Raw genomic sequence first — 900,259 nt, forward strand, 5'->3', positions numbered from 1 at the left:
TGGAAACACCTAGTGCTGTTTGATCTTGGGCATTTGTCCCAGACTCCAGAACTGTGAGAAAGAAGTTTGCTGTTTATAAGCTACCCAGTTTCAGGTATTTTTGTTATAACAGCCTGAACGGACTAAGCCACAGAAGAGTCCAGATTTCAAATATACTGTTCCATTTTCTTCTGAAGTTTTCTTATGCTTCCCAGGCAATGAGTTTTGATTTGGGGCTCTGAAAACACTGTCACTGAAATTGAGACAGAGCTATAAACTAGTACCTTTTAACCCAAATCACCACCAACTCACTTTTATAAACAGAACTTTGGGGTACTACAAGCCATATATTCCTCTCGGCTACCTATAAATACCTAACTGTAGGGTGGGGAAATTATTTATGGTAATTAAAAAATGCAACTCAATAAAACTAACACCTGTACAGAAGACACATACACATTTCCTAGCAGCGGGTTATATTTTTATAGTATAAGCTGGCCCTTGCTATAAAATGAAGGAATTATAGGTGCCACATTAAAATGATATTTTCTCTTAAGGTTTAAAGATATAATGTATATCGGATGAAGGAAATTTCCTTTGTTTCCTAGTTTACAAAGAAGAATTGTTATGAAAGGGTGCTGAATTTTATTGAATGTACTTCCTATGTCTCTTGAGATTTTCATACCATTTTTACTTCTTTTATAAAGAACATAATGTGTCCAGTTATATTAACTGGTTTTCTTTTTTTTTTTTTAAAGGAAGGTTTTCTTTAATGTTTTTTTTTTTTAATTTTTTTTTTAATGTTTATTTTCAAGACAGCATGAATGGGGGAGGGTCAGAGAGAGGGAGACACAGAATCCAAAGCAGGCTCCAGGCTCTGAGCTGTCAGCACAGAGCCCGACGCGGGGCTCAAACTCACAGACCGTGAGATCATAACCTGAGCCAAAGTCGGACACTTAACCGACTGAACCACCCGGGCGCCCCAATGTTTATTTATTTTTGAGAGACAGAGAGACAGAATGCAAATGGGAGAAGGGCAGAGAGAGGGGACACAGAATTCGAAGCAGGCTCCAGGCTCTGAGCTATCCTTCCAGAGCCTAACCTGGGACTCAAACTCACAAACTGCGAGATCATGACCTGAGACAAGATCGGATGCTTAATCAACTGAGCCACCCAGATGCCCCTGTTAATTGGTTTTCTAACATTTTAAACTCTGAATAGCTGGGATAAATATAATACAGATATTACATATTCATTTTGTTATATATTACTGGATGTGGTTTGTTGAATCTGTCTATTGTATCCTCGTTGTTTATTTAATCTGTTGCTCTCTTGCTTTAGAATCTCTTTGATTCTACTTTCTCAGCGCTTATTCTCTTCTAGTAATTATAATTTCTTAAGTACAATGCTTGGCTTAGGGAATGTTAAGCCTTCCCTCTTTTTCTTTTCTTTTTTTTTTTAAATTTTCTTTTAATGTTTATTTTTGAGAGAGAGAGAGCAGGAATGGTGGCAGGGGTTGGAGGGCAGAGAGAGAGGGAGACACAGAATCCAAACCAGGCTCCACACTCTGAGCTGTCAGCACAGAGCCTGATTCAGGGCTTGAACTCACCAACCACAAGATCATGACCTAAGCTGTAGTCAGACGCTTAGCCAACTGAGCCACCCAGGGGCCCCTGTCTTTTTATTTTCTAATATTACCATTTATGGTATAAAATTCCTTCAAATACTGCTTTAGCTGGACATCCCAAGTTTCATTATCTTTTATTTTTTTACATGCAGTTTTATATATTTTCTATTTTCCATAATAAGCTCTCTTTTGATCCATGAGTTATTTACAAATGTTCAAAATCAATAGCAAAAAGATGACTAAAAATGAACTCATCTTCTGTGATGCAATCTATGAAATTTCTTCTAAATCTTCTAAATTTCTTCTAAAATCTCTAAATATCTTTAGCTCTGTCTTAATCTTCTATTCAGCCAATGTATTGAGTTCTCATTTCAATTATTATATTTTTCACTTCTAAAAGTTTTGTTTTCTTTTCCACATCTTTCTGGTCTAACTTTGATACTCTCATTGGTTCTTTAAGCATATTAAGCCTGCTTTTAAAATATCTATTTGTTAATTTTTATATATAAATCTTACTGGGTCTAGGACGCCCAAGTGGCTCAGGCAGTTAAGTGTCCCACTCTTGGTCTCAGCTCAGGTCTTGATCTCAGAGTTGTGAGTTCAAGCCCTGCATTGGGCTCCACACTGGGCATTTTATTTTTTAAAGAGTCATTTAATTTTCTATTTTTTTTTAAATCTCGGGGGACTCAGTCAGTTAAGCTTCCGACTTCGGCTCAGGTCATGATCTCAGTCTGTGAGTTTGAGCCCTGCGTCGGGTTCTGTGCTGACAGCTTGGAGCCTGGAGACTGCTTCTGATTCTGTGTCTCCCTCTCTGTGCTCCTCCCCTGTTGCTCTCTCTCTCTCTCTCAAAAATAAATAAACATTAAAAAAATTAAAAAAAAACTCTTACTGGTTCTAATTCTACCGGTTGTTTCTGTTGCATTTTGCTTCACACGTTTTTGGTTTCTGACTGTGAACTCATGTGACTGAAAATATAATATATATATGTATGTGTATTATTTATATATATATTTTAATTTTTTTATGTTTATTTATTTCTGAGACAGAGAGAGACAGAGCATGAGAGGGGGAGGGGCAGAGAGAGAGGGAGACACAGAATCCGAAGCAGGCTCCAGGCTCTGAGCTGTCAGCACAGAGCCCGACGCGGGGCTAGAACTCACAAACCATGAGATCATGACCTGAGCCAAAGTCTGTCACTCAACCGACTGAGCCACCCAGGTGCCCCTATTTTTTTTTTAAGACTGAATTTAATGTGATCTCCCCTAAAAGAAGATCCACTTATGCTCTGTCAGGTATCTGTCAGACATTACCAACATAGGATTACTTTCAACTAAATTTTAAATCGAGTTTAAATTTTATTTCAAGTTGTCAGGCTTTGTCAAGTTGTCACTTCACAAAGAAGTGTGAGTTTCGTGCCCAAAGTTACGGCGACTGTGGGCCTGTGTTGAGAATTCTCTGGGGAGATTTATTTTCTTTTTACCTTTTCACTCACAGTCAATGCTGAGAAGGCAAGTATTTTCACTGTCTCCCTTTACAGGGTATTTCACCCTCCTCACCTAATCATCCCAGAAGGATATCAGTTTTTAGGCCCCTGCTTGAAAACATGATTCTGGACCACCCTCCCGTTTATTCAACTCCCGGGAATGGTCTTTGTGGCCCAGTTGAAGCATTAATGCCCAAACTCTTGGCCACCAGAATCAAATACTTTCAAGACACTACTACTCCAGAGGTACCTGACCTTGCTGATTTCCCTCTTCCTTATCATTTCTGGGCTGCAGTTTCTAGACCTTATTTTGCTCTGGCGGAATGACACCTATAAAATACTTCCATCACGTGTTTTTTGATGTGATATACCAGAAACTTTTCTCCAGACTGCTTAACAATTTGTCAGAAGTGGAAATCTGGGAATTAGCTTTAATAGGGAGGAAACTCTGGCAAGGACACAAACTACTTCATTTATGCAGGTACCTTTGTGGTGTTAATAAAGAAACCTCAGTGTAATAATTGGCGAAGGAAACAAAGAGTGTTGGTCAGTGAAGTCAACAACTGAGGATAGATTGTCTAGGACAGTCCCTCTTTATACTTCATGGTCCAGGTTTATTATTTCTCCATTTACTTTAATTGAATACGTCTCCATTTCACTGTCAAAAGAGTTCCTGTTTGGATGACAAGCTGTGGTCATCCTTACTAAGGAGAAGTTTTTTTGTGGTCTCTCATGTGAGAGATTTATCTGTTGCATTTTCTTATCATTCAGTGTAAAGAGAGACAAACAGTCTTTTAGTCAAATTTTTCTACAACACAGTCAACCTTTACCATTTGAAATGTAAGCGTCTATATTTTTATGGAAGTTGTCCCTCTGAGAAAAAAATAAAAGTAATTATGGGAAATGATATAGCTAGAGAAGGAGATAATTATTGCTAATAAAGTGACTTGTTTTTTTAATAATTTGGATGTAACAGAAATTACAGTGAAATTGCTGTTTTATTTACTGTATTATAAAGTATTTAAGATAATTAGAAAGTGTAAATTTAAGATATATAAAAGATATAAATCTAGTACAAAAAGCTTAATTTTATTTATTTATTTATTTATTATTACTCAAAGCGTTGGGATGTCTGTGTTACCTATCCACCAAGCCATACTCAGAAATACTGTTCCAAATTTCATCTTGATAATTCTGATTTCTTTAAAAAAAATTTTTTTTTAACCTCACATGTGAGTTACCATTAGCAATCGTTTTCATTTTAATTTGATATCAGGGGCATCTCATTACATTTTTTTTTTGCAACTTAATTTTTTAATCTAATTTTTGTGGCTGTAAGAAGAATCATGTTTACTTGTAGTGCTTTAATTCATTTATTGTCACTAGTAGATAGAATCCACTGTGGTTAAATCATGTAATCATTTTCCTGGAGGTGGATATTTGGGCTTTTTTCAATTATTTACTATTACAAAAAAGTGCTTCTCTGAACATTCTTCTACATGTTTCTGTGTGCCCATTAAAATGCATTCAAGGTATATACAACAAAGAGTTGAAATACTGGATTATGGGGTATGCTTCTTTTCTTCTTCTTCTTTTTTTAACTTTTAAGTTTATGTATTTATTTTGAGAGAGAGAGGGAGAATCCCAGCACAGAGCCTGACGCGGGTTCGATCTCACGAACCGTGAGATCATGACCTGAGCCAAATCAAAAGTCAAATGCCTAACAGACGGAGCCACCCAGGCACCCCGGGGTATGTTTACTTTCAACTTTACCCTAATAACCTCAATTTTAACTTAATTACCCTTTAAAAGCCCTGTTTTCACATACAGTCACAATCTGAGGTACTGGGGGTTAAGACTTCACTACATGAATTCTGAGGAGACATGAGCCTGTAACATCAAATTCCGTGGAAAACCTTTTAGGATTTTATGTTTTATTTCTTCATAGAACAATTTGTATATGTGCTGCTGAAGCGAGCGCTTCATAGAACAATTTGGAGGAGAACTGACATCTTAAAAGTTTTCCAATTCAGGAGCATTTCTTTCTGTCTTTAGAGTCTTTCAATAACATTTTATAATTTTCTGCATAAAAATCTTACATGTATTTGTTAAATTCATGTAGTGTTCTCATATTTTTACTGGCTATTATGAAATATGCCTTTTAAAAATGTTTATTTCCTGTTTTTTTTCTGATCTTCAAATTGTGTGTGTGCGTGTGTGTGTGTGTGTGTGTGTGGTTATATTCTTTCCCTACCTAGATCTAAGCTCCTTCTTCTGTGAAATTATAAAAATCTCACAGTGATTTCTGGTAGTTGATCAAATGATCAAATGATCTAAGTCATGAATAATCTGTGAGTGCTATGGCACTATTTTGATAGTAAATGTTGACATTTAGTGAGTGTTTAATATATTCTAGATATTGTTTTAAGTATTTGCACACATTATTTCTAATACCCGCAAACAGTCCTATGAAAGAGGTACAATTACTATTATCCCCATTTTGCAGATGAAGAAACTGAGGCCTACAAAGATTTTTTTTTATATATAAGATATATATATGTATATCTTAGGAAAACGGTGAAGGTTGCAGTAATAAGTTAATTTGTCCTGAATTGCCTAATATTTCTTCTACTCTCACTTTACCCCATTATATAATGGGTGTGATTTTATAAGAAGGAACTGAAATGTGAAGACTGTGTTATTCTGTGCTGTGAACAGTATGTTCGGTAAAATCTGATTAAAAGAATATTTTTCTTGACTAGGCTTGGGCTGCTGTATTCCTCTTTCTTTGGTGATCAACCAGATTAGTCTTTTGCATATTTTTAATTATTGCAGCATCTTAAAAGGTTATAAACTCTACAAGAGCAAAGGGCTGTTAATGAAGTACCACACAAAGAGCAATGTTTGCTTGCTACAAAGTAGCTACCCCTATAGCTCATAGGCACAGACCCGAATCCAGGCTCTCTTTTCAAGTTTCCTCCTGGGTCGAGGCCTGCTTCCTTCTGGCAGGAGGCACTATCCTCTGCAAACTTCACTGCTACTGGGAAAACCCTAATTATTCTCAACATTTACATGTCTCAGAGTACACACAGTTACCAATCAGAGATAAGATCTCCACCAGAAAGAGAAAGATGTTTTTCAAACAATTTAAAAGGTGACCATTTGAACGCTACTGAAATTGACATCTTTCTAAGATAGTTAACCAGGGGAATAATTATTCCATTTGCGTGAAACTCTACTCTTCTACATAAATGTGGTTCTGTTCAGAATTCTATCTTAATTACTTTTATTCGTGAAAACAGTTCATTGATCACTTCATGTTTCCCTAAAAGAAAAATACTTTAACACTTCAAAAATTTTCTGTAACCATAGATCTTTATTATATTTTTTCTTGATCGAGTTATCATTATAATTGTTAGCATAAGAACAATTTCTTAACCCCTTACCTCAAATCCTGAAATTCAAAAAATAATTTGAAAGTTGGAAAAGTGAAAACACTTTTCTAAATTAGTAACAAACATATTTGGCTAGTAAAACTGTCTAAAATTGATATAGTACAGGTATAGTCTGACAAACATCCAAAAATGTATTATACGTTTTGATAAGCATGAAACATTAGAATTCCATTGGCACTGAATTTCTTAGTAAGAAGGATAGTGACTTTTTAAAAAGTTAGGTTTAAAAATCCATGAGTAAATATTAATTTTTGCTAGAATGAGTCAAGGGTAAGCACCAACTCTATTGCTTTTGTGGTTGTTTTTAAACACTTAGGTTCTAAGTCTTTCATATAAATTTAAGTAGATGGAAGTGGAAGATGTTTTGTTATAGAAATGTTACCAAGTTCATGGAATTTTTTATGTGCCTATGTTAGTAGTCAGCTTACAATTTAAGTTCTCTTTCAATGTCTTCTACTAGCTGTGCAAACAAGGAATAGGGACCCATCGAACTTGCAATAGAGTTTTTCTACCCACTCATGAGAGATATTCACATTCTGCATATCAACACTAATATTTCAAATTGTTCCCTTTTGTGGTACCTTGAAGTTGTTTACAACCTAAGGAATTTCCCATAGCAATTTAGAATGAGTGTGATGTTTGGCTATTTTCTGGAAAGTAGAGAAAGGGATTTTCTAGCCAAAGGTGCTTTTTCAGGGACATCAACTTTAGGAGAGAGTATGAATGGAAGTTAGGTATCTGGAAATGGATTCTCTAAAAACTATGCTTGGCATGTTTTGATTATCCACAGGAGTACATAAACCCTGCAGAACATTGCTACAAGCAACAAGGAACCACCGATTACACTGATCAGAGTAATGTTATGTTCAGGTTTGAGTTTTCGAAAGATCACTCTGGCTTTGGAGAAGAGAGATCAATAGGCAGGTGGTGAAATGCCGTGGCTAAAGGAGTAAAGCTGAGGCCGCTCAGACCATGTCAGCCACAGAAGGAAATGGGAGTTAGGGAACGTGCTGTCAAATTGTACAAGGGGTGGCTCAGAACTACAGACTGGTATTATTGACTCATGATTTCCTTGATGTGTTATATTTACCCACACCCTGGGAACTGTGTAAGAACTCCAGGGAACAATGGAACAAATTTCATATATATGTGAAATTACCTTGAGAGTTTGGTTTTTTTTAGAGTAAAGTTTTCAGTAATCTCAATTTAAAAACAAAATACCAAGAAATGATGAATCATTTCCTGGAGTTGTGTATGTTTAAGAAACTAGTAAACCAGATCAACTACTACTCCTGTAAAGAAATTATTTTGGATAAACTGGCCTGGGCAATATGCTTTGAACTTATTCTACCGAAATACTTTGCATTCTTTAAAGATGATCTCATATCTGATCTGATTTCTGAAAATTTCTCAAATGGAGCCAACTTAAAGCAATTTCCATTTTGTACTGAATTGTTTACAATTAATTTCTAATACCCTATGTTTGCCCATTTTTTCCCCATATTGTCTTGAGACTTCTGTTCGGAGGTTATAATAAATTATTGTTAATTATAGACACTAAGTAGTCAGTTCTACCAAGTTTATATCTTGTACAACCCATGAGATTTTAAGTTAGAAGTAATATGAGCTTCTGGAGATGGGACCTGAGTCTAAAGCTTCTCTGAGCCTTCCAGAGGGTCCAATGCAATGTTATACAGAGCAGGCTCAGTAAATATTTGTCACCTGATGAAATTACTCCTCTTGGGTAGTAGCATCCTTGTCTTCGTGACCATTTAGAGAGGCTATCTTCTTACTCCAAGTTTTTTTTTTTTTAAATCATTAGTTTCCGTGTTTCAGTAAAATAGTTGAGCGATCAAGTAAACAAGAAGAGAAATGAAGGTGACAGCAAGGTCATCTTTACTTATAAGGCTCATTTTTTAGGCACTTCCCTTCAATCCCATTATTACAGGGTTTCTGTACCACGTCAACTTTACTCTTTGGTTTAAGATTGATCTGAGACTTAAATGTCCAGGGATGAAAAGAGATACAGGAAGAGAGTATGTATTTAACTCCTATTATGCAAGAGATGACTTATATGTGCTGTCCTATCACACCAGTAATCTCTTGGGCAAGGTTGGAGGGACAAAAAGCTAAGAATGAGGTATCCACTCTCAGCAATCCTTGAAGGTCCTTCCTACTCCTCAGGAATTTTCAAATCCCAGATACCTTCAAGAAACCCAGGCCATGGACGCTCATCTAAGCTTCCATATGGAGATGTTTTATAAAAACATCCAGAATCAGATCGAGGGAGTGAACAACTTGCTCTGCTTTCCTGTAGATCACTCAAACTATCAAGTTCTTTCCAGTATCAGAGAGAAGGAAACAGCAATAACAGGAGCACTGAAAACATCCAGCTCACGTCTTTGGTTAGTTGAGATCTCAGGCCTGCTTCACAGAAAAAAACTACAGTAACATCCCAGTCTCTGGGGCCAGGGGGAATGGCTTCCCATATAGGTAGACTCCAATAATGAATTGCAAAATAAGTGTGGGCCTGTATCTAGAGAAAGATTGTGTAAGGCCGAGGCAATCTAGCTTTGGGAACTGATGATCTCTGTGCGTCCACTTGAGTCATGGCTTCTTGAAATCTAGGTAAGCATAGTTTTAGACCAAGATCTATACTGGTAGCGAAGCATGAGGAAGGGGGAAGAACACTACTAGACATTTTTGAAAGGTCAAATTTGAATCTTGATTTTGTGACATTGACTTTGAGCTAGGCACTTAAGCTCTCTGGAGCTAAACATCCTTTTCTGCAAAAAAAAAAAAAAAAGGAATAATAATGATACCCACCCTGATTACACCACAGAACCATCATGAGGATCAAATTTATTCCATCAATTTTAAGCAAATATTTACCACATACTTTCTATGTGTCAGGCACTCTGCTACATGCTGGGATAAACTGGTGAGCACAGATGTGTTTCGTGGCCTTGTGTAGCTTCAGTCTAACACAAGGTTCTTCAACCTCAACACCATTGATCTTTTGTACTGAATAATGTTTTGTTTTGGGAGGCTATCCTGCACATATCCTGTAGCAGCATCTGTACCCTCTAGATGCTGGTAATGTCGTGCTCCCTCTCATGACAACCAAAAAATGTTTCCAGACATTGCCAAATCTCCCTGGGGAGGCATAATTATCCTCAGTTGAGGACCACTGATCTGATGGAAAACAGGTGGCTTCTGAGCAAGGGAAAACAGTTTTATTTTCCTTCTCCTACTGGATGTTAATTGGGAAGCATCTCCTGGTGGCAGCCATCTTATGACCAAAAGGAGAACAGACTGATGCTTTAACGGCAGAATGGAAGGATGGGGATAGCTTGGCACCCTGGAAACATAGTATAGACTTAATCCCTGGAGTTGGCCCTAGCTCTGATCCTCTGGACTTGCTGTTAAGTGAGACAGTGCATTTTCAAATCATTTAAGCAATGGTTTCTGTTGCTTATAGCTAAAAGAATCCTAGCTCGTATGACCTTACTTCATCTCTTCTCATGTATCATATATAAAATCAGTATCCTTATTCATTCTTTGTTTTGTAATAAGGATAAAAAATTCATATAATATCTTGCCCATTGTTGGACATACTGAGTGTATTTAATCAAGTCACCAGTATCATTACAATGCTTATCACTGGCCGCCTAAGACACTCAGCGTCCTTTATGTATGTTTCTGTTTCATGCTGATCCTTCATATGTGCTTCAAATGCTAATTTTTATCAGAGATTTCCTTGGGGAGTGTTCCTTTAAACATACTTTGCAACTTGCCAGTCACTATTATATGTTAACCCAATAACCATGTGTCTGTATATTTAAACCTATAGCATTTTTGGTAACCTCGCTATTCTCACCTCTCTCCATGTCTCACTTCTCTTCAGATTGCATGCCTTGCCTATAGCAGAAGGGAGGATTATTGTGCTCGTCTCCCTTTGGTGCAAAGAGTTACATGCTAGGAGAGACATGAGATTGAAACTGGATCTCCAGTTAGGAAGGAACATGAACGTTATGACCCTCCCAGTGATGCAGTGTTAAATGTCCTTCTTACCTACACTGTAGTAGCCAGTCAGGAGGTTTGTGGTCCCTACACAAACGAACTGGTGCCCACCTCATCCAGCTTTCCTTTCCTTCCTGATCACAAAGGAACATACTCTGTGCCCTTGAAGTCAGGGGGAGCCATGTGACTAATCTGGACAGTTGTCTGAACAAAAGTGACATGGGTTGTTCCTGCACAGCAACATCTGAGAGTGGGCATGAGCTCTGCAAGTTCTCTCTTTTGTAACTTTGGAAGCTATTTTTTCCAGATGGTGTAGCCACAAAATGGAAGGAGTCTGGACCCTGTTCGGAAGGGAACAGCCACAGAGAGCTGTCTGATCTGAAGGAGACTTTGTGAGTGACAATAAACTAGTATGTGTAAGACCACTAGGGTCTGGGCTTATTTGTTACCAAAACATAGCCAATCCTATTCAAATACTAGGTATTCCTAATTGTCTGTTTCTTGTCACATGTCCTGTGGTTATACTAAATCACTTTTTATTTCAGATAAAAATCTCTTTTATCTTGAATCATCTGGGAAGGAGGTGTTCCACATTAGTAAATTTTCCAAATACCCAAGTGGAACCAGTATGTTGAACAAACTACTTGTGATCATCCTCCCCCCATGCCTGAATGAAAATTGGGAAGGTCTCACACATATTTTTTGTTCAATCTCAGAAAACACACAGTGTTACAGTTATTTTAAGTTTCAAGCACATTTTCAATTCAGTATTTGGGATACTTTGTGTACGATTTTAATCAAAACTTTAAACCCACATTTTGTTCTCTCCCCCAGTTGGGTCTGCTTTGAACTGGAGCTCACAGCAGGAATGGGACGTTTGGATTTCTCCTTCTCCTGTCCCCTTCCCATCTGGTCTTCACATGCTACCTTCCCATATGGCAAAGGGTGGTGAGGCGAGATAAAGTGATGGGAAAGTTTTTACTTGGCTATAGAGCTTTATGTGCTAATGACCCTGGAAGACGATTAAATTGGTAGCTCTGGATGGGCCTAAAAGATAATTAAGGGTGACTTTCTCTTAAAGTGTCTTTGTGAGCTCTATGAAGGTGCTATGCTAATTCTACTCTTTTCCATTACCTTTGACCTAGGCAGATGCATCATTATTCTCAAAGGCAAGACTTGTGATTACTTTCTCCGTTCCCAGGTATCTTCTTGCTCATCTGGGTCACTCTATTGAATAGGACCCAAGAAGCCTCCACACTGATATGGTCTGTGTGACTCACACATGGTCCACAGGAAACATGCTTATATTGTTTGCCCTGTCAGACTCTGGAATAAAGGCTGATCTCCTGTGACCGCGACCCTGGCTCTGGGTCCCTAAACTAATCAGTCAACCTCTTCCTCGCTTTCTACATAGCCTACAGTCTGCTTCTGCTTTCTTAGACGCCAGTCTTCTCCCTGGTACCTCCCCACTGCAGATGACACACAGAATCTCTCCAAGTGGTCCTCTTGAAGCTCACTTCACTAGGACAGGAGTTGAGAAGATTTTAACTTCACTTCTCCAAAGCGGGTCAAGTAGACACACACAGCAAAGCAAATGCACTCCTCAAAGACATCTTCTTTCCCTTTTTTTTTCTTAATCCAGCCCCACTTTTATTTTTGACCTGACTGAGGAGTTTAAGAGACGTGGACTATTTTCTCAGGGTTATTTTCTTTATAAATCTGATTTGTGAGAATACGAACAAGGGGAGGAGTTACGTCTCCGGCTCATTTTGATATCCCGACAGGTACAGTATGAGCGCCTCAACTGATACTAAGACAACACCTTGTCACATGAAACTTAACTTTTTAAAACAATGGATTCCTTTTTATTCTAATGATTTCTCAGTGGCATATATTTTAAATGTGCTACATACTTTGCCTGTAAGCTTAATTATTTGTAGATAACTGAAGAGTTGTATTATGTATATTAGTTATTATATTCATGCCTAAAAATCCATGCTTTTGGGGTGTACTGCTGTATATAAATGTGCTTATTTCTATGTCAAATGGTCCCAAATGACTATGCTTTAATAGTAATGTCACATGAAGAAGTTAAAGAAATTGGAGTATTTAGATTGAAGAAAATAAGACATATGAGATATATGAAATTATTCTTTAAACATGTGAAGGGCTATCTTGTGAATGAGGGATTTTAATTATTTTATATTGTCAGAGGAAGAACTAGAAACAATTATGTGGAATTTTGGCTCAAGATGAGAATGAACTTTCTGATGAATAAAACTGTGGCTTCCAAGGGCTAGTCATTTACAGAACCCTATTTCTCCTTGTCCTGGGCACAAAGTTAGAGGCATTTCCCAAGCTTGTTTGCAGTTAGTATGTCCATGTGATTGAATTCTGACCAATGGACTGTGACATTTGCTGCTTTCAGGCCTGCTCCATAAATAACTTCCTTGCACAACCCTCGATGCTCTTTCTCCTTCCACTGGTTTTATGTGGATGCTACTGGAAGCCTCAGAAGCTACACGCCAGAGATGAAAGGAGATGGTGCCCTGAATCAGTGCCTGGAGGGAGCCTGCTACCAATCAGGTAACCTGTTTTGGACTTGACTTGGCTAGATTTATTTGACTTGATTATCTGTTACAGATACTAGCCCTGCCCTAACTAGTATAAGAACCATTCTGGAAATGGAAAGGACTCCATTGGGAAGCACCTCATTCTTTGTAACTAAGGTATTTCCTTCTGCAAAGATACCTTAGAAGGAATTAACATTTGCACAACAGTTGAATTACATATTCTCCGAGTTTCTCTCTAATCCTGAGCTTTTCATTATTTTATTCGCTCAAAGATTTTTCTAACTTACTACACTCTCAGACATTCATTTGAGAGTTGAAAGCATATTTTCCTTTAACAGTCCCTGAATGTCTCTTTTAATTTGCTGTTTTGAAAATGCTCTGAATATTTTAGACAACCAAACTTGGTAGCTCTGGGCTTAAAATAATGATCACTATGAAAAAAGCAGGGCATGAATTGTATAGAGAGAATGATTTTCATTTTTCAATATATTCCTATTCATATGCAAGAAAAAAAGATTAGAATGAAATACACAAAATAGCAAAAGTGGTTGTGTGTTGGCATTGCTCTTGGTGTTTAATTTTCTTCTTTAAATTTTTCTGTATTCTATTTTACTTAAGCCATAGAGAGAGAGAGAGAGAGAGAGAAGAAAAAAGAGAAAGAAAGACAAAGAGAACAATTTTCCCTTGAGTAATCTAAAAAAAACCAAGTAACTATTAAGGTTACTTTAAAAATTAAAAATAAGCACATCTTAAACTAGGACCTGTGAGGTTGATGTATGCCATAGGAATGTGACTTTGATTTGCACATTTTGTCATACCCATGATCTCCAGACAATCAGACTCTGTCGTTAGCAGTTCAGGTGACTGACCACATGCCCTCCAGCTAAGTGATGCTGCTTTACTGTGCACATATTTCAATTTTATTTATACCCCTCATCCAGCCTCCATTTCTCATTGCTCTATAAAAAGGAAAAGCAAGAAAGAAACTGCATTTATAGTTAATATTAGAGATGTTCACCTCATTCTTTATGGCTCGTTCCATTAACTGATTATTTATACAGTTTATATACCACTATTGTGACTCCGTGGAAATCTTTGATTGGAGAAATTATTCACAATTGCAGGCCTTAAATGAATGCCTTTTGTGATAAAGAACTGGATAGGGTATTATTTCATATTCCCCATAGAATTATAATTGGATAATTCTCATTATAGCTGTCCCGCGTTTTATTACTCTCTGAGTCCCAGTTTACCTTTCAATTACTCTTCAATTTGTTTTCCCCCTGAAATCTTCAACTATCATTTCGCAAAGTTATAAGAGAAGGATGTTTCTTTGATGTATTTTATTTCTTGCCTTAAGAAATTTTCTCTTGCCTTAAGTAATTTCTTGCCTCACAAACTACCTTGTTTTCTCGTAATTGGAGTTGACCACTATGAGATAATAGAAAATATATATATATTGGTCTCTGCCCCCGGTTCCTGCACAGGGCTCCCAAAACCCTTATAAATTCCTAAGTGATAAGAGCACAAGGAACAACTTTTGTTCTAATGAGGCGGCTCTGGGTGGGCTCCTGGATGGCCCCCAGGTGGGGACTGGTCACCAGAAAGACCAAGCCAGGATTGGAAGCTTAGAACTTTCAGTCCCACATCTTCTCCTCCAGAGAAGGGAGAGGGGTTGGGGATGGAATTAATAATTGATCCTGCTTTGTAATTGAGCCTCCATAAAATCCCCATAGTATGGGGTTTGGAGAGCTTCCAGGCTGGTGAAAATGTCCACACTGGGAGGGTGATGGCCCCCAGTTCCAGGGGACAAACATTCCTGTGCTCAGGACACTCCCAGACTTCATGCCATGTATCTCTTCATCTAGCTGTTCATCTGTGTCCTTTATCATGCCCTTTGATCAACCGGTTAAAGGTAAGTAAGTGTTGCCCTGAGTTCTGTGAGCCACTCTGGCAAATTAATCAAAAATGAGGACGGGGTTGAAGGAACCTCTGATTCATAGCTAGTGGGTGATAATGTGGGCTTGGGACTGGCATCTGAAGTGTATGTGGAGAGAGGGGCAATCTTAGTCTTATGAGATGGAACCCTTAACTTGTGTGATTTGACATTCTCCCCAGAAGATAGTGTCAGAATTAGGTTAAATTGTAAGATACCGAGCTGGTGTCACAGAGAATTGCTTGGTGTGGGGGAAAAGCCTCTACGCATTTCGTGTCAGAAGGGAAGTGTCCTGGGTGAGAAGTAAAGGAGACACAGGGATACAGACCCACAGGAGGATGGGACTGGGTTTTTCCCTCTACAGAAGGTAGAAAAGTGAGGTTTTTCCTTTTCAACCTCTGATCTAGGTGGAGATGATAAGTGACTTGATTGTATGACTCAGATCTTCCAAGCTGCTTTGAGAAATAGTTTTTAAAAATGGCTTTTATGTGAGAGGAAGGGCAGAACTGTACAGCCAGAATCAAGAGGCTAGAAGAGGAACAGAGTAAAACCTAGAAACTGGTTTTGAAGGGTTGATGTAAGAATAAAGCAATAGAGAAGCATAGCAGAAGGAAAAGGGTTTAAAAATGTATTCTGCTCTTGAAGTATAAACTTGAATTTTTTGTCCTTTAATAGAAATTATTTTATTGACATTTGGGTTTTAATGTCAATATTAAAACAGTAATGTGAATTTTACATTCTACCACAGGAAACTATTGATAATCTCTGGAAAAATCTTTAACCTTTCATTTCAGATATTAATTTTGGTCACTTCTTTTACCTCTTATCAGAAGCCATTTATGAAATGCTCTAATTATCTTTGTCCCCTTTCATTTCTTTATTGTTTCCTGTCTGGTTGAATTTTACTTTCTACTCTAACCCTCTGAGTAAGTAACTTAAAAAACCCACATAGTTGTTTCTACTTTAAAATATTTAATTTTTACATAACATTTCTCTTACTTATATTTTTAAAAATTGTAAGTATTTTCTTATTTGGTCCTCATATTTTCTACAAAATGGAATTGCTATTACCATTCTCATTACAAAAAGAAAAGAACTGAGTTCAGAGAAGTTAAGTTAACTTGACCATGGTCACATAGGTAGTAGGTGGCATACTAGGGCTATGACAAGGTCTGTGGGACCCTAGCTCTCATTGAGAGAGGAATCCCAGAAAAGATTGTGTTCAGGGATAGATACTCATGCACGACAGATTTTTTTTCTCATTCTTTCTAAAGACTTGATAAATGTCAGATTGAAGTGGAGAGAACCAGGGAAGTGGAATGTAATGAATCAGCCCTAGCTTCTGCCTTCAAAGGACTACCCATAGTTTAGTTGAAAGACAATCTACTTTAATAGTTGGGTTTTAGGTTGGATGTGTTATGAGGAGGGAGAAGGTAAGAATGCCCATCTTCTTGGAGGAAGTGATGTCTGATCTCTGTCATGAAAAATGAGCAGAAGTGGTAATGGGACAGCTGGGGAGAGGAAGCCACCAGCCCCAAAGGCACAGAGTCATGGGAAGCCTGGATCTAATAGAAGAAGAGCTGTCCAGGGAGAGAAACTGGGATTGTGAAGGCAATAATTTGGAGCCAGTTCAGGAAGGGTCCTGGAGATAAGGGACGGGGAGTTTGGGTTTTACCCTGGGGACAATTAGAAGCCCTCAGAAGTTTTAAAGCTGCTGCCTTCAAGTGACTAACTGAGCTACTGCATATCTAGGAAAGACACAGCTTTATCATAATTGACACACTTTGTTAAGAAACAGTTATGATTGTTGTGTCTTTATTCATGTATTTTTTTGGATTATTCTCTTTTGGTTAGTCTACCAGAAGATAGTTATCAATCCTGGCAGGTGCTTTCAAGTTGATTCATCCATCTGACAGCCAAAGTTGCCCCCAGGGTACCTCCAACTTATCTGAGTTCTGGGTCCTTCTCAGATTTTGGCCCACTTAGAAATTTGGGCATCCTTATCTCTAATCTTGAGCTCTTCTGAGACTGTTGGTCTCTAAACGTGGCAGGGGAATTGGAGAGAAAAGCTGAGCAGCAAGGTCCACAAATGCCACCTGAACCAAAGTCACCAAGTAAGTGAATCCTGGCCTCAGCTCCATTCACGTGGCCATTAGAGTGTCCATGTTTAGAAATCAGAAAAGACTTGAGACATGATGTTTTTTATTGCAATTGTTACCTCATTCTGTCTTCATATTATCTGCAAAATATAATAGTTACTATTCTCACAATAAAAATGAAAAAACTGAGATTCAGAGAAAGCCCCTGGTGACCAGCTCGGCTCATATATGGCCAAGTTGGCTCTGTTAGCTTGTTTCCTTGTTGTGCCTGCTCCAGATTCCTGAGAATCCTGAAGAACAAACATAGTCTGAATGACATTTCACTGCTCTGATCTTTCTCTTCCTCTTCTCACTGTGGTGCAGTAGTTAATGGGATTCAGGCCAAAAGGAAGTGGGAGGAAAGGAAGGAGTCACAATGGGATCCACGCCTAAGCGTTCACTGTGGTATTCTGAGAGCAAAACAGAGGGTATGTTGAAAACCTTAGACTACGAGCCTGATTCTTATGGGAATTTTGATGTCTCCAAATATATTAGTGATTCATCACTGAAATATTACAAAAGAGAACAGAAATGTCCCTTGTGACTACGAAGTTTGAGATGCCCTCATCTCTGCTTCCCTAAAGTCAAGTATTTCATAAACATGATCTAAGTCAATCAGCACAATTTTATTCATTCTACCTTGAGGAGGAAAAAAAAAAATCAAAAACTCAAAAAGGCTGCAAATTCAGGTCAAGTTCATATTAGAGCAAGACTAAGGTGGAGGCAGACATAATTTAGTTAAGTTTCAATTCACCTGGGCATAAACTCTTATACAATAGTATTCCCTGTGTTCTGTTTCCCCCTCCCACCCATCCTTCCTAACTCCCTGCAGCATAAACCTCTATGTCTAAAGAATTTTTAAAAATGCATTTTAGCCAGGTATTCCATGTTTTGCCCCTAATTTAGCTTTTCAACTTTTATTAAATACTCACTTTTATTCCACACTGCACCAGTCAAATTGATTACTTTCTGAGCCCTGGACATCATGGACATCATCTCCACACCTTTCCAAGCAATGTTCCTTCCCCCCTTGAAGCCCTCTCCAGGCTCCTCCAGTTTCCAAAGGCCCTTTGATTCAACAACTCACTTCTATGCTCAGCCATTTGAGAAGCATTCCCCCATCTCTGCTTCTCCCACTCCATAACATTTTTTTTTTCTGTTTTAGGTCCTTTGCTACCATTGTGGAGGCTATCTTTTGTTTTGTCCGTCCAGGATGCCTATCCTGAGACTGGCTGCACCCACTTCTTGGTTCCTTCTCCAACACCTACTCTGTTTCTTTTTCTGTGGCAATTCCTATGTTCCTGGTCATAGTTGGCTGGTTCTAGATGGAGCTCCTATTTCCAGCTGGAAGTTTAAAATTAGAGTCTTACTTAAGAATTTTTCAACTATAATCGAGAAAAAAAGAAAACTAAGCTTTCTCTTTCAGTGGCCAAAATTGTAAGATATCACTGTTGGTGGGCTATGGCTTATGTCCATAGAGAACAGGACTACCTAAGTTGATGAGTGAGAAACACAGGTTTGAGAAGAGAGAGTAGGTCCAGACAGCATCCATGTCCTGGTTCCTGTGGTTTCTGAGTTAAACATTCCTTGCATTCCATGACCAATTTGCCAGTTATTTACCTGTTGTCTCTCAGCTCCATCCTGCCTTTCTGTATTCCGCAAACTGCATTTCCCAATACCCTTTCCCAGCTGGCTTCTTTTACTTACAGACAACAATAGAGGGAGAGAAGGAGACCCGAAGAGAAGGGCAGGGGGTTCCTTTCTGTTTTCTGGCTGTTATTATCAGTGTCTTCCCAGCAGTGCCAGTTGGCTATCCGTTGCTGACTCATCACCACCGCTCAGAGGAACCAATAGTAGCTGGGGTGCAAACAGCTCCTTCCTCAAAAGTCTGAGCATTAAGTTCACAGAGCCACTTCTCCGAGATCCACGGTTCTGGAAGCTTAACCCTTTTATTTTGTGCCCCAGCCAAGGGAGGTCTCCTTCCTGCAGTTACCATCTATGTGTTAGCTCAGGGTTCCTTTTTTGTCCTTTCAGCCTTCCAGCCTCCATGAAACTATTTCCTATAGATGATTCTCTCTGATAACTAATTGGGATTTCTGGTTTTTTTCTGGCCGATACATTAAAAAACTCCTTTTTTGTCTAAGGTAGTTTAACTGTTTATTTATTTTGAGATAGAGAGAGAGAAAGCAGGGGGGTGGCAATAAGAGAGGGGTATGGAGGATCTGAAGCAAAAGATCATGACCTGAGCCAAAGTCATACGCTTGACCGACTGAGCCACCCAGGTGCCCCTCTCTAAGGTAGTTCAACCTGGGGTTCTGTTTCTTGCTATCAGGTTACTCCTGACCAATGCAAGCATGCTTCATGGTTATTAATTAGAAGAGCAGCCACCACGTACTGAATGTTTACTGTATGCAAGGTGCTGTGTCACTACTTTATATGGATACTTTTATTTAATACATTCATCATTATCAAATAAGCATATTGACAAGAAGCATGTTTCAGTGTTCATCTCTTACCCCTAACTACTCCCTGCGCGCGCACACACACACACACACACACACATGCCTACATGCTGTGTCCCCAAGGCCCCCACAAGCGTATAAGCCCTTTTTTCTCTTCCTGTATCAGCACCAGATAGGCAGACTTCATGCCGGTTGTCAAGGAGCTAGTTTATTCCTGATACCAAAGGGAAAAGGGTCTCTGCATGCCTGCCAGAATGAAGTCCATCCGATACATGAGTGATGTTGCCAAAAGTGCAGGACCAGCCATGCAAGTACTCTCTGTGGTCCCTCCAATAGCCTGGGAACTGTGGAAGGCAAATTTGGCACAAGGGGCATTGGGCTTTGAATATATTGAGTTCATTGTTTTTCAGAAACTTATTTTTAAAGCCAAGCCTTACAAAGAAACTTAAGTCAGGGACAGCAGCCTTGACCTCATCTAACACGTTAAAGGCCCAACTCTTTCATCTGGAGAACTTCTTAGAGACAGGAGACAACTAGAGTCCAGGAATGACAACAGAATAGATCCAGTATGGGATCATCCTCTGGGCACCAGAACATTCTGCCTTCATTCCTGATTCTAATAAAGTGAACTCACTGTGTTATTTCCTTATTGTTCAATTAAGTGAAGCTTAGCTAGGGGAAGGGTGTGATTTAACGATAAGTTTGGAGATAATCTGGCAGGGACCAATAATAATATGATGAAGGACCAAGTCAATAGGTTTTGTTGCACATCTGGGGAAATTATAGCAGAGTTAAGATTGGTTAACTTATTTAAGACTACACAATTAAGAACTGAGCTTTGAAATTATTTCACTCAAACCTCATACTTTTAACCATAATATCTTACTCTCTTGTCTCTTTCAGAATATGAACAATACAGAGAGAGAGGGAGAGAGAATTCCAAGCAGCCTCCACACTGTCAGTGTAGAGCCTGATGCAGGGTTCAAACCCATGAACCATGATATGACATGAGCTGAAACCACAAGTTGGACACTTAACTGATTGAGCCACCCAAGTGCCCCTCTATACTCCATTTTTGGCAAGAAACTTTAAAAGAAATTAAATAGATGCATTCAAAGATGGCCCCATTGGAGCACCTGGGTAGCTCAGTAAGTTGAGCATCTGACTCTTGATTTTGGCTTGGGTCATGATCCCAAAGTCATGGGATCAAGCCCTGTGTTGGGGTGCATGCTAAGTGTGGAGCCTGCTTAAGATTCTCTCTCTCTCTCTGTCTCTCTGTCTCTCTCTGTCTGCCTCTCACCCTTGCTCACATGTTTTCTCTCTCTAAAAAATAAATAAAAAATAAAATAAAGAAACAAAGATAGACCCCTTGACAGTTGAGACGCAGTTTGCACCTCTGAATTCCTCAGTTTCCTTGACTTGCTCAACTAGATCTCATGCCACCACTGTTAGGCAAGTTTGCCTAGTTCCTGTCAGTCCTGGTTAGGGCCACAGGTATGTTAACAATTTTTGCTCCCATCCATAAAAATTAATTAAAATAATATATTGACCATTTGTTGACTACATGCCACATATTGAACTATGAACTAAAATAGTATTTCCTGTAATCTTCTTGATAAGGTCCGCGAGTTAGGCATTATCTCATTATACAAGTGGGGAAGCTGAGGTTCAAATAGGTGAATTAATTTATGTCCCAAAGCCCCATAGCTGGGCAGCTGCAAAGCCAGGATTTAGAGACAATGCTTTTAATCTCCAAATCACTGTCCTTACCTAGTGCACCAAAGGTAGATGGACTTTGGTGCCACAGACTCAGCCTTGGTGCACTGAATAAACCCTGAGTGCCTGATATATTCCAAGTATTTCCCTTCAACACTCCCGTGGATGCCCCAGTCCATAGAACTCCAAGGTTCGTTGCCTTGCTTCTCTGCGTAGCCCTCTCGTTATATCCAGGGACAGCTTACTAGCTAGGTCCAATATGCAACTCAGATTGCGCATATTCCCCTATAGCAACTCCCAGGGACATACTCAGTCCCTCTGATGAGAATTCTGATTCTCGTACTTGTCAAAATCACATCCAAACTTGCTCAGTCCGTTAACATTGCGCATGATAACCTTCTCCAGGCTCCATGGATGACCTGGTTTTCCCTCGTCCTGTCCTAGTGACCATGCCTGCCATCTTTTCTACAAAGGTTTTATCATGTGGTGTGATCTAATTCCCTTGAAAATTGATAACATTTTTCCAGAGTTTAGCTCAAAAGCTGCTTTGGCAGAAGTTGCTTCCAGTGTTATGATTGAACTTTTTTGTTAACAACTGTTCATGTAAGAACTTAGCAAAGTAGCCATTTCTGACTGCGGTGCACTTGGAGATACAGCTTTGTCTGATGGTGCAATATCTGATTCCAGGTGGATAATCTAATAGAGGTCAGTTGGCTACCTGAAAGAATTGGAAAGCTTCTAGGCAGACATTCTAGGTAAATAAACTATCTCACTTCCCTTATCTCCATTTCTTCTGTACATTCTCGTGCTCCACTCAGGCAAATGTGCTCAACATTCCCTTTGTATCATCATCTTAATCAGCCTTGAAGACTTCTTCCATCACACGCTTGGCCCAGAACAATTCAATTCATTCATTTCTTATGTGATAATCTCCTGAATGTGATTGTCTCCCGAATTATCCACAAAACTCCATCAGACAAATTGAAAGCGAAGTTGCAATTATCTCTGAACTCTATCATTTTCTAAACCAGCAACTACCTTTTCTCTCTCCTGTCTTACTACCTTACAAACACTTTTATCAGCAAACAGCAGCTATCAAGATTTCTTTTTTTTTTTTTTCAACGTTTTTTTATTTATTTTGGGGACAGAGAGAGACAAAGCATGAACGGGGGAGGGGCAGAGAGAGAGGGAGACACAGAATCGGAAACAGGCTCCAGGCTCCGAGCCATCAGCCCAGAGCCTGACGCGGGGCTCGAACTCACGGACCGCGAGATCGTGACCTGGCTGAAGTCGGACGCTTAACCGACTGCGCCACCCAGGCGCCCCTATCAAGATTTCTTTAATGCATTGGGTTACATCTTCAGTTACAAACTAATAAGAAGTTAAAAAAGATAATGTGCATTTTAACAAAAATATCACAAACAGAATTAATTTGATTTATAATCTATTTTAGATTTCAGTGATTATGGCCCACAGGGACCTTAAGAATTAAGCAGTTGGTAATTAACATTAAGCTGAGTGACCAAAGAACTGGATAGGATATCAAAAGGACTGAGTTTCAGTTCTGTCTCTTCCACTAGTCCTCTATAATGGCTGACAATTCTTTTCATATTTTGGGATTCCCTGAAAATACAGAAATTTGGACCGCATGGTATTCTAGGTTCTGAAATCTTTCATGGTTACAGCATTTACAAACCCACTTTAATATTTTATTAAGAAACAGATGTTAACTTATTCAGGTTAGATGAATCACTGGGACAGATTTGGGCTGATTTACCAGCCACCCTTCACCACTGAAAGATTCTCCTTCTGGTTCCAACCTGGAAGACTATGGGTTTTATTTTTACTAAGAAAGGAAACTTTTCATTTATGTATTTGACCTTCATTCATTTAAATAGAGTACTACATGCTAGGCATCAGGGTAGGAACCAGAGATGCAAGGGGGAGTAGTACAGAGGAGCTCAGAATATAGAAACAAGCATTAGCCAAATAGTCAAACAATAAATACAATTACACAATGCAGTAAGTGCTATTGTAGCTCTCGTGTAACAGGTTCCCTCACCCATGTGCTTTATCTGCTGTGATGCTCCTTACTCTACTATGTGGTAGAGGACAAATGTGTCTGTGCGTGTGTGCGTGTGTGTGTGTGTGTGTGCACGCGAAGGGGCCCCAGTCTTTATCTTAGCTAATATCTTTGCCTGGACATGAAAGGGTTTTCATAGCCCGGGTTTTGATATCTTACATAAAATGGCAAGGTACAAGTTGTCACTCTGTGAGTGAGATGGATTGCATTTTCTGCTTTCAAATTACTCTCTGTATCAATACATTACAAATTACCTAAGAGCAAGCACTCCTCATCAAAGTAAGTATTTTCTTCTAAGATAACTGATATCCTTATGAGTTATGAGAATAACACATTTATCCCATTAACATAACTTTTTACCTTACTCCTTACAAAATAATAATTCTGTCAGGATACTGTCAAAACGTCTGACCTCTTCCTAAACCAATTTATACGATAAGGCCGATTTTATTAGCTTGGAAAGTCTGTGTCTGGACCAGATGGGCCTGATATAAAATATTCTTTTTGATCGTATCATCTCTCCCAAGCTAGAAGAATAAAACCAGATGTGTGGAGAAGTTCAGTTCAGTCATTCATTCAATTAAACTATGAAAGAATATAAAACTGAGGTATCCAACTTTATCCAGAGGCCCTGATTATGGGCATTACTAATAAGGAATGACATCAAAAATCTAAAGGCCATCTCACTGAAAGAGGATCTAAAGGCCCCACCAGGAAACACTCAAACCTAATGATTCAAGTCAATGTCGACCATTAGTTGATTTGATTCTATTGGTTCATTCAGTTATTCGTGCAAATGTACACAGCTTTATTTACCATGTATACAATACGATGCCAAAGACAGAAATGCTCTTTAACTAATTTATAATCTAGTTGAGCCTTTTATCTACCACAAGCATACAAACAATATTTATTAGCTACGATAGCCAAAAGGTATATTTTTCTTCTTATAACCTAATGCTTCTGCACTAACAGTGTAAAAGATTTGTGTTATTCGGTGTTGGTTGAACATTTTTTTGACTACCCCTTTTCGTTCTTGATTATTGAGAACATAGAGAAAAATGATTTTCTAGGTTGTTGCTGTCTCTCTCTTGTGTGGGAGAAAAGGATTCAACAGGTACCCTGGGAACCCATTAAAGTAAAAAGCATTCTTGAAAAGTGCAGTCAGAGGAATAAATTAAATATCTTAGCATGTGATGACCCATTCTGGAATTTGTGGTTCTATTATTCTTATGGCCTGGTTTCAATAACTGGGGTGTTCATGGAAATGGCATCAGATGAAGGCCACTGTACATCTCAGCACAGATGCTGGCAAAATTTCTACCAAGCATAACTCAGCTCTATAACTAATTGAACAAAAGTAACACAGGGTTGAGTAGCTTGTAATTTCCTGTAGAAGTCTGTAATGTTGGGACTTGAGATCTAACTCAGTGGCATTTGACTGCGTGTTAATAGTGTTTCCTTTTAATGGGATAAATCTTAAGTGTTGTTGGCTTAGTTTGTGAGGGTTTCTTGAGTGTTCTCAAGCCTTGCAGAGTGGTGCTCAGAAAATCTGTCCTTAGTGTCCTGGGATCCTGATGAAAAGCTAATAAACTTCGACTACATTCATTGAAACTTAATACCTTCTGTATCAAGTTGGAAACAGACTACAAGTGGAGTATTGTGTCCTGTTCTGAGTGTTGCACTACAACAGTGACACTGGCAACTATAAAATAGAAGGTGCCAGAAGTGCCACCTGGGAAGTAGCCCAGGAGGAAAGTTTTACAAGGACTAGTTAAAAAGAATACTGGATGTTTTCTCGGAAGAAATGAAGACACACGGTTGGGGAAGATAGGGAAAAGTTAAGGAATTAGCTTGTTTAGCTTTGTTCCAAAAGACTCCATAAAGACTCGGTGGAAATTTCTGGTAGGCAAATTGGCATGTCAAAAATTAGGAAGAAAATACAGAGCTACTCACATATAGAAAGAGCTATGTCTCAAAACAGAATCCACCCCAGACGATGGTATTCCAGATGACTATAGGGACCTGACTCCCTGGAGTGTGTAAGGGAGAATCCTGTGATTGAAGGAAGTAAATCTGATTTAGGTACAAAAGGCTAAGGTCTTGGAGTTGGGCACACCTGTGTTTGTAGATCAGCTCCATAATCTCTTGGCTATAAATTTGAGTAAAGAATTACCTTATCTGAACCCAAATCCTGCCATCTTAAAAACAGAGTTTAACACCTTCCTCAACATTATTTGTTTTGTTTTGAATAAATAAGACTCTGTTTGTCAATGGTCTATTGAAATGCTTGACACATAGGAGGCAGTTCTCTGAGTAACTTGTAGGGGTTCCTTCCAGTTTTCAGAATCCCAAATTCTAAGAATGATTCTGGGAGTGTATCACATTTTTTGCTAGGTACCTTGTCCTGTGCTAACTCTATCTTTTCTGACACATATTGTGATCCTGCCTAAATATGTTATTTATTGGCTTGGGGTAAGTACCCTGTGGTCAAACCTGTGACCAGAGGTTCTGAAATGAATGTGAGATTACTCAGGTGATAGTATTTTTATTATAAAATCATGAGTTAGGTGAATTTGAGATGGTATGTTTTGCCCTGCCTTTAGAACTTGGGGAAAAAATTCACCACACTTTACTGTGTATTGGGATATCAATCAGGGTTTGTGCTTTGGCTTTAGTATACAGTAGCACTATGAACTCTGTTGACCTCAGAGTCCTACTCATTGAAACAAGGATATTGATTAGATAATCTTTAAAGAACCTCCTTATCTATAGAAATGACAGGATTTTACTATCTAGGCAGCTCTGTCAATATTTTTCTAGAATGGAAAGTGAGGAAAACACCTTAGAGAATGCAATTTGAATTCCAAACAACTCTATTATGGCAAAGAAATAGGAAGAAAGCAGTGGGAAAATGTTCATTGCAAACTAATATGGAGGAAAGTAAATGGTACTAATTCAAGGTAAGAAAAATACCAAATTTAGATTATACAAGAGGCCTCAAGTATACATGAGTCAGGAAGTTAATAAGATTAATGAAAAGAGATACACAAGGTATCATGGAAGATCCAAATCTTGTAAGAGACAGTCAAGAAAGCTTTTCAAGATCTCTTCTTAATAGAGGAGGAGTTTGTCAGGCTGGGAGAGAAGGAGTTAGGGCTCAGGCCCAAGTGAGTGTGGGGGGACACTTGGTACTTGGGGAGCAGCAAGTGGGTCCAGTATACCAAGAGTTCCAGGCGTGTATTAAAGAGTAGCAAGCTGGGGCGCCTTGGGTGGCTCAGTCGGTTGAGCGTCCGAATTCGGGTCAGGTCATGATCTCGCGGTCCATGAGTTCGAGCCCCACATGGGACTCTGTGCTGACAGCTCAGAGCCTGGAGCCTGTTTCAGATTCCGTGTCTCCCTCTCTCTGCCCCTCCCCCACTCATGCTCTGTCTTTCTCTCTCTCTGTCAAAAATAAATAAACTTAAAAAAAAGAGTAGTAAGATATGAAGACATGAAGTCAAAGAAAGTGAGCATTTCTGAGCTAGTGTTGTGAATAGGAGCTTGGGCATATCACCTTTATCACCCTCATTTTTCTCAAAAAAAAAATGTTCATGGGTGTGTAATTATGTAGGCGGCATACTACGGCACAAGAACTAACCAGCTCCCGTATTTCTTTCCTACCATACTTCCACGAACATTTATTGTGCATTTGCACCAGGGTAGCCCTTCAGGACATGCGGCAGATGTTCAGGTCCTCGCTCTAGACAGCAGAACATCTCTTGTCTATGCAACTCCATGATTTGAGAAACCTAAACTTTGTTCCATTTCCCCATTCTCCCAGGCCTCCCCCTGCTCGGGCTCCCTGATTCAGCAGGCAGCCCAGGTTACGTCCAAAAACCTTTGTTGGTGCCATGCACAGGGATCTCGGGTATCTGCAGGGCAGGCTGCTTCACTCTGGTACCTTTCTCAGCCCTGCTATGTTCCAGTTCTCCATTCCTCTGTGTTCATGGTGATAAAGGGACAGATTCATAAACTGCCAGCCAAGCAGATTTCTAAATGGGGATTAAATTCAGGTCTCCCCTCATTGCAGGCACCCCTAATCTTTAGGAACTAGTTTACCAGAGTCTCCTGAGCTCTGAAGCAACTGGCCACCCCTCCTCCACAGGCGACAGTGAGGAAGGAAACAGGCACTCTTTGAAAACTGTACTTTCCAAAAGGTTCACTCCCTCCTCCCCTTCTTGGTTCTTCTTGTAACAACTAGAGTTTGGGCAGTTTTGGTGCCTCCCACTGAGTCCCTCACATAAACTTCTGAAGGCTCATTGTTTTTAAAATGTGTCATACTTTATAGTGTCTTGTCCTAAAGTTTGGACCTTAAGTGCCCACTACTTACATTGTTTAAAAAATGACCTAGTGCCCAGAACTGTGGTTTACCTTTTAGGCACTGAAGTTTAGAAAATTAGGACACAGGTCAGAGGATTCCTATCTAAAACCTTAATTGTTTAATGAAAGAGCTAAGTACCAAAGACATGAAGGGGTTGGTCCAAGATCACGTATTTGCTGCTAGATACTAAAACTGTATGAGTTAAGATGCTTCTGGTTACAAGAGGGGCGCCTGGTTGAGCGTCCAGCTTTGGCTCAGGTCATGATCTCGCAGTTTGTGGGTTGGAGCCCCGCGTCGAGCTCTGTGCTGACAGCTCAGAGCCTGGAGCCTGCTTCGGATTCTGTGTCTCCTTCTCTCTGTTCCTCTCCTGCTCATGCTCTGTCTGTCCTCTCTCTCTCAAAAATAACGATTTTAAAAAATAATTAAAAAAAAAGAGATGCTTCTGGTTACAAGAAACTCTGACTCTGAGTTGTGTTAAACAATAACAGGATGTGTTATATTATATATTATATAACAAAAAGTCCAGAAGTGGAACAGCCTGAAAGCAGAGCAGAGTCAAGAGCTCTTGACTCTTACTCTGCTCCTCTCTCTGCTTTGCCCTTGTCCCAGGTGTCAGCCTTGGGTTGGGCCTGCATCCCATGTGCTCCCAACATGTAACTGTGGCAAAAAGAATTCTTTGTTCTTGTCTAACCAGCAAAAGAGATTCTTTCCTCCAAATGTAAAATGGAAATTCTTCTCTGTACTCTGACTGAGCCAAATTGATCATATGCTCAATTCTGTACCAATATAGTCACAAAGAAATGCCTGTGCACTGATTTGCTTAAACCTGGGTCCCTGAATAAACCACTGGTTCGGGGTAGAATTACTCTGCTTGGTTTAGTTATTAGGATCCATTTATGGAGTGCGGGTAAGTTAAGCTGTTTCTCTCTCTTTCTCTCTCTCTCTCTTTCTCTCGGGGCTGGATCCCACAACCTTGGAATCATGACCTGAACTGAAATCAAGAGTTGGATGCTCAACCCACTGAGCCACCCAGGTGCCCCAAGTTAAACTATTTTAAAGTCACAAATATGACTGTCAGGGAGTGGTGAGGGGTGGTTATCTAAACAAAATTAGGAAGGAGGAAGGAAGGAATGGATACTGCCTAAGCAGCAAACAGTATAAACTGCAGGAACCTAGGGACCCCCTTATGTTCCAGTCCTGCTTTGATTGACTGACATAGAGGAAGAAAGATAAAGAACTCTAGAACAATCTAATACTTAAAAGAGTACCACATTCAGAATAGACATTGTGTGATCCTTCCTATGAATAATGATGCTGAGATAGTCCAAACAGAAAAAATAGCTAAGGAGAGGGCAGCAATTTTATTCTGCCAAGACAAGGCCATCTGCTATGACATCACAGGTAGACACAGCAGCACATTTTATCCTGTGAGGTTGCCAAGGCAACATAGTCTGACTGTGACAGCAGGTTAAGGTGGCAGCACAGAAACTGACATTTTCTAAGATTTATTTTTTATTGTGAAAAACAATTTAGACTAAAACACAATTTACTGTTGGAGAATATTTTAGATTCTTGGGGGTAGTTTAGCCAGAGAAAAGGTAATTAATTGCTGTTGATCAATATATTTTGGATATTCTTTGATGACCTAAAATGATCAATAAATCCCAATGGTTGGAGTCTGAGAAGGCTCATAGATGATGGGTCTCATTGCTTTGTTTAACTGCTTCTTTTTCTGATTCTTTTTGAATTTTTAAGTATTTTTATCAATAAGGTACGTTTGTGCAGATAAGGCTTTTTCCCCTCTTAATTTATTTCTCAACCAACTTTTGTTCTATTGCAGCTATTTGATGAGACTCTTTTCAATACTTTTTTGCACCTGCATTCCACAGTGTCTATCACAAAGCTAAACAAATAGATGGCATTGAATCATACCTATTGGTGAATTACTCTTTCTTCATGCTTAGTTTCCTTTAAAATTTGTATTCCACCACCAATTTTCTAAGTTAATTTCCCTTATTTGTTTCTTTTTGGTTGAGATTTGTCCAAAATGAATAATGGGTTGAAAATGAAGTTTATAGGGGCGCCTGGGTGGCTCAGTCAGTTAAGCATCCGACTTCGGCTCAGGTTATGATCTCACGGTTCACAGGTTCGAACCCTGCACCGAGCTCTGTGCTGACCGCTCAGAGCCTGGAACCTGCTCTGGATTCTGTGTCACCCTCTCTCTCTGCCCCTCCTCAGCTCGTACTCTGTCTCTCTCTCTCTCTCAAAAATAAATAAGACATTAAAAAAATAAAACGAAGTTTACAAAACAGCATGAATCTCATTAAAGAAACACAACTACATTATCTGTTTACCAGCCTGAGATATAATTCGTATACCTCTTTTATCTTTTCAATTAATGACTGAAACTCTCAAATACTCTTACAAGTGGCAGAGTCCAGTGTCTCCTTGAGGCTTCAAAATTGATGGTGCAAGAAACAAGGGACTTTCTCATTAATTAATTCATTCATTCATTCATAGAAAAAAATGTTATGGAGTGACCATTATATGCCAGGTACAGGTGCTAGAGACACAACAGTGGAAGAATTCTATTTTCAGATACTCTTAGAGAGAACTAGGAAACTTAAGTCCACAAGAATTGATGCTCTGATCATTTCCATATGGTTTACTGCTGAACATTCATTCCATACCATTGGATTGAAACTTGTGCACCATGAAGTGATACTTTCTCATGTCCAGATTCTTACTCAGTGCTGAATTAGCACCTTACCCTAAAGTTCAGAGTTATTATACCTTAGTTCAAATTTATAGCCATTTTCTCCAAAGCTTATAATTGAGGCAGGAGAAAATAAGTCTTGAATGAGTTGTTTTTGTGTGAAATGATTTATTTTTTTTAAGTGGTCAAACTTTTTATACGTTGTTCTTACACCGCACAACAGAAGATTCCAGGAAACCCAACAAAACACTAACTTTTCTTGCCTTTTCTTTTTTTTTTTAAGTTTATTTTTTATTTTGAGAAGAGAGCACAAGTGGGGTAGGGATGGAGAGAGAGAATCCCAAATGGGCTCTGTGCTGTCACCGCAGAGCCTGATGTGGGGCTAGAACCCACAAACCATGAGCTCGTGACCGAAGCTGAGATCAAGAGTTGGACGTTTAACCAACTGAGCCACCCAGGTGCCCCAATCCTAACTTTCCTTGAAAGCCTGAACAGGGGAGAAGGCGCTACTATGGAAAAAAGCACAAAATTCCTTCCTGACCCTTCTCCTTTATCCTTAAAGTATTTAAGCTGTCAGCGGAAGTGCAGCAAACCCTCTTGCCCCTCCCCACCCCAGGGCATAGGTTAAGTTTCATTTCAGCTGGGAAAAAGGAAAAAGAAAAAAGAAAAAGCCATATGACTAGACGAGGGTCAGAAAACTGTGTGAGACCATTTGAGGTCTCCTACTTTGGTGGAAGGGCAAGATCGCCAAGCAAGCTCCAACCGAGACCCTTGGATGTAGGGCCTGCCTAAGAATGAAGCAAAAGAAGGGTAAAAAAGAGTATCCCTATGACCCCACTACCACTACCATGCCAGCAACCAACAAGGAACAAGCTATGGCAGTCTACTGCTGAGTGAAAGGCACGAGTATTAGAGAGACAACTTCTCTGATCTGTAGGTACACAGCAAAGGCCTAAAGCTGAGGGTAGAGCAGCAGCGTTGATAAAACTATCTGGTAAGCCAACTCTTACCATAGGCACAAGGTAATATCAGAAGGATTAAACTGGTGAGGCCCTGAAGCAAGAACAAAATTGAAACCAGCTGGATTTCTGACCTTATTTACTTAAACACCGGCAGAAGATGCAGTATTCCTGTTTGCAGGCATAAAAAATATTGACCTCACTCTCTACTATTCTACATACCACATCGAGCATGCAAAAAAAAAAATACAACTACTGTCAGGAGAGAAAGCAATTGATAGAACCAGACCCAGAGACTGCCCAGTTATTGAAATTATTAGACATCAATTTAACAATTAATCTATGAAAAAAGAAAAGGTGGACAACATACACAAACAGTTGAGGAATATCACCAACCCAGAGAATTGAAACTGAAAAGGGATGCCAAATAGAAATGCTTGAAAAAAAAATGGGTAACAGAGATGAAAAACAGCTTTAGTGGACCCATCAAGAGAATCAGGACAGCTGAGGAAAGAATCAGTAAACAAAAGCCAAGAGAATTCTTTTTTCGCAGACTTGTACCATAAGAAATGCTAAAGACAACTCTTCAGGCAAAAGGAAGATGCTGTCCGGGAGAAACTTTGACGCACACAGGAATGAAGATCTTTGGGAATGGTGAAAATAAACACAAATATAAAAGTTTTCTTTTTATTTCTAATCACTCTAAAAAATAATTGGCTGCCCAAAGTAAAATTAATAGTGATGCCTCACGGCACATGTAAAAGAAAAATGTATGGCAGCAACAATATCAAATATGGGAGGGAAGAATAGAGCATGTGCCATGAGGTTCTTAAATAATATTGAAGTAGTATAATATTCTTTTAGGGAAACATGCCTTATTAATGATAAATATTGTAAATCTTGGAACAGCCACCAAAAATAAAATTGTTTAAAAAGATTTGTGAATAATGGGCCACATGTGGAGATAAGATTTAATATTGAAATATACTCAATCCAAAACAAGTGGGAAAAATAGGAGCAAAGAATGCATGGAACAAGTTGAAATCACTAAATAAAATCGTAGGTTTTAACCAAACACATATCAATAGTCTGAACATATCAGCTAAAAGAGATGATCATATTGGATAAGAGAGCAGCTTGACTGTATGCTATCTATAAAAAACTAATTTTAAATACAGGTTAAAAGTAAAAAAATGAAAAATAGATTTACTATAAAAACACTAATCAAAAGAAAGCTAGAGAAGATAAATAGCAGATAAAGTGAACTTTAGAACAAGAAATATTACCAGGGATGATGACAGACATTATTACATAATGATAAAGAGGTCAATTTATCAAGAAGACATAGCAATCCTAAATGCATACGAACGTAACAATGGGGCTTTCAAAATGCCTGAAGCAACAACTCATAGCAAATGAAGAAATTGACGAATCCACAATTGCAGTTGGTGACTTCAATATTTCTATCCCAGTAATTGATGAAACAAATAGACTTTAAATATCAGTGAGGATAGAGAAGATACAAACAACACTATCAACAAGCCTGACCTAACTGACATTAACAGAACTCTCCTTCCAACAAGAGTAGAATGCACATTATTTTCAAGTGCATTTGGAAGTGTACCACAATAGAGCACTTTCTATAAAATTGTGTATCCTTAAAACAAACTTGAATTTTAATGAATTTAAAATAATTGAAATCATGCAAAACATGTTATCATTCAGAAATTGAACTAGTAATGAACAGAAAAATACCTAGAAAATCTTGAAAAATTTGGAAATTAAACAACACAGTTCTAAGTAACCCATGGCTCAAAGATCAAGACCCAGTGGAAATTAGAAAATATTTTTAGGGGCGCCTGGGTGGCTCAGGTGGTTAAGCATCTGACACATGAGTTGGATCAGGTCATGATCTCAAGGTTCATGAGCTCGAGCCCCACATCAGGCTCTGCGCTGACAGTGTGGAGCCTGCTTGGGATGCTCTCTCTCTTTGCCCTTCCCCTTCTCTCTCTCTCTCTCTCTCTCTCTCTCTCTCTCTCTCTCTCTCAAGATAAATAAATAAGCTTTAAAAAATGTTTTTAAAAAAGAAAATATTTTTAAACAAATGAAAATAAAACACAATGTATACAATGTGTTCAATGTAGCTAAGCAGTAATTGAAAGGAAACTGCTAGAAATAAATGTTTAGTAGACAAGAATTATCTCTAATCAACAAGCTAAGTTCTATCTTAAGAAACTAGAAAAAGAGCATATTAAACCAAAAATGAAAGAAGGAATTAATCATGATCTGTATAAATGGAATATAAAATAGAATAACAGCAGAGAAAAATTAATAAAATCAAAAGCTGTTTGTCTAAAAATCAGTAAAATTGATGCATATCCAGTAAATCTGATCAGAAAGGGAAGTCATAAGTTACCAGTATTGGAAGTGAGAACAGTGATGTCACTACACATCCTACAGATTGTGTAGATATTGAAAATTATCAATTTTAGATACAGATACTGAAAATTATTAAGGGAATATGTGAGTAACTTTATGTCAATAAAGTAGTTGCCATGGGCTGAGTATTTTAGGGGAGAGTTTGCCTGGGTGTTTTCAGGGCCTGACTATGAAATGGTGGGATAAAGAAATTCTTGTGATCGATGGAACCCTTCTATACCTTGGTTGCTGTGGTTGAGCAACTGGATGTGTTTGTCAAAAGTCACAGGGCTGTACATTACAAGAGTTCGATTGTATTCAATGTGAAGTCATTAGTTTCTTCAGTTTAAGTTACTTCATCATCATGAGGCGCCTGGGTGACTCAACTGATTAAGCATCCAACTCTTGATCCCAGTTCAGGTCTTGATCTCAGGGTCGTGAGTTCAAGCCCCGCACTGGACTCTATACTGAGCTCTGTGCTGGACATGAAGTCTACTTAAAAAAAAAAAAAAAAGACAGAGACTTCATCATCATTTTTTCTCAATCATTCTCTACATGTGTAATAGCCATATCTAACTTTTGGGCTTCTTATCCTCTTGTTTTTAATTCGCGTAGATTAGAAAACTTATTAGATGTCGAAACTTTTAGTCATTAAAAATTCTTGCCATGGAGATTGGAGAGGACTACATAGAAATGACAACTATGTGCAGTGTATAACCTTGAATTGGATCTGGAACAGAAAAGGACATTATTGGGAACTGGTAAAAATTACAAAATGGAAAAATAGTCTCAAACATAGGATTTTTCACTTAAATATGTTTCTTAAACTAACAAATATATGTAATCCAAATGAGAACAAGATTAAAAATAAAAAAATAAAAGACTTTGCATCGATACAGCTGAAGAAAATCCCAGCAACACCCACCATTGGCCATCTCCCAAGTGGACTTGTTTATTGAAGCAAAGGACGTAAGACAGGAGCGATGTGCTGCTCATGAGTGTTTGCAGCTGCCCTTGTCTCTCCCAGCTTTTGACTCTGGGGTGTGTGAAATTTACTGTTCAATAAGAGGGGAAGCTCGGATCTACTCCATGCAATGATAGAAGATGACAGGCCCATGCCTCATCTAAACCTTGTCACAGACATCTTTTTTTTAAATGTTTATTGGTTTTGAGAGAGAGAGAGGAAGCATGAGCTGGGCAGAGAGGGGAGAGAGTATCCTAAGCAGGCTCCACGCTGTCATCACAGAGCCCAACAGGGGACTCAATCCCTGAAATATGACCTGAGCTCAAATCGAGAGTCAGACACCTAACCGACAGAGCCACCCAGGCACCCCCAACTTTGTCACAGACATCTTAATGAAGCCTTTTGTGCGCCAATGGCAAAGAATCCAAAATTAAGAAATCCATGATTTATAACATTTTACTTTTAAGTTTTGCTTACGATAACTCTTTATTGTGAATGAAATGTTTTCTCTTTTTTTTATTAATTTACTTATTGTTTAATTTACATCCAAGTTAGTTAGCATATGGTGCAACAATGATTTCAGGTGAAATGTTTTCTCGTGACATAACTGTCAGTGACTTCCTGGGCATGTCCAGACTTGCTCATGAATTTCTAGGATTAACTCCCACATTCCATTTGCAGTCCTCTTGTGTTCATCACACAATTTGGCATTCACCTCCTTTTTTACATACAACATTTGAGACTTTTTTTTGGAGATTATCCCACAAAATTTTCTCGAATCTCTTTGTCTCTGTGTTCTTGGTGTCCCTCAATCTTCTGCTGGAATTTCTATATACTTAGGAGGAGTTCATACTTTTTTGTTGTTGTTGTTTTTAAGGAAAACAAGCTTCCCTGAGTATTTCTTTAGTATGTCAATTAATCCACGGTGGAAAGAAGTAGCTGGCATCCCCTGCCCTCCTAATGAATACAATAAAAAGGACGTGTATCACTGAATTGCAAAAATTTAATCTAGAATTCTTCACTTGGAAACAAAGTGGATGTTCAAAAGAACCTAATATTGTTCTTTTATGATTTTGATAAATTCTTTGTCTATATTCCTGTAAGAAAGTGACTACAAAATAAGGGAAACTCCTTGGTAGTTGAAGAAATTTTTCTTCACATTGTGGGTTTAGAGGACACTACTCCCCACTCATAATTTGTCCAAATTAATGGCTTTTCTAAGGCTTATGCATATATCAGGTAAGAATTTTCAAGTCATATCCTTAGAACTGTCCTTTTTCCCCTTAGAACTAAACATGGTTTCTTTCTTCAGAACAACTACTCCATCAGTAATGAAATACAATGTTGCCAATTCAGAGTAAAATTTGACATCTTAGATGTTCTTAGGGGAAATGCTATCCCTTTAAAATTTTTCCTCAATCTTTTTTACTCTAACATGGCATCTAGGTTTCCAGGGGTCCTCAGAGCCTGTTGACCATACGTAATAGGGGAATTGTCCTGGTCCCCAGGTACTCCGAGCTTGTCTATCTTCCAGTGTCACATCCACAATCCTCTTGGCTATACCAGAAACATCTTTTGATCTCAGTGCTCCATTGGTGAGTGAAGGAGCTGAGTTCACCTCTGGCCCATCAGCCTGGGTGCCTCACACACCATGACCATGGTGTTGTGACAACTCCACATGTGCTCCCTATCTCCCAGGGCAGAGGGGAAACAGAGCACACACTTCCCCTCGTCAAAAACCTTCTGATTTCTCTGAGTGCACTATCATCCCCTACATCCGTCATCTTGAAGTTAAAGGGAGAAGGGCTATCAGTGCTACTTTTCAAATCTCCTCACCGGTTTGTCTCTTGAATTCCTTAGAACACTCTCTTCTCAACTTGGAGGTACTTGGTATCTCCTCAGGCTCTGTGCTTACTTATTTTGTGTATGTGACAGAATATGGGGAACACAATAAGACAGAGAAAAATGACTAGAAAAATATTTGCAGAAATCTGTAGTTTCTTCCAGGACCTCAGCTTTTCTTAAAAAAAAAAAATGTTAATTTTTAGAAGAGTTTTAGGTTCACAGCTGAATTAAGCAAAAGGTACGCAGGTTACCCATAGACAGAATGGATATGCCTCCCCATTATCATCACGCAACAGAGGCCACATTTTTTTCTTTTCTTTTCTTTTTTTTAATTTTTTTTTAATGTTTATTTATTTTTGAGACAGAGAGAGACAGAGCATGAACGGGGGAGGGGCAGAGAGAGAGGGAGACACAGAATCAGAAGCAGGCTCCAGGCTCTGAGCTGTCAGCACAGAGCCCGACGCGGGGCTCGAACTCACAGACTGTGAGATCATGACCTGAGCTGAAGTCAGATGCCTAACCGACTGAGCCACCCAGGCGCCCCAGAGGGCACATTTTTTATGATTGATGAACCTCCATTGACTATAAGTATTCAAATAAATTGAACTAAAGTCCATACCTCACCTTAGGGCTCATTCTTGGTATACTTTCTATGGGTTGACCTAATGCACATGTATCCAGCATTATAGTACCACACAGAGTGGTTTCACTGTCCTAAAGGTCCTTTGTGCTCCTCCTTTTTATCTCTTTTTTTTTTCCCAACCCCTGGCAACCCCTGATCTTTTTACCACCTCCATAGTCTCACCTTGTAGTTGGAATCATACAGCATATAACCTTTTATGACTTTTTTACTTAGTAACAAACACTATTCTAAAAGATTCACCTACGTTTCACTGATGCTAAGATGCTTTGTTTATAAAACACATTATTTTATGAGCCACTATGAAAAAGTATGCTAATTAAATATGAACATGGCTTTCTTTCACTTTGAGTTTTCATTTTATACTTAGCAAAGATGGCACTTATGTTAATGCATTTAAAAAAAAATCAGAGATCACAAACATTCACATATAAAAAGGAAACTATAAGAAAAAGAAGTTATTTAACATATTTCTAAAACTTATTTACAATATTTGGAGACTGTCTATTCTCAATAAGTTTTGAGAGTGCTTCACTTTAGGATTCTAGTTCCAAGCTTTTCTTTCAAGCCCCTGACACCCATTCTCCAGTTTTGATACTGGAGTTTCTTGGAATCTGACTATAAAGTGTCACCTGGAATGTTTTCCAATAGGTAGGATTCAGGTTGCATCCTAAAATGGTCCTTAATGGGGGCGCCTGGGTGGCTCGGGCGGTTAGGCATCCGACTTCAGCTCCGGTCGTGATCCCATCATGGTACGTGAGTTCAAGACCCATGTCAGGCTCTGTGCTGACAGCTCAGAGCCTGAAGCCTGCTTTGGATTCTGTGTCGCCCTCTCTTTCTGCCTTCCCTTGCTCACCCTTTGCTTCTCTCTCGCAAAAATGAACATTAAAAAAAATTTTTTTAAATCGTCTTTAATGACTTGTGTCCTGAAACATGGAGCAATTGCAAGTATCCTGTTGTGTCACCTGGAACAGTGACAGTCCTAACTGGGGAGCAATTGCTTTATCAGGACTGCTGTGTGGACATCGGCAGGGGGAAGCCCCATTCTTCGTAAGAACATCCTGATTCTGAGATGCTAAAATGCGAAAAAGAAGGTCTTGGAGTCAGTGACATACAGGTAAACCACTTAATCCTCGCGACACTCTGAGGCAACTACTGTTAGTATCTCTGTTTCACGGATAAAGGAACCTATCTCAGTCAGCTCAGGATGCTATGACAGATTACTAAAGACTGGGTGGCCAATGAACAAGTTGACTCCTTATAGTTCTGGAGGCTGAAAATCTGAGTTTGGGGGTCAGCAGGGTAAGGTTCTTATGAGAACCCTCCTCCAAGTTGCAGACTGCCAATATCTCCTTGTGTCATCACATGGTGGTAAAACAGCTAGAAAGCTGCCTGTGATCTCCTTTTTTTTTTTTTTTTTCTAATGTTTATTTATTTTTGAGAGAGGGAGAGACAGTATGTGAGCGGGAGAGGGGCAGAGAGAGAGGGAGACACAGAATCCATAGCAGGCTCCAGGCTCTGAGCTGTCAGCACAGAGCCCAATGCGGGTGGAACTCACAAACCCTGAGATCACAACCTGAGCTGAAGTCAAAGCTCAACTGACTGAGCCACCCAGGCACCTCCCTGTGGTCACCCTTTATAAGAACACTAATCCCATGTAGGAGGCCTTCACCCTTATGACCTAATTACCTCTCAAAGCTTTTATCTCCTAATACCATCATACTGATGGTAAGGATTCCAACATAGGAATTTTGGATGGACACAAACATTCAGTCCATATGAAAATCCAAGATACAAAAATTTCCAGAAACGTTTTCAAGGTCACACAGTACCAAGCAGTCTGGCTCTGTTGTACCTCACTACATGGTTCCCCTCCTTACTTCCTCATGGCTGTGATCCAGGGTCTCCGCCCCAGAGAGGTCTTTCCTGACCACCTGAACTAAAGTAGCCTTCCTCATCATCTTGTGTGTTCTCACTCTACTTTCTCCACAGCACATACTGTGACCAGACATTATAGTAGATGGTCCTCAGCTTGTTTATCGTCAACCTTCCTGTCGAGATTGTAAATTCCATCTGAGCAGGGAACCTGATTGTTGTATCCCAAGTATCTTTAACAGTGCCTGGCACATAGTAGCCATTTAGTAATTATGGGTTGAATAAATTGAAAATGTAGATGCAAAGATGTCAACCATGCATCTTTCTTTTCTACGAGACACAGTGGGACCTTTTCAACGTTGAATATGTGTCATTGCAAACAGGACTTTGTTTCATGATCGGTGGTGTCCCCTCTGATGACTCATCATGTAGAGGTAGTGTAAATGAAGTGGCAAAGACTAGAGACTGTAACAGCCTCCTGCCTGGACTTGAATCCTGGCTCTAGTACTTACTAGCTATGTGATCTTGAGCAAGTTCCTGAATGCCTTTATACTTCCATTTCATAGCCTTTAACTTGGCAATAATAACAGTAAGGATTAGATGAGTTAACACATTTAAAATACTTTTAACAAAAAAATAAATAAAAATTAAAACACAAATAAAACGCTTTTAACAGTGTCTAGCACATGTTAAATGTGATGTAGATGTTACCTATTATTACTATTACCACTCAGCCACGCAGTGCTCTTATAAGAGAAAATTAGACTAGGTTTTTAAAGTTCTTTTAAAATGTTTTAGTGTTGGTAATTATTTATTCATGTATTTATTTTGTGAGTGATTTGTCCTCTAAGAGCCAAAGTATCCCATGTCTATTTCTACATATTTTAGAGGAAGGACAGGACTGGTAACAGTGCCCAGGGCAGATATAGACTCAGATGACCAGCACACGGGGATTTACATTATTTGTTGTTATCATTATGCTAATGATTCACTTTGTAAAAACAAAAAGAAAAACAATAGCCTAGCCCTTCTAGGGAAAATCAGGCCATTCAAAATGCACTTCATTTTACAATGGATTTGAGACAGAGTTCTTGGATATGACTCCAAAAGCACAGGCCATAAAAAAGAATAGACAAATTGCTCTCTGTTAAAATTCAAAACTATTGTGTGTCAAAAGATACCATTAACAGTGAAGGCAACATACAGAATTGTGAGAAAACACTTGTAAGTCATATATTTGATAAAGGGTTACTGTCCAGAATACAGAAGGAACTCCTACAGCTCGGTGACAACAAAAACAAACAGCCCAATTAAAAAATGGGCAAAAGACTTGAACAGACATCTCTCCAAAGAAGATATGCAAATAGCCAACAGACACATAAAAAAGATGCCTAGCATCGTTAATCACTAGGGAAATGCAGATTATAACTGCGATGAAACACACTTCATACCCTTTAGGATGGCTATTCTGAAAACAAAACAATAATAAACAAAAGCAGAACATAACCAAGGTTGGAAAGAATGTGGAGAAATTGAATGGAAACCTTCCGCGCATTGGCATTGCTGGTGGGAACGTAAAATGGTGCAGCTGCTGCAGAAGACGGTATGGTGGTTCCTCAAACAAATCAAACCTAGAATCGTGGTATGATCCAGCAATGCCACTTGTAGGTTTATGCTCAAAAGGACTGAAAGCAGGGCCTCAAGCCGATATTTGCACAGTAATATTCAGAGCAACACGATTCACAGTAGCCAAAACATAGAAATAACCTTTAGAGGAAAACTATTTTTCTTCTCTACTTTAAAAACCTCTGACACCAGATGGATGGGAGGATGGGCAGATTCTCCCACATCAAAGATTTCTCCAATACTCAGAAGACACTGACTGGGTGTCCTACAAATGTGATGAGGGAGCATAAGGCAAGCTTAGGGCAAAGCACCAGCTAACAACAGTCCCCCACCCACAGGTGGGGTATGTGTGACCTTCCTTAGACACTCCTGGCTGCCCAAGAACAAAGGAAAGGGAAAAACAAGTGGTTAACTGATAGAGATCACAGCCATGCAGGACCTGAGTCTCCATCAGTTTACAAATGTTTAAGTAAATTACAAGAAAAAGGCAATCTTATCAACAGCTTAATCTCCAGAAACCTATAGACTCAGTTTCCTGGAGCCCCAACATTACCCTCCCCTCCATAGTGATGTGGGAAACAAAGACAAGAAGGAAATTGTAGGTATAGTTAAATTTCTTTATAATCTGCAGCCCATTTATGATAGGAAACGATAGGATTCAGTAGGCAGAGAGGGAAATATTAGGACCTGAGTTCCCTGGGTGGGGAAAAACACATATTTTGGAACAATGCTGGGAGTGTCTGACCACAGCGAACCCCCTCAGTCGTAAGGTCCCTCTTAAGAATGTAATAGACACCACCTACTCCCCTTCAGGTTTCCCTCAGGAATTTGACAAAACATCTAACTAAAAATAAGTAGTAGACCATAAAACGTATGACCCACAAGGATGATATGGCCATAGATCACCCCTCATATGATGGAATCTAGCCTATCAGGAATGGACAACCCAGGACCTAGAGTATCCAGCCAGTAAGGGTAGAGCCTGAGAAGGAAGGAGGGGGAAAGGAAGGGAGGGCTGACCAGAACCTTATAAAACAAGGACCCTTGCCTATTGTTGCATTCATTCACTTTTGAATGCTCCCACTCTGTAAAGAGAGCTTTCCTACTATTCTTCCTTTCTAATCTTTAAAAAAAATTTTTTTTAACATTTATTTATTTTTGAGAGACAGAGAGAGATAGAGCACAAGCAGGGGAGGAGCAGAGAGAGAGGGAGACACAGAAGCCAAAGCAGGCTCCAGACTCTGTGCTGTGAGCACAGAGCTCGACGCGGGGCCCAAACTCACGGACCACGAGATCATGACCTGAGCCGAAGTCAGCCGCTTAAACAACTGCGCCAGCCAGGCACCCCCCCTTCTAATCTTATACTCTAATAAACTTCTGCCTGCTGCTCATTTTGTGCCCACCTCTTCATTCTTCGAAGTGGTGAGATAATGAATCCCGGTTATTGAGGTAAAAAAAAAATCCTGCAACACGTTGACAAATACTCGTGGCAAATACAAAGTATAACAGTTCTCCAGAAACTCCTTCCCTAGAGGGAAGACAACCTTAGCTTGACTACAGCAAGGCCTCCAGTGTCTGATGAGTCCTCTTTAGCATATGAAAGTCCTTCTGGAGGACTCCCTTTTGCCTTTGCCTTCCCCAACTCCAACTCCAACTCCGTGGCATAGAGTCGGTCAGTGCAGCTCTTTCCGCCCACAGGTCCTATCCTCCTGCTTTAATAAAATAACCTTTTTGCACCAAAGACGTCTCAAGGATTCTTTCTTGTCTGTCAGTTCCGTCCCCTACCCCCCCCCCACCACGCCCAAACCCCAACAAATGCAACTTAGCTCTGACACTATCTAACTGAAGACGGCATTAGATCCCACAGTTTAAGGGCTCAGTCCCATAACCCTTACTTCAGACATCAGTCACAAGCCTAGGCTGTCATCTGCATATCTGACCTACCAGCTCTAAATTGGGGTTCCCATCACCCCCTCCTTGGGTTCAATAATTTGGTAGAATGGCTCACGGAACTTAGGGGAACATTTACTTACATTTGCTGACCTACTAAAAAGGCGTACAACCCAGAATCGGCCAGATGGAGGAGATGCACAGGACAAGTATAGAGCGAGGGGTGCAGGGCTTCTATGCCCTCTCTGGGCTCACCCCTCAACCCAGCACCTTGATGTATTCACTAACCTAGCAGCTCTTCAAATCTCAATGTTCAAGAGTTACTATAGGGTTTTAACCTCCACGCCGCTTTACCTGTGGTGGACAGGTGGGGCTGAAAGTTTCAATCTTCTAATCACCTGTTTTTCTGGTCACCGGGCCCATCCTGATGCTCTCTAGGGTCTCCACCTGAAATCATCTTATTAGCATCAACTTGCTGGGACTTTGGAGTGGTGGCGGTTTGGAGCTGACAGCTTGAGACATCTTTGGTGCAAAAAGCTGATTTTATTAAAGCACGGGTTCGGGGGCAGGGACCTGTGGGCTGAAAGAGCTGTAGTGGGGTTGGGAAGACTGATTATATACTATGGAGTTGGGGGATGTAAAGGAAAAAAGGAGGCCTCCAAAAGGACTTTGAGTCTCTGCTAAAGAGAACTCGTAAGATGCCTGGGGCCTTGCTATTGTCAAGCTAGGGTTGTTTTCCTCTAGTAAGGTATTAACATTAAGACAGTGGGGAGTTCCCTGAGAAATGTTATACTTTGTATTTGCCTCAAGTATTTGTCAATGGTCTGCAGGGTATAAAGAAATTTAACTATACCTAACATTTCCTTTTTGTCTTTGTTCCCCACATCACTATGGGTGGGCGGTGATGTTGGAGCTCCAGGTAACTGAATCTGTAGGTTTCTGGAGATTAAGCTGTTGATAAAATTGCCTTTTTCTTGTAATTCACTAAGACATTTGTAACCTGATGGAGACTCAGGTCCTGCATGGCTGTGATCTCTATCAGTTAACCATTTGTTTTCTTTCCTTTCCTTTGTTCTTGGGCAGCCAGGAGTGCCTGAGGAATATTACACATACCCCACCTGGAGGGGGGGGGGGTGGTTGTTAGCTGGTGCTTTGCCCTAAACTTGCCTTATGCTCCCTCATCAGTATCTTCAGTTCTGTTCCACTTAGCCACTGAGATGTGTGTGTGTACTTGAAATCTACAAATTTTATTTAGTTCTTTCTAAAACTTGCCTTATTATTTTTTTATATCCTTGTTTTCTTTTCCTATTTTTATTTCCTCTGTTATTTCCTTTAACCTTTACATGTGACTATCGTACATTTCAATCAGCTCATGCCAACATATGAAGTCTTTGGGGAGGGAGTCTAAGTCTTTCATTATTGTTTCTGCTGTCTGTTGCTTTTTCCTTGTGCGTTTTGTGGACTTTTTAAACTTGTGGACTATATTTCCTTCAATGACATCTGGGAGAATCCCAGATACCTATGATGGGCACGTTGATTGCAACAACGTGAATATTGACTTCCAGGCAACCTCATTTATAGCTCCTTCCTCTGCTCACTTACTTCCTACTCCTTGCTCAGGCTTTAGTTGTTACTATTACTATTTAATTCTTAGACCCTCAGAAAATTCCTCACTCTAGTAAGTGCAATAATGCATTAAAACTGGGTCTACTGTGTTGGTCTGACTCACCATCTAATTATATTTTATACGGAGGGCGCTTTAGAGTAACTAGTGGGCCCTATTGGCAGAAATTAAAATCCAAGTCTTTCTTTGGTTAGTGAATTTTTCAGGTTTTTAAGAGTTTCGGTTGTCTGAAGCTCTAAAATATTTTTCATACATCCTCCAGCAGGATAACACAAATGATTACCCATCTCCAATCATTCCAAACTTTATTTTTCTACTGAAAGAAATGGAGGTCAGAGGAAGCAAATGCCTTGTCCAAGCTACTTCTGCAACTGAGAGACAAACAAACAAAAAGGTTTAATACTGATCACTGGAACCAAAAAACTTTTCAGCTTTACCCAATGGTCTGTGGATGAGACTCAGAAAAAACCGAAACTGGCAAAGTAAGAGCTCAGCTAGCCACAGACTGCTTGGCCTGTATACAAGTAATCCAGGATGTCCAGCAAAGACGCCTTCACTCATTGGAAGTATAAACCATAGTTATTTCCAACTGGGGTCTGATCAGCACTCACAAGGTGGAGTCATGAGAAACCGGAAGGAAGAAAATTTTGCCGATTGATCAGATCCTTTTTGAGTCCTAGTCATGTTATAGTCTGTGGGGAGGAAGTCATGGAGATTTTTCAAGATTTCATGGGAATGATCCAAATCTAAATGCCTTACTCAAGACTCAAGAAAGTATATACATTTGCATTCCCGGATTAACAACAACTGGGTAGTAGTATTCTAGGGGAGACTTTGCAAAAGTCTTGCTTCCCCCAAAATGCCCACATCAGGAGCTTGGGGTTCAAAAGATCTGTGTTTTCTAGGCTCTGAGCCAGCTGACATCACTTTGGACCCTAGACTAAGAAGTAAGGAAGATCTATCCTAAACTCTTGTCCTAGAGGCCTGACTCACCTTTTTGGTGGTGAAGACAGCAAATTAGGGATACCTATAAGAGCAACATGTACAGATCTTTCTGAAATCAGTGTACAGAATTTTGTAAATAACAGTTGCTATGTTCCCAGTGTCTAGTATAAAGCTTGACATATCAGAGGCTCTCAGATTAAAACTTGTTGACTTTTTTTTTTTTTTTTTAAATGATTGGACCCTGTTTTTGAGCTTTAGTGGCAATATTGCTTTGTGCCACTGGATGGTGCTATTAAACCACTCTCACATGCACACTCTCAAACCGATTTTGATGTTTTTCAGCCTTCAAGCAGAAAGTATCTTTCATTTCTCCGCTTTCAAACCATCTCAGTTTGGACATCACGTGGCCTTTTTCCCCCTTGAAAATAGCTGGAAACATTTCTGACTCTTTTTTTTTTTAACGTTTTTATTTATTTTTGAGACAGAGAGAGACAGAGCATGAACAGGGGAGGGTCAGAGAGAGGGAGACACAGAATCTGAAACAGGCTCCAGGTTCTGAGCTGTCAGCACAGAGCCCGACGCGGGGCTCGAACTCACGGACCGCGAGATCATGACCTGAGCGGAAGTGGGCCGCTTAATGGACTGAGCCACCCAGGTGCCCCTCATTCTTTTTTTTAAAGACTTTATTTTTTAGAGCAGCTTTAGCTTCACAGCAAAATTAAGAGGAAGATACAGATTTCCCATATACTGCCTGCTGTCATACATGCACATCCTCCCACCCCATTATCAACATCACCCACCAGAATGGCATGTTTGTTATAATAGATGAATCCGCACATCCTTATCATGCAAAGTCCACAGTTTACACGAGGATTCATTCTTGGTATTGTGCATTCTATGGGTCTGGTCAAATGTACAGTGATATGTATCCATTCTTAAAGTATCATACACAGTATTTTCACTGCCCCCAAATCCTCTGCATTCTGCCTATTCATCTCTCCCTCCGATTCTTTCTTGAAAACAGTGATTGTTCCAGTAGCACTTCTACTAAAATTGGATCCCACAGCTCAGACATCCAGGAGACAGACACATCTGTGAACATTTTGTTGTTTTTGTCAGGAGTGGCATTGTCGACTAGTTAATAGAAAGAAAGGAAACCAGGAATTCAAGTACCCACTGTCCTCTTATTTATCAATGACCTAAGGATTCTTCAGAGATGCCTCCAGCTGCAAAGAAGGTGTGTGTGTGTGTGTGTGTGTGTGTGTGTGTGTGCACCTATGCACTTGTGCACACATTTGGTGGTTGGAGGATGTGCAAAAGAGGTATGAGAGCAGGACTATCTCTTCCCACATTATTGACCAGACTAGCTCCATGTCGGGGATAGAGGTAGGCAATACATGCTTTTGTTTTGTTTTGTTTGTTTGTTTGTTTCTAGGAATATTACTCTCTGTTAAAAGAAGGCTCAATTATCTCAATGGCCCTTCTAGTCCTAACATGCTATGTTCTAAGTTCTTCAGTTTTCTTGGTTGAATATTTCACCTTGTTCTATCCAAGAAGACCAAGAGGATGTGGAGGATTAGCTTGAAGCAGTGCCATGCAGGTCTGAATTTATCCTTAGAGACCTTCTTTCATTGCTACCTCCTTACTGTCACCTGAGCTCTGGCTACCTGGCTCAAACAAGCCACCACTCAGGACGTGTTTGGAAAAGGTGTGGAGAGGCACAGAGCTTTTCCCAACTTCTTATAGTGAGCTTGAGGAAGTACATAGGTAGAAACTGAAGGCCAACGCTCTCAAACAAGAACACATCAACCCATGGCAGACTGAGCAAGAGGTGGGAACAAAGTGTGCAGAAAGAAGAGGGTCACAGAGGTGGGCAGGTGAGATGGCAATGTGAACCAGTTCCACAAGTGAGTTTTGAGTGTCTGCTCTGTTCTGGGCTCTAAAGATACAGAAATGAATGCAAGGAGATGTCAGGAGATTGGAGGCAGATACATAAATGTAGAGCTATCAGGCCATATTTAAGTGCTTTGAGAGTGGATGGAACAGGGGACTAGGGCAATTCAGAGAAAGAGCAAATCTAGAGGAGTTGATGCCCAAACTGAATCTCCATTGCCCCAGGCATCATTGCTACAATTATTCTTGATTAAAAGGTTTTCATTGGAGGTTGTTTTTTTTTAATCAGACTTCTTTATATCTTTGATGGTTGACTTCATACAAGTATATAGTATTAATAGCTACTCTTCATTAAGTTCTAAGCATAGTTCTAAAGCCCTTTACGTATAATTCCACATTTAATCTTCACAGCAATCCTGTAAGATAGGCAGGTATTAAGACCCTTAGGGTGAAAAGTTTTTGTGGAAAATTTCAAGCCCATAGAAAAGTTTTCTGACATCAGGAGTACACTGAAGCAAATTTCAGATATCATGTCATTTCTGAACATAGCTCAGTATGTTAATCTAGAAGATAAGGATACTTCCAAAAACGTAACCACAAGTCTGCTTCTAGTTAAGATGGAGGAACAGGAACTCGATTTACCCTCCTGCCTGACATAACATGAAGGAAGGAAGGAAGGAAGGAAGGAAGGAAGGAAGGAAGGAAGGAAGGGAGAGAGGAAGAGAGAAAAAGACAAAATATACGAAATGATATTTTTCAAGACATGGACATCAGGCAGTGAAGGTCAATCAGATGATTTGCCCCTTCCTCTCCCCTCCTCTCCCCTTCCCTCAGCATATTGCCTCCAGAGAGAGTTCAGGTGAAGCACAGAGAAGGAGGAACACAAAGAAACAGTGAGCAGGCTTTTTGCAGAAGTAATTTGACTGTAAAGTTCAAATGGAAATGCAAATGACTTAGAACACTCAAAACAACTTTGAAAAAGAAGAGCTAGTTTGAAGGAGCAGAACCATGTGATTTCAACACTTATGACAAAGTAACAGTAATGAAAAAAGTATCATATTGGCATCAGGATATGCAAATAGATCATTGGATCAGAATGGAGGGTCCAGAAACAGACCACATATTTATGACAACTGTTTTCTGATGAAGGTACAAATGAAATCAACAGAGATAGGACAATCTTTTCTTTTTTTTTTTTTAATTTTTTTTTCAACATTTTTTATTTATTTTTGGGACAGAGAGAGACAGAGCATGAACGGGGGAGGGGCAGAGAGAGAGGGAGACACAGAATCGGAAACAGGCTCCAGGCTCCGAGCCATCAGCCCAGAGCCTGACGCGGGGCTCGAACTCACGGACCGGACCGCGAGATCGTGACCTGGCTGAAGTCGGACGCTTAACCGACTGCGCCACCCAGGCGCCCCTAGGACAATCTTTTCAACAAATAGCACTGGAACAATTAAATATCTATATGCAAAAAAATGAAGTTGTACAATATACAAAAAATAACTCAAAATGGATCGCAGATCTAAATTTAAAATCTAAAACTACACTACTCCTAAACCTCTAAAATGTAGGAAACTTATAAGACCTTGAATTAGCCAAAAATTTCATAGACGTGACATCAAAAACACAATCCACAAAATTAAAAATGGACAATTTGGACTTCATCACATTTTAAAACATGCACCCTTTAAAAATTTCTGTTAAGAAAGTGAAAAGACAAACTGCAGCCTAACAGAAAATGCTTGCAGATCATATATCTGATAGATGTGAGTTTATTTATACGTAATGATTGATCATACATATACACACACTTATACGTATTTGAGACACTTGATTGTATGTATGTATGTATGTATGTATGGAAGATAATAACCATTAGGTAATGCAAATTAAAACCACAGTGTGTTTGGGCAGCTGGGTGCCTCAGTTGGCTGAGTGGCCGACTCTTGATCTTGACTCAGGTTATGGTCTCCTGCTTTGTGAGTTTGAATCTTGCATGGGACTTTGCACTGATGGTGTGGAGCCTGCTTGGGATTCTCTCCCTCTCTGCCCCTCCTGCATGTATTATCTCTCTCTCTTTCAAAGTAAATAAACAAACTTAAGAAAGAAATAAAACCACAGTGTGATATCACTTCCAATATTTATGTATTTATTTAGAGAGTGAGAGAGAGAATCTTAAGTAGACTCCACACCCAGCACAGAGCCTGACATGGGGCTCCATCACTCGACCTGACTATGAGATCATGACCTGAGCTGAAATCAAGAGTTGGAGGCTTATGCTTAACCGACTGAGCCACCCAGGTGCCCCTACCGCTTCCAATCCATTATACTGGCTAAAAGTAGAAAAACTAGACAACACTAAATGTTGGTGGTGATATAGAGCTTTAACTAGTGTGAAACCAGGAGGCAGTTCTCTGAACACATTTCCAATTGCCTTGCTTTGCCAATACTACCCAAGCATTTTGGCTAAAGACACGTACCTAATTAAGGAAACAAAGTCTGAGGCAAATGCAATAAAATGAGGCCTAAGAATGTAGTCATTTGCCTTCTGAGTTGAGGACATTGAACACTTAGGGACCTTAAAAGATTTGAGAGCCTTGAGGGTCATAATGCACACTGAGGTCCAGTGGTCTCCAAAATACGGACAACGAATTAGGGGTTTACTAATTAAGTCACCTTGAGATGCCTCATGAAAGAAGGTAGAAAGGGAGGTCTCTAAACTGGAATATGCATCAGTAGGACACATTTTCTTTGCTGGACTGACAGTCTCCCATCATGAGTTGAAGTATGTCGTTGCAACTCAACTATCTACTGAGAATAGGAGGGAAATTACAGTAGGAGTGATAGTTGTTGCATTGTGGTGAAATATGTTGTCCATCTAGTGAGCATGACCTAGCAGTGTGAGAAAAAAACTCAAGCAGTTTTTCTAAACAAGCAGGACAATAAGTGAAGTATTAAAAAAATAACAACCAAAAAACACATTAAATTATGCTCCTGCTTTTGATCGATAACATAACACTACAAACTAGGGTGGTAAACAATGAGTATTTTAAGTTGCAATTTTAAGTCAGAGAAACAAACATTCGAGATTCAAATTATGGAACGGAGAATGGGAAATTTTTAATCATTTTGGACCTAGCCCCTGTGCTCTGGTGCCCTTCCGCTTCCTCCTTGGTCAAAACTGTGGGGTTGTCTTTAACAGTCTCTTTAGCCATCTGGTGCCTTAATTTTCTCATCTGCAAAATAAAGACAAATATTATTGTACTCAAAAAGCATAATAGAGGCCTAATATATGTTCCTTAAGTGAATGAAAGGATTGGTTTCTCCAACTCTTAAGTGCTATCATGGGTCACACCAGTGACCTTAATCTTCCAGGGACTCTAAACCCTAGAGAAGGATGTAAACTATTTCCTGACTCCAACTGTAAAAACTAACTTCCTCATTTCAGTAGAAATGACACCCTTAGCAACAAGCCAATACCATAAAGTGTGCATGTCCTAATACCAATATATTTTTCAAAATTTCAGTGCTTTTTCTTTTGTTTTAAGTTGGAAAGAATCTCAGCAGCCTTTGGGCTGCTACCGCTCTTTTACATATAAGCTCAGTGAAGCCCCAGAGAATGGAATGACTTACTTACATTTACCTAGCAGAGAAGTGGGCCTGTTGAGCTTTCTTCCAGCCAAGAGCAAGAATTAATACGATTGTCCACATTCAATTAAATCCCAGTATAAATAAAAGAATCTAATGCTACACTAAATCTACTCTTGGTACCAGGTGGCAGATGTGAATGTGTTGTAAAAATTGACTGAACGGGTGGCAGGGGCCGTTTTGGTCAAGAAGTATGACTGTCCCGACAGTTTTAATCCTTCATCTCTTGAATCACCCTAAAGTGCTAAAAATTCAACAGGGAGGGTGCATCAAAGAGGGAAGATGTGGAAGGTTTTAGTCCTGGAGGTAGGGCATTCGTAATAAAACACAGGATGACTTCAACTTCCAAAGAAATTACAAGTGGGAGCAATGAGGATTGGGATGGCTTAAAAAACTGCTCAGTGCAAACCTCTGCCTATCAGAAGACCCATCCCAACAAAGCCAGTTCCAGGGAGGCCTAGAGTAGGGAGGGGAGAGTTGCTGACAAATAAGATAGGTCATAGTCCAGTGGAACAAAAAAGTTGATTTCAGAATATGGAACTTGAAAACAAGTAAAGAGGGAAAGAAAGGAAGATACTCACCTAGGGGTGCTGATGTTGTCATAGAAGTAATATACCTACTGCTTGGAAATATATACCATCTCAAGCAACTATCCGGAGCTTCACTTCCTGTAAGCATACAGGAAGTCTTGCCCCACGTTTTACCTGCCTACTGGGTCTACCATTATATTAAACTGATAAGAACAGATACTACACTTGATCTTAGCCAAAAGGCCGAGAAGCGATGGGTCTACTATTATAAATGTGCTTAGGAGGTTAGAGCTGGCCATTCCTAGCCATATCCAATATTGCCACATACTATCCTCAAGAACAGTCATAATTCAGACTCACAGAACTTTAGAGTGAGAGGGACCCTAGAATAGGACTTCTATCCTTGGCACTATTGACGTGTTGGGTCCAATAACGCTATGGGGGACTATCCTGTGCCCTAGAGGATGTTTTAGCGGCTTCCTCAGCCGCTATTCACTAGTTGCCGGTAAGCAGCTCCCCAGTGGCGAGAAACAAATATGTTTGCCAGACATTGTCAGATGTTCCCTGGGTGGCAGAATCACCTCAGCTGAGAACTACTACCCTAGACAACTGTATCCAGCTTTCTCACATCTCACTCCCATAGAAAATGAAAACATTTGAGTAGGACAATGAGTAAATGAGATGGGATCTGGAAATAGCTAAATAAACCTTGGTGAAAAAAATGTATTATGCTTTATAAATTTACAGGAAACATAAAATACAAAATAGTTAGGGAATGTTAAATATTAAATGTTTAGAAGATTCTGAATAAAATTCAAAAATGTAAATGAGAAATTTGAACATACTTTTACTGACATAGCTTTTTACCAACAAATTATGCTCAATGTGGCTATATGCAGCTCTGTTCAAGCCATTTTAATGATGACCACTTCAAATCCTTGGCAATCTCTATTGGTAAGAAACTCATTTGTGCAAGTAGATGATAAAAATGTTAAAACCATTGTTTATCGTCACTTGAAGATTTGTAGTTTCTGGAATTAAAGAAACCTACTAGCCTTTTTTCTTTTCTTATGCTGACAAATCAGCATTTAAATCTCTTTATGAGAAAGCAAAAATATTTCAAATTCACACTTCTACATATCTTGTGTTGCAAAATAGTAATGAGAGGCTAATTAAAGGCATTGCACACGTACTGGAAGAGTGGTTGTCCTGCAACTAACACGGAAACCCCTAAATGGGCTTCTTGTCTGTCAGCGACAGAAGGACAAGAGAATCTGATGAATGTAAAGACAGAGATTCTGGGCTATCATTTATTGCTGGGCAGACCAGAAAGCCCCACCGTATACTCCCCACCAATCCATCCCCAACTGGCTGCATCTTGGGCTGGGCGGGCTCCAATCCCTGGGCACTTGGCAATAAACTCCTCAGTGGTCCTCAGATTCTATCTAGGATGGTTAGTGGTTTGCTCTGAAGCTGGCTGCTGAGATGTCCAGTCCATCAAACACTTTTTTGGCTGCACACAGGGCATCATAGAACAACACATGGTAAATTTGGCTCACTGTGTCTCCTCTGGGAACCATGGGGGTGACCTTTGAAATCTTGCTCAGATGACTCCCCCAAGGAACCTGTGATAGACTTCTCTTGGTTAGAGGCACCTGGTCCCAGAACCTCAGTAACTCCAAATCCCACAGAGCATTCCGAGTGTTGAGAGACTCCATAATTTAGAGCATACTTAGAACCCACTGGTGGCACACTGTTGTAATACGGCACATAGGTTGGAAAACTCTGCCTTAGAGAATTCTTCCTTGTCCTAGTTTGAGGACGTGGTGGCCCAGAGAGCGGTATGACTCGTCCCACATCCCACACTAAGTTAATAACAGAGCTGGAAACGGAACTTAATTCTACTGGCTCCTGGCACCACAACCACGCAGATCCTTCATTTCTTTTCCTTATTTTTTCTCCCCCTCTCTTCCTTCCTCCCACTGACTCATTCACCACAAATTCTTCATGTGCCTAGCCTACCAGTCATAAACATTGGCTTGTACCATAGGGAAGGCAGCATTTCTTAAACTTTGGTCTAAGGATTTAAGAGTTTCTTAAACTTTGCTGTGCATAAGAATAAAATTGTAACAATAAGTGTATTTTACTACTGTATCTTTGTGAAGAAAGTTAAAACCAGGAGAGGAAAGGGTGAAGATTTGCAGTAGGAAGCATGAGGCAGTATTTCCACTATACTTCATCTAATTTCTTTGGCTGAGTCTAATGCTGAACACTAGAGCTTGGTGACTTCTAAGAAGACATAGTGACCCAAAGGCTACAAATATTTATGAGTTAAAAATAACAGATTCGTTTATCTGATGCAAGTCCAGATATCTGCTGAGGCTTCCCTTGTTTTGGGCAACCTGATTAGACATACTTGTGTTAGATCCCCTACCCTCTGTCCCCAGAAAAAATGAGGTGGGTAGTGGACGAACAAGACAGAGAGAATGTGGTAATGGCCGCCTTTCTGAATGTAGGGTGTGGAGGGGTTGGAGCACCTCTTAACAGTTATGGCCCTAGGAAGCCTATGAGAGAGTGCATAATGTCAACCCAGAAATGGGCTCATAAACATATTTTCACCCTGAATTAATCCTTTTCTTCTCAAAATCCTTTTACATAATTCTTATGCGTGTATGTTTGTGTCATTTTACATTGTTATACACCTGTTGTATGTATGGTGGATGGGAATGATGGCTACCATTTTACTACATGAAAAGAGTAGATGAAGAATCCCTGGCACCCACAACAAATACTGTGATATAAATATAAATATAAATACTTAATTATTTAATAAATATTTAATTAATTATTTAATTATTTATAATAATTTATATAAATATAAATACATATATACACACATATATATTTGAGCTTCATAAAAGCATTAATAGAAAGGTGCAGTTGATTTTTTTTAATATTTATTTGTTTCTTTGATTTGAGTATAGCTGATACACAATGTTACATTAATTTTAGGTGTACAATGTAGTGATGTAACAAGTTTATGCTGTATGCTATTTTTGCCACAAATGTAGCTGCCGTCTGTCTTCATACATCATTATTACAATATCATTGACCATATTTCCTATGCTATGCGTTTTATTCTGTGACTTATTCAATCCATAACTGGAAACCTGTATCTCCCACTCCTGTTCATCCGTTTTGCCCATCCCTGCAAGCACCCCTCTCTTCTTTGGAAACCATTAGTTTGTTCTCTGTCTTTATAGGTCTAATTCTGCTTTTTGTTTGTTCTTTTTTTTTATATTCCACTTCGGAGTGGAATAATACAGTATTTGTCTTTCTCAGTCTTACTTATTTCACTTAGCATAATATTCTCTAAACCCATCCATGTTGTCTCAAATGGTGGGAGCCCATCCTTTTTTATGGCTGCATAATATTCCTGTGTGTGTGTGTGTGTGTGCACATACATACCACATCTTCCTTATCCATTCATCTTTTGATGGACATTTTGAGGAAATGAATATGCTGTGTAGCTTTGAACAGATTATTTTTCTCTCTGAGTTTCTGGGTTTAACAATTTTTTTAAATGTTTATTTATTTACTTTTGAGAGAGAACCAGTTGGGGAGAGACACAGAGAGAGAGGGAGACACAGAATCTGAGGCAGGCTCCAGGCTCTGAGCTGTCAGCACCAAGCCTGGTACAGGGATTGAACTCATCAACCATGAGATCTAACCTGAGCCGAAGACACATGCCTAACTGACTGAGCCACCCAGGTGACCCTCTGGGTTTTTTTTTTTAACCTATAAAATAGGGGGATTGGCATAGTCAATCTCATGATAACAATATATCATAACTGGCCCAAATTCTACAGCTAGAAAAGGACTTTAACCCAGATCTTCTTTCTCCAAATTCAGTGTAAGTCTTCCAAATCACATGTCTTATCAAAGAAGCTGACACTCAGAACAGCTAAGTAAAGTCCTCCCAGTCTTGCTCTATCTAGGGTAATAAGTCAAGAAACACTCACTGCACTGCTGTCCCTCCGAGAGCCAGGATCAGCTGTGTGGATGAACGTCCCCCATCTGTGTGTTAGGGGTGCTCTGAGGAGGTCATCCGGCCCTGGCTATTCCCATGAACCTGCATGCTCAGAGTCTGAGAGTCAGGCCCTGGTGAGAGCACAGACAGCAGCGGTAGCCTGCCTGCAGGATGGCCCTCTGGGCCACAGCAGGCAGACATCAGCTTGCTGGAACTTTAAGCCAATCACATCTGTATGCATTAGATTTTAGTTCCAGTTTTTTCTGCCTCGCTGCTTTGAAAGTGAGGAAGCAGTGCCTTCCTTGCAACACCCAGCCGTCAGATATCAATCTTGGGTGGCATGGCGGAACAAGTCAAGCCTGTGAGTTAGGAGCCCTCATCCTAGTTCCAGATAGCTATGTAGCCTTAGGGAAGTTATGTGACCTCTTTGAACCCCAGTTTCCCCCTCTTGAAAGCAAATACAGTTGGTCAAATAATCTCTAAGGCAGGTATTCTCAAACTTGTAACAGGCATGAAGAATCACTTGAGAAGCTTATTGAAGTGCATAATGGTAGGGCTCCTGATCCCAGTGATTCTGATTCAGCAAGTTGAAATAGGACCCAGGGATCTGAATTATGTCTTAGAGAGAGAGAGAGAGAGAGAGAGAGAGAGAGCTTGAGTGGGGGAGAGAGGCAGAGGAAGAGAGAGAGAAAGAGAGAGAGAGAGAGAGAGAGAATCTCAAGCAGGCTCCGTGCTCAGGGCAGAGCCCAGTGTAGGGCTCCATCCCACAACCTTGGCATCATGACCTGAGCTGAAATCAAGAGTGGGACACTCAACCAACTGAGCCACCCAAGTGCCCCAGGAATCCAAATTTTTAATAACCTAAGTGATTCTGCTAGAGGTAGTCTGTCAGCACTTTCAGAAATAATGCAGGGCTGAGAGAACTTCCAACTCATGCTGTGTGGATTATCCGTCTCCCACCATAGTTAGCGAATAACTAAGTGCTGGTAATTACTCAGGCAAAATGTCTGCTTCATTCACCTCTTCCTTTCAATCCCACCACAACGCCAATTTTATGTCAGGATGATGGCAATGACTTCTGATTTGAATTCTTGCCTCCATTATTCTACCCTTTATGCTCTCCCATTACAGTCTGCTTATATGCCTAAAATCTCCTCAGAACCCTGCAGTAGCTGCTCGTTGTCTATAGAATGAAAAATCCAAACTCCTTGATCTAGCAATGATCTCCAAATTCTTATCTTCTATGCATCCTTCATAAGAACTTTCTGCAGGCAGAGTTTGGCTGTTTGAGGTCTCCTGAATGAGCATGTGTCTTTACCACCATGCCCTTTGTTCATATCTGGTCTGCTTTATGACACTCTCCCTGTGACATGTCTGTACCCACTGCCTAAATTCTATTCATACTTTGAAGCTGAGTTTTAGTTATTTTTTAACATTTATTTATTATGAGAGACAGAGAGAGACAGAGCATGAGCATGGGAGGGGCAGAGAGAGGGGGAGACACAGAATCCGAAGCAACCTCCAGGTTCTGAGCCGTCAGCACAGGGCTTGACACAGGGCTTGAACCCACAAACCGCAAGATCATGACCTGTGCGGAAATCAGGCACTCAACCGACTGAGCCACCCAGGCGCCCTGAAGCCGAGCTTTAGTTTACCTTCTTTATGATGTCTTTTCTGACCAGCCCTCTTTGACTGTGAGCTCTTCCTTATTCTTGTAACTCTAGCCCAATACCACAAAATGATCACTCTAACTTTTCTGTCTACACTGTGTGTTTACCTCAGTATCTTCACCTCGAGCACAGTGGTGTCTGTTAGTGGTTATGCATTTCTGTGTTCTCCGAAAGCTTTGCACAGAGAAGTATCAGATTTACTGCACAATCTTTTCTCACAGAAAGCCTTAACTAGTTAAGCAACAAAACTAGTATGTACTTGAATGAGGTAATCAGCTCCTGACATTTTTCTCTGTTTGCAAAATAGAAGAACCAAAACAGGATACTCCTCATCCCAGGATGTTACAAGAAACCGTTTTTAAAAATGAAAAATTGTTGACTAAAAAGCTGAATGAATAGGTGCACCTGCCTGCTTAGATTAAGAATACTTCCTCTAAGTAATAAGCCTTTTTCCCTCTGTGAAGGATTTCCTGACATCCCCAGACATGCTTGCTGTTGTTGATAATAATGGCACGTATTGAAGGTTGCAAAGAATCAGGCACTCTTAAATACTTCTTATGTGATTTTATGTGAATTTCACAACCACTCTATTAGTGATTATTGGCTATTTTATAGGCGAGGCAATTGAAGCATAAGAGATTAAATAATTTAGCAAAATTCACCAGCTAATGTCAAACCGGAACTTGCACCTAGGTCAGTCTCATCCCCAACCTTAGGCATGTAGTCATTACATTATCCTGCCAACCTAACATCCTGCTGACCTAACATCACAAAGCCTGTCAGTTGTTGCTTACAGGCTAGTCATCTGGGGAGACTGTAAATTCCTTGAAGGGAGCTGAGTCCTTAATATCTGACACATAATAGGTGCTCAGTGAAAGCTGAATGAATGCAGACTTGAAGAGAATTTAAGAATGAGACAGAGCCTACAATATGTCCCAGGCAAGGTGATCATGGCAAGCATTAATAAGCAGCATTGACAGTGCGAGAGGCAGAAGAGACCCTCTAGCTGCTGTCAGGAAAGGCTGTGTGGAGAGGGTTACCTTTGAGATAATAATGGTCCCTTACCTGAGGGCCCCTTCCTTGATACCTTTGACCCGGACAAGACCTTGATCAATAATCAATATGGTATACACAACATAGGGTCCTAAGCCACTTAATAATTCAGATGATCTGTGTGTCACTTGGGTCCTTCGTTGCAAACCCAGAGCTTACCTTAACCAGTTTAAGCAGAAAAGAAATTTACTAAGGACATTAAGGAACTCAGAGAATCTCCAGGAGAGCCAGAGACTCAGGGTTAGGGGCTATTCAACTAGAAACAGCACCTCAAACCTCTTGTGGACAAAGTGTTCACACCACTGCCACTAATGGAAGCAACTACCTTGGCTTACAGTACCCCAGACTGAGAATATCTGAATCTCAGCCAGTGCTGTAGCCCAGAGCTGGAGGCTCCAGCCACTCTTTTTGTTAATAAGATGGTGTTCATCGGATGCCTGAATCAGCACATTGGTCTCTTCCCAAAGAGAATGAAGTTGCTGGGGAAGCACAGTTCTAAGGACTGACATCTGGGTTTCGCGAAAGGCTGGGAAAGAAGGCTTCGGGCTTCTAACTTGGCACAGCGGAATTCAAAATGTAAGCCATTCTCCCAAATGTAGTAAGCTAGTTCAAAAGATGCTGAGGGGTTCCATGAAGTAGAACAGGTGTTAATATATCATAACAGCAATGGTAGCGGAAACTTACTGAGCATTTACTAGGTGCCAGACATTTTACGTACATCCTGTTTCTTCCCTGCAAAAGTTGCACAACTGATGATACTCAGACTGAGGATACTTTTGCACACAGGTGGCTACTTGGCCCAGGAGAGGTTACCTTTTAAGGCCATACATGAAAGGTGTTGAATTCTATACCAGATTAGATTAGTGGCACCTGCTACTCCTCTGAACTTCCTCTATCATAAAACTCTTTTTGTTTTATTGTTCTTAAATATTCAATGCCTGCCTTTCTGGCTAAGTGCCATGAGCGGAACAGGCCTGCCTGTCTTGTTCACTGTTGTATCCCCAGCACCTGTTATATTTATTCATTCAGTTAGCAGGCATTCAAGGTCCACTGTGTGTCGGGCACATTCAAATGTTCACTCAACAAAAATGTTTTGAAAAAAAGAATTAATGTTTATTGTTTTTGGAGAGACAGAGAGACAGAATGAGAGCAGGGGAGGAGAAGAGACAGAGGGAGATGCAGAATCTGAAGCAGGCTCCAGGCTCTGAGCTGTGAGCACAAAGCCTGAGATGGGGCTTGAACCCATGAACCGTGAGATCATGACCTCAGCCAAAGTTGGACGCTTAACCAACTGAACTACCCAGGCAACCCTCAACAACAATGTTTTGAATTTGTCTAATGTGCCAAGCACTGTTCACTAGGTGCTGGGAGTGTTGTGAGAACAAGGCAGGCAAGACCCTGTCTCAGGGAATTTATATTCTGCCTGAGGGAGATGGACAATCAAAAAATAAACAAGTATATAAAACAATTCAACATAATAAATGCTATGAGGGAAAATAAAGCAAAAGAGGGGATAAAGAGTAATGGGATGGGATGATGAGGAAGGCCTCTTTGAGGAAAAGGCATTTGATACTCCAGAATGAAGGAGAGAATGACCCTCGTGAAGATCTGGAGAACCATGCTCAGGTGGTGGGAATAGAGAGTGCAGAGGCCCTAGGTGGTAATGAACTTGGCCTGTTCTGGGAACAAGGTTCTATATAGTAAGGCTCTACAGAACACAATGAATAAAGGGGAGAGTCAATGATGAGTTCGGATAGTCAGGGCCAGGTCGCATACAGCCTTGCAGGCACTCCCTGATAGGAAATTTTGGTTTTATTCAATACAAGAGCAGCATTGGAGGGTTACGAGCAAGAAAGTACCATGATCTGACTTGGTTTTAACTAGATTACTGCAGAGAATGTGTGGGAATCAGCCTGGGAGTGGGGCTAGATTCAAAACAGGGAGATTGGGAGAAAAACCCAGACTTCATGGTACTTTGGATTTGGACACTGAAAGGCTTATCAGACATCTGAGTGGGAATGGATATTCAGAGGCATTGGATATATAAGTTGGGATTCTGGGGGAGAGGTCAGAAAAAGACGCACAAGCTTGGAAGATGTGAGACTACAGGCGATGTTTCTTTTCTGTTTGTTTTTTTAAATTTTTTTTTAATGTTTATTTATTTTTGAGAGAGAGAGAATGAGTAGGGCAGGGGCAGAGAGAGAGGGAGACACAGAATCCAAAGCAGGCTCCCAGCTCTGAGCTGTCAGCACACAGCCCGACGCGGGGCTCAAACCCGCAAACTCAAAACCCTCATGACCTGAGCCTAAGTTGGAAGCTTAACCCACTGAGTCACCCAGGAGCCCCACAGATGATGTTTCAAGTCTTGAGACTAGATAGGATTACCTAAATTAAAGCTCAAGAAACACTTGCTAAGTATTAAATCGATATTTAGGGATAGAGATCAGGCAGAAACATAGGTCTAACTCAAAGCCCTTGGGCAATGCTTTTTCTGAAATTCAGGACAGGGGAGGGGAAACAACTTTACTGAAGGAGAGAGAGAGAGAGAGAGAGAGAGAGAGAGAGAAGGAGGGAGACGGATAGAGGGATAGAGACACTGAGGGAAAAGGAGTAGAAAGAACAGTGCCAGATGGAGCAAAACACGTAGAAGGGAGAGGCCGGCAGGGGAGTGGGGAAAAGAGGGCAAGAGCCTACAGTTCTGCCTGGGACTCCTTTAATCTTCCATTTCTGCACTTACAATCACCCTCTCTGCTCATTGAATGCTTTCTTTAGTCTTGTTGACTACATTTTCTAAAATTATTCATGGCACTCAGTTTATAAATACTCTTGGGAGCAATTTATTTTTATTTGGTATCAAAAATAGCTATCTTTTCTTGAGAAATTTAAAACAAATCCTGAGAAATCTAGGAACCCCATAACTAACTGGGCTTCTTTTCATGTGTTGATACTGGGAAGCTCAGAGCCTCGTGAGTGGTATTTTTGTATGACCCTCATTCCAGCTCTATTTTGTGCCCCAATCATGTCTGTCTTTTTTATTTATATGTTCTTCTTGTCTAAATTTCTTTGCTGTCTTTAAATATCCCTGACAGCTATACGAACTGCTATATGGAGCAAGGCAAGAAATAACGGACACATTCGGCATCTTAAAGAACCTTCGTTTCAAATCGTCTGTTCCATTGCCATGATAGTGAGTTCACCTGTCAGACATGTGTCTCAACTTCTGGTAGAGAAATTATGTCGCTCAGATCCATCAAGGGACTGTGCCCCAAGTTTCTGCTTTTTCTTCCTTTTTTCAGAGGAGGGAAAAAATGAACTCGTTTTTCCCTCCAAGCACCCTATGAATGAGGAATAGTAACTATTTATACCGGAAACAAAAGAAACCCAGATGTTGCCAACACACTTATCACCTCCTCAGCCAGATCTAGGCTAATTCAACTTTATCTGCAAAAAAGCCAATGCAGTTGCTTGCTTTTAGCTTTGCAACAGGGATCCCAGCTTGATAGTTTAAGCTATACTTGTCCTAGGATACAGTTCCAAACACACATGGAGGGCAGGTGTTTGGGGCCTCCAGTGGTCTGTTCACATGAAGGAACACTGCCTGAGCCAGAGTCAGCTCCAATCTGGAATGGAGAGGTCACCATGCTCCAGAAGCAAAGTGATACCATGGAGTCTTTGGCACTGGTCATGACAGAAGACATCACTGCTACAAGGATGGAAAATAGGACAATGGGGATGCCTGAGTGGCACAGTCGGTTAAGCATAGGACTCTTCATTTCGGCTCAGGTCATGATCTCATGGTTTGTGAGATTGAGCCCTGCTTTGGGCCCTGTGCTGAGTGTGGAGCCTGCTTGGGATTCTCTCTCCCTCTCTCTCTATCTCTCCCCAACTCACTCTCTTTCTCTCGCTCTCAAAATAAGTGTAAAAACATTTTAAAAAATCTTTTTTTTTTTTTTTTTTTAAGGAGGACAATGGTAGCCAAGAGTGCTACATAAGATCTCCACTTCCTGGGGTCTCCCAGAATGAGCAGAGAGGAGTATGAGATGGCCAGAATTACTGCAACAGCAGGTAGGAGAAGAGCCCAAGAAATACTGTTTTGATACAGGATTACTGAGACCCAAGCTGATTTGGCCCAGAGAAATTCTAGTTAAAGGCTATTTTTAGAAAGGGTTGAACTATTAATGGCTTAGAGAATGTTTATCTAAATCTACTTGTGTTAGCTTCCATAAACACTAAAGTAAATTTCCTTATAATGCAAAAGAAGACTTTATGAACTCATTGTTGGGAACGATTAAGTGTATATGGGAGAAGGAAGATGTATTTCCAGTCATTCGTCAATCATCTGTGAACACTTATTAAGAACTGATTACCAACTTCCTCTGTGCTTGGGGTAGAATTACTTACAGAGAAAAAGGCCGTTGTCACAGAAACTGCAGGCAGCTACAATCCCCTTTGAACACAAATGAAGAGTGAAAGCCCTGTGACCAAACTGTTGTCCCTAGACAAGAAGCCTAGAGGCTTCAAGACTATTCTAATACTAGGATTTGGTTTTGTGCATGACTCTCCCACTCTAGTTCTGAAATGTGCTGTGAATCAGGGCCCTTCTGATAAAGGAGAAGATAATGGCTCAGGCAGGTGACACACCCTTCAAGGTCCACTGCCTTTTTGGAGCATACAAATCTGCTCTTGTCTTACATTTGCCTTGGCCTGATGTCTATAATAGAGAGAGCAAAGGCATAAGGGGAGAGGACATCTGATACATCAGAGGGACCAGGGTGAGTTGATTGCATAATACTTCTCTGTTTGGTTTGCACTCTTAATATAAACAGGTCCAGAATCTTAAAGATGGGTGGCAGAGACTAAGGAAAACAGGCTTGCCTTTCCCTTAAAGTACCTGCCCTCTCAAATTCCCGGGCCACTATTTACTGATTCTTTGACATTAGACAAATCCCTCAAGACTTCAGAGCCTCAGACGCCTCCTGTGTTAAATGGGGATATCAGTTATTAGATCACACAGTTATTTGAAGAACAAATGAGAAACTACATGTGAAAAGTTTTTGTTTTTGTTTTTGTTTTTCTTTCAAATATTAGGAATTCATTGTACCTTTATGTAGTTTCATGGCAAGAGGTTAGTGTCCAATTCAGGGATATACTGCATTTATTGAGCTCCGTGGGCTCAGATTCTGGCATAGCGCCTGGTTTACTGTAGGGTTTAGTAAATGTTTGTTGTTGAAGAAATGAGACAAGGTTGCAATTGCTTTGCCTGGAATCTCTTTGATATTTGATTCTAAGAATTGGAAAGGAAGTCTTGAGGTCACCTGGTCTATGCCTCTGTCTCTGGTCATACAAGAGAGGCAGTTTGGTATAGAATGAAAGCTGCTCCAAGGACATGAGTGTCCGTGCACCATACAGATGTTTAATGGGGTTTGTGGTAGAAGCTCCAATAGGATACAAATTTGGCCCACCTATAGGTAAAGCAGGCTTTAAAAATTTTTTTTAATGTTTATTTAGTTTTGAGAGAGAGAGAGAGACAGAGCATGAGTGGGGGAGGGGCAGGGAGCGAGGGAGACACAGAATCCGAAGCAAGTTCCAGGCTCTGAGCGGTCAGCCCACGAACCACGAGATCATGACCTCAATGAAACTGGACGCTTAACCGACTGAGCCACCCAGGCACCCCCAAAGCAGGCTTTTTAAAATTGCGCAAACACCGTAATGTCCATCTTGATGGAGTTTGAAGTCGGGTTTGTGAGCAAACGGTTAAGAAATAATTCTTGGCTGTGGTGCAAAAAAGGTGATTTTATGAAAGCACGGGGACAGGACCCCGGGGGCAGAAAGAGCTACACTGGGGTTGTGTGGAGCAACTGATTATATACTTTTAAGTTTGTGGAGGTATAGATGGTGTAGGTCTCCAAGGAATTTCTGGATGCTGAAAGCAGGGTCTCACAGGACCCTGAAGATTTAGCTATTGTCAAGATAAGGTTGCTTTTAGTTTTTAAGGAAGTGTAAACATTAAGGCATTAAGGCAGCCATAAACGTCTTGGGGAGTGTTATACACTGTAGGTCCCCGACATCTGTCATTGGGCTACAGGCTGTAAGGGAATTGAATTTAAATTACATTTTTCTTGCCTTTGTTTCCCTCACCGCATGTCCTCTAAAATAATTCCACTATCCTTATCTTACTGTTGGTTTATGGGACAATGTTTCTAGAAGACTTCTACTGAAAATACAAATATACTTTCAAAGAATGGTAGCTTACAAAATTATGCATAAATTCTTAAACAGCAGATAGCAGAGACTTTCAGGACAGGAGTCTTTCGGGTGGGAGGGAGTGGGATTGAGGGTGGAGTAGATTTGGGGTTATTTCTCTTGGAGCATGAATCAGCTGGCGTGCTTTGGTGAGTCCCACACAAACTGAGGGCAGTGCAAAAGCACTGGGGAGAGCAGGACTCAGAAAGTGAAGGGTGGGGAAAGGGCAAAACAGATAAAGGGAATTAAGAGATCCAAGTTTCCAGTTATAAAACGAATAAAGTCATGGAGACGAAAAGTACAGCATAAAGAATATGGTCAATGATATTGTAATAACATTGTATGGTGACAGATGGTGACTATACTTATCATAGTGAGCACTGAATAATGCATAGAATTGTCAAAACTAAACATTGTAAACCGAAAACTAATATAATATTGTATGTTAACTGTACTTCAATTAAAAAAAAAAGATCAAAAGGAGGTGTAGGATGGGCACCTGTAAGGCACATGTGGCAAATACCTCCATTCTGACTGATTTTTTTTTTTAATTTTTTTTTTTCAACGTTTTTTATTTATTTTTGGGACAGAGAGAGACAGAGCATGAACGGGGGAGGGGCAGAGAGAGAGGGAGGCACAGAAGCGGAAACAGGCTCCAGGCTCTGAGCCATCAGCCCAGAGCCTGACGCGGGGCTCGAACTCACGGACTGCGAGATCGTGACCTGGCTGAAGTCGGACGCTTAACCGACTGCGCCACCCAGGCGCCCCCTGACTGATTTTTAAGGTAATTAAAAATTTCAAAGCACGGTTACCCTAAATTTCTTATGTAGCTCTCATGACAACTGAAGTGGTCAGAGAGCATCATCACCATCATTTCACAGTTTCAGGTGAGGACAGTGAGGCCCAGGGAGGTCAGCTGGTCCCTTTAACATCACTCAGATACTACGTACAAAGAGCGGTGCTGGAGTTTATTTCCTTTCACTCCTGATTGGGTATTCTTTTTATTAAATTCTGCTGCCTCTGAAATGAAGATAAGACTAGCAGTCCTCTCGCATGACGGTGTCACTGTGTAGTAACAGAATTGTTACTAAATAACGCTGTGGCATCGTGCTAAATAACAGAAATATTTTGTCCTTTATTATTGCTGGTACCTTACAGATGTGGGACCGGGGAGGTGGTGGTGCAGGGCGCAAGTAATGTGCCGGCCCTCCTGCAGCCTCATGGGAGATGGAACATGGACTCCATCAGTCTGGGTGCGCTCAGAACTCTTACACTAAAGACTCTCTGGGTTGGAAGGGTCTTAAAGGTAGTTTGGCATAACCATCCATTTAATCCTTCTCCACTGTCCCCCTAAATGGTTCTCTGTGGGTTTGCCTTACAGAAAAATCAGTCTCCGTATCTCTACAGGCAGTCTCCTCCATATTAGGGCAGTTCTCATGGTTGTAGTACCAAAGGGAGAGATTTTATTCTTTCAGCAGCAGAAGATATAAGAACATTTCATAGGAAAACACTTTGCTAGCCTCAACTGAGGCCACTCTAAGCCTCTCAAGTTGTGGGAGTTGGCTGGTGCCACTTTAGTGAAAAGGACCGGGGGATTGCATAAGAGAGGATGAGTTGTTACTCTCTTCTTGGAGAATGAGAGTGATAATAGGGGGTAGGGGGGAAAGGAGGGAGGAAAATTGAGTAAAATGGTGGCATGCTGTGTGCTTCTTTGAGTATCTCCTCCTTAACTCCCCCCCCCCCCAAAACACACACACACACAAATTCTGCAAAGTCGATAAAACCCTAAAATATGTGTTTGGATTTTTATGGAAATCTTTAAAAAAGGTTGCCCTGGGGATACTCCCAAAGCAATAGAGACAGTTCTCCTATTCAGGGGAGCTGCCCATATGACCCCAATGCCCAGAGAACTGGTAAATGACTCTGGGAGTAAGGCTCTCCTAGATGACCAATGGGAGGTTGTGCAAGCTCTCGTTAGCTCTCAAAATCCAGGAAGGCCTCAGCTGATGCTTGTGTCACAGTTAGAAGGAGACTTTCTCCAAATCCTTGCACCCATGATTTCCCTTTCAGCTGGATTGTTCCAAGTAGAGAAGAGGCAAATTAGTTCAGTTGACTCCTGACATACAAAGGAGATACTTGTTGAGACTTTCTCAAGTCTTCACTTTCACGAATATTACCACAGCTCATGATCTCCTATACAATGATCTGTAAAATGAGCATAATAATATCTCAACAGGGCTCTTTATGAGGATTATGTGAAATCATGTATTAAATGGAGATAAAACTCCATAGAGAATCTGATGTCTTGCTTTTCACAGTGTTATCCAAATTTGTGACCAGTGAAATTTAAATATGGTGGCATAACATGGTCTTTGGAGGGTAGCTTCAAAATAACTGAACCGTCACGTATAAACATCTCCAGTGCCAAGATTCATGTATGGCAAGCAATGTATTCAAAGTATCTTCCATATTTCCTGGGTTTTAAACCCTCAGGTCTTGGCATGTCAGCCATCAGTTTCACACTTAAAAAGATGAATGATCCAGGGGCATCTGCGTGGCTCAGTTGGTTCAGCATCCAACTTCAGCTCAGGTTATGATCTCACGGTTCATGAGTTCCAGCCCCACATTGGGCTATGTGCTGACAGTGTGGAGACTGGAGCCTGCTTCAGATTCTGTGTCTACCTCTCTCTCTGCCCCTCCCCAGTCGTGTTCTGTCTCTGTCTCTGTCTCTCTCTCAAATAAATAAACATTAAAAAAATGTAAAAACAACAGGATGAGTGATTCAGAATAATGGTGCCACTTTTTTTTTCTGCCAGCTTTTTCTTCCAGCTAATAATGACCTCATCTCTGAAGTCTAATTCCCCCTTCCTACTAATTACTATTCAGGAGCAGGTGGTAACCACAATTACATCCCCACACCTTGCGTCTGATGTCATCTGCAGAGCTAAAATGGAATGTCTAACGGTAGCTGCAGTCATGTTGAGGAGCAAGGGAAGGGCTGGGATAAGAGATCAGAGCTTGGCTGGATGCCAGGTGTGTGAGCAAAGATCATCTTGTTTTTGTCCTCTGGGAGATTTGTGAGAGGTAAGAACTTCTTTGATTAGAGAACATGAATTTTAACAGTAGAGAGAATGAGTGAGATTGGGATCACAAATAATTTGGGGACCGACAGGATGGTCACAATCACATTGTAAGCATCCATGGGTGAGCCAGAACTTTGTGTCTGCACGTTTATACCATCTACGTGAGCCCCTGACCTCCCAGCAAGGGATGATTGACTCTCCTTGGAAAGTGACCAGCTTGGGACCCCCAGCCTGTGAAGATAAGACAGGGGAAGTGGTGACAAGAGGGGAGAGGCTGACAAATTGCATTCCCAGGATGATCAGAGAGGATTACGGCTCAGGAATGTTATTTCTTGCAGGAAAGACGTGGCATTATCTCAGAACCATCTGGTGGCAGCGGGAACAAGAAGGGGGAAGGAGGCTATGAGCAGTCGTCACGTAGCCATGTCTTACTGTTTGCAGACGCCCACGATCAAGCTACTTCCTGACAGAAGTGGGTCAACTAACAGCCTTGGCTCAGGAAAGAATAGAGCTTCAAGGAATAAGAGAGCGGCCCTGCAGAGGCTGTGGGATTCCTCCAGCAGAACAACTTAGAGACACTACCCAAAGCTTCCTGTAGTATGGGCAAAGTCTCCAGGCCCAGGGAGAGAGGGCAGGGTGCCCTTGGTCTTCCAGGGTGAGACTGATCTGAACTCAGGTGGGCTGATCCTCTAGGAACCTCAGTGTAAAGTGACATTTGTGGTCACCCAGGTGACCCAGGTTGTGGTCAACCAGGTTTCAGTCCGGCCTGCATATGCCTTTTGTTTGCCCCACATTCGTGATTACAAAGTGGTTGGATTAGTTCCCAACTCTAAAGTAACAAGGTATTTCATATAAAATGCAGGTTTCTGGCTGCTCTTGGAGAATGAGAAATCGGGCAGCCCAGGCCCCAAGTTTTCACATAGCAACATTTGGCTGGAGTTGAGTAGCCGCTGGCCACAGAAGCCAGGGAGTAACTCTCCACTCCCGCATGTTCCCCACCCATTCACTTCATTCCAAACCCCTGTAGGCGTTTGTATTTGTGACTCCTGCTCTAAAATGCAACATCAGTGAAGGCAAGTGATGGGAGCATTCGTCCCTAATAGAGCTTTGTCCCCAGCACGTGTCTGCACAGTGCTGGGCAATGCACAGGTATTTGATGTGTATTTATGTAATAACAGATAGTGAATTAAGACATCCCTGTTAAAATAAAGCAGATCTGCATTTAAATCCAGGCTATGTGGTCTTGGGTGAGAAGCTGAACTTTCTAAGCCTCTGTTTTCCTCATTTATAAATTAGGGACATAAATACCGACCTCCTTGGCCAGTCCAAGAAAAAATGTGAAATGCTTAGCGTGAGGCTATCACATGGTCAGCACCATGTGATAAATATTTGCTAAATGGCTGAAACAATGTTTAGTCACATGACTTGACCCATGGGCCTCTTTCGTTGGATAACGTAGAAATTCGTTTCATTAAGAATGCATGGGAATTGCAATGGGCAAGAATCTCAAATGATGACCAAAATAGCAGTTCCTGTGAGGGTGAGGGATTGCTGGGCAGGAAAGATAACTTGTTCCTCAATTTCATTGTTGATGATTACAGCAGCAACATGATTTGCAGCAATAGGGGGGAAGCTGCTGGGTCAATTATAGGGGTGGGGTGGGGGTTGTGAACACAGGCTTCAAATATCGACAGGTCTGTCATATGTGCCAGGAGCTTTGCTAGGCAACTATATACGTGCAAGACCTTGGTTTCCTCCATTAGAAAACGAAGGCAATAATACCCATTATATAGGGTTTCACCTGATTAGTTCACGTAAGAATCCATGTAACATGCTAAACACATTGGCTGGCACATGGGAGATGCTCAGCAAATGATTTATTTATTGGTACGAAAGAGAGACACTGTGACATTTACAGTCCTGAGCGCTGTATTTATTCCATCACCTTGCTGTGTCATCTACCTCCCTTCCCTTGGACTCTGTTTCCTGTAGTGTGAGAGAGCTTGTGTGGTGGATGCTGTGGAGTGCCACCCAAACCCCCCTTCAGAACAAAGGCACTCAGTAACCCCAGTGGCTGGGAGTATTGGCCACAGACAGCTCATGGCTGACTTCCTTTTGGAGAATTACTCTCAGCCAAAGGTAACTGCCTTATCCAAGGTTACACACTCTTTCCCGGGGGCGGGCAGGGTTGCTCAAAGGTACAAAATACAGAGAGGCTAATTTAGGACATCTCTGAAAGGCCTTCCAGCTTCAGAGTGCCCACGTGGGATCAGCTAAAGCCTCCGTTCCACTGTGAATCCACCTCTCCCTCTGTCCAGTCCTGTTTCCCTCATTCCCTTAAAGAGACTGTTCCCAGAACACTCTCCAAGAAACATTTGGGTACAAATCTGCCTCACAGAGCCTGTTTCCAGGTAACCTGACCAATGGCCGTTTGAGTGATTTCACTTAGTTTCTCTGAGCTCAACATTTTTTGGCTTGCTCTGTCTGAATTAGGTTACAAGAGACTGGGATATGTTGCAGAAGAAGATCAAGGTTATAGCTGCCTATGAAACCCTCAACATAGAGTCTAGAGAATTCCTTATGAGGTTGTTAAGAATAATGTGGGAGTTAGGCAAATATTTCCCGGAAGGGCATGAGGTTTCAAGTAAGTGGCTGACCTCATCTTGTGCAGCCCATGTGGGGTTTTGGAACTGAAGGCACACCTAGTGCATCTCTGTCAGAGAGATCAGATAGACCTCTCAAGGGTCCACAGAGAAACATGAAAGGAAATTCCTGCTTCAAGCCTAGAGGGTTGATCATGGTTTCTTCCACAGAATGCCACGTGTAGGTTCTTCTAGGACTGCACCGTCTTGCTGGCAGGAGGTACAGATTTTGGTGGATGCCGCCTCCCTTCCAGAGAGAGGAGGTTGTGAAAATCAGCTGGGATGGGAGAGCCAGGACAGTCCAGCAGGACTACGCGTCTCTGTCAGTTGTCTCCCTAACGGCAGGCATTTCTATGCCAGGAGTGGTGAAGGGAGCCTGTTATTTTGTCTGCAGAAGAGCAGGCACCTTGGCCAATGCAGGATGACCCCAGCTGTCCTTTCAGTACCCAAAACAGGAGAGTGTGCTCAGCCCCTCCAAGAAAAGTGTATGCAAAAGGAGCCCCAGCTGCATCTGGTGTTTGCACATAGTGTCCCTAGAGACCCAGTGCTCAGCGTCACATGAGTCCTCTGTGTGCTTCGGAAGCAAAGGTGCGGAGCCAGGATGCTAAATTTGTCCTTCGCAAAGTCTCCCACAAGAAGGAAAACTCCCTGAGTCAAGTCCTGGGAGGCCAGGGGATGGGGATGTTTTTAGGGTCAGAGCAAATGGGTGGAGGAGAAGGAGGCCGTTCCTGTAAGGCCGGATACAGAATATTTGCCAGAGACTCCTGGGGTGTCGAAAGGAGTTAAGGACATGTCATTGCATCAGAAAACGGACTCTTCCTTGGGCATGCTCTGTAACTCCTTGGAACGTTTATTTCCCCTTCTGTAAAACAGGGAAGATAGTCAGAGTTTTGGCTTCACGGGTTGCTGTGTAGTCTCAGCAAGGTCACATATCTAGAGGACTTAGCTCGGGCCCTGACCCTCAGCATGCACTCACTCCCTAAGCAACTGCAGTCTTTAAGCCCTATTCTCCAAGGTGGCTAGAGCTCAGGGGGGGCAGGTAGAGGAGTCTGGGCTCTGAGTACTTACATCAAGTGTCCACCAGGAGTCAGCTAAGGAGACCCTGTAACTCAGACGTGGGATTGCTTTGGCATCCTGACTGGGTCATCCTCTTGCATTTAAAATCTGAATTACTATCATCAATAGAAATGTGTTATCTTTCCCTTTCAATATTCCAATTTCTACTGGCTCCTCTTGATTCCTGTGGGCATCTAGTTTAAGTGGGCAGAAGGAACCAGAAGCATTGTTTTTCTCCATTGTTGATACTATTATTACAACTAACTTGATTTGTTGAGTGCCTACTACGTATCATCTCATTTTTTGTGTCTTTTTTTAAAAAAATGTTTTTAGCATTTATCTTTGAGAGAGAGAGAGAGAGACAGAGTGTGAGTGGAGGAGGGGAAGGGAGAGAGGGAGACACACAGTCCAAAGCAGATTCCAGGCTCTGAGCTGTCAGCACAGAGCTCAACGTGGGGCTCGAACACACACACTGTGAGATCATGACCTGAGCCCAAGTCGGATGCTTAACTGACTGAGCCACCCAGGTGCCCCTGCGTGTCTTTTTTTAAAAAGTGAGCTCTATGCCCGATGTGGGGCTTGACTCATGACCCTGAGATCAAGAGTCATGCTCTACTGACCAAGCCAGCCAGATGCTCCTCATCTCACTTTTTAATTACAATCTCGATATATACCTAAAATGCTGTAACATATACTTCTTATCATAATACACTCATTTTATGGGTAAGAAGTGAAGGGGGAAAAGAGAAACAACACCACAAACTCTTAGGTCATTACTGTGTGAGGTGGTGTTTCATCTCATTTGATCCCCAGGCTCACTAGTGAGTGAGGCAACTTCCTCACACGGATTGAAATTCCCATGGAAAGGGGATGCTGGAACAGAAGAAGAAAAATGGGGTACAAACAATGTGGGAGCAAATAAAAGTTGTTCATGAGTACACATGGGACCCTATCTGGGGATTCCCAATCACTGGAGTGCACTCTCCAGGACCTAGAGGTACTTTATTGACAAGTGGAGGCAAGAGCTAGTCATGACATATATTAGAGAGTCCTTCTGAATTGTCTTCTTGTCAAAGGTTTTGTGTTTTGTTATAAAACACCTTCAATGTCCTTCTCCATATCTCTGGGCCAGGATTTTCCTATGCCAATCCAAACAAACTTCCATTCCTATCACTTAACGATCTCCTTGACGTGGGAGCTCACCTCTTTAATTAAATCTTTCAGTCCACGTACAGGGCTGTGAAAGGAAATCTGATCCTTAGTGTGATCTCAGGGATGACAGCAGGTAATCCGGCATTGCCTGTGAGAATCCAGAAGGACCTCTTTGTGAACATTTCTCAGTTGCATCCTTGGGGCTTTCCAGAGCCAGAACTCCCTACTAATGCGTTCCATTTCTGTGGGATAAGCCAGGACCTTCTCAGATTTCTCTTGCTCTGGAGAGGGCCCTACATACAGGAATTACCTGCTTGCCTGTCATTTCCTTTTTTCCTTTCTCCCTCCCTCTCCTCCCCTTCCTCTTCCTCCCCCTCCCCTTCTCCTTCTCCTTCTTATTCCCCTCCTTCTCCCCCTCCCCCCTCCTCCTCCTCTCCTCCTCCTCCTTCTCCTCTTCCTTCTTCTCCTTCTCCTCCTCCTCCTCCTTCTCCTCCTTCTCCTCCTCCTCCTCCTTCTCCTTCTTCTAACAAACTTATCTCCAAGTCCTGCCTTTACCACTTTCTAAGTGCCCTTGGGCAAACTAACCTCTCTTAACCTCAGTTTCTAAAATGCGTGGAGTGATTTCTAGCACCACTTTAAATTTAACACTAATGCCTAGGGTAGTAACTAAGAGCTTGAGCACTGGAGTTAGTAAGACTGGGTTTGAATCTCCTTTGCCACTTACTTCATGGCCTTGAGCTAGAAAGGTGCACTTTCCTTGGGGCTCAGTTTTTCCAACATGGAGATAGTATTGAACTCATAGGGGAAGAGGACTGCATGTGCTAACTGCACTAAGCACACATACCTTGTGCTGATTCTGCTCCAAGCTCTTCATGTCTGTGAACTCACTGAATTCACATAATATCTCTGTAACAAGACTTTTTTTTTTTTTTTGTCTGCTCATTTTTCTGACTTACTGAAGGTTTTGATTTGCTTATTTTAAACTTAATTCTGTCACTTCCTATTTTTGATTTATCAACAACTGCAATGCAGGCAGTTTCTCTATGTTCATTCAATATATGCCTCAAAAATATATTGTAAAGGCTATGATCAAAAACAGAACAGTAAGAAAATAGTGCTAAATCTTTGTACATTAGAACATGAGGAGGCCTCTGAAATATACAAGTGACTGATGTCCACACCAGACAAATGAAATCTGAATCTCTGAGGGTAGGGCCAGATACTCATGTGTTTTAAAAGTTCCCCTGTTTATTCTAACAGTTGGCCAACACTGAGAACCACAGCCCTACGTCATGAGTTTAAGGATACTTGTATAGACTGATAAGCCCTGAATGACTGTGGGTAAGGAGGTTATCAACCACGACTCTGTCTTATCATTGTACCCACCCTTCTGCAATTAACCTAGATGTCAAATTTCCCTCTGAATTTGGAAAACATTTTTAGCATGTTCCTGATCAGGCTGCTCCAGTAACCCTATCAGACAAGTGCTGGTTGCCATTGAGAACTATTTTCATGCCTAAATGTTTAGAAAAAAGTGCTCTGGGGCTTTCCCCAAATTAACAGCATGGGTTTATCTTTTCTGAAATTCAGCTTTTTGAAAATGAGGAAGTTTTGCCTGCTGTCAGTTTCCTCGAACTTTACTCCATCCTTGTCAGAGATTATTTTTAAAAAAGCAGCTCCCTCGTCATACCTGTGAGCTTTCTCAACCCTGTGGGTTATAGTTAATAATGTATTTGGAGACTCGAGGTTCATTAAAAAATCTTTATGCTCCTTTTCTAGTCCTCATCTATTTTAGGTTCTATTCATGTGTCAGAAGTTATTCATCCCATAGATGCTTGTTGAATATCAATTCTGTGCCTGGCACTGTGCCAGAAGCACTACCACATGTACGAACCCCAAGAGGTTCGTGAAGCTCGCACCCGAGAGGTACTAGAAGCTCGCTCAGACCCTCTCTTCATGTTCAACATCCCAACCCTCTGACCCTCTCAGTGTATTTGAGTCACCCCATGAGTTCCATCCTGCCTTTTTGCAGGCCTCCTGGGAGGACAGTCTCAAAATTCACTGCAGTGTCTAATGTCTGGTCCATCTTGGTGCCTCAGCTTACGTCCTCTTACACTACTGAGGTGAACGGGCTGGGAGCCCATGTATCAAACCTGGTGAATGAATGCTGAACACAAACCAGTCCGCTTGGCCATTTCCATAAACGTCTACTGCACAGTTTTCATTCTGGAAGCCATTGTGTCTTCTCCAGAACCTTGTTCTGTGCCCTGGAAGCATGATTCAACATAGCCTGCATCTGGGCCACCACGTAGGGCCCACGTGGGGGCCTCCCTGGGCTAAGTTTTAACATATACAAAAAACAGGTCACAAATCTGTTGTGAAAATGTGAAGGAAATTGGCCTATTTTTTCCTTTGTATTCACTCTAAGGTCATTGCAGTTTTTATTATTCCACGATTATACTTCCAAATTCCCTTTACATACAAAGACAGTTTATTATCATGGAGTCCATACTGTGCTGGATTCTTTACCATTTTAATTTCTAGAATGCTCACAAACCTCTTGAAGGGAGATACTGTTAGGCCTGTTGTACAACCTAGGAAGCTGAGATTCTGAGTTATTAAATAAACTGCCTAAGTTCCAACAGAAAGCAAGTTGTGATCCAAACCCGGGTGAATCTGGTGCCTGAGCCAGTGTGTTTCATGCAGTCTCAGTGAGAACAGCCAGCTCCAGCCCATCCCAGGCCTACATCACTAATGGATAATGGTACTTATTCCCACTGGATCTAGATACACCCACAAAGTCCTCAGCACATTATTCCCATGGCCACTAATTACCCTTCAGAATTGGCAGGCAAGTTGCAGACTATTTGTCATCCCCTCATGATATGATGGATACAGTTGTATTAAGCCATATCTTAATTTTTACAGCATTTATCAAAAATCTTACTTTTTCAACTAAATCCCTTTCTGTTCTCTTAGAACAAAGACAGATTCTCTATACTCACCAGTGTTCTATATACTCTGGTTCCTTTCTATTTTAAAACTTCAATTTGGATCTCGTTCTCCCCTCTTTTTCTGTCCCCTAGACACAGTGGGAACCTTTTTGTTCCTTAGATAGTTGATGCTCTCTTCTCCCTGAGGGCCTTTGCACATGATGTTTCTTCTCTCTGTAATATTTATCCTCTCCTTCCTTACCTGGGTAACTTCTCTTCTTCCTTTATACCTTTGCATGTTGTGTCTTGAGCTCCAGTTAGATCACATCAGACGCCCATCATTACCTTTTGACATTATAGAACTTTCTTTCATGGAACTTATCATGGTTTGTGAATGTGCATTCTTGTGTCAACACTGAATCAATTCTATCAGTTCTCCCTTTATCTTCATAGCCCTAGTGACTGGCACAAAGTGGACAGACAAAAACCAACCAAATAAATACAGACCAATGTCTTGAAATTTCAAACCAGTACAGAAGTCCCCTGAATTGCCAGTTTCCTTTGTGCTTTGTGTATTTAAAATAAGCAATCCTAATAAATGTGCAGAGGACCTATCAGGATATACTGCGTTTGTAAAATGAGGCAACACCAGTCTGGTGGCAACTCCCGTTCCCTGACTGGCCCCAGGTCTCATGCATGCACCCACATGCTCCTCACTGGGTTGCTCTGTCTCCACCCTGAGGCAGTGGGCAGAGTGATCAAGGAGAAAGTGGAAGTGTTGGAGTCAGGCCGGGATTGAGTCCCAGCTCCAATAGTCTGTAGCTGTGCAACATCTGTCATGTGGCTTAACTTCTCTGTTCCTCAATGTTCACATCTGTAAAATCCCTCACTCACAGGATTGCTGTGTAGTTATAAATGGATAAATGAATCGGAAGCACCTACCTAGCAAGGAGACTGGCTTATTGTAGAGGAATTCTTCTTTCCCCCAGGGTACAGTACATACCTGGTAAAAAACAACAGTGTATTTCTTCAATTAAATTATGTGATTAGTGTAGCTGACATTATGTCATGGCACATGGTTCTAAACATCCTGCCCCCTGACTTAACCCATTTAAACTCACAAGAGCCCTTAAAAGCAAGTACTGGTGTTATTAACCTCATTTTTTATATGAGGAAACTGAGGTTCCAAGAGATCAAGTAACTTTCCAAAGTCACACAGCTAATCATTATAAGGCCGGGATTTAAACCCAAACAGTTGGTTCAAGATACCAACTCTTGGCTGGAGAATTAATGAGAAATCATAGGCAGTGGAAAGATCTTTGGCTTTGGAAAGAAAAAATCGCCCAGTTTCACTATTTGCTGGACAAGTCAGTTCTTTCTTTTCTGAAATGGGGATAACTCCCCCTGCCTCCAGGGTGAGAGCCAAAACAGATAACAAATGCAAAACCCCTGTACATTCTGAGCATAAGACAAATGTTGGCTCTTTCCTCTCATGAAAGTCAGGCTGGGCAATTTCTTTCTTTTATAAAAGTGAAACCTTTGAGTTATCTTGCCAATAACCTGGGCACAGTCAAGAGAACTTTGGCACTGGAGTTCTAGAGTTTCTCGGATAAAACTTGGTGACAATGAACCCACACAAAGCTGGAAACTCCCAGAGGGATAACTGCACAGGTTCTGACCAGGCACAGATTTCCCCTGAATTCTACAGCGTTTCAACACAGCTGAGGCTCCTCAAGAGCAAAGCTCAAGGTTCCAGAAAAGCAGAGCCCAGCATGGGGGAGGAGAACTCTTCCTTTGAATGGGAAGGAGTCTTGGTGATTGAGTTAGCAAATTGGGCTCCAGCCACGCTACCCCTGCCTTTCCAAAGAATCATCATGAATGTCTCTCTAGGAACCTCCTCCATACAGCATCAGCCAGAATGGTGGTTTTCAAAAGAAAAAAAAATTTCTGACATTGGTCCTTTGATTGTCAGAGATGCCTTGCTCTGTGAAGGCGAAGGATCTGCCCCAGGTGGCCTCAGGACAGACGCTGAGCACTCTGAGCCCTACTGAAGGGGTTTGAGTATGCAGAGTGCCTCAGTTTCATCCATGAAAGAAAGAAAATAATGGCTTGATCTCCCGTGTAATGTCGCAGTGGAATAATAAATGTTCAGAGCTTAGGACGGGGCCCAGTCCTTTGTAAGCACTTAGTAAATGTGAGTTGTAGTTGTGATATTACAGCAGTTAAAGCATTTCCCCTAGATCATTCAGCCAAATAAGTAAATAAACTGGAATTGGAACTAAAATCTCAGAGAATCAATTGCAAGCCCAGCCCTTTCTATCATATCTGGCTTGTCTGAGCCTCAGTTTCCTACTTTGTATAGTAAAAAGGTTGAGGGGCGCCTGGGTGGCTCAGTCGGTTAAGCATCTGACTTCAGCTCAGGTCATATCTCACGGTTCTGGAGTTCGAGCCCTGCCTCAGGCTCTGTGCTGATAGTTCGGAGTCTGGAGCCTCCTTCAGATTCTGTGTCTCCTTCTTGTTCTGCCCCTCCCCTTCTCATGCTCTCTCTCTCTCTCTCTCTCTCTCTCGCAGAAATAAATAAACATCAAAACAATTTTAATAATAATAAAAAGAGGTTGAGCCATTTCAGAGTGTTGTAGGATTGTAGTCTGAAAAAGACTCCCCCAACTCCACCCCACCACCCACTCCACTCCATGTGATCTGACCTCATTAAAATTGTCCCCAGCCCTTCATCCCCTTAGGCTCTTTGTACCCTGACAAGCTTCCTCCAGCCCCAGAAAATCCCCATGGGATAGACACACACACACACACACACACACGCGCGCGCTTTTTTAAAAATCAGTGTTTTCCCCTGAGTTCCCATGTTTTGCCGGGCAGCGGGCAGTAGACTCTGGGAGAGGTGTCTGTCTAAAGGGTGCCCGTGACCCGCAGCAGCCCTGATTCCAGAGATGGCACATCTGGCTGTGTGTGTCCTGGCTTGGGTCAGCACGGCCAGTCAAATGAGGGCCGTGTTCCAGGTCTGCGTGACTGAGGGGAGAAGAGCCCCGTTTCCATGGCAGCAGGTGTGCAGGGGCGGGCCGCACGAGGCTTGTGCTGATTTGGGTTGGGGAAGACAGCACAGGCTGGTGGGACAGACAGGAATTCTGGAGGTAAACAGAATTCTTTTTCTGCCTCAAGTCAGTTTAGCATCTTACACAAGCGACATAACTTCTCTGAGTTACAGCTTATCTGCCGGTGAGAGATCTTAATGCCCTCCTGGGGGCCCTGGGGAAGACTAAGAGGGTGATTAGAGTAAAGCATGAAGCAGAGACTCAATAAGTAGCTGTTTACTTACCCTTTTCTTCACTCTTTTAATATAAGTGCAAATAATGGATTTGGGTTCCAGGTAGTTGAAAAGAGGAAGAAAAGTTAACAGTGATACTTCAGTGGTATTTATGCTGTATGCAATATATCAGTTTTTCTTATAATCCTGTGAGGTAGGGACTGCTATTATCCCCATTTTACAGGTGAGAAAACAGAGTCTTGGCAAGGCTAAGGACCTTGCTCATCACCACTAGGAAGTGGTGGAGTGGGATGTGGATGAGTGGGCTCATCTCCTAAGCTCAGCTACCGCCACCCACGAACTGAGCTGGTGGTTCTCGGTCCAGCAGCTGGGGACCAGGCCTCCTTTCATCATTTCTGGGAGCTTTTTGGTCACAACTGAAGTCTCATCTCAGCAACGTTCTGCCACTTCCTTTCTGGGGTTAGCTTCAGTTCAGCCTCAGCCTCACCCTTTCTTCTGAAACCGTAGATCTCCTGTCAGCAGTCCACTCTCAGTCACATGAGAGGAAATGTGCAGTGAGGGCAGGAAGTGTGGTCCCGGCGATCCAGATGCTCCTACTGAGGTCTGAGCCTGGGGCTGGGGACATCTGAGGAATCTGGCTATCGTTCCATTGAGGGCACGCTTCCAATTCTCTGCTGGGCCAGTTTGCCCCCATCTTGTCAGTCATTGCTCATCCTCTGTCAGGGTCTGGGCCTTGCTTTGCTCATTTCCTACTCCTTTTCCATGGCCCACCCTGCTCTTGACTTCCCACAACCCTCCTCCACACAGCCTTCAAGGCTTTTCGCAGTCCAGCCACATTGGATGCCATCGTTTCCGGCCCCCAGGCATCCCATGCTGCTGAACTTCTCGTCATGCACGGCAAAGCTTTAGGCCTTCCTCCATGCACTTCTCTGTTTGTTAAGCCTTCCCATTTCTGCCCTCTGTAGGCAAACTCCACGTCCATCAAGACGACAGCCACCACACGGTATGACTCTGCCATGCACATTGTAGTTTACAGAAATGACACCACCACCTCTGCTCACAACATAAACTTTTGTATGAAAGGCATCTATATTAGGGCAGGAGTGGAGGGCCGTAGTATATTTGGATGTGAGATGGGTAGAATTCCCAGGTTCCCTTAGTCCCTTCAATCCTTAAATATGTATGGAGCCTTCCAGGTTCTGGGAAGAGGAATTCAGAATCTGCTCAAGGATCTGGGCAGCTGAGGGTTGCTGACTTGGGCAGCATATCCTCCGTTCTCTGGTCTTAAGCAGAAATGGCCAGAGCTTAAGACGAGTGGGAGAGTTGCCACTGGCTCTCCATGTCCCCAAGAGTACCGCGGGCTGGTAGCTCCTTTTGCATGACAGCAGAGGGATCCTCTGAAATAGTCCGGGGTTTGGAGACACATCTATTGTGTGTCTAATTTACTACTTACAAATTAACACTTGGCCTTTCTAATCAGCTAGCTTTCCGGGTCCTTGGTTTCTTTTTCTGAAACACAAAGGAATTGGCTCAGTTTCTTGCTAGTGCTCTTTCAAATGTTGACATCCTATGAGCTGGGGATCACATCTCTTAAGCATATTCTTTTTTTTTCTTTTTACTGATTAAAAAATCATGGATTCTAATGGTGGAATACATGGGAAAATGTAATACAGAAGCCAGTCAAAAGTGTTTATGCCTCAGAAAAACCTCATATTAATGTTTTGATGTTACTCTTTTTTTTTTATAGTGTGCATTTGTGTGTTTATGTGTTTGTTTGTTTTTAGATATTTATTACATAGTTTTCAATAAATATAAATATACAAAATATAGTAGCATACATGATTAAATATTATTCAAAAACATTATTTTCATGGCATCATAAAATCCCACCATTTGTTTTTATGTTATTGGACGTTGAGACTGTTTTAAGCTTTTTTGCCAATCTAAATAGTATTATAATGAATATCCTATCTATAAATCTGTGCGAATAGTTAAATCATTTCCTTCCTCAATTTCACTTAACTATAAGGTTACTAAATTAAAGAATTATGGGCACCTGGGTGGCTCAGTTGGTTGAGCATCTGACTCTTGATTTCCGCTCAGGTCATGATCTCACAGTCTTGGGATGGAGGGTTGCATCAGGCTCTGCACTGAGTGTAGAGCCTGCTTGGGATTCTCTCTTCCTCTCTCTCTCTCTCTCTCTCTCTGCCCCTCCCCTGATCATGCTCTCTCTTTTTCTCAAAATAAAAAAAATAAAATGAAAAGAATTGGAATTATGGTTAGGCTGTTGCTACATAGTACCCAAATCCCTTTCAGAATCACTGTATTCGCTGGTGCTTCTCCCAGAAGGGAGTATGAGACAATGCGACTATGAATTTCACTGGAGACTCGGTATTAGGTCGGATCATTTATTTATTTATTTATTTATTTTTAAGTTTATTTATTTTGAGAGAGAGAGACAGAGAGAGTGAGCAGGGAGGGCAGAGAAAGAGAGGGAGAGAATCTCAAGGAGGCTCCCCACTGCTAGTGGGAACTCAATCCCATGAACCATGAGACCATGACCTGAGCCAAAATCGAGAGTCAGATGCTTAACCAACTGAGCCACCCAGGCGTCCCTAGGTTTGACCTTTGAAAATAATTTTGTCAACTTAAGAAATGGTGTCTCTATGTTAATTTTATCTGCACATCTTTCATTACTTGTAAGGCTAATATTTTTCACATAATGATTGGCCATTTTGATTTCTTTTCAGAATAAGCTCTCTATTACGAGCTTCACTCATTGTTTTGGAGTATCTGTCTCCTCTTTTTCATACTGATTTTTGAGGATGCTTTATTTATTTGTAGAATCAAAATCAACCCTTATTGATCTTTGGGAAGCCTATCATTATATTATTTGCTTTTCATATATGTGGCATATATTTTCTACATTTATTGTTTCCTTTACCTTGGTTTATGGTGAGCTTTAACACGTGTTTTAATATTTACAAAGAAAAACGGATCAATCTTTTCTTTGAAGTTTTTCTTTGTTTTATGCTTAGAAAACTTATCTCCACCTAGAGATAAGATAGTCTCCCATAATTTTTTATAATTCATTTCTACCTTTAACTCTATAACCAAGTTACATTTAATTCATATATAATAAAAACGGGAATCTATTTTTGTCTAATAACAAATACCTCTAGGTTTGAACAATATAGTTAAGACTGCTTTTTAATAACTATTTGATATGATATATATGATATATACATTAAAGATCTTTATATAGGGAGTTTAGTTTCTAGGCTTTCTGTTATATCTGTCCATCTTCCTAACCTGTAACACTGTCCTGTGTCTTGTTATAGTTTTACAATAATTTTAATTACCTGGAAGTTCACATTATCCATAATTTGTTCTTTAGCTTTGACTGTCTTTAGATGAATTTTACAATCAGTTTGTTAAATTCTCCCACAAAACTACTGTTAATTCATTTTTGAAATTACATTAAGTTCATATGTGAATTCAAGGTTTATATTATTATGATACTGAGTCTTTCCGCCCAGGAATACAGCGTGTATTGCCACCTCATAAAGTTTATCCCTATGCCCTTGACTCTTTTTTTCTTACAGTTCTTGCCTATTTTTGCTTGTTTGTTTCTATGTAATTAAAATATTTTTGCTACGTATTTTAAATTATTTTGCGATGTGATCATATTTCTCATTACACTTTCTCACCAGTTATTATTTCATGCTGACTATTTAGCATTAAATAATCAGTTAATACTATTGATTTAGTGTTTGGTGATAGCATACAAACCAAATGTATGTAGCATTTCTTCCTTTAGTGGTGCTAGCAGGAAGGAAATACGCTTTCATTCTTGTTCCGAAGCTCCATCCACCCACCATGCAGGACATCTTCATTCCTACACTTACTGAGTACCTCCACTCGCTCCGTGCTGTGCTTGGCAGTGGGGCCCAGCAACTTTCACCTCATACTCACCTTCCAGAGTTTGTCCTTCCCAGTCCTCTGCCCCCCTTCAGCCACAGTGAGAGGTTGGTGCGTGTATTAATAACACTTTCTGGCAGCCTCATGATGCTTACTTGGAGGCTTCCCAGAACTGGCAGCATGGGCTTCCATTTTAATTAGCTTCTCAGGAGGTGTTTGCACAATTCATAAGACAAATAAACCTGCTTTGGAAGCGGGAAGCCCAGTGCATAAAGGGCCTGGTCTCCTGAGTAAAGCTCCCTGGAGCAATGTTTCTGGGAAGGGTGATTGAAATTGTGACAGGGAATATGGTGGATTTGGCTCAATTCATCCTTACTATGGATCAGAGGCTAGGGCTATTGCTGGAAATGAGTGGCATGCTAAGTCATATTGGAGACCTAAAAGGAAGCAAAATTAAGAGTACTGATCTTGCTTTTATTTAAAAAGTATTTTTAAAGTATTCGCTTTAAAGTATTTTTAAAGTATTTGCTTCCTGCATTTTGACTTTTTGAAATATTTCATTAGAATATTACTTACTTTTATTATTTATTATCATTAATTCATTATTTATTTACATGACTGGGTTTTTTTTTTTTTTGACATCCCCTTAAACTTTGCACCTGAGCCAATTGCCTAATTCTCCTCACTCTAGTCCTGACCCTGTTGCAAATGCCTCTGTCATGAGTTGAATTGTGGCCCCCAAAAAGATAGGCCTACCTTCTAGCACTCAGAATCTGTGAGTGTGACCTTACATGAATAAAGCGTTCTTGCAGATATAATTAAGGATCTCGAGATGAGAGTTTATCAGGGTGGGCTCGAAATCAACTGACAGATGTCCTTGGAAAAGGAGACAGCACAGACACACAGAAGAGACGGCCGTGTGAAAACGGAGGCAGAGACACAACCAGCAGCCAAGTAATGACCAGAAGCTGGAGGAACCACCAGAAAGCAAGGAGGAGTCTTCCTTAGAGCCTTTGGGAGGAGCACAGCCTTGCCCAACACTTGACTTCAGAACTGACATCCAGAAGGTGAAAGAATCAGTTTCTGTTGTTACAAGCCACCTCGTTTGTGATCTTTGCTCTGGCAGCCCTTGGACACTGGTAAGCCTCAAAGGCACATGTGTTGGTAAGAAGTTTATAAGCCAGACTGAAGACAGACCTCAACCCCCAGGTCCCAGCTGGAGAAGCTGCAGGTGTTCCAAAGTGTGTAGAGAGAAATACAGGCACAACATAAAAAGCTAAAGACAGTTGCTGGTGGGTGAAATGTATACCTGTGTGTGTGTGTGTGTGTGTGTGTAAATTTTTATTGATTTATCAAATATTTGAGTACTTTCTATTTGCCAACCCCAGTGTGTGGTTCGCAAACACACGGGCCCATGCTTGCCAAGCACAGACGTGATGATTTAAATTAAATCTTAAAAGACAGAACTACATTGTGAAGCAACTGTAGAATTCGAATCAGCTTTTCCCAGAATACTTGCCATGTTTCTCCCATCTCTCAAGGAAACCTAGCAAGAGCTCTCTGTGATTTCATAACACTCTCTGTTTTCTGCTAGCGTGGGACTTTCCGCACTGTGTAGTAATGGTGCATTCTTACCTGCCTCCCCCCCCATTAACTGTGGGCTCCATAAAGTCAAAGATTGTCTTTTCAAATCTCTATTTCTCTCTCTCTCTCTCTTTCTATATACCTGCTTTTTAGAATAGACCACGAATGAGATTTTGAGGAAAACAATCAAGGCACACATTATTGGATATGTCCAGTAAGACCACAAACATTTTAACTTAGAAGATTTTTTTAAAAGTTGATACAATATCAACTTAATTTTTTTTTTTATTTTGGCGAGAAGGGGCAGAGAGAGAGAGAGAGAGAGAGAGAATTTCAAGCAGGTTTGCACGCTCAGCACAGAGCCTGACATGGGGCTAGATCCCACGACCCTGGGATCACGACCTGAGCAGAAATCAAGAGTCAGATGTTCAACCAACTGAGCCACCCAGGCACCCCACTTAGAAGACTGTAACAATCAGAAGTACCCAGAAAACAACAACAACAACAAAACCAAATAAACAAAAAAGGGAGGGTAGTGTGTGTAGTGGCTAAGTTTGCAGACACTAGGTTGAACTCCTGGGTGTGTTTCCCATCTCTATTCTGTATTAGCTTGTCCACTAGTTCTTACTTCTAGAATATCAGACTCATAAAAGTATCTGCCTCAATGGGCTATAGTATGGTTTCATGGATTATTTTATGTAAAGCTTCAATACATTTTAGTTATTATTATTATTATTACTATTAATTGAATATAAAACTTTAAGCAGGGTAGTATCTTTATGCATTCTCCAAAATACATTGGTAACAAAATGTACTTCTGAAGAAAGGAAGGAGTTGTTGATATAAAAGGAATTGTTACTTTTAAGCTGAATAAGTGTTAAAGGTTTGCTGCCCAAAATGATGACATTGGTTTTATACTGATTCATCTGAAGATGTTCTTTTTTATACACATGTATGACAAATGGTCTTCTAATAACATGCTTCTATTTCTTCACTTTCAATATTCAACAATTTCCATAGTTGTCATTCATTTCACTTTCACATGTCCTATAAGCTCCATGCTACATTATTTTCATTTTTGCTTAAAGAGTCAGTTATCTTTTAAAGAGATTTTTTAATAAGAAAAAAGTATACATTTAATGGTATAGTTACCATTTCTTGGGTTCTTTATTTCTTGGAATAGATCCAAGTTTCCTTTTGGTTTCCTTTCTCTTTTGCTGGAGGGTTTCCTTTTACATTTCTTGTAATGGGAGGTCATTGGCCATGCATTCTGTCACTTTTTGTATGTTCAGAAAAACCCTTGTTTCTCCATTTTTGAAAGGTATTTTCATTTGGTATACAATTCTTGGTTAACAGTTTTTTCTTTTAGTATTTTAAAGATGTTGTCCCATTGCCTTCTTGCTTCCATTATTTCTGACAAGAAATCTGTTGCCATATTTAATCTTTATTCTTCTGTACATTACCTGATTCCCTGCTTCACCCTCACCACTCCCTTGGCTGCTTTTAAGATTATTTATTTATTTATTTATTTTATTTGAGAGAGAGTGAGGAGGGAGAGGGGCAGAGGGAGAGAGAGAGAATCTCAAGCAGGCTCCATGCTCAGCACACAGCCCAACATGGGGCTCAAAACCACAACCCTGGTATCATGACCTGAGCTAAAATCAAGAGTCAGCCACTCAACTGGCTGAACCACCCAGGAGCCTCTTAAGATTTTTTTTTTTTATCACTGGCTTTAAGCAATTTGATTATGATGTCCTTTGTATAGTTTTCTTCAAGTTTCTTGTTTTTGGACTCCATTGAGCTTCCTAAAATTTAGAAGGTTTTTTGGAGAGTTTACAGCTATCATCAAATTTGAAAATTTCCCAGCATTTATCTTTAAAAATATTTTAATAAACCCCTCTCCCTCCCTCAAGGGCTCTAATTACACATTATTAGCTCCCTTGAGTTTGCTCCAAAAGACAGTGATGAGTGGTTCATTTTTTCTTGTTTTTTTAAATTGTTCGTTTTTTCCTGTTTTTTTTTTATTCTTCTTTCTTTATGTTTCATTTTGAATACTTTCCATCACTATATCTTTAAGTTCACTAATAATTTCTTTTGTAATATCTAATCTGTTATTAATCCCACTTACTGTGTTTTTATATCTTTCTTATTTTTATTTAACAGTTCAAACATTTAGGATACAGCTCCAACTGTATTCCTACCTCCTAATTCCAACATTTCTATCAGTTTGGAGTCAGTTTTATTCGACTGATTTTTCTCTTAATTATGGGTCATATTCTCTTATTTCCATGCCTGGTAAATTAGATGTCATACATTTCGAATCTTGCCTTGTTTGGTGCTAAATGAAATGTACTCCTAGAAATATTCCCAAGATTTATTCTGTGATGTACTTGAGTTCCTTGGAAACAGTTCAATCCTTTTGGCCTTGCTTTTAAGATTTATTAGGTGAGGGTATAGCAGTGCTTAGTCTGGGCTGATGATTCCTTACCTAAGGCAGTGTTTCCTGAGTTCTCTAATGCCCCATGAATCATAAGGTAGATACAGGCACTTTTTTCTAGATCTATAAGAGCACAAGACACTGTTATCTCATCTGTTCTAGTAATTATTACCCTTGTCTTGGGTTGTTTTCTCATAGGTATGGGCTGATCAGTACTCTGCCACATCCCTGAGGGGTGCTTTCTGCACCCTCTGGAGTTTTCTCTCTGTGCTGCTGTCTGTTTTCTGGAGCTCCCTCCTGAGGACTTTGGCCACCTTGTTCCCCTCTGACCCTCAGGTCTTTCTCTTCAACTCAGGGAGTCAGTCGAGCTCTGCCTGGGTCACTGTTCTCTATGCCATAGCTTGGAAATTCTCTCAAGAAAGTATGTTGGGTTCACCTTATTTGTCTCCTGTTTCTCGGAGATCACTTTCCTTTGTTGACTAATGTCTAGTGTCTTGAAAACCATCATATCTTATTTTGTCAGGTTTATTTTTTCTTTTGGTTATTTTAGACAGGATGGTAAACCCAGTTCCTATTACTTCTTATTAACTGGAAGTCTGAGACTGTCTTTTCAATTTTCATATGTCCCAGCCCCTGCTAAAATCTGATTCAGAATCTGTATTTTAGAAAAGCAAGGTATTCTGATGGATACTCCCAGTTATAAATCAGAAGACTACATCTTTGTTACTCAAAGTATAGTCCATATACTAGCAGCATCAACACCAACTGCTTGCTAAAACTGCAGAATTTCAGGTTTCACTTAAGACCTACTAATTCAGAAGCTACATTTTAATAAACTCACCTATTGATTTGCATGTACATTAAAGTTTGAGAAGTGCCCAACTGGCTAATTTTATTTTTTATTTATTTATTTATTTATTTATTTTCATGTTTATTTTTGAGAGAGAGAGAGAAAGGCAGAGAGAGAGGGAGGTAGAGGATTCCAAGTGAATAGAGGATCCTGCTGTGCTGACAACAGTGAGCCCAATGCAGGGCTTGAACTCATGAACCATGAGATCTGATTATTGATTATGATCTCTCTATATGGTTTATATATATATATATATTTTTTTTTTCCAATCTATACTAAGATCCTAGACAGTGCTTGGCATATGTCAAGCACTCAGTAAATAGCTTTTGATTGACTAACAGACTGAAAAGTTAGATGCACTGTCAAAGCAGGTATTTATATGTCTCCGAGAAGGACAATTTAGACACAGAGAGCTAAAAAGGGGAAGAATAATTTGACTCAGATGAGATGGCTCAGACTACCTAAGAAACATTAGTATTCACAAGAATTTGATAAAGGGGGCCGTCTCAGAGAGATGTCTCAAGTGAACATTATGTCTAATTGAGGAAGCCACTAAGGGAACTGCAATTCCATGTAATTACAGCCAAAGAGGAAGAACATGTTGAGGAAACAACAGGTGATTTTTGAGAAAGTGATCATGCCAAACCCAAATTCACAACTGCTGAGGAAACAAGTCTTGGGGCAGAGGCTTTACATATAAAAAGCATTTAACAGGGGTGTGCAGACCTCAGTTTGAGTCTCTGGTTCTCTGCTGTGGAATGACTCAAGGCAATTTTCTAGTCTTCTCCAGACCTCTATATTTAATTTTTTAATGTTTATTTATTTATTTTGAGGAAGAAAGAGACAGGAGAGGGAAGAGAGAGAGGGAGAGAGGGAGAGAGAGAGAGAGAGAGAGAGAGAATCCCAAGCAGGCTCCGTGCTCAGCATGGAGCCTGAAATGGGGCTCAATCTCATGACCACGAGATCACGACCTGAGCTGAAATCAAGAGCTGGATGCTTAACCCACTGAGCCACCCAGGTGCCCCTAGAACTCTATCTTTAACATAGAATTGGTGGAGATGATTATGATGGTGATTATGGGCAGTGGTGTTGCTGTTGGAGCTGGTGGCACCTAATTTGCATCCCAAGGAGTCTTTGTGGTAATCAAATTCAGTGATGCCTTTGAATGGATACATAACATCTATAAAGTCCTACACAAATGACCGTTAGTCCTGGATCTTAGGGAGGAAATGAGAAAAACTTGTGTGGCTGAACAAAGATATGCTCTGAAGAGCTCAGGTTGTAAAATAATAGGTGTAAAAACAGTAGGAAGAGGAATGACTTTCCCAGAAAGAATACAAAAGTTTGTGACCATAAGAAAAGAGTCAGGAAGGCCACTTGATGAATGTGAGTATATGCTTAGTAAAAAAAAAAACAATAAAAATAAGCTAGGTGAAAAATTGCTGAGGACAATAGAGGGAGTATTCAAAGCTCTGATGAAAATCAAGCCAAACAAAACACACACACACGAAGAAAAAAAGAAAAAAAATCAAGGAAGTACAGGAAAGTCTTCTGGCCGATAGTGTAGAGCCAATAGTGTAGAAGTAACAATTTACGGGGAAAGTGTAGCCTGATAATTGTCACTTCCTATAATCTCTTTCTTTCCTATCTTCCCATCTTTCTATCTTCTCAGGGAGAATAAATTTCAGGCCAAGGAGAAGAGAGGGAGGACAAATAGCTTTCACATTATAAAAGGGAGAAAAACAGTCAAATAGAAACTCCCAACATCCAGCCTCCCATCTCATGCTTGAATTTCGCCCTTGACATCAAGCCCCAACAAGTAAAAGTTTTTTTTTTTTTCTTTTTTTTTTTTTTTTTTTTAATTTTTTTTTTTTTTCAACGTTTTTAATTTATTTTTGGGACAGAGAGAGACAGAGCATGAACGGGGGAGGGGCAGAGAGAGAGGGAGACACAGAATCGGAAACAGGCTCCAGGCTCCGAGCCATCAGCCCAGAGCCTGACGCGGGGCTCGAACTCACGGACTGCGAGATCGTGACCTGGCTGAAGTCGGACGCTTAACCGACTGCGCCACCCAGGCGCCCCACAAGTAAAAGTTTTAAGCAACCAACTCTACTATCTGAGGATTTACTGTATCTTTAATCAGATTATTTAATCTTTGCACAAGAACAGTTAGGAAATCTAGTTTGTCTAAATGCTGAATCCAAGCAAATCTTCCCATACCTTCCATTTCCTTGGGCCCCACCCTTAGTTTAATTAAGAACAAACTAATTTTCTTTTCACATAAAAATTATTTACACATTCAAAGATTGCTACCATTTCCCTTCTCCAAGTTGAGTTCTCACTTCTTCAGGCTTAGCACTCTTATTTTCCTATAACAGTTGAATGGTTGAATTTCTTTAGTATCATCTGAAAGTGTTTTAACTTAATTTTAACCAAATGTTCTTTTTGGTTAAAGGAAATGGCGAGCGAGAAAGGGCCAGTGTTGTTTTGTTAAAAGAAAATCAGAGAGATCAGGAGAAATTCTTTGAACTTCCCTTTACTGAACTCACAAATCCACTTAGACCTGTTCCTCTCCTTTTCTGGTATATTGGAGAATGTGACCTTCCTTAACACTAATTCCCCCTGTCTGTTCTGTGGACCACACCACTTCTGCCTTCCCAGGAAGACATTATCAGTGATCCCCCAATCTTGCTTCCCTCAGTTTCTCCCAACTTTCCTCTTCATAACTGAGCTTCTTTTCTGCTCTTACTGCCTCCATTTTTCACCTCCCCTTTACTCTATTCACTGAGAATAGGCTATTGGGCCATCACTTCACTGGAAATGGTCTCAGTTCACCAGTAATATCCATATTTCTAACTAAAATAAATATTTTTCACTTTTAATTTTACTTCTCTCAGCAGGATTCAATGTCATGGAACACTTCTTTCTTAAAACATTTTCCTCCTTTAGCCCTCTGAGACACCAGATTCTCTTGGTACACTCCTAGTTCCTTCAGTTGTCTTTCTCAATCTCCTTTATAGGCCTATCCTTTCTATATTCTTTCATTAGATAACAGAGACCCTCAAGGGTTAATCCTACCCCCAACCCTCTTTTCTCACTACATAGTGTCTGCTTAGGACATCCCTTGGCTTTAAGTACCATGCATATGATCTACGGATACCTCCCAGTCCAGGTTTCTTTGCATTCGAGACTGTCATATTCAACCATCTCCTTCACATCTGCTTGAATGTCACAAAGATATCTAAAAATCAATGTACTCCAAATTGGAATCATGTTCCCTCCCCCCCGACCAGATAGTATTTCCCTGGTGTCCCTTTTTTTTTTCTCCAAAAATTGACTTCACTACTTTCCACTTATCTAAGCCAAGCACTTGGGATTTATTCTTTAGTCTTTTTTCCTTCTCTAAATCATCCATCACCAAGATCTATAAATGTAACACCTAAATAACTCCACGTTCCATGCATTTCTCTCCATCTTCACAGTCCCATCTTAGTTCTTATCATTTTGGCCGGACTACTGCAACCACCTGCTAACCTGTCTTCCACATTTTTATCATCTTCTCAAGATCTGCCCTCCACACCATAATTAGAATCATCTTTCCAAATTCCAAGTCTGAACATACCACTTTCCTGCTTAAAATGTTTTGTGGATTCTCATTGTGTAAGAGCAAAATCCTTAAAATTCCCGGTGAGATATGGCCTGTGCCTGCCTCAGCAGCTTTGTTTCTTATTACTTCACTATATCCAGCCAAACCGGCCTCCTTTCAGAAGCCCCCTAGACTCTCTGCCCCCTCCTGCTGCAGGACTTGGGCATAAGTTGTTTTTGTAGTCATAAAATGCTTCCCTCTCTCTTTCCTCATAAATTGTCAGAGGCAATTTATTCTAATTATTCTCATGTAACTCCATTTACATCCTTTGGAAAACTTCTATCAGTTCCTAAGAAAACATTCGCTTTTTAAAAGTTGAATTAACATCTGTCTCTAGCTGCAATTTTATTTAAAGAGTAGGGCTTTTCTCTGTTTGCCTATCTCTGTATCCCCAATGTCTAGTAGAGTACCTGGCCCACAGTATGTACTCAGTAAATGCTTGTGGAATACATGAATAAATGGATGGGCTTCAACAATGCCCTTTCATAGCTCTATGTGTTCTTTTTGCGTGTTCTTCCTTCCTCCTGGAATATAGCCGTCCCTACTTTTCCTCCCCTGATCCTTTCGGTTGCCCTGATCCTGTTGACTGCTCTTATATCCTTGAAGACTCAACCTTGAATACTCATCCTTGTCTCTCTAAGAGAAATGGCCCCTATTATTCTCCTCCAAAAAAGAGTTGGCTGCTCCCATTTTTTGTGTTTTTCATGTATATCTCTACTTTAGCACTTCTTACAATGTTTGAATATTTTATTGCACATCTGTTTTCCTATATTCTCCAGTACATAAGGAGCAAGAACAGTATCTGAAAAATATTAGGGAATCAATGCATGTTTGCTGAATTAATCAGTGGTGTGTGCTGATGAACCATTATTTGAAATAGTAGATAATTTCCCCTGTCCTCCTTAACTGTTCTATTGACTTCCTTTCTGAAACTGTAAATTTGGTGGAAGAGGACAGTTTTCTTCAGCTAGAATGAGATGAGCCCTTACCCAAGAGTACACAAGTACCATGTTCTTCTGCCAGACTTACCAAACGAAGCAAAGAGGTGTTAGGAGAGCATCTCTGTTCTTTAAGTGGCTTCATGTTTCCAGGTGCATTGTATTGAAAGGACATACCAGTGTGTTTTTGACTCATAATGGGTGATCTTTGGGAAATCAGAGAGAACATAAAATATGTTATAAATCTGGGGGTGTGTGATAGACAAATATTATCCCAATCATTAGAAATAATGATAGAATCCAGTAGTACAGATGGTCAAGCATGACATCAATTGCACAAGAAATTCTAGAACAGATTATTAAGGTATGGTTTATAGGTCATTTGAAAGAGAAATTCTCCAAGATCTAGTCATGCTATATAGTTTCTGTCAGTTAGGGTTAGTAGATCCTACCAAAGAAGCAAGTGCTGTATACATGAAATGTCTCAATTTCAGAAAAGCTTTTGATTACATTTTCTTAATATGTTTGCGCATGTAGGTGAATTTATAGTTGGTGAGCAAAGGTGAATTTTTACTTGACTCACTGCCATTGCCCACGGAAAACTGACAATTGGATTAATGCTGATCTGGAAGGCTGCTGGTGACTGAATGCATTTCTATATCTTGTCCTGTCCTATTTAATATTTTGCTGACAATGTAAATGAAAATATAGAATACATGATAAAGATATTGATCACAAATCCTGAGAGTGTCAAAGCTAATGAATTATCAGAATCGTAATTTAAAATTGTTTTTCGGCTAAAAACAATGTTAGTTTTAGAATTGAAATGAACAGTATAAAGATTTTTTCCCCACACATATATTATCTCATTTTATCATTATATACAGTAGGATGTTAATATTACTCTCTTATTGCATGCCTGAATGTACCAGACTCTTTGCATAAGTTATGCCGCTTAGTCTTTCTAAATAATCAGTTGATATGGGTATCATTCCTCCATTTTGCAGAAGAGAAAACTAAAAACCCGACAAGTATCTTCTCTAAGGTCTTAAAGGTAGTGTTGCAGCTGAGATTTACACACAGATCAGTCTGACACCCAAACTAAAAATGTTCTTCCCTATACTCCACTGTTTTTTCAGATGAAATGTATTAGTAAAGTGTAAATGCTGCACTTAGTTGAAGAAACTCAATTCTATAAGCACAGAATGGGGGAGAAGTGGTTTCACAGTGGCTCGTGTGAAAAGGTGTGAAGGGTTTGTTTGCCTGTAGCACCTTATGAATCATCAGGGTGAGTCACTGACTTCTCCCCAAATGAACACAATCTTGGGCTGTGGAACAGTGCTCAGAACAAAGAAAGGCCAGAGTCATACTGTGCTCTACCATGACTGAAACATGGTTCTTGCTTCTGGAACACTCATCCTAAGAAAACACTGTCAATGTGAGTGAGCTCAGAATAATTTGACAAGAATGATAAATTTTTTTTTCTTTTTTTTCAACGTTTTTTTTAATTTTTTTATTTTTTTTATTTTTGGGACAGAGAGAGACAGAGCATGAACGGGGGAGGGGCAGAGAGAGAGGGAGACACAGAATCGGAAACAGGCTCCAGGCTCTGAGCCATCAGCCCAGAGCCTGACGCGGGGCTCGAACTCACGGACCGCGAGATCGTGACCTGGCTGAAGTCGGACGCTTAACCGACTGCGCCACCCAGGCGCCCCAACAAGAATGATAAATTTAAGTCATATGAAATATGGTTGAAGGGACTACAATGTAGAAAGCATGCTACCTCTAGCTGTATAGAGTTAATATCTGTTCATATGTACTGCAGGCCAGGCACTAATCTGAAAGTTTTCAGCCACAATCCATTTAATCCTCACAAGAAGTGTTGACATAGGTATTGTTATTATCACTTCTGTTTTACAGATAAGGAAATGGAGGCACAGAGGTTAATTATCTTTCCCAGGGTCATGTAGTCACAAACTCTGAGTGTTTGGCTCTTATTTTCAATTGAAACAAGAAATTAGAAGAGGAATTATATACAAAAGTACACCAGAGAGACTGCTCTAGAAGACACAATTGGATACCGTCTCACAAACCTAACAGCTTACAACACCTCAAAAGAATATGCTGAGTTCTCTATCAGTAGAAGCTTTCAGTCACGCATATTTTTGAAGAATCTGCTGCATTGGAGGAGGATGGGCTATTATGACTTAACGTGTTTCCTTCCATTTCCATGAGCACATCAATGTCAGCATTACCCCATATTGGTGGGGTGGAGTGAGAGCCTTTATCCCCTGAAATCTTGAGGTGTATGTAAAAAATCTAGATTAATTGGAACTTAATTTACAGAACCCTAAATTAATCAAAAGGCATTGCTGCATTATGCTTTTCAAAGACAGAAGGTGACTTTTTAAAATATTTATTTATTTATTTATTTATTTTGAGAGAGAGAAAGCTAGGGAGAAAGAGTGTGCATGTGAGTTGGGGAGGGAGAGAGAGAGAGAGAGAGAGAGAGAGAGAGAATCCCAAGCAGGCTTTGTGTTCTCAGCACAGAGCCCAGTATGGGACTGGATCTCAAAAACCATGAGATCATGACCTGAGCCAACATCAAGATTCAGGTGCTTCACTGACTGAGCCACCCAGGCACCCCAGAAGGGACTTTATAAAAGTATTTTAACTTTCAATTATTCTTCCATCCATAAGAATATACATGCTGACAATAAAGATTTACAGTAGCTACTATATGTAATGCTATATCTGATTCCAACTTTAGCTGTCTATTGCTCATTCCATCTAATTATGACAAAATTTAGACTCAAAAAATTTAAGTGACTTGCCCAAATTCCCACAATTAGGCAGGGGCAGAACAAGGTCTATAACACAAAATTATCAAATCTTGCTTTCTCCAGCATATTCTGTTCCTTTCCCAAGAGAATAAAGTAGACAGATACAGTTCACAAGTAATTTCAATAACAAGGTTTTCTTTCTTGTTTCTTAGGTCATTTCATCACTAGACACTTCTTTCACCTAGGGCAAGCACAGTGCTGTTGGTGTTGAGGAACACAAAGATTAAAAAAGAAACAAAATGGGGTGCCTGTGTGCCTCAGTCAGTTAAGCTTCCGACTTAGGCTTAGGTCGCGATCTCACAGCTTGTGAGTTTGAGCCCCGTGTCGGGCTCTGTGCTGACAGCTCAGAGCCTGGAGCCTCCTTCAGATTCTGTGTCTCCCTCTCTCTCTGCTCCTTCCCCACTTACACTCTGTCTGTGTCTCTCTTGAAATAAATAAGCATTAAAAGAAGAAGAAGAAGAAGAAGAAGAAGAAGAAAAGAAAAGAAAAGAAACAAAATGAAAAACATTGTCCTAGCTTGGAGGGGCCAGTGTTGAGTAGGGAGACAGATCTGGAAACAGTGAGAATGGATCTGGAATCCAGTGAGAGAAACTAAGAGTCAGCTTTCCTGGAATATACATTTTTCTCATCTTCTTCTTATTAACTTGGGTCTTGGTGTAATCAATATCTATATTTATTCAACAGATCTTTGAGCGTCAACTCTGTGCCAGGCCTGGTGCTAGGCACTGTGGAAACAGAGAACAAAGCACTGACATGGCCCCTGCCCTCACATCGGTTACAGTTGCTTAGTCTTGGGCACTCTGGCCTGGTTCTTCTTGAGATCTACATGTAAGAAGCTAGAGACATGTGGAACCACATCTTACTTGGGAGTTAGGTTAAAAGTCAATGGAAAAGATAAAAATGGAATATAAACAAAATTACTATTGAAAATAGCTATACCGGACATGACATACTGTATCTCAAAGCATCCAGAAAGGACACTTTTGTTCTTCCCCCTGTGTTGTAATAGACCACTTTTTATTTGTTTTTATTTGTGGTTTCCACTCATACTCATTCCAGAGCCTGCATTCAGGACACTGAACTACAGAGACGTGTGAGAACTGCTTAGGGTAAAGCAGAAGATGCAAAGAGCATTCTGAGGCAACAAAAGGGCCTGGTAGAATTGTCCTACCAAAGACATGAGAGGCGTTCGTAAAGAGATGGGGCAAAATTTGAGGGAAGGAAAGAAAACAGGACTTAAAATCACTACCCAAGAGCCCAAGTCCTAGCCACTCACTTGAGCCAGAGGGCAATGCTCAAGCATCAGTGCAAATCAGGCACAAGGACAAGGTTGGGGCCATAAGGAAACACCTGAGCTTTGCCTTATCCTCACTCTCAGAAAGTTTGTGAGACCTACCATTTTGGGGGGTGAAGAGACATGAGATGGAGAAAGATTCTTACATCTGAATTTCTCTTGGGAGAGCAATGTATATAATGCACAAAGAACATATTGAGAAGCTCTTTGGTTTTGAAGGGAGATTCCTCCAAATCACACCCCATCAACAAAAGATGAATGCTAACAGTGGTGCAACAGCCAGCAAAAATAACTGCTTTTGCTCCTGAGAGGGAGTTTCAGTGGGTTAAAGGACTGAGTCCAGAAAGCAGTGTGTTGTTGAGTGTGCCCTCCCCAGACCCAACTACTGTTTCTATAAAATTCTATAAAATCACAAAATTCTTGGTATGGGCATACTTCTCGAGGAAACTTGTGAAGTGGCCATATTTTGGGTCAGGATTGATTTGGGGTGAAACAGTCCACATGGATAAGTTAAAAAGGGAGCCTATTCACTGATAACTTTAGGACTTTAATGACCTCTTCCCTGAACTTCAGACTCATACACTTAATTGCCTCCACAGCATCTCCACGTGGATAACCAAAAAGCACCTCCAACCCACCAAATCTGTTCCCCTTCTAATGTTCCTCATTGCAGGAAATGTTCCCACCATTAACTGGATTGCCCAGGCTACACCTTTGGGATCTTTCTCACTCCTTTTCCTGGACTTCCATTTTCAAATCCATCAGCAAGTCCTGTTGGCTCTGCCTTGAAAATACATCCCGTCTTCCAAGTCTCAACCACTTCTACCACGGCTAATCTTATCAAGTTCCTGACACTTCAGAGGATGATAGCAGTAGCCCTCTAATGGGTCTCAGTAAGTTTTTAGAAATACAGATCTGATCCTATCAATCCCATGCTCAAAACCTTCCGAGGACTTTGAGAGGTCCTTATAAGAGCCTAACACGTCTCTGTGACCTGGCTGCCAATTTTATTTCCTACTCTTCTCCCTTTCCTGGCCTTCTTGCTGTTCTTTGAAGTTGACAGGCACACTTTGTATTTGCTGTACCCTGGTCTGTGCCATTAACAAGGCGTGAGGCTGGGATTCCAACTTGGGCTGTGGAGCTCCAGAGCCATTGTTCTCAAACCACTGTCACTTACCCACCCTGTGGCAACATACCACACAACCTGATACTGTAGTATTTCTCTTCTTGTTTCTTCGGGTTTTCCTACCTCACTAAAAAATACAAACTTTCTAAGGGCAGGGATTTTGTATATTTTGCTCATCACACAGTATCTGGCACATAATTTGCACTTTATCAATATTTGTGGAAAGAATGAAGCCTTAGCTGATATCTGAGTATAACGGCTGACACTGATGCTTTATGCATCGTTCACTAGTCTTTACAGAAACCTCACAAAAGGGTTATTATTATTTTCCTCATTTTAATGAGGAAGGAACTATGGCTTAAAGAGGTTAAGTGTTTGTCCCAGGTTACACAGCTAGGAAGGGGAAGAGCAGGGATTTGAACTGGGATCTGTTCACCTTCAGAGCCTAAGCTTTTAACCCCTGGGCTACGTTTTTCCTACTACCCCAAGGTCCTGCTTTCTCTTCTCCATGTGGCATCTAGCTACACAAAGGAAATAATTAATAATTAAGTAATTAATACGTTTGAAGAACTCAAAAAGACCTTAAGAAAAAAAAATGCCTTGGTATAAAGCATTAAACAGTTTTTTTAGCATTAAACTTTTTATAGCTAGGTAGTACCTGTTCAGACATGTAGTCTCTTCCTCTGATTTTAGAGAGAAGTTTGAGGTGCAGAGAAGTTGAATGGATGTCTAAGGCTCCCAAACCCCATGATGTTTCCAAAAGACAACTAAGAAATTAGGAAAACTTCTGGTGAGTGACTGTGTGTTATGGGTTGAATTATATCCCCCCCTCAGATTTGCATGTTGGAGTCCTAACCCCCAGTACCTCAGAATGAATTGACCCTGACACCACCATAACCTTGGACTTCTAGCCTGCAGAACTGTGAGACAACAAATTTCCATTGTTTAAGACCCCTGGTTTGCAGTACTTGTTTACTGAGGCTCTACAACATTAATACACTGATCTCAGGTGGGTCACTGGCCATCTCTAAGCCTCAGTTTCTTTATAAAAGTAAAGGGGCAGACCAGATGATCTCTGAGGAAATTATATGGCTTTATCATTCCAGGAGTCAGAGACCAACACCTTATTTTTTGGTTTGAAAAGCATGAGGTTGCATTTTACCCTTGCATAAAACCATTTGATTCAGTACAGTTTGACAAAAGCATATTTGTTTCAGATATTGGATTGGACGCTGGAAATTTAACAGGGAATAAGCTCCAGCTTTTGACTTCATTGAGTTACAGTATTTTGGAAAAGAGAAAAACTTGACTTTAGTAGCGTTAGGTTTTCATAATTATAATATTTCAGATTTTTATGTATATCAACTCATGTAATTCTTGCATAACCCACTATAATCTAGGTATTATTCTTATCTTTATTTTATAGATGATAAAGCTAAGGCATGGGAGGGTTAAGTGACTTGCTCAAGGTTACACAGCTAATTACACAGGTAAAGCACAGGATGTTCTAGGAGCTTCTGCATCCCAAGAGTCCTTATTCCAACCTTAGGGATCAAAGAAGCTTCCTGTAGGAGGGCACCTGATGTGAATCTTGAAGAATGTGGGAGATAACCAGCTTGATGAATCCTTTTTAAGGGGTACAGGATGCATTAATGTTGGGTTTATAAAGGGAATTTGCCAGCCTTCTTGCCTTACCTTGATTTCACGGGTTTTAAGGCTCATGATCATTGATTTGATCAATAACTAAGACATGCACTCAGAGAAGTAGCAATGGAATGGTGGGAAAGTCCTGGAATTATCACCCCCCACCTGACAAATGAATAATCCCCATTTTACTGAAACCCAGAGAGTAGGTGACTTGTCTAAGATTGTGTGGCTAGTAAATGGAGGAGTTAGGATTTAAACCCAGGCCACTTGGCTCCAGAATCCATGAAATAAACCACCCTTTTTCACTTGAACTCCATTAGGCTTCCTTCAGTGGACTGAGAATTTCCATGACTTCCAACACATGTCACAATAAGCCTGTGGGAAAATACCAAGGGAAGGCCACACTGTGGAACTCTGACAGTTCGTGACTCTATAAATTGGCCTACACATTTTGGTAAGTACTAAGGTATCACCCTCAGCCTTGGCAAAGATGCCATAGTAATTTCTGCTTCGCAGTTGCTCCCTGCAATCAGGAACACTGATATGCCATCATAGATAAGAGAATGGTTACGTTTATTATCTATGTTCTAGAACCAGATGATTAACTTTCTTTTAGGTTTATCTTCATTGTGGTTTTCCTGAGAACATAATTATGATTTTGTGTTCCGCACGGCAGATGGTGAGCAACATAGCCGACTGCAAGCTCCTGGAATGTAGAGCTCTGTGTTACTCATCTCTGATGCCTGGTCTCATCTATGTACCTGACCTGGCATCTGGCCATGGTGGATGCACAGTATCTGAAGATAGTTGCAGTCAAAGAAAGTTGCTATGGCCTGGATGTTTGTGTCTGCCCCTCCCCCCAAATTTATCTGTTGAAATCCTAACTCCCAAAGATGATGGTATTAGGAGGTGAGGACTTTGGGAGGTGCTTAAGTCATGAGGGTGGGGCCCATGGATGGGATTAGTGCCCTTATAATAATAAAAGAGAGATCTGTAGCCCTCTCTACCAAGTGAAGACACAGCAAGAAGGTAGCAGCTATGATGCAGGAAGGGGGCCCTTACCAGAACCTAACTATGCTGGCACCTTAATCTCTGACCAGCCTCCAGACTGTGAGAAATAAACTTCTGTTCATTCACCCAGTCTGTGGTGCTTTATTATAGCACCTTGAACAGACTGACAAAAAGCTTTAGCCACAAGCATGGCTCTCTCTTCAGGAGCAGTGGCTCTCTACTTAGATTGCATATTAGGATTACCTGGGAGAATCAGAAAAATCTGGTGCCCAGGCTGTACTCAAGACCAGTTCAAACAGAATCTGGGAGTGTGGGTGAGGCCCAAACATTAATAGTAAAAAAAAAAAAAAAAGTATTCCCCAAGTGATTCTCATTTACAGCAAGGATTAAAACCCATTTCTCTGTAGAAAACATGCCTGTGCATATTTATAAATACTTATAGCTATAAACATTATAAAAGTCACACCTGTGACTATGCTAACCGATTCACTTTGTCACTTAATCTGTAAGAGCTTAGAGATGATGGCGATGGAATCAGAAATCAGGGATGGTAGCTAAGTGCTATGCACATTAGCTCTGCAACCTGGCAGACTGGTTCTGCAATGTTGGCGTGTCCTGTCTTTGTAAAGAAATTCACTAATTTCAGGTTATTGAGTGGAATGTTTCTAGACAGATCCATTTACTTGTTCACAAGCCAGTTCCCTGTGGTTAAAATACTATGCGTTATCCACTGATTCTTATTTGTGGCCTTCCTTACCATACACACACACACACACACACACACATACTTCTTAGGATAAATTTTTTAAATGTTTATTTATTTTTGAAAGACGGGGGGGGGGGGGGGGGGCATGACCAGCGGAGGGGCAGAGAGAGAAGAAGACACAGAATCCGAAGCAGGCTCCAGGCTCTGAGCTGTCAGCACAGAGCTGGACACAGGGCTTGAATCCACAAGCCATGAGATCATGACCTAAGCCGAAGTCAGACGCTTAACCAACTGAGCCACCCAGGCATCCCAGGGTAAAATTTTTTTAAAGCTGATTTAAAAATTTCAACAAAGTGTTTACGTATTTTGCCTATGCTATTTATATAGCTCTTTCCATAAAGAAAAACATAACCATATGATCAATAGGAGACTCCATGAATGGTCGAAAAGACCACTGAGAGTCAACCAGTACTCTGTCAATGGTGCTTGAAGAGGACTATTTGGACCTCAGATTCTTCGTCAAATGAATCAGTGGGACCATCTGAAGACATGAAGCTAATGTTCTCTGGTTCTATGATTCATTTTTCTGGAGGACCCAGCCAAGCTGGAGAGTCCCTTTATTCATCTAGTGGATTAAACTCTTCAGATTCTTAAAGTGGTTTTGTTTGTTTTCTTTACCACCTCCCTTCCCGCATCATTGAGCTGCATGGATATTTGCTAAGAAAACGTGAAACGTTCCAAGCTAGGGGACTTTTTGGACACAGATTCTGAAACTTCAGTTGCGGGGTTGGCCAGGCAAAGTAGTTGGTTTTCTTCGTGGGGTATGGTAGGAGAGAAGAGAAAAAAAGATCTGCTTTTAATAGGTCAGAACTAACCACAAAGTAATTGGGCCTATAGTCTAATCTAATCATGCTTTTGTTTATTCACTTTCATATAAAAGTCTCTTACGAATGCATTTGAGCACAATATATAATAATAATAATAATACTATTATAACATACATTGTGAGAAACTTTTGAAAACAATAAAATGTCCACCTGAAATAATGCAGTGTTCATAGACATACAAACCCATCGGTCATGCACGTTTGTGCCATTTCTTTAACTAGTGAGTTACAATGCTGAACTGAAAGCATGAAATATATTTTACACACGGAGACTAAAGTCAGTATGAGGCCTAACAAGTGTTATCGGAAGCTTCACATTTGCATAATTTACTACATCAGTTCACATTTTATTATAAAATTCACATTGTTTTATTGTGTTTTTTTGTAATTAATGGGAACATGACATTCCTGCTTAATGGCAGGCAAGAGGCTTTCAAAGTCAGTAGTTTGGGAACACTCAGAAGAACCACCTGCGAGCAAATGTAGTGTTACTGCTTAAACCAAAGCCACAATTATAGTAGAACCCAGTTATAACCCAATTCATGCATACACAGATTTGGATAGAACATGGGTGAAAACTACATCCCATTGCCCCCTACCCCTATCAAACTATACAAAAGTAAAAGCTCAGTATAAACCATTTAGTATCTAATGTGAGAATCCTGTTTCCAAAACTGGTTCACAAAGGGGTTGTGCAGTATTAGCAACTCAGATGGGGAAGAGGGCAGACCTTCTGAATAAAAGCCCACGAATGTCCTCACTGGGGAAGGGGTCGTATGTCTCTCTTAAGCGATGTCCAGGTTATATAATACACAATACAAAAACGTGACAAGAAAAGTCGCAACTCTTAGGCAGAGTTTTCTACACAAATGTAACACCACCATTGGCAGGCAATGTTAGATATATAAATTAATAACTTACAAAACATTACATTATATACATTAAGTAATAAATATACTGTTATAAACAGAAATGGAGGTGTTAGCGCAGAAGGCAGTGCAAGAGAAAGACGGCAGCATCCAATTGAAAACAGGGTAACTGGGTGGAGACTGATGGGGGGAGGGGATAGGATGGGGACCGTGCAGCACCCAGCGGCCCAGGGTTCAGGACACAACACGGTGCGCTGCCTAACGGAGCTGAATTTTACACAGACTGTTACTGTGAACAACACAATTACCCTTTCCTACCTCTTAGTTTGCTCACTTTATTCTGTTTGCAGCACAAGAAGTGAAGTTCTAAGAGGAGAAAAAATACTGCTGTAAGCAGGCAAACAGAGATAAGTTATACGGGCAACCATCAAGCTGAATGGGACAATAAGGGAAGGAAGTAGAATGTGGTTAGAAGCGTGTCCTTTCTATTTGCAAAAGTAACTGTAGGAAAGTGAAAGATATTGCCCAAGAAAGAAGGAAGACCATTTGCTTTCCTTTTTTTTTTTTCCCAGAAAGAGTCAAAAAAGTTTATGTCCACTTTGAACGCTTATCTGTGTAGAAGTTGATACTAAACCCTAGGTATTCAACAGGCATTTTAAAGACGTGAAAATGTTTTACAAAAAAGGCACACAGGTTGGCAGACAAGGGGACAGGTGAGCAGATTTATAAATGAAGTTATTAATCAGTCAGTTCAGTCACTAGAGGGGACAGATTCCCAAAACTTAGTGCAGAAAAATCTCTCAGTTTTGTGTCTTCTATTTTCAAGCCATTCACTCAGGATCTGATCTTGGCCTCCAGTACCAGATAAAGCTTCAGCTCTCCACTAAGCTTGCAGGCAAGGCAAGTCAGCCGTGGAATTTTCTGAACTGCTATCTGCTTCATGGTCTCGCATTCTGGCTCCAAACTCAAGTAACTGGAAAGGCCACATGGCCCTTGTCCCGTGCAAGCCCAGGCCCCCGTGATGGGCTGGCCCTACCATACAGCTGGCATGCTTGTCAAAGGTGGAATGTTCATCTCCACACGGAGAAGGCAATTATGTGTCGATAGGGGACTTGTCTTCTGTCACAATGTCTACATCAGTCCCTCCTAGTGAATCCCTATGTTCAGGATCGATCACGCAAAGTGTCTTTGTGCTGCTGAAATAGTCGTGACCCTCTCCCTCTTTTTCAGGGCCTTCGGAATCCTCCTCTTCAAGGGTCAGTTCAAATTGAAACTTCTCCATCAGACCCTGACAGTCTCTGTTCTGCTCGTCCAGTGGTGGGGAGGGACTCTGTGGTATCATGCTCTGATACCAGTTTCTATTATCTTCTAACGTATCCAGAATGTCCTGGGCATCAGGCTGCACCAGATCTGCCCAGGTCTCCCAGAGTGGATGGACAATGTAGTCAATGAAACCAACCTGGAAGAAAACAAAGTTACACCCCAGTTATTGTGATGGACTCTTGAAAACCTAACAAACTATCCTGGTTTCTAGGTAAAGAAAGAGCCACAACAACCCAAGGGGGATCAATAATAATGGATTCTGTATTTCAGTATATACTACATGGTACACCCTCCCCTGGATCTAATATCCAAGTTATCGCTCTTAAGTCCACAGAGGAAGTACTGTTACCCGCAGTTTACAAAGGAGGAAACTAACACTCACTGAGATGAAATATCTTGTCAGAGATCACAGAGCCTGGAGGAGCTGGAACTTAGCTTCAGCAGTGGAGCTGGAACTTAGGCCCAGTTTTGTCTGATCCCAGAGCCTGTGTTTGTCTCACTATAACTGACTACTTTTCCTTTCACGTGTGCCAGATAAGAAGTCTGGATGTAACCCTGACTGGGAATGACTTTGTCACTACTTGGATTCTGTGAGGCATTCCACAAAGAAGGAAGCTCCAGGTCTAATGAGTTCTGACTCGACATTCTTTTCCTGATAAATTTAAAATATGCCGCTATTCCAAAAGGTAGGGGAGACAGCCCCTGACTACTCTGAAATTTCTCAGAGTGGAAGGCTCTTGTTTGTAGACGAGTATGGTAAAACATCTGAAGATACTTCAAGACCCTAAACAAACAAAGATCCCCTCTGTGGACATGTCTGCAATTGTCTTAGATCCCACAGGGTATAGTCACTTCCATCAGGAGAAAGGAGGGAAAATAAAAACAATTAAGCAGTTCCTTTGCTAGTGTTCCTGTGAATAAATATGAGGCTATGGCTGTGTTATGGTTTACACAGGGGCTATGCATCCTGCATGAGCTGGCTCAGTGGCCTTATGCTGACCTCTCCATTGTCGGACAAACAGGAAACACTGGGGGTGGGGGCAGGTTGTGAGAAAGAATAGGCACAAGTTGAATGAGGGAATGGAATTCCCCTGTCCTGGTCTGGGGAACTGGAGAGATGCTGGGTCCAGATTCCGAGGTAAATGAGCAAGAGCAACTTCTACGTGCCCATGGGACACGATATAGCTATCTTTCCACACTACTGGAAACCTTTCCTTTAACAGCATTCTGTTTTTTGGCAAATCATCTCATAGATCAAAGTTCCTATGTGACTCTTTTGTATCTAGATGTACCTATTATTTATATCTATCAACTTTTATCTATCTATCTATCTATCTATCTATCTATCTACCTATCTATCATTATCTATCATCTATCTATCGACCTATCTATCTCCTCCTCCTCCCTGGTGCTTCCCTAATCTTAACATAACTCACACCAAAGTTGGGACATCTCTGATCTGCATTAGTTACGTGAACTTGTGTGCAGATGATTCAGTTATTTCTCTTGCTTCCACTCACTCCCTTTTCCTCACTTTTACTTCATTATGTGTATTTGATGAATTTTAGAGACTATTTTCAAGGTGTTTTCCAGGGACCTGAAAAAATAAGCTCAAGGCAATGGAGAAAATGGAATCAGCTAAATGCAGTGCGGTCATCTCCTTTCTTCATTTGTTTTGCTTCTGCTAAATGATTGGCACTTTTTTTGAAAGCTAGCCTCTAGCCACTTATTTCCTAGGCCCTGGGTCGGAGAGAGCTCTACAAATCCCAAGAGCACCTAGTCAAGGGCTTTATTGCCAGACTACTCAGACAATGCCTGCTAGAGCTCATCTGCGGGAAACACCAGAGTGGGCCTTGATGTCATGGCAACAGGGAGACCTGTCTACAGTGATGGAGAGTAAAGAGTTCTGGGCGGAGGGTAGCTGGGTCACTAAAGAGCTGGTGAAATGAGCCAGGGGACAGCTTCTCCACCTGATACACTGGGAAAATAGCTGCTCTATCTCACAAAGCTGTTTGGAGGTTCAAATAGGACCACGTAGGGGGAAATGTGTAGAAAATCACATAGAACACCATAAAAATATAAAACACCACTGTTGATAATAAACAGGCATTATTCTAGTTAATTAACTCATTATTCTAATTAAGGCTTGAGGGGATTTGAGTTGGCCCTGATAAGTTAATATTATCGTGCATTTTTAGAGTATATTAGCCTTTTAGAGCATGTTAAACTCATTTGACTGGGTTTCTTTAAGAAACAGCAAAATAATAATTACAAGGGAACTCTGCATCGATATTACAAGTATGTGTAAATTGGGGGGTGGCAGATAGTGGGGAAAGAGGATACACACTAACAAAAAGCCCTCCTAATGTTTTTGTGATAAAGACCTTGAATAGCCTATAGACCCATTCTCAAACATGACTACCTTGCTCAGGTCATTTGTTGCTCTGAAAAACACAACATTTCAGCAGGTCCTGAAGCCTTTGTGGGGATATCGATACTTCTGGTGCTATACACTCTGCAGCTAGAGGTATCTGAGGCATTTCTGCATCCTCTAGACTCCAGCATATTGTCCCTAGTCCTCAGCACATAGGGAATCTGTAGCTCTGGACACGATCAGAAGATGTCAACATGTTCTCAGATGTGGAGAAGCAACCTTGGAAGGGGACACAGGACAGGGCGTCGACTGTGAGGTAGAAGAGGTGTGTAGAATGAAATCCACACTTGACAGTGCACTTGATTATGGAGGGGCAGCAGACCCAGGGTGGGGGAAGCAAGGATGAAGGGTAGAGCTCTTGGATAAGGACAGGGGCAAGAGAAATCTGGAGAGATGGGTGTGGGGAGGTAGTAGCTCTGAGTAGCTCTGAGTTCAGGTCATAGACAACTCCCTAAACTGCTTGAGGATACACAGACCACACTTTGACGGGTTTCTGAGGACTGCTTTGTTTCCACCCTGTGAAACTGAGTATAATGGAGAAGGCAAATGAGTCACGAGTAAAATGGAACTAAATGGGTAGTTGCTTCCTTATAGCTTCAGTAATTTGATAGAACCTTCCAGTTCTACAACGTGCAGAGCTCACAGAAACTTCAAAAATTGCATATTAGATACCTGGGATTTTTCCACAGAAGCTGTGTGCTTATCACACATTGGGCTGATCTCCATTCCCCTCTCCCGCTCTTTGTCTCCCTGCTGGAAGAACTCCTCCATGATGCGGTCTGTCCACTGCCGATATAATTCCAAGGACTTGGTGGGGTTGCTTAGGTCTGCACAGTGTACCATGTTGCGAAGGACCTGAAATCATCAAGTTTTAGAAATCCCAGAAAATCAGGTGTAAATACTACCAGAACATCTCGTTCCTCTTGTATGAGTACACTTGGTACCCAACCCAAGAACACTGTAGTTGCCTTATAATTGTGGTGAGTACACCAAAAAAGCAGTCCTACAATGGTGCTGGCCAGACTTGGTTATTTACCATCACAGGAGTCCCGAAAGGGAAAATGTGTGTCTTCTCAGACTGATAGTCATTGAATGTAAAAACTGGAAGGGACGTTAGAGGTCAAATGCTGCCATCATTTCCCTTCCCCAGTTTGGAAAAAATGCGAAGAATTACTCAAAAGTAGATGTCTTCATATTTTCCACTTGTGGAAAGAGACCAGCTGATGGCAGTTTGTATAATCAAAACAGACCTAACAATCTTCAAGTCAATGGGATTTATATCCAAACACGAGCTTTTGGGCCCAGCAGTCACGTATCCCCTATTACAAATGAATTTTGCCATTTATTTTTAGAACTAAGAAATTCAATAAATAGCGTTATGTTTTTCTTCATAAATTAGAGGATACGCTTGAATGTCCATTTTCCTTGTTCTTAAAGTAAGTCCAAGTTGCAATAGCCAGATATGCGACTAACTGAACGGACGTTTGGTTTCATTTTTTAATTGTTCAATTTAGTTTGGTTTGGCTTTGTGTTAAATCAAAGGCTTTCATCAAATACCTGTATACGATCCGTGTAGTTGTCCAGGAGAAGAACACCTGAACTTGTAACTTTCTTTGTTTCCACCATTGTTTTCAGGTCTGCCAGCAGGCTCATATGTTTGGACATATCAGTTGCTAACACCTAGGGTAGAAATAAAATGAAACTCTCAATAAACTCAGTTCATGGAAGAGAATGGAGTTTCTTGTCCTTGGCAGGGAAAAGTAAGTGAGGGATGTAGAAAGGAAGTCTTACCATGTCGATAACCATTTTCCTGAGTGTCTGGCGTTGCTTCTTGGTGAGATTCTGGAAGATGTCACAGTGTTCTTCTTGCAGCAGTTTGAAACCCACGGCAAGGTGATGGTTTTCCAACACAGATTCATCATTATACATCAAAGCAAGTTCTGAATCTAATAAACAAGGAAAAAGGATGACTTAAGAACAAAGGGGTATAATTCCAATGTTGGCATTACTTCAGTGTGAAATCAGATTTAGTTCTCTCCAAGTGTTAGGAACCAAGATTCACATGTCATTTCTCATCAGAGACACAGTTTCCTCCTCCAAAAGGTAGTAGCCTATTCCCAAGCAAATCATGCTTGTCATAGATATTGGTGCATAAGCTTTCTCTTTGACTAAAATTCATGGTATTTTAAAATTATTTTTCTCCTTCTTCACTCCAGATGAAGAATTCAACATTAGGTAAAGGCATATTTTTATCTCAGTTTGTAGTTTCCTTTATGTCTTCACACACTTTTTTGCTTTGGAAAAGAATAAACTGAAAATGCTACTAAACTTTATCAAATGCATTAGGATTTTCAAACTATCTCACTTTCTTGTAGGTTCCCCGGTTGTCAATTGTGAGTTTTTGATTTTCAAAGATGTTAATAGTGTGAGTGTGGAATCTTGTTTTATCCAAATAATTTAGCTTTTTTTGGAACTTTCTACGAACATGGTAACAAAACATTAATAATTTTCAAGAACAATTTTGATGTCAGATTTTCTGTCCTCTGGCCCTATATCTCAGAAATGGCAAGATCTGCATACCTAAACTGTAGCTTCCAGCCTGCCTTTCACGCAGAAGAGTCATAGACATCTTTCATTAGGCAGAGACATGGTCTGCACTGGAGAATATGGTCAACAAATTCTGAAAGGAACATTTTCTCTTAATAAATAATAATAGCCAAGTGATGGCAATAGGTTCCTAATTGCAGATGTGGTCACTCATATACCATTGCTTTAACTGTGTGCTTTGCCTTACAGTCTCAGAATGGACGGTAGGATATACGAGGTCATTTTAGCATTTCTGCCCTGTTCACCCTGTGATCAATCCCAGATCTGCAAACTGGTTTTGTGGGCTCTAGTGTTGTAGGTGGCTGTAACAGAAAGACCACTTTTCTGTGTGAAACTAACTGGCCCGTATATGGTTTGATTTGTGACACCACATTATTGCCAGCTGATACAATCCAGCAGCCAGGTAGTTGCCCAAAGTTTATATTCTTTCAGTAGAAGAACAAGGTTAAATAAAGAATCTACCCTACACCTAGATTATCCAGATATTCTGATAAAGTAGGACAGAGACTCTTACATAGTAAGTAGCTCAAACATTCCTATAAAACCATCAACACTTGATGTTAATTATGACCACAACTAGATAACCAATATTCTCAGAAGAAAAAGTACTTGCATTTTTAGCATTTAGAAACAGTGCGCTAGCTGAGAAAATTCATGGATTTTATTTTTTAGGATTTATTTATTTATTTTGAGAGAGGGTTCAAGCATGAGCAGGGGAGGGGCAGAGAGAGAGGGAGAGAGAATCCCAAGCAGGCACTGCACTGTCAGCACAGAGCCCTACATGGGGCTCGATCTCATGAACCGTGAGATCATGACCTGAGCTGAAATCAAGAGTTGGACACTTAACTGACCAATCCACCCAAGTGCCCCAAATTCATGGATTTTCACTGCCATGGATACTAAGTATTTTCAGCATGACAAAAGCACTGAGTACAGCTTGAGGTCCTAAGGCTGGACCAGCCTTAAATGTCACTGGGGTCATCTTCACTACTACAAACCAAGCATTCCAGTGCTTCCTTTTAGTTTTATTTCTGTTTAGAGGTTCCCATGCTCAGACACAATATTTGGGCCTGCTTCCTCAGTAGAGAGGGACGCTAGTGGGTCACCATATTCTATGTGAGAGCCCTGCATAACACTGAAAATCATTATCACATTATCCCCAAGCCTTTCCTTGTCCTTACTGAATAATTCCACATCTGTTACTCTTTCCTCACATATTATATTTTCCAAATGTTGAGTACTTTTTATGGCTCCCCTCTGACCCTTTCCAAGTTCTCCACGCAGCTCAAATATTGTGTTGCCGGACTGGACACAGTACCCAGGAAAGGTCTGACTGGCTTGAGTGGAATGGAGGATCACCTCATTATTACCCTTATTGTCATCCATAATGAAAACATTAGGGGGAAAAATGAAGCAATGAATCATACAATCATCTCAAGTGACTGTTCTAGTAGTGAACTCACTTGTGTTGATGAGAAACTGGTTGGAGACTCCAGGGTGATCAACATCATGGATAGCAGCTGCAAAAATGGCGGCCAGAATTTCCAAATCTGTGAAGACAGCCTGCAGAGCGAAACGAGCACATTTAACTCCGTATCCCATTGGCCTGTATCCTGCTTATTCAGCTTCATATTAAAGTATGCATTTCACTCTTGCTGGGAGAAGGACTGTCTGCTGATTTATGTAATGTCTCAATACATTAAATAAATGTAGATTCTATCCATCATCATGTGAAAGGAAAAATGGCTGAAGCCCATACCCACATCAAGCCTGTAGGAAGGCCTTAGCACCATGCTTCAGATGGGGTCTGATGTTTGTTTCTTGGATAAGTGGTCGGGCAGAATGGCGCTTATGTAACACAAGCACACAGAAGTCAAAGAAGCAAGTCAGACTGGCTCTGCTCTGACATATAACAACCTTCATATTTTTAGGCTCAGTAACTTACAGAAGAAAGGCTAAATTCTAAGCTCATAAGATTGGCAATAAGTTATTTCCCAAAGCTAAATTTGTAGTGCGATCAGATGCTTTCATATATTCACTCATTCTTCCATCCGTTCCTTCAATTCTTATCCAGTAATTGTTTACTACGGGCAAGATCTGAGAACATTTTAAGAAGTAAAACTGAATGCCCCACTGCTCTACTCCTTCTTGCCATGTTTTGAAGCCTCCTCCGCCCTGACTTGTACACAATAATTTAAACCTACTATTTGTGTAGGTATATATTCCTTCTGACTAAATGGTCTTTCTCTGCCTGAAATATCTTTCCTCATCCTCTGTGATTACTTAAATCTTCTGATCCTACAAATGCCAGCTCAGCTTCCACCTCTTCCATGAAGACTAATTGCTCAAAGACCCACTGAGCTCTTCCTTCTCTAAACATGTGTGGTCCCTGTGGTCAATTTCTGGCTACACAATAGATATCCTATCAATAACAGTGGGTAGTTGATAAAACGTGTTGGCCCACTCTATAATCCTTATACAGAACATAAAAATAATACTGTTTCTCTCCTTTAGGGGATAAAACAATCTTAGCTCTATGTCACTTCCCCAAGTTTTCTTGGATTTCTTTTCTCAGGAAATATGGAACCCAAGCAATAGACTTGTAGTCAGTTTCATCTTTCTTTACCTTCCAAACCGAATCTGTCAAGGTAGGTAGGGTTGGACAGGGGTTGGCAAGTCCCCTCCTGCATTGAGCCTGCACAGTTTAGAGGTATCTGACTACCATTGCTGTTTGTCAAGGAAGATCATGGTCTGCTGGGCACATTGCTGCTAATGTTGGGGGTATGAAAATGCATTAATCTACGAAGAAAGGAGCCACAGCCACTGTCTAGCAAGATGTCTAGCAAAAGGGAACACTGGTACTCTTTGCTTCAGCATTATTAAATCCTTACTTCCAGATATTCAGTTACTTTTTCTTCAAAAAGCTCATAGAATTGCCTTTATGAATTCTTAGGAGGATAAGTCTGTGGATGCTTATACCTAACAGGAACAATGTAGGACATTTTATATTATATTTCTGTGTTATCTCTCACAGTGCTTGGGATGGTGTGGGCAATTCAGATCAGTACATGCATGTTGGGGATATACTACATACTAGATGATGAACTGGACACTTATCAGATACCGGAGATACAATAAAAAATAAAGCACCCTGTTAATTGCTTAACAATTAAATAATTTTTCAGTTGTGAGAGATGTAAAGAGAGGGTTACGCTGATATTGGGAAGCAGAGTAGAAATGCCTTTCGTTGTTATTAGTAACCCAATTAATAGATGTTATACATAATAAAGAACCAGTTCAAGCAGGTGCAATTATTTCTGTAAATATATTACATGTTGGATAGCTTGTATTTTAAAGAGGATGGGCAGTTATGCAAAACAGATCACAACTACTCACATCTAATGCTGGCGTAGAAAGAAGAACATGGGTTGACTGGGCTACATCAGCAGCATGTAGGCTGTTATGATACGCCACATCAGAATGGTAATGGTCTTCTAAAGTCATCATGTAGGTTACAAATGTATCAGATGAGATTTTGAATGTCTTTAGGAGGTCTCTTTCCTATGTAGTAAAATGGATTAGAAAATAAATAAGTGGATGTCCAAAAATGAAGAAAAGTCAAAGTAAACTGGGATGGAAAAAAAAATCATTAAGAGCCATCTAATTGAATAAGCAATACTCTCTCCTTTTTACTCACCTGGAATATGGCATACATGATGCATGTGAGGGGCCTATTGTGTGAATATCCAGCCACATTGAAGATGTTAAGGCCCCATTTGTTCAGATCTTCCAGCTCCTATGATCAAAATTAGAGGAATTTAGGAATAAGTACAGTTTTATCAGCATATGTCATTATTTTTATTTAGTTTTTGGACAATGGTTGGCTAAGTCTTCAGAGTGTCTATTTAGAGTATTCTAGTTGCATGAAGATTTGAAGATGGAATGGCCTAGGAGGTTGGGTGCCCTCTACATTTTAGTTACATGTTTCTGTATATTTTTTCAGAAAAAGGAGAGTGTGTGTCTAATTTACAGATTTAGTTGTTGACCTGTATTTGCCACATCAGTCCTCAACCAAGCTGTATTCAGAGGTAGCTGCAAGTGGCTAGAAGTCCCTCTGGCTCCATTTCCCTGTCTCTCCTCTTCACTGATCACTGGCCCATTAGTAACAGCTAAAAAACGATCTCAGGGGAACTGCTTTGCCCTTTGGTTATTATCACAAAGGGCCAGGTACGGGAGAGTCAGCTGCTAGAATGTGCAGAAGTTAACCCGACTTTAATGTAAAAGGTCATGAAAAACGCCAACCGCGGATTATTCCATCTTAGAGCTCTTGGGCTACACATAGACCTGGGAGAAACATTATTCAGTCCTGTGTTGTGGGATTATTCCAAGATTATGATTAAAGGAGTAATTTATTCCATTCTGAATTCTTGCCCGGAATAAGGGATCCAGGCTCTCCCCAGGGGCTTGCCCCAGTGTGAGATCAACCTTGCTGTAATGGTATCTCTCAGAAAGTCTCACTGAATGTCTGTTTGCTCACAGCAAGGTCATCGCCTAATGTCACAAGGCCAAGATGAGCTTGGGGTCACCTTAGGCGCCCCACTGGGGGACAGGTGAATTCTTTCTGTGCCTTCCTCCACAGTGGGGTTTGGGCTCTGAGTCAGTGCTATCAATCTTTCTCATTTCTTCTCTGGCTCTGCCAATCAGTGCAGATTCTTCAACTAGTCCTTGGCATATAGTCCTGGATCTGTCCTCTGGGACAATTCAATCCTGTCTGCGGCCTCCCTATGGATTCTCCCTGTGTGTCTTCGGTATAGGATTCTCATTCATGAGGAACTTCCATTTACAAATCCAGCTCAGAATTAAAAAAATAAAAGGTCCTTTGTTGTAGAAAAAGGGTCTTGAATTAGGTGCCCAGCAATGGACAAAGAGGCCACACCAGCCTTCTTATCGTCCAATTTAATAACAAAGCCAGCATGATCACTGCTGTTTTCTAGTAGATAGTTTTGGGCAGCCGCCTGCTGGAGAGCAGAGAACTACATACACCCCCAGCTCATGCATACCTTGGCCAGATGATCTTCATTTTCTGTGTTGACTCCAAAGCGTGAGATGCTTGTATTGTTTAAGCTTGAACTGTGCATCAGTTTTTTCACTCCGCTTATCTGCGTCATGAGCTGTTGCTTTTTCTTTTTCTCTCTGTCCTTCTGGGTGGGTGATGGAATCTCCACATCATTTTGCTTGTCTGCAACAAAGGGAGACAGTTTTCAGCCCACGTGTGCCAATGAGAACCCACTACAATATGCAAAATAACTTCTAATGTCCTGTAATGGATTTTACATCTTATAAAGGACCGCCATACATTATCTCACTTGATCTCCAGGACAATCTGTCAGGTGGATGGGGAAAATAGAATTTTTTGCTCCATTTTATTGCTAAGAAAACTGAGGCCTAGAGGAGCTAAATAAATTGAGCAGTGGCGGAGGCAGGACTCAATCCCATACCTTCTATTTGTAGTGTAATTTAGAATTATACTTCTATATTTTCAAGGGAGGTCATCAGTATTTATATGTCAATTTTTTAAGTAAATAACTTACATGTTTGTATAATAGAAAAGGTTCATGCAGCCAAACTCAGGTGCATAAAAACTTTATGTTCTGCTCATTCGATTATATTTGTATTAATTTTTTTAATTTAAAAAACCCACACAACTTTAACTGGATATGACATCATTTCAGCGTAGATGAGCAGTATATAAGTGAGGTAAACAAATGGTTTGTAATCTTCAAATAAATATGTTAAACATTGGCTTATTACACCACCATTTGAGGTTTAGAGGAAAACTATATCAGTTTTACTTCATGCTTTATTTGTATTCATTCTACTAATTAATAATAAACAATGCCTCTCGTTTATAACAGACATTAGATTTATTAAAATATTTATGCTTGTTAAATATTTATGCTGACCTCATTTAATCATTAAAAAAAAAATTCTGCCACAACAAGGTAATAGCAGAGGAAGGATTAGCGACGAAAACATCTACCTTCCTATAGAGGTTCTTTCCTCTATTTCATGCTATTAAAAGTATCAGCAACCGAATATTCCATTTCACTTCACAGGGTCCTTTATCCTGAGTACTTCCAAAAAATGCACAAATTCTTTCAGGCCACAGGGATGCTTGTGTGTGCACTGAGGCAGTAATTTATTAAATTGCTTCAACAGCTACTTCATTGAACTAAATGACACCCTGTGGCTGAAAGAGTTAATGCAGCTTTCCCAAGGTCCTGCATCCATCTCTGCTTGTTACAGTAAAAATGAGGACAAAGACAACTTCTCTATTTGAAAATGACATGGTTCCAGATGGCATGCTGGGACCCAGACTATTTGCTTTCAACTCTTGCAAGATGATGGCATAGTCACATGTTTTCCCCAGAGACCTCTGCCTGCTTCCAGGGCCCCGTGGACAACTCATCAAAGCAAAGCAAGCACAGGGAGACAGAAGCAGTGCCATGGACGCATCAACACCGGGAGCAGAGGTATTCTCTGTCCCTAGTGTCCCCTTATTATCTTCAGATGCCAGAAGCTCCTAGACTCATCTGTCTATGACTTTTGCCTAGGCAAGAATTTTAGTGGTCATTTCAGTTGGTTTAGGGGTTTCCAACCTGGTTCAGCATCAGAAGCACCCAGGGAACTTTAGAAAAATATGAGCCCCACCCAGTCCTACTGAATTAGTATTTTTAAAAAGGCTTCCTAAGTGACACTGACGATCAGAGCCAGGTTTGGGAACCAATAATAATCCCACACCCTCACTTTTCAGATGAAGTCAGCAATCTGCCCAAGCTCAAAGGGCAATTTATTCAACAGATATTTATTTTGCAATTACTCAGTTCCAGACACAGTGACTTAATAGCATACATGGAACCCAGGCCCTGAGGTTCCTGTTACAAATTTCTTTCTGGTCTCACAATCTCTGGCAAAAAACCCACTATATATCATATTATTCTTGACATTACTTTTCTCTCTGTCACTTCACTCCTAATAATTACTACTTCTTGCTAGAACGAAAGGCCACAATAGCCTGTCCCTTTCCCAACGACAGTGCTTTGCCATTCCTCATGTCTGATTAAAGAGACTGTTAGATTCCCCTATGCTGCTGCAGATGTAAAAAGCTCTAGTGGGACCGGCAGCTTTCCCCTGTGTTAACTAAAGATTCCTTGCAGCAGCCAGTAATTGAGCTGAACCACTACTGTGTCTGGAACATTACAATAAAGAAGAAAGTCATTATTCACAGATAGCACCAACTTGACACTAATGGGTGTTTCCCTGTACAGGCACTGGGACAACTGACAGGCTTCCCTATTCCTATTCTGAATTCCTCTGTTAAAAGCTCAGCCGGTGTAATGTAGAAATAACCTGAAACACAGACTTAAAGAATCGCCATAAACACAGTGAATTTACACTTACAGAACAGTTAGAATACAGTGGAGAAATAGTGGATAAGCATAAAACAAATAAAAAAAAACAACAGATGCAAAAAATGGTCATGTCAAAACTCTGCTAATGGCATAACTGGAGGTGTTTTTCTTACTAGAGCACAGCATTTAATCATGCAAAATTTCTAAATTCTTTTCCTTGCATCGTGGAAATTCCATGTTCTACTCTTTGAGACACAGTAGGGGATTTAAAAGAATGACTTTTCTCTGTTTGTAAAAATATTTACTAAATTATAATATCATATCTAGATATCTTGCTTTACCTACGTTTCCTCCCTGTAGTTCCTGTTTCACTTCCTCTCACTTCTCCAAGCAACCTGGAGCTCATGATCCTATAAGCATCAGTAAGTGCCTGGTTGGAAAATGGACTTTTGCTGCCTTCCAACTCCTCCATCTAGACACCGTCCTTTAGATGGAAACAGCACAAGTTTCACAGATCACTGGAGTAAGGGATCCCCTCCTTCCCAGATGATGCATTTTAACGTTCAATGACTCTTACTGTAATAATGCTCTTTAATTTTCACTTAAAGCGCTAAGGTCTTCTCATATTTTGCTAAGATGGTTGCCGTGCTCTGATAAGACCCTCTTATATTACTGGGAACTGTTAATAAACATATTTTATTTTTTAGGTCCAACAATCTTGATTCCTACAGACTGTTCTCCGAAAGAATATACCTATTATGTAAATGCCCTTAAACGTGACGGTCTGAGTTCCTAACAGCCTTCTTTCCTAGTTAAAGAAGTGACAGGGTATTTAGGTCTGGGAGTCAAGAGGGCAAAGCCTTAGCTCTGGCTCAGGAACAGAATAGCCAGGTCATCTTGACTAGGTTCCTTTGCCCTTCTGAGCCTGCTTTCTCTCTAGTAAAATGGGGGAATTGGACGACAAGACCATGAGGGTCCTTTGTGGATCTGACAGTTTACAAAGAAAGATGCATTCATGCTTCTTCTCCAGGGACATTCACCCACAAGACAGGATTCAGAGTTCCATGTCTTGCATTTGCAGTTTGGAAGCAAGTCTGGTTTGTTTGTTTGCTTTTCGCGATTGTCAAATTGCAAGCCTACAGTCTATTACAGAGAATCCAGACTGCCAGGTATGTCTTAACAGAACTGAAAGACTCAGTCTGTAGCACAGTCCTAGAATGGTAGAGTTGGAAGGGATCTGGATGCCATCTATTCCAGTGCTCCCATTGTAAGATGAGGCAAATAATGTATCTTTGTTTATATGACTGATTTTTTTCTCCCTATATTTTCCCAAGAATATTTAAAATTTTAATCTGTCTGGTCTGTTTGATCAGGTCTACTTTGCGCACACACACACACACACACACACACCTTCCTAAGGCTGAGTCTATGAGAATTGAGATTCTAACACCTTCCCCAACAACTTGTTCTTGATAATTTAATTTTTTGGACTAATGAGAAGCAAAAATTGCTTTTCCTCAACAGATGTGCCAAATGGCAAATGAAATATTCAAGAGAGAGTTGACCTTTGCCTGTTCTTGAGACACACAATGTTGATCCTGAGAGCTCATCTTTAATATCTTATCAGCTTTCTCACTTAATAGCCTATGATGATAAGAAAGATTAGTATGCTGAACAATTCTTGCCTTCCTTGGCAAGCTGATGGTGAAAGGGACTACAAGTGTAAGACAGCTGCCTCTGCACAGTCTCGGATGACAAAGGGCTCATGCCACCTTATTCCAGTCCTGAGAGTCTCTTCTGAGAAGACAGATAAGCCCTGGCATTCTATTTTTTTTTTAAGTTTTTTAATGTTTATTTATTTTTGAGAGAGAGGGAGACAGAGACAGAGCGTGAGCGGGGGAGGGACAGAGAGAGAGGGAGACACAGACACAGAATCTGAAGCAGGCTGCAGCCTCTGAGCTGTCAGCACAGAGACAGACCGACACAGGGCTCGAACTCACAAACCATGAGATCATGACTTGAGCCGAAGTCGGATGCTTAACCAACTGAGCCACCCAGGCACCCCAGCTTTGGCATTTTAAAATGCAATGTTTATGAGCACAAAAATGAGTTCTTGCACTAATCAAGATTTTCTTCTTCTCTCCCATAGTCATTAACCTGGAGAATGTATGACTGTAACTGGGTGTTGCACAGAGCAGAGCACATTTGAAATGGACAGTGGAGGATGACTGTCTTCAAAGGAATGAAGGGGGTTAATGCATAAGAAAAGGATCAGTATATAGCACTTTGTGTTCAGTTAGATGCTAGGTCTCCTTGGAGCTGGGATATATGAAAATTCTTCTCCTTTGTTCCTTGACCAAAGTGTTGTAACCGCAGCTGGAGAGAACCAGGTGCCGAAGGCACCCACATACTGGAAACAGTTGGAAAAGCACTTGTTAATCGTGCCTCTGCCCGTCCGCTGCAGAGCACTGCCCTGAGCTCTGCACTGGGCTGATCAGAGATTGATTGGCTGACAGCAGAAACTGCTCTGGCATCAGAGAAACAGGACTGAGTTGTTTGTTTTTTTTTTTTTTTTAAATAAAACCAGAAGAGGTGTGTGTTTCCATAAGGCCCCAAAGCAAATGTTCATGGATTTAATGATGTGTAGCTATGCCAAAAAGAAGGGAGGTGTGATGTTCAGCTGTAAGAATGGTTCATTTCCCTGCATAGTGGAGTTTGGTAAAGGAGCATAATTCAGCAGTATTTGAAAGTCAACAGAATCAGAATCTAGATGCTACCCATTTACCTTGAAGGACAGATTCGCCTATCCCACATATCTTTATTAAAGAAAAAAGTAATCCAAATACGGTCACTATATCACCATACAATAGAATGGCTTTAAACATGAGCTCAGAAATCCCTAGTATCACACAGGATGCCTGACAGTAGTTGAGGATCTTTGATGCAAATCTTTTCTGTCAGTGTCATGAGTTAAATACCAGCAATGTGACAACAGAGCACAATAGATCAAAACATCAGATTGGGAAGATAAGGATGCAGCTTGCAGAAACCCAAATCTTTCAGAGATGTGAACATTCTTTTCTTTCCATTTATCTTTATGAAATAACTCAGCAAAGCAATAGTAAAATTATTTCCAAAGCTTATTCCTCTGGGCCAAATCACCACACAGTTATTCTCCAACCACATCTCTTACAAACCACCTAAGAGGAAATCTTTTTTTTTTTTTTAACGTTTTTTATTTATTTTTGGGACAGAGAGAGAGACAGAGCATGAACGGGGGAGGGGCAGAGAGAGAGGGAGACACAGAAGTGGAAACAGGCTCCAGGCTCTGAGCCATCAGCCCAGAGCCCGACTCGGGGCTCGAACTCACGGACCGCGAGATCGTGACCTGGCTGAAGTCGGACGCTTAACCGACTGCGCCACCCAGGCGCCCCGAGGAAATCTTTTGCTCAAAGCCCACTTATTGGCAGAATTTAAAGAATACCATGTCAAAAGAGCCAATAGGGTGGCCCCTCAGATTTAGATGACTGAACACCCGCCCCCACCCCACCTTTCAGATGTCTTGGCCATGATGGAAGGGGGTGGGTGGATAAGGGGTGACCTGAGGTTCAAAGAAATACAATTAGCCTATAATAACCTTCTGTCTTTGATGGGTATTTTCAGTCTTTTCTTCTGTTTGTAACATCTTTCTGCTAGTTTTTTTTAACCTTAAATGTTGTCCTTAGTTCTTACTGAAAATGGCTTTTTCTGTAACTTCACCCCATTCCAGACTCACACAGGGATGTCACTGATGGGTTGCAGAGATTAATACTGAAAAATCTCAATTACGAAACAGGTTTCCCAGTTAATATCTTACCTAAGAAAGTATTTGAAATGTATTCAGAAACCTGGTTCCCTGATCGGCTCATCTCTGAGAGGTGTGTCAGCTCCCGGTTCAGCATTCTCTTGAACTGTGTGAAGAAGAAAAATGTGTTAACCACCTAAAAAAATAGCAAATGATCACTTCAGATATTTTCAACTTTACTAAGAACCAAGAGATTGGAGGAGCAGGTATCATTAAATAAATGATACTGTTTCTGCAAAGTACAAAGCCTCCTTAATGTGAAATCATTCCAACGTCACCTTAGGGAAAAGAGGTTTTCTTAAGATTTGTTAGAATTAACATCTGATTTCTTTTGAAGACGCAAACGTAGGAAAAGGGATTTTAATAGAAGTCATGATAATTTCACTTGAAAATGTAACAACTTTTAAAATATATTTATTGGAAATTAACTCGAAAATACCATGTGAGAGGATATATATGTAAAAAGTTTAGGAGAAAACTGAGGAAAAAAAGATGCATCCTTTACAAATAGAGCTGCATAAAGAGAATAGAATTAAAATACAGCACAGTCTATTTACATACAATGTAATATAACATGCTGTTATTTTACACTAAGCAGCCTCAGTGGGCTCAGTGACAACACAAATGAAATCATTACAGATGTTTGCTACTTCACAGAAAGCGTACAGATGTAAATGTTTCACATTCTATCAAAGACACATAACAGAATCAAATTAACCCACCTTGATGTAACCCCAAGATACAGATAACAAATAGTTTGCCTCAGGCATTTTGGAAAGCTCTCCTCGCCACAATCCACAAATCCCTTGGAAAGAATTCACTGTTCTGAGAGAGCAGTCCCGAGAAAGGAATGGGGAAAGCCTTGCAGGTTCAGTGGTAAAATAATCAAAGCTTATAAAAGACAAAGTCTCCAAAATTTAGGGCATTTCCTAATCCAAACAAAGCCCATCTTCACACTCCATTCTTACAAGAAGCCTACGCTCCCTGCTTCTTTCCTGGCAGAGAGAGTAATGAAATCAGGAATTGCACGAAGGAGCAAGAGCCTGTCTAAATGTATTCAGCTGGCTGGTTTGCAGCCCTTATGAATTATGAATAGTCCTGGTGGCCGAAGGGGTTTCCACTCTAGATTAGTCCTGCTCAGCTGAACTCTGCAAGGAAGGAGCAATTCTTCTTTCCTGTGGGGTTGCCAGACTGGGAAACACAGCCATCTTTTAAAAAGGAGAAGATTAAAATGGAGGAAGCCCCATGAATATTTAAGTAAATCCGAAGTCCCTACCCTCCCCCATTTCAACTAGGTGTTCTTAACCCTCTCTCCACTGCAGAGACCGCCCTCTCTGCACTCAGCCACTCTAACGTTTTCAAAGTGATGGTGCATTGGATTCATTTACTTTCTAAGCATTTTTTAAAAACTGAGAACAGGTTAGAACTGTGGCTGTCTTCAGACTAGGCTTTCAGAACACAAGTACTTTTTTAAAAGCTAGCTTTTTGGAGGATTTTTTGCACACCAACAGTGTGTGCCGATGCATTCAGCCTTCTTTCACAATCAAACAGGAATAGAATTCACTCACTTCATTTAAAAAATCATTTGCAGAATGCCATTTTCTCCACTGCATCAGCTCACTAATATGCATATTAGATTGCATTCGACAAATGAATTAAACACATTTCACCTTTTCAATCTAGGATCTGGAATGTGTTAGGAAACGTAAGCTATCATTTGCTGCAGGCATGGTGAATTTTTTTGGGTTATGAATGACTATGCTGTTTTGGTATTTTAGTGTTAAACATCTTCTAATTCATGTTAGAAATATCTAGGAGTTAAATTAATTTTCATTTCATTCTAGCAATCTAGGACATGTTGAGAAAGTCATTCCCTTCCTGTAGACTCTCTCAATCTCTCTCTCTCCCTCCCTCCCTCCCTTCCTCCTCCGCCCCCTTTCCCATGTCAGCATTAGACAGCACAGGCTAGAGGAAAGTCTAAGACCAGAGCCCTAATGCAGTGAGCTTCCTAGGCCCATCCCACCCCCCTTCTTCTCCCTCCTCTCTGTTACCCCACCCTTGGACTCCCAGAAGTTCAAGTACAGCATGTTAAAGCAATAGCAAAGCACCATGGCAACAGCCCCCACACGCAATTGGCTCTCTTTCCTGTGAGGCATTCTCCTTTCAAATGAGCATCCTGCACCAACAATGGCTTCACTTCAAGCATCCAAGCCCCTGTCATGCCACTGCCTGTGCCCAGGAGACCCAGCCTTTCTAGCTGAAGGCAACGCAGCTTAGCATTGTTGCCTCCCGGCCCACCGCACTCCGCTTTGTCCTCAAAGAGGTTCTGGGGAGCCCTGCTTGCGTATGTGTGTTTTCCCACGATACAATATATTAGTAACAATAACCAGGGATCCCTGGGTCAATGGTCTCAGCCAGTGTATTTTAGCTACTGAACCTCTATGCAGTTTTGAACGCCAGGTGAATTGTGTAAGTTCTAAGCTATTTATTTTTTTAAGACATACCTACTTGGTCATGATGGCCTCTCATTTTTACTTCTCAGAAGTCAGGCACTTACACTAAAGACTTAGAAGCTGGAAAAGGCAGGATTCTATGCTCTGATTAAGCAGCTAAGTTCTGGCAAAGGAGGAAACTTAACTTGAAGCACTGTAAAAATATCTTGAAAAAAAGCACATAGACAGATGATTCCTTTAACTATATCTCTGCATAAGACTTAGCCAAATGTAACATTCAAACACCCCATCCTCATTTTGGTTCCTTTGGCCTGTGAAATACTTAGGAAGATTTTAGACTCAATCACATTTGTACTAGATCAAACAAAACCATTTTATCATGTATTAGATAAATATTTATTGAACATCTAAAACATACCAAGCAAAGCATTAAAGATAGAGCAGAAAAAAAAAAAAAAAGGAGGGGGAAACCCCTTTTAATGCTTTTAATGAACTTCTATCCTAGTAGAAATAGTCAGATGAAGTAAGGCATGTGAGTTAACCACAACAGTTAACAGTCTGGACAGAGAGGGGCTGGTTCTTTATTAGTCATATTGGCTCCTTAGCTCAGAATATAGAAGCAGGTAGAAATTCAATAATAAAAGTCTCAGAAGGGAAAAACTTTTCTCCTTCCTCTCTTTCTTTGACCTTCCATTGCCACAAAATCCTGTTGGGATATACTGCCATTCAGGCTCAGTGTGGGGGCAGGGAAGTGCCTCTCAGCTACAGGGCTGAGAATAAGCCAAACTCCTCACCTTTCCTGTATTGCTTAGGGAAGGAGTAAGCTACAGAAGAAGCGAGAGATGAATATCACCTCCCTCCTTCTCATGCTTACAGATGGCCAATGCCACCAAAAACAAAGTCGTCCTGAGGTAACCATAAAACACATTAACTCGATGAAGTACGCAAATGGAGGTCACGCCGGGTCAGAAGCTGACCCAGTCCTAAAATGTTGCTTAGCAACAACCTGTGGTTTTCCTCCTCCATAAGGGAGGGCCCAACCACACTGACTAAGGCGATCATCGCTCTCATCAAAAAGCATTTATGACGAGACCACTTATGTTGGGCTCTGTATAAACTAAGAAAGGCAGACCTGGCCTTCAAGGAGCAGACAGGGCTATCTTTTACATTCTAATAAGGTAGAGGACAATTAGAATGGTTTGTGCTGGCCTGTGTGATGAAACACACCGAGGAGTGGAGCGGGATATGAACTGTGCTTGAGATACGCAGGCCGAGGAGACAGTTGGAGAATTTGGCTTAGTTGGATTTTCAGGGTCAGACTCCCATATGAAGGCTATTTCTGTTGAGCCAGAGACAGCCACAATGTAGTACACAAATCCTTTCATTCTTAGCTCTCTTAACAGTCCTGTGAAGTCACTTCACCTCTCATACATAAAATGAAAATGATGCATGGTTTTCGGCCCTCAGCCTTTCAATCCGAACCTGTCATGATTCTACGATAAGTTCTGTGGCAGCCTCCCACAGTCTGGACACGATACTTACCAGCAACTGATATTTCCCAGAAAATAAAACTCTCTCAACACTACTGAGAAAAACAACCCAAATTGGAAATGCTTCAGTCTGTAAGAATAAGTCACCAGCAACAGAAAAGAAGCATTTCTCATGCCTCCAGTTTGATACTCTAAGACTCTTGGAATCTCCCTGTCTACTTAGCGAGTTGTGTGTTCCGCCCAGATAGGAAGGTAAAACAGCTATACTGAGTGAAACTGTGTCCCAAGCAGTTACAGGATTGAAAGGGAATGGACATTATTTACTTTGTCAAATGCAGTAGAGAAATCCACAAACAGGAGTGCACTATGTCAAAGATAAATGTGTCTTTACTACCTAATGTACACAGATCCTATTTTTCTGTTAAGAATCTGCCCTCACAAGAAAACCCTGTTAAAGCCTACCTAGAAATAATGTCCCCAGAGGAAATGGCTAGAGCCCCTTTTGAGCACAGACAAGCAGTTTGTGAATGGACCCTTAGTAACACAAATTCCTCCAAGGCCTCCTAAAGCTTACGCCCAACACTAGATTTGCGAACACCGCTAGAAATTGCAATTATTTTTTGAAAATGGAAAAAGATATTATTCTCTGTAAGTGATTTAATCTTGCTTGCCTAGGATATATCTTCTTTATAAAATCAAAGGTGAATGTTTTCAAATAGGCTACCTTTCAGAGTGGGAAGTTATTTAAAATACATAATAGCAAAGGCTGAAATTCAATTACACTTGATAGGTACATTTTGTTTTATGAGTTTAATTTTTGATTTCACTTCAATGCTACATACGGAGGTTATTTTCTACTGAGCCATTTTTTTTTTTTGTGGAATGATGGAACATTTGATCACTTTTCTATATTTTTCACGAGTGTTCTGGTTTGAGCTTTGTGCAGAGATCCACAGGCAACCTAGGAGCTCTCTTGGTAAAGAGTTTTTAGTTACACTAATTGCACAGGAGGCTTAATGTAGAAGGATCTCAGAGATTCACCCCAGTTCTAAAACTTGGTGGTTTTATGTTTGTAAGACATAAATTCGGAAGAGTAAGAACACCAGGGGCTAGTATCAAGCACATGGAAGAGCTACTTTTGAGACTAATCTGGGCTTGCGAGGGGGGGTGGGGGTGACCTGAGTTTCACTGAGGAGTGAATCTTTAGTGATCCAATCTATCTTCAGCCTATCAAAAACTAGGTAAACAGGCACCTTCCTCTTATTGATAACCTCACGCTGAAGTCTGAAGGTGAAAACTATGTGGATTAAAAAAAAAAAAGAAAAAAAGAAAAAAAAAAGAGCCAAAGAGAGGAAGACTGCTCCAGCAGTTCCCCTGTGGGTGGCCGTCTACGCAGGAGCCCATCTGTGAGACAGGCGCCTTATTGTGTGGGACCTTCCTGTTTTTGCAGTATGAAACAACTACCAAAGTCATTAAAGTCACAATGACTTTATTAGGGACTAAATTTTGACTCACATTTTACACTCTGTTAGTCACAACTTAATCAGAATTCCCGGGCATCAGGAAAGCAAGGGGGCTGAAAATTCCTCCTCAGAATGCTAGCTGTGGTAGAGGAAGTTGCAACCGCAGCACACAGTTCAGTGAAATGTGCAAGTAAGGAGGGCTCCGGTCTCTGTGCAAGATAAACTGAGTTTTGGGGGGGGGGCTCAGGTTGTTTTCAGTGATGGACACAGTTTCTTTAGTTATAAAATGGCTACCTTCTAGGAGCCATTTTATTTCAACATTGCTTTCTTCATACCCCTAATTTTACATGCAAAGAAGACCCAAAGAAGTGAAGAATTCTAATTTCCAAGCACCTATACTTTCCTTTACCAAATCTGATGTAAACAAAAGGCAGGGATAGAGCGTACTTTCTGTGGAACCCTTTATCAAACTCACAATTTCCACAGTTCTTAACATTTCAGATTATCTGACAGTAAGCATCTCATCTCCTGTCTCCTTTTTTATCTTTCCCTCTCTATCATCCGTTTGAAACGTGATGTCACAGTTTCTTTAATGACCTGTCTGTCTTATTTGAGAGGCAAATGGAATTGAACTGAGTGAATAGGTAATAGGGTTCAGGATGGAAGAACATGCCATTCATTGTCCACTAACATCTACTAAAATAGAAACTACAGTTCCATGGTGGGCCATCCCAGAAGACAAGCGCTGCCGTGCCAATATTCTGGAGCAAACCCTCAGTACACCAGGGGATAACGTTAGGTCATTCTAACTGTCCCTGTGCCACATCAGAAAGAAATTCATCTAAACATATTAGAATTGAGTGATTCTCTTCTTCACTGCCCAGGGGTGTAGTGAACCATAGAAATATGTAATGAAAAACAAGCATGAACATCTCTAGGATATTCTGCAACAAAACATTGGCATTTATCATGAAGCTAAAATTGAATAAATTCTACTTGCTGGTTAAAGGACAAGTATCTGCTCCAGTGACATTTAAAATTAAAAAAAATTTTTTTTAAGTTTCTTTATTTTTGACAGAGACAGAGTGTGAGCATGAGTTGGGGAGGGGCAGAGAGAGAGAGAGGGAGACAGAGAATCTAAAGCAGGCTCCAGGCTCCAAGCTGTCAGCACAGAGGCCAACGCGGGGCTCAAACTCACGAACTGTGAGATCATGACCTGGGCCGAAGTCGAACGCTTAACCGACTGAGCCACCCAGGCGCCCCTGCTCCAGTGACATTTTAAAAGAAGGACAAACCATTAGTGCTTTCATACATTGAATTGACAAAAACTCAGTGAGAATTTAAATACAACACTTTACAACTTGACAGCAGGTCTTGAACGGCCCTCAAAATTATTAAGTGTTTCTTCCTACCTATTTATCCTCTTTGCTGCTGTCCGTTTTTCCTGGAATTTCTGAAAACATTTTAAGAGGAGATATGGTATACACTATTGGGACACTAAAAAATGGACCTCTTCTATACCCAAAGTAATTCACATAAGAATGTTTAGAGAAATTTCTCATGACTTAACGTTCTCTTAATTCTTAAAGCTGCTGCAGTGACACAATTAAATAGACAAAAGACACTATTAAAGACATATTTAAATTTTAGGTAAACATTTTTTTTTTTTTTTTAGTATAAGTGTGTTCTAGATATTGCAGGTCCCAAATATCCCATAAAGAGACTGGATTTCAAAATTATATACCCTGTCAGGTGTAGAGGTATTGTATATTTTTAGATAATTTAAAATGTTCAAACTTGTTCTTTTTGACAGAGGTCTTTCCTTCTGGTAAGAAACACAGCAACACTGCATCTGTTATTGGAGCTTCACAACTGCATTTTATATATTTGACCCTTACCTTTTAATCTGGCTAATAATGGAAATAGACCAAAAAAAAAGGTACTTTGGCAAATTTGGGCGTTGGCCTGACAAAAGATAGCAAAGGCCTTTCTTTAACAGATGACAAAAATCCTTGCAGCAACTAAGAAAAATCAAGGAATCAAAGTACACTATTTAGTTACCCTTTTGTTTTTGCATTTAAGCTGTCTACAATTTTTTTTCTCTACATAATGGCTAATATTTAACCTCAAGCTTCTAAAGCAAGTTCTAAGGCCATGGGAGCGTTAATGTGATTCCAAAGCAGATGACTAAGGTTTCTGTTGAACCATTTCACAGCAAGAAGTTCTATAACTTACTATACTTTTAAAATTAGAAAACTTACCATAGGTCACCATCCAGTCTAGTGTCCTCTACTGACTAGCAGAAACAGGACCTTCATATCTGACTTGAAAGCCAGTGACACAGAACAGGAAAATTGCCCCCCAAACATGTGCTTTCTTTTTATAACTCCATAAGTATTGGTCATGATTCTCTTTAAGAATTGATACCCACTTTTACTGGACCATCTCCTGGCTTGTTTAAAATTCTGCACTATGTATAACCTTATTAGAATTCCCAATATTTTTGCAGCCACAAAAATCTACCCTAGCTGGTTTTTGAGATTACTCCTCTAATCCTTTAAATACATCATGTGGCATATATTGTGTTTTAAATTAATTATATTGATTTCAGCTAACTATGGTCACATACCCTTTGAGATAAAAGACAATGTGATGCTTCAAAGCCTGCTGTGGAAATCATTACTTCTGGGTTAACAACTTCCCAGGGCTGGGATAGGCCTCCAGTCTGGAAATTTCCAGGATCACCTCTAGGGACCATCGAATAAATAAAGGAAATCCATGGGCTACACAGACACATCATTTTATTCCCTGAATAAATGATCAGTTTTGGCATTTTGGTAATCCCTACAATAGACTCTGCATTTGCGAACTGAGAAGAATGTGCCACAGGTGGGAGACTTGAACATAGTTTTGAACTATATAAAGGATAAAAACGGTGGTCGTAAACTAATTTTATTCTATAAAAATTTTTATCACACATTTCATTTTCTTATTATTAGCTACCACAATTTAAAAGCGATGGATGAGTGCTTTGCACAACAGTGCACCCCCAAATATATAGTTTGCCACTTCATGGAAGGCTTATAAAAGTCGTCTCAGAGTTGGATGTGTAGGTCATACACACGACGTAGAGGGGGTTCTGATTACAGCTGGCCTTACCAGGGAGGTCTAACAGCATAAACAGACCTCTAACAGCAAACTCAACATCTTACTAGCAGGCCATACAATCAGCTGAGCATCCAGCTGAGTCTGGAAATAAAATCCCAGTCTGAGAAACATGGCAAGTCACTGAGTCAGAGACTAAGTTTTTCCAGCTTAAAAATGGAAGGTTAGAAATTAAACATGTAAAGCGATTGGCAAAGTGTCTGCAGCACTTGTGCTTGATTCCACAGGGTTTATACTTGAAGTTGATGTTTTGTTTCTCAGTTTTGTCTCTGAATTTTAAAAGAATCTGAGCTTATGAGACGTTCTTCACATGGGTTTGGATTTGGGCGGAGCTTTCAGCCAGCTCTGCGGCATCTCAACCCTTCTCTTGTTGTTGACAGAGGCTGGTGTAATTAACTACACAATTCCCACAACACACTACTGCAAGTGTGATGCAGCGCTATGTCATATTGATTACATGACACACGAGTTACTCATAGAAGTTCTGGCTCTCTGGGTGACACTTCGATTATTCACCAGTCTAAGGAGTGTAAACCAGAATTGCCACAAAGATAGATGAAGCCTGTCAAATGAAACTATAACTCAAAATGGCCTTGTGTTAAAACTGCAGCTTTAAAAAATACATATATATTCTGAGATGTCCTGCTGTGGCCAACTCTATCCATTCATGATTCCATGATGTAGCCAATTTCCTCAAATTAAGTTTGGAACTGTTCAAATACTGACAAAAACCATGAATGGCCACAAGTTGCCTCGCGTAATGATAACGGCACCAAATATTCATTTTGCTCGATTGCTACAGTGGAGGTCAGTCTACTAACACATCTGAATTAATTGAATATGTGGCTGGGATAGCAGTGAGAGCAGTATCAGCAATATGTCAGAAAACACAACCAGACGATGACAGAATGACTAAGCTGCTATACTCCAGACACAACAGATATGCGGAGAGGCTGAGTTTCAGACACAACACGTGTTCATAGATATGTTCCGAGCTGCACATGCATTGCCTGTCTCCGAAGGGCTTAGATTCTTGGCCACAGGATGTAGCCTTTTCAAGAGAAAGGTAGACCAAATACCCCAACACCAAGCCAAATAACAGCCAAGGTGTGCGTCATATTTCTGTTCACAAAGAAACAGCATTTGGCCCTGATGACTTTGTTCTCTGTTGTCTGACTTTGAGTTTGGGAGAAGGCTTGGGGGCAAGAGTTTGCTGCATCTGACGGTACTTTGAAGAGTCACTGTAAACCAGATTGGGGGGGGGGGGGTTTGCATTCAGCTGAACAATTAGCAAAATGAATTGGGCATGGCAAGCAACACCGTGTTTGTGCAACAGGAAACAGGATGGCTGGGTTCTAATGGATTTGCCGCTAACAACATACGTGTTTCTGGACAAATTAGATTAAGTTTCTGAGCCTCATGCAAACGATATTTGTTTGAATGCCTACCATGTGCCTAGAGCCATTTTAAATCCTGGAACTACAATAGTGAACAAGGTAGACACAATTCATGTCACCAAAAACCTTGTAGTCTAAGGGAGGAGAGGAGTAAAAGCTAAGTTCCACAACAAAAACTAAAAATCATAAACTGTGGGGGCGCCTGGGTGGCGCAGTCGGTTAAGCGTCCGACTTCAGCCAGGTCACGATCTCGCGGTCCGTGAGTTCGAGCCCCGCGTCAGGCTCTGGGCTGATGGCTCGGAGCCTGGAGCCTGTTTCCGATTCTGTGTCTCCCTCTCTCTCTGCCCCTCCCCCGTTCATGCTCTGTCTCTCTCTGTCCCAAAAATAAAAATAAAAAACGTTGAAAAAAAATTTTTTAAAAAAAAATCATAAACTGTGATAGCAAATTGTAAAACTAAAAAGGTACTGAGTTCAGATAATTAGAGAAGTTCTCTCCAAAGAAATTAAATCTACATCTATGCTGAGGTCTTAAAAAACAAGAAGGGACCTTGACTGAGTTCTAGCTTCAAAAGTCTATGATTACATAGACTTGGTTTTGTTACCAAGCCATATAAGAATATAATAAATTACCCTGTGGATTTCCCTTTAATTTTTATTTTGTAATTTTTTTTTTTAATGTTTATTTATTTTTGAAAAAGAGAGAGACAGAGTGTGAGTATGAGAGGAGCACAGAGAGAGGGAGACACAGAATCTGAAGCAGGCTCCAGGCTCTGAGCTGTCAGCACAGAGCCCGATGCGGGGCTCTAACCCACGATCCATGAGATCATGACCTGACCCGAAGTTGGACGCTTAACTGATGGATCCACCCAGGCGCCCCTCCTTTAATTTGTATTTTTAAATCATCTGGCTTTGGAGCAAAAAGAAAAAGATTTGATTCTAGGCATCATCGGTTAGTAGCTGAAGGGCTTGGACAAATCGGTGACAAATCAGTCTTGCACCCTGCTTTCACACCGAAGTGAGGATATATGAATGCTTTCCTCCTGGTGAGCATCAGAATACAATAACATGGAGAGCTCTGTGTAAGCGGGAAAGCACTCTTCAGGTATGTCTCCTTACCTTGCTACCTTGGATCTGGCAACACAAAAATAACAAAGAGCTATACACTTGGAGAAAGTGGCCGTTTGTTTAATGCTCTATCCTGGTACCATAGGGAACTTTGAGAGCAAATATGCTTTAAAGTGAAGGAATGGACCTAAAAAATCCCCACAAAATGCCCCTTAACTAATGTTTCCTCAGGCAGAATCAGAGTTCTCTGGGCAAGCAGTCCTGGAGCTCAGGGCTAGATCTGAAAAGCAGTGATCAAAACAGAAAAATCTTTCCTGACTTCTTCACTAATATCTCCTCTTCCTTTTTTTTTTTTTCTTTTTTTTATGAGGAAGGTAGTCAGTCCCCAATCCCCATCGGAAAGATGAGGAAAAGAAGGCTGAGGCAGAATGAGCAGTGGCCCAGGTCACACATCTAGCTGAGGTTGGAATGGAGCTCTAAGAGCGGGAGGTATGCAGGCAGTAGGGAGCAGGATGGAGATCTTCCAGAGAGGGGTGGGGGCCTGTGCTGCCCCTTTTTTTCCGGGCACTGGAGATCAAACCATTCCCCCAAACCCTGCCTTTCAACAGTCTGCCAGAGTTCAACATCAGATGACTTTCTTGTTTGCTTGACTTTGGCTAACATTGAAATCAACCTCCAACCTCGTGAGTGGGGTGGGGGGATGGGAGCACTGGGAATATGCCGGGGTGGGGGGCAGGGAGGGAAGAGTTGGCCAGAGAGCCAACAGTGTGCTTGGTACAATCTAGTGCTGTTGAACCTCAAAGGCACCTCCTGCTGTGAGTGTCCCTGAGCAGCCCCTCTTCTCTCCGGCCCTGGTCCTCACCCGCCATCCACAATCTCGTCCGGCACCAGGAAGGCTCTGTCCACGTTCTCCAGCATGTATGAGAAAGAGCTCCTATTTTAATTATTTTAACCCAATATATTGTCTTACTTTAAAGAAAAAGAACCCATTCCTACCCAGGGGCTCATGTTTTTATTTATTTTTGGCAAGACTCTCTTATTTTAGGATTTACTAAAGGCTCTAAAAGCTCTTTCTTGAAAAGCAATATATGGTTTTCTAAGTTTGAAAATTTTTCTATGCCCCACCAACAATGCAGCATTAGACAATGACCTTATTTTAATATATTTTAATACCTTAAATATATAGGAGAGAATTAACAAAACAGTGTTTTTAATTATTGTAATCAAAATTAGATAAAGTTTTGAAGTTAAATCATACTGATTTAGAAATATTTAAAAAGTGTTACAATACAGCAAGGAAAAATTCAACGGCACCTCACCCTGTCACAAACATAAATAGTGTACTGGACCTGTCCAAGAAAAACATACCCATCAGTAAATGCAGATATATTTAAGTCATTCTGACACAATTACAGAAGGTAGCTGGCAGTAGCAGTCAAATGATTAGGGGCTGTGGCAGGAAAGGCACTATGCCCTTTCACCTGGCTACATGGGTAGGTTCTGGCTGATTAAACTGACCTGTCTGGGTGGTGAGTGGGACATCTGGAGTAGGAGCTGGAGGACAATCATTAGTGATCTATCTGCGTCCCTAGCTTCTCACAATCAAATGGGCCTGTAGGAGTATACTGGAAATTCATATAACCAGTAGATAGTCTAAGTATGTTCCATGAATTTAAATTTTTTGAAAATATGAAAAAAAATTTCATTTTGAATATACTGTGCCCACTAGTGACGTCATTACCTGTCCTCGTATTTATTAAAAGTCCTCATGTCAACAAATTTCTTAAATGACCAAATCAAGAAGAATTTGGGGGAGAGCTTTTTAAAACAAGAGAAACCCTAAATCGACTACCACCAATGAACAAAAGTCTTCATTAGTTTTTCCTCTTTTCTCCTAACCATTAAACAGAAACAGAGCTATGTCTCTTTGATATGTTTTAGTCCTACTACCATAAGCATAAATGGAGTCTCAAAAAATTCAAAACATGATTGTAGGCCTCAAGAGCCTGTAATCTGGAGTAAACATAAATAAAGCCTCAGAGAACTAAAATATTAACTACGATATTAACCAATAAGTTAGGTAAGAGAATGATTTAAAAAAATCTAATCAAACCGATTTGGGCCAAGTTTCAAAAAAGAAAGCCACAAAGTGTGGCATGCCAGGAGTAGGCTCTTAGTATAGGCCTGATGATGTATTTGAGCCAAAGGGAAGTCTTCAAAGCAAAAGAATACCAAGAGAAGGATAAAGGTGCATATCTCTTCATTCTCAAGTTCTCATAAAACTCTTATTGGTATTCTTTTTTTAAAAATTTTTTTTTAACGTTTATTTATTTTTGAGACAGAGAGAGACAGAGCATGAACGGGGGAGGGTCAGAGAGAGAAGGAGGCACCGAATCCGAAATAGGCTCCAGGCTCTGAGCGGTCAGCACAGAGCCCGATGTGGGGCTCGAACTCACGGACCGCAAGATCATGGCCTGAGCTGAAGTTGGACGCTTAGCCGACTGAGCCATCCAGGCGCCCCCCCTTTTTTTTTTAATTGTTTTTTTAACGTTTATTTTTATTTGTATTCTTAAGCCAGGTTTTCAATAGATGTTCTGATAACAAGTGTAGAGAGGAAGTTGGAAGTCCAGTTTCGATCAATAGGACCTACTTAAAACTTGAGTATCATTTCAATTATGTGAGGATAAAAATGTTAATCCTGGCTGCCTTTGTAACATGAGATATTTTTCTGATAGTAAATAAATACATACATATACATATACACACATATATACACACAAACATATATAGGTATATACATTGATAATATATACATACATTTTTTAAAGTTTAGTTATTTATTTTGAGACAGAAGGAGAGAGAGAACAAAAGGGGGAGGGGCAGAGAGAAAGGCAGAGAGAGAGAGAGAAAAAAATCCCAAGCAGGTTCTTCATTGTCAGTGCAGAGCCTGATGCGGGGCTCGAACTCACAAACTGAGATCGTGACCAGAGCCGAAGTCGGACACGTAACCTACAGAGCCACCCAGGCACCCCATACATATATATATATATGTTTTAAATTCAGAAATTAAAACAGCAAAAAGTGAAAAAAAAAATGCCAAGGGCACTTAAAGTAACTCATTTCAAATACTTCCTGCTAGACTTTGAGCACACAATTTTCAGGAATACTAATTTAGTTCTCTTTACTTGAAGTGATTAAGACATGTATAGCTTTTACTCAAGAAAGGTAATGAGAAGGGCAATGAGAAGGTTAAAGATCAGTGGAAATGATAGAGGGAATGTCTCCCGTCTTAACTGCAATCAGCCTTTTGCTGCAGATGAACAGCAAACTGGATTTGTAATCAGACCTGTATTTTACTACCTTAGTCTTCCATTACTTAACCTTATGACTCTGGAGAAGTCATGCCATAACGAAATTACCTTTCATTTAGATTGTGTTTTATATTTGCAAAGATCTGGAGTATATTAGATTATTTAGTCCTCATCTCTAAAATGAAGTCTTCAAAATCAATGATACCTTAGGTTCTCTTTTAGGCTTAAAGTTCTGGGATTTTGTTTAATGCAACCATGTGTGACTATAACTGGAAAGAATATATTTCAATCTTTTTTGGCTTGATTTATCAACTTTCACCATCCATACTGACCGAAGTCATTAAATTGTTGCCAAATTACCACATCACCTTGCCCTGTCTAATCAGCTCTAGCACAGCCTATTTGGTTGAGTTGGAAAGATATTTTTATTCGATGATGACTTCTCTTCTTACTGTTTTCTTTCCAAAACAACTCATTAAAATTTACCTCTTCAGATAGCAAATGACAAACTCTTACCCTAAATCTAAATTTTTTAAATTCATTTAATCACTTTTACGACCTGGTATCTGTACTCAAAGTTCATCTTTACAACTGCTGAAGGTTATAGCATTATGCACTATGCTGTTAGCAAAGAGTGAAGGAAACTTGGCCATTTAAAGTTTTAAAGGAATACTTTCAAGGTTGCCATACATTGAACCACTAAAAAATATAAAACGGCAAAACTGAGCCATGAAGATGAAATTTATTTTCAATATGGTCACTAAACTTCAGTCTCTGAAGGCTTTAGGTTTCAGAAGTGGTATATTTTAAAGTTGCAAGTAACTAGCAGAAGGAAACACAGGACTGATGAGCAGAAATGCATGATTTATAGACTTTAAACTCTGCTCCATAAAAAGAAAAAGACTATCGGGTAATTTCTTAAAGAGAAAAAGATTATCAGGCACTTCCCAAAACAGAAACAAAAGAAACAGAAGTTTTACTGTCTTCTTCATTTCTAAATAACTTAACAGTCCTTTCTTTGTGGAAACACTTGGCTACTTTAAAGTAAATCAAACAAAGGAAGTTACAGTAAAATATCCAGGAGACTAAACAGTTTGGCACCAGTTGAGGGAAACATCACGTACAAATGGGCAAGTCAGAGAGGGACTGACAGGTTCCTGAAAAATGCTAAGTGGAGAAATGTGCTGGGATGCACATCCACTATTGGCATAGTGCCTTCAAGAGCGTGAAATCTATTGACTGTGGCACAAGTCTGCCCGAGGATCTTTGGTTTGGCAAGTCCTGGCTTCCAGAATGCTGATGGATCTCCATTTGCTGAGCACACTCTTACTTAGACGTAAAGTGTTTTGGAAAAATAGCACAAGAGTAAGCTCCACCCCTGGCTTTTCTTTCATAGATAATAATGGCACTGATTTTGGAAGTTTTTCAGATTGAAACACATTCTATCTAAAAGAAAAAAAAAAAAGACACGGAAGAAGTATAAAAAGTGTGAAAAAGACATTTATTCCGTTAATATATGTAATTCTATTTTTCAAAACTAGTGTTCTGGATTTATATGTGATACTCTAAATATAGTTATCTGATTTGTTTTTCATATGGAATGAAAGGCTCCCCTAAAATGATGTATTTATCAGATATCGATAATATAATGCTGTCTTATCAGCTAGCCTGAGGTGCAACAGGCAAAGGTAATGTGCCCTCACTTCATTTCTGCTTTATTTTTAAGGATTTGATCATGTGGGGACTTTCAAATGAATTAGCAGAAAGACTGGGGTACATGGATTGGAACTCAATGAAGGAAATGGTTCTGTAAATATCAGTGCAGAAATATTTAAGTTAAGCAAAATAGATTAAAAATCAAACTTATTTCAAAGCACTACACTTTCAAAATCTTTGATTTGTTAAGTTTTCAAAGAGTAAAACTTAGAACACGCAAGACACTCTCAATAATGATATGGTTGATAATGTTGGTGTTTGGAGCTGACAGCCAAGAAAGAATTCTTGAGATGTCTTCAGCGCAGAAAGGTGGTTTTATTAAAGCATGGGGACAGGATCCGTGGGCAGAAAGAGCTGCACTGGGGTTGTGAAGAGTGACGGATTGTATACTTTTAGGCTGGGAGGCGGGTAGCGAAAGTATAAGTCTCTTAAGGTATTTTGGAAGCAATGTTTCCAGGACCTTGAGGGGCTAGCTGCTGTTAGGGAAAGGTCATTTATCACTGTTGAGTAAAAACTCAGTCATGAGACCCTTCAGATGTATATCAATGGGCCATAAGCTTGGAGTATGATTGCCAACATATATTCTGGGGGATAGAGATAAAGGAAGTTTCCAAAGGAATTTTTATATGTTTAAGTAGACTTACAGGATACTGGGGATTGGGCTAAGATTGCCTTTGCCCTTAGCAAAGTGTCATCATTGAGGCAGCTGAACTCCTCCTAGAAGATGCCACTCTGCCTCTCTCAAGGACTTGTCAACGGGCTGTAAGTTGTAAGGAAACTTAATTTTTTTTTCTTCTGCCTTAGTTTCACACATCAAATAATACGGCTTAGAAATGTCCCTATATTAATTATTACTGAAGCAACGCTCTTCTGTTTCATGGTCTTAGGGCATATACTAGAAAAGATGTAATATATGATGAAATTGCCCCAATTAAATTTGAATGATGTTTTTTTAAAAAAAAGAATAGCCTCTCTCCATTTTCTTTTTATGTTGTGGGGTGAATAAAAAGGGAATTTGGGGGTAGGTTGTCTTTTAAACAAAATTTCCCTGTCTTCTCTTAGGCCATGATGAAAAATTTTGGAAACAAATAGATCCTGAATTTAGTAAACTGGTCCACAATAGGCATCAGATTAGTTTAATACCATTATTCACATTTTTGATGAGTGCTTTACAACCATTTTCTATAACTATGGTTATTCTCCTCCCTCTTCTATGTTAAAAGACACTATTTCCCAGCCAGGAAGATTGAGTTTAAGATTATTAAGGGCTGGTCTGGAGGCCTAGAGGATGGAACCTGCAGACTAGGATTTTGACCTAGACCTAAACAAGCAATGATGTCCAGAGTTAGAAGAATAAGACATCCCAGAAATGACAAAATGTCCTTGTGAGGGTTATTAAATACTTCTGTATGTCTATATTTATCTGTTCCATTGGGATCAATGACGGTGAGTCAGATGGCCCTGAGTGTGAATCCTGCTCTCTTCTTTACCCTAGGCAATTTAATTCAACTCTTTAAATCTCACTTTACTGTAAAATCAAGATAATAATATATCTATTCCAAAGGGCTGCTGAGAGTATTAATGACAGAATGTCAGTAAGGAGCTTAGCACATGTCTGCACACATACACTTGTAAAAGGAGTTTGGTTGTCTATTACTGCCCCAACAACAAACACAAGAGCTGCAGGAGACCATGGAAATAGCCTTCTCCAACTGTTTTGTTTTGTAGATAAAGAAAGGCAAGGTTTCAAAATGATTTGACTGTTTAAGATAATGTCCCTCAATGGAGGCATAGCTAGAACTCAAACTCATGGCTTGTACCTGTAGGCTCTTTTCCCTTTGCTGCCTCCAGTTCTATATACATCTGGGAGGAAAGTGAGAAAAGTTGGATGGAAAGTATTCGAGTGCCCCACCTGGCCGTCAGAACTGATTTTCATTCTAGTCTGCCCTCTAATCCGGGTCACCTCTGGCATTCATGAGGCCACATACGTAAGTTTAAATAGATAAAGATACAATTCGAGCTACCTCCAATACTCCCACCTCGACAGACACGCCTTCCTAGCAGCTTGGAAGGCCAGCATGAAATGTGCATTCCTGGTTATAGCAGTGCAGGGGGGACCTAGCTCCTGGCCCACGCCCTGTCCCATTTCTTCTCCGCGGAACCCATGTGCAAGCTTTTGTGCACCCTCTGCCACAGCCTGCATGTTCAAGTTCCTCCCACACACCTCTTCCAAGCCGAACTGCTGCCTCTTGGCTACTCCTTGGGCCTAAGGCTGTGAATTCCTGCAACCTTTCCAGGAAAGAGGCCTGTACAGGCCCTGGAAGTGGGTTCAGAGCCATTGGGTAGAGAACGTACGGGGCCCATTGGATGCAGTGTAGTCTGGAGCAGGAAGCACAGCTGCCCGTTAGCCCGCCTGCCTTCTCACCTCCTGGAGCAGAGTGTAGCGGGAGGAAGACCAGGCTAGGGCCCTCTTAAAGCAAAGCGTCCTGGGAAAGGACCCCTCTTGCCCTAAGCGTGGCAATGCTCTAGTCCTATCATTTAACTTCGGGCAAAAGTGGAATTAATCCCCTTCAGTAATTGGTCACCTGCCTATCACCTTCCTGACCGAGCTCTAAGGTGAACCTGTTGACCAACACAATCTATTTCCTTTATGGTTCTGCTGGATCCAACATGTCTCATATTTATCGATTTTTCAGTTAAATAGAAAAAAAGGACTCACCCAATTACAGGGCAACCAGCCTATCATGATCACATTCCAGTATCATGCAACTTGGATCCCAGGTGGCTCCAAGCTGGTGGAATCATATGAGTTTATTCTCTCCCACCCAAGAGCACAGGCAATTATTTGCCTTTACAAAGGTTCAGTAGTTCAGTACTCTGGTATGGACACACCTGAAGAACCGGAAAAAGAAACCTGCATAGCCAGAAGGACTCACTTCCCCTGTGATGCTATCTGCAGCTGTCTCCATGATGCCTTCAGAGAAAAAAGACCTTCTATCTCCCATTCCTATCTTACAGATTTCCTTAGCAAACACTGACTGAAGTAAGTGCTGGGTCCTGCTCTTTCATTCTAAAGAGACTACTAGTATTAAGGAGGACGGCTCTTTTCAACAATGAAACATCTATTTTCACCTTTGTCCTACACATAAAACAGCCCTGGGGGGCCAAGCTAGCCAAGAAAGAAAAGGATAATGGAGATGTTTGTGGGGAAGTTAGGAGAGCAATAAGTTGCTTGAACATAGCTCCTTGCTAAATACCACAGCATGTTCATCTTTTGAAAAGCAGTCAACATGCTGGGTATAAATGACCCCTCTGAAAATTTTCACCCGAAAAGTCTAGGCGAGAGACTCCACTTCTCAGTCAAAGCTCCCTTTCCTTGTCATTCACAGCTACGCCTGACTGGGATTGTTTTGTGCAGGTCCTTCCTCAGCTACTGTTGTTGCAACTCTGTACTTTTCTGACTGAGTCTGTCAGGAAGGAGACAGGAAATTCTAGTCACCCGCACAGCAGCTGTGCCATTCCTCCTATCCTCCTCCAATGACGTCGGTTGGCTTTGGTGACACGAGGTCAGGAACTGAGCCACAGTGAAGGTCAGGAAGATAGGTCAGTGTTTATGCCGTTGTTGGGCCGGGGATCCTGCTGAGGCTATTTGCTTTCTTCCTTGCTATACTGTTTCTCTTTCCGTTCCTCTTTTTACACGGCACAGCCAAAGCATCCTGTTTTCAAAACATCTGACTGTTTTGCCACTGAGGAACTCATGCTCTGATGCATTTCGCTGAAGTGTATGACAATTCTTCTAATTCAAGAGGTGATAAGAGTTGAAACAAAAATTAATGAACAAGTCTAAGAAGCCAATCTGTTGTTACAGAAGACAGCTCTAACATGTCTAACTGAACCTAGGCTGCTGGCAGAAGGTTCCCTTGACATTCTTTTCATCTTGAAAAACAACGTCACTGCCTCATAAAACTGCTTCATTTATTTCATCTTGTCATTTTTGGGAAAAATAACCTACCGTATTATCCCACCTCGCTGCATCTTTCTCTGTAATTCTGGAATTCCATTTGGCCTGGGGCCAGTATTAAGGGATGAGGGAAATTGGGGCCAAGGAGAAGTCTATGTTTCTGTAAGTCACAGAAACAGTTCCTTGTCTATCTCTCAGGCTCTGAAGCACACTTGGGAAAGCCAGTTATAATCTTTGATGTCACAATTTTCTTCAAAATATAAAAGGGCGAAGAAAAAACAATAAACACACAGCCCTACCCAGATGGGTAAATATGAAAGACTGCTTCCTTTTTCTCTACTAGACACAGTCAATGTTCAACCATTTGCACGTTCCCAAACACCCCCAACATAAGACACTGGTTTTCCCATCACCACTGTTGAGTAGGTAAAAACTCAGTAATCGCTTAGCTGATCAGAACTAAGGACCCATCATTTTTGCAAAGATGTAGTAAATGCTTTCAACAAGTTATCGTTTATTAATTATTACTACACATCAGGTGCCTTGCTGAAGGTTTCAGGTGCATTATCTCATTAAATCTTTACAGTAACCCAGTAAGGTAGGGTGCCACTTTTACACTTTGTACCTGTTTTACAGATGAGAAAATTAAGTCTTAGAACAGTTAAGTAAGTTAGCCAAGGTCAAGTAGCTAGTCAATGATAGAGACAGGACTTGAACTATGATCTTTTGACTCCAAAGCCTATGCTTTTCACATACTTCCCTGTATAGACCATCTTCAGACTCACTTCCAAGTCTATCAACTCAGAGATTTGCCAAGACTGCCAAAAATGACCAGCTACAACTACATAGGCGTGATAATGATAATGATGATGATGACTGTATTTTTAAACAGTGACTTGGATGGAATGTTCAAATAATTTCAACCACATTTAAAAATAAATGTGGAATTTTATTTTTACCACAAATAATTCAATTCCCAGAAAATGGATACAGATCAATTTCTTTTTGGTGGCCACAAAATATTATTATTATATTATATTATATTATATTATATGTGCCACAGATTAAGCCTTACCTGAAACAATTATCTGGCTAATCAAGATTCTGGGGGGGAAAAAGGTCACTGAGTGAATAGAAAGAGAAGGAGATCTTTTTACAAATGAAATTGACTTTGGCTGTCAGCTGAGCATTATTCATCTACTGGATAATTGCTTTGCCCTACAACCTCTCCACTACACATATCAAAAATAGGTGAAACTGCATGCCTTGTCCTTAAGCTAACTGTGTCAGCATTAAGGTTTAGCCCTTTCTTTAGGGTTAGCTCTATTCAGCTTTCATTGCTTCCTGCACAGGATACCATAAAGGAGGAGCGGAAGCCTTAAACGATTGGAATTCTCACCGGGACCTACACAGTCTTTGGTCTTAGAGCCTTATTGACCATTACACTGATTATGAACAATTTGTAAATACATTTGTAAAATAATGTGTCATTTCAGCACCCCAGACACAGACCTGGTTAGAATTTATAAGGCATCAACACTCCAAATGAAAAATAAGGACAATTTGCAGTTTCTCAGTGTGTACTCTTTCTGTTCCCTGGAGTTAGTTGTCTACTTTATCTTAGTAACTCAAGAAGAAAGTTCAGCATGTTTTTTATGGTGAAAGCTGCTAAAAAACTACCCCTAAATATTGGACCTACATCTTGTATGGGCATCAATGCTCACAACATGCAGTGAACAAAGGATCTGTTAATGCTCCGAAGCAGGCTAAAGCATGTGTGAAAATCTTTCTACTTGGAGTCCAGTGTGCTTTAGAGAAGTTACACAGTTAAGCCCTCCTCGTGGGGAAGCAGTTGGTCAAGTTTACAACAGCCTGGAAAATCCCAGAATTTAGTTTTCAGTTGAGAACTTCAGAAAAAAGTCAGTAAATAGTTAAATCTCAAAACTTTTCTTTTGTTTTTCCAACTTGAATCTGAACTACAATTTGAGAAAGAGACTTATTTTATTTTTTGCCCTTTCATTAACCAAGAAACAAGAGTTAAGAAGAGTCTATCCCCACACTCCCAGGCCCCTTCAAGACCTCCTAAGGACACAGGGCTCCCGGCACTCAGATCCCTCGAGCAGGAGTCAGTAAGCCTTGATAGGAAGGTGATACTTTTAACGTCAGAAAGAGGGAGGAGGGACACACATTCACCAGGGAACCTCAGGGCTGGAAAGGGCATGTTGGCAGGTGTGGAGCAAAATCTCTTCCCGGCACCAGAACCGTAAGATAGTAAGACAATTCTTCAGGCTAAGATGATTGGGGATTCTTAAGATATACACTTATAAAGGTGTAGTGTTAAAGCTTTCCACAAAAACCAACAACAATAAATATATACATACATACACACACATCATATATAAAGTTAACATTCTCCAAGGGGGGGAACAAACAAACAAAAAGCAACAACTCTCACTACATAAATTAGCACTCTAAATCCAGGTGTTAATTAAACAAATGATACAATGACAGATAATTAAAACTCTTCAACACTAAGTTTTGTCTAGGAATTGTAAGTAAAACCATTTCTTCGCAGTATGGGTGGAACTTAATCTCAAATAAGTCCACTTTGAAAAGCAGCAAACTTTTAAAAAATAACTTTCTTTTTTGGGAGACAGAGTATATTTATTCTTTCTTTCTTTCTTTCTTTCTTTCTTTCTTTCTTTCTTTCTTTCTTTCTTTCTCTCTTCTTTTTAATCTTAGGTCATGCCAGCATCACAAAAGAAATGTTAGAGAATCCCAGAATGTCCTTCTGAGAAGAGTTTCAGAATTAATAGAACTTCAGGGAGAACCATTCTCTCCATTGATACATGGAGATCACATTATTTTCTTGTTCAAAAAAATATGTCTAACACCTGGCTGCAATGCAGTGTGTTACCATTTTACCCTATGAATTCATTCAGATTTTATCTTCCTGACAGCGGTTTTTCTTTTTTAAAGGATTTTCATTTGTACAGTTAATAAGCACCTCTCCCCTTAAACAAATTTCAAACTACATCACTAACAAAGAAGTTTGGTTTCTGGGCATGAAAGCGGATGGAGGATTTTTAACTTTTGCTGCAGCATCAAGACACCAGCAAAGTGTGGCACTTGGGGACAGAACCCTCCGAGGCAGGCTCAGCAAACCAGTTCTGACGCCGCGTCCTCGGATGCACCCCAGGCTGCAGGCAGAGGCCAGGGGAGCCCAGGGGACGCCGGGGAGCTTGAGTGAATAAACGGTCACCCCTTACCTTGTTAGAAGCCATCTCACTGACAGAGCGGTAGGTCTGGATGGTCTCTAGCTGGTCTAAGCACCAGTCCAATTCCTCCAGCGTTTCCATTGCTAATTTTTGATAAGATTCTTCTGCAAACAAACACACAGGCATGTAGTTAGGCTGGAGCGGCTGCAGGCTGTCCATAGCCGAGTCCCCGCCGCCGCCGCTGATTCCGGAGCTACTGAAGGTGGCCCCGTGCTCCTTCATTATTTGCGCGCTGACTCCTTCCTTCCAGCTCTCTCCACCAGGAGAACAAATCACCGCGGTGCTCTGCCTGGGGTGGCTGGTGCCAAGTTTTCACCACCATCCCCCCCCCTCACCCCCCGCTTGGATGAGGTGTCCCTGATCTACCAAGAAACTTCCTCCGAGGAAGAAGGCGGGGAAACATCTCTTAGAGGCTCATCTGCATACATGTGTCCTAAAACTAAAGGCAGAAGCAGTGAGTTTTCTCAGGCTCTCTCTGCCTTAGTCATCCCGGGGCTCTTCAGGGTGCGTGATGTCATTTCTGAGGGTTTGCAGTCTGGAGCAGAAATGAGGAAAGCATTTTCTCATTTGCTTTTCTTCTAAATGAAACATTTGGGCGCGGGGCTGGGGGAGGGGGTGCTGCTGACAGTGACTTTGGAAGTCTAGGCAGTCATTCATTCAGGGGGATGTGTACATGTTGGAGACTTGTAATTCAGCACGCATTGACCCGCACTAGCGAGAGGTGTAGGCTAGTCTCCCCTCTTCTGAATCTCTCCTTTAAGATGAGGTTTCCCTGATAAGACTTCTGTCTAAGAGAAACTGGAGTTTTACGGGAACACGTTTATTGGCCTGGAGTCTCAGCTCTTGTTATACTAAACAAAGCTAAAACTTCTCTTCTGCCACTGCCAGGGTCACAGGGAAATTCTGAACCGGACTTTCAGGTGGAGCCAGATGTGAACACTGCAGATTTTCACTTTGATTAAAGCCAGGGGCTGTGCTTTATGGTGGTGGGACTCTAGACTTTCTGGAAATATTTCTCAGTAGTCCATTAAAAAATATGTCTTCAAGATCATACTTTTGCTGGATAATAAAGATCTTTCTGAATGTTCAAAACATGTCCTTCCATACCCAAGAGTCTAATATTCAACATTATTGACTTAAGCACTCTATGTTAATAAACACGGAATTGACTTTATAAATGCTAGATGAATTAATGATGCAACACTTATAAAAGTCAGCCAGACTCTCCTGCATACATGACTGGTTTTGAGGGGAACAGCATTCATTAATTCTATCAAGCCTTCTGGAAAGCGGGCACACAACAGGTGCTAATAAAATTTAAAAATCTTGTGTGGACTTCTATTACAGAAAAGATTACACACATTCCTGTCAAATTTAGAATATATTTTTCATATGTTCATACAGAAATCCAAGGGAGACCACATAGCCTCTTATTGTTACTTGAATAATTCTGTGTGTGTGAGACATTCATACTAAGTAGGAAGCAGAAAAGAGAATGAGTAAAAGAGTGATTCCAACGGACTAGAATCGCTTGATCACAGACGCACATTTCAAAGAATAGATCTTTCATTTATCCCTCAAATACGCAGACACTAGGATAACGAGGGGTTAAAATTCAATATCCTGTATGTCATACTTAAAAAGCCACAAAACCATTGGAGGTGACTTCCTCTATTTTTTTCACACTCTGCAAAAATGTGCAGACAAGAACTGAGGCGTTTTTAGTAAAACTCATTTCAAGCTAGACTTACACATCCCTTCCCTCCTTTCCCCTTCAATTTTGTTATGCTGCTTCAACAGGGAGAAGCTCCTCACTTACTGTCTACGGTGTCCAACACACCCCCTTGTCTCCTCTATTTCCTTCCAGAGGATCACTTCTTCCAACGAAGCTTTCCCTGAAGTGCCAGAGCCCCCCCATCCTCTTTCCCAGCCTCTTATCAGAGACAAGGTCCAACCATTTCCCAGCTACTTGGGCCTTACTACCTTCATGTCTTCCATATTGCAACTTGTGGTTCTCAGTAACTAAGATGCTCAGAGCCTTTTGAATTGGCCGATATGCAACATGACCATGAGATGATCTATCACATTTCTCCTTCATGAAGAGGGAAAAAAGGGATCCAATTTCCACTCTGGGCTGACAAAGGCAATACAATAATTGTAACAGCAGAAGGACTAGGAAGAAGGAGGACTCTTCAAAGATCCAGCAGTAAAGGGTTACCTCCACAGCTCATTCACTATTACCCAGAACAAGCACATCTGAGCTCCTAGACTTAGTACAGTCGTGAGATCCCAGTGACTGGCCAATGGATATGATAGGCCCTTACTCTACTGCCCTTTCTTATTCTGGTCAGCTACAATATTTTTAAGTGAGAACTTTTGTGAAGTTAGTGTTGTAGTTAGTGAGAATTTGTTCCTTTCCAGACTGTTAATCTACAGTTAAAACTCGGTTTGTGTCTCATTCTGGACCCTTCTTATCACAGTAACTAACGCAGGCTGCACAGATGTCAGAGTGGGCTAAGTATATGGGCATCAACCCCCTGCTACTTCTGGGGAAAGCCAAAGGAAAGGACCAGTGATGCTCAGGACTGGCTTCCACACTATAACTTCTGATTCTAGCACTGGATCCAGTGCTTGGTACCTACCGGATACTCAGTAAGTACTCAGGAATGCCCAAGCAGCCTGCAACTGTCTAGAGATTTGGATATCTAGAGACTGAATGGTGCATCTGCAGTCCTGTGGGAAGAGCAACAGCTTTGGAGTGAGACTCACACATTTAGAGTTTCTCTTCTGCTTCCTATGTGATCCTGGACCTCAATTTCCTACATCTTAAAATAAAGATGAGAATATTTATCTCTTAGATCTTAGCAGATTATCAATGCATCGGAACACAACTATTAATGGTAATCAAAATAACCCAAAGGCCTGGCATTTGGGAGTAGGGAAGAATAGGAAGGGAGAGAGAGGAATTGTGAACTCTACAAAGGGTTTTACGGTCAGGATCAGCTACATAATTTTCAGGGTCCAGTGGAAAATGAAATCGCAGAGCCCCTTATTCAAACAGCAGGAAAAGTGCTGTTGAAGGTAATAAAAGCATGAAGTTTTTTTTTTCTTTCTTCTGGAGTCTCTCTCTCTGAGCTATCATGGTAGTACTTTGTTTTTTTGTCTTCTGTTTAAAAAAACCTTTTATTTTAAAATAACCCTAGATTTAGGGAAAAGTTGCAAAGCTAATGTAGAGAGTTTCCACATACCACACATTTATATTTCTCTATTGTTAGCATCTTACGTTATTATGGCACATTTATCACAATTAATGAATGGCATGGTGTTTTTTATTTACTCTGTAATATTGTGTTTCCTTGGGCATGAGGATACTATGAGGAGAGTGCAGACCCTCACAGGATTCCAGGCCCTACATCCTGTGACTTAGGGTAAGACAGAGCTCACAAGTCGCTGGGGTACCCCTATCTGCCAGCTGCCAAACTGATGTGCTGATGTGCTGTGCCCCAGACAGGGGCAGGCTCTGGGGAAGTCAGACACTTCCTTTCCCCACAGTACCAATGCCCCACTCCACAGCAGACAGGTGGCCCCTAAGGGCATTACAAGGTCTGCACTGGGCATACTAGATACCCAGGGCAGGGGTGGGCAAGAGGCTCACCCCACCAAGACATGGCATCTGTCTACCATGGTATAGCTATGCCAGCCCAGGCCAGGGATGGCTGCTACCATGTCCCATCTGAGACTTTGCAAGGCACATGTGCCCAACTCAGACCCTCTCTGCACATGCACCTAGGCCCCCTCTGGGAATGGGTGGCAAGGGGAGGGATGCTGGATGAGTCTTGGGGTGCCAGGGATCAGGGAAATAGTGGGCTGAGAATAAGTCTAGGGGAGGCAAACAAGTGACAGAAAGAAGGTGGGACAGCATATGAGGCAAGGCTCTAAGTCACTGGAGTATACTCCATTTCCCCATCAGACTTCATTTACAAAACACAAGATCAAAAATAAAATTATCATGAGTTTCCAGGCAGCAGCTATGGGGCCCTGCTGGATGTGGGGCTCTATGCCTCTTGCCCAGGTTGCATGCCCACGAAGTTGGTCATTTCCTGTCTTGCAAAAATGGCTCGGAGAAGGAACAATGCTTAATACCACAGAAGCAAGTCTCAAGGGGATAAGAGCAGGTGATGGGACCATGTATGATCATGGGGTTGACCCTATTTATCAAAAATTTCCAAAGGGAAGAGGAGCAGGGAGAACCAACCTCCTGTTCTTCCCTTCTTTCCCTCTTTCCTTCTAATAAGAGAGGCAAAGGGAGATTCACTTTCTCTTACAGGTCTGGTAGGTATTACATTCGACCCTGAGAAACAGGAAGAGAGAATGAGTAAATAATTATAGCCAATATTAATCTGGTAATAATATGTGGCATTCATAAAGCCCTCTTCTCAAAAGAGTTCCAAGCACACTACTCATGTATCCTTGCAACATGTCCGTGATAGCCACTGGAGAGGTATGATTATCTCTAAATTACCTTAAGGCACAAGCCAAGAAGTCAGAGGTTAAATTACTAGAGCAAGATTCCTGGCAAGACCATTTCTTGGTCTGTGAAATAGATTCAGCTCCATGCCGAAAATGCATGGGTTCCTGAAAATGCTGATTTAAAGTGGAATCTTACCATTGGATATTTTCTATTTAAAATTGTGTAATTGCCTTTTAAATGTGGTCACTTCTTGAGTCTCCTCTTCCCTTTTCTGATGTACCTAACGCAGTCATTAGCACACAGAGGCTGTGCAATATTTACTCAGGAGAACTGGTATGGTTCTGGTCCTTTATCTTGCTTCAGTGGCTGACATAAGGCAAGTTACGTAAGATTGCTGAGACTAAATTTCTTTATCCGGAGAATGAGGGTAAAGATACTTACCCTATTCTCACAGGGGAGGTAGAATAGGAGGATACAGACAAACCAGACTGTAAACCTTTAAGTATGATGCATATTTGATAAATATCACATTTATTATTACAGATGGGATATAGGTGCATTAGAGAAAATTAGAAAATTACGGAGAAACAAAAATTTGAAATGATAAAAATGTCACATTTTTACTAAGCTCACTATTATTAATCCTTTTGTGCATATATGTTCATGCATGTTTGTGGTGATCACACTATACAAACCGTTAACATTCATTTTTGTCAGTAATGATCTTCCCTTTTCTGTTTTAGTAATTTCCCAATTCAGCTAATATCTAGCCTACACTCTAATTTCCCCAGTTTTTTTTTCACACAAATCTAGTAGAAATGTGTGTGTGTGTGTGTGTGTGTGTGTATGTGTGTGTGTGTGTAGAGAGAGAGAGAGAGAGAGAGAGAGAGAGATGGGTGTTGGAAAAGACAGACCCAGAAGTCTGAGAAATCTCAGCATGGCCACAAAGAGCTGGCTGGCTCCTCATAGCTGGAAAATATGGAAATAGATTTTAACAGTAATGAAGTAATGAAGTCAGTGGCCCAGCTGGTAACAAACCTCAGGTGCGCTAAAGGTTAGCTCCACACTCCGTGCAGTAAAGTGTTATTACCTCACTGGTCTCTGGAAAAAGTAGACAGGGGCCATTTACACAACTATATCATTTAAACTTTGAAACCCTAAGTCCTATCACCCTTAACAGAGATGAGAAGTTGGCAAGTGAAAACATCACATTCCAGCCCAAATATAAATTTTCTATAAACAGCATCTCAATGCAATTTTTTATTGAGGTATGAATGACATACAAAAGAGCTGTGCATATGTAATGTGTACATCTTGATGAGTTTGAAGATCAGCATACACCTGTGAAACTGTCACCATAAACAACATCATTAATTTAACCATCACCTCTCAAAGTTTCCTCCCTCTGTGTGTGCGTGTGACGAGAATAGTTAACAGAAGACCTACCTTCTTAACAAATGTTTAAGTATATGATACATTATTAACTGTACGCACCATGCTATCCAGTCGTCTTTAGGACTTACTTTGCATATCTTAAAGTATGCACCTTTCTACGAACATCTTCCCAATCCCCTTTTCCTCAGTCCATGGTAACTACCATTCTACTCTCAGCTTTTACGTTTTTTACTATGTTAGATTCCTGATATAAAGGATCATTCTAAATCAATTTTTTTTTAATTTTTTTTAAACATTTATTTATTTTTGAGACAGAGGGAGACAGAGCATGAATGGAGGAGGGTCAGAGAGAGGGAGACACAGAATCTGAAACAGGCTCCAGGCTCTGAGCGGTCAGCACAGAACCCGACGCGGGGCTCGAACTCACGGACCGTAAGATCATGACCTGAGCCGAAGTCGGCCGCTTAACCGACTGAGCCACCCAGCTGCCCCTCTAAATCAATTTTAAGATAGCTCCGTATGTATCAGAAACATATCCATCAAGGGGCACCTGGGTGGCACAGTGGGCTAAGTGTCCGACTTCGGCTCAGGTCATGATCTCATGGTTCATGAATCTGAACCCTGCATCGGGCTCTCTGCTATCAGCACAGAGCCCACTTTGGATCCTCTAGGCCCCTCTCTCTCTCTCTCTCTCTCTGCCCCTCCCCCACTCATTCTCTCTCTCTCTCTCTCTCTCTCTCTCTCTACCTCAAAATAAATAAATAAACTTAAAAAATGCAACATATCCATCAAGTCATTCCACTTTCTACTCAAAGAAAGCACATAGAAAAGAAATGTAAATAATCTTTTATTTAGCAGTGTCACACAATCAAACTCTTCCCAGTAGAGAAGGTGGTAGTTATTCATAAGGTTATGTAGTGGTTAAACCAATTAGAACAACTGCCACATGTAACAACAGGGATGGACCTAATAAACATAAATGTCAAGCAAAAGAAACCAGATATTGCAAAACACATAAAAATGGGATTCAATCTAAATAATGTTCAAAAGCGGCAAAAGTGAATCTATGATATTAGAAGTCCAGATATTAGTTACTGTGGAGGGCTAGTGACTGGAAGGGACTTAAGGACAGGCTCCCATAGGGCTGGTAATGGTCCATTTCTTGCTTTGACTACTCATTAGCTGAGTGTGTTCATTTCACGACAATTCACTGACTCCTATTCTTGTTATTTGTACACTGTTCTCCATCTTTCTGATTTTCTTATGCATGCTTTCTACAGATAATCCCCATCTAGGGAAGCCCATTTACAAAAACAAAGAACAGGATTTCTAAAAAAACAAAAGCAAAAACAAAAAACAAAAACCCACCACATTTCCTTTCCTTTTGTTCAACATAACTTGAATATATCTGAAAAACAGCCCCCCAAATAGGTTAGTTTTATATTGCATAGACCAGGATGCTCCTACTACCTCAAAACCCAGTGGAACCCATTGGAGTCTGACTCAGATGTTTGTAAACCTTGACTTTGCCACTCATTCACTAGGCGTGTAACCTTAGACAAGGTGAGCAGCCTGTGCCTCTGTTTCTTTACCTGTGAAACAGGAAGACAGCATAAACTAGCTGTGAGAATGAATGGAAGCGACATATGCCAAGTGTTCGGTATAGTGCTTGGCACATGTCAGGAAATTTCTTTTGCCTCCCCACCCCCTCCCAGAGTGTCGTTCCCACTGTATGACCTCAGACAGCAGTTGCCTCTTGGCTAGGTTAGAGTTTAGTGGTGTTCACTTCTAAATGTAGACCTGGCCTGATATATCATTCTGCTTTCACCAAATCTGACACACCAGGTCAGTGGACTTTCAGAAGTAGAGAATTGTACAAGAAAACTGTTTGTTCCTTTATTCATTCCACAAAATTCCAGTGAGAGTCTAGTACATGCCCAGCATGATGCTAGGTGCTGGGGTTTACAACAATGAACAAGACATGGTCCACTGTATTGAATAACTGTATAAGAAACACCTTTCCCATTCTCCAAAATGGTTAGTCTGTGCAACCGGGTGCCTTAGCAGCTTCCTCCTCTCCCCTGCCCCCACCCCAAATTTATACAGTGCCTTGGTGAAAATTAGAAAAATGTGCCCTCTCTTGGCAGACGTAGCCCTAGGGCAGAAAGCTTGGGAAGTGACGCATGGGATGAATTGATGAGCTCTCCTCATCACCTGGCTGAGTACCTTTGATCAGTACCCAAACTACACAATGACCTTATGCAATGGCCGGGTGGCACATGGATGTGGGGGCAAGCTAGCATGAAGCTTTCCCCCGCATTACTGGGCATGCTCTGTAAAAGCAGAGCACAGAACTGAGTCACAGCAAAAATCCACACTCTTAACCTCAAAACAAAGCAAACCCTTGACATTGAAAGGAAAGTATCCTCAGACCTTCCCTAGCTCTTAATTTGTGAATACCATAATAACTTAAATAGCATTAAACAGGCCTCTACAAAATAACTTAAAATTTTAACTTGATAGACTAATTATTACCTTTAAGTACAGTTTTTGTTTTTGTAGACAAAACTTCTAAAGCAAGGGCTCCACAGGGAAAAAAATATGAAAGAAGTCGTTCATCAGGAAAACTAAGAGACCACTCTTCTGATCCTTGGAAATGAGAAGTGTGTATTAATTGGATTCTCTGTATTCAGCTTATGACTCTAGCTTTATCCACAAGCTTCTAGCCCTGTAGATGTCCTCTCTAGGTTCTTTGTGCCTTGATGTTAGCAGGCTTATTTCATTCCTCTGTTGCTCCTCACAGTGTAATAAGTGTTTGTTAAAATGCAAAATAGTTTCATACATATGGAAATCAGCCTCTCTTTATTTCAAGGTAGCAGGCTGGGGCTATTGGCCTGTTTATTTAGTGGCCTTGGTTATGATTTTTTCCCCCTTACATTAGCAATACTTTTCATTGTATGTTTTTATGTCTGAAGGTATTTATTTTCTTTTGATGAATACTTGTAAATGAAATGTACCTGTTAGAGTGCAAGATTTCAAGAAGGCATGTTGCTTTAACCTGGAGTAAAGCATTCTTAGAACAAATCACCAAAACTGGAGGACATTTCTACGTTCTGTAACAGAGTGCTTCCAAAGGCAGTTTGTAAGCCCTATGTGGCCTTTCTCTAGGCAGGATTTTGCTAATGTGTCTTTATAAATATGGAACTTTGCAATCGCACATGACAGGGATTTCACTGTGGGTGGATTCATGGAAGAAGAGGTTCACTGCCCTCAAGAGAAATAACAGTGAAAAGTAGGTCATTTTGATGCTGATTTCTTTAGCAAACTCCTCTAAGACTGCAAGTTAAAAAAAAAAAAAAACTCCAATCACAACTAGATTTTATACATATACCTTGATAGTTTACCAAGTGCTTTCATCCCTTGCAAATCATAGTTTTCCTTGAAAAATAAATCCCATGAGATAGAAATTATTATTCTGTATTATAATTATTAAACTTTTTCCATTATGCATGTGAGGATATAGAGGCTTGGAGGTGTCCAATGATTTGCTTAAAGCCATCCTATGACAGAGAGAGAGAGAGAGAGAGAGAGAGAGAGAGAGAGATGAGAGATTGAGAGGAAGGAAGGAGGGAGAGGGAAGGGGGGCAGCCAGCAGGGAAGGAGAAAACCTAAGTTCTCTGATTCTAAATTCCATGGTATTTTTTTGCTAAGCTATGGGGCCTGTTATAAACAAATGATCCAACTTTTGCTTTCCCCCAGGTGGGCTTAGACAAAACTATGTTTCTGAGATGCCAGCCTCAAGCTCCATTCCCTTCTGCCCTACCTCTCACTCTTCCAGTGTCCTTCCCCTCACAGAAACGTGTTCTTCAGAAGAACTCTGAGTTTGGCATTTACTTACTAATGAGAATCTGTACTCGTGTAGACAATAACACCTACCATCAATGTGAGAGTGCTCAAGGAACGCCATTATCCACCTGTGTTAGTGTTAAAGAACAGTGACACAAGGCAGTGATTAGAGACGGAGGTAAGTTGCTATCCTAACAGCAACACTATTTAGTTGCTATTTAGTTGCTACACTAAATATATGCAAGAGATATTTATGAAGGATATACAGTCGTGGTTAAAAGCTTGGTATCTGGAACCAGACCACCTGGGTTCATACAGTAAAGTTAAAGTCTCCTAGCTTCTTCATGCCTTAGTTTCCTCACCATGTAATGAGAATAATATGTATGTATATAATGGATTATAGTCTTTAATTAGTAAAATAAAGGTAAAATGCTTAGGATAGTATGTGGTGTATTATAAGTACAGATAAATATTTAATTAGCAGGTTTTAAAAAAATGTCTTATTTGAGTATAGTTGACAAACAGGGTTACATTAGTTTCAGGTGTACAACATAATGATTCTACTTCTCTATAGGCTATGCTACATTCATCACAAGGACAGCTACTGGCTATCACCATACCATGCTTTTATAGTATCATTGACAACATTCCCTATGCTGTGCCTTTTATTCTTGTGACTTATTCATTGTATAACTGGAAGCCTGTATCTCTCACTCCCCTTCACCCATTGTGGCCATTCTCCTCCTGCCCCACCCCACCCCCCACCTCCTACAACCATCAGTTTGTTCTCTGTATTTACAGGTCTGATTCTGCTTTTTGTTTGTTTGTGTATTCATTTGGCCTTTTAGATCCCACATATGAGTGACATCATACGGTATTTATCTTTCTCAGTCTGACTTATTTCATTTAGCACAATACCTTCTAGATCCATTTATGTTGTTGCAAATGGCATGACTGCATCCATTTTTATGGCTACATTTTAAATATATACACACACATACATACACACACACTGATATATATATATATATATACACACCATATTAATATGTACACATACACATATACTATATGCATACATTATCATATATGTATACCTATATACATACAAATATATATATATATATATATACATACATACATACATACATATACACATATACCTATACACACACCATATTAATGAATAGATTTTCTGCATGCCTATTCTTTCATAGACTCAGCTTGAAACTCTAAGGATATAGTGATAAATTTTATAGACACTGCTTTCGCTTATTTGAAGACTATATTCTGGCAGAAATAGACAATTATGCAAGAACTTATTTAATTACAATTGGGAGAGAAGCTAGTAAGAAGTGTAGCGTGTCCTAAGTATTTAGTGCAGGGATAACAGGAGACCAGAAAGTCTGAGAAGCAGAGATGTGATAGAGAGAGTTCAGGGAAGGTGTACCTCAAAAAGTTATGAGATTCAAAGGAAAAAGAATTAGGTACAAAGGAAAGAGAACATTCTAGGCAGGAGGAACATCAGGTTGTGCTCAAAGAACCGAGAGCAGTACATGTGGCAGGCACACACAGAGAGAAAAAGACTAGTATGTAGTTTAGATTAGGTCAAACAGAACCAAGGAAGGCCACGGAGGGGACTTTGGACTTTGTTCTGGAAGCAGTGGGAAATCTTTCTGGAGCCTTATCAAAGGAGTGGCTTTGCCAAATCTGCATTTTAAAAAGATCACCATACCTACAATTTGAAGAATAAACCTAAAGGCAGGAAGGAGGCCAGTTAAATTGTATTTAAAAGCCCAGGATCTGGAGGAAGACAAATACAAGTTTGACTTCTGGCTCTGCCATTTATTTCATTAGCATCGTGAACCCGGACAAGCTACTGCACTTCTCTGTAAGACTTAATTTCCTCATCTTTCCCACAGGGATATATATTTTTCCCACCAGATTGTATGGGGATTAAACACAATATCCATATCAAAGCACTTACCGCAGTACCCAGCACCTAGTAAAGTATTCATGCCAGTTGCCAGTAGCACTTTTATTGATTTTCTTGCAGTAACCTATGCAGGAGGTGGTCGTGGTTAGAATGACACGGCCGTGGAGATGGGGCCAGGTAAATGGGTTTGAGATGCTCATGAGTTGAAATCAGATAGCCTTTAGGAGGGTGGTATTTGGTTGGTGACCAAAACTCCCAGTCACTTTGGCTTTTCAGGTCCAGAATGTGATTTTTTGTCAGTGTGATTTGACTTCATTCTGCTTATACTAGTCCAATGCCCAAGAACACGTTGAGAAGTCAGGGAGCAATCAATTTATAGAGAGTAATAACTTATGGGACGTTTCTCATGCCTTATGGTCATTCCACATTCCTCTACATGGGAGACCAATTTCATAATCATAAGATTCATAATCATAGGCATCATAATCATAAGATTGCTTGGTAAGCATGAAATCAGAGCAGGGGAGTTAGCTGGATGATTAGGCTGCTTCCTCAAGCCTGATATACTCAGCTCCACTACTATGGGAGACCGTAGTTGTTTCTCAAGTATTTCCATTGGTTGGAAGTGCCCTTCTCAACTTTGTTCACCTGCCTAATTTCTACTTATCTTTTAGGATTCAGCCTAGAGTCCTCTCCCCTACAAAGCTTTCTAAATATTTTAACATTGGATTAAGTTCCCTTCCCATTATTTCCAACTGACCATATTTCATTTAAATTATTTCTCTTGGTTTATCTCACCCATCAGATAACCTTCTTGAGAGAAGAGAACCTATCTTCTTGCCTGGTCTCTTATGCAGCACAGCATTTATTATCTAGTAGAAGCCCAAGAAATATTATTTGCACTGCTGACTTGCCCAATATATCAGTAGATGGGATATCAATTAACCAAAAGGAATGGGGCTTTTGCTACTAACAGTATTGGAGAAACTATGTCAGGAATTCTTTTTCTTGCTTCTTTTTTTACTAGTCATCAAACAAATCACCTTCTTTTTGCTGATTTATTCAATGTTACCACAATTAATGGGCTCTCCATTTCTTTTGCATTCATATCTTGATTAGACTTCTAGGCTGGCTACGTTTTTGTTTGTTTTTGTTGTTTGTTTGTTTGTTTGTTTGTTTGTTTTAAGTAGGCCCCAAGCCCAAAATGGTGCTTGAACTCATGACCCTGAGATCAAGAGTCACATGCTGTATGGGCTGAACCAACCAGGTGCCCCTAGATGGCTAGTTTTAATATTGGGGACATGCAGTCTGTCAAGGGGACTTCTGCAAAAAATCACATGTAGAATTTGTTATTCGACTCTCATTGAAGAACTGTATTCAGGCACCTTACTGCAGGCCTCTGTGCACCAAGCAATACTAGAATCCCAAATATTTTGACAACTGTCATAAGAAAGATACAAGTAAAGTTCAGAGACAGTACAGATAGATCTTAAAGACATGGGGGAAAGGGAGATCAAGAGAGATTTGGAGGCCAGGTAAAGAAGAATGGATGGAATTTTGGGAGATGAAGAAAACAAACAAGGTAAGGCAATAAACAGCATGAACAAAGGTATAAAATTAGATGCATGCCACACCATTTAGTTCTATTTGAGGATATCCAATCTACCAGTCCTATTTGGTTAGAATGTTGGGTTTTAGTAAGGGAGTAGAGTGGAATAAATTTGCAAAAGTAGGGTGGTCAGGGCAATCTTGAAGAAGTTTTTATGCTAGACTAAGGTATCTGATTTTACTCGATAGGCAATGAAGAGTTACTGAAAATTGTTCAACAGAAGAATGGCATACACCAAGTGGTTTTTTAAATATCTTAACACTGTTTTACAGTTTTGCAATGCTTTGCAGTTATAAATTTCTTTCATATATATAATAAGTTATGAGAGAGGTATTATTGTCTCTGTCTTATAGAGGAAGAGACTGATGTCCAGGAAGTTTTAGTGTCTCACTCTAGATCCCATAAGTGGTAAATGCAGAACCTACAGACTTGAATCTAGGCTTTCTGACTCCAGGTTCAGTGTTCTTGCCATGAAAATGATGCTTATAAGAAAATTAATTATTGATCTGATAGCAGTAAATCATAAGAATTATAAGATGAGGTAAAGAATAAGTTCTTGATAAATTATTAGTATTGGGATTATTATTTGCAGGAAAAGTTAGGAGTTAAGAAGAAACGGGGCCCCAAATTCGGGTGTTATCGGAGGGAGTAGAAGGGTTATTTATACCTAAACTTTACCTTTACTTGTAGAATGGAAGTTGTCAAAGGAATTTCAAGAGTCAATGGAGAGTAGAAGCAAAGGGTCTTGCCATTAGGAGTAAACATGGTAGGTGGATTAGAAATTTCCCTGCCTCTCAAAACATTATTAGCCCAAATCTCTTTCAACTAACTGTTGGAAAGCCCCGTTCACCTGGTGTTCTCTTGGGTGATGTTTCAGGTCACACAGGACCTTGGGAACTTCACCATGGGAGAATGGCACTGCATTTGACAGTCAAGTTTTACAGAGAGCAGAAAGCTTACTCCATATAGCCTTTTCCAGCTGCCAAAGTACTTTCGAGTTTGCTCATTTTCTACAAACAAAGCCATGAAAGTAATCTCCATATTTACAAATGAAAAAATTGAGGCTCATCAAGGTAAGGGGCCTTGCTTTAGGATCTGGAATTTCTGCATTGTCTAATATGGTAGTTACTAGACATTAAGTTACTGAGCATTAAGATTGTGGCTAGTCTGATGTGATACGTTGTGGCTAGTTAGTGTGTATGTGTAACATACACACTGGATTTTACAGACTTGTCTGGAAAAAAATGATGTAAATAAATTTTCATATTTGGTTACATGTTGAAATTATAATATTTTAGATATTATGTAAAGTACATTATTAAAACTAACTGCATCTTCCTTTTTGTGTGTTTGGTAGAAAATTTAAAACTACCTATGGGGTTTGCATTATATTTCTATTGGACAGCTCTGTTATAGATCATAACCTATAGATAGGACTTGAACACCCCAACATTCATAATTCCACAGATGCTTGTCTTAAAAGAGATAGTAATAATGATAACGATTATAGTTAATATTCATTGAGTACCAGTCACACTTTCTAAGCACTTTACATTCATGAACTAATTTTATCTTCATCAAAATTTCATGACCTGAGAATTATTTTATATATAATAGATCATTTTATTTTACAGATGAGAAACACAGAAATTCAGTAACTTTTCCAGGGTCACAGATTTAGTACAGCCAGAATTCAGACTTAGGCAGTTTACCTCTGGTGCCGTTAGGAATCCCTCAGTGGCTGCCTTTGTTTGCTAAGTCCCAAGGAGACATTTGGATGGTCTTCATTTTATTTTAATCTACCGTAAATCAGGCAGTGTATGAGAGACTTTGTATATTATCTCACTTAATTTTTGCAACAATCCCACTCAGTAGTTATTATTTCTATTTTACAGGTGAGTAAACTGAGGCTCAAGAGGTTACACAGTTTGCCCAAAGTCACACTTGATACATACTAGAAATCAGTTTCTAATCCAGCCTGAATTTAAAGCTGATACTTGATCACTATGCCAGTTTCCCGAAGGCAATTCCCAGGCTAAACCTTAAAATACTGATATAGTCTGTCTCCAGAGCGGGCTTTGGGAAATTGTGTTCTTTTTAGAATTGGTCCAGATGACTGGCATCCTCAGCCAGGTTTGGTGTTAACCACTCTATCCGAGTCTTCCATTTTCAATATTTTTTTTTCCTATAAGTCGTTCCAGCTCAGACTCTCCTGGGATCTGATGGGAAAATTTTTTTTTTAATTTTTTATTGTATTTTTAAAAATGTTTTTAAATATTTATTTTTGAGAGAGAGAGCATGCACGAGAGAGAGCACAAATGGGGGAGGAGCAGAGAGAGAGGGAGACACAGAATCTGAAGCAGGCTCCAGGCTCTGAGCTGTCAGCACAGAGGCTAACGTGGGGCTCAAACTCACAGTGAGATCATGACCTGAGCTGAAGTTGGACGCTTAAAAAGTTTTAAAGAGAAAGAAAGAGAAAAAAGAAAAGAAAAGGGAAGGGAAGGGAAAAGAAAAGAAAAGAAAAAAGAAAAGAAAAGAAAAAAAAGAAAAGAAAAGGAGAGGAAAGGAAAAGGGAGAAAGAAAGGGGAGAGGGGAGGGGAGGACAGGAGAGGGGAGGAGACAAGTGAAAACAGTATTTCCCTAAGGCAACCTTCAGTAGGGCTGACCATTCATTTCAGCAGGTCCCTGCTTCTTTCAAATCTGATTATCATCTACCCCCAAATGCAGGCTGCAATGATTTAATTAAGCGGAGATAATCATAGATTTCAGAGATAAAACAGCTGGTCCTCCCGAAGACATTCTTAGAAATATCTAAGCAGCCCAGGGCTATGTCTGAAATGAGATTAACAGGAATGTGAGGAGTGCAAGGGTGGGGGGAGGGGCGGTGGGAGGAAGGACCACAGCCGGAGAGGAGCTCTCCAGGTGATTTATGGAGTTCTGGATGTGAATGAAGGCACACAACGAATAAAGTCAAGCAGCTCTTTTTGGGGTGGATTTTGTGTGTGTGTGTGTGTGTGTGTGTGTGTGTGGTAGGAAAGGTTAACAGTATGCCTTTTGCAGGTAGACAAGCTGTTGTTTTATGTGACAGATTCAGAACTTCTAACTAGCATGCATCAAAATATAAAATTAGGTCCCAGGTCTCATGGCAACACAAACTGACACAGTAGTGAACTAGAGTTGGATGAGAATATAGAAGAAAGAAGTCAACACTGTATGTCACAGATAGCTTGGCTTCCTTTGGCCAACTTCTCCTGATTTAGCAGTATTTCCGTTCCTCCCCTAATTTCCTCTGGTTTGTGAACTACGTCACTTCACTGAACTCAACTCCAGACTTTAGAAAAACAAAATTTTGTATTTCAGCAATGGTTGTCTTGGCATTTCTACCTCCGAAGAATTTCACTTAATTCTAACTTTTCCTTTCTACCTTTGAAAGATGGTAGCTAAATGCTCTGCTTACTCTTTCTCTGCTTCTCCTTTTCTAATGCAGTATAATGCAGTGTCTGTTTAACTGTGATTAAAGATGTCAGTGTTTGGTTTAAACCAATATTTACTAGTGAAATCCCGCCAACATAAATGTGCAGGCGAGGTAGAAAATATTGGCTTGAACCAATATCCCCCTGAACACACACATACAGACAAGGACTAGAAATGTTTTGTGTGATGCTTCTGACATTCTGGCCTTTTCTCTAGCTTCACACGTATATCAACCTAACACTGGTTCAGAGCGATCTTAACACTAGAATAATCTAGATGATAGATTCCAATTGTGATTTTGTTTAAAGTTGTTTCTTACTAGCCAAGGTCTGTTGTTTGATTTATTTCTTTTTTGTGTGTTTGTATGGTAGTTCTTCTGGCACTTATCACACAATGCCATGACATCTAGCTTAAAAAGTTTCCTTGAATTATGAGAATTTGTATTATTTGAAATAGTAGTAGAGCAGAGAATAATGATCTTTTAAAAAGTAGATTATACAACAAAGCTTATTGTGGCATCATACAGTAGGTGCTTTGAGATTAAGTCAGTCTTGTTGAGTGATGGCTTTAATTTAGCAAATATTTACTGAATTGAATTTATTCACTGACTGAATTTATTGAATGAATGAATTACTGCTACACTTTGAATGAATTTCAAATAGTTGTAGTTTGGATTAGAAATTATTTTTCTGAAACTGAATCACCCAGGCAGCCAGCAGACAGAAGGCCCCCGCTGGCACCTGGCAGCCTCAGGAGAACTGGAGAGGGTGGAGAGTGAGTGAGTTTTACATGGCCCAGGCTCAGGACCAAGCCCTCAGTGAAAACTTTGAATTGCAGTTCCCATACCGCATTTCCTCTTATGAAGGGAGGGCTGGGTCTGAGATGAGGAAGGCGGAATGACTCATTTACAAAAAAGGCCACTGAAATTTGCGAATGGCAAGCCCTGAACACTGCCTGGCAAACAGTGGGGTCTTAATAAATACTTGCCTTATATACAGGCAAAATAAATACAATAGCCTACATAATATATGGGGTTGAGGGTGGAATGTTCCAATTAGGAGCTGGAAGCAAAAGCAATTCTATGTCTAATAGTGACAAAATCTCTTTTACTACTTTCTCTAACTCCAAATGCTCAAGAGCCTGTGCACCAAAAACTGAAGGACCATGGGAAGGACAGACACGAAGGATAATGTTAATTACAGCAACAACGAATTGAGAATTACATGAATAAACTGTCTCTAATCTTCAAAACAACCTTATGAGGTAGATTGCATTATCATTAATGTATAGAAGACAGAACAGGTAGGAAAGGAAATGGGAAATGAGGCTAGAAAGGTGGCCTGGACATCTGGACTTAGTGGTGGGCCTGAGTGGGGAGTACAAAGAAGTAAAAGACACAGTCATTGCCATCCTCAAGGAATGTGTAGTCTGGGCGGGGAGCAGGGAGGCACAGATGAAGAATGAAAACAGCAAGGGGACACTGTGGGCTGTGCTTCGGATCATTGGAAAAGAACTAGGAGCCGTAAAGATGTGCTATGCTATGAACAAAACAGGTGCTTTAATAAACGTTTGTGGAAGTGCACTGAACTTAACTGAATTAAGAGCCAGGTAAAGGTAATCATAGAAGGAAAGACATGGAATCCAGAACGAAATACAAAGCAGGGGGAGGTAAGTTTTACTGAGCAGACGGTGTTGAAGAAAAACGGTTCGTCAGAGTGAGACCAATGATGAAGCGAAGCGGAGAAGTCTGAACTGCTGGAGATGCTTGAACAGGGGAGTGGCATGAGAAAAGATGGGATTTAAGACAGGCAATCAGGAGTATGTCAGATGGTTCTCGATGGAAAGTAGCTAGAGTTAGGGACCCCAGGAAGACCCTAGGGTAGTGATTTAAGTTGAGAACAAAGCAGGCTAGAATAGATGATGACAACAGAATGGAAGAAAAGAGTTAAATTCCAAGTAATTCCTGGAAGAAAAAAAGATGTATCTTCATAAGAGATGGTTTATAGAGGACTAGGGAGAGGAAGGTGTCCAAAATCGTCACCAAGGCTTCTAGCCCTACAGGGGTACATAACATTCAACCACTGACAGATGTGAGGGATTTGGAGGAGGGAGAGGGAGAAGCATGCTAATTTGGGCCACATTGAGTTTGGTGTGATTCCCATACGGTTACAAGGATTTGGGGTAAACCTCCAGTAAATGGTCAGAGCTCTAGGCATGGATTGTTGCAAGGATTATAGGCTAGGGATTGTGAGCACATACTACTTGGACATGACTCTTGAGGGCATGTGTCTGCCTTCTAATTGGTTCCTGGAGGAAGGTCAATGACAAATTCATAATCCCCCCGGATTATCTCACCAACTCCTTATTGTCCTCCACTCCCTCCACCCCCACTTCCTTAGTCCTCAGTTGCCATACAGTCAAAGCAAAGCTATGAGTGATATATGTCTTGGATGATTTCCAGCTCTGCAGGGCACAAACCTAATGCAGGAGATATCTCTATCTGCAGCATAGCCAAGGAACTAGGCCAAATTCTCTACGGTGGAGAGAACCATTAGGGCTGGAGGGGTCTTAGAGAACCAACTGCTTGGTTCCTAAACAATGAGACTGAGACCAGAAGAAGACAAGTGACATCTCCAAGATAATACAGCCTCCATATATAACAGTAGAGACCAATTCTGAAGTTTTATAGAACCTGTTGTTATTGCCACTGTATCTCATCTCTGGCTGGCATAATTAAAAGTACTATTGAATCAGAGTAATATTTATTAGATACATAATACATGTCAGTCCCTATGCTAGGCACAGGGGATACCAAGAAAGGTAGATATTGCAGTTATTGCCACCAAGGCACTTATAATCCAGAAAGACTGTTTTGAGAATAGGAGTAATTACTTCTCCTTGGGTAGGGGTGTTGGGGAAGGCTTCCTGGAGAAAGTTATGCCTTGGGAGGGTTTCAAAGGATGAATAGGAGCTTGCCTGACAGGAGACATAAAAAGAAGGTAAATGTATTCTAAGCAAAAGGACCAGCACGTATCAAAGTAAGAAGATAACACACCATAGTGCTTGGAATTACTACAAGGGTTCAGTAGTTTTATGGCATTGAAGGTAGAGGAGAAGTGGGCAGAGCACTGCTAGGAATTTAAAAAGCATGTGTATGGAGAGTAGGGGAGTAGAAAACATGAAGAAAATATCCAGAAGTTCCCTGAGTGATGTTCTGTAGAAGTATAGGCACAATCAGAGATAGATGGAGTGCTACAGAGAAAGGTCGGTAAACTTTTTTTTTTAATGTTTATTTATTCTGAGAGAGAGAGAGCATGAGTGGGGCGGGGGGGGGGGGGAGATGAGAGAGAGAGAGAGAGAGAGAAAGAGAGAGAGAGAGAGAAAGAGAGAGAGAGAATACCAACAGGCTCCGAGCTGGCAGCATGTGAGCTTGGGGGCGGGGGGGTGTGGTGCTTGATCCCACGAAATGCAAGAACATGACCTGAGCCAAAATCAGGAGTCAGATTCTTAGCCGATTGAGCCCCCAAGGTGTCCCTCAATAAACTTTCTAAAAAGGCCAGACAGTAACACTTTTAGGTTTTTTGGCCATATGGTCTCTGTGACAAATAGTCAACTCTGCCATTTAAGCATGAAAGCAGCCACAGTCAACACATAAACAAATGCACGTGGCTGGATTCCAATAAAACTTTATCTGCCAAAACAAGTGGCTGGCCATGGGCCATATTTGTCAAACATTGCTATAGAGATGTCCTGACATCTTAAGTCACCCTCAATACTTGTGGTAAACAGAGCAATGGCCTCTCAACGATGTGTCCGTGCTAATCCTTGCAACCTATGAATATATTATGTCACATGACAAAGGAGAATTAAGGTAGCAGATGAGAATAAGGTTGCTTATGAGCTAACCTTAAAATAAAGAGTGTTTTGGATTATTTCCATAGACCCAGTGTATAAAGGTCTTTGTGGAAGACATGTGTCCATGTCAGAGTGATGGAATGTAAAAAAGATTCAACCAGCCATTGCTGGCTTTGAGTATGAAATAGGGCCAAGGGCCAAGGAATCCAGGCAGCCTCTAGAAGCTGGAAAAGGCAAGCAAATGGATTTTCCTCTCGAGACTCCAGAAAGGAATTGGCCTTGCCAAAACCTTGATTTGTGTCGTTTTAAGCCACAAAGTTTGTGTCATTTGTTACAACAGCAATAGAAAACTAATACAATACCCACATGAGCTAAACCTTCTAAACGTTGTGGAGACAGTCAAGCCCCCAGAGTTGAGAATGTAGGTTTAATATCCATTTAAACACCTCATTTAGATGAAAAGGGTAGGTTAAGGAAATCTGGGTTTGGATGCGGGGAAATGAGGCAATGCTTTCAGGGAGTGTCTATCATAAGAAGCTGCTTTTATACTGGTTCCCCGATGGAGTATACGAGGCGTTGAAACAACATTTCTCCTTGTGTGTCTCTAGGGGCTCCCAGACCTTCACACGCGGGGATTTATACCAAAGGAAAGAGAACTCTGTGCGTGAGGGTGAAGATGGAAGTCCCGGAGTGGGTCCCCATCTGAGGTGCTCAGAGTGGGGAAGTGGCCTGCCAGACATCAGCCCCTGACTTTCTATTCCGCTGGCATCGAGCCACCCTCTGCCCTGCTGCTGTGCCACTGTACCATTTACGTCATGGGGAATACAGCTTGCTGCTTTAAAATGTGTGTTATGAGGGAAATGAGAACATGACGCTGGTGACATTTCACAAAGGGGGCAGCATTCCACAGGCGAGCTTGGGCAAGCCTGGCATGCATGTGCTGCCAGGGGTCACTTCAGAGACCACAGCCGCTGGGCACTCACTGAGCTAGGTGGATTGAGGTCAAGGGCCCCTGCCCAAAAGCTCTCTCCAAATGCCTGCCATGGTTGGGGGCGGAAGCCACGGGTCTAACCTCCCTTCCATGCTGTAAACATCTTGAAGGCAGAGACCTCCTCACAGCCGCTGACACAGTGCCTTCTACACCACAGACAGGCACCCCTGCACGGTGGCTAGCTAATTACTAAGTGACACCAAGAAGACAGAGAAGGCAGATCTGTCATAACAAGGATGGGATTCTTATAACAAATTCAGAAAGTCCGTTTTAATTTACAAAATATTCTGACATACATTGTCTCCAATTATCCTCCTAAGGATGCTATGAAGTGAGTATTAGGCAACCCATTTTGCTGATAAAGAGAATGTGTTTTACACTCATTAAGTGACTCGTTTAACAGTCCACAGCTAGCAGCCGGGAAAGCTGGGCCTGAACCCAGGTCTTTGGTTTCTTCGGTTGGAGCTCAGCCACATCCCACAAGGGTTCCTCCCTCCTTCCTTCCCTTCTCTTTGTCCCTCCCTTCTGGAAACACTGAGTATCTATCATGTAGCAGACAACATCGTCCAAGGTCCCACAGAAACAAAACTAACCAAGACAAGGTTCTGTACCTGAAGAGGATTGTAGTTTAGCGGCGGGAGGGGGGGGGGGGGCGGGGGATAGACACGTCAATGTGCAAATTGAGATACAATCTAAGACATCTATTGAGGGCTCTATGTGCCAGACACTATCCAAAGGACCTCACACAGCTAATGTTTAACATCCTATGAGGCAGGTATCACCTTCCCCATTTTATGCAGACGGAGAGTCACTGAGTATCTTGTCAAGTTGCAGCCAGGATCTTCACACTCTGTTGATTCCAGATCTCACTCTTAGCCATTATTCTGTGCTATGCCAACAGAAGCACTGGCACAGAGCTCTGCACTGGGGTAGTGAGAGAGCCTAGGAAAGATGGATTGGTTGCCTGGCAGAATTGGAGAAGGAAGCTTTCCACAGGAAGTGGGCATTCACATATACTGTAGCATACAGAAATGAACCAGGTCATTTAAAGATGATCTCTAAGCTGATCCCCAGTTCCAAAACTGAATATGAGAAGTAAGTCCCCCAGAAATGTGATTGTATTTAAAAATATTTTTCAGGGTGACTCTTAGCTGCAAAGCATTGTCCAGGGGATTCCATATGGAATCAGATTCAAGCTCAACTCTTAAAGAGATAATCCTGCATTTGCACTGAAAGGGTGAGGTGAAGCCACCTCCCAAGGGCAGTGTGGGACAGAAGCAAGTGTTCTGAACCGAGAGTGGGAGATCTGAGTTCTTGCTCCAGGTTTATCACCCATTCCACCCCCACCCAAGACAAGCCCCTCAGCCTCTCTGAGCTCCATTTCTTCAACTGTGAAATGCAAGTGTTGGAAGAGGCGATGTCTAGGGGTCTCTTTTAGCTCTGATGTACTATTATTTAAAGACTCATCAAGGAAGTACAGGGAAAGGGCTTATCTGGGAGAGTGGACTGGGAAGGGAAAGAATAGTTCACCACATTGGAAGCCCTCCTGCCCAAGGTGCCTTTGACAACTGAATCCCACGGGTGCCCAGCAGCCACATGATTCGAGCTGCCAGGATCCCAGGCCTGCTCTCTGCTCTCAGCCTGGCAAGGGTTCTCCTAAACAAAGAACCCATGAAATAGGTACCCAAGAGGTCAATGTTTGTCAGATCTCTTGCACGTAAACAGCACTAAGTGGCTGCTTGAATTTTTGGGATACTATTGTTATTGTTGTTGTTACAGAATTATAGTAACAAACACGCTTTACTGGGAGCATTCTATACAGAAGGGGCCAAGAGGAGTGCTTTCTTACAGTGATCTATTCCTCTTGGCAAATGTAAGGTGTGTCCTTATTGCTACTCTACGAATGAATCTGTGGCTCAAGAAGGTTAAATAATTTGCCTGTACTCTCATCCAGGAATGTCTAACTTCAAAGGCACAGTTCTTCATCCTCCTGCTAAATTTTTACAACCTGTGATGCCTCAAATCTGGGTACTCTACTTCACTTTCACCAGCAATGAGCAACTGAAAAGGATATACACCCACTAAGCATCATATCATACTTACCTTACAATCTGCAAAGTACTTTCTCATATGTCACCTCATCTGATTCTCATAGCAGGTGGAGAGTTAGAGCACTATCTCTATTTTATAGAAGAAGAAACTGAGTCTCAAGGGAGACTGAGTAATTTGGAGCTTTCTTAAACCCACTTGCCATACCAATCACATACTTGCCGAAATTTCTGATGACTCTGGTATGTTATTTTTCAGAACATTATGCCTTGTGTTTTCAAGTGTATCTAGTTATTTATATTTGCCTCACTGAGTGGTTAACATAGGGCCTTCCCAGAGAGATATTATTAAATGGCAGTTAGTATTTCCTTAAATCTTCTTCCAGAACTAGGTGTACATAATTTCCAAATAACTAAGAATAGTTCAGGGAATCCTAAAGTTTCAAACCCTCATAATGATATAATTTCATTCTTTCAAAATACCAAAATACATTCATTAAATCTCATCCTCTTCACTGAGTTGACAATGTATACGTAAATTACATAGAACATCTTGAAGTCTCTTTTCTGATTATAAGAATGTATATAGTGGTATAGAGTAGCTCATGGGGAACGCCCTTAACAAATCTTCTATAAACTAGATCTAAATGCAATTTTAACACCGTTTTGTATATATCAGAAACATATCGATCAAGTCTCCCCCGCTTCCTACCCAAGGAAAGCATATTGAAAAGAAATGTAAATAATCTCTTGTTTATGCGCTTCACATAATGAGACTCTCTTCCCACTAGAGAAGGGGGTAGCTATGTATTTGCAAGGTTGAATGCTGGTTAAATCAATCAAAACAATTGCCATGGACAACAACAGGAATGTATCTCATAAATGTAAATATTGAGCAAAAGATACCAGGTATTAAAAAATATATAATAGGATCCAATTTATGTAAAATTCAAAAGAGGCAAAACCAAATCAATATGAGAAATCAAGATAGTGGTTACCTTGGGGGGTGTGGCTGGAAAAGGACTTGAGGGGACCCTCTACCAGTTTGTCAGCGATCTATTTCTTGGTCTCGGTACTGGTTATATGGGTGTGTTCATTTATGAAAACTCACTGACTGCTACACTTAGGATTTGTGCACTTTCATCTCTGCATGTTGTCCTTCAATAAAACTTTCTGGAAAAATATCAATTAGCTCTAACTTTTCGGGCCTCGATATGTATAACTAGCATCATGATTCTTCTGTCCCTTCTGTTTCACTTTGTTGCTTATCATTGGGCAGTGTTCCACCTCTAATTCTGAAATTCCTCAACTAACTTCAACTGTCCTATTTTCTTCATGGCTCCTGGAGGCAATGGCCAGCATGGTTTGAAGAAGAAAATGTTCTGCCATTTACAATTGTGTGTCTTTGAGCAAGTTGCTTGTCCAGCGTGACTTTGAATCTCTTCCTGTAAGACTAAGGTAATAATGGGTACTTCATAAGGTTATGATTACCGCCATGAGAATTTAATGAAATAATGTGTGCAAATGCCAGTGGAAAGCCTGGCATAAAGGTACTCTAGGAAACATGACTTTTGCCCTTAATTCCTCCCCACATTGCCCAGTCTGCTTGGCTCTTTATCTAACATGAATTCCATCAACAGCGATATATAAAACAGGGACTCTCACCACTACCTGGGAACTCCTGGGAAATCCCCATTGTCCATATTTCCTCTTCTGCTGCCATAGATGAAAGCATCAGGTTAAGTTAATTACATCCGCCCTGTACACAGGACTCTAACCCCAGCATGGCCCTACGTGCAGTTTTATCATCACAATACTGATACCCCACAGTTGTTACACTGAAAACATTCCCAATTCTGTCCTCTCACTTTTACCCTGCCTGACCGAGACGATAAAGGCCAATTTGAACTCCATCACCCCTCATGTCTCTGAAGGCCCTTCTGTCTATCTTTCTGTCTACCTGTCTGCCTCTCCTTGTTTTATGCTCCCCCCATTTCCTCTAGTACTTTTCAGGACGATGCTAACCTCCGCTATACCCGCTCTCATTTATACCTTTAACTTCTTGTTCTCCAGGACCTTTACCACTTCTACCTACCTGCATTCATGTTTCACCCAGCCAGCAATGTAAAAGATATTCTGTGGGCCCTGTTTCAGCAATATCCCATTTTTCTCATACTATCACCATCCAGAGAAACAGTTTTACATTGTTTTCACTTTCACCACTCCTGCACTCCTTCAGGGTTTATAATCTTGATTCTGCTCCCTCCATGGCATCTGCTTCTTCTCTCTCTTTCTCTCAAATTCCAAGGGCCTCCTAAATGTAAAATTTAGTGGACACTTCACAGTATCCATTGCCATCTACCACATTTGACTTAGCAACTCTAATTTGGCAACCTTGTTTGTTTTCACATCCTTAAAATCTTTAAATATTAATTTTCATTTTGATGGCTCCCCTATTGTTGGCCCTCATCTCTTACTGAAGTGCCCCATCTATATTTCCAACTGACCACTGTGTCTTATCACATGATTGTTCTGCTTCTATAAACCCAGACTCATCATAAGATAGATCATCTAATGGAAGAAACACTGTTCAGGGAAAATAAGGCATCTGATTTCCGAAGCTAGCTCTTCTACTAACTTGCTGAGTGATCATGGGCAAGTCATTTATTTACTGTCAGTACATTTTATTCTATGTGAAGTAAAGGGATTGGGCATAGTCACGACTTTTGTAGCTATGAAATTCCATAATGCTGTATTTAAAAAGATAAAGCCACTGTCTTCGTCTTTTCACCTACAATCCACCTTTTTCCCTGACCTCCATATTTTTATTGGTGGTACCACCATTCCCCCAGTCATCTAAACTTCAAATCTCAGCTTTATCTTTATGCCTCTATCTTTTCTCCATTTCTACAACCCACCAGTTAGCAGGCTTGGTGGGTTCTTTCTCAGAAATACCTCTAGCATTCAGTCCATCTTTCTGTCACTATACATTATAGTCCAGCCCTCATTTAACCGACCAGGACATTTGCAGTCACTTTCTTATGGATCTCCACGTGTTGTACCACCAAAAGACTGATTTTCTTCACATGTGCCTCTTATTACATTGAGTGCCAACTAAAAAATCTTTAATGAGCCCCATGACTTATCAAATACATCTGAATACTTTGATTTAACGTTCAGGGTTCTACATAGCCCAGGTCTAACATCACATACTCTTCTCCTTTACTTATTCTTTGCTGCAAACACAGAGATGGATTTGCTCCCCAAACAAGTCTTGTTATTATCACCACCTTCTCCTCGTGTGTCTGTTTTCTCTGCCTGGACGATGATCCTTATCCCCCTTATTGAAGTCTTTGCTATCCATCAAAACCCAAGTGAGATGTTAACTTCCACTTGAAGTCTTCCTTGATTCTCCCACTGTAGGCCATCTCTCCCTACTCAAAATACCAGTGCCACTGCATTCCTCTGCAGTGACCCTTTGTATTCTAAGCTGATTTAAAATGACTTAAATATGCTCATTTTCCCTATTATCTGGATGACAGAGGCCATGTCCTCTTTGTACCCAGAATACTACTTCTATTACAGGCTTGCAATAGTAATAGAATACAAGAATGAATTAAGTATTAATGGACTTAGTGTATAATTACATAAATAAATAAATAAATAAATAAACAAACAAAATTCACATAGAACATACCTTTAATGAGTTGTTGAGGAGACAAAGCGCTACCCACCAAGACAATTAAAAAGCAATACAAGATTTTCTAAAATATCAACACCAAATTAAATTGCTTCTGTTTTAGATTCAGACTTTATTCTAGTTCAGCTCCAAGTAACTGGATGACATTAGACACAAATCACTCTGGGTCACTTTTTCCTATGAGTAAAATATAGAGTTGTCAGATTTAGCAAAAAACAAAGAATCCAGTTAAATTTAAATTTCAGATAAATTATATATATAGTTAGTTCTTATACTATAATTAGTCCTTATACTATTTAGTTCTTATGCTATATTTAGTTCTTATACTATATTCTTATTGTATAGTCTTGTACTATAATTAGTCCTTAAAAAAGTTATTTACGGGGGCGCCTGGGTGGCTCAGTCGGTTAAGTGGCCGACTTTGGCTCAGGTCACGATCTCGCGGTCCGTGAGTTCGAGCCCCGCGTCGGGCTCTGGGCTGATGGATCAGAGCCTGGAGCCTGCTTCCAATTCTGTGTCTCCCTCTCTCTCTGCCCCTCCCCCGTTCATGCTCTGTCTCTCTCTGTCTCAAAAATAAATAAAACGTTAAAAAAAATTAAAAAAAAGTTATTTACGTGAAATTCAAATTTAATTGAGTATCCTATATTTTATCTGGCAATCCTGAATGAGGGAACTGTTCTTAATCATCCCCTAGGTTTTCTACTACAACTTTCTATGTTCAGTGGCATTGTCAGAGAAAAGAAAGATGAATGTGCTGTTCCCTTGGCTTATAATTATTTTCCCCTAGATTTCTACAGATTTTAGATCAACTATAGGTTCCCTAAACCCTTCCTGACTCTCTTAAATAAAGTAGCACCTTTTTATCCTTCCATCTGCCTTCTCCAGTCACTCCTTTTCCCATTAGCGTGTTTCGTTTTCATTATTTGAAAACATCTTCTTCACTCTTGTGGGCATGTGTTCATTGTCTGTCTCTCTTGTCACTAGAACAAAATCTTCAGAGGGACGGACCTTTACTGTCTTGTTCATTGCTGTATCCCCAGCACCTACAGCAATGCCTGGCACATGAAACACTTAAATAACCAAAAATACCGTAAGTGTTAAAAATGAATTTTTGACCAATAAGGGCTAAGGGAATCCAAAGAAACAGAGCTGGGTGTGGGAAGGCTTCTTGGAGGAAATGATATGTTAGTAGTGTCATAAAGCAGTGGTTTGGGAGGAGGATGGGAATTGCCTGAATAAGCTTAGGAACGCTTTCAGGTTATACATGTCTCTACTTCCACCTCCCAACCCCCACTACCAGAATTTAGGGTGGGAGATGAATACCATTAATATCAAATTCTTCCCAGATGGTTCTGACATGACCCCTGTATCCACATTTCAGAATATCTGCCATAAAGAATGGGTAGGATTTGGTTAAGCAGAAAGCATTAAGAATGGCGTCATTGGTACAGAAAATGTGAGTTGAGCACAGAGAAGAAAAAGCATCAGGGGGTAGGAAAGCACTGCCCAGATTAGAACAGAATTGAGGAGTCTGTGCTCCAGACTGCAGGCAATAGAGAACAAAGGAGGGATTTTTCAGAAGGAAACGAAATCATAAAAATGAGAATTTGTAGCTATAATGTACACCTGGGTCAGGAAACTATGGTGTGCCAAACACAACCCACTGCCTAGTTTTGTAAATAATGTTTTATTGGAACACAGCCATGCCCATCTGTTTACTATTGCCGATGACCACTTTTGCTAAAAGTTCAGTACAGTACCTGTAATCCTCACCCCTTGTCAAGTTCTGCATGCCCTTTAAGATTTTGCCATTGCAGAAATGGTCTCACTACCAAGATTCGCCTAATTCATTTTTTATGCTGATGGCATTCATTACATTCATTAATTCCTAAATACTTCAGAGGGTTTTGTATATATAGGCACTAGGTTAAGCACTGGGTTTCATATTTAGATGACATGTGAGTCCTAAGCCTTGCTCTTCATCTACCATATTTATCATATTCTACCTATATGCTGTTCTGATAACATATATCAGTGGTATTGTAGGGACTTCTAAGCTGGCACAAAGTAGTAAGATTGTTATAAGTGACCACATAGCAAGCTCAAGTCTCTTTCCAGAAACTGCTATCTGACAGTTAGAGGGCTGGCACGAAGCTTGGTTCCCAGCAATAGTACGGGACACATACGCAGGCTGGGTGTCATGAGTAAATCTTCCAGTAACTCCAAAAATATCAGCTCTTACCTCTTTGCCCATATAGCTACACAAACACTAATCTCCAACCTTATCACACCTCTTGTCCTCTTTCAACTCTAAGTCTTCTGGGAATGACCTAACATTTTAGGCAAATGGCTAGAGTTTCATTTCCTAAGAGCCTCCTTCTGGGAACAGCACTATATCCTAGATGGTTTTAAAAGAGCTTCCAGTCTTCTCCAAATAGCGTTCAGGGTAATGTGGAAGCAAAATTCCCTTTTGGCTACAGTAGATCATGCAACATTTATTCAAGAAATATTTATCCAGACAGTTTATCACGCTAAGAGTTGGGGAAGAAATAGCCAAAACAGCCACTGAATGACTTGTAAATAACTAGTCTCAGTGCCCAGGCAGAATCATATTTCAATATAGGCAATTTAATTACGGTGGTAAGGACTGAGTGGTCATAATTACTGGGAGCCGAGAAAACCTATTGGATGGTCACCTAACAAAGTCTTGGGGACTTCTTGAAGCATGTAGTAAAGCAGTGATAAAAATGGGGGAGGGGAGGCAGAGGCAGAGGCAGAGAAGTTTTAAAGGCCCTGAAGGAGAATAATATTGGAGTCCTGTGTTACCAGTATGTTATAATCCATTGTTGATTATCTGAGTATAGCTAAAACGCTTTAAGGTAGATTCTAATCGCTCTCTGGTGTGTTGCAAAAGGAAGCAAGGGCTTGGATTCTATTCTATTTTTTATATTACCATTAACATTTTTTTGTGAATTCTGGCCATCACTTCACTTTTTAGCATGTCTATTTTCTGGTTTGTCAAATGGGGCTAAAAATACCACCTGCCCTCCTAGGGCTTTGCAGGGATCCAATGACACAATGTGTGGGAAAGTGCTCTGCAATCTCTAAAATGCAAGGGATTATTATTTTAATTCCTGCCACCACCCAGGCCACTCCCTGTTTCCACCTTCCACTGCCCATCCAGATTTGCTCAGCAAGTGGAAGCTCATTTTAATGCCATCTTCCTGACAATAAATCAAATAAGATGATCAAGAGCCAGAAACTAGTTTTTAGATTCTCCTACACTACACAATATGATAGCCCATGTTGTGGTCACAGATCACAGTAGGATGACCATTAGGGAAACTTTCCAAACTGAGCAACCTATAATGCTTTTTGTTTTCCTTGCTCATTTGATAAATGTGGAAACTGGTGCAGGGAAATGTCTCATGCATGCCACCTGACTAGGGAGTGGTACTGAGAAGGTCTGGTTTGTTTGTTTCACCTCCCTTCTGCAAAGCCATTGGGTCCCTTTTTTCCACCTGGGTCAGGCCTTTCTCAAATCCTCCAGAAACCAGTGCAGAAACAACGCAGTACAATCTGCAAATGGTTTAGCTTTCCCCATTTTCATTCAGTGAGGCTGTGTTCTAATCCCTCTCTGCTTCTAGGCTGACTGTAAGTGACTAGTACAATCCTCTGCAGTTTAGGAAGCTAATGGCCACTTTCCAGCAAAGTTAATCAACTGGATGAGCAAGCTTCAGAAAGAGCTTTCTCTACAGTTGTAAAAGCCCAGTGAACATGTTACTTGTATTTCTACCATCACAAAGTCATTCCTTAGGAGAAGTTCAGCAGTAATCCCTGCAAGAAAAAGGTCCTAGGAACTTATATGGATAGAAAAACCAAACCTGTCATTTGGGAAAGGAACTTATGCCAGGGGGAAGAAAGGGTTCTAGAATAGATTTGTGACCTAGTTTCAGGTAGTATTTAAAATGAACTTTAATGTTTTTACTTCATGGTTTTATTCTATCAAGAGGTCACACTTAATGAGTTTGCAAAAATTTCTTTCTCTAATCTCTGCTTTGTTTTTATAAACTATGGGCAGGCAATCTGTTATAGATAAAAATGAAACAAAACAAAACAAAAACCAAAAGAGCACTGTCCTAATAGCAAGAAGAATGGGATTCAGTCCTTGTTTTATCAGTCACTAGTGTGGAGGGTCTTGGCACGTCACTAAACCTCTCTGGGACTGAGGCTCAGCTTCCTCCTCTGTGACACAGAGATAATATTATGAGTTCTTTTACCTCAGGATCAACTGAGGCAAAGAATGACAGCCCCAAGAAGAATGTGAAAGTGACTGACTCAGTCCCCCATAGGCCAAAGGTCTTATGGGGCTGGGAATGCAGCAGGCCCTCAGGAAATACTTGCCAGTCAATAGCAGAAGCTGTAGGATGGGTTCTCAAAACAATGGCAAAAGAGTGTTCTTAAATCATTAAAAATTACCAATTGACAAAACTCTGCTTATTCACTACTGGTATTCTGGAGTGTGGCAGTCATGTGAGGCCTAGAATATATTTGTACCTTCTACTGTGGTCCATTCATGAGCAAACACACACTTTTTTGTGTTTCAGAGAATCACACCCCAAGCACACCTATGCACACATAGACACACAAGCATATGTGTCCATATGGACTTCCTTTCACTGAGGAGAAAATGGAGCCTATTAGTAGTATTACTGGATTGATCTTCAGAGCTCACCCATTAAATACTATTTATCAATAACACCATTTTGGTTGAGGCACCCCTGTCAGAAAGCTAGAAGACCAAAGAATAGGCTATTTATGAAGAATATATTTGGATACTAGAAATGGAGCTGTACATGACCAACTGTGATTGTCCAATCCATCCAGGTAGAGAGATTGTCCTGGCATAAAGTCACCTTCCAGACAGAACTCAGACCTTCTGGGAAATCAAAAACACAAAGCAGGGTAAAGTGCAGGGTCTGTGTCCTAATTCACCTTTGTAGTCACAGCTACTCACACACTGTAGGCATCCAGTAAATGTTTGATGAATGTATTAATAAGTGAGTGAGGAATGGAAGGGGTTCTGGACTCAAGTTGGGGGATGTGAATTCCATTCCAGCTCACACTCTATCATCAGCTCTGTGAGCATAAGGAAGTCATTCCAAATCTGTCCCTCACCTGTGAAATGAGAGGGTGAGATAAATACGGCTCATGATCAATAAAGAGCAGTGAATTAGCTGATTTATTAACTAAGAGATGGTGCTACATACTATAGGCTCCTGCTGGGCAAGGAGAAGTGAGTCCAACTGGAAGTGATGTTCCAGGCTGCAGCCAGGAACGCAATCTGAGTGCTGACTGGGCCCCAGAACTAAATTGATAATATTCCTTTCTATGGTCAGTATTTCAGGAAGTCTCATGAAGAGAAGGACTCAAATTACCAGAACATAAATTTATCTAAGAAAAATATTGGCTTTAATCAGCCACTTTACTTATTGAAGGATAAACCTATCAACTCTGAGAATGAAACAGGACCCTTGAAAGTCTTCTCACGTGGAGATAGAAGCAAGAACACTGGGGAGAAACAATCTTTCTGGATGCCTGAGTTTGTGCAATAGAACAAATGTCTCCAATATGCATTTAGTTTTAATATTCACGCCTTTATGAGTTTATATCATAGCATGTTATTTTTCTTGTAATATTATCATTCTGTAATCAAATTTATTATTATTAAAAATATTATAGGAATGGCTACCATGAACATACTACTTTCTTCTTCACTAAATGTTTTCAGATCCATATAAAAGACACTTCAGGCTTTAGTGATGCCCCCACAGGAACCATTTAGGGTAGAAGATGGAGAAGATGATGTCTCAGATTCCACTGTGTGGAACCTCTCCTCAATTTGTCAGAGGATGCTTGGAAGGTGGAAATCTATATGATATCAAGTGCGACATTCACCTGAACAGCCACATACAGGTTTAACTGGGAGTATTCTTGGATTGTATGGTCAGTGGAGACAGCATGAGTTTTAAAGGCATGGGTTCACATCTAAACTCTGCCTCCTAGAGTTGAGGGACTTTGGACAGGTGACTAAAAAAAAAAAAAAATTTTTTTTATGGGCAGGAGTTTACTTATGTTTAAAATGTATTTAATAATCTTCCCCAAGGTTTCAGTGTGAGGATGTAAAAGATTGTGAAGGACCTAGCACATAGTGGGTGCTCTATAAATATTCATCCTTGTTTCTCCAGAAAGCTCTGCTCTTCTGTGGTCTCCTCTGTCCCTCATCGCTGAATCAACTAACTAAGTGAGACATATTAGTCAGTCAGGCAAGGTTCTCCTTTTAATTCCACTTACCAAAACATCTTCTCTTTCCCCCAAAGTATATTCCTCCTCTTATTTTCCAAACTGTTAGTGAAGAGCCTCACCAGCCTGATATGACTATAGTGACTCAGGGGTAATCCTCAGTTTGAGAACAATAGTCTTTTAATATATTGTTCTGTTGAAGAATTTAATAAGAAATTAAATTAGTATAGGATCATAGGATGTACCATTCTTTTTAATATATGCTCTCTTAGTATATATCTGAGGAATTTATGATAAGGACTACACTTTGAAATGATACCGTAATTCATTCACAAATGAGTAAGAGCTTCTGGCAGACTTTTACATATAAGAGAGTAGGTAATAATAGGACAACACTGTTCCTACCATGTGAAATATAAAGCAAGCAACCATAATGGCTAATAATCTTGATCATTTAATACTACTATCTAAAAGATTCTGCAGCAAATATTACAATAAAGTGGATTTTGAATAAATGCATAAGGAAGTGAAGGCTAGGTGAGTACGTTCTTAATAAGAATTCTCTTTATTTGGACGAATTATAATAAGGAAGCAATGTCATCGTTTTATGTGTCCCGGTTTGTGGAAAAGTTTGAGAATTGCTTTTTTAAATTTGTTTCTTTGTTCTGCTTCCTGGTAGAAACGAGAGAAGTCTGTAAGCTGATGAAATTCGGAAAACCTTAAAACAATACCTTTATTATGTGGCACAAGAAGTTGCTTATAAAAGTACTGAAAATGGGAAAGGCCTACGATGAAACCTTGGAATACAAACATCCATTCATGAAATGGGAAGCAGCGAAGGACATTAGGTAATAATGAATTTTCCATCCTTATGGATCTTACACAAGATCTTTGTAGAGGAAGGGAGAGAAACAACTCTAGGAACACTGAGAAATGCAGTCATTTTCCCCAAGCTCTTGAATCAGAATCTGTGTGAGTCTATCTAATGTGTAGTGAGTGATGATATGGCTCATGGATGTATAACAAGAGAACGAGAAAAGGGAAGAAGCAAGAGTCAAATACCCATATGTGACAACTCAAAAACAGAACTGAGGAACCTCCACAAAATCAACTTTGAAATGGTTAAACTTAATTCTAACCTAACAGCATGAAATACAACATTCTTTAGGAAGAACAATGTTTCAACATGCACTTTGAGTCCTTGAATGTCAGGGTCTGGAAGTATCACCTCACAGTATCACCTAACTTCTGATTAAAGATGTTATAAGAAATTATTATGTAGATCATGCATATTCTAAGAAATCTTATATTAAACTTGATAAGAATTCACATGAAGAAGAGCTGCTATAAATTATTGAGGGCCTATTAGGACAAAATATTCATTGATACAAGTATGTGTCAGCCACTCTTCTAAATCCATGAAAATGAATCAAAGTGACAAATATTCCTGCCCTCCTGGAGCTTATTCCATTATTTAATATCTACACAATCCTAACAACAGCCATAGATGTCAGTACTCCTATTTTACAGTTGAAGAAATTGAGATTTTAAAAAATCAAAGAACTTACCTAAAGTCACAGAGCTAGTAACTCATGTGCCAGCATTCAAATCCAGCTCTGTGAAGCTCCAAAGCCCAATTTTTTAACCTACTTTGCTATATTATCTTCTATAAGCAACAGAAAATGGGTTCTAATGAGGATCAACACAACTACTGCAACCCAGATGGGTATTCTCCGTAAAGATATACTTTCTTTTATTTTTCAGTATATGAAATTTATTGTCAAATTGGTTTCCATACAACACCCAGCGCTCATCCCAAAAGGTGCCCTCCTTAATACCCATCACTCACCCTCCCCTCCCTCCCACCCCTCATCAACCCTCAGTTTGTTCTCAGTTTTTAAGAGTCTCTTATGCTTTGGCTCTCTCCCACTCAAACCTCTTTTTTTTTTCTTCCCCTCCCCCATGGGTTTCTGTTAAGTTTCTCAGGATCCACATAAGAGTGAAAACATATGGTATCTGTCTTTCTCTGTATGGCTTATTTCACTTAGCATCACACTCTCCAGTTCCATCCATGTTGCTACAAAGGGCCATATTTCATTCTTTCTCATTGCCACGTAGTACTCCATTGTGTATATAAACCACAATTTCTTTATCCATTCATCAGTTGATGGACATTTAGGCTCTTTCCATAATTTGGCTATGGTTGAGAGTGCTGCTATAAACATTGGGGTACAAGTAAAGATAAACTTTCTTATTTTCAGTAACCACACTATAACTTACCAAGGAGGCAGCTACTTGGTACCAAGTGCCTACCAATAGGCAGGCTCTCATTCATCCAAAAAGTATTAATCAGATATGTGTCAAACCTTAGAACACTTCCTACGGATATAAATAAGAGAAAACTTTGCTTTCAAAGAGTCCAGAGGGGAAGAAGAATGTATAAATGGATCCTCATAACATAGCATGAAAAGGCAGAGAAAAAGATAAGCCCACCATGCTCAGGAGAGTACAGAAAAACAGGTCAACGTAGACTGAGGGGAAGGAATGTTGACCTCTTCAGCTGAGTCTTGGGCAGCAGGAGTGAACTTGATGAAGAAAGGGGAGGTGGAGTGAGAAAATGGTAAAGTGCTTGGAGTAGAGAGAGAGAATGACATGTGCAGGGATGTGAAAAACAGCATGGTTTTCGAGAAAATGCAAGCATGTCAGCATAAGGTGAAGTGAAAATTGGCTGTACTGTATTTTAGCAATGTATGTGTTTACGGATGGTTGCACACAGGAACATACCTAGATTTCCAATAGTGAGTTATGAAATCTATTTTATGGATCTTGGCCAGTATTTACTTAAAACAACAACAGAATAGAATAGAATAGAAAATATCAGGTATAACATATGTAGTAAGGTGTTGTTTTATAAAACACACACACATGTTGTGGTGTATAATGTATGTCTTACTATGAGTCATGAACCAAAAAGCTTGAAAAGCACTATCTAGTCTGTGCCTTCCAATGGGCAGACTGTCCCCTTTGGACTTTCTCAATAGGGCTCCCTTGGGGGACCTACTATCTATCTATTCCTGTCAGGAGACAAAGAGAGGTCGCTTGGAACAAACCTGTCCCAGTTTCTTAAAGATTTTTCCATATTCCAAAGTCCATGATCTAATTCTAAATCTCAAGTGGCTATACAGATAAACTCCAATGACCAGGGCTATTTCTGAAAAGCAATTAAGATTTCCATTTTGCAGAAGTGAGACAAAATATGCACACAAAATGAAGCTTCAAATGACTCCAGGAAAGTTTGGGACCAGTAAAAAGTTCTCTGACCCAGCTATGTTTTCCACCAAATGAATCATACAGGTACAGAGCCAATGCATGTGAGTCACAAAACACACCCCTGTGTCGTATCTCTGCCTTCTTTTCCTTGACACAGGGATTTTCCCTAAAAATCCTTTTTGAATTTTTTTTTCTAAGTCAGTCTATTTCTTGCCAATTTCTCTGCTCTTTGATTTTTTCCTGTATGGTGTTTAATCTTGGTTCTCTTCTCTTTTGTCTGATCATTCTAAATTCATAAAAAAGTTTATATACAAAGAAAATCCATATAAAACATGACTTTAAAATAAAAGAACTTAAGTTACTGTGTCTTTTAAATTTATTACTCATCTGATTGCAAAGCACAAGAGTCAAAGAGAAAGTTAACAGAAGTAGTTTAATAAATACCTCTTAACTAAATTATCTGGTTAATTTAGGCTATTAAGATGGTGGAGTTGATACAAACAAGTCAAAAATTCACGTGGGCCTAAGTTAATTAGATTATTGGTCAATATCAGGAGACTTAACCAGAAATTGTGTTTTGTGTGTCAGCATACATATTTCTCTATGAATCAACAATCAGAAGTCAATGTTGGATATGACTGATCACCTCTCAAGCCTAATGATTTATCCTTTTTAAAAAATATATCTCTCTTCTCTCAGCTATAAAAACACTAATTTTTATTGGGAGGAGTGGTTGTAGAATCATAGACTTCTTGAACTTGAAAACAAGCTTAGAGATGATCTGGTCCAGAGTTTCTCAATCAATTTTGTAAGTTTGAGAACATAAAAATATCACATGCCTGGTCCTCATGCAGATTCAAATGGCCCCTTGGTTTTTATATCTCTACTGGCTAAAAAGAATTTTTCAAGCTTTATTTTCTGTGGTTCCTGAAGATATTTTTCTTATATTTTTAAGTGAAAAATATAATGTTGAATATGCCTTATTAAACTGTGTATAAGATTTGGGACTTACTGATATAGTCCAACTCTCCATTTTACAGACCAGGAGAATGAACCCCAAAGATGGTAAATAATTTTACTCCAGGCTCAGTCTTCCATAGACCTGGTGCAGTACATGCAAAGCACAAAGCAAGGTCTGGTAAATATCCAATTCAACCATCTTTAAAATGACCATGCAGGAAAAGAGTGAGCAAGGAAGTGAATGACAAGAAATAATTCACTGAGTTATAATCTCATGGCTAACATTTCCTGGGGAGTGTGATTTTCCAGGAGACTTCAGATTTTTGTCCTTAATTTCTGTCACATTCTAGTCACTCTGCCAACAGCCTCATAGCAAATAGCTGCTGCACGTGAGGGGACACTTGTCTAAGCAAGTGGTGTAAAAACAAATGCTGCTTTGTTTAGAGCAACTCAATGCTCTTCCCTCCCTCCCTGCTTAACCTCAAGGACCTCAAAAAAGGTCATTTTGTGAAGTTCTGGTGTGTATATGAGTAAACTTGAATCATCATATGTCACAATCAGAACCACTAAGCGAAATGCCATGAACCAGCTTACCATGTCATCCCCAAATAGGTTATTATGGCAGGCGTGCTGGGTCACCAGGATACTCTGGCTGGGCTTGTTTTTCATCTTACCCCCAGGGAGCTCTGGACCATTGCAAACATTTATAGCTAAAGCCATTGGAAAAATATCTTCAATTCATTAGAAAGGACAAAATGACAACTGAAGCATTTATTTCACTTTTTAAATTATGTAGAATTAAAGTATCTGTGAGAGTCTCAGGCACAGATCAGCTCTAAGAAAGCAGAATGAAGGGGGATGTAGAGTTGGTTAGCTGAGTAATTTAGACACTTAATAAGGAGAGAAAAGAGTATTTTATATAGGGCAGATATTTGAATTATAAATGTTCCCTGATTACAGTGATCAAAATGATGGGATACTTGTTAACTTTCCAGCTCATTCCATTTAGTAACCACAGCTACCATTTAATGAGCATCCAATACCTGGCAGGCATGCACTTGGTGCTTAATGTGCATTTTTCTGTCATTCTTGCAATAACCATACAAAGTCAGGTTTATTAACTTCATCTTTCAAACTGGTAAGGAGGGAGGCTATGATTCGTATCCACTGTTATCTGTCTCCAGATGATGATTTGGCTTTCAAAGCCTCTAGTATCACTCTAAATCCCCATTTTGCCTTTTGGCCGCTATGTGACCTTGGGCTAGTTACTTAACCTCTTTCCATCTCATTTTCTTTACTCAAAATAGGGTTCATGATAGTCTCTGCCTAAGAATTTATTATATGTGAAATAGGCACATAAAGCACTTAGGTGACACAGATTAAGCATTCAACCTGCTTCTGGCTTTCGTCATTATTGTACCGATAGCTTATTATCAGTAGATCCACAAGTAACCTGGACAGTTGAGATGTCCAGATACTGAGACTAAACTTTTCTTACTGACCTCAATGATCTGAGAATTTGTGTGAATTTGTGAATTGAGAAATCTCAATTCATAATTACATGGTGGGAAAAGACCAGGTCATTGCCAGGGCTTAGGTCCAAGAAGCTCAGCTTATGCTGTGTCACATGTGGTTCCACGTTTGACTTCAGGGTAAATTGCTTTAACATAGGTCAATGGGCTTCCAAAAACTAACAGCCTTAAACTCTTCTCTTTAACAGGCTGGTTGCTCTGAAGAGAGGGAAATATGAATAAAATCCATAAATTCTGCGGTTACTCCCAGTGGATTCGTCCTTCATTTTGAGAACGTGGGGGAATAGAAACCAGTCTCAATCTAGCTCAAAATTTGTGTTTTCTGAGTAAAACTTTATAGAATGGTAGCAACATACGATAGCATACTGAGATGCACAACAGTTTGATCTGGCATGGATGCTCACTGATTTGTCACTATAATGTACTTGTAAAAAGAGCCTGGATTCCGTGAGTTAGAAATCTGGAATCAACTTTTGGTTTCTCTACTTGTTAGCTTCCTGATCTTAGAAAAATTATTGAATCTCCTTAAAGTTCAGTTTTCCTCTCTGTAATATGTACCTTATAAGGCTATCTACCTCACTGTGTTGTTTTAAAGGTTAAGGGAGATATTGCATAAGAAAGGCACTTAGCCCAGAGCCTGATCAAAGAATAAGTACTTAATAAATGTTAGCTATTACTACTTGTCAATCTAAATAAATGTTAGCTACTGCTACTTGTCAACCTAAAGCTTTCTGTGTCAAGTAAAGATTTTGCACCCCCTCTCTATTCATGAGATCTTGGCAATGGGGTGAGCATTGGTGATCTCTCAGAGGAGATGCCCTTGTCTTTGACAGAAACCTGGCAAGCTGTGAGGTATTAGCAAGACAAGAGAATTGAGCTTAGACCTCTTTTAGGTATAAAGCTCAAACTTGGCTAGTCAATTTCTATCATCCTTCTTTCATGGAGGCCATGGTTTCTCCTTCTGAGCTGGGGCATGAAGGGTAGCAGGGTAGAAGGAGGGCTCCTTGTGGCCACATCTCCAAAGAAGCTTCAAAAACGTTTACAAAATGCTAGGATGTTAGTAGGAGATGCTAGTATACTTTATTACTCCTAGCATTGGAAATTACTCCTGCTTCCAAACTAAGTATCAAGTCAGGCTACTAAAGCATGATCACGGAATGCTGTAGAAGACCCATTTGGATTTTGCATTAGATTTACTTTTTATTCATGGTTTCAAATCTCAGATAAACTCTCAATACTGCCTGGAAGTTGCACTGAGAACTTTCTGTGACACTATGTTCTACATTCTCTCTTTTCAAATATCCCATTTGCCTCCCCCTCCACAATTTAAACTATCAGATGAGAAAGAACTCTCAGTTCTTTTAAATGTTTATTTTGAGAGAGAGAGAGAGACAGAGAGAGAAAGAGAGAGCAGGGGTGGGGGGTGGGGAGGACAAGTGAGGGAGGGGCAGAGAGAGAGGGAGAGAAAGAATCCCAAGCAGGCTCCACAGGCTCAGCACGGAGCCCAGTGCAGGGGACGATTTCATGACCATGAGATCATGACCTGAGCCAAAATCAAGAGTCAGATTCATGGGGCATCTGGGTGACTTAGTTGGTTAAGCATCTGACTCTTGATTTTGGCTCAGGTCATTATCTCACGGTTCATGAGTTTGAGCCCCACATCAGGTTCTGTGCTGGTGGATTCTCTCTCCTCTCTCTCTCTCTCTCTCTCTCTCTCTCTCTCTCTGTGCCCCTCCCCTGCTCTCCCTCTCTCTATCAAAACAAATAAATTAATTAAAAAATTTTAAAAAGTCAGATGCTTAACCTACTGAGCCACCCAGGTGCCCCAGAACTTTCTCAGTTTTGACTATGTGTACAAACTGATCTCATGAGATTATTATGAAGATGAAATGAGTGAATAAATGAAAATTACTTAGAGCATTACCTGGTACATAGTAAACTCTCAGTAAATATTAGCTGTCTTGATAATTATTATTACCTGTGCCTAAAGTCATCCTCTTGTACCTGAAAAGGTGTCTCTGCTCCTGCCAGAGGCCAAGCCCTCAAACTGATTTCTGAATCCCACTGTCCTCTACTTCCTCTCGGATTATTTCTTTGACTATTTCCCCTCTCCCTCCATCAGTAACTTCTCCTTCTCTCTGGATTTTTTTTTCATCAACATAAAAATATGCTTTACTATCCTTCAGTGTTCATCCCACTCTGAATCTGGCTGTTATCCTTAAAAGTCCTATAAATCTGTTCTCAAGATCATGAATGAATTCTGTTCTCAACTTTTTTTACCCTCAACTTACTTCCACACAGCTGATGGCCATCCTTCTCCAAAACAGTGCCCTCTCCAAGGTTTTGTGAGACCACACTCCAGGGTTTCCTCTTACCTCTCTGGTCATTCCATCTCAGTCTTTTCCCCAATTCCATCCTTCTCTACTCAGTATTTAAATGCTGTCTCTTTCCATGGACATGGTCCTGGACTTTCATTCTCCCTCTACTTGCTCACTCATACCCATAGATTTATTCACAAAGCATATGCTCAAACTCCAAGTTTAGATCCCTAGCCTAACCTGTTTTATGTTCTATATCATATCTTCTCTAGGATTCAGTGCTTAAAACAATGCTAAACATTAATAGCTCAAACCAAATGCTTGATTTCTTTCCCATCCCACCTTCCAAAATTTCCTCTTTTAATCTTATCCATTTTAATCAGTGGCACCAAGATGCATGCAGTGGCTCAAGTCACAAGCCTGGGTTTCATTCTTGACTCTTTTCTTTCTCTGAATGTTTCTACCTTCGCCCCTCCCCATCTAACGCATTAGCAAGTCCTGTCTATTCCATATCTGAAATATATATCCAATGCCCACTTCTCTCCATCCCTGCTTCTCTACCATCTAAAAAAAGCAAGCATCACCTCTTACTTGGTCTGCTTCAATGTTCTCCTCGATTCCACTTTCCAATCCAATTTATCATCTACATTGATGTCTAAGTGAGCCTTAAAATGTTTCATAACATTTTCCCCTCTATTTTCCCATTTTTCAGAGGCTTCCTAATTTGCTTTAATATAGTCCTAACTCTTCACTAGAGCCTACAAGGCCCTGCAGGATCTGGTCCCTGCCCCTTACTAATCCCATTTTGTACTGTTCTCCCCTAGCTCACTTCACTCTATAGCCACACCGCCTTCCTCAACTACACCAAATTCAATACATTCTCCCTTCTTTAAACATTCTGCTTCTCTGTCTGGAATAGCTCCCCTTTTCCTTCTCAGCTTTCTGGCTTCAGGTGAAATGTCACCTCCCTAGAGGGACATTCTCTCATTTTCCCATGTCAACAACTGCCTTTCTCTCCCATTATGCCTTTCCCTCTGTGCCCTCTAAATATCCTTCGAAGCACTTATCAACATTTGATTACTTTGTTTTTGGTTTTTTTCTCCCTCCTGGTCCAAAAGAGAAGAAAGGTCCATTTTTAGTTTATTCACCACTACCTAACAAAATGCCTGATACATAGTGTAATCTATGTAAAACTTCTCAATAAATGGGTGAATAAATAAGAGGTCATTCAAGTATTAATTGAAGCAGCTGAAACCATAGAACTGAAACAGAACTTTGGCCACCTCCGTTAAAGAGCTGGACCATGACAAATTATTCCCTCAGAGAGTGGTGCCAAGTCCTGTTGATAATGGAGCATCTCGTGACTATAACTGGATCTTTCCTTCCCCCAGCTTATGCAAATTATATGCTTCCTCTGTGAACTCCTTGCCCCTATTTAATCCCTAACCAAGACCCAACTTTAACTTTCTATCCTTGATGAAACCCCTCCCTATATATCTAGCCCATAGGTCTTCATGATCTTCAGAAGAACCTATAGTTCTCATTAATATTTATATTCCATGTTGTGCATTTTTTATAAGCCAAGCACTGGTTTAGGAAATGAGGATCAAACATAAAGTTCTTTGAACTGACACGGATTCAGCATCTTTTATAGGGTTATGTTAGGCATTTTATAAGATTAGTTAGCACTCATTATAATTATATAATTATTCTTGGCACTCACTAGTTCTCACTACAAACCCATTTTCTATTTATCCTCTATGTATTTTTATTTAACAAATATTTTTAGAGCACACACTGTGTACCAGGCCTCAGTTTAGGGACTATACAAATAAAAATCCGTTTAATCCTCATAACAAACCAAACCTAAAGGATAGGTAGCATTATTATCCTTAGATGATACTTTGGGAAACTGAGGCAACGACAAGTTATTTGCCTGAAACCACAGAACAAATAAATGGCAGGCCAGAGTTTGGGCCCTGGCAGGAAGCTCCAGGGTCTGCACTCTTCATCATCATTTGAGGCCACCTCTCAACTCCTATCAGTAGGTATGATTACTCCTCTTTCCAGGGAGAACTCTGGACTCTCAGGTTAACTTTGCTAGGGTTACATGGGTAATTCATGTATTCAACATGGAATACTTATAGAGATCCTACTAAGCGTTAGGCACTATGCAAATACACCATGCAATACTAGGTAGTGGTGAATAAACTAAAAATGGACCTTTCTTCTCTTTTGGACCAGGAGGGAGAAAAAAACCAAAAACAAAGTAATCAAATGTTGATAAGTGCTTCGAAGGATATTTAGAGGGCACAGAGGGAAAGGCATAATGGGAGAGAAAGGCAGTTGTTGACATGGGAAAATGTATGCAAATACTATGCAATATACCATGTTTAAATAGACTTGTTCCTCAGGGAGTTTATAATTCAGTTGATAACGCAGCCAACGCGGGATCTAGATTTAAGGGTTTCTGCCTCCAAGACCTGTGACCTTTCCATGATCCTATTCTCCTAGTGTTTGAGCAAATTGTTTGGGTTCTGAGAGGAACTCTCAAAGAACACGTGTTGGACTTGGGGCAGCTCTGAAAGGCTTACGTGAGGAGGAAACCACCACTCATCACTTACTGCTATTTAAATGGTGAAATGTTTCATGTTTAAATATCATCCCCATCCTCACTCACTGCAATCTCCTTGATGATCGGGACTCTGACTTAACATTGCTCACAGTGTTTGGGACAGTGCTACACACGTCATACTCAATCAAGATCTTGAATGAGTTGTGACTGGTTGAGTTCTTACAACAATGAACAAAGCTGGCAGTCTTACTTTTGCTATTTGTAAGATTTCTTCAAGTTTCTTCAAACTTGAACACTTAATTACCATGGCAGACATACACTCGCTTTTCCTGGCTCTCTGGGGACTGTGACTCAAAGAGTGAATGCCATAAAACCAGGAGGTGTTCTGAATATCCTCCTTCCCACATGCCCTAAGTCCTATGCGCTTCCAGATTCAATATTGTCCTCCCCAGGGAACCTCACAGCCCCATCCGCTGCCACCAGGCCCTCTGGAACGGGGAGTCCTGCCTTTGTGACCACAAATTGTCTCATGTTTATGTTGCCAAAATAGGCGAACTGAATTCCCACATTTCTTTCACTACTGCAATGGGAAGTACCAGGGCCCCGGTCCTAGGAAATGATGAAAAACCAACCCAGATGTATACAGAGCAAACACTGCTGTTTGCCACGCTGTCTTGTTTGTTTTGGAGGAAAGTGGATTTATTAATAATAAAATTTCGCCATGTAGCAGGCACGTCTGGGTTACAATGTATCAGTCATTGAAAGTAACTCAGGAAAAACCCCATTAAGTCACCTAGTCCTGCCTCTGCCAAGGCTGTAGGCTATGTTTCTGTTGAGTCTTCCCAGCTTTTCAAAATAAAAGATGAGAGATGTGAAGAGCAATGTCTCACCTGTGATTCTGAATTACCATTAACAATGGTGCTCATGATGGCAAAATGGAAAATAAAACATACAAAAAAATCTCAACTCCTCAAAGTTTCAATTCATAAACCTGAGTAGGCTGTTGCCCCAAATTTACACAGTAAGAGAACGGACTAGTCAACTTTGATTCGCAGGAGCACGTGGCATCTTCTGTGGAGACTCATGGGCAGAGGGGGAGAAAATAAAACCCTACACTTATTTATTTAACACTTATTTATTTAACCTTCTGGCTGGGCTGGGTTGTTGGATTTGGTTTTACATCCTGAATTACAAAATTTATGATGGGAACGTGTGTCAGCTGTTTACTGAAGGAAAGAAAGACTTTTGTTCTTTGTCTTCTCTCATAATAGAGCCAAGCGTCCCACTTGGTTGTTTAGAAAAGCTAAGATATGTGAAAAGTAAGAGGACATCCCTAGCTGGGCTTCCTTTTCTACATCATCTGGTCTTTCCTCCTGAGAGTACCCTGCCTGGACAAGATGCTGGAGCCTCCTGCCTGGACCACTGGAATAGCCTTTACTCTGTCTCTCAGACCATCAGACCAACAGCTGCCAAAATCAGAATCAGTTAAGATTTTCTGAGAGCCAATCACATGCATGCTCTGTTAATGATGTGATCAAATATGTATCCCTTGCTTAATTTATTTGTCACAACCACTTTGTAACATAAGGAAGGGGATGGTATGGACCGTAGCCAATGGCATGGACTCAAAAGCAGGCAGAAAGGGTTTCCAATCCTAGCTCTACTACATCCCCCTACCCACCTTTATTGAGATATAATTGACATATAACATTATGCAAGTTTAAGGTATACAATGTGATGAGTGATACACGTGTATATTGTGAAAGGTTTACCACAGTAAGGTTAGTTAATACATCCATTGCTCTACTACTCTTCCCTGGAGGCTTTGGGAAAGTTTTATCTTTGTCTGAATGTGCTAATAAGAACAGAACCTCCTTTATAGTGTTCTTTCTGTTTTTCAAATAACTTTAGTGAGGCTTATTTTGCATAAATATACTTCACCTTTTCAAGTGTAAAATTCAATGATTTTTGCAGATTTACTAACTCAGGCAACCGTCACCCTAAATCAGCTTAAAAACATTTTCATCACTCCAGTATGATCCTTCATGCACCTTTACTATTAAGCCTGTCTCCAGCCTCTACCCCACTTTTTGTCTTTATATCTCTGCTTTTCCTGGATATTTCATGTCAATAAAATACAACTGATGGTATCATACTCTACACGGTATCTCATGTCTGGCTCCTCTCACTGAGAAGAATAGCTTGCCATTCATCCGTATCATACGTAGCATGTCTTCTTAGTTTGTTCCTTTTCACTGTTGAATAATATTGCATTGCATGGATATAGCATCTTTTGTCTATCCATTCACCAGGCGATGGACAGCTAGGTCGTTTCCACTTCTTGGCCATTGTATGTTGCCAAGAAGACTTCGGTTCAAGACTTGGTGCCAATATACGTCTTCAGTTTTCTTGTGTTGACACCTAAGAGTGGAGGTGGTGGTAGGCCATATGGTAAACTTATGTTTAATGTCTTAAGAACTCACAGAATTGTCTGAGGCTTAAACGTTACACAGAAATGGCCTTGCCCAATGCCCTTGGGAAGGATGATCAATGAAAATTGCTGTTGTGGTTGTTGCTGCTACTCTCCTGGGGAAGCTTCTATTTGCTTACTGTGTGGATGAAGAGGCTAAAATAAAGCTCAGAAAGGGTTACCAACTCACTCAAGACCACACAGCGAATTGACGGGCAAACTGGAGTTCTCTTTCATGTTTTCTGAATGCGAGCCTGGAACTGTCTCCTGCCACCATAGCTGATACTATACCAAGTGTATCTTGAGGAGCACAGCTCTACTGATGCACTCCCCTGCGGAACAAATACCGGTGAGTCCTCACTGCACATGAAATAAAATCTTGATTTGTGTATTAGGTATACACAGCCTCCTATTTTCCCACTGATCTTTCCTGCCTAATTTCCCACTACACACCCACTCTATCCTCCCTTCACGAATCCCCCAGGATGACGTTCAATCCAAAAACTCAGCCCACACGTGTTGGGCCCCTCTACCTTTGTTGGAGCATGATGCAAGTTCCTGAATAGTATTTCTCACTTTTGCCTTATGAACTCTTACCTATCCTTCATGACAGAGCTCAAGCCATCCCTCCTATACCTTCCTACTTCCTCATCCTACTGACTCTGGTTAAAATTAACCTGTATTTTCCTAGTACACTTAGTTATAATAGGTACTCAACGAACACACTGAATTAAGCTGAAATGACTGAAAAAGAGAGGAAACCCCCCCCCCCAAAACCTCAGCTGTGTAATGAATGACCTAGCTATGAGAAGTACTAATTTTTTAAGAATTCAACAAAAGCTCATTTGTAAAATTCCCATGTATAGCAACACAGTGTTAATTTGTTACCTAGGGTGGAATCCTTTTCCTCACCACCTGCCCTCCTCTGTGTATCTAGAGCACTTTATCTGTGCTTTAGCACGGACTTCTTATCACCCTGTAGTGTATATTCACTTATATCTGTCTACCCCAAGACTGTGAGCTCCTCCAGAGAGGAAACTGTGTCTTGTCCATTTCTGTATACCCATTGCCCAGCACAGTGCCTGATTCATGCAATGGTGAGTACGCACTCGGTGCTGAATGAATGAACGAGAGGGTTAGTGAATGAGAGAATAAGCTGCCGTCTCTGTCTGACACAGATAACCCATTAAAAGTAGGTAATACTCTTTTGTCTGACATCAGAGTTTTAAAAGAGGTTTCTTCTTTAAAAAAGATTCTAATCGGCCCATTGGCCTACTATTAATTCCACTTCCTCCAGATGGCTCACCTGAATAAGTCAATTACGTATATATGTAGAACATTTTCTTCCCAGTTCCTTCCTTTAACTCTTTCTAAGCAAAGGCCACCCACAAAAAAAGAGGAATGAAGAGAAATATTTTGTAAATTATCTAAGCTCTAAAACCTGGTGACTTCTCCTAAGTACGTTGTCAGACTCTAACAAGGATCCAAAAGAGGGCTTTGCACATAGTATAGGTACTGTAACTAGTTGAATAATTGGATCCAATAAACATTTATCACATGTCAGTAAACAAGACCCTGTTGGAACCTTCTAAGACTCCTGGCATAAAGGAGCTAATAAACCTATACAGTTGTAACAATAACAACAACTATGTATTCAGTCGTTCCTCTATGACTGGCACTATTTCAAGTGTTCCACATGAAACAACTCGTTTAATTTTCATAATAACTCTAAGAGCAAGGTATTCAAGATGAGACAATGAGGATGAAGAACCTGAGGTTTAGAGAAGGGTTAAGAAATAATTAGCCTAATAAGTAGTAGAACTGGGACCCAGGCAGTCTGGCCGCAGAAAGTCACCATGAGAATGCTTCTAAGCTGAGATGAGGGGTTATGTCCCCTTTATTTCTGTTTCCCCAGCACTCATAACCACTCAATGACTATGTGCTATTGCACCGTGCCAACCACAATGCTGACAGGGATTAGGACAAACATAAAGGTACGCAGTGTTATGCAAGAATAATATGGCCTAATGTCAGGGTAGGGAGAGGTGGAAGAGGCACAGGTTTGGGTGCCAGACCAGAGAACTGGACTTGAACTCCAGATTCCCCAGTAACTAGCATAGGGGTTATTTCTTCTCCGACAAAAAATTATCCACCCCAACACCCACACACTACCATTTCTGGGCCAAGGGCCATTTTAGAAATTTGAAGGGTCTGTAAGATTGGACTCTAGACTCAAAGATTCAAAGTAATTCAAAATAAAGATGACTAAGTCTGAGGTTAAAAGATTTACCCCAGGTCACACATCTGGTTGGTACTGGTACTAAAATTTAGTTTCCTGAGTTCCAGCCCAGTGCTCTTTCGTTTAAGTCACAGAGTTTCATTTGAGGTAAGGAAGTTGAACAAAACACCATCAGAAGCAAATTATTCAAAACGGGACTTTCCAGAGCCAGTCTGGAATTGGACAGCTGCCTCCTTGTGTTCAAGAGAGGCACACCCCAGTTTCACCACAGATCTGAAATCTAACTCTCTCTCCTTGTGACATCAGAGACTAGGGTATCTTTTAAGCAGTGAGTAATGCTCTGGAGATAAGTCTCCCACTGCTCTATGTCCTAAAAATTCTCCCTTGCCTTCTTTCGCTGACCGGATGTCCTACTCAATACCCAAAAGAAATACCTTTGGGTGAAGAGGGCTTATTCCCAGAAGAGAAAATTACACTGTATCACCTCCCTGTCGGCTCAGTTATTTCCCTGAAGGGAAACAAGGGCTTGAATCCCCTTTTCTTCTAAATTCTCTATAGTTCTAGGCTCTGGAGAAAAAGTAGATTAAATGTAGCACAGGAAAAGGAAGGCATCATCCAGAGAACACAGAGTATGATTGGAGAAGCAGGTGTAAACATCATCTCCAGGGGGTATGTACCTTGAAGACAGGTACCTTTGTTGGCCTCCCCTATAGCACTAGGACTCACTTGATCCCACAGAGGACTAGTGCCAAGTCTCTTTGGAGCCAAACAAGCCAGGGTTCAAATTCTAGGTCTTTCACTTACAACCTGGTGTCTTTATATTAGTAGCTACCCTCATTGGGGATGGTTTCATTGGTTTAAAAAGTGAGATAATAATGGCTTCATTAAGGGTTGCTGATGAAGAAAAGATCTCATACTTAGCAGGGGTTTACTATTACATTAACACTTCTCCCCCATGCTTTGGAGATAAAACAAGTGTTTTAGAGTGAATTCTTTGGAAACAAATAAAAGACTTTGGGGACAGTATAGTGTTGCAACTGATTTGTCAAAGCACTGTTCTATTGTATATACTCATAAAGCAGGGGAAAGCTCAGAATTGGCTGAGTCTGCCCTTCTTCTTAATAAGAGACTCCCATGTTAAACTTTCTACACTTATCTAGATGTGCTCTTCCAGAAGGGCACGCAGAATAAACCAATTCCTAGGGAAACACATTCCATTTTCTGCCAATTTTCTATTGGGCTAAATGGTTCGCTGAGGCAAAAACTGTCTCTCCTATAAATTCTACCCACTGTAACCTACCTTTGCCCTTTGCCCTAGCAACACAGAATGGTGAAAAGGGAATGTTTCTCCAACAGTGTTCCCTCTGAAAATTGGAGTGACTCCCCTCCACAGAAACTTGAAGAGTAGGAGGTAATAAGCAATCACACCAACAAAATTAGAAAATGAAATAGGAGAGCACATTCCATCGCTGCAGAGAAAAGAGGAGGGAGAGATAAGTGTTTCTACAACTTGAGTAAACCAGTGACTCAAGACCAGGAGAAAGGCAAGATTTGCGGGAAAAGAACCAGCTGAGGTGCCAGCTCCTTAAATGCCAGAAAGTATCCACAGTCATTGCAGGTTAGTTATTTGCTGAGGGTAATTCTTTATCAAAAGGTAAATGGGAGTGAAGAGGAAACTGCACCCTGAAGGCAGGATCACAGGTCTGAGATGTTCCAGACCAGAGGTGGTTACAGGAGCTATGTGGCTTACGGTTGAAGTACCCGGGGATCCCACCAAGATGCAGAAATACAGAGGTGAGAGCAGAAGCTTGGAACTGTGGCAAACACAGGGCTATGTGGTCTGCACAGGGACTGGAAGCCTCATGCCTGAAGGTGTGCTTTCTCAGTGACAGGGGCACAAGATGCAGAGACAGCAAGGGCAGAAGGAGGTTTTGGAATTCATGTTTGAGAGAGCAGGAGTCTCAAGGGTGACCTGGAGACTGGGGCTGACATTCCAATTTCTTAATTGTGGAAGAGGCTATAAATGTTTCAGGCCCCCTTCTGTGGAAACAAGTAGTCTACACAAAGAGGACTCCCACTTCACTCTGAGATATTTCCGTCCAAATTAACCTCTTTTTGAGATATTTCTCCCAATTGGGTTTACCATAACAGGTTGTGGTCTCCAGACATGGGGCACAGAATGACTGGCATTCTTGTGGAGCTGAAGTCCAAGATTTTCTTTTCTCTCACAGCTGTTCAGTAGAGCGAATGGCGAGACATTATGTGGAGCCTCTGCGGTGGCACCAACATTTAGTAGGTGTGTCGTCACTGCTGGGGGCTGTCAGGGTGTTTAAAGTACAAACACTGTGCACTTGTGGTCTTTCAAACTGTCATATGGTTTTCGAAACAATTCTGTGAACTGGGAGGAATGGTTACCTTACCGTGTTTTGAAGTGAAGTATCAACTAGTCAGAAGGAATATAAAGGTTTTTAGTTTCCTGAATCTTATTTTTTTTTATTTGCATAGAGTTGGGCATGATTCTGGTCTGATACCCAGGATAGGTTTCTTTATTTGCTGGTTGCTCCTTTTTGAGGATTTATGTGTCAACTTGGCTAGCCAGTAGTACCTGGCATTGAAACAATACTGATCTAGGTGTTGTGAAGATATTTGGTAGATGTGGGTCTGATCTACAATCAGTGGATTTTAAGTAAAAGTGGTTACCTTTGGGGCGCCTGGGTGGCTTGGTCGGTTAAGCGTCCGACTTCAGCTCAGGTCATGATCTCACGGTCCGTGAGTTCGAGCCCCGCGTTGGGCTCTGTGCTGACCTCTCAGGGCCTGGAGCCTGTTTCAGATTCTGTGTCTCCCTCTCTCTCTGCCCCTCCCCTGTTCATGCTCTGTCTCTGTCTCAAAAATAAATAAACGTTAAAAAAAAATTTTTAAAAAAAAAGAGAAAAAAAAAGTGGTTACCTTTGATAATGTTGGTGGGACTCACCCAATCAGCTGAAGTTCTAAGAGCAAAACAGGTTTCTCAGAAAAGAACAGATTCTGCCTCAAGACTGCAGAATTAACTCCTGCTTGGGTTTCCATTCTGCTCTATGGAATTCAAATTAGCCAGCCCCCACAACCACAAGGGCCAAATCCTTGTGTGTGTGTGTGTGTGTGTGTGTGTGTGTGTGTATTCTCATACCGGTTCTGTTTCTTTGGAGAATCGTGAGTGATATGGTCAATATCTTTAGGTAGCTTTTTGTCTATAATCTTATTTCCATATGGTGCAAACTCAGGATCAGATTCTGAGTTTTAGTCAAGTTAGTACTTCCCTTCCCCTCCTACTTGGTAGCAGGCCACAACACAAATGTTTTCACTTAAGGAATACAAAAAAGCCTGAACAAATGGATGAACATATACCGATGGCATAAAGAACTATGACGCCTTTAAAAATCAATGCAGGACATGCATATTCCAATACAATACATAGAGAGTGGGCAATTACTACAAAAGGCAAGACTAATTGTAGGAGGCTTTCCATAAGTAAGTTTTTGAGTCAGATTAAGAGGCCTACAGAGAAGGTGGTTTGGAAGTGTGAGGGGCATGGGGCAAACAGCAAATCAGAGGGAAGCCTAGAAATGATCTGCAGGTAAAGAGAGATAGACTGCTTAAATTTGCAATAAGAGATGAAGAAATAATGGAAAACACTACATAATGGAAAATGGCACACTACAGATCTGAAGGATCACTGTTTGTCAGGACAGGTACTCTCATTGGAGATGTAGAGCGGTTTTCGCCACTGAATGTCCAAGACTTCCCAGCTGTACAAACCCACAAGAAGTCTCTCCCAAGGCTATGCATCACACTGAAGGTGTAGGTTTGCTTCAAGGAACTGAGCCTCTGTTAACAGTGCAGGGACGAAAAGGAAGTCACAGGGTTGTGCTCTTGGTCAGAGGGACTGTCCTCCAAAGCCCACAAATGGAGAACTCTGGAGGTTTCACCTTTGCTTTCCAGAGAGATAGTCATGTAGCCTAAGAGAATGCAACCCAATTTTCTTTGTGTGCAGATGGCAATCCAGATAGGCAACTGAGATCTTGAACCATAGTTTTGTCCCAAGGACGTTGATTCAAGTTCCCCAAAGCTGGACAACCGGGCAGCTGCAGTCATTCAGTTTCTCTAACCCATAAGCAAATTCCTCCTTATCAGATCTACCCCTGACTCAAGGAAGTCCATTTTTCCATGATTAGGTCAGCAATATTTCCCTTCTTCTTCTTTTTTTTTTATCCACACATTGCTAATATATATTTTTATTCAGCATTTATTTTGTTTAACAAAGTTATTGAAATGAACATCAACCTGTACATTTCATATACCACAGAGGTGTTTCTTTGGGAAATTGCTATAGATATAGTAGTATGATTACTACATTACTGGAGGTTGAATATTATTTTTTTCTTTTTTTAAGTTTAATTTAATTTTTTATTTTTTTTTAATTTACATCCAAATTAGTTAGCATATAGTGCAACAATGATTTCAGGAGTAGATTCCTTAATGCCCTTTACCCATTTAGCCCATCCCCCCTCCCACAACCCCTCCCGTAACCCTCAGTTTGTTCTCCATATTTATGAGTCTCTTCTGTTTTGTCCCCCTCCCTGTCCCCATATTATTTTTGTTTCCCTTCCCTTATGTTCATCTGTTTTGTCTCTTAAACTATTCATATAAGTCATATGATTTGTGTCTTTCTCTGACTAATTTCACTTAGCATAATACCCTCCAGTTCCATCCACATAGTTGCAAATGGCAACATTTCATTCTTTTGGATTGCCAAGTAATACTCCATTGTAATATATATATATATATATATATATATATATATATATATATATATACCACATCTTCTTTATCCATTCATCCATTGGTGGACATTTGGGCTCTTTCTGTACTTTGGCTATTGTTGATAGTGCTGCTATAAGCATGGGGGTGCATGTGTCCCTTTGAAACAGCACACCTGTATCCCTTGGATAAATGCCTAGTAGTGCAATTTCTGGGTCGTAGGGTAGTTCTATTTCTAGTTTTTTGAGGAACCTCCATACTGTTTTCTAGAGTGGCTGCACCAGCTTGCATTCCATCTCTTCTTTTACTTACAGTTCATTGTACTACCTCTCTTTCATTGTTCACTCTTTTCAATGATGTTTTTCAATAAATATTTTTTCAGCACCTGCCTTGTGCCAGGCACTGAGTACACAATCTAAAGGTATAAGTAATCAAGAAAATAGGCAGTTACAATACATTAAAAATATCAATATTTATTTAATACTTTCTGTGTGCCGCATTGTGCTAAATCCTTTACATATGTTAATTTAGCTCCCACAATAATTTTTGCTGAAGGTCCTATTGTTGTCCTCATTGTACATAGGAGGAAATAAAGGCTCAGAGATGTTGAATTACTTGTCTATACTTGTACAGAAAGAAAGGAACAAAACCACAATTAAACTCAGCCAATCTGGATCCGGAGCTTGCCTGCCTAGCCATGAAGGTAAATGGAAGGGGCAGGTGCTGAGGAAGGCACCAGAGAAAGCACACGTACCAGGGGGGCACACAGGGGGTACCAGCAACCCAGATTTGCAGCTCAGGGAAAAGTGCTGTGTTTGAAATTCAAATCAGATCATGTCAATCTTTTCAAAATTCCTTAACGGCACCCCATGTAATTTAGTATAAGATCTACACGTTTCACCGTGGCCTACAAATGCTCTGCTCGACTGGTCTCTCTCAGCTTCTTTGGTCTTGACCCTCACTGTCACCCTGTTGATCCAGATCTCAGTCTGTAGCACCTTTGAGGTATTAGCTACTTCTCTGCCCACCCAGCTCCTGCTCAATGTGTAGGTCTCAAGTTCAAGATTATTCACAAAGGCCTTCCCTGTTTCCTAATTTACATTAATCCCAATAACTAGTAATAATAATAATTAGAGCAAACATAACTAATACTGGATGCCAGACAGTATTCTAAATGCTTTACACATAATAGCTTATTTAGATACTACAACAATCCTAATGGTAGGTAGTAGTATTATTCCCATTTTTACAGGTGAGACAATATTATAGTATTCTGTACTTTTCTTCACTATAGTGATCAAACATGTAATCATGTGTTTATTTAATTAATATTTCCTGGGCTGTAAGGTCCACAAGGTCACGCTCTAAATTCATTCTCTTCCCCATTACTGTATCTCCAGGGTCTAACACGATGTTTCTTATACGGTAGGCATCTGATAAACATTTACAAAATAAATTAATAAATGAATAATGGACATGTATGAGACATTTCTCTCAAGATTTGCACATTTTTTATTACAATAAAACGGATAGATAACAAAGGAATTAAAGGAGATTATTTCATAGTAATTATTAAAGCTGTAGATAGTTCAGTATATTTGTTTGCTCTCTTGTTGTGAAATCCTCACCAGCCCCCTTTCCGTCAGTTACAACTTCCGAGGTTGACAATGGGGTGGGGGCAGGGACAGCGTGGTCTAGACTAGAGGAAAGAGCATGTGTTTTCAAGAAATACAGATCTAGGTTTCAGTTCCGATTTTGTCACTGACTAACTATGTGGTCTTGAGTAGACCCCATGTATTCCCTGAGCCTCCTTTTCTAAACCTGTAAAATCAGACAATAATCTGCAGAACACTTCACTTCTGAGAATTAGGTAAGATAATGTACGCAGAGGGCCTAGCCCAGTGCCTGGCACATAAGAGGAGTTGAATAACTGCTAGCTCCTTTCCTCTCCTGCCATCAGAGGCAGGCAGGTGGGATTTGCAAATTATACAGTTTGCTAGGCAGGTAGTATTAACCAGACTACACTCTGGAAATTTGAAGTCAAAGCACAGCTGAGGGCATAGGGGCAACACTGCATTATCTGACCTGGCTGCCTCCATGGATAATCGTGATGGCCCCAACTCACACCATGGACACAGCCAAAGAGGAGGTAGGAAAAGTATACAAAACTCCGAGGGGTGACTTTTGGTACTTGTCAACAGCTCCGGTTGGGAGCAAGTCAAGACAATAAACTAAGAAAAAAGATCCAGTGAGTTCTCTCGCCTGTTCTCTGTTTCAGGGGGACAGTCCCTGCTTTGTTTCTCTTCTCTTGGGTGAAAGACTTCCCTGAAATGCTCCTGGATTCCGAGAATAGCGCTAAAGGCAACTCCATAAAGTGCTGGCCAGCGGATGATCAGAAGCAAGCAAGCAGAATTCACCCTGCCCCCAGGATCACGTGGTCTTGAGGATGCAGGCCGGAGAAAACAGAGAAGTTAGAAGATCCTCTTCCTGCCTCCTTTGTTTCCCAACATCCATGTTCATTCTGCTCTAGGCCAACCCTGACCTCCTTCTTACCTACCTCCTCCCACCCCCGGTAAAGAGAAGAGAAAGGGGTATAGGGGGTATGAGGGGGTCTTCCCATTCTCAGAAGTAACTGAGACAGGGCAGAAGAGTCTTTCCAAAAAGAGTCAAAGCCCTCCCCTAGCTGGACTCTGCCAGGAGGTTTAGTTTTCTCGCCAAAGGGAAGCTCCTGTTGGTGTTCTCTGCTGAACGCCCTGGGCTGAAAAGCCTGTGCCTGTCCAGGTGTGCACCAAGCCCTGAATATTGTATTTAAATACAACTGTAATGAGTGTACAGCTGCAATTAATCGATCTTACAAAGTGAAGTCCTCTCCGGCTTCATTTTAGCAAGAGAAAAGTCTCAGCTAAGATCCAGTTTATCAGAATCCCAGCTGACCATTCTGTGCAATCTGTTAAGAGAAAGAGCCACTCTCGTATAGTGGCTACCTTCGGCTCCAAATCTATTTCCATATTAGCAGGTTTTTATGGTTTTAAGGGAAACAAATCTTAAACTTCAAAGAAAGCTTGCTTCTAGACTGTATTCCTATAGGAAGGAAGTAGATCGGAACCTTTGAGACAGATCTGAACAAGGCTTTCTGTTTTGGTTCCCTACTTAGGCCAGCAAACCTGGCCTCTTAGCTATGACATGCTGACAGCCTGCTATGTGCTCGGTGCTATGGGAAACATGTTGCATAACATGTTTAATAAAATGATACTACTATTGACACTTGTCAGGAGCTCTTCTAAGTGCTTTTTGTATGTTTACACGTTTAATCGTTACAACCAACATACAAGGTATGTAAAATTTCCATCCCAATTTTGGAGAGGGGGCGATTGGGACATGGAGAGGTTAAGTAATTGGCCCCAAGGTCACACACTAATGCAGCTGGGATTCGCAAGGGGCAGCTTGGTTCTGGAGTCTTCACTTTTAACCACTACACACATAGCTTTTGTCATTTAGCCCTCATAGCAATCTTACAAGATAGAATATTAATATACCCACTTTCCAGACAAGAATGCTGAGTCTTAGAGAAATAACTTGTCTAAAGTATTGACCCAGGGATTCTCAGCCCAATTCAATTCAATATACTAATTGAATACCTGCTTTGTGCCAGGCACTGTGCTGGGCACCAAGGGTATACAACACAGAGTCACAGGCCAGTCACATTTAGTTGTTTTTTTAAATTGTATTTAACCCTGCCACTTCTTCCTGAAGTAATGGATAATAAAGAGCTTACTTTAAGGGGAGAAAAGTCACACGTAGTCAAGATTAGTCAGGAATGTGAGCATTGTGTAAATGCCCAAGAGCTAGAAGATATTTAGACAAGCCAAATATGAGATTTCTAGTCCTTTCTGATTCAGGCATGAGCATATACTCATTCGTATTTGTTTATTCCATAAATATTTATTGAGCATTTACTATGTTCTGGGTCACATTTTATAAGTTAGGGATATATAAAAAAAAAAGGTTAGTACTTGAACTTGGGACAGTCTTAGTTTAAAAGGGAATCAAATCAAATAAATAAATACAGCAGAATATGACATGAACAGCAAATGAGATTTTGAGATAATAATTAAGATAATAACTGAGAGTAATTTTGGATGAGTTGCAGGGAGCACATACAGAAGATGGTACATATGGTGAATCTTGAAGGAAAGAGGATGTACTTTCCAGATGGAAATGGGTAAAAGAATAAGTATTTACTAAGCATGTACTATACATCAGGGTCTGGTTTGAGACTATGTATTTAGTTTAATCCTGACTCCAGAATCCAAGAATCAGCGAGTGGAAAGAAGTTGTTCACCTGACAATGTAAGAGTATCCCTGAGCTGAATATGTGAGTAATATTTTTGGGAAAAGGCAGCCCAGACAGAAGGAGTGTATGTACAAAGGTAGAAAGGCAAGAAGAGCCTGGCATATTTGAGGGATAGTATGTTCAGGGCACCTCAGCCATCAACTGTGCATGAGGGCAGGGGTTAAAGTAAAAGATGAGGACAGAGAAGGAATTAGGAGCAAATTATGGAGGAATTGGTAAGAAGCGGGGATCCACTTGAAGGCAAAGCATAGCCAACTAAGGAAATAATTTAAGACTGGTTTTAGAAGAATAGTTCTAGTACCAGAATGGAGGGTGGGTTGCAGTGAGGGGAAAGAGTGAGGGGAAGGACTGAGGACAATAAACTAAGTGGGAGGACCGCCATCGTGGTTTAGGTATGGGAGGATGAAGCACTGAACTAAGGAAGAGGGGGGTGGGGAAGAAAGAAGGGGGCATGATTACAGAAAAGGCTGCAAGAAGTGGCTGTCCGAGGTGAAGACAGAGATAAAGGATAGATGGTGAAGCCGCTATTCAAAGCCAGGAATAGAGAATAAGGAGCAATGGTGGAGGGGGGATGGAGCTGGGCCTCCCGATTTACCTCCCAAGTTACCAGGAGTGGTCAGATGTCTGGCATTTAGATGCATACTAACTGTAAGCAAGTAGGGCAGTGCTGGAGTAAGGAAGCATGGGGGGGGGGGGGTTGTGAGGGAGACAGGTGCTAAAGCCAACATGATGGATTCAGAGGACCAGACCTGAAGAAAGCTGTCTGCTCTACGTGGCTCCCTGACTCTGAGCCTATGAGCAGAAGAGTCCAGGTGTGAGGTGAATCTTTGGCTCTGACAACTGGGACTGTCCAGGTAAATAGAGCTGTCAAAAATACCCAGAAGGAGACAGATGTTTCCTGAAGAGCTCTCTCCCACATGCCTGGGAGCTGCATGACCAGGCTTGAGGTAGGCAGCAGCTGGGGTTTGGGAGGACACAGGCACGTGGGCAGCCTCCTGTCTCCTGCGGCGGCTCTGCAGATGAGGCAGCTGAGAGAAGTGAATCTTTCTTCCTAGCCTCCTCCTCCACCCTTTGCTCAGGAGCCCCAGCCCGCAGCACAGTGCAGGCTGCATAAAGGTTGATTCATAAATGGACGGCTGTAGCTAGAAGCCGCAAAGAAGTGGCAGAGAGGACAAAACTGAGCGTGCGTGTATATGTGTGTGTGTTCAGAGGAAACTGTTTATTCAGGGAACTATATATCAGACCCAGCCTTACTGGCGGACAATAGTGGTTTGCCCGGACAATTTATGCCACCAAATAAACACCAAGATGGGCTGTGTACAGCTAAAGGTGAGACATGTTTGCAAAAGTTGCGTGCCACCCTTTATTTACGGTCTCAATTACAGGAGATGCTTTCGCACACAAAACACGGAGGCCACAATATCTGGGCATCGCCTGAGCCTACTGTAACCAAAGAGAAAGAAAGGCCGGAACTAAAATGGAAAAGAAAAAAATAAACTGTGTTTGGAGATAGGTCTGCTACAGTATAAACTTTTCCCTTTCTCTGGCTTACTGCTATAGCAAAACCTGATGGTTGTCTTTGTAAAAAACGTGTCTGTATCTAGGTCCCTGGCAGTGATTTGCCTCTGGGAGGGCCAGCAATCTATTTAATGACTCCATTGACGTCAATAGCATAACTGAAATACTTACTAACATGCATGATTCCAACTTTCAGGGGTGGGTGGGTGGATGGTGTTTCTCAGCAGTACAAAAACATGAAGTGGAGTCATCCCGGAATGAACTCAAGTCTTTAGGCCGCAAGTGAGAGATTAGATGTTGCAGGTTTCATTGGTTCCATTTAATACGAAGAAATGGTCACACTAAATTTAGAAATTAATTTTCAACTGGTGAAATAGCCATTAATGGGCAGGGCTTTATTTTTGGCAATGTTTGCTCAAGGGTAACATTTTAACTCTTCACACTTTAGTTGACTTGTCAATGTTTTTGCAACTACCCACACTTAATTTTAGACATATATGAAATAATTGCAGATCAATATAAATAGCTCAATGTTGATGCTCTGGGGGTAAATGTTCAGAAGAGGACTATTTTAGACAAAAGCAGTTCTTATAAAACAACCATCTGGGGAATTATTCCCAGAATTACTGGGGCTTTTCTAGTGCATTTGCCCTATCACTTTGTATGCAGGCTGCTTAAACACTCCAGGTGAGTCATTAAGGCAATTATCCCAATAATTCAGGCCACAGGAGAATCAGAACACTAATGAAAAAATTATCTGACATTTCTATTTTTTCTCTTTTTCTTTTCCTTTCTTTTTTCCTCTTCTCCTTTTCTCTCTTTCTCTCTCTCTCCCTCTCTCTCTGTCTCTTTTTTGTTGTTGTTGTTATCCGCCCTCCTCCCCCAATCTCTCCTTTATCATGTGTGGCCACAGCCTTTGGTAACACAATTGATTTTATTCGTATTTGTCCCTAAGTGTTGTAATCCTGTTCCAGAGTTCTTGCTTAATGTAGAAACCAAGCAAATGTCATGCTTATGCCAGGCTTCATTTCCAGTCATCTGACACAGGCCGGCTCTCAGGCCACTGCTGTGGTTCTCAGAGAGAGAGCCCTTTACTCGAGCACACACAGTTGGTCTCTCATCCTAAGCCCTGGCAGCCCTGGCAAAGAATGAGAACTCAATCAATGTCATGACTTTTTGAAATTCTTAGAATCCAAGACAACTCTCTGAGCCCCTTGTCCACTCCTCAAGCAGACCCTGCATCTGGCACACCCCCATGAACCTTCCGGGGGATATTTACAATCAAGCACAGATATGGGAGGAACTCATACTGAGAAATAGGCTTCTTAGCAGAAGTACCCTTCTTCTGTTTTATCAACTGGTAAAGACTCATTTCCTCCCCCAGAATGGCCTGGACACATAATAGAAGAAAGGGATTCCCATGAGCACTGAAAAAAATTAATTAAGTCTGTTTTTCACTTAGGCCAACCTATTTCAGACATACCAGAAAGTCCTGTAATGTCACATCTTATTTCTCCACATACAGGCATTTCTTGAAAAACATCTAATTGGCTGGTGTTGAAAACCACCATCAACCAGGGCTATGGAGACCCAGGCTGGGAAAGGCTCTGGGTCTGCAGCAGTCTGGCTTGAAGTCCTCAGGCAATTTTCTAGTCATGCTGTCATTTCCAAAGACCCATGGGTATGGGGGGGGGAGTTGTTCTTCATATCATCCGATCTATTATATTGGCAATGCTCTTGCTCAACATGTTTATTGCTAAATTTTAGAAGATTAATATAGAATATCCCACCTTACACATCAATTTGACTGCTAAAATGTTGTATATATGATATATATTAAAGGTCAAGTCACATTTATATGAATCGGAGGTGCTGGCCATTAAAAGGAATACTTGCCTAATCCTTTTATAAAGCAAAGAGTCATTTGGTAAAGGCAGTGAACACTTGATGATTTATCCTTTCAGGGAATTCTTTCCACGACATATCTGTACTCACTATTGAAATGCATGCAAAGCCAAAGGATAGGATGGTTGGAAAAAGTGAGACAATTATCCTACACACACATGCACACACACAGTCACCCACCCACTCATGCACATGCATACAGACACACACACACACACACACACACACACACACACACACACACACATTGATTTTCCTCAATTATCTGATTTTTTCAGTTGAAATAGTTTTGAGGCCTGAAATCCTGAAAATTACTTCCAGTTTCCATGTTGAATGTGTACAGATGATAGAACCCTGCTTTGTGTTGGAGTGCTCTTTCTTCTATTTTTTTCTCCCTTTCTGTTCCAATCCTCATGCATCATGTAGAAAAGCCTAGAATTCCTGCTTGTGAAAAAGTAAAACATGATAAAAATTAAGATGTTTGCCTGACTTTATAGCATTAGCATTTTCAACACCCCCAGCAGGATTTAGTGCATCTTTCTCCTTAAATTGGGAGTATATCATTTCTATGCTGCTATACTTTCTGGATTTTAAATTCTCAATACTTTACCAAATGCCAACTTTTTGTATTTAACTCTTTTTGTCAAAACCCGTATGACCACACAAATATATATGTACATATATATACTGTTACAAAGTGTGTTTCAAAACCTTTTTAATTCCAGTGGAATAACTGATGTTTTTTAATAGTAAAAAAAAAAAAAACCACAGTTAAATATTTTTCATACTCATAGAGATAAAAATATTGATTCATAACTAAAATTTAATTTATGAACATTTTTTCTTAAAGTAAACCCCACATACTTATGCAATACTGACCACATCAAGATTTACTGTCTTCTTAGTAAGTGAAAATAGCTATGTTAATGAGTTTTGAACAATCAGGGGATGAATAAGGCACAGTGCCTGTCTTTAAAGTGCTCCATTGCAGGAGATCCATAAGCCATGAATTAGAACACAATCTAGAATGGAATTGTTGCCATAGTGCAAAAAAAAAAAAAAAAAAAAAAAAAAAAGGAGCAATTACACTGATTAAAAAAAAAAATATTGGGATGTCTTTGCAGAGGAGGGAAATTCGTGTTGCACCATGAGAACTGAAAAGAATGACCTTGTTTCGACAGTGAAAATAAAGGTACAGAAGACTAAGTGATTTGCTTTTATGTCCCCCATGAATAATTTCAGTCAGTGATCAATTTGTAAGACCCAATGCACCAATTTAGCCACAAGTCCTGACAATTATCTTTTTGAAATGAATTGCATTTCCTTCATTTAGATGCATGGAAAAAAAAACCTCTTAAAAGTATTTGGCTTTTTCTCTTTCTCTCTCTGTCTCTCTCTGTCTCTCTCTCTTATACCTGCTCTTTGTACAAGAATAGCCAGGCTTTCCTAACAAATTAGATTGCTGCTAAATCTGTTTAAATGATCGTGGGTTTCTTGTATCTTTTATCTTAGATCTCAATTGAAATACATGAGCCCAACTTGAGTTGATGATAAATGAAAACCTGATCTTATTATCATGAAAAATCATCTTTGAAAGCACTGCTTCAGCCTTCAATTCAGTTTGCTCGGAGCCACTTACTTTTCATTCCCTTTTAAACTTTCTATTTAAACACACCTCTTTGTCACACGCTGATAAATATTAAAATACCAGGAAAAATCTGCCTGACTTATTTAAGCTGATAATAAGAACAAAACACAGGATGTGTGTATCCTCCTTCCTCTTCTGACTGGGCTTAAGCGTTAAGGAGATTTTGAAACCTATAATTACGTAATAATTGGTATCGCTACATTCTCTTCCTGATGAAAAGCCAGAATTTTTGTAGTTTGCCACAAAGACAGACAAAAACAAATTGCCTAAGTGGTATTGTTATTTCTTTGCTCCATTGTTTTAAAGAATTTAGCCAAAGAATCTCTAGTTGCCGAGCTGTAGTCACTGTGCCAAAAATCACAAAATGATCTTTCCAGCAACATCTCTAGCTAATGAGCTAATTTATAGAGCCATAAATATCACAGATTCTCTGAATGTGTGTCAGTATTTATTACAAAAAAAAGAAAACAGTTTAAATATTCGAATTGCTGTCAAAGGCTTTGGAGCGAATTTGGCGAACAGAAATATGAGCAAAGGTGTCTCACTGGTAGGCTGATATGATGAAATGATAAAGGAGTTTCAAAACCACCTCCTTTGATCACTGACTACGTAACACCAGTTATATGGTAAAACCCTCTATGGAGTTTCCTTTTATCAAACTTCTAAAGGAAACGGTACATCAGCACAGCAGGTTTTTGAAGCCCCTGGACAGAGCACTATTTTCTTCTCTCCATTTCATACCATGGGGCTCTAGAGGCAAATTTACTTTTGCTTAATATCTTCCTTTCACTTTTATTCTTGTTCTCAGTCTTCTTCTAATAAAAATAGGTTTAAAGGTGTGTACTATAAATACTTCAGAAGCCAAGGAGTCAATGGAACCTATGTTTTTGTTCCTTTCTTTAGAAGGTGGGCTTCTGTATTATGTCCGTTATTCACGTGGCTGTGATGCCAGCCAGAGAACACTACATGCAAGGAAGGAAGATGGTTAAGTATAAAGCAAAGGGAATGCCGAAGCTGGAAACAGAGAAGTGTACCAGGCAGTGCTGTTTGGTGTCGGGCAATCTCAATAGAGCTCAACTTATTCGTTTCTCCTGTGGTTTTTACTCAGGCCTACTGCTACGCTAGTGGGGGTAGATTCAAGGGGGAAACTCCATTTTGGACTTGGAAACAATGCCACATAACAGGTTGCATCTTTTGTCACATACAGTTTATGTTCAATCCATCTCCCTGGTGTTCCTTCAGGGTAGCGCCTCCCCTACATAGCTTTCAACTCTGCATGGAAAGCATATGCACAGCACTGAAAGATGAGAGGTTAGGTTTCTTAAACACACACACACACACACACACACACACACACACACACACATCTGAGGAACAAAGTTGGATGACCTCCAAGGGAAATGATTTGTGACCTGGAACAGCCTTTGGTTTCACACCTGGAAAGGATGTAGACTCAAGTGGGACCTATAGTTGACGCTAAGAGGAAAACCACTAATATGCTCTGTGGGGCCAACCAGGGGGCCCCTGACGGTCTTTGAAGTTAGCTCTCCTGAGCACACCGGGGCCAGCAAGCTGAGGTCGCTTTGCAGTGTCAATCCAGCTCTGCCTTCTGTCTCTCTCCTGGGGTGCAGCAATACCACACATCCATCGCACCCTGAAAACCTAGGCCTGCACATGATGGGACAATTGTTTAATACTGCTTTTCATTTGGTTTTACAGGGAAAGAAGTAAAACTCTACTATGTCTTTGAAAAAAGTCACCGAGAGACTTTGGAGGACTGTGATATGCAAGTAAGTGCCATCATTCTAAAACAGCTGCTGAACAAATGACACGTGTTATGATTCTGAAACACAGACTTAGGCCTCATGACGGTGCTTACCTTGCAGGTTTACTCTGGAGACAGGTGGCTGACTAGCAGCAGCTGGGGACCTCCTGTGGGGACAGAAAAGAAGGCCTGAGTCTTTGTATCACTATCACCCCCATGTTCCCCTCCCCCCCACACCCCCACACCTCACCCCAGCCCATGATCACTGAGGAGTTTCCCAGGTCATAATGAGCTATCAAATGACATCATGCTGTCTCCGGAAGGCAGGCTCCTGTAACACTGGTGGATGACTGCAATCCTCTGACATCCAGATGGCCCGGAATTTCCCCACGCACAGCCTCCTGGATGCTCCAACTCTTCGGGAAGGAAGTCGTTTACTCCAGGTCCCTAACCAGCCCCTCTGTTTTAGGTTTCACAGTTCCAAAAGGCCCTCAGACAATAGGCTTGCTCAGGAATAACACCAAATATCAGAGTGGATCCCAATTCCTTTGGTAGTGTGGTAGAAAGTTATGCCAGACAAAGGGGTCCTGAGAGACCAATCAGTCTGGGCCTCCCTTTTGCACTTCAGGAAACTGAGACCCAGAGACGTAAAGTCAGTCGCCAAAAGACACAGAACAGGAATCCAGGTTGCTTAACATAAGGAGTGGTCTTTCACAGAGGAACCGGGCATTATTCTACATTGTAACAAGCCTGCTGCTGTTAAGAGTCCAATGAAAGGAGCAAACAAACTTGTGCTCCAGGAGTACTGGGGCTCCTCCTTTTCTTTTTTGTTTTTCTTCCTTGTTTATTTCTCAACCCTACCGCCCAATTTTGCTGGTCTTACCAACCTTTTCATGCTTTGCAGAACTTCTACCCAGTGCATTACAGAAGAGCCTGCCCAAATAGTATAGAGCAGTAGCCCTCACACTTTAGGGTCATCAGAAATCACCTAGAGGGCTTACCAAGACCCCCACTGAACCCAACCCCCAGGGTCTTTGAGCAAACTGGCCTGGGATGAGCTGGAGAGTGTGCATTTCTAAAAGATCACTCATGGCACTGATGCTGCCAGTCTGGGGGGCCCATTTTCAGAACTGTTAGAATAGAGGGCTGTCTGGCCCACTAAAGAGCAATAGCATATTAGCAACAAGCAAGGGACTGAGACTCTAGGCCAGTCAGTGGTTCTCAAGCATAGATGAGCAATGTTCTCACTTGGGGAGCTATTAAAAATATGATTCCCTTTCCCATCCCTGGAGAGTCTATTTCCGCATATCTGGGATGAGGCCTGAGAATCTGTATTTTTTATATAAATCTATGAATTCTGATCTACAACCAAGTTTGGGGAGGAAGCCAAATTATAAATGACAGAGAATAGCCTGCAAAGATGTTGGTAAGAAAGGGTCTCCCCACCGGTATGGCCACAAGTTTTCTTTCTAGGTTCTTAAGAGCACCAGATCCATCCGTGATCTATTAGGGGTCATTGAGCTTCCAGGTAGCATACGTGACGTGACAGCTGCAGAGTCTAATGGGAAGGATTCATGTCTACCAAACATTTACTAGCTAGGTCATCCTAGGCAAGGTACTTTTAAACCCTCTAGGTCATTGCCATCCAATGATTGCTTTTTTTCTGCTAGACATCATGGTAGGTACTTCTTAGCTTCCACTGAGAATACAATCATCTCATTTTAAGGATAAGAAAACTGAAGCAGAGTAGTTAAGAGGTTAAGAAACATGCTGGAGCATTCATGGTTTGCAAATGACATGGTTGAGATTCAATGCTGTCTTTCTGAATCCAAAGTGCATTCTCTTTCCACTATTTCATCTGCTGATAACACCTGCAGTAATACTGAGGGCTGTTTTTCAGGAAAAGTAAGAGATAAAATTCCAAACTCCTTAGCTGAGCATTCAAAGTCCTCTGCTCTTTGGCCTCAACATACTTTTTCCAGCTTATCTGTCAGAATTCCTCCCTGACATTTCATCTCAAACCATTGACTGGCTGTTGGATCTCACGTATCTTGTACTTCTCCTTAGCAGCACTTTAAAATTGTAATTAAAACAGGCAGTAATTAGTGTTCAGTATAGAGCTCCTTAGTTTAAATATAAAATTTATGGAGGCAGGGAACAACTTGTTTACTACAGGATCTCTGGAACCCAGGACGGCCCTTCATATGCTAAGCCCTCAGCAAATACTTATTGAAACAAAGAATGAAAAAAGGAAGGAAGGAAGGAAGGAAGGAAGGAAGGAAGGAAGGAAGGAAGGAAAGAAGGAAGGAAGGAAGGGAGGGAGGAAAAGAGGCAAGGAGGGAAGGAGGAAGGAAGGGAGGCAGGGGGAGAGGGAGGGAGGGAGGGAGGGAGGGAGGAAGGAAGGAAGGAAGGAAGGAAGGAAGGAAGGAAGGAAGGAAGGAAGGAAAGAAGGAAAGAAGGAAGGAAAGAAGGAAGGAAGGAAAGAAGGAACTTGTACTTTGACAAGGCCAGACTTGATCGCTTATTTTTCTTTGAACAGGTCCTATTCCTTTCTTGATATTGCTCAGGCTATTCCTCTGAAAAGGAAACTCTCCCACACAAATTCACACATGTAAATATCACCTACCTTTCTATGATATTGTAATTTATGATAAGAAATACATATCTATGCTTGCTTATTTATCTATCTATCTATCTATCTATCTATTTATTTATTTTAGAGAGAGAGTGTGCATGCAAGTGGGAGAGGAGCAGAGGGAGAATGAGAATCTTAATCAGGCTCCACACTGAGGAGAGAGAATCTTTTTTTTTTTTTTTGAGGAGAGAGAATCTTAAGCATCTTAAGCAGGCTCCACACTCAGCATGGAGCGTGCCTCAGGGCTCAGTCCCAGAACTGTGAGATCATGCCCTGAGCTGAAATGAAGAGTCGAACACTCAACCAACTGAGCTACCTAGGCGCTGCTGCAAGAAATCTGTATTTGATCTTTGTCTTCATTCCTATTACAAGATCCTAAAACTCTAAGAATTTTGTAAGTGAAGAGAGATATAAAGTGTCCTGTGTTATGTTAATGAGGAGACTTATGGAAAGTCTCTAGGTAACCTAAGGATGGGGGCTAATTGCCAGGGGAACCAACCACATTATTAGAGGGTTGACACTTTCAGCCCTCCTCAGACCTCTGGGGAGATAAGAGGAGCTGGAGACTGAGTTCAGTCACCAGCGGCCAATGATTTAATCAATCGTGGCTATGTAATGAAGCCTCCATAAAAACCCAAAAGGACCAGGTTTGGAGTGTTTCCTTGCATTGCAGGTTGGTGAATGCAAGGAGACTGGGGAAAGGGGCACCCTCCAAGAAATGGAAGACTTGTTGCCCTTTCCCACATACCTTGCCCTATGCCTCTCTTCCATTTGGCTCTTACTGAATTATATCCTTTTATAATAAACCAATATTCTAGTAGGGAAAATATTTCTCTGAGTTCTGTGAGCCAGTCTAGCAAACTGGCTAGAGGGGTCATGGGAACCTCTGATCTGTAGTTGGTGGGTCAGAGGTACAGGTAGCAAACTGGACTTGCAACCAGTGTCTGAAGTGGTGAGTCGTCTTACAGGACTGAGCCCTCAACCTGTGGGATCTGATGCTATCTCCAAGTAGACAGGTCAGAATTGAATTGAACTGCAAGGCACTCAGCTGATGTTAAGGAAAAATTGCTTGGATGTGTGGGGAAAAAAATCCACACATTGGAATCGGTGTCAGAATCAAAGCTTCAAAGGTCAAATGCCATCTTCTGCAAAGGATGTCATCATGTTAGCTAAAATTGACCCCTCTTCTAATATCCCATGGTGCCTTGTTTGTACCTTTAAGGTTATTTCCTCATGTTACAACTCATATGGGCACATATTATTCCCACCACAAATCTGTGACCCATTGAGGGGAGGATTCAGTGCCGACTCCTTTCCATATAGCCTCTGTAGGACCCACCAACCTGCCACACAAATAGTGGGAACTCCATAAATATTGGTGAACTGTCAATTGAATGAACCGTTGATGTAAAAATCATCTGAGGAGCCAAATACCATGAGAATGTTTTATCTGGTTTCCTTTTCCTCTACAGTTTTGGTTCTACATACTACCCACAGTTGCACAAACACAGCATACACTTGTGTCACTGGGCCTTTGCATATGTTTTGCTCAGCTTTATATGCTTTTCCTTCTTTTTCAGTGGCAAACTCCTTCCCCTGTACTAGGAATCCCCTCAGGTATCACTTCCTCAGCTAAGCCCTCCCCAGTGGGAGTAGTCACTGTCTATGCTACCTACGGTTTGCTACATTTGCCCCATCATGACGCTGTTCAGACTGTATCTCACTTCCTATTTTCTTGTCTATCTCACCTGCAAGAGATTTAAGCAAAGACTGAATCTCATTCATCTTTGTCACCTTGGAATTGGCAAAATATTTGCTATGATATAGGTATTCAATATGTATTCATTGGATTAATAACATGTCTTTAATGATTTCACTTTGCCTATCTTCCTGAGTTCCAAGGGTGGCTTTTGTGAAAGAAGACATTGAACTAGGAGACCCTAAATGTTTGGGGACCTCTTTCTTTTTTAGTTTTTCTAATTCTTATTCATTTTTGAGAGACAGAGAGAGATAGAGTGTGAGTGGGGGAGAGGCTGAGAGAGGGGGAGACACAGAATCCGAAGCAGGCTCTAGGCTCTGAGCTGTCAGCACAGAGCCCGACGCAGGGCTCAAACCCACAGACCATGAGATCATGACCTGAGCTGAAGTCAGATGCTCAACTAACTGAGCCACCCAGTCACCCCAGGAATCTTTGCTTTCTTAACAGTTAGGCTACTCACGGCACCCAATTCTCCCAATGTCTTCTTGAAAATGACATAAATTATATAAATTCCCTTGTCCCAAGAGTTCATTTTGAAAATAAAGCTCTTATTTAGAGTTGTTAATCCAGATAAGCATCTGTGTGTGCAAGCTTTGCAAAGGCAAGAACCATGTTTATTTCATTTACCACTTATTCCCAAGATCCGGTATAATGAAGAGGCTCAACACAAACTAAACGAGTGAATGACTTCTGGAAGCTGCATTATTACTTACAGGGCATGAGAGTGCCAATTAGAAAACCGTCATGAGTGCCAGAAGAAAATGCCATTGGTCGCCCAGTTTCCAGTGGTTCCTAACTTATAGAAGAATCCTAAGTTATGTGCCTGGATTAAAGATGGTGATATTAATAGGGAGGACAATTTGGCCATAGCAGTTAATAATATTTTACAGTCCTGAATAGTACAGTGGAGAAAGAACTGGACTATGAATCAGAAGACAGGAATCCTAATCCTGGATCTGGCACCTTCTAAATATATAGCCCTTGGCAACTCACTGAACCTCTCAGTTTCTTCCTCACTTGGGGAAGGCAGGAGGCAAATAACATTTACTGCTAATTTACAGTGTGCCAGCTCCTGTGTGAGGGTTTTACATATATTTCCTCACTTACTCTGAGGAAATTTGGCTGGGTTCTTTCCCCTCTGAATGCTCAAGATTTTATTATTCTCAGCTAATTTAAATCCCATGCCAAAGGACATAAAGCAATGAAAGATATACAATGAAAACAAAATTAAATGGCTATTAATTTTTTCTCAAAGATTACATACATGTTGATTGAATTATGCCTTGGAAGAATGTTGATACAGAGATGTTACATGATTTCCTGATAGCCACTGGTGATTTCTGTGATGTTAGTGACACAGTTGAATGATGGGGAACACCGTTTTGCTTCTAGCTGCTATATTCCCTGGTTATCAGACTGACGAATGGTGGGCGTTCTCATTCATGTGATTTCTCCATCAGCTGAAGCCAGTAAATGCTTTAGGGATGCTTATCTGAATTAACAGCTCTAAATGAAAGCCATATTTGCAAAATTAACTCCTGGGACTAAAGAAATAATAGCTTTTAATTTGAAGCCAAGAAATACAGGCCCAATCAAGCATCTCTCAATGGAACATTTCACGGAAGTGCAAGGAAATCACCTCAACAGAAACTGAGATTTTCACCCTTTGGGTGGTAAAGCTCAGGCAGACAATGAACTATTTTTCAGTAGAGCAAAGAGCCAAAAGATAAAGGAAATCTTGACTTAAGAGAAGTATAGTTCTATGTGGGAGTTCCTTTTTATATAATAAACCACACTATCCAGATGTCTCAAGAAAACCATTCCAAGGACAGAATTCTTGCTTAAATGTTACATTTAAGCCAAGGAGTGGGACCCTGGAACCCAACACAAATGTCCCAGAAAGCCACTTATGAGTTCCATGGATCTTGTGGTTTCAGTTGTTAAGATAAGTGACTATGTGGGGGAAATGCTGTCAGTATGGTGGATCCATTCCTGGCAGGTACTGTTGTCCTCAGTTTTCTTTATTTGAGGGTACTGACTATCTAGGAATACAATGGGTTCATTAAGTGAACCCCCTAAGCAGCTTCATTTGTAGCTAAAACCCATCATTGAGTTCTCAGCCTCCCAGGGAAGCTCTAATAGGACATATGCCCTGCCTTGAACTTCTGTTACGTGGTGTTGGTTTCAAGAAAATGCTTGGGTGGGGGTGCCTGGGTGGCTCAGTCAGTTAAACATCTGACTCTTGATCTCAGCTCAGGTCTTGATCTCCGGGTCGTGAGCTGGAGCCCTGTGTTGGGCTCTGTGCTGGGTGTGGAGCCTACTTAAAAGAGAAAAGGAAAGGAAAGGAAAGGAAAGGAAAGGAAAGGAAAGGAAAGGAAAGGAAAGGAAAGGAAAGGAAAGGAAAGGAAAGGAAAGGAAAGGAGAGGAGAGGAGAGGAGAGGAGAGGAGAGGAGAGGAGAGGAGAGGAGAGGAGAGGAGAGGAGAGGAGACAAGAGGGGAGAGGAGGGGAGGGGAGAGGAGAGGAGAAGAGAGGAGAAGAGAGAAAAGAGGAGAAGAGAGGAGAAGAGAAGGGAAGAGAAGGGAAGAGAAGAGAAGAGAAGAGAAGAGAAGGGAAGGGAAGGGAAGGGAAGGGAAGGGAAGGGAAGGGAAGGGAAGAGAAGAGAAGAGAAGAGAAGAGAAGAGAAGAGAAGAGAAGAGAAGAGAAGAGAAGACAAAAGAAAATGCTTGGAATAAATGAGGATTAACTCTACAAATGTGGGTGGGGATGGATCTGAGAAAGATCATCAGATACAACTATCCTACTGACGGAGATTTATTCTGTTTGGTGAGTGTGGTTTGGTTTGGACCAAAGGTGATACAAAGGGCCATGATTTGGAGAGTGGTCCTCAGCCACAGTGTGAGAATGGACTCTGGGTCAGCTCTGTATATAGCAGTTATGGTCTTAGGGTCCTTTAGTTCTTGAAGGTTTATGTGGCTCAAAACCCTCAAGGCTGTGGAAAGACCTGATTCCCAAGGAAGTAGCTTCAGCTGACATAGCCTATTAATCAGCACAGTTAGGCTGAATGTTCCCATACTTACAGAAAAAGAATATCCAAGTTTCTTGCTAACAAATGGTAACTGAAAACAACCCCCACTCTCACCCTGGAGCTATGCAGTACAGTGACCTTGAGTCCCGCTAAACCACAGAAGCCTTTGAAATGTATCCTTATTAATCTTTCCTCTCCAGTTCCCACTTCCATCATCTCTGTCCAGGGCTTCACTCCTAATATCTTAATTCCTGAAAACACTCCTAGCTCATGTCTCTGCCTTCGGGCTCTCTGACCTTCATCTATTCCCTAAGTTCTGCCTAAATGACTGTTAAAAATATTCAGCGATTTCTTCCCATAACCAAGAAAACGTATTTAGTGTAGTGAATGCAAAAATGTGAGGTAACAGAAATAGAATATATTGATCTCTGCCCCCAATTCCTGGCACAGAGCTGCTAAAACTCTTATAATTTCCTAAGTGATTAGAGCAACAGGAACATCTTGTGTTCCAATGATGCGACTCTAGGTAAGCTCCTGGGAGGGGATGGTCATCAGAAAGACCAAGCAGGGATTAGGGGCTTGAAATTTTCAGCCCTACCTCTCACCCTCCAGAGAGGGGAAAAGGGCTAAAACCAGAGTTATCATTGACCATGTGTATGTGATGAAGACTGCATAAAATGCCAGTAGCACAGGGTTCAGAGAGCTTCCAGGCTGGCAAACATATTTACCCTGAGAGGGTGATGCCCCCCATTTCCACAGGGACAGAAGCTCCTGTGTTTGGGACCCTCTCAGATCTCATGCTATGTTTTTCTTATCTGGCTGTTCATCTGTGTCCTTTATCATGTATCTTAATCAACTGGTAAAGGTAAGTATTTCTCTGAGTTCTGTGAGCCACTCTGGCAAATTCTTTGAACCTGAGGAGGGACTCCTTGGAACCTTTGATCTGTAGGAAGTAAGTCAGAAGCACCTGAGCTGTGACTGACATCTGAAGTGGGAAGCAGCCTTGTGGGACTGAGCCTTTAATCTGGGATCTGATGGGATCTCCAGGTAGATAGTGTCAGAATGGAGTTAAATTGTAGGACACCCAGCTGGTGTTGGAGATTTGCTTGTTGTTGGGGGGGCGGGGGTGGAACCTCCACATATTTGGTGACCAGAGTATCAGAAATAAAGTGATTTCTCAGTAGTAAAGAAGACTCACAGGGAAGAAAAACACAGGAAGAACTGGGTTTTTCCCTACACAGGAAAGACAACAACTGTTTTTCCTTATAAAGAATGCTGCAGTGAGAGTCAGGATGCCAGGTTTCAAGTCTGACTCTGTTCTTCACCAGAACTGGTGTCTTCTTGTGCAAGTCATTTAATCTCCCTAAGCTTTGTCTCCTTGTCTACAGAGTCAGAGGCAACAATACCTGTCATAAACAGCATTTATGATGATTATCACTGAGATAATGGATGTGAAAACTCCGAAGTGTTACACTGCCTGGATTCAGCAAGAGAAATGTAGCTATCAATTATAATAGCTCACATTTATGGAGCACCTATGATGTGCTAGGTGCCATTATAAATGTTCTACACATGTCAACTCATTTAATTCTCAGAGCAACCTTATTTTATAGATTGGGAAACTGAGATATAGAAAATTGTGCCCAAGTCACATAGTTGTCAAGTGGTAGGATTGGGTATGAGGCCAATATGTATGGCCCCAGAGGTGATATTCTGCAAAGAAAAAAAAATGTGGGGAAAAGGGAGGGATCCCTTCTGACAATATAATTTTCCAAATAATCTATGGTCTTTTTCCAATAATTATTTATTTGGAAATTTATACGTGGGATGCATATTTATGGAGCAAATACTATGTGTCAGGCATTTTGCTAAATCTTAGAAATTCAAGGAAAAGTAAGTGTAATTCTGGAAGGACCTCAAGGGACACACAATCTAGTGGTGGGCAGAGACCCATGAACAGTGTGATAAGGTTGGGAGAGTGCTCTGGGACCACTGAGGGCCACTGAACCAGGCTTGGTGGGGTCAGGGGAAGCATACTGGTGACAGTGATAGTACAGATGAGCCATAAAAGACAAGTAGGATTTAGCTAGGCAACCACTGGCCGGTAGAGAGAGACTTTTGAGGAAGAGAGAACAGTAAATCCACAATTAGGATGGAAAATAGAACATGCGGGGAGCAACCAGACCATAGTCGTTGGAATGTGATCCCATGTGGCCAGAGACTTGGTCTGATTGTTCACCACCAGATGCTCTGGCACTTCCTATTCAAATGGCAGCCCTGAAAGGGCAGAAAACTTGTCTGTTTGGGTCACTATTATATCACCAGTTCCTGGTAAAAGGTAGTGCTCAATAAATATTTGTCAAAAACATACATGTATGCATGGAGGAATAGCACGTGCCAATAAATACTTCTTGGGTGAGTTATTTAATAGGTGAACAAACAGGGATACACCTGCAAAAGAGGCTGGGCAAGTCTCTAGCTTTCATGTCTACTCCATCAAATATAAACCCAATCAACTATCAATCAAACTAACTTGAGTTGGATCATGAGGTACCTTGGGTGTCATTCCACAATTGTTGATTCTAAGACCTTCTGAGCCCTGTGATGATCTTTTAAAATGCTGGATAGTGACCTGCATAATACTTAGATTCATAGATTGAAATGGTTTTGGAGGAGAAAGTTATGCAGGAATATCAAGTTCAAACCCTTCATTATAAAGATGAGGAGACCAACGTTCAGCAATAAACTGACCAAGGTTATATAGCTATTTGGGGGCAGAGGAGAAGACAATCCCACTCTTATTCATCAAGTTGCATGAACCTATTTATATATTATCAAAAACAAAAGGCAACTTGGACTTGAATATTTTGGTACCTTTAATCTTGAATCTGAATTTCTGAATTCATTAATAGATATTCCAAAAGAAATTTAATAGAATTTACATCTGTTATGGATAAGTATTCATACTTCCCAAAGCAGTAAGTATAAATGTCAAAAAAATCCTCATCTCCACCTTTCATTTGTTGAACTCTTACTGTCTACTAAGTGTAAAGGGCACAAAGATTAAGAAGATCCAGACTAATTCTCACATCTTACCAGTTCTAAAACACTATGATGTTCCATCCTATTTTCAAATTTCATCATGTATCCTAACTTAGTTTGGAGGGCTAATTTCCATGCAATGTTTTTTTTTTCCTTTTTTTTTTTTTTAGTGCTATTCAATGTTTTTGCCTTTATGGAAGGCATAACTCCACAAAAAGTCCATGCTTACTTGTTGGATGCTCCATGAAGGTTTGTCAGTACAGTAAAATTGTTTCTCACACTTCGCAAGCTGGCAAGGACCTATAAGGACAATGATCAGGATGGTTAGGAACAAAAGGAGATGAATGGGCAGGTTCAGAGGCCACACATAGAAACTACCCAGAGAGACAGGGAGAGCAAGCCAGGGCCAGCAGGATACATACCTGGGCAAAAGGTGTTACAATCAAGTCATCGCCATGTCTGGTGAAAAGAGAGAAAAGAAACATTTAAAAGTGCATTTGAATTATAACACATAAGCTGTAATATTAAACTTGATCAGTGTTAGCAACACAAGTGTTACGTAAGTCCATCTACCTGGGTATAAGGCAGGACTTATCTAGGCATAAATGGGGACCTTCAGGACTTGAAAGAAAAAAAAATACCTAGGTTCATGGCCCCTGGGCTTACAGGGACACATGAAAGCACTTGCAAATAAGCATATATCCTCAGGGTACATTCCCATTTAATAGCAGACCCACAGTACTGTAATTCAAAGCGACTTGGTTGCCAGAGGTAGGAAATTCAAAGGGAAGGCTGCTCACCAGCACACACACAGTTGGAAAAAATGGCACAACAGCCTGGATAAAGGTTAACTTTGGATTTCCTGGCTTTTGCTGATTTGAGCCACAGCCTTAATGCCATTTAAACACAGATTTCTGTCTGGGAATCCCATTACTTTTTGTTTCTAATATAACTTTTTTTCTTAAAGTACCCAAGGAAAATCTTTTAATGGGAGTGTACAGGATGAACCTACCATTACCATATCATTGTTGCTCACTTTGTCCCAAAGATCTGATTAAGCTCTACCTAGTTATGTAAATCTGTACTTAGGAAGAGTCTAAAGCATGTTTTCAGAAATGCACTCTCTCTCTAGCACAAGCTTTGATTAATTTGCTTAAGTCCACATTCAGCAAGTTCTCCATAAAGTCATTAGAAGACACATTGTCATTAGTTGTAGACACAAAATCAGGCCAATCTGTTATCACAGTGTGAATCCTAACAGCTGCGCAGAAGTCGGTTGACAATGAGCTTCCTTCAATGTCTGATCTCTGTCCTCATAATCCTCATACAAACATGGCACCTTATTTGTTAATAACGTGAATGCAACCAATGACTATTAAGCACCAGCCGCGTATCAGGAATTCTATGAGGCCTAAAGATTCAGAGTTGAACAACACATACATCCATGTGGGCCTCTTCTCCAACACGGGCTTTTACTTTGGGTCTTATTTAACATAATACTTTGCTTTCTACTGTTGTCTTTAGCTAGAAGTCCCCCTTCAAGTCATTCTAGTCAAGTTCTTATGCATCTACTTTGTACAGTGACTACAAAAAGAATACTGACAACAGAGAACATTCTTTGCATGGTTACCATATGTTACACCCTGTGCTAAGCACTTTATGTACATAATCTCATTTAATTCTTGTAACAAGGCTTGAGGCAGGTACTCTTTGTTTAATTTAATTTTTAATTTAATTTTTTATTTTAGAGAGAGAGAGCTAGTGCATGAGCAGGAGAGTGGGGTAGGGGAAGAGAGACAGAGAAAGAGATTGAGAATCTTAAGCAGGCTCCATGCTTAGTGCAGAGCTGTCGTGGGACTCAATCCCATGACCTTGGGATCATGATATGAGCCTAAATCAAGGTTCAGATGCTCAACTAACTATGCCACCCAGGTGCCCTGAGGCAGGTACTCTCAATGTTCCCATTTTGAAGATGATATCAAGGCTTGGAGAGGTTAAGCCACTGCTTAACTAACACATAGTAATTGGAGTAGCTAAGAAAGTTTGATTCCAAAAGATCTGTGCTTTTAACTATTATGTTACCTATTTTATGATGATCTTACATAGTTGACAGATTGAATTAAACAGAATCCATGACCTCTTCAAATTAAAACACAGCAGGGGAGACAGAAATAGATAAATACAGAATGAGAACTATAAACATTTAATGGGGAAACTTAATGGGGTGCAAAGGAGAGGTAATAATTACAGTTCAGAGGAAGTAGGACAGGCTTGATCAAATGAGTGGTTTTGAGACACACTTTGAAGGGCAGGCTTTAAAAAGCATGGATGGTAGATGTCACCAAGGAAGGAAATATCAGGAACAATGGTATTAAAATGGGCAAGTACTGAACACATTTACTGAGATTCTTGGTGACTGTTTGAGCAGAGTTGAGCACATTTACTACAGACATATTTGGAGGATAAGGTTAGAAGGTCCCCACCCATCTTATGGATGGTATGGACCACAGTTGTGGAGGCGGTGCTTGACTCAGAAGGAAGAAAGGAGCTAGTGAAGGTTTTTAGTGAGATAGGCAAACAGAAAAGTCCTTTAGAAAGTAAAAATGCTGTAGACACCAAGAGATGGATTGGTGAGAGGACCAAGTCAGGAAGAATAGCTAGGGGGATATTGCAGTCATTCAAATGAGAAGAAATGGGTGAGGCAGAGGAAGAAACAGGGAAAGACAATCTGAAGAGACCCTAAGTGTCTTACCAAGGACTCAGAGTTTAATTGGATAAGGGGTCATAAAGAAATACTATTTTCCATTTAAAAAATGGTACGTGGGAAAATAGTGAAGTCATGAGCAGAAATGGGAAAGTACGGAGAAGCTGGGGGAAGAAATATGTCACTTTCTCACATGCTGAATTGTAAGATCCTCATTGATATCCCAAGGGAGACATCAAGCAGGAGGATTAAAATACGGGAATTAGAGCTATACATTTCAGAGTTACCTACAACCATGGGGAAAGTTACAATGGCAGGGCGGCTTCTGGAGTGGGGAAATATAGAAAGAGGGAGCCCAAGGAAGAACTTCAGGGTTCTTGGAGCGAAGCCAAAGGAAACAGAAGAAAGAGTTAAAAGAGGATCAGTTGTGATAAATGCAGGGTGGTGAACTGTAACAAGAACTGCCCCTTCCCAAGCCATTTTCTTGAGATGAACTTTACGTGGGTGAAATATCTTGCTATTTGTTCAGATTTCTGCTGTGAAGTTCACATTGTTCATAAGGCATTGGGGTGAGTTGGGAATAAAGTAATGGAGTTAAGAGTTAAGTAGGTCATCCAAAGCTCCTGGATTTCTGGAGTCTAAATACCCAATACAAGCTAAATATATAAACAAATCTCATACATATGAAGCACCTAAAGCTGATGAATTATTGTATGAATGGGAAGTTACTACAATGGTACAAAGTAATAATTAAAGGGAGGTAAGCATTATGAAACTTTTGTAGTTCAGGAAAGCAGAAAATTCGGAAGCAAGAGATGGACTTCCAGATCCATAGCACTGGTTCTCTGAAAGGATTTGAACAGTAAAAGCTAATGATATACGTCAGATAATACCTGCTAGAGGAAAGGATCAGACAATTTACAGATCATTTATAGCCAGTATAGGAAAGAAACAAAACAAAATTCCTATCTGAGTACAGCCAGATTATTTATGAGATGATTCCAAAATTTTAAATCATAATCTTACATATTAATAATTAGAATAAGATGGCATGGAGAAAATAAAACACTTGATTAATTTTGAAAACTGATGTACTTAGTTTTCCAAACTGCTAGAGAGGGCAATGCCAGATATTCAGAACCATGGCATGAGCAACATCTAGTGACAAACCCAGCACATTACAGTTTTGTAGAATAATCGGTGATGAGAGCTCCGTGGGTCTTTGAATGAGGGTAGGTCTGCATTGAACAATGAAATGGTTTTCTAAAAAGCAAAAATGCTACTTTCTTCTGCTATACCCTCTGGACTCTATTAATTTTGTCTTTCTCAGTTTCATACCTACATATAGTATTTTACTTATACTTTTCTTGTAACACTGATTTTAGTCTGTCTTATAGACAGACCTATACTATTGTAGTCAAGAGCACAGATTTGGAAGCGAGACAACATTGGTTTGTTTCTGAGTTTCACAATTACTAACTATGAGGCATTAGGCAACCTCTCTAAGCCCCAGTTTCTTTATCTGTAAAGTGGGGTGTTGTAAGAATTAAGTGAGTTATTATTCATGTACAACCCTTACAACAATGCTTGGCACATAAAAGCATTTACTCATTTATAGTTATTCTTATTAGTAGTAGGTATCATTATTATTTTAAGTAAAGAATTGCATGTCTATCCTCCCAGCTGGTGAGAACGTTTCTGGAAGACTCATCTCTAACCCTACTGCAGTCAAGAGAAATAATATCGTGCTTTACAGTTTACAAAGCATTTTCACATACATCATTTCATGTGATAAGAGAATGTTCTTGACCGTAAAAAAAATGGTGCAACCACCTATCTTGGTGGTCAAACCTGAAACCTCCCTCCACAGTCAACCACCAACCCCTGTTGATGCTAACTTACAAATATTTACTATTGCCCACTGGATTCGCTCTAATGTAGATCCTCACCCTCTATTATGTGGATTACCAAAGCAGTCTTCCATTTGGCTCTTGGACACTAGTCTTTAGGTTTGTCTACTGTCCAAACCACTCTTCGCTGTAATCAGAGCTATCTTTCAAAAACATTCGTTGGACTATGTATTTTCTTGCTTAAAAGCCTTTATTAGTAGCTCCCCGCTGATTGTCTTCAGCTTTATAAAGACCAACTCCTTAACACAGGCCGTTCATGATGAGGTTCCTGCTTACTTTTCTAGCCTTGCCTTTCACCACTTCCTCATCTACTCACATTCTCTGCTTCAGCTGTGCTGAGCTGTGCTTCTCCACAATGTTCCTGACAACTAGACAGTAGTTAGTGCACGGACCTTCTTCCTGCATACCCTTCTGCCTGGCTAACTCTTCTAGCTTCTCTGTAACCACTCAAAGTGGGCTACTTGCCTGCCCAGCCAGATCTTTCAAAGTCCTGTGCATACCTTTCTATGATTGCTTTATTCAAAGATATTAAAACTGCTTATACACTTACAAATCTTTCAGTTCCCTTGAAAACATAGAAAATGTTTTATTGGTTAGCAAAGTGCCTAAATTAAAAAGTTTTTGTTAAAAGAAAGATTGAATATGATCCTCGTAACAGCGGGAAAGGTAGGCAGAGTAGAGTTTAATATCATTATTTTAATTTTGCATCCTCATTTTGAGTCTATGTACTAAATATCCATATGGTTTAATCATCTACACTCCCTGTATTTAAACCTTGGTTCCCCATTTATTAGGTAGGTTACTTAACCTCTCTAAGCATCAATGTCTTCATCTTTAAGACAAGAAAATTATAGTTCCCATAAGTTAAGGTTATGGGAATTCAATGAGTTGAAGTATGTAAAGTACTGTAAATAGTGCATAGCACATAGGAAATGCACTTTAATTTCATGTGCACTTTTATTTACAGATAATTTGGACACTGTAAAAGAGATTCAATGCCAAAGCCATGGTACTAGTAGGTGTGATGGCGGTATATCTAACTCAAGTCTCAAAGACCACTTACATTGCAACTTTCTTTGGTAGTTCATCAATAAATTGGTCTTAAATTTAAGAGATCTGTTATTAATGCTTTTCTTCTCCGGTCTTAGGTTTCATTTCCCTTGAGAGCTCTCTCTAGAGAACACTTAGTTCTCGCACAAATGGCGGCTTTAAAAAGCTCTTTGCCAATATAAGGCTTTGCAAATGGGGTAACCAGATGAAGGAAATAAGGATCTTCCTTCCCTTTGAATTTGCAGGTGGATTGTCAAAACTCCGTCCTGTCCAGGGTGGTTCCTGCCATAGTTCTGGATAACATAACTGGCCTCACCAGTTTCCAGTACTTTATGTTCCCATTGGGAAATCAGTACCTTGGCGTACAAAGGCATTGCGTTAGAGATGACTACAACACAGGAGCAAAAGAGAAGCCAGTAGATTATTGCCACATCTAGGGAAACATCTGAAATTTCCTCTCGAGACCCAATGATGGTCTTGTTTTCTTTACTAGAAAGGCTTATTTCAATCTCTCTTTTGTTGCTAAAAGTTAAAGCCACTTGTAATTTTCCACTTACATTTTTACTTTTAATCCTTATCTTCTCACTCACTCTCCCTGCCTATATTTCCTCTTACTCTTCCGAAAGCATTCAGAAGAGAAATTAAAAACAAAACAAAAACAAAAACAGTGTTGCCTCTACTATTACGGTTTAATACAGAGGAATTATGCAAGCTTTCCAACTCTTACATAAATCCATGACTGCTGTGTGCTGAATATGAGGAGCTCCTGAGCAGGGGACATTCCAGAGCCCCCACCTAATGGCCTTCACATTAAGACTCGAGACCTGTCTTTGCCCTTCTTTTCCTCGGCTCTACGGGTAGAAGGCAGGAAAAGCAGCGAGAGGCTTGGGGGTTGCTATTCTCTATTTGTTTCAATTCACTCTGAAGAGTAATAATCAGGTAAAATACCTTTGAAGGCATGACTTCAGTTTATCTCAAGCTACATGTGTGAAACTGGATTTTCCAACATGGTCCCAGTAAACTGAAATCCCAGAAAAACCTGGGCATTATTCAAGCTCCACTTCTTGTAATGAGAAATATAAATTCTTAAACTGACAAATATATAAAAGTGTTACTGTAATGTTGAAATATCTCCAAAAAAAAATTGTGCCATTTTATTCACTCAAGACTTTCCTATATTCTATTATCAGTATCTTCAATAGGGTGATATTATGTTGCCAACAGTGTTTTCTTGGGAAGAGCTGTTCTTTATTATGAAAGTGTGTCCTTCCTCCATTTTTTTCTTTTAATTTTAAGAAGTCCTTCTCTTTAAAAAAATGAGAATGATTTAAAAAAATGAGCCTGGGTGGCTCAGTCAGTTGAGCGACGGACTTCAGCTCAGGTCATGATCTCACGGTTTGTGAGTTGGAGCCCAGCATCCGACTCTGTGCTGACAGCTCAGAGCCTGGAGCCTGCTTCGGATTCTGTGTCTCCCTCTCTCCCTGCCCCTCCCCACTCATGCTCTGTTTCTCTCTGTCTCAGAAATAAATAAACATTAAAAAAATTTTTTAAAAAGGAGGATGATACTAGGTAACTTACACATATAATTCTTATTTTCCTGAATTTAAAGTTGGCAACATTGTGTAGGTTTTGAGTTAGGGGGAAAATTTTGCTGGTTGGTAAAACTCAAAAGAAGGTACACCATGAATATTAGGGACCCTGAATACAGAATCATTCGAAATTAGATCTCTCTTTTTACAGCTGAAGACTGAGTTGGACTGTAATCTTTCAGGTCTCTTCAAGTTCAAAATTTTCATAACCTGTGACTCTTAAAACATCATCAGAGTTTAATCTGAAATTTGGTTGGAACCTTCTGAAAAGCCTCTGAATGACCCTGAGACTCATCATGCTGTTTGGCAAGAGTTTGGGGAACTGTTACCTGCCTTCCAAAGCTAGTCTTTCACCTGTGAAACATCATGTGAATGAAGCTCTATTTAGTTTCAGCTCCCCCCATTTCCTATGTTCTCCACCTAGGAAGTCTAGATAGGTGTTTCTCTTGGTAAAAGAGACAATGCCAGGTATATTCACCGTCAAGCTCCCATGCAAACCTTGGTCAGAAACACCCTCGGTTCTACATGACCTGCAACAAAGTGGTTACCTCTCCTCTGGCCTCAGGCACCTTGACTCTGCACTCCTCTGTTTTCTACCTGATAGTTGAGATTCTGCTTTGCAGTTTGAAGAACATAGGCAAATAAGTCTAAGAGGTTTGAATATGGTCAGTCTTAGCTACATTGCAGGATACAGCATGGCATATGGTTAGTCAAGGGATGGGCACACTTTTCTCAGTCTCTCTGAGTCTCAGTTTCATTATCTATAGAGTGGAGATAATTGTGATACCTACCTGACAGAATTGTTGTGAAGATTAAAAGGAGTCACACATGCCAATGCAGCTGGTCCCATGCTACGTGCTCATTAAATGTTTCCTTCCACTCTGTAGCACAGTTATGTGGGTGTTCCTCTTATCTTTCTTATTAACTGTAACCTCCCTGGGAGCATGCAACCTTTCTGAGAATATCTGTTTTTAATTCATCTGTGATTATTCCACTGTTTTGTTAACCTTGTATCCCCAGAGCCTGGCACACTGCATGGCACATAGGAAAAATTCAGGAAGTATTTGTCAAATGAATGAAGAAATGAATTTTGGCCCACCCACTGATTAAGACATTTTAGGGAAGGGGTGCTTATATTAGAATTTACTGGCAGAAATGCCCTGGGGAATCCGTTCTTACTGGTAGCTTTAAGATGTCCCCTGCCCCTTTCATAAGAGAGTGACCCTTTTTAGTTTCTTTTTCAAAAGCAGAAGAGAGCCCCGTGGAAATTTCCAGGCTGGAGACTTTAGAGAGCTACCAATATTTTTATAACATACAATGTTAAAAACAATTGTACGTGTGCCCAGAAACCTTTTAAAGCATGAATACCAGCATCCAACCTTATTTGGTCTCAGAAATTTAATAAACAAGTAATACAACCCAGTCATTGTTCCTTAAAAATTAGAGATCTACAATTAATAGCAGCAAAACAAAAACATCAGCTGTGTCTAATAGGGTGGTGGAGCGTGTCATGTCTCACCGAGGAGCCAGGCAACAAGTGGGCATTGAGTTAAGGTTCCAGAGAAGAGACAAAGACATGTGGCTGGATGACAGCTCATTAAATGTCACCAAGCAGAGACTACTGAGAGAGGAGGCATGTCACCAACTACCGTTTTTCTTTTTGCCGTAGCCACATGCAAACATGTTGCGGAAAGTTCTAGTATGATTTGCAAAAAAAGTGTTAAGGTTCTCAACTCATAAATGATTCAGCGGTTCAGGAAATGATGCTGAATGACAATTAAAAAAAGTATCAATAACAGATGAAATCTGCACACTGTGTCTGAGATTTTTAATACCCTTGGAGACCCCAGATACATATTTCTCATGCTGTAGAGCACTAATGTCTTTAAGGGTCATTACGGTCACCTCGGCTCACATTCATTTTTCTCCTCCCTCCTTCCCACGGGTTAAAGGGGAACAGTTGTTGTTGCTGCTGTGACAGGTTAGAGATGAGGTAAGTGTGAGATTAGAAGCCACATAGAGCTCGTACTTACTGCTCGCTTGGAAGTGAAGAGTTTCTTGACATCGCCTTCGGTGACAAATCATAGTCGCTATCTGATCGGTAGAGAAAGGACTCTCTCCGCTGGCTGTGCCCGGGAAAGGTGGCATGGAGCACCAACCCAGAGGAAGAGCTGGCCTGGGGGTCCAGTGGGCTCCGACCTGGGGAAGGGCCATTTTCCACATCAAAGCTTAAGAGAAAGCAAAAAACTCTGGTCACATAACCATGGAGGAGGGCATCTGACATACACAGACATGAAGAACTAGTGTGTGCCAGGCACTTGACATAAAATTCCACACTTTATGCACAATTTTAATCTTCCAAACAGCTCCGAGTTGCAGTCATTATTATTCTCATTTTGTATGAGGGAAACAGTCCCACAGAAGCCCAGTCATCAGTAAATAATAAAGGCAGGATTTGAAGCCTAATGCAAAGCCCCATGGCCTTTCAGCGGCAAGAACAACTTTGACAAATTCAGAATAGGAGCCAACCATGAAATAACTTGGTGATAATAAGCAACTCCAGAGACCGCATCTAACACAGCTCTAGGTGTCAGACACGAAACTATCACTTAAATGAGTCTTGGTAGCTGGGAGACTTCTTTGTGCCATAAATAAACATCATGGTCTATTAAGGATACAATATGCATATTTCTCAATGTTTCAGGAACAAAGTGCTATCCTGAAAACATTCACTGGCTGATTAGACGGGAGGCCCAGTCTGAGACTTAATAGTCACATGCAAGTTTAACCACAGAAAATGATTTAATTAATCTGATAATGCCAATTACCCTCCGGGGCTGCAGAGCTTTATGTCTTGGGGAGGATATGGTCAGTGGCTCCAGTATAGGAGAGCCCTTAAGGTTTCTGATCAGTCTGCTCCCCCTAGGAAGGTACCCTGAAGCCCAGAATTAGTTGAACAAGCTCTGATCAATGAACATACAGACGGGAGCAGTAGAGATTACGTCTCTTGTTTTCTCTGCCCCTCTCTTGGTATTACCATAGGTACTGTCTCCTTCCCATGCTCTCCATCATCCCTATTCATTTTCCCTGGAAGCACTACCTCCTTTAGCCTCAAAGTGACAGTAAGGCTCTCGCCTACCATTTCTCTAGACCACTCACTGGTCTCCAGTTAAAGCTCTGGATTGGAGAGGTATTGAAGAAGGTGTGAGGCTGAGAATGTTCTTTCTTCTGAGTTAGACTACAATAGTGGGCTTCCTTTATATTCATCCAGCTGCCATAATTTATTTCTACACTCATGGTCCTTTTTTTTTCTTTTTTACTAGTTCTTACAATCTGCTCTCTTGGGGTGAGGTTTATATTTCTTTAGTTTATAAATTGCTTTCTGATCTATTATCCCACTTACCTCTCATAACAACTCTGGGAAGGATATAGTATGACCCCATCCTACATTTGAGGAAAATGAGGCTTAGAGAGATTTTAAATATTTACTCAAGGTCACATGCTAGTACCTTGTAGAGCAAGTTACCGGAAGACCAAGTCTTCCAACTCTTTCTCTACAACCCCAGACCTCTCTTATCACAGAGTATCAGAATGGCTTGCTGGCTGGCTGAGTGCAATTTTTCTTCGGGATTCAAACAAAATTTGTGTTTGGTATGTAGACAGTCAGATGATGAACGACCTTAGCTGTTATCTTGAATGGAGACAGGAGAGCAGCAAATTACCCTGAAGCTATAGGTTTCCTTGAAACTGGAAAGAAGAAATAACAGAATGCAGGGTTATAATGCTTCCCTGGAGACCATTCTGAGAAGCTGCTTTTAGCCAACCTACAAACTCCAGGTGTCCGATAAGAAGCAGCAGGTGAGAATCTCTGGTTAAAAGGACAAGAAAGGGCCATAACAACCCAATATGTATTTGGACTTTCAAGGCACCTGTGCGTGGATTTTCACAGCAGGATGATGGTCTGGGATGGGGCTGCCTTTCAAAGACTGCAGGCAAGCAGGCAGGTGGGCAATCACTCACACACGCCAGCTTGTTTCTCTGTCTGCCTAGAAGCAGAGCTATGTTGTAAGCCAACTACATCGCAGCGAGTGAAAATCTAATGAAAGCTGACTTGCAAACTTTCCTTGGGTGAGATCTATACTAGTTGTTGGGCAGAACAACAACAACAACAACAACAAACCCCAAAAAAACCAAAACCAAAACCAAACCAAAACAAACAAAAAAACACTCCTTTGTGGATAAGGGCTCCTTTGTGCCACCCAGATCCTGTGGAATGGGCAGGTCCTGATGACTGCTCTGAACTGTTCTTAAGGACAAAGAGGGGAGTTATAGACGGGACTACATAAAGCTTAAGAGTGGGCATGAGCTTTGAAGTTTCATGTATATTCACGTTATTCATTTGGGATGTATCTGTTCAGCCTTGATGCATATGAAAACATTAAAATGCTTTTGAAACACTTGGCAGCCAGCCATTGCCCCAGGCCCTCCAGAATTTGCTGGTCTCCCTGGTGATCCAGTAACTAAAAAGTTGGTGTCTGGAACAGCAGACGTCTCTAGCTTTTAGCACTATGGCCTGCACACATTTAATTGGTCAGTGTCCATGCAGTACCAGTCATTAAACATTATGACTGTGTGTTCCTGTGCTAAAACATTAGACAGGCACCATGTACATGTGACTACCAAACTCTTAGAACTTTTTCCATTGAGGGTTTCTGCCAGGGCTCACTCTGCCCTATTTTCTGCTGGAGGCATTCCTAGTGGGCAGAAAGCTTAAGTCAAGGCATTACCCTTAAAGTGTATGTCACAAGGCATTCTGTCCCCAGTTAGTATCCAAGAAGACTGGTCTTACTAGGTAAGCAGGGACTAGACGCAGATACCCAAACTCTCTCCATGATGCTCTCTTTTGGTTTTGTTTTGTTTCTGTCTTTATTCTTTACCCTGCCCAAACTCTATAAACTCATAGAAGAGCCTGCTGGAATTCAGAAGAAGCCAGGGAAGAATTCTCTGGTGCAAAGAAGCAGTCTCAGGGAGACAAACGGCCTTTCATATTCCCCGAGGCACTGTTTCAAAGCAACCAACACAGATGTACAACTTAGGAACAAACATGAATCACCAACCAGACACCAGTCCCAGTCACAGCAAAATTAGCGGGCAGACATCACAATACATCCCGCAGATCCAGGGTGGGAGGAGGGGTGTGGGCAAGGAGAAGACTGAGGACAGACTTAACAAGCAAAATGAATAGACCACACAAACTGAAACACAATTAGGGAGAAAATGGAATCTAAAATATCAGAAACAAACACATAAATGGAAGAATTAATTTAGGATAAATTATTTAGGATAATTTTTTTTTGTCTTAAGCCCTAAGCAGGACACACATTTCACCTTTAGGCTTCTTAATATTAAAAGATCATTATAGCAGTAGTGTAAACATCTTATATAAAGCATAGACACTAGAGGGAAAAATACCACGTTTATTAGTAGTTTAGTATGTTTCCTTCTGAATATTATTCCTGTAGGCTTGGATGATTTTTTTTTACAAGTATTTTTCATGTACTGCACAGTTTCTGGAATTATCATTTTCCATGCCCTGGCACTTGATGGTTCACCCAGAAGCTGTGCCATACTCTCCTATGCATTTTCCCTACTGTTGGCCATCGTACTTAAGATCTCAAATAACATTGTAGTTGATATCTTTGACCTTATAGCTACTTTAGTATTCACATGAGGTCACTCAGAAGTTTCAAACAGATTAAGTGAGTTTCTGAATATTTCACCGAACCTCCCTTGAAGGGGCTGCCCATATCCAGGACACGGACTGAAAGAGTATTGCCTTTTTTCTAGGACCAGAGACAGTCCCAGAACTGCTCTCTCATGTCCAGGATTCTGTGTGTTTCCTCCCTCCTGACCTGCTTGTTTCTCCCTGACTTGGCTGATCACCCTGGACTGAATCAATAGCTTGTTGTCTAAGTCTGAATATTTTAACAACTTTCTCCTCCTTGGTATATAGACTTCTCGGCTTCTTGATCCGGACTGATGGTAGCAGATGACACTGTGGGTATAAAGTGGTGCTCCCTGAAACTGGGTGGCCCTTCTCACCACTGTCTCCGTTAAGTCGCTATCTCCCAAATGCAGCTCATGGAACCTCCTCCGGCAAGTTTTCTCTGACAGTGAGGCCCCAGTTTGATGTAAACACCTGTTCCTCCTCTGTGCTCTCCTAGACTCCTTTACTGCAGCACTTGATCACAGCACTTGTAGATCTCTACTTAATTCTTTCGTTATTTAGCTGATTCCCAATAGATTCTTATTTCCCAGAAAGAAGGGACCCAATATTACTCACTTTTGTATCCCAGGCTCTGCATCAGAGCCTTGTAAATAATAGATCCTCAAAAGATGTCGGCTGAACCAATTAAAGAACACTGCAATTTACTGTGAAATGTTTCCCCTCTCCCTTCCCACTTCCTGCCTCCTCACTCTCATCTCCATTCCCACCAACATGGGTTTTTGATGTTTCTTTCCAAAGAGTCTATACAGATGTGGCAGTGACTTAATTGATAAGTCTTGTAAGGCAATGATCTAAGAATAAAATTAAATAAAAGGAAGTAATACAATAAAGTAAAATAAAATGAAATAAAATGATATAAAATAAAATAAAATAAAATAAAATAAAATAAAATAAAATAAAACAAAATAAAATAAAATAAAATAAAACAAAACACACATCTATGTTCTCCCGGAACAAAACAATCTTATGTAGAAAAATCCCTGCCTTAGATATTTGAGATGGTGACATCTTCACACAAACCCTATAATAGGAAAAGCTCTCCCATGCCAGTTTCTGTTTGCCATCTTCTCATCTCCTTCTTTTTAATAAAAGCAAGACTCTTTTCTCTGCCCTGCACTTTCTCTGCTGGCGGTTTCATTCCCTGGGAATGCATGCAAAGCCAGGCCTGAGCTGGTGCAGAAAGGGAGCCAGCAGATGGCAGAAGACAGCTGCAGCTTCCTCAGGCTGCACCTCCCAGCCTCCAACAGCAGCAGGTGGGGCTGCTTGCCAGTCTCCAAGGGAGAATGTGACTGAGGCCTTATTCATAAGCCTGGGAGGAAAAATCAGGGATAAAGAACAGAACCGCAAGGTCTACATGAAACCTTTTATTAAACTAAGAGAAGCTCTACTTCCAAGAATTCAAGCTAAGCCAGGTGATTGCAGAATTGCATGCAATTGTTCCCAGGGTGGTTGTTTCCTGCCCCCCCCCCCCAATTACTGCGCATACCCCAATTTCTGTTACAAAAATTCACAAAACAACATCCAACAAATAATTCATTTCGGAATCAGAGGAGACTTTTCTCTTTCCGCTCAGTCCTTCTCGAGTTGAGTCTCTGGCTTATTGTGATAAATAGCCCCACTGTAAAGATGGCGAGCTCCTAAAAAAGGTTTAAATTTATAGGTCAGCACAGTAGCTCACCACCATTTGGGGAGAGTGCCCCACTGTCTCAATTTTGTGTTCCTTCCTTCCTTCTTTCCTTCCTTCCCTCCCACCTTCCTTCCTTTCAAGTTTATTTATTTTGAGAGAGAGAGAGAGAGAGAGAGAGAGAGAGAGAGTATCCCAAGCAGGCTCTGTGCTGTGAGGAGCCCAATGTGGAGCTTGAACTTCCAATACACAAGATCATGACTTGAGCTGAAATCAAGAGCCAGACACTTAACCGATGGAGCCACCCAGGCGACCCTTTGCATTTCTTTCTTAAAAATTTACTCACTGAATATCTCATACATCACTGAATTTTTATAACTCCAGAAGGCGAATTCTCTTCTTCTCATTTCAAAGAGGAGAAAATGGAGGCTCCAAAACGTGAAACTTCATTTGAAAAATTCTAAAATGTGGTCTCCTTTAATTACACTGTACAGTTTGTGCCCAGGGGTCTCTCTTCCCATGTCCCCATGACCCTTCTTGATCCCAGAATCTACCACACTGGATTGTATTCCTCTGTTTACTTATTTCTTCCACATCACCAGACTGTGACCTTGAAGCAGGGACTAAGCCTCATTTCTTTTGTATTCCTGTTCCCTATAACTGAGTTTCACACCAGAAGGCATATAACCAGTGAATGAATGGGAGGATCTCACCGTTTATGTTTCTCCTCTGACAAAAAGCTTGTTCTATCTAGATTAAAACCTCTGGCAGGTGAAGACTTCTGAGAAATCCCTCAGTGGATTAATTGGTTCCTCTTTACCCATACTCGCACCCCCCCCCCGCCCCCACCTCCCGACATGATCCCTGGAACTCCATCCCAGGAGTTTTGCCTTTTGAAAACGTTTGTGTCTAGGTTTGTGTATGCATAGATGGTGGTAGTTTATCTTTGAGAAAATGCCAGAACTTCTTCAAAGTTCTGTTGGAAAATATTTCCATCAACTGTACTCAGAAATTAGCATCTTCAAATGCTTGCTTATAGTTTCAATAAAAATAAACATACTTAGGTTAGCCATCACCTCAGTGTGATATCTGGTCCCTGTAGATGGGCAAGGTGCATGGGGGCATCCATTCTTACCCACAGTGACAGTGACCCACCTTTATACAATTAATAATGGCAGGATGCCAGTCCTAGATTTTTTAAAAAAATTTAAAGTTTATTTATTTATTTTGAGAGAGAGAGGCACATGTAGGGGAGAGACAGAGAGAGAGGGAAAGAGAGAGAATCCCAAACAGGTTTCACACTGTCAGTGCAGAGCCCAATATGGGGCTCAAACTCACGAACCGTGAAATTATGACCTGAGCCAAAATTAAGAGTCAGAGGCATAACCAACTGAGTTACCCAGTTGCTCCTGCCATCCTAATTAAAAAAAATTTTTTTAATGTTATTCATTTTTGGAGAGAGAGAGAGAGAGAGAGAGAGAGAACGCATGCGCAAGTGGGGGAGGGGCAGAGAGAGAGGGAGACACAGAATCTGAAGCAGGTTCTAGGTTCCGAGCTGTCAGCACAGAGCCCGATGTGGGACTCAAACTCACGAACTGTCAGATCATGACCTGAACTGAATTTGGACACTTAACCGACTGAGCCACCCAGGTGCCCCATCCAGTCCTAATTTTTAATGAAGGATTTAACTGTGCAAAATCACAGCCAGTGTGATGCAGAGCCCATGTCCTAGCTGCAGGTAGGCAGAACTCCTCTGGCCATAGTTACAGGAGAATATTGCAGCTCTTCCCCGAGAAGCCAGTGCCAAAGTCTGTGACTTCCCTCCCATAGAGTAGGAAGGAGAACTATGATATTCGGCTCATCTGAATTCTAGAAGCGGCTTCCCACTGCCTTCTTTTCTTCCTAGGGGCTTTGAAAATTACATTCATGGCAATAATCCAAAATTGCTTTCCCCACAGAGAGGTTTAACCAGAGGTAGCAGAGTAATGCTGAAGAGCTCTGGGATTCTGGAGATCTGGCTTCCAGTTCCGGCTCTGTGAGGAAGCAACTGGAATTAAACGGAGACTCCCCATATCCTGACCTCCACACCGTAGTCTTTCTCCCCTGAGGTGAACGAAGACAAGAATGAGAAGAAGATCTCTGACGCACGTCTGAGATTAGACATCTTCCAGACATTTTGGAGATGGAAGAAACACTGGTTCTCAAGTGAGGCTTGATGTGATTTTATATTGTTAATGACCATTCATTCATTCATTCAATGCCCACTATAAAATAAGGTACTGTTCTAGGCCTGAGAATGCTGCAATGTGCAGGACAGACAAGGTCGTTGTGGGGAGGTAGGGACAATAAATAAATCAAGTAAGGTAATATCAGATAGTGATAACTGCTATGATGAAAATAAAACATAACAGTGTAGAAGACACATACGGAGAAGAGGGTTTCTTTAGTTTGGGTGGTCAGCAGACCCACTCTATAAGCCACAAAGGTGGTCTCCTGCTCTACACCAGGGCACGACCCCATCTTTCCCACATGGTGTCACTTGAGTTGAGATCTTATGGAGGTATTGGGAAAGTCTATCCTTGGATTCTTTCTGACCTCCATTTCTGTCCCCTTTTTAGCCAAAGAATTCAGTCAGATGATACTTGTGTTTGAATTTGGTGCCATTTATTAAGCTAGTGAATTAATTTTCTTCATCCCTGTGCCATTTCTGAGCTGAGTTAGTTGCTCCATTATCTCATATGGCTATACTTGTCTTAATATCTATGTATCTTCACCATAGCACTTGTCTGGCCTAATTGTTAGAGTCTGCCTCCAAACTGCTGTGTTCCTCAAGAACACAGAACATATTTTTCCTACTTTTTCACCTCATTGGTAACGGCCATGTCTGTCAGAGTAGGGGTACTTAATACATTTCTGATGGATATGCCAATGAAGGAATGAATGATTTGGGACCAAGGAAATTTTACCAGCTCTCCTTGATACCCATCATAGATAGCACAGATATACTTCTCCAACAAGAAGTGATGTGCGTGGTGTGGGGACACCAAACTGTCTTCTGCTCTCTTCTGACCCCTAAAGCTAGCTAATCTCTAAAAAGTCAGTCTAACTGACCCCTAAAAGCTAGCTCCATAAAGAAGAAACGGGTTTGCTACCAAATGTCACCTGCAGAGAGGGCTGGAATACCTTACATAGGGTACTGAGCCCAAGAAGAAGGCAAAGGGTCCTATTTGGTAGCAGTCACCCCTATCACCTGGTGTTGACAGTGTCAGAAATAGAAGTGCCAAGAATATTCCTCTTAATGTTTTTTTTGTTTGTTTGTTTTTTGTTTTTGTTTTTTTTTGTAGAAAGCTTTAATATTGCTGAGGAAAGTTGCAACTTCTTTCTTTTAGTTGTTGTTTGAGATCCTTTCTTGGGTCATAAATGTTTCGCCAAAGAAATGCATAAACAAAAAAAGTAATACCAATACTTCATTTATCTAATGAGATTATAAGATTGGGTCACTTTAAAAAAAGCCTTTCTTTTCAAAAGCTAGGGAGAGTATTGTAATGTGATCCTTTAATAACTTCACATTGGGTTGTTTCTGTGTTATATGATTTGATGCACAAGGAAAACAAGATCAATCCTATCTCATAATTATAAGGACATGATTTCTAACAAGTTTGCAAAGTGTTCTGTCAATATATTTCCGGGTAAAAAAATGATTTTCAGAAACGTTAATGTTATAAGGTAAGTATGTGTTTCTTTCTGTGTCCTAATCATGGCTGAAATTTCACAAACCTACTCTCAGATTTTCATCCACTTAAATCTCATAAGGGTTAGGACAACTCTTAGCAGTAATGGTCACTTTCTATAGGGCAGTGATTCTCAGGAAAGGTAGGGGTCCCCCAAATGAGAACAATTTTGTGCGGGAATGTATTTTGTATGTGGACTATACAAAGGGGGTTGAGGGGTACCAAGATTGAGAACTTACTACTCTGTATTGCTGCTGCTCTAAGTTGCATTTGGGGTATACAAATTTCCTAATAGCTCAGTATTTTCCAGCCTCCATTTTCCATCTTTTCTAAAAGATTATCATAAAAGATATTCACATAGTCTCTTAACTGGATATAAATACTCCCATTTATACATTTGGTAGCCCTACCCAAAATAAAATCTGTTAGTTAAATTATTTATTTAAAAATATTATGTCAGCTTCCAGTGGCTCGAAGGCAACTGAAATTCCCTTCAAGAGAAATGATCCTGATCTGGAAAAACCAGTTCTTACCCAACCAGTGATGGCTTCCAGAAATTGTTACTTTCTTTAATAAGTTCTCAGATACCATCTGGAAATCAGTTCTAGAATTCTGCTTGATATCTATAGCTAAGATAGTGTAGATAAATGGTCACTTAGCTCATTGATATATACTCCAGTGATGGGGGACATGTTAATCCCATGAAATAGTGAATTTCACTTTTGGATTGATTTAATCATTTACGGCTTAGGCCAGAAAACTTGTATTAATTTTAATCTTTAGCCCAAACCTCCCCCACCCCCATCCACTTACTCAACCAATCTCCCTCACTGTGCTAAATGGACCTGCCATCTACTCAGTTGAATCATCCACAATTATCTCTTTCTTCAAATCCCCTTCATCTTTTTCAGTTGGCCAAGGAGGTCTACCCATCCTATATCAAAACTATACACTTTAGTTTTGCTGCTACCATGGTTTAAGTGCATTAAAATCTCACTTAAACTAGAATAGCCACCCTATGAATCTCCGTGCTTCCACTTTTGCCCAATCCTCCAAATTCTGCTCCATATAACAGGAAGGGCAATCTCTTAACATAAAAATCAAATCATGTCATTGCTTTTAGAATAAAATCCAACCTCCTTACGATGGATTCCAAGTCCCTATATAATCTAGTCCCTGCCACCATGCATGTGTGTGTGTTTTGTTCACTGGCATATTTTCTTTGCTTTGAACACTCTGGCTCACAGAAAGTACTGAATAAATATTTGTTAAATTGATAAATAAATGCTGGTCTCTCTGCTTGTTCTCTCCTCTCTTCTTTGCATGGTTGTCTTCTCATTCTTTAAGCTTTGGATTAACTTAGCTACTAAAAAATATTCCTTCCCCAACCCATTATTTGTTAGGGCCCCTTTTCTTCATAGCACCTATCACAACTTTTTGCTCTATCTATTTGTATGCTCATTATTTTTAAATTGTCTTCCTCTCTCATAAAACTCTAAGGTCTAGGAGGGTTGTCTGTTGTATTTACCAATGCATTAACTAGTACATGGCACTAGGCCTGAGACATACTGCTAGTTCAGAACTAATGTCTGTTTGATAGATTAATGAATGAATAACTGAGTGTATAGTATATTAAACACTAACAATCATCTCAGTGATTCATAGCAGACTCATCATTTTGTTATTTAAAAATATATATTTCTTTATAAGAAGAAGAGCCCATTTGTTGACTTCCTATCATAGGGACAGCTCCCACACTACTCCTAAGGAAGCTCAAATTTTAAATTTCGATAGAGGTAAAAACTTGTTATGGCATTTCTTGCAATTATTACTCTGGGCTTATTTCAGAAAATTAGACTAGTTTTCAGATCAAGTTTCACAAGTCATTGACCTTTCAGGAAGAACTACAAGGAGTTGTTGAGGTCTGCATGGAGGCTGCATGCCTGGTTCTAGGTATGTGAAACGCCATTACTTAATTCTTCAAGAACTGCATATTTTTAAAAATAATTTATATTCTCTTGAGAACAATTAGGCTATATATCTCCTTTTTGGTGGCGGTATGGGGGTGGAAGGAATGGCAGATTGGTTTGCTATAAACTCAAATAATAATCACAAAATTGGAAATCACTGCCTCAGCCTCCAGTCTACTGAGCACTTAATAGCATTTGCATCAGTTAACATCTGGCCTCTAAATGTTATCAGTCTTAAACACTGCACCTGCAGACAGCCTGGCATTTGAATTTTAAAAATGTTCTTTTAGGAAGGAAGGAGGGGTGAGAGAAGGGGGGATAAGAGAAAGGAAAATCAGAAAAATGTGATCCCAGAATGGTTTCTTTTTGACTCAGGCGGTAAAGCTAAGAAAAGTTACACGTTCTTTCCTCATAGGTATTGAGCACTTACAATGTGCCAGGCCGCATATTCAGTGTTGGGTATATACTAACTCATTTCATTACTAGGGTCACTCTGTGGGGAAGTTGTTCCTCTGATTCTACGGATGTGACAACTGAAGTTCAAAGGGTTTAAATAATTTGCTGAGGATCACTGAGCTATTAAATAGTGGATCTTGGATTTAAACTTGGAAACCCGGTTTGATTGTATCCATTAACAGATCAATCGACTCACCCACATCAGTAAACATCTGCTCGGTCTTTCCTCTTGTTAACATAGATAAATTTTTATGATTGTATCTGAAGCCAAACCTTCTGTTGTGAGCCCTATTCACAGACTGTGCTACTGCGTCATCATTTTCCATTTTGCACATCAGCAAACAATGAAAATGTAAAAAATTTCATATAAAACAAACCAATCCACAAACAAAAAATAACAACCAAAAAGACTTCCACCAGACATATGAAAACGGAAAGAATTCATCAACAGCATACCTGAAGGATAAGAAATGTTAAAGGAAATCCTTTGGGCAGAAGGAAAATGATACCAGATAGAAATAAGTATTTCACAAAGGAATAAAGGGTGGTTTTTTTTTGCTCCCTTTAAAAATCTTTTCAAAATACAATTTACTGAAGATAAGAAAAAAGAAATAATAACCATGTATTGTGAGGCTTATAATGTACATAGAAGTAAACCATATGACAATGACAACAAGAGTACAAAGGCAAAGAAGGAAGAATGAAAGTATATTGTGGGAAGGTTCTTATACTATATGTGAAGTGGTATAATATTACTTGAAGGTAGACTGGGATAAACTAAAGATTTACACTAGAAACACTAACGTAGCCATTAAAATTAAAAAAAAAAAACATGAAGAGCTTTACCTAAGGAAATACAAAAGGAAGCATAAAACACTTACTTATCCAAAACAGCAGAAAAAGAGAAAAAAAGCATATAATGAACAGATAGGATAAATAGAAAACAAATAGCAACATGGTAAATATAAACCTAACCATGTTAATAATCTCTTTAAATGTAAATAGTCTAAACATCGCAATTAAAAGGCAGATGACCTAACGGTATGCCGCCTGTAACAAACCACTGTAAATATAAAAACACAAGTTAAAGAACAGGGAGTGGAAATAAGCATACCATATAACACTAATCAAAAGAAATCTAGAATGGCTATATTAATATAAGAACAAGTAGATTTCAGAACAAAGATTATTATTAGGAATAGAGGGTAATTTCATAATGATAAAGGAGACAATTATAAAGAAGACATATAAATTCTAACAATTTATGAAACAGAATTTCAAAATACATGAACAAAAAAACAAAAAGAAAAGCAAAAGAGGACAAATAGAATAATCAAGAAGTATAGTCTTGTTAACTGATTGAACCAATAGAAACCCAATAAGGATATAGAAAACTTGAACAACACTATCAATTTGACATAACTGACATTGATACAACACCACACAGAACAACAGCTGACTACACATTGTTTTCAAGTGTACATAGAACACTTACCAAAACAGACAATATTCTAGGCCATAAAACAAGTATCAGTAAGTTTAAAAAAATCCAAGCCATAAAAAGTATGTTCTCTGATCAGAGTGGAGTTAAATTAGGAATCAATAACAGAGAGATCTCTAGTAAAGCTCTAAGTATTTGAAACTAAACATTCTAAATAAATCATGGTTCAAAGAAAAAATCAAAGGAGAAATTCGAATTTTGACTAATTGAAAATATTACATATCAGAATCTGTGGGATATAAGCTAAAGCAGTACTTAGAGGTAAATCTGTAGCACTAAATGCCTTTATTAGAAAAGAATAAAATAAATAACCTCACTTTCTAGATTCAATTAGAGAAATAAAAGCAAATAAAACCCAAAGTAAGCATAAGGGGAAAAAGGGTAAGAATGGAAATATTATAGAGGAAGAGAGAGAGAATCAATGAAGACAAAACAGGTTCTTTGTGTAAATATGACAAACTTCAAGTCAAATTTACCAGGAAAAAAAAGAGAATATGCAAGTTAAGAATATCAGGCATGAAAGAGGAGACATCAGTACAGATTCTAAAGATGTAATAAAAATAAGGAACTATTATGAGCAACTTTATGCCAATAAATTCTACAACTTAGATGAAATGGATAAATTCCTTGAAAAACAAAAACTACTAAAACTCACTGAAGAAGAAAGAAATAACATGAAGAGGCCTATACCTATTACAGAAGTTGAATGTTTTTAAAATTTAAACCATTTCACACACACACACACACACACACACACACACACACACACACACACACACAAACCCTGCAAGCCCAGATGGCTTTTCTGGTGAATACTGCCAAAAATTTAAAGAAGAAATAACACTAATTCTACATACCCCTTCAGAAAGTTGAAAAGGAAGGAATACTTCCCAACTAATTGTTTCAAGTCAGCATATTTCTGATATCAAAATCAAAGACAACTCAAGAAAAGAAAACATACAGACCACTTCCCCCATAAATACACATGAAAAAGCTCTTAACAGAATTATAGTAAATCTAATCCAATAATATATAAAGTGGTTGACACATGATGATCAAGTGGGGGTTATTCGAGGAATATAAGGCTGTTATAACACTCAAAAGACAATCAAGGTAATTTCCCATATTAATAATAATAATAACCAAGATCATCTCAGTGGGTGCAGAGAAAAACATTTGACAAAATCCAATATCCATTCCTGGTAAAAAGTTCTAGAAAACTAGCAATAGTGGGGACATTTCTCAACCAGGTGAAGGGCATCTATGAAAAAGCTAACATCTAACATCACACTTAAGAGTGAAACACTGAGTTATTTCCCCTTAAAAGTAGGAAAAAAGTAAGAATGTCTGTTCTCACCACTTCAAGTGAACATTTTACTAGAAGTTCTTAGTGCAGTAGGCAATACATATATCTATCTATATCTATATCTATATCTATATCTATATCTATATCTACATCTACACTAAAAAGGAAAAAGTAAAATTATCTCTATTCATAGGTGATATGCCTGTCTACATAGATTCACTGCAGCTTTGTTATCCTAAAAAATGGAAACAACCCAAATGTAACAGGTGAATAGGAACACAAGTTGTAGCCCATTCATGCAATGGAATACCACTTAGCAATAAAAAAGAACAAACTATCAATACCTGCAACAATATGGATTAATCTCAAACTAATTATTCTGGGTAAAAGGAGGTAGATCAAAAGAGTACTTATTGTATGGTTCCATTTATCTAAAATACTAGAAAATAAAACTATAGTGACAGCTCATCAGTGATTTTGCGGGGATGAAGGGCAGTACCAGGAGGGTTGGGAGGAACTGCAAAAAGAAACTTTTGGGTTTGATGGATATGAATTATCTTAGAGGTAGCAATGATTTCATGGGTGTATATGTGTCCAATTTTACACTTTAAAAAGTAAACTTTTTGCATGCTATTTGTACCTAAATAAAGATTTTTTAAAAAATGGACTTGTGATTACTCCATGCTGTCCTCCACTTATTGCTTATTTTTTTTTCTTTTTCTTTTTCTTTTTTTTTTCTTTTGTAGTCTTTTAAAAGCAAAATTCTTCAAGAAGTTGTCTTCACTTGCTGTCTCCACTTCCTTAACATCTATGTTCTTCTCAACACAGTATAATTAGGATTTGGTTTACAGTACTTGATAGGAAATCCCTTTTGTTGAGATCATTAGGATCCTACATCTTGCCCAAACTAACAATCAATTCTTACTCACCATCTTTCTCAAAATGTCATGAGCATTTGACATGTTTATCCTTCTCTTATTTTGACTTTTTAAAAAATTTTTCATTCATTTTATTTTTTGTATCAGTTCCAGCACATAATTATAAAATAACTGAGGTTAACACAGGCCCATGTGCGAACAAGTGAGAATGTGGCCCCACCATGTTTCAGGCACTGAGCATCGCCACGGTTGTCCACTTTGATCAGGGTTTAATATATGTGGGATGTACAGGCATCCAGAAGCTCAGAGTGTAAACATGGTTTCATGTTAGCAATAGCCATAAGATACTCTGGTCCTAAGTGTTTTCTGTAAGTTGTTTCATCCTGAAGGTTAGCCAAACATGCAGTGTCATCACTGAAAAGCAGATCCTTGTTTGAGGATTCAAACAACTGGAACATCTTGTATTCAAACCCATTTCTTCCAAAGAGCTCCTGTTGGTTGAAGAGAATTCTGTGAACAAAATCTGCCTTACGTTTCCTTGAGATCACAGCATGTTTACAGGAGTGCTGATGCATAGGGACACATGTACCCCAATGTTTACAGCAGCACTTTCAACAATAGCCAAATTATGGAAAGAGCCTAAATGTCCATCAACTGATGAATGGATAAAGAAGATGTGGTTTATATATACAACGGAATACTATTTGGTAATGAGAAAGATGAAATCTGGCCATTTGCAGCAACGTGGATGGAACTGGAGGGTATTATGCTACGTGAAATAAGCCAGGCAGAGAAAGACAGACACCATATGTTTTCACTCATATGTGGATCTTGAGAAGCTCAACAGAAGATCATGGGGGAGGGGAAGGGGGAAAAAAAGTTACAGAGAGGGAGGGAGGCAAACCATAAGAGACTCTTGAGGACTGAGAACAAACTAAGGATAGATGGGGGCTGGGGGAGAGGGGAAAGTGGGTGATGGGCAGGGAGGAGGGCATTTGTTGGGATGAGCACTGGGTGTTGTATGGAAACCAATTTGACAATAAATTATATTTTAAAAAAAAGGCTGACTAGATATCTGGATGTGAAAAGACTCCTTCAAAATCATGTCTTCCATGCTGACTATTTTGACTTTCAGGATATTACCTTCTCCTGGTTTTCTTCCTAGTTCATTGGCCTGCCTAGATCCTTCATCTGTCCCCAAATTCTACATGTTGGAGAATCCTGGGACTCAGCTCTCAACCTTGTTTTCTTTATATTATTCAGGTGATTCTAGGTGATTTTATCATTGCATTTATCATGGTATAAAATACTGTCTCTTCACCAATGATTCCCTTGACTCCTTAATGTGTTTAAAATGATGACAACTACAGGAAGAATATGATGAATGGTTAAGAGGCTTATAATCTAGACAAAACTGGAAATCTCAAGAACAGCAAAGGCAGTTTAAAGGGCAAAGGCCTGAAAATGTGGGAGAGATGCCAGGTGCTGCCGGAGAGGCTCTCAGACTGTGTTTTCCAGTACATTCAAAACACTGTCTGCACTGCTTTTGTACATCACTGCCCTCAGCTCTGGTGGTAATTTTATGTAAAATGCATCCAATTTCTATAAAACTACTTAGCATTGATTTTGCATCTGAAGAGTTTCAGAAACGTCACCATTCCAAAAATAAATGGTATCATGATTCTATTAGAGCTCAAGGAAAGTCTCCAGGCTTTACTATTCTTTGCCATTATTTTTAGAAATTAAATCTTCCTGTAATCTAAGCCCAATGTCTCTGAGCAGGTCACAGCTTGCTCTTCATCAGGGTAGACAGCCCTCCTTTGCATTCCCTAAAGGTGGGACCAGTCAATCTTGGGGGATGGCCTCACCATTACAGAATCCTTAGGGAACTATGAGGTTCTTTTACCTCACACTTGGCCTTCACATGGAGGATGAAAACCCTAAGTCACTATGACAGGCTTTAGCTTTAGCTTTTCTTTCCAGAGCAATCTTTACAGAAGAGGTATATATGTATATATATATATATATATATATATATATATATATATATATATATAGTATAAAAGAGGTGTGTATATATATATATATATATATATAGTATAAAACGCCAAATATATATTTGGCGTTTTGAAGTGAACAGAGAAGTCCTTTTTAACCAATGTGAATTCTTTATCTTCTTCAGATATCAATTCTTATTCATGATCTTGTTATTTTGGAAAGAGCATTGTTCCTTTACAAATTCATCTTTTCAATAACAGAAACAATGCCTCCAAATATAAGTAGTCGAGGAAACCCAATTGCAAAGTAGTGTCTTCCTTTCAATTGCTTTTCCTACAACCCTGTCTTTTGACTGACTCACTCACAGTGAAACAAGTCACTTGAAGGGCCGATTTATTTGCTAGAGGTGTCCCGTGAAGATTTCATCTCAGTTCTGTCAATAATCCCATTTCCTCATTTTATCTTTTCACAACCAATTCTTTCAACATGGATTTCCTCTTTAATAATCCAATTATCTTAACTTACTGGTAAATTACCCAGTCTAACCAAAACATCAGATTCAGTAATCAAAAGGACAGAGGGCTCTTCAAACAGTGTTTCTGACTCACATATTTCTGACTCACAGATGGATGTACTATGTTCTGTGCCACCTCAATAATATGGCATTACTTGGACAAATAAAAAACACAACCTTATGCAGCCTGTTCTTATATATTTTCCTCTCAATTTTATAAATGAGTCACTTAACTTCAATATTCTTCAAATATTTTTCTTTATTTTATTTTATTCTGAAATGTGACCATTCTACTCTAAACAAGGAAGCCATAAAACTCATTCCATTTTTCATACAGGTTTTACAATTTTACAAATATACAATTTCCATGCCACTTTGACTATTTTAACGGAAATAACAGATGCTTAAGGTCATTTTTTATTGAATATAAATGGGAGCAACTCTTATTCTATTGGGAAAATTGAGTTTGGGGATAGTTGATATTTTGTTTTGTCTATTTGTCAGGCTAACAGTTCTGATGTACCAACTACAAATCTCATTGCTATTTTGAAAAAATATATATACAGAAAAGGACACAAAACTCTCAAATCTCCCTGAACAACTCCTGCAGTAGGATTATCATGTCTTCTTGGAACTCAAGCACTTTTCAAACTTCTCTCTCTCTCTCTTTTTAATTTGCAGCATAAAACACAAAGTGTAATTTTACTCTCATGTGGCAAAACCTCTAATGCATCACTACTACAGACAGAAAAAAAGTTCATTCTCCTCTGTCTGATAGTCAAGGTCCTAATGGTATGATTTGAGCTTGACTTTCTAAGCATATGTGCTAAGATCTCTGATTTATGCTCTAACCAAGCTAAAATATACACTATCCCAGAGCTATACTTCCTTCACTTTTGTTTATACTTGTCCTATTTCCTATATTATCTTTCCATCTTGAATATCCTTTCTAACATTTCCACCAGTCTAAATCCATGTGTGACCAAGGGATGGGTGGGGGGTGGAAAGCACCAGAATTAGGGAGAACTTGGCAACTCTACTGGGAGAGCGACTGTCCAGACATTGTTAAGCTGCCCTATGTGGTCAGCCCCATTAAGAAATACTTAGAGTGACTCAAGGGTTCCTATAGAGAGAGGGAAAAGATTGCCCTGGAAAACATCTAGTTAGAAGCAGTTTAATGTAATGGATCAGGCAGAGGCTTTGGAATGAGGCAGACCTGGGTCTGAAGAGAAACTCTGTCATTTGCCAACGAAAGGGCCTTGGATTTAACCTCCCGAAGCCTTAGTTTCCTCGTGTGTAAAATAGTGATAGAGGAGAAAGGTAAAAGCTTGCTATGAGGATGAAATTAAATAATATGTGTAAAGATTTAGTGCAGCCCTATAATTCACTAGTCACGTCAGCACAGGACAAGGGCAACAGAACAGAAATGGCCGTATGGTTTATCCAGACAGAGGGCCAGAGATTTTACCTGCCCTCATTCCTTAAATGTAATTCTCCAAGATCTGTAGATCTCATAGCTGACCCAAAAGTTCTTGTGTGGCCTGGGAAGCTGCTCAAGTATGGAGTAGGAATTCCCCTAGGTCTGTGTAGGAGTGGTGGCCAACCTGTAAGAGAGGCTCTGGGCCCTCTCCTAGGCCCAAAGCCAGGAGGCTGAATGGAGTCTTGGAAGAAAAGCAACTCAGGAAGAGCCAAATTGTGTGTGGCAGGCACTGAGCTGGCTGCCCCAGAGGCTCACACAACTTTTGTCTCCTACTCTGTTTTGAAGATAAGAGTGTCCAACTGACACAGTTTGGGCCGGCCAATAACATGTAGATGGAAGTCTCTAGAGAAGGTGTTCCTTCCCAAATCTTAGGTCAGACACATCGAATTTCCATTTTTGTAGGTTAAAAATAGTTGAAAGTCAGGTATTTCAACCCATAGAAGACAAGCCTTACTCTCTAAGAGAACTCTTTATCCTTTGCTCCTTTACTGTTTCCTCTTTATTTTTCCGCCTGGAGCAGGGGACTCAATGCACAATGAGTAGCAATCTTATGGCTTTGAGGATAAGGACCACAGTGACAGAAGAAGAAGATAAAAGGATCCTGAATGTCAGGACACCAGTGAGTGACATGAAGCCCTGGACTACCTGCCCTCGAAATTCTTGTTGTATAAGATAAACACAGCCCTAAGGGTTTAGCCACTGTGGTAGGGTATCTCATTTGCAGCTAGAAAAATGCTAAATGATGCCATGTTGTTGAGTTAGCAAGCAGAGGATGGGTGGACCTTTGCTGAGTGAAAGAACTAACTCCAGAGAAATTGGCTTCAGGCTATATAGCTCCTTTGAGGATGACCAGCACATCTGGAGTAGAAACAAACCTTATGCTGCCTTGGAGGCAACATAGTAGGAAGCCTTTCCAAGAAAAGACAAGAAGGAAAAAGACAGGAAGGGGAGCACAGGGAAGGGAGGGAAAGTTAAAGGGGAAAAGGAACACAGTACTAGGGAAGCTGCAATTTTAAACAGGTGGTCAGGTTAGCAAAGTAACTTTCTGAGGGAATTTCTGAGACATTTGAGTGTCACGCTAAGGAAACAGGAAGCAAAAGTTTCTATAGCAATAGGCTAGTATGACTGGACCAAAGTGAGTGAGGGACAGAGGAGGAGAGATGAGGCAGGGGGCCATTTGGTAGGAGGCTTCTGTAAAGCATGTGTGAGAAAGACCTGAACCAATGAGGGCTGTGAGGCTTTCTACATGTGCAGTTAGGATGCCTAAGAGGCAATCATCTGAGGTGAGGAAGCCAGTGGAAAGATCAGGTTCTGGGTCTGGGGGTGAAGATTAAATCATGCTAAGTTTGAGATGATAGACATCAAAGAAGAGATGTAATGTAGCAGGCTGGATATAAGAATCTGGATTTCCGGAGAGAGAGACACATTTCACTTCATATGAACGCTTCCTAGATTGATAAGAGGTGATCTGTGCAGATTGCACATTTTTAAAAAAGTGAAAAATAAATTTGTTTTCATCCATCTGTTCTCAGTCTTCTTCCTGTACATTGATACTTAGGCGATAGGGTTGATGTGGGGCGTTTGGGGAAGGTTAGGTGAAATAATGTATACAATGGGCATATCTCAGTACAGATACTCAATAAATAATGCCAAATCTATATTGTGTACTTATATTTTTCTAGAGATTTCATTAAGCACTATGCATAAATCAACTTATTTAATTTTTACAATCAATTGATAGAGTATATAATATTGTAACCTCATTTTGTACCCATGATACTATGGTTTAGACAACTTTAGGAATCTTGCTCAAGGTCACAGAGCTGGTAAGCAGAAAAACCTAGCTTCATACAAAGATCTTTTTGCTCTTGAACCACATTCTTAATCTACATACTATAGCAGAGTTGCAAACTCAGAAGGCCTCAGGGGTAATGTAAATTTATGCAGTGACTCCTATATCCAATACCTACTCATAATTTACACATGGAGTCTAATAAACATCTTAGACTCAATGTGACCAAAACAGAATTTTTATTTTTCTATGTTCCTCCTTTAGCCCTTCAGTTTTCCATATCAATTAGTGGCATTGTTCATCTGCCTAGTTGCTTAAGCCAAAAACCCAGAAACTGTCCTTTATTTCTCTCTTCTCCTCATCTGATGCATCCAACGTCAGCAAAGCCTGTTGGCTCTATTTCCAGAATTTATCTCACATTTGTATATTCTGTTTATATTTACAGTTCCCACCATCATTTCAAACTACCATTATCTGTTATCTGTATTTTTTCAGTAGTCACTGGTCTTCTTGTTTCCAATCTCGGCTCCTACAACTATTTTACTCACAGTAACCAGAATAAACTTAAAAAAAAAAAAAAAAACAAAAAAACAACAGATCATGCTTTAAAATCTTCTATAGCTGTTCATCACATTTAGATAAAATCCAACATCCTTCCTACAGCGTATAAGATTCTCCCCAATCTGCTCTCTCCTACCTCATTTTAAACCAATCTCCTTCTTGCTCATTATATTTTATTTTTTTAATGTTTATTTATTTTGAGGGAGACAGTGCATGCATGCCTGCTGGGGAGGGGCAGAGAGAGAGGGGAACAGAGGATCCAAGGCTCGAACTCACAAACTGTGAGATCATGACCTGAGCCAAAGTCAGATGCTTAACTGACTGCGCCACCCAGGTGCCCCTTGCTCATTATATTTTAGTGGCACTGACCTTCTTTTTCCTTGAACGAAGCAACTCTTCCTGCCACAGGGTCTTGCACTTGGTGCTGACTCTGCTTACCATCCTCTGTCCCTGGTCTTCCTGGTCTATTCAACCTATATTATCACCTCCTACCTCAAACACCACATACAACATCATTTTATTCTATTACTTCATTATTTCCTTATCATTATTTGAAATTTCCTTACTAATTTACTTGTTTGCTCATTTTTACGAGTCTCTCTCCACTAGAAGGCAGGCTTCATGAGGTCTGAGCTCTTGCCATTATCTTGTTCCCTGCTGTATCTCCACGGCCTACGACAGTGTCTGACACGCAGACAAATGTCAACAAAGATTTGTTAAATAAAATTGTTTGAATATAAGGTAATGGGGAGTAATTGTTGAGGTCTTGGTGAACTAGATGCATCCTCAATTTAAAGAAATTTAAATTTAAAATCCTTTAAAATACCTTGATGGCCAAACCAAAAGGTCTGTTAGAACTTACAATCCCTGCTCTCTACCACTTTACCTGCTGACCCACCCCCACTAATTCCATAAGGTTGAAGATCTGAAAACCCACAAAGAGAATGACACTGAATTTCAGTATGCAAATGAGCAACTTCTTCCCAGCAAAATATTTTTTCCCTAGATCTGTAGCGATTTCCCCAACAGAAGAAATCATCCAGCCACATAGTTTTTCTTTAAATACGACAATGAATGAGTTACTTTCCCTTAGTGGGGAATTCATTGATGGGAAATGTTACAAATCTATGAAAAAAAATTTGTTTTCAAACAAAAATAAAGGACTGAAACCTCTAATCACTAGGAAAATGAAATAAAACTGGAGACTCTGAGTATGAATTTATGTAAGCTAAACAGAGGGTGATTTTTTAAGAGATTTCCTAGCTAGGCTAAGCATCAAATAGACCTTTTCTGGTCGCCAGACCCAAATATTCAGGTTTATAGTTTTTAAAACCTGTGTCAAGATGAATCCTGTCTGGAGCTGTACATTTCACTCAAGGTCTCCCATTATTAAAAAAAAACTGTTTTTACACTTATTTATTTTTCAGAGACAGAGAGAGACAGAGCATGAACAGGGGAGGGTCAGAGAGAGAGGGAGACACAGAATCCGAAGCAGGATCCAGGCTCTGAGCTGTCAGCACAGAGCCCCACGTGGGGCTCGAACTCACAGACTGTGAGATCATGACCTGAGCTGAGGTCAGACACCCAACTGACTGAGCCACCCAGGCGCCCCTTTAAATTTTTGTTGTTGTTTTTTTAAATCCTTATTTATTTTTGAGAGAGAGACAGAGTGGGAGCAGGGGAGGAGCAGAGAGAGAGGGAGACACAGAATCAGAAGCAGGCTCCAGGCTCCGAGGTGTCAGCACAGAGCCCGATGCGGGGCTCGGACCCACAAACTGCGAGATCATGACCTGAGCCAAAGTCGGACGCTTAACTGACTGAGCCACCCAGGTGCCCCAAGGTCTGCCATTATTAAATGTGAGAGTGGCAAAATATTTAAACTAACGTTAAGAATGCAGTAGTTCTTATGCTATGTACTGAGTAGAGCAAGATGAGGATTGATGATGCACCATAGGTTTGGAAAAAGGGAGAATACCAATGATGTGGTTTCTGTCTGAGGGCAATTGACAAAGCTTGATTGAAGTGGGGTGAGGTAAGAATGAGAAGTGAGAAAATACAGGCAAATTCTAAAGAATTTTGCTGTGAAGGGGAGAGCAGATATGAAACAGTAATTGGAGGGGGCATGTGGAGTCCATTTGGCTTCTTTACTATCATTCTTGAGTGCTTGAGAAAGGGAGAAAATGGTGACCAAGGTGAAGAAGGAGTGATACAGGCACAAAGTCCTGGAGGAAGCAAAACAGGATGGGGCTCAGGGTACAGTGGAGAGGCCAGAGTTTGAGAAGTTAGAGGAATTAGTTCTCCTGTGATTTCTTCCATTTTCTCAGTAAGAGTGAGATACGTGAACATGTGTTTGTAGGTTTCAGGAGAGATGACCTGGCATGAAATAGTTGTTTTAAGAGAACAGGAGAGTGAACCGACCTGAAACATGCAGTAAAATTGTGGAGTAATACTGACAACTCATATGAGATTTGCAGTCATTAACTTAGAATGAGCTCAAGGAGCATGGTTGAGTATTTTTCTCAGATCATGGCCAGCTGCTCTTGTGCTGAGGCTGAGCAGATGAAGAGTTGGTCTAACTGGTTCCAAAATACTGCCAGTGAGTAGGGTGGACACCTAAGTGTATTTACAAGGGAGTGGTTTGAGTGTAAACCCTGAAATCTAAGTTGGGTAAGGAAAGAAATGGGGAACATGTGGGAAAGGGGTCAAGGTAGGGAAAGGACAGTAAAAAGGTGGTAGACTCAGTGAATTGGAAGACATATGGGGTACAAATGTAAGCAGCAAGAAACAGAAAAAAGAGCTCAAAAGATGGGTAGCAAGAGTCTGACAGTAGGATACTTAACATCAAGATTTCAGAAATGATTCATTCCATTATTGGTAACTGAAAGGTCCAGGATAAACATGGGAGAGAAGACGCTTAGTAGTTGGCATGGAATAAAAGATCATTCAAAGTGATAGCAAGTAACCATGAGATGGAGTACTGAATGGATCATCTACATGGATGTGGAAGTGATCCCAAATGATGACACAGTTTTGTAGTGGAGAGAAAGGGTGAGTCAGATGCTGCAGTATTCAGTGAATTAAAGAAAGTGACCCAGAAGTGGGTGGATGACTACACCCAGGGGAGGTAGTGGGTGGTATAGTTTGATTGCACATACTTCAAAGGAGCCAGGTTTTTGCAAGGAAGGATAATCAAAATGGTCCCTAAGCAGCAATGAAAAGTAAGGATGACATCTCCTCTATCTCGAGGTCCTACAGTGCATAGAATATGAGAGGGGAAAAAAAGGTTCTCTCCTGAGGCCAATGCAAGGGTAGCTCAGTGAGCCAAGGGCCAGCTACAGCAATGAAAGGGAACAATCAGTTGAGAGACTGGGAATGCAGGAAATCTTGACGATACCTAGGCCAGGAGTTCCAGCAGCATCATGAAAAGGTTAGGGGAGATTAGTTTATATTAAGGATATATCGGGCCATTTGGATATAAATGTCAGGGTGATTATAGGAGGCTTGGACTTCTAGGGGTAATTGAGGGAAACAGGAATGTAAGAAAGATGACAAAAATGGGGATGGAGGGTGGAACGGTCAGAGAGAGGAAAGGAGAAAATATTTTGGACCTTAAGTTCCTGAAGGATCTTATCTGTTTGAATATCAAATCACAGAATAGGAGAGACAAGGAGGAAAGAACATAATATATATAATAAGGAGACTTGGTCTTGCATTTGATTCTGTCACTTAATTGCCACATGACTTGAGAGAATTTATATAATACATTTAATCCTAAATTATCTAATCTATAAAATAGTTGTATTACTGCATATCTCAGAGTGTTGAGGCAAAGATTAATTGGATAATATGTTTTATATTTTTTAAATCTTTTTTTTAATGTTTATTTATTTTAGAGACGGAGAGATACAGCACAAGCTGGGGAGGGGCAGAGAGAGCAGGAGACAGAATCTGAAGCAGGCTGCAGGCCCTGAGCTGTCAGCACAGGGCCTGACGTGGGGCTCAAATCCATGAACCATGAGATCATGACCTGGGCCGAAGTCGGACACTTAACTGACTGAGCCATCCAGGCGCCCCTACATTTATATATATATCTATATATATCTATATATATATAATATATAGATATATATATCTCCACACAATGGATTTACTTTTGTTTGTTTGCCAAATACGCATTTCCCACTTTTAACAATATGTCAGTATGCCCTAACATGATTTTGTCTTCTCCATTAGATAAAGTCAGGTCACATAACAAGCAATAAGAGGTCCTGCATAACCCAAAGAGGAGCCTCATGCAAACCTGGCTGAGCATGCCCCATCCTTGGTTGGAATTTAAATTTCCCCTAGAGGGACAAAGAAGTTAAGAATGGCTAGAGTTCCTTTTCTTCCTAGTGGAGTGGTCTTAATCAGATGGTTCTGGTTGGGAGGCCTTTCTGGAGGATCCGGCTCCTTCTCCAAGGCTGCCTTGATTCTTGCCTATTCCTGGGGTGAGGCTTCCAACAATTTAGGGGCTCCTGATATCCTTTTCAATAAATTCCCATTTGCTTACATTGGTCAAAATCAATATCTGTTGTAAGCAACCAAAGACTCTTAATTGATATATAAATGCAGGTTATATAAATGTCGTTATTGCTACTGCTACTACTAATAGTGGTGAAAACGATATATCTGTTTTCCACTGCAGACAGAAATAGCCAAGGCTTAACTGGAAAAATAAATGAAGGTACCGACTTCATGTCATTCCCTGGAGCCCTGGCAACATTTTCAACCTATGCTCCTTCAAGGGACTATCAATTCCAATCGATGTTATTACCCACCTCCAGAAAGCTCACAGCAGAAATTTTAAGACACCTTTCTAAAGCTCTAAATTTGCCAAATAAGTCACAGTAAATCCAAGACTATGCCATTAAATAACTGTAGCACAGGGAAAGGCAGTTTAAGAATGTGAGTGGGGAAAAATAAATCACAGATAAAAAGATAAATTAGCAACCTGAAAGAGCAATGACTCAAAAAAAAGAGCATGCATTCTAATTTATAATGTAAAAGGCTGTGCTGTCATCATCCATCGTAGCCTGCACTCAGCGTACAAGGCTATTTTGCAATTTCAATAATCAGTTTTGATAACTAATATCCACATTAAAAGCCCCTCAACTTCATATTGCATTAAGGGGATGCTAATGTGTCAGGCTCCTGAATGTCTCCCACTTTATCCCTTGGAATTTATGAAGAGACAATTTGGAAACTTTAAGCGTTTTTTTCTCTCTAATGGAAGTGAGACGAGGCTAAGAGAAAAGTACCTGAACAAAGATGTACTGAATATTAATCTAGAGCTATAATGCTTTGAAGTAGAAGGGGATCAAAGAACATTCTTATTATCTGCTACTCTGCTCTTTTCTTCCTATGGTAACTAAAACATCTAATCTTGTGAGATTTTTAGCTGCTTAGCCTGAGATCACCTCCAAGTTTCCAGACATTTCCTGATCTACCCACTTTCTTCCTTTTAGTCAAATGGACATATGACCATTAAGGAGAAGAAACAGCAGTAATCATTGAGTGAGAAGTGTGGCTAGTGAGTTAACTCTGCCTCCTTCCTTTGCGCTTTCCAGACACTTGAGAAAGAGATAGAGAGAGACTTCCACAATGGAAGCCCTGGGACAACTCCCAAATTCCATCCATGGAAGCCAGTAAATTCCTGCCCTAATGGCTATGTGGTTGGACTTCATGAGGATACTTTCTCTCTCATTGCAGTTGAGATCTCAGCTGACCCTGACTAGGAGTACCCTAGTCTCCTCCTTGTCTTCCATCTGGTAGTTAGGAGCTACTGGTTTAGGTGCACACCTACACTTCCCATGCACTAGATAGAATATCACTATCTATTTGCACCCAATAGCCTTACAAAGTGTTTGGCAGGTTGTTACCAAGCTAAGGTACTTCCCTTAGTGTTTTCCCTGCCATTAATTTCTCCCCTATCAATCCATCTGATATAATAATGTTGTCAGCTTAATCTTTCTATAATCTATTTCTAAGTCACTCCCTTCCTCAACATCCTTCCCATTGCCGATGTCTTCCCATTGCTGATGTCTTCCCATTGCCTATCGGAATCCTCATTATCCAATAAAAGTTCTCAGTGATCTAGTCTCAAACAACTTTTCCAACAGTAGGTTTTTTTGTGTGTGTTTTTTCTTTTTGAACCTTAACCAGCAACTACACAGAACTTCTCCAATCCCATGTGTACAATTCAGTTTCCTGCCTCTGCATTTTGTCAGTTATTCCATTGCTTGGAAAGCACTTTTTCTACCATCCCTCAATCCCAGTCATTATGCAAGGTTTTTTTCAGGTGCTTCCTCCAGAAAGTTTTCTCATAACACTCAAATATATTGTTATTTATATGCATAATACCCTCTGAATTAGTTTAAGACACATTCAATAAACAACCACTAATGTATACAGTATTATTCATAACACTTAGAGTTTAGATAGTTACCATTAAGAAATCCACTGTATAATTGGAGAAGGGAGTATAAAGAGTTAACAATCTAATTTTACTCAGCAAATATGATTGCTGTTCTTATTTGATTTCAGGCACACACAAAGCTGTATTTTCTAGAAGTTCAAATGCAATTTCTCTCTTAATTTTTTTTCTTATCTGGGTCACAGTAGAAGCAATACAATCCATTTTCTGTCTAGAGTTGGAAACACACTTTCAATTTTATAGCCTCATCATTGGTTGCATTTTGGGAAAAAATGTTCCACTAAAATTTGAGAATGAGAATATAATTTAGAAATAGAAGACCAATAAAATAGAATCATACAGAATAGACTCTCATAAAAAATCCAGTGATTTCACAAATTACCTAAAGCCCAGTAACTTGAGTAATTATAAACATCCTTTTTTTTTGTTATCTTCTAGAAATTATACTTAGTATGTTTCCATTAATTGCTATTGAAAACATGGCCAGAACCCCTCATTCTTTTCTTGTGTTTACATTGTGCAAGGAGATCCAATTGGATTGGATCTTAGAAATCAGGAGTGACACAGTAGTTGTCCACCTGTACGCCTTGGAATCTCTGAGGGTGAACCTAGGTGGGGTTGGGATCCAGAAATATACTTAACAGCACTCCAGGGGTCTTCTCTCGAGGCTTCATCCAGAGAATTGCAATTTTACTAACTTTAAGTTTCTAAGTAGAATCTTACTTTTCTAAGGCTGCTATGGTTAAAAACAATAAGTTTGAAACCACTAAACTAACCCATTTCTTTTATTGTCCAATGAAAAAAACTGAAGCTCAGGTATTTAATGGGTCTTGCTCAAGGTCATGCAAAGAGTGAGTCAGAAATGTACTCAACAACTTAATGTCCATTCCTCATTTCAAAATACTTTGCAAAGATGTCTACAGAAACAATTAATGGATGGATAGGTGGCTGGATGCATGGATACAGGGATGGATGGATAAATGATTGAGTGAACTGTGTAAATGCATGCATATTATGACCATTTGGTCCAGTTGCATCCATGCTGAAGCGCATCTATGGTGCATGGTAAGGAAATAGATTGGTCATCAGAGGCCTTAGGTGCAAATCTCAGCTCTGCCATTTATTGGTTATGAGAACGTGGGAATGTGGGAAAATTTAGCCTCTTTCAGCTGTAGTTTTTTAATCTGCAAAATGGAGTTAATAATATATTTCCATTATGGTTATAGTAAGAAGTCAATGATATAGTGTTCAGAAGATCCCAGGTGCAGTTTCAGTACCAGAAATGTTAGTAGATAATAAGTAATAATTGCATGACAAAACCCAGGCCTTGACAGAGAAACGATTTTTTTTAACTAAATAGTATTTTAATAAGAAATGCAAAACTAATAAAAACAATAAATCAAACCATATAAACACCCCAAATAGCAAATAGATTATTCTCCATTTCCTTCCTCTAGTCCATTTGCTAGCCTGTGATCTCTGAGGCTGACCCCTAGTTTCCTTTTTCTTCTGACTTTGGTTGAATTCAGCCAATAGGAGACACCGAAAGGAGACAGGTAGGCAGGAGGAGAAAGATGTCAGTGCATTTCTTCTCTTGCACCTTCCTGTGTGGTACTGCAGTTCTGCTGGTGGCTGCAGATTACACTGGGCCAACCTTGTTTCTTTCTCTTGCTCCTTCAGGGGTCTTAGGTTACTAGCACCAGCAACCACTTCCTCCTGTTGCCTGTCCTTGGGCATCTCAACATCCTGTATGTTGGTTCCGTTAACTCTGCCTACACTTCTGTAAATAAACTTTTTATCAAATTTCATTCACAGTCCCAGCTGGATGTGCCTTGTATTTCCTACCAAGACCATGACTGCTACACTGTTGGGGCAAGCATTTAATGATGAAATTAAATAGCCTCACAAGGCTGTCAAAAATGAATAAGGTTGAACTGATACAGTGGATTAAATGTGGGCACCAATGACACTCATGGGCAAGCCCCTGGAGAGGGTAAACTGAGATGTTTGCAAACCGTTGCATTCCTCCTGCTCTATGTAATCACCTACCTTATTTTTCATGTGGAAAGCATAAATTTGGAGCAAATAAAGCAGGTGGGATGGTATGGAAAAAAAAACAATTTAATTTCAAGGCCTTATTCAGTCTCAAAAGCAAAGCAATTTGTAGCTGGGGCTGGATCTAAGGCCATGACTTTTCCTCACTTCATCTTTCTGTACCGAGGTAATGAGGCTGAGGTTAAGAACATGCTGTCCAGAGAGTTATACTCAAATTCAGAAAGAACCAGGCAAATTAATGACTTTGCTACCTCTAAGACTTAACTTCTCCTCCACATAGCCTCCTCTTTCCTGTGGCTGAAATGAATTGTTTCAGTATCCCTTTTCCTTTCTTCTCTTGAACACCAAGAACTAACTAATTGGGAAATGAGCATGTCCCAACTACATAGTTAGTAGTTGACTATGCTTTGAGACAATTTCACAGATATCTTAAGAAAGTAGGTTCATAGCCAAATTGCATTGCTCTCCTTAATAATCCAATACATGCTCTTGTTAAAAGTAACATATTGTATTTAAAGACTAATTTGTGAGATGTATGAGAACCGAATCCATGAAATAATGCCGGAGATTCGGCCATTTAGTTGAATATTCACAGACAAATACTGTGGTATGATTTATAGCACCAGTGTAATGAGTTTATTGCAAAATGTCAACTTTATTGGGGATAAACTAAGAATTTTTTTTCTAATTAGTTTCTTCAAATATACTTTTTGAATTTACCTTTGCTGTGACACTTTAATAACATCCTAGGTAAACCCGATAGCTTTGCAGTTTTAGAAGTATAATCCATGCCACTTTAAAACTCTACTCTCATATCAAATGTCATGTTTTCTACTTGCTCATCACTGGCTTAGACATTTGCCATTTGCTCTTTCACCCCTCCTCTCAGCCCACACCTTATGAGATGGGGTGCAGAGCCTGGTTCTGTGTCTTCACCTCTCTTTTCAAGGCCTAGCTTCTCTGGGGTTAAGGGAGATGCCAGAAAGAACAGGAGAAGCAGAGAGATTCTTAGGTAACTGGTCACTTATTGGGTCAGAGGAGCTCTTCCTGGTCTCCCTGTGGCTCATGCTGATAAGCCGGTCCCCATTTGGATGCACTGCCTGGTTTTCCTGGGATATGTTCAGCTGCAATCCAATCCCCTGTCTCTGAAGACTAATGCAGAGAAAAGCCATTATGTTGCTCTTAGGCCTCAAAGGAATCTATGCCGTTGTGCAGCTTTAGGTAGAACATTTTGTCACCAGCAGTAACCTGGCCAGCTTATTGCTCCTACCACTCTTGGAGCTCCCATGTTAGCCTTCTTCATGTGCTGTCACAGAGCTACTGGGGCATTCTTTTTCCTCTTTCTAGTAGAGCTGGATAGAAACAAGGCATTCTAACACTCAGCCCAGGGTTCTTTGCAGTGTGTCATTGCTAGCATTCTCATCTCCTTCTTGGCATTTCCCAGTCTCAGAATTTTGTCCCATGTACCATCCTAGAAAAATCATGTTCGTCACTGACTGTCAAAACTGCTGCCTCTAGAGTGAAACTATTTGCTGCTACTTGCTCAAACTATAACCTTTCCATGGACAAGGTTGCTATGGCTGAAATCTGTTGAGAGAGATCTCTGAGGCCTTTTGTCTGCATCTTTATATACTGACTGTGCTGAGCTTTCTACCTCCTGGGCTCTGTCTGCCTATCAAAACACCCCATCATCTCTTACTAAACTTCCTTCACCTGCCATAGCAGGTTTCTGTTGCCTGTCACTGGAGTCTAGACTTCCTGCTTTTATCCTTATCCAGTACTGTTCACTTTTTAACCTCTACCCCATGACAGTACCGGTTTTATTCTAGTAGGTGTGCCTATTGTCTCCTCCTGACCTTCCCATAGTTGAGATGATTTTGGATCCTGAATTTGTCATAATGAATCTTGGGTATTTATCAAAATTTGAAATAATATCTTCTAATTGGTTAATGGGTTTTGGAACTATCCAGACCTGAGCTAGAATCTTGGTTCTACTTGTGACTTGGAGTGAATAACCTCTCTGATTATAGATTCTGGATCTGCAAAACTTAATGAACATGATGCTCAGATTAAGCAAGGCATATTTCTTTGGATCTAAAACACTGTTGGTTTTAAGACACATTTACGAAATATTAAAATTTAAGAGAAATGAACAAATTAGAATTGATCCAATAACGTATGTTCAATGCATCAGCCCAATACCTGCACAAGAATAAGTGCCTAGTAGATAGGTATTCATTTCCCCTCCCTTGTCTCTGTGACCTCCCTTCACTCTACTGTCCCTTTTCTCTTCGAAAATCACTCAGAGTTACAAAACAACACCAGAAGGGAAAGTAGGGAATGAATAAAAAGATCTCAGGATTATTTTGATTTTTCTTTTTGCCAAAACAGAGGCTTTTTTTTTTCCACTTAAAGTCTAAATATAGCAGTGATCCCAGAAGTACAGTTTTCTGGAGAAAATGGTTATTCTGCTTTTGGAGCTAGGGAACATTTCATAGACCACGAATAAAAGAAAGTTTTTCACTTAAGACAAAAGGGATGTTGCTTAACTTTCATCATATTATGCCCAAGATCATAGTATGTCTCTTGCCACAGGTATTTTTAGGGTGACATTTCGATTCTTAATACAGAAATACTATTTTTGAATAGTAGGCATCTGTATGGCTGGCAGAAAGGCCTATGAAAATAATAAGGACTAGATGACAGGGAAACCTTTGGTCATGATAATTAGTTCAAACTTTTCTCTTGAAAGTGATGGGGGGGCATGGAACAATTTTATGTAGATATGAACGAGATAATCATATTTGCATTTCCAAAGAAATCATTCAAGGCAATGTGATGAAGAACTGAATGAATGAATGAATGAATGAATGAAAGTAGAGGTACTCTAAATCTGCACTGGAGCCAAAACTACAAAGGATCCTGGGTTTCCAAGTCACATGGTGGAGGAGCAATGAAGCAGAAACAAATTAACACAGGGAAGTCCCGCATACATGTTTGCCCCATCAAGCAGGAAGAAGGAAAAAAATTGGTTTTGCTATGTAAAGTTATTTATTGCTTACAAACTCAAGTTCAAAGAATAGACTCTAAAAGGAAAAAAGCATAATCTATGCTAAGTCAGACTGAGATACTCAGTAAACCATATGATCTTGCAATAATAATGTTTACAGTACTTAGTTAAAATTCCTGTTAAAACAGAAATGCCACAGGTATGTAGCAAGGATCTAGGGATTAAGATAGCCCATGGAACACCTGGATTTCAGGCCCAGGTACCAAGAATCTTATTTGCAGACTTAATAGGCATCTTAGGGTAAATATCAAAAGAGATTTTAGGACTAATGATTTCTCTGGAAGAAAATACCTGGGAAGACGTTCCCTGGAAGGGAACTCTCTGAATCACTCTGAATAAGAAAAAAAGTCAGGGTATCTTCATCTTCTCTTGGGTTACTTATGTTTGGTGGATAAGATTGTGTCACTGAATATCATCTAGTTCAGCCTCCAAGAGCTTTCTACAGCTTCCTCAGAAAGGAGATTTCCTTTAGAAAGTTAGTGATGTACACTGAAAGAGTGTCCATTGAATAGAGGCTAATTAATTATGGAGTCTCTAGGGCTGAAATAAAGGGGAAGAGCCAATTAAGAACCTTGCTGATTTAATTAAACATCCATGTCTGGAAACCAAAGCTTGACTGATATATCATTGAGAAAGAAGAACAAAGCTTCAGATCCCTCCATAGACTTTGGAGGCAATATACACCATATTATTGTGTTTGCTCTAGACTCACTGACTAGTTAACTTGAAAGCATCTAGCATTAAGTAGGGTCCAGAACAAGAGAAAGCCTTTCTGCTGTGCTGTGCCACATGCATACCGCTCTGCTAGTTGCTCCTTATTGAGCTTACCCAATCATGCTCTAAGTGTTGGTGTAGGTTGGGAAGCTATATGGAACCTACAGTATCTCTCAGAAAGCATATCATGATGGAGGTCTCCAGGATTTGGGTCAACTCAACAAACACTGGGAGGCGAATATGGGCCAGGAACTGTTTCAGGTGCTTGCAGTACATCAGTGAACACAAAAGGATTGACATCAAAGGGTTTACATTCCAATAGGGAGAGGAGATAATCAAAATAAAAAATAATAAATAAGTAAATTTTATGGTATGTTACAAAGTGGTAAGTGCTAAATAAAGTACTAGCACTAGGAGTAAATCAAGTACTAGTACTAGGAGTAAATAAAATAGAGCAAGATGATGAGGATTAGGAGGTGGGGTGGGGTTTGCTGAGAATTTGAGATTAATGCAAAGGCTTGAGGGAGGTAAGGTAGTTAGCCATGTGGATATGGAGATGGGGAGATTTCAGACAAAGGCAACAGCCAGAAGAGGTTTTGAGACACGAGTGCACATAGATGGTATGTTTGAGAACAGCATGAAAACCTATTTGGCTGAGAGAATAGAGTGAGAAGGAAAGTAGAAATTAGAGAAGAAGAATTCAGAGAAGTAATAGAGGGCCAGATCAAATAGGGCTTTTACTTGGGTTATGAGAGAAAGAAGATTCAGTGATGGCTCCGTACAAAGGTTTGGGACCAACTTTAAGCAGATTCTATGACATTAATATTGAGGGAATCCAAGGAATTTTCTGGAATACTTTCTGATTCCCATGTCTAGTGGTAGAAGGCAAGAAAACTTCTGTCAGCACTATGCATTCAGTACTTCAAGGATTAGATCAATCAAGAGTAAAGGTTTGAGTCCCCCACTTTGGGTAAAAATACCAACTATCTGAGGTAAAGGCTGAAGGCTTATCAGGTAACTCTGTATGACCTGTGGAACAATACTGTCTTTTGCCATGCACTAAGGAACATCATAAAATTGTGATGACATCTTCTGAAGCTGTCTTTTTTTTTTTTAATTTTTAATGTTTATTTATTTTTGAGAGAGAGACAGAGCATGAACTGGGGGGGGGGGGGCAGAGGGAGGGCGGGGGGGCAGGCGGGCGGGCAGAGAGAAAGGGAGACACAGAATCTGAAGCAGGCTCCAGGCCCTGACCTTTAGCAAAGAGCCTAATGTGGGGCTTGAACTCACTAGCTGTGAGATCATCACCTGAGCCAAAGTTGGACGCTCAACCGACTGAGCCACCCAGGTGCCCCTGAAGCTGTCTTTTAAGGATAAACAAACCTGGTCTGCTGCTTTGTACTAGTTGTGAAACCCTGGACAAGTTACTTAGCTCTCCTAAACTGTAGTTTATTTCTTTATAAATCAGGGCTCATTAAAGTACCTACTTGAAAAGGTTGCTGAAAGTATTAACTGAGATGCTGCATGGCATAGCACTTAGTGGAGTCTTATTTTATTATTAATAAACCAGAATCATTTACTCCAAGGTACAGCATTACTATTTCATTGGCCTCAGATAGAAGCATGGATAATTCATCTATGGGCAGGATGGGAGGAGGAATTGAGTACAGATGTTAGTAACAGGGAGTCTTTGGAAGCCTTTTCCTATTGCTTCAGTTCACTCAGTGAATTGAAAGGATCATCAGCTGAGAGCGGGGATGGCTGAAAATGTAATGAGGGTTTGAGGAGAGGTGAAGGTGTGAAATACTCTCCTGCAATTTTTGGAGAGTGAATGGACTTGGAATGTATAGTATGGTTGCCTGGAGAAAAGTTATGCCTTTTATACAAGTAAGAAGTTGCACCTGGCTAGTGTCTGACTATGAGAGGAAACTAAATCTATTAACCATGTAATATCATGTTTACACCACATGGGATTCAGGTGACTATGTGGCCCAGAATGTCCATCATGAATGGTGTATCTAATCTTCCTAGTCTTAACATCAGGGATGTCCTGTCCTGTTGTGCTCTGCCACGAGAAGAAAGTGCTCAAGCAAGTCGTGATGTCTCAATTAGAAGGCAAGAGCTTTTGGCCCAACACTTGTAGGATGCCTGCTCCTACTTTCTACTTCTCTGCAACCCATATCAAGGGCCTCACTGAACATTTCTTAGGAGCAGCCTTCTGATAGCCACCAGGAAATGGAATAACTAAATACAGTCATATATCAGGAATGGAAACAAAGGGTCTAGGTCAGGAGCTGTGACCTATAGACTGGTTTTGTATGTGACCTTGGTTGTGGTCCTGGCAACTGCCTAACTTTCCCTGGTCTACCTATTTGCCAAACTTTATTCTGTAAGTTCCTGGCAATTGCATGAATTGCCTTATATCCGTTCCATAAATTCATCTACCTTTTAAGGGATCTTTTTAAGGGTTTCAGAAGCTTGGAATTAAGAAGCCTGATTAATAGATACAGTGATGAATATTGTGTGAAGTGAAATGATCACTGACCCTAAAAGCAACATAATCAATCAGAAAGACGTACTGCAATACAAATGGGAGTTGGTGTAAATGCATCATCAAATAACTCAGAGAAAAATGCTTACACTAAGCATGAGTTTCAGAAATTGGCTGGAGTCCATGCTATGCTCATGAGATCAGGTTTGTATGAAGAACAATTAGAATACCCTTTAGGACAAATGCAAAGTTCAGGAAACGTTCGGGGATAATGTTGCCCCTGAGCCAAAAAAACAAAAAAAAAAACTGGATGTGAATGTTCTTAGCAGCCTGATTCATAATAGCCTCAAACTAGAAACAACCACATATCCATGAGCAGACAAATGGAAAAACAAACACATATAACAATATAATAGAGTACTATTCAGTAATACAAAAGAATGAACTACTGATATTAGCAACCACGTGTGAATCTCAAAAATCATTATGCCAAGTGAAAAAAGCAGATTCAGAAGAGTATATATACCACACAATTCCTTTTACATGAGGTTTTACTTCTTTATTTTTTTCAATATATGAAATTTATTGTCCAATTGGTTTCCATACAACACCCAGTGCTCATCCCAAAAGGTGCCCTCCTCAATACCCATCACCCACCCTCCCCTCCCTCCCACCCCCCATCAACCCTCAGTTTGTTCTCAGTTTTTAAGAGTCTCTTATGCTTTGGCTCTCTTCCACTCTAACCTTTTTTTTTTTTCTTCCCCTCCCCCATGGGTTTCTGTTAAGTTTCTCAGGATCCACATAAGAGTGAAACATACGGTATCTGTCTTTCTCTGTATGGCTTATTTCACTTAGCATAACACTCTCCAGTTCCATCCATGTTGCTACAAAGGGCCATATTTCATTCTTTCTTGTTGCCACGTGGTATACATGAGGTTTTAGACTTGGCAAAACTAATCTGTACTGACAGCAATCACATCAATGGTAGCCTAGGCAAAGGTGGTGGGGAAGACTACAAAAGGTCACAAAGCAATTTGCTAGATGGAAATGTTGTACAGCTTGAGACTGGTGGTGGTCATTTCCAATACCATCTAAAACGTCACACTTAAGAATGTGCATGTCATTGTATGTAAATTATATCTCAACAAAGTTGATTTTAAAGTTACATGTGGCTAGATACAAATGTATGGTAACATGAGCTCTGACTTAATAATCAGTGTAATTAGGAATCAAACACTTTGGAATCAAACAGCTGAAGCTGAATCTAAGACATCCCATTCATCTATTACCTATGTCATCTTGAATAAATGACTACAGATTTTAGAAAATTTGTACCCTCATGTATTTTATAGTGAGGACTAAAGGAGAAACTGCCTAATGTATAGTCGAAACTCAAGAATAATGGCCTCAATAAGCAACTGATAAGGATTCATGGTGCTTGGAGTAATCTTACACAAAAACTTCTGAGCAGAACAGATGTTAGCAACTCTTTTCATGTAGATTACTATGGGACATCATAGATTGCATTTCCATGCCCATAAAACATACATGAAAAGAAGTCTAAAGCTTATGAGGTGGTCTGACCTAAGACTAAGGATTCATATCTGACATACCTATTGAGTATAATTCGAATAGTAGACTCTGAAGGTATATAGGGTTGGGGCATTTCGTTTGGAATCAATACAGTCCTGGTCTGCTGTTATTTACTAGTTAAGGACTTTGGGCATGCAAGTTCCTTTCCAAAGCTTCAGATTTTCATCTGTAAATGGGAGTATATAAAATACCCCAGGGTCCCTGGGTAGCTCAGTTTGTTAAGCGTCCAACTTTGGCTCAGGTCATGATCTCACGGTCTGTGAGTTTGAGTCCTGCATCAGGCTCTGTGCTCACAGATGAGTCTGGATCCTGCTTCAGATTCTGTGTCTCCCTCTCTCTCTGTTCCTCCCCTAATCATGCTCTGTCTCTCGCTTTCAAAAACAAAATAAACATAAACAATTAAAAAAAATACCTCAAAGCATTGCTATGAGAATTAAATGAAATAATACAAAGAATTTACACAGTATTATTTCTTAATTACTATATCAATATGTTCCCTACATTTATTTAACTGACTCACCCATTATGGTACATTATTTACTTGTAATAGCTTTCCTCTAAACAAAATATAGAGTAAGTCTTGCTTTGTAATGTTTTAATGACTTTGGAGGTACCAGAAAGTATGTTGTAGGAAATTAATAGTTTCATTGTATGGCTCCAGTTATAACAATAAGCTTACTATGTTAAAGCATATTGTAGGTTCACCATACCTACAACCACAAAGAAATGGGAATCCTCTGAAGAGGAAGATTATCAGTTTCTCTTTTTAAAAATCTCCTTTAATGTTTATTTATTTTTGAGATACACACACACAAACACACACACAGAGGACAAGCAGGGGAGGGGCAGAGAGAGAGGGAGACACAGAATCCAAAGCAGGCTCCAGGCTCTGAGCTGTCAGCACAGAGTCCAATGTGGGGCTCAAACTCATGAACTGTGAGATCATGACCTGAGCCAAAGTCAGACACTTACTGACTGAGCCACCCAGGTGCCCCTATCAGAGCTCCTCCTTACAATTATCTTAGGAATCATCCTAGAAGAATCTTTAAGAGGTTAAGCACTTATTAACAACTTGCATAGATACCTCTATCTCTGGAACTGGCAGGTGCTAGCTAGAATAGCTTGCTAGAAGTAGGTGCTAGTTAACCATAAATTCTTTCAGGATTAATTCATCTTTCTATCCCTAGCACCTGGCACATGTATACACCCAACAGTTGTTAGTTGGGTGGGATGGGGAGGGGAGAGTAAAAGCAAGCAGTATCAACAACAGCTTATATAAGAGAACGTGTGCTTGTCCTCAAGGCTCCTTTCAGAGAAAATTATGGGAATGATTAGTAACCATTTATGAACAATGGCCCCAAAATGACAGGAAATATTGAAAAAGGCACACCTAGAGAGCAAGGAACCTTAGCAACATAGGCTACTTCATTTATAGAGGAAGCAGTTATAAACAGTGGAAAAACACACCATGTGATTGTGAAAATAAGAGGTTTCCCTTAGGATTTAGTTAAAATTAGTCTAGGTAATTGAACCATACAAAAGGTAAAGAAGTCACATTTTAACACCCAAGAAGCTACACTACTAATTGGTAAAATCAAATATGAAGAGGATAAATAAACTGAGATCAAACTTTATCGTTCTTTATGCAATTCTGAAGACTTAATTTCAGGATACAAAAGCACTCAAAGAGTATTTTGTAATTACAAACCAATAAGAAAATCCATCCAGGAGGAATAATTATATAATTTCTGCATGGCTTCATTGTGCTAGGCCTAGAGAACGGGAATAAATAGATTCCTCTATCATTATGACTGCTGTAGGCAGTGACTCACCATTACAAGTGGGACCGCGTCCTAGAATAGTTTTTGTCCCTTTGTGTATCATATAAGAAATTAAGCAGACTATCTTTCCCAGTAACTTAAAAAAAATTTAGAAACCCCAAAATCTGATTTAGTTTTGGAGACTTTTGCCAGTTAACAAGATCAGCAATAGAGTTAAGCCATTATTAAAAATATAAGAATTTTCTGTTTTGAAATGCTTTTTGTTTGCCTTAAATTGTTTATCTTCATTGGTGGAAAATTAATTTATATCTTCAGTGACCTGTAGTTTCATAAATATTTATAGTATCAAAATGCCATCTGTGTAAATAATTGGGGTTCAGTTTCTAAATTCTTGAGACTAACACTATTAAATCGCATTAAGAAACATTTCACTTTCTCTAATCCTGCTGAGTTTTAACCAATGAATATTATAACAACCTCATTATCATCTGCATATTATTAGCAATAAGTGATGGCACTCAAAGGCAAAAAATTTAACAGATAACAAGGAAGCAACATGACTATAAACAAGTTACTCTAAAAACAAAAATAGGGGCGCCTGGGTGGCGCAGTCGGTTAAGCGTCCGACTTCAGCCAGGTCACGATCTCGCGGTCCGTGAGTTCGAGCCCCGCGTCAGGCTCTGGGCTGATGGCTCGGAGCCTGGAGCCTGTTTCCGATTCTGTGTCTCCCTCTCTCTCTCTGCCCCTCCCCCGTTCATGCTCTGTCTCTCTCTGTCCCAAAAATAAATTAAAAAAAAAAAGTTGGAAAAAAAAATATTAAAAAAAAATAAAAACAAAAATAAAAATCCTTAATCTTTTAACCCTCCATCTATCTCAGTGTGAATTGAGAATTTGTAAATTTTTGCCTGATAAGTTATATTTATTTACTCAGTTCCATTACATTTTCTGCCCAGGTTTGTAGCTGGAAAAAGAAAAATGTAGGATTTCCTTTCAGTACAAACCTTGGTAACCTTTCACCAAAGAACAGGCTCAGTCTTGAATGTTTTGCCTGAGGAAGACAAATAAGAAAAGAGTGAAGGGCAGCGGGAAAGGGGTGAGTGGCAAAGTCCATCTTAAGATGCAGAATCTTGCTTGTGTTTTTACCCTACAACCCACCTTCAGCTTAACTTACATGTTCTAAACTCATATGCTAGGCATTCAAAGACAAATGTAACCAGACCCTAGGTTGGAGGACCACATTGTCTCTGCAATTCCACACATGATTATATAAGGTCCATACTCTGCCATGTGGGAAAATGATGACCTGGGTAGACTCTACCTATACTTGGGTCTACCTGGGTCAGATCTCACTTCTGTCACTTTATGAGTGTCTTTACCTGCGGCAGACTCCTAACAAGCATATTCCTGAATCAAGAGAACTCCTGGCAAAATTAATGAAGGCCGTTATAATAAGTGATCCACATCTCCTAGTATCATTCATTATTATCCCACCTAAAGGACTTTTTTTTAATAGAAAGGATTATAGAATGCTTGGTACACCTACAATGCCAATGCCTATCTCTTCCTTCCTACTGCTTCCTCCGTCTTCCTTTTCAGGGTTACCAGATCACCTCCATTCTTTCGTTACTGGATTCTATCTGGGATAGGATGCTGGAGGGTGGAGCTGGGCTGCATCGTCTCCAGAGGTTCTGCCTGTGCTGCAGGCCAAACTGCCTCCTGGCGTTGACCACTCAGGGACATGGAAATAGAAGTCCTCTGAGAAATCAATGGAACCTACCCCATACTTGGATTTCACGCCTATAGAGTCTATTACAAGTTTCCTTGAAGGAAACTGGATTGCAAAGAGAAAGAAAAAGAGGCCACTGACAGAACATACCCATGTGTGAGGATGCCTGGTAGTACAGGCCATGGTGAGGAGCAGGAGAGGTTCTAGGGGGAAAATGTGCCTAACCATTTGGAAGCCATACTATTGTCCCCACCCCTGACCCCACTAGTGTCCTGGATGAGTTTACAAACTCCTGATTCCTGCCATGTTGCTTCCACTCTCTTCCTCACCTTCTCCCTTTACCCCTATAATCACTGTAAGTGTCTAGAAGGGCCTGGAGCAGGAGGACAGATATTACTGTGTAAAGGACTGCCTTGATGAACAATTGAACAGAATCTGAATGCAGAAAAATACCAGCAAAGGCAGTGGGGTATGGACTCAAAGGAATATGGTGAGCAATCTGACGAGAAAGGACCATTTACCAGTCTTATGACTTTTCTGTTTCTTTTTTTATATGTAAAATAGGGAAATTCATAATAATACCATGTTTCAAAGCAGCTGTGATGATCAAATGGAATTTCTATCAAAGTACATTGTAACCAGTGGCACTCTGTAAACAGATTACTAAATATTATTCCACAGCAAGAGTGAACAAGATTATATAAAGATCTTAACAATAACATAGCAGGGGCACCTGGGTGGCTTGTCGGCTAAGCATCTGACTCTTGATTTCGGCTCAAGTCACGATCTCAATAGTTTATAAGTTCAAGCCCCGCATGGGGATCTGCGCTGATAGTGTGGAGCCTGCTTGGGATTCTCCCTCTCTCTACCCTTCTCCCTCTTGCACTCTCTCTGTCTCTCTCTAAATAAATAAATTAAACACACACACAAAAGCCCACAATAATATAGAAGTTGATACACGCTACCTATTGTATTTGTTATTTTGTGGTTATTATTGATAAAATCAAACCATGAGTGAGTGCTAATGATGAAATATTAATTGGAAAAACCAAGATTAAAAATCTAATAAACAGAACGATCTTAACGTTAAAACAGTATATAAGCTTAAGGGGGAAACCACAAGAAAGTATATCAAGATGTATTCAGTGATTACCTCTAAGTGGAGGAATTATAGGTTTAAAAGGGAGATTTATTGGAATGTTTGCTCAGTATCCTTTATTTGAGGGCTCGCCCCTGCTGCCCAGTCCATTTAGGTGCAGTGAAAGCAACTATGTTCTGTCATCAGACTACCTAAACCTCACCTGGGCTGTATGTGATTGGGCCAAGGATGGGCTATGTAAGTTGGGCCCATGAGTCTCCTTCTAAAGAGTCTGAGTATGAAAGGGAGAGGGAGTATGATGAGGAAGCTCTCTATGAACTGAAGCATTAAATTCTAAAACTTGGGAGCTTTGTGCCCATGTTTTCTGTCACATGGGCTGGAAAAGACTGGATTACCGAAGACTGTTAAAAACACAGCAGAAGTTCAGAGAGGAGCAGAGAGTGGACACAGTAAATCCCAATGATCTTTGAAATTTTGGAAACACCTACATTCCTATCACAGTTTTTCTAAGATACCTGCCTCATTATGTCTCCAATACATGCCCCTTTTGGCTTTACCTAGCTTGACTATAGTTTCTGAGTGTTTTACCAAATACAAAGAGATTTTTAAAATGCTTTTATTACCAGAAAAAACATATTTAAAAAATAGCTGTGGGTGGGCCTAGGTGGCTCAGTTGGTTAAGCGACTGACTCTTGATTTTGGCTCAGGTCATGATCTCACCGTTTGTGGGTTTGAGCCCCCTGTCAGGCTCTGTGCTGACGGTGAAGGACCTGCTTGGGATTCTCTCTCTCCTTCTCTCTTTGCCTCTAAATAAATAAATAAATAAATAAATAAATATTTAAAAAAATAGCTGTGTACAGGGGGCACCTGGGTGGCTCAGTCAGTTGAGTGTCTGACTTAGGCTCAGGTCATGATTTCATGGCTCGTGAGTTCGAGCCCCACGTTGGGCTCTATGTTGACAGCTCAGAGCCTGAAGTCTGTTTCGGATTCTGTGTGTGTGTCTCTCTCTGCCCCTCCCTTGCTCATGATCTCTCTCTCTCCCTCTCAAGAATAAATAAAATAAAAAAAATTAAAAAAAAATAGCTGTGTACATGATGAATAAACATAAAGGTGAGATGTAGAACTATAACACCAGGTATTTTGCAATCACTCAGAAGAATGGATTTTTATTTGAAAAAAAAATTTTTTTTAATGTTTATTTATTTTTGATAGAGAGAGAGAGAGACAGAGACAGAGCATGAGCAGGGGAGGGGCAGAGAGGGAGGGAAACAGAATCAGAAGTAGGCTCCAGGCTCCAAGCTTCTAGCACAGAGCCCGACGCGGGGCTTGAACTCACAGACCGCAGGATCATGACCTGAGCCGAAGTTGGACGCTCAACCGACTGGGCCACCCAGGGGCCCCAGAAGAATGGATTTTTAAATCAGGCTTAATAAATGATCTCCACATCCAGGACTCAATAGGAAGGGGATGTGGAACTCACTGGAGAGTATTAGTCACTTGGTTTGCTCTTAACTCTCCAGATTCAAATTAACATTAGTAACATTAATAGCGTATTAATACAAAGCCTCAGCCTACTTGGTCTCCACTGGCATTCTTCTTGCAACTGAGCACTTACTTGTAGCAGTCATGAACTCTGTCCAAAAAAGCTCTTTGCAAAGAAAGTACTAAAAGCAGTGTGATTTCTTTGGCCTGATCTCTTTATTCCATTCAGGCATACTAACTTGCCAACTCAACAGAAATCTGTTCCTTCCTATTGCAGTGAAACAGCTGTAAATTTTGAACAGAAATATATAGCAGTAGGGTCTTCCTTTTCTTCCTCAAATTATAACAAATGCACTTTAAATGCTCTCAGAATAAATCTCATGTTGTTAGGGACTCTACATTTTATAATGTATTTCTTGTTCACCTGACCCTTAAGTTTAAAATCAATTTATTTTTTATTTTGATCTTTTGAGAGAAAAAAATGAACTTATACAAAATATAGATTCTGAGTCCCAGATAGGGGATTTTGAAGAAACCCCTGCTCTTTGGGTTTTGTATTTGCCTTCATCAGAAGAGGAAAACATCAGAGGTGGTTCTTTGTTGTAGTTTCAATGGCATATCTGTAGACTACCTCATTTCAGTTTTAACTGAGAAATACCATTCCTGAATATTCTGCTTAATAAAGCAATAACTATGATGTGTGTCTCTGGATGATTTTTTTCTCACTTTCTCTAACAATAGAAAAGACTGCCGCTAGCTATGAGATATTAGCATCTATAAGTTATTTTGGTTTTTTTTTTTTTGGTTGGGAGAGTTACTTGATTTATCATCTGTTATGGCCAAGATTACAGCTCTAGGCCAGGCACACAATCAGACACAGTCCCTTTCCAAGTGCAGAGCATGCAGAAAAAAATAAAAATACAAGCTTCTCTAATATATTTATTCCAAATAAAGAGATCTAATTTAGGCCATAAGTGGGAGAATCACAAATATCTATGCTTTTCCAGCTCCATAATAATTAGATTACTAAGAGTGATATTCCTATTTGGTAAATTCAACAGATGCTGCAGTGCCACAAAGAGGTCCAGATGTCACCCTCTGAAATCTGACTTAGCAAAGTAAATTATGAGTATGATTTCAGATTTCTATGGTTTGTATTCGCTTTTTGTTATTCTCTTTATCTTGAACTCTTACTTAGTGTTCTTTTGGTGTTGTTCTTTCTACTTTTCCATTTAGTGACGAACTTTGTCACCAATCAAGACAACATGATTTTCATCTAAAAAAGGAACGCAGGTGGGGCACCTGGGTGGCTCCGTTGATTAAGTGTCCAACTCTTGATTTTGGCTCAGGTCATGATCTCAGTCTGTGAGTTCAAGCCCTGTGTCAGGCTCTTTGCTGGAAGCATGGAGCCTGCTTGGAATTCTGTCTCCCTCTCTCTCTGTCCCTCCCCTGCTTGCTCTCTACCTGTCTCTCAAAATAAATAAAAATAAACTTTTACAAAATAAAAAAAGAAATGTATAGATAAAAACTTAAGAAAAAATTTAAAAATTAAGCACCTGGGTCGCTCAGGTGGTTAAGCGTCCAACTCTTGGGTTTGGCTCAGGTCATGATCTCATGGTTTGTGAGTTCGAGCCCAAAGTCAGGCTCTGTGCTGACAGTGCAGAGCCTGCTTGGGATTCTTTCTCTCTGTCTCTCTCTTTCTCTCTGTCTCTCTCTCTCTCTCACACACATACATACAAAATAAATAAACATTTAAAGAAAACCATTGCCTGTATTATTTAGAATTAGTCCATGTCATATGTTACAAAATTAATTATTTCTTTAAAATATTCTACAGAGTCAAGGCACCTGGGTGGCTCAGTCGGTTGAGTGTCCAACTCTTGATTTCAGCTCAGGTCATAATCTCACGGTTTATAAATTCAAGCCCCGTGTGGGGCTCTGTGCTGACAGCACAAAGCCTGCTTTGGATTCTCTCTCTCCCTCTCTCTCTGCCATTCCTGCTCTCTCTCTTTCACTCTCTCAAAAACAAATAAATAAACTTAAAAAAAATTAAAAAGGAATATGAGGGGGCAAAGTGCCTCCAGAATCTTCTTGTGTTCATAATGGGGCAGTGGACATTCTCCCTTCAGAGATATGCTGTCCTAAGGTCCATAGCACCATGCAGAAGTCCTTCACATCTGAAGTTCTGAGGGCAAAACAAAACAGGGCCCTCAACTCTTTAAGACTCTAGGCAGTATCTCTTTGAGTAACAATGTAACAATGCCTGAATCTCAATGCTGTAGACTTGTTGATGCAGGAAGGCTTTGGATATCATTCTCTCATTTTAAAGATGGAGCAATTAAGGTCCAGAAAAGAAAGGTAACTTACCTTTGGTCACCTAATTTGTAAAAGAGTTGGCTCCAAACCTAGGACTCCTGATTCTTGTTCCAGATTTTTTCCCCATGCTATTTGGCCTTGGCAGGCTGTCATCAGTTTTCACTTTTAAAGATACAATTTTTTTTAATGTAGTTCCTCAAAGAGAAACACATTCTCAGAGTTTTACAGTTTTGTGTCATTATCAAGTGGTCAATATCACTCTTGGAAAGAAATTCAACAAAATGTTTTATCAAAGAGTTTCGATCACTTCTTGTAAGGGTCTCTTAAGTCCATTGGACATACTAGTTTTGTAAATCATTTTAACTAGCCTATTCTTACTGAAGTTGGAGGAGGTAAGAAGCCAACAGTGCCAGGAGTCTTAGGAGCTGGGTAACATATTTTTCATTTTACAGAAAAGAAAATTAAAGTTAGAGGGGCTGAATGACTTGCCCAAGTATCTACTTGTATGGCAGACCTAAGATCTTTGAATCACTTTGATTTCAAAGCTCATGTTCCTTGAGTCAAATATTTGTAAATCAAGTACAAAGCCAGGGAAGGGTGCTCTTTGGATAGATCAACTATTACTTACAAACACTCCTTTTTACGTCTCTGACATAAAAATTTTCCCTGTACTACTCCTCTGGCCCTTTGACAATGTTCCCCATGGAAGAAGGTCAAGTACTTAAAAAGACTCCTTTTAGTCATGTTGTTAATAAATAAAGCAATGCTATCTAAACCTTTGGGTGCTTTTATCAGTCAAGGTATCACTGATTTTCTCTCCCACACAGGGAAATGCACACAAGGTCATGGAAGCTCCGGAAAAATGTAAATTTTTCAGAGTAGCTCTGCTCTCCTGGTGCCAGGGTGACTTTTGATGGGCTCTGGGAGGTCACCTTAGTCACATTTGAGTTAATTTCTCTTTCTCAGATTGCTCATCAGAAAAGATTAAGCATTAACTCCAAGCAGTTAAGCTCTGTGTTATTGATTATTCATTTTAGGAACCTCAAACTTCCAGAAAAATTTTTTACGATATATGCAACAAAAGGATAACAAAAATGTTGCTGTAAAGATGACTGTAAATCAAAATTTGGTTTATTTTCTTAATCCAGTATTAATACTGACTCTTTAAAAATTAACAGTAGTGACTCATAGTTACATAGAGTTCAGTAGTTGACCAAATATTTTCATATGTATAATATCATTTAATTCTTACAAGTAACCCTTCAGTAAAATTCAAACATTAAGTGACTATTAATCTTTGTTATGAATTGGGCTTGACTCTAGAGATACAAAAATAAACAAAAATGGTTCTTTCTTATCTTCAAGGAATCTGTCATTTTTACTATTATCATACGTAACATAGTAGGTAAGTAAAACTCATATATTAGAATATAGTTGTTCATTGAGTCCAGTTATATCCAGGGTTGAAACTGAAATTGTTTTGATACCAAAATTTATTCTTGTCTTACTACACAGAGCTTCTGTTCAGCCTGAAAGTAGAAATTTAAAGGAAAGTGATCACTTTTTAAAAATTATCTCCCCTAATTTATTAGCTTAGTTTATGATTTTTGTTCATTTACGATTTTAAAGGCAATGTGCACCCTTATAATCACTCATGCTGTTAATATAATGCTTTCTATTTATACTGTTTAAAAGAAAAATTTTCACCACATGTTTCCTTACAGAGAAACAGAATCCAAGTTGTCACGTTCATGTAAGACATTCAACTTTGCGATTCACAAGGTACAATAGCTAACTAACTACGTATGCTATATTTATGAACATGGGACTTATAACTGAGAAGATGAAGACTTGAGGAGAGTTCTGACATGCAAAAGCAAGGTGATTAAAGGGTTAAGCAAAAAGAAATTATGAAGAAAGATTCGAAGAATTTGGCTTTAGGATGTGAGCTGCATCATGTCTTGATAACAATCTTCATGTACATGAGGGGTTATTATACCAGCTGTTTTTTACCTCTGAGGATGGAAGAAAAGGAATTGAAACTGCAGCCCTAGGGATTTAGGATAGGTATGAAAAATGATTTGCCGACAGGTGAGATTGTCAGTTACTAGAATAAGATACCAAGGGAAGTTGTGGAATCTCCCTTAAAAAACAAACAAAAAGTATTTCTAATCTCTAGAGTTCAAATATGACATGGCTCCAGGCAGAAAGATGGACTAGATAACTTCCTAAGGTTCCCTTCAGCTCAACAATTCTATCACTGTGATGATCTCAGCTACCAAAAGTATCTTGTCATGGTGAAAGCCAGATTGATGCTAAAATTCATAGTTGTCTTTTTACTTTGCTAATAGTTCCACATAAGCTTTTAGAAATCATAACCTCAATTTATGGTTTTCCTCCAAATGTCAGCTAGAATCAACTTAAAAGTGACCTGATCAATATCCCTAAAGGTTAAAAGGCCAAATGTAGGACATTGCTAATGTTTCAAAAACTGTTGCCCCTCTTACTCATTAAGTTTCATTTTAAAAGTTTATTTATTTATTTTGAGAGAAAGAGTGAGAGAGAGAGAGAGAGAGAAGGCAGGGGAGGGGCAGAGAGAGGGAAAGACAGAATCACGAACTGTGAGATCATGACCTGAGCTGCGATTAAGAGTCATACATTTAACTGAGCCACTCAGGCACTCCTCATTAAGTTTCGTTTTAATCCCAAACCAAAAGAACCCAGTAAAGATTGTCAATATAAAGCTATGAGATGGTAATATCTCCCTACAATTACCCTGACAAGCTTTCTCTCACCAAATTAAGTTGCTTTAGGATTTCAGAGGTTGATCAGAAGCAAATCAAGATAGCAGAGGGATAGGAAGGTATGTGATACAATGAACTCAAGATATCATTCCATCCAGCTCATTTACTTGACAACCAAGAAATACGTTCATGATACTTAAGGAATTATGCAAGATCATACAGCTTAGTAAAATACAAAGCTGAGATAAAAATTTGGCTCCCTATACAATAGTGACTATTTTTCATGTCAAAGAACCAAACCAAAGGCAATTTAAAAAAATATTTCAAAATATATCCAGATGCTTAAAAGACTAGACAAACAACCTGAAATTCCTTGCTTGTGGCAATATCTGACTCTTCTGTCCATACTATAATAAAATCAAGTATTTTATTACATGGACAGACATGTACAATAGTTATTTCATTAATATGTGGTTACCATATTCTAATGCTGTAAACAAATAAAATGCGTATCTTTTCTAATGGGTTTGTTACATACTAATTGCCAATTTCCTATAATAGTTAAAAGTAGGTTTTAGAGGCAAAAAATTTGTTAACTTGATTTTACCCACTTCTAATATCTATGTGACTTTGGGAAAGTTACTTAACCTTTTCATTTCCCCACCTGCAAAATGAAAGTAATATTATTTACCTAGATTGACTGAGATATTATTATATGTTAAATACTTCACACAGGCCTGCCAAACATAAGTGCTCAGTAAACTATAAATGCTATTATTATTATTATTATTCCCATAAAGTTACCTTAAAAGATGATAAGTAAAGCCTTACTATTGGGCCTAAAGAATAAAAAAACCTCTTTCTTAGGAAAATAAAACTTTCTCTCCAAAGCCATGAAATCCTCATTTCCATTGTCAAAAGAAAGTTCAGCTGAACTGACACTTTCTGCATTTCCTGGGGACCTAATATATGCCAGAAGCTCTACTAAGTGTTGTGGGTACAAAGATGGAAGAAAGATTCATGGCTTCAAGGATTTCAGGGTCCAGAGTTGAAAGAAACATATAAACAAATAAATATAATGTGATGTGACACAAAAAGCAGTAAAGACAGTACAGTGAGAGGAGGGAGGAGAATGAGAAGGGGTGGTAGGTGGAATTTAGAATCTTCGTCAGGAAATCCGATCAGATAAACAGAAGGGGTTTGAAGACGGCAGTGTAGGAAGACAATGAGCTCACCTTCTTCCATGAGCACAACAGATTTACAGCTGTACACAGGACAATTTCCTTCTGAAAAGGCCCTAGAACTAGATAAATTACACAACAAAAGACAAAAGAGATGCAGTGAGAAGGGATAGGAGAAGCGGAGATGTGGCCTTGCCCAGAACCCCACCCCAAATGTAGTGACTGTATAATTGGGAGGGATCCCCCCAAATGTGGAATTCCCCTTAAGAAGTAAAGGCATTGTGTCCCACATCAGGCACCCCAACCCTTCCGGCAGGCACTGGAAAGATGAGCCACCTAAAAGTCTTGTTTTGGAAACCAATGGGGATTAAGAGAAGAACAATCATAGAACTACAAGGAAAGGAGGCCCTACTCTTAAAAAAACTCATGTGTGAACCCAATTACCCTGAGATCCAGTATAGAAGGAACAGACTGAAAGCATCTAGACCTTAAGTGAGGGAGACACACTAATTTTAAAGCAGCTACCAGAAAGACAGGAACTTGAGGAACTTTATCTGAAAACAGAAGTGCTGGCAGACACCATCTTTGCAATCTCATCAAACTTACTTGTAATGAAATTGATGGATACTGTTTTTGGTACCCTCCCTCTATCTTGCTAACACCAGAGGTTGCTCTGCCTACTCCCCTTAGTGACCCCCCAAACTGGGCTAGGCAAGTGTCCTACACCCTGCCTACCCCACATAGCACTCACACTGCGAAGGGCCAGATGAGTGCCCTGAGCCTTGCCCAACCTGTGCAATGACTGAACTGCAACTGGCCAGACATGTGCCTTAAATCCCACCCATGGCACTCAGAGACAAAGCTGCAACTGGGAGGGACACACAGCTTGAACTCTGCTTTCCCTGTGCAAGCCAGCCAGGGGAGTGCCCCAAGCTACCCCTCTCCAGTAGTATGCTCAGCCCTATCACACCCTGCAGGCACATGCAGCCCACACAAGGGATGCCTAGAGAGTGCCTGGCCCTGGTACCAGAGGAGATTGTACTTCTGGGCCACACAAAACAGTTCCTACATAAGACTACTCTTTCAAGACTGAGGGGGGTAGTGTTTTGCGTATTACAATAGACAAAATGAGAAGATAGAGGAACATGTTCCAAGCCATGGACAAGGCAAATCCTCAGAAAAAGGCCTTAATGAAATGGAACTAAGCAACCTACCTGGATAAAGAGTTACAAGTAATGGTCCTAAAGATGCTCACTAATCTTGGAAAAAAATGGATGAACACAGCAAGAACTTCAACAAAGAGACAGAAAATAAAAAGTACCAAACAGAAGTCATAACTGAAGTGAAAAATACAGTAGAGGGGTTCAACAGCAGAATGGATGAAATAGAAGCACAAATCAGTGAGTTGGAAGACAAAGCAATGGAAAATACCCAAACATAAAGCAAAATGAAAAAAAAAAACAATTAAAAGAAGTGAGGATGCCTTGAGTGACCTCTGAGACAGTATCAAGTGGAATACCTTTTCATGATAGGGGTCCCAGAAGGAGGAGAAAGAGAGAGAAAGGGCCAGAAAAATTATTTGAAGAAATAATAGCTGACAACTTCCCTAATCTGGAAAAGGAAACAGGCATCCAGGCCCAGGAAGCACAGTGACAATAAAGTGAACTCAAAGAGAAACACACCTAGACACATTATAATTTAAAGTATAAATATTAAGGTTAAAGAAATAATCTTAAAAGGTACCATGAGAAGAGCCTCATATTATGTACAAGGGAAACCCCAAGAGGCTATAATCAGACTTGTTAGCAGATAGGCCAGAAGGGAGTGGCATGACACACACAAAGTGCTGACGGGGAAAAAGTGCCAACCAAGAATCCTCTACCCAGCAAGGTTATCATTCAGAATTGAAGGAGAGATTAAGAATTTTTCAGGTAAACAGGAACTAAAGGAATTTATCACCACAAACCAGCATTACAAGAAATGTTAAAGGGACTTTTCTAAGCTAAAAAGAAAAGGTACCAATTAATGATAGGAAAATATACATATGTAAATATCTCACCAGAAAAGGTAGATAAATAATAAAGGTAGCAGATAAACCACTTACAAAATAAGTACAAAGAACAAAAGACCAAAGGAGTAAAATCAATTTAAAATACTATAATTAGTTAAGGGATACATAAAGTAAAAAGATGTAAAATGTGTCATAAAAATACAAAATATGTATGGGGGTTGAATATAAAGCTTTGGAATGTGTTCAAAATTAAGTGGCTATCAAATTAGGGAGGCTGTTATATACGTAAGATGTTATATGTGAACCTCATAGTAATCACAAAGTAAAAAACTTATAGCAAATACACAAAACAAAAAGAGAAAGAAATCTAAATATAACAATAAAGAAAACAATCAAACCACAAGAGAAGAGCAAAACAGAATAAAGGAGCAAAGAGGAACTAGAAAAAAAGATAGAAAAGAATAAACAAAATGGCAATGGGTACATATCTATCAAAAATTACTTTAAATGTAAACAGACTACATGCTCCAATCAAAAGATATAGGGTGGCTGAATGGATTAAAAAATAACAAGACCCCTCTATATGCTGCCCACAAACTTCAAACTTAAATACACCCACAGAATGAAAGTAAAAGGATGAAAAAAGACGTACCATACAAATGGAAATGAAAAGACAGCTGGGTTGGCAATACTTAGACAAAATAGACTTTAAAACAAAGACTGAAACAAAAAACAAAGAAAGGCATTATATAATAATAAAGGGGTCAATCCAACAGATGTCACAAATAACATTTGTAAACATCAATACATTCAGCATAGAAGCACCTAAATATAAAAGGAAATATTATCACAAATAAAGGGGAAAATAGACAGCAATACAATGATAGTAGGGAACTTCAATACCCCACTAACTTGAATCTATCTATCTATCGATCTATCTATCTATCTATATTTCTATATCTTAATGGAAATATTCTATTTCTATATTAATAGATATATTCTATCCCAAGACAGCAGAATAAACATTCTTTCCAAGTGCACATAGAACACTCTTCAGGATAGATCACGTGTTAGGCCACAAAACAAGTCTCCATAAATTTAAGAAGCCTGAAATCACATGAAACATCCTTTCTGACCACAATGGTATGAAAGTAGAAATTAATTATAAATGGAAAAAAATAAAAAACACAAACATGTGGAGACTAAACAATATGTCATTAAATAACCAATGAGTTGATAAAGAAATCAAAGAGGAAATAAAGAAATACCTTTAGACAAATGAAAATATAAACACAATGAACCAAAATCTCTGAACACAGCAAAAGCAATTTTAAGAGGGTAGTTCATAGCTATACAGGTTTACTTCAAAAAATAAGAAAAATCTCAAATACAATCTAACTTTACATTTGAAGGACCTAGAAAAGAAGAACAAATTCCAAAGTTAGCAGAAGGAAGGAAATAGAGATCACAGAGGAAATAAATGAAATAAAAACTAAAAAAAAAAAAGAATGTAATCCTCAATGTGAAAAAACAGCAGGGTAAATCATGGATTTTGTTCACATTTGCAAAGACTATATGTAAAATTATATATTATAGATTTATTATACAAATATTATATATGTTATAAGTAATAATTGCCTTGGGACATCTGCTCTAACTGAAGGAGAACTAGAAATAGAAGAATTGTTTCAAGATATTTCAATACATGGATGAAATTACAGTACAAAAGAAAAAAAAACAAAATAAAATAATGAAACTAAAAGCTGGCTCCTTGAAAATATAAACAAAATCAACAAAATCTTTAACTAGACTCATCTGAAAGAAGAGAGAGACCAAATAAATAAAATCAGAAATGAAAGAGGAGAAATTCCAACTGATACCGCAGAAATACAAAGGATCATACAATACATGAACAATTATATGCCATAAAATTAGACAACCTAGAAAAAAAGGATAAACTCCTTGAAACACAATCTTTCAGGATTGAATAAAGAAGACGTAGAAGATGTGAATAGACTGACTACTAATAATTAACATAAATTAAGAAACAAACAAACACTAACAAACAAAAGTCCAGGTCCAGATGGCTTCACAGGTGAATTCTACCTAACATTTAAAAAGAACGGTTATCCTTCTCCAATTATTCTAAAAACTTGAGGAAGAAGAAATATTTCCAAACTCATTTTATGAGGCCAACATTACTCTGATACCAAAACCAGATGACACTACAAAAAATAAAATTATATACCAATATCCCAGATGAACACAGATGCAAAAATCCTCAACAAAATATTAGGAAACCGAGTTCAACAATACATCAAAAGTATCAAATGGACTTGATAGATATACAAAACATAACCAAGTGTGATTCATTCCAGGGATGCAAGGATATTTTATCATCCACAAATCAATCAATGTGATATGCCATTAACAAAATGAAAGATAAAAATCATATGATGATCTCAATATATGCAGAAAAAGCATTTGACAAAATTCAACATATACTAATGATAAAAACTGGGGCACCTGGGTGGCTCGGTTGGTTGGGTGTCCGACTTTGGCTCAGGTCATGATCTACGGCTTGTGAGTTTGAGCCCCGCGTTGGGCTCTGTGCTGACAGCGCAGAGCCCGGAGCCTGCCTCAGATTCTGTGTCTCCCTCTCTGTCTCTGACCCTCCCCTGCTCGTGCTCTGTCTCTCTCTGTCTCAAAAATAAATAAACATTTAAAAAGAAAAAAACTTTAAACAAAAGGGTATGGAGGGAATATACCTCAATACAATAAAAGTCACCTATGACAAATCCACAACTGACATCATACTCAATGGTAAAAAGCTGAAAAATGTTTCTCTAAGATCAGAAACCAGACAAGGATGCCCACTCTCACTACTTTACAAATGAAATAGTATTGGAAGTACTAGCCATATAGCAGTTAGGCAAGAAAGAATAAAAGACATCCAGCTTGGAAAGGAAGAAGTAAAACTGTCACTATTGGGGATGACATAATACTATATATAGAAAAACTCCACCAAAAAACTACTAAGTTAATAAAAAAATTCAGGAAAGTTACAGGATACAAAATTACTATACAAAAATCTGTTGCACTTCTGTACACTAATAATGAACTATCAGAAAGAAAAATTAAGAAAACAATCACATAAAAAAGTATGATATACCTAGGAATAAATTTCACGAAGGGGGTTAAAGATATGTACTCTGTAAACTATACAACATTTATTGAGAAACTGAAGAAGACACAATTGAATGAAAAGATATACAGTGCTCATGGATTGGAAGAATTAATATGTTTTTTTTTTGAGAGAAAGAGGGAGTGAGAGAAACTAAATGAGCACGAGTGGGGGAGGGGCAGAGAGAGAGGGAGAGAGAGAATCCAAAGCAGGCTCTGCACTGTCAGCATAGAGCCTGATGTGGGACTCAATCTCATCATGAACCATGAGATCATGACGTAGGCTGAAACTAAGAGTCAGACACTTAACGAACTGAGCCACCCAGGTGCCGTGGAAGAATTAATATTATTAAAATGCCCATACTACCCAAAGCAACCTACAGATTGAAGGCAACCCCTATCAAAATACCAATGGCATTTTTCACATAAATAAAACAAATAATCCTAAAGTTTGTATGGAAGACAAAAGACTCTGCCCAGCCAAAGCAATTTTGAGAAAGTAGAATAATGCTGAATATATCACTCTCCCTGATTTAAAACTATACTACAAAGCCACAGTAATTAAAACAGTATGGCATTGGCACAAAAATGGACACGTAGATCAATGGAACAGAACAGAGAACCCCAAAATAAACTCACATTTATATGGTCAATTAATCTATGACAAAGAAAGCAAGAACACAAAATGGAGAGAAGATAGTCTCTTCAATAAACGTCTCTGGGACAATTGGACAGCTACATGCAAAAGAATGAAACTGGATCACTTTCTTATACCATACACAAAAATAAGCTCAAAAAAGGACTTAAATTTGATACCTGAAACCATAAAACTCCTAGAAGAAAATAGGCAGTAAGCTCTTTGACATAAATCCTTGCAATACTGTTTTAGATATGTTTCCTCAGGCAAGGACAACAAAAGCAAAATATACAAATGAAGCTGTATAGAACTATAAAACTTTTCTACCATGAAGGAAAGTATCAACAAAACAAAAAGGCAACCCATTGAATGGAAAAAGATACTTGCAAATGACATATCCAATAAGGAGTTGATTTCCAGGATATACAAAAACCTGTACAACTCAATAACGAACAAAATAAAAAACTTTAAACAAATAAACAACCGGAGTAAAAAACAGGCAGAAAACATGAATAGACATTTTTCCAAAGAAGACATACAGATGGCCAACAGACACATGAAAAGATGCTCAACATCACTCATCATTAGGGAAATGCAAATCAAAACCACAATAAGATACCATTTCACAAATGTTAGAATGGCTTATTAAAAAAGGTAAGAAATGACAAGCGTTAGTGACCATGTGGAGCAAAGGGAATCTTCATGCACTGTTGGTGAGAGGGTAAATTGGTGCAGCCACTATGGAAAACAGTATGGAGGTTCCTCAAAAAATTAAAAATAGAACTACTATATGATACAGCAATTCCACTTCTGAATATTTATTCAAAGAAGACAAAAACACTAATTTAAAAAGATGTATGTACCACTATGTTCACTGTAGCATTACTTACAGTAGCCAAGATGTAGGAGCAGCCTAAGTGTCCATCAATAGATGAATGGATAAAGAAGATGAGGGGTGTGTGTGTGTGTGTGTGTGTGTGCGTGTGTGTGTAATATCACTCAGCCATAAAAAAAAATGAAGTCTTGACATTTGTGACAACATAGATGGACCTAGGGGCTATTGGATTAAGTGACATAAGTCAGACAGAGAAAGACAAATAGTGTATGATTTCATTTATATGTAGAATCCAAAAAATAAAACAAATGATCAAACAAAACAAAATAGAAACAGACTCATAGTTCCAGAGAATAAATTGGTTGTTGCCAAAAGGGAGGGGTTTAGAGGGATGGAAAAAATAGGTAAAGGGGATTAAGAGATACAAACTTCCAGTTATAAAATGAATAAGTCACAAGGATGTAATGTACAGCATAGGGAATATAGTCAATAATATTGTAATAACTTCGTATGGTGACAGATAGTAATTAGACCTATTGTGGTGATCATTTTTGTAATGTATAAAAATATTGATCACAAAATAAAAAAAAAAATAAATAAATAAATAAAAAATATCGATCACTATGTTGTATACCTGAAACTAAGATAACATTGTGTTCAAATGTAGTTCAATAAAAATTTAAAAACATAAAATACTTGATAAACTAAATTAATAAAAGAAGGAAAATTTGATTACCTCAGCTGAGTCTAAATTCTAAGAAACTAGATGATGGAGGTTCATGATCACTAAACAGTTTTTTTTAACTGAAATTTTATAGGTAAAAAGAGGTTACTGATCAAATTCGTCACTTAACTATCTAACCCTCATTCAGTTACACAGAAAGGATCACAAAAGAAAAGAAATAGTCTTTGACAGAGAGAGAACCATTTTAGCCACCATACCTGGCACACGCACACACACATCAATAACCGTTTGCTGAATAAGCCTTTTTCAGCAAATCTGTATTTTGTTGTTTGGGTAATTATCAAGGTAAGAAGGAAATTTTAGTACCATCTGATTTTTATTAACACAACTCCTCAAAGGTAAATTATCCAGGTGGAGGTTCTCAGTTCTCCACTTCAGCTTTCACATGGATTCTCATTCTTAACTTGACAAAAGGCAGACCATTAAAGGGTCGCTATCGTTATCAATATCCTCAGGGTTTCTAATGACTTGATAATAATCTATGTGGCTAACACTGTTTGAATGGGTCATAAGATTCTTAACGTCTGCTAATTTTTAAATATACACGGGAACTTATAATGCTCATTAGCATTATAAATAAGGTCTGAGACTTTTGGAGATATAGGAAAACCTACCTATACTTGTGTAATAAATCACATATAAATAACCTCAGAGAAGATGATTCGATGTTTAAACTGTTAAATACTTAAGATGACATATGTTCCAAAATGTATTGATACATAAGCCTGCGTTGAATCCTTCCCCAGGAAGAACTGGCACCCTAGACATTAGTTTTAGTAGCTCCTCACACAATACCTAACATCATTTTTCGTAATGTGTACTACATTTGAATATTGGCAGAAATCACAGAAGCAAGAAGATAAAAAGATTACATGGTAAAGTAAGTTCCAAACAACATTCTTTTGAAGTAACTTTCCTGAGATTATTTGAAAACACATAATGAATGCAAACATATTTTGACTCTTTGCTTTAAAATAAAATAAGGGGCGCCTGGGTGGCTCAGTCGGTTAAGGCGTCCGACTGCGGCTCAGGTCACCATCTCGCGGTTCCTGGGTTTGGGCCCCATGTCGGGCTCTGTGCCGACAGCTCAGAGCCTGGAGCCTGTTTTGGATTCTGTCTGCCCTTCCCCTGCGCGTGTGCGCTCTCTCTCTCTCTCTCTCTCTCTCTCTCAAAAAAAAAAAAAAAAAAAAAAATTAAAAATTAAAAAAATTTTCTTAAGTAAAATAAAAATACACTAAAAAAGCCATTCACAACCACAAATGGTAATACATATGTAGCACTTGATGCTTTGCCAAACATATTTCCATACCTCATTGTATCCGAGCTAGATGGTATCCCTGTGAAGTGTTATTATAATGCCTGAAGAAGTCTAACTTTGTAGACTAAGTGCACTTTTAGCTGTCAAGCGGAGAAATTTCCAAGTCAGCACCAGCTCTTCTTCCATTCATTCAGCACGACCTGTTACTAAGTGCTGTTAGTTCTGACCCCATAGTACTTGGTGAATTTGTCCCCTCCTTTCCGTTTCCTCCTCTACAGAACAAAAGACCAAGGAAGCAGGGAGTTTATCAATCTGCTATTGGTATATTCGAATACCTAGAATAGTGCCTGACAAGGTAGAGTGTGCTCAGCAAATACTTTGAAACAAATGAATGAATTCCCATAGTCCCATATTATCCTATTTCCTCAAATCTCCTTCCCCCTCGATTTTTAGGGAACCTCCTACTTGGCATTATGAGCCAGATTTTCTATTCTCTCGTGTACCCTACACGTGGCTGCTTAACTGATTACACACTAAAGCACAGATTTAAAGGTTTTACTCCCTAGATTAAAGCATTTACACTTCTTTTTATTATTACAAACTCCTCACCCTGGCATATAAAGTCTTCCATGGTGGCCCTCACTGACCTGTCACCAGATCCCAGCCTTCAGTTTCAAAATAAGATTTTTGTATCATTCCTGTCACCCCTCAGACGATTCTTGGCTATTTGGCTCTGTTCGTGCAGGTCCCTTGGCCCACAATGGCCCTAGCCACCATGGTTACCTATTGAAATACCACCTGTCCTTTAGTGTTTATGCGAAATGCTACTTCATTCAAGATGCACTAGTCAGATGCCATCACTTTGTCTGATGCAACTCTCTTACTCTGTTTTGTAATACAGTTACACGGAGACCCACGTCTTCTCAGTATTGCAAGCTCCCTAAGGCCAACAACTATGTTTTACATAGCTTTTACTCTAAAGCACCTACCACATGTAATAAATGGTCAATACAAATCTGCTAAGTTGAAATTATTCCAAAAGGTAAGTCATAGGATCAAAAAGTCCTTGAGCATATGGTGAAGAAAACAGAGGATGGCTGCAGAGTTCTAGAATTGGGGTTCGAATCTGACTGAGCTGGCTTTTGACAAGATGAGTAACTCAGGCAAGATTTTTATTTTTCCTTTCAGCCTGCCTGAAGCTTGGTTTCTTCCTTTATAAAATGATGACACTTGTATTATCTACTGTCCAGGGTTACTGGTCAGTCTTAAATGGAACAATGGAAGCAATGATGTTTGTAAACTTTAAAGTGTTATAAAGATTCCGTTATTTTCTAATTGTATGCCATGGAACTTGCTGGTTAAATAAGAAATGAAAGCCATCTGGTAACCGTGAGTCCTTTCCTGCCATACCTAGTTGGAGAATGAGGAAGGGGTATGATTAAGAAGGGAAAAGGAGGGGCGCCTGGGTGGCTCAGTCGGTTAAGCGGCTGACTTCGGCTCAGGTCATGATCTCACGGTCCATGAGTTCAAGCCCCGCGTCGGGCTCTGTGCTGACAGCTCAGAGCCTGGAGCCTGTTTCAGATTCTGTGTCTCCCTCTCTCTGACCCTCCCCCGTTCATGCTCTGTCTCTGTCTCAAAAATAAATAAACGTTAAAAAAATTTTTTTTTAAAAAAAAAAAAAAAAGAAGGGAAAAGGAGAGCATTCTCCTTCTGCCAGCGGTCCAGTCGCCTAGTACGTGGAAAATCAGCATTTGAACATCTTTTAACATTAATACTCAGCCAAGTCACTAAACTTCTCTGACAGCATTTAGAAAAAAAAATTCCTTATGATAAATTATGTTGAGGTTTACAGTTTATCGTATATTTAATGTATTAAGCTGACAAAGCAGCTTTTAAAAAATCGCAAAGGTTTGGTTTTCCTCCTCTGCTTCCTCCTGGGTATTTTCTCTTTGCTAAATTCATTAAAAAACAAAAAACAGAAAACATGAGAAATTACTTCCTTGGAAAAGACTGTAATTCTACTCTGTGATCATATCATTGTCTATGGATGCCTCTCATTTGAAACTCAACATAAAAGCCTGTCTATGAAGAGAGAAGAGGAGGAAATGGTGTTGGGAACTGGCTGGAGTGGTTAGAGTAGTCCTGCCTCCAGAGAAAGCCATTCCCCACACCACTTTCTGCTTCAGACATCCCTGATCTTAGCGACAAGCTGGATGCAGGTTACGCTATGCGAGAACCCTGGACAAATGTGGTTCATTGTGATATAATCTGATTTTAGAAGGGCTTGCGCAATTCACATTCCTTGTCAGAGGCTTTCCCACATTTCTGGATAGCTGATTCCATTTAAAAAAATTTTTAAGTGCAGGGAAGGAGAAAACATCTGCCCATTATCAGGGAAAATATAACAGCTACCTCTTCGGAGTGAGGGCTGGGTTATGAATCAGTGTTTTTCTGTTTCTTCATTTCATTTATGTGCAGGTTTACTAGACACTCTGGACTGGTTTGAAACCTCCCAATGACGTCAATGGGGCAGAGAAATCCGAGCAGCGGAGACAGCTGCATTGCACCATGTCTACTGAGGTTTTATTCTTTTCTCCCAGGGTGACATCTGAGACAGATATTATCAATCAAGCCCTCCTGGCTCAGCATCAAATCAAAAGCACTTTATCATTCAAAGCAGTAAAAGCTGCAATTAGACGATGTGCTCAGCTTTTTTCCCTAGGAATATCTTGTTCATGGCAATTAATAATGCAATTAAAACTTAACTAAAATACTGCTTACTAAAATATTTAATTTAAATATTGGTGTTATATCCTTTATTGTTGCAATTGCCGAATTATTAAAGTTCACTTTCTATATTTTATATAAAAAATTCAAAACAATCAAATTACTGAAACACTAATAAAAACCAAGTGATAAAATTCAACCAGTTTCCAAGAAATGTCCAAATGTCCAGGAAAAAATATATAGGTACATATGTAGCAAAGCTGTACTATCATTCGGAAAACAACAAACAACAACAACAATAACAAAACTCCTGTGACAACTGACAGGCAGGAAAACAGTTCTCTGTGAATTAACATTTCTTCTAACAACACTGAAAATAAAACCAAAAAGAAGAAAGCAGAGCCAACTGCTTTTTTTTGTTTGTTAAGCACAACATATTATTTACTGACTTTTCAAGCATCTCTTCTTAGGAATAGTCTTACTTGCCTGAGTATATAATAGCATATTGAAATCTGAAAAAAATACAGCACTTAATCTAATTATACAGTTTTAAAGAAAAGGTCTCTGCTCTGTCTCTTTTCTCTCTTTCTCTCTCTCTCTTAAGGGGGAGACTTTAAACTTCTAAGAATTCCCAGGGCTAATCATAACAAATCTAATAAACATCCTTGAAACAGGTTTTGTTTTCAAAGTTACCTAGGAGAGCTAGGCATAGAACAATCTCACCAGAGGAAAGAATATGAAGAATACTATCTTCCCTCTCCTTGCCTTCTAGAGTGTTTGTTGGCAAACAATCCCAGTGATAAAATAAGCGTAAAGTGGCATAGAGAGAAACTGGGGGTAAAAATAAAGGAGAAAATACCAACATTAATCGCAAGGTTATGTAGCCAAACCGGACAGGATCCAAAGCCATTTAGTCTAGAAAATCAAAGTGGCCAAGAACAAGACATGGAGAAAACAATACTCTTTAGCAATTGTCTATTATACATAAAGCATCACCGTCCACTCTGTGTTATTACATCAGGTAATATTATATATGATGCATATTGCTGTAACTTGATAACAGACGCCAAAAATAGGAAAAGCCATGATGCAGGAGACTTACTGTTTCAATGAGGAATAAACAAAAGAACCAGAAGTTTAGGTTAGCTAGAATAACAAACATCTTGCCAGCCATGTTTACCCAAGCTTGGGGATTGAACATGCTCTTTATTATTTGAATTTAAACAATAAGCTTTTCTTTTTCCTACCCTCTTCCATTCATTTAGCTGTGAAACAGACAATAAATCATAGCTAAAGCTACCAAATATCTTATACCATTATATGCAAAGCTGCACTTCCTAACTGATCCAGCCCTAAAGTTTCCCCAACCACTGGATCCTTCTTCCCTTTATCCATTCCCTTTGTTCAGCATAATGGTAATAATATGTTGATTTGTATCCCAGCTCCCAGCAAAAACAGGTACATGTCCTTGCATGACTCCAAATCTGCAAAATGATAATGAAATAAAATGACACATGAACAAACACCTTACAGACTTATAGATACTCTAAATGTGATATGTATTATTTTAGATGCTTGCTTAAAAATACTTTGGTGCCAAGTACTATGCTAGGCAGTGGGAACACGCATACATATGCACACACACATAAATAATATGAAATCCACAGAGTAAACCAAGCCAGCAACTTGAGAATCATTCCTCCCTCCCACATCTAATCATCACTACCAGTACCAGCAAAGTAAGGCCCTTTCAAAGCTGTGGGAAATCTGTCTGACCCTGCCACGCGTCTGCCAAACCTTGCCATAAATGTCATAAGCAAGAAAATAACAGCTCAGATGGTTACCCAGCCCAGAGGATGCTACCTCTTTTACTTTTCTTGAGTTGTTTTCCTCTTTATCTGATCAGAGATGACCTAATTCATGTCATCATCACTTCTTTCCTAGATTATTCCAAAAACCTAACCGGTTCCCTTGCTTTGAGCTTTACCTATAAGATCACACTTTTAAATGATAAGTCTGGCCATGTCATTCTCTACTTAAAAGCCTTCATGGCTTCTCAAAGCTTTTATGAAAAAAGTCTGTTCCTCAGCAATGTCACAACAGATCCTATACGATAGGTGGTTTGACTACCTTTCTAACTTTATCTTCTTGATGTGACCGTAAGTACCCACTCAAATCACTCATTTTCCCAAACTTTCTGTACTGTCTACATTTTCATAGGTTTTCTGCCCTTTCCCCCCACCTTTACCTTACAATTCCCACTAACCCATGCTTTTATTATTATTGGCAATTGTAGTATATGTATCACACTCATGTCTGTCTGCTTCATCCCTACTTGAGTGTGACCTCCTGAAGAGTAATGGCTACGTGTGGTTCACTTCTATTTCAGAATGGCATGCTGTTTTTGAAAATGACAAAGGAATCAGTGAACTGAGTATCTATGATTTCAGTTGATCTACCAAAGAGATTTTAGAATCCTTTCTGTGGGACAAGGATAGATCTTCAGAGGCCCTCTTAGGCAGTTAGGCCCCATTTTCTTCTCCCCTAGACTTGTTTCAATGAGGAAATAGGTGCTGGATTCTGGAGACATGAGAAAGGATACTACAAGTTCCAGAATCGGGGTTAAATAGAGATATTTAAAATCCACCCATTATGAGGGTTCTCAGTTCTTCTAAGGAGTGTACAGCAGACCATTTCAATCCAAAAACTGTAGTGAAGCCAGAGGTAAGAGCCTACATCAACCCATGCGGGAAGTTAATTAATCATTTATTGACAACTACACTTGTCCAAATGACCTGAGCATCCTGGACTGTTTATTCATTCATTCAACAAATATCGATTGACAACTGTGTCATCCTAGACATTGCAAATGTAATGGTGAACAAACAGGTTAGCTTGTACTTAGATTTTTTTTTTTTCTTCTAATACATTTTTGGTAGGTGAGCAGCCTTTTTTGTCAAAGGGTAGATCTCATTCTCCATGCCATACCACTGGATCTTCTCCATGGAATTCCTGTTCCTGTGTGTCATCAATTGTATTCTGTGTTCCAACTCATCTCATGTAGTCCCATTATCTGATGTAACACAGAGGATCAAAGAATCACTGCTCTCTAAGTATACACAGCATCTAGATAGTGTAGCATTGGCCATTCACAATTTGATGGTGCTGTGATGTTAACAAAGAAGTATCTGAGTGAGTTTCCTGGTAACATTGGCAAACACTAATGAATCAGTGGCTCTGAATTAATCAAGGCAGTGAAAGGTGAAGGTGGATTTTTTCTGACAGATGATTGTTATGCAGAGACCAGATATTGAGCATATATGTTTCATTATCCAAATGTGATTTTAAGGTCTTTAGGAGGTCTTTCTCTTATTTACATCAGTTAAAGCACACAGTACACCTTACATGGTGTCTTCTTGTTCACAGTATGAGTGCCATAAACAATTTGTGGACTATTGCTATTGTAAGCAATCAAAATACTTTTAGTCAAGAGCACCAAATATTTCTAAGTAAGCTAAAAAATTAGTATCATTTTTCCATTTATAAGGCCACAAAAGAATTTCAACATATTCATTAAATAAAATTTAAATATCTTAAAACTTTATTAGTCATTAGCAGTCAAGAAATCAGTATTTACACAATTGGCTTTGTCATGTGGTATGAAGAGCAAGAGTCTAGAATCCTAAAGACCCAAATTTGTATGCAGAAATCTGCTCTGTATTTGTTCCATAAAAATGGGGAAAATGATACCACTTAAGCCTCAGTTTCTAGTCCATAATATAGGGATTGTAGTACTTATCTGATAGGTTCTTATGAAGAATAAATTAGTGTGTACAAAGTACTTAAACTGGCACAGAGTAGATATTTAATATTTTTACATGATATATTTTTATCTATTTTGAGTTTTTTTGATGGGAAGAGGAAAATTGTGACATGGTAATTTCAGAATATGTCACCAGTCATGAGCTTTTCCAAGTAATATATAAGGGAATAAGAGGTGTGTTAAGAGGTGTGTATATAATCTCTTCCTTTTCACTGTGTTTTTCTACTATATATATATATATATATATATATATATATATATATATTTAGCAATAGTAGGCATTGTGATGAGACTTCACAGAATTTTTAAGTGTAAACTATAGTTCCAATTCCAGGACTTGTCCTTTTTTTCTTAGAAAGTGATTTTTCACTATGTGACTGTTTTGTATTTGCAGCAACCTATTACCTTACCAAAGCCTGTGATAAATCTTCCAAATCTTTGTTTTTTGAGCCATTATGCACTCCACCTTTAAGAACACCCTTAGGGTATTCCTGTTGCTTACTTGAAACCAACCCCCCCCCCCCACTCCCCCAAGGGTCTATACTAAATGTCCTTGAATGGAGTTTCTTAAAACATCATAACCTAAATATTTATTATCTTGTTTCAACATGCAATGGAACACAAGCCTAACTTTGATTTATTCCTGCCTGCAGCTTATGACATTTATGCCATTTCTCGATGGCAAAAGACCTTTCAAGGCTTTGAAACTTTGCTGCTGTCAGTATAAAGGCTACAGATAGACTCTTAGTTTTAAAATAAAATTTCTCCTTTAGGTCAGGTATTCTCAAGGGGGTAAGAGGATCAAAGGCCAATGCTTGTTCAATGTCATTTTTCCAAAATCACTTGAACTAGTGGAGATGCTTAAGTCCCAAGTTACACAACACAAGATTTCAGGCACGCATGTGTGCTTGCACACACATACACACAGACAAACACACATATTCTTTTAATAAATATTTATTGAACTTTTACTATGTGCCAAACACTCTTCTAACCATTTTGAATTTAACCATTAACCAAACAGACAAAATGTCCAGCCCTCATGAAGTTCACATTCCAGCTTGGGGTAGGGGATGATATGGAAGGAGTGGGGTCAGCAAATAAATAATACACACAAGCCATAGTATAGAGTTTATCTTTCCCTGGACCAGCGATGGCCATTTCTGTCTCTATTCCTTTGCATTTGCTTTTGTCTCTATCTGGAATGTTTCCTTTGTTATCCTGACAGATCAAAGTCAAATGTCACCTTCCTCTGTGAAGCCTATGCCAGCTCTTCTTGGGGACTTAAGGAGTTTTTTGCATAGCTCTTTCATGGTATTTCTCAAATTGTCTTCCAACTGACATGTGTCTGTCTCTCTCACTGGAGGACAAGTTCCTCTTAGGCAGGAACATAGTAAGGACTAATTCTTAGTAAGTATTGTATCACCAGGGCCATCAAATACAGAGCATACTAGAGTAGTACCCTCAATGAATATTCAGTTAAAAATGAAAACAGTTTTTGTCTTTCTCAGTATGACTTATTTCACTTACTGTAATACCCTTGAGATACATTCATGTACCTCAAATGGCACAGTCGTATCCTTTTTATGGCTGTATGATATTCTATTATCTATCTATCTATATATAGATATAGATATAGATAACACTTCTTGTTTATCCATTCATCTGTTGATAGACACATAGGTTGCTTTTATATCTTGGCTAGTATAAATAAATGCTGCAATAAACATAGGAATGTATACATCTTTACAAATTCATGTTTTTGTTTTCTTTGGGTAAATAATCAATAGTGGAATTATTGGATCATATAGTATTTTTACTTTTTTTTTTGAGAAACTTCGATACTATTTTCCACAATGGCTACACCAATTTACATCCCCATTAACAGTGCATGAGGGTTCTTTATTCTCCATATCCCCACCAAAACTTGTTATTTTTTATCATTTTGATTTTAACAGGTATAAGGTGATATCTCACTGTGGTTTTGATTTGCATTTCCCTGATAATGAGTGATGTTAAGCATCTTTTCATGTATCTATTTGGCCACCTGTATGTCTTCTTTGGAAAATATGTCTATTTGGGTGTCCACTATATTCAAAAAGAAGAATGAATGCAGTTTATTTTATCAGAAAGAAAAGAAAGATTAATTGTGAGGTTAGCTATGATTAGGATGTTTCTTTGCATACCATCCATACCAAAGTTTGGAGAATATATACATTTAAGAAAAATATTCCTAGAAATAGAACTATTTTATGTGAAATACAATAATAGCATTGTTTTAGTAAAAGCTAATTTAGTAGGCCTGGTAACTCAAAAGCTAACTTTTAATTAATTGATGCAAATATTCTTAGTAAAAATATTAATTTATGACTTGATTATCTTTTAAAATGCTTAAATTAATCTGTGCTATAATCATTTTGCTAATTTGATGAGTATAGTTAAGATGTTTATTTTCTTCAATCTTCTAATTAATAGAAGAAAATTAAATTGCTGTGTTACTCTAAGAAGGAAGCCTTAGCCATCAGACTAACTTACTGTGATTGGTACAATAAAGCTTATTTACTACAGGGAGCTGACATTTAAAGGAGGTAATATTCCAAGAATGGAAGTTCCTGCAGCTTTTAGACAGTGTCTACACCCCATTGCAGGATGACACCTGTGGTTCTGTGTCTGGGGCACTGTCAGGTCATTATCCATCAGATTAGCTGTCTGCTTCTTTGCCAGTGACCTCCAATCTTCATATTTTTCTTCTGTCTTCAGATTGGTAAACCTTGCCTTTGTTCATTCAGCTATGCAAGGAAAGATAAAGCTGCCTTTTTACAGAGAGGAAAGTCTTAGGAGCAAGCTAACATCCCTCCCTGTGATCAACTCTCGGTAATTTTAGGTCTTCTACTGATCTGATAACTGCACCTGCGTTTAAGAAACTTATACTACTAAGTACTACGTAGCTTTTAATATTGAATAAGAATATGTGTTCCTTCTTGGTCTTTTCTTTCCTGGAAACAAAAAACACAAACAAACAAACTGCCTGATTTTTCAAGAAAATAATTTCATGAGAAAAGTCTTATTTTTCTGCTCTAAATTTGGGGCAAGTGCAATCAGACTTTTTTGCACACCCCAGACACCTAGCTTCATGCTGAGCACCGCAAATACGTGATGATTGATAGATTACTCTGACTTAGAAGTATGTGTTGTGCTTGAACAGGCTGTATGCAGTTTCTTCAAAGAGCATAGGAAGGAAGAAGTAATACAATTTTTCAAATATTACATACAATTTTCTTCATCAAAGTAGGCTCACAGGCATTCACTCATACTGCTTGTTCCACAGCTAAAGTCTCAAGGGAAGGATAATGTTTACACCACAGAAAAAACACAAATGTATTTTTGAAAGTTTGAGAGTTTATATTCCAGCTAAATAAAATAGTCATTAAGCGAAATGAGGGTGTTTTTTGGGTTTTTTTGTTTTGTTTTGTTTTCTGTACCTATCAGTGACTATCAACAAAAGATGATGTATTTGAATTTTTGTGATATTCAAATTTTACTGGTTTTTATCTTCATCACAGGGTCCTGATCTGGGGCATACTTTTTTCTCATGTTGGCTTTGGTAATTAATACAAAAGACCTTCTTTGAGCTAAAAAATTATGCTTTGCAACATAATTATACACAGGATTGGAACTTAATGGTTGTCAAAATTAGCTCTTGAACAGTTTGAACATTAGCTTCTATGCAGTGTTTAACAGTGACAAACACTCTCTACAAGTCTCTATAGATTGTAAATTATTATTTCGAAGAACAAGCAAGTATTTGCTGATTTCTGGAAATATTTACAAATCTGTAACTTAGCTTCTAATATGATTGCCATGGAGGCTAACATGGTTTTAGGTTAAGCCCATAATCCCACCTACTAAACACACTAACTATAGGTATGTCCTGCTTTAGGGAATCGTGTTGCATAAATATATATAAAACAAATACACTGGGAAGTAATTTTAAAAATAATTCTTCTCAGGATGTCTGGGTGGCTCAGTCAGTTAAGCGTCAGACTTCAGCTCAGGCCATGATCTTGCGGTTCGTGAGTTTGAGCCCTGCATCAGGATCTGTGCTGACAGCTCAGAGCCTAGAGCCTGCTTCAGATTGTCTCCCTCTCTCTCTCTGCCCCTTCGCTACTCTTGCTCTGTGTATCTCTCTCTCTTTCTCTCAAAAATAAATAATCATTAAAAAAATTTTTTAAGTAAAAATAACAATTCTTCTTATGGCTAAAGATTTCTCCCAGAGTTCCTTAAAAGTTAGTTTCCCTAGTGCACTTAAGGGATTGTTTACATATAATTAATTGACATTGATGTAATTGAAAATGTAGAGCACAATTTTATTTTCTCACCTGAATTTACTGTTAGCTGTAGTTCAATAAGAAAAAAAGATATAGATAAGGTAATTTAAACAAATGTGTAACTCAGGGGTGCCTCTGTGGCTCAGTTGGTTAAACATTGGACTGCTGATATTGGCTCAGGTCATTATCTCGAAGTTGTGGGATTGAACCCCATGTCTAGCTTGGAGCTCAGTGTGGAACCTGCTTGGGGTTTCTCTCTCTCTCTCTCTGCCCCTTCCCCACTCATTCTCTCTCTGTCTCTCTCTCTCTCTCTCTCAAAATAAATAAATAAATAAATTTAAAGTATGTAAGTCAAGAGGTCAATTGGAAAAAAGAGAAGTTTGCACTTAATTCTTAAGAAGTTATATAAAAAGAGATAAATCTTTATCATGTAGAGGGCTTATAAGGATACTCTAGGCATGTTTCTAAGATTTTAGCCTGTTGAACCTTGAAAACATTTTACCACTTAAAATTCAACAGTCTAGTTATGAAGTTCCATCTTAATCATTGCAAATTCCCAATGAAGAGTTGACTGAGCCACAGGAACACCTCAAAGATTAGAGATAAACACAAATAGACTCTTCTAGGTTTAGTAGCACTTGCCTGAATTTTTCCCTCTAAAAATAGTGTACAACTCTACCTCTTGGGAAGCCCCCAGTTTCTGCCTCCAGGCTGGCACAACCACACAATGGCTTTTATCTTCCCTATTTTTCAGACTCTTAATGGTCTCTCAATAGTTTTCAGGATAAAGTTATTGCTACTATGAAGCCTTATCCAGCCCTGTCTGTCTTCACTGCTGGTCTCAAGCAATCACTTCCCTTATGATTTGAAACAGCCACAGTTTTCCCCAAAGTGAGTCATGTTAAGCTATGTCATGCCTGGAAGGTCTTTCTTCTGATTCTCTATCTAGTTATGGCCTACTAATCCATCAGAATTATAGCTATGGGTCTGCTCATTTATGCCCCAGTCTGGTAAAGATGTATCCAAAGCAGGCTGTGTACACATACATTACTGTTTTAACACAGTGATTTTTATAATCCTTGATTTATTTGTGGGTTTACTCTGATGGTTACACAACTTTGGATCCCAGAAGTCTAGCACAGTACCTAGTACTAGTAAGTGCTGAATAAATGTCTGTTGAATTTCAACAGTTCAGTGGGATTTTTTTAAAGAGTTGATTTGAACAGCATATCATTATTTTAAAAAAAAATCTGGATTTTCAACAAAATAGTAACTGACGTACAAATAACCTAAAGGTGATGAGATGAGGAGTTAAAGAGGCTAATTTTGTTAATTCTTTGGACCAGACATTGTGCTAAGTACTTTTACATCTCATTTAAATATCACCATCAGACACCTCACATCTATTACTTTTCATATTTCATACTTAATATGAACTTAGTATTTATGGAGTGATTCATATGGGCTAGCAACTATGTAGGGTGATTCACATCACATTAATTTTCATAGTATTTCAAGGGAGGCATTATAACTCCATTTACAAACAAGAAAATTAGCACTCAGACCTGATAAGGTCAGACAGTTGGTAAACAATGAAGCTGGGGTTTTCACCCACACTGATCTGGTCCTCTAGGCAGTGTTTGCTTCATTAAAACATCACATCACCCAAACTGTTTTCTAGAGGTCCATGAAGATATTAATAGGTATTTCACTCCCCCAAAGGTTTAATGGTTAGATAAGTTTAAATTACTTTTTCCCTTTTAAAATATATCCTCTTTGTAGAAATTCACAATGACATCAGTTATACATCACAGCTCTGAAACAATCAGGAAATCTGCTAAACTAACCAAGTGTTTTCCAGCTTTAAGAAACCGTCTCCTTTTTATTTCTTCACGAGCCGCTAAAGTTCTACCCCATGACTGCCTTCAATTAAAGTTACATTAAAATGTGATAAAAAGGGGTTCTTTTTTGACCCAATTCTCTCTTGAATTTCATTTTTGATGGAAGAATAAAAATTCTAAGTTCCTTTTCCTTTCATGTCCTTCATATTGTCAACTAATCCTAGAAAAAATGTAATCAGGAAAAACTGTAGTCTGATTATTGAGAAATGATTATGCTCAAAATTAAGAGTACTTTGCTTTTCTGATTTTACTCAACAACACTAGAAGTGTTTGTTGAATGAACTGTCAGAAGCTTGTGTTAGGCAAAAACAATTATGCCAGCTATAATTTCCGCCTTCTAAAAGCGCTGGCATTCAGAGCAATTATAAAGTTAATTAATCCTCAAACAAGTAATGCCTATGTTTAAAATGTATGCTCATATTCTTGTTTTGATGCATATATAAATCTGGGACTATGAGGTGACACAAGGGAAATCAGTGTAAAATCATACAAATCATTGTTTGGCTTTAGTTTATGTCACCCACTGTCTCTCACCCACACATAATTCCATGTTCCTTACTGTCCTAACTCTCAAAATGAAGACACAGTTCTTAGACAATAGAAATATATAAAAAAAGTATTTACATGTCTCTCAGAGATCTGAAAAACAAGATTTGAAAAGATACTCAACTATTCACTAAGCACATAAAATATATATTCAAGGGTGGTTAAAAAAATCTTTACAATTTATAGTAACAGCTCATTACCTTATATTCCGTTTTTGTAAGCGTCTAATAATAGAAAAACTTTTCAAAAATAGTCTTATATGAATTGAAGAAAAACTTCAAATCAAGGAAAATAAATATTATTCATAAATTTTATCCTGGCCTGAGGAAACAATTTATTCTTACAGAAAGCTCCACTCAATTTATTATTTACTCTTATAATTAAAAAAAAAGATAATATAAAGAACTTTTAATATATGGATATATTCAAGTATTTTTCCTAAAATCATATAATTTTACAAAGCATAACATTTTCCCCTAGTCTTTTTACATATTTTTAATTTCTCATTCTTCACTAATTTAAAATATGAAACCATGTCCCAGCCTTATCCCTGAACCATCAGGTAAAGTGTGTTTTTCAAGGTATTAACAAGACCTACCATATCCATGAATGTCGCCGGGGAAGAAGCAAATCACTAACATGCAACATCCTGGAGAGCTGGTGCACTATCAATATCCCACCACTCGGGAACTTAGTTTATTTTCATTAATTTCCCTGTGTTCTTGCTGCCACATAGTTATTGCTTAGCTCTTTGTCCTTTTATTTTTCTTTCCAAAGGCATGCCACTTCCCATTGCAGAGTAGATATCATTTTCAGTACGAATACAAATGACTTAGCAAACAACATGTAAGCATCCAACTGGAACATCATCAGTAGTTTCCTTTAGCTATCAAATGAGAAAATCGATTTGCAGTCAAATCTGAATGATAACTCCCATGAGGTGTGTAGCATTTCTTCCAATTTACCTCAGAAAAGGAAAGATTTGAGTTTCCAAAATTATTGAAAAATCTCCCTTTAAACAGTATCCTCTGTTTTCTCTCTCATTTTGCATTTTCTTCTCCATGCCTGGTGATATGACAACATGTTTTCAGGTTTTCTTGTAACTGAAATACTGATAAGATTAATCAAATAAAATTCTCTCTCTTTCTACCTTTTGCATTGCATTTGGAGCTATCAAGCCTCCGGTCTGACTTGTTCTGCATTGTTTAGTCCATTCAGAGCATGATGAAAGAACACCTAACACTCAGGGTCAGATTTCCTGAATGACATATGTTAGACCACAACAAAGGAGAAAACCCTGGAGAGATTATAAGTCCTTTTCATCGCATGAGATTACAGAGTACAGAAAATGTCTATGTTACACAAAGAAATAACAGTGTGACTGGAATAATGAATTCAACTTTGCCCAGGTTTGGGACCAACACCCTTGTCTGCTCTAAGCTTGCTGGTTGTGTATTAAACTTCTACCTCTGGCCCAGGAAGACTGGCCTCTAAGCAGATACAATAGCCCCTGAAGACCACTGGGATCATCATTAACACAGCACAGCAGTAACAGGTTCAAAGATCCTCAGATCCCTGAAGAACTAAAGGCATCTCCCAGCGTGACAAATTATACTCCAAAGACATTCAACAGCGAGGACAAGGGTCTCAGCGTTCTGAATCTCTGAGTAGAATGTGATCATTGCTACAGCTCTCACTGACAAACACTGGTTTGCATCAAATGAGAAGACATGTCTGAATGGCTTCCCTTTATCTCTTGTTTAAGAACTTAGTCTTATTTATCACCCTTTTATAATGATGTATTTTAATTGAATCTGTGCTCCTAGAAGGGATACCTGGTTTCTTTATTTCAGATTTGCCTTCACATTTCAACCTCCAAAACCTCACCATGTTTCAGAGAAGCTGACCTTAGGACAGGACTCATTTTATGCAATGGTAGCAACAGGTATAAACAAATATACAGGTACATAGACAATCAAAACTTAGATATGAAAACCAGTTTTTTAATTGGAATTCCTCTTGTGTCTTTGTCCTTATACAGTCTATTTTCAAAACAGCAGCCAGAGTAATTCTTTAAAAACCTAACTCAAGCTACATCATTCATTGGGTGAACATCTAATTGGTCCCCATTTCATTCATAGTAAGAGCCAAAGTCCTTACAATACCCTATGAGGCCTTAGATATAATCTCCATCATCTCCCTGACCCCACTGCTCATTAGGCACCCCCTTCCTCACTATTTAAGTTGTACTGGCCCTTTGCTCTTTCTAGAACATTCCAGGCATGCTTTGGCCTCTGGAATTTCTCAGTGGTATTCTCTTTGCTTAAAATGTTCTTTCCTAGTTTGCTCCATGGCTTGCTCCCACATGTAAGTCACTACTCAAATGCCACCTTGTTATTGAGGCCTGCCCGGTTCACCCAGACCCTACCCTAGCACTCACTTTTCCTTGCTTTATTATTTTTCTGTACAGCATTTATCTCCTTTTAGCATATATAATTTATTTATTGTGTATATGAACTATATCCTCCCACTAGCATGTGACTCCAGGAGAAAAAAGATTCCTGTATTTTTCCCACTGCTTTATTATGGCTGTCTACTCTAATGCCAAGCATGAAGTAGGTGTTCAATAAATCTTTATTGAAAATTTAATTAATTAATAAAAACACATGCCAGTCCATATGCTTATAGCTAACAAGAAAGAAGATAGTTGGCCTGGTTTATAATTTGGTAAGAGTACTTTTAATAAGAATAATATTTTGTGCCAGGGGGAATGTTTAAGTAAGTCTCCCATAGGAAAAGGCTTTATTTCCTCTTGTGGTTTATAGAGCAATATAATTATTGAGAAGGACTAAATTTCTCAGAGAAGAGAGAGGCATTAGTGAATGTGGTTCATTTAATCCAAGCAGGCAACATGATGACTTTTGGGAATGCTAATAAAGAATCTAAAAGATTATGAAGGAAATATAAAATGAGCAAAGACTATCTGGGAAGACTCGATAAGGAGAATTTCTAAAGATGGCATGTGAGTAACTCACCCACTATGCTTTTAGTCTTGGAAACTGAAAAGGAGGCAGGCACCTTATGTTATTTTTCAATTCCATAGGATTATCAAAAGGTTTAAGTTTATTTTTTGTTATATAACTGCTTTATTGAGATCTAATTCATATGTCGTAAAATTCAGCTTTACAAAGTATCTAATTCAATAGTTTTCACTATACTCCCACTTGTGCAAACTTCACCACTACTTAATTTTTTTTAACATTTTCATCACCCCCAAAAGAAACTCCATCTTCATTTACCCCTCCACTAGCCCATGAAAACCACAAATATACCTTTGTTTCTGTGGATTTGCCTATTCTGAACATTTCATAGAAATGGAATCATATAATATGTGCCTTCTTTCATCTGACATTAAGTTTTCAAGGTTCATTCATGTTGCAGCATGTATCAGTACTCCATTCCTTTCTATTGCCAAATTATATTCCATTTCATGGATCTGTCACATTTTGTTTATGTTGATTGTCATTTGATTTGTTTCCACTTTTTGGCTATTAATATATGAATAATGTTCCTATACAAGTTTTTGTGTGGATGTATGTTTTCAATACACCTAGGAGTGAACTTTCTGGGTTATATGGTAACCCCATGTGTTACCTTTCGAGCATTTGCCAAACTGTTTCCAAAGGGGTTGCACTATTTTACAAAATTATCAACAATGAATGAGCAGGTTCCAATTTGTCTATATCCTATCCAACATTTGTTATTGTCTGCCTTTTACATTATAGTCATCTTAGTGGGTATGAAGTGGTATCTCATTGTGGTTTTGATTTGCATTTCCCAAATGACTAATGATGGGGAGCATATTTTCATGTGGTTATTGGCCATCTATATGTTTTCTTTGGAGAAACGTCCAGTCAAAATCTTTCCCCATTTTTAATTGGATTCTTTGGCTTTTTATTGTTGTAAGAGTTCTTTACATATACTGAATATAAAGTCCTTTTTCAGATATACGTTTTGCAAATACTTTCTCCCATTCTAATAGCTGCCTTGTCACTTTTTACTGGTGTCTATGGAAGAACAAAATTTTTTGCTCTCAATGAAACCCCAAAATATAGTTAATAAAATATAGTGGTAGTGAAGGGATTCAAATGTAAGTTAAAGAAACTAAGGCTGAGACACAGCTTGCTCAACATCACTAATCTAAAAAATCCCAGAATCAGAGCCCAAACCTATGTCCTCGGACTCTATATTTCATGTGTAGTGTGCCTTACTGCCTATAACAGATACTGTGGGTCTTTTCATGAGAACTGAACTACTGCTAAGAGAAATTCCTCCAGATGGAAAAAAAAGATTATACATACAACATACATTACCTGTAAGACAATGTCTGCGAAATGGTTCTTGTTTGGATTTCTATTAAGGTATGTGTGGCTGATGGAGTGAATCCTGGCTTTCAGCTGAGAAGGCTGGGCAACATCAGGAAATAAACGGAAGGAAAACAATGCCAGGGACTTACATACTTATGGACAAATACATCTCAGGATTTGTGCCTAAAGCTCATGAAGAGGAAAAACAACAGGGAATAAATGATACCTGAGAGCACAAAGACACATAAGCTGTCTATCAACAGCTAACAGCATGAAAGACACCAAACAACTTCCCGTGAGCAGTCTGTTTCATTTAGTAATAAGTCACACACAAGTGCCGAGTAGAAACCTTCCACGGGCTGGTGCTGAAAATCTGGTGTGATGGGCAGCTAGACAGCCTTAAGTACTTAAACAATGCAGCCCTTATTTTATTTCACTACATTTTAACCTCGCTGGTCTTAAATGACATTTTAAAAATTATTTTGCTCAAACACTAATTCAAAAAGATATATGTACCTCTATGTTAATTTCAGCATTATTTACAATTGCCAAATTATGAAAACAGCCCAAGTGTCAGGTGATCTATTCATCGACAGATGAATAGATAAAGAAGATGAGGTATATATATGTACACACACACACACCCACACACATACACACATACACACACACACTGCACTGGAATATTATTCAGCTATAAAAAATGAATTCTTGTCATTTGCAACAACATGGATGGAGCTAGAGAGTCAGTCAGAGAAAGACAAATACTATATGATTTCATTCATATGTGGAATTTAAGAAGCAAAACAAATGATCAAAGGAAAAATAAAAGGAAGAGACAAACCAAGAAACGTACTCTTAATTATGGAGAACAAATTGATGGTTACCAGAGGGGAAGTGGGTGGGGAGATGGGTGAAACAGGTGAAGGGGATTAAGGAGTGACACTTATCAGGATGAGCACTAAGTTAATGTATAGAATTGTTGAAGCAATATATTGTATATGTGAAACCAATATAACACTATATGTTAACTATATTGGAATTAAAATTTTAAAAAACAATACAAAAAATAAAGTAAAAATTATTTTTCTCAAGAAAATTTTTACATGCTAAAATGTGAACTAAGTGGCTAAAGTACTTTATAATACATGTACCTCTGAATAAAATCTTATGGGCTTAAGAATTTGAAAAGTTATTTTCAAATCATCTCCCTACATAAATATTTCTTATATATAAAAAAATCAGAATCTGTACTTTCTGGCTTAGAAATAATAAAAGCAGTAATAATGATTAACAGTAGTAAAAAGCAATAATTACTATTACTTATTACTGTTATTATTGACAATAATGATAATAATAGTAGTATTATTATTAAAATAACAGTGATAAGAGATTAATAATAGTACTAATAATGACCTTTATAGTACTTTGGAGTTTCCAAAGTGCTTTCACATATATCATTGCATTTAATCCCCACCACAATCTTCTGGGAAAAGTATCCCTATACCCATTTTATAAATAAAGGAACTGAAGTCCAGATATAGTCTCAACAATTGATTATATATCAGATACTATGCCAGATATTGCTACCCATGCATTATTATCCAACATTCCCAACGCTATTTGAGGAAGGTATTGTTAATTCCATGCTGCAGATGAGTTTCTAGGAGAATTGCCCAATCCTATAGCTAGTAGGAAGCAGTGAAGGAATTTGAGCATAGTTCTTTGCAGTCTAAGATAATGCTTTTCTAGTAAGAAACCATAGTTCCTCAGATAAAGTTTATAAATAAAACAGTGTTTGACAAAAAGTCTTCATGGTGGTTACACAAGTGGGAAGTTGTATTTTGCTTCTGACCCTCAGAAAGAAAAACAATAATGACAATAGAAATAGTTCTATCAAATACTATTGAATAGTTCTATTGAATACATTCATTGAATACTCACTGTATCTCAAACATTGAGTTAAGTAAGCACTTTTTTTTAATGTTTATTTATTTTTGACAGAGAGAGACAGAGACAGAGACAGAGACAGAGAGACAGAGCATGAGCAGGGGAGGGGCAGAGAGAGAGGGAGACACAGAATCCGAAGCAGGCTCCAGGCTCACAGAGCCTGATGCGGGGCTCGAACTCAGATTGCGAGATCATGACCTGAGCCAAAGTCAGACGCTCAACCGACTGAGCCACCCAGGTGCCCTGAACTAAGTAAGCACTTTGAATGTATTGTCATTTAATCCTATGACAACCCTATATTATTATCTCAATTCAGGATATTGAAAACTAAAACTAAGAGAAGTTCAGTAAACTACCCATGACCATAATATGGCTAATTAAGTTCAAGTCACACTGAATTGGGTCTTCTGTTTTTTGTAGACAGAAACACAATAGACAATCCATTAATCTGTTATCCTAATGACTGATAATCTTTAATTCATTCTTTCAGTTTATCTAAGGTTTGATACCACTTCATCCACACACTTAACCAGAAACCAGCATAGATTGGGCAACAAGCTGAGTCTGCAATCATGGGACAGAGAGAAGCTAGCTGGTTTACCCAAGATCTGATGCTTACTTTAACAAAGTTTACCAGCTCTTTTAGATACTTGTCCCAGATATTAACAGAGTATAAAACAGCCTCTATCCCTTTCCTGGAAACCATAGACCACTAGATTCTATGGGGGATTAAAGGGTCATGAGAATGGCAGAGCAAAATAGGCAAGCCCGTGAACCTTACTGCCAAAGGACCTCGCAAAACCACAGCTTGTCCTGTGTATTAGTTTTCAATTAGGCATTAAGTAAGGAGGCAGAAAATCCCTGGAGCCTCAAGGCACCTCAGAACTGACCCACTGTGTACTATAAAAGTTTGGAACTTCTAAAGACCCCCATACATAAATACTGAATAGAGTACTTTTTTTTTTCAATAGTCAAAAGCTTTTGGGTTAAAACTAGAGCCATTTCTGCACCACAGGCACCCCAAGCCAGCTGGGTGAGCACTCTGCCTAACCCCTACCCTATGCTGCAGCAGCAGCCCTGCCACAACTGGCAGCCACACACAGCCCACACAAGGGACACCCCTTACATGCCTGGATCTGGTAGCCAGTGGGAATTAAACTTCTGGGCCCCATGGGTAATCTCCTACACAAGTCCGCTCCTTCAAGACTGAAAGAGGTAGTAGTTTCATCTTCATAAAAACACAGAGAATCAAGAAGAATGAGGAGAAGAGGAATATGTTCTAAACAAAAGAACAAGATAAAACCTCAGGGGGAAATAAAAAACTTAATGAAATAGTCTACCTGATAGAGTTCAAAGTAATGGTCATAGAGACGCTTACCAAACTTCGGAGAAGTATGGATAAATACAGAGAAAACTTCAACAAAGAGACAAGAAAGTATCAAACAGAAGTCACAGAGCTAAAGAATACAATAAGTAAACAAACAAACAAACAAACAAGATACACTAGAGGGCTTCAACAGAATGGATGCAGTAGGAGAATGGATCAGTGAGCTGGAAGACAAAGCATTGGAGCTCACCTACAGAAAGAAGCAAAACAAAACGAGAATTTTAAAAAATAAATACACCTCAAGGGATATATAGGACAGCATCAAATAGAATAACATCTGCATTATAGGATTTCCAGAAAGAGAAGAGAGAGAGAAATTTATTTGAAGAAATAATGGTTGATAAATGTAGCATAATCTGGTAAAGAAAATGGACATCCAGGTCCAGTAAGGCCAGAAAGTTCTAAAATAGATGAATTCAAAGAGATCCATACCAATAAACATTATAATTAAAACAACAAAAGTTAAAGATAAAGAGAGAATATTAAAAGCAGCAAGAGAAAAGCAATGTGTTGTGTACCGAGAAAATGCCATAAGACCATCAAATTTTAAAGAAATTTGGGGCACCTGGCTTAGTCAGTTAAGCATCCAACTCTTAATTTCCGCTCAGGCCATGATCTCCCAGTTCATGAGATTGAGCCCTGCATCCAGCTCTGAACTGATGGCACAGAGCCTGCTTGGATTTCTCTCTCTTCCTCTCCCTCTGCCCCTCCCCCACTCCCTCTCTGTCTCTCTCATAATAAATAAACCCCAAAAAAGCAGAAACTTTGTAGGCCAGAAGAAAGTGGCATAACATATTCAAAGTCACTCTGAAAGGCAAAAATTTCCAATGAATAATGTTGTACCCAGCCATGTCATCATTCAGAATGGAAGGAGAGAAAAAGAGTTTCCCAGATAAGTAAAAGCTAAAAGAGTTCATCAGTACTAAACCAGCATTATAGCAAATATTAGAGGGAATTCTTTAAGCTGAAAAGAAATGACAAAAATTAAAAACAAACAAAAAAACGTATGACAGTTAAGATCTTACTAGAAAAGATAATATACAGTAAAGGTAGTGGGTTAATCACTTACAAAGCTAACAAAGACTAAAAGACAAAAGCAGTGAAGTTAACTACTTAACTAAAAGTATAATAATTATTTAATGGATACACAAAATTTTTAAAAAATGTAGAATGTGGCATCAAAACATAAAACATAGGAAGGAGATAAAAATTTAGAGTTTGGGAATGGGTTCAAACTAAAGCTGTTACCAACTTATATACATAGGAAAATATATGTGAACATCACAGTAATCACAAAGCAAAAGCTTATAGCAAACGCACAGAAGAAAATGAGAAAAAATTCTAAACATAACATTAAAGAAATTATTAAACCAAAAAGAAAGTGAGAAAAAGATGAAAGAAACAGAGAATAACCACAAAACAGCCAGAAAACAGTAAAAAAAGATGGCAATACATACATACCTATCAATAATTACTTTAAATGTAAATGGACTAAATTCCACAATCAACAGACAGAATGGCTAAAAGGATTTAAAAAACAACAACAGTGACAACAACAACAATAACAAGACTCATCTGTATGCTGCCTACAAGAGAGTCACTTCAGAAATAAGGACACACAGACTGAAAGTGAAGAGGCAGAAAAAAATATTCCATGCAAATGGAAACAAAAAGAAAGCTGGTTAGCTATACTCATATCAAACAAAATAGACCTTAAAACAAAAACTGTAATAAAAGACAAAGAAAGGCATTATATATTGATAAAAGAGTCAAGCCAGCAAAAAGACATAACATTTGTAAATATCTATGTACCCAATACAGAAACACCTAAATATACAAAGCAAATAATTAACATACCGAAAGGGAGAAATCGACAGCAATAGAACAATAGTAGGGGACTGTATTATCTCACTTACTTCAATGGATAGATCATCCAGACAGAAAATCAATAAGGAAATCTTGGCTTTAAATGGCACATTATACCAGATGGACTTCACAGATATATACAGCACCTTCCATCCAAAAGCAGAATATACATTTTTCTCAGGTACACATAGAACATTCTCCAGGATAAATTACACAGTTAGCCATAAAACAAGTCTCAATAAATTCAAGAAGAATGGAATGATATTAAGTATCTTTTCCAACCACAATGGTATGAAATTAGAAATCAATAACAAGAAAACTGGAAAAAACTAAAAATGTGAAATTAAACAACATGCTACTGACAACCAATGGTGATCAATTAAATGAGAAATCACAAAAAAAATCAAATGATAAATTAAAAAGTACCTAGAGACAAATAGAAACAAAAATATGACATACCAAAATCTATGGTATTACAGCAAAAACAGTTTTAAGAGTGAAGTTTATAGCAATACAGGCCTACCCCAAGAAATAAGAAAAATCCCAAATAAACAATCTAACTTTATAACTAGAGGAACTAGAAAAAGAAAGCTAATGTTAGTAGAAGGAAGAGAATAATAAAGATCAGAGCATAAATACATTAAATACAGACTAAAAAGACAATAGAAAAGATCAATGAAACTAAAAGCTGGTTCCTTGAAGATAAAAATTGGAAATGCTTAGCAAGAAAAAAAGAGAGGGCTCAAGTAAATAAAATCAGGAACAAAAGAGAAGTTACAACTGAATACAAAATACAGAAATACAAAGGATTAGAAGAGACTGCTATATATACACCAAAAAATCAGACAACCTAAAGTAAATGGATAAATTCCAAAAACCATACAATCTTTCAAGACAGAATTGTGAAGAAATAGAAAATTTGAATAAATCAATTACTAGTAAAGAGATTGACTCAGTAATCAAATACCACCCAACACATAAAATTCCAGGACCAGACAGATTCACTGGTAAATTCTATCAAAATTCAAAGATTTAATATCTATCCTTTTCAAATTCTACCAAAAATTTGAAGAAGAGGGAATGCTTTCAAACCCCTTTTACAAGGCCAGTATCACACTGATATCAAAACCAGATAAGGATACCATACACACAGAGAAAATTAAAACTAGAGTCATTTGATGAATACCTGCTTTACAGTGGTAAGTACCCACACTGGAAGTGATGAGTGTCAAGGGATTTATATAGCTTCTTATTTAATACTCATACGAAGCTTGTAATTTTGAAACCCTTAACTCTATTGTAAAGATAATGGAACCAAAGATCCAAGAGATTAAGTTACCTGCTCAAGGTCACAAAACTAGTGGGTGAACTTGGATTCTAGCCCAGATATGTTTGGCTCTGAAGCCCTTGCTCTTTGCACTATCCAAAGCCTGAGCAGAATATCAGTCCCACCACTTATTAGTATTTTCATCTTTAAATGCAAACTATAATAGAGCTGCTATAATCATGAAAGATAAATAGGTAAAATATAAACAACAAAACTACTGATTTCATGTGTTGGTTTGGTAGATAACTTACATAGGTCATTTGCATAAAAACACTGGGCAAACAATAAAACACGATTTAATTTTTTTTTAAATAATTGAAGCTTCTGGGGAAAGGAGATTCTAAAAATACGAATTGGAAAAAAATAAAAAGATGAATTGATTATCTTGTTCAAATAATTGAGTGTTAAAACAGAAATGCATTCAAAGTAAGATTATCTTGGTACTTTACACTTGGGCAAGTACCAAAAGGCTTCCATAAGGGACAATTTCCCAGCACTCAGTCTAAGAACACATTCCAAAGGAAACAAAGGCCAGTCTGTGTGTATGTGTGTGCGTGTTTCTGTTCAGGTTTGCATGCCTGTGCCTGTTTGTACATGTCAGTGTTGAAATGAGGTTCGTTGTACTGAGTTTATCTCTCATTGCCATCATCTGTAGAGCTCCAGATGTTCTGTAGGAGTTGTTGAGCACCTAATTTGAATGCCAAAGGAAAGGTGTTTATAGCATATTTCCAAAATAATGTGTTTCCAAAATTTGGAAGTGTACACTATAATTTTCAAGGAGAAAAATAAGATTTTTTTTCATCTCTCAGGAGATTGCTTGTTTCTGGATATTTTTTAATTCCTTCCTGACAATGCACACATGTCCTTCAGGATAGAACCCTGATTTGTAAATAATAACATATTGATGTTCTGACAGAGCCACTCTGGAGTTATTTTCGTGGGGTTGGAAGCCAACTTGGCTCTTGATCATGAAATCTGATGGAGGTGCCTCCTCTTGATGGCTCTTTGTTTTTGTATTTAAATAAATCTTAGAGGCACAGACATATAATTAGATCTTCAGAGGCACTAAGAATCAATTTGACTTCAGAAAAATTTCAATGAAAAAAAATATACCTTGGAGGTCATTGAGTCCAACTTGGTCATTTTACAAAGAAACTTAAGCAGATGCTTGTGTAGAGTCACTTGAGTAGCTAGAATTTTTTTTTTCTATAACTACGTTAGATACTTGTCTCCATTAAAACACAAACAAATACAACAAGAATAACAACAAAAAGCCTGAGCAGGCTGTGTCACATGTTTAACTACTTGCTGAGTGCTAAGTCCTTTAGAGGGGTGGAAGGAAGTGGTAGACAGAGCAGGGGGTGGTAGAAACCCACAGACCTGAATTCAAGTTTCATTTAGCCACCTAACAGGTAACAAGTAATTTAATTTCTCCATACTTTGCAGTTTATATCTATAAAATAGAGATAATAAATATACTGTGCTATTTAAGGTTCCTGTAATTGCAAGGCCCAAATATCCAATTAAAATAGATATAAGTAAAAAAGAGTAAAATACTGGCTCATACAATGAAACCTTTGAAATGACTGAAAAAGTAGAGATAGTGCCAACTTCAAGGAAGCCTAAACAGACTCAAATGCCTCTGTTTCTGGTGTCACTCTATTCTTCTTTGTATGTCAAGTAACTTCTCTAAGTTCAGCTCCTCCTAGTGGAATATGGTCATAGGCCACAACATACAGGCTTATGATTAGAAGGAAGAACACTTTCCTCTTTAGCATTCACTGTAAAAATCCTGGGTACTGTAAAAATCCTGTGTAAGAACTTTAATGGAGTCTTTTTTGGCCACATCATAACACCTCTGGCCAGCAGGTGGGGAACTATATGCAAGGATCTTATTAAAATATCCAGTGTTTGATGAGAAGAGGTATTTTCCAGAAGAAGGAGGCCACTCTAGATAGACAAAACTACAAATGTCTACTAAAAATGCCTACCTCAGGAATGTAAAAATCACATAACAAAACAGACTTAAAATGTTGCGTGCATAGCGAGTGCACAACAAATGGCAGCTGCCCTATCTTACTGTAAATCTTCTTGAACTAATTTTAAAAGTCTGCCTGGCAAGTGTGGGTGAAACAATGAACCCCTGGGTGACAAAGACAGGAAAAGTGAATGTTTTTAAAGTAATCTCTCCAGGAGAAAAGAGAACATAATCCCAGTGTGCCAGGGCCTGAGACAACCAGGAAGGACCTTCAAGACGATTCAAATCTGTTTCCAAGATTATTTTTTATGTTTATTTATTTATTTTTGAGAAAGAGAGAGAGGGAGAAAACAGGGGAGGGCATAGAGAGAGAGAGACAGGGAATTGAAGCAGGCTCCAGGCTCCTACCTGTCAGTGCAGAGCCCGACGTGGGGCTCTAACTCACAAACTGTGAGATCATGACCTGAGCTGAAGTTGAACACCTAACGGATTGAGCCACCCAGGTGCCCCTGAGTCCAAGATTCTATTATCCATGACACTTTATATGGGGAGTAATTGTTTTTCCTCTGCTGCTCTTTTAGTTTCACTGGGTTGAAATGTAAAAATCTATTAGTTCTGATTTTTTAGAGTGGTGTTCCTTTGCCAATCTTGGCTCTGTGCCTAAATCTACACAATGGAGTATTAGTGTGAGATGAGTCTGAGTCAATGGAATGGTGTTCATGTCTGTAGCACAAGCCCATACCCCACCAACCCAAACTGCAATTACCCAACGGCTCTAATATGATGTATCTCCATTTATCTAGAAGAATCTGAAATCAAGATTCTCAAAATGTTTCTTCAGCATATTATGGAGATATCAAAAATATGGAAAGATGATCACTTTTACTTTGCCTTTGGATCATGGAAAAGACCATTCACCCTCTGGTCAAAAGACATATTACATCTCATTCTTTCATTCAACAAATATTTGTTGGGCAATAATAATACAACACTCCTGAACTTATATTCTAGTGAGGAAAAGAGGGACCAAAAAGAAAGAAGCAAATATAATATATGGACAGGTGAAGTGAGTAAAGAAAAAAAAAGTGGGTTAAGGTACAAAAAGATATAGGATGGGTGGGAGAGGTTTTGCCTTTGAGTAGAATCAGAAGGAATTGAGGGAGTGAATCATGGGAAAATGTGGTACAAGAATAACTGAGACAGGACCAGTAAATGCAAATATCCTAAAGTAGAAATAAACTTGGACACATGATCTAGGTCATGTAGACCTTATAGGTTCCAGAAGAGACTTTAAGTTTTAATTAGAATGAGAAAGGAATCCCACTGGACAGTTTTACACTTAAGAGAACTACTTCCGTTGCTCCATGGAAGACAACTACAAAAGGGGAAAGAAAGAAGGGCCCAGATAAAAAGGTATTCCAGAAGTTGAGGCTGGTGATAATGGTGGCTTTGCCTAGATTGGTAAAGGTAAAGGTAGTAATAAGTAGTCATAGTCCAGGTATATTTGGAAGATAGAACTTCCAGATAGAACAGGACTTAATGATGATGAAATGCTGAGCCTGAGGAAAGAGAGGCACTAAGGATGACATCTAGGTTTCTGGTGAGGGCACCTCATTGAGTCTAGCACAATTTCCCAGAAAGGGGAATGCTGGCAATAGAGCAGGATTTCCCAGCGTTCTGCTTTAGGAATGTAAGCCTGAGATGCCTATCTGAAGAGAGTTAAGAAGATTCTTGGATATCCTAGTTTGGAGCTGAAGGGTGAGAATTGGATTGAAGATACAAATGTGGGAGTCACCGATTTGCAGATAATATTGAAAAAAGCAGGGTCTGGTTGGGAATGAATACAGAGAAAGATGAGAGGCAAAAACTGAGCAGTGGGACACTTAGAAGTCTGGAGGAGGAGGAGCCAGACTGGAGTGAAGTAGTTGAAAAACTAGTGGAAAGAACTGTGTCTGAAGCCAAATGAAGAAAAATGTTTCAAGGAGAAGGGACTGAATAAACAAGGTTCCTAATTACATTGATAAAAGCAATTTTCAGTGGAGCTGTGGGGATGAAAACCAGATCTGAGTTAAGTGAGGGAAGGATGTCAGATGAAAAAGTAGAGACAGTGAACATAGTTTTTGGGCTTTGTTGTAAAAGAAAAAAAACAAGGTTTGTTTCTGATGGGGAACATGATGTCTAGCAAGAGAATTTTAAGGATGGAGAATTATAGAATGTTTGCACACTGAAGACAATGGTCCAATGGGGATTGATAATTAAAGTTTAAATAGTATAATGAATGTGTGTTTTATAAATTAGAAAATGCTATACAAGTTTCAGGTGTTTAATAATTTGATCTAAATGAATATTTACAGTCTAACCTTTCATAACCCATATCTCATGAAACATTGCACTATGTCCCTTTTATAAATATTTATGATGACATCATAAACACTCTCCTGACTACTTCTTGTTTGTGTTCAACTCATAAGAGTTGCTTTGTTTGTAACAATAATAGCTATTGAGTTTGAAAAAGGATGAAATTGTTCATGTACCAATGAACTCACCCTTTTAGTTTCCTTTCACTCATTCATTCCTATTGGATCTGAAGCCAGATTAAAACACAAACGCCATGTTTTAATCTACTCTAACAAGAACATATCAAATGCTTACTACAAAGAGGGCCATCATAGGTTTTGTGAGATTCACATTTTAGTAGATTAATATCATTTAGATATTAAATCTTATCAACTTGTCTCTTAAGTTCATCTTCACTTCATCCCATACTTCGCATTTCTACTGATTCTGCCATGTACAAAGACAAGGACACGAAATAGTATAACGTATTTCATGAATGATATTGGCTTTATCAAAGCTTAAAATATAAGAAATTGAGCAGGGGCAGGAAATAAAGCTAAAGTAGGCAATAAATATCCTCATAATAATTTGGAAGATAAATGTTATTAATGATTTTAAGCAGGAAATATCATGGTTTGATTTGTGTCTCAAAAAGATTATTTTTTTGAGTTGGATTAAGATTATTTGTAATTGGTGGATTAAGAGTGAGTAAGAAGTCGGGTGCCTGGGTGGCTCAGTGGGTTAAGTGACCTGACTTTGGCTCAGGTCATGATCTCACAGTTCATGGGTTTGAGCCCTGCATTGGGCTCTGTGCAGGGAGCCTGGAGCCTGCCTCAGATTCTGTGTCTCCCTCTCTCTGCCCTCCCCCATTCATGTTTGCACGCTCTCTTTCTCTCTCTCAAAAAAAAAAAAAAAAAAAAAACATTAAAAAGAAAAGAGTGATAAGAAGTAAAGATATCAGGAGCTTTATTTATCCACTTATTCAACATTTTGAGTCCCTACAGGATGCCAGGAATTGTGCCAGATTCTAGGGATACCATTAGGAGAAGACATAACTTTGCCCTAATGGTGATAACTATATTACATATGCATTATAAGTGTATAAATATAATATGATATGATATAAATGTATATTATAATATAAATAAATAATAAATAACCTAGTGGTAATAACTGACAGATACGTACAATATATGACCAACTCTTGGTTATATTAGGAAAAATTAACCAATCTGTGGATCAACCCTGCTAAAAATTAATTTGAAAAATACATTTGTAGAAAATTTAAAGTACTGTGAACCAGAGGATATATATTTGGAGCCATATATTTTGAATCTGAACAGTTATGAGGTAGTGGGGTCTGGGGCAGCCATGATGGGTCATGTGAAATTGTGACAGAGTAGAAATTACAAGTAAGCAGAAGACATGAGAAAAGAAAAGAGACATGTAGGGCAGGAGAAGCAAGAGGAAAATGGAGCAACTGTACAGAAAGGGACATCATCAGAAAGAGAGAGTTAATGAGAAAGAAACAGGTAGTAGTGGACTCAAAGGGCATCTTGTTTTCAGCTCCATCTGAGTAACTGATTTCAGCTCCATCTAGATGCATCTTGAAAACTCCAGCACTAGACGAATCTAGAAAACTTGTCTCAGTCTGTATTCATGCAGCCACAGGGACCTGGGAAAACCACTTTTTTTTTTTTTAAATTTTTTAATGTCTATTCATCTTTGAGAGACAGAGCATGAGCGGGGAAGGGGCAGAGAGAGACGGAGACATGGTATCCGAAACAGGCTCCAGGCTCCGAGCTGTCACCACAGAGCCCGACACGGGGCTTGAACTCATGGACCACGAGATCATGACCTGAGCCGAAGTCGGACGCTCAACCGACTGAGCCACCCAGGCGCCCTGGGAAAACCACTTTTTTGGCTATCTCTACTAGCTTATTCTTTGAGCAAATGCAAAGGAAGAGTGGATGAGCCAGACATGAGAAAATGTTTGTGTTCTCAGTTCATGCAGAAATAAAAGATAGCGTGAAAGCATTTTTGCTTTTATAAATTAAGCATGTGTAGCCACCTCTATATCACAGATGCTTCCAGAAAAACTCCTTCCAGCTAACAGTACTTCAGGTTATGTATTGTAGAACAAAAGAAAAGAGTGTGTTTAAGGTATTTTATCCATGATTGAAGTCAAAAAGTGGACAAGAACAAAGAGCAGGATCAAGGATGGCTCCAGGGGCGAACTGGTTTCCCAAAGGCCCCTTTTCTTCCACCTCCCCACTCTCTACCCTTCAATTCTCTTTCATCAAGCCTGCCCCCTAGATGTGTGCCAGGCTCATTCTATCAAAGAACCACCTAGTCATTCCAGGAACCCTATAGGGTATCCCACTATTAGTTTGGCATTGTGCTAGATGTTGGGGCCACAGAAATTAAAAAAAAAATCTTTATTCCCTTAAAAGTTCAGTCTAGTAGGAACTCAGGCAAATAAAATAGACAAGTAAACAATAGAGAACAAAAAATTTTATGCTGTAACAGGAACAGAGTGCAGTGGGGACCCAAAGAAAAAACTTCTAACTCCTCTGTGTGGAGCAAGTCTTATAAGGAGGGCAATTTAGTTGTCTTGAGGAGGAGATGATACAGAAGAAGAGAGGGAAAAGCATTGCATATCTCTTTAGCAATTACTTCTAGGTACATTTGCAGATAAGATAATTCTGGACCCAAATGAATGGATTCCCAATGGTGGCATATCAGACATTATGGCATCTTAGTAACAGAGATAATTTTGGATCAGTTGAACTCTCTGATGCCCCTCAAAACTCACCACATACAGCACTCCTTTACAGGTTTTATGAATACAGAGCTTTCTAGCCCACTACAAGCTGGCTGTCCAATGCCTGTAAGTAGAATTATTAAGGTGAGGACATGCAGAGGGGAAAGTTCTACTTCTATGGCAGAAATTAATTTAGTTTAACAAATACTTATGGGAATCAAACGTTTACTTATTTGCCTTCCTCACTAGACTATGAACTCTCAGAGTACAGACACTTGTGTAACTAATCTTTATATGCCTAGGCAGCTAGCATAGGACCTGGCACAGAGTAGGTATAAAGATTGGTGCATGAATGAAAGTTCTACACCCTGTGGAACATAGAAATTAAAACAAAAACAAAACAGAAAACAAAAAAGCATAAAGTTCTTGACTCCCTCAAGCACAGAGAAGGGGAGATGGTCACCATGAATACATTTTAGAATAATGCAAAGCACAGCAAGGTGGCTATGCTGCCAGGAAATCTGCTGGGGGTTCAAGAGAGGAAGAGACAATATCCAAATAGGAAGGCAGCCAAGATTTAGGAAGGCAAATGGCATCTGCATAGGGTTCAAGGGAGAAGACAAGGAATCTGACAGCTGGGAAAAGGAAGGGGAAAGACTCTAGAGTGGGGATAGGGGAACCAGCAAAAGCACAAAAGGCAAGAACGTGCAGGACACTTCCAGAACATGATTAGCAGACTGTGCGGGGCATGAGTAGGTATGGCAAGTTGAAAAGTGGTAGAGAGGGGCAGGTGCTATGTGACAAAGGACCTTGTGATTATTAGTTTTATGTATCAAATTGATTAGGCTATAGTATTTGATATTTAGTCAAATACCAATCTATGTGTCCCCGGGAAGGCATTCTGTTGACTAAAGTCAACAATAAGTTGACTTTAAGTAAGGATTACCCTCAATAATGTGGGTTGGGCCTCATCCATTCAGTTGAAGGCCTTAAGAAACAGGTTTCCCAGAAAAGATGACACCTGCTTGATTTTCCAGTCTGCTGTTTAAGACTTATGACTGCAACATCAATTCCAGCCTTAGTTTCTAGTCTGTCAGCCTGCCCTACAAATTTTAGACTTGCTAACCCCCAAAGTCATGTGAGCCAATTCCTTAAAATCAATATTGTGTGTGTGTGTCTGTGTGTGTGTGCGTGTGTGTGTCTGTGTGTGTGTGTATTGTTTCTCTGGAGAGCCCTGACTGTTGAAAGTCAACATTAAAAAGCACAGATCTTGCTTGGGTGGTGGTGACATATTGCTGTTACAGACAGTGCTGCCACTCTACCTGCTTACCTTTGTCTTGTGACAGAAGGACAGTATAGAAGAACAATATAGAAAATGTGCTCCTCCCTTTGAGGACCCCACAGTGCTACTGACTTTCCCATATGCCAAGGCATTTAAATAAACAGCTCTGGGGATGGCTTCCAGATACAGAAAACAACGTGTCATTGACAAGCTTCTAAAATGGATTTCCCCTCCCTAGTATCAAGCAGTGCTGTTATGATCACCAGAATCCCCAAACACAGCTCTGTTACACCAGAAATCTTCAAGTGTAATTATGTTTCAAAACACAACAGAATTGTTTTGTATTTTCAAAAGAAATGTCATCCAAATAGGTTTTTATCTTTTCTATTTTTTACAGTTACTTTGAGGCTTTTATGGTGCCTTTTACTGAAGGGTTCAAAATGTGCTGCTGATATTATAATATTAATTTGTCATTCAGCTGAGTTAACTTCAATGAGCATTTATCAGTGTCACACCAGGTGTTGTGAGAAGCACAGAGAACTATAAAAACATCTCAACGATACAAAACGCTGGGGGGGGGCGGAACTCATTGAGGATAGCTGGGTTTATCTATTAATTCAACAAATATTTACTGAGTGTCTACTATGTGACAGGTACTTTGCTAGACTTGGGATAAAGAGATGAATCAGGGGCGCCTGGGTGGCTCAGTCGGTTAAGCGGCCGACTTCGGCTCAGGTCATGATCTCACGGTCCGTGAGTTCAAGCCCCGCGTCGGGCTCTGTGCTGACAGCTCAGAGCCTGGAGCCTGTTTCAGATTCTGTGTCTCCCTCTCTCTGACCCTCCCCCGCTCATGCTCTGTCTCTCTCTGTCTCAAAAATAAATAAACGTTAAAAAAAAATAAAAAAAGAAAAAAGAGATGAATCAAATATGGTTTCTGCCATGAAAGCATTTATAGCACACAAGAGAAGCAAATCTTTAAAAAAGTATCCATATTTGTTAGATGTTTTTCACTGATATTTTATTTTGGGACATACAAAAGTCTTTACTGTGAAGGTGACATTGAATTGAGTTTTTAACAAATAGATGTTTGTCAGTTACACAAAACTGAGGCAGGGAAGGAACAGGGATGAATCAAGACATAGTTAATTCTTGGGAATGGGAGCCTCATGAACAGTTATGAAGTGAGATGGGCTTTGTTTCTGGGAAACTGAACATAGTGGTTAATTGAGATTATGGTATACACTTAACATAGCACTTGGGAGAGAATAACTATTATTATCATTAGTTCATCATAAATGAGGCTTATAGTGTGACAGAAGTTATGTCAAGAGATGAATGAAGCTGGAGAGGTTAATCAAGTTCCATACTAGGAAGAGTCATGAACTAAGCTAAGATTATTTATTTACTTATTTTTATTTGAGTATAGTTGACACACAATGTTTCATTAATTTCAGATGTACAACATAGCGATTAGAGAAGTTTGTATATTGTGCTATGTTCACCACAGTGTAGCTTACCATCTATCCCTACACATCACTATTAATACAACATCATTGACTGTATTCCCTATGCTGTGTCTTTTGCTGTGACTTATTGTTTTCTTTAAGTTTTTATTTATTTTGAGAGAGAGGGGGAGACACAGTGAGCGAGTATGGGGAGGAGCAGAGAGAGAGGGAGAGAGAGAATCCCATGTAGGCTCTGTGCTGTCAGCACAAAGCCCAATGTAGGTATCAATTTCACAAACCATGAGATCATGACCCAAGCCAAAACCAAGCATCAGATGCTTAACCAATTGAGCCACCCAGATGCCCCCCCCCCACCTTATTCGATTCATTTCATATTCTATTCATTCATTCCATAACTGGAATCCTGTATCTCCCTCTCCCCTTCACCCATTTTTCCTATTACCCAGCCCTCCTCCTCTCTGGTAACCATCAATTTGTACTCTGTATACATAGTTCTGATTCTGCTCTTTGTTTATTCATTTGTTTTTTGTTTCTTAGATTCTATGTATAAGTATATGGTATTTGTCTTTCTTCATCTGACTTATTTTCCTTAGCATAATACCCTCTAGGTCCACCCATGTTGTCTCAAATGGCACAATATGACCCTTTTTATGGCTGTGTAACATTCCACTGTGTGCATGTTTGTGTGTATATAACATCTTCCTTATCCATCCATCTACTGAAGGATACTTAGGTTGCTCCCATCTGGGCTATTGTAAATAATGCTGCAATAAGCATAGGGATGCATACATCTTTTTAAATTAATGTTACTGTTTTCTTTGGGTAAATACCCAATACTGGAATTATTGGATCATACAGTACTTCTATTTTTTATTTTTTGAGGAAATGTAATACTGTTTTCTACAGTGGCTGTTCCAATTACATTCTCACCAACAGTGGGATTTTCTCTCTCTCTCTCTCTTGCTCTCTGCCCCTCCCCTATGCTTGCTCAGTCTCTCTCTCAAAATAAATAAAAACTTAAAAAAAGGAATAAGTCACCGGAATAAAAGACAGCATAGGGAATATAGTCAATGATGTTATAATAGTGATGTGTGGGGACAGATAGTAGCTACACTTGTGGTGAACATAGCATAATGTATAAACTTCTCTAATCACTATGTTGATACTAATGCAACATTGTGTGTCAACTATACTAAACTAATGTAACATTGTGTGTCAACTATACTCAAATAAAAATAAGTAAATAAATAGTCTTAGCTTAGTTCATGACTCTTCCTAGTGTGCAACTCCACATCCTCATCAACACTTGTTATTTCTTATTATTTTGACTTTAGCCATTCTAACAGGTGTAAGGTAATATCTTATTGTAGTTTTGATTTGCATTTCCCCAATGAGCGATGTTGAGCATGTTTTCAGGCATCTGTTGGCCATCTATATATCTTCTTTGGAAAAAATGTCTATTTAGGTTCTCTGCCCATTTTTAAATTAGAGTATTTGTGGCTTTTTGGTGTTGAGTTGTAGAAGTTCTTTATATATTTTGGATATTAACCCTTTACCAGATACATCATTTGTGAATATCTTTTCCAATTCAGTATGTTGCCTTTTTGTTTTATAAATGTTTTCCTTTGCTTTGCAAAAGGTTTTTATTTTGATGTACTTCCAAAAGTTTATTTTTGCTTTAGTTTTCCTTGCCTTAGAAGACATATATAGAAAAATGTTGCTATGGTCGATGTCAGAGAAATTACTGCCTGTGTGTTCTCTTCTAGGATTTTTATGGTTTCAGGTCTCACATTTAGGTCTTTAATCCATTTTGACCTTATTTTTATGTATGATGTTAAAAAGTGGTCCAGTTTAATTCTTATACATGTAGTCATCCAGTTTCTCCAGCACCATTTATTTAAGGAGATTAAATTTTAACATGAAGGCAATGGGGAGTCACTTCAGCTCCAGCTTGCTTGGTTTTCTAACTGCATTTGAAAAACTAGTCAAATCCCATTACATCTTACACTTCTGTCTGCCTATAAATCCCTTGATCCCCAAAGCAAAGTCCAGGGACAGTTGGCTTCATTGGTGAATTCCACCAGACATTTAAAGAATTAACACAAATCTTTATCAAACCCTTCCAGAGGAAGGAGGAGGAGGAGGAAGGGGAAAAGGAGGAAGAGGAAAAGAAAGGAGAAGGAGGAGAAGGAGAAGGAGAAGAACGAGAAGAAGAAACTGTTTCCAACTCATTCTATGAAGCCAGTACTACCCTGATTCTAAAACCACCCAAAGGCATCACAAGAAAAAAATAATAATAAATGCCAATGTCTCTTATGGATATAGATGTAAAAATCATCAACAAAATACTAGAAAATTGGATCCAGCAACATATAAAAAGCATTAGACATCATGACCAAGTGGAATTTAACCCAGGAATCCAAGATAGGCTTAACATCCCAAAATCCACTAATATGTGTTACTCATAAAACGAAGGTTGAAATCCAAGTGATCACCTCAGTAGACACAGTAAAAGCGTATGACAAATTCTAACACCCTTTCATGATACAAATACTCAGCGAATTAGGAAGAGAAGGAAACTTCATCAATCTTTGAAAAACCCACAGCTACCATCATATTTAACAAATGCTTTCCCATTTATGACCAGGAAAACACAAGGATGTCTACTCTTGCCAATTCTGTTCAACATTATACTGGAGGTTCCAGCCAGTATCCTTACGAAAGAAAAAGAAATAAAAGGCATTTTGATTGGAAAGGAAGAACTATTTCTATTTAGTAATGACATAATCTTGTAAATAGAATATGTTTTTTTTTTAAGTATGACACTATTTTTTTTAATGTTCTTATTATTTGTTTGAGAGAGAGAGACAGAGAGAGAGAGAATGAGTGGGGGAGGAGCAGAGAGAGAGGGAGACAGAGAAATGAAAGCAGGCTCCATGCCCTGAGCTGTCAACATAGAGCCAGACATGGGGCTTGAATCCACGAACTGCAAGATCATGACCTGAGCCACAGATGGACACTAAACTGACTGTGCTACCCAGGTGCCCCTGTAAATAGAAGTTCCTAAGGAATCCACTAGAAAACTATTAGAGCTAATAAATGAATTCAGCAAGATTGCATGATACAAGATCAATATATAAAAATCAATTGTAATTCTATGCCTTAGCAATGAAATTAAGTAAACAATTACATTTACAATAGCATCAAAAAGAATAGAACATTTAGGAATAAATTTGATCAAGTGCTATGGTCTGAATGTTTGTGTCCTCCCCAAAGTCATATGTTGATAACTCTAATCCCCAAATGTAATGCCTTTTAGTAAATAAACCTTTGGGAGATACGTGATTCATGAAGGTAGATTCCTCATGAATGAAATTAGTGCCTTATGAAAGAAGCTGCAGAGACCTGTAGACTTTCCACCACGGGAGGACACAGTGAGCAGGTACATGCTATGAACCAGAAAGTGGGCCTTCACCAGAAGGTGACCATGCTGATGCCTTGAACTTGGACTTCTAAGTCGCCAGAACTGTGAGCAACGGATTCTGTTGTTTATACACTACCCACTACTGGTGGGATTTTGTTATAGCAGGCCAAATTGTCTTAGTTACCAAGGAAGCATAAGATTTCTACACTAAAAATTACAGAATATTGCTGAAATGAAAAATAACTAATTAAATAAATGGAGATACATCTCATGTTTATTGGTTAGAAGAGTTAATATTGTTAAGATAATGATACTCCCTAACGTGCTCTACAGATCCAATGCAATCCCTTTATAAAAACACCAATGTCCTTCCTCCCCCAACCTGCTGAACAGAAATAGAAAAGCTGATCTTAAAATTCATACAGGATTACAAGGGATTCCATGGGGAGAGTGATGTAAATTCTTACATGTGTGTGAATGTATTCATTTAATGATACAGATATGATATCCATCCCCAAAAGAGGAGAAAACATGTTTATTCTCATTTCTATTGTCTTTTTGCAAGACTTGGTAGGGTTATGTTGGTACAATGCAAATTATAGTCTCAAATGATAGAGTAATACCAAATCATCAGACTACAAGTCAGGCTTTCTCATTCTAGCTTCTCTTCCTGAGTGATTTAAAGCATTTCCACATGGAACTTAAGAACCAGAATAAAGTAGGTAAGAAATGCCCTTCTGGAAGCACTCTATTACTGCCACCTATAATTTGCTCATTCATCCTGAAGTCTGACTGAATCCAAACTGACAGAAGATTTACCAGATTTAGAAAACAGTTTTTACTCTGAGCAAGGCATTTGAACCAGAAAATACAATGTTATATGTGTGGGTTGTTTTTCCTTTTCCTTGAAACTATTTGGTTATTGAGAGGAAAGTGCCAAAGTGGGCCTGTGGACAATATCTTGTGTCATGGACGGTGCATAAGTTCCCTCTCCAAATTCTGCCATGGGCTAACAGTGTTATCTTAGGCAAGTCAACACTCAACCTCAGTTCCATCTTCCGCAAAATGGCTGGATTTCCCAACTTACAGGACTGTTGGCAGGGCCAAAAATGATAGTTATGGTTGATTAATAACAAATATTTAATGAAGATCCACTTTGGACTGCGACAATGGGAACATGAAGAATATAAAGATGCTCTAACTCAAAGAGGCTCACAGTCTCATGTGCAAGCAAGCACTTTCTAAAGTATGATATATTGATCAAATATAGATGTTGTTTTTATTTCCCTTCTACATGTATTGTTCCTTCCCACACAAATTGGCTCATTTGTGCTTCTTAGGCTGTCCACCTATTTTGAGGCCATTGGCGAGTTCATTAGTGTAGCCATACACAGACCATAAAAAGCATGGACTCACAAATCAAAACAGGTTGAATTTCCAGGTCCTGAAGTTGCACACAGCTCCTCACCAAAGAAGTCACCTTTTGTGTATATCTATCTATTTTAGTGTATACTGGGTGCAAAAAAGTACAGGATTTTAAACACAGTGAATTTTTCAGGAGTATCAATTTTCTGCTATTGCAAGCATTTTATTTATTGTGGGGTGTGTTTTTTTTGGTATAAAATCATTCATTTTAAAGTGGCTGGTCCAATAAATAAGCTGAATCAACATGGATGTTGTCAGCAATTGAAAACATGATTTCCATATTAGACTTATGCTAGAATAGAGGCAAAATTTACATGAAATTTTAATATATAACCTTGAGTCTCTAGGGAGAGCAAGCAGATTCCCAAAGTGTATAATGCTAAGGTAGGCACATTTCAGGTATGGATTGTGTGTTGGTGGGGGGGCAGGGGTATTGTTTATTGCACAATGTCAGGGCCACCATTCACATAGACTGATTTGAACAGTGTCCTGGGAGTTGCACACAGTGGTAATTCTGTTTAGCTGCTCATCCAAGGAAAAAGTCTTGGTACACTAAGTCCATAAAAATCATGCTGCCCAGGATATGGCCCTTTCCTAAATCTCTTTCAGGCTGAGTAGTTTGGGGTTTTTTGTTTTGTTTTGCTTTTTGTTTTTGTTTGTGTGTGTGTGTGTGGCCTAACATATGACCTATCCTAAAGACTGTCCCAGATGCCCTTGGAAATAATGTGTATTCTGCTATTTTTCGATGGAATGTTCTGTATATATCTCTTAGGTGGATCTGGTCTAAGGAGTCATTCCAAGATATTGTTGATTTTCTGTCTGGATGATCTTTCCACTAATTTAAGTGGAGTCTTACCTTCCCCTATTACTATTGTATTAGTGTCAATTTCTTCCTTTATATCTGCTAATATTTGTTTTGTGTATTTAGGTGTGTCTGTGTTAGATTCCTAGATATTTACAACTGTTATAATCTCTTATTTGACTGAGCCTTTTATCATTATGTAACGCCCTTTATCTCTTGCTATGGTCTTTGTCTTAACATCTATTTTGTCTGAGAGAAGTATTGCTACCCTGGCTTTTTTTTTTTTTTTTTTTTTTTTTGGTGTTTCCATTTGCATGGAATACCTTTTTGCACTCTTTCACCTTTAGTTTGTATGTGTCTGTAGGTCTGAAGCAAGTCTCTACAGACAGCATACAGATAGGTCTTATTTATTTATTTATCTAGTTAGTCACCCCATGTCTTTTGATTGGAACCGTTGGTCCATTTACATTTTTTTATTCTCATTTTTTTAATTTGAGTATAGTTGACAAACAATGTTATGTTAGTTTCATTTGTATAACATAGTGAATCAACAGTTTATACATTATGCTATGTTCACTACAAGTGTAGTTACCATCTGTCACCATACAACACTATTATAATATCACTGACTATATTCCTTATGCTATACCTTTATTCCCATGATGTATTCATTGTATAATTGGAAGCACTGCCCTTTACTCATTTTGCCTATCCCCCTACCTCCTCTCTGACAACCATCAATTTGGTCTCTATATTTAAAAGTCTGATTCTGCTTTTTGTTTAATTTTTTGTTTCTATCTTTTTTTTTTTGCTATTGTTGTTTTTTAGATTCTGCATATGAGTGAAAGCATATGGTATCTGTCTTTCTCCGTCTGACTTATTTCATTTAGCATAGCACCCTCTAGGTCCATCCATGTCGTCATAAATGGCATGATCTCATTCAGAATGAGTAGTTTTAATATATCTGTGTTATTTTGCTGTGAGCAAAAAAGAAGGATAAGAATATCTGATGGCAGGTGTTAGAAGCTACTTCAAGAATTGGGGGTGGGGGTGGGGGGGGGCGCAGACTGGTTGACCTGTCAAATGTTTATCTACCCTTGGTGACTTTTGTGAAACAAAACACATTTTATAGTCACATAGCAGTCACGATTTTCAAAGCATACACATAAAATCTTAATAATAGCAGGGATCATTACTCAACGTCACAGAACTGATACTATCACTCTGTGGAAATAATTAGGAGAAAAACAATTTTCTGTATCTGTCTAGAAAAGCACAACAATCCACTGTGGGAAGCAAAGTAGCAATGAAACGGCTAGAAAGGCACCATCTACATTTTATCTCAGCCCACATTTATTAAAGGGCAAGCAATAATAAGGCATAAAAGCTTTTGTGGAAATCATTTGCCATCATCTGAAGACCACAGGACTGCTACTTAAATAAAAGACTTAGAAACAACTTCCAAAGTTCCCTGAGACTAAAGACCTCAAAATACACTGCATTCATCCTACAAAATGATGATGAGGTGCACTTTTTCCCATGAAAGGCCCAACTTTTAACTTTTGTAGTTTATGAGAGCTAACAGCACCTCAGGGTATGGTTATACACCTGGGCTCTCTTATCCTATTGTACTAGCCTTGCTCATTGTACTCCTCCAGTTATACTCTCTATAAGATTCTCACGGAGTCTGATACTGTCAAAACTATTTGGCTTCCTAGTAATTAACCTTCCATGTACTTTCTACAGCTCTCTTAGGTAGTAGTTCTGGAAACTGCTACCTGCCTATTTTCCTTTTGTATGCACAGGCTCTGAGGACTTTGAGGGCAAGCAATGTGCTACTCTACTTTGTTCCTTATCACCTGCGGTATCTGAAACATAGTAGGTGATCAAAATGTTTGCTGAGTATCTGGAAAGGAATGCATCAATGTTCAAATTAAATGTTTATTTTAGGATCTAGCAGTCAAATTGTAGAGTATTATCAAGGGCTTAAAGAGGTTATATTTCAAATACCGGTCCATTCTACTACCTTAAAAGTTAGATATTTGTTGGAGTGCAGTGGTTTTGAAAAGTAGAGATGGGAGCCTCTGGAACTCCACCAAAGCAGAGTAGCCATCCATAACTATCCTGGAATAACTAGTGGCATTTATATGTTTTCCAAGAAGGTCTATCTTCAGCTTCCTAATTTATTTTCCTTTAGAAAGACACTGTGTGTTACCTTAACTCAAAATCACCAGTGATAAAGCACCATGGCCCCTCTTCTTATATCACCAATATATCGGTAGCCAATTCAAACTCCAAATTGTTGGTGTAACTGAAAGATAGTAATTTATTCTATATTTGAATTTCAGAAATTTTTAAAACAATCACATTTTCGAATTCAGACTATTTATGACTAACTTTGACACCATCATTTTCATTATAAGGTGCTTCCTGAGAGGCCATATCATATGCTTCTTTTTGTATTCCTGGAACCAACACAATGCCAGACTCATAGCAGATACACAATAAGTATTTATTTGATTGAAGTATGGATGGATGTTCTAAGAAAGCACAATGGTTCAACAGAAAAAAAGGGGAGAGACAGAGAGGGAGGGAGGAAGGAGGCGAGAGAAAACCAGAACGCTTTGCAAAGTATTGACTTAAAAAGATCAGAGAAGTTTCATCCTCAGGATTCTTAGGGCTTCTAAGTACAGTCAGAATCACTCTTGCTTATTTGGTCAACTATTTTCGCTTTTCCCCACAAGCCATCTTTGCCAATTAGGACTGAATTTAGCTGCATTAGTAGAAGCCTGGCCGTAGTGGCTTACACAAATAAGTTTCTTTCTCTCCGATAAGGGGAGGCAGCCCAGAGCTACCGTTTGAGAACCAGGCTCTTCTTCCTGCTCTATCATCTTCAGTGCAAGACTTCTGTCATCCTGATGATGAGATGGTTTTGCATCAATATGAGTTGAGTAAAAGAAGGGGACAAAGAAATATGAAAAAGATTTCTGGTGTGTCTATCCCTGTCTAAGGAGCCTTCTAGAATACCATCTGAGCTGCTTATGCTTATATCTCAATGGCCCAAACCAAGTTACATTGATATCCCTGGCTACAAAGGAATTCTGGGAAGGTCATGATTTTATGTAGATATTTTGCCTTCCAAATTAGGATTAGGGCCCTGTTCCTAGGGAGAAAGAGGAGCATGGATACCACTTGGACACCTAGCAGTCTGGTATACTACCACCCATCCTAAAAGTACCCCGGCTAGCAATGTTGAGGGTCTTCTGATTGCACTCCCCCACTCCATTCCACCAGTCCCATTAGTCTCACCTCCCTTCCTTGCTCCTCAATGCCTTGATCATAGACAGATTGTTGCCCTGGATTCCAATCTAATAATGTCTGATCTTAACCTACTATTCCCATTTCCCCCTTCTCTGCCTGTTGATATCTTTCCTATTTGTTGAAGCTCCCCTCAAAAGTTAGCTACTTGGTGAAACCTCTCTAATTCGCCTGATCAAAATAAATCAGCATTTTGGTGTACTAAGAGCTTAAGATATATTAGGATATAGTTAATTATCAATAGATATGTTGCCCTCTTTAGAAGGCAAACTCTTGAGGATAAGGGCTATGTCTTATCTTTTACTGTATCTCAGTGTCTAGCAAAAAGGATAGGACCTCAGTAAATATCTTTTGTACTGATGAGATGTTCTTGATTTTTCAAGCATTCTCTATGCTATTTATTCTAATCCACTATATGATTCCTGTATTCATATTCTCACACTATATCTTCTGCCTGTTATCAATGCCTATTGTAGCACAGACTCAAAGCAGGACGTGAACTGAACTGTTCTCTGCCCAAGCTTATTCTCCGACTAATCCACCCATTCCTTGAGGCTGGGAAGAGAGATTTCTTTAGAGATCCTTCCCAGTGGCCAGTGTATTGAAGGCAGTCTTCAAATGTTCTTTCCTTCTAGCCCCTCTCTGGACTGAAGGCTATATACGTATGTGTGTATGTGTGTGTGTGTGTGTGTGTGTGTGTGTGTGTGTGTGCGTGTGTGTGTGTGTGTACACGCACACACACACACACACACATACACATTACCAGATGTGGACAGATGTCAACAGGGGACTGAAACACAGACATTACAATATCATTAAATCAGAATATGATACTGGCACTTCTGATGGAATATAAAGCTTGGCCTACAATGCAAATATTGTGTATAAAACTAGCAGTAACTACAGTAACTTCATTATATTTCCTATTTGTTTGTGGAGTTTTCCACTCACACATACAAAAATTAGTCCAGAGATTGTTTTCCTCCTAACAGTAGGGTTATTTTTAAAGCAGGTGTTCTTGTAAATGAACTCTATTGTGCTTGCTTTTTAAGGCTATTTCCTGTTAAAAAAAAAAAACTGCGTGCACACACACACACACACACGCACACACACACACACACACACACACTGTCAGCGTGTTGGCATACTGCAGCGAAATTCTAGTTCTCCTATGGTTTTCTTTATTAGAAAACATTTTCATAGTGAACTCTTGGCAAAGGACTGTAGCTTTTCTAATTTTGGAGAGAGCCCAGTGAAGCACCTGTAAACTGGCTGAGGCACCACCCTTTACAGACTTTCTTAGAGGTTACATAGAATTGTTTCCACTCCCCTGCTGTTTTCATGATGCCTCAGGTACAGAATACATGGTGCTGCTTTCCTAGTTCAAGCAAGAACTGACCAGGGAGGAAAGTCCACTGGCCACATGTGGCACTAGTACCTAAGATTGGTTGGGGAAGTGTTGCCCTAAACACAAGTGCTCTAAGAGTTCTTCAAGCCCTGCCTCTCAGAGGCCAGAAAGGATTATACACCCTATCATGACTTCTCCCAGAAGAAGGGAGATGATCCCCACTCCTTGCTCCTAAGAGACCCAGAGCTGGAAAACAGAAACCAGTGGTGAAAAGTTATATATCCCAGGGCAAATCACAGAGACATTCTGAGATACTTCCTCAATCTCTCTTCTTTTTTTTTTTGTTTTTTTTTGTTTTTTTTGTTTTTTGTTTTTTGGGTTTTTTTTTTTTTTTTGCTAACTTACTCTCCTTTCCTTTACAACCCATCCTTCACCAAAGTGGAGGATTCATCTAATCTGAAAAGACACCAAAAATACCAAAACCTGAATAAACAAATTACTTCTAAAGACTCATTCACTAAAATAAAGTCATCTCCAGGAATCCTTGCTCAATTCTTTCTGTCCTAGTTTAGAGTAGGTTTCTTTCCTATGTATTCCCAAAGTTTCTTCACATGCTGGCTGCTAGCGCAGCATTTACCACAATATGCTGTTCCACGTTTCTCTCAACCAGAATTCTGAGAGCTCTTGAGACCAGATCCTGTGTCTTAAGAGCCTTAGCATTCTCAGTGTTCAGGTCACTGCAGGAAACACAGTAGGAGCTCAATAAACATTTAATGAATAAGTGAAGAGTAAATTTCCTAAACTATAGCTCATACATACACACATATATTTACATAGATACACATAAATGCATATGTATATACATACTTACATACATACTTACATATATATTTAGCTCTGATTAGACTGACATACTAGACAACCAAACACTAGTAAAATTCTGCATCTGCCAAAGAACAGCATATGTGAAACCACTGTATCCAGACAGAGACCTAAATCGTTAATACGATGTTTTTAAATATATCTCACAAGCTTCAAAACAGAGCTCTGAAATGTAAGTGGGTGGCAGAAGTGGGGAAACCAACTGCCACCAAGTTAATTTTCAAGAGAGCAAAATGTATGTGGAATTATATTTGAAATAGTAGAGCAAGAGCAATCTGTGATCCGCCTACTCCTCCCAAAGAAAATGTATCCTTCATATATAGCAGACTTAACTACAACTTTAACAAGCACACATATCACAGCTAAGCACTGCCATAAATTAAATACCCTCTTGTACTCAAATATATCCACAGTCCCTGAAAGTCATGAGAACTTTTCAAGACGGATATTTTTAAAGTTGGACAAAATAAACATAAGGATTCCTATAAACACAACAAAAACATGACTGATTTCTGCATTTCTGTATGATAAAACAATGCCATTTTTACTTTCTACTTCTTTGTATAGTACAACTTGAGATGTTTGAAAGTTTTTGCAATTTTTTTCTTATATGATTAAAGAATCTTCAGCTCTTTTGACATTTAAATTATATCTGATGCTGCTTATGCAATGATGTGTCATTCTTTGCATTTAATTTGTAGTTGTAAAAGTTGCATTGAGTCCTGTGTTTCTTAGTTCTCTATTTTTAAATCTGAGAATCTCTGCTGACCTTTCCCCCCCCCCCCCATCTCTGGCCCTCTTTGAGGCAATTTCATCAAGTGGATGGATGGCCTTTCTGGGTTTGCAAGATAGGTACTGCATAGGAGGTGATGCCAGTTGGGGCAAATTACATGTTAACAAACTGCTTTTCACCTTTCACATCATTTTTGTCTGATTGAGGACAGTTTAAAATAAGTATTAAGAACAGATATAAAGAGGAAAAAGAAGTATCTCTTTTCAAGGTGTTTACCACTCCATCTGTTGCATATATTTATCTGTGCACCTATCAATTTTCCTAGGAGAGGCTATGTTTTATTTGCTTTGATCTGCTTCAGTCACTAGCTTGGTGTCTTCTGTCAAATGTAGTAAGATCGCTGCTGTGATCACTATCACGACAGCTATCCTTTACTAAGCACCTTATACCAGCCAAGACTGGTCCTGTGCTTAGTCTATATATACAATGGGATGCCTGATGAAAAGTTTCTTCCACAGATCACGTATACCTCTTCTCTAACTAGAACTGGACAGAAAGCAGCTAGCTAGCCCTGTAGCAGATATGTATTCTTGCAGAAAGAGTCACTTCAGTGACTGTTCTGGATAAAGCCCCATTATCCCGGGAGGGAAAGAATAGTAGGCATAAGGACCTCCAAAGATGTCCACATCCTAATCCTCCAAAACCCATGAATATGTTACATTAAAAGGTAAAAGGGACTTTGTAGATATAGTTAAGATTTTAGGACTTAATATAGGAAGATGATCTTGGATTATCCTAGTGGACCCAATCTAATCATGAGTCATTAAAAGTAGAGAACATTTCTTCTATTGGAGGCAGAAGAGAGATGAAGCAGAAGTCAGGAAGATCTGCAGTGTGAAAAAGATGAGCTTTTTCTGGTTTAAGGATGAAGGGGAACAATGTGACAAACATTTGGGCAGCCTCAAGTGGCTGAGAGGGACTCCTAGCTGGCTTCCAGCAAAAAAACAAGGACCATGGTCCCACAGTCACAAGGAACTGAATTATGTCAAGAATGTGAATGAACTTGGAAACCATTTGATCCCCAGAGCCCTTGGGAAGGAAGACGGCCATGCTGACACATTGACTTTGACTTGTGAAGTTCTGAGTGGCAGACCCACTAGGGCCATGCTGCTCACAGACTTCTGATTTATAGAACTCAGCAATAACAAATAGTTGTTGTTCTAAGCCACTTGCAGTAATCTGTTATGCTAGCAATAAAAAACTAATACAGATGTTGTACTCAGATCTTTGGGATCCAGTACAAGCTGTCCCTCCCAGTACACCTTTCATATTTGGATAAATTAGGGATAAAGCCAGTAAATTTTTATTTTTTTATTTTTTTTCAATATATGAAATTTATTGTCAAATTGGTTTCCATACAACACCCAGTGCTCATCCCAAAAGGTGCCCTCCTCAATACCCATCACCCACCCTCCCCTCCCTCCCACCCCCTATCAACCCTCAGTTTGTTCTCAGTTTTTAAGAGTCCCTTATGCTTTGGCTCTCTCCCACTCTAACCTCTCTCTTTTTTTTTTCCTTCCCCTCCCCCATAGGTTCCTGTTAAGTTTCTCAGGATCCACATAAGAGTGAAAACATACGGTATCTGTCTTTCTCTGTATGGTTTATTTCACTTAGCATCACACTCTCCAGTTCCATCCACATTGCTACAAAGAGCCACATTTCATTCTTTCTCATTGCCACGTAGTACTCCATTGTGTATATAAACCACAATTTCTTTATTCATTCATCAGTTGATGGACATTTAGGCTCTTTCCATAATTTGGCTATTGTTGAGAGTGCTGCTATAAACATTGGGGTACAAGTGCCCCTATGCATCAGTACTCCTGTATCCCTTGGGTAAATTCCTAGCAGTGCTATTGCTGGGTCTCAGGGTAGGTCTATTTTTAATTTTCTGAGGAACCTCCACACTGCTTTCCAGAGTAAAGCCAGTAAATTTTTAAAGAGCTTCCTTAGAAGTAAAAAGAAGCAAGGTCCTCATCCACTTACTTTTTTGCAGTGCAATGCTATTATAATTTATCACAGTGGGTTGAGAAGGTAAGTTAGAACACCTAAGCTAGGTTTATTAATAATAAAGTTCCCAAAGGGAAATTCACCTGAAAGAAGAGAGCCTAGCTTAATGATTTGGGTTTAATATAAGAATCTAAGGGTTTATATAAATGCGCATTAAAAATAGTCTACTTGGATTGACTACTCCTCTTTGATCATTTAAATTCAACAAACACCTGTTAATTCCTAAATTTTAGTAAAATGTGTGCCAATGTAGATATAGAGGTGAGTAAGCTATGGTCTGTGATTCAAGAATTCTGGCAACACCAGCATGGAACATAATGAGCAAAGATACAATGAATATTTGCTGGCTGGCTGGCTGGGTGTGAATCCTCTGCTTTGTCTAAAACCCAGCTCTTGCTTTCTTCATTTCTTTATGAAATATAGTATGGATATAATTTTGATGGAACCTCAGAGAGTTGCTGCCTGTGCTGAAGCTCTGTCTATTCTTCTCTTTTTTTCAAGATTTTATTTTTTAAGTAATCTCTATACCCAGTGTGGGGCTTGAACTCACAACCCTAAGATCAAGAGTTGCTTGTCCTACCAAACTTACTTCTCTCTGATTTGTGAGTCAAACCATTCTAATCCTACCTGCCAGGTAACTGAGTTCATGCTGAGCTCTTAGATTTCTGATTGCCTAGGCCAGTCATTTTGCAAGTCATCATACCTTGTATTGTTGCTTGTTTCATTACATCTTCCTGTTATTGATTGCTTTATTCGCTAAAGCCAACTTTGTTTTCCTTTTTTTTTCCCCAAAAGAAAATAAGTCCCTTAAGAGCAGTATCTATGTACACTGTAATGGATAAAACCGGGTGCTGGATCTAGACTAGTCTGGCTTTGTCACTTAATATCTGTGTGACCCAATGTAAGTTAGTTAACCTCACTGGTTTCATTGGCTATAATATGGAAATAATAAGAGTTCTCCACTTTCACTGGGTTTTTCTGAGGACTATAGTCATTTACACATGTAAAGTACTTAGAATAGTTCCTGGAACATAGTAAGTACTCTTAAATATTAGCTGAATACTTGGTTTCCTAGCATAGCACCTATCACAAGTTATGATAGAAGATATAAGATACTCAGTAAATAATTGTTAAAGTTTAGCCATCAAAAGGAGACAGAAAAGGTGGTAAAAGGTGAAAAAGTTTACCCCTTGTACTTTGGTAAAAATAAAATATACAAATCTCTTAAGACTCTCAAGTGCCTAACAACCTGGAGACTCCTGACAGAGTCCACACTCTGACATTAGCCACCTGGGTGACCTCAAGACAAGTCACTGAAGTGTTCTGAATCACTGTTTCCCCTTCTCTATGTTAGGCATAATAATACCCTCCATTCAACTGAATCTTTCTAATTTCTAAATGAGTGGATTAGAATAAGTGACTCAGATCCTGATTCATCACATTCAGCAAAATAGCCTAACCCCCTACCATCAGTGAGAATACTAAAGCCATCATATATGATTTCCTTCAACTTTCTGCCACCATGAACAAAAAACATCCAAATGTAAGCTTATGTAACTCCCCTCCTTTCTCAGAGAATTAGATACTCCTCCTTCTAATCAGCCTTAACGTCTTAGCTATGATCTTGAGCTCCTTCTTTCCCATACCCCATGAGGTTATGAAAATGCCTACAAGAGGAATAATCAGCTTTAAACATCTGCCATCAGTTATCCTCTCTCTTTCCTGTGTCTTCAAATCATCCCTCACTAATGCCTGCATTCCCTCAGCCTGTGACTGTGTGTATGTTTTTCCCATTCCAAAATCTCTACCTCGACCCTGTATCTAACATCCGCACTGTCCTCTTTCATCTGGACTTCTCAAAGCCTTCAATGTTTGCTTTCTTTAACTGGATTTACTTGCTGAGGTAATGATTGATCTTCTAATTACTAAATCTGATATTTTCCTATGCTAGTCCTTATCTAATTGCATGTATCCAATATGGTGATTGTGCCCTCCTTCTTATAACTCCCTACTCTGTAATTTCTGTGACTCCTACTCTTGTAGTTCTTTTTTGACTTCATACCCTTGCTTTTGTCTCTCTACTTCTCTGACTCTGTTCACTTTCTGAATGATTTTTTCCCTCAGAAATCTGTCCCGATTCCATTTATCTTGTGACCATTCTGGCTTGGGGGAAGAGGTCTCATCATTTCCATTAAAACTTCTAATGAAATGATTCATACATTTTTGAAGCAGGATCTAAAAATGGGGTTCATTCTATCTTGGTTTTCATTGAGACCCCAAGATAACAGATATCAAGTAGTCCATGCACCAGAATAAAGTGCTATAGTACCAGAGCAGATCTGGAAGTGTAAAGCGTATGTTAGATTAGAGTTATACTAATATATTTCCATAAAGAGGTGCTATAGAGGTAAGGGTGGGGAGAGGCCAGAAGCAATCAACCAAAGGAGACACATTATTAACATGGAGGGAGCTGTGGTTAATATAGCTCAGTATATAATTCTTCAATGAGCCCACAAAACTGCCCAAAGGAGAAAGAACCACCTTGAAACATCTGAAACAACCAGAACTCGATACCATATTACATTGGTGCCAGAAGAGAGACCTTTCCTGACCCTTAATTTTCTCCCTCATCCCACGTGTTGCATGCCCAAAGTGTGGGAGGGCAGAAGCTTTAACTTAAAATGGCAATTTGAAATTTCAACTGCTATATTTTAATTACTAAAATGAGACTCTTTGGGGAACTAAAAGAGACCAAAAGGCTCTATTATTGCTGTATTTCAAGTTGTATTTATTAAGTATAATGAATACATCTATATTTCTTGCTCAGATTATGCTTTGAGCTTCATGTTCTTGATCCTAATATCCAACCATACATCTTCACCTGGAAGATGCCTTAAATTATACCTGTTCCAAACTAAACTCATCCTTGCCTAAACTTGCTTCTATCTTTGTATTTTTTCTTAATCATTGGCATCAACTATCATTGATTTCCATATTTAAGTCAATATCCCCCACAGCAAAATCAATCTCCAAGTATTGGTCTTTTCTTTACACTCTATTCTTAATGCCATTGAGTTAATTCAGGTCTTTGTCATTTCTCCCCCTGGACTACTGGACTACCTTGTCTCTCTGTTGTCTTTTTTTTTTTCTTTGAGAGAGAGAGAGAGAGAGAGAGAAGGAGCAGAGGGAAAGGGAGAGAGAATCTTAAGCAGTCTTCACACCAAGTGCAGAGACCAATATGGGGCTTGATCTCATGATTGTGAGATCATGACCTGAGCTAAACCAAGAGTCAGACACTTAACTGATTGAGCCACCCAGGCACCCCGTGACTGCGGTCTTGATATCTCAAATCTACCACTGACCCAGTAAAAACCCTTCATTGGGGTTATTTAAAATTAAAATCTGATGGCAAGAGATCCTTCAATGATTTCCCCCAACCAAAGAATTAAGCCTGAACCCCTTATCAGAGTAATCTGGACTTTAACTCCATCCCCATTTTTATCTCTAGCTATAAGTTGCTTCAAATTGTGTTAATAATTGTAATTGTATTAATACTGTTTCAGCACTATTAATATGTATGGATCCTCTGCTTCCATCACCATACACCAATGTCTGGGTGTTTGCTGCTTTATTGTCAATTATAATTCTATTATTGGTACCTTGGAATGTCTTTCTTACCTCTCTCCTCCTCATACCATCAAATTCTTCTTGATCCTATATGAAGTTCAGTTAAGATATCAACTCATTCATTAGGACAATTCTAGCACTACTCCCCTATGTACACACTATGTAGTTATGCATGAGATGACATAGTTCTATCTCTACAGAGAGTGCTTTCCACTGTGCCTTTATGTCTCTCTTTCTTCTTGATTAGTCTATATTGCTGAATGGAAGTGATTATATTTTACTTATCTATATAGCTCCAAAGCAAAGTTTTTGGCACATGGCAAACATGTAACAAACATTTTTGGAAGAAAGCATGAGCTTGTATAAAGCTGGTATTTTACAAACCTCTTTTCATCATATTATTTCATTTGAACCTCAGAAGAAAATTATGAAATAGCTTTTTTAATTTCTATTTTGCAAATAGGAAAATGGAGCCTTATATGGCATAAGCAACCTGCTGACCACCACCGAGTGAATTATGTGTAGCAAGGGATATGCATCTGTTGTCTCCTGGGTCCAGGATCCATGTTTAGCCTACTGAACCACACAGTCACCTTTAACTGCTGAAACCTAAATGTATATGTGAAACGAGGCATGCGGTTCTGATAATGTTAACAGGAATTTCCTCTAGCCCTGAAGCACCAAACAGAGAAGAATCAAACTGCAGTAAAAACTAAAAAGGGCCAGCGCTGTTTGAGTGTGGAAAGAAGAGGTAAAGGGCCATGGTACCTTTAAGAGCTATGCTATGTTATATACCACTTGCATCTTACTGCATCCTATTATTAAATAGAGAAGTTTTTAAACTACCACATATTTGCATTGGCTTATCCAAACCAGCTCCACCGTGCCAACTCTGTAACTCTCTGCATGACACACAATGTTTCTCAGGCTGAATCAGATTATATTTTCTCAGGAAGCCAGCATGGTTCTGGCAGGACAAGAAAACTGTTCTTTTGGTTTCGACATATTCATTTGGATCTCTATCTCAACTTTGGAAAGACTTCCACTCTCTAGTGCAGATTTAGATTTAGGAGTCTTTTTTCCCCCCAGTTTTGTTTATATGATATTTGAGATAACCTAAGCTTTTCTCTCCCTGCCTTTTCCCATTCCCTTATCTTCCATTAATGTAAGAGGTAGGCTTCGAGCTCATTGCCCCAATGAAGAAATGGGAAAAAGCAGAAAGCTTTTAGTAAAGTAGATAATGGGAACATAGAGACAGGCCTCAATACCAGCTACCAACTTGCTTCAACACTTCCTCCCCCTGAGCCAGGTTCCGGAGAATAGAGAGGTCCTGGGCTCTGATCACCAATAACACCATCAGGAAGGTGCCAAAGCCCCAGAAGAGATAGGGCTCCTCAGAGCTTCTAGGCAGACAGAATCAGAGGAAGCCTTGGTTAAGATTCCTGAGTCCCAAGTATGGCAAGGAAGCACTAGAATGCTGCCATACCTAAGTAAGCTATGAGAATAGGAACAGCAGGCTTCTTCTCATGGTTGTCAGCCTACAGGTCCAATAACCAGCCACAAGGTTGCCCCATAGTAATACCTGGCAGTATGGCCAGGAGTTGTGACTCATCCTTGAGGGTGAGAACCTCAGGAAGACCTGAGCTTGAGCTTTCAACCAGGTAAGTAGAGTAGGTCTCAGAGACAGAAGTTAAGATGTGTAAAAAGTAAAAGTTAAGAGTGAGTAAAAGTGAAGGAAGTAGTATTTATTGCATTTCCAAGCTTATGAACTGAGATTCATAAATAAACAATAATAAGAATATACAGTGGGATTTCTTCAGATACCTGATAGTGAAATCCAAAGCTGCCTCTATTGTATGGGAGGTTGGTAGGATCATCCGGGCCTTACACTGTTGTGGGGCATTGCATTGTGTAGAAAATGTGAACAGCACCACAGGAGAACAGAGGAAACCTCCCCACTTCTGTGTCTGAGTCCTTATTGCCAAGTTTCCTCCTGCTCCCACCAAGTTCTTCTTATTCACATTAAACAAAATCACAAGACTGCAATATCAGACGAGATTGTTGGGACTCCTTGCCTTTAACGCCTACACTCTAAGCAAGTAACTTGGAGGCTAGCTGTATCAACTCTGGTATCCAGCGGCCACCTCAGTGGAACAGATTTTCTGAACAAAGTATTTTCCATGATATGCTGCTGTTGCCTCTGAGCTGTATCTGAATCTCACTAGTCCTCAAAGAGCCTGTTAAATGAATTGGATAACATTGGTCTTCTCCAGTGCTTTGGTCCTGAATCATTGCTAAAGCAAAGAAGAGCATGAAATGCAAATACATACACTCCATAAATATACTGTATCATCCAAGGTGCTCTCTAAGGTTGCCCTATGTGATCTGGAGACAACACAGTCTGCCTGTGGTATGGGATTTCAAGGCAATGGGAAAAATAGGGAAGAAATAAGAATGAAACATTCTAGTCTTACAGACTCAGCAGCTTTTCACTTCCAACTCCCTTTGAAGCTAAATGGACAATAAAACAATTCTTTTTCTTGTTAAGAAAGGTTAGAGTTTATTTCTAGGCCTTTCTAGCACCAAAAAAAGCAACATCAGAGAAACGCCAGTATATTTGCGTCCCTTTTTCATTCAGCCCTATACTCTGCATCTGTCTCTATCACAAATATGGAGCACCCACCCTGTGTCAGGCACTGCACGTGAGCCAACCAATCCTAAATATAGCCGTTCAAACTAAGTCATATCTCTTTTACAAAAGAGGGTAACTGGGACTCAGAGGATAACCTTTGGATAGAAAGAAACAGCTGGAATTTGAACTGAGACCTGTCTGAAATATGGTACCTTTAGCACATGATACTAACACATGGGTGGCTATTGAACATACTCACATTTTTCAGGGACATGCTGAGTCAGAACAATCTTACAAAAATACAGATAAGGTCAGGCCATTCCATTGCTTAAGACCTGCTAATGAATTCTCATCATACTCAGAATAAAATGGAAATTCTTTCATGATTTACACGTGATCTGGCCCTTGGCCAACTTTAAAGCCACTTCTACACTCTCCCCGTCATTTCCTCTACTCCAGCCATCCTGTCCTCTTTTCTTGTTTTTCAAAGTTCTCCTCCTTCCCCCTCATAGGGTTCTGTGTTGGTCTGTTGCCTGAATGTTTTTTTCACAGATTCTGAATGGGCTAATGCCTCACTGTTCAGCTGTCAGCTCACAGAGTGGTGTTTACATACCTGTTTACCTACGCGTTGACTGTTTGCATACCTGTGGTGTAAGGTAAGGGAATGTGACAGGTACCATATCTTTCATTCATTGTTCTAGCTCCATTGCTTAGAACAATGTCTGGTACACAGTAGGTACTTAATAGTTATTTATTAACTGAATTAAATTTGTTATTACTAGAAAAATTAGCAATGTTAAATCACCATCCTTTCACTGCTTATCTATATATATTTGGCATTCACAAAATATCGAAGGTTAACATTGGCATGAAGTGACTTTGTCATTTTCACTGGCAACAAAAACATTGTTTAATATGAACGCTAACTTTCTCTCATATCCACAGCTATTCTAGATTCAGACTCTGTTTTCTATTACTAATAGGCATTTTTCTTTTAACATGATTTCCCATAAATACGTTAGGCTGTTTATATATAGTTCTTTATTTTGATTATTTAATTTTTTATTACATACTGAAAATAATGTTAAATAAGTATCTGCTAAGTGGAATTGACTTCTTAACAAGATCCCAATAAAACAAATGGTGTAAATGTATGTTTCCAGTTGTCAATACTTGTATCAAGTTTCATCCATCCACTAGCTCCTACTTGTTCGTGCTAATGGTGACATTTTGACATATCTATCCTGCCCTTAGAATTAGCTATGTACAACCCTTTTGATCAATTCTGAGAGCATCGGACCACCAATCTGGGGCTGAGAAATTAAAGTGACCTGGCAGGGGCTTATTTCCAACCTTAAGTCCCATTTCTAATTGCTGCCTTTTATGACACCATGACATTTGGACATGGCATCCTGACTCCACCACATATTGGCTGTGTGGCCTTCTGTGATGTAATTAAAAACAACAACAACAACAAAAAAGTTTCCATGGCCCCAGACTCCTTATTTATAAAATGGATATGCAGGAAATAGACTCTGAGTCTTCAAGACTTGGTTCAGGAGGTTTGTCAGCCAATGTTTTTGCAAACATCACATCTCTGAGGGGTGAGGGAAATGGGAACAGCCAGAGCAGGTGAACTGTGATGCTGTCCTAACAGAGGTCTCAGCCAAACCTACTGATGCTCTGGAGCTATGGTGGTCCTTCAGTGATGTCCCCAATCTCCACTGAGCCTTTATAACACATGTATATCAGTTACCGGATGCAAGGGGGTGTAGGACCCTAGGCTAGGTGGCTGTCTTTTGTTGAGAGTGATTCTTGATAGGGAGTTGGGCAAGAGTCTTCCATTGCTAACATTTGCGGGCAGCTTAAGAATGAATGCTCAGTCCTTAAGAGGCGTCTGGGTGGTGCCCCTCAGCATCCATCACATGGACTTAATCATATTTCTTTGCCAAATATCACGTGTTATCAAATGAGATCAAGTGTGTTGAAAGCATCTAGCCTAGTCCCTGGCACTTGGCACTCCATAAAAATTTTCTTCACATGAACGAATGAAAGAAAAAAGAACAAATGTTTTATTGATGCCACATTTTGGTGTTGGTATCTGCTATTTCCTGTATGTCACTGTCTGTCACATGAGTCTCTCTTTCACAAAATATATGACTATACTGACTAAACTTTTTAGAGAGACTCTACTGGGTCTATTGGGTCTACATTTCACAAACTAATCAATTTTCCCATCTTCTTTGATTGACCAGCTATACTTTAGAGTTATGAAAAGGACCAGACTAAATGGGTTGACTTAGAAGTCACATGTTGGACCTCTGAAGACAAATTTTGGGAGATTAGACTGACTGGAATCTGATCTTTCACTGAATTAAAAAAAAATCACTTCCAATTTTTAGACTCTAGGGTTACCCTAGAAAGGTGATATTTTCTAATTATGTCATATTAGCTGGCCTATGCATGAGATTCACTGGAAACAAGGCAAATGTAATACATCTCCTAAATCAAGAGAAAGACATATGATATGGTTACTGCTTTTTACAATGTGAGAATTCATACTCTTTATGGAATAGTTTCATACTTTAAAGAAATTCTTTCAACAAATATACTTTTTGCATATATTAATTAACAACCTTATTACATAAACAGCTCCTTCCCCATTTATAGAGAGGTTTAAGTGACCTGTTCAGTTGCAGATTTAGTAAGGGATAGAGCTACGCCTTCTCATTTTGATTGTTATGCCATCTGCACCCACTGTATTACCACAATGATTTTGTTTTCCACTTCAAAATTTTATCTTCTTACTGTACAATTATTTCATTCCATTATCACAAATTTTATGTTTATTATACACCCGGTCCACACAGTGGACCCAAAGGCAAGCACTCACATGGGTAAAGACCAACTATTAAAAGAGATGCAAGAGATACATCAGAACGAAAAAAGCCTCAGACTTTTGTGAGCTGAGTCTACTTCCTGCAGTTTCCTTATTTGTTAGTTGTTCAATCACTAGAATATGCAAAGCCAGGCTATTTATATGGTTTTCAGATTTCTTAAAAAGAAGCAGTCACTTCCAACTTCAAATAAATGCCAATAAAGAGTGAAGTTCTTTTTCAGCCCTCAGGGTGACAAATATCATCCTTAGAACAGGCTGTTTCTTCTCAAGTGAACATCCTGAATACATGCTACTTAGACTCCAATATAAACATAATCTAATGGCCAGGGGAAAATCACGTTCTCCTGGAATTGTACATTTTATGACCCTAATAAGGTGATGACAATGGTTCTGTTGTTAATTTTTTTAAAAATCCAATCCAATCACAATTAGACTAATGCAGGACAATTTTAGAGGGAACAAAAATAAAATAATGTGCTCCTTTGGAAAAAAATCTCCAATGAGAGCTATCTCATGACACAGTATCTCCCTGGAGACTGGTTATGGAATTTTCTTGCAGAAAACATTTTATATGATGAAAATGGAGTACATTTGTTTCCTTGGAAACAAACCCTTTCACCTTTGTTGCACTGAATTTTGAGCAAAGAAAATTTAGTAATTAGACCCAGAATCTACCCATTTTAAGCTAGTGGAATTTTCAAACACATGATATTATTAGAAATAATGTGCAGTAAAACCCACTTAGCTCAGTTGTGGTCAAACAAATAAACCTTTATATGACTTAGAAGTACAGACATCTGGCATTCTAAACACTGAAGTAGAATTACCTAAGAACTCTTACACTTGAATGGCTGAGAAAATCCCCCAATTAAAATCACCATCTGACTAAAATAATCTCAGTCACAAAAAAGCAAGAAAGGCATAAACTGAGTAATAAAAATATTAGTTATTAGAAAGCTTCATGATGTGAAAGTCAATACTGTGACTATTGGCCAGTAGTTTCAAATCAGTAACATCTGGGATAGAAAATATTTTCTTTTCTCTTCTTTTCTTTTCCTTTTTATTAAACAAGCCAATATTTACTTTTAATGATCGCGTTGAGTGTTTATAGGAGTCAGGGGGTCAGGGGGCAAGGTGAAGTTGGCTCTCTCCTGTACTGTTGATGGACATGTTAAGCCGCACAGCCATTCCAAAAAGTAATGTGGGAAATAAGAAAATATTCTCTATAGGAAAACAAATTCTTTCCTAAAGAGGAGTCTTACAGCCCTATGTTTTTTTACATCCCAGAATCAACCTCTAGAATATTCTTGAGAAGTCACATGCCTTCTTCTTTTGTATTATGCATGGTAGCCCCCTTTTATCCCTGCTTTCTCTTTCCACACTCAGCTTCAGTTACCCAAAATCAACTGTCCTCCAGAAATGATGTCAGAAGGTCAATAGTAGCCTTGAATAGCTATGTCACCATGCCTATGTCATAACCTCATTTAATCTCATCATGTAGGCATTTTATCGTCTCACATCATCACAAGAGAAAGGTCAGTACAGTACAAGATAGTTTGCCATGAGAGAGAGACCACATTCTTATAGCTTTTATTACAGTATATCGTTATAAGTGTCCCATTCTATTATTAGTTATTAATGTTAATTTCTTACTGGGCCTAATCTGTACATTAAACTTCATCATAGGTGTGTGGGTAGAGGAAAAAATACTATATAGGGTTTGGTATTATCTATGGTTTCACGCATCCACTGGGGTTTTTGGTACTATCTTCAATGGATAAAGCGGGGGCTACTGTACTCTTTGCAGAGTAACGATCAAAACATTGGTGAAGCAGGTTAAGACATGTGAGGGCTAATTCTGACATTCTACAGGCTCGAAATTACTTCGGTAAAAACAAGGATATACTTCAATTAAATTCTACAGTTTAACTCCTATACTTCCTTCAAATGCTAGAATAAAAATGTTACAGAAATGCATCCATTTTTTTTCTGTTTCATATTTTTCCTTAATAAATACTGTGGATAAGCTTTGAACATTTCATTCTGTCTTTGAAGTTCAAATCACTTCTAAGTGTCCCTAATGCATACAGATAATTGCCTTTTTAAGCTTTTATTTTGAAATAAGTTTAAACTTAACAGCAAAGTGGAAGAAGTAGTAGTAGAGTATACGCTTCATTCCTCACCGAGTTTCCCTAAAGTTAATGTCTTGCATAGCCATACTACACTTACCTAAACAGGACATGAACATGGGATAATATTATTAATTAAACTGGACTCTTTACTTATGCTTTACCAGTTTTTCCACCGATGCTCATTTTTCTATTCCACAATGCAACCCAGTATTTCACATTACATTTAGTTTTAAAATGTCTTTATGCATCTTCAACCTATGATGGTTCCTCCTTCTTTCTTTATCTTCCACAACCTTGATACATTGAAAGAGTACTAATTAGCTATGTTGTAAAATGTCCCTCAGAAGTGATGTACCCTTTGAGCAAATAAGAGGGTTCATGATTTCCATGTAACTTATTACCAATCATATTCAACTTAGTCATTCGTTGACATTGAATTTGCTGGGTTTCTCCACTATAAAATTACTATTTTTGTCTGTGTAATAAGGATCTTGGCGGTAGGTACTTTAGCCCTATAGAAATACCTGTTCTTTTTCAAACCCAGTAGTTTTAGCAATCAATGGTGGATCTTGCCTGCAATTCTTACTGCTACATTCTAAAGGTAACTTTCTGTTTCTCTCACTGCTTCTACAATGATTAATTGGAACTCCTCTGGAAGAAGGAGTTGTAAGGACATTTTTGTTTTTGTTTCCTCAGTTTGAAAATAATGATCATTTCACTGTTTTGTCCTAGATCTTCTAAAACATTTGTAACTTTTAGAAAATCAAAGCTCTTATATTAATAAGGCAGGGTAGGGATAGAGAATTTCCTCATAGGCCAAGAAAGTTAAAATTTAACCAGAAAAAAAGGAAAGAAGAAAGAAAGAAAGAAAGAAAGAAAGAAAGAAAGAAAGAAAGAAAGAAGAAAAGAGAAGAAAAGAAAAAAGAAAAGAAATTCCATAAAGCAAATACTATCAGGAAAACTACCACTGAAACAATTTATTTGTATTTGTTATTAGTAAGAACACAGGCATATTAGAAATGTACCAAGTCTTGATTATTCAATTATGTATTCAATGAATGGCTGACATTTTGCTAGGTGAGGAAGTGACCTTTATTCATGATCCAACTCAAATATCTCATGTCAAAACACTTTTCTGACTTACTCTCTAGAGTTATTATTCACCCCTTTTTATTGTCTGTTAATGGGTACCTCTGATATTTGCTACTCTGTTACTTTTAGACATCCTCTCCCTCTCCCTCTCCTTCTCCCTCTCCTCTTCCCCCTCCCCTCCAAGATTGCAAGCTCCATGAAATCAGCCATCTCATCCCATTTACCCTTGCATCTCCATCACTTAACACAGTGTTAACACACTACATATGAGTCTTTAAATTAATGTTTAATAAATTATTAACAGAGGAATGGATGGATGATTAGATAGGTGGATAGATGGATGGGTAAGTCAAAGTACCTGCCTTCAGGGAGCACAATCCGGTAAAGATTTGAATTCTTATAGTCAAAATATGGGGGACAAGATACAGAAAGAGTTTGGCTCAGTTATTAAAAAGTCACGCAGCTGTAGCAAAATCATTTGCCTTTCTGGGTTTCAGTTTCTCCATCAAATTATTTCTGAAGTCACTTTCAACAATTATATATTCCATCACTTTAACATCTATTTGGATATTGCTAAATATGAGCACTCCTTTCAAAGTGTCCAACTGAATAAAATTTGATAAGCAAGTACATGTATTCTAACACCAGAACTTTTCTATTTTACCCAAATTGCATCAGTGCAAAATGAGATCCTTTTTCATATTACTGTCAATCTGCTAGCTCTTCAGAACTAACCAAAGAGAATGATCATTTTCCATTTCAAGCTATGGCAAAAGCAAGCACATTTTTTGGTGCCTTCCCAGCACCCCTGGAATTACATTTATGCATTATGCTAGTCTTGCTTCACACATGCTGATGTTGTTAAGTACATCACCTCTCATGGGACAAATCCATAATCTGAAAAATAAAATTAAATGCTTAATGGCACCACACAGATTTCTTTCTGTGTACAACAGTTTTCTTTAAACTTGCTAATGAAAACAATACCTTGCATTTGCTTTGTATTTTATATTTCAAAGGGCTTTCACATTCCTCACCTTGTATAAGGGAACATTTTTAAACTTTCATGAGCTGAATAGAAGTTATATGTTATCATTATTGTGATATCATTGTCATTATTTGCATGTTTTAATGGATGAATAGTCTCAAGAACCCCATCAGGTGAGGTAAACAAGAAGGGCAAGAATCATTCATTATCCAAGTGTACCAGTTACGTAACAAAGCCACAGACAGGACAAAGGATCTCTCATAATCATAAGCACTGTGACTTCTGGGTATTTTAAAAGGTATTTTGCTCTTGGCCTAAAGGCATTCACAATTTAATAGACCGTACATAAAGACAACTAGTTATTTTCATTTGATAAATTAACAGTGAGAGGAGGGCGCAAATGTCTGTGGTGATTTCTTAATTGCAACATTTACCAGTTAAAAGAATGAGAATGACATAAAGACTTTGAAAAAAAGAAGAAGGGGTAGGGAGAGAAGAAAGGAGTAAGAGGTAGGGAGCGAGGAAGGGAGGGAGGGTCCCTTCCCATTCATATCCCATCTCTAGAGACACTTGAAAAGTCAAATTGAGAAATTATAATTCTAATATCCTAAAATGCTGACGAACATAAATGTTACATAGCAAGTTACACAGATATACACAGATATACAAAGGTGCTGTGGAGGAAGAGCCTTCAAAATGGTGTCGAGAATATTACATTTGTACACTTTCCGATCAAACATATTAGGATCTCAGTTATCATACATGTTGAAATCATGGTTATCTGAGGCTTAAATTGTATTATTTTCTCTTGTTAAAGTCACTATCCTAACAAAAATGATCAGAGATCCATTGTTTGACCTATCAAGGAGAATGTGCTTACTTGCATGTGGAAATATATTGACCTTTTCAAATGTCAAGGTATGATAGGCTGGATGTTCCCAGTAAAGGGAAAAAGGAAAAGAAAAATAGGTAAATGGTCAAACCATGGAAAAATCTCTTGATTTAAAAAAATCCCCCCCCAAAAGAAGACCCCTTCAGCTCTTACATATAAAATAAGTCATATCCCAGATAACTTTCTCTATTTCAATAAAAGAATATAAGAATGTATCTATAATATGCCTGCTTTCTTCAAAAAGTGATTTAAGGGCTATATTTGTAAAATTAACCCACTTATCAGTTCGCTTCCAAGTGTCTTCATTATATGGAACGAGGTTGTAGATTCTACATGTTATTTCATAATAGCATTTACTTTTAATGAAAAGAAATCTCTTAGGTCTGAAATGAAACAAGAAACAGTAAGATTTATTTCTCTCCATATTTTTTTTGAGAGAGAGAGAGAGTAGGGGAGGGATAGAGAGGGACAGAAACAGAGAGAGAGAGAGAGAAGAGAGAGAGAGAGAGAGAGAGAGAGAGAGAGAGAGAGAGAGAGAAATATTAAGCAGCCTCCATGCCCAGCACAGAGCCCTATACAGGGTTTCATCTCATGATTGTGAGATCATGACCTGAGCCATAGTTAAGAGTTGTATGCTTAATCAACTGAGCCACTCAGGTGTCCCTTCTCCATATTTTTAAAAGAACCCATCTTCAATGAGGACAATAACAGTAGTGATAATAGCTAATATTTACTGAGTACTTAACATGTGCCAGCCACTGTTCTAAGTGTTTTGCATGTATTACCAAAACCCTATCAAGTGAATATTATTATTACTACCTCATTTTGTAGATGAGAACACTGAGGATCAAAGAAGTTAGATAGATATCTCAAGGTTTCACAACCAGTCAGTAGTACTACTAAGATTATAATACAGGTCATGTGACTCCAAAGGCATTGCTCTTCACCTCTACATTACCTTACAAAGGTAGGAAGAAAGCAGGGAGGGAGAAAGGAGGAAGAAGGGAGGGAAAGAGGAAAGGAGAAAAAAAAGGAGGGCCTGTGAACACGAAAGGGAAATAGAAAAGGAATGTGAAAGGAAATAATTACCTAACTCACGTTTCAAAATGGCAGATTAGCTCTCTCAATGGACAGCTGTGACACCCAGCTTATAGGACACTGAGAATACTTTTGTGAAAGTGAAGAATGCTAACTAATATGCTCATGTTAGAAAGTTGGGGGAGGGGAAGCAGTAGCAGAAATAAGAATGCTGGATTGCTTCTTTAGAACTGCCTACCAAGAACTGGCTTGGACTACTTTCCCTGAAAACTGCTACTAATTAGGGAATGAAAAACATAAATGGGAATTTTCCACTATGAAACTTAATTAGATGCAAACATTAAGTGGACGGTTTTTCCCTTTTGAGCAACAAAAGTTAAGGCACAACCTTCTTGTCTAATTCTTAGTTATAAAGAATCAATGTAGCTCCTTTAAGAGACTCGTAACTCACTGCTGCCTAATCTCCATAGGCCTGCTATTGATGTTACATTACATGGTTTCAAATTCTCCTCTCTAGTTTATTCCTCGTAACTTCCCTTAGTTCCATCAAACTGAGCTACTTGTTATTTCTTAAATGACCAGATGTTTACCTACCCAAATGCCCAGTTTTCTTCATGTTTGACCGAATCCTACATTCTTCCAAGTCCCAGCTAAAATGCCTCCCCTCACTACAAAATTTCCCTCTTGTGGTCCCAGTTAGAAGTGCTCTTTCCTTCCTCTGAATTCTTGTCTAACTTTGCATTTGTCTTTACACTTTTCAGGTTATTTTTTAATGTCTTACAAGCACGATGCAATATCTTACTTCCTCAGGGTAGTTCGTAACTCCCCTGAGGCAGCACCACTATCTGGTCTATCTATTGACCTCATAGTACTTAAAAGACTGATTTTTAGATAATGAACAAAGAGATTATTAAATTAGTATTTGTTTAATTGCCACAATACACATAGCACCATCAGGACATATACAAAATAATTACAGGGCATATACACATGTAGATACATAATGTATAACATATGGGGCATCTACAATAACTTAAACTAAACTGTATACTTCCAGAGAAAATAGTAAGAAAATGGAGTTCTCGTAATAATGTCCACAGAAGCCCCAAACTCAAATACCTGTAGGGGCCATGGAGGCAGCATTTAGGACAGAAGCCAGAACTGGGCCTGGTTTAGGAACAGTAGGAAGGATGGAGAAAGGCAAATGGAAAGTGCATACCCCTTCCCTTGCACTGGAAGTGAGATGGAAATACCTTATTACTGCATGGGAATGCTGGCCTACTGTGCCAGAAATTCTGATTTTGATGTGAAATCCGACAGTGTTTATATCCTTGTAACGAGTCATTATGATTATTTTGTGTTTTTAATTTTAATAAAACATTGTGTAGTCAATAAAACCATTTGTGGGCTGAATCCAGGTTGTGATCACCAGCTTAGGATATTAGACCTGAAATTTTCAGGTAGGTGTGATGGAAATAATGGAGGTCAGAGATCTATGACTTCTTTCTGAGACACACTTTTCTCTAATTCTTGTCATCACTACTAGGGTTAAGGGAAGAAGTACTTAAAGTTAACTTCCCCAAGAGATTGAAGAAGAGTGAGATGCCCCCCAGCCATGGCATTCTGGGTGATTTAAACTGAAAAATTTATTGTCTCAGGTCTGGAGACTAGAAATCCAAAATCAAGGTGGGTTCTTTCTGAGGGCTATGTGAGAGCATCTGTTCTATGCCCTTCTCCTAGCTTCTGGTAGCCTCAGATGTTCCTTGGTTTATAGATGGCATCCTCAATGGGTCTCCATGTTGTCTCCCTTCTATGCATCTGTGTCCGTGCTCAAATTTCTCTTTTTGCAGAGACACAGTTATACGGGATTATGAGCCACTCTAATGACTGTTATATTAACGTAATCATTTGCAAAGACCCTATTTCCAAATTCATAGGTCCTGGGGATTAGAACGTCAACATCTTCTGGGGGAACACAGTTCAACCCGTAACGGCGATACTGTGCACAACCCAGGGCTTCCTGCAGAGCTTTATCCGCTCCTTGGAAATTCCCGCAGAAAATTATGCCAGGAAGAGAGAAATGAGAGTAGTGGCAGTAGCATCAGTTAAAGAGCAGCACCCTGGAACACAGAACAGCTTTTCTATGCTGGTTGATGGAGAATGCCAGAAACAATATTATTTCTCCTGAGAAATAAGTAAATCTATTTCCTTCCTCTCTATAATCTAAGGACACAGTCAGCTACCTTTACATGCTGCCACATGCACAAGCAGTTGTTCTATGTGTCCTGCTCCAGACTAATGGTTTTAAGGGCAAGATCCTCCCTGCTGTTATAGGACTAAATGCACCAATGCCCTTTGTGTACAGTGGCACACTAGCCAAAACCACACTGAGTTTCCGCAAATACATGAGCTACATGGTGAAAAGATCTTGTACAATCATCTCTTACAATGAACTCCTGATCTTTCCACTCCCCTATTTTCTTCTCAAACACCTTTAGAATGAGACCAAAATAGAAATTGTCCAGAACCCAGCTAGGCCGCCCAGCTGAGCACACCGAGACAACATGCATCTTAAATGAGACTCCACTGTTTCTCTGAGGCCCTTAAAGATGTGAACCCTTGAAAAGCCCAATTCATCTCTCTAGATGAACCATGCTACTTGTAAAATATGGAAGTGAAGAAGGTTACGTATATAAAGATGAAGAAGGTGGGGCTTCTGGGTGGCTCAATTGGTTAAGCATCTGAATTTTGATTTCAGCTCAGGTTATGATCCGCTCAGGTCATGATCTCACAGTTCTGGGTCTGAGCCCTGAGTCAGCTCTGGGATATCAGCTTGGGACTCTCTCTCTCTCCCTCTCTCTCTCTGCCCTTCCCAGCTCACATCTCTCTCTGTCTAAAAATAAATAAATAAACATTTTAAAAAAGATGAAGAAGGTTATATGCAAAAACGAAACAGCATTAGCTGTTCTTATGAGAATCCAGGAAGGCTTTACCAAAAAAGGTGACATTTGCACAGGTTTTGAAAAAATTGGTGAGGAATTCGCCAAGAAACAAAGAGAGAATGAACATCCCAGGCACAAAAAAAAAAAGTGTGCAGAAGTAGAAAGAAAAAATATGGCACATTAGAAACAAGTGAGGAATGTATCCACTCAATTCTTAAATGCCACAAACTCTAAGACAATTCATCAATGTAATAGATGTAACAACAGTTTTGTTGCATTTTTGTTAGAGCACTAACACATCATCTACACATATAAATTTTCATACATATCCTCTTTTCAGTGATGATTGTATATGAAGAAGAAAAATGTCCCAGAGTCAAGGAAAAACTAGATGATGTGACAATTCCTTCCCGTTCTGACATTTTATAAACCACTGGGCTGCCAGGGTCCCAGAAACTAACTCAGTTTATCAGATGAAAATGGAACACATACTCACAAATGGATAAAGCTCTATGCTGAGGACTATGGGGGAACAGAGCAATAATTCAGAAGTAGTTGCAGCCTTGGAAACTTTTTTAAAAGCTTGGTAAATTTCACATGCGTTAATATCACATATCTTCAAACATGTATACTTAATCTGCTAATTTTTCTTCATTCAAGTACAATCTTATATCTGCCAGTATTAAATGCTGCCTTGCCAGATATTCCATAATTATAGTCTGTGCAGATCTTCTGTGCTCTTGAGTTTTCTAATGAAATTGCTTTAAATCAGCATTACAATAGAGTCATTATTCATAAACAGTTGTAAAAAGGGTCAGGAGGAATTTCTCATTAACACTCAAGTACTGGGGTCCATGAATTTGATTTCAGAAGTTAAGAAAATCTCTACACTATCATCAGTTTTTGTTTGTTTTTAATTAATAAGAGCTTTCTTGTGAAGACAAAGAGATTGAATGCAGCTATGTGCATAATTACATCTACTTATCTAAGCTGCAGCTTGAATTTAAACAATTTTACTGAATGTTTGGTTTACTTTACCCACAAGTGTTTATCTTCTTTTCCTCCTTATACAGTTTTAAAATAAAAATTGGGGCGCCTGGGTGGCACAGTCGGTTAAGCGTCCGACTTCAGCTCAGGTCACAATCTCACGGTCCGTGAGTTCGAGCCCCGCGTCAGGCTCTGGGCTGATGGCTCAGAGCCTGGAGCCTGCTTCCGATTCTGTGTCTCCCTCTCTCTCTGCCCCTCCCCCGTTCATGCTCTGTCTCTCTCTGTCTCAAAAATAAATAAACGTCAAAAATAAATAAATAAATAAATAAATAAATAAATAAAAATAAAAATAGAATTTTTAAAATTCTGGTAAGTACACAATGATGAAGGGGGGAGGGGTCTGTCATCAGCACCTGAGAAAGACTAAAGCTGGATTAAAAGGGGTAAATGACGAGGTAGGGCAGAGAAAGACAGACTTAGGCTAGTGACATCCTGGAAGCTTCAGCTGAAAAGGGAATCAGAATGAGCCCTCAGTTGGAAAACTGGAAAAATAGTCTAAAGTCTTTATATAGACTTCCAGATATTTACACCCCCATCCCACTCCTCAGGCAAAAAAAAAAAAAAAAAAGAGGAAGAGGAAGAGCTCCTGTAAAGAACCTACTAAATTGCATGGTAAAACTTCCAAGATATACGTGTAGTGGGGGGGGACTGAAAACATGTCCAGCACAAAATGCCCGGTTCAGTGTCCTGTCCACTTACAATGTCTGAATATCCTAAAACTAGACCTACCCTTGCAGACAGAGCTCCAAACCGACTTTTTCGTGGACTCATCGCTGAATCTGAATGGACAATCAGGAATCATTAGACATTTGAGGTAAGCCTAAAATATGAGAAAGATCCAGAAAAAGAAACAAAATAGAGATAATATGACAAAGCTTTCAATATCTGAGTATGCCCATGTAAGTGAACATAAACCTTAATTAATTCCTTCAGTGGAAAAGGAGGTATAAAGGAACTGCTCTTCTAATGTTTGTTCTCTCTCTCTAAATTTCCTATCTTTTGTACAATTGATGAGCATTCTATAGGCTATGCTTCAGGAGCCCTAGAACTCTTGTCTAATGCAAACAAGGAAATGTAACAGACACAGAATGTTGCCAATGCTAGCGACTATAAAGTAAGGCATTATATCTAAAGAAAGGAGAGTTTGGCATAAAATCATAGAAACACAGGAGTCAGAGAAGTAGTTTGGCATCCTTAATTTAGGATATCCAGGGGACATTTTCAAAAAGTGCTAAAATACAACCCTGAATCTGTAAGACCCCACAATTTGAGCAAAAGAGTGTTTTCATTAGTTGTCATGCCTGGGACATTTCAGCAGGATTCTCTACACCTTAAGCAAAATATGCCAACATTCAACTCTGCTCAGATCAGCCTTCTAGAGCAATGATTTGATAAATAAGTCTGCCCAACTAATTAAAAAGGAGGAAGAGATATTCATCTAGTGGATTTGCCCAATGCAAACTCCCCATAGTTCCAGCATGCTATGTTCTATAATCAGAAAATTTTATGTTTGCCTAAGGTGTTATCAATTTCCTAGGGTCTGATTAACTCCTAGGCAGGGTTAGAATCAAATTTTTTACCTCAACGCTTGATGAATTCATAAGAACAATGCCATTCTGCGTTAGTCTAGCTGGGTAGCTCCTTGACTGGCAATAATACTCTATATTTAATATACATTTCTCTAAATCAGTGTTTTCCAATTTTGACTTCACATCATTAGGATTATCTGGGGAGCTATTAAAAAAATTGTGATGTCTGGGCCAATTCCAGATATTCAGATTTGTCTGATCTGTAGTGGGACCTGGGCATTCATATGTTTTAAGCATTTCCCACATGATCCAAAAGTAGGCAAGGGAAGGAAGGGAATTACTGCTCTGAACTAAATTACTATAGGTCAGGAGTTCAAAACAATACTGGGCACCAACAACTCGGTATGAATCACATCATCTTTTCCGAGTGTCAATACTATCTTACTGATGTTTCTATATACCCATTTTTGCTCCATGATCAGATGATTTCAACAAGGGGAGATTATGGGAGAAAGACTGTTACTTAACAGATAAAATACTTTCTCGATGCCTGAAACATCTCAAGAATAAATGCAGCCACAAACTCCCTAACCTTGGAAGGCTTTGAGATTAAACAAGATTCAGTATTTTCTGTGGGCTATTGTATGCAAGGACATTAAAAAATGAGTTAGACGTAGTCTCTGTTGGCAGGGATTTTTTAATCTAAACTTCTCATTCTCTAATCTAAGAATCTAAGCTTCTCATTCTCATCTATACATCATCTATACATCTCATTTATACATCAATTATTTTATTTTTATTGGACTAATAATAAAATTCAGAACCAGGTATTAGTAGTTCTGCCTTTTCCTGGCTTTCATTTTTATTAACAAATCTATCTTATTATCTTATTTTATATCTACATTTTATTGGCTTTAAAACCTTAGGCAACTTAAATACTATAAACCTTAGTTTTCTCATCTTTAAGAAACGTTTTTAAGAGTAGAAGTGCTTACCCTCAAAAGATTCTTGTAAGCATTAAATAAATTTGGCATATGATGCACTTAGCACAGCGCCTGACACAAAGTGCCCAATAAATGTTTATTATGTATCGACTCTCAAAACAATGTATTCAATGCATAATTTACTCTTTTCTTCCCACTATTATTAGAGTTTAAAGAAACTAAGGTATTTATAAGAATTGCTCTAATGCACTGACAAGAATTCTATTGATAGTGCATGAAGTGAATACATTTTTGTATTTTTAAAAAGAGATATGAAGAAGAAACACTTAACAAATGGAATTTAAACTCACTGTTAATTTAGTTACAAGTGCTGCCTAGATAGACATCCAACATACATTTTACAATCAGCTGTTTCATTTTCTTCTTCACATGTGGGCTCTTCATTCTCTTAGAGCAGCTGTGTAATTCAATGATTAGAATTATCTTATTATGGACTAGCACAGTGAATATAAAACACATATATGAAAATAACAGGATCTTGTATTAGGAAATGATTATAACATAGAGCAGCAACAGCAATTTTGTATTCCCTTGTCCTGATGAAACCCATTTTTGTTTTATAAATCATTAGATATTTTCCAACTCTGCAAAATAATGTAAATTGATGTTTTCCCTCACAAAATGCTAGTTAAAGTAAAATTTTGATGGCAATTATAATTGTAAATTGATCACAAGCTTTGAAATATCATATGCAAATAAAGCAGCTCAAAGCATAGGACATCTGGAACACCACGGCAATGCAACTCCAAGGTTTTTTCTCCAGTGCAAAATGTTCTAGTTGGGTAAACAGATTAACCTTTTTGCATGCTATTCGCACATCTGATTCAAATCCATGGGGGAAAGCACCTTTCAGTGCTTGAGAATTCTAAATGAGAATCCCAATTTTGTCTCAAAAACAAACAAAAAAGAAACCTGACCACTTCAGACGCTAACACCAATCACTGAAGACAAACCCCAATACCGTTTGGGGCAGCACCAGATTTGGAAGACCCAGTTTTCAGCTCTGTTCTGCTATGTACTTGCTGTGTTATGTTGGGAAACTACCACATTTCTCTGAGTCTCTGTTTGCTCCTTTCTAAAGTGAGGAGGACACCACCTCCCTCATAGGGGTACTAGGGAGGTACTATTCACCGTCATGAAGCTCTTGGTAAGCTAAAAAAAACCACTTCAGAATGATTGAATATGAAAAAGTATGGATGCATTGATGATAGAAGTATGGGAGGAAAACACACACAACAGCAGAGACAAAGGGAAACTGAATCTGTACAATAATCAGGCAGTATACATGGCAGGGCATTGGCCCAGTTAGGGGTTGTCCTCTCCTCTTCATTTACAACTGTCATCTTGGCCATGGTGATCATGAGACACGTATGAGAATGTATGTAAACCACCTGGCTCATGGTAGACATCCAGTAGGTCTTTGCTTATCCACTTGCAAGTACTAACCCATGACTCATTTTTTTTGCTATCTGTACTTATGTGGTTATTTAATTAGCTCAATATACATTCACCAAATGCTCCATTTTCAGGAAAAGATATAATTCTGCCCTCCTTAAGGTTTGGGGTGAGACAGATAGACACTCAATAAATAATGTCTCCAAATATATCATTATTAATTGTAATAAATGCTCTGAATAAAAAGTACTAAAAGAAAACAACACAAGAACATCCAACTTTGAGAAGTTTGGGATGATTTCTACCTCTTTATTACTACTTTGATTTTTCAATTATGTCTCCCTTTTCTCTACAAGTAAACTTAAGGTCCTAAGTATGTATATGTATATGTGAGTCACACACACACACACACACACACACACACACACACACACACACAGTAAGTATGGATCTTAATGTCCACATGGCTTGTGGATCCACTACTGGTGAGAAAGCTGAAGTCAAGCAGGGGACAGTGCCCTTCGTCTCTAAGCCTCATTCTTCATGCAATCATACCTGCAAACATTTCTGTGACATAAACAAGGCCCCAGACTATAATGAGTGTGACTAATCAACATCTGTCAGACACCAACAATTATACTCACTTGGGACTGAAAAGGCAAAGAAACATGATTTAAGATCATGTTTTGAAAACCCTTCATGGCAATAGAAAAAAAATAGCTATAATTAAAAAGAAAAAAGCAGCTCACTATGATAGATGTTCCAGCAGCTGCTTATATTTGCTGGTTCCAGGGTGCTGGCTCTCCTCTGCTTGCTCCCTCCACAGGCACTCTCCACCTTTCCCCCCGTTCTCCTTCATGATGCAAAAGGCTGCCCTGATGAATTAAGTCACTTGGCTCTGTTGCCCCAACTTCTCTTTGTGTTCAGCCAATGGAGAGTGGAAGCAGGTCAGGAAAGGCATCTATTCCCTAGGCCTCCATCCTGAGAGGTCACCATGGACCAACTGAGAGGTTCATCTCTTTAGGTGGCTGTCTCTGCTCATCCTCACATGTAACCGGCTCCCTCGCCTCTCTCTCAAGGCTTAGGGACATTAAAAGTACCACTGTCTCTAACATGGGCAACTGAACTATCCTTGGTGGCTTCCTTTATATATGTTTATAAATAAATCTTTTTATAAATCCTCTCAAATTATCTTAATTTGAGAGCACTATCTCTTTCCTACATTCCTATATTCCTATGAATATCTATATCTATCTATATACCGATATAGATATAGATATAGATATAGATATAATCTCCATGGAATTTTACATTAGAGAATAATTCACACATATTAATGTACCACTTCAGTTTTTAGATGAGGACAGGGGAAGTTGTTTGCTGAGAGTGAAAAAACTAGTGGCAAAACCAGTATCTGAGGGTGTTTTTATCAACTTAGACTATGCTCTAAGGCAAGTGGTTCTCAGAGTGTGTTCCCTAGACCAGCTGCTACAGCATCATGAGGCACTCAGGCAATGTATTAGAAAGCAAACCTAGGGGCGCCTGGGTGGCTCAGTCGGTTAAGCGTCCGACTTCGGCTCAGGTCATGATCTCACGGTCCGTGAGTTCGAGCCCCGCGTCGGGCTCTGTGCTGACAGCTCGGAGCCTGGAGCCTGTTTCAGATTCTGTGTCTCCCTCTCTCTGACCCTCCCCCGTTCATGCTCTGTCTCTCTCTGTCTCAAAAATAAATAAATGTTAAAAAAAAAAGAAAGCAAACCTACTGAATCAGAAACTCTAGGGTAGGACCCAGCAATCTGTATTTAATAATCCCTCTAGGTAGATGATTCTGATGCATATTAAAGTTTGAAAATCACTGTTTTATGGTGCCACTTTAATATCCAACATATGAGATAAGGAAAATCTCATTAATTTAGACTACTATGGAAGAAATTTCATTTTAATGCAAAGCCTAAGCTAAATAATAGTCTTTTTAAAAAACCAGATACACCAATGTACATAGCAGCATGATTTATAATAGCCAAAAGGGAGAAAGAACTTGAGTGTCCATCAACAAATGGATGGATAAACAATATGTGATATATACATACAACAAAATATTATGCCTTAAAAAAAGAGTAAAATTCTAACACATACTACACTGTGGATGAAACCTGAAGACATTATGCTAAGTGAACTAAACCAGGCACAAAAGGATAAATATTGCATGATTCCATTTTTTTAATTTTTATTTATTTTTTTTAAATATGAAATTTATTGTCAAATTGGTTTCCATACAACACCCAGTGCTCATCCCAAAAGGTGCCCTCCTCAATACCCATCACCCACCCTCGCCTCCCTCCCACCCCCCATCAACCCTCAGTTTGTTCTCAGTTTTTAACAGTCTCTTATGCTTTGGCTCTTTCCCACTCTAACCTCTTTTTTTTTTTTTCCTTCCCCTCCCCCATGGGTTTCTGTCAAGTTTCTCAGGATCCACATAAGAGTGAAAACATATGGTATCTGTCTTTCTCTGTATGACTTATTTCACTTAGCATCATACCCTCCAGTTCCATCCATGTTGCTACAAAAGGCCAGATTTCATTCTTTCTCATTGCCATGTAGTATTCCATTGTGTATATAAACCACAATTTCTTTATCCATTCGTCAGTTGATGGACATTTAGCCTTTTTCCATAATTTGGATATTGTTGAAAGTGCTGCTATAAACATTGGGGTACAACATTGGGAAATGCATTATTCCATTTATAAGACATACCTAGAGTAGTCAAATGCATAGAGACAGAAAGAAGGATGGTGGTTGCCAGGAGATGGAGGGAGGGGAGAAGGTGTGCCGAGTTTCAGTTTGTGAAGATGAAAATGATCTAGAGAATGATGGGGGTGGTTGCACAACAGTGTAAATATACTGAATGCCACTGAATTAACTGTACACTAAAAAATGGTTAAAATGGTAAAAGTTACGTATATTTTGCCATAATAAAAACAGAAACAATTCTTTTAAAACACATAAAATAAGTGCTGGAAAACTATTTTAAACTTTATATCATTACCATACATGGTTTTTCTTAGTGAATATTGGTGCTCTGGTTTTCTCATGTTGATGAGAATGTGAAATGCCTTAAATCTGAGCAAAGGAGTATTATTTCATCATTTATTTATAAATACTTTGCTAAAGTTGATAAAAGCACTTTATCTGGTTAATCCTCATGATAACTTGTGTTTTTTTTTCTCTTGTTCCATAGGTGTTATAAGTTAAGCTTCAGCCCTGCCCAACTTGGTTATATTAACTAGCTCATAACCTATCTAACTCTGCTTATCCCAAACCTCTAAATTTCCCAGCTAGTTACTAACAAGATAGGATAACAGTAGGTGCAAGTGTTAGTGGTAGTAGTCGTTATCATCACAGTGGTAGTTGTAGTAAAAATAGCTGATATTTAAACTTAGTGCTTACTACATATTAGAACATTGTTTTGATTGCTTTGTGTGTATTCACTTACTTATTTTTCCAACAATTAACTATATGAGGTAGATACTATTATATCTTACCTTATAAGCCGCTGAGAGGTTAAGTAATATTCCCACGTTTACCCAACTGGTTATTGTGGAAGCAAGATAAGAATACAGATGGTTTGACTCAGAGTCTACACTTTTAGCCGTTAGGCATTACTACTCACCCAAGCCCCTTATTAATTTCTGCCATATGTTTGGCACTCACTATATGCCATGAAGTATGCTGCGTGTTTAATCAAACTTTATATCAGAAAGTCATACTGAAGAGTTGGAGACACAATTTGTGAAATCTGTTCATGCACTGCCCTTGCTCACTTTTTCTCAGGGTGGGTGCTGCAGTCAGGTATACACACTGGAAGTGTGTTTTAGTTTAGTTAAAGCTGCTTAAGTTAGGGGCACGGAGGCTCCCCAAGGTCCTCCAAACACCTCCCTTCACACTTTTCCATACTTAAAATTTGACAGAAGTTACTCTTTTGACTGTGCCCATTGGTTACTATTATCTCACACTCTCATCAATTTCTGCTCTTTATTGAAAATGTAGGTTTATTATTATTATTTTTTTATTTATTTTTGGGACAGAGAGAGACAGAGCATGAACGGGGGAGGGGCAGAGAGAGAGGGAGACACAGAATTGGAAACAGGCTCCAGGCTCCGAGCCATCAGCCCAGAGCCTGACGCGGGGCTCGAACTCACGGAGTGCGAGATCGTGACCTGGCTGAAGTCGGACGCTTAACCGACTGCGCCACCCAGGCGCCCCTGAAAATGTAGGTTTAAATAACGATTTGAAAAATCAGAATCGTCTTCATCAGCATTGATCTGCATTTATGAACACTTTCAAACGTTTTGCTAGAACAGTCAAGTTTTTAAGTGACCTAGACCCAGCAGTAGTCCTGAAAACTTAGAGGAAGGATAACTTTGCAGTTGAAAGTGTTGACAATGAGTGACTTGATCTTTCTGCCATCAGACAATCAGAAAATCTCTTGTCTAAGAGGACTCCGCAGAAATTAACTAAGTCACTTGTGCATCCTTTTAGAAAGAGTCCCACAGATTTGATCCTTGATATACTAATACAAATACCTATTGCAAAGATCTTAGCAATATCAATATAGCCATCTAACTTCACCTACAGAACTATTGTTATGCCTAAGGAATTATCCCATCATCACCAATTACCTGTGTACTCTTATATACAATTTGCAAAGAAATTATGAAACAAAAAGAATTTCAAGAAGTTGGTCTGTTTTAGATATATCTCCACCAGGATTGTCTAAAACAGAGTTTCACTAACTCTATGTCCTAATTACAATGCATTAATTACCTTATCTGTTAATGCCAGGTACAATGAACTAGTGAGGGATATTGAAATAAGTTGATTATTTTACTCAACACAGATTTCATTTCTCCATCCACCATCTGCACATCGGACAAAACACTGGTGGGAGGGGGGATAACTGATGAGAAGATTAATGGAATGGAACCAATGGTGTGGGAAGAGTCTTTCTATATGACCAATGGTTTGACTTAAATTCGGTCAAATTCAGACAAGCTATGTTCATTGGAAGATGATATGAAACCATTTGTTTGTTTTGTCTATTGAATCAAATAATTTAAAACAACTCCATGAGTAGAACTGAATATTTTGGATACTATGCTCAATAAATACAAACATATATCAACACCATAATATCATTAATAGAAGGCATTAAAATGAATGTGTATTTTTTTAAAAAAATTCAAATGAAAGGTCTGAACTTTATTTTCACCACAAGGGTTGAGATTTGTTGCTGCTGTTGTTGTTTTATTGACATTTATTTCATAGCAACAAGAGCTGCAAAACAGCTTTTATTGTCTTGGGTTGATGCTTTTACAACTGAGATTGATCATATTCACCTGGAAGCTTAGAATGGATTTTGTATTCTACAGTATCCAATTTGTCTTCAGAAAGACTTGCTTTACCTATCTCATTAAAGGTTTAGAATCATGAAAGGTCCTAAAGGGAAAAACACTAGCAAATAACTTGGTGTTCTGCCTGGAAATGAATACATGTGCATGATAGTATACCATCTTCGGAGACAAAGACTATAACAAATAAAAAGTCTTTTTGGTATCACTCTGGACTTACCAGGAAAAGTCTCATGGGAAGGCAGGTATTTTTTGCTGTTTTCTAAATGATTGAAACAGCTGAAAACTTTAAGTGCTATATGTGTGTGTGTGTGTATGAACTTAAATCCAACTTGGTTAACATATAGTGTAATAATGATTTCAGGAGTAGAATTTAGTGAAACATCACTTACATGTAACACCCAGTGCTCATCCCAACAAGTGTCCTCCTTAATGCCCATCACCCATTTAGCCCATCCCCCTACCCAACAGGCCTCCAGCAACCCTCATTTTGTTCTCTGTATTTAACAGTTTCTTATGGTTTGCCTCTCTGTTTTTATCTTATTTTTCCTTCCCTTCCCCTATGTTCATCTGTTTTCTTTCTTAAATTCCACATATGAATGAAATCATATTTGTCTTCCTCTTATTTTCCTTAGCATAATACATTCTAGTTCTATCCACGTTGTTGCAAATGGCAATATTTCATTGCTTTTTGATTGCTGTATCTATATATAAGTATATAGATATACACCACATCTTTTTTATCCATTTATCAGTTGATGGACAGTATTTCCATAATTTGACTATAAATTTGGCTATAGTTGATAATACTGCTATAAACATTGGGGTGCATGTGCCCCTTCAAATTTTAATATCACTGTAAACCATAATCTCAAATAGAGGGAAATGGGTGTTAATAACCCAAGTTTATTACTGTGATGTTCTCATTTCAAGTATACATTAAAAGTAATGAATGACAGCTCTTGGTCTTAATTTAATTTAAGATCAATGTTGGTATGTAATGTGTTGGTATGTTTTTTATGCATTCAGAGTGAGATAGGACTTCCCATTTCCTGGAAAGTAATGGAACATATGCTTTAGTATACGCAGATTTTATAATGAAAAGTGAATTTCACTCAGAGGCCACATGGAAACCTAAAATGTTCTCATAGATTGCACAGGAGAAAAATATCTATATAGCTGATTCATTGTGTTTAATGGCAACAACACCAACTCAATGTTAGGGAATTATATTGTTTATTTATGTGTATTTATAGGCTTGTTTTTCAACTTTAGTTTTAACGTCATAATGAAAACTACAAGTATAGAGTAGAACCTTAACTAGATTTTACCATGATCTTCACTAGAAAAGCCAAGCCTCCTTCCACAGCTTAATTAGCCTAAATTGATGTCTATAGTCTATCACTATCAATATGTATGGAAAAATACTTCACCAACAGAGGAACTTTAAGGACATTTTCCCAGACACATGCTGGCCTCATTTCAGGAGCTTAAGACACAAAATAGGAATCAGGACAAGACCAGGAAATCTAATGAAAGAAGAAAAAAACCAAAATCTTTTATTAAAGCTCCAGCCTTTTGGAGAAATACATCCAGCATCAGCTCTGTCTCGGGTCCTTGAGCTTCCTGAGGGCCTCAAGAAGGAGGAAGTGACACGAAGGAGCCTGCCTAAGGCAGGATCTCTCTTACTCCATGATGCTCAGTGGTATCAACAACTCACTTTAACCTTTCTATGAAGAGTCATGGTGATGCTTTAGCGGCAGGTGCCAATTTTTAACAAAATCAACAACTTGCAAATATGTGTACAATGCACTCCTACAACGAAACTGAATAACCTGAGGGAAGCAAAGTGATTTTAATCTTTTGCTAATAACAAACCTACATGTATCAGCTTTAGAAAATATTTTCATAAAGAACCATAAAGATCCTTCCTTTTATATAATTAATTTCCTGAAAGGTAAACTGTGGTGTATTTTCTGGCAAATATACCTCTAAAAGTATTGAAACAATACTTAAGGCATGATCTCTAAAGAATGTGGATCCAGTAAATTTGGTGTGCTGTCAACTGGACAGAGGTTTCTGATTTCCACTCCTGGCCACATTAACTCTGTGACTTGCAGAAAGTCATTTTCTGACTCAGGAAAGTAAAGGGAAGACGTGATCTAAATGATCTTACAGATCCCTTCTGTTTTTGTTTTGTTTTGACTATAAAAGATATCTGTTTGCTTTATTTTATTGAACCATATTAAATAAATATGCAAGCCAAATCAAATTTTAGAAAAGAGATCTACTTTGCAGGAATTCTAGCAGAAGTCCTTTATAAGGATGTGACAATAACCCCAGGTATTTTTCTCATAAGTTGAAAATGTCTGATTAAAAGGCCCTAATGTAAGCTTCTAAAACATCAAAGACTTAGTACAACGATACTGCTCACTTCACCAGCAATACTCACAGCAAAATTAATCCCATTATTTCCCATGTGATGCTAGGATGATAATTTCTAATATACAGAATTTAGTCTCTTTGGGAGTAGTTACATTTTCATAAAATTCAAAATAAATAACAGTTAGACCATTTATTCTCCCTGAAAGTATGGCATAATTCCATATTCAAAACAGAGTAATAGCACAATGCAGAAAACTTTCTAATAAACAAAAAACCTTGAAAGATCTTATTATGTAACACTACTGGGGTCTATCTCAATTAACTGTTAGAATCAAAGTATTAAAAATTCAAAAGCTTAGAGTTTAGCCACAGAAAGGTGACAGCAAAGGTTTCTGGCATCTTGTTTCAGCAATAATGCCTATTTGGGATGTACAATTAAAACCTATACCTATAATATCCTTTATACAAACAACAGGAAGTTTGGGAACTGTATTCTGAATGAGTTCTAATACAACTGACCAGCAGTGGGAAATTCTAGCTACAAATAGTTCAGGCTAAACTTAAAATAGCCATAATCAGATTAATAGAGAATTCATTTTTTATTCATTTACTGGTTGATTAAACAAATATCTATTTAACAAATTGATTAAGCAAATATTTATTAAACTTGTACTAAGCACAGTTTTAGGACCTATAAATACTGCGGTGAATACACCAAAGTTCTCATAGAACTTACTTTGAAGTGAGGAAGAGAGGGAAATAAACATATAAATACATAACATCAGGTGGTAACAAGAGCAAAGAAGAATCAGAAAGCCAGGTAAGAAAATAAAGAGTAAAGAGGTGGTTCCGTTTTCGAAATATGAGCAGCAAAGACTTCATCTTTGATGAAGTGACATTTAAGCAAGGACTTAAATGAAACAAAGAGCAAGACAGGAGATTATCTGGGTGAGGTGTGTTACAAGCAGAAGGAACACTCCAAGTGCAGAAAGCACTCTGTTCCGATAACATCAACGCAGAACAGAGTTCTAGAGTGACTGTTTCATAAAAACAGAGACCACATCCCTTAATTTATTTTCCATAACCCACCACCTTTTGTGCATTGTAGGTACCAATATGTGCTTGGCACTGAGATAAGTTGACTTTAATAAATCCCTGCCTCCTCGTTTACCTATTCAAGAAAGGAAGAAAATATATGTTTCACTAGCTTCTATCAGCAATGGACTGCTATTTTATCAGGGTTTACTGAATGCTGTGTCCAGCATCATAAAGATAGAAAAATATTTCATTCTTTCATTATTTTAAAATGTATATTATGCTATTAAAACTGTAATAACATAAAGGAACAACAAATTTGAAATGAGTTAAAACTACAAAAGTACATTAAATTACATACTTTAATTTATTCTTTCATCTTGTTCAAGGCTTTCACCAGGCCAAATACAAAAGATCTGAAAATCAGATTTAGTTCAGAGCTTTTGGGCAACCAAGGAGGTAAAAAAGTAACGGAAGGTGTACTACGGTACTTCAAGTTTCACTGTGTGTGTGTGTGTGTGTGTGTGTGTGTGTGTATGTTTCAAATGAAGGTACAATACGTTTTTATACAACCTTAATGAAAACTATAAGCACAATATCAAAATACAGCTGAGTGAAGCCATTTATGGGAGAGTTCAAGGAAAATACTTTTAATGCTCTAACTTGATATAAAAACGGAGCCTTAAAATTTAGAAACAAGCATGTTCATCATAATCTGTAGACTGCCTTTCTTGACTGTTAATACGTTAATATCCATAATTGTGTTTTTCTTGGAACCTAGAGAGCAAAAATTCAAATAACCTCTTGAAGAATCACTAGGAGGGCTGACATTTTGAACTGGTGATGGAAAGGAAGAACTCAGGCTACATATGCAACATGTGCGGTTTAAAAGCTATTTGATTTCAAGGCTAAAGTGTTTGGACTTCTGCTTCTAGCCATGACAGAATAATGAATGAATCCTTCCACCTCAAACCATTAGAAAACTGGACAAAATGTGAAACAATGGACCGTGGTTCTTAGAGAAGATAAAATAAATGGAGTAAGTCCAATGAAAGTGAAGCGTACAGCCTGAGAATAGCTGCCATGCTGCAGTTCAGAGAGGGGAACACAGATAAAAGCCCAAGACTCCCAATGAGTTGAGAAGAAAGAGAACAGAGTTTAGGGAGGCCAAAGGGGTAAAAAATACAAAATAGAGCACCAGAGATAAGTGAGCTGCACAGAGAGAGTACTCCTGGGCTCTGCTGAGGGATCCCCTTGAGTCTGGCTGAATATAAATACACAATTGTATGAGAAGAAACTACCCAAGCCTGAAAAGAAGTCTCAATCTGAACAATTCCCAGAGCTTACAAAGAACTAACCACAGTGCATGTTTCCACCAGCCAGTGTGATTATATGGATAATCAATAAGAGGTATCATACAGTTATCACAATAGCAATGAAGACTGCGAGACTAAGGGCTACTCTGAACTTACCGTAGCAAAGTTTAAAAGCAAGCTTCAAAAAACTCAAACTGATTCCACGAAACCTGTGCCAGAACAAAGTGCATCACTACTTAAGGTATACGAAAATCCAGCAGTAGAGGAGCTTGGGTGGCTCAGTCGGTTGAGCATCTGACTCTTTATTTCAGCTTATATCATGATCCCAAGGTTGTGGGATCAAGCCCCACAGGGCCTTGTGCTAAGCATGGAGGCTGCTTAAGATTCTCTCTCTCTCTCTGTCTCTCTCTCTCTGTCTCTCTCTCTGTCTCTCTCTCTCTCTCTCTCTCTCTCTCTCTCTCTCTCTCTCCCCCTCTGCCTCTCTCCCCTGCTCATGCACTCTCTCTCTCTCTCTCAAAATAAATAGATAAATGTATAAAATTGAAAATAAATAACAATAAAAATAAATAAATAATCAATCCAGCAGTAAACAACATAAAATCCAAAATGTCCAGCATCAATAAAAAAATAAACAAATAAAAGAAAACAAAATCAATAAATGGGAAAAATCAATCAATAAAAACAGACCCAGAAATGACAGGGATAATGGCATTTGCAGAGAAGGATCCTTTTTTAAAAACTACTATAAAAATGTTCCATTTTTTCAAGAATATAAGGAAAACATGAATATAAAGAAGAAAATATGTCAGCTAAATCCAAGAGCCAATTAAAAATTTAAAGATGGAAACTACACTACCTGAAATGAAAGAAATATAATGCATTATATTGTCAGCAGATTAAACACTGCAAAAGAAAAATATAACCGAACTTGAAGGCATAAAAGTAGAAACTACCATATCCAATATATTTATTTTTTTTTAAATTTTTTTTTCAACGTTTTTTATTTATTTTTGGGACAGAGAGAGAGACAGAGCATGAACGGGGGAGGGGCAGAGAGGGAGACACAGAATCGGAAACAGGCTCCAGGCTCCGAGCCGTCGGCCCAGAGCCCGACGCGGGGCTCGAACTCACGGACCGCGAGATCGTGACCTGGCTGAAGTCGGACGCTCAACCGACTGCGCCACCCAGGCGCCCCCCATATCCAATATATTTAAATGACTCTTTACTCTTTCAACCCAATTAGAAGACAGAGAACATTCAAAAATGGGCAAAACAGGCCACCTAAGAGGCTCAGTAAGTTAAGGGTCCTACTTCAGCTCAGGTCATGATCTTGTGGTTCATGAATTCAAGCCCCACATGAGACACTCTGCTGTCAGCACAGAACCAGCTTTGGATCCTCTCTCCTCCTCTCTCTCTGTTCCTACCCTTCTCACATGCTTTCTCTCTCTCTCTCTCTCTCTCTCTCTCTCTCTCTCTCTCTCTCTCTCAAAATAAATAAACTTTTTAAAAATGGTCAAAATATTTAGATGATACATTTCATCAAAGAAGAAATATGAATGGTCAATAAGCACATGAAAAGATCCTCAACATCATTAGTCATAAGGAAAATATAAATTAAAATCACAATGAGATACCACAGACATTTACTTGAATGGCTAAAATTTAAAGAGTGACAATATCAAGTTGATGAAAATGTGGAATATCTGGTACTATCACAGTGCTAGCAGGAATATAAAGTGTTACCACCACTTTGCCAAACAGCTTAGCAGTTTCTTCTAGAGTCGAATGTATACTTATCATACACTATGCAGTAATCTCATCCTACAGTATTTACCCAATAGAAAGAAAAACGTGTATATGTAAAGACTTGTACTCATATGTTCATAGCAGCTTTATTACAATAGTAAAACCACAGAAACAACCAAAATGTCCATCAGCTGAGAAGGAGATAAAAACTTGTGGAATACCCACTCTTAAATACAATCCTACAATTAAAAAGAAAACCACTGATTCATAACCAACATGGATATATTTCAAAAGCATTATGTTAAATAAAAGAAACCAGATACAAAAGACTATCCACTGCATAATTTCATTTATTTGATGTTCTAGAAAAGGCAAAACTACAGTGATAGAAAGAATATGAGTGATTGCCAATCAATGGGGGAAGGAGATTAACTGTAAGGGGCAGGAGGAAAGATTTTAGGGGTGATGGTGATGTTCTGTGTAAGCAATGTCCAACAGAAGTATGGTGCCAGGTACATGTGCAACTTAAATATTTTACTACCCAAATTCAAAAAGTAAAAGGAAATGAGTAAAATTAATTTTAATAATGTGTTCTCTTTAATACGATAAATCTAAACATTTCACAATATGTAATAAACACATATTGTTTTTGAGATACTTAAGTTTTTTTCATACAAAACCTTTGAAATCCAGTGTGTATTTTACTTAAACCATGACTTAATTAGGACTAGTCACATTTCAAGTGATCAGTCACCACAGGTGGCTTGTGGCTACCATTTTGCACAAAGTAGTTCCATATCATGATTGTGGTGATTACACAACTCTGTACACTTGTCAGAACTCATTGAATCATACACTTAAATTTGGTACAGCTTATTGTACGTAAAACAAAAGTTGAAGTAGTTGATTTGTGGGTTTGCTCACATCAGAGATCTTTCTTCCCACACTGGAAGGTGAAGCTCCAAAATACAGAATACAGAAACAACCAACAAGAAACAGATCTCTGCATGAGGATTTTATAATCTAACTGGGAGAGCAAGAGTAATATATATTATATTACACAGATTTCCATGACATTATATGTAATGTACAAGTAGCATGGTTCAAACTTCATGTTCAGTAAATTAGTTTGAGGAAGCAATACCACAGATTCTGAAGTGGAATAACAAGAAATATAAAGGTTATTTTTTATGAATCTTGTCACTACTGATCCTTTGTGTGATTCAGTGCCAGAAATACAGTAATCAGGAAACCTAATTTGTATCTTGGATATTCCATTACTAGTGCTGTAATATAATTTCTCTGACCTTAGTCGCCTCTTTGGAATAATAATAATTGCTCCATTTTTAATTACTTCACACATACTCGGTACTGTGTCAGGCACTTTACATCATTCCTTTCTCTGTACAACATAATTTAGCAAGTATGATTAACCACGTTTTATAGATAAGCAAACTAAGACTTAGGGAAGTTAATTAACTTGCTCAAGATTTCAAGCTAGTAAGTACAAAACTGAATTTAAATAAAGGTTCTTCTACCTAAAAATGACTATGTGCATTCTACTGGACAGCATTCTCTCCCAAGGTGAAGTTTAAATGGAGATAGTCACGCAATATTCTTCAAGGATTGATAATGCTCTGTAACAGAATAATGATTAAGAACTCAAATGCTAGGGTTATAGGTGATAAGGCTGAAATTCTACCTGTGCTTCCTGAGGGTGTGATCTCAGAAAACTTACTAAAACACCAGTCTCCATTTCTTCATACTGTCTAGTATTCAATGGTTAAATGCAGATTCTGGAGTCAGACTGCCTAGGTTGAATGCTTATTAGCTGTGTAATCTTGGTGATATTCCTGAACTCCTATGTTCCCCCGTATTCCCCATCTTAAAACAGAGATGATAATAACTTTGGCAAAAGTTGTGAAGACAAAATATGTTCACATCATTAAAGCATTCAGAACTGTGACTGGCTCTACAAGTATTGTTAGCTATTCTCATTGTGATTTCAGCAGACTTTAGAGATCACTTTCAATCACAACATTCTAGAGTTTTCACAGTTTATGAAATATTGTATGCCTATAGAGAGCCATCTTCCCTCTGAGTCCATTCTTTGCCTTAATAATTCTAAAATGATTCTCAAAGTTTATAAGCTAAGAGGGGTTTTAGTTTTTAGAAGATTAAACCCTAATGCTGAAGATAAATTGCTTTCAATACAATTGTCAAAACTAAAAGAAGCCAGATTTGGATTTAGATGGTTTCTGGGTAGAGACTCCATAGTCACTGGGTAAGTGATAAATCTTTGAAAGTCTCTTCTGTTACATAAGGACTATAAACTCAGTTTATTAGCTTAAAAAGTCATTAACCATTAAGTTCTTATAAAATCTTATTTGCAGCCCTTCTTCCAACCTGTCAAGCATGCTGTTTCTCTCAGAGTCTTTGTGTTTTCTGTTCTCTTTGCCTTGAATTGTCTTCCTCCATAAAGCACTCCTTAGCTTTCCGTGGGTTTCTATCAGAGGTCACTTCCTCAGAAACTCCTTCCTTGACCACCTTTTACTGCTCTCATACATTTGTTTTACTTCATGTCATTTCCTACTCTCTATGAATTATAATTCATTAGATTATGGGTTTCCCATGATGTCAAGGATGTTATTCAATGGAGTATTCATAATACCTGGAACCACACGTAGCATATAGCACAAATTCAATTTAAAAAATCATTGAATGTATGAATGAGGGTCAGGGGTTTAGATGACCTTGGTCCCTTCTAGTTCTGAATGTTTGACTCTATGATATGAAGGGCATAAAGGTAAACTGCGTTGTTACTCTTCCTCTTAGTATCAAACTAAATACAACAAATTACAAATACATCAATTTCAAAATGATTGCTCAACATGCAATTTTAAGGATAATTCAGTAAAGTTGCTTGAAAAATAAATATAGAAATAAATGGTTGTATTAAAAAATAGTTAAAGAAGGAATCGAGTTCTGCTAAATTAGGCTTAGTGTTGCCTGTTTTCTAGAGGCCTCAGTTAAGCAAGATTGGGGTATGTCTTTGCTTCCCTAATCGTTGTCAGCCACTATATACAGGGCATCTTGATATCAAGACTCTGACCCAAACGACAGCACAGAAGAGTGGAAAAATGAATTATTATACTGGAAAAAAAAAAAGCACAGCTTTTAGAACCCAAGAAAGTTCTCAATTCTAATCCCTGCCTCACTATTATCATGTTGTCCAGGGTATGTTATTTACAGTCCCTGCTCCTTGATTTTTTATTAATATAAAAAAGAGGGAAAATAATACCCACTTTGATATGCAGTTATTAGAACTAAACGAAATTATGTACATAAAGCATCTGCTATAAAAATCATCTTCAGTACATGCTGTTTTCTATCCCCTCCTCTATTGCTCTATTCTTTGACTGGCTCTGAGCCTCTGGCCTCCAGTCTTCCTGCCTGGATTATTGAAGCTGCTGTTTTCAATTTTCTCTAAATTGGACCCCTAGTCCACTAGCACAGTCTGTCCAAATGCCATCACACCACTAGCCATATCTGGTAGCTACTCAACTGTCTTATAACCTCAAAATTCACCTTCAAACCAAGGTCTTAAGTGAGTTTTAAAATACATTTATTGGGGCACCTGAGTAGCTGAGTCAGTTGAGTGTCCAACTTTGGCTCAGGTCATGATCTCGCAGTTCAGGGGTTCGAGGCCCGCATTGGGCTCTGCGCTGACAGCTCAGAGCCTGGAGTCTGCTTCAGATTCTGTGTCTCCCTCTCTCTCTTTGCCAGTCCCCTGCTTGTGCTCTCCATCTCTCTCTCAAAAATAAATAAATAAATAAATAAACATTAAAAAATAAAATAAAATACATTTATTAGTATAAATATTAAAGTGCAGCTATGTGCAATGGTTCCAAACTTCTAGATTGCTGCTCCTACCTGCTGAACATGCAAGGGACCCTTCTGAACCCTCTGATACATCTTCTGGTTCTGTGCTCACTTCTGCTTCCTGAAATTCAGTCTCACTGGACTCCCTCGGGCTTCTCTTGTCACAGGTCCTATGCACATGCTCTTTTGTCTATGCTATTCCCCACCCACACTTATCTTTTCTTTTGTCATGCCTACTCCACCCCTACCTCAAGTGTAACTTCCTCTAAGAAACTGTCCCTGATCACCCCATCCCCACATCAGAACAGGTTTCCTTGTTAAACTCAATGGCATTATGCACCTTGTCTTTACAACAGTTACAATTATATTACAGTTATAATTCTACTTTTGTTTGGACTATCAGTTAATTTATAATTCCCAATAATTTTATTTGTCTAGTTCTTTGGGGCAGAAATCATGTTTAATTTTATTCACCATTTTACTCTGAGCATTTAGCACATGGCCTGGGATATAGTAGGTCCATAATGAATATTTGAAGATATAAATGAATAGCATGAAAAGAAATATACTCTGACTCAAATTTTAAAATTCTTACGCACAGAATTCATTATATTTTTCTTTTTTTAAATTTTTTTAAATGTTTATTTATTTTTGAGAGAGAGAGAGAGACAGAATGTCAGTGGGGGAGGGGCAGAGAGAAGGAGACACAGAATCCGAAGCAGGCTCCAGGCTCTGAGCTGTCAGCACAGAGCCCAACGCAGGGCTCAAACCCACGAACTGTGAGATCATGACCTGAGCGAAGTTGGGTGCTAACCAACTGAGCCACCCAGGTGCCCCTTCTTTTTCAATGTTCATTATTCTAGCCTGGTGATCCACACACAAAATCTTGATTTCCACCAGAAAAATGACTCTCCTCACATATCTGCATTGACTCTGGTCATTCATTAATTCAAGTTTTCCTATTTACTACAAGTTGTGTTCTAGAATAGGCATTGAAGATGCACAGATGAATAATCTATGCGACACAAATTCGAATCGTGCATGCTTCTATTTCCTTCTTCTCTTGACATACTATGGATTTTAATTTTTTTAATGGTTATTTATTTTTGAGACAGAGAGTGTGAGCAGAGGAGGGGCAGTGGGAGAGGGACACATGGAATCCAAAGCAGGCTCCAGGCCCTGAACTGTCAGCACAGAGCCCAAGATGGGGCTTGAACTCATGAACCATAAGATCATAACCTGAGCCAAGTCAGATGCTCAACCAACTGAGCCACGCAGGTGCCTCAGCATATTATGGATTTTAGATATATCACCAGAGAATACAGCTACTCAATGGAGTTCTTCTTTGGAAATGAATATAGAAGGGAAAAAACAATTCAATAGGTAAAAGTAGTGAATGCTAATCATGTTGCACTGGAAATTTACTGGTCAGTATAAGTTTCCAGATTTTTAATGGACTCCCACCAGCATCCCTTCATATTGCCATCCATCTAAGCCTCTAAAATACACTGAATTAGTAAAAACAAGATCGTATTTTTGGGTCTTACTCCTGAGCAACCACAACTCTACTGATTCCATAAATGACCGTCTCATGCAATTATAAAAACATGACTAAGTTTCATGTGCTCCATATGTCTACAGACAATAGTCAGAAGAGATATGAAGAGTACCCCAATTTCAAGGAAAAAAATTAGGATCAGGCATAGTACAAAAACAATGAAAAAGAATATGTAACCTAACATGTGATTTTACTTTGCAATCTCCACATAATTATCTATTAGAGTTATTAATGCCCACAGAGAGAGAGTTCTTCATTATAAAGAGAGACATTCAGCAAGCAGTAACCTGAATTTTTTGGAAACTCATTCTTTAGGAGGGTTTTCTTCTGCGCTTTTGAAGTTGCCCACAAGAGTTATGTCGTTGCTTATAACCAAGGAAACCACAGGAAACTTGGTTGCTAGGAAACCACTGAATTGTCTCCATGAAGATCACCACAGTAGGCTTGGCTTGAATAGAACAGATGCTAGGAAAATAAAATTAGGAAGTTACAGTTACTTTTTTTTAAACCTAGGATGCCTCTTTAATTGCCAGTTAAATCCTTCCACCTAAGAGAAACTATTTGTCATTTCTGAAAGGCCATTACACAGGTAGAACAGGGGGCCACGACAGGGTGCTGCCTGAGGCTGCAGGAAAGGGGCACTGGAGAGTATACAAGTCTGAGCCTCCAATGCACACATTCTTCTTTTTCCCAATTAACTTAGCTACCTAGGGAAGGGGTGTGGTGACAGCTACTGAGAGATAGATTATTTTTAAAAACATATACTTGTAATTATTTTCAGGCCTATGACTTCCAACATTCTCTAATATGCTTTATGCTGAATAGAAGTCTGTGCCTCCTTCCTGAATTTTAACTTTTTTTCAATTATTAATTCATCATATCAGTGTATATAAATTTCATAATGTCAGTCAGATTTTGTCCTCAAAGGCATTGGTAAACTTGTGGCAATATGTTCCTTTGGTAATTGAACTGTGATGATGCCGAATACGAGAACAAAGAAATGTCTAAGCTTGGTCTAGCTTCTGAATCATCCAACGTAAGTTCCTTCTTTTAAAATAGGATGATCCAAAGTTCTCTTCAAATATCATCCTTATTTTCTTATGACCTGTCCTGCTCTCCATAGTACATTACGTATTTATGAATCTATCTAAACCTGTTTAGACACTAAGTGCATTTCCAGCCTCTACCATTCCTGGAAGAAAAAGGCTTTATCACACCATCATCGGAAATGATAACTTCCTTTTATAGGTCTCAAATCTAATTCTCAGGGTAATTCTTCTCTCTTTTATTCTAGAACTACATTTCCCTTATTTACATTCTTGTCTTTCTCCAGTTCTGCTATGTCTGTTTGTCAAGGTCACTTTGGCTCAAAGTTCCCATCTCTTCCACAATACCTATTTTTGTTTTCCAAAAGGAAGTTATGAGATAATTCCTATCATCCCTTATTCTATTTTCTAAGAGCTAAATTTATTAGCCACATAAATCAAGGGTGTATTATATGCTTCTCCAAACAGATTTAGAATTTTCAGTTGATACTCAAATGGATAAAAATCGTCTATAAACTTTATCGTGTGAGCAATAGTCTTGTGGGACCAATGGAGAGTTTTAAATAAATGGTACAGTATAAGCTGATAATCAGATCATGATAGATAACTCTATGATGTCAGAGTGATATAAGTTTTGGTGTATGATTACACAGGAAGTAAACAGAATAGTTAAGAAACTATTTGTGTGTTTCAGAACACACACAACAATAATCTTGTCAGAGTTGGGGTGGAATCCTAAATTACCAAATAGTTTACAAATATTCAAGAAACCTAAGTGATTATCGCAGATGCAGTCTTAGCCAGGTGACTGGCATAGTGCAACCCCGTTTATAATGGCACTTGTGAGAAGAGCTCTGTATCTTCATGGACAAGATGAAAAATTGGGGGCTACCGCAAGGTGAATCGTTGGTTCAACACTACCTAAAGACAGTCCATTAATAAATAGCGCATCTGTGAGAAGATCTATTTTGGCATGACTACCTAGTTATGTGCTTGGCCTTATCCTATTTCCCTTTTGTAGCAACTGCTCAGATAAACATATAGATAACATGTTCAAGAAACCCGAGTACAACACAAATCTGAAAGGGTATTATAAAATCAATATACTAAAAATGAGTAACTGTCCACAAATATAATCATAGCTGCAAATTTGTGAACGGCTACTACTTATAAGGTACTCTGTACCCTTTGTCTCTAATCCTCACAGAGCTCTAGCAAACCAGTATCATTATTCCCATTCCAAACAAGAAGAAGTTGGTACTCAGAGATGTTGTGCAACTTGCCTAGAATTAGTTAATTTGTGACAGAGCCCAGGCTTGAGCCCATGTCTGGTTAGCTCTTTGCCAGTCAGACTGGCTGGTTTATGCTTTGAGAATAACAAGCTCAGTGGCTTACTGCAGGAAATTTTATTACTCACTCACACTCCATAAGTGGGTCATATGGGGGACTCGACTTATTACAGTCACTCAGGAACCTTGGCTGATGAGGGCTTCTGTCTCCTATCTGCAGAGGCAGAAGAGGGGTGGGGTGTGGTGATTCGCAAACTCACTCTTAAAGCTTCTGCATAGGAATGATATGGTCTGTCTATCTACTTACATTTCAACAGCTAGAAACTAGTGACGTAGCTAAATCTCCAGGGAGCCAAAGGACACAATTCCACTGCTCCAGGCAGAAGAGGGGACCAGAAGCATCTGTGAAAAGCCCCAAGTGATTACCAGGCCCCCTCAGTCCAAGTTGTTTCCACTTCACCTTGTTGAATACTCAATAGGATGACACTGAAAAATGATAAATGGATGGGCCTCTACTTCATTTGGTAGGAAAGAATGCCAGAATACAAGTACAACATAGAGTAGATCTCGCACAGCAACAGAAAATGTAAAAATAATTAGAGTGGAACCTCTAAAGGATCCATCTATGTAATGAAGCAGCATGAATAGGTTTATTACTAGCATTAAGAGTCATGATTCAGACACACCAATAAGTCCGCACACTTCCAGATCCATGTCTCCTGTCAAAATTTCCTTCCTGGGCTCCAGGCCTCTTCATCTAACTAAACACCAGACATCTCCACTTGGGTATCCAGAGGTACACAGAGCTCCTCATGCCAAAACTGAACTTCTTGTCCTTAAAATATAGCTAAGGAACCTTCTCCTCACATATCTGCATTGACACAGCACCAGCCACAGTACCTCAAGTTAGAAACCTTAGACTTACATTCTCTCCCTCTCCTCTGCTTCAAACAGCCATCTACCAAGTTCATCTGATCTCTGGGCAGCAAAGTCTCTCCATCCCAAGGGCCTCAGCCCAAGTCCTAGATCCCTTCAGCTACCTTCAAACTGTTGCCACAACCTCTTAACTGATCTCCCTGCTTCCAGTCTAGCCCACTCCAGACCCTTCTGCATCTTTTCCTCAGATGAATCTTTCTAAGATGCTGCTTAAAATACACTCTCCCTACTGAAAAGCCATTGACTGCCCTTCCAGTACTAGAAAGGGAAAGTTCAAGCCCAACTGTGTGGAACATAAGACCCTTTGCAATTTGCATTCTACATCTCTGGCTTCATCTCTTGCCCTCTTACTCCCACTGTCATGGGCACAGACCAACCAGCTCTTCCCTTACCACACCAAGCACTGCTCTTCACAGCTCTTTGCCCTTGGACGTGCATGTCAATTTCCCTGGCATGAGCACCTTTCTTCACAGTCTGGTGAATTTCCATTCAAGTTTTTATGATCCAACTCAAATATCACTTTTCCCAATTACACTTCTCTCTTCAAATACCTCTATTATTATCCTTATCACACTGTGTTGAATTTATTTTTTTTACAAGTCTATCTCCTCTATAGACTACATGCTGTGGTAGGAATTAATTGTCCTAGAACTTATCATGGGCCCTCAAGTTTTGGAAGAATTAGGATGGAGATAAACTGGAGAATAAAATGCTAATTGGATGGAACTAACAGTACAGTTTGCAAAAAGCAAACTTGGGTTTAAATGTGCAGAAACTAAGTAAATTTGTGAAAATTCACTGACAAAATAAAAAATTAAGACATAAAAACTAAAGTGTGATTATTAGCAGTATTAATAAGTAGAATGTTATTGGCTTGTTCACTCATTAGAATTCTCTAATGATTAATAATATAATAAAATAAACTTGAGAGTTTGGGATTATCAGGAAGGACAAGAATGGTTCTGAAGGCAGATCAGAATGAACTACTAACCTTGGTTAGGTGACTCCAAAACTGTGGACAGTTTGCTATACTGCACCTACCAAATCCTTTATGAAAATCTCAGCAAAGAGACAAAATATTAACATCACACCTGACTGCATGCTCTTTGAAGAATTTTAAATTAGCACAAAGGAAAGTGTTTCCCTTGAGAGCTATTTTGGCATTTTTTACCTACTCACAGCAACTGGTATATGAGACCAAAGCAACATGCTTTTAATAAAACACTCCATAAATGCGGGAGGGGTGTGTTTCATTACCCTGGTGATAATTCTGTTTCCCCACCCCCATCAGAGAAGAGAGGCATTGAACCCCACTGAGCTGTGAAAATAGGCTCAATGAATCCCTATAGTGAGAATAGCATTAGCTGTGGGATTGCATAGATTCCCTATTGCCAAAGTCTGGGTAGCATTTCATTATGGAAGTTGCCTGATTGCTTTGGTTCAAGTCTTTTCCCAAATTCCTTTCATCCTCTATTTAAAATCACTACAACAAGCAAATGAAACAATAACACAACAAGCAGCAGTGTGGGTTGAGTTCCATTACCAACGACAGCTGCACAAAATTGTAGTCAAAACACCTTTTTTTAGGCTAACACAAACAAAGCTTGTCATGATTCCCCATAACCTATGAAGACTGTGGGGAAATTGCACGGCATGCCCTGAATCTTTGTGCTCATGCCATCCAGAATCCAGGAGAAGTCTCCAGAATCAGAGTGCCCAGCCATTCCGCTAATTATGGCAACCTATCGTTCTATTTTCATCTGCTGCCAAGTTATTATTTCCCTAGCTGCATTTAGAGCCACTCTAGATTTCCCTTCTCCCAAAATAAAACTTCTTAGATGTTCTTAGAGCTGCTTCATATGAAGGTAAATGGCAGGATATGCTGCTAGCTCATATTAAAATTTCCCCATTCATTAAATCTGTACCTTCTCCTGTTATTAACAGGGCTTCTAAATTTCCCTGTCTGTACTTCTCTCATAAAAATCTTTTTAAATTCAGTGACTTGCTCCAAACCAGTTAATCATTCTATGTTTCATAAAAAATTTAATGGTATCTAATCCTCTAAGTCCTACTCAAATTCTTTTGGCTAATGTCACCTCCAAATCAGCCTAAGAGCAGATACTTATACCTGAAACCCATAGGTTCTGACCCACTTTGTCCCTAATTCAGTGGTCCCCAAATGTTAGTCTACATGACAATCACTTGAGTTTATAAAGCATGCAGGTGCCCAAGATCTATCCCAAATAAATGACTCAGTAGGTCCTGGATGGATCTGGATGGGTCACAGGAATGTGCATGCTCACAAGCACCTCCAGGTGATTATGTTCCACCTACTGAGAATGACTGATGATGCCATGAGAACAAAGCCTCGGCACAGGTATACTGTCAGCCTCATCCTCACATCTGGTGTGTCCTGCCTAAACAAATCAGCACAACCTTAAATCCATCAAGATAGTCCCACATCCTCCACCATTCCTGCCCTAACTCTCTGCACATAGTGGTGTTAGCCCTGGTTTCTTGATTTGTACATCTGCTTCCAGCCAAAACAAAAACTGTACCTAGAATCTCAGCCCAATTTTCTGGGACTTTGACATTCCACCAAGGGAGTGTCAGGGAGAATCCCCTCCACTCAATTCCCAATCACAACCTGAGTTTCTACCAAAACGCAGACAAAGCCCCCGGAATAACGAAGAGACTGGCACCTATCTAAAAGAAAAAGACTAAAAGCAGATGAAGTCTACCATATCTTATCCCTCTGGATGCATGCTATCCCTCAACTTCTGTATCTGAGCCTCCAGACATCTGGAATACTCATCTGGACCAGTCCCTTCTCTGAGTACTCATCTGGTCCAATAATTCATCTGAGGAATCAAGGTCCTCAGCCCCTCTACTAGATGAGTTTGTGAAGTCAAAACCACAACATTTGCTCTGCTCCCTACCTGAGAAATTGTTCTTACTGTATCTCACTTTGTTGCTATGATGTCATTGGATAGACTCAGGGTCATTTTAAAGAAAGATTCCCATTAAACCCTATTGTAACTATCATAATGATGCTGGAAAGGATGTTGTTCACTAATTTACCCAATTTCCTCTTAAGAACCCTTGGGGGGAAATTCCTGTCTGGTCTTGATACCAAAAATAGATTTACTGCTCATGAGCAATTGATTTGTTCCTTAACTCATGGACACTGAATTTTACAAGAGGGAAGGCTTCTATTCTTGCTTTTGACTGCTAATAAGCAGAGTCTACCTCTAGTATTATGTTTCAAGTCACATTCCCAGCAACAACATCCCCCATGTTTATTTTTCTATTTCCTTTAATCCCAATCCTCTCTTGTTATATTTCTCATATCTCTCATAAACTATCTTAACTTTTTTAAAGAGCTGAATCAAGGTTTACTTGTGACTCCATCCTATCTTGCCTATCTGTACCTAAGATAATAAGATAACTCCAAAGCTGAGGATGGGAAGTGATCCTATCAAATAGCAAGTATTACACACCCACTGGTGCTTAGAAAAACTGAAACTCTTCTTATGAAGTAATACAGAGTGCTTGCCCATGAGATGCCTACAATATCACTGGGGAAAAAAGACTCATACAACGAGAAAAATAAAACACACTACAAGGGTAAAGGTTAAAAACAAGGTGGCAGAGATTGTTAATACTGCAAGAGTTCAAAGATGAAAGGAATCAATGAAGGCAAGAAGAATTAGATGTTTTCCAAAAGAGATAGGACTTGAACTAGCACGTAGATCACGGAGAGAATTTAAGGTTTTAGATTGACAAAATGAGGATAAAGATACTCTGGACCAAATCATATATGGAATATGGCATACAGCATGGACAGCGTGGCACACAGTACTGTGTGGTGTAGAGGCCCAGTGAAAAGAGAAGAAAGTTGAGGTGAGAGAGACAGGAGTTCGAATCCTGTCTTGACACAGGCAAATTCTTTAAGTTGATTCCTTAACCTCCCAGAATCCTTTTCCTCATTGGTAAATCAGAAGAATGATGTCTACAGAGTCTCACTTGTATAAACATTAGAGATAAACTGTGTAAAACAGCTATACAAAACCTATTACATCTTCAGCACTCAAAAGTTAGCCATCCTTATGGCAATGGTGACAAGTCTGGAGGCGGGGGTGGGGGGGGTGGGAAGGAGGGGTTAATACCTCCAGGATGCAGAGTCCATCATTCTACAGAAGCTGCTACATCCTGAGAAGTGGAAGCATGATTACAGAGAGTTGGGGACAAATGGTGGGTGGTCCTAAAGTTAGCAAATAACTTTGGACTTTATAGAGGAACGAATGAGCTATTTAGAGTTACTGAACAGGGCAGTGACATGATGAAAGCAGTGTTTAAAGAAGATTAATGTGGTCATGGAGGAAGAGAATGAACAAGAAAATACTACAGGCGTGGACACTAACTAGAAGGCTGTTGTGGTGATAGGCACAAAGTGACAAAGTACAGGATGCAGAGGACTGCAAAAGGGAGGCTTGGAAACACTTTAAAGAAAATGTTTTGTTGCTTTCTTTGGAGAGGATTTTGTGACTGACTGTACAGGGGAAACGAATGAGTCAAAGGTCAGGTCTAATCACAGTAATTCTTCTACTAATTGCCTGTTGTTTGTCTTTATTTCCCACTAGATTTTGAACTCCATAAGGGAAAACAACATTTCTATCTTGCTCACCCATGCCTAGCATAGTATTTCAAACATAGAAGATATTCATAATATTTTAAAATGTTTTTCATTAATGAATAATGAATTCATGAGTGAAATCTATTCATGGAAAATAAATGGAATGAATGAATAAATAAATAACATTACTGACTGCCCCCAATAAAAAGTAGTGAAGATTCACTGAGCCCTTTTTTTTCCCTTTAACTAGCCTCTATGACCAGAGTGGAGCCTAACATGGGGCTTGAACTCATGACATTGAGATAAAGACCTGACTGAGTCACCCAGGAGCCCCCATTGAGCACTTTCTACTGAGCATTTTGTAAGGCTTTACATGAATTCTCTTATTTCAAATTCTCTTATTTCAATTCTAATAAAATCCCTATACAGTAGGTACTGTTGTTATCTCCATTTAAAATGAGACACAGCAAGTTTAGGCAATTTACCCAAGGTTACTTAACTAGAAAATGACAGAGCCAGGATTCAAAGTTATGTCTTCCAGGGGTGCCTGGGTGGCTCAGTCAGTTAAGCCCACGATTCTTGATTTCAGCTCAGCATCTCATGGTTTGTGGAATCAAGCCCCACATCAGGCCCTCGGGCTCCAGCATGCTCCAGCTGGCATGGAGCCAGCAGGGAGCCAGCAGAAAAGACAGTGCAGATTCTGCTTGGGATTCTCTGTCTCCCTCCCCCACCCCAACCCCCCATACATGTGTATGTGCAGTCTCTCAAAATAAGTAAACATAAAAATAAATAACATATGGGGCGCCTGGGTGGCGCAGTCGGTTAAGCGTCCGACTTCAGCCAGGTCACGATCTCGCGGTCCGTGAGTTCGAGCCCCGCGTCGGGCTCTGGGCCGATGGCTCGGAGCCTGGAGCCTGTTTCCGATTCTGTGTCTCCCTCTCTCTCTGCCCCTCCCCCGTTCATGCTCTGTCTCTCTCTGTCCCAAAAATAAATTAAAAAATAAATAAATAAATAAATAAATAAATAAATAAATAAATAAATAACATAAGCAAACTTATGCCTTCTGATGCCAAAGCCTGTGCACCTTCTCCAGAAGGTGGGAATGGGCCTTGGAAAAAGAGAAAGACCTATCAAAAGAAAAACAGAAGTAATGGAAGCCAGTTCACTTTTATCTACATTGCACTTCATAAACATCTACTCTTCATATCAGTTCCACAAGGAGATATTTACTCAGGTTTTAAATTGACCACCTACAGTGCATAAGCAAGGTCCCTAAAAAGAAAAAAGGAGGCTCTTTGTTCTCAAGGACAGGAACATTGAGTAGAGGAGAATAGATGTGAAGTAAAATAAGCCAGAAGATAACAAAGTCAGACTGCAAGGCTGCACTGCAGTGTGCAAGGAAGATAAGACACACGTTACTAAGTGGTAGGACTTGGGGAGTGGGAGTGGATGCCATCGTGTTCCTCTGCTCCAATGCTTCTCTAATTTTATTTTCTCACTTCTTTCTGCATAGACACTTTCACTCCTACTTCTGTTATAAGTCTGTATCAAATACATTAACCCATTGCAAGATTTTTTGACAAAAATCCCCCTTTCCAGGCATCTGATGACACTTGCGAATAAACGACTTATGAAGTGAGCACATTTTAGCAGGCAACTCCAGAGTGTTTGCAGACACACACACACACACACACACACACACACACACTGCCTATTTCAATTCCATGTACAATGTTTCTGTAGTAAACAATTTCAACTGAATTAAGAATTTCTCAGTTACTACATTAGAACTAGTTCTATGAAGTATTTTAGGTATCTCTACACTGTAAGAAGAACCATCGTAGACCAAATGTACACAGAAGCAACATTTATAGAGATGAATCTAAGGCAATAAACATTACCCAGTTTCTCAGAAAGATAGAGCAAAGTCCTCAATCCCCCAAATAAAGACATTTACAATGGGAATACTTAAAAATATGTACTATATGGTTTTCTGTCACCTTAATGACAGTATGCTAAATATGTAATTTATCTTTAGAGTACAGATTTAGTTGCACATTAGAATCAACTGGAGAGCTTTTAAAAATACCAATTCCCTGGGCCCCACCCTACCTGAATTAAATTAGAATCTCTGAAGGTTGGGCCAAGAACATCAGACTCTTTGCTAAATGACTCAGATGATTATAATGTATAACCAGGATTGAGAACCACTACTTTAGATTATGACTCAGAGACACCTTTATGAATCTCAGTTATTTCTGCATTCACTGTCCAGAGCTGTAGGAACTGATAGAGAAGAAGAATCAATGGCATTCTAGGCTGATTTAGCTTTTGCCCAAACTCTTGTTCTCTGACAGTGAACAGGTCGATATCCCAGTATTACAGAGTCCTCACTGTGTGACAGGTGCATTCCCCCTGTGTATACTTCTCCATACACAGTGCTTGGTTTCTGCTGGAAGGAACAGACTTTTTATCCAACGTTAATCACCGAGAGCAAACTTTTGCAACATCGACCGACCGGTGGCAGTATATTTGACCCTCAAGGCTTCTGTTCACCATCTCAGTGCTCATTCTGGTTACTCAGCAGCTGACTCCACATTGTTAAAGTATGAAGGGTTATGGCTCACACTGTTTACAGGGCCTGAGCCAATCTACAAACAGGAAAGTTCCAGAAGCTGGTCCCTAGATAATGCCAGAGACTATTATTTCTTAAACGCTTGCTAAATGCTAGGCTAGAGTAAGGGCTTTTCACAACATTATTGAATAGGATGGTCACCAGAACCCTAGGAGTATTTTCTTCAGGGTCCTGTCATTAAACCAAAACCAAGCTAGATATGTCAAATCAAGGGGGTTTACTTACAGGGAATTTGTTACACAGATATTAGATGATTAAAAGAGAAATAAGGATGTTGAGGTAACCCAGGTCTTAATAACTGCAAGAAGCAGCTAACAGTCCTCAGGCTGGAAGAAAAGGGAAGATACAGGGGTTAACAGAACTTATAAACTCAGAGGAAGAGCCCTCACGCAGTTGGTGCTCAGTGAGCTGAAGGGGAGATGACTGGCACCAGTATAATAGGAGCAAAAATCTGGAGACACCCCTGAGATGCGCTGTTGAAAAGACGCTGACAGGATCTGAAAACAGAAAAGTGGTCTTTTCTTCCCACCTCCCACCTTTCAGTCTCCTACCAGTGTCTCCCATTGGCAGAGCTAAGTGGGAGCCAGCTAATAAATAAGTTTGAGAAGTGTGGTCCACAGAGTTCTATCTCAGCATTGCAGAATGGTATAAAAGGGGAAAGACTTTGAGATGAAGGATTTTGAGATTCCCTGATTTATAGAGGCATGGGAAAAGACAAAGTAACTTGCCCAAGGTTACACACCTAGCAAGTAAATATCAGACTCCAACCTGTTACCACATCGATGCTTCTAACTCCTGAGCAACTTCCATTGGGTACAGACTTAAGACTTTCAAACCATAAAATAACCCCATTCCTTAATGAGAATTAACATTCGCTGAGCGTTTTCCATACATGGACTAAACCTTTTACATGGATTACTTTATGCAATTATCACAATAGTATTATGAAGTGGGTACTATATTATTATTATCGTCAATGGCATTATAACATGGTGATCGGTATCATGGGCTGTGGGCTCTGGACTTTCAAGTACCTGGATTCAAATCCCATCATTACCCCTATTAGTCTAATATACCCTGGGTAGTGACTTAACTTTTTTTTAATGCTTCCGTTCTCTCACATATAAAATGAGTTTATCAATAATACTTAGCTAAAACAGTTGTAAAAATCATTAAATCACAGAATTATATAAATGAGATATTATATTACATACTGAGCAAGCATTCAGTAAATACCAGCTACAGTTGTTATCCTCATTTTGCAGGTGAGAAAGGTTGAACTTCAAAAGGTAAAATAATTCTCCTAAAAGTGAGACAGCAAGTTTATAAGTGACACAAGCACCATATTTGGACCCCAGATCCCATTTCCTTAGTTGCTATAGTTTAATCTATCCTGTAAAATCCATAGGGATAATTTCTAATCCTCGTACAATGATGCAGTAATAATTATAAACACTTTCATAACATTTGGTTTGTGCTGGACATTATTTAAGCACTCTACATATCTTAGCTCATTCAATCCTCACAGCTCCACAAGTTAGGTATATTGTTATTGCCAGTTTACAGATTAGGAGATGAAGACAGTATGATGGTAAGTAATTTACTGGAGGATGTATTGATAGTAAATGGTAGGACTAAACTTCTAATACTCTACAGAAAGATAGGTGCCATTAACCCCCATCTATCAATAAGAAACTGATGCTCCAAGAGCTGACCAGTTCAAGATCAAGCAGCCAGTGAACTGAACAGAAATGCAACAAATCCTTGGAAGGCTACCACCATAGCCCCACACTTTCCACGAGTTCATGTTGCTACCAAGTCCTCTACCAAAAAGTGACGTTTCCTTTAGAGTCATCAATGAGATTTAATGAGTCTAATGTTTACCAAACTGAATTTTGTTGCAATTTTATGAGGAAAGTATAGCTTACAGCATATAGTTGGGATATAGAATATTAGCTTTGTATGATTCTCAGGCCAAGGCTAGTGGGACTTAACATCCAAGTGAAGGGCATCTAATCCTGAAGTTTTTCAATGAAATTGAGAATGTTGATAATAAAAAAGACATATTGTATACAAATTAATCTCAATCTATGCCAGTATTGGAAGTTTTCCCCCTTAAAGACTAAACAGTGACTGTCATGAAGAAAGACAAGAAATAACAGATTGAAACTGAGTTTCCTCACATGGAAAGGAAAGACCATGGAGGAAACCCTTCGGGACATTCAAAAGCAATGAGTCAGAAAGACCATGATGAAAAAGGGAAGGAAGATTCAGAAGGTCTGCGCTAATACTAAAGGTAATATAGGAGACCTCTTTCTCCTGATACATTCTGATAAGGAGCAAGAAATCCCAAGAGACGTGCCTGTAACACACACAGTGACTTCCTCAATGCTACCTGTAAGATAGGGCTTCTCTGTTAGCTCCTAGGGGTACTTAGGTAAAGACATGCCCCCCCCACCCCCGCCCGTGCACACGCGCGCACACACACACACACACACACACACACACACGCACTTTGTTTTATGTATTTCCCATCATAGGTTAGACTTCCTATAATTTTTATTACAAATTCAGGCTATCTCAACAATATCTACACACCAAAACTTTTGTCAATGTTTTTAAGGATTACATAGGTTTCTCCACTATCTGAAACAAGAGCATTCCCATGAAACCTTTCATAAGCCGAAATGGCATGAAGAAGCAAATTAATTCATATGGAAAATTTTTTTAGCATTCCCAGAACCATAAAATAAGTTCTCTTAGGCTTTCCTGATACCTTCAGACACACCTTGCTAATGGACTCACAAAATAAATTAAGATAAAGCACAGATACAAAGCTGTGGCGGCTTGATGCTGAGATGCTGAGGGTAGTTCCAGGGACAGAAGTTGCTGGGGCCACTTTGGCTGCTCTGAGTACGCATTGCCTCTATACCAGCTTGCTGCAAAACATACCCAGAATGCTATGACTCTGAGGATTTGGTTAGTAACAATGACACAATTTTCCTGTGTGAGCTGGAATAACTTTCTCACTTGGGAAAGGAAAACACAATGGCAAAGAAACATGCAAATGTCACAGGCTGGGCAACAGCTCCCATTACTCTCAGAGATGTGCCAATGAAACAAAATCCTAAAGAGCAATTTGTTTAATATTGCCACCTGGGCCTCTCTTACACAGTTGCAGACCTAGGATTTTGCAGGACTACATATTATAGGAGCATCTGGGGACAGAATGGGCCCTTACTGAAACAAAAAGGATTGCTCAAATTGGAGATTAATAAACACACAAAAAATAGCACATCATTTAAACTGTCCAACAGGTATTAAAATTATTTTCTTTAAAAACTTGTTAGTCCCTTTTTCTATGCTTATTTCTTCAAAAAAGGGCTTCCACCTTATAATTGGAAAGACTTCTTCATAATATAATAAATTTTGTTTTTAATAGTGTTCACACATACTTCACTTAATATTCTCATTCTCAATTCTGTCTCATTGCTCATAACAGCACTTCATTATATTATACAAAATATTGTTTCCTCCTCACCATTTAGCATCTTCAAATAATATCAAAGAACCATTAACTCTCCCTTTAGTTTCTGCTCAGTCAAGCTGTGTGTAATTAGCTCCTTTAATCTTTTCTCTAAATAACTCTAACTTTCTCCACTCTCTTAAACAGTTTGTGGTACATTCTCAGAAGTTTCTTTAATTTGCTGGCTTTTGATGAGCTGCATTACATGTGGCTTTGCAGGTACCCCACACAAACTATGTGCAATACACTTGATTACTCACCCTGCAGAAATCCATGGGAATTTAGAGCACCATGGGTCTAGAAGATATATATCACATGTAACCTGCAGGCCACCAGGTATATAAAGCAACAGAGATAAAAGGTCATAATCCCCAAGCTCCCTCAAGTCACCAACAAGGGCAACTGTATAACTGTGACTCAATCAGCAGGAGTTTTTACCCCAAACGGTTATATTTTAACCATGCCCCAGAGTCCTCTAAGAAAGCTTCATATGGGATTGAGAGTGAGCAAGGGAAAAGGTAAGGAGACAGATACAGAAAGGTACAGACAATTCTGAGACAATGAGAGAGACTGCTCCAAGAACACGTTTTAATTTTTAATTCCGTTTAAAGCAAATCAACACGCACTAAATGAGAAAGATGTATAGGCTATCTAATTGCAAAATTCATCATATTTTTTTAATCACCAGATCTATCTGATCTAAATGTATCTGAGGTCAAGCTCCTAGGAGACAGAAATGGTAAGTACCTAGTAGAGGCTCTAAAACTGAAACACTACTGGAATGAACAGGTGAATTCATGGGTGGGTGGGTGGATTCTTTTTCCTTCCCTTACTGCCCACTCCCCTCCCCAAAGCTACATGTGACCCGCACTTTAAGAGAATATAAATGTTTTTTTTTATCAAAGTTATAAAATGATTCTACACCTGACAGAACCCCCATTACATGGTTTTCATAAGAGCTCTTATGTGCGGCTGGGGTACAAAAAATAAGGACTAAAATCTAAGACAAAATCTAAAGTACACTTTAATGATGGGGGGATGCCACAATTTTGTACAAAATAAATAACAAAGTAGGTTAGAAAAGGAAGAAAGAACTGATTTTGAGTGGATTCTAGGGAAGAAGTCGATGCTGCCTCGGCAGAGAGGGGTAAGGGGAAGGAACATACAGGGGATGGGAGCACAGGCTGGTGGTTAAGGAAACAAATTGGCAGCAGTCTGAATCCCAATTCTGCAGCTTGCTAGCCAGGTAACCTTACACAATTTACTAATCTACTACTCAGTTTCCTCTTTGCCAAAATGGGCTTAATAATAATAGTCAACTGTGCTGAAAGCTCATTGTGTGTCAAACAAAACATAAATGCTTTAAATGAATTAACTCATTTAGTCCTCACAAAATCCAGGAGCTAGATATCACGAAGAGAGAGAATTCGTATAAATTGCTTAGCACAGTACAGAGCACATAGTGAAATTAGCACAAGTCAGTCATGACTATCATTTCATCAGTATCACCATTTTGAAGGTAATTAAAATAGGGACATGGAGGTATATTATTTGACTATGATAACACAAATCGTAACTGGCAGAGGCAGGATTTGAATCAGAAAGTCTATCTCTAGAGAGCAAGCAACTAACTTCTTCATAGTGTGGCCCTTATTAATAAACTAATAGCTATGGCATGTGCCTGATACTGTCCCAAGCACATTGAAAGCCTTAAGTATTCGTGATTGTTCTTACTATTACAGAGTATATCCAAGAATTATATCCAAGTATGTAATACATCCAGGCATATCCAAGAATTGCAGTCTGAGACAGGTACAACTCATTCATTCACTTAACTGAAATTTAGAGAATATCTACATATGCTTGACACTGGACACAGTCCTGGGGTCATAAATGTAAACAAAACACAGTTCCTTCCCATAAGTTGTTTGTAATATATATAAAAGAGGTCAAATTCATAAATAAATAACTGAAGTACTCTGAGAAAGGCTCTAGGGAAATGAGGATAAGGAAATCGCACCTATCTCATTGAATTATCCAGAGAATTAAGCTGACATATGTTAAGTGTTTCGACTAGTTTCTGGAACACAGTATAAATGCACTAGTTATTGTTGACTTTATTGTTATTATGCTGTAAGGGGTGGCAGACTCATAAAGAGAAAAAAAGAGCAGAAGTAGTAAATTGACAGCCTATGAGCCAAATCCAACTGCCAGTTTTGTTTTGCTTGGCCCACACAGTGTGTATTTTTGTTATTTCTGGTTGCTTTTTCTTTAATGTGAATGAATTGGCAACATTTACAAATTAGAAAATCAGATAAAAATCTAGATTTCTGGTGTCTCTTGAAAAATCAAACTCTGGAAGCACATCTCTGCCTGGCAAACGTTAGCAAAAGCCAGGGTTTAACCAGTTCAAAATCCTGGATGTCCCCATTCCTTTGTAGAGCGTAGAGACCAACTTGGAAGCAGCAGACACAGGGCCCCCATTGCACAACATTCTTGTAAAAAGGGAATGATATGGACTGCTGGCCTGAGGACATGTAGAAATTCTCCTCTAGGTCAATACATTTCCTACTAATTTATTTACAGAATTTTGGTCACGATTATGAATGGATATTTTCTCATTTTTGTGTCTAAGTGGATATTGCTAAATCTCTAAAGAGATGAAAATAAAGGCATTAACAACCTTTCCTGATTCCACAAACTCTAGGCAAGCCAGAGAATGTAAAACCTGAAGTTTCACATAAAAAAAGAAAAAGTGGCTCCCAAATCAGTTAAGGAATTGTCAAATGACCCAGAAATTCCACTCCTAGGTAAATACACAAAAAATTGTAAACGGCTTTTTAAACAAAAAACTTGTACAAAAATGTTCATAGCATCACTATTCACAATAACCAAAAGCTGGACACAACCCAAATGTCCATCAGCCAATGGATAGACAAAATGTGGTATATCCATGTAATGCAATATTCAGCCATAAAAAGAAATAAAGTACTGATACATACTACAAAATAGATGAACCTTCAAAAATTATGCAGAGTAAAGAAGCCAGACAGAAAAGGCCACTTACTGGGATTCCATTTAAATGAAAAACCCTGAATAGTCACATTCATACAGAAGACAGAAATAGAAAGCAGGTTAGTGCACATAGGGGCTAGAGGAGGTGGGACATAAGGAGTGACTACTTTAATGAATATAGTTTCCTCTTAGGGTGATGAAAAGGTTCTGGAACCAGATGACATGATAGTTGCAAAACACTGGGAATGTACTAAATGCCTCTTGCATTTTACACTTTAAAGTGGTTAAAATGGTAAATATTACATGTATTTTACCACAATTTTTAAGAAGGCATTGTTCACAGGACTTAGGTTCTCAAAGTACAGGGGATTTGTTCTCTTTTGTCAACATATCTTTGTTTAGTAAGCTTCTTTTAAGTAAGTGGATGGCTTAATCAACACTATACGAATAAATATCAGATGATTATCAAGTGAAAGAAAGCATGCCCTAATTGCTCCTCACTAAAGACAGGTGCCGTTGACACTAACAATATTTTCTGACAAACATGTGGGCATGTTTGCCATTATAAATGTACAAATTAATTCATTAAACCAAGGAACTTTCAACTCCTCTTCAGAGAACATAAAATTGAGCAATCGCACCTCCAGAACCTTTCCTGACACAGGCAGTGAGTCTGAAATAGGCACTTATGTCTGCCTAAAAACCAGGTACTGTTGGTCTAGCCTCACACTTACAGGGCCCACCACATAAAAGCAATGCTGAGAGGCTCTGCTCCCAGCCTTGACTTTTCCCAAAGGCCACTCCACTCAGCATTAAAGCCCTCTCTGTATTTCAAGATAGCTCTCCTATACCTTGTGTCTACTTTTTCCCATACTAATGATCTCTGTGTCTTTCGATTCTTTCCTTCTATGCTATGGTTTCTATATGATTGAGAAACCTCTACATCCTTCCTGGAATGCTCTCTGGTTTGTTAACGTCCTCACAGACAACATCAAAAACAAGGCTCAATGTTCCAAATGTGGTCCACAAGGGTGCCCAGAGAAGGATTTCCAGAGTTCTGAACCTATATGTCTATTAATAATATTGATTATTAATATTTAATTTGGGGAAATGCATGTTATTCGGTCTCCTATCGGGTTTGTTGCCAACTAAAACATAGAGTTGGCTATAATTTTTTTTTTCTCAAACAGCATGAAGGAGACACAGTCACATCATTGCATGCCACAGAAAGGACAGGAGGTAAGAATGGGGAGAGTGGGTCTGGAGAGGCTGGAGAAGGAGAGTGTTAGGAGCTGGTTATATGGACCAGGTTTCCTAAGTCTCCTACCACCGGGCTTTCCATCTCTTCAATAATCATGCATGTCAACATAAAGCATCGGATATAGTATTGAGGCTTTACTGTCCAGGCACTGTTCTAAAACCCTAGCCAGCACCACCTCATTGAATTTTCGCCATAATGCCATAAATAGGTTTCAAGAAATAAAGTCATTGCCCAAGATGGTGTGGACAGTTTGTGGCAAAGCCCTTATTCAAACACCCTGACTCCACAGGCCTTGCTCTAACTATTGTAAATAAAGACACAAAGAGATGCCATAAATGAGTTCAATGTGCTGGGCATACTAATTCTTCCTGTCAGGGTTGGTCCTGTCATACCTGACACAGACAATCATTAGATGTGGAGGACCCACCCATCAAACCACAGCAGGACTAGCCTCAAATCATTGGATAGAGGCAAATATTTTCTTACAAGGAAATGGCTATCTTGTCTGAAAAAGTCTAAGCAGTAGGAATCATTTATGCCAGAGAAGTAGGATTTTGTTTATTTGTTTGACAATTCATTTTATTTCACCTTCCTGTCTATCAGTCCTACCCTGGTTCTACAAATGTACATTAAATGTCCTTGCTCTGTGCTCTCATTTTATGATATCAATTTATTATATTCCATTTGTTTGTCTTTCTTCTCTGCAAAATTGCAGAATTTCAAGTAGAGGGACCATATATGATGTGTCTTGGCTTTCCTAGAACCTATCAGGGTACCTAGACTAGAACAGATACTCAGGAGATACATATTGTGTGTAGTTCATCTATTGAACTTCAGCCTGTTCTTTTCTTTCTAAGTAGAAGAACAAAACATTCTAGTGAGTTGACCGTTTGGGGGCCATTTTGAAAGGTGACATTACATAAGCATAACATCCTCAAAACTGCCATGTTCCCTCTCTAAAAAGGAAAGCTTCAGTATCTAGCCACTTAACAGTCTGGAGAGTTACTTGGTTGTTCTCTCCAAAGAAATGTTAAATCTATAATGAAAATTAGTAAAACCATTTCAGTGGTAATTTTTTTTTAAAGAAATCCCAATGAAGTGTCCATGCAATGAAATTAAAAAAGTGTTAGCATTGAGTAGAGATGATAAAAGTCTTAATAAAGTAATTAGAGAAGAAGCCATGTCTGGCCCCTTCACTTGGCAGTGGTGTGGATATGTATAACTTTTTGGAGGAAGGTTAATCCTATTTAGATATATATACACCACTCTCATATTTCATTGTTCTCTCATTGATTCTTAAGCATTCTCCACAACATTCATCAACCTCCAGAATTTTTATTATAGGAGAAGCACCCAGTGACGGATTTGTCTTGAAGCTTCATTTACATGAGCAGTCTACTTGTGTATGTTTTTTTGTGGTGGCTTTGGGGTAGCTTAATAGACATGAGGGTATAGACTAAAGTCTACACAAGCCATGTCTTGAAGACGTACTGGTGCTAGGGAGGGAACACTAACTGACAAAGAGGAGACACAGCCTTATATACATCAGTGTTCTTTCTTTATCCCTCAGTGTTTTCCCTTTTAAAATGAAAGAGATGGATAAGTTCACCTCTAAGTCCCTCCTAACCATAAAGTTGTATGATCTTAAGAAAAGAATAGGGCTTTTTAAATGCTCATGGTGTCTGAAAAATCAGCATGCCATCTTTTCCTAAGGCTACAGATAACACATAACCTTATAGTATCTAAAGATGATTTTCTGATAACGTACTTTTTGAGATACAAAAGATCAGTAATGATAGAGGGCCATCCATAAGAGGTCTAACTGCTCTCCTTTTGGCATACTAAATTCTGAATGCCAAAGAAGATGACAAGAGGTGGCAGTCAGGAAAAAGCAATTCTCAAAAAGCAAATTTAATCTAAGTGTGACATTTAAGATATATCAGTATCTGTTAGGAAATCATGTATTCTCTGGAAGCTCTTTACGTTTCAGATTTATAGGACTGAAAAGGTGAGGGATCACCTTAGAATATATTATCTAAAGTGCTCAGCAAAGGGAACCTTAAAATTGAATCCTACAACTATACAGGTAACAGTGAAGTTTAATATCCTGCTTTATTAATCCAAATCTCTACAAGTTGCACTTTTACAAACATGCACATTTTTCAATCATCTCATTTCTATATATTCCTCAACCACAAATATATTGTCCAAAATAGAAACTTCCTCATGTTTTCATAGCAATTTGACAGCTAAAATAACCAAAGTAAACTAAACCTAAAATGGATCTCAAAACTCAGGTTGTAAAAATTTGTTTTGAGAAAAAGTAAGCCTGTTTTAATTGCATCACAATATTTGAAATAGTCTTCTCTTAATATTCGCAGGGTATTTTATGCTACTATCCAATGCAAATTAAAAGCAACAATTTAAATTTCATTGACTAAATTGTCATTATTAACATCACTTTATACCTTAAAGAAAATAGTAAATTAGGGGCGCCTGGGTGGCTCAGTGGGCTAAGCATCCGACTTCACCTCAGGTTATGATCATGCGGTGAGTTCAAGCCCCGCATCCGGCTCTGTGCTGACAGCTCAGAGCCTGAAGCTTGTTTCAGATTCTGTGTCTCCCTTTCTCTGACCCTCCCCTGTTCATGCTCTGTCTCTCTCTATCTCAAAAATAAATAAATAAATAAATAAATAAATAAATAAATAAATAAATAAAATAGTAAATTAAAAAGACATGTTCATAAAATGTTTCTAAAGCTTTAACATAAAAAATGTCATATTTTTAAGTTCATTTATTATTTTGAGAGAGAGAGAGAGAAACAGAAGGGGAGGGGCAGAGGGGGGAGGGGGACAGAGGATCCCAAACAGGCTCTGCACTGACAGCAGAGTCAGATGGGAACTTGAACTCATGAACCGTGGTATCATGACCTGAGCCAAAGTCAGACGCTTAACTGCCTGAGCCACCCAGGCACCCCAATATGTCATATTTTTAAAAGGAATTTATAATCACTAAAGAAATTATGTCTTATAGAATTAAAATGTAAGAATATTCCTTATATTTCTGTGAATATAACTTACTAAGATAGAAAAAAATGTTGTTAAATCTTAAGGAATATTAAAAATAAATTAGAAACCAAGATGTAGCAATTTTAAATTAATCAAATATTTAGTTAAAAGAAATAAGGAACTCTTCAAGTGCATTTCTCTGAATGTACATGTTTCCATGGCAACTATCTCTTTCCTTCTCTGCTTCCAAATATCCTCATCAATCAATATTTTATGATAATTGTTTCCATGGAAATTTGAACTTGTCTGCTTTTTCCCTAGCCTAAATCGCTACCTTCCCAAAAGGTGAGCCAAAAATACCTAATTTTTCAGCAAAGATAAATTTAGAACAGCCAGCACTTTGGGGACAAATTATTTTTAAATGGTTTATTGTCATTTTGTGTTTTTCTTTACCACCTTTCATTGCCCCCAGCCTCCTACTCCATTTACTCTCACTGTCACCTTCCCATATATTGACACATTCTTTTTCTCCAGCTTGTAAATCTGCTCCTTCCACCCTCAAAGCCTTTCTTCCTTGAAGTTATAGACTATTTATAGTAACAAGAATACTCATCAATTCCAATTACAAACTACAACAAACCTCTTCCTCCTAAAAAATGTATATAGACATATTAATAAATCTAGTTAACACATTTATTGAGTGCTTGCCCTGTTATGGTATAGGCATTGAACAGTTCAGTTCACCTGTCCCCAAAGAGCTTGTAATCTTGTAAAGATATACAGACATGAAATGGATACCTTCAGATAACAAGTGTACAGAAACACTGTATACCCTAATCAAGATTTTGCAGTTTGGCTAAATAAACACAGAAATATCACACACACACACACACACACACACACACACACACACACACACACACACACAAATACAAGCATAAAGAAGAATGGGATAAATATTATAACATAGATTTGAACAAAGAATTAAAGAGAAAGTAACACTAATTTTTAATAATGATAAATATACAGACAGAATTCTACCCAAAATGGTTTAAATGAGAGAATATAATGAAGAAGCTATTTACAAAGTTAATATTTAGCTTTCTCCTGGAAGTTTTTTTCTGGTTTGTCCGCTAAAATGAGTATTAACTTAGGTGTTACTCTTTATAACCCATGACACTCTGTTATATATCTATGATGGTATTTATCATATTCAATTTTAGACATTTTTTTTTCTGGGTCCTTACTAAATTTGTGATCTGGGAGACCAGGGAGTATGGCCATCTCATCCCCATATCGCTAGTATCCAAATGTAGTATGTATTCAATAAATCCATGGCCTCTACTAAAATGACAGAATCATAAATGATTAGGGATATAATGTTTAGGAATTAGTATAATGCAAAGCTAACTGTAGCAAATGTTAAAAGTAGAAGTACAAAAATGTGCTATGGGAGAGCTGAGAGTAGGAATTAATCCTATGATAATCAAGAAAATTGTCTTAGTGGATGATGACAATTTGAGTGGTCCTTTGAAGTTTGGTTAGGATTTCATCATACAAAGGATGATATTTCAGATCATCCTGGATACCCAGAAGGATAATTCAAACTGGAGGGAACATAATGAGTAAAGCAGCATGGAAGCAGGAAAGAAATAGAGCATGCTTAGAAAAAGATATGCTTTCACTAGATGTCAAAGACATAATAATAGGAATAAGGTTGGAAAAGTCAATTGGAACTCTGGCTCAGAGTTTGACTGTTGATAAACTTCAATACCCAAATTAAAATAGACAAAAGGAAACCTTGTAAGGACAGAGCAGGGAGCTACCACAGCCACCAAATAGAAAGAGCCCTTCTCCTGAAATCATTCTTAGAAAGCCTCCTGTACGATCTACCCACTGTTTGTCAAACAATTCTTACTTCATTTGTCAGTTAGATATCCATTTGGTCCTGGCACCCATCTATAAAATCAAAAGCTGTATTCGTTACATATGTCATATAAAATAATGGAATTCTTCCAATCCAAGACTTTATGAAGATAACACAAAATTTAATTCAAAGTGATTTAGTCCCACTGTGAGGTGAAACCTATCCACAGTTAACCTGACAGTGCATTGGGTGTATACCTACCTACTACAAACAGTAAGTAATGTACTTGTAATTCTGGTATTAAAAAATTGGTCAAACAATGGGAAATAGTTATGTCATGATGTCATTCTAGATTTTCCTTTTCTGTGATCCTGTATTGGTCTTCTTGAGTGTCCCCTCATATTCTACATCCTATTTCAGTCTATATTATAATGGTTTTATATAAAAGTATGGGTTGTATTAAGGATTACGTTTAAATAGGAATTTTTCTGTATTTCCATCTGCAATTTTTTACTCTATTAATTAAAGAGCAAAGCACATATTATTACTTCAATCCAGAGATGTAACTTATTATAAGACACAGAATTAATTTAATAACCACCCCCCCACCACCACCGGGGGGAATAGGACATTAATCTCAATTGTAAGATCAATTGCAAATTCAGAAATGATAAAACATAAATTTTGAAAGGGTGAGTTGAATGTGCTTTGAATTTAAAAAATATGATAAGTCATTGCTTTCAAAATCTTCTTTACTCTGCTTTAATAGTTCTAACGTTAGTCAAATCTAATAACTGATACACAAATCTTCAAAGAGGTCTCTTCTCTGTAAATGCTTTCTCTGCAAAATGCTTGCTGACTCTTACCCTGTTTCTCTGGGAATAGCTTCACTGGTTTTGAGTTGTATTTCTGCTCTGTGCTATTCTTTCAGTGAGAATTCTCTGAGGTGTGTTGTACTCCTGACTTTTTAGAGGGACAAGAACAATTATAGGACAACCAAAAGGCACTAACTTTTGGTTGTTGACTCTTATATGTTCCCTAGCTTTAGCAATTTAATTTTTTTGTATACATATTACAAAATAAAAACAACAGCTAAAATGTATCAAACTTTATACACTGAAAAAAACTATATATATATTTGTTTTCCTGCTAAATCTCTACAATAATCTTATAAAGTTCTATTATATTCTGTAAGAATATACTTGATACTTAGATCAAGTAGCATGCCTAAAATCATTCATCTAGTTAAGTCTGAACCAGAATTCATGGGGCACCTGGGTGGCTCAGTCAGTTAAGTGTCCATCTCTTGGTTTCAGCTCATGTCATAATCTCACAGTTTCATGAGTTCAAGTCCTGCATCGGGCTCAGAGCTGGCAGTGTGGTACGTGCTTGGGATTCTATATCTCCCTCTCCCTCTGCCCCTCCCCTACTTGCACTGTCTCTGTCTCTCTCAAAATAAATAAATAAACTTAAAAAAAAAGCCTGAGCCAAAATTCATATTTAAACCCACAGAACTCCAAAACCAACATTCTTAAATACTGGGCTTCAAGTGCTATGTCCTAAGAAGATTAGTTGGCTAGGGGAGTGAATAAGATGTAAGATATAGGCATTGAAAAACAGAAATGGAAATGAAGCTATAACTTTGTAGTCAGAATGAAGAAAGGCAAATGGTATTTATGTACATAATTATATTCTGCAGCTTTTAAGGAATGTATATACCCGCCTGGAGTTTTCTAATTTTATTTACATTTTTCTGAGTGTTGACACATCACATCTACATTAACATTTCAACAAAGTTAGTGCCAAAACCTGTGGTAGTTAAATTTAAAGGCAAAATCAGTTTTGTTTACTGAACAGAAATACTACCTACCAATCATTCCCTACTTAATCTGGAAATAATTTATCTTTGAACACTCAGGAACTTTGTATAAAAATATTACTCACCATTCTACAAGGCTTGAAGGCAAGCTTTTTCTTTTCATGTAATTAATGATACAAAAGTAAATATAGATGATACATGCTTGAAAACAGTAGATTAAAAGCATGTTACAGCAGAATAGTTCTTATGAGAAAAGTTAATTCAATGTATTCAGTACATATCTCTTTCTAATTTCCGCTATATCTACATGACTCCAAGGTGGATAGTTAACTTAGGAAATGAAAGAGGGGTGATCTCATTACTAAGTTCAACAAAATTAATTAAGAATATGGGAACAACCATCACAGAAATTGAAAATTAAGTTTTTTATAAGGACTATATGAGTAAATAAATGATCAAATTACTTATGCATATTCTATTTTTTATACACGAATCACTTACACATTTTGATTTCTTTCATTCTCATTTTGTTGCTAGAAGGAAGAACAAGGGCACCCAAAAGAAGACAGGATGAGCCATTCAGTATAATAATAACTAGATGAAATGTTCCCAAGGTAAAAGCTATTATTAAGATGCATATACACCTGAAGGTGACACAAAAAAATCACTAAAGTTTTTTGTACTAAGGTTAAATGATAGTAAAACTCTAACACCAAAGTAGAATATTAGTACTGGGGTTAGTTCTCATTAATCCCCCAAACTAATTAATTATCAACCTGATAAACATATATAAGGCACATGTGTTATCATTCACAGAGAATGTACCTCTTAAAAACTATATTGTACAATATACATAACCCTGGGCCAGGACTGTGAGAATTGGATTTTAGTCTCCACTCTGCTTCTGACTAGCTGAGTGACCAGGGGAAGTTCATACTTCTGATTCTTTCTTCTGTACAGGAGGAGGTTGGACTAGATCACTCGATGACCTCTAAAAGTCTCCTCCATCACTAACATTCTGTATTATATTGTGTAATCACACCACAGAGAAGGTTGAAGAAATATAACACAGCTCCTACATTCAAATCTCAAAATAGACTTCCTGAAAAAGGAAGAGCCACATACAAAAATGACACCCAGTACTCAGATAATATTTTTTTAATTGTTTTATTTTGCTTTCCTTTGATTACAAATCCTAGATCATAAGCTATTTCCCAACCCAAGTTACTCTAAAGTGAAATTACACCCATCATGTAGATTATTCACCAACTCTAAAGCATACATATTTTTTCAGATTTTAATGCTTCTGAAATCAGATGTTACTTAAAATTGATGACAGCTTGTATTCAATGTCATATGGTAATAGTCACTCAATAAATATTTTGCTCCATGAATGAATGAATGAATGAATGAAATAATAAGATTCATGTAAACTAAGAAATTGATTTTAGTCTTTAATTTCAAGAAATCATTAAGACATAAGGCAACTATAGAGTTCCATACAGGCAGAAGCAAAAACAGACTTCAGAGTCTGAAAAAAATGACCATGAGAACAGAATCAATGAGATCACTATTGGTAAGTGGTCTAGGGAGGAAGCTCTACTTGACTTCCATTTGGATTTAACCAATGGTAACACCGGCAAGAAATTGGAGGTCAGAAGAGACACAGGTCATGGACATTTCTTTTGTGCTGCTCTCTTTTCTCTTCTCTTCTCTTCTCTTCTCTTCTCTTCTCTTCTCTTCTCTTCTCTCTCTTCTTTTTTTTCCATGACCTTCCATTCACAGCATTAATGAGTGGCTGTTCCCTTCAGCTTCAACTCATAGCCCCATTAACAGTATTTTACATCTCGCCCCTTCAGACCTAGGCTTCTCACTATTGTTAATCTCTTGGTGAGACACCAAGAGCACACTAGTGGGCACCTGGACGACAACCCCTTATCCTCCTTATGTTGTAGGCTTAGCAGCTGATTGGATCTATTACCAAGGGAGTGAATTTTTCTCAGGACTCAAGGTTTTCAGAGTTGGGAAAGCAACCACAAGAATAAGGAGCATGAAGACAGCTTGGTGTCTCAGGGAGTGCAACGTCATAGCCAGTGTATAGGAACCAGGCTCCAGATACTCCTAGATTCATACACCTAAGAAACCAGCCAGATGGTTGTAGGTCAGACGCTCCTGGCTCACAGACTTTTATAACTCAACGTACATCACTGGGACACCTCAAAAAATAAGATCATTTTCTCCCAGTCATCAGAATGTAAAACTGCTAGAAAACTGGCTGGCATCACCAGTTCCTGAAGGTCCACCACCTTGCTTTCCTAGGGGCTTTGTTATTAGAACCTAAGATATTAGATGTTGGTACTCCACTCAATGCAAGATTCCTGTGACGTTCTTTGCATACTTAACATTTAAGTGTTGAAGGCAGAAACCCATGGTCTTAATATTTGTTTAATTTGTTGCAATTTCTGTGTGAGAACAAGACCCTTTTCTTCATTCACACTCATTCAGACAACTACCCAATTGTTTCTTTTATTTTAATAAACATTTCTTGAGTATGTAATACGCACTGAAACTATACTAGAAGGTACATCAGTAGATTCAGTGTAGGTTGGGTGCCTAGCTCTAAGGAATTCAAGTTTTTGTGTGAAGGTACATAAACTGTACAACTGAGGATATGTCACATAGGAGAGATGTGAGTTGGATATGCAGATGATGGGAGTAGCTAATACCTCCTGGAAGATATTAAGGACAACTTCAAGAAGCTCAGTTAGATTTAAAATATGAACAGGCTCTCTCTGGTGTAAAGTGGAGAAGAGCATGTCACTCTGTTGGCACAGCAGTTGCAAAGGCTTAAAGGCAGAAAAGAATATCTTTTGCTTGCATCTTCAGTCTCTAACTCCTTACTTCAAGACAACACTCATCACCTCTGAGAATCATGTTAGTTCAGAGAGATGGGTGGCAGCACTCTTCAGGGAAGGCTGTCTCCCTTTCTCTACTAAAAAAACATAACTGAAGATTTCTCTATACAAATGAATACCAGCTGCATGACCCAACTGTTAGAATAAAGAATCTCTCCTCAATATTTCTAAGATGATTGAATTTAATTTAAAAAAATTAGGGGCACCTGGGTGGCTCAGTCGGTTCAGCAGCCGACTTTGGCTCAGGTCATGATCTCGTAGTTTGTGAGTTTGAGCCCTGCATCGGGCTCTGTGCTGACAGCTCAGAGCCTGAAGCCTGCTTCCGATTCTGTGTCTCCCTCTCTCTCTGACCCTCCCCCGTTCATGCTCTGTCTCTCTCTGTCTCAAAAATAAATAAACATTAAAAAAATAAAATAAAATAAAATAGTTCCTTAATTTTTAAAAATAGAGGATTGAAATGGATAAATGGTGAGCTGTGGTCAGTTATGAAATGAATCAAACATAAGTACAGAAGTTTGAAACATAGGTGCCTATTTTAATTCAAGCTTCAAGAATACTTCTATAATACTCTTCTCACTTATATGCATTCTTACACTTTTTTCATGAGTGGAAGAAGCAGAGGTGGACAAAAAACTACTGGAGCAAGAACGTGTACCCAGAGAACTATGCCATCCATTATGTGGTCTCAGTAGAAAAGCCTAAAATTGTTAATTCATCTATTATTCTCAGCCCTTCCTTAAAGGTATTGGAGAGCTTGGCATATTGTCTAAGGACATTTTAGCAGGTCTATATTCTTATAAATAACTTTAAGCACATTGGGAGAAACTGAATTTTTCTATTTGAGATATTAGAAAGGAAGAAGAGAACATGCAAGGGACTTGATCTGGGGAAAAGAAAACATGTATTTTTAAAATCATCTTTAGCACCACACTTTGCAACTCCATAGCAAGTCAGGTTAACTTTTTTAACTGCTCCTATCAAAAATTCTACAAGCCATTTATATAAATAGAGCTGTTAACGAATATTATATCATCCCCAATTCCGAGACCATTTACAAAAACACCATCCTTAACCATTTGTGCAGGTTAAAGGGTTTAACAATATCAATGACCAATTTTCACTTACCTAATCATTTCCAAGTTTTGCAAGGGGTTACTTCAACTCATTATATTTGTTAGATTACAAATTTAAATCCTTTGTGAACAAACTGTTATTGTATATTCAGCTGAATTTTGATCACTCTATAAAATTATATTTTGTTACAACTGTGTGGCAAATTTTCATACTAAAATATTTCGTATCTTCCATCAGGAATGATCTTCCCTTTCACTCTTTGCTTGGTTAGGTCTTATTCATCATCCTCATGATCAGGGAAGCCTTGCCCAGATTTCTCTGATTTGGTCTGATCCCCAGTTTACACGTTCTCACAACACTGCACATCTTCTTGGTACTTGCCATAGATGCAATTTTACATCAGTTTAAAATACGATTTGATTGATGTCTGTCAGCTCCAGTAAGATAAAGACTATTTTTTCTCACTACCACATATATCCAGTGATGAATGCATAAATGAAACATCTGTTAGATAAAATGTTAAGCGGGGTAGATCATGCAATCGGGTTTCAAGGAGGATACAGGGTTTTGCTATTAGGAGTTAGTAATAAGCTGGCAACAGCAACAACAATCACAAATTTGGAGAACCTGCCAGAGTTTTGATTGCTCATATATAACAGAACATGGTCAGGACAGTACAGGGTTGTTCACAAAGTTGACCAGGGCACTGTAACTGGGGATATTCTTGCAGACACTGTAAGCTATCATCCTACTGTGATGCTCAGTGGTTTAGAGTGGTTTTTAGTTTTCTGGTGTCCCAATTGTGTTGCCCAAACTTATAGCTCTGGAGAGTATACTAGAAACATTAAAAAAAAACTTGACAACTACTTCTCTAAGTCCTAATATCCCCACTAAGAAAAATGAAGAGATTAGAAAAGACTACTGCTTCCCAGTGTTGGCAACATATTGCAATTACCTGGGGAGTTGTCAAAAAATAACTAGAGCCTAGGAACCACTTCAGTCTAATTTTAAAAATCCTTGAGTTTGGGGCTTAGATCCTGATTTTTTTTAAATTTCCAGCAGTTCCAAAGGATAAGAGTTGAGAACCACTGAGATCAATAATTTTCACCTTCTCTTGTTACTCTAACATTCTCCATCTTTACACTTTTGTGAGGGTTTTAAGCTTGATGTCTTTCAAATCCTCACTGTGCAAAACCACTAGGACACAAAATAAATGCTGTATACTATGAGGCAGCTGTGTGCAAATACACTTCATGAGGTCTTAGCTGATCAACGTTTTAATAAGGTCAGAGTACAGACTAGCTGTGCATACAAAACTACCATCCACCAGGCTATGCTATACGTGGGACGGCTGCAGAAAACACCTACACTCTTCCGTCATCTCTTATCGAAAGGGCTCCTGCCTGGAATATGAAGATCCATACTAATAAACATATTCTTTATTGCACCGAAGTGGGTAATACAAATAGTCAACAGCTTTAAGTACACAAGTGAATTTCATTTGGATTTGCAATGAATGATGGCAGTCCGGGTACTGAATTTTTTTTTCCCAGAAATCTATTAACATAAACCAATCACTGCTTTTCATAGAATCTTAATATTGAAAGGTCTTTGAGAGTTAGCTTATCTACTACCCTACCTAATTGCTAGCTAAGGTTGAAATTCCATTCTAGCATACCGCACAGACAGTTTTCTATACTCTACTTAAATATGTCATCATGGTGAACCTGACCTCCAAGTGCCACCAATTTGACTGTTATCTCTATTTGTTAGAAGGCTCCTTTGTAAACTTAAAAGAAATCTCCCTCATCTTTAACATCATCTGTTTTTCCTAGTGCACCTGAAGTCACACAAAACAAGTCTAATTTCCTACAGTGTCTGAAAACACTTTAAATTCTTGGAGAGCTATACAGAATCTCTAAGTTGTCTCCCCCAGTGAGTCTCCCAAAGCTGCCTTCTGTAAACTCTCCATGATACTGATACACAGGATGCCTTCATTATTTCAGTGCTGTAGTTATCATAGTTCCCATGATTATCACCCAATAGTTTATCTATAGAGTAGAAAATTGCATTTTGTAAAGAAACCCAGAGCATCTCCTGCTTCTCATTTTTTACCAAGATATTATAGTGTTTGCGTTTGCTTGCTTGGACAAAATTATCCCCTTTGCATGGCTCAGAAACTAGAACATTAGCAATTTTTAAGTGCTAAAATGGCTAAAGTATTCAACATTTTGCAAACAATATGAATAAGCAACCCCCTACCCACTACCACCATCTCTCCTCCTAAAAAAAGCAAAGACCCATTTGGAGAACTAAGTGTGACCATTTTTAAATTGCTTCTGTATAAACATCACTGTTATGTCCCTCTCCCTGGAGATAATTAAGAATCTCTAAAACAGATGTTCATAAGCAGTAAGAGGATATTGAAAATCTCTCCCCCTCTTGCTAATACAGAACTCATGGTTTCCTCTTGTGTAATATCTTAAATAAAATAATAAGATTCAGATTACATGGTAATAATGTTATCTTTTATCAATTCCCCACAATGAGTATAGCTTACAGCACTGCAACAAAACCGTGAAAAAAAAAGAAAAATCTTAGAGGCTTAGAGGCTTAGAAACTTTATGATTCAACCTCCTCTCACTGCACCCACTTTATAGATGATTCTGCTATCTCCATCCTTTTATTCGTGAAACTAAGTCTTTACACTTAGTGGGAGTAAGTCTGAACTCAATCCAGGAGACATGAGGTTTGTCCTTTAGAAAGCATAAGCCTTGGATAACCACTTTCCAAAGCTCTAATAACAGAATTTCAATGCAATATTGCAAATCAATTTCAGTCACTATCATCTCTAAAATGATGTGAAATCAGAGTATTTACTCCAGCCCACCCAGTTCTTTCCTCTCCACTTAAATATGGTTAAAATCTGTCACTCTCACATTTTCCTAGGTTCACATTTCTGACTACAAATCCCACCTAATTTTTATCTGGTGAATAAATTTGTTCATTCTCATTTTCAAGGTATGGGTTCCAGAATTTCCTGAAAAAAGACAAAGAATCTAGTATAGCTGTTAGAATATGCTACCTACTTCTTCTCTATCTCCCACTTTGTTCACCATTTTGATGGCACATCAATTATGTTCTAATCTTTCCCTGATGTCTATTGTATCTATTAATCTCTCCCTTAATGAGAAAGCTACCCCTCTTACAAGCCAAAAGAAGGAAAGGGTCAAGCAGAAGCAGCTTCACAATGCAAAAGACACTGACCTCACACTTGGTATTTAAGAATCCAAACATGGCTTCCTATATTTCCCTACAACTAGAAAAATGGATTTAATCATCTAAAGCAGCATTGTCCAATACAACACATTGTTGTATTGTGAGGCACAAAAGCAAAACACATATGTACTTGTAAATTTTCTAGCAGCCACATTTAAACAAGTTTTAAAAAAGGTAAAATTAACTTCAATATTTTACTTAGCCGAATATATCCAAAACAATATCATTTCAATATATCAATATAAAATTTATTATGAGATTTTTTACATTCTATTTTCTTTTGAACTAAGTCTTCAAAATCTAATATATATTTTATATTTATATCACATCTCAATTTAGAATTGCCATATTCTGGGGTGCCTGGGTGGCTCAGTCAGTTGAGCATCTGACTTTGGCTCAGGTAATGATCTCATGGTTCATGGATTTGAGCCCGGCGTCAGGCTCTGTGCTGACAGCTCAGAGCCTGGAGTTTGCTTCACTTTCTGTGTGTGTGTGTGTGTGTCTCTCTCTCTGCCCCTCCCCCACTTGCGTGTGTGCTCTCTCTCTCTCTCTCTCTCTCTCTCTCTTTCAAAAATAAATTAACAGTAAAAATTTTTTTTTGTAATTTAGAACAGCCATATCCTAAGTATTCACTAGTCACATAGATGGTTAGTGACTACCATATGGAAAGCACAGAGAGAGTGCCACATCATTTTGAATGTTCGTTCAGGGGGAAAAGGTTACTGTATCATATATTTTAAAAATAAGGAGAATTTTTATAGCATATGGAAATATTTGGAATATTTTCAGGTCCTATGTATTTTTCTTCTAATATTTTTGCATAACACCTAAAAAGTTAGAAATAGTAGGCAAGAACATTGGAAAAAGTCTTATGTCCAGGAGTCCTACAAAATTTAGTCCTGAAGCTTCAGAACACAGTGATAAATGAAGCTATATTGAGAACCACAAGACATAATTTATTGGATACAGTCTCTCCTGAACTGTTGGCATTCATGAAGCATGCTATGCCATGGTAGTAAAGAGTTAATTTTGGCAGATCTGTCATTCATAATTTAGTTTTCACAGACCAACTTACTTAAAAACTGTTTCTAAAGCCTGAGTTGGATTCCAAATGTGTGTCTAGACTTGGAATTCTCTTTGGGCTTTTTCCTTGCTCATTACCACTTTGGCAAAAAAATATTTCAGATTCTCAGGGGTTCCACTATAAGAGGTTATCTTAAAAACAATGTGATAAAGCCAAAGAAAATGAGCTGTCTCCTAATTCCACTTTATATTGAGAAACCTTAAAATACATGAGTATATAGACATTAGCTTCCAAAAGTCTTCTGTCCTGCTTATGTCATCATAGTGCCAAGACAATCCTGAGCAGAAACCAAGGGAAAAAGGGTCCTCATCCTCAAGAAAAGTGCAATCTAAAAGGGCGAACTATCTGGCAGAATCTGTCATGACTAATGTGATAATGCAGGAAGAATAGGGAACGTGGCTATTATTCTTACAGCATCTCCAGCACTTAGCAAAGTTCCCACTATATACCAAGTATCCTGTAAATATTTGTCGCATGGGAGAAATAGCCCCTCTATGTATGTTCATGGTGCAGCAAACTGAAGACTCCTATAATCAACTTTGCCTTGGGTAGGGGATGGTAGTTTAAGCAGATATACTAAAAGATCATGGTAGAGGTGAGTACATATAAATTTAAAACTACAAAAACATATTTATTTCCCTCAATGTAATATGAAATGTGTACACAGTTGTATTTACCTTTTATTGCTGCCATAACAAATTGACACAAATTTACCAGCTTAAACTAACACAAATTTATTATCTTAAAGTTCTGGAGATCAGAAGTCTGACACAGGTCTCATTGGGTTAAAATCAGAGGTGTTGGCAGGGATGTGTTCCTTTCTGGGGGCTCTAAGTTAGAACCCATTTGCTAATCTTTTCCATCCTCTAGATGCTTCCTGTATTCCTCAATTCAAGATCACCTTCTTCCTGTGGTAGAGCTCCTCCCTAAAGAATGTGGTGGAGGCCTCTTCAGAACAAAGGAAGGCAACTTGGCCCAATCAACTCCTATACATGTATGAGTAGCTCTGACATGACTCTGTAACTTGGACTGTGTCCAATTAGACTATATGTCACCATATATGAGAGACCAAGCAGAAATTGCATAAAAGGCCATACCCCGCTATGCTCAGGGCTCAGTTTTTTTGGGTAGGAACCCACTGAACCCATGCCAGCATGACAAATAAAGTTGCTTCCTAGACAGAATAGCCTCGGTGTCCCATCTCTCTGTGCGACAATCCTGCTACACTCCATCTTCAAAGCTAACACTATTGTTTCATTCCGACTATTCTTCTGTAGTCACATCTCTGACCACAACCAGGAAAGGCAGGAAAGGTTCTCTAATTTTAGAGGTCATGTGATTAGATCAGGCTCACTTGGATGGATAATCCAGGATAAGCTCTCCATCTCAAGATCCATATCCTTAATCATTTCTACAAAGTCCCTCTAACCATGTGAAGTAACATAGTCACAGGTTCCACAGAATACAGCATAGACATCCATGGACATCTTTGTAGAGGTCATTACTTCACCTACCACAATGACAAAGGTGAATGGCAAAACTATATATATAGTCAATCCCCTTGCTGTTCCTGTGTCTAGATGTTTCCTGAACTCTTTGGTTTGTAGTCATCTTCCTCTATCTTCAAAGCCATCAACACTGCATCTCTCTGACCTTTGATCTATGGCCACATGCCTTTCTGACCACAGCCACAGAGGCTATATTTACACCTCTCTCACATTCATTCTCTCTCTCTCTAATAGATCAAGGATCTAAAAAGAAAAAAAAAAGAAAGAAATTGCACTCAAATAGCAATTTAAATTAAAATGGAAAGTTCCACTTAATTCCCCCTCACTGCTTCTTACTGCCTTCAGAGGTCCTATCACCTGAAGCATACAATATTAGAGAAGATCCCAGGGGGCTCCTGGGACTTCAACTCAGGTCATGATCTCCCAGTCCATGAGTTGGAGCCCTGCCTTGGGCTCTGTGCTGACAGCTTCCAGCCCAGAGTCTGCTTCAGATTTTGTGTCTCCCTCTCTCTCTGCCCCTCCCCTGCTCACTCTCTTCCTCTTTCTCTCTCTCTCTCTGTCTCTCTCTCTCAAAAGTAAATAAACATTAAAAAATAATTTAAAAAAAAGACGTTCCCAGAAAAAAACATTCAATAGCAGAGATAAAGTATCATATACACACTTGATTATAAGATACACCTAAATAATCAACTTGTAACCATCCTGTGCAAAATATAGTTAGAATCATTTTTGCCCTTATTATTGTATCCTAGAGGAAGTATAGACAAAAAAAGATACATATATTTGTTTACAAAAAGCAGTAGCTAGCTCTGTTGAAATATAAATGAGCTATGTTGAACAATTAAACATTTTTGATATTTACCTTTTTGTGAACAAAATATTCAACCACAAATTCCCTGTCAACCTGTCAATAATCTAACATATTTAAATGGAAATTCTTTCAGAGTTTGTTGTAACCATTTATTTTATATCTCAAAATTTCATCTACTGTCCATGTTCCGATTTCTAACACATCATTTTACATAAAAAGTATGCTTTAAAAAGTAAAAATACCTGTTTTTCTCAAATATTTACTACAGAGGCTTGGGGGAGAGCAATTACTAATGTGGGAAACAAAGGCAGAAGGAAATGGCAGATAGAACAAAATTTCCTTCTAACCTGCAGCCCATTGACAAATACTTGAGGCCGGGAGAGTAAAATATTTCTCCAGGAACTTCTTACAGTCTTAATGCTAATGCTTTGCTAGAGGGTAAAACAACCTTAGCTTGACAATAGCTAGGCCTCCACTCTCCTGGGAGTCTTCCTTAACATATGAAAGTCCCTTTGGAAATTTCACTTGACTTTACCTCCCCCAACTCCCAAGTATATAATCAGTCTCTCTTCAAGGATCCAGGACAGCTCTTTCTGCCAGGGGTCCTGTCCTGTGCTTTAATAAAAGATGTCTTCAAGAATTCTTTCTTGGCCATCAGTTCTGTATCCCCATCACTCCAAAACCTCATCACCTACTTAAACCTCAATCTGGCAAAAAAAAAAAAAAAAAAAAAAAAAAAAAAGGCATACCTGTAGAGGGAAAGAATGCAATGTGTTTAAAAATAGTTTCTTATCACTAACCTAGAGTACTAAACGCAGCCATCCCTTCTATCTACTTGTTTTCTCATCAGGGTATTAAAAGAATAAAATCAGTTGTTTCTAATGCACTTTTATCCACGAACAGAATGATAATTCTTTAAAGCTAATAACAGCTATTATGTGCCAGGTACCAAACCGGCTACATTATTAATAAATACTTCATCTATTTTTATCCTCACAATGACTCTATGAAATAGATATTGAAAGCCCAAAGAGACCTGAAACTCAGAGAAGGTAAGTGCTAGCCCTAAGTGACTCTTTGGTAAGTGTTTACAATGTGTGCTCTTTACAGTACTAAACCAACCTCCAAGATAATTAATCACTGTGAGCCTCCAGGCATTTATGAAACCCTACCTTCCAACACAGAGACTATAAAAATCGGTTAATTAAGACAGTTAGTGGTTAAGCTACTTATGGTTAAGGTCATGCAATTAGAAAAACTAATTTAATATTCCTTAGTTTCTAGACAGTAACCTCGCCTCAAAATTAAAATTGTCCTAAGCAAAATCAAAAATCACGTCCATGTAAATTGTCTGCACTACTCAAAACTCAGCTCAATTAATATCTTTCCTACAAAGGTGTCCATGACAACACCAGTCTAAATCGATTTCTCTCTTCTCTCAAATTCTAAGGTAGTTTTATTGGTACTATATTATAGAGAGATGCCACAAAACTGACTAAGGAGGTAGAGGGGTGGAAGAGGAGAAACAGGGAAATAATAACACTTAAAGAAGAAGGAGCCTGAGGAGGAAGCATGACCGAAGAGAAAGCTGAGAGGCACCTGTAGCTATTGAACATACACATTACACATTCCAGAACTGTGCGGGAAAGTAGAGTAGAAGTAGGGTACATATGAAAAAGTGTCATTCAGCAGTGACCCATGAGGGAGGGGCAAATAAGGCATAAATTTATATTACAAGTCCTAGTGACTGTATGGGAAATAAGGAATAGGCTTAGGAGAAGCCAAAGTATAAGAAAAATAAATGGCCAGCTGTCACATGACATGAAGCCAATTAAGAATCAGAACACAAGATCTACTCTCTTGACAACTTTTTTATTGTATAATACAATACTGTTAACTATAGATACTATGTTGTACAGCAGATATCTGGTACTTCTTATAAAATGAAGATACAAGGAAACTTTAGGAGGTGATGGACTGCCTTGACTGTAGTGATGGTTTCACAAGTGTATGCATATGTCCAGACTCATCAAAATATGTACATTAAATATGTGCTGTTTTTATATATTAATTATATCTCAATAAAGCTGTTAAAATAAAAGAATAATAACAAGTATGAGGCCTTAGCATATAATTACCTTTCCAGACATTTTACAAGTTAGCAAATCATGATCACCTTGGTGATTTACCTTGTACCAAAACACAAACCATGGCCATGTGATGGAAACACAAAAGTCAGGCTTCAGAGTCACAAAGAGGAGGGTTCAAATGCTGAATTCATCACGTTCTACCTGAGGGACCGTAGAGTTAAGTGCTTAAGAGTGCAGGCAATTGAGTAGACAGCCTGGATATAGTGGGACCAATTGTTCCAGTTTGCCTGGAACTATTGTGCTTTTAACACTGAAAGTCTCCTGTCCTGGGAAACCCCCCAGTCCTGGGGAGCTCACCCTACCTAGGTTGAATCCACTCCCACCCTTCACCCACCAGGGGACACTGGCCATGTTACCTCATCTCTTCTGTGTCTTAACTTTTCTCACACATAAAATGCCAGTGATAATAATGGGGCTTACTTTAAGGGAGTCATTCTAAGAAATAAGTAATTAGTATACATAAAGCTCTTAGAGCATGTCTGAGACATAATAAACAGCAAGCACAAGTAGTCATCATAACTTAAATTTGATGAACTTTAGATTTCTTACCCAAAAATAAAGATGATAATATCTATTTCATAGTGTTACTGTGAGGTTTTAAATGAGATTATTATATAATTCCCTTCTCTAGTGTCTGAATATAATAATATGCATATGCTATTTATTCAACAAACATCTAACTATATAAGTGAAAGCATTCCACAGAATGCTAAATAGTTATGAAAATATTATGAAAGCCTTAGAGGAAAGATAAACTGATCTCAACTAGTTAGATATAAATAGATATAAATACAGAACAAATCCAGGTCATACCTTCTGGAACATATTTAGCAGTAAGTGCAATGTCTTTCCATATTGCAAAGCCTAAAATGGTCTCTGAAATAATACATTTTTCTAGATTGCAATACCCTGAATGGTATTTTGTTGATTCTAATTCCTAAGAAATACTGACTGCAATTCTCATGGGTTCATTGGAGGAAGGTATAAATGTACAGTCCTGGGGGCGCCTGGGTGGCTCAGTCGGTTAAGTGTCTGACTTCAGCTCAGGTCATGATCTCGCGGTTCGTGAGTTTGAGCCCCGCGTCAGGCTCTGTGCTGACAGCTCGGAGGCTGGAGCCTGCTTCGGATTCTGTGTCTCCCTCTCTCTCTGCCCCTCCCCTGCTCATGCTCTGTCTCTCTCTGGCTCAAAAATAAATAAAACATTAAATGTGCAGTCCTGATGTGAAATAAACTAGCTGTCCCTCAGCCTGCCTCCAGCATTCTCAGGGGAAGAAGGACTGGCTAATATCCATTTCATCTTGGAGAACTGCTTAGTGCCATGGGGTTCATAAAGCACCCACCATATTGATTAATTTTAAGCACGATCACAAGTTGACAGAATTACAAGAGCTATATGTGCCCTTTGTATACTTCCCTACACACACCACAGTCCTAATTACTACTCTAAAAGGATTTACAGTTCTGGAAAACAGCTGTGGCTTAGGGATATGAAGAAACTGGGTTGAAGAAACAAAAGAGAAAAGAAAGATGAAAAAGTTGTCTCTGAACATGAGGAGGTAAGGAATTAGTAAACCTGACTTGCGTTCTAACCTCTAGTATGACAGCATGACCTCAAGTAAGTCCTTTCACCCCTGGACTCCAGCTTTCTCATCTATGTGAGTGGGCTTAATGAGATCTGTAGGTCTCCTTAAACCCTATAAATATAATTAGGCATTTCCTCAAAATTCTTAGATTCTGCATATAAAACCAGAGCAAATTGAAATTTTGCAAGTATTTCTTCTTTGTAAATTGTTAAAGAATATAAAATAGATAACTTGATGGTATTTATGCATTTGAAAACTGACTTTTTAACTTAATGCACATAAATTTATCCATGTGGGAATTTGCATGCAATGGAGAGAAATTTTTGATGCCAGTTGGGTTCTCCAGAAATCAGGCTCTAAAATGGAGTTCTGTACGTATGATGTTGAGTTTGGGGTTCAACACCTGTGGAGGGAGGGGAAAGAAGGAGAATTGGCAGAAGAAGAATCTGAGCTATAATGCAGGGCACCTCCACTGCTTTGGCCAACCCCCCAGGACATCAGCGTTATTCCACATTGGGCCCAAATGGCAGGACCTTTATATCTCCAGCCTCCATCAGTCATGAAAGTGGGCTGCTGTGGGAATGGCATGATTTTGGATGAGGAGGAAGGAGCCGAGACAGGTCTTTCTTAGAAGGGTATCTGGATGAAATATCACCATGTCCACCACTGTACATGAATGATATTAATCTATAGGTGAACACATCTAGAAAACATACCAAATTTTATAAAAATATCAACTTTGTATTCTATTCATGACATGAAGAGATAAGTAAAATACTATTGTACTTCGGCAATTTGTCTGAATTAACAAATGAATGAAACTATTAAAGCTAATAAGATCTTTCTGAAGGTCAAAAGTAACATGTTAATAGCATTTTTTCATACTCTTGGCTAATTAACATCCAGTTACATATTTTCTATGTGTATAATAAATGTTTTCTATCTCTATCCACAGACTTCAAACATGAACAAGTCATTTGTCTTTTGTAGAGAGAGGGATGAGGGAAAAAAAGATCTTTTACTCTTCGTTCTCAAATGCTCAAATGAATGATTTATATCCCAAGTTGCATATCCTCATCTTTTCACTAATTAGAAATGTTCAGAACATGGACTGGAATTTGAATTTGGTTCTTTCATGTACTAACCCAGTGTACATTTTCTTGGCCCTATTAAGTCCATGTGCTATATAATTTAAGGATATGGCTTTTCAAGTAGTAAGGCTTTACAATACAAGAACAACACTATTCCCAGGGTCTATAGACTGTTGTGAATCTCAGGCATTCACAAGGAAAGAAGGAAAAGTTAAATAAAATATCATTATGTGTATATGTATGCACTTACATAAAATTGCTACATATATGTAGAAAAATCAATTTTATTGATTTTCTCAATTTATTGATTTTACATTACCCATTACATTCTCTTAGTATTCATTAAATTCTCAGAGTCAAGTAAAGAAGCCACTGCTTTGTTTCCCAAACGTTCCAAATTCTATTTTCACTAAATGATGTCATTAATGTCATGGTTACAACAATACTGCCCAGAGCCTCGTTCCTGCTGGCCACTGACACAATAGATTATTTGAGCAGCTGAGTCGTTAGTAACAAACAATACACTTTCTACTGATCTTGAATTAAATGTATATTTCCAATTAAGCATAAGATTTATGCAAACAAATCTTGAAGTTGCTCGGTGTTCTATTAAGTGACAATGAATAGCCTGTGTTTTTTAATTTGTTGAGGACACATCTGTCTCCACAAGGCTGTATGACAAAGCAGTAAATAAAAATAAATTTAAAAAAATCATAGGCAAATGTCTTTTGTTGCCTGTTCTTGAAAACTGCCTCCTTTTCAAGTTCTACTACTAGGAGTATTTTAAATTATAGTTTTATTTGTTTATGCATATTTTTCACATTGCTTTTGTGTAACTCTCAGCATCAGAATGGAAACCTTAAATATGTTTTTCCCTCCGTAAGGCAGAAAGTAACTCAGGGTTCAATTTGTATTTTCCGCAAAAGAGACATGAAGGGAATGTCAAGGAGACACACAATGAAATAGGAAGAGCTAAGAAACGCTCAAGTTAAACTCTTGACATCACTGGTATCCATACCCACCCCAATACCTTCCTTGTTTTATACTTACAGGGAGACCCATACCACATCGCAAATGAGCATAAGTCCTGTAACTCTAATTTCCTTCAATATGCCCTTGGAGGATTATTTAGAAACTCCATGCTTATGTGATCCAGTTTTAGAACACAGGCTAACACACTAATGTTAATACAAATCAGCTACATTTTAATTACATGCATTTTTATTTTTTTAAATATGAAATGGAGGACTCCTTGGAAAAACCTCCAAAAATATTTCAGTGTTCTTACTCAGAAATTCTCTTCAGCATCTTCTCATTATTTAGTGAGAAATCCCGAGATGGTCTTTTTTGCTACTCAAACATAGTACTCCTATTTTAAAGCCTGTCAGCTGACAATACAAACACAGATGCCAAACTCCCACCCTTGTCCCTCTTCCAACAACCAGGCACTGGAAATGTATAAAACTCATGAGGTTGACTAACATGACAGTTGTAAATTCTGGGACTTGTAGATTTTCCCATTCATATTAACTGCAAGGGATTTCAGACATCCTTTAGAGAAAAGCCCCAATTTTACATTTGAGGAAACTGAGGCCAAGAGTGGTTAAGTGACTTGTTAATGATCAGGTTTCAGGTTCACAGCAAAACTCGGAATAGAACCTAATCTCCTTATCCTAAGTTTATGCTCTTTCCTCTCTCAGAATAACAAGTAACTGATTTTTGAAAAATTAATTTGAACAAGAAATGAATCTAGTAAAAGCTCCACTGTTCAGGAGGCAAATCAATTACTGTGGCAACTATAGTGGACAGATTGAAGAAGGATCTAGAGCTAATTAGGTGGGACATTTTCTCCCTTCCCCCAAAACACAGTAACTTAAAAATTAAGGAGTCTACACTTACTCCATCACTGATTTACTGGTATGTGAAAAGTGGACTTCCTGAGGGTCTTCTCACATATCAAGTGAAGAGGAAGCTACCTCAAACAACCTCAGCCAAAAAATGTTTAGACATTTTCAAACATGTTATCAGGTTTAAAATGTTTGAGAATAAAGAGCCCTGGGCTGTGAATCAGAAAACTACCCCAGTGTCACTGCAGCTCTTTGACTCCTTGTGCTCTTGAGCAAGTTAACTCTACTTGGCTTTACCTTCCGCAACTACAAAATAAAGGAGCCAGACTAGACAATCATACCATTCCTTTTATCACCAAACATTCATGAATCATGCTTTATTTCTCCCTGACTCTTTTGTTTGATAAGTCATATTGAACATGATGGTTATACCCTCCAGACAATTATTAAAAAACATACTGAATACCATATTCATATTGTTCTACTCTCCCAAATTGGATAATGTCTGGTCAAGATTGTTCACCACCATCCCCAAATCATTAAGAGGGTACACTCATGGGAACTTGCATTATTAACTACAGAAAAGATTGTTCTTTGTTATGTGGGAGGATGGAGGTGCTGATTATTCCTGAGCTGTCAGGAAACAGCTCGTCTAGAAAGAAGCCTTGGAGTCTGGGGGTGGCTCAAAAGGAAAAGTTTACTCATAAATACAAATGATGCCTGGGTAAGGAATTTTAGTGATCAAAAGCCAAGGAAAGTGATAATGGAAGTCACCTAAACTTTTTGTCCAGAAAATGGTGCTAGAGGAACAGTAATGAGGGAACCATGAGCTGCCTGGGTTAATGGGCAAGTTGCGGGGATGCAATGAATAAAAGAAGAAACTGGAAGCAAGTCTGAAAATGGCAATGGTCTGCCAAGGACATCTCCAGTCACGATCCAAAGAACAGAACTGATGTGTAGATCTTATGGAAATGATTCATCTGTCACTTAGCCTGTTAGTCCTACTTACACCCAAAAGTGGCCATCGCCAGTATTAACAAGATCACAAATGCTAAATAAACAAGCAACACTTCCCTTGGCAGGGCAGGGCAACTGATGTTGGGAGTGGAATTTATTTAATTGGCATTTACAATCTGCCTCTTCAAAGGACCTGAACTTATACCACCCAAAGTAAGTGAGGCCAAAGTCTTAGTATAGTAGATTACAGCCCTAGTCAATGAAAGCCCACAGTAATAACAGCATTTCCCTGATCTCAAACAGAAAAGTTATTGTTCAATCATCTTCAGAATCCATCCCTATACCACTTGAGGTTATAGGTTTAGGGCATGAAAATCTACTTGTAAATTTCTGCTACCTCTAAAATATTTAATTCAGTACAACATTTATTGGGTACCACAAATTTTCTCAAAACACCCACATGTAACAGTTTAGGAAAATGCTGGGCTGGAGTTCAGCTTACCTGGCACAGTGGCTAGAAATAAAGTTTGGAAATCAAACTACTCAGTTGTACAGGGACTTCTAGGCCATTCTAAGGAAAACTATGGTTCCTTCTCTTTGGAAAACAAAAATAGCAAATACCTATATAATGCCTTTTCATTATGTGCCAGGCACTGCTTCTAAAATCTTTACATCTATTGACATCTATAATCTACTCAACAGTAAGGTAGGTATTGTTATCCCCATTTAACAGATGATGAAACCAAGATATGGAGAGGTTAAGTACAACCAATAAGCAATGAAGCTAGCGGTCCAACGAATTCAGTCTGGCTCCAGGGCCCTTACATTTAATCTGTCTCAAAGTAGAGACAGAAAGCTTCATAAATTCCACATTTCACCAAATCTTGCCACATTTATCATTGGAATGATCAATTGTCTCATAAATATAAACAAGGAGTTAATGCTGTAAGGTTAAAAACTGCTATTCGCCAAATAAAGCAACTGACAAAATTCTCTTCTTACTTTTGCCATCTTGTTTCTGCTTATAGATCTCAAGTTGGCTTTAAAAAAAGAACCCTAAAATTCAGATAAATTTATCTGGATTGACTCATTATAGATTTCAAGCTTTTTGGTTCTTGTTCTTAAAGACCCACCCCAGTCCACTCTATGTAAATATTGTAGGTTGTTTTATTCAGCAAGGTACAAAAAGAATAAAGACTGGAGAGGGATTGTATTCCTTTCTGAAGCAATGTTACAAAATATTTTCTTATTGCCTATCCTTCCTCACCCCCCACTATTAATAATTATAAACATTATTATATTCTTAAGACCCAAAACATAATTCCTCAGAATTCAGAATCTTGATTTAGAAATTGAAAATATTTTGTGCAGATAAGAAAAAAAAAAAGAATGGTTTATATCTATGCTGATTATTCACCAGTCATGATTTCTCTGCCACCAAGAACAAAAGGTTCTGGGATGTATCCTACCTCTATTGATTCTCTTAACACACTGGTTTCACCTGTCATTTCTTTGTGTAGGGAGATATTTAAAATGGGTACAGACAGTTTGGGGACATGGCTAAAGGGAAGTTTAGGTGGTGATACATTTTGTTTGTGCTTCATGAGATATATTTCTCTGTGAATTTGGTGAGGTTTTCGCCATTTTCTTAAAATGTGTTACTATGGGCTTTCTTTTCTAATTTTAAGTAAATATTTACTTTCATACCTCATTTTGCATTGATAATATTGCATATTAATTTCAAAAACTGTGTAAGTTTCAGACCCCACAAAACTTGGATTTGTCCTGGCTTCTCCATGTAAACATTTAGAACTTATCAGACTTGATCAGATATTTCTCTAAGTTGTCCCCTTCCCCACTGCTATCATCATAGACTTAGTCCCAGTCTTCATTATATCTAGGTTTGATTATATGTTATCACTTCATAATCATTTTTCTGGCCTCCAGTCTTGCCCATTTCAAGTGTCTCTTCACACTGCTGCTAGTGAATAATTTAGCTAAAATTAAAACATGCCAGAAGCACCCCTATCGTGTACAAAATCAAGTCTGGTTCTGCAACATGGCTCTCAGCAGTAGTGACCTGTTCTCACTCTAACCCTGCCCTCCTTCTACTCACCATTTCTCTCACCTCTATGCTCACCTCAATGCTCTCTCACTTCTATGCTCAATTTCATGGCATGGACTTCCTTCAGCACAGTATCTATCTCCATGTCTCTTGTCCCACTGTCTGTCATGCCCATTCCTGTTTTCTTAGACTCCCATCCATTCACTTTTCAAGACTCATTTTACAAGAACATCTTTTCTTTGAGTCTTGTATCTCCTATAATAGTCCACACATATTACATCTTTCTGCCTCTGGCCTTACCTTAACATGAGCATCTTGGGTGTTGAGCCTGTGTCTTAGCTCCTTTGTGTGTGCAGCACCTAAAAGAGTAACTACCACATGGTAGGACCTTTATCCATGCTTAATGGAATTCTGGCTACATACTTGAATACAATTAGGAGGCATGTGTTAGGAAAATATTTTGGTGGGAAAAATCTGTGATAGGAATCATTTCAGTAAAACATGCTAGGAGGAGTTATTTGAGGGATCTTAGGAATTTGATCACACCTCTATCTTTGAGTTAACAGTGCCTTCTTTTTGGGAAACAGTGTCATCTCTGGGAAACTGGAAGAGTTAGATTAGGATTCAAAACAGAAGAAACAAAAATTTAGCAACCAAGTACTATTTTGAAATTCTGAATTGAAGGGAGCAAATTAAAGGAGACAAAATATTGGTCTGGAAAGAGTCTTAAGTCCTTCGTTAAAAGTCTACCTTCCGACATACATCATACACTGGGCAGGATGCTTCACGCATACCATGTGGTTGGAATCAGAATGCAAATACACATATGCAAATGCACAATATGTCAAATACACATATTGGTTGATTATTCCAGGTGTAGGGCACTTAAAAATACATCCTTATTACAAGGAAATGGGTAACTTAGTGTTTTTGTGTGTGTCTGGGTTTTTTTTTTTTATGGATTTAGAGTGTGACTGGAGGAGAGAGGCAGAGGGAAAGAGAATTTTAAGTAGGATCCACCCTCAGCGAGGAGCCATATATGGGGCTCAATCCCACGACCCTAAAATCATGACCTGAGCCGACATCAAAAGTCAAACATTTAACCAACCAAGCTACCCAAGCACCCCCATGTTTTTATTTTCTAAAGTGAAGAAAGTTGCCCAAGTTTATATTTCATAAAAGTTACATGAGTGGCAGTTAACAGAATAATTCAATAGCTGATATATATAATGATGACTAAGATTCAAAGAAAGGTAAAATTTCACTCAGAACATAATAAAATTTGGAATTTTTTAAATAGAGGTCTTTATTCAAAAATCTAAAGATAATGTCTTTCCCTTATAGATTTAATATTCAATTTCAGCTATATGGTATATTTCATATACATCTCACAACTATAAAAGAATGCAATTTTGCTGAATGTGAGTTTTGACTTCAATAAAATACTATAAATTATAAAATATAGTCAAATATAATTGGTATAACACACCAATTTTCTTCAGATTCCTTTCTTTGCACACTGTGAGTCCACATATTTTTATCTAATTAAAAATACAGCCAACCTTTCAAACGTGTATTGAAAAAATATTGAACTTATAATCTCTCTTAGGCAATCCAAACAATCTATAGGATCCCTAAAGGAGAAGACAGAAACACTGCTGAGTCATCACATAGGTCCTTATTTTTTTATCTTTTAAAACAAGTCTTTTCATTTCACAACAGATATTCATCTTTGTGAAAACTTGCTCAAAGGAGTAATCAAAATTTTTTAGTCATGCAAGACTTTTACAATATTTTCTTCAAAGTTTTATTGTCAATATTTTAAGAATAGATCAACCTACTTTAACCATTTTAAAATCCATACTAACAAGAGATAAATTATAAACTTCTCAAAATGAAGTATGGTATGTTGGAAAGAGGTTGAAATGCACCTAAGAATCAACCCTGGATCCACCCCCCTTCTCAGCTGTGTTACATTTGAAAACACACTACATCTCTGCCAGTTTCTTTGGAAGCTAAAATGGGGTTAAAACAATTCCTAACCCACAGAGTTGGTGAGAAAATTAGATGAGAAAACACAAGTAAGAAGCTTAGCATGATGTTTAGCTGACCCTCAATGATTCTCAATGCCTTCCTAGAACCCAGTGAAAGAGAGATTTTTTTTCAATTTTGAGACTACATCCTTAGTCCCTGCCAATTATCATCCCTAACTGCCTGTAATTTACAAGGCTCAACCACATTTTCTCATTTGCCTCTAGACTATTGCAAAACTATTGCGTGATCCATGTTTCACTATAGAACACAATTTTGTTCCCTGTTTGGTTTGGGTTCTATTTGGCCTCTTTCCTGTTTTTTTGGTGAACCAGTTTCAATTGCTCCTGAACTTTGAAAAGGAGATTAAGCTGGATGTCCTCCTTTTACTGACATTAGAAATCAGTTTTCGTAAGTCTGATTGGTCCTGTTGGTCTTTAGGAAAGAAATCTAGTTACTCAGGGGAAAAGAAATCCTCAAGGTCCAAGGCTACTGGAACAGAGACCCCTGAAATAGAAGCTGCTCACAGGTGATACAATAGGACAGTTTAGTTCCTATGTTTCCCTTAAGCTTCCATATGGAAGTTATATAAGTTGAAACCACTAAACGAGTTCAATGAAACCCAAACTGCTGAGTTTTGCACTGTTTGAAAGAGGCCTTCTGTTTCCTAACCAGCATGAGCTTGGGAAATTTTCCATTTACTTGGAGGGCTGTCATGTAAGCCGTTCAACCAGTTTTGCAAAAAGATCAACACAGGCTAACTGAAAAATAGTGGAACAGATCCAATTAGTTGACTTCTCCTTTTCAACTTATTTTACAACTGCTTTCTATGGTCAAATTCAAAGGAATTTTCTTTAGTTTCCTTCCTTTATTCTAAAAGTTCTAAAGAGCTATTGTAAAAGACTGTGGGCTCAGAATTATTTTTATTCTAGAAGCACTAACACATGTAGATACTCCGTAGGCATTAAAACACACAGTAGGCACACAGACCCATCTGCCCCCCTCTTCCTTTGTGAGGCCTCTTCAAGCTCAATGCATAGCCCTAAACTCAAAAGTACATCAGACTTTTTGCAATCCCATGTTCATGAAAAGCATACATGAATTTCTCACACTAAGAAAATAGTTGACATAAAAGATTATACCGTAAAGAACTGTATCACTGGTAGAGTACAGTTTCGATTTGATCCACTATTTACTGTGCTCACACTACTGATGCTGCTTGGAAATTTCATTGGCATAGGACAGTCCAATATTAAAAAAATTTTTTTAATGTTTACTTACTTTTTAGGAGAGAGACAGAGTGCTTGGCTATTGTAAATAATGCTGCAATAAACATAGGGGTGCATATACCACTTCAATTTAGTGTTTTCGTATTCTTTGGGTAAATACCCAGTAGTGTGATTACTGGATAGTAGGGAAGTTCTATTTTTAATTTTTTGAAGAAACTCTATACTATCTTCCACAGTGGCTCCACCAGTCTGCATTCCCAGCAGCGCATGAGAGTTCCTTTTTCTCCATATCCTCTTCAACACTTATTTCTTGAGGTTTTGATTTTAGCTCTTCTGTTAGGTATGAGGTGATATCTCACTGTGGATTTGACTTGCATTTCTCTGATGAGTGAGGTTGAACATCTTTTCATGTGTCTGTTGGCCATCTGTATGTTCTCTTTGGAGAAATGTCTGTCTTTGTCTTCTGCCCATTGTTAATTGGATTATTTTTGTAAGACACTATTAATAACTATAATCACCATCCAAGCTATTTTTATATTAACAATTATATCTACTTTTGATAATACAAATAAGTCTTTTCAATAAAAATAATCTTTCTTTAACAGATCAAAAATTGTTCAATGCCAGTGAAGTATCTTATTAAATATGCATTGACTCAAAAACCCCTGCAACATACTGCCTGAACAACACTGAGGAAATAAAGAAAAGAGAAATGGTACTTTACTGAGCACTTGCTATGTCCTGGGTACTGGGCTGATTGCTTTCCTTTCATTACCTCTTTCAAATCTATTAACAACAATTCAGACTACCTGACATTACCAGCCTGTTCCAGATGAGGAAAAGGGGGCTCAAGAAGATTAAGTGACTTCACAAGCTCTCAGGGCTATTAAGTGAAGGATTTAGAATTTGAATTCAAGTTTGTTGTATTATACAATTTTGTTTAGTTTTCTTTTGTTTTTCAGCTCTGGTTGTGCCTTCTACTCCATTCTAACTTATTCTGGTCCTCAAATTCAGTAAGTAAATCTCTCATTCAAAATGTATTTCAGGGGTACCTGGGTGGCTCAGTGGGTTAAGCATCAGACTTGACTCAAGTCATGATCTCACAGTTTGTGGGTTCAAGCCCCACATCACATCTGGCTCTCTGCTCTCAGCATGGAGCCTGCTTTAGAGCCTCTGCCCCACCCCATCTCTGCCCTTCCCCTGCTCACACTCTCTCTCTCTCAAAAATAAACATTAAAAAAAATGTATTTGAGATACATGAGAAGAATTACTGCCATTATATATATATAGTAATGAACTGGCATACTAAGATATACTCAATATACACTTTCTTCAGGTAAACATTTTTATCTATTAATGTTAAAATATATTATGACTTAAGTACCAGTGGTCTTCCTTTCTTTGGAAAATGTGAAGAAAACACACCTTATGTAGTTTTGGAATTTTAGCTATTTAAATTTAGAGTTGGGGCACCTGGGTGGTTCAGTCGGCTAAGCATCCAACTTGGGCTCAAGTCATGATCTCACAAGTCTGTGAGTTCGAGCCCCACATCTGGCTCTGTGCTGACAGCTCAGAGCCTGGAGGCTGCTTCAGATTCTGTGTTTCCCTCTCTCTCTGCCCCTCCCCCACTCGTGCTCTGTCTCTCTCTCTCTCAAAAATAGATAAACGTCAAAAAAATTTTTTTTAATTTAGAGTTATATGACTCACTCTAATATCTACACAAATAATTTTAATATTTATTTGAGTTGCAGGTTATCTGGGGAAAAAATCACCAGAAGTTGGTTGAAAAGGAATTAGTACATGAGTAGTGACTTCCATGTATGACATTTCCTTTGAAAATGGCTAATCACGGGCACCTGGGCAGGTTGGTTGAGTGTCTGACTTCAGCTCAGGTCATGATCTTGTGGTTTGTGAGTTCAAACCCCAGGTCAGGCTCTGTGCTGACAGCTCAGAGCCTACATCCTGCTTCAGATTCTGTGTCCCCCTTTCTCTCTGCTGCTCCCCCGCTCACATTGTCTCCGTCTCTGTCTCTCTCTCAAAAATAAAAATAAACATTAAAAAAAAAAGAAAATGGCTAATCAAACTTATACATCTTTCTAAACTTTTGTACTAAAAATAAAATTGATGACTTTGTTTTCCTCAAGGTAAGTAACTCCTTTAAAAACATTTAACATTTACATATTATATATCCATTATGCAAAACTCTTGAAATTCATATATTCATTTATTCTTTCAACCTACTGGTTACCTACTGAGTCAGACACTATGTTGAATCATATGTTAGGTGCTATATATATACAAAAACATGATTTCTCCCCTCAAGTTACTCATGACCCAGGAAGAGGAGGGCAGGAAAAAGACACGTTTTATGTTGTGATACATGCTATTATAAAGTACAGAAATCTAGCTGAAGTGCATAAGAGAGACAGCTAACTAACTTCACCTTGCAGTTAGCCATGCTTCTTATAGGATACTGAGCCCTGGGTCTTGAGATTTCCATAGGATAAAACAAATGTAGAAGTATCTTAAAATGTTCAAAACATTGGGTACAGCATAGGCGAAGACAACATACTGTAGAAGCTGTAAGTAGTTGTATATAGCTGGGTCTCAAGTTTTGAAAAAAAGAAAGAAGGAAAGAAAGACTGGTAAGGTGAAAAGACAAAAATGCACCTTTATGTTTATTGTAGCATTATTTATAATAGCCAAAACATAGAAGCAAACTAAGTCCATCAGTAGATGAGTGAATAAAGAAAAAATATATATGTGATGGAATATTACACAGCCATAAAAAAGATGAGGCCATGCCATTTGAGGCAACATGGAAGGACCTAGTGGGTATTATGCTATTATTAAGTCAGATTGAGAAAGATAAATACCATATAACTATACTCATAAATAGAATCTTTAAAAAAATGTATACACAAACAAAAAGCAAAATCAGAACTATAAATACAGAAAACAAACTGACGGTTGTCAGAAGGGAGAGGAGTGTGGGGTGAGCAAAATGGATGAAGGGGAGACAGAGACACAGGCCTCCAGTTACGGAATGAGTAAGTCACAGGAATAAAAAGCAGAGTGTAAATAATATAGTCAATGGTATTGTAATAGGGATGTAATGGAACCAGATGGTAGGTATACTTAATGGTGGGCATAGCATTATGTATAAACTTGTCAAATCACCAAGTTGTACACTTGAAACTAATGTAACATTGTGTGTCAACTACACACAAAAAGAAAAAAGAGAAAAAAAGAAAGACAAAAAGCTCCAGACGCTACACTAACAATTTGAGAAGGCCAACTACTAAAATTGCATCATTTTAAACAATATTCACTAAATCAGAGGTAAACCAGCTGGTTATCTTTGGGACATCATGCTCTCTAAGTTACTTTGCTTAGCACATTTGTCCAAGAAATAAGTAGCTACCACCACCCCCAGTCCTTCTGTTTACAACACAGTGTTAATATGGGTCAGTTTTAGAGAAGGAATTATTCTATTCAACGAAAAATCATTTGAGGATACTCTCAGCTCTCACCCACTTCCAATCTTACCAATTCCAGAAAAGATGGGCTGAAAGATTTCAAAGAAGATGGAGCCATTGCATCAAGAAGATGAGGCACATAAGATTTTAAGCAAAATTATCCAGTAGATGAGGTATGGTTTTGTCTTCCCTACTTCCTTTTATAGCCTTCTTCTCCTTCCTCTTTCCCAATGCTCTCATCTCAGGGTTGACTCCCAAATGGCTCCTACATGACAACACCCAAGATTCTCCCTAAAAAATGGGCCCAAACTGCAAATCCCTTCTTAACCTTTATTCTGTGTCATCAAAAATTTTATTTCCTGAATAAAGCGTACTGATTTAAAACTGCATCCATAAGGGGCACCTGGGTGGCTCAGTCAGTTAAGCAACTGACTTTGGCTCAGGCCATGATCTCACGGTTCCTGGGTTTGAGCCCCACGCATCAGGCTCTGTACTGACAGCTCAGAGCCTGGAGCCTGCTTCAGGTTCTTCCCTCTCTCTCTGTTCCTCCCCTGCTTGTTCTCTGTCTGTCTCTGTCTCTCAAAAATAAATAAACATTAAAAAATTTTCTTAAACTGCATCCATAAAAGTCTCAGACATTACAGAATTACATTTCTGTGCTATACTAGAAAATCCACCTGTTTTTATTCACAGTCGTTCATCAAACCCTTACTTACACGTTCTTTCTTTTCCAACACCCTGTACCTAATCACATTCTTCCTATTAAAAATACAACCCAAAACAAAAAACTTTTTCCCTCTCGGTGCCTGGTTTATCAAGAGAAGTGTCACCTGTCATTTTAATCTCCTAATGCAGCAAAGAATTGTAACATCCAGCCTACTCCCTCTACATAGTCTTTCTCCCTGGGAGTGGGAAGAAACATGCCTTTGTGTCTCCAGCTCCCTTCATCCTGCTGGCTAAGGAAGGGGAGAGAATTAGGCATCACTTCAGAAACTCTGAAGTTCCTCTACAGAGAACAGAGTTTTTGTTTCTCCATTCCATGACAGTGAGGGCCTGGGTGTTCTGGGTAACTTCTGCTAAAAGGTTTGTGTGTTAGGAGTTAGGTATAGACAAAACCAATGCCAAAGAGTACCCTTCCTGACAATACAAAAGTCATCCTGACTGAAAATTCAGGCTGAAAGGTAGACAGAGTCCTAGGAACAGCCAGTATTCAAAGGGTGCAACTATCTTTCCTAATAGAAGGACCCACCCCATCCTCCATCCCAAAAGGCTCCTTTGTTTACTGACAAAAGGAGGGGAATACAGAATCCCAGCTTCATCCTGCTAACCCCCATTCTTAAAGGGGCAGCATCTAAAATCAGTCTTTCCTCTCAAATGCTCACCAAAATTAACTGAAAAGCATGAATTAAGTCATTTATGGAAAGCAATAGCTATTTATGCCTATTTAAAACTGTAGAACTATAATATCATTAAAAATATATCAAAACAGTAGCCACTATGTATTATGTACCAATTATGAAATGCTTCATAGATATAATTTCTAATCCTGCTATAAACTCCTTAGGACATGAGAAATTATTCACCATTTTCAGATTCAGAGGCTGAAGACTCAGTAACTAAATGACTTCTTGGGGTTATACCTAGGTGAAGCCAACAAGATTAAAATCCATATTTATTTGGCTTCAGAGTATATTTTGTGATGATAGATAGATAGAGGGAAAGAGAGAGGGGGAAAAGAAGAGGAAGGGGAGAGAGTGAGAGAAAGAGAGACAAAGAGAGGCAGAGAAACAGAGACAGTGAGAAAAGAGTGAACAATGTCTTTGGGGACCTCTGAAACCAGCCACTAAAAATGGAAAAACAAAACATGTTTTGATGTATGTCACACAGTAAATAAATATACTGTTAGATAATTCAATTACCACTCATCCTCTGTGAGTTGCAAAGTAACAAATCTTTCTGTTTTGGACATGAAACTGATGTCAACAAGAAAAGTATTGGCTCTTTCCAAATTACAAAGTATTCTACTTAAAGACATAACTAAGAAGATAGGTAGTAAGACAGGCTACATGTGGAAAATATAGAAAATGCTTCATTATTTAGTCACTGAGCTAATCAATACCAGTATCCACTGTGTGTCCACCATGCTCCAAACTCGGCCATAGATGCCCATGTAAAATAAGTAACAACACCCCCAGCCCATGGGAAGTTAACAGTCTTATTCAGGGAACAAAACATAAATAATTAATTGTTTCATAGAGTGTATGCTAACAGAGGTAGAAATAGAATTCTGTGGGGTTCTGGGGGAGTAGCTATAACTCTTCCTGAGGGAAGAGGGGGAGATTTCACTGAATATATGATTTTAGAGATACACACACTCAACTTCACTTTTTAAAAACACAGGAGTGAAAAAGTTGTCACAAAACTGAAAACACATACAGGATATTTTTCATATGGACATTAAGCTATCTTGACTCATGACCTTATTACTCCATGCTTGCTTATATAAGCTATCTTCCATGTGGCCTTATTTATATTTAGTTTGTTCCTACTCCAATCATTCAACATTCTGTCACCATCAGATTGTTAAAGCAATGCATTCACCAGTTTACCACCTGCTCAAGAGTTGCTAAACAATCTCAACTATTTCCTGTCTCCAAAACACCAATAAAATACGAGATTCCACCTAAAATTCCACAACTTCACTTCCTATTTCCAATGCTTATGACCACCTCAGGTGTCTTGCAGACATCTTCCTTTCTTCCATATTTTCAACCACTCCCTATGTACTGAGTTGACAATCTTAAAGCAAAATGAAAAGAATTTTCCCTTCACTCTGCTTTAGATTTTAGGGTCAACATCACTTCATTCTGGAAATTTCTGATCCCATACTCTATATTTCAATACCTCCAGCTATATGCTTTTATGACTTCAGGTTAGTTCCCTATAAAAACATATGACATGGCTTCTTACTAAATTCTTGCGTAAGTGTTCAGTTAATGCCTGTATGAGAATATGCTTTATGTTGTATGTTTTATTTCCCACTGAAATTGTGACGCTTTGTACAATAACTGGCACAGGGAAGAGCAACAAGATGAATTTTTTAAAGATGCAACTGACTGAGTAAATGAATCCTGCCCACTGCACACATCTTGCTCTAGCTGTGTATCATACCAACATGTACCAATTTTACTCCACCACCTAAAGCTCCCTCACTCCTGCAGATCTGAGCTCCTGGAACAATCTCCCCAATTCTTCTGTAACCACACTGTGCAAATCCTTCAAAGTTCTGGAAAAGTTGTATAAAGTCCCTTATTTCATTAATCTCTTCTTTCTGATTTACCATATAATTGGCACTTAAGTTGAATAACAATAAAAGATGAGCTTCTGTATGTTTTTTTCCTTTTCAGCAACATTTTTCTAATTCATAATTATTTACCCAATGATGAAAATATCCCCTATAAACAATGTTTACTGCAACCCAAAGTTTAAAAGTATTTTTTAACAATCTTTAATTAAACTAAAATTTCTGGGACGCCTGGGTGGCTCAGTCAGTTGAGTGTCCAACTTCAGCTCAGGTCATGATCTCGTGGTCCATGAGTTTGAGCTCCTCACTGGGCTCTGTCCTGACAGCTCAGAGCCTGGAGCCTGCTTCTGATTCTGTGTCTCCTCTGTCTCTGCCCCTCCCTCATTCACCCTCTGTCTCCCTCTGTCTCTCAAAAATGAATAAAGGTTAAAAAAATTTACAAACTAAAATTTCTATTTTAGTTTAGCACACTTTTCAATTGACACCAGGCATGATCCAAACTACATATATTAAGAGTACAGTGGAAGGAAGTGGGAAGACTAAGAGACAAAGAGGGCCCCAAAAGACTCTGAAAGACTGATAAGCTCCTCTCTACCGGAGATAAGATACCAGAGAGGAAGAGGGAGATAGGATGGTGACCTGAAAGTGGAAAGGTTTAAGTAATCTCCCCTCCTCAATTCTATCAAGTGGAGAGGGAGTGGATGCTGTATAGCAGATGAAAATGACAACACCAGTCCAGATGAGGGGCTTCCTGAGACACAGTGAATGGTAACATGAAAACTTTAGGATGAGACAAGAAAAGCTAGAGTAGACCATGCTGACCAGAGGTAGACATGAAAAGGAAATACGGTCACTTCCAAGACTCAGAACTTGCAACATGAATTCCTAGAAAGACTAAGGATCTGGACAGAAAAGCAAGGGTCTTCCAAAGCATAGAGGGACAAAGAACAAAGGTTGTGAATTCAATGTGTTTACAGGCTGAGGTTTGTACAGAATTGTTCAGTTGTCCAATTGTCCAGACACAATTCTCCCCTTTGTTACCGTTTTTCATGTTTGGTATATGTTACAGAGAATAGTTTCTGTAGTTAAGCCAATTTATGAAATTTTGTGGCATAAAACCAGAGGAACAGGCAACCCAGGAATAACACCCATGACACCGTGTATAAATTATATTTATTGTCTAATAAATTAAAATAACAGCTTAAATTAGAGTAGACTATTCTTTTTCTACTGAAAGACTTTGACCTAGAATCCAAAGGAGGAGTTGATTACACAGCAATAAAAAGTCCTTCTCTCTCATTTGACGCACGAAATTTAAAGTTTTCAACCGACTTGCTATTTAAGGGAAAACTAGAGGTTGTAAGTCTTTACGGAGTAACTACAGTTAATATTTTCAACATATAATTCCACATCCATGGGATGTACAGATCAGAGTTACATGCATGCAAAATACTTTGAGAAAAAAAGGAGAAGAGAGAAAAGGCTCACTCATAAAGCAGTAGGAAGAAATACAGAAACAGTAAAATAGATAGAGGGAAAGATCAGAAAAACAGAGGACTTGGTGGGACATGAAAAAGAAGGTCATAAAATGGGATGACAGAGGAGCACAGAAAGATGAGGATTAGGAGAGAATTCTGAGAAGCTGAGGGCAGGGTGGGGATAGTACTGGGACCTGTGTCACTGGATTAGTCAGGCTGACATTCATTGGAGCAGGTGATACACAAAATCATCACCCATTGTTTCTATCTCTTTGAAATGTTAATTGGGCAAAAGTCTAATACAAATAGCTAGTTCAAAAAGCACAAGATGATTTGAATGGAAAGCTTAAGGCAAAATTTAAAAAAAACTACCTTCAGCCTCTTTCTTTTTCCTCTTACTTTTTCAGCTTTGGTGCTTTTGTCTTCTCTTGTTTGGCACAACCGCCTGCTCTCTGGCATCTTTCCTAAGCTACCCTTGCTTTCAGCTAGCTGGTAACATATCCCAGTTAAGGTTCTAACTAAAAGTATACTCTCCAAAATACTACTTTCCAGAGGTATGTATATTTTTATGAAGAGACCTCTAGGGCACCTGGGTGGCTCAGTCAGTTAAACGTCCAACTCAGGTTCAGGTCATGATTTCACGGTTCGTGGGTTCGAGCCCCACATCAGGCTCTGTGCTGACAGCTCAGAGCCTAGAGCCTGCTTTGGATTCCATCTTCCTCTTTCTCTGCCCCTCCCCTGCTCACGCTCTGTCTCTCTCTCTCTCTCTCAAAAATAAATGAACATTAAAAAATCTCATTAAAAAAAAGAAAAGACCTCTAATACATTCAATAAATTGAAGAATAGTTGTAGTATGCCTGGGAGTTAGTGGTGAATAGGCACTACCCTTCTGAAGCTCAGTGCAGCTCTCAAAGAAGCCAGTTAGTAGCATGGCAGGATGAACAAGGAGAGCCTGAGTCAGGTACCAGGTGTGAGGGACCATGAGAAGCAAGATGTTTTGGAGCATGCAAAAAGAGTGGGGTAAGGTGTTCACTGCTCCACACTATCCATGTTGTCTTATAGGATGCCTTCTCCCAGACAGTTCTCATCCAATGCTTCTGCTGAAAAGTTTAGTTGCATAGTAGTGAGATTAAAGTGACATCTAGGGATAGAATGCACAGTACCTTGCGGACAGCCACCACCTCTTAGGCTGTGGTACCCATTTTATGTTTTGTTTTTTTTTTCAACGTTGTTTTTTTTTTGTTTGTTTGTTTGTTTGTTTGTTTGTTTGTTTTGGGACAGAGAGAGACAGAGCATGAATGGGGGAGGGTCAGAGAGAGAGGGAGACACAGAATCGGAAACAGGCTCCGAGCCATCAGCCCAGAGCCTGACGCGGGGCTCGAACTCACGGACCGCGAGATCGTGACCTGGCTGAAGTCGGACGCTTAACCGACTGCGCCACCCAGGCGCCCCTCCATTTTATGTTTTACTTTATAGGGAAAACAACAGTGTTTGACATAGAGCAGAATCAAGGGAAGAAGAGAAGGAAGGGAAGGAGGGAAAGCAGAAAGGAAAATGAAAGTTTTATTAAGAATTAAATAAATGATACTATGGCACATAAACCTCTACTTTAGGGACTCCACCCCAAATGGGATAGTCTATTTGCACATGGAAAAATTAAGTTTGCCATCTTGCCCTCATGAAATTATGTTAACTTTGTATATACCATCCAAGAAAATTAGATAGTATCCTAAGAATTTTCACCAGTTCAGTACCTTAAAGGATACTTTACAATTTATTATTCCAGGTGGGATATATGTCTTTACCCAAATCTTAGAGTTGAAAAAAAGCATAAACTATAGTGTCTCAGGATTATAATTTGAAACATTCAAGCCTCTCAAGAAAGCCGTAATTACTGTGAGTAGCATTATCTCTACCACTTCATTATACTGCCAACACGGTATCACTGTCTTAGAAGAGATTATTAAACATTGACACCAGTAATATGTGCCTAACACTTTATAGGTATTACTTTAATTCTCAGAACACTTTTATGAGGTGGGCACCATTTTATTCCCATTTTTACTGGGAAGGAAATGTCTTTAGAGAAATTGTACTACTTGCTCAGGGTAACAAGGCTGATATGGTCATGGTTTAAATCCAGATCTGGTTTGTTTAAGCCCTGGGGCAGAGCTACATTCTGAGTATTTTAGCATCTATGTCAATATATTTCAAATTCTGTTCAATGAAAGCCCCAGGTGTTTCAGGAGCTACCTCTGGGGCCAACACAGAGGGATGAATGGTTTAAGGGAACCATGGAGTAAAAGTCCTTCTTAAATGCAAACCAAGCAGCTCTGCTTAAATGTATTTTACAAGTGTAAGTCCAGATTATAATGTACCTTGAAGAAGTAGTTCTATGGCTAACAGAAAGAAAAAAAAACTTTGAGAACTACTGATCCAGATTTTCAAAACTTGCCTTTTTTTCCATGATACACTTGAATTATTAAAGAGCTGTGAGCACCAGAACCATATGGGGTTCATCAAGAACTAAAGAGGAAGGAAAAACACCATTCCACCTCCACATTAATAGAAAATGAACCTTACAGGCAGCTGATCAATAATTAAAAATGAAAACAAGTGCTCTCTAACTTACTTGCAGGCTACAGCCCAATTCTGAAATAATACATGCACACACATACACACACATAAATATATGGGTCACTGAAGTCTTTCATTTTTATTTTATATTATCAATTCCAAAAATTTGTAAATTTAAAAAACATGAATTTGATTTTATATTTTGGATGAAATCCACCAAATTTTCACCAATGGCAAAGAGCTTTACTACTGGCTAAATCATGTTTATTGACTATGTATCAATTTCCATCCTTGACCATGTCTCTCTTTGACCCCTCTTGCTCTCAGGGAATGTCAGGGAAGAGTAAAGAAGAAGGGATATTGACTCTTATTTCATTACTCCCTGGGGAAACAGTGTTACACCATCACCTAGAGCCCTCTAATCAACTATGTTAGTCTATTTATTTTAAATACCTGGAAATGCAGTATTTGACATCAGAGGCTGAGATTTAAATACCAATTTTGTCACTACACTTGACTATGTCACTTAACCCCTTTGAGTTCCCTGAAATTAGGGTTAATAATTTCCATGGGGCAACAAAAAGGATGTTAGTTGAAAGTACTTTTGTATATCAAGCAAATATCATTTATCCTTGTGATCACAGATGAGAAATTAGAAACTAGTTATTTCAAAGTTAACATCATAAAATCAAAATATCCTAAATTTAACACCTAAAATATTCCATGATTTTATGTCTAGGTGCTGGAGAACTGATTTCATTACGTTGTGATGATTATAATTAAGAAGAAATTTTGTCCATAGTGATGATTATAGTAACATGACTTGTAATCAATGTTATAAAAAGTAAAAGTATCATTCATAAATACTTTTTATGGATCAATACTGGGGTTGTCTTAGGTTAAGAAAGAAGAGTCAATACATTCTTCATCTTTTATCTTCAACTCTAAAATATTTTTAACAATGATAGGTTGAGGAAATGTTTGCTCTAAAATATTTGTAATATGGGGGCACTTGGGCCGTTCAGTTGGCTCAGCATCTGACTCGACTTTGGCTCCAGTCATGATCTCATGGTCATGAGATCAAGCCCTGCATTAGGCTCTGCACTGAGCATGAAGCCTGATTAAGATTCTCTCCCTCTCTCTCTCTGCCCCTCTCCTCTGCTTGCACGTGCATTCTCTCTGTCTCAAAAAAAATTTTTTAAGAAGTAAAATACTTGTAATATAAGTGATATTTACCTCAAAATGTTTCTACTCAAACTCTATTGTATTAAATTACATTCTACCAGCCTAGAGCAATCTTCTTATCTAATCATGTATTGTTAAACTCTACTGGGTTATAACACTAAAAAGGAAAGTGCATAAAGCTTGCAGGGAAAATAAAGACCACAAATTTGAATGTACATTTTCACAGCAACACTAGTCCACAAAATGATAGTATACCTCAAAGCAAATCTTGGTTTGCAGTTGGGAAAAGGAAAAAGCAATTTACTCGCCATATATCGTGTAATAGTCCTTTACAGGCATATGTCATGACATTACAGGGTGAAGTGTACATCCATCTTCAGAAGCCCATTTGCCCAACCCACTTAGCTGTTTTCTTTGTTGAAGTGAAGAACATGGATTTATGTTAAGAGGATATACTCTCATCTGTTTTTCTTTGTGGCCTAAGTCTGAAATGCTGCTTATGGAAAGTGGAATGGAGTTTCTGGCAATAAAAGTTACAGCTAATATTTTATTGAGTACATACTATATGCCCAGGCACTATGCTGAGTGCTTTATGTGGGTATCAATAATAGCAAACAAGGAGTAGTTATTAAGTGCGGGTCAGGGTTCTAAGTACTTTTTTATATATTAATTGTAAAATTCTACAACAACCTTATGAATTAAGTGCTATTATTAATCCCATTTTACAGATCAGGAAATACTTTTTCCCTGGTATCACAGCTAGCAGAACCAGGATGTGTACCCAAACTGCCTGATTCCAAAGCCTGAGAGCTTAATCTCAAAGGCTATGCTGCCATTCTATGGACCCCTCCTAAGTAGGGGTACATGGGGACAATAGAGGACATGAAACACAATGTTAGTGAGATCTAGAAAGGAACCATCAACAGTATCAAGTCTAAGCTCTATTCTGAGTGAGACTGATATTTATTCAGAGTCCAAAGCCAGATTAGGCCAAAGCAGAAAGTATAGAGGGATTGCCATGAGTCCTTATCATATGCATGGCATGTATATGTTAAACTCTTGAGAAAAAAATTGTCTGATATTTCAAAGGCATTTCCTTGGTTTATTAAAAACCAAACTTGCATTTACAATTTCATCTATCAGGCAATATTTACCAAGTGTCATTGATACTTAAAATTATTTTTCAGAGTTTTAACCTTAACTAAGAAGGACAGTGAAAACAAACGTTTCATTGACCAGAAAAAAAATGTATATTATTAAATGTTTATATTCTGAGACATGTATATGCCTCAAAAATGCTTCTTCAAAATTGAAGCCAAAAGTAAAATTACTAAAATCCATTTACCATCCTAAGGTTGACACTTAATACTATAAAACCTTCCAGAATTCATGGTGAAACTAAAAGCATCAAACCTCTGTGGTTGGTAGAAGACCTAAGTGTTTACAGTACCTAAGTAGATAGGACAATTTGCTTGGTGGATATTGCAAACAGAGAATCAATAAGAGTGTGGTAGCCAATTCATTGTAAAATGGGGAAGAGAGGTCAAGTTTAAAGTTTGCAGCCTGGGAGATTTATAGGATACAGAATCAATGAACAGAATTAGGAAACTCATGGGAGCAAGCGTCTATCTGGGGAGAAATGAGTACAGTTTCAAGCTTGTTAAATTTGTAGTGTGGTAAACCAAACTGGCATATCGGATAGTAGGGAAAAAAGAGTAGAAAGGTATTATTTTCTTTTTTCTTCATTCTACTTAAAATTGTCTCTATACAATTGTGTTCTTCTAAAATATCTATCTTTAATAAAGTCCCATATTTCTACTATCTGTGGTACGCCAAATGGGTTATTAGCCCTCTAAGAAATCCAGATTTTAGCTTATTTGGCAATGTCAAATACCTATTCCTCTTTATGTACTGCTATAGTGGTTTTTCACCCCACCTCCCATGGTACTTCTATATGAAAAGTAAAGCTTTCTCATAAATTATTTGTTTTTCAGACATTACTTCTTTCATAATCCTCCTTGAAGTACCCTACCTCCCTTAATATTATCTCAAAGCCTATTTTTTTTTAAATTTAGTGAGCTCTAATATGTTTTTGAGCCAAATTCTAAATGTTGCCATATTGCAATCACTTGAGTCCAATTAAAAAGAATAAAGATGTAATAGACAATTAAAATGCTGGTTTTCTCCAGAGGCTATATATTTGAATAGGTAATGAAGCTATAAATCTTTACCTTCTATCACGTGGTCTTCAAAGTGGGGTGTATATGGCACTTTTTTGAGATATAAGGATAAACATGTATGTTTGCATAAAATATTCTAAAATATGCCTATTTAGTATACATACATGATACTTTAGTTCAGTATTTCATATTTGTAATTTTAATATGTATTTAAAATAAATATGTACCTGTTAGATTTGCCTGAATGTTTTATACTGATAGGGTATACAATAAAAAATATTACATCACCACTCTAGAGGATATTAGGATATCAGTATGCTATTCTCTTATAAAGGAATACACCAAATTTACTTATACAGTTAACACTTGAACAACACAGGTTTGAACTGTGCCAGTCAACTTATACGTGGATGTTTTACAGTACAGTACTATAAATGTATTTTCTTTTCCTTACAATTTTCTTAACAATATTTTCTTTTCTCTGGATTACTCTATTGTAAGAATACAGTCTATAACGCATATAGCATGCAAAATATGTGTAATCCATTGTTTATGTTATCAGTAAGGTTGTTGTTCAACAGTAGGTTATTGGTATTTAAGTTTGGGGGGAGTCAAAAGTTATATGCGGGTTTTCAACCACATGAGGTGTTGGCACCCCTAAACCCCACATTGTTCAAGGGTCAACTATACACCCAAGAGTTTATCCACTATTTAACAGTGAAAGAGAGAAGACATTAGCATTTATTCATCTACCCATCCATTCACTGATACAAGAAACATTTCTTAAAAATCTGTCTTCTTACTGAGGGTAAACATCATATCCTTATTCGTAACTTTATCATTTGTAAGTCAAAAAAAATTCCTTGCACGTATTATGTGCCTAGTTAATTTTGTTGAATAAATGTAGGAACTGATCTCATTGGTATAGCTTCCCTAGCAAGAAATTGGAACAATAGATTTAAAGCCATGTAATCAGATGCTAGCTTAAATGCAAGACCTTTTGAAGTGTTAAAGCTAGTCAACAGTGGAATGAATAAGTGCCTTGGGTAGGAAGCTTCTCATCTTTTAAACTGTTCACACAGAGCCTGATGACCAGGTGCCAGAGATGTGACACAGTGCAAGTGGCTACCTGATTGGGTAAGGAGTAAATGAGGCAGCCTCTGAAGTATTTCCAAGTCCAATATATTGTGACACTGGATTTATATTTTTTTAGAGACATTTTGAAAATGCTGGGGAAAGACCTGGTTGAATACTATTAACAGTGATATATTATTTGTACCCATTATTGATTATTTTTATACCTTCTAAAGCTCTGTAAATACAAGCAATTTTACTCCACATTAATGGAGAATACTTGTATGGAGAGTCTCTCAGAGTAAAGAATCCAAAAGTCAAGAGGCTGGCAAAAGTATGATCAGTAGTGAGTAGGCAGCACAAGAGCAAAAATAAATAAATAAATAAATAAATAAATAAATAAATAAATAAATAATAAACTCAGGCTGAAATAATCTACAGAAGTAATGATCAAAATATGCATAAGTGAGATCTTTCTGCATACATTTTTTTTTTCCTTTACTTTATAGGTATTTCTTCCTGAGGTCAATTTTCCAGTTAAGCAAACGCAAAATATACACTTAGGAAGCACTAGTATAAGAAACAGAAAATAGAAACTCAGATCAGGAGACAAATCTCTACAATACTGCCCTCATTAGCCCTACCCAACACTGTTCCTTTATTCCAAAGACTTTATCTCCAAAGCGTCATTATTAAGTTTATACTCTACCTCTTTGTTCTTTCACTACATAACTGGTAATTATTCCAATGTTGGTTCATGCTTGCAGGTTTCTTTTCTCCCTCAGGTGGATTATAGGCTATTTAAAGAAAGACTTTGTCTTCTAATTAACTTCCCCCAAAATCAATGGAATGTTAAAAATGGTTAACATTTTCTCCACTTGAAATTCCGTCTCCCTTCTCCCAAATTGTCTGAACCCTTTCATTACTACAGAGCCAGCTATTGTGTGGAGTCTTTCATAGGTTGTATAGTCCTTAGTAACAACTTCTTTTCTGCACTCTTCTAGTGTTTATTGTGCCTACCACTAATGGGAGCAAAACACATGCCACCAAGCTCTTAGCGACACTTCTTCAGTTTGAGCCAAAAAGACGATCCTTCTCCTGGAGAGAAAGCGTGATAACACTTTGAACCCCTGATAAGTTTATTTGTCTTACGCAGTACATAAGTAACTTTGAGGAACCAAAATGTATTGCCCATGATCTAGCGTGAGGGCCAAAAGGTTTTAGTCAGAAAATGATATCCTGACCACTCTGTCTAATCATATCAAATTGGAGTAAAGCTGCATTAGCTATATTTTAGTCTTACCATGACAGAACTAATCAGGTAGGCCTTCGGCCAGGAAGACAAAAGGCCTCAGTAAAATCTTACACAAAATCAAAGCTAGAGGTTATTGAGAGCTCTCCAAGGTACCGAAGGAATATAACCACTTGGCATACCCACTCAATGGCAAGAATTCTGTTTCTCAGTGTTCTTCAAGAGATACTTATTTACTTATTTCTATACTTTTTTATTTACTTGTTTATTTATGACTTCCACAATTATCATTTCAGACACCTACTTTAATTTGAATCCTACCGTACCTAACTAACTGCATCTATTATTCTGACCTAATTATGACATGTCCTTGAAACTAGCCTAGCTAGCTACACTGTTGACCAGCAACAAAATTTCTGGGCCAAATTTAAAATAGGAATTTTTTTAAAAGTTGAATTTCTCCAACATTAATGAAAACTCTTGAAAGAGATATTGTGCTACTGTGTATCAATAAATACTTATTGATAATGACCAATTTTTCTTTGACTTCTATGTACACAGTTTAGTGCAGGCCTTGTCATGAGTGACCACTCAGGGAAGTCTTGTTGGCTGACTGACCTAAACTGAAGAATACAAACCTGGAGCTTGAGTGATGCCTGCAAATGAACCAGAGAAGCGCACTTAGATCCTATATCTCTCTGTGTATATTGTCTATTTAACTAGCCCTCCAAACCAGATCTGGACAGACTTCCAGCTTAGATTTAGGTTAGTGCTATACAGTAGAATAAAATTTAAAAAAAAAGAGTATGGCTATATGTGTAAATATCTAATTGTCTGTGTTTCTGGATACAAAAGAACTCCCATAGAAAACTGGTTTGCAAAGGACTGAACAAAGGTTGTGATATATTAAACATAATTTTCTAAAAAGTATTTGCTGGACCATCCCATAAATTTATGAGACATTTAAATAACTCTAGGTGAACTATAAACTTATTCTAAAATTTTCTTTTTAAATAAATTGCTTCAGTTCCTTAATTAATTATTTCTAGGCTAAGAAAAGCACTAATACATTAACTTGTTATTGCAACAATATCAAAATAAAATATTCAGCAGACTACTAGCCCCAGGCAATGCCACTGAAAGCTTGCATCAGTATAACCAGGTCATCAAAACTATATGTCATTGTATCAGAATGCATTTGAATATAAAAATAGTCAGAACTCCTACCATTAATTTAAGAATTACTCCAAAAAACAGCAAAAAGATTTTTAAATGGTGTTTTAATTTATAGATATTTTCATTGTTATAAAATATGAAATTATCTAATTGTTACATCCTATAACATTTATTCTTAGATCATAGTCCATGTCACAAAACCTTTTAATTATTACTATATAAATTTGTATTTTCCTTAGCATATAGTTATATATATATATATATATATATATATATATATATATATGTATATAATTTTCCACCAATTTAAAATTATGTTCCACTGACATTTTTATAAGACAGTATCATTTGAGTCTGATAATGCTACTTATTTCCAAATCCTACCCTTAAGTTGAATTATTTGGAAGACTCTCTAAGATGTTGATTGTTACTGTAAAACAGTTTCTAGGTGCTCAAATATTTTTGATAAGAGGTATTAGAATATTAACCTCATTTTGGAAATGTCTTCTGAGATTTCTGTGTCTGTACAAGCAAAGTAAAGCACAAAACTGACATATTAAACCTTAAAACCTAATCAGTCAGAGTCTACTGTATTATAAAAGTCAAAACCACATACTCTTTAGGCAAAAATATTTGTCTTACTTTCACTAGAGCAGCTAAATATATCCTGTTACAAGAGTATCAGTAAAACAAGAAGCAACTTTCACCTTGAAGATTCTATGATCTGTGGAGAGCTATATAAAAAATAGCCAGCTACCCAGATGCCAATCTGAAGTGGTTTTAAAATACAATTGGAATATATCGGTTAACTCTGATTTCCACATGCAACTTGATATATAACTGGTGAAATATAAATGGCTCTTAGAAAGCACTCTTGGATAGAAATTTTCTTAAATCGCACTAATAGTGGGTTATCTCCATTAAGCATTTCTGAACTTCACAAGCAGTAAGAGGGAATAATCAGTATTTGCTCTCCTCTGAGCTTCTAAACTCAAGAAATGGATAGTATAGACAGAACTTTACCAGGAAAAAATGACTTCTTTTATAATTTCCTAAAGAGTTCTCTGGTTCTTAAAGTCATAAGTGAAACTTTAAATTAAACAAGAAAATCTACAGAAATACTGGAGACATTTTGCTATTTCCACAATACTGACTATGCATGAAGAGATTAATTGAATTAGCAAGACCATATGATCCCATATGCAATTTTTGGCCACAGAAAATCAGTTGTCTATTACCAACACTGAATATACGTAGAATAAATTCAAATACTATTAGTTTACAGAAATGCTAAATTACTATCCTGATTATGGTAATCACATATTACATGTTGACCTTTTTTTAGGTAGTTTTTATTCCTAGACACGTCAATATTGAACAAATTGTAGGCTAAGTCTAGTGAATATGATCCTTTTTTCTAGACTTATTTTAATACTTCATTAATTGATATGTAAATTGATAAATTAATTCAGTATATAAAGCCTTTTATATGGGCAGCACAATGAAAGATGTTGATTCTCCAAAGACGATACATTTCCTGCTCTCAAATCTTTGCTCTCATATTCAACAGTCTGAGAGAAGATGCCAAGTCTCTAAACCCCAAATAGCAAAGCAGTGTTTGTATAGGTACAATCTAAATTCCTGAGAACCACCCTCCAGCCTTCTTACTTGAAGCCAATGCTCCGTACTCTAGCTAGTCCTGTTCCCCATCCCATCCTCACCCCATTTGCATTTTTTTTTCTTGCCAGAACACCCAACAGAGTTTACACTCCTCTCCTTCAATAACTGTCCTATGTATTTTGCCCCTTGGAATATCTCAACACCTCCTTCTGCTCAAGCTTGGCTTGGCATTGAAAGCAAGCTGCATTACTGTGCTCCTTAGCCATTTATTTCTGTCCCAAAAGCAATCACCGAAGTCCTTTTGGTTGTGTTTTACCACTAGAAAATTAGAAGAAATATGAAAATATGAAATACGGGAAGTTTAGAGAATATACAAAATTATTATTTCATTACTTCTTATGATACTCTGTGTTTCCAATTTCTCGTGTATGGCATCTCTTGGCTAAAACATTTCATCATGTTTCTTTTTAGATGCTCTTTGCCTTTTTCCTCAGTGACTGGATTATACTTCACAATTGTGCCTAAAAAATTATTTGTGCAATTTAATCTCTAATATCTGTACTTTTCCCTCCTCTAAAGGAAGTTACATTGGAGAGGCATTACAGTGTGAATGTACTGAACACTACTGAACTGTATACTTAGAAATACTTAACATGGTAAATTTTATGTTATGCGTATCTTACTACAATCAAATGAAAAAAAAAACTGTATCACTATAGAGCAATGAGTGAGATGAAGACAATTCTCTTAGATTTGAAAATCCAAAACCCTGAGCATCATCTTAGGAGGAGCAGGGTCTTCCATATGTGTTATACTTAAACACTAGGACCTACTGGCATTTCTGAATGAAGAGCACCCTCTCCACTGGCTATCACTGTGATTTGCCTTTGCTTTGAACTATTTCAAGTATTTCATTATTAATTAAACAGTTAGGTAAACAAACATTTATTGACTGTCAACTGTAAGTCAAGCATTGTGCTGGGGAAGTTACAGAGAGTGTGCAATTCAATTTTGGCAAAGTAATAATAGATTTTTGGAAATTGGCAGCTGAACATAACCAATGATAACATAGTTTAGTAGTTGAAGAACATGGACTTGGGCCTGACCACCAAAGTTTCAATTCTGGTTCTGTCACTTGCTAGTTGTGATCCTTTTGCTTTTTTTTTTTTTTTTTTTTTTGCCTCACTTTCCTCATCCTTAAAGTAGGGATACCAACAGTACTTTATTCATAAAGTTGCTTTGAGGATTAATTGATTTAATATTTATGAAGATGTTAGAGCATTACATGGCATATAGTATCGGCTAAACATGTACTGAGCACCTAGCTAAATGGAAAAGACCCTGCTAGAAGTTATGGACATTTGCTTGAATCGTGTCCTAGAACCTACTATTTAACATGGCTTGTTTGGCTATTTCAAGAAAACATTCAAGTCCTTGAAAATATCCCCTCCATCTGTGATGGCTGAGAACAGATTGTTTAATGAAGAGGAAATATGATGACTGAGAAGTTTCCTTGTACCGGACTCACAGTGTGGTAACTTCTTCTACCCTAGCAGCTTCAAACTGTGCAGAAGGAAGTGAGGAGCATGCTTGTTGTCATGGTACACACACTACAATTGTTTCCAGAGAGAAATGCACCATTAAAATCAAGTGTTATTCTTAGGTTTTAAAAAAGGAAAAAAAAGCTCAAAAAAAATCCAAAGTTAAAAAAGTATCTGATCTATCAAACTGGAGTCATGGATAGAATTATAATGATGCTCTCTGAGCAGGAACCTGAGCTGCATTACAAATGTGAAATCTTTTATGAGGACCAGATGGAAACATTAAATGTCTAAAGAATTTGAGAACATGTCAAAAATGAAAATCCCAATCCAAACACAATAACTGTGTCTGCTGTGTGCTACTGCAAAACCAGAAAATATTTAGGACATAAACTCCTTAAAAGATTGTCTTTCATTGAAAGCTAAACAACACTTAAGAGATCCCAAATGGTGAAAACTGTGATAAAAAATCTTGCATGGAAGTTCAAAACACAGGACTTGGACCAGAGCAAACAGTGATGATAGAACCGCTGATATTTGTCATTATTACAATATGAAAAAGAAAACAATTATAAATTCTAGATCTCAATCAACAATGAGTTCCTTAACTGAGTCCCTAGAAGGAAGAGGTTGTAATTATTATAACCTAGAAAACTATATATAAATTCTGTGTTTATATCAAAAACCAAGAGTTGGGTTGTCTTTCACTAATTTCTGTTGTATATCTTCTCACATTTTAGAAATATCCTAATTGTTTGACAAATGGTATGTGTGCAGATTTCCTCATTCACTGTAATTTCAGATGCAGTATTATTATATCACCTCCTGACTGTATATATCCCAATGGTAAACAGGGACACAAATAAGTTTGTCTCATGTGCAATAAAAATACAGATGCCTTAGAGAAAAAAATTAAGAAATTCAGTTCAATAGCCACTTATCAGTTACCATGCAATGTGAGTAAGATTAAACTTACTGTGGTGATTATTTCACAGTATATACACATATAAAATCATTATGTTGTACACCTTAAACTTATACAATGTTACGTGTCAATTACATAACAATAAAACTGGAAATAAAATCATTTCCCAAAAAAATAAAAGAAATAGCACTTGGCTTCAAAGAGATTAGTCTAATATAATGACTCCAAATATTTTTCCTTCCACATAATGCCCTATCAGTAACATTAATAATTGCGATACTCTCTCCTGAAAATACTCATGTTGCTGTTGCTAATTGCCTGGTCATAGCAAAGGGGGAAATATAGTCATGGTTTATACTCTTGTAAAATTCCCACTGCACTTACTCTATGAACATCATTCCCACTCCCATTCATGATATATTTGTGACATAGTAAGAACCACTGTTGTAGTGTGAGTCAAATAAACTTACTTCCAATTAAAAAATAAATTTTCACTTATTACTATCCTATAATGATGAAGATTGATCCAGCTTTCTGCTCTTAGAAATATAGCTAAAGCACTCACCAGTTTATACATATAATTTTATATATGTATATGTATATAATCTTTCATGGAATGGTGAGGCTGATTATAGCATTACATGATGTCAAAGTCTTGGAGGAAGAAAACAGAAGAAAGTCAGAGGTGGAAATTTAGGAAGTCATTGAGATATGACGGAGGGTTAAGGTACATTATAGAGGGTTAACATGAAGATGTAAAATGAAATATTAAATGTGAAAGGAAAGAAAAATAATATCTACTTAATGCCTATTATGTATCATATTATCTGACAACCTTCAGAAAAATAAAATAAAATTGATGGCATAGTGGGTATAATGGGAAGAACAGACTTGATTTAGTTCTTTCCCTAAGATCACACAACTAGTTAACAATGCAATCAGATTTTATATTAATCTATTGTTAAATTTTAAAAATATTTGGGGGGATTTTGTTATGTTTATGTTTTTATTTGAGAGAGAGAGAGAGAGAGAGAGAGAGAGAGAGGAAGAGGGGGCAGAGGGAGAAAGAGACAGAATCCCAAGCAGGGTCCATGTTCTCAGCGCGGAGCCTGACATAGGACTCGAACCCACAACCCCAGGATGATGACCTGAGCCGAAATCAAGAGTCCAACGCTCAACTGACTGAGCTACTAGGGGCTCCAAATTTTAATAGTATTTTTACAATTTACTTTTGCAGATAAAATTGCTTCTTTGGTGGGAGATACTGACTTTTACTATTTTATCTATCACCTCATATTTTAAATTATCTGTCCACATTTCTCACATTCAACTTGGAGGCTCAATGCTTAAAACTGAAATACTCAGAGTCTGCTCCATTCGTTCATTCATTCATTCATTTATTCATTCAACAAATACATATTAATTGTTTATCATGTGCTCATTTGGTTTATAGGTTTAGGAGATTTAGCAAGGTAGATGGATAGATAGATAGATAGATAGATAGATACGACATGGGCATGAACATAGATATGGATGTGTACATCAGGTGTGGATAAGAACCACACAGATATCAAAGCAGAAGAAAGCCAAAATATGGAGTGTTATTTTATATAAATGGTCAGTGAAGTCCTCTCCAATTAGATGAATTTAAGCAATGACCTGAAAGAAGGAAGAAAGTGGGCCATACAGATATCTTGGGGGAAATTCTTTTTTGATAATATAAAAAGGCACAGACCATTTGATGGGGATATTGCTTATATTTTTGTTTGAGGCCCAGAAAATAGACAAGTGTGGCTGGAATGGTGTGAGGGGAAGGAACAGAGTTTGAGAAACAATAGTTTGAAAACAATAGGGCCTTACAGATACGGTACAAACAAGTCAACCCATACTCTGGAGGACTCTGAATAGATACATGGCACAAATGCTCACTTGTTATAAAGAATCACAATGGCAACTGTGTGGGGAATACACTGCAAAGATGGAAGGGTGAAGATCAGGTAAGAGGTTAATTTAACAACCCAATGAGATCATCAGAACAGTGGCAGTGGTGGTAAAGAGTAGGGGTCAGATTCTGGATACATTGCGAAAGCAGAGCTGATAGAATTTGCTGAAGCAGTGGAATATGAAATGACCAAGAAAAGCAGGAGTCATGGAATACTTCAAGGTTTCTGACCTGAGCAATTAGACTAATGGAATTGAATTTTACCAAGATAGAGAATAAATTACAACAAAGTGAGAAGGGGGTGATGAAAATCATGTCAGTTTTAGATGTGCCAAGATATAGCAGTCAAGATGGCTGTTGGATAGGTATATAGATCTGGACTTCAGAGAAGTCTGGCTAGAGATATAAATTTGGGAATCATCAGAATAGAGATATTATGAATAGAGCTATGGCATGTTCATAGACAGGTAGATATAACCTAATAGGATGGAAAATTGGTGACAGAGCAAGGACAGGTGCAAGAACAAAGCCATTGATGGTAAGGGAGATACAGTGCACAGTGGAGGGGTTGGCTTCAACCAAGTACACAGAGAATGGATCCATAGAAACAGGAAGAAGGCAGGAAACATGGGCACATAACAGATGGGAGCTAAATGTGGTGAATAAATGAAAGGTTTGCAAATACAACTACATGCCTGGGACATTCAGCTCATCATCTATGTCTCATGACTTGTGGGGGGGATTAGAAATGCCCTTTCGTCCCCCAAAATACTTCCCTTTACTTCTGCTCTCTAATGTGTAAAATTCTCCAAGCAGAAATTAATTCTTCTGGTTTAATGTTTATTTCCATAACATGAAATAACACAAAAACCCCGTGAGTCAATCATGCTTAAATGAGAATGGATGTGTCAAGTCCTCACTGTAAGAAAGCTTTTAATGAGGAGACATGAGGGTATGAGAACTCTGAGTGTTTTCCCATAGGTGTTTGCAGTTGGAAGTTGAGAAGGAGGTGGAATGGAGGAATGCCACTGAATCTATGGAACTTGTCCATATAAACACTGTGTAACTCCAAATCAGAACAAAAGGGGTACTTGGCTCACTCCTTTATAGCCAGGTTACCTAGCAGTGGTCAGTTGATCTCTGAGTCTGTTTTCTCATCGGTAAATGGAGATAAGGATTAGATGATATAATACGTATGTTGTATAATTTTTTATGTAAAAATTTTTTTTTAAATCCTGCTACCTTATTTCCTTCTCTCTTGGAGCATATTTCCTGCTTGTTCACACTAGCAGACTACTTGCTGGTATACCACTTCCCAAGTATAGCTCACTACTGATTAATGGCTGAAAAAAAAATAAGTCATCATAACGGGAAAATTCAAGGCTCACAGACATTTGGAAAGAAGACAGCACCATTGCTCTGTCAGCCTTTAGTTTCAAAATCAGATTGGTACCACTTGGTAGCAGTGAGAGAGCATTATATTTTATTCTTATATCCTTTCAACATTTATATCTATCAAATAAAGTTATTGTACATGCCAATTGATTATGTACTCTCCTTGGTTAGATTAAAGCTCCTTAATGGTAAAGTGTTATCATGTTTACTTTAACCAACAATAAACATTTGTTGATAAGAATGGATACAAAAATGAAATGCAAGGCACACAGAATTAATTCAGTAAGTGATGTCTATTTGGTTTTTAGCCACTGAAAAAGCACTGACCTATATAAATACAACAATGCTTTAAGAAACTCTAAATACAAACATCTAAATTATCAGAGTACCAAGTACTTGGCAAAAACATTTTTAGGGTTCACCTAAAATACACAATTCATTAATGCATCTTAAAGCTGAGTCACATTTTTAAAAAATCTTTTATGCATATAACTTCTTAGAAGCTTTTTTTTTTCCTTCTGGATGTCTCTGCCAAGTTACTTTGCAGAAAACCAAAGCACTCTATAGCCACTTGTATTCAATATTGATACTGGAATGCATAAGGTAACGATGGTAGAGCAGGTAATTATTAATTCCATTTGACAAAAAAGCTACCAGCAGCAAATATACAGTGTATGTGCTCATAGGTCATCTGGAATACAGCTGGCATTAAAACTCAAATCCTCTGAATCCCAAGCAAGTACTGTGTTGATAAAGATAGCTCTTTCATAATATTAGGCTCTGCAAACCTTTATTCAGATGAAGCAGTTGCTTAATTTAGTCTACAGTTGCCAGATAGGGTCCTAAAAATCTTATTTTATCCATTTAGACACAACCAGAACCTTGGCATGATTCTTGTGAAGCCCCAAATTATTTTACTTTATTTTGCATTATCACAAAGCTTTGAGTTTATTTGGATAGCTGATTTTTCAACTACATACGAATTCACTTGGATAGAAACACATGTCTTAAAGATATAACCTTTTACTGCCTTTCAATTGCTAGGAGACAGAACCAACCCGATCAATGATCATGTGAGAAGGAAGTCTGTGTCAAAGGGAAAACAGTAACCTTTATTTCTGTTTTCAGCCCTAAATATTCTTAGAAATGACCAAGATATAATGAGCAATTTGATTTAAATGCTGCATAGTCATCTGGATAAAGACTAAATACAACTTTCACTGAATATTGGTTATAAGAGCTTTCTACTATCTTTCTGCAGGAAGCATGAAGGTGATGTAACGACCCATGGGGGCAGATAAGATCCAAAGTTACCATTTAGTCCGGCCCCTGTCTCCATTACAGTCTTTCACATAAGTGGTCCCACTGAGCAGAAACTCCTCTCCTTTTCATGAAATAAAATGTCTGTGGAACAATGTTTGTGGTATTTAATAATGTTTACTAACAGTATGCTCTTTACATACAACCCAAATGCAACTGCAGCATGTGAGCCACTCACTTTATTTTGTACTCCTTAGAAATAGTTTATCATTACTTTCTGTCCTATAATCTCATCTTTGATCTTCTTCCAGCAAATAGGTTCCAGTTTGTTGCATTTTTCAACAATTCTAGTTAATTTTATAAATATCATACATGAATAGGGGAAGAATTGTTTTATTTCTACTTTACTGATGAGGAATTTGAGGTTCCAAAGGTTAAATGGCTACCTCTGCCCCACTCACAAAACAAAACAAAACAAAACAAAACAAAAAAAAACAGTTTGTAAGTGGTGGCGCCAGGATGCATGTCTAGATTCTTTGACACTAGATCCTAAACTCTTTTCCCAATGCTTCTCATGAATAAACGTTCTTATATAAACAAATAACTAGGAGGTTAGATTCTACTGACTGGGGAAAACAACTTCACTGACATTCTGGTCCTTTGAAAAGAACATGTTTTCTATTTAGTAGAAATATATTTAAATTAACTTAGAGAAATAGTATTTCACTGGCAGCCAGTTTCACTAATGGAGACAAGCATGGAATTCAAGAAGGTAACTGAAATCTTAAAGAATACAGATCATTTTATGGACAAAACCCTTTGCAGTTGTCTTTGTGAAGAATGAAAGCAATTAGACCCCATAACACATGGTGATTTCTTTTTCATTTTAAATTTTACCTTACTATGGAAGGAATAGTTAATATGAGCTTTAAGATAAGGAACAATCCTAGGAAATGAAGTATCCCATGTAACTAAATGGTGTGAAAAGAATGAATATGCACAGCAGTTGCTTAATAAAAACTTGTTTAATTAAACCATGTCATATAAAATATGTAAGTAATTTACATTATTATCTATAGGGTATAAGTTTTTATATGGAATCTTAAGCTATGGATGCATTAGTGAATTGATGTCTGCTGATTACCTGTCATTGGCTAGGGATTGTGCTAAGCACTGTGCACACATTAATTTAATCTTCATAGGGGCCTCATGAGATGCAAGTAGCATTTTTCTAATTTTGCAGATGCAGAAAGAGGAACCAAGCTAAGTTCAATGGTTTGTCCAAAACCTAGCGTCTGGTAGAAGTTGGGAGTTGGGATTCAAATGCTGTGTTCTGCACCAGACCACCCAGCTTCCTATAGTCCCTGTGTTGTTTTGGTAAACATTAGCATGTTAGAGACACAACTCTAACTCCTGAGCGAGTGCAGATCTGGCAGAGCAAGCTGATAGGTGAAGAGAAAGGCCATAGTTATCCCCATGAAATTAAAATTGGCATCTGGATTTCAAGGGTAAAATCTCCGGAGGAAGTCATGAGCAGCTGAGATACCAACAAGAGAGACTGGATCCCTTATCTTTTTTTTGTTTGTTTGTTTGTTTTTTTGTCAACCTCTCATTGGGAAACAAATAGTCCTGATGGTGAGAGAGAGGTTTCCTGTATAAACTGCAGAGGTAATTGCGGCCCAAATAAGACACAGAAGCACTCTCAGGCCTTCCGTACCGTAAGAAACAGACTGAGCTTATTAATTTGTACAGGAATAGAAAGGGTAGCAGGGAGACATTTTGAGATAAGTGAGTTTTTGATGACACTGGAATTTTTCCAAGACATTTGTTCACTGAATCCTATATTGGCTTTTTATATGTGGGATCTTGAAATAAACAAAGCATCTTCTTATGCTTGTTTTTTGTTTTGTTTTGTTTTGCCTTTGCTTTTGAGCTAATTGGTGCAAGTAGATGGCATTACTTCAATATGGTTCTCTTCCTCTCTCCTTCACACAGTGGATGGTAACAAATAGCTTTTCAAAATATACTGGTGATAGTAGCCAAACAAGGCCATAAAGTTTCTTAGAGGGTGTAAGCTGTTCACACTGGGTCTTCTGATATGCATATTGGTATAATTACGCACGGTTCACTAGAATGTGATTATCACATGATAATAAATAAATGATATTTTGTTTCTTCAGTATATGGAATGGTCACACTGTGGATACTGTAAAATTATTTCTTTATAAATTCACATTCATTTTGATTCTCAAATTGGCACAGTCCATACCCAGTGATGCTTTTCAAATAATGAAAAATAATTTCTGCCTTACCAACCAAGGCTGACAATAATGTGAATGTTTGTGTATGCTTAGAGATTTAAAAAGATATTTAATTAAACAGTAGTATCTATTATGTCATTTATAATGCATGAAATACTGTGTTAAGTATTTTAATACATTATCTTAGAAGACAAATAGCTAGTGGACCAGATAGATATGTTTTGTTTTTGTTTCTATTTTGTTTTGAGAGAGAGACAGAGACAGAGACAGAGAGACACAGAGAGAGCTTAAGCAGGAATGGGGCAGAGAGAGAGGGGGAGAGAGAGACAGAGAGAGAGAGACAGAGAGAGAGAGACAGAGAGAGACAGAGAGAGAGAGAGAGAATCCCAAGCAGGCTCCTCACTGTCAGCACAGAGCCCAACACGGGGCTGAATCCCATGAAACGTGAGATCATTACCTAAGCCAAGATCAAGAGTTGGATGCTTAACCAACTGAGCCACCCAGGCACTCCCAGATAGATATCTTTTTAAATTAAATTAACATTTGAAAATATTTAAACATAAGGCTATTTTCTCCATTTTGCAAATGAAGGAACTGGTGTCCAAGACAATTAATGATCTAAAATTTCAATAGCCAGTCAAGAAAAAATACTGAAACCAACTGGCTTTCTCAACTCCAGACAATGTAATATAAAGTGAAGATTATTAGTAAAAAATAAAATTCAAGATAACATCAAGACTATACAATGACAGAACCTCTGGTGTAGTATATAATGACATTATATACCATTCTAATATTACAAGTTTTATAGTTTTAGAAAAAGAAATAACATCTCTTCTTAGGGAAAGAAGATTTAAATGTTATAGACATCCATTCTCTTAGAAACTGTTTTAAGCACCTACAACCAACAATTTATCATTAGGAAAAGTCATAACTATTACAGATGCCTCTAACCCTCCACCATAACTGTTTCAATAGTTTAGTTTTAAAAATGCGGACACAAATTTACTTACAACTTGTCAATATGCTAGTACACTATTAAGAATTAAACTCAGGGGCACCTGGGTGGCTCAGTTGGTTGAGCATCTGACTTCAGCTCAGGTTATGATCTCAACAGTTTGTGAGTTCAAGACCCATGTCCGGCTCTGTGCTGACAGCTCAGGGCCTGGAGCCTTCTTTGGATTCTGTGTCTCCGTCTCTTCTCTGTTCCTCCCCTGCTCACACTCTGTCTCTCTCCCAAAAATAAATAAAGATTAAAAAAACTAAAAAGAATTAAACTCAAATTGTGATATGGGAACATGCTCATGGAATAGAAATATAATCCCAAACTTTAAAAATAAATATGAGTCTCTTTTTGATCCCCAAACTACTGTTCTCCATGTAAATGTGCTCTCTTCAAACTAAAGGAAACACACACATTGTGTTAGATATGAAGAAAGAAACAGAGACAGAGTAAATGTAGACAAACATTACTAGTTAGTAAGTCCAGGTAAAAGATGTTCATTGTGCTACTTTTTCAACTTTTTGAAATTTTAAATCTTCACTCTAACTGAACTCTCCTTGTCCCAAATACTTCCAACCTCTTCATTTGTCCTGCTGCCATTTCTGCACATTTTAGATGAATATAATTTTAATGTTATAAATTGTCTGCAGAGGTGCGACTGAATGGCTCAGTCAGCTGAGCATCCAACTTTGGCTCAGGTCATGATCTCGTGATTTGTGAGTTCAAGCCCCACATCAGGCTTTGTGCTGACAGCTCAGAACCTAGAGCCTGTGTCTCCCTCTCTCTCTGTCCCTCCCCCGTTTGCACTCTGTCTGTCTCTCTCTCTCCCTCAAAAATAAACATTAAAAAAATTTAGGGGTTCCTGGGTGTCTCAGTTGATTGAGCATCTGACTCTTGATTTCAGCTCAGGTCATGAACTCATGATTCATAAGTTCAAGCCTCACATCGGGCTCTGCACTGACAATGCAGAGCCTGCTTCGGATTCTCTTCTCCCCTCTCTCTCTGCCTCTCTATCTCCCTCTCAAAAGTAAGTAAATAAACATTAAAATTTTTTTTTAATAAATAAATAATAAATTGCAGAATTCTACAACTTTATCAAGCACAGATACATAGAAACTTTTTCTCTCTCCACTCGTTTATCTCTTAAACTGGGGGCTTTCAAGTACTTGGATATTATGGAATCTATGCGAGACTCCTCCAAAGTTCTCTAAGCTTACAGTCATCCATATTGTTTTGTTCACCCAGGACTAAGAAAAAGATCATCAGTGCCCTATTTTTCAAGGAATACCCAAAATGGTGCCTAGAACACTGATGTTCCAGAATGTGCAGTTTGAAAACAGTTTTCTTGAAGCCATACTACCCCTCACCCTTTATTTCTAATTTGTGTAACTCCCAGTAAGCCTGAGCTGTGCAGGGTAAAGGTAAGGAAGAGGAGGACAAGTGGGTCTGTCAGGGGTGCACACCATGTTACAGATGTTCTGTTCCATGAAAGGTCTAGAGCCGCAGTCATTTTAATTTTTTTAATGTTTATTTATTTTTGAGAGAGAGATACAGAGCATGAGCGGGGGACGGGCAGAGAGAAAGGGAGACACAGAATCCAAAACAGGCTCCAGGCTCTGAGCTATCAGCACAAAGCCTGACATGGGGCTCGAACTCACAAGCCATGAGATCATGACCTGAGCTGAAGTCAGAAGCTCAACCAACTAAGCCACCCAGGCACCAAGGCAGTCATTCTTCTCCCTCACAGAAAAAATGTGTAAGTTCTAGCAAGAAGCAATCTGAGATGGTCAACAAATTACTTTCTTTTTTTAAGCTTAAAGTACACAATGAGATTGAAACATATCTGTGTCAGACAAATTACTAGAAGAGACAGAGGTCTCAACCTCGAAGCACAGAAACATTGAGACAGCACCAAGTGAAAATTTTCACTCCTGCTGATGTCTTTTCTAAAGTACAAGGGTTGTTCATTCACAATTTCCTCACTCTGCAAGTCATGGACTCTTACTTCCAAATTCCCTGTGGGGAAATCCTATAAAGAACTCAAATTGCCGTAGCTCTCGCTAGTGTCAATATTTTAAATGTTGCATCAGTGGAAAGACATAGATAATTAAACATTCTAAGATATAACATGCAAACATTTTAAAGACCAAATAACAAGTAGATTCCTCTGTGTGACACTTCTACCCAGTTAACAAGAGATATGTAGAGCTTTCCTGAGCTGGAGCACCAACTGTGCTAGTTGATGCATGAAGAATAACCAAATAAATAATTGTACAGTGCTGCGGACAAATATTGACTTTACCGTACTACAGGCTAGGTGGTATGATTTGTACAAAGTGGTTTAATTAAATAGGTTACCATGTAAAACACTTAGCCTCTAGTGAGATGTTGTAATTAAACCAGTATCTGCAATATCATAGAGGAAAGAAAGAAAGAAAGAAAGAAAGAAAGAAAGAAAGAAAGAAAGAAAGAAAAAGAAAGAAAAGAAAAGAAAAGAAAAGAAAAGAAAAGAAAAGAAAAGAAAAGAAAAGAAAAAAGAAAAGAGCCAGTTAAAGTAGCTGTACTGGCAAAAAAGAAACACAACTATTTAGAGATGGATGGAGTAGGAATAAGGGTGCTTGTAGAATAAGTATGAACTAAGCTTCCTTTTCTCTTCCCTCATAGCAGGCGGGAAGGAAAGATCCTCTAAGAATAAAGAGCAAGAAACAGGAACCATAGTCATTCTTTCTTTTATTTTTCCAACAAATATTAAGTGCCGGCCTTTCTTGTAGGTGCCTGGGTTGTAGTAAACAAGACAAAATCCCTGCCCTCGTGTAATTTAGAAAGGTTGGCAGATAACAGAAGAAAAAAAAACCAATATAACAAACAAGCATGTCTTTTCAGTTGAATATTTTCAGGTAATGATAACTACCAAGAAGAAAAATAAAGCAGAGTAAGGGACTAGAACGTAAAGGGTGCTGTTTTTTAGATAGAGGGGTCAGAGAAGCCTTCTTTAGCAAGTGATAAGAAGCCTGCATGGAAGTAAGAGAGTGGCTCAAGTCAACATCTAAGGTACTAGTCTTGCAGGCAGAAAGAACCTCAAGTGCAAAGGCCCAGGAGTGCAAACATGCGAGGTTTGTTGAAGAACAAATAGGAGACTAGCATGGTGGGAGAAAATAGAAGATGAGGTCACAGGTAGCCTGGAGCCAGATAAGGCAGGGCCTTGTAAACTATGGTAAGCATGTTGAATTCTTTCCTGAGAATCATTTAAATGCCTCAATCATAATGTTACTGGTGTCTTCACAGTGATGTTAGAGAAGAAAGCATCTATAAACAACAGCCAAGGAGAAAAACTGGGAGACCACAAAGAGGGAAGAACGGGAAAAGAAAGTAAATGGGATTTCACAAAGGGGGATAAACTTTGGCAGTTGGGCAGCAGACATGCTTGCCAAACCACCTTCCAGCATGTGTCTTAGGGGCCATCATCATTACTTTACAAAGCCTGTTTACAGGAAGTATTTTAAAAATCCAATATATTGAAGACTGGCGGACACTAAAAGGCCAGGAAAACACCATTTATAGACTTGCATTACCGAGAAAATGCTTGCTCTGATTAAAGCAATAGACTCAGGCTATGAGGCATAGATTTCCACTGGCGTTCAGTTCAGTCTGTAAACTAAGATAATTTCTGTCAAAAAAAAATCCTCCAGGACTATACACAAAATACAACACAAAGCACCTCTAGCAAATGAGGAATGAGCACTAGGGTTTTCCCCAGAGGCACCCCAAGCACGTTTGCTGTGATTTGGGGACAGTGCACATCAGCTAATACTATGCATAGCATCATGGTATAGGTGATAAATGTAAGGGGAGACCAAATTTACATATGTTAACCCCATGTTCCATAAACAGTAGTTTGTTAAGCCATAAAGAATGTCATAAGCACAGTTTTCAATGTTATGGGATATATACAATAATTAGAAGTCATTAGTCTCAAATGTACATTCTCCTTTTTCCCTTTGCTTCTAATCTCCTCATCTGCCAAGCCATTCTCCACAATGCCTGCCAATCTCTTACCAAAGTAAAAAGCTATTTATGGCAATCCCCTCCTCACCACCTTGCAGTGGCTCCCCACTGATGCTGCAATAAAGCCCCAAGTCTTGTTCATGATACTGGAATCTCTAAAGTATGCCTCCAATCTACAGGCACAGTCTTACTTCTGATCTTTGCCATCTTGCATCTTATGCTTTGACTTCAGTGAACTTTGCTCACTTTCCCCCAGGCTCTGCATCAAATCCCAGCTCAGCTCCTTATTTGCTGTGTAACCCTTGCAAAATTGCTTATCCTGTGCATCACTTCTTTTCCTATAAAATGGAAACAATAATACTGTATAATTCATAACTAATGGGCTCTTCATGGGACTAAATAAATAAATAAATATATAGAATAATGTCAGATACAGTGCAGGTGCTTAATAAATGTGAGCTTTTATTACTGTTAAGGGTTAATGGAATTTCCTTATTATTACTATTTCTCTGACCAACAGAATGGCCTTCCTGGCCACTCTTCTGCTGGAAAACCGCTACTCACTTTTCAAGACCCCATGCAAATGTCATCTCTTCTCTAAACCTTTCCTAACACACTGATTCACTTTCTAGAGGTCTTTATTTCTTCTGTGCTCTCATGACAAATTGGGGCATTGTTGTTCAATAGCATTATTTACACACCACTGATTAATTAATAATGCGTAAGTTTGTTTTCCAGACAGTATACGAGTTCTTTGAAGGCAAGGGCTATCTTTCTCATTTTGTATCTCCTAAACCCAGAGTAGAGCCTGGAGCACAGTAATCTCTCAACAAATGTTTTGTTCAATCAGTAAATATATAAAGACATAGATATTTCTCAAAATTTATCCAATATAGCTAGCAAATAGTTCAAGTAAATTGAAGAATAATATAAGACAAAGATATAGTAAGTTTAGCTAAGAAACTAGGCCTAAATTGCATAAATTGTGTCTACAGTTTAGAGGAAGGTCAACCATATACTATATTCATTGTTCTATTTTTACTCTTCCCCCCCCTCAAAAAATAAATCAACATTTTAAAAAATTTTAAAAAATAATAATATGCTGACCTAAGGACTCTGGCATTAATTTTCCAACTCCATACACATTTTGTTGACACTCTGCAATGTAAGATATGTTTTTTATCCATATTTTCTAATATCATTTGTCTTATCAGGTATAAGCTCCTTTAGAGCATGAGCTATGTTTTTTAGTACATTTGCACAACTATTAGGCACAAAAGTATACATTTCATGAACATTTGTTAAAATGAGGAAAGATTTCCCAGTTATAGGTAGAACTAAATGGGGGAAAGGAAGAAAAACACAAGTCTTTTTTTCTGATACTAACTCTAATGGAAAGAATATTGCTCCCTGGGCAGGCACATTCCACAGGCAAGCAAGGATAGATGGACAGAATGCAGTGCTCACCAATACACTTGTTCTTCAAGAAGAGAGTGTAGGGATAGGTGTGTGGTGAGCACAGGGTGTAGTGAAGGCCATCACCAGTAACCTTATTTAGAGGATCACTCTGCTGATGATGATGGAGGAGAACCAGTGACTGAGGTTAGAACATCAGCAAAGGAATGAAGGTTGAAGAAGCGGGATACTATGGCAAGTGCCAGTCAGGAAAAAGCACTGCAGGAGCCAAATAGAATAAGATTATGCCTCAGAAGCTGTCACTCTTTGTGGTTAGGGATAAATAATACGCTTACCGGGGCACCCGGGTGGCTCAGTCACTTAAGCGTCTGACTTTGGCTCAGCTCAGGTCATGATCTCACAGCTTGTGACTTCCAGCCTCACATTGGGCTCTGTGCTGACAGCTCAGAGCCTGGAGCCTGCTTTGGATTCTGTCTCTCTCTCTCTCTCTCTCTCTCTCTCTCTCTCTCTCTCCCCCTCCCCCCCCTCAAAAAATAAATCAACATTTTAAAAAATTAAAAAAAATAATAATATGCTGACCTAAGGACTCTGGCATTAATTTTCCAACTCCATACACATTTTGTTGACACTCTGCAATGTAAGATATGTTTTTTATCCATATTTTCTCATATCATCTAACAGTGAGTATAGTATCTATTACTGGGTTTCAAAATTCTAAGGAGAATTTGGAAATTTGGGATGGTGATTCAGAGTTAAATTAATGGCTGATGGAGTAAAAATACATGGAATAAGCTAAAGCAATTCAGAACATTTTTAAAAAATATTTGCAACATGTAATCTTGAAAAGAACATGAATTTAGAGTATTCTTATACTCCAAATGAAACTTAAGTGAGATACTATATATGAACATTCTAGTAAAGAATTTAAAATATAGCAGGTGTTGGAATCCACATAGACTGAACCAAAAGTTTTTCTCACTCACAGCAGTACTCAATTCTATATGTTGAGAGTATAAAAAAAAAAAAAAAAGAAAAACTTGGGACCAGTTAATAATGATTTTTGGATTCTTAGTATCCACTTAGTATTCACTGAGGACCAAAAACCAGATTACAAATATTATATGTTATATACAGATTGATCATCCAGAAGAATTTTCTAGTACCTGGACTATGAAACAGTGAGATTGTGTACTAAATGAGATTATAGAACTATCTCTCCAAAGTCATAAAAAATAGGCAGATTTCCAAATGTCAAAGATGGAGTAATTGTGGTCTGCCCAAGGGTAAAAGGAAGCAATGAGATAATCACTCAGATTCCTTTCAGATTTAGGATTGTTTAAATATTCTGATTAGTGACAACACACTGAATATCTACTTTTGTCTTCAGATATTTTAAAAATAATCCCAGAGTCAGTATTTCACAAGTGCTTCTTAAATCTTCTGCCATTAGCCCACACTTCAGAATTTGGGTTTTCAAAACCAGAACTACATGTTCATCTGAGTGAAATATGAAATCTACAAATAACTAAAGATAAAAAAAAATTGTTTAGTGAGTTTAGACATAAACTGTATCTTCCGCATTGTTTAGCTTCATCATGAAAATTACTTTAATTTCAATGCTGGAATCAAAACAATCCAGTCTTCTTAAAAGAAGCCTACTGTCTACTGTAAAGTAATAACATGTTTTTAGAGACTTCTAAGTGCATATCTTGGAATTTCTAACTTAAATGCATGGCTTGGAAAATACCAATTGTTGATCGTGAAAGGATAGTTACATTTCATCATGACAAAGGGGCAAAAATAAAGTACTTGTGCTCTAATTTACTCATGTTCCTATTATATATGATGCTAGAAAAACACATAATTTTTAATGAGTGAAAAAGTCATTCAAATACATAAGATATGTGTATATTTTATAAAAAGACATTTTCATGGAATGTTTCATGCAAATAAATTTGAAAAATATTAAACATACACTCAAATAAAGCAATAGAAATAAATGCACTTATGGACTTAATCAGGACCTGAAAACAAACTGATATAACTTTACTAAGAATGGTAAGAAGGGGAGTATGTGAGTTGAGGGAGAAAAAGGGTGAAAATGAATCACGGTCATAACTCAAGTCATTTTATAAGTTTGGTGACTAATGGATTCTTTAAACCTTTATTATGGTACATTATAACCAATTCATATGTTTTGTGGGGGTTTTCTTTTTTACAATCTGTAGAAATTTTTGCTTTACCTCAGCTAGAAGAAGATCACTCTAATAGCATAAGTTACCTTAGATATCATTGAATTATTCTTTTTGTAGCTCATTGCAAGAAAATTTGTATAATGCATGAGTGAAACTGGCTTTTTAATCACTTTAAAATTTGGATTCTTTTGAAAAGAAAAAAAATCCAATATTTATAGCTCATGTTCCTAGCACATCAAAAATCTATTCTAAGTAAAAAGAAAGGTCACATTATTATATTCAGAAACTCTACAGTAAGGAAAATATTACCAAAGTCTTATGAAGATTTACCATTATCTGAAAATTAGCTTACTAAAATTAAATGTCCTTCTTCTCAAAATACTGGTTTAATATTAACACAAGTAGTAAAACATATAAGCCTATTGGTTAATTGTACATTTTCCATCTCTGTTCTTTTTATGAGAACTAATTATACCCACATCCCTTCTCCTATCCAGTTATACTACTTAGCAAACTATATGAAAATACATACATATTAGGAGAGGAGTAAACCACGAGAGAAAGGCGTTCTTCAGTATATACGTATATATAAATCTTCTCTTTATACAAATGCTACCATTGGTAGGTTTTTAAAAACTAATCATGTGCATTCTACGTATGAGACTATAATTAAGATTTAATTCATCAAAAAGATGACCAGGAAAATTCTTCAACAGAGCAATTATATGAACAACAGTCCATTCTCAGAAAACAAAAACAACCATACCATTTTAACTAGGTAAAGTATCTTTTGGCTAACCATGTGGTACCTATCAAAGGCAAGCTACATATTTCTAGGGGTAAGTTGAATTTGCCAATGCACTGTGCAGTAGATGAGACAAACATTTCAGATGAGTGGAAACCAGAATTTAAGTAAATATTAATGTGCAAACCCAGATATCCAGATATCCTCAGTTTATAATGTTGGTTGGCAACCTAATATGCAGTCATACAATCACTGTGTTAGAATTGCCTTTAAGAAGTACTAGCTCCCTTTATTGCTATGGTCCCTATTAAATAAAAACTATCCAGATACCCAATTTTGAAGGGTCTCTCAATCTGAAAGAAAATACATCCTCCAGAGAAATCAGAAATGCCCCAGTTTTGGTGCTTAAAGTTTATTTAATTTTTATTGTGCTTTTTTAACATTTCATTATCATACTGGTTTAAGGAAGCTACCCCATTGTATGTAACACATACATTAAAGGTGGCAGACTCAGTGCAATTTTTACAGAAAGTTCTTGAATGTACTTACTTGGCATTCCTAAGTAAACTGGGGATTTATTTATTATTGCCTATAATTCTGAAGTTACTACTTTTTTTACAAGAGGCTCTTCAAGATAATAGCAATTTGAATCTAAATAAGACTAATTAACCATGTAATTTCAGAAGTGGGAATTTAGTTCTCCTTTTCTTTAAGCCAATAAATCAAAATCGCACTAGTTTCTACACAACATACATGGCAATGCAATAATTAAGTTTGACTTTATATTACACATTGCCGTAAGAAATAAATCAGAACTAAAATTCAACCATTTGTCTCGTACCAAAAATACGCAATTAAAACATATCAACAACAGCCACCAAACGCACCGAAAGAAGTCAGCTATCACCTCAACAGAGATTAAACAAAACCCTGAATGTTAAAAACTCCTTCAGTATTTAATTTACCTAGAATCAGCTAGGTATACTTTGGTGAGCAGTAACTTTAAAGACTCCCTACAGTTAAAGGCTTATTTTATCTGGAAACAGCTTGGCAGCACAATGATAATTTAATATACAGTGCACTATGTATTCTTCAGCAGACCCGCTCTCCATTCGTTTCACACTTGTGGTATGCATTATGAACAAAATTCAAATGTTCGTTTTCTACATTTCTGAATCACTGCCGCTACTGAAAAGCACCACAGACACCTCCAAGTCCCGTCTTACCATGTATGAGCCACAGTAAAACGCCGACGTTGCCGGATGCTTTTATTCACCAGCAACTTTCTGAAAAAGCATGGTGAGTTCCTTGGTGAACTGCGTGGAGAAATTTTAGGAGATGTAGGTCTGTTTCCCGGTAATCTTGGAAGCTCCAGTTCTAAGTGCATTTGCTCCTTGAAAGTCTTTATGCAAACCTCAGATTCGGAAGCAGTAAGTTCTTTTGAAGACTCTCTTGCTGTCATGTCTTATATGGAGTGCTGGCTTTCACCACCCAAAACAAAAACCTCAAACATAGCAGAGACACAGCTGCAGGTTAGGAGGCTGATGAGTCTGCAAACTGTTTTCCAGTTTAATTTCGGAAGCTGCGGCTCCAGTGTTTGAGCTGCTTAGAGCAAGAGCAGCATACTCGAAGAATGGTAACTCAGGCTGTCACAAGGAGCTTTATCAGCCTGGCTTCGCCTCTGAAAATGCGCCAAAGTGCTTCCTATGTCAGTAGCCTCCTTGTGGATGAGGCTTGTCTGCCAGCGACACACTGACACTCACTGAATTCATTCAGCTGAATATATCAACTCATGAAATATTCATAAGGGCTTCTGATAAATCCTTTACATGTATTTTTTAATCTTATCAAAGGAGCTGCACTCACTAATGGATAGTCGGCAAAACCTTGTCACTTGTTTTGTTTGCACAAAAAGCAGAACTAGAGCCTGCCCAGCACATGTGATGTTTCAAGTCTTCATTCAGAATTATCTTGCCCTATAATGCACACAACACTAACTCCACCTACCAGATGCTTATTGGCCTAGGATTATTTAAATAATCGCACTCTGTTTCCCCCTCAACAACACCCTCCATCGCTCAGATTTTCATCAGATTTGTACAGCTACTGTTCTCATCACAGTGAAAACATTAAATCAGGGACTGTCAAAAGCCTTGCTAAAACAGCCCCCCAAATTCCATTTCTGAATGAAAAAGCTGATTTGCTGAAGTTTTTTTCCCCCTTCCCTTCTCCAGAAGATCCAAAACAGCATCTATATAAAAAATGTCAGCTCACAGGAAAACATTGGATTTGGTTCATTCCCCTGAGGAATTTAAAGGCTAATCTTTATTCCAATAAACATTACCCTCATTCTTCTGTTTAAGCTCTTTGTTCAAGGGCTAGCCACAGCAGCCACTCTGTTAGTTAGATGCAAAGTCACTTCTGAAAGCCAAAACTTCACAGAACAGAAAGGGAGGTAACAACGGGGAAGAATGAAAGCTGCTGGGAAAAGTGCAGAGTCCAAAGTCAAGCATTGCATGTGTGTGTGTGTGTGTGTGTGTGTGTGTGTGTGTGTGTGTGTATGTGCTTTGTTCACAAGGGCATACAAATGAGATATATGGACAGGGGAATCCAAACAAGTGTCTCAAGTACCAAAGCAGATCATTGTAACCTGAAATTTCATTTAGAAATACACTGGAAAGCAGGTTTGATACTTTAAAAGGCACATGGAAGGGAAAAGAATATGGTGGTGCTTGAAGTGTACAGATGTTATGAAAAGTCTGTGCCAGCCATGACTGCCACCAGGGCCAGCCTGAGCTCATAAAAATTTGACAAAGCAAAACTAAGGCTAGTCAGTGAGAGTGACAGTTAAGGAATGCTTCACAGGAAGACTTCAGTGAATAAAGGAGAATAGTTTTCCTCTAAGGTGTGAGGACTTCCACCTTTAAAAAATCATTCACATACGTCATATACTCTGACTGAATACCTAAAGGACTGAAAAAGAGCAGATGATGACCTAGGGAAAAATAAACCCCATGCCAGCCTTTGGGGGAAGTGGGTCAAACCTAATAGAAAGGATTTAAACTCCTAGTTTACAGGTACTATCTTGGAAAGATATTGATATTGCAGTAACACCTTAAAAATATATCATGAACAAAAGCAAAGTTAGGGAATTTCAGAGTTGGAAAAAACCTCAGTGATCACCTTATTCAGCTTCTCATTTCAAAGACAGAGAAACAGTCCCAGAAAACTTCAGTAACTTGTCCCAAGTCACATTGATAGTTGACATTAGAGCTAAAAATAAAACCCAAGCTTTCTGATTCCCAGTTGACACTCTTTAACTGTATGAAACTAAGAAGTCAAAAGAGTCATTTTGTCCAGCCAGGTCCTCATACATCTTCTTTATATATTTGAGTATGTCTTAATATCATGAGGAAATATGGTCACTGGTACCTATTATTTACCACATTATGAAAACAAAGCTAGGACTTTCCTCCAACAATAATATGATTTAAAACTGAAACATGAGAATATGTGATCCTGCCAATATTCAGAGTGTTTCATTTGCAAAAAAAAAAAAAATGCACTTTGAAGTTACCAAGGTCTTTCTCATAATCACTTTTTAAGGTTGCCAAAATATAGTAAGCATTTCAGGGATTTTTTTTCTCCTAAAGTATGGTAAATTTCTTAACTTAGATTTAGCTGTAGGTAAACTGGGGTTCAGATAAGGAAATGTTGACATATGCTTACCTAAAGCAACACAATGATGCAACTGTAATTATTTTCCAATTCTTATCGGCAATTTATGTGACATTATGTGACATTTCACATTACTCTTCATTTTGCCTACTATGACAAGCCAATGTCCCAGTTAAAGAAATTTTGAGAATCATCCTAAGAAATAAAATTCTCAAAGATAAAGTCTGTTAACTCTAGTCTAGATAACATTCAGTAATACTAAAGACAGTTAATTGAGATACAAAACTTAAAAGATAATGAGACTATTTTAAAGTCTGAATTAGTTACCCTAGAGGAAAGGAAATGTATATCTACAGGTAAATTCATGAAAGTTTGTTTCTAGAGTCAAAATGCCAAAGAAAATCCCAACACCGTGTTAAATATTGCAGTCAAAGATGAATCTAGAAAGTAGGAAACGGGAGGTGTTATCTAAGAAAAAGTACACAAAAGCATAGTAAAAGCAGATAACACCCTGCTATATTTTAGCAAAGAATATACTGTTCTGAGAGAGACAGTCAAAAGAACTGGAGGAAAAAAACAAGAATAAAGCAAACAGTTATGTGCCCTTCTAAGAGGCTAGGAAGGAGCCAAAGTCAAAACCTTCCTATCTACATGCCATGTTTAGCTAACCCTTGGCACCCCAAAAAGAGAGATGACTAATTCTGAGTCAATTTATTAGCATACAGATAGTTGCCCTTGGGAATTACTTGAGAATTCCAATTAGAGCTATGTCTCAATTTGAAATAATGAAATTCCTAGTGTCCACATACTGTTAAAGTGATATGAATCAAGAATCTATCATAATAAAATATCATTAAAGGATCTGAATTGAGTTATACGGTCAAAAATAATAATGTATTATATGTATTATTTATAAATATTATGGACAAATAAACAATACTTTGAGTTTTTATCAAATTAAAATGGAAAGCAAATTAATTACAACCAAACAAAATTATAAACTTGTAGTACAAGTATTATAACATTGTTAAAATGTATTTTAAAAGTTATACTTTGTAATCAAATTATTTTAAATGAAAATAACTATCTTCTTTTCCTATCCAAAACCTTTCAGACTTTAAAAGTTTACCTGGAATAAATTTTCTCTGACCTGAGTGACCAATTTTTAACTAACTGCTATTATAACACTAAAGTATTTTAAAGGCATAAAACCAGATTCTATGCAGTAACATTATGAATAACAATGTTGAAAACAAAACAAAACAAATATGGCTAAACATTTACCATGAATACAAAGCTGGATATTTGAGAAGACAGAATGTATCTGGAAGTTTCTTTATGAAGAGGAATAGATTTAAGACCATCAATATTAACAGAGTTAAATTGCTGTTGATTATATCTCTAGATTATTACCCAGTGCTCTTTTTCTAAAACAACATACAATTGAGCACAGCCATGAGGCTCTACTCAATTAAATATGGACAAGCTCTTCTTTCAGCCAGACAAGGTAAGACGTGAATACAGAACACCAAGAAACACCAGGAGCCTCTTTCAACAGAATGCCCTACTCACCACAGATGGCAATTTCTCCCAATTTCTCCATTTCAGAAATTTCTCTATTTGAAGAAATAGAACTAGACTTATTCCAACATGGCTGAGGAAAATATGCCATTCAGTTGAATGGAAATAGTTGTCTGGCCATCTAAAAGAGGAACAGTTAACTGACCATTCTTTAAGAATTAAGGGATGATAGGGAAGTAGTTCACATTTATTGCATGCCTGTGGTATCAGACATTGTTGTAAGCATTTCAATAAATTATTTCAATGTTTCCTCATTATAAACTTATCAAACAAGTAGTATTGAGATCTCTGTTGGACTTCCTGATGGTATTAACCTCCGAGGTACTTAAGGGCTGAGCTTAGCCTTGTTCGTTTCTAGAATATGGAAGAGTCTGGTACAGAATTGATACCCAATAAATATTTCTAGACTGAATGCACATTATTTTGCTCATTTTCAGATGAGATCATCAAGACACAAAATTGCATACTTTTTAAGGAGTTGACCCTACACCACACTTTTTATAACAGAGGAACCTAATGAGACAGAAGAGGGAATGCAAGCTCCCACGGTAGTCTCGTCTTATCACTAAAGTACTAAATGTCCTTGAGTCTGAAATCATCTAGCATGTTATCTTTATAAGATGATATGAATGCTTCACTTTTACCCATATGACACTATTTAATTCCTCAACATTACTAAAATAGTGCTCCCAAAAGATCAGCTTTAACCTGTACCACCTCCAACGTCACCTAAATCCTACAGAGGGACGCTTATACCCTCGTTACTTGAGCATGGTATCACATGGTTCATATAGATGGTCCCATTCAAGAAAGAAAAGCCCTCCAATGACTCCTCACTACACTCAGTCAAAGTGAAGGTCCACACAGTGGCCTAGAAGACCCTAAGTGTCCCCATGCTCATCTCAGTACCTCTCTGATTTCATGTTCTTATGCATTCCCTCTGGCTCTCTCTGCTCCAGCTTCACTGGCCTGTTCCGTTCACTGTTTCCGTTCACTGAACCTGTTGTGGAAGTTTCCTCTTCCCCAGGATATCTGCATGATTTGTTCCCTTATCTCCTTCTAGGGTTTGCCCAAATAACACTTTCTTGATGAAGTAAGTCTTCCCTCATCATCCTGTTTAAAACTGCAATCTCTCCCATTCTGCATCACTTTCCTTCATGTATCTGTCAGCATATAATATAGTATATATTTCCTATTTACTTGTTCGTCATTATTTGCTCCCCCTAGAATTTATGTTTCACGAAAGCAAGAGCTTTGTTTTGTTCACCAGTGTAACCCTGGAACAGTACTGGCTATGTAGTAGATATTTAAATAAATATCTGTTTGATGAATAGATGAATGATCTCCTCGGTGCAGAATAAGACAAGGGAGGGGGGTAGCAGGCAAAACTGGGATAAATGACCTCTCTCAAAGGAGAGCAAGAGCTATAGTGGTATTAAGCCATAACCCTTCCACAATTTTGTGTATTATTTTATGTCATTTTCCCAGCCTAAACGTGTTCAATGTCTCTACTTTCTTTGCCAAGAATACTGTCTCATCCATTAAGGGTAAAGTCACATGAAAACTCTTCACTGAAATCCTTCTCAGCTTCCACAGGCAGAGACCGCCATTTCATCCCATCTGCCTGCCACCAGCACTGGGTTCATCTTCAGAATGTCTCAGAGGATATTGTAGTACATATTATTGTCTGTCTCCTGGAGTAACCTATGAGCACTCCAAGGACATAAACCATTTTGCTCATTTCTTTATGTCCACAGTCTGACATTGCTCTGATTAATATTTGTTGATCAAAACTATGAATAGAAAATGAATATGGTGTCCCAAATCATGCCCTCCTGTCATGCTCAGATTATTCTTACTGTTTTGACAGCTAGTCCGGGCAATATCCTAACTTCTTGAGCTTACGAAGGTTTCCAGAATGAGCTGCTTAAATCATAGCAGTTTGGCTGTGTTTCCCATTTTAAGTAGCATTTCTTCATTCTTTAAAAAAATTATTACAATTATCATTATTAGTATTATTAGCGTTCACATTCTTACTGCAGTGCAAAAGCAGAACAGCCATGTGTTACACTGCCTTTCCATTAGGTGGTGTACAGGCAGGACAGACTTGTAGGCCCTCTCCTCATGGTGCTTTCTGGGTTGGGCAGAGTAATTAGGTGCTTCTTTCACAAAGCACATCCTGTAAGGCAGACTGCATAGGCAAAAACACTAACGAAGCTCCTCGCTTTGTTTCGTAGGTCATTGTTAACATCAAGATATATTAGCAAAGATGAGTCAGATACCTAAATGCAAGGAGAGAAACTATTCCCATGGTAGGTGTTTTAAAATCTGCATTAAATGAAGGTATTCCAGTTCCCAAAGATAATACTAACCTGTCAGCAAATTACCTAAAAGGGTGACTTCAAATGAATAGGATATTAGGGACATGTATGTTTAAAACAAAGGCATGTTTGGGAAAACCTCTTTCTCTAAATGATCTTGTATATTTTTATTATTTCTACTCTGTCAGCAGTCTTCTGTAAAATATGCTTAAAAACGGCATGGTATTAATCTACAGCTAAAAATTTTAAATGTAAATAATTATCTGTGTAAGACCAATTAACTAGGATACCACAGAGATCACAGAAAGTGTATAGCAGACATGAAAACTAAGTCAAATTCACTCCATTGCTCTTAAAAAGAGACTAATATTCAGGGATCCATTTCATGCTTACATATATATTTGCAAGGATTTAACAGAAACAATATTTTCCTAAATTAGTGATACAACAGGATGAGTCTAAAAAGGGTACTGAATACATATGAACATGGAAAATTCTTTCAAAATAGTGAATTAGATCATCATGATTGGCTCATTTAATTTCAAGTTTGTTTATTCACAACATATTCTGTTAATTCAAAATCTGTTCATATTAGAATTTTTTAAAAATTCAGTAACATTAATAATGATAATGATTTTGATTTATAATGAAGAAAATGGAATTTTATCTATCAAGACTGCATGTGAAGTTCTATTATTAAGAGGTAACTCAAATTTAATTTCCTATACATATTTCATAGCATTGAAGCACTGCAATATTAGCATATGTAAAATCCAAGAGTGGAGACATTTTTTATGCATGTATGCCAAACTCTGTAGCAAAGACTTTTAAATAGAATGTATATTTTTATAAAGCTCCCTTGGTTACTTTTTGTCTCTCTTGTTTTCTTTTTAAATTTATCATACAATAAGATTGACCTTTTTGGAGATGGTGTTCTATGAAATGTAATGCATGTCTGGATTCATGTAACTCTACCATAATCAGGATAGAGAACAGTTCTATCAACCCAAAAACTCTCTTGTGCTGTGCCTTTATAGTCACATCTTTCCACTCCTGATTCCTGGTGATCCCTAATCTATCCTCCATCACTGTAATTTTGTGTTTTCAGTAATGTTATAGATATGGGATCACAAAGTACTTCACATCTTGAGACTAGCTTCTTTCACTCAGTGCAATGTCTTTGACATTTAGACAATGTTACATTTATTAACAGTTCATTCCATTTTACTGCCATATAGTTTTCTGTTGTATGGATGTACAACAGTTTCTTTTTTATCCATTCACCCCTGAAGGAACATTTGGGCCACTTCTAGTTCAAGACAATTATGAATAGAAATGTAATAAACATCATGCACAGGTTTTTCTGTAAATATATATAGGTCATTCCTCTAAGGTAAGTACCAAGGATTGGCATTGCTGGGCCATATGCTAAGTGTATGTTCATCTTTATAACAAAAGGTCAAATTGTTTTCCAGAATGGTCGAAATCATTTTGCATTTCTATCAGCACTATGTGAGAGTTCCCTGTTGCTCCACAGACTTGTCATCACTTTGTCTTTTGTGTATTTCAGCCCTCCTAATAAATGTGTAGTGTGTATCTCATACTTCTTGGTTTACAGTTCCCTACTGGCTAATGTTGATCATGTTTCCATGTGCTTATCTGCCATCAGTAGCCTCTTAAGTACAGTGTCTGTTCAGGATTCTCACCCATTTTCAATTTAGATTGTTTCTTTTCTAACAATTGAGACTTCTTCCCCGATCTTCCCACTAATGTTTACTTTTCAGAGTTCTCAAACAGCTGATCTATGCATTCTGTCCAGGACTTAAAGCTATATTTAGAGGTAGAAACAGAATGGAGCATGATGACTCCCATCTTACCTGGAAACAGAACCTTTAACAGAATAGTATCAGTTACAAAATCTGAAAGTTTCAAATTGGTTTTACAGTTTACAACACTTTTACATTATCAACACTCTTCTTGAAGCCTTTAATGTTTCCATTCTTGCCTTAGCCATTCCTTTACATCTGTGGGACTTACATATGGGCCATCAGAGTGACTTCCTAAAACTCACTCTTGTTGTAATTAGTCCTCAATGCCACTACTGAGGGCAGGCGTGCTATCACTGAGGAACAGCAGAAGATTTGATGCATTTTGTGGCAAGTTAAAAAGAAGCTCTTCTAGAAATGGATTCTAGGTGACTTCCAATCTCTCTTAACCTGACCATTTTCCCAAACAAGTTTCCTTTTTCTACTGTGGCATCATGAATACTTCTGAAAGAAATCTCATCTTTTCACTCCTTCTTCCTTATTTCTTTCTATACTAATTCACACATGCCTCAAAGATATACTTACTGGGGCGCCTGGGTGGCTCAATTGGTTAAGCGTCTGACTTTGGTTCAGGTCATGATCTCACGGTTTGTGAGTTTGAGCCTCACACTGGGCTCTGTGCTGTCACCGAGATCCTCTTTGTCCCTCTCTCTGCCCCTCTCCTGTTTATTCTCTCTTTCTCTCAAAATAAATAAATAAACTTAAAAAAAAATTTTAAGATATACTTATTGAGTAGGTACTATGTGCCAAAAATTTGATTTCCTATTATCTTTGGTAAGCCTGTATTATTGCTTGAAGTTTTGATATTTGTTATTCAACATAAAATCATAATTCTAAAAGCTTTATGTAATGTTTATTTTATCTGTGACTTGATAAATTTTTCAATCACTTTCAATTAACTTTTGTTTATTTTGCATTTAGCAAATCTTTATTCTGTACATACATAATAAGTCTTCATTGGCATGATGATGTATTATCTGAAAAAGTTTCAGCATCAGTCTTATAACTGCTTTCTTATATGTACACACCTTACAAAAAACTTTATGCTCTTAGAGAGTAAAAATCATAATATATTTTCTTTATTGAGTGGTTAATATTTTTATTTCAAAAAATCAGGATATTGTATATAACACTTTCTGAAAATTAAGACATTATAATTGAATGAACTACTCTATGGGTGTTTTTTAAATTAAAATGTATTTATTTGACACTAAATTTTGTGTGAAGTCAAAACTAAAAAATTCATAAATATTCAAATTGTTTATGTATTAACTACTTTATCCAAAACTCTTGCACACAATATGCAAAAGCTTTGTGCATGATAAGTGAATGTGTAAAAACCCAAGAATATGAATCAACAGTATGCACTTAATTACTGGTGTTAGTTCAGTGTCAACTATGAGTCAGGCACTGTGCTAGTCTAAGGAAAACTGCAATGAGTAAGCGAGATTCCCATCCATCCTCATGGTAATTATATGCTACTTATAGTCTAATGGTACAATTATCACAGGTCAATTCTAATCATAATTCTAAACTTATCTGCCTCCTTATTCACTTGCTCTCCTTTGAAAGAAGATCAAAACCAGGTTTTCTTCTATTTTCCTCAGTATTTGGGTTCCTCTCCATTTCATAGATTATCCTCATCCAGGCTGTCATACAAGATAAATATGGAGACATTCTTTGTCCAGAGTTTCCATAGTTTTTTTTTCCATAATATATCCTGTTAGTCCCTATTCCTTGCTCATAGCTCAACTTATGATTTTTTTAAATACCAAAGGAATGTAGATGCCCATCCAGTGACACATACCAACCAATGCAAACAAACAAACAACAAACAGAACCTCTTGCTTCATTTCTCTGAATTCTAACTGGGGCATAGGGGATGTCTGTCATTTTTTTTTAATTGATTTTTTAATGCTTTTTATTTTTGAGAGAGAGAGAGAGAGCACGAGTAGGGGAGGGGCAGAGAGAGAGTGAGACACAGAATCTGAAGCAGATTCCAGGTTCTGAGCTGTCAGCACAGAGCCCGATGCAGGGCTTGAATTCATGAACCATGAGATCATGACCTGAGCCAAAGTTGGCCACTTAACCAACTGAGCTACCCAGGCACCCTTGTCTAATTTTTAAAGTAAATGGTAAGTGGTTTTTCTTCCTTTGGTTCACCAAAGTCTGACTCCTAATAATGTCCTCCAATTGGTTCTAGTTCTGGGACCTGGGATTACAATGAGTAAGTCACATGATAGACTTTCAAAGATCTATCCTCTAATACTTTGATATCTTAAATAACTACAGCTCTTTCAAGTACCCTTTACCAAACACAGATTAGATAGTTTTTTGTAATAATCAGGCTGAACCACTGACATACAAAATAGTAATGGGAGAGAGTGTACTGGTTTGCTGTAACTGCCATAACAAATACCACAGATCAGGGGGATTAAACAACAGATATTTATTATATCACAGTACGGGCAATCAGAAGTCCCAAGCAAGCTGTCAGCAGAGCTGACTCCTTCTGAGGGTTGTGAAAGAAGGATCTGTTCTAGGCCATTCTCCTTGGCTCATAGATGGCCATCTTCTCCCTATATCTCATCACATCATCTTCCCTCTATGCATGACTGTGTCCACTTTTCTTCCCCTTTTATAAGAACACCAATCCTATTGGATTAGGGTCCATTTTAATGACCTCATTTTAACTTGATTACTTCTATAAAGATCCTATCTCCAAATAAGGTCACATTCTAAAGTTATGGGGTTAGGACTTCAACATATTAATATAGGAGGGCCCCAATTCAACCATAACATTCTACCTTCTGACTGCTCAAAATTCATGTCCTTCTCACATGCAAAATACATTTTAATTGTACCCAAAATTTCTTATCATTCAAACATCAACTCTGAGTCCAAACCTCATTTAAATCATCCAAGTCAGTTATGGGTAAAACTGGGGGCAAGATTCATCATGGAAGTTCCTCTCCATCTGTGAAACTATGAAACCAGAAAACAACAGAGGTAGAACAGGTACAAGATAGACATTTCCATTCCAAAAGGGATAAATTGAATGGAAGAAAGGGTCATGGGTCTCAAGTAAGTCTGAAACCTACTAGGACAAATTCCATTAGAATTTGAAACTTGAAAATGATCTTCTTTGGCTCAGTGCTTGGTCCTCTGGGCCCTCAGCCCTGAGCAATGGGGGCCCTGCCCTCCAGGACTGAGGAAGTGGTTCACCTTCCAAAACTAAAGAAGAGGCCCCCTTCTGACACCAAGATGGAAATGGTCCCGCTTTCCTGGGCTTATGCCTTCTGGGCTTATAGTGCCAGTAGTAGCCACTGGCCTCTGAATTGCCTTCAAGGTTGTTCTTCACTTTTCTTGAAGGATTACACATGTTTGCAACTGGATAGATCTATCAGCCCATTTCCTACCTGCGGAATCTCAGAAGTCTGATAGCCTTCCTTCATTTTATTCACTCCACCTTTATCTCCCTTCAATTCCAACTGGCAGTGTTTCTGTTATTACAGATTTTTTCAAAAAGCTGGGGGGGGGGCAGTCTCCCATGCAATTCACAGGGGTCTAAGCCATCGGGCAAGAGAGTCCACCACAGTTCTTTCCCAGATAACCACATCTCTATTCCTGACTTTTGCTAAGTGATTCATTGGATCCATGAGTAACATGGTTGGTTGTCCAGCAAGCCCTTGATGTTCTCTCTAGAACACATTTTTTTTTCCTTTCTTGTTTTTTTTTTGTTTGTTTTTGTTTGTTTGGTTGTTTCAATATGAATAGGCTGAGAATTGTCCAAGTCTTCAAGTCCTGGTTCCTTTTTACTTAACAATTCCTCCTTTAATTTATCTTTCTCCTCTTGTATTTTACTATAAGCAGAAAGGAGAAACCAAGCCGTGCCTTCAACACTTTGTTTAGAAATCTAAATCCAAGTGTGTCATTTACAATTTCTACTTTCTACCCACAAAAAACTAGAACATAATTCAGCCAAGTTCTTTGTCACTTTATAACAAGGATCACCTTTCCTCCAGGGTCCACTAATGTGTTCTTCATTTCCACCTGAGACCTCAACAGAGGCCCCGTTAACATTCAAATTTTTACCAAGTATCCTCAAAGCAATCTAATCCCTATCTACAACTCTTCCAGTCCTCACCCACAACTCAATTCCAAAGCCACTTCCACATTTTTAAGTGTTTGTTACAATAGCACCCCATTTCCTGGTACCAAAACCTTTATTAATCTGATAGGGCTGCTGTAAGGAAGGACCACAGACTGGATGGTTAAACATAAATTCACTGCCTAGTTTTGGAGGCTAGAAGTACAAAACCAAGGTGTTGGCAAACTTGGTTCCTTCTGAGGGTTGTTAAGGAAGGATGTTTTACAGGCATCTCTTGAGGGAGTGAAAGGCAGAAGGAGAAAGAAAGAGCAACTTGGGGGGTAAGATAAAATAACTGATATTTATTGAGAATTTACTATGTACTAAACATCTTTGCACATATTATCATTACTTATAAAACTCATAATAGCCCTTCGAAGTATATTCTACCCTTTACAGATACACAAACTGAATTACAAAAAGGTGAGATGAATTACCCAACATCATCCAGTTAGTAAGGATTTGAACCCAAAGTCACTGACTTCAGAACTCCTGCTCTTATACTGCATTGCAAAAGGAAAATGAGAAGGAAACACATGGATATTCCCTAAATATAAAAAAATCCACTGTGTAAAAACCTATTAACTTTAGTTATGTTATATCCTAAAACTAGAACTGCTTCTCTAAAAACGTCGTATTTCAAGACAATAGAAAATCATTTGAATATGCAATAAAAATTATTAGTTTCCCCTAGGCTAACTTCACTAATGAGCTATTTTTAAAATAGTTTTGTCTGAATGTGCTCTTATTAGTTTTAAGTCAATTTGGAAAGGAAAAATATTGGCTGGATGGGCCTTGGCTTGTTCATTCATTTGCCACTCAAAATTAGAATTTATTTGACTTTCACATGCTGTTAAAAACTAGAATTTTTCTTATTTACCTCCCTTTGTTTCTGATAAGTATTAAAGACAGAAATATTCTCCTATGATTCTATTTATAACCTGTTTCAGCTTCTCGTAGACAATCCTGAAACTTAACCTTTTGGGACTCCAGGGTTAACAGCTTCATTCTCTTGGATTTCATGACTATGAACAATGTTTTACTATGAAATCCATACTGAGTTTCAAGTTCTGGGTTTGGATTTTAAGCTATTTCATTTGTGCTACATTAGCTACAACCAATATTTTAATTTTATTTTGGCAATTTAGAAATTTTAGAAGTGAGAGATCAAATTCTTAATGATACCACTTTTGTTTAATCTCTTTAAATTTTTCTCTTCTTTGGAATGCAGGTCCACTTTTAACAGATACTCTAAGATGCCACTTCACACCAGCCCCCAAAGTAAAATGTAGGGACTCTTTCTTTCCATTTTCCAATCTGTGCTAACAGCACTTCTTGGTTCAGTTTTCTGGATTTCCGGACACAGTTTGGGTTACAGTAGCCACTAAAATTCATGGACACTGCTTGCCGTACATAGAAGCCAAAGAAAATTTCATCTTCAGAAAAACATAAATTTAAAGTGAAGCATATTGAGAACATAAATGAGATTCAAATAAAAAGAAAAGGAACACCCTTCCCCCTTTGTAGCAGGTGACTTATACTCTAAAATCACAGCCTATGGTTATGGCTGTAGATTCCATTGGATTATTTTTTACAGCTAAGGCAATGTGCCTCTTAAGGCAGAGATCCAAATTTCTGAATCGTGACGGCAACAGCTGAAGACTAAAGATAGACGGTCAAAATAGCATTTTCTGTACATTTTCAGTTGTTAAAAAACCAGTTACAGTACATTATGTATGAAGTACATTGTTTTAATCCTGTGATGGCTCCACTGGAGCCATAAATCTGTCAAGATTTATGACAGAAAATATTATTTCCTGCCTTCATTATGTATACATCTTTAAAATGGTGATGGCTCCTTTTCTTAATATAATATTTTCAAATGTATTTCATATAGGTGCCTACAATCCTTATGAACAAACCATTCCTGTTTCAAATAAATGGCCCATTACATGGCTAAGCACACTCACCTCAGGAGCTATTTGCTTCTACCTCTGCCTGAAAAGCCTCTGCTCTAGATCTTTCTATGGTTCCCTCCATATCTCCTCAGACATACGCTCATACATCTTCTCCTCAGAGAGGATTTTCCTACTCAGCCTCCGTAACACAGTACCCCCATCCTCCCTCTCCCTGGCTGCTTTGTTCTGACATCTTCCATTGCTCTCTGACGTTGTTGGTTGTCTGTCCCTACCACTAGAACGAAAGTCCCATGAGGACAGAGACCTTCAGTTTTATTTACCACATGACACCAACACCTAAAACAGTGTCTTGTATGTCGTAGGTGTTTAATACATGTCTGCTTAATAAATAAAGGCCACTTAGTTAAACAGTAAGAGCATTTATCGGTGCTCTCATCAATTTCCATCTGTCCCCTTGTCAGTCACCTCATCCAGGTTCTTAAGCCAATTCAGTCTTACAGCCCTGAAAAGAGATGCTGAAAGACATGTGCAGAATGACTGACCAAAGGCAAGGATGAGACTTGTCTTGAATTCTCCACTATTAATGGCCTTTGAGTCCTACCACTGCTGGGGCACCAATGAAAGTCTAACCTTCCATATTCAGAGATATATCTCAATTATCTATTGCTTAGCCCAAACACTTCTTGCTAGACAGAAGGCAAAGCAGAAGTGAACTTGCGACCTTCCCAGTGGAGTTACTGCACCACTGCCCAGCAGGATTCGTTCTTTCAGACAGCACAATGGTAACACTGTGTACAGAGGCACCATTCACAGGAGACACAGGAGCTCCGCCAAAGGCAGGAAGGCAATCTGTATTGAATACTATATGCCGAGAGAGCTTTCTTTTCACTTCAAAATGAGAAGCAAGCAATTTGGGGGATGGTAACTGTCCAAGTAGCTTTACATGTCTGCTAGGTGGAAAGACCCAGGATGTGAATCACTTCTTTTCTGGAGCATGGTTCCAATAAGGAGTTTTATTTTGGTAAAGTAATAGAAATGCTCTTTGAACTTGATATTCAAGTTTGTCACAGCTCAATAAACATTGGAGGAAGATGATGATGATGATGATGATGATAAAAAGTAGCAAAATGTTTCAAATACAACTGAGTTAGACAACGAAAATATTTACTAAAGGCATAATGGTTAATGGGACTTTGAAGAATACTTATTAAAAATCCAGATGTTGGGCACATGGGTGGCTCAGTCAGTTAAGCGTCCAACTCTAGATCTTGGCTCAGGTCATGATCACATCATTTCTGAGACTAGGATTCGCTCTCTCCTTCTCTTTGCCTCTCTCTGCCTCTCTCTGTCTCTCAAAATAAACAAACTTTAAAAAAAATCCAGAAGTGTATAAAGGAATGAGATGCCAAGGTGAGAGACCCTTAAATCTGTATAAAATTCTAAATAACTCAGTATTCAAAACACTGAGCTTTTTTCCAAGGAGATTTTTGGTAAGCATAGTAATTCTCCTTTCAATTCTAAGCTATCATTTATATTGTCCAGAAATGCTGCATTATAATTAAGAACTATTTTGCCATAGATAACATTACATTTCCTAAATAGTACTCTTGGTATTTTTCATTAAGATTACTAAACACAAAAATACAGCAGTCCATAAAAAAAATCTGTATATGAAAATACTTATGTGGAAACAAATTAAACTGCTGGTAAATTGAAGAGCAATCAAGTAGGAGAATGACCTAAGAGAATGAATTATTTATCAGGAGTCTGTGTCTTGAGATCTAACATAAGCCAGCTTCTTCATCATCGTAGGGCAATTCGTTTAAGCCTTCTGTTTCCCAGTTCCTCACCTATAAGATGCAAATGTTCATACCTACTATTTTGCAAGGTAATTCATGTAAATTAACAAAGTACAATTTAAAATTTAAACAGCATTGCATGTGCAATGCAATCTGGTAGGTACATACATTTGGATAGTACACTCCCTGGTAGGATTTAAAAAGTGTTATAGACATTATCATATTCATCTTTAAGTATTCCCTGTAAGGAGGGAAATTCCAACCTCACTCACTGTGGCTCCTCAGCTTTTGTGCACAGTTCCCTGCTAGGTTACCTTTTGTCCACTTTCCCAAATTTAAATGAAGTAAAACTTCCTCCTGAAGGCCTATGGCAAGATTTTCAAAGCAAAGCGCAAACATAGTAAGAATAACATGAAGTTAGTTTCTGTTGATTAGTATATGTAACATTTCTTGGAAGAAAGACCAAGAACAATATATCACTGTCTTTATTTCCCTCTAGTAACCAGAATAAGGCTAGATCTAATTGGTTGGTTGTTTTTTTTTTTCCATTACAAAGTACAAAAACACACATAAAGGGAATAAACATTTGTTGAGGGATTATTTGTACTAAATGCTTGAGATATTATCTCATGTAATGCTTAAAATAATTCCATGATGTAGGTTTTCATATACAGAAAATTTCATAGAGAAAAATTTGAGTCTCGGATAGCTTAAGAAATTTACTCAGGGGCACCTGGGTGGCTCAGTCGGTTAAGCGCCCAACTTTGGCTCAGGTCATGATCACGCAGTTCATGAGTTTGAGCCCCGCATCGGGCTCTGTGCTGACAGCTCAGAGCTTGAAGCCTGCTCCGGATTCTGTGTCTCCCTCTCTCTGCCCCTTTCCAGCTCATGCTATCTGTCTCTCTCTCTCTGTCAAAAATAAATAAACATTAAAAAAACCTTTAAAAAAAAAAAGACATTTACTCAAAATCAAAGCACTAACAATGATGCCCCTGAGGCTTTTCTGTCAATTATTCTTTGTTCTTTTCATTATACTACTGCTTCTCCAAGTGTGTCATTCCATAATTGGCACCACCAGCATCACTTTGGGTTATTTCCCAAAGTATATTCTGGACCTGTTTTTAAAGACTGCTACCTACTGAATCAGAAATCCTTAGGGTGGGACCCAGCAATGTGCCTTCATAAGTTTTCAACTGCTTGTGATGCACACTGAAGTTTGTAAACCATTGCATTCCACCATGTTTTTAGAGTTGATCTCATGGAATTCTAGCATATAATGAAACCAAAAGTAAAAAGGGGCAGACTTATATAGTTAGTAGGTCAAATTTCCTAAATATACATTTACTGAGTTAGGTAAATCTGCCTTCAGCTAAGATAGTGAGTGTGGCATTCTCAAATCCAGAAATGCTTAGGTCAGAATGACAAACAGATGTCATTATCTCAGGTGTCAAGTCAAATCGATTTGGTTGTAACTGCTTGAAACACCAAGATGAGATAAAGAGGTTTATGAGGCTGCATTCAGTGAGAAAGAAGGCCACAATCAATTAGTAATATCTGCCATGGGTCGGGGAAAAGGGAATGGCAGCACTCAACCAGTGTAGAGTGATCAACTGTGAGCTCCTCTAATTATGCTAATGACTGAATACAGTACTTCCTGTAGAAGGAGCCAGCTTAAAGATAGAATTTTAGAGATTGGGGGCCCACTGGAAATAATAGTGAGAACTTAATATAGAATTGAAGCAATTAATGATAATTACAAGCACAGTCTTGTTTTTTTATTTATTTTTTTCATTTTATTTATGTTTAGAGACAGCACAGCAGGAGAGAGGTGCAGAGAGAGAGAAAAAGAGAGAATCTCAAGCAGGCTACATGCTTAGCACAGAGCCCAATACAGGGCTCAACCCCACAACGCCAGGATCATGACCTCAGCCAAAATCAAGAGTCAGATGCTTAACCGACTGAGACACCCAGGTGCCCCAAGCACAGTCTTATTTTTTGTAGTTGAACACACTACTCACTGATAATGGTTCTCAAGAACATCTTTGAGCTTATTAAAAGTATTCTATTGGAACATTAAATGCATATTGCTGAATGAAAGAAGCCAGTCTGAAAAAGCCACATACGATACGATTCCAACTTTAGAAAAGGCAAAACTGTGGAGAAAATAAAAAGATCAGTGTGGAGAGAGATGGACAGGCAGAAGATCAAAGATATTTACGGCAGTGAAAATACTCTAATAGTATAATTATGGATATATGGCACATTACATTTGTCCAAACCCACAGAATGTACCAAGACTACAGACTTTTGGAGGGCAATTAGTATACATCAATGCAAGTTCGTCCTTGGTAAAAATGTACTTCTCTGGTAAGTAATATTAATGATGGGGAAGGCTATGCATGTGTGAGGGCAGGGGCATATGGGAAATCTCTCTACTTCCCTTTCAACTTTATTGGAAACCTAAAATTATTCTTTAAAACTTAAGTCTTTGAATAACATAAAAGTATTCTCTTGCATCTATCTCTAAGTAGAGATTGGGAGGGAGGGCAATGATGATATAGACTTTCCATCTTTGCGACATAAAGATTATTCCAGCACTACATTTCTGCCCCATCCAGGTTTTGCATTGTTCTGTGTGTTCTATGGATTGTTTCAGATTTGTCTGATGTGTGAATGTATCTGACTCCCCATCTAAATGACATCTAAACTGTGACAAGCTACTTCAGACAGAGATCTTATTTTGTTTCTTTGTGTCCCTCCCACAATATCTTCCTGCAATCTTCTGCTCATAATAGAACTTCAATATTCATTATAAAATAAGCCAACAATAAAAAGAAAATAGCTGCTAATTTCTAAGTGTCTACTGTATTCTAGTAGCTTCGCAGATATTACAGTACTTTTACAATATATATTTTTATCTCCTGTTGTACACTAACAGAAACTCATGTTCTAAGAAATAAGACTCAAAACTGGAAAACCAGTAATTCTTGAAGGCTTTATTCAGACCCAGTGCTGTCTCACACCAACATTTTTTCTCCAACTAGAATATCTTCACCAAAATCCAATTATTCTACAAAATAGAGTATGTATTTATTATTTGATACATAAATATACATATATAAATATAAAAAGTCACTGCATTTGAAGACCTACTTTAGTAAACATAGATTTATTCATAATTACCTATGAATTAAAGCATTTCTCTGTCACCCATACACTTTCAGCTTACTTCTGTGGAAATGGACTATATTAAGGAATAATTCTGTGCGGCTTTCCAGTTAATGACAAAAGGGGCTTGGTTCTGGAGATGACATTTTTTCCAATATTGTCATTAGCTAATACTCAACGTTAGCTAGCCCTGGGTTTTCCTGGAAAAATAAGAGGGATAGATTTTTCAGCCAAAGGGACACTTTGACCCTAGAACTTTACCTAAATGCAATCAAAATAACGTACAAGACAAAATATTCGCTAGAGTAGAAATTCTCTAGGGCAACAATCTGTCACATTCAACTTGATGCATGACACAACGTAGGCATTCAATAAATGTTTGATCCTAAAGAAGTTAAAAAGAAGAGAGTGTGTTATTTTCTCCTCTCTTTATTTAAAAGGTAAGAGGACTAATAAGTTATGATTCATATAAATAAGGGGGGAAAAATGAAAATACTGTCCAGAAATGGCTGTGTAAATAACAGATAGTAAATCAGAGCTTATCAGATAGGATGTGATCCCTTATGCCTTTCCCTTTACTTCTACTACTTTTGGTAAATAAAAGACCTTCAGGTGATTCTGTCTCATCCAATTCCACAGAATACCAGTGGAAGAATATCATCATTCTTTGGCCAGAGCCAGTTTTGATCCCAGACAGACTGATCTCGAAAATGACCATTCGTCCCTTCTTCAGGGAAATATTTAGGCTTGCCATATTTATAGATCTAAATATTTAGATCTATAGATCTAGAATTTTATAGATTCTAGATCTATAAAACATTGTAAAGAAAAATAACCCTAAGGCCCAAAAAGCAGAGATACGTGGATTTCGTGAGAACTCAAGATCTGTAATAACCACATAATCACAATGACAAAAAAACTCTGTGTGTAACTTAGCAAGATATGGTACTGTGGAGAACAATACAAACGTACCCAGCAGGCCAGTTGAAGGAATCATCTCTGGCCTTTGAGGAGACTGACCATCTAAACAGCAAAATGATTTGTAAGACAACTGGAATCTGACTTATAATGTATGTGTCAAAACAGACCTGTATGTGAACGTGTAAGTGCATAAGTGCTTGGAAACTTAAAAATCAAACAAATCAGGTTAAAGGCAACAGAAAATCCAACAAATGTGTACTAATAACATTTTTTAAAGTTTTATTGTTTTGTTTTGTTTTGTTTTGTTTTGTTTTGTTTTGTTTTGTTTTGTGTACCAGAGTCTCTCCCTAGCCTGGCTAGAAAGAATAGCGTGATTTTGTAACAGGAGAAGCAACGGTGGTGGATATTTCTTAGTAACACAAGTAATGGCTTTTATATTCACAAGATATGAGACAAGGCATTTAAAAGTCCAGAGGAAGAAGGGATTGTAACCTACTTTGTTTCATTATTGATTGTGATGCTCATTTCCAAAATCTCTCAAATTATGTGTTGTTATAGCTACAGGAATTTAGCAAAACACCTGCTCAGGCATTTCTGTAGATGATTATTTAGAGTTAGTCAATTCTGGCACTAATCATTCTCCCTCGTTTTTCTCTTGGTTTGCCAAAAACAGCTGCTAACCGCATCCTCTCTGAACACTGTCAGGACCTATCATATTCCACTTTTAAAATAATTGGAATAAATGTCATTCCCAACACTTTCATTTCACTTCAACTACATATCATTCTCCCAACTCTGCCAATGGCTACATGTGTGCCATCAACTCTCTCCTTTATTTGCTGATGGGTTCTTCCATGTAAGTCAGTCACATAAGGCTCTGCATGAAATGACTCCCTTAGAAATCTCCCCAGGATACCTACTACTATCTATTAATAGAAATGCCTAAATAAGTACCCAGCACCACATAGATTTTCATAGCTGAGGAAGGCAATGGCTGCTGTTAACATGTCCGCTGCTTTCTAACAAATGCATTGGTACTTGAAAGAAAATTTAATGGAGATGTTTTATGCAGAAAAAGCACTCAAATTATTAAAGGACCAGCTGCCATTTCCTATGCACATAGTCATAATATTATAAATTAAAGTACAAGAATTAGTCACCTATCTCAATTGCCAAGAATCTCGTCACTGGAGAATTAAGCAGATGAAGCCAAGATTTAGGTTCTGTGTGCCTATAGGTCTCAATTATTTCTAGTTTCTCCCCCTCCATCTCCCACTACAATACCTTATCTTCCTGAACATATCGACCTGGCCATGACATACTCTTGCTTTATCAGTCTCAAGATCCCAGGCACATGAGAGATAAATTCCAATCCCTTTAGCTAATGCTTCCCTTTTCTTATCCTAAAAAAGTAATATATTCTTCTGTGGCAAACCCAAGCCAAGACCCTGTTCTGCCTGGCCCAGGGCTTTCTTTCAGCCTCATTTCCTGCCAACGCTCCTCAAACACTCCTCGTAGCCATGTACTCAGTCCTCCAGCTGCACGTTTTCACACTTCCATGCATTTAATCACTCCTGCTGCTTGTTATGCTTGTAATGTTCTTCTCCCTCCTCTCCACCAAGAAAATTCCACTCAGAACCCCAGTAATCACTTGATTACCCTACTCTTGGAAGATTTCACTGACACCTCCGGGTTGATTTCCCACAACCTCTGGGTATTTCCATTGTCCTCAATAGGTAACTTTACCATAACATTTATTATGTTATGTACTTGTTAATTATATATTAACATATCAATTTTTCTTAGTTGGCTGTGAATTCCATGAGAATATGGTCAGTGTCTCAATGATCTTTACACTCGAAATTTCTACCAAGGCGTAAGGCCCACATTCGACAGTAACTTTGGGCTGGTTAAATGAATAAAGTATGGATCTCAGAATATTTAACAGCAACATATCATACCAGTATCTCCAGTCAATAATCCTCCAAATGCATATATCGCTCTTCTGCAAAGCCTCACAGGAAAGAGCAGAGTCCAGCCCCTACCACTGAACATATATTCCAAAGTGCATGTCCCATTGTTAAATTTGTATTGCCAGCTTCATAAAAAAGAACAGAATCTTTATGACCCTTAGAGCACAGCTAACTTACATAAAAGTTATTTGTTACTTCTCACAAATTTTTAGTGATATCCGTACAGTTAAATCAGTTTGAATGCCTGCTACAGTGAAGAGTACAATAAAGATTTGTTGAATAAGTAAATAAATAAATAAACAAAATTGTTAATGCATATAAAAATAATGCCTTAGGGGCACCTTGGTGTCTCAGTCAGTTGAGCATCTGACTCTTGATTTCAGCTCAGGTCATGATCCCAGGGCCATGGGATCAAGCCTACATGCATCAGGCTCCATGCTGACCATGTTTAAGATTCTCTTTCTCACTCTGTCCCCCTCTCCCCTACTGATGCTCTGTGTCTCTTAAAAAAAAAAAGGATGCTTTAGTTTGAAGATGTAAAGTAAAAGGCATTCATACACTGTTTACTTTACCTAAGAAAGTTAAATAATGAAATGAACTTTCAAGATTAATATTTAGAAGTCTTGTGAGTCTAAAATGGTTTCTGACAAAGTCCTATCTGTTCTGGCTCAGACGTGCATTTTCTGGCTCAGAAAAATTAGTATGCACTAGAAGAGTACTATCAAACAATAATACTGAAATAGCAATTCAAAGCAAACTATAAAAGGATCTAATGAAAACAAAGGAGAAAAGGAGAATTAAAGAAAAAATCTCTACTATAACCTAAACTTATTTCTTTTTTAATGTTTTTGAAAATCACAGTAATAAAGTGATTGATACTTACGGGCAAAAGTGTAGAAATATATCACTGCAAATGTTGTCATAAATCTAAATTTTAAAGATGTTGATAAAATTTCAGTAATGTATAATATAATGCAGATATTTTCAAGAAAGATGGTGTTTATATATATATATATATATATATATATATATTTACAATATAACATATATATATATATATATATATATATATATGTATTTTAGAGAGAGAGAGAATAGGGGAGGGGAAGAGAGAGATTCCCAAGCAGGCTCTGCACTGTCGGGGCTCTGATGTGGGGCTCGAACTCACGAACTATAAGATCATGACCTCAGCCGAAGTAGGACACTTAACCGACTGAGCCACCCAGGCACCCCTTGATATACTTTAAAAATGGTTTCTCAACTAAACAAGTGGCTAGGATAGCCAACAGTTAATTGATTCCCTAGCAAATTAAGAGAGCTAATGCCTGAAAACAGGCCTTTCATGCTGTGTATGGCAGCAATTAGTGTTACTCATCAAGTATCCCAGGTGTCTTCCTCTTAGGCAGATGGTAAGATAGCAATTTCCGGCCCACTTGTGAGACTATGCAGCATGTGATTAATTATGACCAATGGGTTTGTAACTGGATGTAACTAAACTAGTTATTGCCAGGGTGAGACCTTCCAGAGCTCTCTGGGTCCTCCTGCACTTCTCATGAAGGTGTCTGAGATGGTGGCTGCTCTCAGCCTTCTGAGTCCCAGAAGGATTACAATCTAATTACATCTAGTTCATCAGTTTCCAAGATGAATGTGTAGTGTGAGCAAGAAAAAGATCTATAGTGTTTTAGCCTCTGAGAGTTTGGAGTTGTCGGTTATAACAGCATAACCAGCCTATCCTGACTTACTCTGAGAAAGTGAGGTATTTCCTGGGTAAAACCAGGTGGAATATTTTAGTACATCTGCAATTAGGTCAAAGTAATAAAGATGTGTATGCTGTGCCCAAATGTGACTATGATTATTTTAGTATACTTGCTCCCATTTTATTCAAGTGTAGAGATGATCTGCATCAAGAAAAATTTTATAGTTCAAGAAAAATGTAGGTTGGGTCATAATTACATGACAATATGCCTTCACTGTAAGTCACTAAAACATTCCTTCTAATCGTTAGTTTACTCTAATACACTGAAAATATGACCACTTATAAAATACAATTTATAAACTGCATTTTAAACATACGTCTACATTGTAACATGAAGTATATTCTTTATGTCACTAAAAAGCTAAAAACACTAAATTTGTCACTGTTCTGGTCTGTTCAAACAATTAACAAGGCAATCTTTCTGAATTTGTCTCATCAGAGAGCCCTCTGATAATAAACAATTTCCCAGTAAGAATAACTTATTACTACAAGATCATATTTTAAACAATGAGTAAAAAATTTTTAAATGTACTCGGTCACATAGGAGGACACACAACTCGCTCACTGGAAGGAAGGACCCCAAGGCCAGGGACTGTGTGTGTGCTGTTTGCAGACCTACCCTGTATGACATAGCACAATGCCTGACACACAGAGAAGACATTCAATAAGCATCTGTGGAAAACATTAATAAATACATGGGCTTTAGCAATGGGGAGAGAAAGGGGGGGAAATGTGTTAAAATTTTAGGAACTTAAATGTTAAAGAAGCTCCCTTTCAAGTTAATCGAGTCCAATCCCCTTTAATAAACAGGTACATGGAGCCACAAAGAGAAGTCATACATTGACCTAATAAAAGAGCTGGGATTATAAGCCAAGTGACTGGTCTCTGACAAATATGTTGTCCTTCACACCATTCTACTCAACAGTACAGATTGGAGACTTCTAGATAAGCACATTTTCAAGCTTTATCAAGTATGCATACTTTGGGGGAGTGCCTATTATGTGTCAGGCAGTATGCTGACTACTTGAATAAGATATGATGTTTGCTTTATAGAAATGTATGCATGGTTACCTTCATCCAACAATTGGGAACTGTCATGGTTGACAATGTTTATATTCCAACTGAATTTTTCCCCCGTCAGATAAACTGTTAAAGAATGTTGTCTTGGATTTATGGGAAATAAAGATAGCCATTTCTAAGTAAAAAAAGCTGACAAGATTCCTGGAAATGATCCTCGCTGTTTAACATTTAAATCCATAAAAGTATCTAATGTGGTTTGCTCCATATAAAATATATTTAATTTTTATTTCAAGGATGCCATCTTTCTGTACTGGATTTACTTTGACAACAATATGTGCTTTGTAACCCTTTGAGAATAGGATCCTGCACCAATTTCACTGAAGTTTGTAACCACAGACTAGGCAAAGCTGAATTCTAATTAATAGTACAGTAAAAGCTTTGTTCTCCTTGCTCAGTGGGGGAATGAGATGCCTTAACTCTTTAAGTAGGAACCATTTCATGTTACCCAAGGTGTTCTCATTCTTCTAGATTACTTTTGCTTCCTTTTCTAAAACCTAACCCTAAACAAAAGGGCAGGAATTGAGTGAATTATTCAGATGTCTCTGCTCCATAAGTTCAGCACATATGGATGCCTCCTTTTATAGTTAATTGTGTATTACTATCCCCATCAAAATCCAGAAAACTTACTGAGAATAACTTCTCTTTTAACTAACATAGTCAAGTATGTTCAAGGGAGTAAAACAGAACACAATGAACAATGTAAATAGGAAATGAAGCGATATTACTTGAATCATTCAATCCAGGTATAAGCACCTGCTAATAGGTCATGTTGGTATATATATATTTCTAATCACACAACACACAAAACACACACACACACACACACACACACCACTCACACACACACACATATGTAAATGTTACAAAGTTTTGTAGCTGTTTTTCACTACTTACTAATATATTCTGAATATCTTTCCACAGCAGCAAATGTTTTCTAAAACATGGTTTTAAACGGTCTGATAGCAATCAGAAATTAAATCAAGATCATTGATTAGACATGTAGAATTTTTACTCCTTTTTAGAATTTTAAGCAATGCTTTCACAAACACCTTTATATATACTACTCTATGAATATCTATTTAGACTCGTGTCATTTTACGTCAGCAAGGACATTAATGGACACATTGTGGGCACATAGAATTTTGTGGTGAATTGGTTGTCACACTATGATTTATAAGGGTTACTTTCTCTTGTCATAACTAAAAGTACCAAGAGTGGTCAATCTTGATCGTCTTGATTCTAATACATGTCTACTGAAAGCTGACACTTAGCATCTTTAGTTACAAGTGTGACTTCGTACCTTAATTTTTATAGTATTTTGGAATAATTTCTCTTGGAAAAACTGTTATTATTTAACCATTTTATTGGTCAGCACATAAACTGGGAAGCTTTTTTAAAATAAACAACTATTTAAGCAATTCACTTAAAAAGGACACTGGTCGTACAAGGTATAGGCATTTTGCTTGATTCACTTTAGCTGGAAACTGCTGGAAAAGACTGTGTATGTGTGTGTTTACAAGCACACATGTGTCTGACGTGGAAGAAATTCTGGCCCAGTAAATGTGCAATATCAATCACTTAACATGAATACATTTAGGATTTTCAGAAGAAATGTCTTCCAGTCTTATCTCTGTTCAAAAACAAGGAAATGTGCTTATAGAAAACTGGTAGAAACTGAATTCTTCTATTTCACCAATCTCTAAGAATGTATAAAAGACCTTTACATGTAAGTAAAAATAGGGCTAAAAGGAAGGAAAAAAGAAAAGAAAAATCTAGATTCCAGGTGAGAATGTATTTTGCGCAATTCAGGCTTAACTAATAGGTTCAGGTGATCAGTTTATTTCTACGACAGGTTGGAAGATTTGGAGGAAGGTAAAGATTGTGTTATTTGAAGAATAAGAATCAGTATGGTGGCACTTGCCTCAGGGCAATGTGAACAAGCCAAGGAGAAGCATTGATCAGGCAGTACCCATGTGGCCACAGGGTAAGACCATCCCATAACTGAATTCATAAACTTCATTTTCTGCTTATGGCTACAGTTTGACAGGGAATGGTGTGTTCACAACAATCAGATCTCTGTGAGAATGTCAGTTCCCGGGTCTCAAAATCCCCTGAGAGGCTGTGTTTGCTGTCACAAAGGTGCTTTCCCACTGCTGGCAGGCAAACTGTAAACCACAGCTGGGTAACCTTCCTGCGGGGGAGCCAATGAGTGACACCTGAAGCACTAATTAAGCAGTTGTTTACTGACTGAGTTGTTACTGTGCTGGGCACACGGGAAAGGAACAGGGAAGCTTCAGACAAGGAGCTCGAATGGACGGCAGAGTTCCACTGCCTACAGTTGGGAGTCAAATGCACTACTGTTCTAATCAGCACTTTGGGGGTTGCAAAGATCACCTATGCTCAAAACCCTAAGTACAAATAAAAGGGTGGGAACCTGGGGGCAAGAGTATTTTAGGGAGGGCAGAATGCATTGAGGGTGTGCTGGAGTTGGAGAAAGTGGACTGCTAGATATTCAGGATTTTTTCAAACTGGTTGATAACACACTGGGAGTTTAGAGTCAGCCATGGTGGGAGTATTTACACCACAGATACTGGAAAACTTCACAAATCAAATCTTGGTCTATCGTTGTTGTCATTGTTATCTTCTGGAGAGCAAGTTGTCAAACATGTCCTACCACAACTGCATACATCCTAGTTTATGACTGTAATTTTCCTTTCTATGCCTGCAATTATTTACAGAGTCCACTTTTACTCTCTAAAGTATGCCAGTTTGAATAATAAACTATATGATCCCGGGGCGCCTGGGTGGCTCAGTCAGTTAAGCGTCTGACTTCGGCCCAGGTCATGAATCTCACGGTTCGTGGGTTCGAGCCCCGTGTTGGGCTCTGTGCTGACTGATCGGAGCCTGGAGCCTGCTTCAGATTCTGTGTCTCCCTCTCTCTCTGCCCCTCCCCTGCTCACACTTGCTCTCTCTCTGTCAAAAATAAGAATAAAAAATAAAACTTAAAGAAACTTATGATCCCCCTAATTTTAGGATACGAAGATCTCTGGGATTCAGGATAGGAAACAAACCTACCATGGGAGGCCTAAAGAACTGGGGACTGTAAATGCAGCTGAAACGGAGGGGCAATGGTCTCTGGTTCTTTTTCTCAGAGACCACATGATGTTCCATCTTTGCTCATCTCTACACTTCATTTTTCTCCTTCTAAAGACACTCCCTACGCAGTTTTGACATGGCCTTAAATAACTTCCCGAGCCTTTCAGTTTGGATAACCTCCCTATTTCAGGGCCATCTATGGAGTAGCAATAGTCTTGGTATCCTTGCCTCAAAGTCTTAAAGGAGAGAATCAGATTCAGCCAACTCATCTGTTTGGGGCAAGTCACACAACTCGTATGTCCCTAGTAAGAGAGATCCTGCTGCATTGAGTTGGGGCTCCCTCTAATTAATTCTAATTAATAGTACAGTAAACCAGCCATACTAACCAGCCATGGCTAAGAGGTGTCCTATGTCACAGCAGCAGACCCTCTCTAGCACTTGTGGGCACAAGAACATATCTATTACACTTAGTGTTACAGATTCTTCAGCCTCATTTAACTGTTTGCCATTTCCTGCAGAGACCATGCCCTTCCAACCCTTCATACCTTTGTTTCTGCCAGAAGATTCTCCACTCCCCCCCCCAACTCCTGCTCCCTTAAGGAACTCATCCTCATCCTCCACTGCACATGTCACATGGCATCCCCTCTTGTTTTGTAGCTTTCCACAACCCCTCCTACATCATTATGTATTTTCCTCTCATTCATTTTCCCATTGAGTTACCCTGCAGCCTGCACTTTCAAACACAACAAAGTCTCACCAACTTACTAGATATGTTACCTCAAGAATGCTATTTAGATTCTTTGACTAATAGGAGATGATTATATTTATTCGGTAGGGTTGTCAGGTCTAAGACACAGCAAATGGAAAGAATTAATTGTTACCATTATCCTTAGTATAGACACCTTTAAGAGAGGAGTCATAAGATCCTAATATTATAATAGATATTATCTCCCAAAAAGATAATGAATTATGGAGGAAAACCATTGGTTTGCATGGTTTGCCTGGTCTTGCTGTGTCTCAAACATAATAAGCATACTTCCACCTTTCAAGGCATTTCACTTTCTGTCTTCTCTGCCAAGAACTTACTTTTCCTAGATGGATTTATTGCTCATTCCTTTATTTAATTCCGGTTTTTGCTCAGTTTTCACCCTCTCAAAGAATGCTTTTAAGCCAATTCCACCTAAAATGGCAACCACCATTATCCTTTAAGCCTTTACCAAGCTTTATTTTTCTTCTTTATCCTTCTTCTCTTTATTGTATTATTAGCAAACATTCCGTGTGTGTGAGTTTACTGTCACCCTTACAAATATAAACTCCAGGGGTAAATGAGTTCATTTTGTTCACTGCTGAATATCTAGTGCCTAGAACACAGTGTACATTTTAAAATGAATTAATGTTTTCCTAGTATGTATTAGGTGCTCAATAAATGTTTATTGATCTGAACTAAGATAAGTACAAAAGTATAGGCATGCATCAAGTGGAAGCTGAGTTCAGAGAAGGGAGCCATTAGGAGCACATATTTTTACAGAGCTTCATGGTTTATACAGCATGATCACACGCATCTTTTTTCTTACTCTTAAACTTCAAGCTTTCTAGAGACACCCAGTGGCCTCAATGGGCACTGCTTAGAATTGCAGATGGCTCTGAGTCAGAGCCTGGTCGCCTTGCCACAAAGCAGTGTGAATTTTAAAAATATGGCCATTATTTATTGAGTGTGTGTGTGTGTGTGTGTGTGTGTTTTCAGAAGGAGGAGAAGGGGAAGGAGAGGAAGAAGAAAATATATATTTCCAATTGTGTACATCTCAGTCTGAGTCCAAAGGCACAAAACCAGCAGCACTGATATCCAAGGGCAGGAAGAGATGTCACAGCTCAGAGAAGAAATTCACCCTTCTTCCGCCTTTTGTTCTATTCAGGCCTTCAAAAAATTGAATGATGGACGCTACACTGGGGACGGTGATCTTCTTTCCTCAGTCTACTGGTCCAAATGATAATCTCTCCCAGAAATACCTCACAGACTCACAAAAAATAGTATGTTACCAGCTATCTGAACATCCCTTAGCCCAGTCAAGTTGACACATGAAATTAACCATCACAGTAGATGAGACTAAATCAAACACATAAAGTGGATGGGGAAGGGAATAAAGAAGTTCGAATATCAAGTCAAATTCCTTTTTTTTTTTTTTTTTTTGGTTGCATCACTGAATTCACTCTCTTTCACTGTTGACAGCAGGGCAATGTGAAGTAGCGGGAAAAGCCTGCGTTCAGCAGTCAGCACTGCCATGTATGACCTTCATGAGCTCAGGGGTGAATCACTTAACTCAATAAAGCTTCTACTTCCGGTTACAACAATGAGAGTTAAAAAAATTCTACTTTATTTAAGTAGATTAAGTATTAAGAATAATAAGCTAAGCAAATAAAGAATCTAAGCAATAATAGGCAACCAAAAATGGTACTTTTTCTTCTTATTATTACTGCTACTACCACTACTATTAATATTGCCCTCCCACTCCCCAACTTCAAGGGCACTCATTTGTATGGACTTGCCTAGAGAACTTGGCATCAATTCTACTCTCTTGCAGACATGTTGTGTCAAATCTGACAGGAAGTTCACCTGCTCTGTGGGTTACTCATTCTTTATGTCAAACAGGCCTATCTCCTGGTATATTCTATCTACCTTCCAGAAAGATGATTGAAAATTCCATTTAAGTGAATTCATATTTCTAGAAAATTACTACAGGTAAGCACTACAAAACACAATAGTACCTAACCTGCTTTTCAGAAATGGGTGATTGGGGTTTTTTTGTTGATTTTTTTAAACTTTATTTATTTTGAGAGGGAGAGAGAGTACACGAGTGCAAGCAGAGGAGGGGCAGAGAGTGAGGGAGAAACAGAATCCCAAGCAGGCTCCGTGCTGTCAGCATGGAGCCCGATATGTGTCTCAGTCTAACCAACCAAGAGATCATGACCTGAGCACATATCAAGAGTCAGGTGCTTAACCCTGGCAGCCCCCGAATGGGGTGATTGTTATGGAATCAGAAACAATGAAGCAAATATAAAGTGTATAAAATTTACATCAATGCCCATCAAAGGGGATTGATTTCAAAACTAGCATTAAAATGAACGTGATGTGATGATAAATAGCCTGGGTCTACCTTTATGCAATTCTCAAATGATTCTCTATTTGAAAGAGGTGCACTGTGTATTCAGACCTACATAAAGTGTAGCAGTATTAGGCCTACAGGAAATGAACGGTGCAGCAATGCTGCCCCCTTGTGTTGGAAAATAAAACATATGAAAATATTTTACCTCTGTTTGCCTGGGAGGGACAGAATGGACTCAAATTTTAGGGGATTATTTACATATACTCCATAATTCTTTGCTCATACATAGTTATAAAATTAAATATTTCAATAAAAATTTATAGAAGAGCATGGTTGCAACTGAGGGTGAGACTCCATAAATAAAAGGCATTTGGTATATAAATTGCCACTTGAGTCTACCTTCCTCTCCAGTTTATACATCTTCCTCTACACCTGAGACAAACATACTGTGGCCTTTCATCAGTCACACATTTGGCAAGAAAGAGACTGAAACCACCTCCCATACACCATCAAATATACAGGTACATTTTGTTCTTTAGGGTTGGTTGGGATAACTCAACAAGGGATAGAATGTGTGGGGCCTGGGGCACTAGGTGGCATTGTGGCATGAATTCCAACCCCATCACAACTCTTTTCTCCAGGTGATCTTTTATTCCACAAAACTAAATGCCTAGAATTTAACAAGTTCATGCCTATGTATCTTATTCATTTGCTTTGAAAAAATAATTTTTTTGAGAGAGAGCAAGTGTGCATGCATGTGAACAGAGGAGGGACAGAGGGAGAGGGAGAGAATCTTAACGAGGTTCCACACTCAGCACAGAGCCCAACACAGGGCTCGATCTCACAACCATGAGATCACGACTTGAGCCCAGACCAAGAGTCAGACACTTAACCAACTGAGCCACCCAGGTGCCCTTCATTTGTTTTGAAGGCAATTCTACTGATGACAGTTACGGAGAAGAGGCTAAAAGCAAGAATAAAAAGCTGCTTGAGTGAGAGAAGGCAAGTGTAGTCATTTCCTAGTGATGCCATAACAAAGTACCACAAGCCTGGTAACCCAAATCAGGGATGTATTCTCCATAGTTCTGGAAGCTACAAGTCTGAATCGAGATATCTTCAGGGCCATCTCCCTCTCAGATTCTGGGTGAATTACTTCTTTGCTTCTTCCTAGCTTCTGACAGTGGCCATAGATCCGCGGCATTCCTTGGCTTGCAGCTCCCTCATTCCCATATCTGTCTGTCATCACAAGGCATTCCTCCCCTTGTTTGTGTCTTCACGTGGCATTTTCCTCTTCTAAGGACCCAAGTCACCCTACTCCAGTAGGGCAGCATCTTGATTACATCTGCAAAGACCCTATTTCCAAATATAGTCACATTCATGGATACGGGGAGTTGGGATTTCAAGATATCTTTTGTGACACACAATTCAACCCACAACAACAAGGAAAACACTCTCTTGATACTCTTATGAGGGAGGATTCATTCCATTTTTTTCCTGACTCTTTCTGGTAATTAATCTCAGTGTTCACAGAGCAGCAATCCAAATGATGATAGGGAAATAAAAACACATGATGGAAGAAAACTGTCAAAGGGGACATCCTAGTTAAGCCAGGCTGCCATAACAAAATACCACAGACTGTGTGGCTTAAACACATTTTTTTTCTCACAGTACTGGAGATTGGAAGCCCAAGATGAGAGTGCCAGCACAGCTGGGTTCTGGTGATGGTTCTCTTCTTGGCTTAGAGAAGGCCACCTTCTTGCTGTGTCCTCACGTAGCCTTACCTCAGTGTGGGCATCTGGACAGAAAAATCTCTCTCTCTTCCTCTTCTTGTAAGGTTACTAATCCCATCATGAGGGCCTCACCCTCACAATCTAATCTAACCCTGATTACCTCCAAGAGGCCCTTACTCTAAATACAGCCACACTGGGCATTAGGGCTTCAACACATGGATTTTAGGGTGTACAGCTCAGTCCACAGCAAGAAAAGAGTCATCTAGAGGAAGGACAAGTCTGCTTTAAAACAAAACAAACAAAACAAAACAAAGAGTCTTATTTTCCTTTGGTCTGGTTATTCACTACACTATACCTTAGGACAATCCTGAAAATTTTTGCAAGAATTTGGACTTCCTTGTCAGAGCTTATCCTGGACCTTGCTCACTTTGAGATGACTAATGAGGTAAATTATGACTGAAGGAATCTGGGTCCTCCACCAAGGTGCCAAGAAAATAAAACTGAAGACGATGAGCATACAAACACCACTGGGAAGCTGAATTCCCGGGTTTTCTATTTCAAAGGCAAAACTATGTAAAACCAGAATTAACTATTCAGAACGTATTGACAAGAGATCATCCGATCTCAAGGACACACTGACCAGCCCAGAGATGGATGCTATGTAAAATTGATACTGACAAGACCACACATTCTACTCCATGGTTTAGAGCTCTCACGTCCTTCACTATGCTGTTGTTCACATGTGCTCCTAACCTTTTCTCTGCAAAAGATATTTTAGATGACTTTCTTCCATAGCGTGCATGTTTTAAGAGAGTTTGGGTATCATTCTTAGAAATAGTAACAGTTAACATCTGAATGAATACTATATACCAAGTATGAAGCTGAGAAATCCTAATTCACTCATTTAGCATTCACAGAGCTCCTATGATTTTCACAGGGGACACAAAGGATGTTTAAGGAACTTATCCAAGGCATCACCATTGGTAAATCACAGAGCCCAGATATGAACCCAGCAAATCTGATTCCAGAACCCACTGGCTTAACCTCACTAATTCTATTTTTTCACACTGTAGCTACTGTAGTGATACTTATTAATTACTTTTTAAAGCAAATTTCCAGTATACATAATCCCTGTCATCAATATTTTCTCAATGAGGAAAGAAGTCCAGATGGTTTAAGAATCCTGCCTAAGGCCATACAACATAGGAAACAAAGGCTGGATTCCATCCCACATCGTACAGATTTCTAAGGGCCATGTTCATCTTTTTATACCAAACTTTGTACCCAGGGCCAGCTACATTATTTTTTTTTAATTTTTTAAATCTTTTTTTATTAACATTTATTTATTTTTTGAGAGTCAGAGAGACAGAGCACGAGCAGGGGAGGTACAGAGAGAGGGAGACACAGAATCAGAAGCAGGCTCCAGGCTCTGAGCTGTCAGCACAGAGCCCGATGTGGGGCTTGAACCCACAAACCGTGAGATCATGACCCAAGCCGAAGTTGGTTGCTTAACCAACTGAGCCACCCAGGTGCCCCCAGCTACATTATTTTTGAGGCCCATTGAAAAACGAAAATATGGGATTCCTTGTTCAAAAATGATTATGGGTTTCAAGGCAGCACAGCATTAAAGCAAGAGTTGGGCCCTTCCAAATGTGGGACTCTATAGCAATCCCATGCTTATGCAGCTGGCTCTGAATGTACCTCCATGTCAACTAGTAATGAGGGTGTTACAGAAAACAAACAAGCAGAATATACTAAATTTCTTTGTTATAATGCATTTGGCTATCTTCTCCATACTCTTCATTTTATGGGCACAGCTCCCAACTATCTGAAGAAACTTGCTTGGAGTATTCAAAGAAAGAACAACAACAACAAATACAGCAAAGAGGCAAAAAGGGAACAAAGAACTAAAGGCTGGTAAGCACATTAGTCTTGAAGGCACAGAACCATAGATTACTTGAGTAACAGAACTTACAGAAGCATTAAAGATCAGAGTTCAATTCCCTTCAGTTGGAGGTAAGAAGAGGCCACAAAGTGAGTTGGTAATGTCTGGTGAGTTATTTCAACCCCAGGGTCTTGATTTTTCATTGTAGAAAGATATAAATTTAGATTATTTCTAAGTGGCTCCCAGGACATAAATTCATGACATGTTTAAGTATGTACTCTTTGGAGGGGAAAAAAGCCATCTAAATTCTTTTTTTTTAAACAAGACTGTTTTGCATCAATTTTCCCCAAGAAAACATGTAACAAATGATGCTGATACAACTGAACATCTATATACAAAAAAAAAATGAATCTTAGACTTTACACCCTTCACAAAAATTAACTCAAAATGGATTAAAGACCTAGATGTAAAATGCAAAACTATATAACGCTTAGAAGATAACATAGGAGAATATGTGCATGACTGAGTGGGGTGATGGCTTTTTAGATAGAACACCAAAGACAAAATCCATGAAAAAAAATTGTTGAGCCGAACCTCATTAAAATTAAAATTTCCTGCTCTGAAAAAGACGATATCAAGAGAACAAGACAAGAAGCCATGGACTGGTAGAAAATATTTGCAACAGATACCTGGTAAAGGACTATTATCCAAAATATACAAAGAATTCTTAATACTCAACAATAAGAAAATAACCCAATTTAAAAATGGGCCCGGACTTCAAGCTGTATTACAAAGCTTATAATCATCAAGACAGTATAGTACTGGCACAAAACACAGACACTCAGATCAATGGAACAGAATAGAGAACCCAGAAATTGACCCACTAATGTACGGCTGACTAATATTTGACAAAGCAGGAAAAAATATCCAATGGAATAAAGAGAGTCTCTTCAGCAAATGGTGCTAGGAAAACTGGACAGCGACATGCAGAACAATGAACCTGGACCTTGTACACCATACACAAAAACTCAAAATGGATGAAAGACCTAAATGTAAGCCAGGAAGCCATCAAAATCCTTGAGGAGAAAGCAGGCAAAATCCTCTTTGATTTAGGCCACAGCAACTTCTTACTCAACACATCTCCAGAGGCAATCGAAACAAAAGAGGCAGAAATTAACTATTGGGACCTCCTCAAAATAAAAAGCTTCTGCACAGTGAAGGAAACAATCAGCAAAACTAAAAGGCAACTGACAGATTGGGAGAAGATATTTGCAAATGACATATCAGATAAAGGGTTAGTATCCAAAATCTATAAAGAACTTATCAAACTCAACAACCCCCCAAAAAATAATCCAGTGAGGAAACGTGCAAAAGACAGGAATAAACACTTCTCCAAAGAAGACATCCAGGAGCGCCTGAGTGGCTCAGTCGGTTGAGTGTCCAACTTCAGCTCAGGTCATGATCTCACGGTCTGTGAGTTTGAGCTCCGCGTCGGGCTCTGTGCTGACAGCTCAGAGCCTGGAGCCTGTTTCGGATTCTGTGTCTCCCCCTCTCTCTGCCCCTCCCCCACTCGCGCTGTCTCTCTCTGTCTCAAAAATAAATAAAAACATTAAAAAAAATTAAAAAAAAAAAAAGACATCCAGATGGCCAACTGACACATGAAAAACTGCTCAACTTCACTCATCATCAGGGAAATACAATTCGAAACCACAATGAGATTCTGACTCATACCTGTCAGAATGGCTAACATTAACAACTCAGGCAACAACAGATGTTGGTGAGGATGTGGAGGAAGAGGATCTTTTTTGCATTGTTGGTGGGAATGCAAGCTGGTGCAGCCACTCTGGAAAAGTATGGAGATTCATCAAAAAACTAAAAATAGAACTACCCTACGACCCAGCAATTGCACTACTAGGCATTTATCCATGGGATATAGGTGTGCTGTTTCAAAGGGACACATGCACCCCCATGTTTATAGCAGCACTATCAACAATAGCCAAAGTATGGAAAGAGCCCAAATGTCCATCGATGGATGAATGGATAAAGAAGATGTGGTATATATATGCAGTGGAGTATTACTCAGCAATCAAAAAGAATGAAGTCTTGCCATTTGCAACTATGTGGATGGAACTAGAGGGTATTATGCTAAGAGAAATTAGTCAGGCAGAGAAACACAAATATCATATAATTTCACTCATATGTGGAATTTAAGAAACACAACTGATGAACATAGGGAAGGGAAGGAAAAATAAGATAAAAACAGGGAAGCGAACCATAAGAGACTCTTAATTCAGAGAACTGAGGGTTGCTAGACGGGAGGTGGTGGGGAGAGGGGAAAATGGGTGATGGGCATTAAGTAGGGCACTTGTTGGGGTGAGCACTGGGTGTTATATGTAAGTGATGAATCACTGGGTTCTACTCCTGAAACCAATACTACACTGCATGTTAATTAACTTGAATTTAAATAAATAAATTTTAAATTTTAAAAAGGTGCCATTCTGATGAGTGACATTGATAATGGGCAGGCTATGCATGTGGGGGGCACAGGGTATATGGGAAATCTCTATACCTCCATCTCAATTCGGTTATAAACCTAAAACTGCTCTGAAAATAGTCCTAAATGGCAAATTTCAAAAATTTTGAAAAATTGCTCAAAATTAGTAGTTATGTAAATTCATTTGTAGTTATGTAAACACAAATTAAACCCACAATGTGATACCATTACATACCAACTAGATGGGCAAAGATAAAGAAGTCTGACACTATCAAGTGTCAGATAGTGTACAAATAGGAACTTCTTTACACCGCTGGTAGGTGTGTACCTTTTCAGCCACTTTGAAAAATTATTTGGTGTTTCCTATTCCTAGTAAGTTGGATGTGTGCATACCCTCTAAGCCAGTACTGCCACCAATGCATTTCTCCTAGAAAGAATCTTCCACAAATGCACCAGGGAGACATTACCATAGCATTCACAGCAACAGAAACAAAAGTAGCAAGTTTAATTCAAGCTCCATTCATTTTATCTAATTTATTGTTCAGGTAATCACAAACATTTTACTGAAGTCTCTATGTCACTGTTAAGTCACCAGAGAATCACTCAGGAGGAAATCTGCAGAAACTCAAGAACTACAATCTATATCTCTTTCTACATCTACATCTAAAGGAGCATTTCTATGTGATGTGATACTCTGTGTGTATATGTGTGTCTCTGCAGACGTATATGTGTGTGTTTTAAGTAAAATGGCTCTGAGAATATGGAGGAAGTAAGGAAGGAGTGAACAGTGAACGATTCTGCTTGAAAAGGAGGAGGGTTGGTGGAAAATCTTGAGAGAGAAAACAAACAGTAAGGTGCTATCGCTGCTAGTTAAACCTACACCTTTTGTTTCCTGAATTAAAACCATTTGCCCAAGAAACTAAAAATACTGCTCTTTAAAATGTGCTGAGTTAAATATTCTCAGGCCTTAAAATATACCCTGGTAGTCAGAATGAAACTTTGGCAATTACAGCTGCTCTCTCAGACCCGCTACACATCGTTTAGAAGTACTGCTTCAGGTTAAATATCAGGAAGAAATTGCTGACAGTACGGAACAGCCCATATCTGAATCAACTGTTGAAGAAAACTATGGAATCATCTCAGGATTCCTCTTAAAATATCCCAGCAGCTAATCAGTCTGGAACCTAAAGACATATGAGTGACTTCTGAATGTCATGCCCATAACTTATGATTCTATATTTGCTGAATTCAAATGGTGGTAGATTTCTTTTTTAAAATCAATAACTTTCTTATTGTTCCATTTAATTTAGTTAAAAATTATTTGTTCAGCTCCTAACATATTTCAGGCACTCTGTAGGTCTCAGAAATGCAGAAATGAGTAAGATACTCCCTGTCCTCAAAGGCCAATAGGAAACTAGCATATAATCCAATAGATGATTAAACCATGTGCTATTTGTAACAGGACAATTATGTTTATAAAGTTCAAAGTATATGGAGAGGCTTCCCCTAAAGAAGCAAAATATGAACTGGTTTTGAGTGACAAAAGGTATGTTAGTTAAGATACTACACAATTAAATAAAAGAATGAAGTACAAATACTACTCTTAAGGAAACAGCCTGGAGTACCAGAATGAGCTTTGTGAGAAGCCCACCTGCACTTGAATCCTCAGTCTCACTGTTATTAATACAAGCTTGAGCAACTTACTTAATTTCTTTAATATGTGTGTGCGTGTGTGTGTGTGTGTGTGTGTGTGTGTGTGTTTGCGTCAGCCTGCATAGAAGCACCATGTGGCTCATTATGTCATTCTGCAGTAATGGATTCTGAGTTTGTTGCTATCATCAATTTTTGCAGGCAATAGGAAGAAGGCTCATTTTTGTGGGTAGAGAATAGAATATCCCCTAAAAGGGTGGATGTTCCCCCACCAAGTACCATGCTTCACTTTAAAGGGTATTTCATAAGCACTATGGCCCAGAGAAGCACTTCCCTACATTTCTTGTCCTAGTCCTCAAGATAAAAGGTCATCATGTCTTTGGGCAACTGGGTGGCTCAGTTGGTTAAGCATCCGACTTCAGCTCAGGTCATGTTCTTGCAGTTCGTGAGGTCGAGCCATGTGTTGGGCTCTGTGCTGTCAGCTGAGAGCCTGGAACCTGCTTTGGATTCTGTGTCTCCTTCTCTCTCTACCCCTTGTCCACACACACACACACACACACACACACACACACTCTCTCTCTCTCTCTCTCTCTCTCTCTCTCTCTCTCTCTCTCAAAAATAAACATTAAAAAAAAGTCATTGTGTCTTAATACTTAAAGGTTTACAGGCTGTGATTGACATCGAGACAGACATAGCTTCAGAGTAAGGGGAAGGATTTAGGTTAAAAATAAAAAAGACAAATTACTTAAATATATCCTCTCATACAGAATGAATGCATAGAGTCTATTATAATAGATCATTTTTAAGCCCCGCCAAACATCCATTTTCTTATATCCCTCTGTGTTGCGGCTCACGATTCTCAGGGTACTCACAACTGGTACAATATTTTCAATAGCTGCACATGGAAACTATGGAATATTTTGCAATATTAAACAATCTGTATTAACAATAAGTATATATATATGGAAACCTAGATATAAAAGCATTAAGTGTGATACAGATTTTTTTTTACATGGCAACTAGATAGACACTGAACTCTAAGATTTTTAACTTTTGTTTTCATAAAATATTTAATAAAATTCTCACAAATATTAAATATATTTTCACTTTATTTAAATAATTTGAAATATTACTGAAGATAGGTCTATACTACCAGTTCTAAATAATTGACAAGACAAAAGTTTTCAAATCAGAATTTTGGTCAGAATTCCAGAAGCATTCTTTGTGCCCCAGACAGCTAGCACATGGTTTGAATCTGTTACTAGAAGACACAGTCACACTGGGCTGTTAATGACGACTGTCTATAAACAATTCAAATATTCAAATAACACACAAAACCGTACAGGTTGGCTCAAAATAAAACATCTTAATAAGACATATCAAATTTATCCTGAAAACCACTCTTGGCACATGTTGGGAATTCCAATTAAATGCTATTTTAAAAAGAAAACTTTATTTAAACATGATAAAGGATGCATACGAAGAAATCAGCAAAACAACAGAATACCCTCAAATAGGAACACATCATGATATTTGGTGAAATTGTAGTTAACTTTAAGTTTAGAATAATCCATCTTTATTTAGTATGAATTGTTGCTTGCTAGCAACAATCTAGCAAGAGCTTTAACCAGAACATAAACACAGACATAGGTTTGACCATTTTGTCTTTAAAAGAATAAAAAGCATTTTTAAATTTCTTAAAAAAATTTTTTTCCAAATTAAGATAAACTGTATGTGAAACATGCAACAAAGTAGCATGCCAATAAAATACTAAAATATTAGAAAAAGAAAATAAAAATACAACAAATATATAACATATGTAACATATAACAATGAAGGAGAAGATTTGTGTACAAATAAGCCTAAGACTATATTCTGGCCACACTAGGTATTCCTATCATTTTAATTGGAGTGAAAGGTTTGAACAAGTTATGCATCATACTTCTATTTTTTACAATTTCTTTTAATATCCTAGGATTGAAAAGATTAGAAAGAAAAGAATTTAAGTAAAACTCTATGCATCTAGAAATTGCTTTATCAATGTCAGAAACCACATCCATATAAGAAAGCACATCCATTAAATTAAATATTTGGATTTTTTTTTCTAAATCTAAGTATTCTTTAAGAGTTTTAATGACAATTCAGTTGCTATTGCCCCATAGAGACAAATTCCTCCAAATTGTAAGATAACTTAAAGAACTCAAGAAAGGTGGCCTAAGTTAGCAATCCTGTCTATGAAAAACAAGTTCTCTGAACAATGTTATACATAATTTACTGAAATAATGACAAGAAAAATAAATGAAATGGAACAAAAATAATTAAGGAAGGATATCTCCATTTTATCATTCATTTAAATATCACTGGATCATTCACAGAACATTCACCGTGAAAATAATCATTAAATTCAATCATCATTGATATTTTGCCAATCTGCAGTCTTATAAATGCATACGTGCATATTTTTTTTATTTCACAGTTACAAAGGCAAAAGGGTTATTGTTTCCTCAATGCTGTTATAAAAATTATCACAAACTTATGGGCTTAAAACAACACAAATGTATTACCTGAACAATTCAGAAGTTCAGAAGTCCAAAATGGGTCAGCCAGGCTGCATTCTATCTGAAGATTCCAGAAGAGAATCTATGTCCTTGCTTTTTCTCTCATCTACTGGCTGCCTGCATGCCTCGCTCCTGGTACTGAACCACTCCAACTTCTTCTGCTTGTTGTCACATCTCCTCGGACTCTACTGCCTCCCTCTCACAAGGACCCAAGGACCCTTGTGATTACATTTGACAAGATTATCCAGGATAATCTCCCTGTCTCAAGGTCTTTAACTTAATCACATCTGCAAAGTCCCTTTACCATGTAAGGTAACATATTCACAGGTTCCAGGGATTGTGGGGGCTGTTATCCTGCCTATACAGAGGATAAAACATTTTTTAGCTTGCTCTGTAAATTATAACTATAAATATATGTTGTGTGGGCCTTTTAATTTGTACTCTTGCTCCAAGCCCTGTAAATGGTGGGAATGGGCCTGATGTTTCCCAAAAGCAATAGCCTGGATAATAGGAGGGTGTTGAGACCGTGAAATCGAATTTGGACTATAGGACTCAGACCAGGAAGATAGAATCTCTGCATGTCTTTTGGCCTAAACTCGAAGGACCCTAGACAGGCTTAGGGGTGCTTCTGAATTCCAAGGGTAAAAACATTCCATGCCCTGTGGAAGTGGCCTGAGAGCTCATTGCTGAGAGCCATTGCAAATGGGGCCGGGGTACTGATGATGAGTAAGCAAAATATAATTTATTACCATTTATTGAATGCCTTGTATGGGTCAGGTGCTTTGCTAACTGCTTTCCCTTCATCATCTCACTTAATTTTTACAACAGCTTTAAAAGGTAGGTATTATTATTATCATTTAACAGATGCAGAGCCTTAATACCAACATGATTAAGTAACAAGCTGGATTCAAAGTCTAGTTTGACTATAAAACTAGTGATTTTAACCACTATAACACATTTCCATATTTTATGAATCATTGTATCTAATTATATTTTACTCTAGAAATTCATTTTCCTTTCATTATGGACAAACCATTCGGAAAGTTAGTTTAAGTGTTCCAAATGTGCCATGGCAATTAAGGATTTATTAGGCTTGAGTGTTAAATGGGGGACCACTCGGGGCGCCTGGGTGGCGCAGTCGGTTAAGCGTCCAACTTCAACCAGGTCACGATCTCGCGGTCGTGAGTTCGAGCCCCGCGTCAGGCTCTGGGCTGATGGCTCGGAGCCTGGAGCCTGTTTCCGATTCTGTGTCTCCCTCTCTCTCTGCCCCTCCCCCGTTCATGCTCTGTCTCTCTCTGTCCCAAAAATAAATTAAAAACGTTGAAAAAAAATTAAAAAAAAAAAATAAATGGGGGACCACTCTCTGAGGCCAGAAAAAAGGTATCAAAGGTGATCAGTAAGAGATTCCCTCAGAGAGTGAGACTCTCCAACTTCAGCCGGCCTCAGAATTACCAGAAAGGTGTATTAAAACACAGATTGTGGGCCTCATACCCAGAGTTGCTAATTTAACAGGACTGAGTTGGAGCCAATAATTTTCATTTTAACAAACTCTTTAGGGACGCTAATACCCTAGCTTGGCAACCACACTTTGACAACACCGTCCTAAGGAAAGGAGTTCCCTTGAGGAAGGAGAATCCCAGTAGACAAGAAGGGAGCCCTCAGGTTTCTGTCATAGTTTTCCCCACAGGGAGACGCACCCTCTGTTGCCAAATCTTGGAATATCAGAATTTGTTTCCTACAGAGGGGATTCAAAGAATTATGGGTAAGATTTTGATACCTAAGGAGGAGAAAATAAAAAGGGAATTGCGACAAGTGGGAGGAAGGATCTCAGACTAGAACACGGGATTTACGTATGGGGTGAAATAGGATACAACATGAAGGAAACTTTAGTGCAGACTTTGGAGGGGCTAATTTAAAGTAACCATAATACCCGATTTTTATGTGGATTTTCAGTGTTCAAAGGACTATAGCCTGCATCACCATTTTTCTGGTGTTTATGAAGCACAGGCTACTTATTCCAGTGTTCTCAGAGCTTTGGGGGAATAAAGAAGAACAGGATGGTCCTAATCATATCTTTCTTTTTGTCAACTGGGAAGACAATGACTTATTCCCAGACCCTTCAAGAACACTGAAGCCCTGAGCTCAAATTATACTTTTCTTTTCTTTTTTCTTTTCTTTTATATTTTCTTTTCTCTTTTCTTTCTTTCTTTCTTTCTTTCTTTCTTTCTTTCTTTCTTTCTTTCTTTCTTTCTTTCTTTCTTTCTTTCTTTTCCTGGAAAAAAACATAAATTCCCAAACTCATACTAAAAAAATAAGAAATTAAAATCTCATTCTCAGTCATTGGTACCCGACTTTTGGATTATCCTTTTCCTCTTTTCCTTCTTAACTTTTTGTCCCCTTTTCAGAAATAGTGTATACTAGTATAGGCACATTTTCACTTGCACATGGAAAGCAAAAAGGCCATTCCAAACGGGAAAATGTATCTGAAAGAACTTATTCTCATAATCTCTCACTCCAATCATTATATAGTAAAAATAAAGGTAAAAAGGGGAGAGAAAAATTGATGAAATAAACCAAGGTCACAGTGGGAAATAACATTCCCAATTTCAGTTCTGTTTCTAAGAGTTGACAGCAGACCAGGAAGGGAGATCTCATTTGCAAGAGGGTCCCTAGTCAAAGCTGGTGAATTAAAACACTTGGGTTTTATAATCAGTGGGGGTTGAGTGTAATTCCACTTAAAAGAAGGGAAAATAAATACAACCTTCCTACCCAAGCCTACAGCAGATTTCCAGACAGTTTAAAGAAATACATTTTTGACCTTGGATGTAGAATAACTCAACGAATTTGCTGATCATTGCAGTTTATAATAGCTCTACATTGTTGTGGTGGATGCTCTTGATGTCTGCCCATACCCCCTACTTTGGATGGTATATCCCCGTCCCATTTGTCATGATTGTTGGAGATTACAATACAGAGTATTGCCCTGGATCAAGTGCAAGCACCTTGCTTGAGAGGCTACACCTCTTCCCACCCCCAACTGCGGTTTAGTTGGCTAATGACCTGTTGGCATGGAATACAAAGGGCCACCTGCTTGACCCAATGTGAGACTAGCTTTGTCACATCATTTGTGCCCTAGAGTATCTTGTGGGATCAGACTGCAGCTAGTCTCTACTGAGGTCACATTCATGCTTGCCATTTTCTCCCTGTCCTATTCTGTTTCCCTCACTTCCCTTCTCCTGAGAGCACATTCCCAATAAGTCACTTAAACAAGAATCCTTATCTCAGACTTGTTCCAAGGAACCCAATCTAAGACAGTTGACACCAAAAGTGTTCCCAGGGACAGGACTTAATTGTTAGCAGAGCCTCAGGAAAGGTTGAATCCCAGTCTATGCAAGTCTCTTGCACAAACTCAGGGCCTTAAAAGGAAAGGAATGGGACCCTAAGACTTGGAAGGAGTTATCTGTATAGACACAGTTAAACTTCTCAAATCCTGAGTCCTCAAATTCTGAGCTCTATGGGTCTGATGAAATGGCCAGCCCCCCTCCCCCTTATCAGAAGATAGAACTAGATATACACACACATGCTTGAAATTCTACAAAGGCCTCAAATGAGGCAAGTGCCCTAGAAGGTATTTCTTGTCCTTTTCATGATTTATACTACCACCTCTCTTGGCTCATAATTAGAGTCAAATCTCAGCATAACCTGATTCAGAAAGTGCTGAGCCAGCTGAAGCAAAAGAAACAGACTGTGCCTAAAAAGATCCCAAGCTGGATATGCTACCATCAGGAAACAGGAATAGTTCCTGGTTGCTAGGTCAAGAGGAAACAGGATATAAAGCTGGATTAGGGAGAGTTGTCAATATGGTGGTTATACAAGATTTCATACCCTAGAAAAGGTCCTGGTGCCAGTTGTAATAGGCTGTTGGAATGGCCCTGAATACTTGAAAAAAGCAAAGGCCTATATTAAACAAAATAGAGAAGCCACAATTGCTGTATCAAGGTATGGAGGAAGGGTTTCAAAGCTCAGAGAAGCATGCATAAGGTCCACTCTAGAAGATAAAGAACCCTGTGGCTGACCATGTTCCTTGGGGAGGAACAGAAGACACTCCCTATATCAAGGCAGAGAGGTTTGAGACATATCACATCATTCAATAGACTGGGAATAGCGACAGGAGATACAAGTTAGTACTGCATTCCCTAATGGCACTGGGGATGACAGAATCCAAGAATAGCAGAGGTAAGGTGGCAGCATATACCCCTTAGAAAGAAGGTGGACAGAATTACTAGAAACTGTTACAAGTTCAGAATGAGTCAGCAACACCTGACCCACAGAAATTCATGGAAATGGCTCATAAAACATTTCATCCCTAGCAGCAAGACAGATAGACAGCCAAAAAAGGTGTATACATATACATAGACGTATACATACATATACACACACATACTGCAATGGGGATCAAGAATGCATGAGCAAAAGTTTGAGGTCAGCCACCCCCAATGAAGAGCTATGTTCATATGCCCAGTTCTCTGACCCAGAACATACCAGCTAAAGAAAAAAAAATCCCATAACACCACAGATAGCTCTGTGGATTACTCAGGTCTTTCAAAACTATTGAATACAGATCGAACTGAGAGCCAAAGACCCCAAATACCATCGTGATCTTCCCATTAAGAGTAGAGGTATGTGGAAGTCAGCAAAGAAACTGAGTCCCAACCATGTCTTACAGTGGGTACTGATGGTCATTTCCCTGGTCTCCAAACATGTAATTGGAATGAATATACTTAGCAATTGGCAGAAATCTAACTTCATTCCCTGAATGTTGTTGTAGGAAGGCCATGAGGAAGATCCTGAAAGTATTCCTACCCTCCCTCCAGGAGGATAATATTTTTTTTTAAATATTTGTATCTGTATAATAATCTGTATTAGTTTCCTATGTCTGCTATAATAAAGTACCACAAACTGAGTGGTTTTAAACAGCAGAAATTTATTCTCTCAGATTTCTGAAGGCTAGAAGTCTGAAACCAAGATGTCAGTAGGGCTATTCTCCCTCCAAAGCCTCTAAGGGCTTCCAGGTACCCGAGCTCTGGCAGCCCCCAGGCATTCCTTGGCTTGTGGCAAAATAACTCCAATCTCTGCCTTCTTCCATCTTCCCTCTACGTATCTTCCCTGTGTATCTGTATCTGTGTCTAAATTTCCCTCTTCCTATAAAGATACCTGTCATATTAAATTAAGGGCCCACCCTCCTCAAGTATGACCTCATCTTAACTAACTACATGTGCAATGACCCTATTTCAAAATAAGGTCACATTCACAGGTGCAAGAGATTAGGATTCAATACATCTTTTGGAGGATACAATTCAACCAATAACACCATCTCAAAGGCATGGCAAAAACCAGTGTCACCCTCAAAATCTTAAAGGATATAGGAGTGGTGGTGGTCCCAAATAGGGCCCTATTAAGATACTAGTCTTGTCCCTGTAGAAACTAAATAATCTACAGAAGATTATAATAGACTGCCACAAGTTAACCAAGCGTTCACCTCCATTGCAGCTGCTTTACCAGATGTGGTATATTTACCAGAGCAGATTAGTAATCTTGACTACTCGATATGTCACTATTGAACTGACAAATGTTTTCTTTTTCATTCTTATTAAGGAAGAAGAATGAGAAGAAGCTCACATTCACATGGACAGACAACAGTGCATTTACAGTCTTGCCCCAGGGCTATGTCAATTCTCTTGCTCTCGTTATCATATTGTCAGAAGAACCTTCAGTCATCTGAACATTCTACAGATCATCACACTGGCCAACTATATTGATGATGTCAGTCATACCTAATGAGCAGGAAGTAGCAAGTGTGCTGGACATTCATGTTCCAGATGGAGACAAAACCCAGAAAGATTTAGGACCCTGCCACACAGGTAAAGTTTCTAGGGGTCCAGTGTTCTAAGCATCCTAGAATATTCAAAAGTAAGACATAAGTTATTATTTTGCAACTCCTAACACTAAAAAAGAATCAGAACGCTTGACAGTCTTCTTTAGGTCTGAGAGGCAGCATATAACAAACACACTTGAAAATACTGCTATAACCTATTTGTCAGATGATTTAGAAAGCTGTTAGCCTTGAGTGGAGCCCAGAGCAAGGAAAGGTTCTGCATAAGGTCCAGGATTATTGCTTGGTCCACATCATTCATAGTACTAGACTTATTTGTGTTGGCAAAATATATTATGTATAGTACATATTTGTAGGATTCTAGAGAAAGGCTATGACGTCTGTGGTGGAAAAGTAAAAACTACTGACAAACAATTCCTAGCATGACATTTGGCCTCAGTAAAAACAGGATCAAAACATTGGACCCCAAGTGATATTCAGTGGCCAGAGCCTCTATCACTGGTTGGATACGGTGATGTGCTAGAGACAGTTTATACCAGCACAGCTCTCCCCAAGTCCACATTCTGTGACATCATTTTGGCAGCTTGAAATCAGCCATGGTGGGAATATTTATACCACAAAACAGCAAATGCTACAAACCAGGGTGGTATTTTTCAGAGATGATTATTTTGAACATTTCCCAGCATACCAGTGATGCTAACAGACCCAACCAATCATAAGGTCAGGTGACCCCAGCAGCAATCCACCATAATATGGATGTGACACAACTGGGATCAAATTTGAGTAGGTTCAGAGAGTATAAGAGAACTGGACAAATATATGTCCCTAGTCCTCATGTCATCTGTCACTGCTGCAGCAATGCTTCTCCCTTATTTCATACCTATGTACTCATGGAGGGTTTTCTGTGACCTGTTGATGAGGAAGGGAAAAGTCTAATATTTATAGATGACTGGGGTCCAGTATGTGGGTGTAAGGGAAAATAAATTGCTTTTGTACTACAGAGTAGTCCTGAAAAATAGCAATTAGGGAAGAAAAGAGAAGTGGCCTGGCATTGGGATATATGGTCTAATGACTTGGCTGACTGGTCAGGACCCTGGAACAAGCATGATTTGAAAACTAGGTATAAGAAGGTCTGAGTAAGATGCATGTGATGGGCTTATGGGAGTGGGCACCAAGCATGGAGACTGTCCTGTGGCATGTTCCTGCCAACCAGAGAATCCACTGCAGAATAAACTTTACGAACATCAAGGATGACTTGGCCAGTAAATGTCAGCCGGTCTCTGTAGTTGGCCGCCCTGAAGCCTCATCAGTGATACAGAGTAGCTAGAGTGGTAGAGATGGAGAATATGAATGGACCTAACAGCATAATGGACTCCACTTCTTGAAAGCTTATCTAGCAACTACTGCTCCTTAATATTGGGCCTGCCAGCAACAGAGAGCAATGCAGAGGTCATCCCTCAAGGAGACCAATCTGCCACTTGGTAGCAAATTGATTACATAGGAAACTCTTCACTCAGGAAAAAGCTGTATTTAATCTAGTCATGTCAAACATACATCCTTGGTCTGGGCTTACCTTTCTTACCCACAAGATCTCAGCTAGCCCACTACCCAAGGATTCAAAGTGTATGAGGACCAAACTGGAATCACATATGATATCAACTTGGACTAAGGGATCACTTTACAGCAAAGGAGAAATGGTGGAGGGGAAATAACCGAGGGATACACTGATCCTACTACCACCATAGCATCTAGGAGTTCCATTATAAAGGAATGTAATGGACTCAAAGTTGCAACTGAAGTGACATTGTGGAGAGACACCACTGTAAGATGAGACATTATCCTTTAGGATGAGGTATACACTTTAAACCAATCACGGTTACATGGTTATATAGCCCCAGGTAGGAGAATAGATGTGTCAGGGAACCAAGTGTAGAAGTAGAAGTGGCCTTGTTCACCATTATTCTGTGGCTTGTTTGGGGTATTTGTGCTTCCTATCTCCATTAGTTAACAATAGCTTTACATTCTCTTGAAGATTAGAGTCCATTAACCCTGTCAATACGGCAACTTCTTTTTTTGCTTACTGGTCTACTGGCAAAAGGAAACCAAAGTGACCAGATAGCAGCTATAGCCTTTAAGTATAGTAGTACTCTTAATGTGTTTCCTCGTAGGAGTGTCCCCCATTTTGGAACCTTGACCACTGTATTCATAGAGCCGAAAGTAGAGTAATGGGAAATCATCAATTCAAAACTCAGTTCACACTCCTTGCCCTTATTTTATTTGACTTATCTGCAACATGAAAACCTTAACTGCTCCACTTTTCCTAACTCAGGTCTCCTTATTCCTGTATTGTGAGGGCTGCTCATGTTCCATTGTCATCATTCATTCTTTGTCTTCCCCCTCCTTTCAGATGTGGTCCTTTTCTTATTCTAGAAACTCCTTTGGGGATTCCATTTCCCTATCTATAAAAAATTCAACTATCATTTTATCTCTCAAGACTTACAAATCTATATTTCTACACTTAATCTTGCTCTTGAGCTAGACTAATATTTTCCATTGCTTGACAATGCCCCAAAGGCATCATTTTTAAAAATAAATATATTCCTCCTATACTCTCAATCTTGGAAAATAATATGGAAACAAATATTTCAGAAATGAGTGATCCAATGAGTGACTGGAAGAGCATCAATAAAGGTAATAAAAAATTATCCTAGAACCATAATTCTTAACATCTGAAAAATCTTGGAACTAATTGGACCTTCACCTAAAAATGCACATACTCAAACAAAATATATCTGGAGGTTACTACTACCTAAATGGGGAACTCAAATTCCCCACATATTTTGGTTCCAAAATATATATTCAACCTGTAGTTAAGCAATACACATTCCATGATAATAACATGTTTGTTAAAGGAACTAGTCCTGGCCAAAATGCTCTAAATAAATACTGGGAAAGCTGACACACATCTAGAAGCTACAGGACAAGCCAAATTTGACCCTAATACAAAGAGTCATACTAAGGAAAAAGATGTATTGGCCTCTGTACTTGCTGCTTAAAAGGAATGCTGTTTCAGGATCAAGGAAAAAAGTGGCAAGTGGCCTGGACAAATAGCACAGCTTTATAAAAATGGATAAAAATTTAATAGATAGTTAACCTACTAGAGTACAAATATGGGAAGCAGCATGAATTCTGACCAAAGAGAGACTTTGGTTAAGTATGTTCCTCTAAATGGAATCAGAAGTATCTAAAGGACTATGGCCTAGGGTATTGGTAGCAAAAGTACAAGGAATACAATTCTTAAATGGAGAACATGGTTTGCTTAGGTGCTTACTAACTGCCAACTCCCTATGCATAACAAAAAGCAAACATATCCAAATAGTACAGTTAGTCAGAATTGGAAATGTATAACAATTAACTAGAATTTTACAGATGAAGGGAAATAGGTATCACTTAAACATAAGGTCTACTGGCAACCTTAATCAGTGCAATCTTATAGTATGAAACAGGCATATGATTATGCTGATAAGAGACTTGAAATCAGAACTTACTGAGATCTGACCCTTAAATTAATACTCCAATCCATGACAATTTGTTATATAGGCAAGGGATACTTCTGCTGGGAAGTTAATTCTAACTGACATTCTGTAATGATCTTAGCTTAATTCATAATGTAAATACTATTTGGTATAATAATGAAGTCATTAGTAAAAATAATTTGATTTTTTTTAAAGTATCATAACAAAAGATAGTCTCTTCGGCAAATGGTGTTGGGAAAACTGGACAGTGACATAGAAAAAAAAATGTACCTGGACCACTTTCTTACACCATACACAAAAATAAACTCAAAATGGATGAAAGACCTAAACGTAAGACAGGAAGACATCAAAATCGTTGAGGAGAAAGCAGGCTAAAACCTCTTTGACCTCAGCTGTAGCAACTTCTTACTCAACATGTTTCTGGAGGCAAGGGAAACAAAACCAAAAATGAACTATTGGGACCTCATCAAGATTAAAAAAAAACCTTCTTCACAGTGAAGGAAACAATCAGCAAAACTAAAAGGTAACTGACAGATTGGGAGAAGATATTTGCAAATAACATATCAGATAAAGGGTTAGTATCCAAAATCTATAAAGAACTTATCAAACTCAACACCCCCCCAAAAAAATAATCCAGCGAGGAAATGGGTAAAAGACAGAATAGACACTTCTCCAAAGAAGACACCCAGATGGCTAACAAACACATGAAAAAATGCTCAACTTCGCTCATCATCAGGGAAATACAAATTAAAACCACAATGAGATATCACCTCAAACCAGTCAAAATGGTTAAAATTAACAACTCAGGCAACAACAGATGTTGGTGAGGATGCAGAGAAAGAGGATCTCTTTTGCACTTCTGCTGGGAATGCAAACTGGTACAGCTACTCTGGAAAACAGTATGGAGGTTCCTCAAAAAATTAAAAATAGAACTACCCTGCAGCCCAGCAATTACTAGGTATATACCCAAGGGATACAGGTGTGCTGTTTTGAAGGGGCACATACACCTTAATGTTTATAGCAGCACTATCAACAATAGTCAAAATATGGAAAGAGCTCAAATGTCCATCGACAGATGAATGGATAAAGATGTGGTATATATATAAATGGAGTATTACTCAGCAACCAAAAAGAATGACATCTTGCCATTTGCAACAACGTGGATGGAACTAGAGGGTATTATGCTAAGCAAAAGTAGTCAGAGAAAGACAAATATCATATGACTTCATTCATATGTGGAATTTAAGATACAAAACAGATGAACATAAGGAAAGGGCAACAAAAATAATACAAAAACAGCGAGGGGGACTAAATAGAAGAGACTCTTAAATACAGACAACAAACTGAGGGTTGCTGTAGGGGCTGTTGTGGGGGGAATAGGCTAAATGGGTAAGGAGCATTAAGGAAGATGCTAGTTGAGGTGAGCACTGGGTTATATATATAGGGGATGAATCACTGGAAACTACTGAAATCATTATTGCACTATATGCTAACTAACTTGGATATAAATTAAAAATAAACAAATAAGTAAATAAATAAATAAAAACTATCATAACATTGATATCAATGATCAAGTATATTGGGAAATTAAATTAAAACTCCCAAATGTTGTTCTTCCAATGGAAACTGATTGGCCAGAGGAGGAACTAGATTTACCTGACAACCAATTAACCTTTATATTAAATTAACCTATTGACACCTTACATGAAATTCATATTTTGGTGATGAAAAAAAGGAAAAGGGTTGATGAACATGTGCATGATTCCAAACATATCTGTGCTGGATATTTGGAAAACTGAACTATTTAAAGCAATATCTAGACCCTGTTGGATGAAACAAATAATTAATATTCTAGTATTTGTATTTTTTTAACATTTATTTATTTTTGAGAGACAGCATGTGAGCAGGGGAGAGGCGGAGGGGGGTGGACAGAGGATCTGAAGCAGGCTCGGTCCTGTCAGCACAGAGCCTGATGAGGAGCTTGAACTCTGAACTGTGAGATCATGACCTGAGCTGAAGTGGGATACTTAACCAACTGAGCTACCCAGGAGCCCCTAGTATTTGTATTTTTGCTTTTGTTGTTGTTCTGTAAATGGTGCAAAAGATTCAGGAAAAGGAATGATGATGAGCAGTGTATAATTAAGAAGGGGTGCGTGTGTAACACGAAGTTATATTAGAGCTGAACTGGAAGAGTTCCTTGCTCATCCCAGGGACAACTGGAAGCCAGGTACTGATTCTTGGTCAAAATAACAATGATTAGGTTAATGATATATAACGTACTATTTAGAGTGTAACACTCCCCTGATGGCACCCAGGGCCAGCCTCTTTGATGGCTCACCATTGCTGTAATCAATTAAAGAGCCTGGTTCGGCTATGGGACCAATGGCCCATAAGAGATCCCTTGGAAATTTTTGCCAGAATTCTCCTGAAATAAAACAGGCCGTTTGATTTACCCCCTAAAAATCATTCCCCAGGTGTTTCCAGTTTCAACAAATGGGGCACCGCTGCTGACCCAGCTGCTCAAGCAAAAAGGACAGCATTGGGGCTTGACTCCTCCCTTTCCCAGACTCCAACATGCATTCCATAGCAAGCCCTCTCAGTCTCCTAAACAACACAAATTCTTTCACTTCTCTCAATCTACTCTGGCATCACCCTGTTCTGGAGCACCTTTCGGCAATAGTCTCTGCTTCCACTACAATTCATTATTGTACCCATTACCTATATACCCATTTCCAAAACACCACATTTGGAAAGTCAGTTCATGTCACATTTTTGTTTAAAACATTGTAATAGCTTCCCATTGCTCTCAAAATACGATAAAGTTCCTTACTATTGCCCATAAATGTCCAGGCGATCTAGCTGCTCCCTGTCTCCCAAATCCCAGTCTTATTCTTCTTCCCCCTTGCCTTTTGTGCTCTAGCCACACTGGCCTCCTTTCTCCTATTCAAACACACTGGGCCCTTTCCCACCTCAGGGCATTTATATTTTTAGTCCTTCTGCCTATAAAGCACACACACACCCACACACACACACCCACATACTTTTCGCAAATCGCCTGGTTTTTATCATTTGGGTATCAATCAAACATTGTCTCTTCTTAGTGGTCTTCCTAACTACATCATCTAAAGTATCATTCCTTTGCTCAGCAGCTCACAGTTACTCTATCACATCACCCTGTTTGCTTCCTTCATCACGTGTTTTCAGTCTATAGTTTTCTGTTATTACAATCACTACTGTAATCAGCTTGTACTTCGACAGACTCATGTCTTTTCTATTAATTAACCAATTTATTTGAGATAGGATTAATAAGTACAACAGATAGTAAGATGACATAATGAAGTACATCAGATGAGAAGAAGACATAGTGAAGAGATATTCAGCTGCCAGTCTCCCGTTCATCACACTGGCTGGCACACCCAAGTGTAAATTCCTTGCACAGGTGGGTCTCTCTTGTCTGAGTAGCAAGCAAATGACTAGCTTGGGCATTCTGTAAACCTCTTCCTTACATGCAAAGTATTTTGAATAATACTATTATTCAAATAATAGTATTTGGACAATACTATTATTAGAATAATAGTAGATACTAATAGAATAATAATATTTTGAATAATAATAAAGTATGTTAAGCTTAACAGATTCAGCTATATATAACTTACTTATCTATTTTATTTATATTTTTAGATGACTTCTTTGTGGGATTCATGATCTGGGCATCCCCTTTATGCTTAACCTCAACTATAATCATCTGTCTCTCCCAGTATTACTTACAAAACAGGTTCAGCTACTATAGCAGACAGAAACCCAAAACCACAACAGAATTTTATTCTGCTTCACATTAGTCTGGTGTGGAAGCTTCCAGGAAGTTGTCACATGCTCAGGGCCCTTTTGTTTTGCTGCTCCATCAGCCCTGTGGTTTTACCTGGGCCACGCAGTACAAGAAATCCCACCACTGCATACCCATTCTGACCTAGTAGCAAAGGGGACAGTGGAAGGAGAAGGATGCCTCTTTATTTTAAGGGCATGTTCTGGCCAGAACCTAGGTTCTACCTAGACTAAGAGAAACCTGCAAGAAAGTCTGAAAGGTACAGTCTATTTCCTGGGTAGCCATGTGCTCGGTTATAACTCTGGACTTTTCTTACAGCTGGAGAGAAGGAAAAATGAATATTAGGGAGTTCTCTCTCACACACCCATTAGAATGCAAACTTCATAAAAATAGAATTTCTCTGCCCTTTTTCACCTTATATCCCACCTCCTAGAACAGTACCTAGTACATTTTGTCCTCCTCTTGCGGTAAGGTCCCCTCCCTAAGAAATGAAAACAAAAACAAAAACAAAAAAAACCCCTCAAGGCAACCAGGCTATACGCATACATGAAAACATCCCTCATGACCTTGTAACATAAGACCGCTTAATCAGACTGCATGTTTGTGTGTTACCATATACGGGACACAAAGAAATAGGAAATGTAAAAAAAACTATGCCATGTGGCATTTGGGGCTCAGTTTGGTATGAACCCAGCTGAGCTGTGCCGGCATGAATAAAGTTGCTTCCTAGAAAGAAAAGTCTTGAAGTCATGACTCTCTGTGCGAGAATCTTGCTACACTGACCATTTTCCTTGCCTTTGTTCTGACTCAGCCGTCATCACCATTCACTTGGACATAAGCAGTGTCCTTCTAAATTACTTTTCTGTCTCCATTCCAATCTATCTTCCACACCGCCATTGAAGTTAACTGTTGAAAATAGAAACATTCTTCTTTTATTTCATTTCTGAAAGCCATTCAATAGCTTGCCAATATCCTCAGGATAATGGACCAGCAGAGCCTTCAAGGGCCTTGACAACTGCATCTCAGCACACTCACCCTGTTCTCCAGCCAAATAAAGCTGAATATAGTTCCTTCAGCATCCCATCCTCTTTGGCACTTTTATGTCTCTACACACATACTGTTCAAACCAGAAAAAACAGCCATTCACTCTTCTCCATTCCCACAGTAAGTTGTACATACTACCTCTGACATTATTTTGTGATTTTTAAATTTACATCTTCCTCTATTATGAGGCTATAACCACTAAAGGGAAGGGCAGAGAACATGTCTTGTTTCTCTTTCAGTTCTTGGCCATGAGTTAATCACAATACTTTTTTGTTGCTGTCTTAAATGACAACAAGTTTGAAGGAATAAAACACCATTACCTTGTATAAAACTAAGAAACCTGTTTTATTTGGGTATATAGTATCCCCTGCTAGAAGCTGGGCTCCTTCTGCCCAAGAATTTATGGATATCAGGCTGAATAACACATAGGAATAACATCTAAGAAATAAAGTTTACTATTCACATAGTAAACAGCGAAAGAATTCCCCAAGGAGAAGACCTCAGGTTCTATCTAAAGAGAAACAAAGTTTAGAAGGAGGTGGAAAGTGATATAGTGTTTTATTATGGTTAAGGGGGTGGCTCCATATTTTCTTCTCTTTCCTAGATGTGAGGCAAAGGGGAGAGGTAGGGAATTGAAAGCTGTCAGCCATCAAACTTCAAAATCAATTCTTTCTGTATTATGAAGCCTTTTATTCCAATGATTATACTTTATTTGAAATCGTTTTTGTTTTTGCTTTACCTTAAGAAATAATGCCCACCTCACAGGGTTGTTGTGGAATTAAATTTAAATAAAAGAGGAGACGGAAAGGACATTGTATACTATGGTGTATCATAGTGAGAATACTATCTATTCTGTAAAGCCATACACCAATTATCATAATCCTAGAGACTAGATCCCAAGTACTTTCTACATAAAGCCTGCACTTCCTATATTCCAATATAATTTTGACCTGACTGATAAAATATATATGCAATGAAGTGTGGAGGGATGATGCTTGATTTTGTATATCATTGTCCATTATCTCACATACCTGCCATGGGGACCCAAGGGAAGGGGGCTTTGTGTATTGCTGACACGTAGATTGCAGTGCTCAATGCACAAGTCACAAACACAGTTTCTGTAGTCAAAGTATTTGAGTGGGTGGTAAAACCTAGTGGGAGCTAAACAGATGTGCGTGTCATCAATTTCCCATCCTCATACCACCTTTTGTTGAATCTATGGCATTTGCGTGCAGCATCTGTGGGCATTTTGATCTCTAAAATGGGGCTTTAGGATCTATACTGGAGAAGCAGCTCAAAAATATAAAATATTTTTATTGAAAACCTCATCAGACTGTAAACTTGTGGCACAGAGTAGGAACAATAAAGCACGTCCTGTGTTTCTGAGTCACCACCTCAGCAGACTGACCACTTTCCCCCTCTGTGATAACGAGAACACTTGAAATGGCTTCCAGCCCTCCACACAGCAACAGGGAAATGGCACCACTCTCCCCAGTGGAGGTAAAAGTTGGGACAGTGAACATTAAGGATATTACACCTAAGTTAATAGATTCCCAATAGAATCATCCTGTTCACAACTGAAACATTTAGAGAAGCAAAGCACAGCCCTCAGGCAGACAGAGATGGGAGACAAGCAAACTGATATTTACAATCTTCTTTGAGAGCATGACAAAGGAGAAGCCAGGCCTTCTTAAGAAAAAGTGCGCCATGAGGAAAACCCTCAAACAAGAATCCTTGACTTTTTCATCTCGCAGCTTCTTGCTATCCAACTGAAAATTCACTTGACAATATTTCCATTGCATCATTAAGATATGAGCATTCTTTTTTCTTTTCTTTCTTTTTTTTTTTTGAGAAAGAGAGAACACAAACAAGCACATGCTAGCAAGGGGAGGGGCAGACGAAGAGAAAGAGAGAGAGAATCTTAACCAGTCTCCATGCCCAAGGTGGGGCTCAACGCAGCGCTTGATGTAGGGCTTGATCTCACAACTGTGAGATCATGACCTGAGCCAAAATCAAGAGTCAGACACTTAACTGACTGAGCCACCCAGGCACTCCAAGATGTGAACATTCTTAAAGCAGTACTATTATCTAATACCTGGGAATTCAATTGCTCCACAGGTCAGTTGGCGTGGCACAGAAAAAAGAAATACCACCAAATAAAAATTCATGCTTGGTGATCTGGAACTATGTATACCTTTGGTTGAAAGGAAAGTGGAAGGACCACTGACCTTATATTCAGCAAATGACCTAACCTCCTACTTCATTGAGAAAATCTAGGCCAGAATTCTCAAAATGTGGACCCCAGGTCAGTTCCAGAAGTTTCATCTGGGAACTTGTTAGAACTATGTATTCTAAGCCCTATCCCAGACTCTCAGCTCTAGGTTGGGGTCCAGCAATCTGTTTTTCAATAAACCTTCAAGGGGATTCTGATGCACTCTAATATTTGATAAACATTGATGGTAGAGATCTTTGGGAAAGAAGTTCTCCTAATTCTCTTCTTGTAATTTCCAATATATTCATTCTTTTCTGCCTTGGATTTACACATTTCAAAAGAAGAGATTTCTAATCTTGTCTGAAACTCATCTTTCCCCCTGTACCTTCCTTAGTATATTCAATACCAACTTTGCCCATCTCTCTTATCTTCAATGTCTCCCCATCTACTGGTTCCTTCCATTCAGCATAGGTAAGTCTCCACATTACAGCACTTCTCCTTCATTGAATCTTCTCCAATCAGCTTCCATTCTCTCTTTCCTCACTAATGAAAATATTGAGAGTGATATTTTATTGCTATCCTTTCTTCCTCGGCTCTAATTTATGATTTTTTAAAGTGTAAATCACACATGTTATCTTTAATTTTCATCACAACTCTGAAAACTAGGTATTATCTTTCCATTGTGTGTCCATTTGGGTTTCTGTGGGATGAAGAACCTTACCCAAAAGGTAATAGGATGCAAGTTCACTCAGTTGGACACAGGTCATTTATAATTTGTTCTTTCTCTATGGTAAATCAAACCACTGTCTTTATATTCCAGGCCTTTTGCCTTCAATGACGGCCAAGTTCTGTCATCAATGTGCTCTCTCCAAACAACAGCTAAATTTATATCAGGGTTTTTCTTTTTAACCTTATATACACTTGGCACTACCTTTCATTTGCATCACTCAAATTCCTTCACTGGCTTTAAAATCTAATCTCTAGCACATGGCCCCTTATCTATGGCACATTTAGCACAACAACCAGGAGCTCAAGAGAAGTTTCACCCAGTTGTAACTGTCAAAGCAATACCAGAGTAGGAGTCATGTCGTAGAGATCTTTTTTAAGTCTAGGTCAGGAGTCATCAAACTGACTGGCAAGCCAAATCTAGCCTGCTACCTGTTTGTATAAATTAAGTGTTACTGGAACACGGCTACATTTATTCATCATGCATTATCTATGGCTACTTTCACACTATAACAGTAGTGTTGAATAGTCATGAAAAAGACTGCAAGGCCCACAAAGCCAAAAATATTAGCTGACCTTTCAATGAAAGTTTTCTCACCCCTGGTTTAGACATGGAGATTGATTCCATATTCTCAGTGCTCTAAGTGGTAAGTATAATTCTTTCCCACACATGGTCAGAGGCTGCATCCCTGACATCTGTGAACTTGCATCAAGTTGATGACAGTGATAGTTGGAGCTCGACTTCCTCACTTCTAATCAAATGTCTTTCAATCAGATTCCTCAGCCAGCAATTCTACCAGTGTGCAACTATGCATGTTCCAGTGAAAGCATTTTTAAGGAATATATAGCAATGCTTTTATACCCACAGTTAAAAATAAATGTAGAGTCAATGACTGATACTCTCTCATATATTAAAAAGTATCCAGGTAATTGAAATGAAAGACATGTTATGAATGAATTACTTAATATGTAGTGTTACTGACTGCACAACACAAACTCCCTGGATAATGGCTAAATCTTCCACTTCACTCTAAATTACTGGTACCCTGCATGAGGCTGCTGATAACTTAAGACATGGTTTCTAGTTTTCAAAAGGGTTTACTGGATAATATTCAAGGGGACAGAAACTAACATTTGTTGATAACCTAACACGTGCTTTTTACTAAGGTAGGTATCTTACAGAGGTTACTATATTTAATCCTCACAATAGCCCATGAGGTGAGTATTATTACTGTCGCTGTACAAACTAATACACTCAACTGACAGAGATAGACAATCATGTCCCAAATGTCAGGCAGGATTTGATACTTCTATGGGAAGGACAATTCCACAACTTTCAAGGTGTCCTTGAGTTAGATAAACTCAAAATTTACAAGGTACATTTTATCCAGATTGTTATCCAATAAAGTATGTCATCAACACCTGCCAAAACCAGATCCGTGCTGTGCCAGTCATCACCCCCTTAGGTGCTGGATTGTGAGGAATTTACTTCTGGGAAAGAGTCTGGGATGCTAGAAGGGGCAATCAGAGAACTCAGGAAAGCATACATTTACCAACTGGTATGAAAGCATTTCAAAATTGTAACAACTGGTACAACTGTACCAGTGCCAACTTGCTGAAAAATAAATCTGTGGAATTCTTTACAACTCCAAATCTGCAATTCTGCAGAAGCATAACCAAGACTAATTACATGAGCTATGCGATTGAGTAAGCGATCCGGGAGTGATATGCCCATTTTAGTTCTCAATGATTGGCTATGACAATTCTAATGTTAATTCAGCTCAACAGAAGATGGTAAGTCAGTGCTTCACAAATTTTTAACCCGTTCTCCCTATGGTATGTTACCATGCTTCTCTATCTATCACATATAGACTGTCTGACGAACCATTTCATGCCAGTAACTATAATAGCTGGAGTCCCAGTGATCTAATTCTTAGTGTATTTGAGAACCAGCAACTAAAAAATGCCCTGCATTAGTCAATGGGTACATACTGGGCTACGCATCAGCAAGTGGCAAGGGTATATGGCACAGCATAAAAACCAGATTTTAATGATGCAATATTAGTCCTTCTCCTTGATAAGTGATTTAAACACAAAGTACACCATATTTTTAAAATTTAAAATTACATAAAATATAGAGAAAACACTTTTCATTGTAATGATAAAACCCCATGTTATGTAAGCAGGCCATTCTTGGAAAATATTTGAAAATTATGTAGAGGAAAGAATGAAAAAAACCAAAATGCTAATTATTAAATGTATGATGAAACACACATCTGAAGCAGCATCACCGTGCAATTTTAACCACAACTATAAGATTATATGTACTTGATTAACTTTTCAGCCCTAGATTCAGATAGCCTCATTTACAAATAGAGACTCTGCAAAATACCCAAGCATCTATCTCTCAGAGTATAATTTTCATTCTTCTTTTGATTTATAATGAAGTGTTCTGTTTCATACATAATCACAAACTGAGGTTAGTAAAACGGTATAATAATAAAAAGAAACTAGGGATAATTATATGTAGAGCAGAGCATAAAAATATCTCCTGTCATATATACATACATAATTCCCTTAGGTACTCTGATATGATTTTGCTTTTCTAAATGGAAACATATTGATGCACACTGAATAGTTATTTAAAAAAACTGATCATAGGCAGTAATTTTGTTTTCCCTTGACATTAATAAAAATGTATCTCATTCCTCCCTTGATAGGTTCCTTCCAATCTTAACAGGTTGAAAATCTCTCCACCGTTTAAAGGGCCTCATCTTGCTACCCAAAGGAAAACAAATTCTCAAAACGTCAACAGCCTCAGTTACTTCACAAATACCCAACATTTTAATAGCAGATTATGTTGGAATAATCAGAAAATAAAACTTAGAACTGACATTTAATTTTGAGACTACTCACCCCTCCTGGCTTACGGTTGTAATAGCGATGCTTGGGAGTGTCGTCAAAGGTAGCGTGGTAGGTCTGGAAATGCCATCTCCCTCGGGAGTCCTTGCCCTCTCACTCTGTCTTTGGGACAGGGGCGGTAACTGTAAGTTTCCTGAGCAACACCTTCTCCCTCTCCAGAGGTCGATCCCAAGTGTGTTACTAGAAGAACTGTAGGATTTACTCAAGCTACATTCAAGATAATCTTTCACATTCTGAAGGAACCACAGGGAGAGAAAAAAGAAGAAAAAGAGAATGAAATTCAAATGTCTAAAATGATGCACAGTGGAGTGAAATAAGAACCTAAATGATCCAGCTGTCACTCATAAAGTCCTGATTCATGATCTCACAATCAGAATCTAACACTCACATTAAAAGCTTAAGAGAAAACAAGAAGTGGGCAGGCTGGCTAACTTTCAACTTTTGGAATAAACTATCAGTTGCACATTCTTGGTGATTTTTAGGACAGTAGGTACTATTTACCAGTTATAGCATGTGGATCAGAGGGCTTTCTATCTTCTTTCTCTCTCTTAAATTTTTATTTCTTTTTTCCTTTCTTTCTCATTTTAACTTGCTAAAATGAAAACCTATCATTGAATATATATTGGAAATCAATGTTATCATTCTGCAACACAGGAGAAAACCACATTAGCTAAGGCATACCCTTTCTTGCTTAGGGTTTTAAAGTAAAAATATTTTCTATCTTAGGACAGAAAGACCTTGATAATTATGGAGAACTGACTTATTCCTGTTCCCATAAAAGATTTTCTCAGAGTTGAGATTTCTTTTTCTTTCTCTCCTTTTGTCTTTCTTTCCTTTCTTTCTTGCTTTCTTTTTTTGTTTTTTGGTTTTTTTTTTTTTGTTTTTGGTAAAATTATGTAAGAGCTTAGAGAAAGAAGAGTATACTTTATCCAGCCCTGAACTGAACTGCATGTGTTCAGTACATGCCCTAATGCTGACATAAATGAAGTACTTGTGAGGAGATAAAGACATTGTGCTGTAACCACTGATAAGAGTTATTCGTCCTCCCTACATCTCTTGGTAACTGTAGGTCCTGGCACTGTTGGGAGTAGGAGCCCCAAATGAGCTACTCCCTGATGTATCATTCATACCAGCTCAAAGACAGAAAATGTCATAGCAATGCAAATACCCATTGATAGCAACTTGGAGCTCAAAAGCTGCAACCATCACTCTCTTATCTTAATTAACATGGAATAATGGAGTCCTATCACCAGACCAAGGTGTCTCACCTGAACACCATTCTGTGGCCCTAAAAAGACAGGTTCTTCCCTGCTAGCCTTTCAGAATAGAGTTAGGAAAACCCGGGAATATATCTCCAAAGGCTTAAACAAACAAAAGTTCTTTATCTCCCATTCCACTCATCCCTATCCTAGTTCATACAAGAACAACTAACTCGAGTTTCAAGGTCTATCTTGATTGGTGCAACAAATATTTGTTGCATACCCATCGTAGTTTTACACTGAGCTACTTAAGAAGGATACAACAGCAAATGGAAGCATAGTATCTATGCTCACAGAAACCTATATTCTGGTGATTTATGCTTATCTGATCCACACAAGACCACGTTTTGATGAAGGAAATTTGGGTATGAATAGGTCTGACAGTTTTCACAGGCCCCACCCTCTACTTGAAATGGGATACCACCCCCATTTTCTTGTGCTTGACAGGAATACCATTTGTTTGAAATTTAGTAGGACCACAATTCAACAAGAAGACAAAATATAATTTTCCAGAGTTTAAAATATTCTGGGATGTGGTCAGCATTTCACTATTTACTAACCAGTTATGTTAAATTCATTGTAGACCTAGCACTTAGTGTAGTTACTGTGTGTGTATGTGTGTGTGTATGTATGTTTTACAAATTAGAGGCTGAGGGGAAAGCTTGGTATATATAAGGTTTTGTTTGGTTGGGGTTTTTTTTCCTGAAAAGGCATAAAGATAAATTCATGAAACAGAATACACAAAGTCTTCCTGAAAAGACTCAAGAACAAACTAAAAGCCAGAACTCCTGACTATAAATCAGTCTTATTCCAAATATTCATGTAAAGAAAGTACTGGTTATCTGGAAGCAAAGTCATAAGTATATATATTATCTGCTATGCAAGGGCATTTGTACCAGAGAACAGAAATAAGGACATTATTTAGTTAAACCACCAACCACTAGAGTCTCCTAATAAAGTTATTGGATAGTCTTCCCTTTTAGAAAAGGAAAAGTATTTTCAACTAGGTTTAATTGTAGTAAATGAACTAAATGGGTACTTGTTTTGTACTTGTTATTTGAAAGGTAACAAAGTCATACCTACCACAAAATGTATCCCACACTGACTTGCTAACAGGCTCAAATTTATGAATTTGAAGTCATTCCTTGAGTTAAAATAATTTGTTTTAAAAGACCCCAGTTAATGTGAAAATGCATCGCCACAAAAGAACATAATGGAGTGGCTTTTTAGAAATAACTTAAAATTGTGGGAACATTAATTAATATTGTTTTTATATAAGTGATGAATCACGGGACTCTACCCCCAAAACCAAGAACACACTGTATATACACTGTATATTAACTAACTTGACAATAAATCATATATATACATATAAATTTTTAATTAAAAAAATTAAAAAAATTAATATTGTTTTATAAACACTCATTAACCCATGTAGAGTTACTCCAACTCTACATTCACACTCATAATCTATATAATAATCCCCCCAAATTGCCAATGTCCTCAAGGGAAAAATCTAATTCAGTCAGTTCTCAATTACTGAATTTGAGATCTTAGATTTATACTCCTATTTTAACTAGCATGATTCTGGCTGACTACACCACTCCTCAGATCAAAGATTTGGGGGAAAGAAACATTAATTTGAATGTTACTTCTGGAAATTACAAATTTTTAAATGTATCATACTACCCCAAATTCACCCTATTATCTCTACAACTCCAAGGGGAATAACCCAGTTTGGGATTATCCTCATGCTCCTGGATAATCACAACTTAAGGAGTTCCAGTCCCATGTAGGGCTTTTAGGATTCCCTGCCTCCCTCTCTTTCTCTGCCCCCTCCCCCACTCATGCTCTGTCTCTCTCAAAATAAATAATGTGTCAACAAAGAAAGAAAAAAACTAACCAAGTTAGCAACACTGAAATGTCCAATTGAGGAATATCAGTTCCTAGGTAGTTACAACTTTGTTGCTGCTGCTGTTGTTTTATTTTGGCTTTGCTAGTCTATCCCAAGACATTTTTGGAGCTTGCTCCAATTTTGGAATTCTTCTGATTAAACTCCTGGTGAGGAAATGGGATTAGGTACCTCCAAGGACTTCTAGTGAGCTTGGGTACAATTCACTTTGGACCATAGGCCAGAGTTTTTCAAACCTTATGAAATGAGAAATGGAAAGTATGGGAAGTAACAAGTGACACTCAGTGACCCTATGAAAACTAAATGTCATGATGCTCCATGACACAATAACAAAAGTAATTTTTCTTTGAAAAATGTATTTTAATCACAGGCAATCACCATCACTTATGAGTAGTTTGCCCAGAGGTAAATAATATATTTTATATGTAAAATCAGCCCCTCTCTCTTTGTGTGTGTGTGTGTGTGCTCGCGCATGTGTCACTCACACACATATTTCCTGGTTCTTCTTTCCTACCTCTTATCCATTTTCTCCTTTTCCCCTCTTCCCTAAACCAGCAACTCCCACCTATCCGAGCTATTCTTAACCCCTTTATTAATAATTAATTGCTCATGTTTAGTACCTGAACAGCATTAATTTATTCCTCACTTCTGATACTTAGTTCCCAAACACAAAGTACTTAATGCATACTGTTCCTGTGTCATTCATCATATAGTCTCCTATTAAAGTTATTTGTGTACTGTAATTATACAAACACAATAGTCATGGTTATGCATTTGCTTATTCTGACAGAGACAAACATAGTATTTTACATGCAGTAAAGACCTTTGCACATGTTGTTCCCTTTACCAGAAATGTTCTTCCCTCTGATCTTCAGAGGGCTCACACCTTCACAGCCCACACGGCCTCTCTGTCCGTACATCATCTTCTCCCGTTATTCCTCCATAAACATTCTATTCTCACCATCCAAGCATTCTTTGCCTGCTGACCAACTTCACTTTTCTGTATAGCTCTTATCATAGCTGAGATTATTTTATAATCTATCCATTGATTTCTCCAATGATGATGCCTCTCTGGAATATAAGCTTCAAAGGGACAATAACACTATGCTCTTGAACCTAACAAGTGTTTGGCAGATAACAGGTGCTAAATTAAATGACTATTTAAATCACTAAATAAATGTTTGCTGAATTAAAATAAATAAAAATATGATAAAATATTTTTGACTTAAGGGGTGAAAACTTATTTCAAGAGTGTGGTATATAAAATGTGAAACTGTGAAGTTCCTCTTGTTGTGAGGGAAGAAATAGTGTGTGTTAACATTCAGGATAAGCTTTGTACTCGAAGAGTCAAGGCGCATAGTGAAAAGTGCCAGGTCATCACTGTCCACTAGAAATAAGGTGCAAGCCACAAATGGGAGCCAAGTGTATAATTTTAAATTTTCTAGTAGCCACATTAAAAAGTAAAAAAGAAACAGGCCCAATCACTTTTTTTTAGTATAGTTCACATATAATGTTACATTATTTTCAGATGCAGGTGAAATTACTTTTAATAGTATACTCTACTTAAACTAGTATACCCTGAATATCATCATTTCAAAATGTAATCTATATAAAAAATTATTAATGAATTTTTTTACATTCTTTTATATTTGTACTATTATATATTCAAAATCCAAGATCTATTTTTACACTTACAGCACATTGCCATTCAGACTGGTGCTTAAGAGTCATGTGTGGCTAGTGCATGTTGGACACTGCAAATTAGGTAATAATTATCCACTCTGGTAGGTTTAATATTCTTTGAGTGTGCTTTTCTTTTTTGCACGTTCTTGTATGCAACAATCTCCATCTTTTGTCTTCTGACTGTGGCAACCGACTGCCTCAAGGGAGGATTGGGATTATTACTGTAAGGAAAGAATCATTGTCCATCTTTTATAGACAGAATGCATTGCTTTGTTTTATTCTTCCAAAAAATAGAATCTTGGAGCACACAGTATACAAATAGTATTAAAAGACAATCCCAAGGTGGGTTTTTTTGTGTGTTTTTATTTGTTTTTAGGAAAAATGATTTCTGAACTCCCAAAGTGTCCCTTTAGATGTCCAGAGTAGAGCATGGAAGTCTGAACATCACTTTTTACCATGGGTACTGAGAACTTAGAATATGAGTTAAGGGAAGTTCCCTTGTAGTCAAGGAGCAGAGAAGGGGGAAATAAAGAAAGGAAATATTATCACAGGTGATGAAACTAGAACGCTAACCAAGAGTAGAAATTGCAATGGCGAAAAGGTATGTTTTGGTGGGCAAGAGCCTTACAGCACAGCTAAGTCTCCTTCTGCACCTGTGGGTCCAAGAAGTTCCCACAAGCACCTACAGGGACACAGAAAGAAGCTGAGAATTAGCTTCTGCTTGCCTGCTATGGGATTTGCTTCAACATGTGGCAAAGGGACCAGAAGTCCATAGGGTAAGCAGCCCCAAGGTAAGTGTAGGACAGAAAGCAAAGCTTTTAAACAAACAGAGTCCCCGCTGAGAGGAGTTCACGCAGTGGGGGGAGAAGGTCAAACTCACAGTGCACTAAGAAGGTATACTGCCCACGCTGAAAGCAGTCATCACTTCATACACCTGTCACATGCTTAATCAGCAATGGACCAAGGACAGAGACTTGACACCAAAGACCTGGGAAAATCAGCTGTTCCTCAACTGAACAATAGTGGATATTAGTGGAAAGGGGACCATACAAGACAAGGACAATACCGCACATCTTTTACCATAATGTTAATTAATGCTTAGTCCCTTTGCCCAATGCCATGGGCAAGGGAAGAAGTAAGAACGGGGAGAAATCCTGAAAGACAGGGCATTTACCCAAAAGACAGACTTTTACAGTAATTGGCAGATTCAAGTTCCTTCCAGCCCGTCCCCCATCTGTTGAAACAGGAGCTTAACCACAAGATGAGGTATTACAGAAAGCAAGGAAAAATACTTTTTTTTCCTACCTCCCTCCTTTCCTTCTGCACATCATATTAGTCGGCATATTATTTTTAACTCAATTACAATCAGAAACTGAGTAAAACCTGGACAATTAAAGTCACACTAACAGGAGACTGGGCAATTGAAAGCAAAGGAGATAATTAATCTCAGCCGCCCATGATGCAAAGTTATGAAATGGTAAGTTTACAGACTTCTTCAGATAACCTGGAGCAGGGTTTCTGAAAGAATGAATGTATCTAGTCACCCTGGGATCTTGTTAAAATACAGTCTGATTTGTTGGTCTAAGATGTGGCTTAAGACTCTGCATTTCTAATAAACACCCAGGCAATGCTAATGCCACTGCTCTGAGGATCACATTTGAGTAGCCAAGATCTACAGGATGCATACATCACAGGCTTCTTACAAGCAGTTGTCAAAGACCCCACCATAGGAGGTGACTCTCAAAGATTAGCTGTGCCTGAGTAATGATGGGTAAGAAAGTCATCAGGAAACTGATCATGCAAGCAGTGTAGAAAGAGGAGTTTGCAAGAGTTGGAATGTAGGCATCCATCAGAGATTGGGGGTTTTGTGAATTCAACCATGAAGCTGAGCCCGTCTCCAAGCTGCAGAGAGGGCAGTGTTCCTGTTGTCTACTTTGCAGAATTCTGGCACCAGGTGCTGGCAATGCCTGGGTCACAGGAATAATTAGTGACAAAGTGGTGCTGTTAAACAGCCTAGCCTGACCTTTGAATAAAATTATAGACTGACTTCATTGAGCAGACAAAAAGTGGATAGAATCGAGCAACTCTGACTTTTAGAACTTACATCATCAGCCGTCACTGCCATCACACTCCTGCTTTTCTTCATTATAGAGGTGAAAAATATCCCCTCTTAGAATGTCTCTTATCCGGCACAGTTTTGCTGACAATTTTTAAGACCTACAGGGAAAAAAAAAAGAGATACACACACACAAAAAGAGCTCAGTACCCTTAGCTGAATACAAATACGTGGCTTATTTGTATTCTCCAAACTAACTTTTGAGTGTATATAATGTATGTGTATAAGTAAGTATCATAATTTTCCAAGCCAATTAATCTGAAATGTGGAAAAAGAGGTTCACAAAATACAAAAATCCAAGAAATCAGTGCAAAGCTTCTCAGAAGGAGAGAAAAGAATAGAGGGTAACACTTAGGCTACCAAATAATCCATGATCATTAAGAATATAGAAATAATATGTGTTTGTGAAGGGCTTTATACTTTCTCATACAATGTTTCATTTAACCTCCATAACAATCTGCGGGATTATTTTCATTTTTTTCCTAATGAGGGAACAAATGATCAGAAAAATAATTGAGTCAAGGTAACACAGCTTAAAACATGGCAGATTTAGAATTTAAGGAACATATGGCTTTGATATTATGGTCAAAAAAAGAAAAGGAAAGAAAAACAAACCAATACAGAAAATATACATGACAAAAAAAATCTTAATTTCAATTTTACCATCAGTTTAAACCTCTCATATGTATAAACACATAAGCAAGTATTTACCACAGAAAATTTTAGCAATGGATAGTTAGAGCTACAATTCCCTGGTTTAAATCACACAAACCTGGCCACTTGGAAGAAGAAACACTGTAGTTTATGATATTTGTTTTGTGTAGATCATTAAGCCACTTCAGAAACAAAGAACCTCAATAACATTATCAAAATTTAAGGGTACACCCTGGTTTTGCAACTCCAAAGGAAAACTAACCTCTCATTTTGAAAACCCAGGCTTTCAAAAAAGGCCCCAATTTAAAGTTCAGGCATTCAATAGTCTATAAGAGAATATAAAGAATTCTGTTTGCAGAACTGAACTGGAAAAGATACACTATAGAAATCATTGAATCCAAGAAGCGTTAGGCCATACGGTGGTCTTTCAAAATCTTGGTAAAAAAAAAATGTCCCGCATCATTGCTGACTTCAAGAAGCTCCTACATTTTTTTCACTCTGTACATTTAAACTCTTAATACATGCCTGATTGAAAAGTCTGCTTCTCGAACATGAAGATATATATAGATTAAGAGCGTGATGGAATTGTAGCTATGTGACTAGGAATACTAAGTAGTGGCATTGTACCATCACCCAGGAAACCAGGGTTGAATTTCTAACACATAATTTGACTATATTATGCAGAAGTCGGCAGCAGAAGTGACAGAGTGGATAAGAGAGTGGGGGAAGGAGAAACTTTGCCTTTGTAAGTGTTCTGGGAGAGAATCCCATAGGTTTTTCAGGGGGTTGATTCAATATGCCAAGGAAAAGAACTTCCTCACATACACCAAGGAATTATTGCAGTTATTGAACTTTTAGAATGCTGGCCAAACAGGAGTAGCCAGAATTTAGAGCTTTTACTCAAAGTTTCCTTGACACATAACAAAAGTAGACAAAAACAAACATATTTTATCACAGAGTGATCTTTAATCTCAAGTGCTTCTATAAGGTAGAATCCGGAAAAAATAAAAGCTTATACTCCTAAGTTTAAAAAAAAAGCAAGATTCAAGATTTAAGTTTTATATTCAGGATACAGAAGTAGATGTACCCAATTATTATAATTCTGTAAAAATAAAAGCATAGAAAAATACTAAAGTAAAGCTGTGCAACATGGTAACAGTGGACATCATGTAAGGGTTATAAGGTTTTTCTTTCCTTTCCATATTTCCCAAATTTCTTGTGATGTATTATTTTATGATCCAAAAATTGATTTATACATATTTTATATATTATATATAGTATATATTATAATATGCACTATATAATAATATATGTCATATATATTAATATATGTATTTTATATATACACATAAAATAACCCACAAAATACGTAAGAATATTAACTTATTTTTAAAGTTATTTTATTTCTACAAAACTTACTGTGCCATATATTTGGGGGGACATCTTGTGGGGAGGTAAAGGATATCTACTTATCTGGGATGAAGAAACTAAGAAACAGTGATAGGCTAGGATCTGTTAAGTCTTAGGCTGTAGGTAGTTGATAAATTATGTGGTCTCTTAAATATCTATTTGGAAAGTGTCAACTGAATTTTCACAGTTAACAAAATACATGCAGTATCATGTCATATCATGGTGCAAAATGAAACACACATGACTGTAAGTTTAGCATCTGGGCTGTCAAGATGCAAATGTTATTTGCAGTCAATTTCAAAACAAAATCATAATTAGTAGAGTGTGGGTCTGGAAAGAAAATAAGAATACCAAAGTGATCTCTAACAAATTGCTTCACATACCTAATTAGTAGGAAAAATCTATGAAGCAAAATTTACTTTCTATCCTACATCCATTTTGCTTGGTAGGAATTGCACTTAAAAATAGGTGCAACTGGGGGCGCCTGGGTGGCGCAGTCGGTTAAGCGTCCGACTTCAGCCAGGTCACGATCTCGCGGTCCGTGAGTTCGAGCCCCGCGTCAGGCTCTGGGCTGATGGCTCGGAGCCTGGAGCCTGTTTCCGATTCTGTGTCTCCCTCTCTCTCTGCCCCTCCCCCGTTCATGCTCTGTCTCTCTCTGTCCCAAAAATAAATAAAAAACGTTGAAAAAAAAAATTAAAAAAAAAAAAAAGGTGCAACTGGAGTAGAAATCTACAGCAGGGACATCTTCAGCAGGCAGGGGCAATGATCAAGTTTCCCCAGCAGAAATGAAGACCTTAACTATACCTTCTCAGACTTGTGCAAAGTATGACAGAATCCAAATGAAGCTAAATGTGTACTTAGGTTGCTTCCATATCTTGGCTATTGTAAATAAAGCTGCAATAGGGGCACCTGGGTGACTCAGTTGGTTAAGTGTCTAACTCGATTTCATCTCAGCTCAAGATTTTGTGGTTCGTTGAGTTTGAGCCCCGCATTGGGCTCTATGCCTGCTTGGGATTCTCTCTCTCCCACTCTCTTTGCCCCTTCCCTGCTTGCTCTATCTCTCAAAATAAATAAATAAACATTTAAAAAAATAATAATGCTGTAATAAACATAGGGTCCACTGATAGACAAATGAATAAGGAAGATGTGGTGTATATAGATGATAGAATATTATGCAGCCATTTAAAAAAGGGTTAGATCTTGCCATTCGCAACAACATGGACGGACCTGGAGGGTATTACGCTAAGTGAGATAAGTCACACTGAGAAAGACAAAGCCATATGATTTCACTCTTGTGTGGAATCTAAAAAACAAAACAAATGAATAAAAAAACAAGTAGAATTAGATCTGTAAGTACAGAGAACAAACCAACAGTTGCCCAAGAGAAGGAGGGTGCAGGAATGGGTAAAACGGGTGAAGGGGAGTGGGAGATATAGGATTTCAGGTATGAAAGGAATAAGGCATGGGAACAAAGACACAGCATAGAATATATAGTCAATGATATTATAATAGCATTGTATGTGTGACAGCTACACTTATGGTGAGATAGCATAACATATAGAGAAGTTGAATCACTATGTTGTACACATGAAGCTAATGTAACATCGTGTATCAACTATACTCAAATAAAATAATGATTTTTAAAAAATGAAGTTCAGGGATACCTGGGTGGTTCAGTCAGTTGAGCATCCAACTCTTTATTTCGGCTCAGGTCATGATCCCAGCGTCATGGGATCAAACCCACTCTGGGTTTGATCTGCACTGAGGATGGAGCCTGCTTAAGATTCTCTCTCTCTCCCTCTGCTCCTCTCCCCCACTGGCTCTCTCTCTCTAAAATAAATCTAATAAAGAAATAGGAAGGAAGGAAGGAAGGAAGGAAGGAAGGAAGGAAGGAAGGAAGGAAGGAAGGAAGGAAGGAAGGAAGGAAGCTCAAAGCAAATATGGCCCTCAAAACTTCTACTTTGAAAGGAAAAATTTACACGTATTAAATGTGTACTTAGTAGTTGTTCAAAAATATTTGTAAAGCTAATAAATCAAAGAATATAATTGAACGTAAAGTCATACGTGTAAATAAAACTCTTCTTTGAAATAAAGAAATAGTTGGTGTTGGGTTACAGGGAAGGCTTTGGGAAGGAAATGAGGATTCTTTTTAGCCTTAAATAACAAGTAGAATTTGTTAATTCTGGGGATAATTAAGAACAACATGGTGTGCAAAAATATGGAAAGGAATTTAATATACTAAGGGTGTGAAAGATGCCATGCTAAGGAAATTTATGACAGGAAGAAAACAAAATGTTCCAGGGTAACATCAGTAGATCATCTGGCAAGCAAGAGTACTTTTAAGAAGTCTAAGCCATGGAAATAAATTTATATTTTATGACACTTTGAGTGTGAGAGCTTATTGGATACATTTATGTGCCTCTAACTGAGAGGATGACCTGGTTAGGAAAAAGCAGGATCTCAAATTACAAGGCAGTTTTCCAAATGTTATATATTAAAAATATTTTACTTTTTATTCAGAAATAAAACACAATATCTGTTATATAAAACAAGAAAAACAAGAAGAGAGATGTTTTCTGGATACTCTTTATTTTCCAATCGAGATTCACCCCTCCACCTTTTCCATCCTGTGCTCTTGGAGGCTGGTGCTCTGGGACTATTGTCCATGGGCTCTCTAGCCCTCTGACTCCTGGGTGTGTTCAGCCAATGGGAAGCAGAGGCAGTGGGTGGGAGGCAAGAAGAAAGAGGGATTTCTCCTGCTGGCTATGGCATAGCAGTGGCTACAGTCTTCTACCCTACGTCACAGCTCTGTAGGCACGTGTCTTCTAAGTTCCCTTGGTTCCATTAACTACTATTTCCACTTGACCTTCAGATGTAGGACTGTGGCTAGCCTTGTGGTGCTTCATCCTTCCCTGTCTGCTTATTCTCAGCCCTGACCACATAGTAAATAGTATGTAAATAGTACCTCCATTAAATAGATCTCTCTTTCATCCCATTGAAAGTGCAATCTATTTCCTGCTAGGACCCTGACAACAGATTTGATCCAAAAACTTTACAAAGCTAGAGGGCAATTTTAAAATATGCCTCCTCAGTGCCTAGTACAGTGATGAACACAAAGCAAGTTCTCAATAAATAATTGCTCAAAGAATGAATGAGTAAATGGGAGTTGTAAAATGGCTTTTATGGGGGCGCCTGGGTGGCTCGGTCGGTTAAGCGGCCGACTTCAGCTCAGGTCGTGATCTCATGGTCCGTGAGTTCGAGCCCTGCGTCGGGCTCTGTGCTGACAGCTCAGAGCCTGGAGCCTGTTTCAGATTCTGTGTCTCCCTCTCTCTGACCCTCCCCTATTCATGCTCTGTCTCTCCCTGTCTCAAAAATAAATAAAACGTTAAAAAAAAATTTTTTTAATTAAAAAAAATAATAAAATGGCTTTATGGCTTTTAGAAAGGTCAGCAGGCATTATCTCAAGTGGCTTTTGTGGGGCAGAAATACTTTTATGTCATTACCCTTTTTTTTTAAGTTTATGTTTATTTATTTTGAGAGAGAGAGAGAGAGAACGAGCAGGGGAGGGGCAGAGAGAGAGGGAAACAGAATCCAAGCAGGCTCCACACTGTCAGCACAGAGCCCGATGTGGGGCTTGAACACATGAACTGTGAAATCATGACCTGAGCCGAAACCAAGAGTCAGATGTTTAACAGACTGAGTCACCCAGGCACTCCTGGCATCACTCTTTGATGGTAATAGTGATTCTATTTGGGAGATCCGAGAAATGTTGTAATATGTTAATATTATATTATTTTATAGTATTATAGTATTATTATATAATAGCACATAATATAATTTAACACATTATATATAATATATATTTTATACCCGGGCACCTGGGTGGCTCAGGTCATGATCTCACAGCTCCTGGGTTCAAGCCCCATGTCAGGCTCTGTGCTGACAGCTCGGAGCCTGGATCCTGCTTCGGATCTGTGTCTCCCTCTCTCTCTGCCCCTAACCCACTTGCATTCTGTCTCTGTCTTTCTCAAATGTAAATAAACATTTTTTCTAATTTTAAAAATAATATTTATTGTATACAATTATATGTAATATATATAATACATTTTATACATTATATAATATATAATACAAATTACATATTATATACACACACACACACAATACATATACATAGGAGAAAAGGGGTTGTACAAACCATTTTATTGCTGATTGTTAGTGTCAGTTGCCTTTCATTTAGGCTCACATAGATTGAGAAGCTATGCCAGTTTAAGCAAATACATGATTTCAAATATGTCTCATAAGAGCAGCCAACCAAATGAGATGGGCACAAGAATAATGACAGGTGAGGAAATCAAGTCTTGGAACAGCAATGAAGTATGCCCAAAGTCACACTCATGTTGGTTCAGACCAGAAAATTTTGCTTCTAAAACCAAGCCTTAACCTATCCCTATGCAGCTGATTGGGTCTTATTCACATCTTTTCAAGGTAGACGTGAATGAAATGATTTTTATTTCATTTCTGATGATGGAAATACAAGTTAAGTTGATCAGTTTTCTGGAACCATGCTCCCTGATCATGTAAGGACAAAAAGAAGTACTTTTTAAAAGATACTGAAGTTTTTAACTGCCTCCAATTTAAGGTAAATGTAGATAAGAAGTCAAGTTCTCTTAATTTGAGATTATTCTTCCATTACCCATTATTCTTCCTACCAATGAGTAGGAAAGGTCCTACTCATTGAGTTTGTTCTCAATACATAGAATACCATATGTTTTATTAAAACAAAATATTTCTAAGAATTTCTAAGGTGATGAGTAAGTATGATGACTATAAATTACACTTCTGGCACATTTTAATAGATTTCCTATGGTTTTTGTATTTTACCACCTAAAAGATGCTTTTAAACATATACTATTCTTTCATAACATCCTCTTATGTTCAAGATTACAGTGTTCATATAATTTCACCTTTCCTTCTTCCTCCTTTCTCCACAGAGATTTGAAAGCTAAAATGAGGAGAAGGACGTTGGCTGCTATAGCACTAGTGTGAATTTCTCTTTTCATAGGTTATAGCTATTGATACTAGTAATCCCTTGCTGATAAAAATTTCAATGAATAATGGTAATCACTCTAAAAGCCTACATCATGGATACATGCTAGGCCAAACCATGAAGAAATGAGAAAAATAAGAGTAATATTTAGAGTTTTTAAGCAAGCTTTTTTTTTTCCAATTTAAAGATTGCCCTTTATACTGAGATGTTGTTCAAAAAGCTTGGTTTTGATTTCTGTGTAACTGATTCATTGAACATTCTGAACTCAGTAGAGCCCAGATACGTCATGGTTTTAATTTTTCTCTAACCACTGCTTTCCATCTGCAATGTCACATCCATTTCCTCTTCCTTAACATCAGTTCAGACTGAGTCCATTACTGCAACTCATAACTGCTTTAAATCACATCTCCTTCTCCTTTCCTTGCTCAATGGCCAGGCTCTGTGGAGCCACTTCAGTGGCCAGTGTTTAGGAATTGGAGTGTGAAGATGGAATGGTCTACTCTTTTATTCCTCTTCCCTCCCCGCTCTTTAGGTTCCAATTTCTTTCACATTGCAGCAGAGAAGAATTAATTAAAAGGAGCAAAAGTCTTTTTACTTAGCAGAGCATTTAGTTATAGTCTGTCATTGCACTCAAGTGCTGAATGAAGTACTGACAAGATGGCTAAGGCCACAGTGCACTTGATCCAGAATAAGCTCCAGCATCCTTGTGGCACCAAATGGTGAGGGCATAGGGTGCTCTCCTGTGATCTCTTCCTCCTGCCCAGCTGTCTCTCCCCATTTCTCTTTCTCTCTTGCTCAAGAAGTCACATAGAGCAGATCAGAATGTATTCTGCATAAGTGACCAATGGAGAAATGAGATACTACGTCAGTCACTTATTAATGTCTTTCAGCCCCAAGCCAATCATTCTAAATTCTGTTCTGTAATGCTGGGGCTGAGACTTTGCAAACTACATTTATACCTTCTCTTCACAGCTGGCTTCCTTTAAGTGCTGACAATGGGAGTCACTAGTAGGAGGATGGAAGAGTATTGGAGAAAAGAGACTTTCTTCCTCATTCCAAGAGTAGAGACTACTTTGGCACTCCCTTCTGGCAGACCCAGAACCACTGGCACAATACCCCCCATCAAATATCTACTCACTCTTCAGAGTGACCCCTTGGTGGTTCTAGCTCCTATAGGAGTGAACCCTCTTTTGCATGCCTAGATCTCATAACACCATTTTCCCCCTTGACTAGGAATGGAGGCTGCTTCACTATTCTTTGGGTTACCTGGCTGACCCCTTTTGTTCATCATCCAATACCTGTGTAATCAGTTTCTTGTATTAAATCCCTTTTGTTTTGTTTTCCTAATTAGAATCTAAGGGATACAGAAGCTAAGCTTCCTTTTATGGAAGATATCCCTGATTTCTACAAGTAGTTTTTCATCTTCAGTAGGCCAATAACACTTCTCCAAAACTTCTCCACATCCATCCTTTCCCCACCCAGACTGGTTATATGAGCACTGGGAGGTTGTTGGAGTAATGGTAGGTATCAGAACCCATCTGCTACCTGTCTCAAGGAGTTGACTGACCACTTTTGTATATAGCTCTCCATAGAGAATGTCAAATATTTTGATGGCTTTAGTCCTCTATTTTGGATTATAGTTGCCATTTGTAGATTAACAGTAAAAGCACTACTCATCATTCTTTCAGATGTTAAAATTTCTTTCCATGAAATGATGATAATGTAATAGGGCAAAAGCATTTCTTTCTTTTGTTTCTCAATGGCCTCACCTAAGAAAAATTAAACTTTGGCAACTCTATCAGTCTCCTGATTCTTTGAAATTTTTACTGAGTCATAAAGTACAAATATCTAAGATCCTTTGTACTAAACCAATTAGTGTTTGAATTTTTAAAAATAACCAGCATAAAGTCTAGCATCTAATGTAGTATGCATTTGGGGAAGAAATGCTGGACAAAGAGGAGTCTGAATTGTTATCTCCTTCCAGACACCCATAACCACCTCACTATACTAATCCACTGTGAAAATTAATAAAGGGAAACCTCAGTAAAAAGGAGCTAGGAGGCCAAAGTGGGAACATATCACTCAAATGTCAATTATAGGAAGATTGTCAATTATAGACTCCAACAGAAGAATTATTACCAAGAAAGAATCATTAATTACAAGTTCCCATAGGGAAAGATGTGCATTTCATCTCCTATAAGAAATTGGCTACCCCTGCAACTCATCCAGTGAGAAACAGCCTTAACTCCTGCTTTTCTCCAATGGACTTGCATTTAAAACAACCCCTCCCAACTTTCTCCTTTGTCTCCATAAAATAACATTCCTCTCCCTTGTTTGACTTGCTTATGGTTTTGCCGTAGCTTGCATGTCCTGAATTGCAGTTCTCTGCTGTTTCCAAATTTTTGCAGATAAAATAGCTTTTAATTTTAAGGTTAACACTCCCTAGCTCTGGACCTTTGATGTCTTCAATCATCAAGAGGTTGCATTATAATTATCCATAAACTTTATGAATCTAATGAAATTCTAGGAAACTAGTGGAAGAAAACAAAACCTATAAAAATAAATTCTCTAGAGTCAACAAATAGATTAAAATTTCCAGAATTCATACATAAAGAATAAAGTATACATACATACATAAAGTATAAAACTAATCTCTTGAGTCTGCATCCACTGGTCTCATCACACTTTCAGAAACTTAGGACTACTGCACTCAATTACAATTGCTTTTGGATTTGACTATAGGGAAGATAAACAGAGGAGAATGTGCCTCCTCTTAAAAATTGTAGTGGGATGTTGGGGCGCCTGGGTGGCGCAGTCGGTTAAGCGTCCGACTTCAGCCAGGTCACGATCTCACGGTCCGTGAGTTCGAGCCCCGCGTCAGGCTCTGGGCTGATGGCTCGGAGCCTGGAGCCTGTTTCCGATTCTGTGTCTCCCTCTCTCACTGCCCCTCCCCCGTTCATGCTCTGTCTCTCTCTGTCCCAAAAATAAATAAAAAATGTTGAAAAAAAAATTAAAAAAAAAAAAATTGTAGTGGGATGAAAATAATGGAGAGCAGACAAATTTGAGAAAAAAAAATGTGTATGTAATAAGAAAAGACATTTTCCATGTAAAACTTCTTAAGACATAAGCACCCAACAGTTAGACATAAGCATTTCTGGGAGAGAAAATCAGTTTGTTTAAATAGGCAAAAAGCATCAAGGACTTTTGAGATAAAAATTAGAAAGTATTAAGAATTAATATGAACTTAAATCATTAGCTTAACCTGAGAGAATAATAAGTAACAAAGAGATAATGGAATTCTTTTAATAGTCATCAGACTGCAAAGTAGCTAGGCTAAATGCTGCCCTGAGTAAAATGTGTCTCCTGAACAACCATTTAAAATCAACTTCTACTATAAAATGTGTTCTCGGTAAATTACTAATAGGATACAAACTTGAAATCAGTACACATGTTGACAGAAAAGAAAAAATTCTTAGTGTACAATTTGTTTGGATGAATGTTATTAATTTCCCACACTAACAGAACAGAGAGAAAGTGACGAACTATTCCCATGTTTCTACTTATATAAATAATGCCTTAATGGTCTTCCACAAGTTGACGGCGTAGGAAGATCCTGAACTCCTCCTCGCCCAGGCACACATAAATCAACAACTACATATGGATCATATGCTTCTGAAAAATACCTAAAATCTAGATGCACCGTTTCTTCACAACAAAGGATAAAAAGACCATCCCCACAGCGTGAGTGTCTAGCTTCCAAACAGCCTGAAACTAGGAGCTAAATGACTTCCTTGACTTTAAAGGGCCCACGGTCTTGTCTTCAGAAGGATGAATAAATGATTCCTCATTCTACAATACCTACGGTGTCCTTGGTATGTGTTAGGTTCACAGCACAGTGGGTTCATTAGGTGAACAAATGAGTGAAGGTCACCTCTACAGGCAAAAATTATAAGGAAAGCTTCACAGAGGAGGTAACAGTTCTTTTATAAGTACTATAACTAAAGAACAAAGAAAGGAGCCTTACTCCTCTCCATCTATTCTCCAAACTGATCTTCTAAAAATCCAGAATTCCTTATATTACTTTCCTGATCTACATTCTTCATGGCTTCTTGTTACATTTAGGATAATCCAAAATCCTAATATTACATACAAGTCCCTACAGATCTGGTCTTTTCTTTGCCTTTTCAGCCACACCTTCTTATGTTGGCTTCCACTGGCTTCCCTACCTAATCCCGTATCACTGTGCCCTTGATCTCATTTTTCTTTAGCCAAATTGCATTTGGGGTTTATCCAACATGCCTCCCTTGCCTCAGGACTTTTTCTGCACTGTAACACTTCTTCAGTTTTGCCTGGCTAACTCATTCCTCAGACTTCAGCTTAAATATCTTTTTCCCAGAAAAGCTTTTACTGACTTACCCCGCTTGTCACAAGGTCTTGCCATGTCATTACTTTTTTCTTATTCACGGTATTTATCGTAATTATATATTTATTTTTAAGGATGCACAGTTTTGTACCACTCAGAAGCTCACAGTGAATATTGCTAGTCATTGCATTCCCTGTGTTGAACAATACTTACTAAAAAATGTTTGAATAAAATATATATGCCCTATGCTTCTCCCTAAAACACTAGAAGTATGACAATCCAAAAGCAGAAGATAGGAGGCAGCAAGAGATAGAACCAGAATGCCTGGCAAACTACCAATATCACCTAACAAATAACCAATATTGATAGAATACATATTCTTACTCAGAGGTCAGGGATCCAGATCTCAGTGGGCATATGTGTAAGAATACTAATAGTTTTGTGGTAAGCACTATTCTATAGTCCCTGAATATATTACCACATATAATCCTCACAACTAGCTTGGTCTCCATTGCACAGGTTAAGAATTCTGAAGCATTGAAAGGGTAAATGACTCGTCCAAGCACACTCATGTAGGAAAGGACAGAGACAAGATTCACACGCAGCACTGTGCCTGCAGAGTTCATGCAATTAACCATTATCCTCCACTGTCTCTTGAAAGAGGCAAACAAGCATTGTTTCTCAAAGAACAAGAGCAAATCAAGATGAGTCAGGACCATGATACAGAGGATAAGTAGGAATAAAAGTAGAATTTCAGGACAAGAAAGGAACCAGATAATTTTTTAAATAATGAAGCAAAAAAAAAAAAGATTCTATTGTTTTCAGAACATATGGAGCCTATGAAAAGCTACTCTTTTATGTAATCTCATACAGATTTAAAATAAATTGGAAAACTTAGACTATGTGTATAAAACATAACTAAAAAGGCATACTAATTTGCGTCTGTTTTCTCTTACACTTGAACAAGAATTCACAAGTATTTTCTTTTTCTGAGTTGTCTTTGCTTCAATATCTAAAATTATTTTAAGTTAATACAGAAGACTCTTGATTTTCATTCACAAGGGCTACATCCCCAGGCTTTTAAAAATTGTCCAGCAATATAATGCTTTTCAAACATGTCTCATGGGACATGTGGGAGATAGATAGGATTTTGATCAATGTCTTCTTTTTAGGCCCAAAGATCCCAGACACCAATCATCAATTTACTTGTTTTCTTTACTTGGGGAGAAGACTGAAAGCATAAAGTGCAACAGTTCATTGTTATTTTGAGCAAAAAAACACACAGAACTTCTGTGTGCTCCTTTCTCAGAAATATAAATACTACATCATTATAGACTTCCTATGAGGAAAGTCCAAAAAATGAGGAATCTAACCAGTACCCCAAATGAATTAATGATATTACACTTGCTGATTTTACTGAATTAATTAGGTATTAATTCTGCCAACGATTACTGCCCACTTAGAAGCAGACACCCAATCAGAGCCAATCTGTCCCGAACTCCCTAAGAGGTCAGGGATCCAGATCTCGGTGGGCATATGAAAAAAAATCTCACAAGCGGAAGTCTGAAACTAATTTGGTGACACCAGAGTGCTGTGTAATATTGTTTTGATATAGCAGAAAAGAACATAAGGAAACATGTGTTATTGGTCTCCAAGTATCTTTATATTCAGAAACTGTAATTTCCTTGTTTATATTTAAATTCTTTTTTTAATTTTTATTTATTTATTTTGGGAGAGAAAGAGAGAGCATGAGCAGGGAAGGGGCAGAGAGGGAGAGAGAGAGAATCCCAAACAGGCTCCGTGCTATCAGCACAGAGCCTGACATGGGGCTCAATCCCACTAACCCTGAGATCATGACCTGAGCCAAATCAAGAGTTGGACACTTAACCAACTGAGCCACCCAGATGCCCATCTTGTTTATTTTTAAAGATGTAGAATTAGACCTCACCCTAAGAATGGACTCACTCATGAATTTGAAAAACATTTGGCACATCTGACATATAAGAGGTCAGAGAACAGAAGAAGCAGGAATTAGAGGACAAAGACGCTTTACAGCCACAAAATCTCAATTTTTATCTATTTCACATTCTGAGGCTCTTTGAAGATTTTATTTGACAAGATGTTCTACCCCTTAAAAAGAAAAGCTTGAAAACCACTACAGTATTCCCTACGATACTCCCATAAAATGCCTTAGAACAGTGTTTTCCAAACTTTATTCAAGTACCATCTTTGTAACTTTGCCATGTGTGATTCTCTAAACTTGCAGATGAAATAAAGAGCCCTATAAATACTGACTTGGCATTCACTTAGTGAGTAGCATAACTCATATTAAAATTCCAGTAATCTAGATTTGGTCCACAGTCTGTTCCACTATCATGCCTTCTTGTGTTGCCTCTAAATTGAAGGCTTTTGTTTTGTTTTGTCTTGTTTTTGTACTGTTTTTGGCAAAAACTTATTCATACATTAGAGAGCATGCTAACACACACACACACACACACACACACACACACACACACACACACACACAATGCTTCAGCACCAAGCAATTTATTTATGAATTCATATATTCATGTACTCAGGCATTCATATATGCATTCATTAATACAACAGTCATTCACTGAGCACTACTAAGGGTACTGAGAATACACAGATGAAAAGGCAAGACCTCTGTCCTCAAAGATTGCAGAGCCTAAGTAGAGTAGAGTGAGAATGGACAGTTCATATAACTAATTATATTACAGAGGTACTTACAATGCACAGCAGCAGCACACAGGAAGGTTACAGAATTCTGTCTAGAAAGACAAGAAAAGACTTCACAGAGAAGGTAAACTTGAACCACACTCTAACACAGTAAGTAAAATTTTACCATAAGGGTAAAGGAAAACATAATTCCAAACAAAACAAGATGTTCTCTCACTGATCTTTAGCCACCAATAAGATTAGCCACCAATAAGAGCCCTATTAGTGGCTATGAGATCTTTAATAAGTCATTTGGTCCTTCCAATCTTACGCTTCTATTGATGAAAAACAATTATTTGCCGTATATATTCCTGATATGGCTGCAATCATATATGATCAATATTTAAATTTTTTTAACGTTTATCCATTTTTGAGAGACAGAGACAGACAGAGCGTGAGTGGGAGATGGGCAAAGAGAAGGAGACACAGAATTTGAAGCAGATTCCAGGCTCCAAGCTATCAGCACAGAGCCCGACACGGGGCTCGAACTCACGAACCACGAGATCATAACCTGAGCTGAAGTCAAACACTTAACCAACTGAGCCACTCAGGTGCCCCTCAATCTTTTAAAAGGTTAAAATGTTGCATCCTTTTGGATGACGTAAGCAGTATATTTCTGGTATTAGTGACAGGCATTTGCAGATTCTCCAGTATAAACTATATCCAATGCATCCCAGTTGTTATATAAAGGAAAGCTCTCTGAAAGTGAATTAAAAAAATTCTAGGTTGAGATTCCAACTCTGTGGTACATTTATAAAAACAGGCACAATACTTCCCATCTCACAGGGCTATTGTGAGGACTAAATGAAATAGTGAGTGGTGCCTGGAAGGGTCTTGTACATAGCAGGTCTTCATTAAATGATTTGTTGAATCACAATCCCATCAAAATACTTCCATTAAGTCTCTCTCCACCTTACCACAAAGATGCCCACTTTTAACCTCCTTCCTTTAAAAAAAAAAACATAACTAAAATAACACGACCTTATATAATTCTGCTTTAGAGCTATTTATGTCTGAATTTTCTTATTACCAAGAGAACATAACAACTGCTTCACTGGGCAAAGACAGTCTCCAGGGATCTGAGCATGGGGTCAAGATGATTCTGACAAGGTAAACATAATCATCACAAAACGATAATCTTAACATGAAGAAACAATATAATGTCTGAAATGCCATTAATCCTAAATCCTCTATAATCCATTTATGTATGATTATAATAACAAATTCTGATTAATTATTATCTAATTGTTAATATAATATAGAATGCTTTCCCTCTATAATTAGTGAAAAAGAAGCAATATTTATTTCTCTTTTATCTTAAAGCTAAATAACATCTGGGTCACAAAAAGTCTTTTGGCCTTATCTGTACTTTACAGATTGTCACTATAAATGTGTCATTGTCCTAACAACAGCCAATCCAGATTAAAAAGTTTCATGGTTGTTCTATTAACTGTGTTGTAGAAATTATCCATATACAAGGGGCGCCTGGGTGGCTCAGTCAGTTGGGCGTCTGACTTCGGCTCAGGTCATGATCTCACAGCTCGTGAGTTTAAGCCCCGCATCAGGCTCTGTGCTGACAGCTCAGAGCCTGGAGCCTGCCTTGGATTCTGTGTCTCCCTCTCTCTCTCTACCCCTCCTCTGCTGATGCTCTGTCTCTGTCTCAAAAATAAATAAACATTTGGGGCGCCTGGGTGGCGCAGTCGGTTAAGCGTCCGACTTCAGCCAGGTCACGATCTCGCGGTCCGTGAGTTCGAGCCCCGCGTCGGGCTCTGGGCTGAGGGCTCAGAGCCTGGAGCCTGTTTCCGATTCTGTGTCTCCCTCTCTCTCTGCCCCTCCCCCGTTCATGCTCTGTCTCTCTCTGTCCCAAAAATAAATAAAAAACGTTGAAAATAAATAAATAAATAAATAAACATTTAAAAAAATTAGAAATGATACGTATATAAAACACACAAATATCATGGGAATGTAGATCCAATTTTTATAAAAACGTGAACAGACTTCAAACACAATGCAAAGTTTACACAGGTCTTCCCATTTACTTCTTAGCGAAATATTATTGATGATTTGAGGTAGTATTATTATTTTATTTTTTATCCTTGCCTGGATGATAATAAAACAAAAACCATTATCATTGTTAAGCTTATTAAATCTAAGACTATACTAAGTAAGACTGAACAGAGAGAAAAGTAGAGAAAAGTACCTCAGAGTCCATAATTTCTATCTGCAAGTTTTCCTGTTCCATTAGTTTTTAAGTGTCTTATAGGAAATGAGACAATGGTCTCAAGCCTAGATCTTATGAGACAACCATTCATTTATTTAGAGAAAAGAAAATTTTTTAAAGAAAAGAAGAGGTATAAATCTAGTATTTGACAGGCACTGCTAACAACAGAAGGCACCCAATATGGCTGCCAAAGAGCTCACCTTCTAGGGCACTGCACTGCTGAGTGGGCAGTTAATGAGCATTATGTATTATGTACAGAAGAAACTCCTGGAAGGAACTGAATAGCACAAATAAGAGGGCCTTGGTTTTATACCAGTGCATGGTTTGGAAGAATGAATAGACTTCACCAAAGAAAAACAGCTGGAAAATTAATCCAGCTAGAAGAAACATCACAGAGACATTCGGCATTACGGTATATTTGGTGAACTATATCTAGTCGGTATGGCTCCAAAGAATAGGATCTATAGGATGAAGAGTAGTAGAAAATACAACTGGGAAGATGTGTAAGATGCAGAACACGTTGGCATTTTAATGTAATGCTAAATGGTATGGACTATATTCCACATAGAATGAAAGTAGATGTTTTTGAAGAATTATAAGCAGGGGATCAAAATGTTCAACTCTGCACTCTAGAAAATGTCTTCTTGACCCAATAAGAAAATAATTTGAAGGGAATAGGATCTTGAAAAAAGGAGAGTAATAAGACCAAAGGATTTCTCAAAAATATTAGGAAGAAACTAAGGAGACAACAGGCACAGAAACCAAGGGTGTAAGAAGCTTTAAAGAGGAAGCACAATAGACATGGTCTTATGATACAGAGAGGTCAAGAAAAATAAGGACTGAGCAGTGATTATTAAGCAGAAAAATTAGGTGGTCATTAGCGAGCTTTGAAAAGAAGAGTCTCCAGAAATTTACAGAGGTACAAGCTTGGTTTGAGGAGGCTACAGGATGAAATTAACATCTTTGGAGACCCTAAGTACTAAAAAGATTAGAGTATATTCCCATGTACAATTCAAAATAAAAACAGCAATGCAGAGATTGCTCGGCTAGATTAGCTGAGAAGAAATAAAGTCTAAAAGAAATCATTCAAATACCAAACCCTATGACAAAAGAAAAATTTCTTTTATTCCTAAAACAAAGTCCTGACTCCACCCTCATATAAACCTCCAACAAATAACCAGCCAGGAAGAACTCCCTTCACTCAGAGATGAATATGAATCACAAAAGAAAGAACACAAGATCTATGCAAGGAAGGAAGGAAGGAAGCAAGGAAGCAAGGCAGGGAGGGAGGAGAGAGGGAGGATGGAAGAAAGGAAGGTCAAGGAACACCACTAGAGAAATACTATCATGAGACTAGATAAAAATTTTAATCAAGCACATTGCTATTAAATTGTGTGTGTGTGTGTGTGTGTGTGTGTGTGTGTGTGTGTGTTTAGAGAGAGAGAAAGATGACTTCTATAAAATAAGATCATCTAGGAAAGACACAATTGAGAGAACAGTACTTAATACATGGCAGTAGAGACTCAATAAATATCTGTCAAATGAATGACTATTATAAAACGACAAAAGAAGATAAAGCATGAATGTGTCAATTGGCCAAGTTTAGTAAAGAAATGGAATCACAAAGTAAAAACATAGAAATAAAAGCCAAACTGCAAGCAGCAAAAGGGAAAACTGATGATGCTAGAAACATATTAGGATACAGACTTACATAAAGCAAGCATTTGGAAATGAACAGTTTAAAGGGATTATAGAAATGATAAATAAGGAAAATGGGCAACATATAATTACTATCTTTGAAAAAGAAAGGAAAAATGGAAAAGCATTAATATAAAGGGCAAATATCTAAAGGTATAATTTAAGACAATTTTCCAGAAATAAAAGAATACTGATGAGGAATGAAAACACATAGTCTGGTCCAGCAAAGAGTAATCCATAATGACCATATCTTAGTGAAGTCAATAGATTCAAAAATGAAAAATTATAGGGCACCTGGGTGGCTCAGTTGGTTGGGTGTCCAACTCTTGATTTCGGCTCAAGTCATGATCCCAGCGTCATGAGATCAAGCCCTGCGTCAGGCTCCACACTGAGCATGGAACCTGCTTAAGATTCTCTCTCTCCCTCCCCCCAGATTCCAGTAAAGAAATTAAGTCACCAATAAAATTTGTAAACAATAATTTCTATCACTAAATGTATTTATGAGTTTCATATATGTGCAATTACATAATATGTTCTCTTGTGTCTAGCTTCTTTTGTGCAGCTTAATGTCAGAGTTCCATCTGTTTTGTCACATCTATCAACAGTTTTTTCTTTTTAGTGTGAGAAATATCCCATTTATAAATATATCAAAACTCATTTATCCTTTCTCCTACTGATAGACAATTGAGTTAACATTTGGGGGCATTATAAATATCATTGCTAGAAATATTTTGTACAAGTTTTTGTGACTTCAAATGTGTTTACTTCTTGGGGCACCTGGGTGGCTCAGTCAGTTAAGCATCCAATTTCAGCTCAGGTCGTGATCTCACAGTTAATGAGTTCAAACCCCAAGTAAGGCTAATAAGCACACAGCCTGCTTCGGATCCTCTGTCTCTCTCTCTCTCTGCCCCTCCCCTGCTTTCTCTCTCTCTCTCTCTCTCTCTCTCTCTCTCTCTCTCAAAAGTAATATTAATATATATATATATGTTTATTTATATATAAATTTATAAATATATATATTTATAATGACTATTTATATATATATACATTTACATTTATATATATATGTGTGTGTGTGTGTGTGTGTGTGTGTGTGTTTATTTCTCTGAGGAATTACTTAAGAGTGAAATTTCTTAATATAATCACAGTACATTTAAATTTAAAAGAAACCGCCAAGCAGTTTTCCATAGTGATTTTACTAGGTTATATGCCAACCAGCAATATATGAGAACTCCAGTAGCAAATTGTCACCAGCATTTGGTATTGTCAGGTTTTTTTTTTTAACTTTTGACATTTTATAAAGTATAAAATGGTATCAAATTGTGGTTTCAGTTTACATTTCCCTGACAACAGTAATGTTGAGAACCTTGTCATCTATTGTCTTTGATGTTTTATGAACTGTTTCATCACGCATATTAAACATTTTTAATCAAGTTGTTTGTATTTTCATTACTAATTTTTGTAAGCATTTCCTAATATTGATACAAGTTCTTTGCTAGATACAGTTCCCCCAGTTTGTGACTTGCCTATTCAGTTTATTCAAAGTGTTTTGTGAGAAGTTTTTAATACTGATAAAGTCAAATTATCAATTTTCCCCATTTACATTCAATCTAAGGGCTTTCTCTATTCTATTGTACTATTTTCCTGTTCTTCTAGAAGTTTTATAATCTTATCCTTTTGTTGAGTACTATGGTCTATATGAAATTAATGCTTGTGTTCTAGCGCCATTGTAAAAATCAGCATACCTGAAATAAAAAAGAGCATATTAAAAGTCACAAACTTTAAGCTGACTAGTGTAAAGTTCTATAACATCACCACAATCAAGATATAAGATATTTCCATCACCCCAAAGAGTTCGCTCTTGTCTTTCAGCAATAAATCCTTTCTCCCTCAACTAGTTCCTGGCCACCACTGACCTGCTTCTTGTCATTATAATTTTGTCTTTTCTAAAACTTACTATGAATAAAATAATATAGCATGCAGTCTTTCACATATGGAGTCTTTTACTCAGCATAATGCTTTTGAGAATAATGCCATGTTACCATGTGTATGAACAGTTTTATTGTTATCTCTGAGTGGTGTTCCATGGAATGAATCCACCACAATTTATCCATTAACTAGCTGATAAACATTTGGGTTGTTTGGGGGTTTGGTGACTATGAATGAAACTAAAACAAACATCCAAGTATAAAACAATATTTGTAAGAACACATGTTTTCCTTTGTCTTGGGGTTAATACCTAGGACTGGGATAACTGAGTCATTTGGTAAGTGTATAACTACATAAGAAATTCCCAAGTTGTTTACCAAAATGGCTGACATATTTTGTATTCTCCATAGCAGTGTATAAGAGTTCCAGATGCTCTGTATTCTTGCCAAAACTTCCTATTGTCAGGATTTTGTTTTTGGTTTTCTTATTCTAGCCATTTTAGTGGGAGTGTCATGGTATCTTATTACAGTTTTGATTTACATTTCCCTAATAACTGATAAAGTGGAGCATCTTTTCATGTGTTTATTTTCCATTCATATAACTTTTTTTGTGATTTGGTCAAATCTTATAACTTTATCTGGTTGTTTCCCCCCTTACTGGTGTGTAAGAGTTATTTATATATTCTAAAAACAAATTCTACACCTGATATATGCTTTGCAAATATTTCCTCCAACGCTGAGGCATGTAGTTTTATTTTCTGAATAGTGTCTTTTAAAGAGCAAAGCTTTTTAAGTTTGATGCTCTCCAATTTATTTATTTTATGTTGTGGGTTTTTGTGTGTGTTCTAAGAAATCTTTGCTTAGCCTCTGGTCACACAGATTATTCTCTTATCATTTCTCCTAAAAACTGTATATATTTAAATTTTATATGTAGCTCCAAGTTCCAATATGAGGTTTTTTAAATATATGGCAGGAGTTAGGGTCCAGATTATTTTTCCCACATGTATGTTAAAATATTCAGCATTAATTGTTAAAAATATTATATTTTCCCTCACTGAGTTAATAAGGCACTGTAATCTAAAAATTGCTTGAGCATATATATATATTGCATGGAGTATTTCTGGACTATTACATTCCATTGGTCTTTAGTATTTATCCCTATACCACGCTGTCTTAAAATCACTTAGTTTAAATTCTCTATTTTTCTTTATCAAAATTGTTTAGCTCTTCAAAGAACTTCCTCAATATAAATTTCAATATATATCAGGAAATTCCTATAGCTCTATTTTTAAGTGAAAATTTTGAATGAAAGATAGCCATGAATTTCTAAAAATTCCAAAGACTGATGAAAAGAATGGTGCAGAAAGGAGATTCCTTCCAAAGAATGATTCCCACACACCTTCCTTCCACAACCATTGTCCACCATTAATTCATCCCTTCTTCCTTGAGGAATTATAGTAAACCTTCATTACATTGCATTGTACATACAAACTATTTTTATCATGTTATTATTGTGAGCTTGTTTTCAATGGATACTTTCTTAATTTAGGAAAATTGTTGAATACCATGGGATAGGATGAAACTAATCATATTCTCTCCATGAAAATTAATGAAAATATTTTCTCACTAAGGCCTTTTCACTAATCAGAAGGACTTTAAAGAGCAAATTAATTAAGCAAGGGAGTAGTGTCTTATTCTGTATCTTGCCATAATGATATTGAGTAGCTTATTCACAAGATGGTTCCCCTGTAAGAGTCTATTTTAAATACAATATTTAATTATTGTATGATACTTAACTCCTAGTCTATGCTACTAACTTTATTCATATATTTATTATAGGGAGTTGTTTTTAATTCATTGTTTTTTATTAAATAGTTTACTTTTCAACACTATATTATTCATTCCACTAACTACAATTTTACCCCTCAGTACTGTCTGAGGGATGCATTTGAACTACTGAAATGGAGGTAGCATATGGAGGCAATGTCTTCGTGAAATTTAGTTCTACAGAAAAAGAGGCAAGAGAATAAAATCTATAGAGAGAAAAAGCAACAGATGATGAATAAAGATATCTGTTGTTCCAAATAGGAATAGACTTGAATAAGTCTGTGAAAAGGGGAGAGCAGGTACAAAGGGAGAGGTTGAAGGCAAAAGGATAATGATGAAGTAGAAAGGCACTGAGATCTATGGCACAGGTAGACGATTAGCCGTAGACAGAGGCGTGGGCCAGGGTTAGGATGGCTGCAGGTGCAGACACTTTTCTAACTGGTGACAAGGTTAAGCAAAGAGGGTTTATATATAATATTGGCAATTTTCTTTTAAAAATTCCTGTCTGAGGGTACCTGGGTGGCTCAGTCGGTTAAGTGTCCAACTTCGGCTCAGATCATGATCTCATGGCTTGTGAGTTTGAGCCCCGTGTAGGGCTCTGGGCTGAAAGCTCAGAGTCTGGAGCATGCTTCAGATTCTGTGTTTTCCCTCTCTCTCTGCCCCTCCCCTGCTTGGGTGCGTTCTCTCTCTCTCTCTCTCTCTCTCTCGAAAATAAAAAATAAACATTAAAAAAATATTTTTAACTACTGTCTGATATTACGGAGCTGGAGGCATCATGACTTGCCAGAGTCAAGTAAATATTGAGTGAAAGGCATAAATAGGCTTTGAGGCATGTTTTATTTGGTGTTTCCCTTTAATAGTAAAACAAGATCCTAGCCTATTTAAATAAGGTCACTCAACCTAAAATAGTTACTTATTTATGGTGGTCTCTGTCAAGATGTTTAAGTCACGTGCTCTTAATTTATATACTATCACTATTACAAGCATCTCTAATTTGTAGAAAGTTGTGAAACAGAAAACCTCAGTTCCAGTCTGTTTTAATTATGATGGTCTTAAGCAAGTAAGATATTTCCACAGGCTTCACTTTCTTCACAAACAAAATGAAGGGATTATGGAAGATAATTGCTGCCCTTCCAGCTCTAGAATTCTATGATTTTATGGCTTTGTTAGGTTTTAAAAGGGAATTGCTGTTATAAGAGTTTCCCTTATATCAAAGCACAAGTAGATAAATGGATATTAAATATAAAGCACCTGCAGACATGATTTAACAATGGGTTTTTACTTCTGAAAAGGGCAGTTATAAGGAAGATTATCAGACCACAGATGATATCATGGGCCATCTGAAGCTGTATCCAATCCATTAATAACTCCTAGAACAACAGTTTGACCTCTAAAATACACTTATTTCATTTTCTACAGTGAGAAGTAAAAATAATAATATGTTCTTCTTTTTTTAAGTTTATTTATTTATTTTGGGGGAGAGGAGCAGACAAAGATGGGGACAGAGAGAATCCCAAGCAGGTTTCACAATGTCAGTGCAGAGTTCAATGCAGGGCTAGAACTCACAAACTGTGAGATCATGACCTGAGCCAAAATCAAAAGTCAGAGGCTTAACCAACTGAGCCACCCAGGTGCCCCCCAAAATAATATGTTCTTTTTAAATATTTATCATGCAATCCATCAAAACAATTTAAACAGATGCCAACTATTTGTACATGCCACTCTGGAAATTCTGCCATGACCTTCACTAAATGAAAAAGTATTTCAAAAAGAAAAAACATTTCAGCCTTAAATCCACTAAAATACCAAAATATTAAACAAATGAAATAACTAAGATTAATTGCATTGATGCACACCCACTCAACATTGCTTATGTAATTCAGACTTTTGTTACTGAGCCAAGAAAGAGGTGTTTTCTAAAATGAGCTCAACCAGATAGGATTGGCCAGTTCCTTTACTGGGACACACAGAAGATGATATACCAAAGAAGCATAATTATACTATATCCTTGTGACAGCTGTAATAACTACTAAGGAAGGAAAAGTGACTAACCGTTACTGTATTTCAATCAGCTGATAATTATTTACTTTAATATAATAAATAAACAAATAAACAAATGACATAGGTTCTCTTCTCAGGGAACATTTAGCAATACTCAACAGTAACAAACTTAAGAACATCTTTCACACAAAGCACTTACTGATGTCTTATTATATGCCAGATACCATTCTAAGTACTTGATCTCCTTTAATTTACTTGAAAAACAGATGCATATACTCCATGCTATGTTCCTTCAAGATGTTTGCATACACTTCTTTCTTTTGCTTGTCCATTCTCCTCCATAAATCCAGTCTTTAAAATCAGTTTAAACTCTTTCTCTCTCTATGCCTCTCTCATCTCTGATTATAGCATATTCCAATTATTCTTTAACTGGTCAACATTACTTTGTCTCCAAAACTAGAGTACTTTGAGACTGAAAATATTTTATTTCAATCTGTCGTAATGTCTAGTTTGTTAACTGATTAAGTTGGCTTGGATGCTCAAGTGACCCCAGTAAGAAAAGTAGTACTAAGTATATTTGCATCTGCCATGGTGTCTAATTTACCAACTGATTTAATTTGAGAATTCTCAAGTTTCCAGGGTAAGAAAAGTTTAGGTTTTAACTATATTAAAATAAACATACAACTTGATGTACTCAAACACATATATTCACACATTCAATCATATATGAATAGACATAGAAATAGTCTTTCCGTGCATATGCAAAGCAAGATAAGGTAAATGAATTATCTTTACATTTTTGGGTTTCATTTAAGTAGAGAAGTTGAACCTAAATTTGAAAAATAAGCAAAAATGATGTTGGATTTTGCCAGTCAGGAGGAAAATAAATTCATGAAGATTTAAATTACAGAATTCCCCAAGTCATGATAAGACTTACAGTTCCAGCAATTCGAAATTCCTCATATTCTTAATGGCACAAGTAGGATTTTTTAAGTTTATAGATTAGTTGTTTAAGTTGGAGAAAGCTGAACTTTAAAACTGTTGGGTTTGCCAAATGAATAACTATTCAACTTTGGCATGATTCAGTTTAGGGATATGTTTGCACTTTGGTAGGATTATAAATCCACTGGAGGCTCTGCAATAGGAAGGAATATGCTCATAGCAGTAGTCATGTACTCTACTCTGTAGCACAGAATTGTAGGGTTTTCATGAAGATGTTTGCTAAACACAATGACTCCAAATGAAATGGAACTTCTGAGTAAAGGCACATTGTAGCCCATATGCTAATGCAACGTGTCTGTTCTCAAGTGCCCCCACTAAATCAGCAACCACACAATAGGAGGCTGCTGGAGTGTTCTAGGAAGACTGTCCCCGTCTCTCCCCCCAGCCAACTCTCAGTCAGATGCTGAGTTATCTGGCACCTCATTAAAAGGACAAATATTTTCCAGCAGCAGCATGTGCCTTCCTTGGCTTCAATTCCAAACATGCTTGGTATTATGGAGTATTTTATTTTTCAAAAAAGATTTATGATTTTATTCATATTTTTTCATAGCACTTGGCTTTGAGTTACCCACAGTATAGATACTGAAGCGTGAAAAGCAGAGAATTAATAATATAGTTTGCATAACATTTTACAGTTTACAAAGCACATTCACACAGGAGTCTCAGCTAACTCTCTTAACCCCGTAAAGTACATAATTTATAGTTCCATTTTATCCATGAGCAAATGAGGCTCAGAAAGGACAAATGGTTTGTCCAAGGTCAGAAAATTAACAATGTGATGCAAAACAAGGTTTCAAGTTAAGACCTTAATTACAAAGTTCAGTGCTCTTTCCACTCTTATGGTCTAAATTAGTCGATTTGTATCTTAGAGGAATTTTGATCTTCAATGTTCTCTCTTAAAATTCAAACACTCCTATAATCTGTTGCATTATTAGATTACTTTTCTTGTACAACTTTTTTGAAAAACATTGCATGTATGTATGTATATACCATAGAGCATATAGAAACATTAAAAATGTCATCATTCATCCATGAGATGATCCTTTCATATATTCATTTTTTCAAATAATTATCAATCAACAAGAAAATATAATTTAATATCCCTTGTTTAACCTACCTTATGTTATAAACCCTTCACTATGTGGCTATTCAATTTTAATAGTGGTTATTGACAGCATAACATGCCATTATATCTTCATCATAATTTATTTAATATTTACATATTATTAAACATTGAGATTATATCCAAGTTTCTGTTAGAGACTATGCTATTGACAAAAAAAATCCTACCCTTCTAGGGAAAGACTGATCATTCAGTAGCCATGGTAATAAGTAGTTACCCAGATAAATTTAAACTTATTTAATTGGTCAATGACAACTCACCTCAATAACCAAGTTTCTGAAAGTCAGCCAATTAAAGACACCTCGGGATTCTGAAATTCACCCAAGTGGAAACAGCTTCACTTCAGTGATCACACTTTTGAAAGTCAGCCCATCAGCTGACTGATTGGTAACCATGCTTCTGTAACAAAGGGTCAACCAATCATTAAACAGTGTTTTAGGCACCCAAATCCTTAAACTCCATGCTTCCCCAAATCTTACAAAATCAGATTCATGCTTTGCTCAGGAAGGTCTATGCCTAAAAAGCAAAACTCTCCCTTGCTTAAAAAAGTAAGAAATTCACAGCACCTGGGAGGCTCAGTCAGTTCAACATTGGACTCTTGGTTTCAGCTCAGGGTTCATGGGGTCGACCCCTACATCTGGCTCTGCCCTGGTGGTGTGGAGCCTGCTCGGGATTCTCTCTCTCTGCCCCTCCCACTCTCCCTCCCTCTCTCTCTCAAAAATAAATAAACTTTTAAAAAAAGTAATAAGTTCAATATTTTGTTTCAGATATTGAGTGATAGTCTCTTCTGTCAACAAAGATGATAATTTGTGCATATGGCTTTGTTCTTCTTTTTAATTGTGTAAGAATCTGTTCTCGGGAAAGTGATTGTTAGGCCAAGTAGCATAATGCTGTATAATGTCATGCTATTTTTCTCAAGAGTTATTTTTATTAACAATGCCGTCAGCGGTGTATAAATATATCTGTGCCACAACTTCAACAATGCTGGATGATATTATATTTTTAAATGTTTGCTGACTTAGGTAGGCATAAATTGGTAGTTTAGGTAGCTTTAATTAGTATTTTTAGATCATTTTTCTTCAAGAGCTCACACTGACATAAGAGTATAAGAAGACCATAACGGATCCCAAGAAGATGAACTGGGAAGGTGCAAAAACAAAGCTATGTCCACTGTGGGTCCTGTTGGTAACTACAGGCCAGAGAAGTCAATCTTTAACAAGGATTGGCAGCACACATACTTTTTTAAGAATGAGTGCCGTAAATTGGACTCTGTGAAGCAAATGCTGAGGCTGACATCAGCATCCCAGATAATTATTAGGGAACACTCTCAGCATCCATATACGTGCAAGTGAGGACAAAGAAACAGGTGTGGCAGGGGAAGAGCTGAGCTTCAGTGCAGTCCCAAAAGAGGTCTCAAATAATCCTATGGCTATCTCATGCTGGGTCCCAAGGACCAAACTCTTCATTCCCTGCACAGTGATCTGTCGCTGGGCGCACACTGCTCCAAGAAGGAGACAGGACCTTTGTGAGGGCAACTGACTGAAGGCAATTCCTGAGAACACAGAAAGCCATTCATCAGTCCTGAAGGAGGGGTCTGCAGGGTATAGCCCAGCATCCACAACACAGAGAATGTACCCAAAGGGTTTAATTTAAGAGCATTTAACGAAGGGACATTTCACAGAGCTACAGACAGGGTTAATAAAACTGGTAAGGAATGGTGAAGCATCCAAGGACTAGCAACAGTGGGCGTTGTTATACCCCTAGGCTCAGTGAGGCACAGGAAGGGTACAGTGCTACTGAAACCTGAAAGAGCTGCAGTCAAGATTGAGGCAAAGGGACACAACCTCTGCCAAAACTGTGATCTGGGAGGAAGGAAGAGGGGTGATAAATACATCAACCGCAACCACTCTCTTCACCTTCTCTCTCCTCTTCTACTACTACCTCCAATAGACCAAAATCAATGGGAATCCAAAGGGCAAGAGAGTACCAATAATGGGTGCTCAGCCTCTCCAGGAGGTCAGCCTCCTGGAGCACAGAGAAGAGCAGAGAATAGATCTGGAGGAGCGGAGCATAACCTGAATAGGCCAAGAAATATTTTTTGCTACTCAAAAGATTTACATTGTATCGATGGCCACCTAGTCAGGCCTGGCCTGACTTACTTTGGCACTAATCTTGAATGGTCACTAGTCAAAAGTCAGCAGAGGTATTCACAGTAGCTGACATAGCTGGAGGGAGACTCCTGTCCAGGAATTAAAGGGAAACTCAAGCAGCATAGCTCAAGCAATTGTCCAGATTATTTTTTGCCCAGCCAGGCCTAAAATCTAGTCAGCAAAGGTACGGAAGAGTAAAGAGCCAGACACGTCTGCATCACATTCTTCTGTCTTGTAGCAATCATGATGCATATGAATATTCAGGAAAGCAGCAATACTAATGCTTTGGGAAAGCAAGCGAACTGCATTTTTTCCTTCTGTAATTCCATTCCAGAGTGCTTATATCAGACCAGGAATAGCATTAACCCTATGCTGATGTGTGCAAGCAATGAGAAGAAGATGGATGCTACTCGCTTTCAATAATCCAGGGAGTAAACAGTCCTTAATCCTGGTTAGGCATCGATCATCTTCAAATATGTAAGTGACATTGGGCTAAAGGGCAATTGATCATTCTCTTTGCATTTTCTTTCATATCCCTTATACTCCAGCTAGAAGGGCCCAGTCACTGTACCTGATAAACAAGTCTCTTTAAATCTTTCAGTACTTTTATTCACATTTTCCCTGTGCCTGAATGCCTAACTAACTGGGTTCCAGACAATCTCCTTTCAACACCCAGCTCAAATCACATTTTTCTCTATAACTTTTCACCTTCCTGCTTCCTCTAGTCCCAATTAAATCTTTTCTCATCTGCTTTCCTATAACACTCTTTTTTTTTTAAGTTTTTTAATCTTTATTTATTTTTGAGAGAGAGACAGAGCATGAGCAGTAGCGGGGCAGAGAGAGAGGGAGACAGAGAATCTGAAGCAGGCTCCAGGCTCTGAGCTGTCAGCACAGAGCCTAACATGGGGCTTGAACTCACAAACCACGAGATCATGACCCGAGCCCAAGTCTGACACTTAACTAACTGAACCACCGAGGCACCCCTCTATAACACTCTTTATACATACTTTATATTATTTATGTTTTGTATATGTTATTTATTTGTGAATTTGTCTCTTCCCCTACTAAGTTGTTGTTTTATTTATCTTTGAATCACATTGATCTAGCAGTTACTTAACGTTTGCAAACAAATGAATGACCAAGTACAATTTCATGATACTTTGGAAATATCAGGGGGGGAAAAAGCAGCATATACTTGTGCCTGCTACACAGTAGGTATGTGTTAGTTCTGGACCTGTTTGTCCTGAAATCTACTCCTCACCATTCTTCTGGTCTGGGCTGTTTCTGGGGTATTGAACTTTGAATATTACATTCCCAGGAACCCCTGACAGATGGCTTCTGGCTGGGTTCAGCCTATGGCAACACTCATGGGAGACTGCTGGGCAAGAGGAAGGGAAAAACAATGGTATCACCTATGTGAGCCTCAGTTTCTCTTCACTTCTAAAATGAGAATACATGAAGATAAGTATATAAAGAGTTCACATAATACCCAGCACATAATAACCCATCAATAAATTATTCTCATTATTTATTTTCTAAATATTTTTCATATTGACTTCATAATATTTGAAAACTCTGCTAATTGCATTAATTTGAAAATGAAAATCATTTGAAAATGATTAATTTGAAATCAAGCCCCACATCAGACTCCATGCTGAGCATGGAACCTGCTTGAGATTCTCTCCCTCCCTCTTTCTGCCCCTCCTCTGCTCATACTCTCTCTTTCTCTCTCTCAAAAATTAAAAATAAAAATAAAATATAATAAAATATAAAGAAAAAAATTAATTTACATAGAATATTCTTAAATAAAATATGGAGAAGAAAAATAATCAGAATTTGGCAAAAATCCCTAGCTCTGTAATGAAGTATCACGTCAAGCCCCAGCACATATATATAGAACTCAATACTTCTACAAAATACAGGTCTTGGATATTAATCTGAAAAGAAATCCCAATAACAAAAGAGAATTATTCATTTTCATATATTCAATTAAAAGAGTTCTTTTATATTAAATTCATAATTAATTCCCAAAATATTTTCAATGTCTTTTACATTTTTCAGAAGAACAATTACGGAAAGTTTTGTGATGACCTTCATGCTAATTGCTTCATACAACATAATTCATTTTAGAAGAGAAATGCTTTAAACTGATCGTTAAAAAACTGGTTTCTCATCTCTCATCTCACTCCTTATAATATACACATCACACTCTACCCTATTAATCTTCATTTTCTTTTTTAGATCATTCTAATGCTTAAAAACCCTCAATGACCCCTTACCTCATAAAGCTAAAACTTTGTGCCTGGCTTTCTGGGACGTAATTCCCAACCTTTCTTTCCAGTCATCTTTGCTGCCTCCAGCCAACTGATCTACCTATCTTATAGTCCTAGTTTCTATCTTAATGCCCCTGCCATCCCCCTTCCCTTGAAGGGGAGCACCCCGTGCCCCCCTGCCCACCCACCCACATACACATTCACATGCAATTTCAAAAACCCAGCAGAACCTCCTCTCTTCCCTGCCAGCATGAAAAGGACTTCCCTCTCAGAACTTTCCGTGTATTTTCACCTGCATCTTATACCATCTACCCAGAGCCCCGCATTTTCTACTTGGAATTTTTATTTTCCCATCTCCCCTTTTTAAATGTGAGCTCCAGGAAAGCAGAGGATTTTTACCAGCACCAGTACTTGGCACATAGTAGGCCCTCAATAAAGATTTTTGAATGAATGCATATTTGTACATGAAGATGTGAATCCAGATGCCAGGTTTGCAGATGTTTGAGCAAATCATTTAATTTCAAAAAAAAAAAAAACCTTTCAAGATATCTTATCTAAAAAGTGGGGAAAACAGTAACATCTGTATTCCTTCCTCACGGGATGGTGTCAAGATCACATGAGATGCTATATGTGAAAAGAATTTTCTTTACTTGACATGCAATACATATACTTATATTGTACTTTCTTATATCCTTCCACAATGCTTAATATACAGTGCTTTGCCCACAGTGCTTTGCATACAGTAAGTATTCAATGAAGCATGTTGATTGAAGGTGGAGAAAAGTTCCACATCCATTAACACTGCCATTCTGTCTTCCTTTGAAAACATTGATAGCTAAATAGCTGCTTTTTTCTCTTCTTCTCTAGATACACAGCGAACTGAGATTTACTTCCTCAATCTATTGAGTGCAAAGGATTACAAAGCTGCTGTGGTTCAGAATTGTTAATAACTCTTTGATCTAAGTACTAAGTAAGGTACAGTTAAACACCACTGTTCTTTGTTTATTTCCCATTGCTGCAGTGAACCGAGCATCAGCTAAAGCACGGACCTTACTGAGAGGTATCATCTGCTCAAGATTACATTTTAAGACCATACATTATTTGAGGCCAGAATCTCTTTACCGTGTTTCATTACTTGTCATTAATTATTAACAATTATTCAATAAACTGTACATTCAATTTCATTACTCAGACACATAACCATTTTTCTGAAAATAATTTCAAAGTCCTAAATAATTTGGTGCGTAAGCAGCAATTACTTTTTAAATTTACATTTTCTGAAATAAGGCTAAATTTGGCACATGTAAATTTGAAAAAAATGAATTTGATAAGCAATAAGGAAGTGACTGGATAATAACTTATAAATTACCTATGTAGGTTTTTCTCATAAAATTACCCATGAAGCCAAAACAGTAACCATTAAGAGAACATTTTTTAACTTCATCTATTCTTTTTTAAAAAGCATATTTGTATCCTATTCTTAGCACAATACTCAGGTTTGCACACACACACACACACACACACACACACACAAACCTCTCCATCTTAAATTGTATTCAAGAATGGAAAGTCATATTCAGAGCTGAGGCAAAATTGATTAATAGATTAAACAGACCTCTAGAGATAGATTTCAGATGTTATATTTCTTGGTAAGGTTTATTACAGGGTTTTTATTGGTACTTATTATGGAACTGTCACACAATTCAGCCAGGCTGACTGTCAAAAGGAAGGAGGCAAAAGAGTAGCCCACAGAATGTCTGGTCAGATGATGAAAGACTGTTAACTGGTGCCTTAGTATCAACCCTTCAGCCAAACTTAAAGTCCTCCCTTTATGTGTGGTACCTAGTTAGAATTAAAAATAAAGTCCAAATACTAATGAGCTATGTGCCAGGAATTATGCCTACTATTCTACATCAATTCTAATAAGGCTGTGAAATAATTTTATTTCTATTTTATAGATTAGAAAAAAGAGACTTTGAGAAGTTAAAAAACCTGACCTGGGTCCCCAAGCTAGTAAAGGGATCTAATACTAGAACTTCTATGTTTAACCACCATGCTGTGAATTAGTTAGCAGATAAACTAACAGACCAGTTCATATTAGAACAAAGAGGAACTGTGTTTCACCAAAGGATGAATCATCAATGCGAAAACTTTATATTCTAATTTTCACCAGCAGGTTGTGGTCCAGCACCCCCAGACTAGGACCAAGTCTGACCTTAGTTATGGGGAGATTTAAAGTATATTCAAAAGAGATCAAATTAGTCTGCCATGTGAAGAGTACTGACTCTAGGTCTACCCTTTTTGCCAAGCTTCTGTCTTCTCCTTTGCAGCAAATTTCGACCTTGAACCCAATGCTGGCAGCTAGGTCCCTGCCATTGCCCCCTGTTCCTAGGTCTAAATATTCTGCCCAGGATCTCAATGTTGAGCACATCCTAGGGCTGCAGGGCTGTCATTGCACATCAGGCTCATAGCATGTTTCTTCCTCTAATTTGGGATCTCCTGACCCACATATTCTCTTTCTTACCCCCCTGACTATACCTGGACCTACCCAGGTCACAATACATTGCCATCTATCACCATGCTCTCTGATCGTCTTTCATGGGTCTAAATTAAGCAAGGATTGGCTTAGCCACACTCATATGGTGACAATAAGATACTCACCTTACTGCTGATAATTTACTTAGTCTGATCTACATGGGAAAATGAAAATGTAGTCCCTCTCCTCTCACTAAGGACTTTAGCTATTGATGATTTGATAAATGAACTAGTATATTATAACTTTTTTGGTGATTTTCTTTTTAGTCTCAGAGTTTTACAGAGGGATGCCATCCATGAACCCAGAGGAAAATTTATTAATTTTTTTCAAATTAACTGAGTTAATGAGTTTGCTGTGTTCTAAGTAGAAAGTAATTTTTTCACCCCTCTATTCTTTAAAATTTTAGTCTTTTCTTTATTTCTTCTTTCTTTCTTTCTTTCTTTCTTTCTTTCTTTCTTTCTTTCTTTCTTTTTTTGACTAGTGGTCAGGGAAGTGAAGGGCTTAGTAAAGGACTATTGAGAAATTATATCCTTTGATAAAATAACTTTGTGCTCAATAAACAGTAGAATGTGCTATTATGAGCATTCCAGAACATAATTTGAAGACAAAATAATATCTAAGAGCATGAATATTTTGGTTCTGGAGACATGACTAGGATATGTAAACCTTTTATATATTTCTGGGCCTACCTCTGAAATGTATTCAGCTTGGAGAAGAATATTAATGCATAAGGAATCAATCCTCTTGGGAAACAATTCTATTTCAGTGGTCAAAAACTTCTTGGATATTTTAAATCTTAGCATAATACTGCATAAATGGAGAAAGTGAGCATTGAATGAAAAAAACATCTAGTCTAAAATTAATCTTATGACATATGTGAGCTGTCTTAGTTCTCAAATCCTTCCCACAACCATACTCACATTTCACCATCTCTAATGAAAGCAGTCAAAGCTATGGAGATAATGCCTAATGCTCTAATTGCCTTTATGGGAGCATTTCCCTGAGATGATGAAAAAAATCACTAGTTATAAGTACGTTAAAATAAGCTAGAACTTTGTCTTTCAAATTAAGAGACACAGAAATCCACATTTTTTTAAATATGTGATAAAGGCAGGTAATTGGTGGGGCTCTATTCCAGCACTCTTGTGACTAAAACTTAAAACAAATAAATTAATAGACATATCATCTCAGAAATTATAAGAAGTAAATTTCAGTCAGCTATTGGCAAATGTACAGAAACCATGCAGGTTCCCTCTCAGAAATAAAGTTCCAACATTTTTTAATGTACTTCCTATTGTTGGAAACGCACAACTGATACTTGAGGATAACATTATGTTTGTTACTCTCAGTGGTTCACAAATTAATTCTATGACATTCTGTAAGCGCCTGAATGCTTTGTACTTACAATGTGCATGCACACTCACTGGTTCACAAATTAATTCCATGACATTCTGTAAACTCCTGAACTCTTTGTACTTACAACACGCATGCGTGCTCTGTGGTTCACAAATTAATTCTATGACATTCTGTAAGATCCCGAACTCTGCCCTCACAACGCACATGCGCGCGCAAACACCCGCTCCCCGCCGGCCGACACACACCCTTGCTGTTTCATTCTCAGAAATGCTGCAACTAACATTAGTTCAAAATCCCAAACTTTAAACAGTACATTTATTGAGCCCCTTCTCTGTGACAAAAGTTCTTGAGTTAATAAGTTATATTTAATACTCCCAAGCATGTGTAGGGTGGCTACCATTATCTTCATTTTACAAATATGAAAACAAGGGCACAGAAAGGTTAGCCTTGCACAAGATAACACTTTTTCGATTTGAATCCATGTAAATGGCACATATTGTACCAAAGTATGAAGAGATTTAACTGCATTATCTACCTATACTTCCAAAGCTATCTCATTATACTCTTATCTAAAATTTATGAGGGCAGGACATCTGCCAAGATTCAGACTGAATTTCCCATTTGGACTTGATCTGTGAATGTCTGATCCTATTCCACTCCTCATCCCTGACACAGATTATCTGTATTCACCACGTTTCTTCTTTGTTGGACTAGTGCCTGTTCACCTGCTGAATCCCTATCACATAGTATGTGCTTAATATTTGTTCAATGAATGAATAAGTAAATTAGAATTCTATTGCTGACCCCAGCTACCTGCAAAAGGAAGGATCATTGGAAAGAAAATGTTAACCCAACTTTGTATGTCATCCTTCAAAACTCAGCCTAATTTTCAAATTCTGTGAAGTCTTCTCTTGCAATGTTGTCCAAAACTCCCTCTGTTCCTTGTGCATTCTTATACTAACATAGTGTTTAACAATCTCCTACTGGAAAGCAGGATTCCCAGAACCTGGAACACAGTAGGATACTCAACTATGGGTAAATTAATGGGAGGTAATAATGATAAAAATGCCTATATTTCATCACAGGCCACAGCAATTGGTGAATTATATGAGAGACAGAATAAGGTTGGGCCAGGGGGAGTCCAAGGAGCCATCTGGAACCTTAAAAATTAGAAAGTTTCCATAAAGCAGAGGTCATAGATGTCAAATTTAGCACTGAGGACAAACAGACTGAGCATTAAGAAAAGAATAGGGGAATAAGAACCATGTTACACATATTTGCCTCTTTACCTCCAGGACCTAGCCCGGAGTCAGACATTTGTTAGCCACTCATTAAATGTTTATTAAATGACCACTGAGTGAGTTCACTGGTGACTTCTGTAATATCAGTGTAATTGGAATTTGCAAGATAAGATTCAGTGGAGAAATAAAGGGATTTTTTATAAAGAACAGATGGTGAGGCAAAGTAAGTATTCCCCACTATGCCTAGGAAATCAAGTATGTGCTGGTTGACAGACTGGCACCTGCTCCTTTCTGAAGTGTGGGTCTCAGAAAAAAAGACACTGACCACTCCGAACAGTGGTACAGGCCACAGAAAAGAGTTCCTAAGAAGAGAAGAGAAGAAGTCAGACCTATGGCTCTCCAAGAATCTTTAGGGTATGACACATACAACAAAGTATAATACCTGCATAATATATTTCAGCTAATGCTGGAAGTCCTAGTCCAGGAGGTTAGATGGTCTAGCCACTCCAAGAGCTAAAGCACACCTATAATCCATTCTCGTCTCGCATGGTGGGAAGCTCTGGTTTGGTAAAACATCAAGAGAGCGGCCAATCTGTCAGACAGAGCTTTTTAAGTGCAAGACACAAATATATTACAAAGTTAAAAAGAAAAGACTTTGAAATTATCTGCTATAGTATATTGCTAAGGAGCCACAATATTTGAACAGAACTGCAATGATTTATACTAGATGTCTAAGATTTTAAAATCTCTTTTGGCCTTCCTTCATCTTGTACTAGGAAAAACACTTTCTCTAGAGTTTATAGCCTATGCTCTGGCCCTTATAGTCTCATTTAAACATATTTTTGCTCCCTCAGTGGATTTAAAAAAATTATTAGAAATTCCAATATTTCACAATAGAGAAAGAATACTATAACGAACCTCAGCCGTCCAGCTTCAAAAATTATTAACTCATGACCAATCTATGCTTCCATCTATACTTCATTTTATTTCCTCACCCCAGACGTCATATTATTTTACCTGTAAATATTCCATTATGCATCATCAAAATTCAGATTCTTTTTTTAATGACCACAATACAATTATCACATCTAACAATTTGTCATTAATAACAATTGCTTAATATAATCACTGTTATGCTCATATTTTCTAAATTTCTTATAATTTTTATAGCTTGACTGAAGATCCTAATATAACCCATATATTGTAATCAGCTAAAGGGTTAATATGTCTCTGAAAATCTTTAATCTATTCTTTTTATTCTGTTCTTTGTTAAAGGCATCTCTTCAGTAGGATTTCTTCCCACGGACCAGAATACGCTGATTGTATTCCTGTAGTGGCATTTAACATGTTCCTGTGCTGTACTGAAAGGAAGTAGGTAGTCACACCTAGAGGTTGTTATGATGGAGGTCTTATTGTTATTGGTGGTTTTTACCTGATTTGACCATATTTGGAGATTCATTCCTTGTCAGCTAGTTTTGTTACAGAATGTCTATAGGTTTGAAACCTTGCTATCCAGTTGCTTTTTTGGTATTTTTAATGGTGAATTCAGGAAAAAAAAAATTAACGTTTATTTATTTTTGACAGAGAGACAGAGCACAAGTGGGGGAGGGGCAGAGAGAGAAGGACCCGAAGCAGGCTCCAGGCTCTGAGCTGTCAGCACAGAACGCAACGCATGGCTCGGACTCACAGACTGTGAGATCATGACCTGAGCTCAAGTAGGACGCTTAACCAATTGAGCCACCCAGGTGCCCCAGGAAAATTTTAAAACTACCCATCATCACTATCATGTTCTAAAAATACTTCTTCATATTGACTTTTTTTATTTAAAATTTCAAGAGAAATTACTTTAGTCCTTTTTTTTTTGAGTTTGAGTATGCTGACGATTCTCTTATCTCAAATTTGCTCTAACTTACATGATATATGAAATATGAATGCACCGTATAGGAAAAGCATGCTCAGGGATTCTTGGTGTTGGCTTAACTTATTTTCATTGTAATTTTACTTATATTTGTGTAACATTAAAAAGGAATGAAATCCTTTGCATATTGCTCCCACATAACCATAAAAAATAAAGCAAATTTACAAAATAAATGAATGAAAAAAAACTGTTGGGGTTTGAGAAGCTCAATAATGATTAATTCCTCTCCCTCTCAAGATGAGAACTAATCAAGAAAAAAGACAGACAGCTGGAGACCAAAATATTATCTTTCATACTGATAAGGCTATTCCCTGCCCTAACCCTTCAAGTTCAACCCTTGTCCAAACTTTCCAACTGATTCGTAGAAAATCTGGGTCTCCAGAACAGCCACAATCTATGATGGATCAGTGGTTATCATCCTCCAACCAGGTAACTCACTTCTCTTCCGTGGACAAGAATGATGTTTGGAGCAAGATGTCAGGAGTGTTTCTCTAATGGGTATCTATCTACACAGAACAGAAAAAAGAAGAGTGGAGAAATTTCCTTTAACCAAAATTACAAAACTATTACCAATTTAACTACATAAATTTAATATGATATGTAATGTTTTCCCAAAACTGAGCTGCCAACAGTGAGCAAACTAGTGGAAAGCTGTATTTATCTACAGTATGTATGTGTTTTATGTCAGTTACTACTGGTTTGAGTACTATTGTTTTGAGCATATTTTGACAACTGATTTTTATTATTTTCCCTTTTTATTTTTTTAAAGTTTATTTATTTACTTTGAGAGTGACAGGGAGAATGCAAGCAGGAGAGGAGCAGAGAGACAGAGAAAGAGAATCCCAAGCAGGCTCCACTCTGTCAGCACAGAGCCCACACGGCTGCATCACAGGAACCATGAGATCATGACCTGCACTGAAGTCAAGAGTTGGATGTTTATCTGACTGAGCCATCCAAGTGTCCCTATTTTCTCTTTTTAATAAAAAACTCATGTTGACAACCAACTGGTCATTTTTTGTGACAACATATTAGTACACCAAAACGCAATATCAATGTTGTTAAAATACTGCTTGTGAATATATCTTAATTGAAATGCAAAACAAAAATAAATAAATAAATACTGCAATTTGGACAAAGATAGAATCTACTCAATCACCCAGTATATTCACAAGCAAGATAAACATGGTTTGGTACATATTCTTTGTATTTAAGATCCCTGTACCAGCAATCTGTGATGATTAAATCTTCCCAACTCTTCTCAATTCAAACTAAAGCAAAAATTTTGCATTAATCATTGTGATGTCAATTGACTCAGTGTGTTCCAATGTAAATGTAAACTCAACAGAAATTGGGCATCCAGATGATCTAGAACTTTTTATGTCAATTACTTCATATCATCAGATAGAAATCTAAACATTCTCCCTTATACTTATGGAGAGCCAAAAATAAATTCTCAAAGATTTAGGTATCTATAGATGAGAAATATTGTACAGAGAAGGGCAATACACAAATATCTGAGGTAGAATACATGGATGCCAAAATATGACAGTATAGTAAATAATCAAATCCTGAAACAGCTCCAGAAAAAACTAAGAATTCACATACTACCAAATATGTATCTCTGAAACAGGAGCAAAAGCTTCCTTCTTCCTGTCTCTCTTGATAATGGTCTACTACAGAATGGGGATTAAGTTATAGGAAGGAGGCTGAAGAAAACAAAGATAGGGACATTTACAAAATCCTTTGTAAAGTCACTGAATCCCTCCAGGGATATCACAGAGTCTAATGGCATACTGTTCATGGGCCATCATGATATCTAGAAGTTTGTTCCCTTTTCTAGAGGATGAACTGGTCTCTTTTTCCTAGAGGTCACTCTGTGACTCTAAAGGACCACAGTTACAACACTGTGATGATAAGAATATAAATTATCTTCATAAATGTTCCAGACCAGAAATCAGAGCTTAACTGCAAATCCTGTCTTCAACTTACCCTGTTAAGAGGCTGCTTAGCAAACAAAATCAGGGCCACAAGAATAGCCCTTTACCATTTTGTGATGAATTCTCTTTCCTTCTCTTAACAAATTGCTAAGTTTTTAAATGTTAAAATGAGCAACCCTAGTATGTGATTTGCTAACCAGGTGATGCAGGCACCAAAAAAAAGAGAATGCTATATACATACTGGGGGAAAAAGAAGAATGAAAAAACTATGAAACGAAGCTTAAATGTTACACCTTAATGCTATTAAACTTTTAATTTCTGTATACAACATTTAATCAACATTGTCACATTTTATCCAATATAATGAAATGTTTTTAAGTAAATGTAATCCCCAACATGTCATCAAGCTATATTTCAAAAATGTTTGCAAATCAATTACTTGGAACTTGCAGCCAGATAGCCTCACAGCTGCTTTGAACTTGGATACACTTTCTCATACAAAAAAGATTATAAATCATGTAGTTACAATGATATTATTAGAATTACCATTCAGCTACATATGAATAAAATAGGTTTTTGTGGGTTAGCCTGTACACCTAACCACCATTTATTACAAGAAGGTGGCAAGGAATAAACACTGATTATATGAATTCAAACACTCACAGCTGAACTGAACTCATTTTTAACACTTTCAAAGAGGTTATCGGTGGCTACAATGAGCTACCCTGGAACTTAAATTAATGTTGCCAGCTGAGAATGAAATCTTTGGAAAGAAATCACAAACAACAAAATTAGTTCTCAGTAGGAGTAACCAGTGCAAAAGATATACACCTGAGTCTATTTGGGAAACTCTAAGTCCAAGCAAAATAACTGGTTTGCAAAACCAGGAAAATACATCTAAATACAAAAGAAAGCTCTATGTTAGTCATACGTATTATGTAACCTGCCTGCAAAAAGAGGATATGGCAACAGGGGGGTCTGTGTGACGTCTAAAAAATGGAGTGGGGGATCATAGATCAAGAACCTTCAAGTTTTTATACAACATTTTCATGGGCAAAGAAATACTGAGTCTGAAAGGCACAAGTATCTGGTCACTAAAATAACTGACTTCAAATATTTATTTATTTCACAAATATCTCTGAGTGTGGACAATGTTCCCAATGATCTTTAGGCAACAGAGATAGTCTAGCGATTAAAACAGACAAAAGCTATATTCTAGGTGGACAGAAAGAAAATAAACAAAAAAAATTGATAAAATATTTGGCTATGTTGTATGATAACCAATCACACTGAAAAAAAATAGTAAAAATGGGAAGAATAATGAAGAGGGAAAAGGGTATAATTTTCAATAGTTTGATCAGAGAAGACATAACAAGAAGGTGACTGCTCAAGGTGAGCAAAGCAATGCAAATAGTTGATGCAAAAAACAAAAACAAAAAACAGAGAGAACAGAAATGCTAAGGCCCTGAGGTGGAAACAGGCCTGGTGCATTTGAGACACAGCATTCTGTGTTTGGAACGCATTGCAGGATGAGAAAAGATAAGCAAGTGAGGCTAGTCTATGTAGGGCCTTGCAGGCTATTCTAAGGAAATTGTTTTTACCTTAGGTGAGATGGGAAATCATTACAGAGGATTAATATGATCTGACTTACATTTTAACAGCATTACTTTAGGTACTATGTCAATATTAAACTGGGGGCAGTGGTGTGTGCAGGCTGCAACAGACAAAGCATAGAAAACAGGTAGGAAGCTACAATATTCCAGGCACAAAATAATGGTGCCACACATCCTTTGGTGACAAGCATGGTGGCAATGAAAATGGTGACAAGATGTTGGACTATTCTGATGGCAGAACTGACAGAAGTTCCTGAAAGACTGAGTGGTACGTAAGAAAAGATGACATACCCAGAATGACCCCAAGATGTGTGGCATGACCCACTGGCAAGGCAGGGGGTGCATTTAACTGAGGTGGGGCAACTTGGGAGGAGTATATCTGTGGTACTGACAGTGTTATCGAGACTCTTCTGTGGCTGAGGTGAACCCCTTAAGAAATCTCCATCTCCCTGTACATTGATTCTATGCTCACCAGGTCAGCTGTCAATAAATACTGCAATCTACCCAATGGTTTTGGGGAAAGAGTACCCAGGATAACAAATAGGAGCATTTGAGTCATGGGAAGGTTTCTCTTCTGTCACCTTAAAGAGGTTGTTCCATTTACTGCTGGCTTAAGAAGACTAATTATACCACCTTTGTTTCTCTATAATGTAATGTAAAGTCTTGTTTTCTCTGGCTGCTTTTAAGTAATTATCCTCATCACTAGTTTTTGGTAATTTAATTATTATATAAGTGATTGTTCTTGGGTCTATCCTTGTATATATCTTTTAAGTAAGCTGAATTCATTATTAAAATCATAACAACAAAAATTCCAAACCCAGATGGCTTCTCTGAGGAATTCTGTCAAATATTTAAGTAAAATACTGTACCAATGCTACCTAAACTTCTTTAGACATTTGAAGATGAAGGAACTCTTCCCAATGTATTTTATGAGGTCAACATAACCCTCATACCTTAGCCAGACAAAGTAAAGATAAGAAAACTACAAATCAATATCCTTCATGAATATAGATACCAAAAACTCAAGAAATTTTTGGAAATAGAATCCAGCACTGTATAAAAAGGGGTACTACACCAAAACCAAGAAGATTTATCTCAAGAAGAAGAATAAGTTGGTTTCACATTCAAAAATCAATGTAATTTACCACATTAATATAATAAAATACACATTATGTTTTTAATAGATGCCAAAAAAGATTTCCTAATTTAAAAAGTTCTAAAACTCTCATAAAACTAGCAATAGAAGACATGTCTATCAAAAACTCCTTCTAACATCATACTTAATGATGAAAGAATGAATGTTTTTCTCCTAGTATTGGGTAAAAAGGATAAGGATTCCAATCTCACCAGTTATATTCAACACTATAGTAGTAATCCTAGCCATTGAAGGCAAGAAAAGGAAATGAAGGCAGACAAGAAAGAAAGAATAATTTAGAAAAGCAGCTTCTAGAGCAAATAAGTTACTTTAATAAGGTTTCAAGACTTAATGCCAATATGAAAAATTCAAGTTTATTTATACACACTAGCAACAAATAGTTCCTGGAAAATAAATTTTTCAGTACTACTTAAAATGACATCTAAGGGGCGCCTGGGTGGCTCAGTCGGTTGAGCGTCCGACTTCAGCTCAGGTCATGATCTCGCAATCCGTGGGTTCAAGCCCCGCGTCGGGCTCTGTGCTGACTGCTCAGAGCCTGGAGCCTGTTTCAGATTCTGTGTCTCTCCCTCTCTCTCTGACCCTCCCCCGTTCATGTTCTGTCTTCTCTGTCTCAAAAATAAATAAACATTAAAAAAATTTTTTTAAAAATAAATAAAATAAAATGACATCTAAAACCATGAATTATGTATAAATAAACTTAACAATTTATGTGTAGATGTGTACTATGAAAACTACAAAGCATTGTGGACAGAAATTAAAGACCTAACTATACGGAGAAATATACCATTTTAATGGATCCTAAGATCAAAATTGTTCAGATATAAGTTCTTCCCAAATTTATCTACAGAATCAACACAATCCCAATTAAAATCTCAGCAAACTCCTTTGTAGACTCTGACAATATAATTCTAAAACATATACGGGAATACAAAAAAAAAAAAACGCTAGAATAGCAAAAACAATTTTGAAAAAAAATACAAGTAGAGAACTTACACTGTTGGACTGCAAATTTTAACATAAAGCTACTGTACTCAAGACACAAAGAGGGGCACCTGAGTGGCTCAGTTAGTTAAGCATCCTATTCTTGATTTCAGTTAAGGTCATGATCTCACCAACTGTGAGATTGAGCCTACATAGGACGCTGCACTGAGAGCATGGAGGCTGCTTGGGATTCTCTCTCTCCCTCTCTCTCTCTCTGTCCCTCCCTCATGCTCATTCTCTCTCTCTCTCTCAAAATAAATAAACAAACTTTAAAAAAAGACACAAGGATAAAACACGTATTAATGGAACAGATCAGACAAGCTAGAAACAGACCAGGCATATGTGATCTATTGATTTTTGACAAAGTGCTCAAGGTAATTCAATGGAAGAAAGAAAGTCCTTTCAACTAATGGTGCCAGAACAACTGAGTGTTCATACAGATTCAGATTCATATCCATATAAGCCTCAATCCTTATCTTACCCTATACAGAAAAATTAATGTGAAATGGATCATATACTTAAATGTAAAAACTGTCTAAAACTTATAGAATAAAACAGAGGAAAAAATATTTGCTACCTAGGCAAAGATTTAGTAGATTGGACAGAAAATTACTAACTGCAAAGAAAAACTGTTAATTTAGACTTCATCAAATTTTAAAAGTTCTGCTCTTTGAAACATACCATTAACAAAATGCCAAACAAGACACATACTGGGATAAAATGTTCATAACATATATATCTGACAATGGATAATCCAGAATATATTTATTTACATACATCTATGTATATGTCGTGTGTGTATGTGTGTGCATATATATACAAGGATACCTACACACACTCTTTTAACTTGGTTATAAAAAGACTATCTGGGGCGCCTGGGTGGCTCAGTCGGTTAAGCGTCCGACTTCAGCTCAGGTGACGATCTCGCGGTCCGTGAGTTCGAGCCCCGCGTCGGGCTCTGTGCTGACAGCTCAGAGCCTGGAGCCTGTTTCAGATTCTGTGTCTCCCTCTCTCTGACCCTCCCCCGTTCATGCTCTGTCTCTCTCTGTCTCAAAAATAAATAAACGTTAAAAAAAAAATTTAAAAAAAAGACAATCTAATTTTTTTAATGAACAAAATATTTCAACAGACACTTATCAACAAAAGATATTCAAATGGCCAAAAAGAAAACAAAAAGGCTATCACATCATTCACCATCAGAGAAATGTTAATTAAAACCAAAAATATATACCATATCAAATTCACTACAATAGCTAAAAGTGAAAAGACCAAGTGTTAGTGATGGTGTGGAACATCTGAAAAACTCATACATTGCTGACTGCGGGAATGTAAATGGTTCAACCACTCTGGAAAAGTTAGCAGTTTCTTATACAGTTAAACATACAGTAGTAACATGTGATTCAATAATTCCACATATATGTATTTACCAAGTGTACCGGTTATCAGCTTATTGACTCTCAGTTCCATACCTACATTTCATTGCCTGCTATATTATAATGGAACTAAATCCTATAAATATTTCTCTTTTGCCAGATGGTACAATGGTAAGCTTCAGAAAGAAAAAAAGGCTTTCTCTTTCTGGTTCTGGTGTCCATCTCCCATCAGGCTCTTCGGTGCACACAGTTTTTTCTTGCAGTACCCAGTGGTCAAAGCATATGGCACCTTCCCGTGGGCAGCTTCACTTAGATTCCATCTGGTGGCTTTGTAATAGAATGTCCCTGTCAGGGCACCTCACTTGAATAGCTTCTCTCCCAGACTCACAGAGTAATGTCCCCACCAGTGCCACCTGCTAAGCACCTTCCCTTAAACAGCTTTCCCTGGAACCCAGGAAGAAGTATCACTGATAAGGCAACTCCACTTGACTAGCTTCTCTCAGCACTCCCTATGGAGAGCCACTGTGTGCCTCTTCTCCTCTGGGTAAATAATTTCTTCCCTCGGTACCCTGGACAGTAATTTCCCAGTGAGTACGGCCAGCTAGGCACCAGCCCTTGGACAGCTTCCCTGCCCCACTCCAAGTATCTTTGCAGTGAGTTCCAGAGTATAGCACCCCATCTGTGGACACTTCTCTCCCTCTCTAGCACTTGTGAAGGCAGATATCCAGTGAGTCCTGTTGGTTAGGCACCTCATGGAAATTCTCCACTATCCACTGAGGCATGGCCATACCCTTTCAACTGAGTCCTGAACCTCAGCTCAGGAAAGGGAATGGCCTCCTCCTTGGGTATTCTATCTCAGTTCTTGGGGCAGTGGCTCATCCATATTCTGCCAATCTTGTATTCTTTAGAATTCTCTCTACCTCTTAATAGCCAGTTCCCCATTACCCTATTAATCCTCTAACAATAATCTCCTATTAATAATTACCTTCTATTTAATTGTATTATTAAACTTTTCAGCTAAACTTACTCTGCTCAAATTATTGTGTGGTTTCTCTCTTGACTGAGCCCTGACTAATATGCCAAGAGAAATAAAACCTTACATCCCTAAATATTCAGAATAATTTCACTCATAATACCTAAAAGATGGAACCAACTCAAATATTTATCAACAGGTAAGTGGTTGAATGATTTGCAGTATGTCAGTAAAATAAAATCTTGTCAACAACAAAAATGAACAAACTACTGATAGGTGAAACAACATAAATGAATCTCGGAAACATTTTGTTGAACAACAGAAGCCACCTACACAAGAGGATATACTATGATTCCATTTATATGAAGCTTTGAAAGAAAATTTAATCTCTAGTGAGAGAAAGCATATCAGTGGTTGCCTGAGGCTGACAGTAAGGCATGAGAAGTGACTACAACTTTGTACAAGGGACTCTTAGGGAGAATGGAAAGCTCTACATGGTAATTGTGGCTGACGGCTGACAGTTGTACACATTTTTCAAAATTCACCACTCTGTACATTTCAAATGAGTCCATTTTCTTGTTTAAAAGCTAGATCTCAGTTGATTTAAAACTTAATGAATTCATAAAATTGATTAATACATTAGTCCTGGTTCATTAAATTCGGTGAAGTTGTTCCCCTGAACTTACTCAACTCTCATTATATTGACAAAACTGTGTTTCCAGGTATTCAAAGCCAATGACTTGACACTGAATGATGATGTCATACCGAAGAGGTTCCACCTTTTAAACTTTCCTTTGATACTACCTCTTTCTGAGTTCTCAATATGCTACAACCACATGAAGATGGGAATGACTATAAAGAAGGGACAGTGAATGTAATTATGTCACACACCAGCTATTGAGAAGTACAGAAAAGCATGGCAACTCACTATATCCCCACACTTTCAAGATGCCCATTCTGCTATAGTCAGACAGCGATCAAGAGACATCCAGGAAGGAGGGAGGCTAAGAGAAGAACCCATGGTTGACAAAATATGGTTTTTTTTAACAAAATCATAAGTTTCTTCCTCTCCTAGTTAAAAACATTCAATAGCATCATAACCCTTCCTAAATTAAAATAATCTGAAGCTCTTCAACCTAGCATTCAAGGCCATCCACAAATGTGCCAACTTTCTCCTTTCTGCAACTTGGTCATTATCTCCCTATGTTACAACCAAACTAGACTATTTCTTTGTGTCAAACATGTCCTACAGTTTTTCACCATCATGCTCAGTTTAGCCCTACAAAATCCCAGTCTTTCCCTATATCCATGTGTTGAAATATGGAATATTTCATATTGCAATGTGAAACCAGTTACTCCACAAGATATCTTTTTCCTTATTCTTTCATTTTGCCCACCCTTCCCCAAACCCAAAGAGCTTAACTTCAAAAGAATAAAGTGGAAATGGTATCTCCGAGGCAGCCCATGCCTTGCCCCTTTAATAAAGTCAGGGATATGCCTCTAGCCCATTCTGTAGGGGGAGGAAGCTTTGATTCACATATGACAATGAAGTTTTAAACTAGACTAAACTAAGTTTTAATAACTGAAAATGGCAAGAAAGCTATAGAATCTATCCAAGGTGTTGCTAAAGGATACTAACAGGGGATTCACACAGCAGGGTTAAAATTTTGGACTTGAAAAAACAAAAGCATTTCATATTTATGCTGCAATGAATGTATATCCCTCAACAAACCATTCTGGCAAGCTGTCTTTACAATGTGGAAATAAAGTGTGTCATGTTAGTTCACTTCTGAAAACTGCCAAAGCTGTTTTGCTGGATGTTATGTTGGATGCTGGTATATTATCCAGAGGAGAAATTGTCTGAAATAGCAATTAAAAGCAATTTGTCATGACATAGAAACCCAGAGCACACACATGCTAGGTAGAGAGTCCGCCCCCTTAGACAGCTGGGGGTGAGTGATGCCACTGTGGTTACAACTCAACAGCTGGGGACTGTCCAGTATTATGGTTATCACTTCATGTGTCAAACTACACCCCACCGAAGTGATACAAACTTCAATAAAATTACTCCTGCACAGAACTGCTTTACAAATCACTTTCACCTAAGAATTCCTTAATAATTTTTTAATGAAAACAACTGGACCATTCATCTGCTTATGATTTCTGGAAAGCTGCCCAATGGGTCACAACATCTCACTCATGAGCCAAAAAGCAAAATAAAATTCCTGTGTTTTCCCCCTGCTACTTTTTATCTCCCTCTTGTAGTCGCATCTCTTTCAACTACTCATTAAAGAAAGGAGCCTGGGGGGCACCTGGATGGCTCAATCAGTTAAGCATCTGACTTTGCCTCAGGTCATGATCTCCTGGTTTGTGAGTTTGAGCCCTGCCTCCAGCTCTGCTGACAGTTCAGAGCCTGGAGCCTGCTTCCGATTCTCTGTCTCCCACTCTCTCTGCCCCACCCCTGCTCATGCTTTGTCTCTCTCTCTCTCTCTCTCTCTCACTCAAACTTAAACATTAAAAAAAATTTTTTTTTATTTAAGTAGTCTTGGGACAACACTCTTGTAGTAAAAGAGATTACAAGAAACCCAATTTACTTTTTCTTTTGTTTTGTTTCAAATTTTTTTGAATTTCAAATCCAACACAAAATAAGCTCATCAACCATTTTAGACTGCCAAGTTAATAGTAATGAGTAAACTAGTTTAACTGGAAAGCTTCCACTTGCCTAAGAGGATGCAATGGTCTTAAAGATTCCAGCTCTGAGAACATTTCTTCTACGTTTAGACTTCTCATCAAGGCAATGCCATACATACACTCCCGTGTGTGCTACCTTTATTTCCCTTCAAAAAAAAAAAGTATTTATATTTGGATCACTTGGCTAAATTGTAGACTACCTGAAAGCAGAGAAAATATTTTCTTTCTCAATTTTGTTATTCCCAACAGCACGCCTACAGCACCAACACAATCATTAGTATCCAATAAACGGTCTCATACTATTGACTGCTTTTGCTGTCTTGCCCACAGGGCTAAGTCCACATGTATAAAGCAATTTACGAATGCCAGATGTCAGGTACTACAGATGAACTAAGTATTATGATTATATAGTGAAGCCATGTGGATAAGAAATGTTTGAGATAAAAGCAATCAGAAGGCATTTTTTTTCCCCTCAAGATCAAACAGAAGGTAAAAAGCAGGAAAAAATAACCTCAGCTACCTGAAACTTAAAAAGAGAATCTAACTAACCATCTACTCCTATAAGCCTTGTATGGCAACTTGGTTACCAGAATTGTCTATAATTGTCTTATTCCCACTTATGTCACATTCTAGAAACCAGCAAGTCATATTCAATTTCACCAAGCAAGCATATGTAGAGATATGCTATTTTTAGAATAATTATATTTAACTGAAAGAAAATTTTAAGTTACATCTTCAAAAAATATGTATCTTTATCCTTTAAAAAAATTGGAAGAATAATGTGTTTGGGTACAAAAGTTCTTATTTGCAAATATAAGGGAAAAAGCAGACTTTGAAAAAATATACCCTGTCTTTCAATATCTATGGATTTAAAAATAATCCAATAAAATGATTAAATGCATGGATTTTCTTATAAACTTTTACTCTTATTTTTCAGGTGAAGAAACTCAGGTTTAGACATACTACCAAACATGCCCCAAGTCAGAGTGTTAGGAAGTGGAAAAGCTGAGAGCCCAAAACATATCTCATGCTTAGCAGTTAACATGGGTGCCTCTCTTGGTCACAAATGGCTTTAGTTGTGGGAAATTTTTACAGGCCCTCTTAATAGCTATACCTTGGGAAGGTAAGGCAAAATTTCCTGTATGGGGATTAGAGTATCTAGCCTCCAAAGAGTAAAAACAAATGACAGAGGAGAAATCAGCAAATGAATCTTGAAATCTTCCCTTGAAAATCCCAAGGGATTTTCTTGAGACCTTCCTAAGGGGTCTGAGTATGTTTCTAGTGTGTAGGAAGCTGGGATTTCTCGTTCTTGCTGGTGACTGTACCTGGCGTCTAAGTCTCATATTGCCTCTTCTCTTCATAATCAATCAGTGTATCTCAGGGACTTCAGAATAAATTCACAGCTCCATAGCATGACAGATAAGGTCCTTTAACAAATGGCCCGATCTAAATCTCCAGTCTCATCTTTCCCTTCTCCCTTAACCACATGCATACTAGAGACCTAATAATTTCCCCAACAATCACGCACTTTCAAATATCCATGCCTATACACATATAATGCTCTCTGTCTGCAACCCTTACTCCATTTCCTTATCTGTCTGGCATAAGTTGCCAAGAAAATTTTGACTGTGAGCTCTTTGAGGGCACATATTTATTCTTCTCTGCTTCTATTCTCAGTATTTTTCACAATGCTTGGCATGGAGTATTCATTTATTCAGCAGATATTTACCGAGCACATACCAAGTGCTAGGCACCACACTAAGCTTAGAATAACATGTCACATAAACTTGACTCCTGACTTTAAGGAATTTACAATCCAGTAAAACTCAATACTTGATAGATTAAATAATATTCTTTATTATAGTTTGCTTAAAGAGTCCCACTTATAAGCCTCCATGCATGGTGGTCCCTATGCCTGGAATGTCCAACCCCTTCCTTCACATTTACCCAAATTCAATTTGTCCTTCAAAGTCCAGCCCATATTCCATGCTCCAAGCTTTACAAGGCTGGTCCCATCCACACTGACCTCAATAAGAATTAAACTCACTACCATCTTTCATTCCTCAAACAATTTATCCTTCTAAGTTTCTTATCTCTGCCAACAGCAACAGCCTCCTCCCAATGGCCCAGGAGCAAAAACGCGGACTCATTTCTGCCTTCACTCATTCCCACATCTCATCAGCTGTCAAAGTCTGACCCTTGCATTTGCAATGCCACAGAAATTTGTTCCCTCCTTTCTATTCCCAATGCGTTTACCTCTGTCTAGCCTCTCATTAATTCTTGCCAGTTTATTGCTATAGCAGGTGCCTTTCTTTGGCGTTCTCCACACTTCAATTCATTCCAGGTTAAGCTTCAGAGAGTATAGTTCCATATATTTTCCCCCTATTCACAAATCCATAATACTTCCCTCACTCCTTCAAGGATAAGGTTCAGACTCTTCCCTTGACCCTGGTTTACATTTCCAACCTTTGTTCTTGCTGCTCCTTTGTATATACCCTGTGCTCCAGTAAACTCAAAGATGTGCTATGCTGCAAATATGCCCTTAGCCAACGTCTTTATTTCTGCCACTGCCTCTCTGCTCACCTCCTCTATATTAATTCCACGACATCGGATTTCTACAAAGCCTTTTTTCTACTGTTCCCCATACTCCCCTCCTTTTACATAACAGAAAACTATCCTTCAGAAGCTGCATGGCACTTCATAACAAATTATGATGCAATATGTTTCATCCTATGTTTTAGCTATTTGTACAGTTATTGTACCACTCAATTAGACTTGAAATCACTGAGAGTGACCTTATGAGTCAGCTTAGCATGACTGTTCTGTTTTCCCATGCACCATTTTCATATCTGAATGAAAAAAACTGGATCACAACACTATAATTATTTGTTTCTGTATCTATCTCCTACACTAGAATAATCCTTAAGATTGAATGACCATACATTATTTATTTATTAGTGTGTTTTTTTGCTGGCACATGGTCAGTGCTCAATAAATGTGTCTTGCATAAATGAATTAACACAACACGTTGAGAATGTGTCCTTAACATATCAGTTAGAATTAGTAATCTATTTTACTTATAGCCAGGGTCATCCTAAATATAGCTTCCCTCTAATTTTCCATGGTGTAAGATTCATCTCCATGACTACACTGAAATGAAAGATTAGGTTGATTTAGTTTTCCTAATTAGATAATGGGTTCTTTGGAGAAAGATATTGCTATACCCTTCATTATTCCCCTTTGTTACAACAGTTCACAATATATAATGGTTCTCTATAAATGTTCATTAGCTGCTTGATGGATTAATGATTTGGTAAGGGTACGAACATAAGAGGGTTTCCCTTATGTAGCAACGAGCTGAAAGGTTTATTTCCTAACTTCAATCTACTGAATAAAAATTTTTACATGATACAGTAGACACTATTGTTAAAAGTAAAGCAAGCTCTAGAGATAATTTAGACCAGAAATTAAACTCAGTGGGTGAGGGAATATAGATTCCTGAGAATCTATTGAAGTTTGGATCCTCTGCAAGTAAATGTATATTCTCAACATCTACACATCATTTTGCATACCATAGAAAGTCATTCCAGGCTTCCCTTAAGGTCATCTGTGACTTCAAGTTAAAAATCTTTCTTTGGCATTCCTGTTAAAAGATGAAAAATCTCAGGTTCAAAGATGGTAGGCTACATGCCCAACGTCACACAGTTACCCTACCTGCAGACTCCTATTCTCTCCACTATACTAAGTGTTAAAATAAATACAAAATGTCTAGCACCATAAACTCTAAGTGCAATGTTATTATTTAAATACTGTTAAATAATTTACATCCTAGCAAATCCAAGAGACCCTACACCTGTGTTTTCTTCCAGTGACAAAATTTGGAGAAGCCCAAACATAAGTCAACTTAATGATTCCAAGATTTTTAGTTTTTCACTCTTGCCACAAATATTCAGTTCAGATATTGACTACTTTTTATGTGTTGAGCTCTGTGCTAGGTGCTAAAAGTACACAGATAAATAATACGCATACAAGGAACAAAGCTAGCCACTTCAACTGTCCTTGGAAACAAGAAGTTTGTCTCATTCATCCAGTGCCCAGCACTGGAACTGATAACTAATAAGTACTCCTAAGGTATTTGTTTAAAACAATATAGGAGGTAATGCATGCCCTTAAAATGTTCATGTTCTCTGGAAATTATTTTTTACTATTTCTATTTTCCCAGACTGAATCATCAATCTGTTGCTTTGTTTAGTTTTTTTTAACATTGCTAATGCTTACAATATCAAAATATTCTGAACACAAAACAACTGAACTTTTAAGAGGTTATAATAAAAGTGTAACTATTCATTAAAAAATCAGGGCAATGTTTTAATGTCCTAAGAAAATCTGTCTTTTTAAATCGAATTAATTGGTATTTTTTGCATCAAGTTTAAAAAGTATAACTATGTGTTTTTCTTTCTAAACATGTATTCTTTTAAATCAATTATTTTAAAGTGTGCTACATTGAATATAGATTCTTGGTCTAATCTACATTTATTTTGAGGAATTTACATTTACTTACTTATACTACAAATTTTCCATCATTCCCATAGTGTTAAATACATATAAATACATATTTATATGTATTTAAATATATACTTACCTGCAAATATATAAATATATTTATATATATTAAATATATTTTTATATATTAAATATATATTTATATATATTAAGTATATATTTCTACATTAAATATATATTTTATATATATTAAATATATATTTAATATATTAAATATATATTTATATATATTTAAACCAAAACCCATATTTGCTGGGAATAATATAACTAATAATTCTTTTTTATTGAAAATAGGGTTGTTTTTCAGATAATTAATTGTTAGTGTATAGAAACTCTACTGTTAGGGGTGCCTGGGAGGCTCAGTCAGTTGAGCATCAGACTTCGGCCAGGGTCATGATTTCACAGTTTGTGAATTTGAGCCCCTATGGGGCTCTGTGCTGACAGCTCAGAACCTGGAGCCTGCTTCGGATTCTGTGTCTCCCTCTCTCTGCTCCTCCCCCACTCACACACACTCTCTCTCTCTCTCTCAAAAATAAATAAACATTTAAAAAAAATTATTAGAAACTCTACTGCTAATTTTGTATCCTGAAACTTCACTGAATTTGTCAGTTAGATCTAACAATTTTCTGGTAGAATATTTAGGACTTTCTATGTATGAAGTCACACCATCTGCAAACAGAGACAATGTTACTTCTTTCTTTTTCAATTCTGACATCTTTTATTTCTTTTTCTTTCCTGATTGTTAGACTTTATTCACTGAGTTTTAAGGACATGGATGGATTTCATAGTTTAGCTTTCTATTAACTTCAATAATCATCTCTTTTTTCATTTATTATAATATACACATACATTACCTTCATTTTGCTTAACTGGTTTATTTTTTAGATATAAATCACAGGAAAAAATGCATCCAACAAAAGAACTCGGACCTAATCTTGGAGAAATTGAAGGCTAAAAGTATAGAGATTTTAGTGCAGGGACTTTAACTTCAGCTGTTATTTCCAAATCCTAGAGAATAGAGCACAATTCCATATTCTACATATGCAGACTACACAAGCTTCCAGTTACAACTAGTGTTCAGAAATAAATCATTGCCCCTCATGCAACCTTTTTAAGTTCTTCATCCAATACAATGAAATTATACAAAGCATCTGTTAGCATCAAGGTCTTTTTTGGGTTCCACAAAAACCAGTGCTTGTCCTTGTCATTTTTAAGCAACAGAAAACCAAAAGCTTATCAATCAGTACGGATGATTAACATTAGAGGAGCTTTTCCAAATATGCAAGAAAAATGGGAATTTTTTCCTGCCTTTCTTATTCAAGGAAAAACAAGGAAAAGAAATACAATCAGAGTAAACTCTTTGCTAGATCAATCCCTAGCACACTCTGTTCCTGCAAACAAAGAAATGGAAAAGAAAATAATTTGCAATAATCTAGAGGAAGAAGAAAAGAATCTGTGGGACCAAAATGTAAAATGTACGAGCAAAATTATTTCTAAGTGGGACACCTTATTAAATCTTGGAAGTGTATGTTTCTGCTATAGCTTTTATTTCTATATGATCTCGAATGTGATCCTCCACAGCCAGGAGAAGTCAGTAACATCTCTTGTCATTATGCACACTTTTTATGATCTAGAACACAAAATGCAAAAATGTCAGTGAAATACCTTGCCTCTTTTGAAATAACAATGTCAATTCGTAGGCACTTTAAATACAAATTACGTACAGAGGCTTTACTGGCTAGAGATGCATTTCTATTTTGAACAGAAAAATCAAGAGGAAAAATACTCAACTAACTATGCATATCTCATGTAGCAATGAAAAAAAAGGTATTTTATTTTTATGATGATATTTTATTTCCAAAGGGGAGAAAAGACAGCACAAAAACAAACTACATTAGATGCTTCAAACAAAATCATATCTCAGCAAGGTTGCCCATCAGCTTTCCCTTACGGTCTGGGCCCAAGGCTACTGCAACAGCTGGCACATCAGAGAGAGCATCTTTATCCCTATGAACCACATTTGAGAAACACTTGTTCAGAAGCTGCCTATTTGGATGTGATAAGCACTTTGTCCTTTACGTGAATGAATCTTTTATGCAGTCTACAAAGAAAAATGCTAATTGTTTTATTCTTTATGTATTTATATCTAGGATACCTATCATCGGGGCAGCTTAATGACAAAGATCTGGTGCTGGCTGATATATTCATCTTACAAAAGTATACAATGAACATTTTCAGCAATTGACCTCTAATATTATGATCAAATTATACTAAGAAAATATGGTGGGAAAATAAGAGGAAGTATTTTCCCTGAGTTCTGGAATCCTCTTGTAGTATCAGCAGGTTTTTTTTGTTTGTTTGTTTTTGTTTTTTGTTTTTTGTTTTTTGTTTTTTGTTTTTTTGTTTTTACTGCTTTGAGCCCCACAAAGATTGTAAACAAAGCAAACGGTCTTTCTTATAAAAAGAGAGAACAGAGAAAGGATGGTCAAGCATGCTCCTTTACTTCCAGCAAGGCCCACAATCTTTCTCTCTACCACAGACAACCCTTTAGGCATCATGGTCTGAAATATACAGTAAGAGAAAAATAATCTTTTGGATAACCATGGAGATGGAAATGGAGAAAGAGAGCAATAGAGATAGAATATAAAAGAGATGAAAACAAAAATTTGAAGAGAACAGTGGAAGTATTTAGATTATCCAGTGTAAGCATAGAATGGAGAGCAATAAGAAGCTTTAGTGATCATCTGGCCCAACCACTTCCCTTACACCTAAGGAAAATGAGACCCAAGAAGGTTAACTGTCTAGTGGAAGGATTATTGGCTACTAAACAACAGAACTTAGCCCCTGTTAGTGACCCAACCATCAAGTGTTACATATCTTACATGGGGAAAATGTTCAGCAATATCAAAGGAATATAAGAATGAGGCAAATAACCTGACAGATTTGAGCTGAGTCTAAGACATCAGGACGTGATGGGGATGGTGGGGAGCTGGAGAGCATATGACCCACCTAAAGAGGTTAGGACTACTTAACTCAAGAAGATTTCTGCCTTATGGCAATACAGGTCTGGTGTTACTGGATATACTGAAATTTTCAAAAGAAGTCAGAAATCCAGATTTTTAGTGGAAATCCCTTGATATTGTTGGAAACTACTTCAAGTTCTGTAACTCCCACACCAACCTAATATATCCGCAGCCCAGGCACTGCCTACAATTGCTAGCTCATGAACCCTGGTCAATAGCAGTCCAAATATGACTTCAAGAAAACCAATAGATTTCGGTCTGGGGAACTTCTCACTGACACCTCTTTAAGATGGCGGGTGTGATTTGCCTTCATTTTCTCTTGCTCAGCCTTCCCTGAGGGCCACCTAACTGGGCAGGCTTCTCTGGACTGACAGACAATTCACTTCACAGTCTTATCTTCTTTGGGTTTGCTAAAATTGAGTTTTGGGGATTAATGTTCTTCTGAGTTACGATCTTATATCTTATCTCTTTGCCCCATAACTCAGCACTCTTGCTTGCAAAAGCACTTGCATCAAACATATCAAGGGAAGAAAACATGTCAGATTTTCTTCAGGAACTTGTGAATGGAGCAGGCATTGCTTTGGAAAGCTCTCTTTGGAGAACAGGGAGAAATAATTCCTGTTTGCAAACTGAATGCTATTAAATGCTTTCTCCTATGTACTGCCCATACAAAATAGCCAACGCAGGTACAGCCAAAAAAAAAAAAAAAAAAAAAAAAAAAAACCAGAAAGCAATTTCACTCATGGTTCCCAGTTTCTCTCATCTTGCTTAATTCCTGCTGGCCCTGACATTAGTCAGTCATTAATTAATTCAATAAATAAATATTTATTGATCACTGACTGACAACAGTGAACATAACAATGTGTGTATCCTGATGGAGCTTAAATTCTAGAGACAGAGAGAGAGAGATACAGGTGCACACAGTGGCATGCTGGTAAATGTAATAAGCAGCTCTCCAGAGAAAAGAGTCTGACTTGTAATGTTTAATGATTTCTGTGGTATAAATACTCCCACCAAGGATAATTTCAAGCTTCCAACATGACATCACTGAATAGAAAGCTAGGAAAGATGTTCATTAGCACATCATTGCATGTTTCCACCATACAGATATGATAGATGTAAATAACCTAAAGAGCATAGATAGCAGAAAAATGTAGCAAAGTAATCAGGAAGAGACGAATTTGTAATATTATTTCCTTGTCTTTTAATATTTTTAATATTATTTCATTGTAAGTTTATATAATTTAACTTTTAATAATGTCTATTTAACAAGTGTCTCCAAAACTTCCGGAAAATTTAACATTTGGTTCTCTTCACCTAGTAGAAGCTGATTCCAGCACACTACTGGGTATAGATAGATTGATAGGGAGACACATTTTTAATATAATGCCAACAAGTGATGAACTAAAGAAAAATAAGGGAGAGAAAGAGATAAAGAATAATAGAAGAGGTTATCCACTGGAAAAAGCCTAAGAATCAAAAACCCGGAGGCTAGAAATGGCCAGCCAATGACAGAACGCCTTCTACCACACACCTGTCTCGTATAATAATCAATCAGTGCTTTAACACTTCCTATGAAGGGAGTGCTCTACTTTGGTATCCCATTCCATCTTTAGATATGTCTGACTGAGAGAAAATACTTCCTTTAATCAAGTTAAAATCTATCTTCCTGTAGTTGTGGTTTTTAAATTGAGCTTTGTCAAAAGTTAGGAGTTCTACAAATGGGCCCCAAGGATCTCAAAAGCCTCACAGTCTAGTGAGAAGAGGGATGGGAAACTGGCTAAAGGGGGCCATTCCAGCTTCTGCTTCTAACAAAGTGGCTGCATAATTTATTTCTTCATACAATGGGACTCAATGTATGTTTGTATCTGAGAAAATTTTTATAATTAAAACCTGGCTGAAACCTGCTTCTATATGTACAGATACTTATTACTTACATATTACTTATTATATATATTTATATATTATATACTTCCACCAATGTATACATTTTCACAATAATGTATATCTTGGTATCAGTTAACAGCAGGCCAGATCATGTAGTAGAAACAAGTGATCCCCAAAGTCTAAGTCATTTGATATGACAAAAGTTTCTCACTTATGCAAATGTACTCCAAGTCTAGCTGACACTGCACATTTTTGCTTGTTTTCATTCATCATAGAAAATCACAAGGCTACATGTAGATTCAAGGAAGAATCAGAAAGGAACATACTTCCTGCGCTAGAAAGGAGTGGAATTGAAAATATTGAGTAGCACTAATGTCTACCCTAATCTTCTACTCATCTGGCTATGTACTATTTATACCCACTTAGTAACTTCAACCAGGAATATACACAACTAGATCTTTAAAAGCACCACATACAATGAGAAAGAATGAAATCTGTCCTTTTGTAGCAACGTGGATGGAACTGGAGAGTGTTATGCTAAGTGAAATAAGTCATACAGAGAAAGACAGATACCGTATGGTTTCACTCTTATGTGGATCCTGAGAAACTTAACAGAAGACCATGGGGGAGGGGAAGAAAAAAAAGAGGTTAGAGAGGGAGGGAGCCAAAACATAAGAGACTCTTAAATACTGAGAACAAACTGAGGGTTGATGGGGGGTTTGGGAGAGGGGAAGTGGGTGATGGGCATTGAGGAGGGCACCTGTTGGGATGAGCACTGGGTGTTGTATGGAAACCAATTTGACAATAAATTTCATATTTATAAATAAATAAATAAATAAATAAATAAATAAATAAATAAAGGGAAAAAATAAATAAATAAAAGCACCACATAAAATTCTGATATTTATCACTACCTTCACTCTTTATTCCCTATTGAAAACCCACTAATTGAAGAAGAAGAAGAGGAAGAGGAAGAAGAAGAAGAAGAAGAAGAAGAAGAAGAAGAAGAAGAAGAAGAAGAAGAAGAAATACCTTTCCACCATTTCTAATTTTGACTTTTAACATTTCCAAAGAGGCTGTCAGTGACTACAGTGAGTGGAAGTTAATGTTGCCATCTAAGAATGAAACTTTCAGAAAGGAAACCACAAATGGCAAAATTAGTTCTCAGTGGAAATAGCCTACTCCAAAATATGTATACCTGAGTCTATTTGTGAACTTCCAACTCCAAGCAAAATAACTAGTGTGCAAAGCCAGGAAAATATGTCTGAATACAAAAGAAAGAAAAAAGCAGTAATGTGCACTTCTTCAGCTTTATTCTTGTTGTAAGGGTGAGAATGATGCTCTTTCTAGGTCTCTGCATTTCCAACCTGAAACCAAAAGTCACCCTCACACTTACTACACAGAGAAAATGCTAGAATGCTAGAATATTTTCATCTTCTTTCTCTCTCTCCCTCTTGATATTTATGTTAAGTACTCTCAGCTGTTTACCTCTATTTTAGGGGTAGCAGAAGCTTCTTAACCTTATGTTCCAGAATAACGCTATAGAAAAAGGGTTGGTAAACTATAGTCCATGGACAGAATCCAACCTACAACTTGTTTTTGTATGACCCATGAGCTAAGAATGGCTTTTACACTTTATTTAAAGGGGTTATAAAAACAAAGAAAAATATGCAACAGTGACCACGTGTGGCCTGCAAAACCTAAATTATTTACTATCTTGACCTGAATTTTCAGAAACAGTCTGCCTATGCCTGCTCTAGAATTAAAAGCCCCATATTTTCTGGATATCTATGGCTGAAGTTCAATGATTCCATTAAACTTCATCAGGAAGTTAGAAAACATGAACAAAAAAATAACAACTTATACTACCAAGGTTATTTTTCAAGGAAGTATCACAAAAATTTACAGGTAAACCTAATTCATATAAGGAAATTTTTCCAAAGTAAGAATTCTCATGAATTTCTAGGATTTGTAGACTTGGAAGAAAAGTTGTCCTGAAAGTGAAGAATTTGTTAAAACTCCCTAAAGGGGCAAAATTAGCAATTCCTCTGTAACTCAGGCATTCATCCACATAGATGAGAACAGAATATTTTATGGCAGCCCAGATGTAAAATATGATGAAATTTTCATATGAGTCATATTTCCATGAAGATAATAATATCATCACCATAAAAGTATTCACAATCAGAGCCAGAAAGATGTAATGTATAAAAAGAATGAGTAAGAAGTTGTTATCTCAGGGAAAGAAAAGTAAGGGAGAGTCTCTTGAAGCTCATTTCAGGACAGACACCAGAAAAGTCACCAACAGGTTGTTGAAATTATAGACAGAAAGATGGATGGATGGATGGATGGATGGATAGATGATGGATGGATGGATGATAGATAGATAGATAGATAGATAGATAGATAGATGCTTTCAAGAAGATCATACAGAGAATTACACAGGGATGACTCTTTCAATGTGTGATTCTATCAGTTAGGATACATTCAGCTTCAAATTATAGAAAATCCAATCAATAAATGCAACAAATTATTTACTTATGCCTATGTGTGGAGGTGGCGTTTCCAGAGTTCATTTTATTGCTCAACAGGATCATGGACCAGCAGCCTCCTTCCATCCTTATGCTCCTCTACTTCAGTGTGTTGGCTTTTTTTCCTTATAGCCACAGATGACTACTACAGTTTCATAGATATATAATATCACCTCAGCAATATCCTGAGAGAGAGAGAGAGAGAGAGAGAAAGAAAGAAAGGGAAGGGACAATGCCAATAACCTGTCTTCATATGCACATCCTTTTCATTGGTAAACAAATTATCTTTCTCAGAAGGTCCTCAACAGTCTTTCTCTTAAGTCTCTTTGGCCAGAACAGAGTCACATGCAGGTATCTGGCTTTTCAACTTCTAACATAAGCAGACAGGAGATAAAAGGAGAAAGGGGTAAGAAATCTTTTGCAGTCACCAGCCAATCACATCTGCTACAGGTTTAAATAATATTGGGGGATTCCATTAAAGAAAACAGCCACATTCTTCCATTGTCGCTATGAAAGATAGGCTGGGTTTAATGGACCTGTGGTAACAAAGTACCTATCCTGATGATATGAGGTATAACTAAGGAATCTTATTCAACTGGGCTTCCAAAAACTGATCCTTCTTATTGCTTGCATACCAGCCCAACCCAGAGACCTGAGGAAACAGAAACAAAGTCAACATTCAAGATCAATAGAAGGACAATCTACCAAGAAGCATTTACTGTAAAGTAAGACTATAAAAATGACAAACGACAAGAATGGGTTTACACAAAAGGATCTATTGGTGTGTGAAATAAATATATATGCAATATTCTTGTTTTATATATACATGGAGATGGAGAGAGAGAGAGAGAGAGAGAGAGAGAGATTTCAGTGATGATATCATCTCTAAAAATATTTTTGGAACATTCAGGTGGAAATGACTTTAGGGACAATTTATAAATCACCTAAGACATTTAGTCTTATTCTTTATATTTCTACATCATTAATCTTTCAGTCATTTTTGCATACAGAGCCCTGTCAGTATCTTTTGTAAGTAACACTGACCATTTATTTAAAAAGTTTAATCACCAGATTTAATTCCTAGTAAACTTTAACTGCTCTCTTAAGGTAAACTCTCATTAAAGTATTCACTGTTTCCCATCACTAAGAATTTTTTTCAAAGTATCTTTGGTCTTAGAGCTACAGTTTATTGTGTAATCTTAAATACGTCTGCTTAAACAATATCAACAATTAAGCCCATGGTCTTCTTTTATCTCCACATGAAGCACGTGAAAGATACTCTCATTAGGAAAAAGCACACACATAACTCAGAAGACAGTTCACGGCCATGAGGAGTTGACTGGCTTAACAGAAAGAGAAATTAAATTCTGAGACTTGGATTCTATCTTCACACCATGGTTTCATTTATTCACAAAATATCACTGTCTTCTCATATATAAAAGACACTGAGATGGAAATGGAAAAGTGAAGGATTGTACCTTCATGGTTCACTGCCTGGTAAAGACAACTATAACACCAGGTAGAAAGTGGTAAGTAGGGGTGCCGGAGTGGCTCAGTCAGTTAAGCGTCCAACTTCAGCTGAGGTCATGATCCCACAGTTCATGAGTTTGAGCCCCACATCAGGCTCTGTGCAGACAGCTCAGAGCCTGGAGCATACTTCAGATTCTGTGTCTCCCTCTCTCTCTGCCCTTCCCTGCTCACTCTCTCTCTCTCTCTCAAAAATAAATAAATACTTTAAAAAAAATTTTTAAGTGGTAAGTAGAAGGGTGCCTGGGTGGCTCAATTAGTTGAGCATCCAACTCTTGATTTCAGGTCAGGTCATGATTTCACGGCTGTGGGATCAAGCCCCACATGGGGCTCTGCACTGAGGATGGAGCCTGCTTAAGATTCTTTCCCTCCCTCTCTCTCTCTCTGCCCTTCCCCCTACTTACTCACTCTCTCTCTCTCTCTCTCTCTCTCTCTCTCTCTCTCAAATAAAATAAAATAAAAGTGGTAAGTAGAATAATGGAAATATAAACAATTACCAAAGGTTACAACAGTAGAGTGCATGGGTCATCGGGCATGGAAGGAAGAAACTGTGGTATTCATATTGAGATTAACAAGATACTAGGATGCACAGAAGTAAAAGGTATGTGATAAAACTAGAAGGACTCAACATTAGAGATGTAGGAAGATATTAATCAAAATGGTGTCAAGAGTTCAGACTTTATTTATAGGAATGAGAAGTCAGCCTCATTTTTCCCAAGGGAGTTAGATTCTCAGTCAGAACTGGGTTCCAGGAGAAGAACCTGGTCAGATAAACGGACAGTGGAGAGACTGGAGGCTCAGAGACCAGTGAAAAGAGTACTGCAAACAGACGAGCTGTGCCAAAGGGATGGGAGCCTGAACAAGTACAGACACAGTAGGAACAATGAGGAAGAGTCAGCAGGGTGAGACATAAAGGCAGTTACTCTTACCCCTGGCTTCTTTCAGAATTACCTGTGGAATTTTAAAAATTCCAGCAAAAGAGAGGAATAAATTATGCAGAAGAGAAAGCAAAAATGGTAAATATACATAAGAAAAGATGCTTGCCCTCATTAGTTGTCAGGAAAATGCAAATTAAAATCATTGTGAGATGCCACTTTACATCCTTCAGTATGAAAACAAAACACAAAAACAAAAACTTGGACATTAATAAGTGAAGATAGAGACAAAGAACCACACAAATTCTCAAGCACAACTGGGAGTGAATGGATACAACCACGATGGGGAAAAAAACATGGCATTATTTTGAAAAGCTGGAAATGTAAATGTGAAGATAGAATCCAGCAATTCCATTCCTAGGTATATGCCCTAAAGATGTTTAATGTGGACGAGCCACAGCAGTAGGCTAGTAGGTACCAGCATGGATGAATCTCAAATCCATAAAGGAGAATAAAAAAGGCAAGTCACAGAATACATGCAGTATGACAATATTTTCATAAAGTTTAAACAAAATCTGACCATTTACTGTTTAGGATGACACATATCTGTAAGAAAACTATAATGAAATCTAAGAGAAAGAGAAATATAATATTCATAATAGAAAGGAAGAAGAAGGAAACATTACTGACAATGTTTTTTTTAACTGGTTGTTAACTAAAAGTCATTTTATTGTATCTATGCCTTGTTTTTATATCTTGTATTTATTCTTCAAAATCTATGAAACTTACACAGTACAAAGTATGGGTACTGATAGCCTAACATATCCAGGAATAGGTTTCAGGAGTGGTATTTTTCAAAGGTTCACAGGCGACTCTCATGCATGCCAGGAATGAAAACCATTGTGTTAGGATGGAAAAACTAGCAGAAGATCCACAATTTTACGTTATGAGATAGGATTATAAAATGACATTCAATTTTGAGCTTCTGTTCCCCAAAAGAGGAACAGGTACCATTAACCAATATAGAGACTTTCAGAACCAAAATAGAGACTGGATTAGGGAGAAGAACTATGGACAAGATAAATTTAAGGTTCAAGAAGGACCAAGACCTCTTGTTGAGGGTAACTGGATAAAGCAGTTAATCATTCAGTTAATTTTCATTGCATGGAGAACTTTTATCTGTTTGAAGACCAGGACTGGGGAAAGTAGATTTCTTTAGAAGGTAGCTTCTAGCTCCATGAACTATTATATAGAATTTTTGCTACCTTCCAGGAAAATCTGGCAAAAGAACTTGCTAAATTGCTTTACAATTAAATATTTGTTAATAAATTATAACAGGATCAGACCCTCCCAAACCTCCAACCTTTCTACCAAGGGGTATCCTTGTGCTTCTCTGCATTGGAAGGGACAGCTCTTGCTATGGCAATTACTCTCCTGCTTCCTTAAGAATAAAAGAGCTGCTGTTCATTTTTTTAATGTTTATTTATTTTTGAGAGAGAGAAAGAGAGAGAGAGACAGAGTGTGAGCCTGGGAAGGGCAGAGAGAGAGGGGGAGACCCAGAATCCGAAGCAGGCTCCAGGCTCTGAGCTGTCAGCACAGAGCCTGGCTCGAACCCATAAGCTGTGAGATCATGACCCGAGTCAAAGCCGGAAGCTTAACTGACTGAGCCACCCAGGTGCCCCCAAAGAGCTGCTGTTCATAAATGACACACCACTTTACACTTTCCAGGGACAGAATAAGCTGTGTTCCCTGTGCCTGAGCAAGCTGTGGTCACGTTGGAGTCATCATTAGAGACAGAGTGCTCTGTCTCCAGTTCTACACTCATCTGTCCTCAATAGATTCACACAAGCAGTAGGATTTGCAAAGTATGGCCAGAGTATTGGAAATTCTCTATTCAGCTTCCAAGTAGCCAAATGGTGTATGGGGCTGTGGGGAAAGAAATTTCCCCTACTGGGGGACCTCCATGCATCACTGTTCACCCTGACTTATCTTACAGGGAAATCAGGAAATTTCCAAAAGTAAATCAGTGCTGATCAAATTGACTTTCTAACCTCCCTTATCTTGTTCTTTCCTAAGAGCTAAAAGTGGATGAGTGAGTAATTATCACTGTATAACTATTTCAACTAGTGCATCATTGGAGCTACCATTGATTGCCAATATTCCACATGTATTATTATAATAAATGTATTACATTTATTATAATAAAATGTCAAGGTAAATATTTTTATCCCCAGTTTGTAGATGAAGAAAGTAGAAATCAAAGAGATTAATTAATTTTCCCATGGCTTCACTGTTATCAAAGAGCAGAGATTGAATTCAAATCTAAAGCCAAGGGGTTAAAAAATTTTTAAGCAACTAGATTTACCTTACTTAAAACCTGTGCTCTTCCTCTGCATTAAGATCTCCTCTTGAGGGACCTCTCAATGCCCACACTGAATGTCTTGAACTAATACACATTTCTGACCACACACAATCTAATCTCATAAGTGAGAAAGCAATGACTCCATGAATCTTTATGATTTCATATTTTACTGCAACCACAAAATGAGTTTACTAAAATTTCAAAAAGTGCCTAACTTTTAAAATTCCAACACTTTTTTGTGTAGTGGATTATTGAGATTGGTTTTAGTTAGTCAAGGAGATCAACATGGTTATTCAGGATTAGAATCTACTCTTCATTCTTAAAGATGTGTGTATCTGATAAATGGAGAACCAGACCACCTGATCGTCCTGAGGAAAAACTCTCTGTACCTCTAATACAGGATCTTGACATACTCCCACCCGTTGTCTCAATCTCAGAATGCCCTGAAAGATAAATATTGTCACTGTTCTGCCTTTTAAAGTCTAACCAAATCTGAAAATATTCACTTATTTGCTCCTTTGGCTCCACTGAAGTATCTGACATTAAAAACCTTTCTAACCAAATCTTAGTCTTTTTTCCAGTCAGTTCCTTGCTATGTTTGATGTTACCCTTACTCTTTTCCTTCTGAATTTTTTTTAAGGAAGAGAGTACAAGCAGGGGAGAGGAACAGAGGGAGGGAGAGAGAGAATCTTAAGCAGGCTCCACACTCAGTGCAGAGCCCAACATGGGGTTCATTCCCACAACCCTGGGATCATGACCTGAGCCAAAATTGAGAGTCAGACGTTTAAATGACTGAGCCATCCTGTGAATTTTTTTCTTAACTTGATTTCTCAGAAACTATTCATTTCTGGCCTTGTTCTACTTCTGGGGTCATTCTTTCTCTAACTTCTTTAATTGTGACTGCAAATATACCATTTACAGAATAGTGAAAAACAAAGCAAATGCAAGACAAAGTGAGCAGAGAGATATTAGAGAAAGGGATATTAGTAAGCACCTGGGACTGAGTAATAAAAACAGCAGAGTCATTCAGAATGGGCTCTCAAGTTACACTAATCAGATCACAGGTCTGGCATACCTACTGGCTTTCTGACATTCAATCATTCAGTCACCACATACTGAACTCTACAATGTACCAGCCACAGCAACAGGTGCTGAATAGACAGTGGTAAACAAAACATTTTTTGGCAGATTATGTTCTCATTTGCCAAATATTTCATTTTTTCTATGTGAGGAGCCATCCTTAGAGGGGGTTTAGGTATACCCATCCTGTTGTACTTAGAGGAGTGGTCACGTGATTTGCTTTGGCCAATGAAACATAGATAGAAGTTCAAAACCCATAACTTGTGGTTCCCTGCCCCTGTTCCTCCTGGTGTGACAAATGGCAGTGTTCCAGATAAAGGCTGTTCTGTCAGCAAATAACAACACAATAAATATCCATCTCTAAGCTTCAATTTCTTTACCTGTATAATAAATCCACCTCATACGAGTGCTACAGAGAACTTAAAAAGACAATGTATATAAAGTTCCTAGCTTTATCCACGTAAATATTAAAACATCTGTTATATAACAAGGTCTTAGCTAGCTGAGGAAAACATTGTTCTGGCCTTTGAGTATTTCCCAATATTTACAGGTAAGACACTCAAATAGCCAAAAACCATTACAGTTCTTTACTGTGGTGCTGGGAACACAGAAAAAAAACTGATTGCTCTGCCAGGTTAAACTGAGCTCATTAAAGGAAAAACAGACATTTTCTCCAAAGAAAGGGACAGTAGCAAGAATCAAAGAGGGAAGAGGAAAAAGCATAAAAAAACAAAGCAAAAGCATGAAAAAATGATCATAGTACCCCAGGAAAATTATAAGTAATTTAAGAAAGGTAAAGAACAGGATACAAACAAGGAAAGAAGCAAGACACCAGGGAAGGCATTTAGACAGAGTCCTGAAGAGGAACCCCTGAGTATGCCAGGCCTGGAGCTTGGTTCTATGACACAGGAAGCTACTGAAGAATTTTAAACAGGGAAATAATTACAGCCAGATCTGCATTCTAGAAACATCTCCCAGAGGCAGTGTTGAGGGTAGAAGAGGCTAGAGCACAGAATAGTTAGAAGGCTGCTGAGGCATTCTAAAAGGGATAGGATGGGAGCAAAATCCATGGCAGTGACAGTTAAGCAATGAATTCAGCTTTAATTTTCGGTAAATAAAGAAGAAGAGGCTCTATATTTTTACTTAACAAGAGAAATCTTACAAGCTTACCTGGAGAAATATCTTCCTAAAGTATTAATCTTTAAAAACAATAGTGGGGGCGCCTGGGTGGCTCAGTCGGTTAAGCGTCCGACTTCGGCTCAGGTCATGATCTCACGGTCCGTGGGTTCAAGCCCCGCGTCGGGCTCTGTGCTGACAGCTCGGAGCCTGGAGCCTGTTTCAGATTCTGTGTCTCCCTCTCTCTGTGACCCTTCCCCGTTCATGCTGTCTCTCTCTGTCTCAAAAATAAATAAACGTTAAAAAAAATTAAAAAAAAAAAAAAATAGTGGATCCGGGGCGCCTGGGTGGCTCAGTCGGTTAAGTGTCTGACTTCAGCTCAGGTCATGATCTCATGGTTTGTGGGCCCAAGACCCACATCCGGCTCTGTGATGACAGCTCAGAGCCTGGAGCCTGCTTCGGATTCTGTCTCCCTCTCTCTACCCCTCCCCAACTCATGCTGTCTCACTCTATCAAAAATAAATAAATGTTAAAAGAAAATTTTTTTAAAAAACAACAGTGGATCCTTATAAACTGTAAATTAAGTAACACAAGGAATATCATTTTCAATTATGATTTTGCAAAACTCACATTTTGGGGCTCCTGGGTGGCTCAACTAGTTAAGTGTCTAACTCTTGGTTTCAGCTCAGGCCATGATCTCACAGTTCATGAGCTCAAGCTCTGCATCTGTCTCTGTGCTGACAGTAGGGAGCCTGCTTGGGATTCTCTCTCTCTCTCTCTCTCTCTCTCTCTCTCTCTCTCTCTCTCTCGCTCACTCTCTCTCTGTCTGTCCCTCCTGCTCTCTCCCTCTCTCTCAAAAAAATATCTTTGCAAAAGCCATATTTTTATAATATATATTATGTGAGATTATAAATTATACTTGTTGAAAATACAAGCAAGACTAAATATGTCACTCTCATACATCACCAATCCCACTACCAAATGATAATTTTTAGTGTATATTAATTTTTAGTGTATATTCTTTTAGCTCTTTTTGCTTGTTCATATATGTATAAAATACAAACACATTTCTATTTTTTAAGCAAAAGTTTATATAGAATCTGGCCACCATGTCAGTAAGAGTTGCAATAATGAAGTGGGGGGGGGGGGCCTCGGGTTTAACATATCACAATTGGAAAACAATAAAACCAATTCATATGTACACTCCAGTGAGTTAGTAAATCTCAATAAACCAAACACCCACTGATACACACACATAAACTTTCAATTATTAGAACAGTCTCACTTTGATATTTAAGGCTCAGTCCTTTCATCTTAAAATTTCAACCTTAATCTGAACTCAAATCTCTTCTATTCCCCTACCACTAGTGAAAGCTAGATTCATGTTGACTCTTGAAAACTGTGATAATAAGGTGAGGCTTTCTGACACAACAATCCCCTCCTCTAGAGGCTAATTCCTCTGAAGGAGGGGAGAGAACAGAGATAAACCTCTCCTAATTTAACTGGGAGAGATTGGAATCCTTCTCATGATTGTTCTCCTAGTTATTGTTTCTCTGATTACTAATGACACAGGGCCATAGATGCCTTCCATGTGGCAGGAATCTCAACAACACCCATTTCATTGGGCTTCTCTTCCCAAACACTGCGCTCCCCAAAAGACAACCATCTCTGCAGGATATGTAGTAACTTTGGTTCTCAGCTTTGGACCTTAGCTGCACATCCAGAAAACAAGAATGATCTCACTTGATATCCTGTTTTATGAATATGTTTGTGAATATGCTTGTATTTGTTTTGCTACAACAGTATTTTGCCAATTATAACTTATAGAGGTCTTATATAAAACATTTCATAAAAAAAGGCTGCTTACAAAACCAGGATCATACACCCAGTATTATATCTCACTTTTATCAAATTAACACTATATCATATGCATTTTTCTAATTCACTAAATACTCTTCAGAAAATACTTTTAATGGCTTTACTCATAAGTAGTACAATATTCTCATATTAGATAGTTATGTTGCCTCTCATTTATGTCCCTTATAAATATTGTTGTGATTAACATTTTTGCTTATTAATCATTGAGAAAATCTTTATTACTGCTTTAGTTTTTATCCTAACTATGAAATCAAGTATAAACCTTTCTGGTTATTGACACAACTTGATGATTTTGGAAAACTGTACCAATTTTTTTTTTTGCCCACTATTTAAAACATCCTTTCACTACAAATTTTTTAATACTACCTATCTTTCCTTCTGAAACCTTTTCAGAATTATCAATTAGTAACAGAAAACAACAGTACCTTCTTGTTTTAAATTGCATTGGTTTGATTACTATGGACAATTGATGTATTTCCAAGTGTTTGTTAACTATCAAGGTTTTGGATAATTAATTACACCTTCATCCTCCCCATCTACACACACTCACACACTACACACATGGTCTTTGTGTCTCTCTTTCATACACACACACACACATTATATTAAAAACCACTAAAAATTGAAGCAGGAGGCACACTCACAAAAAAAAAAACAACTTTCTTAATGTTCAGGCTGATCAGATAAGAACACTTAATTTTCAGTAACAATTAGATGTCCCAAGATTCTTCTAAAATTAAAACATAAGCAGCACAGGTGCATCCATAGAAAAGAGAAAATAGAAAAAGAGCTGAGCCATGCGTGTGTGATATTTTTCCCCCAAATTCTTAAAATTAGGTAAGTCAATGCTCCCTCAGAGTGAGAAATGGGGAAATTAGCCAAGGTGATTCTCTAGCTGAAGTCCTCCTAGGTGGAAACATGAGGCAGGAGAACAGAAAGTCTGTTTCTTACATAAGCCATGTATAGAAATTATTTTACTGATTGCCTTTATGTTCTTGACTCATTTCAGGGGATTAGTATCTTTACTAATGCTAATGCATTTTATTGACTGACTTACAATGCATTTTATTTAATAAGGACATGTCTTTGTCATATACACATCATATGTTTTTCTCACTTCAATGTAATTTTTAGCTTATAATTTTAGTAAACAGAAACTCTTAATTAAATATTTGGTATCTCAATGAACCAAAACTTATTTTCACATAAATTTAGATTTATGGAAAATCTGCAAAGATTATACGGAGTTCCCATATACACTCCACTCATTTTCCCACTAATATCCTTTTACTGTTCCAGGATCCAATCCAGGATGCCATATTGCATTTAATCTCAGTTTGACTTTTAATTTTGGTTGCACTTATTTTTTATTTAATTTATGGAGCCAAGAATATTCAATTTCTTCTCCCAAACTGACCAATCATTTGAGAAATAATCATTGTGTTCTCCAGTGACTTGAAACACCAACTTGATGTTATAAATTACTTTCAAATCGATAGTTTCTTAAATTAAATTCCTACAAAAGCAGAGATGCAATATTTAATTTTGGCTTTCAAAGCATAAAATGTGTTTGCTCAAGAATGTGTGTTGAATGAAGAATGAATGAATACATATATTCTGGGAAATGTGACAATTTCAACATAGCCATGCACGTTCTGATAACATAGAACAGCCAAACTATTCCAAAACTAGGTATTTACCCATAACAAATGAAAACATATGTCCACACAAAGACTTTCTTAAAAATGTTTGTAGCTGGTGTATTTGTAATAGCCCCTACCAGTAACAACCTAAATGCCAACAGATAAATGGATAAATAAATTGTGGTATATCCATACAACAGTAAAAAAGGAAAGGCATTAGGTTGAGTGGGGGAGGGGGGAGACAAAAAAGTGAATACTGTATGATTTCATTTGTATAAAATTCTAAACATATAAACTAAGTTATAGTGAAAGAAAGGAGATGGGTGGTTACCATGGGTTGAGGTAGAGGGAAGAATGACCTGCAAAGCAGCATGAGGAAAATATCTTGATTGTTGTGGTGGTTTCACAAGTGAATACATTTGTCAAAAATCACCAAATATTAGACTTTAAATGAATGTAACTTATTGTACCTAAGTAATACCTCAATGAAGTTGTTTTGAAAATGCAAAAGGTGCACAAAACAATCCATCTGTTACAGGAATACATATTACAATTAATATTTTTTTCAATTGATTGCATCTCTATAAATTTCAGTTTGCACACATTCTCTACATCATATACACACATACATACATATTTACACACACAAATATACATAAGATATGATAGTGTGCTTTAAATAAATTTAGTTGTAGAGATAAGGGATATTTAAAGACTACCCATCTAGCAAACTAGGAAAAAAGAGTGATTTGTCTCTTGAGCTGTTTCTGTCAACCAGCAGCTGTCTCAAGCAAGGTTTTGGCAAGCAATGTGCTTTAGCCAATTCACAACTGAATTTTCTGTTAAGTGCCCAGAGTGCCCTAGTCCTTCTGTTCACCTGGCTCTCTACTCTGGGTATTGCCCAGAGCTCAAAACTTGGCCTTCTGCATTGTTCTGTCTTTATTCTAAACCTTTGCTTAGAGCTCAAATACACCCAGGCTTCTAATATCATTGGGATGCTGAAAAACAACAAATCCATACTCTGATCTCTCATCTGTTTCCCTTTGCCACACCCCTGCCACTTGTTGGACACAGTTTTCCGAAGTCCTTTTCCAACTCATATTCAATATTTCTGATCACATATTTTCCCAAACTAATTCCCTTTCATGGTCTTGTACTGCCAAGTAATGTGTGTATATACATATATATGTGTGTGTATATACATATATATGTGTGTGTATATATGTATATACACACACATATATATGTATGTATATATGTATACATATACATATATACATACATATGCACATATATACATATACATACATGTATATACAAATATGTGTACATTATACATACACACACATACATAGACACATGCATATATACACGTATATGTGTATATATATATACGTGTGTATATATACGTGTATATATACGTGTATATATATATATACACGTATATATACACGTATATATACACACGTATATATATATACACACACACACTGTGAAGTTATCTTCAATTCATTTTCCTCTTTTACTTTAAGAATGACCATTCCATGGGGCGCCTGGGTGGCTCAGTCGGTTAAGCGTCCGACTTCGGCTCAGGTCATGATCTCGCGGTCCGTGAGTTCAAGCCCCGCGTCGGGCTCTGTGCTGACAGCTCAGAGCCTGGAGCCTGTTTCAGATTCTGTCTCCCTCTCTCTCTGACCCTCCCCCGTTCATGCTCTGTCTCTCTCTGTCTCAAAAATAAATAAACGTTAAAAAAAAAATTAAAAAAAAAAAAAAAAGAATGACCATTCCTGCCAATTTGCCTCTCAAGTCTTAAATTACTGTCTGTGGCAATGATTCCTTGAAACTCCAGAGGACCCTCTCCTTTAAAAAAAAATTCAGTACAGGACATTTTTCATACAGTTTTGCATATGACTTTCAGGGAGCACCACAACCCTTGCCAACCAAAAACACATAGATCTCTACATTGTTCACTTCTAAAATCTGGTTTCTCTGATGAGGCTCTTTCTTGAGAGTTCTGGGACCACTTTCCAAGTACTTTCCAGATAGCTATTATTTGATGTTGCACAAATATCTCAAACCCTGGATGTTCAAAACCCAATGTGCCATCTCCCCATCCCCAAAGGCAACTTTTTCTTGTTCCTTTTATTAATGACTGGCAATACCATCCCCCAATTAATCAAAACACTCATCTGAATATTATTAACTTCTTTTTCCCCACACCCCACACATCTATATGGTAATCATGATGGCCCGACATAACTGCTTAAGGGTGTGAACGTTATTTCATTTGCCAAGGTGGTAAGTGTATTTCTAACATCTGGCCCACATATATACTCAAGTCATTTCTGTATGAATACAAAACAAGTGATTCATTCCTTTTCACTTTGGTAGCCAATACCCCCAATTATCAGTACCTCATTGTTGGCTTCCTTCAGGAGCCTTAAAACTCTCTCCTTGTTCCTGGTCCCTTTCCAGTGCTACCACCTCCCACCATGTCTTAAAATGGATTTAACTCTTCCCTCACCAGCCCCCTACAGAAACTTCAGTGGCCCTATCTTCACTCTTAAGAGTTTCTACTCCAGGGGCAGCTTTTCCAGGGTCATTGGGGTCTTTAGAAAGCATTTGGTAGTGACACAGAAAATGAAAAGACTGGAGAATACTGTTAAAGATTTTACACTCTCCCACCCCACCCTCAGTCCTGTTATTTGCTTCTCAACCTGTATGCCGCTGTAAATAATTTTGTAAGGAGGCTGCGTTACTCATCCCCTGAATCCCCCCCATGAGAGCCATGCAGGTCCTGGAACCAAGAATAGCATTATCTATGTATCTCAATGTTCCCTACAAATATTAACATTCCCAAAGTATGCCAAAATATGAAGGAAAAAAACCATTTGAAAGACCCTCAAGAGTCTAAAAACAATGACTTTGCATCATGACATTCTCCTGCTGATGGAATTCATTGCCACCAATCGATAGTTGAAGCCTAAATGATTATGGCCTATTACATAGGGAAAGGGAAGGGAAAGTTGACTTAGGGCCAGGGGGAGCAGCAGAAGGTGAGAAATGCTACCTCTGAGCAGTCAAAGGGCACAGAGTGTCGTCACCTGAGGAAGAGGTCCAATGGGGAAACTAAATTAAGTCAGTAACTCAGTTGAAAGAAGACCCCGGGGAACCTAGGAAAGGAAACCTCCAAGCAGAAGCTGAAAGCCAGGAGCAGAACCCAAATATGAGTCAGAGGAAATGTGGCAAAAGGTCAGACCTTAGGGAAGGAAACAGAAGATGCCAAACCAGCAGAAGGCCAAGGGCTGAGATCAGGAATGAGTCAATTCAGCTGTTGTTGAGGCCAAAAGAAGGCTCTCCTTTGGGCTACCAAGAGGGTTAATAATTCTTTACTGAAGTGAAACAAGCTAGACTTAATTCTTCATTGAAACCTAAATAATTAGTACATTATTTTAGTCTGTGTAATAGTCCTGTTTTTTGATTAGCCTTATATTTTCCCTCTACTATCCCCATTTCTTTTCTGAATTTTTTTATTTTATGTAATTTTTTTATTTAATGTGAACGCAACAGCAGCTTTCAAGTTGTTCCAGGTAGACAAAACATTTTTTCTAACTTGACTGAGATGTAAGTACACGTGATGGTCTCATAATAAAGGGAAAAGTGATACCATTTTATTACCATAAATATGATGATTATTTGTATTACTAACAGCTACCATTTACTAAATTTTTTTAACCTTATGCTATGTCCTCTGGTGGGTGACAGTTATTCCTCACAATATCTACAGGAGGAAATGTTAGTTCCAAACAATGAGGAAACCAAACCTAAAAGAGGTCAAAATTTTTCTCAGGCACCTAGAACTAATAAATGGCAAGGATAAGATTTAAACCTGTGATACATCTGACTCCAAACTCTGTTATTAATTACCACACTAAGCTAAATTTTATTTAAAAGATCCTTATTTAAATATGACTCACATAAAATGGGTCATTTGTTAAATGAACATCTGTCAAAGCACTATGATATTAAGTACTCTTCTCAGTGCCCCTGGCAAAAGAAAATTAACCATCTGACATAGCCCAAGCCTTCCAGAACTTTCAAGTTAAGGTTGAGGACACAGTCCATGAACTAAAACTAAAATTAGTCCAAAGATATATGTAAGCCTTGAATTTGAGTCCTGGAGAGGCCATTGCCCAGAAATGTGACTCTGAGTGAGTTACTCTTCCTGTGTGAAATGGAGGTCATAAGGGCATGAGCCTTACACAGGGCTCTGTAACAGACCAGCGTTGTCAACCTTAGGTGATTTCTTCCCCGCCAAAGGATATTTGGCAATGCCTAGAAGCATTTTTAGTTGTCACAACTGGGGAGAGGGAAGAGTGCCACTGGAAGAAGGCAAGGATGCTGCTACACATCCTATAATGCATAGGACAAGGCCCCTTCCCAACAACAAGGAATTGTCTGGCCTAAAATGTCAGTAATATTGAGGTTGAGAAACCCTAATGAAATAACAACATGTCATAGGCCCTTGATATTAGCCCTTATTACATTTACATGAAAAGGTGGTACTGAAACCAAGGGTTGATGGAGGGAGGTGGGTGGGAGATGAGCTAGATGGGTGATGGGGATTTAGAAGGGCACTTGTGATGAGCACTGGGTGTTGTATGTAAGTGACGAATCACTGGATTCTGCCTCTGAAACCAGTATTGCACTGTATATCAACTAATTTTAAATTAAATTTTAAATTTAAAAAAAAGGTGGTACTGTATGTACTTGTTGCAAAATGATTAATTAAGAAATAATTGTAAAAAAGTAAGAATTTGAAAACATAACCCTTAAAGACAAAGACTTTCAAGGCCAGGCAGTAGGTAAGAGCATAGGCTTTTAGTGTCAGATGGGCATGGTTTGAATCCCAGCTTTATGTGATGTCGAACCAATTACTCAGACTATGAACCTCTTGGTTTTATCATCTTGAAAATAAAAATAAATGTACCTACTTCTCATTTATTTTTGATGAAGATTCAATGAGATAATTTATGCACTTGGAGTACAATAAAACTCTCAATAAGTATTTGTAAAATTCTGGCATATCAAGTCTTATTGCAGGACCCAGAAAAAGTATAGACTTTGGACTGGTGAAAAGAAAAAAAAAATCACCTCTTGTTATACAAACCTAAGGAATTACTTAAATCTGGTTGAGACTTATTGGTTTCATCTTCAAATTAAGTATAATAATGCCTTTATCACAAGTTTATAGTAAGAATTAAATGGGAGAGCATTTTAAAGCATTGAGTAAGGTGCTTGACACATGGGGAGTACTCAATAAATATTAGTTACCGGCCCTCACAAAGAGAAAATACAAGGTTTTTATAAAGGTGCCAGTATATATATTTTACTATAAATAGTAAAAATTGCCTTTGTTACAGCAGAAAATCCAGACTGAGGAGGATGGGAATACTCCGTAATTTATAAACACTCCACCTCGGAGCAGCCCTCTAACTGTATCTGAAAGGGAAGTTATATATGCATCTCTCTCTCACCACCCACCAGCTTTCAACAAGCATCCTTCTTTGGGCCTAGGAATGTCACTGTGACTTATCGAGGCTGAAAGAGAGTACAGCTCTTGGCTGCAGTTACTGGAAGAATAAAAATTGAATTCTTCAATGACAAATTTAACTGCATTTTCTGAGCTCCAAAAAGATCCACAGGGGTAACTATTCATAAATGAGCTAAGCGCAAGGCATGATGTATTAGGAGATATTTGCCATTCTGCCTCTAAAAAAATGATCACTAATGGGGTTTATGACCATCCCTGAAAATGTCTGCCAGGCAGTAGTAACACCTGAAATGAAATTACTTATTCAGTTATTGACTACCAAGCCAAGGCAGATTATCTAAAAATATAAGGATGCTATTTCAGAAAACAGTTTAAATTTCAATGAAAATAAGAAAATAACTATAAACCATCCAATTCCAAGGTATTAATGTTAAGGCCTTTTTAAAATATCTCGTACTATGTGCTTAAGATTATTTCACAATCAAATGAAGGCAGTGTTTAGGTATCATTTACTCCAATATTTCAAGCATGAAAGACATGTCCATATAGAAATTAAATAAAAATATAACACATACAACTTAGCTAGTCTAAAGGGCTTAATGAGTGCATTTTCCACTTGAAATTACACATTTGCTGCCATTTGGCAAAGTTGATTATCTTATGGCAAGTCTACAGGGTGTCTTTGATGCAGTTTCTGAATTCATTTTCCATTTTTATATGCCAAATATCTACCCACATACCACACAACATGTTCGAAAACAATTTTACTCTCTATTATAACCTATACACTTTCCAATGGCCTGACCTGTCCGAAATTGAGCTACTTCCTCCTTCCCTTTCCAGGAAAAAGCGAGTAACAACAGAATACTGGAAGCATTCACCTGGTTCTATGTCCTTTTAAACATAAATCAGCCACAACTAAAAAGGTTCTCGCTAATATCAACTACAGGACCCGTTATACACACCAGAAATACAGACTTTTGTATTGCTTGCATACATTTCCAATGTCATTCAATGCTATTCCCTTTCCTAAAATATGACATTGGTCAGGTCTCCCCATACCGGTACTCCAAAAATGTCAAGAGGTCCTCCACTGCCCTTAAGATAAAGGATATCCTCCTTAAACTCGCATTCCAGACACCCTCAAAGTTCACAGTATGTCCTCAGCCCACTTTGCAAACATGTCCTCCCCTCCTCTACTATGTAGACAATTGTCCAGAATTCAACCATTGCCTCACTTTACCTTTTTCTGTTTGCCTTCAAATGTTTGTGTTCTTCCACCTCCTTGATGAACCCTCTCTTTGCCCTCCACGGACTCAAAGCCCCCACTTACACCTGCCCTATTTATTGGCCCAAGGCCACCCAGGACTTGGGATCCCAGATGAGGATCATACAGTCTGGAGGGCTGGATGTGCACAGACACCATGATCAAAGTACCAAAACTGTACTACCTGGAAGGCATCCAGACACTTATGGAAGGCAATGCAAAGGATCTCTGTGAAGGTCAAAAGAGTTGAAGACAGAGTTATCTAGACCTTCTGAGAATCCAGAGCAGTAACTACTCATTCCCTGCCAGAAACCTTCTACTGACGTCAATCAAAAAACTGCCCCAGCTGCCCTTCTCACACTCACCCTACTTGGGCAGCTTCTTTCTGTCTCACAGGAAACCACAGCACATTAAAATGAAAACAAATCAAAACGAATCAATTAAAAAGAAAATGAATCAAAAACAACAAAGAAATCATTTTCCCCTCCTCACATTCACAAAAGACCGACAAAACCCAGAATCAGAGGGATGTGAGGAAATGATCACTGATGCATAGTTGTGGAAGTGTAAATTGGGGTATAACCTTTCTGAAAGGCAATTTGATGGCATAAAGCCTTTAAAATGTGTATATTCCCTAACTCAACAAATTACAGACATTTATATTTAGATGTTTATTAAAGCATTGTTTAAATGCAAGAATCAAAATGGAAGCAATTTAATGTTCAACATTGGAGAAAGGATTAAATATAGTACAGTGTTATTTATTATGAATGCAGCCATTCATAAAGATACTAGAAATCTATAGTCTTACTCAATTTTGGCCAAATATATTCAGTTATAGAATAGCACTTACAATATGAATGTGAATCTATACAGAGGGACCGATGGAAAAATATTTCCCACTGCTTTTAGGCATGGTTCCCTGATGCACCTGCAAAAGGGTGCCTGAGCATAAACGTGGTACTTCTTATGTTCTGGTCACCACCCAGTTCAGGTGAGTCTTCTGGCACATGTGCCACTGTTAGAGGTAAAAGATCTCCAGGGATTCTTACCATTTCCTGTTGAGAAAATTCCAGTCCTTCCTTACTTTACAATTAGGCAGACAGGAGAAGAGCCAGACTGTATCTCTCTATCTGTACTAAAATAAATTGTATAACAATATGTAAGATGTGAAAACTGGATTTAAAAAGATAAGAAATTTTTACAGGATTGACTCAGATGGTTCCATATCTAAATACCATGCACATTTCCACACTCTTATAGCTCTGAAGTCAGATACATCTTACAACTGATAATATCCTAGCCTTGTTCTCAGTGAGGCAGTCGTTGTCGTGACCTGAACATTCATGAAAACTTGCAGAATGAGTACTGGTTTGGTTGGAAGAAAACCCCAGAAACAATAATGGAACACTGTTGTAACATCTAGAAATCATATGCTTGTGAGGAAGCGATAAGAACAATGGAGAATCCAGCAATTTTAACCTTCCTCTAGCAGGAATCACAAAGCAGGCTCACTCTACATGATTGTAAGCATCTTTTCAGGGTCGGCACTATTGCTGGCACACAAAGTGGATGAATACAGACGGTAATGACTTGGAGTTCAAAAGGGATTCAGAAGAGATGAGTAAGTTTTCTGAATAACTTACCCAATTTATTTTAGTGCATATTCTTTTCTTACTTTTTTTTAAATGTTTATTGATTTTTGAGAGACAGAGACAGAGCGTGAATGTGGGGGGGGCAAAGAGAGAGGGAGACACAGAATCGGAAGCAGGCTCCAGGCTCTGAGCTGTCAGCACAGAGCTACACACAGGCCTCGAACTCGTGAACTGCAAAAATCATGATCTATGCTGAATGCAGACACTTAACTGCCTGAGCCACCCAGGAGCCCAGTAGGTATTCTTTTTTATGCATTCACGGAATGCCCCATGTCAGGCTCTGTGCTTACAGCTCAGAGCCAGGAGACTGCTTCGGATTCTGTGTCTCCCTCTCTCTCTCTGCCCCTCCCCAGCTCATTTTCTCTCTGTCTCTCTCAAAAATAAATAAACATGAAATTTTTTTTAAAAAATTGATAAAATTAATAATACAGGAATAATTTCTAGAAAGTGCCAGAAAGAAAAATCCATTGAGTTCCCACACACAATTAATTAGATATAACGTACACCATGGCACATCATCTTGAAATTTTAAAGTTCCCAGGATAGTAAGATGATGCTAAAACCTTCAAATTTGAAAAGAAAAATCACATTTGAAGGATAAAGATCAGAATAGCAGCAGACTTCTCAATGGCTAAAACTATAGCAAAACAATGAAACATGCCATTAAAATGCTGAAGGCTAATGACTACCAACAAGAATTCTACATCCAGAAAAACTATCTACCAGGTGTAATACAGAATAAAAACTTTCTCAGATATAAAACATCTCAAAGTTTTTACCTTCAACACACTCTACCTTAGGAAGATATTGGAGGACGTGCTCCACCCATCAAAACAAAAGACTAAATCAAGAAAGAGCAAGAGCTATAGAAATCAGGAAACAAGGGATCCAACATAGGAAAGAGGTAAAAAAAAAAAAATCTGCAGAATGATGGCACCGCAGATATGATTAACTGCCCACCAAAGCCCACTTCTCTGGACACACAGGAAAAACATGATTTCGGCCTCTCCTGCCACTAGGTTTGGCCACAAGACTGAGTTCTCAACTAAGATATGTAAGTGGGAGGGATGTAAGCCGTGCCCAGCACTCCCTCTGTGCTCTGACTGAATGTAGTGGACCATGATAACTTTGGAACTCATGTACTGAAAACAGTACTGCGTCTAACCAGGGTCTATGAGTGACTTCAGGAAGCAGAGCAGCACCCTAACCCACTCACCCGAAACAGTAGGTCAAAGCTCCCACCAACACCCACCCCAGCTCACCCAGAACAGCTCAGTAATGTGACACGAAGGAGACATATACTTCTGTTGTGTTTGAAAGGTTATAGACTTGGGGACCACTTGTTAGCTCAGCCTACAGTGGCCCTAATTTAAATGGGAAAGGAAGATTCCAAAATTACAACAGTGAGCAAATGTATGCACAGCTTGAGGCTGCATGCGGCTAGTAAAAGGATGAGATGTATAGGCTGTCTGATTAAATATATTTAGAAAATATTTACAATTTAGATGCAGTGTTTGAGGGTGAAATAGTGACAGACACTTTAAAAACTCTGAAAAATAAAATAATTGAAACAGCTATGAAACAGGAAGAAAATAAAAACATTCATAAGGAAATATAATCATAGGATGCCAAAGGATTCAGCTGTGAGTGATAGTTACTGTCTCAGCAATTTGAAAATAAACTGAGGAAGCAAAGTAGGTGAGCGTGTGTGTGTGTGTTTGTGTGTGTGTGTGTGTGTGTGTGCGTGCGCGTGCGCGCGCGCAAGTGCGTGCGTCTGTCAAAATGCCTAGCAGGAAACAATTATGCAAAGAATCAAACTAAAAAGCAAGAAATAGCAGCATAGGCATCTTGTTTTCACAAAATGGAGGCAAACATGAAGAAACAGTGAACTATTTCAAAGTAATGCCTCTAGAAAGTAGGAACCAGAGATGAGGAAGGGCACAACAGATGACCACTGCTTTTAAATGACATATCAAACTGTAAATTTGCAGTTTGATAAATTTGTCAACATGTGTTGCATTCTTGAATGGACAAAAATATCAAATTTGTTTGCTTTGGGCTAAATTGTAACTTCTCAGAATGGTTAACACTTGTTATCTCACATTTAGTTGGAAGCTCTAATTGGCTGTCTTATATGTTTCTGGTTACTTTAAAAAGACATCATTATAGGAATAGTTTGGTAGACAAAATATTTCAAAACAAAGGAGTCAGAGGGGAGAAAATAAAAATGGCTGTGAAACTATGACTTAGTCTGATCTCCTCGCTTTCCAGATAAGGAAACTGTAAGTCTTCCAGGAACCTGCCATCTTCTTCAACAAAAGTAAACCCCAAGCTTTTAAGGTGTGCAGTGAGGAAGAGCCTCCATCTCAAAAATGGCAGCTGGACCTCTAGCAGTACTTGGAAGCCACATCTCCTCAGTCCCCACCATGATCTGCATCATATCTCTAAGGAATTTCCTACTCTCCAGTAATTGTTCTCATTATTACTACAGCACAGGTTTGGGCTAGAGGGAACTCTTCCCACCTACAGTTCTTGCTGAAATTTGACCTTCCTCTTTGTTTTCAGAAGACAGCTAAGATACTAAGACTTTCAAAAGACTTGAAGGGAGAGAAATCTGATAATCAGATTTACAAAGTATGGTATGCTTTCCCTAACTGGTCAACTCAGTTCCATTTTAGCCACTGTCTCAGCATAAACCACCAGTGAGCTCATACCTAAGCCTTATTTTCAACAAATCACCCAAGAGAATAAGGTGCAAAAAGAAACAAAGCTTCCCTCTTTGTACCCACTTCCAGACCAGCTTTCATATGCCAGATTCATGGCTGAACACCCATCACCATAGGACTGATGTGAAGGAAAGGCAGGACTCTTTCCACAGAGATGTGACTTTTCCCCATAACCTCAACTGGCCAACTTAAGCACCATAAGTCTAGAATGCCTGAAGAGGAGAAAGAAATAGCTCCAAGGATGTTGTTTTGCACAAAGCAACTGAATAACTCTCCCAGTTATACAGATAAATTAGTGGCAAACCTGAGACATGAACCTTGCCCCCTGGCTCAAAGTTAAGGGTTCTTATCACCATATAATGCGATTCACTTTTATGGTGACTAGCACATAGAAAGCATGTCAGTGAAGTTAGAAAATAAGGAACAACTTTCTGTCTCATATTATCTTTAAGGGAATAAAAACCTGTGGCCAAAGGGATAACAAAAAACCTTTACTGAAGACATCACAAAATTCTTTTTGGAAGATTTATAAGAGTCAAGCAGAACCTCATTATTTTCAAGATATAGCCATTGGAAGCTCAATTCTAGGTTTTAATCAGAGCTCACATTTTAATCAGAGCTTTCTCATTTCCCTAACGCTTAAGAGACCCAAAGGACTTTTTGCATTCATGTAAAATCTATGACTGTATTGCATTACTCAATAAATCGCCTCTCTTTGAAACTCTATACATTCTCTCCTCACATTGAAGTTTACCTTTGATATTTTAATGCAAGAACGTAAGAATGTGTTGCTGTATTTCTCTCCTTTGGAAAAAACTGACATTGAGGATCATACTAAAAATGCCTAGTTATGATACTCACTTTTGGAAATGCTCACCCATCATCTTATTTACACATTAACAATACTATTTATAGAATTTATATAACACCTTCTTTCAGAGTAAAAAAAAAAATGCACTTCACATCCATTATTTCATTTATCTTTGTACTATCCCTCTGAAATGTGGTGAGAACAGTTGCCTCACCTTATTTTAATGGAAAAAATTTAACAGAAAAGATCCATTATCCTTCTTGATGTGGATAAACAGCTTCTAAGTAGAGTGCCTACACCAACTGGAGAATAAACCTTCAATTACAGGATATTTCTGTCAATATCCGAATAAGAACAACAAAGCAGAATTTCTGGAATTCGGCCAATTTTGTCCTTTTTAAAATAAATATCTGCTCTTGGTATTATTCATTTATGTCATTAAAATTTTTAGGACAAAAAAACCCCAAAATATATAAATGCAAATTTAAACAAAAAATAAACCATAGTATTTCATGAATGACTGCAGTAGTATATAATGTTGTCACTAATTTCTTAGAATTTCACACTTATAGATGTCATTATTCATTATAGAAAAAAATTAAAACTTTTTGCCCATGGTTAGCTTAATACCAATGACCATTAAGATATACTTTGAATTTAGGATACCTGGGTGGCTCAGTCAGTTAAGCGTCCAACTTCAGCTCAGGTCATGATCTCCCCGGTTTGTGATCTCCACATTGGGCTTTGTGCTGACAGCTCAGCCTGGAGCCTACTTCAGATCCTATGTCTCCCTCTTTCTCTGCCCCTCCCCCACTCATGCTTTGTCTTTCTCTCTCTCAAAAATAAATAAACTTTAAAAAAGAAAAGATATACTTTGAGTTTTACATGTCAGTCCGCTATCTTGACACAAAGTGGCAACTGATACAAAACTTTAAATGACTGTACCTCCTAGATATTTGAGGCAAATAATAATTAATAACTGTTTTTAAACTGTTACAATTCAATAGATTTCCAGATTGTACTTATTATGATATTATTATATGATTCTACTTATTATGATATAATACTACAAACAGAACTTTTAAAGCTGAGAAATATTCTTCATGTAATGACAATGTTGGTTGCCTACCCAACATCCATTCTCCCCGTCTTCCTTACTATAATAGAATCCTGATGTTTGGAGAGAGGTGCCGAGTTTCTCTTATTTCTTTTCAGCAAGATTTAACATACATTTATTCTTAACATGTGGAACATATAAAGATTTTTATACTGAGCAAATGATATTCATTAAGCCAGAGGAAAAGGAGGAATTCACATCATTTTTAAAACTACATTATTTTGAGGGGCGCCTGGGTGGCTCAGTCGGTTAAGCGTCCGACTTCAGCCAGGTCACGATCTCGCGGTCCGTGAGTTCGAGCCCCGCGTCAGGCTCTGGGCTGATGGCTCGGAGCCTGGAGCCTGTTTCCGATTCTGTGTCTCCCTCTCTCTCTGCCCCTCCCCCGTTCATGCTCTGTCTCTCTCTGTCCCAAAAATAAATAAAAAATAAAAAATAAAAAAAAAAAAAAAACTACATTATTTTGAAATACAAATGTGGATTTTCATCACCGAAAAACCTTTGAAATTGTGTTTCTTCCTTTTAGTTGTATTTTTCTCCTTTTCTAATCAGTACTGGTAACCATTTTCTAAATCAGTCCGTACACAACCATTTCCACACCTTGAGTCATGAAGCAAATTGTGATCTCCCAAAATAGAGCATGACTTTATACATACAGAAACTTGTACGTTACCTTCTTTTTTTGTTTATTTTTGTTTTTATTTTTTGTATTTTTTCTTTTTTTATGAAAAAAGCCCACCTCTATTTCTTAGACTTCCCTATAGTTGGCGGGGTGAGGGGGGCGGCACTGACACAGTTCTGGCCAATAAGATATTAGTGGAAGTCTACCAGATGCATCTTCCTGGGAGCTATCACTTTCCTTATAAAAAAGGACTGATAGCTGGTGTATGCCTTGCCTTTTTTCTAGCCCCTTCTTCCTGCCTACGATCCAGATGCTGTTCCTGGATGTTCACTAACTGGCTTTCCACCAAGAAAAGGAAAGCTATACACTACTGATAGTAGAGCCAAAAGCAAAAGGGAGCCGAAACCCTTGATAACCCTCTTGTGCAGTTGCCCCAGTCTTATACTGTCTCCTTCCACATATCTTATTTCATGTAAAACAAACAAAAAACAAAAAAAAACCATCTACACAAAACAAACAACAACAAAAACTCCTTACTTGTACTATTACATGTCAAATTTTCAGTTGCTCTCAAATGAATGCAATTCTAACTGAAAAAACAACACAAATATATTCTAACTGGATCCTCCTTTTTCTCTCATTATATGGCTTATATGCAAAAATTAATTCTCTGCACTCAAAGCAGGTAAATCCAAACGGACAGTGTGCAAATGCTATGTCAGACCAAAAAAAAAAAAAAAAAAAATCCTCCATTTTCTACTTCCACATACTGCAAATGGCCATTCTTCTTTAATCTTTAAAGTCCTTCTTTTAAGGTATTTTTCAGTCATGTGAAAGTGTGAGGTCAGAAGGAATCTGCTAGAAACAACCTTAGACTAAACAGTAAAGCAGGCAACCCACTCTGCTATACATTTTTGTCTATAAACCAAATGAGGAAAACATTTTTTCAAGACTCATTGGTATTCTTCAGCTGTATCCCCATCTTACCAAAGATTACAGCAAAGTGGGAGGTGTGACTCACAGAAATAGTTTTTCTGATATAAACTTCACCCATTGAATAAAATTTGAAATATTCTCTAAGCATACAAGAGACAGAGTCCTATGCTATTCTTCGTGCTATGAACAATAAAATAAAATTTTACGAATTATCCAAAATTTTCACACCCAAGCTTCCTCGGAATGAGAATATTTGTACAAACTAGCTTAAATGTTGCAGTCCGACGTTAGTAATTACAAAGAGCTATAAACACTAATTTTATCCTTCAAAAAATGCAAAATGCAAAGTCATAATAATTACATATTCAGTTGGGAATGTGTTTGGCTCAGAGTAACAGAAAACCCAATAAATATTAGAAGACACGAAGGTTTTATTTTTTCTCATGGAATAATAAGGCTGGAGGTAGGCAGTGCGGACCTGATAGATCTACTCTAACATATCACCAAGGATCCAAGCTACATCTATTTTTCTGCTTCATCATCCTAAGTGTCTGGTTTTATTCCTCATGTTTGTAAGAGGGTGCTCACCTCAGAGCATCCATGCTCTTCCAAGAAAGAAGGGATAAGGGTCAAGGGCAAGAACCTTCCCCTTGAGCAGCTTTCCCAAGAAGGGAAGCATTCCCCAGAAATCTCCATCTAATGTTTGTAATATGGGCCACTCCTAGCTTCAAGGGAGGCTGACAAGTTGAATGATTTGCCTTCCAACTTGTCTAGCATAGGAAGAGAAAAGAGAAAAGGGGTAAGTGATGCTGAAGGAGCAAACCACAGTATCACTGCACCTCTAGACCAGCTAAATCTAACGTCATCCACACTGGCATCATCACTACTGCCATTGTTACTATCAGCATTAAAGTGTTTATTCCCCCAAATTGCGCTGCAGTGTACCCATATAGTTAGGTAGCCCTAACCCAACCATGACCTCCCTAATACAAATTTCTGATCATATCAAGGTATTATAATAATTTCAAACTTAAAAATTCGTTCCCTGGAAAGCTTTCTTATGACTAATACTTAATGACATAGGCCAATCAAAAAATTCCCCTAATGTGTCAAATAATAACTACTAAAGTTTCACTAAATCATAATGCTGCAAAGACTCTTAGAGATTATTCGATGGCTTATTTTATACCGTAAGGCTCACACAGGGGATGTCATCTACCCACTAAGTGGCACAGCAGAAACGGAACTTAGGACTTGGGGTTCTCAGTCTTCAATTATTCAATTACTAAAGAGCAACCCTGGAAACAAAATTCCTTTCAAATTTTTAAAATATATAAAAGCACAAAAAATAAAAACTGTCATATTATTTCTTTTTGTACAATCTCCCCATTTTTATGCACTGAAATTTTTCACTCTAGTTATACAGCATGACACTTCAAATCATTTCAGAATCTTATTTCTTATCTAGGTAGTTGCACTAGTCACAGAGAAGTATATAGGAGCTTCTTTTAAGTATACACATAAACAGTTTCCTTAAAAATAATTTCAGCTTGGGGCGCCTGGGTGGCGTAGTCGGTTAAGCGTCCGACTTCAGCCAGGTCACGATCTCGCGGTCCGTGAGTTCGAGCCCCGCGTCAGGCTCTGGGCTGATGGCTCGGAGCCTGGAGACTGTTTCTGATTCTGTGTCTCCCTCTCTCTCTGCCCCTCCCTCATTCATGCTCTGTCTCTCTCTGTCCCAAAAATAAATTTAAAAAAATGTTGAAAAAAAAATAATTTCAGCTTAACAATTTAACAAATGCTGGCCTTACTCGCTCACTGAATGCAGAGACATTTCTCATTCTATGCTCTTAAATTATTTTGATCCATTCTGTAAGAAAAACATGGATGTAGTTTTCTTCTCACCCCCAAAAAGTCCCCCGTAAATACATCAAATGGCACTATAAGCTTTCTTCTTTCAATCCCTAAGATTTCATGTGGGTGAAATTTAGTATACATGACCACTAGAGCAGACTTAGTAGAGAAAAGGAGAAATATCTCCAAAGGGCAATGTTTGTCCATACAGTAAGAGGGTGACAGCAGACAGGAGCAGAGGACAGATCTCTCCCAGAAACCTTGAGGTAAGTGTATGTACGTGTAGCAGGGAGGAGAAGGCAAGTATTGTGGGCTGGGTTGACTGTTTGTATTTCCCACTGTCTGTTTTAACACCTGCTGGTCCTGTTATATCCTTCTCACCTACTGGCTCTCTAGAACCTGCAGGAAAACAAATTCCTCAGCACTGTGCCTAGGACAATTGTTAGGATACACAAGCTTTTAAGGGTGAGTCTGACTATAAAATAAGGCATTATCCCTATGTCATTTTCCCCAGCAAAGACCATCCACAGATATCACATGGTACAAACAAGACAAAAAACATAGTATCTAGTGTCTTCCATAGGAGTTCACAAACCTTCAATATTGCATGCAAATTTTTGAGTTTGTTCATTTTTCTGGATAGTTGGCCCATACGTTCATCATATTTTCAAACATGCCTATTTTTTAAAGAGTATCATCATGCCATCACAACTTATTCGAGAGATCTTTCTCCTTATTAGAAAACGGAATGAGAAATCATGTTTCAATATGTAATTTTAATTTTCTTCTTAAGTCTTCTAAAAAGAAAGTGATTCAGATTTCTTAAAGAAAACAAAATTAGGAAAGGCTAAGAATTCAGAATAAATAAGCCCCGCCATTATGGAATTGAAGGAACATAGGTTCCCTTATGGCTTTTGAAGGTATTGGTTTTCTTAAATATAAAACAATACGGTTGGAATAGGTTATCTCTAAGTTCACTTTCAGTTCCGAAAATGACAGTATTCTATGAGTCAGCACTGTGGCATAAAGCAGGACAGCCAAAGACAGAATCCTGGTATCTTGTCCTTAATCCACTCTAAATATCACCAAGTTGCTTGTGCAAATAATGTCATTTATTTTCTCTACGGTTTAAAGCATCCACCTGATAAAGGATCTTTTTAGTATTTCTCAGAGATGGCAAGAGATAAAAGGTGCTAATTTTTTTTCAAATGCAATAAAGCAACTTGGAGAAAAATGTTCAATACAGAAAATATCACATATATAGATTTTTGTCTTAGATCCCACTAACAGCATTGAGTTAACATTTAATTATCCTATTACAGTAACATTAATTAACCTAATGTGACTTTAATTTGAGAAAATTTAAGGGGAGGCTTAGACTATGTCTCCCTCACAAATACATATTACAGGAAAACACAGTCAAATGAGTATTTTCAACTATATTAGCAGATAACATGGCTGATGAGTCAACCCGGTATTTTTAAAAGGCATATACGCCTGATCCACACAAGATGGCAGATACCTACCTCTCCTGGCCTCTTCCCCCTTAGCACAACTATAAACACTGAAAAATAACACAAAAGGCAATCAAAGAAGGACTCAAAACAGTGAAAAGAGGAGGCGGGCTGGTTAGTGACCCCCGAGCCACGGAACAGCAGAGCAGTAGGATGCCTTAGGACTCTCGACCCCACAGCAGGTTGCTGGGGCCCGAAGTCTCCCAACCCCAACCTGGCAGTGGATGATATAGGTGGGCTCTTTCCTCCCTTGTATGTAACTGGGGTCCAGCCAACAGCACCAGATGGCCTCACAGCACTGGCAGGGGGAATCCCGCGGCAACAAGCTCCAGACACAAGTGTGTTTTTTATCCCTGCAGGCCAAAAAATCCCTTCCTTTACCTAGAGGCACCACCAGCAGGCCTGGCCTGGGAGGTTCCTTCCACCACCCTCTGGTGGTATTAGCAGGATTCAGTAGGAGCCCAGAAGCACCTGACAAATCAAACAGACTAAAACAGCCAACAAAGCCCCTAGAAAGCAAATGATCATTGAAACCACAGCCCACAAAAGTAATCCAGGACCTGTGTGCTAAATCTAAACAGGGTGACTATTAAAATGTAAAATTTAAATAAGACCCAAGCTTCCTAATATGGTAGCCAAAATGTCCAGGATATAATCATAACTTGAATGAGAAAAGTCAATCAACTGACACTAACACTAAAGTGAATCAGCTGTTATAAGTATCTGGTAAGAATTTTAAACTATCAATTATAAAAATACTCCAAGACGTAAATTCAGATCCTCTGGAAATAAATGAAAAAGAAAACAGAAAATTTCAGCAAAAGTGTTATGAGTTCTTAAAAGAACTGGCAATTATAGAACAAAAATACAATAACCAAAATAAGGCATTCACTGGCTCAATAGTAGAGGTGACAGAGGATAGAATCAGTGAACTTGAGAACAGCTCAATAGAATTTATCCAATCTGAAGAACAGAGAGAAAGGAAAAAGAGAAGCGAAAGGGGAAAGGGGAAGAGGAGGGAGGGGGGAGGGGGAGAAGAGGGAGGAAAGGGAGAAGGAGGAGAAGGTGGAGAAGGAGGAGAAGAAGGAAGAGGAGGAGGAGGAGAAAGATAGATGAACAGGGTCTCAGAGCCCTGTGGGACAATAAGAAAAGCTACAGCATTCCTAGAGGACGAGAAGGAAATGAGAAAGACATTGGGACTGAAAGAATATTGGGGGTGGGGGGTGCTAGAAAACTTCCCAAATTTGGTGAAAGACAAAAGCAGATCAATTTAAGAGGCTGATCAAATCCTGAACAGAACAAACCAAAGAAATCCATGCCAAGACACATCACAACTAAACTTCTAAAAACTAAACATAAAGAAAAAATCATAAAACCAGCCAGAGAAAAATAGCTTATTGCCTTTAGTGGGGCATCAATCCAAATGACAATGATTTTCTTACCAGAAACCAGAGAGCCCTAAAGGAGGGGAACATTTTTCAAGGGCTGAAAGAAAAGAACTGTCAACCACAAATTCTTCCCTAGTATGAGTTGTCTAAATTATTCCATATTCAATGATTGAAACAAAACATATAACACTACCTTATATTCAAAACAACAGCATTTAAAAAGAAGAGTGAGTAAAGAGACATAAGTATATATATAGGAATAGCCAATGCCACCAGTGGGAAAACTATACAGAGATACATTCAAAAACATTATAAATAAATTAGATTCCTATAAAAAGTTCAAGTAACTCACAGGAAGGCAAGAAAAGAGAAATAAAGGAATAAGAAGCAGAAGAAACAAATAGAAAACATAATAAAATGGCATACAAACTCTAACACAATGCTGAAAACTGGATCACTCATACATTGCTGGTAGGAAGGTAAAACAGTACATCCACTCTGGAAAATAGTTTGGCAATTTCTTATCAAAATGAACATGCAATTATCATAAGGCTCAACATTCACACCCTTGGGCATTTATCCCAGAGAAATGAAAACTTACATTCACACAGAACCCATACACAAACATTCATAGCGGCTTTAGTCATAATAGCCCCAAACTGCAAACAGTGCAAATGTCCTTCCATGGATGAACGGATAAACAGCTGTGGTATATCCATACCATAGAATATTGCTCAGCAATAAAAAGAAATGAATTATTCATAACACAACAACTCAGATGAATCTCTAGGGAATTGTAGTAAATGAGAAAAGAAACAATCTTTAAGGCCATATTATCTATGATTCCATTTATGTACCATTTTTGAAATGATAAAATTATAGAGATGGAGAACAGATTGGTGGTTGATAGGGGTTAGAAATGGGGCCAGGGAGTGAGAGGGAGGCAGGTGTAATTCTTTTTTTTTTTTTTAAGTTTTTTTAAGTTTATTTATTTATTTTGTGAGGGAATACAAGCAAGGTCAAGGCAGAGAGAGAGGGGAAAGAGAGAATCTCAAGCAGGCTCTGCACTGTCAGCACAAAGCCCAGGGCAGAGCTCAAACTCACGAACCCTGGGATCATGACCTGAGCCAAAATCAAGAGATCGACACTTAACCAACTGAGCCACCCAGGTGCCCTACAGGCATAGTTCTAAAAAGGGCAGCATAAAGGATTTGGTGGTGATGAGAATGTTCTGTGTCTTGACTGTGGTGGTGGATTCATGAACCTCCACACATGATAAAACTGCAGAGAACTAAACACACACACACACACACACACACACACAAGTATAACACTGGTGAAATCTGAGTAAGATCTGTAGATTCCATGAATGCCAATTTCTTGGTTGTGTTATATCATAGTTTTTCAAAATGCTACTACTGGGAAAAACCTAGTGAAGGACACACAGGATCTCCCTATATTATTTCCTACAACTACATGTAAATCTATAACTACCTCCAAATTTAAAATTAAATTTTAAAAACAGGGTGGAAGTTGCAGAGAAGCAGGTTTTTCATGTAGTCTCAAAGTAAGAAAAACAAAACAGGAGAAATCTAGTAGATATCTCCTTTCAAGTAATCTTAGTAATGGGACAAACAGGTGATGCAACAGGAAGAACACAGCACCCAAGTAGGAATATTCTTAACAAAAACCTTTAACCTGAATCTAATCAAGTGAGTAAACTGGTAGGCAAATCCAGGCTGTGGGACAGTCTGTAAGACATCTTTTTTGGACAGGGGGGGAATCTGGCTGGCTCAGTCAGCTAAGCATCCTACTCTTAATGTTGGCTCAAGTCATGATGTCAACATTCATGGATTAAGTCCTGTATTAGTCTCTGCACTGACAGTGCAGAGCCTACTTGGGATTCTCTCTCCCTCTCCCTATGCCCCTCCCCCTGTCTCTTTCAAACTGAATAAATAAGCATTAAAAAAAGACATCTTCCTTGGGCTCAACACAAATGTTAATGTTGGAGGGAAGGAAGGAAGGAAGGAAGGAAGGAAGGAAGGAAGGAAGGAAGGAAGGAAGGAAGGAAGGGACTAGTATAATTAAGTTTTTTAAAATAGTGTCAATAGATCGTGGGGAAAAAAGAAATGAGTTGAAGAGTCAATTCTCAAAGTGGATACAGTCACAAACAGATGTCTTATTCCACTGGCATGGCTGGTTGTGTTAATGGAGACCAAATTCCTTTCTGCTACAAACATAGATACTTAGATTTTTTAAAAGACCAGGATAACTTAAATAGGTTAAATAGTTAGACTTGAAGAGACAAAAAAAAAAAGGTATTCTTTAGATATCAGAACAGAAACAAATAGCAGAATAGTAAGGTGGCACTACAGCAATCCAAACTGATACAGAACTTAGACACAGGCATTAATGCCAAGAGGCTAGAGATTTCATATGTGTCTAAGGACAGGTAACTTGGTTTGGGGCCCATGAGAGGAAAGTAACTGGAGCGAGACCTTTGCATAAAGAACTCTAAAGACATTGAGTACTTAGTTTGAGGACTAGAAGCCTGGCCTGGGAAGTACGAAGAAAATCTGTCTCTTTCTGGGACTCTGGATAGAAAGGAAAAAAGTATTTTTGGATTAAATCCCTAAACCCACACATACACAGTTTGAATTTACATTACCTGCATGGTACAGGAATCTCAAGCCAGGAAATTAACATAAAAGCTGATGCTATGGATGTTAACTAGACTTAACATGATAATCATTTTGCAATACATACAAATATCGAATCATTATGTTGTACACCTGAAAATATAATGTTATATGTCAATTATACTTCAATAATTTTTTTTTTAAAGTTAACCCTAGGGATGCCTGAGTGGCTCAGTCAGTTAAGCATCCAACTTTGATTTTCGTTCAGGTCATGATCTCACGGTTTATGAGTTGGAGCCCCTCATCAGCCTCTCTGCTGTCAGTGTAGAGTCCACTTAGGATCCTCTGTCCCCCTCTCTCTCTGCCCCTCCTCCATTCACACACAGGTGCACTCCCCCTCTCTCTCAAAAATAAACACTTAAAAACTTTTAATAAAAAAGTTTAAAAAATTAAAACCTGACCCTAGACCAGGAAAACCCCGGGGCTATTCTCTAGAAACAAACACAATATCACTCTACATGAAAACATTCAAAAACTGGGAAAAATAAAACTACTATGGAAACAACCAAAAGTAAAAACCTGCCTGAAAATGAACTCATAATCCCAATAACAAACCATACAAGGAAAAGATCTATTTATAGTCGATATATAGTTTTGGAAGAACCAGCAGAAGTATTTCAAGTAAGAGAACAATTTGAGACTAAAAAATAGTACAGCTATGACTATTAAACAGATAAAATAAGGACAAAATTCATAATAAAATGATAGAAACCCTAGGGAAAAAATCAGGTGGATATGAAAAAGCATCAGTTAGCACTTCTAGAAAAGAAACAATAAATCATAGCTCAATGGAGTTACAACTTAAAAGATAAGGCACTAGTGAAGAATTGGTTGGCTGGAAAACAGTCCTGAACGATTCCCCAAATGCCTCTTAAAAATAGTTCCTAAGTGGAAAAAAAAATACCAAGGTAATAGACATGAGGAATAAACCAAGAAGGTCCAAGATATGTGTAATAAGAATTCCAGAGGAAAGAATAGAGAGAATAGAGGCAAGATACATGATGAGATATGCCACAAATTTATAATAATCTGAGAAATATAAGAATTGTCTGATTAAATAATAAGAAAACCCAAGGAGAAAAAGTAAAACAAACCCACACCTGGGCACATCATGATGAAACTGCAGAACACCAAAAACAAAAAGGAATCTTAAAAGCAACCAAGAAACAATCTCTCATCATTAACAACAGAGGCTGGAAGACGGTATCTTCAAAGTGGTAAGAAAAAGAATTGTCAACTTAGAATTCTGCTCCCAGATAATCTATTATTCAAGTGTTAGGATAAAATACAGTTTCAAACAAACAAAATACATGAAGAGATATTTATCACTTGCAGATACTTGCCAAAGAACTACTTCCGTAAGAGGACTTTGAATCCAGAAAGAAGGGATGCAAGAAACAACAGTAAGCACAGAAAATGTGGGTAAATTAAAATAAACATGGACTATGAAAACAATCCCACAAAAGAAGAACTAATTACATAAAATGACACAGTGCATGTGAAAAAAATGTGGTGGAAATATGTGCTACAAAATATTATGAAATACAGGGCATGATCAGAATTATAACATTGTAAGGCCCTTATATTACTCATGAAAAGAGTAGATATTTTAATTAATTTCATCTGCTAACACAAAATCTGAATGTTAAAAACAAAACATACCTACTAAAGGACTAGAAATGAGATATATAATGTTGAAATCAATAGATGGAAAAGAGAATAAAGAAACTGCAAATCCAATAAAAGGAAAGAATGATAAAACAAGGAGGAACAGAAGGGTGACAGGGTCAGAGAAATGTCCTATAATGAGAAGTGGCAGTACCTTTTAAAAGAGAAAAGATTAAAATTGGCAAAATGAATGTGCACACAGACGTTATTACAGGTTGGCTTCCCCAAGGAAGCCCACTTGGCGATACAGTTGAGCATGAAATCTTATTAAGGACTGCCTTGCTATCCACAACTGAGAATGGGGAAGGAAGCAGAAATGGGAAATGTCAACCTGCAAGGCAAGTCCCATAGGGAGTTCCAGAGCTGGAATGTTCAGAGTTATCTGGAGTAGGGCTGAGATGGCCAGGCCTTCTCCCACATGGACCAGCCACTGGGTGTGAGCTGCCCTGGAAAGGGGAGTGAGATGGGACAAAGACACTTTCTACACCACAGGCTATCTCCTTCAAGGGCCCTTGAAGGCCATCTGCTGACAGGAGTCTCAGAAGCTGGGGCAACAAGCTCTTCACTGAAGGAAGATTTGACACATCACAGTATCTGCCATATTACCATAAGGTGACTGCAACAACCAGTGCTCAAAGGAACCCATTTGTCACATAATCAACATCTTCACACCTTCTACAAACTCTGTTCCTCAGATTTTTATGTCATAATAATAATGAAAGATAAGTCCAAATTACTAACCCCTAAATCTGTCTAACTCAAGACTGCATCCTGTACCTCTTGCTCCCTAACCAAAGTGAGCCACATAAGATATTAAGAGCAACACGGGACTCTTTATTCCTTCATAATTTTAAATCTTCAGCTTATCAACCAAAATGAAAATATCATTTCTGTGTCTAATATTTTTATGAAACATGCATCCTTACTTGTGCCTACCACTATGATTAAATACCTATCCCTAGACAGTCAAAGGACTCCAAGATCAGAAAACCATATATGATTGATTTCTTATTCTTCAAACCAAAACCAACTCTATTCAAAAGAAATTCGCAGGCCCAGGTGGGTACCCTCTAGAGAAATTTAAGATAATTCATCTTTGTCAAATACGTCAAATCAGATATTAAAGCAGATCAGCTGAGAAAAAAAACTAAAAGAAGACAAAATGCAAAATTGCTTAGTTCACAATTGCAATAAGGAATATAGAGAGATGATACATATATAGATAGCCTCAATGTGTCAATCATGCCATCTCAACAATTCCAATCTTTAACAATTTTACTTATTATTTTTTTTTTGTAATTGACATTCTGTTGTTTAAAAAGAAAAAGAACAGGAACAGCCAGCAAGTACATTATTAGCCAAGTCCTACAATATTGATTTGAAGACTTGATCAGACCACTGTGACGCCAAAGGCACATGTTGACATTAAGGGGGTTTCTCAGTTGGGATATCAGAGGATAGATGAGGTACCCTCAGAGGGAAGTGTGGCTGAATTTTCTTTTACCTGAAGTGAAATCATTTGCCCTATCTACCTTCTTGTCAATTCATGGCCAGATATATTCCAGACCTCTCCCTATATGTCAGGTCTAGGTAAAAACACTTTGAAGTCCCCCAATTGTTTTTGTTTTTATAAAAATTACTGGCATAACTACCCGCTTTTAGTGAAAGGAAAGAGGGCTAAGTGGATGATCTAAAAAAAAAAAATCAGTACTTTTTCTTTTAATTTAATGTGCCTTTTACTCTTGCAGTGTAGCCCAGGGTTTTCAAGTAGCTGGAAATCTCTGAATTTAAAAGATGGATGTGATTCAAAGAACAGTTATAGCTCATACAGCTCTAAGACACAGAATGCATAGATTTACCATTTCTGTTTAATAGCACCAAATACATGTGATGTAAACATAATGTAAATGTAATGTAATTTTAGGTGAAAGTCTCAAAGTATTTCTTAAAAATTACTCCAGACGTGTGTATATCATATATGTATATTATACTATATAGAATACATTATATGTTATTTATATACAAATATTTTCATCTTGAAAATGAACCACAATGTAATTGAGAGCTATTCCTCTGTGCTCTCTTCTTTATACTTGCTTCAAAGCTGTTGGTTACAGTGGGTTTGTATTTTGTTTGAAGTATGGCACATGGAAGCGGGGGTGGTCTGTGAAAAGGGGAAGGAAGGAAGCAAAAGAGGAACATGGAAGAGGAGGGATGGCAGGAAGGAAGGGGAGGAGAACCCTACACACACACACACACACACACACACACACACACACACACACTTGTAGCTCAGAAAGGGCCAGGCCCTGAACACATCCCAGCACCCCTCTCCAGACAAGAGATAGGGCTTCCCAAAAGTTGCTGACAGAGCCTTCGTTATGCTGTGCCTTAGGCGCGCCCCACCTGGCTCCCCAGTCACCAGGACGCACAGGACCATCCTGGGGCCGCAACCCAGCAAACTCTTGGGTACTTCGGTCTCCCTCCCGCGCCCGCCGCCCGCAATCACTGGGCATCGCGCGCCAATCCACCCACTCCTGGGCAAATCCTTCTGCCTTTCTCCTTCCTCCCTTAGCCGCCTCTCCTGCCTAAGGGTTTGCCAAGAGGTTCAAAGGCGGAGGCAGAGGCAGAGAAGAAGGGAGCGAAGAAGGGCCGGTTGGCGGATTTCCTACTAGGGGCACCAACGACGCCGTCAAGGCGACCACCCTGGTGCGGCCCCATACTCCCTCGCCCCCCATCAACCCACAGCACCCCACACTCTCCATTTCGGCTCCTCTGTGTGAGGAAGTAAGAGAAGGAGGAAAATAAACCCGCAGCCTCCGGGGCAGCCCTTACCTCAGGCTGCCCTCTCGGAAGCCGCCCTCCTGCTGGCTGAGGCGCCGCTGGTGCACCGCCGCGGCTCCGCCCGGCTCGGCTCTTGCGTGCAGTGCGCTCCCCGGGGCACGAGAGGCGGCGGGAGACGCTCGCGCGCAGCTCGCGTGCAACCCGGCCGGCGGTGTGGAGCCCGCAGCTGCCGTGGCGAGTCCGGAAGCCCTGGAAAGGGGTGCACCAGCCGAGGATGGCTGCGGAACGCGCGCGCGGAGCCGCCGGGCATGAAGACCCCGGCCGGGGCGGTGCAGACTGCCGCGACGCGCCCCAGCTCCGGTCTCCTCCGCTGGCCCCCCCAAACCCCCTCTCTGTACCCCCACTACCCCCCACCGGGAGACAGCTCGCCGGTGGCACTTGTTCTGCCGCGCTGCGCTCTTCCGCCCGGTGCGGGGAATAACAATGTGATCTTACTGCATGGACTAGATGCTATGTAGTAGGTTGTAACTGCTGCGGCCACCACCTGTCAATTCCAAGGTGCAAGGCACACTGTCCCCAGAGGACTGGCCTCTCCCAGATTCCCTACCCGCTTCTTTTCCTCCTCCACCTACCTCGCCGACCTCCCGCAGTACTCTGCCGCACGATACTAAGGGAGTTTTGCAAAATAACCCTCACTCCCAGCCAGGAGCTCACGGCATCTCTCTTTCCACCGGAGCTGAAGGATTACGCACAGCCCTGCGTGCCTAACCAAAGCCGGATGCCGAAAATCCTGGTTTGAACCCCACACTAGCCACCACCCCCCCCCCGCCCCCATTCATAATCCCAGCGGCCGTCTGCCACTACACACCCTCCCCCTGCCGCCCGCGCTCGCTGCGATTCGCCGTCCCTGGAACGTGTCAGTCATTCGCTCTTCATCTGCCATGAATACAGTACTAGAAGCTCCGCAGCCACGGGTTGCACAAAAGGGGATGGGGAGAAGAGCACTCAGCTGGAGGGGCCGGGGGAAGCCAGGGACGAATTACGCGGAAGGAGCCGGTGTGAAGGTAGAACCCGCTGCTCTCCTGTTGCACAAAGGAGCTCCAGAGTGGATAAGCACAGTGCCACTGAACCAGTGGGTCAGCTCACCTCCAAGGAGGTGCTCTGCAAAGACCCCTGGGAGTGGGTCCCACAACTTGAGCATTTGTAATGGCCAATCAGCAGACCCCCACTTGGAACCCTGACTTCCCCAGCTTGAAAGAGTGCAGATGGGTGGAGGCCTGCGAGTTGGGTTGGGGCAGGGAGGGAGGGGGCTGGCGGGGGGGGGGGGTGCTGGCGGGGGGACAGTGGGTAGGGAGAGCCAGGTGTGAGAAAACATAGATTTGCTTTTCTCCAGTTGTCCAGCTCTTTCAGTCGGAGAAAGAGAGAAGAAAGCTGGTGAGGGAAAGAGAAGGCAGACAGGGATATGGTAACTTTGCACATTGAACTATTATAACTAGCCAGAAACCAGAAGAGACTTTAATGGATAAAATTGGCCTATTTCACAATTTATTCCAAAGAACATTGTGGCACACCCATTTTGCACTAAGCACAATACACTGTGCCAGATGCTGGAGTACAGACATGATCAGGGCCACAGTCCCTGCACCCAGGGTGCTCACCGCCTAGTGGGAGAAGCTACTAGGAAAGCCCAAAACGGACAATACAAGTACTACACATGGAAGCACACACCAATTACACCAGTGGAAGGAATTTTCTCTAGTTGGAGGGGAAATGGGTCAGGGAATTTGATCCCTTCTGAACTGTATAATAAAAGGCAAATAGGAGTTTGCCAAAGAAGTAACAGTAACCTTCTGTTATTCATACATTAACCCAACCAGCTTCACATACCTACACAAGGAAAGTCATACCTGCGAGCTTGTCAATATAGGAACTTAATGGACTCCTGCCCTGCACTGTTATCCCTGGGTTTTTGGAGGAAACATTTTCAAATACTAGCCCTTGGAGTGTAGAACACCCAGTGCTCACAGCTGAAATGCTGCCTTCTTGGACCTGTTGGTTTATGTTCTATACCATCCACTCATCTGTTAGCTTGAAATTAAGCCCAAAGCCAAAATTAATAATAGTGAGGCAATGAGCATCTGGAGGGAAGCCAATAAATCTTGCAATGCAGTCATGGTTCTTGTCACAGTCTTTGTCTCTAAAACGATGACAATATAATCTCTTTTTCCTGAACTACAGTGAGGATTAATTAGTCAGACGTATTAAATAGAAAGAGACCATTGCCCGAATAGAGTGTGGGATGGGAAACTAAATTGTGATTCAATCTGGGGAAAAAAGAACCAGTTTGAGTGACATGCTCCCCCTGAGAATATTAGAACTTTGAAAGGTATTAATGATTACTAAAGCACCCAATGTTGTTACCTCATCTTCAGAAAAACATGTCCAAAGGGTCCTCATTGCAAATAAGAATTAAACGGATTCCCATATGAAGATGATGTCATCAATTTAAACATCCTTCCCACTTCTCCCTAGAAATCATGTATAAACTAACAAAGAGAATGGAAAAATTGTTAAATGCCATTTTCAGCAGCCCTATACAGATTTTACTCACAAACTCCAAAGTCCTTGTAGAGGGTGCTAAAAGTAGCTACATTTGAGCAGAAGTCATATGGAAAAGGCCTAGGGAGAGTAAAGGGAACCAAAAGTAAGGACATCAGAAAGTACCAGCAAAAACACGTTTCCTGAAAGTAAGGGGCTCACCATAAAATACAAAAACAGCCACATCTCTTAAACAAGAAAGCAAGAGCAGAACAGGTAAGGCAGAAGAGGCACAAAGAGATGGGGAGAAGAAGCACAAAGGCACCTCCCTGCTAGAGATTCCAGGGAACCCACCAGCATCAAGTCTCAGGGGCAGCAAAACTATAATCCTTGAGGATGACGTAATCACTGTGAGATACAGAAGACCTATTCCTTGCCTGTAAGGACTGGGGAGCACAGAGCTGTTGGCAGACAGTCTCCTGAACCAAATTTACTTCAGAGACTTAGATTGGGTGAGTCTACAGAAAAGCCATAATTACTGGAAGCAGACTGCTTTTGAGTAAGCAATAAAAGTGAATCTGTAATCTATTGTTGCATGACAAATCACCCAAAACAATGGTTTAAGAGTTACCAATTCTTTGCCTACAATTGAGTAAAGTGACAAATGGGGATGGGTTGAACTGGATTGGCTTATTTCTGCTTTATTTCCGTCTCACTCAACAAGTCTCACTCACATATTTGGACCTCAGATGGGATAGACTGGGCACCTGGGGCATCTTTCCAGGGGGCTAGCTCAGGCTTTTTCATGTGGAGTTGGAATAGTTCTCAGCAGTAAGAGAGAGGGCACATTCCAATATTCACACTCCTTTTAAGTTTCTGCCTGTGTCATGTTTGCTAATGTCCCATTGGCTAAAGTAAGTCATCTAGCTAAGTCTAGAGTCAGTGTAAGGGGGATTGAAAGTGCCGATCTACGCCGGCCGACTCCATCTTGTTCTGTGTTCTCCACCTTGAGTGACTATGTCTCCGACAGGGCCCCTTTCTGGGAAATTCCAGAAACCTCAGACCATGCCTCCTCCCCTTGAGTAACCTCCTGCTTACCCATTCAAACTTCCCAATCGAAACACACACCCCGTGACCTGCCTAAGGGGACCCCGACCCTTCCCCAGCCAATCAGCCGAGGGCACAACCATTCCCCAGCCAATCGGCTGAGGCCACAGCCATTACTCACCAACTGCCCCTAGACCCTTATAAAACCTTTGTGCTTTTGAAACTCCTGGCTTTCTCCGGCATCTCACTGCTGCCTCAGTGCAGGTAGGGGATTGAGCTTGAGCTAGCTCAAATAAAGGCTCTTTGCTTTTGCATCGGACTCAGCTCCCTGGTGGTCTTTGGGGATCGCAAATTCTGGGCATAACAGGATTTCATAAGGGCATGTGTGTGGGGAGGTGTCAGACCGTCATTCATATGACAATCTGCCAGAGAACAGGAAAACTACCTTGAACCCACCATGTCAGGGGCTTTCTACAAAGACTGGCCAGAAAAATATAATTGATTCAGGAGTGAGTAATGATAAAGAAGAAACTGACACAAAGAGAATACAAAGATCCTATAAGAAAGATCCTGAAAAGGAGCATCAAAATTACCAAAAAATGTGGGAAAAAAGTTGCCACAGAGCCATTGAAAATTGTGACTTTTCAATGTATTTTTCATGTATTTTGCAATGAATAAACAAAACTCCATTAAAAATAGATTCTTGCATAGTATTTGCTATTGCCAGGCACTATTCTAACTTCATTGCAGATTTGAATTGAATAGATTCTCAAAACAACTCCATGAATGACTCATCATTATTATTCCCATTATCTATATATGAAAAGAACTAAAGTACATAAAAGTTAAATAATTTAAGTGCCTTGGGTGGTTCAGTTGGTTAAGCATCTTACTCTTGATTTCAGCTCAGGTCATGATCTCATGGTTACTGAGATCAAGCCCCATGTGGGGCTCTGAGCTGCTTGGGATTCCCTCTCTTCCTCTCTCTCTACCCTTCCCCTGCTTGCATGTGCATGCTTTCTATCTCCAAATAAATAAATAAACTTTATTTTTTTCATTTTTTAGTGTTTATTTTTGAGAGAGAAAGAGAGACAGAGAATGAGCAGGGAAGGGGCAGAGAGAGAGGGAAACACAGAATCTGAAGGAGGCTCCAGGCTCCACCAAGCTGTCAGCACAGAGCCTGATGCGGGGCTCAAACTCACAAACTGAGATCATGACCTGAGCCGAGTCGGTTGCTTAACCGACTGAGCCACCCAGGTGCCCCTCCAAATAAACAAATAAACTTTAAAAAAAATCACACAGCTACTCAGAGGAGCCAGGATTTAAACCCATTCAGTGTTTCTCCAGTGTCTGTCTCTTATTCATGAAGCTATACTGAATCCCTAAATGAAATATATTTACCATTAGGTTAATGAGGCAATGTATTCTATTAGGCAATGTGACAAAGCACAAATGAAGAAACTCAAGAAAGGGATGGGGATGAAGTGAGCCGATATACATCAGGTATGAAAAAGAGAAATGAACCAAACCATGACAGAAACGAAGACAATATTGGAAGAAACACAGAGGGGAATAAGCACTGTGGATGAGTAAGAGACAGCAAAGACCCATATAAGAATAATGGCCAAAATAAAATGAAAACAAAGAGAAATATACTTTTAAGCATTATGTGAAAACGATAATGATAGATGAAATACAACGCACAGCCAGCATACCTATAGTTGGAGTCTCTGAAGAAGAAAACCTTAACAATGGGACAGAGCAAATACTTGCAAACAAAATTAAGAAAGAACTTCTCTGAAATTAAAACAAAAGTCTTGAGTCTCCATACTGAAAGTAAACGCCATGTACTACAGAAAGCTGATTCATAATGTTCAAGCAAAAACATATGCAAACAAATTATTGAAATTTGAATATAAAGAAAATCTTTGAAGCCAAAAAGCAAAAAGATCAAGATTTGTGTAAAGAAAAATAAGTTCAACTTCACTTCAGTCTTCTCCAAAGCAAAGTCAATGGAAAAAAACACAACATTCTCAAGGAAATAAAATATGATCTAAGTATTTTATATCAACCAAGTCATCCGTCAAGTATAAAGACCATTTAAAGACACTTAAAACTTTAAAAATCAAAGACTATTCTTTCTTTCTGAGGAATCTACTAGAATAAATGTGGGGAAACTTTCTCATGATGAACAATGAATATACTTATGTTCTAAAATTAGACCATTAAAATATGCGTGAATGCTATAGACTTTGAAAATGTAGGGATGATGCAAAACACAAGTATTCAGAAGAGAAAGGAAAGAGTTGGTGGTGATTAGAGCAAGTTCACTGACTGACTCATCTGTAACTGCTGAGGTTGAAAATGTAATTTAAAGCTGACATAGTAGTACACTAAATGTGTATAACAATGCAAAGATAAACACTAGGAAATTTAATTTTTTAAACGAAATATAATAGTGCAGAGCCAAAAGAATAAGATAGCCATGTTATCATTGCTTGTAACTAATAATGTCTAAAATAATAGAAAATTATGAATATAATATGAAGACTTAATTATAAAGGTAGCCACTAGAGAGTGAATACATACCTTAATGCACACCTTTGTAAAAAGAGGAAGCATAAACACATGCATACACACACACACACACACACACACACACACACACACACGTATCTAAGAATCGACATAAATATTTCCAAATCAATACATACTTCAAGTTATTTTTTAAAAGGATCTTCAAATTGGGGCACTGGTGACTCCGCTGGTTAAGCAACCAACTTTTAATTTTGGTTCATGATCTTAGGGTTCAGAGATTGAGTCCTGGATTTGGCTCTGCACTGACAGGGTAGAGCCTGCTTGGGATTCTCTCCCCTCTCTCTCTGCCCTCCCCCTGCTCACGCACGAATGTGTGCGCACACTATCACTCAAAATAAGTAAATAAACATTTAAAAAATAAATAAAAGGATCTTCAAATTGCATTAAAAGCAAACCTGATACTGTAGACAGATATGTCAAAAAGAAAGATTCAGAATGGTTCATAACAAAAAGAAAATCAAAGTTTTACCTGAAATAATGCCCCATCCTCCCACACAAACACATAAAGGAATAATAATAATAAAAAAGCAAAAGTCTGACCTTAATTTTAGGCAAGTTGGATTCAGGACAAATAAGTATTGTATGAAACAAGAGTGTCACTTTATAACACAAAAAGTAAAATTCACAATGAAGATGTGGAAGTTATGAATATCTATGATCTAAATGCCTCATAGCAACAGCTTATATAAGCAGACACTGCAGGAGATAGAAAAACATATAGAAAGGAGATCATAATATAGACGAAGTTTACTCATCTCTCTTGATCTAACTATGGATATACCAGATGTTGTGCCTCAAAAGTGGAGATTGTATGTCTTTCAAAGGTTAAGAGCATATTCACGAAATATGAAATATCAAGCCATGAAGAAAACTTCAATAAAATCTAAAAATAAGGAATCATGGACAACATTCTGTAATCGCAACATAATAAAACTAGAAATTAATAGACAAATCAGAAAAACAAACATCTCTGAACCTGGAAATAAACATAAAACCTCTCTTAAGTACTCTTATGAACAAAAATTGTAGAATTTCTGGAAAATAATGACAAATGAAAACACTACTTATCAGAATTTTGTAACACAGCATTAGCTGAAATAATTAAATAAGCACCAACTCAAAAAGATAGAAAAACACTATTAAATAGAGGGAAAACAAGGGCACCTGGGTGGCTCAGTCAGTTGAGCATCCACCTTTGGCTCAGGTCATGATCTTGTGGTTCGTGAGTTTGAGCCCCACGTCGGGCTCTGCCCTGATAGTGCAGAGCTTGGAGCCTGCTTCACATTCTGTGTCTCTCTCTGCCCCTCCTCTACTTGTGCTCTCTGTCTCTTTCAAAAATAAATAAATAAACATATTTTTAAAAATTTTAAATAGAGGGAAAACAGAAGAAAAAAACCTGTAGTCTAGAAGAAATAAATAAGCTAAGAAAAGAAAGTGAGGAGAATTAATATATAACTCCAAAAGCAGTTTTTGAAATTATGAAAATAAGATATTTAAAATAATCATTAAATTTATCAAGAAAAAATACATAAATCCAAAAAATAAGAAAGGATAAAGGGTTAAAACATACAAATAGAGAATTTTGAAATAATCCTAAAAACTACTTTAACATACTATAATATGTCTCCATCATACTTTCATTTTTGTTCCCCTTAAGAATAAAATTAAATTTTTCCCTGGTAAGAGAAATTAAATTTTAAGGAATAAGATCTGTGGAGAGGGTGGATATTTGGTATTTGTAATATCAAAGATATACTGCTCCATTGTGAATGCATGTTACACATAGAGAAATACATTTGAAAACCTGGGTAAAACGAATACTTTTAGTGGAAAATATAATTAACCTAAACTGTCCCTAGAGGACATAGAAAATCTAAACAGAACCAATTGTGAAAATTGTCAGTCCCCCATCTTCCTCTAATGAATTACCAAGACAATATGATTTCACAGGGAAATTTTACCAGATATGTGAAGAGTAGATAACCACCATGAGGTTATCACCACATACCAGTGAGAATGGCTAGTATCAAAAAGACAGGAAATAACAAGAATTGGTGAGGATGTGGCAAAAAGGGAAGCCTTGTGCACTGTTAGTAGGAATGTAAATTGATATAACCATGATGAAAAATGGTGTACAAATTCCTCAGAAAATTAAAAATAGAAATCACATAAAACTCAGTAATTCCACTTCTGGATATTTCCCAAAAGAAAACAAAAACACTAATTCAAAAAGATAGATGTATGCCTATATTTATTGCAGCATTATTTACAATAGCCAAGACATGGAAGCAACCTCTAAGTATCCATTGATAGAAGAATGGATAAATAAGAAGTGCTCTCTCTCTCTCTCTCTCTCTCTCTCTCTCTCTCTATATATATATATATATATATATATATATATACACACACACATATACGTATATGTATGTATACATATACATATACGTATATATATACATATACGTATATGTATATATAATGTATATATATACACACATATGTATGTATTTATATGTATATACATACATACAATAAAATATCACTCAACTATAGGAATAAAATCTTACCATTTATAACAACATAGATGGACCTAGAGGATATTAAACTAAGTGAAATAAATCAGACAATAAAAAACAAATACCATATGGTTTCATTTATATGTAGAATCTAAAAACAAAAAACAAATGAAAAACAACAACAACAACAACAAAAATAGAAGTGGACTCATAAATACAGAGAACAAACTGGTGGTTGCCAGAAGGAAGGTAGGTTGAGGAATGGACGAAACAGGGAAGGGGATTGAGAGCTACATTAACTTCCATTTCTAAAATAAACAAGTCACAAGAATAAAAAGTATAGCATAAGGGATATAGTCAAGTTAAAAAGGAGATAATCATTATGATATCTAAGTTATAAAAAGCATAAAAAGAATGAATATTTCCCATTAAATTTTATAAAGAAAATGACACAAATTAAAATCTAACAAAGTTTGAATATAAAGGAAACATAAAAGTCCATCTTATAAATTCAGAATCCAAGAATGTAAGAATAATTCAACATTAGTAAAATTATTCAGATAAATAATTATATGGAGCAAAAAACATAGGGTTATTTCTAGAGACATTGAAAAGGTATTTGAAAAATTCAATAGCCATTCTTGGTTTTTTTTTTAATTCTCAGTTATCTAGGAATATATGAATACTTCTTTAATAGGACAATACATCTATGTCAGCCTGAAAGCCATGTTTAAAGATCAGACATTAAAGGAATTCCTACTAAAGTAAGGGAAAAGATCATGATGCATTACAATCATCATTTTTAAACATTATTCTAGTGTTATAAGTCAGTGAAAAAAGAAAGAAAGATATAAACATTGGAATTTAAATAAAACTTTAAAAAAGGTAGAAATAGATTTTTAAAAAATAACCTTAGGATGCAGGACAAAAAAAAGATATATACATTGGAATTAGGCTGTAAAATTGTCACTATTTGTAGAAAATCTAAGAGTATATCTGGAAATACTATACAAACTTATTTGTTGCAACATTGCCTGAAATAATAAGATTGGAAAAAACTCAAATGCTTTTTAACATACATACAGCTATACAATGGGATCCTACTATGCAGATATAAAAAATAAGAGAAAGTGTACTACTATGAGAATTTTCCAAGATGTGTCATTAGGTTAAAAAAAAATAGTAGGTTATGTATAAGTAACAAAAGGTTAAAAGTAGGACTATATATTTAAGTAACAAATGGATAAAAGTGAGAATATATATTTGTCTTAATTGAATATGCATCTTAAAAATCTCTGAAAGGATACTCAACAAACAAATAAAAGTGGTTACCTCTGGGAGTGGGATGGGATCTGAGACATGGGTAACCAGCTTTCCACTTTAATACTATTTGATTTGAAAATCATAATTATTAGCTATTTAAGTTTTAAATTAAATTAATTTAAAAGTCATTAGGCATAATGTGAATTATGTGTTTTTATCTGCCATCCTCTCTTTAACATTGGAAAAAAATGTGCCATGCCACAGAACAAGAATAGTACTGCACGTACTTTCTTTTTATGAAAAGGTCAAACTAATTTCCACGTGCACGGTATAATCATGTTAGCAGTCATGATTCATGTGGTTATTTCAGGTACATAATCTTCCTTTTTTTATTAATTAATCATATATTCAAGTGTCAAAAGGAATGGCAACTTCTAAGGAAATGTATTTACCCATAGCCCTGTGTAAATACTCTTTTATATTAGACTTTAGGCCAAGCCTGGCTGACTTCGAAAGCATCAAGTTGAACCTAGCTATTTAATGAACCTGCAGCATCTACAAATTCAACCCTGCTGTTTTCTAACCTCAGTCCTTAGGTGGAAACCGAGAATCATCCACTGATCATGTCAGCCTAAGGAAGACATCAACTCATCTCACAGAAGGTCATCTGGCAAAAATTTAAAGTCAGGGTCCTTGTCAGTACTTGAAGAAAAGGGTCATGTGTGGTCGGGGAAATTGCAGACTTGCCCTGGTTTCACCTCTGTGACCCATTGTTTGGAAGAGTGGGTGTAAACAGACAGTGACCTATTTCGAAGTGAATACACAGCTTGAAGGCAATTCAAATCTTCATGTTTCCCTCTACAACCTACCTCATAAATAAACTTCAGTTCTTGTTAGTATTCTAAGGCACTAATATAGATTATGACCTATAAAGTTTGAAAGTCCACTAATTTCATCTATAAGACCCAGAACAGTAGGTGTGTTACTAAAGTTGACAGTCTTTACTACACTGGGATATATAGTAGTTTCCTGGCAGTAGAAGTTGCCAAGTTTTTATACAGCCTTGAATATGTGGTTATTCATAATATGTACAATAATATGTACTCCAGAGAAATGTTGGAAGATTGAATGGGAAAATACACATAAAGCACTTGGCATAAATTGGAGTCATTCACTTATTTCCAAACTAGTGAACAGAATCAATTTGCTTTGCCATAATGAAACCAACTCAATCCTCCTATCTTTTACATAGCAATTAAGCCATTATTTAAGAATTTGGAGAATTCTGAATATGATTTTAAACCACCAGTCTGACATTGACTTGAAACTTGCATTTTCTTACCATTTTCATGAGAATTATAGTAATGAATGTTTACCGAATGATTTGGGGTAGTAACTTCTAGTCTGGACACAAGCACTATTAATCCTACAAATGACAAACAGTGGTGTGACAAATATCAATCTGAATGTAGCATAGTTAGCTCCAGTGAACTCATTTACACATCATTGTGTTAACTCTGCAGGCACGAAAGGACAGAAAACATCCTCATTTCTAATGGTCAGAAAACATCCTCATTTCTAATGGTAGTATTGAAAAGTAAGCCATAAAAAAAAGAAAAGCTTATTTAATGATCAATATTATAAAAGAAGACTTTGCTCCATGTTCACTCATTCAATCAACATTCCTCAAGCATAAAATGACTAGTCTCATGTCCCATGAACAATGCTGAGTACCCAGAATCTACTGTTGAATAGGATGAGCACCAAGACTGCCAGTGACTATCAAGTGTCACAGTTGGCTTCTGACTAGTTCAAAACAGAATCTACCCAGGGACCTTCAGCTGAGCATCTGGATTTTGCTGACGTTTCTAGAGAAAGCAAGCTATAATCTGGCTGTCGTGGCTTAGAGTTAAGATGCCGATGTTCACGTTCAATTGTGAATTAAGACATGGCAAAAAAGAGTCCATCTTTCCGGTTATTGGGCCCTGGTTTTCTGAAGCTACATGGTGACTTTCTCAGTTTGCTTGAGCTGCCATAACAAAATAGTATAGACTGAGTGACCTCAATAACAGGTGTTTATTTCTCACAGTTCTAGAGACCTGAAAGTCCAAGATCAAGATGCCTGCAGGGTTGGTATGTGGTGAGAGCTCTCTCTTGGGTTGTAGGTGGCTGCTTCTGGGTATGTCATCACTGGGTCCTGAGTGCGTAGGGAGTGGGGATGGAGAGAGAGAGAGAGAGAGAGAGAGAGAGAGAGAGAGAGAGAGAGAGAAGAAGGCTCTCTAGCCTCTTCTGATCAGAGTATTAATCCCTTCGTGAAGGCCCCACCCTCATGACCTCATCTAACCCAATTAGTTCTCAAAGCCCTCATCTCAAATACCATCACACTGGGGTCCTATGGCTTCAATACATGAATTTGGGGTAGAGGGCGTCACAGTTCAGTCCATAGCAGTGACCTAGGACAAGAAGCAGGGGAGTAGCTTCCACCAGGCAGAAAGATTAGGCCCATGATACTCCCCAACATATTAACCCATATGCTCAACACACTAACTGCTGCTTCATGAATTTGTAACTCATCAATATATAGCTGGTATATAAAGCCATAATTCTAGATAAATTCACCTATGCAATGAATTTAGATAGCAAAAAGAAAAGGTTTAAGTTCTATGTCCCAGAGAACACCAATACCTAAAATTCATGGAGATGACCAGCAATAAAGCCTGAAAATTGGTGTCCAGAGAGCTAGAGAGAGAACCAAGAGAGGAAGTGATAGTCCTAAAGCAAGGGAATAAAGTGTTCAAAGAAAGTGAGCACTCCCAATCAGGTCAAATGCTGGTTTTGTTCAAATAATATAAGAACTGAAAACTGAACACAGTTTTTGTCAATGTGGAGATCACTAATGCCTTTTAGAATAGTCAGAGCTGGGGAGAGGAACTTGAATAAGATGGATTCAAGAGAGGATAGAAGAGGGCAGAAGAAGCAATACAATGATTTTAGGCAGGTCTTCCGAGGACATTTCTGTACACAGGAACTAAAGAATGAGGCAGTAGCCAGAGAGGCAATTTTATTACATTTTTGTGTGATCTCTGGTAATAATCCACTAGTCTGTAAAAACTGATGAAGCACCAGGGGTACACTTGTAGGAGCAATATCATGGAGGAGAAAACCAGGAATGAGACACTTTGTATCAGTGGAGGGAGACTTAGCTGGGAGCAAGGACAATTCATCCATTCAACTGGGAGTGAAGTTATAGTCTATGGATAGAGTTACAAGTAGCTAGGAAGATGTAGTGGTGGCATCATGTGGAAGTATTATAAATATGCCCATTTTCTCAATAAAAACAGGGGATCCAGAGGCACCTGGGTAGCTCAGTTGGTTAAATGTCTGACATCAGCTCATGGCTTGTGAGTTCAAGCCCCACATCAGGCTCTCTTCTCTCAGCACAGAGCCCATCTCAGATCCTCTGTCTACCTCTTTCTCTGTCCCATCCATCCCCACTTTCAAAAATAAATAAACATTAAAAACAAAATAAATAAATAAATAACTCTAAAAACAAACAAAACAGAGGATTCAGGGTCATCAGCACATGGTGAAAAGAAGGCCTAAGTATTGGAGGTTTGGAGCAAGAGAGAGAAAGAAATAGTTATCTAAAAGACTGGAGAGTGAATTAACTAGGAGTAAAAATATAACGGGTCTGTTTCCACAAGGACTGCCTTGACATTAACGGTCATCTATGTAAAGTGAGAACAGTCAGGATCATTGTGCATTTTTCTTCAGGCACATTTCAGCTGCCCAGATGCAGGCACAAAGAGCTGATGTGGGACTAAATCAAAATTCAGTTTTACCAAGTCAATAGAAAGATTGATAGTGTAAATCAGGGAGTAATTCTAACAATTAACAATGGAATGCAAGCTGGCAAAGAGGGAAGGAATAACATAAAGTGTAAAAGATAGCAAATGGTGTGAAATTAAAAAAAAAACATGTATTGGAGATGAAACATTTCAGAAAAGGAGAAACTGAATCCTAGAAAGGAAACATAACTTGCCAAAATCAATCTGAAATAGAGATTAGGCAAAATATACAATTGGCTCTTGAACAGCATTGTTTGAACTGTGCAGGTCCCACTTACATGTGGATTTTTTTCAGAAACTATTGCCAACATTTTTGCACATTGAAAGAAAAAACATCCTTTTAGTTTGGTGAACACCTTGAAGATAGGAACTGTGTTTATTGGAGGCTGATTAGCATAGTAGAAAACTATTGAAGAGGAAAAGCTTTAAAGTCAGACAGATTTGGGATGAAAACTGTTTTGCCACTTACTAGCTGTGTGAATTTGGAGATTCAATTTCCTTACCTATAAAAGAATGAAAATACTTCCCACATAGACTATGGTGAGAATAATGGGTAATAGAAGCAAAGTCTCTAGAGTATTAAATAGCACACTTTTAACAATTTTACTATTATTGCTATTCTTGCTAGTTGTATCCTTAAAACAATTAGTCAAGTGCCTTAAAAGACCACAGTAAGGGCCCATTCCACTTAGCAATATGACATATTGCTCTACCAGATATCTGTCCATAACTTCTATTATCATTACCAGTGTGAATGTACAGTTTTCAAAAGATTAGAAAAAATTTGTGTTCTCATACAAATATAAAATAAGCACGTGTCAAATATTTTTATTTAATTCCATTAATAAGGGAACTGGTCAAAACAATCTATAAATTAATCTCTGTTCCTACCAAGTTGCAAAATAGTCTGGTCAAGATAAGGTCGAGCCCAACACTATACTGAACACACACCAAGACATCTCTTCTAGCAGTTTCCAAATCGGGGGTAATTTTTCTAACAGTCTCTCCCCTTTGGGGATTTTAAATAATCTGCAAATAACATCCATGACCACAGAATAGCTGGGCTCATTAACTTTGGTCTGATCACTTACGTAGGCACAATGAGCACGTCCATAACTGCGTGGCCTCTTCAAGTTTACTCTGCCAACCCAGAGCTGTACAGCACTGAACAGCTGCTAATACAAGATACTTCTGTCTGGGATTTTGATAAGGAATCTTGGATTGAATTTTTTCAAGTCTTCTATTATTGGCCCTTCTATCCTGAGACTAGGAAACCAAGACCAAGATAATCTCTCTCCAAATTTTCTCTGCCATACCTCTAAATTGGGGACAATACATCTTTGTTGGAGGTCTTCAAAATTTGCTAAGGAGTAGCCTGCCTCAGAGTATCCTTTTTTATCACCTATGGGACTGCAATCCTCTCGTCCAAATACCAACCCGGTTTTCTTAAGAGGCCTAGCTACACACTGGATTCACACATAAGATTCATCTTTGTTCCTTATTAGGGGGATTATCATACCTGATAAAATGAGATTTGTCAAGCATGGCACTGCACGCATGGCCTAGGTTGCATAATTGATTTGTTCAACCATATGCTGATAGAAAAGAGCACAGGTTATTATTGAATATATAAATAGTACAAAGTAAGAAGACTTAGTAAAAGATTTGTTTCTGAATTCCAAGGGGTTAGTGAGAATCAAATGGTATTTTTAAAAGTTTCATTTCTGGGTGGCTCAGTCAGTTGGGCATCCAACTCTTGATTTAGGCTTAGGTCATGATCCCAGGGTCGTGGGATTGAGCCCCACATTGGGTTCCATGCTCAGCATGGAGCCTGCTTGAGATATTCTCTCTCTCTCTCTCTCTCTCTCTCTCTCTCTCTCTCTCTATCTGCTCCTCTCCCCACTTGTGCTCTTTCTCTAAAATTAAAAAAAAAATTAATTAAGAATAAATGTTTCATTTCTGTTTATAAAAGCATAGTCAACCTAATGGGTTAGAAACAGACTACAAGGAGAGAAAAAGGACTTCCTCATATATATACATTAAAAGAATAGAAAGTTAAAGGTAATATCAACAACAATCAAAACGAACACCAATTTCATTTCCCTCTTCAGACCTATAGTATTAATCTGAATGTTGTATCAGCAGTCAGCTTTGGGAAGTAGATCGACTTCCACACTGGAAAAAGTCCTGAAGATGTTGACTCAGTCTGAGAATTATCAAACTAAAATAAGCTTGGGGGCCCACACCCAAGAGCTTATTTTTTGACACACCAATTATTCAGAGTGCCTAACACAATCCTTTCTGCAAGGCTCTCAGTCTGTCTATACATGTTGAAGATACATTCTGTAGCCTGATATTTATATAGTAGAATCTTTAAGCAAGTATCAAAAGAAAGCAAAAACCTATTTGAGAAGGAGACTGAGTAATTGTAGTTATTTTAATCCAATGACCAATAATATCAGAATGGAGGAGAGGAAATTTTTCTATTGATGTGCAGTACATTACTATTTCCTAAGAGGCTATCAAGGCTTACTTCCCTTAAAAGTAAGAACATATCATGGATCACAAAAGCAATCAAAAATCTTCAGGGCCTTCCCGTAAAGTATACAATTTGTGAAATATCTCTATGGATATCATGTTTTCTGTACAAACAACCTAAGAAAGACTGGGCATGTTTTCTGATTTGACAGTTCTTCCCAGGCAATTCTTACAAAAGCATTAAACTAATTAAGAAATATGGAGCATATCAAACAAACAATTATTTTAGCACTCTTATTTTTATAAGACACAATAAGAAACTTTCAAAAATTTCCAGGGGCTTTATGAGAAAACCCAAAACTAATTTCAGGTGTAAAAAATATCCTAAAACTTTTCTCATTTTTTTTCTTAACTTAGAATCCAATGTCGAGAAGGAAAAAGCAACAAAACAAAACAGTAGAAAGATGTGGTTGTTTGGTTAAGATTGAATCATGAGTGACCAAAATGAGTAAAGGTGGTCAAAAGGTACAAACTTGCAGTTACAAAACAAATAACTCACTCTGGTTTTGTCATTTACTCTGCCTTTCCATGTTCTAAAACAGGATGAACTTTTATGATAGACAAAAGTACTCTCATTAAGCCTTAAAAAACAAAATCATATGCCCAGTTGTATTTCTCCTAAGATACCCTCGACCACCCAAAATTAAGTAAGATAGCCTCAACCACTTAAAAATTAAGTAACTTTTAATGAAAGTAGCAGCTTCTGTTTTACAGAGCCAACCAAAAGGTAGGAATTGGTAACAGTCTATCATTCACAAGGCTCTTAGGTAACAAGCAAATCCCATGAATACACATAGTTCAATAATTACAGACACACACATCTGTTTTTTGATCCCTTTCATGTCTTCTTAAAGAAACTAAAATGATCATGTTCATTAACATAACTCAAAGATATATCCGCTCTATGGAGTATATAAAAATAAGAAGCAAAAGTTTATCAACTTAAAATTATGCTCAGTAATCAATGTTTTAGCATTCCACCTTAATTATGAATTATCCAACTATTCAAAGATTATTCAAAAATAACTCAGTTTGACATTAATACAAGTATTTAAGTTCCTAAAGATCTCGGACATTGCAAGTAAGCTGACGTACTGTAAAACATGATTATTGCTATAAGAATGTTGGAATTATGCTTCAATTCGGCTAAGAAAATGTGCATTATTAACAATAGTAAATAAAATGTAGGACTGATGTTAAGTTATTTGATCAGAAAACCAATAAATGAAGTTTTAAAAATTTAGTTTGACTAGTCTTTTCATGAGAAAACAAACCCAAACCTTTCTTTTAAGCTGTGCTTACTTCATACTCATAATGATTCATTCAAGGAAAAGACAAAAAGTTATTGCTTTTTAAATGAAAATCACTAAATCAGTCTCATTTGTCTAAATAGTCATTATAATTATGTAAACTAAGATTCCTATCCAAAAGTTATTCTAAGCTAGCAGCTTATGTAAGAAGGATTCTTTTTTTCCTTAAGGGTCTAGCATATTTATAATTGTTTAAGTTTGGTTTCTTTTTATTTGCAAATTTGGCAACTGTTCTATTTTATAAGCACTTATCTCATCAAATGAATCAGGACAAAGTTCCTGTAATTTAGGAGACAATAATCTATTAACACTTTTCACAGTTAGGAAAGTACTTTCCTGCTCACAGGCATACAGAAACATGGAATTTTTGGCTTATTTTACAACTCAGTCACAGGTCAGATGTAAACATAAAAATACAAAAGTTCACTGTTTAGATCTCATGCAACTATTTTTCTTCTTGGTGGGCACGAAATTCTTACTTGATTTGAGCTCACAAAAAGATGCAAACAAAAAAGACTAACAAACTAGATTCTGGTTTCTCTTCCAACAGACAATAGATCTCCATCAGTCCCTTGCAGCAATCACCAAACAGTCAGATCATAAAGCCAAACACAGAGTTTGAAGTGATACCCGCAGGGAATAATTTACCAGCAATGACAGAACTGAAGCGGGGGTAGAGGGGAATGAGAAATGAAACCAGATGGAAAAAAACTAGAGAGTAAGAAAAGCTCAAGTTGTCTTATTACTTGGAATTCACTGAGGGAGCCAAGGAAAAAATGTATCTGGGCTTAGTAGCCCATGAGGTATACCCCTCTGGCAACACAATTTACTTCTTTCTGTCAGGTGAGTTTTATTGGACACTTTGGTAGATGAACTGCCAAATTGTTAAAGTCTAATTCTCAAAAGATTAAAAATCATGACATCATACAAGTACACAACACATATGTCAAAGATTTTATTTAACTCATTAAATAATGAGAAAGATATTGAAGATATTAAAACAGACCCAAGAACGTTTTAGGAGCAAGATATAAATGGGGAGTTTAATCAAAGAATGTCAGGATAAGATAGCTGGCTAACATACAAAAGTGTTTAATGTCTTCCAAGGCAATAAGTTGTAAGCTTTGCTGTATCTGTTTTACCAAACTCAATAACTTAACTTCTGCCCCCACTGAGTTGTTCAATACCTAGACAATATTAAAAAAAACAACCATTTCTACCCTGAAGGAACACCCAGTAAGCTCTTTTGCCTATTTCCAAGTTTTAGGTAATTTATAATCCATTTTCTATTTTGATAGTTTCCCCTTTTCCCTTGCCTAAAATTAATAAGCATACTAATTTTTTCTTGATCTAGACTCACCCTTTGAGTTTTGTGATTTTTCATCTTGGCTCTCTCTCCAGGAACTGGATTTCCATCCCCCAATCCCAGGCCCATACCTTCATGTGAGGTCAGAGGTTTGGGCCAAGCTGGATGAGATCTTTCAGCCCCATTTTTTTTTCCTCTTGGTCTTAGCTCCAACTAGGGGGCAGCAATGGCAGTAAATGGAGACTCTTATTTAAGTAAGGAGCTAAAAGTGGGGCAGCGTCCAATATGCACACTAATAATACATCAAGAAGAAAATCAACTGCATATGAGAGGAAGAACGCAGAGAGGGCAGGACTTTTCAATTATTTACAATTTCAGGACTTAGAAACAGGACACCCCACGAGAAAAGTCAGGGTTATCTTTATCTACCTTCATGTTAGGGTATCTTTAAAGGTACCTTTAAAGGTATCTTTATCTACCTTCATGTTAGGGTTATCTAACATGAAGCACAAGGCATTTCTATTCTCATGTATCTGGAACCTATCTCCTCAGCTTTTTCTCTGGCCCACACACCAACTTATGGCCTTTCTTCTGGGAAATATCTAAGCTGTCTCTAATGTACTTATGCTTATTTTTTTTTTTTTTTACCCAGTTAATTTTTAAGTATAGTGATTGACTACGCTCAATTCTCCAGGTGTAGGTATTCAGAGCTTCATGATGAACACCCTAGAGTATGTCGGGTAGGCACTTGCCCATCTTTTAGTTATTCTGCAAAGTAATGACATCTTGGAGAAATGAGCTGGAACAACTCTGTAAGATTAAAATCTTATTATAATAAACCATTGGGAGCATGAATGTACGGAGGTAATACATTTTCAAATTCCTTGTAACTATTGTCAGAAACAGTTTAGAAATTATTAACATGGAAAGAATATTAAAAATATAATTTGTTTCTCATATCTTATTGCCCTAGTTTATATTCTGTGTTTTGCTAAGCTTGGGTGATCTGTGACTTTTGTTTGCAGTCAGTAAAATACTTCCCTCTCTTGGCGATTAACGCAGTCAAAAAGGCTTTGGAGAAAATGATCTTACCAGTGTTTCCATGAATTTGTTTCAAGGACCTTTATGAGGAGTTATTTAAGAAATGGTCTTGTAAGGTTAGGGTCAGAGCATGATAGGGAAGAGAAAAAAGAAAAGAGAGGTGTATTTTTTAATATTTCCTAGGTGATTCCAATATTTTTTATATGGTTACCTGCTGAGAACAGCCACTGGTAAGTGTTTGAAAGGATGACTGTGGAACAGATGAATTAGGTGTGGAATTTAAGGAGTAGATCTACAAAAACCAATGTAAAAAAAACCTGGAAACACAGATAGCCAATGGGACAATTGAAGACAGGTAAAACGATGATTGCTGGGTTCAGAAATCAAGACTCCTAGTCTCATCTCTGCTCTCAGGAGAAGATATTGGTAAGGTTTTTTTCTTCCTTTATGATGTATCAGGTTTTTCGGTGGGAAAAGCAAGATCATTTTATGATGCCTTTCAGAATTTATTTGTAAGAATTCCTGTTCTAAAAGGAAGTTGAAGCTTCTAATTCCCTTGTGGTTGGGTTTTACAAAGAAGTACACTGCTTTGGTAACAGATGCATTCACACAGTTTAGATCCCCATCTTCAGATAATGAGCCACTGCTAAGATACCTTTTAATTTTTCATCAGCTGTTTATCGAGAATTCTTGGTATTTGAAAGCAATTAATTCCCAATGAATGCCTAGATGATTTATACGTATGCTACCCAACCTTTTTCAGAGTTTCTAAATAGTAATATAGTAATGTCTCCATTTCTGTTTAAAAAGGGTAAGCTTTCACAGCATGATGGCAAGATGATTTTGAGTATGCGGTACTGAATGTTATTGCATGAAATGAAAAAGAAAAAAGTGGCTGAGTGCAAAATGAATGAGACAGAAAGCTACCCAGAATGTAGCTCATAACATGTGCACCACACGAGCAGATTGCAGTCTGAGTACAAATAACAAGCAAATCAAAAGGGGAAACACTTCGTTAATCCACAGAGCTTCAGATTTTTTGAGGTTAGAGAGTGTATATATATATATATATATATATTCCTCTATAATAATAATAAATCCTTTTCTGAAGGATGACTTGAGTGGGTTTCCCACTCTGGGAGGAAAGAAAAACCAGGCTGATGCCAAGGTGGTGGTGTTTGGGAGGCAGTGTGATGTCATGGAGAGAGTTCAGGGTAGAAATGTAAAGACATAGGCACTGTTATCACTGGGTGTCTTTGGCCCAAATATGTAATTTCTCTTCAGCTTAGTTTCTTCTTCTCTCTGAGGAATAAAATGGTTTCTTGTGTATTTCACATCATTTTTCAGGGCTCAAGAGAGAAAATCCACATGATAACAAGTAAACTGTAAAGCACCACGTTCTAATTTGCTATATAAATATGAGGGACACAAGGAATTGCAAGAAGGGATCAAAAGATTCTCTGATCAAAACACATCTCTCAAAGAGCCCAATTATAACTTTTCAGTGTTATTTTCTTTCCTGAATTGCTTTGAAACTTTGGAACACAACCTATTAGCTCCTGGGATTATCAGTAGTCCTTTCAGGGCATTGTTAAGTGCTTTTGTCAGTTGCCTGTTTGGGAACCATGCTCCACTAAAGATTAATGTTGTTTCCTTTGTGGCAGTCTCTGCTTTAAGGAGCTGGACCACGTGAGAGTCAAGTGTTTCTCTGGCCAGGCTACACGGACAGATCCAGCCGCTGAAAGAGCAGCAAGGTCATGCTCTGGGTGTATTAACACTTAAAGCAGTGTTCCCAATTGGACAATGAAACAAGATAGTCATTTTCTTGCCAAGATTTAACTGCTCCTTTTAAAATGGGCACAGTGATTCACTCGACTTATGCATAGGGTTTACAATCCCACCAGTGTTCAAGTCCCAGCCTCATCAAACTTATTACCATGTTTACCTCTATCTGTAAAATGGGGGTAGCAGTCAGGCCACCTTGAAAAGACCTGACTGAAGAAAGAGAGCCGGTAGACTCAATGTAAGTGTTGTATAGATAGGGCAGGCTCAGGAGTAAATCACATCACTTCTACCAAGACTTCTGCCACTGCCTCCTGGACTAAGCCACCATCATTCAAGTTCACTTGAACTATTGTAAATAGCCTCCTACATGATCTCCTGGCTTTCAGCCTACTTCTCTGTCTATATTCTTTTCTTCATACAAGTATCTGAATGAGCAGTATAATATGTCAGATAATATTGTAGCAGGTAATGTCTTACTGCCAACTATCCATTTAAGAACCTAGTCATTGAAGGCTGTGTAATCAATTAAAGATTGTTGTTCCAGGTGACTCAAACACTCCAATGGCTTCCTCCTCATTCAGAATTAAATCCAGTTTCTTACCTTACTCCTTACCTTACCCCTCCTGGCCATCTCACTCCTTCAAGGAAAACTACCACCTAACTTCTAGCGTCAGAGATTCAACCCTGTTATTTTTTTTTTCCCACTGAGTTTCTGATATTTATAAATCAGGAACCCTGCATTTCTTCATCCTTTGAGAAATCAGATTTGGCAACCCTGGGTGAGCGTTCCAGTGACCTGCTGAAACAGGAGTAGCCGTCCCTTAGGGAGAACTGCTTCAGGCTCCCCTTGTTTTGTCACCTGCCTGCTCCACCTGCTTGCAACACTTACCTTTTGCCATCTCTTGATTTCAGTTTCAACGTCTTGTACTTTTGTCCACCCCAAGCCTTTGCATAACAAGGTGATAGTAGATAAACAAGTAAATAAAGAGGAAATAGAAAGTATAAAAAATAGTATTTAAAAAATAATACATATATGCTTGGATAACAAGTAATTCAATGCATGCGTGTTAACAATGTTAACTGTAACAGACACCATTTGAAAATTAAGAGGAACCTTTTTTAAGGATTTCAAACAAATTTGACTTTCAGTATAACTGCACCTAATCTAAAGTATTTACACACAGCTTATCAGAGCCTCTATTTGTCATAAACTTTTGAGTTTATTGTTGGGACCACATAAATCAATAAAGCCCGGATAACCTGTTAGAGATTCCTTAAACATGGCCACAGTTGCATTTAAGCAACCAGAGCTAAAGAAAAATGTCATTAATTCTTTTAAAACAGAAATAAAATGAAATTATCAACTCAGAGGCCATTGCAGACTCTTGTCTCACTATTTATACAGAAAGGAATTTACTACATTTGAGAATCATATCTGTTTATTATGTCTGAGTCTTAGATATAAACACAAAATAGCCCTGAAGTTTATAAAAGTAACCATAATCTGTATGTAGTAAGATAAACAAGACTTGTTTGTGTATTTCCCCAAAATTCTCATGTATATTAGCTTGTAAGGAGTCAATAAATTGCAATAATCAATGGGTTTCTACCTTAGTTGATTGGAAGATCCAGACCTATTAAAGACCAAGAATTAACAAGTCAGGTGTGAATGCTTGAATTCTAGGTTAATGCGTGGGGTGGGAAGAGTTCCCATTTCCTTTCTTTAAGTTTTTACTGTCCTTTTAGACCAGCCTTTTGTCTAAGAAGGGTTCAGTCAAAAGACAAAAGCCACACAGTAATTTAAACAGGGAAATCTTAGCATGAAGAATGATTATGCACATGAGAGTAATTAGAATGGTACAAGGAGAACTCTAAAGGATATTAAATCTGAGAGAGAATACTCAAGGAAGGACAATCTTGGAAGTGTGGCTGAAGAAAATGATGGATGGTGGAGAAGTTCACTGGGTTGCACAGTTCAGTCTCCAGGAAAGCAGAAACAACCTGTTAAAGACTAATAACCAACTAGGATGGGAGGGAGGCAAGCTGAGGTTGGAAGCGGATATGCAGAGGGAGTGAGATCACAGAGGGAAACACTGTGCATGTGAGACACATAGCACATGATGTCTGCTACTGAAGGCCATGGAAAGCAAACCTCCAGTAACAGTCAATCCAAGGCTGATGGACAGGCACACAGAGAAGTGCCAATGTGGATGCTTCTGGAACTGGGAGCTGGAAAGGCCTACATCTTTGGGAGCCTAGTGCAGTTTTATGCATGGTTTGGGCTGCAGCAGCTCCAGGCAGCTGCACAGGACATAAGTCAAGGATGGTCAGCTTGATGGAGCCCTCAGTATACGTTCCCATGAGGTTGAGGAGAAGATACAGGGAGCAGTGATCTGGGATGTGTGAGGCTCCTGGCCTTGCCACTGCTGCCCATCCAGTGCTGTGAGAACAGAAACAACTTACTTTACCATTCTAAGCCTCTACTTCCTTATTTGTCAATCAGCATAATGGTGTCCACCTCATGAGATTATAGTGAGGATTAAATGATTTATCACATGTAACAGGCTTAGTATGATAATTATGATAACACATAATTAGTGATCAGTATATATTTTCCCATTTCTACCCTTGATTTACCATCAGTATGATATTGAGAAGTTATTCATTCAGTAAATACCACTGTTTCTAAGTACTGTCCGTGGTGTTGAATCCCTCCCCTAGTGACTTCCTCCTTCAAGCCCCAGGTTATCATCCATAAAAGTGATGTGCTATTAAAATAATAATTCCAACTTCAAAGGGTTGTTCTGACAATTTAAATGAATTAATGGGCGGGAAATATCTTTATTACTGGATTACCGATAAAGCCATAAGCACGTACAAGGAAAATGTGTTTTCTTTAGCTTTAGAATAGGAGGTTGGTGAAGGCTTTACTTAAGTCCCATTTTCAGCAAAAGAGGTTAAAAATTGGCAGTGAAGGTGGCTCAGTGGGTTAAGTGTCTGACTTCAGCTCAGGTCATGACCTCACAGTTCGTGGGTTCGACCCCGGCGATGGGCTCTGTGCTGACAGCACAGAGCCTGGAGCCTGTTTTGGTTTCTGCTCTGCTGCTCCCCCATTCATGTGTTATCCTTTTCTCTCTCTCTCTCTCTCTCTCTCTCTCTCTCTCTCTCTCTCTAAGATGAATAAATGTTTTAAAAAAATCTTTAAAAATTGGCAGTGAAAACATTCTAACATGGAATTCTACACTTTTTAAATTTTTCTGAAGTGAACCTGATTCAACTTATATAGAACAATTGCATGTTCTTTACTATAAAGAACAGTAAGATTCACATCACTTTATCACAGAGAAAATAGATTTATATCATTATCTAGCAGTGGCTTTTACATCACGTACTCCTGTTACCTGATTGCAAGGGAGTATAGTTACAGATTAACAATTCTCAAAATGAAAATTAATTTAATTTTCATTGTTTGGTCTCTGTTTCCTAAAGTTCTATTGAACAGACTCCCCTACTCATTTAACACATTTGCACATTTTATAAAGGTTTGTCCGAAGGACGTAAGGATGTAGGGTTATGCATATTCCAAAATATTTAAAAGAAAAAAAATGGAATAGAACTCATTATTTTTAAAATTCTGACATATACAAAGAAACAAAAGTAAAAGACTATCGTCCCCTATTGAACTGTTGTATTCATCTCATTTCAGTAGATTAAATTAACATCTACTGAGTGCTTACTATGTATGTGCCAGGCATTACGTGAGACTCTGGATTTGTCTCAGCTCTCATGGAGGCTACAATTCCACCAGAGAAAGACTTTAAACAAATAATTAACTAATTGTCCTTATGTTAACTGTGAGAAAAGAGAAATGCCAGTACTGCAAATATGTATAATAGGGAGATCCTAACCAGTCTTGGGGGTCAAGTAAATACTTAAGGTATTAGCTGAGTCTTGGGGACCAATGAAAGCTGGTTAAACATTTGAAAATTTGTTTGGACTATTTTATCTCTTCATTTTTAAATTGCCCATATTCTTTATACTTTTAACTGAAATTGCATCTGCTTTTAAACAGATATGTATTCATTTTAGATTTTTTTTCCCTCATGGCATGTCTTAGCACATTAGTGAAATTCTGTCTTTGCAATGGTTATTTTTACATAGCATTGTACCCTTTTCCTCATCTCCCCACCTCATATTCTAGTAACAGATCCTACCTCCCTGACCCCAGGGATGGGCAGATACCATGAAAAAGGTAATACTGTATCCAACCACTTGGTCCAAAGTTAGGCACATCCTCAGCACAAGTAGAATCCTTGCAATTAGCTGAAGCTGGTTGGGAAAAGTTTGCTTTCTACTCCAGAAATAAATCTGAAAGGATTCTAGCCCAGAGATCCTTATGGCTGTCATTGTATGCTTGTAGGAATAGGTAGCTTGGGGGAACAAAATTAATATGCAGAGTGAAATAGAGAAAAGATATTAAGATGGAAATAGAGGAAAGAGTGCAAGAGTGAGGGCAAAGAAAAGGAAGAGACAAAGAAGATGGCAATCAAGTCCCTGCATGCAGTTACCCCTGAGGCCAGGCCAAAGGTCCAGCCAGCCTGGCCCTGTTTTTAAGTGAGCCAGGGGGGTCCAGACAAATCAATCTTATGAGGATTTGAACACCCATTAGCGACTAGCAGAGTGCCTTGTTGAATATATTAGCAACATTTTCTTATTTTAGAACCTAACACATAGTAGGAACGAAATAGCTATTTGTTGAATGAATGATTCAAGGAACAAAATTGTTAAAACGGTATTCAGAAAACACAGAGTTTAATTGTTGCTGATGTTGTTTTGGTTTGGTTTGGGTTTCGCAACACTGAAAGATCCTAAACCGGTGTCTGGATAGCTTCAGGAAAGCTAGACAAGAACTGGCTCAGAAACTGCAAGTGCATCAAAGCTGTGACTTAATTTGATTTTCAAAGATGAGATATGTTTGAACTTACATTTATTTAATAAGTGTCCTACCATAATGTTTCTTCTGGAAGCCTTCTTCCTGATGTTTTTTTTTTTTCCATTCCAGGTATTGATGTAGTAGTAAATTCCATTAACCCCTCTTCCTGTTGGGTGAGCTGGCTACTAAGGGGCGCCATGAGAAGAAGAAACAGAAGAAGCCGTCATTCCCCTCATGCCTGGGAATGAATTTTTGCTGCTCTCTGTGATCAGTCATCATTATAAATGAAGAATATCCATATAAATGTAAAAGAGGAGGAAGACAAATAATAGGGTGTCCTCTACTACATGGTTAAAAACAGGTATAAGGAGTAAGTGGAGTCAATAGAAATGAGTAGGCAGAAATAAAATGTTACCACTTTTAAATTAGAAGGAGTCAACTTTCACCTGTATTTCTTATTAATGTTCAGCCCGCCAAATTCTATTAGGACATAAAACACTATAAAACAGATGGGAAAACATACCTTTTTACATTGAAATACAAACTTGCACTTAGCTTTACTTCAATGTTAAAATAATAATAAACCAGAGGAAAAAATGTGAAGTTACTCCCTAAGTCTTACAGTCTATGATGCCACCACAAAACGGGTAGTGCAAAGGCAGTTTCCTTTGAGAAACACTTTCCTATGTATTAGCTTACTTTATCTCCAAATATAGTTTGATGGGAAAGTCATAACGCCTTGAATCTAAAAGTTTACTGTGCATTTGGACAAGTCACTCAACTTGAAACATGTTTCTTCTCTAAAATGAGGGGAGTAAGGGGCGCCTGGGTGGCTCAGTCGGTTCAGTGTCCCACTTCGGCTCACGTCATGACCTCACTGTCAGTGGTTTTATACCGGCTCTGTGCTGACAGCTCAGAGCCTGGAGCCTGCTTGGGACTCTGTGTCTCCCTCTCTCTCTGCCCCTCCCTGCTCATGCTCTGTCTCTCTCTGTCTCTCAAAAATAATAAATAAAAACGTTAAAATGAGGGGAATAATGCCTGCACATTGGACATGTTAAGAAAATGAGGAGCAATGGGATTAGGTAACTTGCCTAAAGTAATACCAAATGACTGGCAGATGTAGAAGCTAGAACTCAGTTCTTTTGTCTTTTTAGGATTCCTTGAAGGATATGGTAAAACACTGCTACTGTTATATATGTATATAAACAATTTGAGGGAAATTGTTTATATATTCTGTAGAATTTTTTTTATAAAGTTTATTGATGTATTTTGAGAGAGAGAGTGAAAGCAAGTGGGGGAGGGGCAGAGAGACGCAAAGAGAGAATCCCAAGCCGGCTCCACACTGTCAGCCTGAGGAGCCAATGCAGGGCTAAATCTCATGAACGGTGAGATCATGACCCGAGCTGCAATCAAGAGTTGGACACTCAACCTACTGAGCCACCCAGGCACCCCTATTCTGTAGAATTTTTTAAAGAAATAATTACTTAATTTTGTAACAATTTTGTTTGGGCTAATTATAAATAATACAGGCAATTTTTTAATGTTTATTCTTTTATTTTTGAGAGAGAGAGAGAGGCAGAGAGAGAGGGAGACAGAGAATCCCAAGCAGGCTCTGCACTGTCAGCACAGAGCTCGAAGTGGGGCTTGAACTCAGGAACTACGAGATCATGACCTGAGCTGAAACCAAGAGTCAGACGCTTAACCAACTGAGCCACCCAGGCACCCCAGGCAATGTTTTAAAGTGCATAATAACATATCCAGGCCACATGGACCTACTCATTGGGAAGAACATAATAGCCAACATCTTTGGAGCATATGCATAGGAACAGATTAAAGAGAAGAACTTTTGCTTTGTCTATAAGCATGTCGGCCAAAAGCCCAAAGTTGAAAACAATAGACAATGAGTACACCTATATTCTGTAGAAGGAGGGAAACACTGCCAGATACTCCTGAAGGTGTCTAGCTTCAACAATCTTTGAGAGATCTTTTAAAACAGTGTCATTCATTCTAGATTGATTTCCCTCATTTATCAATATTCACATTAAATTCTTTAATTTATTTCAGATTTTTTTTCTATTAACTTTTAAGATCTTTCCTGCCTCTTGGAATTTCTACTTCAAAAATGCCAAGTATAATTATGCTTTATCATCTTTTTTAATCTATAATTATCTCTAAAATTGCTTTATACTCATCATCTTTTTTCTCTTCATTCAGTATGATCATTTCAACCCTTTCCTTCACATCAGTGATTTGAATATGAGTCATGTATATTCTGTTCTTAGTGTTTCCCATTTATTCATTACATGATGATGTTATTTTGGTGGCATATTTTTTTCTCCTCTCTGCAATTTCCTATCTTGTCTTATCCTATTGACTTATCAGAACTCTCATTTTACCAAATTTGTACTTGTATTAATCCTTATATAGCAAGAAATGACCACAAGCATTTGCCTTCTGACCCTTGAGTAATATTTTTTACACTGTCCATTTCCCATTTTTCTTTTTCACATTATGTTTCATTCTTTCACACTTTTATAGGTTGTTTGCATAGTTGCCATGCAATTTTTTCATATATATCCAATGTTAATATTGCCTACTCTGAATATCTGTTTTATTTCCTCTGATATCCTATTGAGAAATTCCCTAAAATGGGGAATGGGTTTGGGAAGATACCAACCTAGGTGTAGTGCAGTTTCTGTAAGAGGAACTTAGCTATGTTTTCTCTTATGACATTTTGTTAATTCTCTCTTATTATTTACTTGACTGGAAGGGGTGTGTTCTATGCGGTGGGTGTATCTTCAGGCCTTTCATTGTTACCACCATTTAACACAGAGCACCTGTCAGAGTCAGTCCATGCTGATAGTAAACTTTGCCCATTTACCCTCTCCTCAAAGCTCCTTCTATTCCATCTGTTCTACGTACACACACAAAAAAAGGAAAATAAAAGACCAGAATTTGATTGACTCATTTTCTTTCTCTAGAACTGATGTTGTGGAGTTAAGCCCATATCAGGAACCAACAAAACAAGGTTGGGGCTTCTTTCTTTCCATGACTACATAAAGTTTAAAATTTTGTCATATAGCATTGCCCCCTTTCCCCTGTTAGACTTCTTACAATTATTTTGTTGTTGTTGTTTTTGCTTGTTTTTGTTTGACTACTTTTCTTCTCATTTAGTTAGGTAACAGAGAGGGAAATTATGTGATCCATCCGCACTCCATCATTTTTACCCAGATGTTATTAGTGAAAACTGAAACTATCCTACACTCATGTTTTTATATTTCATTCATTCAAAATCTATTCGTGCAAAATCTATTTATGCAACATCTACTTTGTGCTGAGCATTGCAGCTATCCTCCCACAAGCCAGAGGAGAGAAAGGGTTCCAGGATGCAAAAATTGCTTGCTCTCTTTCTCCAACCTGTCTAAGCTATTTTAGCCAGTACTTTTTGATTTTATCACTTTGGCAACTCATAAACTTTTCAAGCTCCCTAATTATACTACCCCCAACCTTGCCTACACTACCAACCATGAGTACTTCTCTCTCGCTCTCTCTCTCCCTCTGAAAGCTCTGACAAAAGTGGAAAGATTTCTGTACCAGAAACCAAGGCTGTTGCTACTCAAACAACTGTATGACCAAAACCATAAATAACAACAAAAGTAACTGGTGTAAGCCTCAGAGATACAGACTGATATCCACATGTGGGTTCTAAGAAAACAGGCCACAAAGAAACCCTACTTTACTAACTTAGCAGGTGTAAGGGAACAGAATTTTCCAAATTTTTCTTTTCCAAAATGCATCTTTTTGGTATGTGGATTATTTTAAGCTGATTATTTTTAAGAAACAGAAGGCTCAGGAAGAACTTTTGACCTTCTCCCTCAACTGCCTAAAAGAACTTAGATAGAGGATCTGCTCTGGAAAGGGAGCTATCACCAAAAATAACTACACTAATATGCACTAGTTGTAATATGCACTAGTCATGGTAGACAAGGAGGAACTGAGCAAGGTCTGTTTTTGAAAATTTCTCCCTATGCCCTGTTGTTTCCTTATGGCCCAGCAAACATTTGTTTACCAAATATTTCCTTTTTTTCATCTCCATGTGAATTGTCTTCCTTCCCTTTGAAGTCCCAGACCCCTACCTCCTTCTTCTTAGTTCTGGATGGCATATAAGCTTCAATTGCCTGACTGCCTGTGGGCCTCATATTCTTTTAGAGCACCTGCACATACATAAATTTTATTTTCTTTTGTTAATCAGTCTCATGCCAATTTAATTCTTAGACCAGCCAAAAGAATCTTGAAGAGTAGAGAAAAGTTTTTCCTCCCTAAAATAGGCATCTGAAATATATTTATCCCCAGGATCTTCAGCTTTGAGAGCAGCCCCTTCAGCCTTTGCAAACATCCAGGGAGAGAAACCAGGAGTGGCTGAGATCATGGACCTTGTTATCCCGTAAAGGCCTAGTCTACCTTGAGTATTTAGTCGGGGAGGGATAATAAGACCATTAGGGTTTTTTTTCTGCTTCGGCAAAGGGGATTGTCAAGACTGAGTGTGATTGGCAATTTCTTCAATTGTTACTGAGCAGATCTGGGGATCTTATCAGAGATACAAATATCTGCACAATAATACCCCACTGTTACTAAAGTGTTCCTTTGCAAAAAGTATAGCCTGTTATAAGTCTGATGCCTAAATCACATGTTACGATGAGCCCCACACCCCACATCAAAAGATTGCTTTATAGGTTAAACTTTAGATTGCTTTATATGTGTGTGTTATAGTTTAAATGTATGTTAAACTTCTTGGTTTGACACTTTTGATGGTGTCTTACATTTTATGGGATTATAACTAAGCAAGTATGGAAACTGATGTGTTTATGTATCTAATAATGAGCTACAACAGAGACTCTCCTAGATGCTATAACTTAGGAATAAGTTAATATTATCTTAAGGAATGTGACATGATTTTTTTTATTTTTTAAATGTAAGTCAGCCAACTATAATGCCTTTCTTACATACATTATTAAAATAACCAAGAGAAGATTGTGTAAATGATCTAGAGTTTCTCAGACTCCATGATCTGAAATTTAGTTCAAGATTCAAAAACTTAACTACAGGTTGGAAATATAAAACTTTGGGCTGTTGACACACTAAATTACTAAAACTTCTATGTATATGATTATGGTAATTATCTATTGTTGCCCAGTATCTATGCTTTCTTCTCCTGGTAAATAAAAATCTTGATTTTCCAAAAGAAAAAAAAAATCTCTTTCCCTGCTTTCTACCCAAGCTCATGGATGAAACATTTAAATACATCCTAAATACAATCAGCATAACACATCTGTTGGGCACATTCAGTGCTTGGTTCTTGAAAGATGAAGAGATATTCCCAACTAAGAACATTTATACCAGCTATCTGATCCTTCTTCTACAAGGTCTAGATCTAGGGCCAGCACAGTCAGGGATGTTATAGGAAATTTCTTTTATAGAAATCCATAGGAGTTTGAAGTAGAGGAAAACTTGAGTGGAAAGTTGAGAAAAAGACCAAGACATTAAACTAATGTGTAGAAACTGAAGAGGTTACAAAACATTAAACCCTACCAGACTATTGCAGTTGAAATATATATGTAAGAATCAAAGAGCCAAAAAAATAATAAGTTAAGCAGGTACCAGAAAGAGGGCTGTTTTTTAGGCTAGCTTTTCGATCCTTTTGCAGCATTATGGTTAGACAAGTCAGGTATATTTAAATGCAAACACCAGGTATCCATTGTTATACAATAATACACTGACCATAAAATATCTGTAGGTCTGAAATGTGCATTTACAGATCGTTGTATATCCGATCATAATGCTGTCAGATACTATGATCTTAAGCTTTTTACACAATATAACAGGAATCACAGGAAATGAAGGTCTGGGAACTTGAAAGTTCCTGGAAAGCATCTGTACAATGATTCCCAGAAAGCATTGCAGAGGAGAACTGCAGTGGTTTATGATTTAGTAACATAGACATTCTGTAAAAAATTTGGGAGAAACTAAAATGCTGTTAATTGTAATATTGAGCCCCTATCCCTAATACGACAGCTTCAAACTCAGTCAGGAGCAAAAGAGAAGAATGGGAAACTTCTTTACCAAAAACAAGGCAACAGCTTCAGAATCACAGCTCTGCTGAATTCCCTCATTTTTAAATTGTATTTTTAATGGCCAGAGGCACAAGGAACATCAGCTGCTTAAGAGCCACTCCTTCTCTTCAGAACTCAGCTGCCAGGGACTGTAATTCCCAGCAGTACCTGAACAGGTATCCCAGCAACGGTACCTCCCCTTGACTAATTACAGGCCAGTAGGGTTTCTCATCCCTTTATTTCCTTCCTTCTTCTCATCAGTTACCTTATTTCTTTTCTCTCTTTAGACGCTCCTCCAACTGGGCCCCCAATTATCTCTCTAAATCTTGAATTTTCTGCATCTTGATTCCTCTTCAGAGGGCTTTCTCACATCCTCTTATATCAGAGTTCATCTTCTTGTACTTCTAATGTGCTGATTGTTGTACAATGAGTTCCATTCTTATCTGTCTTTTGGAATAATCCACGTTTTCTCTTATTCTTTTATCTTTTTGGGGTTTTTTTTCAGTTTTATTGAGAAATAATGTACATATATCACTGTATAGCTTTTAAAAGTACAACATGGTGGTTTGATTTTATATATATATATATATATATAGTGTGTGTGTGTGAAATTATTACCTCAATAGGTTCAGCTAACATCCATCTTCTCATATAAATACAATTTTAAAAAGGAGAAAGAAAGAAAAAGTAAAGAAAAAAATTCTCTTTGCAATGAGAACACTTAGTATTAACTCTCTTAATAATGTTCCTATATATCATACAACAGTATTAGCTATAGTCATCATGTTGTACATTACATTCCTAGTGCTTAATTATCTTATAACTGGAATTTGTACCTTTTTTTTTAATTTGAAAGAGAGAGAATGTGACAGGGAGAGGGGAAGAGGGGAATACAGAGAGAGAGAGAGAGAGAGAGAGAGAGAGAGAGAGAGAGAGAGAGAGAGAGAGAGAGTCTTAAGCAGGCTCCACGCTAAGCTTGGAGCCTGACACAGGGCTCAGTCCCATGACCCTGGGATCATGACCCAAACAGAAATCAAGAGTCAGTTGCTCAACCAACAGAGTCACCCAGACACCCCAGGAATTTGTACCTTTTGACCACATTCCTCCAATTTCCCCTCCCCCCACCACCCTCTACCTCTGGTATCCATAAGTCTGATCTCTTTGAGTTTAGTGGTGGACTTGGGGTTGTTTTTAGATTCCATATATAAGTGAGATCTTGTCTTTCTCTGACTTATTTCACTTAGCAAAATGACTTCAAGTTCCATCCATGTTGTCTTATAGCTGAATAATATTCCATTACAATGGAATATATATGTACCACAATGTTTTTATCCGTTCATCCATCAGCACTTTCGTTATTTCTATGTCTTGGCTATTGTAAGTAATGCTGCTATGAGCATGGGGGTGCAGATATTTCTCAGGTTAGTTTTTTCATTTCCTTTGGCTATATTCCCAGAAGTGGAATTGCTGGATCATATGGTCGTTCTATTTTTAATTTTTTGAGGATCCTCCACACTGTTTTCAATAGTAACTGTACCAATTTACAATCCAACCAGCAGTGCACAAAGGTCCACTTTTCTCCACAATCACACCAGCATGTGCTAAGGTGATATCTCATTTTGCTTTTTTTATTTCCCTAATGACTAGTGATGTTGAGCATCTTTTCATGTACCTGTTGGTCTTTCATATGTTTTTTCTGAAGAAAAGGTCCTTTATTCTTTATTCAGGTCTTTTGCCCATTTTTAAATTAGCTCATTTTTTTGCTATTGAGTTTATGAGTTTTTAATATATTTTGGATATTAACCACTGACCAGATATATGGTTTGCAAATATTTTTTTCTGTTCCACAGATTGTCTTTTCACTTTGTTGATGATATCTTTCATTGTGCAAAAGCTTTTTAGTTTGATGTGATCCCACTTATTATTTTATTGCTTGTGCTTTAGATATCATATCCAAAAAATCATTGCCAATTCCATGTCAAGGAGCCTTATTCCTATGTGTCCTTCTAGGATTTTCATAGTTTTAGGTCTTACATTTAAGTCTTTACTCTAATTTTTGTGAATTGTGTAAGATATGGGTCCAGCTTCATTCTTTTACATGTGAATATCCAATTATTCCAGCACCATTTTTTCAAGGGACTGTCTTTTCTCCATTGCATATTCTTGGTTTCCTTGTCAAATATTAGTTGACTGTATATGCTTGGGTTTATTTCTGGGCTCTTGATTCTGTTCCATCGGTCTATGTGTCTGTTTTTATGCCTGTACTATACTGTTTTGATGACTACAGGTTTATAGTGTAGAAATTAGGATGTATAATGAGTGCTCCCGTTTCATTTTTCTTTCTCAAGATTTCTTTGGCTATTCTGAGTCTTTTGCGGTTCCATTTAAACTCTAGGAGTGCTTTTTCTACTTCTGTAAAACATGCCATTGGAATCTTGTTAGGAATTGCACTGAATCCATGGCTTTTGGTAGTACTGATATTTCAACAATATTAATTCTTCCAACCCCTGAACACAGGGTACCTTTTTATTTCTTTGAGTCTTCTTCAATTTCCTTCATCAAAGTCAGTCATTTGAAGAGCTATGAGGAAAACATTATAAACAAAGTATAGCAAGTGCAAAGACCGCAAGGCAGGAATGTTGGGTTCTTGAAGAAAAATAAAGGAGGTCAATGTGGCTGGAGCACAGTGATCTAATGGGAGAGTGGGAGAGATGGGATCATATGAGGAGGCCAGGTGGAAACTTTTAGGGCAAGGTAAGAAAACAAAAGGACCTTGCTTTCATATTCTTTTCCATCTTCAGATCCTATGTGGTTCTCAGACTGTGGAATACCATGGTATTAAAATGCAGAGTCAGAGTGTAGTAGAAGGCCCGCATAAGAATGCCAACTTTTTTTTTTCTTTTTATCAAATAAGCACTTGAAGAAAAAAGAACTACCACCATTCGCTATCATTATCATCTTATTTATTTAAAAGTGCGTTTTAATACTAATGAAGTAAAAACTAGGAAAAACATCATGTCAGAATTTCTTATCAGATTTTTTTAATGAGTATGACTTAAAAACCCACTGGATTATCCTTTTTCTTATTTCTTAGACCAGTAAATGACACATGTCCTTGGGCCAGAGTTTTGGAAATACCCTTGTACTTCTGTTTATGTTTCTATTTCATTTTCCTCTATAATTATTTTCCATTTTAAATTCTGAAACGTCTTCATTTTCTTTTAAATCTATTTTTTCAATGTACTCATCAAAGAATAGTCTCCCACTTAAACCCCAAGCTTAAGAAAATAATTCTTAAAGTGAAAGAAATCTAACTCTTAGATTATTGGATGAATGTTTCTATTTTAGACAACCATATCTTTGGGAATGGGCTCTGATTTCTTACACATTATACTTTCCTATAATGTTTTATTAGTCAGCATTCTCCCCAAAAAAACAGAACCAATACAACATTAAGATTTATTATAAGGTGTTTGCATGATTACATGGAGGCAAAGAAGTTCTACAAGCAGCCATCTGCCCTTGAAACAGGAAAACCAAAGGTAGGGTTTGAAGGTCTGAGAGTCGGAGAGCCAAAAGAATAGATTCTGGTCTGAGGCCTGAGAACCAGGAGCACCGAGGGCAGGAAAAGATCAATGTGCCAACTCAACAGGCAGAGAGAGAATTTAACCTTCCTCTGCTTTTGTCTTCTATTCAGGCCTTCAAAGGATGGGAGGGTGCCTACCCACATTGGGGAGGGCGGGCAATCTTCTTTATTCATCCCATGGACTCAAATGCTAATTTCTCCCACCCAGATATGATGTTTAACCAGCTACTGTGCATCTCAAAGCCCAGTCAAGTTGACTTCTAAAATTAACCATCATGAATGCATATGCAGTGGTATGGTAAACATCCCCTACTTTGCCTTCCATAACCCTACTACTGGCTTTTGTGGAAACAAGCTTTAATCCCTTTGTCAGTTAGCTGTGATGGGATACAATCAGTTATGCCTGACCCCAAAAGGGGTCTTCCATGGGATATAGGATGTACCTTGGAGCTTCTCTCAGGTAGAAGATACATTAAATACCAGAAAACGTTCCTTAAAACTTCTATTTTATACAATGAAACTGTGCTTGACAAAACGCTTGGATTTTTTTTAATGTTTCTTTATTTTTGAGAGAGAGTGTATGAGAGAGCAGCATAGGGGCAGAGAGAGAGGGAGACAGAGGATACAAAACGGGCTCTGCACTGACAGCAGAGAGCCTGATGCAGAGATGGCACTCACAAACCATGAAAGCAGGACCTGATTTCATTAAGTCAGACACTTAATCAGTTGAGCCACCCAGGAGCCCCAAAATACTTGGATTTTTAACACACTTTAGTCTCACAATTTTCTGATTATCTCCTCTTAAACAATAATTTAAATCCCTAATTAGCAATTGACAAATAATCTCATTATTTTTAATGAGAAAAAATCCATAAAGTAAAAATATCTTAAGTAATAATATTTTGAAAATAATATATAAGCTTTAATTCCTAATTAACTGGAAGTACTAGTATTCAGTGAAGTGTCATAAACTTCATATTTCTTCATTAATGCTTCAGATGCCAAACTAAAATACTGAATATTCATATGAAAAGAAAAACTCATGGCCATTGAAACTGTTGTGATGTCATTCTTGATTGCAAGTCATTATGTGTACTGGGTCATGCTCTACAAACACTGATTTAAAAACTAAACAGCAAAAGAATTTTTAGCTCAGTGATTCAAAGAAAACATGGTAAGAAAATAAATCCATGTATTCCACATACTCCTTTACTGAAATACTTGAGAATACTATTTTAAGAAAGTTTTAACAAAAGTAATCTTTGAAAAAAGAATGTAGTCATTTAAAATGGTTCCAGATTTAATATAGCATAGGTAATAATTATTATCTAGTACACCCAGAAGACTGGGTTTATGCCTGATTCTGCCACTTCATTTATGTGACCTTAGACAAGCCACTTAAATTCTCGAATCCTCTTTTTAAAGAAATGATCCTAACCAAACTTCTTCATAGTGTTGTTGTAAGGACCCAATGAGATCATTTATAATACACTTTGTAAACTTAATCAAATGTTGTCTTAATTACTATATGAATTATTCTTATCTCTTTTTTTTCATGTTAATTAATTTATTTATTTAGAGAGAGAGCATGAGCAGGGGAGGGGCAGAGAGAGAAGGAGAGGATTCCAAGCAGGCTCCGCACTGTCAGCACAGAGCCCACTGGGAGGGCTTGATCCCATGAACCGTGAATCGTGACCTGAGCTGAAATCAAGAGCTGGACACTCAACTGACTGAGCCACTCAGACGCCTCTATTCTTATTTCTTTTATATATCTATAATACAAATTTTCTTTCTTCCTTTTTGTTCCTTTGAAAGATTTAATGCTGGGCAAAGCCATCCATCCCATTCTCCTAGATTGGTCGTCAAACTGGAATGAACATTTCTCTGAGAGCACAGGAACATTCCAAATGTGCATGGTTATTCATGGCTGCAAAGGCATCAGCTTCCAGCTCCTCTCTTTCTATTCGTGCCCTATCCTGGCATCATAGAGTTCTTATTTCCCACGTCCTTTTTCACAGTAGCCTTTCTCTTATTTAAAAAAAAAAAATTAAGTCTATGCCCCTCATCCATCCCGAATCTTACCATAATATACTGCATCAGAGTGTAAACACTTGGGGGAACTAAATAAAGGAATATTTGAAAATATTACTTTAGGGAAAGATTTCCTTAATGCTTAAATCAAGGCACCATAGGTTTATAAGATGAGATGACATACGTAAGCTGTCTAGCACTAGATTTGGCTCTTTCAGTGTTAATTCTTTTTTCTTAATTCATGTTTCAAAACCCTCCCCACTTAATCGAAACATTGAATAAATGCTTTAGAGGAGTAGGGATTCGGTGGATGACCACACTTAACCATTTGAAAATAAATACATATTACTTATAATAAAGTTACCATCCATTGAGAGCATATTTTGCCTCAGGCTCACTAGTTTTTGTAAATGATCTTTCATCCTGCACAGTTCTGCAAGGTAGGTATTATAATCGCTGGAATTTTAGAAGATACAAGTTCATGTAAATAACAAAAGCAGGATATGAATGCAGTTCTTTTTGGCCCACGGTACATTCATTCATTTTAATTAGAATTTTCTCTTTCTTACATTTAAAAACTCTTTTAAACATGAACATAATTATTAACTAGTATTCTATGAAAAGAAAGGCTTTTATAATATAATTATAAATTTGGGTTATTAATTGCTACATCTAATGTCTATATTTTATTTTTTTTTATTTAAAAAAATTTTTTAATGTTTACTTATTTTTGAGAGACAGAGATAGAACACAAGCAGAACAGGAGCAGAGAGGGAGACACAGAATCTGAAGCACGTTCCAGGCTCTGATCTGTCAGCACAGAGCCCGACACGGGGCTCAAACTCACAAACCGCGAGATCATGACCCAAGCTGAAGTCCGACGCTTAACTGACTGAGCCACTCTGATGCCCCTAATGTCTATATTTTAATAACATTTTTAAACTTATCTTAATAATACATAATGTAGACAACTTGGAAAATCAAAAGCAAAAAAGGAACAATAAGTCCTATCACCCAAAATAACTACTGTCAATATTTTCATACGTGTTCTACCAATACTTTTTTACTCAAGCTTATGAGATTTATAAGTGCATTGCAAAGTTGGTATCGTATTGCATATACTATTCTGTAGCACATTTAAAAAACTTATCAAGGGGCGCCTAGGTGGCTCCGTCGGTTAAACCTCCGACATCCACTCAGGTCATGATCTCACGGTCTGTGAGTTCGAGCCCCGTGTCAGGCTCTGTGCTGACCTCTCAGGGCCTGGAGCCTGTTTCAGATTCTGTGTCTCCCTCTCTCTCTGGCCCTCCCTGTTCATGCTCTGTCTCTCTCTGTCTCAAAAATAAATAAACGTTTAAAAAAATGTTTTAATAAATAAATAAAAATAAAAAATAAAAAATTTATCAATATATAGCAAACAATTTCTCATGCCACTAATACTCTTCTATATGATTTTTAATATCTTTGTATCATACACAAATATATTTTTCTTAATTATCCTACCTAGTTGGACATTTGTTTTTTCCAGTTTTCCTATCATAAATAATACTATGCTAAACATTCATATGTACATATTTTGTCTATTTCTCTGATTGTTTTCTAAGCATGAATGCTTAGAGACGCGTGCCAGCAAAAGGCAAAGCCTTTGTTAACAAGTTGTGAAAGTGCCCACCAGAAAGATGATTAGCTTTATACTGTCCCTAGCAGTGTATGTGAGTTCTCCTTTCCCTTTACCCTTGCTTCTGGAATGTTTGAGACATGCAAGATTCAGAAAAAATGAAGAAGAAAACATCAGTTTAATTACTGATAAAAAATGAATTTGAAGACAATGCTTTAGATTTGCTGTCAAACTGGCTTGTGACCTCTAAGCCAGTCCAACTTATGGGTTCCATCCCTGGCCTAGGTGTACTTCACACACTTCCCCCTGGGGTCCACCTGCCCAGTAAACAGATCACATGGAAGATTACAGGCAGGCAGACTATGGCAGGCAGGCTTTCTAAGAATTGGAATTGAGAAAGAATTTTGACAAGCATGTTTAGTTTCTTCTCCAGAGCTCTCAGCTCACTCTACCTCCCAGAAGAAGCAATGGAGGGTAAGAGACGGCTGAGAAGAGAGAGGCCAGAGGTATTAGTCTAGCTGCAATCCCTCCATGTGTAAACAGGAGTCAAAACAAATGGAGGCTCTTCCCAAATGTTTGCCAATACTCTGCACCGAACTGTTTAGCCTTAAAAAATAATTTTCTATTTTGATAGGGAAAATAAGAGTCTCATTTTAATACACAACTTTGATGACTAGAAGACTGAGTTTGTTTATTCTTTTGTGAATTTCCTCTTCATGAGTTTTGAATATGCCTATATTGGAGAGTCATCTTCTGATGTTGATTTATAATACCTGATATGGTATTATATATATATGTATATGTATATATATATAAATGGTATTTGTTATATCCATTACCAAAAAATTTAATTTGCCTTTTGCCTCTTATTTTTTTATAGAGGGTTTTATTCCTTTAAATATATATTAATATATTTAATATATATTAATATATATAATAAATATGTGTGTATTATGCATATGTATATAAACATATGTGTGTGTGTGTGTACACACACACACACACCATTTTTTAACTTACAAAGTAAAATCTCAGTAACTTCCCAACTTAGAGATAACAACTGGTAAGATGTTGTTGTATATCCTTCCAGTCTTGATAGATGGATAGATAGATGACTGGGTAGAACCGGTTACATAGAAACAAGCATACACATCTCATTTTATGAAAGTTGGATCACATTTGCCATTTTGTAGCCTACACACGTGCCTTACTGTTCTTACAGATTCATCCTTATGCATGTGTCCAGTTTCTTTGGTAGGATGTATTTATAGAATGTTTATCTTTTTGATGTAAAGTAGTGAACTCATGTTTATTATAATTTTGAACAGAGTAAACTGTTAATTACATGCGTAGCCACAATAAGGTAAAGTTGAGAGATATTTTCTACAGATGTTAAATTTATACAAGTATAGGCAGCAATAACTGTGGTGCACTTACTCTGTCTGGTGCATGATAGGTATGCTTTGATATCTATCATGATATTCACATTAATTTCAAGACATGAAAAAATATGAGAAAATATGTATTTTGGAAACAAAGAACTTTGGATATTAAGGCTGTTTATTGTGAATTAAAATGTGGAAAGGCACGTACTTTCTCATTGTTCATTTCAATGCATTCTTATCTATTCTTGCCTTTTTTTCTTTCTAGATCAGTGACTGGCAATCATCTTCTGTACATGGTGAATATTTTAGGATTTACAGGCCTTATCATTTCTGTCACATTACTCAACTCTGCCATTGTAGAATAAAAGGCACTCTAGACCATATGTAAACAAATGGATATGGCTGTGTTCCAATAAAACTTTATTTACAAACACAATATCAGGCTAAATTTGGCCCATGGTCCCCAGCATAGAGACCCTGTTCTTTTGTTTGTTTGTTTGTTTGTTTTAATATAATTTATTGTCAAGTTAGCTAACATACAGTGTATACAGTGTGCTCTTGGCTTCAGGAGCAGAGTCCCATGATTCATCACTTACATACAACACCCAGTGCTCATCCCAACAAGTGCCCTCTTCAATGACTATCACCCAACTTCCCCTCTCCCCCAACCCCTCCCCCATCAACCTTCAGTTTGTTCCCTTTATTTAAGAGTCTCATATGGTTTGCCTCCCTCTCTGTTTGAAACTATTTTTCCCCTTCCCTTCCACCATAGTCTTCTGTTAAGTTTCTCAAATTCCACATGAGTGAAAACATGATATCTGTCTTTCTCTGACTGACTTATTTCACTTAGCATAATACCCCCCAGTTCCAACCATGTTATTGCAAGTGGCAAGATTTCATTCTTTCTCATTGCCAAGTAGTATTCCATTGTATATATATAAACCACATCTTCTTTATTCACTCATCAGTCAACGGACATTTGGACTCTTTCCATAATTTGGCTGTTGTTGATAGCACTGCTATAAACATTGGAGTACATGTGTCCCTGTGGATCAGCACTCCTATATCCTTTGGATAAATTCCTAGTAGTGCTATTATGGGGCCATAGGGTAATCCTATTTTTAATTTTTTGTGGAACCTTCACACTGTTTTCCAGAGTGGCTGCACCAGTTTGCATTCCCACTGGCACTGCAAGAGGGTTATCGTTTTTCTATGTCCTCGCCAGCATCTGTAGTCTCCTGATTTGTTCATTTTAGCGACTCTGACCAGTGTGAGGTGGTATCTCAATGTGGCTTTGATTTGTATTTCTCTGATGATGAGTGACATTGAGCATATTTTCATGTGTCTGTTGGCCATTTGGATGTCTTCTTTGGAGAAGTGTCTATTCATGTCTTCTGCCCATTTCTTGACTGGATTATTTGCTTTCGGGTATTGAGTTCGGTAAGTTCTTTATAGATTTTGGATACTAACCCTTTATCCAGTATGTCATTTGCAAATATCTTCTCCCATTCAATTGGTTGCATTTAGTTTTGTTGGTTGTTTCCTTTGCAGTGCAGAAACTTTTTACCTTGATGGGGTCCCAATAGTTCATTTTTGCTTTTATTTCCCTTGCCTTCAGAGACATGTCAAGCAAGAAACTGAAGCAGCTGAGGTCAAAGAGGTTGTTGCCTGTATTTTCCTCTAGGCTTTTGATGCTTTCCTGTCTCACATTTAGGTCTTTCATCCATTTGGGGTTTATTTTAGTGTATGGTGTAAGAAAAGTGGTCCAGTTTCATTCTTCTGCATGTTGGTGTCCAGTTCCCCCAGCACCATTTGCTAAAGAGACTTTTTGCCATTGAATACTCTTTCCCGCTTTGTCGAAGATTAGTTGGCCATACATTTGTGGGTCCAGTTCTGGGTCTCTATTCTATTCCATTGGTCTATGTGTCTGTTTTTTGTGCCAATACCATACTGTCTTGATGATTACAGCTTTGTAGTAGAGGCTAAAGTCCAGGATTGTGATGCCTCCAGTTTAGTTTTCTTTTTCAGCATTACTTTGGCTATTTGGGGTCTTTTGGGGTTCCATGAAAATTTTAGGATTGTTTGTTCTAGCTCTGAGAAGAATGCCAGTGCAATTTTGATTAGGATTGCATTGAATGCGTAGATTCCTTTGGGGAATATTGACATTTTAACAATATCTTTTCTCCCAATCCATGAGCATGGAATCACATTTCTTTGTGTCTTCTTCAATTTCCTTCATAAGTTTTCTACAGTTTTCAGCATACAGATCTTTTACCTCTTTGGTTAAGTTTATTCCTAGGTATTGTATGGATCTCGGTGCAATTGTAAATGGGATCCATTTCTTGATGTCTCTTTGTATTGCTGCACTATTGGTGTATAGAAATGCACTGATTTCTGTACATTGATTTTATATCCTGCAACTTTGCTGAATTCATGTATTGGTTCTAGCAGCTTTTTGGTGGAGTCTTTTGGGTTTTCCCATGTCGTCAAAAAGTGAAAGTTTTGGGGCGCCTGGGTGGCGCAGTCGGTTAAGCGTCCGACTTCAGCCAGGTCACGATCTCGCGGTCCGTGAGTTCGAGCCCCGCGTCAGGCTCTGGGCTGATGGCTCAGAGCCTGGAGCCTGTTTCCGATTCTGTGTCTCCCTCTCTCTCTGCCCCTCCCCCGTTCATGCTCTGTCTCTCTCTGTCCCAAAAATAAATAAAAAACGTTGAAAAAAAAATTAAAAAAAAAAAAGTGAAAGGTTTACAAACTGAGGGTTGATGGGGGTGGGAGGGAGGGTAGGGTAGGTGATGGGTATTGAAGAGGGCATCTTTTGGGATGAGCACTGGGTGTTGTATGGAAACCAATTTGACAAATTTCATATAGTAAAAAAAAAGTGAAAGTTTTACTTCTTCTTTGCCACTTTGGATACTTTTTATTTCATTTTGTTGTCTTATAGCCGCGGCTAGGACTTGCAACACTATGTTAAACAACAGCGGTGAGAGTGGATATCCCTGTCATGTTCCTGGTCTAAGGGGAAAGCTCTCAGTTTTTCTCCATTAAGGATGATATTAGCTGTGGGCTTTTCATACATAGCTTTTATGATGTTAGGCTATGTTCTTTCTATTCCAACTTTCTTCAGGGTTTTTATTAAGAAAGGATGCTATATTTTGTCAAATGTTTTTTCTGCATCTATTGACAGGATCATATAGTTCTTGTCCTTTCTTCTGTTAACGTGTTGTATCATGTGGATTGATTTGTGAATATTGAACCAGCCCTGCAACTCAAGAATGAGTCCCACTTGATTATGGTGAATAATTCTTTCAATATATTGTTGAATTCGATTTGCTAGTATCTTATTGAGAATTTTTGCATCTGGAATGTTCATCAGGAATATTGGCCTATAATTCTCCTTTTTAGTGGGGGCAGAACTCTGTTCTAGATGAACATTGGAATCATTTTGTTTTGGGGAAATTTTATTGGAATTCCATCAACTGTTAAATTAATCTAGGGTTGACATTTTTATAATAATGCCACTTCCCATCTTGAAGCAAAATATGTCACTAAATTGATTTAAATTTCTTTTATGTCCCTTAGCAAATTTATATATGTATTTTTTTACCATGCAAATTGTTTCTTGAATACTTCATTATAGTGCACATTTCAGGGATCAGGATCTCCATTCTTTAATCTCAGAATACAGCTACAGTTTATTTACCCATTCACCTACTGAAGGACATCTTGGTTACTTCCAAGTTTTAGCAATTATGAATAAAGTAGCCATAAACATCCTTGTGCAGATTTTTGTGTGACATAAGCTTTTAACCATTTGGGCTTATACTGTCCTTTGGGCTAACCCTTTGGAGCATGATTACTGGATTGTATAGTAAGTAGTGTAGTAAGAAAATGCCAACTGTCATCCAAAGTGGCTGTACCATTTTGTACTCCCACCAGCAATGTATGAGATTTCCTGTTGCTCCACATCCTCCCCAGCATTTGGTGTTTTCAGTGTTCCAGATTTTGACCAGTCTAATAGATATGTACTGGTGTCTCATGTTTAATTTGCATTTTCCTGATGATATATGATATGGAGCATCTTTTCAGATACTTATTTGCCTTCTGTATACCTTCCTTGGTAAGTTGTCTATTAAGGTCTTTGACCCATTTCTTAATCTAGTTGTTTTCTCATTGTTGCATTTTAGGAGTTTTTTGTGTGCTTGGATAACTATCCTTTATTAGATACTTGCTTCCAACATTTTTTCCCAGTCTGTGGCCTGGGACATTCTCATTCTCTTGACACTGTGGATGGTGTCTTTGGCACAATATATAAAAAGGCCTCACCATATCCAAAGTCATCTAGTTTTTCTCCAATGTTATCTTCTAGGAATTTTATAGTTTTGGGTTTTACATTTAGGTCTGTGATCCATTTTGAGTTAATTTTTGTGAAAGATGTAAAGTCTGTGTCTAGATTCATTTTTTGTTTGCATGTGGATGTCCTACTGTTCCAGCACCATTTGTTGAAGAGACTATCTTTGCTCCATTGTGTTACTTTTGCTCCTTTCTCAAAGATCAGTTGACTATTGTTTCTGAGGATCTATTTCTGAGCTCTCTATTCTTTTCCATTGACCTACTTGTCTCTTCTTTTGCCAATACTGCATTGTTTTGACTACTATAGCTTTACAGTGAGTCTGGAAGAAGTAGAGTACTGTCAGTTTTCCAACTTTGTTCTTCTGCTTTAATATTATGCTGGTTATTCTGGGTTAGTTCAAGTATTTTACACACAGAATTTGGGTATTAATAACTGCTCTCTCTTACTGGCTGAGGGTTCAGATCAACTGGAAAAAGAAAGCAAAGAGAGTGAGAGCATGGAGGGAAGAGGGTGACAGATTTGATAAACATATTCTGAGAAGCCAGTTTGGCCTTAATGCATTAGCTCTCTCCCTTGCCCTCTTAACAGAGACTTGCTAATGATTTTCCATTTATTCCTACAAATACTTTCTCCCTTTCATGGTTTATAGCTAAGCGATAATGTGAGCACATTTCTCTTTTTGGCATGCAGAACATAGTTAGGGCATCCCTTTTTATTACTGGTCTCCATCTTGAACAGCAAAGACCAACACGTTTCACTGAGCCTGAGACAATCACATTAGTTACTAACGTTGTGTCATTTTCTCCTTTAGATAAAAGATGGTATGTTTGGAGCTTTTCCATTTCCATAAAGTTTCCTTGGAAACATTTGCCTTGCAGAAGAATACATTTGCATTGCAGATGAAAGAGTTTGGCATAGGGGTCATTCTGGAGGGTTTGGCTGAAATTAAATGAAATGAACCTACCATGTGCCCATGTTAATTACACATAACCAATATTTTCTATTGTAGGAGGGAAAGATACAAAAATAAAAGACCAACTTTCTCTAATTCAATTAAAAGAACGTATTATAGAATTCAAAATCTATGGGTAGTAGATGAATTATTGGGGACAGATATTTATTCACAGCCTAGGAAACTTAATTGTACTCTTTCACACAAAATATATACTCTGCTGTGTCCTTTTACCTAACCCTCTTGCCTTAAGTAGTTTAGGAATTCTCTGCTGCACACACAGAACCATACAATCAACAGGTGATCAATATTCATTGAAAAGAAGATTCTAGTTTTTTTTTCCATTAGCAGTAAGCTATATTTCTCTCTTATACCCATCTGTATTCAATATCGAGTGGATATATTTTCTCCTTCTTTTTATATTTCTTGCTTCTGGATTATAGAAAACCTCTTCTAATGGCTGTCTTCTTTTTAAATGTTCATATTTATTATGGAAAAATTAGAAAATACATGTAGAAAAAAGGGATGAATCATTCAAAACTCCACTGCTCAGTGATAACCACTTTTAAAATGGTGGTTCTTGGGGCACTTAGGTGGTTCAGTGGGTTAAGCATCAGACTTTGGCTTAGGTCATGATCTTGCTGTTCTGGAGTTCGAGCCCCATGTCATGCTCTGTGTTGACAGCTCAGAACCTGGAGCCTGTTTTGGATTCTGTGTCTCCCCCTCTCTCTGCTTCTCCCCCCTTGCACTCTGTCTCTCTCTCTCAAAAATAAACATTAAAACAAATTTTGTAATGGTGGTTCTTCCTGACCTATATATCTTATACATAAATATATAAAATGTAAAACAAACATGGAATTTGATCCTATATATTTCTCTGTATCTGCTTTTCTTTGAACATTCTTTGTATTAATAAATACAAACTCATATCCTAATTTTAAAGGATTCCATAAAATTCCATATGTATACACGATAATTTAGTAAAAGCTTTATTGTTGAACATTAAGATTGCTTAACATATAAAAATGCTTTTGAAAAAATATTCTTGCATGTTGTTTTTCGATTAGAATAGAGTTCTAGAAAAAAATACTGGATTTAAGAGTACGTAATTTTTAAGGCTGTTAATGCATTTTGTCAGGTTATCCTTCAGAAAGATTGTAAGGATTAAATTTCCACCTGAATTATGTTAAAGCACCTACTTTACCACACCTCATCAAAACCAAGTATTTACATACTTTTGCTAATTTCCTTTTAAAGGGCGTCTTTTTATTTTTGAGTGGTTGATATGGCTTTAAAAAAGACTAAGGAAAGATCATTATCACTTTGAGAATCCCAAAAGGATTATTGGTTATTCCCCAGTTACTAAGGCATCATGGAGCTCCACCTTAAATCTATACCCTTATTACTATAAATCCACGTTCCTAATTATTCTTGCAGTTAAATGTACTTCATACAAATCGCCTGTTTTCAGCAAAGCCACTATTAAACCTCAGAATGTTATTCATTTCGAATCTTGTAGCTATCAATCTAAAAAGCTTTTAAGTAAGTCCCTAAGGCTGAATATTGGCATCTTTTCCCAGTGGCTTAATAAAATACGCAACAGAGAAAATAGGCTTAAATTGAGCTGCCAGTTTAAGACTTGGGACTTCTGCCATTTTCTGACTGAGATTTGACCCAGCTATTTTTTTACTTCTAATTGCTTCTATCTAGGTGATTTTTCAAAATAAAGAGATTGCAGGACATTTTTCTTTAGCTGAATACCCAGCTCCTTGATATGGTGGTGGTGATAATAATAATAATAATAATAATAATAATAATAATAATAATTTAAAATGAGGTCCTTTTTATCTGTTTTGACTAATGTAGCATATAACAAATATCTAACTGCACATACAGCCTATAACAGGGTTGAGAGAGGGGATAGAGAGATGGAATGATTTATAAAGAGATTTCTTTGAAAATAGCTTTGCTGTGATACCCCAATCTATACTCCCAAAATGAGAGGATTTACTTCCGTAACCTTTAGCTTATGGAGGGAGCATGCACTGTCTTCTCTGAGAGCTTTAAATTACTCTCTAAGGCTGGATCACACTAAGGAATGTTGCCTTGACCCTCATGAGAGAAAGCTAAAGCAGTCTGCAGATAAAGGTTAAAAGTTGCTGCATTGCAATGGGTCAACATTTCCAGATTGTCAGAGCAAGGGAAGTGTATCTACTCCTTGTGGTCTCTATATGAGCCAGACAGGAAAGGTGGCCATATTAAGTTAAGTCCTGGATCCCTGTTAAGTCCTGTCTAGAGGAGTATCTAGGAGGGTGAAGAACTCCTATGAGAAAAATCTGCTGGAGAAATAGCTGGAAAACTAGGGGCTGGGGGTGGCAGGGTAGGTTACCGGGTGACAAGACAAAGGCAAAGCATAGCCTGCATCAAGGTTGCTATACTGAAAGGCCACAGAAGCCCCCACAAAAGTGAGTCCACTTGAAATACCAAGCTCTTGAAACCATCTGGTCAAGGTCAGAAATAGAAGCTAGCTCACTGGGGAGGAAATAAACAGAAAGCAGCTTCCCTGGGAGCTGGTGGCTCATCAACTAAGGGAAGTCCAACCTTTCAATTAATATGTAAGGAGAAATTGATGTTTGGGGCTGGACATTTTAAACTTATGAATCCAGATTGATTTGAAACAAAGAGAATTGTCTATTGTGGCCTGACAGAGACAGTTTTATCCAGGAGAAGAACAATATTTCCTCCCTGAAAAAAATATTTAAGGGAACAACAGCAGACAAGGATAGCTAGCTAACACACACATATATATAGGGCTTTGTACAATGGCAGGCACTATTCCAAACACTTTACCACTATTAACTCTTGCGATCCTCGCAATATCCCAGGAATCAAACATTATTTTCATCTTTATTTTACATTTTAGGAGCCTGAAGCACAAAGAGTTTAATTTGACAAAAGTCACACAGCTAGTAAGCAGCAGAGACAGGATTAGATAGTTATCAATCTGATTCCAGAGTCTAAGCTCCAAATTTGGATGTATCCATTAAAAATTACAAAGCATAAATATCTGAAAATCTTCATGGATGGATGTGGTAGGGAAAAAATAACTCTGGGCGCTTTAGGAATAATAACCAATCTATCCACTTCTATAGCACATAGCATAACAAGATATCACCAGTTGCCTGGGGGCTCTTACCTTCTAGTAATAATTTGGGTAGCAAAGATCACCTTCCCAGGTGAGGCTTAAGTTTTTTTAAGGGTAGAGAAAATGTTGTGATATTTTTTTCCAAAATGTTACATATGCTGGACCATAATAAACATCTGTGAATGATATTACATGAATTTAAGGGAAAAAGACAATCCTTACTTAAATTATTTTGGATATGTACCAGGAGTGGAATTGCTAGATCACATGGTAGTTCTATTTTTAATTTTTTGAGGAACATCCATACTGTTTTGCACAGCAACTGCACCATTTTACATTCCCACCAACAGTGTACAAAGGTTCTAATTCTCTATATCTTTGCCAACACTCACCTTAAAAAAAAAAAAAAAAAAGCCATCCTAACAGGTGTGAGATGATACCTCATTGTGGCTTTGATTTGCATTTCTGTGATGATTAGTGATGGTGAATACCCTTTCATATGCTTATTGGCCACCTGTATGTCTTCTTTGATATCTGCACTCCCACATTCATTACAGCATTATTCACAGTAGTCAAGATATGGAGAAAACCTAAATGCCCATCAATGGATGAATGAATAAAGAAAATGTAGGGGCACCTGGGTGGCTCAGTCGGTTGAGCGTCCGACTTCAGCTCAGGTCACGATCTCACGGTTCGTGAGTTCAAGCCCCGCATCAGGCTCTGGGCTGATGGCTCAGAGCCTGGAGCCTGCTTCCGACTCTGTGTCTCCCTCTCTCTCTGCCCCTCCCCCATTCATGCTCTGTCTCTCTCTGTCTCAAAAATAAACATTAAAAAAAATTAAAAAAAAAAGAAAATGTATATATACATATATAGATGTATGGATATCATATACATACATCCAAAGATATTAATAAAGATATATGGATACAGATATAGATGTATGTATATATGTATATATATTACTCAGCCTTAAAAAAAAAAAAAAGAAATCCTGCCATATGCAATATCCTGTTCAAATGGATAAACCTGGAAGACATTATGCTAAGTGAAATAAGCCAGTCACAGAAAGGCAAATACTGAGTGATTCCACTTATACAGTTACTTCTAATAGTCAAACTCATAGAAATAGAGAGTACAATGGTGGTTGTCAAAGGCCAGGAGCATGGAGAAATGGGGATTTGTTGTTCAATAGATATAAAGTTTTAGTTACACAAGGTAAGTAAGTTCTAGATATCCGCTATACAACATAGTGCCTAGAGTTGACAATAATGTATTGTTCATTTAAAATTTTTATTAAGAGGGTAGATCTTAGGGGTGTCTGGGGTGTCTGGGTAGCTCAGTCAGTTTCACGCCCACTCTTGGTTGCAGCTCATGTCCTGGTCTCAGTTTGTGGATTTGAGCCCCGCATTGGGCTTTGCACTGCTTGGGTTTCTCTCTCTCCCTCTCTCTCTGTCCCTCCCCTGCTCATGCTTTTTCTCCCTCTCTCTCTCAAAATAAATAAATAAACATTTTTTAAAAAGGGGGGTAGATCTTACATGTTAAGCATACCTACCACCAGGAAAAAAGGGGAAGAGGAGTGCAAGAGGAATGTTTTGGAGGAGATGGAATGTTTGTTACCTTGACTGTGGTGATGGTTTCACAGGTATGTGCAATGTCCAAACTATCAAATTGTACACATTAAATATGTACAAGTTTTTTGTATATAAATTATACTTTAAGAAAGCTTTTAAGGGGCATCTGGCTAGCTCAGTCGGTAGAGCATGTGACTCTTGGTCCCAGGGTTGTAAGTTCAAGGCCCGTGTTGGGTAAGGAGATTACTTAAAAATAAAATCTTTAAAAAAAAAGAAAGCTGTTAAAAAATTAAAATTAAAATTAAAATAATAAAAATTAACAAGGGGGCACCTGGGAGCTCAGTTAGTTAAGCATCTGCCTTCAGCTCAGGTCACAATCTTGCAGTTGTGAGTTTGAGCGCCGTGTCAGGCTCTGTGCTGACAACACAGAACCTGGAGTCTGCTTTGGATTCTGAGTCTCTCTCCCTCTCCACCCCCTCCCTCACTCATGCTCTATCTCTCAAAAATAAACATTACAATTTTTTTTGAATAAATAATAAAAATTTAAAAAAACAAAAACAAAAACGGCAATCCTTTTTCTGCCACTGATTCAAGCTTGTTTCAAGATAGGTTTCCAATGAAGTATGAACATAGGCTGGATCTGATGCTACTGAAATGTGCCTTGCTTTTTCCATATTTGCTATTGCTACCTGGGAGTTAATATTGACCAGGGTAATGAGAAGAAGTCAACAATTAAGTATCTATTATACACCAGATAATTTCATTGTAGGTTATCTTATGGAATTCTCATGAGAAAGATAATTAAGAGGTAATTGCCATTACCTCCATTTGGCATCTTTAATAATAACTCTCATTTGTTAAGCACTTCCCCTATACTAAGCACCATTTTAATTCTTAAATTAATTCAGTGATTCCTGCAATAACTTTATAAATTATTATTTATCCCATTTTACAGATGGGAAACTGGAACAGTAAGAAGTTAAAAAAGTTTTCCCCCTAATTTCGCCACTAAGGCATGGCAGAATGAACATTTGAACCCAAGCAGTCTACAGCAAAACCCATTCAAGTGTTCAGCCACTCACTTCCTCATAGTGAAGTGAACTGGGAGTCTGGGTGCAATGGACTGAATGTTTATATCCCTCCCCCCATTCATATGTTGAAATCTTATGTCCAAAGTGATGGTGTTAGGTGGAGGGGCCTCTGGGAGGTGCTTAGGTCATGAAAGTGGAGCCCTCAGGAGTGGGATTAGTGTTGTTATCAAACAGACCCACAGAGCTCCCCAGCCCCTTCTGGCACATGAGGGCACAGCAGAAAGACAAGCCATCGAGGAAGTACGTTCCCACCAGACACCAAATCTGCCAGCACCTTGCTCTTGGACTTCTTAGCCTCCAAAACTGTGAGAAATAAATTTCTGTTCTTTATAAGCCACCCAATTTATGGTATTTTGCTATATCAGCCCTAACCGACTAAGACACAAAGTGTTAAAGTGACATCTAAAAATCCCGATAGGGGCGCCTGGGTGGCGCAGTCGGTTAAGCGTCCGACTTCAGCCAGGTCACGATCTCGCGGTCCGTGAGTTCGAGCCCCGCGTCAGGCTCTGGGCTGATGGCTCAGAGCCTGGAGCCTGTTTCCGATTCTGTGTCTCCCTCTCTCTCTGCCCCTCCCCCGTTCATGCTCTGTCTCTCTCTGTCCCAAAAATAAAAAAATAAATAAAAAAATAAAATAAAATAAAAATCCCAATAAAGGACAAAGACTAGATTCAAAATCTAGGCTCTCGGACTTGCATGCTTTCCTGCACACTCTCTTCCTGATCTAAAGGAGTCACCCGACTCTCCCCTCCCCCAAAAGGACATATGGCTTTACCCCTAGGTGTCATATTTGGGACACTCAAAATCTTGGGTATTATAAGCACTCACTCATCTGGTTATCTTCTCCCTGTGCATGTATGACTCAGAGATACTAGAACTTAATTTAAAAAATCTCTACTGTTCCTAATTTTAACTATAAGAGAGAGCTTATTAGTGTTCTGGCAAAGGATATTCAGGAGCAAAATTTCACTTCTAGTTTTAATCACCATCTGCCTAGCAGACTTTTAGAATGTGAACTTTGACCCCTTCTGCTGATTAGCAGTTGTTTCTGCTGATTGCCATGTTAGATTGGGTTGGTTGTTGGACATATAGTGTTTCCAGTCTCTCTTCATTATATTATTGGCTCGACTTTTCCTTCAAGGCTCAGTTCAAGTCCTGCCTCCTTTGTGAGAAGTCTCAGTGATTTCTCCTTCTCTGAATTTCTATATGGCTTTGTCTATTCCTCTTAGCTGGTGTCTTGTGTATAAGCTACCTTGAATCAGACCTATCATTTCATACTTGAGCCTTGCCTTAACAATATCCTCGTCATATCTCCTGAGGCCATGTACCCTTACCTGTGGGACTAGTCCAGAGGGAAAAGAATCTAGCACTGGGTGGAGTGGCATCATGGAACTCAACTACATAGCAGGTTCTGAGAGATGGCCAAGACTCTCCCTCACAATGCCCAAAGGGAAGAGTTGATATCCAAAATATTTACTTGGCAGAATAGACTTCCAACCAATCAGAATGGATACCAGCTGCTAAAACTTATCAATGTGTAATGACTGAATATTCTCCTTGCCTAAGTGGATACTAGTTATGGCATAGTACTTAGGAATATGAGCTCCAGAATTAGATGGACTGAATTGAATCATGCTGTTTAATTTTAGGAAAATTTTCTTTGTCTATATATACTCCATCTCCCCATCTTTAAAAAGAATATGATAGTACTTTCTTCATAGGGTTGTTACGAAGATTAAATATGCTAGAATAGGTATCTACAATATTTAGAATTATACCAAGCACATAAAAGCTCAGTAACTATTGATTATTAATGTCAATTTCTCTCAGCTACAGGGTCCAATCTATGCAGTCTATTAGGAGGCACCAAGCAGAGATGAAACTTTCAGTCAGACTGTCTGTCACTATCCATTGGTTGACCACTGTTGAAGCAAAACCCCCACTGGTCAGTAATAGAGGGGCATACTCTCAGGCACAAGAATAAGACTGGGAGATCTAAGCATGAAAGCATCTTGTTCTGAAGTTTCTTTCAAGTACAACAGATGCTGGGGTTACAGCAACAAGATTTATTCCAGGATCCACCCACTGGTGAGGATATGACATGTGGCAAAGCCATCTAACACAAGCTAAGGGACTGGGTAGGGTGCTGATCTACAGGCTGATGGTCACTGGTGTCAATAGCTAGGCAGAGCTAGAGAAACAAGAACCTTCCTGAATCGTCTACAAAACTGGGGTGCTCACAAGGATAGTGTTAACAATAATAATGTTGTTGAAAAAGTCATTTAGTTACTCATCCCATTGAAACATTTTCTGAGACCTTACTCTGACTGAGGTACTCTGCTTTACAATGGGAATTCAACAGCAAACAAGAGAGACATAGTCTAACAGGCCCAGATGAATTCCATGCCATATTCCAAATTTATCAACCTTAAAAATTTGTACTGACAATGCAGAAAGGCAAATAGTCTTTACTTTGGTAGGGAGCTTCTAGCTTCCACAGATTTGTTTGGCTGGTATCCTAGAAATCAGGGTGAGAAACATTTCCATCATAAATTTCACAATCTGACCCCAAAGCTCTCAACCCAAAGCAGTACCTAATATTCTAGCACTTCTAAATTCAAATCATAAGAGCAGCTTGTTTAAAAAAATAAAAATGAAAAAGCTCTTACTCCTTGAGAATGCTAGTGATGTGGGACCGATGTGATGTGCAAAGTTTGAACAGAAATACCCATCTTAGCACATTTCATTTTTTCTCTTAGAAGGATAACTGTGTACTGAATCCATTCTTTTCTCTGGGGTGAATGCTTAGAAAATCAACATGCTATGCCCCTAGAAAGAAAAGCTTGGTCCTTTTCTTTGGCTTTTCTTGTCCTTTTTGGTGAGAAAACATGCTTTTTAATAAGGTGGTCAAGGAAGAAGCATATAATCTGCCTCTCTAGAATGTAGTTTTACAAATGGAGCCAGAGGGCTCGGACACAAAGCAGATGAAGGACCCCAGGGCTCCAAGCCAGTGGTAATTTCAAGAGGCAGCACAGCACCCACCATTTCAATTTCATGAAATTGAATTTTCCCACAGTGATAGAGGCTTTGGAAATAGAGAACCCCAGATCCACACTGCTCAACACACACACACACGCGTGCGCGCGCTTTTGCTCTTAACCCTTTGATCAGTGGGTGAAAGACTCACACCTAATTGAAATTTTTTTCCTCATCTAGGCTCCTAATGAGCTGATCATCTTTCTCACTCGAAGGAGTAAATGTCATTGTTTTCATAGCATTGGGTAGAAAATGGCTTCCCAGCAGGTGTGTGGTAGCTCAGCTTAAAACACAGCTGGTATTACATTCAAGATGATGAAACTGAGAAAAAGAGTTTCATCTACAGCCTTAATCAGTGGCTCTCTGCAGCACCCAGGTCAGCAGGCAGTCTGTGTTCTGCACTTGTCTTCTCTCCCACTTGAAGGAAAATGGAAGGTGGTAATGAGAAGAGAAGGAAGGCAGCCTGCAGGTGATCAGTGACCCAGCCATTCTGGGACCATCTTTTCCCTTTATCACCTGCTCAACACACATGTGCTTTGCTTTTTCTAATCCTAACTCTGTGAGCTTCCTTAGAGTTGAACCCTGGCAACAGATGTGCTGAAAGTTTAAAAATCCATTCTAAATGTCACGGTGCCCCAAGCAAAACAGTTGTTCTAGAAACATTAGGTGATGATCATAAGGATGGAGATGGGAACATGAGAAAATCCAAGCTCACAATATCCCAGTTGTATTTACATTTGAATATTAAATATCTATTGAGTGACTATAGGACAGACACAGAAGGTCTTCACAAAAGTGAGTAAAGAACAGTCAGAGTCTCTGCCCCGTGGAGCTTACATTTGAATGGAAGAGACAGAAAATAAATCAAATAAATGTAATCTTGCAGCAGTAATCAATGCTAACAAGGGGAAGTTCAAGGTGCCATCAGACGGAATTTTGGAAGAATCTGATCTAGACTAATGGGTCCGGGGGATCATTTCTAAGGACAATTGACCTGAGATCTAAGGGATAAAGAGGAATTATTGGGGGTATAGGATGAAGGGAAGAAGAAAGTGAATTTCCAACAAAGGAAACAGCATGAGCAGATTCCTGTGGAGGGAAGGGGCAGGTGAGAACTAAGGAAGCCAGCACAGCTAGAGTGGCTGGACGGCTGGGGACCAGGTGGCCATGGTGGGAGGTGAGGCGGAAAGGGCTTTTGTATCCTATGTTAAGGATTTGGACTCCATTCTAGAAGCAACAAAAAAAGATTAAAGATTGATTTAGGAGGATGAAGGGGGAAATGTTTTGCATTTTGAAGTGTTTTCTCTAGTTGCTGCAATGAAAAAGGATTAGAAAGGGCCAAGTTATTGAAAGAGGCCAGGCAAAATAGATGGTGGCTTGAATGAGTGCTGGCAATGAAGATGGAGAAAACCAAATAGTGCTTGATGTATTTAAGAAGTAATTGGTACATTGTTTTGGTTATTCACAACTCAAATCAGATTATCATTTTTCACTCATTAATTAATTACACAAACATATCTGAAATGCCTTCTATGTGCTAGACTGTGGAAGTACAATGAATAAAGATACAGTTCTAACTAGAAAGCATTGCAAGGGTTGATTTAGCAGAGCAGTCATGAGAGTGGGCATTGGGGTCAGATGGAATAGTTTGAATGCTGACCATGCTTCTAACCAGCTCTGTCACCTTGGGCAACTCAAAGACTTTGAGCCACTTTTTTTTCTGAGCCACTTTTATAAATGGATGTAGATGGCACCTACTTTACAGGATCATCTTGAGGATGAAAAGAGATGATGCATGTCTAACTAATACAATGATTGCATTAGAAAGTTTCTAATAAATGGCAGCTATTTTCCTAGTTCACCAAACAACAGAGATATCAAAGATTCATCAAAGTTGGTTTATTTGCAAATGCAACCCTCATTTATTTTATTTTTTTAATGTTTATTTATTTATTTATTTATTTATTATTTTTTCAATATATGAAATTTACTGTCAAATTGGTTTCCATACAACACCCAGTGCTCATCCCAAAATGCAACCCTCATTTAAAGGAAATGTGATCAGAGGGACTTAAGATGGAGGAGGAGCATGGAGACCCTGAGCTTGTCTCATCCCTGAAATGCAGCTAGATCAGCACCAAACCATTTTGAACACCTAGGAAATTGATCTGAGGATTAAGACAACAATCTGCATAACTGGAGCCACAGAACTCTGCAGGTATGCAGTGCAGAGAAGTAAACTGGGGAAGACAAAAGCCACAGAGGGTATGGAGCTATTTTTGTAAAAATAGGACAGAGAAAGAGAAAGGGGGAGAGTGGGGTGCATCAGGAGTGCAAGAAAAGCACTCTCCCAAAAGTAGCTGGAGAGAAAGAGTGAAAACACTGGCAGGGTGTTGAACAAGAAATTTGTCCCCTAAAACCACTGATGGGAAGAAAGAGGATGGTTTCAATACCACCAGGATTCTATAAACAAAGGAATAACAACTCTGAAGTTTTGGAGCCCTCTGCCTGGCAGTGCTCTGGTGAGGAAGCAGAGCAAATCCCCAGGAGCAGGCAGCGGGGTCTGAGGAGTCCATGTGCCACATGGGAAGAAGTGGTTCTCCTGCTTGGAGTGCACTGGGTAGAGGCCAGATGGTCTCCCCATAGGCAAAGGTCCCAGCGGACCCCAGAGAGCAGCCACGTTTGCTGGTATTGGGACAAAGATGCCAGAATGCTATAAAACCTGGTGCTGGCTGTGTGTGTCTTGTGGTTTGCCATAATCTCTGAACCTCTGCCACTGCATGATCGCATGAACGTTTTCTGGGGCAAGCTGGCACCTTGCCATTGCTCAGTGAGACCCTCCTCCAGAGAGTCATCATGGGTCCAAGCCACAGGGGTCTCTGAAGGGTGGGGTTTTGAAATACAACCCAACTGAGATAAAACTGTGGAGGGAGGTGCCACCTGGCAGGTGGACAGCTTGGACATGGACAGGGTAGAGGCGGGAGTGGACGGAGGCCTGAGTCAAAGGAGAGGTGTTTGATCGCAGATCAGTGAGAGTGCAAAGTTCCTGTGCCAGAGACTAGGGAACTGGATGAAGCCACTTCCATCACTCCTGCACACGTGCATGCATGCCACACTGATCCACCACAGTAAGCTAAGTAGTGCTACCTAGTGAAGAATGGAGCCGCCGTTACACCAAGCCCCGCCCAACTGTGCCTTCCAAGCACATCTCACTCAACCTGCTTAGTGTATGGACTATAGAAGGCTTCATAGTTTCAGTTCTAGGGGAAACTAGATGTAACTTCATTCAGGTTTCATTCTGTTTGCTGGTTCATTTGTTTGTTTTCCTTGCTTCTGTTTTTGCTTAATAGTTTTTTCTTTTATTTTCTTCCTCATTCTTGGATACAGAAAGAGAAATTTTTACTTTTATTTTTACATATCTTTTCTTTATTTTTATTTAAAAAAATTTTATTCTATTTTATTTTATTCTACTTTATTATATAATTTTTTTAATTTTTAAATTTTATTCTTACCTTTTTTTTCCTTCTTTCCCTTTTTTCTCTATTCTGTCAAGCTTTTTTAACAAGCAGACCAAAACACACCTAGGATCTAGATTTCTTTGAGTTTTTGTTTTGTTTTTAATTTTTTAATTTTAATTTTATTAATTTTTTTCTTCCTCCAAAATGACAAAACAATGGAATTCACCCCAAAAGAAAGACAGGAAGAAATGACAGCCAGGGGCTTAAGCAATATATCTGAACTAAAGCATATGATGAAAAAAGCATAGAATCCCTTTCTGTGTAGATAAAAGAAATAGATCTAGTCAGGATGAAATTAAAAATGCTATAACTAAGATGCAATCTCAAATGGCTGCTACAACAGCAAGGATGGGTGAAGCAGAACAGTGAATCAGCAATTTAGAAGATAAAATTGTGGAGAATGATAAAGCAGAAAAGAGAAGGAAACTAAGGCAAAAGATCACCATACAAGACTTAGAGAACTCAGTGACTTATTAAAAAGGAATAACATCCAAATTATAGGAGTCCCAGAAGATGAAGAGAGGAAAAAAAGGGGCAGAAGGTTTATGTGAGCAAATTATAGTGGAAAACTTTCTTAACGTCGGGAAAGACACAGATATCAAAATCCAAGAAACACAGAGGAGTCCCATTAGATTCAACAAAAACTGACCATCACCAAGCAATATCATAGACAAATTCACAAAATAGACAAGGAAAGAATTATGAAAGCAGGAAGGGGGGAAAAAAGTCCTTAACCTATAAGGGGAGACAGACCAGGTTCACAGCAGACCTATCCAGAGAAACTTGGCAGGCCAGAAAGGAGTGGCAAGATATATTCAATGTGCTGAGTCAGAAAAATATGCAGCCAAGAATACTTTATCCAGCAAGGCTGGAGAGATAAAGAGTTTCCTAGACAAAACAACAACAACAACAAACTAACTAAAGGAGTTCGTGACCACTAAACCAGCCCTGCAAGAAATTTTAAGGGGACACTTTGTGTGGAGAAAAGACAAAACAAAACAAAAAAAGACAATAAGTAACAAAGACTAGAAAGGACCAGAGAACATCATGAGAAACACCAACAGACAATACAATGGCACTAAATTCGTATCTTTCAGTACTCACTATAAATGTCAATGGACTAAATGCTCCAATCTAAAGACATAGGGTATCAGAATGGATGAGAAAACAAGAGCCATCTATATGCTGCATACAAGAGACTCATTTTAGACCTTGAGATGCCTTGAAATTGAAAGTAAGGGGATGGAGAACAATCTATCATACTAATGGTTGTCAAAAGAAAGTTGGAGTAGCCATATTTATATCAGACAAACTAGATTTTAAAATAAAGACTGTAATAAGAGATGAATAAGGGCATTATATCATAATTGAGGGGTCTATCCACCAAGAAGATCTAACAATTGTAAACATTTTTGCTCCCAATGTGGAAGAAACCAAATATATAAATCAAATAATCACAAACATAAAGAAACTCATTGAAAATAATACCATAATAGTAAGTGACTTCAACACCCCACTTACAACAATGGGCAGATCATCTAAGCAGAAAATCAACAAGGAAACAATGGCTTTGAATGAAACACTGGACCGGATGGACTTAACATATATTCAAAACATTTCATCCTAAAGCCGCAGAATACACATTCATCTCAAGTGCACATGGACATTCTCCAGAATAGATAACATACTGGGTCATAAATCAGCCCTTAACAAGTACAAAAAGACTGAGATCATACATTGCATATTTTCAGACCACAAAACTATGGTCTGAAAATAAACCACAATAAAATTTGGAAAGACCATGAATACTTGGAGATTAAAGAACATCCTACTAAAGAATGAATGGGTTAACCAAGAAATTAAAGACGAAATTAAAAAGTACATGAAAGCCAAAGAAAATGAAAACATGACAGCCCAAAACCTCTGGAATGCAACAAAGGAGGTGGTCATAAGAGGGAAGTATATAGCAATCCAGGCCTTCCTATAGAAGTAAGAAAGATCTCAAATACACAACCTAACCTTCAGAATAGCAAACAAAGCCCCAAACCAGCAGAAGATAGGAAATAATAAAGATTGGAGCAGAAATCAATGATTTCAAACAAAAAAAAACAAAAACAAAAAAACTGAACAGTAGAACAGATCAATGAAATCAGGGGCTGGTTCCTTGAAAGAATTAGCAAAACTGATAACCCCCCAGCCAGAATAATCAAACAAAAAAAGGAAAGGACCCAAATAAATAAAATCAAGAATGAAAGAGGAGAGATCACAACCTACACCACAGAAATACAAACAATATTAAGAGAATACTATGACCAATTATATGCCAACAAATTGGGCAACCTGGAAGAAATGGACACATTCCTAGAAACATATAAACTACCAAAACTGAAATAGGAAGAAATAGAAAATTTCAACAGACCCATAACCAGTAACAAAATTGAATCAGTAACCAAAAATCACCCAACAAACAAGTGTCTAGGACCGGATGGCCTTCCAGGAGAATTCTACCAAACATTTAAAGAAGAGTTAACACTTATTCTTTTGAAGCTGTTCCAAAAAAAATAGAAATGGAAGGAAAACTTCCAAATTCATTTTCTGGAGCCAGTATTACCTTGATTCCAAAACCAGACAAAGACTCCACTAAAAAGGAGAACTACAGACCAATTTCCCTGATGAGCATGGATGCAAAAATTCTCAACAAGATACTAGCGAACCAGAGCCAACAATACATTAAAAGAATTATTCACCACGATCAGGTGGGATTTATTCCTGGGACACAGCGCTGGTTCAATATCTGCAAATCAATCAATGTGATACATCATGTTAATAAAAGAAAGGATAAGAACCACATGATCCTCTCAATAGATGCAGAAAAAGCATTTGACAAAATACAGCATCCTGTCTTTATAAAAACTCTCAAGAAAGTAGGGATAGAAGGATCATACCCCAAGATCATAAAGGCCATATGTGAAAGACCTACCACTAATATCATCCTCAATGGGGAAAAACTGAGAGCTTTCCCACTAAGGTCAGGAACACAACAAGGATGTCCACTCTTACCACTGTTATTCAACATAGTGTTGAAGTCCTAGCCTCAGCAGTCAGACAACACAAAGAAATAAAAGGCATCCAATCAGCAAGGAGAAAGTCAAATTTTCACTCTTTGCAGATGAAATGATACTCTACGTGGAAAACCCAAAAGACTCCACCAAAAAACTGCTAGAATTGATCCATGAATTCAGCAAAGTTGAAAGATATAAAATCAATGCACAGAAATTGATTGCATTTCTATATACCAATAATGAAGCAGCGGAAAGAGAAACAAAGAATCGATCCCATTTACAATTGCACCAAAACCCATAAAATACCTAGGAATAAACCTAACCAAAGAGGTGAAAAATCTATATGCTGAAAACTACAGAAAGCTTATGAAAGAAATTGAAGAAGATACAAACAAAACAAACAAACAAACAAACAAAACGGAAAAGCATTCCATGCTCCTGGATTGGAAGAACAAATATTGTTAAAATGTCTATACTACCGAAAGCAATCTACATATTCAATGCAATCCCCATCAAAATAACACCAGCATTCTTCACAGAGCTAGAACAAACAATCCTAAAATCTGTATGCCACAAAAGACCCCAAATAGCCAAAGCAATCCTGAAAAAGAAAACCAAACCTGGAGGCATCACAATCCTGGACTTCAAGTTGTGTTACAAACCTGTAATCATCAAGACAGTATGGTACAGGCACAAAAACAGATACTCAGATCAATGGAACAGAATAGAGAACCCAGAAATGGACCCAGAAATGTATGGTCAACTAATCTTTGACAAAGCAAGAAAGAATATCCAAGTTTGTCTTTCAGCAAAACTTGACACTGACATGCAGAAGAATGAACCTGGACCACTTTCTTACACCATACACAAAAATAAACTCAAAATGGATGAAAGACCTAAATGTAAGACAGGAAGCCATTAAAATGCTAGAGGAGAAAAAGGCAACAACCCCTTTGACCTCAGCCACAACAATTTCTTACTTGACATGTCTCTGGAGGCAATGGAAATAAAAGCAAAAATGAACTATTGGGACCTCATCAAGATAAAAAGCTTCTGAATGGCAAAGGAAACAATCAGCAAAACTAAAAGACATCCAACAGAATAGGAGAAGATATTTGCAAATGACATATCAGATAAAAGGTCAGTATCCAAAATCTATAAAGAACTTACCAAACACCTGAAAAACAATCCAGTGAAGACATGATAGACACTTTTCCAAGGAAGACATCCATATGGCTAACAAACACATGAAAAAATGCTGAACATCACTCATCATCCGCAAACTCCAAATGAGATACCACCTCACAGCTGTCAGAATGGCTAAAATTAACAACTCAGGTAACAACAGATGTTGGCAAGGATGTGGAGAAAGAGGAACCCTTTTGCACTGCTGGTGGGAATGCAAACTTGTGCAGCCACTCTAGAAAACAGTATGAAGATTCCTCAAATATTAAAAACAGAACTACCCTACAACCCAGCAATTATACTACTAGGTATTTACCCAAAGGATACAAAACTGCTGATTCAAAGGAGCACATGCACCCCAATGTTTAGAGCGGCACTATAGACAATAGCCAAAGTATGGAAAGAGCCTTAATGCCCATCAACTGATGAGTGGATAAAGAAAGTGTGGTATATATATATACAATAGAATATTACTCAGCAATCAAAAAGAATGAAATCTTGCCATTTGCAACAATGTGGATGCAACTAGAGTGTCTTATCCTAAGAGAAATAAGTCAGTCAGAGAAAGAAAAATATATGATTTCACTCACATGTTGAATTTAAGATACAAAACAGATGAATATAGGGGAAGAGAAGCAAAAATAATACAAAAACAAGGAGGGGGACAAAACATAAGAGACACTTAAATCCAGAGAATAAACTGAGGGTTGCTGGTGGGGTGCTGGGTGGGGGGTGAGAGCTAAAAGGGCGAGGGACAATAAGGAGGACACTTGTGGGGATGAGCACATAGTGTTATATGTAAGTGATAAATCACTAAATTCTATCCTAAAATTATTATTACACTGTATGTTAACTTATGTGGACTTAAATTTTAAAAAATTAAAAATTAATTAATTAATTAATTAATTAAAATAAATTAAAATGTTAAAAAAAATCCAGTTGGGATTTTAATAGGGACCATGTAGAATCTGAAGATTAATTTGGGAAATACTGTGATCTTAACAATATTAAACCTTCTAACCCATGGACATGGGTTGACTTTCTACAAATATAGATCTTTCCTATCTTTCAATAAGGATTTGTAATTTTCAGTGTACAAGTGTTGCATTTCTTTTGTTAAATTTGTAACTATTTTAGGGGCTCATGGGTGGCTCAGTCAGTTAAGCATCCAACTTTGGCTTAGGTCATTATCTCGCAGTTTGTGGGTTCAAGCCCCGCATCAGACTCTGTGCTGACAGCATGGAGCCTGGAGCCTTCTTCGGATTCTGTCTGTCTGTCTGTCTGTCTGTCTCTCTCTCTCTCTCTGCCCCTCCCCTGCTCGTGTTCTGTCTCTGTCTCTCAAAAATAAATAGACATTAAAAAATTATAACTATTTCAATTTTTAGGCTATTGTAAATAGAACTGCTTTACATTCATTTTGAGAATGTCATAGCTGGTGTGTAGAACTCAAAATGATTTTTGTACATTGAATTTATGTCTTATGATCTTTTAGAAGTGTTTTATTAGGTTTTTTATTGGATTTAACCTGGGATTTTCTTTATACATGATCACACCATCTGCGAATAGACACAGGTTTGCTTCTTGCTTTTTAGTTTATATGCCTTATATTTCTTTGCCTTGCCTAATAAATCTGGTTAAAATGTACAGTCCAAAAGTGGTGAAAATAAAATACAAAAAAAATAAATAAAGGCTATATGATGGGATGTCTAGGTGGCTCAGTCAACTGAGTGTCTGACTCTTGATTTCAGCTCAGGTATGATCCCAGGATTGTGAGATCAAGCCCCACGTTGGGCTCTGCATAGGGTATTGAGCCTGTTTATGATTCTCTCTCTCTCCCTCTGCCCCTCCCTCCCACTCTCTCTAAAAGAAAAAATATATATATTAAATTTCAGAATAAATAATACTAATTTTGAAAACAGTTTAAAAATTCTTGGAGCAGCGCAACTGCCTATATTTGCTGTAAGAATATTTATCAGGCAAAGAAGTTCTTTGAAGTCTAAAGTTAAAAAAAAAAAAAACTCTTTAGCCAGAAACAAAAGCAAAAATAAACTATTGGGACTACACCAAAATAAAAAAGCTTTTGCACAGCAAAGAACACCACCAACAAAACAAGAAAGGCAACCTACTGATTTGGAGAAGATATTTGCAAATGATATATCCAATAAGGGACTGATATCCAAAATACATAAAGAACTTCTAAACTCAACACCAAAATATATAAGAATACGAATAACAGTAATGTGATTTAAAAATGGGCAGAGGCCATTTTTGACATTCTTCCAAAGAAGACATATAGATGGCCAACAGACACATGAAAAAATGCTCAACATCACCCATCATCAGGGAAATGCAAATCAAAACCACAATTAGATACCACCTTACACATGTCAGAATGGCTAGAATCAAACATACAAGAAATAACAAATGTTGGCCAAAATGTGGAAAAAAAAGGAACCCTGTGCACTGTTGATAGGAATGCGAATGGGTGAAACCACTGTGGAAAACAGTACGGAGATTCTCAAAAACTAAAACATAGAATTACCTTACGATCAGTAATTCCATTTTTAGATATCTGCCCAAAGAAAACAAAAACAGTAATTTGGGAAGATATATGCACCCTTGTGTTTACTGCAGTATTATTTACAATAGCCAAGATATGGACACAGACCAAGTATCCATTGACAGATGAATAAAGATGTGGTGGGGCACCTGGATGGCTCAGTCAGTTAAGTGTCTGACTTTGGCTCAGGTCATGATCTCACAGTTTGTGGGCTCAAGCCCTGTGTCGGGCTCTGTGCTGACAGCTCAGAGCCTGGAGCCTGCTTTGGATTCTGGGTCTCCCTCTCTCTGCCCCTCCCCTGCTCATGCTCTGTCTCTCTCAAAAATAAATAAGCATTAAAAAAATTTTTTTTTAAAAAGGTGATATACATAGACAACGAATGAGATCTTGTCATTTGCAGCAACGTGGCTGGATCTAGAGGGTATATGCTAAGTGAAATAAGTCAGCCAGAGAAAGATACTCATATCATTTCACTCATATGTGGAAGTTAAGAAGCAAAACAAATGAACAAAGGAAAAAAGAGACAAACCAAAAAAAGAGATTCTTCAATACAGAGAATAATTGGTGGTTGTCAGAGGGGAGGTGGGTCGGGGAATGGGTGAAGTTGATAAAGGGGATTAATAGTACACGTACCATAATAGCACTGAGTAACGTAGAAAATCACTGTATCATTATTTGAAAATAAAACAAAAACCTCTTCAGCCAATAAAACCCACATAGAAGAAAGTCTTCCAAAGGGAACATTTATTATGTAAATTCCATATTATGTAACTTTCGTTTTCCCTTCCCTTATTTTAATGACTGATTTTGGAGTTAGTATGGTATGAAATGCTATCTCAGAAACAGATTGGAAACATTAACATTGATCCTGTAGGAGATAAGGGCTCTACTCACAGAGGCACACTTGTGACCACCATCCAGACATCCAGAAGTGAATTCAGTCAGTGGCTTTCAAACCGTTCTCAGATCCTAATGTTTCTTCAGAGGTGTCTCAGGGCTGCTGCCAGGCTGGAAGAAGCCAGGAATTCCGTGAATGAATACAACAAGCTCGCTTCCATGCCCAGCTGCATCTGTTTTACATGTTAGCCTTCGGTACAAATTTCACTTGATTAAAAAAAAAAAAAAGCCTGCCGCATTTTAAAAAATAGGGAGAACAAACTGAGGGCTACTGGAGGGGTTGTGGGAGGGTGGATGGGCTAAATGCATAAGAGGCATTAAGGAATGTATCTACTCCTCAAATCATTGTTTCACTGTATGTTAACTAATTTGGGTGTAAATTTTAAAAAATAAAAAATAAAATAAAAAAAAAAGTTTGAAACTCACCAAACTAGGATTTCTGCCAAACAGTGGAGAGTAGGCTATCATTTGTATGACCCCAGAGTCTAGACACAGGTATTTTTCCTCTCTAAATCCATTCTCTATTCTTTTCATTATTATTCCTCTGTTTCTTCCCCTTCTTTTTCCTTTCTCCTTCTTCCCCTCCCCTTCCTTCCATTTCTCCTTTATCACAATAAAACATTTAGTTCAACGCTTGGTAAGTCTCACTGGTGATTTTATATATGCAATAAACATTTACCTCTGAAGGTGTTGGATTTAGTTGCTGGTGTCCTCGAGACGCTCACGGTGCAGGACAGCACAGAGTGCACAGAAGCAAACCAGCAATGCAACCCGTTGTGGTAAGAGACGCGTGCAGGTAGAGGGCAGGTGAGCGGGGACTTTTACAGCCTGAGTTCTAGAGTCAGACTGCTTCGTTCCTAACATTCTTATTCAACCATTTGCAGCTGTGTGATCTTGGCAAGCTGCTTCATCCCTTGGCTTCTACTGAGGTTTAAGACAGGCCTCAAATGGAATCACTTGTGCTAAGCCCACATCACCAAACTGAGATTTTATATCTACCTTAATTACACTTTCAACCTCTCCCAGGAGGGGCATCTTATACCAATCAATCTTGAATTACCTGGTCTATACTAGTGAGGTCATCTGTGTGCTCCAAAGCAAGGCTGTGGTGGAAAGTAAATGAGTCAACACACACAAAAATCTTCAAATAGTGCTTATTAGCCTGTGGTAAGCGCTAAATGAGTGTGCATTTGTGTCTTTTTAGTCCAAGATATTTTAAATGCAGAGGGGTCTGAGCAAAGAATTTGGGAATCAGTGATATTTAAGCCGAGTTTTTGTTCATTTGTTTGTTTTGTTTTTTATTTTAGAGGGCCAGGGGGCGAGGCAGAGGCAGAGGAAGAGGGAGAGAGAATCTGAAGCAGGCTCCATGCTCAGCCCAGAGCCCAACCCCAAGACCCTGAGATCACCACCTGAACTGAAATCAAGAGTTGGAAGCTGACTGAGCCCCCACAGGCGCCCCAAGCTGAGTTTTAAATAATAACAAAATGTTCCAAAATGGAACGTGCAAGCCTAGCTAAGAGAGTCTCTTTTAAAGTAGGGCTGGGAAGCCATTAAGGCAGGAGCGGTTTCTGAACTTTTGCCAACTGCAAGCCCTCAGCCTAGACTCAACTCCCTTGTCACCAGGACACATGAATCACTCCCATTGTTCACTCTTTTTTTAAGGAGGCAAAACACAGATGGTAGCTACACTTGCGGTGAGCATAGCGTAATATATAAGCTTTCAACTCTTCTGTTGTACACCTGAAACTGAAGTAACATTGTGGGTCAACTACAGTTTGTTTGTTTTTTAAATGGAGCCAACCGTATTTGACAAGTTTCAATCCCTCATTTGCCTCTTAACCCAGTAAACCCCAGTTAACCTAGTCTCAATCCGTGTTTTGCGTAGAGGACCTAAATGAGAACTGCTCTTTATAACTCTGCTCCCTGTTTGACTTCCTCGGAAGACAAGTCACATTTCTACCTGAATCTGTGTCTCCCAAACTGCAATTCTAATTGTCCAAATAAATGCTTAATTTTTCAGTAAATTCCTGTTTGCTTAATTTTTCAGTAAATTCCTTCTAGGTCAATATAGTGACCAGAAAATTATCTCAGAAAATTAACTGACTGCCCCCGTCTCTCAGTTAAGCGTCCAGCTTCAGCTCAGGTCATGATCTCGAGGCTCATGGGTTCAAGACCTGCATGCGGCTCTGTGTTGACAGCTCAGAGCCCAAAGCCTCCTTCAGATTCTGTGTCTCCCCCTTTCTCTGCCCTTCCCCCACTCGGTCTCTCTCTCTCTCTCTCTCTCTCTCTCAAAAATAAACAAACATTAAAAAAATAAACTCAATGGGGCGCCTGGGTGGCGCAGTCGGTTAAGCGTCCGACTTCAGCCAGGTCACGATCTCGCGGTCCGTGAGTTCGAGCCCCGCGTCAGGCTCTGGGCTGATGGCTCGGAGCCTGGAGCCTGTTTCCGATTCTGTGTCTCCCTCTCTCTCTGCCCCTCCCCCGTTCATGCTCTGTCTCTCTCTGTCCCAAAAATAAACAAAAAACGTTGAAAAAAAAATTTTTTTTTAAAAATAAACTCATTATGAATATTTCTCCATGTCATTATTCTTCTACAACACATTTGTAATAGCTACATAACATTCCGTTTCAAATTGTAAATAGCATGTTTTTTAATCCATTTTTAGCACATCTTAATTATTTCCTTTGAATAATTTCCCAGAATTGGAGTTCTCAAGTTAAAGAGTATGGCCATTTTAAGGCTGTTGATATGTATGCACAGTCAAGATACGTCTAGGAAAGATAATGTTATGAATAGGGAACTTGCTGAGTGTCCTTTTTCATTATGATAACGCAGGCACTTGCTGGGGGATATGCATCTATCTGACAGGAAGGAAATCTTATGGCTGAGGCCTAAATGCATACCTACCTGTGGACACAGCAATTCATCCCATGTCCAGAGGAAAAGATAAGACAAAAGCCAGGAGGCAAAGAAAATGACACAAATGTTTTGTGTCATTTCTGCTCATAGAATTTTTTAGAAAAGGATATTCCTTCTGTTTAGCAAATTAACCCCCACAGCCCATCCCCATTAATAAGTACAATACTGTCTGCCTTATTCCTGTCCATTTTTCACTCCCATTGAGATTGTATGTATGAGAGTGAACTTCCACCTTTGCCATCAGGTAAGTCTCAGAACTAAACTTAGCTTTTTCAATACAGACCACTTTAGCAGCATAGGGTGAATATTCAGTGAAGACCCACTGAAGGTTAAAGGGATGGAGAAGATCTGATATGCGTTAAGAATCCACTATGGGCCAGAGATTTCCTGCAGAGATCAGTTAATCTCCCAGTTACTATCTAGATCGTTATCATAATTATCACCAATTTAAAATAAGGATTAAGTGACTTAAGTGATCCTGCTGCAAATAACTGGCAGAGCAGAGCTCATCCCACACTCTGCTAGACCCCAAGGCCCATCCTGTTAACCCCGCCTGGAGACGAGGCTGGGGGTGGGGGGGGGATACCCCAAATGTGAATTCCACACAAGCTTCTAGCACATACTTCAGGGAAATTCAGTCTTTTTCCATTGTTCCTTGGGATAGACAGTCTGAATTGAATGCATCTTCATGGTATCATTTGACATCTTCCTCTACTCTCTATAATTCTTGGTTACCTGATGTTAAATCTAGAGCAGAAGTCAGCAAAATGTAGCCTTTGGGCCAGCTGCCTATTTTTGTAAATTATCTTTTTTTTTTTTTTTTTGGAATACAGCCAGTCTCATTTGTTTATGTATTACTATGACTGCTACAACAGCAGAATTGAGTAGTTATGACAAAGATCATATTGCCTCTAAAGCTGAAAATATTTACTCTCTGACTCTTCAAGAAAAAATTATCAACCCCTCATCTTAAGGCTTGAACAAATTCAATGAGTTCTCTGAGTTCCAAACATACTCCTTCATATTGCCCATTATTGCATTGCAGCAATACTACCACCTCACAGTCATCAGGGCCCAATATATCAAACAATAAAGCAATTCCTTTATTTGCTGAATAGGTTATATGCATGAAGAGCCCCAAGTGGCCAGGTGGTAGTTTCCAACTCAGAAAACTATGTGGAGGCATGCCTAGGGAGAGGCAATCCCATTCGCATGGGAACCAGGATCCCTAACATAACAGAACTCAAGGTTATGAGGACAGAAAGCATAGACACCCCACCTAAGTCACTGGAAGTGATGAGGTCAAATGTCCTTCTGTCTATTGCTTCCTGGATCCACCTATCACAGCTATTGAGGACAAAGAACTATATTGGTCATTGATTTGCTTAGCACATCCTGAGTGACAATGCACCACTGGTGAATGGTGCTCTCCCAGGACTAGTGCTTTTGCTAAGCCTTCAAAAGCCCATTCCAGTACTACTGGGACACCTGCTTTCAGTGGTAGGGCAACAGTATGAATCTTGTGGTCATGTGCCCACTGTTGCATTTTCTTTGCAGCAATTTGGTCCTTTAGTCTGAAGTAATATCAAATCAGATATTATATCAGCTGTTGTATCAATAGGTCATAAACCCTAAGATGGTGATGCTGACAGAGATACCACAGGTGACATGGTCAAATCTCTACTTGGAGCAGGTATCAATTCTCATAAGGACAAATTGCTCCCCACTCCATGTTAGAAGGTGTCCAATGTAAACACTTCACAAGGTAGATGCCTGGTAAAGGTCACTGAGGCGACACAGAGCCCCATGGTCAGAAGCACCCACACTCTATTTGATGCTCTGCTGTCTTGGAATTCTTAATAATTTCTGAACATGGGGTCCTACATTTCCATTTTGCACTGGGCCTCACAAACTATGTAGCCACTTCTATGGAGAGAAGAAGTCCATGCCATTGGCTTCAAAAATATCAGCTATTCTTGTAAAAATGACCCAAATGTTCATGGTCCCACTGCATAAGCACTGATATGGTTGAGCATAGACGCTGGCTTGACATCCATGAGATGAGTCATTTCATCCTCCTGCTAATTCCAGACCTTTTCTGACAGGTATTAAAACTGGACAGAAACCGGATATCCTTCCACAGAAAGCTCTCTAGCATTCAAAGTCACCTTTCATCAAAGAGTTTCTAATAGCTTTGAATTCAACGGGGAAGAGGTCAACTTCCGTCCTTTTGTTTCCAGGCCATTCAGTGACACCTATTGACCTCCACCCTAGAGACCAGTCCTGTGCCTTCTGAGAGGCAGCCGTGGCCAAGTTTCAAAACTCCTATTATGCCTTCCCTCAAGGCCATGGGCACAAGATTACTTACCATTTACGTTAGTAAAAGAGACTACCCAACCCCCCAAGTGACTCTTCCCAAAGCAATATCTGCTCCTAATGATGCCTTCCATTTACACCTCCAGACATTAAACCTGGAAGCTTTTCAATGGCAACTTTTCTTACTTTAAAAAAACACAGACAAAAACAAGGACGTGCCCTCACCTGGAGGCATTCCACTTTACCATCTTTACAAGATTGTAAAGGGTATGATAAGCTACTTTAGGCAGTTTGTACTTTATTCTAAAGGTGGAATGGTAGGGGTGGGAGGGGGGCTGGGTGGCTCAGTAAGTTGAGTGTCCAACTTTTGATTTTGGCTCAGGTCATGACCTCAGAGTTTGTGGGTTCATGGGTTTTCAGCCCGACATCTGGCTCTGTGCTGACAACATGGAGCCTGCTTGGGATGCATTCTCTCCCTCTTTTTCTGCCCCTACCCTGTGCTCTCTCTCTCTCTCTCTCAATAAATAAATAAACTTAAAAAACAAAAAATAAAGGTAGTATTGAAACTTGAGAATTTTAATTAGAAGAAAGACTCTACTTAGATTTTTTATGTGGGGGAAAATTATTCTAACTGCTGTGTGGAAATTGGATTTTAAAATAGCATAATTTGGGGTGCCTGGGTGGCGCAGTCGGTTAAGGGTCCGACTTCAGCCAGGTCACGATCTCGCGGTCCATGAGTTTGAGCCCCGCATCAGGCTCTGGGCTGATGGCTCGGAGCCTGGAGCCTGTTTCCGATTCTGTGTCTCCCTCTCTCTCTGCCCCTCCCCCATTCATGCTCTGTCTCTCTCTGTCCCAAAAATAAATAAAAAACGTTGAAAAAAAAATTTTTTTTAATAAAATAAAATAGCATAATTGGAAGCTAAGACGTCTGTAAGAAGGTTGTTGAAAGTTATGGTAGGTAGGACACACAAAAGTAGAGACCAAGATGATAGAAGTAAGTGAATTGAGGAAAGAGATTTAATCTACAGGACTTATTTGTATATGGGACATGAAAGAGAAGCAGGCATCAGAATAGAAATAGACACCCAGGTTTTTGATTTGGATAACTGGACAAACTCAAATTGGCCACTCACGCTAGGAACACGGGGGAGAGAAGGGCTAGTAGGAGAAACAGATAATGATCAATTTAGTTGGGTTTGGGGGATGCAGGAGGGCTTTCTAGCCATGCTCTAGATTGAAACCAGAACCCTACCATCATAATACAGGCTATCTATCGCTAACTGGAGGGACATCCAACTAGACATTCCAGAGAGCAGTTGAATAAATGGGTCTGGAACCCAAGAGCAATGTCTAGGCTGAAGATAGGAATGTGTAAGTTATCAGAAGATAGATACTAACTGAGGCTGTGGCAGATGGATAAGCTATTCCTGGGAAAATGTGTAGATTGAAGAAATAAAATGGCCACTATCAAGGCCTTAGCAAACATCAGGATAAAGGAAGAAGTCTTCATAAAAGGCTGAGAAAGAGTGGCTACAAAGGTGGGAGGCATCCATGAACGTATAACATTACCAAAGACAAGAGGGTATAATGTTTAAAGGAAGGAGAAGTTGTCAACAGAGTTAAATATTACCAACCAATGAAATAAAGTCTGATCTGCAGCAAGGAGTCAGTTTCCTGCCTAAAGGCCTTCGGAGACTTACCTTTCCCAACAGAGAAATATTCATAAGCACGGGTAACAGTCGGTATCTGCTCAGGGACACAGAGGACACATTAAATATTTTAAAGAGAGGGCATTTGATGCTGGGGATTGGTAACATAAGTGTGGGAAGGCTTCAGGAGCAAAAAGGGAACGTGGCCACCTCTAGAGAATAAGAACTGCGGGGAGCAAACCTTACTGCCAGGAAGGAGAAACCTGAAGGAAAAAGATGGTATTTCCAGAACTAAAGAGCTGGGAATTCAGGCTTCTTGAAGGAAGCTCTGGAAAGCTGGCACTCAGATCACTGAGGGAGAAGGGTCCAGCAGAGGTTTGGATTATCAAGGGATTTTCAGGCGCATCTGGTGAAGGATCATGGGGTGGCTGGTTCCCTGATTGCCAGCAGAGTTGCCAGCCAGCTGCTGCCGGCAACCAAGGGGCATTGAAAGTGGAGCCAACTACAGAAACATGGACCCGCATAAGGAAACAGGGAGGAAATCCACTTTCTCCTTCTCCCACCTCTCCAGCCTCTTTCTAGTGCCTCCCAATGGCAAAACCTAACAGAAAAGCAGCTGGCAAAGGAGTCCAGGAAATGCAGTTTGCAAAGTCCCGGGCCCAGCACCACAGATCATGTAGAAGAGGCTAGATTTGTTGCGGACAGATAACAGATATTTAAAAAACAGCCCTCGTGGCATACAAGACCCTGTATAATCTGCATCCACAAAACAATGTAGCTCGAGCTGGAAAATGCAGATGTACCATTTACCAGCTATGCAAACAAGAGCCAGTTACATGCATCTAAGCTTCTATTTGCTCTTCCACAAAATGGAAATACAATAGTTCATCTCTCCTGTGACACTACATAGATGATCCTGAGAAACCTCATGTTCTACCAAAGTCACACACTAAAGATAAAAGGACTGAAGGGAAATTTAAAATTGGGCAGGTCTCTCCAAAGCTGTGAAGCATGGCAACCAGAGAACGAACAAAAACAAATAATTGGAATCTCAGGAGGTAAGTCAGACGCTCAAGGCAGGTCATTCAGTACACGTGAAGGCTGCTTCCGGGGATGTTTTTAAAACATAAAATTACAGAGTGGAGATACTATCCTATAAGAGTGAAGAAAATGGAGACAAAAGTGGAGCTCTGAGCCAGAGGAACTCAGAATGTAGACCGAGAGGGACGTGTACCTGTCATGAGCCAGGAGCCTGTGCAAGCTGGGCTCTCTGGAGAGGGAGCCCAGGGGCAGGCTCTCAGTTTTAATTTTCTTAAAATAGAATAGTAGGGGACCCAGCCTAAGCGATAGTTGAGCTGAAGGCTTTCTCATCTCCTGCTGAAAATTCTAATTTTACTCCTACTCTTCCAATTCCCTTTTCCCGGCATGGAAATCGTGTTTCAACCAACCCAACTTCATTATACTGAAATCATTTCCCTATTTTTCCAATCATGCGTGGGTTAATTGGTGTTACAGTAACCCATATTATAACAAAACAAACTATACCAACATTCAGGGTTTTGCAAAAAAGTAAATAGGACAGCCTGCGGAAAGTGTTGAGCAGAATACAGAGCCCCTAGGATGATGGTAGCATTGGTGCTATTGTTCTTATGCCCCCAGCATCTCCTTCAACTGCTTTCTCTCAGGCAAACTAAGCTCCAGCCAGCCTAGACTACTTGTAGTAGCACCTGCCAGTTCTGCACATCTGCGTGGCTACATGTCCACCCATCCCCCACTGGCCATCCTCAGCCCAAGTGGGCTGGCTGACTCCCATTTGCTGGTGCTCTCTAGCCTGGACTCCTACAGAGCTTTGGGCATGGCTCTCTTGCGCACTTACTACACTGCAGGCTGCCTCTTGAACAAGATCTGGAGTGGCTGGAGAAGAGGCACCGTGTCTCACACAGCTCTCTAGCCCCAAGAAAACAAGAGGCAAATTTGGCTGATGGCAAATTTTGGCTAGGTTACCAGGAGGGGAGGAGCAGGTGATAAGGCTGGGATGAGATTGTGGGGGGCCTTACATGCCCACCTCTGGAATTCAGATTTTATTTGGTCAATGCTGGATTACTTGTGAATGCTTTTAGCAGGAAGAGCCGAAACTAGCCCTCAGATTGATGAAAAAGGTATCTCTGAGCCAGATGGATGAGCCAAGGGAAGACTAGGGGGTCAAAACAGCTTAGGAGCCTAGTGCTGTGGGATGAGCAGAGGCAACAGACAGAGCAGGGAAGCCACAGGGGGAAGGAGAGAAGGTAGACCCAGAGATAGAATCTTCCGGACTGGACACTTGTTTAGAGGGGAAGAAGAGTCAAAAGTAACTCCCAGGGGGTGCCTGCGTGGCTCACTTGTTAAGCGTCAGACTCTTGGTTTCAGCTCAGGTCGTGATCTTGTGGTTTCATGCGGTCAAGCCCCTTGTCAGACTCTGTGCTAGCAGCAGGGAGCCTGCTTGGGATTCTCTGTCTCCCTCTCTCTTTGTCCCTTCCCCACTTGCTTGCTGTCTTGCTCTCTCTCTCTCTCTCAAAATAAATAAATAAACTTAAAAATAGGGGAACTCCCAGATTTTATGCTTAAGTTTCTAGGATGATGTCCCTGTTTTCAAAAAGGGAAGCAGAGAAATGTCTGCTGGAGTGGGGAGAAGTTGAGTTTGATTTCACTTAGGTGGTGTTTCAGTTGCTAATGGGGAGAGCCTAGATTTTAGCTCCTCTCAGCTCAAGTTAAACTGTACAGGTTAATAAGTCTTAAATGTTGACATCCAGGGGCACCTGGGTGGCTCAGTCAGTGAAGTGTAGGACTCTTGGTTTCTGCACAGGTCATGATCACATGGTTGGTGAGATCCAGCCTTGAGTGGGGCTCTGTGCTGACAGTGTGGAGCCTGCTTGGGATTCTGTTTCTCTCCCTCTCTCTCTGCCCCTCCCCTGCTTGTGCACTCTCTCTCTCAAAATAAATAAACTTTAAAAAATGTTGATATACACAAGCCTCTCCAGTGGTAAAAAAAAAAAAAAAAAGTCCTTGTCCCCCCCCCCCCTTCCCTCCCTTAATACTTGAACAGACACAGGTTTTCCCCACTATCTGAAAGTAGAGAGTTCCTATGAAAAACTTTCTATGGCATAAAGCAAAGAAGCAATTACCATTAATTTTTATGAAAGCAGTTTTGAGGTCTCCCAGACCCGAAAAATAACCTCTCATAGGCTTTTCGGATACATCAGGAAACATCTTGCCAAGAAACGCACAGAATCAATGGAGATAAAGCACAGATGCTCACAGACACAGTTCAAAGCTATGGCGGCTTGACATGGAGATTCCAAGTGTAGTTCTGAGGCAAGGCGCTGGGTGGCGCCACTCTCCCGGCTGTGCACACTGCCTCCATTCAGGCTGGCTGCCAAATACACCCTGAGGCTATTTTCATTTTTCACTTTTTTTTGTTTTTCATAGAAGCAAAAATCCCTTTGGATTTCCCTTGGCTTTCAAAAACAGATACTAACACTGGTCTTTCATAAAAGTGAAGTGGCATAACGCAGACTTTTGAAAAGTGGGCGACACCTGTAATGTCTGTTTCTAGCCACTTACTTGAGATAATTTCTCATGGCAATGGAAGAAGAGGCTGGAGTGAGGGCGGGGCAATTACAACGAGGGAGGAGGACTAGGGACAGAGGTAGTGGCAGGAGATCGTGGATGAGGCCGGAATGAGAACAGGTAGGGACATGAGGACATTGCCAGATCTCTAGAATCCAGAGCCAGCAGCATGCCAGCCCAGCCAAGCTAGCGATGGCATTAGGGAGGCCAAAGAGCTCTGCCCCTGTCTCCAGACTGCTGATGTGAGTTGCGTTACTGAAACACAGCTGCCCTTTTCTGCCCTCCCATCTCCTGCCTGGGACACCCACGTCCATCCTACCCACAGCAAAAAAGTCCCAGGAATGTAGGTCTCTGCTTAGGGAACTTTTTTTAGTTAAAAAATGTTACACCAGTAATAAATATTCCCTATAGAAAAATATTCTCATCACCCTCAGATAAATATTGTTTGATATTTGGTCTTTTACCAGAAATTTTACATTCTTGGCATATGTGTGAATATATGTATTCCCCAGATTCCGGGTGGAAAGACAATGGGCAATGTTCTAAAGTCGTTAATGGATAGTGTCCATTAACCATTTCCCTAACTGTTCCTTGAACAATATGGAGTCTAAGTCTGAGAACCCTGCTGACTTCGACGACACACCTAGCTGAGGCCCTGGTATAACCAGGTCAGCTGCTTGTAGATTCTCTAGTGGTACACACACCCCAGATGAGGGGGCTTTCTCTTGAGTAAGTCCATGGGCAGAGTTTTAGCCAGTGGAGTCCTAGTTTTAGCCAGTAAGAAGGCCCCAAATCCTTGGGACGATTTCAGGCTCTCAGTGTGTTCCAAATGGGTGGACTGCAGGGAACAAGCATTTTGCAGGGGACTGGGGTGGCTGGGGGTGGTAAGATGGGGGGGGGAGGGTAGGTTTGGTGAAGGAGAAGAAGGAAAAAAAGTTAAAAAGTCTCATTTGAAAAATGCCCACGGGCGACAGTCAGGCACAGCTGCGCCCCCCATTGAACCATTCACTTCCTTTATTGTTTTTAAAGTTTATTTATTTGGGGGGGGGAGAGAGAGAGAGAGAGAGAGGAGAGAGAGAATTCCAAGCAATCTCTGCCTGCTGTCAGCACAAAGCCAGATGTGGGGCTCGAATCCACTAACAGTGAGATCATGACCTGAGCTGAAATTAAGAGTGGGGCTCTCAGCCGACTGAGCCACCCAGGCGCCTAGTCCATCTCCCTTATATCAGAGGTTTCAAGGACCCAGGGGAGAGGCCTCCCTGCCTGCATCCTGTTGGTGGGCTGGAACTTGAGACTCTGAGGCAGAGGTCCTTTACTCAGAACTTTTCTGAAATACCTGAAGAAACGGACAAGCCAAGGGTCTAAAACAAACTCCTTCAGAAGAACTGCAGGGGACGCTGTAGTCACCCTGCTGGCCTGAGCTGGCAGAGTGAGCTGAGCAACGACAGTGTGAAGCTACTTTTTGCCTTCCCATAGACGACCAGCAGGGGGCAGCAGAGCACAACGCAAATCGGGACCAGCCCAGGACTGTTTCCTAAACCCTTGGAGATTTGGAATCCAAGGATCCTCTGTCCTCACCCACAGCTATTCCAGTTTTCACACCCCAGTTAGGAAAGTTTTCCTATGAGAAGCACACTATTTGATAAGCTGCTTTCGATATTCATATGCCTTTAGGCCCGATTCCTTTCCTTACTCAGCCACTTACTAGTCCTGACTTGTTGGAAAATTTACTAAGCCCCCATTTCCTCGCTGGGGTTATTAACCATTATGAGGATTAAAATAAGAGGACGGTGTTAAGTCACCAGCACAACACTGGCCATAGGAAAGTCCTCAGTAAATGCTAGTGATCTTGCCCCATCCAAGACAACATAAAGTGAGATGAATAAAGAGGTCATCTATTATAAGGAGGTGTGTCATTTCAAATGTTTAAAAGAGAGAATGACTCTCAAGCCAAAGTTTTTTTGTTAACTTATTTTTAACTCCCAAAGCAGTGTCAACACTTCTTTGTCCTAAACATTTCACTCAAAAATTTTGTTCAGTGTCATTAAGTGAAAATTTACCAAAGACCTACTAGGTACCAGGCACTATCATAGATACTGGAAGTACAAATACAAGTAAAACACTTGATTTGTTAATATTCCCTTGAAGATTTTGTGTCTCTATTTATGTTTGTGGTTTTCTTTCCTGTAATAGCTTTGTCTGGTTTTGATATTAGGGCGTTTTAGCCTTTTAAGATGAGTTAGGAAGTATTTTCTCCTCTCTTTATTCTGGAAGAGATTGTGCAGAATTGGTACTATCTCTTCCTTTAAGCTTTGTAGAATTCACCGATGAAAACCTCTGGGCCTAGAGGGGTTTTTTTTTGTGGGAAGATTTTTAAGAACAAATTCAATTTCTTTAATAGATATAGAACTAGTCAGTTAAGTATTTCTTTCTTACTAAACTTTAGCTATTTGTGTCTTTCAAATAATTGATCAAGTTTATGAAGTCTCCAAATTTTGATTATGTGCTACTCTGAGCTTTTGAACAGACAGCACAGTAGGCAGAAAATAATACCCAGAAATTGGCTGCCTTTGAAATGCACCTGGCTTAAGATGTGGTAAGGAGAATTGTGATTCTGAGATTTTTTTTTCCTTGATAATACTGTTTATTGTCCACTGACCAAGTCATCACTCAAGAATGATACAAAGCATGGGAGACATACACAGTTGCTTGTCAACGTTCAACAGCTCTTACGTGTTTGCAGCACAGGAAAGTCACAGACTTCATATTCCAGCAAAAACACATTGCCCAAAAATTAAAAACAAAACAAAACAACAACAAAACAAAAACAAGCAAAAACAAACACAATCAAACAAAGCTTTAAATTATGGCAGCAAGTCACAGACTTCATATTCCAGCAAAAACACATTGCCCAAAAATTAAAAACAAAACAAAACAACAAAACAAAAACAAGCAAAAACAAACACAATCAAACAAAGCTTTAAATTATGGCAGCAAGTCTGATATTTCTTAGTACTTATCAAGCAAAGATTTGGAAATAACTACAATGTAAACTTCATTTTCAATATTTTGAGTTGCATGCATGAAGACAAGAATGGCTTCTGGCAATTACATATGTATTTGTTTGGGGAGGGAAATGATGGATTTACTTTGTTTCAGGCACTGTCCTAGGCATCAAGGATATACAATTGAGAGAACAATACCATGCCCTCCTAAAGCTTAAAAGCTTATATGGTAGTGAAATATACAAACAAGAAAGTAAGCAAAATAAACATTAATATAACTTTAGTTAGAGAATAGTTTTTTTTAATGAAAAGAAAGAAAATGACCTGAAAAGTCACAACTTTAGAATAGTTTGGTCTTGAACGGTCTCTGAGGTGAGGAAATTAATTCAAGCAGAGCCTTGCCTGAAGTGAGTCAGGGACCCATGCAAACATGGGGAGAACAACATTTATAGTTGACAGGTACTAAGTGAAAACCAGACTGCCATGTTCTGAGAATCTGACTTTACCATGTTCTTATCCAGGTTAATGTATTCGACCTCTTGACAAGGATTTTGGTGTGTACTTTTTTGTATATGGGTTTTCTTTAGCTTCGTTCTCTTTTTAGTGCAGCTCATTTTTATATCTACACATTCCTGCCAAGTTGGAAGAAATGTAGTTTTTTTATTTCTACAAAAACACCAAACTTATGAATCTCTACTTTTTTCAGCTGAGAGGAAACTAAAAAAATCTCTCTATGCTTCCTTATCTATTCTTTCCCTCTTTTCCCACACTTCTCTTTGCAGAAAGCTAACCTGTATGGACTGTATCAACAGGGTTCCATGCCTTCTTTCCCTGGTTGGGTTTGACTAACTGAACCTCTGGGAGGAAAGTGGAGGGAGGGGAGGGGAACAACATAGAGGTAGTTTTTCCTTTGGTTCTCTCCCTGTCTAGAGCTGAAAGACCTCCAGCTTTCTGTGTCCCTCAACTTCAGTTGAGCTCACTGCTTCTCTCAGAGTGGCTCTTTCTTTTATTATGTTCTCTGGCGGGAGCTCAGTGCACTCATCTTTTGGGGCCCAGGGGTGGTAGCAGTTTGGCTGTTACTTCCTTGACATCCTTCTGAAAAAAGAGAGTCCAAAGTCTTAGAGAAATAGGTAAGCTGGAATGGATCTATTATGTGCAACCTGCTCAACCATCCTTGTCATACCTTCCTCTAAAGACCAGAGGATACTCCTTCACCCGTTAAAAAATGTCTACCTGAGGCGGAGGAGCCAAGATGGAGGAACAGCATGGAAGTTTTTTGTGTGTCTCGCATCCATGAAACACAGTGAGACCAACACTAAACCATCCTGCACACCTTGAAAACGGATTTGAGGATTAACACAACAATCTGCACAACCTGAACCACAGAATTCAGCAGGTTAGCGGCACGGAGAGGAGAACTTGGGGAGTGAGAAGCCACAGCAGGTAGGGAGCCGCTTTTGCTGGTAGAGAGAGGACAGAGACAGCGGGGTGGGGAGGGAGGATACGGGAAAAGCACCCCTCCCCAAAAGCAGCTGGAGAGAAAGTGGAAAATTGGAAACAGCCACAGGGACTAAACTAAAAAAGGAGAAAGGAGAGGGTTTAAATTCCATTAAGACTGTAAACAGGGGGAGCACAGAGTCTGAAACTCCGCAGCTCAGCTCGATACCTGGTGGTGCTCTGGTGGGAAGGGTGAATCCCCAGGAGCAGAGTGGGGTCCTGGAGGTTCTCGGGACACATGGGGAAAAGTGGTCCACTGGTGGAAGTACATTTGGTAGAGACTGTTGAAGCCACCTGGTCCCAGCAGACCCCAGAAAATTGCCACATTCGCTGGTGCTGGAACAAGGTTGTTAAGGGTGAAGCCTGGTGCCAGATGTGTGTTGTGATCTTCCATAATCCCTGAAACACTGTTGCTACAGTATCTCGCGAACTTTTTCTGGGGCAGGCTGGCACCTGGCCACAGTCTTGGGACACCAGCAGCAGCAGGGCCCTGTGAACTTTCCTGGGTGCGGCCAGCATTCAGCCATTGCTCAGTGAGACCCTCCGCAGAGGGGTGGAACGGGTCAAAGCCTCATTCCTTCAGAAGTAAGGGGCCGGAGAAAACAGCCACATCTGAGACAAAACTTGGGAGAGAGGTACTACCTGGGACTTGGTCACGGACAGTGAAAAAGCGGGGAGTGGACAAAAGCTGAAGACAGAGGACAGATGCACGATTGCTAATCGGGAGAACAGAGTTCCAATACTAGAGACTGGGTAGCTGGGTGATGCCATTTTCACCGCTCCTGCGCATGTGCATACGCACCTACCAGTGCTGCAACAATCCACCTCAGTAGGCTAGCAGCGCCATCTAGTGGAGAGCAGAGCCATTACATGGAGTCCCGCCCAACTGGGCCAACCTCGCTCTTCAAGAACACTCTCACCGCCTGCTTAGTTTATGGACTATAAAGCGCTTCATAGTCTGATTTCTAGGGGAAAACAAAGTAATTTCAGTCATATTTGAATCTGTTACCAGGTCCATCTGTTGAATTTTTTTTTCTTTTTTTTTTTCCTTCTTTTTCACTTCTTTTTCTTGAATACAGAAAGCGAAAAATTCAGTTTTATTTTCAATTTTTATTAAAAATATTTTTCTTTAACTTTTTTACTATATTTTTTACTTTTGTGTAAATTTTTTCAAATTCCATTTTACTTCCATCATTTTATTTTAGTCTACTACAGTGTATTCACTTTTTCAAATTTTCAAATGATTCCCTTCTTTTTTTTCTTTTTTCTCTTTTTGTTTCTTTTTTCTTGACTACAGTAAGAGAAAAAATTCATTTTCATTTTTAATTTTTATTAAAATATTTTTCTTTAATTTTTTTCTACTATATTCTTTACTTTTGTGTAAATTTTTCAAATTCTATTTTACTTCCATCATTTCACTTTAGTCTACTTCAGTGGAGTAAATTCTCAACTAATTTGAGAATTACTAAATTACTAAATTCTCAAACGATTTCCTTTTTTTTTTTCCTTTTTTCTCTAATCTGTCAAACCACTTTCAACACCCAGACCAAAACACACCTAGGATCTAGCATCATTTATTCAATTTTGTGTATGTGTGTTTTTAATTTTCTAATTTTAATATTTTTTTTAATTTTAATTTTTCTACCTCATTAATTCCTTTTCTCCCTTCAAAATGACAAAATGAAGGAATTCACCCCAAAAGAAAGAGCAGGAAGAAACGACAGCCAGAGATTTAACTAACACAGATACAAGCAAGATGTCTGAACCAGAATTTAGAATCACGATAATAAGAATACTAGCTGGAGTCAAAAACAGACTAAAATCCCTTTCTGTGGAGATAAAAGAAGTAAAAACTAGTCAGAATGAAATATAAAATGCTATAACTGACCCTGCAATCACGGATGGATGCTGTGGCAGCAAGGATGGATGAGGCAGAACAGAGAATCAGCAATACAGAGGACAAATGTATGGAGAATAATGAAGCAGAAAAAAAGAGGGAGATTAAGGCAAAAGAGCATGATTTAAGAATTAGAAAAATCAGTGACTCATTAAAAAGGAACATCAGAATCATAGGGGTCCCAGAAGAGGAAGAGAGAGAAATAGGGGTAGAAGGGTTATGTGAGCAAATCATAGCAGAAAACTTTCCTAACCTGAGGAAAGACACAGACATCAAAATCCAGAAAGCACAGAGGACTCCCATTAGATTCAACAAAAACCGACCATCAAGAGGGCACATCATAGTCAAATTCACAAAATACTCAGGCAAGGAGAGAACCATGAAAGCAGCAAGGGAAAAAAGGTCCCTAACCTACAAGGGAAGACAGATGAGGTTTGCAGCAGACCTATCCACAGAAACTTGGCAGGCCAGAAAGGAGTGGCAGGATATATTCAATGTGCTGAATCAGAAAAATATGCAGCCAAGAATTCTTTATCCAGCAAGGCTGTCATTCAAAATGGAAGGAGAGATAAAAAGTTTCCCAGACAAACAAAAATTAAAGGAGTTTGTGACCACTAAACTAGCCCTGCGAGAAATTTTAAGGGGGACTCTCTGAGGGGAGAAAAGATGAAAATATAAATACATACATACATACATACATACCAAAAGAAATAAAGATTAGAAAGGACCAGAGAACACCACCAGAAATTCCAACTCTACAAGCATCATAATGGCAATAAATTCATATCTTTCAGTATTCATTCTAAACGTCAATGGAATCAATGCTCCGATTAAAAGACACAGGGTAACAGAATGGATAAGAAAACAAGACCCATCTATATGCTGTTTACAAGAAACTCACTTTAGACCTAAAGACACCTTCAGATAGAAAGTAAGGGGATGGAGAACCATCTATCATGCTAATGGTCAACAAAAGTAAGCCAGAGTAGCCATACTTATATCAGTCAATCTAGACTTTAAAATAAAGACTGTATCAGGAGATGCAGAAGGGCATTATATCATAATCAAGGGGTCTATCCACCAAGAAGACCTAACAATTGTAAACATTGATGCACCAAATGTGAAAGCACCCAAATATATAAATAAATTAATCACAAACAAAGAAACTCTTCATTAGTAATACCATAATAGTAGGAGACTTCAACACCCCACTCACAACAATGGACAGATCATCTAATCAAAAAATCAACAAGGAAACATGGCTTTGAATGACACACTGGACCAGATGGACTTAACAGATATACTCAGAACATTTCATCCTAAAGCAGCAGAAAATACATTCTTCTCCATTGCACATGGAACGTTCTCCAGAATAGACCATATACTGGGACACAAATCAGCCTTCAGCAAGTACAAAAAGATCGAGATCATACTGTGCATATTCTCAGACCACAACACTATGAAACTCGAAATCAACCACAAGAAAAAATTTGGAAAGGTAACAAATACTTAGAGACTGAAGAACATCCTACTAAAGAATGAATGGGCTAACCAAGCAGTTAAAGAGGAAATTAAAAAGTATATGGAAGTCAATGAAAATGATAACACCACAACCCAAAACCTCTAGGACACAGCAAAGGCAGTCCTAAGAGGAAAGTATATAGCAATCCAGGCCTTCCTAAAGAAGGAAGAAAGATCTCAATTACACAACCTAACCTTATGCCTTAAAGAGCTGGAAAAAGAACAGCAAATAAAACCCAAACCAGCAGAAGACAGGAAATAATAAATATTAGAGCAGAAATTAGTGCTATTGAAACCAAAAAAAAACAAACAAAACAAAACAAAAAAAAAAACCAAAAACAGTAGAACAGATCAATGAAACCAGAAGCTGGTTCTTTGAAAGAACTAACAAAATTGATAAGCCACTAGCCAGTCTGATCAAAAAGAAAAAGAAAGAACCCAAATAAATAAAGTCAAGAATGAAAGAGGAGAGATCACAACAAACACAGCAGAAATAAAAATAATAAGAGAATAGTATGAGCAATTATATGCCAATAAAATGGGCAATCTGGAAGAAATTAACAAATTCCTAGAAACATACACTACCAAAACTGAAACAGGAAGAAATAGAAAATTTAAACAGACCCATAACCAGTAAGGAAATCGAATTAGTAATCAAAAATCTCCCAAAAACCAAGAGTCCAGGGCCAGATGGCTTTCCAGGGGAATTCTACCAAACATTTAAGGAAGACTTAACACCTATTCTCTTGAAACTGTTCCAAAAAATAGAAATGGAAGGAAAACTTCCAAACTCTTTCTATGAAGCCAGCATTACCTTGATTCCAAAACCAGACAGAGACCCCACTAAAAAGGAGAACTATAGACCAACTTCCCTGATGAACATGGATGCAACAATCTTCAACAAGATATTAGCCAAACGGATCCAACAATACATTAAAAAAATTATTTACCACGACCAAGTGGGATTTGTTCCTGGGATGCAGGGCTGGTTCAATATCCACAAAACAATTAACATGATTCATCGCATCAATAAAAGAAAGGACAAGAACCATATGATCCTCTCAATAGATGCAGAGAAAGCATTTGACAAAATACAGCATGTTTTCTTGATAAAAACACTCAAGAAAGTAGTGATAGAAGAATCATACCTCGAGATCATAAAAGCCACACATGAAACACCCAACGCTAATATCATCCTCAATGGGGAAAAACTGAGAGCTTTCCCCCTAAGGTCAGGAACAAGACAGGGATGTCCGCTCTCACCACTGTTATTCAACATAGTATTGGAAGTCTTAGCCTCTGCAATCAGACAACACAAAGAAATAAAAGGAATCCAAATCCACCAGGAGAAGGTCAAACTTTCACTCTTCACAGATGACATGATACTCTGTATGGAAAACTCAAAATATTCCACCAAAAAACTGCTAGAATTGATTCATGAATTCAGCAAAGTTGCAGGATATAAAATCAACGCACAGAAATCAGTTGCATTCCAACAATGAAGCAACAGAAAGAGAAATCAAGGAATCGATCCCATTTACAGTTGCACCAAAAACCATAAGACACCTAGAAATAAATATAACCAAAGAGGTGAAAAATCTATACACTGAAAACTATAGAAAGCTTATGAAAGAAATTGAAGAAGACACAAAAAAATGGAAAAAGATTCCATGCTCCTGGATAGGAAGAAAAAATATTGTTAAAATGTGAATACTACCCAAAGCAATCTACGTATTCAGTGCAATCTCTATCAAAATAACACCAGCATTCTTCACAGAGCCAGAACAAATAATCCTAAAATTTTTATGGAACCTGAAAAGACCCTGAATAGCCAAAGCAATCTTGAAAAAGAAAACCTAAGCAGGAGGCATCACGATCCCGGACTTCAAGCTGTACGACAAGGCTGTAATCATCAGGACAGTATGGTACTGGCAGAAGAACAGACACTCAGATCAATGGAACAGAATAGAGAACCCAGAAATGGACCCACAAACATGGCCAACTAATCTCTGACAAAGCAGGAAAGAATATCCAATGGAATAAAGACAGTCTCTTCAGCAAGTGGTGCTGGGAAAACTGGACAGCGACATGCAGAATAATGAACCTGTACAACTTTCTTACACCATACACAAAAATAAACTCAAAATGGATGAAAGACCTAAATGTAAGACAGGAAGCCATCAAAATCCTCGAGGAGAAAGCGAGCAAAAACCTCTTTGGTCTTAGCCGCAGCAACTTCTTACTCAACACGTCTCCAGAGGCAAGGGAACAAAAGCAAAAATGAACTATTGGGACCTCATCAAAATAAAAAGCTTCTACACAGTGAAGGAAACAATCAGCAAAACTAAAAGGCAAGCAACAGAATGGGAGAAGATTTTACAAACGACGTATCAGATAAAGGGTTAGTATCCAAAATCTATAAAGAACTTATCGAACACAACACCCAAAAACAAATAATTCAGTGAAGAAACGGGCAAAAGACATGAATAGACACTTCTCCAAAGAAGACAGCCAGATGGCCAACCGACACATGAAAAAATGCTCAACATCACTCATCATCAGGGAAATACAAATCAAACCACAATGAGATACCACCTCACACCTCTCAGAATGGCTAACATTAACAACTCAGGCAACAACAGATGTTGGTGAGGATGCAGAGAAAGAGGATCTCTTTTGCATTGTTGGTGGGAATGCAAGCTGGAGCAGCCACTCTGGAAAACAGTATGGAGGTTCCTCAAAAAACTAAAAATAGAACTACCCTACGACCCAGCAATTGCACTACCAGGCATTTATCCGTGGGATACAGGTGTGCTGTTTTGAAGGGACACATGCACCCCCATGTTTATAGCAGCACTATCAACAATAGCCAAAGTATGGAAAGAGCCCAAATGTCCATGGATGGATGAGTGGATAAAGAAGTTGTGGTATATATATATATATATATATATATATATATATATATATATACACAATGGAGTATTACTCAGCAATCAAAAAGAATGAAACCTTGCCATTTGCAACTAGATGGATGGAATTGGAGGTATTATGCTAAGTGAAATTAGAGAAAGACAAAAATCCTATGCCTTCACTCATATGAGGACTTAAAGAGCCAAAACAGATGAACATAAGGGAAGGGAAACAAAAAGAATGTAAAAGCAGGGAGGGGGACAAAAGAGAAGAGACTCATAAATATGGAGAACAAACTGAGGGTTACTGGAAGGGTTGTGGGAGGGGGGATGGGCTAAATGGGTAAGAGGCACTAAGGCATCTACTCCTGAAATCATTGTTGCACTATATGATAACTAATTTGGATGTAAGTTATAAAACAAAAACAAAAACAAAAACAAAAAAAACACTGTCTTCCTGAAGGGGCACCTGCATCTGGAAGAGCTCTGTGGTGACTGTTTTCTGAGGCTGAGGCTGGAAATGACTGTACAGTATGATGCAATGGAATTGGGTTCCTGATTTACCCACATGCTTACTAATTTATTCGATGAAGGATACTGGCGTGGGAGGGGCCAGATGATGGCACTTAAGAATCAGTGATAAGGTGGCACAAATAAGGAAGGTAGGAAAGACAGGAAGTTAATCAGAGTGTTTAAAAGTAGCCTTAAACTAGCAAAAGAAAGAAGATAGATAGGAAAATAAAGAACAAAAGAATAAAGATTAAAGCATGAGAACAAATATCTTTTTTCATTGAATTTGGGAGGAAAGCTGTCTACATTTTGTGCAGTCATCTACTTGGTTTGAAGGACTTGGGTGGGAGCTGTCACCCTTCTGGGAGACCATCAGTTTCTAGAGGATAAGAACCCTCAGCTTGAGATCTGGCAGGAGTACCCACTGCAGCTCCCAGGTGGTTAATGGTGGCATTTATCTTTGCAATTGTCCTTAGATGGTGGAGGAGTTCCAAGGGCTTCCCCTTGGCCTTTCCAACCATAATGGCCCCCACTCCTTGGGACAGAAAACAAACATGGTGATTCTGACAGTTACAAACAAAGTCTATTTTCACTATATAATCTGGGACTGGGTAAAGAAGCACAAGATAAATCTGAGGCTCAGGCCAAGACTCCACCTCTCAGTGATCTCCATAAACTCTATCCTGTGAAACACAGGGGTGTTTCTGATCTCTGGGAATCAGTGAAAATTCAGACCCAGTATATAGTCATCCCTGGAAGAACTGGGAATTTCCCTGTCCCCATTGCACCATTAATTTGATAAATGGCTACAGTTGTTCTCAGTTGGGAGTCTTTGGTTCTGCAAACTGACTTAGTTCTAGGAACTTGGTAAGAAGCTGTGAATCTCTACAGTGGGTCCTCATGTCTTCTCAGCAACCCCCCAATTTTCTTCCTATATATGTCAAGCAACACCTTACGAGGTTGCCCATCTACTTCATTTTTAGAGGCCCTGGGATCAGTTAGCCACGACTGCAGAACACTGTGGTTAGAACAATCTGGCAATTCTATATTCCCTATCAAGTTAGCAGGTATGATACCACAGAAGAGGAAAGAATATTTTTGGTTAAAGATCTGAGGATGAGCTCATTCTTAGGCTAGAACATGAGAAATGACTGAGGATTATTAGAGGTCCCACTATTTGGGTTTATTGATTTCTAGGGAGAGGTTATGAATGTGTGATAAGGATTAAGGTTTACATTGTAATGTCTATATCAACAAAATATTTGCAAAGTTATCCTTTCACAGAGAAATTTTTCCTTGTGAGTTAGTCAACATCTTTATTATTGTCTGATACAGTCAGTTTACCCACATGCTTACTAATTTATTTGATGAATCTCACTCTGTCCTGCGTTCCATTTCTTTCTTATCAGTATCATTCGGTGGTTCCTCCAGTGAAGGTCTATGCATGGTAAACGCTAAGTACATTGTTATTTTCTAAAAATTTTTTTTTCAACGTTTTTTATTTATTTTTGGGACAGAGAGAGACAGAGCATGAACGGGGGAGGGGCAGAGAGAGAGGGAGACACAGAATCGGAAGCAGGCTCCAGGCTCCGAGCCATCAGCCCAGAGCCTGACGCGGGGCTCGAACTCACGGACCGCGAGATCGTGACCTGGCTGAAGTCGGACGCTTAACCGACTGCGCCACCCAGGCGCCCCAGTACATTGTTATTTTCTCTCATGACATTACAGATATTATTCTATTCTGGTTTCCACTCTAGCTTGTCTCTGTCATTCTTTTATACATTGTTATTTTTTCTCTGGTTTCTTTTAATATCTTTTCTTTGTGTTCATAGTTTGGAAGCTTCATCAGATGTCTGGGTAAGGATTTAGTTTTATTAACAGTTAGGGCCTGCGGTTCCTGCATCTTAAAATTCATGTTTTGCATTTCCCAACCATGATGCATGAGCACCTACCTTAGCCAAGTCCTAGGGAATCGACACCGTGTACAGGCGAGTTCGTCTAGAGAGCTGATGCATACCCTAGCTATGATAAAGCAGACAACACAAACCTATAAAAACACCGTCCTGACCTGATTCAAACCAAGTCATCCAAAGCTAAATTTCAGCTTCCGCTAACATCTTGCCATTACTACAGAGCCAAAGGCTACATTTTTCAATGTGTACATTCCTTGGCATATGCCTTCGAAAAGATGTTACTCCTTAAGTACATAACATTTCACAGGTAATGATCCTAATTTGTTAGCTATTTTAAACAGGATTAACATTACATATTTATAAGGGATTTTTACTTTAGAAAACAAATTTTCTCATGTGTAATGCATTAGAGTCATATATTTTTCTGGCTTTAGGTGTATATATTTCTGACGACGTTAAGGGTGACACAGCTGACCCGCATCTCTTATACCCCCAGGTACTCTCTGGCATGAATCTCTTCCTTCTAGGCCTGATATTTCTCCCTAAAACTTTTCTCTCTCTTCTACTGTGCTGTAGTCCCCACAGCCATAGCACCTCTGTTAATCTCCTTATTCTCCAGCACTCTTGGCCTATACATCTGGCTGAGCTATTGACTCCAGCTGTAAATCTCAACTGGGAGCAGTTTGTTTGCCAGGACTTTATGACCAGAGAATGCAGCACAGACAGTGTTGTACCAGGCAGTGCTGGACACATTTTGCTGACTTTGCTGCAAGGAAAAACGAGGGAACTGGAAGCTGTTGATTTGCTACAAGAACTCCAGTGGGTCAGTTGCCCTGGAGAAAATAATTAACATTTTTCACCTTGGGTGCCCTCTACTGCAGATGTATCACATCCCAGTTCAGGAAGAATAACCACCTCCCACGAACCTCTCATCCACTCATCCACTTCACCAAGATTTCATTTCCTTACAGCATTTTTCTACTTGAACGGCCTCATTTATGAAATAGGAATCATCCCTTCCTCAGATGTTTTGACAACACTGGGAAGTTTGAAGGCTGTAATGATGTTGTATGTCAGGGGTCTGGGGATGCTGTAGAGCACACGGCACTCAGGAGGACCTTCTACCTTAAGTTCCCTCCCACTCCCATCCCAGGGAAGAGGCAACAGGTAATTGTTTCCATGGTGAGAGACAGTGACAAGAACCACAGGCATCTAAGCATAAAGACCGTACAGTAGTAGTGCTGGAAATTACTGAAACTAATTACACTCTCTTCTTCTCTTGTCTAGACTGGGGGAATGCAGAGAAGCGCTTGAATCTACACCTATTCAGAAACAGAGATGCCACAAGAGGCAGCCTGAGTGGGGGTTGGGACAGAAATAATGAAGTTACCATCGTCTGGCACTGCCTCAGGCTCCGACTGACACCCAGCTCCAGCTCCAATCTCGAGTGGAAGTACTTAGCCAGATAGGTAGGTGCTTGTGGATCATGGAATATGGACTATGAAGAGGGGCTAGAATATGAAGAGGGGCCAACCTGGATCCCAGGCCCTCAGTCTAAGGCAATTAAGAGTGATTTTTTTTTTTAAGTAAACCTAAAGTATTCTCATTTGTTCTGTGAAATAACATCAGTTCTGCAGAGGCGAAAAATTTCACACTCAGTGGCAACCAACTCAAAGTGGTGAGTAGGAAAGATTCTAGCACATAAAAATTTCTTGAGTTTGGGAGATTTGTGGTAGGTTTGAAATAGTAAGGTTGATAAAGTGTCTCTCTTGCAGCTTCATTGTTCCCAGAATATTGGGAAACACACCACAGGAAATCTAGCTGGGTAAGGTTATTTTCTGAAAATAAATACTTATTTCCTTAAAATGGCATAAATATTCTTTGAAATCAAAAGAGCTTCTCTTACTCAGAAATATGCAACATATTAAGGTATAAGACGGGGTCTAAGACTGAATAAAGTACAACCCAAAGGTATCTGTATACTTAAAGCAGAAAGTGGGTAGACTAGATATTCTCAGACAGATATCCCACTGCAAAACAGCTACTATCCGATAAAAAGTTAATGAAATCTTCAAGGCCAAAAGTCTTGGACATAGACTGAAAAATTCTTGAAACCAGAAAGACATGAAAACCAAAATTTGGATAATAAATTCAGAAAATAAAAATACAGAACACCCAGGTAAATTTGAGTTTCAAGGGAAAAAAATACATATATTGCAGGGGACATGCTCATACTAAAAAAAAAAAACTTTCATTATTTATCTGAAAATTGAATATAACTAAGTGGTCTGAATTTTATCTGACAACCCTATCCCAGAGCCAAATGTTTAATGCTTATACGGCACTGGGAAATGAGGCTCTGTCATTGCAAACAATGGGAGCTAATCCTGAGAGCTTCAGGAAAAAACTAGGACCCTCTTTCTGTCCAAGGAAACCAACATAAAAATTTGCCTGTCTTTCTTACATCTCTAGGTAAAGGAAAAAAAATATGTAGCTCTAATAAGTCTCTTCATGAGAGATATGGAACTAGAATTCGAATTTGTATTTACAGTGTGGTGGATGAAACTGTAAGCTGAGAAACTGAAGTTCTAAAAGATTGGTAGTACCCTGATGCCAGGCAGAAGAATATGCAACCCACTCTAAGGAAAGGATCCTTAACTCAGATCTCTTAAAGATTCCAAAAATGAACTACAGCCAACTGATTCCATAATTAAAAACCCACAATTTAAAAAATATATATACAAGAGTAAACAAGTCACTATGAGTTAGAGCTAGCAGAGATAATCAATTTAGAAGAACTAGGACTTCATTTTTTTTTCAACTAGGACTTCAAATGTTGGCATTATCAGTTACAGAATATAAGACAATTACTAATAAGTTACATTAAAAATAGATGCTGAGATTTTTAAAAATTTTTTAATGTTTATTCATTTTTGAGAGAGAGAGACAGGCAGAGAGAGAGAGAGAGAGAGAGAGAGAATGAACAGGGGAGGGGCAGAGAGAGAGGGAGACACAGAATCTGAAGCAGGCTCCAGGCTCTGAGCTGTCAGCACAGAGCCCGACGTGGGGCTCGAACCCACGAACTGTAAAATCATGACCTGAGTCAAAGTCAGCCGCTTAACCAACTGAACCACCCAGGCGCCTCAATAAAACTAACTCACTAACTAACTAACATTGACAAAATATAATGAAAATGACTAAAAATTAATAACTCAGGCAACAACAGATGTTGGCAAGGATGTGGAGAAAGAGGAACATTTTTGCACTGCTGGTGGGAATGCAAACTGGTGCAGCCACTCTGGAAAACAGTATGGAAGTTCCTCAAAAAATTAAAAATAGAACTACCCTAGGACACAGCAATTGTATTAATATGTATTTACCCAAAGGATACAAAAATGCTGATTTGAAGGGGCACATGCACCCCAGTGTTTATAACAGAACTATTAATAGCCAAAGTATGAGAGGAGCCCAAATATCCATCAACTGATGAATGGATAAGGAAGATGTGGTATGTATATACAATGGAATATTACTCAGCAATCAAAAAGAATGAAATATTGCCATTTGCAACAACATGGATGGAACTAGAGTGTATTATGTTAAGCAAAATAAGTCAGAGAAAGACAAATATCATATGATTTCACTCATATGTGGAATTTAAGAACAAAACAGATGAACATAGGGGAAGGGAAGCAAAAATAAGATAAAAACAGAGAGAGAGACAAACCATAAGAGACTCTTGAATACAGAGAACAAACTGAGGGTTGCTGCTGGGGTGTTGGGTTGGGGGGGGATGGCCTAAATGGGTGATGGCTGATAGGCATTAAGGAGGGTACCTGCTGGGATGAGCACTGGGTGTAATACATAGGTGATGAATCACTAAATTATATTCCTGAAATCATTATTTCACTCTATGTTAACTAACTTGGATTCCAATTTTTAAAAATGACTAGAAGACTTGAAGAAGAATTCCTCAAATTAAAAAATGTCATTGAAATTTGCAACTCAATAACCATTTGGTAAGGGTAGACTGCTGTAACAAAAACACCCAACAATAACTCAGTGTCTTAAAGGAGACATGCTGATTTTCTTCTCACATAATAGTCTAGGGGAACATTTGAGGGACACATTAAACTCCACTTCATTTGGCCATTCAGGGACACAGTTTCCTGCTTCATTATCCTCTACATCTTTATTTTCATCTACATTTTGGGGAGTGGGTGATCATGGGTTCCAGCTAGTCAGAAGGGAGAAGAGAGAACAGAGGAGGTATGACTAGATCTTACATTTCCATCCTGGAAGTGGTATACATCTTATCCAATCATGTTATATGGACCAGAACTTTGACTTAAGTATGCCCCTTTGCAATCTACCCTCTCACCTCTCCCAACCCACCCACTCCAGGCAAACACTGATCTACTTTCTCTAACATTACTTTGAATTTCCTCACATTTTAAATACATAAAATCATTTGGTAAGTACTCTTTTCCTTTTTTGGTCTGGCTTTTTTCATTCAGTAAAATTATGCTGAGATTCACCCATGTTACGGTGTATATTACAGATGAAGTATTTTAACTGTATTTCACAAATTTTGATAGGCAGCTCAATGCTGCTTTAAGAACCAAACCTTTTCCATTTTCCCCTCTGCCCTCCCCAGCATATTGGCTTGGTTTTCTCGTCTCTGTGGTTCTGATACTGTCATCTGCTGTTCCAGCCAACTTTCGCTAATGGGGTCTGTGTCCTTGTGTAAGTGACTTTGTAAATAGCCATATGTTCCCTGGAATTTTGATGTCCTCTGGGTCTAGGTTGAAGGTGGATTTACCCAGAGACTATTCATATTTGCCTCCGTGATGTACCTTAAAGCCTCAACCAATCTGGGGCTCTTGAAAGTAAATATTCTGTTTCTTTTTCTGGACTACAACAATGGTATAGATTCCAGCCCAAATCCAAAATCCATGTGAATGAAAATCTGAGGATAAAAATCTGAGTGGATACAAACTTGAGAGTATGTAGCTTTTTTTTTCCTTTTTATCTTTTCAATTTGGTCAGAATCAGTGGCTGAGATAGGAATATACCTACCATCCGTCTCTGCAGGGCATGATTTTACTTCTGAGGTCTTCTATTTATGAAAGGTCTCCCCACTCTTTTTCTTCTGACATGTTTCCCTCTCAAAACTAGGCTATAGGTCATGGAGATCAGTTGACTCCAATGTTAGCATACTCCTCTGTACTTTACCTATTATTCCTTCAATGCAACCATACATTAAAATGATTTTTTTAATCTAGTGATTTTTTTTGGATATGCTATAATAGGGTAGATTTCTCATCTACTGTACTGCTGGATAAAGAAAGCTTTTAGGTTACTTTTGAGGAATAGACACATATATGCAAATAATAGCTATTTGCTAATAGATAGTTGTTTTCAGATGTTACAGTGGGAGAATTAAAGCAGTATCTTCATGTTCTTTAAAGTGTACCATCATTTCCAGATGTTCTATACCTGAACAAATTTGATAACCACTGGTACATTAAAGAGATAAAAGCAACAGTGACAAATATTGTCGGAGGGCTAGTCCTTTATATGATAACCATATATTTTGTTTGTCAAAACTAGGACACTTACAAGAGTGAAAGGGGTCATTTTATATATATATATATATATATATATATATATATATATGTGTGTGTGTGTGTGTGTGTGTGTGTGTGTGTGTGTGTGTGTGTAAAGGAAGACTTGGACAGGTACAGTGGGATGCATAATCACCCTACTTATAACCCCACATCTAAAGCATGAAGTTTAGAGCACCTACACATTACTATTCCACAGTATCAAAGGCGGATTCTTGGAAGAATTTAATACTGCAGGTATGATATGAATTATTTCTATTATTTAGGAAGATACAAATAACAGTTTCCTCCCCAAGTTTTTAAATTGACAGGCAATGTTGGGCATCTAAATACCATTGTAATAATACTTTTCAATACTTCTAACTACAGTTGAAATGCCAACAGGATTATTTTTTTACAAAAGCTTAATGACACAAAAATTGCTCAGGAAAGAATATCAATGAAATATAATGAGCAAGGCTGAGGAATCCAGCCCTCCAGATATTAAAACATATTGAGTAGCTGATGGTAATTAATAAACTTGGTACCAGATGAAAACAGATTGAATAGTCAATAAAAAAGCATAGGAAGCCCAGAAATAAACACAAATATACTTGAGAATTAATAAATGATAAATGTGATGGGGCACCTGGGTGGCTCAGTTTGTTAAGCATCCAACTTCGGCTTAGGTTAATATCTTGCAGTTCATAAGTTTGAGCCCCATGTCGGGCTCTGTGCTGACAGTTCAGAGCCTGGAGCCTGCTTTGCATTCTGTGTCTGCCTGTGTCTCTGCCCCTCCCCCGCTAGTATCAAATAAACGTTGAAAAAAAATTTTAAATAATGAATGATAAATGTGACATTTTATGTGTGCGGGGCGGGGGGAGGGCGGGGGAGAAGATTGTTCTCCCAGAACCAAATTGTGTTGTGACAACTGAGTAGCCCCTTGGGAAAAATAAAAGCTAGATAATCATTCCATTCCTTATACCAGAATTAATTCCAAATAAGTTAAAAACATTCATCCCCAAATAACAGCACAGAATACCAGAAAAAGTAGTTATTAAGCAGTCACAGTTGATCCACAGGACAAGAAACTTCTTTAGGATGAAGGGAAATTATCCCAGATGGAAGCACAGAGATGCAAGAAGGAATAGACTGCACTACAAAGGGCAAATTTGAAAGACTATTTACTGCTATAAGCAACAATACAACAACACTTTAGATGTTTATGAAATACATGGAAATAAGATATATGACAAAAATAGCAAAAATGGCAAGAGAGGGATTAGTTAAATATTACTTAAAACCGTCACATATTACAGAAGCACAAACTGAAACCACGAGAAACCATTAAACAACCATCAGAATGGCTAACATTCAAAGGCTGACACTATCAGTGTTGAAACAGCAGGACCCTTCTACATTACCGATGGCAGTGTAAGTTAGTTCAACCATTACTTTACAGTATCTATTAAAGATAAATTAGGACCTAGCCTGCATTCAGCAATTTTACTCCTGGGTAAATACTCAAGGGGAAATGTGTAAAAAGTCACCAAAGGCTTGTGTACTTTACAGTATATAAGCTGTCTCTCAATTAAGAAAAACTAAGATCACGTATGTAAAAAAATAATTACAAGAAATCAACAAAGTGATAATAATTCAATAAGGAATAGGCAAATAATATGAAAGTAGAGAAAACCGAATGGCTTATAATGTGAAAATATGCTCAACTTCATTCAAGATGAAATTAACACATCAAAAAGATACTCAGACAATTTGAGTTGATTTCTTACACTTGCAACCAATAGTCCTGACAAGTAGATTTGCAAAACTATGCCAAGGCAATTATATACACAAATGTTCACTTCAGCATTGCACATAAAAAAAATAGTAAAAAAAACCAAAACACAAATGTTTGCCAATTGTAAACTGTTTACATAAATTATTGTACTTTGATACAGAGGGACAGTATTAAACCACTACAAATAATGAAGTAGGTATATGTGGGTTTATATGGAAATATCACCAAGATATATTAAGGGAAAGGGGTAATTTTATGACAGCAAGCGAAATACAATTGCAACTCTATAAATTTTTCAAAAGATATGTGACTAATAATAACAGGAAATTTGGGGGAATAGGAACTGAGGGTTGGGAGGGGAGAGACACTTATATTTTTTATCTTATAGTTCTCTGTACTGTTTGAAATTTTTCCAGTGTGTATTTTGTTCTATTCACATTTTAAAATCAGAAAGCAGGAAATAGAATGTATCTGAATACTAGCCCTCAAAGTGGTTAAAAATTCAAATTGCTTGAAGTCTAAATGACAAATATTCACAGATCACTAAATCAAGATTTCTTAAGGAAATAAAGAATCAAACCAAAGAGCTCTTTATGTTTAAAATGAGTAATTTGTTATCACAAGTGGCTATGATGCCAGGAAAAATCTGGTGTGGGGTGATGTATTGAGTAGATACCAGAGACAGTAACAATAAAGGGAAATACTTGCATCTAAAATGTTTTCAAACCCCTTTCAAAGCCAAGGCATTACATAAGTATTTTGAAGATATAAAGGCTAACAATGTATAAAAATTTTATATTAACTATTGACATAAACTACAAAGATTACTTCTTTATATTTTCTTTTTTTTTTTTATTTTTTTAACGTTTATTTATTTTTGAGACAGAGAGAGACACAGCATGAACGGGGGAGGGGCAGAGAGAGAGGGAGACACAGAATCGGAAGCAGGCTCTAGGCTCTGAGCCATCAGCCCAGAGCCTGATGCGGGGCTTGAACTCACATACCGCGAGATCGTGACCTGAGCTGAAGTCGGACGCTTAACCGACTGAGCCACCCAGGCGCCCCTACTTCTTTATATTTTCAAATCTTTACTAAAAGCAATCATAGAATAGATGAAGTAATTCTAAAATAACTTAAATTCACAATAACTATTTGGACTTTCCATTTCTTAAAATTCTGACATCGTTCATGACTTATAATGATAAAAAAATGAAAATATTCACAGTCGTAAATTATCTTCCTTCTTTATGACTTTAGGAACATAAAGGAGAATTAGACTAATTACATTTTATAAAATGATTCTCAACACTTATAACATTTATTAAAGTACCAATGGTGACTAAAAGAAAGTAGTAACTGATACCAACTTTAATGACACGTTTTTAAAGTACAATATCTGCAATCTAGGTATTTCACTACAAAATTAGATATTTTCCAAATTCTTTCTCAGTTCCAGGGAATGACCATTATTTAAAATATCCTGTCAAGGGCCTCACAAAATTGAATTTAATGCCAAACATCTGAAGTGTAGTTAATTTGGAAAAATAGACATCTTCAGCAGCTTTCCAAAATAAATACTGATTGATAAACTTTGTATAAAAATAATTTGTTCAATATAAACACCCATGGAGACCATTTTTGATGCTCATACAAGTAACAAGTAACATGACTCAGTTCTAATGAAGACCTTTGTATTCTAAATTGCCCCCCCCCAACATTGTGACTGTGTGCAGGCGTGCTTTACTGTTTTAATTTAGTTGTGCAAGGTAAGGCAAAACTACTGACTTCTCTAGTTTCCTTTTGTAAATGCTTCTTCAGATTTTCTTTGGTGACTATGTTTGCATTCTTTTCCTCAAACGCAGTTTTTCATAGTAGAGTGGACAATTTTGTGTTTTACATCTGGCAGTGTGTTTTCTCAATAATAATTACTTTAGAAGAGTCCTTAACTATCAAGATGACCCTCAAAAGATGAACAGTGGAGCACATTTCTTTTTAAAACTACAGGAAGGAATTTGGAAAGAGGTCTTTTTCCATCCACGTCTAGGAGACATATGGTTGCAGCATGTCTTGATCCATTTAGCACGTTGTCCAACCCCACGTGGTCCCCATGGGCACAGCTCTGATGGCCTAGCCTGTATCCTGTGCCAACCAAAGTAGTTTTGGAATCTGGCATCAGTTTGTGAAGGAAGTTTCTCTTCTCTCAGCATTTGTGTAGTCAAAGTGAATATTCCTAAGGGAATGTGACCGTATGTTTGATATTTGGAAAGAGGGAGCTGGTTTTATTGGAAAGGGAAGAGAGAAGATAAACGCAGCTCATGCTCGGTGCCATAAAACCTTGTTATAGGTCCAGAATCACCCACTGGTTTGCAAATTTCATCCAAGTCCTCTTACTACTTGAGACGAGGCTTAAAAATAAAAGAATACCTGTTCCTATTCCTCTTGTCCATATGTAGCCCATCTCCAAATGGGAACACAGGGCTCCGTGGGAGGCCCCTGCTGTTACTGATAACCACACCTTGATTTTTCTTCTTTGTTTTAGGGGGTTTAACAAAGGAAACATATAATCTCATTAACCCTGACAAGTGATTTGTCTTATGTTGAACCTTGAGGCCATATCCCAAATTATTAACTTCTGAATTTCTTTTCATCAAGTTCAGATTTAGAGAGACTGGTAACTTGTGTTGCAATTCAAGGCCTTAAGAGAAATACTCCAAATTCCAGATTTATCCTAAGTTTAAAAGTGCAAATCCATATTTCAGCTCTTCTCTCCCTTAAAAAAAATTTTTAAGGAATCTTTGGAAAGAAATGGAAAATATCAGACCATCCTGAAGTATAAAATGTTCTAAATTTACCTATATTTTTATTAAAACCCACTACTTAATGACAGATAATTTTCATAAAGACCCAATAATGTATAGTGATATATGCAGTGAAACAAACTTTCAAAAGTGAAAATCAGAGCCCTAACACACTGACAACAGATAGGATCTAAATCTATATATACCAATAGGCCAAACTCTACCATTCAGCCCTCTCCATGAAAACAACTCCCTTGGCATTTCACTACTTGAGATGTTTTCATTTGTTTTTGGAACTGTGCACCGGGATATCAATGATCTCGTTAATATATTGTTACTAAATTCCTTTAACTCAGACCTGCAGCACTACACTGGTGCTGGGACTTCTAAATTCACTGCCACATACACATAGCATGGTGAAATCATAGGCTGTTTGGAACATCTATCACTTTCTCTTCCCCATAGTCATATAGTCATGGGTCCCAGGCCACAGGAGACTGTTGTGTCTCAGTGGACATGCTCATTGTTTAATCTCTAACTTTATGCAGAATGGAGCAAAATGTAATTCTCCTATACTGCATCCTCAATTAAACTTCTATATTCTATGAGCAGCATTAAAAATAATGGTCAATTTTGCCAGAACTTCCATACATGCAATAATTTCTTTGTTTCTGAATATGTAAACCACTTAAAACATCAGTGAAAAAAAAATGTATTCTCTCAATTTATCTTTGTATAGAACTAAGGCTTTCATACCACACTCATAATTGATGTTGATGTGAGTTGATGTGAGCCCTCTACCATTCTCTTGTGAGTCACCTATCTGTTGATGAGTATGTGAGATCCTGAGATATTTCAACAATCCTTATGGCATGAAACAACTTTATTGATTTCTAATTGGCAAATGATCATGAAGTGTGAAAAAAAATACCTGTTGTTTGGGCCCTGAGATCTTTGTCACTGTCTAGAACTTCTCATTTCATATGGCCACAACTAGAATAGAGATGGAGTGTAGGATTTTATCTAGGGTAACAGTAAAATCAGCAGGATCCTCTCTCAGGCCAAGTATGAAACTGGTGATGCTTAGCAATCTAATAGGCATATTTCTGAGTACTAAAGTATGTATTTTGATTATACTGATCATCTTGAAATTCTGATTTATTGACACTCAACATCTATCTCTGCAGGTTTCTTGATTAGTTTGTTGCTCAAAATGCTGTCTCGGAGCTTTCTTGCCATACCAAAAACTGAAACAAACAAGAAATATTAAAGTCTTTAAAGGCAAAAACAACATCTGTGTAATTCTCACTTCATTTTCACCCAGCATTATATATCCACTTAACAAATTTTATCTGCTTGTGAGTCATTTTTTTAATGGATGGCAACGTAAGGTATAGGTTTAAAACATAATCACTAGCATTAAAAGATCTCGGTTTAAATCTGGATTCTCCTATACTGCATCCTATAATGGTTCCATTATACACTAACTCTGTGTCCTTGGGAAAATTACTTAATCTTCTAATCTTTAATAAGGGTGTTATAGCAGTACATGTCTCATACAATTATTTTAATAATTGATTGAGATAAAATATGGAAATCTTTAACACAGTGGGTGGTTATATGAAAGAGAAGTGAGAAAAAAAAAGTGTACAAGCAAGTTGGAATCAGGGAAGACAATAATTCCAGAGTGATATACAGTAGCATTTAGTCATCTAACTGTATCAGAAAGCAACCACTGCAACATCTTTTATAGGGAAGCGTTAAGACACACATTATGTTTTCAAAATGCTTTTGTTGTCATCAAAATACTGTTTGTATTCTGGTACTGCCATTCTGATAGGTAGTATCGTTGCATGGTTATATTCGATACATAAAGATCAGCTTACTTGTCAGTCTTCAGAAGTATATCCCCCAGGCCAGATCTAAATCTGCAACATTTAGCGGACTGCCTACCACAGAGTAAGTGCTCAAGGCAAGTTTGTTAAATTGCAAAATCTTAAAATCACACAGTCAAGTGGCACAAATACATCACATACTTCAAAAATGTACGAGGATGCCTCTTATGTATAGACGTGTGTATGTGTGTGTGTGTGTGTGTGAATCAGTTGAAAACAAAGACAACTCAAGATAAAACAACCATACCCTTGAAACAAGTTACATCCCACAGTGTCTTTCAAACTTAGGTATAATCGAGAAGATTAGCTCTTTCTACACAGGTCTAATGTTCGCCAAAGATGGTATTTGTTGGGTTCATTTCTAGCTAGAAACAAGCCATTGGAGATCTTCCTAGTGTAGCTTGTTAATGAAATCATTAGAAGAGTCAGTCTACATTGCCGGGTTCTTGAAGACTTTCTCTCATTTTTTGTCAATATTACTGAGCAATGACAGATACCTTTAATTTGGAAACACTCACTTTCAAGTTTGACTCTGACAGTTTTCCTTCCTCTCCCATATCCACAACCATGGTGGACTGTATTACATACACTTCATATGATTCACTGTAACATACATCTGAGATGTTTCTTGAATGAAATTAGACAGTTAGGTCACACATTGTGTTTTCCATTATCTTCCGAGTCTGAGTAGAACAAGTCTGAAACTGAGGCATGTAAGATACAAAAGTCTTCTGACCATTAGTTCCTAAACTGAAATGATTTTCTACAAGTTGTGAGCAAGTGTCCTGGAGGATTCTGATGTCAGTGAATAAACAATGGGCTGGGAACGGACACAACACTTGTGACTCATCAGTCAAAAACACACCACTCTCTCTTTTTTTGATTGAGGTGACCCCTAAATAATAGACAGACCTCTCACCATTATTTTCTTCAGGGAAATTTCCCTCAGGTTTCAAAAATTCATCCAATCCTTCTGAGAACGGAAGGTGTGGTGAAATTATATTGGGATGCTGATCTGATAATATAAAAAATGTCTGGGTTTCTATCTCCCATGAGCTGTTAGAGAAAGAATCCTTGGACAGAGAATTTTTGCTAGAGAAGCGTTTGCTGACTGAACTGTTTATAAGCCCTTGCTCTTCATCAATGTCACTTGATTTAGAGCTGCTGAGTAGGGTAGCATATCTAACAGAGGGCTGTCTCCTGTTTTCATCCTCATAGGTTACCACGCTGCTCTCAAGCTCAGAGAAGTCAGCACTGTTGTGCTGGTCACTGATACAAATAGAACCCTTTTCAAGATCCGGAGTTGCCAAAAGTAGAGAGACCATAGTTGTTGGCACCATGTCATCTTTATTTTTCCATGTTGTGTCAACACTGACATCTTCTGAAATGGCTTCAGGCTCCAAAAGAAGAGGACCAAATATCACTGATTCTGTATGCTTGACAAAAAGATGCTCAAACGTTTCTGGCTAAAAGAAAAGACACATTTTAACGCTCAATTGTATTATTAGTAGTAGTATTTTTCTTCACTACGACATCATTGCAGAAACGAAAGTGTAAAAGGTTTACTACCAAAAGACATAAGTCAAGCACACATTAACTAGTTTTGGACTGAAACGGATATGTCAAAAATCATAAGGGAGAGACATATAAATTAGTGTTTAAAGTGGGATGAGATAGACTTTGGTTTGAGTCCTTCCACTTCTATGACCATGGACAAGTACATTAACTTCTTTGTGTTTTGGTTTCTTCATCTGTAAAAATGTGTTCTATCAATATTTACTTCCTGGCATAGCGGTGAGGAATAAATTAGAGAGGGTCTGAAAGTGCTTAGGTCTCAATAAAGATTGGTTGCTGCATATCTTCTGAGAATTCCTCATGTTTTACAGCAAATTAGGTTTCCACAAACTGAAAAATTTAAACCTCAAATGAAAAAGTAATTGAAATAAAATCAAATGAACAAACCCTCTAGTCCAAAGATATGGACTACGCCATGACATAAGATATGATGTAAAGGAGAACTATTTGTGACTGTTGAGACTAATCTGCCTTACACGATACTGAAAATCTACTTAAGATCACCAGAAGACAAGAACTAACTCCAATTTGTTGAAAACAATGATGGTAAAAGAGATGATCACAGACTCTTAAGTCACCATTCCTTATAGATAACTTCACATAAAAATACATACGGAACATGTGGAATGAAGACAAAGACACAAAACAAATGCACATCGTATCTTTTATAAGAATGCTGGTTACATCACAACAAAAAATCCTGCCAAGCAGCTACAAATCAAGAATCTGTGTGTAAAAAGCTCAACTCATACAATGTAAACATATTGAAAAATAAGTGCAAAATAAAGAACACTGTGGACACATCACATTGAAAAATTAACGCAACTAAAGGAAGTGCTACTGAAAATGTGTTCAATTTGTGAAACATACATATGATTGACCTTTTGAATTTTACAATTATTTTTATTTTTTTTATTTAAAAAAATTTTTTAATGTTTATTTATTTTTGAGGGAGACAGAGACAGAGTGTGAGCAGGGGAGGGGCAGAGAGAGAGGGAGACACAGAATCCAAAACAGGCTCCAGGCTCTGAGCTGTCAGCGCATAGCCCGATGTGGGGCTTGAACTCACAAACTGTGAGATCATGACCCGAGCTAAAGTCAGACGCCCAACCGACTAAGCCACCCAGGTGCCCCTGAATTTTACAATTTTTAAACTACCAGAATGAATTCAAATTTATTCCCTGAAATAACAGTATCCCCAACTATTCTTCATAATTGCAAATATATTTCATATAAAAACATAATTCATTAGCACAGTTCTAAATTCTTAAATGAAATATATTTGTGATTATAACCATAAAGAATAAATATACCAAATGCTAAATATGATAAAAAATGGAATACATTTATATAGATATTAAAATACTACATAATGACAAACATCATGTTAACACAACCTTCTCTGTTATTTATGAACATAATATATGAAAACTGTTCCTATGCCTTTTTTTCTGACAGAAATTTATCATTAGTTTTATGATTTGCTTCAAATATTTATTTTCTCATATTGTTTTTTCTTAAACTTGCTACTCTGTGTGTCTTGAATTTCTTAAAATTTCAATGAACCTAGAAAATAAGATCACCAAATAAAGGAATTACATGCTATCAACATGAAAACAAAAAATACACACAAATAGCCAACAGCACGCAGACTCATATATGTTCTTCAGATGATGGCTCTGGCATATTTCATGTCCTCTAAAACCTTATAACTGGTAACTAATTATTGGTACCAAATAATTATCTTCAAATGCATCCAGATGGAAGATAATTAATAAGAAATCACATACCCATATATTATTGAGGTATATTTCATCAATGGGTCACCAACATTTATTAAAAGTATGTTCATTACAAAATCTTAATCATTATATGCACCTAATTTTTAAAGATTTTAGAACAGTCTGGGAACATATTAAGTATGTATTCAGCTGGTAGGAATTAAAAAATATTCTTTCATAATTTCACACTTTGATTTTACATTCTAATGATACCTATTCAAAGTCAATGAAGGGGAAAAGGACACATTGCTCCTCATTTTTAGTGTCTTTTTTGGTAATCAAATAAAACTCTGAGTGAAATCTAAATGCTAGTGATCTGTCTTTACCTAAATTTGAATATTATTTAGGTTCATCAAACAGAGGCTTTGGTTTATTTTGAATGTGAGCAACATAACACACTTAGTATGCTAGCATCATAGAAACAGCAAGGGTCTTTTTTTCAGGGAGAAATGTCCTACCCTTGCCATGAACTTGTTGGAAAAGCTCCCTTTTTGCATCACTGTGTACTTCTATGCCTGCCAGAAGCTTTGGGTGGTTCAGTGTAAATAAATTTAAGAAGGAATTTCCAAAGAGGCTGAATTGGAGACTGATGTGTTTTCTGATCTGGTCAGTCTGACCTGGATATGTCAGGTCATCCTGATACGAACTGTAACTTCCATTGGCCTGTGACCAGCACAAACCCTAACTTCTGGCTTTCTTTGAACTGAAACAGAAGTTAGCACATAAGCCATTTGCAAGGATACCAACGATAGAAATTCCCAGATTGACCAAAGTTAGATAGACATAAAAGCTATAAGACATTCAAAACAACACCCAAGTGGGTCAGTTTATAAGCTCAGATGTCTAGAGAAGAATATAAAATGGAAAATTTGGGATGTGAAAATATTAGCTAAATAGTTTTACTGTATTTTATAATTAGATTCATTGTGTTTGCAAAGTTATGTGTCAGAAGTTGTAGCTTTCATCTAGTTACAGCACTGTCTACTACATATCTGATAATATCTAATAGACCCATGGGAAGAGCAACAGTCATAGTTTTTAACGTTTTATGACCACCATCCAAATGATAAATCAAAAGCCAGACACCATGAATATTACTTGTTAAACTTCATGTGACCTGAAAAGTAAGCATATATTCAAAATGCAGTGGACTGAGACCTACATCTTGACCCCAAATTTACCCTTCTATTTAAGTTCTAAATCAGCATCATCCACTATATGTTAGTTCTCAATAGTTCAACCAAATATTTTTTTAGATTTGTCTCCCCTTCTTCAAAATGTAAAAATCTTCTAATACTCTACAGAATGTTGGGAAGAATTGGGTTCATCAGTTGTGATCATGATTAAGCTTCAAAGAATATCCATTCTCTGTTTAGATAAAATAAAATAAGAAAGCAAAACAAAAAATCAGAAAGCAAAAGATAAAATATTTCAAAAACATTTTCTCTCAGGCATGGCTTCTGGACTATCAATTCTTCTGTGATACTACAGTAATGTACCTTTTGAGGAAAGAGTAAAATTTTGAACTAAGGTAGCCTTTTCTATTTCCGTAAGGCATGCCTTAATATCACACTCTATGAACAGTCTTGGTGACCCCAGAAAAGGAAAAACTATACAATAATAACAGAATAAGGAGAAAGAACAAAGAGCTGGAAAGATAAATAGGCGGGGGAGAGTGAGGAGCAGGAGAAGTATTAGAGAGCTTGAAACAAGAAAGAGTAAAAGAGTAGAGGAGTAAAAACAAAAGTTCAAAAATTAAGAGAAAGAAGAACTGAAATAGTGGACCATTATCATGATTTTTCTAATCTAGGAAATCTAATCTAATCTAGGGGGAAAAAAAAATCTAAGAAACCATCTGGTCCATGAGTCTCCCTTTTTTTTTGTAAACAAATTGACTGGGGCTTAAAGTTACAGAGCTAATTAGAGCAGAGTGAGGACCCCAACTTAGTTCTTTATTTTCTTCCAGTCTAACAAACTTTCTATAAAACAATGGTAAGATGAAAAGAGATGCTAACTGCAAACAGGCAGGAAAACATGTTATTTGTTTTGCTTTTTCTACTTGCTGTGTTAGATTTCAGCCGATTAATTCAGTCTCTCCTCTGGCTACTTATAATTCATGGGCATATAACAAATATGAAGAACAGGAAAGTAAAGAAAACTGAAATCATATTTTAGGGGAGTGAAATAGGTATTTCTAAGCCCAGTAACGTGTACTCCTAAATAGAACTTCCAACTCAAAACCACACCAGCTCTACCCACTTCTGCAAGACCAATTTCAGAGTTGCTCTGCCTCAGATCTGTGAGGCTGGCATTCTGGGAAGCTGCAGGTCTTTGAGCTTCTTCTTTGGAGGCCTAGAGCAGACTGAGGAATCTTGGATAGTCTTTGAATCACAAGGGAAAATCTATTTGGCTTTAGCTTTCTCACTTCTAAAGTAAGTCGTTAACTGGAGTACACTCTTGTGAAGAAGACAACAAACAAGCGGGGTTAGATTCCCCTCCACCCCAAAAAATTACAGATGATTTAGATTTAGAGGAAGAAAATGATAGATTAGGCAACACTGCTAAAGAGAAAGGTAAATAACCAAATTGGTTGCAGTCTTTTAAACACTATGAAATTTGCATTAGAAGAAAAAGCAAGTCTATTGCGTCATTGTATTTTCCTACAAGAATTCAACTTCTGTTTAAGATTCTGATTTATATATTTATTTTTATTTTATTTTTAATTTATTTTTAAGATTCTGACTTTTAAAGTATGAAAAGAAATGGTGTAGCACAGTATTCTGGTTCAAGATGGCAGGTTGAACACATTTCTCTCTCATCTTTGTAGAACTCTGTCACAATAAAAGTACACAAACAACAAATATATACCCACAGCACAGAAGATAACCTGAGAAGGCAAGAGGGAATAAGATTTTGAATTCACTTCTAAATGAATTGTTCTGGAAAACAACCAGAAGAGTATAGACCAACGAGGATGAGCAAAGAAAGCTACAAACCAAAGTATCTCCAGACAGGCTGTGGCTGAAGAGAAAGCCAGTTTGCCTAGTTGAATCCAGTTGAGATGGTGAGTGACGAAATGGCAGGTAAAAGCAGGTAAATGAGTGAGTTGAGTGAAGAAATGAGTGAAGAAATGGCAGATAAAAGAAGATATGAAGGAATGGGGCTCTTCCAGTTCTCTGTTGTATATGGAAGAGCCTTTACATTAGAACTACCTTCCACACCCAAATTGAGGTTTTGTTTTCAAAAGCAACAAAGGAGCTCTCCTGGGAGTTACTAAGCAGCTGTGGGGTATTAGTGACTGTGAGTACATTTTTTTCCTCAGCTAGCCAGAGCCCTATCTACCCACCCAGAGCAACAATCCCTGCCTATACACATTGGGCTCCCAATCAGCTCATCTACAGTTTCATTCTAAAACATTAAAGGAAACCAAATAATTACTAGATATTTAGGGAAAGTCTGAGATTAAAAAAAAGAAAAGCCAATATAAACAAGAAGAAAATAGGATCCTGGCAGAAAGGGAAATCAGGGAAAAAGGAAAAAAGAGAATTTTTCAAACAAACAATGATCCTTAAAATGGTCCTTCTAGTAAGATTTAAGAAAATATCATATATAAAACCAGAACAAAATACTCTGAAAAAAAAAGCTTGCAAATTTACAAATGTAATAGTAAATAAAAGTTCAACAGAAACACTAGAAGAACAGGATATGGCAAGGTCTCAATGTAAAACAAAACACAACAAAAGAACATATTAAAGTGATAAGAAATATAGAAGATCTATGCAAAGGGCTCAACATCTAACAAATACATATTCTAGAAAGAGAAAACAAAAGAAACAGGAAGAGAGGAAATCACAAAGAAATAATATAATTTCTTAGATAAGACAGAAGGCATGGAATTGAAAGTATCTTCAAATGGTGACCAAGTTAAATGAAAAAGAACCTCCCAAGATCCATCGCTGAAATTTTAGAACACACAAATGGAGAGAATTTTTAAATGCAAGAAAACTGCAAGTAACCAGTGAGGAGTAAAAATTAGAATGGCATCTGAGTTCTCAGAAGCAATGCTGAGTGCTAGATGATGAGACAGGAATTGCTTCAAAGTTGAATTGGAAAGGTTTGTCCAATCTGGAAATGGCTACTCTACTCCACCAAACTAATGATCAATGAAGGCACAATGAAAAGAATTTCAGGCATGAAGAGACTCTGACTTAGCACATAACATTTCTTAGGAGGTTACTTAAGGATGTAGTTAATCAAGAAAGAGGAAGGAAACGAACTTAGGAAGCAACAATCACTAGAAACCAGTTAAGGAAAAATTCTGGGTGACGGCTCGTAGAAATTATAGAAAACACCTTATCCGGATTGAAGTAGGAGGATATAGGGTTTCCTGGGCAGATACACTGGGAAAAGGTGTCCAGTGAAGAAGTTTGTATAATAGCAGCACACAGACATTCAAAAACACTTTGAAAGAAGCAATCAGCAGGCACCTGGGTGGCTCAGTCGGTTAAGCATCTGACTTTGGCTCAGGTCATGATCTCACCATTCATGAGTTCAAGCCCCATGCTGGGCTCTGTGCTGACAGCTCAGAGCCTGTACCCTGTTTCAGATTCTGTGTCTCCCTCTCTGTCCCTCCCCTGCTCACCCTCTGTCTCTCTGTCAAAAATAAACATAACATTTTTATAAAGGCAATTAGAAACACTAGAGAAAGCAACAACAACCCCATAAAAACTAAAAACGAACCCAACTAAAATTTGGCACAATTCTGACCAACAGGTGAAATATTTCTAATATCTTTTAAAAAAACATTCTCCTGTGACATTGGAACTACCAAGAAATGTCATCACGTATATTACTTGTTCTTCAAGGAACAGCGTTTACATACCCATAGCCACCTAAATGCAGTTTACTGACTTTGTGTTTTTTACAATGATTATAGGACAAAACATGCTATCAATCCTGACTTAAAGCGAAGAGTCCTATTTACATAGACTGGGAGGTGGAGAGAGAAGGTAAGAGTGCTAATGTCTTTATTTAACAATAAAGCTCCCTAGAAGGGGAGCTCCTACAAGTGGCCTCTATTGATGGAAGTAAATGGAATTTAAAAAGATTCTTCTGAGGTTGCAGAGTAATTACTGAAAAAAATGGGGAAAAAGCGACAACACAGTATGTCGTAGGAGCATGGGAAAAGGAGAACGGAAGGAAAAGTATGTGTATCAATAAATATTCATTATAGCCAGAAACCAATTGATCATGTCTACATTCCGTAGTGGTGTAAGCATATTATTTTTAGAAATATAAAGATGACTTGCCAGAAAAGTTAAAAGCAAACCAGTTTAAAGTAATAGCATTTGGAAAGCAAGACTAAGGGTAGGTAGGGATGGAGGAGGACACTCTACTTTGCAACAAATGCTCTTCCATACTATTTCACTATTCAACCATGCACATTGATCACATGCTCATGCAAAAACTTATCTTTTTAAATAATGGGACATATACATCCCCAGAGAACAAAGAGATATTAACAACCATGTTTACAGCAGCATTGTTTGCAATGAATAGAAAAAGTTTGCAAACAACTAAATATCCATAGGGGGAATCGACATATGAATTATGATATATTTATAGGATGGAATACAATCGGCCAGTCCACATAGCTGAACTCCGTTAATGGCATCAACATGGAAAGATCTCAAAAAAACAATGCTTAGAACAAAAGTAATTTTTGAATGATATGGAAGGCATGATAACATTAATTAATGCCAAAAGTATTATTGTTCATTGGTCATGGATACACATATACAGATACAGTAAAGTACAAAAGCACAAACTAGACAAATACATACTATATTCTTGAAAGTCGGTGCCCCTAAAAAGGGAAGGAGGGACCAAAACGAATGAGAGGAATAAGCAGGACAAACTTCATCTTAACTTTTATCAATAAAAAAATATGAGGCAAATATGGATTTTTGATTAATTATAAACCAAAGGCAATGAGAATGATAGCTTAAAAAATGGAAGAGATTACTTTTAGGGAGTATTTTAGAAACCAGGTTGGATATCTAAAGAATTACAAGTATAGATTACTTTCATAAAAACCAATGCTCAAAGTAATCTGAATGTGAAGAACAAATTAAGGAAAATATTTGACGTAAAAAATTATCTCCTTAAAAAATACTGTCATTGGGGCGCCTGGGTGGCGCAGTCGGTTAAGCGTCCGACTTCAGCCAGGTCACGATCTCGCGGTCCGTGAGTTCGAGCCCCGCGTCAGGCTCTGGGCTGATGGCTCGGAGCCTGGAGCCTGTTTCCGATTCTGTGTCTCCCTCTCTCTCTGCCCCTCCCCCGTTCATGCTCTCTCTCTGTCCCCCAAAAAAAAAAACGTTGAAAAAATACTGTCATTGTTTTTAAGAACAATGGACTACCACAGTATGTTTGCTTTGCAACACGTTGTGGGTTTTTTGTTTGTTGTTTCCTTTTGTTTTAGAATTGGATATATCACCCTTTGCTTATCCATTCAGCATTTGATGGATATTAAAAAATATGGCTTGTTGCCACATTTTGGCCATTATAAACAATGTTGTTATGAACATTCATGTATAAATCTCCATGTAAATACATGATTTCATTTCTATTGGATACATACCTAGCAGTGGAATTATTGGGTCATATGGTAATTCTATGTTGAACTGTTAAGACCATTTTCCAAAAGGGCTGCATCATTTTTTTTAAAGTGTATTTATTTACTTCAAGAGAAAGAGAGCATGAGCAGGGGGAGGGGCAGACAGAGAGAGAAAGAGAGAATCCCAAGCAGGCTCTGTGCTGTTAGCACAGAAAGGGCTGCATCAGTTTACTTTCCCACTGGCAGTGTATAAGTTCTAATTTCTCCATGTTCTCACCAACACTTATCATCTTTTTGATTATAGCCATTCTAGCCAGTGTAAAGTGGTATCTTGTGTTTTTGGCTTGTATTTCCCCAATGTTGAACATATATGCATTAGTGCTTATTTTTCACTTATATGTCTTCTTTGCAAAAATATCTATTCAGGGGCTCCTGCGTGGCTCAGTCAGTTAAGCGTCCGACTTTGGCTCAGGTCATGATCTCACAGTTTGTGAGTTCGAGCCCTGCATCAGGCTCTGTGCTGACAGCTCAGAGTCTGGAGCCTACTTTGGATTCTGTGTCTACCTCTCTCTCTACCCCTTGTCTCAAAAATAAACATTTAAAAATATTTTTAAATGTCTATTCAGATTTTTACCAATTTTTAGAATTTTGTTAAAATATATATAACATAAGATTTACCATTTCAATTATTTTTAGGTGTACAATTAATGGCACTAGTTAAATTAAGTAATACATTTGTTAATATGGAACTGATGGCAAGGGTAGCAGTTTGAGTCCAATGGACTGGGGTTTAACGAAGGTTTATACAAGTACAGGATAGATGATCAAGACAAGCCACCGAACCACTCTGAGACTCAGTATGGTCATCATAAAATTTAAGACGGTTAGGCCTATGAGAATTAAATAAAATAAAATATGAAAGTGAAGAGCCAATAGTAAATTTGCCTTACCCTTTTTAGAAATTAGTATGAATTACACTATATTATTTTTCTCTATTAGACTAAAAACTATTATTTTTAGTTATTTAGGAGATAAAGTAGAAAATGAGATTTTTCTTAAGTTATTGAATTTTAGAGGATTAAATGTTTACCATTAGTAAAATCCTTTGAAATTATATTCTTCACTCTTCAAATATCGCCATTATATTCCAAAAATTCCTTTATTCCTGATTATGTTTTCTGTGTACCTATTAATCCCTAGAAATAAATTATGCATCTTAAGGACTAGTTGTGCTCAAATAATATCTTATAAGATTATATAAAGTCAAATATCTGCAGAGGGGGGAAAATCGGTCTTACAAATAAGGATATTCACACCCACTTTAAGTATCCTAAAAATTCTTCACACTTCTTTATTTTATCAGAACATAGGAAATTTTAGTGGTATTTCAGTCTCCTTGTATATAATGTCTGTCAGATGATCTGCTGCAGCTTTGTGCTCATTTTCATCATGTCCATGTGAGACAGGGGAGCACATAGTCTACAAATATTTACTGACCCGACCTCTACCCATCAAGTGTTTCCTTTGCACACACCATTTTCTGGAAAGGAAAAGACATTTGGTGCAGGCTCAAAGTGCATTTGCTGAGATGGGCCTGATCATTTCCCTGCCCTGGTAAACACTTAGAAACCATTTTCATGGTGGTGCATAGGGAAAATTTCAGAGCTTCACATGTTGAAGACAGAATATTTTAGCTTCCCCTAAAGAGACAGTGAGATGGTTATTCTCTGCATTCATATATACTTGTATAGTGAAGCTTTAAAATTTTTGCTTATATAGGTAGTTTTTCTGACCAAAAAAAAAAAAAAAAGCTCATATTAAAATAAAGAACCCTTCATATTTAAGAAAATTAAATATTACATTGTAATTAAAAACTACACTGTCTTTTAATCTCCCTATTTTCAGTTTGTGAATGTGCTATGATCCTTTCTACCTCAGGGCTTTATATTTGCAGGTGGCTTTGCCTGGGCTCTACCCCTCCACCACAAAATCTATTTAATGACTACACATCTTCCAGAGCTTAGCTCGATTGTCGCTTTCCTATCTTCACCCTCTCGTCCCCATCCATCCCACACACTAAGTTCAGCACAATGGATCCTTTTCTTTAACAACATGTTGTTTATAATTATTAGTATATCATATAGATCATATATATATTATTATTATTTTCATTATCATTGATTGATGCTTATCTTCCCCACTAGACCATTCGCTCCAGGAATTTCTGTTTTCTGGTCATTACAACCTGAAGATATTGCATAGTGACTAGCACAGAATAGGTATTCAATAAATAGCCCATGAGTGAATGAGTGAAATTAATGAATTTTAAAATGAATCAACTATTTTGGAGATGGTAAAGAAGACAAGTTCTTTCTACCCTGCTTTCCACCCAGCCACTCCTTTATGATCTGTCTTATTTCCCAGATACTAAGGAAAATCTCTTAAAAATTTGTTTTCCAAGATCCAAGCAATATCCTAGACTTACATATAAATACTCACTATGTGCTTACTGAATGAATGAATGAACGACAAATAAATATATATGGCTGAAATATCACTATAGCTACAAAAATGTTACTATATGAATTTACAATGGAAGAGAGAGGAGAGGAATAAATATTTTACAAATTAAAAAAATACCATGACTTCTGTTTAATGAAAGGGGAGTCTTACAGCAAGTAAGTGGATAGCTGAGAGAGGTATGGGGCTAGATGGACTCAAAACAAAGTGAAGTTTCTATAAAGAGAATGAACATCTTTTTTTTTTTTTATTGTTTTTAATTTTTTTTTTCAACTTTTTTTTTTTATTTACTTTTGGGACAGAGAGAGACAGAGCATGAACGGGGGAGGGGCAGAGAGAGAGGGAGACACAGAATTGGAAACAGGCTCCAGGCTCCGAGCCATCAGCCCAGAGCCTGACGCGGGGCTCGAACTCACAGACCGCGAGATCGTGACCTGGCTGAAGTCGGACGCTTAACCGACTGCGCCACCCAGGCGCCCCTGAACATCTTTAAAACTAGTGCTACCTGGTCTGAAGATTAGACAGTGCCATAGACCAATGGAATAGAATAGAGACTCCAGAATTGGACCCACAAATGTATGGCCAACTAATCTTTGACAAAGCAGGAAAGAGTATCCAATGGGAAAAAGACAGTCTCTTTAACAAATGGTGCTGGGAGAACTGGACAGCAACATGTAGAAGAATGAAACTAGACCACTTTCTTACACCGTTCACAAAAATAAACTCAAAATGGATGAAGGACCTGAATGTGAGACAGGAAACCATCACAACCCTAGAGGAGAAAGCAGGAAAAAACCTCTCTGACCTCAGCTGCAGCAATTTCTTTCTCAACACATCTCCAAAGGCAAGGGAATTAAAAGCAAAAATGAACTACTGGGACCTCATCAAGATAAAAGCTTCTACACTGCAAAGGAAACAATCAACAAAACTAAAAGGCAACCAATGGAATGGGAAAAGATATTTGCAAATGACATATCGGACAAAGGGCTAGTATCCAAAATCTATAAAGAACTCACCAAACTCCACACCCAAAAAACAAATAATCCAGTGAAGAAATGGGCAAAAGACATGAATAGACACTTTTCTAAAGAAAACATCCAGATGGCCAACAGGCACATGAAAAGATGTTCAATGTCACTCCTCATCAAGGAAATACAAATCAAAACCACACTGAGATACCACCTCATGCCAGAGAGACTAAAATGAACAAATCAGGAGACTATAGATGCTGGCAAGGATGTGGAGAAACAGGAACCCTCTTGCACTGCTGGTGGGAATGCAAACTGGTGCAGCTGCTCTGGAAAACAGTGTGGAGGTTTCTCAAAAAATTAAAAATAGATCTACCCTATGACCCAGCAATAGCACTGCTAGGAATTTATCCAAGGGATACAGGAGTGCTGATACACAGGGGCACTTGTACCCCAATATTTATAGCAGCACTTTCAACAATAGCCAAATTATGGGAAGAGCCTAAATGTCCATCAACTGAAAAATGGATAAAGAAGATGTGGTTTATATATACAATGGCATACTACTTGGCAATGAGAAAGAATGAAATCTGGCCATTTGCAGCAACGTGAACAGAACAGAGGGTATTATACTAAGTGAAATAAGTCAGGCAGAGAAAGACAAATACCATATGTTTTCACTCATATGTGGATCCTGGGAAACTTAACAGAAGACCATGGGGGAGGGGAAGGGGAAAAAAAAATTACAGAGAGGGAGGGAGGCAAACCATAAGAGACTCTTAAACACTGAGAACAAACTGAGGGTTGATGGCGGGTGGGGGGGAGGGGAAAGTGGGTGATGGGCATTGAGGAGGGCATTTGTTGGGATGAGCACTGAGTGTTGTATGGAAACCAATTTGACAATAAATTATATTTAATATAAAAAAGACTAATTTCTGCTGAAAGATTACAATGTAATTGTTTGCACTGTTATATCTACAATATTACATATTTGTTCATTTGTTCATCGATAAGCTGTAGAGCAGTGTTTTTCTAACCTCAAGTCATAGGCCATTAGTATGTGAAATCAACGTACTGGGTTGCAATCGGTATTTTTAAAACAAAATAGAATTTTGAAAATAGCACTGCATATAATAAAATCACTTTGACATCCTTTTTCAGTTTTGCATATCTACATCTATGCGTGTACTGGGCTGCAAGGTAAGGCGTATTTCTTACTGTGGGTCATGGTCAAATAAAAAAAAAAAAATTGAAAGCCACCGCTAGAGAGAAAAAGAACTAATGGAGCAAGCTCCACTGTGAGACAAACAGGGAAGCCAAGCCAGGTTCTAAAATAAATCACCTAATCACTATGCGCTTCAGGTTTTTTCTTCTATAAAATGGAGATAATGATACTTACCCCACAGTGTAACTGAAAGAATAATAATTTAAAACATCTAAATATGTAAAATAATGATAACTAATAGTTATTGAAACTTAACTATGTTACAAGTACCATCTTCTTCAATCCCCAAAACAATCTTATGATGTAAGTTCTATTAAACTTCATTTTACAGGAAATGAAACTGAGATGCTGCAGATTGAAGCATATACGACTATGTCTCAGTGATTTGCACGTATATAAGCAGACACTCTTATGAATTACCAGCAATGCTTTACTGAATCTTCACTTTCATACTTCACATGCAGCAGGAAGTCAGTCAATATTTGTGAGGGGTAAAATACTCCCCAGGAATTCAGAGCACTTTTCACAAAAATTAAACAGTAAAATACTCTGGGAACTTAGAGGGGGAGAAATTCTGAACTACTTTTGTTAAAGGAAGGTTTGGGGAAGAGGGCCTAGAAGGGCAAGGTCTTCACTGACATGGTGGGGCTGTAGAGGTAAAGGGAACAGTAAAGGCATGACCAAGGCCCAGGGACAGAAGAGATAGGATATGTAAATTGATAACAGATTGTAGACAGAAGTCATTGAGTGCTAGCTTAAAGGGACTGTACTTTATCTTGTAGCTAAAAGGAAACCAGTGAAGACTTTTCAACAGTGACTAATAATAAAGATGCAATCATTGAGACTGCTTAATAACCTCCAAATGACTGATATTTAAAACAGCATGTTGATATTTGGACGTGAAAACTGAATTCTATTTTCTCAATTTTATGGGTGGAAAACCAACCTGGCTTCAAGGGAAACTACAAGAACTAATGAAATATTAAACACTAGAGGTTTCTAAGAAGTCCTATCATAGATGTAAGTACAAATTATTTTATTGTAGCTAATTCATAAAGTACTTTAGCTTGAAAAAAAACCAATGTACTTAAATGTAAGCTTTATTACGGTAATTATATTTTTCAGGTTGTGGTGTTTGAGGCCAGAATTATTTTTATACTTTTTAATTTATTTAAATAATTATGGTAATAATTACAGGGATTAAAAATATTGATTCCAGCTTTTACCTAAAGACAATCAATTTATACCAAAAAAGTATACCAAATATCTGTTCTTCATCAGATTTAACTCTTAATATTCTAATATTTATTTTATTATATACTGTGATACAGATATATATTTAATGCCCACATGATAAACTACCTACTGAATTTTGTTTCATGCTGGTTTTAAATCTCTGCATCTTGCTATTCTTAAAAATATGTAATTAAATAGAACTCATATTTAAATGAATACAATAAGACCTAAACTGTATCCTTAAAATATTTTAAACCTTAATAATGTTTGAAGCTATATAAGGCATATAGCATTTAAATGCAATCTTATACATTTTGGGTTAAAAAAACTGAAAAAGGGACCTTCTGAAAATTAAGTCCTTGTGCCCAGGAACAGTTCTTGGGGTTTGGAACATCTTCCCAAAACATCTTTTTCATTCTGCAAAGGATAAATAACAAAACATTCATACTGAAAATGTTCACAGTTAATGAGTGCACAAACTAGAAATTAATCAGCCATGTCTCAGTAGGGCTTGATTCATTTCAGATACTATCCCATGAAGATTTCCACAACGTTCTGTCTAGATCAAATCTAATAACCAGTATAATAATAAAAATAACCAACACTATTTGAAAGCTCTATGCCAGGCACTGTGCTGAACACTTGGCATGGATTTTTTTTGGAGAAAATAATACATTAAAAGTGGCCATCGATGAGCACTGGGTGTTGTATGGAAACCAATTTGACAATAAATTTCATATATTGGGGAAAAATAAAAAAATAAAAAAAATAAAAGTGGCCATCAATTGAATTTCAGAAACAATTCCACTTGATATGGCCTCATCAGCTCACTTGACTGAAAGATATATTCAGATTCTAAAACCCCCTGTCCCTCTTTTCTGCTATAAGACAAAAGTTTCTGTAGAGATTTGGCATGTGTGAAATAATATCATTGGTCCGGACCTCTCAGCTCACAGTGATGGGGCACCCACAGAACCACAAGAAATTCAAGGTTATTTGCCAAACAAGGCTATTTGCCAAACTGGGGAGCCATGCAGTGCTGATTTTTAAAAATGAACTGACCACTCCAGGTAAATCTTCATCACTAAAAGTCCTCAACCCAAAATCTACAACTCTAAAAGTCATTTTTGCCATATCTGAGAACATACTGCTTAGGATATCCTGTTATAAGCCTGTTATTTCCTGAATGTATTTACATTTTAAAAATGAATTTCTGGGGTGCCTGGGTGGCTCAGTCAGTTAAGTGTCCAAATTCAGCTCAGGTCATGATCTCACAGTTTGTAAGTTTGAGCCCTGTATTGGGCTCTTCACTCTCAATGTAGAACCTGCTTCAGATCTTTGATCCTCTATTTCCCTCTCTCTCTGCCCATCCCCTGATCGTGTTCACTCTCCCTCTCTGTCTCTTAAAAATGAAGATTAAAAAATAATAATAAATAAATAGATAGATGGATGGATAAATAAATTAATTAATTAAAAAAAATGAATTTCTTCCATGATGTTTATGTGGTACTAGCAAAACAGAATGTGGTTTCCTGAAAACAGGCCTTTTCTTTTTAGGCTATCTTAATTGTATACTGAATACACATAAACATATCTAGCATACTTTAATGTTTCTGATTTGGGGTTTAAATTAAGGTTTAAATATGCTCAAGGGCTTTTTTCATAAAGATTTTTCACATCAAGTACATTACCTTTGGTGTGATATTAATAATGTTCCAAGCAATAAGATTGAAGAGGAAATAATTATTGGCACAATTACATATAGACCTGCATCATTCTGGCGTTTTTCAATATCATCTGAAAAAGACATACAATTCACATGATTCGGAAGCTTGAGAAAATAATAACATCTTTCTGTATCAATAATTACAATAGACTTTTTTTCTGATTTTATCATAAATCTGCATTACTTTAAAGATATAAAAATAAGAAAAAGATAAACTATAATTATGGTCACATTAATAAAATGATTATTTTGTTCAGAATTATGTTTACTGTAATTTAGCAAAACATTTTTTCAAAATTATTTCTTTGCCAATTCCATTTGATCACCTTAGGTTATATAAGTCAAAGTACCAATTAAAGTTCTGATGACTCTGTCTCAGCATCTGCTTCTAGAGAAGCCTACTTACAACACCTGCCAATGTCTACCTTGTTCACTACACACACATTGACCTTGCTTTTCTTGAGCTACCAAATATACTTGCTCTTCAGAAACTTTGCACTTGCTAACCTTTGCCTGAAATGTCTTCTTTTGTACTTGTAGGTCTTGACTTAAATGTCATCTGCACAGAGAAAAAGACCAATTCTGGACATCCTAACTAAAGCAGCACTTTTTTTTTAATGTTTATTTATTTTTGAGAAAGAGAGAGAGAATGTGTGAGCAGGGGAGGGACAGAGAGACAGGGAGACAGAGGATCCGAATTGGGCTCTGCACTGACAGCAGAGAACCCTACACAGAGCGCACACTCACAAGCCATGAGAACATGACCTCAGCTGAAGCCAGACGCTTACCTTACTGAGACCCCCCCCCCAACAAGGAGCCCCTAAAGAACCACACTTTAACTCATCTTACTTTTATTTTGCTTCATGGCACTTACTTCTTTTTTTTTTTTAATTTTTTTTTTTAACGTTTATTTATTTTTGAGACAGAGAGAGACAGAGCATGAATGGGGTAGGGTCAGAGAGAGGGAGACAAAGAATCTGAAACAGGCTCCGGGCTCTGAGCTGTCAGCACAGGGGCCCGATGCGGGGCTCGAACTCACGGACCGCGAGATCGTGACCTGAGCCAAAGTCGGCGCTCAACCGACTGAGCCACCCAGGCGCCCCATGGCACTTACTTCTATCTGCTGTTATATTATACATGATTTGTTTACTGTCATTCCCATTAGAGCACTGGGGTTTAAGCTCCATGAGTACAGAGACTGATGTTTACTGTTCAATCCCCAGTTCTTGTGCCCAACATGTATTTGCCAAATAATGAATGGATTTTTATAATTATTTTAATTCTGAAACCAGGAAAAATATTTCTTTCTTCAACTTCATCATTAGGTTGCTTCGATTTGAAGACAATGTGAACAGTAATAGCAAAATCAAAATGTTAATACTCCAACCACGGTAAGATGAATCAGAAATTTAAGAGGAACAGTGAATTTATTTCTATAACTACCTTTCTAGTTTTATTTTTAGGGAACAAAATGTTTCCTTTAAAAGACTGATTAAAATTTAAAGGCTCATAAGTATATACCCCCAAACATATTACTTGGGGTAGATACATTTATATGAATTGTACAGAAAAGTCCTATTTTTCCAAGTAGTCTTTCTGATGATGAATTTTATTGTACAGCTGCATATCTCCCTTTATTTTGTTTCCATTAACTTTTTATCCAATTTGAGACTGAAAAATTTAATTTCCAATACGAGAATACAATACCATGCTTGGCTGTTCTCCTTCTTACTACCACCAGGGAACCATACACCCCTACTGCAATCACTCCCTGACACATCTATGTAAGACTCTGGACTCTTCCATGACTTCATCAAAAAGAATATAATCAGATGGCAATATAACTGCTAACTGAGTAGGAAACCACACATCTGTGTAAAAAGAAACCAAAAGGAAAAAAATTTACCTGGGGTAAAACTATTAATTATCTTCGGTTTCCCCACTCCTTCCATAAATACTGGGTAAAGACTGAATTGATACTTCTCGATGGGAATAAAATGATCTGAGGAGAAAAATTTATTGAAGGGTCATTCCTACTGAATTAATATTAATGACTAAAACTTATATAAAAAAAATTTTAGGTGACTCTCCTATATTTCCACACCTAGAAATTTAGTTATTTATGGATCGAAACTGATGACTAAGCAAGTTTCAAAAATAACCTAAGCATTCCAAATTCTCCTAGTAATGACAATACTTAGTAACTAATTTTTGAAAATATTACCCAGAGACAGAAGATTGCAATTTTCAAAGGCACGTTCCAATGATTACCAATTTGTTCAAGCTCATAGGATATGAGCTTCCAGTTTCCCTTTCTAGGACAATATGCCCTACCTCCTCTCCCATATCCCCAAAGCTAGCAACATTCCTCTTTCATATGCATTTAGTTTACTTAGTTTCCCTATTCAAGGCAGCTGTGAGACTAACGTCTTATGAAATGCAAAGTAGGGGCAGGGACCAGGAGTCCCCTTGCTTATCCAGCCCCCCACCCCGCCCCCCATCAAGGGAACAACCATCTGTATAACAAAGCTCAAAACAAATCTATCAGTGATGTATCATTTTTACAAATGTTGATAATATATAAATATTCCACAAGGGATCAATCTCTTTGAAGCCTAAATTATATATTCCCATAATTTAAATAAAAGCACAGAAAATAATCATCTGGACCACAGTGGTAATGAACTGAATTTAGTTCTCTATCAATCGTTTCTATGTGCCCTGATACTAGGGTCTTTGGAATGCAACTGAAGTATAAGTCTCTGGAGTGATACTGTATTGTCAGATCATGGTAATCACTAGCTTCCCTACTTCAACCTTACTCAGACTTGGAGATACTATATTATGCGGTTTAATCACCTCCTGGGGCAACTGGTCTACTTTGGGGAGTTTATATTGCCTACATCACCAAGTCCTACATTTTTAGACCTTCAGCCTGGCATTCCCACTCTCCACTAGTGGTATTATATGTTGGTACACATATTTGGGAAAACAATTTGGTGGTAGATAGTAAAAGCCATTAAAAAATAGTCTAGAAAAAAAAGGTAAAACTAGAAGCAACATAAATGTTCTCAAAAAAATAAATGGTTTAAGTAGACTTTAGAATAAGATGCTATATGATCATTAAAAATACGGTTAAAAGGATTGGGGAGAAAAGAGAAACATGCTTGTGATATATCAAAGGAACAAATCAGAAAAAAAGTTGATAGATGATATGATTACAACGGTGTAAAATATTTTAAAAGGATCAAATGAAATAGAATTGAATGTTTATGATAAAGGGATAGAATTATATGTAGTAAGATGGCAGTATCATCTATATTTTTTAAGTTTTCATTAACTGGCTATGTTATTTGAACTAATAATCACTCTCCTACTACTCCATAAGAGAAACTTATTAAAGTACAGCAAACTTACCATGAATATAATACTTCTTAACGGATGAAGGGATTCTAAGCCATTTAGTTTCACTGTCTTCATTAAGAATTTTCCACTCAGTAATAAAATACATCAGAGAGTAATCACTGGGTGATAATTTCCAGGAAAGAAACACACAACTGCTGTTTAAAGGATAAGCACTGAGTGACTGCACGGTATTTACTGAGGGGAAAAGAAGGAAATTTGTTTTTAAATTCGAAATTAATGTAAAAAATCAAATACCCTCAAGGCACATATAACCTATTAGACAAAAGGAGAAGGAAGAGAAGGCTGACATTTATATAAATAAAGATAATACAATTATTTTTGTACCACAGAGTCATGTATGCAGAAAGATGTGGGAATATATGCTATAGAGGAGAAACCAAAAACGGGATTTTGGATAGAGTCAAGGAAGTTGCTCGCCACTGGAATACTGCCCAAGCTTATTAATCATCCCCTCTACTTCTCTCCAAACTCTTCTCTCCTGCTGATGGAGTTGTGCTTTCAAAGAACAAATCTGATCATTTAACACCCTCCTCACAGAGTCTCACTTAAAAGCCTCCACTGGAGGGGTGCCTGGGTAGCTCAGTGAGTTGAGCATCCGACTCTTGATCTCAGCTCAGGTCTTGATCTCAGGGTTGTGAGTTCAAGCCCCACAATGGACTCTGTGCTGGGCATGAAGCCTACTTTAAAAAAAAAAGCCTCCACTGCCTCCACTGTATTTCCATATGTGAGGATAATAATTCCTTTATGTCCTCTCCTATGCCACAAGGACTTTTGGTCAGATTCTTACTCTCTCAAGAGCCAATGCTCTTTTGGGGAAGTTTCATTCCTATACTGCTTGCTTAAGAAAGCCTCTCTAATCCTCAATACCAAGTCAGGTTCCTATTTTATTTTCTTTTATAAAATTATATTCCTCTCCTGGGAACATTTATCTCAGTTTGTAAATAAGCATCAACTTGTATGATTATTTGATTATTTGTTAATTAAATAATCAAAAAGTTGATTCGGCTCTGTGGATACTGAGACCATTATAGTTTTTCTCACATTGGAGTTCCCACCACCTAACACAGTGCAGCATTCAATAAATATTTCTAGAACATCTTGATGGAAAATATTTTTAGTGTAAAACATTGTGTAGATGCTATGGAACTTACAAGAAGCTTACACTATACGTACAAAACTAATCATTAATATAAGGCAAGATATAAAATACCTTAAGAAAGGTAGGAAGCACCCCAATTTAGGACATACCTAATCAAAGCAATAAGCAAAGACTTCATGGAAGAGATTAGTAGAGATACAGGAGATTTGAATTTTCCATTAAAAAGTTACACTTTGAAGGGAGGGAAGATGGCGGCGTAGGAGGACGCTGGGCTCACCTCGCGTCCTGCTGATCACTTAGATTCCACCTACACCTGCCTAAAGAACCCAGAAAACCGCCAGAGGATTAGCAGAACGGAGTCTCCAGAGCCAAGCGCAGACGAGAGGCCCACGGAAGAGGGTAGGAAGGGCGGCGAGGCGGTGCACGCTCCACGGACTGGCGGGAGGGAGTCGGGGCGGAGGGGCGGCTCGCCGGCCAAGCAGAGCCCCCGAGTCTGGCTGGCAAAAGCGGAGGGGCCGGACGGACTGTGTTCCGACAGCAAGCGCGACTTAGCATCTGGGAGGTCATAAGTTAACAGCTCTGCTCAGAAAGCGGGAAGGCTGGAGGACAAAGGGAGGGAGAGCTGCTGAGCCCCCGGACGGCAGAGCTCAGCTTGGCGGGAAACAAAGGCGCTCGCAAGCACCATCTCCCTCGCCCATCCCCCAGCCAAAATCCCAAAGGGAACCAGTTCCTGCCAGGGAACTTGCTCGCCCCGCGCAAACACCCAACTCTGTGCTTCTGCGGAGCCAAACCTCCGGCAGCGGATCTGACTCCCTCCCGCTGCCACAGGGCCCCTCCTGAAGTGGATCACCTCAGGAGAAGCGAGCTAAGCCTGCCCCTCCTGCCCCCATGCACCTTGCCTACCCACCCCAGCTAATATGCCAGATCCCCAGCACCACAAGCCTGGCAGTGTGCAAGTAGCCCAGACGGGCCATGCCACCCCACAGTGAATCCCGCCCCGGAGAGGGGAAGAGAAGGCACACACCAGTCTGACTGTGGACCCAGCGGTGGGCTGGGGGCAGACATCAGGTCGGACGGCGGCCCCGCCCACCAACTCCAGTTATACACCACAGCACAGGAGAAGTGCCCTGCAGGTCCTCACCACTCCAGGGACTATCCAAGATGACCAAACGGAAGAATTCCCCTCAGAAGAATCTCCAGGAAATAACAACAGCTAATGAACTGATCAAAAAGGATTTAAATAATATAAAAGAAAGTGAATTTAGAATAATAGTCATAAAATTAATCGCTGGGCTTGAAAACAGTATAGAGAACAGCAGAGAATCTCTTGCCACAGAGATCAAGGGACTAAGGAACAGTCACGAGGAGCTGAAAAGCGCTTTAAACGAAATGCAAAACAAAATGGAAATGACGACAGCTCGGATTGAAGAGGCAGAGGAGAGAATAGGTGAACTAGAAGATAAAGTTATGGAAAAAGAGGAAGCTGAGAGAAAGAGAGACAAAAAAATCCAGGAGTATGAGGGAAAAATTAGAGAACTAAGTGATACACTAAAAAGAAATAATATACGCATAATTGGTATCCCAGAGGAGGAAGAGAGAGGGAAAGGTGCTGAAGGGGTACTTGAAGAAATAATTGCTGAGAACTTCCCTGAACTGGGGAAAGAAAAAGGCATTGAAATCCAAGAGGCACAGAGAACTCCCTTCAGACGTAACTTGAATCGATCTTCTGCACGACATATCATAGTGAAACTGGCAAAATACAAGGATAAAGAGAAAATTCTGAAAGCAGCAAGGGATAAACGTGCCCTCACATATAAAGGGAGACCTATAAGACTCGTGACTGATCTCTCCTTTGAAACTTGGCAGGCCAGAAAGGCTTGGCACGATATCTTCAGTGTGCTAAACAGAAAAAATATGCAGCCGAGAATCCTTTATCCAGCAAGTCTGTCATTTAGAATAGAAGGAGAGATAAAGGTCTTCCCAAACAAACAAAAACTGAAGGAATTTGTCACCACGAAACCAGCCCTACAAGAGATCCTAAGGGGGATCCTGTGAGACAAAGTACCAGAGACATCACTACAAGCATAAAACATACAGACATCACAATGACTCTAAACCCGTATCTTTCTATAATAACACTGAATGTAAATGGATTAAATGCACCAACCAAAAGACATAGGGTATCAGAATGGATAAAAAAACAAGACCCATCTATTTGCTGTCTACAAGAGACTCATTTTAGATCTGAGGACACCTTTAGATTGAGAGTGAGGGGATGGAGAACTATTTATCATGCTACTGGAAGCCAAAAGAAAGCTGGAGTAGCCATACTTATATCAGACAAACTAGACTTTAAATTAAAGGCTGTAAGAAGAGATGAAGAAGGGCATTATATAATAATTACAGGGTCTATCCATCAGGAAGAGCTAACAATTATAAATGTCTATGCGCCGAATACCGGAGCCCCCAGATATATAAAACAATTACTCATAAACATAAGCAACCTTATTGATAAGAATGTGGTAGTTGCAGGGGACTTTAACACCCCACTTACAGAAATGGATAGATCATCTAGACACACAGTTAATAAAGAAACAAGGGCCCTGAATGATACATTGGATCAGATGGACTTGACAGATATATTTAGAACTCTGCATCCCAAAGCAACAGAATATACTTTCTTCTCGAGTGCACATGGAACATTCTCCAAGATAGATCATATACTGGGTCACAAAACAGCCCTTCATAAGTTTACAAGAATTGAAATCATACCATGCATACTTTCAGACCACAATGCTATGAAGCTTGAAATCAACCACAGGAAAAAGTCTGGAAAACCTCCAAAAGCATGGAGGTTAAAGAACACCCTACTAACGAATGAGTGGGTCAACCAGGCAATTAGAGAAGAAATTAAAAAGTATATGGAAACAAACGAAAATGAAAATACAATAATCCAAACGCTTTGGGACGCAGCGAAAGCAGTCCTGAGAGGAAAATACATTGCAATCCAGGCCTATCTCAAGAAACAAGAAAAATCCCAAATACAAAATCTAACAGCACACCTAAAGGAAATAGAAGCAGAACAGCAAAGGCAGCCTAAACCCAGCAGAAGAAGAGAAATAATAAAGATCAGAGCAGAAATAAACAATATGGAATCTAAAAAAACTGTAGAGCAGATCAATGAAACCAAGAGTTGTTTTTTTGAAAAAATAAACAAAATTGACAAACCTCTAGCCAGGCTTCTCAAAAAGAAAAGGGAGATGACCCAAATAGATAAAATCATGAATGAAAATGGAATTATTACAACCAATCCCTCAGAGATACAAACAATTATCAGGGAATACTATGAAAAATTATATGCCAACAAATTGGACAACCTGGAAGAAATGGACAAATTCCTAAACACCCACACTCTTCCAAAACTCAATCAGGAGGAAATAGAAAGCTTGAACAGACCCATAACCAGCGAAGAAATTGAATCGGTTATCAAAAATCTCCCAACATGTAAGAGTCCAGGACCAGATGGCTTCCCAGGGGAGTTCTACCAGATGTTTAAAGCAGAGATAATACCTATCCTTCTCAAGCTATTCCAAGAAATAGAAAGGGAAGGAAAACTTCCAGACTCATTCTATGAAGCCAGTATTACTTTGATTCCTAAACCAGACAGAGACCCAGTAAAAAAAGAGAACTACAGGCCAGTATCTCTGATGAATATTGATGCAAAAATTCTCAGTAAGATACTAGCAAATCGAATTCAACAGCATATAAAAAGAATTATTCACCATGATCAAGTGGGATTCATTCCTGGGATGCAGGGCTGGTTCAACGTTCGCAAATCGATCAACGTGATACATCACATTAACAAAAAAAAAGAGAAGAACCATATGATCCTGTCAATCGATGCAGAAAAGGCCTTTGACAAAATCCAGCACCCTTTCTTAATAAAAACCCTTGAGAAAGTCGGGATAGAAGGAACATACTTAAAGATCATAAAAGCCATTTATGAAAAGCCCACAGCTAACATCATCCTCAATGGGGAAAAACTGAGAGCTTTTTCCCTGAGATCAGGAACACGACAGGGATGCCCACTCTCACCGCTGTTGTTTAACATAGTGCTGGAAGTTCTAGCATCAGCAATCAGACAACAAAAGGAAATCAAAGGCATCAAAATTGGCAAAGATGAAGTCAAGCTTTCGCTTTTTGCAGATGACATGATATTATACATGGAAAATCCGATAGACTCCACCAAAAGTCTGCTAGAACTGATACATGAATTCAGTAAAGTTGCAGGATACAAAATCAATGTACAGAAATCAGTTGCATTCTTATACACTAACAATGAAGCAACAGAAAGACAAATAAAGAAACTGATCCCATTCACAATTGCACCAAGAAGCATAAAATACCTAGGAATAAATCTAACCAAAGATGTAAAAGATCTGTATGCTGAAAACTATAGAAAGCTTATGCAGGTAATTGAAGAAGATATAAAGAAATGGAAAGACATTCCCTGCTCATGGATTGGAAGAATAAATATTGTCAAAATGTCAATACTACCCAAAGCTATCTACACATTCAATGCAATCCCAATCAAAATTGCACCAGCATTCTTCTCGAAACTAGAACAAGCAATCCTAAAATTCATATGGAACCACAAAAGGCCCCGAATAGCCAAAGTAATTTTGAAGAAGACCAAAGCAGGAGGTATCACAATCCCAGACTTGAGCCTCTACTACAAAGCTGTCATCATCAAGACAGCATGGTATTGGCATAAAAACAGACACATAGACCAATGGAATAGAATAGAAACCCCAGAACTAGACCCACAAACCTATGGCCAACTAATCTTTGACAAAGCAGGAAAGAACATCCAATGGGAAAAAGACAGTCTCTTTAACAAATGGTGCTGGGAGAACTGGACAGCAACATGCAGAAGGTTGAAACTAGACCACTTTCTCACACCATTCACAAAAATAAACTCAAAATGGATAAAGGACCTGAATGTGAGACAGGAAACCATCAAAACCTTAGAGGAGAAAGCAGGAAAAGACCTCTCTGACCTCAGCCGTAGCAATCTCTTACTCGGCACATCCCCAAAGGCAAGGGAATTAAAAGCAAAAGTGAATTACTGGGACCTTATGAAGATAAAAAGCTTCTGCACAGCAAAGGAAACAACCAACAAAACTAAAAGGCAACCAACGGAATGGGAAAAGATATTTGCAAATGACATATCGGACAAAGGGCCAGTATCCAAAATCAATAAAGAGCTCACCAAACTCCACACCCGAAAAACAAATAACCCAGTGAAGAAATGGGCAGAAAACATGAATAGACACTTCTCTAAAGAAGACATCCGGATGGCCAACAGGCACATGAAAAGATGTTCAACGTCGCTCCTTATCAGGGAAATACAAATCAAAACCACACTCAGATATCACCTCACGCCAGTCAGAGTGGCCAAAATGAACAAATCAGGAGACTATAGATGCTGGCGAGGATGTGGAGAAACGGGAACCCTCTTGCACTGTTGGTGGGAATGCAAATTGGTGCAGCCTCTCTGGAAAGCAGTGTGGAGGTTCCTCAGAAAATTAAAAATAGACCTACCCTATGACCCAGCAATAGCACTGCTAGGAATTTATCCAAGGGATACAGGAGTACTGATGCATAGGGGCACTTGTACCCCAATGTTTATAGCAGCACTCTCAACAATAGCCAAATTATGGAAAGAGCCTAAATGTCCATCAACCGATGAATGGATAAAGAAATTGTGGTTTATATACACAATGGAATACTACGTGGCAATGAGAAAGAATGAAATATGGCCTTTTGTAGCAACGTGGATGGAACTGGAGAGTGTGATGCTAAGTGAAATAAGCCATACAGAGAAAGACAGATACCATATGGTTTCACTCTTATGTGGATCCTGAGAAACTTAACAGAAACCCATGGAGGAGGGGAAGGAAAAAAAAAAAGAGGTTAGAGTGGGAGAGAGCCAAAGCATAAGAGACTCTTAAAAACTGAGAACAAACTGAGGGTTGATGGGGGGTGGGAGGGAGGGGAGGGTGGGGGATGGGTATTGAGGAGGGCACCTTTTGGGATGAGCACTGGGTGTTGTATGGAAACCAATTTGACAGTAAATTTCATATATTAAAAAATAAAAAAAAATAAAAAAATAAAAAGTTACACTTTGAATATGTAATGCAGATTGGCAACTCCTATTAAAGGCAGTTCTCAATTCTCTAATCAAATATATCAAAATTAATTAAAGAAGGTTCATCACTTTTTTTAAAAGTGTATTTATTTATTTTTAGAGAGAGCATGGAAGAGTAGCAGAGAGAGAGGAAGAGAGAGAGAATCCCAGGCCCCATGCTGTCAGAGTGGAGCCTGATATAGGGTTTGAACTCATGAACTGTGAGCCAAAACAAAGAGTTGGATGCTTAACTGACTGAGCCACCACAGAGCCCCAGTTCATCACTTGTATTAAATGAAGAACAGGGGTGCCTGGGTGGCTCAGTCGGTTAAGCGGCCGACTTTGGCTCAGGTCGTGATCTCGCGGTCCGTGAGTTCGAGCCCCGCGTTGGGCTCTGTGCTGACAGCTCAGAGCCTGGAGCCTGTTTCAGATTCTGTGTCTCCCTCTCTCTGACCCCCCCCCCCATTCATGCTCTGTCTCTCTCTGTCTCAAAAATAAATAAAAATGTTAAAAAAATTTTTTTTAATGAAGAACAGATTAATTTTCCAGTCTGAACAATTACTTGCATCCATATGTCATACTATTACATATGTATGTAATAAATATAATACACACATGTACCTGTACTTACTTTTACACACACACACACACACACACACACACACACACACACACACACAGAGGCAGGGAGAGAGAGATTAATTCACGTACAACTTGCATTGATCCAAAAGGTTTAGGTATTAGATTTACTAGAATATTCTCATTTATCATAATATTATTTCAACATGGTTCTACCACATGAAAACCCAAGGACCATATTATATAACCAGGGTACAACCTGCTTTGCTGTTTTTCAGAAAAGAAGAAATTAAAGACAGGAGACAGACTTACAGATTCAGGGAACTGCAGGCTTCTTGGAAGATCATTTAGAATGGGAGGAGTTTGTAAAAAGTAAATATTGAAAGGGGCACAGGTTTACCACCCTGTACCCTTTCTTACCTTTGCTCATAGGCCATGAGAATGTTAAATTAAAATTCACAAAAGAAGCACCAATTGAATTGACGGCCAGAACTGTAACAGAATGTGCTTGCTCTGTCCACAAGAAAGTGAATTGAGTATGATTTCCCACATCTTCTGACCATGTTCCATTGCGGGAAGTATGATGTTTTACCACATATTTTCTTACACTACACAATGAGTCATTTTTCATCAGAGGCTGTAGTAAACATGAAAATTGATTAGTTGAAGGGCTCCCATGCTTTTTATATCAACCAAGCTCATGAACTCTTCTTATACATTTCCCACTGGGAGGCAGGGGCAGACCAGGGCAAGCCCTGTCTAGTTCAAGGCTGAAGTATGGGGAGGTGAGGTAGGAGAGGGCTGGTGTCTGACAGAGACACAATGAAGTCATTGGGATGGGTATACAGCACAGGAAACTTATTTTTTTCCTTAAGACTCAGGGAATAAATCATTTAAGTATAATTAATTATGATACAATTAGGACACTTTTCTACTGAGAAGTTTCACACTAATTTTAGAGAAAAGAAAGACCGGCAGAGAGTCAAGAGTTTCCTCATCTGAAAAACCAACAACGACTAACCATCTGGTTCTGTAAAGCAACAAGAAAGAGCTGAAAAGATATTAATCATCATTTATGTTAACCCCAGTGTCATTTGTTATCTCTTCTTCTCTTAATCGTTGCTAATTCAAGTACTGGAGGCTAATAGAACCATGTATACGGTATCCCAGAATTTCTGCCCGATCATTAAAAAAAAAATCATACCAGATCACTGATGATTCCATGTAAAATACATATGTAGTCCAATTCTGTTCTTCCATTCTACAGAGCATTAACAATATACCCCACTTCCTCCATTACTGCCACCTGTTTCAAATAAGATTCAGTGCTGCCAATGCTTTACAAGCCCATCAAAAACGACTCTATACAGTCGACTGGAAGTGTCTCTCCATATATATATTTTTTTTTGTCATCGAGATTCCTCAAAACCAGAAATAACAGAAAAAAAATAAACACAAACACATACACATGTATGCCTGCGGGGTGTGGAACAATCTGGGTAGGTGGGGAGTAGAATTTTATCAGATATCATCTAGTCCAGCTCTACATTTATACAGATGAGAAAATTGAGGCTGAAGCATCTAAGCAACTTTGCCAAAATAATGCTGACCTAGCTGTAATATACTCAGCTGAGAATAGAATGAAGTTCCCTAACTCCATGCCAGCGCATTGTAGCTCTCTGCAATCACATCTCAAAACTGAAATGAAATACTGGACTGCAGAGCCTAAAAAATGACAGGATTATAAACAATGAAGTCTTTCATAAGTATAAAAATAAAATTTAAGAGTAATATAAAAAGCAGGAATACCTTCCAAAGTAAAGTAACATTTCTCTCTTTTTTAGTGGTGTCTTCATTAATTATTCTCCAAACTTCAGGTCCTCTGGTAGGAACTGCAGAAGGACAAGGAGCCCAAGTTGTACATGTGCTCTCAGAAGGAATAGTTTTTAGTCCTATTGGAAACGCACCTCCTCATGCATTTTTAAGACACATTTACAAAATCTCTACAGACCTTTTATATCTGTGACAACTGTGTAGGCTGGACTACTCCAATTGCTCCAATATCCCAGCCCATCCAGCCTCTTACAGCGCACCTGAACAGCATAGACAGCACACAGATCTGGCACCAGGACGCTGGCAGAATTGGATTTTGCATCATGCACCTCATACATCTGTAAAATAAACTCAAGCATTAGAGTAATCATTACCAACACCTATGTAGCTAAAGGGCCCTGAAGTGCATTCTATTTAAAACCTTAATACTATTCCAAAATTAACAGAGGGCTGATTTTGTGTTTTCTGGCTATAGAAATATGTGACTTGGATCTTGAGCTCCTTCAAGTGAAGGATTATCTTAGTCATCTGTGGTCTCCTTCTCAGGCCAAGATTTGGACTGACCTACTTGCAACCTCACTCTCAGCTGTTCTCAACTCTATTACTAATTTCTGTCCACTAATCCTCTACCCACAGAAATTCTTAATAATTTTAACTGAGTGGTTACATAGTGATATCTCTGATAGTCTCTTCAATAAGATGGTAAACTGTCACATTCCTTTCTGCTAAAACCATGATGATCTAAAGGCATAATTAGGGTTCCTAATATTCCTGGGTCTTTGCCGGCTGCCATCTGAAAACTGACGTGGCCTGTCACCATATGCACACTTGCCACTATGGGTGTGGTTTTAATTGTTTGGTAAAAGCAGCTTCTTCCAAAATGTGTCCCTTTGAACATAAGTGTACTAAAGAATATTAGATGTTAAAGGAAAAAGAGTTCTTTGGTAAATTGAGTTTGAGAAACACAGAATAAAATAAAGTCACAAATATTACTTTGATGCAGGACCTATCTAAACCTTTAATATGTAACCCAGTGCAGTTCTGTACTAGGAACACACAGTGATACAGGGGTTCCTACATTTATTCATCCATGCAATCTTTTTTCAAGGAATAGTTCAATATTCTGTCAAACTCATTTTGGGAAATGATGGGTTACAGGAAATGTCCTAACTTTAAAGGGTGAGACCTAGGGGTGCCTGGGTGGCTCAGTCAGTTAAGTGCCCAACTTCAGCTCAGGTCATGATCACATGGTTCATGAGTTTGAGCCCCACATTGGGCTCTCTGCTGCCAGCGCAGAGCCTGCTTCAGATCCTCTGCCCCTTCTCTCTCTCTCTCTGCCGTTCCCCCACTCATTCTCTCTCTGTCTCTGTCTATCTCTATCTCTCTCAAAAATAAACATGAAAACAATTCTTTTAAAAAGAATTTAAACCTATAGAAACATCTACTTTATAGAAATATCTTTTTTAAACCTATAGAAATATCTACCTAACAAAAACAGCTACAGAATACAGGAAGATGTACATTTGTGCCAATAAAATAAATCTTATGCAATAAAATCCTTAAACACTTATAAGAAATAACATTTAGTGAGGCAAGCTGAAGACATTTCTAGGTAAAATGTACCTTCCACTGTACTTCTTTCCCACTTAAGCCGTAGCGAATCTGGAATTTAAGATTATTCTCTGGAAAGACTGGCTTTTCCCAAGATATTTTCAATAATCCAATTTTTACAGTAATTTCCACTTTCACACTGGATGGAGGCAGTGGTTTCACTAGAAAATTTAAAAATAGTACTGTATAACAGTAATTTAAACAGTGAGAATATTTTTAAAACATTATCATGATGTTATAATCTTTTATACTCTATAAAGCAGTATCTCCTCAAAGGAGATTAAAAAAAAAAAAAAATAGTACAAGTCAATGTGCAAACTCAGCATATTTGGGAACTAAAAATCCCAACATCCCAGCACAGTAGTATGAACTCTGAAGCTCTACACTTATAATACCTTAAGACTGTTGATGACCAAAACCTCTAAACCTTTTCATTTCTAATGTTTCTCATGCTTATCCAATTCTTCATATATGAAGAAGACATTCTTGACCAACAGTAAGATGACATACATTTCAACTCCTGAAAAGTTAATTCCTCCTCAGAAAAGGAAGTATGAATATGTGAGAGATGCTAAGACATTCAATCTGTGATCTTACTTGACTGAATCATATGGATATCATATGGATATATTCCATGAATATCTAGTTTGCAGAAAGGATACTTTAAAGTACAAGAGTTTGCATGATCCCTACAACATGCACAGTGAGGAGGAAGGAGAAGCTTTCCACATTTTATGGGTGATAAACTAGTCACAGTGCACTTACATGTCTAGCCCATGTTTACAAAGCTAGTAACACATGGAACTGGCATTTGGATCCTAAAGTTGAATCTCCACCTTGTTTTCTAGTACTAAGTAGGCAGTATAAGCCTAACTTAAACTCCTAATTTTAGTACTGAAAAGAATAACATCAAAGGTTGTTCTGATAACATATAGAACTGAATTCATAGTGTCATATATTACATGTGAAGTTATTAATGTGCGTGTTTGTGGGGTAGAGAGTGGTAGGAGGGTTCCATGCTATTCCAAGATACGTAGTACCAGAGAAGTACTCCTTACAGTAAAATCCCTTTAAGTGGAACAAAACTAAATAGTATGTGTGTATGCACGTGCGTGTGTGTGCACATGCGCGCACGTGGGGGAGGAAAGCAATTAATTGGGACTCTATGGTAATAAAAAAAAACCCTAAATATTACGATTTTATCATACATTTAACAAAATATAGGTTTTAATTCAGATGTGTACTAATTATTTGAAAATATAACAAATCAAATACTGATTTTTGGCATAATTTCCCAACAAAATAGTATATAGGACCAAAGATATTCTTTTACCTCTATTGCATAATCATAAATAGGTCATTTCTCAAAGATTTTGCAGCAATATTAGAGGGATATATTATACTTTTCAATATATTCTTTCAATATATTCATCCTTTGAAATCAGTGGATCTTTTTTAAGCGTATTTAAAAATGTCATGATGGATATCTTCTTTATCTATTTTTTTCTTGTTCAGTGTAGTCATTTTGAATCTCTCGGTAGCCTACACAGCCTCACAAATTAAACTCTCTGGTTATGACTACTCAGATTACAAAATCCATCACAATACCCAAATTAAATTTCTAAATTAAAAACACCAAATGTTTTCATAAGTACATTGGGAGAAAAACAAAGCAGTGCATTATTTACAATAATATTACTGCTACATTTTATTACCAATGACCAATATAACTTATCAAATTATATGCTGAAAGTATTCCTATTACAAAAACATTGTGCTATAAGTAACTTAAAAAAATAAAAACAGTAAAACTTTCTAAGGTTGATTGTCTTTTCAATTCCACTATAAACACACAAAATTTTGTTTAAAAATAGTGTTATCTGAAAATGGTAAAACACAACAATTACCATGAATCAACCTGAGTCCAAATCTGCTAATAAAAATGAAGACACACAACACAGTTTGACATACCCACAGAATCAGGAACAACACACGTTGGTGGAGAGTCAAGTGAACCCAAAGAGTGATTGATTCTAATCCACATTGTATAGCCGGACAATAGAAAGATTGGCTGAAATACGCATTCATAAAAACCATCTCTCTGCAAATGGCAATCTTTAGATTCAGATATGGGATGAATAGATGGAACATCAGAGCAGTAAAGGCTGCTCCTTAAAAGATACGAGAACACTCAGTTAATATACAACATTGATGAAAACGGTAAGATATATGAGAGAACACCATAGATTTTATTCCACTTAAAATAGATGTTCTTATTGGAAATGCATTTTTGATTTCCCCACTGTATCACAATTTTATGTATTTCCATAAAAATGACAACAAACCTTATTAAATATTTTATTAGATACTAAGTGGAAATGCAAATAAAATAATTGGTATTCCTTCTCTACGGATCCAAGTAGAGGTAGAACCTACGACTCTGAAGTTAAGTTAATATTATATTTAAGTGATTGTCATTTTAAAAGTATGGATCACAAGTAGTATTGGAGCATTCCTGAGATGGGAAGGAAGATAAATCCCTCACACTTTAAATATGGATTAAATTCCACCAGAAACTGAAGACATAACTTATGATAGTAAATTATAGCTTAATTGACAATGTCCTAGTATTTTCCAGTTCGGAGCATCACAATGAAAACAATACCAATCTTTGATTTATATCTGAATCATATAGTTAAATATATAATGCATTTTCTCAGAGAAGAAAATTAAGAAAGCAATTTTTATAACTGTGTCCCAGTCAACACTCTACCTCAGAACATACGAAGCATTTTTCCTTTTCTTTGAAATAGCCCTTCTGCCACTATTTGCTCTGAACATGGTATTTAAGTGGTTAAATTAGCATTTTCTGTTTCCATAAAAATGGAGTAAGGAGGTTACAAGAAAATGAAAAACCTATATTCTTATGTTTCTCGGTCTATTTTTTGTGACATTTTCCTGCCTATCTCCTCAAAATTACAATCATTGGGGTGTCTGTGTGTGAATGAGTGCTAGTGGGGAGTGGGGAGAGGGGAGAGATGAGAACAAGGCATGGGGAGTCATCTGCGGTAAAAAGAACCGTGACCATGTACAGAAACACAGTAATGCTCCATTTGGAATGCAAAGGTTATATCTTTGTCATCATGACAGCAATAGCCATTTACTGAATATCTACCAGGAGAAATTCTATCACTTAACTATAATTAAATGGAATTTATCATTAATTCTCACAGAAACCTTGTAAGTCCTATTATTCACTCCATTTTACAGACAAGGAAATCAAGGCTTAGAGAGATTTAAAAAACTCGCCACAGTACATGCAGAAGTTTCATACTCTTCTGTAAATATTAGCGATTTAATTGAGGTACAGAGCTTATGTGATGATCATCCACAAACACCTTTTTTAATGTGAAAATGTTATGGAAGGAACGTAAACACAGATTATAAAAGTAAAATGGCATCCCATGAACATTCTATTGATTTTAAAATGCTACTATCAAGTAAGATGAAGCCAGCTATTATTCCCATGTAAGAAATGTAGAAATTGCCCCATTTTTCTACCACTACATAAGAATAGACTGGTCATGGGGTGCCTGGGTAGCTCAGTCAGTTGAGCGCCCGACTTTGGCTCAGGTCATGATCTCCCGGTACATGAGTTTGAGCCCCATGTCCGGCTCTGTGCTGACAGCTCAGAGGCTGGAGCCTGTTTCAGATTCCTTCTCTCCCTGTCTCTCTGCTCCTCCCCTGCTCATGCTCTGTCTCTCTCTCCCAAAAATATAAAACATTAAGAAAAAAATTTTTTTTTAAAGAATAGACTAGTCACTTTAGGGACAGAATTCAGATCACAGTATTTGAGGAAGGGGATTTGTTTTTCACGTAGAAAATTTAGATTTTAAGAATAAATGAGTGGGGCGCCTGGGTGGCTCAGTTGGCTAAGCGTCTGACTTCAGCTCAGGTCATGATCTCACAGTTCGTGAGTTCAAGCCCCGTGTCAAGCTCTGTGCTGACAGCTCAGAGCCTGGAGCCTGCTTCGGATTCTATCTCTCACTCTCTCACTCTCTCTCTCTCTCTCTCTCTCTCTCTCTCTCTCTCTCTCTGCCCCTCCCCAGCTCATGCTCTGTCTCTCTCTGTCTCAAAAATAAAAATAAAAACATTAAAAAAAAAAAGAATAAATGAGAACAAGGGATACAAACTGGAAGGCCCCAGTATGAACACAAATTGAGACAGCGTGTTTGAGAGCAGTATATATCACTGAAAACTACTAAGAGAGATTATAAAAATAAAAATGTATCTACCTCCTCCTAATCAAGAGTTCTATTACTTCAGATGATACTACAGGAAGATGATGTCTTGGAATCATTTCAAAACAGGGAAGCACAAAAATAAACAAGCATAAATTACTCTTTATCATAACACTTCACTCCTTATTAAGCATTTCTTTCCTAATCTTTCCTACTTCTGAAAGCATTCATATTATCTCTTAGAATCTTTGTGCAACAACCTCTGACTTTTTTCCAATATATTTATCTTTAGCAAATGATACTGGACCTCTATAATCATGGATATTCTCCTCTGGCCAGTTCTCTAAGTCAAACTAAAATGTACAGAAGCCAATTCTTCCTGGATTTCATTCAATAATTAAAAGGCAATTATGGAAAATTAATTGATTATCAGAAAAATAATTTAAGGTAAAAACAAGTTATATTTTTTCTATCAATGTAAATTTTTTCAAAAATCACCTAATCCCTCAACAATTTCCTAAGTATATAGTACCTTCCTCTATTAGGAAGAACATCTACTAGACTACTGTTCTGATGATATTTCTATAAAAAGTTTTATCTCACCATATCCACAGAATAATAACACAGCAAAAATAATACATACCTATGATACCTCAACTGCAAAGTACTTCCCACGAGTGGTTGGATTGCATTGGTTGACCATCTGCAAGTCATTTGAGTTAAGTACCCATCAGTTTCACATGATATATTGATATTGACATCTATTTAAAACATATTAAAATATTAATACAAAGCAAAATCACCACAAATTTTTTAATGAAAATAAAATTTCCTTACATTATCAATGGGATTCTAATATAGGGTCCATAATAAAAATCTGTCTGTGGAAGGAAATGAAGGGAAGTTCAGTATTCTTACCAATCACATATAATTCAGCATAGCGATGGTGGCATTCATGCTCATTGCAGCAGTATATTGCATCGTAGGTAAACTTCCCTCGAGGTTTGGTTGCCTTCAAACTGCGAAAAGTAACTTTGCTAACATGGTCACCCATGACATGATACTGGCTTTGAGGAATTTTCTCAGCTAAATTCATCCACCAAATAATCTTTTTTGAGGAAACAATCTTGTTTTCATTTTTATAAATGCAGTGAAAAGAAACGTTAGACCCGACACTTGTCAGAATTTTAGGTGGAAAGTATATGACATCTGCAATAAGAGAAGAAAGGGAGGATATCAGATGAAGAACAAAAACATCCTGTATGGAATTTATGCTACATAGAGAAGATTCACAATTCAATCAGGATCACACTGCCAAAAATAAAATGAGTGCACTAAGAGACTGTATAACTTGTACTGCCTGCTTACGTAAAATTCTGTAGTATCCAGGCATTCCCATTTCCAAATGACTTGAACTTCCAAAAATGTCTCAGTATTTTCCTTTAAAAATTTTTTTTAATGTTTTATTTATTTTTGACAAAGAGAGAGAGAGAGAGAGAGAGAGAGAGAGAGAGAGAGAGAGAGAGAATGAGTGGGGGAGAGCCAGAGAGACAGGGAGACACAGAATCTGAAGCAGGTTCCAGGCTCTGAGCTGTCAGCACAGAGCCCAACGTGGGGCTTGAACTTACGGACTGTGAGATCTTGACTTGAGCCAAAGTTGGACACTCAACCAACTGAGCCACCCAGGCGTCCCTGTCTCAGTATTTTCTAAACATAGAAACTTATTACAAAGTGTATTTAGTGAGTAATTGCCACTTGCGAATTGACAGGCAGAAAATCAATTTAAATGAAATATAACCTAATTCCACAATGACATGTTTTCATCAGACTGTGACTTATGAATCAGTGAAACCTAGGCTGAGTTCTTGAATCAAATCACTGTAAAGGCAAAATTCTGAAGAATAAATGGTGGTTGCTATTGTCTCATTTGGATATATGAAAATTTCAATCAGCAGGTAAAGCTGAAAAATAAGCTTTAAATAAGAGAACTGGTTAGGGAGTTCTCTGGGTGGGCACCTGGGTGGCTAAGTTGGTTAAGCATCCAGCTTTGGCTCAGGTCATGATCTCATGGTTTGTGAGTTCGGGCCCCACATCTGACTCTATGCTGACAGCTCAGAGCCTGGAGCCTGCTTCAGATTCTGTGTCTCCGTCTTTCTCTCTCTCTCTCTCTCTCTCTCTCTCTCTCTCTCTGCACCTCCCCTGCTCGCTCGCTCTCTGTCTCTCACTCTCAAAAATAAATAAACATTAAAAAATATATAAAGAAAGAAAGAAAGAGAACTAATTAGGGAATGTAAAATCAACAATGCCCCAATGCACCAAAACAGGTAAACCTTAAATACTGGTCTGTAAAGTTTTAAAGTTATTTAATGCCAGTATGCTGTGGTTAAGGATAAGAGGAACCAATATTTTTCTAAAATATTATTTGTTAATGGCTCTACACTATTCCATACTACTTTTTTGGTCCCCTATTGTTGGAAACAATATATTTTTATTTTTAATAAAATAATCTATTGTTTACATAATGTTTATATATTTTTATTTTTAATAAAAGAATCTATTTAATAAAACAATCTATATTTTTAATTAGAAACAATAAAAGTGATTGTTTACATAATAAGAAATCATTTCTGCCACAGTGCATTGCAAAAACAGTATATTTCAGTTGTACAATTCACAATAAGACATTTTCTTCTGAGAGAATATGAATATGTTTCTATACATATCATCTGGATTACCCCCCAAAACAAAAACGAAAACCTTCATTGATTTTTATTATTTTCTATCATCTGGATTACCCCCAAAAACAAAAATGAAAAACTTCATTGATTTTTATATTTAAGTTTTTTTCTTTTTTGCAATAGCAGGCTAAACTCCATGGCCTTTGTATTTAGAATCCATACAAAACATTTGTATTTTGTACGTTTGCAGTCAAGCATAAACAAGAAAAAAATTAGTAGCATGAAATCACTAGACAGAAGACAGTCCATTAGATTTTTAACCCTAGCCTAGGATGGCACTCAAGCTTCGTTAGTACATTACTTACTGCATGCAAGTACCTAGCACAGATCTGAAAAATCATTAACCTACTTTCAATATGCTCCACATGTCATTACTGAATGGCTTCAAAACTTTAAGAGTAATTTATTTTTTTAAAGAGTACACATTAGATTTCAAAAGCTAAGCTGAATCTTTTATGTTTAAAGATAATGAAAAACTCAAACCATTTCACTTCAAAATTGAATACCTCAGTAAGGCTTAATCAAGAAATGCAGTTAAAGTCATAGTATTTTGGCATGATTAAATACTAAGATATTAGCTTACAAAAAAGAAAAGCAGGTTATTAAAAACCTGATTATGTGTAAAGTTTACACTGAATATACAGAAATTGATATGAAGTAAATGAATATTTAATTTTTAAAATAATATAAATATATATTTTATTCTCATGTAAGATACTCCACAACATTTAATTTGTAAAACAAGAAAATAATTTTCTTCTGATGACCAGGTACCAATACTTTTGTAAGGTCTAAAATAATGAATTTCATTAAAAGAGGAAAATCTTTTGATAAATATTAGTGAATTACCTACATGAACATAAATCATGAATCAAAACATTTTAGTTAAAGTTATTTTACAATGTGTTTATTATAGCTCCAGAAAACAGATTTTTAAATTTTCAAAGCAGACTTCCTATTTTCCTTTGAGGGGAAAATATTTTCTCTAGCACATTATAAGCACTGCCAAGTATGAAATGAAGAAATTATCTGTTTCTCCTCTTCTTCGGCAGCACAAGAATGTAATTAAGAAAGGTACTACAAGAAGTGAGCACTTCTAAACTTGTTTTAAGTGTGTGGCGTAACTCAACTGCAACATTGTTAGCCTCCCTCAAAGTCCAAGGTCTCGCAATAGCTACAAAGAAACAACCTAGCCAATTCATTTTCAAAAAATCTGTAAGAATTCCTTGATTAGAAATGGTCAATGCTTCATTAACTGTGTACTTGGTAGGTACAGCTTTAATAAATCAATGACTACAAAATAGTAACTATAAAGGTACTGATAACTAGCATTCTGTTTGCTCCGGCAACAATACATCAGACAACCTCTGTTAAAAAAAGAAAAATCAATAAAATTCAAAGTGTTTGGAAATGATAAAGCAGGTATGCTAATTCACTCATGCTAAATAAGTTAATGCCTCAAACTTACAGAATACTTCTGTTTGGTGGATGTCATTGTAGCACCTAGCAGTGAGCAACAGAAGATAATCTAATAATATTAAATACCTAGATTTAAGGGAGAAGGATCCAAATCCTTTACATAAGAATAGAAAGCTCCCAAGTTTGGAGAAACATACTTCACTGCTGCACAGCACTCAAGAACAAGCCTCAAGTGCAGTAAGCACCGTGAGGTGTGGAAAGTGCTGTGAAGGTAAACAGCAAAACTAAAACTTGAACAACCTAAGCAACACTGAAACCTCGTTTATCAGGAACCATGAAGGAAATGAGAGGTCCCACTAAAATGCTCGATGTAAGTTTACTGCTTATTAGTTCCCAGTATCAATGTTTAGTGACACCAGAAATCTTGCATAAATATACATCATGCACTTAATCACTGTATTAGTGTGTACAAACATGAGCGCTGGGATTGGCTGCCAGCTCTAGATTGTGCCAACTTTTACAAGTTACTTAACCTCTCTAAATCTCGACTGCTCTGTTTGTAAAAAGGGAGTATCAGGGAGACATAGGTGAATACCCTATCTCACAGGGCATCAAAAGGATAAAATGATAATACATGTAAAGCACTTAGAGCAGTGCTTGAAACACAGGAAGTACCCTGTAACTGTCATTACTATGATTATTATTATTATTATTATTATTATTATTCAGTAGGGAAGTATGAACCTAATGGTACCTTTGATTTATGATTCAGCACCCATCATTACATCATTACAGAAGATGATACTGTAACACAGAAATGTGCTTGGGAGCTACTGAAGTGTGTAGGCTTTTCTCCCCACTCTTGGTGTCCCTAGTCTACTTTCTATTTGGCAAGTTTCTATCTTTCCCTTAATATTTACCTGGTACCACTCACTGGCAACTAAGCCATCCAAGTCTGTTAAACTAGTAAGCTACTTTTACACTTATTGCTAAATCAACAAATTCTGCCCATTGGGGCAGCTGTTTACTCACTGTCTGGCTTTATTTTTAACTTATTTTCACACATTTCTGTTTGGGATGTCCAAAGTCACTAGAGGGATACACCTGTGGTGAATAAGTAAAAGGATAGGTGTTAATTGTAATACTGTTAGAGACTGTACAAGCAAATAAATTGGTAAAGTTTCTTCTCAACAAAACATATCTTTATTACTGTCAGGTACACAAAACACTAAATATATGCAGAGGGAAGGGCATATATATGCCTATGTGTGTGTTTTATAATACATATTAATAAATCTTATTTATATTATGCACAAAAGCATAAGAATATGGTCCAACATATTCAGAAACCAAGCAAATTTAATCCTGCACATAATGACCATGAACTAAGAAAGTAATAGTAGTATGAAAGGATTTTGCACAATGTAAAACAGAACTAAGCCTATGTCCATCCAAAGGTCTAAAAAACCTGACCTGAACAATCTAAAACAAAATCTTACATGAAATATAACACAAATAACTATCACATCATAATCGATCAAAATGTTCATCTTAGGGGCGCCTAGGCGGCTCAGTTGGTTAAGCATCTGACTTAGGCTCAGGTCATGATCTGACGGTTCATGGGTTTGACATGAACTGTGCTGACAGTGGGAAGCCTGGAACCTGCTTCAGACTCTGCGTCTCCCTCCCTCTGCCCCTCCCCTGCTCTCACTCTCTCTTTCTCTCTCATAAATAAATAAATACATACATACATACATAAAATTTTATTTTAAAAAATATATTTAAAAAAATAAATAAATATTAAAAAAGTTTTCATTTTAGTCCCACTAAAAACATAACATTGCTAAGAGCCATTATTCTAAAAAGCCATAAATGTATGAATATTCAAAATGTTGAGTATTAGCAAGCTTTAAAAATAACAATGATTCTTTTAGAATTTCCCTCTTCAGAAAGGGTACATTTTCAGATCTAATTAAGAAGTAAAATCATAAAGAAGAAAGCCATTTTTTTCTCAAAGAGAAACGTTTCACCAGAAGGTAGTTAAAGGGGCCACAGGGTCACTCAGAGTAGGTTTCCAGACCACTTCTCTCCTCTTCTACCCACTTCACCCCATCCCACTGTTGTAAAAACTTCCATGGGATAGTCTTTAAAATTTGATTTATAATTCATTCCTTGCTACATAACTCACAGCTGGTCATTAAGTCCTGTTAATCAACAATAAATAATTGAGGGTAGAAAAGTTGACCCTTCTTGGAAATAATCCCAAAGCTGAGTTGTCAGCACCATATTACACATTGCTCAATAATTATTTGAGGAAAAGTGATGAGAAATTCACGTTTTCTAAATCTGTTCCCACAAGGTTCCTGACTTTCCTAGAGAGAACCAATCCTTCCCGTTGCCTAGCACTTGGTCAGCTCTTCTGACAACCTTGCTCATGCAGCTAGTTATGTACCATGTCAACCTCTCACCTTTATTAGATGCTGAGATTTTGAATATCGAGTTGTGGTTTATAAACTATGGTTGCATCTACTATTTACTGAGTGCTTACTAAGGGTCAGGACAAGAAAATATTAAGGGCAGCTTTCCAAATCCGTAGCAGTGACCTCACTTATTTGAGCTATGCTCAGTAATACAATGAATGTCAATAGAAGTAATACATTGTGAAGCAGGGGCTTTTTTTGTTTGATTTTGTTTTTTGTGTTTTTTTTTTTTTTTTGCAACTTTGCTGTGTGAGAATCCTCTAATTCAGTGCAGACATTAGGCGAATTGTGCCATTCTATCATATAAAGACATCTCTATTTTGCAGATGAGGAAAGGGGGCATAGAAAGGTTAAGAAACTTTCCAAATCAGTGGTGGGGCTGGGACTTCTATAAACTTGTCGGACTCCAAAGTCAGTGCTCTTAAACCACTAATGCTACAGACTTTTTGACTAAGCAATGCTTTTTAAATAGTAAGCAATCAATACATGAACTTATTTAGTTAAATGTGTTGACTATCTTCTCAGTGATTTACACAGCACTTGTCTCTATGTATCCATAATCAACCTGCATGAGTTTCAGTAGGAATAATTTTGGTCTTTTGATGGATCAGACAACTAGGCAAAGGTCCACAAAGTGTCTTCCTATGGTCACAAGTTAGCATGTGACAGGGTTGCACTATTCTAAGGCTCCCGGGCCTCTTTGTAAAACACCACCCCAACTTCACGAGGTAGTTCTGAATAAATCACAGTTTTTCTGATGTTAAGCTTAACTTTCAAAATATGCAAATTAACAGTGAAAACTCTCAAAAGCAAGTATCTAGAGTGGAAAAAATTATTTTGTTATTATTTATTATGTAAAATATAATTAAATAAAGTTTCAATATTTGAAATTTATGTCAAATAAACATATCTGACATAAATAAACATATACCTAAATGTAAATTCAAAAAAACATCAATAGAGGTAAGGTTCTGAATTTGTAAATTTGGAACCTTTCTATCTTTTCTATCTTTCTATCTTTTGAGTAAGAAAGAATAATTCAGCAAGACACGACTATGGATGAATGTAAACTTGGGAACCTCTACACAAGTTTTCATTAACAAATTAACCTCTCAAAATTTAAATAAAACATTAATATTGCATTCGTCCTTGACTGCCACAAAGTTTAAGATGCTTATAACAGGCCAAAGAAAAAATCAGGAAGCATATTCTCCTCTCAGTAGGAGCCACTATTAGCAATCCTACCTTGTGTGGTAAAGATCAGAGGGGCGCTCCAGTCACTCCAGAGTCCTGGGCCATCCAGTCTCCTGCCCCTCACTTGAACTTCATATGAAGACCCAGGAAGCACACTGTCTACCAGCAGAGATGTAGCTGAGACAATCTCATCAGCCTATTAAATATTATTTGAAAACATCAGAGCATCAAGTTGATGTGCAACCTTTATCAAAATTGATGACAAGCAGTCTTAGCAAATTTCAAAGAATTAAAATCTTACAGAATAGTTAGCAGGCCCCAGTGGAATTCATTTGCACGTTTGTCAATAAAAGTTTAAAGAGCCCATGAGTCCAAGAAGAAAATCACAGTGACAGTTAGGAAATATTTTTACCTGAATGATAATGAATATTGACCTTTCAAAATTTGAGAGACACAGCTGAAGTCAGTGGAGAGCTTTAAGCCACCACTGACATCTCTAATAAACACACATGGTAGGAAACAATGAGCAGGGGTGGACAGAGAATAATAAACATTCCTAGAATAAAGCTTCACAGAGAAGGGCACGAATAATTTAAAAACCTGAACTTGATGATAAGCTACAGTGAATCAAAATATAGTTTATACACTAGAGAGCAGAGATCCAAGAGACTTAATTCTGCATAAGACAACCACTACTAAGAACTGTTTAGCAAATAGATTCAGTTTTCCAGTGATGTACTCCAAAGCTACTGAACTCCCTGGCCTCTTAAACTGGGAAAGGGTGAAAAGCGCTAGGAATGTATTACACAATAGCAGACCACTTATATTTCAAATTCTATTGTCTCCGTTTTATAGATGAGAAAGCTGAAGCCCAGAGAAGCCTTAACTCTGCTTTTCCCACACGTGGCACTAAGGATTCCTTTTCTGCTCTTCGTGAAAATAAAGTCTTTAAAAAACTGGCCCAGAGTTAAAAAGACAGTTTTTATATCTAAATTATATAACAATCCATTTCATAAGGGAAAATGCCAAACTCCATGCACAGTCCACGCTCCTTATGACCTCCTTCTTCTCCTCTCCTACTCCTCTCTGATTCATCCACTGCTACTCTTGCTCTCACTCACTCCCCTGGCCTCTAGCTTCTCATCCAGCTTATGGCCTCTGAATTGCTGTTTCCTCTATTTGGAAACTAACTCCCCCATATATCTCCATCACGAACCTCCTTCAAATCCTTGCCCAAATGTCACCTTCTCAATGAGGTCTTCCCCACCTCCACTTAATGCTACAACCTACCATCTCCGCCAGCACCCTCAAGCTCCCCTCTCCAGTTTGTTCTACCACCGAGCGCATCCTGATGCCCGTAGAACAGTTCCTAGCACCTGTTAGGTACTCAATAAACACTGAAACGATGCAAAAGGGATTTGACACACTTTACACTACAAATGTATGCACTGCATGTAAACAAATATGTTGAGCAATAAAAAAAGTAAGTTTGAATTGTAAAATCAGAAAGGATTATGATCATGAATCCAAGTTTCTGTAACTGGACTTTCTGTAGCCCTTTAGCCGTGTGTGCGTGCATGCATGGAGGGAGAGGGAAGAGACGGAGAAAGATGGTAATCTACACATAAACTCTTTTTGGAAGTGGAACTTTCTCTGGGACTAAATTCTGGGAAGAATTTGTCATACCCCTCAATATATAACATGGATCCATACATAAGAGATACTGTGCAACATCACACAATTTTTCTAAAAGCATTTTACCAAAGCTGCAGACATGCTGTTCATATGGTCATTTCCTAGGCTGATCTTAAATGAAAGCAAGTATAATATTAAATTACAGCTGGTTCTGCTCCAGAAGAGCCATGTACATTTGGCAAGCAAAGGGCATTTGAGATGGGACTTGGAAAGCGCTGTATCTTCAGTTGCTTCTCGATGTTCCATTTTGTTTACTAAAATATACTTACTGGGGTACCTGAGTGGCTGCCTCCATTAAGCATCAGACTCTTGATCTCGACTCAGGGCATCTTGGCTCAGGGCATGATCTCATGATTTCGTGAGTTCGAGCTCTACATCGGGCTCTGTGCTGACAGCGCAGAGCCTGCTTGGGACTCTTTCTCTCCTTCTCTCTCTCCCCTTCCCACATTAGGATTGTCTCTCTCTCAAAATAAATAAATAAACATTGAAATTTTTTTCCAATTTAAACTATACTTACTTTTCTCATATTTGTTGAAGAATTCTCTGAATATTTCACTTGATATTGAAGTTGAAATGGTACCAATGTTGGGCTGGACCAAGAAATTTTTAAATTGCCAGTGTCTGTGATTTCCATATGTAAACCTAATGGTGGATCAGGCTTCACTTAAGGAAAAGAGAATATTTTGAAGTCAAGCAATTTTCATGATAATCATAAAATAAAGTCAAAATGAATTTTTAGCAGATCCTAATCTTTTAACTACTTAAAAGGTAACCTTAAGCAAAGGCTAATTACAGAACCAAAATATTAGGTCTCCTCCTTGTATCTTTCCATAACAATCCACACATCTTCCTTTCCTTCTCCCTAAATGGTAAAAACTGTAAATCAGTAAATGAGGTTGTTTTGATAAACGTGAATTCCTGCTGTAAAAAAGGCTGTTAACTTTATTTAACCTGGCATTCCTCAAACTTCTTTGAAGCTTCTCCCTACCACACTCACCCACTGTTTTAGTGGGTGACAAAGAAAAACAGCATTTTGCAGAGCACTACTAGGAAAATGCATACAGAGTTTTCAGGTAAAACTTCACACAAATATGCATGCAAAATTCAGCAAACCTATTAACTTTGAAATACAGTAATCTAGATGCACCAATTCAAATAACCCACAGCATGCATATTTTACATGCAATAAACATAGCATTAGCAGGCCCTGGCTTGTCACCAGAAATGGGCATAGAGTTTCATAGTCTAACAATGTGTTTAGCTTAGTAAATGATTTGAGTTCATATGTATACGCATGTGTTTATGTATGAATATGCATTTGTGTATAGATTTTGTGTGTGTGTGTGTGTGTGTGTGTAGTTTTAAGCACACATAACCTTGGGACACCTGGGTGGCTCACTCAGTTAAGCATCTGACTTCAGTTCAGGTCATGATCTCACAGTTTATGAGTTCTAGTCCTGCATCAGGCTCTGTGCTAACAGCTCAGAACCCATCTCCCCTGTCTCTGTTCCTTGCTTGTGTGCTCTCTCTCTCCCAAAAACAAATAAACATTAAAAAGAAAAATTAAAAACACATAACCTTTAAATTATTTGTAGAAACAATATAAACATCTTACCATAAAAGACTGGCTAAAGAAATAATGGCTCATCCCTATAAGGGGCTCTATATAGCCATTAAAAATGATAATGGAGAAGAATATTGAACATGTTTAATATTGTTAGTATTGGAAGTTTATTGGGGGTGCCTAGGTGGCTCGGTCAGTTAAGCGTCTGACTCCTGACTTCAGCTCAGGTCATAATCTCACGGTTTGTGAGTTCGAGCCCTGCATCGGGCTCTATACTGACAGCGCAGAGCCTGCTTGTGATTCTTTCTCCCTCTCTCTGTCCCTCCCCTATTTGCTATCTCTCTCTCAAAATAAATAAAAATAAATTTTAAAAAAAGTTTATTAAACAACATCTATACTTAGATTCCTGATTTTTGTTGAAGTTAACAAATAAAAGAATATTCATAAATATGTATTAAAATTAGAAAAAATGACAAAATGATGGAAAACAGATAATGAATTTGTCCTTTTTGCACATCTCTTGTGTTTTTAAGATTTTAACTAACAGAACTTACATACATAGAAATAGTCATTACATTGAAACACTGATTTGCATTTCATTTTCAAGAACTAAAATGGCACATTACTGTTTTTTAACACACTGTATTTTCTTTTCATTTTTTTAAATGTTTTTATTTATTTTTGAAGGAGAGAGAGAGACAGAGCATGAGCAGGAGAGGACCAGAGAGAGAGGGAGACACAGAATCCAAAGCAGGCTCCAGGCTCAGAGCTGTCAGCACAGAGCCTGACACGGGGCTTGAACTCACAAACCATGAGATCATGACCTGAGCCAAAGTCAGATACTCAACCAACTGAGCCACCCAGGCGTCCCTTAACACACTGTATTTTCAAGAATTTAGACATAGTTTTTCTCTTTTCCTTGAATCAAAATTAATAAAGTTTTTACTTTATGTGACATATTACAAATTTTAGTTATTTTAAAGCAGGGACAGATAAACACTAAAGTCTAGAAACAATAGGTGAAACTCACTGAGTTCTCATGACCAAAAAGAAAACAAAACAAAGCCATCAAACAGAAGAGAAATCATAAAGTTATAAACTATTGTACACTTCCTGCCTGTATAGATATATTCCTTAGTATTAGAAATCTAAAAATAAATCTTTCCCTGAACCACCTATGTCCCCAGTCTTAGATATACTGCCACCTACCTGCTTCTTTCACAACAATATCTCTTGGAAGCATTGGCACTACTCATTCCGCCCACTTTGTGTCCCATCTTCCTAACCAACCTACTCTGATCAGGTCTACCCCCTCACCAGTCCACTGAAAGCGCTCTCTCTTATCAAGATCACCACCCTTTTCCAAATCCAGTATCAGCTGTCTGATCCATTTCACTCCACCTCTCAGTGGCATTCCACATATCTGCTCACTGTTCCTGCATGGTTCCAGGCCACCATGTTCTTTTACTCCTCCTTTCCCTCTGACTGCCTCAGTCTTTCCCTGGCTGAACTCTAAGTGGCTGATCTTATTCAATCCCATAAACATCTATACACCAAATACTCCTGTATATATCTCCCTTGAACTCTAGGATCATATGTCCAAATGCCTACTCAGCATCTCTTGGGTATCTATAAGCATCTCAAAATTAATGTGTCACACCTGATCCTCCCCAAATCTCCCCATCCCAGTACATGGTACCACTATTCACTGGCATGCTCTGGTCCTAGCCTGAGTGTTATCCTTGGCTCTTCTCTTTCCTTCGTACCAAATCCACTAGAAATCTCAGATAGCACCATCTCCCAAATAAATTCCAACTATGACCATTTCTTTCTTCTCCATTGCTACATCCCTAAACCAACTAGATCATTCCAATAACCTCCTATCTGAGCCCTCTGATTCCACTCTTGCAACTATCCTTCCTCTTTTCCCCATCAACTTTCTTCTCCACATGCAGAGCAAATTTTAAACATGCACACAGACACACATACCTGACCATATCACTCTCCTAGTTCAAAAGCTTCCAGTGCAATTAGGATAAAATCCAACTCTGTAACTCTGGCCTACGATATGAACCCAATAACTCTCCGACCACATCTCCAGATATTCCCTTACCTCATTCAGTCCAAACATAGAGGCCTTTTCTTTGGTTCCTCCAACTGCCAAGCTCATTCCATCTCAGAGGTTTCATGGGTGCTATTTTTCCTGCATGGAGCACCTTTCGCTCTGGATTTTTACAGCTTTTTCTCTTTCATTTAGCCCAACTGCTATCTCCATAGCTAAAATAATAGTCACTATACCTGACACTCTCCATCTCTTACTTCTTTTATGGAACTTAAAATTTTGGGACATTATCATATATGCCCAAGCATATGGAAAGATTTTTTTTCTCAAAAATCATTACTGAAAAAAAAACAAAACTCTTTTTAAGTTTCTTATAAAGTCTATCATAGAACTTCATCTTAACTTTTATTTTTTTTTTATTTTTTCAACGTTTTTTTTTTTTATTTATTTTTGGGACAGAGAGAGAGACAGAGCATGAACGGGGGAGGGGCAGAGAGAGAGGGAGACACAGAATCGGAAGCAGGCTCCAGGCTCTGAGCCATCAGCCCAGAGCCTGACGTGGGGCTCGAACTCACGGACTGCGAGATCGTGACCTGGCTGAAGTCGGACGCTCAACCGACTGCGCCACCCAGGCGCCCCTTATTTTTTTTTTTAAATATGCAATTCAATTCTGGCTCCAGGTGCTTCTAAAAATCACCTGAGAGAATTAGTTTTAAAAAGAGAACATAACAGTATTTTATAAATATTATGTATATTTTTTCCTGTGGTATAATTTCATGATGGAATTGTTCAGGCGTCTCATAATTATGTTGTAGAGACCAAAAATATATCCCTAGAAGACAAATTATTTGAAAGTCCTAATGTTAAAGTATGATGTCAATGCATTCATATGTCATATGTCATATGCAAATCTGCATATGCAGATGTCATGCTCAGTAACTTAGAAAGAAATGAAGGTGGGGCTATGTGAAAAACCGTGTGAGATGCCTGGAAAAGTGGCTCTTGTGATGTCAAAAACAATGATGCAATGATGCAATGATGCATGTAAGAAGTTTGTATACAATGCTTTCAAGAAATACAAGTGGAAAATAGTCACACTGTTACATTACATATTATATATAATATACGTACAAACAAAACTGAGTTAATAAACACATTAAGTGAACACTTGCCTATCTTATTCACATTTGTAATTATATGTTCAAGTGGATCAAAAGAAACTTTGGGAATCTCTGCACTAAAAATCTGGGCCATAACATATTACTTGAGTTTTTCTTATAATCAGATTTGTACAGCAAATTATTTAGTTGTTTACGTTTTTACTATCCCTGTCTGCTTAATATTGTCTCTGGTCTATGAGGCAGAAACTTTGTCTCATTCACCATTGTTTCCCCAGCTCCTAGGTCAGTGGCTGACACATATGAGCCTCTGAGAAATATTTATTGAAGGAAGAAATCCAGGTAAAAAACAAGCTTCTGATTATTTTTGGAAATTATTATCTGATAAGTGAAAACAGGAATAACCAAACGACACGTATCCATTGCACAGATCCAGGATTTAAGAAAAAATGTTTTTAAGAAAGAATTTAACAACTGCAGAGATATCTATATTGTGCTTAAAACATTCTAGAAGCTACTCTTAATAGTTCCTTATACCACATTTAACCATCCTTACAGCTCAAAAGCAAGATAAACTATTGAAAAAAAACATTTTGTGAGCAATTTTTAACCTGCTTGTGTGACTGATGTTTAGATCTATTATCTCTTTTATACACAACTTACCAACATTTATGGGCTGAACTGACATCATAGGTGACTGAAAAATTACTCCACCAGACGTGATTTTGAAATACATAAGAAGAGTGTGGTTGAGTTTGGCTGTGGGCACAGGCACATGGCATTCACAGCTGTCACGAACACTGCAGTTACACTGAACAGTCAGAAAACTGCCCTTCTGGGGGACCGGAAGGGACTCTTCTAACACTTCAGGCCTATGTGAAAAAAGAAGAGATAAATATTAGTGTAGATGTGGCATGTACTGGATTTACTTAAAATGTATGACAAAAACTTCTGCGCATCCAGCTTAAAAGGCATCTAGGGAAAAACAAAGGATGCATTATATCAGAGATACAAACATAAGAGTTAAAGCAGGTTAGCCATTAGAAAGAATATCAGCACAGGGGCACCTGGCTGGCTCCATCGGTAGGACATGTGACTCTGGATCTTGGAATTGTAAGTTCAAGCCCCATGTTGGGTATAGAGATGACTTAAAAATAATAAAACATCTTAAAAGAAATAATACCAGCAACAAGGTACTGAAGCAATAGTGAAGTACCAAAAAGGAAAGAGAAACTGTGATCCTAAAACTCTATATCCAGAGAAAATACCTTTCAAAATAAACATGAAATAAAGGTTTTTTTCAAGCATACCAAAACTGAAAGAATTTGTCACCCATCAGGTGTGTATTATAAAAGCTGCCAAAGAAAATCCATCAGGCAAAAGAAAATGATAGCAGATGGAAGACAGGTTCCACACAAAGAAATAAAAATAACTTTAAAAGGGTATTTACTTGGGAATGCAAGCTGGTACAGCCACTCTGGAAAACAGTAGGGAGGTTCCTCAAAAAACTAAAAATAGAACTACCCTATGACCCAGCAATTGCACTACTAGGCACTTATCCAAGGGATACAGGTGTGCTGTTTTGAAGGGGCACAGGCACCCGCATGTTTATAGCAGCACTATCAACAATAGCCAAAGTATGGAAAGAGCCCAAATGTCCATCGATGGATGAATGGATAAAGAAGATGGAATGTATATATATATGTGTGTGTGTGTGTGTGTGTGTGTGTATATATATATATATATATACATATATATGTATATACATATATACATATATATATACACACACATATATACATATATATGTATATACATATATACATATATATACACACACATATATACATATATATATACACACACACATATATACATACATATATATATATATATATATATATATATAATGGAGTATTACTCGGCAATCAAAAAGAATGAAATCTTGCCATTTGCAACTACATGGATCGAACTAGAGGGTATTATGCTAAGCGAAATTAGAAAAAGACAAGTATCATATGACTTCACTCATATGAGTACTTTAAGAGACAAAACAGATGAACATAAGGGAAGGGAAACAAAAAGAATATAAAAACAGGGAGGGGGACAAAGCATAAGAGACTCATGAATATGGAGAACTGAGGGTTACTGGAGGGATTGTGGGAGGGGGGATGAGCTAAATGGGTAAGGGGCACGAAGGTAATCTACTCCTGAAATCATTGTTGCACTATATGCTAATTTGGATGTAAATTTTAAAAAATTAAAATTAAAATTAAAAAAATATAAATAATAAATATGGAGAACTGAGGGTTACTGGAGGGGTTGTCGGAGGGGGGGATGGGCTAAATGGGTAAGGGGCACTAAGGAATCTACTCCTTAAATCATTGTTTCACTATATGCTAACTAATTTGGATGTAAATTTAAAAAAATAAAAAAATAAAATTCAAAAAAAAATAATGTGGAGAAAGTTAAAATGGGATTTTTTAAAAGCCTATACACATTTATTTTTGTTCTGTACTGAAAATAAAGACTAGGAGAATCCTTTCAAGATCAAGTAATGAAAATTCTCTAGTTTTTAGAGCCTCTACTCCTTTACCATAGTTTTCTAAAAAAATTTAATACCTATTTTAGGATCAATACTTTGTCCAAACTAATATAAGGAGGATTCTGGGGGATGAAGTTTAGAATTAGCAAAAATAAGAAGGGTTTATATTTTTCCAAGAAAATAGAAAAAAAATCACTGGAAAACAGATTCTTGAATTTTTTCAGTTATTCTAAAATGTCTTGTCTCTGGAAACTATCCAGTTTTCAAAACAACATTATCCTCAGATCTTTGTAACTAGAGCGTATTTATTAAATCATGATTTTTTAAAAAAGGGTATTTACTGACTGCTTAAAGCAAAAATAATAACCATGTAGTGTAAGGTTTATAACAGACAGAAGTAAAACATATGACATTGGCTCCAAGCTTGGGAGTGCGGGACATAAGGTAAGTATGCAGTTGTAATGTTCTCATGCTACACATGAAGTGGTATAATATTCCTCGGAGGTACATAAGTTAGACCGTGATGAGTTAAAAACCTGTATTACAAATCCTAAAGCAACCACTAAAATAACAAAACAAGAAGTTATAGCTTTGGAATCACAATGGTCAAGTCAATAGAGTATTAGTATAGAGAAAAATAGATGAATGGAACAGAATAGAGACGAAGACCTATATGGACAACGAGCTTTCTAGAGAGGTACAAAAGCAGGTCTGTGGAGAAGGGTGGTGAGCAATGGGACATCTATACGCAAAAGAAAACAGATTTCAATCTCTACTCACACCAGATTCAAAAATTAATTCAAAATGGGTCATCAATTCAAATATAAAATCTAAAGCTATAAAACGTCTAGAAGAGAACACGGGAAAAAAAATTTGTGACCTTGGGTAAGGTAACATGTCCTTAGATGCAACACCAAAAGCATGATCCATAAAAGAACAAATTCAGATTGGACTCTTCTCAAGATTGAAAACTCCTCTGAAAGAGAGACACTATGAAACAACAAAAAGACAAGCCACAGACTGAGAGAATACATTTCCCAATCATCTATCTAATAAAGCACTTGTCTCCAAAAGATATAAAGATCTCTCAAAACTCAATAATAATAGGGGCTCCTGGGTGGCTCAGTTGGTTAAGCGTCAAACTCTTGGTGTCTGTTCAGGTTATGATCTCATGGTTCGTGGGTTCAAGTCCCATGATGGGCTCCACCTGCTGGGGATTCTCTCTCTCTCTCTCTCTCTCTCTCTCTCTCTCTCTCTCTCTCTCTCCTTCTTTCTCTGCCCCTCCCCTGCTCTCACTCTCTGTGCGTCTCTCTGAAAATAAACTTTTTTTAAAAGGTTAAAAAAAAACCTTGCAAATGGGGAGAGAGTATTAATATTTAGACATGATCACTGCCTTCAGAAATCTTGCAGCCCTTTTGGAGGGAAAAACTGTAAGTGATAAATATACAAATTCAGTGCAGGAAAGCAATGCTTTAGAAACTCTGCTAACTAGCACATACCTGAAAATTCAGATATAAACACAACATGAAAGAAATGGGCCCAAATCGTTCATACATATACCCCTAGTATTAAATGTTGTGAATTATGATAGATTTTCATGTTTCCTGAGATAGACTTTAGTATTACTTTAGACCTAAAAGAAATCAATCAAGAAACAACATTTCCAGGCCTTTTAAGGTGCAAATCAGTCTACTGGGTGCTGTGTAAGGGATAATCTTATTGTGGGAAGCACACTAAATTAAACTGAGACCTAAAATTAAGTCCTGTTTGCTTATGAGCCATAGTCAGAGAGTTCCTTTTGTGAGCTTTGGTTTTCACAATCAGTAAAACAGAGAAAAATGCTTGCACTACTCACCTTTACAAGGCTATTGTAAGTATTAAAGAGGATAACATAAAAGGATTTTTGAAAACTTTAAAGTGCTATATACCCATAAGATACCATTTTGGGGTTATTTTAATATGAAATTTATTGTCAAATTGGTTTCCATACAACACCCAGTGCTCATCCCAACAGGTGCCCTCCTCAATGCCCATCACCCACTTTCCCCTCCCTCCCACCCCCCATCAACCCTCAGTTTATTCTCAGTTTTTAAGAGACTCTTATTGTTTCCCTCCTTTCCTCTCTGTCCCCCATGGTCTTCTGTCAAGTTTCTCAGGATCTACATAAGAGTAAAAACATATGGTATCTGTCTTTCTCTGTATGACTAATTTCACTTAGCATAACACTCTCCAGTTCCATCTACATTGCTACATAAGGCCATAATTCATTCTTTCTCATTGCCAAGTAGTATTCCATTTTATATATATAAACCACATCTTCTTTCTCCATTCATCCATTGATGGACATTTAGGCCCTTTCCATTATTTGGCTATTGTTGCAGGTGCTACTATAAACATTGGGTTGCAAGTGCCCCTATGCATCAGCACTCCTGTATCCCTTGGGTCAATTCCTAGCAGTGCTATTGCTGGGTCATAGGGTAGATCTATTTTTAATTTTTTGAGAAACCTCTACACTGTTTTCTAGAGTGGCTGTACCAGTTTGCATTCCCACAAGCAGTGCAAGAGGGTTCCCGTTTCTCCACTTCCTCGCCAGCATCTATAGTCTCCTGAATTGTTCATTTTAGCCACTCTGACTGGCATGAGGTGATATCTGAGTGTGGTTTTGATTTGTATTTCCCTGATGAGGAGTGACATTGAGCATCTTTTCATGTGCCTGTTGGCCATCTGGATGTCTTCTTTAGAGAAGTGTCTATTCATGTCTTCTGCCCATTTCTTCACTGGATTATTTGTTTTTTGGGTGTGGAGTTTGGTGAGTTCTTTATAGATTTTGGATACTAGCCCTTTGTTCAATATGTCATTTGCAAATATCTTTTCCCATTCCATCGGCTGCCTTTTAGTTTTGTTGATTGTTTCCTTCGCAGTGCAGAAGCTTTTTAATTCATGAGGTCCCAAAAGTTCATTTTTGCTTTTAATTCCCTTGCCTTTGGAGATGTGTCAAGTAAGAAACTGCTATGGCTGAGGTCAGAGAAATTTTTTCCTGCTTTCTCTTCTAGGGTTTTGATGGTTTCCTGCCTCACATTCAGGTCCTTTATCCATTTTGAATTTATTTTTGTGAATGGTGTAAGAGAGTGGTCTAGTTTCATTCTTCTGCATGTTGCTATCCCGTTCTCCCAGCACCATTGGTTAAAGAGACTGTCTTTTTCCATTGGATATTCTTTCCTGCTTTGTCAAAGATTAGTTGGCCATGCTTTTGTGAGTCCAATTCTGGAGTCTTTATTCTATTCCATCGGTCTATGTGTCTGTTTTTGTGCCAAAACCATGCTGTCTTGATGACAGCTTTGTAGTAGAGGCTCAAGTCTGGGATTGTGATGCCTCCCACTTTGGTTTTCTTCTTCAATATTACTTTGGCTATTCGGGGTCTTCTGTGGTTCCATACAAATTTTAGGATTGCTTGTTCTAGCTTCAAGAAGAATGTTGGTGCAATTTTGATTGGGATTGCACTGAATGTGTAGATAGCTTTGGGTAGTATTGACATTTTAACAATATTTATTCTTCCAATTCATGAGCATGGAATGTTTTTCCATTTCTTTGTATCTTCTTCAATTTCTTCATAAGCTTTCTATAGTTTTCAGCATACAGATCTTTTACATCTTTGGTTAGGTTTATTCCTAGGTATTTTATGCTTCTTGGTGCAATTGTGAATGGGATCAGTTTCTTTATATTCTTTCTGTTGTTTCATTATTAGTGTATAAGAATGCAACTGATTTCTATACATTGATTTTGTATCCTGCAACTTTGCTGAATTCCTGTATCAGTTCTAGCTGATTTTTGGTGGAGTCTATTGGGTTTTCCATGTAGAGTATCATGTCATCTGCAAAAGTGAAAGCTTGACTTCATCTTTGCCAATTTGGATGCCTTTGATTTCCTTTTGTTGTCTGACTGCTGATGCTAAAACTTCCAACACTATGTTAAACAACAGCTGTAAGAGTGGACATCCCTGTTGTGTTCCTGATCTCAGGGGGAAAGCTTTCAGTTTTTCCCCATTGAGGATGATGTTAGCTGTGGGCTTTTCATAAATGGCTTTTATGATCTGTAAGTATGTTCCTTCTATCCTGACTTTCTCGAGGGTTTTTATTAAGAAAGGATGCTGAATTTTGTCAAATGCTTTTTCTGCATCGATTGACAGGATCATATGGTTCTTATCTTTTCTTCTTTAATGCGATGTATCACATTGATTGATTTGCAAATATTGAACCAGCCCTGCATCCCAGGAATGAATCCCACTTGATCATGGTGAATAATTCTTTTTATATGTTGTTAAATTTGATTTGCTAGTATCTTGTCTAGAATTTTTGCATCCATATTCATCAGGGACATTGGCTGGTAGTTCTCTTTTTTTGCTGGGTCTCTGGTTTGGGAATCAAAGTAATGCTGGCTTCATAGAATGAGTCTGGAAGTTTTCCTTCCCGTTCTATTTTTTGGAACAGCTTGAGACAGATAGGTATTCTATGTCTCATAGAATTCCCCAGGGAAGCCATCTGGTCCTGGACTCTTATTTGTTGGGAGATTTTTGATAACTAATTCAACTTCTTCACTGGTTATGGGTCTGTTCAAATTTTCTATTTCTTCCTGTTTGAGTTTTGGAAGTGTGTGGGTGCTTAGGAATTTGTCCATTTCTTCCAGGTTGTCCAGTTTATTGGCATATAATTTTTCATAGTATTTCCTGATAATTGCTTGTACTTCTGAGGGATTAGTTATAATAATTCCATTTTCATTCATGATTTTATCTATTTGGGTCCTCTCCCCTTTCTTTTTGAGAAGCCTGACTACAGGTTTATCAATTTTGTTTATTTTTTCAAAAAACCAACTCTTGGTTTCATTGACCTGCTCTACTGGTTTTTTTTAGATTCTATATTGTTTATTTCTGCTCTGATCTTTATTATTTCTCTTCTTCTACTGGGTTTGGGGTGTCTTTGCTGCTCTGCTTCTATTTCCTTTAGGTGTGCTGTTAGATTTTGTATTTGGGATTTTTCTTGTTTCTTGAGATAGGCCTGGATTGCAATGTATTTTCCTCTCAGGACTGCCTTCACTGCATCCCAAAGCATTTGGATTGCTGTATTTTCATTTTCGTTTGTTTCCATATATTTTTTAATTTCTTCTCTAATTGCCTGGTTGACCCATTCATTCTTCAGTAGGGTGTTCTTTAACCTCCATGCTTTTGGAGGTTTTCCAGACTTTTTCCTGTGGTTGATTTCAAGCTTCATAGCATTCTGGTCTGAAAGTATGCATGGTATGATTTCAATTCTTGTAAACTTATGAAGGGCTGTTTTGTGACCCAGAATGTGATCTATCTTGGAGAATGTTCCATGTGCACTTGAGAAGAAAGTATATTCTGTTGCTTTGGGATGCAGAGTTCTAAATATATCTGTCAAGTCCATCTGTTCCAATGTATCATTCAGAGCCTTTGTTTCTTTATTGACCGTGTGTCTATATGATCTATCCATTTCTGTAAGTGGGGTGTTAAAGTCCCCTGCAATTACCACATTCTTATCAATAAGGTTGCTTATGTTTGTGAGTAATTGTTTTAAATATTTGGGGGCTCCTGTATTCAGTGCATAGACATTTATAATTGTTAGCTCTTCCTGATGGATAGACCCTGTAATTATTATATAATGTCCTTCTTCATCTCTTGTTACAGCCTTTAATTTAAAGTCTAGTTTGTCTGATATAAGTATGGCTACTCCAGCTCTCTTTTGACTTCCAGTGGCATGATAAATAGTTCTCCATCCCCTCACTCTCAATCTAAAGGTGTCCTCAGGTCTAAAATGAGTCTCTTGTAGACAGCAAATAGATGGGTCTTATTTTTTTCTCCATTCTGATACCCTATGTCTTTTGGTTGGCGCATTTAGTCCATTTACATTCAGTGTTATTATAGAAAGATATTAGAGTCATTGTGATGTCTGTAGGTTTCATGCTTGCAGCAATGTCTCTGGTACTTTGTCTCACAGGATCCCCTTCAGGATCTCTTGTAGGGCTGGTTTAGTGGTGATGAATTCCTTCAGTTTTTGTTTGTTTGGGAAGACCTTTATCTCTCCTTCTATTCCAAATGACAGATTTGCTGGGTAAAGGATTCTTGGCTGCATATTTTTTCTGTTCATCACATTGAAGATTTCCTGCCATTCCTTTTTGGCCTGCCAAGTTTCAGTAGAGAGATCCGTCACGAGTCTTATCGGTCTCCCTTTATGTGTTAGAGCACGTTTATCCCTAGCTGCTTTCAGAATTTTCTCTTTATCCTTGTATTTTGCCAGTTTCGTTATGATATGTCGTGCAGAAGATCGATTCAAGTTATGTCTGAAGGGAGTTCTCTGTGCCTCTTGGGTTTCAGTGCCTTTTTCCTTCCCCAGATCAGGGAAGTTGTCAGCTATTATTTCTTCAAGTACACCTTCAACACCTTTCCCTCTCTCTTCCTCCTCTGGAATACCAATTATGCATAGATTATTTCTCTTTAGTGCATCACTTAGTTCTCTGTTTTTCCCCTCATACTCCTGGATTTTTTTATCTTTTTCTCAGCTTCCTCTTTTTCCATAATTTTATCTTCTAGTTCACCTGTTCTCTCCTCTGCCTCTTCAATCCGAGCTGTGGTTGTCTCCGTTTTATTTTGCAGCTCATTTATAGCATTTTTTAGCTCCTCCTGGCTGTTCCTTAGTCCCTTGATCTCTGTAGCAATAGATTCTCTGCTGTCCTCTATACTGTTTTCAAGCCCAGGGATTAATTTTATGACTATTATTCTAAATTCACTTTCTGTTATATTGTTTAAATCCTTTTTGATCCGTTTGTTAGCTGTTGTTATTTTCTGGAGATTCTTTTGAGGGGAATTCTTCCATTTTGTCATTTTGGATAGTCCCTGGAGTGGTGTGAAACTGCGGGGCACTTCCCCTGTGCTGTCTTGAATAACTTGCATTAGTGGGCAGGGCCACAGTCCGACCTGATGTCTGCCCCCAGCCCACTGCTGGGGCCACAGTCAGGCTGGTGTGTACCTTCTCTTCCCCTCTCCTAGGGGTGGGATTCACTGTGGGGTGCCGTGGCCTGTCTGGGCTACTTGCACACTGCTAGGCTTGTGGTGCTGGGGATCTGGCGTATTAGCTGGGGTGGATCGGCAAGGTGCACAGCGGCAGGAGAGGCAGGCTCAGCTCACTTTTTCTTCGGTGATCCACTTCAGGAGGGGCTCTGCGGCACCGGGAGTGAGTCAGACCCTCCGCCGGAGGGATGGATCTGCAGAAGCACAGCATTGGGTGTTTGTGTGGTGCAAGCAAGTTCCCTGGAAGGAACTGGTTCCCTTTGGGATTTTGGCTAGGGGATGGGCGAGGGAGATGGCACTGGCGAGCGCCTTTGTTCCCCGCCAAGCTGAGCTCTGTTGTCCGGGGCTCAACAACTCTCCCTCCCTTTGTCCTCTAGCCCTCCCGATCTCCAAGCAGAGCTGTTAGCTTATAACCTTCCAGATGTCAAGTCCTGCTTGCTGTCCGAACACACTCCATCCGCCCCCTCCGCTTTTGCAAGCCAGACTCAGGGGCTCTGCTTGGCCGGTGGGCTGCCCCTCTGCCCCGGCTCCCTCCCGCCAGTCCTTGGAGCGCGCACCGCCTCTCCACCCTTCTTACCCTCTTCCGTGGGCCTCTCGTCTACACTTGGCTCCAGAGAATCTGTTCTGCTAGCCTTCTGGTGGTTTTCTGGGTTATTTAGGCAGGTATGGGTGGAATCTAAGTGATCAGCAGGACACGGTGAGCCCAGCATCCTCCTACACCACCATCTTCCTCTGGCACTTGCTCGCAACAAATTCATTATTTTTTTAAAAAAGCACTTCCATTCAGAAATTTTCCAAACTACCACAACAGATAACCCCATCATGAAACTCTAAAAATCAATCTAAAACTAATTCTCAAAGTGTTCTATACAGGGGTGAGAAAACTACAGCCCACAGGCCAAATAAACTTGTTTTCTGTACAGCTTGTGAACTAAGAATGGTTTCTTACATTTTCAGAAGGTAAAAAAAAAAAAAAAAAAAAAACAAAGAGGAAGAGTGTCCTGTGATACAAGGAAATTGCATAAAATTCAAATTTCAATGTCCATTAACATTCTCAAGTTTATTCATTTATATATTTACATATGGCTACAAGGTTGTGATAGGGACAGTATGGACCACAAAGTCTAAAATATTTGCTATCTGGGGGTGCTTGGGTAGCTCAGTTGGTTAAGTGTCCAACTTCGGGTCAGGTCATGATCTCACGGTTTGTGAGTTCCAGCCCCAAGTTGGGCTCTGTGCTGACAGCTCAGAGCCTGGAGTCTGTTTCAGATTCTGTGTCTCCCTCTCTCCCTGTCCTTCCCCCATTCATGCTCTGTCTGTCTCTGTCTCTGTCTCTCTCTCTCAAAAATAAATAAATATTTAAAAAAAAATTTTTTTTAAATATTTGCTATCTGGCCCTTAAAGAAAACATTTTTCAATCCCAGCTATTGGCCAAAAACATTTTGTACTCCTTACTGCTGGGTACTTGAAAGGCAAAGGACACAAAAATAAAGAATCCATATTAAATATATCATCAAATTTAATTATATAGCATATTTACAATTGACATAAAAACAGCTGGAGGATCACGACCTAATTCAACTTTTCAAAGAAAAAGTAAGTAAGAAACTGAGTAAGAAACTGAGGCTTGGAGACCATACAGACCTGAAACTCATTTGAAGCCTATGCTTACATGCTCACTGCTCACTTCATTATGCCCAACATATCTTATTATCACAGGAGACATTTCACTGCTGCTGTTGCCATTTTATTTAGGGGATTCATAGAGACATCGGTAGCCACAACTAAAAACTTATTATAATCTGAATCGTCTCAATATTTCTATAGATCAGAACTTTAAAGAATTAGAGAATTATTTCAAATTGCTTTTTCCATGAGGAAAACATTAGATATTTCTCATATGTGTGAGAGCATAAGCTTTTCAGAGTTTGTGTGAAACCTGGAATACATGAGCCTTGTTATTGTCAAAGCCTTTGTTATTTGTCAAAGTCAGCATAAGAACTTCTTTTACCTTCCAAAACAAGTTTGAAGTTATTTGTGAACATCAAACAACACTCTAAATTTTGATCATTTTAATGTATAAGGATTAAAATGATGATCAAATTTTTAAAGTAAGAAAGAGATACTTTGGCTTAAAATAACCAAAACTTAATAATTTCTGAAATCCTTGAAAACTTTTTATGCAGCAAAATATCTTATATCTTGCCAGTACACACATAAATTCAGTGCCGCTATTTATTTAATCTCTATATGTGAGTAAACTTTACTTAGAAGTGAAAATAGTAAAAAAAAAAATTTTTTTTCTCAAATTTTACATTTGGCTACTTTGCAAATTTCATCACTTGGGCAATTTTTCTACTCAGAAGTTAGATATACAAATATTTATTACTGAAATTTCATTTCTGGTAGCCACAGTGGTTTACAGAGAACACATTCTGTCCTCTGACCTTCTGTCAAATTATTCATTCCCAGAATTACTTTTCCATGAATATATTAAAACTTCTCTAAGCAATGATCTCTACTAAGTTACTACAGAAATAGCATCAAATGGTGCCATCCAAGTTCCTGACTGTGACATAAACTGAGAGCAAACTACAGTAGACAAACCAATACATAGGAATTGTTTAAAACAGTATTACTTTTATACATCATTTGAACAGGTCACTTTAAATCTATACAAATTTTACCAAATCTATACAAATGTTACCCAAAAAATCTATTTTGCCAATCCCCAAAATTTCAAAGACCAGGTTAGTGTTCCAGACTGGTCTCGTCATCATAATCACCTGGAGACTTGTTAACACTAGATTCCTAGACCCTCCATGAAGAATTCAGTAGGTCTGGTGCTAAAGAATCTGTTTTCAAGAAGTCATAGATCAGTGGTTCTCAAAGTTTAATCCCAAACCAGTAGCATCAGTATCACCTGGAACTTGACAGAAATGCAAATAACTGGTTCCACTTTATATCTTGTGAACCAGCTCCAAGTGAGAAGTAATGGCCTAGATAAATCTCATCAAGGAGACAAGTTTAAGAAGCATTTTGTAAAACATGAAGTATTCTTCAAATGTAAGATAGTGCCAAACAAATGGAAAATCAACAAGGATAAAAGAGACGAAGAAAAAAGAAAAAGAGAAAGAAGACTGAAAACAAAAACAAATGAACCTTAATGTATATCGAATTAACAATACAACCATGTGGGTAGAGGGGGAGGGATATCCTAATTAACTTTGGAACACAGTATTTTGACCTTGTAACCCTTAGCCTTAGCACAGGCAAAATGAGTGTAAACAAATACTAGCAACTCTAGTTAGCATGCTTGTTTTTCACAGTGGTATAGGTTACCAATTCCAAAACTACTTTACATGTATTCCACGACTGAGCAAATGGGTTATATACTGTGGGAAATGGAAGCCAGGTTTCTTACTGGTGGAAGAAAGAGAAGAAAGAAGGGCAAGGAAGGGAGAGGGAAGGGAAGACAAGGAGTGAAGAAAGGAAAAAAGGAAAAAGGAAGACTAGAATGTATCCTATGGTTTGGGGCTAAAATGGGAGATATTAGGGGCACCTGGATGGCTCAGTCAGTTAAGCGTCCAACTCTTAGTTTTGGCTCAGGTCATGATCTCAAGGTTCATGAGTTCAAGCCCCACATCTGGCTCTCCGCTGAAGGTGAAAAATCTGCTTGAGATTCTCTCTCTCTCCCTCTCTCTCTCCCCCTCCCCTGCTGATACACTCCCACTCTCTAAATAAATAAATAAGCAAACTTTAAAAAGTAATAAAATGGGAAATTTTAGTATGAATACCTACTCTTAATATATGTATATACAGATACAGAAATATAGATTTGTGTATATTATATATAAACCTTGCATATATTGTGTACATACATACATGTATCCAGTACATACATACACGTATCTGAGAAGGCCCAGATGTGTCAACAATGCCACTCAAGTAACAATGAGCATCTAGCTCCCAGATACTGCTTTGTAAATACCATTCTCCAATAAAAAGGAAGCAGGGCTCCTTGGAGAAATGGCTGACTCCAGTGTTACGGCAAGGAAAGTATAAAATCAACCTGAAACATCCTGTAGCACTAAAGAGTAAGGAAGTCCTCAAAAAAGAAAAAAAAAAAAAAAAAAAAAAAAAAAAAAGGTGGGACACGTCAAAATGACACAGGGGCCAGCTTCAATAAGTTCCCAGTGGTCAAATATGGGGCAATTTGACCAATAATATAAAAAATGAAAATAACTGATTATAGCTTATAAAATAAAATGAGAATCCATGAGGGGTGCTGGGATGGTTCAATAGACTGAGCATCTAACTCTTGATTTTCATTCAGGTCATGATCTCATAGTTCATGAGTTCAAGTCCTATGCTGGGCTCTGCACTGACAGGGCAGAACCTGCTTGGGATTCTCTCTCTCCCTCTCTCTCTGCCCCACCCCACTCATGCTTCTCTCTCTCTCTCTCTCTCTCTCTCTCTCTCTCTCTCTCAGAATACATAATAAACTTTTTTTAAAAATGTGGGAGTGGCTTTAGAACCAGGTGATGGACAGGGGTTAGAAAAATTTGGAGATGTGTGATAAAGAAAGCCTAAATTGTCTTGAATAGACTGTGAGTGGAAATGTGGAGTTTGATGACAGTGAGGGCACAAGAGGAAGTGAGTAACACAGACTGGAAACTGGAGGAAAGAGAATGTAATGTAAAGGCAGACAGCTAAGTCACACATCCACAGTTACATAGGAAGCACAGTCTACCTACTGAACTGGATGATCTGCTGCAGGAAATTTCCAAGCAGGTGTTGAAGGTGCCTCTTGGTTTCCTCTTGCCACAAGAGGAGAGGTACACATTGAGTAAAGGGTGGTTAAACAAAAGAAACCAAGACTTGAAAGCTATGAGATGCCTGGCCTCTCCAGAGGGTAAAGATGTTAACACTAGGAAATGGCTTCTAAGCAAAGACCAGGGCTTAGAGATCTGTGGGCTTTTGTCTAATGGGGTGAACCCCAGTGAGAGCCACAGAAGGCTGTATGGTCTTGTGAGAGAACATAGACTGCTAGCTTAGACTGAAAGGATACAAAATGAAATGAAGCCATTGGACGTCCAAACTTGTGCTGACAGGAAGCATATGAGAAAACTCCCTGGCTACAGAGATATGCAGCCTTTCATGAAAAAGAACCTCAGAGGACAGAGCCAAGAAACATGGAGAATTAATTATTCCTGAGGTTGAGGTAATAGAGGGAATAAGCCTAAGGTGAGGAGGAGGGGGGGATGGTCAAAGAGTGGGATCCTTGAAACTGAACTTATAGACAGAGCATGCTTACCAGTAATGACAAGGTCTACAGTAGGTCCACGAGAATGGGTGAACCAGGTCAGGTGAAAAAACAAGAATAGTGAAAGAAAAGCCTTTAAGAAATTGATGATCATCCATATAGAAGTGGAAATCACCAAGAATGGTGACAGGGTAACAGTAAAGAGACAAGGTAAACTAGGTATTAGCAGTTACAAAAGTCTAAACACCTTGGATGACCCTTACTTATTCTTCCACTTCAATTTCTCACCATCCCTCAGCTTTACAACCCAACCACACTTAACTTTTCTTGTCCACAATGTCCAGATGTGACTGTGGGACTTTGCAAATGCTCTTCATTCTACCTGGTTCATTCTCTGCCCCCTTGTAACCCAGGCAGATAACTTCTAGTACCTGTATGTGTTTTCACAAGTCCCTATGTTTATTACATCACAGCACATTGAAATTATTATGTTCTCTGTCTTTACTGTTAGCTCCAGAAGGGTGAGGGCTGTGTCTGAGTTGTTCAACATGGTTCCTCACACTGAACTCAGTGGCTGGTGCACACAGTAGGATTTTTCTCCCAGGTCAAAGGTAAAGCGTCTAAAGAAGTAGCCTATTTCTATGGTATCTCTCCTTTGGATTCTTTGACAAACATTAATATCTGAGCTCAAACAATGCTTTCCCTTAAGGGACATATTTATAGGGCTTTAAACCCTTATAAATGTTAGGTTTTGGTTCCTTTTAAAAACCATTCTTATTTACACATGGAAGCATTTGAAAGATTTCTCTCATGAACTCTAATGTCTGCAGAAGGGCATTTTGATTAAAAACTCTTCTTACAGTAACCACCTTTATGGGTTTTCTCTTCCATGGAAGTCTTATTCATTAAACTGACTATCTCTTCCTCATGATTTGAGGAGTCTTATTTAAATTATTTAGAGATACAGTGCCCAGAGATGCAGACAACACAGAATTTAAGGCAGAAACAGCATTGACAATTGGTAAAATGGATATATTAACCCAATCATACAAAGGAGAAAACAATTAATATGGCAAAAAGGAGTAAGAAAAAAACCCACAATGTTCCTCCAACTGCATGCAATTATGACAAGTTTTCCTGTACTGATATTTTTAGAAAATTGAGTTCAAAATAAAAGCAGATCAAAAGAATCTGCTAAATTCATCATGTGAGTAAGTTGAAAAATCTAGTTAATTTATCATAATTTTCTCATTTTCTGAGTCTGACCCAGAAAAACCATCATGTAATGAATAGACCAATGGTTACCTGGCTGACTGAAGTGAAGTGAAAATTCTCAACTGTAGCTAAGTTACTATGCAATTTTGTAATGTTCCAATATATTCATGTATATTTTTTTCTAAAAATGCAGACCTCAATACTTAACTTAATGTATATAGTCTATACATAATAGTAAGATTTTGATAATAACAAAATGTAAATACTTACACATGGTCACAGAGCTCTTAAACCAAGCATGCTGCCCTAGCTTGCTGACAATATCTGAAATTCTCTTGAATGGGCACCCAGTGAGTTTTTGATCACCATCCAAAATATTTAGGTCATCGTAGGAATGTGCTACATTGCAAAGTAATTCTTTTCTGTGAGCTAAAACCTATTTTGCTCAATAAAGCAGGAAATTTTCTGTTCCAAACTTCAAATATATCTTTATCTACCACAGTGCTTCCTTTCTTTCCTCAGTACTCAAGGTTGAGGTGAGCTTCCTTCCATTTTAAGACCAACCTTTCACCTGTGCTCTTTTCCTGGAACTTGTTTATTTAAATATTCACACTCTGTTATAGATCTTCAATAGTCCCCCTTCTACTATATCTTCAAACTTTCCCTCCCTGCTGGGTCATTATCTAGAAGCAAGCTCACTCTCTCCGGTCCTTTAAATGCCCACCCTTGGCTGTGCATTACCCATTATTCCTCTGTCCTTCCCACTTTACAACCTCCACTACTTTGGGGGACTCTAGAGGTTTGTAGCTCAGTCATTTCTATTTTGCACATTTTTCTAGGTTTCCTGGCTGCCCAGAATTTTGTGCCGCTGAAACACTGGCAGCTAGGGCACCTTTTCACCAGTCAGATAGTCCCCTTCAGGATCCTCGCCTTAATGTGAATTGCACAAAGAAGCAAAGGCTAGCAGGGCCTTCTACAGTCATCTAGAATTAGAATTCAGCTGCACAAGTTATCCCCACCTAAGTCTTCCACAACAATCTTGTGTTCCCATGGCTTCATGTGCCTCCCAAACAGACAACAGTAACCACTAAAACTGAAGCCCTATACCTATCTGCCCCAACCACCAGCCTGTGATGCCTCAAAGGCAGAAATCATTACTATCTTTTTTTCCCAGCATCTTTAAGTTTCTTTCTTTTCAAATTATTTTTATTGGGGTAAAATATACATAACATAAAATTTATCATTTTGAGTGTACAGTTCAGTGACAGCAGTACATTTACACTGTTGGGTAATATAAATCCAATTCCAGAACTTTTCTCATCTTCCTCAACTGAAACTCTATACTTATTTAAAGAGGAACTCCCATTGCCCCTACCCCTAGTCCCTGGTAACTACTATTCTATTTGACTCATGTTTATATGGACAGTTTCTAGCATGTCGCCCCTCAGTGGTATGATCCCAATAACTGCAGAACTGAAGGAAATGAGTCTCTTTCTCCTTGAGCATCCCACAAAAGGACAAATTAGAAAAAAAATTTAAAGAGCTAAAATTTACAAAGGAATGATATGTATTATCACTGGAATTATTAGAACGCTTGAATGATGTGTTAGCTAGAATTCTAAGTGTATGGCTATCTCAAACCACCATCTTGGCTCTCTAGCTAGCACAAATAAATATTGAGCACTTCTATTTTTAAGCGAATAAAATGATCAAATACGAAGAAAAAAAATCTACCTGAAAAAGAAACGTGTAACAAGTTTTTCCCCTCCACTCAAATATCTAAGACCCCTGAACTGAGTTCATACTTCTTTCAGAATATATTCCCATAGATACAAAAGGAAATGTAGGGATAGGAGAGTTTTAATAATCCACATCTGTGTATGGAAGCTCTTGCATTTAAAAGAAATTATGTCATAGAAATTTCCAAATTAATTTATTTGGTACTTACAGAACATATAAAAGATGGACCTTAAGGTCATAAGCCTTGAAAGGATTCTTAAATAGTGACTCCATATAGCAGATGAATAATTCCAAGTCCTCTTTCGTCCAGCACTGTATGTTCCAGTTTGCACCTGAATTAAAAATAAACTACATTAAATCCGAAAAACATTCTGAACAAGTCAGTGAAAGAGAAGAACTAAATTAAATTTACCAGTGTTCTGATACAACTTCCACTGCCTATTCTGAGAGAAAAAGAACCGGCTCTAACCAGTGGTATGTATCTGCCCAAGTGGTCTAATCCCTTAGGCCTTCAGTTTCCTTTCTGGTAAAGTAAGAGACTTAAATTCAATTACTCAAACTCTTTTTATTTTTTTAATCTTGAACTACTTAAGTAGGACAAAAGACCTCAAAAGTCATCTAGTTCAGTTCATGCTTGCTTTCTAAGAGAAAAGAAAATATTCAATATCAAGATACAAGCACATGTGGAGCAGTATTTATGTGTCTGCTTTAGCAATAAAAGCAAAGTGATTCACATGTGAACAGTGATTCATGTCTTAAATTCTTGTTATTGTAAATTACAGGCCCCAGGTATAACCGATGAAGGCATACTTTCAGTGTGCACTGAAAAACTCACCTGGCAATAAATTATTGGCGGGTTGTAATTTAAAAAGCAAGAATAGCAACAATCATAAATAATGGCTCACTTAAGACAACACTAACGTATTCCCCAAACTTGAAGGATTTCTAGCTGGTAGGGATTTTACAACAGTGTTGAACCATTATGAAGTAAACAGCATGTGTGGCAGAATAATCAGCTGAAATCCTCAGTAACCACCACTTAACCTACTGATTTCAGTTACAAAAATTTAAAGTGAGAAGTGACTAGTTATGCAAGCTTTATTTATGTGTAAAACTGAAATCTACGGCATCATAGGGACACCTGGGTGGCTCAATCTGTTTGGCTCAGGTCACAATCTCACGGCTTGTGGGCTAGAGGCCCTTGTTGACAGTGAGAAGCCTACTTGGGATTCTCTCTCCCTCCCTCTCTCTCTCTCTCTACCCCTCCCTCCCTTGCTTCAACACACACCTGCACGTGCTCCCTCTCTCTCTCTCAAAAATAAATAAAACTTAAAAAAATCTATAACATCATAATCATTTCTCTTCAAAAGTGAAGTACTAACATTTTTTGGATCATTTCAAAGCTCATCACAAAGACCCTGCCTTAATAAGTTCATTCTTGGTATATCCATTGAATTGCTGGAATGGCTAGTTAAGTTCCCCTACAAATTAAAAAAAAATGCTTCAATTAAAATTAAGTGAATGTTATGTGGTACCTGGCTGGTTCAGCCAATTAAGCATCTGACGTTGGCTCAGGTCATGATCTCATGGCTTGTGGGTTTGAGCCCTGCATTGGGCTCTGTGCTGACAGCTCAGAGTCTGGAGCCTGCTTCGGATTCTGTGTCTCCCCCTCTCTTCCCCTCCCCCACTCGCATTCTGTCTCTCTCTCCCTCAAAAATAAATGAACATTAAAAAAATGTTTGATATTAATAAAAAATTAAGTGAATTTTATTAATCAATGGTTATGGACTCCATTGGAGACACTGGGAGTGATTACTACTAACTTGTTTTAAAACTCTGATTTTATTGCATATTTATACTTTGTTCTTAAGCTGATTTCAGTAAACCAGAGTGTTTCTTCCATCTAATCAGTGATGCTCAACCAGTGGCAATTTGGCCCTCAGGGGCATCTGGCAATGTTTGGAGACATGTTTTGATTGTCACAACTGGGGAAGGAGCTACTTGTATCTAGGTAGAAGCCAGGGATGTTGCTAAACATCCTACAATGCACAGAACAGCCCCCCCATACCCAAGAATTGTCAGGCCCAAAATGTTAATAAGGTTGAGGTTGAGAAATTCTGATTAACCCTTAACAGAAGTGCTATATTTATGCTTGCCTTTACTTTCATACTGTAGGTCTCTTTGTATTACTGAGTCAATGGATGCTGTTCTGTTAGCTTTTCCAGAAGGCTTGGAAATAATTTTGTTGTTTAGATTTTCAGATGTAGAATTATTAATTATGCTAACTACATTCAGTGTGCATTATACTTGAACAACAAAACCCCCTTGATTTAAAACATGGATTGGCTGCAGAGAGATTCTTTGCTTGAACAAATATTATTCATAAATGCTTTAAAATTTAACTACTTCTGATGTGCCTGGCTAGCTAAGTCTGTAGCGCATGCAACACTTAATCTCGGGGTTGTGAGTTCAAGCCCCATGTTGGGTGTAGAGATTACTTTAAAAACTTTTTTTAATCTTAAAAATTTTTTTAACTAATTCAACAGTTGAATGTTTTGAATATTTAATATATTTAACAAAATAAGGGGTGATTTTTCTATTTTAAAGCAAATTTAGTGGTGCCTGGGTGGCTTGGTCAGTTGAGCATCCAACTCTTGGTTTTGGCTTAGGTCATTCCCAGGGTCATGGGATTGCACCCACATTGGACCCTGGTCTGAGTATGGAGCCTGCTTAAGATTCTCTCTCCCTCTTTCTCTCTCTACCCCTTTCCTCTACACATGCTCTCTCTCTAAAATAAAAAATAATAATAATAAAATAAGGCAAACTTAGAAGATTACAAAAACCTGACTTACAGGGTATAGGTAAGAGTTCCCTCATTACATTTTTCTTTTATTTTTATAACATATCAAATAATTTGGGGCTCATTAGTTTGGTCACATAATGAATCATAATTTTATTACTAATATAAAATGATGATATGTGTTAAGAATCCCATCCATAAGACATCTATTTTATACAAGTTTCAGAAAACGAGAACATTTTGTTTAAAACAGTTAAAATAACATCTAATGTTCACAACATTAAAATACTTACCTATTTGTTGGAAAACTAAAGAATTCACTGTTGCAACAAATGCCTTCCCTTCCACGTCATCTGCATGTACAGAACAGTTTTTATCTTCCTCGCTCCAAAGGCAACAGTGAAAAGTTGTTTTGGAAGATAAATTAGAAAAGTAGGTACTACTTGAATTAAATTTAGCTTCAACAACTGCCTCATAATGTTCATTCACATTTGAAGTGTTCTTTGAGATTCCAGTAGGCAAGAGAAAGTCATAGGTTGTGTTTGGTGGCATGCATGACAACTTAAATCTCCAGGGAGTAACTGGATATGCCAAGTTAAATGCAGTTATCAAATAAATAAATTCTGTCAGGGTATTAAAAAAGACACATAGAAAAATAATTAATAACTTTGACCAAGACATAAATAGGAAGTATCTAAGATTAAACCATGTAGTGCTCAGTAGTATTTAACTGTCTTAGTGCCCAATCCGTGCCTAATGCACAGCTCTGGGTTTCCATTACACAATGTATTATACATTAGTTCATAGAGATAACTTCACTCTTAGCACCTCTTTTTGGAAATTCATGCTTCATTTTCCTCATGAATCTAGCATTCTATATTTATATTTTAATGAAAAAACTATAGCTCAATATTTCAATTACCTTTTCTAAAAAAATATTCTAATGAATTTCCAGTATAAGAGAGAAATATCTGAATATGCAATTATATAAACAAGTATTAAAGTTCTGTTTTAATATTTATTTTTTTTTAATGTGTATTCATCCATTTGTGAGAGAGACAGAGAGCATGAATGGGGGAGGGACAGAGAGAGGGAGACACAGAATCTGAAGCAAGCTCCAGGCTCTGAGCTGTCAGCACAGAGCCCGACGCGGGGCTTGAACTCACGAATCACAATATCATGACCTGAGTTGAAATCAGACGTTTAATGGACTGAACCACCTAGGCACCCCTGTTTTAATATTTCTTAAAGAGAATAATACCAAAATGTTAGCACTATGAGTGCTTTTCAAAGAGTTTGCTTTCAACATCAGGACAGCTGGATGATCTCTTCTGCCCATGATCCTCAAATACATGACATCATTGAAGGCATGTCCTTAATGCACTCTCCAAGAATCAATGTACAAAGACAGGAAAATTCCATTGCTGATTAAAGACAATTCTCACCTTTTTAGACATAAAAAAAATTAAGAATAATCATATAATCCCATACTCAAAAACTCTCAAAAGTGGTACTTATTTTTTAGGAATTGTCTGAAAATATAATAATTAATTCTCAATAATTCTTTCTTTTACAAGCTACTCAAATAATCCAACAGCTGTGTTGCCTCATATACAAACTAATGCAGAATGAGAATTCTGAGAATTTAGCATGGATTTGCATGGGATGAGAATTTTGAAGAATTAGGGTAAATGTAAAAATATAAGAAAACAGCAATTTTTAAAAAACGAATTCACAAAAATGATGTTTTAAACTATAAAAGTAAAACATGTAAAAATATTTAAGCAATATGTAGGTAACAACTGTTAAAGTTTGGTTTCTAAACTTTTCCATAAAAATAAATTAACATAAAAATGTATCAGATGCAGGGGCACCTGGGTGGCTCCTCAGTTAAGGATCCAACTCTTGATTTCAGCTCAGGTCACAATCTCATGAGATCCAGCCCCACTGTTCAAGATTCTCATATTCTCTCTCTCTCTCTCTCTCTCTCTCCCTCTGCTCCTCCTCCACGCTCGTACACTCATTCTCTCTCTCTCTCTCAAAATAAAAAAATTTAAAATGTACCAGATGCAAAAAATAAGATAAAATAAGAATATATCAGATGCCTAAATTAAGCCAAATATGACTAACATGACTAATATTATTTTGCCCACACTGACAACAATTAGGTATCATACATTATCAAAAGTGACCCCTCATTACAATTGTGTTCCTTTGGACTTCAATCTTTCTAATATATGTTTCTGAAATCAGAACATGTCAATAAAAAATAAAATAGGATATTTCTTTGGTTTTACAAAACCATGACTATTTGTTGGTATTAATTAAAAGCATTATTTTTTAGCTGCATATGGAAGATTCAGTTGGCTGAACTGAAATGAGCCCAAAATCCTCAAAGAAGTCTTTGAAATTTAAAATGTAATAATGGATGTCATAGACATAATGACTATTGAATCAGCTTAATTAAAAGATGATTCTATTTTTGCATGTTTGTTTTGCAAATAATATTTCTTTCCCTCCAGATGAACCCTAAACAACAGAAACCAGAATTTATTTCTGGAGGCATATGTTATCATGGTAACAACATCCCAAGAACTCTTCTGATTCACAAGACTTCATCAAACAACAAACCTTTTGGAAAGCCAATGTGAAACACGTTGAGTGGAGCCTAATAAAAGCTAGAGAATATAAGAGAGAATGAGTATGTTGCTACTTTTAGATAGTCCCTTGTGGCATAGTTGTTTTGTTTGGTTTGGTTTTGTTTTGTTTTGAAATCTGTCAACAGTGGGGTTATCCTGGTTATTTGCCGTAAATATACAGATGGTGACAATGAGAAAGAACAGTATGCACAACAAGGAAAACTAGTAGAGAAGCTCATAAGAGCGCCTTCAGTTTGGATTAGCCAAGGAGATGCTCAGAACTCACTGACACATAGCTGGACAGCTTGAGGAGCTCCCAATATGGTTGCCAGATAAAATGTTTTTTTTTTTTTTTAAAATAGCCTGACTTTAATTTTAAAAATGGAACATAACCTAAATTAGATGATTTGAGGTTTTTTTTTAAGTCAGAATATCTCTAGAGTGCAGTCAGAAACAAGTGAGAATAGTATGCTCAAAATTCATTGGCAATATGAGTGACTAATTTCAAACAGAAGCATACTATTCGTTAAAATCAAGACATTTAAAAAAATCTATAAGCTTTCTCTTGAGGATATTCCTGCAATGGATAGGAGGGAGACTAGTATACATTTAAACTCTGAAAGCATTCTTCTGGTGGTATTCAGGATGGAAATTTTAAAGATATACACCATCCCTTGGTAATATCCCTTTATAACATTATACTTGTCATTGTCTACTGGAGTTCTAATGTGAAATAACATTTAAATTGGCATGTCCCTTCCATTTGAGAATAAATCCATTATTTTGTCATAGTCATATATTTTAAATATTATCACCAAGTTAAACAGCTCCTTGATAGAGAATTAAAGTTTTGACTATCACCTGATATATATACATTTATAATTTAATAATAATACATTTACTAAATTAAAATTAAAACATTTAAGTGTCACTGTATCTTGTTTCTACACATGCATAAGGGTGTTAGTATGCATACATAAATTTCTGTACCATAAAAAAAAACAAAGTTAAAAAGCAAACAATGGGAAGGAAGAAAAATTTGCATAATATTAAATAGTTACAGGCTTGTGATGATTAAGGCTATGTGTCAACTTGTCTAGGTTCATGGGGTGCTCAGTCATTTGGTCAAACATTATTCTGGGTGTATCTGTGAGGATGTCTGGATGAACTTAACAACTGAATCAGTAAAATGAGTAAAGCAGATTGCCCTCCGTAAGGTAGATAGGCGTCATGATCGATTGGAGACCTGAATAGAGCAAAAAGGCTGAGTTAAAGGGAACTCCTATTGCCTGACTGACATCAGTCTTTTCCTTCCTTTGGACCCAAACTGAAACATCAGCTCTTCTTGCATCTGAAGCCTTCCAGTGTCCAGACTGGAACTTGTATCATCAGTTCTCCTGGGTTTCCAGCCTGGCAACTACAGGTCACGGGACTTCTCAACCTCCACAATCTTGTGAGTCAATCCTTATAATAAATCTCTTTCTCCCTATCTATAAATCCTACTGGTTCTGTTTCTCTGGAAAACCCTGACTAATACAGTACTAAATATCAATTACATTTTAGAAAATCCTAAAAATCACTAAGACAGAATCCAACCACAAAATGGCCAAAGCGTATGATTTAGAAAATCACATAAGAAATATAAATGGTCCATAAACAGTGCTCAACCTCACAAACAGCCAAATAAATAAAACTGAAATGGGATGCTGTGTTTTGCTTATCTGACAGAGCAAAAAGACAAAAGAATGATAGTATACATCTTTGACAGAAATGCAATGGGTTGGCGTTCATATATCTGTGGTGGCACCACAAATGCTACAAAGCTTTGTGGAGAAGATTTCACAGTACTCATCAAATTTTAAAATGTGCACACTATGTAATAGAGAATTCCTCCTTAACAACTAATCAGCAGGAATATTCTTCCAAATATACAAAGATATAGATACAGATATATGGATTTCAATGCAGCATTATTTGCTACAGTAAAAGAAATGTCTATCAATGGGGAATTGGTGAAATAAATTAATAATTTAAAGTATATTCATACAGATCATTGTTGTGCAACCATTAAATGAATAAACATATTAGTAAATACTCGGTAAAAAAAATGTTATCATAATAAATTGAAAAACTATTAAGTAGAAAAAAACAAAAAACAATATGTATAGACCAATTCTATTTTTGTAACCATAGATATGGATTGTGTGTGTTTGTATGTGTTATGGTTCTGGAAAGCTACACATCAGGTTATTCCCAGGAGATTGGGAAGTGTTTTTATTTTCACATATATGCTTTTGTTTGGTTTGTATTTTTAATCATAAGCATGAGAATTCCGAACTATGGACAGGAAATTCTGCTAGCCAATAAAAAAAACAACATCTCCAACAGCAAAATCTCTTATATACGGACATTTAAAAAGCAGATAACTTACCCCAATGTAACAAAGCCACACAGAATTTTTGACAAATCATCTTACTTCAGAGAGTAGACCTGAAAAACAGTACATAGAAAACAAATACATACACACACACATGCACAAAAACACCTGACATCTATATAAGCTGTCTGGGAAAATATAAAAGGATTATGAACGAGTCTTTAAATTTAATCCTCTATAATACTCTGCATCAATATCAGAGAAGTGTCTCGCATTAAAGTATAGCTACACATTAAAGGTTTACTCCTGTGTACCTGCTATCTTACACAGTTAAAATATAAGCTACATATTCATATACAGCATAATCAAACATTTTTCAATGTTCCTTTATGCCATGACAAACGAGGACAGGCATCAAAGGATAAGACTATATTTTTAACGGAACAAAAGTGTTCATAATGTTAATTAAATATGTACTAACATTAATAGCACAGTCTTTTTTTTTATAGCTCAGTTCTTAAATTTCTCTTATTTTCTAAAGCCTTTATCTTTACTATGATACGACAAAGTCAAACAGTTATAGCATAGGTAATCACTGTACATTTGTTTCCAAAAAAAGAGGAGGAAATTTTCCAGTATGTTTTTGGAAACTCCCACCATTTATTTGCAGATAAAGCAATATTCACATTGGAGAGTTATTAGAGTAATTCAACGAAAGGTTGACGGCTTAATATATCCAAATGATAGGGTGACTTCAAGAGATAAGCTTTCCCATGAAGTCTCCTCATTTTTAAATACATCATGAATGAGATTATTCTTACCAGTATATCATGAATGGTAGCATAATTTTAATATATTGGGACTCAATTTGTAATGAAACCATAAAGGCTTTTGTTGTTCCAGGGTTTTTTGTTATCTCACACTGGGGATTCAGTTCACTACACAAAAGTTAATCTGAGTTAAAAAGTTCTGAATTAGGTGTCAGGAGTCTTGAATGTCAATCTAGAGTCTTTGACCAGCTGTAGGACTTGGCACTTCAACACTCTAGACCTCAGGTTCCTCATCTACAAATCCTCCTGATGGATGAGCTCAACAATCCCCTTCAGAGATGCTCATGATTCTGAGAGATTTTATTTTAAAATAGAAATCACAGCTTTACACAAAGATATTTTCAAATATCAAGTAAGAAAGATGTCTCATAAGTCATTACTGACAATTGGTACCATGTGATGAGTAAACAGAAAAACGTACTTGTTTAGTTCACAACTTAACTCTCAGGAGGAAAATGGATGAGTATAAACATTTTGTAGTCTGGTCAATTTGTTTTTCAGCCTCTTGCTTTTTCATCAGAAGTTTGGTTCTTTATATACTGACATCACAGTGTGTCTTCAGGATTTCTAAAAATCAGTTTAGTGTCTGGAATCCTCATTATCTAATCATACGAATTTTTTTTTTTTTTTGCTACCTGTTTCTGGTACAACATTTTCTCATAAAATAAACCCAAGAGCAAGTTTCATAATCAGGATGTGTCATAGATACAACATATCATTTAACTAAGTGTTTTGAATGAACTGACTGCTGACAAGTAATTCAGTCCAACAACAGATTTGACTCACTTTTAACTCAACTGATCTGCTGAGTCAAGTGACCAAACAGACCAGGGTTTTTTTTGCTTATATAAGACAAGCATTATTTTCTTTAATGTTCCATGCAAAACACAAACTATTCTGATGGTTTGAATTCTGGTAGTCAGGTTTCACTCTTACATAACAGAGAAATAATCACAGATATGAAAAAGGCATAGATGAAACCTTGAAGAGAGTGTGAAAGGTGGTACCTTACACAGACCCAATGAGACAAATATTTAAATGACCGACACTGTACCAGAAATGAATAATAAGGAGATTTGCAAAAGTACAAATAATACAGAAAAAAGGAACAGAAGTTTTTAAACTGTGAGAAAAAAAATCAAGTAAAGGGAAAACTAATGGTAAGGTGGCCAAAATAAGTATAATACACAAAATGCCATTAATTTGAATTCGGTTTTTAAAGATGAGCTATTGGGGCACTTGGGTGGCTCAGCTGGTTAAGTTTCGGACTTCAGCTCAGGTCATGATCTCACTGCTCATGGGTTCAAGCCCCACATCAGGCCCTGTGCTGACAGCTCACAGCCTGGAGCCTGCTTGATTCTGTCTCTGTCTGTCTGTCTGTCTCTCTCTCTCTCTCTGCCCCTCCCCTGCTTATGCTCTCTCAAAAATTAAAAAAAAGTTAAAAAAAAATTTAAAGATAAACTATTGATTTCCCTTATGCTTCCTTATGGTCAAATTGGTCAATTACAAATTCAGAGTACTCAAAATAAAACGTAACCAACAGCTTAGGGGAAATGTTCAAATAATCCTAACAGTAAGAACAGAAAGAAATTTTGCCTGAGTAACTTCAAAACAGGTAACATCCTCATGAACACTCTCACAGTACCAGAGTTTCATGTGAACCTCAAAATCCAATAATTTCTCAGCCCCTCCATTGCCAATACCATATTCTAGGTCACCATTATCTCTTCCCTGGACAGTCGGAAGGGCCTCCTAACTGGTCTCCCTGCTGTTGCCCTTACTCTCCAGTTCGGTCTATTCTCAATGCTGCAGCCAGAGTGGTCTTGTTAACACATAGGTCAGATCATGCCTGTCTTACCCCAAACACGGTCATACTCTCCTTTTCACTCTGCATAAAAGTCCGAGTCCTGCACAGAACTACAAGGTCCTGGATCTCTACTGCCTCTCTGACCTCATCAACCACTGCTCTTCTCTTTGTTCAAGTCACCTTCTCAGAGGAGCCTTTCCTGACTAGTCCATCTACAATTTCAACCCAGCATGTCATATCTGCTGAATTTTCTTATTATTACTTCGCACTGTCTAATGTGAATATGACTTGTTTTTCTTGTTTATTGTTTAACTCTCCCCACTAGAATATAAACTCCACTAGACCAAGGGATTTTTTTTTTACTATTTCCTTTCATCATTATATCCTTCTCACATAGAAGCCTGCCTCTCACATAGTAGGGGCTCTCTATACACTCACTGAATGAGTGAGTGAATGAATGCATGATACGACTCTTTCTTGATATATTCTTAAAAATAGGCTGGTAGCATCATACCAAGAAAATAACAGCAATCTTTAAAAGAGGTGTTCTGTGGACAGCAAAGATGTGATACACACACACACACACACACACACACACACACACACAATATTATACAACCATAAAAAAGGATGAGACCCTGCATTTGTTACAACATGGATGCTAAGTGTAGTAAGTTAAACTGGGAGAGACAAATACCATATGATTTCACTCATGTGGAATCTAAAAAACAAAACAAATGAATACACAAACCAAAAGTAGAATAAGACCTCTAAATACAGAGAACTGATGTTTGCCAGGGAGGAGCTGGGGGGATGGGCAAAATGGGTGAAGGAGAGTGGGAGATATAGGCTTCCAGTTATGGAATGAATATGTCACAGGAATAAAAGTCATAGCATAAGGAATATAGTCAAGGATATCGTAATAATGTTATATGGTGACAGATGGTAGTTACACTTGTAGTGAACATAGCATAATGTATAAACTTATTGAATCACTATGTTGTACATCTAAAACTAATGTAATTTTATGTGTCAACTATACTCAAATTAAAAAAAAAATTAAAGAGGCATTCTAATAAAAACCCATCTTTGAGAACCAGATTTAATTCCAGAGAAAATTTCAGAATGGTGATTCTTAACCATTTTTAAATATGCATCTTGTTGAGAAGTTGGTGAGAGCAAGGTACCAACTGCCAGGAAGAGACACATATATACAAAATTACGCCTATAATATCAGAGGGTTAACAAATTCTCTGAAATTTATTCAAAGCTCCCATATTAAGTCCTGATGTAGCTAAATGAACAGAGTTCACACTCCTCCGTCAATCCTCCATAAGTATAGCTCCTATGAATCGAGCCATTGATAGACACCGAATTGTGAGGAGTTTGAGATAATATTGCCTAACATTCCCCCTGGAATGTAGTAATTCTATGTTGACAGTTAAAACACTTAAGTGTTTTATTTGAAATCTCCATAAAGTATACAAAGATTCATCCACAGTCTGACCTAAATGATCCCTCCATAATACCTGGATGTGCAGTCAGTAATTCAAATTTCACCCTTTTCTATAATTTTTTTAATGTTTATTTTTGAGAGAGAGAGAAATAGAGACAGAGTGCGAGTGGGGGAGGGGCAGAGAGAGAGAAAAAAACACAGAATCTGAAGCAGGCTCCAGGCTCTGAGCTGTCAGCAAAAAGCCTGATGCAGAGCTACAACTCACGAACCACAAGATCATGACCTGAGCCAAAGTTGTACACTTAACTGACTCATAATACAACAGAGTAAGCATATTATATCACTAACTCTTCAGCTATAACTATCATGGAAAATTCTTTGTGTATTTTTATGTATAAAATTCTACTTAAATATAAAGCAGAATAGACTCAATTAATGTTTGAATGAGTGGGAAGAAAAAGAAATTATTTACAACTTGCTCTAATGATCTCACAAAGTCTCTAGTTTGTAGAAAAGTTTATGAGTAAGAAAAGCAATTCTGACAATTCTGTTGTCTTGATGAGTAAACTCAATGAGTTCCATCTGCCACTAATTCTTGCTTTTACTTTCTGCTAGAGAGGCACCCATCTTTCACTTAAAAAACAACATTTAAGTATTTTGTTTAAATATAAACGAAAAACACTATTTCTTCAAGTGTCAAAATAAATATAGCTTGGTCTAGCTCTACTAACCTTGTTATCTTAGTTCTGTTTACTTTTATTTCTTCACTTAGGACAGAAATTGGTCATGTTATTCCTTCCCATTACATAGTTGTCAAAGACTTAAATTTTTCTTTAATTTTTATTTATTTATTTGTTCTTATTTTAGAGGGAGAAAGAGAGTATGTGCATGGGGGTAGAGGAACAGAGGGGAAGAGAGAGAGAGAATCCCAAGCAGGCTCCACACTCAGGATGGAGCTCGATGTGGGGCCCGATCCCACGACCCTGGGATCATGACCTGAGCCAAAACCAAGAGTGAGTCACTGAACCAACTGAGCCACCAGGTGCCCCTGCTCAACTTTTAAAATCAAGCTTAGAAGATCAAACCATAATTTAGGAGTGCCTGGGTGGCTCAGTCAGTTAAGCATCCCACTCTTAATTTCAGCTCAGGTCATGACCCCAGGGTCATGGAATTGAGCCCCATGTTTGACTCCTGAGTGTGGAGCCTGCTTGGGATTTTCTCTCTCTCCTCTGCCCCTCTATCCCCAGCATGCACACGCATGCTCTCTCTCTCTCTCTGCACCTCTAAAATTAAAAAATTAAAAAAAAAACTTTCATCATCTTGGCATAAACATTTGTCACTTTGAAAACTTAATTTCAAGTGTTTTAATTTCTAATGACTCTAACTGTGTGATCTTGTTGCAAATTAATTCCTTGAAAATGAAGAGAGATGAGCTATGATTCACAGACTTAAGTGCCATAAAGTCAACAAAGCAGTCAGAATAGGCATCTTACCTACAAAGTAATTTAAAAATCTCTATATAAATTAACTCATTTAAATATTAACTAAATATTTGGTAAAATATGTTACCACACAGGGTACTAGAAATATAAAAATAAATAAGAAATCATCATATACTTTAATAAGTAACATTGTTTTATGACCTTTTTACATGTCAAAATTTTATAATACCAATATGAATAAAGTACCATGGGACTTCAGATTCAAGACAATAAACTGAATAAACTGATTTTCTTATTCCTGAGATGCCTTTAGAATTACAGAAAGTAAATCATTATCAACCCACTAGAACAGAGAAAATGAGAGGGGACCAGCAGCAAAAAAGAGATTTAAACACATTTCTGGAAGACAAAGAAAAAGTAGAATGATGGAAGTGACTACCTAGGATATTTGGGGAAAGAGCTGTCATCAATGAAGAAACAAATTTATTTAGAAAACTCTGGAGGTGTTCTGAATTGTAAAGGGCAGGGTGACGTGGGGCTGAAAGAAGAGAAGGCTTTGGTTTGTAGATGTAATATCTGACTTCTTTATCCCCTTATAAACAATTCACAGCAGCCAAATCTAACTCCCCATAATTGTCAGAGGAGTGGTTTATAAACAAGCAGGGTAGTTTAAATAGAATAAAAAATTATTAAAGATTATTGGGTACCTCACTGAGCCTCAGTGAGATCCAGTAAACCTAATAAAGCCCTCAGCCAAGAACTACACCCAAAATTCCACGTAAATTGCTCTAGAAAAGACAGCTCTGCCACCACGCCAAGGCATTGCACGTTATGACTGAAATCTCGATGCCTACTACCTCTGAGTTCCTCTGAGGCCATCTGCTCCTCCATATCCCACACTTCTGATCTAAGATCTGGCATGAACAGCTCTTATTGATAAAGAATAGTTCACAGTCTGTGTGTAGGCAGCCAGGAAATTTGGGAAAATATGGATTTATAAAGTGAGGAATTCCCCAAACATAGACAAAATACTCAAAGATGACAAATAGCCAAAGGACAAAAACTTGTTCCGTATACTTCTATATGTTAAAGAGCTAAAACGTGTAAGTTATTTGAGGAGAACTTGGGCTTTTAGTACAGACTTCACACCAACAGGGTAAAAAACTTACATGTTGTGACATTTAGGGGGACAGGCCTTCAGCACAAAAGGTAGCTCCCCAAGTGCCTAAAAGAAAGCCTAACAGTTGACAAACACTGCCCATATGCACAGAATTCACATTCCTCCTACTTCTCTCCTTAACAGCCATGCTGAATGGAGACAGGAAGACATCAGCATCATGGAAATATTGTGTAAAAAGAAGGAAAGAAAAAAGAAAACCTACCACAGGGACCTAGATAAATCAGAACAGAAAAAATAGCTTTAACAAATGTTCATGAGTGTCTTCAAGGACATTTCAGAAGACCTTGCATCCACACTTTCAAAGATTGTTCTGACAAAGGAATCATCAGAGGAAGAAAGAGCTTAGCTGTGAAAACATTTTTCAATAGAAATCTTAGAAAACACATTTGCATAATTAATTCTTCCCCCAAAAGAAATAAAGAGAACAAAATGTTTTAAAAAAAAGAAAAGTTCAAATGATCCATATCCAGTCAGCAGTATTTCTAGAAAAAGAGAATAAAGAGAAAATGATCAATGAAATAACATGAAAAACTTTTCCAGAGGTGACAAGAGACACAGTCTTCAAACTGAAGGCGGGGGGGTCCACCAAGTCCACCAAGTCCAAAGAGAAGGAATAGAAAAATACCCATTGCTAAATATATCACTAAGAAATTGCAAGAGCAAAGAAGATAAGATAGGAAACGTTTCCAGAAAAGAAAAAACCTCTAAAGGTATGAGAAACAGAATGGAAGCAAATGTTTCATACCAAAACAATGAACAGTAGAAGATAATCCAGTAACACCTGATGTAAAATGATTTACAGTGGAAAATGCTATTAGCCCGTCAAGCAAGTTATCAGAGCACAGCAAATATATTTTCAATAACACAATGACTTAGAAAATTTATATCCTATAAATCTCTTTCTCAGAAATAATTTTATAACATAGTCCAGCAAAATGAGAAGTAACCAAGAAAAAGGGATTCAGGGACTAAAGATTCAGGAAATCATGAGTACAGACTTGACAATGACCAGTACAGATAGCAGATGACCCTCGAAAGTAAACAGCCAGAAGGAAGGCGGGAATTGAGACAACTCAATACATCATATGATTCTGAAGCGGCAAAATTTAATTTAAAAAACAAAACAAAACAAAACAGAGACTCCTGGGTGGCTCTGTCAGTTAAGAATCCAGCTCTTGATTTTGGCTCGGGTCATGATCTGACAGTTCGGGAGTTCAAGCTCCACATCAGGCTCCACGCTACCAGTGTGGAGCCTGCTTGGGGTTTGTTCTTTCTCTCTCTCTCTCCCCCTGCCCCTCCCCTGCTCTCTCTCTCAAAAAATAAATAAACTTTAAAAAAAAAAAAAAAAAAACAGAAACACAGAATAGCACAAGGGGAAAAAAGGAAGTCCTATTTCAAAATTGTAGCCACTAGGCCAAATAAGAATATGAGTTCATGGACTTCAAAAAGAAGAACGAAATGGATTCCAAAAAAAAATAAAGAGAATGAATAAAAAACTGAAAAATTAAGGATATAATAAAGTAGGCCCACCTACCTTGTCCCAATAAGAAAAAAGTTTATTGGAAAAGGCTTACAAAAAGTCCTGATCTAAATATGAACCAAAATAAAATACGGCATAATTTTCCTTTTTAAAGTAAGCTCTACACCCAATGTGGGGCTTGAACTCACGAATATGAGGTCAAGAGTTGCATGCTCTACCTACTGAGCCAGCTAGGTGTCTCCAAATGGCATAATTTTGACTAAGCGCTGGAATTAAAGAGTCCATTTGAAAGAAGGAAGAATGGCTTCAACCTTGATTCTAGGAATATTCGCCTTTGGGTAGCTAAGCAGTCATATTAAAATGAAATGAATCCTGGAACGCTTCTTGATTCTGTAGTGAGTGATATTTACGAGGTCATAATAACATTAATGCTATTTATCAATTTTTCAACTGTTTGGCTCAGCCAATACACAAAAACAAAAGATTTAATTAATTACAATACTAAACATGAAATATAACAATATTCTCACTATACAGTTCCAAAACTTGGGTGGCATATTTATATAAGGAGAGATAGTGGGAAGGCTTATGAAATATGACATATCCCAACCTCATACTGTAGGAAGTCAACAGAAAATGTCTGTAGTGAATAGAACAGAAATGGTGGAGGGAATTACAAATGTAACCAATTAAAACACTCAGAAAATTAATATAATTATATGTAGGAATGAAGAAAGAAAGAAGGCAAAATTAGTAGGCTAAATTCTCTTCTGTGATGGTATCTGTTTAAAGTTGATAAATGAAAAGAAAAGAAGTCCCTAAAAGAATATTATTTAGCCCAGCATAGGTAGTCAGAGGTCTAAGAACCAAAACCAGAAATGGATCAAGTTCGTTGTTCCCAAGGTCAGCGCTGGCACAGTGAGGGTAGAGGGGCAGGGGGACTAGAACTTTTTTTTTATTGCAGTAGTTTTTTGTCACCATGTGCATGGATTATTTTCATGTATAATTATTATTTAGTCCTTTTAATTAAATAGAGGGCTATGAGATTTCAGAGAAAATAGCTACTAACAAAGTCCTAGGGGCCAACAAAAGGTTCACAGAAGTAAATTTTAGTTGAACTCCAACAAATACAAAAGAAGACAGGAGTGTTGTATTTCTTCTTATTTTAAGGTTCACAATATTTTAAAACCTCCGACATCAAAATCTTTGTTAAAATCAATGTCATCTCACAACTACCGATAGCCTAGTAGCAGCTGTGATCTAGTTGTCATTGATTGCCTACAGACAAACTGGGGCGCTTTCCTCCTGACAGACTTGACAATTTTAACCCATCAATATTTCGATCAACAAACTATTTAAAGGCCGTTTGAGGAAGGAATAGGAGCCCTGAGCATTGTCTGAAAACCTTATGTTAACATCTTATGGGAAGATCATATAAAGAGCCAGCATAAAATCTGCAAAATGGACCACACTGGTAGAAAATCTAAGAAACAACAGTGAAGCATTGTTTTATTAAGTGCTATATCATAAATACTCTTGATAACCCAGAATATGCTACCGTTTAGAAAAATGTTGACATCAACAGCACTGAGTTGAAAAGCAATTTAAAAAACCCCACCAGATTCTGAATATGAAAAAGAATTCCTTAACCAATTTCTTTGATCTGTACTTTTCTTATGAGTGATATGATTTAAACAAAAATCTTTATTTAAATAATTCTAAAAGAGCTCTTCCAGTAGATATAAGACAAAAAGTCTAAAGAAAGAGAAAGCATTGTCAAATATATAGGCAGAGTCTTTTCTTTCTTGGACATACAAAAATGGTAGTATATCTTAAAAATCCATGATGTCTAGATTTACAGAATTACAACTATCTAGACAGAGTGGTAATTAGGAGAAATCAGACAGATTACTTCTTGTGTGGAGAAATCATAACCAGTGCCACAGAGGAGGGTCAAGTTGACTGCCCCCTTGAAGAACAGGAAGGCATATGAAACATATTTTAAGTTTAGAAGAAAGATACCCACAGGACCTATGGTCCGTAAAAACAAATAAGCCAAAGAATATCAATCACAGACAATAGGAACTCCTATGTGAGAACTGATTTGCACGTTGAGAATCAAAAGACCAAGAAACTGCCTGCCCAGATGACTGTTTCACACAGAAAGAACATTTTTTACATCCTGCTTGTTCCATGCAAAAACCTTCTCTCCCCCCAAATCAAATCTGTGACTAGCAGTGCGGTTACTAGACACTTAGCTCACTAGAGATACAGCCAGCTACCTCCTGCATATGTCTAACATGATAGGTATACGTCATAATTCCAAAAGATAGCATCTTAATAATATAGCAACTACAATTACTGGGTGTGTATTATGTATACGTCAGTATGTTTTCTCTCTCTGCTTAGACAGTGTGTGTGTGTGTGTGTGTGTGTGTGTGTGTGTGTGTATCTATGTGTGCTTATAATTTATTTTCTCTCTCATCTCCCGACCACTGACCAGACTGGTTCAGAAATTTTGTTGGTGCATACAAAAATCCAATTGTTCAATGATCCCATGTTCATAGTTTCTCAATTTTCATAGGTTTAGACACCCAAATAACAGCTGCTAGTTAAAGTAAAATGAGAAAATATAATTCTGAGAAAAACTAAGTTGTCTTATGCCTTCACAAAACAAATATTTGGTAGCAGCTGTTCTTAAACATGAGTTCACATTTTTAAAGCCTATTATAATACCAATATAGAAGCTCCTGAAGCTCTATTTATCTCAAATCTTTAGCCACTATCTAGTAAAAACAGATAAAAATGTTTATGTTCCCATAAACCTTAAAGAAATTATTGGCCCAGGAGTAAAGCCTCTCTCTCTCTACCCCCTACTCCATCTCTTTCTCTTTCTCATTCACTATTATACCCATATGAATACACATTTATAAGTCTATATTGTTTCTGGATTTCTTCCCATTAATTGGCAAAGACTTTAAGATGAGTAACACGATGCCCCTTAAGAGAGTCTCTAGTTAGGTCATCTTCTTTTGCTAGTCCATAGTACTCTAGTGTGATTCAAATACATGACTCTCATCTTCAGGATCATCCACTCGCCCACCAGGCAGGGGCTTCCCAAGCTCTGTGCTCTCCTGGGCAAGTCTCCATGCTGTGCTGGCCAGGGCCACAGCTCACACCCAGCGGAGCAGATCACTGAGAGACTGCACTAACTGAAAGTAGACTATATTCACTTTGGGGAAGACTTTACTTGGTACCCATAAACCTACTAAGTTAATAGAAGAATGTGTGACTTGCTGACTTTCATTCAATGAGAATCAATATCCACAAAAATTTCTTATAGTCTACCTTGAACATATTAAGTGTTCACAGTTCTGAAAAAGATTTTAAACTTCCAAGCCCATGAAACTTAAATTTGACAGTAATTTTCACTACATATCCAATATTGCTATGTCTAATGAGCTTGGCATGTTGGCAATGTAGATTCAAGGGTCACACTGCTGGCGGAATATAAAAGGATGAAAGCTGCTCTGGCATACAGTTTGGCAGATCTTTAAGTGTCAAACATAGTGTTGCCATATGACTCAGCAATTCCACTCATAGGTATATACCCAAAAGAGATAAAAACATATATTCACATAACAATGAGCACACATATGTTAATAGCAGCATTATTCATAATAGCCAAAAAGTGGAAACTACCCAAATGTCCACCAAATGATGAATAAACAAAAAGTAGTATACCAATATAATGGAATATTATCTGGCCATAAAAAAGGAATGAAGTACTGACCCATGCTACAGCACAGATGAACACCGGAAACATGCTCAGTGAAAGAATTTGGTCACTAAAGGCCCCATTATTTTATTTACGTGAAATACCCAGAATAGACAAATCAGTAAACACGGAAAGTAAATCAGTGATTTTGAGAGATGGGAGGAGGGGGGTTGGAGAGTGAGTGCTAATGGGTACAGAGTTTCTGCGGAGAGTGATAAAAATGTTCCAAAATTAGACAGTGGTGATGGTTGCATAAATCTGTTAATGTATTAAAAACCAGTGAATAGTATCCATAAAAAGATGAACATTATGAATGTGAATTACAGTCCAATGGAGCTATTATTTTGAAAATCTGTTTAAAGGTCAAGTTTATGTCTATATGGCATCAATAAACAGACAATGAATTTTTTAAAGATATGGTTTAAAGTAATTTTTTAAATATGCGGTTCCTGTAATAAAGAAGATGTTCAAGAACTCCTAAGGAAAACATCAGAGAAAATTTACATTTCTTATATCAGAGAAGACCTATTATACTAGGAGACAGTCATGGATTCTAGGACCAAATATTTAAGAGACATCAATTTTGGAGCACCTGGGTGGCTCAGTTGGTTAAGCCATCCAACTCTTGATTTCGGCTCAGGTCATGATCTCATGGTTCTTTAGAGAAAGGCCTGGGTTGGGCTCCACACTGTCGGCAAGGAGCCTGCTGGGATTCTCTCTCTCTCTGCCCCTCCCCCTCCAAAAGAAATAAACTTAAAAAAACAGCTTTTGCTTTAAAGGGGAATGAAGAAATGGCTTAATCTCACAAAGACATAATGCAAGAGAATCCATGAAAGAATGCCTCTTAAGTGAATACAACATTTTTTTTAAGGTAAAACTAAATTTGTGATCAGGAAGGAACAAGCAAGAAGTTTCTAGATGTTGGCATGTTCTCTCACTCATGATAAGGTATTTGCCTTATCATCTGTTGGAATGATGTGCTATATTATTTGTCAACCAGCACATTTTTATGTACCCCTTCTCTCTATATATGTCATATATATATATATTCAAATGGTTAAAAAATTAAAGATGAATAAGATCACGTGTGTGAAAAGACAACAGATAATATCACCACTGCGTCACAAAAGGTTTAATAAAAAGTATGTGAGAGGAAATATTCCAAATTATAACCAGGCCAAATTTGAATTGAACCTCCAAAAGGTTACATGTACTAGGTCTGTCCAATAGGTAAACATTTGTGCCTTTCTGTTTTAATTAAAAGCGGAATTTGTAAATCACATAAAATCTTAAGAATTAGAGGAGACCATAAGCCCTTTTCTTCATTTTCAACTCCACAGGATATGGTTTTGGTTTTTTTTTTTCTTTTTCATATGTGTGTTTGGTTCTCAGTATGAAAAATGCAATACAGTACCTGCCAAGACAATTCTTCTTTATTTTTTTTTCTGGATATTTTAGAGTTTTATTTCCAAGGCCCCCAGAGAGATTGCTTTTCACAAACAAAAACCATTTGATTATATAATAGTGATCTAAGTGTAAAGACATGACTGGTTTTTTTCTTGGTAAATTCATCACAAAAGATGAACAGTGCTTCGGCCAACCATGGGGATGCTCCCAAGCCGTGAATGAATTGGCTATAGACCTTAAGCAGTCAGATCCATCTACTGTTTTCCAATAAGCGCCTAGAAGGCAGGGTATTTGAGTTCAACTACTCTCTATTCATTCAACAACCAATTCACGTAACTCTTTGAGCATCTCTCTTAAAGGAGATGATCATCTACTTCACCAGAGAATATGAGGGAAGACAAATGCCAGATTGACTGACGATACTTCCAGCCCACAGGGGAAAAAGCAATGAAAATAAGTGGCTGTGTTCATAGAAGAACAGTGTACTTCAAATCCATTCCACTCTCCCAAACTACATGCGCAGCACAGGCTGGGTGGAAACACATTATTTTATTTTACATCAAAGCCACCAAAAAGAGGCTGAAACACTTTTAAATCTATTCTTCTTTTTTAATTTTTTGTTTTTACATTTATTCATTTTTGAGAGACAGGGTGAGACAGAGCACAAGCAGGGGACGGGCAGAGAGAGAAGGAGACACAGAATCTGAAGCAGGCTCCAGGCTCCGAGCTATCAGCATAGAGCCTGACGCGGGGCTCGAACTCACAAACCGTGAGATCATGACCTGAGCCCAAGTCGGATGCACAACCAACTGAGCCACCCAGGCGCCCCCACTTTTAAATCTAACTACTGATGACTGCATCTGCAATAATTTGATGTTACAAGTAACAACAAAAGCCCCTCTTTCTCACAGCCTCTGTGCGCTTAAACAGACCAACGGCTGTCTGTTGTTTTTATCAAAAGTAAATAAAAGGCTCACTGACACTGTAGCACACACTTCTCTGACAACTGTATGTGTGTGTGTGCGCATGCGTGTGTGTGTGTGTGTGTGTGTGTGTGTGTGTGTGTGTGTGTGTGTCAATTCCCAATTTCTGGTTTATCTATTTAGTTAACCTTTGCTATTTTCTGGGCTTCATTCCAAGACAACTAAAGTGCATTACTAAAATTGGCATCTCTGCTATTGAGTTTAATTTCAGAGAGGTTCTGAAATGGTCTGAAACCATTTTTTTAATATTCTGCACACAACTTTATGCTAAAAAGTAACAAATGTTGGTCAAGACGAGTAATTGATAGGAAAGGTGCAATTTTGCTTTCCTCCAAAACAATTTTTACTTCCTCCAAATATACTGAAGAGACAGTAAGTGCAGTGCTAAGGCCACATGTTTCGGTTGCAGTGTCATAAATGTTGCCTTCAAGTTGAACATAATTCCTTAGAGTGAGAGATGATCTAAATATTTACATATAAACTATACATTTCTGAACTCTTTTATAAGCCTTTTTCTCTTTTTTTCAAGTTTATTTTGAGAGAGACAGTGAGCGCTCTCTCTCTGAGAGAGGGAGAATCCCAGGCAGGCTGGCAGGCAGATCAGTGGGCAGAGCCTGAGGTGGGGCTTGAAACTCCTGAAACCGACCTCATGACCTGAGCTGAAATTAAGTCAGGCGCTTAACCAGTTGAGCCACCCAGGCGCCCCAAGCGTTTTTCTCTTGATTTGGGGTGGGAAAACCCTAAAAGCACAAGTCATAAATGCATATAAACAAATGCTCATGAAATTATGAATCTAATGTTTGTGACATGTTAAAGAGTCACAGAATTATACATTTTTAAGTTGGAAAATACCTGAAGTATTTTAAAAGGCCCCTAGAATATTAACTCAACCCTCTAATTCGACAAATGAGGAAAATGAGGCCCAGAGAGGTGAAGCTAACCACAGCTGTCACGGATAATAAATGGCAAATCTTGTCAAAATCCAGATATTCTGACTCTGAAAGAGTATTTGTTTCAATATACCTTAATACGTACAGAAATACGTGTTAACAGAGGGCATTCCAGGCAGCCCCTCAACAGAAGGAACTCTCAGGCTTAACAGAGCCAGCCTGTTTGCAAACACAAGTTCTAGAAATAGCACCACCAACAACCGATTTCTTAGACGGCCTCACCGTACCTGGGGTTCCCAATGATTCCTCAGTTAGGTCTATTTTTCTCACCTCTACGAATCCCTATAAATAAGCGCTTTGGTCGGGATTGGGTTTATTTTGTTTCGTTTTTTACATTTGCTTGGGGAGAGCGGGAGAGGGGGAAAAAGAGAAGCTGGCATTTAAACCACCCCTGAAGCACAAGTTTGTTCTTTGGGCAGCCAAACCAACAAACCCTTCCCCGAGCCCCAGGGCTTACTGGTTTATGTCGCAGTCCTTTCAGTTTCCAAAGTAGGAAGGAGACCTGGAAAAGAAGTTGGCTGGGTGGCGCAGCCTTTCGGTGGCGCCTGGCAGGTGCGCGCCCACGTGCGGCCGGCTGTCGACAGCCGCGCGTCCCTGTCTTCCGCCCGCCCCGGGAGCCTCCCGCTCCCCGGCCGGGGCGGGGGAGACCCAGAGCCCCTGCCGCCCCTCCCACCGCCCCCGGGCGCAGTCCCCTCCTGGCGCCACCGGGCTGTCCCCTGACTCCCGGCCCCCAAGTGGCCCGCGGGCTCCCCGCCGGCCACGCGGGCCCCAGCGTCCCGCTCCTCCAGTGTCCGAGAGCGGGAAAGGTGGCAGTAAGGGGTGGAGGAGAGAGAAGCGGGTCCCACCTCGTTCCCGGGGTCCAACTCACACAGAAGGCAGAGATGGCGGCGGCGGGGCTCCGGCCCCTGCGTCGCTCGCGCTCTGCGGGCCGCGCGGGCTCTGCGGCGGGGCAGCTCCGAACTCCTCGCCCAAGGTGCCGGACAACTCTCCGGAGGGCGCAGGGCAGCGGAGTGTGGGGAGGAGGGGCCGAGGGGGAGCGCGTGGGGTGGGGAGAAGGGAGGAAAGAGCCCGCGGCCGCCCGCGCGCGCCCCGCGCCCTGGTCCCCAGCTCCGGGTCGGGGGCAGCGGACCCCAGCGCCGAGGGCGGCCGTGCAGGTGACCGGAGCTGCGAAGAGGAACGTTGCTGCGCGTGGCCGTGGCCCTGGGGCTGGAGCAGCGACGAGCTTGAGAAGGAGGACCCCCTGCCTGAGGGAGGCGGAGAGGCGAGGCGATCCCAGCAGGAAGGCGGCGCCGCTGCTACATTCAGCAGTTAGCTGCAGCGCGCCCACCGCAGCCCCAGCTGGGGCTTCTCAGACTCCCGGCTGGGCGTAGGGGTTCCAGCCGGGTTCCTCCCACTCCCAGACTTGCGGGCCTCTGCTGCATCAGGGGCGCAAAATGCTACAGCAAAGATTGCGATAACTGAGAGGGGTGGGAGAGGAAAGCAAATTGGCAAAGGGCGGAGGTAGTGAGTTTCCTGTCACCAAGTCACCAAGGATGTTCCCGCCAAGCATGTTGGTCATGCCTGTCAGGAAGGCTGAAGAGGGCACTTACGCGTCTGTGCTAGGCTGGACTAAATGACCACTTTACTTCTCTTGCAGTCCTGAAATTTAATGGCGTTCGATGTAGCAAGCAAAAAAAACCAAGCAAACAAAATTCGTCCTTGAACAGAATACGGCCCCTAAGTAATAGACATTTCATAAGTCTCCACTCAAAACGTTCACTCCCTAATCTGTCTATTTATTAATACACTTTTACTGAAGGCCTACTATGGGTCAGACAACATGGTACGTACAATTATGATGTTCATTCAACTTGGACTAATGACAGACTAGCAAGTGTTCATAACATTAACAGTTATGAGGGGTGATATGAAGGAACCCAACGGGGAGAGAAAGAAAGAATAAAGGGAAGTGGACATACTCTGGATTGGGTGGATGGTTAATTTTCAAAGGTCTCTAGAAATGGACTTGCCTAATACCCTCATAGGAAGATGCATCAGAGACACATCAAGAAAGTAGCCCAGAGATGGGTAGGGCCAGAAGCAACGTGTCTTGGCTCCTGGCCCAGCCACTTTATCAATTTGTGAGCTTTGTTAAATGAAACTTGACCCATAGGAATATCCTCTCAGAATCAGTGACACTTTTATGAAGAGCATTTAGATCTCTAGACCACTTGTTGAAGCCACTTCATTCTGAAATTTCCTATTTGTGGGGTGCCTGGGTGGCTCAGTCGGTTGGCTCAGGTCATGATCTCACTGTTGGTGAGTTGGAGCCCCACACTGGGCTCTGTGCTGACAGCTCAGAGCCTGGAGCCTGCTTCGGATTCTCTGTCTCCCTGTCTCTGCACCTCTCCTGCTCACGTGCTCCCTCTCTCTCTCAAAAGTAAACACTAAAAAAATTTTTTAAAAGAAAAGAAATTTCCTATTTGCGCCCTGAATGGACTTTCTGGGGCACTGTGGTTAGAAGCATTAACCTTTGGGTTTTATCAAACCACAAAAAAGAGACAAATGTCTCCATTAGATAGAGACAATAATTGGAGTAGAGATACTGACTTCCCCAAATTATTGTGAAATGAAACAACACAACAGAATCCTTAATTAGATAATCCCTTATGAACTAGCATATTCGTTTCCTAGGACTGCCTTAACGAACAACCAGACTTAATGCTTAAAACAAAGGAAATTTATTCTCTCACTCTTCTGAAGGCCAGAACTCCAAAATCAGGTCCGCACTCCTTCCCAAAAGTCTAGGAGGGAAACTTCCCTTGCCTAGTCCAGCTTCTGGTGGCTCCAGGAATTCATTGGCTTATGGCTGCATCACTCCAATCTCTGCCTCCATCTTTGTATGGCCTTCTCCTCCATGTCCTCTTCTCTTCTGTCTCCTACAAGGACACTTGTCATCAGATTTAGGGACCATTCACATAATCCAGGATGATCTCAGCTCAAGATCCTTATTTAATTACAACTGCAAAGACCCTTTTTCTAAATAAGGTCATATTCACAGGCTCTGAGATTTAGAATGTGGACATACTTTGGGGGGGAAACCACCATTCAACACAGTAAAGCTAGTAAACTAAGAGGGACCAAATTCATTGTCTGCTGTGGTATCAGGGTGTCATTTTAACACCATTATACAAAATCATATTGATACTAAGTATAATCTATCCTTTCATTGCAAGCTACTGAAAATAAGTATCATCAAACCCGAGCATTACGTGGAATAACTACCATCAGGAAAAGAAGTACAGAGGCCCAAGCCCGAAATTCATGTTTGAGTCACAGGTGATACTTAAAGGCCAACCGTGGCTCTCAGCACCTACCATTGTTAAATTACTACAGAAATCCACGCCACATCTGTAGGTATGGATTTCTGATAACGTGATCCAATACTGAATGTCTACTAGGCCGCAGGCTCTCCATCAGGGGCTCCTATGGAGCTTATATTCTAGGTTAGGGGGCAACTTTGAGTCTCATTCCCTCTGGCACAAAGCCTGCTGCATATCTGAAGCCTGATAAAGAGCTGTTGAATGAGTAGATGGGTATAAATAAATCACTACCAATCTTTTAGGCAATTATTACCACACTGAAAAACATGTCTATAATAAGATAGGATTTACTAGAGAAAACAGATTAACACTCTGACTCATTCAGCATTTTCTTGAGTGAAAGAAAAGTCCTTAAAGGAAAAATTTTGATTTGAAAAAGAAAATAATGAGATATCTATTTTCTATTTTTTAATCAATAATATGCCTATTTACACAGAAACAGATCCTGCTGGGAACAGTCAATCATGACTGAAGTAATAGTTACTTAAAATGAATAAAAATATTTTGTCTAAGTATTTGGTTGATAGTTTCAAAAACAAACATTATTCAACTAGTAATTTCATAATATTAATGCATCACTTCTTAAAACTCTTGCAATGATTTCAGTGACTCTACTCTCTCCTGGTTCACCTCTTCCCTTTTTGACTTCCCTTCTCACTTTTCCCCTCTTATAATTTTAGACAATCAACCAGCATATTAATAGGTACCAAATTGAGTCTTATTCTTGGGCTTCCTTGGGTCATAGGCCCATCCCTGCACCAGTCACAGTGGCTAATGAGCTGGAATATGATGGCCATCCAGGTATGAGCCACCTGTGCACTCCTGGAAAACAGGGATTGGGAGGAGAGTTGATCTCACTCACCCTAACCAAATAACTTAGAATGGGGAAAAGTGGTATCCCAAAATAAAACTAGGGTGCCCTTACTGAAGAGGAAGCAGGCAAAAAAGCACAGATACTCAATACAATAGACATTCAAAAAGGTTTGCTGTTAACTGAATGTAGTTTTAATTAAAACAGTACTTCACCCTTTCTACGGTGTGCTAAATGTTTCTATAAAGTTTTTAAAACTGAAGTGACAATCATAACTATTGATTATATGTGTAATTACCACACAAATCTTTAACACTTACATTTATAAAAGACTGTGAAAAATATTTTTGTATGCATCCAGGGCCATATAGCAAGCACATAGACTCTGGAATCTAATTGCCTGAGTTGGTTTTATTTTTTACGCACATTAATTATGAGAATTTGAATAAGTTCTCTACCCTCTTTCTGTCTCAGTTTCCTTTTTTGTAAAATGGAGTTGATCATAATTACCCCCTCTGAAATCTCATGAGATGCAATGAGACAATAACTATGCCTTTATAACGGGACTTGTTACCTAGTACTCTATTATGTTTATTTATTGTTAACCATATTTATCTTTCACAGCATCGCTGGAAACTATTTTGGGTAGTCATACTCTGAGCATTTATTTTTCTCTTAACAAATAATCAGTATCTATTATGTTATCAGGTACAATTACCAAGATAAACAGCATGGGTCCTTTATACCCTCAAGGAGTCAAGGGAGGATTCCCATAGTTCAGCCAGGTTGGTGTAGGGCACTCCATTCAGTGGAACATAGAATGGAAAGAAAGGCACAGAGAAGAAAAGGCATAGCACCTTACACATCACAAGGTACTACAACCACACCCAGTAGTGTAGCCCTGGGTGTGTTCAGAAAAGTGTACCTGGAAAAGTACACAGAAGTCTAATAGGAAGAACTTTGAAGGCCATGTGGATTTTGAAGGTCATTTGGAATTTAACCTCTATGTATGATGAAATATTGAAAACTTTTAGACTCCAAAATTATTTTCAAATTTGTAGAAGGAAAGCACATCCTGGGTATGTGAAGTGTGACAGAAAAAGGCAAATGTCAGGAGTAACAGTTAAGAAACTAGGCAATTGCAGCAGACCAGTGTTTCTCAAATTTTAACATGCACCTGAATCAGATGAGGGCTATTTAAAACATATATTCCGATTCAGTAGTGCTGGGGTGGGGCCCTAGAGTCTGCATGTTTAATAAGCTCCCAGGTGATGTCAGTGCTGCTGGTCTCCAGCAAGGCGAGAGACTATTAAAACACTGCCAATGCTGTTTCCAACAAAAGGAAATTTATATCTAATGTACATTGAACTTTTAAGTCCTCATGGAGAAATAATTTGCAGCTCATAAAGCTGTCACCACTAATTGAAGAACTATTGTGTGCCACAAGCCAATAAAATAGAAATATTTTATCTTGATTCTTAAGATATCTCTGAGAAGAAATCCCTTTAAAGCCTGAACGTCCAAGTGAAAATTACTTTGTTGTGTGTATGAGGAGGCAGTTGTGGTGAGTGAAAGAAGTATAATATAGGATACTGTGATGGTATTTTTTTTAATTTTTTAAAAATGTTTATTTATTTTTAAGAGAGAGAGAAAGAGAGCACAGGCAGGGGAGGGAGAGACAAACAGACAGACAGACAGACAGACATGGAGACCCAGAATCCGAAGCAGGCTCCAGGTTCTGAGCTGTCAGCACAGAGCCAGATGTGGGGCTCAAACTCACAGACAAGGAGATCATGACCTGAGCCGAAGTCAGATGCTTAACCAACTGAGCCACCCAGGTGCCCCTGTGATAGTCTTTTTGATGTTGTTAACTTGACTCAGCTACAGTGTCCAGTTATACAATCAAACACTAAGTGTTGCTATGAAGATGTTTTGTAGATGTGATTAAAGTCCATAATCAACTGACTTTAAGCAAGAGAGATTATCCTAAATAATCATGGAGGGCCTGATTTAGTCCATTGGAAGGCTGAAAAAGCAGAGCTGAGGATTCCCTGAAGAAGATATTCCACCTGTGGACAGAAGCCTCAGACCATGACTAGTCCAGCTTGCCTTTCCTGACAGTCTGCTTTCTGGATTTTGGACCTGCCTAGCTAGTCCCTACAACCACATATGCCCTGCAATAAATATCTTACTATGTATCTCCTACTGGTTCTGCTTCTCTAGTTGAACTCCAAAAGATTTTAGTGACTAAAAACAGAGTGCTGCTATAACAAAAACTCAAAAAATGTGGTAATGGTGTTAGAATTGGTCAGTGGGCAGAAACTGGAAGAATTTTGAGAAACATGATGGAAAAAGCCTACCCTGTCTTAGACTATTAGCAGAAAGACAGTTGTTAACAACTCTGATAGTGAGGACTTAAAGGAAGCAGGGAGCGTGTTATTGGAAATTTGAGGAAAGGAGATCCTTGTTATGTAGTGGCAGAAAGCTTAGCAGGATTGTGTCCTACAGTTTTGTAGAAAGCATAACTTGGATACAATTTAATTGGACATATAGCAGAGGGGATATCCAAGTAAAATGTTGAAGATGTGTCCCGGCTTCTTCCTGCTACCTACAGTAAAATTTAAGAAGAAAAAATAAATTGAAAAAAGAATTATTAAACAAAAAGGAACCAGGATTTGATGATTGAGAAATTCTTGGCTCATCCAGTCTCTGAAAGGTACAAACATTGAGAGATTTGTGGCCAGGAAGGCCAAAAATATGGCTGGTCAACCTTTTGCTAATACTTCAGAAAGACTAAAAAAATCAGAGTATTCAGTCACACAATGGCTCTTTGAAGAGACTAAGTATGTGACTCATAAATTCCCTCATATCCCCCAAATAGAAATGGTATTATCTAGGGAAGATCTATGGATAAGCCTCTTCTTTTCTGGAGTGAATTCCTTGTAACATACATAGGACACCTATAAGGTTCTTGAGAATTTTATACAGTGGAAATTCTGCCAGCTTGCATGTAAAGAGATAGAAAAAGCTGCTGGACCCCCAAATTCTAGGTACAGAAAACAGGCTGATAAAACTACACAGCTTGTACTACAAAACAGACAAAAATCCTGGGGCCCATCGTAGACCTAATGAACACAAGTCTCTGGGGTAGGGAAAGAGAACTCTGTGCTTTAACGGGCATGCCAAATGAAATCAGAGATAATTAGCTTTTGGAGAAAGGCAAGAATGATAGTTTACTTCCAACACTGAACAGACAACGATGAAGACGTGATAGATTTTTCTATATAGACCCTGTAAGCCAACTAAAATCAGCAAGTGGAGGGGCGCCTGGGTGGCGCAGTCGGTTAAGGGTCCGACTTCAGCCAGGTCACGATCTCGCGGTCCGTGAGTTCGAGCCCCGCGTCAGGCTCTGGGCTGATGGCTCGGAGCCTGGAGCCTGTTTCCGATTCTGTGTCTCCCTCTCTCTCTGCCCCTCCCCCGTTCAGCTCTGTCTCTCTCTGTCCCAAAAATAAATAAAAAATGTTGAAAAAAAAAAATTAAAATCAGCAAGTGGAAAGCACAGGTAGCCAGATTTAAACCAAATCAAAGGAATCAGTTTCAGCTATCATAGCCATTAGAAGCAGAATGGGCTACCAGTGAGACAATGAGCTCTTCGTCAGTAGGTATTTTTAAATAGAGACTAAAGGATTGTCCATCAGAAATACTGCAGGACGACACTGGGTAGGAAAGACCTTAGATCAGAATGATGGTAATTAGGGCTGCACATATCAAAGAATCTGAGGCTTGGAGCTGCAACTTCAGAGTATTTACATGAAGAGGTTTTGGGCTGTAAAAAACAAGTTATGTAGTAAAAATGTTACCTACTATCCAGGGAGTTGATTCACCATTCACAGAGCATGAACAATCCCTCCAAAAATGAGGATTGCTTTACCTATTGCATCTGCTATTTTTTAAAAATTTTAAAGTTTATTTCTTTATTTTGAGAGAGAGAGAGAGGAATTGCATGGAGGGGAGGGGCAGAAGAGAGAGAGAGAGAGAGAGAGAGAGAGAGAGAGAGAGAGAGAGAAGAGAGAGAGAATCCCAAGCAGGCTCCATGCTGTCAGCACAGAGCCTGACATGGGGCTTGATCGTGCAAACCATGAGATCATGACCTGAGCCTAAATCAAGAGTCAGACACTTAATTGACTGAGCCAACCAGGCACCCATGCCTGCATCTGTTTTGTATTGCAATAAACAAGTAAATAGAAAATGTGTGTGTGTGTGTGTGTGTGTGTGTGTATCTTATTTTCAAGATAATTGGGGTGAATCAGTAAATCTGAAACAGAAAAATTAATTGATGTGGAGTGTTATTTAAACATACATATGCATGTTTGACTTTAATGAGTTCAGTTAAGCAGCCAAAGAACTACTAAGTAATTTGACAGCTTATAATGTATATGCTCTGCTGTAACTTTCACATTAATTGTACATAAATCCTTTAAGTTTGGGGCACCAGTACTCTACAGGAACCATTAGTATCTATGGGTATAGGGGTATTTAGCAAATTTACCTTGATATTGATCAGTTATATATTCCATATCCCATTAGCAATGTCAAAGAGATATGGAATACTCTAGTAGTAAAAAGCAAAAAAGAAAAACACTTTAAACATTTAGAAAGGAGACTGAAGAACAAATAAAGAAAATCTGAGTTTCCAAATATTAATAAACAGGACAATGAATATCAACTAGTGAAGTTTAGCTATTAGAAATGCTAGTAATTTTATCTTGAAAGGAATGATATTCAAAACTCCTCCTACTAAAGTGCTATCTCCAGGACCAGAATTTAATCCAAATTATCCAGAAGACAGTTTCTATAATCCTCATTATATAATACAATATTCTACTCATAAAGTTGCTCCATAAATGTTTTTTGAGTGAATAAATGATTTTATGAAAGACAAAGGGAACAAATATATACAAAACAAATGAACATTATGTTGTCAAGTTATAAATGATAACAAAACAAACACTCCTAATAAGGAAGTTTAGACATTAAAATACTTCAGTAAATTCTTATGCTCTTCTTTTTTTTTTTTTACTTCTTTAACAAACTTTTTATTTTAGAATGATTTTAATTTTATAAAAAAAGTTAGAGACAGCACAGAGAGTTCCCATATACACCATAACCAGTCTCCCCTATTGTTGACATCTTGTGTTAGTATGGTACATTTGTCACAACTAAGAAACCCAATATGATGGATTACTGATTCACTGGTCATTACATTATTTAGATTTTTAACATTTTTTACTTAATGTCCCTTTTCTATTCAGGATTCTATCCAGGATACCATGTTAATATAGTCATCTTGTCTCCTTAGCTTTCTTTTAGCTGTGAAAGTTTCTTAGGCTTTTCTTGCTTTTAATGACCTTGACAGTTTTGAAGAGCACTTTTTTAGTCATATATTTTTTGGTCACGTACTTTGTGGAATGTGTCTCACTTTGGATTGGCTGATATTTTTCTCATGATTAAACTGGAATTGTGGGCTTGAGGTTTAGGAAAAACCACAGAGTTAAAGTGTCATTTTCATCACATCATATGAAAGGTATATGCTATGAACATGATTTTCCACTGTTGGTTTTAAACTTGATCATCTGGCTGTTAGGTGTTTTTCAGCTTTCTCCACTGCTAAGTTACTCTTTTCCCCATTTCCATACTGTACTCTTTTTAAGGAAGTCAGTATATTTAGTCCAGAGTTACAAACTGAAGAGTTACTCTCCACCTTCCTGAGAGGGGTGTGTCTATGTAAATTATTTGGAATTCCACACAAGAGATTTTTCTATTCTCTCCCATTTTAAAATTTATTCAGTCAGTTATTTATATCAGTATCAGTTCATGGTATATATTTTATACTTTCAGTTATAATACAATATACTACATTATTTAATATTTTATTCAAATTGTTCTAGTTTGGGCCATTGGGGGCTCTTTCACTTGGCTCCTGTGCCTCTTCCAAGTACACTTATCATTGCGCTTTTGTTACTTTTTTCTTGTTTTTCTCTTTTTTTAAATATAATTTGGGGAGCCTGGGTGGCTCAGTCGGTTGAGCGTCCGACTTCAGCCCAGGTCATGATCTCGCAGTCCGTGAGTTCAAGCCCCGCGTCGGGCTCTGTGCTGACAGCTCGGAGCCCGGAGCCTGTTTCAGATTCTGTGTCTCCCTGTCTCTCTGACCCTCCCCTGTTCATGATCTGTCTCTCTCTGTCTCAAAAATAAATACACGTTAAAAAATAATAATAATAAATATATTTATTTATATAGAAATATTATATTAAATACATAAATATATTTATTGACAAATTGGTTTCTATACAATACCCAGTGCTCATCCCAACAAGTGCCGTCTTTAATGCCCACCACCCACTTTCCCCTCTCCCCCACCCCCCATCAACCGTCAGTTTGTTCTCAGTATCCAAGAGTCTCTTATGGTTTGCCTCCCTCCCTGTAACTTTTTTTCCCTCTTCTCCTCCCCAATGGTCTTCTGTTAATTTTCTCAAGATTCACCTATGAGTGAAAACATATGATATCTGTCTTTCTCTGACTGACTTATTTCACTTAGTATAATACCTTCCAGTTCCATCTATGTGGCTGCAAATGGCCAGATTTTATTCTTTCTCATTGCCGAGTAGTATTCCATTGCATATATAAACCACATCTTCTTTATCCATTCATCAGTTGATGGACATTTAGGCTCTTTCCATAATTTGGCTGTTGTTGAAAGTGCTTCCATAAACATTGGGGTACATGTGCCCCTATGCATCAGCACTCTTGTATCCCTTGGGTCAATTCCTAGCACTGCTATAGGGCATGTCATTTCCTTTGAGTCTCCCTGTCCCCATACACTTGGACTCCCAAACGTTCCCCTCTGGCAAGTGAGAGCAGGAAGAAAGATGAATTAATAGTTCCCAGCACACATGACCCTGACCAGCCTGAAGGAAGTACTGGATAGGCTGTCTTTCCACATATACAGTATAGTCCACCTGTGGCCTGCCATTTGATAGCTGTGTGGACATTGTCCCAGGCCTCTCAGAGACGAGAGAAGTTAGGCAGGGGGTGGGGATCTGGCTCAAGATGCTCTGGAGACCCCCACCATTGGGTTTCCCAGGTGGTTGAGTTATAAAATCTTTGCTCTAGGCATGTCAAGTTCCTAACAGAGCTGGTAGACTTTCTGCCCCACTGGGCAAGACAGTTTTTCCCAATAATTGAGCTTTTGTGGAGCCAAACCCCAGTAGTAGAACTGGGGTATTCTGTTCCACTATAAGGTTTGCAGGGAGCTAATTCTCTAGCCTCCCAGGGCCATTGATTCTTCGTGTTGGTACCAATGAAGCATCCTATCCACAAAGGGAAGGTGAGTGCTATCGGAAACCTCTCATCACACTCCCAGCTGGCCAGGGTGGCCTCTGCCAATTCTGTGGTGAAAAGTAGAGCAAGAATCACAACAACAGCAAGAGACAAAGGGTGACAGTGCATCACAGTAAGGAAACAGATATAGAAAATATGGACAGTCTATTTGTTCCACCGGACCATCAACTCCTCAGGCTTCTGCCACGCGTGGATTAGTCAGCTTCCGGAGTGACTAAAGCAGGGCTGCAGTCTCCCAGAGCCTCTGGAGTTGCAGATTGCTTCTTCTGTATAGTCAGCTTGCACAGCCTTGATGGACCAGGAATTAACTCCCAGTTCTGAGATGCTGGCTTCACTCTGCTGTGGTGAATCCAGGGACCCACCTCGGCCACCTTTACTGCCATTAGGGAACAGGGATGATGACCTTACTGGCTTCTTCAAGCTGATAAGGGATGGTGTGGGGGTACGGCAGAGTTTACCCAAGGGTCGGTTGAGTGGCCCACGGTATGGTTCTACAGGAAGGCTTTCTGGTTCAAACAGTGCCTCCAAAGTAACACGTCTGCAAACCACCTTCCATTCCTGGGGTGTCCATTGATTTTTTTCACACTTTCGATGGGAAATACACTCCAGAATTCTGGCAGCTTCCAAGATAGTGGTAGGAGCTAAGATGGGAAGCCGTGCTCATTCTTTCCGAGGCCCATCCGTAATTTCCACCCGTGCAGCGCCGAGCTCTTCTCTGCCTGCTAACGCTACTTATCCCGGGAAAGCTCGCGCGGGGCGGGGGAGCAAACCCACAGACTAAAAGTGAAACTTGAGCAGCGCTGGCCGGTCTGCTGGCTGGTGCCTTTCCCCCTCCTGCCTCCCCGCCGTCGCCACCCTTATGCTCTTCTAAGAGTTCTAAACAAGTATTCTTGGGGTGCAGTGAGAAAAATAAAAACATATCTACAATTTACATTTTTTTTTTTAATTTTTTTCAACGTTTTTAATTTATTTTTGGGACAGAGAGAGACAAAGCATGAACGGGGGAGGGGCAGAGAGAGAGGGAGACACAGAATCGGAAACAGGCTCCAGGCTCCGAGCCATCGGCCCAGAGCCTGACGCGGGGCTCGAACTCACGGACCGCGAGATCGTGACCTGGCTGAAGTCGGACGCTTAACCGACTGCGCCACCCAGGCGCCCCTCTACAATTTACATTTAAAAAAAAAGATATTTTTCTAAATATCTAAACAGTTTCTAAATTTTCTAAACGGTTACCTGAACACCTACCTACACCCAAATGGCCATATATCATTCCGTGTAGGAATTTTAGGTCTTACATAATATTCTTAACATACAGACTTCATCATTTTATGGACTGCTCAGAAGTATCTGTGGTTCTCCTCTGCCTACAGTTTAAAGATTAAACTCACTCTGGTATTCAAATGCATTCTGAGATTTAATTGACCAATATTTTCTCCCACTATGAAAGACAACTCCTAGTTACCTAAACATACTTTTGCTTTTTTTTTTTTCCACTTCTTGCTTTTGTTCATGCTGTTCCATCCTAAATGTTCTTACTCCATTCTGCAACACCCCTCTTTCAACCATCACCCATTACCATCATCCATCTGCTGGGCGAAATCTTAGCCAATATTCCAAGATCCAACTAACTTGACTCTTCCTTATAAGCTCTCCAATTGGAGCTATGGTAGCTATGGTCCATGATCACTTAGAAATTTATTTTGTGTCCATTTTATCATCACCCAGTTAGTTGTGTATATACCTACATAAATGCCTTTGAGGACAAATGATGTATTATTATTAATGTTTGTTTTTCTATCCCCTAAAAGTTTATCACAGTATCTTGGATTGCTCAATGAATATGCATCGGACTAAAACAGAAGAGGCTTGGGGCTCCACAGTGGCTCAGTTGGTTACATGTCCAACTCTCAATTTTGGCTCAGGTCATGATCTCATGGTTGTGAGATGGAGCCCCACAGTGGGCTCTGGGCTGACCAGTGGAGACTGCTTAAGAATCCTCTCCCTCTGCCCCTCTCCAGCTCATGGGTGCATGTGCACTCTGTCAAAATAAATAAATAAACTTAAAAACTAAAATAAAATAAATAATAAAATAAAATAGACAAATAGTATATTTTTGATTTGTTTCATTAAAAAGAACAAAAGCAAAAAATGTTTTATTTTATGGATAATTACTGTACAATGATTATTTACCTATAGCACTATTTAAAATTTGCATACCAGAAAGAAATTTTTATTCTAAATTTCTGTAGAATATATATCATAGAAATTATATATGTAATATAATTTCAATGAATTTTAAAATATATATGCACACGAAAAACGAGGAGAAATATGACAACATGTTACCAGGAGGTATCTTTCGATTGAGAAATTGATGAGTGTGTTTAGTCATTAATTTTTACCTTTCCAAGTGATCCAGAATAATCATATGTTACTTTATAGTCCCCCCCCCCCCCCAAAAAAAAAGCTACTTGAAAATATCTGTGTGAGATTACATGTTCTTTGGAAATGACTCCCAGGATCTAGATCCTTTCAGATACACCTTAAAGCCCAGGGCAACCCAGTTACTGTTGGCTGTTGCTCACTGGGCAGTTGCCCCAGTTTGTAACTCATTTAGGCTCCTAATCTGTTGGAACACTTTTTCTTGTCCTTAGATGCTACTGGCTCCAATGTGGAGGAAATGTTATTATCCTGAATGCCTAAAAAGCTACATAACAGCAAGGAAATTCATAGTAGCTATTTCAGCTGTGATCAAAAAACTGTTTCGAGTTGAAAGGCAAGTTAATTGGATTGTTTGCTTACAATTTAGTACCAAGGATACAAACTACTTAACTCCAAGGTTAAAATTAGTACCAGAGCTTGGACTAAAATAGGACTTTTCTTCAAGGAATTTATTTTTTTGCATTGTCAGTATTTTTGTCAGGATACACAGTGTTATATTCATATATTTATCATCTATTTACCTCCTTATCAGAAATGGTACCAGGATGTAAAAGAGATTACAAAATTCTCCAGACTTTATACTTAAGCCAAAGTAATTATTATTTCCTTGCATTTGAAAGAATATAATAAGAACTCAAGTTAAGAAAATAAATGTTGGGGCGCCTGGGTGGCGCAGTCGGTTAAGGGTCCGACTTCAGCCAGGTCACGATCTCGCGGTCCGTGAGTTCGAGCCCCGCGTCAGGCTCTGGGCTGATGGCTCGGAGCCTGGAGCCTGTTTCCGATTCTGTGTCTCCCTCTCTCTCTGCCCCTCCCCCGTTCATGCTCTGTCTCTCTCTGTCCAAAAATAAATAAAAAAACGTTGAAAAAAAAAATTAAAAAAAAAAAAAGAAAATAAATGTTGTGGTGCATCTGGCTAGCTCAGTCAGTGAAGCATCTGACTCTTGATCTCAGCTCAGGTCTTGACCTTAGGTTTGTGAATTCAAGCCCCATGTTGGGCTCTGCACTGGGTGTGGAGCAAGAAGAAGGACAAGGAGAAGGAGAAGAAATGTAAAGAAATTACTCCTAGACTATTGCCTGAAAAGGCTGCTATGAATAAACAGTTGGCTAGAATCATTTCATAATTATGCAGCGAAATGAAGTTTTCATAGACATGCATTTCAGATTTAAGTCCCTACGGACCTTAAAGAAAAGTGGCCAGTATTTCTGATAATCCTGATGATTGGTACACACATACTATAAACTAATTTTCACATAGCACAAAGCACTTTGTTCTCTGCAGGCATATAATGAGATTTGAGCGCAAAAACCACCAGGCCCATTCATGGCCTGTAAGCCAAATCTCATCGTTGAACTGCTACAGAGTTTACACATGTTTACAATGAAAAGGCTAAGTGTTTTTGTTGTCACTGTTGTTTTGTTCTATTCTGTTTCAGAGCCCAGTTTCTAGTTCTGAACCCATGGGTCATAAAAGACACAGTATCTTATTAATTATTTTACTTACCTTCATCATATCGATGTGATATTAAGAAACCTTAATTTTTTTCTTTTTTAAATTTTAGAGAAGGGGGTAGCAGGGCAGAGAGAGGGAGAGTGAGAATCACAAGCAGGCTCCATGCTCAGTGCAGAGCCCAATGCAGGACTCAATCCCATGGCCGGGGATCATGACCTGAGCCAAAATCAAGAGCCGGACACTCAACTGACTGAGCCACCCAGGCATCACCAGGAAACCTTTATTAGTGTGGTCCTACTAGATAGCTACCCAGTACAGACTGTGGGGGAGACTTACTATTTTACCAGCCAGCTCCCCCTTTTCTCTTCCTCTGGTCACAGTATTTCCTTTGGTGGTAAACTTCTGCCCCTCGGATTCCAAGCACATGGATCTGCTACAGCATCCTGGCTTCAGAGGCCACCTTGCACATGGCTTTGTGCTATGTGAAAATTCATTTATAGTATGTGTGTACCAATCACCGAGGCTATCAGAAATACTGGCCACTTTCCATTAAGGTCCATAGGGACTTAAACCCAAGGTGGATTTGTCATAGTATCTCACAGTTCTATGGGGTGGGAACACCAATAGATGGGTAGTGAACATTGATCTCTGAAGCTTTTCAAACAGAAGCTGGGTCGGGAGGATCAAGGGGTGGGCGTCAAAGGGTTCAGCAGCATTTTCCCCTCCTATGGTGGTGAATAAGTGTGGCTGTGAGCGGCAGCTTCCAGCAGCCAGGTTCTCTGCCACATGGAAGATCTCAGCCTGGGGGAGAAGACATAATTTGAAAATCAGGCCATGCAAGCAGGTGTTCAGCAAGTGTGACAATTTTTGTATGCAACTGAACTCCATTTCCCCAGTGATATCCTGTTTTACCAATGGATAGAAACCAAACCTCAATGAGTTCACGTTCCTCTTTTTTCCCCTTAACTTCTCTTCTAACTTCTAAGCAGGAGACAGTAAGAGAAACATCAGCTGGGCCCAATATAAGCAAAAGCTCTGATCCTTGGTCAGGTATTGAATTTCACATGGGACTCCTCATCCTGTCTGTTTTTCAGATGTTGATCTACATGGGTCCATGCCAAAGGTCACTTCAGGATCAATGACTCTCCCGGCTTGCCCCTAGTGCCTTTCTGAAGTGAATCGAGAAATATTCTCCAACCACTACCTGGGCTATGGCCACCTTGGCAAGGCTTTCTAACCCACAAGCACACCCATGATATTCTCAGGAATGATGCTACTGTCCCTACACCTCAGTGAGTCAAGTTGGAACTCTGCAAGGCTACTTCAGATTTGACTGCCTTCATTGCACAGACATGCTGCCCCATGCTATCCCAAGTTGCCGAGCCATTAGGGTCTTCTCTCCATCCCTAGTTCTATTTAGGATAAAGGGCAACCACTCTTTCTACTCTTCCTCTCCACTCTTAGGTTTCCCCCACACATTGAGAGTGTCTGTTGCTCCCCCATCGAGCTCAGTCCTCAGATATAAACTTCATAGGATACTTCAAAAATTTGTTTCAACTATAGATTGGCTGTAATTGATATTATAAAACACATTCAGTTTAAGACACCAAACAACATAGACACTCACAGGGTGTTGATTAGTGAAGGATTCATCTACAGTATGCAGGGCCTCTTTCTCAACGGTGTATCAACTTAGCTCTCTTTGTTTCACCCTTGGCTTTCTTCTTTTCCCCTAATTTAGGATACTTCTCTTAATCTTCAGAGCCTGAGTTCACTCCCAGTCTGTGTTTCTGAGACTCAAGACACAGTCTATTATCACATGTCCTGTGGCAATGGACACAAAAAAATGCCCACAATGAAAGAGTGCTATAGGGAAAATAAACGAGGAGTACTGGGGAAAAACATAGCAAGTAATATATCAAAACATTCCTCCACAGAGAGCATGATGTCCAGGCAGAAGAGGGGCAGGGGTCACATGAGGGAAAAGTGAATCCTGATGGTACCCACCTCTTGGACCACGGCTCTGAGTCCCTCCCAGAGAGCTTTCTCCCGCCTTCATGAAGCTTAGTTGATCAACTCGGCCTCAAGATCTTTCCTTAATTCCCTCCTTTTGCTTAAGCTAATTCAAGTTATGCATGGCTGACTCAATATAATAGCTTAGCCAAGAATGGGCATTTTTATTTCATGGAATCAGGAAGAGTTGAGCAACTAAACAACCAGAAGAGCAGACACGTAGCTGGTCTTCATGAACTCTAACACTACCATTAGCCTTCTCCGTCTCTTCTCTCTGCTGCTCAGTATGAGTGGGTTTCATTCCTTTTTACTATGTCTCTCCCCGAGGTGGGAAACATGGCTACTGATCGTTCCCCAGTTTTTCATCAGTGGGTTCTACTATCAGATAAAAGAAGAAATAAGTCAGTGTTTAAAGTCTCTATTAATTTGTTTCAGTAGTAGAAATGTAAAGAGAAAGAAAATTATTGGGTTTGCCAATTCTTCTTCCATGAAATATGGATAGTAGCTTCTGTTTGGATTATAACTGCATAAAAAAAAATTCTCTCTATGACTAAGCTATCTGGCCCTTTTAAATTCCTTCTTAAAAGTGCATAAAGGAAAGAATGAATTTCAAAAGACTACTTTGTGTCTTTTTCTCAAGCTAAACACAGAGAAAAGAAGTAATGAGAACATAAACAAAAAATATATTTTTGAACAGACGAAAGCTAAAAAAGTCATGTGTTAATGTCTCTGCAGTCAAAATTAAATGTGATATGACACAACAAAAGAGGATATTACATTCCCAACAAAGAAGAATTTTAAAGTCAAGGAGACTGAACTACGATAAATAACGCCCTATGTTCTTCTACCCTGCCCAAACGTTGGGTACTTTGGAAATTTTGTTTCAATTACAAATTGGCTGTACTTGACATTATGAAACACATTGAATTTAAAACACCAACAAATACAAACATCCAAAGCCCTTTGCTTAGTGATGGAGTCATCTATAAATGAGCTTCTGCAATTATTTATAATAAAAAGGACTTGGATTAGTGCAAATACAAACGTTTCTGGATCTGTGAACATAAAAGTTCTTAGTCACTCAAACTTCACGGAAGAGTCCTGTAAACGTCTTGTTTAAACTTCCAGGTGTGCTCTTACCCTCTCGTCTCTTGCTTCCCCCGTTGGAGGGACAGTGAAATGCAATACCGAAACATGCAGAAAACAACCATTTTGGCTTTTAAACCTCCTTCCATTTTCCCCTGATACTATTTCCCTCTTTACCAGGATTGAGACCCTGTTATGTAAACAACTAAACTTGAGTGCCTGCCTTGACATCGTTCACATTGGCCACTTGCCCCAGATTTGTAAGATTCTTGTGGTAAGATGAAATACAGCTGAATTCCCTTCATGTTTCAAAGTCAAACACTCACTTAGATCAATGGTTCCCAGGCTCTGGATTTCAAAAATGAAATTTGACAAATGAAATTTCAAAAATGTGTGGTGAACCAGCACAGGCTTGCCAACTTTTTCTTTTGCCAAGAAAGGATTTAGGGAAAATAATGCTCTCTACTATCAGTATCATTTTACAAAATAAAGAGCATTTTTAAGGCCAAAGAAGTAAGCAGTATATTATGTCAAGTTAAAAAAGTGGGGGGAGGCGGTCATCATTCCCAAGAAGAAAGAGTAGACAGTAATACACTGATTGAATCACTCAGAATTCTGACAAGAAGCACATGGCACCCTTAGAGAGGTTAAATGAAAAGTACTTCAGTCAAGTGACTATTTACAGAGGTGTGGGCAAAATTTTAAAAATTCCAACAGGGGATATGAGTTACCCAGAAATAGCCACAGCAGGAAGCCATTACTTCTCTGGGGCCTGAAGGGGTGGGGAAAGGGAACAGTGTTTCTGGAGCCAAGTGAGAGCGGGAGACAACAGGAGCTGGATCTGGGACAAAGGCAGCCATGGCCTGCCATGATGAAGAATGGAGAGAGTGAAGCTAAAAAGACCACATCTATCTCCTCCATCCTGCCTGAACTCAACTGGAAATCAAGGGCAAGGGGCCCTGGGTGTTGCAGTCCACAGACAGCTTCTAGGGGCACGGAACAGATCAAAAAGGGTGAAATATGGATGGGGCTGTGGGTCCACTAGAGCATATAGACATTCTCTGGTGGAGGGGCCAGGGACCAGGCAGACCAAAGTGTGTACATGTGAATGTCATTTTTCATTTCAATTGCAGGAAAATTACAAGAGAAATTTTAAGATATAATATTACTTGTAATTATATGCTTGATACACTGGTCATTTAGTGGCTCAGTATCTAATAGTGTAACGTCAAGTGGTGTTCAAATGGGCAACTTGTTCTAGTACTTTATTTTTATCACACTCATTAAAAATTCAACTTCACAAAGCTATAAAATAGAAGCAACACTCGACATTTTTATTTAGTTCAGAACATTTTGAGTGAATTAATGCCAAAATATAATAGCCTCCGGCCTCAGAGACTTCTCCTACCAGAGAGTTTCCCAAACTTTTGCCGCACATTGATATCATCTGGGATCTTAAAAAAAAAAAAAAAAAAAAAAAAAATACTGATGCCTGGCTTACACCCCAGAAATACTGATTTAATTGGTAGAGGTAAAACTTTGCAAAGGATATTTTTTTAAAGTTTTTATTTTAGGAATTTTAGACTTAAAGAAAAGCCGTAAAGATAGAGTTCCCAGGGCATCTGGGTGGCTCATTAGGTTAAGCGTCCAACTTTGGCTCAGGTCATAATCTCAGGGCTCATGAGTCTGAGCCCCACATTAGGCTCCCTGCTGACATTGAGTCTCCCTCTCTCTCTGCCCCTCCCCTGCTCATGTTCTGTCTCTCTCTCTCTCTCTCTTTCTCTCAAAAATAAATAAACATTAAACAAATTTTTTAAATAAAAAGATAGTAGAGTTCCCATATATGTCATACTTGATCTCCCCTATAATTAACATCTTACTTTAGTATGGTGTATTGGTCACAGTCAATGACTCAATCTTGAAATACTGATACATAATTTTAAACTAACGTCTATACTTTATTCAGATTTCCATTAGTCACCTTATGCTCTTTTTCTGTTCCTGGATCCCATCCAGGATAGCACAATACATTTTAGCATGTCTCCTTGGGCTCTTCTTGGTTGGGATCATTTCCCAGAATTTTCCTGTTTTGGATGGCCTTATAGTACTGAGGAGTACTGGTCAGGTATATTGTACGACATCTCTCAGTTTGGGTCTGTCTAATGTTTTTCTGATGATGAGACTATGCTTCTATGTTATATAGGGAGGAAGACCACAGAGGGAAAGCGTTACTCTCATCACATCATGTCAAGAGTACATACTATCAATATGATTTATCACTGTTAATGTTGACCTTGATCACCTGAGAGACACAGTGTTTATTTACCAGGCTTCTCTGCTGTAAAGGTACTTGTTTGTTTTCCTTTCCACCCTGTATTCTGGGAAAAAATCACATGCACAGCCCACACTTCAGAAGTGGGAAGTAGGCTCCTCCTCCTTGAAAAAAAATTTTTAATGTTTATTTATTTTTGAGAGACAGAGAATGAGCAGGGGAGGAGCAAAGAGGGAGGGAGACACAGAATCCGAAGCAGGCTCAAGGCTCTGAGCTGTTAGCACAGAGCCCGACACAGGGCTCAAACTCATGAACCACAAGATCATGACCTGAACCGCTTAACTGACTGAGTCACCCAGGCACCCCAGGCTCCTCCTCCTTGAGGACAAAGGATTTACATAAATTATTTGGAGTTCTGCATGGGAAAATGATCTATTTCTGCCATGATTATTTATTGATTTAAGCATTTATTTGTATCAATATAGATTCATAGATATTTATTTATATTCTGGATTAGAATCCAGTGCTATTTTATTTATTTTGTTTGTTCACATTGCTCCATTTTTGGTCTTTAGGAACTCCTTTCACTGGCTCTTGTTTCCCTTTGGTACACCCCATCACTGGGAACTGTTGTGTGTGTGTGGTTGTTTTCCTTTGTTTGGTTTTCTTTCTTTTTTTTTTTTTTTTTTTTTTTGGAATTTCCATACTTTCTGGCACCATAAGATGCTCCAGGCTCATCTTGTGTATTTCCTCTATAGTCAGCCGTTTATCCAAGGACTCCTGGTTCCTTTCATTGGACAATAGTATTAGAAATAAACATATGGGTATGTATGTGTCCTTGTTTCTAAGCCCTTTCATCTGACAGAGCAAAAAAATATGCGTGCATATACCTAATCCCCATATAGATACATATCTATAAATATTTCTATATATAAACACCTATACCATAGAATTCATACTAATATCTCTAACTTTTATCAAGAACCACAAGGATCATTCCTGCCTCTCCTCTTGCCTACCTGTAGGCTCCTAATATCCATTTACCTAATTGTTTAATTCTGGTATATGTGTATATTGGTTTCAGAACTGCTAGTCCATTCCCCCATGGGAAACTTCATCAACTAGACTAGAGTGCTTATGTACAATTCCTTTTTCCTCTGGACTTCTAGTTGCTGCCACTCATTTCCAAGGCTATTTAGGTCAATATACTTTTCCTCTAATCCTGGCAGTGAGGTTTTGTTCATCCATTCGTAACATATTTAGATTGTTTTGTCATATTCTATATTCCGTCCTGGGATCCCTTGACCTCCCAAATGATTTTTTTTAATTTACATACATTAAGGTTCACTCTTTGTGTTGCAGAGATCTATGGGTTTTGACAAATGCATAGTATCAGGCACCCAACATTACAGTATCACACAGAAAGTTATCACCACCATTATGCTCACGGATACTTCACCTATTCAACCTTCCCCCTCCCTAAACTTCAATAATGACTAATCCATTCATTGTCTTTATAGTTTTGCCTTTCAAGAATGTGCCATAAACTCATACAGTATATAGCCTTTTTAGACTGCCTACTTTCACATATGCATTTATCATTCATCTGTATCTTGAATGACTTGATAACTTATTCTTTTTTATTACTAAATAGTATTTCACTATATGTATGTGCCACAATTTGTTTATCCATTCACCTACTGGAGGATATCTGGTTGTTTCCAGATTTTGTTGATTATGAGTAAAGCTGCTATAAATTTTACATGGAGGCTTTGTGTGGATATTAGTTTTCAAATCAACAGGGTAAATACTTAGGAATTTCTGAATCATATGATAGATTATATTTAGCTTTATAAGAAACTGCCAAACTTTTTTGCAAAGCAGATGTCTGACTTAGGGATTTTTAAGAGCTTCCCAGATGATTTCAATGTGCAATAAGGTTTAGGGGCTGATGCTCTATTCCGAAAGGTTTGAGAAAAGCGTCAGTTAGGGATAGGATGAGCGTCTACCCATGAGGGCTGCAAAAAGAGAGTTTCAGGGCATTCTCCTCCTCAAGGCTACTCATAACTCAACATACTGATCACAAAAAGAGCAGTCAGGAATTTTTGTGGTGGATAAATCACAGGTAAATCTGGTGATAAATCTTGGAACTATACCTTTCCACCTACCTACCTTTGTGAGAGGTCAGATAAATGTCCATACTGCTAAAGATGTCCTCTGAAATGCCACCTCAATAGAAGATGTAAACAAAAGAACCAAAACGGGTAAGAAGGATGGGTTAGTCAGATGCTTTGCATTCAAGTTAACAGAATCCCAAATCAGCATAAGGAGAAAAAGAGTATGGGGAGAAGGGGTGGTATCTATTCGCTTATGTAGTTGAAATGTGCAGGGGTAGTCGAATCTCAGCATGACACAAATGATACCAACAAATTGGTCTTTCTTCCATTCTTCTTTCTTCTTTTCCTCTTCTCTCCTTCTCTCCCTCCCCTCCTTATCAAGCCCCACCTTCATCTCTCTAATCTTTTCTGTATTAACATTCTGGGTGGTGTCTCTGAATGTGTACAAATTTCTTCTTATAAGGACACCAGTCAGATTAGATTATGGTCCACCCTAATGGTCTCATTTCAACTTAATCACCTCTTTGAAGGCCCTATCTCCAAACACAATCAAATTCTGAGGTATTGGAGGTTAGGACTTCAACATACAAATGTTGGAGTAGAAAAAAATTCAGTAGTCCGTAACAATTATGCTCCCAGTGGGGAATCATTTCTTGTTTTCTATGTGAAGGAAAAAAAGGTGAGGACCAGTGCATATCTATCTCATATAACTTTCACATTTTCAATGTTGACTTATTAAATTCTCTTCTTCTCTTTTTTAAAAATAACACTCATTGAATTTTTTTAAAGAATCCATCGTAAATGTGCTTTGAAAAGAAAAGCTAAGGGAAAGTAGCTGTAGTCTAGGAAAATACATCAGAAGACTATATCTTGAGCATCCTACTTGGATTCTTGGGTCTTGAGAGTCACCATATTGGGTGCTAAAAACTTCTTTTAGTTTTTGTCATTATTTAAATTACTGCTGAGAGAAGCCTAGGAAATCACTCTGAAGAGCCCTAATACTTTAAAAAGAGGCAAACGATGGGAACCCCATTGTTATCAGTAAAATTGTTTTTCCCAGAAAGCTATGTCTTAATACCTAATACTTGTACATGTGACCTTATTTGAAAATAGAGTCTTTGCAGATATAATCGAATTAATATGTGGTCATTCTCAACTAGGATAGGCCTTAATCCAGTATGACTGGGGCCCTTATAAGAAGAGAAAGTAGAGACACCAGGAAAAGAATGTTGCAGACAGAGAAGATGTGAAGATTCAGTCCGAGACTGGAGCTATGTTGCTACAAGCCAAGGAAAGGCTGGGGCTCCCAGAAGCTAGAAGAGTCAAGAAAGATCCTCCCCTAAAGACTTCAGATGGAACATGGACCTGCCAACATCTTGATTTTGACTTCTAGAAGCCAGAACTGGGAAATAATAAATGTAAGTTGTTTTAAGCCATCCAGTTTGTGGTACATTTTCACGGCAACTTCTAGGAAACTAATACACCCACCGAGAAGACTCAGAAGGGGAAGCCAGAGAGGAAGTAAGAAACCCAGCTTTTGGAAGTCAAAAGAAGAAAATGGATGGGGAGTTGTTTGTATTGTCAACTACTCTAGACAGGTTACATAATATCCAAATTGTAAGTATCTGTTGAGCTTAGCATTATGCAAGTGCATAGGCATTTACTATTAATATAAAGAATTGTTAAGCAGTTTCAGTAGAGAGATCACTTCTGGCTAAAGGATTAAGGAAAATTTCATGGATGGTATGGCATTGAAGCTGGAATTTAAAGCATAAATAGGATTCCAATATGTAAAAATGGAAAGTGTTGTAGTTAGAGGGGGAAACGTGAGTAAAATTATGGAGAGAAAAAAATTCAAGACATGCAGAGGAAATGGACAATAGTACACAAGGTATTTATAAAGGAGATGTTATTTGGAGTCAGATCACGGATGTCCTTAAATGCTATGCTAAGAAGTATGAACTCTACTCTGGAAATTGGGCCATGGCACAATATTAAGTATAAGTTAAAGAAGATTGTATGGAAAATGGTATATAAATACTAGTGAGTAAGCAAAATGGACAAATGAGAGGACTATAGACAAGGAAAACTGGAAGCTACTAGAATGCCTGGAAGAGACATTCCCAAGATCTGAACTAAAGTGACAATGAGAATGGAAATATAGTTCCTATTTTTGAAGCCCTATCATATACCAGGTGCTCAGCTGGCTGCATTATATAGGTTAATTGCTAAATCTGACAATTCCTCTCTCTGGTAGGACTTACTGTCCTGATTGTACATTTGTGGAAACTATGACTCAGAGACATTAGGTATCTTATCTGAAGTCACACAAAACTAATAAATAGTGGGGCTAATATTTGTACCCAGAAATCTGGTTTATTTTTAGGACTCTTGCCTCATCAACTTACCTATCCTACAGTTCATGTTGCAAATTCTAGATACTATTTGGAAAGTATATTAAATGAAACTCTGCACACTTCAATTTGGCACCACCTCCTTCAAAAAGGGAAGAATAGGGGCCCCTGGGTGGCTCAGTCGGTTAAGCGGCCGACTTCGGCTCAGGTCATGATCTCGCGGTCCGTTAGTTCGAGCCCCGCGTTGGGCTCTGTGCTCACATCTCAGAGCCTGGAGCCTGTTTCAGATTCTGTGTCTCCCTCTCTCTGACCCTCCCCTGTTCATGCTCTGTCTCTCTCTGTCTCAAAACTAAATAAACGTTAAAAAAAAAAAAAAAAGGGAAGAATATTGTGAAAACACAGCCATTCTCTTTGGGAAATCCACTGTGTGGATTGTATATCGTTTGCCATCTATTTTCCCATATTTCCTAGCTTCTAAAACACACTGTTTCACTATAATAAGCATTTAATAGCTTTCCTTTTCCCACCAGTACCTGGGATGCCAGGTGCATTTTGACATAGTACCTTTGAAAAGTACCTTTTTGAACTATCTTTGAAGCACTGCTACTCAGTGCACATTGATTTTCCTTTTAAACTAGAATCACTTAGTGTTTCCCTGTCAGACACTCACTGATGACCATTTATCCCTGAGACATACATGAATGAATCAGACAATGTTCTAATGATACTGAATTGGAAAGAAAATGGTACCTTGATTCCTGTTTATAAGTTTATTGTATCAAAATAAAGATTCAAACTGTTAAAGAGGGCATGCTTCAATGCTTGATGAAACAGAACACAAGCTATCCTTTGATGAGCTTTTAAAGAAATCCTTGATTTATTTATTTTTAATAATAAAATATTGGGAAGTCAAGTGTATTCCTGCACATCTCAGGCATTGAAGGAAATGATCAATGTCCTTGCAAGATAACTGGCTACCATCTTTTGAGAATCTAAACTAAAAACAGGAGAACTGGAGGATTAGAAGAGAAAAGCACAGGGACTGAATAATTGCCTTTCCTCCTTCTGTTTATATAATAAATGCACTCATCGTTGCCATGGCAAAGGAGCCAGTCTGTTTTTCCCATTCCTCTGTTTCTACCGGTTATTATATCCAACACCAGCAAATGTCATATTTCACTATCATCTTTCTTGGATCCTTATGTTTATCCATCTACTCTGCATTTACTACTCTATCCGTAGTCTTTTTCATAGTGATACTGAGACAAAAAGTGATTTCAGGTGAGGGAAGTAGCTTCAGATACAGTTAGAGGAACGAAGAAGCAAAGAGTGATGGAAGGGAGAAGGAGAAAAAGACCTCTGCAGTTAGCCTTCCTAACGTTGGAAAGCCCCATGGGTCCAAAAGGAAAGAACTCTAAAAATGTCATATAAAGCAAATTCCGTCTTGTTGATAAGTTGAATCAACTTTGTAGATGTATATTTTGGCTTTCTAAACCCAAACCACCATAATGATGGCAGTCATAGTCTCTTTTGTCATGATCAGGCTGAGCTCATCTCAGCATCAATTCTAAATTAGGGGAATTAATAATACCACTGCTCTCAAATAGTTGTGCAACATGTGGAGTATTCTGTCCAATCCATGATGCCACATCTTGTCAGAGAAAGTGACACATTAATGTGTTTTGTAAAGATGACAACCAAGGTCTTGCAACCACATTCCCCCACTCATTAATTCGTTTGTGTATTCAAAAATTACTTATTAAAAGCATATTATGTGCTAAGCAGTGATTTAACCTGAAATTAAAAACAAACAAACAAAACACGAGTAAGCCTTCATCCCCTTCTCTCAAAAAGTTTACATTTCAACCCAGCCATGCAAGAGGCAGTTGAACAAACAGGGTGTTTTTAGTTTAGAAAAAAAGAAGACTGAGTTTGAAGAACTATCCCTAAGAAGATAGAAAATTTAGGAAAATGCCACATCTATAAGAAACAATCAATAAGGGCGAGATAAGTGGTTGCATCCTGTTTATATGCCCTAAGGATTGAATGTATAAACAATCAGCTCAATTGTTCTTTCTTGTTCATTTCCATTCCACAGGCAAAAGGATGAGGTAGCCTGCCTTTGCTTTCATAAACCCTTCAGTTGCAGGCTCTGATATTCTTGTTGAAACAATTCTACAGAACAAAGGGACCATGGGAAAGCTCAGGACAGGAAAGTTTCCAGCCTTGCACAATTTAGAAAGAGTCCAGCCAACAAACAACCTGGATTCTGCCTCAAAGATTTCAACAGTTCCCATGTGGAATAACTTAGAAGCTAGACTCACATAAAGTTGCAAGAAACTAAATTGAGGCTAATAAGTGGATAGTATAAAACGAAGCTTTCAAATCAATACCAAAAACAAACAAACAAAAAAACTCTAGAGCAATACTTCTCAAACTATAATATGCATATAAATTATTGGGAAAGCCTGTTAAATGTAGATTCTGATTCAGGTCTGGCATACAGCTTGGGATTTTTAATTTCTAACAAAATCCCAGTTTGGGCTGATGCTACTGATCCTAGGATTAAATTTCATGTATTGCTGCTCTACAGACCTCTAACATCAGGGCTTACAAGGATGTACTGGGTTGCAGGCACTAGAACTACTTAAGCAGAAGCTTATTTGTCAGGCATACAACAGAAAGGAAATCTATGCTGCATGAGAGAGTGGGCTAGATGTTCCTTTTTAAGTCTAAATCATTCAATTCAGGGCTTTTTATAATGGACTTAATTTTACATGTGATTGCTTCTTTTTAAGTATTAAAACATTTTCACATAGAGGGGCGCCTGGGTGGCACAGTCGGTTAAGCGTCCGACTTCAGCCAGGTCACGATCTCGCGGTCCGTGAGTTCGAGCCCCGCGTCAGGCTCTGGGCTGATGGCTCAGAGCCTGGAGCCTGTTTCCGATTCTGTGTCTCCCTCTCTATCTGCCCCTCCCCCGTTCATGCTCTGTCTCTCTCTGTCCCAAAAATAAATTAAAAACGTTGAAAAAAAAATTTAAAAACAAAAACAACAAAAAAAAACATTTTCACATAGATAATGAAAATAAAGTGAGACTTTTCTTACCACTTCAATAGATGTGGAAACAGAAGATCTTAGACATTGAGTGATTTGCTCAAAATTCACTCTGTCATACAATGAATTTATTAAGCACCTACTCTTAGCCAAGATCTAGCAGAGGGCTGGACAACCAGCAATGAACATAGTAGAACCCTGCCTCCCAAAGATCACAGACTAGCTGAATAGCACATAACACATCTATGTGATCAATTTCATTTGCTATTAGCACACTGAGTTGCCAGACAAAGACTCTGAGATCAGGAAAAACTGATCACTATGACAGTGAGACCAAGGGGAAAAGAATCCATCATTTGAAGTGCCATCATTCAAGTGACAGAGAAGAGCTCCCCTGAATTTTCCAGCATGGGATCTATTAGGAGGGACAGCATGACTCTGGCATTTTGACAGGACAGCATTTCACTTAACTTGAAGAAAGTGTGATATAAGCAACAGTTAAGTCATCCTAACCTCTAGCAACAAAACAGAAACTAAAAATCCCATCTACTCACTTCTCCACCAGCTGACCTCCCTCCCCACCCCCACTTTGTAGGATGGGACCGAAATCCTCCCATTAAGACCATCTAGAATCTTTCACACTGCAAAAATAGGCAGACAGAGACCTCACAAGAAATAAAAACCCACCAAGACATTGTGTGCTGATTAGCATTTACACATTTAGTTTAGTGTAAAGTGAACCTGATAATTTCTTTCTTCATCAAGCTCGTCCATACAGCACCTCAGTATTACTCTCTTCCAATCCCCTCAATAATTTCCAGGATGACTTCCATCATACTTTATCTCTTTCTAAGACTCGGAGTACTGCTCAGTCCATTATGAATTATGTCTTCTGACTTCTGTTTCACTCTTACTACAAGGCTCCAATCCTTTCATCTTTTCCCTATGCCATCTTTATTTTCTTTTCTTCAACCCACTATTCCTACCATTTAAGGTTTAAGGTAATACGGCAGAGAGAATGTTGAGACATGCTAAAATAATTTTGTATATCCTCAGGTCTCTTCATTGTGTGTCAGAGGTTGGGTTTCCCAGGAAACAGACTTCCAGATAGAGATTTGCATGCAGGTGGCTTATTGGGAAGTGCTCCACAGAACACCATCTCCAAGGGAGTAAGAGAAGCAGGACTGGACAGCTGGTTAAGAAGAAAAACAATACAGCTGCCACAGGTGCCTAAGACAATTTCACAAGGAATACTGAAGCTGGGATGACCCTTCTGAGATATCCCTAATTGAGGCCAGGGGAGAGGGCTTTGTATCATCTACATTGATTAGTCACGGGATGTGGCTTGCTCCCATGGTGGAGGCATAATCAAGTGAGTTGGTTTTCTTTCTACAATAGTTGGACTCCTCTCCCAGGGCTAACTCAGATGGGAGATGTCAGTGCTCCAGCAGCTGGACAAATGTGAGTCTCAGTTCTCAAAGTACAGTCCGAATAGCAAAACACAGTATCCACTATAATCCACTTCTCACGCTGCCTGAATCCATTTGCTTCACATAATGAATTTACCTCATCTGGGAAGAACTCTTCCAGAATTCTAGTTGGTCTTTCCTCCTTGGAAAAACTTACAAGATGAAGAAAGTTGGTGGAACAAACTATAGCTTCTGCCACTGCAGCTGGTCCTTGAAACATAGCTGATTCTTTTTTTTTCTTTTTTAATGTTTATTTCTTTATGAGGAGAGAGAGCACAAGCGGGAGAGGAGCAGAGAGAGAGAGGGAGACAGAGAATCCGAAGCAGGCTCCAGGCTCCAAGCTGGCAGCACAGAGTCCAATGGGGGGCTCCAACCCATGACCTGCAAGAGCATGACCTGAGCCGAAGTTGGACGCTTAACCGACTGAGCCACCCAGGCGCCCTGAAACACAATTGATTCTTATCACTTTCCTCTACTTCCTATTCTTTTATTTATTTGTTTGTTTATTTATTATTTTAATTCCAGTGTAGTTAACATACAGTGTTATATTAGTTTCAGGTGTACAGTAGAGTGATTCAACAATTCTATAAGTTGCTCGGTGCTCATCAAGATAACTAACTGTACTCTTGATCCCTTAACCTATTTCACCCATCCCCACCCACCTCTCCTCTGATAACCATCTGTTTGTTCTCTATAGCTAAGTGCCTGTTCTGTTAGTCTCTTTTTTTTCTTGGTTCATTTGTTTTGTTTCTTAAACTCCACATTAGTGAAATCATATGGTATTTGTGTTTCTCTGACTTATTTCACTTAGCATTATACTTTCTAGGTCCTTCCATGCCACTTGCAAATGGCAAGATCTCATTCTTTTTATGGCTCAGAAATACTTTATTGTATATATCTACACCACATCTTCTTTATCCATTCATCTATTGATTGACCCTTGGACTCCTTCCATATCTTGGCTATTGTAAATAATGCTACTATAAACATAGGGATGCATATATCCTTTTGAATTAGTGTATTTGTATTCTTTAGGTATTTACCCAGCAGTAGAATTACTGGACCATACGGTAATTCTATTTTTTACTTTTTGAGAAACCTCCATACTGTTTTCCACAGTGGCTGCACCAGTCTGCATTCCTACCAACAGTGCAAGAGGGCTCCTTTTTTTTCCACATCCTCACCAAGACTTGCTGTTTTTTATTTTTCATTTTAGTCATTCTGACAGTTGTGAGATCATATCTCACTGTGGTTTTGATTTGCATTTCTCTGACAGTAAGTGATAACGAACATCTTTTCATGTGTCTGTAGGCTATCTGGATGTCTCCTTTGGAGAAACGTCTGTTCATGTCTCCTGCCCATTTTTAATTGAATTATTTTTCTTTTGGGTGTTGAATTGTGCAAGTTCTTTATATATTTTGGATACTAATCTTTTATTGGATACATCATTTGCAAATATCTTCCCCTGTTCAGTAAGTTATTTTTCAGTTTTGTTGATTGTTTCCTATGCTATGCAGAAGCTTTTTATTTTGATTTAGTCCCAGGAGTTTATTTTTGCTTTTATTTCCTTGCCTCAGGAGACATATCTAGAAAAATGAAATATGGCCAACGTCAGAGAAATAACTGGCTGTGCTCTCTTTTAGGGTTTTTATGGTTTTAGGTCTCACATTTAGGTCCTTAATCCATTTTGAGTTTATTTTTCTGTACGGTGTAAGAAGGTTATCCAGGTTCATTCTTTTGGATGTAGCTGTCTAATTTCCCCAACACTGTTTGATGAAGAGACTGTCTTTTTCCCACTGCATATTCTTACCTCCTTTCTCAAAGATTAGTTGACCATATAATCATGGGTTTATTTCTGAGCCCTCTATTCTGTTCCACTGATCTATGTCTCTATTTTTGTGCCAGTGCCATACTATTTTGGTTACTACAGCTTTGTACTATAACTTGAAATCTGGAATTACGATACCTCCATTTTTCCCCTTCATTTTCAAGATTGCTTTGGCTATGTGGGATCTTTTGTGGTTCCATACAAATTTTAGGATTGTTTGTTCTGGTTCTGTGAAAAATTCTACTTCTTATTCTTAATCCCCTTTATTCAGCTAGCATCTCTACTAGTCTAGGTAGCTTAAATGGTGGGTGATTAGGACTCACTTTCTCGAAATATATGACCCCTGATTACCATGCTGTTCTTCTCATGCCATTGCTACTTCACTTGTACATTTATTAGCGATAAGTAGTGATCAAGGTCAACATCAACACTGATAAGCCATATTAATAAAAAATCACTCTTCACTTACATCCGGGGTCTTCCTCCAAAAAATATATAACTCTAGTCTACTGAGGAGAAAAACATCAGACAAATCTCAGCTGAGGGACATTCTAAAAAATACTCAACCATTACTCGTGAAAACTGTCAAGGTCATCAAAAACAAAGAAAGTCTTAGAAATGGTCACAGCTACGAAGAGTTTAAGGAGACAAGACATTGAAATGTAAAGTGGTATCCTGAATGTCATCCTGGCATTTAGGGGAAAAAAGGACATTAGGAAAATATTAAGGAAATATGAATAAAGTATAGACTTAATAGTCATATGTCAATATTGCTTCATTGATTATGATAAATGAACCATACTGATGTGAGATGTTAATACGAAAACTAGGGGCAAGGTACATGGAAACTCTGTTTTTGCAATTTTTGCAATTATTCTGTAGATATAAAACTGTTCTAAAATAAAAGTTTTGAAAAACTAAATTACTTTTAAGGAGATAAATATCTTTTTTAGTAAAAACGAACAAAAAATGTTTGTCATTATAATTATGGGATGACAGTCCTAGGGCATGATAGAAATTTGGACAAGATAAACAGTGGACTAAATTTGGAGGGAATGTGATATTCTAAGAACTGACTAGCAGAAGGAGACTGAGGAGGAAACGGGAAGTAATCAGTGGTATAGCGGGAGACCATGGATACTGAAGAGTGAAGTCAGTCCCCAAAATACTTCCAGTGGTAGGAATGGCTAATGAAGTTTAAGAACAGTGTTCCAAATATCTAATTTAAAATTTTCTCCACCATTATGATGTAAGTAAGCTCCACCTTTGTGCTACTTCCTTTTTTCCACTTAAGTATTTCTTCTAGACAACACCAGTGGTATTTTTGAGAAATCAAGGAAAATGGGATGCTTTGGGGCACATGTTGGCTAGAGGATAGAGAACAGCCACAAGAGGCAAAATGCAAAGCAAAAAGAAGAATTTCAGAAGTGGAAAATCAGAACAAGATGACCAGAAAAGACATAAGCTGGGGCATATGGGTGGCGCAGTCAGTTGAGCGTCTGACTTCGGCTAAGGTCACGATCTCACGGTTTGTGGGTTCGAGTCCCAGGTCAGGCTCTGTGCTGACAGCTCAAAGCCTAGAGCCTGCTTTGGATTCTCTAATTCTATGTCTCCCTCTCTTTCTGCCCCCCCCCCCCAGAAATAAATAAATGTATAAAAACAGTTAAAAGACATAAGCCCTCTGAGAGTCTTCAGAGGTATGAAGGGGAGCAGGAACACAATGGGTCTCCCCTAAATCTGGAGACATTAGTCACATGCACAGTATAATTCTGTGAGGCAATTATGTAATGAAACATATGCCTAGAAGAGTGCTAATTTATAGGCCTTTTTTCAAAAAAGGAATTGTGAAAGTAGCTGTCACTTGGCAATTTCATGAGTGTAAAATGTTCAACTCCAGTTCCTGTCCACCACTTCAAACAAAAGGAAGTTGCAATTTATTTGTTACCATCTTAGTTAGAATAATAATATGCCAGCACAGAAACTTCCTTTCAATTATGTGTTCCTGGCTTTCTGCCTTCTTAAAATAAATAAAACGGCTTCATCCTACCTCTCAGAACAAAGACAACAGCACCCTGTAGCAGTTAAAGCAAAACCTCCTTAGGCCAACTTCTAACTGTGGACATTCACCTCCCTTGCTTATGTAAGTGGAAATGTTTTCAAATTGTTGTTTCATTGATGGCAGGATCCAGGTCTGTTAGCAGAGTAGGGCTCTTGTGGAAGGCACGTTAGGTGAGAACATAGGGAAAACAGATCAATTCAACTTCATGAAGCAATTATTAATTGATCATACCAGGCAGTTTGATAAGGGATTCAAAACTCAGTAACACTGCCCTATCCTCAAGAAACTTTCAGTCTAATAGGCAAGGTAAATAAAGCAAACAAGTAAATAGCTATTTAAAAATATAAAGAAAGACTGCAAGATGAAAAGAGTTTTGGAGATTGGTTGTACAACAATGTGAATATACTTAGTACTACTTAACTATATACTTGAAAATGGTTACAATGGTAAATTTTATGTTACATGTATTTTCACACAATTGAAACTTTTTTTAATTTTAAAAAGGAAAAAAAAAAGTGTAAATAAAGATAATTGATTGACCACCTCCCTCTGGCTTGGCCCCGGGCAAGACTGGATTCTGCCTAAGAAAATCCACGTTAGGAAAAAAGAAAAGCACCATTTAGCAAAAAAACTATGATGGAGAATCAATCATCAAATGCTAAGAGAACAAGTAGAAATACCAAAGAGCCAGAATTGGTGTGGAGATGGACAGACAAGAGGACAGAGATGGGCAGAAAACTCACAGGGTCCAAGAATTGGCCGAGTACCAGAGTGTATGCTGGCCAATTCCTGATGACTGCTTTGGGCACCTCTGGCTCCCTTTTTAAGTTGTTAGGCAAGCAATTCAGAATGTGTAGGGGCAGAGACTGGATAGCTATATAGTAAGGGCTAATGCTGGAGAACAAATTCCAAGGACCAGACAAAGAGGAAGGAGGATTAAAATGAGCTTTACCCAAATAAGTCAATCAGAGAAGACAAATACCATATGATTTCACTCATATGTGGAATTTAAGAAACAAAACAGATGAACATATGAAAAGGTGGGGGGAAAAGAGAAGAGAGGAAAACAGACCGTAAGAGACTTGTAACGACAGAGAACAAATTGAGAGTGATGGAGGGAGGTGAGTGGGGGATGGGCTAGATGGGTAATGGGTATAAGGAGGGCGCTTGTGATGAGCACCGGGTGTTGTATGTAAGTGATGAATCACTGAATTATACTCCTGAAACCAATATTGCACTGTATGTCAACTAACTAAAATTTAAATTAAAAAATAATAATAAAGTGAGCTTTACAAGATGAAGACATTTTGTCATATGGGACAATGGGGAAAAAAGCATTTCTGTATGAAATGCACAACATAACCACTGAAGCTGGGAAAGGTCAGGGTTTGTGGTCACATATCTAATAGATAAATGTATCCAAAATTTAGAGAATTAAGAAAATTAAGAGTGGAGTGCCTGGCTGGCTCAGTCAATAGAACATGCAACTTGTGATCTCAGGGTTGTGAGTTCAAGCCCCATGCTGGAGATAGAGTTTACTTGAAAGGAAAGGAAAGGAAAGGAAAGGAAAGGAAAGGAAAGGAAAGGAAAGGAAAGGAAAGGAAAGGAAAAGAAAGGAAAGGAAAGGAAAGGAGAAAGAAAGAAAGAAAGAAAGAAAGAAAGAAAGAAAGAAAGAAAGAAAGAAAGAAAGAAAGAAAGAAAGAAAGAAAAAGAAAGAAAGAAAGCGAAAAAAGAAAATTAAGAGAATTAATGTGAGATAACCCTGTGTGGGGGGGTTGGCGGGGAACTAAGGCCACACTATTAGGGTCTTTCAAACCAGAATGAAGCATTAAACAAAATTAAACTGGCAATAGTGTTTTTAATATAATTTAGAAAGAGAATACATAAAAGACCTATTTAAGGCTTTTGCAGTGACTCAGGTAGTATGAAGATTGCACCCAATATGAAGTTTCATCTTGATTATGGCTGGTATTCCCAGAAGCTAAGGCCTAGTACACACCTGAGCTAAGATCATGACAATGGTGACAGGAAATGGGGAATAAACAGAAAAAATATGAAGACAAAATCAATAGGATTTAATATTAGATTAGAAGTGGGGAAAGAATATATGATCTTGAAATTTGGAGCTTGGGTGCTTTGGGAAAGGAGGGAGAAGAAAATGTATCTTCTACTCCTACCTGTGCATAGAAAAGATTTTTTCATGCAAATCTTTCTCATTAGAAGTATAAACTATGGTTGAGCTTGGTAAATACAGTACAGAAAGGAGCACCAGTAAGTAGATTATAACGGACATGAAACTGAGTTTATAAATTATCTAGCTATACACTTTGAAACAGCCATGAACAGTATTCTCAGCTAAACTAAAAAGGATTCTAAGCAAACTATATGCTTTAATGAATGAACAGCTTAGGTCCTACTCCGTTTTTCTCAACAGCAAATACAAAAAGGAAAAAAAAAAAGCTAAGTAAATAGAAATGCTGCCCTATAGCTCAGCTCACAGTTTTAGAAGCAATCCATTTACCTTAACGACTCCTAACAGATACCTTCTAAAAGGCAAAGATACAGGTAAAAGGAAACTCAATGTTCCCAGCTCACAATGTTTCCATCTCTGCCCGGATGGACGGTAAAATAAGCAAGATGATTTACATACTTCCTACCATAATATCTAGCTATTTGTTAAAAAGGATGTTTGCTTTTTACACCAGAGATATCCTGAGGTTCCCCTGACAGTCAATCAGAGAAGAGAGTGGCTCTCTCCTAGCAGACAATGTTAGAGAGTGAATTACATTAATATACCTGACTACATTTCTCTTTGAAATCTTAAACTACAGCATAAAGATGATGCTTGGTTACTTAATAGTCAGTTACTTAGTGGGATATTCACTAAGAAATCTCATCTTTCTTCAGAGAAACATGAGCATTTGAGATTTTTCTGAAGTTTTACAATCTAACAACAAATAGACACACGAACCTGTTAGCTGGAAATGGAGCCTCTTCTTAAGACTCCCTTAACCGACTTGATATAGTATGTATATATGGGAAAATAAATATATTGTAAATAATATTTACAATAAAGGTATTTTAAGCGGGGCACCTGGGTTGCTCAGTTGTGTCTCACTCTTGATTTTGGCTCAGGTCATGATCTCACAGTTTGTGAGTTGGGATTCTATCTCTCCCTCTCTCTCTGCCCCTCCTCGGTTCTCTCTCTCTCAAAATAAATAAACATCTAAAAAAAGAGAGAGATTTTAAGTATATCACAAACACCAGCCACTTCACACCTGAACTAACAACAGCAAATTTCTAAGGCCAACGACAACACTTATTTTAGGTAAGGATATGGAAACACTTTGCACAACCATACGCACAACCATATATTGCTTAGCCAACAGTGTTGTGTGGGTGTTTTTTAAGATTTTTATTTACTTATTTTTAGAGAGAGGGAAAGCACAACCAGGGAAGGGGCAGAGAGAAAGGCGAGAGCAAGAATCCCAAGCAGGCTCCGACTGTCAGCATGGAGCCCGAAGCGGGGCTCGAAGCATTGAACCGTGAGATCATGACCTGAGCTGAAGTTGAATGCTTAACCGACTGAGCCACCCAGGTGCCCCAGTTTTTATCTTAGAGTCATCACTTTGTGGGTGATCACTTGGTCTATCTAACCCCCTGCTCCCCAAATAGTGTTGCACCTATTATTGAAAATCAATGGGCATCTGATTCCTCAGGCACCCTGCAAGTTTGGCCCAGTGTTCCACAAACCTGATCAATTATTTACACTTTTGGAATCAACTCTCTGCTCACAGTCCTTTCTACTTCTTAGTTGAAGTCTAAGGAAACTCACTCAGGAAGGAGGTTGGAAGGTACTTCCAAGTCATCCAAGAGGGCTGAGGGCAAAATACAAGCACTTCGGCCATGAAGGGCCTGGCAGATGGCTAGTAAGAACTTTTTCCTAGATTCTAGCATTAAACACACACAGGATAGGCCATTTCCCACAAAATGTCTAAGAAGGATGAACAGTTTTTCTGGGTCTTAAAACACAGTGTTCACTCTGAAGAACTGTCATTTCTCATGTGCCTTTCCCCGAAATACCATTCTCACCACAGCCCAGATTGAAATTCCCAGGATTGGAAGTGGGAAAGTTGAGAAAACCCATGGTGCATTAGGGAAAACAGAATTTCTCGACCAAGAAAACAGAAATTTAAGAAGCACAAGGGAGTTTGTGCTCACAGAGAAAGAAATCTGGGATAGGACTCATAGGAACACTCATCCTCAGGACAGGCCTTTAAAGAAGTTGTGTTACCACTGACAAATTGTTAAGATTTTTCAAACTAACATCTGAATTCCCAGAAAATGTACTATGCTCTTAGGAAATGTTTCTCTCGGTCCTCTGCCTTGCACATTGTTTTCTGTATCTCTCTCTGGGGTCGTGGACAGCAGAATCTCACAGTTAATACAAACATCAATAAAAGCTACCATCTATTGAACACTTACTGCATGCCAGGCGCTACATGAGTATTTTATAGACATTGATTGTTTTAACCCTCACGGCAATTCCTGTAAGTTGGTAGTATTAACCTCATTTTAGATATATAGAAACTGAAGTGCAAAGAAATTAAAAGAGCTGTGGGAAAGTATGGCGTGACGTAGCAGAGCCAGGATTCAAATCCCGTAGTTTAGCGCCATACCGTTTTTATTCCTCATGAAAACAGAGGATGGACCAAGTATAAACTTGGCTACCACCCTGGCATTTGGACTACAAGCAAAAAAAATGTGCCTTCTTCCTCATGTCCCTTCTCACCCCTAAAACTGAATCCACAAGGGACGAGGACTAAGGGAAGGCATACACGTTGGAATTGGAGAAAGGCAGCTTAAAAGCACGTGTTTAAAGTTTGGTTAATTTGATTGAAGTAAGAGTGGAATGGAAGGGATGAATTAAGAGCGCCATGAATGGCCACGTCTAATCTCTGGTTTTATTCAAGATGCATAATTAGAGAGACAAAGTCCCAAGTACATCTGCCAGTCTAGAAATCTAACCAATTTTATTTATTTAAATGTCATCGAATCTTCTTCACTGTTGGATTCTGGTAGAAACCTTATTTCATTTTCCCTAGCTATGTACATATATTTAGATAGAAACTTACATGAACTGTGTGTGTGTGTATACATATATATATACACACATAACACTCGACTTACCCAATATTTATTTACTACACCTTCAACAACCCAGAATCTAAAAGGAAAACAAAAAGCAGGCAAAATGTTCTCTTTTCAGGCAAAATAGATATAGTAAACATCATGTACTTTGAGCACTGCATCATCCCTGCATGTGCCCACACTAAGAGCTTAAGAACCTTTATTTTGCTGTTACCATTCACAGCTTGGTATTTGGCAACCTGTTTGTTTTTTCATTTCACTGTTGATAAGAGGTAAATAGAAAGGGATGATTATTAGAGGCAACAGTCCTTGTCAGCAGCAAAAAGTGACAACTGACAGGCCAATAGTTAAATGATAGAAAGTATATTCACATATAGTAGTTACTTAATGTACTGTGGTAGAATGAATGGGTGAATGAACACACGTTCTAAAAACCCTATTACACAACAAGTTTGACAGCAGTTCATGGGAAAAGATCTAGGTATTTTAGTTGTCCAAAGGCACAATGTGAGTCAAGAATTAGTGTTATATTAGGTCAAATAAACTGTTCTATGCAATGTGTGTGCATATGTGTGTGTGTCCATCTGTAAAGGTGGAACAGGGATTATGCTAAGGATTCAGAGATCTCACAGAATGAAGGCAGCTGACCCTAGTGGAAAGTGGAGCCAGGCACTGGGAAACCATGTGGTTCACAGGCAGCCAAGGAATGTGTCTCTCCCTCTGTGTTTCTCTCTATTGACCCGCACTATTTCTCTTGCTTCTACTCCATGAGGCTGTGCCTACACATGCCTCTACCTTTAGCCTCAATGCTGGGCCTTTCAACTTCTCTCCCTAGAGACAGAACTTCCAAATTCCCAGGAGAGGAATCTAGTTGGCCCAAATAAAATCATATTATGTACCCTAATCCCAACCAGTTGTGGTCAAGCATGGCCGGGTCCAATGTAACACCATAACCACCTGGAGTAGCCTTTAAGCATTTATTCATTCAACCACTCATTTATTTCTTGGGGTTGTTGGGGACCACAACCACGTGAGCTCACATTTGAAAAGAGTCACATTTCATGTTTCATATTCAAAGAAACAGAATCTTCTGTTGCAGTCACTTTATGAAAGATATTAAGAAACTAGACCATGTTCATGGACGGATCACTAAGTCTATGAGAAATTTGGAAGCCCTTCCTCAAGAAGAATTGTTCAGGACTCTGAGGCTGCTAGTGTAGAAAAGAGAAAACTCATTCAGTCATTCATCAAGACATTTCAGGAGTACTTACTTTATTTCCCACACTGTTCTACACGCTGTAGTTGTAATGGAGCACAAAATATGACCCGATTTTCTCACATAGGAAACCTGTCTCACAAAGGAAACTTGATTGTTGTCTTCAAATTTTAACAATTTGTCATGAATAAAATATAGACTTATTCTATGCTGCTTTCAAAGGCAGAACTCATCAGAGAATGAAAGTTATAGAACTGAAGACAGAAGAATGTGCTATCTAACCATTGGTGGGGTCCAGAAATTAAAACTCCCAGGAGATTATGTCTCCATCCCCAACTATGGTACATGGGAGAACTATCAGGAATATTGTCAGTGATTCTGGCAAAAAAGAAAAGATGGAACTAAGGTATTTGCTAAAGTCCCTTGTAAGTCTAAGACTCCAAAATGGAGCTTCAGAGAACAGAGTTCGGAAACATAATACCACATCTGAACCTCCAGTTTAGCTCAGAGAAAGGGCTTCCCACTAGGCTTCATTATGTTATTTTCCACCCTCATTCTTCTCAGATACACTCTGTACAGATGGCATTGCAGGAATGTTCAGAGACACACAGTGGCTCCAAAAGAAAATTTTATAAGTAATGTTGTAGGCTGACTGTATAAATTGGCAATAGAAGCACTATAGGATCTATTGTTACTGATCTGTTTTTATAACAATACTGAAAAATGACACAACTTCTAACCAGAAAGGGAACTAAATAGTCTAGCTTGTGTGTGTGTGTGTGTGTGTGTGTGTGTGTGTGTGCGTGTGCGCGCCTGCATATGATGGAGATGAAGGATTTACGTAAGTGACCTTGAAGCTCATCTATATCTACCTAAGATGCTTTCTGTGGAAACAGTGGGAGACAATGAAGTTGAATTTTACATGTAAACTTCAGAGCCCACGAGATGTAGGTTTGAGTCCTGGCTCTCTCATCTCTACTTATGCCTGTTTCCTCATTTGTAGAATGAATATAATGACAATGTGTATGATTAAAAGAGAGAATAGTACACACAAAGCACTTAGCCCAATGCAGTGCCCCGCCCACAGTGACCATACAACAAACACTAGATATAATATTTACATAACAATGAACATGCAGTGACTATCCTTTTATATGCCAGACAATGTGCTGACTGCTTTACTTGTGTTTTCTCATTACTCTCTCTGTTTTATAGTTCAGGAAAGTAAGACTTAGAGGAGTTAAGCAAATCATTCAAAGTCAAACAGTGCGTGACGGGGCTGGAATTTCAGCCTAAGTTTTAAATAAAGAGTTTAAACCCCAGTGGTTTCTAACTAGTGAATATAGCTCCACTTCAAGTTCATTCTCTCTGCCAGCATCTTGAATATCTGGCTTCTGCCTGAAATGGTATCTCATCGTGGTTTTAATCTGCATTTCCAAGATTGTTCATGAGTCTATGTTAATGGTTTTGTCTTTCTCTTATTGATTTGTATAAATACTGTATATTGTGAATACTAATTATGGAGTTTATTTGCCAGATACACACTCACACAGATATGTGAAACCTTCTCCACTTCTTTTCCTTTCTGCTGTCTTTATGGTGTCTCCTGATGAATGGAAATTCTTAATTAAGGCAATTACATTCATCAATCTTTATGGTTTGTACTCTTTAGATTTTGTTCAAATAGTATCTTCCTATTTCAAGCCATAGACATTTTCTTATACTTTCTTCTAAAAGTTTTATTTAGTTTTGACTTCCACATTTACATTTTTACTAGATATGGAATCAGTATTTGTTTACTGTGAAGTAGAGGTCCAATTCCATTTTTTCTAATAATTTCAATCCATTTGTTGACCATTCCATTTTTCCACTAGTTTCTGTTATATATCAAATTTGTTCTGTTCCAGTGGTATCTTGGTCCCTTAGTTCTTGCACCAATCACATTTCTTATTTAATATAACATCATAATAAGATTTGCTTCTTCTTTTTCAGAACTATTTTGGCCATTCTTGGGCCCTCAGTGTTCCACATAAATTTTAAAACGAGCTTTTAAACTTTGCTCTCTCAAGCCTTCCAGGGCAGCACAAATAATTTTTCGATTTTTACTTTTATTTTTAATTTTTTTAAATGTTTATTCATTTTTTAGAGAGAGAGAGAAACAGAGAGCAAGCAGAGGAAGAGCAGAGAGAGAGAGGGACACCAAATCCAAAGCAGGCTCCAGGCTCTGAGCTGTCAGCACAGAGCCCAACGCAGGGCTCAAACCCATGAATGCGAGATCATGACCTGAGCCGAAGTCAGACGCTTAACTGACTGAGCCACCCAGGTGCCCCTAGATTTTTACTTTAATATCATTGAATATGTTGTTTCATTTGAGTAGATGTTACATCTTCAAGAGAGTCTATTTAATTCACATATATGGTTTACCTTCTATTAATGAATTTTAAAATTTTCTCCACAAAGATGTGGTTTTCTTAGGTTATTCCAGGAGTATGTTTGTGCGTGCCTGTGTATGTGTATAAAATTTCTAATGTAAATCAAATTGTATCTTTTTATTTCAACTATTTTCTAAGTTTTTGTTGCTCTTGCATAGACATACAATAGATTTTTGCGTATTACATTTTACCAACAACATATCTAAACCTTTTTTATCAATTTTAGTAATTTTACAATCTCTAGATTGTACAGGTATTCTATGTAAATGATCATATAAATTTCTCATAGCTGTAATTTCCTCTCTGTAATACTTAATACTTTCCATTTTCTTGTTAGTTTTGTTTTGTTTGTAACATTAACTAATACCAGGGGAGCCTGGGTGGCTCAGTCAGTTAAGCATCTGGCTCTTGGTTTCCACTCAAGTCATAATCTCACAGTTTCTTGAATTTAATACCCACCCACCCCCACCCGCCATCAGGCTCCATGCTGACAGGGCGGAGTCTGCTTAAGATTCTCTGTCTTCTCTCTCTCTGCCTCTCCCCCACTTGCACTCTCTCTCTCTCTCTCTCTCTCTCTCTCTCTCTCTCTCTCTCTCAAAAATAAATCAACTTAAAAAAACTTTTTTTAAAAATTAAGAAAAACACACACACAAATACCTGAAAGATCATGTGTTAAAGTTGTACCATTAAGTATGGTTTGCTGTAAGTTTGGGGGAGATACCTTTTCTCAGGTTATGGAAATTCCCTTTATTTCTAATTTTATATAAGGTTTTCTCATCAATCATGAACAGATACTGAGGGGGTGCCTGGCCAACTCAGTCAATAAAGCATACAATTCTTGATCTTGGGGTCATCAGTTCAAGCCCACATTGGGTGTAGAGATTACTTAAAAAAAATAAAAAATAATGATAGCATATGAACAGACACTGAATTTTATCAAATGCTTTTCCTACATACATTGAGATGATAAAATCATTTTTATATTCTAATTGGTTGCTGTGAATGTTATTAACAGACTTTTCCAAAGTCAAAGCATGTTTATATTCTGAAATAAATTGAACTTGATTGATATGTATTAATGTCTTGGGGTGCCTGGGTGGTTCAGTAGGTTAAACATCTGACTTTTGATTTCATCTCAGGTCATGATCTCACCATTCATGAGATTGAGCCCCAAGTCAGGCTCTGCACTGACACCACAGAACCTGCTTGGGATTCTCTCCTCCCCACCCCCCAGATCCCCCTCTCTCTTCGCTCTCAAAAATAAATAATGTTTTTTTAAAGATGTAATAATGTCTTATTGACATTGCTGGGTTTTTTTTCAAATATACTGTTTGGGTTTTTTGTAGCTATGTTTTGAACATGAAGCCTATAATTTTTTTATACTTATTTTATCTACATTTAGAATGAAATAAGTTGGTCAACTGCTTCTTATCTTTTTTTTTTTCTGGGAAAACTACATAATACCAGGATTTTCTGTTTCTTGGTTAATGTGTTTGAGCTCACCTGCAAAACCAACAAGGTTTCAATTCATTGATGAGTGGGGGAGTAAAAAAGGGAGGTTGATAACCATACTGCTATTAATGTACTTAATTTTCTGCTTTACCTTAGGCTAGTAGTCCCCCACCCCCACCCAGAAATGTACTTTTCTAGGCTATTATGGGCTGAATCGTGTTCCCAGAAAATTCATACATTGACGCTCTAACACCCAGTACCTCAGGATGTGACTCTGTTGGGAGAACAGGGCCTTCAAAGAGGTGATTAAGTCAAAATGAGGCCATTAGGGTAGGTCCTAATCCAATCTGACTGCTGTCCTTATATAAAGAAGAAATTTGGATCCACAGAGAAATATGACAGCACATATGCTCTCACACAGAGAAAACAACACATGAGGATACAGCAAGAAGGCGGACATCTGCAAGCTGAGGACAGAAGCCAAGGGAAACCAAACTGAGAAAGACCTTGACTTTAGACTTCTATTTATTGTCCACAATACAACGGTGAGAAAATTAATGTCTGTCCTTTAAGTCACCCAGACTGTGGTATTTTGTTAGAGCAGCCCTGGAAAATAAATACAAATCTACTGAATTATAAGCTAGCTGTTGAAACTATTTTTTTCTCTCACCCTTTTTATTGTGTATTTTGCCTCTTCATCTCTTTGCTTTTCTCCTCATCAGGCTTGCTAGAAGTTTTTCTGTCTTCTGAAGAGTAAACCAGACCCTCTGGTTTGAATCCTGGCTCTGCCATTAACTAGTTGTGGAATGTTTGACAAGCCACTCACCGGGCTGTTGTGGCGATTAGGAGCTAACATGAATAAACCACTTAAAACAGTACCAGTCAGTGCTAAGTATTAGCTCTTTTTGTTAGTATTGTGATGGTTATTATTCAAAGTATCATATTTCGGTATTGTTCATTTTCTCTATTGCTTTTCTGTTTTGTATTATCTTTATTATTTGTTCTTGTTTTTTGTTGCATGGTGGTGTTTTTTCTTTTAGCTTACTCTTCTTTTTCTAGGTTAAGTTAAAAACCTTTGTTAACTTATTTTTCAGTATTTCTATTTTTTGTTCAGAAAATCTACTCAAACCTATAAATTTCCTCTGCTTTTAGCTACTTTCAGCAAATTTTGATACAAAATGCTTTCGTTATCATTTACCTGTAGGCATTTTGTAATTTCCTTTTAATTTTTTTAATGTTTATTTATTATTTTTGAGAGAGAGACACACACACAGAGTGGGGGGAAAGGCAGAGAGAGGGAGACACAGAATCTGAAGCAGGCTCTGAGCTGTCAGCACAAAGCCCAACATGGGGCTTGAACTCACAGTTCAAGAGATCATGACCTGAGCCGAAGTCAGACGCTTAACCAACTGAGCCACCCAGGCGCCACTATAGTTTCCTTTATTTTTTAAAATTTCTTTGTAATTTTTTAAAATTTACATCCAAATTAGTTAGCATATAGTGCAACAATGATTCCAGAACTAGATTCCTTAGTGCCCCTTACCCATTTGGCCCATCCCCCCTCCCACAACCCCTCCAGTAACCCTCAGTTTGTTCTCCATATTTATGAGTCTCTTATGCTTTGTCCCCCTCCCTGTTTTTATATTCTTTTTGTTTCCCTTCCCTTATGTTCATCCATTTTGTCTCTTAAAGTCCTCATATGAGTGAAGTCATATGATTTTTGTCTTTCTCTGACTGACTAATTTCACTTAGCATAATACCCTCCACTTCCATGCACATAGTTGCAAATGGCAAGATTTCATTCTTTTTGATTGCCAAGTAATACTCCATTGTATATACATACCACATCTTCTTTATCCATTCATCCATCGATGGACATTTGGGCTCTTTCCATACTTTGGCTATTGTTGATAGTGCTGCTATAAACATGGGGGTGCATGTGCTCCTTCGAAACAGCACACCTGTATCCCACGGGTAAATGTCTAGTAGTGCAATTGCTGGGTCATAGGGTAGTTCTATTTTTAGTTTTTTGAGGAACCTCCATGAGGTTGTTGCCTGAGTTGTGAATATTAGCCATTCTGACAGGTGTGAGTCAGAATCTCATTGTGGTTTTGATTTGTATTTCCCTGATGATGAGTGATGTTGAGCATGTTTTCATGTGTCGGTTGGCCATCTGGATGTCTTCTTTGGAGAAGCACTGTAATTTCCTTTTAAACTACCATTTATTGCAAGGCTTCCTCAGAGCCCACTATTCTTTTTTAGTTTGTTTCTAGAAATTTTGAATGTTTTATCCTATTTCCATTATATTTAGCTTTATTGCAGTCCCTCCTTAACACATTCATCTCCATCCAGCTCACTGTCCGAAGTGCTTCTGTTCCTGGCACACAGATACCATATCTCCCTGTATTTTTCTGAGGATGACAAACTATCTCTTAAATAGTCCTCTGGATCCTAGAGTAGCTTGTTTTGAGATGTGTACTCTTTCCTCCAAATCTTCCTGATACTGCTTTTTTTTCTTTGTTTGCACAGTTTTTCCCCCCAGAAACCATTCTAATTGATTTTCTCTTCTCTACTTCTTCTTGAACAAGGCAAGACCTATTCAAGCTCCAGGTTCCAATAGCATAGGCTGGGTGGATCTCCCCTGGGTCCTACTTGTCATCTCTTGGTATGGATGTTGACCACCTTTCTTACATCTGCAACCGAAGGGCAGATTCACTGCCACTGCTCTCATTCCAAAGTCTAGTTCCTAATCCTAGTCAATTTCCCTCTGTCTGGACTGCCTGTGCTCTACACGGTGAACATAGCCCGCTCACACAATTCCACAATCCCACTCTCCTGAGCTTTTATTTTTTTTTGTTTTTTATTTTTTTATCTTTAAGCCATCTGAGCTGATTAAGTACCCACCCACTAAGAGTGAGTTTCTTCTTTTCAACTCAAATCTTCAGGACAATATTCCTGGGAGTTAGCTGTTTAGAATACAGTAGTGGCTACTAATTTTCTTTTACTCCCTCCCCAGTTGTTTCAGGGAATTTGTAGTTTCATGTCCATCTGGCATGAAGAAGAGGATGGTTGAGTTTGATGGTGGACACAGGGAAGATCAAGAACATGTCCTTTAAGCCCATTTTCTGTTTGTCTGAGTGAATGAAGAGGTATGCAGTATTGCCCTTTCATCAGGTGGATGTTTCTGGAAAAAGACCTGGTGTATGCCAGATGTTGCTTTGAAAATTACTTTCTGATGTGTCCTATCTCTGTCACTTACTTACAGGTAACCCTGGGTGCAAATTTATTAGCCCCTCTGTGCTCTGTTCTCCTCTTATTTTAAAAAATGTTTTAATTTTATTTATTTTGAGAGAGACAGCATGCATGGGGGAGGGGCAGAGAGAAAGGGAGAGAGAGAATCCCAAGCAGGCTCCATGCTGCCAGCACAGAGCCCAACGTGGGGCTTGAACTCACAAAACTGTGAGATCATGACCTGAGCCGAAAACAAGAGTCAGACACTTAACCAACTGGGTCACCCAGGCGCCCCTCCTATTATATAAAGGAGATACCTACCTCATTGGGTTATTATGGGGCATAAAAGAAACCATGCACATAAAGTACTTAGAATTATGCCTGGCTGTAATGAACGCTTCATCAATGGTAGGCATTATCATTATCACTCTTATTATTTAATAATGCAGTTGTTATTAAATGTGTCCTGAACTGTGAGCTCTGAGAGGTAGGTCGATTTCTATCTCTTCCAGCTGAATAATTCTGAGCTTTACTTTCCTTGCTGTGCCTTAATTTTCTCGTTTGTAAAATTGTAGTGTTCAGATACATAATCTTCAAAATCCTGCCTGCTCTGACATACTGAGATTCTGTGGAAACTATAGCAACGCTGCTTCGCACATCCTCTGGGGAAAGAGATCCTTTGTAAGAAGTCTGTATTAAATAAACACAGGTCTTTAAACCTCACCAAGTAGAACGGGGCCTGGGACAAGGACCTTAATACAAAGTTCTACTTGTCCTCAAGTGGCTCTGACCAAATATGTCTTTGCAGTGTGTCCTTCTTTTTTTCCTTCTTACTTACTCTCTGGGGTTCTTTCCCGCTGTCTTAGCTCAGGGCACTAAAACAAAATACCATAGACTGGGTGGCTTATGAACAACAGGAATTTATATCTCACAGTTCTGGAGGCTGGGGGTATGAGATCAGGTGCCAGCATAGTCAGGTTCGGCTGAGGGCCCTCATCTGGGTTACAAACCGGCCACTTCTACTTATGACTTTATGTGGGAGAGGGAGAAAACAGACCCTCTTGTGACACTTATAAGGACACAATCCTATTCATGAGAGTCCCACCCTCATGATCCCATCTAATCCTCATCCCCTCTGAAAGGCCCCACCTCCCAATACCATGACATCGGGGTAACATAGACATTCAACATATAAATTTGGGGGGCACATAAACACTCAGACCCTAACACTCTCCTTTCAAATCACTGGGTCCTTTTCTTTACCAACATTCTGTTCCTCTTCTCCAAATTGAGCTGGAACCTAAATCAGTTGGCTAATTCATTGGCTAATTATACTTTACGATATAATACGATGCTTCATTATTAAATCAAAATCTTCTCCTTCGCTCTATAATGTAGAACGTTGTTTCAACCAGAATTCTAGGCATCATCAAATAGGTGTTGAAAGATATTTGGGAATGAAAAGAGGTAAAAATAATCTTACAAATCACATATTTATCATTTCTTCTACCAGGATGTGGCTTTATCTTCTCTATTACCTAAGTCAGGACCATGATGGCAGAGTATTTTTTTTATTTTTACCAGGTTTGTGAACCTATCATGAGAATTCTCAACCAGACCCTACCTGGCCTAATCTGCCAGAGCTCACCTCTTTCCTTTCGCTACTTTAGCACAGGTGGTACCACCATCCACTTCTCAGCAGCATAACTCAACTTTACAGCAAACTACTGTCTACCGCAAGAATTCCAGACACTTAAAAATAGTTCCAGAGCCAAGAGTCAAAGGAAGGTCTATCTGATCCAGAGCTGGTACGCTTGACAATCATTCAAATGCAAACTTGAGAACAGCATTTACCAAAGTGTATTTGGCACAAATCCAGTGTCATGAAACATGAATGGGTTTTGTGAAGTACAGGCAAAAGTTACTACGGTCACATAAATTTGGTTATCACTATGCTAAGCAAAATCAAACGATTTTATTTAGAACAAGAGTCCTCACAACCTTTAATAAGGCATTGTATTTTGGAAACGTCTAAGACATTTCTAAGCTCTTTTAAGCATGTTCCTATTTTTTAAAGACATTTGTGAAAGCTTGGATTAATATTTAGCAAACAGTCATTCCCTCTGCCCCCACTGTAGGTAAAGTATCCTTCCCAACCCCATTGACATTGGACTTGGACATGTGACTTGCTTTGGTCAATGGAACATTAGAGGCCTTAGATGTTCTGGCACCGATTAGTTTCTCTGTTACACTTCTGCCTCAGCCTGGAGAACCTGTCTGGGTTAGCCACTTGTACTAGAATAACGATAGACACATAGAGAAGATCTGAAGCCAACCAGTAGCTTGGAATCAAGACACGGTGACCACAACCTTGATGCCCAACATGCAGTGGAGCCCAGCCTAGACCAGCTTCACTGTGGTTGAACTGCAGACAGTGAGCATGAAAATAAATGTGTATGGGAGATAAGCCACTAAGGTACTGAGGTTAGCAGTCATCAAAAGCTGACTAAACACGTCACTGAAGTGATGTTCCATACAAAACAGTTTGGGAAAACAAACTCCAGAATTCTTCAGAATCCCTCTTTCTACTAAACTACCATCATTCTTCGGTATTTAAGATTAGCATGGCCTTTTCAATTGAATAAACATTTACAGTTTTCACTGTGATTCACATATCTATAGTTCCCATAAGAGAGTTTGTGAATTAGGATGAGCAGCCTCATTTCCCAACTAAGTAGGGCACTAGCAGGGCTAACGATGGGCAGAGAAGCCCATGGGACCCAGATTTCCTGGTCCTTGGCCCTGGTGCCTTGTCACTACACTTCATTGCCCCTCTTAATTTTTATAAAAAGCCCTTCATGCTGTTCTTTGTATTTAGTTCTAAATTTCTATTTTCAAATATACTTTCTGATTTAGAAATTCAGTGATTAAAAAATGACTTCAAAACAATCTCCAGTTGAAGAATATGAGTGTGGGTTGCATATTTTTGAACATTAATAATACCAAGAAGGCTTCCATTTATTCAGGTGCACAAAACCAGTCATCTAATGTCCTGTACCCAAAATGGCCCAAGTAACTTTAAAAGCTGTTCTAAAGGATAGAGAGCTGTGAGAAATGACTAAATAGCACTGAAAGCAGTACTCTGCTCATAAAAAGTTTAAGAATTAGGCCATCTGGATGGTAGAAAGATGTGAACCAAAGGAACCAGGACAAAGTCCTGAACAAGTTCCCAAATTTGTTATGTAGACAAGTTAGGTGCTCAAGTACTGAAACCAATAGCTGCACATGTTTTTAAAAATATTCCTGTTGAGCCTGTTCGAGGGCAGGTGGGATCTTCAACATGGCATTTCCCTTGTGTATGGCATCTGCTGTTGGCCCAGTGGCCCCAGACATCACGCTTTGTTTTCGTGTTGTAAGCTCCTGATTCCCGATACCCTCCACAGATCCTAGGAAACATTCAAGTGGTGCCTCCAAGTCCTACCCATCAAAAATATTTCTCTGACACAGACACTGCCTTACATTTCTTGTAGGAGTGGAAATAGTATAGCATTATTGAAGGGCACTTTGTCAATTTCATTCATTCATTTTCCACATCCTCTCTGTGCCAGGCACACTTCTAGGCCTGTAGATACTGCAATGAACAAAGCAGACAAAACTCTCTGTCCTTTTGAAACTGATATTCTAGAGAGTTGGGGATAGAAGAAGAAGATAGGTTCCTCTGGTGGAGAAAAATAAATGAATTAAGATGTCATGAACAAGTAGAAGGTCAGAAATTCTGGAGAAAACTTAAGCATAATGGGGAAAGGAATGGAGTAAGGTGGAAAGAGAAGATCTCAATGATGAGGCTATGTCTACCCCAATATTTTGTTTAAAAGTTTAGAGCCACAAAATAGAAAGACCCAATGGAAACACACAAAGTGCTATTTGTGATTACTTTAAGAAGGTAGGATTTGGGGTCATTTTTTGTGCTGTGTTTTATATGTACATGCTTGTGTATTTTTAATTAATTGTAATTTTTGAGAATGATGTACTTAGGCATTTTTATTTTTCAAAAACTCCCCCACGGGCACCTGGGTGGCTCAGTTGGTTAAGCATTCGACTCTTGATTTTGGCTTAGGTCATGATCCCAGGGTCATGGGATCAAGACCCGGGTTGGTTTCTGCTCTAAGCATGGATTCTCTCTCTCTCTCTACTGGCACAAAAACAGACACTCAGATCAATGGAAAAGAATAGAGAACCCAGAAATGGACCCACAAACATATGGCTGACTAATCTTTGACAAAGCAGGAAAGAATATCCAATGCAATAAAGAGAGTCTCTTCAGCAAATGATGCTGGGGAAACTGGACAGCGACATGCAGAACAATGAACCTGGACCACTTTCTTACACCATACAAAAATAAACTCAAAATGGATGAAAGACCTAAACGTAAGACAGGAAGCCATCAAAATCCTAGAGGAGAAAGCAGGCAACAACCTCTTTGACCTCAGCCGCAGCAACTTCTTACTCAACACATCTCCAGAGGCAAGGGAAACAAAAGCAAAAATGAACTATTGATACCACATCAAAATAAAAAGCTTCTTCACAGCAAAGGAAATAATCAGCAAAACTAAAAGGCAACCAACAGAATGGGAGAAGATAATTTGCAAACGACATATCAGATAAATGGTTAGTATCCAAAATCTATAAAGAACTTATTAAATTCAACACCCAAAAAACAAATAATCCAGTGAAGAAGGCAAAAGACGTGAATAGACACTTCTCCAAAGAAGACATCCAGATGGCCAACTGACACATGAAAAAATGCTCATAACCACCACTCATCAACAGGGAAATACAAATCAAAACCACAATGAGATACCACCTCACACCTCTCAGAATGCCTAACATTAACAACTCAGGCAACAACAGATGTTCACAGGATGTGGAAAAAGAGGATCTCTTACGCACTGCTGGTGGGAATGCAAACTGGTGTAGACACTCTGGAAAACAGTATGGAGGTTACTCAAAATACTAAAAATAGAACTAGAACTACCCTACAGCCCAGCAATTGCACTACTAGGTATTTATCCAAGGGATACAGGTATGCTGTTTCAAAGGGACACATGCACCCCAATGTTTATAGCAGCACTATCAACAATAGCCAAAATACGGAAAGAGCCCAAATGTCCATCAATGGATGAATGGATAAAGAAGATGTGGTACACACACACACACACACACACACACACACACACACACAGAGTGGAGTATTACTCGGCAATCAAAAAGAATGAAATCTTGCCATTTGCAACTACGTAGATGGAACTAGAGGGTATTGTGCTAAGCGAAATTAGTCAGTCATAGAAAGACAAATATCATATGATGTCACTCATATAAGGACTTTAAGAGACAAAACAGATGAACATAAGGGAAGCAAAAAGAATATAAAAACAGGGAGGGGGACAAAACATAAGAAACTCTTAAATATGGAAAACAAACTGAGGGTTACTGGAGAGGTTGTGGGAGGGGGATTCCTTAAGGAATCTACTCCTGAAATCATTGTTGCCCTGTATGCTAACTTGGATGTAAATTATAAAAAATAAATAAATTATAGAAAGAAAAAATAAGATTCTCTCTCTCTCTCTCTCTCCCTCTGCCCCTCCCCTGCTTGCCTACATGTGTGCTCTCTCTCTCTCTCTCTCTCTTTCTCTCTTTCAAAAAAACCAAAACAAAACAAAACAAAAAAAAAACCTTCCCCACGCAATTCTGATGCACAGCAGATATCAAATTGTTTCCTTCCCACCTAATATTTCAGGTTCTATGGTCAAAAGAATCCCAGTAAACTGAGCACAATGAATTCAATATTTTAATTAACTAATTTGTGTGTATATATATGTATATATGTATACACACACATATATAATATTAAAATATAATATATACTATAATCATATAATATATATTAAATTTAAATACATGTATATACATATATATATATATATATATACATATAATGTCTTCCTAAAATCCCATCAATTAGATTACTGCGGAGTCATACATGAATATCTCATAGTGCACCATGAGAAATAATGTAGTCCAAATAAAGAGGTTAGCATCCTGCGCAATAAATGTTTAGCTACCATCACTGTTATTGTGAGAGGCTTAACCTTGAAAAAGGAATGGGATGTATGGGGAGAAGATAGGTAAAGAATGTGGATAAAGGTCAGCTATTAGATTTTCTAGGCAGAAGAAATACATGGCCAGAGCCCTGGGCAATGAGCTTGTTTGGAGCAAAGGCCACTCTTCCTTTCATTGTGAATACATTTACTGGGCTATTTGACCACAAGCTCCATGAGCGCTGGGCCTGTGTCCACCTTGCTCACTGCTGTACCCCAGAACGTAGCTGTAGATACTTGTTGAATGTTCAAAGTATTTGAACCACAACTGAAAGTTTTCCATTTAAAATGTACCCTCAGGCTGTTTTTATGATATCAGTCATCATTTTAATGAGGAGCTAACCAGAGCCATGCTGAGACAAAGAGTTAAGTGAGACATACTCAAACTTAACAATAAAATGCAGTCTTTTCTTGGATTTGTATGCCATTACAACTCATTTATCTGGTGTGGTTAGGAAATGAGAAAATTCTTTAGAATGAAAATGGCCATTTAATGCTAAATAACTTAAAATTTATTTTAACAGTCAGATGGAAATATTTTAAATTTTTATTACAAATACCTGGGGCTTTTTAAACACTGCATATGGAACAAAATTGAGCCTTTCCTTTAATGAATCTGTGTCGATTAGAGATCACAAACTGTGAGCAGCCTAAAAGTACCTTTAAGCTAAATATTTTATTGGAATGTTTCAGAGTAGTCCCCAAATTAAAGGAAAATTAGATAACCAATCTTGAAAAGGTCAGGAACCATTGCAGTTCCCAGAGTCTGTGTGGAAGGAAAAATAAAGTATCTATTCAGGGTCCCAGGATGAAGCACCCCCAAAAGCTATGAGTTACCCTACTGACATGCAAATTCCTGTCCGAAAGCTACTGATCTGCTTAGACCAGACACTCAGCCTTGTCCAGGAGAGGAGAGGACACTTTAGGTGATGGGTCTTCTGAGACAGAGTACAACATGAGAAAGGGAGTTTTCCAAAGGCCACAGTGCTGCTTCCAAAAGAGACCAGAATGAAAGCTGGGCACGTGAAAACACAGAGGTCCAACACAGAAATCAGTGATCATGTTGAACACCACAGACAGTACTAGATTATAATCCAGTGATGTTCTTGGAATCTACTCAGCAGCTCAAGGCTGGTTTTCCCCTTTACTTAATGGTCTTGGATTTCTGTACTTCCGAGTTTCTAATTTGTGTAGCTCTTTTGCCTCTCTTTTTCTTTTAAAATGATTATCTGTTTCTTGCTACCTTCAACGTGCCTCCCTTTGAGACTTTCAATTTATCCCCCCAGCTATTTTCAATTTACCTACCTCTACTTGACCATGGACTAGGAAATGAAGGACCCAAGCCTGTCAAACTTATGTGTGTAATGAAGCTTTAAATGAGTCCGGGTCCCCGAGTGAAACGCAGATGACAAACACATAGGCTTGGTGTCATCCACACTAGCTTGCTGCTCAGGGGCTTCTCCTGCCCACAGTTAGTGGTTTAGCTATTTTGATAGTGACTAGATGAGGAATTTATCTGTAAATGGTATGCCACTGCTTTTTGAAGAACGCAATGTTCTTTTACAACTATTTATTTCATCTTCACCATGGCACTGAAAGGAAGGAAAGGGCAAATATTTGCTCAGGTTTATAAGTATAAAAATGGAGCCACAGAGAGCTTAAAGTGCGTAGATGGAAAGGCTAGTACGAACCCCAGGTGTCTGGTTTCCACTCTAGAAGTTAGTTAATAGATTCAGCTATGTCAATATCGGGAGACCTACAGCATCATAGGTCGGAGGCAGCTTAAAACTCAGGGGATCACGAGGGGATATAACAAGTGTATGATTTTTAAAAGGCACGGGGAAAATCCTACATGTAGCTGTTGAACATGTATTAAATCCTGAGAACAGTGGAAGCAAGTAAGTGGGAACAAACATAGAACGGTATAAGTTAACTAAATGGGAACATAAATTTCACCGTGTAATCACTTCTAGCAACAACTTTAATGAAATACTGAAAATATGTTTACCAATTTTCAGGCAACACAAAACTGGAAAGGATTACTAAATATCAAATGACAGAAACAAGATTCAAGCTGGAAATATTGGCCAGAATCTAACCATGATGAAATTCAACATATATATATATATATATATATATATATATATATATATATATATAAGATTCAACTTTACAAACATGGTATAGGGAAAGCCTAGCTTGGTAACAGTCATAGGGATTTTGGTTTACTGCAAAGCAAGAAATAATAATAATAATGTTTATCATTTATTGAATATATATAGTGCTGTGAGCCTCAGACTAAGTTTTTTAGCTGCATTATGTCAATTCTTACAACAATTATAAAAAGTAAGCATCATTATCATCATCATCCCCATGATATAGTTGAGAAAACTAATAATCAGGGAAGTAAAATGCCCAGAGTTTAACAGCTTGTCAGTATTAAAGCCAGGGGTTAAACCTACCTCCATCTCTATCTTAACTAATATGCCACTGTTAGTTTTTAAAAACAAATTTAATGTTTATTTATTTTTGAGAGAGAGAGAGAGAGAGAGGGAGGGGCAGAAAGAGAGGAAGACAGAATCTGAAGCAGGCTTCAGGCTCTGAGCTGTCAGCACAGAGCCGGATGAGGGCTCAAACTCTTGAGCCATGAGATCATGACCTGAGCCAAAGTCGGATGCTTAACCAACTGAGCCACCCAGGAGCCCCTACTGTTACTTTTAAAAATAAATGCCATTCTCTGCACCGAGTATGGAGCCTGCTTAAGATTCTCTCTCTCTCCCTCTGCACTTCTTCCCCACTTGCACTCTCTCTAAAAATACATACATACATACATACATACATACATACATACATACATATAAATGCCATTAATAAAAGACTCAATAAAGGAAGTCTCTTTGCAAAACTCACATGTTAACTGGAGTACTGTGTGCAGTTTTCTGGGCATGTATAACTTTTAGATTCATCCATATATACCTTTTATAAAGATCTAGTCATGGTTTATCCTGAGAGCAATGGAAAGCAGCACATGAAGTATGAATAAGGAAGCCAAAAAGAGTTTATGAGATGCCTTCAAATACACCATTCTGAATGAGAACTACCATGGTGTTGAGGAAGGGGCCTAGGCACTGGATTTAGCCTGACTGGATCCACCTGTCTTGCCCATGTGACCATATGTTTCCCCATCTGTAAAATGCTCAGGAGGATTCTTCCGGCCACTACTGCTGGGAGCACTAGAAACAAGGCATGGGAAGCCTCTTGGCCCAGCTCTGCTATCTAGAAGTGTTCATGAGATAGTATTATTACTGCTCCTCATGGAAGTAAGGAAAATGGACTTTACCTTGATATTAGGGAGAAACTTTTAAAATGGCAGCTGCTGGAAAGAGAATTAGCTACCTCGTGAAATAGTGAACTGAGGGCAGTTAGTCAAATTTATACATGCACTTTAGAAAAATACTGCACTACATTAGATGAGTTTTGACATTAAATGCTCTCTGAGGTCCCTTTAAAAGTTGAGATACTACATACAAACTTATGTGCTTCCTTTCATCTACAAAATGTGCTGACAAACCAGCCATGGGAGCCATGTGTTGAAATACAACAGTGGGTGAGTGTGCATGGAGACACCTCAGCATCTTACCCACTCCCCAGCGGGTTCAAGGACATGCCCTTTACAAAAGCCTATCAAAGCAAAGGACAATTTGTAATCCCAGGTTGGCAGGCCCTTCATATTCTTTTTTTTTTTTAATTTTTTTTTTCAACATTTTTTATTTATTTTTGGGACAGAGAGAGACAGAGCATGAACGGGGGAGGGGCAGAGAGAGAGGGAGACACAGAATCGGAAACAGGCTCCAGGCTCCGAGCCATCAGCCCAGAGCCTGACGCGGGGCTCGAACTCACGGACCGCGAGATCGTGACCTGGCTGAAGTCGGACGCTTAACCGACTGCGCCACCCAGGCGCCCCAGGCCCTTCATATTCTTAAGCAGGTGACTTTGGCATCAGTAATCATATATGTTTTATTTTTTTTAATGTTTACTTATTTTGAGAGAGAGAGAGAGAGAGAGAGCAGGGGAGGAGCAGAGAAAGAATCCCAAGCAGGCTCCACACTGTCAGCACAGAGCCCGATGCAGGGCTTGAACTCACAAACCATGAGATCATGACCTGAGCCAAAATCAAGAGTTGGACACTTAACCGACTGAGCCACCCAGGTGCCCCATACGTGTTTTATTTATAGTCATCACAAAATGATCCAGAAGAGTAGAGTTCATTGAACAGGGGACAATAGAAATGGAAAGAATGAATGACTGACTCTCAATAGATGCAGAGAAAGCATTTTACAAAATACAGCATCCTTTCTTGATAAAAACCCTCAAGAAAGTAGGGATAGAAGGAGCATACCTCAAGATCATAAAAGCCATATATGAACGACCCAACACTAATATCATCCTCAATGGGGAAAAACTGAGAGCCTTCCCCCTAAGATCAGGAACAAGACAGAGATGTCCACTCTCACCACTGTTATTCAACATAGTATTGGAAGTTTTAGCCTCTGCAATCAGACAACACAAAGAAATAAAAGGCATCCAAATCGGCCAGGAGGAGGTCAGACTTTCACTCTTGGCAGATGACATGATACTCTATATGGAAAACCCAAAAGATTCCACCAAAAAACTGCTAGAACTTATTCATTAATTCAGCAAAGTTGGAGGATATAAAATCAACACACAGAAATCGGTTGCATTCCTATACACCAACAATGAAGCAACAGAAAGAGAAATCAAGGAATCGATCCCATTTACAGTTGCACCAAAAACCATAAAATACCTAGGAATAAATCTAACCAAAGAGGTGAAAAATCTATATACTGAAAAGTATAGAAAGTTTATGAAAGAAATTGAAGAAGACACAAAAAATGGAAAAAGCTTCCATGCTCCTGGATAGGAAGAACAAATATTGTTAAAATGTCAATACTACCCAAAGCAATCTACATATTCAGTGCAATCTCTATCAAAATAACACCAGCACTCTTCACAGAGCTAGAACAAACAATCCTAAAATTTGTGTGGAACCAGAAAAGACCCTGAATAGCCAAAGCAATCTTGAGAAAGAAAACCAAAGCAGGAGGCATCGCAACCCCAGACTTCAAGCTATACTACAAAGCTGTAATCATCAAGATAGTATGGTCTGGCACGAAAACAGACACTTAGATCCATGGAACAGAATAGAGAACCCAGAAATGGACCTACAAACATATGGCCAACTAATCTTTGACAAAGCAGGAAAGAATATCCAACGCAATAAAGACAGTCTCTTCAGCAAGTGGTGCTAGGAAAACTGGACAGCGACATGTAGAACAATGAACCTGGAGCACTTTCTTACACCATACACAAAAATAAACTCAAAATGGATGAAAGACCTAAATATATAGATAGGAAGCCATCAAAATCCTCTAGGAGAAAGCAGGCAAAAACCTCTTTGATCTTGGCCGCAGCAACTTCTTCCTCAATATGTCTCCAGAGGCAAGGGAAACAAAAGCAAAAATGAACTACTGGGACCTCATCAAAATAAAAAGTTTCTGCACAGAGAAGGAAACAATCAGCAAAACTAAAAGGCAACCGACAGAATGGGAGAAGATATTTGCAAATGACATATCAGATAAAGCATTAGTATCCAAAATCTATAAAGAACTTATCAAACTCAACACCCCCCAAAAAAATAATAATCCAGTGAAGAAATGGGCAAAAGACATGAATAGACACTTCTCCAAAGAAGACATCCAGATGGCCAACCAACACATGAAAAAATGCTCATTAACATCACTCATCAACAGGGAAATACAAATCAAAACCACAATGAGATACCACCTCACACCTCTCAGAATGGCTAACATTAACAACTCAAGCAACAACAGAAGTTGGTGAGGGTGCAGAGAAAGAGGATCTCTTTTGCATTATTTGTGGGAATGCAAGCTGGAGCAGCCACTCTGGAAAACAGTATGGAGGTTGCTCAAAAAATTAAAAATAGAACTACCCTATGGCCCAACAATTGCACTAGTAGGTATTTATCCAAGGGATACAGGTATGCTGTTTCAAAGGGGCACATGCACCCCCCATGTTTATAGCAGCACTATCAACAATAGCCAAAGTATGGAAAGAGCCCACATGTCCATCGATGGATGAATGGATAAAGAAGATGTGGTATGTATATACAATGGAGTATTACTCGGCAATCAAAAAGAATGAAATCTTGCCATTTGCAACTACATGGATGGACCTGGAGGGTATTATGCTAAGTGAAATTAGTCAGAGAAAGACAAATATCATATGACTTCACTCATATGAGGACTTTAAGAGACAAAACAGATGAACATAAGGGAAGGGAAACAAAAAATATAAAAACAGGGAGGGGGACAAAACAGAAGAGACTCAAATATGGAGAACAAACTGAGGGTTACTGGAGGGGGTGTGGGAGGGGGGATGGGCTAAATGGGTAAGGGGCATTAAGGAATCTACTCCTGAAATCATTGTTGCACTGTATGCTAACTAATTTGGATGTAAATTTAAAAAAATAAAATTAAGTTAAAAAAAAAAGAATAATGAGTGACTGATTGTTAATTTCTTTGGCCACGTTGCACCCTTCACCCCTTTTCCCAAATGGCAGCCCTGTTAATGAATCACAGTATCTGGTCTGAGTTGCTTCCTTTTACTTCCTCACAATAGCATGCCATTGGTGAACTGATTATCTTCTTTTTTTTTAATGAATGTCTGATAGTAGCTCAAATTTACATGATGTTTGGAAGACCTGGGTTGCTCTTTGCTTTACCTTTTGAACCAGATTTCACTGTAGCTTATTTATTTACAAAGGCAGGGGAAAAAAAGGTTTTATTATGTTACTAAAGTCTGGAAATTTATCCGGGGTGATGAAAAAGGGTAATTATAAACTAACCTCAAGTGTTGGGAAAGTGTTTTTTAAGCATTTTGTTTACAAGCCAGAAAAATGAAATCCACCTCTGAAGTTTTCTTCCTGACATATTTCTGGCCAGTCTAAAGTAAAGTGACGAGATTTGCTAATATCATGGGATGCTGAATTTCTATTTTGAACTTTGGAAAATTTTCACAATATGAAATGTATTAAAGTCACAATATACTCTGTTCTACATGCAGCTCCTCTTGCTTGGAAATCTCTTCCCCTCACCCTTGACCAGATTATTTTCTACTCATCCAAGGTCTCTGCTTAAAGGCATCACTTCCTCAGAGAGCCTTCCCTGTCTACCCTGCATTAGGTCTCTGTGCTTTCCCAGTTTTCTTCTGTATCTCCTCAAAATTTGTAGTTATGTATTAAACTGTAACATACCAGTTCTACTTTTCTATTGTGTCTCAATATTTAGGATAGTGTTTGGCATACATTAGGTGCTCAATAAATATTTGGTGAATGAATGAGTGTATTCTAACTCTTTTTTTTTTATTTTTTAATGTCTATATATTTTTGAGAGAGAGAGAGAGAGAGAGTGAGCAGGGAAGGGCAGAGAGAGTGAGGGAGAGAGAGACAGAATCCAAAGCAGGCTCCAGGCTCTGGCCTGTCCACACAGAGCCTGATGTGGGGCTTGAACTTACAAACCATGAGATCATGACATGAGCCAAAGTCAGACACTTAATCAAGAGAGCCACCCAGGCGCCCCTAGTGTATGCTAACTTTTTATGACATTAAATGAAAGAAAGATAACTCAATGTTAAATTTTTACTCTGGTAAGTCTCCTCTGAAAGTTAAAAGTTTAACTCAGTCCCTTACTACTGCTTTTTTTTTTCAACTTTAGTCCACATTTCGTACTTAAAAATTATGACACTATAGAACTTTGTAGGTAGATCCTTTTTGAAAACATGATTCTCTGTTTGTTCATCAAAGGTTTGATCAAAGGTCTTTTGGAAAAACAGGTCAACCAGATCATTTTTTGACTGGCCACATGGGCAAAAACATTCGTGCACAAAGGTCACAAGAAATGTAAACATTATAAAGGCATAAGACCTACCACAGTCTCATTACTGCACTCCCTAATACTTCCTAGGACTATAATGTTGTCAAGATAATGTTTTGGAGAAAAAGTAAAAATTTAACTCAAAATGTGGGCATGTTTAACTGATAGCAGTGGTTTCCAGTTGGTTTGCCTTGAAGATTTGTTTTTTGTTTTTCCATTCCCTGATCTTAAACCCCATTCTTACCATAGATCCATGAAAGCAGGCACCAAACCCACAGTGTTGTTCATCTTACCCTTAGTGCCTGGCATAAAAAAGGTGCTCAATGAGCAGTCACTGAATAAATGAATGGATCCTACCTTAATCATGGTTCTCCTCACACAGAGGCAAATCAAGGGTGACCAAAACAATAAATAAATAGAAACTTTTATATGAGCAAAGGAAGCTTGATATAAAATAAATAGTTCATTAATCCAGCATTACTTGATTACCAGTCATCATGAGTATTGTCTTTCTTTACTGCCATTTACAAGAACACCTTTGGAGCTCCCCTGTGTGAATTACCTTCAGAAGTTGTTTTTGAACTTCATTAAGGAAGACTGTCCTGATTGCTACTCAGACCTGTTTACTGCCCCCTCCCCAAATGATTATCATGTGTCCCAAACATCCACTTTATTCACCATGCTTGATTTCAAATAGTCCTTGATTGGGACACCTGGTTGGCTCAGTCGCGAGTCCAACTCTTGGTTTCAGCTTGGGTCATCATCTCAAAGTTTGGGCCCCACATTGGGCTCTGTGCTGACAGTGTGAAGCCTGCTTGGGATTCTCTCTCTCCCTCTCTCTCTCTGCCCTTCCCCCATTCATGTTATATGCCTCTCTCAAAATACATAAAGAAACATTAAAAATTTTCAAATAGTCCTTGATAAATGTTGAAAATTACTTATAAAACAATTTTGGACATTTTTGAAATAAGGGTAGGACCTTTCCCCATGCTATTGTTTGGATAGAAAAAACACACATTTGGATATCAAAAATGGTCATTGTTTAAGCTTGCACATAAAGTTTCATTCCTACAATACACACATAAAAAAAGTTTTCATTATAAATCTTAATGGCAAAGTCATAAGCAAATTTCCCTCTACTAGAGGGGAAAGAAATTTCCCTCTGTTTGCTTTGTTGGGAAGGGACCAGGGATTGGACAGGGTCCCAGTAGGGATTTACACTATATAACAACTTTTTCAATGTTGCTGATAGTTTCTGTTATTAGGAAATGCTCTTTCATATAATTATGATTATATTAGAGCTACTCTGATTTGTGTCGTTGTACAGAACTAGAACCAATGGATAGAAGTAACAAAAACACCAAGTTTAACTCATGGTTAGAAAGGACCAGCCAACCATTAGCAACATCCTACTTAAAATAAGTAACTGGCAGTTTCTTGAAATCTGGTTCCTGCTTTCACCACAGGGGGCTTATAATAAATCCTAGAAATGATATTTGATCTCCTTGGTGATGGTGGTAAGGTGAGGGTAGTTACTGCAGCCTCTTGTGGGCTATTAAAATGCCAGGATTAGAACAAAAGGAGTTTGAAATATAATGCTATTGTTTAGGGAGGAATGTGTTCATCTAGTGGCCTAGTGGAATTTGAAGCAATTCAAACAGACATTATGGACTATGTTTTGGGGGGGAAAGGATGCCTAAAGGAGAGTGAGAAAGGAGGGTGAGAAAGGACAGCCAGGCAGAGAGGGAAAAACTCACCCCTAGATAAACCTTTTTCATTTTGCTGGCTGTGTCCCATACCTAAGAAAGCTTCCTGGCTGACTCTGATCTAATCTCACATTAAATATCACTGCTGTGTGCTGTGTGCACGGGTCAGACATAGGTTTCTCCATTTCAAAAGCTCTGGATCAGTGTAATAATCCTTGGGGGGGGGGGGGCGGTGGGTAAAGAGGCACTAAGACAGGAAAGAGAATGAGGATGAATCTAACCCTCCTTATTGGTACAAAGCTGGGGTGCCCATGGGAGCTGTTCTGATGACCCCAAACAGGCCCACCTAGCTCAGTTAGAAAGGTTATGTATGTATCAAACAACTACACAAGGGTATATGCATAAACACTCTCTGCCTGCTTGTTAGGAATGGTCTCTTTCACCTGAATCCAATTTTTCTAACTAGACTCAGTACACTCATTTACTCTGCCTTTCTCCTGGCTGGGAAGTCCAGGTGTGGATGGCCAATTTCTCATTCTAGTTTCTGATTTCCACCTTGGGCTCTTTCAAGAGAAGCCAGAGATTAGTCACATGTTGCCAATAGCATAGTGTCCAAATGCCCAGGACCACCATAATCTAGCTCCAACCCAACTTTCTAGGCCAACAATTTCCCCTCTTCATGAATCTTCAATCATCCGATCTCCTAGACATACCCTGTGATGTTCTAAGCCTTGATTTTTGCTCATGCCACTTGCCAGGGATGCCATACAGCTGTTCTCTATATTATCGAAACTTTCAAGAAGGAGAGCAGAGCTCTTCTGAGAGCCCAGGACCCAGACTGGCTTCACACTTTACACAAAGCTCTGGCTCCCCTAGATTGGTCCACCTGGCTCATCAGAGCTCAGGTTATAAACCATGTCCACAGAAATATTTCTTTCAGTATAGTTGGGGTATGCATAATGCTTTACAAAAAAAATTTCTGAAAAAGTAACCAATGTTTTAAAACTAGACTATTACATGTAATGTTTTTTCACCTGGATTCCAAGCTTCATTTGAAATATCAGTAAATAAGGCATCTGAACTGACCTTGCTGCAGAGCAAAAGTTGGCCAGCACTGAGCAGCAGCTGCTCTTTCGTGTAAGGCTTGTCTCTCCTATTTGCTGCATTTCCGGGCCCTCCTACAGTTCTTATACCCAGCTTCCTTTAGTCATTTAAACCACCTAACTGGATGCTATGGGCATTTGAGTTTGCACACCACCACCCCCTGCACCAAAAAACTGTCAAATCTAATCTTCTGGTACACATGGCTCTGTGAAGCTATTTTTCTTCCCAGGAAGAGCCATGAGACAGCAGAGCAGAAACAAGCTGGATATCCCAATTTGGCTTAGCCCTTCTCTCAAACAAATGTCATCTCCTTCCTCCCATAGCAGAGAGGAATACAGGTCCTAGTACTTTGTGAATTTGCTCCAACTCTCTTTTCTCCTGGTTTGCAAGACAAAACTATTACTCTTCCTATGCCATCCACTATTTTAGCAAGCTTTTTACTTTAGAATAATTTTAGATCCACAGAAAGTTTGTTAAGATAATACAGATCGTTTTCATATACCCCAGACCAAATTTTCTGTTATTAACATCTTACATTATTAGTATGGTTCATTTGTGACAATTTTAAGTCAGTGTTAATACATGATTAAAAAAATTTTTTTTTAATGTTTATCTTTGAGAGACAGAGCACGGGTTGGGGAGGGGAAGAGAGAGCGGGAGACACAGAATCAGAAGTAGCCTTCAGGCTCCAGGCTTCAGGCTCTGAGCTGTCAGCACAGAGCCCTATGCCCTATGCAGGGCTTGAACCCACAAAATGCGAGATCATGACCTGAGCTGAAGTCGGACACTTAACCGACTGAGCCACCCGGCACCCCTATTCATACTTGAATATTAACTAAAGCCCATGCTTTATTCATATTTCTTTTTTACCTAATACCTTTTTTCTGTTCTCAAGACCCTAACCAGAATATTATGTTAAATTTAGTCATCATGTCTTCTTAATCTCTTCTTGGTTATAAGATCAAAGATTCAGGGAGCTCAGAGAATACCAAGTATGATAAATACCAAAAAATCTACACATAGGCATATCATATCCAAACTGCAGAAAATCAAAGACAAAGAGTAAATCTTGGAAGAAGATAGAAGGGGTGGGGGAACACTTTACCTTTAGAAGAACAAGGATAAGAATTACATTGACTTCATTTAAAATCACATAAACAAGATGAGAGTGCGGTGATATATTTAATTCAAGTGTTGAAAGAAAAATAATCACCATCCTAGAATTCTGTATCTAGCAAAACAGATATACTTTCATCCTTCAAAAGTGAAGGAGACATAAAGACCTGATCAACAAAAACTGAGGGATTTTGTCAGCAGAAGATCTGCTTTGAAAGAAATGTTTCTTCAGAGAGAAGAAAAATGACAGTGTAGGCCAGAAACTTGGACCTACATAAAGAAAGGAAGAACATTCAAGAAGGAATAAATGAAGGTACAGTTTGCCCTTGAAACATGGTTTTGAAGTACAAAGATCCACTTATATGTGGATTATTTTCAAAAAATACCATACAGTACTGTAAATGTATTTTTTCTTCCTTATGATTTTCTTAACAACATTTTCCTTTCCCTAGCTTAAACCACAGGCCCAAGTTGATGCCACTTAAGTTAAGGCTTCAAGTCCATAAACCGAGAATAGCCTGGTCCCTACCCTAACTGCAATTTTAACCCCTCAGAAATGTAACCTTTAACCAGTCAACATGGGAACTTCCTGGTTAGCACTAGGAAATTTACTGATATGCCATTCCCCTTGAGAGGGCAACTTTGCCAAATAAAAAACAATGGATCCATTGCAAATAATTTCCTCTTTTCCACTCCTCTATCTTTAAAAACTTTTCCTTTTCTATAACCCTTTGGAGCTCCCCTCTACTTGCTAGATGGGATGATACCTGATTCATGAATTGATTAATTTGATCTTTAAAATTTATTCAGCAGAATTTTTGTTATTTAGCATTACCTTATTATAATAATACAGTATATAATATATATGACATAAAAAATAAGTGTTCATTGGCTGTTTATGTTATTATTAAGGCTTCTGGTCAAGATCAGGCTACTGAACTACTTAATTACTAGTTAATTTGGGGGAGGTCAAAGTTATAAGCAGATTTCCAACTACATGGGGGTCAATGCCCTTAACGCCTGCATTGTTTAAGGGTCAACTCTACTACTATGGTGACTCTGGGAGGTAAGAGAGCTAAAGCACCCTCCAGAAGCTCACAGAAAGACTTTCCCTCCAGTATCATCCTAATGTGTCCCTCAGTGTGGATTAATTTCTTAAATTTTTTCACCTAAATTTGAGATTTAGGGATTATGTACAGTTATCAAAGTTGTTCTCTGCACTGTGCTTTCTTGGATGAAAGAATGTTGTTACTACCACAGTTCCAATCTCATGGATCAGAGCGATCACCATGAAGAATATGTTTACAGTTATACCTGGCCCTCTGCAGGTAAGCAGTATCACACTGTTGTCCCATTTCAGTTTGTTTGCCATACAAGTTTTATAAGCCCGAATTCTACAGGCATTCATATAATATAGGCTGTATAATACTATACAGCTCTACCCAATGCTGTATCTGTTCTAACCTGTTGATGGTGATGCTCTAGGCTAGGAATGCCTGAGGCAGTCGCCTGGGCCTGTATTACTCCTCGTGAGCCCCACAGACATTTTCCCCAGTGGAGCCAATGTTGTGGCTGGACCAACCCTTGAGATTCTTATGATTGCAAGACACACATCAGCAAAAGCCTTCACGGAACTTTGAGGAAGAAGATTTTGTAGCTACAAGTCCTGGAGGGTACAGCACACCTAAAGGCCAAACCAAGATCATGGGTAGAGAAAGAGAGTATGGATCTGAGGCCTTTATTAGAGTCTGAGTGTAGAATGTCTAGGGTGTCATGGGTTCATTGGCTAATTTAAAGCATTAAGAGCATAAGAGCAGGAATTAAGATGTTCGACAGGAGACTCACAAAGTCAGTTATCTAGGTGAGCCAGGACTTTCTGTAACAGGGAACTTCATGGGTGTGTGGGGTGGGGAGCCCACTCCCTTGTCTGGTTGTTTTGTTGGTAACTGTGTCATACAGCTGACAACATGTTTATTCAAGATGGATATCCTTTGATGCCTCAGCAAACAAAAGCTTAATGTCAGGCATTTACACTAGATACTAGCATTTGAGATCTAAAAACTCAAGTTGTGGAGAGTTACTCAGATTGGGTACAAATGTACTATCAACTTCAGTTTTAAAACCATATGAGTAGTTCTTTATCTCTTAATTTGGATCTGTTCTGCTATTCAATACCAAAAAAGAAAGAAAGAAAAGAAAAGAAAAAAAGAAAAAAAAAACCTGATTATCTCAAATAGACCAAGATAAATTTATATGGAAGCAAAGGGAAACTCCCTATTAGTTTTATGGCAAAAAAATAGATAGATAGATAGATAGATAGATAGATAGATAGATAGATAAACCTTAAACAGACTGAACAAAAAGAAAGGGGGAGAAAAGAGGGTATCACTCTATACCCTACAGGCATTAAGCAAGTAATAAGGAAATCCAACAAACAATTCTAGATTCATAAATTTTATAATTTAGATAAAACAAAAAAATTCCTTGAAAAACACAAACTGACAAAGCTCATTCAAGATGAAAGAGATTACTCAAAGAGTCCTCTACTTATTAAAGAAATTATATTTAAATTTTTTTAAATACAAAAAATAAAAGAAAACATAATTTGACTTCACCAAAATTAAACACTTTTATGTTTTCAAGGGCATCACCAAGAAAGTAAAAAGACAACACCAGCACACAGAATGCCAACTATTTATCTGAGAGAAGACCTGTATCTAGAATGTATTAAATTTCTACAACTCAATGATAAAATGATAAATAACCCAATTAAAAGTGGACAAAGGATCTCAACAGACATTTCTCCAAAGAAAACATATAAATGTCTGATAAACATATGAAAAGATGCTCAACATTGTTAGCTAGTCAAGAATTAACTTTGCCTAAAGAAAAATTTGGCTGACCCCTAGGAGGTAACCTCTAAACCTCTGGGATGTTCTGCCTGATAGAAGGGTCTTTGATTACTTGGGGTCATAGGTCAAGCCAGATAGTCTAGGCTAACTCTATGACTTACGGTGAGGGCCTTCTACCACATCAGGTGGTCTGGGCTAACAATGTGATTTTTGGTGGGAGTCTTGAGTCACATGGAATCATCCCCAACTCTAGAAGGGCTGGAGACGACATTAGCCCCACAGGGTTAAGCTGTGTCTATCTGGTCAATCTCCACTAAGAATTCTGGCTTGTGTAAGCATATTATAACATACTGTGGCTGGAAAAAATAAATGTTGTCCACACAACTCCACTGGGAGAGGATAGCTTGAAACTCTGCACGTCATCTCTCCTGACCCCTGCCCTATAAGCCTTCTCCACTGCTGAATTTAATCTATATCCTTTTGCTGTAATAAACCATAACTGTGACAATACTGCTGAGTTCTGTGAGTCCTTCTAGTGAACTATTAAATTTGAGTGTGGTCTGGAAGACATCTCAAACTCACAAAAGTCAGATTTTAAAAAATCCTATTTCTATATACTAGCAATGAAACATGGGAAATGGAAATTTTAAAAAATTAAAAGCATAAAAAACATAAAATACTTAGGGATAAATATAATATGTACTAGCTTTATACACTGAAAACAAAATACTAGTGAAAGAGATCAAAGAGGACCTAAATAAATGGAGAGACAAACCATGTTCATAGATCAGAAGACTCCATATTGTTAAGATGTCAATTCTACACAAACCAATCTACAGATTCACTGCAATTCCAATAAAAATTCCAGCATGGGGGCACCTGGGTGGCTCAGCTGGCTGAACATCCTGCTTTTGATTTTGGCTCAGGTCCTGATCTTACAGTTCCTGAGTTCAGCCTCTGCACTGACAGCATGGAGCCTGCTTGGGATTCTCTCTCCCACTCTCAAAAATAAATAAACATTTTTTTAAATCCCAGCATGACTTTTTGTGAAACCTAACATACTATCTGATTTTCAGATATATACATAGAAATACATTACATTATACATTTATCAGACATAGAAATACATTAGTCAAGACAGTGTGGTATTGATGAAATGGTAGTCATAAAAAAATCAGTGGAACAGATTGTAGAGTCCAGAAACAGACTCGCACATATGTTGATCTATTCTTTATAAATACACAAAGGCAATTCAAGGAGAAAGCTAGCCTTTTCAACAGATGGTGCTGGAACAATTGGATATCTATATACAAAAAATAAAAATAAAAAAAGAACCTCGATTCATAAGTCATTCCCTACGCAAAAAATTAATTCATATAGACCATATACCTAAATCTAAAACTTAAAAGTATAAAACTTCTAAAACATAGGAGAAAATCTCACAGCTTTAGGTTTGGCAAAGCCTTCTGAGATGGTACCAAAAACATGATCTATCAAAAAAATTGATTAATTAAACTTCATCAAAATCTAAAATTTCTGTTCTTCCAAAGATGCTCTTAAGAAAATGAAAAGACAAGCCCAGGACAAAATTATTTTCAAAATTCAATATTAATGAGTCAAACAACCCAATAAAGAAATGAGCCAAAGGTTTGCTAAACACCTAACTGAAGACACAGATATGATAAGTAAGTCTATAAAAATATTCTCAACATCATTATTCATTAGGGTAAATGCATATGAAATCTACAATGAGATATCACTACATACCTATTAAAAAGGCTAAACTTTAAAAACTAACAATTTCTTGTACTATTAAGCATGCTGAACTGGGACTGTCTTACATTGCTGGTGGGAATGCAAAATGGTATAGCCACTTTGGAAAATAAAGTGACAGTTTATTAGAAAGTTAAATGCACATTTACCATTCAACCCAGAAAATCTGCTTCTAAGTATTTAACCAAGTGAAATTACTCATTGGTACTTCAGACAAGAATACAGTCAGCACTTCAGCTAATATCTCTGGTCATTATATATAATCTCATTTGACTAAATAGTATCTTCCCAAATTACTTGAGGTGACGTAATTTTTTTCTTAGTTGGAAATAAACGTTACCCTCAGAAAGATTTAAAATTAAGCATAGAAATGTTGAAGAGAATCAACCACATAATATTAATGTTTTTGTATTAAACCTGCATATTTGATGCTTTATATACTTACAATGTTAAGAGTTTCACCTGTTAGAGAGCTAGCGGGTTACTTTAAAACATGTAATTGAGCAATTGATTCAGCCTTCTATTTTAAGTTGAAATTTTCTTGTTTATTTGCAGAAATGGAGCGTGGTTTAAAAAAAAACTAAGTTCAACATCTTTACAAGTTAGTGACCTCTAACTTAAAATTGTTAATACTATGCATTGAAAGATTTGCAGTTAAAGAAAACCCTCTATTCAGTTAATGCAATCACCAAAAGCTTTACAGGAAAACAAGTATTGACTCTTCCTAGTAATGAGTTTACTCACAGATCCATTCATTATCTTCACATTATTAAAGACTCCAAGAAGAAAGATAAAATTACAGTCAGCTCCCAATGTTAGCTTACTCACACTGTGTTGGACATATGAACAAGAAATGCCATTTGGGGTTAGAAGGCCAAAAGGAAGAATGACACTTAACTTTGCCCCACACGCAGCATATTAACCTCTCCAAGCAGGTGGCATTCCTCTTACAAAAAGCAAACTTTAATTCTAAGCTGCTCTTTATTAAGTTATTTACTATTGACTTGGATCAAAACTCATTAAACACAGCCAGGGGCAGCATTTACAATCTCCATAACTTGGTAAAGATCTGTTGACCTGTGCTGCCCAGAAGGAGGATTAACTTACGCCCAGTTTTCATCCAGTTAGGGTGACTTCCTCTCAAATGTGTCCGGACCATCCTAATTTACACTTGTTGTGCCAGGGCAATGAATGGTGCCTACTTCCACTCTCAAAAGTGTCCCAGTTAGGGCAACAATCCATAACCCACACATGTAACTCACTGTCCATTGAGGCTGGCATTTGTATAGTACTAAGTCACAGCCCCTGAAGTCAGAAAACTTGGATCTGAGTAATAGCCAGGTTATTTCTGATCTAAGACTTAGAGAACCTCCAGATTTCCCAGTGATGATGCTGGTTTTTCACAGTTGCTTTGTGAACTACATGAAAACATGAAATGAAACAGCTTTGTAAACTACAGGTGACTGTACAAACACACATTATCACAGTGAAGCAAGTGGATGTTTGCAAATGTAAAATTGTAATAGAATACAAAGAATTCAAAATGTTTAACTTTTTTGACCCATTTCCACCCTTTCATTTAAAGTTATTCATCCTGGGGCACCTGAGTGGCTCAGTCAGTCAAGCGTCCGACTTCGGCTTAGGTCATGATCTAACGGTTCATGAGTTCGAACCTTGCATCAGGCTCTGGGCTGACAGCTCAGAGCCTGGAACCCGCTTCAGATTCAGTGTCTCCCTCTGTCTGCCCCTCCGCTGCTTGCACTCTGTCTCTCGCATTGTCTCAAAAATAAATAAACATTAAAAAAAATGTTTTAAGTTATTCATCCTTTCCTCCTTGCCTCTCTTTCCTTTGTTTTCTTCCTTTCAATAATCTTGAGTCCCTACTGTGTGCCAGGTACTATTCCGGTGCTATTTGAAGAAAAGATACCGAAACAAAGGACTAAGATATGGTCCTTTCCAACATTAATGAACTCATTCAACCACTAATCAATATTTACTAAGCGCTTACTCTTTAATCCCTTAATATTTAAACATAGTATATTTTTTTATTCATGTCATGCTTATATGTCCTGCCCAAAATTTTTGACATTTTTCTCTAAGGAGGCATGGCACATTTTTTGGAAAGATTTATTTTCCTATTAGAAAATTGGGGATGCCTGGGTGGCTCAGTCAGGTAAGCACCTGACTTCAGCTCAGGTCATGACCTCAGGGCTTGTGAGTTCGAGCCCCGCGCAGGGCTCTGTGCTGACAGCTCAGAGCCTAAGAGTCAGCTTTGGATTCTGTGTCTCCCTCTCTCTCTGTCCCTTCCCTGCTCATGCTCTCTCTCTCTCTCTCTCTCTCTCTCTCAAAAATAAACATTAAAAAAATTTTTTTAACAAAAAAAATTTTAGAAACTTGTATTCTAATTAGGTACATAGGAAAGAAATTGCTTTTTCCTCTGTTTGTTTACTTAGAGAAAGAAAGGGAGACAGAGAATCCCAAACAGACTGCGCACTATCAGCACAGAGCTGACATGGGGCTCAATCCCATGAACTGTGAGATCACAACCGGGGCGAAAATCAAGAGTCAGACGTTTAACTGACTGAGCCACCCAGGCACCCCAGCAATTGCTTTTTATGTTGATCTGTATAAAATAAGCTTGATAAATATTTTTTCTAATAATCTATAGATTTTCTTGCATTGCCTAAGTAAATAATAGTACAACCTGCAAATAATGACTTGTTTATTCTTTTTCACTCTCTCTAGCCCTTCTGTGTCTAGCAAAATGTGGAACAAGTGATAGAAGTCAGCATAATTAACCATGCTGCCAGAATCGGACGATTGCTATTAATGTTTACATGTCCATCCGTCTTATAGTGTGAGGGCCTCAGGATCATGGCTGATGCCTCCTCCCTGTAAGTCAGTGATTCAGAGAGTCCTTGTACATCCATACATCACAGTCTCTAGTACATGGTCTCCCGTGCACGATAATCCCTCAATAGTGTGTGTTGAACTGAGTAGAATGTCCCTTCCATGAAATTTTTCTCAGCTTCCTTGGGCACACTTACTTGATCTTTGCATTCCCAAGGTGTTTGTTTGTTATTTGTTTTGCTTTTTATTGAGGTATATCATTTGGTGAGATAAAAGGAAAAAATAGTATCCTGGTCTCTGTCCCTGGTTCCTGGCACTGAGCTCCTAACACCTTGAAATGTCCTAAGTGGTAAGAGCACTAGCAGCATCTTTTTTTTTTTTTTTAATGTTTATTTATTGTTGAGAAAGAGAGAGAGAGAGAGAGCAAGCATGAGTTGGGGAGGGGCAGAAAGAGAGAGGGAGACAGAATCCGAAGCAGACTCCAGGCTCTGAGCTGTCAGCACAGAGCCCGATGCGGGGCTCGAACTCACAAACTGTGCTATCATGACCTGAGTGGAAGTTGGACGCTTAACCGACTGAGTCACCCACGAGCTCCAAGTAGCATCTTTTATTCTAATCTTTGGCCTTTGACCCCAGTTCTTGACATGGAGCTCCTAAATCCCTTGAAATTTCCAGGGTGATGTGTCTTTTGTTCTAATGAGGTGACTTTTGATGGGTTCCAGGAGGGCTCCTAGGTGGGCACTGGTCACCAAAAAGATCAAGCCATGATAAGAAGCGTGGCATTTTCAGTCTCACTCCCCACCCTCATTCTCCAGAGAGGGAAGGGGCTGCAAGTGGAGTTAATAATCCATCACGCCTACGTGATGAAGCTTCCATAAAAATTCCAGAAGTACGGGGTTTGGAGAGTTTCCAGGTTGGTGAACACATGGAGGTGCTTGGAGAGTGGCACTCAGACAAGGCACTGAAGCTCCATGTTCCTTCCCACACACCCTGACCCCACACACCTCTTCCATCTTATCCTTTGTTGAATCGTTTTATAATAAATTGATAATATATGCTTTTCCTGAGTTCTGTGACCTCCTCTAGCAAATGAACTGAACCCAAAGAAGAGGTCAAGAGAACCTCTGATTTTTAGCCAATCTGCCAGAAGCTCAAGTAATAACCTGGACCTGAGATTAACATCTGAAGGGGGTGGGACAATCTTATGGGACTGAGCCCTTACCCTGTGGGATCTGATGTTCTCTCGGGTAGACAGTGTCTGAATTGACTTAAATTGGAGGACACCCAGCTGGTGTTGGCAGAAGTGGTTGGTGTGGGAAGTATTCAGAGTGTGGTGTCCCATGAGAGTAGAGGAGGAGCACAGGAGGAACAAAATTGCCTTTACACATACACACAGAAAAGTGTACATATTGTCAATGTATAACTTCATAAACTTACACAAATTTAAAATGCTCTGTCTCCACCACTAGATCAAGAAACAGAACATTTCAGTATTCCCAGAGCCCCCTTCCCAGTCTCCTGCTGTTACCATAGCCCCATAGCCCCCAGAGTAAACAGCAAGGGTTAGTTTGCCTGTTTTTGTGCTGTCTCTAAAGGAAATCATTCAATATGTACCCATTTGGATCTGGTTTCTTTCACTCCACGTTATGTTTGTGAGATTCATTCAGAGCTTCACATGTGGCTAGAGACCATTCATTCTTATTGCTGTGCAGCATTCTACCACATGAGAATTCTACAATTTACATATCAATTCTACCACTGATGGGTATTTGATTATTTCCAGGTTTGAGTTCTTATAAATAAGGCTGCTAAGAATTTCACTACATTTTTAAGCTATATGTTTCATATAACAATTTTCAAGGCAGAGTCCCAAATCCTTGCAGGTAGCAAAGCGCTAGCTAATAATACACCCATATAACCAAAAGATCATCACCTCAGTGTCCCAAAGTCTATAAAATTTGGGGAATTATCTTTCCATGTTATAACTTTAAAATTTATCATTATAATCATAATTTAAAAGAAAACGAGACAAAATTGGCTTGATTCTCAGCCCACAAATAGCAGGGTCCTCCCCCAACAAACATTTCTGAAGCATTTGGGGTGGCTTACATTTCTCCCACTCACCTCTTGGTCATTTTGTTCTGAATTCTTTATCTTACCCAGTGACTCACACAGTGATGGCTGTCCTCTCTCTTAGCTCACATTGGCCACAACATTCATTCTCCTTTTCTTAAATACCCCCTCTCCTCTATATCCCAAAACACCAGTGTCAACAACAGTGTCCATCCCAGGCTTGGGAGTCTGGGTAAGGGAGAGGGTCGTGGTGAAGCAGGGAAGGCTTCACCGCTGCCCGGCAAAAAAACCTGAAAGGTTATTATGGAGCCTTGGTTCTCAAAAGTCCTTGGGCTGGGGCAGGTGGGTGGCTCAGTGGGTTAAGCCTCTGACTTTGCTCAGGTCGTGGTCCCTCAGTTCCTGATCCCTCAGTTCATGGGTTCAAGCCCCACATTGGGCTCTGTGCTTACAGCTCAGAGCCTGGAGCCTGCTGTGTTTGTGATTCTGTGTCTCCCTCTCTCTCTGCCCCTCACCCGCTCAAGCTCTGTCTCTCTCTCTCTCACTCTCTCAAAACTAAATAAACATTAAAGATTTTTAAAAATAAAATAAAAATTAACTAACTAAATAAATCAGGCAGGCAGTCTTTGGACTGTCAGCCTCAAAGAAACGCCTCCTGGGCACTGTTTCAGCCTCAGGTCCCAGCCCTTCTAGCTGGATTTTTCTGTCCCCCGCACCCCCCCCTCTCCCCGCACTTCTTCCGCATATTTCCCTACTCGCCACAACCACAGGCCCTTCCACATTCTGAGGCAAAGCCCAAATTCCTCCTGCTTTATTATGCAAAACATTTCAACCCCTCTCCGCAGCCGTGGGCCAAGGCTCCTGACACTCAAACGGCTCCTCTGAGTTTAAGTAAACAAAAACTAATCGTTGTGCTGCTGGCCTACAAAATGGCAACTTTCCCCCAGCTCATTTAATTAATTAAATGAATGCAATCCAAGGGGTAATACTGAGAAATCACTTTTTCTTTTTTTGACCGTTTAAACTTAACCAAATATATGAGTCCTGGCGGCAAATGACTAAATTACACCAAAGTCAATTCCTGGAGTCGCCACGAGAGGGCGATAGCACCGAAGCGTCGGTATGCCTCAGGGTTTTTCCAACCCTCTCCCACCGCTGTATCCCTGCCCTTTCGGCTACATCAAATGTTAACATCTTCAGTCTTAGCGCCTCAGGAACCGACAAGCTAAGTGGTCACTGCTGGGGATGTAGCTCACCAAAGGCAACACTATTAGGTTACAGTTTGGGTTATTTTGGTTTTACACAACATTCTTTGCCAACCTCATTGGAAACATGTTTTCAGGAGAACTCATCTCATTCCACCTACTGCCTGCTAAATTTATCTCCACAGAGGTTAACAACGTGGATCTAATTAGGGAGGAAGCCATTTCCTGAGTACTTTGGACATAACTGATTCTATGCCTCTGATTCACCAGTCATTGCTTTAGCCCTCTGTCCCTGAACAAAATGCATTTATTTATGTTTTCTGTGGTTTGTTGGTCTCTTTCTTCCTTCTTTCAAAGACAGACACAGTTAATTTGTAAAAGCAAATTGGCTTTTGTTTTCTCTCTCTCCTTCTTTATAAAATAGTTCTAATTGAAACAC

The 900,259-nt window shown here is 38.4% G+C and overlaps 2 protein-coding genes and 1 pseudogene across 16 annotated transcripts; all 3 read right to left on the reverse strand.

Moving 5' to 3' along the window:
• Positions 1 to 51,466: 51,466 nt before the first annotated feature.
• On the reverse strand, positions 51,467 to 51,669 carry LOC131505944 (U2 spliceosomal RNA; annotated as a pseudogene).
• Positions 51,670 to 101,459: 49,790 nt separating this feature from the next.
• PDE4B (phosphodiesterase 4B) lies at positions 101,460 to 630,051 on the reverse strand. Of its 5 annotated transcripts, none has more exons than XM_058717087.1 (17): positions 629,925 to 630,051; positions 531,993 to 532,105; positions 525,029 to 525,267; positions 227,964 to 228,158; positions 219,100 to 219,136; positions 218,907 to 218,977; positions 208,330 to 208,382; positions 143,228 to 143,340; positions 119,950 to 120,043; positions 113,742 to 113,920; positions 112,379 to 112,477; positions 112,078 to 112,242; positions 110,145 to 110,244; positions 107,866 to 108,020; positions 107,632 to 107,754; positions 106,747 to 106,929; positions 101,460 to 103,776 (listed from the first exon to the last, which is right to left on the reverse strand). In XM_058717087.1, the coding sequence occupies exons 2-17, from the start codon at positions 532,032 to 532,034 to the stop codon at positions 103,411 to 103,413; spliced, it is 2,214 nt and encodes a 737-aa protein (XP_058573070.1). In that variant the 5' UTR covers positions 532,035 to 532,105; positions 629,925 to 630,051; the 3' UTR covers positions 101,460 to 103,410. The 5 variants fall into 5 exon arrangements, with proteins under 5 accessions (XP_058573070.1, XP_058573069.1, XP_058573071.1 ...); XM_058717086.1 differs by lacking the exon at positions 629,925 to 630,051 and adding an exon at positions 629,344 to 629,479; XM_058717088.1 differs by lacking the exons at positions 525,029 to 525,267; positions 531,993 to 532,105; positions 629,925 to 630,051 and adding an exon at positions 463,419 to 463,860.
• Positions 630,052 to 731,526: 101,475 nt separating this feature from the next.
• LEPR (leptin receptor) lies at positions 731,527 to 888,191 on the reverse strand. 11 transcript variants are annotated; one of them, XM_058717092.1, is made up of 24 exons: positions 871,946 to 872,823; positions 840,907 to 841,103; positions 839,880 to 840,080; positions 826,549 to 826,734; positions 825,406 to 825,454; positions 824,274 to 824,318; positions 808,558 to 808,616; positions 803,781 to 804,110; positions 800,896 to 801,019; positions 783,507 to 783,715; positions 778,617 to 778,762; positions 776,456 to 776,600; positions 769,492 to 769,782; positions 769,217 to 769,334; positions 766,304 to 766,503; positions 764,345 to 764,493; positions 762,900 to 763,059; positions 762,698 to 762,780; positions 761,309 to 761,525; positions 753,012 to 753,194; positions 751,501 to 751,596; positions 749,560 to 749,665; positions 748,210 to 748,285; positions 731,527 to 733,413 (listed from the first exon to the last, which is right to left on the reverse strand). In XM_058717092.1, exons 7-24 carry the CDS (start codon positions 808,595 to 808,597, stop codon positions 732,586 to 732,588), a joined length of 3,501 nt encoding a protein of 1,166 aa, XP_058573075.1. In that variant the 5' UTR covers positions 808,598 to 808,616; positions 824,274 to 824,318; positions 825,406 to 825,454; positions 826,549 to 826,734; positions 839,880 to 840,080; positions 840,907 to 841,103; positions 871,946 to 872,823; the 3' UTR covers positions 731,527 to 732,585. The 11 variants fall into 11 exon arrangements, with proteins under 11 accessions (XP_058573075.1, XP_058573074.1, XP_058573083.1 ...); XM_058717091.1 differs by lacking the exon at positions 871,946 to 872,823 and adding an exon at positions 846,823 to 849,347; XM_058717102.1 differs by lacking the exons at positions 731,527 to 733,413; positions 871,946 to 872,823 and adding exons at positions 734,173 to 736,671; positions 846,823 to 849,330.
• Positions 888,192 to 900,259: the final 12,068 nt, after the last annotated feature.

This window comes from Neofelis nebulosa, chromosome 2 (assembly GCF_028018385.1).
Source record: "Neofelis nebulosa isolate mNeoNeb1 chromosome 2, mNeoNeb1.pri, whole genome shotgun sequence".
In the NCBI taxonomy this organism is placed as follows: Eukaryota; Metazoa; Chordata; class Mammalia; order Carnivora; family Felidae; genus Neofelis; species Neofelis nebulosa.

What these genes read in the sequence shown, in the direction of transcription:
- PDE4B (XM_058717087.1), bottom strand. Translation starts at nt 532,034, where the DNA reads ATGAAGAAAAGCAGGAGTGTGATGGCAGTGACGGCTGATGAT. An exon ending in CTTCATGGAGCATCCAACAA is followed by an intron (nt 208,383 to 218,906) that starts GTAAGCATGGAC and finishes CTGTCCCCACAG; the next exon opens with GAGGTCCCCAGCTGCTGCTA. An exon ending in GTGAGATGGCTTCTAACAAG is followed by an intron (nt 120,044 to 143,227) that starts GTAAGGGGTGAC and finishes TTCTTCACACAG; the next exon opens with TTCAAGAGAATGCTGAACCG.
- LEPR (XM_058717095.1), bottom strand. Translation starts at nt 808,597, where the DNA reads ATGATTTGTCAAAAATTCTGTGTGGCTTTGTTACATTGGG. An exon ending in CTTCAACAAATATGAGAAAA is followed by an intron (nt 776,601 to 778,616) that starts GTAAGTATAGTT and finishes AATATTTAATAG; the next exon opens with GCTGATGAGATTGTCTCAGC. An exon ending in GGAAAGAAGTACAGTGGAAG is followed by an intron (nt 763,060 to 764,344) that starts GTACATTTTACC and finishes TTTATTTTACAG; the next exon opens with ATGTATGAGGTGCATGATGC.